Source organism: Microcaecilia unicolor, chromosome 11, assembly GCF_901765095.1.
Source record: "Microcaecilia unicolor chromosome 11, aMicUni1.1, whole genome shotgun sequence".
Taxonomy (NCBI): Eukaryota; Metazoa; Chordata; class Amphibia; order Gymnophiona; family Siphonopidae; genus Microcaecilia; species Microcaecilia unicolor.
This window is the reverse complement of record NC_044041.1, coordinates 188,600,086-189,734,237: the sequence shown is the minus strand read 5'-3', so window position 1 is coordinate 189,734,237 and position 1,134,152 is coordinate 188,600,086. Positions and strand designations below refer to the sequence as shown.

The following is a 1,134,152-nucleotide window of genomic DNA, read 5'->3' as shown; positions in this document are numbered from 1 at the left end:
ATAGAGAGATAGTAAAAAAAGCCCCGTTTCTGATGCAAATGAAACGGGGGCTAGCAATGTTTTATTCTGTGTGCATGTGGAGTGTGTGTGTCCTGCCCTCTGGCCTCTCTCCCCTCCCCCCTCTGAGTCCTTCACTGTTACAGAGCCAGCGATTTGATTTCATGCTCTGCTGTTTTCCTTCACTGACTGTGTTACAGAAAGCCCCGTTTCTGATGCAAATGAAACGGGGGGCTAGCAATGTTTTCTTCTGTGTGCATGTGGGAGTGTGTGTGTCCCTGCCCTCTGGCCTCTCCCCTCCCCCCTGAGTCCTTCACTGTTACAGAGCCAGCGATTTGATTTCCTGCTCTGCTGTTTTCCTTCACTGACTGTGTTACAGAGAGGGCGGGGCAGACACTCATAGGGAAACCGGATATCTCGCCCCCTTCACACTACGGCTGGAGGCTTCATAGAACGTTGGTGTTGCCTTTTATATAGAGAGATATTGTACCTGAATTTCAAATAATGCAGTAAGTGTCACTTGGAAGGGTGGGCTAACAGTTCCCAGATTATTATGACATTTTCTATATTGCCGCATGCAGTGTTTCCTCTGCAAGTTCTTACCACAGGAACTGTCACAGGTTGCTTAGCCATTCCTCCATAGGTAACCATCGTCCCTGCAAACCTGTGGGGGAGTACGGAGCATCAAACAGTGATCAGTGCGTCCAAAGCTTCAGACTGAACCAGGCCTTACTTAACGCAATCTGAGAACATATCAGAGAGGCCAATGCTCAAAGCTACCAACAGCATAAACGTTTGGTTAACGCTGGGTGTGAATGCACATTATTGTGCACTGAATGCTCAGAGGGCTTGAGTGTGGGTGTTGAAATGTATTCAGATGGATATTAATGAGGTAAGTAAGTATTCCTAAATTATGGCCTCTAACGCTGAAAAGTTTTCCTAGGTCAGTAGTAGCATTGAAGGTTCTGAGGAAAGGAATTTTTTTTTTCAAGTCAGTTTTGTCTTTTCATAAGCAGAGGCGGCTCCTGCAAGTTTTAGTCAAAATCTTTTGATTATTTATAGAAATAGCAGCACAATATTGCAGACAAGTAAATCAGCAGGGAGTTCGTACCATACCATGCACATAAGCACTGCCACGCTGGGAAAAGACCAAAGGTCCATCAAGCCCAGCACTCTGTCTCCGACAGCGGCCAATCCAGGCCCCAAGAACCTGGCAAAAATCCAAAATTTAATAACTATCAATGGACTTTTCCTTCAGAAATCTGTCCAGACCCCCTTTAAACTCAGCAAGGCCAGCTGCCGTCACTACCTTCTCCGGCAATGAGTTCCAGAGTCTAACTACGGGCTGTGTCCCCTGGTTCTATTATTGTTAGAAAGTGTAAACAAACGCTTAACCAATGGGCTGGGAAATAAATAAGAGATGTGTTGCAATCTGAGGGGAAGGCCTTGTTTCTTATAGCCTCCCACCCTCAGGTATCCAAGCCCTTCAGTGAACATATCCCAGGCAAATAACCCCCTAACCCCTCTCCCTTCCCCCACCCACTAAATCCTGTAATACTCTCAACCTAAAGGAATATAGACTCATTCCCACTATGTCAGTGATCCCGCAAACTAAATATTATAAGTGTAATCTATTCACGATTGAACTCCTTACTCTCTGAGACAAGGACTGGATATATGTGTTCAAATAGCAAGGAAACGATGTCTCCGCTTCCCATATCAAAGTTTGTAGCTGATTTGTCCCTCATTTTGGCAATGGAGTATCTGAATGCACCCACTGTTAGGGTTGCCTTACAAACAAATAAGTTATGGCCCTTACCTCTCATTCCCAAATCTCTCCCACAGTCCAGCACCAAAGAGTTCAGATAACTAATAAGCTCAGCCAAAAATACTGGATTTTAGGATACGTCCAAAAAGCATGAACTAACATGCCTTCATTATCCCCACATGTAGGGAAGTCAACTAACTTGGCTTTAAAAAGCTCTCGCTTGAGAAAATAAGTTCTTTGCAATATTCTATATTGGCACTCCTGAAAATTAGCACTATAAGCCACTGAGGAATTCCTTTGATTAATTTCAAAAATAAGTAAATCCAACTGATGATCCACTTGGTCCCAGGCTTGCTGCAATGATCCATAATCTTTCAAAATACCTAAAGCTTGGTAAGATTTGTGTAGCCAACCTATTGTTATCCATGTCTATATTGAAAAATTCCCCCAGTTTATTAACTATAAGATGGTGAAGATTGTCCCGATCCAACATTCGTATATAGTGCGCCAACTGTAAGTATGCAAACTGATCCCCCAGCCTTCTGGTAGGAACTGTTGAAGGTCTTCAAAGGGTCTTAGTGTGTCAACCTCCCTTAAAAGTTTTCTATGAAGACAATGCCAGCTTACAAAGACCAGGAGCAAAGGCTGCATTGCCTCTAATGGGGAACTGGTTAGTAACTTCTGGACGTCCCCCCATGCTCTCACTAAAGTTCACCAAGACTCTCAGAGTGGCCACTCCAAGTTTTAAAGGCAGACAGGAAGTAACAAACGTGCATGTGTCCGAGCAAAACGAAAAGCACATACTGTTTTCTGTACCTAAATATGAGCTTTGCAAAAATTCCATGGCCTAGAAACACTTGTGAAGCTCGTATTAAGGCACTGATATGTTCTAACACTTCCATTTTTTTGGCTCAGCATGCACACAAGAACTGTGCTTAACACAAAAACCTTTCTGCGCACATATCTGGCAGATTTCTCCCCCCACTAGCCATGATTTCATAGCACATAAAATTTAAATATTTGCTTCAAGCATCACAGTGCTATTTTTTTGTGATGCTGTTGTGTTGTGGGCCTATCTGCATGCAACTTTGAGCATTGGTCCCAGAGTTTGCTTTGTCAGGACATTCATGAATGTTTATCAGCAGTGTTATATAATAACTAAGTTAATGTAACTAGTTACTGTAACTAAGTAAACGTTCTGTCACTTTTACTTGTAAAGAAGTACAAGAAACATTGGTTACTTTTACCAATGCAATTTCACAATTTTTACTACTTACATCCGATGCTTGCATTAAAAAGAAAAGCAAAGCAAGACAAAAAGATGTCCTTGGTAAACCAAATGAAACAGCAAAACAATGAAACAGGATTTTGCTATTGCAAACCTCGTCACACAAGGAAAAATTATGTTCTTACTGATAATTTTCTTTCCTTTAATCATACCAGACCAGTCCAGACGGGTTGTGTCCATCTACCAGCGGAAGGAAACAGAGAAAATAGTGCCAAGTAAACTGCCCCTTAAGGGTATCGTGCAGCCTGGAATGTTCAGTATTTCGAATAGCCAAGCAATAGTGCTCGAAGTCTACAAGAAAACACAGTTAATACCAAACAGGCAAACTTTGGAGCCAATACGCAGAACCTCACTGTTCCTGCTTGGCCAAAGGCAACTGCAACTCCCCTCACAGTAAAATAAGCGGGAGGGAAAGAACTCCATGATCCCAAGTAACAGGAGTCATACAGAACTGGCACAACAACAAGTGGCAGGAGATGAGGTAGGCAGTACTGTAGGACATCCCACCATATTGAAGAGTCGTGGAACAGCCAGGGATATCTAAAGGAAACAACACTCTGAAAGACTTTAGCCAGGGAGGGCATCTGGACTGGTCTGGTATGATTAAAGGAAAGAAAATTATCAGGTAAGAACGTAATTTTTCCTTCCTTGTCATCTATACCAGACCAGTCCAGACAAATGGGATGTAGCAAAGCAGTTTCCCAAAGAGGGGGGGGGGGGGGGGGGGGGGGGGGGGGGGGGGGGGGGGGTGGGGGGGGGGGGGGGGGGGGGGGGGGGGGGGGGGGGGGGGGAAGAATTCAGAAGGTTGAAAAATCAACAAAGCTATACACACAGCAAAAAACTGATCAGCAGAAAAGGATCTGAATATCCAAACCACCAGGCTACCAAAATGGAACAGAGTTAGACGCTAGAAAAGGAACTGAAGCCGTAGGTGTAAAACAAACGTTCTGAGTAAAAGAACAATTACATACCCCTGTCCCGAGAGTAGCAAAAGAAGCAGCAAGAGATACTCCTGCCAAAGGACCCCCCCCCCCCTTGGAAGGAAGGCACCAGTATTCGAGGAACAAGGAGAAGAACTGTCTCTCCTAGATCAGGATCCACTTCTCCGAACACTGGAAGGACAAAAGACTAACTCTCCCAAACCTGCCGGTCTGCCTTGAGTCCAAGATGGTCGGATGAAGCGACCCTACTAGGAGTACACAACCCCAAACAGTGCGCCACACTTCATAAAAGAAAGGAAGCAAGGCCCAGGAACCACCCAGCCCCGTGCCTAGTGAGAGAATCAAATGCCACAGAACAAGAAGAGCCTCCAGTGCCGAGAGAACGAACTGGAGCACTAGTCTCTCCAGGAAAACCATGAAGAAAAGGGCAGCAGCATACCAGGGTACAACCATAGAAAGAGAGTACTCCTCAACCAGCTCGCTCTGGACTTAGGGATGAAAGAACAGAGCCAAGAGAACAAAAGGAGATAAAAAGAAAGAGAGTCGAGAGCCACACTGTGGGGAAAAGACCCTCAAGGTCCAAGCAGCCACAAAAGAAGCAGAGATAAATTCAAACTCCAGCAATGGAGAAGCTTCTCGCCAGCCACCAAAAGGCTACGGCAAGAAAAGGTGCCACAGGCATGGTAGCTAACAGGAGACAAGACAGCGTTGTCTAGCAATCTAAACTGCGGTATGCCACAATGCCGAGAAGTTACTGTATCCAGAAAAGAGCTGGGGTTGACCGACAAGATGAAACAGTGCCCAACAGGCAAAGGTGAAAATACGCTCCACAGAGACTGAACTGTGCTCAAGGGACAGAAACAAAGCTGTGCTCATCAGACAGAGTAGGATCTGTGCTCAACGAAAACAAACGGATTTGCACTCAAAGCACACAAACTGAGCCACACACCACGGGCAGAGAAAGAGTTGCACACCTCTGGCAAAGACAGAAATGCACTGAACGTTTACACCACAAGGTTGGTGGGGTGGTTGGTGCTCACCATTTACACTCATAAACATGTTACATGTACCCCCTGGGATGGGCACAAGGTTCAATCAGCAATACTCTTTTTGAGACCCTTGCGCATGGCATGGAGGTGGAGAAAGAAACAAAGAGAAGTCCGAATGCCTCACCTTTCATGACTATGGTAGGTCTGAAGGATTTCCAGGTATGGGCAGGTCGGGTTTTTCAGAAGTGGGCAATACAAGGCTGTAGTAACATAGGACATTTGTCACTTCAGGGAGCGGAGGAGCAGTTTATGACCTTCTCCCAAGTGCGGGACAGATGCAGGTTCCGAACGCACATATGCTACAATACATGCAAATCAGACACTATTGGCAACAACAGCAGGGGATGCATGGGGATCAATGGAAATCGGGTCCGCTTGACAAGGTGTTGAGGGAGTTGCCTCGAGAGGGCAATAAGCTGTCAACCTGGTATAAAATACTAAAAATGTCCATCCCGGAAGGGAGGCTGTTTGGGTACATGGATAAGTGGAATAGGGAGCTGGGCACGCATTACTCCCAAGTACATATTAGGTCATTTTATAGGACTTTATATGACATGGTAAAATCTGCAGAGTGGCAAGACACTCAGTATAAACTGATTCATAGAGCATATATCACCAGAACGCAGGGAAAACTGATGCACCTATGAGAATGACACCTGCCAGAAATGTCACACAGGGACGGGTACATATGTACATACATTTCTAGAGTGTCCAAAATTGACCCTGTGGATCAAGGTATTTGACATAGTAAATACAGTCTTGCACCAGGAGGTGGAGTGGACTACCCTGCTTTGTTGTTGGGAGATCAAGCGGGACTGATCAAGCAGGGCTTAACATTCCCTGAAAGAAGATTCCTGTATATGTCAGTGCTGGCAGTCAAAAACGTTATACTGCAGTCCTGGATACTTGAGGAATCGGCCCCATACTCCAGCTGGGTGACAAAAATTTCTGAATTGGCAAGGTTCGAGGGTAGAGGACAGGAGAGGTCAGCAAACCTTTATACCAAACAGTACGAAAATTTGTGGCACAGACTCCTAGAGGTGTTGGGATCATCGGAAAGCATTTCATCATCAGAGTGAGGAGGAGGGGGGAGGGTTGCTAGTAGGATTGTCTGTATGGGGGTGTGTAAGGTGGATTTGGTTGCATGAGAGATGGGGTAAAGTGGCCATGGAAGGGGGTGAATGCAAGAGGATGTTTTTTTTTACATATTAAAAAATTTGTCAATGTGATGGTAGCTGCATTTGAGATATTTGTATGGAGGAGGTTTAATAGACCATGATAGTATGCTTTGGAATGGTTTCTCCTTTGATGTACTGCATGGAACACTGTACGGTATTGTATTTTGGTAACGATGTAATCCATTGACTTTAATAAACAGAAAAAAAAAAAAAGAAATGCACTGAACAAGTAGAGAAGAAGCTAAGAGCTAAGAGAAAGAGGATAAGCAGTGCCCTACTGAAAGAGCTGGATGTTATAGGTACCTGCAGAACTGAAGCTGCAGTAGCGATGGAACTGTCTATAAAACGCAGACAAGGAGCTGCGCTCCGGATGCCAGCAAGGAGCAGCACTCCACACGCCGACAAGGAGCTATGCTTCCTATGCAGACATGAAGCTGTGTAGCACCTGCAGTCAGAGCTGTGCTCCACATACCACCCTAAAACTTTGCCCAATTTGCAGAGAAGAATTGTGCTAAATACACAGAGATGGAACTACACTCAACAGGTGGAGGAGCTGTGCTCTGCATGCAAACAGGGAGCTGCATTCCACACGCAAAGAGAGAGAGAGCTGCATGCCACACACGGACAAGGAGCGTTCCACAGGCAGACAGAGCCGTGTTCTACACGCAGACACAGGACTGTGCCCCACACTGAGACCTGCAGAGAAAAAACTACACTCAAAATGTGACAGTGGAGCTGCGTTCAAGATGCAGAGATGAAAGGTTGCAGAATAAGCAGCGAAGGAACTTCACACAACATGCCATGATAGAGCTGTCCTCAACATAACGATGGAGCTAAAGCCAACCTGGAACTGTGCCCAACATACGATGGAGCCGTGCTAAACATGGAATGGTGGAACTGCATGGAATGATGGCGCTGCGCTCGACATGCGGCGATGGAGCTGTGCCCAACAAGCAAAATGCATAGATGGAGCCCCGGGGAACAGCCAGAAAGAAGGTGCTGCCAGGAGGCCAACAGGAAAGGATCACAACTTGTGGAAACAGACTGGCGCTGCACTCCCCTGGCCCAGAGGGACTAAAGCTACAAGAAGAGAAAGCCCCGTGCCCCAAGAGACACTCTCGGCCCCCAAGTGGTCTCTGAGCCACAATGACTGCCCTCCTAGGCAACCGATATGTAGCAGCAGTCAACGTATAGAAAGAACCCCCGCCAAGAGGGAGGTAAGCATCACAGTTCTGGAATCCTCAGACTATAGGACGCAAAATGCAGCCATAAGGCAGTGAGAAGAAGCAACTCTTGCCAGGCAGGAACAAAGAGGAAGCTGGCCAATAACACCAAACTAAGGAAAAACCAGCTAAGGGAGAGTCAAACTCCACACCTAGAACAGAGCCACTTCCCTGCAGAAAAGTAGAGAAAAGCGCAGAGCTAAGAGGCAATAATCCAGATGCACGGCAAAAGATCTGCTCAGCAGGAAAGAACTGCACCCCTTACCGAAAAAGGAAGGAGTGCCAAATGTGCCAGGAGAGAGGCGCCTGAAACTAGAAAAGGCAAAATCCGCCTGTGTCAGGCTAAACCTCCCGCCCAAAAGCAAAGGAAGCAAGGAAGAGCTGTGGCAAACTAATCCTAAAAAGGCACATTCCCATAAAGAGACAATGAACTGAGTCCAAGCAAAAGATTGGCAAGAATGTCGCTCCCGAGGGTACTCAGAAGAGGGATTTGAGCTAGCAGTTGCACACCAAGGACAACTTGGACCCCTGCCAGAAGGAAAGTATCCTCCAGACAAACCAGAGCAGACAGGAGGGATCCAAGGGGAGAGAACCAGAACCTCCCTAAGGAAGGGAGGAAAAACTGCTGCCAAAACAAGAATCAAATAGCAGGGGTGTCTCAAGCAAGTTGCCTGAAGCAGCAGAGACTGGGCGATCTGAAAAGAACTGACCAACAGCCACGTAAGGCTGACAGGAATTAAAAAATAGCCCTGGACTAAAAAGACCGAGCCTGCAGCCAAACGGAGCCAGCGAGAGACTTCTCCCACTTTGGAAATGGCAGACTAAGACCTCCGAACCACAGAAGTTCCAGCAACAGGGCCGCCCTCTGAACCAGCCGCCGTCTAGGACCATGAAGAGGAGGAAAACAACTGAGTTTCGTGATCTAAACACGAGCTGTGCCCCACAAAAAAAATCAAAGCAACTGGTACGAGCTCGGAAGGGTCCAAGATCAGAATCGGACGCTGGCTAGCGAAATTCAAAGAAACTCCACAAGCAGCCCCCTAGAATACATTGCCAAAGGCGTGAAAATAAATCAGGTAACAGGCAAGAGAAGAAGGAAAAACAAAGTTTTTTTTGTTTTTTTTAACAACCTTCTTCACTAGTGACAGAAATAAATAAAGGCTTACCTCAGAAGCAGAAATTCAGGTATACCTACCACCACAGTTGGGCAGAGTTTATCTTGTTGGGCAGACTGGGGACCGTACAGGTCTTTCTCTGCCGTCATACTATGTTACTATGTAAGAACCCCCACAGAGGAGACAAGTTACTCCATGCCACAATCAACCATCACCCTGCTATAAAGACAGCCAGGGGAGGGGAGGGAACCAGGGTCACTGGATATCACCCTAGCTGGCAGATGAGGAACTCAGGACCACTGAGTATCATCTAAAACTAGCCCCAAAATGGCTACCAGGACACCCCTGGCTCCACTGTCACCAGAAGAATCTGGGACAGGAGCTACCAGCCAGCAATCCAGAGCAGCTGCACAATCCATCCGCTAGGAGACAGAGAAAATACTGAACATTCCAGGCTGCACGATACCCTTAAGGGGCGGTTTACTTGGAACTATTTTCTCTGTCTCCTTCCGCTGGTAGATGGACACAACCCATTAGTCTGGACTGGTCTGGTATAGATGACAAGGAAAGAGTGGATCATCTCATCTTAAATTTTGCTGTTCATTGATTACAGCCTAAGAGAACAGTGGAGTTGCCTGGGTTTCTTGGTTACTGGTCTCCAGTCACAGAACAGTGATGAGTTGGGTCACTTTGAAGTGGAGATGAATATGAAGCTGGTAGAAATTCTTGGTAAACAGACATACGTCCCTATTGCAAGATTAATGGTCATCCCATGGAAAATTTTACATGGGGTTACTGTCCACCGGATTGATAGAGTCTTTAGAGAGGAAGTCTGCTTGTCTGGCCTTAAGACTGAAGGGTTTCCCCACACATTTGATGTTCTTGCACCAGTTCTCAAAGATATTCAAACTGAGTTTGCCATCAGATGAAAAATTGTTAGAACAACAACAGACAATGAGTCCAACTTTGTAAAAGCCTTCTTTGTAATTGGACAGCACGATGATGATGTTAGACAGCACTACTAATGCAGATGACAGTACAGTGATACCTCGGTTTTCGTCGATAATCCGTCCGAAAACAATCGGCGAAATCCGAAACCAACGAAAACCAAGGCAATGAGATTTGAAACTGAAAAACGCAAAATAAACACATTACACCAAATACTGTATACGCAGTAATCGCTTACATGTAATTGTAGTATTAGCACTGAGCAGGAAAACGCGTGGATCGCCCTTGTTTTCGCAAATTAGCAGCGAGGTCACGTGGGCACGCCGACGAAATCCGAGGCAACCGACGAAAACCGAGACAATTTTCCGGGGAAAATAAAAACTGACAAAAACCGAAACCGGCGATAACCGAAGTCAACGAAAACCGAGGTATTACTGTATACTTTACTATAAGGAAGTCAGGTGTTTCATAGGTTCCCTTGACACCTGCAGACCCAGTCAGAAGACAATCAGTAGTATTGCAGCCCAGTGGCGTTCCTAGGGGGGCTGACACCCGGGGCGGATCGCCGATGTGCCCCGCCCCCCCGGTGCAGCGCAACGCCCCCTCCCCCAGCGAAAGAACCCCCCGAGTGCACGCCGCGGGGGGGGGGGGGTGCCGCGCGCCTTTTGGCTCTTTGTTTTCATGCTCCCTCTGCCCCGGAACAGGAAGTAACCTGTTCCGGGGCAGAGGGAGCATGAAAACGAAGAGCCAAAAGGCGTGCACCGGTGCGGACTGCCCCCACTGCCCCCCTCTTGGTACGCTACTGTTGCAGCCTGGCCTGATTTGAAGGAACTTTCTAATCAGACTGAACAATCTATTTTCTCCTAGTGCAGTTGTTCACCACCCTTTTACCAGTGCTGGATTAATGACGCACAAGCGCACTTGCATGAGCGACAAGTCATTTTCAAAATGTACTTTTACTAAAAGCAAACTGGATTGAATTGCAGAGCAATAAAGTTATTGGGATAAAAACGTTAACAACAGTAGCATCCATTGTAGTTGCAGTACTTTTACTTTTTAACAAAAAGTATTATATATATTCTATTTTTTTTTAACATTTGTACCCCGTGCTTTCCCACTCATGACAGGCTCAATGCGGCTTACATGGGGCAATGGAGGGTTAAGTGACTTGCCCAGAGTCACAAGGAGCTGCCTGTGCCTGAAGTGGGAATCGAACTCAGTTCCTCAGGACCAAAGTCCACCACCCTAACCACTAGGCCACTCCTCCACTGTTGCTACTATTTGAGATTCTACATGGAATGTTGCTAGTGGAATAGCAACATTCCATGTAGAAGTCGGCCCTTGCAGATCACCAATGTGGCCTGCGCAGCCTTCTACATGGAATGTTGCTAGTGTAATAGCAACATTCCATGTAGAATCTCCAATAGTAGCAACATTCCATGTAGAATCTCCAATAGTATCTATTTTATTTTTGTTACATTTGTACCCTGCGCTTTCCCACTCATGGCAGGCTCAATGCGGCTTACATGGGGCAATGGAGGGTTAAGTGACTTGCCCAGAGTCACAAGGAGCTGCCTGTGCCTGAAGTGGGAATCGAACTCAGTTCCTCAGTTCCCCAGGACCAAAGTCCAACACCCTAACCACAGCCCACTCCTCCACTCTTAGGCAATAACCTAAGTAAATATAATACGTTCTTCACTTAAGTATTCAAATATACATTTAATTTTACATAACTACTTTGAAGAACACAGCGTATCAGCTTCCATTTACATCTTGTCAAACACTGGGCAAGGGCTCTTAAAAGCAGAGATAAGATGAGCAAACAAGCAGAAGGTTAAATTTTTAACCTGACTAGGTTTAGAAACCTTCAGCAACCTGACACAATCAATGGTACTAAGCCACGTAGACTACTGTAATGGAATTTATGCGGGATGCAAATAGCAAACCTTAAAGAAACTTCAAACCACTCAAAACACGGCAGCTAGGCTTATATTTGGAAAAACGTGATTTGAAAGCGCAAAACCGCTCCATGAAAAGCTACACTGGCTCCCAATCAAAGAACGCAATCAAAGAACGCATTGCTTTCAAAATCTGCACCCTGGTCCACAAAATCATCTACGGCGAAGCCCCGGGATACATGACAGATTTGATCGACTTACCAACCAGAAACACATCTGATTCAATACAAACATATCTAAATCTGCAGTACCCAAGCTGCAAAGGACTCAAATACAAATCAACTTACGCGTCCAGTTTTTCCTACATATGCACAACTGTGGAACACATTACCTAAAGCCTTGAAAACGACATACAACCACCTAAACTTCCGGAAATCACTAAAAACTAATCTGTTTAAAAAGGCATACCCTACCGATCCAACTTAAATCACAGATCCCGGCAACACAACAAAACCAAATTATGTGACGGACATAACACAACTCTACAGTTGAACGACTCCCAAATGTGGCTGTGCCACATGAACTTTATCTTACCATAACATAACATAACTCTGTATTTGTTCACACTGGAGTCTGCAAACACCTCTCCGGTGTAAGCCACATTGAGCCTGCAATTAGGTGGGAAAATGGGATACAAATGTAACAAATAGCAAAATAACAAATAACATCGCCAGCAATCCAGATAATATAAATGTCTGAAGCAAATGACAACTATATTTATTTAAATTTTAAAAAGCCCTCCAAGGTAATCCTTATGAAGCAGATAAATACTGCAACCTTGTTATCTTGTCATTTAAAATACCGAAGAGATGATCTCTTAGAGATCACTTTTCAATCACACTGGAATGTATTTGATCTATTAGCAACTAGTTTCCAATGCGTTCTGAAAACACAAGTTATGAGCAGACAAATATTTAAGGCAGCAGTAAAATGTGTCTGTATCTTTTTTAATATGGCAAGTTTTCATGACATTTTCAGGACAGGGGAAAAAGAAAGCAAAAATACTTACTCCAGATGCCGCAGTATTTCTGTACTGCTTTTCCCTCCAACACAGTTAAGTGCTAAGCGAGGTCGGGGGACTCTCTAAGATGAGGACAAAAAGTCAATAATGATTTAACCAGGCAAGACAGGCTCCTGTCCTCTTTATCACGCAGATCGGCCCTAGAACAGATATTCAGCAGCCCTTAACCGGACAGTGCCACTGAATTCCGCAGGTTCGACTTAAAAGAGGCCCAGTTTAGATTTGGCGTTGAATTATTTACCTTCCCAAATCCGAGCCTGGTCTAAGGGCTAGATTTACTAGCTTGTGTTAATACATTAAACATCTGAGATCGGGTAGGTGTCCCTGAGCGGTCTAAGGGTTAAATTTACTACACAGCGAGGGGCTATAAGAAACAAGGCTCCTCACGAGGCAGTATATGAAAAGTCCGTGGCCTCTGGTTATTTGGTTTCATTTGTTTGATTGTTAACAATGTTGGTGTATACTGGGGGGAACCTAATACATAGATATTAGTGGGAAAGGGGGGGAGGGGGGAGGTTGGAGGGGAGAAGGGGAGAAAAGGAGGGGGTATATTGAGAAAATGGATGGCAGAAATAATCAAACAGTATCCAGTGAATGTATATCTTTCTGTTTGTACATATATAGAATTGGAGATGTATATCAATGTCATCAATAAAAATATTGAAACATAAAACTATGTTAATTTTGCGCTCAACATTCATTATTAATAACTAGGTCCCGCTGACAATGGGGTTTCTGTTAAATAACGCACATTAATAAATCTAGCCCTATGTCTGTACCTGAGACAGCAGAGGGCGAGGTGACTTGCCCAAGGTCATAAGGCATCTTAGGAAAAAAAGCAGCAATTTGAGTTTGTTACTGTAAAAGAAGCCTAGAATATGACGACCGATAAATTACAAGGTCCATCTAATCTGTCCACGTAGAGCATTGACCATGTCACTGTTCCTAATCTGCAATGCATTTGAGAGTTGCTGTGCTAGCAGTATACCTGAGAGGTACCTTAAATAAATCCTTCATCTCTGGCTTTCTCAGCATCTCTTCTGTGAGCACATGATCTGCACCCAGAGCCTTCAGCCTGCCCACAAGGTCCTGTAAATCGGGTCTGGATGGGGAAAGAAAGCAGTGGGTGGAGGGGAGAGAATTAATGAAATCATCTTCTAAGTGCTAAACTCTCATCCTGCCTGCAGTTGAAGTTTTCTGCACTTTGCATTTTAGTTTTGTTCCCAAATTTCATAAACCACCTTTCAATAAAAGCAACAAAGCTCAGAACAAAAGAATATCCATCCTGGATCATACCAATGGTCCATCTAGCCCAGTATCCTGCTTCCAACAGTAGCCAATCCAGGTCACAAGTACCTGACAGAAATTCAAATAGTAGCAACATTCCATGATACCAACCCCAGGGCAAGCAGTGGCTTCCCCCATGTCCATCTCAATAACAGACTATGGACTTTCCCTCCAGCAACTTGTCCAAACCTTTTCTAAACCCAGATATGTTAACCACCGTTACCACATTTTCTGGCAGCAAGTTCCAGAGCTTAACTATTCTTTGCACGAAAAAATATTTCCTATTTGTTTTTTTACATTTGTACCCCGCGCTTTCCCACTCATGGCAGGCTCAATGCGGCTTACATGGGGCAATGGAGGGTTAAGTGACTTGCCCAGAGTCACAAGCAGCTGCCTGTGCCTGAAGTGGGCATCGAACTCAGTTCCTCAGTTCCCCAGGACCAAAGTCCACCACCCTAACCACTAGGCCACTCCTCCACTGTTGCTACTATTTGAGATTCTACATGGAACATTCCATGTAGAAGTCGGCCCTTGCAGATCACCAATGTGGCCGCGCAGGCTTCTGCTTCTGTGAGTCTGACGTCCTGCACGTACGTGCAGGACGTCAGACTCACAGAAACAGAAGCCTGCGCAGCCTTCTACATGGAATGTTGCTAGTGGAATAGCAACATTCCAGGTAGAATCTCCAATAGTAGCAACATTCCATGTAGAATCTCCAATAGTATCTATTTTATTTTTGTTACATTTGTACCCTGCGCTTTCTCACTCATGGCAGGCTCAATGCGGCTTACATGGGGCAATGGAGGGTTAAGTGACTTGCCCAGAGTCACAAGGAGCTGCCTGTGCCTGAAGTGGGAATTGAACCCAGTTCCTCAGTTCCCCAGGACCAAAGTCCACCACCCTAACCACTAGGCCACTCCTCCACAAACCAGTTCATAAAAAGGTAAATATAAAAAACAAAAACAGAAATGTATTGCTTTGTATCCCACATTCCCCCACCTATTTGCAGGCTCAATGTGACTTACATAGAAACCTATTACTATAAGGTTCAGTAAACCAAGTAATAAAAATACCATAAATATGTTTGCCCTGGCATTAATTAGGTGTGACTTTATAAAATTACCTATATTTAATCTGCTGTAAAGAACTCTGGTTTAGGGCATGCTATAAAAAAGCTGAAGTAGGAACATTTGAGGGATTTTGTTTTCTTTAAGTTCAGCTATGGCTTTAACTTACTGCATCTCCCTTCCAACACGACTTACTTATTATGTACAACCATTTATATTCTGCACAATCTAATCACAATCAGTAACACAGCACACCATAAAAACATTAAAAATATAAAAACTAGATATGATAAAAGTCTATAAAATACTGAGTGGAGTGCAAATGGTAGACGTGAATTGCTTGTTTACTCTTTCCAAAAGTGCAAGGACTTGGAGGCATGCAATGAAGCTACTAGTAATATTTTAGAGAAAATATTTCTTCACTCAATGTGTAATTAAATTCTGGAATATGTTGCCAGAGAATATGGCCTGGATTCAAAACAAGATACGGGCTTGATGGACCTTCGGTCTGTCCCAGTATGGCAACCCTTACGTTCAATTAGCTTAGCAGGGTTTAAGAAAGGTTTGGATAATTTCCTAAAAGAAAAGTCCATAAACTATTATTAAGATGGACTTGGGAAAATTCACTGTTTATTTCCAGGATAAGTAGTATAAAATCTGTTTTACTCTTTTAGTATATTGCCAGGTACTTGTGACTTGGATTGGCCACTGATGAAAACAGGATACTGGGCTTGATGGACCTTTGGTCTGTCCCAGTATGGCAAGGCTTACAGAAACATGACGGCCGATAAGGGCCGTGGCCATACAGTCTGCCCGTCCTTATGTAGCTAAACCAGCTCCATTGGTTCTAGCACATGGGAATTTACACTATTATTCATCCAATTCTGGCGTAAGATACACTGCTGGATTTGGACCTAAGTTACCACCTATGGGTGAGGGTGGGTGGTTGGGATGAACACTTCATTAAATAAACTTTTGTGGTTATTTCTCTTAACATAAAGGGGCAGTAAGCTTCAATCTGTTCAGAACTCTGCCGCACGTCTTATATTCCGCCAGAACTATTATACTCATATCACCCTCTCCTCAGGTCACTTCACTGGCTTCCAATCAGATACCGCATTCAGTTCAAGCTCCTCCTTCTTACCTACAAATGCACTCAGTCTGCTGCCCCTCACTACCTTTCTACCCTCATCTCCCTTACGTTCCCGCCCGTAACCTCCGTTCACAGGATAAATCCCTCCTCTCAGTACCTTCTCCACCACCGCCAACTCCAGGCTCCGCTCATTCTGCCTCGCCTCACCCTATGCTTGGAACAACCTTCCTGAGCCCTTACGCCAAGCCCCCTCCCTACCCATATTCAAGTCTTTGCTGAAAGCCCACCTCTTCAGTGCTGCTTTCGGCACCTAACTCTTACCTTTCAGGAAATCCAGACTGCCCAATATGACGGCCCCTATCGGACTGACTGTTCACTTGTCCTTTAGATTGTAAGCTCTTTGAGCAGGGATTGTCTTCTATGTTAAATTGTACAGCGCTGCGTAACCCTAGCAGCGCTTTAGAAATGTTAAGTAGTAGTAGTAAGCTACTGTTACCTTTTTTGGATTGTGTATTTTGATTGTGACATCTTGCACTTACCAATTGTTTAAAAAAAAAAAAAAATTATGACCCCCCCCCCCCCGCACACACACACACACAATTAATCACTGCCCTCCTAGGAACTGCCAACAAAAAGACTGAACTTTCACCCCTAACCTGGGCTAAGACTGCAACCTAGAAGAGCAAGTGGCAAGCGCAGGATTCCACCCCACAAGAGAGGACCATGAAGTCACATGGTATGGAGTGATCAGGAGCCTGGAGTGACAAGAGGCACCTGCAGTGCTATTTAGCATCAATATTGCACAACCAGGAACAGTACCACCACTGATGCTTACGTGACTCCTTCCCAGAAAACCCTTTACTGCTTCAGTGGTCATTGCCTAGTAAAGCACGTCATGATCAATGAATAAATCAAGAAAGACTAACATCAAAGGTTTAGTGACTTGTTCCAGGTGCAATAAGAGGTACAGAATTTGAATCCATGCACTCAGCTCTGTGTTCCAACCACTAAGGTCCATCAGAAGAGCTGAAATATGTTGTTCTGCTGTGAGGTTGAATAGATTATTTTTTTTTGCACTTGTTAACCGGACCAGAACCAAGGAAAGCCGATCACGGCACTATTTGAAACGCTTAAGGAGACAATAATGTTATTTACTTAGGAAGAAGGCACCAGGCTCACCTGTCTCTGACCACGTTGATAGTTTTGAATCCCAGGGCTGCCGCTAATGAATCACTGCTTGTCCCACTCCACTGTTTGCTGCGTTCTGAATAACGGAATCCCCTATGGAGTGAGAGAAAGAGGGCACCAGAATTAGCAATATCTGAATGCCAATACAAGCTGTGCATCACAGGGAAAAGTTCCTTCAACTGCTGCCACCACTTTGAATTGTTAATTATCTCACAAATACCAGCAGGAAGAAATCACCACAGGGGAAAGTTCTTTTGGTTACTGCCAGTCTATTACGGTATGGAATTCCTCTTTGTAGGCTGAATGTACCTACTACTAGTAATCATTTCTATAGCGCTACTAGATGTACACAGCACTGTACACAATATATGCAGGTACTTTCTCTGTACCTAGAGGGCTCACAATCTAAGTTTTTGTACCTGGGGTAATGGAGCTGAAGTTGGAATTGAACCCAGGTCGCCAGGATCAAAGCCCACTGCCCCCTACACACAAGGAAGTGGGGGAGGGGAAATAATCCCCTCCATAGACATATCCATCCAGTCTGCCCAACACTTGGCACGCCAACTGGTCAACACACGTGTAGCGCATGAGCCTTTACCGCTAGATCAATGAGTGGCGTTAAGGGCTCAGGCTGGTTTTGGGTGCGCGCTGGTTTCATTTTTACTGCAGGCCCTTTTCCCGTCCAATTAAAAAAAAGCCCTTTTTTGTAGATGCGGTAAAAACTGGCCCGGCGTGCGCCTACACTACTGCAGGCCACTTCTTACCGCGGCTTAGTAAAAGGACTCTCAATTGCGTCTGATTGAACATGGAGTGGAGGAGTGGCCTAGTGGTTAGAGCACCGGTCTTGAAATCCAGAGGTGGCCGGTTCAAATCCTGCTGCTGCTCCTTGTGATCTTGGGCAAGTCACTTAACCCTCCATTGCCTCAGGTACAAACTTAGATTGTGAGCCTCCTGGGACAGAGAAATATCCAGAGTACCTGAATGTAACTCACCTTGAGCTACTACTGAAAAAGGTGTGAGCAAAATCTAAGTAAATGATTACTCTCTTACATTAGAACACATTATTGTATATTACCATACTGTACCTGGCTTCAGTGTCTCAAAGTCACGCAGCATTCTGTAAGCTGTGCAAGGGTTAACGCTTAGTGTGGCAGCACACAGTAACGGGATCTCTCGAGGGATTTTGACTACAGTTTTCTCACTAACCACAGCTTCTGTTCGCCATGTTCCTGCAGCAACAATAAGGGATATATCATTTAGAGTAATTGTTTTAAATTAAGCTGGATGGTTTTCTAGAAGAAAACATTATCAGGTACTTAGGGCTACTTTTAGAAAGCGACACTACTGATTAGCATGCGCTGACAGGCAGATGGTCAAAGCCCTGCGCTGTTCCAAACAGCGCTCTAAAATAGCGCTGGAAACAGCGCGGGGCGCTATTAGACCTATGATCAGAGATAATGCATGCAAATTTAAGCAGTGCAATTATCTGATGATGGGGTAGAAGTGCGGAGAATTGTGCCTGAGCATGCGCTCAGCACAATCCTCCCGCACTTGTTTGACAGGTCTGGGCTGGAGACCAATGAAAAGAGAAGGACGCCCATCTTTAAATCGGAAGATGGACGTCCTCAACTGCCCTGTTGCAGGGATGGCCAAATTTCAAGGGGGTGTCAGAGGTATAGCGATGGGGCCCGTTGAGGATGTCCAAATTTTGGACGTTTCTGCAATGGGCAGTTAAGGACATCCGAAATTGGATGTTTCTATGAGAAAGACGTCTTTCTCATAGAAACATTCAATTTTGGACATCCTTAACTGCCCAACGAAACGTCAAAATTGTGGACGTCCTCAACTGCCCCGTCACAGAAACATTCAAATTTTGGACGTCCTCAACTGCCCTCGCTGGCAGGTTTGCTGTAGGGGGGAATGGAGGCCTGTCAGCAAGCAAATGTATGCTGGACAGGGCTCACCATTCCCCAATAATCTACAAACCCTAACGCCAGCTCGGAGCTGGCGTATGGTTTGTCGCAGCCAGCGACCCAATCTTTGGCGCGCTGGACGCTGATCATTGGGATGAATGCGTTAAGCGCTGTTTAGCATGCATTTGCAAGCTATTTGCGCTGAGTCCTGTTTAGCATGCATTTGCATGCTACTTGCGCTAAGAGCCCTCGAGCGCGTTGTTTCACGCGCTCGAGGGCTCTGATCATGGGGCGGTAGCAAACGTCGGCGCTAACAGCCTCTAGCACCGGTGTTTGCTTTTGATCATCTGCCTGTGACTGTGAAGCCCATGGGAACTGAATGGGTTTCTCTGCAGTCACAGCGCTGCTTTGTAAAAGAAGGCCTTAGCTTCGACAAAATCTCAACTGATAGGTGCTGGTCAAAGGATTAGCACAGTATCATTACCATGGGGTCAGCAAAGCCGGGGTGGGGGGGGGGGGGGGCACAGTCATCCAAAATGATCCCACTACTCAGAATTGCCCAATTATGAAGATATTCAATCACCAGCATCCCAAGTATAGGAAGAATCCAGAGACATCTATGCTGGTCATGAGATGTTATGTGATTAAGCAGAGAAGGATGGTGAGAGACAGTGCAGACCGTGTTGGGTTTTTAAATTGTGTTTTTATTGGAATCCGCCTAGTTAATAAGTGGGCTATAAATGGAAAAATAAATTTTTAAAAATTATTTTTTTTGCATAATTTTGATGCTAATTTTTTATTGTTCTGAGCAAGAAACTGTATTGTATGTTAATCTGTCAATTCAAGAGAAAAAAACAAAACACTATCCGAAAGCATAATGCTGGTTGGCGTATCTGGGTTTAAAAAAGGCTTGGACAAGTTCCTGGAGGAAAAGTCCACAGTCTGTTATTGAGATGGATATGGGGAAGCCACTGCTTGTTCCTGGAATCAATAGCATGGAATCTTGTTATTCTTTTGGGTTCTGTCAGGTACTTGTAACCGGGATTGGCCACTGTTGGAAGCAGGATACTGAGCTAGATGGACCATTGGTCTGACCCAGTATGGTTGTTATGTCCTTATGCAACACTTTTGAAACAGGTGTGCAACCATGAGCCTCTCTTAAATGGATTTGTCTGTTGCAGAGTTCAAAAGAAAGAGAGAGAACAATGATATGCTATTAATAGAAGAGGAACCAGAAGAAAAAATATTTGGAAATGTACTTAATTACTGCATAATGGGTCTCTCCCCACTTACCAAAACTCGCACCAGCTGGTATTACCCAATCACCAGGCTTTAAGGAGGTCACATGACTGCCAACCTCCAACACTTCTCCAACCCCTTCATTGCCACCCACCGCTGGTAGGTCAGGCAGGATGGCGTACGTACCTGAAAACACAAAATCCACAAAACTTTCTCAGCTTCTTTACATTTTTTAAAAGGGTTTTTTTTTTTCTTCCCCCCCCCCCCCCCCCCCCCCCCCCCCCCCCCCCGTTTAAAATGGTTCGGAAAAAAAACCCTCAAAAACAAATCCCAACAGGGACATCATTATAAGGTTTGACACATGCTTTGCATAATTGCTCATTTAGATGGCATGCAGCTATTAATCAAGAGAAATTCTGAACCAGCTCTCCTTTAGAGGAATGAAAATTAGGTTGTTATTTTATAAGCCGAAAAAAAAAAAAAAAAAAAAAAGAGGCAAATTAGCATAAAGCTGAGAAGTCAAGGTTACCTTGCACCATATTGATGTCAGATGGATTGATGGAGCTGCTAACATCTTAACACGCACTCCGGAGTTTCCCAGGTCCGCTGGCTCCAGGCTTTTGAGCCTATCACCCCCACCCACCCCAAAATCACACATTTAGAATGAGCTAGAACTGGAGGAATTGCATACAATAGCTGTCTGTCCCTAAGAAAACTAGTTTGCACTGACTGGTAAGGCATCTCCGTTGTTTCTTAGAAAAATAAATTAACGCAACCAGAATAAACTATGAAGGGATCTGGCCCACTCCTTGGCATTGTCCTCCAACCAGGGCCAGTTTACAGATGCCTTGACCCTACATACATTCTGCATGCCCCCACCAATCTTATTACCTTCAACCTTTATGGGAGCCCTCTAACCTTGGGCCCACGGTGACCACCCCATTCACCATCCCTCTTAATCCATCGCTGCCTCCAGTAAAACATATATTAACAGTATGATTGTATAAGCTTTGATTCACTCCTAGGCCGGTCAGCACCTTTTAAAACAACGCAGCTAAGACTATGATATTAGGAGGATATAATTACCCTGAATAGAAGAATAGGATGTTAACTTGAGCTGTTTTTAATCACAGGTCACATTTTATGCAATGAGACCTAGTTACTAACAACTGGGGTTAAAAGTAAAATAAAACATTTGTGGTAGCCCATGTTAGTAATTATGCCCCTAAACCTTCACTCAACAAGTAATTAAACTCTGGAATTTGTTGCCAGAGAATGTGGTAAAGGCAGTTAGCTTAGCAGGGTTTCAAAAAGGTCTGGGCGACTTTCTAAAGCAAAGTCCATAGACCATTATTAAATAGACTTGGGGAAAATCCACTGCTTATTTCTAAAATAAGCAGCATAAAATGTATTTAATTTTTTCAGGATCTTGCCAGGTATTTGTGACCTGGATTGGCCACTGTTGGAAACAGGATGCTGGGCTTGATGGACCTTTGGTCTGTCCCAGTGTGGCAATACTTATGTAACCCTCCTTATTCTCTGCTCCTGAGTACCAACAAGAAACAGCTGATAGAGCTTGGGCATGACTTCGGCACAACGTAGCTCACCTCTGACCTCCTTTACCCCTGCCAGTACATTCCTGGCAGAACCGAGGCAACCCATACTGTTTTCACACTGGGAATAAATATTCACCAGTGAATAGGATAAGCCCCGCCAAAGTTCCTTGGAATGTGAATCACTACACCATCCGGATTTACTGCTCTACACCAGGTAGTATTACATGCCCAACAGGACTGCAGCAGTCCTTCAAACCCAGTGGAACAAATGCATGATCCCCCCTACAGAGAAGCAAAATGACAGTTGAGACTGAAAAGGTCAGTTTATATATAAAGCTCATGGCAGCCTCCCCACCACCACCCCATGTGTTTCACACCCACCACTGACCCTGTGTACATTTGTTGGAGACATTTTATTACTTAATCTCTTTGTGGCTAAACTCAAATGCAGGGTCAGAGCCACAGGTGGAAGATGGTCCTTTCTTGGTCTTTCGTCCGAGAGACAACATATCTAATACGAAGGGGTTAAACTCAATATTGTTTGCTTCCTGCCCAACAGGACTAGAATACATTTTAGAAAACTTGGGTGCCAATCAAAATATTTTTAGGATCCAGGGAAATAGTTCCCCTTTCTATTCATTTGTCTTTATTATTTTACCTTGCTGTGCCTGAGACCCCATGCACTCCCCTCCCTCCCGCCAGCCACTCCCATCCAGCAGGCTTCTCTCTTCCTTTCCACTCAACCTCCTTTTACTCTGCTTTCCTAACAGTGTGGATGCTAAGTGTCAGACTACAATCACCTTAGCACAAGGGCACAGCAGTCCATCAAAATGTTATTAGCAGCATATGATGGTATGACAAATATATACCATGAGGACTGGGTTTGGGAACCCTTACATTAAAAATCATGAAACTAAGTCTTAGAAATAAATGAATACACAAAAGAATAACCTGCATTTCTAAAGCACTTATCTTGACTCTCCCCAGGCTTTAACTTTAAATGTGCACAGTATTTATTGGAAAATCCTCCCTAAACCTGTTTGCACCTGTCGATTTTATAAGCAGAAGTGGAACAATGAAGTGGCATCAAGCTGTAATTATTCTCCTCAAGCAACCAACGCTATTTGGATGATGGATTTTACACTACAAAATATAGTCAACCCTACATTTATCAGCTTGAAAGTAAAGTAAAATTTGTCCATTTATGGCTTCAGAAAAGCACTTGGTTTCCCTTTGGATCAGCAAAAGCTGCTGGAGATTTTTGATACAATGGCACCGAAGCAGCCGTGACATAGTCAGGCTTCCTTAAGTCTTGTGTTCAGGAATTTGCATTATCAGCCTTATTTTCGAAAGTGTGGGCGCCCATATTTCGACCCAAATCGGGAGATGGGCGTCCATCTCGCAAAGGCGTCCAAATCGGTATAATCGAACGTCGATTTTGGGCGTCTTCAACTGCAATCTGTCGCGGAAACCGGCAAAGTTGATGGGGGCGTGTCGAAGGTGGGACTGGGGCGTGTTTATCGGTCGAGGAGAGATGGGCGCCTTCGGCCGATAATAGAAAAAAGAAGGTGTTTTTAGCATGAATTTGGGTTGTTTTTTTTTTTACAAACAAGTCCCAAAAAAGTGCCCTAAATGACCAGATGACCACTGGAGGGAATCGGGGATGAGCACCCCTGACTCCCCCAGTGGTCACTAACCCCCTCCCACCAAAAAAAAAGAACTTTAAAAACTTTTTTTCCCAGCCTGTATGCCAGCCTCAAATGTCATACCCAGCTCCATCACAGCAGTATGCAGGTCCCTGGAGCAGTTGTTAGTGGGTGCAGTGGACTTCACCCAGGTGGACCCAGGCCCATCCCCCCCCCCCCCCCACCTGTTACACTTGTGGTGGTAAATGGGAGCCCTCCAAACCGCCCGCAAAACACACTGTACCCACATCTAGGTGCCCCCCTTCAGCCGTAAGTGCTATGGTAATGGTGTAGAGTTGTGGGCAGTGGGTTTTTTGGGGGATCTGAGGGGCTCAGCACCCAAGGGATGGGAGCTATGGACTTGGGATGTATTTAATTTTTTTTTTTTAAATTGTAACAAGTGCCCCATAGGTGTCCTGGCATGTGAGGGGGACCAGTGCACTACGAATCCTAGCCCCTCCCACGACCCAATGCCTTGGGTTTGTTCGTTTTTGAGCTGGGCGCCTTCGGTTCCCATTATCGCTGAAAAACGAAACCGCCCAGCTCAAATCCACACAAATCCGATGCATTTGCCGGGCATAAACCGTATTATCAAAAAAAAAGATGGGCGCCCATTTTTTTTCGAAAATACAGTCTCTCCGCCCCTTCACGTACCCGTTCTCGGACATAGACGCCCATGGAGATGGGCGTTTGCGTTCGATTATGCCCCTCTATGTCAACAAAAACAGCAGTCAACAGATTCAAGGAAAACTACATGCCCAAAGTTCAGGAATGCCCATAATACTTCCACAGCTCAACAGTATGGTACAGATTTCAGCAAACTGTGAGCTACGTGGTTCTCTAAGAAGGTTCTTTACTACCACTAGGAACATTCATCTGACACCAGCAGAGATCTATTTCCAAGAACACAAAAGGCTTTCTGATATCTTTGCTTGGAGATGGCAGCAAATGCACAAGGTAAACTGGCAGATAGCTTAGGGCCTCTTTTACAAAGCCACGAAATGAGGAAGTCCATTCAATTCCCATGGGCTTCCTCTCATTTGCCACACGGGAATCAGTAGTGTAGCTTTGTAAAAGTACCCTTTAATCTTCTGGGAGTCTCCAATTAATCATTCAGGGATTTTTAGGGGGGGGGGGGGGGGAGTCAACAAGTGTTCTTCAATTTTAAAATTAATATACTGACCTAACCCAGATTTTTACAAGTTACAGACAGGTACACAAAAATACACTGAAACTTTGACTGTACTGCTTTGTTAATAAAGCTGAGTTTTGCGTATTCTCAGAGTAAAATACCCTAGCTGCATTTAATTTCAGTCCTACTGAAGCAATATTAGTTTTAGGCTCCAACTATATATGTGTGTATGTCTATATATAAAGAATGTTTAGGGTGTGGAAATATATCGTTAGATACTGTCAAACTGCAATGATTTCCACTGATTGAAAAAATAGAAATATTCAAACATAGCACCGTTCTGTGTTTAAGAAGGAAAAAAGGCCTCACAGAGCTCCTAGATTATAGCCATCTATCGGAGCTTAAACGGATCTATATAGACCCTCTGTTCATCATTGGCCAAAAACCTTCTAGGGTGGTGTTATTTTAATGTCCTTCACACAGTTATAAGTTATAGATTTCAATCTCGCTGTTGCATTACAACAAACTGCTTCACACGGTAATACAGTGCATATATAAGGTTTGAAAGAACACTTATCTTTCAAACTGCTTGCACTAGGGAATTCCACGATTCCAACTCGTTCTTTCACTCCCCTTGCCCCAAGCCAACGGTGGCCGGCGTTTCGTCTCGCTGCTTCAGGGTCTTGGTGGCGGGACTGCTTTGGAACCGGGTTTTCGGTCTGTATTAATCATTCCAAAGCAGACTACAAAACTACTTCACCAACCTACCCAGCTATGAAATTCCACCTTCTAGACTAACTTGCCTTACACTTTCCTTCGCTCTTTCTTTACTTAAGCTTTGTACATTACCAATTGTATCTGATATCCTGGAATGACTATGTCATAACAAAACTCTGTAAGCCATATTGCCTGCAAATAGGTGGGAAAATGTGGGATACAAATGCAAAAATAATAATAATGACACATGCAGTGGCAGAAGCATATGCAATAAATGTGATATTTTTAAAATCCTTTTTTAAATTGCGAAGTACAATTCATGGAGCATTCCAGTTTATTAATAGCATGGATATACAGTTGGGCTATTTTAGCCAACAGGCTATACAGAACACTGCTCATTTCAGTTCATTGTGTCAATTTTTCCTTTCATAGGCAAACCAGTGTTCCTGGCCTAATCATCCAGATCCTATGCTTTCCAAAAATCCTCCAGAGTTGTAACCCAGAGTATCCAGCTTTTACCCAGTCCTGCCTGAAGAATAATCAAGATTCCGGTGGCTTTTAAGGTAGAAAGCATAGGCTTCAGAAACCCTGCTTTCTCTTCCTCCCTGCATTTAGCAGAATCTGACAGATCCACCAGATCACATATCCAGTGACTTTTAAAGTAGGAAGTGTAGGACCAAAGGATCTGGTGGATTTGGCTGTGTGTGGAGAAGAAAAGGAAGCCAGATTCTCCAGAACTCCTGGATCAAAGGTGGACAATCTCAATCCTCTGGGGCCGCAACCCAGTCAGGGCCGCAACCCAGTCAGGTTTCCTAATGAATATACATGAGATCTATTTGTGTGCACTACCTCCATTGTATACAAATAGTCATGGATATTCATTGGGAAAATCCTAAAAATGGCCCTCAAGAATCTGGGTTGTCCCCTCATACCCTTGATCCTAAACTTTCCACTTCAAAAGTCACTGGAGTTGTGACCAAGCCAATCCTCCCATCTACATACATAGTAACATAGTAAATGACGACAGAGCTGAACGGTCCATCCAGTCTGCCCAACAAATAAACTCGTTTTACATAGTATGTGATACTTTTTATGTATACGCGAGTTTGATTTGTCCTTGCCATTCTCAGGGCAGAGACCATAGAAGTCTGTCCAGCACTGTTCTTGCACTAAAAGTTCCAAAGCTAACATCGAAGCCCCTTAAATTTACCCTCCAGCCCATCCATATCTATTCAGTTATGATCAGGGCGCAGACCGTAGAAGTCTGCCCAGCACTGGTTTTGCTTCCCAATTACCAGCGTTGCCACCCAATGTCTGCTAAGATTCCGCAGATCCATTCCTTCTAAACAGGATTCCTTTGCGTTTATCCCAAGCATGTTTGAATTCCACTACCGTATTCATCACCACCTCCTGCGGGAGGGTATTCCACATATCCACCACCCTTTCCATGAAAAAATACTTCCTGACATTACTCCTGAGTCTGTCCACCTTCAAACTCAAATCACATCTTCTAGTTCTACCACCTTCCCGTCAACGGAAAAGGTTTGTTTGCGGATTAATAACTTTCAATATTTGAACGTCTTAAAGTGCATACCTTCATTCCCTCCTAAAAGTTAGCCAGAGGATCTAGAATGTACCCAGACTATAGAGTATAAAGTAACAGCCAGATCCTCCATAAACCCAATTTAAGGTGAAATAAATGAAATCTAGTGGCTCCAGCTTTTACCCAGACCTGATTCGGTGGTCCTTTAATAAAGCATCAGTAATGGTGGTTGGGGGGGGGGGGCAGCTCACGTAATCACTAATATTTATGTTTAATGGGCTACTACGGTAAGCCATATAAATCCAGATTTGTACACGTTCCCTTGTACATTAGGAGCCCCGGGAGCATGGGCTCTGCTGACCTTCATCAAGCCAAGGCGGTGTTCACAGTACTATGCACTTATGATCATAGCAGAAGCATTTCGAGACTCTGGCAAGGACCGTTTATGGATTTTTTTTTTCGGTCGTTTGGGGGTTTTTTTTGGACGGGGGGGGGGGGGAAAGAGGAGATGTACTATTGCATTAGCTAACAAATATAGGCTACAAATTCAACACCATACTACTAATTTTAGCAAGGACAGTGTTTCGTATTAAAAAAAAGATTCGAACATGGTAGTTGGAAGTTGCACACCTTCCAATGCAGGCACTAATATCTTACAATGTATAAATATCAAACTCTCCTGCAGACAATAAAAACAGCCCAGAACCTAACACTCTGAAGCCTCTATCCATCCTCCTCTTTCCCCAGTCCTTCTCTTACTGCAGGACCTGCACCGGATCCCCATGCCTCTCGTACAGCAGCGCCCGACACGGGCCGCCTCGCCAGGTACCGGAGCGCCTAACCCATGTAGCTGCTACCCCACCGCGGCTGACTACCGCTGCACTACTACCAAGCTCCGCATAGCCGCCGTCGCACAAGAGACACGTCACGGCGGTCAGGGATTGACGGTCACACGCAGTCACGCTCCATGACGACGTCGCGCCAGAAGCTCGAGGTGGGAGTACAGCCACGTGACCACGTGGTTGCCACTGCCAGCGCGTGCACAGTCGGGCTTTGTGTGCCTTGTCCTTCTGCTGCTCTTTGCTGCCCCCCCAAGAAGCTGCTGTCATGTTTCCAGCCCCATGGCAGCAAGTTAATGAAGCACTGGCATAGTCAGATGGCCGTTTGGGTAGGGCCTGAGCCTAAAGTGGGTGGTCACTAAATTTTCTCTCATTCTCTTGCCTGCATTCCCATCCCCCCACTGGCAATTTGACACCTCAACCTGCCTGCTTAAACCCCTTTGAATATCAACCCCTATAGTAGGTTACCATATTTGCCATGAGGCTCAGAACTTAGTTCCTACCCGAAACCTCTGCTCACAGGACAAATCCCTCCTCTCAGGACCCTTCTTCTCCACCACTGCCAACTCCAGGCTCCGCCCTTTCTGCCTCTCTCACCCCATGCTTGGAATAAACTCCCTGAGCCCATACGCCAGTGCCCCCGCCCTGCCCATCTTCAATCCTTATTCAAAGCCCACCTCTTCGGCACCTAACCACTTACCTCTCTATCCACACCCATCCTGTTATAATATCAATGATATCCTTTGATGTCCCCAGACATACCTCCAACCCACCACCATTCCTCCCACCCTGTCAGACTGTCATAGTAATGCTTGAATGTTTTCACTTATATACACTGTCAGCTAGCACATTTGCTTATTTCCGATCTGACGAAGAGGGCAACCTTCGAAGCTAATCAAGAAATGTATTAAGTTATGTCCAATAAAAAAGGTATCATCTTTCTTTTTCCATGTTTTATTTGTGTTGATTCTATTGATAACCTCTCTTCAGGAAATCTAGACTGCCCCAACTTGACATTTCATCCTTTAGATTGTAAGCTCCTTTGAGCAGGGGACTGGCCTTCTTGTTAAACTGTACAGCGCTGCGTAACCTAGTAGTGCTCTAGAAATGTTAGTAGTAAGTAGTAATATCACCCCTGCCAGGCCCCCGTCACACCCACCCTGCCATGCCCCGCCCATCACCCCCACCCCTTGTCACCTTAACCCCCCCCCAAGAAAAGCCAGATTCCCCTCTCCCCCTTGCATATCCCCTCCCCAATCTTTTTTCCAACCTCCACCCACATGACTCCATATGCATCTCCTCCCCTTCTATAGTCTCGCAAGGCTGCCACTTGAACTCTTGGCAGCCATTTTGAAGCAGTGGCAGGTCTGTAGCAAGACCGGTCTGCGCTGCACCGGCCGGGAAGAGGGGGCTCTTTCCTGCCCCAAAGAGGCCACTAGACCACCAGAGCACAATAATAATGTAAGGGAGGGGAGGAGTAGGACACCCTGAGGCCCGTCAGTCTGCCAGTTCGTCCGCAAACCCGGACAAATGGGCAGGCTGGCAAAACCCACCCAGGTGCCCTGCAGTGTCATCAAAAAGAGGACATGTCAGGAAAAACTGGACGTATAGTAACCCTACCCTGTAGATCTAGCCCAACATTAACAGATGTAGATTGTATTATTAATAATCTGCCTTTATCCAAGGTGGAGAACAAAAATACATACCTAATAAAACAAGTAAAAACATAAAACAATTTCCAAAACAGCATTAAGAGTTTCAGAATTAACAGACACATCAAGACAAATTTAAGCCAAACAAACAGCTGATATATCAATAAACGCTTATAGGAAATCACATTTCCCTAGGTTTAGAGTTCCAAACGGTAAGAAGTGCTTATATGAATTGCTGTGTAGTTTTTTTTTTTCTTCTTTATATGGGGCCCATTTACCAAGCTGGCGGTATGCACTAAAACATCTTACCACAGCTTAAAATGGCTTACCATGAGGGGCACTGAAGCGGTCCCACTGTAAGGTGCACATGTGCGATGCGCTACCCATGTGCTAAAAGTTTTTAAACTTTTGGCCGAGGGGATGTGTCTGGGGGTGAAGAGTGGCGTGTCTGTGCTAATCAGCACAGCCACATTGTCCACATGCCAACTGATCAGTACAGGATTAATGCATGAGACCTTACTGCCTACGAAATAGGTGTCAGTAAGGGCTTCACGCTTTAATTTTTGTTAATGGCCACACACTAATGGCAACATTACCACATGCAGGCACAACAAACAGGAAGAACCTCTCCGACAAGGGGATGATCAGAAGCAAACGCCGATGCTAGAGGCTGTTAGCGCCATACTAGCGCCGGCGTTTGCTAATGCCCCATGATCACAGCCCTCGAGCGTGTGAAACAATGCGTTTGAGGGCTCTGAACGCAACTAGCATGCAAATGCATGCTAAACAGGGCATTAGATATTCCTCCCCAATGATCAGTGGCCAGCGCGCCAACGATTGGGTCGCTAGCCGCGGCAAACCCTGGCGTTAGGGTTTGCAGATCATTGGGTAGGAATGGTGAACCCTGTCCAGCATGCATTTGCATGCTGGCAGGCCCCCATTCCCCCCAACAACAAACCTGCCAGCGATGGGGGGGGGGGGGCTGGAGGTTGGGCGGACCTCCAGTCCTCCCCCGACGATCCCCCCCCCCCAGGTTCAGGGAGGGCTAGAGATCCGGGGGGTCTCCAGCTCCCCCCTAACCCCCCCAGGAAAGGTGACCAAGCAAACCCCCCCCCCCCCAGCGACAGTGGGGGCTGGAGATCCGATGGGTCTCCAGCCAACCCTAGTCCCCCAGCGAGGGGTCCCTGGTTGTCCAGTCCCACTACCTTGTGAGTTGGGATGTGCTGGGCGGGGCTATACACCATATAAGGGAGAAAACTCATTGCAACTTTATTACAGTAATTATTGTAAGCCACCTTTGAGCCTGCAATCATTGGGAAAATGTGGATACAAATGTGATAAATAAATAAATAAATAAATATGGTGTATAGCCCGCCCAACGCATCCCAGGATACACTGGGCAGGGCTGGGCGCCACAATTTTGTGGCGTCGCAGGAAAGAGGAGGGAGGCAGGCTACCCCTCCCTCCTCCAACACGCAAGGTAGGGGGGACTGGACCACCAGGGACCCCTCACTGGGGGACTAGGGGGGCTGGAGACCCACCGGATCTCCAGCCCTCCATGAACCTGGGGGGGATCATCGGGGGGGGGGGACCGGAGGTCCAGCAAATCTCCAGCCCCCCTGTTACTGGGGGGGGGGGTTGGTTGGTCGCCCACTAGGGAGCTGGATTGTCGGGGGGACCAGAGGTCCAGCAGACCTCCGGCCCCCCTGTCGCTGGAGGGGGGTGGGGGTTGGTTGCCCACCTGGGAAGGATCATCGGAGGGACCGGAGGTCCGGGGGTCCTCCAGCCCCCCTGTCCACTGGGGTGGGGTTGGTTGGTCGCCCTCCTGGGGGGGGGACCGGAGGTCCGCCGGACCTCCAGCCCCCCTGTCCCTGGGGGGGGGGGTTGGTTGGTCGCCCTCCTGGGGGGGGACCGGAGGTCCGCCGGACCTCCAGCCCCCGTTGCTCGGGGCAGGGGTAGTTGGGGCCTGGTGGTCCCATGGACCTCCAGCCCTGTGTTTGACAGGTTTGGGCTTTTGACAGGCCAGACCTGTCAACAGGTGCGGGAGGATTGTGCTGAGCGCATGCTCAGGCACAATTCTCCCGCACTTCTACCCCATGATCAGAGATAATTGCAAGCTTAAATTTGCATGCAATTATCTCTGATCATCGGTGCAGTAAAGCCTCACACTGTTCCAGCGCTATTTTAGAGCTCCACTTGGTACAAGAACTCTCAAGTCTGACAATATGTGCTAGTATTTTGTAACATGCAGGTGTTTAGCACCTACCAGTGGCGTACCGAGGGTGGGGCGGTCCGTACCAGGTGCACGCCGCTGGAGGGGTGCAGAGAGCAGCCACGCAGCTGTCGGCTCCACTGGTTCCCTGCTCCCTCTGCCCCAGAAAAAAGAGAGCAGGGAGCTAGCGGAACCGACAGCCAAGCGACTGCTCCCAGCAGGTAAGGAGGGGTGTCATGCTACACCCGGTGGGGGAGGGACGCCACTGCACCCGGTGGGGGGGGGGGGGGTGCACAGCAGCAATCCGCCACAGGTGGCAGCCGACCAAGGATCGCCACTGGCACCTACCCGTGGGTGCGAATTTATAAAATTGCCTTTTAAGTGCACGAACATGTACCTCAGAATTAGATCACTTCTAGTTTTAAAAGGACATTTTAAAACAATCCAGGAACATAAGACCTTTGAAGTTAAAATGATGAAGTATTTTGACACCCACCAGACAGGAATTAGACAAGATGCAGGTTTCCTATCACATTAAAACCCATACAATTATAGTGTTTGTCATCCTCTGATCACCCATCCATCTCTCCCTGTTTCTCACCCCTACCTCCCACCTCTATCTTTCCTCCTGAGACTCTCATTAAAATGCTTTTATGTTTCACTTATATTATATATTTTGATATTTGTCATCGTTTGCTCATTTCTGGCCTGAAGAAGTATTGCTTTCAAAAGCCAGTTTAAAATGTTTTGTTTTATTTCTATTTATTACCAAACCAAATGGAAACATTCTGGCAAAATCTAAGGCTTAGCCTGAGAAACTGCACCTTTAGAATCAGTATCACAAACTGACGGATTAGGCTCACCACCCAGAAGTAACCTCGTAAGTTTTAATTTCAGGAACAAATCATGTGATATTACATGCTTAATTATGCCTAATTTGCATTTTATGGACGTCATGATTATTCAATATAATCAAGATCCGACAGATATAGTCAAGGTACTCATGAAAAAAACATCCTCAGAATATAAAAATATATCAATTGCTCTAGAAATGCATAAAAATATGAAGTCATGAAATGATTTTATTATTCCATTAGCGAGAAAAGACACACTTTAATTGCGGGACAAGATTAACAATAAAAATTATTTTTGAAGCAAGGCATATTGTAAATACAGTGTTGTGCAAACTGAATAATAAAACAGGTCTCAAACACTGATTTCAGGAGATGGCCTTTGTATATTCTGACAGTACCAAAATATTTGTATTCACTAATTTCAATGTTGTTTCTTTTTGTCTGCTTGGAAAGAAGTGTGACACTAAGCAAACTGAATAATGAAACAGGGAAATGATTGATTCATCTTTTCTGATTTATCTGCATTACCCATCTGTTGGGAATAAACGTGACTGTCTCTAGGACCTACAGTCACAACACCAGAAGAAACATATTAATCCCTTATAAATATCATGATTTCAGTGACTCAATGGAAAGTGAGGCTACTTTTAAATGTTTTGTCTTTTCATGTTAATTTGTACAGCGCTGCGTAAGTCTAGTAGCGCTATAGAAATGTTTAATAGTAGTAGTAGTAGTAGTTTGTCATTGTATATTTGTCTTGATTATGTTGTAAAGTCCACGGAGCAGAGGCTATACAGTGATGTGTATTTCTGTTATGTTATGGATTTTATCCTGTCATTTCCCTATAAACCAGGTTCAAAGGAAGTCATAGTATATTACATAAAATACATAGCATTTACAACATAAAAGTAGATACATCTCTTAACAACAATTAGTCTTCAAGATAATTCATTTAGCTGGAAAAATAAGTCTTCAATTTTTTTTCTAAAAACCAAATCAAATGTCAAAAACATAAAGGAATCCTGTTCAGAAGGAATGGATCCTCAGAAGCTTAGCGGAGATTGGGTGGCAGAGCTGGTGGTTGGGAGGCGGGGCTGGTGGTTGGGAGGCGGGGCTAGTGCTGGGCAGACTTCTACGGTCTGTGCCGTGAAAATGGCAGATACTAATCAAGTCTGCATACATATACTCTAACCCTACTACTATTGTTGTATATATATATATATATATATGGGAGGAAAAAGCCTCAAATACGGACAGATACTCCTTTGTTGGAATCCAAACTTAAGGGAGTTCTATCTAATTCATCACGGGCTGAAAAAAAACCTCCCAGGCTTTAATGACGTGATACCTAACACTCTAAATAGTAACTGTGCAGGAATCACTTATCTTGCAGCTGTTCAATCGATATATTTATCATCCACGGCCCGACTCCGGCCGAGTTTCGACGTCCTGCTTCAAGACTTCCTTGAATTCAGATACTGTCCTTGTGTCCGCTGCCCTCTGCCGAGAGGACTGTTCCATGTTCATCATGGTCCCTGCCTTTAAGATCTGATGGTGCAAAGGTCTGCACAGGGCATTCCCAAATATATTCTTGTTTCTAAGCCTCTCTCCACTATCCATCATGACGGGTGCCCTCCTAGAAAGTTAGTTTATCCTCATGATCAATCAATACCCATTTGCACAAATATTGCTTTATTTTATCTAATCAATACAGACCTAGATTTCTCTTCTCCCTTGAAACTGGCACATCTGAATTTGATTAAAAGAAGCATGAGAGCACTTAGCTTTCCCACTGATTTGTTATCATCTTTAAGCAATTTTTCAAATGCTTTTGATTTGTTGAACTTTTGATACATATCAAGCCAGCATCTATTGAATTTACAGCGCATTTCATTAATATGAGATGGTTTTGCTTGGAAGGAGCCAGTGAGCAAGACATTGGCAGGGCGCGTGCTCTGCATTAAAGGAATCAGATGCCCCCAGGGCTCTGCATTTGTGTCACTAGTTCTTTGTTGTTGTTCTATGATTTTTATCTGTTTACTGAGTTTTGCCTTTCCCCCCACTGTCTGGCAGCCTCTCCAATTTCTTGGACTTCCAGCCAAATCCAGACTTGCCTCCGCTTGGACTACAGAGCCATGAACTATCGTTCAGGATGCCTTCCCTTTTTTCATTCCTCTCTTTCTCTAGCACAGCTGCCTCTGGAAACCAGTATAAGTACTCTCGGGTGCCATAGGTTCATCCTTTTGTGTGGCTTTATCTTAGTTGTCCACAGGGCCGCCGAGGGGGGGGGGGCAGGGGGGACAAAATTCCCCGGGCCAAGGCCTCCAAGAGGGGCCCAGCGCCGCAGTCCCCGGTCTCACCCGCCCATCCTCAGCTCCGTCGACAGCCCCCCCTCCGTCCGCCACCCTTCTTTCAAATCACAGCGCCTCACCTCTGTGTGAAGGTGCAGCTGCAGATCGCCTTCCCTCCCTGTGTCCCGCCCTCGTCTGATGTAACTTCCTGTTTCCGCCAGGGGGGGGGATCACAGGGAGGGAAGGCCCAAAGGGAGGAGATCTGCCGCTGTGCTTTCATACGGAGGTGAGGCGCTGTGATTTGAATGCAGGGGGGGCCTGGTGGCGGAACAGAGGTGGGCTATGACGGAGCGAGGGACAGGCGATTGAGACCGCCTCGGGGGGGGGGGGGGCGCCAGCGGGGGCGGGGCCCCGGGCCATCCCAGTCTCTCAGCAGCCCTGGTTGTCCAAACATTTAGTTCGGGTGCGGTTCTCAGAGCTGCCCAGTTAAATAGTTCCAGAAGGCAAAGGGAGCATGAAAACGAAGAGCCGACAGGCGCACGGCACCCCCCCAGCGGCGTGCACCCGGGGCGGACTGCCCCCCCCCCCCCCCCCCCCCCTTGGTACGCCACTGCATATAAGTCTGCCCAGCACTATCCCCGCCTCCCAACCACCAGTCCCGCCTCCCACCACCGGCTCTGGCACAGACCGTATAAGTCTGCCCTGCACCATCCCCACCTCCCGCCACCGGCTCTGCCATCCAATCTCGGCTAAGCTCCTTAGGATCCCAAAGCAGTGCGGTACTTATAGTTCCTGATTCTATCCATTGAAATTAGTGTTGTAGATCTCATAATGCATCAGAATGAGGTTGGCAGAAATCCAGAACTGGTCTAAAATCTCCCTCCTGGAACTGGGTAACTTGGAAACTCTGCTATCTTTGGGCAGCGCTTGCACTTCTCAGTTTTTGTAAGAAAAACAGTACTTACAACAGATGTGGGCAACCACGATCCTCAGAGGTTACAATCCAGTCGGGTTTTTCAAGATTTCCACAATGAATATGGATGAGATCTATTTGCCTATAGCAGAAGCAGTACATGCAAATCAAGCTCATGCGTATGCATTGTGGGAATCTTGAAAGACTGACTAGGTTGTGGTCCTCGAGAACTGTGGTTGCCCATCCCTGACTTACAAGATCTTAGCTCAGTGTCTCCCAAGTCGGTCCTGGAGTACCCCCCTTCAGTGGCATTCCTGGGGGGGTGGGGGCGGTCTGCCCCTGGGGGCATGCCGCTGGGGGGGGTGCTGCGCGTACATGTCCGTCGTTCGTTCCATGCTCCCTCTGTCCCAGAACGGGTTACTTCCTGTTGCGGGGCAGAGGGAGCATGGAACGAACGCGGAGAGAAGGCGCGTGCGGCACCCCCCCAGCGGCGTGCACCTGGGCGGGGGGTTCTTTCGCGGGGGGGTGTCCTTTCGCCGGGGGGGGGGGTCACGCTGCATCCGGGGGGGGGGGGATGCTGCATCCGGGAGGGCAGGGCGCATCGGCGATCCGCCCCGGGTGTCAGCCCCCCTAGGAACGCCACTGCCCCCCTTGCCAGTCAGGTTTTCAGAATATCCACAATGAATATGCATAGCAGAAATTTGCATATAATGGAGGCAGTGTATGCAGTGTTGCCAGGGCTGCAGGTTTCCTGCCCAATTGGGCTCCTTTCCATGACCTGCTGCGGCTTTTTCACAACATGTGCGGGTTGCGGGATTTTGAACGACTTTTTCTTGCCCCACTGGCGTTTTTTTCCCATGGCCGTCAGCTGCGGGTTGGCTCAGTTTTCCCGCGGCCGCGGCCAGTGGAGGCGGGCTTAATGATGCCATTTGTATGCAAATGGCCTCATTAATATTTATTAATGACGTCATTCATATGCAAATTGACTTTGTGCAGTTTGGGGCTGGTTTTGGGCGTGAACAATTTTTTCCATCTGGCAACACTGGTATGCATATCAATCCCATGCATATTCCTTATAGTACTCCAGGACCACTTTGGAAAACACAGGCATAGATGAAATAGAATAAAACCCATGCCCTTTTAATGTGGGGAAAAAGAAGAAATCAAACTGGAAGTTGTGTATGATGGTTGTCAGAGCCAGAAGAAGCCTCACAAACAAGGATAGAAAGGTGAAACTGAAACCAATCAGTCAAAACACAACCCTCCCCACTTCCCCAAAGACTTCTGATCATCACCCTTCTGTAATTACTAGACTAGAATTTACTTTAGCACCAGAAAAGGACACCTTTGAAAATGTGCTACTGCTTGTGTTAACAAGGACGATTTCCTTTTCAGCTAATAATCTCGTCCAAGCCCTTCATGCGCCTTAAAGTGCCTGAAACATGCAGAGGAGTTTTGGTGGTGGAGGAGGGGAGAGAATTATAGGAACACATGCGTCACTGCCATTGTGTGACTCTCAACAAAGAGAGATAACACTGCAGCGAATGACAAATTTCTGTTTTTCTTGTTTATTACTGACAATTATTGTTATTTATGAATTAATTTTGTGTGGGTGTTTGATTTATGCGTTTTATTACAAAATGGAGGGAGGAGATGGAATATAGTAGTTAAAAGCAATGAACTGATCAGGTGGAGTAGTGGGGAGTGAGGATAAGAGTTCAAATCCCAGCTCTGTTGCTGAGTTACATTAAGCATGATCCATAGGTGACGAACCATTTTTATTATTTAAATTTATTTAAATAACTAAATACAGGACACATTAATTAATGAATTAATTAATTACATTTGTATCCCACATTTTCCCACCTATTTGCAGGCTCAATGTGGCTTTATTAATATAGTACATCAATCAATTTAGTGCACCTACTACGATAATATAATGATAGAGAATTAAAATAGCATAATTATGTCAAACATTATTCAAAATTAAAATAGTAGGATACATTTAAAATAACACATAAAAATACTAACATGACAAAACAAAACTCAACTCAGTCACACAACTATTTCCCTTTCTTTGCTCTAACCTTTGCCCACACCATCCGACAGAGTAAATCTCTAAACAACGTGGACCACAAGCCAAAATTGCACATTATTAGCCAAATGTTTCTCGAAATAAAAATGTTGTTTCCTCATCTCTCAGTTTGGCCAACTGTAATTGTGTTGCAAATAAGCATGAGAAAACCTATGCTTTCCTGGGCGCACACCCTCACACCTCTGGCGATGTCAGCCGCTCAGACCTCTCTACGATGAGCGGGATAGTAAATCCTAATAAACCTTGAACCCTGATCCCAGGACAGCAGGGCCTGTACTGAGTGTACACTATCAAGACTTTAGAGGCTTGATGACTTAAGGCCCCAATATCTTGGAGTATAACCTTGGCACACCAGTCACCCGAAGTCTCTATTATTTTTATGAAGTCTCTTTTATTGAATAAATCACAGATAATTTACTCACAGATAGATGTTCTGAGGTGCTGCTCCAGGACAAAGAATGACTCCTTAATCTGAGAGCTGTTGGGGGTGAAGATCTGAAGAGAGGTAGATATATTGCAGGGGGGGAAGGATAGTTGAACAGAGAGAAATGGTTCAAAGCTGGGTGACTGGAATGTGCGATATCTCATTAGGGAGGAGATATCTTCAAGGTAAAAAACCAGGTTCGTTACAAGGAGTTTCAGCAGGACAGAGCTGTCTGGAATGAGATGATCCGTGCTCCATGCCTCTGGCTAGATGGTGTTGGAATGCCTCATGGCTGAAAGGATAAAGAGGTGTTGAGGCTTCACACAGGCTCAGGGAGGAGCAGATAGAGACCAATGGAGACAGAGCCTGCCATCAAGTAGCAAGGGGTGGCCCTAGAGGACGGCCCTCAATTAGGGGGAAAGGTCATACCTGGCTGACCTCCCAGGACAGAGATAGTGAGAATGACCAGGAAATGATAGCAGGAAGACAAAAGAGCCAAGTTTGGCAGAGAGAGGGAGGAGGTCTGGGCAGCCTCACAACCAGTGGTAACAGTTCTTACACAGCCAAGCAAGTGTGGTTGCACGGCCTGTGAACTACATTACCCACAGTGCACTGCTCATGTATCTTTTCAGTGAGAAAGTGCAGCAATGTTAGTCCTTAGAACTGAGAATAACAGTAAAAGCATTACACGCATTTTAGGATCACGTTATAAACTAGTGTGAGGCTGTCAGAGGACAGAACATACACTCCCCTCCAAAATCAAAGTTTTACCTTCAGATTTGGTTTAGCATGTGCCTTGTCTTTCGAACACATAACGCAGAGCTCTTTGCATGAATGAGAAAATAAATAGCAACAAATTAATCCATCTTTCCTCTCTCCCACCCTCAGGTGGTGGTGCGTGGTCCGATGAGAGGAAATGAACCGTCAGACCATCCACCCTGGAGGTGGCTGCCTATACAATTCTGAAGAATTCCTGTCTTTAGGCTCCTGCTCAGATTCTAGGTCCTGCTTCAAATTCAGGTTAGAAAGGGGCAGGACCCATAGTCCACCAGCAGGCTAATGTTTCAGATAGGCTTGGGGGCCCCCTGTAGAATGGGGGGTCCAGAGCAATTACCCTGTTTGCACTCTCTAATGTCGGTCCTGAGGAGGGGTAAGCTGCTGCACCTTGGTCTTTGTCTCAGCCTTGGAGTTTTGACCAGCAATGTTAGTTGAATGTAAAGGCTCCCACATCCTTCTATCCAACCAGAGCCAATGCAAGGATATTAGACATCCTAGAGAAGGGGTCGGCAACCATGGTCCTCAGGGGCCATAACCCAGTTGGAGTTTCAAGATTTCTGCCATAAATATACTTGAGATTGATTTGCATGAACTGCTTCTATTGTATGTAAATATATCTCATGCATATTCATTGTGGAAATCTTGAAAACCTATTGGGTTGTGGTCTTCAAGGATTGTGGTTGCCCACCCCTGCCCTAGTCAAATCTTCAGCATTGTGCCTCTCAATTAACTTGAATCCCCTTGCCCTCCCCCCCCCCCGACAATAATGATCACCTCATCTCCACCCCTCGAATAATCTGTGGAAATGGGCTATTTGACAACTGCCCACCACCCCCGCTGGTAAAAGTCCCTCCTGTTATTTCTTTGGGTTTGTGTGGTTGTTAGAACTTATTGTGTTACTTCGACTGCAACTAGTCTTTGAAGCTCTGCCCAGAACCTGCTGCCATAGGCAACTGCCTAGTCATGCCTAGTGGTTGGGCCGTCCCTGTGTCCAACTTGAATTTGATCAATTCAACTTGCTTGGATTTGGGGAAAAATGAAGTACTTCGATTCAAGGCCAGATCTAAGATATTGACCCCCAAGGGCAGGACTGGTGAGTGGTGGGGAGAAGAGAGTTCTCCCCCAGAGGTATCACAGAACATAGCCCTAAAGTAAGTGGAATCAGGCTCCTATATAGTCCAGGTATTTGGCGTCTTAAAGGTTTAACATCCTAGGCAATAGCCTATGTTGCTTATACCTAAATCCAGGCCTGAGTTAGGTTGTAGCTTTTGATACAGCTGGCATAGATTTCACTATCTCATTGGGCTGGGGTCAAGCATAATGATTTCTCTTGACTTAAGTATGCCGATTTTCTGTAAGAATTTCACAGGTTAGTGGTTGTGGTTCAGACGTTTCGGGCTTTCATTGACTAGAGTTCTATCTGCGGCATGGGGCATGAAGATGCTGAAACTAAGTGTTTCTAAAATATTGGCCATATTTGGGTCATTGTAGGTGATGGGCAGATGAGTAAGGAGAGGTGGGAAGTGTAAGGCAACTATCCGGGACACTGTGGTAAAAGGGACAGCATCTTTTCCTCTATCCTGGGCATCACTTTTCTTCTAAGCGTTGCTTAGCCTGAGCAGCAGTGTCTTGGAGTTGCCCCCTTGAAGATTCAGAAGTGGTCTACTGCCATTCGAAGCATTGTGGCATCACCAGTGGCCTTCCCCTGCCTCTTGAAAGGCTTGGTTCCAACATGATGCCTAAGAGAAAGACTCTTCTCCTTGGAGAAGGAAGCAGCAACTTTTTTTACTATGCTGCTTCCTTGGGGGGAGGGGGCAAGGACCCCATATCCCACTGACACCACAAAGTTGGAAGGTAGGACTCCACTATCACCATATCTAGGGACATTGAAAGGGTGGAACAGCATCCCACCAATTATATAACTGACAGTGATTTCATCAAGTCGATTTGGTTATTTTCCACTCAAAGCACATATTCTTACCAACTCTGTCAAGTCAAGGCTGGTATCCCCTGTTCCAAAGGGGAATGTCTTGATATGACCATGTTTTTGAACAATTCCGTTCATGGTTCTCAATTAGTGGTTTTACAGTCAATGGCATGTTCTGTGAGCCTTACAGGTAGGCTAGCCAAGAAGATAAAGAAAGACAAAGACTTGATGCCATAAAACGACGTATGACCACCTAAACTTCCGGAAATCACTAAAAACCAACCTGTTTAAAAAGGCATACCCTACCGATCCAACTTAAATGCCTGATCTCTGCAACACAACCAAACTAAAGCACGTAACGGACATAACACAACTCTTCCGTTCTCTGATTCCCTAATGTGGCTGTGCCACATGAACTTGATCTTACCACAACATCACCCGGTATTTGTTCACACCGGAGCCTGCAAAGGCCTCTCTGGTACTATGTAAACCACATTGAGCCTACAAATAGGTGGGAAAATCTGGGATACAAATGTAACAAATAAATAAAAATAAATAAATAATTGAGCATGCAAATGATTTGAAACCTATGGCATCAGGGTTTGCAGAGCATCTCAGCTTGCTTTGTAGTTGAATTTTCTGTGGGGCTTCTGAAGGGTTCCATTTATTTTTAACAATACGAATGTGGGTTCTCTGAATGAAGAAGTCCCAGGGGTTATCCTGTGTTCCTCAAAGTGAAACTTCTGCCTCCAAAGGCCTCATCATAATTTATTCTCTTACCTACAGATGGCAGCAGTACTCCAAGACCAAGCTTAGCTACTCTGTTCTGACAGTCCTTTATAAGGCAGGCAGCAGGTGAGCAAGGGAGCACAGGGGCCCTTTTACTAAGGTGTGTAGGTGCCTACGCGTGACCAACCTGGCTACCACATGCCGGGGTGGTAATTCCATTTTTGGCATGCGCCCAAAACACGCAGTAGAAAATATTTTCTATGTTTATTTTTTCTTACATTTGTACCCTGTGCTTTCCCACTCATATCAGGTTCAACATGTCTTGCATATTATATACAGGTACTTATTTGTACCTGGGGCAATGGAGGGTTAAGTGACTTGCCCAGAGTCACAAGGAGCTGCGTGTGCCTGCAGTGGGAATTGAACCCAGTTCCCCAGGACCAAAGTCCACCACTCTAACCACTCCTCCGCCCTTATCTGGTGGTAATCGGTAGTTGATGCACACTGGATACTTACCGCCCGGTTAGCACTAAGTCAATGGGTGGCATTAAGGTCTCAGGCCAAAAATGGACGCACAGTGGTTTTCATTATGCCACACGTCCATTTTCCAGCACAATTAAAAAAAAATCCCTTTTTTCCAGGCACCAGGGGCGTAGCTACGTGGGGCCATGGGGGCATGGGCCCCCACAAATTAAGCCCTGGCCCCCTCTACATTTGACCCCCCCAGATGCAGACCCCCCGCCCTGCCGCCGTCATCCGCTCCACCGCCGCATCAGGTACCTTGTTTGCTGGTGGGGGTCCCCAACCCCCGCCAGCCGAAGAGTCTTCTTCAGCGCCGGTCGACTTCGGCACCTTCATTGCGTGATAATCTGTTTCTGACACCTTATGTCCCGCACGGGGCTACATACAGGATGTGCACGGTGCAGGACGTCAGGAGTTCGAAACAGATAATCACACAGCGAAGGCGCCAGACTCGACTGGCACTGAAGAAGACTCTTCAGCTGGCGAGGGTTGGGGACTCCTGCCATCAAAGTACCTGATGCGGCGGGGCGGGGGGGATGGTGGCGGCGGGGGGAGGCGGCGGATAAACAGTGCCCCCCACCTCGGGCTCTGGCCCCCCCTCCTGCCAAGGTCTGGCTACGCCCCTGCCAGGCACGCTCAGGAAATGGACCAGTGCGCATCCAAAACACGTGCGTACACCAGCCCCCACAATGAATTAGATTGACAGCGGAGGGAGGTAAGGTAAGGGGGTGATATAAAATCTGAACCCCTTGAGGAATTGTTAAAAAATATATACTCGCTCTATGGGCTGTCTGCAAGAGAACTGACTGACTGCCAGATGGCTTAGACTCAAATAATTATATGACAAGGATAAGAGCACCTGGAAGGTCTTTTGCCAGGAGGGCCAAAATCACTTCTAAGTAACCTCCAAATACATTCCATTCATTGTTAAGGGGTCTCATCATTTGTACCTGAAATAGGGCCGTCGGCTGAAAAGCCAATTTCCAAAATACACTGGGCATTCTTTTTGGAATAATATGTCTTTTCCTAAGAAGTTTGGCAGTTGTTTTAGAAACCAAATTTGTAATTTAAAATAGTTTGATACTCAGCGTGGGTTAAAGCAGGCAGGGCAAGCTGCTGCCCCCTTAAAATGTGCCAAGCAGGCTTAGCCACCAATATTCAGCAGTACTGTTTATTTTTGTTACATTTGTACCCTGCACTTTCCCACTCATGGCAGGCTCAATGTGGCAATGGATGACTTGCCCAGAGTCACAAGGAGCTGCCTGTGCCTGAAGTGGGAATCGAACTCAGTTCCCCAGGACCAAAGTCCACCACCCTAACCACTAGGCCACTCCTCCACTGTTGCTACTATTTGAGATTCTACATGGAATGTTGCTATTCCACTACAAACATTCCATGTAGAAGTCGGCCCTTGTAGATCACCAATGTGGCCGCGCAGGCTTCTGCTTCTGTGAGTCTGACGTCCTGCACATACGTGCAGGACGTCAGACTCACAGAAACAGAAGCCTGCACAGCCTTCTACATGGAATGTTGCTAGTGGAATAGCAACATTCCATGTAGAATCTGCAATAGTAGCAACATTCCATGTAGAATCTCCAATAGTATCTATTTTATTTTTGTTACATTTATACCCCGCGCTTTCCCACTCATGGCAGGCTCAATGCGGCTTACATGGGGCAATGGAGGGTTAAGTGACTTGCCCAGAGTCACAAGGAGCTGCCTGTGCCTGAAGTGGGAATCGAACTCAGTTCCTCAGGACCAAAATCCACCACCCTAACCGCTACGCCACACCACTCCTCCACTCCACTATGCATTGGGATTTATTAACCGCCTTTTTAAGAAGAGATTCACCCAAGGTGGTGTACAGCAGGTACAGCTTAACATCAAACTTATAATTTTGTAATAGCATAACAATAGTAAAATAACCAAGAATAAACATAAATACAATAAATGAGGTAAACTTGAAAACAGTAAATTGAAACCTAATGATAGAACTACTATGAAACAGTATCAAAAATATACACATTTAACAGCACTGGCGGTAACGTCTCAGACCCAAAATGGACACGCACCAATTTTTTATTTTGCCACACGCCCATTTTTGGCAAAATTTTTTTTAAAAAGGCCTTTTTTTTACAGGCGCGCTAAAAAATGGATCTGCACACACTCAAAACACACGCCTACACTAGCACAGCACACTTTTCAGCGCACCTTAGTAAAAGAACCCCTGAGCAAACACAGAGGTGTAGATTTCTAAAATGGCAGACATGCAACTCTAAGTATTGGTGTTTACATGTCTTGTTGGGCAGACTGGATGGACTATACAGGTCTTTATCTGTTGTCATTTACTATGTAAGTTCTCAAATAGCAATATACACACATATGTATTTATTTAGATTTTGCTCACACCTTTTTCAGTAGTAGCTCAAGGTGAGTTACATTCAGGCACTCTGGATATTTCTCTGTCCCAGGAGAGCTCACAATCTAAGTTTGTAGCTGAGGCAATGGAGGGTTAAGTGAGTTGCTCAAGATCATAAGGAGTACCTGGGGGGTTTGAACTGGCCACCTCTGGGTTGCAAGACTGGTGCTCTTACCACTAGGCCACTCCTCTACTAGCAACATTCTGTGTAGAATCTCAACTAGTAGCAACATTCCATGTTCCACTGCACTTACCACTAGGCTACTCCTCCACTAGTAACATTCCATATAGAAGCCTGCGCTGCTGATCTGCAAGGGCAGGCTTCTACATGGAATGTTGCTAGTGGAATAGCAACATTAACATTCCATGTAGAATCTCCTATAGTAGCAACATTCCATGTAGAATCTCAAGGTGAGTTACATTCAGGTACTCTGGATATTTCTCTGTCCCAGGAGGGCTCACAATCTAAGTTTGTACCTGAGGCAATGGAGGGTTAAGTGACTTGCCCAAGATCATAAGGAGTACCTGGGGGGTTTGAACTGGCCACCTCTGGGTTGCAAGACTGGTGCTCTAACCACTAGGCCACTCCTCCATGTAGTAATACTTATAGGTATATGTTGCTGAGTTGCCTTCATTGATATTGTAGACATTGACAACTGCAAAATGGATGCTGCTGCCATATGTATCTGGCACAAATAAATCCATGCTTGTGTGTATTTTAGAAAAAGCTCTATGTTGGCAGATCCTTTCCTAAAATACTGCTGGATTTGACTCATCCCGACCTGGACATCTCAGTTCTGATTTCCGTGTTTGTTCTGAAATCTGCCATCACGTTCTGGCAATTCTGAGGGACTGAATGTGCTTTTGGTACTAGCTTATGTTTGCAAGATACTTTTTTACATGGATTACTTTTCCCTCCAAAAGTTGCAGAAAATTATGTCCTTAGACAGCAGAGGGCGCTATTGTAAAACTGTACAGGCAAGTTGGCTTTTGGAGTATATTTGTTCCTCTGTTGTTTGAAACCAGGGCCCATGTCAGGAGTTGGCAACCAGGGCAATTACATGGCCTCCATGCCCCAGGGGACCCCAAACCTGTCCAAGCTGAAGAAGACATAGCTCCCTTCCCAGTTTCTGCACTGGGCCCCTGTATGTCTAACGCTTGCCCTGACAAACTCAAACCTGGCACTTCGCACTGAATTATTCAGAAGGTATTCTGTACACTACTGACCCTGGGTTTGGGACAATATCCAAAGTAAGGGACAGTGAAAGATGTCATATAAGAAGTCTGCAAGAAAAAAGAAAATTGGTGGCTGGAAGAGAAAACAAGAGGGAGGGGAAAATGAGTAAAAGTGACAGGGAGAGAGCTTAAGAACATAAGCGTTGCCATACTGGGGCAGACCGAAGGTCCATCAAGCCCAGCATCCTGTTTCCAACAGTGGCCAATCCAGGTCACAAGTACCTGGCAAGATCCCAAAACAGTACAAAACATTTTATGCTGCTTATCCTAGAAATAATCAGTGGATATTCCCCAAGTCCATCTTAATAATGGCTTATGAACTTTTCTTGTAGGAAGGTAGCCAAACCTTTTGTTAAACCCTGCTAAGCTAACTTCTTTTACTACATTCTGTGGCAACGAATTCCAGAGAGTAGGAGAGGGGAAGAGTGAAATAGGGAAGATTGATGGGTGAGTGAATATGAAAGGTAGAATGGGTAAGAGTGACAGTGAGAGAGAAAATACATGCCAGGGTTCAAATTGCACTGATGCTCCTTGTGATTTGGGGCAAGTCACTTAACCTTCCATTGGCTCAGGTACAAACTTATATTGTGAGCTCCCTGGGGACAAGGAAATACCTAGTGTATCTGAATGTAACTCACCTTTAGCTACACCTGAAAAGGTGTGAGCTCAATAAATACAAAAAAAAAAACCCAAGAGTGACAGAGAGAAAGAAAAAATAAGGAAGAAAGGGAGTGAATAAGAGATAAATTAGGTGACAGAAAGAAATATGAGGAGAGAGAAAAGAGAAAGAGAGAGAAATGAGGAATGAAACAGAGAATGGAAGAAATGGAGCAGAAAAGACAAGAATGACAGATGTGTGAATCAAAAGTTGCTCTGGAGAAGCAAAGGAAGACACAAGAAGGAAATGTAAAAAAAAAAAAAGGAGGGGATAAGAAATGAAAAATAAAATATAAAAATGTGGCACAAGAAAGGAGCAACAGAGGGACAGAGACCTGCAGAGATTGTTGCAGGGAAAGATGACAGACTGAGAAATGAGGAGAACCGGGGACCCGGAGGACATAAGAGACAGAAGTGGCCTTTGAATTTCATTAAAGAAAAGCCAGCGAGAAAACAACAATTGAATTGCCAGCAGTGGAATTAATTTCTTTTCCCCAGTGGTATGAGATGTTTTGTTTTCTTGTTTCCTCCAGGCTGTGCTGCAGCAGAGAGGGCTCCAGCACAAGGCTGGAATTGTGACCGTCAGCATTTCTGTCCCCACCAACCTTAAGGGGGTGTAGCTCACTTTCACACTTCCGAAAATAAAAGGGAGGGGGGGGGGGGAACAGTATCTACCTGTGGTTTCTTAAATTGAACTGTAAATCTTTTGCACAGTTTACAAATCTGCTTCCTTATGTGGGGAGCACCTGATAGTTTTGAATTAAAACAGGGTCAGTATTAAACATGCTGGGGACCAGGGAACAAATTTGGGATGGGGCCCAAGTCCCACTGAGAAGCTCTATATCTTTTTCAGCTTCAGACAGGCTTGGGACCTCCTAATACTGACCCTGACTGAAAACCAGTGTTCTTACATAATGGTTTCTATTTCAAAACCTGGAGCAATGTGTGCTTTCTCTTATTTATTAGATTTTGCTCACACCTTTTTCAGTAGTAGCTCAAGGGGAGTTACATTCAGGTACTCTGGATATTTCTCTGTCCCAGGAGGGCTCACAATCTAAGTTTGTACCTGAGGCAGTGGAGGGTTAAGTGACTTGCCCAAGATCACAAGGAGCAGCAGTGAGATTTGAACCAGCTACCTCTGGATTGTAGGACTGGTGCTCTAACCACTCCTCCACTAGCAACATTTGTGTAGAATCTCAAATAGTAGCAACTAGCAACATCCCATGTTCCACTGCACTAACCACTAGGCTACTCCTCCACTGGTAACATTCCATATAGAAGCCTGCCCTTAGCAATGCGGCCACGCAGGCTTCTATTTCTGTGAGTCTGACGTCCTGCAAGTACGTGCAGGACGTCAGACTCACAGAAACAGAAGTCTGTGTGGCCGCATTGCTGATCTGCAAGGGCAGGCTGGCTTCTACATGGAATGTTGCTAGTGGAATAGCAACATTAACATTCCATGTAGAATCTCAAGGTGAGTTACATTCAGATACTCTGGATATTTCTCTGTCCCAGGAGGGCTCACAATCTAAGTTTGTACCTGAGGCAGTGAAGTGTTAAGTGGCTTGCCCAAGATCACAAGGAGCAGCAGTGGGGTTTGAACTGGCCATCTCTAGAGTGCAAGACTGGTGCTCTAACCACTAGGCCACTCCTCTACTCCATTCTTGCAACTTTACTATCTACTAATAGGGTGACTAGACCCAGGGATCCAATTAAATGTTTTCCCATCATTTAAAGGGGTTAAATATAAAACATTTTCAGGCTAATTTTGTTTTTTTTTATAGCTGTTAAAATGTGGAATGAGCTACCTTTAGATATAAGACTGTTAACGGGTCAATTACAATTTCGTAAGCTCCTTAACACTTGGTTATTTAAAAAATATTTGTTGTCATTTGGATTTATAGGAAATTATAATTCTATCTTCCCTAGTTATGGCTAGGTCATGTTCACATTTGTTATCTGCATTGAGGGGTCCTTTTACTAAGGTGCGCTGAAAAATGGCCTGCGGTAGTGTAGATATGAGTTTTGGGCGTGCGTAGAATTATTTTTTAGCGCACCTACCAAAAAAAATGCCTTTTTTTATTTGTAGAAAACAGACATGTGGCAAAATGAAAATTGCTGCGTGTCCATTTTGGGTCTGAGACCTTACCGCAAGCCATTGACCTAGCGGTAAGGTCTCACGCGGTAACCGGGCTGTAATGTCTACGTGCATCAAATGCCACTTGACGCGCGTACTGCCATGCGCCAGAAAATTTAAAAAATATTTTTCAGACATGTGTAGTGGACGTGCGCCAAAATTGAAATTACCGCAAGGGCCATGTGGTAACCGGGCGGTAACTTCAATTTGTCGCACGTTGGGCACACGTGGGCACCTACGCAGCTTAGTAGAAGGACCCCTGAACTAAGGTATATGCGGACTATACGAGTTGGATTGGTAATAGGCACAAGGTGGGTTTTAAAAATTCAGAGGCACGAAAGATAAAAGGAGAGAAGGTGGAGAAAGGAACTTTAGAAGAGGGTGGATTGAAGGGATGGGTTGGTGGAAGCAGGAATAGTGCTAGGGAGGACAGGGGAGAGATGTCTTATGGCACACAGACAGAAGTCTAGGAAAGAGAAAAGAGGGTTAATGAAGGAGAACCCCCCCCCTCCCAAGGAAGAATAATGAGCAGTTCAAGGGTCCTTTTACTAAGATGCACTGAGAAATGGCTTGCGGTAGTGCAGGCGTGGGTTTTGGGCACGCACTGCTCCATTTTTCAGCGCGCCTGTAAAAAAGCCCTTTTTAAAATGTTTGCCAAAAATGGATGTGTGGCAAAATCAAAATTGCTGCGCGTCCATTTTGGGTCTGCGGTAAAGTCTCACGCGGTAACCGGTGGTAATGACCTACGTGCGCCAAGTGCCACTTGGCGCGTGGCTGATATGCACGTCCGAAAATAAAACATTATTTTTCAGACGCCCGCTAAAAATGAAATTACTGCAAGAGCCACGCGGTAGCCGGGCGGTAATTCCATTTTGGCGCACGTTGGAAAAATAATATAGGGCTAGGAGAGAGACAGACCAAAGCAGAGAGGGAGAGGGAGGGAGAGAGAGAGAGAGAGGGAGAGAGAGAGAGAGAGGGAAAGAGAGAGGGAGAGAGAGAGAGGGAGCGAGAGAAGAGAGAAAGATAGGGGAGAGAGAGGCTGGATAGCAAGTGGATGGAGGAGCAGCAGAAGAGAGGAGGCTACTTAAAAGCATGAGAACATAAGATGATTACACAGAAAGAAAAACTGAAAAGTCACCAGGCTAATCTAAATCCAAGCAAATAAATAAAAAAGGAGACTTGTGGTCCTGATTCACCTCCCCTATTCTTGCCTGTAGAGAAAGGGGTTTGGGGTTTTTTTTTAATCTGACACTGTGTAACTACATGAGTTTCAAATGATGCAAACAGAGGATGACATCCAACTCTCTTCCTTTTGTGCTCCACCAAATGTAAACACACAAGAAATCAAAAGTATGCTAAGTTCACCCAAGCATTGTCTAAAGTGAAACACTGGATAGTGAGGAAATGCAAGCATTGTTCTAGGTCAGAGCGCAGCCAAAGGTGAAGGAAATTCAGCATTTGGGATATTACAAAATAAGGTGCTGGCAGTCATCCATTCTTTGTGCTTTCCTAAATCCAGCTGTGTGGATACGTCACAGAAGCATAAACTCTAGAGAGACATTAAAATTGCATTTTGAATTTTGTGCTCTAGTTATACTACTAAGATAAACTGAATTGGAGAGAGAACGAGTAGAAGAGAAAGGCCTGACTCAAGAAAGTAAAAAAGTAGAGACAGCAAGAGACAGGAGGCAGGCTGATAGGAAGAAACAAAAATAGGCCCTAAAGAAGAGAAACTGAAGTGTGAGAGAGAACGATGAGAAAAGAAGAGGCTGGTGAACAAAGAAAGAAGGTCTTGGGGAGTGAGAGAGAGCGAGAACAGAGAAGAGGAAAGAACATTTTGAAGGAGAGATGAAGAGAGAAAAGATAAGAAAGCTAGAGGAAAAGAGAGAGACAAAAGATCAAGAGATAAACCAAGAGGGAAGCTTTCCCAGGAGGGAAAGACAAGAAAGAGAAAACCAGAAGAAAGCAACTTGGTAGAGAAAGATGAAATTAAGAATGCAAGAAAGTCAAGAAGACAGAGGGATGGAATTCTGATTCTTAGTTGTAGAATAGACAGGACAAGCATGAGGACAGTGGTTTCTCAACCTATCCTGGTGACCTCACAGCCATTCATGATATCCATGATGAACGTGCATGAGTTAAATCTGTATACATTGGACATATCTCACAGATTTATCTCATGCATACTGATCATAGATAATCTGAAAAACCCAAATGGCTGTGGGGTTACTAGGACAGGCAGGGCCGGTCCTAGGGTCTCTGGTGCCCCCCTGCAGACTATCAGTTGGCGCCCCCCCCCCCCCCCCCCCCCCCCCCCCCGTCTAGCATCTTCTTTCTCTCTTCTCCCTCCCTCTTCTCTCACCCTGCCCCCTTTTTAAGCCCAGTACCTTAAAAGGTGAAGGACAAGTTGAAGAACAGCAGGCAGAGGGAGCACAACAATAAACATTGTGTCTACCTCCCCCCCTCCTGTGTCCATTGCCTTCTAACCCCCTCACCCCCTCCTGTCCATCGATTGCAGGTGGTGCATTCCCCCCTCCCCTCCCCCCTCTCTCTTGTCCCCCCTCCTTCTGAGTTCCAGGGTCCCCCTCCCTCCCTCCGAGTTCCAGGGCCGGCCTCCCTCCCTCCGAGTTCCAGGGCCTCCAAGTTCCAGGGCCTCCCTCCCTCTGAGTTCCAGGGTCTCCCTCCCTCCCTCCGAGTTCCAGGGCCTCCCTCTGAGTTCCAGGGTCTTCCTTCCTCCGAGTTCCAGGGTCTCCCTCCCTCTCTCTGAGTTCCAGGGCCTCCCTCCCTCCGAGTTCCAGGGCCTCCCTCTGAGTTCCAGGGTCTCCCTCCCTCTGAGTTCCAGGGTCTCCCTCCCTCCCTCCGAGTTCCAGGGCCTCCCTCTGAGTTCCAGGGTCTTCCTTCCTCCGAGTTCCAGGGTCTCCCTCCCTCCGAGTTCCAGGGCCTCCCTCCCTCCGAGTTCCAGGGCTGGCCTCCCTCTGTCCCAGGGTCTCCCTCCCTCCGAGTTCCAGGGTCTCCCTCCCTCCCTCCAAGTTCCAGGGCCTCCCTCCGAGTTCCAGGACCTCCCTCCCTCCGAGTTCCAGGGCCTCCCTCCCTCCGAGTTCCAGGGCCTCCCTCCGAGTTCCAGGGCCTCCCTCCCTCCCTCCAAATTCCAGGGCCTCCCTCTGAGTTCCAGGGTCTCCCTCCCTCCCTCCCTCCCTGGACAGGTTTAGAAAGCCCAGGGGTGGGGACTAAAAATCTGTTTAATATTTAGCAACCATCTTAAAAACACCTAGCGGATGCATTTGCAAGAGACAGACCCCCAACTCTCATTTCTTTCACTTTTTCCTAGGAAAATGGTAACACAGAAAACAAGCTTGTCCTACACCGCTTTATTCTTGCTGTTTAATTCTCTGTCATACTTGTTTTGTGCTTGAGGGGGTGAGGAAAGGTGCCCCTAGCTGCTATCCTTTTTCTTTCAATCCTCCTCCATGGATTCTCCCAGATATTCTCTTCCATTTGTGTAGGATGAGAAATAACTTTGGCCAACCTACATTTTGAACCCTTACTCCTATATATGCATGTTTAAAACAAAGTACTGCTTTCAAGTCGTCAAGACTGTAATTTGGAATGAGTTAGAAACGGTCTTATTTTTTGGCTAAGTTACAGATGGAGGAAACAAAACCAGTCTGATCAGGCAGGATTACACAAATGAAACCTTTTCTGTATTTTCTAAACAAGACATACATGCAAATTGAAGCTGCCAAGAGATTCTGGTCTGAAAACCAGTAAATGAGCATCAGTAATTACTGTTTGTTCTACAGTAATGAAATTTTTGCACTTTGTGGGTGTGGAGGGATGTGCTAATGAAATTTGGACAAATGAAAATGGAAATTGCCTACTAGCCTTACTTTTGGAAAAAAAAAAAAGTTTGGTTGGCCCTTTGCGACACTATTTCTTTTGCTCTTTGTCCTCATTTCACAGTCACTGTAAAGTCACCTCTGCTTGTTCCTTGCAATTTTCCACAGCTCTGTTGAGGCAACCATGTTGGAAAGCCAGTGCACATGACCTCATAATGACTGGATCTGATTGGTCTGTTTTAGCTGTGATGTCAGAACAGAGAAATCACTCCAATCAGATTCTACTCCATGTGACCTGATTTGTAATGCTGTCACAAATGTATTTTATTTTATCTTTATTTTTGTTACATTTGTACCCCGTGTTTTCCCACTCATGGCAGGCTCGGTGTGGCTTACATGGGGGGTTAGGTGACTTGCCCAGAGTCACAGGGAGCTGTCTGTGCCTGGGAATTGAGCTCAGTTCCCCAGGACCAAGGTCCACCACCCTAGCCACTAGGCCGCTCCTGCCCCCCACCCTCAGGACTGGTGCAAGGGTATTGGGTGCCATAGCAGGCCCCTAATCTGCTCCCCTCCTCCATGACATCACACTTATATATCAAAGCACACAAATAATGAGGACAGTTCCAAAAAGATTTTAATGCAGCATTAATTTGCATGCTCATTACTTTCAGCATGCTGAGGCAAAATTTTTGCACTAGTTTCACAGTAGAGTGAAGACTCTACTGTAAACATTTGAGCATCAGCCCCTGAGTGACTAGATGTCAAAAACATGTGTAGGGCAGATTATTGTAACTTACTACTCACCGGCCTCCCTCTTAGCCATCTCTCTCCTCTTCAATCAATCCAAAACTCTGCTGCGCGACTCATTTTCCACCAAAGTTGCTATGCCCATATTAGCCCTCTCCTTAAGTCACTTCACTGGCTCCCTATCCGTTTCCGTATTCTATTCAAACTTCTCCTATTGACCTATAAGTGCATTCACTCTGCCGTTCCCCAGTACCTCTCCACTCTTGTCTCCCCCTACGTTCCCCCTCGAGTACTCCGTTCTGTAGATAAATCTCTCTTATCCGTCCCCTTCTCCTCTACTGCTAATTCAAGACTCCGTTCCTTTGGTCTCGCTGCACCTCACGCCTGGAACAGACTTCCCGAGTCTGTGTGTCTAGCCCCGTCTTTAGCCGTTTTCAAGTCCAAACTCAAATCCCACCTCTTTACCACTGCTTTTGACTCCTAACTCACCTACCCTGTCCTTTTTCCTCACCTCTTTATTCCCTTACCCTTATTTGTTCTGTCTTTTTACCTCTTATCTAGATTGTAAGCTCTTTGAGCAGGGACTGTCTTTTGTTTATGGTGTACAGCGCTGCGTATGCCTTGTAGCGCTAGAGAAATGATAAGTAGTAGTAGATGGGTTAAAGGAGAAGAAAAGAATTACCGTATCCGCACTGGCCATGGAGAAAAGTGCATAGCACAAAATACTAACACTTCTACATGGAGCGCTGGGACCTAGGGGTGGTGGGAAGCCATTTTTGGCAGTGTTGGTAGTGTGGGATTTAAGATTTCAGCACCCATAAGCAGGACTGGAGGGAGAGGGCACAGATCCTCCCTTGTTTCACCTAAATCAGTGATTCACAAACCTAGGTTTTCAGGATATCCACAATGAATATTCATGAGATCAATTTGCATAAACTGCCTCTTTGGTATGCACCTCTATCTTTTATTTATTTATTTCAATTTTTGTTCACACCTTTTTCAGTAGTAGCTCAAGGTGAGTTACATTCAGGTACTCTGGGTATTTCTCTGTCCCAGGAGGGCTCACAATCTAAGTTTGTATTTGAGGCAATGGAGGATTAAGTGACTTGCCCAAGATTACAAGGAGCAGCAGTGGGATTTGAACTGGCCACCTCTGGATTGCAAGACCGGTGCTCTAACCACTAGGCCACTCCTCCACTAGCAACATTCCATGTAGAATCTCAAATAGTAGCAACATTCCATGTTCCACTGCACTAACCACTAGGCTACTCCTCCACTAGTAACATTCCATATAGAAGCCTGCCCTTGCAGATCAGCAACACGGCCGCACAGGCTTCTGTGAGTCTGACGTCCTGCACGAATGTGCAGGACGTCAAATAGAAGTCTGCGCGGCCACGTTGCTGATCTGCAAGGGCAGGCTTCTACATGGAATGTTGCTAGTGGAATAGCAACATTAACATTCCATGTAGAATCTCCTATAGTAGCAAAATTCCATGTAGAATCTCAAGGTGAGTTACATTCAGGTACTCTGGATATGTCTCTGTTCCAGGAGGGCTCACAATCTGAGTTTGTACCTGAGGCAATGGAGGGTTTAGTGACTTGCCCAAGATCACAATGAGCAACAGTGGATTTGAACTGGACACCTCTGGAGGTCAAGGCTAGTGCTCTAACCACTATTTATTTTTATTTTAGGACATTTATATCCCGCCTTTTGCCACAGGTTTGCAGCCTTAAAGTGGCTTACAATGCACCAATAAAATAAATTAAATACAGTTACAGTTACATTTCAATAGTTAGGGCAGGAGAGCAGAATGAGAAGGGAAAGGGAAAGGTAAGGGAGACAAAGATGGGCAGCAGAAGTCCAGGTGGGCCAAGAGGGATGATGGAAATCCAGCCTAACAAGAACAGGTCCATACTTAAACTCTGTTCATTACTAATTGTATCTGATATTCTTGAATGACAATGTCATAACTAAACTCTGTAAGCCACACTGAGCCTGCAAAGAGGTGGGAAAATGCGGGATACAATGCAATAAACAATAAACAACAATTAACTGGCACCCTGTGCAAAAACTAAATCTGAACATAAGAATGGGTCCCCCTCCCCTTCTCTTCCCTAAAAAAAAATGTAGTCTCGTCTATTCCCTTTGCCTCCCCCTCAAGAATTAGAACATGGGCTCAGACCACCCCTGGACCACCACATCCGTCTGTGATGAAGTAGCCATGCCGGGCAGTCCGGTGAAATTTACTTCCATCCACTGCGGCACCTGCCCATAAACACTTGCTCTGCCTATTGGTAAATTCATCACTGAATGTAGGAATTATGGCCCAGGGGTTACAATATGTGAACAGCAAATAGCATTCTACCACCCACTGCAGAGGTGGAGGAGACATTCTCGTGAATTTTCATCACTGGGAAATATTAGAAGCTGGCTTGTTTGCTGTGAGATTAACACTCGTAGCTTTGGAACAAAACATTATGTTCCACCCAAACTCATTAAACACTGGAAGAGGCAATCTGTTATATCACAGGGAAGTCCGTCACTTTTGCCCCTCTGCCGGGCTTGCCAATCACAGGGAGGAAGACAGAAACAGAAGGGAATCTGAAGAAAAGTGTTTATGAAAACCAGTGCAAAACCCTTAGGGGATTCAGGGGTTTCCGTTCATTCAAAGCTGGAGTATGGAGTGATGAAATATTGTTCACGCTTATTGTTATTTTTTATGAGGCGATGTTAGATTACTCAGAGCTTATACAGGGAAACAGATAAGCCAATACAGAGATAATAAAAATAATGTATTAATGTGTAAACAACCTTTCATAAAATTAATCAACATGAGGTGGATACTAACTGTAATGGTGGTTATAGATTAATTGATCACAATTAAAATATGAAATGTTTGTGTTGATTAAAATAATGGCCATTGGTTGTTTCTTGAGTTAAAATAACTTGGTGGGTTTTTTTTCCCTCCAGGATAGACTAACGGTGAAACTATGCATTGATGATATACATTTGTGATAAACTCAGATTCCCAAAGAATGAATTGACTTTCAAGTGTCTAATATTGGGGCAGATTTGTGATGGATATGTGTAAAGACTACTGAATATTCATTCGGCATTATTAAAAGGAATGAAATCCAGGTAAATGCAATGCTATTTCATCTAGCTCAGCCCAAACAGTTTATTCCAGTCCGGGATTTGCCACATTGCATACACGGAGGTGTCGTTCAGATTTCCCTAACGCTTTTCCATACATGCAGTGGGAAAAGACCTTGACTGAATCAGTCTGGGCTGATGGAGACTATACACAGGAGGAGTAACTATATAGCTCCATGTCAAAAGGGACAGGCTGAGCCAAATCTGGTTCTACCGCACCACGTGTCTGATGCATAGGTGCCAGCCTTGCAGTTGCTGTGGGTGCTTGAGCACCCCCAATATTGTGCAAACTCTATGACTGTGTCCAGCGAGGGGTAATTAATTTCTATTAGGTTTAGCACCCCCAATAATTCTAAAAAGTTGGCTCTTATAGTCTGATGATATTTCCAGGGCCACCGAGAGACTGGGCCAGGCCCGGGACAAGGCCGCCCCCGGGGCCCCCCCACCCGAGGTCGCCGGGCCCCCCTCCACCTGCCACCGGGCCCTCTCTCCACCACCGGGCCCTCTGCACTGACCTTAAGCGCCTCACCTTCGAAAGCGCAGCAAGCAACGGCAGATCACTCTTTCCTTCTGTGTCCTGCCCTCGCGGAAGTTATGTCAGGCGAGGGCGGGACATGGAAGGAAGGAGTGGTCTGCCGCTGCTTGCTGTGCTTTCGAAGGTGAGGCGCTTAAATTCAATGCCAGGGAGCGATGGAGGGCAGGCGGGCCGGACTGCGGCGACGGCACCGGGCCCCCCCGGAGGCCCAGGCCCGGGGAATTTTGTCCCCCCTGTCCCCCCCCTCTCAGCGGCCCTGGATATTTCCTGCTTTTCTTAGGGAAATCAGAATTGCAGCTCTGTTTATGCAATGGGATTAAAGCGAACGGTGACAATATCTTTGAGATAAATTTGCATGCACTGCCTCCAATGTATGCAAATCTATCTCATGTATATTCAGTGTGAGTATCCTGAAAACCTGGGTGTACCTGGAGGACTGGGTTGAAAATCCCTGCCCTGATGAATATACGTAAGAGAGATCTGCATACATAGAGGTTGTAGCTATGTAAATCTCTTTCAAGCATATTATGGATACCCTAAAAACCTTATCTGTTGCAGTCCTCAAGGACTAGGAACTGTGATCATCGAAGTCAGAGATGCCTTATCTGACTGCAAAGGCTGCTTTTAACCTTTGGACATTTTTTAATGGATTAATAGAGCAAAAAAGTGGTCTGGCGGTATATTTCTGGTGCTCTAATCACATGTCAGCAGGTGGAGGGGACAAGGATCAATGCTATTATTACGATTACCCACTTATAGTTCAGTAGAGAAGGACAAAAAGTGATTTGCCCTAAGTCACACAAGGATCAGAAGGAATTGGCACCTGCATCCCATGAGTTCTCCCGATTCGGAGTCTCGTCATCTCTGCATCAATATTTCCATTACCTAGGCAGTGCCTGATTTCATAGCTGCTGTCTCTTTAGTTTCATCCAGTATGGATTAATAGATCTCTCTCTCTCTCTCTCTCTCTCTCGTCTCTCTCATTTGGAAAACTGATTATTTTGGGCTTCAGTTTCATGGTCCATATTTCCAAAACTGGCTCTTCCCTATCCTTATGCTTTTCTGTGGAGAAGAGAGGCAGTTCTATAATTAGATTCTAGAATTCTGAAACAGAGCAACCGTAGAACTTATTGCATCATAAAGGACCTGACACATAAGAATTTGGAACAGAGCAACCTTAGAACTTATTACATCATAAAGGACCTGACACAGAAGAATTTGGAACAGAGCAACCTTAGAACTTATTGCATCATAAAGGAACTGACACACAAGAACGAGGAACAGAGCAACCTTAGAACTTATTATAAATAAAGGACCTAACACATAAGAATGAGGACTATTACATGCTTGATGAACGCAGTGGCAGTGTTCCTTCTGTCAGTTCCTAGACTGGGCCTTCTGTGTCCTGGCTCAGCTGAAGCTGGGGAGGTTGCTACAGAAATGGTGTTCACAACCCAGAAGGGGAGTGAAAATTGGCTCTTAATAAGGAAGGCACCTGGTGGCTGGCTTTGGTACCCATGACACAGTGCCCCAATGGTGTAGCCACAGGGAAGGGCTTGGGCCCCCTCACCTTCAGTTCAGGCCTCCTCTGCTTTCATGGCTGGCAGGGATGTCAAGCCTTGCCAGCTGAAGATGTCAGCCTGTGCTGAATGAGCAGTACTTAATTCAGCTGCGAATGCCGGATCTCCCGCACACGCTCAGGGACAGAGAAAGTACCTGCATATATTAAATATAAACTGCTTTGATTGTACCAGAGAAAGACAGTATATCAAATCACATTAAGAAAAAAAAAAAAAAAAGGTTGTCCTGAACTCCTGAGCCATCAGGCCAGCCTAACCTTACAGGACACTGGCTCCCCGTTCAATACCAGATCAAATTTAAGGTTTAGAACTTTCACATCAAATTCTTCATTCTGGAATACCACAATTTCTATTCAGATCACTTCTTCTCTATGTACCTAACTGCTCTCTGCATTCAAATCAACATTTATTTGCCATCCCTTCACATCCGCAGATTCATGCACCTGTTTTGCTGTGGTTGCCCCTACCCCATGGAATCTCATACCTTTGGATCTTCGTTCCGAGCACTCTTTTATGAATTTTAGGGCTGCCCTGAAAACGTACTTTTTCCATACAGCCTTCAGTATTGCTTCATTTGACCTGTGGACCCTATTATGCAACTTAGTTGTTGACTATTCTAGGCCCTGGACTGGTTTGTTTGTTAATTTGGCTGTCTATTTTCTCCTCATTCCCTTCCTTCCTTTTGTTTCTGCTTAGGGTTAATTGAATTCCTATCCCCTGCCCCTACCTTATAATTGTGATAATTTGTAACCTAGTTTCCTAATGTATCATTCCATTTCTTTATCTTTTTATCTTATTCACTGTAAACCGCTTAGAAGTTTTTTGATTTGCGTTATCCTATATAATAATTCTCACCATCAACGTTCTAATGTGGGACTGCCTGTGTCCGTGCCTCCTGAGCTAGGCTTCGAAGCCCGGATGATGTCACTCACAGCTGATTCAAAGGCAAGGGGAGGAGTAGGGAAACATGTGGAGCGTGTTTCCCTACTCCTCCCCCTGCCTGGGAATCAGCTGTCAGTGCGTCGCTCCCTGCCACTTTGGAGCAAGTGGCAGGGAGCGGTGCAACAAAAAACTGCAAGCACGGCACCACAACCCCCCCCCTTGGCGCATTACCAAATCACCCCCCCCCCCCCAAGCACATCAAACACCCCCTCCCCCCACCCAAAGCACATCTACACCCCCCCACACACATGTCACTCCCTCCCTCCCTGTTCAAGGCCCCCTCATGCCCCTCCCACCGAGATCCACACTGCACCCTCCCTCTGATTTCAACACCCCCCCTTCCGCGTTTCTGACCCCTGGACCCCCCTGCCGCGACACTCTCGACCCCCCTTTCTGCCAAAAACCCTCCCCCGCCGCCGTCATGTACCTGTGCTGACGGGGGACCCCAACCCCCGTCAGCCGAAGTCTGCTTCTTAACTGCACGGCGATGCTTGAAGAATGATCTTATCAAGTTTCTGTGCGTGCGTCTGACATCAGACGCACGCACAGAAAGTTGATCGGACTCAGCAAGCAAACAACGCCGGCGCAGACAAGAAGAGGACTTTGGCTGTCAGGGTTGGGGTCCCCCGTCAGCACAGGTATATGACAGCGGAGGAGGGTTTTCGCCAGAAAGGGGGAGTCGAGAGGGTTGCGGCAGGGGGGTCCAGGAGTCAGTAACACAGAGGTGTTGAAATTGGAGGGGGGGGTGGAGTCTGGAACTCGGTGGGAGGGACGTGAGGAGGCCTTGAACTGGAAGGAAGGAAGGGAGGGGGGCATGGGTCTCGCAGGGGACACAGCAAGACAGCGAGAGAGGGAATTACCTTGCTAGCGCCCGTTTCATTTCCTACCAAAACGGGCCTTTTTTACTAGTATTAAATAAATAAAGTTAAACCTTGAAAACTTTGCATGAGAATTCACCTACAGGATCAGCCTTGCTTTGCACTCTGGATCTAGCAGTTGTTAGGATTACCTTTGCTATAGAGTACATTTACCTCCATTCTCCTGAACAAATGTCTAGACTTACTGCTCCTAGAAATGGCAGCTACCTACCCCCCTGCCTCTGCTCCCCTTCCTCCAAGGTCTGCATGAAATCAAAAGACCCACATTAACGAATGCAGATGATTGTGGAGAATGAATACGTCATCCCTTGATGGATAACAATCAGAAATGTACCATAATCAACATAAATGCAGGGGAAAAAAAGTCATAGCGAATAAATAGGGCTTAAATTCTTCTGAAGCATTAAAGCAGCGAGAAGATTGCTCTGTGGCATTGTGTGATCTTTCTGTGATTGTGAAAGTTATGCTGGAGACCCAGCGGCGCAGGCAGGGAATGCATGATCCTGAAAGGCTGCTTCACTGGGACAAAAATCAAAACACATTTTTCCCTATTATATTCCCCAGTGTGCTGGCCGCAATTAGAAGATGAAGGAAATTGGAACTATTTTCTTTGCTGGTCCTACCAGTAACTTTCATTGTGTGACCTTCGGTGGTAAAACAAACCTTGAAAAACACAGAGACCTCTGAGCTGAGGGTATGTGCCTGCTCAGTGACATTTCGCTTCTATTTTGCTCTGGGTTTATCGGAAATAACTTCAAAGTGCTTTTCTATCATTGTCTTGACTTCTGAAGGGCAACAGTAGCTTATGGACACCCAAGCTGTGTTCTTCCTTATTAGGGATTAATGTAGGTAATGAGTCCCTCATGCCTGGTGCTTTGACACTGGCTGACAGAACAATAAAACTGAAATCACGGAGGCCTCAATTCTGGAAAATTCCTTGGCTGTGTATATATGGCTGAGTGTCTAGGGATTTTGTAATCCCCTCCCATCCCCCTCCAGATACTTATGGGGTTGTTGGGGAATGGAAGGTGGAAGTATCTGGCTCCCTTTTCCTCATGCCCTAAATCCAACCACTCACTCCAAAATACCATGGAAATCAAATTCCTGCATCTTTGAGGTGATCGCATGATGAAAATGAAGCACTGTCCAGGGGCGTAGCCAGACAACAGATTTTGGGTGGGCCTAGGCAAGAAGTGGGTGGGCATCAAATGTTCTCCCCCCCCCCCCCCCCCCTCCAACACAAAAAGATATCTCAGCTGGCAGGAAAATGCTTCTTTCCACCTTGGCAATCTGCAGCAGGCATGCGCTAAAAACTGAACATGCGCAGGTGCCAGTATCATGGAGAGTAGCGTTTTCATTAACATCAGGGGAAGTCTTCAGCTGGCAGAGCTTGGGATCTCCACCAGCTACTGCTAAACATGTGCTACTGTTGGGTGGGCCTGAGCCCTAAGTGGCTGGGCCCTGGCCCACCCAGGCCCACCTGTGGCTACGCCACTGACTGTGACTGTCTCTGATACAAACATGATGCTCTTGGAGAGAAAGAAAAGAAAGGAGAGACAAGAAGAAGGAGAGAGAAAGTGAAAAAGAGCTAAGGAAATAAGAAAGAAAAAAGAATGGAAAGAGGGAGGAATGAGAAACTGAAAGAAAGAAGTGGCAGAGAGGGGAAGGAAAAGAGGAAAAGATTGACAGGGATGGGAAAAGAAAGAGCACAATGTGAATGGACTAAGCTGAAAACTGTACACTACGTCACTCGGCCACTCATAACACCTGCAGCCCAGTCACTCACTCCACCCTACCCACCACTCATAACCCTCTAGGCATGCACTAATTCAGCTCCCACCCCCATAACCTCTCATACACTCTCTCCATCCTACCCACCGCTCATAACCCTCCAAGCATGCGTTGACTCAGTCCCCACCATCACTCACCCACTCTGCTCTACCCACCTCTTGTAACCCTTCTGGCATGCACTGACCCAGCCCCCACCCCATCACTCATAACTCCTCATGCTCTCAGCCCTCCCGTCCACTCATTCCACCTTACCCATCACTGATAATCCTCCAATTAAAGGGCTGACTGAAAAGAGAAGGAATATGGACATTTTGTAAAAGACCTTGTAAGGGGGTTATGTTATTTTTTGTGAACATATTCAGTGCAATCTGCTTTGAATATTTTTTCCCTTTAATTAAAAGCAGGACATAAAATTGTAAACAAATAAACAAGAAAAAATGATTTTTTTTTAACAGCCATGGTTCAAAGAGAATATTAACCAGAAAACATAACCAAGAAGATGTTCTACTCAATGTGGAAACTAAAAAGAGTAAGACCTTTTTTCCCAAGAACCGTCTTCCACAACCTGGTACAATCAATGGTACTCAGTCATTTAGACTACTGCAATGCACTATACGCTGGATGCAAAGAACAAATAATCAAGAAACTTCAAACAGCCCAGAATACTGCAGCTAGACTAATATTCGGTAAAACAAAATATGAAAGCGCCAAACCTCTACGAGAAAAACTGCATTGGCTCCCACTCAAAGAACGTATCACGTTCAAAATCTGCACCTTAGTTCACAAAATCATTCACGGAGAAGCACCAGCCTACACTACATGTCAGATATGATAGACTTACCACCTAGGAATGCTAAAAAATCATCCCGTACATTCCTCAGTCTTCACTTCCCAAATTGTAAAGGTCTTAAATACAAACTAATACATGCGTCAACCTTCTCCTACCTGAGCACACAATTCTGGAATGCGTTGCCGCGAAACCTAAAAACGACCTACGAACAAGTTAACTTCCGAAGTCTACTGAAGACCCATCTCTTCGGCAGGGCACACAACAATGACCAACAAACACGAATCCTGTACACATATCCAGAAAGGCCCCTACAATATCTGTCAAACTACTATCATCCTTTGTCTCATTATCACGTCACCCAAAACCTTTTGCTATTACTAAATGTACACTTTCCTATAATTCTTATATTTCTCTTAAATATCTTTTAATATGTTTACTTGTTATGATACTACCATGTTATTTCATTATCATGTACCCAAAACACTTCTGCGAATACTAAATGTATACTTCCTCATGTATTTCCCACTATTCATGATGTATTGTAAGCCACATTGAGCCTACAAAGAGGTGGGAAAATGTGGGATATAAATGCAACAAATCTCTCTATATAAAAAGCAACACCAACGTTCTATGAAGCCTCCAGTCTGAAGTGTGAAGGGGGCGAGATATCCGGTTTCCCTATGAGTGTCTGCCCCGCCCTCTCTGTAACACAGTCAGTGAAGGAAAACAGCAGAGCACGAAATCAAATCGCTGGCTCTGTAACAGTGAAGGACTCAGAGGGGGGAGGGGAGAGAGGCCAGAGGGCAGGGACACACACACTCCCACATGCACACAGAAGAAAACATTGCTAGCCCCCGTTTCATTTGCATCAGAAACGGGGCTTTTTTTACTAGTAAATAAATAAAATAAATAAAAGCTGGTGCCTATAGTTAGCAACTTCTGGAAACATCAATTCTTTGACTATTTTATGTCAATGCTTTAAAAGCTTCATCATTGTGTCCTCTCTCTGTATCTGTTCCTCTTCCTCCTCCATTCAACCATCTCTCCTCCTGCTTTCAGGTTTCCATCCATTCAAGCTCCCATTCATCATTTTATCCTTCTATACTTCTCTGTCCATGTTGCTCTCATTTTCGTATATTCTTTCTTTCCCATTCCTCAGTTTTTACATCCCTTCCCCATAATCTTCATTCTGTTCCTCTCTCATTCCTTTGTAGTCCCTCCTTGTCCTATATGCTTCTATCCCTCCGACTTTTCCACCCCTCTTCATCTTTGTCTCACATGCTTATGCCCCACACTTCTGTCCATCTCTCTTTCACAACCCTTCTATCCCCCCTCTCCCTCATTCACTCCTCCATCCACCCATTATGCCATCCTACACCCTGCGTTCACCCCTCCCTTCATGCATCATCACCCTGCGAGTTTCCTGAAGCCAAGAAAAGCAATTGAGTTAGAATGAGGTAATCATGCTTCAAGAATAAATATTTAAAGGCAAAAACTATAGGTCTCTCCATGACTGCAAATAGCTAGAGCTTCAGTCCGCAGAATAAACGTTTGGCAAGTTCAGAACATTCCATCGTAGGCATTCTTAGCCTAAACCCATTGTGACTTAATGGGAAGTGTAACTATGGAAAACAGATTGGGGCCCTGTTTGAAAAACAGCGTTGAAGCTACAGTGATTTTCCAGTAAATGACCTTGCGCAATCTCCTGGACCTTCTCTTTCTGGGCTACAGCTCTGTGAGTGCCAGTGGGTGCTGAGCACCCCAATACTGAGCAAGCTCCTTCAGTGTGTCCAGGGCTCCAAGCTAGAAAGCTCTCAAAAGTACTTGTGCTCTCTTTACAGGTCATCCTTACTCGGCAGGTGAAGGAAGGAAATCGTTCACGGGTCATCAGAGACATGGACGGATTGTGAGAAGAAATCAGGCGGGCAAGCGATCCGCAAGTCCCAGTAGAATGGAAGATGCGGAACACATGTCTGCTTCTGAAATCTTCCCATTCCTATGAGAAGAAAATCCAGACACTCTAATTAGATTTAAAAACTCAGAGCTGACTGACAGCTAGATTACATACTGTATAGCTGTAGTGTGATATCTCTGCAGGGTTTACAGTATTCTGTATTTCCAATAACTTATCCTGCCACGCAATAGAAATGTTGGAAATCTCAGTTTATTTTTCTACTATCAAACTCCAGTTCCCACAAAGATTATATAGTTCAATGTTACATGCCTCTGACATTATGTTCTGTTCTTGTCTAGACAATAAGTTCAAGAAACAGATATCAAAACCAAGACAAGACCTTCAGTAGACAGCATGTGTAGGTTTGCCATTACATAGCAACATATAGTAAATGACGGCAGATGAAGACCTGTACAGTCCATCCAGTCTGCCCAACAAGATAAACTCATTTTACATGGTATGTGATACTTTATATGTATACCCGAGTTTGATTTGTCCTTGCCATTCTCAGGCATAGACTGTAGAAGTCTGTCCAGCACTGTTCTTGTACTAAGTTCTGAAGCTAACGTCGAAGCCCCATAAAATTTACACTCCAGCCCATCCCTAGCTATTCAGTCGGACCACAGACCACAGTGGTTCACTCTGTGGCCCATAGTTTGAGTTGTAAGACCACAATTGTAGTGTGGCTTGTCTTTAATTTTCTGTTGATGGAGAAAATGTAAGCACTGGCCACTCGATGTTCTTAAGGAGCATTTCTTTGCCAGGCTTGTACACCGATGTATAGTCACTCAATGTGACGCTCCAAAGCCTTATCTGTAGCAATGAGATCAGGGATGTAGGTTTCTCTTTGGAGAATATGCCCAACAAAGTCTGGTCATACTTGGAACTGTGGAACATTTTAACCCTGGCTACCAAATAAGAATAATCAGCAATTGATGACTCTGTAGGCTTAGAATGGCTTGGTATATCATCATAGGATGAAGCATCGCAGGTGATGAGAGGCCTCTGTTTATCACAGTGACTAAGCACAGAATATGGTGCCAGGAGGGCTTTTTTTAACATTTTGGAAATATCTGCATACCAGCGGGTCCACTTCCATGTCCCAGTGGTATAGTGGAGACAGTGTAGTAGTTTAGCAAGTGTTGTCTTTTCTGAAAGACACATGTGATAGAAATTGGAAATGGTGTCTTCCAGTGGAGACGAGGAAGGCAAAAGCAGTGGGACAACTACAGATAATCCCTAGCTACAAAGAAGTAAGGGGAAAGGTGAGGGTCTATGTAGAGTTGCCAACTGGCTGGTATGTGGCTAGCCTGGACTGGTTGGTTTAAGTGCCAGTTTTCTGATAACCACCTGCCTTCAGGCTTGGAAAGACTCTTCCCTTCTTTCTTTTTAATAACAAGGGCCAGTCCAAATCCCACTACCAATGGCTGCAGCAACAGTAGGATGTTAAAATGAAAGCTCCATTGAGCAGAGGAGTGACAGGGTGGTTGACTTCAGAGAAGAGGCTGTGGTATGTGGTGATTTTTGGAGAGAGGACTGTGGCACTGCACTAGGAATTAAACTGAGACACACTAGATATTTGCTTCTGTTTTCATTTTATCATCTTAGATGTTAGCAACGCTTTTGATACGGTTTCACATAGATGACTTATAAATAAATTGAGTGCCCAAAGTGAGTGACTGGGTTAAGAAGTGGTTGGATGGAAGGCTTGGGTGCAAAGGGAGAGGAATGACCAGCAGGAAAAAGGAGGTGATAGTGCCTCTGTCAGAGACTTAGTGAGACCTCATCTAGAGTACTGTGCACAATTCTGGAGACCGCACCTTCAAAGAGATATAAACAGGATGGAGATGATTCAGAAGGTGGCTACTAAGATGGTCAGTGGTCTTTGTAATAAAGCATATGGGGACAGACTTAAAGATCTCAATATGTAAATTTTGGAAGAAAAGCAGGAGAGGGGAGATATCTCTCATATCTCGAGAGACATCTCTTTCAATTGAAAGGAAGCTCTGAAATGAAGGGGCATAGGATGAAGGTGAAAGGGAATAGACTCAGGAGTATCCTAAAGAAATACTTCTTCACAGAAAGGATGTTAGATTCATGGAACGGCCTCCCGGTGGAGACAAAAACTGTATCTGAATTCAAGCAAGCTTGAGACAAGTACGTAGGATCTCTAAGGGAGTGAAAGAGAGAATAGATAGTAAGGATGGGCAGGTTGGATAGGCCATATGAGGCACGATATAAGGCCAGTGGCGATCAGCGTTTTGCTGATTGCTGCTGGTGTTATATCAAGAAATTGAGGAGTCCTTTTACTAATGTGCCACAAAAGCAGCCTATGCTGGTGTAGACGTGTGTATTGGATGCTGTGAAGATAAGGCTTCTGCTCCCCCTCTCCAGCAGGCCTCACTGGCCTGTGGCCTCGGAACAAGACTCCAAACAGTCTCTTCCTAGCATCCTGAGCAATCCAACCTCAAGCTCCTGGGCCCCTTTTTCACTCAGGGTGAGCTGGTTCTCAGTATGCAAATTGTATGCAGATTAGCATGTTATCCTTTCACACTCAGAGTGACCTGGTTCTCCAGAGGCAAAATTAAACAGGTCTTACCAACAGTATATTCAGGCAATTCTTTATTCCAGCACCTGGGCACAGTTCTTCTAGCTTAAATACTTTATACATTTACATATCTTCACACTGAGCCTCCCCACACAGATTCCTGGGCTCAGCATTAACCTCAATACTTTGGGGACTTCTAACCCCAGGCTTTGCAGCCTGCTTCTCAGTACTGGGACATACAGCCCTACTTCTTCTTTGGACACCCAGTCCTTCCTTCCTTGGACACCCAGTCCTTTCTTTCTTTAGACTCACAGTCCTTCCTTTGAACACACAGTTCCTCTAAGTACTGAGGCTACACAGTCCAACACTAATGCTTAAGGGACTTCTTACCCCAGCCTGTTTTTCTTCCTTGAGCACACAGTCCACCACAAGTCCATAGGGTTTAGCCAGTTCATTCCAGGGGGATTCTCTTTCTTCAGCTACCAGCTCTCTTCTTTTCCTTTCACATCTCAGGTGGGGTATAAAGTGGTTAATTAGCTACACAGGACCCAGCCCATAACCTCCTACACCTGTGGACCTCCCAGGGCTCTCCCCGGTCCTAGCGACCTCCACCTATTCTCCTAGCGCCCTCTAGTGGCCTACCCCGGACATCCTGGCCATTTTTAGGGGAACAGCACCATCTAGTGGCCTGCCCCGGCTAGGACAGCCTCTTATGTATCACAATGCGCGCAGGTCCATTTTTCAGCGTACCTGCAAAAAAAGGCCTTTTTTTGAGGCCGAAAATAGACATGCGACAAAATGAAAATTGGCGGACGTCCATTTTGGGTCTGAGACCTTACTGCCACCCATTCACTTAGCGGAAAGGTCTCACGCGTTAACTGGGCAGTAATCTTCAGTGCGTGTACAATGGCGATTACTGCCCGGTTAGCGCAGCGCACCGGAAAATAAAATATATTTTCTGGCGCACGTAGTGCGCAAAAACTGAAATTACCATCCGGGCCAAGCGGTACCCAGGCGATATTTCCAAATTTGCGTGCGTTGGGCGCACGTAGGTTCCTACATGGCTTAGTAAAAGGGCCCCTGAATGTCAGGCCATGTCCAGGCTCTGGCATTGAATTTCCAGGTATATGGAGCTGGTGAAAACATAGCCAGTTAAGTGCAATATTCAGTACTTAACCAGCCATGAAGAACCAAATAAAGATAGGACTGCGTTTTCTGCAGGTTATCTTAGCTAGTTAAGCGCTAACTATCGGCACTAAACCAGCTAAGTGTTGAATCCTCTGGAACACCCACAAAATAGATGGTTTTGGCTTGGACACTAGCTAGGCATTTTCGGTAGCACCATTCAGGTTATCCCTGGACAGACAAAATTGTTTTGAATATTGGGCTCTTGATCTTTACCGGCCTTCATTTTTCTATCTAATTTCACATATGGAAACAATGTTTCTATCGGTATCCCGGAGCCCTTGAAAAGTGCAAAACCAGTGTCTGGGCTGTCTGTTGATGGTAATCACAATCCCTGGGGGAGTATTATTGTGACTGTTACTTAACTCCATATGTGAAATTAGATAGATAATTAATTCAGGAGGTTTCATGAAACCATGCTGCTCTTCTCCCTGCCAGTACAGTAAAGCTAAAAACTCTTCTTTTTTTTTTCAATCAGAGGCCTTACAGAATACTAGTTCAATTTAAGGCTTGAAGAGCAAGGGAGAGAGAACCCTCCAAAAATGTAAAAATGGGAAGGGAGGTGCTCTTTTGCTCTCTCTGACATTCAGGCTGGGCTCACACCTCATGACAGACCATGAGCCATACATTGCACCCAGGCTGACCTCCTCCCTCCCTCCCCGATATGCACAGCCAGCTTATTTTCGAAGGAGAAGGGCGCCCATCTTCCGACACAAATCGGGAGATGGGCAACCTTCTCCTAAGGGCGGCCAAATCGGCATAATCGAAAGCCGATTTTGGCCGGCCTCAACTGCTTTCCGTCGCAGGGCCGGCCAAAGTTCAAGGGGGCGTGTCGGCAGTGTACTGAAGGCGGGATGGGGGCATGGTTAAGAGACGGCCGTCCTCGACCGATATTGGAAAAAAGAAGGACTGCCCTGACGAGCATTTGGCCGACTTTACTTGGTCCCTTTTTGTTCACGACCAAGCCTTGAAAAGGTGCCCAAACTGACCAGATGACCACAGGAGGGAATCGGGGATCACCTCCCCTTACTCCCCCAATGGTCACCAACCCCCTCCCACCCAAAAAAAAACAAACATTTTTTTGCCAGCCTCTATGCCAGCCTCAAATGTTATACCCAGCTCCATCACAGCACTATGCAGGTCTCTGGAGCAGTTTTTAGTGGGTACTGCAGTGCACTTCAGGCAGATGGACCCAGGTCCATCCCCCCCTACCTGTTACACTTGTGGTGGTAAATGGGAGCCCTCCAAAACCCACTCGAAATCCACTGTACCCACATCTAGGTGCCCCCCATTACCCTTTAAGGGCTATGGTAGTGTTGTACAGTTGTGGGTAGTGAATTTTAGGGGGCTCAGCACACAAGGTAAGGGAGCTATGCACCTGGGATCAATTTGTGAAGTCCACTGCAGTGCCCCCTAGGGTGCCCGGTTGGTGTCCTGGCATGTGAGGGGGCCAGAGCACTACAAATGCTGGCTCCTCCCATGACTAAATGGCTTGGATTTGGTTGGTTTTGAGATGGCCGTCCTTAGTTTCCATTATCGGCGAAAACCAATGGCGGCCATCTCTAAGTGCGGCCTTCTCTAAGGTGGACCCAAATGTTGAGATTTGGCCGTCCCCGACCATATTATCGAAACGAAAGATTGCCGGCCATCTTGTTTTGATAATACGGTCGGGGACGCCGCTTTACGGGGCCTTCCATAGATATGGCCGCCCTTATAGATGGGCGCCCCAGTTCGATTTTACCCCTCCAGGGGACTGTAGGCTGGTATGAGTTCAAACATTTGATTGAATTTTTATAACAAACAAAATGCAACTGAAGAGAACCATATAAAACAAAATATAAATAAAGCACAACTCTATCATTGCCATCTCAGAAGGGAAGAAATACTACACTCATAATCAGGTTATAAATAACAGAAAAACAATCGTAACACCCATTGATGAGAGAGAATATTAAATCTGTGAAAGATAAGTTTCAAGAGGTTTCCAAATCTTACAAATTGTATGGCATCTATGTATGCCACCAACAGATATCATTCAGAGTTGTGGCAGTCTTCCAACAATCAAGAATCATTGGAAAGCAAGCACAATTAATATGTCAAAGATTGTTGTGTATCATGTAGTTGTAAAGAAGGATGTACTGAAGGATGATGATGATGGATAGCAAAACTTAATTGTTGATTTTTAGAATTATTTGGACAGCTGACCATATCTTTTGACAGAGAGTATTACTAAATGAGCAGTTGACGATCATATGAGCTCAGGTGTCATCATTTTGTTTTCAATGCCAGCAACGTTTGAGACTGGCAAAGTCCACCCTCCCTTTTCTAACTAGAATCCATATTGCCCTACGGGCTAAAAAATATAGAGACTGGGATAGGCTAACTGATCGTGCAGGACTGTTGACCTTACAGCGAAAGTATTCCCAGTTTGCAGTTTGAGCAGTAATTTCCAGATCTCATTCCCAGACTTTTGTAAGTTCAAGATGTGTATGAAAAGATAAATTATTAAGAATTTTGTAGATGGGTGAGACAAACTTGCCTTCCATTAATCATTTTTTATTTAGATCATAAATAGAAGAGGTTTCTTGTAAGCTTATTTCCGATCTGACGAAGAAGGGCAACCTTCGAAAGCTAATCAAGAAATGTATTAAGTTATGTCCAATAAAAAAGGTATCATCTTATTTTCTTTTCCATGTTTTATTTTGTTTGATTTCTATTGATAACCTTAAGAGTGGACTAACACGGCTACCACACTCCTCTACTTGTAAGTTTTCAAAATTTATGGGGCTCTTTTCTATTGTTTGTATAAGGCGTAGCCAATTAAAGTATTTGCTTTTTAGGTCAAATATATTTTTGTGAAAGTTCTTCAAAAGAATAAAAGATAAGGTTAGAGCAAAGTTGTTTCAAGACCAATTACCAAGAAAATATCAAAGGGGCCAAAATATAATTGAGTGATCAAGTTTAAATTTGGGATTATACCGAAATGACATATTAAGGGAGTTCCAACCGCCAATGTTTAGACATTTGTCTAATAATAGTAAGGCTTTATGAGTGTCTAATAATAGATTATAATCTATGACCTTGGGAGATGTTATGTAAGTTGGGAGTAAATGTATAAACTTAATTCTCCGAGGACAAGCAGGCTGCTTGTTCTCACTGATGGGTGACGTCCACGGCAGCCCCTCCAATCGGAAACTTCACTAGCAAAGTCCTTTGCTAGCCCTCGCGCGCCCGCGCGCACCGCGCATGCGCGGCCGTCTTCCCGCCCGAAACCGGCTCGAGCCGGCCAGTCTTCTTTTGTCCGCACTCGGTACGGTCGTGTTTTCGCCGTGTCGAGCCCCGGAAAGTCGACCTCGCGCGTCCAATTTGTTTTGAACGTGTTTTTTTCCTTCGGGAAAGCTTTGTCCTAGTCGGGAAGTGCTCCGGAAACCCCCCGCCGGGTTTCGTGTAAATCCTCCCCGTACTTCCAGCTTTTTTGCCCCGGTAAGTTTTCTTTCGTCGTCGGGGTAGGCCTCTTTTCGGCCTCGGTCGAGATTTTTCTCCCTCTAAATTTGGTGCTTCAAATTTCGCCATTTCGGCTTTTGATTTCGCCGGCGTGATTTTTCCGCCCATGACATCGAAGCCTTCCAGCGGCTTCAAGAAGTGCACCCAGTGCGCCCGGGTTATCTCGCTCACTGATCGACACTCGTCGTGTCTTCAGTGTCTGGGGGCCGAGCACCGCCCTCAGAACTGCAGTCTGTGTTCCCTGCTTCAAAGGCGGACTCAGGTAGCGAGACTAGCCCAGTGGAACGTGTTGTTCTCGGGCTCTTCGTCGGCATCGGCACCGGGATCTTCGAGTGCATCGACGTCGTCAGCGTCCAGACCATCTTCCTCGGCCGCCCCTGCATCGAGTGCATCGAGGCACCGGGCCTCTGCATCGGCGCCGAGACATCGGATAGCTGCATCGACGTCGGTGGTACCAGGACCTCGTCTGCTGATGTCGTCGGACGGTGGTGCATCGGGTGGAGTGCAGGTGAGGGCTGTCCAATCCCCTGCTGGTGGCGGTGAGCCCTCGGGTGGGTCTCCGCCTACCCTGAGGGCTCCTGCGGTACAGCCCCCCCGAGATCGACCTTCTTCAGTCTCGGCCCCGAGGAAGCGACGGATGGATTCGACGTCCTCCTCGTCGGTGCCGGGGAGCTCCGGTGACATGCTTCGGAAGAAATCGAAGAAGCATCGACACCGGTCTCCTCCCCGTGTCGGCACCGAGAGCTCTGGGTCGCCGAGGGATTCGGCACCCAGCAGGCATCGGCACCGAGAGGACCGCTCACCCTCTGTTCAGGAGGTGTCGATGCGCTCCGCTCTGGACAGCCCGGAACAGCCTCCACGCCCGGAACAGGTACTGACGTCGACGCCTGCATCGACCTCTCAGCCTTTCTCTGCAGCCGCTCTAAACGAGAGCCTCCGGGCCGTTCTCCCAGAGATTCTGGGAGAGCTGTTGCGCCCTACCCCTCCGGTACCGGCGGTGCTTGCGCCACCGGTACCGTCGAGCGTGGCGCCGGCTGGCCCATCGCCCAGGTTGAGGTCCCCGACGTCGGTACCGCGTGCGGTACCGACCGCGGCCACCTCCCAGGAAGGCTCCCCGACTACGTCGGCGGAGGGAGCTTCGCCGATGCGGGCGAGGGAGTCTACCTCTCGACGCCCCCATCGTGGACGGGGTTCCACGGAGTCGAGCAGGGCGAGGTTGCAGACACAGGTCCGTGAACTTGTGTCTGACACCGAGGGTGAGGCCTCGTGGGAGGAAGAGGAAGATCCCAGATATTTCTCTGACGAGGAGTCTGAGGGTCTTCCGTCTGATCCCACTCCCTCTCCTGAGAGACAGCTTTCTCCTCCCGAGAGTCTGTCTTTTGCCTCCTTTGTCCGGGAGATGTCTACGGCCATCCCCTTCCCGGTGGTTGTGGAGGACGAGCCCAGGGCTGAAATGTTTGAGCTCCTGGACTATCCTTCTCCACCTAAGGAAGCGTCCACTGTTCCCTTGCACCATGTCCTGAAGAAGACATTGCTTGCGAACTGGACCAAGCCATTAACTAATCCCCACATTCCCAAGAAGATCGAGTCCCAGTACCGGATCCATGGGGACCCAGAGCTGATGCGCACTCAGTTGCCTCATGACTCTGGAGTTGTGGATTTGGCCCTAAAGAAGGCTAAGAGTTCTAGGGAACATGCTTCGGCGCCCCCGGGCAAGGACGCTAGAACCTTAGACTCCTTTGGGAGGAAGGCCTACCATTCCTCTATGCTCGTGTCCAAGATCCAGTCTTACCAGCTCTACACGAGCATACACATGCGGAATAATGTGCGGCAGTTGGCGGGCTTGGTTGATGCTCTTCCCCCTGAGCAAGCCAAGCCTTTTCAGGAGGTGGTCAGGCAGCTGAAGGCGTGCAGAAAATTCCTGGCCAGAGGAGTTTATGACACTTTTGATGTTGCGTCCAGGGCCGCTGCTCAAGGTGTGGTGATGCGCAGGCTCTCATGGCTGCGTGCCGCCGACCTGGAGAATAGAATCCAGCAGCGGATTACGGACTTGCCTTGCCGTGCGGATAACATTTTTGGCGAAAAAGTCGAGCAGGTGGTAGAGTCTCTCCACCAGCGGGACACCGCATTCGACAAGTTCGCCCGCCGGCAGCCTTCAGCTTCTACCTCTACAGGTAGACGATTTTTCGGGGGAAGGAAGACTGTTCCCTATACTTCTGGCAAGCGTAGGTACAATCCTCCTTCCCGACAGCCTGCGGCCCAGGCTAAGCCCCAGCGCGCTCGCTCTCGTCAGCAGCGTGCGAATCAGCAAGGCCCCGCGGCTCCCCAGCAAAAGCAAGGGGCGAGCTTTTGACTGGCTCCAGCAGAGCATAGCCGACATCCAAGTGTCAGTGCCGGGCGACCTGCCTGTCGGAGGGAGGTTGAAAGCTTTTCACCAAAGGTGGCCTCTCATAACCTCCGATCAGTGGGTTCTCCAAATAGTCCGGCAAGGATACACCCTCAATTTGGCCTCTCAACCTCCAAATTGTCCACCGGGAGCTCAGTCCTACAGCTTCCAGCACAAGCAGGTACTTGCAGAGGAACTCTCCGCCCTTCTCAGCGCCAATGCGGTCGAGCCCGTGCCATCCGGGCAAGAAGGGCTGGGGTTCTATTCCAGGTACTTCCTTGTGGAAAAGAAAACAGGGGGGATGCGTCCCATCCTAGACCTAAGGGCCCTGAACAAATATCTCGTAAAAGAAAAGTTCAGGATGCTTTCCCTTGGCACCCTTCTCCCCATGATTCAGCAAAACGATTGGCTATGCTCTCTGGACTTGAAGGATGCCTACACACACATCCCGATACTGCCAGCTCACAGACAGTATCTGCGATTTCAGCTGGGCGCACGCCACTTCCAGTACTGTGTGCTACCCTTTGGGCTCGCCTCTGCGCCCAGGGTGTTCACAAAGTGCCTAGCTGTGGTAGCAGCGGCGCTTCGCAGGCTGGGAGTGCACGTGTTCCCATATCTCGACGATTGGCTGGTGAAGAACACATCCGAGGCAGGAGCCCTGCAGTCCATGCAGATGACTATTCGCCTCCTGGAGCTACTGGGGTTTGTGATAAATTACCCAAAGTCCCATCCTCTCCCAGTGCAGAAACTCGAATTCATTGGAGCCCTGCTGGATTCTCGGACGGCTCGCGCCTATCTCCCAGAGGCGAGGGCCAACAACTTGTTGTCCCTCGTCTCGCGGGTGCGAGCGTCCCAGCAGATCACAGCTCGGCAGATGTTGAGATTGCTGGGCCACATGGCTTCCACAGTTCATGTGACTCCCATGGCCCGCCTTCACATGAGATCTGCTCAATGGACCCTAGCCTCCCAGTGGTATCAGGCCGCCGGGGGTCTAGAGGACGTGATCCACCTGTCCACGAGTTTTCTCGAATCCCTGTATTGGTGGACGATTTGCTCCAATTTGACTCTGGGACGTCCCTTCCAAATTCCTCAGCCTCAAAAAGTGCTGACCACGGATGCGTCTCTCCTGGGATGGGGAGCTCATGTCGATGGGCTTCACACCCAAGGAAGGTGGTCCCTCCAAGAAAGCGATCTACAGATCAATCTTCTGGAGTTGCGAGCGATCTGGAACGCTCTGAAGGCTTTCAGAGATCGGCTGTCCCATCAAATTATCCAAATTCAGACAGACAATCAGGTTGCCATGTACTATGTCAACAAGCAGGGGGGCACCGGATCTCGCCCCCTGTGTCAGGAAGCCGTCAGCATGTGGCTCTGGGCTCGCCGTCAAGGCATGGTGCTCCAAGCCACATATCTGGCAGGCGTAAACAACAGTCTGGCCGACAGGTTGAGCAGGATTATGCAACCTCACGAGTGGTCGCTCAATTCCCGTGTGGTGCGACAGATCTTCCAGGCGTGGGGCACCCCCCTGGTGGATCTCTTCGCATCTCAAGTGAACCACAAGGTCCCTCAGTTCTGTTCCAGGCTTCAGGCCCACGGCAGACTGGCGTCGGATGCCTTCCTCCTGGATTGGGGGGAAGGTCTGCTGTATGCTTATCCTCCCATTCCTCTGGTGGGGAAGACTTTGTTGAAACTCAAGCAAGACCGAGGCACCATGATTCTGATTGCTCCCTTTTGGCCGCGTCAGATCTGGTTCCCTCTTCTTCTGGAGTTATCCTCCGAAGAACCGTGGAGATTGGAGTGTTTTCCGACCCTCATCACGCAGGACGAAGGGGCTCTTCTGCATCCCAACCTCCAGTCCCTGGCTCTCACGGCCTGGATGTTGAGGGCGTAGACTTTGCCTCTTTGGGTCTGCCAGAGGGTGTCTCCCGCATCTTGCTTGCTTCCAGGAAAGACTCCACTAAGAGAAGTTACTTCTTTCATTGGAGGAGGTTTGCCGTCTGGTGTGACAGCAAGGCCCTAGATCCTCGCTCTTGTCCTACACAGACCCTGCTTGAATACCTTCTCCACTTGTCTGAGTCTGGTCTGAAGACCAACTCCGTAAGGGTTCACCTTAGTGCAATCAGTGCATACCATTACCAAGTGGAAGGTAAGCCGATCTCAGGACAGCCTTTAGTTGTTCGCTTCATGAGAGGTTTGCTTTTGTCAAAGCCCCCTGTCAAGCCTCCTACAGTGTCATGGGATCTCAATGTCGTTCTCACCCAGCTGATGAAACCTCCTTTCGAGCCACTGAATTCCTGCCATCCGAAGTACTTGACCTGGAAGGTCATTTTCTTGGTGGCAGTTACCTCGGCTCGTAGAGTCAGTGAGCTTCAGGCCCTGGTAGCCCAGGCCCCTTACACCAAATTTCATCACAACAGAGTAGTCCTCCGCACTCACCCTAAGTTTCTGCCAAAGGTTGTGTCGGAGTTCCATCTGAACCAGTCAATTGTCTTGCCAACATTCTTTCCCCGTCCTCATTCCTGCCCTGCTGAACGTCAGCTGCACACATTGGACTGCAAGAGAGCATTGGCCTTCTATCTGGAGCGGACACAGCCCCACAGACAGTCCGCCCAATTGTTTGTTTCTTTTGATCCCAACAAGAGGGGAGTGGCTGTAGGGAAACGCACCATATCCAATTGGCTAGCAGATTGCATTTCCTTCACTTACGCCCAGGCTGGGCTGGCTCTTGAGGGTCATGTCACGGCTCATAATGTTAGAGCCATGGCAGCGTCGGTAGCCCACTTGAAGTCAGCCACCATGGAGGAAATTTGCAAAGCTGCGACGTGGTCATCTGTCCACACATTCACATCTCATTACTGTCTGCAGCAGGATACCCGACGTGACAGTCGGTTCGGGCAGTCAGTTCTTCAGAACCTGTTTGGGCTTTAGGATCCAACTCCACCCCCCGAGGGCCCTGTTTGTTCTGTTCCAGGCTGCACTCTCAGTTAGTTGGTAAATTTTTTAAGTCAATCTCAGTGATGTCCTCGCCGTTGCGAGGTCCAATTGACCATGGTTGTTGTTTTGAGTGAGCCTGGGGGCTAGGGATACCCCATCAGTGAGAACAAGCAGCCTGCTTGTCCTCGGAGAAAGCGAATGCTACATACCTGTAGAAGGTATTCTCCGAGGACAGCAGGCTGATTGTTCTCACAAACCCGCCCGCCTCCCCTTTGGAGTTGTGTCTTCCCTTGAAGTGTATTGTCTTGCTACATACTGGACTGGCCGGCTCGAGCCGGTTTCGGGCGGGAAGACGGCCGCGCATGCGCGGTGCGCGCGGGCGCGCGAGGGCTAGCAAAGGACTTTGCTAGTGAAGTTTCCGATTGGAGGGGCTGCCGTGGACGTCACCCATCAGTGAGAACAATCAGCCTGCTGTCCTCGGAGAATACCTTCTACAGGTATGTAGCATTCGCTGTAGAGACAACATTTCCTGTTCAAGTTGCAACTATATAAATTCTTGCTCTTCTGACTCGTCTGATGTTCACCGACAGACACCATTTTCAAAGCAGAGAAGCATTGTGATAAGAATAGAAATCAGGAAAGTTAATACCAACCTTATCTTTAATAGCTTTAAGGCTTTCGTGGCTATCCTTGGAAGTTTGGTTTTCCAAAGGAATTTAGACAATTCTGAATCAATTTGTTTGTAAAATTCTGTAGAGCGGTGTCCAGGTAGCATCACCAATATATAATTAATCTGTGGGGTTAATACCATTTTGATTGCATCTAGTCTACTCTACCAAGACAGATTAAAGGGTGACCATTTTGTGGTAGCGTCATTAATGATGGTCAACATTTTTTTTAACCATTAATGTATATAGTTTGTTCTACATCTTTATTAAGCCATATTCCTAGATATTTTAATATTGAATTGGGGACCATTTAAAGTTGTGTGCTCCAATATTATGTTGTGCAGTAAATTGATTCATTGGCATGATTTCAGATTTTTTCCCCCAGTTTATTTTGTATGCTGAGAAAGTAGAGAAATTATTTACTGTAATCAAGTGTTTGATAGATAACTCTGGCTGAGATAGGAACAGAAGGAAATCGTCTGCATAAGCAACCTCTTTTATTTTAATATTAGTAGCGTCTATCCCCATAATATTTGAATTCTGCCTACTTGCCAATAGTAGCAGTTCTAAAGCCAGATTAAAGAGTAGTGGGAGAGAGAGCAACCCTGTCTCATGCTTCTTTTAAGTTGCATTGGGTTGGTAATGTTATTCTTAAGGTTGTTGGTTTTTTTGTTACATTTGTACCCCGCGCTTTCCCACTCATGGCAGGCTCTATGCGGTGGGCAATGGAGGGTTAAATGTCTTGCCCAGTTGGTGAATGATAAAGGATTTTAAGCCAATTTGAAAAATCATCTCCTAGATTGAACCAATTTATGATCTTAAAAAGATAAGGCCATTCTATTTTGTCAGAGGCTTTTTCAGCATCTAGTGACAGAGCTACACAAGATTCTTTTTATTAGAGACAATATAATTAAGATCATAAAATAGTCAGATTATCTCCTGTATATCTATTTTTCATGAAAACAACTTGATTGGGATGGATAATACAACTTAGTATTTTGGAGAGCCTAGTAGCTAAAGATGTAGTTAAAATTTTATAATCCATACTTAACAAAGATATCGGCCCGTAATTCTGCATTAAAGTAGGATCTCGTCCAGGTTTAAGAAACAAAGTAATGGTAGCATTTGCAAAATTACATTGGTTAGAAGGAGATTAATGAAGATAATTATAATATTTGGTTAACAGAGGGACTAAAAACAAACCTGTTCAGAAAGGCATATCCCACCGACCCAACATAAAAGCCTGAGTACCTGCAACACAACAAAACCAAAGATCGTAATGGACACACCCCAACTTCCCGTTTCCTCCCTAAGCTCCCCAATACATCTACCATACATGAACCTTATTCTATGAAACCAACACCTGCATTTGTTCACACTGGAACTGGCGAACGCCATTACGGTACTATGTAAGCCACATTGAGCCTGCAAATAGGTGGGAAAATGTGGGATACAAATGTAACAAATAAATAAATAAATAAATAAAATAAAATAAATAAACGAGGAATTTATGGACGGATTTAAAATTTTGAGGTGTAGTAATTTGGTCCCTATGCCTTGTTAGCCAGTACAAATTTAATGGAATTGACTATTACTTTTTCCGTAATTTTTCCTCCCAGCAAGGACTGTTGTTTATCAGTTAGTTGAGGATGTGTAAGACTTTCTAAGAAAGAATCAGTTTCCTCAGAAGTTGAGCGGAATTCAGATTGAAACAGATTTTCAAGTTGATGAAAGCCTTCTCAGTATCTGCTTGTATCTTCATCGCAGAGCCATTAAGGGCCTCTTATATCAAGTGGAGTGGAGGAGTAGCCTAGTGGTTAGGGTGGTGGACTTTGGTCCTGGGGAACTGAGTTCGATTCCCACTTCAGGCACAGGCAGCTCCTTGTGACTCTGGGCAAGTCACTTAACCCTCCATTGCCCCATGTAAGCCGCATTGAGCCTGCCATGAGTGGGAAAGCACAGGGTACAAATGTAACAAAAATAAAATAGATACTATTGGAGATTCTACATGGAATGTTGCTACTATTGGAGATTCTACATGGAATGTTGCTATTCCACTAGCAACATTCCATGTAGAAGGCTGCGCAGGCTTCTGTTTCTGTGAGTCTGACGTCCTGCACGTACGTGCAGGACGTCAGACTCACAGAAGCAGAAGCCTACGCGGCCACATTGGTGATCTGCAAGGGCCGACTTCTACATGGAATAGCAACATTCCATGTAGAATCTCAAATAGTAGCAACAGTGGAGGAGTGGCCTAGTGGTTAGGGTGGTGGACTTTGGTCCTGGGGAACTGAGGAACTGAGTTTGATTCCCACTTCAGGCACAGGCAGCTCCTTGTGACTCTGGGCAAGTCACTTAACCCTCCATTGCCCCATGTAAGCCGCATTGAACCTGCCATGAAAGCGCGGGGTACAAATGTAACAAAAAAAAATGACGCACTAGAAGTTCCCACGCGGCAATGCTGAGGGAGCCCATTCAAAGTGAATGAGCTTTGTCAGCATTACTGCAACGGGAGTCGCTAGTGTGGCTTGATTAAAGAGGCCCTAATAGAGGCAATATGTGGATTTGTTTTTTGCTGTCCTTTGAGATACTGAGATAACATCCTACCAGCCTTATTATCTCCTACATATCTCCCAGAAGTTTGGATATATAAATATCTGAACCAGCCATCCCACGTCTCCTCTTCCTCCACTTTCTATCTCAGTTGATAACACCCTCATCCTCCCCGTCTCAACTGCCCGCAACCTCGGAGTCATCTTTGACTCCTCCCTCTCCTTCTCTGCGCATATCCAGCAGATAGCCAAGACCTGCCGCTTCTTCCTCTTTAACATCAGCAAAATTCGCCTTTTCCTCTCTGAGCGCACCACCCGAACTCTCATCCACGCTCTCATTACCTCTCGCCTGGACTACTGCAACTTACTCCTCACCGGCCTCCCACTTAGCCATCTATCTCCCCTTCAATCTGTTCAGAACTCTGCTGCACGTCTCATATTCCGCCAGAACCGATATACTCATATCACCCCTCTCCTCAGGTCACTTCACTGGCTTCCAATCAGATACCGCATTCAATTCAAGCTTCTCCTTCTTACCTACAAATGCACTCAGTCTGCTGCCCCTCACTACCTTTCTACCCTCATCTCCCCTTACGTTCCCGCCCGTAACCTCCGTTCACAGGACAAATCCCTCCTCTCTGTACCCTTCTCCACCACCGCCAACTCCAGGCTCTGCTCATTCTGCCTCGCCTCACCCTATGCTTGGAACAACCTTCCTGAGCCCTTACGCCAAGCCCCCTCCCTGCCCATCTTCAAGTCTTTGCTTAAAACCCACCTCTTCAATACTGCATTTGGCACCTAACTCTTACCGTTCAGTAAATCCAGACTGCCCCAATTTGACCGCCCCTATCGGACTGACCGTTCACTTGTCTCTTAGATTGTAAGCTCTTTGAGCAGGGACCATCCCTCTATGTTAAATTGTACAGCGCTGCGTAACCCTAGTAGTGCTCTAGAAATGTTAAGTAGTAGTAGTAGTAGTTATTCTTTTGCAGTAATTAGTTATGAGAAAATTGAACGTGATAAGGCATTTTGATGTTGGGTTTCCAATAATTTTATCTTATCTTCTAATTTTTTTTTTCATTTCTAGTGTATCGTTTTTCTTTTTCCAAGAACAGCTAAGAATCTCACCATGCGGGATGGCTTTATAGGTTTCCCATAAAAAAATTATAATCATCTGATGTGGTGCTGACAAAAATTCTGATGAAAAAAGTTCAATATAGTTATTAAAGTCTGGATCAGACGGAAAGGCATTATTGAATCTCCACTGAGTTTTATTTGTTATTTCACTTTCTAACTGAATATCAATGCTGATGGCAGCATGATCTGATATCAACATGGGGAGAATATTTGCATTCAGGATTTGTGAGATCAATTTCTTAGAAATCAAAAAAAAAATAAGCAGTCCTAGAATAAGTGTCATGAGGATTGGAATAGAATATGTAATTCTCTACCAGTGGGATTTAAAATACTCCAGGGGTCAGCTAGATTTAAAGCTGTAACCATTGTATTGAGTTCTTTCCGTGATCGTGACTTAACAAACTTAGCAGTGGATTGTCTGTCCATAAATGCATATGATCCTTGTGCTCTATTATAGTTTGTGACAGTGCTCTAAAGATTTCTGGTTGGTCAACGTTTGGAGCATAAACATTCAAGAATAAATACTTAAGGGGCCCTTTTGCAAAGCGCCGGTAAACCCAGTGCAGGCTTACCACGCGCTAAAACGAACTACCACTGGCCCAACACGGATGCTGGTGGTAGTTCTGGTTTGAGCATGCGCCATTTTCGGTGTGCCGGAAAACTTTTTTTCTACCGCGGCGCTAACCTGTTGCTAATTGGGCATCGTCACACACTGCCAGGATATCGCCAGGTTACTGTGGGAGCTCTTACTGTCACCTGAATGGGTGGTGGTAAGTGCTCTCCGCCGCATGGCTACGTGGTAAGAGTTACCTTGTTGCATGGACATTTTTGGGGGGTGCTGTTTACCCACTGCGGTAAAAAGGGCCCTGGCGCACGGCAAAAATGGCCCCCACCGCTACTGCAGGGACCTTTTTTCCCACATCTTAGTAAAAGGACCCCTTTGTTTCTTTTATTATACCAACTGCTTCTGCCCATCTCCCAGTAGGATCAACTTTCTGATTTAATAATTGAAAGGAAAGAGTTTTATAAAAAAAGAATAGAAACTCCTGCTTTTTTATGCAGGGCAGATGAAAAAATATGGTTAGATAACCAATTATAGTTTAATCTGGAACTTTCAGAGGATGTCAAATGTGTTTTTCTTGTAGCATAACAATGTCAGGTTTTTGTTTTCTGATATAATTGAAAATAGTTTTGTTTTTAATTGGATGGTTGATACCATTGACCTTTACCTCCATGTTTACTAAGCCGCGCGGCAATGCTGACACAGACCCAACACATAAACCACCAGGATTCTTTGTCAGTCCAGACAAGCAGAGGCAATAAACTAAATATGCTTATTTTCATGAAAAAGTTAGAACAATGAATGGAAAAGGTGCAATCAGCAAAACAATAACAGGTAACTGAAATATGGATCAATTATAAAACTACCTAAACATTTGTTTACTATCTAAAGAGTACCTGGGGAGATCAGGACATATAGCTGCTCACATGTTCTCAAATATAACTTTTCACAGGGCCTCAGCAAAGAGATCCTTCTTTCTTTTCTCCCTGGCTGTCACAAATACGTTTCATACTAAGATACAGTCCATCTTTCTCAACACTCTGAATGTTTGAGCCCAGTATGCTCCTTTTGAAATTTGATGTATTTTTTGTAAAAGAGTGATCTGGGACTGGGAACACGGTTAGGTGTGTGTATTGGGTGGGGGTATTTTCGGGAGGGGGGAAGGGGTAAAACAAACTTTCAAAATTGATCATGGTTTGTTTATATTATGGATTATGAACATTGTATTTGTATTGTTATTGCCACTATTTGCATTGTTGTTATTCATCACAATAAAGATATATAAACATAAAATGAACATATGTGCAGACTTTCACCTCAAAATTGGTGGAAATCCAGAGGGTAGAAAGCAGCTGTGGATTTTGTGTCAGTGCAGGCAGCTTGTAAATTTCCTCAAAGATAATGCACAATAAAATTCTAAGAATAAGCCCTTAAAAGCCTTCCTGCCTTATAACCAGGGGATATTTTAAGACTCCCACTGTGCATAGCAGTTAGAGCCGTGATATCTTTTACTTTCAGCTTAACGAGCCACTCCTGAGATGATATTAATCTTTCAAATGCTATGAAAGCTGCTCTTACCATCCCACTGTGGACCTCAGGGATCTTACTGAATCCAGGCAGTGCTGTGCTGGTATTCAAGCATATGGGGACCCTGGGCAGAAACTGGGGAGGGGCACCAAAGCCCGCCTGCAAACTATGCTTTCTTCAGCTTGAGGCTAGCATGGGGGCCCAGGACCACTGCCCCATTTGCCACTCCATAATGCCAGCCCTAGACGTGCAGAAAAATGGTGATATTCGAGTGTTAATGCCTGAAGAGAGAAGATAGGAAAGTTAATAATAATAATAAAAAAAAACAAGTGTGCAATTTTTATTCTTAAAAAAAGTTTGCAAAACAAGTTGTAAAGCGTGCATTTACAGTGTGGACAACGGTATGTTTCCCCACTGACATGGAGGTGCTGAGAGAGGTCCCAGGGCCAGGGGTGCACTCCGATTAATGACATTAAGAGGCAGGATTCAGATTTCAGGGCAGAGGGGGCCTACTGACCACCAGGAATCGAAGGCTTCCCGGGGGAGGTGGATTGGGGGAGAATTTGGTGTCCATAGGGAAACAGCCCATTGTGTCACACTGAAATTCTGCACTTTACAACTTGTTTAAGCTCAGCTCACATCTGATTGTTTGCATATGGAGACAGGCAGATGGCCTGCCCCTCAGCAATAAGCGCTTTATCTTTTTTGAGAAACCTGCCTATAAAGGAGACCTAGCAAAAGCCTAAAAATACAAGCCCAGAAATAGGCAGCTTGCTTGAATATTTTAGCCAGTTAAGAGTAAGACACTAACAGAGGAGATGGTGGTGTATAAAGACAGGCTGGCTCAACTAGTAGGCAAGAGTAGGCAGCTGCCTAGGGCTTCTGCTTCAGGGGGGGGGGGGGAGGGGAAGGAGGTAGCAAAGAGCAGCTGCAAAGAAAAATAACAGATCCTGACGGCCACACAAACTCAAAGAACCATGAATGTGTACATTTACCTGAAGGAAGGATGGACAGTTTTCAAATAGCCAATTTGCCTAGGTACATGTCTTGGGAAGGAGGCAGGTTAGGGCCTGAAAGAGGGACACAAGGCCGAAGGCTCACCCAGGGAGCCCAACACCCCCACACCAGCCCAACATAAAGACCAATTGATCCACTCATCCCACTCAGTGATTTGGGTCTGCAATGCCAAGATGACATCCTAGCCACTAGCCATAGAGGCCCGAGCACCCCCAGGCAGGGCCGGCCTAAGAGCACTGGACACCCCAGGCATCTTCAGCTATGACACCCCACACAGCCCAGCAGCCTTGTCCCCCCCCCCCCCCACTCCAAGCTGGACAGATTCTACATGGAATGTTGCTAGTGGAGGGGTAGCCTAGTGGTTAGTGCAGTGGAACATGAAATGTTGCTACTATCTGAGATTCTACATGGAATGTTGCTACTATCTGAGATTCTACATGGAATGTTGTTAGTGGAGGGGTAGCCTAGTGGTTAGTGCAACAAAGTTTGATCCTGAGAAAGTGGGTTTGATTCCCACTGCGGCTCCTTGTGACTATTTTTTTTAAATGGGCCTACGCTAACATTAGAGTGGAGGAGTGGCCTAGTGGTTAGGGTGGTGGACTCTGGTCCTGGGGAACTGAGGAACTGAGTTCAATTCCCACTTCAGGCACAGGCAGCTCCTTGTGACTCTGGGCAAGTCACTTAACCCTCCATTGCCCCAGGTACAAATAAGTACCTGTATATGTAAGCCGCATTGGGCCTGCCATGAGTGGGAAAGCGTGGGGTACAAATGTAACTAAAAAAAATTAACACTAGCACATGCCTATTTATGGCCTGAGCCCTTACCGCCACCCAATGATCTAGCGGTGAGGGCTCAAGTGCTACCCATGCGGTAAACATGCAGTGTGCAGCAACATGGGTGCGCTGCTGGTTACCACCAGGAACACCCCCCCCCCCCTCCATGTTAGAAAATAGAAAATTATTTTCTACCGCGGGATTTGGCACGCACCAAAATCAGAACTACCGCTGGGCACCCGCGCTACCCCGGCAGTAGTGCCGATTGGGTGCGTGCCACCCACGCTTTAGCCCTCCCTTGCCTTTGTAAAAGGGCCCCTAACTGACTTACCTAGAGTCACAAGGAGCTGCAGTGGGGATCAAGCCCACTGCACCAACCCTTAGGCTACACCTTCTCCATAGCAATGTTAAAGATGTGTGTAATAGGATAGGATGGGGTGGGGTGGGGTGGGGTGGGGGGAGACATCATTTGTTGCCATAGTAAATGTTAACCGAGAATAGGGAGATTAGAAAATTCAAGTGAAAGTGCGCCACAGACTTCTCATCACTACATTAATTACCAAGGATATTCTAATGCTCAGAACAACATTTTGTCCCCTGCGTTTAATTATTTATGGAGTTGCCAGCTCTCTTTTGTAAAGAGGGACCCTCCCCATCCCTTCCTTGTGCACTTAGAAAAATTGACAAGTCTGTTCTTTGCTTTTTTTCTAGAGTCTGATGTATTTTAAGCGGGATGAAGGCACGTGTCTCGTTTTTTCTTTAAAACGGTCCCACATGAGACCTCTGGTTTCAGAGTGACTGTGCACAGAGTTCCCCTGAAACACTTTGAGAACTTTCTCTGGGCCACCACCAGTATTACCCAAAGATGAGGTTGGAAGATGAGACTGAGATCACACACATACAATAGTCCTTTCTCCAGAAGTGGACTCAAAAGCTCAAGCTCGGGCCCTGACCTCGTTGCCACGCGACCCCAGGGTCACTAAATGCTCTAGTGTTCCAGTGACACTGTGTGAGATGTCTCTTTCCTGTAATGGATTAGGTGAGTATTATAGCTGGCGGGGGTACTTCTTGGCCCCAACCCCAAACACTGAGGATTATTCTAGCTGGCTCCCAACAAGGAGAGGAGTTGTAATGCAATAGAAGGTTATAAGTAGGAATGTTGTGGAGGGAAATTTGCCTCTCAGTCTCTCACCTTTTTTCTGCCAAGGTGTTTGGAAGAGTGCTGCCCGTCAGAACCCCCCCCCCCCAAAAAAAAAAAAAATCTATCCCCTTCCGTAGCCCTCAGAGCTGAGGTGGGAGAAGGATGCTACGGTTGACAAGTCTTACGTGGGCCCAATAAAAAGTATTACGGCTGCAGAGACTACAAGATGAAACGCTGAGAGCTCTGTCAGTGATTCTACTACTCTACTACAAATCATTTCTACAGCGCTACCAGTCGTACACAGCGCTTCACAATTGAACATGAAGAAGAGACCGTCCCTGCTCAAGAGAGCTTACAATCTAAGTCAGGACAGACAGACAGGACAAATAAGGGATAAGGGTAGGACAGACAGAAGGACACATAGCAATGATTCTAAATGGAATGTTGCTACAATTGGAGATTCTGTTGCTACTATTTGAGATTCTACATGGAATGTTAATGTTGCTATTCCACTAGCAACATTCCATGTAGAAGCCTGCCCTTGCAGATCAGCAACGCGGCCGCACAGGCTTCTGTTTCTGTGAGTATGACGTCCTGCACGTACGTGCAGGACGTCAGACTCACAGAAACAGAAGCCTGCGCGGCCACGTTGCTGATCTGCAAGGGCAGGCTTCTACTACTACTATAAATCATTTCTACAGCGCTACCAGTTGTACATAGCGCTTCACAATTGAACATGAAGAAGAGACCGTCCCTGCCCAAAAGAGCTTACAATCTAAATTAGGACAGACAGACAGGACAAATAAGGAATAAGGGCAGGACAGACAAATAGGACACATAGGGAAAAGGGACTATTGAAGCGAGGAAGACAAGATAAAGGTTACGAGCAGGTGACAAGTTAGGAATTAAAAGCAGCATCAAACAGGTAGGCCTTTAGCCCGGATTTGAAGGCGGCCAGGGATGGAGCTAGACGTAATGGCTCAGGAAGTCTATTCTATTGCTCTGGTTCCCAAATCCAGTCCTCATGGGTCCCCCCCCAAAAAAGTCCAACTTTTAAGATACTTGCAACGAATGTTCATGATGTATATTTGCATGTATTTGGATGAGGAACTAGACTGACTTGCAGATTTTGGTGCCCTGGGGACCTCCAGGTGGGGCTGAGAACCACTCTGCCTCCCTTCTTGTTCCCATTTCCATCTCATCAGATAACCTTAGAACATCTCCTGGTGTTTCACTCCCATGAATAAGTATTAATGCGCCCTCCTAAGGCTGACAGTGGGTTACAGCCTTCTACTGCCCTCCTATGGCTGAGACAGCAGGTTGCAGCTCTCCACCAAGCTACTTCCAGCACTCCTCCCTACTGACTCTGAGCTGTTTCTTCATTGATGCTGCCCTCCTGCTCAGGGACTGAAGGTTTTACCTCAGCATCAATCCAATACTTGCCAGCTGAAGAGCAGGAACCTAAGCTGAGAATAAGTCCTGCATTTCCTACTGACCACTTGATTTTCAAGTCAGACCTGACTGGACAGAACCTGGCAAGGTGGCAGAAAATGGTTCTGTAGAATGAAACAAGGTTTAGTTTTTTTTTTATTTTTTTCTCTGAGGGCTATAAAAAATGATGGCACAGGGACGTTGATAGCTCAGAGAGATTAATATGGTAATAAACATATGATCTGTTAAAAAAAAAATCCTATTCTAACACAGGACAGGCCTTAAATCTGCTGAATTCTTGCTTTAATTAAAAGATGAGGAGAGGCAGAACTAATAATGCATTTTAAAAAAAGACAATTTGAAAATATTATTTTCATGCTTCATTTTCAAAGCTCTTCTTGTTTCCAAGGAAATCAATTAAAAAGCTGTAGTTTAAACAAATAGATGAGGCTTCCAGAGGAGCAGCATCACCACATTTAGGGCTGGATGTACTCAGCATTTTCCCAGAGCTGCAACATGTGGAAACCCTACCATTGGATTACAATGACCTTATCACTTCGACCTTGAAATGCAGCTTTGTGTGTGTGTATGTGTGGAGGGGGGTGGGGGGTGAACGATGACATTTTTAAAATTTATTATCATAGTTACGCCACCAACTTTACATATATAGGCACTGAATTATGGAATGCTGTACCCAAACAAGTAAAATCTACCCAGAACTACCCCAACTGCAAAGGACTTAAATACAAGCTATCACACGCGACCAGCTTCTACTACTACTACTATTTAGCATTTCTATAGCGCTACAAGGCGTACGCAGCGCTGCACAAACATAGAAGAAAGACAGTCCCTCCTCAAAGAGCTTACAATCTAATAGACAAAAAATAAAGTAAACAAATCAAATCAATTAATGTGTACAGGAAGGAGGAGAGGAGGGTAGGTGGAGGCGAGTGGTTACGAGTCAAAAGCAATGTTAAAGAGGTGGGCTTACAGTCTAGATTTAAAGGTGGCCAAGGATGGGGCAAGACGTAGGGGCTCAGGAAGTTTATTCCAGGCGTAGGGTGCAGCGAGACAGAAGGCGCGAAGTCTGGAGTTGGCAGTAGTGGAGAAGGGAACAGATAAGAAGGATTTATCCATGGAGCGGAGTGCACGGGAAGGGGTGTAGGGAAGGACGAGTGTGGAGAGTACACAGCTATGGAATGCACTACCAACTGACTTGAAAACGATTAACGACATAACTACCTTTCGTAAATCTTTGAAAACCTATTTCTTCAACAAGGCCTACAATGAAAACCCATAGCTAATTACAACACCTCACCACATCACCCTAATCTGATATTTATCTTTCTATAACTTTGATTAGACCTTTTTTTCTCTTCATCCAAAATCTTTTTGTAACACCAATTGTATCTATCTCCTGGAATGGTGATGCCATAACAGGCGCTTGTAAGCCACATTGAGCCTGCAAATAGGTGGGAAAATGTGGGGTACAAATGCAATAAATAAAAATAAATACATTTCCGAAAATTATTGAAATCAGTTTTGTTTAAGAGGGCTTATTCCCCAGGTTTAACCTAACTTGAATTAACTATTACTATAAATTCAGATCCAAGGACAATAATTACCTGTCATTATCACTTGCCTTTTGATGTTTAATTGTTATTTTATATCTTATTCTCAATTTGTATAATTGTTTTTCTTGTGCTGTAGCTTGCACTACAGATTTTGTGAACCACTTTGAGCCTGCGATCAGTGGGAAAATGTGGGTTATAAATGTAATAATAAATAAATAAATAGTTTTTGATTGTGGTTTTTTTTTTTTAGCTCATGCCCTTTGAGCTACAGCTAAAAAGGAGGTATATTCAGGTACTATAGGTATTTCCCTGTCCTAAGGGGCTTTTTCCCTAAAGGGCCTTAAACCCTAATACGCACTTAAGGTACGAAAAAACGCTTACTGTGAACCGTTTAGAATTGACTTGATTTATTAGGATTTAATTAATCGTCTTTCATCGTAGAGAAAGGAAGACAATATACCAGTGGCGTACCAAGGGGGGGGTGGTGGGGGCGGTCCGCCCCGGGTGCACGCCGCTGGGGGGTGCCGCGGCGCGCGCCTGCTCCGAGTTTGCTAAACTTCGTTTACTTCCTGTTCCGGGGCAGAGGGAGCTGCAGCGAAGTGAAGTTTAGTGAACTCGGAGCAGGCACGCGCCGCGGCACCCCCCCCCAGCGGCGTGCACCCGGGGGGGTGTCATTTCGCCGGAGGTGGGGAAGGTGTCATTTAGCGGGGGGGGGGGGGGGGGCGCATCGGGTGCCATCCAGGCTAGGAACGCCACTGCAATATACACAAAACATTAAAACAGAAAAACAGAAGGGAACATCATAATTTGATAAGGACAGAAAGAATGAGAAAATAGAGGATTGGGGGACAGTAAAGAGAACGGAAAGACTGGCAGATTCCACGGGAGGCGTCTGGGCTCATGTGGATGGAGAAGGCCTTTTCAAAAAGGTGAGTCTTCAAGAGGCCTTTAAATTTAATGTGGAAATGTTCTAGCCGAATAGGTGCAGGGAGCAGGGGCAAACTGAGAGTGGGCCCCTGACTGGGGGTGGTCTGAGCCCCCCGCCCGGCTGCTGCCCGACACCCCCCTTACTCCAATGGTGCTGCCCCTCTATTGCTGCAGCCAATGCCCTGTTGCCCCAGTCCTACCTGAAGGGCCCTGGTGGTCTTTATGGGGGGGTGGGAAAGCATGCTCTTTCCTGCCCACTGCGATGACGCTATTCCCGCACATGCCGGCACTGCTGTGTTTTCAAAATGGTGGCTGAGACTTCTCGTGGTTCTCAACAGTCTCGGCAGCCATTTTTAAAATACGGTGGTGCTGGGCAGGGGGAATAGCGGAAGCACAACAGGCAGGAAAGAACAAGTCCCCCTCCCCCCCCCCCCCGCAGAGGCCACTAGATCACCAGTGGTACGCCTTTAAAGGTAGGACCGGGAAGGGCTGTAGTGTGTGGCGGGCATCTAGACAGAGCCTCTGGGCCCTTGGGCACTGCCCGGTTGACCGAATGGCCAGTTCTCCCCTGGCGGGGAGGGAATTCCATAGTGAGGGGGCAAGCCAAATAAAGGTACGGGAATGGGTAGAATCTAGATGGGCTTCTTTCAAAGGGGGAACTGTAAGCTGGTTATCCTGGAGAGATCAAAGAACACGAGAAGGAGTTTGTGGTATATATATAAGACTGGAATGCAAAGGAATTAAGGTGAGTACAGTGCAGGAACTTGAGTACCAGGTCCGAGTAGGCACCAGGGGCGTAGCCAGACTTCGGCGGGAGTGGGGTCCAGAGCCCGAGGTGAGGGGGCACGTTTAGACGTACCGAATCCCTGCAGAGTACAGCGAAGATCAGCTGAGAGGAGCACATCTGTGTGGGCCGCGCACGGCGGAGTCAGAAGACAGCACTTCTGCTGGCGGGGGTTCGGGTGGAAGGGGCCCGGTGGCGGGTGGGACTGTGGCGCCAGGCCCTGGAATTTTGTCCCCTCTGTCCCCCCCTCTCGGCGGCCCCGTCTAGGAAATGGTTATTTTCAAAGAAAAAAGATAGACGTTTTCCTGGTTTGAAAATGGTCGTTTTCACTACTTGATTTGTGGACGTTTTCAGCAACATGTCCAAAGTCGGATTTAAATCGAAAATGCCCCTCCATGTACGACTTATATTCTGCAGCATCTCCGTACGGATTCATTGCAGATTACAAAAACAAGAGATACCCATTCGGACAGTACAGACAATATCTAAAAAGACATCACAAGTCAATCCATATCTGAAAACAAATAAGTCTTAAGGTGCTTCCTAAATTAAAAAAAAAAATAAGAGTGGACAGATTTTATATATGTCGCTATCCCGTTCCAAACTTTCACAGTCAGATATTTACAATTCGGAAACAGCAAAGTGCAAAACTGCGTTACTCAAGAAGCCTTACCAGCAGCTAATAAAAGACAATATTTTGATAAGCTTACCGGATTCTGACCTGCCAATGATTTAAAAACCATACAAGCCATTTTAAAATTTATACGAGAAATAACTGGGAGCCAATGAGGTTTTTTTTTTTTGATACATTTGTACCCCGTGCTTTCCCACTCATGGCAGGCTCAATGCGGCTTACATAGGGCAATGGAGGGTTAAGTGACTTGCCCAGAGTCACAAGGAGCTGCCTGTGCCTGAAGTGGGAATTGAACTCAGTTCCCCAGGACCAAAGTCCACCACCCTAACCACTAGGCCACTTCTCCACTGTTGCTACTGTTTGAGATTCTACATGGAATGTTGCTATTCCACTAGCAACATTCCATGTAGAAGTCGGCCCTTGCAGATCACCAATGTGGCTGCGCAGGCTTCTGCTTCTGTGAGTCTGACGTCCTGCACGTACTCACAGAAACAGAAGCCTGTGCAGCCTTCTACATGGAATGTTGCTAGTGGAATAGCAACATTCCATGTAGAATCTCCAATAGTAGCAACATTCCATGTAGAATCTCCAATAGTATCTATTTTATTTTTGTTACATTTGTACCCTGCGCTTTCCCACTCATGGCAGGCTCAATGCGGCTTACATGGGGCAATGGAGGGTTAAGTGACTTGCCCAGAGTCACAAGGAGCTGCCTGTGCCTGAAGTGGGAATTGAACTCAGTTCCCCAGGACCAAAGTACACCACCCTAACCACTAGGGCACTACTCCACTGTTGCTATATTTGAGATTCTACATGGAATGTTGCTATTCCACTAGCAACATTCCATGTAGAAGTCGGCCCTTGCAGATCACCAATGTGGCCGCGCAGGCTTCTGCTTCTGTGAGTCTGACGTTCTGCACGTACGTGCAGGATGTCAGACTCACAGAAACAGAAGCCTGCGCAGCCTTCTACATGGAATGTTGCTAGTGGAATAAGCATTCCATGTAGAATCTCCAATAGTATCTATTTTATTTTTGTTACATTTGTACCCTGCGCTTTCCCACTCATGGCAGGCTCAATGCGGCTTACATGGGGCAATGGAGGGTTAAGTGACTTGCCCAGAGTCACAAGGAGCTGCCTGTGCCTGAAGTGGGAATCGAACTCAGTTCCTCAGTTCCCCAGGACCAAAGTCCACCACCCTAACCACTAGATGCTCTTTCAAATTTATTCAGTATAAAAATAAGTCTAGCTGCCATATTTTGAAGCAACTGTAACCTTTTAAGTAATCTCACTGTAATTCCCCCGTCTAAAGAGTTACAGTAGGTCCAGATACGGCAGTAATACTGCCTGAGAAATACTTCTACAGCTTCGAGTACTTAAAGTGGAATGAATTGCTCTTAGCTGCTGAAGTCGAAAATTAAACTTCTTAACAAGGGCATTGATCTGATCCTCATAAGTCAGTTTAGAGTCTAATATTAAGCCTAGAACTTTAGATTTATTTCCAATTTTTTAAAATCTCCCCAGTAGCCAAGTGCAAAACTCTCTGGGACAAGGATTCAAAGTCACCGAACTATACAACATTGGTTTTCTGTCTATAAAGTTTTAAAAAGTTCTTTTGGGCCTAATGAATCTACCAAAGAAATATTCCTAACCAGCACATCTTTAGTATTTTCAAGAGTGTCCAACGCTGGGCAACGAAGGAATATATCATCAGCACAGAACATAATCAGAATACTAAGGAATGTGAAAATCTCACCTAGTGGCTTCATATAAACATCTCTCTATATAAAACGCACCTCCAACGTTCTAATGAAGCCTCTCTTAGCAAAGTGAAGGGGGTGAGATCGCATTGTGTCTGCTCCGCCCACGCGTCAAACGTGATGACGTCGAGGGCGGAGCAATGACACAACCAATCGCATCGCTCGGCAGCGAAGCGTCAGGGAAGGAGGCGGCGCTCTCGACGTCTAGCCTTCCCTTCGCTGTGTTCCGCCTTCTTCTGACGTCAACGATGACGTCAAAAGAAGGCGGAACACAGCGAAGGGAAACCTAGACGTCGGGAGTGCCGCCTCCTTCCCTGACGCTTCGCTGCCGGAACCGCCACGGAGGTAAATTTAAAAACAAGAAAAAAACAAAAACACGCATGTTGGGGGGAGAGAAGAGGGTGGCCAGTAAAGTACAACAATGGGAGCGGGAGGGCAGGGGAGAAACGACAGCATGGATGCGAAGGGGGGGGGGGGGAGAAGAGGGCGGGCCAGGCTGGCACATGGGAGAGAGAGGAGCATGGATGCGAGGGGGGGTCATGGAAGGGAGAGAGGGGACTTGCTGGAAAAGGATGAATGGAGGCGGCAGGGGACAGAGGAGCATGGATTGGGAGGGCAGGGCTCAGGGAGAGAGGGGAATTGCTGGATAGGGATGAATGGAGGGGCCAGGTGACAGAGGAGCATGGATTGGACTCACACTTTCACTCTGACTCTCAAACAGTCACTCTCACATACACTCTCCCAAACATACACACTCCGAGGAAAACCTTGCTAGCGCCCGTTTCATTTGTGTCAGAAACGGGCCTTTTTTACTAGTTAAATAATAAAGGAGACGGGGTGACCCTTGCGGACCGCTACAGCTGGGTAACCATGAAGGTGAAACAAATCTATTCTTGGACAAATGCAAAGCAATGCACATTGGGAAGAATAATCCGAATCATAGTTACCTGATGCTAGGGTCCACCTTGGGAGTCAACACTCAAGAAAAGATCTAGGTGCCATTGTAGACAATACACTGAAATCTTTTGCCCAGTGTGTGGCGGCAGCCAAAAAAAGCAAACAGGATGATAGGAATTATTAAAATTATCAAAATATACACCCTGGTCCACAGAATCATCTACGGCCAAGTCCCAGGCTACATGACAGACCTCATAGACCTACCACTCAGAAACATAACCAGATCATCCCGAACATACCTAAACCTCCACTACCCAAACTGCAAAGGACTTAAATACAAAGCAGTCTATTTCTCCTACATAAGCACACAATTATGGAACGCACTGCCAAAAGCTGTGAAAACAACATACGACCATCTAAACTTCAGGAAATCATTAAAAACCAACCTGTTCAAAAAGGCATACCCCACCGACCCAGCATAACCATTTACACACTGCAACACAGCAAAACCAAAGATCGTAATGGACGCTACACAACCTTCCCCTCCTCGATCCCCATTGTAATGGACACTATTTAACCTTCCTCTCCTCTATCTCCATTGTACCTGAAACACATGTACCTATATCACCTTGTATTTGTTTCTCTACCGGACTTGGCGAATGCCTTTCTGGTATTATGTAGGCCACATTGAGCCTGCAAATAGGTGGGAAAACGTGGGATACAAATGCGACAAATAAATAAAATTAGGAAAGGGATGCAAAGTAAAACCAAGAATATTATAATGCCTCTGTATCGCTCCATGGTGCGACCTCACTTTGAGTATTGCGTTCAGTTCTGGTCACCGTATCTCAAAAAAGATATAGTGGAATTAGAAAAGGTTAAAAGAAGAGCGACCAAAATCATAAAAGGGATGGAACTCCTCTCATATGAGGAAAGGCTACAGAGGTTAGGTTTCTTCAGCTTGGGTAAGAGATGGCTGAAGGAGGATATGATTGAGGTCTACAAAATCCTGAGCGGTGTAGAACGAGTAGAAGTGAATTGATTTTTTTACTCTTTCAAAAAGTACAAAGACCAGGGGACGCTCAATGAAACTACATGGAAATACTTTAAAAACAAACAGGAGGAAATATTTTTTCACTCAAAGAATCGTTTACCTCTGGAACTTGTTGCTGGAGGATGTGGTAACAGCAGTTAATGTATCTAGGTTTAAAAAAGATTTGGACAAGTTCCTGGAGGAAAAGTCTATAGTCTGCTATTGAGATAGACATGGGGAAGCCACTGCTTGCCCTGGGATTAGTGGCATGGAATGTTGCTACTCTTTGGGATTCTGCCAGGTACTTGTGACCTGAATTGGCCGCTGCTGGAAACAGGATACTGGGCTAGATAGACCATTGGTCTGACCCAGTATGGCTGTTGTTCTTAACCTTATATGATATCTTCCTTAAAATCTCTTTGAACCATTTGATCACCTTACCAGCAAGCCTAACTCACGCCTATAAAGCATCAGTGACTAGTCTATACCATCAAATGCCTCTGAAATATGAAACGGTAGGACAGCCTGACCACCCCTACTCAAAATATCCTTAATCTCAGCGGTCAGTGTCAATAACAGTGTCTCTGTACTGGGTGAAAACCATGTTGAGAGGACAATTTCCCTAGTTAAGATTAGCACATTAACACTGACATTAATGGGGAAAAAAAAATCTTACCTTAACTGCCCTGAGGTGGAGTTTTCTGGTGGTAACGGGTTGCGTTAAGACATGTTAAAATGCACAAATACTATTCGACTGTGTGTTCAGAGGTAATGAGCTCATTTGCATGATTAGAGAGTCCACAACCTATTTTGCATAGATAAATAACGCACATTAACGGGGGAATTTTATATATGGCGTTAAATGTTAGACACCTACTTCTACTCCAAAGTTTCATCATGGAAAAGCATTCTAATGGATGCAAGGTGCCAAAATGGGGCAGAAATGACAGATCTGCACGAAAACACACTTATGCATGATAATGCGAGTAATCTGCACAATGCATGTTAACACTATTGTTGTCACGTTTACAAAGCTGGACACTGGGTTTGTGAGCTCTTGGGCCACTGCCGAGGAGCGGCAGTGGCAGGCAAAACCACCCCACGCTATAGACAGGGCACATCTCTGACAAACAGTTAGGCTTCACCTGCACCTGGCCACTTTCCACCAAGAGTAGAGCTCAAGGCTTCAGGTGGCCGGCAGGACGTACTGGACAGGGCAGGACTGGCTAACAGCTAGGCAGCACAGGGACAGCAAGGCGGGGAAAGGATAGGCTAAAGGACAGGACTGAAAGCTGCGAGCAGCCAATGAAACAGGGAACAAACACAGCTAGGCAAGAGACTGAACTGAAAGCTGCAAGCAGCCACTGAAGCAGGGAACAAACACAGATAAACCCAGAACTAGGCAAAGACATACAAACAAGACACAAGACTAGTAAACAAGCAATACCCTAAACTAAACATAGACTAACTAGAACAGGCAAGGCTTCAGGCAAGAACAAGAGCAAGGAAACAAACTCAGGCTGAAGTGCAACAAGCACCAACATACCAAGGCCTTAGACGCAATGAAAGGCAAAGCAGCAAGGTTTAAGAATGGCTAATAAGCCCAGCAGCACCTGGAGCTCAGCTGCAACCATCACCAGGAAACTACGGGTGCTGTGTAGGTTCAATCCAAGCAAGCAAGTCTGGCAGCCCGGAAGATCCGGACCGGACTCACCTGAAATCTGGAACGGGTGACGGTCCACAGCAGCCACCGGTTCTGGCCACCAGAGGGCGAGGTGAGCACAGACGTAACAATTGTGAGCAATGAGACACTTGTTCAACAAGGCATACCACAATGATCCATCCTAATTACCAAACAACGAAATTCAAGCCTGAACTGGATAAAACCTAACTCTCTATACTTGACTACCAAGGTCTACTCCACCACGAATGAACTCTAACGCAACACCACCCTATCTCTTATTCCGAATATGAACTCCTTATACTTGACTGCTCAATCTACTATATCAATTAAGATCTTTACTGTAACACCACTGTATATCTCACTCCGGAAATGGCGATTGTCATGACGGTACTATGTAAGCCACATTGAGCCTGCAAATAGGTGGGAAAATGTGGGATACAAATGCAATAAATAAATAAATAAATAAATAATACATCAATCTTTCTGAAAGGAAACCTCTGTTCTGTACATATTTATTTTTATTTTATTTATGTTGATTTATATACCGTGTCTTGTTGCAACTGCAAAACAGAACGGTTTACATATATATAAAAAAATTGGTATATACAAATAAACAAACATAGGAATTCCATTCGTGACAGGAAAGCACAGCAATCAAGATAGACTACATAATAAATCAATACAAATTAAAAATCTAGTATACAATTAAGCTATCCCATTTTTCTTTGTCTTTTTGACCTTATCTCATTATGCCAAGTTCTGTTCTACATAGCTTATAAAGAGAAAGGTTTTCAGAAGTTTTCGGTAATGGAGATAAGATTTCTCTAGTCTGATCTCCTTTGGAAGGCTATTCCAAAGAGAGGGTGACAGGTAGAAAAAAGCCGATCTCCGTGTAGATTCCCACCTAGCCTTAGTAAGAGGGGGAATGACTAACCTGTTATCTGTTAGGGATCTGAGAGTTCGCATAGCGGTGTAGGGGATTGTTAAATTCGACAAGTAGCTGGGGTTTAATGTGTGAAAGGCTTTGTGTGTAAGGACAAGAGCCTTAAACTTTATTCTTGCTTCAACCGGGAGCCAGTGCAGATGATGCAATAAAGGTGTTGCTCGATCATCCCTCCGGGATCCATGATGTAAATGTACATATGTGTGTGTGTGTGGTCAATTGGTCTTAACATAGTAACATAACATAGTAAATGACAGCAGATAAAGACCCAAACGGTCCATCCAGTCTGCCCAACAGTTACAGTCATTATCAATTCTTGATTAAATCAACAATGAAGGTGATACTATATACTTTATCACGAGTCTCTCTTTGGGCTTTCTGGGACATAGACCGTAGAAGTCCGCCCGGCCCTGTCCTTATGTTCTACCTACTGGAGTTGCCGTCAAAGCTCACTCCAGCCTATCCAAATCCGTCTTGTCATTTGCAGGACTCAGGCGGTAAAGGTCTGCCCAGTACTGTCCTCGGTTCCAGCTACTGAAGTTGCCGTTGAAGCCCTTTCCAGCCTATCCTAAACTGGATTGCCATATACAGACATGGACCTACAAAGTCTGCCTGGCACCGGCGTTAGTTTTTAACAGCCGGAGTAGCCATCCAAGTGTCGCTCACACATCCACCATATAAATAGGGTTCCTCTGTATTCATCCCACTCCTTTTTGAATTACGTCAACTGTTTTTTTGTCTCTACCACCTCTCATGGGAGGGTATTCCAGGCATCGATCATCCTCTCCGTGAAAAAGAATTTCCTGACATTAGTGCTAAGTCCTGAAACATCTAAGGCTGTCGCGTCTCTCACGCTTGCCACGCTCTCGAGGACCTTGGTATACCTTCAGGCTTCTTCCCCGGGAGCGCGGGGTTTGTGAGTCCATAGGCCACTACCGTGGAGCGGCAGTGGCAGGCAAGATCACCTTCCAGGTGGAGATGGGACAACCCTGGACAGGAACCCCGGACTGGAGTTCTACACAGGGATACTCGGAACTGGAACGCACCGGACGGGTGCGCACTGGAGTGGGGCCCACTGGACTGGACACACTGGAGTGGCCCCACTGGACTGGAACATACAGGAGTGAAACCCGCTGGACTGGAACACACTGGAGCGGAACCCGCGGAACTGGAACACCCTGGACCTAGGCTTCACCTACACTTGACTGCCTTTCCCCGAGGGTTGAGCCCTCAGGTTCTGGCAGCCAGTAGGACTTACAGGAACAGCAGGAATGAAGATCCAGGAGTGCCCCCTGGCACCTAGGCGAAGGCAAGGCAGACAAGCAGGGACGATCCGGGTTCTGGCAGTCGGCAGGATTCAACACAATGACTAGTAAACTGTACCCAGGCTAATAGGAACGCTATCCCCAGGCAAACCAGTCACACACAGGAACATACACAGAGCAAACTCAGGAGACTTGGAAAAGCTATACACCAGCTAACAACTAAGCTGTGCCCAAGCTAACAAGTCATACACTGGAAACAAACACCCAACACTAGCAAAGCTATGCACAGGCTACAAGCCAGACGGTGCCTAAGCTGGCTAGTCTAACACCAGGAACCAACACAGAGAACTAGCAGAGCTATGCACAGGCTACAAGCCAGACGGTGCCTAAGCTGGCTAGTCTACACCAGGAACCAACCCAGAGAACTAGCAGAGCTATGCACAGGCTACAAGCCAGACAGTGCCTAAGCTGGCTAGTCTACACTAGGAACAATCACAGTCTCGGGATAGTGACTAGCAAGGGCGGCTAGTCTAACATTAGGAACAAACACAGTCTTGGGATAGTGGCTAGCAAGGGCGGCTAGTCTAGCATTAGGAACAAACACAGTCTTGGGATAGTGGCTAGCAAGGGCGGCTAGTCTAACATTAGGAACAAACACAGTCTTGGGATAGTGGCTAGCAAGGGCGGCTAGTCTAACATTAGGAGCAAACACCGTCTTGGGATAGTGGCTAGCAAGGGCGGCTAGTCTAACATTAGGAACAAACACAGTCTTGGGATAGTGGCTAGCAAGGGCGGCTAGTCTAACATTAGGAGCAAACACCGTCTTGGGATAGTGGCTAGCAAGGACGGCTAGTCTAACATTAGGAACAAACACAGTCTTGGGATAATGGCTAGCAAGGGTGGCTAGTCTAACATTAGGAACAAACACCGTCTTGGGATAGTGGCTAGCAAGGGCGGCTAGTCTAACATTAGGAACAAACACAGTCTTGGGATAGTGGCTAGCAAGGGCGGCTAGTCTAACATTAGGAACAAGCACAGAGAACTAGCAGAGCTATGCACAGGCTACAAGCCAGACGGTGCCTAAGCTAACTAGTCATGCTCTGGAAACAAACACAGAGAACTAGCAGAGCTGTGCACAGGCTACAAGCCACACGGTGCCTAAGTTAGCTAGTCTAAACAAACAGAGAACACTAGCAAGCTATACACAGGCTACAAGCCACACGGTGCCTAAGCTAGCTAGTCTACACAAACACAGAACACTAGCAAAGCTATACACAGGCTACAAGCCACACGGTGCCTAAGCTAGCTAGTCTAAACAAACATAGAAACTCACACAGAGCCAACACTGAAACTGTGTACAGAGCACTCTATACACCAGGACCTTTAGATGAGATGCAAAGGCCAGGACTGTAGTCTCTAAGTGATTAATAAAGCCCTTCAACACCAGAGCCACAGCTGCAGCAATCACCTTGCAACCAAACAGAGGCTTGACACACAGAGCAGTCAGCCCATAGGAAGGAACAGCGGGGGCCATCTTGGATACTGGCAAAGAGGAGGAGGCGGCAGCCATCTTGGAAGAGGCAAAGCCCACACAGGTGAGGTTCAGTAGGGCAATCAGCACACAGAGCCAGAGAGAACCTAAGACAGACACAGACACAGAGACAAGCAGAAGCCAGCACAGACACTGACTCCCAGAAACAGGGTAAGTCTGAGGGTTGTCACGGCCACAGACGGGACAGTATCCCCTCCTCAAGACCCCCCTCTCGGTCTCCCGGAGGCGGTCCGGTATCCAGGGGTAACTATGGTGAAACTTCCTGATAGGTCTCAAAAGCCAGACATAAATCACTGGGCTGGAAGTCACAATGAAGTTCAAAACTGGCAGACAAAAGTAGAACTTGTGACCAGGAAGCTCCTTCGAGTCACCACGGGGCAACCTCAGGAACATGGATGCATCAAGAGGAACCCAATTCAAAAGTAACCCTCCCCTGAGGGAACCCACAATGTCCTGAACCTCTTGGCAAATCCATGAAATGACAGGAACAGAGCTGGAGTCACTACCCCAGCTGCCATCAGAAGCTGGGCTGAGGCTCGAAGTGGCATTCCCATCTTGACAGGAGCTAGAAGTCTGAACAGAAATGGATCTGGAACTAGCCCCCGGGTTGGCATCCAACACGGAGCCGGGATAGGGACCCGGACTGGCCTCAACCCCTTGACTGGAACTGGATTCAGGAGCCTGACTGGCACGGGCACTCAGCAGAAAGTCAGCCTCCTGACGAACACTGGAACTTAGGACGACCTCAACATCTTGGTCGGACCTGGAACCGGGAAGAGATTCAGCTGCAAGGCTGGACGTACCCCTCTGACTGGACTGGGACGTCTCTCTAGCCTTAGCTTCAGGAATATTCCCCAGGGCAGGATCAGAACAAAGTTTATCACGGTGCCCTTGGAACGTCATCTCATCCTCAAAAGCAGACTCAATATCTTGGCTGGCCTCTGCACTCTGTGCAGACTCAGCACTCATCATGGACTCAGTATCTCGACTGGCCTCTGCACTCAGTGCAGACTCAGCATCTTGACTGGAACTACAACTCGATCCAGACTCAGCATCTTGACTGGAACTACAACTCGGTCCAGACTCAGCATCTTGACTGGACTTGCAACTCGATCCAGACTCAGCATCTTGACTGGAACTGCAACTCGGTCCAGACTCAGCATCTTGACTGGAACTACAACTCGATCCAGACTCAGCATCTTGACTGGAACTGCAACTCGGTTCAGACTCAGCATCTTGACTGGAACTACAACTCAATCCAGACTCAGCATCTTGACTGGAACTGCAACTCGGCCCAGACTCAGCATCTTGACTGGAACTGCAACTCGGTCCAGACTCAGCATCTTGACTGGAACTGCAACTCGATCCAGACTCAGCCTCTTGACTGGACTTGCAACTCGGGACGCCCTCTGCCTCCTGGCAGGGACGGAACTGTAACTGAGGCTTGGCAGAGCACCCCCTTTGGACAGGGATCGGAGGCTCGAGCGGAAGCACCACTCGAACTGGCCTTCGGAGCTTGATTGGAGGTACCCTCCAGACTGGAAGCGGAGGTGCCACCTGAACCACCCTGTGGACTGGCACCGGAGGCTTGGTTAGAAGCCCCCCTCGAACGGGACTCAGTGGCTTGACTGGACGGGTCACTTGAACAAGAACCGGAGACTCGACCCGAAGCGCCACTTGCACAGGAATCTGAGGCTCCATCGAAAGCTTCCCTCGGACTGGACTCGGAGACTTCAAGGGGCGTGCCATTTGAAGGAGGACGGGAGGCTCGACCCGAAGCGCCACTTGCACAGGAATCTGAGGCTCCATTGAAAGCTTCCCTCGGACTGGACTCGGAGACGTCAAGGGGCGTGCCACTTGAACGAGGACCGGAGGCTCGACCTGGAGCGCCACTTGCACAGGAATCTGAGGCTCCATCGAAAGCTTCCCTCGGACTGGACTCGGAGACTTCAAGGGGCGTACCACTTGAACGAAGACCGGAGGCTCGACCTGGAGCGCCACTTGCATAGGAATCCGAGGCTCCATCGAACGTCTTCCTCGGACTGGTCTCGGAGACTTAAGCTTCCTCGTTACTTGGACTGGAATTGGAGGTTCAGTATGAAGCATCCCCTGGACTGGACTCAGTGGCTTAGGAGGCAGCGCTACTTGAACTGGGGTCCGGGGCTTGGTAGGAAGTGCCCCTCGGACCGGCTTAGGAACTTGGCTGGACTTGACATCTCGAACAGGAACTGAACTGTGAGGGGCACCCCGATTGTTCTGTACCACCCGTTGGGAAGCCCCGAGCGTGGGGGTTCCACAGTGTATTCGTTCAGCCTCCGCTTCTGGAGTATCCCACAGGGCTGGCTCCGCGAGAAGTCTGTAGCGGTATCTATAAACCTGAGTCAAAGGATCAATATCCGAAACTGGACTATGGCGGACCCCACACCTCTGGAGACGCTTTCTCTCAGCTGCCGCTTCCAAAGTATCTCTCAGGGTTGGATCAGACAAAAGTCTCTTCCGGTAGTCGCGGAGGGTCCAAAAACGATTCACAGAAAAAATTGGGTTGATATAGGGATCTGACCACAAATTAAGGACTACCTCTGGATGGTTCGTGAGGAACTCGAACATGGACGGCAGTCCCCGCCGGACGGATGATCTTGCCGGACTCATGGCCTTTGCATCCTGTCGCGTCTCTCACGCTTGCCGCGCTCTCGAGGACCTTGGTATACCTTCAGGCTTCTTCCCCGGGAGCGCGGGGTTTGTGAGTCCATAGGCCACTACCGTGGAGCGGCAGTGGCAGGCAAGATCACCTTCCAGGTGGAGATGGGACAACCCTGGACAGGAACCCCGGACTGGAGTTCTACACAGGGATACTCGGAACTGGAACGCACCGGACGGGTGCGCACTGGAGTGGGGCCCACTGGACTGGACACACTGGAGTGGCCCCACTGGACTGGAACATACAGGAGTGAAACCCGCTGGACTGGAACACACTGGAGCGGAACCCGCGGAACTGGAACACCCTGGACCTAGGCTTCACCTACACTTGACTGCCTTTCCCCGAGGGTTGAGCCCTCAGGTTCTGGCAGCCAGTAGGACTTACAGGAACAGCAGGAATGAAGATCCAGGAGTGCCCCCTGGCACCTAGGCGAAGGCAAGGCAGACAAGCAGGGACGATCCGGGTTCTGGCAGTCGGCAGGATTCAACACAATGACTAGTAAACTGTACCCAGGCTAATAGGAACGCTATCCCCAGGCAAACCAGTCACACACAGGAACATACACAGAGCAAACTCAGGAGACTTGGAAAAGCTATACACCAGCTAACAACTAAGCTGTGCCCAAGCTAACAAGTCATACACTGGAAACAAACACCCAACACTAGCAAAGCTATGCACAGGCTACAAGCCAGACGGTGCCTAAGCTGGCTAGTCTAACACCAGGAACCAACACAGAGAACTAGCAGAGCTATGCACAGGCTACAAGCCAGACGGTGCCTAAGCTGGCTAGTCTACACCAGGAACCAACACAGAGAACTAGCAGAGCTATGCACAGGCTACAAGCCAGACAGTGCCTAAGCTGGCTAGTCTACACTAGGAACAATCACAGTCTTGGGATAGTGGCTAGCAAGGGCGGCTAGTCTAACATTAGGAATCAAACACAGTCTTGGGATAGTGGCTAGCAAGGGCGGCTAGTCTAGCATTAGGAACAAACACAGTCTTGGGATAGTGGCTAGCAAGGGCGGCTAGTCTAACATTAGGAACAAACACAGTCGGGATAGTGGCTAGCAAGGGCGGCTAGTCTAACATTAGGAACAAGCACAGAGAACTAGCAGAGCTATGCACAGGCTACAAGCCAGACGGTGCCTAAGCTAACTAGTCATGCTCTGGAAACAAACACAGAGAACTAGCAGAGCTATGCACAGGCTACAAGCCAGACGGTGCCTAAGCTAACTAGTCATGCTCTGGAAACAAACACAGAGAACTAGCAGAGCTGTGCACAGGCTACAAGCCACACGGTGCCTAAGCTAGCTAGTTTAAACAAACATAGAACACTAGCAAGCTATACACAGGCTACAAGCCACACGGTGCCTAAGCTAGCTAGTCTACACAAACACAGAACACTAGCAAAGCTATACACAGGCTACAAGCCACACGGTGCCTAAGCTAGCTAGTCTAAACAAACATAGAAACTCACACAGAGCCAACACTGAAACTGTGTACAGAGCACTCTATACACCAGGACCTTTAGATGAGATGCAAAGGCCAGGACTGTAGTCTCTAAGTGATTAATAAAGCCCTTCAACACCAGAGCCACAGCTGCAGCAATCACCTTGCAACCAAACAGAGGCTTGACACACAGAGCAGTCAGCCCATAGGAAGGAACAGCGGGGGCCATCTTGGATACTGGCAAAGAGGAGGAGGCGGCAGCCATCTTGGAAGAGGCAAAGCCCACACAGGTGAGGTTCAGTAGGGCAATCAGCACACAGAGCCAGAGAGAACCTAAGACAGACACAGACACAGAGACAAGCAGAAGCCAGCACAGACACTGACTCCCAGAAACAGGGTAAGTCTGAGGGTTGTCACGGCCACAGACAGGACAAAGGCACGGCGTGTCTAAAGTTACGGATGTCATGCATGCCTTGAGACAGCCTACGGTAGGGAAACTCTGACCACAAATCAGTGTGACTGACCTACTCTGCACATTTGTGTCTACTGGTATTTAGAAGTTTAAGCTAAGTATTTTTTCACTTCTGTTTTTCTGGATGCATGAGTTGTCATTCCTGTGACGTTTTTAGCAATAACGATTAAATGAGACAAGGGTTTTTTATGCTGATGAAGAAAGTGGAGTCAAAATACAAACAGGGAAACACCTCTACGTCAGGAAGACCAAACAGGAAAGAGTAGAGGGACACGAGCAGACTCCGTTGAGGTTGCCAGTGGCAGTTCATTTGCGAACAACTTTTGATCGGCTTGACTGCAATACAGAACTCGATTTGACACTTGCTGTAATGCAATGAATTATCCATGTGACCCCTGATGTAGGCGATACACCGAGACCGTGTCGAGTCTTTATATCTATATCAATAAGGTGGGTCTCCAGTCCATCTCCAGTGGTGGATTTGTCCTTTTGATCAGTCTCTACTCTTTCCTGTTTGATGAAGAAAGTGGACCCATGTTATTTCGTGGGGCTTGGGCACAGAGGCTTTTTCCCTTTCTCATTAATATTCTCTTTGCACTTCACAGGAATATAGTACTATATTAAGTACTTTGCATTTTATACAAAGAGAAGTTTTTTTCTGTTTACATATCAAGATACTCTCTTATCCTTTTTGTTGATTAATTACTCTTAAGTCTACCACCTCGCAACCTCAGCTCATGTCCACGAGCTTTACCATTTCCCCTTCTCTGGAAGAGATCTGTTTCTGACTAGTTTTCTATGGAGATGCAACAGCCACATGCAGGCGGCTCCATTTTTGTAAACCAGCCATTGCAGTCTAATGTTCTAGTCCCCTAGCTCTACATAACTAGAGATCAGCGAAAACTGATGTGACAGGTAATACTGCGTGATACTGACAGAGAGCTGGAGCTGCCAAAGACCAAGAGTTTACTCCCAAAATACTAGTATTCTCCCCGGCTGACTCCGCAGGTCGTTCTGCTGCTGCTATATAAACCAGCAAAGTGGAAGCATCTGTTCGTGTGGAAGGACCCTGAAGCAAAGCAAAACATGAGATAAATACTTTTTATATCATAAGAGGCATCTCATTGCAGTTTTTTTTTTACAACTGATTTTTGAGAAAGAATAATTATTCCTAAGATGTTAAAGTGTTATAATTAATTATCTGACTGTATTATATTTTTGATGATTTTTCTTGAATGTAAAAACAAAAAAAACAGCACCACGGGCCTTTAAAAATGGAACACAGTTCTTTAATAAATAAGCCTTGACAAAAAGACCCGACAAGGGCCGTGTTTTGGTGACTAGCACCTGCGTCAGGGGTCTACGTAGAATACAAAACACAGAAATAATATATGAGAATGTTAAAATATTAAATGCTTTAGGTGTTTATATAGGCTTATATATGTATGCTTGATGAGTCTAAATATAAATTTTTGGTTTTATTCATTATATGTTAAAATTTTTTCTCAAAAAATATATTATTTCTGTGTTTTGTATTCTATGTAGACCCCTGACGCAGGTGCTAGACACCGAAATACGGCCCGTGTCGGGTCTTTTTGTCAAGGCTTATTTATTAAAGAACTGTGTTCCATTTTTAAAGGCCCGTGGTGCTGTTTTTTTGTTTGGACTTTAGTTTGTACTTCGTTCCCTCTCTTTTGCTATATTTTCTTGAATTTTCTTTGAACCTGAGCTTGTTTGGGCTAATGTGGGATACAAATATCATAATAATGATAATGATAATATTAATAATGTGGAGAAGAGGCCTAATGGTAAAAGTGGCCAGTTGAGAACCAGGAGAAACCAGGTTCAAATCCACGCAACCTTGAACAACTCACTTAGGGACCCTTTTACCAAGCTGCAGCAAAAGGGGGCCTGCGTAATTTTGATGCGTGCCAAGGCCCACTTTTACTGCAGCAGGCAAAATGTAGGTCTTTCTTTTTTTATCAGGAAATGGCCATGTGGCAAGTGAAGCACTTGCCGAGCGGCCATTTCGGGGGCAGCTCTTACCGATACCCACTGAGGAGGCGATAAGGGCTCCCGAACTAACTCAGCAGTAACCAGTCAGCACGCGGCACTGCCCGATTACCGCTGGGTATACACCGGAGGTACAAAAATTAAAATATTTTTGTAGCACCGGTTATGACTTGCGCTGGGAACTACCGCCGGGCTGCTGCAGTAGCCCGGCAGTACTTCCTTTTTAGCGAGCAATAAGCCCGCGTTGGGCTTACCGCTGCTTTGCAAAAAGGGCCCTTAATCTTCCATTTCCCCAGGTGCGCAGTATATTAAAAGAAATGCTAATGATTACCGGATCCAAAATGGCGACTGCAGCAGACATGACCTCGCGAAGCTCCTGAATACCTTAGTAGTTTGATTGGAATTTTTCCGGTGTTAACATGGGGAAAAGGAAAGGGGAACCAAGGATACTAACCTCCTCGAGCCCTGTGGAGACCCTGACCATCCGTCAAACTACCCTGGAAAATTTCGGAATTCGGAGGCAAGGAGAGCCGGTGTCCGCTTTGACGGAATCCGCGGCTTCGGAAGCGGACCGTAGCGTTCAGGGAGTTTCTCTTAGTCATCCCTCTTGCACAGCACCTCCAATGCCGGGTACTGGACGTATGCTGATGGGGACGCAGTGCGCAGGGGCGCCCGGCAGGGGTTCGGCTTCTGCCACTGATAGAGGAGGACCTGTGGCTGTGCAAAGCCTGAGAGGAGATACTTCAGAGGTGAACCAGGCGTTCCGACTTGCTTCCCCTCCCAGCCAAGGTTCTACTCCCAGAAGCAACGGAGAAGTGATGAGACCAGCTGTGGTATCATTAGAACTTTTATGGGATGCGATCTAGGGACTAAATTCTTCTCTCCTTCAGGTATCTAACACCTTTAAAGGAGAAATTGTGGAAATGAAACAATCTTTTCAATCTTTGTCTGATAATGTTGACAACTACTCTCAGAGAACTGTATCATTAGAATGGAAGGTAGCCCGTCTACAAAAGTTTTTCCTCATTGGCTATTAAGGACAGAGATGCACAAACTTGTAAGTTGGAATACTTGGAGAACCAATTTGAGGTTCTTAACTTTCCCTAAATCACCACTCATCTCAGTGCTTGATTTGCTAAAGAAATATTTGGGGGAGGTATTGGGAATACCAACTGAGGGTTGTCCACCCATAGTCAGAGCTCAGTACATTACGGGCACCCAGACCTATTATAGGACTTCAATCTGATATGAACTTGACTGAACTTCTAGAAAATTCTTTGGCAGTGATAACGGAATGGACTACCCTTCTAGCGACATTTGCATTAGAACCAGACAAAAATAATATTTTTTTAATTTATTTTCGCCATATGAATGCAGAGTTTTTGGGAGCAAAAATTAAAAATTTTTCCTGACCTAGCCGGGGAAACACAAAAAAGAAGGACAGACTTAAAACCTAGAGTTCTTAATTTAGGTGGTACATTTATGTTAAAATTCCATTGCAGGTGTTTAATTTCGTTTAACTCAAATAATTATGTTTTTTTTAATTTAAAAAAACTGCTCAAGTTTTTTTGGCTAATTCTAAGGAGGGAGTTATAGATACCTTCGTTGCATCTAATAATTGAACTCGCTGTATATCGGCTGCGAACATTTGGCCTACTGCTCTATTGATATAATTATTTTTTTGTATTTCTTTATTTCTTAGTACTTGGATCTAAAATTGTGGACAAAGCGGGAAATAATTATTATTGCAATTTATTATTATTTTTCTTGTTAATTAAGTTGTGATATTGCTTAAACATTCGCTATTATTGAAACAAGATGGGCGTCCATCTTTTGTTTCGATAATACGGTCGGGGATGCCCAAATCTCAACATTTAGGTTGACTTTAGAGATGGTCGTCTCCGGTTTTTGGTGATAATGGAAACCGAGGACGCCCATCTCAAAAACGACCAAATCCAAGGCATTTGGTCATGGGAGGAGCCAGCATTCGTAGTGCACTGGTCCCCCTCACATGCCAGGACACCAACCGGGCACCTCAGGGGGCACTGCAGTGGACTTCACAAATTGCTCCCAGGTGCAGCTCCCTTACCTTCGGTGCTGAGCCCCCCAAATCCCCCCAAAACCCATTCCCCACAACTGTACACCACTACCAAAGCCCTAAGGGGTGAGGGGGGCACATACATGTGGGTACAGTGGGTTTTGGGTGGGTTTTGAAGGGCTCACATTTATCAGCACAAGTATAACAGGTGGGGGGGATGGGCCTGGGTTTGCCTGCCTGAAGTGCACTGCACCCACTAAAACTGCTCCAGGGACCTGCATACTGCTGTCATGGAGCTGGGTATGACATTTGAGGCTGGCATAGAGGCTGGCAAAACATTAAAAACAAATTATTTTTTAGGGTGGGAGGAGGTTGGTGACCACTGGGGGAGTAAGGGAAGGTCATCTCCGATTCCCTCTGGTGGTCATCTGGTCAGTTTGTGCACCTTTTTGAGGCTTGGTCGTGAAACAAAATGGACCAAGTCAACCAAATGCTCGTCAGGGACGCCCTTCTTTTTTCCATTATTGGCTGAGGATGCCCATCTGTTAAGCACGCCCCAGTCCCGCCTTCACTACGCCTCCGACACGCCCCATGAACTTTGGTCATCCCTGCGACAGACTGCAGTTGAGGACGCCCAAAATCGGTTTTTGATTATGCCGATTTGGGCGACCCTGAGAGAAGGACTCCCATCTCCCGATTTGTTATAGCTACGTCATGCAAGGTTCCACGTTAGGAGTTACGGACCAAGAAAGGGATCTGGGTGTCGTCGTCGATGATACGTTGAAACCTTCTGCTCAGTGTGCTGCTGCGGCTCGGAAAGCAAATAGAATGTTGGGTATTATTAGGAAAGGTATGGAAAACAGGTGTGAGGATGTTATAATGCCGTTATATCGCTCCATGGTGCGACCGCACCTTAAGTATTGTGTTCAATTCTGGTCGCCGCATCTCAAGAAAGATATAGTGGAATTGGAAAAGGTGCAGCGAAGGGCGACTAAAATGATAGCGGGGATGGGACGACTTCCCTATGAAGAAAGACTAGGGAGACTAGGGCTTTTCAGCTTGGAGAAGAGACAGCTGAGGGGAGACATGATAGAGGTATATAAAATAATGAGTGGAGTGGAACAGGTGGATGTGAAGCGTCTGTTCACGCTTTCCAAAAATACTAGGACTAGGGGGCATGTGATGAAACTACAGTGTAGTAAATTTAAAACAAATCGGAGAAACATTTTCTTCATCCAACGCGTAATTAAACTCTGGAATTCATTGCCGTAGAACGTGGTGAAGGCGGTTAGCTTGGCAGAGTTTCAAAAAGGGTTAGACGGTTTCCTAAAGGACAAGTCCATAAACCGCTACTAAATGGACTTGGGAAAAATCCACAATTCCGGGAATAACATGTATAGAACGTTTGGGAAGCTTGCCAGGTGCCCTTGGCCTGGATTGGCCGCTGTCGTGGACAGGATGCTGGGCTCGATGGACCCTTGGTCTTTTCCCAGTGTGGCATTACTTATGTACTTACTAGCCGTTGAGCCCGTAAAAACGGGCTAGTAAAGGAAGGGGGGGTTGAAAGGACCCCCCGGATAGGTTGCCGCCACCGCCCCCCCCCCCCCGGAGTCCCCTCCGCTACCCCTCCACCCGGGCCGGGTACCTGGCTTCACTATTCAAACTGCCGGAACGCAGCACACAGCTCATCTGAGCTGCCGTCGGCCTTCCTTCTTCTCTGCGTCTGTTCCGCCCTCATGTGACGTAACGTCGGCGAGGGCGAGACACAGGCAAGTAAGGAAGGCCAACGGCAGCTCAGATGAGCTGTGTGCTGCGTTCCGGCGGTTTGAATAGTGAAGCCAGGTACCCGGGCCGGGTGGAGGGTGGGTGGTGGCGGCGACTCCGGGTGGGTGGGGGGAGCGGTAGCAGCAACCCGGGGGGGGGGGGAGCGGTGGCGACGGCGGTTCCCTCACTCGCAGGTGCGCAGGTTCCCTCTCTGTCACGCCCCCGTCATCACGTATTGACGCGGGGGCGGGAAACAGAGGGTCTCTACTGCGCATTTGCGAGTGAGTATGCCTATTGCCATTTATATGTTTGATGTACTTATGCACGCCCTTCTCTTTGGAAAATGCCCCTGATAATGGAAGTAATAGCAGTGTATGGTGGTAACAGCGGGTTTACTGTGTGCGAGTTCAAAGAATACAAAAGTACCTGCATGCATCTGTGCATGTAGTTCAAGACCTATTTGTGAGGTTAATAGTTATGCACAGAATAACATTCCAATTCCTGCGCAGATGTGCACTTGCAAGTTCGCTTTCTTCGGACATGCGCACCGAGAAGCCCACTGTGAGTCCTCCAGTGACAGGGAAAAACCTACTGCATCTGAACGGAACTCTCCTTGAGCTACAAGTGAAAAAAGGTGTCATCTAAATCCAAACCCCCTTCATCCTCCTGAAATCTGGCATCTCAAAATGTTCATTAGCCCATCAAACATTGCTTTGATAGTTCTTTTCAAAACACATTCTATTATTGGTGTTCTTTTATACTAATTTGTTCTCAAAATGTGGAAGGGAAGGAAAAGATACAGATTTAAAAGGCAGGCTTTGTTCAAAACACTTTACAAGGGTATCTATAAAGTAAGGGGGTAGTTTGATATGACATTTAGGGGCTCCTCAGCTGGGAAAAGAGACGGCTGGGGGGAGATATGACTGAGGTCTACAAAATCCTGACTGGTGTAGAACGAGTAGAAGTGAATCAATTTTTTACTGTTTTAAAAAGTACAAAAACTAGGGGACACTCAATGAAGTTACATGGAAATAATTTTAAAACAAACAGGAGGAAATATTTTTTTCACTCAACGAATAATTAAGCTCTGCAACTCGTTGCCGGAGGATCTGGTAACAGCAGTTAGCATATTTGGGTTAAAAAAAAGGTTTGGACAAGTTCCTGGAGGAAAAGTCTATTGTCTGCTATTAAGGTAAACATGGGGGAAGCCACTGCTTGCCCTGGGATCAGTAGCACGGAACCTTGCTATACTGTGGGATTCTGGAATCTTGCTATACTTTGGGATTCTGGAACCTTGATATACTTTGGGATTCCAGAACCTTACGGTACTTTGGGATTCTGGAATCTTGCTATTCTTTGGGATTCTACCAGATACTTGCCACTGTTGGAAACAGGATACTGGGCTAGGTAGACCGTTGATCTGACCCAGTATGGCTATTCTTATGTTCTTATGTTTCATGGGTAGACCCAGTTTTACCTGTCGGATAGGGCTTTTACAAAATGACTCCACTATGTACACACATAAAATTATGCACGGTGTAAAGAAGACACATACTTCTCATGTGTGTAGGGGTGTTCAAGGGCAAGCTGGAGTGCCGGCAGAATCACAAAGTACCCACAGATCCCCTCATTTTATAACTTTAGCGCCTAAGAGGTAAATATTCAGCTGGCGGCAGTCAGTATTTGTGGCCGCCACCAATATTTTCCCAGATATTCAATGCCAGGTCATGTCTGGGCACCGGCATTGAATATCCAACTATTTGCGGCCAGATATCACTTATCCAGTTAAGTGCAATATTCAGCACTTAACCACATAAGTGCTAACTCCGCCCCTGGACCACCCACAAAGCTGCCGGCTATGAATTTAACGGTGAGTGCTGATATTCAGCAGTTAATAATCGTCTTGCTTCTTTCTACAAGTTAGCCAAATCTTGTTCCGTAATTTCCTTGTGCAGATCTGAACAGCTACTGTACCAAAAAATGTGCCCTCCCATCCCATCTGCACTATTGTTTTCCGGAATTGAAGGGGTTTTGAATGTGGGGTGTGAGTAATGATGACTGTGTAATTGTGAATGTGCTTGTGTGGTATTGGGGCGGGGGAAGGGACACACACACACACAAAAAAAGGGGGCACATGTTTGGGGTGAACTTCTAGCCTGCTTATATTTCCCTCTTGGATCAAAGTCCTCCAGGGGCATTGGAGAGCTACTGTATATTGGTAGTAACATAGTAAGTGACGGCAGATAAAGACCTGTATGGTCCATCCAGTCTGCTCAACAAGATAAACTCATTTTACATGGTATGCGATACTTTATATGTATATCAGAGTTTGATTTGTCCTTGCCATTCTCAGGGCACAGACCATAGAAGTCTGCCCAGCACTCTTCTTGTACTAAAAGTTAAAGCTAACATCAAAGCCCCTTAAAATTTACACTCCAGCCCATCCCCATCTATTCAGTCACGATCAAGGTGTAGACCGTAGAAGTCTGTCCAGCACCGGTTTTGCTTCTTAATTTCCAGCGTCGCCACCCAATCTCTGCTAAGGTTCCGTGGATCCGTTCCTTCTAAACAGGATTCCTTGGTGTTTATCCCACGCATGTTTGAATTCCATTACCGTTTTCATCTCCACCACCTCCCGCGGGAGGGCATTCCACTTATCCACAACCCTCTCCATGAAAAAATACTTCCTGACATTACTCCCGAGTCTTCCCTTCTTCAACCTCAATTCATGTCCTCTAGTTCTACCGCCTTCCCGTCTCCGGAAAAGGTTTGTTTGCGGATTAATACCTTTCAAATATTTGAACATCTGTATCACGTCACCCCTGTTTCTCCTTTCCTCCAAGGTATACATGTTCAGGTCGGCAAGTCTCTCCTCGTTCCGTTTAGTGAAAGGGCACTGTTTTTGTATTTGGGATTGGCTTGTTTACTGCATCTGATACTTGCATGATGCTTACTGGTGTTGCTGTAATTTTTTTTATCTTTGTTGGGATGTGGTATGTTCTGACATATACACGATAAAGAGAGAGAGAGAGAGAGAGAGACAGACAGAAAAGTCAGCATGTAGGTCTGGTTTCCAGGATCACCAAAATGTAGCTTTATAGCCCAGGGTCCCAAAACTTGTTCTGGTGACCCCACCAATAGCCACAGTGAATGTACAGGAGATAAACCTGCGTCACTGTGCTTTGGGATTGTGTCAGATTGGTCTCTGCTCACCAATTCTCAAGCTCTTTAGCCCGTCGCTCAGATGCTGCTCGGTGAAAACAGATAATGAAGACTGGAATGGTTTTCTGAGAAAACACCATTGGAGAGTTGTGCTGGCAAGCTGATATCAATTACTTGTCTGCCTTTATCATCTAGGAAAGAACACCACCTGAGCTTCAGCAGTCATTGTCTCTGGGCAGTACATTAAAAAGCAACAACCATAAAACCTATTGAAATGGACAGATGTATGTGGGCTGGAGTTGTGGAGTAGATGCAGATGGGACGCTCAGTGGTCTTTTAGTGATGACTCCCATTATCACTAAAGAAATACAATTTACAGGTAATATAATGGGACCAAACTGGCCAATTAAGTCAGCATTTTGAGCCAAAGCATTAGGTATGCAGCAATGTGGTTATATTAAATGAAAAATTCATCAAAGAATAAACAGTTCAATTACAATAAACTTCCCGGGGTACCAGCTGCTTCTCTGGGGTAGCCCTAGGATATTCTGCTATTGCTTATTCAGTTAACGGATGCAAATTCCTATTTATCCATTCCTTTACTGCAGAAAAAGACGAGAATACTGAACTCTGGATGTGCCTCTCAGACTCACATGATCAGGCAATTAAGCAGCACCATTAAACAATAACTATTTTACCGTTTCATAACATCAGTTTAGGAGCTGATGACTGAGATTCACAGTCCAGCTGTGTTATGCAGCAAAACTGAGTTTAGGTAGAAGCTGGAATTCACAAAGCACCCGTACACAAGACACCAAGGGATGTATTGAATGATAAAACTTTTCAAAACATAGGGTCGGTGGCGGTAAGCCTTTTTTTGTTTAGTCTCCGGCCGCATTATTCCCGGATATTCAATGCCAAAGCAATTTCCAGGCACCGGCACTGAATATCCATGTCTATGCAGCTGGTTATCTCTTATGCAGTTAAATGCAATATTCAGCACTTAACTGCATAAGTGACGCCTGACTTTCATACGGTCCGATTTGACCGCTAAACATGGGTGTAGTTTGGGGGGGAAGGGGGCAAAGGGTGGGGCGTGTCTCTCTCGATCTCCTTCGAGCCCCCGTGCCGCTGCCACAGCACTGGAGTCTTCCAGTGGCGCCCGGTATTGCCCCCCGTCTTCCAATCCCCCGAGCCGCCAGCAGCCTCAGCAAAAGCAGCACGTACTCTGCTAGACCTGCCCAGGAGGCCCTTCTCTCTCCTACAGCTTTCCGCCTATGCGGGACCAGGAAGTTGAACGAGAAAGAAAGGCTTCCGGGGGCAGGTCTAAAGCAGCGTGCGTGCTGCTTTCTCGCAGAGGCTGCCGGCGGCTCGGGGGATTGGAGGATGGGGTGGCAGCTCGTTTCGGGGGGGGGGGCACTGCCCCCTCGCCCCCCTCCAAACTACGCCCATGCCGCTAAACTTGGGTGGTTGAGGGGGTCCTTTTATGAAGCTGCGGTACAAGGGGGCCTGCCCAAGTGTCAGCATGTGTTTTTGACGTGCGCAGTGGGTAAAAGGTTGGTTCTTACCGCATGGCCATTTTGGGGGACAGTACTTACTGCCATACATTGAGGTGGTGGTAACAGGGGCGTATCTGCGTGGGGCCTCAGGGGCCTGGGCCCCCGCAGATTTTGCCCTGGACCCCCCTACCGCCATCAACCCTCCCCCGCTGCCGTTGCTTACCTTTGCTGGCGGGGGACCCCAACCCCCGCCAGCCGAGGTCCGCTTCCACCTGCCGCTGCCTTAAAAACTACTTCTTCAGCCGGCGGGGGACCCCAAACCCCCTCCAGCTGCCCCACGGTGTTTAAACTTCATCTTCAGCCTCCGTGGCCGTGCTGCTGTTGATAGGAGGCGCTGTTGAATCCACTTCGGAGTCTGACGTCGCAGCACGTACAACGTACAATGATGTCAGACTCCGAAGTGGATTCAACAGCACCTATCAACAGCAGCACGGCCACGGAGGCCGAAGATGAATTTTAAACACCTCGGGGCGGCTGGCGGGAGTTTGGGGTCCCCCGCCGGCTGAAGTAGTTTTTAAGGCAGCGGCAGGTGGAAGCGGACCTCGGCTGGCGGGGGTTGGGGCCCCCCGCCAGCAAAGGTAAGCAACGGCAGCGGGGGAGGGTTGGCGGCGGGAGGGGGGTGGAGAGAGTCATTGGTGGCGGTGGGGGCTCTGACAATGGCGGGGGGGGTCGGTGGCGGCGGGGGGGGGGCTAAAATGTGCCCCCTCCCTCTGGCTCTGGCCCCCCCTACCGCCGGAGTCCAGATACGCCCCTGGGTGGTAAGGGCTCCTGTGCTAACCCGGCGGTAACCAGGCAGTGTGCAGCGCTGCCCAATAACTGCTGGATAAGCACCGGCGCTACAAAAATAGAACATATTTTTGTAGCGCTGGAAATGGCTTGCGCTGGAGGTGGGAACCGCTGCCGGGCTCCTCCCATTGCTGCACGCCAAACCTTTAGTAAAAGGACGCCTAAGAGCTGAATATTGGCTCTTAACCGCATAAGTGCTGACTCTTTTCATGGACCACCCACAAAATAGTCAGGTTTGAGTTTAGCGGCATGGGGTGATCTGTTAAGTGCTCACACAAGCGATTTAACCGACCAGGAGCCATTTCTGGCCAGTTCAATTGTTTTGGGTAATTCTCATCATTTTTATACTGCTACTAGATATATGCAAGGTGGGAAATGTGGGATACAAATGCAGCAAATAAATAAATAAAAGATGCCAGCCCGTGTGCAGGGAGGGAGATGCCAGTAAACAGGCAAGGGGGAGAGGGACAGAGATGGCAGGTCACGGAGATGGAGGCAGGGGCAGCAGCAGGGCCCTTGATTGTTTGCCCCGGGCACAACTTTGTCTCTCTGTGACCCTGGGTTCAGGATTCCTTTCTCCTGGACCTCACTGATACAATGCTCAGCTCTCTGGGTTGTTTTGTTTTCCTGACTTGAAATGCTCTCATCCAACTATTAACCAGCTGTCAGTGACTTATACAAATCGGATGACACAGAGCCTTCTGGGGTGCTGACTGTACCCAGAGGCAAAGCAGAGCACCTTGAAAATGAAGTGGTAATGTCCACTGGGTAGGGGGCTGAAAGCGATCGCCACAATTGATTAAAAAGCACAGCAGAGACATGAAATGAACTGTGAAAGCTGATTATTGCTATTATGCAATGAATATATATATTTTTGCTACTGTTTGCAAATTATATATATATATATATATATATACAAAGCAGTTTTTTTGCAGCAGACTAGCGTGTTGAGCCATTGAGGAAAGGAGGGATCAGAGCAGTGTGGCAGAGAGATGTACCCTGCATGCACTGAAGCGACGATTTTCACCAGTTCAAGATTTCAGGCCATATAATTAGAAAAAGTGGGGTAAGATTAACTGTCCATTAAACACAAACAATACTAGTCAAATCACTAGGCAGAGAGCTCCCCGCTGAAGAAGATGCTGGCAATACGGCATGGTGAAAAACTTGGCCTACTTTCGGGGGGGGGGGGGGGGGGGGGGACGGACTCCCCACTGGCCCTCTCAGTGATTTGAAATGCCTTATGTGGCCCTTCTCTAAAAAGTATGGAGACCCCTGATCTAATATGTTACTATGTACAGGGGACACAGAGCAAAAAAAGATCCAGAATAATGTATGGATGTTGTCTTTACTGTAACAAACTACCTTCCGAATGATGTATCAGATTGCTCTGTCACGGTGGTCATTACGATCGCACATCTTCCTTACTTAAACAACATCACTGGCTTCCTGTTGACTTCCAAATTACTTACAAAATCGCCCTGCTGACAATTCAAAGCTTTTAGGATGGGTACGCCAGATTATCTCTCATGTCTTACTATTCCGTATTCACCAGCAAGACTCCTTCACTCTTTAAACGATCATCGCCTCATTCTGCCAGGTCCCAAATTTGGCCAGCTAGAAACAACCAGACACTAAGCTTTCTTCTTTCTTTCCCCTCATATTTGGAACTCTTTGCCTTTTTTCCCTTTGTAGTGAATCCTCCAAACATAGTAACATAGTAGATGACGGCAGAAAAAGACCTGCACGGTCCATCCAGTCTGCCCAACAAGATAAACTCATATGTGCTACTTTTTGTGTATACCCTACCTTGATTTGTACCTGTCCTCTTCAGGGCACAGACCGTATAAGTCTGCCCAGCACTATCCCCGCCTCCCAACCACCAGCCCCGCCTCCCACCTCCAGCTCTGCAAATCAAAGCAAATCTGACAAGCCTTCGGAGATTAAGATTAGTCAGAAGTTGCCACCAATTGGCTAGGTGAACCAGCCCATGCTCTTGGCTGTGTGCTTTATACTTTCCTTTGCGTGATTGTTTCATGTTTTTCTCGTTATCAATAGAAATCAAACAAAATAAAACATGGAAAAGAAAATAAGATGATACCTTTTTTATTGGACATAACTTAATACATTTCTTGATTAGCTTTCGAAGGTTGCCCTTCTTCGTCAGATCGGAAATAAGCAAATGTGCTAGCTGACAGTGTATATAAGTGAAAACATTCAAGCATTACTATGACAGTAAAATAGATACCATTGGAGATTCTACATGGAATGTTGCTACTATTGGAGATTCTGTTGCTACTATTGGAGATTCTACATGGAATGTTGCTACTATTGGAGATTCTACATGGAATGTTGCTATTCCACTAGCAACAATCCATGTAGAAGGCTGCGCAGGCTTCTGTTTCTGTGACTCACAGAAGCAGAAGCCTGCGCGGCCACATTGGTGATCTGCAAGGGCCGACTTCTACATGGAATGTTGCTAGTGGAATAGCAACATTCCATGTAGAATCTATAGAAATCAAACAAAATAAAACATGGAAAAGAAAATAAGATGATACCTTTTTTATTGGACATAACTTAATACATTTCTTGATTAGCTTTCGAAGGTTGCCCTTCTTCGTCAGATCGGAAATAAGCAAATGTGCTAGCTGACAGTGTATATAAGTGAAAAACTTATATACATGTTATGTTATGTTTTTCTCGGAATGAATGCATTTCTTTCTGATTGTTTGGACTTACCTCAGTTTTTTCTTGTGTGATTTTGTTTCTTTCCTGTCAATAATTGGAGTTCCTTTCCTTTTTCCTTATGTTTTAGTTATGTACAATACTCTGCTCTACCCACTCAAGGTTACAAAAAAGAAGAAAAAAAAAGTCATACAATGAAGTGAGAACAAATGGGTCCAGTAAACCATCGGTCTGTTCTACTTTTCATTTTACTCTGTTTTAACCAATTTATGATGTTCACGGTTTTTGTTCAATTTATTATTTATTTAATTCTTAAAATGTGTACCGTCTAGAATATATATGAGTTTTTTTTACGCATTGAATATAATTGGGTCTGCCAGAACCGTTTGGGCAGCGGAAGCCATGGGCTTTCTACCATCCTGAAAAGAATTGCATATCCCCTCTAAATATTTAATTACCCCAACCTTGTATCTGCTCATGACGGTTTTACACAGTCAGAGCAGTAGCAGGATCCTCAATTGGAAAGAAACCCAGTATCCAGTAGATATAATAATAGAGTTTATTAGCATTGGTATCTTACCCAAAAGTTGTACAGGCAAATTAGGCATTCATCTCTGGAACATGATGGGACGCTTCACAGAGCAGGTGCAGTCTGATCTCTCTCCCCAGCCTTCTGCTCTTCTGCCCCTTGCTCTAGCTGACACCCTGCTTATATATATTTTTGGTACCATTCATTTCTACGGACACTCAATTTCTCACTAGTCATCTTTGCATGTTATCAGCTATCATCTTTTTAAACATCAACATTTGATGTCAATGATGTCCAAGATTCTATGTGTTCCCAAACTTCCCTAGCCCCCCTGGATGATCTCATCCGGGGTGCAGCTGACCCAGTACTATCGTCATGAAGCCAAAACATCTTTGCTGGTGACTTCTCACAGGTGCCAGTCTATTCATTGTTTATAGAGTAGATTTCCCCCTCCCCTGTCAGTTCTCAATTACCTCGTTTCAGCACTTGCTGCAGTGAAAAAGTCTTATGATTTTTTAGAGGCCTAGCTCTTAGCTGTAAGCAGGGGCGTAGCCACGGGTGGGCCTGGACAGGCCCAGGCCCAGCCACTTTTGCTCCAGGCCCGCCCTAACTAGCCCCAACCCAACATCGCTGCCGGGAGTGTTGCCTGCCTGAAATTCATCTCCCCGCTGCTGCCTCGGTCCCTGCAGAATTCTTTTTTTCACCCATCGCCGGCAGCGCTACGATTCACAGAGGCCGCTCCACTCCGCTCCCCCCTGCAGCGTCCATCCGGCCCTCTCTGATGCACTTCCTGTTTTCATAGGGCCAGATGGACGCTGCAGGGAGGAGCGGAGCGGCCTCTGTGAATCATAGCGCTGCTGGCGACGGGCGAAAAAAAGAATGCTGCAGAGAACTTCAACTTCCTCCTCCAAAGGGGGCTGACTGGCGCCACACTTTTTGAGGCAATTTGTGCAACAACCTGCTAAGCCCATTAGACGTGTGCAGAGGCCTATCTGATTAATTCTACTCGCTTTTTCCCTCCTGACACGTTGAAGTCCGTTGAGAGTGAAGAGGAATGGAGCATTCGTAAGGATAAACATGGGAGATTGTTTGAAATGTACATGTTTCTCTTTGAGAGTCTGTGCGGTCGCTGCTCCAGGATAAAATTCTTGCTGCTGCTCTTGACTGTGGGCTTGAGAGGCTGGTGAGTATCAGAAACCGGGCAACGCTTTACAATATTAACCCTCCGAACACTTTACAATAATAACGTAGGAACGTTCTGATCTATAGCATACTTTCATTTTCTCGCTTTTTCTTTTCTCTCTGTTGCCTGTTGAGTATCAACTTTGACTTGCGTCAGTGGACCTGTCTTGCCTGTTGCCTTTGCGCCGCTGAAAACCTTGTATCCAAATGTAGCTTACCAGCAGCAGCAGGGAGAAGAATTTCAAGCAGAAGCTCTTCGAGAGTTGCTGCACAGGGGGGTAAGGAGTGAGGAAGAAAGTTGGACATGGGATGGGAGGGAGAGATGCTACATGGGTTGCAGGAGACAACTGTTGGAGGTGGGGTGGGAGGAAGAGCTGCTGCATGCATGGGATGGAGAGAGAGGAAGAGATGCTGCACAGGGGGGTAGAGGTGAGAGAGGGAGAAATGGGCTTGAGGATGGAGGGGGAGAGAGAGGAAGAAATGCTGGATGTGGAGTGGGAGGGAGGAAGAGATGCAGAAGAAGAGAGAGAGAGAGAGAGAGAGAAAAATGTTGGACATAGAAGTAGGAGAGAGGGTGACATGTGGGAGTAGGACAGGGGCAGAAAAAATATTGTGCCCATCCAATTTGGGCTCAGGCCCACCCAAAATTGGCTGTCTGGCTATGCCACTGGCTGTAAGCCTGAGCCCTTGGCCTGTATTTCACTGAGAGCAAGTGACAGCATATTTCTACTGTATGAACCTTTTTTTTTTAAATCTATATATCATTACATACTTTAAATTTATATTGGTTATCTTTGCTTTTATTGTAGACTCCTGAGGAAGGCACATCTGTGCCGAAAATTCCACTCAATAGGTTGTCACATCTTGCTTCTTGACCACTGGTACAATGAAGCCATTTCAGAATTTTGCAACAAAACAATTTACAGTGGAAGGCATGATAAGACAATTATACCTCCTCTGGTTTGGCCATGTCTGCAGAACAGAGGCATCGTGACTACCAAGATGGTTACTCCAATGGTGTTGAACATCTAGCTAGAAGTTTGTAGAAAGTGCTCCAAAAAAGACCTGGTATAGGCAAATCGAAGTTGAAGCAAAGTGACTCCATCTCTGCATGGATGACTTTACTGCAGTTGCTCAGGACCGACTGCGTTGGAAGTGAATCACTACGAATGCCCTTGCCATGACCACTGCAACACCCGTGGGACAGCCCTACCAACTAAGGAACTGCCCGAGTGTTGACCTGACATAAGCCCTTGAAAGGGGAACCAAATGATTCAAGGAACCCAACAGAGCTATCAAGTGACTGAACTCAAGGAAGGAGCCTTTTGGCCGGTCTTGGTTTTTGAAAGTATATCCTAATGCATTTTAGGATTTGAAGTCCTTTGGCATCCACATTGCAGGTGGCTGAACAAAATCAGAACTGCAGCTCTGTGCACGCAATGGGGCAAAACTAAGAAAGCCTGTTTGGTTACCTACGGTGACATGGCAATCCTAGCAGAGACTGTAGATTGAGCTAACTAGGTACAATCATTTTGTATTGATCAATGTATCTATTTTCCTGTCCTGAGAGATTCTTCAGAGGTTCTTAGTGTATTATTTATGAGGCATTGGGTAGACTGAAGTATTATAACGGGATTATTGTAGACTGGTTTATGTATTTTTTTATCATTGTAGATGGCATGGCAGCTTTTTCCATCTTAACGAGAGTGGACTTCGTCTTTCTTTTCCAAATTATTTCTGTATTATGGGATGCTATATTTGAATATTTATTGTATTATTGTAAACTGCTTTAGGTTGCACTTTTGTCGTAGGAAAGCAGTCTATAAATATACTTGAACACAATGACTAACCCAAGAGACGAGCTCGGTCTTCCAAACCCTATCCTAGGGGATCCTAGGACAATGAATATACATAAGATAAATTAGCATATACTGGGTTTTCAATATATACAAAATTGATCTCATGCATATTAGCACTGATATCCTGAAAACCTGACAGGCTGTGCGGTCCTCAGGGTGGGTATGGTAAATCCTGAGCTACGATTATTAGTTTGGTTCTGCACTTATTCCCCTCATTCCTTAGGGTGTTGACTATAGTTTGTTATTATAAAAACACAACAGCCATTCTGGGTCAGACTAAAGGTCCATCTAGCCCAGTATCCTGTTTCCAAAAGTGCCAATCCAAGTCACAAGTACCTGGCAGGAACCCAAATAGTAGCAACATTTGAGCTACCGATCCCAGGGCAAGCAGTGCCTTCCCCATGTCTATCTTAATAGCAGACTATGGACATTTCCTCCAGGAACTTGTTCAAACCTTCTTTAAACCCAGATATGCTAACCGCTCTTACCACATCCTTCAGCAACGAGCTTAAGTATTCGTTGAATGAAAAAATATTTTCTCCTATTTGCTTTAAAAGTATTTTCCATGTAACTTCCTCGAGTGTCCCCTAGTCTTTGTACTTTTGGAACGAGTCAAAAATCGATTTACGTCTACTCGTTCTACACCACTCAGGATTTCGTAGACCTCAATCAATCTCCCCTCAGCCGTCTCTTTTTCAAGCTGAAGAGCCCTAACCTCTTTAGCCTTTCTTCACATGAAAGGAGTTCCAGTCCCTTTATCATTTTGGTTGCTCTTTTTTGAACCTTTTCTAATTCCGTTATATCTTTTTTGAGATACAGCGACCAGAACTGAAAGCAATACTCAAGGTGAGGTTGCACCATGGAGCGATACAGAGAGACTGGTAAATGTTCCGGGAGGACACAGCCCTCTCCTTAGTGCCCTTGGATCCCCCCCCCCCCCCCCCCCCCCCCCGCCGTACTCTATCACTGGCCTGCATCTGATTCTTGATCAGGTTGAGGAGCTCAGTTAGTGATTAACCAGTTTTCTGTAAAAAGGCAGCACAAATTGTTCTGCATGTTCAAATCTGGCTAATGAGGCTCACAGTCGGGACCAGCCCAACTATTAGGCAAGACTAGGAGGCTGCCTAGGGCAGCAGCTTCTTGAGGGTGTCAAAAGCAGCTGGTGTCAAAGCAAAACAATAGGACCTGACAGTCACACAAAGAATTATCAGCATCAACTTTTGCCTACATTTTTATAGGATGGTTGTTTGATGATCATGATTGCTAAGCTTCTATCGTCAAAATTTTGTAGGGGACGTGAAAATTTATTTAAGGACGGGGGTGGGGGGTGCAAGGCTGAAGGTTCGCCTAGGGCTTCTCCCACCCTTCCACCAGCTCTCCTCACAGTAAAATTCAAAATTACTAAGCAATGGAGGTCTTAAATTTTTCCCTGCTGGCCAGTTCCATGAGTGTGGTGCATCCAAGCCTGGAGGCCACTTTTCAGTACTGTCGCCACCTGAGCTAATTTCTACAGGGAGCAGAGCAATGGCGAGGGTTTCCTGGTGCCGCAGCTGCGCCGAACCTCGGCCTCATCTCAGTGATGAGAATTGTGGACTTTGCAAGGTGCTGTAATCCCTTACAAGCCAGGAGCAGCTATTAGGGTTAATGACTCTCACTACATTAGCTCCAGCAGAAGCGTCTCTACCCCCCTGGAATGTTCCATGCTGTAATGAACGCCATTAAGACCCAGTGCTCAGACCACAGCCAGAGTACATTATAATGAAATAACCAATTAATAAAATCCATTGCGGTAGTCATTCCTCTCTGGGTGCTGTCTGGGCCATTTTTCTTTTTTCTCTCTCTCTCTTTTGCAAATGCCTAAGGTAGCGGGAGAAGCAGAAAGGTTGAAGGGAGAGAATTGTTCTAAACGGACTTGAAACTTGGTCTGGAATAATCAATGTCACCGAATTAAAGGGCCCTTGTACTAAGCCGCTGCAAAATCTGGGTTTAGTGAGTCTTAACGTGGGCCTTTCCTGTGTGTTAAGTACAGGTTTACCACGGCATATTTTTAAGGATTTAAAAACAAATTTTTTTGCAGGTCTCATGCTAATTTTTCCATTAGCACACAGAACTTGGAAAAATATTAACACGGGAGCAGTTATTACGTTTTATTTAGGAGGCGCTATGTGATTCCGCATTAAGTCCACGTTATAAAGTTAGGGCTAGATTCCTTATATGGTGTCCAAAATGTAGGCGCGTTGAAATAACGAATGTAGTGCTATTCTATAAACCGTGCCTACAGCAAGACGTGGTTTATAGAATGGCGCATAGGCCGGGGAAGCATGTGTACCTCTAGGTGTGGCCATTAATGCAGCTGAAAACCCTGGTAAAAATGCCCACGCCTAAATGTACACACGTTCCCTCGAATCCTATAACAATGCGTATAAATGTGATTGACACCCCTGACACGCCTACAGTTCACCCATGGTCACACCCCCTTTTCAGCTATGCACATTGGAATTTACGTGCGCCTCTTCTTAGAATATGCCTAAAAAGAAGCGCACGTGAATTCCAATTATTGCCAATTAGTGACAATAATTAGTTATCGGCCAATGATCACTAATTGCTCAGTAATCAATTGAGTAGTGTGCACAACTTCACCACATGCACAGTTTAATGTGCACTACTCGCCATGCCTTACATAGAATCCGAGATTTAGCGTGCACTAATCAGAGCGCACTAGCTGGATAACGTTTCTTCCTTCTCCTTTGTACTCCCGCTCTCCCAAACACAATCTACTCACAGTTTGGTCATTACAATTATTGCTTTCAGCCATGTTTTGAATCCAGCTGTTGGGTTCACTTTTACACTCCGCTTGTCTATCGGAATAAAGCTGGGTCAGGTACGAGGGCATAATCAAACGGGGGCGCCCATCTATAAGGTCGCCCATCTCCGGGGACGACCCCGAGAAGCTAACCGTACTATTGAACAAGATGGGTGGCCATATTTTGTTTCAATAATAACGTTGAGGCTGGCCAAATCTCAACATTTAGGTCGACCTTAGAGATGGTTGACTTAAATGTTGAGACTTAGAGATGGGCGGCTTCGGTTTTCGCCGATAATGGAAACCGAGGCCGGCCATCTCAAACCCAGCGAAATCCAAGGCATTTGGTCATGGGAGGAGCCAGCATTTGTAGTGCACTGGTCCCCCTCACCTGCCAGGACACCAACTCGGCACCCTAGGGGGCACTGCAGTGGACTTTATGAATTGATCCCAGGTACATAGCTCCCTTCCCTTGGGTGCTGAGCCCCCCCAAATCCCACTACCCACAATTGTATACCACTATCATAGCCCTTATAGGTGAAGGGGGCACCTACATGTGGGTACAGTGGGTTTTGGGGGGGGGGTTGGAGGGCTCAACACTTACCACCACAAGTGTAACAGGTAGGGGGGGATGGGTCTGGGTCCGCCTGCCTGAAGTGCACTGCACCCACTAAAACTGCTCCAGGGACCTGCTGTCACGTCTGTGGCCGTGACCACCCTCAGACTTACCTTGTTCCTGGGGGTCAGCTTCCTAGCTGGCTCCTGTTTCTTCTGTCTGTCCTTTCTGAGCTAGCTCTGGCTCTCTGTGCTGGCTGCATCCAACAGCATGACACTAATTGCCTCACTATACTGCACCTGTGGGTGTTGCCTGGGTTAGCTCTCTCTCTCTCTCTGTGTGCTGGCTGCTGCCAGCAGGACTCTAATTGCTTCACTACACTACACCTGGGTGTGGGAAGCCTCTGTGTTTTACTGTGCTTTCTGCCTGCTCTGTGGCTTGTGCCTAATCAGTCTCCGTAGTTGCTGGAGATTGCTGCAGCTGTGCCTCTGGTGTGGAAGGGCTTTATTAAGCACTTAGAGACTGCAGTCTTGGCCTTTGCATCGTATAAGGTCCCGGGTATGCTAGAGTGCTCTGTGCACTGCTACATTGTCTAGTTCTTCTGTGTTTGCTCTGTGTGAGTTCCTAGTGTTTGCCTAGTTAGCTTGGGCACTGCTCTGCTTGTTAGCTTGTGTACAGCTTCTAGGTCTCCTGAGTTTAGCCTCTGGTTTTCCCCGGTGGGGTTTCCTTGGTTTCTGGAGCTTCAGCCCTAGTCTTGTCCTTTGCCAGTTCTCCTTGTTACTGGAGCTCCAGCCCTAGTCTTGCTATTGGTTCTGACCCTTGCCTGTACCTATCTACTGCTCTGCTAGCCGCCTGCCCAGAGACTCCTGCTTTGAACCTGTCCACGCCTGTCTCTGCCTATTGCCTATACTCAAATATTCTCTGCCAGCCACCTGTCTCTGCCTATTGCCTGTACTCAGATCTTCTCTCCCAGCCACCTGTCTCGGACTATTGCCTGAACCCGGACATTCCCTGCCTGCCTGTCTCACATTAGCCTAGATACCTGGGAGCACTGCTGGATCCTGACTCTGGTTGTTCCTGTTGCTGGTTCCAGTTCTGGTTTTCCTGTAAGCCCTACTGGCTGCTCGAACCTGAGGGCTCAACCCTCGGGGAAAGGCAGCTAAGCGTAGGTGAAGTCTACTCCAGTGTGTTCCGGTCCGGTGCGTTCCAGTTCCGAGTGTTCCAGTGCAGGACTCCAGTCCGGGGTTCCAGTCCAGCCTTGTCTCTTCTCTGCTCCGAAGGTGATCTTGCCTGCCACTGCCGCTCCTCGGCCGTGGTCCAAGGACTCACGTACCCAGGGTTCCCGGGGAAGAAGCCTGACAGAATGCCAAGGTCCTCGAGAACACGACACCTGCATACTGCTGTCATGGAGCTGGGTATGACATTTCAGGGTGGCATAGAAGCTGGTGAAAAAATGTTTTACATTTTATTTAGGGTGGGAGGGGGTTGGTGACCACTGGGGGAGTACGGGGATGTCATTCCCAATTCCCTCCGGTGGTCATCTGGTCAGTTTGAACACTTTTTTGAAGCTTGGTCCTGAAAATAAATGGACCAAGAAAAGTCGGCCAAATGCTCGTCAGGGCCGCCCTTCTTTTTTCCATTATTGCCTGAGGGCGGCCAAGTGTTAACCATGCCCCTGTCCCGCCTTTGCTACGTCTCTGACACGCCCCCTTAAACTTTCGCTGGCCCTGCGACGGACTGTAGTTCAGGGCGGCCAAAATTGGCTTTCGATTATGCCATATCCCGATTTGTGTCGGAAGATGGCCCCCTTCTCCTTCGAAAATAAGCAGGATAGTGACCAAGGACAGATTAAGGGTGCCTTGGGCCCAGGGCAACACCCTGGCTGTGCCACTCTCCCCCAATCCCTCTCCCATTACTCCTTCACTTTTAATCCAGCATGGGTCCTCCTCTGACCTTGAATCCTAGATGACGGACTGTCTCATCTGCCCCCTCCCTATTCACACTCTCTTCCCCCCCCCCTTGCTTATTTATCATGGTGGTGACCCTACTTGCAGGGAAAGATACTTATCAACCTTCTAGCTGCAACTGAGCCTTACCATTCATCCCTTCCCCTGACACCTTTGTCACCCATTTCACTACAGTCTAGTCAAGGAGGAAACCTTTAATTAAATCTCCCTGGGTAAACATAAAAGAAAAAAGAAAGAAAGAAAGAGGGAGATAAGTCTATATAATAGCAGTTCATTAAACTGCACCACAGAAGGTTTTTCAGCAGGGAAAATATTAAAACTGTCAAGGGCCAGAGGAAAGCTGTGATAAATATCTGACCTCCCAGGGAGACAGCCACCTCCAGGAGACAATGCACACCTTTACAGCAACACATGGCATGCTCCAGGGTTAACCCTTCAGTGTCCAATGTTCCCGTAATAAGCCATATGGGAACAGATTGATGGGAACACTGGACACTAAAGGGTTTTAATTTAGCCCTGGCCTGAGGTGCTGGGCTGGCACAAAAGACCCGTGTGTCCTCCACGCTCCCCCCACCCATTGCACCCCAAATCCTGCACATTTCACAGGGAATGTTAGGACAGGCATGAGTTTTGCAAAGAAAGCACTGCACTGATGCCAGACTACGTCCCCATTTTGATTTTTTATTTCATGTTAACTAACTGAAACATCTCCCCATTTTTCAAATACTTTTAGAGGGAGAATGTTACTGTGCCTTGAATAGGTCTGAGTGATGAATGTTTCTCATTTTAAAGATGAGAGTGCCATAGATGTTCAAAACATGCAGCTGCCAGGTCCCTTGGCCAGGCTGCACAACTTGTCTATCGCTAATGTATGACGGAGTGAAACTGGGATGTTGTGGTTTGTAGTGGGTTACTATAGGAGATGCGCCGGGCCTGGCCTCTAAGGGGGGCCCCGTGCTGGGATCCATCTCTGGCCTGCTCCTGTCGGGACCTGGGTGATTGCATTAATGCGATAACCCGGTTCCGGTACACAGGAGCAGGAGAGAGACAGACCACAGTGCCGGACCCCCCCCTTGGAGGGCGGGGAGGAGCAGATGCACTGACACAGGAAGGTAGGGGGTGGTGGCGGTGGCAGCTGCATCCCGAGTGGGGGGGGGGGGGCTGTGTCCCAAGTAAAGGGGGTGGAGACCCTGCCCCAGGTCCAGCTTTGTCTCTAGGTGGTCCTGGCTGAAGGTCTATAATACACAGGACCAGCACGATATTAGGTGTCCTATGCAAACTTTCAGTTTTGCCTTCCCCCCCACCTAGCCCCCCCCCCCCCAAGGTTTTGATTACCTTTCCCAGAACGAAACCTGTGCAAAACGGACATCGTACTTTGCAGGCTGTGGATGAAGGAGATGGTGATGGTTCTTCATATTTGTATGAAGCGAAGGCGGTAGAACGAGAGGACATGAAATGAGATTGAAGGGGGGCAGACTCAAGAAAAATGTCAGGAAGTAGTTTTTCACTGAGAGAGTGGTGGATGCTTGGAATGCCCTCCCGCGGGAGGTGGTGGAAAAGAAAACGGTAACGGAATTCAAACATGCGTGGGATAAACATAAAGGAATCCTGTCCAGAAGGAATAGATCCTCAGGAGCTTAGCCGAGATTGGGTGGTGGGGCTGGTGATTGGGAGGCGGGGATAGTGCTGGGCAGAATTATACGGTCTGTGCCCTGAAGAGGACAGGTACAAATCAAGGTATACACAAAAAGTAGCACATATGAGTTTATCTTGTTGGGCAGACTGGATGGACCGTGCAGGTCTTTTTCTGCCGTCATCTACTATGTTACTATGTTTATATTTGTATGAAGCTGGCCCTGATTACGCACCAGGACGTGAGTTCTCTGAAATCCAGGACTGGCCTAGAATCTTTACCCTGGAACTGAGGAACTTGGCAGCTCTGGACTAATACTAATCCAGCATGTCCCAAACAAATCCTCACAACCCCATGACCCAGTTGAGTTTTCAGGCTATTCAGAATGAATATGTATGAGATAAATTTACATATACTGAGCTTCCAGGGTATGTAATTATTAGCTCATGTATATTTATTCTGGATATCTGGGACAGAGTTAGGAAGCTGTATACAGACACTGACATTCTCCCTTTGGTATCTAATAATGTATATTAGCTGGTAGTTTTGCTTTTCAGGCTGTTAAAAGTCTGGAATAGTCTTCCATTGGAAATAAGGACATACAGTGGGGGAAATAAGTATTTGATCCCTTGCTGATTTTGTAAGTTTGCCCACTGACAAAGACATGAGCAGCCCATAATTGAAGGGTAGGTTATTGGTAACAGTGAGAGATAGCACATCACAAATTAAATCCGGAAAATCACATTGTGGAAAGTATATGAATTTATTTGCATTCTGCAGAGGGAAATAAGTATTTGATCCCCCACCAACCAGTAAGAGATCTGGCCCCTACAGACCAGGTAGATGCTCCAAATCAACTCGTTACCTGCATGACAGACAGCTGTCGGCAATGGTCACCTGTATGAAAGACACCTGTCCACAGACTCAGTGAATCAGTCAGACTCTAACCTCTACAAAATGGCCAAGAGCAAGGAGCTGTCTAAGGATGTCAGGGACAAGATCATACACCTGCACAAGGCTGGAATGGGCTACAAAACCATCAGTAAGACGCTGGGCGAGAAGGAGACAACTGTTGGTGCCATAGTAAGAAAATGGAAGAAGTACAAAATGACTGTCAATCGACAAAGATCTGGGGCTCCACGCAAAATCTCACCTCGTGGGGTATCCTTGATCATGAGGAAGGTTAGAAATCAGCCTACAACTACAAGGGGGGAACTTGTCAATGATCTCAAGGCAGCTGGGACCACTGTCACCACGAAAACCATTGGTAACACATTACGACATAACGGATTGCAATCCTGCAGTGCCCGCAAGGTCCCCCTGCTCCGGAAGGCACATGTGACGGCCCGTCTGAAGTTTGCCAGTGAACACCTGGATGATGCCGAGAGTGATTGGGAGAAGGTGCTGTGGTCAGATGAGACAAAAATTGAGTTCTTTGGCATGAACTCAACTCGCCGTGTTTGGAGGAAGAGAAATGCTGCCTATGACCCAAAGAACACCGTCCCCACTGTCAAGCATGGAGGTGGAAATGTTATGTTTTGGGGGTGTTTCTCTGCTAAGGGCACAGGACTACTTCACCGCATCAATGGGAGAATGGATGGGGCCATGTACCGTACAATTCTGAGTGACAACCTCCTTCCCTCCGCCAGGGCCTTAAAAATGGGTCGTGGCTGGGTCTTCCAGCACGACAATGACCCAAAACATACAGCCAAGGCAACAAAGGAGTGGCTCAGGAAGAAGCACATTAGGGTCATGGAGTGGCCTAGCCAGTCACCAGACCTTAATCCCATTGAAAACTTATGGAGGGAGCTGAAGCTGCGAGTTGCCAAGCGACAGCCCAGAACTCTTAATGATTTAGAGATGATCTGCAAAGAGGAGTGGACCAAAATTCCTCCTGACATGTGTGCAAACCTCATCATCAACTACAGAAGACGTCTGACCGCTGTGCTTGCCAACAAGGGTTTTGCCACCAAGTATTAGGTCTTGTTTGCCAGAGGGATTAAATACTTATTTCCCTCTGCAGAATGCAAATAAATTCATATACTTTCCACAATGTGATTTTCCGGATTTAATTTGTGATGTGCTATCTCTCACTGTTACCAATAACCTACCCTTCAATTATGGGCTGCTCATGTCTTTGTCAGTGGGCAAACTTACAAAATCAGCAAGGGATCAAATACTTATTTCCCCCACTGTAGTAAGATAGTAAATGATGGCAGATAAAGACCTGAACGGTCCATCCAGTCTGCCCAACAAGATACTTCATATGTATACCCGAGTTTGATTTGTCCTTGCCATTTCAGGGCCCAGACTGTAGAAGTCTGCCCAGCACTCTTTTTGGACTAAAAGTTCTGAAGATTCTGGAATCCCAATTAATAGCAACATTCCATATAGAACCCCAAAGAGTAACATAGTAACATAGTAAGTGACGGCAGATAAAGACCTGAACGGTCCATCCAGTCTGCCCAACAAGATAAACTCATTTTACATGGTATGTAATACTTTATACCCGAGTTTGATTTGTCCTGGCCTTTCTCAGGGCACAGACCGTAGAAGTCTGCCCAGCACTGTTCTTGCACTAAAAGTTCTGAAGATTCTGGAATCCTAAAGAGTTACAAGATTCCGGAATCCCAATTAGTAGCAACATTCCATGTAGAACCCCAAAGAATAGCATAGTAAATTACGGCAGATAAAGACCTGAAGGGTCCATCCAGTCTGCCAAATAAGATAAACTCATTTTACATGATATGCGATACTTTATATGTATACCTGAGTTTGATTTGTCCTTGCCATTCTCAGGGCACAGACCGTAGAAGTCTGCCCAGCACTGTTCTTGCACTAAAAGTTCTGAAGATTCCGGAATCTCAATTAGTAGCAACATTCCATGTAGAACCCCAAAGAGTAACATAGTAAATGACGGCAGATAAAGACCTGTACGGTCCATCCAGTCTGCCCAACAAGATAAACTCATTTTACATGATATGCGATACTTTATATGTATACCTGAGTTTGATTTGTCCTTGCCATTCTCAGGGCACAGACCGTAGAAGTCTGCCCAGCACTGGTTTTGCTTCCCAATTACCAGTGTTGCCACCCAATCGCCGCTAAGATTCAGTGGATCCATTCCTTCTAAACCGGATTCCTTTGTGTTTATCCCACGCACGTTTGAATTCCATTACCGTTTTCATCTCCACCACCTCCCGCGGGAGGGCATTCCAAGCATCCACCACTCTCTCAGTGAAAAATTACTTCCTGACATTTTTCTTGAGTCTGCCCCCCTTCAATCTCATTTCATGCCCTCTCGTTCTACCGCCTTCCCGTCTCCGGAAAAGGTTTGTTTGTGGATTAATACCTTTCAAATATTTGAACATCTGTATCATGTCACCCCCTGTTTCTCCTTTCCTCCAAGGTATACATGTTCAGGTCGGCAGTTAGTTCTTTCTTGCTACGGAATTGGATGGAATATAAAAGCTCGGAACAGAATATATATGGGGACATCAGTGAGACAGTTTTGTCCAAGATAACCAGGATGGTAGGAAAGTGGCAGCAAGAAGAGCTTAAGTACAGTCTGTGTTGTGCACAGGGAGGTTAAGTGACTTGTTCAAGGGCAGACGTTGAGTGTCAGGCTCACTGCTAAAGAGTGATGCGTTCATTTGTTGAAAATGGGATGCCCCACCGTAAATTTATGCGTCTCTCTGACGCTTGTCCAGCTCCAGAACTGGCTCAGAGGATGACTATTGTTCTCTTAATGTGATTATTAACAGCAGGGGTTTGATGAAGTATGAAAGAAGAAGCTGTATGAACAACATTTAATTCTAGATCTTTCGGAGCTTCCTTTTCTATCCTGATCTTTATTTCTTTTGTGAAGCCATAATAATTTGAGAAAGATCCCCCTGCTTACGTGTGTCTGCCTTTATAAAAGGAAATGGAGGCAACGCTGGGGGGCTGGTGTTACACGTACTGGGGCCAGCCCTACAATTAGGCAAGACCAGGCAGTCATCTAGAGTAGCAACTTTGAGAGGAGCAGCAAAAGCAGATGCAGTCAAAGCCGGAAACCAAAAGTCCTGACAGTCACACAAACTCCAAAGAACCACCTCCATGTCTTCTATGCAAAGGGAGAGTGGGAATTTCCAGACAGTCCATTTACCCAGGTAAATGTCTATTGGAACTTGCTCTCGTTAGGGATATACTAAATAAAGTTTAATATTTAAATGTATGATATCCAATTATGTATTTTTATAGGATTGTTTGGGGAGGTATGGCATTGAGGTGATCATGATCGTTGAGTTTATTAAATCTCAGGGGGTGCCTAGGGGGTCTTGAAGTTAATTGAGGGGTGTGCAAAACTGAAGATTTATCGCTCATGGCACCTAACATCCTTGCACCAGCCCTGGGTCCAGGACAGAAATTTGGAAAGGGGGCTCAAAGCCTACCGGCTGAATCTCCTTCAGTTTCAGAGAGGCTTGGGGTTCAGGCTAGTTACCCTGTTTACACCAACCTATCATCAGCTCTGCTCAGAAATGTGTCACTGTGATACATGTAAAGCATGAATAGAGCACAGACATCTGAAGAGGGGATCCTGATAGATGGAAAGTATTAATACTGCTTGGACAGCTGAAGAAGGGATTTTCATCAGAGCCCAATGTAAGGACCACACTTATGCACAAAAAGCATAAGTACTTCTTGGAAAGCTGAATTGCAGATCTTTACCTCAGCCCCATAAAGGTGTCATTATTAGTACCTATAACAAATGAATACAGCATGGACAGGTGAAGAATGGATCTTCATCAAAATCTCATGTGGGTGTGTCAAATGATACCTATCAAGTGTGAATACAGCACAGACAACTGAAGAGCAGTCCTCAACATGTGTCTGTCACACATGATCTCTACCATGATATCGCTATGTATACTGGAACTGGCGATCGCCAGCACCGTACTATGTAAGCCACACTGAGCCTGCAAATAGGTGGGAAAATGTGGGATACAAGTGCAACAAATAAATAAAATAAATAAATGTCTTACTAAATGCAAAGTGTGAATAGTTGAACAGCATACACTCAGGGAAGAACAAATTCCACATCCCCTCCCCTCCCTTATCATGCCCTGGTGGTCTAGTGGCCTCTGTGGGGCAAGAAAGGATCCCACTCTTTCCTGCCCGGCAATGCCGCTGCCCGCTCGGTGCTGGTGCCGCTTCAAAATGGCTGCCGACACTTCAAGCAGTGACCTCGCAAGACTTCTGGAAGTCTCGCGAGGCCGCCGCTTGAAGTGTCGGCAGCCATTTTGAAGTGGCGCCGGCAGCAAGCGGGAGACTTACTGGTCCTCTTTCTGAGGACACTGTGGGACGTCCGGGCAGGAGATTCCAGCCTGCCCTTTTGTCCACAAACCCGGACAAACGGGCAGGCTGGAAAAACCCAACCGGACGTCCCCCAGTGCCCTCAAAAAGAGGACGTGTCCGAGTAAAACCGGACATATGGTAACCCCGCTCATTAACATCCATTGGAGTACATTTAAATACAATTTTCGGCCATCTTTGGCACCCACGTTGTTCCCCACGCTAGAGCCCTCCGAACATCCCACACGCAGTAACATATGCACTAATCAGATCTAATTGCCTCTGGCTTTGAGCATCGGGCCCTTAGTCATTTGTTTTGCTTTTACTGCATCCTCCTGACAGATAAGGATCCTCTGTTTTTATTCCATGCCTTCATGAATTCTGTCACTGTTTTTGTCCCCACCACTTCCACAGGGAGGTCGTTCGAGGCATCCTACACCCTTTGGGTGAAAAAGTATTTCTTGATGTTGCTTTTAAGCTTCCTTCTTGCAGTTTCATTTCATTGTCCTCTAGTTCTATAGATTACCTGTCTATGGAAAAGATTTGTTTGCTCATTAATACCTTTCAAGTATTTAAATGTCTATATCATATTACCCCCGTCTCTTCTCCCCTCTGGGGTATAAATATTCAAGTCTTCAACTCTCGTACATCTTCTGGCACAGACCTTATACCACTTTTTTTTTTTTGCCTTCCTATGAACTGCTTCAAGTCTTTTTATATCTTTGGTAAAATACGGCCTCCAGAGCTGAACGCAGTACTCAAGTGAGGCCTGACCAACAACTTGTGGAAGGGCATTAACACCTCTGTTTTCCTGCTGGTTATGTCTCTCTCTATGCAGCCTAGCATCCTTCCGGCTTTGGCCATTATGCTGCATAGACAGGGGCATAACCTGGAAGGGAGAAAGTGATAATGACCCTGTACAAGTCGTTGGCCAAGCCCCCACCCGGATTGCCAGATGGTGAAAAATTTTCCAGCCCAAGTCATGCTCAAAAGTAGCCCTAAAATAGCCTAACACCAAAAACAGCTATGTGAGGAGACAGGGATTGCTTCCCCCCCCCTCACATAGCTATTTTGGTGTTAAAAATTGTTGGGCTACTTTTGGGCATGACTTGGCCTGTGTGCTGCTCAGCTTCCATCCTCCTCACTCCACCATTGTGGAGGTCCTCCAGACCTTCCACAATGTGCTGCTGTGCTCTGCTCAATTGCTCACTCCAGTCCAGACCAGCATGATGAGTCATCATCATCAACTGATGACCTCATCACCCACCTCACCACCTATTGGTCAAATTTGGAGCCAGAATGAGGCTTGAGAATGCACCAAGCCTCATTTTGGATCCAAAATTTGACCAATAGGGTGAACATTGAGCACTAGCGACACAGCCAACCTCCCAAAAAGTCGCAACCCGTGACTGGTGAAAAGCACCCACAGCTAACTGAAAAAAGCCGCCCAATCCCACAGGAAAAACGCGGAGTTGGCAACTGGTTCTACCCCACAGTATGAAAAAACACAGGACCAGGATGCCATGTGAAAAGGCGCATGCAAGAGCCTCCTTCAGGCAGCAGCTTACACACTCAGACATTTTATTTATTTATTTATTTGTTTGTTTGTTACATTTGTGTCCCACATTTTCCCACCTATTTGCAGGCTCAATGTGGCTTACATAGTTCCGTAGTGGCGTTCGCCAGTTCCGGAATGAACAAATACAGGTGTTATTGTAGTAGAATAGGTTCATGTAAGGTAGGTATATTAGGGAACTTAGGGAGAAAGAGGGAAGTTGGGGTGTGTCCATTACGATCTTTGGTTTTGTTGTGTTGCAGGTGTTCACGCTTTTATGTTGGGTCGGTGGGATATGCCTTTCTGAACAGGTTAGTTTTTAGTTCTTTCCAGAAATTTAGGTGGTCGTACCTTGTTTTTACTATTTTTGGCAGTGCGTTCCATAGTTGTGCGCTTAAATAGGAAAAGCTGGATGCATACGTTGATTTGTAGTTGAGTCTTTTGCTGCTTGGGTAGTGAAGATTTAGGTATGTTCGCGTTGATCTTGTTGCGTTTCTGTTTTATTTTTTAATGGTATTTGATATACTGCTAAATCTGGTACATAGGTTAACAGCGGTATATTTTCTACCCCTCCCCAGATTAGAGGCCATATGTTGACACATTGGCTTCTGCTCCCCTCCTCACCCCCAAGCTGTGCTGCCTACAGTGAATTGTCAGGCTACTTATAAAAACATTTGGGTCAGTATTTCAACTGGTGGCTAGCGTGTACTTTAAAATACTGGCTGCATTAAAAATATAATAAGTACATTTAGCGCTACTATACGGATAAGTGGTGCCGTTGAATATACCCAGAAAGTGCTTGTTGCCCCAGCTTTACATATAACCTAATGGTTAATGCAGTGGGCTGAGAACCAGGAAAACTGGGTTCAATTCCCACTGCAGCTCCTTGTGACCCTGGGCAAGTCACTTAACCCTACATTGCCCCAAGTGCAAAACTTAGATTGTGAGCTCACTAGGGACGGAGGAAGTACCTGCATATATAAAAGTGTAAACTCCTTTGGCTGTACAACAGAAAGCTGGTATAGCAAATGCATTACACCAGGGGCGTAGCCAGACTTCGGCAGGAGGGGGGGTCCACAGCCCGAGGTGAGGGGGCACATTTTAGCCCCCCCCCCCCGGTGCTGCCGACCCCCTCCCCGCCATTGCCAACCCCCCCAGCGCCGCCGATCCCCTCCCCGCCATTGCCAACCCCCCCCGCCACCACCAACTTTGACCCGCCCTGCCGATGACCCTCTTGCCCCCCCTCCCGCCGCCAACCCTCCCCCACCGTCGCCGTCACCTATCTTTTCTGGCGGGGGACCCCAACCCTCGCCAGCCGAGGTCCTCTTCTTCCTTCGTTCTGTTTCTGACGTCCTGCACACCAGTAACAGTACAAACCAGTACATAAAAGCTAATATTTGAACGCAATTAATAGAATTCCTTCCTTAAAGTATAGCTAGGCGGAACACCCTCGCTCCACTCCAGCAATGTCTAGCTAATGCCAAAGCGTTTAGAGAGATTTTTTGGCAGTGCTCTCTGTATAATGCCTCTGAAAACTCACAGAGAGGGGACTTACATATTTAGCAACTGCCAGTACACTTATAAATCCTTCAGCATGTTCACCTGATTATCATTCTTTTCTTTATCTAAACCAGAATTGCCACAACACTCAATATTTACTACCCCCTTACTGTTAAAGGTCCTTGGTTAGAGTTTTCAAGGGGAGATAAAGACCTCGTCCCTCACCCAGATCTGCACATGCCATCAATGTCTGCAGATGTGCGGTGGAACACAGAAGCAAGGCGCATGTCTTGTAAAGTGCCTTGGAAGTTCCCAGTACGCCAAACGATACATCAAAAATACATTATCTGTGTCGCCTTGGGCCCAGAGGCTTTAATGCAGAAGGCGCTTGAGTTATACATAATGTGTGATGGAGAGCAGGACAGCTTCTGTCTCTCTGCTAACGGGAGGGGGGGGGGGTGGGGGGGGGGGGTGCGATGTAGCTGGCAGGCAGGTTAGAGAGGAACATGAGAAGGAGATGTGACCCCCCTCCTAGCTTCTCTCGCTGTGCATGGGACTGAATGTAAATCACTGTACTTGAGGGCCCAATAACTGAAGCAGGATTTACTTTTAGACATGAATAAATATAATAGCGATTACATGAGACTTTCAGCAGAATATTACCATCTTTATAAAGACGTGGCCCCTGTAGACTATGAGATATGAGTTTTAGTACAGGAAGGTTTAATAACTGTCTTCCTCTCATGTGGTGGCTGCAGGCAGAGTCGTTTCTCCTGCTCTCTACCGCTCGCTCGGTGCCAGACCATGATGACAAACTGGAGGTCTGGAGAAACAAGGTGGAGGAGAGGCCTAGTGGTTAGAGCACTGGTCTTGCAATCCAGAGGTGGCTGGTTCAAATCCCACTGCTGCTCCTTGTGATCTTGGGCAAGTCACTTAACCCTCCATTGCCTCAGGTACAAACTTAGATTGTGAGTCCTCCTGGGACAGAGAAATATCCAGTGTACCTGAATGTAACTCACCTTGAGATTCTACATGGAATGTCGCTACTATTGGAGATTCTACATGGAATGTTAATGTTGCTATTCCACTAGCAACATTCCATGTAGAAGCCTGCCCTTGCAGATCAGCAGCGCAGGCTTCTATATGGAATGTTACTAGTGGAGGAGCAGTCTATTGGTTAGTGCAGTGGAACATGGAATGTTGCTACTATTTGAGATTCTGTATGGAATATTGCTACTATTTGAGATTCTACACAGAATGTTGTGAGTGGCCTAGTGGTTAGAGCACTGGTCTTGCAATCCAGAGGTGGCCGGTTCAAATCCCACTGCCGCTCCTTGTGATCTTGGGCAAGTCACTTAACCCTCCATTGCCTCAGGTACAAACTTAGTTTGTGAGCCCTCCTGGGTCAGAGAAATATCCAGTGTACCTGAATGTAACTCACCTTGAGCTACTACTGAAAAAGGTATCAGCAAAATCTTAAATAAATAAGGTGACTGCTTAATCCGCATCCAAAGATCTATCCTGAACTGCAACTCCAGAGTGCCAACAACAAACACCGCCTTAAACCAGAATGATGGGGTGCCTCCTACAGAAATAACCCTTGGGTCACTAGAGTTAAAGATTCATTGGATGGCGCTTTTCATTACCAGGTATACACATGAGTTTATCTTGTTGGGCAGACTGGATGGACCCTGCGGGTCTTTTTCTGCCGTCATCTACTATGTTACTATGTATGACCACCATAGAGTATGATCAGTCAAATATGAAAAAGGCAGAAAGAAAGAGAGAAATAAGGGGGAAGTGAGAGAGTAAGCATGAGAACAAGACATAAAGAAAGAAAACCAAGGAGAAGGCAAAGAAAGCGAGAGGGTAACCAGGCTTGCATGTGCTCAGTTCTCATGCATGACCTGAGCGTGTGTGAGAAATAAGCATGTGCCGGTGGGGCGTGACCACTGACTGCCACAGTGTCCAGAAAACCTGGGGGTTCAGCGGAGAATGACTTGAACTGGTGGGACTTGGGGATCCCCGCCAGCTACAAAGATGATGTGTGCCACTGCTGGGTGAGCCAAAGCCCACAGTAGGTGGCCCCTGCTTACCACTTGTGGCTATGCCACCACACAACAGGATCATGGACAGTGTGGGTGTTCTCCCGACAGTCATAGGGGTAAAAACTTCCCTAATTAAGCAACTACCAAAACCTAAATTTGGGATGAGGATCTGAAATGATGTAACGATTCACTGTTTGCCTCCCTGAAAAGTGAGATGCCTCTGCCATTTTTCTTGTTACCATATTTAGTCTGCCTCGTGAAAGGAGGCTCATGATAGCTTACACTATTATTTCAATTTGGGTGCAATACATTTCTGGCCCAGAGATCTTGCAATTCAAGTGGGTACCCAAGACAACAGAATGTGACCCCACGCAGATAAAGAAAATTACGTACCCATGACTGTAAGTGTGTCAGTGGGCTTTGACTTCCAGCTTCCCAAATTCTAATAACTAATCCACTCCATGTAAGCATAAAAACACAGAATATTTTGTGCAATTAACTCCTCCCCCCATTCCCATTTCTCTTCCGACTATCTCCCCCAGTACTAAGGATCGTCTGGGCCTTGTCTCAGACTTTCTTGAAAAAAAATGCTGAACCTGCAAACCAAAAAATCTTATCAACATTCACCAAATTGTAGGACAGGAACAGAGGGGGGGGGGGGGGCTAGGAAGGGAGTAAAGCAAGATACTCTGTGCGGTGGTCATTCCTGCGCTGGAACATTCCTTGGCCTTCATTCTGCTCACAGATTTGGCATTTTGGATCTTTACAGTTGAAACTAAGCCCTTCCAGCCTGCATCGTTTTGGTGTTGCGGGAACCACACTGTTTGGTATTTAGACTGGAATTACTGCTAACCTGACACAGAGCCAAGTCAATATGCAGGACCAAGCCAGCTGAAATTAACATAAGCTGGACAGATATATTGGTTTTTTTTCCTGTATATATTTTTGCACCTTTTTTTCCTAATGCCCTTTCCTGGTGCTTTTTAATTCTTCCCTTCTGTGTGCCATTTGCTCTTTACCCCCCCCCCCCCCCTCACCTGTATTTCTTATCATAGCTACGCTAGACTTCCTTTCCTCTAGCATTTCATTAGAAGGTTCATGCAGAACTTGTGCCACATCTGAGAAAATATTTAGTTATTTTAACTGGTAATTAAAATAAACAAACACCCTACACCTTCTCCCGGAGGCACACCTAGCCAGTCGGATTATCAGGATTACCATATGAATATGCATGAGATAGGTTTGCATACAATGCGGCTCCAGTACATGCAAATTTATCTCATGCATATTCATTGTGGCAATCCTGAAAACCTGACTGGCTAGGAGAGGGCTGAGAAGCACTGGTATACTGACTATTTTTAAAAACACTGGGGGAACTCCCCCCCCCCCCCCCTACACTGATTATGCTTCACTCTCCCTGGTATCATGGTCTGCCTGATTGAAACAAACAGGCTTTAGGAAATCCCACAGTACAGAAACTGCCCTTTTAGGAATCTCTACTTTTATTTATCAAACATTGGATCAGGGGAAAATACTTATGCTTCTTCTTTGGCTTAACAGACCACGACCTTCTCTTAAGATTACAAGAAATTGGCATAACAGACATTGCCCTGGACTGGTTCCACTCCTATTGGAGTGGAGCAGGAGGAGTAGCCTAGTGGTTAGTGCAGTGGACTTTGATCCTGGGGAACTGAGTTCCATTCCCACTGCAGCTCCTTGTGACTCTGGGCAAGTCACTTAACCCTCCATTGCCCCAGGTCAGGGCCGTGCCAACACGGTAAGCGAGGTAAGCATGGCAGGGGGCGCCGCCGCACCATGCTCACCTCGCTCGCCCTCCCGCTCCCATTGTTCAACTACTGCCCGCCCTCTTCTCCCCCCCCAACATCCCTTTTCTTTTTTTTTCTTTTTAAATTTACCTCCGTGGCGGTCCAGCAGCGCAGCGTCAGTGAAGGAGGCGGCACTCCCGACGTCTCTAGCCTTCCCTTCGCTGTGTTCCGCCTTCTTCTGATGTCAAGGAAATGACGTCAGAAGAAGGCGGAACACAGCGAAGGGAAGGCTAGAGACGTCGGGAGTGCCGCCTCCTTCACTGACGCTGCGCTGCTGGACCGCCACGGAGGTAAATTTAAAAAGAAAAAACAAGAAAAGGGATGTTGGTGGGAGAGAAGAGGGCGGGCAGTAGTTGAACAATGGGAGCGGGAGGGCAGGGGAGAGACGAGCATGGATGCGAGGTGGGGGGGGTCATGGAAGGGAGAGAGGGGAATTGCTGGATAGGGATTAATGGAGGGTGACAGAGGAGCATGGATGGGAGGGGCAGGGCTCAGGGAGAGAGGGGAATTGCTGGATAGGGAATTAGGGATGAATGGAGGGCACAGAGGAGCATGGATGGGAGGGCAGGGTTCAGGGAGAGAGGGGAATTGCTGGAAAGGGATGAATGGAGGGGGCAGGGGACAGAGGAGCATGGATGGGCATGGATTGGGAGGGCAGGGCTCAGGGAGAGAGGGGAATTGCTGGATAGGGATGAATGGAGGGGACAGATGGGCATGGATGGATATGGATTGCAGGGCAGGGCTCAGGGAGAGAGGGGAATTGCTGGATAGAGATGAATGGTGGGGGCAGGTGACAGAGGAACATGGATGGGCATGGATTGGGAGGGCAGGGCTCAGGGAGAGAGGGGAATTGCTGGATAGGGATGAATGGAGGGGGCAGGGGACAGAGGAGCATGGATGGGCATGGATGGGAGGACAGGGCTCAGGGAGAGAGGAGAAATTGCTGGACATAGAGGGGAGGGAAGAGAGATGAAACCACTTTGAATGTAGTTGCAAAAACCACAGAAAGGTGATATATCAAGTTCCATTAACAAGATTCCATGCACAATCTCAAAGAGTAGCAACATTCCATGTAGATCCCCAAAGAATAGCAAGATTCAGGAATCCCAAAGAATAAGAGGTGGAGGAGTAGCCTAGTGGTTAGTGCAGTGGACCTTGATCCTGGGGAACTGAGTTCGATTCCCACTGCAGCTCCTTGTGACACTGGGCAAGTCACTTAACCCTCCATTGCCCTTGGTACAAAATAAGTGCCTGTAAACTGCTTTGAATGTAACTTGCAAAAACCATAGAAAGGTGGTATATCAAGTCCCATTAACAAGATTCCATGCAGAATCTTTAAAAAGTAGCAACATTCCATGTAGAACCCCAAAGAGTAGCAAGATTCCAGAATCCCAGCCTATATGAGATTCTACATGGGGAATGTTGCTACTATTTGAGATTCTACATGGAATGTTAATGTTGCTATTCCACTAGCAACATTCTATATAGAAGCCTGCCCTTGCAGATCAGCAATGCGGCTGCGCAGGCTTCTGTTTCTGTGAGTCTCACGTCCTGCACATACGTGCAGGACGTCAGACTCACAGAAACAGAAGCCTGCACGGCCGCACTGCTGATTTGCAAGGGCGCAGGCTTCTACATGGAATGCTAGTGGAGGAGTAGCCTAGTGGTTAGTCACTTAACCCTCCATTGCCCCTGGTACAAAATATATGTAAACCGCTTTGAATGTAGTTGCAAAAAAAAACCTCAGAAAGGCAGTATATCAAGTCCCATTTCCATTTCCCCCTGTCCCTTATGACATCACAATATCAGAAGTGAGCCATGTATCGGACAATCAAGCCATTGTGACATCACTGATGAGGTTGGCTCTTATTGGTGGAATGAGTGTAGGAGTAGCCTAGTGGTTAGTGCAATGGACTTTAAGCCATTGTGACATCACTGATGAGGTTGGCTCTTATTGGTGGAATGAGTGGAGGAGTAGCCTAGTGGTTAGTGCAGTGGACTTTGATCCTGGGGAACTGAGTTCAATTCCCACTGCAGCTCCTTGTGACTCTGGGCAAGTCACTTAACCCTCCATTGCCCCTGATACAAAATATATGTAAACCGCTTTGAATGTAGTTGCAAAAAAAAAAAACCTCAGAAAGGCAGTATATCAAGTCCCATATCCCTTCCCTATTTATCGGACAGGACAAATATTGTACATTGGAGGAATTATACATCTGGATCATACTCTCTTCCATGTGGAGCACCACAAGGATCCATCCTAGCCTCAACTCTGTTTAATACCTCTATTTCTCCGCTTCTCACCTTAATCCAGTCCTTTGGTCTTACCGCATTTGTGTATGCAGACGATATTCAGATCCTGGTCAGCCTGTAAAATAATAATAACAACGTGCGTAACTTAATTGGCTTAACAAGCCAATCAGTATTTTTAACAGCTAACAAGCACTAATGAGCACTAATTGGCAACAATTAGAATTTACGAGCATAACTTGCTAAGCGTATTCTGCAATGAACTGCGCCTAAGTTCTATTGTGCGCAGTTTAAAAGGGGTGTGGCTATGGGTGGGGAAATGGGTGCTCCCTGGGCATTCCCAAATTTACATTGTTACAGAATATGGCCCAGTGCGCATAAATCCACGTGCAGGGATTTACACCACGTTCTCATTGGCGTAAATGGAAGCGCATAGTTTTAGGTGCTGGGATATCAACTAAGCGTATTCTATATAACGTGCCTAAATCTAGGCGCCTCTTATAGAATACGCTTAGGTGGAAATGTTTACCGCTTGGATTTTTTAGGCACCTTATATGGAATCTGACCCTATGTGCTCTAAACCCCAAATTTCCAATACGATTAAGGCTGTTTCTATAAACTCAAACAACGTTATTCTATCCAACATCTCTTTGACAAATCTGCCTTATGCATACTCACTCATGCCTTCGTTATCACATGGCTAGATTACTGCAATTCTCTACTTCGTGGCATCCGTGTCCAAGACCTTTGCCATCTCCAAATTGTACAAAATTCTGCAGACAAACTTATCCTGAAAATCTGATCACGTCACTCTGCTCCTTTGAGAAAAATACTGGCTCCCAGTCTCCCACAGGATTTCCTTCAAACTACTATCATTGGTACTTTACCTTTCTTGGCTTCGTATCCCTTATTCCCCATCTACTACTACTTAACATTTCTAGAGCGCTACTAGGGTTACGCAGCGCTGTACAATTTAACAAAGAGAGACAGTCCCTGCTCAAAGAGCTTACAATCTAATAGACAAGTGAACGGTCGGTCCGATAGGGGCAGTCAACTTGGGGCAGTCTGGATTCACTGAACGGTAAGGGTTAGGTGCCGAACACAGCATTGAAGAGGTGGGCTTTAAGCAAAGACTTGAAGACGGGCAGGGAGGGGGCTTGGCGTAAGGGCTCAGGAAGGTTGTTCCAAGCATAGGGTGAGGGGAGGCAGAATGAGCAGAGCCTGGAGTTGGCAGTGGTGGAGAAGGGTACTGAGAGGAGGGATTTATCCTGTGAACGGAGGTTACGGGTGGGAACGTAAGGGGAGATGAGGGTTGAAAGATAGTGAGGGGCAGCAGACTGAGTGCATTTGTAGGTAAGAAGGAGAAGCTTGAATTGAATGCGGTATCTGATCGGAAGCCAGTGAAGTGACCTGAGGAGAGGGGTGATATGAGTATATCGGTTCTGGCGGAATATGAGACGTGCAGCAGAGTTCTGAACAGATTGAAGGGGGGATAGATGGCTAAGTGGGAGGCCGGTGAGGAGTAAGTTGCAGTAGTCCAGGTGAGAGGTAATGAGAGCGTGGACGAGAGTTCGGGTGGTGTGTTCAGAGAGGAAAGAGCGAATTTTGCTGATGTTAAAGAGGAAGAAGCGACAGATCTTGGCTATCTGCTATCTACAGCGCTTCGCTTCTCCCAGAGCAACTGCTTGATGATTCCATCTCTTCGCTCCATTCGCTTTGACTTTATTCTAATCCAAAACTTTAGTATGTCAGGCCCTACACTTTGGAATGCTCTTCCTATTATTCTACGTTTAGGAAAGTCTTTTCTAAAAACCTTTTTATTTAGTGATGCCTGCAACCCTTGACCCTACGCATGCCCACTAGTAGGTCAGTATGAGGCACTGCGGCTCTGGACTATCTCTTCTATTCTCTTTCCTATGATGTTGATGTATTTCCTTTCCTACTATATTATATATATATATATATATATCCTGTAAACTGCTCTGAAGGGTAATCTAAGGGTGGAATATCAAGTACTATTGAGCTTGAAACTTGAAAAAAAAAACGACTTTTGCTGTTGGACAGTAGGATTGCAACCTCATTCCGAGTCAGCCAGGGCTGACCTTGTCCAGGATTTGTCCTTGTCCTTGGTCATTTCACAACTAGATTACTAAAACTCCCTTTACTTAGGCCTTCAGATAAAGGATTGATATTGCCATCAGAGTCCTTCATTACCTCAAGAAATTTGATCACATTACTTCTTACCTTAAATTCTCACATTTGGTTGGGAGGCGAGGATAGTGCTGGGCAGACTTATACGGTCTGTGCCCTGAAGAGGACAGGTACAAATCAAGGTAGGGTATACATAAAAAGTAGCACATATGAGTTTATCTTGTTGGGCAGACTGGATTGACCGTGCAGGTCTTTTTCTGCCGTCATGTACTATGTTACTATGTTACATTGGCTTCCAGTCTCCTATCGTATTACTTATAAAATCCTTCTATTAATCTTTAAAACTCTTGCAGCCTTTGAACGCCTTTATCTTTTACGCTATCTCACTCCTTACACTCAAGCACGAGCATTGAGGTCATCGCAACTCAACCTTCTCTCCATTCCATCGCACAGAGAACTTTTCCATGAAGTAGACATGTTTTCATTTCAAGGACCAAAGTTATGCAATTCCCTACAACCTCATTTTAGACAAATTACCTCGTTACTCCTCTTTAAGGCAGAACTCAAGACTTTCCTTTTCCAAGATGCTTATGCTTAGGTTTTATTTTTCTTTTTTTCCAGATGGTCACTTTTACCTGACAGACAGTTTGCCTCGCTATATTGTTTTCTCCTTCTCTCCCCTCTTTCCTATTTATATTGTTGTTCTACCCTAGTTCCTTCTGTTTCATGTTGGTAATGTATGTCCATCTCTTCTTGGTTCTTTCTGTTTTATTAGATCGTACACCGCTCAGATAGCTTGTCCCGTTGGGCGGGATAGAACGTTTTTAATAAATTTGAAACTTTTTTGCCCTAGTGCATGCAGGGATGGGAACGTCTGCTGTGTCTAGGAAATTCAACGAAACAAGTAGAACTACCAACCCCTGCATGAAATAGGGGGAAATCCATCAGCCTCTTTGGTTGACCTGAAGTCAGGTAACAATCCTATCTGACCATGCTAGGCTCCCAGAGAAGTTAAAATTATTATTATTTTTTAAAATAAAAAGTTACTCAAGGGGAACTCCATCCTCAGAAATCAAGTCAACCAATGCAAGGCCAGGCATATGCATTACTATGACAGTGCAAGAACTCTAGCATTGAACTGGCAGAATAAATGTAATGCAAGTAAGGGCAAAGTAGGCATCTAGAGATGAAGATAATTCCAATTTTATTTATTTATTAAGATTTATGCACTACATTTTTAAGAGTGTAAACTGGTTATAAGCAGTTTATAATCACAGTAGCAGTGTGACTGATATAAAACGCTCAAATATTATCTCAGTACATAATTAGAACAGCAGGATGAAAACTTGGAAAGGAACAAATTCATAGTCGGAACAATAATATGGTACAGTGTTAGCATGGTACACATTAAAACAATGCAGTAAAATATTCATGTAACAGTACACATTAAAAGATAGTAAAACATTCACAGAGTTAGAGGCGTGATACTAAAAATGTCAACGCAATACACATTAAAACGTCTTAATAGCAACAAGTGGATGTGGAACATATAGACGGATAAGGTAGGGGATGACAAAAAAGATTGAGAGGAGTAGAGTAGAAATTATAAGGCGATGGAACGACTCCTTTATTGAAGAACGGCTATAAAAAGTTACAACTTTTCAGCTTGGAGAACAGATGATTGAGGAGGGAGATGACAGCGGTTTCAAATCAAGAGTGGAGTGGATCAAGTTACTAGGAAACAGTTATTTATCCTTTCAAATGAAATAACATTAGAAATAGGGCAACACTCCATCAAAACCACCTGGTAGCAGATTTACAACAAATTTAAAGAACTATTTATTTCAGGCACTACACGATTTAAGCTGTGGAATTTGTTGCCAGAGGTTTTTAAAAAAGTTAGACAACTGTTTTGGAGGCTAACCTGTTGACTTTTACTAGTCAGACAGGTGTATGGGATCTCTAGCTCCTACTTCTGCGAATGAGAAACAGGAAAGGTATCTTCCAAGTACTTTCAAGTGACAGGGACTAGCCACTCTTGGAGAAAGGATCCTGGGCTACATGGACTAGTGGTCTGAGCTAGTTCTTTTGCCTCCCAATGAATTGTGAGGTACGCTCCCTTACAGAAAGTTGTTTCAGACTGGTATTAAAGTGATCTAATTATGCTGGGGCAATTTTTACAAAATGAAAATTCTCAGCATACACATGAAAAATCCAGGACCAGTTTGTAAAGCCCATCACTAAGGGACAGGATTACTTTCTCCCCACTGGACAGTCGGGGTGACCTTAATTTTTGAGCATGGGGATTCCCCTCTAATTTCAAGGATTTCATTTGAAACCCTGGAGCCTTTGCTGGGAGTTGAATAGACAGTACAGGAGTTAGCTATTTAAAATGATAGGGGTGTGGAAGGATTTGGGGTCATGTACAGAGACTCACTGCATGGCCTCATTTGCATAAGTCAGCAGAGATTGGAACGCAAGGCCCTTCAGTGGTAGGGTCAGCCCTGGATTGACTTCTTGCTCAATACTAGGGTGTGTGGAGCACCCACAGAGCTGGCTCCTGTATCACTGACCAGCATCTTCACTCAAGCAGGGCCCAGCAAATGTCTGGAAAAATCCTGTGCTTTCATATTATAATATGATTATATATGGGTTACATATCTGCAGCATTTATTTCAACCTAACTCTTTTGACTATATTAAAATACTGCTTTATCAAAGCCTAACTTTTATCCAGGGCCACGCAGCTGTTTTCTTCCTTTCTGTTTGCAATTTGTATCTTCTGCAAGTATTTCATTCCTAACGCTGCATCATCAGAGAGACATTAAAAAAAAACTTCATTTACATTTAAACTGTGCCAGACTACAAAACTGAGCTCCTGCCATGCTTTATCATCTCCTATTTCACTGTTCTACCCCTACTTATGTTTAAGTCTGTTTATTGTTTGAACATATCAATAAAGCAAGACAACCCACGTTTGTAAATTGCAGACCACCAAGCTCCCTCAGGGGTTACCTGGGGCTTACATCCACCAGCTGGATGTTTACAATCTTGACTGCACGTCTCAATTTTACAAAGTTATACAAATGTACGCTGCATTTAGTATTCTAATCCAAACCCCTATCCTCCCTGACCCACCCTCCCTCCCTTCTGAACTTCCCTTACGCTGAAAAAAAAAACAACTGAGAGGGGGACATGAAAAGATTTCTTGTATTAACTATAAACAAATCTTAATTTAACAATCGGCTACGTGCCTGGTGAGTTAATGTCAACCAAAATGGCTCCCGTGTTGCTATAAGCCTGCGTTACCCCTACTTATAATTTGTAGAAATGTCTTTTATGTGCCCTCTCATGGAAACCTTAAATGACCTTCATACGTTAATCAGGGCTTAGAGGGGTGTAAAACTGGTTGGTGTGGCAGGTATAACTCGGTGGAAGAGTAGCCTAGTGGTTAGTGCAGTGGATTTTGATCCTGGGGAAGTTTGGTTCAATTCCCACTGCAGCTTCTTATGACTCTGGGCAAGTCACTTAACCCTTCCATTTCTCCAGGTACAAATAAGTACCTGTATATACTAAGTAAACCACTTTGAATGTAGTTGTAAAAACCACAGAAAGGCAGTATATCAACTCCCACTACCCTTTCCCTATTTGAGATTCTATATGGAATGTTGCTAGTGGAGGAGTAGCCTAGTGGTTAGTACAGCAGACTTTGATCCTGGGGAACTGGGTTTGATTCCCACTGCAGTTTTTGTGACTCTGGACAAGTCGCTTGACCCATGTTAGCTTGAGTCTCTACTGAAATGGTATATAACAGTGGTCTTCTCTAATTTTTAAGTCAGGATACTCTGGCTCCAAATGAGCTGAAGGAGAGACACCAAATATCTTTTTATAAGGGGCCACAACACTGCTGACCAGTGTGGGTTGATGCCATACATCCCTACCAGCTCATCTTCAGAGTTTTAATTGGTGGAATCCTCAAGAAGATGGGCATTTTCAAATGCATTCTCTCGACCTATTGAGAAATACCTTGCTCTTCAAGCATGTGGCTCTTCCTACCATCCACTTCCATCTTTCTGTCCTGAGCTTGGGTAGAAAGGCAGCGAGTGCAAGGAAAAAAAAACCAGAATTAGGGCAGGGGCCGTCCCAGAGGTCCAGGGGCTGCCATTGGCCCTGGGCCTTGCATTGAAGAACACTGTTATATAAAGTCATGAAGGGAAGGAGATATACTGGACACCTCAAGAGTAAAGGGTAGAGAAGGTCAGGGGAGAGGCTGGATACCTGGGGGAGAAAGGAAGGGAAGGGGAGATGCTGGACACCTCAAGAGTAGAGGATAGAGAAGGTTAAGGGAGTGGTTGGACACTTTGAGGAGAAGGGAAGGGGAGATGCTGGGCACCTTGGAGGGGTATGGAAAGGGAGAGGTTGGACACTTTTAGGGGATAGGGAAGGAGTGATGTTGGACACAGGGGGGATATGGAAGAGGTGATGATGGAGATCTGGAGAGCAGGGAAAGGGTGATGGTAGGGGGAGTAGGGAAGGGGTGATAGTGGATACTTGATGGGTAGGAAAAGGAAGGGAAAGGAAGATGCTTGACACTTTGGGGGAGAGGGAGGGAAAAGGAGAGCCAGGACACTTGGAAGGGGATAGGGAAGGAGTGAGGTTGGACACAGGGGGAGTAGGGAAGGGCAGATGGTGGACACTTGGGGGGGGGGGGGTAGGGAAGTGGAGATAGTGGAGATAGTGGCCCCAAAGATTTGCCTATGGAGTCAGATAATGTGTGTTCATTTGAAACAATTTTGGTTTTTTTTTCCCATGTCATTAATAATGCAAACTCTTCAAGAACAGGGTATGCTAATAACGACATTGCACCCGAAATGGAAACTGAAAACAAAACAAAAAGTCTTAAAAATGAGAGAACGAAAATTTTTGCCCGGCACATCCCTATTTATTTCTTTATTTAGCAGCATTTATTGTTCATCCATCACGTATCTAGGCAGATGACCACCAAAATATACATAAACCAACAATGAAAGGATACAACCATCCCAAAATGTAATAAAAGCCTGCATTTCTAAAATAGCCATTAATTATCCACTGATTCCTAGCCATGCCTCTTACTGCTGCTGCCTTTTAAGCAATGAAAACACCTGCGAAAATAATGATACAACACAGATGAAGACCGGTACAGAAAGCAACTACTTTCTGATTCCACCAATTTCCTTAAAACCACTTCTAAGTATGCAAGTATGAGTTCCTGTGCTCTCCATATGCAAGCAATGATTTCTTAACATTCATTTAACAATGTCATTTAAGCCAGCTTTGTTGTAAATTCAACATTTTTTTGTGAGAGTAAACATAAGACACTTTCTACTCCAAAGTGTTACTTCTGCCTAGATTTTAGGAGAAAACAGCAGCAGAGGTGGCAAGTAACTTCTGTGTGTGGCCCCATTACAGGAAGCAAAACAATCCTAGCAGGATACCACAGTGGGTATTCAGATGTCTTCTCCCGAATTGGATTCCTTGCATATGCAGTGGCTGCCGGCTCGTGTACATACTTGGGCCGGGGATATACGATGTACCGTGCGCTGCTGCGTCGGGGGTTGGGCCCTTTACTCGCGCCGCCTCATAATCGGGACGAGGACTTTCGGAAAAACGCGGTGTGCAGGCCGCCGAACGGCCGCGTGCATCGCACGGTCGATTATGAACTGGGCCCCGCCGCCGCCACCCACGCGCCCCACTCCAAACCCGGCCCCACTCCCTCAACCAGAGCACTCCGTTACGGAGGGGCCGAAAATCCTGGCCCCTGCCCTCCGCGAAGGCCCGCTGATCGTAGTACTTACAGCGCACTCGGAGCTGACCGGGGATTAAGAAATCGGGACCGGAGATGAGAACGCAAGCGGTGGCGACGGTAAGGGATCGAACACACAATCGGGATCGGGCGGGTGGTCTTTTTTAATAAATATGCCTTACCACACCGTGTCCCTGCCGGGAAACCTGAATGGTGGTTTTGCTGCCCAGACGGTGGACGGACGCTGGAAGAGCAGGCTGCTGCCCGGACGCTGGAAGAGGGCGTCCGGGCTCCACCCAGGGGTTTTTAAACCCCCTTTTCTTCCAGCTCTTCTCAGCGGGGAGCGTCTTGCGAGGTGGGAATTAGCCCACCGCGCCTTGCTCGCTCCTCCCGCTATCTTTGGCGCACAGGCCCGTCGGGGCACTGCGCCATGTTAGTGGCAGCTCCATGCACCCGGGGGGCACTGCGCCTTGCTTTTCTCCAATTCACACCTTGTCTTCCAAAGTAAACTGACACCCAGGCCTGATCCTGCTTACTGCCTGAGCCCCCCTAAGCCAACAGTGCAAAAACACCATAGCCCGACAACAGCACAGAGAAGAACCTTAGTCCTCCAACGCTCAAAGCAAATGGCATTAAAATTTTCTGTGCACTAGTATAGGATTACCATACGTCCGGTTTTACCTGGACATGTCCTCTTTTTGAGGACACTGCCGGGCATCCGGGTGGGTTTTGCCAGCCTGCCCGTTTGTCTGGATTTGCAGCACGTCTGTAGACTGTCTTGCTCCCGGCGCCACTTCAAAAAGGCTGCTGAGAGTTCACGCGTCGGCCTCGCAAGACTTCTCTGGGGCGACTTCCAGGTCCACCTAGGGCTTCTGCTCCAGGTGCCCTGAGTTTCCACCAGCTGCCTTCTAGGTGCTGTGGAGGGCTTGCAGCCCATCTGCATATCCTCTCTGCATTCTCCAGGGTGACTCCCAGGTTCACTGTTCTAGGTGCTGCGCACTGAAACATTTTCTCTCTACAGGCTTTATTTTCTTTCTGCTGTACCCAATGACTGCAGTACAATTTCTCTTCTTGATTCTGTCCCTTCCAAATCTCTTTCTCCATCTGAAACCACTGTATACCTCAGGACCACATTGCCCACCTGCTGCTTTCATCACTCACCATCCCTTTTGCCTTCTCCTTTCTTCTCAGCTCTCAAGCTTCAATATTTTCCTCCATTCACTCAACCATCTCCACAGTGACAATCCTAGGTCGGCTGCCACCCGGGGCGGATCGGCAATGTGCACCCCCCCCCCGGTGCAGCATGACCCCTCCCTGGCACAATGACACCCCCCCAGCGCAATGACACCCCCCCTGGCGCATCAACCCCCCCCCCCCGGGTGCATTTTTAGCTGCTGGGAGCAGCTCGCTCCCTGGCTCCTCGGCTCCCTGCTCTTTCTGGCCGGGAACAGGAAGTACCCTGTTACGGGGCAGAGGGAGCAGGGAACCAGCGGAGCCGACAGGCGTGCAGCAGCTCCCAGCAGCTAAAAATGCACTCGGGGGGTTGATGTGCCAGGGGGGTGTCAATGCGCTGGGGGGTGTCATTGCGCCAGGGAGGGGTCATGCTGCACCCGGGGGGTGCACATTGGCGATCTGCCCCGGGTGTTCTCTGCACCCCCCCCAGCAGCGTGCACCTGGGGTGGAGCGCCCCCACCGCCCCGCCCTTGGTACGCCGCTACATCTCCATTCTGTCTGAGTGCAACTCATCTTCGTCACTGTCATCATGCCTCTCCTACTCGTCTCCATATTCTCTTGCTCCTTCTCCTGCTCTCTGCTGGGATTATCAATCCCAATCCTGGTCCTCCAAGTCAACTCTCACCCTACTCAGGCAGGTCCCACCGCAATGTCTCTAATCTAATTTTTGTTCCTCTTCTCTCCCCTTCTTCTCTGCCTTTCTCATGTGCCCTGTGGAATGCCCACTCTGTTTCCAACAAGCTTTTCTACATCCACTACCTCTTTATCTCTTGTGCTCTCCATCTGCTAACACTAACTGAGCCTTGGCTTTGCCCTGAAGACTCTACTCTACTTCCTCAAATTTCCCGTTCTGTAAGGCATACCAAACCCCACCCTTGGCTGACCTCTAGAATCCGTTACCTATGTTCCTGTGCCTGATCTGCTGAAATCCCATGTCCATGCTAACTTCATACATTTCAAATTCTTGCTGACCTCCTTCCAGTCTGCTCTTTCACTTGCCAAACAAGACTATTACATCCACCCGACAAACTCTCTGGGCTCAAACTCTTGACGTCTCTGCCACACTGAACTCTCTCCTTAAAGTGCCTTCACCTTCAACCTCTCCTTCACTTTCTCCCCAGACTCTGGCTGAGTACTTTCATGATAAGGTTCACAAAATTAACCTTGAGTTCTCAGCCTCCACCTCTCCTTTCCCCAGTCCATTCTGTCAACCCTCCTTCAACCCCTATCTCCTATTCTTCCTTTTCTGAAATCACTGAAACGAAACTGTACATTTTCTTTCTTCCTCCAAACTGACAACCTGTCCCTCTGATCCTATTCCCACCCATCTTCTCAGCACTATCTTTCCTACCTTCATCCTTTCTATCTGTCATATCCTCAATCTTTCACTTTCCACTGCAAATGTTCCTGATGCCTTCAAACATGCCATAGTTATACCACTCCTCAAAAAACCTTCATTGGACCCTACCTGTCCTTCCAACTATCACTCCATCTCCCTCCTCCCTTTCCTATCCAAGATACTTGAATATGCTGTTCACCACCGTTGTCTTGACTTTCTTTCATTTCAAGCTATTCTTGACCCAGTTCAATTTGGCTTTCGCCTTCTACATTCAACTGAAACAGTCCTTTCTAAAGTCTCCAATGACCTGTTACTGGCCAGATCCAAAGGTCTCTGTTCTATATTCATCCTTCTTTATCTATCTGCTGCTTTTGACACTGTTGATCACCACTTACTCCTTGATACGCTGTCCTCACTTGAATTTCAGGGCTCTGTTCTTTCTCGGTTTTCTTCTTATCTCTCCCATTCCACTTTTAGTGTGTGTTCTGGTGGTTCCTCCTCTACTTCAATCACACTACCAGTTGGTGTACCTCAGGGCTCTGTCTTGAAACCTTTTCTTTTCTCCATCTATATTTCTTCCCTTGGCGATCTTGGATAACATTCTCATCCTCCCTGTCTCATCAGCTCACAACCTTTGACTCCTCTCTTTCTTTCTCTGCACATATCCAACGGACTGGTAAAACCCGTCATTTCTTTCTCTATGAATGTTAGTGTACTCTAGCTCAAAATGTTCATGAAATTCACCACATGGGCTCACACTGCCTGTGTATAAATATCGTGGAACTCCCACCTGGACATCACCAAAATGTATCCCTTCCTTTCTGAGCACACTACCAAAACCCTTATCCACACTTTTATCACCTCTCGCTTGGGCTACTGCAACTTGCTTCTCACAGGTCTCCCATTAAGGCATCTCTCTCTCCTTCAAAATTCTGCTTCACAACTTATATTTTGCCGGTGTTGTTACTCTCATATTAGCCCTCTCCTGAAGTCACTTCATTGGCTCCCTATTTTTTTCCACATACAGTTCAAACTCCTGTTACTGACTTATAAACGCATTCACTCTGCAGCTCCTCAGTACCTCTCCACTCTTATCTCTCCCTACACTCCTCCCCGGGAACTCCGTTCATTGGGTAAATCTCTCTTATCTGTACCTTTTCCTCCACTGCCAACTCCAGATTCCATTCCTTTTATCTTGCTGCATCATACACCTGGAATAGACTTCCTGAATCAGTATGCCAAGCTCCAGCTCTGGCTGTCTTCAAACCTAGGCTAAAAGCCCACCTCTTTGAGGCTGTTTTTAACTCCTAACTCAAATTCACTTGTTCAGTACCCATGTCTGTTCTATTATTCCAATCTTAACTAATTCCTTTATCCATTATTTGTCCTGTTTGTCTGTCTTGGTTAGATTGTAAGCTCTGTCGAGCAGGAACTGTCTCTTACATGTTCAGTGTGCAGCGTTGTGTATGTCTAGGAGCACTACAGAAATGATAACTAGTAGTAGTAATAGTATTCACCAGGTTTTGAATGTTTTATGTGGCTAGAGTTCAATGTTGTGGATTTTGAGACTATTACTATTATTATACTTTGTACTGATTTATGAATTCACTTCACATTTGACACTATCACGCTTATTTTAGAAAGAGAAGGACGCCCATCTTTCGACACAAATCGGGAGATGGGCGTTCTTCTCGCAAGGTCGTCCAAATCTGCATAATCGAAAGCCGATTTTTTGGACACCCTCGACTGCTTTCCGTCACGGGGACGACCAAAGTTCACGGGGGCGTGTCGGCAGGGTAGCGAAGGCGGGACTGGGGTGTGATTAGGAGATGGTCGTCCTCGGACGATAATAGAAAAAAGAAGGGCGTCCCTGACGAGCACTTGGCCAACTTTACTTGGTCCATTTTTTTTTTCACGACCAAGCCTCAAAAAGGTGCCCAAACTGACCAGATGACCACCGGAGGGAATCGGGGATGACCTCCCCTTACTCCCCCAGTGGTCACTAACCCCCTCCCACCATAAAAAACAAGTTTAAAAATACTTTTTTGCCAGCCTCAAATGCCATACTCAGGTCCATCGCAGCAGTATACAGGTCCCTGGAGCAGTTGTAGTGGGTACTTCATGCAGGCGGACCTGGGGGGAGGGTTTGGGGGGCTCAGCACACAAGGTAAGGGAGCTATGCACCTGGGAGCAATTTCTGAAGTCCACTGCAGTGCCCCCTAGGGTGCCCGGTTTGTGTCCTGGCATGTCAGGGGGACCAGTGCACTACAAATGCTGGCTCCACCCACGACCAAAGGGCTTGGATTTGGACGTTTTTGAGATAGACGTCTTTGGTTTCCATTATCGCCGAAAACTGAGGACAACCATCTCTAAGGTCGACCTCATGTGCTTTTCCTCTCCCACAGTCTCCCCCCCCCCATGTATATAGGAGTGAAGTCTGGGGTCGACTATAGGATGGGACAGAACTTCAGTATAAACCCTGCAAAGCCAGTTCTGTTAATATGCACAGAAAGGTCCCCATGCAGAGACGAGCAGAATTAATATATCTTCCCTTCAAATTCTGGCGTGACCCTAAAAATAGCAACACTGTCACGCACTCTATGAAGTAATTCAACATGTGAGAAAAAGAGACTCAGAACCTGTCACTGTACAACAATACTAACTGCCAAAACTCTAAAACAACCCAACTGATCAAAAATATTTCCACATCACTACATCTCTCATACTGGAAGACAGAATAAGCCAGACTGCCAGAGAGCCCTAAACAGAAACTAGATATTAACAGAACCCCTCAAGTCCCAAATATAATACAAACAGGAAGACAGATGCTCGACAAATGCAGGCTGTGTGACCACCACCAGTTAGAAGCTGCTGATGGGGAAGCTGGGGCCCCAGTTAAGAAGACGGGGGGGGGGGGGGGGGGGGGGGGGGGGGGGAGGTCAGCTGTCCCCTTGCAACAGCTAATAAAAGCCCTGTTTATGAGTTTGCAACCCGAGGAATCCATCATTTGTGATCCCAGACATAAGTAAAAGCAGTGCATCTTTTCTAGCAAAAAAGGTGCCGGTACTCAAATGCCAGGCCACCCTTCAAGGGTGGGGGTGATCACTGAGGAACCCATCCACAATAGCCAGGCCTCCTGCAACCAGTCACAGAATCTATGGCAAGGCAGAATTGTTGTGTAGAGCCTGAGCTCTTTCATTAAAACTTGGGCTCCAGGGTCAATTTTAGCAGACAATGGAAAAGGTGCCGGTACTCAGTACCCCCAAGTACCCCCTCAAAAAAAGCCCTGAGTAAAAGTGCGACATACTCTCCACCTGTAGCTCGTTGTTAATAAAGCGATCGAATTATAAATATATATGAAAAACGTGTATATGAAGTTTGGATGATTGGTGGCGCTACTTAGCAGTACTTTCTTGCCAATCCCAGGTCATTTCAGGTGGTTGACCTGGAACCTTTCTGAGTCTGACTAGCTTCCTTTTCACCGACGCAGCGGAAGACGATTTGAAGCTGGAGGCGCCCCCTGCCGACCCAACCTGGTAGGTACTTTTACTGCTGATACTGCAAACTTGAAAATAACTCAAAATTTGTGCGTGTTTCACCTACTTTTTTTTTTTTTTACAGCACTGTTCAAAGCTAGTGCGATTACTTTGAAACAAGGTTGTTGACAAGGACACAGGAACTTTAAAAAACAGCTGTACTACAAAATGAGAGGAGAGATAAATCATGTATTATGAATTTTTATTAAAAAAAAAATCTCGGTTGTATTTTGTCTTATGTTCTTCCGAGGCTGATCTTCTTTTGCACCAAAAGCACCGAACCCTCCTTCTCCCGCTTCCACGCTCTCGTCTGTTCTTCAAATGGAGCACCAGCACCAAGTCCAACCCTTTCTCTTTGGAGACCCGGAAATCTCAGCTTTATTAATGTGTTCTCTATAAACCCCAATGGAGATTATGCCATATTATAATATTATTCCTACTAACAGATGCCTTTCTTTTTAAACCACTTTTATAATACTACTATGGCAAAAAAACAAAAAGGTTTCCCGAATGGGATGCTGTGATGTGTCCCTCTGATGTCTGCTGCTTCCAGATGTGGGTCTGGGGCCAGAGGTGCCCTCCTGCCCTTAGTCACACACTAAAATACTACAAAATAATATAATGAGAATGTCGGGAAGCAAAAAACATAATTACATTAAAAAAAAACCTGACAAACAAGAAGAAAATGTATGACCAATTACAAAATCATCAGAGCAAGCGATTTTTTCTACGATTTCTACGAAGACAACATCCACAGTAATCTGACGTTTCACTTACATCTTGTTAAGGAATCATTTCCTGTGGTGGGTTTGTAATTAGTGCAGCAATCGCGCGTGTGTGTCGTTTTTCACAGTTTGTTACGGGCACACATGCTCTCTCTCCTTCCCCATCAGAAAGCACAGCTGGCCCGGGTGTTATCTTTTCCGTAAGGTGCCTTGAAACGGAGCAGCACATCTGGATTTCAGCCGTACCCCTGGGCTGCAGGTTGCGCTCGGGCCGCCAGGGGTCGCCGTCGCCCTTCGGCTGGGGGCCGCGGCGGGCTGACGTCAGGCCGGTGCTGGGGCTGTAAGACTCGGGGCTGCTCCGCTCCGCCCGTCCTCAGTGTGCAGCAGCGGCAGCGGCTGCGGGGAGCGAGGGAAGACGCGGCGCCGGGCACCACCATGCACCTGGGCGCCTCGCTGCTGCTGGCCGTCACCCTGCGGGTCTGCGCCCTGGACAGCGACATTCCCACAGGTCAGAGCTGCCGGGACCTCCCTCTCCCCCCCCAGGCTGAAGTTCTGGGGGTCCCCCAGGCAGGCCCCCCCGTGAGGGTGGGGGAGGGTCTCAGGTGTTGTTTTTTTTTGGTTCCTGTCTTCCTCCACCTGGTGCAAGGGATCGGAGGAGGGGGCAGTGGTCTGTGCAGAGTTACAGAGGAGTCCCAGGGAGTAGAGAGGGGATGAAGGCAGCCGGAGTGCGGATTATTGGACCCCCCCCCCACCACCACCCTTTTCTTATTTGAGGGGTCCCCCGCCAATCTCTAGTCCCAGGTGCTGGAGGTTGCGGGTACCGGAAAGCTGCAGCTCTGCAGTTTTTGCAACTTGCTTCTGGTGTCATCTTTAATGTTGTTATTATCTTTACTTTTTTTTTTACTTGCATATCTTTACATTTTTGTCGTCTTTTGCTTTGACTTTCTGCCCAGGGGATTCTAAGGTAGGCTCCCGGGAGGGGGGATTGCACTGAAGGGTCTCGGTGCTGTCCTCTGTTGGTGGTCCCGATGCCTCCCCCCTCCCCTCTTTGGGCACAGTTTCCCTGGCTCCTTAGCCTTCATCCCCTCCTCTCTCCCATCAGTGATCCGTTTCCCCGGGGCACAAATCGCAGGACACTAAACCTGCAAAAGCGTCTCAAGCGCAGGAACTGCAGCTGCTGGGCTTGGGGCGCTTAGATTTCCCATTGCTTTATAATAATAAAACCCAACTTCTCGGTCTGTTCTGGAACAGATTTCCAAATGTGCTTTTTTTTCTCTCTCTCTCTCCCTCGCTGTGTAAATCAGGCTGATTTGTGCAAAGGAGCAGTGGAATTCAGAGGCTTGTGCTACCCGTCCGTGATCAGGTTGTGGTTTGAAGGCATTTCTGGGATTTATTTTTTCTTTTTTGGTAGGATGTCTGATAGGTTCTGGCCAAAGCAAGCAGAAGCGTCGTGGGGTTTTTGGTTTTTTTTTTTTTTGCAAACCTCGGAGTAGTTAAACGTGTAAAAAAGATTCTTGCAAAGAAAATGAGTTGAACGTGATCTTCTCCTGTTTCATGCTAAAGTATCAACAAAGGATGTTTTAAAAAGTGATTCTTGGAGCATTCTAGTAGGAAAACTCAGTTGGGCTATAAATATTTAATGTGGAAATGGTTAATTGTATGATTTACTCATTCAAGTGGATGATGATGTCAGTATAAAGTGATGAAGCCAAAAGGAAGGGCAACAGCATTTTAATAATTATAGTCCGTCATTCCTGTGTGAATATATATATATATTCATATTAGGTACACCAATTTTGCTTAATGTGTGCGTTGCGTCATGTAATGAAAGAGAAATTGAAAAAAAAGCCATTGTAGAATTAATAATAATAATCGTGACTAATAAGCCCTCCTCTAGGCTTTGTAACTTTTTGTTCCATCTTGTCATATGTCAAAGAATCTTCCATAATGTTCTATCAGATATTCCTAATGTGAAATGAGTTGTGTTCATGTTTTCTGCATTCCTCTTTGGTGACCAACTGGGAACTTGTCTCATTGGCTGAATAGGGGACCACAAACTTTCCCCCCCCCCCTCTGAAAGCTGTGGGCAATGTTGGAGAATCTCCCTTTTTGGGGGGGGTGAAGGGTCCTGGAAGGAGTGTACATGGAGCCCCTGGGCTCTGCCTCTCTGCTAATGAGAAGAGAATGCTAATCTGTACAGCCTGAGGGTTCAAGCTGGCCCGCCATGCCAGGGCTGATAGGTACACGGGAGTGGAATAATCCTCATAGGGCACAGACGGATGCTTTAGACCTTGAGCTGGCTCATTGCTACCCATAAGTACTCATGGATGTAGAAAGACTTATACAGAGACCAACCATCAAATAGAGGCACAGACTCGCACTTGGTTTTCAGGATATTTCGGGTCTCTCCAGCTTACATGCATTTTTGCATTTTGTTGGACTCTGCAGTTTACCTGCCCCTAGAAAATCCAATGTGTTGGTGTCACCAGCAGTTTTTTTTCACTGGAACTGCTGAAAAAACTCCTGGAGAGACTTGGGCAGGGTAGCGGCAGCTCTCGGAGAGTAGGGCTGAGACACTTATGAAGGTACATGAACACAGGCATGTTTCATGAGAGTTTTTTCCCCCAGGGGTAGATTAAGGGTACTCTGGTCATGGCCCCTCCTCCGCCTCCCCCTTTTTGCCTTTACCTGGAGTCTGACTGTTTGGACCTCCCCCCTCTAGCAGGGCCGGTATTAAACACGTTAGGGCCTAGAGCAGAAATTTGGGAGGGGGGCCCAAAACGCACCGGGTGGCTATATCTTCTTCAGCTTCAGTTAGGCATGGGGGCCCTGTTTGTTTGCACCCCGCTAACACTGGCTCTGCCCTCAAGGGTTAGACACTGGGTGACAGTCCTGTTGACCTGTAATCTGCCACTGTAGCCATTGACCCACAGCCAGTAGACCATAATTAGAAATTTTGAAGGAACTAACCCTTCCTTCCTCTGCCTTGTATTATACTGAACCTTTCCGCTTTATGCACTGAGCCAGTGAAAACTGCAGATAGCTGTGGACAGCCAGAGAGAGAGAGCTTCTTTCTTCAGGATAAAACTCCTGCTAATGCTTCTAAGTCCCCTCAGCTTTCATCTTTGGTACCTGGGTTGAAAGCGGACATCCAGGGCTTATTTAACCCCTGAAGATCTGGCTGTAATTACCAAAGCAGCATCATATGTCCAAGGTTTGGGTTCGTTTTTACTGCGGACACAGATGATTACAATTTCACAGTCCAGGATCCCAGACCCCTAAGGAATACTATTATGACGCCTAGTAGGAAAAGAGGTGTGAGGATGTATAGCTAGAAAATTAACCTTGGATAACCAATAAGTGCACTTAGAATTTATAATTCCAAATTTAACCGACAGCTGATGGATACTAGGATTTAAGTAAAGAGAAGACATTAAAACAGGGGGCCTGGGTCCAAGACTGTTCTGCTACAGACTGTGGAGATCTCTCTCCCCTGTTCCACGTTAATTGCCTAGAATTGGACAATTACACAAAAGACTCCTTCATAGCTTCTGAAACCTCTGTAAATTCTGGACACTGAAAAGTGCAGCCAAGCCATCCACCCAGGAGCTGGCTGCATGTGTGCTATGAGGTATTAGGCTGCGAATCACAGTGGGGATTGTGTTTGGATGGGGAACGTTGCACAGGTTTTAAGAAGATGGATTTGTGACCTTAATCCTAGTATGAATACAGTAGTCCCGTGCCTCTCCTTGTGGGAAGCAACTGCCTGTGTGTGATTAGCAAAAGCTGAAAAGTAGAATTTTTTCTAGTGATTAGCTGATTCAGGTGATTGAGATGGTCTCTAGTGCAGCTTTTTGGCAAAGAGAGACTAAACCCTAGAATACAGCTGTACAAGGGGATGAATTTTAAAAATTTTGGTACATCCTTCTGGTTAATTAGTGATTGGGGTGGGGGGGGGGGGATGGACCTATGCTGATATGTTTTTTTTATTTTGTTTTGGTTGGGGGAGGGCAGCTTCTGTTGGGCTGTGAACCTTTATTTATAACCACTCAGGGTTCCTTTCCTCCCACTCCTAATTTTTAACTCTTTCCTATTCAGTCTAGTCCAGGGGTCTCAACCCAATCATTTGTACACACTCAGCACGTCAGGTTTTCAGGATATACACAGTCAATATGCATGAGATAAATTTCCGTGCAGTATCTCCATTGTATGCAGATCTGTCTTCTGTGTATTCATTGTGGATATCCTGAAACCCTGACTGACTAGGTGTGTTCTGAGGACTAGATGGAGAACCCCTACTTTGCTCCGCCTAGTAAATGTCCTTGGTCAAGGGCCACAAACATTCTCTGTCCAGAGCCTGGCATAAGTACATAAGTAATGCCACACTGGGAAAAGACCAAGGGTCCATCGAGCTCAGCATCCTGTCCCCGACAGCGGCCAAGCCAGGCCAAGGGCACCTGGGAAGCTTCCCAAACGTACAAACATTCTATACATGTTATTCCTGGAATTGTGGATTTTTCCCAAGTCCATTTAGTAGTGGTTTATGGACTTGTCCTTTAGGAAACCGTCTAACCCCTTTTTAAACTCTGCCAAGCTAACCGCCTTCACCACGTTCTCCGGCAACAAATTCCAGAGTTTAATTATGCGTTGGGTGAAGAAATATTTTCTCCGATTTGTTTTAAATTTACTACACTGTAGTTTCATCGCATGCCCCCTAGTCCTAGTATTTTTGGAAAGCGTGAACAGACACTACACATGTATGCACTCCAGCCACAAGGTGTAACCATTCTGCCAGTGAGGATTCTTTTTTGAATGGGCTGCGAGTAATTCCTCTGCAGCACCCCTGGCTGGCTTAAGGAGCATCATCTGGGCTTCAGAATCAGATGCAAATCTCCCATATGGCAGTGGATAGTATAGAGTCATTGGGCCGGTCACTTCTTTATGGGTTTCTTTAAAACAATCTCTTGTGTTTTGGGGTCTTTTCCCAGCCTTTTTTTTTTTTTGCATATCTCAGCACATAAGTACACAAGTATTGCCATACTGGGACAGACCGAAGGTCCATCAAGCCCAGCATCCTGTTTCCCAACAGTGGCCAATCCAGGTTACAAGCCAAAACAGTACAATACATTTTATACTGCTTATCCTAAAAATAAGCAGTGGATTTTCCCCAAGTCCATCTTAATAATGCCTTATGGACTTTTCTTTTACGAATCTATCCTAACCTTTTGTAAACCCAGCTAAGCTAACTGCTTTTACCACGTTCTCTGGCAACGAATTCCAGAGTTTAATTACATGTTGAGTGAAGAAATATTTTCTCTGATTCATTTAAAATTTTCTACTTTGTAAACCCCGCTAAGCTAACTGCTTTTACCACGTTCTCTGGCAGCGAATTCCAGAGTTTAATTACACGTTGAGTGAAAAAATATTTTCTCTGATGATTCGTTTAAAATTTACTACTTTGTAGGGAGCAGTCAAGAATTAAGATAATCAAAGCTATGCTTTATTTACTTTAGTGCCCTCTGGCTAGGGTAGTGGCTTTTGATGGATTGATCTCCCCTCGTACCCAGAGCTCAGTCTCGCTTCTGGGCAGTAGGTGGCAGTAGAAGGTGATAGCCTAGTCCCCAATAATTGCGGGGAGCTGTCGCTGTTAATACCCGGTTACTGTGATCCATATGCTGCCCGTGAATGCCGTCTGTATCTAGGCTTATGACTGGATGAGATGACCTTTGGAGTATTCTGAACAATTTACGTTCTGTATTTCACAGGTATGAATGAACAGTAGATAAACTGTTTGTGTGTATTTCATTAAACTTTAGCTCTGGGTCGTACGACAGCGCTTCCCGGCCTTTTCAAGCCTGAAGCACATCGCGCTGCAGACCAGCTTCCACATAACAGGCAACGTGGAACTGGGAGAGAACTTGTGGTGAAAAAATTTAATCCGGGGAAGCACTGATGGTGGTTTATGTTTATTATCAAAATGTAATATACCGTCTGGCTTAGACAAATCGCAGCAGTTAACAAAATAATTAGAAATTTAAAACAGAAAAGAAATTCCTTGGCCCACATTTGGGGGGGGGGGGGGGGGGGACCTGGGTTATCAGAGGTAACTACATGGGTTGGTATGAGTGTGAGCGGGGGCGAGAGGGAAGAGCTGTGGGGGGGGGGGAGGTTAGAGTTGAGGGATTAGGTATCGGCTATTCAGGGGTAAAGCAATTAAATTGGTACTGGAAGAGGGAAGGAAGGCTATTAGCTGAGGGGGGAGGGGAGGGATTAATAGAATGATTAATGGGGTTCAACTTTGACTTGGAAGAGGAGGGTAAATATGTTAAAACGTCTGTTGCTAGATTGGGGACAGGGCATTAGAGTTGATAATAGTTGGTAAGTTAAAGTGGTTAGGGTTTGAGGGGGGGGAGAAATGGTTAAAAGACGATGATATTTTGTTGTTATGACATAGGTTCTGAGCTGACGTGAAGTTGGTTAATAAGAAGAGGGGGAGGACACGGGGGTTTAATACCAACAATTATGTTGGAACAAATTGTGGAAAATGGATTGATGGGTATGGGGGGGGGGGGGGGGTTGTTCATGTTTAAGGAGTTCTATAAACCAAGAACGTATGGTAGGGGATAATAGCGGAAGTTAGAGTAGCCGGACCTTTGAGTAAGTCTTAAGTTATGCTCATTATTTTTTTGGTATAATCAAGACCTAGACAGTGCAAGGCGAACTTTATTAGTTGCATCTTCGCTAAAACTGTTGGAAGCTAAAATAAGGGGGAGGGGTTAAAATGGTTAAAGACAACAGGTTGATGACGGTTGTGCCCTGTTATTTATACATTACTAGTAAAAAAGGCCCATTTCTGACACAAATGAAACGGGCACTAGCAAGGTTTTCCTCGGAGTGTGTATGTTTGAGGGAGAGTGAATGTGTGTCTGTGAGAGAGAGAGTGTGTCTGTGAGAGAGAGAGTGTGTCTGTGAGAGAGAGAGTGTGTCTGTGAGAGAGAGTGTGTGTGTGTGAGTGTGTCTGTGAGAGAGAGAGTGTGTCTGTGAGAGAGAGAGTGTGTGTGTGAGAATGAGAGTGTGTGCAAATGCGTATGTGAGGTGTGAGAAAGAGAGAGTGTGTTTCACACAGATACAGTGTGTGTGAGACACAGACTCTCTGTGAGACTGAGTGTATGAGATCAAGAGAGTGTGTGAGTGACTGTGTGACACATAGAGAGTGAATGTGATACAGTGTGAGACATAGAGTGTGTGAGAGTGAGAGAGAGAAAGACATTGACTGTGAGACAGAGTGTGTGTGTGACAGAGATGCACCCACCGCTGTGAAGGGGTGAGCTGATGAGGCAGTGTTTTAGTGCCTTAAGCTGGTCCTGATAAATGTTATTCGAGGTCCAGCAAAAGAAAACCAGTGGCAGACTGGTGAAATATAAGTTTTTAAGGCTGTCTCCCCCTTCTGCTCTGGTTCAGCGAGTGCAACAGAGCTGGAAAGGGCTGTCTTGAGCGTGAACAGGAAGGAGAGTGTGTCTAGAAGGTGCCGGAGATTAATCCTGTCAGGAAATAATGTACTCGGTTTATCTGCTCCTTTGACAGCTGAGTAATGCCATGTCATATGTACTTGGTGAGACTGTATGTTTGCTGAAGATTGTTTTGCTAAATCTGGACCCTGATTCACTAAAGGCTTTTTGCCCCATCCTGCATATGTGGGATAAAAAGCTTTACCGAATTGGGATCTCCCTGCTCAGTCTGCCGTTGCCATTTAAGACTTCTCTAGTACTAGGCATATGCGCTGCTGTACAGATACAGAAGAGACGGTTCCTGCTCTGTGGAGCTTACTCTAGTTGAGAAATACAGGCAGGACAGTTTTAGTAATCGCTTTACTGCAGTAAAACAGATCTAAGGTGAGAGGGCAAAAGAGTCTGCCAACTGTGTCCAGATTTGCCCAACACAGATTGATCCAGTCCTGGGTGCAGGCTGGGACTTGTAGTCTCACGTTTCTTAGGGAAAACAGTGGGGAAATCAGAGCTACAATTTCTCATATATGCAGTGGGGTGAACCCAGGACTGGATCAACCCTGCTGGGTGAATCGGCAATCGGTTGGCAACCCTAAACCAGGGTTTTTAGAAGTGGACCGTTAACGAGTGCTTGAATATGGACCAGAACCTGTCGACTCGAGGGCTAAGTGTAGAATTAAGGGAATAGTGTCACAAGACGGTGAGTGCAGCATCTGGATTTGGCAATAGGAGAGGCTTGTCCAAGTAGTGGAGGTGTTGAGGAGGGTTGGTAGGGAGGAGAAAGGAAAGGTAGCATGGAGAGGCAGGGTGAATGCACTTATAAGTACTTGAGTATTGCCATACTGGGAAAGACCAAAGGTCCATCAAGCTGAGCATCCTGTTTCCAACAGTGGCCAATCCAGGTCACAAATACCTGGCAAGATCCCCCAAAAGTACAAAACATTCTATACTGCTTATCCCAGAAATAGTGGATTTTCCCCAAGTCCATTTAATAATGGTCTATGGACTTTTTCTTTAGGAAGCTGGCCAAACCTTTTTTAAACTCTGCTAAGCTAACCGCCTTTACTGGCAATGAATTCCAGAGTTTAATTACACGTTGAGTGAAGCAAAATTTTCCCCGATTCGTTTTGAATTTGCTACATTGCCGCTTCATCGCAGGGGAGATGTTCTCTTAGGCTACTGTTTAATTATTACCAGCTTCATTTTGTGTTCTGAGAATGCTACACTGCCTGTATTTTTGGCCCTTGTATCACACGTGTGCAAAGCAAGCAGCAGAAGTCGCCTTTTGCCAATGACAGAGCTGACTGGATAGAGTCAAGTGATTGACATGCTGGTTCGCGTGAATACACATACATAAAGATGATTAAACCAAGAAACAAGGAGGTCCTTTTACTAACACTGCCTTGAGTGAATTCTTTCAAAAAGGCGGTAAATAAACCCTAATAAATAAATAAAGCTTAGCGGGCTGTAATGGAATTAGAAGAAGCCCACAGGTATAAACTGGGCTTCTTAGCATTTAGCACATGCTAAGTCTGTTAGTGCACTAAGGCCCCCTTTTAAAAAGCGCTGCTTTGCCGTGCACCAATTTGGGACTACTGCCAGGCTACCACAGGAGCCCAGCGGGAGTTCCCACCCCCAGCTTGTGCCAAAATATTTTTTATTTTTGGTCCGCCGGTTAGCGCGGAAGCCCTTTCTGTCACTCAAATAGGTGTCGGTAAGGGCTCCTCCCTCCCCCCCCCCCCCCCCGGAAATGGCCGCACGCTAATCCCTTTGATTAGCACAGGGCCATTTTTTCTTTTTGACTGGAAACAACCTTTTACTTGCTGTGCTAAAAGAGGGCCGCGGCGCACAGCAAATCCACACGCTGACTCTACCGTCGGCCCTCTTTTACCGCAGCTTCGTAAAAGGACCTGAAGATGATTTCATGTTTATAGGATGAACTCAAAACATTTTGTGACTTTAGGAAGTTAACATTCCCATCCTTGGGTCAGAGCAAGCTGAGAAATCATTTTTGGTTTGATGCGATACAGGACGGCATTAGCTCCTCAGAACTAGTCGTGAACTAAATGAAGTCGGTCTGATCCAAAATATCTGGTTTGGAAGCTGCTCTCCCTCTTGGAGGCTGACACGTTTATGGCAGAAGTAATCTCGGATTCACTGAATGCTCTGGGTTCCTTTTGCTTTTTTTTTGTTGCTTATGATGTCACAATGACATCACACCCTCCACCATCCAGTCAGAAAAGAGATGAGATTCTCTTGGCAGTGGACTGCCCCCGTTTGTCGGAGAGTCGTGGGGAGCAGCAGAGGCAGATGAAAATAAGCTTTTAACTAGATTTTGAGAAGGCTCCGAGGTTGACAGGTTTTGAATGCCATTGGGACGCTTGATTTGAATGGAATGAGTGTGGTAATTATAGTAGAACCTGGCCTGTATTGAACTCAATGCATTAAGAGAAGGAAAAACAGCCTGCAGAGATGCCAAGTGACCCGGTTCCAGGCTGGAGAACTCTTGGCCAGTCCTGGCTTTGAACTTACATCCCAAAATCAGTGTGGGATTTGTAATGCCTGATCCTGCCCATTGAAATCAGTACTACAAATCCCATAATGCACCAGGATGGGATAGACAGAGATCCAGGACTGTCCCCTAATCTCCAGCCTGGAACTGTGTAGCTTGGCATCACTGAGACTGTAAATTGACCCTCTAAAACACGATGCTATATCTGTATGCAGGTAGGTCTTTCTCTATATTTAATCAACGTTTCATGAAAATATAATGGGAAAAGTGATTCCACAGCGCATTAGTAACAGACCTGTTACTGTGGAATATAAGCTTTATTACGACCATACTTGGGTTGTGGTAAAACCTTACCTAGCTATCAAGAGGATTCTTTACCCATAGATGTTGGGAAGCTGTGTGTTATTTTGATTTTTAAAGTGTACCAAGTGTGCTGGGGAAGCATCATGGGATGACAAAAAGGGGCTTGATTCAGTTAAAAGAGAACCTATAATTGCCTGTTTCCTTGCTCTTCCACTGGCCGTAAAAGCATGTATTAATCAGCAGCCATCCAATGGATGAAGAAACAGATTGTACTGGCAAAGGCTTCGTAGATATTGAGGAGTTGAGGGATCTTGCAATGAACGTTCAGATTTCTGTTTTGTTAAAATATTCCTGTCTCTTAAGGTATGTAAGTTGATACAGCCTATTTAAAGACATTCTCCCAGTCTGTTCTTAGTTAGTCAAAATCTATATTTTATTTATTTATTTATTTTGTGCATTTATATCCCACATTTTTCCACCTCTTTGCAGGCTCAATGTGGCTTACAAATACCGTATTGGCGATTGCCATTTCCGGAATGAGAAATACAGAGTATAATTCCAGTTAGGGTATAGAAAATCTCTCTATATAAAAGGCAAAACCAACGTTCTATGAAGCCTCCAGCCGGAAGTGTGAAGGGGGCGAGATATCCGGTTTCCCTATGAGTGTCTGCCCCGCCCTCTCTGTAACACAGTCAGTGAAGGAAAACAGCAGAGCACAAAATCAAATCGCTGGCTCTGTAACAGTGAAGCACTCAGAGGGGGGAGGGGAGAGAGGCCAGAGGGCAGGGACACACACACTCCCACATGCACACAGAAGAAAACATTGCTAGCCCCCCGTTTCATTTGCATCAGAAACGGGGCTTTTTTACTAGTATACAATAAAGTTAGAAGAAAATAGATAAAGAATTCATTTCAGGTATTTGAGATCAAGGGTAGTGAAAAGCATTCAATAATAACAGTGTGATAGGGTAACCAAAGAAAAATAGTTCAATGTTAACTAATTCTGGTACAGTTTTGATGTCATGTTTTTTAAGTTGGATCCTTTTGATAAGTCTCTCTAAACAGTTTAGTCTTTAATAGTTTCTGGAAGGCTACCAAATCGTGTGTTTGTTTTTATGGCATTCGGCAGTGCATTCCAAAGTTGCGTGCAGATGTAGGAGAAGCTAGATGCATATATTTTGGTAAGATGCATCGATAATAACATAGAAAGTGCTTCAAAAAATCTTGCCTCCTATGCTGGGTTTATTGTAGGACAGAAAAGAGTCGAGCATTCATCGTTTGTGACGAGTTCATATGCGCTCAGATGAATACACGTGCGCTCCCATACTCTGCAGAGTTTTAACAATGAAATGTCATTTTCATAACCAATTTCTACGGGTATTGGTAAAGTAATACGTGGAGAGGGCAGTTCTCACAGCTTTTGCCACTGGGAAACAGCTCTTTACCTGAGGAGAGTCTGCTGATTGTGCTGCAGGATGGCGCAAATACTTTTAAAGTTTTACCCCTAGTGAAAAGGGTGGGTGGAGCCAAGCATGCTCAGATTTAATTTTAATGTCCGCATGGGTGGTTTCAGCTGTAGACTGATGTATCTTTGATGAAACTGGCCTTTTGATTTTGAAGGAAAATGCCATAGAAAGATGCATTTGAAAATGAGCTTGCAGTCTTGCAAATTTGATGTTCTGTGGGGCTGCTGCAGGGTTTCAGAAGTGCCCTGAACATGTAAGCTCTGCATTCTCCACTTTGAGCTTCTCTGGTACTGGTTTTACAGGTGCTGAGGTGGCCCTGCTGGATTTTAATAGGCAATTCTTTGTATATAATCCTTTATACGCTGTTCACACTCCCTGCTCAAGCTTTTATTTATTTAATTTATTTATTTATTACATTTGTACCCGCGCTTTCCCACACAAGGCAGGCTCAATGCGGCTTACATCGTAACAATATAAAATAACAAAGTCGTAAGGAACAGTTCATCCTTCAGTTTGTTGTCTAGTTACTACATACCAATATCTCAGGTGATTGTTGGAAAAGTGCCTGGGACAGGTGGTTTCCTGCACCAGTGATACAATTTAACTCTGTTCTGATCCATGTTGAAAGGGTGAGATTAAACAGTGGAGAACATTCCCCTTCCCTTTCCTGGTGCTACATTTTTCTGAGATTCTCTTTTGGTTGGTGGGGAGGGGCGGGGCAGATTTGGGTGCTGCTCTCATTCTGCGGGACCTCTTCCCCTCTCCTGGGACTCGTAAATGAAAAATTGGTGGGAGTTAAGTTCCCAGTCTGCCAATAGTAATAATAGGGAATGGAGTCAATGTGTACATCTGGGCAGGATGCAGAGAAATAGGGAGGGAGGTGATGAAAAAGGGTGAGTGGGGGGGAGGGATAAGAATTGCAATTGAACCCAGTTTAAGATTCCTTTGGGGCATTCTGGAGGCTGGAGGGATTGGTGGAGGCAGGAGAAGAATGAGTTGGGAAAAGGTTAAAGAAGGGGCGAGAGAGGTAATGGCAGCGGCTTTGCTGCCTTTTTCGGACCAGAGTTGCAACCTCTCATGCTTCTGTGTTGAGTTCCTTGTGCCAAAGGACTATCAATCCAGAATCAGGACTGTGCAAATGCTGTCGAAATTGAAGGTACATAGGCGTTTGGTGTGATGCTGGCTGGGGAAGGGATCTGTTCCCTAGTCATATAGCAGGGACTAGGACTAGATTTACATGCAATTCTGGAATTTGTTGCCAGAGAATGTGGTAAAGGCGGTTAGCTTAGCGGGGTTTAAAAAAAAGGTTTGGACGGCTTCCTAAAGGAAAACTCCATAGACCATTATTAAAATGGACTTGGGGGAATCAACTGCTTATTTCTGGGATAAGCAGCATAAAATGTATTGACCTTTTTTGGGATCTTGCCAGGTATTTGTGACCTGGATTGGCCACTGTTGGAAACAGGATGCTGGGCTTGATGGACCTTTAGTCTGTCTCAGTGTGGCAATCCTTGTATACTTAAGCTAGACAAGCTACAGTTCAGGGCCTCACTAAATGCATTTTATAAATAATGAAAATTACAATATAAAATAAGTATTACTCTTTGTTATATATTTTTATCTGTTTATTAAACCTAAAATTTATTTCCTATTTAATTGAGGGGTGCCTCTTAAATGTTATACTTTAGGGGCCATAATTCATATGAATCTAGTCCTGTCAGGGCCTCAGGGGGTCTTGCAGTGGTGTCCTGTTAATTAAATTCCCTCAGTGACCAGCTAGAAGCGGGGTAGTTGTGTTTTAAATGGTTTGAGTATAGTTGTGGGGCTGTAGCCCTGATAAGCTTTGTTAATAAGCTGCGGCCTACTTAAAATCCATGACATGGTTATTTTTTTTGGAGGGGGGAGTTGGAAGGGGACCTGCAGTGGTGGTAAGGAACATATATTTGTTTCCCTGTTAACTGCTGGCCTCCAGGGAAGTTTGTATTTTCCTATCCTCAGACCCTGGCTCTTCCTGTCATACCAAAGCTCCCAGGCCTTCCCAAAAGCCCCCAAGAGATCCGAAATGTATTTTTGGAACTTAGCCTTAGTTCATGGGACAGAAGTTGTGGGTCTACCCAGATGTTGCAAAATAACATGAGAAAGGAAGTTTTTAACTTCGAGATAGGAGGCCTGGGCGGTTGGAGCCTTTTTTTGTGTGTGTGTGTAGATGCCCTTGTAAAATATTCTCATGTTCGGTGTATCTTCTTTGCACCTGTATGGTAGAAATTCTTGTCAGCTGTTCAGGATTTTCTCTGTGCCGCATATAAAAGCCCCAGCACTGAGAAAGCACCTTCATTGTGTCTGGGGTGGGGGGTAATTAATTTGTATTGAGTTTGGCACCTCCCAGTCACTTTAGCGCCCATGGTGTCAAGGGAAGCTTCAGGGAATGGGGAGGGGATTAAATTTTGGAAACTGGCCTTTTCCCGGTTCTGTTTTGGGTTTCCTTATTTAATTCTTGCCATTATTTTTTTTTTCTCTTGTACTTTTTCTGGTCTAAGGTAGATTAATACCCAGATATTTTGATTATTAGGAAAGGTATGGAGAACAAGTGTGAGGATGTTATAATGCCGTTGTATTGCTACTTGGTGCGACCGCACCTTGAGTATTGTGTTCAATTCTGGTCGCTGCATCTCAAGAAAGATATAGTTGAACTGGAAAAGGTGCAGCGAAGGGCGACAAAAATGATAGCGAGGATGGGATGACTTCCCTATGAAGAAAGACTAAGGAGGGTAGGGCTTTTCAGCTTGGAGAAGAGACGGCTGAGGGGAGACATGACAGAGGTATATAAAATAATGAGTGGAGTGGAACAGGTGGATGTGAAGCGTCCGTTCATGCTTTCCAAAAATACTAGGACTAGGGGGCATGCGATGAAACTACAGTGTAGTAAATTTAAAACAAATCGGAGAAAATATTTCTTCACCCAACGCATAATTAAACTCTGGAATTCGTTGCCGGAGAACGTTGTGAAGGCGGTTAGCTTGGCAGAGTTTAAAAAGGGGTTAGACGGTTTCCTAAACGACAAGTCCATAGACCGCTACTAAATGGACTTGGGAAAAATCCACAATTTTGGGAATAACATGTATAAAATGTTAGTACCTTTGGGTAGCTTGCCAGGTGCCCTTGACCTGGATTGGCCACTGTCAGGGACAGGATGCTGGGCTTGATGGACCTTTGGTCTTTTCCCAGTTTGGCATTACTTATGTACTTATGTACTTATGATTTTCTATGATTTGTTGTTGTTTGGATTTTACTACTACTACTACTTATTTCTATAGTGCTACTAGACATACGCAGCACTGTACACTGAACATGTAAGAGACGGTCCCTGCTCAATAGAGCTTACAATCTAATCAAGACAGACGAACAGGACAAATAAGGGAAAAAGGTGGGAATGATAAAACAGACATAGGTACTGAGCAAGCGATTGGAGTTAGGAGTTAAAAACAGCCTCAAAAGGTGGGCTTTTAGCCTAGGTTTGAAGACGGCCAGAGCTGGAGCTTGACATTGATTCAGGAAGTCTATTCCAGGCGTATGATGCAGCTAGATAAAAGGAACAGAGTCTGGAGTTGGCAGTGAAGGAGAAGGGTAGAGATAAGAGAGATTTACCCGATGAACGGAGTTCCGGGGAGGAATGTAGGGAGAGATAAGAGTGGAGAGGTACTGAGGAGCTGCAAAGTGAGTGCACTTGTAAGGCCATAAGTGGACTTTGAATTCTATGTGGAAACGGATAGGGAGCCAATGAAGTGACTTGAGGAGAGGGCTAATGTGACCATAGCGACACTGGCGGAATATAAGTTGTGCAGCGGAGTATTGAACAGATTGAAGGGGAGAGAGATGGCTTAGTGGGAGGCCTGTGAGAAGCAAGTTGCAGTAGTCTTGAGGTGATAAGAGTGTGAAGAAGTGTTTTGGTAGTGTGCTCAGAAAGGAAGGGACACATTTTAGTGATGTTATAGAGAAAGAAATGACAGGTTTTAGCAGTCGGATATGTGCAGAGAAAGAGAGAGGAGTCAAAGATAACTCTAAGGCTCAGTGGCGTTCCTAGGGGGGCTGACACCCGGGGCGGATCGCTGATGCGCCCCGCCCCCCGGGTGCAGCGCCCCCCCCGGAACAGCGCGACGCCCTCCCCCCGGCGAAAGAACCCCCTTCGGGTGCACGCCGCTGGGGGGGGGGGGTGCAGCACGCCTGCCAGCTCTTCGTTTTCATGCTCCCTTTGCCCCGGAACAGGTTACTTCTTGTTCCGGGGCAGAGGGAGCATGAAAACAAAGAGCCAACAGGTGCGCGGCACCCCCCCAGCGGCATGCACCCGGGGTGGACCGCCCCCACCGCTTTCCCCCCTTGGTACGCCACTGCTAAGGCTACAAGCTGATGAGACAAGGGTGATGAGAGTGTTATCCACAGAGATAGAGAGTGGGGGAAGAGGAGAGATGGGTTTAGGGGGAAAGATAAGATGCCCAGTCTTGGCCATGTTTGGTTTCAGATAAGGTGACACATCCAGGCAGCAATGTCAGACAGGCAGGCTGATAATTGGGCCTGGATTCCTGCTGAAATTTCTGGTGATCTTGGAGTCATCAGCATAAAGGTAATACTGAAAACCATGGGAGGAGATCAGAGCAGCAAGGGAAGAAGTATAGATGGAGAAAGGAAGAGGTCCCAAGACAGTGCCCTGAGGTACACCAACTGATAGTGGGATAGAAGTGGAGGAGGATCCACCAGAGCATACACTAAATGTTGGAAAGTGTATCAAGGAGTAGGTGGTGATCAACAGTGTCAAAAGCAGCAGATTGAGAAGGATGAGGATAGAATAGAGAACTTTGGATTTGGCCAGGAACAGGCCATTGGAGACTTTAGCAAGGGCTGTTTCCGTTGAATGTAGAGGGCAAAAGCCAGATCGAAGTGGTTCAAGAATAGCTTGAGATGAAAAAAAGTCAAGACAACGGCAGTGAACAGCATGTTCAAGTGTCTTGGATAGAAGAGGGAGATGGGGCGATAGTTGGCAGGGCAGGTAGGGTCCAATGAAGCCTTTTTGAAGAATGGTGTAACTACGGTATGTTTGAAGGCATCAGGAGCAGCTGCAGTGGAAAGTGAAATATTGAGGATATGACAGAAAGGATGACAGTAGGCGAGATAGTGCTGAGAAGATGGATGGGAAGAGGATCAGGTAGTTTGGAGGGAGGAAAGAAAATATGCTGTTTCCTCTTCTATGATTTCAGAAAAGGAGGCAGGGGTTGAAGGAGGGTTGACAGAATGGACCGGGGGGGGGGGGGGGGGGGGGGGAAGGAGAGTTGGAGATGTCTTGGTTGAGAACTCAAGGTTAATTTTGTGAACCTTATCATGAAAGCACTCAACCATAGCTGGGGAGAAAGTGAAGGAGGGGTTGGAGGTGAAGGCACTTTAAGGGGAGAGTTCAGTATGGCAGAGACGTCAAGAGTTTGAGCCCAGAGACTTTGTCAGGTGGATGTATTAGTCTTGTTTGGCAAGTGAAAGAGCAGACTGGAAGGAGGTCAGCAAGAATTTGAAATGTATGAAGTTAGCATGGGCATGGGATTTTAGCCAAAGGCGTTCAACAGATCGAGCACAGGAATGTAAGTAGCGGATTCTAGAGATCAGCCAAGGCTGGGGTTTGCTACACCTTACAGGGGAATGGGAGGAGCGAGAGTATCCAGAGGAGAGAATAGTATTATAGGAAGAAACAACCTCATTTGTAGACTTGCATAAGGTAGTAGTTGAGAAGAGCCTGAAGATTTCTAAATGTATAGGTGGACATTGGATGGGACTGGGGGAGTAGGTAACTTACGTCAGAGGAGGGCGGGCCCAGGAAGAACGGAGGGACGTCGGAGGAGGCATCACTGATCGCCGATCAGCTGTTCTTGCCCGTGCAGCGCCTTCACACAGAGGTGAGAGGCGCTGCGCGGGCCGGTAAGGCGGAGGGGGGGGGGAGCGGCGGCGACAACCTCAGGGGGGCGGAGCTGTGTGGGAGAAGGAGAAATAGAGAGAGAGGAAGGGAGGGGGCCGTGGCTGCTACAGCTTGGAGTTTTCTTTTGATTTTTTTTATTTAATACAGGGGGAAGCGGGGAGCAGCGTCGACTTCGGGCAGGGGGTGGCAAGGGCGTCCATACAGGACGCTCCTGACGAACGCCTTTGCCCCCTCCCGATACTCAGCTTCTTTGACGTTTTTTGGCATGCGCAGAGCAGCCAGCATAACGCTTGGCTGCTCTGCGCATGTTTTACGGGCACATTAACGAGGGGGACTACACTTCTTTAATGCATTCGACTTTCGTTTACCGAACCGAACATGTGGGACTTGTTTTTTTTTACTGCATTCTTTGTTTTTCAACTTCGGTAAGGACTTTTACGTTTTTGATTTTTTTTTTACGTATGGTTGATGCATCTGGGCCTGAGAGGCATAAGGGTCTGAGGGATCATTAGCATAAATGAGGAAAGGAGATAAGGGTTGGAGAAAGAAGGAAAGCCAGGAGTCAAAGTCCAGTGAGAAAGGGGCTTAACAGGGTGTTGATAAATGACGGAGACTGGGGAGTGAATAGACAAACGGAATCTACTTTGAAGAAAGAAAGCAGTGAGACTGAGGTGGGAGAAGAGGCTGAAATCTACAAGAGGGTGAGAGTAGTAGCCCGATACCACCTCCGTGGCTCTGCATGCTTTGCCCACTTGCTTCCTGAAGACAGGAAAACACATTTCTGAATCTTTGGCACACGATTGGAACCTCTGTTTCAATTTCTCTTGCCTCCCCCTTACCAGGGTTCAGTAGCAGCTTCAGAATCTGTTCAGCTTTACACTGCTAATTAAAAAATTTGAAAAGGTCAGCCAAGTGACTTTGTGGCGGGTTAGTACCGTGTGTAAGGATTGGGGGTTCCATTCTCAGTTTGGGTTCTTGGCTTCCCAAGCTGGCCTCTGGATGAAATTTGTCCCAGTCAAAATGAGGTCCTATGATTACAGGGATCTGAAAAGTACAGGAGATGGGGTGTGGGGGTGTTTACAAAGGAAGAAGGCCCATGACACTACTTGTCAGCCAATTGAATTGGAAGCCAAATTAAGCAGGAGGAAATTGCTGGGGGGGGGGGGGGGAGAGAAGAAATGTTTGGATTGCGTGAAGTTATAGGGAAATCTATAGGGTTTTGTGTTAAATTTAAAGGTTTGCACATTTTTGATGTGATTTCTGGCATTGTGAACCAAGGCGTGAAAAGGAGGGGGTGGTCTGCTGCCTATCCTGAGGGAGGGGGAGACATGAGGTCCCCCATACATCATAAATTTTCCTGACCATTGGCACAGGGCAGCCAGTTTTCAAAAGCTGTTTTTGTAGGAATGTTTGGGGATGAGAGAGGTCTCAAAATACCATTTTTTTTTTTTGTTACATTTGTACCCTGCGCTTTCCCACTCATGGCAGGCTCAATGCGGCTTACATGGGGCAATGGAGGGTTAAGTGACTTGCCCAGAGTCACAAGGAGCTGCCTGTGCCTGAAGTGGGAATCAAACTCAGTTCCTCAGGACCAAAGTCCGCCACCCTAACCACTAGGCCACTCCTCCGAGGATGTGATTTGTTTCTTTTGCAGGAGCTAACAGAAAAGGTGAGATCCTTTGCCCTACCTCTGGCCTTGTTATCACACCAGTGCATTGTCTCTTAAAAAAAAAAAAAACCCAAACAAACAAATTTGCACCTACACATTCCCAGGGACTGGCTGGCTTGATGTGCCTGCAACCTTTCCACCTTGAATTCTGTCTTTTGATGTGGCTTTTCTCACAGGTGTTTTGGTTGGATCTGATGCACAAAACTCTTGTTCAGCTATTACCCATCCCAGTTCTGTGGGTTTATTAGGTGGTGAGGGAGGAGGTTTCTGTCTTAACTGGTACAGATTTTTCTGTCATTGCTATGCTATTTTATTTTGTCTGCACTGTGCTGTTAACCCCTGGCTGACATCCCAAGTCAGTTTTATAGGGAAGCACTCCGTTTCTAAATCAGGTTTCTTAGCATAACATTTACGTGCTTGTTTTTTTGGTCTTTCCCCCCCATACCTTAGCAGACTCTGCTGCTGGACCCTCGGGCATGTCTGGGAGTCCCTTGGACCCAGAGCGGCAAAGGGGACCTGATCTTTCAGAGGGAGATCTTAAGCTACATCTCTAGCCCCACCCACTCTGCTCAGCCACACCCCCAGCCCCACCCCACTCCACTTCCTGGCTCCACCCCTCCTGACAGACTTGAATTCAGTGGTCCGGCACCTCTCTCAGGCAGCAGGAGATCTATATATATAAAAGGCAACCCCAACGTTCTACGAAGCCTCCAGCCGAGCCTCCAGCCGGAAGTGTGAAGCGCCAGAGATATCCGGTTTCCCCATGAGTGAAGGAAAACAGCACAGCACGAAATCCCTCTCTCTAACAGTGAAGGACTCAGAGGGGGGAGGGGACAGAGACGCCCTCACTCTCTCTGTAACACAAACACAGCACAGCAGGAAACTTAACACTGAAGGACTGGACTCAGAGGGGGGAGGGAGAGAGGGCAGAGGGCAGGGACACTCCCACATGCACACTCTGAAGAAAACCTTGCTAGCCCCCGTTTCATTTGCATCAGAAACGGGGCTTTTTTACTAGTGTCCTAATAAAACATCATTTCCTGCTGCCATTGGACCTCTCTCGTGATAAGAGCTGTGGGTTTTGCATCTCTTATCACAAGACTGGTCCCGCGGCAGCAGGCGATGAAATCATTAACACATCTCCTGTTGCCAATAGAGGGAGGAGGCTGCTTAGTGAGAGTTTTTCGTTCCCCAGCGGGAGCGTGAGAGATGACCCAGAAAAATGGCAGGTCTCCTGCGGAATGCAGGAGACTTGGAGGGTCCGGTGTCCAGGAACATCTTGCTGGTCGTAAGGCTGGGAGAACAGCTACGCCAGAAGGGGTCACCAGTATTCCAGAGGCCTTTCAGCTGTTTTCTTTCTTGCTCTGAAGCATGCACTATGTCCATGATGTCCGAAGGCCCAAAGCAGTAAATTTAATATGAATCGGATAAACTTTTTCTTCACTCAACGTGTAGTTAAACTCTGGAATTCGTTGCCAGAGAATGTGATAAAGGCGGTTAGCTTAGCGGAGTTTTAAAAAGGACTGGACGGTTTCCTAAAGGAAAAGTCCATAGAGACCATTATTAAATGGATGGGGAAAATCCACTGCTTATTTCTGGGATAAGCAGCATAAAATGTATTGATCTTTTTTGGGATCTTGCCAGGTATTTGTGACCCGGATTGGCCACTGTTGGAAACAGGATGCTGAGCTTGATGGACCTTTGGTCTGTCCCAGTGTGGCAATACTTATGTACTTGTATATAGGCAAACTCAGCTTCTGGCATTGGAGGCAAGTTTAGCAGGGACTTCAACCCCTCCCCCCCCCCCCCCCCCCGAAACACATTTGGGTCCAAAATTGCAAACCTTGATTACAGTAACGCAGTTCCTAAATTACATAGTAACGTAGGAAATGACGGCAGATAAAGACCTGTACGGTCCATCCATGCTGCCCAACAAGATAATCTCATGTTACATGGCATGCAATACTTTATTTGTGTACCCGAGTTTGATTTGTTCTTGTTGAATGCACTAAAAATGAAAAACCAAAAGAATGAGAGAGTTCAATAGAAACCCCTTGACTTTAATCTGAATTTAGGGCTGTGCTACTGAAAACACAGATTATCCACAGTTGAATACTCGGCAGCTTATTTTAAGCACCGATGGTGGGATTTCATGGTTTTTTTTCTTGGTTATCCGGTAATAAAAGACACAAAAAACATAGCCTTGTCCTCAGATGTTTAGCTGTGGCATAGTGCTGCTCTGTAAGAGGATGGATGGGGGTGTTTTCAGGGGAGGGGGAGCTGAAAGTTAATCAGACCAGGAGCACATGCCTGCACTAGCCCACTGCATGCGTGATCAGTAACCTGCGGGTAAGATAAAAGGTCACCTTTCAGATGGTGATGTTTTGTAGGGTGTGTATGAGTTTTAAACCGAGGAGGGAGGGGGGGCAGTGTCTTGTTACTCTCAGGAAGAGGCTCCTTGTCATAATAAAATATAACGGTGATTGAGGGCTCCCTGAATAAGAAACTGGCATGGGCTCAGTACTTCCAGGTGAGGAGCGGGTTCTGATGAGGTGCCACCCCTCCCACCCCTTAACTCAGCTGCCAAGCAGCAGTTTGGAAACTGGTTGGACATGTTAGTATTGCAGGCCTGGTCGACTGGCTGCCCTCCAGGATCCTTGTTGGATTGCTCTGTTGGTATTTGGTTTCGGAAATACCTTGGCAGCAGCTTCTTCTCTTCCTGTTAACTTTGGAGGAGAACTTTTAAAAAGAAAACAAAACGCAGGGAAAAAAAAAATGTGTGTGTTTTGAAACACTGTGACTCAGTCGAAGATGCAAAACAGACGTAGGATTACTTCACTTTTAAAGGGGCTTGTTTTCTCCACAGAGGGGTATGAATTAGAGGGAGTTGTTTTCCAGCAGTTTTCACTCCTATCTGTACCCTTCTCCACCACCGCTAACTCCAGACTCCGCCCCTTCTGCCTCGCATCACCTTACGCCTGGAACAGACTCCCCGAGCCCATACGCCATGCGCCCTCCCTCCTTACTCAAAGCCCATCTCTTCTCCCTTGCTTTTGGCGCCTAACCACCTTCCCCATTCATGATACCTACACTGACTACATAGTTTGTAACCTTTAGATTGTAAGCTCTCTTGAGCAGGGACTGTCCTTCCCCATGTTTAAACTTGTACAGCGCTGCGTAACCCTGGCAGCGCTATAGAAATGCTAAGTAGTAGTAGCAGGCTTTTCTGGGTTATAAGGCTGTTTAAAGCATAGTCTGATAGAGCACGCTGCTCCCAGCATTATCCAGCTTTCCGACAAGATAATCTGCCTGGTATCACAGGGCGAATCGGCATTCTTTTGCAACATATGCTCCTCTGTTTATATGAGCATTCTCATTCAGTACAGCCCATTTTCTTCTAATTCAAATACCTGCCCTGTCACATATGGTACACTAGTAAAAAAAGGCCCATTTCTGGAGCCAGTGAAACGGGCGCTAGCAAGGCTTTCCTCTGGCCCCCCCACCCAACGCAGCTTTGTCGTCAGTGACGCCATTGCGCCGCCCTGGCCGCCGTCGATGTGAGTGAATTGCTCCGCTCTCAACGTCATAACGTTTGACGCGAGGGCGGGGCCCCGAGACTGTGTTTTTCGTGGCTTCAGAGCTTCGAACTGACGAACCTTGGCTTCAGTGACGTCAGACCATAGAACGTTGAGGGTGAGTTTTATATATATAGATACTGCTCCCATCAGGTGGGGGAGTGAATGGGGGCTTGCAGTTAGAGCAGCTGGCTGCTTGCCAGGAGATGCGGGTTTAAATCCTGAGCACGCTGTCCCCAGAATTCAGTATGGGTCGCCCAAATAAATTTGGGAGCGGATCCCAGATAGGCAGAAATCTAACCCGTTCCCACCTGTCCCTGCAAGAATTTAATGGTACAAAAAAAAAATTCTGGTCGGCTCTCGGAGTCTCTTTCTGGGTTTCAGCCGCGGCACTGCAGGCAAGGAAGGAACGGAAGTTGGAACGCTCTGGTGCGCACATGTAAGACTGGTCTCTGATTCGCTGGCACTGAGTGCTGAGAGGTTGCCACATGCATGCGCCAGTAGGAAAGGTGACCTCTGATGCTCGTACCTGCGTCAGAGGAGGAGGAGGCGCCACTCAAAGAACTTGGTACTTGGTGGGTGAGAGGCTGGCGCGGGTGCATCTTGCACTTCCACGGGAGCCCTGCAGGAACTGCTTTCATCCCCGCGGGAATCCTACAGCCCCGGAGGGGCTTCCTGTAGGTTCTGCGGAATTCCTGAAAACCCCCATTCCCGTGCAGGTCTCTAATCCCAGATCCACGCATAAATTAGTTAAACAGTCAATCGTTGGAGTTAACACGCACTCAGCAGTAATTAAGAGTTACATGGCTCTGCCCTACGCCTTATTCTATAACATGCATGCAACTGCAAAGGAGGCGTGGTCATGGGAGAAGCATGGGCAGGTCAGGGGGGTTCCCAGAATCTAGGCACGGTTATAGAACACCTGAATTTCCATGTCTAACTGCCATGCTGGAGTGGCCTAGTGGCTAGAGCACCTGTCTTGCAATCCAGAGGTGGCTGGTTCAAATCCCACTGCTGCTCCTTGTGATCTTGGGCAAGTCACTTAACCCTCCATTGCCTCAGGTACAAACTTAGATTGTGAGCCCTCCTGGGATAGAGAAATATCCAGAGTACCTGAATGTAGCTCACCTTGACCTACTACTGAAAAGGTGTGAGCAAAATCTAAATAAATAAAATCAGTTGGGTGCCAGCATTTAGAGTACCTTTTGGCAGGAGTAAGTGCTTGCATCCAAACTTAGTGCAAAATGCACGCTAATGGCTTGTTTTACCAAGCTGCGGCAAAGGGGGGCCTGCACTGGTGTCAACCGCGTGTTTTTGACGCCCGCCGAGGCCCCCTTTTACCGCAGCTGGAAAAAAGGGTAGCCTTTCTTATCTGCAGGAAATGGCCGTGCGGCAAGTAAAGCACTTGCCGCGCGGCCATTTCATGGGGGAAGCCCATTGAGGTGGCGGTAAGGGCTGGCTGATTACCACCGGGTGCACCCCGGCTCTACAAAAATACATATATTTTGTAGCTCTGGATATGATGGCACGCTGGGGATGGGAAGTACCGCCGGGTTGCTGCAGTAGCCTGGCAGTACTTCCTGTTTAGCGAGCGGTAAGCCCACGTTGTAAAAGGGGCCCTCAGCTAGTATTCTATAAAGGACACTCTGCACCCTTTACAAAATACTAGCCTACTGCGGATCATCCTGGCTCCTTTTATTTATTTATTTAATTTATTACCTCATTTGTACCCCACAGTTTCCCAACAGTGTCAGGCTCAATGTGGCTTACAGCGCACCACAGAGGCAGACGCCAATGCAGTAAAGTGAAGTTAATACAGCAGAAAAACCTACACAAGAGAAAATGGGGAGGAAGAGGAAGGGACGGAAGGAGTAGGGAAACCAGGAGAGAGGAGGGAAGGGGAATGTGTCCAAAATTGTCTCTAGATCCAACAGTGGAGACACATGCAGAGACCGGGGGATAAGCGTTTCCAAATAACATGATCTTTAGTGACTTCCCGAAGGCTAGGTGGTCGGTGATGGTTTTTAGGGTTGTGACCTTGAGAAGGTCACTTTCATCTCTGTTTCAGGTAGCAGCTGGAAGCTCCCTGGGATGGTGATTTACTGGTGGTGCCTTATGCGATGTGTTATAAATCGCCCTGGTGTAAAGTATTATATTAACAGCATGTATGTTATTTATTATTTTTTAAAATATCATTTCCTCCTCCTCTGAATAATACATGTTTTCCTGTTTCTATAGTTATAATTCTTTACGATAATACAGCTGTCTCCTTGTAATGCTGTTACAACACATTTCCAGGACCCAAAACAGGCTCAGTCTTTGAAATCTATCTAGTAAACTTCTGTAGTGGAGCACACACAGGTGGAAATCAGTCTCTCCTTATAACGCCCCCTCGAGAGCGCTAATCCTTTCTAATGTTTAATTGGGAGTGCCGTTTCTCCAGCCCCACCATCTCTGCAGGTTCCTCTGACCCCCGTGATCCGCTTTTTCCAGAAGCAGCATCTCATTCGAAGGCCATTCTGTTTTTATTGGACTGTGGAGGTTTTCGGCAGCTGGCTTTTAGCAATTTGGAAGAGGTTTTTGGTTATTGTTGTTTACATTTATTCGTTTTGATAAACAAGAATATACATACTTGTAACCATTAGAAATGTGCAAACTTTTTATTTTTCCCCTCAATCCCCAAGGCTTGGAAGAGTTTCATCACTGCGTTCCATTAGACTTCATGCTTTCTTCTCGTGTGGAATGCACGCTTTTATTAACACCATACTTGGGTTGTGGTAAATCTTAGTTTTAAAGCAGGAGCTGTACCCGTAGATTTTGGGAAGCTGTGTGTTATATGTATGTCAGCGGGACTGGTGACCTAACTGCTTCCACATGTGTGCGACGAAGGGGAATTGATGATTAGTTAGAGTAACCAGTTAGAGCTCCCCATGACCCCTGCCTGGTCCTGCTGCCCTTGTCTGTGTTCATTAACCAGCACAATGGAAGATTTCCTCCTCATGGTCTGATGCAAAGCTCTATTTTCCCACCTCGTTGAAGCTGGAGATGGAGAGAGGGGTGGGGTGGGGTGGGGGGGCAGGTCAGGTCAGTGGCCTATAGTATTGTGGAGGCCTCTCTTTGGAAGTTGTTGGATCAATGTCACAGGGGCGTAGCCAGAGAACAGATTTTGGGTGGGCCTAATCAAAAAGTGGGTGGGCACCAAGTGTTCTCCCCCCCCCCACATACCACCACCAAATAAAATATCCCAAACTGCTGGGGAAACACTTCTTTCCACCTTGGCAGTCTGCAGCAGGCATGCGCTTAAAACTGCGCATGCACAGGTGCCGGTATCATGGGGAATAGCATTTTCATCAGTGGCGTAGCTACGTGGGGCCACGGGGGCATGGGCCCCCACAGATTATGCCCTGGTCCCCTCTACATCTGACCCCTGCCACCGCCCGCCCCGCCACCGCATCAGTTACCTTGTTTGCTGGTGGGGGTCCCCAAACCCCACCAGCCGAAGAGTCTTCTTCAACGCCGGTTGACTCCGGCGTCTTCGTTGTGGGATCATCTGTTTCTGACGCCTTACGTCCTGCACTGTGCATGTAGCCCTGTGTCAGTTCTTGAGGGGGGATGGGGGAAAGGGGTCACACATCCACCACATAACTTCGGTACAGTCAAAATGTACCAAGTTCTCAAACGTTCGGTACACGAAGCCAATCAGGATTTTACTTCTGAGGGAGTAAATCTCTATATATAAAAGGCACCACCAACGTTCTAAATGAAGCCTCCAGCCGGAAGTGTGAAGGGGGAGAGATATCCGGTTTCCCCATGAGTGGCTGCCCCGCCCTCGCTCTCTCTGTAACACAAACAGTGAAGCACGAAATCAAATCGCTCTCTCTGTAACAGTGAAGGACTCAGAGAGGGGAGGGGAGAGAGGGCAGAAGCCCTCACTATCTCTGTAACACAAACACAGCACAGCAAGAAACTTAACACTGAAGGACTCGACTCCGAGGGGGGAGGGGACAGACAGCACAGGGGAAGGGAGAGAGGGCAGAGGGAGGGACACACACACTCCTATGTGCACACAGAAGAAAACCTTGCTAGCCCCCGTTTCATTTGCATCAGAAACGGGGCTTTTTTACTAGTTCTTACATGACCTTTAGAAACCAGGCTAGTTTTAATTTAATGCTTAATACTAAATGGTTGAGCACCAGAACCATTATACATTGCTTTTAACGAAGATTATTGCTGGTAGGTTCTAGCCAGTAATTCAGTGACACTATCTAGATAGCGCTGCTGAAAATGATTAGTGACCGTCCTTGGCAGGCCTCAGAATTATTCAGATGGTGGCAATATTCAGCTTTTTTTATGCTGCCCTAAATTATCCAGATAGTGGGACTGAATTATCGCTGCTATCTTGATGATGCTTCTGGTCACCACTCTATCTGGATTTTAGCTCTGGCCACTATCTGGACACTGGCACTGATTACCTAGGTTTTCTTTAACCTGCTGCAGCCGCTGTTTAAAATAATGCCGACCATGCTGGCTGAGCATCGGGCATGTATTCCCATCACTTACCAGTATTTGCTCTTATAATTGAACACACAAGTCGGGCCGCCGTGAGCCTGTTAGTACAGGAGATGCCGCCAGCCTTCTTTTGTCGTTTTAACCTAATTAAGTTGGGTACTACTGAGTTGGCTGCTGTGATAGCGTGGCTAACGGCTGGCTGCAGGACTTCACACAATTGTGGCAGACACACACAGGTTGTAGGTAAAAGTCAAAATACTTTTAAGTACCGTACAAGGAGAATAATCAGCCCTGTTTCCGCACAGAATTGGTTCTTCTACTTAGTCGGTCAAATGCCCTACTGGCCGCGACAGACTTGGGTTCCCTCTTCTTCTGGAATTGTCTTCCGAAGAACCGTGGAGATTGGAGTGTTTTCTGACCCTCATCACACACAGAATGAGGAGTCACTTCTACATTCCAACCTCCAGTCTCTGGCTCTCACGGCCTGGATGTTGAGAGCCTAGAATTCGCTTCTTTGGATCTTTCGTAGGGTGTCTCCTGGGTCTTTCTGGCTTCCAGGAAAGATACCACTAAGAGGTGTTACACTTTTAAATGTGCGGTTGCCGTCTGGTGTGTCAGCAAGGCCATAGATCCCCTTGTCCTACACACAGACCCTGCTTGAGTACCTTCTACACTTACCAGGGTCTGGTCTGGAGACCAACTCCATAAGGGATCTCCTTAGTGCAATCAGTGCTTATCAGCATGTGGAAGACAAGCCTATCTCTGGACAGCCTTTAGTTGTTCGCTTCTTGAGAGGTTTGCTTGATTGTCAAAACTCCCTGTCAAACCTCCACCAGTGTCATGGGATCTCAACGTCGTTCTCACGCAGCGGATGAAAGCTCCTGTATGAATACAGTGAAATGGACCCTTGCATTTGTAAGTTAGCACATTTCTGCTCTTTACATTCCCATTTTTGTCTAAAGTGGTTTTCAAGAGACAAATGAGGTTTAAAGAGAGAGGTTTGTTGGCCAGGGGAGTAGCAGTTGATCACAACTAATCACCTTTTCTCTGCTTGCCGTGTTCTCTTGTTTGATTCCTTGGCATTCTTTGCATTGTCACATACCATGTAAATGAGTTTATCTTGTTGGGCAGACTGGATGGACCGTACAGGTCTTTGTCTGCCGTCATTTACTATGTTACTAGGTAAATGCAGTCCCAATACCAGTAGCCTGCCCCTGGCTCGGTTACGCTCTTAAATAAGCAATAACTTCCTTTATCATAACCACAGTTCCCATAGCCAAGGGATAATTAGACTACCCTAGCAGTCTTCAGTTACCTCACTGGTGATCACACAACCCTGGAATCCCTTGGAGGTGTAGACGTAAGACTTCTTATCACACAAGAATGCAAGGGTCTAGACAAGGACCTCTTCTCTTCTCTTCCCTGGAACTCTTCTCAGGTATTGCAGCCAAGCCAGAACTCCTTGGGAGGATCTTCCCAGGGGCCTCTGTGATCCACTGTCCTCCAGGGCATTTAACCTCCTCCTGGCCTGAGCACCACCCTTCTGACTCAGCCTCTGATATGGCAGACTAGCGCCAGCTGCTGTAAGATGGCTAAACTGCAACCTCAGAGAGGGTGTGTTCTTAAGGACACCTTCCACTCTACGATGCATTCCCTCATAGCTTAGTAACATAGTAAATGACGGCAGATAAAGGTCTGCACGGTCCATCCAGTCTGCCCAACAAGATAAACTCATTATATATGGTGTGATTTGTCCTTGCCATTCTCAGGGCACAGACCGTAGAAGACTGCCCAACTCCGGTTTTGCTTCCCAATTTCTGGTGTTGCCACCCAATCTCCGCTAAGATTCCGTGGATCCATTCATTCAGTACAGGATTCCTTTGTGTTTATCCCATGCACGTTTAAATTCCATTACCATTTTCATCTCCACCATCTCCCGCGGGAGGGCATTCCATGTATCCACCACCCTCTCCGTGAAAAAATACTTCCTGACATTACTCCTGAGTCTGCCCCCCCTTCAACCTCAATTCATGTCCTCTAGTTCTACCGCCTAGTGGAGGAATAAGCTTTCTTGAGCAGGGACTGTCCTTCCCCATGTTTTAACTTGTACAGCGCTGCGTAACCCTAGTAGCGCTATAGAAATGCTAAGTAGTAGTAGTAGTAGTGGTTAGTGCAGTGGACTTTGATTCTGGGGAACTGGGTTTGGTTCCCACTGCAGCTCCTTGTGACTCTGGGCAAGTCACTTAACCCTCCACCCCTTGTACAAAATAAGTACCTGAATATATGTAAACATAACCAAAGCTCGTAATGGACATACAAAACCTTTCCTCTCCTCGTTCCCCATCATCCCTGAAACACATGTACCTTTAATCAACCACAATATCATCCTATATAATAAAACTCACCCTCAACGTTCTGAGGACACTGACGTCAGTGTCGCTTCCTTCGGGTTCGAAGGGTTTGTGGTGGTGAAGCCACCAAAATCACTGTCTCTGGGCCCCGCCCTCGCGTCAAACGTGATGACGTCGAGGGCGGAGCAATGGCGTCGGTGGCTTCACGACTCAGGAGATGAAGGTGGCGTGTGTTGACGAGGTGCGGATCAATGGCGGTCAGTGGCTTCACAACGCCGAAGGGGTGGGTAGGGGGGGGGGTTCGGGAGGAAACCTTGCTAGCGCCCGTTTCATTTGCTCCAGAAACGGGCATGTTTTACTAGTCTTGTATTTGTTTCTCTACCGGACTTGGCGAATGCCTTTGCGGTACTCTGTAAGCCACATTGAGCCTGCAAATAGGTGGGAAAATGTGGGATACAAATGCAACAAATAAATAAACCGCTTTGAATGTAGTTACAAAAACCACAGAAAGGCGGTATATCAAGTCCCATTTCCCTTCCCGTCTCGGAAAAGGTTTGTTTGTGGATTAATACCTTTCAAATATTTGAATGTCTGTATCATGTCACCCCTGTTTCTCCTGACACAGTGGTGACATGATACAGACGTTCAAATAGCTGCTTATAGTTGTTGGATAGAGGCCACTCCTAGGGATGTAGAGTAGAGTCGCTCCGTGAAGATAGGTGTTGATGAACAGAGGACTTCCATATACCTTTGGCAGCCTTGAAATCTGTTAGCTCTGCAATACTACCGGGATTATCTCCAGCTGGGTTAGTCTGTGCATTCTGTGACAGGAATGAACTTCACTTCCAAGCCAGGGGGCATTGGATACGGTATGATCTCAGTCTCTGACATTTATGACTACTGCTCATCTCAACACTTGCAAGGTGCCAACAAAAGCCATTAACTGGCATTCATAAGGTGTGATATATCAAGAAGCACTTGGAAATTCTTTCTTTTGAATTGAGCCTGTGGCATCCAGCACTCTACCTGTCTGAGATTGGAAGATGCTGCTGCTGCCACCTTAAGGACGTGTCATCGCCCAGCCAAACTCAATCACATTTAGCTGGTTGGTTTTGCCAGATGGAAGCACATAAGAGGAGTTTTTCCATATAGTATTCCTGAATATTTCCCCTCTCCCCACACCGGCCCACCTTTTCTCTCTTCCAAACAGTTGGTGTAGTGAGTGCGTCTCACTTCCAGTAAGACACAAGGAAGTGGAAACGGAGGAAGGCTAGCCAAACCCCAGGAACGATGAGGTTGTACTCACTCTGCTGCTCCCCAGTATATCTCCACACTCGTCCTTCCCTACACCCCTTCCCGTGTACTCCGCTCCATGGATAAATCCTTCTTATCTGTTCCCTTCTCCACTACTGCCAACTGCAGACTTCGCGCCTTCTGTCTCGCTGCACCCTACGCCTGGAATAAACTTCCTGAGCCCCTACGTCTTGCCCCATCCTTGGCCACCTTTAAATCTAGACTGAAAGCCCACCTCTTTAACATTGCTTTTGACTCGTAACCACTCGCCTCCACCTACCCTCCTCTCTTCCTTCCCGTTCACATTAATTGATTTGATTTGTTTACTTTATTTATTTTTTGTCTATTAGATTGTAAGCTCTTTGAGCAGGGACTGTCTTTCTTCTATGTTTGTTCAGCGCTGCGTATGCCTTGTAGCTCTATAGAAATGCTAAATAGTAGTAGTAGGTTAAACGTTTATTGCTATGGTGTGTATAAAACATTACAAAAATAACATAAAATCAGTGCTCAAAATACAATATATATAAAACAGTTCACAACAAAATAATATACAATAAAATAATATCGGTACTCAAAAGTACACAATAAAGTAATAAACTACCAACCAGAAACAGAATACGATCAACACGAACATACCTAAATCTCCACTACCCAAGCTGCAAAGGACTCAAATACAGATCAACCTATGCATCCAGCTTTTCCTACATAAGCACACAACTATGGAACGCATTACCAAAAGCCGTGAAAACAACTTATGATCACCTAAACTTCCGGAAATCATTAAAATCTAACCTGTTCAAAAAGGCATCCCCTACCGACCCAACTTAAATGCCTGTACCCTGCAACACAACGAAATCAAAGTTTGTAATGGACATATAATAACTCTTCCTCTCTACGATTCCCTAATGTGTCTGTACACACGAACCTTATTCTACCACAACATTACTGTATTTGTTCATACCGGAATTGGCGAACACCTCTCCGGTATTATGTAAGCCACATTGTGCCTACAAATAGGTGGGAAAATGTGGGATACAAATGCAATAAATAAATAAATCTGAGATTCTAGATGGAATGTTGCTACTACTTGAGGTTCTAGATGGAATGTTGCTAGTGGATGGGTAGCCTAGTGGTTAGCGCAGTGGAACATGGAATGTTGCTACTACTTGAGGTTCTAGATGGAATGTTGCTACTAGCTGTATTTGTTTACACCGGAGTCTGCAAACGCCTCTCTGGTACTATGTAAGCCACATTGAGCCTGCAAATAGGTGGGAAAATGTGGGATACAAATGTAACAAATAAATAAATAAATATTATCGTTCCTGGGGGTTGTCTAGCTTTCCTCCGTTCCCACTTCCTTGTGTATTGCTGTTTTACTCGTGGGACTTTTCTGTTCAGTTACCTTCTGGTTTCACTTCCAGTAAGCACAGGTTTTCATACTTAAACCAAGGAGCCAAAAAAAGGGCTTAAGTCAGACACCCACAGGAAGTCGGACACCCGTTTGAGGCTTCTTCCCCATGGCCCTCTCTTCTCTTGAGCCCTGCTCACATCTCAAGCAGGACAGACGTCGCAGAGGAAAATACAGAACCCGAGCATTATTTCCCAAATTTTCAGTGGCTAATGCTTCCCTGCATAGTCCTCGATGCTGAAGATACGTTCAGCACTGTTGGCAGTGTTATAAAGACACATAGGAAACAGAACAGCGAAGAGGAATTATAACATACACTCGGTGAAGTGTGCAATCACGGTGTTTAAAACAATCCTTTATTGAAAAGACAGAGGACCTGACACGGGCTGCGTTTCAGCCTAATGGCTTGCATCAGGTGTTCAAAATGTCTGTGAGAACCAATACAGTGTTGGGTATTATGTTAGAAAAAGGAGATCTCTGCGTTACAAGAGATATTGCTGATAATTCCAAGGAAAACTGTGTTGGCACCAAATTTGCCTCGTGAAGATAAATAGGTACACTTTTACGTAAGGTTATTTTATAACGGGGGATAAATGCATTTTACACCTGTTTAGGAGCTGATATAAATTTACATGCGCATTTTATAAAATATGCAAGTTTGTCACAATTCTGACCATTTTCCTTCCTTGAGCACGTCTACATTTTTGTGGTGTTAAAAGTAGGTACAAATATTCTCCATGTAAGTAAAAGAGAGTTACCTAAATAAAAATACAAAAATTTAAAAAAAATCCCAAGAATGGAAAGGTGTGGGGGGTGGAATCTGTGTGGATAGCTGGCCGATAATTTTTTCCTCCTTTGTTCTTAAGCCAGGGGTTTCTGCCTGCCCCACACCTCCACATCTGGACTTGCCTGCTTTCTGTGGTGGCTTTTTTTTCCCCCCAGATGACCTGCAGTAGGATTCATGTTTTGGTATTTCCAGCACTTGTTGTGTGAACATTATTTCCTCTGTTACTGTAAATCATAGAAACACTGTTCCATTGTTCTCTCTCGCTCATGTTCTCTCTTCACCTTCCTTTTTTTTTCTTTTTCAGCACTTTTTGAATACCTGGTCTAATTTTTTTTATCGATTTGACTTTCTCTTGCATTGAACTTAAAAAAAAAATTTTTTTTTCCATCCTTGAGGTGGGTAAAGGCATAATTCCACCCCATCCCCCACAGCTCCTTTCCTAACGAGCTTTTCATTTTCTTAATTCTTACAAATCTGATTACACAGAAAAACGTGAAATTTAGCTGCGACAGGCACCACTTTTACTGTCCACCTGCTGGCGTTAAAACCTGGACATTGAATGCCGGGCTGTTCTGGTGACCGGCATTGAGTATGCAATTTCATTTTTGACCATGGCAATTTAACTGGTTAAACTGATGTTCAGCCCTACCAGTTAAGTGCTTGCGGTTAAAGTTAGGCCTGCTATTTTAATCGCTAAATATAGCTGGTTTGGTTCCGAGTATCTGTGCCTAACCGGCTGTGTTGTGCGATATAGCTGGTTTGTGACTAGGCGCTAACAGCGGATATTCAGTGGGAGATAACCAGTAAGGGGTAGGATCTTAAAAGGGGGGGGGGGCAAGAGATCTTCACTAATTTTTAATTTGGGGCTGCTTTTAATCCAAATGAGCTCAAGGACAGATTCTAAATGTATCTTCCCATATGAGGCCTTGACACTGATCAGTCACTGATCAACGTGTGTCAGTGACATCCACACCACCAGCCTACCTTCAAACTTTTTATTGTGTGTCCTCAAGAAGGTGGACATTTCCAAATACATTCTCTTCGTCTATTGAGAAATGCCTTGTCCTTCAAGCATGTGGCTCTTCCTCCCATCCACTTCCCCCTTTCTGCCGTGAGCTTGGATAGAGAGGCGGCAGAGATTAGCGGAAAAAACCCAGAATGATAATGAGAGCCACCCCAGAAGTCTCCAGGGGCCGTCTTTGGCCGACAACCCCCCCCTCCCTCCGCCAACCCGCCGTCGCCTGCCTTTTCTGGCAGGGGACCCCAACCCCCGCCAGCAAAGGTAGGCGAAGGCGGGTTGGCGGCAGGAGGGGGGTCGAGAGGGTCATCGGCAGGGGAGGCAAAGTTGATGGTGGCGGTGGAGTCGGCAATGGCGGTGGGGGTCGGCGGGGGGGGGGGGGGGGGGGGGTAAAATGTGCCCCCTCACCTCGGGCTCAGGACTCCCCTCCCGCCGAAGTCTGGCTACGCCCCTGGCCAGAAGCATGAGCATAGACTAAAGTAAAGGTAGGACCCTCCGAAGCAGCACGATGCCGAATCGAGGGTAGGGTGTTGTTAAGGAGAGACATTGGACCCAGAGGCGAAGGGGGGTAGGGAGAATGAAACTCAAGATGCTGGACTAATGGGAAGGGCAGGAGGGAAGAGAGGTGGGACTTGGGGGTGGGGAGGGTTGCAGAAGCTGAATGGGACTTAGGTGGAGGAGGGGGTTCCTCGGCGTATGAAAAAATATTTTAGGGGTTCCACCATTTTGAAAGATTTAGGAATTGCTGGGGTAACCTCTGCAGCAGCTACTGGTCTTTCAAGCCTAAAAATCCTTTTTTTTTTTTTTTAATGATAAACCTTAATCGGAGCTTGTCCGCTGAAGTAAATACGCAAACTGTTAGTCTTTTTATGTCACTGTCCTCCCATCCTGATAGGACAAATACGTGTGTTTGTTAGTAATGGAGCTGCAGAAGATTTAACGGGCAACGGTGGAGACTCTGCAGGAGGGACCAGGGTCCCTTTTAAGAAAGAACTCAGTTTTGCAATAAAGAAAGTTAAAAATTAATTAGCAGTTTGGAACAAACCATCCTGGCAAAAACAGACATTAAATGAAACCTTCTTTTTTTACCAGTCTGGGATGAGACTAATTGATAGTTGTCTGTGATGGTGGTTTTAATGCTTTATTTAGATGTTCTGTTTATTATTTGCGAAGATGCTCATCGTTTTTCATCCTTTTCCTTCTATTTGTGCATGCACTTCAGGGCTAATTGTCACCTAGAACAGAGGAACAGCTAAGAATGCTCTCAGTTGAGGTGGGGGTGGGTTTTTTTTTTTGGGGGGGGGGGGGACACGGGGCTCTAGCTTCGGCACGGGGCAGGGACAGGAATGGTAAGATTCTTCATGACCTCAGCCTGTCTCTTCCATACCTTTAACACTTTTGTGGGGGGGGGGGGAGTGGGGGGGCACTGATGTCTCAAGACATTTAAACAAGGATCCAGACCATGAGCACTGGCCCTGTTTGATGTTCTCAGTTGTGGAAAAGTGATAGGCCTAACTTTTTCTGAGCCCTAAATCCACCCCCTGTAGCTGCCCATACCTAAATTTAGAGGTCCAGAGAAAATGGGAACCTACGTGTAAGCACTCAACCCCGGTCAGTTCTCAAAGGGGAAGGTGTTTTGGGTTTTTAGCTCCCGTTTTGTTCAGTAGTAGCTGAAGATTGAGTTACATTCAGGTACAGTAAGTATTTTTCTGTCCCTGGAGGCCTCATAATCTAAGGGGCCCTTTTACAGAGCGGTGGTAAGCCCAATGCAGGCTTACCGCTCACTCTTTCGGGACTACTGCCGGCCCAGCGTGGCTGCCTGCGGTAGTCATAGTAGATGACGGCAGAAAAAGACCTGCACGGTCCATCCAGTCTGCCCAAGAAATGTGCCACTTTTTTGTGTATCTACCTTGATTTGTACTTGTCTTTTTCAGGGCACAGACCGTACAAGTCTGCCCAGCACTATCCCCATTCCCCGCCTCCCACCATCAGCTCTGGCACAGACCGTACAAGTCTGCCCAGCACTATCCCCGCCTCCCACCATTGACTCTGGCACAGACAGTATAAGTCTGCCCGGCACTATCCCCACCTCCCAACCACCAGCTTCGCGGCTCTGTTATCCAATCTCGGCTAAGCTCCTGAGGATCCATTTCTTCTGAACAGGATTCCTTTATGTTTATCCCATGCATGTTTGAATTCCGTTACCGTTTTCATCTCCACCACCTCCCGCGGGAGGGCATTCCAAGCATCCACCACTCTCTCCATGAAAAAATACTTCCTGACATTTTTCTTGTCTGCCCCCCTTCAATCTCATTTCATGTCCTCTCGTTCTACTGCCTTCATATCTCCAGAAAAGGTTCATTTGCGGATTAATACCTTTCAAATATTTGAACGTCTGTATCATATCACCCCTGTTTCTCCTTTCCTCCAGGGTATACATGTTCAGGTCAGCAAGTCTCTCCTCATACGTTTTGTAACGCAAATCCCATACCATTCTCGTAGCTTTTCTTTGCACCGCTTCGATTCTTTTTACATCCTTAGCAAAATACGGCCTCCAAAACTGAACACAATACTCCAGATGGGGCCTCACCAACGACTTATACATGGGCATCAACACTTCCTTTCTTCTGCTGATCACACCTCTCTCTATACAGCCTAGCAACCTTCTGGCTACGGCCACCGCCTTGTCACACTGTTTCGTCGACTTCAAATCCTCAGATACCATTACCCCAAGATCCCTCTCCCCGTCCGTACCTATCAGACTCTCCCCGCCTAACACATACGTCTCTCGTGGATTTCTATTCCCTAAGTGCATCACTTTGCATTTCTTGGCATTGAATTTTAATTGCCAAAACTTAGACCATTCTTCTAGCGTCCTCAGATCCTTTTTCATGTTTTCCACTCCCTCCCGGGTGTCCACTCTGTTACAGATCTTAGTATCATCTGCAAATAGGCAAACTTTACCTTCTAACCCTTCGGCAAGGTCACTCACAAATATATAGTCCCGCCATGAGCGGGCGCCATTTCCGGGGGAAAAAGAAAATGGCTTGCGCGGAGGTAACTTGGCGGTAATCAGGCATCGCTGTGCACTGCCCAGTTACCGCCGGATTATTGCGGGAGCCCTTATCGCCACCTCGATGGCCATGTGTGCTTGGGGTCTTTTTATCCGCCGTGGTAGAAAGGGCCCTGGTGCGTAGGGAAAAAAACAGACCACGCCGCCTAGGGTTACCATATTTTGTCATCTGAAAAACAGGACACATGTCACGCCCCCCTGCCCCGTCCACACACTCCCCCCTGCCCCGCCCACACCATTTCCCTTTCAGATCCTCATCCCGCCCCCTGTCACATATTCCCCTCCCCTCCCCTTAATTACTATCTACTGCCCTGGTGGTCTAGTGACCTCTTTGGGGCAGGAAAGAGCCCCCTCTTTCCTGCCCGGAGCGCTGCCTGCCCTTGCCCTGCATCCTTCTCAGTGTCGGCTGGGGATTCAAAATGGCCGCTGAGAGTTGAAGTGGCCTCGTGAGACTTCAACTCTCGGCGGCCATTTTGAATCCCCAGACGAGACCGGGAAGGATGAAGGGCAAGGCAGCGCTCCGTGCAGGAAAGAAGGGGCTCTTTCCTGCCCGAAGAGGTCACTAGACCACCAGGGCAGATAGTAAGTAAGGGAAGGGGAGGGGAGACCCATGGCGCCGCCCGCCCGTTTGTCCAGAAATCCGGACAAACAGGCGGGCGGGGCAAAACCTGCCGGACGCCCCGGACATGCCTTCAAAAAGAGGACATGTCCGGGGAAATCCGGATGAATGGTGACCCTACCGCCACCAGCGCAGGGCCCTTTTTCCCGCAGCTTGGTCAAAGGACCCTCAAGTTTGTACCCGATGCAACAAACAGTTAAGTGATATTCCAGAGGTCACATGGAGCTAGAATGGGATTTGAACCCTTGCTTCTCTAAGAGCCACAAAAAAAGGCAACAAGCCTGGGCAGGAGTTGGTGAACCGCAATAACTTTATTGAGATGGGACACCTTTTCAATAAAGTTATTGCGGTTCACCTTCTTCTGCCTGGGCCTGTTGCCTTTCTGTTTCTTGCTGATTCCTTGGTGGATATTTGCCCTCATTTTTCTGCTAACACTGAATTCTCTAAGAGTCACATCAGCAGTTACTTGATAAGGCTAAGTGAAAAAGCACTGCTGATCTGTACATCTTATCTCCTCACCTAGACGTAGGTCTTTCTGTGTGATCCGCTTTTTCCCGAGGAAGAAGTTGCATTAATCTCTGTACACTCAGTACCAGAAGCAGTACTTTTCAAGGTCAGCAGAGCAGTCGTCTGTCATTACCTGGAAGTCTGACATGCCTAAACTTTCGGGAGCCATTTTGAAGGAGAGCCAGTGTATTGTTGGGCCTGTAAATACACAGAAAAATTATGTTTATTTTTAAGATAAATCCTGTTTGTTTTCACATGGTCGAATGAGCAGAGTTTAGCACAGTATTTTTCCTGTGCAGTAACAGAGAATGTAAAAATCGATCTTTGAGTCAGGAATAAAGCTACTCTGAGCTTGAAATTAGAACGCCACATCTCATGTTTACCCATCAACTTTTAACACTACAGGGGCAATTTAAGTTCTTAAAATTCTTCTTGTTGGTCAACACCTGCACTGCAGCATTTAGAGGAGAGGTCTCCTATTTTTCTTCCCACTTTGAAGTTGGCCTTGACTGAAAATTACTGGCGAGATGCCAGACTTGAGAGTGAGGATTCTTGCCTGGGTGTGGAGAGATCTGAGAGCTGATCAGTGCTAAAACAGCTCTTAACTCCTTCTGCCTGTTTCCAGTTCAAAAGTTCACATCCATCTTTTTTCCATGTAGGGCGATATCTTCTCCCTCCCTGTTTCACGGTGCTTCAGTAAGGTGGCTCCTGGCCACACTTTTATAGGTGCCAGCTCTGCAGGTGCTTCAGAACCTCCAGGATTGAGCAAAAGTCTTCACTGTTTCGGGGGAGGGGGGGGGGAGGGGGGGGTAATTGTGTTGACTTTAGCACTCCAGTCATTTAAAAAGGTTGAATTCAACGGCAAGGAAATTTCATGATGGTGTACCAGGACCATTGAGCCATTATACACTCCTCCCAAGGTCATTAAGGGCCTCCCAAGGAATATCCTTAACCACACGATCTCCAAAGGAAGTCACGTGATGTGACGCCCGCCAACGAGCCTTCTCTGGATTAGTCCCCACACTCTCTAGAACGCGCTCCCTGAAAGGCTTCACTTAACAGAAGATTGTCTTCAGGAATCAGATGAAAGCCTGGTTCTGCTCACTAGCTAGTTAATGGAAGAAGCAACTGACTAGCTCAGGGTTGGGCACCTGCGGTCCTTAGCTACAAACCAGTCAGGTTTTCAAGAATTTTCCACAACGAATAAGCATGAGATCTAACAATGGAAGAAGTACATGCAGGTCAATCTTGTGCGTATTCATTGGTGAAATCGTGAAAGCTCAACTGGATTGTGGCCCTCAGACTGTGATTGCCCATCTCTGAACTAGCTAGTTATTTATTTATTTGTTACATTTATACCCCACATTTTCCCACCTATTTGCAGGCTCAGTGTGGCTTACAAAGTATCGTAAAGGTGTTTGCCATAACGGTTGATAACAAATACAAGATTGTGTTGTGGTCACATGAGGTAGAAGTATATCACGCGTCATGGGGTCAAGGGGAAAGAGGATAGTAAATTGTCCAGTACGATCTTTGATTATGTTGTATTGCTGGGTGTGGGGCTAGATTCTATATATGGTGCTGTAAACGAACCCCCCCCCCCCCAAAATATACCTAGGGTGTTTTATAGAATATGCCTAGGGCCCATCCACGCAACTACCCTAGCTGAGATAATATTTAACCATCTCTCTGACCTCATGTGCAACTTTCTTCAAATCAATCACCTTACTTTCTAATTCTTCCTACTTTCTTACTCATCTATATGTTACAACTTTGCCTTACCCTTCACTACCAATTATAATGTTCTAGTACATATTGTGTTGTCATTCAAATAGTATACCATGCCATACTTTGTATAGTTTGAATATTTTTACTACTCGAATTGCCTATTGCTCATGTTTGATCTATTGTTCACTGCCTTGAGTGAATTCCTTCAAAAAGGCGGTAAATAAATCCTAATAAATAAATAAATCTAGTCAATGGGATTTATGCCAAGTAAAACTTAGTCCCCAGCATTTACACCAAGTTATGTGCAGAGGGCCAGGTTCTATATATGGTGCCAAAAAAATTGGCACTGAAGTTGGGGTCGACTAAGTGTGTGCTATAATCGGCAGCAATATTTAAGTGCTGATTCTAGAATATGCTTAGTTGATATTTCAGCGCCTAAATCTACGAGCATCCATTTACACCATCGAAAAGGTGGCGTAAATCCCGGCGCACAAATTTAGGCGCACTGGGCCCCGGGATACATGACAGACTTGATCGACCTACCAACTAGAAACACATTTGAATCATCACGAGCGTACCTAACCTGCGCTACCCAAACTGCAAAGGACTGAAATACAAAACAACCCACGCATCTGGCTTCTCCTACATAAGCGCAAAACTGCGGAATGGCCTCCCAAAAGCTATGAAAACAATGCACGACCACCTGAACTTCAGGAAATCACTAAAAAAACCAACCTTTTCAAAATGGCCTACCCCAATGACCCCACGTAAACCTCTTCACCCAGCAACAAATCGTACTGGACAACAAGCAGTCTTCATCCCTTGCGACTCCACGTATAACTCATACGATCACTATACAACCTTGTATCTGTTATCAACCGACTGGGCAAACGCCTTGACGGTACTATGTAAGCCACATTGAGCCTGCAAATAGGTGGGAAAATGTGGGGTATAAATGCAATAAATAAATAAATCTAACTCCTGCTACTTTATCGTATCTCTTTGCGCGTTCCACCTCTGCTTACATCCTGTGCTGTCTATTAAGATGTTTTAATGCCTGTTGTGTTGACATTGTAAGTAGTATACTGTGCCCTAAAGTGTACTGCTATTTGAATACCGTATTTTTCGGACTATAAGACGCACTTTTTTCCCCCAAAATTTGGGAGGAAAATGGGGGGTGCGTCTTATAGTCCGAAGGTAGCGTTTTTTGACCTCCGTTCCATACTTACAGGATTCCATGTTCCCTGGTGGTCTAGTGACGTCGGGGCAGGAGAATCTCGGCGGCCATTTTGAATCTCGCCGAGACCGTCGGAAAGCATTGAGAAGCACGGAGAGCAGCGCGATGGGCAGGAAAGAGGGGGCTCTTTCCTGCCCCGACGTCACTAGACCACCAGGGAACACGGAATCCTGTAAGTACGGGACAGAGGTCCAAAACCCGGACAAGACGCACCGGAGCACCTAGGTTTTAGAGGAGGGAAAGAGGAAAATTTTTTTTTTCCTATTTCCCTCCTCTAAAACCTAGGTGCGTCTTATGGTCCGGTGCGTCTTATAGTCCGAAAAATACGGTATATATTTTTTTGGTTACTGCTGTAATTTTTTATGACGTTATACTTGCTATACATCACCTTGGGTGAATTTCTTCAAAAGGCAGTAAATAAATCCTAATTCATAAATTATAGAGCCACAGCTGCTTATTAGAGCAGGTCATTTGAAGAAAAATTCAGTCCTCCTGTGTCATGGCTTTTGAGTGGGTATATTAACAGAAATCATACTCTTAATATTCCCCTATAAGGGGACAGAAGTACAAGATTAACCTTTTGTGAATTTTAATGTCATCGTTCAACATTTCTCTATTTTTAGCTACAGACGAGGCATAAAGATCTCACTTGCTAATGACTTAGAGGTCCTTTTACCAAGCTGCTGTAAAAGGGGGCCTGCGCTGACGTCAGCACTTGTTTCTGACACGCGCTGAGGCCCCCTTTTTACCGCAGTGGTTAAAAGACTGTGTTTTTTATTTTTATTTTTTAAGAACTGGCCGCGTGGCAAGTGAACCACTTACTGTGGCCATTTCGATGGGGAGCACTTACCCATTGAGGTGGCGGTAAGAGCTCCCACGCTAACCCGGCGATAACCGGGCAGCGCTTGGCACTGCCCGATTACCGCCAGGTAAACACCGGTGCTACAAAAATAAAAATATTTTTGTAGCGCCGGAAGTGGTGCGCGACTGGGGGGGGGGGGAGACTACCGCCGGGCTGGTGCGGTAGCCCGGCGGTAGTTCCAGATTTGTGAGCGGTAAGCCTGCGTTGGGCTAACCGCCGCTTAGTAAAAGACCCCCCCCCCTTAAAGAGCTAAGATGTTAGCAGTAACGCTCAACCCTGGTGCAGAATCACCACATTTCATTAATTAATTAATTTGTTGCATTTGTACCCCACATTTTCCCACCTCTTTGCAGGCTCAATGTGGCTTACATAGTACCGTGAGGTGTTAGTCACCTCCGGTGATGAAGCAAATACAGAGTGATGTTGTTACAGAATCAAGAGGAGAAGAGCGATATATTGTTCATTGCAGGTTATGGCTTCGTTGTGTTGCTGAGTTCAGTTACTTAAGTTGGATCAGTAGGGTATGCCTTTTCGAACAGATCGGTCTTTAGTGATTTCCGGAAATTGAGGTGATCCTGCGTTGTCTTTATGGTTTTCGGTAATGCGTTCCATAGTTGCGTGCATATATATTCATGGCACGTAAGGTATATTAGAGGAAGGCCAAGACCCTCCCACGAAGAGTTTCACGGCAAGGAGTGTGTTGTCCGTATATTTGTCCTGTCTGGTTCTCCTGTTTCTGGTCTCTAGATACTCAAAAGGCTGAGCTGCATCTGAGCCTGTAACTTCCCATGTAATTAGCTGAATGAATACTCTTGACATAATCACTAGGTACAACTTCCTTGGCCTGTGCAGTGCGCTTGCTGTAATTGAATTAGTTTGCATGTGGAAGTTCTTAATCATACACCTCTCACACGGAAGAGAAACAGGAGGCAAAGTCTTCACTGGAGATTCTGGATCATTGTACCAATGGCGAGGCAGCAATGAGCTTGAAAGGGCTGCACCCTTGGAGACTGAGTGATGGCTTGCTGGGAGGTTTTTGGCATTGGTATCCCCTCCATATCTGACTGAATCCTCATTTAGTTCTGGGTTTCTGATTCCAGTTCCAACATACGGGCCAGCCAATGCAGGAAGTCTCTTTAAAAGAGCAGGAGGAAGTAAGGGAGATATCTTTAACACCAATGGAATTTGCACTGGGATTTGGAATGTTTCAAGAGGGACGCCTGCAGAAAAACAGAACCTTTCTTTGGTGAAAAAACTGAACGCATCTCACAGTGTGCATTGGTTCAAGAGTTATGCTGTACGTGTATTTCTTAAATCCCTGGATCAGGAGGGGATCTGATGATGAATTTTGAGGGGTTTGGGAATTGGAAGCATGATGGCTTAACTTGGGTACTGTACAGGCCAAGAACCAGGGAATTTTTTCAATTTTTCACTTTAACCTTTGGGGTGTTTTTTTTTTTTTTTGCCTATGATCGTGAATGGATCCTCTTAAGATCGAGTGATTGGTCACCAGGATCGATTGTTGCTGGTTGTCTTTTCGATCCAGGCCCCTTGAGTGAGGCTTTTTTCCCCCCAATAAAGTTTCAACGCTTCCAATGTGGTTCCATTGCGTAGCCAACAACCCCCTTTTTTTACAAATAACAGTGGGAGTTATTGAGTTGGGTATATGTTATTTAGTGGCGACTCCCACCACCACAATTTATTGTGTTTAGAAGAACCAGGGAAGCCAGGGTTCAAATCTCATAGGTGCTGCTTATAAATCTGGGTAAAACACGTAACCCTCCATTACCTCAGGGACTAACTTAAATGGTAAAATGTAACTCACCTTGAACTATTGAAAAAGATATGAAGAGGCTGGTTGAAGTGGGAGTTTACCGTTAGTTACGAATTTATAGCCTGCTCAATCTACCATTTTTGGTGGGTGGTTCAGTGTTTTTTTATTTTTGTGTTTACCTTTCATTTCAAAGCACTTTGGAGCTTTTGGGTTACGTTCTCATTAAAAGAAGCAGCACTAGAACGCCTTCCAAGGTTTGAGATGGGAATTAAAGGCAGTTAGAAGACCAGTTTCACAAATGGCCCATATCCAGTGACGCTGGAGTGATGGATTGCCTTAACCCCTGAGACCCTGGGGCTGTGGACTGGATATGGGGTGGTGGGTTGGGAGTGGGGGTGAAGGCAGCTCGCTCTAGGGACTCTGCTGGCTGTGGATTGACCTGGAAGGGACAGGCAACTTCATCCTGGGAACACAAGCATTATAGAGTGGACCCTAGAAGAGTGGGGGTAGAGGAGGGAGGTGGGCAGGAAGCAATATTCTCGCTAAGGACTTAGTTGACATGAGCAAAAATGTTCTGTGTTATCTTGTGAGCACTTCTTATAGATACGTACACAGACAGACAGACGTGCACCTACATAAGGTGGAGGAGTTGGCCTAGTGGTTAGAGCACTGGTCTTGCAATCCAGAGGTGGCTGGTTGAAATCCCACTTCTGCTCCATGTGATCTTGGGCAAGTCACTTAACCCTCCATTGCCTCAGGTACAAACTTAGATTGTCAGCCTTCCTGGGACAGAGAAATATCCACTGTACCCGAATGTAACTCACCTTGAGCTACTACTGAAAAAAGTGTGAGCAAAATCTAATTAAGATTCTAGAATCTTAAAGAGTGACAAGATTCCACGCAGAATTCCAAAGAGTAGCGACATTCCATGTAGAACCCCAAAGAATAGCAAGCTTCTGGAGTGGAGGAGTGGCCTAGTGGTTAGAGCACTGGTCTTGCAATCCAGAGGTGGCAGGTTCAAATCCCACTCAAGTCACTTAACCCTCCATTACCTCAGGTACAAACTTAGATTGTGAGCACTCCTGGGACAGAGAAATATCCAGAGTCCCTGAATGTAACTCACCTTGAGCTACTACTGAAAAAGGTGTGAGCAAAATCAAAATAAATAAATAAACAATTGCAGGGAAGTTGGTGATAATTCCATGTGCCCTACTCTCAAGGGCTTTTTTTGAGGGGGTACTGAGTACCGACACCTTTTCCGTTGTCTGCTAAAATTGACCCATGGACCCCAAGTTTTAATGAAAGAGCTGAGGCTCTACACACCAATTCTGCCTTGTCATACATTCTGTGACCAGTTGCAGGGGGCTTGGCTATTGTGGGATGGATATCTCAGTGATTACCCCCCCCCCCCCCGAAGAGTGACCTAGCATTTGAGTACCGGCACCTTTTTTTACTAGGAAATACGCACTGCATACTCTGCATGCTTCCTCTACTTGTTTGCCTGTAGAATATAGCTACTCTGAATTTTACTCGGCTACTGGATGTTCAGAGCAGCTTAAAAGGGAACACTGCTCCATTTGTATGAGCATCACTCAAAAAAAAAAGGGGGGGGGGACAGTAGGGGCTCTTTTGAACACAGCAGATAAGAACTCCTTCACTGTCTACTAGTTGCCTTCCCCAGTACTTCTGTTACTGCTGGTATTATAATGCACTCCAGAGAATTATGTACCAAAAAAAAAAAAATCAAAATTATCTATCTACTTAGCATTTCTATAGTGCTACAAGGCATACACAGCGCTGTACACCATACACAGAAGACAGTCCCTGCTCAAAGAGCTTACAATCTAGATAAGACAGGAGACAGAACAATTAAGGGTAAAGGAATAAAGAGGTGAGGATAAAGGACAGGGCAAGTGAGTTAGGAGTCAAAAGCAGTGGTAAAGAGGTGGGTTTTGAGTTTGGACTTGAAAACGGCTAAAGACGGGGCTAGACGTACAGGCTCGGGAAGTCCATTCCAGGCGTGAGGTGCAGCAAAGATAAAAGGAACGGAGTCTTGAATTAGCAGTAGAGGAGAAAGGGACGGACAAGAGAGATTTATCAACAGAACGGAGCACTCGAGGGGGAACGTAGGGGGAGACAAGAGTTGAGAGGTACTGGGGAGCGGCAGAGTGAATGCACTTATAGGTCAATAGGAGAAGTTTAATACAACATATTAAACAGAATAGTATTCTGGAAATATGTGCAGGTAACTCCTCAGTCCAGTGTCTTCCTGTTGGTCATGTGAACTATGTTCAGCAATACTGTAACAGAAATTGAGGTTACTGAAAACCATAAAATAATTTACTTATCAGTGTTTTGCCAGGATTTTCTGTCCATTTGTCAATTTTTTTTCTCCTCCTGTTCCTTTCAGCTTTCTTCATTTTATTTTCTCTGTCCAGATTTCATTCTTTCTTACTACCAGGTTCTCAAGTTCTCTTGTTTTACTGTGTCTACTGTGTATCGCTCCATGGTGCGACCGCACCTGGAGTATTGTGTTCAGTACTGGTCTCCGTATCTCAAAAAAGATATAGTAGAATTGGAAAAGGTACAGCGAAGGGCGACGAAAATGATAGTGGGGATGGGACGACTTTCCTATGAAGAGAGGCTGAGAAGGCTAGGGCTTTTCAGCTTGGAGAAGAGATGGCTGAGGGGAGATATGATAGAAGTGTATAAAATAATGAGTGGAATGGATCGGGTGGATGTGAAGCGACTGTTCACGCTATCCAAAAATACTAGGACTAGAGGGCATGAGTTGAAGCTACAGTGTGGTAAATTTAAAACGAATCGGAGAAAATTTTTCTTCACCCAACGTGTAATTAGACTCTGGAATTCGTTGCCGGAGAACGTGGTACAGGCGGTTAGCTTGACGGAGTTTAAAAAGGGGTTAGATAGATTCCTAAAGGACAAGTCCATAGACCGCTATTAAATGGACTTGGAAAAATTCCGCATTTTTAGGTATAACTTGTCTGGAATGTTTTTACGTTTGGGGAGCGTGCCAGGTGCCCTTGACCTGGATTGGCCACTGTCGGTGACAGGATGCTGGGCTAGATGGACCTTTGGTCTTTCCCAGTATGGCACTACTTATGTACTTATGTCTTATTCCCCACTCTCATTAACTCTATCCTCTCCCCTCTCTGCCGTCCATCATCTGCCCTCTTTCTTTATCCCCTGGTCCATCTGTGTCTCACTCCTCTTCCATCTGACATCTGCCCCCTTCTCTTCCTCCTATTTGCATGCAGTACCTCCATTGTATGCAAATCTATCCCATGCAAATTCTGCAAGACCCCCAATTAATGTTCTAGGATAACAAACTTACCCCCCCCCCCCCCTCGTGCACTAATGCTGACAGAGCCAAACAAATCCAGGGTCAGAGATGGGCTACCAAAACAGAAGCTGGGACTATAACAAAAGCCACGTGGGAAGATTTGAGGACCTATCAATGCACAAAAACCAGACATTTATCAGAAGCAAGAATGTTCTAGAACAAAAAGTGCGAATGGACAACCATTGTGTTTAATTTTCCATTTATTTCATTGACCTCCATGTCAACAACCTCTCGCCTAGTCTGTGATTGTTCACTTATTCCAGGAATTAAGAGTTTCCTTTTCAGGTCATTTCCTGGAGTTCAGAGTTCATTTTAATTGTTTGCTAACAAGAGATTTTGTTTGAGCTCATATGAGAACAGTCGATTCTTGTCTTTTCTACACTGCCATCAGCTCATTCTGAAACTGTGTTGTTCGTGCCGCCCTACTCCCATCCCATGGTCACTCCCATCTAGCACTTTCCAGTAGAGATCAGCACGGGAATATGGATTGCAGGAATCCCGCGGGCATGGAAGAAGTTGCCATGGGATTCCCATGGGGATGGAAGAAAAGAAGTTGCTATGGGACTCCTGCAGGAGTGTAGTCAAAATCTCTGGTGACTCCAGAATGAGGCTTGGAATGCCCAGAGAGGCAACTGGAACACCAGACTAAGGCTTGGAACAATCATTTGTTGAATAGTGAATACCATCTAAAAACCACGGGAGTCTGTTGGGGTTGGGAGGAAACAGAGGGCTGTGAGCAAGTAAATAATAATGGTGATTCATGCAGGTGAGGATGGAGGAGATTAAATATTAGGATGGCTGGGGATGGAATGGATCTGAGCGGGTACAGGTGGGTATGGGTTAGATTCCATTGGGGTTGGGTTAAATTTCTGTCCCTGTGCAACTCTTTACTTTCCAGTCCTTTCCTAATCTCCAACCACCATCACCCCACTCAGGGCGAGATGCATCAGAGTTACCGTGCCAGCGTGATCGTTTTGAGCCAGTTTAAACCGGTTTAGCAATCATGGTATTGAGCGACGAATGCGCAAAAGCCTACAGCAACCTGTTTACTGCACTCACAAATGCACAACAAAAACGCTATGCAAATGTATTGTAATTTATAAGTTCTCATTCAAATGAAGGCAACACAGGATGCACAGCTGTTTACGGGTGATGCACAGAAAGGACCGCACACCTTTTACATAATATACTTAACGGGTGCTCAGGGGCTGCCGGTAACTTCAGGAGCTCAATATAAGCTTGTCCATAAAGTGCGTGCATAAGTGCTGTCATCGACGTGTTATTTATGCATGCGTGTGCGCACATCCGTGTTGGAGAAGCCATGGCTGCACATGGTCCCCGCGGGAGAAAGCCCAACTTCTCCGACATGGATGTGCTTTGGCTTGCGCAGCTCATCTTTGTGAATGAAAAGCGCCTCTTCCCCTGACAGCGGAAGAGGCGCAATATCACAAGAATGGACGAGGGCTGGGAGGTGCTGCAGCGCCTCTTCAACAGGCGGTCTTCATACCCGAGATCTATAAGTATTTCTGCCATTTTTCCCTGAGAAAAACTCCCCCAGCTCCTACCCAGCCCCTAAAGTCTTTGTGAAAGGGGCCAGTGTGCACCATGTGTCCTTTCACTCCGCCCAAGCCCTGCTAGCAGACAGCCACACTCAGACAATTGTTTGTTAATAGTCCAGTTAACTACCATCTTTCACTCCCCGTACTTGAAACGTCTCACACTCACCTACGAAAATGTGAAAGCACACAAATTAACGGGATGCAAGCAACATGGCACAGCACACAGTAACCATCTGTAAAGCGATTAAAAATCGAGTGCGGATCGGGGCTGTGCTGGTGAGTGACGTCTATCTCACACGCCTAGGATGCATGTCTAAGACGCGATCTTTTTAGACCTGCGTACGACAGCTACAGCGTTTGCCGTGTGCTTAGCGAATGACTTTTATGCGCATGTGTTTGCAACACTGCTGTTGTGGATTTCAACAGGTTAGCGAGACTTTCATGCATCGACCTTTGTATTACCGCGCGGCTCATTTGCATGCGATTTTTTTTTTTTTTTTTTGCGCATCGGTCGTTTTTTTCAAAATCGGTATCTTGTAACGTGGACCTTTACGTTTTCGGTGTTTTAACGTTTCTTTGATGCATCTGCCCCTCGGTACCCTGCAAGTACCCTTCTGTTCTTCCATTTTAATTGTTTTTGGTTGTTATTGACTGTATGTGTATCTGTACCCAACCTTGTTAAAGGTGGGATATACATTTTAAAGAAAATTAAAAAAAATATATAAAATGATGTCCATCTCGGTCCTTAGCGGTGCACTTCCATTCCTCCATCATGACTAGATCATTCTGTCTGTCTAAAAACAGAACTAGCTGGTAATCCCAGAAACTGTGAAAACACCCATCGTGAGACGTACACCCAGCTCGACGAGAGTTCGGTTTGTTGTTATAAAAAGCCTTTTTCATGCTTTGCTTTATGTGCTAGATTTTTTTTTCTAATATCGCTGCTTATTTTGTCACCCGAATCGGCTCCGTAATTTGATGAAGTGTCAGTCACTGCTTTCCTTAACGCAGACGTCTCTTTTGTATTTAAGCAAATGAATCTGTTTAATTATGAAATCCATTGTGCTTACTAAAATCAATTCCATCCGACATGAGCAACTGGAAACTGGATATTATGTTATGTTTTATTAAACATGTCACTTGTTTGCTTTTGGGTTTATTTACAACCACGAAGCGCCTTCTGTTCAAACTTCGAGTTGCAGTAGCTAATCATATCCTCCATCTCCTCTCCATTGTGCTTCGAGACCCAGATGCAGGATTAATTGTACCTCTTTCCTTTGTTTTTCAATATCTATTTCATTATTAAAGTATTTCTAGCTTTTCTTTTTTGCAGTATTAAGCTATAATTCGGACATCTCAAACCTTTCTATAATTTTCAGCTGCTGTCATTCATGATTTATACCTGACCTAGCCAAGGAATGGGTTGTGCCCCCCCCCCCCCCCCCACCACCACCATAAGTGCTTGGTGGGAATGTGGTTTCCATTAAAAAATGAGATAAATTATTTAGGGATGGTCTTGGGTGCACAGTTTATGCTGAGACCTCAGGCTATGAAAGTGGCTGGTGGTGGTTGGGGGTGTCTTCATCTTCAAGTTAAAGCTACTTCGTAGGTTAAGAGGTTTCTTGAAGGTTGATGAACTTGGCAGTGTGTAAACAATGGTCCTGTCTTCCTCAAATGCCTGACACCTTGATAAAGTTGATTCAGTTATCTCAGAAAGAGCAGCTTGTTTGATTACTGATGGTAGAAAGTTTGGTCTCATTTCCCCCATACTGATGGACTTACGTTGGTTGCCTGTAAAGTATTGCTTTCGATTTGAGTGTTTTTTTTTCCTGATTTAAAGCAGGGCTGTGGAGTCGGTCTACCAAACCTTTGACTCCGACTTCCATGACTCTGGCTTTCTACAGTCTGACTCCAGCTCCGACTCCATTAGGTTTTAACATTTTTTTGTTCCGGATATATGTATCTATCTTTGTCCTGGATCTATTGCACTGGTAAATATAACTTACCTTTACCAGTACTTTAGATCCAGGACAGACACATATGTATAAAACGATAAATTTACCATATACTATAGTGAGCCTTCAACCTTTTTCATGTTAACTACTACTACTACTATTTAGCATTTCTATAGCGCTACAAGGCGTACGCAGTGCTGCACAAACATAGAAGAAAGACAGTCCCTGCTCAGAGAGCTTACAATCTAATAGACAAAAAATAAAGTAAGCAAATCAAATCAATTATTGTGTACAGGAAGGAGGAGGGTAGGTGGAGGCAGGTGGTTACGAGTCAAAAGCAATGTCAAAGAGGTGGGCTTTCAGTCTAGATTTAAAGGTGGCCAAGGAAGGGGAAGATGTAGGGGCTCAGGAAGTTTATTCCAGGCGTAGGGTGTTAAGGGTTGCAAGGTGGGACACGAGCTCTGGGGGCCACCAAAACAGTTGGGCTTACACGTGTAATTTTAAATACTAATTTTGATTGTACAAGGATATGTAAAAATAATGAACTGGGCACCTGATGGAAGCACCTTGCAGATGGTAGGAGTCTGGTCGGCAGACAAGACTCTTGTTGCCACATCAAAAGCAGACGACACATGAATGATGATGTCATTTAACCGCGCTTCATTTAAATCCAAAAGCAGTTTCTGCAGTTTTGTTTTAATCTTTGAATTCGATTGCCAGCTGACTAAGATGTGTTAATTTTTTTTAACATATTACTACTACTACTACTTAACATTTCTAGAGCGCTACTAGGGTTACGCAGCGCTGTACAAAATAAACAAAGAAGGACGGTCTCTGCTCAAAGGAGCTTACAATCTAAAGAACGAAATGTCAAGTTTGGGCAGTCTAGCTTTCCTGGGTAGAGGTGTAGAGGTTAGTTGCCGAAAGCGACATTGAAGAGGTGGGCTTTAAGCAGAGATTTGAAGATGGGCAGGGAGGGGGCCTGGCGTATGGGCTCGGGGAGTTTGTTCCACGCGTGGGGTGAGGCGAGGCAGAAAGGGCGGAGCCTGCAGTTGGCGGTGGTGGAGAAGTGTACTGAAAGGAGGGATTTGTCTTGAGAGCGGAGGTTACGGGTAGGAACGTAAGGGGAGATGAGGGTTGAGAGGTAAGGAGGGGCTGCAGATCGAGTACATTTGTAGGTAAGTAGCAGAAGCTTGAATTGAATGCGGTACCTGATCGGAAGCCAATGAAGTGACTTGAGGAGAGGGGTGATATGAGTGTATCGGTTCAGGCGGAATATAAGACGTGCAGCAGAGTTCTGAACGGACTGAAGGGGGGATAGGTGGCTAAGTGGGAGACCAGTGAGGAGTAGGTTGCAGTAGTCAATGCGAGAGGTAACGAGAGAGTGGATGAGAGTACGGGTGGTGTGCTCAGAGAGGAAAGGGCGAGATACTAGCATTTTGTAGATGCTGTTCCATCTAGTTGGAACAGCCTGTTTAAGGCTAGTAGAGAATGATATGGGGACAAAGTTTGTCCCCATCCCCATGTCATTCTCTAGTTGGTACATTTTTACCAACTCCACTCAAAATTGCTTCCGTTATGTAGCTTCCCACTATTCCAGAACCTGTGGGATAGTTGTGACAGTCAACCAGCAGGTGGAGATAGAGAACATCTCCCCATGGTCATTCTGGTTTTTCTTTTTTTGCTACTTTCTGCCTCGCTACCCAAGCTTGTGACAGAAATTGGGAAGTGGATGGGGGCAAAAGCTGTCTGCTTGAAGGACAAGTTCGTTCTCAATAGAAGAAGAGACTGCATTTGGAAATGCTTCCTTCCTTGAGGACACCCCCAATGAAAAGTTCAAACATGGACTGGAAGTGATGGATGCCATTGATACATACTGGTAAGCAGTGTCGTGGGCCGCATGTGATGGATATTTGGCATCAGGATCCAGAGTGCCTCCGACTTAAAAATTAGTGAAGACCACTGGTGTAAGTGGTCATGCCTTAAAGTTACGTAATTATCGTTATCGAATTCCATTACATTATACCGAGCTTATAACCACCAGATACTGACATAGTTCACGGCGGTTCACAATAAGATAAAAACGATTGAATCATATGTTCAAATATTTTTATTTTATTTTTGTTACATTTGTACCCTGTGCTTTCCCACTCATGGCAGGCTCAATGTGGCTTACATATTGTATACAGGTACTTATTTGTACCTGGGGCAATGGAGGGTTAAGTGACTTGCCCAGAGTCACAAGGAGCTGCCTGTGCCTGAAGTGGGAATTGAACTCAGTTCTTCAGGACCAAAGTCCACCACCCTAACCACTAGGCCACTCCTCCACTCCAATAAGCAACATAGATCAATTTTCAAGTGATTATATAAGAAAAGAAGTATCAATATACAATGATCTCAGTTAACACCACATAAAACATATTTACAAAATAAAAATAAAAAAACGAGCACTTAACTCTCAAACATTTGGTGACCGTTACAGAATTCCTCCTGAATTCTTTCTGTTCTGCCATTGAATGAGTGGCGTGGACAAAGGCAATTCCCGTTGTGATAACTGTTTTGGTGTAGTTACTATCTCTCGATGCCAGAATGTACGACACTGATGGCTTCCTTTTTTGGGGGGAGGGGGAGTGAAGGAGTGTATTTTTGTACTTTATCTCCAGCTGGAAGAATATTCTTTGCAGCACAGCCCCGCTATCCAATCTGTGCATTTCCCTGCCCGAGTCGGCTATAAATCACATACATTAAAGCATGACAGCATAGTCAATGCCAAGTTGTTATCAAATATTTAAAAATACTCCAGTCAGCTTTTAAAAGAACTTATACAGATACTGGCGGCTGGTATCCGTATAAATCCACAATCCTTAGATAATTCACCTGTCTTTCTACAGGGAGTTGGTGTGGGAGCCATAAATTATCCAAATCACAGTTGAGTATTGCTGCTATATGCGTATCGACCAGTGGTCAATGATGAATGCGTTTGTGTAATTCTTTAGACTCTGGACCAGATGGTTAACCCAGAAGTTTGATTATTGGGATCCTTAACACAGGGAGAGGGGGCATAGGGTTGTGGGTCAACACAGTACTTTGGCAAAGGCAATTTTAAAACATGCTTTATTTGATCTCTGATAGCCTTCTTTTTCAAGATCCCGAGTGTGAAAATGGATGTGTTTTTGACTTTATAGGCATTTCCAGATTACATTTTTTTGTTGTTGTTACATTTGTACCCCGCGCTTTCCCACTCATGGCAGACTCAATGCTGCTTACATGGGGCAATGGAGGGTTAAGTGACTTGCCCAGAGTCACAAGGAGCTGCCTGTGCCTGAAGCGGGAATTGAACTCAGTTCCTCAGGACCAAAGCCCAACACCCTAACCACTAGGCCACTCCTCCACTGTTGCTACTATTTGAGATTCTACATGGAAAGTTGCTATTCCACTAGAAGTCGGCCCTTGCAGATCACCAATGTGGCCGCGCAGGCTTCTGCTTCTGTGAGTCTGACGTCCTGCACGTAAGTGCAGGACGTCAGACTCACAGAAACAGAAGCCTGCGCAGCCTTCTACATGGAATGTTGCTAGTGGAATAGCAACATTCCATGTAGAATCTCCAATAGTATCTATTTTATTTTTGTTTCATTTGTACCCTGCGCTTTCCCACTCATGGCAGGCTCAATGCGACTTACATGGGGCAATGGAGGGTTAAGTGACTTGCCCAGAGTCACAAGTAGCTGCCTGTGCCTGAAGTGGGAATCGAACTCAGTTCCCCAGGACCAAAGTCCACCACTATTTGAGATTCCACTAGCAACATTCCATGTAGAAGTCGGCCTTTGCAGATCACCAATGTGGCCGCGCAGGCTTCTGCTTCTGTGAGTCTGACGTCCTGCACGTAAGTGCAGGACGTCAGACTCACAGAAACAGAAGCCTGCGCAGCCTTCTACATGGAATGTTGCTAGTGGAATAGCAACATTCCATGTAGAATCTCCAATAGTAGCAACATTCCATGTAGAATCTCCAATAGTATCTATTTTATTTTTGTTACATTTGCACTTTCCCACTCATGGCAGGCTCAATGCGGCTTACATGGGGCAATGGAGGGTTAAGTGACTTGCCCAGAGTCACAAGGAGCTGCCTGTGCCTGAAGTGGGAATCGAACTCAGTTCCTCAGGACCAAAGTCCACCACCCTAACCACTAGGCCACTGCACTCCACTTTGGTAACTTTCCAAGGTTTTCATTTTTCCTTGTAACAGAATAAGCTTTTTCTCCCTGCGCCTCTGGTCACTTTCTCTCTCTGACCTTGAAGTGAAATTTTTCTATCGTTGGCTGTCAGACATTGACTGTGACCCTGGAGTGAGTCACTTTACCTGTCTGTTCCTCAGTCATGGACCTTGGGGAGCCGCTTGAGAGGCAATTTTTTTTCGACTCTGCATTTCTTCCAGTCCAGGATTGGGTTCTGGTGTCATGAACCTTCATCTGTAATTTGCAGAGGAGTTTCCCTTCTCTCGTAGCTCCCCAGCTCTCAATATACCTAGTCCAAACATTATAGCAATGGTCCTGGGCAAGGAGCCAGACACCAGCACACCTTCTAAAATCCTGAAATATACACCCTCAGTTTGACCATTAGGGGTCAGCCTGAAGCCATGACCATGATTCTCCTTGGGGATTGTGAAATTCTGCTTTTTTTTGTTTTTTTTGTTACATTTGTACCCCGCGCTTTCCCACTCATGGCAGGCTCAATGCGGCTTACATGGGGCAATGGAGGGTTAAGTGACTTGCCCAGAGTCACAAGGAGCTGCCTGTGCCGGGAATCGAACTCAGTTCCCCAGGACCAAAGTCCACCACCCTAACCACTAGGCCACTCCTCATGCAAGACCCGAGTTCAGAACCTTTCAAATGGTACTTCACAGTGCTGCCAAATACCCACTAGTTCCAAGTGAGAATTTAAAATACAACCCCAATATGGGGGAAATGATTGCGATACTGAATATTTCAAAGTTCTTTCTTATAAGAAGTTTTCTTAAAGCGTCTACTGTATTCCCTCCTGGTATCCCTATAAATACAGTAATTGTTATAAGAGGGCCAAGAAATTGAGTTGGAAGGGCTACTGAAGATGAAATCGAAGTGTAAAAAAGCAGTCCCCCACCCAGTTCTCATAAAATCCATCATCTCTGGGACTTTTCTGCTTCCAGCTCTCTGGGATGGCATCCAAAGTCTTTCCAGTTAGAAACATACCTAGGTTTGAGCTATGGAGCTCCACCTTGTGGGGAGCTGAGAAAAACGTTTAGCAATGATCAAAAAAGAGGTAAAATGCAGACCATATAAAATTGGCAAGTGTTTTTTTTTTTTTTTTTAATTATTGGTCATGGTTAGACAGCCCTCCTCCCCCCATCTCAAGCACCTCAGAATTGCCACTTCATCCCTTGCCAACTGAGCTGGCCAAGCTGGTTTTGGGTAGCTCCATGCCATGCATGGGTTTTTAGTTGTTCCGAGGAAAATTGCCACTACATAGTAACGTAGTAGATGACGGCAGAGAAAGACCTGTACGGTCCATCCAGTCTTCCCAATAAGATGAACTCATGTGTGCTACTTTATATGTATACCTGACCTTGATTTGACCCTGCCATTTTCAGGGCACAGACAGTGGAAGTCTGTCCAGCACTAGCCCCGCCTCCCAACCAACCGGTGCTGCCACCCAATCTCCGCTAAGCTTCTGAGGATCCATTCCTTCTGAACAGGATTCCTTTATGTTTATCCTGTGCATTTTGAATTCCGTTACCGTTTTCATCTCCACCATATCCCTGTATGCAGTGGGGCAAAACCAAGACTGGATCAGTCTGTTTGACCTGGGATTGAAACGTGAGCTCTAGCAGGAGCCTTTACTGGATCAGAGAAAAATGTTTATAGTAAGGGGTCCTTTTACCATTGCTTGGTAAAAGGACCCCTTAGTATAAACAATCAGCGGTAAAAGGACCCCTGTGGTTTGCCTTGTGCCCAGGCCTCTTTATACCCTCACTGATATAAAAGGACTTAAAAAAAGAACAGACATGTGGTGCGGTAAGTGTAACACTTTCCGTGTGGCCATTTCTGGGGGAAGCCCTTACTGCCTTCTATTTGCGGTAAGGGCTCCCAAGGTAACCTGGTGCCGCCAACCCCCCCCCCCCCCCCGCCACTTTTGACTCCCCTCCGACTGCCACCAATCCTCCCCCACCACTATTGACCCCCCCTTCCACTGCCGCCAAGTTCGCCAATCCTCCCCCGCCACTATTGACCCCCTTCTCCCGCTGCCGCCAACCCTTTCTCGCCACTGCAAGGTACTTTGCTGATGGGGATCCCCAACCCCTGCCAGCCAAAGTCCTCTTCAGCGCCCGTCTCCGGCGCATTGCTGTTCTTGATTCTGTTTCTGTGAGTCCTGACGTCCTGCATGTTCCTACGTGCGGACATCAGGAGTCAAGAAAAGACTCACAGAAACAGAATCGGAGACCCGGCGCTCAAGAGGACTTCGGCTGGCGGGGGTTGGGGACCCTCCCCCGCCACGGCTGCGGCGGAGGTGAAAGTATGGGGCCAGGGCTAAATCTGTGGGGGCCCGTGGCCCCACCCAGCTATGCCTCTGCCTGGCAGTAACTGGGCAGTGCTGCAGGGTAAGCTCCCAGTGGAAAAAAAATGTTTTAAATAATTTTTGGGTGCAGAAAATAACGCATGCCAAGCCCGCAGTAGCCCTACTGTGGCTTGGTAAAAAGGACCCCTAAGTGTATTTGGGGGAATGTGTGTAAAAGTTAAAAGAAAACCCGAGCGATTTTCTCAGATGCAAGTTGCTCTGAAGTCAACTAACAGTTGCAGGGGTCAGTAGACTGTATTGATGTAGTCCTGGCTTTATCCTGTTGCATACTGGGAGATGTAGTTCATCCTCTTTTGTAAGGGAAATTGGAACTACACTGTAGAGGTAATCCTGTGACCTTACCCCTGTATTTAGGTGCTTATTGTCATGTAAAATACATGTACAGAATAGCACAGCCTTGTGATGTATGTATGTTTTTGTGTTAGTTTGGGGTGGGGAGGTTGATGGGGAGGGGTTGTATAATTTTATATATTTTGGTGGGATTTATGACTTTTTTTTGTAAATGTTTTTATTGTGATGCGCTTTAATCGTTTACAAGTATAAATATTTGTACTTCCTTTATAACATTATCCCCAGTGTGTTGAAAGCAGACCCAGAGCAGCCCGCCCTGCCGTATATGAGACAGCCATGTAATGATAAAAGTCTGTAGAATCAGTCCTAGGTCCTTTACAAGTTTCGCACTTCAGATCGCAGGTGTAGAGTCTTTTGGGGACTCTGCCCCTGCATTTTGTCTTTCTACCCTGGAACTGGGGAGCCCATGCAGAGAGGCCTGCGAAGCTTATGATTATCAGGACGGATGAAATGTTATCGTTTCTCAGAGAACATTAATTCAGAAACTGTGAAATCCCACCAGCTTGACTTTATTTCTTATTTGCTTGAGTGGCTTTTTATTTCACACCCATGCTGTGGAAGGTACACACTGGAGAGGAAGTTTTGCTAATTAAAAGTTATGTGTTATTCATTATTTTATTTTTTTTGTATTTTTAAGGATACCGGTATCCCTTGGTGTTAATTTTTGCAGTAATAGCCACATAACAGATAGCAGATGTTTGGGGAAGCAGCCTCATTAATTTTGGTGGCTGGTTGGATGATTACAAGACTTGGTAGAGGGATTGGGTGTTGGGAATTGTATTTATCTTTAGAATATAGATGCAATTAATATACTTTATTGTATTTGATTACTTCATAAACTGCCTTGATTTAAAGAAGGTGGTTCATAAGTGCAGCGTGGCCTGACGTATGATAGTTCGTGACCAGTTATCTTGCAACGGCGGGGCCTTGGCAAACGAGGCGCATCTGTCGCACCGATTTCTTGAATGCAACTTATGCGTCTATGTGCCTTGAGAAAATGACCCCAGGGAAAGCAGGCAACACACATTTATACCAGCTTTTGGCAAGTCGTAAACGCTGGCGCGCAAAGTTAAGGTGCAAAATATGCGCCGAGTTGGTGATTTATAAAGGGCGCTCTTCATGGTGTACCTTTCATAGAATACAGCTAATAGCGGATTGTCCTGGTGCCTAAGTATGGGCAGCATTTATTTATTTATTTAATTTATTGCATTTGTGTCCCACATTTTCCCACCTATTTGCAGGCTCAATGTGGCTTACATAGTACCATTGGGCGTTTGCCCAGTTGGTTGATAACAAATACAAGGTTGTATAGTGGTCGAATGAGGTACGTGTGGAGAGTCGGAAGGGATGAAGGTTGTGTGTTGTCCAGTGCGCTCATTAGGCATGCTATGCTTTGGGTGAAGGGTTTACGTAGGGTCGTTGGGGTAGGCCTTTTTGAAGAGGTTGGCTTTTAGTGATTTCCTGAAGTTCAGGTGGTCGTGGATTGTTTTCACAACTTTTGGGAGGCCATTCCATAGTTGTGCGCTTATGTAGGAGAAGCCGGACGCGTAAGTTGTTTTGTATTTCAATCCTTTGCAGTTTGGGTAGTGTAGGTTTAGGTATGATCTAGCAGAACCGAATCTGTTTCTTGTTGGAAGATCTATGAGGTCTATCATGTATCCTGGGACTACACCATATATGATTTTGTGGACTAGAGTGCACATTTTGAAGATGATCCGTTCTTTGATTGGGAGCCAGTGCAATTTTTCTCGAAGAGGTTTGGCACTGTCGAAACGTGCTTTGCTGAATATCAACCTTTATTTATTGAATTTATTGAACTCCGCCCATAAAGTGTAAATGCAAGGGGACATTCTCATGGGCAGAGCATAGGAGAGGCTGCCACTAGGGTGAGCAGCTTGCAGATTTTGTTAATTTGCCCATGTTGCATATAGGAGCCTTCAATTAGACCAGGTCTATGGCTAGTGTAACTTGAGGCTGGCTGACAACCAAATCTACTGCTCCTGATTATGTTGCTTCCTGTCCTAAAATGGCTGCCGGGACCTCCTGCAGCAGTCTCGTGACCATTGGTCTGACCCAGTATGGCTATTCTTGTGTTCTAAGGCCCTGTGGCCATTTTGGCTGAGGAACCTGCAGGGCCAAGAATGACGGGGGATCACTGCTGCCCGGAAGAAGCTACTAGATTACCAGGCCATTTAAAGGTAGGATCATGGAGGGCCTTTGGGTGGTGGGAGGGCAGAGGGGTTGGGGTTGGATGGCCGTCCTGTTCTGGTGGGGGTAGGGTGTGGTGGGGGTGGAGAGTTTCGGTTTTAGCCGAAAATGAACGAGCATTTTTGGCCGAACCCCAAATCCAGATTTCGGGTTGGTTTCGGTGCTGAATCTGAAGCTGAAATTTGGTCGGCCTCTAAGTGTTAACTGTAGGTGCCTAAATGTTAGCTGTAGTGATCTTAGGTTACGCTAATGTTCTGTAGTGGAATCCCGGCACTAAGTTGGCACTGTAGAATCGGCTCTCGCCGCATGTCATCCGGGCACCAAAAAGGAGTTGCCCACTTATAGAATTACCCCCTTTCTGACTAATTTGTACTCACAAATACCCCCTGAGCAATTTTGTAAGGGCCCACTTGAGTGCATAAAATGCTTGTATGGACTTGAGTCACCTTTATAAATTGCTTCCTAAATCGGGAGAATTTGCCCACTTACCTGAGATGGGAAGATATAACACAAACTGATGAGGAGTGACTGGTGGTCTTGATTTGCTGTCATCCACTGAGTTACAAGGGATGAATACCAGAGACTATTTGCTCTGATCGCTTAATGTTTGTGGAGGTTTTGTGCTGGCACTAAGGAGGAGAGATCTCAGGTCCTGTTTGTAGGGCTGCTAATCCAGAGGTCTTAACTTTCTCAATTTTTGATATACCACCTCTTTTGCAGCACAAAGCGAGGTGGTTTACATATGACTATTCAGGTACCTACACTGTCCCTGGTGGGCTTACAAAAGTATATCGTACCTGGGGCAATGGGCTTGTCCAGGGTTAAACGGAGCTGCAAAGGGAATTGAACCTGCTGCACTAAGCATTAGGCCACTCCTCTGCTCTTAGTAGAGTCCTGGAGAAAAAGTTGGATTTTTAGTAGGTTTTGAGTATTTTATTCTATTTCTATTGATTACTTTAGTAGGTTTTGAAACCTTTGGAGTCAGCATAAAAAGACAGAGACCATGAACTTTTGAGATCTTGCAGGTGTTGCCTCCATATATCACAGAAAGGGATAAAGTGTCAGTCACCATTCTCTGAATGTAGTTCTTTCTGAGTGCTAATCCCCCTTCTTCCTGAATTCAGACAGTCCTATTTCAAGTCTTTGTCAATTAAATAACCGGGAATGGATTCTACTGTATTTTAAACGGGATAGCTCCAGAGTGAGTGGTTTCCTCCAGTTTATCGCTGGAAAATTGTTGGATAGTCACTTTACATAAGTACATAAGTAATGCCACACTGGGAAAAGACCAAGGGTCCATTGAGCCCAGCATCCTGTCCACAATAGCAGCCTATCCAGGCCAAGGGCACCTGGCGAGCTTCCCAAATGTACAAACATTCTATACATGTTATTCCTGGAATTGTGGATTTTTTTTAATTGTTTTGTTTTGTCTGTTTAAGGATGGGGTTTAATGGTTTTAATTGAGGTGGGTTTTAAATTAACACAGTTTTGTGTGTCCATAATTTATGTATGTGTATATGTACCTTGCTTAGTATGCGATTGTGAGATAGTGCAGCATATAATCTTAATCATATGAAATGAAGTGTTAGCTTTTCTTGTTAGTCACTAGATAAACATGAATCATTTAAAATGATGGTGATTAAATAATAATTTGGAATAACTTCTGCAGCAGCGAGAAGTGAAACACCCTTCTTAATGGAAACTGCAAATGGCCACAAGACTGATGACATTATACTTGGTATGCAAAGGAAGACGGGGTTAAATGAGCTGTGAAGTCATTGGCTGGGTATCACGTTTACTTTGTTGAGAGAGTGTAGGTTTTGGTTTAAAAAGTGAATATGAATATGCCTACTTTTGTGTGTATAAATGCTCAATGTACTTTTTAAAAGTTGCTTATCAGATAGTTACTGCCAAGTGAAAATGGCATCTGAAGCTCAGGATGACTTCTCTTCTGAGTTGTTGCAGTCTCTTTGTGAAATGCCTGATAGCTGACTGCCTGAAGACCCAGAAGAGATTTTGCTGTTACTGAAACCTGGGGACTAGGGTAAAACAGCAACAGTAAACCCCAGGGCCAGGGGAACAAGCAAATCTTGGCAGCTAACTGGTGATTACTGGAGGGCAGCCAAGAGGGACCGTTCTTGATAAGGACAGGCAATTTTATGTTTGACTTTTCAGGACCGGTGGTGGGGAGAAAGGGCTTACTAAAGTCTTTTTTTTTTTCCAGCTTAGATTTTTTTTTAAAGCATTTTTATTCTCTTTTTTTTTTTTTTTTTTACTAGCCTGGAAATCCTGAGATCAGGTATGAAAGGTGTTTAAAGCAAGAGGGGAAAAGGAGACGAATTGCTGCTGATTAACAAAAAAAAAAACCCATTTGAGTCCATAAAATATTAATAATTATTGACATGCAGCCAAGAAGAAAGACAATGCGGAATGGAAGTTAACAGCAATTTGTAACATAATGAGTTACCTGGCTGTGTTTCAGTGGCAGAACCACCCAGGGTTGGTTTATGGAGTAATCAGAGAGAGAGAAATCCTTCCCAGGGATCCATCCCCTTCCATTATCTTTGATTATCATGTGTGAATGTGTTAGTGGCAACAATGCTTCTCTCTCTGGGGAAGATGGACTAAAACAATCGTTAATGCCCATTGGTTACCGATTCCTTAGCGAATTGGTAAGCAACGGGAATGCCTTCAGAAAAGGGAATGCAAATGAGCTGCTCGTCAGTGGCATTCCTGGGGGGGGGGGCGGTAGGTGTGGTCCGCCCTGGGTGCACGCCGCTGGGGGGGGGGGGGGGGGTGCCGCGCGCCTGTCCGCTATGTTCGTTCTGTGCTCCCTCTGCCCCGGAACAGGTTACTTCCTGTTCCGGGGCAGAGGGAGCATGGAAACGAACGAAGCGGACAGGCGCGCGGCTCCCCCCCCCCCAGTGGCGTGCACCCGGGGGGGGGTGTCCTTTCGCTGGGGGGAGGGTCGCGCTGCACCCGGGGGGGGGGCGCATCGGCAATCCGCCCCGGGTGTCAGCCCCCCTAGGAACGCCACTGCTGCTCGTTGTAGCTCAATTGCATTCTCTATTCCCTCAGAGGCCAGGCGGCCGGTCGAGCATGCGCAGAGCAGCCAAGCGTGGAGGGGGTGAGCGGCGCGGCGTCTTCCTTTTCCCAGGCGGCACAGGGAGGTGCAGGGACGGCCACAGAAATAACGAAGGTGCCATAACTTAAAAAAAAAAAAATTAAAAGTCCCTCACAAGCAGTTGGGACACGCAGCTTGTTCTTTTTTTCTTTTTAGATGGGTGTTAGGCGCTTTCCCACTGGTCTCCATGGGTCCTGTTCACAGCAGCCCCAGCCTAACGAGAGGTGCAGACCTCTCGTTAGGTTTTCCACAGTAAGGGGATGGCAATACCTTAGTGCATCTCATTATAATAGCCTGCAGCGGTAGTGCAGCTCATTATAATACCCTTTGGATCATTTGCATTCCTTTTTCGTTAGCTGCTACCGTGACAGGAAAATGCCCTTTTGTGCATGGCACGGTTTACTACTTGCTCGCTGAACTGGTTTGAAGCAGTTTAAAACCCACATTAATGGCTCATTTTTTTCTTGGTGCATCTACCCCTCTGTCCGTAGTCATTGAGCATTTTAAAACACTGGGAGGTGGAGGTGAAGCAGGATGGAAGGGAAGTCTTGTGATTGGTTAACCAACATCATTCATCATATATCATATGGCAGTGACCAATGGCAGAGTAGCTTTAACAATACTTGATGACAATATGTTGAAATGTTCCATGAACCAGTTGAACAAAGAGTAAATATTTTAGAACGGGATTGGTTTGCATATCGCCAAGGGGCAAATACCGTAAAGCAGGGTGTGCTGTAAAAATTGAGGGGCCCTTTTACTAAGCTGCATTGACATCTAGGTGTGCCCAACGTGCGTTCAGTTTGGAATTACCACCTGGTTAATTTGTAGCCCGGGCAGTAATTTCATTTTTTTACGCGCGTCCACTACGCACAATGGAAAATTAAATTTTATTTTCTGGCGCACGGCGCTAAGTGGGCAGTAAAAGGCATTCAACGTGCATAGATCATTACCGCCCGGTTAAAAGCGCATGAGACCTTACCGCTAAGTCAATGGCTGGCGGTAAGGTCTCACACCCAAAATGGACGTGTGCCAATTTTTCATTTTGCCACACGCCTATTTTCGTCCAAAATTTTTTAAAAGGCATTTTTTTTACAGGTGCGCTGAATCTGCGCCCAAACACGCGTTTACACTAGTGCAGGCCATTTTTCAGCGCACCTTAGTAAAAGAACCCACGAGTGCTTCAGTAGTTTAGGAACTCAGCAAGAAGTGTGACCGTCATTTTCATCCTAAAACTGATCTTTTTTTTTTTTTTTTTTCCCAAAGCTTCTGAATCCTGTCCCCGCTCTCAGATTTTCCTTTCTGCTGCAGTGATGTTTGGATGGGAGGTTGAAGAGCCCTTTGGTTCAGGAGCTGCAGTTCTTAAGTTTAGCCACTTATTTGGAGGGGGCAGCAATGAGTTGTCTCTATTTAGCAGCCTCAGCACCGAGCCAGTAACAAAGCCTAGGCCTGGGCTGCCCTTTGTGACAAATGAGCACTATCTGCACTATCCTTCCTGCAGGAATCTAAAATACTACTACTGCTACTATTTAACATTTCTATAGTGCTACAAGGCATACGCAGCGCTGTACACCATCCATAAAAAAGACAGGCAATCTATTCTTCTTTCTTTTCGTTCATCAGCCCGCGAACCTGGAATGCTTTGCCGAGACTCCTGAAAGAGACGCCGGATCATCGAACTTAAAAAAAATTACTAAAAACTTATTTGTTTAGTGAAGCCTACCCCGAAGTTAACAATGCTCTTTAAACCCCTTTTTTCCCGTTTTATTTGTTTACCCACATTTTACCCTCTGTCACTTTTGTTGCTCCTGTATTCCCCTCCGTATTCTCTTATTTTAGCTACTCTGTACTTAAATTTTTAACATTTTTTTTTTACTGGAACAATTTTATCCTGTTATGTAATTTTCTAGTAACTTTGTTAGCCACATTAAGCCCGCATAAGCTGGGAAAATGTGGGATACAAGTGAACCAAATAAATAAATAGTTCATAAAATCATTCTCGGAGAAGCCCCGACCTACATGTCAGACCCAGGGGCGTATCTGCGTGGGGCCACAGGGGCCTGGGCCCCCGCAGATTTCGCCCTGGCCCCCCTCCCCGCCGTCAACCCTCCCCGGCTGCTTATTTTTGCTGGTGGGGGGCCCCAACCCCTGCCAGCCGAGGTCCGACCCGCAGTCTTCATATTTCGTCTTCCTCTGACTCCTCTGTGGCCATGCTGTAAGTAACGCTGCTGATTCGTTGAATCCAGTGTTGTACGCGCGTACAACGTGCTGCGACGTCAGACTCCGAACTGGATTCAACGAAGCAGCACTGCAGCATTACTTCCTTGCAGCATGGCCATGGAGGAAGACGAAATATGAAGACTGCGGGTTGGACCTCGGCTGGCGGGGGTTGGGGTCCCCCGCCAGCAAAAGTAAACAGCGGGGGAGGGTTGACGGCGGGGAGGGGGGTGGAGAGAGGCGGCGGCGGGGGGGGGGGGAAGGGAGGCAAAAATGTGCTCCCCCTCTCTGGCTCTGGCCCCCCCTACCGCCGGATTCCAGATACGCCCCTGGTCAGACCTGGTCGACTTACCACCCAGGAACGCTAACAGATCATCCCGCACATTCCTTAATCTTCACTTCCCCAGCTGTAAAGATCTAAACTACAGATTAACACATGCGTCTAGCTTTTCCTACATGAGTATGCAGTTGTGGAATGCATTGCCACTCAACCTAAAAACAATTTACGAACTAATTAACTTTCGTAAGTCTGTGAAGACCTGTCTCTTCAAAAAGGCATACCACAACGATCAATAACTGTAAATGTAACACATCACCACTTTACCTTATATTCTGAACTTTCTCTTCCGATATCTATTTGCTTAATTCTATTATGTCATCCGTGTTATCTATGCAACTCCTATTGTTATCTTTTACTCTGGTATGGCGAACGCCATAACGGAACATTGTAAGCCACATTGAGCCTGCAAATAGATGGGAAAATGTGGGATACAAAAAATAAAATAAAAAAAATAATAAAATAGTGTGAAGAGAGTGCATATTCTGTAAGAAAAGTGTGACTCTTTACACATAGGGGCGATTCTGTGTATGACGCCTAAAAAATCCGCGCGGAAAACATTTCCGCCGAAACGTGTTCTATAAGCAGCACCTAGATTTAGGCGCAGTATATAGAATATGCTTAGTTGATATTCCAGTGCCTAAAACTACGCGCATCCATTTACACCAGTGAAAACATGGCGTAAATACCGGCGCGTAGATTTAGGTGCACTGAGCCATATTCTGTAACAATGCATGTAAATTTTGGAATGCCCATGAAACGCCCATAACCACACCCCTTTTGGCCCGTGTGCATAAAAATTTAGGCGCTCTGCATTACAGAATACACTTAGCGATTTGTGCGCCTAAATTCTAATTATTGTCAATTAGTGCTCATTATTGCTTGTTAAGTGCTGTTAACAGTGCCGATTGGCTTGTTAAGCCAATTAAGTTACGCACGCTGTTAAGCTTGGATTTCGGAGTGGAAGACTAGACGTGCTATATAGAATCCGGGAAACAGTGCACACTTCTTTGCAAAGAGTTCGCACTCTCGACAACATTTGTTCTAGAACAAAATAAAACCCGTAACTGCGAAGGGGGCGTTCACATGGGAGGAGCGTGGGTGTGTCAAGGTTGTTCCGACTATTCTTACGTGCACTTTATAGAAAGGTCGCATTTACGTGCTCCTTCCGTATTTTAAGTGTCACCGTTTACACCAGCCATAGACTTGGCATATGTAGTTGTGTCTATTTTTGGTGCATAATTGCAGACTTAACGCTATTAGGGGTCCCTTTGCACTAATGGATTTAGTGTGCGCTAATGATTAGCTCGTACTAAATACCATGCAGCCCATTATAATCCTGTGGGCTGCATGGGCGTTTAGTTAGGGTGTGCTAAATCTATTGGCACACCTTAGTAAAAGGATCCCTTAATCCAGCGTTTTTCAACCAATGTGCCATAGCTGGTCCACAGGTGTGCCGCAGGAGTTGAGGGTCATTTATTAGTAGGGCCAGCTCAATGTGTGCCAGAACATATCTTTTAAAAGTTTCCTGGTCTCTAGTGATCGGTGCCAGCGAGCAGTGATTCATACAACCTGCTTGCGCCAACCCTGGAGCCTTTTCTTGCGTGGAGTGGAGGAGTAGCCTAGTGGTTAGTGCAGTGGTCTTTGATCCTGCAGAAGTGGGCTTGATTCCCAGTGCAGCTCCTTGCGACTCTGGGCAAGTCACTTAACCCTCCATTGCCCCTGGTACAAAATAATACCTGAATATATGTAAACCGCTTTGAATGTAGCTGCAAAAACCTCAGAAAGGCCGTATATCAAGTCCCATTTCTCTTTCCCCCTTTCCCTTATGACATCACAATATCAGAAGTGAGCCAAGTATTGGGCAATCAAGCCATTGTGACATCACTGATGAGGTTGGCTCTTATTGGTGGAATGAGTGGAGGAGTAGCCTAGTGATTAGTGCAGTGGACTTTGATCCTGGGGAACCGAGTTTGATTCCCACTGCAGCTCCTTGAGACTCTGGGCAAGTCAATTAACCCTCCATTGCCCCTGGTACAAAACAAGTACCTGAATATATGTAAACCACTTTGAATGTAGTTGCAAAAACCTCAGAAAGGCGGCATGTCAAGTCCCAGTTCCCTTTCCCTATTTGAGATTCTACATGGAATGTTGCTGTTGCTACTATTTGAGATTCTGGAATGTTGCTACTATTGAGATTCTGTTGCTACTATTTGAGATTCAACATGGAATGCTAATGTTGCTATTCTACTGGCAAAATTCCATGTAGAAGCCTGGCCTTGCAGATCAGCAACTTGGCCGCGCAGGCTTCTGTTTCTGTGAGTCTGACGTCCTGCACGTACGTGCAGGACGTCAGACTCACAGAAACAGAAGCCTGCGTGGCCGCATTGCTGATCTGCAAGGGCAGGCCTCTACATGGAAAGTTGCTAGTGGAGGAGTAGGCTAGTGGTTAGTACAGCGGACTTTGATCCTGGAGAACTGAGTTTGATCCCCACTGCAGCTCCTTGTGACTCTGGGCAAGTCACTTAACCCTCCATTGCCCCTGGTACAAAATAAGTACCTGAAGATATGTAAACCGCTTTGAATGTAGTTGCAAAATACCACAGAAAGGTTGTATATCAAGTCCCATTTCCCTTTCCCTTTTCCTTATGACATCACAATATCAGAAGTGAGCCAAGTATCAGGCAATCAAGCCATTGTGACATCACTGATGAGGTTGGCTCTTATTGGTGGAATGAGTGGAGGAGTAGCCTAGTGGTTAGTGCAGTGGACTTTGATCCTGGGGAACTGGGTTCAATTCCCACTGCAGCTCCTTGCGACTGTGGGCAAGTCACTTAACCCTCCATTGCCCCAGGTACAAAATAAATGAGTACCTGTATATATATGTAAACCGCTTTGAATGTAGTTGCAAAATACCACAGAAAGGTGGTATATCCAGTCCCATTTCCCTTTCCCTTTTCTCTGATGTAACTTCCTGCTTCCACATAAGTAGGAAGTCACATCAGAGGAAAGACTCCAGGGTTGGTACGAACAGGCTGTATGGATCGTTGGTCCTTGTTGCTGACCCCTGGAGGTAAGAAGGCACATGGGGGAGGGGGGCGTCAAGAGACGCAAGAGAAGATGCCTGTTTGCTGACTGGAGAAGGAATAGGAAAGAGAGAGATACTGAACTATTTGTGGAGATGGGGGATGGGAGCGGAAGAGAAGGTAAATGCCTGACCATGTTTAGGTGCGGAGGGGTGGGGGTGGGGGGTAGAAGGTAAAATGCTGGACCATTTGTGGAGGTGTGCTTTGACAATTTTAACGCCATGTAAGTGTTCCGTGACATGAAAACGATTGAACATCTCTGCCTTAATCTATAACAAGTTTGGTACACAACTCTGCCATTATCGAATAACAGTTTAGCTCCCAGTTTTGTGGAGCTTAACTTTTACCCCATAGTGACTGTGTTACCAGCGTTAAACTTACAAGGAGAATGTCTGCTAGCTGAAACATTTGGCCAGTCAGCGTGGGCTGCCACTTTATTACCTGTGAGCTGTTTTATACTTTTCTGTATACGGTTCGCCGATAATACTGTAATAATCTACCTGAAGATCATGCTGTGTCTCTGATGCATACAAATCATTTCATTAAAATTTATACTTTAAAGGCACACGTCAACTTAACTGTCTTGGAAAGTGAAAGAAGTTGAAAAGCTTTCCCCAAGGGTATATAGAACGCTGACGTCTTAGAGGTACACATCGTTGGTAGAACAATGTAATGTTTTAGTACAATACTGTTTTAATTCATAATTTGGAGTACTTGGGATGCTCTGAAAACTTTAACTTCTTCCCTGATAGCAATTTGAGGAGCTGCTGAGAGATCCAGGGAGCCTTACGTGCTTTTAACAGCAACTTGAGCACACACAGGTCAATGTTCACTAAAATGTCTGGGGGAAAAATTTGAAGCATCTAATCTAGATGTTTCAAGTTGTTCCTGTATTTAGAGGCACTATACATAGAACAAGAGCTGCTGAACATATTACTGAGTTATACATGTAATTAGGGGTGGGCAAAAATTAAAAATTTAAATTGCAATTAATCGTGTGCTTAAAAAATGTATTGCACGATTAATCGCGCATAATCGCAGCATCCATTTTGGGCATATGCTTTTCAATTATTTAACATTGACCTAAACATCATTTTGAACAAATGCTCAGGTGGCTGATTATCCTGTACATTTTAAATTTTTTTTTTTAAGTTTTTTTACATCTGGCTTTTCATAGGGTCTCAAGCAGCAATTCCCACATGCTAATTGCAACTCACACTAATGCCTTCTCTCTGCTATGTTATGTCAAGGTGAAATCGAATAGGCAGGGGAGAGAAAGCAATGCTGGGGCAACAGAGGGGAGTTATCAATTTTTGATCAGCATTAAAAAATATATAATCATAGTTAAAAGTTTTAAAAATTAATCGAATCAGTAATGCACTATATTCCCACCTCTACATATAATTATTATACAAAAGCGCCAAACCGTTAAGAGAAAAACTGCATTGGCTCCCAATCAAAGAGCGAATTGCGTTCAAAATCTGTACCCTGGTTCATAAAATTATTCACAGTGAGGCCCCGGTATACATGGCAGACCTCATAGACTTACCAATCAGAAACACAAAAGGTCAACACGCACGTACCTTAACCTCCACTCCCCAAGCTGCAAAAAAGGACTAAAATAAAAATCAACCTATGCATCCAGCTTCTCCTACATAAGCACACAATTATGGAATGCACTACCAAATGCCACGAAAACAATGCATGACCTAAGAAACGTCTGGAAATCATTAAAAACCTACCTATTCAAAAAGGCATAACATAACGATCCAACTTAAACACCTGAGCACTGCAACACAACGAAACTTATACCGGAACTGGACAAAACTTAAATCTTCCTCCTTGATTACCTATCTACTCTGTCACTCATGAACCCTAACGCAATACCACACTGTATTTCTCATACCGGAATTGGCGATCGCCATCACGGTACTATGTAAGCCACATTGAGCCTGCAAATGGGTGGAAAAATGTGGGATACAAATGCACAGTGGATTGAGCATATTTCTTAAAAGTTCCTTAAAAAATATATTCTACACCTAGGGAGGAGGTTGGATAAAGACCGATGATTGATCTCTAAATGAGTAATTTCAGCAATGGTGTTGTAACTTCACCTGTCTGAGGTCTCTTCCCCCCCTTCCATTCATTGTTTGATTCCCTACACTCTGCAAGAGTAGACCCGCAGTGTATGTGATTATTGGATACAAATGCAATAAATAATAATACATATACATGGATCCCCGGATTCTAGATAGTGCGCATAGATATAGGCGCCAAAATCAGCGTGGACTCTATAACACTGCGTGTCACTTAATTGGCTTAACAAGCTAATGAGCGCTGATATCGGCACTTAACAAGCAATAGTGAGCACTAATTGGCATTGATTAGAATTTAGGCGCACAATTCGCTAAGCGTATTCTGTAATGATGTGCTCCAAACGTCTAGCGTGCGCAGGCAAAAAGGGGTGTGGTTATGGGTGGAGAAATGGACGTTTTTGTGCAAGTTCCGAAATTTAGGCACCTAGTTATAGAATATGGCCCAATGCGCCTAAATCTACGTGCCAGGATTTATGCCATGTTTTTGTTGGCGTAAACGGATGCGTGCAGATTTAGGTGTTGAAATGTCAACTAAGCATATTCTATAATCAGCGCCTAAATCTCGGTGCCGATTATAGGGCAGGGGCGTAGCCAGACTTCACCGGGAGGGGGGTCCAGAGCCCGAGGTGAGGGAGCACGTTTTAGCCAACCCTCCCCCGCCATTGCCGTGGGCTACCTTTGCTGGCTGGGGGACCCCAATCCCCGTTTCTGACATTCTGCGCGTTGTACGTGCAGGACGTCAGACTCACAGAAACAGAACGAAGCCTGGATGATCTGCAAGGAAGAAGAGGACCTCCTCGGCTGGCGGGGATTGGGGTCCCCCGCCAGCAAAGGTAGCCCACAGCGACGGCGGAGGAGGGTTGGCGGTGGGCGGGAGGGTCGAGAGGGTCATTGACAGGGGGGTCCAGGGCCAAATCTACGGGGGCCCAGGCCCCCAGGCCCCACGTAGCTACGCCACTGTTATAGAGTACTCTTAGTCGGCACTGATTTCAGTGCCAATTTTTTTTTTTTAGGCTATATAAGATGGTGTTTTGGAGTGAAGAATGAAGGGGAAATAGGGTGTGATACAGAAGTTGTTTGGATTGAATGTGTGGGGGTTGGCGATACTTTAGGAACATTAGGTAGGAGTAGGGGCAGACTAACCATTCGGGCAACCGGGCAGTGCCTGAGGGTCCAGAGGCTCTAGGAGGGCCCAGAGGCTCTGCCCGGTTGCCTGCCACTGCTGCTGCACACTACAGCCCTTACCTTGAAGGACCCTGGTGGTCTAGTGACCTCTGCAGGGAGGGGGGGGGATGGGAAAGAACAACACTTTTTCCTGCCCGTTGCCGCTGCAGTGGCGTAGCCACAGGTGGGCTTGGGTGGGGCAGGGCCCAGCCATTTATGGCTCAGGCCCACCCAACAGTAGCACATGTTTAGTGGTAACTGGTGGGAATCCCAAGGTCCGCCAGCTGAAGATTTGCCCCTGATGGTAACGAAAACGCTACTGTCCACAACACCGGCACCTGTGCATGCTCAGTTTTCAGTGCATGCCTGCTGCCAAGGTGGAAAGAAGCGTTTTCCCACCAGCTGAGAACTTTTTTTTGGGGGGGGGGGGGGGGGTGGGGAGAACACATGGTGCCCACCCAATTCTTGCCTAGGCCCACCCAAAATCTGTTGTCTGGCTACGCCCCTCCGCTGTTCTTCCCGGTGCTGGCGGGTTTAAAAAATGGCTGCCCAGCCTCCCTTTGGAAGTCTCGTGAGACTGCTGAGACCTGCGAGACTACCGCAGGAATTCTCGGCCACCATCTTGAAAACACGGTGGTAATGGGCAGGAAAGAGTAGGGTTCTTTCCTGCCCCACAAGACCACCAGGGCCTTTTAAGGTAGGACTGGGAAGGGCCCACTGAGGGGACTGTGGTGTGTGAGAGGGATGGGGGGGGGGGGGCAGATCACTGTTAGTCCACTCCTGGGTAGAAAATAATATGAGAAATGAATGAATAAATGCATAATGTATAATACTGAGGTTATTTAACACTGTGGACAAAGCCTTAGGGGCTGGTTAGGGCACCAGGGCCGCGAAATAAGCCCCTAGGCTGTAGCAGATGGAGACCTCCAATTAGCCAGGCAGACAACCAGCTGTTTCAGAACCTCAGCGCACCTGTGAGACTCCAGTGTGAAATTCCAGCATAAGAAGACAGAAATAAACTGAGGAATGTTGACAGGAGAACCCTGGGAGCGTCCAGGCTTCAGGACAGCGGTCATTACAGAATTATAGATCTTTTCATTGAGATGGATTATGTACGGCTTTTTTTTTTTATTGAAAGCATCATAGAGTTGATTTATTAAGGAAGATTAATAAGTGATTAGATCCGATCACAGTCAATCTATAGAGGTCATTTCAGCAAATGTTGAGTTGTGCAGCACGGGATTGTGAGGTGGATGCAAAGAACAACTCACAAAAAAACTCCAGACCGCCCAAAATACAGCAGTCAGACTAATATATGGTAAAGTACGATTCGAAAGCGCCAAACCCCTTTGAGAAAAGCTGCACCGGCTCCCAATCAAAGAACGAGCCATCTTCAAAATCTGCACTTTAGTCCACAAAATCATTCACGGCGTAGTCCCAGGATACATGACAGACCTCATTGATCTACCAACCAGCAGGGCCGGTCTTAGCAAGTGCAGGGCCCTATGCAGACCAATTTGATGGGGCCCCGCCCTCCCTCTGAGCTCCAGGGCGGCCACCCCTCCCTCCGAGCTCCAGGGCTCCCTCCCTCCTTCCCACCCAGCTCCAAGGCCTGCCCCCCCCCCTGAATTTTTAAAGTTTACCTCGTCGACTTCGGGTTACAGCTGCCGGCAGGTAGCAGCAGCAGTGAAAAGCGTGCGAGCTGCTCGGCGCTTCGGGAGCCTTCCTTTCCCTCTCTCAGAGGCGGGAACAGAGCTGAGAGAAGGAAAGGAAGGCTCCCAAAGCGCAGAGCAGCTCGCACGCTTTTCACTGCTGTTGCTACCTGCCGGCTGCTGTAACCCGACGTCGACGAGGTAAACTTTTAAAATTCAGAGGGAGGGGGAACTGGAGCTTGGGTGGTCGGGGCGGGGCGAGTTCAGGCGTGCCGCGCGGGGCCCCCTTGAGCACGAGGCCCTATGCGGCCGCCTCGCCCTAAGACTGGCCCTGCCAAACAGAGAAACAGACTCGGATCAGCACGATTACACCTAAACCTACATTACCCAAACTATAAAGGGCTAAAATACAAAACAACTCATGCATCTAACTTCTCCTTCATAAGCGCACAACTATGGAATGGACTCCCGTATGCTGTGAAAACAATCCATGACCACCTAAACTTCAGGAAATCATTGAAAACCCACCTCTTCAAAAAAGCTTATCCCACCGATCCAACATAAATTTTCACACCCAGCAACACAACATAATCAATGATCGTACCGGACAACTTACTATCGTCTTCCCCCTCGACACCATGACACCTGATATACTTCTATCTCATGTGACCACAACACAATCTTGTATTTGTTATCAACCGGAATGGCAAACGCCTTTACGGTACTTTGTAAGCCACATTGAGCCTGCAAATAGGTGGGAAAATGTGGGGTATAAATGTAACAAATAAATAAATCACGGTGGCATCCTTGCTCTTGGTAAAGGTGCCAAATGGGCCTTTCAGGTCCACAGGCCACCCAAGCTGCAAAATGCCGTGTTAGAAAGAAGCAGAGCTACTAAATGTTCCTGCTAATGGCAATGACGAAATGTCACGCTCATGGGTGGCAGAACAGGATGGGGATTGGAAGGTCGGAGCCAGGTAAGTGCTTTGCCACCGTGAAATTTGTGGCTGCTTGTGCTGTGCCTGTTCTCAGGTGTTCTGGGTCCGTTGTCCTATCAATGTTTGGTCCACACAGCATTTGAGGCCTTCAGACCTAAAAGGTGTTCTGCTGCCTCTGGTCATGTTAAGGACCGTTATTGCATGGTGAGATGTTTTGGATAAAGTGTGGTGTTGGTGAGGGTCAGTGTCCAGGATACTTGTAATATTTTCATGCCACAGTGTGATATCTTCTATGCGTGTGTATACTGAGAGTAAGAAGGGGCAGGTGTCCCTGCACAGAGCAGAATCGGTAAATCTCTACTTGTGTGAAACAAGAACTGATTGACATAAAAGCAGGAACCTCAGTGGGGAATGCATGTAACCCCCTTCCCCCCAATCTAGCATAGGCATGGCAGTGACCGTCTTCAGACAGGGGCCACATCTCTCTTGGGTACTTGGTATGCATGCCCTCGAGTCGCAGGTGGTTAGTTGCAGGGGATTGGAAGATCTGAGCCAGATAAGTCCCTCCGCATGGCAGTGCTTTGCCACCAGGAAATTTTCTCTGCAGCTGCTTGTGCTGTGTTGTGTGTGTTTGGGGGGGGGGGGACTTACACTTCTGCGTGTGTTGTGTTGTGCTGTGGTGGGTGCTGGGAGTGTGTGTGGGTGGGGGAGCTTGTACTGTTGCATGTGCTGTGCCTGTTATCTGGTGGGGTATTGGGTGGTGCAGGTGTGGGAAGCTTGCACTGATGCTGCCTGTGCTGTGCTTGTTATCTGGTGGAGTATTGGGTGGTGCAGGTGTGGGAAGCTTGCACTGATGCTGCCTGTGCTGTGCCTGTTATCTGGTGGAGTATTGGGTGGTGCAGGTGTGGGAAGCTTGCACTGATGCTGCCTGTGCTGTGCCTGTTATCTGGTGGGGTATTGGGTGGTGCAGGTGTGGGAAGCTTGCACTGATGCTGCCTGTGCTGTGCCTGTTATCTGGTGGGGTATTGGGTGGTGCAGGTGTGGGAAGCTTGCACTGATGCTGCCTGTGCTGTGCCTGTTATCTGGTGGGGTATTGGGTGGTGCAGGTGTGGGAAGCTTGCACTGATGCGGCCTGTGCTGTGCCTGTTATCTGGTGGAGTATTGAGTGGTGCAGGTGTGGGAAGCTTGCACTGATGCTGCCTGTGCTGTGCCTGTTATCTGGTGGAGTATTGAGTGGTGCAGGTGTGGGAAGCTTGCACTGATGCTGCCTGTGCTGTGCCTGGTGGGGTATTGAGTGGTGCAGGTGTGAGAAGCTTGCATTGATGCTGCCTGTGCTGTGCCTGTTATCTGGTGGGGTATTGGGTGTTGCAGGTGTGAGAAGCTTGCACTGATGCTGCCTGTGCTGTGCCTGTTATCTGGTGGGGTATTGGGTGTTGCAGGTGTGGGAAGCTTGCACTGATGCTGCCTGTGCTGTGCCTGTTATCTGGTGGAGTATTGGGTGTTGCAGGTGTGAGAAGCTTGCACTGATGCTGCCTGTGCTGTGCCTGGTGGGGTATTGAGTGGTGCAGGTGTGAGAAGCTTGCACTGATGCTGCCTGTGCTGTGCCTGGTGGGGTATTGAGTGGTGCAGGTGTGAGAAGCTTGCACTGATGCTGCCTGTGCTGTGCCTGGTGGGGTATTGAGTGGTGCAGGTGTGAGAAGCTTGCACTGATGCTGCCTGTGCTGTGCCTGGTGGGGTATTGTGGTGCAGGTGTGGGTAGCTTGCACTGATGCTGCCTGTGCCATTCCTGTTCTCTGGTGTGTTTGTAGTGCTCTGTGTTTGCGAGGGAAACTCGCTTGAACTCATCTTGTAGTAAATGGAAGGCTTTGGTTTCTGTGGCTGTCAATCTTTCAGTCACGGATACTAAATTTACTTAAAAGTAGAAAACCCCGGATTGTTATTGTCACCAAATCTCTCTGGTGTGCGTTTTAAACAATCTGCCTCGTTTCCGCTGGAAATGAAGCCATAATTAAATAAATCTAAAACTATTTTCAGTCACTGTTTTTATTACAGTTCTGTTCATTTGTTTCGGGGGGCTGGAGATTATATGTGTGTGTATGCAAGAAGAGGAGAGGGTGAAAGAGGAATATAGATGGGCATAGGGAGAAGAGGAGATGGGGGGGGGGGGGGAGGGACAGTCCCTGCGAACCACGGGGGTGAGGGGGGGAGGGAGTGGGAGAAGAGCATCAGAGAGATTCCAAGATGGTGCTGACTAACTACAAAGACCCTGAACTCTGCATCTTGCTTGCCATTTTTAAGATGCTTCCTGCTCAAGTTTTGCCTTCTAGCTGGGAATAGTTAAACAGGAGCATAAATTGAGGGTTTATAAAATACTGAGGCTAGGGTCACATGGCCAGGGCTTTTATTGGCTCTCTAGAGTCAGACGTTTCTCAGTCTCCACCTGCTGGAAGGCGTGCACAACCCATCAGTCCAACCCTGGGCTAGTCTGGAGGGAGTAAAGGAAAGCAAATTAGCAGATAAGGTCTAATTTCTCCTGGAGGAGTAACCTAGTGGTTAGTGCAGTGGACTTTGATCCTGGGGAACTGAGTTCGATTCCCACTGCAGCTCCTTGTGACTCTGGGCAAGTCACTTAACCCTCCATTGCCCCTGGTACAAAATAAGTACCTGAATATATGTAAACTGCTTTGAATGTAGTTGCAAAAACCTCAAAAAGGCAGTCTATCAAGTCCCATTTCCCTTTCCCCCTTATACCTTGGAGCCCTTAGCAAGCTTTGAGGAAGAAACCCGTAGTTTATTTATGTGTTATATTTTAGGGAATGTAAACAGAGACTTCAGGAAAAGGGGCTGGCGTTGGTCTAGCTGCTGCTGGGCCCAAAGAATTTACAGCCTACTGGACTAAGAGTGCCGAGACCCATATTCCACCCTGACGTTTTGGGAGAGATGAGAGGAGAGGGCAATTTTAAAGGCGCAGCTCTCTAACAGTGAGTCAATGTCTGTATGTTGTTACTGTTGGAGCTGCTGCTACCCTAGAAATGCATTGGACCATATATTTATTTATTTTTGCGGAGTTCATTTCTCTGAAACTCCTGGTACAATCTGGCCCATTTTTAAGCTTCACGGGTAAATAATCAGCTAGCAACGGTCAACAGTTCTTTAGCAACTGACAGCTTTGTGCCTGGATGTTTATTTAGTTAGATTTTGCTCACATGTTTTTCAGTAGTAGCTCAAGGTGAGTTACATTCAGGTACTCTGGATATTTCTCTGTCCCAGAAGGGCTCCCAATCTAAGTTTGTACCTGAGGCAATGGAGGGTTAAGTGACTTGCCCAAGATCACAAGGAGCAGCAGCGGGATTTGAACTGGCCACCTCTGGATTGCAAGACCAGTGCTCTAACCACTAGGCCACTCCTCCACCCCAAAGAATCTTGTTACTCTTTAAGGTTCTACATGGAATGTTGCTACACTTTGAAATTCTGCATGGAATCTTGTGATTCTTTAGAATTCTAGAATCTTTATTTATTTATTTAGATTTTGCTCACACCTTTTTCAGTAGTAGCTCAAGGTGAGTTACATTCAGGTACTCTGGATATTTCTCTGTCCCAGGAGGGCTCACAATCTAAGTTTGTACCTGAGGCAATGGAGGGTTAAGTGACTTGGGAAAGAAAGCCAGCAGATCAATGTCACAACAAAAAGATTTTATTGAAGATACCGTGTATGAACAAATCGCCCGACACAGGCCGTGTTTCGCCCACCTAGGGCTGCGTCAGGGGCTACAATGAACAAATATATAATAATTATCATAGATCATAATAAATAAAATATAACACACATAGGAGCATAATATTATGCTTTTATAAATATGTTTATATGCACTGTCATACAATTGTTGCATTATATATACTTCTTTTATATATATTTCTTATATATGCTCTTTTATGTACATGTATATATATATATTATTTATATTGGACAGTGCGTATCGATACGTTTATTCATGTAATTATTCTAGTATACTCTCTATGTATACCTAGTAATATTCCATATTTTATTAATTGTTTTTTGTCAGTTTATATATTTGATATATGCTCGTATGTGTGTTCTATTTTATTTATTATGATCTATGATAATTATTATATATTTGTTCATTGTAGCCCCTGACGCAGCCCTAGGTGGGCGAAACACGGCCTGTGTCGGGCGATTTGTTCATACACGGTATCTTCAATAAAATCTTTTTGTTGTGACATTGATCTGCTGGCTTTCTTTCCCATATTGGATTTTGCAGATCGTTTGCCTTGTTGTTTTTTTGGGTTAAGTGACTTGCCCAAGATCACAAGGAGCAGCAGCAGGATTTGTGGATATGTGTGGACAACCGGGACTTATCCGGCTAAAGGCCAGTATTCAGATAGGACTTTATTTTATGTGATTTGTCTGGTCACCTTATTCTGTTAAGTGCTGAATTTTGGCATTTAACCGCATTAGTTCTGACCCCGTTCTTGGACTGCCCATAACATAGTCAGTTTTGGCTTAGATCAGTGGTTCCCAAACTTTTTCAGTTCACATCGTGTCTGAGCAATTTTTCGCGGCACCCCCCCTCTCCAGCCACACCAGTTTTGTGTCGTCCCCCCCCCCCCGGCCACACCCAACTCCCATCTTTTTCTCTGCACAAATATAACAGCTCTAGGGTGTCCCTATAACCAGCCCCTCCAAATGACACACCGATTACAATTTATAACAAATTACTACTCTACCTATAAAAAGTTATTCCGTTATTATACATCTGTATGCAGCACAAGCCGGCATGTTTAAAAATATAAGTGAGAGGAAATTAAAAAAAAAATGCTACCAACAATAAACGCAACTCTGGAACGCGCTACCACGCAATTTGAAAGCGACCAATGAACTGGCCAACTTCCGTAAATTATTAAAGACTCATCTCTTTGAAAAGACACACTACAAATATCAAAACATGTAACAACCTCCAAATATACCCAGAAACGACGTAACGCGTCTAATGTCTTATAATGTCTTCTGCTATACCACTATCCTGTATTTCATGACCATGTAACCCAAAATCCTTCTGTAAAATCAAATGTATATCCTCTTCTTATTTCCAGTATCCAGGATATATTGTAAGCCACATTGAGCCTGCAAAGAGGTGGGAAAACGTGGGATACAAATGCAATAATAATAATAATTCAAAGCTAAGCAAGCAAACCTGTGAGCTGCTGCATCCAAGTTGCCATTCTTTATTTTATTTATTTATTTATTGCATTTGTATCCCACATTTTCCCACCTCTTTGCAGGCTCAATGTGGCTTACAATATATCCTGGATACTGGAAATAAGAAGAGGATATACATTTGATTTTACAGAAGGATTTTGGGTTACATGGTCATGAAATACAGGATAGTGGTATAGCAGAAGACATTATAAGACATTAGACGCGTTACGTCGTTTCTGGGTATATTTGGAGGTTGTTACATGTTTTGATCTTTGTGGTGTATCTTTTCAAAGAGATGAGTCTTTAATAATTTACGGAAGTGAAGGGAAACAGAGACTGACCCGTTGGCTTCAACTTTTTGACTTCATCCCGTCTCCTGTTTTCATCCAACCTCCTTGGCAGTCGCCTCTGCTAGGCCCGAAGGCCATCTGCTCCCTGTCCCCAGTGGCCGTGACAACCCCCCCCCCCAAAAAAAAAACAACAATGAGCACGGAGCCGCATGCGCTGTCGGCTCTGCTTGTCCTCTGCCCCCGCTGATGTCAACTTCCAATTCCGGGGGGCAGAGGATCAGCAGTAGCCCTGCGCTTGCTTTTTTTTTTGTTTTTGATTTTCTTCCGCTGCTGTCTGCAGTAGCGGGTTCAGGCGGGAGGGAGGTCGGGATTTGCTGCGGCGCCCCAGAGAGTTCACTGCAGTGCACCAGCATGCCGTGGCGCACAGTTTAGGAAACGCTGACTTAGATGGTTGAAAGGGATATTTAGCGACACTGTCCGGTTAAATATCACCGAATACCTTGGGATAGTCTCACATATGATTTAACCAGACAGGAGAATCTCCTGCCTGGTTGATTCATTTTGAATATTGACCCCCCCCCCCCCAAGCATCTTTTTTAAAGTGGTTTTTCCTCCCTCCCTGGCAAATTTGACCATGTTCCGTTAAATTTTTGTAGAATTATTTTGCCTCCCGGATAAATGGACAGATTTTTTTTGACCCCGTATGTATAATTTCTTTCCAACCTTCTGTTGGGTTATAAAAAAACTAACTGTTTTAGTTCTGGGTTTTTTAAAGAGGAAACATTTTTTTTCATGCGCTGCTGGATTCTGGTCTTTTCACTCGGGTGTTTTCTTCAGTTTTTAGTTACTTATTGGGTTTGATACACCGTTCTATTGGTAACACCAATCAGAATGGTTTACAATACTGATAAAAACATTACGTCATAAAAAAATATTAACAAACTTACCATAACATTTAAAGGATCTTTTACTAAGGTGTGCTAATGGATTTAGCATGCCCTAGCAGTTAGCACATGCTAAATAAGACACCCATAGCAAAACATAGTAACATAGTAGATGACGGCAGAAAAACACCTGCACGGTCCATCCAGTCTGCCCAACAAGATAAACTCATGTGCTACTTTTTGTGTATACCTTACCTTGATATGTATCTGCCATTTTCAGGGCACAGACCGTAGAAGTCTTGCCCAGCACTAGCCCCGCCTCCCAACCACCAGCCCCGCCTCCCACCACCGGCTCTGCCACCCAATCTCGGCTAAGCTTCTGAGGATCCATTCCTAGGAATATAGAATACATTTCTAGGAATATAGGACTAGATTCTATATATGTTGCCTGAAAAATCAGCACTGAAAATATTTCCGCCTAGGCGTATTCTGTAAACTGCGCCTCGAACAGGCAGTATAACCAGCCAGAAGCCATTTCTGGTCAGTTAAATTGCTTTTGAAAGGGTTGAAGCCATTTACTGCGGCTTCTGGGAAAACTGGAGTCTTATTTCCCATCCACCATCGCTGGCGACATAATCTCTTAAAATCTTTCATTTTGTCCAGTATTGATCTCTGGCCTTCCTGTACCAGACCACTCACCTAACTCTGCCTCTCAGACTTTTGTTAGAGTAATACCTTTGTAATAGCTTTAGCACACTCTAGCCCTCTCAAAATGGTAAAATCATTCACCCCCTTCTCCCCCTTGTTAAAGAATCTCTCAGCATCAGTAGGTAGAGAATGAATGACATGGGGACCGGGACCCTCAGTAACCGTGGGGATGGGGACAAATCCCTTGGGGGCGGGGACAAACTTTGCCCCTGTGTCATTTCCTTCTTTGAAGCCTGTTAATGAACTGGGCTGTTGCTCATGTTTGAATGATGCTGATGACTATATTTTGATTTTGTTTTTTGGAAAAACAAGCAAATATGCTGGCCACAACTGGTAAAATTTGCATGGGGGATCCCATACATTCCGGCTACGGGCACATCTTCTAAGAAAACATTTTCTGTTGCAGGAAGGACTGTGGAAGACAGGAGAACTAGACTGAATCCTGAGATTGTTGATGACGTACTCATCCACAGATTAACCAATCATAACTGCTTCATAAGGCATATTTCTTCCCCGCTAGGACATATAGAACGGGTTGCATTTTGTACCCCTGGACATTTTAACAGGGTGAATTAGGATTCCTTGGGTTAGCAGAAGCCGGCTATCGTTGGGGTTGGAAGGGTAGAGGGTGGTGGTGGTGGTTGAGCACCCCCAATATTGAAAAAAATTCCTTATATGTTTGCAGGGAGAGGTTATTTCCATTGGGCCTAGCACCCCCAATAATTTTGAAAAGTTGGCTCCTATGATTATAGTTGCACATTATTATCAAACATATAAATGGCAAGTGACCAATGCACCTGCAAATGCGCAGTACAGACTTCCCTCTCTGTCCCGCCCTCGCGTCAAGACGTCATGACGTCAGAGGGCAGAACAGAGAGGGAAACGGAGTCAGACTGTCGGACGCCGCCTGGAAACGAACATCGCGCGAGCCAACCTCCTCCCGCCCCCCCTCCATATTGGGCCCCCTGCACTGATCTGACAGCACCTCTCACCTCCGTGTGGCAGCGCTGCAGGTAGCAGCAGAGCGATCTGCTGCTGCCTGTAGCGCTTTCACATGGCGATGAGAGGCGCTGTCAGGTCAGTGCAGGGGGCACGGAGGGGGGAGGGAGCTGCGGCAATGAGGGTAGCTGGACATGGAGGGAGGGCAGGGGGGAGAGGCCATGGTTGCTGGACAGGGTGAGAGCAGGGCACAGAGGAGGGTTACTGGACATGGGGGGAGGGGGGAGGCCAAGGGAAAGAGGAGGGTCGCTGGATATGGGGGGGGGGGGGAGGATCGGTGGACGGGGTGAGGCCAGGGGAGAGAGGAGGGTTGCAATACTTGCCCGTTTTTACGGGCTTAACGGCTAGTTGTTTTATAAACAACAGTTGCACAACATATTATTCCTTTTTATACTTTAATAAAAAGATTTAAATATAAAATCATAAGTTGTTTTTTTCAGCAGAGCCTCCGGGGATGGGGTGGGGTTGGGGACAGAACCTGTGGGAACAGGGTGGGGGCTGGATGGGGATGGAGACAGAATTTGCGGGATGGGGTGGGGATGGAGACGGAACGCGTGAGGATGGGGCGGCGGACAGGGACAAGCTTTGTCCCCGTCTCATTAGGTCTCCACTTTGGATCTGGGGTTGTTAACCCTATCCTGCTGCCCTCTAATATAGCCTAGCTTGGGGTTTCTCAACCCAATCATTGGGACAGACCCAGCAGGTCTGGTTTTTAGGCTATTCACAGAGAATATGCATGCGAGAGATTGCTATACAATACAGATAACACATGCAAATCTCTCTCATGCATATTCATTCTAGAAATCCTGCAAGTCAGACTGGCTGGGTGTGTCCGAGCATCTGTTCACGCTTTCCAAAAATACTATGACTAGGGGGCATGCAATGAAACTACAGTGTAGTAAATTTAAAACAAATTGGAGAAAAGTTTTCTTCACCCAATGCGTAATTAAACTCTGGAATTTGTTGCTGGAGAACGTGGTGAAGGCGGTTAGCTTGGCAGAGTTTAAAAAGGGGTTAGACGGTTTCCTAAAGGACTAGTCCATAAACCACTACTAAATGGACTTGGGAAAAATCCACAATTCCAGGAATAACATGTATAGAATGTTTGTACGTTTGGGAAGCTCACCAGGTGCCCTTGGCCTGGATTGGTCGCTGTCGTGGATAGGATGCTGGGCTCGATGGACCCTTGGTTTTTTCCCAGTGTGGCATTACTTATGTACTTACTTATGTAGGTTTTGAATCTCTGTTCTAGCCCTTGACATCTAGTCCATTGTGGGGAGGAGAAATCCTGTCTTTTGCTGTTCTCCCACCTCCCCTCCCAATTACTGGTAGTAAGTCAGTCAGTGATATTCTATGTTTTTCTCACAACAACCCCCCCCCCCATCAGTTTTTGCATAGGGCATTTAGCCGGAGAGGAGAGGCTAAAGTCCTGGACATTCACAATTTGGGGTTTTTGGAAAATACTCCGAGTTCAGTCCTTAGGACACATCCAGCCAGCCTGGTTTTCAGAATATCCATAATGAATATTTCATGAGAGGCATTTGCCTGCTTCTATTCATTTAGACTATTCTGAAAAGTAGACCAGCTGGATATGTCTCGAGGATTGGATTGGACCCAACATAAGAACTATTCAGGGCTGCTTTGAAATTGCAGGATCAGGGCTGTGAGGAAGGGGGACCTCCCCCCCTCCCCCCGTTGGCATAAGTCCATTGCATAGCTATGGATAACCACTGGTTCACTAAAAATCATAGCTTCCATTAAATGCAGCTTAAAGCTCAAATCTGTTGGAGTCATGGAGGAGTCACTTTTTTTTTTGGGGGGGGGGGGGACGAGGGAGGAAGCTTTCTTGATCTGTGGAAAAGAAGAAACTCCAGGTTGTCACTCGGTCAATAACCATCAGCCACGCAAACTTCCAAGAGAGAAAGATGTCATACTCCTTTTCTATGGCATGATTGATGGTCTTGTTAAGTTGCCTGACCCCCCCCCCCCCCTCCGTGAAGAATGACACTGAAATCCGAGGCCCTGGGAGGCGCTGTGAGACGGAAGTGCATGGCTTCCTCTTTCCACATGCGGTGCTGAGGGAGAATGCGGAATGTTTTGAAAACTGATTGACATGTTTTTTTTCAGGGGGGTTTGGTGTGTGTGTGTGGGGGGGGGGGACATTTGATGGATGCCTTCTATCTGAGGTGATCAGCTTGTTTCTTCTTCTGTTTATCACCTTCTGGATCTCTTGTGAATAACTTTGTTTTCTGCAAGTTCCCATGTCTTATCCTGCTTTCCCCCCTTCCTTGTTTGCAGTTGTCATTGTGGATGAAGCCAAGCTGTATTTGTGAGGTCTCAGGGCAGGAACGAGGTGCATTTGCAGTATTTTGTGTGGGGGTCTTGGTGTTGGAATAGCAGGAGCTGCTGCAGATCGGCTGCATTACATCCTGGTCTGCTCTTTTGAGGGGAGGGGCCCAAGCAGGGTGACTGTCCTGAGCCCCATGTTAGGTTCCTCCTCTGCTGTGTATCACTTCTTCTTCTCCTGGGGTTTCTACAGGCTGACCGCAAGGACAATGGGTGCATATAGAAGAGCCTCTTCTTCCCCTCCCCCATTCCCTATGTCAGGAAGTATTTCTTCACGGAGAGAGTAGTGGATGCTTGGAATGCCCTCCCGTGGGAGGTGGTGGAAATGAAAACGGTAACGGAATTCAAACATGCGTGGGATAAACATAAAGGAATCTTGTTCAGAAGAAATGGATCCTCAGGAGCCTAGCCGAGATTGGGTGGCAGAGCCAGCCGGTGACGGGAGGCGGGGATGGTGGTTGGGAGGCGGGGAAAATGCTGGGCAGACTTATACGGTCTGTACCAGAGCTGGTGGTGGGAGGCGGGGCTGGTGGTTGGGAGGCGGGGATAGTGCTGGGCAGACTTATACGGTCTGTGCCCTGAAGAGGACAGGTACAAATCGAGGTAGGGTATACACAAAAAGTAGCACATATGAGTTTATCTTGTTGGGCAGACTGGATGGACCGTGCAGGTCTTTTTCTGCCGTCATCTACTATGTTACTTCTCCGCCTTTAATGGGGGGGGGGGGGGGTTAACCTTGGCTAAGAATTGTGTGTTCGTCTTAGTATGGGAGGCACGGGGGTACTGCAGGTCAGATGTTTATGTATGTGGATCTCTGTACTGGAATAACATGGGATGGTGAGGGGGAGGTGTTACAGCTGAGGATTCTGGTCCTGGCACTGGTATGGCAAGAGGTGCTGCATAGAATTTACTCCCAGAGGGGCTATGTATAACGCGAGACCACCTCTACTTCAGGAAGACAGGTAAAAGCCTGACTCTTCTCCCAAAATAGGGTGACTGATTATACACCCATTCCGCACCTGGACTAGCTTGCTACGCACACTGTAACTTAGATCAGTTCCTGATATTTTGATTAACTGTACAAAGAACTCACTTTCAGTTTAGCCACCCATTTATTTATCCAAACTGACTCTGTACCACTCATCTTGTCCCCATCTATATATCTGCACTCGGCCCCTCAGCTATAGGGTAAGCTGTATTGTAGAAAAGCCTTAGTACCATAGCAGTGTTATTTGAATGATCTAAAGTGTGCTTATTAGATCGCCCATCACTATTATGCTTGCATCATATTATGTCTCTGTTATTTGAATTTCCGAGCTGTTAAATGTGTATATTTTTGATCCTGTTTCATGGCAGTCCCGTTAGGTTTCAATTTGCTGCTTTCAAGTTTTCTTGTTCACTTCACTGTTGCTTGCTGTTAACAAAATTGTAAGTTTGATGTTAAACTGTACCTACTGTGTACACTACCTTGAGTAAATCTCTTCATACACGTGGTAAATAAATAAATAAATAGCGTGTGTGTGTGTGTGTGTTTTAGTACTGGAATAGCAGAGTGATGGTGTAGGTGAGTACTGAGATGTATTTCACCCTAGTCTCGGTACTTGAATATCAGGAGGGCAGGAGTGAGGTGTACTGGCAGAGCTCTGTGTGAGGCTTTTAGTACTGGAATAGCAAAGGAGTGCTGCAGGTGAGTACTGAGGTGCATTTCCCCCTGGTGTTAGTATTGGAATAGCAGGAGGTGCTGCAGGTCAGGACTGAGGTGCAATGACAGAGCTTTGTATGCATGTGGGTCTCGGTACTGGAATAACGTGGGATGGGGGGAGGTGGTGCTGCAGCTGAGGACTGAGATGCAGTTCACCCTGGTCTCCATACTGGAATAGTACTGGAGTGGCCTAGTGGTTAGGGTGGTGGACTTTGGTCCTGGGGGAACTGAGTTCGATTCCCACTTCGGGCACAGGCAGCTCCTTGTGACTCTGGGCAAGTCACTTAACCCTCCATTGCCCCATGTAAGCCGCATTGAGCCTGCCATGAGTGGGAAAGCGCGGGGTACAAATGTAACAAAAATAAAATAGATACTATTGGAGATTCTACATGGAATGTTGCTACTATTGGAGATTCTACATGGAATGTTGCTATTCCACTAGCAACATTCCATGTAGAAGGCTGCGCAGGCTTCTGTTTCTGTGAGTCTGACGTCCTGCACATACATGCAGGACGTCAGACTCACAGAAGCAGAAGCCTGCGTGGCCACATTGGTGATCTGCAAGGGCCGACTTCTACATGGAATGTTGCTAGTGGAATAGCAACATTCCATGTAGAATCTCAAATAGTAGCAACAGTGGAGGAGTGGCCTAGTGGTTAGGGTGGTGGACTTTGGTCCTGAGGAACTGAGTTCGATTCCTGGCATAGGCAGCTCCTTGTGACTCTGGGCAAGTCACTTAACCCTCCATTGCCCCATGGAAGCCGCATTGAGCCTGCCATGAGTGGGAAAGCGCGGGGTACAAATGTAACAAAAAGAAAATAGCAGGAGGTGCTGCAAGGCAGGAGAGAGGGTATGTGTGTATTTTAGGACTGGAATAAAGATAATTCCGTTAAGCAGAACCAATCAAGAATAACTGGGGGCTAGAGACATTTCCACCCTTAAAATGTGTTCAGTTCTCTTCACGTATTTAATTTATTAGAATACATTTGAAGAAATTCACCCAAGGTGGTGTACAGCAAGAATAAGCTGGAAATAGGCAACAGACAATTACAACAGTAAACATACACTGTATTCAAATAACAGTGCATAGCATGCTAGTTATTTCTGTGCAAAAGTTCTGTAGATTGTTGCTTCCAGTGCATTCTGTGCCTGCTTTCCTGGGGCAGTGCTTAAGCTCCTGTGATAGCCTGCTTTTGTTAACTAATATCCCAGGCGTAGCGCTGTCAACAGCTCCTGCATTTATTAAAACCCTGTAAACATATAATGGAAATCCTTTGCTGTTAATGGGCTGGTAAAAGGAAAGAGATGACAGGAAGTAATTTGTCATTCATCAGTGGAAATGGAAGAGTGCAGATATTGAGAGAGAGGGGGTCAGAGGTTTGAGAAGTAATGCAATTCCTATCTGTAGCCCGGGGAAGGGGGAGCCGGAACGTGTGTGGGGGGGGGGGGGAGGGGGCACGGTGCTTGATGTCAGTACCTTGGTGGTGGTTCTGTTAGCTGTTTTGATCTGAAAATGGAGAGCCAGGAGCCTTTTGTTTTCATGACCTGGGTCAGGCCCTCTGATCTGGCAGCTGTTTCAAAGGGCTTTTACTAGCTTGGTTGCAGGGCTTGGCTCATGTGTTAAGTATGGTGTAGTAGTCGCTGTATTATTTGATTTGATTAATATGCTGCTTAATAGGCGCTCTACAGTAAAAGAAGAACAAGTACAATGGATGTTCTAACAAGTAAAACCGAACGATATAATTGCTTAACCGAAATCAAAGTGAATAATTGTAATTTTAGGTTTGGAGAAGAGACGGCTGAGGGGAGATATGATAGAAGTGTATAAAATAATGAGTGGAATGGATCGGGTGGATGTGAAGCGACTGTTCACGCTATCCAAAAATACTAGGACTAGAGGGCATGAGTTGAAGCTACAGTGTGGTAAATTTAAAACGAATCGGAGAAAATTTTTCTTCACCCAACGTGTAATTAGACTCTGGAATTCGTTGCCGGAGAACGTGGTACGGGCGGTTAGCTTGACGGAGTTTAAAAAGGGGTTAGATAGATTCCTAAAGGACAAGTCCATAGACCGCTATTAAATGGACTTGGAAAAATTCCGCATTTTTAGGTATAACTTGTCTGGAATGTTTTTACGTTTGGGGAGCGTGCCAGGTGCCCTTGACCTGGATTGGCCACTGTCGGTGACAGGATGCTGGGCTAGATGGACCTTTGGTCTTTCCCAGTATGGCACTACTTATGTACTTATGTACTTATGTCATAGTGGCTCATTCCACCAATAAGAGCCAACCTCATTAGTGATGTCACAATGGCTTGATTGTATAGAATGCTTGTATGTTTGGGAAGCTCGCCAGGTGCCCTTGGCCTGGATTGGCCGCTGTCGTGGACAGGATGCTGGGCTCGATGGACCCTTGGTCTTTTCCCAATATGGCATTACTTATGTACTTATGTCCTCTACTTGGCTCACTTTTATTACATAGAGCAGTGATTTAACCTATTGTGATGTCATAGTGGCTCATTCCACCAATAAGAGCCAACCTCATTAGTGATGTCACAATGGCTTGATTGTATAGAATGTTTGTACGTTTGGGAAGCTTGCCAGGTGCCCTTGGCCTGGATTGGCCGCTGTCGTGGACAGGATGCTGGGCTCGATGGACCCTTGGTCTTTTCCCAGTGTGGCATTACTTATGTACTTATGAGATGTAAGTGATGGAGTAAAAAGATGATGGAGAAAGTAATAGAGAACCAGTGATAAAGGACTTACCTGGTAGTGGTGGTGAATGGAGGGGGGGGGGGAGGGCAGTGATTAAATGCTAATTGCACTTCCTACCATTTGACTCGTAACTGCTGTCACTGGTGTGGATTGAGGCTCTGATTGTTTAGGGGACAGAAGAGTTGCAGACTTGGAGATGGTGTGGAAGAGGGTAGGGTTACCATATTTGCTCTGACAAAAAAAAAAGAGGACACCATTAGCCAATACCCCTCTCCAATCCACCAATCCCCTCCCCAGCCCATACACTTCCTTCCCCCCCACCTCTACACCACACAGTCACCCTTACTTGACCCCTTCTATATATTCCCCTCCTCCCATATCTTTTTCCAGGCTCTCTCCACCCACATTTTTTTACAGCTCCGGCGGTAGAACGAGAGGACATGAAATGAGATTGAAGGGGGGGCAGACTCAAGAAAAATGTCAGGAAGTATTTCTTCACGGAGAGAGTGGTGGATGCTTGGAATGCCCTCCCGCGGGAGGTGGTGGAGAGGAAAACGGTAACGGAATTCAAACATGCGTGGGATAAACATAAAGGAATCCAGAAGGAAAGGATCCTCAGGAGCTTAACCGAGATTGGATAGCAGAGCCGGTAGTGGGAGGCGGGGCTGGAGGTTGGGAGGCGGGGATAGTGCTGGGCAGACTTATACGGTCTGTGCCAGAGTCAGTGGTGGAAGGCGGGACTGGAGGTTGGGAGGCAGGGATAGCGCTGGGCAGACTTATGCGGTCTGTGCCAGAGCCGGTGGTGGGAGCGGGGATAGTGCTGGGCAGACTTATACGGTCTGTGCCAGAGCCGGTGGTGGGAGGCGGGGATAGTGCTGGGCGACTTATACGGTCTGTGCCAGAGACGGTGGTTGGGAGGCGGGGATAGTGCAGGGCAGACTTATACGGTCTGTGCTAGAGTCAGTGGTGGGAGGCGGGGCTGGAGGTCGGGAGACGGGGATAGTGCGGGGCAGACTTATACGGTCTGTGCCAGAGCCGTGGTTGGGAGGCGGGGCTGGTGGTTGGGAGGCGGGGATAGTGCTGGGCAGACTTATACGGTCTGTGCCCTGAAGAGCACAGGTACAAATCAAAGTAGGGTATACACAAAAGTAGCACACATGAGTTGTCTTGTTGGGCAGACTGGATGGACCGTGCAGGTCTTTTTCTGCCGTCATCTACTATGTTACTATGTTACTATGTTACCCACATTCTACATCCTTACCTACCTTACCTTATCGTTCCCTGGTGGTTTAGTGGCCTCCTCGGGGCAGGAAAGAAGCCCACTTTTTCTTGCACAGCAATGCACCTGTTTGCTCACTGCAGGTGCTGCTTTAAAATAGCTGCCGACACTTTAAGCGGTGACCTCACAAGACTTCTGTAAGTCTTGTCAGCCATTTTGAATCGGCACCAGTAGCAAAGGTGCAAGCCACAGGACTGCGGGATACTTACTTGTCTTCTTTTTGAGGACACAGTTGGACGTCCGATTCTAGCATGCCCGTTTGTCTGCAAACCTGGACAAATGGGCAGGCTGGAAAAACCCACCTGGACGTCCCATAGAGGCATATTTTCAAAGCACTTAGCCTTCCAAAGTTCCATAGGTTTCTATGGAACTTTGGAAGGCTAAATGCTTTGAAAATATGCCTCTTAGTGTCCTCAAAAAGAGGACATGTCCAGGTAAAACCGAACATATGGTAACCCTGGAAGAGGGTTAGTTAAATACTTGTATCTCTTCCATTGGAACAAATTTTCACCAAAAGAGAGAAGGCACAGAAACGAGAGGATGACAAGTGTTTTCTGTTTATTGAACAGGACGTTTAGTTCTCCTTAATGTGAAAATTGTTGCCCTCTGTAGAGTTGAGGCAAGGTTTTAACTTCTATTTTGTACATATTATCAACCTTGGGCAAAATGCCCAAAAAGAATCCTCAGCTCGTAGCTCAGTAGTGGTGATTTGGGAATGGAACAGAATGGGTTGAAGAACGGACATATCGAGTTTGAGGTCAGATTGAGGTGCTTATACAAGATGTACCTACTTACTGGGAAGCCAATGAATAGAGAGTCCTGTTAAACTTCATGCCAAAGATAAGATAGAGGGGGGGACTGGAATGAGCTGAAATCTGAAGGAAGAACTGTTCCTGAAAAGCACGTTGGATTTTCAGAGAAATGGGTTCAACCTGAGAAAGTCTGAGGCCATCAGAAATGTCCACAAGACTGTTTTTGTTAAGATTTCAGACGCTGGCTAGTAGAATGTTCAAAGAAGATGGCTTCCATTTGCATAACAGTTAACAGGAGGGATGATGGGTAAGCTCAGTCAGTGCATGAGTATAAAGAAAAGATGTAGACCAAGAACAGAATACTGGTTGGGGGGGGGGGGGGGGAGGTACTAGGAGGAAGCAGCTAAAGAGCAGTTGGTTAAAATACTGCTAAATTTGTGATGGAGAAAGAGAAAAACCAGACCTGTTAGAGGACTTGCACATGATGATCCTAATTTTTCCAGAGTAAGGGGCTGAGCGGGGTGGCTCACTGTACCGAGGCACTGGACAGCTCTAGTAGAAGGTGAGTGGCAGGGACATAGCTAAGCATATCTCGTTTAAGGATATTAGTGAGGGCTACTGTATTGCCCGAGATCTCAAAGCAGACTGGCAAGGGCTTAGTAAATCTTGCTTTTTTTCAAGTTAACGTGACTTCTTTGAAGGCTGTTCAGTCTAAGGGTCTTAGATATCAAGAAGAAGTGAAATTGAAAAGTAGATACAAATTTAGGTAGAGTCAAGACAAGGAAGTTTCAGCAGTAGGCCCATATTGGAGGTCTTCTCGAGGCCAAAAGAAAATACCAGTACTAACAGAAAAATCCATTGAGTTGCATTAAGCCTTCACTGTGTGTTGCCTTGTGTCAATGGGATAGAGCATTGTCAGACACTGCACACGGATGTTGTTGCGAGTCTTAAGTTTTAGTGGAGGGCTGAGAAGATGGGAAGGAGTAACTTAATTCTAAAATAAGAGTGGTGTTTGGCATAAGAAGATCACAAGGGGGTGGGGGCAGGAATGGCTTGTTTTTTAATGAATTGGTTTCTGTGTCTCAGTATTCGAAAGAGAATTTGAATCCGTATCCCCAGACTGGCATCGGTGAGCTGGAAGGGCACTGAAATGAAAGGCAGCAAAATAATTGAATAGCTCTGATACGGTGCCCGAGAAAAGGACGTTCACTAGAGTGGGTGCATGCATCTTAAAATCTTCGATTTCCTTTCAATATGGTTTGAGCTAACAAACCTTTCCCTCGTTCTCCTTTTGAAATTGTGGTGTAGTTCTGGCTGCTGCATCTCAAAAAAGATATAGCGGAACTAGAAAAGGTACAGAGAAGGGTGACTGAAATGATCAAGGGGATGGAACAACTCTTACAAGGGAAGGCTGAAGAGGTTGGAGTTCTTGAGCTTGGAGAAGACATAGGTGAGGGGAGATATGATAGAGGTCTATAAAATACCGAGTGGCATGGAACAGGTAAACGTGAATCAATTGTTTACTCGATCAAAAAGTAAAAAGTCTAGGGACACATCATGAAGTTACTAAGTAGGACATTTAAAGCAAACTGGAGAAAATACTTTTCCACTCAACGTACAGTGAAGCTCTGGAACGCATTGCCAGAGGAAGTGGTAAAAGCAGTCAACGTAGCTACGTTTTAAAATAGGTTTGGACATACTCCTGGACGTGAAGTCCGTAAACTGTTATGAAGATGAACCTGGGGAAAGCCACTGCTTATCCCTTGCTGCCTTTTGGGGTTCAGGCAGATTCTTGTTAGCTGGATTGGCCATTATTAGAAACAGGATACTGGGCTAGATGGACCTTTTGGTATGTTCTTAAGAATGCATATTTTTACCCAAGATTCACACTGCACTAATAACAGTGGGGAAGAGCTGATTTACCACAGGAGTGTACACAAACTAGTTTACTACTACTACTAATCATTTCTGTAGCGCTACTAGACGTACATAGCGCTGTACACATTATATGCAGGTACTCTCTCTGTTCCTAGAGGGCTCACAATCCTGAGTTTTTGTACCTGGGGCAATGGAGGGTTAAGTGACTTGCCCAAGGTCACAAGAAGCTTCAGTGGGAATTGAACCCAGGTTCCCAGGATCAAAGCCACTAACCATTAGCCACTAAATTACTGTTCCTAAAAAGTACCCTTCTATGTAGCTAATACTGCCTGTGGACCTATAAACCAGGGGCGTAGCTAGGTGGGGGCATGGACCCCCCACAGATTTAGCCCTGGCCCCCTCTGCTTTCGACCCCCCCCCTGCCGTCGACCTTCCCCCGCCGCTGCCGCCAGGTACCTTTCCTGGCGGGAGCCACTAACCCCCGCCAGCCGAAGTCTTCTTCAGCGCCGGTCTCCAGCGCGTTCGCTGATCTGTTTCTGTGAGTCCTGACTCTTGACGTCCTGCAGGACGTCGTAATTCAGGACTCACAGAAACAGATCAGCGAACGCGCCGGAGACCGACGCTGAAGAAGACTTCGGCTGGCGGGGGAGGGTCAGCGATGGGAGAGGGTCAGCGGCGGGAGGGGGGGGGTCGAAAGTGGTGGAGGAGTGTCGACAGGGGGGTCGAAAGTGACTGGGGGGTTGGCGGCGGGCTAAACTGTGCCCCCCCCCACCTCGGGCTCTGGACTCCTCCTCCCGCTGAGGTCTGGCTACGCCCCTGCTATAAACCCGCTTAGGGTGCGTGTTTCTCAGGTTAGGGTAAAGAAATAAAGTATAAACACATTGCATTTTCCAATCTGCATGCATTATTTTCCATAGAAAATGGGTTCCTGCACTAAGAGGAAATGCGGAAGTAAATGGGTACCTGGTGTCTATTTGAAAATATTCACAGGCTTTCCCCAATGTTAACAATTTCAAAATTGCCCCTGTTCTACACCGATTATGCCAGAAAATAACAGATTTACCACGCGCTTTCTTTTGGACCTAGGAAATCAAGTACATTTTTACTGAAATTCTCAAGACATCCCAAAGATGTACTTTTTTCATTTGAAACCTGTAAGATTGTCTGTTTTGATTTGAGGCTTCTATATTTCTTTTTGGTTCACCTAAGGACAATCCAGAGAGGTTTGACGTTGAACAATTTCCAACGTAACCTGCGGTTCAGTGCAGAATGCATCGTAATGTGTGTAAGTTTCTTGGGTGGTCTTGAGAGGGAGTTTATTTGGAAAGGTGGGGAAGGCTGATGATTGTTTGATTATGAGAGCAAAGGAACTGTTCTCCTTCATTGACCCGCTGCGGGGTCTGTTAGTAGCTGTGTCTCAGCTTCTGGGGTAGCATGAGTGTTTTAAGCCGACATTTAGGTTCCTGAGAGCCCCCACTGGGGCTCCATCACAATCTCCATCACACTCTCACTGCACCCAGATTTGTGTCGGAAGATGGCCGGCAATCTCTTTCGAAAATGAGCTGGATAGTAACATAGTAGATGACGGCAGAAAAAGACATAGTAGATGACGGCAGAAAAAGACCTGCACGGTCCATTCAGTCTGCCCAACAAGATAAACTCTTATGTGCTACTTTTTGTGTATACCTGACCTTGATTTGTACCTGCCATTTTCAGGGCACAGACCGTAGAAGTCTGCCCAGCACTAGCCCCGCCTCCCACCACTGGCTCTGCCACCCAATCTCCGCTAAGCTTCTGAGGATCCATTCCTTCTGAACAGGATTCCTTTATGTTTATCCCACGTGTGTTTGAATTCCGTTACCGTTTTCATCTCCACCACCTCCCGCGGGAGGGCATTCCAAGCATCCACCACTCTCTCCGTGAAAAAATACTTCCTGACATTTTTCTTGAGTCTGCCCCCCTTCAATCTCGTTTCATGTCCTTTCGGTCTACCGCCTTTGCCTCTGTGGAAAAGGTTTGTGTAGCATTGCTAGGCAGTACTTTTTTCTTTTACCAAGGATTGCTTTTAACAGAACGGGAGCAGGATTTGAACCCAGGCCTCCTGGTGTTGTTGGCTGTCTATGCCGCCTGCAGTTCCCAGGTTTATTTATGTATTTGCTTCATTTGTATCCTACATTTTCCCACCTTTTTGCAGGTTCAATGTGGCTTACATTATCAGCATGGGCGTAGACTGGGGGGGCAGTGCCCCCCCCCCAAACGACGAGCGACTTACCTGACGTCGCTTCGGCGAACTGGCGGGCGGGGCACCACTGAGTAAAAGCAACAAGGAGGCACGCTCGTCTCTGTCCGCTTCCCTGCCCTCTCAGCGTCCCGCCCGAAAGGAAATGACCTCAGAGGAAGGCGGGACACAGACTCAGAGAGGGCAGTGAAGCGGACGGAGACGAGCATGCCTGCTTGCTGCTTTTACAACCTCCGTTCGCTCGCTCGCCGACCCGCCTGTTCGCTGCTGGGAAATGCTGGCTCCTCGCTCCTGTCTAGTCCACTGGAAGGTAGGAAGCCATTTGGTAAATCTCTGCTTCCACTCCCCCGCGCAGCCGTCGCCGTTCACTCAGACCTGTGAGCTGCTGCATCCACGTGTTCTTTATGGGAGACAGATGCTGGGAAGGGGGAGGGAGGAGACGCTGGATAGAATGGGGAAGGGGATGGATAGAAACATATTAGCATATTCATTTGCATATACATACGCAAATGAATATGCTAATATGCTCCGCCCCATCCTTTGCCCCCCCCCCCCCAAATGAAACAGTCAAACTACGCCCATGATTATCAGCTATTGCTGGGTTTCTCTTTAATACTGTCCTATAACTGGGTTGTATTGTATTAAACATTTGTTTTGTCATCTGCTGTAAATGAGTGAGATTGAAATCTGGCAACTTGGTAAAAAAAAAAATCCCCAAGGATGCACACAGAACATCAATCAAGCAGTAACAACACCTTTCCTTCTAGGAGAAGGGAAACTTCGATCAAATACAGATATAAACAGTTCTAACACTATATAAATACAGAAATAGGCTACGAAGGCGTTCAGAACAAAAGCAGGTGGTGGCTCCGTATTACGGGAGCCTTCAACACTCTTCACTCAAGAAGTTGGGCAGATTGACAGGCTTCCCACACAAAATTCTCTTCTTTGCCCCTTTGAAAGGGAGAGAATAACTCTGAAGATATGTTCCTTGTAGTTTGGTAGTTCTTTTCCATGCGCAACACCCCCTAAAGGCTTTGGGTTATGTTTTTATTAGCCCATATGTAAAAAAAAAATAGTACAGAGCTGATCGAACACTACCCAGTTTTTGGAGGAAGGCTCTTAGCCAGTCCTGGGTTTTGAGCTTTTGTTCTAGTGCATTGTGGGATTTGTGGTCCTATCCCTTCTCTTTGCCATCAGCACTGCTGGGGGGGAGATGGGATAAGGTGTGTGGCAAAACCAGAACCTGGAGTACTTTGCAGGGCTGTGAGTTCCTGCATTTGACCCATTTCAGAAGAAACTATAGGAGTTGCCTAAGAGTTCTGAAGGCCACAGCGTCCCCTTAAGATGATATCTTTTCTCAAACTCACATGCATTTATCACCTTGAGATATTTCTTACCTAGGATGGATTACATAGGTGGGAAAATGTGAGATACAAATGTAACGAATAAATATGTTGATGGGTCAAATTAATAAATTACATGGCACATTGCCTCATATATTACAGGTGGCAAGGATTCTGGGTTTCTCCAGCACCAAGAACGCTAAGTGGAACCCAGTAATTGTCAAACTATATGCAAGATGGCAACCTGTTCAAAGCTGAGTTGGGGCAAGGGGTGTAAGGGACCCCCTTTTGCATCTGTTATGACTTTGCTCTGATAGGTGAGCAACTGCAGAATAGAGAGCTACACGGGAATGTGGATTGCTTGAATCCTGCGGGGATGTATGCAGGGTTGCCAGGTGGAAAAATTTTTTCCCACCCAATCGAGCCCAAATCCAGCCCAAAGTCAAACCCCGCCCCTGACACCCCCGCCGTCACCGGCCCCGCCTCCCCCGTCACCGGCCCCGCCTCCTCCGTCATCGGCCCCGCCCAAAACATCACTAACCCCGCCCCCCGCGGCCGGAAAAAACGCTTTAAAAACCGCCCAAAAGACCCAAAAGAAGCCCAAAAAAACCGCAACCCGCCGCGGGCAAAAATTTCCCGTGGCGGGTCGCGGAAAACCGCCCACCTGGCAACACTGGATGTATGAATTTGCCACGGGACTCCTGTGTGAGTGTAGTCAAAATCTCTGGCAACTTCAGAATGAGGTTTGAAATGCACCAAGCGGCAGCCGGAACACAAGACTGAGGCTTGGAACACTCAGTGGTTGAATAGTGAATACTGATACAAAAAACACGGAAGGCTGTTGCCGTCAGGAGGAAATGGAGCTCTGCGAGCGAGTAATGGTGCCGACTCTTGTGGGTATAGGTAGGGGTGGAGGAGATTAATTGTGGGGATAGGTGTAGATGGAATGAATCTTACTTATTGCCATACTGGGACAGACCAAAGGTCCATCAAGCCCAGCATCCTGTTTCAAACAGTGGCCATTCCAGGTTACAAGTACCTGGCAAGATCCCACAACAGTACAATACAGTGGAATTTCCCCAAGTCCATGGACTTTTAGGAAGCTATCCAAATCTTTTTTTTTTTAACCCCGCTAAGCTAACTGCTTTTACTACATTCTCTGGCGATGAATTCCAGAGTTTAATTACACTTTGAGTGAATAAATATTTTCTCCGATTTGTTTTGAATTGACTACTTTGTAGCTTCATTGCCTGCCTCCTGGTCCTAGTATTTTTGGAAAGAGTAAACAAGCGATTCATGTCTACCCATTCTACTCCACTCATTTAGACCTTTATCATATCTCCCTCCCCTCAGCCGTATAAGTACACTGGCGGTATGGGTGAATATGGATTAGGATACAGTGGGGACGGGTGAAATTTCTGTCCTCGTGCAACTCTCTCCATTGCAGAAGGCTGTGTTTGGCTGTTCCAGATGAAAGCTGAGTGCTGCGTCTGTGGATATGTTTGTTTTTAATCTCTTATACCCTTGCCTTGCAAATGTTTAAGGTTATCCAGGATAAGTAACTTATTATGTAGATCTTCTATTTAGAGGGCTGTTTACCCACAGGGATATGCCTTTGGAGCATTCAAGGAGCTTGCGATATTTACGCAGTAGCTTTCTGGATAACAGATGAGCCCTTTCTAGCCACCAGTTTATTTTATTTTTGTTACATTTGTACCCCTCGCTTTCTCACTCATGGCAGACTCAATGCGGCTTACATGGGGCAATGGAGGGTTAAGTGACTTGCCCAGAGTCACAAGGAGCTGCCTGTGCCTGAAGTGGGAATTGAACTCAGTTCCTCAGTTTCCCAGAGTCCACCATCCTAACCACTAGGCCACTCCTCCACTGTTGCTACTATTTGAGATTCTACATGGAATGTTGCTATTCCACTAGCAACATTCCATGTAGAAGTCGGCCCTTGCAGATCACCAATGTGGCCGCGCAGGACGTCAGACTCACAGAAACAGAAGCCTGCGCAGCCTTCTACATGGAATGTTGCTAGTGGAATAGCAACATTCCATGTAGAATCTCCAATAGTATCTATTTTATTTTTGTTACATTTGTACCACTCATGGCAGGCTCAATGCGGCTTACATGGGGCAATGGAGGGTTAAGTGACTTGCCCAGAGTCACAAGGAGCTGCCTGTGCCTGAAGTGGGAATCGAACTCAGTTCCTCAGTTCCCCAGGACCAAAGTCCACCACCCTAACCACTAGGCCACGATACGTCTTGCAGCTGAGCAAATTATTTTTCTATTACATGCAATAATAAAGATCATTGGGGGGAAAACCGTTTTGAGAGTGTCCTCACCCTTGGCTCAGGATTCGTTCAGTTTTAGCAATCATTGGATCTCTCTCACAATAATGGGGGAATAGGAGTTATGTTCAGACTGGCTTAATCGTTTTATCGTTTATTTATTTACTATGCCGTCACTTCTTGCATAGCAAATCAGAACGGTTTACATACAAATAACGTACAATAATATTCTAAAAGAAATCCATTTTATGATAGGACAGCACTAACAAAAACTTCCATACCAAAAAGGACAAAGCAATTAATTGTATCGATCATACACATCACATCAGTCAATTCTATTTCCTTTGGTAATATATATTCCCTGTTCAGTAGTTATATTTTCTTTCCTTCCTGAGTGGTTCTCTAGATAGGCAGCATTAAATATCAAAAGGCTTTTTCAAAGAATTAAGTTTTCAAAGCCCTATGAAAGAATGTAAATGATTCTTCCACCCTGATAAATTTTAGGAGGGAGTTCCACAATGATGGTGATAGAAAGAAATAGGCTGAAGCTCGGGTTGATTCCCACCTGGCTCTCGAGGGAGGTGGAATTACCAGCCTATTGTCAGTAAGTGAACGTAAAGTTCGCGATGGTGTGTATGATATAGTTAAGTTCCCAAGATAGGATGGTGTAGCTGAGTAAAGTGCTTTATATTTATTTATTTATTACATTTGTATCCCACATTTTCCCACCTATTTGCAGGCTCAATGTGGCTTACATAGTACTACTACTACTACTTATTTCTAAAGCGCTACTAGGCGTACGCAGTACACTTGAACATGAAGAGACAGTCCCTGCTCGACAGAGCTTACATTCTAATTAGGACAGACAAACAGGACAAATAAGGGATAAGGACAAAGAGTAGCAAGATTCCGGAATCCCAAAGAGAAGCAAGATTCCATGCAGAATCCCAAAGAGTAGCAAGATTCCAGAATCCCAGAGACTACTACTACTACTACTTATCATTTCTATAGCGCTACTAGACGTACGTAGCGCTGTACACTTGAACACGAAGAGCCAGTCCCTGCTCGACAGAGCTTACAATCTAATTAGGACAGACAAACAGGACAAACACGAGGTAAGGGAATATTAAGGTGAGGATGATAAAATAAGTACATAAGTACATAAGTAGTGCCATACTGGGAAAGACCAAAGGTCCATCTAGCCCAGCATCCTGTCACCGACAGTGGCCAATCCAGGTCAAGGGCACCTGGCACGCTCCCCAAACGTAAAAACATTCCAGACAAGTTATACCTAAAAATGAGGAATTTTTCCAGTCCATTTAATAGCGGTCTATGGACTTGTCCTTTAGGAATCTATCTAACCCTTTTTAAACTCCGTCAAGCTAACCGCCCGTACCACGTTCTCCGGCAATGAATTCCAGAGTCTAATTACACGTTGGGTGAAGAAAAATTTTCTCCGATTCGTTTTAAATTTACCACACTGTAGCTTCAACTCATGCCCTCTAGTCCTAGTATTTTTGGATAGCGTGAACAGTCGCTTCACATCCACCCGATCCATTCCACTCATTATTTTATACACTTCTATCATATCTCCCCTCAGCCGTCTCTTCTCCAAGCTGAAAAGCCCTAGCCTTCTCAGCCTCTCTTCATAGGAAAGTCGTCCCATCCCCACTATCATTTTCGTCGCCCTTCGCTGTACCTTTTCCAATTCTACTATATCTTTTTTGAGATACGGAGACCAGTACTGAACACAATACTCCAGGTGCGGTCGCACCATGGAGCGATACAACGGCATTATAACATCCGCACACCTGGACTCCATACCCTTCTTAATAACACCCAACATTCTATTCGCTTTCCTAGCCGCAGCAGCACACTGAGCAGAAGGTTTCAGCGTATCATCGACGACGACACCCAGATCCCTTTCTTGATCCGTAACTCCTAACGCGGAACCTTGCAAGACGTAGCTATAATTCGGGTTCCTCTTACCCACATGCATCACTTTGCACTTGTCAACATTGAACTTCATCTGCCACTTGCACGCCCATTCTCCCAGTCTCGCAAGGTCCTCCTGTAATCGTTCACATTCCTCCTGCGACTTGACGACCCTGAATAATTTTGTGTCATCGGCGAATTTAATTACCTCACTAGTTATTCCCATCTCTAGGTCATTTATAAATACAGTAAAAGCAACGGACCCAGCACAGACCCCTGCGGGACCCCACTAACTACCCTCCTCCACTGAGAATACTGGCCACGCAATCCTACTCTCTGCTTCCTATCTTTCAACCAGTTCTTAATCCATAATAATACCCTACCTCCGATTCCATGACTCTGCAATTTCTTCAGGAGTCTTTCGTGCGGCACTTTGTCAAACGCCTTCTGAAAATCCAGATATACAATATCAACCGGCTCCCCATTGTCCACATGTTTGCTTACCCCCTCAAAAAAATGCATTAGATTGGTGAGGCAAGACTTCCCTTCACTAAATCCGTGCTGACTTTGTCTCATCAGTCCATGTTTTGTATATGCTCTGCAATTTTATTCTTAATAATAGCCTCCACCATCTTGCCCGGCACCGACGTCAGACTCACCGGTCTATAATTTCCCGGATCTCCTCTGGAACCTTTCTTAAAAATCGGAGTAACATTGGCTACCCTCCAGTCTTCCGGTATTACACTCGATTTTAGGGACAGATTGCATATTTCTAACAGTAGCTCCGCAAGTTCATTTTTTAGTTCTATTAATACTCTGGGTTCTGAACAAGTGAATAAGGGTTAGGAGTTAAAAGCACATCAAAAAGGTGGGCTTTTAGCTTAGATTTGAAGACGGCCAGAGATGGAGCTTGACGTACCAGCTCAGGAAGTCTATTCCAGGCATATGGTGCAGCAAGATAAAAGGAACAGAGTCTGGAGTTAGTGGTGGCGGAGAAGGGTGCATATAAGAGAGATTTACCCAGTGAACGGAGTTCCCGGGGAGGAACGTAGGGAGAGATGAGAGTGGAGAGGTACTGAGGAGCTGCAGAGTGAATGCACTTATAGGTCAATAAGAGGAGCCTCTGGGTTACAAATTACCCAATGGTACTAATTACAGCCTCGCTGTACTCACTCCCTCCTCTAGTGAACCCCCTACTAAAGTCCTGCCGCTGCTTAACAAAATGTCTGGCGGGAAACCTCACACGGAGTATACTCCTTACTCCGCCGCTGACCTTAATACCCTTGTACAATAACTACCGGACATTACTAATGGTGGTGGGAGATGGATTCGCCAATTCTGAGAAATCACACTTGGAACCACTTTCGCTGTTGGTGACATCAAAGCTTTATTAGGTCGCACCCCCCACACCAATGTGGGCAACCTATTTACACAAGCAGGCTATGCTGAAATCATGGCCTCCACTACCTTTGATGGTAACCCTTTCTCTTTAATTGAAACTAAATGAATGGCTGCTAATCGTACTGCCTTTCCTCTCCATAAGGACTTCTCCGTAAAGTACCGTAAATGCGTTCGCCAAGTCCAGTAGAGAAACAAATGCATGGTGATGTTGTGGTCAATTAAGGGTCAGGCACAATGGGGATCAAAGAGAGGGGAGGTTATATAGTGTCCATTACGAGCTTTGGTTTTGCTGTGTTGCAGAGTGTAGGCGTTTATGTTGGGTCGGTAGGTATGTAAGGATAAGAACCTTAAATGAAATTCTCAGATAGATCGGGATCCAATGAAGTTGCTTAAACTTTAACTCTCTTCTGAAGAAACATATTTCTAAATGTTTTTTTTTTAATGTATGTAGGAACTTTATGATAGAATGATTGTCTATTATAAGTTTGTTTATTTACTGTAGAAACATTTATACACTGCCACTTTATACCTCCAGTGGGTGGAAAAAGCAGATTAAAAATGTTTGTATTAAATGAAGTTCTCTACATGTTATGACAAGTAATGATACTCAGTTTCTCAATTTCAAGTAACTCTGTAGTGTGAAGCCATTGCCCCGAGCCCCTGGGAGCAGCCATGTTCTGACCACTGTCCATGGAAGGCCTTATGCATTCTAGAACAGCTTGGTTGGTGTTGGCCAGGGGGTCTCTCGTGTGATCTTTTGCAGGATGTAACCAGTCGAAGCCCTTCCTGTGTGATAGGAGTTGTGATGGTGACCTGAGCATGGCTTCACTCAGGGCTTCCCAGAAATTGCAGGGTAGTGATGTAAGAACCTGGACCCTTCTCCTCCCCCTATTCCCACCCAACAGCTGACGACAAATGTTTTGCAGCTCCCAGGGAACTCTTGACTTCCATCAGTCCCTCAGCCTATATTTTCAAAGGCTTCAGGATTAGTTGAACATTTTAAAATAGAAATATAGACATAGAAGGGGGCAAGTTCAGAGTTCATGATATTTTCATGCATACCGGTTAAGCATCTGTGTAACATTGGGTGACCTGAAGATAGACATGCAAAATTCAGGTGCCTTTTGACGTGACATTGCCATTGGGTAAGGACAAAAGGTTAAATTTCAGATTTGGATGAGTAAATTAATCCTAAATTACCACTCTGGTTTTTCAACATCCGACTGGGCTCACTCAGGGGCCGATGCAGAGAAAGACACGCAGTAGAGCTGGCTCAAAGCTCTGGTTCTACCGCACACTCGACGCAGAAAAAAATCCCGCCAGTATTCTATATGCACTGAGCGTACAAATTAGTGTCACATGAAAATTGCAGCAGTAATCCGCAGTTTATTGCAAAATGTCACTCTTCCTGAGCAGCAATTGGCTTTGGTACTACAGGAAGGGTGGTGTTTCAAAAAAGGTCACTTGTTGTCCCTCCCCACACTGTTCTCACCCAACTCGACACCTCTGTCCCTAGATTAAAAAATAAAAATCCCTTGGGAGTCTAGTGGCCCCCTCCCTCCAATCTGATCCTTCCTCGCTCCAATTATAAAAAAAAGTAATTCTTTATATGACAGACTGACGCTGCTCGGCGCATCCCAGGATTCACTGGGCGGGGCTGGGCGTCACCAGTTTTCTAGATGGCGGCACCAGAGGCGGGAATGAGTGGTCATTGCTCCATCCTCTTTTGAGGTAGATGTGTGGGGAGATCGGATGGGGGGGCATGCTGAAGGGTCAGGGGTAGGGGTGCTGTTAGACACGAGGGATTTTTTTTTAAATTGGGGGTTGGGTTGGGGGGGGCGGGCGGAGGGAGAAGGCCACTAGTGTACCATGAATGTTTAATGTTGGGGCAGGGGAGATGCCAGACGGACAGGCGGAGTGAATGAGGGGGGCCACTAGGCTACCAGAGCCTTTTGGTTATGTAGGGGGAAGGGGTGGGAAGGGTTCATATTGATTCAAAGGTGGAGAGACGCGGCTTCTAAACTACAAGGGAACAATGTAGAAAACTATCAGGGTTAGGGTTATTCAGGTCGGGGGCTTCCACTAACCCTTCCGTGTCACTTTAGACCTGATGGTAGATTTCTAACATGGTAAACGTCAGCACACAGGTTATAAGCTTCTCTGCATTGCTGTGGATTAGTCAGTTTACCATACATTTTAATATTCTGTCCGCTGATGTTTACTGAGTAAGAAATCTACAGCATCTTGCAGTCTATATCTCGTGTATAACTGCGCACTTCAACCCATGGTAGCTTTCTGCGTTGACTGCTCAGACCTCGTATCTGAAGTTTTACATGGGAGCTGTAGAAATTCTAAGACCCGTGAGGAAATTTCTCCAGCATTCTTTTTCAGATGAACTATACTGTAATTGTTCAGATCGCCGCATAGGTGTATCTTGTTAGAAAATCTGCTCTGTATATACACTAAAGATGGAATAGCAAGCTCATGTAAGAAATAAAATACATGTATTCTTTTTTAAGGTCAGCAGGGAGTTCAGCGCAGGTCTGCTAATGGGTGGAGGGGAGGGCGCTCAGAAGTGGGTTAGGACTGCGCTGGCCTACTAGCGACGGTGGAGTGCCACAGCCGCCAGGAGACTGCGGCGGTGGCAGACCTAATTACAGACAAGATGAACTTGCCGTTTCTGGGGACTGAGCCAATTAAGAGGCTGGTACGGACTGTACTTGGCTTTTTCATTCTATGAGAGAACCCTTCTCTTGTAAAATTATAGCCACGATGGGGAATACTGAGGAAATTCTCAGCTGCTTCAAGAGTGCAAGGCATGATGCCAAGAAGGGCAGCTTTTCACTAAATCCTCCCCTCCCATCCAGATCTGAGATGGCCTGGGAAGAATAACATGAATACGATCTGAGATTAAGTCTCCACACTTATGGGATGAGCAGTGAAGAGTTATGCCAATTTGCTTTCTAATCTCTCAGCGTTGTTAATTGCCTTGTTCAAGGGCTAGCAAAGGGTGAAGGACAAGCCCCCATGCCCGCTGGGTGCTCAGTGCAGGCATGACAGACTCACTGCCACTGTCTTAACTGGATAGTGTTACAAACTGAAGCCCAGTGGGGTATCCTGGTCTTCCCTCTTTCTTCTGGCACTAGCACTCTGGGGACCTTTTACCAAGCTGCGGGGGAAAAGGGTCCTATGCTAGCGGCGGGGGCCGTTTTTCCCTGCGTGCCAGGGCCCATTTTACCGCAGCGGGTAAAAAGCACACATGGCCATGTGGTAAGAGCAGGGGCGTAGCCAGACTTTGGCGGGAGGGGGCTCCAGAGCCCGAGGTGAGGGGGCACATTTTAGCCCCCCCCTGCCATTGCTGACCCTCTCCCCCGCCACCAAATTTGCCCCCCCCCCCCCCCCGCCGACAACCCTGCCGAGAGTCTCGAACCCCCCCTCCTGCCGACGACTCTCCGTCGCCTACCTTTGTTGGCGGGGGACCGCAACCCCCGCCAGCCGAGGTCCTCTTCTTCCGGTGCAAGGCTTCATTCTGTTTCTGTGAGTCTGACGCCCTGCACATTGTACGGAAGAAGAGGACCTCGGCTGGTGGGGGTTGGGGTCCCCCGCCAGCAAAGGTAGCCGACGGCGGCAGCGGGGGAAGGTTGGCGGCGGGAGGAGGGGTCGAGAGGGTCATCAGCAGGGGGTCCAGGGACAAACCTAGGGGGGCCCAGGCCCCCGTGGCCCCCACATAGCTACACCTCTGGGTAAGAGAACTCCTACCGCATGTCTATTTGGTGGGGAGCCCTTACCGCAGTAAGGGCTCCCACGCTAACCCGGCAGTAACTGGGCAGTACGCAGCGATGCCCGATTACTGCCGGGTTACTGCCGTGCAAGCCATTTCCAGGAGTTTTCTTCCCCCCCCCCCCCGGAAATGGCGCTCACTCTGGGTGGGACTACCGCTGGCGGCCACGTTGGGCCGTCGGTAGTCCTGGAAGAGCGAGCGGTAAGCCCGCGTTGGGCTTACTGCTGCTCTGTAAAAGGGTCCCTTTGTGTTTTTGGACAGGGAGGTGGGGAGAGAGTAAGACCTTCTTAAGGTGGTCACCTGGTAGCTCTGAGCTCTTTGTAGGCTGCAGTATCTCTTTATTGGGTCAACAGAACAATTACCTTTTGGAGGCTGCTTTTAACTCTTAACCCTAATCGTTTGTTCAGTACCTATGTCTGTTTTGTCATTCCCACCTTAAGTAATTCTCTTATCCCTTATTTGTCCTGTTTGTCTGGCTTGATTAAATTGTAAACTCTGTCAAGCAGGGACTGTCTCTTCATGTTCAAGTGTACAGCGCTGTGTATGTCTAGTAGCGCTATAGAAATAAGTAGTAGTAGTAGTCTTTGGGATTCCGGAACCTTGCTACTCTTTGGGATTCTGATCAGAATCTTGTTACCCTTTGGGGTTCCGGAATCTTGCTACTCTTTGTCCTTATCCCTTGTCCTGTTTGTCCTGAGTAGATTATAAGCTCTGTTGAGCAGGGACAGTCTCTTACATGTTCAAGTAATAAATCTAGTAGTAATTACCCAAAATTGATGTAGTTAAAGAATCTTGACAGTATCATGATGGTACATGAAGACTGCAGAGCTCACCTAGTCTCAACTCTGCCACAACAGCTTAAGCCGCAGGTACAAACTTAGATTGTGAGCCTTCCAGGGATAGGGAAAATACCCAGTGTACCTGAATGTAACTCACCTTGAGCTACTACTGAAATAGGTCTGAGCAAAATCCAAATACATAAATAAATAAATAAACCCCTGCTAAGGCATCCAACTTTACCTCCTCTTGTGCCCCGCTTTGTTGAATTACATTATGGGTGGTGGGGGATTTGTCCCCCCACCAGCTGCATGAGAGCTTGCATGCATCTACCACCTCTTCTCTGTATAAAAGTATCAGTCAGCTGCCTTCATAACCTTGCAAGTGAGATCCTCCAATAATTCTGGGGGAGTGGGGAGGGGTCTTGTGTAAGTATGCAGAAAATGGCAGGCAGCCGTGGGCAGGCCTGGACACGTTCTTGGGCAAGCAGCAGGGAGCTTGCTTGATCTCGCTGGAATTTGTATGGACGTGCGGAAGCAAGATTATGGCTGTGTCCACTTTGTTTATCTTGAGGATGGTCTGCACGTTGTGTTCAAGTTTTAGGTATCTTGGAAGATAAATTTGATCAATTGCAACAAAGCAAACAACGTACACAGTTTGTAAGTGTCAATATTTCATTTGTTCTGCTTTTTGCAAGGGTAAGGCACAAGCTGGCTTGCATACAAAGCAAAATGTATTTTATACACAGTCCCTCTGATTCTGTAAAGGTTGCCAAATATTGCGCGTGCAAATGTAAGCACGTTCCTGATTTTGTGTGCGCAATTTAATTGAACAACAAGCCAATGAGTGCCAATAATTGGCTTTTTAACAGGGAATTTTTCTTCACTCAACGTGTAATTAAACTCTGGAATTCGTCGCCAGAGAATGTGGTAAAGGCGGTTAGCTTAGCGCAGTTTAAAAAAAGGTTTGGACGGCTTCCTAAAGGAAAAGTCCATAGACCATTATTAAATGGTCTTGGGGAAAATCCACTATTTCTGGGATAAGCAGTTTAAAATGTTTTGTACTTTTTTGGGATCTTGCCGGGTATTTGTGATCTGGATTGGCCACTGTTGGAAACAGGATGCTGGGCTCGATGGACCTTTGGTCTGTCCCAGTATGGCAATACTTATGTATATGCACTTAAATATTGACACTAATTAGACTTAATTGAGACCAACGCGTAAAGATAGGCACAGGATTTGCAACTAAAATTTACGCATGTTTCAAAAAAAGGGGGGGGGGGGGAGCGGAAATGGGAAGCTCATGGGCATTTTGGGGTTTCGAGTTACACCCATAACTACAGAATAATGGTGCTCTGCGTGTAAATATAGGCGTGGGCCTTTTGTACCACGTTTTTGTGGGTGCAAATTGCTGCGCCTAAATCTACGCACGACTTTCCGACTAAACGTGTATTCTATAAATCTTGCCGAACTTTAGGTACGGCTTACAGAATACCGCTTAAGGGGGGGGGGGGGGGGAGTTGGCAACAATTTTTTAGGCACCATTTATAGAATTTACCCCAGAATATGCAGGTTGTAAAGAACTACTAACTAAGAAACTCCAGACTGCCCAAAATACAGCAGCTAGATTGATCTTCGGAAAGTCAAAATTTGAAAGCGCCAAACCCCTTCGTGAAAAATTGCATTGGCTTCCCACCAAGGAACGCATTGCCTTTGAAGTTTGCACTTTGGTACACAGGATCATCTACGGCGAAGTCCCTGAACACATGTTGAACCTAGTAAATCTGCCACCTAGAAATAGTTCCAGTTTCTCCAGAACTTATTTAAATTTACATTATCCAGAATGCAATGGTCTTAGATACAAATCTACTTATGCATCCAGCTTCTCTTACATAAGTACAAAACTATGGAATGCATGACCTAAAACCGTTAAATCAATTCAGAACCACCTCAACTTCAGGAAGACGCTGAAAACCACCTTGTTTAAGAAGGCCTATTCCCAAGACCCAACCTGATCTTCTCATTTTTGCGACACACCGAAACGATGGATTGTACCTGGACTCCCTTCTTATTATATCCTTGTTTCTTTTATTCATGCTACTTATATGTTTAGTATTATATTGTATTTTGTATTTTACCCAACCGGACCCTGTCTCTACGGTATTGTGTAAGCCACATTGAGCTTCAACTAGTGGGAAAATGTGGGGTATAAATGTGTTAAATAAATAAATAAATATGTAAGTCCAATGCAGGGGTTCTCAAAAGCCAGTCCTCGTGACACACCTCTCCAATCGGGTTTTCAGGATATCCACAATGAACATGCATGAGATAGCTTTACACGCAATGGAAGAAGTGCATGCAGATTCTATTTATTTATGGCATTTGTATCCCACATTTTCCCACCTCTTTGCAGGCTCAATGTGGCTTACAATACATCATGAATAGTGGAAATATATAAGAAATTAGACATTTAGTATTGCAAAAAGATCTTGGGTAAACATGATAATGATAAAGCATGATAATAGCATAACAAGCAAATATCGTAGGCAGTTCTGGATAACTGTGTAGGAGTTCACATTTGTTGATCTTTGTGGTATGCCTTGTTAAAGAGATGGGTCTTCAATAGTTTGCGGAAGTTAGTTAGTTCATAGATCATTTTTAAGTTACACGGCAGCGCATTCCAGAATTGTTTGCTCAAGTAGGAAAAGGTTGACGCATGTGTTAGATTGTATTTTAGACCTTTACAGTTGGGGAAGCGGAGGAGTGGCCTAGTGGTTAGGGTGGTGGACTTTGGTCCTGGGGAACTGAGGAACTGAGTTCGATTTCCACTTCAGGCACAGGCAGCTCCTTGTGACCCTGGGCAAGTCACTTAATCCTCCATTGCCCTGTGTGAGCCGCAATGAGCCTGCCATGAGTGGGAAAGTGCGGGGTACAAATGTAACAAAAAAAAAAAAATTAAGGAAGATTATCTCATGCATATTTGGGTATCCCAAAAATCGGACTGGATTGAGAACCACTGGTCCAGTGGCATTCTGGGCTCCTGAGAGGTGAGCCTTTGGTTTGGATTTTGGAGGTGCCGATATAGCGCACCCCTGACTTCTTGTTTCCCGTGCTGGAGTATTAGACAACCCAGGCATTGCCGTCAAGTCTTTAGCCTCGTCTCCTGAGATTTTGTTAATTAAACTCAGCAGTCGTGATCATATCTCCCTGAAGAATCCTGTGCAAAATGAACATCGAGTTTTATTTGCTATTTATTTATTTAATGAGGACAATTTCCAAAAGCCATTTATGCAGTCAAATAGGCTGTTTGAAAATTCCCCTCCCTCCCTGTGGATGGAAGAACAGGCTGATGGGTGTTTGTGTGTGTGGCTGTGGGGTACTGTTTGCCTTGAATGCTGACGCTCTTTGCTGCCCCTCCGTGACTGCTGCCTTAGGCAACTGCCTGGTTCACCTTCTGGTTAAGCTTGGCTCCATTTCCAGGAAGATCAAATAATTCTCTTTGAAGGGGAAATAACCTTTTGATTATCTTAGCTGATGTTTTGCTGACAGATCAATATATTTTGATGTATCCCCAAATAGCAGCGTGTAAGATAAATCATATGGGGTCTAATTTTCAAACCACTGGCGGAGATGTAAAGTCTATGGATACTTATATATATTTTTTTTAAACTGTAGGCTTTGTTCCAATCAAAGGCAAAGTGAAATATGTTTGTAAACTTCCCAGTGGATTACTTACTACTTGACAGTGGGCTCTACTTTACCTGCGGATTTGCCTTCTACAGCAGTGATTTCCAAACGTTTTCAGTTCAGGGCACTCTTAGTGTCCGAGAAATGTTTTGCGGCCCCCCTCTACCCCAGCCACACAGGTCTCTACCGCCCCCCTCCCCCACCTCTACACATCATGTCCAGTATTTTTCCCTCCCGACCCCCATGCACCATATGTCCCTTCCCTCCACCCCTATGTCCAAACATTTCTTCTTCTCTGGCCCCTCTCCTTACAGCATCTTCCCGTTTCCTCGACCCCCATATACAAGATTTCACCCCTTTCTCCCCCTCCAACTCATGTCCAACACTTTTGCCCCTCATTCCTCCTCCAGTATCTCTCCTTTCCTCCCCCTAAGTTTACACAACCTGTTCTACCTCAACGTTTCCCCTGCCAGAACACCTTTCCTCTTTGCAGTAAAAATACGCTTATTATGGAACATTGTTCATATTTATGTTTGTTTAAAATTAGCCCTCCCTTATGTGACAGTCATTTCCTCTTGGTAAACAGTTTTGAAACAAATCTTCATAATGCCTCAAGAAACCTCTAATGCAAGTGGGGTAGGTGGGATATTTGTGCCTTGCATGAACTTATTCAGCGATGCTGGGATTTGAACCTGGTCTCAGTGCAGTGTGTTATTTTGCTACTTTCCCAACTATCAGATCTTAATACTACCACCGTCTTGCCTACTTCATAAGTACATAAGTGTTGCCATACTGGGAAAGACCAAAGGTCCATCGAGCCAGCATCCTGTTTCCAACAGTGGCCAATCCAGGTCACAAATACCTGGCAAGATCCCAAAAATGTACACAACATTTTATACTGCTTATCCCAGAAATAGTGGATTTTCCCCAAGTCCATTTAATAACGGTCTATGGACTTTTCCGTTAGGAAGCTGTCCAAACCTTTTTTTAAACTCCGCTAAGCTAACCGCCTTTACCACATTCTCTGGCAACGAATTCCAGAGTTTAATTACACTTTGAGTGAAGAAACATTTTCTCCGATTCGTTTTAAATTTACTACATTGTAGCTTCATCGCATGCCCCCTAGTGCTTCATCCCTATGTAATATGTGGCTTCAAAAGAAAAAAAACATTTGGATTTAGTTCACACCTTTCTCAATGGCAGGTCAAGGTGGATTATATTCAGCTACACTAGGTATTTCCCTGTTCCTGGAGGGCTTACAATCTAATTTTGTACCTGAGGGAACAGAGGGTTAACTGACTTGCCTAAGATCACAGGGCCCAAGCAGTGGGTTTTAAACCGGAGTTCCCCACTTCCTAGCCTGCTCCTATACTCATAAATTCAACTGACTGCTGTCCTAGGGTAACATAGTAACATAGTAGATGACGGCAGAAAAAGACCTGCACGGTCCATCCAGTCTGCCCAACAAGACAACTCATATGTGCTACTTTTTGTGTATACCTTACCTTGATTTGTATCTGTCATTTTCAGGGCACAGACCGTATAAGTCTGCCCAGCACTATCCCAGAATACTAGACGGCGCCGTGGGATGGGTTCTGAGCCCCTCCAAGAATAAAGGAGCTTTGACAGCCGCCTTCATTCTTCATTTCGATGGGACAAAACAAGAAATTGTTGAATTATATTATGCAAATTGCAGGCATTTAAGGGTAGGAAAAATGTCCAGTATCCTCTAATAGCTAGAAACATGCTTTATTATGCAAAATAGTCTGTCTGTTGTAGCAAGGCAGGCCAAGCTGGGACTTTATGCCGCTCAGCAGTAAGTGTTATAATTGAATTTCCCTGGTTGTGCTGGGTTCCTTCCTGCTCCGTGGAGGAGCGAGAAAACATATCTTCTAGCTGGGCCTGGCACTTAGCCTGCTGAAACCTGGTGTAAATACTGGGGAACAACAAATGGCAGTTCCCCTATGCTATAACATCACGCTTAATTTCTGGCAATGCTCCTGACCCACCCATGTCCCTCCTGTGGCTACGCCCCCTTTTGAGTTGCCTGCTGTGAAATTTTAGAATAGTGTGTAGGGTGGATCCCTGTGTAAACCCAAATAAGTGCTAATTAACACCAATTGATAAGGTCCCTCACGAAAGACTACAGAGGAAATTAGAGGGACATGGGATCGGAGGCAGTGTCTTATTGTGGATTAAAAACTGGTTGAAAGATAGGAAGCAGAGAGTAGGATTAAAAGGTCAATATTCGCAATGGAGAAGGGTAGTTAGCGGGGTCCCTCAGGGATCGGTGCTGGGACCTCTGCTTTTTAACATATTCATAAATGACCTAGAGATGGGGGTAACTAGTGAGGTAATCAAATTTGCCGATGACACAAAGTTATTCAAAGTAGTCAAATCGCGGGAAGATTGTGGAAAACTACAAGAGGACCTTACGAGACTGGGAGACTGGGCGTCTAAATGGCAGATGACGTTTAATGTGAGCAAGTGCAAAGTGATGCATGTGGGAAAGAGGAACCCAAACTATAACTACGTCATGCAAGGTTCAGCGTTGGGAGTCACGGACCGAGAAAGGGATCTAGGTGTCGTTGATGATATGTTGAAAACTTCTGCTCAATGTGCTGCTGCGGCTAGGAAAGCGAATAGAATGTTGGGTATCAGGAAAGGGATTGAAAACAAAAATAAAGATATTATTCTGCCGTTGTATCGCTCCATGGTGCGACCGCACCTCGAGTATTGTGTTCAATTCTGGTTGCCGCACCTCAAAAATGACATAGTGGAATTGGAAAAGGTGCAAGAGAAGGGCGACAAAGATGATACAGGGGACGGGACGGCTCCCCTATCAGGATAGGCTGAAGAGGCTGGGGCTCTTCAGCTTGGAGAAAAGGCGGCTGAGGGGAGAGATGATAGAAGTCTATAAGATAATGAGTGGAATGGAACGGGTCGATGTGGACCGTCTGTTTACGCTTTCCAAAAATACTAGGACAAGGGGGCATGCGATGAAGCTGCAGTGTGGTAAATTTAAAACGAATCGGAGGAAACTTTTCTTCACTCAAAGCGTAGTTAAACTTTGGAATTCGCTGCTGGAAAAGGTGGTTAACTTAGCAGACTTCAAAAAATGGTTGGACGGCTTACTGGAGGAAAAAGCCATAGAATGTTATTGAATGGACGAGGGAATAATACAGTATTTCTAGGATGGGAGGGACAAATTGCTTGTTCTTTTGGCCACTGTCGGTGACAGGGGCTGGGCTTGATGGACCCTTGGTCTGTCCCAGCATGGCGATGCTTATGTACTTATGTACAATTATGGTACATTGTGTCTAAAGGGGTCTATTATTGTCCCATCTCCCCATTATTATTTAATCTAGACTTGGAGCCTCTCCTAGCCAAAATTAGACAAGATCTCTGTATTACTGGCATTCAGTTTAGTCATTAAAGTTTAAATTCTCAGCTTATGCATAGCCGGTGGTGGGAGCAGGGCTGGTGGTTGGGAGGCGGGGATAGTGCTGGGCAGACTTGTTCGGTCTGTGCCCTGAAAATGACAGATACAAATCAAGGTAAGGTATACACAAAAAGTAGCACATATGAGTTTACCTTGTTGGGCAGACTGGATGGACCATGCAGGTCTTTTTCTGCTGTCATCTACTATGTTACTATGTTATGTACAATTATTGACTAATGGCTCATTAAGGGCCCCTTTTACTAAGCAGCGGTAAGCCCAATGCGGTATTAGCTCCCTGAACAGGAAGTACTGCCAGGTACCACAGCAGTCCAGCGGTACTTCCCACCCCTAGCACTCCATCATATCTGGCGCTACAAAAAATATATTTATTTTTGTAGCGCCGGAGTGTACCCTTACCGCCAGTGGGTGGCGGTAAGGGCTCTCCCCTGAAATGTCCATGCGGCAAGTGCTTTACTTGCCGCATGTCCATTTCCTGCAGGAAAGAGAGACTTCCTTTTTACCTGCTGCGGTAAAAGGGGGCCTCGGCATGCGTGGAAAACGTTCCGACGCCAGTGCAGGTCCCCTTTTGCTTGGTAAAAGGGGCCCTAAGTATGCATGGATCTGGGAAGCATGCCCTAATTTGGGTGACCTAATATTGAATTGGGGGAAAGAGTGTCGATGGGAGCAGGGGCGTAGCTATGGGGGGCTATGGGGACCAGGGCCCCTGCAAATATCATCCAGGCCCCTGGTTTGGCTGGCGGGGGTCCCCAACCCCCGGCAGCCGAAGCCGCCTTCAGCGCCGGTCTCACAGCCGCGTTCGCTGCCTGCCCCCTGCTCTTCCTTCTTCTTGCTCCTCCTGTGCACGCTGACCGATTTATGTTGCTTTTTGGACGTCCATCTCTTTCGAAAATGAGCCTGATAGCATGCTAAAAACAAACAAACAAAAAAAAATTGGGGGCTGCATAGCTGTACTAAATGCACACAAATTATCTCTCTATATAAAAAGCAACACCAACGTTCTATGAAGCCTCCAGCCGGAAGTGTGAAGGGGGGCGAGATATCCGGTTTCCCTATGAGTGTCTGCCCTGTCCTCTCTGTAACACAGTCAGTGAAGGAAAACAGCAGAGCACGAAATCAAATCGCTGGCTCTGTAACAGTGAAGGGCTCAGAGGGGGGAGGGGAGAGAGGCCAGAGGCCAGGGACACACACACTCCCACATGCACACAGAAGAAAACATTGCTAGCCCCCGTTTCATTTGCATCAGAAACGGGGCTTTAGGACTCAGAGGGGGGAGGGGAGAGAGGCCAGAGGGCAGGGACACACACACTCCCACATGCACACAAAAGAAAACATTGCTAGCCCCCGTTTCATTTGCATCAGAAATGGGGCTTTTTTACTAGTATTCCATAAGCTACCTAAGCCATTCTATTTAGGTGTTGCAGAGGTACTAGGTTAGTCAATCAAAGAAACATGAACAGTTAATCACTACCTGGGCGTTTTAGTGATCCTTTCACGCACTGATGAAACATCTACAGTATAAACCAAGAGAGATATTCAGAAGGATTTAACCAGGTAGGAAAGTACGTATTCTAGTGCTGATCAATGTGTGCTCTGACTGCTGTGGAACTATCTGGTTAGTGCCGGGGGAGGGGGGGCACAGAGTTGAGGTCAGTACAGAACTTATATGCTTATATGCTGCTCTTAAAACTTCACTACTCAGAAAATTACAAACAGCCCAGAACACGGCAGCTTGTCTTGTACTTGGGGCTCCCTGCTATTCTAAAACGACTCCCTTATTAAAATTATATTGGCTTCCAATAAAGACGACTGAAGGGAGATATGATAGAGGTATATAAAATACTGAGTGGAGTGGAACGGGTAGACGTGAATCGCTTGCTTACTTTTTCCAAACGTACTAGGACTAGGGGGCATGTAATGAGGCAACAAAGTAGTAAATGTGAAATGAATCGGAGAAAATATTTCTTCACTTAATGTGTAATTAAACTCTGGAATTCGTTGCCAGAGAATGTGGTAAAAGCAGTTAGCTTAGCGGGGTTTAAGAAAAGGTTTGGATGGCTTCCTAAAGGAAAAAGTCCATAGACCATTACTAAAATGGACTTGGGGAAAATGCACTTCTTATTTCTAGGATAAGCAGCATAAAATGTATTGTACTGTTTTGGGATCTTGCCAGGTACTTGTGACCTGGATTGGCCACTGTTGAAAACAGGATACTGGTCTTGATGGACCTTCGTTGTGTCCCAGTATGGCAACACTTACAGTGGGGGAAATAAGTATTTGATCCCTTGCTGATTTTGTAAGTTTGCCCACTGACAAAGACATGAGCAGCCCATAATTGAAGGGTAGGTTATTGGTAACAGTGAGAGATAGCACATCACAAATTAAATCCGGAAAATCACATTTTGGAAAGTATATGAATTTATTTGCATTCTGCAGAGGGAAATAAGTATTTGATCCCTCTGGCAAACAAGACCTAATACTTGGTGGCAAAACCCTTGTTGGCAAGCACAGCGGTCAGACGTCTTCTGTAGTTGATGATGAGGTTTGCACACATGTCAGGAGGAATTTTGGTCCACTCCTCTTTGCAGATCATCTCTAAATCATTAAGAGTTCTGGGCTGTCGCTTGGCAACTCGCAGCTTCAGCTCCCTCCATAAGTTTTCAATGGGATTAAGGTCTGGTGACTGGCTAGGCCACTCCATGACCCTAATGTGCTTCTTCCTGAGCCACTCCTTTGTTGCCTTGGCTGTATGTTTTGGGTCATTGTCGTGCTGGAAGACCCAGCCACGACCCATTTTTAAGGCCCTGGCGGAGGGAAGGAGGTTGTCACTCAGAATTGTACGGTACATGGCCCCATCCATTCTCCCATTGATGCGGTGAAGTAGTCCTGTGCCCTTAGCAGAGAAACACCCCCAAAACATAACATTTCCACCTCCATGCTTGACAGTGGGGACGGTGTTCTTTGGGTCATAGGCAGCATTTCTCTTCCTCCAAACACGGCGAGTTGAGTTCATGCCAAAGAGCTCAATTTTTGTCTCATCTGACCACAGCACCTTCTCCCAATCACTCTCGGCATCATCCAGGTGTTCACTGGCAAACTTCAGACGGGCCGTCACATGTGCCTTCCGGAGCAGGGGGACCTTGCGGGCACTGCAGGATTGCAATCCGTTATGTCGTAATGTGTTACCAATGGTTTTCGTGGTGACAGTGGTCCCAGCTGCCTTGAGATCATTGACAAGTTCCCCCCTTGTAGTTGTAGGCTGATTTCTAACCTTCCTCATGATCAAGGATACCCCACGAGGTGAGATTTTGCGTGGAGCCCCAGATCTTTGTCGATTGACAGTCATTTTGTACTTCTTCCATTTTCTTACTATGGCACCAACAGTTGTCTCCTTCTCGCCCAGCGTCTTACTGATGGTTTTGTAGCCCATTCCAGCCTTGTGCAGGTGTATGATCTTGTCCCTGACATCCTTAGACAGCTCCTTGCTCTTGGCCATTTTGTAGAGGTTAGAGTCTGACTGATTCACTGAGTCTGTGGACAGGTGTCTTTCATACAGGTGACCATTGCCGACAGCTGTCTGTCATGCAGGTAACGAGTTGATTTGGAGCATCTACCTGGTCTGTAGGGGCCAGATCTCTTACTGGTTGGTGGGGGATCAAATACTTATTTCCCTCTGCAGAATGCAAATAAATTCATATACTTTCCACAATGTGATTTTCCGGATTTAATTTGTGATGTGCTATCTCTCACTGTTACCAATAACCTACCCTTCAATTATGGGCTGCTCATGTCTTTGTCAGTGGGCAAACTTACAAAATCAGCAAGGGATCAAATACTTATTTCCCCCACTGTATGTACTTGTGCACATTCAAATTATGTGTATTTGCTTATAAAATCATATATGGCCTATCTCCATCTTATACGCAGAAACTTATTGAGAGGTCCTTTTACAAAGGTGTGCTGAAAAATGGCTTGCGGTAGTGTTGGTGTGGGTTTTGGGTGTAGCCGATCCATTTTTTAGTGCGCCTGTACAAAAAAGGCCTCTTTTTTTGCCGAAAATGGACATGCGGCAAAATCAAAATTGCTGCACTGTCCATTTTGAGTCTGAGATCTTACCGCCAGCCATTGACGTAGCGATAAAGAATCTGGGTGGTAGTGACCTAACCGCGCCAAATGCCACTTGGCGCTCATCTGTTACATGCACCAGGCAATAAAAAATATTTTTCAGATGCTCGTAGCGGACGCACACCAAAACCGTATGAGGAGAGACTTGTCGACCTGAACATGTATACCTTGGAGGAAAGGAGAAACAGGGGTGACATGATACAGACGTTCAAATATTTGAAAGGTATTAATCCGCAAATGAACCTTTTTCGGAGACGGGAAGGCGGTAGAACTAGAGGACATGAATTGAGGTTGAAGGGGGCAGACTCGGGACTAATGTCAGGAAGTATTTTTTCACGGAGAGGGTGGTGGATACTTGGAATGCCCTCCCGCGGGAGGTGGTGGAGATGAAAACGGTAATGGAATTCAAATGTGCGTGGGATAAACACAAAGGAATCCGGTTTAGAAGGAATGGTTCCATGGAATCTTAGCGGAGATTGGGTGGCGACGCCGGTAATTGGGAAAATAACAGGAGCTGGTCAGACTTCTACGGTCTATGCTTTTATCGTGACTGAATAGATAGGGATGGGCTGGAGTGTAAATTTTAAGGGTCTTCGACATTAGCTTCAGAACTTTTAGTGCAAGAACAGTGCTGGGCAGACTTCTATGGTCTGTGCCCTGAGAATGGCAAGGACAAATCAAACTCGGGTATAAAGTATCACATATCATGTAAAATGAGTTTATCTTGTTGGGCAGACTGGATGGACCGTACAGTACAGGTCTTTATCTGCCGTCATTTACTATGTTACCACGTTACTATTTGAGGTCTACATGGAATGTTGCAACTAATTGGGATTCCGGAATCTTGTAACTCTTTAGGATTCCAGAATCTTCAGAACTTTTAGTGCAAGAAGAGTGCTGGGCAGACTTCTACGGTCTGTGCCCTGAGAATGGCAAGGACAAATCAAACTCTGGTATACATATAAAGTACCACATACCATGTAAAATGAGTTTATCTTGTTGGGCAGACTGGATGGACCTTAAGGTCTTTATCTGTCGTCATTTACTATATTACCGCAGGTGAACATGCACTACCGTGGTGCATGTTCAGATGTCTCGCGTTAGTTTCTCCATGTGTAAGAGCTGCCCACATGCTAAAGAATAGTTTTAATTTTTTTAGCTCTGGGGGTGAAAAGTAGGCGTGTTCCTGCACTAATCGGTTAGCACAGCTACATTGCCATGTGCTAACCAATTAGCACATGTTTAGTGCATGTTGCTATTACTGCTGAAATAGAAAAATCGCCATTTCCTGGAAGCGCTAAAAGTGGCCTCAGGGTACTGGAAAGACCCGCACTGGGGATAGCGCTGCTACATTTTAGTACTACTGAGCAAAAGGGTTTAGAACAATTAAAAAAAACTGTCTTAATTTTATCTTGCCAGTTATCTGGACATCACATGTGAATATTGGCTGAGACCCAGATAAAGGTCCGATGGCCGCCTGTGACCTGGACATTCAGTGTCGGTGACCGGATTAGGCCTGCGAGGGTTAGCACCTTTAAATTTGCTGATCGCCGTGGCTCTGTAAATTAACTCCCGGTTGGACAGTTTTTCCCAGCTCTCTTGATCCTAATGACGCCATGACGCCCGGAACACTTCTACCTGTGACTATAACGCAACCTTGTATTTGTTATCAACCGTAATGGCAATCACCACTACGATACTTTGTAAGCCACATTGAGCCTGCAAATGGGTGGGAAAATGTGGGGTATAAATGTAACAAATAAATAATGGAAAACTCCCATATTTTGATGTCATTGCACTGACCCTTTGGAATCAGATTCCATTGGAACTTGGCCTTGAAATATCTTTCAAAACTAGCCGTTGAGCCCGTAAAAACGGGCTGGTATTGAGGTTTTCCTCCCCCCGTGGTCACCACCGCTCCCCCCCCCCCCCCCCAAGTCGCCACCGCTCCCCTCCCCCCGCGAAGTCGCCGCCGCCGCCACCCCTCCACCTGGCCCGGGCCCTCTCTTCACTTCTGAACTTACACATCCATTCGCCGAACGCAGCAACGCACATCAGCTGAGCTGCCCCTTCCTTCTCTGCCTGTGTGTGTCCCGCCCTCGCTCACGTTACGTCACAGGAGGGCGGGGCCACAGGCAAAGAAGGAAGGGCTCACTGCAGCTCAGCTGATGTGCGTTGCTGCGTTCGGCGAATGGATGTGTAAGTTCAGAAGGGAAGAGAGGGCCCGGGCCGGGTGGAGGGGTGGCGGCGGCGACTCCGAGTGGGGGGGGGGAGCGGTAGCAACCTCGGCGGCGCAGTTTCCCTCTCTGTCCCGCCCCCCCCCTGTCATCACGTATTGACGCGGGGGCGGGACAGAGAGGAAAGTCTCTACTGCGCATTTGCGAGTGAGTCGGTCACTCGCCATTTATATGTTTGATAATTCAATGTTATTCTATAGCCTCACCTTTTTGCAAAGCCCCTTCCCTTTTCCCCAAACGTGATCTAATTTTTAGATCTGCTATGCATTCGCTATCAGCAGCTTATCACTTATCTCTATTTCTTTTCACAGAGTAACTGTGAGCTCTCTCTTTGCCTATTCTATTTTTATTCCAATATGTAAACCGCTTAGATAATTCATTTTCTAGGTGGAAATGTAAGTGTAAATGCCAGGTGCTTTTGAGATTTGATTAATGTGATGCTATGAATTTCCCTGTGCAACCCCCTTGGCCTCTGCCTGCCGCTCTGCCAGCATCTGCTTATCATCCAAGGCCCAATGGTGGTGGTGTTTTTTTTCCCCCCCCCCGTTAGAAGCCTCTCCAGTATTTTCAAACTCTGCTTTACATTTGGACTAGATTCAATAAATGGCACTCAAAATTTGGCGCTGGGAAAAACCAGCGCTGAACGGTATTTTATAAAGGGCACGCCATGATGGATACCCTTGATGGAATAGTTTGTAGCGCCAGGATCCCGGTTCAAATTTGGGTGGGAGGATTTACACCGGGGGCATTGCTACAGGGGGCCACGGGGGCCTGGGCCCCCACAAATTTTATCCGGGCCCCTAGTTTGGCTGGCTGGGGTTGGGAAGCCTTCTTCTGTGCCGGTCTCCGGCTCAGATGCGTTTGCTGCCTGGCCCCTGCTCTTCTTGCTCCTCCTGTGCATGAGGTGTGTGACAGGGGGGATGGGAAAATGTGACAGGGGCGGAGAGAGGGTGTGAAAGGGGGCGGGGTGGGGTGTGTGGTGGGGCGGGGCATGTGTCCTCCTTTTTGGGGGACAAAATATGGTAACCCTACCTCCAACACACCTCTGAAGGTAAAGGGTAAAAAAGGGTTATGGATTTGATATACTGCCTTTCTGTACTACAACCAAAGCGGTTTACCTGAAGATACTTCGGATACCATGCATCAACCAAATAGAGTCAGACCCGGTAGCACAGAATCCCATTTCCTATATTTTATGAAGTGGGGGAGGGATGGATAGAGTGTCCTAGATCTGTGTAGGCCCCGATGACTGACGGATGCCTGCTCCATGCTTTCACAGCCTGCCAGGTGATTATAATTTCACACCTCATAAGCTCATTCTTCTGTTTGTGAGGAGCTGTTTGATTTTTCTGTTGGAGCGCTTGAGTCATAGTCATGCAAAGCTTCAGTCGTATTGTTCCCCAGTTCGTGTGTCTCACCTATTTTCGTAATCCTTTTTTGTTTTTTCTCCCTTTAAATAAAACCATACAACTGGGCTTTTGTGCAGCTACGGAAATAGGTTTTAAACTTTTTTTTTTTTTTTTTTTTTAAATCTAAATTGAAAAGTCAGGCTTGGTTTCTTTCACAGGCCTCTTGTATCTTAGCAAAGGGGAGGTGGCAGACAACATGTCTGCCGGTCGCCATGGAAACGGGAGAGCCGCCAGATATGCCAAATTAGATGTTGGAAGTGTTGTGAACTTTTTTTTTTTTTTTTTTTGAGATGATGCTTCTGCTGCTGACCCACTTTTGTGAAGGATATTTAATTACTCTGTTATACTTCTCACCTTTGAAAAGAAATTTCTGTCGGATTATGTTTAATTATGTGTTTATGGATGTATATATGTGTGTGTGTGTGTATGTATATATATATATCCTATATAATAAAACTCACTCTCAACGTTCTGAAGACACTGACGTCAGTGAAGCCAAGCCACTGACGTCACTTCCTCCAACACAGGTTCGAAGGGTTCGTGGTGGTGAAGCCACCGAAATCGCCAAGTCACGGGGCCCCGCCCTCGCGTCAAACGTGATGACGTTGAGGGCGGAGCAATGGCGTACGGTGCTTGGAGCAATGGTGTCTGAACGACCAAGGGGTCGGTACTTACGTAGGGAGGGAGGGAGGGGGGGGTGTTGGGGAGGAAAGCCTTGCTAGCGCCTGTTTCATTTGGTCCAGAAACGGGCCTCTTTTACTAGTATAATATAATTATATATTTATATTTCTCATTCCGGAAATGGCGATCGCCATTATGGAACAATGTAAGCCACATTGAGCCTGCAAATAGGTGGGAAAATGTGGGATACAAATGAAAGTAGTGAGTTGGCTAGGAGCCAAAAAGGGTTGTTCCTTTTATGTGCTCCTTCATAGGTCTAGGTGGGGTTTCGGGAATTCTTTGCTATCCTTTTTTGGGGGAATGTTAGTGTAAATAGTAGAAGGGTAGGGTGCTGTTCTGCAGCTGTATATACCGTATTTTTGCGAATTGATTCAGAATGGTACAGCAGGACTAGTAGAAGATTGTAAGCGACGTGACCCATATCACACCATTTTTGCAAAAAAAATCATTGGCTACCAGTACAATACAGGGCTAAATTTAAAACTCTTGTCTAATCTTAAAGGCCCTTAAAGGAAATGACCCTGAGTACTTGAAGAACAGGATGACCCTCTACACACCTCCTTGGGTCCCCCCCCCCCCCCCAAAGGAGTATCCCTAACCACTCCTTCTCCAAAAGACATTACATGATGTGATACCTGCAAGCCAGCATTCTCCGGTGTAGCCCCCAAACTCTGGAATGCACTCCCTGAAAGACTTCGCTTAACACAAGACTATCTCTACTTCAGAAAGTAGGTGAAAGCTTGGCTCTTCAACCAAGCCTTTAATGGAAGAAGTAACTAACTTGCTAGTCTCACACACACATACAAGGAGTGGTACCGGCTGCACATACTGTAACAGGTCATGTTTATCCACTCCTACCCTAGATGAGATAATATTTAAGTACCTATCTGACCTCATGTGTAACTTGCTTTAAACTCCCCTTACTCTCTTACATATCTGTATGTTCCATCTCTGCTTATACCCTATGCTGTCTATTAAAATTATTTTATTATTTCCTCAATTATTACTTTAAAAGGAGTGAAGACTGGGATTACTTTAATCAGTGGGATCTGAATTAGAGACTTAAGTATATGTATTGTTAAATAACTTCTGGTTTTTAAAAGAGAGAGAATGTAATCAGATCTATTATTCCTAACTAATATTGGACAAGAAGTATGTTTTTAATGAAATGATTTGACTATACACCGTATTGGCCTTGAAGAAGCCAACCAGATGATCAATGTGGAATAATGAATTAGACTAGTAATATCAGGGGATAATCAGGTTAATACCACGTTTTCTGTTTAATTGATCTCCTTGTCTTGTTTCACTCTCCCTATTTAGTGGTCTAAGGAAGAGAATAGAATTACCTGACTGAAATAATTCCTATGTATTATTTTCTCTGTATTTCTGGCAAGTTGTTTTATCACTTGTAAAAATTTAAATGGTTATAAATAAAAAAGAAATAAAAAAATAAATTTATTTGGATTTTGCTCACACCTTTTTCAGTAGTAGCTCAAGGTGGGTTACATTCAGGTACTCTGGATATTTCTCTGTCCCAGGAGGGCTCACAATCTAAGTTTGTACCTGAGGCAATGGAGGGTTAAGTGACTTGCCCAAGATCACAAGGAGTAGTGGTGGGATTTGATCCGGCCACCTCAGGATTGCAAGACTGGTGCTCTAATCACTAGGCCACTCCTCCATTATAGCAACATTCCATGTAGAATCTCAAATAGTAGCAACATTCCATGTAGAATCTCAGATAATATCAACATTCCATATAGAATCTCAAATATTTATTTATTTAGATTTTGCTCACACTTTTTTCAGGAGTAGCTCAAGGTGAGTTACATTCAGGTAAACTGGATACTTCTCTGTCCCAGGAGGTCTCACAATCTAAGTTTGTACCTGAGGCAATGGAGGGTTAAGTGACTTGCCCAAGATCACAAGGAGCAGCAGTGGGATTTGATCCGGCCACCTGTTTCCCTACTCCTCCCCTTGCTCCAGCATTGGTCTCAAACCCACATGGCTGCTGGTAAACTAGCAACTGAAACTGATGAGGGGCAGGGAACAGACGGTCCCAAGAAGCACAGCTGCTCTGCCTTTTGAAGGCAGGGGGACCTGGTGAACTGGCAGTGAGGCTGATCTGGGGAAGATGACTGGAGCAGATGGTGGAGTGGGGAGGCTTCTGCAGGCACCAGTAAAGCATTAGTGGTGGTCTCAGAACTCTCTCCTCTCCCCTCCCCAACTGAAGGCACCAGTTTCCCATATGCCCGATGTCACTGGGTCTGTTGGGGTCGGTGGGGGGAGGGGGGGGATCGGGGCTGATAAGGGTGTTTGGTGGGTGCCTGCTACTAGAGGTTGCATGAACCATTCAAAAGATGAAACGGTTCTAAAAATGGTTAATCTATAAAAGGAAGGACATTGGTTGCTTGTCCTGAAGTCAAAAGCTAAGGTGATGCTTCCTAGATGTCACTGTGAAATATTTGTGGTTCATTCCACAGGACCAGGCATTGCTGTAGCAGTACATGGACATGATCAGCAAGGTGAAAGCTGAATTTGAAGACTACATCAGAGTTACCCTACCTGTCGGGGCTCTTTTCATTTCATCTAGTTCTCTTCCAGTACAAGAGGCAATGGAAAGAGCGGCATTATCCAGCTAATACTGCTGTCAGTCATTGCGGACCATCCTGGCACTCTTCAAATAGTGCTGGGGCGGGCGGTCCAAGGGCAGAGCCTAAGAGGAGCAGCAAATTAATCTGGGTAGCTGTGATTTTTCAGATCCCCAATCCAGATAACTTAGGACAGTATAAAAGTTGTCCAAAAGGTTATCGAGTTGGTTTTCCGGATAATGGCACTGAATATCACTATGGATCTGGAGGCACCCTGACATAATAGACTATACAAAAAAAAAACCCAACAAAAAACCCCCAACAAAACAGACTAAAACCAAAAGAGACCATGACAAAAAAAAACCCCTCCCTCAAAAAATCCCACAACAAAACAACCCAAGACAAAATAGACTCTTAATCAAGCTGGATTATGTTTTCAAGCAGATTTATGATTCTCACTAGATACCAAGGTGTGGATAGTGAAGTCAAGCCGTAGGCAGGCGCCAGGACTTTCAAGTGACAAGCCGTGGACTTTCTCAGTAATTTATGGCTCCTCCACTTTTTTGTACCCTTCAAATTCGTACCATTCAAAAATAAATCTATTTCATCAGGCCCTTTTGTCGGGAGTCTATTTTGTCGGGGACATTTATGTCGGGAACTTTTTTTGTTTGGAAATTTTTGTCTGGTTTCTTTTGACCAGGTGCCGGATCTGGATAACTTTGGCACTCACTGCAACAGTGCCAGTGGCTTGATATTTACCAGCTCTGAATATTTATTTGGGTCTAGGTTTAAAACCAGTTGAAAAAACAGAACTATCTTAACTTCATCTTGCCCAAGAGTGAGCAAACAAAAACTGCAGGTCACATCTCCCCCTCCCCCGTTTTACCTACTTGGTATGTTGGAAGCTAGCTTTTGAGAATTAAACAGCTGTTATCAGATTATAAAACAAGCCATAGCCTTTATGGGTTTGCCATATTAATTTCCTATTACTAATCACATCTATACTGCTGCCTGGCCAATGCAGCTCTTTACAGTTATGCATCAGAGACGGTCCTTGCTTGGTAGAGCTTACAGTCTAATCAAGGCAAATATAGAGGACACGAGAGAGAACTGGAAATCTTTGTTTTAAAAATGTTGACACAAAAAGGCTGTGAGCAGATGAATCAGGGGTTAAGAATCAGGAGCAGCCTCAAAACTGCTGTAGGACCAATCTCATTACACCGCCGAATGATAGACCAAATTTAAAGTGATTGTTATACTTTTAAAGATAGTATGGCCATGGACTCCTTTAGTGTTTGCACTTGTCAAGAACCTTTCGCTCCTAGGAGCTAAGCTTGTTGGGTATTGCTTGTGAAAATTGCTTGACCTATGTACCGGGAATTTTGCGTTTCCTGGTCCCCGTGTTTAGAATTCTTTAAACACTGGACCAAAGGCCAACAATAGCTTGAGTTTTCTTAAGTGGATGAAATCGGGGTTATTTTGAACATGTTCCTTGGAAAACAACGTGGAAGGTTTTTAGACCTACTTGACCATTTTTTCTTAAATGCAGGCTATGTTATATTAATAATGTGTTTTCTGTAGTCTGAGTTCGGTGAAACATAAATGGTTTTGAATAAATAAATGGAAGCAGTGGGACCAAGTTGGGAGTGTCTGTAATGACCCTGGAGCCATTAGGGGTTCCTGACCGTGTCCTAATGGAGCTGAAAACCATGCCTTTTACTTTTTCTTGCTAATCCAAAATTAATATGCATGTGAGAGATTTGGATCCACTGACTCTTATATACAAATTGATCTTATGCATATTCGTTATAGATATCTTGAAAACTGGGAACTACAGGGCCACCGCCCCCCCCCCCCCCCCCACTGCAACTCCAAATACCGTGGCTGGCAGGGATCCCTAGGCCCCGCCAGCAGAAGAAGTCTTCCTCCAGCGCTGTTCTTGATTCTGCCGCATTGCCTGCCTTGCCCCTGCGGCTGCTTTTCCTGCGCGACGTGAGGAGAAAAGCAACCGCAGGGCAGGCAATGTGAAGAACAGTTGCTGGAGGAAGACGTCTTCTGCTGGCAGGGCCTGGGAACCCCTGCCAGCCAAACCAGAGGCCCCGGCCCGAAGCCCCGTGTCTGCTCCTCCCCAGCCTTTAAGAGGGGGGGGGCGGCGCCGGAGTTTTCTCTCTGCTGTTCCTGTCTGGACGTGATCGCCCGGGTTCCGTCAGGAGCAGGAGAGAGAGAGACCCCGGTACCAGGCCCCCCTTGGAGGCTGGGTCAAGAGAAATTTTGTCTCTCTTGCCCCCCCCCCCCCCCCTCCGCTGCCCTGGTCAGGAGTGTTGCCAGATTTTGATGTCAGGGGGAGGAGAAATTTTGTACAATTGGATGTCATTGTGAAGGGTTTTATTTGCATAGGTTCCGTTTTATTCAAAATCCGTTTGGGGGAGCAGCCACTCCCCTTGCACCTCACCTAGCTACGCCTCTGGTGTGTGTCTGCTTTCTTAGTCCCACTGTTTTACTCTTCATAGCTTCAGCTCGGTTGGTACTAAAGCTGGTATCTCACACCCTAAGCCTTTAGTTCACAGCCAGGTGGGGATTTATTTATATATCCTTCCCTGCAGCAAATGACAGTGGGTAGGTGGAGAAAGCTTGAGATGAACCAAGGACACAAGATGGCCATCAATGAAAAACACCTTTATTTCTGGTACTTGTAAACATATATAAAGCCCGACACGGCACCGTGTTTTGGCATGGAGTGCCTACCTCAGGGGTCATAAGATAGAGATATATCCAAAATAGTATTGAGGTGCGACTCTTATCAATTCGCTGCAGTGACTCTAGAACTGGTCTTTAAAAAGTCCTTAATGGTAGTGATGCGCCATTGTTGAACTTCAGTATAAATGATACCCTTCCCTCCAAACATATATGATCTGGTAATCGAGGGTATTCTGGGTTTGAGGCCATTGCACTAGGGCTCCTTCTAGAACCCTGCGTTCTTGGACCCTGAGTCTGGCCACCAGGCGTCCTCCTTAAGCAGTGACCAATGCTCCCTCCCTCCTCAGCATTTCCATCCCTGGCTAACTCTGGGAGTGGAAGACCCAACATGGAACCTTCCTTATGATAATGTACAACACTTACTACTACTACTACTACTACTACTTAACATTTCTAGAGCGCTACTACCGGTAGGGTTATGCAGCGCTGTACAAATTGACAAAGAAGGACGGTCCCTGCTCAAAGGAGCTTACAATCTAAAGGACGAAATGTCAAGTTGGGGCAGTCTAGATTTCCTGAGTAGAGGTGTAGTGGTTAGGTGCCGAAGGCGACATTGAAGAGGTGGGCTTTGAGCAATGATTTGAAGATGGGCAGGGAGGGGGGGCCTGGCTTATGGGCTCAGGGAGTTTATTCCAAGCATGGGGTGAGGCGAGGCAGAAAGGGCGGAGCCTGGAGTTCGCACCTGGGTCACTGGTCTACCAGTGGCATTAAAGGATTTTGCTGCATTGCCCGAGGCATCTTGGCTTAGACTTCAACCTCTTAAAACCTAGTATCCCTGTGTGAAAAATCTTTACTGTATCTTCTGCCTCCCCATCTGACACTTTTTATTGTAGGTCTCCATTAGGCTAATGATATTTAAATGGAGATGAAAGTAGAGCCTCGCATTTCCTTTCCACCCCCTTTCAACACAAATTGCCAGATATATATCTAGAATAAATTATTCAGTTTATTTTTTTGTTTGAAATTTTATTTAGTACTTTGGTACGACATGGGTAATATTTTATCAATATAAATTCTAAAAAGTGTAAATCTAAAATCCTTTTAAGAAGCTCTACCTACATCCAGGAAAACTATAATTTTGCAGAAACCTCATCTAGCTGTCACATATCATTTTATCTATTGTTTTTTGCATGCTTGCTTGGAGAGTTTTATGCCTGAACAGCAAGCTTCTCTTTCCCAATAGGGTTTCTCTACACTGCCTTCATTCTTTTTTATGATACATTGTTTAGCACTCGGGAGCTCATGGTTCTATAAAGCTGTGACATCATAAACTGTGCATTACGACATCATAGAAGGCATCTAAAATGGACATATCTGATGTCTTCAGAAAATAGAAGTCTAGCTAAGTGTTGTAGATGTGACCAGATTTATGTGCTCAGGGTAGACCTTTCATTAAAGAGAAAAGGAAATGCCAGGTCGGTTACATGAGGCAACTACTGCACCTGAGGAAAAGGAAGCAAGTTTCAGTCTTATCCCCCTTTGCATCTGACTTACAGGAGACATTTTCTGTTGAAATGGTTTGACAAAATTAGATTTGTTTCTTAAAGCTGGCCCATCTTGGTGCCCAGTTTGTCAGTTTTCTCCAATTCACCTTGTTTTTTTTTGCAGTTATTGGTCATGTTTCTTTGCTTGCTGTAAGACAGAAAAAAAAAAGGTTTTGATCAATAACAAGCTCTTATTTTGACCAACAGACCTATTGCCTTCAGATTTCAAGGCTTATTTTAGTGGCAGATGGGACCCACTTCCACGGTTTGCCACCTTACCACTGACAGCCAGATCCGACAGGAGAGCTGGGAGTTGATGGAAAGAGCGAAGCAGATGAACATGAAGTGGCATTATTTCTGTTCAATCACACACGCTGCAGTTGCTGACAATTTTCTCGCTTGCTGTGATTCCCCGCTCCTGACGAGCAATAATTTCATCTTGAAAAGGGCTAAAAGCCAGAGGGGAAAAAAAAAGTAGCAGTAATACCAGCTTGAAAAGTTACTTTATTCAAGGTGAGGGAACAAATGGCTGGAGTGGAGTCGTCTTCTCTGACCATAGCTAAGGGCTCCCTAGATCCCCCCCCCCCTTCCTCTACTGTTACACAACTGTAATACTTCAGCCCAGCAGCAGATAGGCTGAGCTGTAGAACTGGCCAGTGCTTTTAACACGCAAAGACCGATTTCTATTAGTGATAAAACAAATTCTATGCTACCAACACATTGAAATGGAGAAGCTGCTGAATAGGCCATTGTCTGTTAGCACGGCAGGACCATAAAAGCACACAAGATGTAACATTAGAAGCATTAACGCAAAAACTTACACTGTAGAGAAGTGTTAATGGCGGTGGTAATGCAAAAACATAGTGTGAATTTGACTGGTTGCTGTAATAATATCCCTTTAGTGTCTAATGTTCCCGTAATAAAACATATGGGAACAGGTTGATGGGAACATTGGACACTAAAGGGTTAAGGGATGCCTCATTAGCAGCTCAATATCAACTGTTAATATGTAAAGTGCTCACTGTGTTAACCTATACTAAGGGGTAACATTAGTACAGTTCAGTACAGTGTCCTAAGTTCTGTATTCTTCCTTGAAAGCACTAGTAATTTTTGCAAAGATAAAATCTTTTGATAACAGAATACTGTTATCAAAGGTATTAATCCACAAACAAACCTCTTCAGGGGACAGGAAGGCGGTAGAACGAGAGGACACGAATTGAGGTTGAAGGGGGGTAGACTCAGGAGTAATGTCAGGAAGTATTTATTCACAGAAAGGGTGGTAGATACGTGGAATGCCCTCCCGCGGGAGGTGGTGGAGATGAAAACGGTAATGGAATTCAAACATGCATGGGATAAACACAGAGGAATTCTGTTTAGAAGGAATGGATCCACGGAATCTTAGTGGAGATTGGGTGGCGATGCCGGTAATTGGGAAGCAAAACCGGTGCTGGTCAGACTACTGTGGTCTACGCCCTGATCGTAACTGAATAGATATGGATGGGCTGGAGTGTAAATTTAAGGAGCTTCAACGTTAGCTTCAGAACCTTTAGTACAAGAACAGTACTGGGCAGACTTCTACGTTCTATGCCCTGAGAATGGCAAGGACAAATCAAACTCTGGTATACATATAAAGTATCACATACCATGTAAAATGAGTTTATCTTGTTGGGCAGACTGGATGGACTGTATAGGTCTTTATCTACCGTCATATACTATGTTACTATGTAAATGTAAACCGCTTAGAACTTGTCAGTAAAGCGGGTTATAAATACCAAATTAAATTAAATCTTTATTCTTCTGGTTTTTCTCATTACTGTTACTACTACTTATTTCCATAGCTCTACTAGACGTACACAACGCTATACACAAAACGCATAAGAGACAGTTCCTGCTCAACAGAGCTTAGTCTATTCAAGACAGACAATCAGAAGAAATAAGGGATTAGGGAGTTATTTATTTTGGGAATGATTAAAACATCATGAGTATTTAACAAGTGAATTAGGGGGTTAAGAGTTAAGCAGTTTCAAAAAGGTTGGCTTATAACTCCCCCCCTCCCCAATCTACTAAGCCACGCTAGTGCCGACGCAGCCCATTCACTTTGAATGGGTTGTGTTGCATTGCTTTGCGGCTTGGTAAACAGGGGTTAGATTTGAGTAGAGATGGAGCATGATGTACTGACTCAGGAAGTCTGTTCCAGGCATATGGCACAGCAAAATAAAAAGAGTGAAGTCTGGAGTTGACAGTGGAGGAGAAGGGTACAGATAAGAATGACTTACAAGATGAACAGAGTTCCCAGGGAGAGGGGTGTAGGGAGAGATAGGAGTGGCCTAGTGGTTAGGACCTGAGGAATTGAGTTCGATTCCCACTTCAGGCACAGGCAGCTCTTGTGACTCTGGGCAAGTCTCTTAACCCTCCATTGCCCCATGTAAGCTGCATTGAGCCTGCCATGAGTGGGAAAGCGTGGGGTATAAATGTAACAAAAATAAAATAGATACTATTGGAGATTCTACATGGAATGTTGCTATTCCACTAGCAACATTCCATGTAGAAGGCTGCGCAGGCTTCTGTTTCTGTGAGTCTGACGTGCAGGACATTAGACTCACAGAAACAGAAGCCTGCGCGGCCGCATTGCTGATTCGCAAGGGCAGGCTTCTATATGGAATGTTACTAGTGGAGGAGTAGCCTAGTGGTTAGTGCAGTGGAACATGGAATGTTGCTACTATTTGAGATTCTACATGGAATGTTGCTGAGTGGAGGAGTGGCCTAGTGGTTAGAGCACTGGTCTTACAATCCAGAGGTGGCCAGTTCAAATCCCACCACTGCTCCTTGTGATCTTGGGCAAGTCACTTAACCCTCCATTGCCTTAGGTAGAGACCTAAATTGTGAGCCCTCCTGGGACAGAGAAATATCTAGTGTACCTGAATGTAACTGACCTTGAGCTACTACTGAAAAAGGAATGAGTGCAATCTAAATAAATAAATAAAATACCATCTACTTTCCCTTTCACTCCTTTAGAGATCCTATGCACTTCTCCCAAACTTTCTTGAATTCAGATAGTTTTCATCTTCACCACCTCCACTGAGAGGTCATTCCATGGATCCGCAAGGCTCGGGGCTGGCATAGGTAGGAGGTATGAGTCACTGCTCACTTCAAGCAAAGAACTAAAGGACTTACAAGGTACCGGAGGATTGGGAGAGTTGGGAAAGTGAAGAGACCCTTCGTCGCCTATGGGACGGGAGGTAGAGATGCCAAGTGACTGCTCCATGCACCCCCTTGCTGCCTGTACACAGGACGGACTGCACATTTTAGTTTGCCGCCTCGCCGCATCCCCCGCCACCCTGCTACACCCCACAGCAGCAATGCTGGCGGGGGTCCTGAACCTCTGGCAGCTGAAGCCTTGTTCAGCGCCAGTCTCTGGTGCGCCCACATTGCCTGCCCTGCTCTCTCTTTCTCCTCACGTCCTGCACGCTTCTTTAAGTGAAACTGAGCATGCTGCTGTGGGGTGTGACAGGGTGGTGTTGGGGGTGAGTCAGCAAACTAAAATGTGCCCCCCCACCTCGGGCTCTGGCCCCTCCCACTGTGAGGTCTGGCTACGCACCTAGGCCAGGGGCAAGAGGGATGGGAGATGAGGGACTGAAATAATGTGACCTGCTGAGCGAAAGATACCAAAAGTGGGGTGTGTGACTTATTTATACTACAAGAAGATAGAGGGATATAAACTCCTCCACTATGGACTAATTATACCTTCAAAAAACGAGAAACACTTATCAATAAAAATGCAATTAACTCCAGAAATCACATACCCCACTTTAGGTACCTGCAGTTTTTAGGCTGTAGAACATGAAAAACATTAAAGTTGTGAAAAAATTGCATCGTCCCACTCTACTGACCCCATAGTACACAAAACGTTCAAAAACGAAAGTTACCCTTCCAAACTTTTATAGCCTTTATCTCTGGTTATTTGTAACCCCACTTTTGTGAGTCCTCCAGGGACAGGGAAATACCCAGTGTACCTGAATTTATTTACCGCCTTTTTGAAGGAATTCTCTCAAGGCGGTATACAGTAAGAATAGATCAAACATGAGCAATAGGCAATTAGAGCAGTAAAACTATTCGAACAACAATACAAAGTATGGCATGGTATACTACTTGCAATGACAACACAATATGTACTAGAACATTATAATTGGTAGTGAAGGGTATGGCAAAGTTGTAACATATAGTTGAGTAAGAAAGTAGGAAAAATTAGAAAATAAGGTGATTGATTTGAAGAAAGTTGCACGTGAGGTCAGAGAGATGGTTAAGTATTATCTCAGCTAGGGTAGGAGTGGATAAACATGTCCCGCTGCAGTATGTGCAGCCCCAGTCAATCCTTGTGTGTGTGAGTGAGACCAACAAGTTAGTTACTTCTTCCATTAAAGGCTTGATTGAAGAGCCAAGCTTTCACCTGCTTCCTGAAGTAGAGGTAGTCCTGTGTTAAACGGAGCCTTTCAGGCAGTGCATTCCAGAGTTTGGGGGCTACTCCGCAGAAGGCTCGCTTGCGGGTGTCACATCGTGTAATGTCTTTTGGAGAGGGTGTAGTTAGTGAAAGTCCTTGGGAGGACCTTAGTGTCCTTGGTGGTGTGTGGAGGATCATCCTATTCTTCAGATACTTGCCACACTGTCCTCATTTGGGTTCCAGGGCTCTGTCCTCTCCTGGTTCTCCTCCTATCTCTCCCACTGCACCTTCAAAGTTCACTCTCATGGATCTTCCTCCACCCCCATCCCCTTATCTGTTGGTGTTCCCCAGGGATCTGTCCTTGGACCCCTTCTTTTCTCAATCTACACCTGTTCCCTGGGCTCCCTGATCTCATCTCATGGTTTCCAGTATCATCTCTATGCTGATGACACCCAACTGTATCTCTCCACACCAGACATCACCGCGGAGACCCAGGCAAAGGTATCGGCCTGCTTATCCGACATTGCTGCCTGGATGTCCAACCGCCACCTGAAACTGAACATGTCCAAGACCGAGCTTATCGTCTTTCCACCAAAACCCACTTCTCCTCTTCCTCCACTTTCTATCTCAGTTGATAACACCCTCATCCTTCCCGTCTCATCTGCCCGCAACCTCGGAGTCATCTTTGACTCCTCTCTCTCCTTCTCTGCGCATATCCAGCAGATAGCCAAGACCTGTCGCTTCTTCCTCTTTAACATCAGCAAAATTCGCCCTTTCCTCTCTGATCACACCACCCGAACTCTCGTCCACGCTCTCATTACCTCTCGCCTGGACTACTGCAACTTACTCCTCACCGGCCTCCCACTTAGCCATCTATCCCCCCTTCAATCTGTTCAGAACTCTGCTGCACGTCTCATATTCCGCCAGAATCGATATATCACCCCTCCCTCAAGTCACTTCACTGGCTTCCGATCAGATACCGCATTCAATTCAAGCTTCTCCTTCTTACCTACACATGCACTCAGTCTGCTGCCCCTCACTATCTTTCTACCCTCATCTCCCCTTACGTTCCCGCCCGTAACCTCTGTTCACAGGATAAATCCCTCCTCTCAGTACCCTTCTCCACCACCGCCAACTCCAGGCTCCGCTCATTCTGCCTCGCCTCACCCTATGCTTGGAACAACCTTCCTGAGCCCTTACTCCAAGCCCCCTCCCTGCCCGTCTTCAAGTCTTTGCTTAAAGCCCACCTCTTCAATGCTGCGTTTGGCACCTAACTCTTACCGTTCAGTGAATCCAGACTGCCCCAATTTGACTGCCCCTATCGGACCGACCGTACACTTGTCTATTAGATTGTAAGCTCTTTGAGCAGGGGCTGTCTCTCTTTGTTAAATTGTACAGCGCTGCGTAACCCTAGTAGCGCTCTAGAAATGTTAAGTAGTAGTAGTAGTAGATACTCGGGGCCATTTCCTTTCAGGGCCTTGAAGATCAGACATAGAGTTTTAAATTTAGCCCTGTATTGTACTGGTAGCCAGTGAAGTTTTTGCAAAAATGGTATGATGTGGTCACGTCACTTGCAATCTTCTATGAGTCTTGCTGCTGCATTCTGAATCAACTGGAGCTGGTGCAGGCCCTTTGTAGTCAGACCATTGTATAGTGCATTGCAGTAATCCAGTCTTGATGTTATCATGGCATGTACAACTGGGATAAGATTTACCTTCTCGATGTAAGGAGAGAGGCAGCATAGCTGTCACAAATAGTAGAAGCAGCTCTTGAAGGTTGCTTGGATTTAGGGAATCAGAGTAAGTGTTGAATCTAGCTGTATTCCAAGGTTCCTGACTTGTGATTTGAGGGGGAGTTCATACTTCCCAAAAGGGATTTTGATGTCAGGTATGTATCCACTTGTGTTAGGGACCCAGAGAAGCTCGGTTTTACTTGGGTTCAGGCAAAGTTTGTTGTGTTTAGCCCATTCTTGAATTGATATTAGACAAGTGATCAATTTATTCAAGGCTGTAGGTAAGTCAGGTTCAATGGGTATGAGTAGTTGCACATCATCCGCATAGATGTAGAACTGAGTGTCCATTGACCGAATCAGCTCAGCTAGTGGCTTGAGGTACATATTGAACAGAATAGGTGACAGTATCGATCCTTGTGGTACCCCGCAGGTCAGTGTCCATGGTGGAGATGAGTTGCTGACAATCATTATGGATTGTTGCCTATCTAATAGATAGGATCTGATCTAGGCAAGTACTGTTCCATTGATACCTGTTTCTGTCAGTCGTGCTAGCAAGATATCATGATCCACAGTGTCAAAAGCTGCTGAGAAATCTAGCAGTACTAACATTGAGGCGAATCCCTTGTCTCGGTTTCTGTGAAGATCATTTAGCAGGGATATGAGGACCGTTTCTGTTCCATAACCAGGTCTGAATCCAGATTGACATGGCAGTTACTCTTTTCTAGCCATTCATTAAGTTGAACACAGACTGTTTGTTCTATGAGGTTCCCTAGAAACGGGATGTTGGATACTGGTTTGTAACTTTCAAGTTTGTCCTGGTCAAGGTTGTTTTTCTTCAGCAGAGGGCGAACCACTGCCCTTTTTAATGCTGTTGGTAGTTGCCCATTAGAAAGAGAGGTGTTCACAGTTTTTGTGGCGCCTTCTATAAGGCCCATACTTGCCTGCTGCACTATCTTTGATGGGCAGGGATCGAGGGAGCAGGTAGTGGTCGAAGGTCTCTGAGGATTTTGTCAAGGCTCTCCTCTGTCATTAGGTTAAAAGTGTTCCATCTGTCTCTGTTAGGAGGGGGGCGAGTTTGTGCACCCCTGGTTGACTCACCTTGAGTTACTACTGAAAAAGGTGTGAGCAAAATCCAAATAAATAAATACAGAGCAGTGTTACTGTTCTCTGCTCTTCTCCATGTTTACCTACAGCATAGCATTCCTGCTGCCCCTGCAGGCCAGTTCTCAAAACTCCTGTAGGAAAGCCAACAGCCCACACCCCGTATGGCCAGAATGGCGCAGAAAAATAGCTCTCCAGTTCTCAAAGAACACAATATTCAAATGATATGTTTGTTGCAAAAGCAAAGGGGAGGAAGGTGCTTGGCGCATGCGCAGAAGAGTTTCATGGTAGGCACCATTCTTCTGCACCCTTAATTTTATTTATTTATTTTTAAAAACTTGGATGACTTATATTTAAGCACACAGCGCCGATGTGTGCTTTCACTTTCGGGTTTTTGCTCAGACTCGTGTACATTTATTTCTCAGCACCGGCGCTTAACAGGCTTGCACGGGCTTTCTTCCGCTTCCAAAAGAAATCGTAACTGGCAGATTTTAAACTGGAAATCACAAGAAATTCTCTCTTCAAGCCTTCACCTCCAGCTCCGAGCTGGCATTGGTTTTTTTCAGCAGTAAGAACAGGGTCTGCTTATGCGCTGTTCTCTGAGCACGGGGAAGGCATAGCAAGCGACATCATTAACATATGCTTGACTACTTTTAAATACAATTAGTGTCCCATCTCTGCCGCACACGTTTTCCCATGCTAAAGCCCTCTGAGCATTCCACGCAGATTTATATGCCTGCCATTCCCACGCTAACTGGCTTTACCACCGGTGGTAGGTTTTGGAAATCAGCCTGCTGCGTCTGTATTGAACTGGTGGGACTGGGTTCCAAGCCGCACCCCCTGAAATTAAGCCCTGCCCTGGTACTGGAGGCATTTAAAAAAAAAAATCCAGGCATTCTCCTCATCTCCCTTGAATTTGTGGCACTTATCGAAACTGGCCTCTGATAAACTACCCAGGTTTATTTCCCTTTTTTTTTTTGATCGGGTTTGGGATTATGAACCCAGTTGTTTTACCTAGCAGCACAGATCACTGGCCCTTGGTTCGGCCTCCTGAAGGCATTTGTGATGGGCAGTCCGCTTACAAGCATATGTTTAGCTCGGGGAGAGACTGAACAGCAGGCGTACTCAAATACTTGAAAAACCTCTCACCTCAGAGGAATGCAATACCGGATCTGAAAGGAATGACCCAGACTCTCTCTTGCATTTTAGAATTGGTTGCCTAGATTTTAATCCCTGCAAGGTCTAAAGTACATTTTAGGGAGGAAAAAGTGTTTTTTTACTATTAATCTTTCACTGAATTGCTGGATAAACAGAGTGGAAAGAGAGTTGAGCTTCACAGTTGTGTCCTTCCAAAATGAGATCCTTTCCTGGGTGACTTTTTTTTTGGAAAAGTAATTTTTCCCATTGTTTCTAAGTAGAAAATCTTTTGAGATAAGACATAGCTTTCGCTTTATCTTATATGTCTTATGTCGTGGGAATTTTTTTTTTTTTTTTGCAATGCAGGAATGAAGATGGAAATCCTACATCTCCCCTCCTCCCTGGCCAAATCAAAGGCTGCATTTTTGGACAGAAAGATGTCCTTTCTTAATTTTAATAAGAGACCAGTTCATGAGGCGGATGCCTGTCTCTATATGGTATGAGGAAGAGGGAAGAGGTCTCGCTCTCCAGGACCCAGAAACCACAGAGAGTGCTCGAGACATCAGAAGGGAAGAATCCAAAGGAAAATAGAAAAACAAATTTGAGCGCTTTTCCAAAACTCACGCAGTCCATTTCTTTAGTCAGTTTTGAGCTGTGCAATTAATTTTGTTCATCAAGGCAAGATGCTGTGCCAAAAACACCTGGGTATATAAAAAAAGGGATTATAAACCACTATTTACAAGAAAAAAATAGATAAAATAGCTGTAATAGGGAAAGTATTCCAACGAAAAACAAGTAAAAAAAATAAACTAACACCTAAATGAAAAGCATATCAGTGTCATGTTATAGGGCATTAATATGGGTTATTAGACCTCTTATGAGCCATTCCATTTCAGGCCTCAACCATAAGCCCACGAAGCTCAATCATTTAGCCTTTTCATGAAATACAACTAAATGAAAAATACATTTAACATCTCACATCAACAGAGTGTGACCAAAACTTGAGCACTTAGGGCTTCTTTTTCAAAGCCGCGCTAGCGATTTGCTGCGCGGCAAACGAGAGGAAGCCCACAGGACTTGAATGGGCTTCCTTTCATTTGCCGCACCGAGATTCAACAGCATGGCTTTGTAAAGGAGGCCCCTTAGCTTCAAAAGAAGAAACAACTATCCATCTTCACAATTTACAGTTGTGAAGCTGGACAGCTGTTTCTTTTGAAGCTAAGTGCTCACATTTTGGTCATTTTCTTTCTTTCTTTCTTTCTTTCTTTCTTTCTCTATTATCCAAAAACAAATTTCGGTGCAAAGTGGCTTACAATTTACATTTTGGTGGAGTTACAATAGTGTTGTGCAATGTGGAGAGGGCATCTATGGTCCTTGTGGTTATTCATACAGTGCTTAAAGAGAGATTTGAAGAGGAGAAGGTAATGGTAGCTTTTGTGTTCAGTTGTAGAGTTTTGGTGCTATTTGTTCATATAGTTTTTGAAGAGGTAGATTTGAAAGGAAAGCGACGATATCTTTGTGATTAACTGTAGAATTTTTTGAAGAGAGAGGTTTTCATTTCTATTCTGAATTGGAGGAGATTTGTGATGCTTCTGATGGTTTTTGGTATCAAGTTCCGCCATTTGGAACCCAGGTAGCTAAATCCTGCTGTGTAGGTAGTTTTGTAGATGGTAGTTTTGCAGTTGGGTAGATGTAGGAGTAGGAAGTTTCTGTTTACTGGGCTGACATTTCTTGAGGATAGTTCAATCATGTTAAGCATATATTTTGGTGCCATTCCAAATAGTACCCTGAAGATTAGGGCGCTCGCTTTGAAAAATATTCTTGCTTTGACTGGTAGCCAGTGTAGTGTTTCGAGCAGTGGGGGTGCTCTTTTATATTTTGATTTCTTGAAAATCAGTCTTGCCGCTGTGTTTTGGACTGTTTGCAGCAATTTTGGTGTGTTTTCCTTGAACCCAACGTATGCTGCATTGCAGTAGTCTCGTTGCGATAGTATCGTTGATTGAACCGGTATCTGGAAAGATTGTCTAGTCTTTCTTGATGTGACATGTTAAATGTATTGTTGATTTAGTTGTATTTCATGAAGAGGATAAAAATGATTGAGCTTTCTGGGCTTATGGTTGAGGCCTGAAATGGGATGGCTCATAAGAGGCCTAAAAACCCATATTAATGCCCGGTAATATGAAACTTATATTCTTCGCGTTTAGGTGTTAGTTTATTTTTACTTGCTTTTCTTTGGAATACTTTCCCTATTACCACTATTTTTTTTTTTTTTTTGGATAAGCAACAAAAAAAGTACCAGGAGCCTTCACAAGTGGGGCAAAGTCTTTAATTGTATGACATACAATTAAAGACTTTGCCCCACTTGTGAAGGCTCCTGGTACTTTTATTTTGCTTTTTGGACTTTGTCTTGTGCTTTGAATCCTATTTTTATTTTTTTTTTTTAGATAAAACACATGGGTATGGCAGATGCAAATATTTTTTCTGTCCACATCTGAGGATCCATTTCTTTTTTAAAATAAACTTTTTTGTGGTGGTTGGGGTTAGACTTGGGAACACGAGTCCCAGTCTTATTATTCAATGAATTGTTGCACATTCATTACAGATTTTCAGCAAACTCTAAGAATGACTGCAGAGAGAATGGAGATGTGATCAAATCTGCCTATATCAGCTCTACTGAAGAAACGAAGAGGCTTTAACTTCTCAATGAAGACCAAACTTTCACTACCGTACACCAGGGTTGTTGAGGGCCAAGCACCCCTCAGGGTCAGTGCTGGACAAGCTGGGGCCCACGACAATGTGAGATGGGAAGACTGTTCCTCCTTCGGTTTGTTCCGGCTTGGAGTCACTTGTAAGATGGGGGCCCAGGGTAATTGTATACATCCCTCTGCTGCCGTTGTAATAGTTATTCAGTCCAACGCTGTCTTGGAATGTCATCACCTTGTTAGAGGTGACCCTCGGTTTTTCTTGGTAATGAATTATTCCTGTTACACTGGCTGACAGAAATCACAACTCCTTTCTCTTTTCACACATGCTGTGAATCTGATACAAGGCACTTACAGTTCCTGAGAGAAATTTTTATTTAATCCGGATGGCTTATTCCCCCCCCCCCCCCCATGTGATGCAGTGCAGGAAAGCGCCTGGTACAGTGGGAGAATGCACAAGATAATCTAATGGATATAATATTTTAATGTCTTTTCAGTGCTGTCAGGGTCTAATTACTTAAGTGGAAAGATGAACATAATTTCCAGTTACATCCCAAAAGAATTAGAAATAGTTACTCGCATATAAGGATTTATTTGCATTTTAGTTATTTACATATCCACTTTTATAAAATGTCTTATATATAACCCAGTAAACCACTCTACCACTGTACCTCAATTTTGACCTACCCTGCCCCTACCTACACCCTACCCTCCCCCCCCCACCCCATGCTTCCGTTCACAGCTCTGTCAGTGTACCTCAGTCCTGACTTGATCCCCTTGCTGATGAGTTTATCTTGTTGGGCAGACTGGATGGACCGTATAGGTCTTTATCTGCCGTCATTTACTATGTATGTTACTATCCTGTTTATTTTCGAAGGAGAATGGCGGCCATCTTCCGACACAAATCGGGAGATGGCTGGCCTTCTCCTAAAGCCGGACAAATCGGTATAATCGAAAGCCGATTTTGGCCGGCTTCAATTGCTTTCTGTTGTAGGGCCGGCCAAAGTTCAAAGGGGCGTGTCGGCAGTGTACCGAAGACGGGACGGGGGCTTGGTTAAGAGATGGCCGGCCTCGGCCGATAATGGAAAAAAGAAGGCTGGCCCTGATGAGCATTTGGCCGGCTTTACATGGTCCCTTTTTATTCATGACTAAGCCTTGAAAAGGTGCCCAGACTGACCAGATGACCACTGGAGGGAATCAGGGATCACCTCCCCTTACTCCCCCAGTGGTCACCAACCCCCTCACACCCAAAAAATATTAAAACATATTTTTTGCCAGCCTCTTTGCCAGCCTCAAATGTCATACCCAGCTCCATCACAGCACTATGTAGGTCCCGGAGGGGTACTGCAGTGCACTTCAGACAGGCGGACCCAGGCCCATTCCCCCCCCCCCCACCTGCTACACTTGTGGTGGTAAATGGGAGCCTTCCAAAACCCACCTGAAACCCACTGTACCCACATCTAGGTGCCCTCCTTCATCCCTAAGGGCTATGGTAGTGTTGTACAGTTGTGGGTAGTGGGTTTTTTTTTGGGGGGGGGGGGGTTGGGGGGCTCAGCACCCAAGGTAGGGGAGCTATGCACCTGGGATCATTTTGTGAAGTCCACTGCAGTGCCCCCTAGGGTGCCCGGTTGGTGTCCTGGCACGTGAGGGGGACCAGTGCACTACAAATGCTGGCTCCTCCCATGACCAAATGGCTTGGATTTGGCTGGGTTTGAGATGGCCGCCATTAGTTTCCATTATCGGCGAAAACCAATGGTGGCCATCTGTAATGCCGGCGATCTGTAAGGGCGGCCCAAATGTTGAGATATGGACGTCCCCGTCCGTATTATCGAAACGAAAGATGGCCGGCCATCTTGTTTCGATAATACGGTCGGGTACGCCGCTTAACGGGGCCCTCATTAGAGATGGCCGCCCTCCACGTTAGTTCAGAAATTGGCTGCCACATCTCTTCTTCCAGTGTACTTCAGTCCTAGGTATACCTGGTTCTCCAGTACTTGAGCCCCTTATTATGTGCTTCCTGTGACATTTTTGGCTGGTGGAGAAATCAGCCTTCACACAGTCCTACTATACAGTCATTGGCTTTCCAAAGACAGTTGAGAGGAAGATTTGGGTCTATAATGGGTTGGGTTATAGCCTTCATTGGCATACAGGACGGTGCAAACCCCCCCCCCCCCCCCACCATCCCCCTAATTTATAATTAAAACGAGCGCCCCTTTTTCTGTCCAACAAATTACTTTTAGCCTTTAGTGCCCTCTGCTGTTGAGCAATGGAAGACTCCCCTACTACCCTCTGCTTCTTCAGTATAAATCCTGACGGAAGTGTATAATACACTGCAGGAAACTATATCCCTGCTGACGGAAAAACAGTATTTTTCTGAGTTCTGTGCTGTAGAGCAACGTTTCCCAGGTTGGTCCTGGCGTACCCCCTAGCCAGTCAGGTTTTCAGGATATCTGCAATGAATATCCATGATATGCAAATCTCTTGTCATGCATATTCATTTTGGATAGCCTTAAAACCGGACTGGCAAGGGTGTACTCCAGGATCAACTTGGGAAACACTGCTGTAGAGTGCAGAGGCTGTTGAGAAAATTGTGTGGCAGGGGTTACCCTAGAGTAGTGTTTTCCAAATCGGGCCTGGAGTACTCCCCCTTGCCAGTCGGGTTTTCAGGATATCCACAATGAATATGCATGAAATTGATTTGCATACACTGCCCCCATTGCATATTCATTGTGGATATCCTGAAAACCTTTCTGGCAAGGGGGGGGGGGGTACTCTAGAACCGACTTGGGAAAGACTGCCGTAGAGAAGAGAACGCAGAGCTAGGATTCCAACAGAAAACCTCTCAAAATCTGCCATCCTTTCACACGCAACCCCCGCCAGCTCTTACTTAACAGCTAATCAACTCCTGGGCCTTCTGCTGTAATTAAAGTTTATTTGCCACTGGGAATGCGTGCGTGCGCTGTGGTGAAGAAAGGCGAACGGAGGGGAAGGGATGCAGCTTTAATTATCCTTTTAAATATGATGTGTGCTTGTTTGCTTAAAAATTTAAAAGCTACAAGCAGATGCCTTAAGGGAGGGGAATTTGTTTACAAAATATATTCTCCAGCTCAGTAGACTGTTCCTGTGCTTGGTGGATCATCTGGTAATTTTGAGTAAATGGAGCACCTGGGAAAATGAGTTTTTGCCTTCCACACAGGCAGTAGCTGACTCATGGAGCCTGTCTCTAAATATGAATGAATGACTTAGGGCGAGTGGGGTGAGAGTGGATAGCATCTTAGGCTCAGGGGACCCTTACGCAACAGCTGGTCGGTAGGAGCTGATTCTCCTCCAGGGCTGCTGAGAGGGGGTGGGGGTGGGGAATCCCCAGATCCAGCCTTCAAGGAGGGCCTGGTGCCAACAATCAAAAGAGACTGCTTTGCCGGCATTCTGTCTTGTTCATTGCTGCAGGAGGGGGGTGGCAGTGGTGGTGGTGGGGAGGCGGGGGTGGTGGTGGAGGGTGGTGACGGGGCCTTGAAGATTGTTTGCCCCAGTCCCAGTTTTGTCTCTCGGGACCCTGTTCTCCTCTGGCCTCCGTTGTTGTCAAAAACAAATAATGTGACTACCAGCTCACCCAGTGGTGATGTCTTTCATGAAATTGGGGCTAGTGGTGGCTTCCACCTTCTGTTGTGGCTGCAGCGTTGTTCAAAGAGATTCCAGGTCAGTCACCTGGAAAGTCAGCACTGAGCTTTAACTGTTCCTTAAAATTTTTCTTTAGGCTACATAAGCTGCAGCAGGGGCGTAACGTGGGGCCACGGGGGCATGGGCCCCCACAGATTACGTCCTGGCCCCCTCTACATTTGACCCTCCCCCGCCGCCGCATCATCAGGTACCTTGTTTGCTGGCGGGGGTCCCCAATCCCCAGCAGCCGAAGAGTCTTTTTCAGCGCCGGTTGACTCCGGCACCTTCGTTGTGTGATCATCTGTTTCTGACGCCTTACGTCCTGCATGGGGCTACATGCACGGTGCAGGACGTAAGGGCGTCAGAAACAGATGATCACACAGAGAAGGCACCGGAGTTGACCGGCGCTAAAGAAGACTCTTCAGCTGGCGGGGATTGGGGACCCCCGCCAGCAAACAAGGTACCTGATGCGGTGGGGGGGGGGGGGGCGGCTAAACAGTGTCCCCCCACATCGGGCTTTGGCTCCCCCCCTCCCGCCGAGGTCTGGCTACACCCCTGAGTGCTGCAGCGAACCACAGCTCCACCTGGATACCAGCAGGCAATGCCGAGCTAGGGGTCCTGAAACCAAAAACACTTTGGTCCATGTTTACTGAGCTGCAGTGTAGACACACTGGTGTTTTTAGTGCACGCTAATGCTACAGTAGGGGCGTAGCCAGACTTCGGCAGGAGGGGGGCACATTTTAGCCCCCCCCCCCCCCGCCACCACAAACTTTGACCCCCCCTGCCGACGACCCTCTCGACCCCCCCTTTCCGTCGCCAACCCTCCCCCGCCATCGCTGTCACCTACCTTTGCTGGCGGGGGACCCCCAAACCCCCGCCAGCCGAGGTTCTCTTCTTCCTTCGTTCTGTTCTGACGTCCTGCACTTTGTACGTGCAGTACGTCAGACTCACATAAACAGAACGAAGGAAGAAGAGGACCTCGGCTGGCGGGGGTTGGGGTCCCCCGCCAGCAAAGGTAGGCGACTGCGGGGGAGGGTTGGCGGTGGGAGGGGGGTCGAGAGGGTCATCGGCAGGGGGTCCAGGCCCCCGTGGCCCTACGTAGGTACACTCCTGTGCTAGAGACACCCATACCTTAGTAAATAGGGGCCTCTATTAAAAGAATGTCAAAAAGACCCTACATGGCCATGGTTCGGCTTCTGCCTCTATCAGGAATCATAAAACTCATGTTATTCAATTTTATAAAACCTATGGGACAAATTTTTAAACATTAACCCGGGATTCTATATAGTGCGCCTAGCGATCTACGCCAAAATCCAAGCGTATTCTATAACAATGTGCATAACTTAATTGGCTTAACAATCTAATCAGCAATAATTCTTACTAATTGGCAATAATCAGAATTTACGCATACAACTCGCTAATCATTCTGTAACGCAGTGCGCCTAACTTCTAAGGCGCACAGGCAAAGAGGGGTGTGGTTATGGGAGGGGAAAAGGGTGTTTCATGGGCTTTCCAAAATTTATGTGCTTAGCTGTAGAATATGGCACAGTGCACCTAAATCAACATGCCAAGATTTACGCCACATTTTTGTTGGTGTAAACGGAGGTCTGTAGTTTTAGGCGCTGAGATGTCAACTAAGCATATTCTGTATACCGTGCCTAAATCTAGGTGACACTTATAGAATACACTTAGTCGGCACTGATTTCCACGCTTATTTTTTTAGACGCCATGTATAGAATCTCTCCCTAAATTCATAATATGATGTAGGAACTTTTTTTTTAAAAGAATCTTTTTAAAATTATACATGCTGGACAGTTGCATATACTCGAGTCTTAAAAAAAATAAATAATTGAAATAATGTACAACAGTTAGTATAGCTCTTCTCTTCTCTTTGGCTAAGATCCTGAAGTTGATCTTATGTGTGGAGGTTGGTCCCTTGTAGACCTTTTTGGTTGACAGTACAGGTAGGTGTAACCTATGTCTGTCGCTCAATCCCATGGGGTTTATGAGGATTTTAGGAGTGTCGCCACTCTTGCTAACAGACTCTCTCAAGTCACCACCAAATCAATCTATGGTTTGATGCTGTTGGTGTTTGTGGTACAACGTTCACTTCTCCAATTATGGGCTGGAGTGGGGATTTGACAGCAACTGTAATAGGGAATAAGGCCAGTGCCGGGCAGTTTTCCGTGGTCTGTGCCCCGGTTATGGCTAGACAGATGTTATTTATTTATTTACTTATTGGGATTTATTAACCGCCTTTATGAAGAGATTCACACAAGGCGGTAATGGGCTAGAGTGAGCTTTGATGGCAACTTCAGTAGTTAGGAAATAAGATCAGTGCCGGATAGATTTCTATGGTCTGTGCCCTCAAAATGGCAAGGACAGATTAAAATCAGGTATGCATATGATATGATGTGAAGTGATATATCTGTGGGCGGACTGGATGGACCGTGCAGGTCTTTATCTGCTATCATCTACTATGTATGTGTGTTCTCAACTTCTTTTTGGCCACGATGGAGGGTAAGGCCTGGGTCATTAGTGGAGGACGGCCCCTATTTTGGTCTTTGTTCAGAGATTGAGAACCTGAACAATAAGGGGTTAATGTCCTGCTACATGACTCTATTGGGAACATTTATTTTATTAATTAAAATATAAGTTCCACTTACAGAACATGCATATCATTACTTCAATCCTATTTTCATGCTCATCTAAGAAGAAATTAAGTTCAATCCAATTCACTGAATCATAATTGAAAGCGTTCTCAGAAGAGGATTTTATTTTCTTGTGGAACTGTAATACATCATCTTTCTGCCTAACAGTATCTGGAAGTCGAGTCATAAGTACATAAGCATTGCCATACTGGGACAGACCGAAGGTCCATCAAGCCCAGCATCCTGTTTCCAACAGTGGCCAATCCAGGTCACAAGTACCTGGCAGAAAAACAAAGAATAGCAACATTCCATGTAGAACCCCAAAAGAGTAGCAAGATTCTAGAATTCTAAAGAATACCAAGATTCCATGCAGAATTTCAAAGTGTAGTAACATTCCATGTAGAACCCCAAAGAGTAGCAAGATTCCATTCAGAATCCCCAGTACATAAGTGCATAAGTATTGCCATACTGGGACAGACCAAAGGTCCATCAAGCCCAGCATCCTGTTTCCAACAGTGGCCAATCCAGGTCACAAGTACCTGGCAAGATCCCAAAACAGTACAAAACATTTTATGCTGCTTATCCTAGAAATAAGCAGTGGATTTTCCCGAAGTCCATGTTGAGGGCCCGTCATTGAGCAAACACGAAAGTCAGGTTTTGTTTTTCGTGCCAGATGCAGTAATGGCACTGTTAAGTATCTCTAGTTTTATGAACTAAGGGCTGGATTCTATATAAGGCGTCTTAAATGTAGGTGCGTTGGAATAACGTGCTTAGTGCTATTCTACAAACCTTGTCTACAGAAAGACATGGTTTATAGAATAGTGCATAGGCTGGGGGACCACGTGACCATTTATGCCGCTGAAAACCTGGTGTAAATGCCTGTGCGTAAATGTTCATGCATTCCCCCAAATTCTGTAACAATGTGCGTAAATGTGAGTGACACCCTTGACACGCCTACACTCCTCCCAAGGCTGTGCCCCCTTTTCAGCTACACGAGTTGGAATTTACATGTGCCTCTTTTTAGAATACACCAAAAAAAGAAGCATGTGTAAATTCCAATTATTGCCAATTAGTGATAATTGGTTGTTATTGGCCAGTTATCAAGACTAATTGGCTCGTTACTCAATTGAGTAGCAAGAGCGTAAATAGTCTGTGTGCCCAGTTCAGTGCGTGGTACTTTCCTTGCCTTTTATAGAATCCGGCCCTAAGAGTCGTCGTTGGATCGTAACGGACTGTGGTTTAAATATAAGCATTAGCATGTTAAACTTAGTGCGCAGTTCGATCGGTAGGAAGTGTAGAGCAATGAAAACCAAGAACTCGACGATAGAACAACTTTTGCCAAAGTAGGAGGATTAAACCACTTGTGAAAGTTGTTTAAAAAAAATTCCAAAACAAAAGGAAATAACCCAACATTTGGAGCTTTGTGGAAAAATGCAGGGCCTGCAGCCAGGGATGTGCGATGCAGCACAAAATCAGGGTTGCACTGTTTTGCAGTCCTTTATGCCCTGCTTTATGCCAGGGCAATTGGAAGCGTGGTAGGTCGCATCACATCTTCCTTTAAAGCTAAGTTTTGTTGTCTTCAGAAATGACCTTTTAACATGGTTGATGATGTCATGAGCTGAGCAACATAATCCCTTTTCCCAGGGGAAAGAGTTTGGTGATATGATTTTTCCTATTCAGAACTGAAAATTACATTTTGAAATTTATATAGCAGAAGCAGTAACATATGTGGAGAAAACTGAGTGTAGTCATCAGGTGGGTTCCCCTGGCCTGGCTTCATGACTGAGTATCTCCTGAAAGAGTAAAGGGCTGCGGAAAAAGGAGGCGAAAATCAGTTTGTGCAGTGGGCTGCTGTGAAAATGGCCAGTGGTTCATTTAGCAGCACAGCAGGCCACTTAAGGCGGTGGTGGTTGGTGCTCTGGGCATACCCAGCCAGGTGGGTTGTCAGGATCGCCACAAGGATAATGCATGAGAGAGAGTTTCTATACTGAGGAGGTAGTGTATGCAAATCTGTCTCATGCATATTCATTGGAGTGGAGGAGTGGCCTAGTGGTTAGGGTGGTGGACTTTGGTCCTGGGGAACTGAGGAACTGAGTTCAATTCCCGGCACAGGCAGCTCCTTGTGACTCTGGGCAAGTCACTTAACCCTCCATTGCCCCATGTAAGCCGCATTGAGCCTGCCATGAGTGGGAAAGTGCAGGTTACAAATGTAACAAAAATAAAATAGATACTATTGGAGATTCTACATGGAATGTTGCTACTATTGGAGATTCTACATGGAATGTTGCTATTCCACCTGCAACATTCTATGTAGAAGCCTGCGCGGCTACATTGGTGATCTGCAAGGGCCGACTTCTACATGGAATGTTGCTAGTGGAATAGCAAGATTCCATGTAGAATCTCAAACAGTAGCAACAGTGGAGGAGTGGCTTAGTGGTTAGGGTAGTGGACTTTGGTCCTGGGGAACTGAGGAACTGAGTTCGATTCCCACTTCAGGCACAGGCAGCTCCTTGTGACTCTGGGCAAGCCACTTAACCCTCCATTGCCTGCCGCATTGAGCCTGCCATGAGTGGGAAAGTGCGGGGTACAAATGTAATAAAAAAATAAAATTGTGGATATCCTGAAAACCTGAGTGGCTGGGTCTGACCCAAGGACTGGGTAGATAAATACCGGCCTAGGTTGTAAGGACCAGAGGTTTCCTCTTCCGTAAGTTCACAAATGCAGTCATGGGATAAGTCTAGAATTGGAGGAAAGAGCAGGCTATAAATATTTGAAATAAAGAATACTAGGTTTGTTACCTAATAGATTTCTCTCATATCTGCTGGCTAATTTGGCAAAATGACTCCCAACTGTAGTACGCTGAGAGAGCGCTTTCAGGAAGAAGTGGAGACTATGAGGTAATAATTGCTTGACAGGCATAAAAATATCTCTTCTCTCACATTTTTATGGCTAATTTACTCTTCTGGCCGGTGGCAAATGCTTTAAGAGAGGAAGAGAGCAGCGTGTAATGGGTTTCGCAGGCCTTGAGAACTGTTACCTGTGGTGTGTAGTGGTGCCTTGCCAACAGTGAAACCCCTGCACTCAAAGTGATATTTTACACATGAGACAGTGAGTCATTACCATGCCCTTTAAGCGTGCTAATTGTATGCAAATTGAATTGGAACAGGCATAGAGCTCTGGGTGTGCCAAGGACATGCTTGCTTATAGATGAAGCAAGAGCCCAAATTTACCCAATGCCACAGAGCAAGGCCCTTCCTGGAGGTTTCTGATGTTACAGGCATTGTTTCTTCCCAGGCATATAACCTGGGTAATTCCTGGATACTCTGGATTCATTGATCCATCCATCATGGGCTAAAAAGTGCACTCAACGTACCCTCTCTGCTTAATACTTAATACATTTCTCCATAAGTGCTAGCTTACAGGCTTGCTTCTAGATTTGTACTGATGGGCAGCTTACCAGCTTATTTTCGAAGGAGAAGGGCGCCCATCTTTTTTTTGTTGTTGTTACATTTGTACCCCGCGCTTTCCCACTCATGGCAGGCTCAATGCGGCTTACATGGGGCAATGGAGGGTTAAGTGACTTGCCCAGAGTCACAAGGAGCTGCCTGTGCCTGAAGTGGGAATCAAACTCAGGTCCTCAGTTCCCCAGGACCAAAGTCCACCACCCTAACCACTAGGCCACTGCTCCACTCCGACACAAATCGGGAGATGGCTGGCCATCTCCTGAAGCCGGCCAAATCGGTATAATCGAACGCCGATTTTGGCCGGCTCGAACTGCTTTCCGTCGCAGAGCCGGCCAAAGTTCCCGGGGGCGTGTCGGAAGGATAGCAAAGGCGGGACAGGGGCGTGCCGGGGCGTGCTTAAGAGATGGGTGCCTTTGGCCGATAATGGAAAAAAGAAGGGCGTCCCTGGCGAGAATTTGGTCCACTTTATTTGGTCCCTTTTTTTTCAGGTCCAAGTCCCAAAAAAGTGCCCGAACTGACCAGATGACCACCGGAGGGAATCGGGGATCACCTCCCCTGACTTCCCCAGTGGTCACTAACCCCTTCCCACCCTCAAAAAAACAACTTTAAAAACTTTTTTTGCCAGCCTCAACTGTCATACTCAGGTCTATCGCAGCAGTATATAGGTCCCTGGAGCAATTTTAGTGGGTGCAGTGGACTTCAGGCAGGCGGACCCAGGCGCACCCCCTCGTACCTGTTACACTTGTGGTGCTAAATGAGAGCCCTCCAACCCCCCCCCCCCAACCCACTGTACCCACATGTAGGTGCCCCCCTTCACCCATAAGGGCTTTGGTAATGGTGTAGAGTTGTGGGGAGTGGGTTTTGGGGGGGGATTTGGGGGGCTCAGCACCCAAGGTAAGGCCAGATATGATGTGGTAGAACGTTGTTGGGGAAATTCAGTGTTAAATTTCTATCCCATGCTGACTTTCAAGTTCCAGAGCATACAATCGTTTACATTTTTCAACACATATTTTCTCCTCGGAAGAATGGCGGGGACTAGCGTGGTACGGCCAGTGGGTAGGATACCAATGCTAGAAATCTGAATTGAAATCTTTGACACATTCAGCGTGGCTGGATCTGAAACTCTTCCATTGTTCTAGTGCATAAAAGGCAGCGGTGCCGTTCTGTGTAACCCGCTGCAGGGGCAGGAGAGTCTGCAGTAGAATAAAGGCCTTTTTTTTATTGGGATGCGTGTGTATTAGGAGGCTCCTTCTAAGAGCAGAACAGCCGATTTCATGACTTGAGAACATTAACCGTGATTTGCTGTCATCCTTTAAAAGGAGTGGCTGTAGGTTCACTGCATCTGTAGCTAAGATAGGACAGGCTGACATTTTAATAAAGAATTAAACTAAAAACAAATACTGCTTGTGTGAATGCTGAACAACTCCCTTCACTGGTCTAAAGTGATATTAACTTGTGCTTTGTGTGTGGGTGAGGGAGGAGAGTGGCTTTTCAGGTCTTTGTGTATAGAGATGTCAATTGTTAATCTTCGTTATCAATGTTCTAGTAAAAAAAGGCCCCGTTTCTCACACAAATGAGAAACGGGCGCTAGCAAGGTTATCATGTAATAGTAACATAGTAACGTAGAAGACGGCAGAAAAAGACCTGCACGGTCCATCTAGTCTGCCCAACAAGATAAACTCGTATGTGCTACATCTTGTGTACACCTTACCTTGATTTGTATCTGCCATTTTCAGGACACAGACCGTAGAAGTCTTGCCCAGAACTAGCCCCACCACCCAAACACCAGCCCCGCCCCCCAATCTCGGCTAAGCTTCTGAGGATCCATTCCTTCTGCACAGGATTCCTTTATGTTTATCCCACGCATGCTTGAATTCCGCTACCGTTTTCATCTCCACCACCTGCCGCGGGAGGGCATTCCAAGTATCTACCACTCTCTCCGTGAAAAAATACTTCCTGACATTTTTCTTGAGTCTGCCCCCCTTCACTGTCATATCATGTCCTCTCGTTCTACTGCCCTCCCATCTCTGGAAAAGGTTTGTTTGCGGATTAATACCTTTCAAATATTTGAACGTCTGTATCATATCACCCCTGTTTCTCCTTTCCTCCAGGGTATACATGTTCAGGTCCGCAAGTCTCTCCTCATACGTCTTGTAACGCAAATCCCATACCATTCTCGTAGCTTTTCTTTGCACCGCTTCCATTTTTTTTTTACATCCTTAGCAAGGTACGGCCTCCAGAACTGAACACAGTACTCCAGGTGGGGCTTCACCAACGACTTATACAGGGGCATCAACACCTCCTTTCTTCTGCTGGTCACACCTCTCTCTATACAGCCTAGCAACCTTCTGGCTACGGCCACCGCCTTGTCACACTGTTTTGTCGCCTTCAGATCCTCCGATACTATCACCCCAAGATCCCTCTCCCCATCCGTAACTATCAGACTCTCCCCGCCTAACACATACTTCTCCCGTGGATTTCTAATGGCGATTATGTTTTTAAGGGAACCGTTAGGAGAAATGTTCTGTCATGATAAGTAATAATTGTGAAGGGTGTATAATGAGTAATATACACCAGGGGTCTGAGATACTGCAAAATATATATGAAAGTATAAAATGATAAATTTACCATGCAGTATAACGTTGTACGTTTTTTTCTTTGAAGTTGGAGTTGGAGTCAGTACGCTTTTAGCACAGGCCTGGTTAATATTGTACAGTTTTTAATGAGTTTTTGGGACTTAACACTTCCATTCAAAACCTGCTGACCCAAAGAAGGAAACGTTAGGTTTCAAAGGTAAGTCATGGTAGGGCTAATTTTATAACGGGGCACCTGTGTGAAAAGTTTTAAAAAGCATCCTGTGTTGTAAAGGAAACGCAGGTGCTTAGGTCGCTCTTTTTCAAAAGAGAAATATGTCTCAAAAGCGGCAGATGGATGTTTTCCTTGCCAAAATGTCTTAAGTCGCGATTTTCAAAACTCAGAATTGGACTGTTTTGCTCCGCAAGGCGGCGTGTGTTCTTTGTGGGGCCCGAAAGTATGATCGTGCATCTCTGTTACTTCAGCATTTACACTGGCTACCTATAAGCTTTCAGATTACGTTTAAAATTTGACGCTTGCTCATAAAGCACTACATACCGGCCTCCCAGGTTATTTAGTCTCGCACATTATCCCCTATGCTCCGACATGTCTCTTACGCTCCATCAATGACCATAGATTGGTCCTTCTGGGACCAACCAAGGTAAGATGGGAGAGTATCAGAAATATGGTGGGATTTTTTTCTAACACCCTCCCTTTGAAATATCTTACCTGTTACACTCCGTTCCTAACCCATTTTAAGGCTGCCCTGAAAACTCACTTTTGTCAATTGGCCTATAGGGACATCATCGGATCTATGACAGATGACAAGTGATGGATGTGTCTGATGTAATTAAAGAGTATATTTGGCGAGTCTTTTCAACCTGTCAGTATGATTGATTTTGATCTGTACGTGTCTTCCCTATATTATTGGCGGTCTATTCTTCTTTTATAATTGTGTGCTATTTTTATAGACTTGTACATACATTAGATGGTGTATAAAATCTCACAATAAAATTAAAATGGCAAGGGGGCATGTTTTGGGCAGAAATTGGGTGGGCTTTTAAATATGGATGTTTTTCTGCAACAATAGAACAGCAAAAAAAGGGCCAGGGCAGAAGTGAACTACATTTTTATCTAGACCTGTTTTAATCATGACTATGTCAGAAAAAGGTGCCCTAACCCAGCTGACCACTGGAGGGATGAAGGCATGACCCCCCTCTTAACCCCCCAGTGTCATTGACTCCCTCCCACCCCTAAAGATGTGACAGTGACAGTAGATACCAGGCTGTATGACAGCTCCAGATATTATGGCCATTCCTAAGAAAGCAGCAAGCAAGTGGATGGAGTAGCCTAGTGATTAGTGCGTAACCCAGGTTCAATTCCCCACTTTAACGCTTTCATTTCAGTACAAATGTATGAGCCTTCCTAGAACACAACCTCTTGTACTTGTATTGGGACCGGTGCTATTTACCTTACTTATAAATGATATGGAAATCGGAACGACGAGTGAGGTGATTAAATTTACAGATGATACAAAACTATTCAAGGTTGTTAAAACACATGCGGACTGTGAAAAATTGCAGGAAGACCTTAGGAAATTGGAAGACTGGGCATCCAAATAGCAGGTGAAATTTAATGTGGACAAATGCAAGGTGATGCACATTGGAAAGAATAATCCGAATCATAGTTACCTGATGCTAGGGTCCATCTTGGGGGTCAGCACCCAAGAAAAAGATCTAGGTGTCGTCGTAGATAATACGCTGAAATCTTCTGCTCAGTGTGTGGTGGCGGCCAAAAAAAACAAACAGGATGCTAGGAATTATTAGGAAAGGGATGGTGAATAAGACCGAAAATAGTATAATGCCTTTGTATCGCTCCATGGTGCGACCGCACCTTGAGTATTGCATTCAGTTCTGGTCGCCGTATCTCAAAAAAGATATAGCGGAATTAGAAAAGGTTCAAAGAGGAGGAGGGACAATGATAAAGGGGATGGAACTCCTCTTGTTTGAGGAAAGGCTAAAAAGGTTAGGGCTCTTCAGCTTGGAAAAGAAACGGATGAGGGGAGATATGATTGAGGTCTACAAAATCTTGAGCTTTGTAGAACGAGTAGAAGTATATCGATTTTTTACTCATTCCAAAAGTACAAAGACTAGGGGACACTCAAGGAAGTTACTTGGAAATACTTTAAAAACAAATAGGAGGAAATATTTTTTCTCTTAATGAATAGTTAAGCTCTTGAACTCTTTGCTGGAGGAGGTGGTAACAGCGGTTAGCATATCTAGGTTTAAAAAAGGTTTGGACAAATTCTTGGAGGAAAAGTCCATAGTCTGCTATTGAGACAGATATGGAATGTTACTACTCTTTGGGGTTCTACATGGAATGTTGCTACAGTTTGAGATTCTGAATGGAATGTTGCTATTCTTTGGGGTTCTACATGGAATGTTGCCACAATTTGGGGTTCTGCCAGGTACTTGTGACCTGGCTTGGCCACTGTTTGGAAAACAGGATACTGGGCTAGATGGACCATTGATCTGATTCAGTATGGCTACTCATGTTCTTATATATAAGTGACTGCAAGCCTGAGGGCTATTGTAGTGGTGGACCTTTAGTTACATTCCCCCTCCCTCCCAATATTCAAAACTGTTTAACCAGTCAGGAATAGCTCCTCGCCAGCTAAATGGTGTTTAAGCGCCTAACCACGGATATTCAGCGGGAGGTACTACTACTTATCATTTCTAAAGCGCTACTAGACGTACGCAGCGCTGTACACTTGAACATGAAGAGACAGTCCCTGCTCTACAGAGCTTACAATATAATTAGGACAGACAGGGCAAACAAGAGATAAGGGAATATTAAAGTGAGGATGATAAAATAAGGGTTCTGAACAAGTGAATAAGGGTTAGGAGTTAAAAGCAGCATCAAAAAGGTGGGCTTTTAGCTTAGATTTGAAGACGGCCAGAGATGGAGCTTGACGTACCGGCTCAGGAAGTCTATTCCAGGCATATGGTGCAGCAAGGTAAAAGGAACGGAGTCTGGTGTTAGCGGTGGAGGAGAAGGGTGCAGATAAGAGAGATTTACCCAGTGAACGGAGTTCCCGGGGAGGAGTGTAGAGAGAGATGAGAGTGGAGAGGTACTGAGGAGCTGCAGAGTAAGGTAACCACTTATCTCACGCTGAATATCCCGGTTAGCGGCTACATTGCACGACATAGCCGGTCAGGTGCAGATGTTCAGTGCCAAACCGGTTATATTGATCGGTCAAAATGAGCTGCTTAAATATCATGCCTATCTCCGACTGCTAAAAAGTTAACTGGTTAGTGCTGAGTATCGGCATAGCCGGTTAACTTTTTAGAGGCCAAAGTAAGCCCTGATAATGCCGGTTGCCAGAAATGGCCTGGCATTGAATATCTGGGTTGAACGCCGGCTTCGGACAGCAAGCGCTTTGCCTGCTGCTGGCTGCGTATTGGGCCCATTAGGTTTTCTCTGTTCTTGGAGGACTCACCATACAATATGAAAGGGTTTAGGTGGGATTTGTACCCGAGTCCCTTTATGTGAAATTCACTGCACTGACCACTAGGCATTGCTGAGATGTCTGTGGTGGCCAGTTCACTAGGAATGTTGCCAAAGAGATCTCCCTACAGCTTGTTTTTCTACGTTTTCCCTGGGATGTTTCCCCCCCCTCCGAAAATGGTATTTACAGCTTGTTGAGCCTGAAACTGTCCAGCTCAAAACCAAATTGGAACCAGAAATTTAGACATTTTTCTGGTTAATTATGGCCGAGTGCTAGCTGTTGGTTTGAGACGTTTTCGCAAAATGTCTCAATTTGGACTTAGATGCCATATCGAAAATGCCCCTCCACGTGCCTTCCATAAAATAGGCTCGTACACTGATGCCCAGTAGTGCATAACTGCTCTCGCACAGATTTACTTCTGTAAATGTGCGCATGTCCTTTATGTGTGTACACGTATATTTTATAAAATACGTGAGTACTTCGCAATTCTGCCCTGCCTACACCCTGGGAACGCTTCTGCCCAAATTGCATCAAAACTTGTTTCTACGTGTAAAACATGCTTTACTCGTAGAAAAGCTTTATAACGTTACCACCAACATGCATTAAGTTAATGTCAATGAAAAGTTATCGCTTTGTATTTTTTTTTTTCATCTGACCTTTATTTTCACATCTTCGAATGGACTAATAATGGCAACCACCCTACTTTCTTCCTGAGCAGAATTCCAAGTACCAGTTTGGTGCAAGGGAACAGAGCGTTTGTGTAATCAATTCCCAAATGATTAAGGGGGAAGTTATGAATATGGGCAACTGTTAAGATATGTTATTTTATCACTAACTTGTGCCATTTTAGCACAGGAATTAACAGTAAAATAACATTTCTTAACAGTAGCCAATGTTGATAACTTCTTCCCTTAATTAAAGAAAAAAGAAATGTCCGTAGAAATCAAAATCACTACTATCCTATATAATAAAACGCACCTCCAACATTCTGAAGCTGACTGCATGGCTGAGGCATTCCTGCTCTCCGTATCCATCTCCTGAATTGACATCGCGTACTTCCGGGTTCGTCACAAGCAGAAGTGACCAATCACACGAGGTTTCTCGGCTTCAGAATGTTGGAGGTGCATTCTATTAAATAGGATTGGTCGGTTCCTTGAAGCACAGCCAGAGCTCATGGTCCTGCACAGTAACGCTCAGACACCAGAGAGAGAGAGAGGGGGGGCCTGACACCAGAGAGGGGGGGGAGGTATCTCTGTCACACACACACTGTCTCTCTCATATTCTCTCTCTCTCTCTCTCACAGTCAATGTCTTTCTCTCACTCTCACACACTGTCTCTCACACACTCTATGTATCACATTCACTTTCTATGTATCACAGAGTCACTCACACACTCTCTTGGTCTCATACACTCAGTCTCACAGAGAGTCTGTGTCACACACACTCTCTCGCACACACTGTATCTGTGTGAAACACACTGTCTCTCACACTGTGTCTCACATACGCACTTGCACACACTCTCATTCACAGAGACACACTCGCACTCAGACTCACTCTCTGTCACACACACACACTCACACATTCACTCTCTCTCTCACTCACACACAGTCATTCTCACATACACTCTCTCAAACATACACACTCCGAGGAAAACCTTGCTAGCGCCCGTTTCATTTGTGTCAGGAACTGGCCTTTTTTACTAGTGTATAATAAAGGTGAGCCAAGTATAGGACAGTCAAGCTATTATGACATCACTGATAAGGTTGGCTCTTAGGCATTGGTGGAATGAGGTATTATGACATCACAATATCTGCTCTGGTTACCAGAGACTGAAACTCTTCACACTAAGGGGGAAAGTTTATCGACATGGGCTACCGTTAAGACATGTTATTTTACCATTAACTTGGGCTATTTTAGTACAGGTCCCATTTTATGCAATGAGACCTAGCTACTAATATCTGAGGTTATTTTACTGTTAACCTATCTTAACAGCAGCCCATGTTGATAAATTCCCTACCTTAGGTAGTCCCTACGGAAACCAAAGCATAGCATGTAGTATATGTGTTGCATGCATAAATGTCCTATAGATTTGCATATACTCATCATAATATAAGTGTTGCCATAATGGAACAGACCGAAGGTCCATCAAGCCCATCTTCCTGTTTCCAACAGTGGCCAATCCAGGTTACAAGTACCTGGCAAGATCCCAGAACAGTACAATACATTTTATGTTTCTTATCCTAGAAAGCAGCAGTGGATTTTCTCCAAGTCCATCTTATTAATGGCTTATGGAGTTTTCTTTTAGGAAATTGTCCAAACCTTTTTTAAACCCCGCTACGCTAACTGCTTTTACCACATTCTTTGGCAACGAATTCCAGAATTTAATTACACATTGAGTGAAGAAATATTTTCTCTGATTTCTTTTTAATTTACTACATTGTAACAAGCTTCATTTAGTGCCCCCTAGTCCTAGTATTTTTGGAAAGAGTGAACAAGTGATTCACATCTACCCGTTCCAATTCATTCATTATTTTATAGACCTCTATCATATCTCCCATGAGCTGTCTTTTCTTTAGGCTGAAGAGCCCTAGCCGCTTTAGCCTTTCCTGATAGGGAAGTCGTCCCATCCCCTTTATCATTTTCGTTGCCCTTCTCTGTAAGTTAAGTGGATATTTGCAGAATGGTTCTTACGTTTCATGCTGGAGTATATGCACATAAGTTACATATAGTAACATAGTAGATGACGGCAGAAAAAGACCTACACGGTCCATCCAGTCTGCCCAAGAAGATAAATTCATATGTGCTACTTTTTTATTTGTACTGTCCTCTTCAGTGCACAGACCGTATAAGTCTGGCCAGCCCTATCCCCGCCTCCCAACCACCAACCCCGCCTCCCAACCACCAGCTCTGGCACAGACCCTATAAGTCTGCCCAGCACTATCCCTGCCTCCCACCACTGGCTCTGGCACAGACCGTATAAGTCTGCCCAGCACTATCCCCGCTGCCCAACCACCAGCCCCGGCACAAACCGTATAAGTCTGCCCAGCACTAGTCCCGCCTCTCACCCTATAAGTATGAACTTATATGCACATAAGTTCATACATACATACATGCATATATGCTAGTATTCTAAACATTTTTGCATGTAATAACATACATGTAACTGTTAGCGCCTAGTTTATAGACTTGCTGTGTAAATGTATTTGCATGTACCCATGACTTGGGAGGTCTCTTAAAACAGTAGGCTCATAGAAGTCTAGGAGTCAGTTGTATATCAAATCCCAATAAACTATAAACTGTTTATAGTTTATTGAGATTTGATATACAACTCTTCCTACAGGCATTATAGAGTGGTTAACATTAAAAAAAAAAATCCTCAGGTCAGACATAATAAAGAAAAGAACTCCATTAACTGATAGGAAAGAAAACAGAAGCAAGGTATAACTGTAAAGTGAGTTGGTCTGCTCAGGATCACAAAGGATTTCTGAAATAGGAAAGCCTTCAAAGCTTTCCTAAGGATAGGAGAATTCTAGGCGGACCTGGGAGGGAAGAGAATCCCAGAGAGAGGAAGCTAAACAATAAAAGGCGTTGTTTCTGGTTGCCTCCAGGCTCGCCATTCATGGAGATGGAATCAACAAATGCCGATCATTGAGAGAACAGAGGAACCTGGGTGGTGCATAGGGGATGACAGAAGAAGCCAAATAAGAAGGGGGTACCAAGATATAAAGCTTTGAATGTCACAATAAGAACCTTAAATTGAACAAACTGATGAAGGACAAAAAGTGGTGTTATGTGGTTATAATGCTTAGCTCTGGCTAGGGTTCGTGATGCTGTGTTTTGTATAGTTTGAAGCAGGGGCGTAGCTGCTATGGGGCCACGGGGGCCAGGGCCCCCGCAGATTTGGCCCTGGACCCCCCTACCGACGACCCTCTCAACCCCCCCCACCTGCCGCCAACCCGCTGTCGCTGTCTGCTACCTTTGCTGGCGGGGGACCCCAACCCCCGCCAGCCAACGTCAGACTCAAGAAACCAAATGAAAGAAGAAGACTTTGGCTGGCGGGGGTTGGGGTCCCCTGCCAGCAATGGTAGGCGACGGCGGGCGGGGGGGGGGGGGGTCAAAGTTGTTGGAGGTGTCGGCAATGGCAGGGTGGGGAGGGAGGTGTCTGCAATGGGGGGTGTCAGCAGTGGCAGCGGGGGGGGGGGGGGGGCTAAAATGTGCCCCCTCATCTCGGCTCTGGCCCCCCCTACCGCTGAAGTCTGCATACGCCCCTGGCTGAAGCCGACGGATTGCAGAAGTGGGCAGCCCTGAATAATTGACGTTACAGTAGTCTAACTGGGAATTAATAGGAACACGAAAGAACTGTCATTTGTGAATCCTTATCCAGAAAATGCCGCACTGCACAAAATTGACAAAGAAAATGGAATCAGGATTTAGCCAGGGAGGTGATCTGTAGTTTGAAATTAAGCTCCTGATTGCTTTTGCTGTTGAACTCTTTATTTTTGTGACTTTATAGAATTTGTTCTTCGCTATGGATATTACCAGATGAAGGCAAACTTGTTTCCAGATTATTACCATGTCAAACATACCTGTGCAAACTTGCTTCTGGAACAATCTCCAAACCTGTGTGTGGTTTGTGAAGAAGATAACTGAGAAGTTCAGAGCCTTAAGGGCCCTTGTGAATCACTCCTCCCCCTGGATGGAGGGACCCAGGAGCTCGATTGGGGTGCACACAGTGTCTCCTAGGTTCCCAGCTCTCCCTGCGTGTCTGATAAAATCATGAAACAGGAGTTACGTATGGCAGATCTTGCTTTTTCGCATCTAATGAAAGGCACTGGTAGTATTTCTTAGGCTGCAAAGATGTACCATCTTTTATATTCCGCTTATGACTTCTGTCAAAAACATCTGCATGTAAAGTTTTCTGCAAACGCAGCAGAGTGATTCAGCCATTCACCCTTCCCAGATAAGTAAAATAAGTATTAATGGTAGCTGGATAATTAATGTCTATCATATTTGTAAAGCATTTGAGCACATCTGTGGTGGAAACGTGTACTTAAAGGAGTGAAGATTTTCAACAAGGAGACTGAGAAAGAGAGGACAGAGGGTTGAGGGGGTGTTGGGAGAGAGAGAGAGCGATGGCCAAAAGGAAAGAAAGCGAATATGGGGAGAGGGGATGAAATGGCAAAGATCGGGAGATTTATTAACCTTTATTCTAAAGTGTGCAGTGGAGTGCACGAGAAGTAATCCTGGAGCCAGTGTAAGAAAAGCCGGGGGGGGGGGGGGGGGGGGGGGGGGGGGGGGGGAGATGAAAAATAAAGTGGATGGAGGAGAAAGAGAATGAGACACCTTGAGGGAGAGACTTAGGGATTCCAATGCAAAGTTTCAGGCACTGTTTCTCCAAATATTTGATGCCATTCTAGCACTGTGACGATTTGCTTTGCAGGTGCATGGTCTATATTTGGACAGCTACTCGGCTAGAAAGCCATCCGATTAAAAAAAAAATTCCTCCCAGGTTTAATAAGAGGGATGTGCCACTGTAGATTGCAGGAGAGGGAGGGCGATGTGGGGTAAGTTGTGTTTTCAAAGTTTGGCTGCATTTTTTAAATGTGAATTTGCTTTAAGTTTCTTTACAGTTGTGATTAGGTATGTTTTAGTTGTGATCCACTTTGAATTGTGAGAAATAATGGGCGATAAATTTTTAAATGAACATCTAATGCAAGTGTTCGTAGAGAGAGGCCTATTACAGAATATTAACGCCTTGTTAAAAGCGGCAGTTCTGTCTCCATCTAGTGGCAGCTGAGTGTGGAGGCATTGCAGGCTTATAAATAGCTAGAATTTTGTGGCCTGCATCATTTTTCCTATTTTCTACCCACGATTAGGATTGGTGAACATACAGCTCCATGTCAAGGGGGGAGAGTGAGGTACAAGCTGAGCCAGTTGTCCCAGTGCATTCATGGAGATGTAGGGAGAAATAAATTAGAAAATCAAAAATAATGCCATTTGAATGGTGGAAGTTAATTGAATTTCTGACTGTTTAAAGCCATTTTTGCAGAAGGATTTCCTGGAGCAGAGTAATAGCTAAACACTGTGCTTTACTTTTTCTTTCCAGTTTGTGATACTTCAGGATAAAAGGTTTCCATCAGATTATTTGCTGGAAGTTCTACCCAGCTGGGTTGGCTAATGTTTAGGAGTGATACACATGTTATTGCTTTCATTTTGTGTTTAATTAGATTGTTTTGTGTTGGGCTGTACAGGGGCAGTGTGGGTGGAGTTTGCAAGTATTCACGTAGATGGTAAAATATGATAATCTACAGGTTTACTTGAATAAGATAATCAAGGGCGCTTACACCTGCTCGAGAGCATTTGATTCTTGAAGGTCTACAAAGAATTGTGGCAGGAGACCTGTGTCTCCATTATATGCCTCAGTGACCCAATGCAATGAGCAGTTGTGGCTCAATCTGCGTCTTGCACCTTGGGGTGATGGATGATTGAGTCCCGTCCACTAACTATATCTTAATCCTTAAAGGATATTGCACGTGTCACATGGAAGGAAGAAGGCTTGTGTGATGGATCTTCTTGTCATCCTCCATCATTTCTTTCTTTAACTTTTTTTAAAGGAAAGAGAGATGTGACAGGGCCAAAAAATTATTTAACCAGCAGCATATCTGTCAGTCAGTGGGACAGCTCGATCACGCCTGGTCTAAAGGGTGATAATTCAAAGTTGTTCCTTCTGCCATGGTGATGTGCCAGCTGGTGGATTTTATAGCACTCGAAAGCACTCATTCTGGAGACAGGTTTCTCTACTGTATACACCATCCGTAGCTCTAGCAGTGTTCAGAAGCCAAACTGGCTGCTAATTCTGGTTGTGGTGCAGATCTGATTTGCTAATGTACTTGTTGAGGTACAACATTTAGTCCTGTACGTAACTTGCCTTTAGCATGGCATGGCTAGGTGAATGCTTGGTTCTAAAATCAAATCCATATTGACCCAACCCATCATGCAAAGCATTGACTGGAGAAAGACTAAATTGTGAAACGAGAGTTGGAAACGATGACACATGGTGTTGATAAGACTGAAACCATCTGATAGCCCTAAAAACACATGTACGAGTTGTACTTTGCAGGCGTACAAAATGCAAGCTATGCAGTGATGGGAATTTTAAAGTGAAACTACCGTCCCTTCCTCTTTGGTTACTAGGAGTGAGTTGATCATTTCGGAACAGTCAATGAGCACCAGTTTCTGCAAAGGACAGTGGCCCAATCCGATGTATTTCTCATTTCATGTGATGTTTGGAGACCATAAATTAGCACTGCTCGGACTGAAATACTGTGAGGAGAAGCCAATGATATCATTCTAGCCACTCGTTACACTCTGAGGGGCCATTTTACTAAAGGGCATTAATCCCTATTGTATACTTAGCATGTGAAAAACAGGCTACTGCAAAATGCGTTAAAGCGTTTTGTGATTATTTGGCCAGCTAGCACGTTGCTAAGCATGCATTAACTATTAAAAAAAATATTTGTAGCGAGGGCGTGGAGATTGGGCGTGGCTGCAATAACGCATGCTAACTAGCTAACACCGAGTTAATGCCGGGGCACTTGGGATCAAATTCTATAAATGGTGCCTTAAACATTGGTTCCCGAAAAACCACACACTTAGCGTGATTCAAGACTGGCCAGAACACAGCGGCCAGATTTGATATTCAACAAAACAAAATACGATAGAGCTACACCTCTTCGACTGAAACTGCACTGGCTCCCTATCATGGCCCGCATTGCCTTCAAACTTTGTACTCTGGTCCACAAGATAACCTACGGTGAAGCCCCTGGTTATATGATTGCCCTAATTGATCTTCCAGCCAGGAATAGTATCAGATCATCTCGTACCTACATGAATCTTCATTATCCTAATTGCATTGGTCTTCAATATAAAACGTGCTACGCGTCCAATTTCACCTACTTAAGTACTCAAATGTGGAATTCATTACCAAAAAGAGGGAAAACGATACATGACCATCTAGAATTCCGGCGAACTTTAAAGACCTCTTTGTTTTGTAAGGCCTACCCTTCTGATTCTGCTTAGCTGTTTCAACCCTGCACTGATTTAAAAGGCAGAGTGAGGGGGCACATTCTAACCCCCCCACCATTGCCGGACCCCCCCCCCCCCCCGCTGCCAACTTTGACCCCCCCACCCCCTGCCGGCGACCCTCTCCACCCCCCTCCCGCCGCCAACCCTCTCCCGCCGCCATCACCTACCTTTGCTGGCGGGGGACCCCAACCCCCACCAGCCGAGGTCCTTCCGTTGCAAAGCTGCCGAGGTCCTCTGTTCCGTTGCAGCAAAGCTTCCTTCAGTTTCAAATTCTGAGTCAGAACAGGAAGCTTTGCTGCAACGGAACAGAGGACCTCGGGTGGGGGGGGGGGGTGTTGGGGTCCCCCGCCAGCAAAGATAGGTGACGGTGGGTTGGCGGCGGGAGGAGGGGTGGAGAGGGTCGTCGGCAGGGGGGTCCAGGGCCAAATCTACGGGGGACCCCCGTGGCCCCACGCAGATACACCCCTGCCTGCTAGTGTTTGGGAAAATGGGGGATACAAATACTGCAAATAAATAAATAAATTCTATAAACTACACCTAAAGTTAAGCTAGTTTATAGAATATGCTTAGTGACCGTTCTTGTGACTAAAATTTAGATGCACCCATTTAGACCACCTAAATCCAGGCCTAAATACCTGCGCCCAACTTAGGCGCAGATTGGGTGTATTCCATAATAGTGCGCAGTTTTGTGAAATGCCCACAACCCACCCATGGCCATGCCCCCTTTTCGACTGCGCACATTATAGCCAATTAGTGCTGTTAATTGGTTGATAAGTACCGATTATCGGTGCTGATTGGTTTCTTAATCAATTAAGTTGTGCTTGCAGTTTGGCCAGGCGGCCAAATTAGTGTGCGCAACTTAAGGCGCCATTTATAGAATTTGAGGGTTAGTGCTTTCTAAATAGGAGGCACATTAATCTTTTGCAAGACCTGCAGCAAGGGTCCTGCAACCAGGGGCGTAGCTACATGGGGCCAGGGGGCATGGGCCCCCACAGATTACACCCTGGCCCCCTCTACATTTGGCCCCCCGCCCCGCCAACGCATCAGGTACCTTGTTTGCTGGCAGGGGTCCCCAAACCCCGCCAGCCGAAGAGTTTTCTTCAGCGCCAGTCGACTCCTGCGCCTTTGTCGTGGGATCATCTGTCTCTGACGCCTTACGTCCTGCACCGTGCATGTAGCCCCATGCAGGACGTAAGGCGTCAGAAACAGAAGATCACACAACGAAGGCGCCAGAGTCAACCGGCGCTGAAGAAGACTCTTCGACTGGCGGGGACCCCCGTCAGCAAACAAAGTACCTGATGCGTGGCGGGGTGGGCGGCGGCAAGGGGGTTTGCGGTTGCGGCGGCGGTCCAAAGGTGCGGGGTGCTGTTGCAGCAGCGGGGGTTTGCAGTTGCGGCGGTGAAGGGGTCCAAAGTGGCGGGGGGGGGGGGGGGGGTCGGCGGCGGTGAGGCGGCTAAACAGTGCCCCCCACCTTGGGCTCTGGCTCCCCCCTCCCGCCAAAGTCTGGCTATGCCCCTGCCTGCAACATTAAAAAAAAAAAAAGCTGCATTAAATCTGGGCATAGCACGTGGGAAAGTCCTGCATTAAGATGCGCTAAGCCCAAATTCTAATGCTCTTTAGTAAATGGGCCCCTGAGATGCTCAACCAGTTATTTTTGTTTTTTTTTTTAGAGGGCCTGAGTTTTGTCCGCAAGGTTTAGTTGCATTCTAAGGTCCAGAAAGCAGCAGTGCCGGGTACTGGACACACAAATCCAAAGCGAACAGTACATCAAAAGCTTCTGAACCAGTAATCCCCAGCTTAGCATCTCTTAGTGGAATACAAAGTACGCTTTCCACACAAGAGACGCTCAACTTAATGCACTTATAAAAGCTGGCCTTTTGTGATGGAGTCTCTTGAAGATGGCTCAGTAATAGAAATAACAATAATAAAACTTTCAGACCACATGAAACATTTCCCCTGCCGCATTAGGTTAAATAGAAAGGGTTTAGGAGTGTAATTAACGTTGAAACCAGAGGCCCCTAGACTAAACATATGGGAAGTCAGAAAAAAAAAAAAAAAACCCAGAATTCTGGGCAGCTTTCCATGCTCCTGACGTGGTGTGGGGAGCAGTTTAGTGCAATCACGTCTACCAAAGAATTTTTTTCCTTCTGCTCTTCTACCGGTCTTAAGCTCTACAGTATTTTCAAGTTATATTTAATTTTTTAAATTCCGATTTTCACCTTCTTTTCTCTCCGTGGCTTCAGGATGGCATCTGGCTGTGCCTGCTCCGTTGTGCTGTTCTTGTACTGGCAGTGTCCCGTCCCGTCCCCTCCCCTCCCCCACCTTATACATTTCACACGCTTTGTATCAATGTGCACCCTGGCCCAAAGGAGTATGCATGCAATATGGTCATAGTAACATAGTAGATGACGGCAGAGAAAGACCTGCACGGTCCATCCAGTCTGCCCAACAAGATAAACTCATATGTGCTACTTTATGTGTATACCTGACCTTGATTAGTATCTGTCATTTTCACGGCACAGACCGTAGAAGTCTGCCCCGCCCCCCACCACCGGCCCTGCCACCCAATCTCGGCTAAGCTTCTGAGGATCCATTCCTTCTGAACAGGATTCCTTTATGTTTATCCTACGCATTTTTGAATTCCGTTACCGTTTTCATCTCCACCGCCTCCCTGCTGGAGGGCATTCCATGTCTCCATGGAAAGGTGGACTGTGCCCCAGTCTATTGCATGTGAGCTTCTGATGCTGTCTGTGGCTAGTCGGTATTGCAAGGCTGTGCATGTACAGGTAGCACATTTGTCACTGATGCTAGAGCTCAGACAGCTGGTTTGCCGAAGTTTTAATGGATACCAGCTAGCATAAAAAGGAGTGGAGGAGTGGCCTAGTGGTTAGAGCACCGGTCTTGCAATCCAGAGGTGGCCGGTTCAAATCCCACTGCTGCTCCTTGTAATCTTGGGCAAGTCACTTAACCCTCCATTGCCTCAGGTACAAACTTAGATTGTGAGCCCTCCTGGGACAGAGAACTATCCAGAGTACCAGAATGTAACTCACCTTGAGATTCTACATGGAATGTTGCTACCATAGGAGATTCTACATGGAATGTTAATGTTGCTATTCTACTAGCAACATTCCATGTAGAAGCCTGCCCTTGCAGATCAGCAACGTGGCCGTGCAGGCTTCTGTTTCTGTGAGTCTGACGTCCTGCACGTAAGTGCAGGACGTCAGACTCACAGAAACAGAAGCCTGCGCGGCCACATTGCTGATCTGCAAAGGCAGGCTTCTATATGGAATGTTACTAGTGGAGGAGTAGCCTAGTGGTTACATGGAATGTTGCTACTATTTGAGATTCTACACAGAATGTTGTGAGTGGCCTAGTGGTTAGAGCACTGGTCTTTCAATCCAGAGGTGGCCAGTTCAAATCCCACTGCTGCTCCTTGTGATCTTGGGCAGGTCACTTAACCTTCCATTGCCTCAGGTACAAACTTGGATTGTGAGCCCCCCTGGGACAGAGAAATATCCAGTGTACCTGAATGTAACTCACCTTGAGCTACTACTGAAAAAGGTGTCAGCAAAATCTAAATAAATAAATGTCACACTTAAAAAAAAAAAATACTCAATTTTAGCTTTATTGCTATCCAGTCTCTTGCTTGTCTTTTGGCAGGGAAAGACCATTGCAGATGGGTGGTAGGCTTTTTGCTTTTGGGCTCCAAGCCCCACCCTCTCTTTTCTTTCCCCCTCCCCCTAGGAGTAGCCTAGTGGTTAGTGCAGTGGACTTTGATCCTGGGGAACTGAGTTCAAATCCCACTGCAGCTCCTGGTGACTCTGGGCAAGTCACTTAACCCTCCATTGCCCCTGGTACAAAATAAGTACCTGAATATATGTAAACCGCTTTGAATGTAGTTGCAAACACCTCAGAAAGGCAGTATATCAAGTCCCATTTCCCTTTCCCTTATGACATCACAATATCAGAAGTGAGCCAAGTATTGGCAATCAAGCCATTATGACATCAGTGATAAGGTTGACTCTTATTGGTGGAATGAGTGGAGGAGTAGCCTAGTGGTTAGTGCAGTGGACTTTGATCCTGGAGAACTGAGTTCAAATCCCACTGCAGCTCCTGGTGACTCTGGGCAAGTCACTTAACCCTCCATTGCCCCTGGTACAAAATAAGTACCTGAATATATGTAAACCGCTTTGAATGTAGTTGCAAAAACCTCAGAAAGGCGGTATATCAAGTCCCATTTCCCTTTCCCTCACACCAAACAAAGTAATATTAAGAGGCCTTTGGGAAGCATGGCTGGACACTACCTTCAACTTTGCTTGTGCTGCTGTTGGTCCCATAGTGAAAGAAAGGTGTGGTGGCTGCAGGCTTCCCTTGGCCACTATTTAGGAATCAGTTTGCAGAGTGAGCAATTAGAGAATGACATGGGGACAAAGTTTGTCCCCGTCCCCACCCTGTCCCTGTGGGTTCGGTCTCCGTCTCCTCCCCATCCCCGCAGGTTCTGTCTCCGTCCCGTCCCCACAAGTTCTATCCCCGTCCCTGCCCCATCCCAGTACAGAAGCCTCTTATGATTTTACATTTAAATCTTTTTATTAAAGTATAAAAAGGTACAATATGCTGTTCAACTGTTTATAAATCACAAATAGAAAACAATAAAAACAAAGAGCAACTATAATAACCCCACCACCACCACCCTCTACCAACCCCAACAATAACTGACTTCTACTACCCCAAGGAATCCTAATCCACCCTGTTAAAATGTCCAGGGGTACAAAATACAACCCGTTCTGTATGACCTTGCAGGGATTCAGTCTAGCTCTCCTGTCTCCTGTCTTTATCATTATCTGCATCACTCAAACATAAATAACAGTCCAGTTCATTAACAGGCTTCAAAGTAGAAATTGACACGGGGACAAAGTTTGTTCCCATCCCCAGGGACTCTGTCCCTATCCCTGCCCCATCCCCACCCCGTCCCCGCAGGGTCTGTCCCCAACCCCATGGTTACTGCAGGTCACGCTTCCTGTGTCATTCTCTAGTCAGCATACCTTTATCTTTTTATTTGAAGCTGGAGTCAGAATCTATACATTTATTCTGACTCCGACTCCACCCAAAATTGCTTCTGACTCTGGACAGGCTCCAGGATTCTGATTCCTGACTTCTCTGCATTTGCATATCAATAATGTGATCTCTGTTCTTCAAAAGCTTCAATAAAAGCTTTAAGAATAGCAGGAAGAGGACCAAGGACAGTGGGCTTCCCTGTGGCAGGCCCCTTCCTGGTTGGAAGGCAATCTGAAACCAGACAGTTTACCAAAATTGCTGCTGAAGGATATGCCCTCTCCAGGGGCGTAGCCAGACTTCGGTGGGAGGGGGGGTCCTGAGCCCGAAGTGAGGGGGCTCATTTTAGCCCCCCCCCCCGGCGTCGCCGACCTCTCCCGCCATTGCCGCCCCCCCCCTCGCCTCCACCAACTTTGATGACCCCTGCCGATTACCCTCTCGACCCCCCTCTCCCGCCGCCAACCCTCCCCTGCCGTGGGCTACCTGTGCTGGCGAGGGACCCCAATCCCCGCCAGCCGAGGAGGTCCTCTTCCCGCGAAGGCTTCGTTCTGTTTCTGTGCAGGACGTCAGACTCACAGAAACAGAACGAAGCCTTGCAGATCAGCCAGGCTTCGTTCTGTTTCTGTGAGTCTGACGTGGATGTCAGAAACAGAACGAAGCCTTTGCGGGAAGAAGAGGACCTCCTCGGCTGGCGGGGATTGGGGTCCCCCACCAGCAAAGGTAGCCCACGGCGGGGGAGGGTTGGCGGTGGGAGGGTCGTCGGCAGGGGGGTTCAGGGCCAAATATATGGGGGCCCAGGCCCCCCTGGCCCCACGTAGCTATGCCACTGGCCCTCTCATTCCAGAGTTTTCTTTCGTTTGAAAATGGCTCACCTGTACATTAATACCATGGAGAAAATGTCTCAATGATATCCTCTCCCACGTTTCTTCCAGGGTATACATGTTGAGGTCTAGAAGCCTGTCTCCATACTCTTTATGAACGAGACCACTGACCAGTTTTGTACCCACCCTCTGGACTAACTCCATCCTTTTTGAAGCTGTGGTCTCCAGAATTACACACAGTATTTTAAATGTGGCCTCACCAGAGGCTTATACAAGGGCACTATCACCTCTTTTTTCCCTGTACACTTTTCTGGCTTTGATCATCACCTTTTCCACCTGTTTGACCACCTTAAGATGACTTGCTCAGAGTCACAGGGAGTTGCAGTGGAAGTTGAACCCAGTTTCCCAGGTCATTGCTCTAACCATTACGCTATTCCTCCACTCCAGTATCTGAGAGGTCCACTACACATTTGATTTATTTTATATATTTTTAAAATTATTTTTGTAAACTGCCTTGATGAGCCTTGGTTGGAAGGGCAGCTAAGCAAAAGTTGTTTATTTTTTTAGTCTTAGTATTTTTGTTAATTTTAGTACAAGAGAATCATGAGTAACAACAAATGGAGTATATAATTCGACTTAACATTGGAAAATATAGAAAGAAACAGAAAGAACCCCCCCCCCCCACCAAAAAAAAACCCAACAGATTACAAGTCATGTATGTAATATACTATAAACACAAGAATACTTCTCATTTTACATCTTGAAAATAAGATATCAAAGGAGACCATTTTTCCTTATACAAAGCAAAATGAGATGATTTTTTTAGCAAAATGTTTCATAAGTACATAAGTATTGCCATACTGGGAAAGACCAAGGGTCCATCATGCCCAGCATCCTGTTTCCAACAGTGGCCAATCCAGATCACATATACCTGGCAAGATCCCAAAAAAGTACAAAACATTTTATACTGCTTATCCCAGAAATAGTGGATTTTCCCCAAGTCCATTTAATAACAGTCTATGGACTTTTCCTTTAGGAAGCCGTCCATACCTTTTTAAAACTCCGCTAAGCTAACCGCCTTTACCACATTCTCTGGCAACGAATTCCAGAATTTAATTACACGTTGAGCGAAAGAAAAACTTTCTCCAATTCGTTTCAAATTTACTACATTGTAGCTTCATTGCATGCCTCCTAGTCCTAGTATTTTTGGAAATCGTGAACAGACGCTTCACATCTACCCGTTCAACTCTACTCATTATTTTATAGACCTCTTTCATATTTATAAGTTTGAAGTTTGAAATAACAGATTCCACCATTCTTGATAAGTAGCTTGATGTAGAATTATACATCAAGCAAAAGTTTTGAAATAAATGTAATCAATAGAAATCAAACAAAATAAAACATGGAAAATAAAATAAAATGATGCCTTTTTTATTGGACATAACTTAATACATTTCTTGATTTAGCTTTCAAAGGTTGCCCTTCTTCGTCAGATCGGAAATAAGCAAATGTGGAAGATGACAGAATATATAAGTGAAACATCCAAGCATTTCATTGACAGTCTAACAGGGTGGGGGTGGGTAGGAGATATGCATGGGAACATCAAAGCACATTTGCTTATTTCCGATCTGATGAAGAAGGGCAACCTTCGAAAGCTAATCAAGAAATGTATTAAGTTATGTCCAATAAAAAAGGTATTTTTTTGTTACATTTGTACCCCGCGCTTTCCCACTCATGGCAGGCTCAATGCGGCTTACATGGGGCAATGGAGGGTTAAGTGACTTGCCCAGAGTCACAAGGAGCTACCTGTGCCTGAAGTGGGAATCGAACTCAGTTCCTCAGTTCCCCAGGACCAAAGTCCACCACTATTTGAGATTCCACTAGCAACATTCCATATAGAAGTCGGCCCTTGCAGATCACCAATGTGGCCGTGCAGGCTTCTGCTTCTGTGAGTCTGACGTCCTGCACGTACGTGCATGTACGTGCAGGACGTCAGACTCACAGAAACAGAAGCCTGCGCAACCTTCTACATGGAATGTTGCTAGTGGAATAGCAACATTCCATGTAGAATCTCCAATAGTAGCAACATTCCATGTAGAATCTCCAATAGTATCTATTTTAATTTTGTTACATTTGTACCCTGCGCTTTCCCACTCATGGCATAATCAATGCAGCTTACATGGGGCAATGGAGGGTTAAGTGACTTGCCCAGAGTCACAAGGAGCTGCCTGTGCCTGAAGTGGGAATCAAACTCAGTTCCTCAGGACCAGAGTCCACCACCCTAACCACTAGGCCACTCCTCGACTCATCATCTTATTTTCTTTTCCATGTTTTATTTTGTTTGATTTGTATTGATTACCTCTAAAAGTGGACTAACACGGCTACCACACCTCTCGAAATAAATAAATGTATAAATTCCAAACATCTGTGATACTGGTTAAAAATGAAAAGTGCTTGGTTTTGGCTGGCATCCCTCTCCGTCCCTCAGAACGCCCACTGCTCTTGGAATTTCCACAGTCTTCAAATTCTCCACAACCCCCCCCCCCCCCGAGTGTTTGTGCAGTTCATTGAGTCCTGACCACTCTGGACCTTTGCAACACAGCAGCTTTACCCACCTTGCATGTCAAACCCTTTAGATTTTAGGCATGTGCCTGTTTTCCTGTACGTGAACTAGGTAAACAAACAGAATAATGAGAGTAAAGAAACGATGCTGTGGAGGTGAAATTAATAGCTATACAGTGACTTTTTTTTTTTCTCCAGCACTGCAGGGAAATTACAAAAGGCTCAGGGTGTTGCAGTCGGTCACCATTTAGCTGGAATTGATGCAGACAGGTTTACAAAATTCATATGAATGAGCAATTTGAGCTCAGCTTGCTGAGACCTGCCGTCCATGGCTGTAGCATAATGAACTGATATTTATTTATTTATCTTTTTGTTTTTTACCTTGACTGTATTGAAAAAGTTACATACCAGTGTGGGGCGGTCGTGGCTGAATGATTAGAGGTACCGGATCAACTGTTGTGTTCGTGAGTGCAGCCCCTTGACATGTTGGGCGCTTTAATGAGTTATTGACTTCAGCAAAGTCAACAGCAGGGAAAGGGGGGGGGGGGGGCAAGAAGAGGCCCCAGCACTCCCCTGAGTGTTCAAAGCAGTGGTTCAGTTTACACAGTATTAATAATGGTCTACCAGAGAAGTGTCCATCACCACCAGCCTCGACCTCTGTATAGCCATTGAACATTTTGTTGCTCCAGAAATGCCTGCCTGTAAAGTGGTTGGGTAAATCCTGATTCCTGATCCGTTTAGGATCTCCTGGCATAATTTTGTTGGATAAAATTATTAGCCGGCTGTCATGGGTCAATCCAGTTCTGTTTCTCCCCCTTCCCAGTTTATCAGCTGTTTATCATGAGTTACGATTTACTGCACCACCAAAGCTAAATAGGTCAAGACAGTTCACAGTGTAAAAATCTCTCTATATAAAACACACCTCCAACGTTCTGAAGCCTCCACAAGTCCCAACATTCTAAATGCATGGTGGTGAAACCAGGAATTCGCCCATGAGTGTTGGCCCCGCCCCACACGTAAAACGTGATGACGTCGAGGGCGGACCAATGACACTCAACCAATTGCATAACGAACCCGTTACTAAGCGACGGAACGTGACATAAGACACATCGCGGAACAATGAAAACCAGCAGCAACAGTTGCTACGCTACATCAATAGCAACGCTAAAAGGACCATATAGATCTCTGCTCTCCACACAAACAACGGACACGGAGGGCATATGAGGGAAGGAAAAAAACCAGCACATACACACACAGTCTTACTCTTAACTGGCTATAATGAGCAACTGACTTGCCACTGTCACAGGGACTGCTAGCACCTCTCTCTCTCTCTCTCTCACACACACACATACACACAGGACACAGAAGGGATGGAAGACAAGGAACGAATCGTTGGGTATGGAGGTTGTGGCAGGGGAGATAAGGCAAGAACTGCCTCAAATATTTGTGCTGTGCTATGTACAATTATAATGCTGTCTCGTCATTTTGAACCTACCCTTTCACACTCACTTTTACACACACGCACACACACATATACAAACTCTCTCACACAGACACACAAACACGCCTCAATTGGTTCAGCTGTCCTACGTAAAATTTCACTGCTGTCTCTTCATTTTCACCCTACCTGTGCACACTCTCTTTCACACAGACACACATACACACACTTTCTCTGTGTCACACACACACAGACATATACACACTCTCATTCTCTCTATAGCCTTGCTAGCGCCCGTTTCATTAGTTTACGAAACGGGCCTTTTTTACTAGGAAAATAATAATGCAAGAAAGGAACTCCATTTTCAAATAGGAAAGAAAAACCATCCAAACATAACTAAAATCCCTGTAAAACAAAGCACAGAAGCATAATAATAATTATAATATGAACATAACATAGAATGCAGTATGACTAGTAATACCCATTTAACATCATCTCAAGCCAGATCCAAAACCACACCTGAAAAAATGAGCCTTCAAAATTTACCTGGAATTTCTTGTGAGACCTAAACAGCTGGCAGAACATAGCTTCTGGAAAAGAAGGGGCAACTTGATAATGGAAAGCTTGGAAACCAGGCGAACACAAACACAGAAGGAGAATAAGAGCAGAAAGGTCCACTTCAGAATGCCATCAAACGTAGGGTTCTCCCACGAGGCAAGAATTGGCCTAATATTGCAGTAAGGGACGACTTCCCTATGAGGAAAGACTAAGGAGGCTAGGGCTTTTCAGCTTGGAGAAGAGACGGCTGAGGGGAGACATGATAGAGGTGTATAAAATAATGAGTGGAGTGGAACAGGTGGATGTGAAGCGTCTGTTCACGCTTTCAAAAAATACTAGGACTAGGGGGCATGCGATGAAACTACAGTGAAGTAAATTTAAAACAAATCGGAGAAAATCTTTCTTCACCCAACGCATAATTAAACTCTGGAATTCGTTGCCGGAGAACGTGGTGAAGGCGGTTAGCTTGGCAGAGTTTAAAAGAGGGTTAGATGGTTTCCTAAAGGACAAGTCCATAAACCACTACTAAATGGACTTGGGAAAAATCCACAATTCCAGGAATAACATGTATAGAATGTTTGTACGTTTGGGAAGCTCGCCAGGTGCCCTTGGCCTGGATTGGCCGCTGTCGTGGACAGGATGCTGGGCTTGATGGACCCTTGGTCTTTTCCCAGTGTGGCATTACTTATGTACTTACGCTTAGTTTATATTTCAGTTCTGATATCTGCGCACATCCATTTACGCCAGTGAAAACCTGATGTAAATCTGAGCGTGCAGATTTAGGCGCACTGGGCCATATTCTATAACTAGGCGCCTAAATTTTGGAACGCCCATAGCCTATCCCCTTTTGAACTGCACGCATTAGAATTTAAGCACAATTCATTATTGTACCTGGGGCAGTGGAGGGTTAAGTGACTTGCCCAAGGTCACAAGGAGCTGCAGTGGGAATCAAACCCAGGTTGCTAGGCTCAAAGCCTGCTGGACTAACCATTAAGCCACTCTTTCACTGCTCTAGATGCTTCTGGGCTTTTGCTGACATCTTTTATTTGAGCGATGGTGCACTGGTGTTAGCTCCCCAAAATATCAACAGGCAACCCCAAGGTACCATTTCTAAATTCACTTGTGAACGAAGAGCTATACAGTCTGTTAGAAACATCCAAATGTAAAGCCAGGTTCTAAAAATGAATCCTGGGTTTCTTTTTAAGAGAGGTGAAATGGCTGGTGGATGGGCCAGGTGACGAGTGGGGTGAAGTAGCTGGTTGATGTTAGAATAGCTTGCACGATGAAGAAACTCTTGAATGCTGGGTGTTGGAAATGCTAAAACCAGTGAAAGGATAGAAGTGAGGGATGCTGGAGTCGCTAGCTTCAGATGAAAAGGTATTGACAGAGAAGTAGAGGTGTCGCTGGCAGAAGGCTGAATTTATATGCACAGCTGCATCCCAGGTCCTCTTATTCCCACAAATTCATCTTCATTGCAGACTTTTCACATCCTGAGAAGTCTTTTTTTTTTTTCTCCAGGAGAACATCTGCTCCACAGCAGTATGCAGGTTGCATCACTGGGACACCATGAGTTGCATGCCTTGTAATTTCCAGACAGAGCTCGAGCCCTCTATGGGCCCCTTTTACTAAGCCGCGTTAGGCTCTACGCGCGCCCAAGGCGTGCGGAAATCAACTTACCACCCGACTACCGCGTGCAGTGGTGTGCTGGAGCAGGCTCTCACAGGCTCTCGAGAGCCGTTTGTTAAGTTTTTAAGAATTTTGGGAGCCGGTTCTCCATGGCTACTTTAACAAATGGATCCCAAAATGTGGGCTTGGGCCCCTCCTGAATTCTCTTTTACTTTGCTGGCGAGAGAGAGCCCCCTGTTAACAATTTACCAGCACACCCCTGACCGCGTGTCTCTTGCGGTAATTTCAGTTTTGGTGCATGTCCACTACGCTCGTCTGGAAAATATTTTTTCTTTTTCGGACGCACGCCAAGTGTCATCTGACGCTTGTGTAAGTCGTTACTGCGCAGATTCCTTACTGCTAGGTCTATGGCTGGTGGTAAGGTCAGATACCCAAAATGGACGTGCGGCAATTGTGATTTTGCCGCACGTCCATTTTTGGCAAAAATTTTAAAAAGGCATATTTTGGTGCGTACGCTGAAAAATATTTGTATGCGCGCCCAAACCCTGCGCCTACACTACTACTACTACTTATCACTTCTATAGCGCTACAAGGCATACGCAGCACTGTACACCATACATGAAAAGACAGTCCCTACTCAAAGAGCTCACAATCTAAATATGGAATGTTGCTAGTGGAATAGCAACATTCCATGTAGAATCTCAAATAGTAGCAACATTCCTGAATCTCAAATAGTAACAACATTCCATGTTCCACTGCACTAACAACTAGGCTACTCCTCCACTAGCAACATTCCATGTAGAAGCCTGCCCTTGCAGATGAGCAATGCAGCCGCGCAGGCTTCTGTTTCTATGAGTCTGACGTCCTGCATGTAAGTGCAGGATGTCAGACTCACAGAAACAGAAGCCTGCGCGGCCGCGTTGCTGATCTGCAAGGGCAGGCTTCTACATTACTACTACTACTACTACTACTACTTATCACTTCTATAGCGCTACAAGGCATACGCAGCGCTGTACACCATACATGAAAAGACAGTCCCTGCTCAAAGAGCTCACAATCTAAATAGGACAGACAAACAGACAGAACAACTAAGAGGTAAGGGAATTAAAGAGGTGGGCTTTTAGCCTGGATTTGAAAACGGCCAAAGACGGGGCTAGACGTACAAGCTCGGGAAGTCTATTCCAGGCGTGAGGTGCAGCGAGATAAAAGGAACGGAGTCTGGAATTAGCAGTAGAGGAGAAGGGGACAGACAAGAGAGATTTACACTATCGCAAGCCACTTTTTACCATGGCTTAGTAAAAGGATCCCTCTGTCCGATACCCTCACAGTCTCTGGCACTCTTGTCCGCTGGATTTTACTTGATGCTGCTAATATAGTCCAGCAGTGATTATCTGACATATCTTTTGAGCACGCTGCAGCCATGAATTTTCTGTAGGTGATGTCAGATTCTGAGGTCCTCTTACCAAGAGGGGGGATTTTGTTTTTTTTTTTGATAAATAAAGCACGTTTCATGAGTAATGCCTGTTTTAGGGCTTGTATAGAATTGTGCATAAAATGAATGCACATGGAAAGTGTGTTCCCACTTTGATGCAGTCTGCATGTAAGCCATCCCTGGGGTGGTGTTTGAGAGGAGCAGAGATAGAGCTGTGATGTATTTTATAAACTGTGTATGTGCATACATATTTTATAAAACACAAATGCACACACTTACAAGATCAAAGCCACTGTAAATGTGTGTGTCGGGATTTGTTCATTATTTGGGCTGGATTCGTTACATCTGCTTCACCGGTTCCTATTGCGTGGACAGAACCACAAGACTGAGGTAGGGCCTGCTCATGGCTCTTATCAACAGCTTTTACTGCAGCTTTGATTGCCAAAAGCTTTCCTGGTACCAGAATGGATGAAACTACAGCGAGTGGAATCTGATCAAATGATGGGTGGTGGGAGACGGGACTGGTGGTTGGGAGGCGGGGATAGTGCTGGGCAGATTTATACGGTCTGTGCCAGAGCCGGTGGTGGGAGGCGGGGCTGGTGGTTGGGAGGCGGGGATAGTGCTGGGCAGACTTACACGGTCTGTGCCAGAGCCGGTGGTGGGAGGCAGGGATAGTGCTGGGCAGACTTATACAGTCTGTGCCAGAGCCGGTGGTGGGAGGCGGGGCTGGTGGTTGGGAGGCGGGGATAGTGCTGGGCAGACATACGGTCTGTGCCACAGCCGGTGGTTGGGAGGCGGGGCGTGGATAGTGCTGGGCAGACTTATACGGTCTGTGCCCTGAAGAGTACAGGTACAAATCAAAGTAGGGTATACACAAAACGTAGCACATATGAGTTATCTTGTTGGGCAGACTGGATGGACCGTGCAGGTCTTTTTCTGCCGTCATCTACTATGTTACTATGTTCTCAGACGAGGCAGGAGTACTGGTCACTCAGTCATGTCCTGCTGCTCCTCTGCACAGCGTAAGTGGCTCTTGGGAAGTCAGGATAGCAACTGCAGGGAATACATCCTCTCTCCTCTTTGCTGGCCTTGCTGGGAGAATCGCACATTACACGCTCGAGGGGTCCTACATGGAGATGTAATTAACAATCTTTTTAAAACACAAGGAAGCACTTTATCCGGAGCATTGAAACACCCAGGCGTGATTCTACATAGTCCCTGAGCAGGAATCTGCACCCCCCCCCTCCTCCAGGTTGCTAGCCTCATGGGTCCTGATTTCTTCACAGTGTGAATTACACATTCACAGCTACAGTGTAACAGATTCTTTAATCTGTGAGTACAATGTGTCTGCTTTATTTTTTGACACTGACCTTGTACGGTAGGGAACATAAAGATGGATTGGATTTAGGAAAAAAGGAAACCCAGAGGAGGGGGGATGCATAATAAGGGGGGATTGTACTGTGCGTCCTTTCAACCAAAAAGGTGGGGGAAGGCAGGGGGAGAGTAAATTGGAAAAATGGACTGGTAGCACCCCCTGTTTCAGCTCTGATAATCAGGGCTGGTCTTACCAATTGCGGGGCCCTGTGCAGACCAGTTCAGTGGGCCCCCTGCCCACGCCCACCCGCACCTGCCACCATAAGCCATCATTTATCAGTTAAAAAGGAGGTTTAGAGCTCTCGGACTCCTACTTCACCCCATACCTTGATATGCATCCACCATGTTTCAGTAGAGAGTGTCAGACAGCGGCAGTAATTTTCATATCCCACCAGCTGCCGAGCCTAGAGCCTCCTCACTGCTGCATCCTGCCCTTGCGGAAGCAGGAAGTTACATCACAAGGGGGCAGGACGCAGCAGTGAGGAGGCTCTGGGCTCGGCAACTGACGGGATATGGAAATCGCTGTTGCTGCCTGCTGGTCTCTACTGAGATGTGGATGCACATTAAGGTACGGAGCAGGGAGGTGTTCCGAGACAGGAGGGCAGATGTGCCAGAAATGCGGGGCCCCTAGGAGCACGAGGCCCTGTGCGACCGCCCCTGTCGCCCCTGCCTAAGACCGGCCCTGCTGATGATAACACCTCAATCCAGCCCTGGAGGCGCACACCCTGTTCGTGAGACCTGCCCATAAACACCTTTGCCAATGCTCCTTAATCCTGATCCACAGTTCGCTCTGCTGATTCTATTCCTTTTCTGCTTTACAAATTAGTGATAGAGACCTTTTTTAAGGGCATACAGAGTCTTTGTAAACTCGTTTCACTTGCTTTCTTCCCAGATCACAACCTATGTCTCCGGTGTTTGAAGACCGAACATTAATGTATCAAAATGTGTCAAGTACCCTATCGCCACCCTACCCCCTCCAACCCTCTCCTCTCCTAAGGGAGAATTTGTGATGCCTCTAAAAATATCATTGTGGTACCTGGTTAGGAGAAATATCTGGCGAAAAATCGGCTCATGACAACTAGATTTATGATGAGAAGCCTGGCTTGGCTGTACAGCCAGCTCTAAAATCAGTTTGTAGCAGCTTTTTTTTTGGGGGGGGGGGGGGGGGGGTGCTGTAGGCAGCTCCTTGGTTTAACATTTATCTCTGCCTGTCGCACCCCTCTTCATTACATTTGTTTGGTAACCAAGCTCCCTCCGGTTATTGTAACTAGGGCTGTACTGAAAAGCATATTATCCAATTTGGCCGAATATGAATAATAAAAAATGATTATTCAGCTGAATTCAAATATCGAATACGAATAATGGGCATTGAACTTTAACATAACAAATAATAAAAGAATCAATGTGAAATCAGAGATCAATTGTTTATTTCACTAGGATTTAGCACAGTAGAGCCCTGGATTTACTAATATTCAAATTTAAATCACTAGTCTGCCAAATGCGAATAATGTATTCGGGGCCGAATCGCATATGAATATTCGGTGTAGCCCTAATTGTAGGCATTCAATAGTGTTTAATGTTGGAACCTATTGTAGAGAAAGTGTGAACACTAGTATCCTGAGAAGGCACCAGAGGCGTATAACACTAGTAGCCTGATAAGTCACCAGAGGCGTAGAACACGCTAGTAGCCTGATAAGGCACCGGAGGCGTAGAACACTAGTAGCCTGATAAGGCACCAGAGGCGTAGAACACGCTAGTAGCCTGATAAGGCACTGGAGGCATAGAACATGCTAGTAGCCTGATAAGGCACCGGAGGCGTAGAAAACTAGTAGCCTGATAAGGCACCGGAGGCGTATAACACTAGTAGCCTGATGGAGGCGTAGAACACTAGTAGCCTGATAAGGCATCGGAGGCGTAGAACACTATTAGCCTGATAAGGCACCGGAGGCGCAGAACACTAGTACCCTGATAAGGCACCGGAGGCGCAGAACACTAGTACCCTGATAAGGCACCGGAGGCGCAGAACACTAGTACCCTGATAAGGGCACCACTGTTGGAGATGTTGCCAGTGCACATGAGTCCTGGTTCAATATGTTACCCTGGGCAATAGTTTGCTTTTATTGAAATCTTCTGTTGAGAGTTTGTGTCAGTGTCAGTACAGGTCAGGGCCATAACTAGGGGTGAACAAAAGGGGAAAGAGTGCAGAGCCCCTTGGGGAGAATGAGGAAATACAAGTGTGAGCCAGCAGCAGATGCCAAGCCATGAAGAATGATGCTGTTTTCCTGCCATCTGTGTAGAAGGCGAAAAAAGAAAGAGAAAGCGCACTGGGGATCAGAATGGAGAAGATGGGAAGAGACAGGACCAGGGATTAGGGTGGGGGTGGGGTGAAATAGCTTGCTTAATCTTACTGTTAAAATGTCTAGTACAGGCTTGGTTCAAATAGTGCGAAGTTGTCCCTCTGGCAACAAGGTTGACTCTTACAAAGAGCAAATACATCATCTGTCATCTAAGTCTGGGTTTTTTCTTCTTTAAATTTCACCTATGTAAAATTTAGATTTTTATAGTATTCGCTCTGTTAGGTATCTTAAGATATGGCTTTTATTTTATTTGTTTTATGTTTGTTGTTTTGTTTTGAGTATATATTTTAATTATGTGATGAGGTGGTGGCTGTAGCCTGAAGGATGCTAGGCTACATAGCATCCTTTTCAAAAACCTAATGCCGGTGCTAGAGGTGATCAGCGCCGGACTAGCGCTGGTGTTAGTTTACTCCCAGTGCTCTAATGGTTTCAGCGTAGACTGCATTCAAACATATGTAAATGTATTTAAATGTGGTCATTAGAAAGCCTACAGTAATGCTGGAAAACAAAGGCTGTTTGTCAGGTTAATGCTTGGTCCGGGGGCAGCGTTATGGGTTGGTTGAGAGAAGAGGTGTCTAACGGCACCCCTTTTCTCCCACCAATTTGACTACCGTGCCCCAGACAGGCTTCACGAAAGGCGTGCCCGAGTCTCCCCCACCAACCTAAAAAAGTCCCTGGTGATCAAAACTATAACCTAGTGGTCCTGTGGGCCCACCAACTTGACCCAGCGGACCCCCGGCCAGGCCAAACCCAACCCCCTTGTCACCACTGTCCCTGGTGGTCTAGTAAAATCCCCCTCCCCCCAGACCCCTTCACATACCTCGTGGTAGGAGGCAGGAGGGATGTCTACTCCCTCCTATCTCTGGGCCTGCCCTCTTCAAAATGGTGGTGCCCCTGCTCTGCCTGTTGAATCCTAATGTGGTCTAAATTTGGCCGCTTAGCTATGCTGGTGCCGGACTGAAAATCAGGGGTCTTGGGGGGGGGGGAGGGCAGGAGTGTAGCCCCCTCTCTCCTGCCCCCTCACAACTGCTTGTCAAAATGGCTGCTGTGACCTCTTTCGGCAGTTTGCGGTACTTTGTGTACTGTGAACTGCTGCAAGAGGTCAAGGCAGCCATTTTGAAATGGAGCCATCAGGGGCCAGGAGCGGGACTGTGCTCCTGCCACCCCTCATCCAAATACCCCCACTGGACCACCAGGGAGCCAACAGTGGCCAACCCAGGTCACAAGTACCTGGCAAGATTCCAGAACAGTAAAACAGTTTCCATTAATTTACTTACCACAGAGATCAGATGTACCTGCCTGTAGTTCCCAACCTCCTCCTTCCGCTTTTGTGGAGAGGGATCACATCCACCCTTCTCCAGTCCTCTGGGACCATTCCTGACTCAAGAGGAGCATTGAAAAGGTCAGCCAGCGCAGTCACCAAAGCTTTCTAAGTTCCTTCAGTATCCTTGGATGTATCCCATCCAGTTCAATCGCTTTGTCCACACAATACTCTGACATTCATTCAGGGTCTACCACACATCGATCCCTATTTGTATTTGTCTTCTGTGGTCTTACTCTTTGCCCTTCATCTGTGAACCCAGCACAGGAATATTTGTTAAGCAATTTTGCCTTATCCTTATCATCTTCTATGCTTTCCTCTGCCTTACTTTGAGTTTTACAATGCCACTTTTGAACTTTTTCTTATCGTTAACATTTCTAAAAAAAAATGTCTTGTTCCCTCATTTTAATGTATTGGCCATTTTTTTCTTCCATTTTCATCTTTGCTTTCCTGACTGCTTCACCAGCTTCCTTTAGCTTTTCCAGATATTTTTGCCTGTCTTCTTCTTTCTGCAATCTCTTGCAGTTTATGAAGGCTATCCTCTTCTTTCTTGTCTTTTGAGCTACTACGTTTGAGAATCAAAGTGACCTTCTTTTCCTTTTACTGTTATGTACTTTCCTTACAAATATAAAACTTAAGCCATTCACTTGGGTAAATGGATTGTTTGATAGCCAGCCACCCTGCTGGTGGGTAAAGTATGCTCTGACTGTTCTTTGAGTTTGTCTGATTGTCAGGACCTATTGCTTTTTCTGTCACCTTAGGTGACTGTCTCGTTTGCTTAATGGGTGAGCCATCCCATGATACCTATGGTGAGACAGCAATATATGTGGAAAGCTAAGGATAATTTGACCTGAAAGTGCTAAATCCAAGAACCGAGGGAACAAACTCCACAGTACTTACTTGATGCTGCTTTGATTTTCTTATGTTTTGGTTTTATCTCTGGCTTTATATTTTAAATTATGTATGTTTTTCGTTAGCTGCTTAGATTTGGAGAGAGTGCGGACTATAAGAATTTTTAGTAAAATAAATGTGCTTGTATGTATGTGTATATTTTGTCTGTGTATCTATCTGCATCTTTTTTTTTTTTTTCCTTGTACAATACTTTTCCCCTTCCAAAAGTTGTTGAATATGGAAACCTGGGGTGAATAACACGCTGTTTTGGATCATTGCAAGCTGACTAGCATGCAAGTCATGCTTCTGATGCATCTTTTGCCAGGAATCTCTTTTCTTTGGTGTTATGGACTTGGACTTACCTGTTGTAACGTAAGAGAGCTATGGGGGGAAGTTATTAACATGGGCTACCATTAAGATGGGTTATTTTACCACTAACTCGTGCTGTTTTATTGCAAATCCCATTTTATTTATTTATTTGTTACATTTTTACCCCACATTTTCCCCACTTATTTGCAGGCTCAATATGGCTTACATAGAACCGTAAAGGTCAGTTCGGTTGATAACAAATGCAAGGTTGTATTGTGGTCAGATGAGGTAGATGTGAATCAGGCGTCATGGAGTCGAAGGGAGTGTGGATTGTCCAGTACGATCATTGGTTATGCTGTGTTGCTGGGTGTGGGGATTTATGTTGGATCAGTGGGATAGGCCTTTTTGAAGAGGTGAGTTTTCAGTGATTTCCTGAAGTTTAGGTGGTCATGGATTGTTTTCACAGCATATGGGAGCCCAATTTTATGCAAAGAGACCTAGTTACTAATAACTGGGGTTAACAATAAAACAACATGTCTTAACAGTAGCCCACGTTTGTGATAATTTTCCTCCTTAATTAAAGAAAAAAGAAATGCCACTAGAAATCAAAATCACTTTTTTGTGTAATAAAAGTGAGCGAAGTACAGGACAGTCAAGCCATTGTGACATCACTGATGAGGTTAGCTCTTAAGCATTATGACATCACTATATCAGATCTGGTTACCAGAGACTGAAACTTCACACTAAGAGGGGAAAGTGAGCCAAGTATAGGACAGTCAAGCCATTGTGACATCACTGATGAGGTTAGCTCTTAGGCATTATGACATCACTATATCAGATCTGGTTACCAGAGACTGAAACTTCACACAGAGGGGAAAGTGAGCCAAGTATAGGACAGTCAAGCCATTGTGACATCACTGATGAGGTCGGCTCTTAGGCATTATGACATCACTATATCAGATCTGGTTACCAGAGACTGAAACTTCACACTAAGAGGGGAAAGTGAGCCAAGTATAAGACAGTCAAGCCATTGTGACATCACTGATGAGGTCGGCTCTTAGGCATTGGTGGAATGAGGCATTATGACATCACAATATCAGCTGTAGTTACTCGGGATTGAAACTCTGCAAACTCAGGGGGGAAGTTATCAAATTAGGCTACCATTAAAATGGGTTGTTTTACTACTAACTCATGCTATTTTATGGATTACCAGTAAAATAACCCATTTTCATGGTAGCTCATGTTGATAACTGCCCCCCCCCCCTTTAGTTTATCGTTTTTTCTTTGCAGCTTCTTTGGTCTTTTATCATGAGCAGGAAAAACATTTCAAGTAGGTCCTATTATGGCCTCAACATTTTAGACAGGGTGGTTTGCAGCTGTCTGGAAAGCAACTGAGCAAAACTGGAAATTGGTGTATTTTTTTTTTTTAGGATGATAAGTTTAAAGTATAAAAGAACCAACTTCACCCCCTCGTCCCCAAAAGTTCTTTCTCTAAGGAAAGAATCAATTTTTTTTTCTTCTTCTGTTTTTCAGAGAGTTTGCATCACTTTTTCTTACTTTCATGGTTTTTCTTCTTGGTGAAGATCAGCATCTATTGGCCATAAAATAACCTTTCGGCCAAAATTGAAACTGTGCAGAAAAAGGATTTTGAACTGGTTTCAGCGCTGTAGAAAAGGAGGAATTCTCTCTAATAGGCAATAGTGGTGTTTAGGAGTAAGAGCACTTTAAACGTTTTCTCAACCACCGCCAAGTCTGGCGTTCTGGCCTAAACAATATAGAGGTCTTTATTTTACAGATAACTGTTTGGCGACGGCACGTAAATTATAACTGAAATAAGTTGGTGAGTTATTGCCTAGTCTCTAAATCTGTAATTGGTATAGGAATACCTCTTGTTTTAAAATCATTTGTGTGTGGCATCCATGTCCTACATTACAAAACTTAATGTTTGGTAAACCCATCCCCCTTTGTACCCACAGGACCAATTCCCACATGCACCAGAATTCCTTCTGGAAGTCTGCAATCATGGATTCTAAATCCAGGTACTAGATGTTGTCCTTTCACAGTGACTAGAAATCCTTCCTCTCCCCCCCCCCCCAACCTAACAGTCAAACCCATAATCCCCCCCAAGCTCTCTTAAACCTCTATCTTTCCCATTCATTTTGAAGTGTTGGCTCTGCTGCAGATCTTAAAGTAATTAGTGTACTAATTGTAATTTGCTTTGGACATTTGGTTGATAATGCGTGAAATTAAATGTGATAAATAAAATAAATACATTTGCAAAAAGATACACATTTTTCTCAGGTCCCTCTGTGTTGCTTTTTGATTAGAATATTATCCTAACTAGATTCAATTTGTCTGTGGTTCAGCCTCCTGCTAGCGAGGCAAGCTGCCGTGCACGTTGGCCTGCCGCGTTTGTGCCGTGGTTTAAGATGAGCAACACACTCAAATCACACCCAATGTGTGTGGCTGGGATGGTGTTAATCATGTGCAGTATCCAGTGTCGTTTTAGGATTTTTATCGCAATCATGTGATGGCTCTTATTAAGAATGAAAACATAATGAGCAGAAAGAATGTGGGAATCCTTTGCACTGGTGCCTTGACTTTACATTTATTTATTTTATTTATTTATTTATTGCATTTGTATCCCACATTTTCCCACCTCTTTGCAGGCTCAATGTGGCTTACGATGTGTCGTTATTAATAGATAATAGATTGGGAGAAGACAATTAGTGTTGCATAAAGAATGATGAGTTTGAAATAGCTTTTTTATTTTGAGTTTCAGGGCATGTAAAGTGAACCACACAGGGTGCACTGGACATGAAGCAGCACGCAGGGCTAACACGCGGGTAGCATGCACCGAATCGACCCTACCGCAGCGGTAGCACGAGCACCCTGTGGCAGTTTCAAAGCTGGTGCACTGTTTCTCGCAGTAGAAAATATTTTTTCTATTTTCTACCTTGGGGGGGGGGGGGGGGGTGTTCCCAGCGCGAATCAGCTGCGCAGCCACATTGGCGCACGCTGCCTGATTGCCGCACGAGTAGTGCGTGAGCCCTTACCGCTTGGTCAGTGGGTGGCGGTAAGTGCTCAGGCCAGTGCCGTAGCGAGGGCTAATGGCACCCAGGGCGGGTCGCCGCTGCGCACCCCCTCCCCGGGTGCAGCACGGCGTGACCCCCCCCTCTGTGGCGCGACCCCCCCCCCCAGAGCGTAACCCCCCCCCGGACCGCATTCTTATCTGCGGGAGGGCCGATCCGCCCCAAGTGCACGTCACTCGGAGCTGCGTCGGCCCCGCTGGTTCCCTGCTCTCTCTGCCCCGGAACAGGAAGTAACCTGTTCCGGGGCAGAGAGAGCAGGGAACCAGCGGGGCCGGCACCCCCCGAGCGCGTGCACCCGGGGCGGACCGCCCCTCCCGTCCCCCCTTCCTACGCCACTGGCTCAGGCAGTAAATAGCTGCACGCTACTTTTAATTTTACCGCACGGCCATTTACTGCCCCATTAAAGACAGCTCTTTTCCCCAACCGCAATAAACCCCGGACCAGCGTACTCCAGTTTACGTGTCCAAACTACTGCAGGCCACTTTTTACCATGGCTTAGTAAAAGGGACCCCCTAGGTTAGCACAGCTTTGAAACTTGTGGACTCCATCCTCCCCCCCCCCCCTTGTTAACCCTTCTGTTACCACAGCATCACATATCTGTCAAAAATGTTAATTTATGCACAACAAAGGGAAAGATAACGGAGCTAAAGCAGAAGTAGAACTGTTTTTTTTTTTTGACAGGAGAGAACTTATATTAATAAGGTACGTTGTATACTGGTAAGGAGAGAGGCTAGCGTAAGGTGAATGGATATTATTTTCTAGTTGGAGAGTGTAGACCAGGGGCGTAGCTATGTGGGGCCACGGGGGCATGGGCCCCCACAGATTACGCCCTGGCCCCGTCTACATTTGACTTCCGCCTGCCCCAGCCCCCTGCCCCACCACTGCATCATCAGGTACCTTGTTTGCTGGCGGGGGTCCCCAATCCCCGCCAGCCAAAGAGTCTGACGCCTTACGTCCTGCACGGGGCTACATGACACAGATCAGTGAACGTGCCAGAGACCGGCGCCGAAGAAGACTTCGGCTTGCAGGGGTTGGGGACCCCCGCCAGTAAAGGTACCTGGCGGCTGTGGGGGAGGGGCGATGGTGGTGGGGGGTCGAAAGTAGAGGGGGCTAGGGCTAAATCTGTGGGGGCCAATGTACCCGTGGCCCCACCTAGCTACCCCCTTGACGTTTACATTTATGTATGGTACTCACTCCAGCTCATTTGACTGCACTGTTTTCCAACATCCATCAGTGTCTGTACAACCACTGAGGCAGGCGGGTTTGCCCCGCCGAAACACAATCCCGTGCTGGGTCCATACTGGTTCAAATAAAGGTTTTCTTCTGGACACTTACCTGCGGGGTATTTTTTTTGCATACCTTCCCATGCATTCTGTGGGATGTGTGGGCCCATGACCTTTTTGCATTTCGGTGAACACAGGGAGGTGCCTTCATGGATTTTGATACACCGATCTGATGTACAGAGCCCACAAGACTTCGGTCACGTGATTTATGTAAGACTATGTTTAGAATTCTTTAATGCATATGTACTCAGTTCGCTGTTGCTTGATTAATTCGCCTGCCTGCTATTCTTACTTTAATCATAAAATCACAGGTAGTGTATTGCCTGTAGCCTAGCAGATGAGAGTAAAGGCCTCCAGTCTTCCCAGTAGGTGATTTCTGTTGGATATTGCTTTTTATTCAGGTCAAATTATTTTGTCTTCCTGACTAGTTTTCTACTCTTCTATGGAAATGAGCATTCCAGATCCATCCTCTGTCCCTTCCTTGTACCTTTACCATCAAACATTTTATATTCTAAATTATTACCGAAGCTAGAGAGGCTCATGACAAACATCTCATTGCCTTGGTCTTGATGGCCTTGCTAGGTGCTACCTCTCTACCACTTGCTTGCCAGGAGCAATTCAGTTGATTTCTGGGGACTTGTTACCACCACATCCGTGAGACTGGAGCTTTGACAGTTGCATTAATTCCCTCTGTAACATCTTTCAAAATTGTTGAAAAAGAGATATGAGAAAGTGGTTGGAAAGGAGAGGGGAAGACATCTTAATGTTGAAATTAGCAAGTTAAATACTCTTAGCAAAGCTTTTAGTTTTAACATATATTGTTCCAAGACTGTATCGTATTTAACTGCCTATATGTGGTTGACATGATGGCAAATTGCCAACCAGTGTGTGATCATGAATGACTATAACCTGCACAGACTGGTGGGTGTGGCTCTTGTTGGACAGACTGAGTGAAACATGCAGGTCTTTATGTGCCATCATTTACCGTGTAGCTTCTTGGTGCTTTGAGGCTTTGAATAACAATAGAATTTCAAGATGGCTGACCATGTTGATGAGAGGAGGCCAGGAGAGAAAGGAAAAGAGTTACCAATGCCCTATATTGCAAGCACATCATCTGTGTAGCTTCTTGGTGCTTTGAGGCTTTGAATAACAATAGAATTTCAAGATGGCTGACCATGGAGATGAGAGGAGGCCAGGAGAGAAAGGAAAAGAGTTACCAGTGCCCTATATTGCAAGCACATCATCTGTGTAGCTTCTTGGTGCTTTGAGGCTTTGAATAACAATAGAATTTCAAGATGGCTGACCATGTTGATGAGAGGAGGCCAGGAGAGAAAGGAAAAGAGTTACCAATGCCCTATATTGCAAGCACATCATCTGTGTAGCTTCTTGGTGCTTTGAGGCTTTGAATAACAATAGAATTTCAAGATGGCTGACCATGGAGATGAGAGGAGGCCAGGAGAGAAAGGAAAAGAGTTACCAGTGCCCTATATTGCAAGCACATCATCCGTGTAGCTTCTTGGTGCTTTAAGACTTTGAATAACAATAGAATTTCAAGATGGCTGACCATGGAGATGAGAGGAGGCCAGGAGAGAAAGGAAAAGAGTTACCAGTGCCCTATATTGCAAGCACATCATCTGTGTAGCTTCTTGGTGCTTTGAGGCTTTGAATAACAATAGAATTTCAAGATGGCTGACCATGTTGATGAGAGGAGGCCAGGAGAGAAAGGAAAAGAGTTACCAATGCCCTATATTGCAAGCACATCATCTGTGTAGCTTCTTGGTGCTTTGAGGCTTTGAATAACAATAGAATTTCAAGATGGCTGACCATGGAGATGAGAGGAGGCCAGGAGAGAAAGGAAAAGAGTTACCAGTGCCCTATATTGCAAGCACATCATCCGTGTAGCTTCTTGGTGCTTTAAGACTTTGAATAACAATAGAATTTCAAGATGGCTGACCATGGAGATGAGAGGAGGCCAGGAGAGAAAGGAAAAGAGTTACCAGTGCCCTATATTGCAAGCACATCATCTGTGTAGCTTCTTGGTGCTTGTTGGGCAGACTGAATGAGCCATGCAGGTCTTTATGTGCCATCATTTACCTTGTAGCTTCTTGGTGCTTTGAGGCTTTGAATAACAATAGAATTTCAAGATGGCTGACCATGGAGATGAGAGTTGGCCAGGAGGGAAAGGAAAAGAGTCACCAATGCTCTGTATTGCAAGCACAGTGAGAAAATTGGCGTGGATGACCTTGGCTTGTCTGTTGGCAGAAATACCACTTTGTGATATTCTGTTGCTGTCTGTTTATGATCCCAATTGTCCTTTCTTCCAGGTTATTAAAAAAACAACAACCTCTCGCTCCCTTCCCCCAACCAGGGACAAAGGCTTTATATGTGTCAGAATGAAAAACATAAATACAAAAATCTTTTAATTAATTTTTAAAATATGTATCCTTCTGTGATATATAGTACTTTTTTTGCTTTTTCTTTTGTTAATCTGTACCCATTGTTCTCCCAAGGTTTCACCTCTCATCCACTGTGTCACCCCCTCCTTGCTTCTTTGTGCCTTTTCTCAGTGATTACAGCTTGTAGTGAATTCACCTGCCTATCTCTCCATTCAAATGACTCCAGCGCAGCACATTCCCTGCTGAAGACTCCGAACGCCTACTCGTGTTGTCTTGACACAAAGTCTCTGAAAGTAGAGTCCATACCTGTCATTGCTCTGCTCCATCCCTCTTTTATTTTTCTTGTGGTTTCTTTTATCCCCTAATAAATGTAATGTTTGGGAAAAGGGAGATAGAATCAATTCTTCCATTTGCATGTAAGACAAGAACTTGCCCCGGCCACTGCCCCATCTTTTAAAAAGTCACATGGACAGTAGTGCGTTTTTTTTGGGGTTGGGGTGTAGGATGGCAGTTTCATGCTGTTCATTCTGGGCTTTTTGCTTAGTTAGAACCAAAGTTTGGGATCTGGAGTCTTGAGCCTTCATATTGCAACTCTCCGGGAATCGTTTTCTTTTGTCTTTATAACTTCATTTTTGTATGATAGTGTTTCAGATTTCGTGCCTCTCGGTCTGTATCCTCTTTTCCAAAATTGGCCAAGATAAGCTTTAATGATGGGCATCCCTCTTCACTGAGAGGAGAACTGAGGGAACCAAGCAACCATTCTGTGTGCATAAAGCGTGTCTCCCTTTTGGCTGGAAGTCATATGTAGTATCATATCATACCTTATGCTATGAGTTTGTCTTGTTGGGCAGACTTGGGAGACAGGTATTTTTGTGCTGGCGTCATCTACTATGTTACTATGTAGAACTACAGTTCCATGTTCACGGAGAGAGTGGTGGATATTTGGAATGCCCTCCTGGGGGAGGTGGTGGAGATGAAAACGGTAACGGAATTCAAAAATGCGTGGGATAAACATAAAGGAATCCTGTTCAGAAGGAAGGGATCCTCAGAAGCTTAGTGGAGGTTGGGTGGTAGCACCGGTGGTTGGGAGGTGGGGCTAGTACTGGGCAGACTTCTACGGTCTGTGCCCTGAAAATGGTAGATACAAATCAAGGTCAGGTATACACAAAATGTAGCACATAGTTTATCTTATTATTATTTATTACATTTGTATCCCACATTATCCCACCTATTTGCAGGCTCAATGTGGCTTACATAGTTTTGTTATGACATTGTCATTACAGAATATCAGATACAGTTAGTAGTGTGTAACATAGTAGATGACGGCAGAAAAAGACCTGCATGGTCCATCCAGTCTGCCCAACAAGATAAACTCATATGTGCTACTTTTTGTGTATACCTTACCTTGATTTGTGTTGGATTATTTGTAGTAAATAATTAGCAGATTTTAGTACACACAGCTTCAGCTTTAGAAATGTTAATTTCTTTCTTCATCTCTCTCTCATTCACCCCTGAATAATTCACTGCTGAGTCACTTTAAAGTTGAAGTAACAAAACATCTGTTTACTCACAGTTTGTAGTTAGATTATAATCAGACAGGCTTATATATACATATTACTATACATTTGTCTTATCAGCTCCTTCCATGTGCTTAGATGGTAATGGATGCTCACACCACCATAGATCCTCTCAGGTTAGGAGAGATCATGAGCTCCATGTGCTCCATGTGCTGCATGTGCTGCATCTAACCCCCAACAGGAAGTTGCATAGCTGTGTGACCTCTCTAAGTAATTCACATCAGAGGTCACAGAGTAATCACAGAGAAATAATAGGTGACAGGCAATGCATGTAAAATACAATTACATTCCAACAAACCCCTTCTCATGCATAACTGTCATGCAATTATTTATTCATACAAAGTCCAAGCTTTATACGCAGATTCACAAAATGTTCTCTGGGTAACGGTTTGGTCATGATGTCAGCTGTCATCTCACTGGTGTGACAATAGTGTAGACTGATGACCCCTTCTTTTGCCAACTCTCGCACGTTGTGGTATTTCGTTGCGATGTGCTTGGTGCGTGACTGAACCTTGTCATTCTGTGACAGTCGGATGCAGCTCTGATTATCTTCCATTATCTGGATTGGTCTCTTTTCAGCTATACCAAAATCCAGCAAAAGTTTTTCAATCCACATCAGTTCTCTGCACGCTTCCGATACGGCCACATATTCAGCTTCTGTAGAAGACAGACTCACAATACTTTGTTTATGACTGGCCCATGAAATTTGTACATTTCCATACATAAACACATATCCACTTGTTGATTTATAATCAGAATGATCCCCTGCCCAATCTGAATCACAGTAACATATTAGTTTTGGATTACTATTGGCTGAAATCTTTAATTTACAATCAATGGTACCCTTTAAATACCTTACCATCCTTTTAACTGCAGTCCAATCTGATTTGGTAGGTGAGCTGACCCTTCTGCTCAAAATTCCTACTGCATTTGCTATATCAGCCCTGTATGTGGTAGCTAGATATAAAAGCTTACCTATGGCTGATCTATATTGGATGTTATCTGGTAAAGGTTCTCTTACTGTTTCATCCTTCAGAAAATCAGTGATCATGGGAGTGCTTACAACTTGGGCATCTTGCATACCTAAACTTTCAATAAGCTCATTTATTTTCTGCTTCTGGCTTAGAAGATAAGAACCATCATTTTGTTTCTCAATTTCTATACCAAGATAGTATGACACATTACCAAGTTCTTTTATCTCAACATTGTGGTTTAAACATTTTACAATGTCCTTGTACTCTTGCTCACTTTTGCTTGCAATGAGCAGATCATCAACAAAAGCTAAAATGTATGCATATTGTCCATTTGTGCACCTAGTGTACAAGCATTTATCTGCTTCACCTTGCTTAAATCCTAAATTTGTCAATATTTCATGCAATTTTTCATTCCAACATTCTGCACTTTGCTTTAATCCATAAAGACCTTTGTTTAATCTACACACTAGCTGTCTTTGTTTTGTATTTATGAAACCTGTTGGCTGTTCCATGTACAAGTCTTCAGTTATATCTCCGTGAAGAAACGCTGTTTTCACATCAACGTGGTTGACTTGCATGCCTTTTGAGACTGCAATGCTCAGAAGTGTTCTTATTGTCGTGTGTTTCACTACAGGTGCAAACACTTAATCAAAATCTTCTCCATATTTTTGAAGATATCCCTTTGCCACTAATCTGGCTTTATACCTTTCCACTTTTCCTTGTGCATTCCTTTTTAACTTGAATACCCATTTGCATCCTATAGCTTTCTTGCCAGGAGGTAATTTTGTAAGAATCCAAGTATTATTTTTATCCAATGCATCAATTTCTTCTTGTGCAGCTTTATGCCATTCAGCAGCTTCTTCTGCTGACATTTTCTCAATCTCATCCCATGTTAAGGGCTCTTGAGCTTCTGCTGACTTTGTTAAGTAAGACAGTCTTGGGGGTGGAACACCTTTGTTTTCCCTGGATGAGCGTCTGACAACAGGTTGGCCTGACCTTTCTGCATCCTCTAAATCTGAGAGTCCTTCTCCAATTGATTCCCCTTCTCCAACTGTACTGTCTTCTTCAATGATCCTTTCTGTGTCTGTTTCCTCTGCCTGTTCCTCGTTAGATACAGATGAGTTACTTTCAGACATCTGCCTTGGTATGGCATTTATATACACTGGCATGTCTATTATGGTTCTAGTTTCATATTCTGGATGATAAGGCTCATCTGGGATAATCCAGCCTTTATCAACCCTTTTGTTTTCATCAAAATATGTAACATGTCTTATGCCAACAATGCCAGTTTTCAGATTCAAAATTCTATATCCTTTGTGTCCTGGAGTATAGCCAACTAAAATGCCCCTTTCTGTTGTGGAATCCAGCTTATGCCTTCTTTGCTTTGGTTCATGAGCATATGCTGTACTTCCAAATGTTCTTATGTGTGACAGGTTTGGCTTCCTACCATGCCATGTCTCATGTGGTGTGCGCTCAGCGCCTTTAGTTGGCATTCTGTTTTGTAGGTACACTGCTGTGAGAATGGCTTCCCCCCATAGTCTTTTAGGGAGATTGCTATCTGACAGCATACATCTGGTCATTTCCACAAGTGACCTAAATTTTCTCTCTGCAACAGAATTTTGCTCTGGTGTATAAGCTACTGTTGTGATATGCTGAATGCCTTCTTGTTCTAGAAATGTGCGCATGCTTTGTGAAGTGAACTCACCACCATTGTCGGTCTGAAGAACCTTTGGTTTTCTTTCAAATTTATTGCTCACCATGGCTACGTATTTCTTCAGCATGTCTGTGACTTGACTTTTCTCTTTCAGCAAATAGGCCACACAATATCTAGAGAAATCATCCAAGAATATTAGCACAAATCTGTTATTTCCCAATGATGGGATATTAAACGGTCCACATAAGTCACTGTGTATTAAGTCCAGCACTTTATTACTCCTATTTCCTGTGTATGCAGGAAATGAGGGTCTCACACCTTTTTGAGTAACACAGTCTATGCATTTCTCCATTTTACCAGCATCTGCACTTATCTGAATGCCGGTGGCCAGTTGCTTACTGTAAAGATCCTGGATCACCTTAGAATCACGATGTCCCAGGCGGCGGTGCCAGATTTCCAGACTACATTTACCATCATTCTTCCTTACTTGCGCCATATGTGAGGCTTCACCTGAAATGTTCAGCTTATAAACATCATTATGCATAAAAGCTTCAGCATACACTTCATCATTTTTAGAGATTGTGCACTTACTGTTTTCAAAATGAATCACAAATCCCTTCTTATCTAATGTAGATACACTAAGCATATTGCAAACTGCTTGGGGAATATACAAGACATCACTTACAGGAATTTCTTTAACTTCATTAGACACTTTGCATTTTAAGAATCCAATACCTTTGGCTTGGATCTTAGCAGTCCCTGCGTTTGCAGTTTTAAGAATTCCTTCTTCTGGACACATTTCCTGAAAGAAATCTTTACAATTGGTTAAATGGCATGTGCTCCCTGAATCCAAAATCCAAGTACTTTCATTTGAATTATTATTTACCATAGTCAAAGATTTTTCTGCCATTAGAAAGCCCTTGTGTTTATCTTTGTCCTTCATACATTTCCTGGTTTGAAAATTCTTTAGTTCCATTGGCTTAGGTGAGCTAGAGGGAGTGTTTTGTGTTTCCTTACACCATTTAGATACATGTCCCTCCTTTCCACATGAGTAGCAAATCAGCTTGCCCTTGGGTGGAGTTTTCCCATAGCTCCGCCTTCCTCTGTTCTTTGCCAAGAAATTTGTTTCATTTCTCTCTGACTTGCTTTGAGAACACATCTCCTCAGAATCATTTATTATGCATTCCTGCCTTAGTTTAGATGTTGCCTGTTCAAAAGATTGCCCTTCAATGGCTTCATTTACAGACCTAAAAACATCAAACTTCTTTGATAGTGAGGTAAAAAGAAATGCTCTTTTCAATGCATCACACATGGGAATTCCTGAAAGTTCTAGCTTTTGAAATGAAGACATAAGATGCATAATGTGATCATTACATTTACTTTTATCCCTTAATTTGGTTTCATTCAACTCTGCCAGCCAAATTGGTTGCTGCTTTGCATATGTAGTTGCATACATAGTTCTCAGTTTATATAAAATGTCCTTTGGTGTATCTTTTCCCTCCACTAATATGGCTTGTTTCTCTGAGAGAGCTTCCAAAAGCATGCACTTCACATAATAGTTTGCATTGTCCCATTCAGCCATATTTTCAGCTGTTCTGTCTTGGTCTAAGCATATATCTAATCTTTTTGCTCGAAGGAGACATATGAATCTTAATTCCCACTGCTGATAATTAAACTCAGTTAATTTAGGCACCTTGAGAGAATAGAACAATGGTGAATTTCTTCCCTCAGCCATTTTCTTAGCCTTCTGTCTGCTGTGTGGGGGGAGAGAGAGACAGACTGATTCTTTCCTTTAAAACTTAAGAGAAAAATGTGGCCTTTTTTTCTGCCTGGTAATATTTCTCTTCTTTTTCAATTCCTGAGCCCTGGGCCCATAACCCTTTTGTTGGATTATTTGTAGTAAATAATTAGCAGATTTTAGTACACACAGCTTCAGCTTTAGAAATGTTAATTTCTTTCTTCATCTCTCTCTCATTCACCCCTGAATAATTCACTGCTGAGTCACTTTAAAGTTGAAGTAACAAAACATCTGTTTACTCACAGTTTGTAGTTAGATTATAATCAGACAGGCTTATATATACATATTACTATACATTTGTCTTATCAGCTCCTTCCATGTGCTTAGATGGTAATGGATGCTCACACCACCATAGATCCTCTCAGGTTAGGAGAGATCATGAGCTCCATGTGCTCCATGTGCTGCATGTGCTGCATCTAACCCCCAACAGGAAGTTGCATAGCTGTGTGACCTCTCTAAGTAATTCACATCAGAGGTCACAGAGTAATCACAGAGAAATAATAGGTGACAGGCAATGCATGTAAAATACAATTACATTCCAACAATTTGTACCTGTCCTTTTCAGGGCACAGACCGTATAAGTCTGCCCAGCACTATCCCCGCCTCCCAACCACCAGCCCCGCCTCCCACCACTGGCTGTGGCACAGACCGTATAAGTCTGCCCAGCACTATCCTCGCCTTCCAACCACCAGCCCCGCCTCCCACCACCGGTTCTGGCACAGACCGTATAAGTCTGCCCAGCACCATCCCTGCTTCCCGCCACTGGCTCTGCCACCCAATCTCAGCTAAGAGATTAAGTAGGGAAGAATGAGAACGTGATTAGGCGGGTGATAGTAGAAGTGGATTTTCCTAACTGGTTGGGTTGGGAAAGTGAATTAGTGAAGCTATTGGCTCTCGTTGTAGGTCTTGTTGAAGAAGTATGTCTGCTGGGCAGACTTGATGGACCATACAGGTCTTTTTCTGCCGTCACCTACTATGTTACTATGCTCGAAAGGGAAGGACAGAACCAAGACCGGATCAGCTCTCTTGGTTTTGTCCTGGGTAAGGTGACTTTGAGACAAGCATTGTATGGAAACCTCCTCTCTATCATGACTAGTGTAAATAAACTGCCAGGTCAGCAGTTTGCATTTCTTCCTCAGTCATTATTTCATTTTAATAAACGTTATAACTTGCTTATCAAGTCTTTTAAGTAGCGTACATGAAAAGCACTCAGATCAAGTCACAAAGGACTAGATTCTGTATATTGCACGTGAAAAGTCATTGCCGAAAAAAAAATGCTTAGGCGTAGTCTATAAAGTATGCCTAAATTTAGGTGTACTTAGAATAGGCCTAAATTTCTACGTGGATTATAGAAAATGCCGAGCGCCTGTCCCCGCAACTAAACTTAGTCGTGTTCAGTTATACCGAGAAAAACTTGGTATAAATATCAATGCCTAAATTAGGCGCAGACCAGGTGTATCCTATAATACGCATCGATTTTAGAAACGCCTATGACCCGCCTGTGACCACACCCCCTTTTCAACTATGTGACTTAGACTTTATACCCATCATATTATAGAATACGTTTATACAATTGTGCATGTAAATTATAATTAATGCCAATTAGTGTCAATTACTTGTTAAGTGGTAATTATTAGCGCTGATTGGCTTAACTAATTAAGTCAAGCATGTAAATCCAGATTCCTTGTCATCAACAGCAGATGAATCCATTAACTGATGGGTTGTATCCGCCTACCAGCAGGTGGATTCATCTGCTGTGACTAAAGGAAAGAAAATGATCAAGGTAAGAACCTAATTTTCCCATGTGACCGGATTTGCGTGCGCAATTTAAGTCGCGCTATAATAGTATCTGGGGAAAAACATACAGTAATACCTCAGTTTTCGTTGACTTCGATTATCATCGGTTTCGGTTTTCGTTGATTTTTTTCAGCGAAAAATTTGTCTCAGATTTCGTCGGTTGCCTCGGATTTTGTCGGCGTTCCCACGTGACCTCGCTGCTAATTTTGCAAAAACAAAGGGTGACCCATGCGTTCTCCTGCTCATTGTGGCGTTGTTTCTCGTTATGTGAGCGTCACCCCGCGCGTCTAACGCAATGCACGTAAGATAAAATCACGTGCTCAAATCTCATTTTCCCTTTTAAATGTTTCCCTTGCTAATAAGTTAACCCTTTCCCTTTAGCTCCATCATGGGACTATATTTATTCTCTATAAAATGTGTTTTTGGTATGTATTTTGGAGTGTCTAGACCGAATGAATTGCATTTACATTGATTCATATGGAAATAATTGCCTCGGTTTCATCGGTTTCGGTTTTCGTTGATTGTTTTCGGATGGATTATCAACGAAAACCGAGGTATCACTGTGTATGTTACAAAAGTATAAATGTAAGACGCTCACAGCTGCGGCCTGAACTAATCCTGGGTATTTAATACCAGGTCCTGCTCGACGCCCAGCATTGAATACCTGGATTTGTGAGCTGATCTGGAAGTTAACTGGGCACCAGCTAACCGGGTGCCCAGTTAATTAGGTGCATAAATTCAGGACAGCCTTTTTGCACCGACAAATACCAGTCGGGGGTGAAATCCCAGATTTGCATTCCATCATGGAGCAGTTGCTTCTGTTCTTCCTCCTCCTCCTCCGTTTTTGGTGCCTTTCTGAGCAATATGTTACAGCTGGCACAAAAACTGGAGTGGGTGGAAAAACCAGTTCTCTGGCTTTTATTTACTTGGCGTCGCACTGACACGGGAAGAGCCTCCCACTCATAAATATTTGTAGTACCACCAGTGAGGATAAACATTAGAAATATTAATCTCCCGTTCGGTATATCAGTGTGCCATATCTGTGATTCATTCTTATACAGATTTCCTCTTTACTTCATAAGGCACAGTATAAACAAATGTTACCCATAAAGAAAACAACTCATAGGTATGTACACTTCACTTTAATTCAGTTTTAATTGGATCTGGCTTCTTTCTCAAGGGAAGGACACATGAAAGATTTTGTTGGAAGGTGAATCTAGGCCCTCTGGGAACGGAGAAATACCTACTGTAGCCGACTATAACTCGCTTGGAGCTCCTACTGAAAAAGGCGCGAGCTTAATCCAATCATTCTGGGGTCCTTTTACGAGCTGCGGTAAAAATGGCCCTGCGGTAGCGGAGGGGGCCATTTTTCCCACACGCCAGGGCTCTTTTTCCCGTAGCAGGTAACAAGCCCCTAAAAAAAAAATGACCATGCGGCAAGATTACGCTTACCGCGTGGCCATGCGGCAGGGAGCACTTACCGCCACCTTTTGAGGTGGCGGTAAGGGTTCCCACGGTAACTGGGCAGTGTGCGGCGCTGCCTGATTACTGCTCGGTTAACACCACGGTAAAAATTACAAAAATATTTTCCATGGTACCATAAATGGCGTGTGCTTGAGGTGGAACTACCTCTGGAAGTCACATTGGGCCAGCGGTAGTTACGGCAACCCTTTAGTAAAAGGGCACCTCTATGAATTAACGAGCAGCTAGATTGGTGATGAGGTCTTGCCATAGTGAAAGTAAACATTTTTGATTGATACGTTTTAATGCTTGTTGCTGTATTTTACTGATGAATTTAGCTTGATGTATTTTTGATGTATTATTATTTTGCCTATTGTGAACCACCTTGGGTTATATTCCTTTAAGGGAGGTATTGTAGAAATATATTAAAAATAGCATGGCTCTAAAAGTGGCTAGTCATAGTTGTACCATGGGAAGACCCCTTCCCTGTTCATCTTTCCCAGATGCAGGTGCTTGTCCAAACTTCTTTCATCTCAGCTATGCTATAGATAATTCTACCATATCTTCAGTTTAATTGTGTGTTCATTTAAAGGAAATTCAAGAAATTAGTTTTAAGTCTGCTACTTGTTAGTTTTATGGAGTCCTCTAGACCTAGTACTGTAAGAGAAAAATAAGTGTTTCCTATCTCTGTTCCATCCCATTCATTTTATAGACATTTATCATATTCTCCGTCGTCTCTTCTCCAAGCTGAAAAGCCCCAACCTCTTTAGCCTTGCTTTATAAAAGAGTAATTTCATCCCCTTTAGGATTTTTGTTTACCCTTCTCTGCGCTTTTCCTGCTATATCTGTTTTTGAGATGAGGTGACTGCACCTTGGACCTGTACAGAGGCATTCTGATATTCTGGGGTTTGTTGCGTATTCTTTTTCGAATCATTCCTAACATTCTATTTGCTTTTAGGCTGCTGCTGCTGCAAATTGAGTTGAAGATCTCAATAAATTGCCCACAGTAACTTCAAGAACTTTTTTCCTGGGTGGTGATCTTTGCAGTTGGCTACACTACACTCCATCTGCTGTTTAGATACCCAGTTCCTCGGTCGACTTCTGTTTTAATTGTGTCACTGGCACATATGACCTCCTTCACTCATTGCTTCCTTTATCAGGTTGTTAATGATTATGCTACACACTCGACAAAACAGAAGATCTGTCCTCCACAGGTCCAACACAGACAACTTAAAACAGTGGAGGAGACTACACAACCTCACATCAAAGGTGTCAAAAATATACTTTTGTTAGATCTTCACAAAGACTCCTTCTCAAAGACTTAACACGAATCGTATTTCGGCCTATATGGCCTGCATCAGGAGTCTAGAAGACCAGTAAAGAACATCAATTACATCATCAATACTCTCAATGGAAAATAGTTGGCGATCCCTTAACAGCAGACTGACAGTAAAGCTCCTTTAGACTGTCGCTATATCACACAACACGAACTGATGTGCTCATTGGGGTCCTTAGACGAAGCTGTGGCAAAAGGGGGCCCGCGTTGCCTTCGGCGTGTGTTTTTGACGTGCGCCGAGGCCCCTCCTTTACCACATCGGGCAAAAAGGCAGGTTTCTCTTTTCTTAAATGGCCGCGCGGCAAACGAATTACTTGCCGCGCAGCCATTTCAGGGGGCACACACCGGCGCACAAAAATTGATGGCTCATAAAAGTAGGTTACACCTACATGTATGCACAGTTCAAGCCAGGGTACTTATGTAGTGGGGGGGGGGGGGGGACTTAAGGTGGAGTGGAGAGGAGTTGGGATTTACACATGCTTTCGAGCCGGCATGATATCCACACCTTGAAGGTCAATATATTTGCTGCTACGTTTGCATTAATTTTATACAGTTACATAGGAGCCAAGTTTCTTCATAAAATAGTGGAAAAATAAGCATTTTTTGGCAGACTTAACTTAGGTACTGTGTTAAAAAATACCCTTAAAACGATACAGCCTTCTTTAACTTTGCATATTATTTCTTTAAATTTAGCTTTAGCAAAATGAATGCCCCCCTGTTGTAAGGACATGTGTGGCATTGGTATCCCTGAAATTTGTCACATTTGGAGAGATGGAGGCTTCCTTTAAACTGAGTATCACTGGGAGATGAAGCACAGCCAGGAGGTCTGTGTTTTTGACCCAGAACTGACAACCCCTGCTTTAGCAGCCTCAGTCTTTATTCCCATGTAATGACCAATTTTATGGCTTGCAGCTCCAGAGTAGAAGCACATGAGCCTCCAGTTGTGTAGGGGCACAATCTGTTTACTCTGCTCTACTGCCTTTGCATATTTAGAAGGCATTGATCTCGGTATCCGCTCTGCCCCTTGCCGCTTCCATTCCAAGACCTCTCCTGGCACCGACCTTCTGCCTGAAAGAGGGTCACCCAAACAAAATTATTGTTCAGATGACCTTACCCTTCCTTTTCTCCATCCCAACCGACCTCTGCTTTCCATTTAAATTGTGTTTCAGCACTGCTGGGACCCCAGAGCAGCACCTTCACTGGCAGAATGAGAAAGCAGTCTTATTAAAGAAAATGCTTTGGAAGTGTCTCACTGTATTACTGTCTGAGCAGCTCCGCCGGTGAGAACCCAGGGTAGATCAGTCTTTCAGAGGGCTTGATAGTCACTTGGCATTTTCATTACTTCTGCTCATGGAGAAACAGTGGGGTTTTAACACTTCACCTCTCTCTAGAGGTCCCAGTTCAAACTGTGGTCTGTAGTCAGATTAGCAATCTCAAATGTCATGCCACCCACTTCCAAATGCCTTGGCAAAGCTTGGGACATGATTTGAAGTAAGAACAGAGGCTAAGCTGACGGCTGATTGCGATTTGATAAGTCAAACACAGGGAGGGTGACAAAAGAAAGAACAGCAGACAATGTCCAAAAAACAGTTGGCTTTATTGTAACATCAGAGGCTCGTGTCGAGTCTCGGATGTTACAATAAAGCCAACTGTTTTTGGTCATCATTCACTGTGTTTGACTTGTTTGCGTGACTGTTTTTCTGGGTTTTTTTTTTTTTTTTGCTGTAATTGCGATTTGATACATGGAATTCCGTGTCTATTGTTAGATGGAGTTGCCATATGATTCCATTAGAAATCGATGACTTTGAATAGTTTTGAATCTAGGAGATCGCAAAAAAATCTTGACTTCGTTTGTTAATCACAAAACTATGGTGCCAATTTCTTGGGGGGTCATGATACCTTTTATTGAACAAGTGTCGAGCCTACAAAGAACCTTGGTTTCTCTGGGTCTAGGACTAAGCTGGGCTACTTGAATTTTGCAATGCTACATTATGCGCTTCCCAACATGGAGGCCACTTTCTACATAGCTGATTCCTGTAATGCTGCATTGTGGGAGTCATTTTCCTCCTAGAAAGTTATTGTAATCTTGCATCCATTTTTAAATATTTTAAAACATTTATACTCTGCCTATCCATGTACTGCTAAGCAGGTAAAAACAAGGTTTACAAAAATTTCTTGTGTATTATAAATAATTGATTGCACTGTTTGCTAGGTCTCAAAAGAAAGTAGACTTGCAGGTATAATTTTCCAAACTGTGCTGAGAAGAAATCGTGTCTAATCCCACCTCGTATTGTGATTTTGGTCCTTTGCGTTCAGTTGCTGCACCACTGAGCTTCTCTCTGAGTCCATGGTTCGTGTGACTGTTTAATGACGGCATCTTTGTTGGCTTTTCCCACAGTTGGCTGCACCTTTGACGAGGACAGTGACCCAAGCCAGTGTGAGTACAGCCAAAGTGAAAGCGATGACTTTGACTGGGAGGTAGTGCGAAGCTATGCCTGGCCTCATGTGTCCTCGGACCTTCCTCATGGTAAGTGCTCTGATCCTCAGACTGTACAATGCGGGATGCCTGAGGCAATCGCCAGCTCATACCTTACACTGGCAGATTCATTGAGGTGGGGGACTTTTGTGCTGTAAAATGTGGCTAAGTAAAATATTTTTTCTGCAGTGTTATTGAAGGGCCAACACAGTGATTGGTCCTTTCCATTACGTAGCTTCCCACTATTCCAGAACTTGTGGGATAGTTGTGTCCATCAACCAGCAGGTGGAGATAGAAAATACTGAGGCGGTGGACTGAATGTCAAGAGAGATGTCTCAGCTCAGTTTTCACTTCTCTATCTCAAGCAGGTGGAAGGATACTTTTCAGTTTCTGTTTCTGAGTGATTTGCTCCTGGTCCAGTTGGTCAACTGGTCCCCAGTTGAACTTTGCTGGTGGCTTGAGTCTGCAGAGTGTAAACAAACCACTGAAGTGGAAGAACAGAATAAACCTTGGGGAAAATCTTGAGTAAAATCCACTGTACTAAAGATTTTGTAGCCTTGTTCTAGTCCTTTGGGGGTGAAAAAAGGGATGGGGTTCATTTCGATTTAGCTCACACCATTGGGCCATTCACCCGTTCTTTGTAGAAATGACCAACCTCATGTGAAAGTCGCAGAAGCCAAGTCACATTACATAGAACTAGGAATTCATAACTCTAAATTACACAAAAAACATTTTTATTTAATTGTAACTTCCACTGCAGGTTGTGATATCTGGCCGAAGAAAAACCAACGAAAGACCCAAAATGTTAACGGAGAAGCCTTTGAGACTTCATAGGCTTTGCTTTTCTACAGTGTTCATAACCAGTGAAGTCTCTAGTTTTCTGCAGGCTTATCCAGCTTTTAGAATTCCTTAACTTCCAGCAGAAGTGTTCTTACATGTTTAGTTTGTCTTTCCATATTTGCTGTTCTAGAATCTATGGAGCCGCCTGTCCTATATAATAATTCTCACCTCCAACGTTCTGACTTGCCTGGGACCGTGGCTCATTCCGAGTTGGTCTGCTAGGCTCCCTAGATCAGGCTGACATCACCGTAGCCATTATGAGGTCAAGTTCAGAACCCGGGGGGAAAAAAACATACCTCACAGCTGATCCATGTCCAGAGGAGGGTCGCTGGACATGGGTGGCTGGAGGGGGGGGGGCAGGGGAGAGAGGAGGGTCGCTGGACATGGGTGGCTGGAGGGGGGGCAGGGGAGAGAGGAGGGTCGCTGGACATGGGTGGCTGGAGGGGGGCAGGGGAGAGAGGAGGGTCGCTGGACATGGGTGGCTGGAGGGGGGCAGGGGAGAGAGGAAGGTTGCTGGACATGGGTGGCTGCAGGGGGGGCAGGGGGTCGCTGGACATGGGTGGCTGGAGGGGGGGCAGTGGAGAGAGGAGGGTCGCTGGACATGGGTGGCAGGAGGGGGGCAGGGGAGAGGGGAGGTTCGCTGGGCATGGGTGGCTGCAGTGGGCTCAGGGGGAGAGGAGGGTCGCTGGACATGGGTGGCTGCAGGGGGAGAGGAGGGTCGCTGGACATGGGTGGCTGCAGGGGAGCCGAGGAAACCCTTGCTAGCGCCCATTTTATTTGTGTCAGAAACGGGCCTTTTTTACTAGTTTTAACTAAATCAGTCCTGATCCAGCTTGTCTGTAGCAATGGCTTGACATACGAAGAGTAATTCTATTACAGTGGGCCTATATAGGTGCCTGATTGGTCTATAGTATACGAAGGAAAGCAGATGCCTATTTTCTTTGATAGAATACTAGCTTAAGAGGATATGTGTGTGTAGGTACATGCACTTACACCAGCAATAGAACAGGTGTGAATTCTTAATGCACATCTGTAAGATCTTCTTTATCAGAGGACACACCATTACCTTTTAAGTGCTGTTGGTAGTGGTCCATTCCTTAGCCTCAGCAGCAAATGAATCCAGGAACTGGTTATATCCATCTACCAGCAGGTGGAGATAGAGAACACTAAAAGAAGGTAGTGACTCTGGACGTCCAGCTCCTTCCCCCTTCAGTATATCTCTGTCTCCATCAGGTGGTGGACTGATTCTTTCAGCTCCTAGATTCTGGTCTTTGGGAGGCTCCTGGGCTTTGCCAGTTGAGCAGGGGGTGTGTGGCTGAGAGTGCTCTCTTTTGACGCATACTTGGGTCTCAAGACCCTGCTTTACCTCATCTCTCCCTTTCTTCCCAGTTGTCCCACGCTGTGCTGTTTGCCTTCATTACTATCTTCGATGGTCAGGGCTCAATGAAGCAGTTGGCTGGTCGACGACGTCTCAGGATTTTGTCAAGGCCCTCCTTTGTTAGTGGATTAAAAAATACCATGTGTTTGTGTAAGCAGAAAGCAAGTTTGTATACCTCTGGCTAACGGACAGAGACTGGGTGATGCCACCTTTAAATCCTTGTGGAGGCTTTTAATTTTGTTGGCAAAGTGTGTGTAGCAAAATCATTGCAGGCTGATTCCTTTGTAGCTAAAGGGATGGGAATTGATATACTGCCTTTATGTGGTTACAGTCAAAGTGGTTTACGTATTATATGCAGGTACTTATTTTGTACCGGGGCAGTGGAGAGTTAAGTGATTTGCCTACAGTCACAAGGAGCTGCAGTGGGAATTGAACCCAGTCCCCCTGGTTTTTAGGCTGCTGCACTAACCATTAGGTTCCTCCTCCACTAGGGGTTGCAGTCATTGGCGCCGACTCCGTGGGTGCTGTGGGTGCTCGAGCACCCCCAATATTGCACCCACCGGAAGTTCCCTCCCTCCCTCCCTCCTCCCTTCGAGTTCCAGGTCCCCTCCCTCCAAATGTAAAAAGTCATCTATCTTACCTCATCGGGGTTAGAGCGGCAGCAGCGGTAAAAACCATGCAGGCTCGGCTCGGTGCTTAGTTCAGTTTTCCCTTCTGTCGCGTGGGGATTAGAATTCACGTCTTACCGATTTGAGCCTCTTCCAGCATTCACTTATAAGTAAATGAATAACTTTGTTCTCTGAGCGATTATAAACACAGCTCCATGAATCATCTCTGATGTTTTAATGTGATTATTTACAATCAGGACAATCTATTCATTAGTCGGGTCACATCTGGTGAAGGGATCTAAACTCATGTACAGTATCCTTTGGCGATCTTTCTTTCCTTATAGGACACTAGTAAAAACGATCCTAGTTCATGAGCATTGCAGAAATGGTTTTTTAAAATCATGTTTCCCCTAAAGCTAATCGAAATAAGACAAAACAAAAAAAAAAAGTCACTGCTTATATTATCCTTAAAGCTAACAGGAAAATTTAAGAATAGACAAAAAATAGTGAAAGAGAATATTTTTTATCAAAACGAAAAGGTTACAATTAGTTCTTAATTACCAAATCCACCGGGCTTCCTCTTGTGTCCATGGCTTAACTGTTTTTCTTCCCTCTGTGGCCGTCAGCTGCTCAGACTGTCATTACATTTTATTTTTTGAACCACAGCCATAATTCCTTGTAAGAGACATTACTTATTATTGGCTGGAATATATCAATTCACAGTGGTGTACACTGAATCAATAAGGAAATACTGACCTATGCTGCAGGTCTTGATATAGAATTTTTTTTTTAAATAACATGACATGGTGGAAGCCAGTAAGTGTTGATACGCTGTGTAAAACAGTAAATTACTGTTGTTCAATGCAGCTTTGTTCCTTGATAATACACCATGCAGAAAAAAATAAGCCAGGAAAAAAAGCATCCTTATAAATCCCCTCACCGAAGACAAATGAGGTGAGGTTTCCTTTTGTTTCGTTCTATAATTGGTTTTAATTTCAAGAAAATTGTGTATTGGTGAGTGGAAGAGGCATAAAGGGAAGGCCGCTACGGCATTGCGCACGACCGAAAGATAACGTAGCGACAGCCACATGGGCCTCGCTGCCGCTCCCTTCCCCACGCATTCTCTCACACAGCTGGCCCAGGTCCTTTTGCTCAGCGATGAGGTGGGCACATGTTGCCGCTGACACCGGGGGTGCCGAGCCAGGCGGGTGGGGGGCGGGGCTGAGGCGGATGCTGGATCTTTGCTTCCCTGGCTGCTGATGCTCCACAATTGTACAAAGATTATTGCCTGTAACCTACTACTACTACTACTACTACTATTTAGCATTTCTATAGCGCTACAAAGCATACGCAGCGCTGCACAAACATAGAAGAAAGACAGTCCCTGCTCAAAGAGCTTACAATCTAATAGACAAAAAATAAATAAAGTAAGCAAATCAGATCAATTAATGTGAACGGGAAGGAAGAGAGGAGGCTAGGTGGAGGCGAGTGGTTATGAGTCAAAAGCAATGTTAAAGAGGTGGGCTTTCAGTCTAGATTTAAAGGTGGCCAAGGATGGGGCAAGACGTAGGGGCTCAGGAAGTTTATTCCAGGCGTAGGGTGCAGCGAGACAGAAGGCGCGAAGTCTGGAGTTGGCAGTAGTGGAGAAGGGAACAGATAAGAAGGATTTATCCATGGAGCGGAGTGCACGGGAAGGGGTGTAGGGATGGACGAGTGTGGAGAGATACTGGGGAGCAGCAGAGTGAGTACATTTATAGGTTAGTAGAAGAAGTTTGAACAGGATGCGAAAACGGATAGGGAGCCAGTGAAGGGTCTTGAGGAGAGGGGTAGTATGAGTAAAGCGACCCTGGCGGAAGATGAGACGGGCAGCAGAGTTTTGAACCGACTGGAGAGGGGAAAGGTGACACAGTGGGAGGCCAGCAAGAAGCAGATTGCAGTAGTCTAAACGAGAGGTGACAAGGGTGTGGATGAGGGTTTTGGTAGAGTGCTCGGAAAGAAAGGGGCGGATTTTACGGATGTTGTAAAGAAAGAAACGACAGGTCTTGGCGGTCTGCTGGATATGAGCAGAGAAGGAGAGAGAAGAGTCAAAGATGACCCCAAGGTTTCGAGCTGAGGAGACAGGGAGAATGAGAGAGCCATCAACAGACCTATGCGGAACTCCTGTGTCCTGCTGTCTGGGAAGAGTGAGTGTGGTGGGAGCCCTGACTTGAATGATGTCTGCCTAAGGGGCTCTTTTACTAAGCCCTCCCCTCGCCGCCCCCCCCCCCCCCCCAAATCGCTACTCAGGCCACCGGCGCCGCAGTCCCCAGTCTCCACCCACCCACCCCCAGTCCCGTCGACAGCCCCCCTCCGTCTGCCACCGGACCCCCTGCATTCAAATCGGCAGCACCTCACCTCCGTGTGAAAGCAGCAGATCGCCTCCCTTCGGGCCTTCCCTCCCTGTGTCCCGCCCTCGCGGAAACAGGAAGTTACATCAGATGAGGGCGGAACACAGGGAGGGAAGGCCCGAAGGGAGGCGATATACTGCTTTCACACGGAGGTGAGGTGCTGCCGATTTGAATGCAGGGGGCCCTGTGGCGGACGGAGGAGGGCTGTCGACGGAGCTGAGGGCAGGCGGGTGAGACCGGGGACTGCGGCGCCAGCGGCCTGGGAGGAGGAGAAGGAGAGGGACCCCGGCGCCGGGCCCCCCTTGGAGGCCCGGGCCCGGGGAATTTTGTTCCCCCTACCCCCCTTCTCGGCGGCCCTGGACGCGTGCACATAACGCCTGGATAAATTATTTGTTTATTTCCTCCTATGCGCACTGGTTCTTGCGTTAATCGGCTCTTGGCATGCGCCAACCGGTCACCACACGTGTAGATCAGTGGGTGGCGTTAAGAGCTCAGGCCGGTTTGGGCGTGCGCTGGTTTCATTTTTACCGCAGGCCCTGTCCCATTAAAAAAAAAACAACATTTTTTTGTAGATGCGGTAAAAACTGGCCTGGCTCGCCCCCAATACATGCTATCGCAGGCCACTTTTTACCGCGGCTTAGTAAAAGGACCCCTGAGTTACGGCTAATTGGACCCTTTAAGAACAGATTGTCAGTAGCTGTGCAAATTCCGGATAACAGGGAAGCTGTGAATGTGGAGTTGTTACACTTTACAGAGACATTTCTGGAAGGGCCTAGCTGAAACCTTTCTGCGTCACTCACTATAAAACAAACTTTGCTGAAAGTGAACCTGGCAGAAATTGAGAAGTATGTCATGATGGAGCAGGACTTCTCCGACCTGTACAGAAATGCAAATTTTACTTTGTGCGGCTTTTAAAAAGAAGATGTATTTAGGGTGCTTTACCGAATTCTCCCTCTGACCCCCAATCTCCCATGTTTATAAGAGCTTCTCAAGTAATGATATATTGGGCTTCTCTGAAGGGTGCAATACAATTGATTGGATGTTATACATGTTTTAATTTCAATTAAAAATTTTAATTGCGATTAACCACATGTTGTGTGTTTTTTTTTTCCCCACTGCAGTTCCTTGTGATAGGGGTTAATACCTTTAATCATGATTACAAATTTGAATCAAAATGTAATGAAAAGATAAGAAATAGAAACTGACAAATTAAAGAATCTAGGCATGCAGAATAGTTATAAACAGCCTTACAATTTTCACAGCCCTGCTTTAGAAAAGAAAGCCTAATTTTTGTGTGTTCCACTGCATCTTTTTAGCTCAAAAGGAAGTAGAATTAAAAAGGAAAGAGTTAAGCTCTTCTGTTTCCATAATCTCTTGAATATCACTAGCAAAGAAGTTCCTTCCCTGTTGGTTTTGGAATCATTATATTAAATCTTGGAAATGGAACATATTTCTGTGTTCTGTTGTACACATTGGTTTATTGCCTTTCACAGCAATAAACATAATTACAGTCAAAGCTGGTGGTAATATTTCTGCAAGGGACACATTAATTTGGGATTGGAACCTTATATGGCAGCTTGAACCCTAGTCGTAGTACCATGAGACTACCACTAGGGGTTGCCAGCACCATTATGAACCTGACAGGGCAGGAGTGACTGAGCATCAGTCCTGTCCTGGAACACCCTAGACCACCAGGGACTGGAAGAAGTAGACCTGTTGGGGGGGGGGGGGGTGAAGGAGGGAGGAAGCAAGGTTCAGATGTGGGGAGCATTGGGCCACAGTTTAGTGGCTCAGTGCTCCTGGGCAGGAAAAATATCAGCTATGAGCTGGTCTTATTTTTTGTTCTGGAATAAAGCAGCTTGCAGTGTTCACCGCAAGCTGTGTTACTCGATTTGCATAATAATAAGGTGTTTTGCATGCATTTGCTTGCTTTGCATCCTGTTTCCTGCTTTAACCTAAACCAATGTATGTTAAGGTAATATAGCGTATATTATTGCCATTTAACTGGTGTTAAGGGGCAAGTAATATGCGTTATTGCCTTAACCAGGGCAGCATTAACCCTTTGGTGGGCCCTAGGCCAAAGGTCCCCAGGGCTTCTATTGTTATATAAATGCATTTTAATTAAAACTCCCACAAATGGAACCTCATATGGTTCTCACTGAAGAGAAAAAAAATGGCAGAAAAAGAAAAGCTGGTTGTCAGTCCCTGCGGATTAGAGGGCATTGTGTATGAGATAGGGAGACTACACAGACTTCTGAGGGCAGTGGTGGCTCTGTCCCCTCCCCCTCCCCCTCACACTTCTCCATGGGAAAATCTATCTTGGGAGCCATTTGAGAGGGCCCCTCCTAAACAATTGAGCCTTAGTTACCTGCCTTGTTTGCTTGGACCTTAATCCTTCCCTTGCTTTAATCACATTAGTAACAACCCTCGTTAGTCTGCTAACTGGATAATCTGGGTGATGGACTGAATATCACTGCTGTCTGGGTATTAGCACCAGTCACTGTGGCATCTGGACATTCAGTACCGTGTGCTATCCAAATATCGGTACTGACTCACTGGATTTCTATTTCCCCAGGGCTGAATATCGACTAGAAGAGGCTTTTTGCATGCATGGATCTAAACATCTGCTTTGCATCCTAGACAATTACATCCAAAAATTATCAATTTCTTAGTGTCATCCGCACCGATCTGCACAAATAGGTGTTATCCCTTCCTACCAGCAGGGGGAGGTAGAGAAAACTGAATTCTGTCAGTGACATGATAGGTATAAGCTGAGGTGCTCCCTGGAACAAGCCAGTATTTTTCTCGACCTTCTGCAGGAGGTAGGTTGTGCTGACAGTGCTCATGTCCCTGGCCTAGTTTGCAGCTTGACTCCGCAGCCCCCCAGTAGCACTTCTTGGTGCCACTGTGTGACGCTTTGGCTCGGTCCTGCAGGGCCTTTCCCAAGGGGTGCAGGTTCCTAGCCCCTCCACCACTCTTCCCTGTTCACTCTGGGTATACTCCCCACGGGCTCCCCCTTCAACTCCCAGATTTTCCCAAAGTGCTCACTTTGGTCAGACCAATGGTCCATCTAGCCCAGTATCCTGTTTTCCAAACAGTGGCTAAGCCAGGTCACAAGTACCTGGCAGAAACCCAAATTGTGGCAACACTCCATACTACAAATCCCAGGGCAAGCAGTTGCTTCCCATGTCTGCCTCAATAGCAAACTATGGACTTTTCCTCCAGGAATTTGTCCAAACCTTTTTAAACTCAGATACGCTAACCGCTGTTACCACATCCTCCGGCAAAGAGTTCCAGAGCTGAACTATTCGTTGAGTGAAAAAAAATATTTCCTCCTGTTTGTTTTAAAAGTATTTCCATGTAACTTCCTCGAGTGTCCCCTAGTCTTTGTACTTTTGGAACGAGTGAAAAATCGATTTATTTCTACTCGTTCTATACCAGTCAGGATTTTGTAGACCTCATTCATATCTCCCCTCATCCGTCTTTTTTACAAGCTGAAGAGCCCTAACCTTTTTAGCCTTTTCTCATACGAGAGGAGTTCCATTGGAGTTTTGAGCATCTGGGTCTCAACATGCCATAAATCTTGTCCTCTGAAGATCCTTTGTGAACAAGTTGGAGGTTTCCTTTCCTGGGGGACAGTAGCCCACCTCTCTCAAAAGCCATAGCCACAGTTAAAACTGGCAGGGCATTAAAATTAATTAGGATAGTAAAGAAAATAAAAGGAAGAAATCTTGTAGTTTCATGATCATTTTTTAAAAAATTTTTAAGTCTCATTTTTAAGACACTTTGTGCTTTGCAGTTTTATTGGAGAGAGACAAAATGAAGTGGAAAGATGAATCCGATCTAAGTGCCCTTCAAATTCCCTGTCTGAACGTTTCAGGACCTGATGTGCACCATTAAGTTTTTTTTCCCAGATAACGGCAGCTCTCCCGTGGCAGGTGAAATGACAGTCGTATATGGAACAAGGGGTACAGCAGTCCTGTGTCACCTACAGAATGTTAAATCACTCTTCGGTCATGTAATGATCTCCATTCAGGAACTGACAATGCAAAGGAGTCTCTAAACCACATTTTTTTTTTAGTCCCTTGTGATTTTTCTTCTCTCACTCACCCCTCCACACAGTTTAGCAAGAAGTGACCGTATTAGACTCGCCAATGACTTGTCTATTAGATTGTAAGCTCTTTGAGCAGGGACTGTCTTTCTTCTATTTTTGTGCAGCGCTGCGTACGCCTTGTAGCACTATAGAAATGCTAAATAGTAGTAGTAGTAGTAGTATTTTGGCTTTCATCCACTTATCACTTTTTTTGAATGTGTCCCAGTGCACTGTGGGATTTGAAGTCCTTGCTGCCATTTGGTGGAGGGGGGAGCAGAATAGAAAAGCCGGGATTGGGGTGAAATTTTTCTTTCTGGAATCTGAATTACTTGTCAGGTCTGTGTTTCCCGTGGTAGCTGAATGATGCCAGATCAAAGGGAGCAATCTGATCCAGTTCTGGTTTTGTCTCCATTGCATTTGGGGATGTGAAGTCCTTTTTTTTTTTTTGGCAAAACAAGAACAGATACAAAGTTATCTTCTTGTAACCTCTGAACTAGACAATGACACAGGGACAAAGTTTGTCCCCGTCCTCAGCCTGTCCTCATGCGTTCTGTCTCTGTCCCTGCCCCATCCCCACAGGTTCTGTCTCCGTCCCTGCCCCATCTCCATGGGCTCTGTCCTCATCTGCAGAAGCTTCCAACACTTATGATTTGATATTTAAATCTTTTTATTAAAGTATTAAAAAGGAACAATATGCTGTGCAACTATCCTACTATATAAATGAAGAGTGACCACGTCACATGTCTCTCTCGACGACGCCCCCTCCAGCGCGAGCCTCCCGACCACATCGCTCACAAGAACAGCCAGTGCTTTAATTTAGTTTAAAATGTACCTGGGGCGGGGCGGTGCAGGGATGCGATGCCTGGGGCCTCCAGTGGTGTTGGGATGAGGTGGGGCAGCGGTTCCCATCGTGGAGATTGAAGACGTGAGTTGGGAGGAGATTGGGATCGCTGGGGGTTTTGAGGCGTTGTTACAGAGACGGAGGGGGGAAGCCCGAAAGCTTGGGGAGTGTTCTGGGGCTCTGATCGGCCCTGCGTCGGCGTCTGACGTCGACGTGATGACGTCAGACGCATGTTTTGATGCAGGGTCGGGAGATCCATTCTTTTAAAGGAACCGGCTCCTTTTAAGGAGTAGAGCCGGTTCCGAAGAGAGAAAAGGTCCGGCGTGGGACCGGAGGATGTGGGAGAAGTGCTCCGGCTCTGTGCCCATGGTAGTGCTGCTCCCAAGGTTCTCTGTGTCAGTCATAGCTCTGCGAGAGGGAGAAAAGAGGCACACACACTCTCACTCTCTCTCTCTCTCTTTACGTTTCAGAAACAAAACAACTTGCCCGTTGTAACGGGCTTTACGGCTTGTTGTTTTATAAATCACAAATACAGAACAATAATAAAAACGAGCAACTTTTCTTCTTAGAAGATGTACTGGTAGCAGGCATGTACAGGATCCCCCATGCAAATTTGGCTAGTTGTGGCCAACATGTTTGCTTGTTTTTCCAAAAAATCAAAATATCGTCTGCATTACTGAAACATAAATAACAGTCCAGTTCATTAACAGGTTTCAAAGTAGAAAATGATATGGGGACAAAGTTTATCCCCGTCCCCTATCCCCACTCACGCCCCATCCCCGAGGGATCCATTCCTGTCTCCGTGGTTACCGTTCCCATGCATCTCTCTACTTTGTATGTACATAACGTTTTTTCTTGCCAAAGAAACATTAAAACAAAAAAAAAACCGCTCAAGTAGAGGCACTCGTTAAAAGGGTTTCATGGACCACTGCTAACTGTTGATTTGATTGTGTACTATTGGTGAAACAAGTACATAAGTATTGCCACACTGGGACAGACCAAAGGTCCATCAAGCCCAGTATCCTGTTTTCAACAGTGGCCAATCCAGGTCACAAGTACCTGGCAAGATCCTAGAAAAGCTCAATACATTTTATGATGCTTATCCCAGAGATAAACAGTGGCTTTTCCCAAGTCAATTTATTAATGGTCTATGGACTTTTCCTTTAGGAAGCCGGCCAGACCCTTTTTAAACCCCGCTAAGCTAACCGCCTTTACCACATTCTCTGGCAACGAATTCCAGAGTTTAATTGCACGTTGAGTGAAGAAAAAGTTTCTCCGATTCGTATTAAATTTACTACTTTGTAGCTTCATCGCGTGCCCCCTAGTTCTAATATTTTTGGACAGAGTAAACAAATGCTTCACATCTACCCGCTCCACTCCACTCATTATTTTATAGACCTCTATCATATCTCCCCTCAGCCGTCTCTTCTCCAAGCTGAAGAGCCCTAGACGCTTCAGCCTTTCCTCTTAGGGAAGTCGTCCCATCCCCTTTGTCATTTTCGTCACCCTTCGGACATTCAGAAGAGAGCAGTAAGTCCTTCTCTGCAACCTGACCGTGGTGGGTTTCTTCTGGTGGTGTGTTTGAGGTGGCTGTCTACGCAAGTTTGTTATTGCAACTGACGTGTGCGGAGAGGCTGTCTTGGATGTGGAGCGGGACAGACGGACGTATGGACCTGGCGTCCCATATCATGATGTTCTTGTATTGCACAGAGGACTGCTCGAAATGGTAACGATGTGAATGGTCGCTTTTCAACGGCTTGATGTCTCTGTGATGCAGTTCGTTTGAGGCGAGGCTCTTGTAGAGGAAAACTATTGATTTTTTTGCTGCCATCTCTAATATGTACAGATGGAGCAAAACACAACAGTGCAATGAACAGCAAGGACCGTGTTGAGCAGTTTAATGTGCCCTCTATCCAGTACAGCCGGAGACTAATATATTTTGCAGACGTGATGCTTTTCTGTGTCATGGTTGGTTTATTAAAATCTGATCATACCACAGTGTGTCTATTACGGCTATGGTCAAAGTGAAATAAATTTCATACAACATCTCTGGATTGTGTATCTGTATTTTGCCGTCATGGTTTTAGAGAGAGAATGTAAAGAGCGTCCCCCCCTCCTCCCCCCTACAAATGAATGTTATCAATAAAAAAAGAGAATTAACAAAATACTTACAAATAACAAAAAAAGCTGCCCTTTCTTGGCCACTCTTCCTCCCCTCCCTTCTTCTCCTACCTTGCATTACTTATGGGCATTGACTGACGTTTGCACCACTTTTCACACCTAGAGACTGTCAGGTTAGCCTGCAGTAATGGAGAAAAAAGGCCTTTGAGTAATCAGCAACCTGCTCGGTAGAAAACAGCAGGAGGCCTGGAGGAGGCAAAGGACATGTTCAGGGATGACACTTAAACTAGTATCTTTTAGTACAGAGGAAAGAGGAGGGAACCGAGAAGAGATCAAGAAGAAACTTTTCTCTTTGAGGCGGTTGGAATTATTGTAAAGGTGATAAAAGAAGAAGAAGGAAAAATAGGCCTGTGAAGGGAGGTTCTGTGATCTAGATGCTCACTTGTACGTGTGTGGGGTGATTCTAGAAAGTTGCGTGCCCAAATTTCCAACTGGCACGCACAAATTTGAGTACGCAAGCTAAAGAACACTGCCAGTTGTGTGCGTAACTTGATAAATTAGGTGCTGGCAGTGTTGGTGATTGGCAAGAGCCTGGTGGATTGCGGCTGGTGAGGCTCGATGGAGTAGGCCCGAAGGAGCAGGCATTGTGGGGACACCTTCGTGTGGACCTCCCTGTCGTCAGTGGGAGGATTTAGCGGGAAAACCTTCATTAGTGCAGCAGTGTTGGAGTTTTGCCTGGTGGATTGTGGCTGGTGAGACTCGGTGGAGCAGGCATTGTGGGGACCTCCCTGATGTCAGCAGGAGGACCTAGCAGGACAGCCTTCATTAGTGCAGCAGTGTTGGAGTTTGGCCGGAACCTGGTGGATTGCGGCTGGTGAGACTCGGTGGAGCAGGCCTGAAGGAGCAGGCATTGTGGGGACACCTTTGTGGGGACCTCCCTGTCGTCAGCGGGAGGACTTAGCGGGAAAACCTTTATTAGTGCAGCAGTGTTGGAGTTTGGCCGGAGCCTGGTGGATTGCGGCTGGTGAGACTCGATGGAGTAGGCCCGAAGGAGCAAGCATTTTGGGGACACCTTCGTGTGGACCTCCCTGTCATCAGTGGGAGGATTTAGCGGGAAAACCTTCATTAGTGCAGCAGTATTGGAGTTTGGCCGGAGCCTGGTGGATTGCGGCTGGTGAGACTCGATGGAGTAGGCCCGAAGGAGCAGGCATTGTGGGGACACCTTCGTGTGGACCTTCCTGTCGTCAGTGGGAGGATTTAGCGGGAAAACCTTCATTAGTGCAGCAGTGTTGGAGTTTGGCCGGAGCCTGGTGGATTGCTGTAATTTTACCCATACGTTAAAAATGGCCTTAGCACGTGGGAATGGCCTGTTTAAGCTTGCCTTAAAAGGCCACTTTTTACCATTAGTTGAGAATACTAATGTTTATGCCTATCTGTGTACATATGTTTAAATGATTTTTATTGATGAAACTCAGAATACAAACACGGTTATATGTACCATAATACAAAGTGCAGACCCTCAAATATATACAGCTAAAACAAGTTATCATCATTCTTTTATCGTTCTTTTATCCCAGTCCCCCCTATTAATAAAGTAGTTATAACAACTCTAACAGCCTACCAACCCTCCCCTGCCCCCACTCCTATCCCCCCCCCCCCCCCCACTGATACAAAAAGAAAAAAAGGAGAGTATTCCTCTACAACAATGCATCCTAATTAAAAGTTCAACAAGAAGCTTCTTCCTTTATGGGGAAGAGTGATCCACATTGCCCAGAATTTAATACCTGGAACACCCTCAAGATCTGGAACCCCACAGCGATCCAGGCGCATCTGAGATATTAACTGCGCCCTCCACACTTGTAGCGAGGGTCCTAAAGTGGACCGCCACACTCCCAGAATAGAAGTAATCCCAAAAAATATAGCCACCTTGATAAAGCCCTTAAATCCCTCAGGAAGATCTGATGTGTATTTGTAACTATAAAAAAGAAGTAAAGGATCATACACTAAGGTGTACAGTCCCGCAACTGCTCCACGCCCTTTAACAAATCCTTCCAAAATTGCTGTATAAACAGGCACAACCAGAACATATGCCCAAGCGTGGCCAACCCTTCTCCACACTTAGGACAGTTCCCACTACTAGAGAATTTCACGCGTAACGCCCTACGTGGGGATATATATAGTCTCAGAAGCCACTTATACAGTCTCTCTCTCTGTGGTATCGAGTCTCTGCATATACAGAGATTTTATGTAAGATCTACACAAATCAGCTGACACTTCAGCCATCTGTGTACATATATCCTAAGCTCTATTCTGCAAAAACCTGTATGATTGACTTAGCGCTTTTTGCAGTGGGGGGAGGGGGTATACAGAAGGGAAGCATGAGTGGGACCAAGACAGGGCTCTCACTTACATAGGCAACTTACAGAATACTGTAACTTTATTATTTTTTTAAACGTTTTATTTATGCATTTCAAAATATACAGTATCAAGCACGGAAGTATAAGAAATCACAACATATCCAGAAAAAATTCTATCTAGTTAGTATATGAATAACTAAGACAAGGAAAAAAGAAATATGCGAGTCGATGTTCTTACTCCTCCATTAACGAGGGAAGAAGTTAAAGATACTTGGGTTAAAGCAAGCAGGGTAACTTATTTAAAGGAGTCTGAAGATGACGTTGAGGTTAGTCCAGTCAAATTCAAGAAGGTGCTAATTGGTCAGTCAGAGAGGGGTTGCTATGTTCTGCTCTAGACCCTCTAGACGCAAAAGCCGAAAGCTGTGCTGGATCAAAAAAGACATATTGAACTCCTTGAAGAGTAAGAATGCATTTACACAGATAACGGAGAACTAATGTAGGTCCCGTTTGCAACACCTGAGGTCTTAACAATAGAAACTGTATTCTCTTCTTTTTGGGTCACCCAAGAGACACCAGGAAACATTTGAATCTTACAGTTCATGAACAGCACATCTTTAGATTTGAAAAATAATTTCACGATCCAGATCCGTCCCCTACGTCATGCAAGGTTCCACGTTAGGAGTTACGGACCAAGAAAGGGATCTGGGTGTCGTCGTCGATAATACACTGAAACCTTCTGCTCAGTGTGCTGCTGCGGCTAGGAAAGCGAATAGAATGTTGGGTATTATTAGGAAAGGCATGGAAAACAGGTGTGAGGTTATAATACCGTTGTATGCGACCGCACCTTGAGTATTGTGTTCAATTCTGGTCGCCGCATCTCAAGAGAGATATAGTAGAATTGGAAAAGGTGCAGCGAAGGGCGACTAAAATGATAGCGGGGATGGGACGACTTCCCTATGAAGAAAGACTAAGGAGGCTAGGGCTTTTCAGCTTGGAGAAGAGACGGCTGAGGGGAGACATGATAGAGGTATATAAAATAGAGTGGAGTGGAACAGGTGGATGTGAAGCGTCTGTTCACGCTTTCCAGAAATACTAGGACTAGGGGGCATGCGATGAAACTACAGTGTAGTAAATTTAAAACAAATCGGAGAAAATGTTTCTTCACCCAACGTATAATTAAACTCTGGAATTCGTTGCCAGAGAAAGTTGTGAAGGCGGTTAGCTTAGCAGAGTTTAAAAAGGGGTTGGACGGTTTCCTAAAGGACAAGTCCATAAACCGCTACTAAATGGACTTGGGAAAAATCCACAATTCCGGGAATCACATGTATAGAATGTTTGTACGTTTGGGAAGCTTGCCAGGTGCCCTTGGCCTGGATTGGCCACTGTCGTGGACAGGATGCTGGGCTTGATGGACCCTTGGTCTTTTCCCAATATGGCATTACTTATGTACTTATGTACTTATCACAGTCCAGAGCTAGTTTCACCAGAATACTGTTGCTTATATGTGTTTCCGCCTCATTTAAGTGCCTGCACTAAAGCCAGCTCTATAGCTGATGTAATTGGGGGCGCCTAAATATTCGGCATGCTGATATTGGGTTATGCAAATATTCTATAATGGAACCTTTTGGCCAAGGTTCTGTTATAGAACAGGCTCCTACCCCCTGCCTTTGGGGTGTGTAAATGGGGGCACCCAGTTGTAGAATTACTCCCAAAGGGGACCCTCAGTGTGCAATCTGTTGCTGCGGTTCTCATCTAGACCATGATGGGAGATCAGCACTACAATGGTGGGCCTGGGTGGGCACAGGCCCACCCACTTTGAGCTCAGGCCCACCCAGCAGCAGTACAGCTGGTTAGTGGCTGGCGGGCTGAAGACTCCCTGCCGCTGACCAGCTGCACCACTGCTGGTGAAGACTCCCAGAGGTCCAGTGTCTCTTAACTTCACTCCTCCAACCCTTCACGGTACCTTTTAAATCCTTCAGTGCTGGGCTAGCAGTGAGCAGCGCCTCATATCAGCTGCTGTTCCTGGGAGACCAGGAAGTTTCATCGGAGGGGAAGGCTCAGGTTCAGCTTGAGCAGCCGGTATGAATTGCTCCTCGCTGCCGGCCCAGCACTGAAGGATTTAAAAGGTACAGGGGGAGGGGGGAATATTCTTTTGGGAGTGATGTTAAGATATGCCAGATCGTCTGAGGTGGAGGGGTGGAGTGATGCTGAACGGGGGGGGGGGGGGGGGGGGGGGGGGGTTCCATGCCCACCCACTTGGGGCTCATGGATTTGATATACTGCCTTTCCGTGGTGCAACCAAAGCACCTTTAGATATATTATATCAGAGTTGTGAGTTGTTTGGTTGATCGTTATACAACAGTTGTGGTCACCTTGCTGGTTTTTTTATTAAATGTCCTTTATGTTTGATGTGTATAAATCGTATTTCCAGTTGGAACATTGTTTCTGCACAGTCAATAATGCAGCCCTTTTGGGCGAAACACGGCCTGTGTCCGGGCAATATTCTGGTATATGATATCAATACAATCTTCATGTTTATCTTGATCTGCTGTTTTGTTTGGCCACATTGGAGTTTGCAGATCGATTGCCTTGCTGTTTTTTTGTGATCAAGAGCCTTCCACTCTGTCCATTCTTGCTGCACTGCTTGCCCGTCCTCTGGATTTGTTCTCCATTTCACAGTGAAGAATCCTTCTCACTTATTCCAGGCACATCCCATTTTAGACCAGAAGGGCTTAGTAGTGATTATTTATTCATTAGTAGCTGCAATTCTCTGTAACTTTGGCTACAAACAGTGGCGTAGCAAGGGCGGTCCGCCCCGGGTGTCATCAGGTGGGGGGGGTGCTCCGCTCCCGCTGCTCCGCCTTTAAAAAATTTTTTTCAACGCGCCGGAGAGTGGCAGGCAGCGTGCCTCGCGTCTGCCCTGCAAGTAAAGAAGATCTCGTCGACATCGTCATCCTTCCCTCACTGAGTCCCGCCCGCCCTCGCGGTAATAGGAAGTTGCCTCAGAGGGGGCGGGACTCAATGTGGGAAGGGCGACGACATCAGCGAGATCTTCTTTACTAGCAGGGCAGACGCGAGGCGCGCTGCCTGCCACTCTCCGGCGCTTTGAAAAAAATGTTAAAGGCAGGACAGGGTAGGAGCAGCAGGAGAACGGATCTCGGGGGGGGGGGGGGACTCAGAGGGGAGAAGGGGATTGGGGAGGGGTGGGGGCGCTCAGAGGGGTGCTTAAAGGGGATTAGGGAGGGTGGGGGAGCTCAGATGGGTGCTCAGAGAGGGGAGAAGGGGATTGGGGAGGGTGGGGGTGCTCAGAGGGGGGAGAGGAGTGCTCATATCGGAGAAGGGGTCTGAAGCTGGAACTGGGGTCTGACATGGGGGCAGGAGAGAAAATGGGTCCATGCCTGGGGCAGGTGGGAGAATGGGTCTGGGGCTGAAAGGGGGGGGGGATGCAAGGCATGTGGTGGATGAAGGGGACTGGAACTGGGGGCTGAAAAGAGGGGGCAGAGAGAGAGGGGACAGATCCTGGATGGAAGGGGGGCACGTGAGGGAGGGAGGGCAGACCCTGGACGGATGGGAGAGGGAGGGCAGACAGATTGAAGGGGCAGAGAGAAAGGGCAGATGGTGGGTGGAAGGGGAGAGAGAAAGAGGGCAGACTGGGGCAAATGGTGGATGGAAGGGGCAGAGATAGAGGGCAGATGTTGATGGAAGGGGGAGAGAGAGATGGCAGACTGGGGCAGATGGTGCATGGAAGGGGCAGAAGTGGATGGAAGGGAGAGAGGGCAGACAGTGGATGGAAGGGACAGAGAGAGAGAGGGCAGACACTGGATGGCAGAGAGAGAGCGAAGACAGATGCTGGATAGAAGGAAGACAGTGAAAAGATGAGGCAAGCAGAAACCAGAGACAACGAACTGTAAATATATATTTTTATTTTTTTGCTTTAGGATAAATTAGTATTGTAGCTGTGTTAATAAATGTTTATAATAGAACATGTAAATAAGGTAATCTTTTTATTGGACTAATTTTAATACATTTTACTTTCGGAGAACAAAACCCCCTTCCTCAGGTCAGGATAGGACACTGTAACAGTACTATACTGAATTGACCTGAGGAAGGAGGTTTTGGCCTCTGAAAGCTAAATGTATTAGTCCAATAAAATGATATTATTTGTTTTATTTCTATTTGTTAATTTGTAAAGTGGTGATTGGTACTTGTTAGGTTTTTTTTTCAAATTTACATCTGCTGTCTATATTTTGCACAGTACTAGGGGACAGTTTCTGTTTCTGTGGTGTTGCATTGTATGCAGAGTCTGGCATCTTGGGGGTTCAGTTTAATTTTTGTCTAAATAGAAAGTTTATGATTACTTATTCTATAGTGGATTAGGGTGTATCTGTGTTTGTGAAAAAGACATGGCTTTCGGTTGGCATTGACTGTGCAGGATTGACAATCTGTACTATTCTGTCTGGTTTCATTTTACAATAGGTGAATTGATGTTCTAGTGCTCACTGTAGTGTTTAAGATGCTTTCCTTTTCCTCGTGTGACTCTTACAAATTACTGCTTATGGTATGGTAGAATTGCTCTATAGGTCCTGAGTGTTTTCTATTCTCGGTATGCCCAGTACTGGATTTCGGGGGGGGGGGGGGGGTTAAAAAATGACCGGCCCCGGGTGTCAACTACCCTAGCTACACCACTGCTACCAAAAATTGTTTCTTGATCACCTCCAGCTCCTTTAGAACATGGCAGTGAGGGTTGAGTCCAACAATGAACAATCCTATAATCCCTCTTCTGAAGGAGATTTGGTAACTGCCAGATGAAGGCAGGGTTAAATTCAAGATCTTATGTATAGTTTTTAAATCGCTTCATCCGATCAGTTCATGATTTCTTTCTAGCCATCTAAAGAGATTTTCACGGGAAAGGTTAAGTCCATCTCAGCAAGGTCTGCACTAACTACTATTCTGACATTCACACAGAAGAGGCGAGTGGAGCTGAGGAAAGAAAAAAAGATGAAAAATTGGTTAATCCTGTTCCATGAAATTCCCCTGGAGATTAGGCTGGACACCACTGTACACCGCATTTCTTAATTAGCATTCCTTAATCAAAACCTAGGTGGCTGTTTACTGAGATGTATTCAGTGGTTACTGTGGTCCGCACTAACAGTCAGGGGGTGGCCTGTGGGGGGGATGTGGGGCCTCATTAGCATAAATCAATAGGGGTTGAAAAGCAAGGTAAAAAAATAGGGCCATGTGTGAAAACCCGTCACTCAGTGGTAGGACCGACCCTGCTAATAACTCAACAGCATCACACTTATACCTAATTCTATGAGTTTATACACATAATGTCACACTTAGGACTAGATTCTGTATATTACTCATAAAAAATCGACGCTGAAAAGAAATATGCCCAAATTTAGGCATACTTTATAGAGTACGCTTAAGTTTCCATGTAGTTTATAGCAGGGGCGTAGCCAGACTTCGGCGGGAGGGGGACCAGAGCCCGAGGTGAGGGGGCACATTTTAGCCCCCTCCGGCGCGCCGACCCCCCCCCACCACCATTGCCGACCCCTCCTCTCGCTGTCGCCACCGCCACCAACTTTAACCCCCACTGCCGATTATCCTCTTGACCCCCCTCCCGCCGCCAACCCTCCCCCGCTGCCGCTATCGCCTACCTTTGCTGGCGGGGGACCCCAATCCCCGCCAGCCGAGGTCCTCTTCTTCCGGCGCAAGGCTTCGTTCTGTTTCTGAGTGTGACGTGCAGGACATCAGACTCAGAAACAGAATGAAGCCTTGCGCCGGAAGAAGAGGACCTTGGCTTGCGGGGATTGGGGTCCCCCGCCAGCAAAGATAGCCCGCGGCGGGAGGGGGGATCGAGAGGGTCATTGGCAGGGAGGTACAGGGCCAAATCTACGGGGGCCCAGGCCCCTGTGGCCCCACGTAGCTACGCCACTGGTTTATAGAATATTCCGAGTGCCCGTCTGCACAGATCGGGTATATTCTATAACGACGCGCCTAGATTTTAAAAACACCTAAGGCCACACTCCGTTTTCAACTATACAACTTAGAATTTTTGTGCATCACATTACAGAATGCACACTGACAGCTGTGCGTGTGAAATTCTAATTAATGGCAATTAGTGTCAGTTGCTTGTTAATTGGCAGTTATGGGCACTGACTGGCTTGTTAACTAATTAAGTTGCGTGTGCAAATCCAGAATACAACTGGATTTGCTTGCACAACTTAAGTCGCACTATGTAGAATCTGGGGCTTAGCATGCAAAGTTGCATGCTCAAGTTTATAGAATAGAGCCAGTTACGTTTGTAACTTAAGTTAGCTGCTAATTGGGATCAACAACCAATAATTGACCATAATTAGTATTAAATGATGCTAATTAGCGCTAATGTGCAGTTATGCACGTAACTGCCCTTAGTTCATATTAGAAGCCTACCGAATCTCGGTTTCAGCATCAGTACTGAAACTGGCCTGAAATTTGTCTTTGACGTTGTTTCAGTTTCGGCGGAAAATGCAGGTGCGACTGAGAAGAGCAAGGTAGGCAATGCGACGAGACCAGCACGGGAGAAACGCTTCAGCTGTCGGGGATTGGGAACCCCTGCCAGCCAAACCGGGGGCCCCAGAGCCAATTTGGGGGGGACTCAGGCCCCCGTGCCCCCCCCTAGCTACGCCACTGCTGAGCGCTGCGGCCTACTCTGGTTAAGGCCGGGGTTGGTCCAGGGATGGCTTTAGAAGTTATCCAGGAAGCGCTGATATGCCCAGATAGGACCAGCTAAATTGCCTGAATATTGGCTGGTAACCAGGCAACACCTTGATTTTCAATGCTCTGATTAGACTCAGCAATGAATATCCAGGTCAAATTCAGCCTGAGGGGGTCAGAACTTTAAAAACCGCTGATTGTCGCTGGCTGAGTATCAGGCCTTCTGTTTATCGTGGAAAAGTTGCCTTGTTTATAGCAGGGGTTATAGAGCTAATTAATAATCTTATCACCAGCCAGCAGTCCAGTTTGGAAGCTGCACGGCTTCGTAGGATGTCTGATCCGCATTCTTTTACCAGGGACCGCGTTGCATAGAGATGGCTCGTGGTCTTGGACTAAACTGAGTTTTTGTTGGAAAACGACCAGCTTTGGGAGGCAAAGAATTTAGTCCAGTGGACGCTGGCCCTATGCCAGTTCCTTTGTGTGGGTGAGTGAGGATTTTTTGTGTGTGAGATCTGTGGTTCTTTCAAACTGTTTTCAAACCTCAGTTCTTTATGGTTCTAAGTGGCGTGTTAAAAACAGGGCTTTGCAGGGTAGAAGTAGGGGCTTGTGCTCGATGAATGCCTTTTTCTGGTACCACTTTAAATTATTTTATTTTAGTGATACACCACCTTTCAGAATCGGGTTCAGACATTGCAAAGCAGTTTGCAAGGGGAAACAAATTACATGCTTCAAACATGCGTGGGATAAACATAAAGGAATCCTGTTCGGAAGGAAGGGATCCTCAGGAGCTTAGCGGAGATTGGATGGCAGGGCCAGTGCTGGGAGGCGGGGCTGGTGGTTGGGAGGCGGGGCTAGTGCTGGGCAGACTTATACGGTCTGTGCCCTGAAAAAGACAGATACAAATCAAGGTAAGGTATACACAAAAAGTAGCACATATGTGTTATCTTGTTGGGCAGACTGGATGGACTGTGCAGGTCTTTTTCTGTCGTCATCTACTATGTTACTATGTTAAATTTATGGAATCCTGCCTTTCTGTGGTTACAATCAAAGTGGTTTACATATTATGTACAGGTACTTACTTAACCCTCTATTGCCCAAGGTACAAAATGACTTGCCCAGAGTCACAAGGAGCTGCAATGGGAATTGAACCCAGTTCCCCTGGGATTACGAATGGTATTTGGTAGAGAATGTAAGGTCTGATGACAAGGTGAAGGTATTGAGTGTGGATTAGGTAAGTGATGAGGGGATGTACAGGTCGATAGGGAGTTGGCAGAGTGAACCTAGCAGGCAAGGGAGTGCCTGGAAAGCAAGGACCACCAGAGCTATGAAATTCAAGGAGATATTGGGAGTAGAGACTTTTTAAGGTGACATATCTGAATGAGCTGCTCTCCGAGCTGCTTTCTCTTATGTGAGATAACGTATTTATTTATTTGTTTGGATTTATTTACCACCTTTTTGAAAGAATTCACTCAAGGCGGTGTGCAGTAAGAATAAATCAAACATGAGCAATTATAGTAATATTCAAATAACAATACAAAGTATGGCACAGTATACTATCCAGCTTATAATCGAACGAGAAAAACGCCCAAGTTCCGACCTAAATCGGGAGATGGGCGTTTATCTCACAAAAACGAATAACGCGGTATAATCAAAAGCCGAATTTGGGACGCTTTCAATTGCACTCCGTCGCGGATGCGGACAAAGTGGACGGGGGCGTGTCGAAGGCGTGTCGAAGGCGGAACTGGGGCGTGGTTATCACCCGAACAGAGATGGGCGCCCTTCGCCGATGATGGATGCGTTTGTAGCTAGAATTTAGGGCACTTTTCCTGGACCCTGTTTTTTCACGAATAAGGCCCCAAAAAGTGCCCTAAATGACCAGATTACCCCCAGAGGGAATCGGGGATGACCTCCCCTGACTCCCCCAGTGGTCACTAACCCCCTCCCACCACAAAAAAATGATGTTTCACAACTTTTTATTTTCACCCTCAAATGTCATACCCTCCTCCCAGGCAGCAGTATGCAGGTCCCTGGAGCAGTTGTTAGGGGGTGCAGTGGACGTCAGGCAGGTGGACCCAGGCCCATCCCCCCTACCTGTTACAATTGTGCTGCTTAATGCTTATTAGTCGTCCAACCCCCCCAAACCCACTGTACCCACATGTAGGTGCCCCTCTTCACCCCTTAGGGCTATAGTAATGGTGTAGACTTGTGGGCAGTGGGTTTTGAGGGGCATTTGGGGGGCTCAACACACAAGGGAAGGGTGCTATGCACCTGGGAGCTCTTTTACCTTTTTTATTGTTTTTGTAAAAGTGCCCCTAGGGTGCCCGGTTGGTGTCCTGGCATGTGAGGGGGACCAGTGCACTACGAATCCTGGCCCCTCCCACGAACAAATGCCTTGGATTTATTCGTTTTTGAGCTGGGCACTTTCCTTTTCCATTATCGCTGAAAAGCAAAAACGCCCAGCTCACACATTGGCGAATAAAACATGGGCGTCTATTTTTTATCGATAATACGGTTCGGTCCGCCCCTTCACGGACCCGTTCTCGGAGATTAACGCCCATGGAGATAGGCGTTTCTGTTCCATTATGCCCCTCTATGTCTATTTTTTAATATATATTTATATATATGCCTTTATTTTAGTCTGTCTCTAAACTATATATATGCTTTTATAGGTTTTTTTGATGTATAATTTTTTTTGTCATTGCTGTTTTTTTGAACTTATGTTTTTAAATATTTATTGTTTTTAGACTCCTGAGGCAGGCCTTTGGCCGAAACACAGTTTCTGTGTCGAGTCATTGAATAAAGTTGTTCTTTGAAATCTTATCTCCCGTTCTCCTGGAGTCATTGGTCCACTTCCCACTCTCTCTGTGCTGACAGTATACTACTTAACAATGTCAACACAGTACGTAATAGAACATTTTAATTGACTGCGAAGGGTATAAGCAATGATGGAACTATAGATAGATAAGAGAATAAGAAGGGTTAGAAAGAAAAGTGACTGTTGCACATGAGATCAGAGAGATGGTTAACATATAGATAGGTAAGAGAGTAAGAGGCAGGGGCGTATCTGAAAGTCAGCGGTAGCGGGGGCCGGAGCCAGAGTGAGGGGGCACATTATAGCCCCCCCCCCCGCCGCCGCCATTTCCGACCCCCCCCACCGGACACCATTGCCGACCCCCCCCTGCCGCCGTCACCTACCTTTGCTGGCGGGTGACCCCTAACCCCCGCCAGCCGAGGTCCGCTTCCTCCTGCTGCTTTTAAGTTCTTCTTCGTCCTAGGCTCCGTCAGTCCGTGCTGTTCAAAGAAGCTGGCGCTGCTACCTCAATCCACTTTCGGAGTCTGACGTCGCTGCACGTTGTACGTGCAGGATGTCAGACTCACAGACTCTGTGAGGGAGAGGGTTGGCGGCGGTAGGGGGCTCCAGGTCGAAATCTGCGGGGGCCCAGGCCCCTGTGGCCCCACGCAGATACGCCCCCGGTAAGAGAAGTTAGAAAATAAGGTGACTAATTTAACGAAAGGTGCACATGAGGTCAGCGAGATGATTAAATATTATCTCAGCTAGGGTAGTAGTTGGATAAACATGTCCCGCTGCAGTATTTGCAGCCCGTGTCACTCCTTGTGTGTGTGAGTGAGACTAGCAAGTTAGTTACTTCTTCCGTTAAAGGCTTGGTTGAAGAGCCAAGCTTTCACCTGCTTCCTGAAGTAGAGGTAGTCTTGTGTTAAGCGAAACCTTTCAGGAAGTGCGTTCCAGAGTGTGGGGGCTACTCCAGAGAAGGCTCGCTTGCGGGTATCACATCGTGTAATGTCTTTTGCAGAGGGTGTGGTTCAGGGACGGTGCTAGGGTCTCTGGCACCCCCTCTGTAAACTATCAGTTGATGCCCCCCCTCCAGTCCAGCATCTCCTTTCTCTCTCCTCCGTCCCCCCCCCCCCTTCTCCCACCCTTTCCCCCCCTTTTTCAGCCCAGTGCCTAAAAAGGTGAAGAACAAACATTTTTTTTTTACTCAACAGCTTTTTAATTTATTTGAAAGCTTCCCATCTGTAGACATAAATATCATGAAATAAAATTGAATATCACTAAAACTGCTTAACAAAAATTATTGTAGCTGGTGGAAACAGCACTAACAAAAGCTGTATTTTGTGCTCCTTTTTATACACTGTTCTATACAATACGGCAATACATGGCCAAATTTCATCCTGTTTACTGATGGGCTCATCTTAACTCTTGCTGTAATCTGCCTTGGGAAACCTGGTGTTATAAAGATTGGAAATAAAATTAAACTCTCCTTTCAGTGGGGCCCATGGAATCGCATCTTCACCTCATCTCTTTTGTACAAATAGATTATTCTGTTTTGAGCATGTTTCAGGGACAAGTGGTTTTCAGAGGTCAAAATAATAAATATTTTCTTCCATGCAGATCTCTCATTTGCTTAAACATAACTAAATGGGCTCTAAGCCCCTAATGCAGCCCATTAGTTTTCTTATATTTTGTCCTTGTGATGACTTATACTGTGCCAAAACCAGCCCCCCCACGCACTGCCGCACTAATGCCGCCATCACCCTCCCGTATACTACAACCCACCTCTTCCACAAACTATAGTCCTACCTTGAAGGGTCTGCCCACCCTGGTGGTGTAGTGGCCTCTGTGGGGGCAGGAAAGAATCCCGCTCTTTCCTGCCTGCTGCCTCTTCTCCATCTCTTCTTCGCTCTTCTGTGCTGCGGGCGGCGCTGCTGTGTTTTCAAAAGGATTTTGAGAGATAGAAGGTGTGGGAGACCAATGAGTGATTATTATTTCCGTATCATTTTTAATAGAGCTATTGGACATATGTAACACTGTGTCGTGGTGATAAATATTCAGCTACGAGAAGTGTATGATCTAGTTGGGTACTTAAGTATTGCCATACTGGGAAAGACAAAAGGTCTATCAAGCCCAGCATCCTGTTTCCAACAGTGGCCAATCCAGGCCACAAGTACCTGGCAGAAAAACAAAGAATAGCAACATTCCATGTAGAACCCCAAAGAGTAGCAAGATTCTAGAATTCTAAAGAATAACAAGATTCCATGCAGAATTTCAAAGTTTAGCAACATTCCATGTAGAACCCCAAAGAGTAGCAAGATTCCATTCAGAATCCCAAGTACATAAGTACATAAGTGTTGCCATACTGGGACAGACTGAAGGTCCATCAAGCCCAGTATCCTGTTTCCAACAGTGGCCAATCCAGTTCACAAATACCTGGCAAGATCCCAGAAATAAGCAGTGGATTTTCCCCAAATCCATTTTAATAATGGTCTATGGACTTTTTCTTTAGGTAGCCGTCCAAACCTTTTTTTAAACCCCACTAAGCTAACCGCCTTTACCACATTCTCTGGCAACGAATTCCAGAGTTTAATTACATGTTGAGTGAAGAAACATTTTCTCCAATTTGTTTTAAATTTACTACTTTGTAACTTCTTTGCATGCCCCCTAGTTCTAGTATTTTTGGAAAGAGTAAACAGACGCTTTACGTCTATCCTTCCCACGCCACTCATTATTTTATAGACCTCTTTCATATCTCCCTTCAGCCATCTTTTCTCCAAGCTGAAGAGCCCTAGCCACTTTAGCTTTTCTTCATAGAGAAGTCGTCCCATCCCCTTTATCATTTTCGTCGCCCTTCTCTGAACTTTTTCTAATTCCACTATATCTTTATTGAGATGCGGTGACCAGAATTGAACACAGTAATTAAACTCTGGAATTCATTGCCGGAAAATGTGGTGAAGGCGGTTAGCTTAGCAGAGTTTAAAAAGGGGTTGGACGGTTTCCTAAAGGACAAGTCCATAAACCGCTACTAAACGGACTTGGAAAAATCCAAAATCCCAGGAATAACATGTATAGAATGTTTGTACGTTTGGGAAGCTTGCCAGGTGCCCTTGGCCTGGATTGGCCGCTGTTGTGGACAAGATGCTGGGCTCGATGGACCCTTGGTCTTTTCCCAGTATGGCATTACTTATGTACTTATGTGCAGTCGAACCATGGAGCGATACAAAGGCATTATAACGTCCTCATTTTTGTTTTCCATTCCTTTCCTAAAAATACCTAACATTCTAAGGCAGTGTGAGAGAGTGATTTTCTCAGGGTTACATCCATGGCAGAAGCTGAATTTGAACTTTGGCTTCACTTGCTCTTAGCTCATTGCTTTAACGACGAGGCCACTTCCAGTCCTGAGAATAAGAGCTGAACTTATTTGTTTATTTCTAGTTTTAGTAGGGCAAAATGGTAGGCGTGGACAAGCGGCATAAATGTTGAGAAGATGTGAGTAGCAACGTATTCTAGTAGGACAAGCAGAGCTGGTGGGAAAAAAGACAAAAGCCATCAATTGACAATGACATCAGGAGGGGGAAGGAAAATCCCAAGTGGATGATGTGGATCAGAACGGGATAAGAGCTCACGAAGTGGAAAATATTATGCATGAGATGGCTTGGCAAGCAGTTGGACAGAAGAGAAAAACAGGAGGAAATGGACCAGGACAGCCGGAGTAAGTGTGGGAAAGGACAAACCGCTCTCCACCAAGGGAACGGAACATTTTTAGAAAATGGAACAATAAATGGGAAGTGTACCGCCTCGTGCATTTAAGCAAAGCATTGTGTATGTAAATTAGTGCAATTTAGTCTAGTACTGCCTCATCATCGTTTTGGAAAACCAGAATAAAATGTATGTTGTTAAAAGAAAAAGAAAATATTGTTAAAAATAGGTTTTTATTGGACTCTGCAGCGTTTTATCTTCTTTTATACTTCATGCTCAGAGAAATTGGCCTCTGTTGGGCTTTAAGATGAGTATTGTTAGAAGCATTAATAGAAGGGTATTTAAAACGAACACATCTTAAGGAGGTTTTTCTGGTCCTGTGATGAGAAATAATGCCGAGGTGCTACATTTCCGAAACAATATTCCAAGACCTTTTTTCTTCTTGTTTAGAATATACTGGCACCCGTACTTCTGTACACCATCCTTCTAATACTCCAAATGGCGCCTACAGGGGCCCTTTTACTAAGTCGCGTAGGCATCTACGAGCGTCAATTTGGAATTACCGCCCAGCTGCCAAGTGGCCCTGGCGGTGGTTTCATTTTGTACGCGCGCCCACTACGTGCGCCGGAAGATAAATGTTTATTTTCCAGCACGTGGCGCTAACTGGGCAGTAAAAGGCATTGTACGTGCGTAGACCATTACCACCCGGTTAACGCGGGAGACCTTACCGCTAAGTCAACGGGTGGCGGTAAGGTCTCAGACCCTTAAATGGATGCGCGCCAGTTTTCATTTTGCCGCACATCCGTTTTCAGCCCAAATTTTTTAAAAAGGCATTTTTTTTACAGGTGCGCTGAAAAATGGATCTGCGCGCATCCAAAACATGCACCTCCATTAGCACAGGCCATTTTTCATCGCAGCTTAGTAAAAGGACACCGTCGTTTGGCAATTACTGTCAGTAATGGGCCTTAGCACTAATTAGCACAAATTTGCAGTTCCACACGTTAGTTATGACGCTTTTCTATAAAGTGCACGCATAAAGGTCCAGATTCTGTATATGGCGCTTAAAAAAATCCGCATAGAAAACATTTCCGCCTAAGCGTATTCTATAAGCGGCGCCTAGATTTAAGTATGTAGAATACGCTTAGTTGATAATTCTAGTGCTTAAAACTATGCGCCTCCATTTACACCAGCGAAAACATGGCGTAAATCCCGGCGCGTAGATTTAGGCGCAGAGGGCCATATTCTATAACAATGCATGTAAGTTTTGGAACGCCCACAAAATTTTCCATTACCACGCCCCCTTTTGCCTGCGTGCATTAACATTTAAGCGCAGTGCGTTATAGAATACGCTTAGGAAGTTGTGCGCCTAAATTCAAATTATTGCCAATTAGTTCCCATTGTTGCTTGTTAAGTGCCATTAACAACGCTGATTATCTTGTTAAGCCGATTAAGTTACACGCGTTGTTGTAGAATACGCTTGGATTTTGGCGCAGAACGCTAGGAACGATATATAGAATCTGGGGGAAATTGTCTAGCGCATAACTAGCCTCATTTGGGAAGGTATGGGTAGGTCATGGGCGTTCTGACTATTCTATTGTGCATTTTATGGAATACTATCGGTTACATAGGCAATTTAGGAGCACTTGAAAGATGAAAGTAACAGAATAATGAATCATTTCTGGGCACACTCCTTTGATAAAGCTTTGTATAAAACGGGACCCGACCTGAAGAATAAGATGTGTGTTTGAAGTTTTGATCATATGAACCAGGGGCGTAGCTACGTGGGGCCATGGGGGCCTGGGCCCCCGTAGATTTGGCCCTGGACCCCCCTGCCGATGACCCTCTCGACCCCCCCTCCCGCCGCCAACCCGCCGTTGCCTACCTTTTGCTGGTGGGGGACCCCAACCCCCCACCAGCCGAGGTCCTCGTCTTCCTTCACAGAAACAGAATGAAGGAAGAAGAGGACCTCGGCTGGCGGGGGTTGGGGTCCCCTGCCAGCAAAGGTAGGTGATGGTGGGGGAGGGTTGGCAGCAGGAGGAGGGGTCAAGAGGGTCGTTGGCTGGGGGGGGTCAAGGTTGTTGGTGGTGGTGGCGGCGGGGGGTCGGCAAAGGTGGGGGGGGGGTCGGAGGCGCCGGGGGGGGGGGTCGGCGGCGCCGGGGGGGGGGGGGCTAAAATGTGCCCCCTGACCTCGGGCTCTGGACCCCCCTCCCACCGAAGTATGGCTACGCCCCTGATATGAACTATGCTTGATGCACTATAATACTGCTTTTTATTCAGAAGAAAAATTACTAGAAAGGAAGATGTTATATATAATTGAATCACCCTCGCGTAATGCCTCTAAATCATCTAGAGAATATCTTATCCTACATTTCCCGAATTGTAAGAAAGTAACCTATAAAACAATCCATACCGCTAACTTTTTGTATCAAGGCACTAAAATTTGGAACTCTTCACCTAAAACCATCAAATGCACCGATGATTATTTGTTATTGCGAAGCCTATTGAAAACGTCACTTCTTCAGTCTAGACTTTAAGGAAATAAGCACTCTTCTCAAAAAAACTCATGGCATTAATTTTTACCTCATCCCACCTCCCACTACTCCTGTCTATCCCAGTTAATCCTAACCATTTACCTTTTTCCTCCATATTTCACTTATCTAGCTTAAATCACTGAGGGGTCCTTTTACCACCGACTACCGCGTGGCTCTTACGGTAATTTCATTTTTGCACACGTCCGATACGCGCGCCTGAAAAATATTTTTTACTTTCAAGTGACATTTGGCACACGTAGGTCATTACTGCCTGGTTACTGCGTGAGTCTTTACCGCTAGGTCAGTGGTTGGTGGTAAGGTCTCAGACTCAAAATGGACGTTCGTCAATTTTCATCTTGCTGCATGTCCATTTTCAGCAAAAATGAAAAAAAGTGCTTTTTTTACAGGCGTGTTTAAAAATGGATCGGCGCGCGCCCAAAACCCACACCTACACTATCGCAAGCCATTTTTCAGCATGCCTTTGTAAAAGGACCCCTTAAGTATTTAATTACATATGCTCCTAACTGAAGTTTTACCGGTCTAACATTATATGATGTATTTTACTTTCTGTTAATATATTTTGAACATGTTCATTCTTTTCTAATTGTTATGTAAGCCACGTTGAACCTGAGCTCTACTCGGGCTAATGCGGGATATAAATGTCATATATAAATAAATAATAAAGTAACTGTATATAAAAGGAGTTTTTTTTGGCCAATGATGATTGCAAGTCTCGGTGGTGTCTAAGTTTGAGTGAAAGCATTGAAGTACCAGTGGCGATTTATGAGGCCTTTTTCCTCCATTTTTTCATGTTTGTAATATATAGGGGTCCTTTTACAAAGGTGCGCTAGCATTTTTATCACGCGCTAAAAATAAGCGTTCGCTAACCCCCGCATTCTATATGTTGTGCCTAAATATACACATGCTTGCGTGCATAAATCCAGGCGTATTTTATAACTATGCGTGTAACTTAATTGGCTTAATTCAATTAGCGTCAACAGCTCTGAACAAGCAATAACGAGCACTAATTGGCAAAAATTAGAATTTACTCACATAGATTGCTAACCTGCTTATAATCGAACGAGAAAAACGCCCAAGTTCCGACCTAAATCAGGAGATGGACGTTTATCTCACAAAAACAAATAACGCGGTATAATCGAAAGCCGAACTTGGACGTTTTCAACTGCACTCCATCGCGGAAGCGTACAAAGTTGACAGGGGCGTGTCGGAGGCGTGGTGAAGGCGGGACTGGGGCATGGTTATCACCCGAACAGAGATGGGCGCCTTTCGCCGATAATGGGAAAAAAGTATGCGTTTGTAGCTAGAATTTAGGGCACTTTTCCTGGACCCTGTTTTTTCACGAATAAGGCCCCAAAAAGTGCCCTAAATGAGCAGATTACCTCCAGAGGGAATTGGGGATGACCTCCCCTGACTCCCCCAGTGGTCACAAACCCCCTCCCACCACAAAAAATGATGTTTCACAACTTTATATTTTCACCCTCAAATGTCATACCCACCTCCCTGGCAGCAGTATGCAGGTCCCTGGAGCAGTTGTTAGGGGGTGCAGTGGACTTCAGGCAGGTGAACCCAGGCCCATCCCCCCCTGCCTGTTACAATTGTGCTGCTTAATGCTTAGTCATCCAACCCCCCCCAAACCCACTGTACCCACATGTAGGTGCCCCCCTTCACCCCTTAGGGCTATAGTAATGGTGTAGACTTGTGTGCAGTGGGTTTTGAGGGGGATTTGGGGGGCTCAACGCACAAGGGAAGGGTGCTATGCACCTGGGAGCTCTTTTACCTTTTTTTTTTTTTTTTTTGTAAAAGTGCCCCCTAGGGTGCCCGGTTGGTGTCCTGGCATGTGAGGGGGACCAGTGCACTACGACTCCTGGCCCCTCCCACGAACAAATGCCGAGGATTTATTCGTTTTTGAGCTGGGCGCTTTCATTTTCCATTATCGCTGAAAAACAAAAACGCCCAGCTCACAAATTGTCGAATAAAACATGGACGTCTATTTTTTTCGAAAATACGGTTCGGTCCGCCCCTTCACGGACCCGTTCTCGGAGATAAACGCCCATGGAGATAGACGTTTTCGTTCGATTATGCCCCTCCACGTGTATTCTATACTGCGCCTAAATTCTAACATTCACAGGCAAAATCTAACATGCACAGGCAAAAAGGGGCGTGGTTATGGGTGTTTCATGGGCGTTCCAAAATTTATGCGCATAGTTATAAAATAAGAGCCAGTGCATATAAATCTACGTGCAGGGATTTACACCAGCTTTTCATGGGCATAAATGGACACGCATAGATTCAGTCGCATTCTAAATACTGCACGTAAATCTGTGTGCTGTATTTAGAATACGCTTAAGCATCGTTGCTTACTTCACATAAATTTATGTGCCATGTATTGAATTGGGCCCTAAATGCTAGAGATGCCCATATATTCCTATGGGCATCTCTAGCATTTAGCGCATGCTAAAAACTCTACCGCGCCTTTGTAAAAGACCCCCTCAGTGTTCATCTAACCCACAATATTTTGTGATATGAGATGATTTTCACAAAAGGTTGCGGAGTATTCTTTGAGTTCGTTGAAGTGAACACATTTGCACCTGTCGTAGACAATGACGTAAGTGGTTGCACGTAATATTGACATGTAAATGCTGACTTAGGTTATAATGCAAGAAAATAAAAAAGGAGAAAAGTCCTCTACGAAAGGAACGCCAAAGGACAAGAAAAATAGGGGTGGACCATAAACAATGAATTGCAGAACCGTGAAGTAAAAACCTGATAAGACAAAAGTTTTTTGTTATGAGAAAAAAGACCGTAGGTCTTCATAAAACAAATCCCCAGAAGACGGTGGAAATTCAGAAGGTAGACTCGACACTCTTCCGTGTCTCAGCGGAGCATGAAGCAGAGCAAGTATTTCCCTTTGAAGATTACCTAACCTGTAACCACAGTTATTTGTGTTTTAAACCATTCAGATGATTGTTGACTCCTGATGCAGGTGTGTAGAGCCGAAACACAGAACCGTGTCGAGTCTACCTTCTGAATTTCCACCGTATTTTGGGGATTTGTTTTAATTTAGGCGCGGATGTTATGGAATAGCAACTAGGCCAGATATGCGCACAAGCACAAATACAAATTGGTACCAATTAACTCTATTGGCGCCTTGTTAACTCATTAATTTGCGCACACATCTGGCCTGTGTGTCCAAATTTGCACACCCAAATTTGAGCAATCTTTATAGAATCTTTATAGGGGCAAGAGCATTGAGTCTGTGTTGGGTATGAATAAACCAGTACATAGCAGGGGCGTATCCAGACTTCAGCGGGAAGGGGGGTCCAGAACCTGAGGTGAGGGGGCACATTTTAGCCCCCCCTGGCTCTGGCGACCCCCCCTCCGCCATTTTTGACCCCCCGCCGCCTGCGCCACCTGCGCCGCCACCACCACCTTTGACCCCCCCGGCGCTAACCCTTTCGACCCCCCCTTCCCACAGCCGCCAACCCTCCCCCGCTGCCGTCTGGTACCTTTGCTGTTCGTGTAGGACGTCAGACTCACAAAAACATCAGCAACGCGGCCGCGCCGGAGAAGAGGACTTCGGCTGGTGAGGGTTGGGGACCCCCGCCAGCAAAGGTACCCGACGACGGCAGCGGGGGAGGGTTGGTGGCAGGAGGGGGGGTTGAAGGGTTTTGTCAGCGGGGGGGGGGGGCAGGACCAAATCTACGGGGGCCCTTGCCCCCGTGGCCCCGTGTAGCTATGCCCCTGGTACATAGCTGTTTCCAGTAAGAACAGGCAGAGGCAGGATTGGACAGGCAGCTTTTGAAATGTTGGTTGGCTGTTCAGGTCTTGAAAACACACAGCTTTGCTTAGAGTAGGGAAGAGAGTAGGTACGAGCCTCCCCACTAGCCAAAATGAAGGCTCTGAGCAATGTATCTGGCCCAAGATAAATTGTCCAAGGCAAGAGGCAGGCTGTGCTCAATCCAGGGCAGGTGGGCAGATAGGTAAATATTTTCTGTCAGTCTGACCAGAAAAGTGTGATCGTTTTTATAAATATTTTGAAAGGGCTCGGTGTTTGGCTCCCAGATGAATATCTCATTCATTTTAATATTCTGTGGGTGTTCGTTGCCTGCCAGCGTATCGATCTGTGCTACTGAACATCTCGTCTCCAGCAGAAATCTGTGCCATTCTGCACCTCTGTCTTGGCGCTTCTGCTGTAGTTTTCTGGCTCCTCTATTCCTGTCTCTGCGAACACAGTGAAACCCTTATGTATTGCTTTTGAGATTGTTGTTAAAAAAAAATACATTGTTTGATCAAGCATCTCGTTCGTTTTATTTCTAGTATTCCCATTGGATTGATCTGTGTATAGCACATTTTGATTTTTTTCTTATAAATAAAATAAAACTTGGTTTGATGGGCTGAAATACCATTTAACGTTCATCATTGAGCCTCTGACTTGGGTTTGAGTTCCTGCTCAGGTTATGGCAGTTTTGTTTTTTAATTGGGAGCATATCTGCTGTGTAATGCCTCCCCCTCACCCCCACCCCATTTGTCAAATTGCAGTTTCTACTGGCACCAGTTCCATCCAATTAGAATCCATCCATTAGAATAATTGGTGCTTTTCAGCCCTCTCCTGGAGGTACATTTAGCCAGTCAGATTTTCAGGATTCCCACTATGAATATGCATGAGAGATTTGCATATAATTGGTCTCCAATATGGGGGTAATTCTCAATAGATCGCCAAAAATTAGAGTCTGGGATGACGTGCGCTAACTGCTGGATTCTATATAGCGTTCCTAGAGATCTACGCCGAAATCCAGGCATATTCTATAACAGCGTGCATAACTTAATTGGCTTAACAAGCTAATCAGCATTGATAACAGCACTTAACAGCAATAATGAGCACTAATTGGCAATAATTAGAATTTACACGCACAACTCACTAAGCGTATTCTGTAATGAACTGCGCCTAAATTCTAAAGTGCACAGTTCAAAGGCTATAGGTGTTCCGCGAGCGTTCCCAAATGTATGTGCGTTGTTATAGAATATTGACCAGTGTGCGTAAATCTGCGTGCAGGGATTTATGCCACATTTTCGTTGGTGTAAATGGAAGCACGTAGTTTTAGGCACTGGGATATCAACTGTGCATATTCTATATACCGCGCCTAAGTCTAGGCGCCGCTTATAGAATACGCTTAGGAAGAAATGTTACTGTATGGATTTTTTAGGCATCTTATATAGGATCTGGCCCTAAGTGCGGATTCTCTAGTGGCAATTGTACAACTGCCGTTATAGAACACTAGCTTAAGTCCGCAGTTATGCGTCTAATTTTGGACGCGAACGCTTACGTTAGCTCAGTGGCTGGTGTAAATGCTCACACTTAACTATGGGCAGTTAAGTGCGTAAATGCTAGCATTCTAGAACCTTTGTGCGTAACTGCCTGACACGCCCCCAACCTGCCCATGCCCCTCTCGGGTCTGTGCCCCCTCAAAGTTGTGCACTCTGGAATTTGAGCGTATAGCTTATAGAAGAGCGACTAAGAGCAGTTATGCATACAACTGCTAATTTATTCCAATTATTAATTTGGATTTTGCTCACACCTTTTTCAGTAGCAGCTCAAGGTGAGTTACATTCAGGTACACTGGATATTTCCCTGTCCCTGGAGGGCTCACAATCTAATTAGCGTAGATTAAGGCCTATTATAGCTTATTATTGCTCATTATCGGCTCATTATTAAATTAAGTTATGCGCACAACTGACTGTGTTCTATAACTTTCATGCATAATTTTGTGCTCTATTTGCACATTTGGACGTGCAACTTTCTAGAATTAGTGTGTATATGGCAATACTAGAGAGGAGTGGCCTAGTGGTTAGGGTGGTGGACTTTGGTCCTGGGGAACTGAGGAACTGAGTTCAATTCCCACCTCAGTTACAGGCAGCTCCTTGTGACTCTGGACAAGTCACTTAACCCTCCATTGCGCCATGTAAGCCGCATTGAACCTGCCATGAGTGGGAAAGCGCAGGGTACAAATGTAACAAAAATAAAATAGATACTATTGGAGATTCTACATGGAATGTTGCTATTCCACTAGCAACATTCCATGTAGAAGGCTGCACAGGCTTCTGTTTCTGTGAGTCTGACGTCCTGCACGTACGTGCAGGACGTCAGACTCACAGAAGCAGAAGCCTGCATGGCCACATTGGTAATCTGCAAGGGCCGACTCACAGAAGCAGAAGCCTGCACGGCCACATTGGTAATCTGCAAGGGCCGACTTCAACATTCCCACTTCAGGCACAGGCAGCTCCTTGTGACTCTGGGCAAGTCACTTAACCCTCCATTGCCCCATGTAAGGCGCATTGAGCCTGCCATGAGTGGGAAAGCATGGGGTACAAATGTAACAACAACAAAAAAAATTCATCTCATTGATTAACTGTACAAGAAACGTCTTTAGTTTAGCCACCCATCTATTTATCCCCGATGACTCTCTGTAACACCCATCTTGTCCCCATCGATATATTTGGTCTCCAGTACGAGGGTAACTTTCAATTGTATTGTAGCGAAGCATTAGTATCATAGCAAACTTATTTGAATGTTCTAATTGTATGCTCACATAGTAACGTAGTAAATGACAGCAGATAAAGACCTGTACAGTCTATCCAGTCTGTCCAACAAGATAAACTCATTTTACATGGTATGTGATACTTTATATGTATATCCGAGTTTGATTTGTCCTTGCCTTTCTCAGGGCACAGACCGTAGAAGTCTGCCCAGCACTGTTCTTGTACTAAAGTTCTGAAGCTAACGTCGAAGCCCCTTAAAATTTACACTCCAGCCCATCCCTAACTATCCAGTCACGATCAGGGCGTAGACCGTAGAAGTCTGCCCAGCTCACTTTTGTTTCCAATTACTGGCGTCGCCACCCAGAGATTCCAAGGATCCATTCCTTCTAAACGGGATTCCTTTGTGTTTATCCCACGCATGTTTGAATTCCATTACCGTTTTCTTCTCCACCACCTCCGGCGGGAGGGCATTCCACATATCCACCACCCTCTCCGTGAAAAGATACTTCCTGACATTAGTCCTGAGTCTGCCCCCACTTCAACCTCAATTGATGTCCTCTAGTTCTACCGCCTTCCCGTCTCCGGAAAAGGTTCATTTGCGGATTAATACCTTTCAAATATCTGAACACAGTGAGATATACACTTACACTTTGCTTATTACATATTCCATCACTATTATGCTTATATTGTATTATATCTCTGTTATTTGATTTCAGTGCTGTTAAACGTGTATATTTTTGATCCTGTTTCATGGTTGTCCTATTATTAGGTTTCAATCTGCTGTTTTCAAGTTTCCTCTTTCATTATATTTATGTTTATACTTGTTCATTTTACTACCGTTGTGCTGTTAACTAAATTATACGTTTGAGGTTAAACTGTACCTACTGTACACTGCCTTGGGTTAATCTTTTTATAAAGGCTGTTAATCCCTATAAATAAATAAATTGTGTGTATTCATTGTTCTGGTCCTGAAACCTGAGTGGCATCATAGGTGTTGGTCTGGGAGAGGGTTGAAAAGCGCTGGCACAGGAGGTAAATATCGTCTTTGATGTGTTGGCTTGTTCGGGACTCTTTACCGTTTCAGGTATGACACTTTGAGGTGTATTTTCAAAGCACTTAGACTTAAATTTACTTAATAACCTACTACTACTTAACATTTCTAGAGCGCTACTAGGGTTACGCAGCGCTGTACAATTTAACAAAGAGAGACAGTCCCTGCTCAAAGAGCTTACAATCTAATAGACAAGTGAACGGTCGGTCCGATAGGGGCTTTGTAAGTCTAAGTGCTTTGAAAATGAGTCTCCATGTCACAATGTTATTTTTAACATTTCTTTTTAATTTCTCTTGTGTAGCAGGAAGTAATAATTTAGTCCTGATGAGTCTGAGCCGTGAGAGGGGTAGAAACCTGTCAGGTGAATGAGCCCCTATAGACTGTCTCTCTACCTAGAATCCTTTATTTTTTAATTGCCTTTTAACATCAGATATCTGTTTTGCTTTTTAAAAGAATCACTGTGGACAAAACCTGGGACAGAAAGGCAGACGTTTAATAAATAAAAGATTGCCGGCGTGAATCAAGCGCCCGTAGCGGGTTTTGTTTTACTTCACCTGAGTTCATTTCCACACTTCTCATATCTTTTTCCCCAGAGCGCTATCGAAGACATCTGTGTTCGAGGAGAACATTTTTACACATCTAGCCTTCCGTCTCACAAGGGCTGAACTCTTATCCTGTGTATTTTGCTCCCTCACCACCTCATCCAGTTCCACCCCATTGGGCTCTAATAGTCTTTGGCAGTGGTACCGGTCCTAGCTCCTGGGAACTCCCTCACAATCCGCATATTTTATTTGCATATGCTGGAGACCAGGACTCAAATTCTATAAATGGTGCCCGAAGTTGGTCACACAGGGGTCCTTTTACTAAGGGGCGCTGAAAAATGGCCTGCGCTAGTGTAGATGCGTGTTTTGGGCACATGCAGGTGGCAGAGGGTGGTGGTAAATGGAATCCGCTCGGAGGAAAGGATGGTGAGCAGTGGGGTTCCTCAGGGGTCGGTGCTGGGGCCCATTTTGTTTAATATATTTGTGAGAGATATTGCTGAAGGGTTGGAAGGAAAGGTTTGCCTTTTGCAGATGAAACGAAGTTAGCCAATAGAGTGGATACCCTGGAAGGAGTAGAAACGATGAGAAGGGATCTCCGAAAATTAGAAGAATGGTCTGGGGTCTGGCAGTTAAAATTTAATTGATAAACTGTAACAGAAACCCTAATTGAAAATCTTAAAATATCAGTATAGAAAAATTGTGCTTACTGGTGATATGTGAAAAATAAAAAATAAATAAAGTTATATAAATATTTGTTTGTTGTGCTCAGTTTTTTTTTTTTTTGGTGTATCGCAGTGAACTGGCAGTTCAGGTTGTGCATGAACACCACATTTACATCATAGCACATCCTACCTCCATCCTAATCAAAGTACTAAATTGATGAACAATATCAAGAAAACTGATGTTATGAGTGTAAAGAATATTATATATCAGCTACTTAGCTTAGGTAGAGTTTGTGCAAGTCCAAAGATCTTCTTCCTGCAAAGTTCTTAGTCACTGCAATACTTTTTTGAATATCAATCCGTGCAAAACATTGGATCAAAGATCACTGTTCAAAGTTGTCTAGTTTGTCTGTATTACTTAGATTGTAAGCTGTTTTGAGCAGGGACTGTTTCTTTGTATCAGGTGTTCAGCGCTGCGTGCGTCTGGTAGCGCTATACAAATGCTAATAATAATAATAATTTTTCACATATCACCAGTAAGCACAATTTTTCTATACTGATATTTTAAGATGTTCAATTAGGGTTTCTGTTGCAGTTTATCAATTTTGACATCTGAAACTGATCCTTGTAGGTTACCTAGAACTGTGTTTGATAGTTATTAGCACCACACTCTAACCAACTGAGCTAACCGGCCAACTACTGTGTTTGGTAGTTAAAATTTAATGCCAAGAAGTGCAGAGTGATGCATTTGGAGTGTAGAAACCCGAAAGAGAGATACCGAATAGGAGGGGAGAGATTAGCAAGCTCGACTCAGGAGAGACCTTGGAGTGTTGGTGTCGGAGGATATGAAGGTGAAGAAACAGTGTGACAAGGCGACGGCCGTGGCCAGAAGGATGCTAGGCTGCATAGAGAGGGGTATAACCAGCAGAAGAAAGGAGGTGTTGATGCCCCTCTACAAGTCGTTGGTGAGGCTCCCCTTGGAGTATTGTGTTCAGTTTTGGAGGCCGTATCTAGCTAAAGATGTAAAAAGACTGGAAGTGGTGCAAAGAAAAGCTACGAAAATGGTATGGGATTTGCGTTGTAAACTGTATGAGGAGAGACTTGTCGACCTGAACACGTATACCTTGGAGGAAAGGAGAAACAGGGGTGGCATGATACAGACGTTCAAATATTTGAAAGGTATTAATCCGCATACGAACCTTTTCCGGAGATGGGAAGGTGGTAGAACTAGAGGACATGAATTGAGGTTGAAGGGGGGCAGACTCAGGACTAATGTCAGGAAGTATTTTTCACAGAGAGGGTGGTGGATACGTGGAATGCCCTCCCGCGGGAGGTGGTGGAGATGAAAACGGTAATGGAATTCAAACGTACATGGGATAAACACAAAGGAATCCGGTTTAGAAGGAATGGATCTATGGAATCTTAGCGGACATTGGGTGACGCCGCCGGTATTTGGAGAATAAAACCGGTACAGGACAGACTTCTACGGTCTGTGCCCTGAGAAAGGCAGGGACAAATCAAACTCGGATATACGTATCAAGTATTACATATCATGTAAAATGAGTTTATCTTGTTGGGCAGACTGGATGGACCGTTCAGGTCTTTATCTGCCGTCATTTACTATGTTACTATGGGGCTCATTTTCAAAGCACTTAGACTTACAAAGTTCTGTACGCTACTATAGGATTTTGTAAGTCTAAATGCTTTGAAAATATTCCTCTATGTAATTTTTCAGCGCACCTGTAAAAAATGCCTTATTTTTTTATTTTGCTGAAAATGGACGTGTGGCAAAATAAAAATTGGCATGCGTCCATTTTGAGTCTGAGAACTTACTGCCACCCATTGACTTAGTGGTAGACGTAGAAGGGCATAATCGAAAGGGGCGCCCAAGTTTTCCTGAGGACGTCCTCGCAAGTTGTCCCGGCGAAAGGGCGGGGAAACCCATATTATGGAAATAAGATGTGCGCCCATCTTTTGTTTCGATAATACAGTTGGGGATGCTCAAATCTTGACATTTAGGTCGTCCCTAGAGATGGTCGTCCTTAGACTTGGTTGTTTCTGATTTTCGGCGATAATGGAAACTAAGGACACCCATCTCTGAAACGACCAAATACAAGCCCTTTGGTCGTGGGAGGAGCCAGCATTCGTAGTGCATTGGTCTCCCTGAATTGCCAGGACACCAACCGGGAACCCTAGGGGGCACTGCAGTGGACTTCAGAAAAAGCTCCCATGTACATAGCTCCCTTACCTTTGTGTGCTGACCCCCCAAAACCCACTACCCTCAACTGTACACCACTACCATAGCCCTTATGGGTGAAGGGGGGTGAAGGGGGGGCACCTAGATGTGGGTACAGTGGGTTTGTGGTGGGTTTTGGAGGGCTCACATTTACCACCACAAGTGTAACAGGTGGGAGTGGGGATGGGCCTGGGTCCGCCTGCCTGAAGTGCTCTGCACCCACTAAAACTGCTCCAGGACCTGCATACTGCTGCGATGGACCTGAGTATGACAATTGAGGCTGGCACAAAATTGTTTTTAAGTTCTTTTTTGAGGGTGGGAGGGGGTTGGTGACCACTGGGGGTGTAAGGGGAGGTCATCCCTGATTCCCTTCGGTGGTCATCTGGTCATTTCGGGCACCATTTTGTGCCTTGGTTGTAAGAAAAACTGGACCAGGTAAAGTCATCCAAATGCTCGTCAGGGACGCCCTTTTTCCCCATTATGGGTCGAGGACGCCCATGTGTTAGGCACGCCCAAGTCCTGCCTTTGCTACATCTCCGACACGCCACCGGGAACTTTGGTCGTCCCCACGACAGAAAGCAGTTGAGGACTCCCAAAATCGGCTTTTGATTGTGCCGATTTGGGCGACCCTGTGAGAAGGACGCCCTTCTTCCGATTTGTGTCGAAAGATGGGCGCCCTTCTCTTTCGAAAAGAAGCCTGATGGTGTAAGTGGTTGAACTGCCACATTTAGGCTCCACCTTTAATACCAGCTGTAGATACGGTATAAATGGTCATTCCTAAAGTTTGGTGCATAAATGCAGACTTATACTAGAGTTGTAGAAGAGATTTGGTGCACAGCTCTGCCTTCATAGATTACTAGCTTAGCGCCCAGATTTTTGACGCTTGGATAGGAGACCTACAAGGAACACTGGATACTGTAAAAGGCGGTGGTATTGGCAAAGCTCCCATGTTTAAATAGTCTTCGCCCACCCCTGTCTTTGAGCCTCACTTACCTGTGTCTCTGACATATTCATCGTGGAGCTCTGGAAAACCAAACTTGTTGGGTGAAGCTTGAGGGACCCCCATTGTGCACCTAACCCAGTGGTTCCCAAGTGAACAGTGAAGGATCTTTCTCTTTATTGTTAAGAACATTGATGTACTAGAAAGCAGCCTCCGGAGGTTATAATGAAGGATAAAGCATGAGTGAGTGCATGACAAGATGCCAGAGGGAACTGATTAGTTAATGGCACAGGCTCTGTCTGCTTCCCGTAAGGTATACAGTGGAGTGCCACCAGTGTCGGTCTGTGGAACTTCAGCTTTCAATTATGTTTGTAAGCCATTTACATAAAGAGACGCCATGTTAACAGAATGGACAATTAAAATTAGCAAACAGTTGAGAGGAAATTGAAAAGCTGCAGGGGTTATAGATAAATTTGGCTAGTGGCCTTTGAAATGGTAAATGACATTCAGTGTAGACGGTTGTGCAGTCATGAAGCACTTGGTGAGACTAAATAATCTATAAACAGGGAGGGTGATCTGAGGGGTATTTTGAAATGGGTGAAGATTTTGGGCAATAGATGATAAATTAAACGTTACAGTTCAAAGTGTTCTATGAGAGTTTTTTTTTTAATGTATCTGAACTTATATGCCTACTGCAGCAATCAGAGTAGGTTCCAAAATTATTTATAGTTTGTAAAAAATGACTGAGCCCCTTGTCTGAAATGTAATAAGGGCAGATGCCGTTTTTAACTGCAAGAACTGAGCTCTCGCAGTAAGAGAAGTAAAAGGACTAAACATGTTCATTCTGTTTCCACCGGCTTGTTCACCATCCTATGTAGGATTTACTCATGTTGACAAATGTCTACCGGGGTCGAGGTCCTGATTTCAGCTCTAGTTCAGATCTGTACTTTAAAAAGGCAAGCACAAATCCCTTTGTCTCTTAGGACTCTCGAGTGCAGGGGTGGACAAACAGGGTCCTCGAGGGCCGCAACCCAGATGTCCACAATGAATATGCATGAGATCTCTTTGCATACAATGGTAAGCAATGGTAAGCAGCACATCCAAATCAATCTCATGCATATTCATTGTGGAAATCTTGAAAACCTGAATTGGTTATGGCCCGTGATCCCCCCTCCCCCCCCACCCACTCTAGTAGGAGCCTAAGGAGTTGTGAATGAGTGACAGAATCAATACATCTTCTGTCTCGTATTAAAGATGCAGATTTTCAATAAGCGAAATTTATTCATTAGAATTTAGCTCTCACCTTTTTCCGTAGTAGCTCAAGATGAGTTATGCTCAGGTACAGTACCTCTATTCAGGAAATCTAGTCTGCCCCAATTTGTTTGACTGCACATCTTGTCCATTAGATTGTAAGCTCCTTTGAGCAGGGACTGCCCTTCTTTGTTAAACTGTACAGTGCTGTGTAACCCTAGTAGCGCTTTAGAAGTGTTAAGTAGTAGTAGTAGTACAGTGTGTATTTCCCTGTCCCTGGAGGACTTGCAATCTGTTTCCACCTGAGGCAGGGGTGTAGCCAGACACCCAGTTTTGGGTGGGCCTGGGCCCAAATGGGTGGGCAGAAGAACTCCAGCCTGTCCCACAAGTGATTTGGTCTCTCTCTCTCTCTCTCTCGTCTGCATGCCATATGGTCTTTTAAACATCCCCTCCCTCAAATACCTTTTAAATAGCAGATCTTCACCGTCAGCGAGCAGCAACTAATACACACTGCTCATGTTGGCCCCACAGTCTTCCCTCTGATGAAACCGGTGCGAATGGTATGTATCAGTCACTGCTCGCTGCAGGCGAAGATCTGCTATTTACAAGGTACTGTATGCAGGAGGGACAGTTGTTGGGAGTTTTTGGCTGGTGGGGCTTGGGAATCCCTGCCAGCCACATCATAGGTGTGCTGCTACTGGGTGGGCCTGAGCCCACCCAGGCCCACCCTTGACTATGCCACTGATTAAGTGACTTGCTCAAGATCACAAGGTGCAGCAGGATTAACCGGGCTTCCCTTGTTGTCAGCCTGGTGCCTAGTTCTCTACTGCTGCCTTGATTTTCTCTCCTCTCATGACATCCTCGATCCACTTCAATCCGGTTTTCGCCCTCTGCACTCGACAGAAACAGCACTCTCTAAAGTTTGCAATGACCTGCTCCTGGCCAAATCCAGAGGTCATTAATCCATCCTCATCCTCCTCGATCTTTCCGCCGCGTTTGACACTGTCAACCATGATTTACTTCTTGCCACGCTATTCTCTTTTGGGTTCCAAGGCCCTGTCCTCTCCTGGTTCTCCTCTTATCTCTCCCACCGCACCTTCAGGGTACACTCCCATGGATCTTCCTCCACTCCCATCCCACTATCTGTTGGAGTTCCCCAGGGATCTGTCCTTGGACCCCTTCTCTTCTCAATCTACACCTCTTCCCTGGGCTCACTGATCTCGTCTCATGGTTTTCAGTATCATCTTTATGCTGATGACACCCAGCTATACCTCTCCACACCTGACATCACCGCGGTGACCCAGGTCAAGGTATCGGCCTGTTTATCCGACATCGCGGCATGGATGTCCAACCGCCACCTGAAGCTGAACATGTCCAAGACCGAGCTCCTCGTCTTTCCTCCCAAACCCACTTCTCCTCTTCCTCCACTCTCTATCTCTGTTGATAACACCCTCATCCTCCCCTTCCCATCTGCCCGCAACCTCGGAGTCATCTTCGACTCCTCCCTCTCCTTCTCTGCACATATCCAACAGACTGCCAAGACCTGTCGCTTCTTCCTCTTCAACATCAGCAAAATTCGCCCTTTCCTCTCTGAGCACACCACCAGAACTCTCGTCCACGCTGTCATTACCTCTCGCCTTGATTACTGCAACTTACTCCTCACCAGCCTCCCACTCAGCCATCTATCCCCCCTTCAATCAGTTCAGCACGCTGCGGCACGTCTTATATTCCGCCAAAACCGATATACTCATATCACCCCTCTCCTCAAATCACTTCATTGGCTTCCGATCAGATATCGCATACAATTCAAGCTCCTCCTCCTTACCTACAAGTGCACTCAGTCTGCGGCTCCTCACTACCTCTCCAACCTCATCTCCCCCTATGTTCCCGCCCGTAACCTCCGCTCACAGGACAAAGCCCTTCTCTCAGTACCCTTCTCCAACACTGCCAACTCCAGGCTCCGCTCATTCTGCCTTGCTTCACCCTATGCCTGGAACAATCTTCCTTTACCCATACGCCATGCCCCCTCCCTACCCATCTTCAAATCTCTGCTTAAAACTCACCTCTTCAATGCTGCCTTCGGCGCCTAACCGCTCGAGATAGATAGAATGCCCCAATCTATCCACCCTATCAGATTAACTGTTCACTCGTCCTCTAGATTGTTCACTTGTCTTTAGATTGTTCTCTTGTCTTTAGATTGTAAGCTCTTTGAGCAGGGACCGTCCTTCTATGTTTAAATTGTACAGCGCTGCGTAACCCTAGTAGCGCTTTAGAAATGCTAGTTAGTAGTAGTAGTAGTAGTACTGCTGGAAACAGGAAGTGGGGGGGGTCCACGCCTTTCGCAGAAACGCAAACACAGCAGACCAAGGGTGGAAGAAACCCAAATCCAAATGACCAGCCAAAACAGGGGGGTAAGAGCTTCGGAAAAAGTTTATTGGCTGTTCATTTGGATTTGGGTTTCTTCCACCCTTGGTCTGCTGTAGTCCTCTAGTGCAGCATGATTTGAGTTGTTATTGCTATGACTGGGGCATTATTCGGAATAGGCTAAATGTAAAGAATTCTGAAGGATGTTGAAATATCATAGCTCTGGAATGAACGGGCTGTGGCCCACTGTTTAGGGCGTACTTAATGATGGAGGAGGGGTGTACAGAAGAGAGTTCAGGGTGCCACAACTTTATCTTGGGTCACACAGAGGTAGAGGGTATCTCCTTAATATCCTGTACCCTGGTTTCAAAGGCTCAAAAGCTACCAGGTTGTAGAATTGCCCCTCTTTTTCTTTGTCTGTTCTTCGGGTTCAGATACTTACTGAGATCTCTGCTCAGCTGAAGTGTTGTGCTGACAATGAACTACTAAAATTACACACGGCGAAACCACAGTGAGCTATTTAGATTTCAAGTTGGGTAGCCCAGTTGTTAATAACCGTAAACCACTTTGATTGTCCCTCAGAGAGGCGGTATATGAAATCCCATTACCCTTACCCTTCAAGCCCTAGGGACATAGGAATCTGTGTGCTGTTGAGTGAAGAAGCACCGAATACTAATATTATAAGCAGTTACCCCCCCCCCCCCCCCATGATATTCAGCTGGCATCAGGCAGTGTCCCTTGGAAATTACCTTTTCTCGGTAGTTGAAAGTGTAGTTTTTCTGAGCAGGCTGTGTTGCAAACGCTGTTATACCTTAGTAAAACTTGTAGAGAACTGTGAGTCTTCTTTTAATTGCATTTTGTGTTCAGTTAAGTCATTAAGGGTCACATTTGATGGAATACCAAGCATAGATACTAAGGAAAAAATATCAATCGGTTTGTGCCTTAAATTCAACACAATGTTTTTTGGAGCGTGACTGACAGTGACCAACAGAAAAAGCAAATTATATGGAGGAAGATGACCCCTGCACTGTGATTCACGGTTTATGTGGATTTATGAGTTTACAATCCTACTGAGTGAGTCACAGTTTCCGAGATGCTGGTGTGGGTGGGGGGACCCTTGATTTACAGACAACAATTCATGGGTCAGTAATTATTTTTGGTAGATGTTGTGCAATTTCTTTACTGACCAGGCCCTTGCTGTCTAATCTAAAGTTGATATGTGGGTCAACGTGTCAGTGTAAGGTTCGGTAAAGGTGAATTGATGTTATTCATCCATGGATCCATAGTTGAGCAGATAGAGGAGTTGGAACAGAACCAGGCTCTTCAAAAAACAGACCGAAGACTTCCAGTATTTATAATCTATTTATTGAGAGAGGATTCTACAAGGTTCCCTGTTTCGGCACTGGGGATGCCTTCTTCAGGAGTCTGGATACTTTGTCTTGAAAGGTTAGTAGACAAAGAGGGGTATAATCGAACTGGGCGCCCATCTTTAAGGGCGCCCCGACGAAGGGGCGAGGCATCCCGTATTATTGAAACAAGATGGGCGTCCATCTTTCATTTCGATAATACGGTTGGGGACGGCCAAATCTCAACATTTAGGTTGACCAAAATGTTGAGATCGCTGACCTTAGAGATGGTCGACCTCGGTTTATGCAGATAATGGAAACCGAGGACGGCCATCTCAAAAATGACCAAATCCAAGTCATTTGGCCATGGGAGAAGCCAGCATTCGTAGTGCACTGATCCCCTCTCACATGCCAGGACACCAACCTGGCACCCTAGGGGGCACTGCAGTGGACTTCACAAATTGCTCCCAGGTGCATAGCTCCCTTACCTTGGGTGCTGAGCCCCCTAAACCCCCCCCCCCCAAAACCCACTACCCACAACTGTACAACACTACCATAGCCCTTAAAGAGTAACGGGGGGGCACCTAGATGTGGGTACAGTGGGTTTTGGGTGGATTTTGGAGTGCTTCCTTTTACCACCACAAATGTAACAGGTGGGGGGGGGGGGGGGGGGCCTGGATCCGCCTGCCTGAAGTGCACTGCAGTACCCACTAAAAACTGCTCCAGGGACCTGCATACTGCTGTGATGGAGCTGGCATAGAGGCTGGAAAAAAATGTTTTAATTGGGATTTTTGGGTGAGAGGGGGTTGGTGACCACTGCGGGAGTAAGGGGAGGTCATCCCCGATTCCCTCCGGTGATCATCTGGTCAGTTTGGGCACCTTTTCGAGTCTTGGTCGTGAACAAAAAGGGACCAAGTAAAGTCAGCCAAATGCTCGTGAGGGACGCCCTTCTTTTTTCCATTATCGGCCGAGGACGCCCATGTGGTAACCACGCCTCCATCCTGCCTTCGGTACACTGCCGACATGCCCCCTTGAACTTTGGCTGTCCCTGCGACAGAAAGCAGTTGAGGACAGTCAAAATCGGCTTTCGATTATGCCGATTTGGCCGACCCTGAGAGAAGGACGCCCATCTCCCGGGCACCCTTCTCTTTCGAAAATGAGCTGGATAGCATACAAGATAGTCTCTTGTGAATAGCGTATTGGTCTTGAGAAAGGCCTTTGGTGTATGGTAGAGGATGTGTCTGCTACATGCTGTAAGTTCTCTTGTTTTTTTCTCAAGAGACTTTTCGTGGGACATAGTCGTTCTTGTCCACCCCGGTGGTTTTTGCTTCCATAGTTGAGGAACCTTCCAGTTCCTGAGAGCAGACATGATTCATTTTGAGGATTTTGGCATACCCATCCAGTGATACTTTCCATTGACAGAGCCATGATCTAAGAGTTTGGATCATACTCTGTTAATATAAAATGTTTTGGTTGAGCTCTAACACTTTACCACCAATAAACTCCATACTCCTGAGAGGATGGATTTCGCCTGCAGTGACATGAATGACTGTGGCCAAGAAAATTTATACATTGACAGTGCTAGGATATTAGTACACTATATCAGCTGATCATGCATATGCATCTCTAATTCACTCCATCAATTTAAGATTCATTTTGGAAGCAGTAAAAGTTCTCTTGCCGTTTATGTTATTGTTTGGAACCAGTGGTGTCGAAGACGAAGCCAACCTCATGGGGGCTGTTGACATGGTTTTCGTCATAAAGCAATCTGAACAGTGGCATGTGGTAGTTGATAGTGCTGCAGGGACTGAGAATAGGGCTGTGAAAACAGTAGAAACAGGTTCTGGTGCCATCCTGCGCCTCTTCCTGTGGGAGGTTCAAGAGACCCTTTTTTTTCCGGCTCAGATATACATCACAGATTCTTTGTGATAAAGCCACTGGATGCTTTATCGTGTCATTTTTATTACTGACATGTTCATGTAACGGAGGCCATATTTGGAGTAATTCTCTAACTGGGCGCCTCCATGTAGGTGTCCCCAGGGTCGTGCAGTGGGAGCCAGTTCCAGAACGGAAGCAAGATGCGTAGGTTCCATTATAGAGTACAAGTGTAACCAAGCTCTGGAGTGCCTGCCCTTATGCAAGGGCCTAGATGAGGTAGTGATGCACATAATTTACAGTATTCACACTCCCCCTTGCAAATTTGCGCTATGCAAAATCATCAGGAATTTACAAAATAGGCCGTAGGAGGAATGTTGGCATGTATGTGAGAGGTTCCTGCCCAGGGCTGTCCACCTAACTAGTTAGTACAGCTGAATATCAGCACTAACCACTAAAACCATTTCCAGCAATTTTGTGGGCAGTCCGAGGGCGGAGTCGACACTTAAGTTTAACCAGACAAATAGGATCACGTAAAACACAGTCCTTGTCTTTGTCCGGTTTGACTTTAGGCGATGAAGTGCTGAATATTGCACTTAACCTGCCATTCAAACCCGGATATTCAATTCCTGTGCCTGGACATAGCCCAGTATTGTATCTCCAGACATAATGCCAGCGACGACAAAAAACCCCCCCGCTGACTGCCGCTAGGTGAGTATTTATTCCGACTGATTCATGAGAATCAGCTCCACTTGCATTTAGAGACTTGTCTGTATTTACCTTATCCCTGAGGATTTACCAGTGGTGGTAAAATTCCACCCAAAGTTAAGCGTTTGTGCGTGCCGAAGACCTTCAGTCAGTCGGCCAGCCAGCCAGCCGTTATCTGGCTCCATTCACTCTATTGCACTGTTACAATTAGTTTCTTGTCAGTCTGTCACGGTGCCATAAAAAAAGTAAAAATTAAATTACATTGGATATTTAAAAGATCTTTTTATTTTACAGATAAGATTTCCTAATGGATTTGTCCAAACTATCAAACTACGGCTAAAGTAAAAAGCATATTAACAGATTCCTTATGGGAACAAAGCTTCATATTAAAATTACATCAAACTGTGTGTTAAATGAGGCACTGTGAGTTGGAATTAAATGTCTTCCATTCGGCAGGCAATAAAAGAATATTAGAGTGGAAGCCGTGAGCATGTTATACATCCACTGCTGAGTTTAACATACAGCTGAAGATATTTCTATTGTGCCGTTCAAAGGCTTTCATTCTGGTAATTATAGGTCACCCACATCTTTTTCTTATGTGCTTATTGTGTCCTGCTTGGTCAGGTTGTTCGCCAAGCTCCTTGAGTTACTGCAGAGTTAATGGGGCTAAGAAAAATGCCATTCGGCGTTACCGGCCTTTCACGTGTCGTCAGTCACCGGAAGTAAGCATTTAACAAACGGCAACTGGTTTTCCTTAGTTTGGTGGGAAGAGGAACGATGGGCCTAGTGGTTCGAGCGGAGGGTTCTCAACCCATTTCTTGGGACACACCAAACCAATAATGTTTTCAGGATACCCACAGTGAATATTCATTGTGGATATCCTGAAAACCTGACTGGCTGGATGTATCTTGAACTGGGTTGAAAACGCCTGGGTTAGAGCAATGGACTGAGAACCATGGAAATTGGGTTTGAATCTCAAGATTGTGAAAAATTACGAGACTGGGCGTCTAAATGGCAGATGACGTTTAATGTGAGCAAGTGCAAAGTGATGCATGTGGGAAAGAGGAACCCGAATTATAGCTACGTCATGCAAGGTTCCACGTTAGGAGTCATGGACCAAGAAAGGGATCTAGGTGTTGTCGTCGATGATACGTTGAAACCTTCTGCTCAGTGTGCTGCTGTGGCTAAGAAAGCAAATAGAATGTTAGGTATTATTAGGAAAGGAATGGAAAACAAAAATGAGGATGTTATAATGCCTTTGTATCGCTCCATGGTGCGACCGCACCTCAAATATTGTGTTCAATTCTGGTCGCTACATCTCAAAAAAGATATAGTGGAATTAGAAAAGGTGCAGAGAAGGGCGACGAAATGATAAAGGGGATGGGACGACTTCCCTATGAGGAAAGGCTAAAGCGGCTAGGGCTCTTCAGCTTGGAGAAAAGGCGGCTGAGGGGAGATATGATAGAGGTCTATAAAATGAGTGGAGTGGAACGGGTAGATATGAAGCATCTGTTCACGCTTTCCAAAAATACTAGGACTAGGGGGCATGCGATGAAGCTACAATGTAGTAAAAGGAAAAGTCCATAGACCGTTATTAAATGGACTTGGGGAAAACAGTATAAAATGTTTTGTACTTTTTTGGGATCTTGCCAGGTATTTGTGACCTGGATTGGCCACTGTTGGAAACAGGATGCTGGGCTTGATGGACCTTTGGTCTTTCCCAGTATGCCAATACTTATGTACCTGGGATTCTGAATGGAATCTTGCTACTCTTTGGGGTTCTACATGGAATGTTGCTACACTTCTTTATGGAATCTCGTTATTCTTTAGAGTTCTAGAATCTTGCTACTCTTTGGGGTTCTACATGGAATGTTGCTATTCTTTGTTTTTCTGCCAGGTACTTGTGACCTGGATTGGCCACTGTTGGAAACAGGATGCTGGGCTTGATGGACCTTTGGTCTTTCCCAGTATGACAATACTTGTGTAGTTATGTACTGGGGATTCTGAACGGAATCTTGCTACTCTTTGGGGTTCTACATGGAATGTTGCTACACTTTGAAATTCTGCATGGAATCTTGTTACTCTTTGGGGTTCTACATGGAATGTTGCTATTCTTTGTTTTTCTGCCAGATACTTGTGACCTGAATTGGCCACTGTTGGAAACAGGATGCTGGGCTTGATGGATCTTTGGTCTTTCTCAGTATGGCAATACTTATGTACTTACCTTCTTTCTAAATTGTTGGCAAGTCTTTCTTCCATCGTTTCAGGCAGCCACTTGAATTGTAAGCCCTTTGGAGAAGGGATGTATTTATGTATTTAGATTAGATGTAGCTCATATGTCAGTGGTTCTCAAACCTGGTGCTGGAGGCACCCCAGCCAGTTAGGTTTTCAGGATATCCATAATGAATATTCATGAGAGAGATTTGCATGCACTGCCTCCACTGCATGCAGATCTCTGTCACGAGTATTCGTTGTGGATATCCTGAAAACCCGACTGGCTGGGGTGCCTCCGGCACCAGGTTTGGGACCCACTGTTATACATTATCTCAGTCCTCATAATGCTGTAATCCAAAGCTTTCCCAGTCTATGGGTGGGGACCCCAGAGGGGGTCACGAAATCCACATTTTTGGGGTCACGACCTGGGTGGGTTCTCCATAGGTGCATCAATGTTCTGCACCTCTGGGTGTCACACAATGTTATTGGACCCCATCATGGTGTCACAGCCTCAAAGATTTACAAGCACTGTAAAACATTCTGGACTGTCATGTGGAAGGACAGTCTAAAACCCCCAAAATCTGAATCCAAACTATTCAAAATTGAAAGAGAGGATATATTTTATTTGTAGCATTTGTATCCCACATTTTCCAACCTGTTTGCAGGCTCAATGTGGCTTACATTTGCCGGATCATGGAATTACAAGTGGTATTGCATTAAGGTGCATACATATATGGTAACATACATGGAATCATAACATACATGGAACAGTTCATGGTATAAATATGTATCATGTGTATATATACATGATAAGGAAGAATACATTATGGTAATGCATGAAGGTTCCTGAGTAGTGGCTTGGGTGTCATAAATTAAAGGGGGGGGGGGGGGAGCGACACAGTTTGCAGCCTATGAACCTTAGATAACTTGCAGCAGTGCAGTCTGTGGTTCTTGTATCATTGATGAAAGGGGACAGGGGAAATTCTTGGCACACATGGAATAGCCAGAATACAGTCCTGTGTACCTTTGAATGTTTCACAGTGTCCATCTCTGTCAGGTTACTGAGAAGAAGCCAGGGAAAGAATTAAATGATTTGGACAGTTGTAAATTGCATTGTCTCTTTTGGCTTCCTGCTGTGCAGTACAGACAGAAGACCGTGAGCATGATGGATTACATCCCAAAGGAAATCCCCAGTGCTGACTGGAGGCCTCAGGAAAGCAATAATTCTTTTGGAACTAATAAATTAGGAATGGGTTTTCCCTGTGTTTGCTGAAGCCCCACCAGCTCGGCATGAAGACATCCATCTCCCGCATGTTCCTCTAGGTTGTTTGCCGGCTTGTTTAAAGTTTACATAAGTAAGAGGGGACCGAATGTACCAGGAGATAGGTATTATTTATTTATTATATTTGTATCCCGCACTTTCCCACTAAAAGCAGGCTCAATGCGGCTTACATAGTAATAGGTAACACAGAATTTTGTTATGTAAAGTAGGAATTAAGTATAACATAATAGAAGGATGGATGGGTAGTAAATGGATGGGTAGGTAGGTAGAGACAGGTGATAGAGAGAGGAGGGTAAGGTGGGAGATAGATTCTGGGTCAATGTCGTTTTCTCTTCAGTATATGTAAGGTAGATGGGTTCATGAGATTAATCTGGGTCTTTTGGGTAGGCTTGTTTGAATAGATGGGTTTTTAGTGCTTTTCTGAATGGTAGGTGGTCATGGATTGCTCGGATAGGTCTAGGGAGAGCGTTCCATAGACGGCTGCCCAGGAAGGAGAAATTGGATCCATAATGAGTTTTGTGCTATGAGGACCAGTGGCTCAGGTTTGGTGGAAGGATACAGAATCTGATACTTTGAGGAATAAATGAATGAGGGGATGGTCACAGGGCCCCGTCTTCAAAAGCAGGTGAGCAAAGGTGTTTGCGCAAGGATCGTCTGGATCAGTGGGTTGGAACAGAGTTACCTATAGAGTAGAATGATACAGGATGACAGATCCTTTTCTTTCAGAGACTGAAGGGCTGTTACATTACATTTTACCATTTATTTCTATTCCTTACCCATACCTTAATAAAAGTTCGGTGCGGTTAACTAACTAAGGGGCCTTTTTACTAAGGCGCGCCTAAAGTGGCCTGCGCTGGTGGTACCACGTGTTTTGGAAGCGCACAGGTCCATTTTTCACTGCGCCTGGAAAAAAAGCTTTTTTTTTTTTTTTTTTTTTGTGGCCGAAAATGGATATGAGGCAAAATTAAAACCAGCCCGCGTCCATTTTTGGCCTGAGACCTTACCACCACCCATTGACTTAATGGTAAGGTCTCACGGGCGGTAAGCAGCCAGCGTGCATAAACTGCTGATTGCAGCCGTGTAACCTCCATGCAGTAGAAAATAGAAAATATTTTCCACTGCATGTTTTGGGTGCGCGTCAAATATGGAAATAGCGCCCGGGGCATGCGGTAGCCGGGCAGTCGTTCCAGTTTTGATGTGCCTTGGACATGCGTAGGTGCCCACGTGCCTTTGTAAAAGGGCCCCTAAGAAGTTAGAAATGGCTAGGAATTGGACGTATTCCCCCTGATTCTAAGAAAGCTTCCAAAAATTGCATGCAGAAATTTAGGCGCGGCCCCGATTTGCATACACAATTCAATAGAATAACAAGCCAATGAGTGCCAATAATTAGCTTTTTAACAAGGAATTATTGGCACTAATTAGATTTAATTGGGACTTACACGTGTAAATTTAGGTGTGGGATCCACGTCTAAAATTTACGCACGACCTCCCCAAAAAAGAGGGCACGGAAATGGGGAGGGTTATGGGCGTTTTGGGGCAGATTGGGGGCATGGTTTTGCGTTGCATAATTATAGAATATCGGTGCTCTGCATGGAAATTTAGGAGCGGGCATTTGCACCACATTTTCGTTGGTGCAAATGGTGGTTCCTCAATTTATGCGCAGTCTCTCTGCTTAAGCGTTATTCTATAAACTGCGCCAAATTTCAGGCGCAGCTTATAGAATACTGCTTAAGATGATTTTTTTTAAAGCATCACTTATAGAATTCACTCTATTACTCATTTCTGTTACAACTCAAGACTTATATAGTATGAATTTCCGTAACGGGAATATCTTTAACAACTTGTGAAACTCATTGTAATGGCTGTTGTCCAAGGGATACAGAACTTTGTCCTCCTTGCTCATAGTGTCAGATCTGTTTATTTATTTTAATTTTTCAGCTGTAGCTCAAGGCGTGTTATATTCAGGTATGGAGAAGAACTGATAGAGTAGGGCATCTGATGTTACTTTTACTTATTTTCAGCATATTTGTAGTACACCAATATAAAGAAAATTCTATGGGTCCCTACACCAGAGAGCTTACAATCGCCGTGGATATGTGAAGTCATGATTAGTATCTATGGGAGAGGAACATAATGAACCCTACCATTATGCTGACCACTGGACCTGTTCATACCCTTTCCTCTCTTTGGCTAGTGTTAAATAAATGGGGATCTGAATTATAGGGTTTTGAAAGGTAAATGGGAGCAAGAAGTGGGGACCTCATTAGCACATTGGGAAATAACAACTTCAGTCGCCCGCATACCCTCACTGGTCACAGATGCTCGCCTTAGGGAATGCGCTTATAGAATTATTTAGAGAGGGGTACGTTCCTTTCTCCCAGCTATTTCATATGGGACGGAGGACTTTCGGAACTGTCTTGATAAATGTGTGGGGGGAGCCGTGGCTCTTTTTTCCATATGTTTTGGAGCTGCCCGTCTATAAAAGTTTTCTGGAGTCAGGCCCAGCGCTTTTTAGACCTAGAGCTGGGGGTCCGCATCCTGGGGACAGTGGAACAGATGCTTTTGGACGTACCAGATGCGTTTAGGGGTAGGAACAAATATGAAGCATTTTTCCTGCTCGAGGTATGTTTGGTGGCCTGCAAATGTATTCTGCAATACTGGACGTCTTCAGACCCCCCTGGCTTACTGGCATTGGAGGAACCAGATATATCTTTTAACCAGAGGCGTGGCCAGACTCCCAATTTTTGGGTGGGCCTGGGCCCAAGATGGGTGGGCAGAAGAACACCATCTTGTCCCACAAGTGATTTGGTCTGTCCCCATCTCGCCTGCATGCATCAAACATCCTCCCTCCCCCACATACCTTTTAAATAGCAGATTTTCACTGGCAGCGAGCAGCAACTAATACACACTGCTTATGTTAGCCCCACAGCCTTCCCTCTGATGCAATTTCCTGTATCCGCATAGGCGGGAATACATCAGAGGGAAGGCTGTGGGGCCAGTGCGAACAGTAGGTATCAGTCGCTGCTCACTGCAGATGAAGATATGCTATTTACAAGGTATGCAGGAGGGAGAGTAGTTGGGAGTTTTTGGATGGTGGGGCTTGGGGATCCCTGCCAGCCACATCATAGGTGTGCTGCTACTGGGTGGGCTTGATCCCAAAGTTGGTGGGCCTGGGCCCACCATTGGCTACGCCACTGCTTTTAACGAACTGGGAGGCGAGGGAGTCCCGTTTCTCACCAAAGAGGAGGAAGCGATTCCTTGCCATCTGGGGCTCATATCTCCAGATCTTGCACCCTCGAGGGCGCAGTTTGCTTCTCAACCAAGGATGATCCCACTAAGTTCAATAAGAAAGTGGGGTATACCTAGTTCCTAGAAGGGGGGTGGGGGCGATGGCTTGGAGTTTAAGTGGCTGGTGATGTGAGGGGGGAAGGTTAGGGGGAGGAGAGGGTAGGGCTAGTTCTTCTATGGAGCTTGGGAGGGTAGGTTATTCTGTTTAATACAGCTTTCTTGCTGCATGGTTTTCCTGAATGTAAAGTTGAGTTGGGCTTGTTCGTAGTGCCCAGTCTTTTTGACATATGGAAGGGTAATTGTTGTACTTGGGAACAGGGGGAAGAGGGGAAACATTGACGACGGTGGATTTTGTTCTGTATGCACAATGTTTATTTGAGTTGTTTATTGACCTATGTCATCAATAAAAATTATTGAATCATAAATGGGGATCTGCGTTACTGGTTTTAGTATGACAACTGGTGCATTAGCAGGGCATCTCTGAGATGCTAAGAGTCAGGAGCGTAGCCAGACATGCCGTTTTGGGTGGACCCCGAGTTAACTTAGGTGGGCCCTTCCCACCCCCATCCCGTACACATATAGTTTCCCTCTACCCCTGATATCATCATCTCTCCCCTCCCCCCCGGCCTGGCATCTTCCCCTCTGTTCCCCCTGTCCGCCCAGCCGACATCTGTATCTCTATCCACGCCCCCCCCCCCAAAGCATCTGACCCTCTCTCTCTCTGAAACCTTGTCCTCCCCAGTCTACCTCCAAGCTGTCACCAGCAGCGATACCTGTAAGCAACCTCCACTAGTCCTGCATGCCCTGTCCCTGTCAGCGAAGAAACAGGAATTGATGTCATTGAGGGCAGGATGCAGTAGAGGGAAGCCTACAGGGTTGGTGCAGGCCACCTAAAGAAATTGCTGCAGACAACAGCTCAAAGGTAGAACGGGGGGGGGGGGGGGGGGGGGGGGGGGGGGAGAAGAGAGAGACAGGCAGCTGCCATGAGAGAGAGAGGAGTGAGGTGCTTTGGGGGACACAAAACTGGGTGGGCCTGAGGCAAGGATTGGTGGGCCTCTGCCCACCAAGGCCCACCTGTAGCTACGCCACTGCTAAGAGTTAAGTGGTCCTTTTACCAAACTGCAGGATAAAGAGCCCTGCATACATGGCCGTGCGGCAGGAAGCTCTTACCGCCACCCACTTAGGTAGCAGTAAGGGCTCCCGCGCTAACCTGAGCTCACGGCGATGTCCAATTACTGTCGGGTTATCGCTACGTGAGCCATTTGTGGAGTTTTTCTTTTTCCCCTGGAAACGGCGCACGCTCAGGGCAGGACTACCGCCGACGGCCGCGTTGGGCTGCCAGTAGTCCCGGAAGAGCGAGCGGTACTGCTGCTCCTTAAAAAGGGTCCGTAAATAATTGTGAAATTTGAAACCCAGTTTGGATTATTTGACTAAATGAAATTATAAGCTAGGAGAACAGAAAATGTCTGCCTGGAACATCTGTAAAATTCAGCATTCATAGCACATCCTGGCATGTCAAGTCAGCCATTCAGCTCCTTTTGGATAAGGTTCAATGAAGGCCACTTGTAATTGGGTGTTAAATGTGTTCCATGCCTCTAAAGTACATTGGCAAATGAAGCTACAGTGTTATTAATATGAAAGAATAAGCATTCTGTGCCCAAGATCGTAATACGTACAGGCAAAAACGTTGGTGAATAAATGATGATAAAGGGGGACAGACTTCTTGAACTTTAGAAATTAAAGCACTGCAGGAAATTGGACCGAAAGGGATAATTTCTTAGAGTAGTGCTTTTCAACCCAGTCCTCAGGTTTTCAGGATATCCACAATGATTATGCATGACATAGAAGTGCCTGCACTGCTTGCGTGATATTCAAATCTATCTCGTGCATATTCATTTTTGATACCCTGAAAATTTGACTGGGTGGATGTGTCCCAAGGACAGATTGAGAGCCACTGCCCTTGGGACTGTTGGGTAACTAGCAAAAAGCCCCAGTTAGACTAGATCAGGGATGCTCAGCCTTGGTCCGTGAGGCCCCAGTCCATTCCTCCCAATACAGAGAAGGGCGACAAGAATGATAAAGGGGATGGGACGACTTCCCTATAAGGAAAGGCTAAAGCGGCTAGGGCTCTTCAGCTTGGAGAAAAGGCGGCTGAGGGCAGATATGATAGAGGTAATGAGTGGAGTTGAACGGGTAGACGTCAAGCGTCTGTTTACGCTTTACAAAAATACTAGGATGAAGCTGCAATGTAGTAAATTTAAAACCAATTGGAGAAAGTTTTTCTTCACTCAACGTGTAATTAAACTCTGGAATTCGATGCCAGAGAATGTGGTATAGGTAATTAGCTTAGCAGGGTTTAAAAAGGTTTGGCTGGCTTCCTAAAGGAAAAGTCCATAGACCATTATTAAATGGACTTGGGGAAAATCCACTATTTCTGGGATAAGCAGTATAGAATGTTTTGTCCTTTTTTGGGATCTTGCCAGGTATTTGTGACCTGGATTGGCCACTGTTGGAAACAGGATGCTGGGCTTGATGGACCTTTGGTCTTTCCTGTACTTATCTGTAAATGGGGCACTAGATATCTGAGTGTTCTGACACCCGCTGCTGCCATTGTACAAATAACAGTGATATTCATCACTGGTATGTTGATAACTACCCCGATAACGTTTTGCTGTCTTAAGTTACCCAAAGAGTAACCCAGATACCAGCATTGGTTATCCCCCCTAAAACGGGCTCTGATGAGAATTTACACTATTCTTTGGCTGAGTATGATGTAACCAGGTCATCTGTGTCCTAGTGTGATACCTTCATTTGGAACACTGATGACAATCAGTCCAGCTGCACCCCGAGTTATAATGGCTGGTATTAGTCATCTCGATAATGCCATTGAAAATCTGCCTCCGCGCTATCTGGATAGAGCTGGAGCGGTCTGGGGTCAGAGCTTGGGTGGGGCCAGAAAGTAGCTGGATAAGGGGATAATCAGTGCTGGCATCTGGGTTACTCTTTGGGTAACTTAAGACAGCAAAACGTTATCAGTGTAGTTATCAACATCAGTAGAGGGAACGGAATATCTAGGTAGATGTTTAAATGCCACTGGCAACATTTAAATGACACTACAAAAATAAGGGGTATCAAAAATACTAACTTGGAGGAAATCCAAAATAACTTACCAACAAGGCCTCTATAAAAGCTGAATTTAGAACAAATCAATCTAATTCAGAATAGTTTTTTGTGTGCTCATAACATGGAGTTGAAAATGACACCAATAGTGATTTGTGCTTTGATTAAAAATTCATGTGATGTTGCTGGCTGACACTGTTGATGTCGTTTTCATCTCACTCGTCTGAATTGGTGGTTTTCAAACCTGTCCTGGATGTTAAATATTTATGAAACAGATTTGCATGCAGATTTCTCTCATGCATATTCATTGTGGAAATCCTGAAAACCTGACTGGTTGGGGAGCTTCTAGGACAGATTTGGGAACCACATCTCTAAATCCCGAAGGACGAAGCAATGGTATCATCCCTTTTCTTGTTCATCCTTTTTGTCTCCTTTTCAGGGGCCTACCTGATGGTGAATTCCTCCCAGCATGCTGCAGGACAAGTGGCTCACATCCTTTTCCAGGCCTTGAGTGAGAATGACACCCATTGCTTGCAGTTCAGCTACTTCCTGTACAGCCGGGATGGCCATAGCCCCGGCTCCCTCAATGTCTATGCCAAGGTGAACAGCGGGCCCCGAAGCAGCGTGGTGTGGAACATCTCAGGATCTCACGGGCACCAGTGGCACCAGGTGGAGCTGGCAGTCAGCACATTTTGGCCAAATGAGTACCAGGTAGGCAGCTGTGAGTGTTGAGGTACAGTCATTGGCCTGTGTGGCTCCTTTTTCAGCCCAGCATTGCCCACATCGAAACTCCCAAAGAGAACATATTAACACAGAGGGGCATAATCGAAGATGGCCGGCCATCTCTAAGGGCGGCCATCTCCGGGGCCGGCTCCACAAAGGGGCGGAACCAACCGTATTATCGAAAAAGATGGCCGGCCATCTTTAATTTCGATAATACGGTTGGGGCCGGCCAAATCTCAACATTTAGGTCAACCTAAATGTTGAGATCTCTGGACTTAGAGATGTCTGGCGCCGGTTTTCGCTGATAATGGAAACTGAAGCCGGCCATATCAGACCCGGCCAAATCCAAGGCATTTGGTCGTGGGAGGGGCCAGCATTTGCCCATGTTTCAGCCATTGGCTTTCTTCAGGGGTTGAGGAATAGCCTAGTAGCTAGTGCAGTGGATTAAGAACCAGGTGAAGTAGGTTTCAGGTACTCTGAAGATAGCCAGAGCACAGTGGCTGAAATGTCAGTCCCACTTACTGGGACGTGGCAAGAACAGCAGGAAATGACCATCTGGCCCTTCCAGTTTGCTTAATGATGCTGTCCGTACTGCTAAGAATACATTTCCGTTGCCAGCTGTGGTAACCCCTTGTCAAGCTTCAGGTTACCCAGGACAGTCTCTATTGTCTTCCCTCTTTGTACTCCTCCGTATGGGGTAGAAGAGCACCCAGATCCACCCATCTTGTCCCCATCGATATATTTGGTCTCCAGTATTGGGGTAATTCTCAATTGTAGCAAAGCATTAGTATCATAGTAACGTTATTCAAATGTTCTAATTGTGTACTTATTAGATGTTCCATCACTATTATGCTTACATCGTATTATATCTCTGGTATTTGAGTTTCAGTGCTGTTAAATGTGTATATTTTTGATCTTGTTTCATGGTAGTCTTAGTATTAGGTTTCAATTTGCTGTTTTCAAGTTTTCCTCTTTCATTGTGTTTGTTTATTCGTTTACTATTGTTATGCTGTCAACAAAATTGTAAGTTTGATGTTAAATTTTACCTACTGTACACAGCCTTGGGTGAATCTCTTTATTAAGGCGGTTAATAAATCCCAATAAATAAATAGATAGATAGATAGATAGAGCCCCATTTACATACCCTCCTTTCCCTTGGCCAACTATAAAACTCTATAATTCTCTAATATTAGTGTGACCGTTGCTCGGACATCAGGCTGTCTAGGTCAGCAATGTAACCTGCCAGACGGTCCCAGTTCAATTTCTTATTGCCGTCGCAATGAAAACAAACTATTATATTTGTGGTCCAAGTCAGGTTTTAAATACTTGTGTCTGGAGAATAGTTCATTAGCCCTTCTTTCTCTCTCTTTGTAGGTTATCAATAGAAATCAAACAAAATAAAACATGTTTGATTTCTATTGATAACCTTTAAGAGTGGACTAAAACGGCTACCACGCCTCTCTCTTCATATTAATTGTGGCTTCGGATATCAAAAGCGTTGTGGTGCTAGATGTCATTGGGGAAGAGGAAGGGAAAGCGGATATCTCATGAAGAAAAATGTTGTTATTTTTTTGATGTTATCGATTCCTGAAGCGGAAAGCGTAGCACCCTGCTACGTAATGTTGAATGCAGCTTGGTGAAGCAATTTTTAGTCTTGAAGAGGCAAATCTTCATAGAAATAGACATCAACGCCCCTCATTTCCTCCACTTCTGCGCTCTACAGTAGCAGAGGGAAAAGAAAGCAAGTATGCTTGGTCAGTGTTGGTCAGCAGTGGAGGATTGGCCTAGTGATTCCCACTGCAGCTCCTTGCGACCTTGGGCAACTCACTTAACCCTCCGTTGCCCCAGGTACAAAATAAGTACCTGAATATATGTAAACTGTTTTGAATGTAGTTGCAAAATACCACAGAAAGGCGGTATAGCAAGTCCCAGGTCCCTTTCCCTATTTGAGATTCTACATGGAATGTTGCTACTATTGAGATTCTGTTGCTACAATTTGAGATTCTACATGGAATGTTAATGTTGCTATTCCACTAGCAACATTCCATGTAGAAGCCTGCCCTTGCAGATCAGCAACGCGGCCGCACAGGCTTCTGTTTCTGTGAGTTCGTCAGACTCACAGAAACAGAAGCCTGCGCGGCCGCGTTGCTGATCTGCAAGGGCAGGCTTCTACATGGAATGTTGCTAGTGGAGGAATAGCCTAGTGGTTAGTGCAGTGGACTTTGATCCTGGGGAACTGGGTTTGATTCCCACTGCAGCTCCTTGTGACCTTGGGCAAGTTACTTAACCCTCCATTGCCCCAGGTACCAAAACTTAGATTGTGAGCCCTCTAGGGACAGAGAAAGTACCTGCATATAATGTGTACAGTGCTGTGTATGTCTAGTAGTTCTATAGAAATGATTAGTAGTCAGCAGTGCGACCGCTTGGGCCATTGTGTGCACTGTCCAAATTGCACTGGACTTAGGAGCAGGGAAGGAAATAAGGAAGAAAGGGACTGGGCTGAATGGAAAGAACATTTTGTTGGATAGCCCCTTGCAGTTTGGGTGCTCAAGCAGCAACGGAGTCTGAATCTCCTCTTTCTTCTCCTTAGTATTTGCCGTTGTTCCAGTGGGGTGGGGCAATTCCTGCCTGAATAATTGCTCTAGTTTCGCCCTGCTACGGTGGCTCATTGTACGTGGCTGTCGGCACAAAGCCAGTCGAACAGACCTCAGCAAATCAGAATGAGGTGGTAGCATTTTTCATGGAATAAGTTGGTCTAGGATGAAGGACCATGATGTGAAGTTGGGGGGTGGCTAATATGAGATGGTGGGAAATACCAGTTTGCTGGGAGGGTGGAGTACTTCTGGAATCTCCTGCCAGGAGATGCGCTAGTAATCAAAACAGTAGGCAAGTTCAAGCAGGCTTGAGACAGATAGTGAGTGAGGGATAAGGGTGATGGACAAGTTAGTTTGTTCAAAGACCTCTCCAAGGGTCATCGCCTGCTAGAGGTCATGTGACACGCAATGCAGTAGGTACATAAGTAATGCCACACTGGGAAAAGACCAAGGGTCCATCGAGCCCAGCATCCTGTCCACGACAGCGGCCAATCCAGGCCAAGGGCACCTGGCAAGCTTCCCAAATGTACAAACGTTCTACATATGTTATTCCTGGAATTGTGGATTTTTCCCAAGTCCATTTAGTAGTGGTTTATGGACTTGTCCTATAGGAAACCGTCTAATCCCTTTTTAAACTCTGCCAAGCTAACCGCCTTCACCACGTTCTCCGGCAACGAATTCCAGAGTTTAATTATGCGTTGGGTGAAGAAAACTTTTATCCGATTTGTTTTAAATTTACTACACTGTAGTTTCATCGCATGCCCCCTAGTCCTAGTATTTTTGGAACGCGTGAACAGACGCTTCACATCCACCTGTTCCACTCCACTCATTATTTTATATATGAGAGACTGGGTGAACCGAGAGCTCTGACCATTGACATACCATGTTGCATGACCCTTCTCCCTCCCCTCCGATGGGGTTTTTATTATCCGCCTGCTTTGTGTTGGAGATCCACTACCAAGTCTTCATCTCGCAGTAGTCCACCTGGAGGTGCTGCAAAGAGAGGCCTTACCTTCCCGTGGATTAAATGAAACCTCCAGCAAAGAAAAAAAAAAAAAGAAGTTTAATATGCAAATTAGTAGAAGCTGCAGAAATAAAGGCTTGATCTTCAAGCTTCAAGCATTGCACGTAAAATAGAGAGGAATAAGGGATTTAATTTCCTCACAGAGGTTAAGGTTATCAATAGAAATCAAACAAAATAAAACATGGAAAAGAAAATAAGATGATACCTTTTTTATTGGACATAACTTAATACATTTCTTGATTAGCTTTTGAAGGTTGCCCTTCTTCCTCAGATCGGAAATAAGCAAATCTTATTTTCTTTTCCATGTTTTATTTTGTTTGATTTCTGTTGATAACCTTAAGAGTGGACTAACACGGCTACCACACTCCTCTACTCACAGAGGTTAGAAACAAGAGGCCACGATGAAAATGCTTTTGCCCTTCCGAAAGCAGAACTGTAACGCATCAGGAGCCTTTGCTGCCGCCGCTGGAATGTTACTTGATAGCTGAAGGGGATAAGGAAGAATGTTAGTGGTGTTATGAGCAAATTACAGTTAAATGGATTGGAGCCCAGCGAGATACAGGCGGTTTAGGTTAGGAATGCCTGTCGTTATTACCCATGATAAGATTGTTTCCAGGAGAAGGGTGTTCCCTCCTCTCTGCAGACAGGGACGATCACCCTTAGTCTCCTAAGGGGTAATTCTATAACTTGGACACCTACAGTTAGGTGCACTAGAAAACTCGCCTATATGGTATATGTTAAATATCTGCTTAAGCGCTACTCTGTAAATACCCAAGTTCCCTTAGCACGTACTTGACAGGTGAGAACATACATGGGTAGCCGTTGGGTGGAGCATAGGTGGGACTAACAGGTGGGTACATAAGTACATAAGCACCGCCATATTGGGAAATGACCAAGGGTCCATCGAGCCCAGCATCCTGTCTCCGACAGTGGCCAATCCAGGCTTCAAGAACCCGGCAACCCCCCCCCCCCCCCAAAAAAAAAAAAAAAAAAAAAAAAATTACTTCTTAATAATGTTCAATGGACTTTTCCCTCAGGAATCTGTCCAAACCCCCCTTAAACTCCGTAAGGCCAGCTGCTATCACTACATTCTCTGGCAACGAGTTCCAGAGTCCAACTACACGCTGAGTAAAGAATAACTTTCTCCTATTTGTTTTAAATCTACCATATTCTAGCTTCATTTTGTGTCCCCTGGTTTTGTTGTTGTTTGAAAGTGTAAACAAACGCTTCACATCTGTCCGCTCTAATCCGCTCATTATCTTGTAGACTTCTATCATATCACCCCTCAGCTGCCTTTTGTCCAAGCTGAAGAGCCCTAACCTTCTCAACCTTTCCTCATAGGGAAGTCGTTCCATTCCCTTTATCATTTTCGGCGCTCTTCTCTGCACCTTCTCTAATTCCTTTGTATCTTTTTTGAGATGCGGCGACCAGAATTGGACACAATATTCTAGGGTATCTTATTGAATACTGTAAGTTACGCACGTGTCACTGGATTGCCACTCTATGGCTGGCCCAAGCGTTTGCGCCTATGGGCATATGTGTATATAGACCTGATTATGCTCGTTTTCTATAAAGGAACGTAGGAGCCTGTTTTCCTCGTAGATGCTTAAATATAGGTTCACTTTTATAGAACTGATCCCTAAGGGGCAAATTCTATGAAGTGTTTTCTGAGCACGTGGAAAAGGGGCGCTTAAAATCCAGTAGCAGAATATGCACATATGTGCCAACGAGATGGCGTGTAGACGTTCTCAAGATGTAGTTTTGATGGCGTGATGTATGCACCTATAAACATGCAAGTGCATGCATGAAGGGCAATTCTGTAACAGGGCAGAGAAGGGCGACGAAAATGATAAAGGGGATTGGACGACTTCCCTATGAGGAAAGGCTAAAGCTGCTGGGGCTCTTCAGCTTGGTGAAAAGGTGGCTGAGGGGAGATATGATAGAGGTCTATAAAATAATGAGTGGAATTGAATGGGTAGATGTGAAGCGTCTGTTTACGCTTTCCAAAAATACTAGGACTAGGGGGCATGCGATGAAGCTACAGTGTAGTAAATTTAAAACGAATCGAAGAAAATTTTTCTTCACTCAACGTGCAATTAAACTCTGGATTTCGTTGCCAGAGAATGTGGTAAAGGCGGTTAGCTTAGCGGAGTTTAAAAAAGGTTTGGCTGGCTTCCTAAAGGAAAAGTCCATAGACCGTTATTAAATGGACTTGGCAAAATCCACTATTTCTGGGATAAGAAGTATAAAATGTTTTGTACATTTTTGGGATCTTGCCGGGTATTTGTGACCTGGATTGGCCACTGTTGGATAGAGGATGCTGGGCTTGATGGACCTTTGGTCTTTCCCAGTATGGCAATACTTATGGCACATAGTTACGTCCCTCTTGCGTGTGTAAATGTACAGGCAGGGCTGGGCCAAGGTAAGATGCCGCCTGAGGCGGAGCTAGGATGCCCCCCCCCCCGGGCCGAGATGCTGCCCCCTTCCTACCTCCAGCCCGTTTGCGGCGTTGCCCTGCCATCGGCTGTCTGAGACTCTGAAACAGGAAGTTACATCAGAGAGGCGGCCACAGTAAAGGGAAGAGGCGGGTGCCGGCGGCAGGGCAGCGTATGGGAATCGCTGCCGGGTAACCACTGACAAGGGGAGATGCCGCTCCCGAAGAGTGCCGCCTGAGGCCCTCACCTCAGGTGGCCTAATGGTCGGGCCGCCCCTTCATACAGGTAACTGACACCTATGCATGTAAGTGGCAGCATAGGAGCTAGGATGCCCCCCCCCCGGGCCGAGATGCTGCCCCCTTCCTACCTCCAGCCCGTTTGCGGCGTTGCCCTGCCATCGGCTGTCTGAGACTCTGAAACAGGAAGTTACATCAGAGAGGCGGCCACAGTAAAGGGAAGAGGCGGGTGCCGGCGGCAGGGCAGCGTATGGGAATCGCTGCCGGGTAACCACTGACAAGGGGAGATGCCGCTCCCGAAGAGTGCCGCCTGAGGCCCTCACCTCAGGTGGCCTAATGGTCGGGCCGCCCCTTCATACAGGTAACTGACACCTATGCATGTAAGTGGCAGCATATCAGTCTGTAAAGGCATATTTAACTTACATAGGACTAGATTCAGTAAACAGCGCCAAATTTACATGGCCAAACAAAATGTGTGCCAAGCGCTATTCTGTAAACAGCCCTCCGAGATGGGCTTTGTTTGTAGAACAGCATGTAGCGTGCAACTTTGGGTACGAGGATTTTACGCCGACTGAAACCAGGTGTAAATCCTTGCACCGTAAGTTAGCCACAGATCCTCCAAATTCTATACTGCATGAATCAGAAGCCAAACGAAGGAAGAAGACTTCGGCTGGCGGGGGTTGGGATCCCCTGCCAGCAAAGGTAGGCGACGGCGGGCGGGCGGGTGGGGGGGGGTCGAGAGGGTCGTCGGCAGGGGAAGGGGGGGGGTCAAAGTTGTTGGAGGTGGTGCTGGTTGCGGCGGGGGGTGTTGGCAATGATGGCGGGGGGGGGGGGCGGCTAAATGTGCCCCCTCAACTCGGGCTCTGGACCCCCCTCCCGCCGAAGTCTGGCTACGCCCCTGGTATCTGGTTTCAAGAATAGAACCTCACTGCACAAATTTTGCGACTCATTTTGCCTGGGTAACAAGGCAGTTGCTTGGGACAAATCCTCTGAGTTACCCGCACTATTTTACATTGCGATTTTCATTCTTAAATCCTGGTGTGATTTACTGCATCTGTGTATGGCATCCACCAGCCCAGTTTTTCATAAGTCGCTACTGACAAATACATTGGGCAGCACAAAGCTGTAATATAATTTGTTAATCGTGAAAGGTTAGAATGCTTTAATCCGTGCTCCTGGGTAAATTCTTAACCTTAGAGAGCAGGTACTCTGTAACGACAGAAATGTTTTGAGAATCCTGGCAGGGGGAGACCAATTTTCCAAATTATGTGCGAGCAAAGAGCAGTCCTGGAAATTCCCCCCCCCCCCCCCCCCCCCAAAAAAAAAAAAAAAAAAACTTTGCTCCGTACACTGTAAGTAACTGTTCTTGCACTGTCAACAACGTTGCTGCTTTTACCTGTAGCAAAAAAGGGACAAGTAAGTCAGGAGAAGGAAAAGTGCAAACAGGGATTGCATTTTCTAGTCTCTGTGTGTACTTCCTGTGTGCGCTTTTCTATGTCTCAAAGCAGATGCAAATATATGCGCAGAGATAAAGCCAGGTTTTGTCTACAAAGGCAAGTGCCTGAATGTACTCTAGAAATAGCCCCCATGAGTGTATAGAGTCCTTCCTGGCTTTTCCACTTAGCATATCTGGATATTTGGTTCTGCATTTTCCATTGCCTTTCTTGAGAAAGTCGGAAGCACTGGTCTATACGTGCAGTGGGGTAAAACCGGGACTGGAGTAGCCCGTTCTTTATGACATGAAGCCAGACCTGTTGGACCTTTGCCAGCTGTCTTCCATCCTAACCAGCTGTGTAACGTGTCCCTTTGTCTTCCAGGTACTGTTTGAGGTGGTGGTCTCGGCTGATCGGAGAGGGTATCTTGGTTTGGACGATATTCTGCTGTTGAATTACCCTTGTTGTAAGTACTCTGTAGCCAAGGCCTAAACTATCAGTATTCCCAATGGGGTCAATTTTATAAAGTAGCGCCTAGCCGTGACAACTTATGCCTGCCATTGCCGTGGCGCAAGAGGGTTCACCCGCTTGTGGGCGCTGCAGTGCTGACCTTATGCTACTGTTCTATAATAGAATCTTGGCACCAAAATGTCGTTATAGATTTGGCGCGGGACACCAAGACTAGGCACTCATTTATAGAATTGTCCCTGTTGAATGGCAAAGGCAGTTAGTTAGGTCTTTCCTGTCTTAAATTGGCGTCCTTTTCCGATTTCTTGTTTTTATTGTTATTTTATCTGTAAACTGCTTTAGTTTGCTTGCAACGAAAGCAGTATAGCAAATTTTAATAAACGATAAACGATATCTCCTCAAAGTCTAGAGCTAAATCTGGTGAATAGTTTTGGTGAATCTAAATGGCAGAGTGTAATGTTTAAAGGCTTTCTGGTTGGCCTTTCAATACGGGTACAACGATTATTGGTACTTTGCTCTCCAACTGTGAAAAATGTCCATTTTTTAATTGTTTATTCAGTGTTGTTATTATTTTGTTTTGGAATTTTTTGCCTGTTCTGGTGCACCATATTGAATCTTCCTATATTGTATTTAGGAGGAAATTGAAAACTTTCTTATTTGATGATTGAGATGTTATGTTATAACTGTTGATCTTGTATGTTGTATTCAGTTGAATTGTTGTAAACTGTAGAGAACCCTTTTCAGGGGATACATCAGTATATCAACAATAAATTGATATTGAGGGGCATAAACAGCGGTCCTGAACCGTATTATCGAAAAAAATGACCGGCCATCTTTCATTTCGATAATACGGTTGAAGCCGGCCAAATGTCAGAGATGGCTGGCATCGGTTTTCGCCGATAATGGAAACCGATGCCGGCCATCTCAAACCCGGCCAAATCCAAGGCATTTGGTCATGGGAGGGGCCAGCATTTGTAGTGCACTGGTCCCTCTGACATGCCAGGGCACCAACCGGGCACCCTAGGGGGCACTGCAGTGGACTTCAAAAATTGCTCCCAGATGCATACCTCCCTTACCTTGGGTGCTGAGCCCCCCAAATCCCCTCCAAAACCCACTACCCACAACTGTACACCACTACCAAAGCCCTTATGGGTGAAGGGGGCACCTAGATGTGGGTTCAGTGGGTTGGGGGGGGGGGGGTTTGGAGGGCTCCCATTTACCACTACAAGTGTAACAGGTGGGGGGGGGGGGATGGGCCTGGGGCCACCTGCCTGAAGTGCATTGCACCCACTAAAAACTGCTCCAGGGACCTGCATACTGCTGTCATGGAGCTGGGTATGACATTTGAGGCTGGCAAAAAAATTATTTTTAATTTTTTTTTTTGGGTGGGAGGGGGTTGGTGACCACTGGGGGAGTAAGGGGAGGTGATCCTCGATGCCCTCCGGTGGTCATCTGGTCAGTTAGGGCACTTTTTTGAGACTTGGTCCTAAAAATAAATGGACCAGGTGAAGCCGGCCAAGTGCTCGTCAGAGCCGGCCTTCTTTTTTCCATTATCGGCCGAAGCCGGCCATCTCGTAACCACGCCCCCGTCCTGCCGAAATGCCCCCTTGAACTTTGGCTGGCCCTGCGACGGAAAGCAGTTGAAGCCGGCAAAAATCGGCTTTCGATTATACCGATTTCGCCGGATTCAGATAGCCAGCCATCTCCCGATTTTTGACGGAAGGTGGCCGGCTTTCTTGTTCGAAAATAAGCTGGATTGTGGCTTCGAAGGCCTGAAGTGAATATGTTATTAAACTGTAAAGAAAACAAACTGGTTGGTATTCAGCCCGTGGCGGTCAGCCATTTTTACGCTGCCATCAACTGCAGGCAGATTTAACCCCAGATATTCTATGTGGACCATGTCTGAGCACCGCCATTGAATATCTGGGGTCAGGTGATGATATAAGAACATAAGAGTAGCCATACTGGATCAGACCAATTGTCCATTTAGCTCAGTGTTCAGTTTTCCAAACAGTGGCCAAGCCAGGTCACAAGTACCTGGCAGAAGCCCAAATCAGCAGCTGGCCTCCTCAGTGTGGTTTATGTAGACAGAAGCTAGCTTGCTCCCTTAAATGCCGAATATCGACCCCCAGATTATTAGGAACTCATTTTAAAGGTAGTAAGTAAGTTCATGTTCTCCAGAGGTGACACCTCAGTGTGCGGGAAATTTATTCTAGGAATACCCCACAAGGGGTTTCTGCCAGGTACTTGTGACCTGGATTGGCCACTGTTGGAAACAGGATGCTGGGCTTGATGGACCTTTGGTCCGTCCCAGTATGGCAATACTTATGTACTTGGGATTCTGCATGGAATCTTGCTACTCTTTGGGGTTCTACATGGAATGTTGCTACACTTTGAAATTCTGCATGGAATCTTGTTGTTCTTTAGAATTCTAGAATCTTTGGGGTTCTACATGGAATGTTGCTATTCTTTGTTTTTCTGCCAGGTACTTGTGACCTGGATTGGCCACTGTTGGAAACAGGATTCTGGGCTAGATGGACCATTGGTCTCACCCAATATGACTATTCTTATGTTCTTATGTAAGGGAAGTGAGAGTGGGTTTAGAAATGCATTTTAAACAAACCAATAAATCATCTGTAGAGTGTAAATAGTTATTATTTTGTGCAAGGGTGGCAGGTTGTGCTCATAAGGGGACAATGGAAGAGTAGCCTGAGAATTTTGGTTGAGCAGTAAGGAAGATTCCTTACCCTATTAGGAACTCAGCAGTGTCACAAGTATCTGTTGAGTTTCTTTTCAGATAATCATCCCCTTTGTGGGGGGTAATTTTATGAACTATTTGTGTGTATAAATGGGCTTGTATAATTTTGTTACCTTACAGAAGTACATGTGGTGCAAGCTGGTGCATATTTTATACAGTAGGAGTATTCAGGAGCAAAGCATAGACAGAAACACAGTGTCTGCACCTTTCAGTCTACACATAATTTGTATGTACTTTTTGCTAGTATGTTTTATAAAAACACACAAGTGCTTATGTGTTTTTTTCTTTATAAAATAGGCACCCACCGCCCTATGAATCTAGGCACCCTGTTATAAAATTATCGTTTTGGGTGTCCAAAATTAGTACCAACGGACTTGAATTTTGTGGTTGAAATTGAACGTATCTTTGTCTCTTCTGAGACTTCCACAGAGCCTCCCTCAACCATTTTCTTGGCTGGTGTTTCCATCTCAATATCTGATATGGTGAAAAATTTAGGTGTCCCTAGAAAAGGCTAAAGCGGCTACAGCTCTTTAGCTTGGAGAAGAGACGGCTGAGAGGAGATATGATCAAGGTCTATAAAATAATGAGTGGAGTGGAACGGGTAGACGTGAATCGCTTGTTTACTCTTTCCAAAAATACTAGGACTAGGGGGCACACAATGAAGCTACAAAGTAGTAAATTTAAAACGAATCAGAGAAAATATTTCTTCACTCAATATGTAATTAAACTCTGGAATTCGTTGCCAGAGAATGTAGTAAAAGCAGTTAGCTTAGCGGGGTTTAAAAAAGGTTTGGATCGTTTCCTAAAGGAAAAGTCCATAAGCCATTATTAAAATGGACTTTGGGAAAATCCACTGCTTTATTTCTAGGATAAGCAGCATAAAATGTATTGTACTGTTTTGGGATCTTGCCAGGTACTTGTAACCTGGTTTGGCCACTGTTCGAAACAGGATGCTGGGCTTGATGGATTTTCAGTCTGTCCCAGTATGGCAACACTTATGTACTTATGTACACTGTGTCATTTAAGCAGATGTTGAAATATTACCTACTGGACCATCCAGTTGATCAATGATGCTTTCAGGTGTTTTTGCTCTTGTACTTATGCAGATTTGATGTTATGTAATTGATTAGTGATCTATATTGTTGTCTTTCTACTATTACATATATTGGCATGCCTTATACCCACCTCAGGTATAAGGCGTGATATAAATAAATAAACATAGATATAAAATAAAAGTGAAATTAAAGTGTATGTATTGATTTATGATCCACCTTGGATCAGATGGAATATAAATTATTAAACCGTTGTGCTATTTTTGGATCTTGTGATTTCAGAGCTTCCAACTCTCTGTTATTAAAACAAATTTCAGCTCTGGCTGGAGCATACAATTGGAGAGTTGAGTTTATGTTTGGACGGTTGCCGTTTCAAAAAGAAGGGAAAGTATTTTATTTTCCCACTGACTGTAAAATCAAAAACCAGCATAGGAAGATGGAGACATGCCAGTATGAGGAAAGCAGCATCTGGACTGGCTTGATTTGTTTCTGGTCAGCTGACCACAGAGTTAGGCAACTAGATCTCTAGCTTTGAAAATTGCCCTCTCTGAGTGGCTCGGGGCAGAAGTTATCAATGTGGACTGCTGTTAAGATAGGTTATTCTACCACTAACTCATACTGCCCAATATTTAGCGCTGTTTAACCGGTAAGAATGGATTCTAATCTCGGGGATCTAACCACTTCAAGTCCATGGTTAAGCAGCCAGATCTCTTTGAAAATTGCTCTCCTCTCTAGCAGTTTAGCATCTGCCACCATTCTTTAAATCTAATTTCTCTGTAATTTGAGAAAGAGGCATGTTTTTGCTTTTGTAGAATTGGTAGGAGTTGCCCTCATTAAATCTATTTATTTATTTGTTGCATTTGTATCCCACATTTTCCTACCTATTTGCAGGTTCAATGTGGCTTACATTGTTTCGTCATGGCAATCGCCATTTCCGGAGTGAGAGGTATAAGTGGTATAACATTAAAGATCATGATTGATGTAGTAGATTAGGCAGTCAAGTATAAAGAGATCGTATTCGCAATTGGGGATAGAGTGGTATTGCATTAAAGTTCATTCGTGGTAGGATTGACCTTGGTACTCGAGTATATAGAGTTAGGGTTTATCTAGTTTAGGCTTGAGTCTCGTTGTCTGGTAGTTAGGATTTATCGTTGTGGTATGCCTTTTTGAACAGGCTGGTCTTCAGTGATCTCCCAAAGTTAGTTAGGTCGCGGATTTTTCTTACGGCGAGTGGTAATGCATTCCACAGCTGCGTGCTTATGTAGGAGAAACTGGATGCATGTGTTAATTTATATTTTAAACCTTTGCAGCAAGGGTAGTGGAGGTTCAGGAATGTCCGTGCTGATCTTTTAGTGTTCTTAGGTGGTAAGTCTATGAGGTCTGACATGTAGACTGGGGCCTCTCCGTAAATGATTTTATTTTAATCCCATTGCCACAGTCCAGTCATGACTAGAGGGACTGGCTCTGGAAATGGTGACTCCAGTGATACAGCACTACAGGGACCTGTGGCAGGGGACTTGATCACTGTGGCTTGCTATGATAATCAGCAACCACATTTCACCATTTTTCAGTGTGATCATATGACTATTTGGTGAGTTGGCATCTTGGCCATCTAGTACATTTAAAACTAATTGGAGAAAATATTTTTTCATTCAATGTGCAATTAAGCTATCAAATTCATTGCCGGAGAATGTGGTAAAAACAGTTAGCTTAGCAGGGTTTAAAAAAGGTTTGGACACGTTCCTAGAAGAAGAGGCCGCAAACCATTATTAAGGTGGACTTGGAAAATCTGCTGCTTATTCCTGGGATCAGCAGCATAAAATCTGTTTTACTCTTTTGGGATCCTGTCAAGTACTTTGGCCTGGATTGGCCACTGTCCGGAAGCAGGATATTGGACTTGATGGACCTTTAGTCTGTCCCAGTATGGCAGTGCATATATGGTTAAGGGTTGAAATCAAGGAAATTGCTCCAGGTACAAAATTTAGATTATATCAAGAATCTTAAACATAAACCCATTTTTTGTATGGGCCTGTGAGGTCCCAGCATTTCCTAATGGGTTTTAGAAGTAAAATTTAATTACACCCAACATGAAACATTGTGTTGGACACAATGATGCTTTTGTTGTGAAACTTTATCTTGCCATGTCAACTACAATAATCTCTTTTCCTTCATGCAGGATAGTTCTTCATTGGAGCTTGTAAATCTGTAATACTTTAAGGGTGGGAGAAGTACTATATGGAGTAGCTACTTTCAACTGGGTTGTGATGCATAGAGATGGATTTGTCTCTGTGTCCCCGGCTCATTTTTTCGTGTTGAGGCATCTCAATGCTTCCTTTAGATGCAAGCTGTCAGATGGTGAATGGTCACATAATCATTACGACGTGCACACCGGCAATTACACGTCAAGTTAATGGCTGAGAGCGTACAATGTTGTTAACCAGTCAGTCTCTTGTTAGGAAGCTTTAATGATGTCCTGTCAAAGAGAGTTGGTGAAATAACTAAATCTATCCTCTAGCAAGATAGCAAGAGAACATGGTCTGGGGTAGTCTTCAGAGCCACGAACTCGAATGTCATTGACTGACCTATAGATTCCTGGCAAGCTTTGAGCCCAACGTTCAGGAAATTGATCAAACTGTATAAAATATATACAGTCGGCTTGTTAATGCAACAGTCCAATGACTGGAGAATTGACTAAGTGGAAACACTCAACCCCGGTAACTTGCTGTCCTAGTGCACAGTTGTAGCCACCAGTGGCAGGTCAAAGTTTAAAGCAGTGGTTCTCTGCCCAGACCCCAGAATGCTTTCCCGTCCCAAAGGCTCTGGTTTTTAGGGCCACTATCGTATACACTTGCTCTCGTTCTTAGACCTCCCCCTCTCCGTTAATGCAAGCAACGGTATCTCATGGCTATTTTGTGGATGTAGCCTGCAAATCAGGGCTGTTCATGGGCCATTTGTGGCCTGAGTTGAAAGCTGTTATTCTCTAGTCTCATCAAGACTTGGTTTTTTCTAAAACCCTGGTGTTACTGTATTCTGGGACTTGTAGTCATTGGTAAAAAAAATTCCAGATTGTCATCTGACTGGAAGGAGGGAAGAAGGGATGGAGGGATTCTGAAGGCTAGGACTGGGTCAGTGACTGGGCTGGGTCAGATGGAAACAGTGCTGAACCCTGGATGAGCTAAACATGACCCCTTTTTTGCTGAAGGTTAAGTGATTAACTGGTGCTTGCCTTCCTGGTGGCTGTGATCCCAGAAACTTTCTCGTTGAGATGTCTTATCTCTGTGAGTTGAAGAAGCTCCTTTTTCTCTTGTAGAGAAATAATTTCTTTCCATGTTTATGGCTCCAGCTTCAGTGATGTTCTTTAATGTTATTTCTTAAGGACTTTGCATCCTTATTTTTTTTTGTTACATTTGTACCCTGCACTTTCCCACTCATGGCAGGCTCAATGCGGCTTACATGGGGCAATGGAGGGTTAAGTGACTTGCCCAGAGTCACAAGGAGCTGCCTGTGCCTGAAGTGGGAATCGAACTCAGTTCCTCAGGACCAAAGTCCACCACCCTAACCACTAGGCCACCAGGCAGCTGTTAACTTTTTAAATCTTCTTGGAAGCAGAAGTCACTCATTAATGCCCATGGCGAGCTGCAAATGATTTGAAGAAGAGAGCATACCGAGCCAAAGAGGAGTCTTTGACGTTATCTGCTCACGGATTTTCAGCGTTTCAGACCCCACTCTCTGGAATGCACTCCCCTCAAATCTCCATCTAGAAAAATCCTACATTAGCTTTAAAACAAGACTCAAAACTTTCCTCTTTAAAGATAGCTATGACTCCTGACCTATCCCTTTGCTGCCTAGTTGCCGACTAGATTTGGACATCAGCATTCTGAGCTGCTCTTTACTCCTTTTTCCTATCACTAGAGGTATTTCCTTTATCTTTTCCGTTTGATTTTGATTGTACTATTGCGAACCACTCTAAAAGGCCTTTTATTGGGTGGTGTATCAAGCTAACTTGAATCTGCTCCCACTTGCTTCAGTTCCATGTGATGCACCAGCTCTGGCTCTCTAGTCCCCCTACTCCCTGATTTCAGGCGAATGGAAACATCCCATCCTCCACCCCATTGTTTGATCCTGCCCGGGAGCACTAACACCTTAAATCCAGTCTCTTAGACTAGCATCATGTTCTTGGCAATTAAAATATTCGTCTTAGGGAAGACCATATCCAGAGGATTTTCCGGCTTACTTTTGGAGCTATGTGGGCAAACCCTAAGGGCCGAAATTTCCCCTGCTCAATGGTATGAAGCTGAAAAGGATGAGAGACTATCTGGAAATGTTCCTTAAGAATAGTAAACTGTTTTGTAGAAAATCCATTAGCGTTGTATGTGTCATTTGAATGTTCTCTTGCGTGTTTCATTGGTATGATGCTGACATCGTATTATATTATATTATATGTATTATATACAGCGCTGCGTATGCCTTGTAGCGCTATAGAAATGATAAATAGTAGTAAATAGTAGTATATCTGTTATTTGATTGCTCTTCTGTGCTGCTGTTTTATATGATAACTAGTAAAAAAGGCCCGTTTCTGACACAAATGAATCGGGCGCTAGCAAGGTTTTCCTCGGATTGTGTATGTTTGAGAGAGTGTATGTGAGAGTGTGTGTGAGAGAGAGTGAATATGTGAGTGTGTCTGTGAGAGAGACAGTGTGTGTGTGAGAATGAGAGTGTGTGCAAGTGCGTATGTGAGACACAGTGTGAGAAAGAGTGTGTTTCACACAGATACAGTGTGTGCGAGAGAGAGAGTGTGTGTGAGACACAGACTCTGTGAGACTGAGTGTATGAGACCAAGAGAGTGTGTGAGTGACTGTGTGACACATAGAGAGTGAATGTGATACAGTGTGAGACATAGAGTGTGTGAGAGTGAGAGAGAGAAAAGCATTGACTGTGAGAGAGAGAGTGTGTGTGTGACAGAGATAACTCTCCCCCCCCTCTCTGGTGCCAGGCACCCCCTCCCTCCCTCCCTCTTGTTTCAGGCCCCCCTTCTCTCTCTCTGGTGTCTGAGTGTTACTGTGCAGGACACTGAGCTCTGGCTGTGCTTCAAGGAACTGACCAATCCTATTTAATAGAATGCACCTCCAACATTCTGAAGCCGAGAAACCTTGTGTGGTTGGTCACTTCTGCTTGTGACGAGCCCGGAAGTACGTGATGTCAATTCAGGAGATGTGGGTTTCACCACCATGCATTTAGAACGTTGGGAGTTGTGGAGGCTTCATAGAATGTTGGAGGTGCGTTTTATATAGAGAGATGTTTATATTGTACTATTTATTCTCCGAGGACAAGCAGGCTGCTTGTTCTCACTGATGGGTGACGTCCACGGCAGCCCCTCCAATCGGAAACTTCACTAGCAAAGTCCTTTGCTAGCCCTCGCGCGCCCGCGCGCACCGCGCATGCGCGGCCGTCTTCCCGCCCGAAACCGGCTCGAGCCGGCCAGTCTTCTTTTGTCCGCACTCGGTACGGTCGTGTTTCGCCGTGTCGGGCCCCGGAAAGTTGACCTCGCGCGTCCAAATTGTTTTTTGAGCGTGTTTTTTCTTCGGAAAAGCTTTTTCTAAAGTCGGGAAGTGCTCCGGAAACCCTCCACCGGGTTTCGTGTCAATCCTCCCCGTACTTCCAGCTTTTTGTCCCGGTAAGTTTTCTTTCGTCGTCGGGGTAGGCCTCTTTTTGGCCTCGGTCGAGATTTTTCTCCCTCTAAATTTTGGTGCTTCAATTTTCGCCATTTCGGCTTTTGATTTCGCCGGCGTGATTTTTCCGCCCATGACATCGAAGCCTTCCAGCGGCTTCAAGAAGTGCACCCAGTGCGCCCGGGTTATCTCGCTCACTGATCGACACTCGTCGTGTCTTCAGTGTCTGGGGGCCGAGCACCGCCCTCAGAACTGCAGTCTGTGTTCCCTGCTTCAAAGGCGGACTCAGGTAGCGAGACTAGCCCAGTGGAACGTGTTGTTCTCGGGCTCTTCGTCGGCATCGGCACCGGGATCTTCGAGTGCATCGACGTCGTCAGCGTCCAGACCATCTTCCTCGGCCGCCCTTGCATCGAGCGCATCGAGGCATCGGGCCTCTGCATCGGCGCCGAGACATCGGATAGCTGCATCGACGTCGGTGGTACCAGGACCTCGTCTGCTGATGTCGTCGGACGGTGGTGCATCGGGTGGAGTGCAGGTGAGGGCTGTCCATTCCCCTGCTGGTGGCGGTGAGCCCTCGGGTGGGTCTCCTCCTACCCTGAGGGCTCCTGCGGTACAGCCCCCCCGAGATCGACCCTCTTCGGTCTCGGCCCCGAGGAAGCGACGGGTGGATTCGACGTCCTCCTCGTCGGTGCCGGGGAGCTCCGGTGACATGCTTCGGAAGAAGTCGAAGAAGCATCGACACCGGTCCCCTCCCCGCGTCGGCACCGAGAGCTCTGGGTCGCCGAGGGAGTCGGCACCCAGCAGGCATCGGCACCGAGAGGACCGCTCACCCTCTGTTCAGGAGGTGTCGATGCGCTCCGCTCTGGACAGCCCGGAACAGCCTCCACGTCCGGAACAGGTACTGACGTCGACGCCTGCATCGACCTCCATGCCTTTCTCTGCAGCCGCTCTGAACGAGAGCCTCCGGGCCGTTCTCCCAGAGATTCTGGGGGAGCTGTTGCGCCCTACCCCTCCGGTACCGGCGGTGCTTGCGCCTCCGGTACCGTCGAGCGTGGCGCCGGCTGGCCCATCGCCCGGGGTGAGGTCCCCGACGTCGGTACCGCGTGCGGTGCCGACTGCGGCCACCTCCCAGGAGGGCTCCCCGACTACGTCGGCGGAGGGAGCTTCGCCGATGCGGGCGGGGGAGTCTACCTCTCGACGCCCCCATCGTGGACGTGGCTCCACGGAGTCGAGCCGGGCCCGGTTGCAGACGCAGGTCCGTGAACTTGTGTCTGACACCGAGGGTGAAGCCTCGTGGGAAGAAGAAGAAGATCCCAGATATTTCTCTGACGAGGAGTCTGAGGGTCTTCCTTCTGATCCCACTCCCTCTCCTGAAAGACAGCTTTCTCCTCCTGAGAGTCTGTCTTTTGCTTCCTTTGTCCGGGAGATGTCTACGGCCATCCCCTTCCCGGTGGTTGTGGAGGACGAGCCCAGGGCTGAAATGTTTGAGCTCCTGGACTATCCTTCTCCACCTAAGGAAGCGTCCACTGTTCCCTTGCATCATGTCCTAAAAAAGACATTGCTTGCGAACTGGACGAAACCTCTAACTAATCCCCACATCCCCAAGAAGATCGAGTCCCAGTACCGGATCCATGGGGACCCAGAGCTGATGCGCACCCAGTTGCCTCACGACTCTGGAGTTGTGGATCTGGCCCTAAAGAAGGCTAAGAGTTCTAGAGAGCATGCTTCGGCGCCCCCGGGCAAAGACTCTAGAACCTTAGACTCCTTTGGGAGGAAGGCCTACCATTCCTCTATGCTCGTGTCCAAGATCCAGTCTTACCAGCTCTACACGAGCATCCACATGCGGAACAATGTGCGGCAGTTGGCGGGCTTGGTTGATGCTCTTCCCCCTGAGCAAGCCAAGCCTTTTCAGGAGGTGGTCAGGCAGCTGAAGGCGTGCAGAAAATTCCTGGCCAGAGGAGTTTATGACACTTTTGATGTTGCGTCCAGGGCCGCTGCTCAAGGTGTGGTGATGCGCAGGCTCTCATGGCTGCGTGCCGCCGACCTGGAGAATAGAATCCAGCAGCGGATTGCGGACTCGCCTTGCCGTGCGGATAACATTTTTGGCGAAAAAGTCGAACAGGTGGTAGAGTCTCTCCACCAGCGGGACACCGCATTCGACAAATTCGCCCGCCGGCAGCCTTCAGCTTCTACCTCTACAGGTAGACGATTTTTCGGGGGAAGGAAGACTGTTCCCTATACTTCTGGCAAGCGTAGGTACAATCCTCCTTCCCGACAGCCTGCGGCCCAGGCTAAGCCCCAGCGCGCTCGCTCTCGTCAGCAGCGTGCGCCTCAGCAAGGCCCCGCGGCTCCCCAGCAAAAGCAAGGGGCGAGCTTTTGACTGGCTCCAGCAGAGCATAGCCGACATCCAAGTGTCAGTGCCGGGCGACCTGCCAGTCGGGGGGAGGTTGAAAGCTTTTCACCAAAGGTGGCCTCTCATAACCTCCGATCTGTGGGTTCTCCAAATAGTCCGGCAAGGATACACCCTCAATTTGGCCTCAAAACCTCCAAATTGTCCACCGGGAGCTCAGTCTTACAGCTTCCAGCACAAGCAGGTACTTGCAGAGGAACTCTCCGCCCTTCTCAGCGCCAATGCGGTCGAGCCCGTGCCATCCGGGCAAGAAGGGCTGGGATTCTTTCCAGGTACTTCCTTGTGGAAAAGAAAACAGGGGGGATGCGTCCCATCCTAGACCTAAGGGCCCTGAACAAGTATCTCGTAAAAGAAAAGTTCAGGATGCTTTCCCTGGGCACCCTTCTCCCCATGATTCAGCAAAACGATTGGCTATGCTCTCTGGACTTGAAGGATGCCTATACACACATCCCGATACTGCCAGCTCACAGACAGTATCTGCGATTTCAGCTGGGCACACGCCACTTCCAGTACTGTGTGCTACCCTTTGGGCTCGCCTCTGCACCCAGGGTGTTCACAAAGTGCCTAGCTGTGGTAGCAGCGGCGCTTCGCAGGCTGGGGGTGCACGTGTTCCCATATCTCGACGATTGGCTGGTGAAGAACACATCCGAGGCAGGAGCCCTGCAGTCCATGCAGATGACTATTCGCCTCCTGGAGCTACTGGGGTTTGTGATAAATTACCCAAAGTCCCATCTTCTCCCAGTGCAGAAACTCGAATTCATCGGAGCCCTGCTGGATTCTCGGACGGCTCGCGCCTATCTCCCAGAGACGAGAGCCAACAACTTGTTGTCCCTCGTCTCGCGGGTGCGAGCGTCCCAGCAGATCACAGCTCGGCAGATGTTGAGATTGCTGGGCCACATGGCCTCCACAGTTCATGTGACTCCCATGGCCCGCCTTCACATGAGATCTGCTCAATGGACCCTAGCCTCCCAGTGGTATCAGGCCGCTGGGGTCTAGAGGACGTGATCCACCTGTCCACGAGTTTTCTCGAATCCCTGTTTTGGTGGACGATTTGCTCCAATTTGACTCTGGGACGTCCCTTCCAAATTCCTCAGCCACAAAAAGTGCTGACCACGGATGCGTCTCTCCTGGGATGGGGAGCTCATGTCGATGGGCTTCACACCCAAGGAAGTTGGTCCCTCCAAGAAAGCGATCTACAGATCAATCTTCTGGAGTTGCGAGCGATCTGGAACGCTCTGAAGGCTTTCAGAGATCGGCTGTCCCACCAAATTATCCAAATTCAGACAGACAACCAGGTTGCCATGTACTATGTCAACAAGCAGGGGGGCACCGGATCTCGCCCCCTGTGTCAGGAAGCCGTCAGCATGTGGCTCTGGGCTCGCCGTCAGGGCATGGTGCTCCAAGCCACATATCTGGCAGGCGTAAACAACAGTCTGGCCGACAGGTTGAGCAGGATTATGCAACCTCACGAGTGGTCGCTCAATTCCCGTGTGGTGCGTCAGATCTTCCAGGCGTGGGGCACCCCCCTGGTGGATCTCTTCGCATCTCAAGTGAACCACAAGGTCCCTCAGTTCTGTTCCAGACTTCAGGCCCACGGCAGACTGGCGTCGGATGCCTTCCTCCTGGATTGGGGGGAAGGTCTGCTGTATGCTTATCCTCCCATACCTCTGGTGGGGAAGACTTTGTTGAAACTCAAGCAAGACCGAGGCACCATGATTCTGATTGCTCCCTTTTGGCCGCGTCAGATCTGGTTCCCTCTTCTTCTGGAGTTATCCTCCGAAGAACCGTGGAGATTGGAGTGTTTTCCGACCCTCATCACGCAGGACGACGGGGCTCTTCTGCATCCCAACCTCCAGTCCCTGGCTCTCACGGCCTGGATGTTGAGGGCGTAGGTTTTGCCTCTTTGGGTCTGCCAGAGGGTGTCTCCCGCATCTTGCTTGCTTCCAGGAAAGACTCCACTAAGAGAAGTTACTTCTTTCATTGGAGGAGGTTTGCCGTCTGGTGTGACAGCAAGGCCCTAGATCCTCGCTCTTGTCCTACACAGACCCTGCTTGAATACCTTCTGCACTTGTCTGAGTCTGGTCTCAAGACCAACTCCGTAAGGGTTCACCTTAGTGCAATCAGTGCATACCATTACCAAGTGGAAGGTAAGCCGATCTCAGGACAGCCTTTAGTTGTTCGCTTCATGAGAGGTTTGCTTTTGTCAAAGCCCCCTGTCAAGCCTCCTACAGTGTCATGGGATCTCAATGTCGTTCTCACCCAGCTGATGAAACCTCCTTTTGAGCCACTGAATTCCTGCCATCCGAAGTACTTGACCTGGAAGGTCATTTTCTTGGTGGCAGTTACTTCGGCTCGTAGAGTCAGCGAGCTTCAGGCCCTGGTAGCCCAGGCCCCTTACACCAAATTTCATCACAACAGAGTAGTCCTCCGCACTCACCCTAAGTTTCTGCCAAAGGTCGTGTCGGAGTTCCATCTGAACCAGTCAATTGTCTTGCCAACATTCTTTCCCCGTCCTCATTCCTGCCCTGCTGAACGTCAGCTGCACACATTGGACTGCAAGAGAGCATTGGCCTTCTACCTGGAGCGGACACAGCCCACCAGACAGTCCGCCCAATTGTTTGTTTCTTTTGACCCCAATAGGAGGGGAGTGGCTGTAGGGAAACGCACCATATCCAATTGGCTAGCAGATTGCATTTCCTTCACTTACTCCCAGGCGGGGCTGGCTCTTGAGGGTCATGTCACGGCTCATAATGTTAGAGCCATGGCTGCGTCGGTAGCCCACTTGAAGTCAGCCTCCATTGAAGAAATTTGCAAAGCTGCGACGTGGGCTTCTGTCCACACATTCACATCCCATTACTGCCTGCAGCAGGATACCCGACGCGACAGTCGGTTCGGGCAGTCAGTTCTTCAGAACCTGTTTGGGCTTTAGGATCCAACTCCACCCCCCGAGGGCCCTGTTTGTTCTGTTCCAGGCTGCACTCTCAGTTAGTTGGTAAATTTTTTAGGTCAATCTCAGTTATGTCCTCGCCGTTGCGAGGCCCAATTGACCAATGTTGTTGTTTTGAGTGAGCCTGGGGGCTAGGGATACCCCATCAGTGAGAACAAGCAGCCTGCTTGTCCTCGGAGAAAGCGAATGCTACATACCTGTAGAAGGTATTCTCCGAGGACAGCAGGCTGATTGTTCTCACCAACCCGCCCGCCTCCCCTTTGGAGTTGTGTCTTCCCTTGAAGTGTATTGTCTTGCTACATACTGGACTGGCCGGCTCGAGCCGGTTTCGGGCGGGAAGACGGCCGCGCATGCGCGGTGCGCGCGGGCGCGCGAGGGCTAGCAAAGGACTTTGCTAGTGAAGTTTCCGATTGGAGGGGCTGCCGTGGACGTCACCCATCAGTGAGAACAATCAGCCTGCTGTCCTCGGAGAATACCTTCTACAGGTATGTAGCATTCGCTTTATATTTGTTACATGGTTGTTCTATAGTGCTGTTAAATGTGTATATTTCTGATACTGTTTCATGGTCTATTAGGTTTCAATTTGTTTCCAAGTTTATCTCACTGATTGTTTTTATGTTTAGATTTGGTCATTTTAAGATTGTTATGCTGTTAACAAAACTGTAAGTTTTATGTTAATCTCTTCATAAAGACGGTTAATAAATTTAAATAAATAAATAAATTCCAATAAATAAATTACAACTCTTAGCATATGATGGGGTAGAGCTTGGACTGGATCAAACCTATCAGGCAAATCTGAAGCTGGTTGTCAACCCTAGCACCTAAATGCAGTACCGGTGCATGTAACCTGCAATATTCTATCAGTTACATGCGTGAGTGGCAGCACCACCCGTGCCCCATCCCATGCTCTGCCCATGTGAATGTTTCCTTTTCATTTAGGCCACTTATCCACATCTTTACAGAATGGCACTTAGTTGCCTCGCTGCCAGTGTACACATAGCCTGCAAAAGTGTTGGTGTTCTCTACGTTTTACGCACACAAATTACACATAAATACATGGAATTGCCCTTCACAGAGCCTCTTGTAGGTTATCGTCTAGAGGGTGGGGTGGGCAATCTCGGTCCTTGAGGGCCAACAACCCAGTTGGGTTCTCAGGATTTCCCCAGTGAATATGTATGAGATCATTTGCGTGCACTATAGATCTCATGCATGCTCGTTGAGGAAATCCTGAAACCCAATTGGGTTGCGGTCCTCGAGGTTGCCCACTCCTTCTCCAGAGGACAAGTATGTGCCATAATTCCTGGCTTGTATTTTGCTGGTGGGTGTCTACACGGGCAGAGTGCACAAGTAAACATATGCCCCCGGATTCTGTATAGTACGCCTAGAGATCTACGCCGAAATCCAAGTGTATTCTGTTAACACGCATAACTTAATTGGCTTAACAAGCTAATCAGCGTTGATAACATCTCTTAACAAGCAATAATGAGCACTAATTGGCAATAATTAGAATTTACGCACATAGCTAGCTCACTAAGCGCATTCTGTAATGCAGTGCGCCTAACTTCTAACGCATGCAGGCAAAAAGGGGCATGATTATGGGCAGGGAAATGGGTGTTTTGTGGGCGTTCCGAAATTTAGGCTTGTAGTTATAGAACATGGCCCTCTGCACATAAATCTATTTGCTGGGATTTATGCCACATTTTCATTGGTGTAAATGGAGGCGTTTAGTTTTAGACGTTAAGATATCAGCTAAGCGTATTCTGTATACCTCGTCTAAATCTAGGCACCGCTTATGGAATATGCTGTGCCGATTTTATTTTTAGGCACTCTATATAGAATCTCCCCCATGGGGGGGGGGGGTCAATATTCAAAGCAATTTAAATGTCCAGGAGAGGCTCCTGACCTGGGGCTAAGCGGATATATTCAGCGGCATTCAACCGGATAAAGCTGCTGAATATACCCTGTTAATGCCTAATCCAAAGCCAGCCATTTTGTGGGCGGTCTGGGGGTGGAGTTGGCACTTATCTGGTTAAGTGCTGATATTCAGCAGTTAACCAGATAAATAGGACCACATGAAACACAGTCCTATCTTTATCCGGTTTAACTTATCCAGTTAAACCCTATATATAACTAGATACTCAGTGCTGGTGCCCAGATATGGCCCATCATTGACTATGTGGGGATACTGCCAGTGGCAGGCAAAAATACCCCCTGAAAACCACCGGCTGAATATTGACCCCATAAATTATAGCATAATGGGGGAGATTCTATATATGGTGTCTAAAAATTCAGCGCTGAAATCGGTGCCGACTAAGCGTATTCTATAATCTAGGTACCGATTGTAGAATACGCTTAGTTGATATTTCAGCGCCTAAAACTATGCGCATCCGTTTACACCAACGAAAATGTGGCGTAAATCCTGGCACATAGATTTACACGCACTGGGCATAAATTTCGGAACGCCCATGAAACACCCATTTCCCGGCCCATAACCACGCCCCCTTTTGCCTGCACGTGTTAGAAGTGCAGCACACTTCGTTACAGAATGGGCTTAGCGAGTTGTGCACCTAAATTCCAATCAGTGCCAATTAGTGTCCTTTATTACTTGTTAAGTGCATCAGCGCTCATTAGCTTGTTAAGTTTGCTAAATTACACGCATTGCTATAGAATCTGTTTGGATTTCGGCACGCTATATAGAATCCCCAGGAATATTTTTTATGAATGTTTCAACTTACAGCTAGAAAATAAAGTGGGAAGTGGACCATTGACTTCAGGACATAGAGACTGAGATGATATTTACAAAGTAAACTTTATTGTAGACTCGACACAGTACTGTGTTTCGGCCACATGTCTTCCTCAGGAGTCTTTAACAGTGTAAAGATGTTGTTTGAAAGGATGTCCGTCTTGGGTAATGCACCAAGAGAATCAACACAGAAATGTCCAATGCTTTTTTCTCTCCAAAAAATCTTAAAAGATCATAAAGATCAAATCTGGTATAATGACAAGTAGCCTTCTGAGGCAGGCCTGTGGCCGAAACATAGTACTGTGTCGAGTCTACAGTAAAGTTTACTTCGTGATTATCATCTCAGTCTCTATGTCCTGAAGTCATTGGTCCACTTCCCACTTTATTTTCTTGCATCTTCGCTCGTGGGATTTAGCGTTCATCCACTCTTGTGGAAACTCTACCTCAACTTACAGCTAGGCATGGGCATTTTCGCCAACTGTTGGGTTGGTGTACGTGCTGTGTTGTGCCTTAAAACTAAGTGTACTGTTGGCCACTTGCAGTAGTATTCTATAAAGGGATAAAGGGTCATGGATTTGATATACCACCTGTCTTTGGGTGCAACCTAAGCGGTTTACATATACTATATGTAGGTACTTTTTAAAATAAAAGTAGGCCGCTCTTTCTAGAATAAGTTTGAGATCAGCACCATAGCCTGTGCCTTTAGTAGGTGCTCTATTTAGAATTACCCTTCACAAGGGTAATTTTATAACTGGTTGCCTAGGTTGATAAGGCAGGGTGGTGCTTATTTTATAAAGACTTTAATTCAGCATGTGCCATATTGCACATCTGGTAATGAAGTTTAGCTGTAGCAGGAGGACTTGCAACTTTGTCACAATGAAAAATGGCCCAGGGCCTCTAATGAGCACAAAGTTTACAAATCGGCTTTTTTTTACGTGTTGGTATTGCATTGTATTTGCCAAGATCATATGGCAGCATCTCTGTATAGGAGTGTTCGGACATTGGAAAACCACGTCTGCTGATGTTTCTGCAAGGGGTTCCGTTAAATCCTGTTTCACTGTCTCTCTTTTATACAGCCAGGGCACCTCACTTTTCCCGCCTGGGAGAGGTAGAAGTCAACGCAGGTCAAAATGCCACATTCCAGTGCGTGGCAGCTGGGAGGACCGCAGAGGCTGAGAGATTTCTCTTACAGGTAACTAGATTGTCAGGGGAAAGAATTACGGATCATATATTTTATACCACATTAGACTGCTCCTCTATTTCTGCCTTTGTTTACGATTTCATGATTTTCATGTTGGGGGTTGGGGGGGGGGGGTGGGATTGTGTTTGCACACATGTATTGTGTATGTATAGATTCCCTGTCCATGGTGCTGAAATTTGATGCTGGTCAAGCAGTAGATCCCCAAAGGACAGGACCAGTGGTAAATATGGAGGGTCTCAAAGCAGAAATTTAGGAGAGGGTTTCAAAGCACAGCAATAGGCTGTATCTTCAGTTTCAGGTAGGCTTGGAGCCCCCTATAGCCTGGAACTTAGGATGTTTGCTTTACGTACAACCCCTGCATAACTTACAGAAACTGTAATTTCCACATGAAAGGGCTATATAGTCCAGGTAAATAGGTGGAGAGAGTGGGCAGGCATAGCGAAGGCGTGGATGTCCTTCCCACGGAGGCATCTGCATTTTGGACGTCCTCAACTGCCGTTGCAGGGAAGGACGTCCTCAACTGCCGTCGCTTCCCTTCCTTAGGAAGGAAATCGTGTGCAAATGAGCTAACAGCGAGCAGCTCATTTGCATGCAATTTCCTTCATGCATGCCCGTTCCTTTCCGGTAAGGGAAGGGCCATTTCCATTCAGTTAGTGGGACCAGTGCACTACGAATGCTGGCTCCTCCCATGGCCAAATGGCTTGGATTTGGTCATTTCTGAGATGGGCGTCCTCGGTTTCCATTATCGCCAAACACCGGGGACGACCATCTCTAAGGTCGACCTAAATTTCATAATTTGGGCATCCCCGACTGTATTATCGAAACGAAAGATGGACGTCCATCTTGTTTCGATAATACGGGTTGCCCCACCCCTTTACGGGGCCGTCCTTAGAGATGGGCGCCCCCGTTCGATAATCCCCCTCTCTGTCACCTACGAACAATGTAAGGCACATTGAGCCTGCAAATAGGTGGGAAAATGTGGGATACAAATGTAACAAATTAATAAATATATGCCTGCTATTGACATGGTATAGTGGATGCACCTAAACTTTGGCACATAAATACTGACTTAACACTAGTATTCTGTAATAGAATTTGGGCACCAAGATGCCATGTTAAAATAAGCACTTGGTGCACTGCATCTTGGCACCTAACATTTGGGGGTCCTTTATAGAAACTGCCCCCAGTTTCTCCTTGAAAATTAGCTGTAGGTACAGGGTCACAAAGAAAAACCCTGACCTCTGAACCTCCTGTTTGCATGGACAGAAGGAACAAGAACAAAACTCAAATATCTCCTCGAACCTAATCACGCCCTGGGAGTTGTTCCTTTTAATCCAGCCAAAAGCACACGCCTGCCTTTGTCCACTCTGTGCCAGGTGGTTTTCACTTGGCCAGTTCTTGCCGATTTGCAAAATTAACCTCTGCAGACTTCCTGAAAAATGGCCTGCTGTTCGGCCCCTGAGACCCAGAATCTCATGTCTTGGAACAGAAACCTGGACCAAGTGGATTCTGGAGCCTACCTGTAGGTGTCTCCATTGGTACTTCCTCTGTGGTATCTCCAACCCAGGGGGCCTGAGGAGCCAGAGTTGGGTCTGAGAACCAGTACATAACCTTAATGTGTTTAAACAGAGCAGAGGAGATATGTTGTCAGTGGACCAGTTCAGCACTAAGCATTTTTACAGTTGTTGATTATTATTTCATTTGTTTTCAGACCATATGTTTATGGTGTATAAATATAAAAACAGATATTTGTGTGATAATAGGCCACTTACGTTAGGACAGAGGATATGGATGTGTGTGTGTATTCATGCAATATAAAATATGAAGGATATATGATACAGTCTCTTCCCTATGAACCAGGACTATTGGGCGCTGTATAGGTGCTGCTATTTGGGATCTTATACACATTGGCGCTGGACCTTTGGGCACGCAAATGGTGGCGTCTAAAAATTCTCTCTGTACATCTTTCCTCTGGTCCAGGGTGCTGGGCTGGCAGCAGTGTGTGGTGGTCCTCATGGTCCTTGAAGCAGAAGGGGGATCATAGCAGCTCCAGGCAGTGCCTGTGAGGAAAGACGGAACAGGCCCCCGTATGAACGTACAGCCTCATAGGCATCACTTGAGGCAGCTAAGATCTCCCTTCTGCTCCGAGGACCAAGGTGCTGGGCTGGCAGCAGTGTGTGGTGGTCCTCATGGTCCTTGAAGCAGAAGGGGGATCATAGCAGCCCCAGGCAGTGCCTGTGAGGGATAACGGAACAGGCCCCATACGAACGTGCAGCCTCATAGGTATCATTAGAGGCAGCTAAGAACTCCCTTCTGCTCCGAGGATCACAAGGACTGCCACCTGCGTCTGGTGCCCATATGGTGGTGCCCAGAAGTCATGGGCACCCAAACAGCAATGCTCACGCTGGGGTACCCCTACTGCAGTTCCCCCTGTCCTTGGTATACATGCCCCCTTTGTGTATATGCAAAAGATTATGGCATGAAGTCAGTGTGTGAGCAGTGCCAGTCTGGGTAGCTGCAGCAGCAACAGTACTGGGTACGTCTAGTAGCGGAAGTAGGATCCTTCCAGTAAATCTGTCATCTCTTCTTTCTCAGCGTCAGAATGGTGATGTTGTCCCAGCCGTATCGGTAAAGCACATAAGCCACAGGAGGTTTGTGGCCACCTTTCGCCTCGATGAGGCCACCAGAAATGAGCAGGACCTGTACCGCTGTGTGACGCAGTCGCTGAGAGGCTCCGGGGTCTCCAACTTTGCCGAGTTGATTGTGAAAGGTAGGGGGACGGAGGAGACCTCTCTTCAGTTTGCGGAATAGAAATACTCAGGATGTCTCCTGTCGGCTGTACGAGTTTGTCCGCCTGCAGGAGGCTGTTCATTTTCCTTAACTTGATAGTGAAGAAAACTTTTTCACCCTCCTTCCACTGATTTATGTCTAGGGGTATTCGCGGACGGCATTTTACCGCTAGAACTGAAATGCAGTGCATTTAATCAGCAGATTGGCTTGTATGCCTGTGATCTTATGATATATTGTGAAGATGTGTAATGGAAATTGTAATGTGACCGAGCAGGTGCCTGCCGCCACACACCCAGGCAAGCATAAGTGAGAAAGCTCAGCCGCTCATTCCATTTCTGCTTTTGTCTCTCTCTTTCTAGAACATTCCATTCTCTGTTTTGATTTCCTCCTCTCTCCCCCTCCCCCCTCTTTCTCTCTTATTCCCCCTGTAAAATATTAATTTGCTTTGCTTCAGAAGCTAAAGCAAAGGGAGGGGGAAGCCGGCTAAAAAAAAATCCCACTGCAAAACAAAGGCAGGGGGAATTAATACGCCTTGATGGACAGACCCTCTGAACTGAAAATGTTAATCAGTGAGAGACAATTACTGAGGGCTGAATGGGCCCTCCCACAGGGTACGGGATTAAGTTTTGGATAGATTAAGAAGCATTAGAATGATTTCTCTGCCTTGCTTTTGTTTAGAAGATCCAGTGGTTTTAATTTAACTTGCCAATATCTTGTTAAAGGTAACGGTTCATCAGAATTTGCATTCCGGGGTTTTTTGTTTTTTTTATTTTATGAATTTGGGTTTGTTGAACTTTGCCCTGGTGTATCTACTTTTTTTTTTTCCTTTGGTGCAAGAAAATTAGCCTCAATCATTTAAAAGATATCCTAAGTTGGACCTTCTGCTGTGATTTGGACGAGATTGTTCCCGAGTAGACAGTACCCAAGTTCAGTCTCTGCTGTTTGTCATGGTTCAAATGCATTTTTAGAGCTGAGGCTGGGGAAAGAGTTTAGAGGGGGGGGGGAACAGTCCACCCCTTTAATGCTTGTCTTCAAGGGAAGGACATTGCTGTGTTGGTAACCTCTAGCTGATCAAGATAAGTTTTGAGAGTGCAACTCCTCTCCGTGCAAGACTGCATTGGCTCCCAATCAAAGAACGTATCAATTTCAAAGCCCAGACTTTAATCCACAAGATAATACACGGAGAATCTCCGAACGATATGATAAATCTGGTCGACCTTCCAGCAAGAAACATGTCTGTATCCTCACGAAAGTACCTCAACCTGCACTACCCCAGCTGTAAAGGTCTCAAATACAAAACTTATTATGGATCCAATTTCTCCTTCCTGGGCAGCCGTCTATGGAACGCTCTCCCTAGACCTATCCGAGCAATCCATGACCACCTACCATTCAGAAAAGCACTAAAAACCCATCTATTCAAACAAGCCTACCCAAAAGACCCAGATTAATCTCATGAACCCATCTACCTTACGTATACTGAAGAGAAAACGACATTGACCCAGAATCTATCTCCCACCTTACCCTCCTCTCTCTATCACCTGTCTCTACCCTACCCACCCATCCATTTACTACCCATCCATCCTTCTATTATGTTATACTTAATTTCCTACTTTACATAACAAAATTCTGTGTTACCTATTACTATGTAAGCCGCATTGAGCCTGCTTTTAGTGGGAAAGTGCGGGATACAAATATAATAAATAAATAAATAAATAAGTTACAAGACAGAGATAAGGGAAGGGTAAGGGAACCTTTGCCAGCCTGTTAGTGCCTGATCGTGGTCTGGAAAAGAAAGTTAAGGGTGGAGGGGGTGGGGGAAGAGAGATTTTAGTGCTGTTGTTGAAACGTACTGAAATTAGATGATTTTGGGAAGGGAGAATGTGAAAAAGCGGTCAGCTTTGTGGTTGGTTAAATGGGACTTTCCCACCCCCCCCCCCCCCCACCTCCGTTAAAAAAGGAAGTTGGCAACAAGTTTGAGTGATTTTGTCTAAGTGCATATTGCAGTCCAGCGCATGCTTGTAAAGTTTCAGACTGGGTCTCCATAGAGTTTTTACAGGATGGGTTGCGGCATACAGAGAAAAGATTTGATGTACTGTCTTTCTGTGGTTTATATTTAATATATGCAGGTACTTTCTCTGTTCTTAGTGGGCTCAGTATTGTCAGGTGATAATGATGTCTGATACATTTTAAATTGTCCTTATTTGAGGCAAAGATCATGTGTCCTCCTTGGGGCTTTGTATGAGTTCTCAAAGAATAAGAAGGCAATTCTATAGGTGGGTGCCGCCTCCTAGGTGGAAATATTTTTAAAACAAATAGGAGGAAATAGTTTTTCACTCAAAGAATAGTTAAGCTCTGGAACTCGTTCCCAGAGGATGTGATACCAGCGGTTAGCATTTCTGGGTTTAAAGAACGTTTGGACAAGTTCCTGGAGGAAAAGTCCATAGTCTGCTTTTGAGATGGACATGAGGGAAGCCACTGCTTGCCCTAGGATTGGTAGCATGGAATGTTGCTACTCTTTGGGTTGCTAGATGGACCCTTGGTCTGACTCAGTAAGGCTATTCTTATGTTCTTTATGATAAAAGGGATGGGACAACTACCCTATGAGGAGAGGTTAAGACGGCTAGGACTCTTTAGCCTGGAGAAAAGGCGGCTGAGGGGTGATATGATAGAGGTTTACAAGATAATGAGTGGGGTAGAGCGGATGGATGTGAAGCGTTTGTTTACACTTTCTAACAATAATAGAACCAGGGGACACAAGACGAAATTAGAATGTGGTAGGTTTAAAACAAATCGGAGAAAGTTTTTCGTTACTCAGCGCGTAGTTAGACTCTGGAACTCATTGCCAGAGAAGGTAGTGACGGCGGCTGGCCTTGCTGAGTTTAAAGGGGGTCTGGACAGATTCCTGAAGGAAAAGTCCATTGAGCGTTATTAAATTTTGGGTTTTTGCCAGGTTCTTGGGGCCTGGATTGGCCGCTGTCGGAGACAGAATGCTGGGCTTGATGGACCTTTGGTCTTTTCCCAGCGTGGCGGTGCTTATGTACTTCTTGTGAGTGAAATGAATAGAGGTGAATCGCTTGTTTTCTAGGACTAGAGGGCACACAATGAAGCTTCTAAATAGTAAACTTAAAACAAACCGGAGAAAATATATTTAAATCTGTTTATTGAATTCAGAGAATCAACAAAGAACTGTAACAAAGTCTGTTCTTGAAACTATCGATGATGAGACGCAGGCAACTCAGAACATCAAACAAATATCAATAATTGCTCTGAATTAGTAATAACATTAGAAAAAAAAAACCCATCCACATAGCTTCCTCCCTCCTTCCAACACTCAAAACCTACCCCACTCCCCCCTTCCCATTACTACACCAGGACACTTTTACGTTACATAGAGTCTTCAATGATAATTTAGAGATTTAATAATAGACTTCTGGCTCTGAGGGTAAAAGTGTCCCAAAATGGGGACCGGGTGGCTTGAAAAAGGGGGACCCTTGCCCCTTTGAGATATATGGTGTCCATTGTAGGCGAAGATCCTGCATCAACAAAGCTCTCCATCGTTGTACAGTAGGTCCGGCAGGACTGCAGCAATTCAAACCGGAGAAAATATTTCTTCACTTAACATGTAATTAAATTCTGGAATTCATAAAAGCAGTTAGCTTAGCTGGCTATAAAAAGTTTTGGATAATTTCCTAAAAGAAAAGTCCATAAGCCATTATTAAGATGGACTTGGGAGAATCTACTGCTCATTTCTAGGATAAGCAGCATAAACTCTGTTTTACTCTTCTGGGATTTTGCCAGGTAATTGTGACCTGGATTGGCCACTGTTGGAAACAGGATGCTGGGCTTGATGGACCTTTGGTCTGTCCCAGTATGGCAATACTTATGTACTTGGGATTCTGAATGGAATCTTGCTACTCTTTGGAGTTCTGCATGAAATGTTGCTACACTTTGAAATTCTGCATGGAATCTTGTTAGTCTTTAGAATTCTAGAATCTTGCTACTCTTTGGGGTTCTACATGGAATGTTGCTATTCTTTGTTTTTCTGCCAGGTACTTGTGACCTGGATTGGCCACTGTTGGAATCAGGATACTGGGCTTGACGGACCTTCGGTCTGCCCTAGTATGGCTATGCTTATGCTCATGTTGCTGGGCATGGACAAGTCTCACACTTAGACACCAAACTTGTCGAATACAATAAGTTGTGGACCTTTGATGCCAACATTTAGGCACTAACATAAGTGATACCTCCTTAATGTTGGTGCCCAAATGCCAATTTCTGTATCGGAATTTGGGCACCCAAATGCCTTTATAGAATAGTATCTTGGCATACAGATTTTGGGCCCCTAAATTTTAGTGCTTTTTGTAGAATTGCCCTCAGTATGTGTATACGTAGCTCTGAAATCCACGCGTAGGGCTGTACCCCCCCCCCCAACTTAAACACCCCCCGGTACACCTTCTCTCAATGCAGCTAAAAGTACACGCACTGTGGAAGATGAGAAGGATAGTTTCAGACAGTCAATTAGCAGGGGTAATAAGCTTTGAAAACTATCTTTTCTGTATATTTGCAATCAGGAAGACTTCACTGTGTTTTTTTTTAAATGATTTGCATTAGTCTTTGTAATATTTCTTTTCAGAGCCCCCAACGCCTATTGCTCCTCCACAGCTGCTTCGAGCAGGCTCCACCTACTTGATTGTACATCTGAACGCCAACTCCATCATCGGTGATGGCCCCATCGTCCGCAAGGAGATCGAATACAGGTTGACCTCAGGAGCGTGGTCGGAGGTTCACGTGGTCACTGTGCAGACCTACAAGCTGTGGCATCTGGATCCGGATTCGGAGTATGAGATCAGCGTGCTGCTGACCAGGCCGGGGGATGGAGGCACGGGGAAGCCAGGGCCACCTCTCGTGAGCAGAACCAAGTGCGCAGGTAGGGTCACTGGAGAATTATGTGTCTACATGCAAAGTGCTATCGCATCTGAGAGCTTTTGTTTTAAATCTGTTTATTGTATTCAGACCAAAACGGCATTATGGACCTTGAAGTCACATTATGGTTTTTAACTTCTTAGGAATTTTCAGGGTGAAGCAGCAGCTTTGAATGATAGAACTACGTATTGGGTTTTTTTTTTTTTTTTGGCAGAGTGAAAGAAAAGAACAAATGAGTCTGACAAAAAAAATACAGAGGAACACAGCTAAATGCCATTGTAAATGGAGAAGGGCTGAGGATTCACAATTTAATACACTAACAAAGGGCACATTAAGCTGATAAATTATCCTGGCTCCCTAACAAAAGATTCCTGGACGCCTGCTGGCCTGGGCAGGATAAATGGTATCGCCTTCCCTCAGAAGGTTCGGCCTCCATGTGTGTGGCTGCTGTCTCCATGCACCTAATAAGTCCAATAAACAGCAGTTCCTTTACATTTTAAGAGCTCATGGCAGAGCCAGGAACTGTATATGTTGACTAATCAATGGTTATTGCTTTGGCTTCAGGAAAAGTAAACTGATTTGACTGTGCTGAGTGATGGCAACACACCAGGGGAAGTGGGTCTGCTCGTCAAACGCTTTCCATCTCCTGTGGGCTGAGGATGCTGGGCTGCACTGTCTGAGCCCTCAGGACGCTGTAATGTCGTTTAAATTTATACTGCTTTCCATTACTTAACTGCAAATTGCAAAAATTCAGCAGTGTGGCAGAGGAGGGATGGTCTAGTGGTTAAACAGTATTCTGGAGACCTGGAATAAATATGTTTAGCTTACTCAGTATCAAGGTAAATATGAAATCCATTTCTTTGTGCGTTTCTTTGCTTTGCCAATGTTTTTAAAGAGCGATTTGAGAAGTGCGCCGATAATGCGCACGCAGTATAGAATAATAGCGGGATTGGCGCCAAAGAGTGGCAGTTATGCACATAAGCGCTTGCCGCTCTTCTATAAAATGTATGTTTTAGTCCTTTAAAGGGAAATTCTGTATATAGGTTACCCAAAGTTGAGCACTCAGGGGTCCTTTTACCAAGCAGCGGCAAAAAGGGTCCTACGCTAGAAGTGGGGGGGCCATTTTTACTGCACACTGTGGCCCTTTTTTACTGCCGGGTTAGCGCCGTGCTAAAAATTACAGCCCTATTTTCCCCAGCGTGGCCAACGGCGCGCTCTGGGGTTGGAATTACTGCAGGCACCTGCATTGGGCCGGCGGTAGCTCCAGATTAGCGTGCGGTAAGCCCACGTTGGGCTTCCTGCCGCTTTGTGCAAGGGCCCCTCAATGTTGCGCGTGGATCTTGCAGAGTAATTTAGCTGAATTGCTCATAACAGTCGATAATTGACGTTAACAGGCACTTAATTGGTGGTAATTAGGATCTGCCCTGCGCCCTATTCTATAATATGCGTGCTTAATTTTTATAGCATGCAGCTCCAAAGGGGGGCGTGGCCTTAGGAGGGGCACGGGTGGTTCAGGGGTGTTATAGAATACCTGCATTTGGGCACCTAACCACCGTTTAGTTTGGGCATGAGCATTTATACCAGCTTTTGGCAGGTGCAAATGCTCACACCCAAAGTTAGGTGCGAAATGCTCACTAAGCTACTATTCTATGAAGGCTGTTCTGCTTGGCACGGCCTTTATAGAATTCTAACTTACCACGGATCATCCTGGTGCCTAACTTCAGCGTCAGCGATATATACAGAAAGGGGCGGTCGCACAGGGCCTCTCGCTCCTAGGGGCTCTGTATCTCTAGCACGTCTGTCCTCCTGTCTCAGAACACCTCCTTTCTCCGTACTTTGATGTGCATCCACATTTCAAGAGAGCATCAGGCAGCGATTTTCATATCTTGTCAGCTGCCAAGCCTAGAGCCTCCTCCCCCCTTTTGATGTCACTTCCTGCTTCTGCAAGGGCAGGATGCAGCAGTGAGGATTCTCTGGGCGCGATAGCTGACGGGATATGAAAAATTGCTGCCGCTTTCTGCAGCTCTCTGCTGAAACGTGGTGGATGTATATCGAGGTACGGGGTGAGGTGGGGGTCAGAGAGTTCTAAACCTCCTTTTAAACTGCTAAATTATGGGTTATGGTGGCGAGCTCGGGTGCACACGAGGACCCACTGGATTGGTCTGCACAGGACCCCGCAATTGCAAAGACCGGCCCTGTATACAGAGTACCCCCCATAGTTCACAGTTTTATGGGGGGGAGTTAACATGGGCATGTCATGGGTGTTTCAACTAGTGACATGCTCAACTTAAAGAACAATATATGTTGCGTGTGTAGCATGACGCACTATGATTCACCTACTTATTCCTGCTGTTGAGTTGACATAAGCTGCTGTACCTATATTTTGGTGCACCAGTGCTGCCTCACTCCTGTATTCTGTAACTGTTTGGGCTCACCTAAGCATATTTTACTAAAAATGTCCAAAAATCGAGCGATGAATGTACTACTACTACTATTACTTATCACTTCTATAGCGCTACAAGGCATACGCAGCACTGTACACCATACATGAAAAGACAGTCCTTGCTCAAAGAGCTCACAATCTAAAAATGGAATGTTGCTAGTAGAATAGCAACATTCCATGTAGAATCTCAAGTAACAGCAACATTCCAGAATCTCAAATAGTAACAACATCCCATGTTCCACTGCACTAACCACTAGGCTACTCCTCCACTAGCAACATTCCATCTAGAAGCCTGCCCTTGCAGATCAGCAACGTGGCCGCGCAGGCTTCTGTTTCTGTGAGTCTGATGTCCTGCACATACATCAGACTCACAGAAGCCTGCGCGGCCGCGTTGCTGATCTGCAAGGGCAGACTTTTACATTACTACTACTACTACTTATCAGTTCTATAGCGCTACAAGGCATACGCAACGCTGTACACCATACATGAAAAGACAGTCCCTGCTCAAAGAGCTCACAATCTAAATAGGACAAACAGAACAACTAAGAGGTAAGGGAATTAAAGAGGTGGGGATAAAAGGGTACAGGGCAAGTGAGTAGTGGTTAGGAGTCGAAAGCAGCGTTAAAGAGGTGGGCCATATGTAGCCATATTCGAACCTGAAAATTCCTATCTTTTTGTTTGAAACTCACCTTTTTCTAGGCGTTCTGTTTCTCAGTTCATTTTTCTTTTGAGACCATTTTGGAAAAAAAAAAGTCAAAGAGAAAAACACTCAAAACCCAGCCATTGGGATGTCTGGGGGGGGGGGGGGGGGGGGCATCATTCTTAGTACACTGGCCTCATACATGTCCCAGCAGCGCAGTGAGGCAGTCTAGGGGACACTGCAGTGTTGTTCACATAAAACGTCCCAGGAACACATCTTAACATAAGCCCTTTATATTGTATAGTGTGTCCTCCAAGAATAAAGAATAACCTACTGTATCTCGCTGTCCACCACTACAAAAGCCCTCAAGCCTGCAGTTGTCGCCTATATGTAGATACAGTAGGTATGTAGTGGTTTTTTGAGGGTTCACACATTCCACTACAAGTGTACCGGTTAGAGTGGGATATGGGTCTTGGTCCCCTTCTCTACTGTCCACTGCACCAACCACTAGGCTACTCCTGGGACCTTCTTGCTGCTCTAATAAGAATGGCCATCATATCTGAAGTTGTCATAGAGCCTGGTATGTACTGTCACTGTCACATCTTAGGGAGGTGGGAGGGGACCTGTGAGTACTGGGGGAGTAAGAGGGGGGGGGCTTATGCCTTAATCCCTCCAGAGGTCATTATCCTGCTTATAATCGAAAGAGAAAAACGCCTATATTGTGACACAAATCGGGAGATAGACGTTTATCTCACAAAAACAAATAAAGCGGTATAATCGAAAGCCGAATTTGGACGTTTTCAACTGCACTCCGTCGCGGATGCGGACAAAGTTGGTGGGGGCGTATCGAAGGCGTGGTGAAGGCGGAACTGGGGCGTGGTTATTGGCCGATCAGAGATGGGCGCCTTTCGACGATAATGGAAAAAAAATATGCGTTTTTAGCGAGAATTTAGGGCACTTTTCCTGGACCCTGTTTTTCCATGAATAAGGCCCAAAAAGTGCCCTAAATGACCAAATGACCACTGGAGGGAATCGGGGATGACCTCCCCTGACTCCCCCAGTGGTCACAAATCCCCTCCCACCACAAAATATGCCGTTTCACAACTTTTTATTTTCACCCTCAAATGTCATACCCACCTCCCTGGCAGCAGTATGCAGGTCACTGGAGCAGTTATTAGGGGGTGCAGTGGACTTCAGGCAGGTGGACCCAGGCCCATCCCCCCCCCCCCCGTTACACTTGTGCTGGTAAATGGGAGCCCTCCAAACCGTCCCCCAAACCCACTGTACCCACATGTAGGTGCCCCCCTTCACCCCTTAGGGCTATAGTAATGATGTAGACTTGTGGGCAGTGGGTTTTGAGGGGGATTTGGGGGGGCTCAACACCCAAGGGAAGGGTGCTATGCACCTGGGAGCTGTTTTACCTTTTTTTTTTTTTTTTTTTTTTGTAAAAGTGCCCCTAGGGTTGGTGTCCTGGCATGTGAGGGGGACCAGTGCAGTACGAATCCTGGCCCCTCCCACGAATAAATGTCTTGGAGTTATTCGTTTTTGAGCTGGGCGCTTTCGGTTTCCATTATCGCTGAAAAACAAAAACGCCCAGCTCAAAAAAAAGATAAACATCCATGTTTTTCGAAAATACGGTTCGGTCCGCCCCTTCACGGACCCGTTCTCGGAGATAAACGCCCATGGAGATAGGCGTTTCCGTTCGATTATGCCCCTCTCGGTCATTTAGGGCATCTTTTGGTTCCTTATTCATGATTGAAACAGGTCTAGCCAAAAAGTCGTAATTTGGGCCCTAGACATTTGTATTTTGTTCTATTATTGCAGAGAAAAATGTCTATCTTTTTGTGCCTCCCATGTCCTACCCAAAACACGCCCCCTTGAAATTTGGACAAACTGTGTTGAAAAGGTCTAAAATTGGAGTGTTGAAAATCGTAAGTTGGACGTTTTTGAGAGAAAAGCGTCCATCTGCACCTTATGACTTTTTTGGTCATTTTTTTTGAAAATGAGCCCCTTAGGGCATAATTCTGTAAAGGTTGTGCTCCTAAATTACGAGCATACTCCATGCTCCAAAATAGATTATTTCTCTCTATATGCTACTATATACTCGTCCCAGAGTTGTATTCTCTTTTCCGGAACCTTATCAGCTTCCTTTGCACCTACTGTTACTCTATTTTCCACTCTGTATATATTCCCGGAGTTGGTACTCTCCTCTCCGAAACCTGTAAGCCACATTAAGCCTACTCCTATGCGGGAGAATGTGGGATACAAATGTAATAAATAAATTATGCTCCTAAATTTAGGAGCATACATTTTAGGAGCATAATCTTTATAGAATAATGCCCGTAGTGTGTTTCCTAAATCAGAAATGTGCCCTTACTTTTGGTGTATCCACCTGGCTGTCCCAGGAGCTGTCCAGACTGTGGTGCTGAACAGCCTTCCAGCATTCTTCAAGAAAAGTTGAGGTTTATTGGTTGTTCCTGTTAATGTAACTGTTGGAGATGGTACAAATTTGTTGTGCAGAGTTAGAGTGATGATATGCTGTGCATAGAAAGAGGCTAATTTATGCATCTTTGCTAGTTGTAAGGCATGGTTTACTTATGGGAAATGGCTGTTATAAAAATGTGAGACTTCATGTTAGTATTCTGTAATGCCAATTGCATATGTTTAGTTTAAGTTTAATTAGAACTTGATATACCGCCTTTACTTTCCAGGCCAAAGCGGTGCACAATCTATATAATAATTCAAGGAGCACGAAAGAAAATCCATAAAAGACAGGAAGGGACTCAATCACAAAGAGCACATTCGCCCAAAATAAAATACATAAAACAGGTTCAATTAAAAATCACAAATAAAATTGATGCACTTGTACTACAGAGTCAGGCTGCTGCCTAGAGGGGGTATTAAAGGCCAATGGAAAAGAGTGTTTTTAATAAGATTTTGAACCGAAGTAGGGAAAACTGTGATCTAATTTTAGGTGGCAAATTGTCCCATAAGTTTGGGGCTAGAAAATAAAAAGCTTATTTCCTTGTAGACTCGTAATGAGCCAGATTTGGAGACAGTAAGACCAAACGATGAGAATCAATAGAATGAAGGCTACCAGATGGGTTATAAGGAATAGTAGTAACTTTGGGATAATTTTGTTGCAATGTAAGTAGTTTATCCCTTAGTAATATTATATACAAGGTACCACGACATTGCATACTGTAATACACATCCACAAGTGTACTTAAGAACATAAAAATATAAGTACATAAGCGTTGCCATACTGGGACAGACTGAAGGTCCATGAAGCCCAATATCTTGTTTCCAGCATTGGCCAATCCAGGTTCCAAGGACCTGGCAAGATCCCAAAACAGTACAATGAATTTTATGCAGCTTATCCTAGAAATAAGCAGTGGATTTTCCCAAGTCCATCTTAATAATGGCTTATGGACTTTTCTTGCATGAAATTATGCAAACCTTTTTTAAACCCTGCTAAGCTAACTGCTATTACCACATTCTCTGGCAACGAATTCCAGAGTTTAATTACACGTTGAGTGAAGAAATATTTTCTCTGATTTGTTTTAAATTTACTACTTTGTAGCTTCATTTCGTGCCCTCTAGTCCTACTATTTTTGGAAAGAGTAAACAAGCGATTCACATCTACCCGTTGCAGTCCACTCATTATTTTATAGACCTCTATCATATCTCCCCTCAACCGTCTTTTCTCCAAGCTGAAGAGCCCTAGCTGCTTTAGCCTTTCCTCATAGGGAAGTCGTTCCATCCCCTTTATCATTTCCGTCGCTCTTCTCTGTATCTTTTATAATTCCGCTATATCTTTTTTGAAATACAGTGACCAGAATTCCATACAGTATTCAAGGTGCGGTCGCACCATGGAGCGATACAAAGGCATTTGTTTTCCATTCCTTTCCTAATAATACCTAACATTCTGTTTGCTTTCTTTGCCACCGCAGCAAACAGAGCAGATGGTTTCAAGGTATCATCATCTTCAGCCACGTCCATTTGCATAAGCTCCTGAAGGTTTTTTTGTAAAGACTCATTAGCAGCACCTATGTATCTTTATAAAATAACCTCAAACTCAGCACCTACTTGACCCCCCCAACCCAAGTGAGCTGTTATAAAATTTGCTCATAGATCATACATACACATTCACATCTCTATCGGAGCAGATTTAAATTACATTGTAGGCATGTGTGTGCTAATGAGGCTAGCTCGGTTTGGCATTTTCTTAAAGACAGCAAAGAAAGAAGCAGACCAAAGGAACTGAAGTGCTGAGCAATTTTATTGAGACAGACACCCGAAGTGGCCATGTTTTGCCCTACAGCTGCGTCAGGGGTTAAAATCTAAAGGGGATGGGACAGCCAACACTCCACTAATAGTTAAAACTAATCCAGACTAGCAGTGCATCATTTCTTATTCAAAGGAGCAGATTCACCACCTTGCCATGTCGGGTGTCTGTCTCTGTAAAATTGCTCAGTACTTCAGTTCATTTGGTCTTTTTCTTTTTTTGCTGGTTTGCAGATCATCGCCTCGTACAGATGCCCATGTAGCTATGATAAAATAGGCTTAAAATAGGTCAGCCGGATATTCAGCTGCATTTGTTTTAAAGGCCAGCCACTGTGATCAAGCTAAACCCAGATATTTGGTGCCAACGTCGAGGTATTAGTTGGCACTGGATATCCGGGTTTAAGGGGTGGAGTCTGGCTTAGTCCTGTTTCGGGGGTGGGCCGGGCCATAGTGGCCAGTTTCGGCTTTAGTTTTATCCAAAATTAAACTGTGAGTTTCTACCAAAACTGAAAAAAAATTTTTTTTTGGATCACTCTCCAATTGGGGATACCAATGTCTGCTGCTTGGATAAGAGCTGCTGAATATCAAGCCGGGTGATTTTTGTACATCTCGTGTAGGGGTCATGTTATTTAATACTAGTGAAAAAAGGCCCGTTTCTGACACAAATGAAACGGGCGCTAGGAAGGTTTTCCTCGGCTCCCCTGCAGCCACCCATGTCCAGCGACCCTCCTCTCCCCCTGCGCCCACTGCAGCCACCCATGTCCAGCGAACCTCGTCTCTCCCCTGCCTCCCCTCCTGCCACCCATGTCCAGCGACCCTCCTCTCTCCCCTGCCTCCCCTCCTGCCACCCATGTCCAGCGACCCTCCTCTCTCCCCTGCCCCCCTCCAGCCACCCATGTTCAGCGACCCTCCTTTGGACATGGATCAGCTGTGAGGTATGTTTCCCCCCCCCCCCCCCCCCCCCCGGGTTCTGAAGTTGACATAATGGCTACGGTGATGTCAGCCTGATCTACGGAGCCTAGCGGACCAACTCGGAATGAGCCACGGTCCCAGGCAGCAAGTCAGAACGTTGGAGGTGAGAATTATTATATAGGATGTTTAGGTTCTACAGGGGGTGAGAGTGGGGAGCATCACATTTGTAGCAAAGTACATTCTCCCCCTTTGTCAGGAAAATGAGGGGTCCTTTTACTAAGGTGTGCTGAAAAATGGCGTGCGCTAATGTAAGCATGTGTTTTGGACGCGCGCAGATCCATTTTTCAGTGTACCTGTAAAAAATGCCTTTTTAAAAATTTTGACTGAAAATGGACGTGCGTCAAAATGAAAATTGGAGCATGTTCGTTTTGGATCTGAGACCTTACCACCACCCATTGACTTAGTGGTAAGGTCTCACGTGTTAACCAGGCAGTAATGGTCTACGCACGTAGAATGCCTTTTACTGCCCGGTTAGTGCCGCACGCCAGAAAATAAAAATAATTTTTTGTCGCATGTATTGGGCGTGCTAAAAAATGAAATTACCGCCCAGGCCGCGCGGTAGACAGATGGTAATTACAAATTGACACGCGTTGGGCGCGTGTAGACACCTATGGGGCTAAGTAAAAGGGCCCCTCAGTGACCTAGGGTTCTCAGCAGTATCCTGATACAGGCTACTCCAACCTGATCAGTGACTGGCAGGGCTTCCCCAGCAGTCTTTGAAGGTGGGATATTGAAGAATTGCTTATTCTTGGTTGACGCTTCCTGTAGAAGAGCGAACATTTCAAGTTTTCTTGATAAACCGAACGCATGCTGCCATCTTTTTCTTCTGCTTTGTTTCTCTTCATTATCCAGTAATACAAGAATGAGCATAAGATTCTTTAGAGTCTGTGATATCGTTGTGTTGCGTCGACAAAAATAATTCTAAAATGTTGGAGATGGTATTATTTAAGAGGAGAAAGCAAGGGGGAGGAAGAGGAGCGAGTATTCGAGAGCTGAGGCCGATGGGTTCCCAGGTAAATGGGACTTGTGTTCAGGAATAGGCTTTGGAACCAGCTGCTGCTTTTCATATCTGGAGGGGGGAGGGGAAACCTGCTCTGAATCTTTGTGAAAAAAAACAGAAATGGTGGGAGATACTTTTCATCTTAATATTTTTTTCCATAAATGTTAAAGCAAAGGCAGGGAACGAGCATTATATGAGAGAAGGCATGTAAAAGTATTTGGCAGCTGGAGAGAGGGGGATTAAAGAGACGTTATCTCTTTTGGATCACTATCTACTTTTGATCTTGGGCAGTTGGATTTAGGCCAGCAGATCAGAACTTGCCAGGGTGTGTGTGCGTCCCTGTAGGAGTGTTACACCTACCAGCTTTGAATGTTTATTTAGCAGGATTATGGTCAGACTGTTATCGAGACTCATCTGCTTATAAAAAGTCCTGAGAGAATTTATCAGGCTTATCCTGCGGCATCTCCTGGTTTTCCAATCCCCGACCATGAAGCCATTATCTTGGGTTTTGTACTACTTAATCTTCTGATAATATTTTCAAGCTTCAGATTATAAAGCTCGACGGGAGAGGTGGAGCGGGAGTGATAAACAATGGCTCTTCAGAATATTAGGCAGCTGTTCATGGCATTACAGCAATGTGAGAATGTGGTATGGACAACATTAGACACTTCGCAATCCATATTTTACCAATTTGTCTGGGTAAAATACACTTTTAGAGGAGGAAACAAGAGAACAAAAATATTCCACTGAAACAACAAAAAGCAGAGACAGCCAGGAGAATAACGATGTCACTGGATTCACACTCTGGTTATAAATTTTAGACCTGACCCGACAGCTGTGTTTCAGCAAGTGCCTGTGTCAGGGGTCCTTGTTTTTCAATGTGAGTAAAGGCTATGGGCTGGATTCAGTAAATGGCGCTAAAAATTTGGCACAAAAAAAATTAGCACTGAACGGTATTCTATAAGGGCAGTTCTGGGATGAGCACTCAACTTCAGGCGTGACGATTTACACCAACTAAAACCAAGTTTAAATCCTGGCGTGCAAGCTGGCTGCGGATTTGCACTATCCTATGACACTGTGCACAAGGGAGACACTCTTCACCCGCCCATGTTCCTCCCATCGTTACACCTCTTTGTAGATCCGCACGGAAACACTTAGGTGCTATTCTGTAAATGGACACATAAAACTGTGTTTTCACGTGGATCTGCTGTTTCTGCCCCTTCAGAAACTCAGTGCGGAAGTAGTGCTTCATATTGTTTACTAGTAAAAAAAAAAGGCCCGTTTTGGTATGAAATGAAATGGGCGCTAGCAAGGTTATCCCTCTCTCCCTCCCTCGCTCTCTCCCTCTGTCCCCGCCAAGTCCTATGGCCCCCTTTCTTCCTTTCCGATTTCCAGGCCCTCCCTCCCTCTCTCTCTCTCTCTCTCTCTTTCCCTCTGTCCCTCCCCCGAGTTCCAGTCCCCCATCCTTTCTGTTTCACAGACACGTCCTTGCGATGCCTCCACCCGCGGCCCTCCCCTCCCCGACACTGGCCCCACCCATCCCCCTACGTGCACATCGCCCTCCCTCCAAAATCGCCAACCCCCCTCTGCTACTCTCCCCTCCCCCCCTCTTACCGGGGTCCCAGCGGAAACAGTGAAGAGCCTCGTGAGTCTGCTGCCTTCCCTTCTCTTCGCTCTCAGCTCTGACTCTGGTCCCGCCCTCATTTCCTGTTTCCGCAAGGGCGGGACCAGAGTCAGAGCTGAGAGCGAAGAGAAGGGAAGGCAGCAGACTCGCGAGGCTCTTCACTGCTGCCACCGGGACCCCAGTAAGAGGGGGGGGGGGGGGGGGGGGAGAAGAGGGTAGCAGAGGGGGGTTGGTGATTTTTTTTGGGGGGGCGACGTACACGTAGGGGCGTCTCTGCCCGCTCCCGCTGTTCTTCAACGCGCGTCTCTCACTGGAATCGTAAGCCTCTGCTGACGTCAGAAAGCAGGGTTCTACTGCTGGCCAGTGACGTCAGCAGGTGGTTACGATCCCAGTGAGACACTTTAGAATGTTCACATAGCAAATTATTATATTAGATGTTTATTACACTTGGAGGGCATTTTCGATATGACATCTAAGTCCAACTTTGGAAGTTTTGCTAAAACATTCAAATGGGGAATATAGCCATTTTCAAAACTGAAAAAAGTCTATCTTTTTTTTTTTCCTGAAAATGGCTATTTACTAGATGTTTTTGGTCCATTTTCGAAAAAAAAAAAAAAAAAATCCTAAGTGAAAAACGCATAAAATCAAGCCATTGTGATGAAGGAGGAGCCAGCATTCTTAGTAGATTGGCCACACGGACATCTCCAGGAGAACAGTGGGGCACCCTAGGGAAGCAGTGCAGTGGACTTCAAATAAATGCTCCCAGGTACACACCTCACTGTTGCTTCCTTATCTTGTCTGCTGTGGCCCCCAAAACCCACTACTCCTAACTGTACACTACTACAGTAGCCCTTATGAGTGAAGGGGGCACCTACATGTGGGTACAGTGGGTTTCTGGTGAGTTTAAGAGGACTCACAGTTTCTACCACAAGAGTAACAGGTAGGGGGAGGTATGGGCTTGGGTCCATCTGTCTGCAGTGCACTGCACCCATCACTAGATTACTCCAGGGACCTGCATGCTGAGTATAACATCTGAGGCTGGTAAGTAATGTTTTTCTTGAACATTTGCCAGTTGCATGTGCACTCTTGACAAGGATACACCGACCACCTTAGAGGACCGTGGTCACACTGCTCCATATATTGTTCGATATATATACAAATTAGTTTGAATTTAACATCGTATCACATCATAAGACTCTTGAAGAAGGCGCTTCAGCACCGAAACACGGCTGTGTTAAGTCACTTTCTTTGATGTTACCAATAAACTTCTTTTAATCATACGTCTTTCTCTCTGTTTGGAAGAGCCTACCTTCCCCACTTCTTCTTTGTCATCAGGGTTCATAACTCTGCTGCCCGTCTCGTCTTCCGCCAGGGTCGCTTTACTCATACTACCCCTCTCCTCAAGTCGTTTCACTTGGCTCCCTATCCGTTTTCGCATCCTGTTCAAGCTTCTTCTACTAACCTATAAATGTACTCACTCTGCTGCTCCCCAGTATCTCTCCACACTCGTCCTTCCCTACTCCCCTTCCCGTGCACTCCGCTCCATGAATAAATCCTTCTTATCTGTTCCCTTCTCCACTACTGCCAACTCTGGACTTCGCTCCTTCTGTCTCGCTGCACCCTAAGCCTGGAATAAACTTCCTGAGCCCCTATGTCTTGCCCCATCCTTGGCCACCTTTCAATCTAGACTGAAAGCCCACCTCTTTAACATTGCTTTTGACTCTTAACCACTTGTAACCACTCGTCTCCACCTACCCTCCTCTCCTCCTTCCTGTACACATTAATTGATTTGATTTGCTTACTTTATTTTTTGTCTATTAGATTGTAAGCTCTGTGAGCAGGGACTGTCTTACTTCTATGTTTGTGCAGCGCTGCGTATACCTTGTAGCGCTATAGAAATGCTAAATAGTAGTAGTAGTAGTAATAAGTAATGTTTTTAATCACATTTTTGGGAGGTGGGAGGGGGTTAGTGACTACTAGGGGAGTAAGGAGAGGTCATCTCTGACTCTCTCCATTGGTCTTATTAGGGCACTTTTTTGTGACTTATTTGTTAATAAAACAGGTCTAGACCAAAATGTCCAACTTATAGCCCTGGATGTTTCTGTTTTGTTCCGTTATGGCAGAAAAACGTCCAAGTGTTAAGAATGCTCAGATCCCGCCCTTCACACGCCCTGACACGCCCTCTTGTGATTTGAACCCCCTTCTGACGTACTTCATAGGAAAACGTCTAAAGATTGGTTTCGAAAATACCAATTTGGACATTTTTGTGAGAAAAACACCCAAGTGCAGATTTAGTTCACTTTTTGGACATTTTTCTCTTTTGAAAATGAGCGCTTTGGTAGACTACTTTTATGAAGAAACATAGTTAAAGCGGTTTATAAGAATAAAAACAAGCAGAATGAAAACAAATACAGATATTGATAGGAAAGACCTGAAGCATAGGTAGAACTATTAACTGCAGGCAAAGAGAAAGCATGCAATCATACAGGAAGTAGTAACTTCAGACGGGGACAGATCTAAGTAACTAAAGCAACACACTATACTCAGAACGGCATGGTGAGTGGGGAAGAGAAGAGAAAAAGAAGGAAGGAGAGTTTGTTCCTCATACAAAGGTCACAGAACAGAGAGAAAGAAAGAATAAATGAAAGATTCTTAGATATAGAGAATTCGTTTCTATGAAGGGGGGAGAGCACCCCTTCGGGAAAAACAATAGGTCATTGGAAGGATCTGAAACTCATTCCAAGCATGCCTAGTTTTTCCAGAGTTTCTATGTCTGCAGCATGGTTTTGTAGGCTGTGGTGAGCATCCACCTCTCCTCTACCCTGGACCAATCATAGGTACTGCATATGAACTGGAGGCTTGCAATTGGTGTCCTTGCCATACCTCTTCTCAGTAAATTATATTTGTAACAAGTTATACCAGGTAGCTGAGTTTCCCTAGCAACATGAGGCACCATCAGAGTTTGTGACCAGCCAGAAATTCCTTCATGTGGCTGATAGGAAAGAAAGATGGGGGGGGGGGGGGGGGGGGGAAATAGTGCAGCATAACTTTATAGCTAATAGACAGAAGGGAATCAGTAGGGAGATTAAAAGCAGAAGCAAAAAAGTGGCACTTGAGAAAGGCTTTAAACCTGGATAAAGAAAGTTCAGATCTGAGAGGGGGGTGGGGGTACTTCATTCCAGAGTCTGGGGGCCAAGAAGTAAAAAGCAGATGATCATGTGGTTTCATAGTGGGCAAGTTGCGGAGATGGAAGAACCAGGCAGTTGACATCGAGGGAATGGGGAGGGGTTTAAGGAATCACAACAGCTGAGAGGTAGGAAGGGGAACCGGTATGGAGTATTTTGTGAATGAGCAGCAGGATTTTAAACCAGGATCGGAAAGGGAAGGGTAACCATTAAGTGCTTTATATAGAATTCCTCCATATGTGTTCACAAATCTTAGCCTCTGGTATAATCAGTTGATCTAGCATAATACTGCTACACCATTCAAAATGGCATTGAAACAGAAAGTCTTCACAAACTCACTCGTTCGTGGTTGCTGCAGAAATAAATACGAGCGCTTGGTTTATGGAATTGCCTTTCACGTGCCACCGGTTGAGGTCAAGTTTACTGCTCTGTGTCATCTGCTGTGTTAACAGTGCACAGTATTGTGCTGCAGAGAGGATCTCTAAGGGACAGGAAGACCTAGTAAGAGATTAGTCTGAAAGGTTCTGCTTAACACAAGACTATCTCTACTTCAGGAAGCAGGTGAAAGCTGGGCTCGTCAACCAGACCTTTAATCGAAGAAGTAACTAACTTGTTAGTCTCATTGACACACAAAAGGAGTGACTCGGGCTGCCCATACTGCAGCGGGACACGTTTATCCACTCCTACCCTAGCTGAGATAATATTTAACCATCTCTCTGACCTCATGTGCAACTTTCTTCAAATCAGTCACCTTACTTTCTAACTCTTCCTACTTTCTTACCCATCTATATGTTACAACTTTGGCTTATCCTTCACTATCAATTATAATGTTCTATTACGTATTGTGTTGACATTGTAAGTAGTCTACTATGCCATACTTTGTATTGTTAGTTGAATATTTTTACTGCTCTAATTGCCTATTGCTCATATTTGATTTATTCTTACTGTACACCTATTTGAGTGAATTCCTTCAAAAAGGCGGTAAATAAATAGTAGTAGTAGTTGGTATGGATGGGCAGACTGGAAACGCCATATGGTCTTTATTTGCCATCATTTTCTACGTTTTTATGTTAAGTGTGAGGTGCAGTCCTCGCCTCATACCACTTTTGCCCCTTTAATGTACGCTTAACGCACTTTGTGGGTAGAAGCCCTGCAGCATTGCATTACCTTCCCTAGCGATACTTCAAGATGTTGTACGCTAAAACCAGATGATTATCATCTACATGGGTTTAAGAGAGTGTTAATGGTTTTCAGAGATTGGAACTTTGTCCTTGAATTAACATTTTCACTGATGGCAACATTTTGCACTCTGTTCTCCTTGTGAAACACAATGAAATTCTACTCACGTCTACTGTTATTTCATATCGACCCCTTTTGACACAGTGTTCCAACGTCAAAACTGCAGGATCCCCCAGGACAGCAGACCGGAATTAGGTTTTGTTGGTGACATTTTGGAGCTTCTCTTTGCAATCTGTTGGCAAGCTGTACCTCATTTCTGTTATTTTTTTTCATATGAAAGTCTTTCCCTCTTCCTCCCGTCTTCCTATTTGACTCCATCCTGCTTGCACAATTCGCATCAGCAAGCAGTTTTAGCCCCCAGTTTTACTCAGATAGGGGGTCTTTTACTATGGCGCGCTCATGTTTTTAGTGCGCGCTAAAAATAAACGTTTGAGACGCCAATGCATTCCTATGGGTGTCTCTAATGTTTAGCTCGCGCTGAAAGCATGAGCGCACCTTAGTAAAAGACTCCCCATAGCCTCTAGAAAATTGACTGAATCGATAACATTTATTATGTGCCACATTTGGAAAAGGGTGGTGATAAACTTCATCAGTTCCCCATTGTGTCAGAGAGCAGCATTCTCCCCCCCCCCAAAAAAATTTTTTTTGCCAGCTGGGTGGCATGAAGGAGTAGTCACAGAGGGCTGAGGAGCACGGTTCCATCTAAGCTGAGAGGGAGACCTCCAACTGCATTGCTGCCAGTAGGGGGCAGTGTGTTAATGTTGTGTTTTCAATTGCTAGGGACAGACAGGTTCCCTGGAGTCCTGCAGAGCTTGCCTGTCCCGCACTGTTGAAAATGCGATACTGAAATAGCACCTTCCACTGGCAGGACTGTAGGTGGAAGACTCCCACTCAGTTTTCAAGGAACAGTGTGCAGGAATGCTGCACAGTATTATAAAACGTTCTGTTAAGTTAGCCGGGCAGTCTGTAGGATCAGGCGGGTGGCGTACCCATTCAGAAGGTCCTGGGGAGAACACTGGAGAGACTATTCTAGTTATCACACCCACCTCCCTTACTTTGACATCTGTCAGGTAGCAGTCATGCCCAAGGACACCACTGGTCACGTTGTCATGTTTCTATTCTGGCCTGCTGTGCCACCCTGTACCCTGCTGTGTCCGCAAGATACTAGATTACTTTAAGATATCACTGGTCATGACTGACGCAGCTAATGCTGCTAGTACTGGGTATATTGTATTATCAGTTGTAGGCAGAGCAGACTTTAGGGCAGAAGTAATCATAGGCAGCCTTGCTTGGAGATTCCGGAACTGTGAAATGTGCTCCAGGCTGCCTGTAGGTGGTCCATTGTCTGTTTTCCTGATAAACACTAGAGGAAGAATTGTAAATGGGGTGAGGACATATAAAGGTTCAAATTCTGACATTGTGCAAGCAACCTCTAGAGCACATTTAAAAAATACCTGTAGCATGCATTAGCAATCAGCCTGTATTATTTAAACATCTGCGGGGGGATGATCAGAAGCAAACGCCGGCGCTAGAAGCTGATAGCGCCATACTAGCGCTGGCATTTGCTACCGCCCCGTGATCAGAGCCCTCGAGCGCGTGAAACAAAGCAACTAGCATGCAAATGCATGCTAAACAGGGCTAAACATATTCATTCCCAATGATCAGCGACCAGCGCGCCAAACATTGGATCGCTGGCCGCGGCAAACCCTACGCCAGCTCCCTTAGATGGTGTGTAGCCCCACCCAGCGCATTCCAGGATACACTGGGCAGGGCTGGGTGCCGCCATTTTGCGGCGTCGCAGGGGGAGGCAGGCTACCTCCCTTCTCTGACCCACAAGTTAGGGGGGTAGGGAGAGGGGGGGTAGGCAGGGAGAGGGGGGGGCAGATTGATCACTGGACCACCAGAGACCCTTTGCTGAGGGGTTGGGGGGCTGGAGACCCACCGGATCTCCAGCTATCCATGAACCTGGGGGGGATTGTCGGGGGTGGGGGGGAGGGCTTGGTCGCCCACTGGGCCATCAGGGACTGGTTGCACATGTTGAGGGGAGTTGGGGGGGCTGAAGACCCACCGGATCTCCAGCCCCTCCTCAACTTGGGGGGCGGGGACTGGAGGTCTGCCGGACCTCCAGCCCCCGTTGCTCGGGGCAGGGGTAGTTGGGGCCTGGTGGTCCCATAGACCTCCAGCCCCTGTGTTTGACAGGTTTGGGCTTTTGACAGCCCAGACCTGTCAAACAAGTGCGGGAGGATTGTACTTTTACCACATTCTCTGGCAACAAATTCCAGAGTTTAATTACACACTGAGTAAAGAAATACTTTCTCCGATTTGTTTTAAAATGTACTACTTTGTAGCTTCATTGCTTACCCTTACTCTTATGGAGTCTTTTACTAAAGCTTAGTTCGAGTTATCTGCAGCAGGACCCATAGGACTAAAATGGGTCCTGCTGCAGATAGCTTGAGCTAAGCTTTAGTAAAAGACCTCTCCTAGCATTTTTGGAAAGAGTAAACAAACGATTCATGTCTACCTGTTCCATTCCATTCATTATTTTATAGACCTCTATCATATCTCTTGTCATCCGTAAAATCACCCTGAAAAATTGTGCACGAAAAGGAGCAGCCTCTGGTTGTGTCCACATCATTTTACTGGATCATTTTCAAAGCAGAAACGTATGTGTATTTTTATTTTATATAAATCTATCCAAACCTGCAGAAAGGTAATTATTTTCACGTTCTTTATGTGCTGTTGTAAAATCAGTCCCCCTCACCCCCCCCCCCCAAAAAAGGAACAATTTTCAAACTGTCTGCATTGAGACAAATATGGAAGATTCAAATTGTAAAAAAACAAAACAATTTTCTTTTCCAAACAGTATGGTTCATTTTCTAGAGTCCCTGTCTCTCTCTTTTGTCTGTACCCTGGAGATTGCTTGCACAATGCCAGAATTTGAGCCTGTCTGCCTCCTCCCTGTTTACTATTCCTCTTCCAGTGTTTAGCAGGGAAACAGACTGCCTGCCACTTCCAGACAGCATGAAGCATATTGTAAGCAGAGTTTACCGTAGGATCTCCAAGGAAGGCTGCCTACAGGCATTAATATTGCTGAATATATCCATACAATTAGCACTGCCACACAGCCTGTTGTGTCTATAACTGCTAATATAAGTAAAATACAGTATACGGAAGTATATAATGAGGGCAGTTTCCAAAAGCCATTTAGCTAGGAAAATGGTCTCCTGTGGGAAATATGTTAATATGTACTGATGGGTTTTTTTTTTGTTGTTGAGTTTTTGTAGCTGGCAGAATGTACTGTTTTGCGTTGACTGCAGTCTCTCTTTGTCTCCTTGACGTTGCCGCTCAAGGTAACCACTTGGTTTGCCTGATGGTTATGCTGGTCCTTCTAATACCCCCCCAGGTTGTCTCCCCATGTGTAGGGGTGAGAGAATCTAGATTCTCTACCAACTACCAGGGCAGGATTAATCCTTTCAAGGGCCCCAGGCACCTGGCCCTGCCCCCAACCTAGGCTTAGTACCCCCCCCTTCCAGATCATTGTTGCCCCCACCTCAGGCCTAGCACCCCCCTCCAGATCATTGTTGTCCCCGCCCCAGGCTTGGTACCCCCTCCAGATCACTCCAACCAACTCCCCAGTTCAAATTCTCCTTCCAAGATTCACCTCCCTACCTAGACTCAAACTACCTTCCCTAGCTCACTTTTGTTTACCTCAAGTTAGCCCCCCTATTTCATACCTGCTCCCTCACCAACTTGGCCCAGTCCAGACTCCATCCTCTTTCCGCAGGTACGAAAGCAGCACCTGTCCTCCTCCTCCTCCAGTGACTCCTTCTCTGCTTTGGCCACCGTCAACATGTGTAGGCTCAAGGCAGTGACTCTTCCTCTCTCCTTCAGCCGCACACAGGCCAAACCTGCAGTATAGATTATGCAGCACCACTCTGCTCCACCGCTCTGGCGTCACCACAGCAGACGAAATCAGCAGTGCTCGTTCTCTTTCTTCTTCACTAATGCCGCTGAGCCTTAAGAATATGAAGGAAGTTACGTGCATATTTGATGATATCACGTCATAGCAATGATGATGTCCCAATGCATTGCTGCATGGGGACGTCAGTGTGGCTGTGACGTGATGACAATGCTGGGCGCACACAACACTGTACCTGGTTGGATCAGATTGGCGCACTGGGCATCCCTAAACGCTTCGGGTCCGAGGTACCAGTCTTGATATCCAGAGGTGGCCGGTTCAAATCCCACTGCTGCTCCTTGCGATCTTGGGCAAGTCACTTAACTCTCTGTTGCCTCAGGTACAAACTGAGGGACCCTTTTACTAAGGTGCGCTGACAAAATGGCCTGCGGTAGTGTAGACGCGTGTTTTGGGCGTGCGTAGAATTATTTTTTAGCTCGCCTACAAAAAAAATGCCCTTTTTAAAAGTTTTGCAGAAAATGGACGCGTGGCAAAAATGAAAATTGTCGCGCGTCCATTTTGGGTCTGAGACCTTTACCGCAAGCTAACAAATAAGTAACATTATGAGCTGTTGATCAAAGATAGGTAAACTAATACAAAACAACTGAACAACAGCCAAATTCAATCCTAAAAGGTCATAAAAAGGCATACAATACTTGAAAGCATGAAGATTACCCTCAGAAACCAAGGTCTGACCAACAAGACCCGTTATCTATATAAGATTTTGGTGTCCGTGGTCTGATCTGTTTCATTGGGTAAGGAAATTAATCTCACATGCTTACAATCAAAACTTTCTCATAGTGCAAACATTATCACTGAGAATCAAATATTTCCAAAAGCACAGCTATAGCATAAATTAACTTAGCTTTTCTCAGCTGGCTTAGTCACCCCTCATTCCAACTGCTTAATTGTGTTCAACGGGGCCCTTATCGTTTCACCCGCTTCTGGGCTTCATCAGGAACAACCCAGTGTAAACAAACTTATGCAGGGGCATTCATCTTGCTGACAGGAATCCACTAGGAAACGCCAGCAATCATTCCGGTCGGTTATGCTCTACGTGCGTAGCTGCCGCGCATCAGAAAATAAAAAAATATTTTTCAGACGCGCGCCAAAATTGAAATTACCACAAGGGCCACGTGGTAACCGGGCAGTAACTCCAATTTGGCACGCGTAGGTGCTTACGCAGCTTAGTAAAATGACCCCTTCGATTGTGAGCCCTCCAGGGACAGAGAAATACCCGGTGCACCTGAATATAACTCACTTTGAGCCACTACTGAAAAAGGTGTGAGCAAAATCCAAATAAATGAATAAAGCTAATATTGGTCTTGGTGAGCAGGCCAGAGAGAAGCTGATTCACCACTTTGAGCGTTCAGTTAAGTGAGCAGATGAAGCGACTTCAACAACAAGTGGGAGAAGGTAGGAAACATGGACTCGTTTAACACGCTGCTAAATTTGACACAGCATGAAAATTGACGGTTAATTCCTTAGAATCGGTTCTTGTCAGGAAGACATAAATTGCTTTTTTCTCAAGACTGGGAGAGGGAATCCAGCTCAGGGGGCACAAATTCAACTTGCGTTGGCAGATTAATGATTTCGGAAGACTTCGCTGATTAAGGTGATGGTTTTCACTGGTGTATGTAGGAAAAAGAACGTACATTTTTCTGTGTGATGAATTTAGTGGTGAGAAAAAAAAAAACAACCCACCAGCAGTGGAAATAAGGCTTCCATTTATCCAGAGATGATGCATTTGCAGATACAGCAGCAATGACTGTAACATAAAATAAACATTTGCCCAGTTGGGAATGCCCAAATCCCACCCCTGACACACCTCCTTGTGATTTGCGTACACTGCAGATGAACTGCTTAGAAAAACGTCTTTAAAAAAAATGGGTTTTGGTAATAGCGATTTGGACGTTTTGGGGGAAAAAAAAAGGCCATCAGCCGCTTTGTGCCGCCTTTTGGATGTTTTACTGTTTCGAAAATGAGCCCCATAGTGTATATCATAGAGGCCGTGAAAAGGTGCAAACCATACATATTTCTAGTTTTTATTTTAATGCTAGCAAAACAGGCCCGTTTCTGACAGAAATGAAACGGGCGCTAGCAAGGTTTTTATCGGAGTGTGTATGTTTGAGAGAGTGTGTGAGAGAGAGAGAGAGAGTGAATGTGCGAGTGTGTGTGTGTGACAGAGAGAGAGAGTGAGACCGCTGGGTGCGAGTGCGTCTCCTCTGTCCCCTGCCCCCCCCTCCAGCAACCCAGCGATTCTCCCCTGCTCCTCCTCCAGCCACCCAGCAATTCTCCTATGTCCCCTGCCCCCCCGTAGCTACGCAGCGATTCTCCTCTCTCCCCTGCCCCCCAGCCACCCAGCGAGTTTCCTCTGTCCCCTGCTCCCCCTCCAGCAACCCAGTGATTCTCTTCTCTCCCCTGCCCCCCCTCCAGCCACCCAGCGATTCTTCTCTCTCCCCTACCCCCTCCAGCCACCCAGCGATTCTCCTTTTTTCCTTGCCTCCCATCCAGCCACCCACCGATGCTCTTCTCTCCCCTGCCCCCCCTCCAGCCACCCAGCGAGTCTCGTCACTCCCTTGCTCCCCCTCCTGCCACCCAGTGATTCTCCTCTCTCCCCGCCCCCCTCCAGCCACCCAGCGATTCTCCCCTGCCCCCCCTCCAGCCACCCAGCGATTCTCCTATCTCCCCTGCCCCCCTCAAGCCACCCAGCGATTGTCCTATCTCCCCTGCCCCCCTCCAGCCACCCAGTGATTCTCCTCTCTCCCCTGCCCCCCTTCCAGCCACCCAGCGATTCTCCTATCTCCCCTGCCCCCCCTCAAGCCACCCAGCGATTGTCCTATCTCCCCTGCCCCCCTCCAGCCACCCAGTGATTCTCCTATCTCCCCTGCCCCCCTCCAGCCACCCAGTGATTCTCCTCTCTCCCCTGCTCCCCCTCCAGCCACCCATCGATTCTCCTCATTCCCCTGTTTACCTCCGTCGAAGCGGCTGCGTCTTTGAAAGCCCTGCCTGTTTGTAGCCTTCCCTTCGACTTCGTTCCCTCTTTCCCCTGTTTACCTCCGTCGAAGCGGCTGCGTCTTTGAAAGCACTGCCTGTCTGTAGCCTTCCCTTCGACTTCGTTCCCTCTGAGTCCTGCCTGCTGACGTCATTTCCTCTTTCCGCAAGGGCAGGACTCTGAGGGAACAAACTCGAAGGGAAGGCTATAGACGTTGAGGTTGTGCCTCGTGCTGGTATCCTGTGGTTGGTCAGTGCTGTTTGTGACGAACCCGGAAGTATGTGACGTCAATTCAGGAGATGGATACAGCGTTAGAGGCAGCACGAACCCTTCAACCTTTCACTGCCACAGAGTCAGCTTTAGAACATTGGAGGTGCTTTTTATTATATAGGATAGCTATTTTGCTGGGAGCAGACTTAAGAGTTGCAAGAGAGCTATGAAGTGCTTTTTCTTAAAACTACCCTTCTAAGGCTGTGGTTTGACATTTGGCCTATGCTAACTTGTGATAAGTTGCTGGCCGGCAACTAAGACAGAAACTGCTATGACTAAGGACAAATGCTGTATCCAGATAAACAATCAAAAGGAGAAGTAAGTGGGCGTGAGTAAAATTATAGCCATAGCAAGAGGGTGGGGGTAGTAACAGAGTAATTTTATCCATTATCTAATGAAAACTTATGCTTATATGCGTGACAGGCCCTAACTGCCAATATAATAAGGGGATAAATGATAGAATTTGATGGAACATGTTGGAACATGATTCATAACAGGAAACAGAATATTTATTTATGTATTGCATTTGTATCCCACATTTTCCCACCTATTGCAGGCTCAATGTGGCTTACAGAATATTCTAGAAAGAAGCATATTCATTAGGTAGGAAGGGTAATTATAATTAAGATAATGAAGAAAGGAAGAAAAAAGTATGTAAGAGGAAACAGAACTGAGGATGGCGAGCCTCAGTGTGTCCACTAGCAGGTGGACATATTGACAGCTCCCAGGGAAAACTCTGTTTTTTTTTTATTTGCTACCTATTGTACTGTATTGGGATGTTATTTGTTAATATTTCAATAATTGGCTTCTTTGACAATTTTGAATAAACATTTATTATGTCTAATACTTATTTAGTAGCCAGAGTTTTTCTTGCCCGGAGTTCTGCCTGGGGGAGAAAAGATTTACTCAAGGCACCCTCCAGGAGACCTCCAGAAGGTTACTTCTGTCTCGGAGGCAAGGCAGGAAGTAAACAATATGGACTCTGTTACGCCTACTCTATGGCTGATATAACTGTGGGTACCTAAGGTTCACCAATGCTGGATTACACTAGTCAAACATATAAACGGCGAGTGACCGACTCACTCGCAAATGCGCAGTAGAGACTTCCCTCTCTGTCCCGCCCCCACGTCAATACGTGATGACGAGGGCGGGACAGAGAGGAAAACTGCGCTGCTGAGGTTGATACCGCTCCCCCCGCCCGCCTGAGATCGCCGCTACCGTTCCTCCCCCCACCCGGCCCGGGCCCTCTCTCCGCTACTAACACATCCATTCGCCGGAACGCAGCATGCACATCAGCTGAGCTGCTGTCTGCCTTCCTTCCCTGCCTGTGTCCCGCCCTCGCTGACGTTACGTCACAGGAGGGCGGGACACAGGCAGAGAAGGAAGGGCCGACGACAGTTCAGCTGATGCGCGTGCTGCGTTCCGGCGAATGAATGTGTAAGTTTAGTAGCGGAGAGAAGGCCCAGGCCAGGTGGAGGGATGGCGGCAACTCCGGGGGTGGGGGGGGGGGGGACAGTAGCGGTGGCGACCTCGCGGGAAGGGGGGAGGGAGGGGGAAGGAAAACCCCAATACCAGCCCGTTTTTACGGGCTCAACGGCTAGTGTTCTATATTGGAATCTACGCACCAGTGGCATAGCTACATGGGGCCACGGGGACCTGGCCCCCAAAAAATTTCCTGTAGGCCCCTGGTTATTCTGGTGGAGGTCCCCAACTCCCTCCAGCTGAAGCGTTGTCCAGCGCCAGTCTCTGGCGCTGCCGCATTGCCTGCCCTGCTCTGTCTTCCCCTCACATCCGGCACGCTCCTTTTAGTGAGACTGAGTATGCTCATTTTCACTAAAAGGAGCGTGCGGGACGTGAAGGGAAGACAGAGCAGGGCAGGCAATGCGGCGGCATCAGAGAATGACGCTGGACAACGCTTCAGCTGGCGGGGGTTGGGGGCCCCCAACAGCCAAGCTATTTGCTGCGGCAGTGGGTGGGAAGTGGCAGGACTGCAGGGGGGGGGGTGGCAGACCAAGATTAGCCCCCCACCACCACCTCAGACTGGCCCCCTCCCACTGAGAGGTGTGGCTAAGCCCCTGCTGCGCACCCAGATGTCTTTATAGAAGTCGTTCCCCGATCTGATCGGCGCATCTAAAGGATGCTCCATCGATAAACTTACCCCCTCAATCTGCATGCAAATGTTAGCGCCCGTTTTATACGATACCTCCCGTGTGTGGATGAGGAGAGGAAAGAGGAGAAGGGACAAGGAGCCCGGATGTCACTGGACTGTCATTTCGTGCAGAACCATTTCTGGACAGTGCGTGTGTGCTATCTCTTGGGGCTGCGATAGCATTCAGCCGTGACTTGGAAATCGCAAGTTACCACGCTGTCAGCTTCTCAAAGGTGTACCAAGACATTGATGTTTCTGCCTAACACAGAGGTTTATTTTCAAAACTATTTCCACAGGGTGAAATAGCACTTTGCCTGCAGAAATGTTTGTTTGTTTGTTTATTTAGGACTTTTGGTATCCCACTGCAAGGCCTACACATAAGCATCTGAGTGGTTTACCTAAAAAGAAGTAGCAGCAGTTACACACCACAAGCTAGAGGCAGCGTTTACAACAGTTTAGCAATTAAGTAGTGTTAGGGAGAAAAAGAGATGGGTCTTAAGGGTTTGTTTGAAAGCAGCGACAGAGGGTTGTTTCCTAACTTATAATGGTAAGTTGTTCCAGTTTAGGCCCGTTGTAACAGAAGACGGAGAGACGGGTGGTGGTCAGACGAGGGTAAGACCAGCAGGTTATTATCGGCAGAGCGAAGGCAGCGGAGCCGGTCGTAAGGGATCAGAGCTTGTTTGGGTATGTTGGGGCAAGAGGAGAGCGTGATTTGTAGACCAAGAGTAGAGTCTTGAAGATGATGCGAGTCGAGATGGAGAGCTGGTGTTCAGAGTGAAGAAGTGAGGGGTGACATGATCAAAGCAGTGTGCATAAGTACATAAGTATTGCCACACTGGGACAGACCAAAGGTCCATCAAGCCCAGCATCCTGTTTCCAACAGTGGCCAATCCAGGTCACAAGTACCTGGCAAGATCCCCCAAAAGTACAAAACATTTTATGCTGCTTATCCCAGAAATAGTGGATTTTCCCCAAGTCCAATTTAATCATGGTCTATGGACTTTTCCTTTAGGAAGCCACCCAAACGTTTTATAAACCCCGCTAAGCTAACTGCCTTTACCACATTCTCTGGCATCGAATTCCAGAATTTAATTACACGTTGAGTGAAGAAACATTTTCTCCGATTCGTTTTAAATGTACTACTTTGTAGCTTCATCGCATGCCCCCTAGTCCTAGTATTTTTGGAAAGCGTAAACAGACGCTTCACGTCTACCCGTTCACACCACTCATTATTTTATAGACCTCTATCATATCTCCCCTCAGCCATCTTTTCTCCAAGCTGAAGAACCCCAGCCGCTTTAACCTTTCCTCATAGGGAAGTCGACCCATCCCCTTTATCATTTTTGTCGCCCTTCTCTGCACCTTTTCTAATTCCACTATATCTTTTTTGAGATGCGGCGACCAGAATTGAACACAATATTCGAGGTGCGGGCGCACCATGGAGCGATATATGTTGTATGTAGGTGAAAGGGTGCGTATGGGACCATTTTGCAATATTTTTGTGTACTTTAAAAGGGGGGGGGGTGTTTCAGGGGCTGCAGTCGGGAACTATATGCATATATTTGAAATTTTAGAAGTGTGCACGTGTATTTACATAGAAAAAATATCTACAGTAGTTAACGGGTTTGAACAGTTGCAGGGTCCTTTCCATTGTATAATTTTTCAACGAGAAAATAACAGAAGTGCTTTCACTTTTGAAAATCCTGCCAAGTACTGGTGTACTTTTCACCAGTTTTGGTGAGAATTATTTACAGGAGCTAATTTTCAGGGAAGAAATTCCCCTTCCCCCCTCTGTCTCAGCCAGTTTGCAAAAGAGAGTCTGTTTTTTTTTCCCCCTACATCTTCAATAGCATTACCTTTAGAAATATTAAAACCGGTTGGTAGTAATTCATTGCTTTGATTTCTCGAGCTGCCTGCACCTGAGTTGCTCCATCGCAGCCCAGACATGGTTAGAATCGCTGTGTTGTATGCTCATGGTTGTCTTGATCTATGCAGGAAGTGGAGCTTTCCTAGGTGACAGATCTGAAAGCGTCTCTATAGGCCATGAGATGTCTCAGGAATGGCTGTTACTTGCAGGAATTCCCTCTGTCACCCCTTCTTTTGAATGCTGTCCCTCTCCCCAGGAGTTCTCATTAGCAGTTTGGGGGTGAAGATATACATTTATGTAGATGAGATTCTGTTTTTACTACACTAGAATGATTCTTGGGAATATTTGTTGGAGAACGTTGCCAAGATAATGGGAATTATTTCGGATTAGATATTAGTAGTAGGGTTTAATTTCTTTGGGAACACCCTGAGGGGCATAATCGAAACGGGCGTCCCCGCAGGATGGCCCCGTGAAGGGGCGGGGAAATCGCTGTTATCGAAACAAGATGGGCGTCCTTCTTTTGTTTCGATAATACGGTCGGGGACGTCCAAATCTCAACATTTAGGTCGACTTTAGAGATGGTCGACCTAAATGTTGAGATGGTCGTCCCCGGTTTTCGAAGATAATGGAAACCGAGGAAGCCCATCTCAAAAACTACCAAATCCAAGGCATTTGGTCGTGGGAGGAGCCAGCATTCATAGTGCACTGGTCCCCTTCACATGCCAGGACACCAACCGGGCACCCTAGGGGGCATTGCAGTGGACTTCACAAATTGCTCCCAGGTGCATAGCTCCCTTACCTTGGGTGCTGAGCCCCCAAACCCCTCCCCCCCAAACCCCACTCCCCACAACTGTACACCACTACCATAGCCCTAAGAGGTGAAGGGGGGCATCTACATGTGGGTACAATGGGTTTCTGGTGGGTTTTGGAGGGCTCCCATTTACCACCAGAAGTGTAACAGGTAGGGGGGATGGGCCTGGGTCCACCTGCCTGAAGTGCACTGCACCCACTAAAACTGCTCCAGGGACCTGCATACTGCTGTCATGGAGCTGGGTATGACATTTGAGGCTAGTATAGAGGCAGGTAAAAAATTATTATTTTTTTAAGGGTGGGAGGGGGTTGGTGACCACTGGGAGAGTAAGGGGAGGTGATCCCCGATTCCCTCCGGTGGTCATCTGGTCAGTTTGGGCACCTTTTTGAGGCTTGGTTGTGAAAAAAAAATAGACCAAGTAAAGTCGGCCAAATGCTCGTCAGGGACGCCCTTCTTTTTTCCATTTTTTCCATTATCAACCGAGGACGCCCATCTCTTAAGCACGCCCCAGTCCCACGTTCGCTACACCTCTGACACGCCCCCGTGAACTTTGGTCATCCCCGCGACGGACTGCAGTTGTGGGCGCCCAAAATCGGCTTTCGATTATGCCGATTTGGGTGACCCTGAGAGAAGGACGCCCATCTCCCGATTTGTGTCGGAAGATGGGTGCCCTTCTCTTTCGAAAATGCCCCTGCCTGGAGCACATTTCTGCCATTTCTTTTCAGTCTCCAGAGCACCGTAATTCCCCCCCTAATTCTGTAAAAGTTGCCAAAAATTGCACGCCCAATTTGCGCCTGCAATTTAATGGAGTAACGAGCTAATTAGTGGAAATGGCTTTTTAACAAAAAATTATTGGCACTAATTAGATGTAATTGGTATTTATGTGCGTAAATTTAGGCGCATCCCTAAAAGGAGGTGTGGAAATGGGGAGGGCCATGGGCGTTTTAGGGCAGAACGTAGGCATGGTTTCTAGTTTCGAATGCAGTTGGGGCATCGTGTCTAAATTTAAGCATGAGCATTAGTGCCACGTTTTCATTGGTGCAAATGGCAGTACCCAAATTTATGCACAACCCCCAGGAGTAATTCTATATGGTGCATACATAGTGGTGAACATACCAGGGGCGTACCTACATGGAGCCAAGAGGGCATGGGCCCCCACAGATTACGCCCTGGCCCCCTCTACATTTGACCCCTCCGTCGCCGCCGCCCGCCCCCTGCCCCGCCGCTGCATCTGGTACCTTGTTTGTTGGCGGGGGCTCCCAATCCCTGCCAGCCGAAGAGTCTTCTTCAGCGCCGGTCGACTCCGGCACCTTCGTGGTTTGATCATCTGTTTCTGACGCCTTACGTCCTGCACGGGGCTACTTGCATGGTGCAGGACGTAAGGCGTCAGAAACAGATAATCACACCTGATCTGGAGGCGGGTGGCGGTTGGGGGGGGGGTTTGCGGTTGTGGGGGGGTCCAAAGTGGCGGGTGGGGGTTGGCGGCGATGGGGGTAGGTGGCTAAACAGTGCCTCCCTCACCTCAGGCTCTGGCCCCCCCCCTCCCGCTGAGGTCTGGCTACACCCCTGGAACATACATATGGGTGGAATGCACATTTTGGAGGGGAGCACCCATTGAGGTGGCGTTAAGGGCTCCCGCGCTAACCCAGAGGTAACTGGGCAGAGCACAGCACTGCCTGATTTCCTGCCGGTTATACACCAGTGCTACGAAATGACGTGCGCGGCAGCCTGGCGGTACTTCCCTTTTAGCGAGCAGTAAGCCTGTGTTGGGCTTACCACCTGTTTGAAAAAGGATCACTGAGTGAATTCCTTCATAAAGGCAATAAATAAATCCACATCCTACCTCCAACGTTCTACGTCTGGATACCTGGGTTCGTAACACAATTCCCATTGGTCCACCCTCTCATCTGAACGTGATGACGTCAGAGGGCGGATCAATGAGAGGGAAGGGAAACCAGCATCAGCCAGCCACAGAACGTTGGAGGTGAGGATACAATCGCCACCCTCTCTCTCTCCCGCCAGGCCTTCCAGAAACAGGAAATGAGGGCAGGACCAGAGGCAGAGCAGAGACAGAAGGGAAGGCAGGCTGTAGCGCCGTGCCTGCTCGACTTTTACTGCTGGCGCCAGACCCCGAGGTAAGAACTTTTAAATTCACACCGGCACGCAGGAAGGTGAAAGGCAGGCGGAGGACTGGGAGAAGAGGGCGGGCAACGCAGGTCGGGCTGCCACTTGGAGGGGAGAGAGGGAGGGAGGGAGGCACGGCTGTAGCGCCGTGCCTGCTCGACTTTTACTGCTGGCACCAGACCCCAAGGTAAGAACTTTTAAACTCACACCAGCACGCAGGAAGGTGAAGGGCAGGCGGAGGACTGGGAGAAGAGGGCGGGCAACGCAGGTCGGGCTGCCACTTGGAGGGGAGAGAGAGATGGAGGGAGGGAGGCACGGGGGTCTGGAACTCAGAGAAGAGAGGGGGGCATGGAACTCGGAGGGGAGGAGAGGGAGGGAGGGAGGACGAACTCAGAGGAGAGGGAGGGGGGCCTGGAACTTGGATGAGAGGGGGGAGGGAGGGGGACCTGCAACTCGGAGTAGACAGAAGGGGGCCTGGAACTTGGAGGAGAGAGAGGGGGGGGAGGGAGGACGAACTCGGAGGAGAGGGGAGCCTGGAACAGAGGAGAGGGAGGGGGGGCCTGGAACTCAGATGAGAGGGGGGGAGGGAGGGGACCAAGCCGGAACTCGGAGGATAACCTTGCTAGCGCCTGTTTCATTTGTGTGACAAACAGGCCTGTTTTACTAGTAAATAAATAAATAAATACGGTAGTATTTAATGAAGAAAAGTAGACACCTCCTTTATAACACAGTGCCTATTTTCAGACTTAAAAGTAGGTTGTGCCTTATAAAATGACCCTCTTGGGGACAGATTCGCTTATGGTTTTCTTCCAAGTTTGGGCACCTACAATTCCTTGGCAAATAAAGGCTTTTAAAAGTAGATTCTACATTCTCCACTGCGTAGCCAAGTGTAAGCAAGCTATTTATTTTGTGTAACTTTACGCTAATGGGATTTAAAGGCCCATAACGGAGCAGAAATATCTTTAGCAGGCTGGCATGGTCGAGTGGATAGTAATTGTTTGTAGAACAAAAGGTCTTGATATGTGCTGGAACAGGATATGAAGTCAAGAGTAAAACAAGGATATATTCCTTCACGAGAGGAGTGATGGAAACGTGGAGCAGCCTCCTTCCAATGAAAGCGAAAATTGGTGGCCATTAAGAAGAAAGAACACAAAACAACCTAAGGGGGCAATTGTATAAATGGGCACTTCTTCTTCTAGGCACCGTGATGCAGTAAAAGCCTGGGCACCCAGATACCTTTATAGAACAGTAGCATATTACTACTACTACTTATCACTTCTATAGCGCTACAAGGCATACGCAGCGCTGTACACCATACACGAAAAGACAGTCCCTGTTCAAAGAGCTCACATTCTAAATATGGAATGTTGCTAGTGGAATAGCAACATTCTGTGTAGAATCTCAAATAGTAGCAACATTCCATGTAGAATCTCAAGTAATAGCAACATTCCAGAATCTCAAATAGTAACAACATCCCATGTTCCACTGCACTAACCACTAGGCTACTCCTCCACTAGCAACATTCCATCTAGATGCCTGCCCTTGCAGATCAGCAACGCAGCCGCGCAGGCTTCTGTTTCTGTGAGTCTGACGTCCTGCACGTACGTGCAGGATGTCAGACTCACAGAAACAGAAGCCTGCGCGGCCATGTCGCTGATCTGCAAGGGCAGGCTTCTACATTACTACTACTACTACTACTTATCACTTCTATAGCGCTACAAGGCATACGCAGCGCTGTTCACCATACATGAAAAGACAGTCCCTGCTCAAAGAGCTCACATTCTAAATATGGAAGAGCTCACATTCTAAATATGGAATGTTGCTAGTGGAATAGCAACATTCCGTGTAGAATCTCAAATAGTAGCAACATTCCAGAATCTCAAATAGTAACAACATCCCATGTTCCACTGCACTAACCACTAGGCTACTCCTCCACTAGCAACATTCCATCTAGGTGCCTGCCCTTGCAGATCAGCAACGCAGCCGCGCAGGCTTCTGTTTCTGTGAGTCTGACGTCCTGCACGTACTTGCAGGATGTCAGACTCACAGAAACAAAAGCCTGCGCGGCCTTGTTGCTGATCTGCAAGGGCAGGCTTCTACATTACTACTACTACTACTGCTTATCACTTCTATAGCGCTACAAGGCATACGCAGCGCTGTACACCATATGCGAAAAAGACAGTCCCTGCTCAAAGAGCTTACAATCTAAATAAGACAGGTAAACGGACAGAACAACTAAGAGGTAAGGGAATTAAAGAGGTGGGGATAAAAGGGTACAGGGCAAGTGAGTAGTGGTTAGGAGTCAAAAGCAGCGTTAAAGAGGTGGGCTTTTAGCCTGGATTTGAAAACGGCCAAAGCCGGGGCTAGACGTACAAGCTCGGGAAGTCTATTCCAGGCGTGAGGTGCAGCGAGATAAAAGGAACGGAGTCTGGAATTAGCAGTAGAGGAGAAGGGGACAGACAAGAGAGATTTATTCTGGTATTTTGCACACCTTCCACTTACACGCTCGCATCAACAGTGGTCGCGTAAAAGTATTGCATCACTCGCATGCAAGTAGCAGCACCGCCCATATGAACAATTCCTTTGCACTTAGATGCTGTACCACTTGTGCACGCCCTTAAAGATAGTTAGGTGTTTTGCTGCTACTTACCGTGAAAACGACAGTAGGGGCCCCTCTTACTATGTGGCGGTAAGTCCAACACAGGCTTACTGCTTGCCAATACGGAACTACCGCTGGCCCAATGCGGGTGCCAGAGGTAGTTCCACCCCCAGCACGCGGTTACTGTCGGGTTAGCACGGGAGCCCTTCGTTGTTGAATAGGCCTGGGCGTTCCTCACCCCATACCTTGATACGCATCCACCACGTTTCAGCAGACAGCAGCAATTTTTATATCCCATCACCTGCCGAGCCCAGAGCTTCCTCGCTGCTGCATTCCGCCCTTGCAGAAGCAGGAAGTGATATCAAAAGGGGGCGGGATGCAACAGCGAGGAGGCTCTGAATGCACATTAAGGTACAGAGCTGGGAGGTGTTCCGAGACAGGAGGACAGACATGCCAGAGATTCGGGACCCCTAGGAGCATGAGGCCCTGTGTGACGGCCCCTGCCTAAGACCGGTCCTGATGCTGGACACTCCCTCAACAGTTACCGCAGGGCCTTTGCAGTTAAGATGCGTTGCTTTTGGCTGTTAACACACATTAAGTGCACAAATCTAAAGCTCTTTAGCAAACATGTCCTTCAGTTAACTACATGTGACTTTCTGTCTATCTAGGTTTAGCTTATGCCTTTTCCTCCTCGGTAGATCGACGCATTCCATTCTAGTACAGTAGACTTTCCCTGTTGCTAGGGGGCTTACGGTTTTTGCAGACAGAAAGCTGTTTCCACGTCGGCCCCCAAGGGTATAAAGAGAGACACCTCAGTCATGGTGGCACGCTACTCTTCATCAAAGACGTGTCAAGATCTTCAGAGAACAGAGACTTGGAACAGGCTCATCAGGGAGAAGTTTAATTAGTTATCATAATTGGCATCAATAGCAGATGTCCAATTTAATGAGGAGCCAAGGTCCTTTGCCAATAACAAAGGCGCAGGTCGTTTATCTCAGCTGAGGAGAGGTTCCCGGATGGGTAACTGAGGTTCTTCCTTGGAAGCGGTAGCAGTAATTTCAGAATTCTGTGTAACCGTGACACAGGGTTATTGATGATTTTGTTTCATACATGTTTATTAGTGTTGGCAACCTTGATTTATATTGTATGTTTTGTTACTTTGTTTTAAAATCGATGATTTGAATTTTGTGGGGTTTTTTTTTAAGTTTAGTTTGTAAACTAAACGACCCATCACCTGAACTTTCAGTACATTTCTGTTCTAATTGTTATTTCATCATCGACCTTGCTATACCCAATGTTTTATTCCACTATGTTACTCATATTCTTGTGTTATTATTAATTGTATCTCTACTCAGCCATGGTAATAGCCAGGGCGGAATATTGTAAGCCACATTGAGCCTGCAAATACGTGGGAAAATGTGGGATACAAATGCAACAAATAAAGAAAAATAAATAAACCACTTTGATGTTTTATGAAAGTCAATATAACAAATGTTTTAATAAACGTAGACATAATAGCATGACCCAGTTTGCAACTCTTTACGGTTTTTTTTTCTGTGCAGACTTGAAACCTTTCCACGTGTGAGGCTTAGTTTTTGTTGGCATTTAAAAGGCCTTGTCTAAAATTAAATCATACCTAAAAGTATGTACGATGCAAGTAGGTGGCCAGAGGAGGGGTTTGGCCAGGGATGGAGTTCTCATTTTCTTGTGTTTTAGATTTTAAATTTACTACATGAAGCTACAATGTAGTAAATTTAAAACAAATCTGAGAAAAGTTTTCTTCACTCAACGAGTAATTAAACTCTGGAATTCGTTGCCAGAGAATGTGGTAAAGGCGGTTAGCTTAGCGGAGTTTAAAAAAGGTTTGGACGGCTTCCTAAAGGAAAAGTCCATAGACCGTTATTAAATGGACTTGGGGAAAATCCACTATTTCTGGGATAAGCAGTATAAAATGTTTTGTACATTTTTGGGATCTTGCCGGGTTTTTGTGACCTGGATTGACCACTGTTGGAAACAGGATGCTGGGCTTGATGGACCTTTGGTCTTTCCCAGTATGGCAATACTTATGCATGAATTTTAGATGCTAACATTTATGCCTCCTCCTATGATGTTGAAAATGTCAGGCCCCACAGTTAGGCACTATTTCTGGAGGATGTGTGCAAGACATGTTTTTAAATTAGGATTTATTTACTGCCTTTTTGAAGGAATTCACTCAAGCAAGAATAAGTCAATCATAAGCAATAGACAATTATAGCAGTAAAAATATTCAAACAGTGGAGTGGAGGAGTGGTTAATGCAGTGGACTTTGATCCCATTAACAAGATTCCATGCACAATCTGAAAGAGTAGCAACATTCCATGTAGAACCCCAAAGATTAACAACATTCCATTTAGAACCCCAAAGAATAGCAAGATTCCGGAATCCCAAAGAGTAAGGAGTGGAGGAGTAGCCTAGCGGTTAGTGCAGTGGACTTTGGTCCTGGGGAACTGGGTTCAATTTCACACTGCAGCTCCTTGTGACTCTGGACAAGACTTAACCCTCCATTGACCCAGGTGCAAAATAAGTACCTGTATATACTATGTAAACCACTTTGAATGTAGTTGCAAAAACCACAGAAAGGCAGTATATCAAGTCCCATTTCCCTTTCCCTATTTGAGATTCTATATGGAATGTTGCTGTTGCTACTATTGGAGATTCTAGATGGAATGTTAACGTTGCTATTCCACTAGCAACATTCCATGTAGAAGCCTGCCCTTGCAGATCAGACTCACAGAAGCCTGTGCGCCCGGCTGCATTGCTGATCTGCAAGGACAGGCTTCTTTATGGAATGTTGCTAGTGGAGGAGTAGCCTAGTGGTTAATGCAGTGGATTTTGATACTGGGGAACTGGGTTCAATTCCCACTGCAGCTCCTTGTGACTCTGGACAAGACTTAACCCTCCATTGACCCAGGTGCAAAATAAGTACCTGTATATAATATGTAAACTGCTTTGATTGTAAACACAGAAAGGCGGTATATCAAGCCCCATCCCCTTTCCCTTCCCCTCAAACAACAATACAAAGTATTATAATGTCAACACAATAAAACACGTAACTGACTCAGAAATAGGCTCCATCTCCATATCAGACCACGCGCCAGTTGAGCTTGGGTTGAAGGGATTCGAAGAGGAAAGACGCCAACTTTTCTGGAGGTTAAATGAACTGATATTGGGGGATAAAAAGGTATGTGATGACATTCGGGAGGTTATTCAGAGTTATTGTACAGTCAATGATACGGGGGAGGTCACAGATGGGAATTTGTGGGATGCGCTGAAGGCATTGGTGCAGGGACATCTCATAAAATGGGGAGCCAGAAGAAAGCGGGAACGGGAAGCAAAGGAGATTTCGATTAGCGTATTTGGAAACGGTAACGGAATTCAAACATGTGTGGGATAAACATAAAGGAATCCTGCTCAGAAGGAAGGGATCCCCAGAAGCTTAGCCGGTGGTGGGAGGCAGGGCTGGTGGTTGGGAGGCGGGGATAGTGCTGGGCAGAGTTATACGGTCTTTGCCAGAGCCAGTGGTGGGAGGTGGGACTGGTGGTTGGGTGGTGGGGATAGTGCTGTGCAGACTTATACGGTCTGTGCCAGAGCCGGTGGTGGGAGGCGGGGTGGGTGGTTGGGGGGCGGGGATAGTGCTGGGCAGACTTATACGGTCTGTGCCCTGAAAAAGACAGGTACAAATCAAGGTAAGGTATACACAAAAAATGGCACATGTGAGTTTATCTTGTTGGGCAGACTGAATGGACCGTGCAGGTCTTTTTCTGCCGTCATCTACTATGTTACTATGTTATTTTAATAGACAGCATAGGGTGTAAGCTAGAATAAGAGGAGTAAGCAAATAAGGGACTAGTTAAAGATAGTTGCAAATGAGGTCAGAAAGGTGCTTGAACATTATCTTGGCTAGGGTAGGAGTGGATAAACACGTCCTGCTATAATATGTGCAGCTTGTGTCATTTTCTTCTTCCATTAAAGGCCTAGTTGAAGAGCCAATCTTTCACCTGCTTCCTGAAGCAGAGATAGTCTTGTGTGAAGTGCATCGTCTGCCCTATTAAATTAGGTGCCCTGTAATAACATGACGCATGCAAAATGTAGGGTCCCTTTTACTAAGCGGCCGTAAGCCCAATGCTAAACAGGAGGTACCGCCGGGCTACTGCAGCAGCCCGGCAGTACTTCCCACCCCTAGCACGCCGTCATATCAGGCGCTACAAAAATGTATTTATTTTTGTAGTGCCGGAGTGTACCCAGCAGTACCGCCGGGTTAGCCCTTACCGCCGGGTGGCGGTAAGGGCTCCCCCTGAAATAGCCACGTGGCAAGTTCTTTACTTGCCACACGGCCATTTCCTGCAGGAAAGAGACACTTCCCTTTTACCCGCTGCGGTAAAAGGGGGCCTCGGCGTCGTGTGTGAAAGCCATATTCCAACGCCAGCGCAGGCCCCCTTTTGCTGCAGCTTGGTAAATGGGGCCCTTAATTAGTTACTGAGCCAATAACAGTCAGTACTTGGATGGTAACAATCAATTATTGACATTAATTGGCACTAATTTGGATCTGTGCACGCATGCTATTCTATAACCCTGGGCACCTAAATCCCATAGTGCGCAACCCAAAGAGGCGCAGTCATGGAAGGGGCATGAGGAGGTCAGGAGCATTCTGAAAATTTGTGCACAGGGTTATAGATTAGCAGCATTTATGAGCCCAAATGTCACGAGTTGGTCACTGGCATTTATACTAGGTTTCAAATGGTGAAATACCAGTTTGGGGAAGGGAATTGGTGCTATGCACTGTTCAGCCCAGACCACTTAGCACTGATTTTTGAGCGCTGTTTGCTGAATCTGGTAGGTTGCTTCTTGTGTCTAGTAGAAGTAATGAGCATAAACATTGGTTTTTATTTATTTGGATTTTGCTCACACCTTTTTCAGTAGTAGCTCAAGGTGAGTTAGATTCAGGTACTCTGGATATTTCTCTGTCCCAGGAGGGCTCACAATCTAAGTTTGTACCTGAGACAATGGAGGGTTAAGTGACTTGCCCAAGATCACAAGGAGCAGCAGCGGGATTTGAACCAGCCACCTCTGGATTACAAGACCGGTGCTCTAACCACTAGGCCACGCCTCCACTCCACTTCTAATTTTAGAATTACCACAACAAACATGCATGAGAAAAATTTGTCTATAGTGAGCCCTGTTGTATGCAAACCTAGCTCATTCATATTCGTTATGGTAATCCTATAAAAAATTGGTAATCTTGAAAACCCAACTGGCAAAGGGAAGGGAGCAAGTCTTAAGTAAGAGGGATCGTTTGGAGGAAGAGAAAACACCCCTCCTCCCCCTTCTGCTTGCCTTGATTCTGCAGCTTCTGGTGGGACCTTCCCTCCTACCTTCCCTCTTCCCAGGACTTCTATGTTTAGGAATGCAACAATGGTAAATTCAACCTAAACTAGGCCCTACAGTAAGCCAGTGGTCCTAGGTGAAGAGTATGCATGCAATGTCTTTCCTCAATGCACGACCTAGTAATCTTCCGAAAACCAACCTGTTCAAAAAAGCATACCACAATGATCCATCCTAAATACTAGAAAACGAAACTCCACCAAAACTAGACAAAACAGAACTCTCTACACTTGACTGCTTCATTTACGCAGCCACTAATGAACGTTATGCATTACTCACTACCACTCTACTCGTCATGCAGGACATGAACTTTCTATATTTGATTGTCTAACTTACTCTATAATCTACTCTATCATTTATGAACTTCAATGCAAAACTACTTTGTAATTTACCTTATCTTTTATGAACTCTAATGCAATATCACTTTGTTTTTCTCAATCCGGAAACGGCGATCGCCACTCCGGCACAATGTAAGCCACATTGAGCCTGCAAATAGGTGGGAAAATGTGGGATACAAATTCAACAAATAAATAAATACATTTTATGTTCGTTTCATTTAATTTAATAACATACTCTGTCTTTTCATTTTAATGGAATGTACAAGGTGGATTAAAACAATTTTCAGTATACTTAATTCATAACCTATAAAGCTAATCAAAACAAATATAAAACTTATAAAATTAATAAAAACAAATAAAAACTGTTTGTGAATTAGGTAGATTTGATTTGGATAAGATAGTTTAATGGGAGGGGTGAATATGTAAATGGAAAAATTAAGAATACTGATTGGATCTTATAGCTGCATTGAAAAAGTATTTAGGCAGCTTATTGAGATGTGAATCATGATGTTTGCGTGGATGTACTTTTGCTTACTTGTTGCTGTCATATTTGTACTTTTGAACAGTAGTATTGTTATTCAATGCTCAATAAAGATTCTTATAAATTAAAAAAAAACAAATAAAAACTTAATATCATATCAAACGAAATGAGAGAGCATTTAAATTTATATAAAGTCAACCATCTTATCTCACCCTTCCCATAATTTTCATAGCCTCCAACTTCTCATACAGCCCAACATTAATGTGGTGCCGATAAGGATAATAATTCGGTACAGTTTTTAAAATTTCAGTGGAAAAGCATTCTAGATACCCCGCACTACCCAGGGTCATGTGCGCTTAAAAGCTTGATTAACTGTATTTTGAAATTAAACAACAAAGCAGTGTGCAATAAAATAAAATTGCATTAAATCAAATTCTCAGTAGAAAGGAATAACAGAATTAAAACAAAACGGTATAGAAAAATATCACCCATTAATACTTCTCTGAGCACTGGGTTGTTGGTCAGTCACATGCCTCTGAACTGATGTGACACTAGGATTGTGTTTCTGCATGTGTGAACGTTGCTCCAGAGCCTGGTTCCTGCAGACTTTCAGCTGTAATCACACCCGCAAAATTCCCCGGCTGCAGAATGACAACATCCAGCTTTTTCACATTCTGCCTCCCCCCCCCCCCCCCCCCCCCGCTGTTTTTTTATGTCTTATAACATTTCACTGGGGATTACGTCTACAGATGTTATACATTTCATTGCTTTTGCATTTCAGAGTGGTTGATGAGTTGCCCTATTCCTTAAGTAACAGCCAGATTGTAATGATTTTATTATTATTTAGTAGCTTTGGATTGCATTTCCTCATTAAATAATTCCTTGACATCCCCTTCGGTGAGCATGCCTCCTAGCAAATGAGCTTGTCATGAATTGAAAGCAGCATCTTCTGAATTTTCAAGCCCAAAGCACACCTGCATTAAACAAAATATTGTGTGGCACATCAGACTCCATGGAGCAGGCAGGCAGTGTGGACGTGGACAGTTAAAGGGAAAACTAAAAAGGCACTGAAAGCCTCAGTAGAGTAAGAAGCTCAGGAGAGGGAAGAGGAGGAGATGCTTGTGTGTGTGTTGGACAAGGCAGGGCCCAACTCTCTGTGTCCTCTGTAATGCTCTGTAATTCTAATTCTCCACCCTGGGAACCCTAAACTCCTGCATAGAGAATGACACGGGGACAAAATTTGTCCTTGTCTTCGCCCCGTCTCCGTGGGTTCTGTCTCCTTCCTCACCCCCTCCTCGCAGGCCCTGACTCCGTCCCCGCCCCATCCCCGCAGGTTTTGTCCCCATCCCCGTGGGCTCTGTTCTCATCTGCAGAAGCCTCAAACACTTACGATTTTCTATTTAAATCTTTTTATTAAAGTATAAAAAGGAACAATATGCTGTGCAACTGTTGTCTATAAATTACAAATAGAAAACAACAATAACAACTAGCAGCTATAATAACCCTCCCACCACCACCCTCTACCCTTCCAACCCCGACAATAGCCAACTTCTACTACCCCAAGGAATCCTAATCCACCTTGTTAAAATTGTTCAGGGGTACAAAATACAACCCGTTCCGTATGCCCTAGAGGGGAGAAATATGCCCTGTGAAGCACTGTTATGATTTTTTAAATCTGTGGATGAATAAGAAGTCATCAACAATCTCAGGATTCAGTCTAACTCTCCTGTCTTCCACAGTCCCTCCTGCAATAGAAGATGTACAGGATCCCTCGTGCAAACTTTGCTAGCTGTGGCCTGCATGCTTGCTTGTTTTTTCAAAAAATAAAAATATTGTCGTCTGCATCAATCAAACATAAATAACAGTCCAGTTCATTAACAGGCTTCAAAGTAGAAAGTGACATCGGGACAGCGTTTGTCCCCATTCCCGTGGGATCTCTCCCCGCCCCCTTCTCCACGGTTACTGCTGGTCCCCATGTCATTCTCTACTCCTGCATACTGAAGAGCCCCCCACTGTCTTGTTGCTGCAAGGTGCTGAGGGTAGAGCCCACATTCTAGGTTACACCTAAGCATCAGGTAGTGCTGACTTTTCCCTGGCACATCGGATCAAGCCTGAAGGCTTGCTGGCAATACCGTGGCACTCTGGTTGAGAAGGCAAGGAATTGAAGTGCAATTACTAGAGTCCAGCAAGTTGTGAATCTTCCTAAATAAAACATTACATTAAAAAAAAAAATTGGAGTCACTGGTCTGCTGCCCTGGCTGGCTGGTGATGCTACGGAGGCTTCTAGGGTCCCTGTGGGGAAGAGAGTTGTAGTTATCACGCGGTGGAGGGAACTGAACTTTGTGGCCCCTGGTCAAAGACTGGCACTGCAGACAGTCAACCAAAGAGCAGCAGCGATCCTAGGAAGGTCCAAAACAGCAAGAGTTTATCCAAATGTCAACTTTAATGGAAACAGGACCCAATCTGTCCAAGTTTTAGAAAAGCCTTCGTCAGGGGTTACATGGGTTTCCACAGTACATGTTTTGAATCTGTGACTGTATTATGGAAACCTATGTGACCCCTGACGAAGTTTTTCTAAAACTTGGCCAGCTTGGGTCCTGATTAAGTTGACATTTGGATAAACTCTTGCTGTGTTTGTCCTTCCTTGGTTGCTGCTTTTTGGTTGTTTGTTTTGCTTCTGTAGTTGATCATCTCCTGTTTGTTTCGACTGCAGTGGTTGGGTCAACTAGGGGAGCTGTTTGGCATGAGTGGTGATTAGAATATAGAGGAATCCCGCTGGAAGATGGCTTGTATTTCTGTTATTTAGAGGAGTGATAGGCAGTGGCGTAGCTACGTGGGGCTTGAGGGGGCCGGGGCCCCCGCAGATTCACCCCAGGACCCCCCTACCGGCGAACCCGCCCCTGCCGCCGCCTACCTTTACTTTTGCTGACGGGGGATCCCACTCCCCGCCAGCCGACGTCTTCTCAGTCCTTCCTGCTCTTCAATTTGTTTGCTGACGTCCTGCACACGTAATTGTACGTGCAGGACGTCAGCAAACAAATTGAAGAGCAGGAAGCGACTGAGAAGAAGACGTCGGCTGGCGGGGAGTGGGATCCCCCGCCAGCAAAAGTAAAGGTAGGCTGCAGCGGCGGCGGGTTCGCGGCGGGAGGGGGGGGCGGCAATGTCGGCAGTGGGGGGGCGCCGCCGGGGGAGGGCTAAAATGTGCCCCCTCCCCCCGGGCTCTGGACCGCTCACCCACGGAAGGCTGGCTACGCCCCTGGTAGGGTGGTAGGTAGAAGGGGGGAGGGTGATTGTTTCATTTCATCTGTTAATCCTTGTTCTATGCTGTAATGAATAGTTTCACTTTTTATGGCTATTGGATCAGTTTACATTGACTTGTAGCCTTAACGCCGCTCACCTTTGTTTAATAAAAATTAATTAAAAATAAAGTTAGAGTAACCCCATTTACAACTGTGTAGGAAGCCTTTTGGTACCATAGCCCAGTAGAATATGGTTCAGAATGAACTGGAAACCCAAAACAGCAGGAGTGAGACGCCAGACCCAAAGACAAGCCCCACCCCCCTTGATATTCAACTGACTGTAGGTGAGCCGAATTTGCTTCCCACCACAGTTATTATTCCTGGGTAGTCAATGTTAGTCCCTGTCCGACTTTGGCATTGAATATCTGGAGGTGTTTTTGAGCCGGCTAATATATAGTCAAGTAAGTCAAGATTCAGCCCTTGACTTCTTAAGCCAAACCGCTTAAAGATAAGACTGCTATTTATACCGCTTGACATAAGCGGTTTACTTAAGCAGTAAGGAGCCGAATATCGGTACTTAACCCAACTCTGCTCCTGGAAACCTTACAAGTTAGACGCTTTTCAGTTCAGCGCTAACCGGCCTTTTTCAGCAAAGACAACCGGTTAAGTGCTGTTGAAAATGACTGGATAGCCGTGAACATGTGATTTTTAACAAGCGATTTAAATCATTTTGAATATTTGTCAGAAGGTACCATGCTACTGAGGCTGCTTCACAGGTTTGAAGTCAGCAGTGGTGGTCAGTGACGTAGCTACGAGGGGCCACAGGGGCCTGGGCCCCCCAAATGGCTCTGCTCCCCCCCCCAGTTTGGCTGGCGGGGATCCCCAACCCCCACTAGCGTCTGTCCTGCGCTGGTCTCGCTGCGTTGCCTACCCTGCTCTTCTCAGTTGCACTGTGCATGCTCGTTTTAGTGAAACTGAGCATGTGCAACAATTTGCATATGCTCAGTTTCAATTAAAAAGCAAGCATGCACGGCACGACTGAGAACAGAGCGGGGTAGGCAATGCGAGACTAATGTGGGACAAACGCTTCAGCTGGGAGGGGTTGGAGACCCCCGCCAGCCAAGGTACTTCGTGCAGCGGCGGCAGGGGGGGGGGTGGCGGGGAGGTGGGCCAAAGTGTGCCCCCCACACACACTTTGGGCTCTGCTCCCCCCTCCCATCGAGGTCTCGCTGCGCCCCTGGCGTTAGCGGTGGTGGTGGTGTGAGTGGGAATTATATGACTTCCTCTTTTTAAAGCTGCTTTGAAATTAGGTGTGAGAATGTCCCAGTTCATTAATGACTAATTTCAATATTTTATAACAGCAATAGCTGTTCAGAAGGATCTTTTTTTTCTGTATTAGATTTTGTGGTATAACCTTGTTGCTTTCTCTTTTATTTTTGGTGTGTTTCCAAAAGAACCGATGAGAGCCCCCAAAGGCCTTGCCTTCTCTGAGATCCAGCCGCGGCAGCTGACGCTCCAGTGGGAGCCCCTGGGCTACAATCTGACCCGCTGCCACACCTACACCATCTCACTCTGTTACCGCTACTCCGTGGGCAACAGCCACAACCAGACCTTCCGGGAATGTGTGAAGCTGGAACGGATCCTGAACCGATACACCATCAAGAACCTGCTACCTTACAAGAACGTGCACGTCAAACTCATCCTGTCGAATCCCGAGGGGCGGAAGGAAGGCAAGGAGGTGATCTTCCAGACGGATGAAGATGGTAAGTGGAGACACAGTGCCGTACGGCCTATCTAGTCTGCCCATCCTTACCAACCTGTCCTTCAGACATCCTCTGTACTTGACTCATGCAGCTTGCAGGTGAGGCTTTTTATTGGATTAGATTTACTACAAATGAGTTTCCGAGAGCTCTGATTGCTTCACCTCTTTGTCCCTCCTTCTGCACAGAATTGGGGGCCCTACGCCTACGAGTGCCAATTCAGAACTACCGCCCGGCTACCGTGTGGCCCGGGCGGTAATCTCATTTTTTATGCGCTCCCACTACGCGTTCCGGCTCTAACCGAGTGGTAATCGACATTGTACGCGTGCTGACGATTACCGCCCGGTAAATGCGTGAGACCTTACCGCTAAATCAGCAGGATGGGTGGCGGTAAGGTCTCAGGTCCAAAATGGACGCACGCTGATTTTTATTTTGCCGCACGTCCATTTTCGCTCCCACCCCCCCCCCCCCAAAAAAGGCCTTTTTTGCAGGTGCACTGAAAAATGAACCTGCGCGCATCCAATACACGCGTCTATATCAGGGCAAGCCATTTTTCGGCACACCGTAGTAAAAGGAGCCCACGATGAAGGGTGCTTAGCTCTTTAAAGTTTATCACAAATGCACGGAGTTAAATCGAAACGGCATCTTCTGCTGCTTGTTTCTTAAAATTTCTTCCTTGTTTTCTCTATTTACGCAATTATAATAGATTTATTAAGAAGATCTTGAGTGAGAAATGAGGCATATGAGATTAGAAATGATTATAAAATAAGACAAAGAAGTAAGATTACACCTAGCCTTTTAATTATTTTCCATTCGTTTCTGATCTCATGTGTTTCATTTGTCATTCAAGATCTCAGTATGTTATTTTGTTATTTAAATTAAAAAGAAAATGTCTGTGAAGAAATTGTAGGTAACTCCTTTCTAGCGCACTCACACCAGAGAAGATGGATCCACAAGAAATTCCAGGAGCATCCAGACCCTTTAGTGTCCAGTGTTCCCGTAATAAGCCATATGGGAACAGATTGATGGGAACACTGGACATTAAAGGGTTATTAAAAATGAAGCAAGTCTCTAACTTAGGGTCCCTGTTACTAAGCCACGTAAGCGCCTAGGCGTACCAGTTCCAAGTTACCGCCTGGCTACCGTGTTGGCCCTTGTGGTAAGTTCATTATTGGTGCGTGTCCGCTATGCGCATCTGAAAAATATATATTTATTTTCTGGCGCCCGTCAGCTACGCGCGTAGATCATTACCGCCCGGTTACCGCGTGAGACTTTACCGCTAGGTCAGTGGCTGACGGTAAGGTCTCAGACCCAATTTTCATTTTGCCGCACGTCCATTTTCGACAAAAATCTTTTAAAACGTCATTTTTTTCCAGGTGCGCTAAAAAAATGATTCTGCGCGCACCCAAAAACACACGTCTGCACTACTGCAGGCCATTTTTCAGTGCACCTGAGTTAAAAGGACACCTTAGGTGCTTAGCTACACATGCATTATGCCCTTTAATATTTGAAATAATAACATGTACACTGGTATTCTGTCTGAGTGCTACTTGTACGTGCAAAGGGGGATGTATTCCAGGGCAGGACAGGGAGGGGCTCCCACTTACACATGTAACTTACAGAATATGGCTGACATATGCCTCAGGTACAAACTTAGATTGTGAGCCCTCCTGGGACAGAGAAATATCCAGTGTACTTGAATGTAACTCACCTTGAGCTACTACTGAAAAAGGTGTGAGCAAAATCCAAATAAATAAATAAATATTTGAGATTCTACACAGAATGTTGCTAGTGGAGGATTGGCACTACAGAGGTGGGCATTACTCTAAACAGTAGCTCTACTTCTGTCCAATTTGATGTCCTAGAAATAAGCAGTGGATTTTCCGTAAGTCCGTCTTAATAATGGTCTATGGACTTTTCCTTTAGGAAGCCATCCAAATCTTTTTTAAACCCTGCTAAGCTAACTGCTTTTACTACATTCTCTGGCAACAAATTCCAGAGTTGAATTACACATTAAGTGAAGAAAGATTTTCTCCAATTCATTTTAAATTTACTACTTTGTAGCTTCATCGCGTGCCCCCTAGTCCTAGTATTTTTGGAAAGAGTAAACAAGGGATTCAAGTCTACCCGTTCCTCTCATTATTTTATAGACCTCTATCATATCTCCCCTCGGCCGTCTTTTCTCCAAGCTGAAGAGCTCTAGCAGCTTTAGCCTTTCCTCATAGGGAAGTCGTCCCATCCCCTTTATCATTTTTGTCGCCCTTCTCTGCACCTTTTCTAATTTGACTGTGCAGTTTTTTAAGCATGGTTGTTACATGCCGGGGCTTCAGCTGATGGGGCTTAGGGAACCCCGTCAGCCACATCAGAGATGCGCCAATTCTAGGTGGGCCTGTGCCCACCTGGGGCTATGCCACGGCTGTGTGTGCAAAAGAACACGCATCATGATTAAAACCAGTGGTGTAGCCACAGGTGGGCCTGGGTGGGCCGGGGCCTACCCATTTAGGGCTCAGGCCCACCCATCAATAGCACATGTTTAGCAGTAGCTGGTGGGGATCCCAAGCTCCGCCAGCTGAAGACTTCCCCCTGATGGTAACGAAAACGCTACTCTCCATGATACTGGCACCCTCACATGCTCAGTTTTCAGCGTAAGCCTGCTTCAGACTGCCAAGGTGGAAAGAAGTGTTATCCCGCCAGCTGAGATATTTTTTTCGTGTTGGGGGGGGAGGGAGAACACTTCTTGCCCAGGCCCACCCAAAATCTGTCGTCTGGCTACGCCCCTGATTAAAGCAGAGATACGCTAGGCTCATGGTTCCTAGCACTGGCGAGGGAAGAAGCTGCGTCCTATTTGTATGGCCCTGATGCAGGGATGGGGACGGAGGCGCACATGTTCCACGTTGTTCCTCAGGGTCTGTCTCATGTAATGAATCACCTCAGCAGCACCTCCCCCCAGCTCCCCCCAAAACTGTGTTTCTTGTAACTGCCTTTAAGGAGAGGAGGTATTGGTTTTTTTTTCCATTAAAATAAAGAAGCAGGGAAGCCTTGAGGAGCGTTTTGTAATCCACTTGCTTGGTGTCCGGGGTGCTCGTTATTTGTAGTGTATAGGAAACTTTCCGTCCCGATGAAACGAGAGTAAAGCAATTAGGTTTTGCTTCTTTTTTTTTTGTATTTAACTGTTTTTATTCAGTTTTCCAATAACAGTACACATTACTACTACTACTACTATTAAACATTTCTATAGCGCTACTAGACTTACGCAGCGCTGTACAAATTAACATGAAAAGACAGTCCCTGCTCAACAGAGCTTACAATCTAAATTGGACAGACGAACAGACAGCTAGGGGTGGGGAATTGCAGTGGTAGGGGTGATAAGTGAGGGTGTTGAGTAAGAGAGTCATGGCTAGGAGTAGAAAGCAGTAGCAAAGAGGTGGGCTTTAAGCCTAGACTTGAAGACAGCCAGAGACTGAGCCTGACGTACTGGCTCAGGGAGTCTATTCCAGGCATAGGGAGCAGCAAGATAGAAGGAACTCAACAGAATCAACAATAACACAGCTTTTCTTGAAAACAGCCTAAAGAGCTACAATTATACAAACTCTGTGTGTTCTTTGCCCACAGGTATCATAGCGTTAAATCATTGTCACCTATCCCTCCCCCTCCTCCCTCCCCTTCTTCCCCCCTCCCCCAATTCTTTCCTTTTATGGCTTTTCCCCTAATATTCAATCCCTGTATGCAGTAGTTTGTCTACAACTGTCCATTCTTGTAGGTTTTGCTTCTTGATGGAAGGGCTCGTAACCCACCCCTTATTGGAGATGAAACTCGGGAACCTTTTGAAAGCTCAGGCCAGCCTCAGCTCTTGGAGCCATAAAGAAAGGCCGGTAACATTTGCAGTTGAATGAAACTGCTTCACAGACAGACACTGTATCATATTCATCATAAAACATGGAAGTCCCAGAGGCTTTGCTAGTGATTCACAAATTCAATAAGTGTCTTATTTACATGTGTACTGTGCTGCGCCTGCTGTTAAATTAACTTGCAAATCCCAGTGTAAATAATTAGGGTATTTGCATGATGGGGAATGGCGCAGCATTCTCTGGGTTGTTATCTTTCACTGTGTCACTCTTGATTCCAAAACCAGAACGATTGAGGTTACACCAGCCAGCCTTCGTCTCGCTGCCAATGCAAGGGTCAGGACCAAACAGAGGCAGGGGGAGGCAGGAATGTACAGAGTTGAAAACATGATAAAAACATAAGCATTGCTGTACCGGGACAGACGGAAGGAAGGTCCATCAAGTCCAGTATTCTGTTTCCAATCCAGGCCACAAGTACCTGGCAAGATCTCAAGTAAAACAAATTTTATGCTGCTTATCTTAGAAATAAGTGGATTTTCCCAATTCCAGCTTAATAACGACTTATGGACTTTTCTTTTAGGAAATTATCCAGACCTTTTGTTTTTAAACCCTGCTAAGCTAATTGCAACAAATTCCAGAGTTTAATTACATATCGAGTGAACAAATTTTCTCTAATATGTTTTAAATTTACTGCTTAAATCAAAAAGGAGGCAATATTTTTTTTCACTCAACAGATAGTTAGTTAAATTCTGGAACTCGTTACTGGAAGACGTGGTAACAGCAGTTGGTATATCTGGGTTTAAAAAAGGTTTGGACAAGTTCCTGGAAGAAAGGCCCATAGTCTCTGTTACTGAGATAAACATGGGGAAGCCACTGCTTGCCCTGGGATTAGTAGCATGAAATGCTGCTACTAATTGGATTTCTGCCAGGTACTTGTGACCTGGATTGACCACTACTGGAAGAGGGATACTGGGCTAGATGGACCATTGGTCTGGCCCAGTATGGCTATTCTTATGATCTTCATTGCATGCTCCCTAGTCCTAGTATTTTTGGAAAGAGTAAACCAGGCATATTTACATCTACCCACTCCACTCCACTCTGCTTTAACATATCTTCCTTCAGCCGTCTGTTCGCCAAGCTGAAGAGCCCTAACCACTTTAGCCTTTCCTCACATGGAAGTCATCCCATCCCCTTTATCCTTTTCGTTACCTTTCTCGCTGCCTTTCTAATTCTGCTATATCTTCTTTTGTAATGTGATGACCAGAATTTCACACAGTATTCGAGATGCAGTCGCACCATGGAGCGATACGAAAGCATTATTCTCATTTTTCTTTCCTATTCCTTGACTAATAATTCCTAACATTTTATGGGCTTTCTTATTTTCTTGTTTTGCTTTTATTTGCACACCGAGCAGAGGGTTTCAATGTATCATCAACGATGACACCTAGATCTTTTTCCTGGGAGGCGACTCCTAATGTGGAAACTTGCATCACACAGCTATAGTTTGGGCTCCTTTTTCTGCATGCATCACTTTGCACTTCTTCGCATTAATTGTCTTTTGCCATTTGGCAGGACCCTCCAATGGTTACCGTGTATAATGTTCATTGTATCAGCTTTTTAAAATAGTGTTTTATAGTTTATTATTTGGACAGAGCCACGCTGTGTAGTAATGTCTGTAAAGTCTGCCAATAGTGGAGGAGTAGCCTAGTGGTTAGTGCAGTGGAACGTGAAATGTTGCTGCTATTTGAGATTCTACATGGAATGTTGCTACTATTAGAGATTCTAGATGGTATGTTGCTAGTGGAGGAGTGGCCTAGTGGTTAGTGCAGTGGAACATGGAATGTTGCTGCTATTTGAGATTCTACATGGAATGTTGTTGCTATTTGAGATTCTACATGGAATGTTCCTGCTATTTGAGATTCTACATGGAATGTTGCTACTATTAGAGATTCTACATGGAATGTTGCTAGTGGAGAAGTGGCCTAGTGGTTAATGCAGTGGAACATGGAATGTTGCTGCTATTAGAGATTCTACATGGAATGTTGCTGCTATTAGAGATTCTACATGGAATGTTGCTACTATTAGAGATTCTACATGGAATGTTGCTAGTGGAGGAGTAACCTAGTGCAGTGGACTTTGATCCTGAGGAACTGAGTTCAATTCCCATTGCAGCTCCTTGTGACTGCGGACAAGCTACTTAACCCTCCATTGCCCCAGGTACAAAATAAGTACCTGTATATATGTAAACCGCTTTGAATGTAGTTGCAAAATACCACAGAGAGGCGGTATATCAAGTCCCATTTCCCTTTCCTTTTCCCCTTTTCCCTCTACATGAAGAACTTGCTTAGACCCAGGCATGGAACCAGGTGGATGGAAATTTCCTATTATCGGGTAATCGGATGTTTCCCAATGTAGATGACAAGTTGTGCTAAACACATTGCAGTGAATGAACACAATTCCTGCCCACCCACAATAAACGTTTTAATTACCTTGGAAGGGTGAATGGCGGCAGGACAGTCCCTTCCTAGGTTGAATTTGAAGCTGTGAACCTCAAGTTTCCAAAGATATCATAGAGAGATGTCTTAGGTACCATCTCATGTAACCCTGTAGGTGGGTTTGGTAAATATTGAAGACGGGCTGGTGTCAATATTATTGCCCTGGTTGCATTTAGGAGGATGCTGTGGCGCCCGACTGTATACGGCACTTTGGGGATTGTTACTAATTTGAAAGTGACTCGCCAGTTGGATATATTGATTATGGACCATTGACTATGAATCATCTTTTGGTCACGTAACGGTTGCACCGCATCAGTTTGGTGCGGAGCAACATGGATTTCGCCGGAGAAGTTGCTGGCGGATTTAACCGTGTAGGTGGGTTCGGTAAATTTTGAAGACGGGCTGGTGTCAATATTATTGCCCTGGTTGCATTTAGGAGGATGCCATGGCGCCCGACTGCATATGGCACTTTGGGGATTGTTACTGTTTTAAAAGTGACTCACCAGTTGGATATATTGATTATGGACCATTGACTATGAATCATCTTTTGGTCACGTAACGGTTGCACCGCATCAGTTTGGTGCGGAGCAACATGGATTTCGCCGGAGAAGTTGCTGGCGGATTTTTGAGATAAGTACATTGTTCTTATTGTTCATCGTTTCTTATTAACACTTTTAACTGCTGTGTTGAGCGGAAGGGTTGCGGGCTATCTTTGCATTATTGTAAAGGTTGTTTGGATGTTATATGTCTAGTGGCAATATATGTTTGAGATGTGGGTAACAGCACTATCGTGATTTTATATTTTCATAAGATTTTAATATAAATTGTGTAGTTTGGAATATAGATTTTGCAATCAGTCATAGTTGTGGTAATAGATTGTCTGTAATATATATTACAACTGTATTGAAATTGATTTGCCCATGTCTTGTAATTGCATGTAACCCTGTAGGAGACATGGGGTGGTGTCAAAGGTTAACATAGCACAATAGCCTGTGACACAGGGGGCATATTTTCAAAGCACTTAAGTAGAGGAGTGTGGTAGCCGTGTTAGTCCACTCTTAAGGTTATCAATAGAAATCAAACAAAATAAAACATGGAAAAGAAAATAAGATGATACCTTTTTTATTGGACATAACTTAATACATTTCTTGATTAGCTTTCGAAGGTTGCCCTTCTTCGTCAGATCGGAAATAAGCAAATGTGCTAGCTGACAGTGTATATAAGTGAAAACATTCAAGCATGACTGTACAAGCACTTAAGAATTACAAAGTTCCATAGGTTACTGTGTAACTTTGTAAGTCTAAGTGCTTGGGAAAATATACCTCATACTGTTAAACTAACAAAAATCAGTGTTTGTTTAGGGAGGAGGGACTTTGACACATGTTGGCTTGAATTCTGCTGTTGCATTCCTCTCACAGTTTGTCGGGACCAGGCACTAATTAACCTATGTCACTGCTGTATCCTAGGAAGCAGAAAAGAGTGATTTACATATGAACTGCAAAGGAGTCTAATCTACTGGCAGGCACAGGGTGCTTAGAAGTGTCTTTAAAAGGGTAACAGAGCCCATTCCTGGTTTAGTTTTGAATCAGACAGCCATCTTCTGTGGTTGGCATGAGCAGCCCCAGGGGGGTGGGGAAAGACAGGAGATGGAGGACAGTTTTTACCTTCTCACCCCGAAGGTGTTCACAAAACAGGGGAGGGAGAAATTGAGAGGGCTCACTCAATCTCCCCTATGGAGCTAAGGGACGGGGAAGAAATTTGGGGTTTAGCTCGCTCCTTTTTCCGTAGTAGCCCAAGATGAGTTACATTCAACTAGAGCAGATGTTTTCCTGTCCCCAGAGGCCTTACAGTCTAAGGGTCCTGTTTACTAAGGTGCAGTAGCATTTTTAGAATGTGCGAGAAATTAGGGCGCGCTAACCGTCACGTGTAGACGCCCATAGAAGTATGGCCATCTACACGTTTAGTGCATGCTAATGCTTATCGTGTGGTAAAAACACTGGCACGCCTCTAGCGCAGCTTATTAAACGGGGCCCTAAGGGGCCATTTTACTAAGCTGCATAGGCGCCTACGTGCGCCCAATGTGCGCCAATTTGGAACTACCGCCAGGCTACTGTGTGGCCTGGGAAGTAATTTTTTTTTTACGCGTGCCCACTACGCGCTGGAAAATATATTTTATTTTCCGGCGTGCGGCACTAACTGGGCAGTAATCGGCATTGTTCGCTCGCTGACGATTACCGCTCGGTTAACCAGTGAGACCTTACCACTAAGTGAATGGGTGGCGGTAAGGTTTCAGGCCCAAAATGGATTTTCACCAATTTTCATTTTGCCGCACGTCCATTTTCAGCCCCCCCCCCCCCCCCCCCAAAAAGGCCTTTTTGCAGGTGCGCTGAAAAATGGACCTGGGTGCTTCCAATACACGCGTCTACCCCAGTTCAAGGACCCCTCAGTTTGTACCTGAAGCAGTGGAGGGTTAAGTGACTTTCCCAAGATCACAAGGAGCTGTAGTGAGATTTGAATGTTAGGTATTATTAGGAAAGGTATGGAGAACAGATGTGAGGATGTTATAATGCCGTTGTATCGCTCCATGGTGTGACCGCACCTTTAGTATTGTGTTCATTTCTGGTCGCCGCATCTCAAGAAAGATATAGTAGAATTGGAAAAGGTGCAGCGAAGGGCGACAAAAATGATAGCGGGGATGGGACGACTTCCCTATGAAGAAAGACTAAGGAGGCTAGGGCTTTTCAGCTTGGAGAAGAAACGGCTGAGGGGAGACATGATAGAGGTATATAAAATAATGAGTGGAGTGGAACAGGTGGATGTGAAGCGTTTGTTCACGCTTTCCAAAAAATACTAGGACTAGGGGGCATGCGATGAAACTACAGTGTAGTAAATTTAAAACAAATAGGAGAAAAACTTTCTTCACCCAACGCATAATTAAACTCTGGAATTCGTTGCCAGAGAACGTAGTGAAGGCGGTTAGCTTGGCAGAGTTTAAAAAGGGGTTGGACGGTTTCCTAAAGGACAAGTCCAAAGACTGCTACTAAATGGACTTGGGAAAAATCCACAATTTCGGGAATAACTTATATAAAATGTTTTTACGTTTGGGTAGCTTGCCAGGTACCCTTGACCTGGATTGGCCGCTGTCGGGGACAGGATGTTGGGCTCGATGGACCTTTGGTCTTTTCCCAGGATGGCATTACTTATGTACTTAAGCTTTCCTGATGGTCAGCCTTCTGCTCTAATCCTCTTAGATTGCTCCTCCGCTCATCAACCTCGCCATCCAACCCCATCCCTAAGCGGCTTGCTTTTCTCTTTAGATTCAAGATACTCTGGGGAGACACAGAAAGAGAACAGTTGGTCAAGAGGATTCCTTTGAAGCATGGGGTCGCTGACTGTACAAACTCAAGTTATTTACAAACAGATGATTTTGGGAAGGCTGAAGCAAGGACTGCTAATAATATCTCTGGACCTGATATACCAGTCATTATCTTTCCTCTCTGTTAACTGCAGGCGTTTTTTTTTTTAATTTAAGTGGGCGTAATTGCTTGAAATTAGAGGGTCTGTTAAAGGCTAGACTTTGTGTCTTGGCTCAGGAACAGGAGCCTTTTCAGAAGCAATAGCCTATTAGGCTTTTTGTTATAATCACCCAGCTTATGAAAGATCTACTATAAACGAGTGACTATTGATTCTCATGGTATCAATTTGTATGATTATCGCATTTAATTGGATACATATTTTCACTGCAGCTGTGGTAATTGACAGATCTTTTATGGTGGCTTAGATATGATTTGCGCCTTTGTATTTATTTAAATTTTTTTTTTAACCATGCATCCACTGTATAGCAACTTGCAGCTGACTTGACTCTTGGGTGGGGTGGGGGGGTTGTTGTGAGACTGAAGCTGACGTGCCTCAAACACAGGGGTCCTTTTACTAAGGTGCGCTGAAAAATGGCCTGCGGTAGTGTAGACGTGTGTTTTGGGCGTGCGTACAATTATTTTTTTTAGCGCACCTACAAAAAATACTTAAAAAAATGTTTTGACGAAAATGGACGTCGGGCAAAATGAAAATTGCAGTGAGTCCATTTTGAGTCTGAGACCTTACCGCAAGCCATTGACCTAGCGATAAGGTCTCGCGCGGTAACCGGCCGGTAATGGTCTACACGTGTCAAAAATATTTTCCAGACGCGCGTAGCGGATTTGCGGCAAAATTGAAATTGCCACAAGAGCCACGTGGTAACAGGGCAGTAACTCCAATTTGGTGCGCATTGGGCGCGCTTAGGCGCCTACGCGGCTTAGTAAAAGGGCCCCATAGTGATTGAGAATGTTCATAATATCCGATCAGAACGCAACCCAGAACTGGTTGAAGTTCGGAAACATTTTCAAACTCTTTTCCCCGGATTCTATATATGTTGTCCAAAGTTGCGCATTGAAATTTGGGGGCAGGGGGCGTGCATAATTTGTGCATGCAACTTAATTGATTAATGAGCCCTTATATAACAATAATTGGGCGCTAACAACCCATTATTGCAGTTAATTGGCTTCAATTAGGATTTGCATACAACTGGCTGCACGCTGTTCTGTAAAGCTCAGTGCTTAACTCACAGTGCGTGCCTGAAAAGTGGGTGTGGCCAGGGACATTCCAAAAAATTACACGTGGAATTACAGAACAGTGCCTTACCACGTCTAACTTGAGCACTAGCATTTACACCAGGTTTTAGCAGGCGTTAAGCCGAGCACCCAAAAATTAGGCGTGGGATCTGCGCTAAACATTATGCTATATAAGGCGCGTACCCTTTATAGAATGGTGCTCAGCACCAAATTTTTTCGGCGACCAACTTTTGACGCTGTTTACAGAATTCCCTCCTTTGTGGTTTGCACCAGTGCTTAGGATGAAAGGACGCACGTGCTTGCTTGCACTTTGAAACTTGCATCAACATATGGAAAGTAAGCCGTGGATGTTTTGCACTAGCATTTTCTGCAGGCACTAGATTTGAAAATGCTGTCTGCCGGAATTATTTTCCTCCATACTTTCTCATGCCCTCCCAGAACACTGCTTCTCATGCAATTAACAGTCAGGACTTTGAGCCTGAGGGAAGGAAATTTTCAGCCAGCCAGTTAATGTGGCTCATAAGCTTCCACTTTTCTCCCAGGTATAGTTTGCTGTCCACAGCTGAAATGCTTGAGCAGCTGGTTTCAGGTTTCCGGTGATTCTACTTATTGTGCTCTTATATATCTGTCTGGAGAGATTCACTACAAGCGAATGGCATTAATCTTTGTGAGTTGAATGATGTCAAGCCTTTGTTGGAAAGAAAGTTGTGTAGAGATTCCCAGAAAGTCTAACCTTCTCTTACACGTATTTTCAAAGCACTTAGACGTCTAAGCGATTTGAAAATGAGCGCCATATTATCTTAGTAGATGATGGTAGATAAAGACCTGTATGGTCCATCCGGTCTGCCCAACAAGATAAACTCATTACATTTGGTATGTGATATTTCATATGTATACCTGCTCTAGAATTGTCCTTGTTATTTTCAGAGTATAGACCGTAGAAGTCTGCCCAGCACTGTCCTTGTTCTCCAACTTCTGAAGCTGAATCTGTTCAGACACGATCGGATCACAGACCATAAAAGTTTGCCTCCTAATGTGTGCTAATTTTCTTTGGATCCATTCCTTCTAAACAGGATTCCTTTGTGTTTATCCCACGCATTTTTGAATTCCGTTACTGTTGTCATTTCCACCACCTCCCGTGGGAGGACATTCCAGGTATCTACCACCCTCTCTATGAAAAAAATATTTCCTGACATTATTCCTGAGTCTGCCCCCTTTCAACCTCAGTTTGTCTTCCGCCAGGACCGTTATATCACCCCTCTCCTCAAGTCACTTCACTGGCTTCCGATCAGGTACCACATACAGTTTAAGCTTCTCCTTTTAACCTACAAATGCACTCGATCTGCAGCCCCTCCTTACCTCTCTACCCTCATCTCCCCCTACGTTCCTACCCGTAACCTCCGCTCTCAAGACAAATCCCTCCTTTCAGTACCCTTCTCCACCACCGCCAACTTCAGGCTCCGCCCTTTCTGCCTCGCCTCACCCCATGCCTGGAATAAACTCCCTGAGCCCATAAGTCAGGCCCCCTCCCTGCCCATCTTCAAAGCCCTGCTCAAAGCCCACCTCTTCAATGTCGCCTTCAGCACCTAACCACTTTACCTCTATTCAGAAATCTAGACTGCCCCCACTTGACACTTCAGATTGTAAGCTCTTTTGAGCAGGGACTGTCCTTTGTTAAACTGTACAGCGCTGCGTAACCCTAGTAGCGCTCTAGAAATGTTAAGTAGTAGTAGTAGTTTGTGTCCTCTAGTTCTTCTGCCTTCCCGTCTCTTTTCATTGTTGTGATACTTGAGACATGTGGTCTTATCAAGCCTGTCTCAAAGCTAAACCCATTGATACCATTGGTACCTGCAGCTACACTTATCATCCATGACCTTGTGTATATGACTTGGTGAGAATTAAGTGCCCAGCATGTACTGTTGCTTAAGCAGTATTTATTTCTTTAGATTTTGTTCACACCTTTTTCAGTAGTAGCTCAAAGTGAGTTACATTCAGGTACTCTGGATATTTCTCTGTCCCAGGAGGGCTCACAATCTAAGTTTGTACCTGAGGCAATGGAGGGTTAAGTGACTTGCCCAAGATCACAAGGAGTAGCAGTGGGATTTGAACCGACCACCTCTGGATTGCATGACCGGTGTTCTAATCACTAGGCCACTCCTCCACTGGCAACATTCCATCTAGAATCTCAAATAGTAGCAACATTCCAGAATCTCAAAAAGTGGCAACATTCCATGTAGAATCTTCAATAGTAGCAACATTCCATATATTTATTTATTTAGATTTTGCTAACACCTTTTTCAGTAGTAGCTCAAGGGGAGTCACATTCAGGTACTCTGGATATTTCTCTGTCCCAGGAGGGCTCACAATCTAAGTTTGTACCTGAGGCAATGGAGGGTTAAGTGACTTGCCCAAGGTCACAAGGAGCGGCAGTGGGATTTGAACTGGCCACTTCTGGATGCAAGACCTGTGCTCTAACCACTAGGCCACTCCTCCACTAGCAACATTCCATGTAGAATCTCAAATAGTAGCAGCATTCCACGTTCCACTGCACTTACCACTAGGCTACTCCTCCACTAGTAACATTCCATATAGAAGCCTGCGCTGCTGATCTGCAAAGGCAGGCTTCTACATGGAATGTTGCTAGTGGAATAGCAACATTAACATTCCATGTAGAATCTCCTATAGTAGCAACATTCCATGTAGAATCTCAAGGTGAGTTACATTCAGGTACTTTGGATATTTCTCTGTCCCAGGAGGGCTCACAATCTAAGTTTGTACCTGAGGCAATGGAAGGTTAAGTGACTTGCCCAAGATCACAAGAGGCAGCAGTGGGATTTGAACGGGCCACCTCTGGATTGCAAGACCGGTGCTCTAACCACTAGGCCACTCCTCCACTAGCAACATTCCGTGTAGAATCTCAAATAGTAGCAACATTCCGTGTTCCACTGCACTAACCACTAGGCCACTCCTCCACTCAGTAGGAAGGACTCCAACTGATTAAGGAATGCTGACCAAGTTATCCCCAGGTTTTGAATGTTCAGCCCACCTTTCCAAAAGATGTTCAAGGCAGCTGCTTACAACATAACTGGGTTGTGCTCCTGAAAATCCAGACAAACCACAACAACACTGTCTGGTGGTTAGTGCCAGTCTGATACAGTCTGGGCAAGGCTGGGTGTCACCCGATCATTGTCAATATTTGGCAGTAACTAGATAAATTTTCATTACTTTAGGATAGCTGTTGAATAACAGCGGTATCCGGGTAATTCCCGGTGGCCGTCTTGTGCCTGGATATTCAGTGCTGGAAACAGGACACAATTCAGCCGGTTTAAGTTTGTGGATGCCATGAGAGAAATGAATCTCACTTCTGTGCCAGGATAGGTTGGCGATGATCTCAGTCTCTCACGTTCACTATACGTTGTGCTTCTTTGAGAATGAATTTCTGGTGTGTTTTTTTTTTTTTTTTTTTACAGTGCCCGGAGGAATTGCTTCCGAGTCTCTCACCTTCACACCACTGGAAGATATGATTTTCCTGAAGTGGGAGGAACCGGTAGAGCCCAATGGACTGATCACTCAGTATGAGGTAAGTACAGCTCAGTGGCCATGAGTAATCGCTGTATGCTGGTCTGCCTTTTGCCTCCTGAATATGGCCGACGAGCAACACCACGTAATGTCAAGTCCTCCTTCTGTTTTCCTATCTATTTTCCCTGACAGACTGGTTTTTCCCGTCTCTCTTTTACCCAGCACTTATCTGTCCCCCTCCCTCTGCCTCTCCTGTTACCCTTTTAGAACAGGGGAGCCTGGTTCAAATCCCACCATGGCTCCTTGAGATTTTGGGCAGTCAGTAAACCCTCCATTGCTTCGGGTGCAAACTTTGATTTTAAGCTTTCTGGGGACAGGGACACCATTGGGCTTATTTTCGAAAGGGAAGGGCGCCCATCTTTCGACACAGATCGGAAGGTGGACATCCTTCTCACAGGGTCGTCCAAATCGGTATGATCGAAAGCCAATTTTGGACGTCCCCAACTGCTTTCCGTCGCAGGGATGGCCAAAGTTCAAGGGGGCGTATCAGGCTTAGCGAAGGCGGGACTTGGGCGTGCCTAACACTAGGACGTCCTCGACCCATAATTGAAAGGGGAGATGGGCGGGTTTGTGAGAACAATCAGCCTGCTGTCCTCGGAGAATACCTGCGCTTTCTCCGAGGACAAGCAGGCTGCTTGTTCTCACATGTGGGGGTATCCCTAGCAACCAGGTTCACTCAAAACAACAAACATTGGTTAATTGGGCCTCACAACGGCGAGGACATAACATAGATTGACCTGAAACCATAACCAACTAACTGGGAGAGCAGCCTGGAACAGAACAAAAATGGGTCTAGGGGGGTGGAGTTGGGTTCTAAACCCCCGAACAGATTCTGCAGCACCGACTGGCCAAACCGACTGTCGCGTCGGGTACCCTGCTGGAGGCAGTAGTGAGATGTGAATGTGTGGACTGATGACCACGTTGCAGCCTTGCAAATCTCCTCAATGGAGGCTGACTTTAAGTGAGCCACTGTTGCAGCCGTGGCTCTAACATTGTGAGCCGTGACATGGCCCTCCAGAGTCAGGTCAGCTTGGGCGTAAGTGAAGGATATGCAATCCGCTAGCCAATTGGAGATTGTGCGTTTTGCGATGGCGACTCCCCTCCTGTTGGGATCAAAAGAAACAAACAACCGGGCGGACTGTCTAATCTTAGCATGCAAATGAAACTTACATTTCAGGGATGAGGTTATAGAAATTAGGGGATTGTATTTACCTGTACTACTAGTACTAGTACTATTTAACATTTCTAAAGCGCTACTAGGGTTACGCAGCGCTGTACAGTTCAACATAGAAGGACAGTCCCTGCTCAAAGAGCTTACAATCTAAAGGACAAATGTACAGTTAGTCAAGTAGGGGTCATCAAATTGGGGCAGTCTAGATTTCCTGAAAGGTTATAGAGGTTAGGTGCCGAAAGCAACATTGAAGAGGTGGGCTTTGAGTAAGGATTTGAAGATGGGTAGGGAGGGGGCTTGGCGTAAGGGCTCAGGAAGTTTATTCCAAGCATAGGGTGAGGCGAGGCAGAATGGGCGGAGCCTGAAGTTGGCGGTGGTGGAGAAGGGTACTGAGAGGAGGGATTTGTCCTGTGAGCGGAGGTTTCGGGCGGGAACGTAAGGGGAGATGAGGGTAGAGAGGTAATGAGGGGCTGCATACTGAGTGCATTTGTAGGTAAGAAGGAGAAGCTTGAACTGAATGTGGTATCTGATTGGAAGCCAGTGAAGTGACCTAAGGAGAGGGGTGATATGAGTATATCGGTTCTGGCGGAATATAAGACGTGCAGCAGAGTTCTGAACGGATTGAAGGGGGAATAGGTGGTTAAGTGGGAGGCCAGTGAGGAGTAGGTTGCGGTAGGAGCATTCCCCTTTGAAAATTCCCTAGGTGGAAATATGCATTTTAATTTTCACCTGCTATTTGGGCAGGTAAAGTTTTGGGTAAAAGTCTGCACATATTTTAGTAAATAAAAAAGTATTATTGTGTGAGTCATGGATTTGATAGACTGCCTTTCAATGGTACAGTCAAAGTGGTTTTCCATATTGCATACAAGTAGTATCACGGTGCCCTGGTGAGCTCACAAACACAATTTTTTGTACCTGGGTTAGTGGAGGGTTAAGTGACTTGCTCAGGGTCACAAGGGCAAAGTGAAATGTCCCTGCCCATGTGGGCATAAACTTGTGTGTCGTGGCCTTACATAGACGGGTGGGAACGTTTTGAAAAATTTACTTTCTGTTCATAAATTCCTGTTTTATATGTAGAAATGCCTTTGAAAATTGTCCTCTTAATCTCCTGTCGCATTAGGTACCCACTTAGATTTTAAGCTCTCTGGGGAAGGGACTTATAACAATGCTGTAAGCAGCCTTGGACCTCTTTTAGAAAGGTGGGCTAAACGTTGAAACGCTATTTGTGACTCTGAATGGATCTCTTCCCTCAGATCAGCTATCAGAGCATTGAATCGTCGGACCCAGCGGTGAACGTGCCTGGCCCCCGCCGCACCGTCTCCAAGCTGCGGAACGAGACCTATCACGTGTTCTCCAACCTGCATCCAGGGACTACCTACTTGTTCTCTGTCCGGGCTCGCACAGGCAAGGGATTTGGTCAGACAGCGCTCACCGAAATTACTACCAATATATCTGGTAAGGATATAATGATGCATTCAGAAAAAAAAAAACACATTTTGGGTAAAATTGTCTGTAATGGATTTCATCCAGGGTGCTGAAGTCAGATTTGTGCTTCCATTCTGCTGTCTCCACGATGATAATAGCATAATTAAAGTTAACCCATGGACAAATTCATATGTAGAGAGTGGAGGAGTAGCCTAGTGGTTAGTGCTGTGGACTTTGATCCTGGGGAACTGAGTTCCATTCCCACTGCAGTTCCTTGTGACTCTGGGCAAGTCACTTAACCCCTCCATTGCCCCTGGTACAAAATAAGTACCTGAATATATGTGAACCGCTTTGAATGTAGTTGCAAAAACCTCAGAAAGGCGGTATATCAAGTCACATTTCCCTTTCCCCCTTTCCCTTATGACATCACAATATCATAAGTGAGCCAAGCCATTGTGACATCACTGATGAGGTTGGCTCTTATTGGTGGAATGAGTGGAGGAGTAGCCTAGTGGTTAGTGCTGTGGACTTTGATCCTGGGGAACTGAGTTCCATTCCCACTGCAGCTCCTTGTGACTGTGGGCAAGTCACTTAACCCTCGATTGCCCCTGGTACAAAATAAGTACCTGAATATATGTAAACCGCTTTGAATGTAGTTGCAAAAACCTCAGAAAGGCGGTATATGAAGTCAATTTCCCTTTCCCTTACACATGTGTGGGGCAGGGTGAGCTGTTGTATAATAACTGGTTTGATTGGTGAAAAGCAGAACTGTGGAGAGGACCCTGCTGGAGTGGAATGTCTGAGAGCAGGGGGGTCCTCTTTCAAGGAGTCCTGGAACCCAGAGAAAGGGGCTGGGATTTGATATACCTCCTTTCTGTAGTTACAGTTAAAGTAGTTTACATATTATATACAGGTGCTTATTTTGTACCTGGGGCAATAGAGGGGGTTAAGTGACTTGGCCAGACTCAACAAGGAGCTGCAGTGGGAATTGAACCCTGTTTCCCTAGGTTCTCATGCACTAACCATTAGGTTTCTCCAGGGGGAGGTTTTCCCCTCCTGAGGATGCCTCCTCTCAACCCCCCCTCCCCCCAAATACTGCTTTCCAGATCCTACGGCCCTTGTCCTTTATGTATGATCTTTCCATTCCTCTCCTGGGGTTCTTTTGCCATTCTGTCCCCATGGTTCTTGTTGGTAGACCTGGAGCATAGTGGCATTAAGTTGTTAGTGAGCAGTTCTGGAAGTGAGGGTGGCAGCTAGGATGAGCCTTACTCAAGGCTCTGTGCCAGCCTAACAGCAGCTCCTGGATTTTGGTTTAAATGCAGTAGAACAAGAAATGAGTAGCCTTGACGTTCACGGAGCTGGCGGCTCTTGATGAAGATATGTCCCAGTCTGTTTCTAACCACGGACAAGAGCGAGTGATGGGTGGGAATGATTTGTTTAGCAGAGCGATACAGTAGAGTAGGTATTGAGGTGGCATGCTGCTGTTGAAGGCCAATTGCCTCGAGTTAATTGTTCAGAAATGAAAAGCAAGGGGGGAGGGTTGTTTTCTTGGATAAGTCTTTATTAATAAGCAGTGAGCATCCTGCTGCTTGGAGCTTAATTTGCTAACCTTTTGTGGAATGTGGACTAACAGCTCTGGACTTGGTTGAAAAGTTGCCTAATGGCCTTCTGGGAATTGCGCACTGGCAGGAGTGTCTTTCCCCCTCCCCTTTCTGTTAATCAGGAGCTGAAGTAACAACCATACCTGCATTACCACCCCTTGTAACCAGCCAAACAAACCCGGAATATTCAAGACCTGAGAGGCTTTCTAGGACCTTTCCAGTGACTCGTTTATCAGTAAATGAGCAGCTCAGCAGAACACATTGCAATGCTTGTTTGGTTCCCTTGCAGTGCTTTGAATAAGCAACTGGGAATTTACTGTAATGAATCTTTCAAGAAGTCTCTTCTGAGTTCTGGTTGGTTGCATCGTGACCTTCTGTTGCAACCTACCTCTCCAAAAAGGCCTACCCCAACGACCCCACGTAACCCTCTTCACCTACCAACACAGCATGACTATGATCGAACACGACTTCACGCAATCTTCATCCATTCCGACCCTCCACTTATACCTCATACGATCACTATGCAACTTTGTATTTGTTATCCACCGACTGAGCAAACGCCTTTGACGGTACTATGTAAGCCACATTGAACCTGCAAATAGGTGGGAAAATGTGGTGTACAAATGCAACAAATAAATAAATAAATAAATAAGAGAAAAGTGAAGTAGACCTGCTATGCACGAACGCAACTGCATGTCTATTGGGCTCCCTCACTGCAAGGTTGACACCCTCAATGGGAAGACATTGGTTCTCCTAAGCCAGTTGACTTCCTAGATTCTTCAGTTCTGTGGATATATATAACTGTGATACTGACCTTTTGAGTTGTAATTCCTCAGGGTTTGCCTGATGACCTCTAGATCTTGCGATCCGCGTAGAACTCCTTTGGGTGATAGCGGAATATACGAATTTTTATAATGTAATGCAAAGTTGAGCAGCCTGTTTAAACTTCACTCCTCATGAAAGCCTCCGTCTTCTCTGGAGGATCCATCAGGGTACCTTCCTCCTCCACACCTTCAGTCGGTGAAAGGACATGTTCTCTTTTCTTTTGCTTGCAGCGCCTTCCTTTGACTATGCAGACATGCCAGCCCCCCTGGGAGAGTCGGAGAGCACCATCACTGTGCTGCTGAGGCCCGCCCAGGGCAGGGGGGCACCTATCAGGTAGGAAGCCTGGGCAGACCATGCCTCACTGTTTATATCTGCAGTGGCCTCTTAGTAAGCTGAATTTTATGGTTCCTGGGAATTTGTAGCCTAAGTCTGATGTGAAGGAGAACCCGTGAGGTATGCTGAAGGTGGCACTGCAAGAGAAGGAGAGGGTTAATACTTATGCAAAGAGTTCTAATCCCAGCCTTGGCTTGAATCATTTAAGACTCTTATGCTATGTTACTGGGAGACTTTTTTTTACAATGTAATTGTATAAATATCCCAAGTCTGAAAACGGTTTGACCTTTCTGTTTATCTGTTTTCCTGAACATGCTAAAGTAGTCTAGTGTTTTAGAATGAGAAAAATGCTATCAACCTCATTATTAAAATATATTTCTTCTTCTTTTTTTGTTTTATTGTATTATATGTTTACTAGTAAAAGAGGCCCGTTTCTGGAGCAAATGAAACGGGCGCTAGCAAGGCTTTCTTCCCCAACACCCCCCCCCCTTTTCCCTCCCTTCCTACCTACCTGCCGACCCCTTCGTCGTTCTGATGCCATTGCCTTGCACCTCCTGAACACACCGTACGCCATTGCTCCGCCCTCGGTGTGTGATGCCATTGCTCCGCCCTTGACGTCATCACGTTTGACGCGAGGGCGGGACCCCGAGACTTGGCGATTTCGGTGGCTTCACCACCACGAACCCTTCGAACCCGTCTTGAAGGAAGTGACGTCAGTGGCTTGGCTTCACTGACGTCAGTGTCTTCAGAACGTTGAGGGTGAGTTTTATTATATAGGATATGTGTGATCTTGTATGGTCTGTGGAGGCGATTTTAGAAGTCCGCGATTCTAGAACAGATGCTATTAATATATGTATGTATGTGCATGCTTTTAGCATGCAGCATTTAAAGGAAACAGATTGTACACATGTGTTGTGTGGTCCTTCAAGTATACATGGGCCCCATACATTAGAACACCTCTACACATATCTCAGAAAATGATCATGTTAGCATTTTCATGTGCTTCAAGTCCCACCTCAGTCTCGGAAGATGTCTTGTTTCAACCTGGTCTTTGCTTAGGGAGGGAGTGTGCTTAAATCTCTGGCTTCAAAATCACTTCTGATTTATTTATTAGGACTTACCCTTTGAAAAAAATTGATCCATGGCAGTGTACAGCAAGAATAAGCCAGAGGCTTTTTTACAGTGCGGCGGGTAATCTCAACATGGCCTTACCGCTCGCTCTTCCGGGACTACCGCCTGGCCAGTGCGGCTGCCGGTGGTAGCCCCACCCCGAGCTCGCACCATTTCCTGGGGAAAAAGAAAACCCCCGGAAATGGCTTGCGTGGCGGTAACCCGGCGGTAATTGGGCATCGCCGCATGCTGCCCGGTTACTGCTGGGTTAGCGCGGGAGCCCTTATCGCCACGTAAGGGCTCCTCTTCGCTTGGCCATGCGATAAGAGTTCTCTTAATGCCTGGCCATGTGTGTCTGGGGCTTTATACCCGCTGCGGTAAAAACGGCCCCCGCCGCTAGCGCAGAGCCATTTTCCCCCCGCAGCTTGGTAAAAGGACCCCAAAGGCAATAGACGATTACAGCAGTAAAAATATTTAAATAACAATACAAAGTATGGCACAGAATGTCAACAGAAGACACATCAAAACATCTTAATAGACAACATAGAGTATAAATAGAGGTGGAACATACAGACAGATAACACAGAGTAGCAGGAGTTAAATAGAAAATTAGGGTCGACTAACTTAAGGATGCACATGGAGTCAGAAAAATTGCAGGAAAACAATCCCAGCTAGAGTATGAGTGGAAAAGGTTGCAAATGTTTGGGCTTTTGGATGCAGATGTGCAGATTTACAAAATCCATATATGTGTAAGTGGAGCCACGTGCCCATATAGGTAGCATATTGGCCACTTGTCCCCTGGAATTCTGTATAGGTCACCCAAATTTAGGCTTGCAAGACAGATGCACGCTGACATTAATTAGTTAACAAGGCTTTAACAATTAATAATTGGAGTTAATTGGCAACAATTTGGATTTGCTCTTGCATCTGCCCTAGTCACTGTTCTGTAACATCAATCTTACTTTTTCTAGTGCACTACTCAAAGGGGCGGGGGCTGTGGGAGGGGCATGGGCGAGTCAGGGAGTGCAAGAAGTTAAGCACGATGTTGTAGTAGACTGTCATTTGCATGCTCAACTCCCGAAAATTAGGTTTCAGCAGGTATCTACAGTTGGGCTCACTGTTCTATAAAGAGCACCCAGCACGGAATGCCTTTAACTTGGAGAAAATACAACTGAGGTGAGATATGATAGAGGTTTATAAAATAATGAGTGGAGTGGAACAGGTAGACGTGAATCGCTTGTTTACACTTTCCAAAAATACTAGGACTAGGGGGCACGCAATAAATTTACAAACTAGTAAATTTAAAATGAATCGGATAAAATATTTCTTTACTCAGCTTGTAATTAAACGCTGGAATTTGTTGCCAGAGAATGTAGGAAAAACAGGTAGCTTAGCAGGGTTTAAAAAAGGTTTGAATGGCTTCCTAAAGGAAAAGTCTATAGACCATTATTAAAATGGACTTAGGGAAAATCCACTGCTTATTTCTAGGATGCAAACAGCTTTATAACAGAATGTAAATACCACAGCCATAGCTGCCGAGGGGGGGGGGGGGGGCCTGGCGCAGGGGTCTCTCTCTCTCTCTCTCCTGCTCCTGAGGGGACCCTGGTGATCGCGTCCTGACAGGAGCAGGAGAGAGAAAACTCAGGTGCCGGTTCCCTCTTGCATTGCTTGCCTGCTGGACCCTCAAGCCGCACATGCTCAGTTTTGAGACTGAGCATGTGCGACCTGAAGAAAGCAGCCACAGGGGTGTACTGCCCTGGTTTTACAACCTGCTTTACTGACACAGACTACTCAGTAATTACTGTGGATTCTTTTGGATTCGTATTAGGTAAATGAGACCTTTATTAGAGGTTCTAAAATCTAAGATACACAATGATTTATATATATACAGTGATTAGCTATATAACTGAAAAGAAGCAATACTTATAAACAATCATTACATCACTGGCCCCTAATCTTTACATCCAAGCAATGCTAGGAGTTTCTAGACCAGGAAAAGCAGAAATAATACACTATAATATACATACGTTCATCACTGATCATTACATCATCCAGGCTCTCATCAGCTGGGGGGGGGGGGGGAGCCCTGTTCACAGCGAAAGCCAGGAGTTTCTTTGACTGGGAAATATGGTTCTCTGCGCAGTTCGTACGTTACAGACGAGCTCCAATTTCACTGATAGAAACTCCCTTTTTTATTAGGCTTAGAGCTCATTTCAGAGCTAAGGAAAATTACAGAATGCTTGAGAATTTCTCTGTTTAGGTAAACAAGCCATACAGTGGGATTGTGGTCACATGTTTCTCAGTCCAGGTGGCCAGTCTGAACACAAAACAGGCTCCATCTCACCCTTCACATACCAAATTAATTAGAGCTGTGTCTTATCTTCTACATTCCCCAACTTATTTTCACACAATCAAAGTTAAACAATCATTTTTAAACAGAAATACTTCTAATCAAAAATACAGACCCCAAGTGCACTGGTCAAGGTAGAGTTGAAAAACAATCTTTAAAATTCACTTTATTACAAGGGGCAGGCAGTGCTGGGCAGAGGAAGGAGCCGCGCTGTCTGCAGCTGGCGGGGCCAGCCAAGGTACTTTGGGTGGGAGGGAGGGGGGTGGCGGTGGCGATAATGATTTGGGAGGGGGGTAGCGGCGTTGATGACGATTCTGCCCCAGGCTCGGCTTAGTCTCTCGGTGGGCCAGACCACAGCACCCTCCCATAAATAGTCTGATGGAGAAGATACAGAACTTTAAACTGGATTCTAAATCTCATGGGCAATCAATGTAGCTGTTTCAAAGTGGAAGTAATATATCCCACTTCGAAACACCTACAACCACCCTCGCGGTAGCATGCTGCACTACCTGTATTGCTTGGCATTCCCAAATAAAGAGTGACAGTAATCCACCCTTAATAGGGCCATGCGTAGTCCAAAATTATGAAACTTTTAGGAGAGAGAGCACATATTTGCTGAGCTTTTTCTAAAATATTAGGGTTTTTTTTTTCCCACACACAGACCTAAATATTAATTTTCTCACCTAAATGATCTATACAAAGTATAGATCAATTCCCACTGCAGCTCCTTGTGACTCTGGGCAAGTCACTTAATCCTCCATTGCACCTGGTACAAAATAAGCACCTGAATATATGTAAACCGCTTTGAACATAGTTGCAAAAACCTCAGAAAGGCGGTATATCAAGTCACGTTTCCCTTCCCCTCCCTATTGTCAAACAGTCACGGTATATTAGATTTTTAAATGAAATTGGTGTGTTTATGCATGTATGTGTATGTAGAGATTTATAGAGATACTAGTAAAAAAGGCCCGTTTCTGACACACATGAAACGGGCGCTAGCAAGGCTTTCCTCGGAGTGTGTATGTTTGAGCGAGTGTGTGTGAGAGTGACTGTGAGAGAGAGAGAGTGAATGTGCGAGTGTGTGTGTGTGACAGAGAGAGTGTGAGGCTGGGTGCGTCTATGAGAGAGAGAGAGTGTGTGTGAGCATGAGAGTGTGTGCCAGGGCCCCCCCTCCCTCCCGGTTCCAGGGTCCCCCCTCCCTCCCGCCCTCTGAGTTCCAGGGTTGTCCCCCCCTCCCTCCTTGCCTTCGAGTTCCAGGGTCGTCCCCTCCCTGCCTCTGAGTTCCAGGGTCGTCCCCTCCTTGCCTCCCTCCGAGTTTCAGGGTCCCCTCCCTCCCCTGCATTTATCCATATGCAGGCAACGTCCTCTGTGCCCTGCCCCCTCCATCCATCCAAGTGCAGCATCTCTCCCCTTCCCCCTCCACCTCCCTCCGAGTTCCAGTCCCCCCCCCCCTCCGAGTTCCAGTGTCCCCTTCCCTCCCTCCCATTTCCAGGGTCCCCCCTCCCTCTGTCCCTCCGTCCCTCCCTCTCAGTTCCAGGGTCCCATGGAACTGGGAGGGAGGGGGGACGGAGAACGTTGGAGGAGTGACGTCAGCAGGTGGTTACGATCCCAGTGACACACATTGGAATGTTGGAGGAGCAAATTATTATATTATATATAAAGTGGTGTAGTAGCCGTGCGAGCCCACTTAAAAAAGTAATAAATAGAAATAAATCAAAACAGAGAAAAGAAAATAAGATGTTACTTTTTGATTAGCTTTCGAAGGTAACCCTTTTTCTTCAGATCAGAAATAAGCAAATGTTGACAAATATCAGAATATATAAGTGAAACAGAAAAGCATCCAATGACAGTCTCAGGAAGAGGGTGGGTTGGGTTAGGTGAGAAACAGGGATGGACTGCATAGACGGTCGGTAGCCCAACTGTTTGGGGAGGCTAAAAGGGGCAGAGCTTACCTCCATACGCTCCGTGGCAGCGACGTCAATGAAGAAAAAGACACTACAGGCTCGCCGCCAGCTTCTCCCTTCTCTCTGCACACAGTGTCCCGCCCTCGCGGAAACAGGAAATGCATCACCACAGAAGGCGGGACACTGTGTGCAGAGAGAAGGGAGAAGCTGGCGGCGAGCCTGTAGTGTCTTTTTCTTCATTGACGTCGCTGCCACGGAAATAAAAGGTCAAAATGCGCGGGGCGGGGGGGTGGGCTGCATCACAAGCGGAAGTCCACGATTGGGCTGGGGAGGCTTAGCCTCCCCAAGCCTCTTATACGGGGTGCCTATGAGGGACTGGGTGGGTGAGAGACTGGGAGAGATGGATGGCTGATGATAAGGTGACAAAACAGTAGAATTTTATGGTTTTATAATGTGATAGAAAACCCAGATCTTTGTTCAGTCCTGTCTGGCGGGTGTCAAAATATTTAATCATTTTGACTTGAAAGGTCTTATGTTCCTGGATTGTTTAAAAATGTCCTTTTATTATTCTCACCGTAAAATTGGAAATGTGTGAAAGTGTATCTATTCTGTCAAATATTTTAGTTATTCTTTTAAGTATTTTTTGACATTTATTTCTTATGGTCATATTAATTTCCTGCCCTCCGCCTTGTGTACGTCATTATGTAAGCTGCCTAGAATTGCTTAGATAGAGTGGGTTATGAATGATTAAAATAAATAATTAAAATGCTGAAAGACCTGGAAGCCTTCTAATGTTTTTGCTGACCTGTAGCTTTTAAGGTTACTTAGGGGCCTTTTTACTAAGCTGCGCAAGCGTCTACGTGCGCCCAATGCGTGCCAAAATGGATTTACCGCAGGCTACCGCGTGGCTCTTGTGGTAATTTAATTTTTGCTATGCATCCAATACACGCGGCTGAAAAATAATTTTTATTTTCTGCTGCGTATATCGGACGTGCGCCGAGTGGCATTTGGCGCACCAAGGTAATTACCACCTGGTTACGGCGTGAGACTTTACCGCTAGGTCAGTGGCTGGCGGTAAGGTCTCAGATCAAAAAATGGACGTGCGGCAATTTTCATTTTACCGCATGTCGATTTTCAGCAAAAATTTTAAAAAGGCCTTTTTTTTACAGGTGAGTTGAAAAATGATTCTGCACGCGCCCAAAACCCGTTCCCACGCTACCGCAGGCCATTTTTCAGCGCACCTTAGTAAAAGGACCCCTTAGCCTACTTAGGTACAGGAGATGGGAAGTAGTGTGGGACCTCTATATTGCAGAGTGTGACTGCCATCAAAACAAGGCTGCCCTGGCTTGTGTCACTCAGCAAATCAGGCAACTTAGCGGCATTAGGCAGGAGATAATTAAAACCTCTACTTGGCAGCTTGTGACAAATGGTGGATGCTCTCCAGATTGCTTTTAACCAATAATAGATAAAAAGAAAAAAAATGCAAAGGTCACTTGTCTAATTCAATCACATTGGAGCTGAAAGAGATTCTGATTCCCATTCCAGGGCTACTTTAGCAAGTTCCATGGGGCGAGGAAACCAAGTGAAGAGTTCTTTTGAGACACTTGTAGCATTGGCTAACTCCGAACAGGTTTTGAACCATCTTCCATGCACCCATAAATTAGGCGGTTTGTTCCTCCCTTCGGAGCTCTTTTTACGGAGCGGCGGTAAGCCCAACGCGAGTTACCGCTTGCTCTTCCAGGACTACTGTCGGCTCAACGCAGCCGCTGGTGGTATCCTGCCCTGAGCGCGCGCCATTTCCGGGGGAAGAAGAATACCCCTGGAAACGTCTAGCACGGCGGTACCACCAGGTTAGCGCCAGAGCCCTTATCGCCACCTCAGTGGCTCGCCGCCGCATGTCCACGCAGTGAGAGTTATGTCACTGCATGGCAAGGTTTGATGACATCACAGAGCTAGCAGTATTAGAGTCAAGTAAAGAAACGCAGAGCAAAACCACTGAACAAAATCTAAAACCAGAAAATTAGAAATGAAAAAGGGTAGTGCCAGTTGACAGTACAGTGTTATCCCTGGACAAAACTGAAAATGGCAAGGACAGATCAAGATGAGGAATATATATGTTATATAGCATCATATGCTACGACTTTATCTTATTGGGCAGACTGGGTAGACCGTGCAGGTCTTTATCTGCCATCATCTACTATGTTACGCTGAATATTTTTGCAGTTTGAGATTCTTTGATTCAATCCCCACCTGTGGATTATCCAGAAATATCAGTGTGCTTCAGAGACCACACAGCAAGGGCGTAGCCACGGGGGGGGGGGGGGGGGGGCCCAGGCCCAGGCCCAGGCCCAGGCCCAGGCCCAGGCCCAGGCCCAGCCACTTTTGCTCCAGGCCCGCCCACCCTAACTAGTCCCAACTCAACCAGTGGCCTAGCTCTCCCAAGCGAGGCTCCAATCTTTTCCTGCCTCTTCTGCCCGCTCTCCCCGTCCGCATGGTCTGCTCACTTTTACTGCCCTGAAGCGCCGTTCTCCCTCCAGCACCGGCAATTCCCATAGCCAGCCTTCTGCCAGCGTGCGTCGTCGGGGCCTCTCCTTAGGCGCGTCCCGCCTACTCTGCAACTTCCCGTTTTCCGCAAAGGTGGGACGCGCGCCTGAGGAGAGGCCCCGACGACGCACGCTGGCAGGAGGCTGACTATGGGAATCGCCGGTGCTGGAGGGAGAACGGCGCTTCAGGGCAGTAAAAAGGACCAGACCATGCGGACAGAAGAGAGGGAGAAATGCAAAACTCGGGAGGGGATGGAGAAGGGAGAAAGCGCTGCCCAAGACCAGAGTGGAAGTGAACCTACCTAGTCCACTGTAAGCAAGGTAAGGAAGCCAATTTGTAATCTGTTTCCACTTTCCACCCCCCCCCCCCTCGTCCCCCGCGCAGCCGTCATTTTAGTTCACTCAAAACAAAGCAGAGAAAATTTTGTGCCCACCTACTTTGGGCTCAGGCCCATCCAAAACTGGCTGTCTGGCTCCGCCATTGCCACACAGGTCATCCTTTCAGGTTGGGCAGCAAGGCTGGGGCTCTTCTGCTAATCTTGCCAGGTTTTGAAAGCATCGCCCACCACTTCCTCATGTTTAATAAGACATGCCACAGAGCACTGCACAGCTCGCCCCTTTTGCCAGTTTTGTCCATGTTGTACTGAGACATTGCTTCATACTGGAAAGCTGCCACTTTTCCCGGGTTGTACACAGAATGGCCCATTGCACAAGACATCTTACAACAGATGTTCCCATCTCGTTGAGCGGCCTAACCGGCTGCACATCCCAGGTTTACTTTCGGAGCTCCATAATGATGGTCACAGTGAATGAACAGAGCGATCTGCCCCTCTGAATGATCCGTTGCTGCTAAATTTCAGCAGGCGCTGGTCCAGCGGGTACCTAACGGGCCATTCAAGGTGGAAGCTGTTAGCATACAATGGATAGACACTGAGATGAACAGATTGACACAAACACCTGGCAACATGCCTCAGAAATGCCTAGGGGGCTATATCAGGGGTCATAAACTGGTCTTACTGGTACACCAGCCTTTGACTCATGTCGGCTGTAATGGTTTCAATAAAGATGTCCTAAAACTGTTACCACAAATCTGTCTGGTGATTTGCCCTCTCCTGTGTCCTAGCCCTCCTGCCCTTCTCTTTGACTTCTAGAGCTTGCTTTATCCCTGTTCATCCTTGTTATTGATGGGAAGGAGGGAGGGGGCAGCAATTACCCTACCGTTCTATTGCTTTCACCTCTTCCTCCCACTCCCATTCTGTCTAGTGTGAACCGGAGCATCATATACCAGCAGGAAGAGGCACGAAACAGCCCCAGTAAGTTACAGGTCCAAAAACAGAAGCAGCAACACAAAGCAACCCCTGGCTGTAGTGTATGCAACTCTTATGTAAGAGCAACCTCTGATATTGGTATCTCATTTAAACACACAACAAATATAATAATGGGGAAAAAAAACTTAAATACAGGTCACCTTAGTCAACCAAAATCAAACTAATGGGCCCTTTTACTATGCCGCGGGAAAAAGTGGCCTGCAGCAGTGCATGTGCATCTTTTGGGCTCGGGCCAGGCCAGTTTTTACCGCATCCTGGAAAAAGGGCCTCTCTTTATTTTTTTTTAAGGGGACGGAAAATGGACATGCAGCAAAATATAAAACCAGCGTGCGTCCATTTTCGGCATGAGACCTTACCGCAATCCATTGACTTAGCGGTAAGGTCTCACACGCTACCCGGGCGATAGGCATGCAGCGCGAGCGCCCACTGCCGTTTACCACTGGGTAAGCCCCACATGGTAGAAAATAGAAAATATTTCTGCTGTGTGTTTTTGGCACAAGCCAAACTCAGAATTACCGCCTGGGGTACTCGGTAGCCGGGCGGTAATGCCGATTTGGCACGCGCTGGACACACATAGAGGGGCATAATCAAACGTGAACGCCTATGTGTAAGAACGTCCATCTCTGAGAACGGGTCTGTGAAGGGGCGGGCCGAACTGTATTTTCGAAAAAAATGGACGTCCATCTTTTTTTTTCGAAAATACATTGGATTAGGGCGTTTTTTGAGCTGGGCGTTTTTGTTTTTTAGCGATAATCGAAACCGAAGCGGCCCAGCTCGAAAACGGCCAAATCCAAGGCATTTGGTTGTGGGAGGGGCCAGCATTCGTAGTGCACTGGTCCCCCTGAGATGCCTCTATGCCAGCCTCAAATATCATACCTAGCTCCATGACAGCAGTATGCAGTTCCCCAGAGCAATTTTAGTTTAGTTGGTGCTGCGTGGGACCCATGCAGAGAGGAAAAATTGGAAGAAAAAAAAACCAAGCAAGCAAGTGCAGTCAGGGATGTCCAAGTTAAACTGATAGTAAAAGGGGGAATCGAACCAGCAACCTTCTGATTACAAGCTCAGTGCTCTAGCCACTGCACCACATTATTCAGTTGCTTAGATATCCTTCCCTTTCCATTAAGTCCCTCCAAGTTTCTGTCAGCCAATCACAGCTCCTTTAGCTGACATGGGTGTCAGCTAAACAGCTGTGATTGGCTGACAGAAACTTGGAGGGACTTAATGGAAAGGGAAGGACTTCTAAGCAACTGAATAATGTGGTGCACTGAGCTTGTAATCAGAAGGTTGCTGGTTCAAATCCCCTTTTTACTATCCTGGTAATTTAGAGGTCCCTGACTGCACTTGCTTGTTTTTTTTTTTATTTCCGATTTTTCCTCTCTGCATGGGTCCCACGCAGCACCAACTAAACTAAAATTACTTCGGGGACCTGCATACTGCTGTCATGGAGCTGGGGATGACATTTGAGGCTGGCTTACAAGTTGGAAAAAAAGTGTTTAACGTTCGGTTTTTTTTGGTGGGAGGGGGTTAGTGACCACTGGGGGAGTCAGGGGAGGTCATCCCCGTTTCCCTCCGGTGGTCATCTGGTCATTTAGGACACTTTTTTGGGACCTGTTCGTGAAAAAAAACGGGTCCAACAAAAGTGACCTAAGTTCTCTCTAAAAGCGCCTTTCTTTTTTCCATTATCGGCCGAGCACGCACATCTCTGCCCAAAATCGGCTTTCGATTATACCGATTTGGGCACCTGCGTGAGAAAGACGTCCATGTCCCGATTTAGGTCGGAATATAGGCGTTTTTCTCTTTCGATTATAAGCAGGATAGGCTCTTATGCGCCTTTGTAAAAGGGCTCCTAAGAAAAATATCCATCATGAAGGGATCAAGCAAAATATAATCAAGAGCACATAGTCTAGAGTGGAGGAGTAGCCTAGGGGTTAGTGCAGCGGACTTTGATCCTGGGGAACTGGGTTTGATTCCCACTGCAGCTCCTTGTGACTTTGGGCTAGTCCCTTAACCCACCATTTGCCCAGGGACAAATAAGTACCTGTATATACTACGAAAACCACTTTGAATGTAGTTCCAAAAACCACAGTAAAACGGTATATCAAGTCCCATTCCCTTTCCCCTAGAGATAACAGAATAAGAGTTAGAAATTGAAAAAAAAAACCCCCAGCAACAACAGTAAGTGATAGAGCACCTGGCAACCGCTATATTCAATCACTGCACCAGCAAACATAGGAATAGCCAGCAAATATTGAAAAGAAATCACAAAAACGTATCAGCTGGAAGTGGTCCTCGTCAACCTTCAATCTCACAGTCACACAGGGAGGGCAGTGTCCAAAGGGGTGCCAGGATACTAAGTTGAAAAATCACCGACTAAGAAATCCAATCTGAGTTCAAATGTCAATGCATAAAATCGCCACAATCGTTATACCCATACTAGCCCGCTCCTCAAGTCACTTCACTGGCTCCCTGTCCGCTTCCGCATTCAGTTAAAACTTCTCGTACTGACCTTTAAATGCATCCACTCTGCAGCCCCCCCCCCCCCATTACCTCTCAACTCTCATCTCTCCGTACATTCCTCCCCGTGAACTCCGCTCACTGGACAAATCTCTCTTGTCGTTCCCCTTCTCCTCCTTTGCTAACTCCAGGCTTCGCTCCTTTTCTCTCGCAGCACCTTATGCCTGGAATAGACTTCCTGGACCTATATGTCTAGCTCCATCTCTACCTGTTTTCAAATCTATGCTGAAAACCCACCTTTTCACTGCTGCTTTTTAGCTCCTAGCCTCTACTCAATTGCCCTCCCCTTGTCTCTTCCTCCCTTCTCACCCATTACTTCCCTCACCCGTAACTGTCTTATCTGTCTGTATTATTTAGATTGTAAGCTCTTTTGAGCAGGGACTGTCTCTTTGTATCAGGTGTTCAGCGCTGCGTGCGTCTGGTAGCGCTATACTACTACTACTATTTAGCATTTCTATAGCGCTACAAGGCATACGCAGCGCTGCACAAACATAGAAGAAAGACAGTCCCTGCTCAAAGAGCTTACAATCTAATAGACAAAAAATAAAGTAATCAAATCAATTAATGTGTACAGGAAGGAGGAGGGTAGGTGGAGGCAGGTGGTTACAAGTGGTTACGAGTCAAATGCAATGTTAAAGAGGTGGGCTTTCAGTCTAGATTTAAAGGTGGCCAAGGATGCAAGACGTAGGGGCTCAGGAAGTTTATTCCAGGCGTAGGGTGTAGCGAGACAGAAGGCGCGAAGTCTGGAGTTGGCAGTAGTGGAGAAGGGAACAGATAAGAAGGATTTATCCATGGAGCGGAGTGCACGGGAAGGGGTGTAGGGAAGGACGAGTGTGGAGAGATACTGGGGAGCAGCAGAGTGAGTACATTTATAGGTTAGTAGAAGAAGTTTGAACAGGATGCGAAAATGGATAGGGAGCCAGTGAAGCGACTTGAGGAGAGGGGTAGTATGAGTAAAGTGACCCTGGCGGAAGACGAGACGGGCAGCAGAGTTTTGAACCGATTGGAGAGGGGAGAGGTGACTAAGTGGGAGGCCAGCAAGAAGCAGATTGCAGTAGTCTAAACGAGAGGTGACAAGGGTGTGGATGAGGGTTTTGGCAGAGTGCTCGGAAAGAAAGGGGCGGATTTTACGGATGTTGTAAAGAAAGAAACGACAGCTATACAAATGCTAATAATAATAAAATTAGTGTTTTGATTTCTAGTTCTTATTCTGCTGTTATCTCTAGGGTATCAATGTTGCCATTTAGTTGTGACAATTGATGCCCAACATGTTTGGCAATCAAATGTATACATCTACTTGAATCGGAGCATACCCTGCCAGTGGTGCCACCTGCCCCGCATGGGAGGGAGAGGGTACAGTCCCTCCTTTTCTACAGTTTTAACTTTTTCTTCTCAACGTTTTTTTCTGTCATTCATTGAACATGTTTTAATCTTCTTCACAATGCGTTCTTTAAAATACTCCCATCATAGGCAGTGGACTTGCAGACAAGTGTTGTTGGCAGATAGTTTTCTTTAAAAAAAAACACAACCCCAAAAAACCCCTGAATGCTTCAGTGATTATATTAAAATGGTTATTAATAGAATAAAAAAAAACCCCATCAGAGCTGCAAAATGTTGAAAATGTACTTGTGGGATAAAGTACAGTATTATAGGATTTCCATCTCCGTGTACATCTGTACATCCAAAAAAACCAGAGCACGCAAGAAGCATTCATAGTCCTTAAATATGATTTGAGAAGGAACAGGACCTTTTCGATATGATAAAAGACAGCCATTGTGAATTATCTTCTGCAATTCAGGAGCTCAGCTTGCGCTCTGAAATGCTGCAAGATTGCTCTCCTTTCGAATTTCTCAATGCGATTGGAAAGCGATTTCAATTTCCTTTTGATGTTTTAAGTTTTGCTGAGCGAAATAAAATACAGGTGACTGTCTTCATGGTTTAGTGTTACATTTTGAGCTTACTTTGCAAAAATGACAATTTCAACCGGCAGAAAATTACTTTTTGGAGAGGCCGTTTAATGAAGTCCCATAGGCAGTAGAGACTTAGGGCCCCGTTTACTAAAGGTGTGTTAACGTTTTCTAGGGGCCCTTTTACTAAGCCGCGTAGGCGCCTACGTGCGCCAAATTGGAGTTACCGCCCGGACACCGCATGGCCCTTGCGGCAATTTATCGTTTATTGTTTATTTATTTACTATACCGTTTCTAATTGCATTCACAAAACAGAACGGTTTACATCTTAAAAATAACATATTGTATTTAAAAAGAACAAAAAAACCCATATAAGAAATCCATTAATTTGATAGAAAAGCAAACTAAAACATCCATTCTAAAAGATATAACAACAATGGGCAATCATTCATTACAAACTGTATAAACAAGCATATTATTTGTCGTCGTCGATAACACACTGAAACCTTCTGCTCAGTGTGCTGCTGCGGCTAAGAAAGCGAATAGAATGTTGGGTATTATTAGGAAAGGTATGGAAAACAGGTGTGAGGATGTTATAATGCCGTTGTATCGCTCCATGGTGCGACCGCACCTTGAGTATTGTGTTCATTTCTGGTCGCCGCATCTCAAGAAAGATATAGTAGAATTGGAAAAGGTGCAGCGAAGGGCGACTAAAATGATAGCAGGGATGGGACGACTTCCCTATGAAGAAAGACTAAGGAGGCTAGGGCTTTTCAGTTTGGAGAAGAGACGGCTGAGGGGAGGCATGATAGAGGCATATAAACTAATGAGTGGAGTGGAACAGGTGGATGTGAAGTGTCTGTTCACGCTTTCCAAAAATACTAGGACTAGGGGGCATGCGATGAAACTACAGTATAGTAAATTTAAAACAAATCGGAGAAAATGTTTCTTCACCCAACGTGTAATTAAACTCTGGAATTCGTTGCCGGAGAAAGTGGTGAAGGCGGTTAGCTTAGCAGAGTTTAAAAAGGGGTTGGACGGATTCCTAAAGGACAAGTCCATAAACCGCTACTAAACGGACTTGGAAAACTCCAAAATTCCAGGAATAACATGTATAGAATGTTTGTACGTTTGGGAAGCTTGCCAGGTGCCCTTGGCCTGGATTGGCCGCTGTCGTGGACAGGATGCTGGGCTCGATGGACCCTTGGTCTTTTCCCAGTATGGCATTACTTATGTACTTATGTATTCATTCTGTCTGTTTTTCCCCTTTCATCCCAGATTATTATCAAACGTATCCTGAAACAGATATGTTTTCAAAAGTTTGCGAAACTGAACATAGGATGCTTCCAATCTAACAGTTTTAGGAAGACAGTTCCAGATAGAGGGAGCTAGAAAAAAAGAAAGCTGAGTTTCTAGTAGTGAAACTTTTCCTCCTATTTGTTTTAAAAGTATTTCCGTGTAAGTTCCTTGAGTCGTCCCCTAGTTTTTGTACATTTGGAACGAGTAAAATAATCAATTTACTTCTACTCGTTCTACACCACTCAGGATTTTGTAGATCTCTATCGTATCTGCCCATATCCGTCTCTTTTTCCAGGCTGAAGAGCCCTAACCTGTTTAGCCTTTCCTCATACGAGAGGAGTTCCATCCCCTTTATCATTTTGGTCGCTCTTCTTTGAACCTTTTCTAATTCCGCTGAATCTTTTTTGATATATGGCGACCAGAATTGAATGCAATACTCAAGGTGAGGGAGCACCATGGAGCGATACAGAGGCATCATAATAATCCTTGGTCTTATTTAGTAACATAGTAAATGATGGCAGAAAAAGACCTGCATGGTCCATCCAGTCTGCCCAACAAGACAACTCATATGTGCTACTTTTTGTGTATACCCTACTTTGATTTGTACTTGTGTTCTTCAGGGCACAGACCGTATAAGTCTGCCCAGCACTATCCTCACCTTCCAACCACCAGCCCCGCCTCCCACCACCGGCTCTGGCACAGACCGTGTAAGTCTGCCCAGCACTATCCCCGCCTCCCGCCACCGGCTCTGCCACCCAATCTCGGCTAAGCTCCTTAGGATCCATTCCTTCTGAACAGGATTCCTTTATGTTTATCCCACGCGTGTTTGAATTCCGTTACCATTTTCATTTCCACCACCTCCCGCGGGAGGGCAGTCCAAGCATCCACTACTCTCTCCATGAAAAAATACTTCCTGACATTTTTCTTGAGTCTGCCCCCCTTCACTCTCATATCATGTCCTCTCTTTCTACCACCGCCTTCGCACCTCCGGAAAAGGTTTGTTTGCGGATTAATACTTTTCAAATATTTGAATGTCTGTATCGTATCACCCCTGTTTCTCCTTTCTTCCAGAGTATACATGTTCAGGTCATCAAGTCTCTCCTCATACGTCTTGTAACGCAAATCCCATCCCTTTCCTAATAATTGCTATCATCCTGTTTGCTTTTTTTGGCCGCCGCCACCGCACACCGGGCGGAAGATTTCAACGTTAATAGCGGGTAAAAGATAGGACTGCTCTTTATGCGGTCCGATTTGCCCACTAAACTTAGCTGGTCAGCTCCGAATATTGCCAGTTATCACGAAATATAGCCGGTTAACTTTTCGGTGGTGACCATGATTATTCAGCAGAGATAACCGGTTATCTCACGCTGATTATTCACGGTCACTGTTTAACAGGTCAGCAGCCATTTCTGGATGGTTATGTACCATTGAATATCGAGGGGGATAGATTTTAGGTGGCCAGAATCCAGGCACCCAGATGTCAGTGTAGAATAAGCCCCCCCCCCCCCCCTTTCTTATTCTTATTGGAGTTACCACTGAAAATATAACAAACTCTTTTCAAAATGTATTTCCTTGATCATTTCTGAATATTATATATAGCAGCACACCCACTACTAACCCTTTTGGCTCTCTTGTGTCTTTCGTCTGTGTAATTGGCTCTGTCACCTCTCTAATCGCTGGCTGTTTATATCACTAGCATATTTTTCTGCCCACATACTGTCTAACCTTTCCCAGCAAGGTTTGTTTTTCTTCAGAAAAGTGAACAAAATACTTTGGTAGAATCCAAATAGAAATATTTTCCCCATGCAGGCCACCAGATTCTCTGCAAAGCCAAGTATAGGCACAGTACTAGGGACTGCACTGGAGAGTTGAGCCGTAGCTGTTGGCAGTACTGCGAAGGTCTTCTCGGTAATGATATTCAGAGGCTCTATCCGGATAGTACAGAGCGGGTCTGTAAGGATATTCAGAGGCTCTATCCGGATAGTACAGAGGGGGGGGGGGGTCTGTAAAGATATTCAGAGGGTCTATCCAGATAGTACAGAGCGGGTCTGTAAGGATATTTAGATGCTTTATCCGGATAGTACAGAGCGGGTCTTTACGGATATTCAGAGGCTCTATCGAAGAGCGGGTCTGTAAGGATATTCAGAGGGTCTATCGAAGAGCGGATCTGTAAGGATATTCAGAGGGTCTGTTCGGATAGTATAGAGCGGGTCTGTAAGGATATTCAGAGGGTCTATCCGGATAGTACAGAGCGGGTCTGTAAGGATATTCAGAGGATCTATCCGGATAGTACAGAGCGGGTCTGTAAGGATTTTCAGAGGCTCTATCCGGATAGTACAGAGCGGGTCTGTAAGGATTTTCAGAGGCTCTATCTGGATAGTACAGAGCGGGTCTTTACGGATATTCAGAGGCTCTATCGAAGAGCGGGTCTGTAAGGATATTCAGAGGGTCTATCGAAGAGCGGGTCTGTAAGGATATTCAGAGGGTCTATCCGGATAGTACAGAGTGAGTCTGTAAGGATTTTCAGAGGCTTTATCAATACAAGAGAGAAAAAAAGGGTTCTTAATCCAGTTCTCGGGACACACCCAGCCAGTCAGATTTTCAGGATACCCACAATGCATATGCATGAAATAAATTTGTATGTCCTACCTCCATTCTATGGAAATCTATCTCATGCATATGCATTGTGGGTGGAACGAGTAAAAAAATTGATTCACGTCTACTCATTCTACACCAGTGGATTTTCCCCAAGTCAATTTAATAATGGTCTATGGACTTTTCTTTTAGGAAGCCGTCCAAACCTTTTTTTAAGCCCCGCTAAACTAACCGCCTTTACTACATTCTCTGGCAACGAATTCCAGAGTTTAATTGCACGCTGAGTGAAGAAAAATTTTCTCCAATTCGTTTTAAATGTGCTACTTTGTAGCTTCATCTCACGCCTCCTTAATCATTTTGGTCGCTCTTCTTTGAACCTTTTCTAATTCCTCTATATCTTTTTTGAGATACGGTGACCAGAACTGAACGCAATGCTCAATGTGCCCAGAGATGGGGAAATTTCCATTGGCATTAGCATCCCCAATCTGTTCAAGAGGTTGACTCCCAAAACCGCATATATATTACTTCATAAAAGCTGGCCCTGTCTTTATGTGGTGCCCCATAGCTGGTTAAGTACTAAATATCGCACTTATTGGCTTCACAAACCCCCAAATTCAGTGTCAAAGCCCAGACATGGTCGTCTGAAAATCAGACTGTATGTTTTCTAGCCGTTGACTTTGGGCTCTCTTTTTCTGAATATCGGGCCACTGCTTTTGGAAGAGATTCCATTGGCGCCATGTTGACGTCACAAGCCAAGAGTCATCCGCTATAAAGCATGGATAAAAACAAATTAAAACTTGAAGCTAAATAAATTAACATTGCATCCAAGCTGCCTGCTTTGCAGTCTGATGCAACACACAAAATGATTATTTTTCTGTCATACAGATAAATGGTCTCGTTATCTGCTTCCCATATCTTTCACCTCCATAGGCTGCCGTGGCATCGTGCTGTTAAATGTCATTGTAACTATTGAAAGTCACAAAACCCTAACTCATTTGAGACTTGGGTATCTGACAAGCTACGACAAGACAGCAGAATTATTTGTCTCGTCTTCCAAACACTTCATTTCATTTATTTCTCCCTAAGAATCTTGTTGAAAAAATTCTGAGACATATATTTTTCTCAGCTATGAATTAATTTAATGAGACTCTTGTCAGTAAAAAAAAAAATTGACTAACACTTGATTCTTAAAGATGGAGACTGCACCCCTTCCTCAAAGAAAAGCCCTTTGACAGATTGATTGATGAAATCTGGTTGAGATGCTTCCAAGCACATCTCAACACACAGAAGCCAGGGTTTTTTTTAGAACTTACTTGAAGAAAATCCCCAAAAAGGATGTAGATGGAGAGCTATATGAGTTCTGTTGTGCACTTAAATTTTTTTTTGTATGTGAAATGGAGAAATTCTCAGAGATAAGACTCACCCAAGTGATGTATCATCATAGGAAGGCGATCCCTAGAGGGTGAATGGGTTTCTCTATCATTGAAAGTCTCCCATACGTTCGACAAAACAACAGTGAGCATCTCCCAGTGCCAATCAAGAAACTAACACAACAATGAATGTGTAAATAACGTTACTTCATAAATGAATTAAATCTCTCCAACTGTATCCTAATATCTAAAAAGATTAACTCTTGCTAACATACCTATACTCACTCACTCCAAAACATTCATCCCCCCCCCCATAACATGTTTTTTCATATTTTTTCATTTGCTCATTTCATATTATTCATACTCTGACATGGTCACAATATATTGGCATTAAATGCATAGGTATTACCTGTGGTTACTTTAGTATTACCTAAAGTCGATATGGTATATAAGTATTCAAATATTCACTTACATTCCAACTAATCTCTAAAACAAAGTTGTGCTACGATATATTACCATATATATAATAATACCAATGTTCTTTTTCTTCTCTTATTGGACCCCAAAATACAATTTCAATACTTTAACTTATATACTTCTTAAATGCAACAGAGTACGAACTTGCCCGTGACCACTAACCAACATGCAAATCTTTTTGTATATCCATGGGCATTTCACGAAACCACATACAAATACTATGAGAGGAAAGAAGACTCTTCAATTTATTTATTTATTTGTTACATTTGTATCCCACATTTTCCCACCTATTTGGAGGCTCAGGGTGGCTTACATAATACCGGAGAGGCGTTCGCAGACTCTGGTGAACAAATACAAAGTGATGTTGTGGTAGGATAAGGTTCGTGTGGAACAGTCACCTTAGGGAATCGTAAAGAGGAAGAGTTGTGTTATGTCCATAACGTACTTTAATTTTGGTGTGTTGTAGAGTTCAGGCATTTAAGTTGGATCGGTAGGATATGTCTTTTGAAACAGGTTAGTTTTTAGTGATTTCCGGAAGTTTAGGTGGCCTTATGTTGTTTTCAAGGCTTTTGGTAAGGCGTTCCACAGTTGTGTGCATGTGTAGGAGAAACTAGATGCGTAAGTTGATTTGTATTTAAGTCCTTTACAGCTTGGGTAGTGGAGATTTAGATATGTTCATGATGATTCGGATGTGTTGGTAGGTCAATGAGGTCTGTCATGTATCCGGGGGCTTCACCGAAGATAATGAGGGTATTGTGAGAAATAGCAGCCAGGCTGATATTCAGCAAAACACGCTTCAAAAGTGCCAAACCCCTCCGAGAAAAGTTGCATTGGCTCCCAATCAAAGAACGGATCATCTTCAAAATCTGCACCTTAGTCCACAAAATCATATATGGCATAGTCCCAGAATACATGACAGACCTCATAGACTTACCAATAAGGACTGAAATACAAAACAACTTACGCAGCCGGCTTCTCCTACATAAGCGCACAACTATGGAATGGGCTCCCAAAAGCTGTGAAAACAATCCACGACCACTTGAACTTAAGGAAATCACTAAAAACCAACCTCTTCAAAAAGGCCTACCCCAACGACCCCCATGTAACCCTCTTCACCTACCAACACAGCATGTCTATGATCGCACAGGACAACATGCAATCTTCATCCATTCCAACCCTCCACTTATTTTTTTTCTATTTCTACCCCACACTTTCCCACTCATGGCAGGCTCAATGCGGCTTCCATGGGGCAATGGAGGGTTAAGTGACTTGCCCAGAGTCACAAGGAGCTGCCTGTGCCTGAACTGGGAATTGAACTCAGTTCCTCAGGACCAAAGTCCACCACCCTAACCACTAGGCCACTCCTCCACTCCTTATACCTCATACGATCACTATGCAACTTTGCATTTGTTATACACCGACTGGGCAAACGCCTTTGACGGTACTATGTAAGCCACATTGAGCCTGCAAATAGGTGGGAAAATGTGGGGTACAAATGCAATAAATAAATAAATAAATAAATAAATAAATAAATAAATAAATAAATAAAAAAGGCACACTTATCTTAATGCTGCTGAAAAGTGAGTTGTTTTTCCCATGGTGGGAGTGGATTTTTGGGACTGGGGCGGAGGGGAGGGGGAGGATGGGGTGTTGAATTTTGCTTTGAATTAGTGTTTAGGACTGGTGTGTGATTGCAGATCAACATCTGGTTACATGACTGGGATGTAAAGTGGGCCAGAGCTGCGGGTGGCCAGCAGTGTAACAGTTAGTCTGAGGCCTATCAGTCTACCAGTGATTTATGTGTTCTCTCTGGACCACAATGAGTGTCATTTCGCTGACAAGAACAGCAGACTGTTAGAAAGAAAATGTCAAATCTTCCTGATTGAGCTCATGGAAAGATACAGCTCTTGGCAGTAAAGCCACATCTGAAGCACCATGGAGACTTATCAAATATTTCACAATCAATTGAAAACTTTATTGTTCCCAAAGTTCTTAACTAATTCGTGATCTGGGATGTTTCCTGTACGCGTTTCTTTCTTGTGATCAGTTTTGTAAACTGCTTTGGGCTCAACTTTGTTGGGAGAAGGCAGTATAGAAATGTCAATATTAGACTGACAATCCCCATCCCACCTTGTGTTTCCCTCCCCACTAGCCTATTAAACAAAGTATTTCATCCCCCTTTCCTCACAGTCTGTCACTTTGTTTTTTCACTCCTCCCCCTTTGCTCTTTATTGTAAGCCGTCTAGATATTATTTTGATGGGTGGGATAATGAGCCCTTATTTTATTTATTTGTTACATTTGTATCCCACATTTTCCCACCTATTTGCAGGCTCAATGTCGCTTACATAGTACCGGAGAGGCGTTCGCAGACTCCGCTGTGAACAAATACAAAGTGATGTTGTGGTAAGATAAAGTTTATGTGGAACAGTCACATTAGAGAATCGTAAATCAGAAGAGTTGTGTTATGTCCATTACGTACTTTAGTTTTGTTGTGTTGCAGAGATCAGGCATTTAAGTTGGATCGGTAGGGTATGCCTTTTTGAACAGATTAGTTTTTAGTGATTTCCGGAAGTTTAGATGGTCATACATTGTTTTCAAGGCTTTTGGTAGTGCGTTCCACAGTTGTGTGCTTATGTAGGAAAAACTGGATGCCTAAGTTGATTTGTATTTAAGTCCTTTGCAATTTGGTTAGTGCAGATTTAGGTACGTTCGTGTTGATTCGGATGTGTTTTTAGTTGGTAGGTCAGTGAGGTCTGTCATGTATCCCGGGGCTTCACTGAAGATAACTTTGTGAACCAAGGTGCAGATTTTGAAAGCAATACGTTCTTTGATTGGGAGGCCAGTGTAGTTTTTCACGGAGGGGATTTTTGCTTTCAAATCGTGTTTTTCCAAATATAAGCCTGCCTGGCTGCCGTGTTTTGAGCGGTCTGAAGTTTCTTTATTCAACTTGAAAACTTGAATTAGGTTCTCACACAGCTTTGCAAAGACATTTTCAATACCCCCTGCAATCCTAGTATTTCTGAGACCCTCTCCAATAGGCGCACACATGCACACACACACACACACACACACACGGCTATACCAGTGTGCCTCAATTCTCACACCCTATGAGGCTTGCCTTGTTGTACCTTCCTCCTGTGCCTGTACGCACTCACTCACCTTTCTGCCAATGCACCTCAGTTGTGTTCTGCAACACCCTATGCTATTAGGGTATTAAAACACATACACACTCAATCTTATCTTGTAGCAACTCCGTGTTATTGCAGTACTGAGGTCTCAGCTCCCTGAATGGTTCTTCAGTTTTAATAACAGTCTATGATAAATTTAAGCTTCAGAATAGAGGCACATCCAATCTGTCTTAATCTGATTTAATGGTGAGCACAGTTTGATAAGAAAGAGTAGAGTTAGCGCGTTGTTTGTATTGTGGGTTTAGGAGGACGGGAATTGTCGCAATAGGAAAAGCTTTCATAAACTTCCCCTTAGAAATAAATACAGAAAGAGAGGGTGGGACAGGGGTAAGTGGGGAACAGCAGAAATTTGCTTCTGTCTTGACTGTGAAGTGAATTATGTAGACACATTTTGTTGGTACCGGGGTTGATTTATTCAAAGCGATTTAACCGACCGGAAATGGCTTCTGGCCAGTTAAGTCGAATGTTCAGAGCTAACCACTAATTTTTAGCAGCATCTAACTGGTTAGTGCGTGCTTCTGAAAATAACAGGAAGTTGAAACCGGCTATTTGGGGGTGGGAGGGTTGCAGGGGCAGAGTCGGGCCAGTTAAGTGCCAGTATTCAGCACTTAACCGGCCAGGTTAACCACATAAATATCAGTCTTACTTTATGCGATATTACATAGCCGGTTAAGCATTAGCAGGCTCCATAAACCTGGAAATTCAGGGGTCCTTTTACCAAGCTGTGGGGAAAAGGGCACTTTACCTGTGCGCCAGGGCCATTTTTACCACAGCGGGTAAAAAGCCCCCAGACAAACATGGCTGTGCAGTAACAGAACTCTTACCGCATGGCCATGCAGCAGGAAGCCCTTACTGCTACCCATTCAGGTGGTGATAAGGGCTCCCACGGTAACCTGGCGGTAACCGGGCAGTGGTGAACAATTACTGCTGGGTTACCGCTGCGCAAGCCACGGAAATGGCGCGCACTCGGGGCGGAACTACTGCCAGCCAGGGGCGTAGCCAGACTTCGGCGGGAGGGGGGTCCAGAGCCCAAGGTGAGGGAGGACATTTTAGCCCCCCCCCCCCCCCCCCGACGTCCCCAACCCCTGCCAGCCGAAGTCTTCTTCCCCGGCGCGGCCGTGCTCCTGATCTGCAAGGCTTTTGTTTCTGTGCAGGACGTCAGACTCACAGAAACAGAAGCCTTACAGATCAGCAACATGGCGCCGCCGGAGAAGAGGACTTCGGCTGGCGGGGGTTGGGGACCCCTGCCAGCAAAGGTACCCGACGGCAATGGTGGCGGGGGAGGGTTGGCAGCGGGAGGGGTGTCGAAGGGGTTGGTGGCAGGGGGGCCAGGGCCAAATCTACGGGGGCCCATGCCCCCGTGGCCCCACGTAGCTACGCCCCTGCCGCCAGCAGCTGCATTGAGCCGGCAGTAGTCCCGATTTAGTGTTTGCTAACCCGCGTTGGGCTTACTGACGCTTTGTGAGAGACCCCCCTCAGTGCGGTGATTTCCAGGTTTAATGCTGGTGGCTAAATATCCGTCCCACTGGTTTTTTGTTATTAGATTGTAAGCTCTTTGAGCAGGGACTGTCTTTCTTCTATGTTTGTGCAGCGCTGCGTACGCCTTGTAGCGCTATAGAAATGCTAAATAGTAGTAGTAGTAGTAGTTTTGTTTTGTTTTGGTTTTTTTTTAACTAGTAGGATGATTATACAGGGGTATGGCTTTATGTATGCTACAGCTGTCCAACCCAGATTTGCAGAAAAGGAGATCAAATAAACAGAAAATGTTAGCTGAAATGGAGAATAGTCAGCAGGATTGGAACCTGTACAGGGAGATCCCAGTGAATTTTTAGCCATTCATCTTAACCATTTGGCTGCAAGTACAGCCTGCGGGGTGACTTGTGTTATACTGAGGACATGCTGCACTTCAGGATGGTTTCACAGTCAGTCCAGAAATCTGCTGGAAAAGAAGAGACAGGACTGTTTCTGGCAAGTTAAATCGCTTTGATTTTGACCCAGTTGTCGCCACTTCTGATGGCACATGCCAGTTAATTTTGCTGGTTTTGTAATTAGAAGAAAGCGAGTGGCCTAGTGGTTAGAGCTCTGGGCTTGACATCCAGAAGTGCCTGGTTCAAATCCCACTGCTGCTCCTCTGATCTTGGGCAAGTCACTTAACTAGGGTTACCATATTTGCTCCTCCGGAAAAGATGACACATGTCCTGCCCTCCCTGCCCTGCTCCCTGTCATCTACCACCCTGCCCCTTTCACACACCCCCGCCCCCCGTCACACCCCCCAAGGGTGTCCTGTCCTCTCCTCTGCTCCCCTCTCCTTACCCTACTGTAGTGCCCTGGTGGTCTAGTGACCTCTTCGGGGCAGGAAAGAGCCTTTCCTGCCCGGAGCAGCTAAGAGTGTCTTGCTGCCTCCCATACCTGCGCCGATTCAAAATGGCTTCTGAGAGTGACTTTGCAAGACTTCCGCGGAAGTCTCGCGAAGCCACCACTTGAACTGTCGGTGGCCATTTTGAATCGGCGCCGGGACCGGAGGCAGCAAGAAACAGTCTGCAGCTGCTCCGGGCAGAAAAGGCTGTTACCTGCCCTGAAGAGGTCACTAGACCACCAGGGCAGGACAAAGTTAATGGGAGTTGAGGATAGGACACCCCTAGGCCTGCCAGCCTGCCCGTTTGTCCACAAATCCGGACAAACGGGCAGACTGACAAAACCCGCCCGGCTGTGTCCTCAAAAAGAGGACATGTCCAGGTAAAAACGGACGTATGGTAAACCTACACTTAACTCTCCGTTGCCTCAGGTACAAACTTAGATTGTGAACCCTCAAGGGACAGGGAAATACCAAGTGTTACCCGAATGTAACTCACCTTGAGCTACTACTGAAAATGTTGTGAACAAATCCAAATAAACAAATAAGTCCCTAATCCTCTGATCTGTACTGTCTCCTTAATGTATTTGCAAAATACATCCAGTTGTAATTACAGAGGAAAGAATGCAGGCCTATATAAAACCCAATGGCACAAACTCTGTATGTACCAGCCCTGGGGCACTGGCAGTAATGAAAGGGTGTTTTAGGCACAGTCTGTGATTAACAGTTAAGGATTTGCTTTCATCACAGCCAGATGTGCATTTGAGTTTGTTTTATGGACATCACATATCTTTGACTCATTGGAAAACGAGCATCCTCTTGCCCTCCTTTCTCCCCAGACATATTGGATCCTATGGGGAGGGGACAATGGGGAGAAGGTGATAGGGCAAAGCTTGGGTAGGCTGTGTCTTTTTTTTTTTTTTACTGCAGTCAGAATATCAGTCATGATTATTAGGAGTTATTAAAACAATGGTCTTTGGAGGGTTCAGGCTGTATTTATTTGGATTTTGCTCACACCTTTTTCAGTAGTAGCTCAAGGTGAGTTACATTCAGGTACTCTGGATATTTGTCTGTCTCAGGAGGGCTCACAATCTAAGTTTGTACCTGAGGCAATGGAGGGTTATGGGTTATGTGACTTGCCCAAGATTACAAGGAGCAGCAGTGGGATTTCAACCGGCCACCTCTGGATTGCAATACTGGTGCTCAAACCACTAGGCCACTCCTCCACTATAGCAACATTCCGTGTAGAATCTCAAATGGTAGCAACATTCCATGTTCCACTGCACTAACCATTAGGCTACTCCTCCACTAGTAACATTCCATATAGAAGCCTGCCCTTGCAGATCAGCAATGCGGCCGCGCGGGCTTCTGTTTCTGTGAGTCTGATGTCCTGCACAGGACGTCAGACTCACAGAAACAGAAGCCTGCGCGGCCGCGTTGCTGGTCTGCAAGGGCAGGCTTCTACATGGAATGTTACTAGTGGAATAGCAACATTAACATTCCATGTAGAATCTCCTATAGTAGCAACATTCCATGTGGAATCTCATGTACTCCGGATATTTCTCTGTCCCAGGAGGGCTCACAATCTAATTTTGTACCTGAAGCAATGGAGGGTAAAGTGACTTGCCCAAGATCACACAGAACAGCAGTGGGGTTTGAACTGGCCGTCTCTGGATTGCAAGACCGGTGCTCTAACCACTAGGCCACTCCTCCATGCCATGTATGTTTTCCATGTGTTAGATATCAGGATGGTGCCTCAAGTGGGCGGCCTTTCTTGTACTTCTTTCCTCTGCTTATGTGTGATGAGCAGTGGGAAGAAGCAATGAGTTGGTCCGCAGAAGCCAATGCCATAATTTGCTAGTTAAAACAGGATAAAAGATTTGGGAAAGACTGTGTAACATAGTAGATGACGGCAGAAAAAGACCTGCATGGTCCATCCAGTCTACCCAAGACAAACTCATATGTGTATACCTTACCTTGAATTTGTACCTGTCCTTTTCAGGGCACAGACCGTATAAGTCTGCCCAGCAGTATTTCCCGCCTCCCAACCACCAGTCCCGCCTCCCATCACCGGCTCTGGTACAGACCGTATAAGTCTGCCCTCCCCTATCCTCGCCTCCCAACCACCACCCCCTCTTCCCCCCAACTGCTCCGCCACCCAATTTGTGTGCACGCAAGCTGGAAACTCCGCTCTTCTCCTCTATAGGAATGTTCAAAGTTTTGGATGGCAGGTTTGCAAACCGATTTTGGCAGGGCTGGCACAACACGGTAAGCACAGTAAGCATGGCAGGGGGACGCCAACCTTTGCAGGGTGCTCGCATCTCCCGAAGGCCCTCTCTGGACTTGCCCCCACTGGTACAAACTTCCTGTTGTGAGGGGGCGGGACCAGGGAGGGCTTTTGGGAGATAGGAGCACAGGGCATGAAGTGCTTTGATTGCTGGGTGGACCCGGAGGTCAAATGGAGGTTCTGGCAGTGGCAGGCAGCAGCAATTTCAGGTATATTGCAGTTGGGCGCAAGGCTGGGGGAGGAGGGGGAAAGACTCTGGACCCATTGAGGAAGGGAGGGAGAAATGCAGGACTGCGGGGGGGGGGGGGGGGGGAGCAGTAGAGAAGAACCTGGGGTGGGAGATGCCAATGCAGGATTGGGGAGGAAGGAAAGAGAGAGAGGGGCAAGCTAGACACGAGGAGGGACATAGACAGACAATAAAGAGTTGGTAGAGAGGGTCATTGTAAAAATTCAGAGTGGATCTTCAAAAATCTCGTACCTGCAGACAAAATCCCGTGCGTGTGATTTTGCAAGGGGTCCTTTATGCAGGTCATTCCCTCACGCTGAGGCCATTTTTACCACCGGGGCAAAGTGGCTGATTTGTCTGTTTTCCCCATTAATGGCCACATGCTAATTTTCCCATTAGCACTCAAGCCCCTACTGCCAGGCATTATGAGGGCGGCAAGGGCTGTGCTAACCAATAACTGTAGAGCATGCCCACTTTCCGTCCCTGTTCTAAAAATAAATTTTATTTTTTAGCAGGGGCGTAGCTACGTGGGGCCACGGGGGCATGGGCCCCCATAGATTTGGCCCTGGCCCCCCGCCCCAACCCCTTTGACCCCCCTCCCGCTGCCAACCCTCCCCCGCTGCCGCCGTTGGGTACCTTTGCTGGCGGGGGGTCCCCAACTTCCGGTAGCCAAAGTTCTCTTCAGCGCGGCCGCGTTGCTGATTTGCAAGGCTTCTGTTTCTGTGAGTCTGACGTCCTTGCAGATCAGCAAAGTGGCTCTGCCGGAGAAGAGGGCTTCGGCTGGCGGGGGTTGGGGGAGGGTTGGTAGCGGCGGGAAGGGGGGGGGTCGAAAGGGTTGGCACCAGGGGGGGTCAAAGGCAGTGGTGGCGGGGGGGGGGGGGGGCTAAAGTGTGCCTCCTCACCTCGGGCTCTGGACCCCCCTCCCTCCGAAGTCTGGCTACGCCCCTGTCTTTTAGTATGTGGATAGCATGTGCAAGAATTTCCCTGAGACACCTGAGCTTGCCCTGCTGTAATCCTTTTTTTGCTGCGGTGAACACAGCTTAGTTAAAAGGACCCCTAAACCAGGCTTACCTGTGCCTGGTTCGATTTTGTTGGTCAAACTAGTTAGCCGATCCATACCCAGCACTTCTTCGGTACTGATCCTGTACTTAAGGGTTAGGGTTGGTGTGGGAATGGCAGACAGGGGTGAGGAGCAGAGGTCATGTTAATAAATTTCAATTTTATATTTATTTCCAAGAGATAGCACGGTGATCAGACATAAAAAAAACATATTGCAGCTTTTTTTTCTGTTTAAGTGACATTTAATATTTCTCAAAGAAACGAGTGGATGGTTTTCCGCTAACTTCCACAAGGGACGCTGTCAGGAAGAAGGAAAAAAAAGCAGGAGTGTTCTCTGTTTAATTCCGTTTTGTTTTTGAAGGTTAATAAATGTGAGTGAGTGATAGCTTTAGTGGATAGATGCAAAGACCTAGACCATGTTCATTAGGTACCATTTTAGGATTGACAGTTTCTCTTCCTGTTGCCTCACTTTGCAATGGATTTGCATTTCTGTGCTGAAAGAAAAGGAGAAATTAACATGATTTCAAACTTTGTTCCTTTCTCACCTCAGAATAATCATGTAGCTAAATTATGGGGGGGGGGGGGGGGGGGGTAGGGGTGCATTTACTAACAGTGTGTATGAAAGCCATTAATATCCATTTCTGCTGAGGGGTCTGTTTTATTCCTGTGAGCCTTGTGGTGGATAACATACATTAATTATCAGGTGCGGTTAGGAAACGACTTCCTAAATCTCTTAACAGAACTGCATTGGCTTCTGTAAGTCTTTTAGTTTATTTTTTTTATGGTACCGCAATGAAGATAAGCAGGTTGAAGCAACGAGACTGGCTGTGTCCTCCCTAGCTCCCCTTGCGCTATTAAATTTTAGGTGCTATGGTCTAGCTCAGTAAGTTTTCACAGCCTTCTAGCTTTTTATTTCGAAAAGAATGAAAAAAACATGTGTGGGAAGGAAAAAGCGAAGAGCTGTAAGACTCGATGCAAACTGGCATACCGAGAGAGTCTGTTATCACTGACCCGATGGGTGTCCCTTTCCTCTCGTCAAGAATTTTAAAGGTTTAAGGGGTAATTTTACACGGGGCACCTGCTTGGTACTTATTTTATAAAGGCAGGTTGGGCGCCTTTATAAAATAGAAGACCCCAATAGTGTGCAAATTCAGACACACTGATTTAGACCAGCTCCATGGCAGGCAGAAATGTGTGTATATGCATGCATGTGGGTATTCTTTAAAATTTGGACAACGCGCATTGTTGGCGTGTGTACAAGCAGGCGATTTTAGAAAAGCCCATTTTAGGTTACATTACATAATTGCTTATATTCTTCGATAGCCAGTAGAGGTTTAATGCCAATTATAGTAAGATTAAACAGGCATATCCAGTGAATTACATAAAATTGTAAAAAGTCATGAGTATATAATCAACTAGAACAACTCAGCATTAATGTTAAAAACTTATTAAAATGTTCAATAATCCCCTAAATTTTTAGGAAATTGCAAGTTCCTTTAACATCTTGTGGGATTAATTTCCAAATAGCTGATGCCGGATATAATAAACCAGCGGGAAAAAAAAGACATATTTGAACTTGGTTGAGTTGGGAAAATAAAGACTTAAAGTATCTTGAAGACCTCCATTTCTGTTTACAGTCTGAGCCCAATCTAATAAGAAGGAGCCAACCTGTGTACGGTATACAAGACGCTTTCCCATGTAAAACGTTTTCTAAAATAACTTGATTGCTCGAAAGCTACAACTGGGTGTGTTTTGGGCAGAGTGGGGCTATATTTTATAAAAGCTAGGTGCATGCACGAGAATTAATACCTGTTCCTGAGCGGGTGTAAATGTCCAAAGCTTCAGTCTAGGTGCAGTTTCTGCTTGTTTGCCTTAGTATTTTGCAAGGAGACACAAGCGCCTATGAATCTTTAGAAAATGGACTTGAAATAGGCAACTGTGCGGCTGTCACGCTTAGACAACCTGCTGTAAAATTACCCTCTCGGCTTTCTTTGCATGTTGCACTCAGGTAGTATCAATTGGGCATTCTCTGAAACAGGTCTGGCTTTAAGGATATCCATGCTGACAAGTCATCGGATGTATTTATGTACATAGGAGAAATATTAGGACTTATTGATATAGGACCCTGTTTAATAAGCCGCGTTATAGGCGTGTTTGCGTTTTTAACACCCGTTAACCATGCATGAACGTTAACAGTGTACGTGCCTACATCCCTATAGGCGCCTACACGGTTAGTGCACTCACTAATTGTAGGCAGGGTTGCCAGATTGAAAAAATTTTCCCCTCCCAAAACCAGCCCCAAACCGCACAAAGTCAAACCCCGTCCCCGACATCATCAACACCGCCTCCGATGTCAATCCCACCTCCGACCCCGCCTCTGATGTCATTAGCCCCACCTCTGACGTCAACACCGCCTCTGACTTTAACCCTGCCTCCATGGGGCTTCTATTGGACCAAATTGGACCAATAGAAGCCCCGCCGGAAAAGCGCCCAAACCCGCAACGCGGCCGTGAAAAAGCTGCCCAATTTCCCGCAGCCCGCAGCTGTCAAAAATTTCCTGCAACCGGTTGCGGAAACCCGCCCAATTGGGCGAGAAAACCTCCCATCTGCACATTATAAACGCTAACGCGGCTTAGTAAACAGGGCCCATAGTTTGGTTGTCCTTAAAATCTGACCTACTTGCAACCCTCCAGGACTAGGGCTGAGAACCCTTGATCAAAGTATTGGCAATGTGCAGTTGGATCTTCTACTCTCAAAGATGAGTTGGTTGCCTACATCCCTACAGCAGTGGTTCTCATACCTGTTCTTGGGAACCACTAGCCAGTGGAGTTTCAGGATATCCATAATGAATAACCATGAGAGAGATCTTCATATAATGAAGGCAGTACATGCAAATCTAACTCATGCATATTCATTTGGGATAGCCTGAAAACCTAACTGGCCAGGCAGTCCCCAAGGACTGGGTTGAGAATCACTGCCCTATGTAACACCATGTATGTGACATAAACATCATGGGAATAGAAATGATTTTGAGATCCTGTTTGGATGTAAGACACAAGTCCTGATTTTAGACACGTAATGTCCAGCTCATACCCCCTTCCTTTGTATTTATGCAGTACTTACCAAGTGATCGTGGAAGAAGATAAACCCAAGAAGATCAAGAGGGAGCTGGGGAGTCAGGAGTGTTTCCCGGTGCCCTTGACCTATGATGATGCCATGTCCCGGGGCTCTGTTCATTACTTCAGTGCTGAGCTTCCTCCTAGCAGCCTCCCTGAAGCCATGCCATTCACAGTAGGCGATAATCAGACATACCACGGCTATTGGAACCCACTTCTGGAGCCCAAGAAGGCTTATCTGATTTATTTCCAGGCCCTGAGTAACCTGAAGGGGGTAAGTATTTGCATAATAGCAGCACTTAAAGGGTAATTCTCTAAAGAAGGTGCTCACAATTACACACCAGTTTCATGCACAGTCGATAAGAATAATGGCATATATATGTATGTGATTACACACAAGCATGTAAATGCCAATATGCCACAAGCACTGTTCTGTAACTATGCATGTATTGGAGCATGGAATCTTGCTACTCAGGGGTTCTGGAATCTTGTGCTACGTGGGGGTTCTGGAACCTTGCTGCTCTTTGGGGTTCTGGAATCTTTCTATTGTGGGGTTCTGGAATCTTGCTGCTACTCAGGGGTTCTGGAATCTTGCTGCTCTTTGGGGTTCTGGCAGGTACTTGTGACCTGGATTGGCCACTGTTGGAAACAGGATTCCGGGGTAGATGGACCAGTGGTCTGACCCAGTATGGCTATGTTCTTATTCGTGATAGTGTGAAGTCTTCTGGTGAAAGGGTGGGTGTCTACATAGGCAGAATTAGGGTGGAGTGTGGCCAAGGCACACCTTTACACGTGTACCCCCAAATTTCAAAAATGGTGCCTAAAGTTAGTTGCCCAGTTATAGAATAGGGTCAGTTACATAACAAATAATTGGAAATAAGTACCAGTAATTGGCCTCACCAAGCACTAATTGGCATTAATTAACAGTTGCACGTGTAACTCACCTATTCTCTATTCTGTAAACTGAACACCTAACATCTCTTGTTCTATAACTGCAAAGGGGGTGTGGCCATGGGAGGGGTATAGGCAGGTCAGGGGGTTCCCAGCATTTAGGCGCAATGTTATAGAATGTCATTTCCACACCTAAGTTGGATGCCAGCATTACGCCAGGTTTTAGCAGGCATAAATCTAGTGCCCAAAGTCATAAGATTCTCAGTAAGCTACTAGTTTGCAAAGGACGCTCTGCGCAGAACGCCTTTTGCAGAATGCTAGTTTAGCACAGATCTTCCTGGCAGGGCCGCTGAGAGACTGGGCCGGGCCCCGCTCCCCCCTCCGCCCCCTTCCGTCCGCCACCAGGCCGGGCCCCCTGCATTGAAATCATAGTGCCTCTCACCTCCGTGTGAAAGCGCTGCAGGCAGCAGATCGCCTCCCTTCGGCCCTCCTTCCCTCCTTGTGTCCCACCCTCGCGGAAGTTACGTCAAATGAGGGCGGGACACAGGGAGGGAAGGAGGGCCGAAGGGAGGCGATCTGCTGCCTGCAGCGCTTTCACACGGAGGTGAGAGGTGCTGTGATTTCAATGCAGGGGGGCCCCGCCCGGTGGCAGACGGTGGATGATGGAGGGCGGGTGGGACTGTGGCACCGGGCCCCCCTTGGAGGCCCAGGCCAGGGGAATTTTGTCTCCCCTGCCCCCCCCTCTCGGCGGCTATGCTTCCTGGCGCCTAGCTTTAGGTGCCATTGAATTCTCCCCGTAGTGTATAGGACAACAGAATTTCAGCTTTGGTTTTGGCACCAAAACTGACCCCAGATCAGTATTCGGCCAGGTTTTGGTTTTGGACAAAAATGATGGTGCTTTTTTGGGCTGAATTCTGTGACCCCATAGCACTCCCCACTGTCCCAAAACAGGAGCAGACTCCACTCACTCACTCCCACCGAACAGGAGCAGCTCTTACTCCCTCCCCCTTAACATATCCGTAGTCCCCCTGGGCCTACATTTCAGTCCCTGGAGGTCTAGTGGCATAGTCAAGACAGAAGCGATCCCCAGTTGCTCCTACCCATGCCGGCTCCAATCTCAAAATGACTGCTGCAACCTCCAGGGGAAGTTTCACGAGACTGCTGCTTGAGGTCACGGCAGCCATTTTGATGGCAGAGACAGCGTGAGCAGGAGTGACGGGGAGATCGCTCCTGCCCCAACTGCGACACTAGACCATGAAGATACACAGGCAACAGGAAAAAGTGGGTGATGGATCATAGGTTCCAGAGACAAGATAGACAATCTTGAGTTGAAAAAATGTTATTGATAAGACTCGACACAATGCTGTGTTTCGGCCGCAAGGCCTGCTTCAGGGAGTCTGGATTTTAAAATAAATGAACTTCAAGTTTTCGAATACAGGTAGGGAAGAAGGTAGGTGGTGGGGAGGGGGGGTGGGCGGTTCGGGTGGAGGGAGGAGGGAAGAGTTGTATGAGGAGTTGTTCTATAACCTTGATGACGAGAATATGGCTTTGCTGATAATAGGTTGTTTTTGCTTTCAAATTACTGACTATTGAATAGGTTAATGATCAGTTCTGTTTGTTCATCAATAAGAATGCTGTAACAAAATAAATACAGAAGCTCCAAATAGTAAGAGAGAGCTTCAGAATTACAGCTTATTCAGTAAGTTAAATGCAATTGGTCTGTTGTTATAGGTCAAATGTTTTATATGAACGGAAGGGGAGGGTAGAGATTATATGATAGAGATATAAGCTGGAACTTATACCTTTAGTGGTAAACGATGCGTGCCTTCGGGTCTAATTATAAATGAAGTTTATAACTAGACCTGAAGACATGCATCATTTACCACCAAAGGTCTTTTTCAAGACAACTTTACCCGATCGACCTGAAAGTACTTCACATCTGGAATTCTGAAGTTGACTCCTGAAGCAGGCCTTGTGGCCGAAACACAGCATTGTGTCAAGTCTTTTATCAATAAAATTTTTTCTTTTTTTTTTTTCCAATATTTTTGTTGAGAAAATTTTTTTGTATATTAACATCAGTAAAGCATAATATAAACTTAAACATATAACATCATCAGCTGTGACCCTCCCTTCCCTCCCCTATACCCTCCCCCTCCCATGTTGCTCAAAACAAGAATTACATGACCCTAAGTAGTTCAGATTCAGTTATCCTTCATGTGGGGAAAGTTCTGTACAGTCTGTATCCATAGCAATGGGACCACCAACCATGGAGCTTTCAGGTCAATCCCTGACTGGGCTCTCCACTCTCTGTATTTGTCCCAGAGTTTAAATAATTGGGCTATTTGACCATTCCGTATCGCTGGTACAGATAGTCCATTTTATGAACCACCTTTATTACTGGTGGCGCATGTGGGCTCTTCCATGCTGAGGCCAGTGTTATCTTGCCCGCTATCAGAAAGGTGGTAGCCAAGCCATGTAAAGTTGTTGAGAGTCCCGGGGGTCGAAAATTCAGTAGACGATGGTCAGCACTGGCTGGGTATTCCCTTCCCAGTAGTTGGCTGAGCTGTCCAAGCAATTCCTTCCAATATGTTTTTATTTTTGGACAGGACCACCAGATATGAAACATGTCTCCCACCATCTGGCATCCCCTCCAACAGTAGCTCGAAGTTTGTTTAAACATTTTAGCTATTCGATCAGGTGTATAATACCAGCGATACAGAATCTTGTATCCATTTTCTATCATGGAACTACTTACAGATACTCTTAGCATGCCGTCCCGCGGGAGGTGGTGGAAATGAAAACGGTAACGGAATTCAAACATGCGTGGGATAAGCATAAAGGAATCCTGTGCCGAAGGAATGGATCCTCAGGAGCTTAGTCAAGATCGGGAGGCGGGGCTGGTGGTTGGGAGGCGGGGATAGTGCTGGACAGACTTGTACGGTCTGTGCCAGAGCTGGTGGTTGGGAGGCAGGGCTGGTGGTTGGGAGGTGAGGATAGTGCTGGGCAGACTTATACGGTCTGTGCCAGAGCCGGTGGTTGGGAGGAGGGGCAGGTGGTTGGGAGGCGGGGATAGTGCTGGGCAGACTTATACGTACATAAGTAATGCCATACTGGGAAAAGACCAAGGGTCCATCGAGCCCAGCATCCTGTCCACGACAGCGGCCAATCCAGGCCAAGGGCACCTGGCAAGCTTCCCAAACGTACAAACATTCTATACATGTTATTCCTGGAATTTTGGAGTTTTCCAAGTCCGTTTAGTAGCGGTTTATGGACTTGTCCTTTAGGAAACCGTCCAACCCCTTTTTAAACTCTGCTAAGCTAATCGCCTTCACCACTTTCTCCGGCAACGAATTCCAGAGTTTAATTACACGTTGGGTGAAGACAAATTTTCTCCGATTTGTTTTAAATTTACTACACTGTAGTTTCATCGCATGCCCCCTAGTCCTAGTATTTTTGGAAAGCGTGAACAGATGCTTCACATCCACCTGTTCCACTCCACTCATTATTTTATATACCTCTATCATGTCTCCCCTCAGCCGTCTCTTCGCCAAGCTGTATAGCCCTAGCCTCCTTAGTCTTTCTTCATAGGGAAGTCGTCCCATCCCCGCTATCATTTTAGTCGCCCTTCGCTGCACCTTTTCCAATTCTACTATATCTTTCTTGAGATGCGGCGACCAGAATTGAACACAATACTCAAGGTGCGGTCGCACCATGGAGCGATACAACGGCATTATAACATCCTCACACCTGTTTTCCATACCTTTCCTGATAATACCCAACATTCTATTCGCTTTCTTTGCCGCAGCAGCACACTGAGCAGAAGGTTTCAGTGTGTTATCGACGACGACACCCAGATCCCTTTCTTGGTCCGTAACTCCTAACGTGGAACCTTGCATGACGTAGCTATAATTCGGGTTCTTTTTTCCCACATGCATCACCTTGCACTTGCTCACATTAAACATCATCTGCCATTTAGCCGCCCAGTCTCCCAGTCTCGTAAGGTCCTCTTGTAATTTTTCACAATCCTGTCGCGATTTAACGACTTTGAATAACTTTGTGTCATCAGCAAATTTAATTACCTCGCTAGTTACTCCCATCTCTAAATCATTTATAAATATATTAAAAAGCAGCGGTCCTAGCACGGACCCCTGAGGAACCCCACTAACTACCCTTCTCCATTGTGAATACTGCTCATTTAACCCCACTCTCTGTTTCCTATCCTTCAACCAATTTCCCTCTGTAGCCTTTCATGAGGTACCTTGTCAAACGCCTTTTGAAAATCCAGATACACAATATCAACCGACTCCCCTTTGTCCACATGTTTGTTCACTCCTTCAAAGAATTGAAGTAAATTGGTCAGGCAAGATTTCCCCATACAAAAGCCATGCTGACTTGGTCTCAGTAATCCATGTCCTCGGATGTGCTCTGTAATTTTGTTTTTGATAATAGCCTCTACCATTTTCCCCGGCACCGACGTCAGACTCACCGGTCTATAATTTCCCGGATCTCCCCTGGAGCCTTTTTTAAAAATGGGCGTTACATTGGCCACCCTCCAATCTTCCGGTACCACTCTCTATTTTAAGGATAAGTTGCATTTCACTAGCAATAGCTCCGCAAGCTCGTTTTTCAGTTCTATCAGTACTCTAGGATGAATACCCATCCGGTCCAGGAGATTTGCTACTCTTCAGTTTGCCGAACTGCCCCATTATGTCCTCCAGGTCTGTGCACACGGTCTGTGCCCTGAAGAGCACAGGTACAAATCAAAGTAGGGTATACACAAAAAACAGCAAATATGAGTTATCTTGTTGGGCAGACTGGATGGACCGTGCAGGTCTTTTTCTGCCGTCATCTACTATGTTACTATAACCTAGGGCTCGCTCCCAGCTTAGCATATCATGGCTTATCCCCGTGTCTCGCTCCAATAAATATTTTTCAACTCAAGATTGTCTCTTGTCTCTGGAACCTGTGGTCCATCACACACTCTTCCCAGTTCACGGGGCAGATACATCACAGGTAGAATCAGTGCAAGCTTTGACCTGGTCCAGCATGGGCAGTCAGTGCAGCCCTTTTAACCTATAGCTGGTTTTCCCATGCGATTTGAGTTCTGCATTTACAAATCACAGCAGTGAGATGTTGATCCAGTCCAGTATTCATGTGACAGTTCAAGTTCTAGAATAGTTTGCTAGTCCTGCATGTGATGTGTTTTGCCTACTAATGCCAACCTAAGGGACATTGCAGAGAATCGGTCTAGACCCTCTGGGCTGGTTAATAATTGCTTTTTATTTCTCAGCCAGAGTGTTTACAAAGGCTCAGAAGTTGTTGTCATTGCAGAATTAAGCTGGAGGTAATTAGAAGGAACTTCCCCAGTCATCTTGCTAATTAGTAGCTGGAGGGATTCTGGAAAATGTTAACAACCCATCCGGTTAACTTGTGTGAGGATCACAGTAAATGCAAGCAAAACTTTGCAGACCCAAATAACAACAAAAAATGCAGCTGATATTCAAGGAGCAGGAAATTAACCTTTTTACCCTGCAGAACTAATTGTGTAAGTTTTCTGCTAAATACACCTGGATAAACTTATTTGAATACAAGCTGTCCATATAATTTTAAGACACCGTGCCACCCAACCAACCTTTTCTGGCTAAAGTACAACCAAAGACTTGTCTGTCTGACTGGCAAACTTAAGTCTTTTGTATATCAACCTTGGTATTATTGGCTGCAGACTTGAACATAGAAACTGACCAGCCAATATTCAAAGAGAGTTAACCAGTGAACTCGCTTGTAAGCAGCTATCCTGTCATTTTCGGCGGCACTTAACCGGTTAGTGGCACTGCAAGTGACCGGTTAACGCCGAAGTGTAAGCCGGCTAGGTTGGGGGTGTTTCAGAGGCGAAATCCGGTTAACTCTCAATATTCAGAGCTAGCCAGCTTTGTTGAGCGCATAAGTAGGACCACATAAATAGCTGGCCTAACCTTATGTGCTACCCTATGGCTGGTTAAATCTGAATATTGACTTAACCGGACATTTCGCTAGCTAGCTTTTTAAATAACTGGAAATTTCATGCCGAAGTCCGCACAGGGCCTGGCATTGAATTTCCAGTTTTAGCTCTGGTAGCGGACAAAGAAACGCTGTCCACTTGCAGCTGAATATCAGCCAGATAGAAAATAATCAGAAAGCGCAAAAGGAAATAATGACAACGTGATAATACAGACTGTTCAGGCGCCCTTTTACAAAGGTGCGCCAAAATGTGGCCCACGGTAGTGTCGATGCGTGTATTGGATGTGCGCTGGACTATTTCTCCACCACGTCTGGGGGAAAAAAGGGGAGGGGTTGTTTGTGCCGGTAAATGGATGTGTGGCAAAATTAAAACCAGCACGCGTCTATTTACGACCTGAGCCCTTGACACAACCCGTTGACTTAGCAGTAAGGACTCACGTGTTACCTGTGCAGTAACCGTCCAGTGCTCGCCAACTGTCCCGCTGGGAATACCCCCCACAGTAGAAAATAGAAAATTATTTTCTATCGCAGGTTTTCGTTGGGCGCTGAACTTGGAATTTCTACCAGGCGCACGCTGCACGCACTTAGGCCCTTAGGCACCTTTGTAAAAGGGCCCCTCAAATTCTTAAGCATTTCAAAAAACTTCTCAAATTAAAAAGAAAGTGACAAGGAGGCATCAGCTATTCATTATGTTATTATGGCTCCAGCTAGTTCAAATCCTAGCCTATATTAGACGATCAATCACTTGACTCTATTGTCTCTGACTTCCATTCGTACCAGCAAATAGCTCTAGGATTTAAACTTTATTAGTAATCCTAAAAAAAACAACTGAAGACCACGAAAACCTCAATGAAGCTCAAAAACAAATATAGGGAAAAGTGACCATTTATCTGCCACTGGCAGACTCAAGAGCTGATACAAGACAGTATTGTATAGATAGGAAATGATGGTAGATAAAGACTGTCCCTTCTATATCTGCCCATCTATACCAACTACAAATCTCTACCCTTTCCTGCCTTTTAGAGTTCCTCTGTGCTTGTCTTATGCTTTGGTGAATTCACATCCTGTCACTGTCTCCACCACCCCCACTTGGAGGCTGTTCCATACATCTAGTTATCAATATGGGCTACCATTAAGATGCGTTATTTGTTAATCCCAGTTATTAGTAACTAGGTCTCGTTGCACAAAATGGGACCTGTGCTATAATTGCACGAGTTAGTGGTAACCTAGCACATCTTAACAGCAGCACACGTCAATCACTTCCCCCCTTACTGTGCAGTTTCGGTCTCTGGTAACCAGAGCTGATATTGTGATGTCATAATGCCTCATTCCACCAGGGCCTGAGCAACCTCATCAGTGATGTCACAATGACTTGATTGCCCTATACTCGGCTCACTTCTGATATTGTGATGTCATAATGCCTCATTCCACCAGGGCCTGAGCAACCTCATCAGTGATGTCACAATGACTTATTGCCCTATACTCGGCTCACTTCTGATATTGTGATGTCATAATGCCTCATTCCACCAGTGCCTAAGAGCCAACCTCATCAATGATGTCATAACTACACCAGAAACGTTACACTGGAACTCTTTTAATTTGCCAATTTTTTTACATCCTAATTACTGATAATTACACCATGTCCTGATATCATTATGTTATGTTGTTACCCATTCTTCCACTTCTTACTCAACATAATTCTCGTATGCACTTTAATAGCAATATTTCTAAAATTCTTCTCCGTTAATATGATTGCCACAATATTCCTATACACCTTATCTGTTATATATACTCTGATTTTCTATTCCATCAATATGTTTGTAGTTGTATTATATTGTAAGCCACATTGAGGCTGCAAATAGGTGGGAAAATATGGGATATAAATGTAGCAAATAAATAAATCTACCACTCTTCCCATAAAGAAATATTTTCTTAGATTGCACCTGAGTCTACCCCCTTTCAATTGCAGAATTTCCTTTCCATTAAAAGAGGCCTGACTCTTCTGAGTAGTATATCTTGGAGGTATTTAAATGTAACTTATCATCCCCCCCTCCCAACATTCCTTTTCTCCAGGGTACCAATATGAATTTCAAAAGACAAGCTTGCACTTACAATAATGATGAATGAATTTTTACGGACCTCATTGTGGGGATCAGACAGTTTAGAATTCTTTACCGTACAACATCATCCAATATCGTCGCTGGCCCTTATCAATTATTTTTTAGCATAACTTCATGTCGAAAATAATGTCCATATTAGAAAACAAATTAGAAAAACATATTAGAAAACAAATATGAACATTATTTTCAACATGAGGTTGTGCTAAAAAAGAAATTAAGGGCCAGCGTCGATATTGGGTGATGATATACGGTAAAGAATTCTAAACCGTCTGATCCCCACACTGAGGCCCGTAAAAATTTATTCATCATTATTGTACATGCAAGCTTGTGTTGATATTGGTATATGTGCATCAAGCTTGTGAATCTGCTTGATTAGTTTGCCGATTATATATTTTCAGATGACCACCGGAGGGAATCACCTCCCCTTACTCCCCCAGTGGTCACTAACCCCCTCCCACCCTCAAAAAAAATCTTTAAAAATACTTTTTTGCCAGCCTCTATGCCAGCCTCAGGTCCATGACAGCAGTATGCAGGTACCTGGAGCAGTTGTAGTGGGTGCAGTGTACTTCAGGCAGGCGCACCCAGGCCCATCCCCCCCCTACCTGTTACACTTGTGGTAAATGTGAGCCCTCCAAAACCCACCAGAAACCCACTGTATCCACATGTAGGTGTCCCCCTTCATCCCTAAGGGCTATGGTAGTGGTGTACAGTTGTGGGTTTGGGTTTTGGGGGGGGGGGGGGTTGGGGGGCTCAGTACCCAAGGTAAGGGAGCTATGCACCTGGGACCTTTTTCTGAAGTCCACTGCAGTGCCCCCTAGGGTGCCCGGTTGGTGGCCTGGCATGTGAGGGGGTACCAGTGCACTGTGAATGCTGGCTCCTCCCACAACCAAATGGTTTGGATTTGGTCATTTTTGAGATGGGTGTCCTCGGTTTCCATTATTGCCGAAAACCGGGGACGACCATCTCAAAAACGACCTAAGGACGACCATCTCAAAGGTCGACCTTAATTTCATGATTTGGATGTCCCCGACCGTATTATCGAAACGGAAGATGGACGCCCATCTTGTTTCGATAATATGGGTTGCCCCGCCCCTTTACGGGGCCGTCCTGTGAGTATGCCCTCATGAAAACTTGGGCACCCTGTTCGATTATGCCCCTCGTCGTAACATAGTAAATAATGGCAGATAAACATCTGCATTGGTCCATCCAGTCTGTTTAATAAACTGCAAATACTTGATCCTAGACCATAGACTCTACACAGCACTTGTCTTACTGCCCAACTACTGGAGTTGTCCTCAAAGCACCACTCCTGCCAATCATAACACGTCAACTATTTAAGTTAAGCTTCTCCTACATAAGCACACAACTATGGAACGCATTGCCAAAAGCCTTGAAATCGACGTACGACCGCTTAAACCTCCGGGAATCACTAAAAACTAACCTGTTCGAAAAGGCATACCCCACCGATCCAACTTAAATGCCTGATCCCTGCAACACAACAAAACTAAAGTACGTAATGGACATAACACAACTCTTCCTCTCTACGATTCCCTAATGTTGCTGTGCCACATGAACTTCATTTTACCACAACATCACTTTGTATTTGTTCTCACTGGAGTTTGCAAACACGTCTCCGGTACTATGTAAGCCACATTGAGCCTGCAAATAGGTGGGAAAATGTGGGATACAAATGTAACAAATAAATAAGTTTTGTTTTGAATTCATCTTTCTATAAAGGGATCATCTCTATTTATCCCATGCATTTTTTTTTTAAATTCTGTGACTATTCTGTCCCCACCACATCTACTAGGAGGGTATTCCAGGTATCCACCACCCTCTCCGTGAAAAGCATTTTTGATGTTGCTCCTAAGTTTTCACTCTGCAACCTAAATTCATGTCCTCTAGCATGAAAGCTGGTCAAAAATGTATTTAGTCCAATAAATACTACCTTACTCTTTTTATTTTTGTTTTCTTTGTATTTATTAATCTTTTAAAGCGGACTAATAAGGTAGGAATATAACTGTTGCCCGTATCTATTGCAGAAAATGTACATTCAGCAAAGGTGGCAGTGGGGTCTGTACCAAGTAACCAAGGCAAACCACGAGTAAAAAGTGTCCAAAAGTTTATTTGCCAGTGGTAAATCTGACCCAAAGAAAAGACCCAACACGGGCCTTGTTTCGGCTGGAAAACCTTCCTCAGGGGTCTTTGGAATGAGTTCTTCTGCTAGCATGACAAACCGTCAATGAAGCATGCCCTATTTTTCTCAGTAGTGGTAATAAGCTGCTTTCTGCACAGATATCGTATAAGGCAACATGATTAAGGATACCCATTGGCAGGGCTGTCCTGTGGAAGCTCCATATCAAACATGGATTTTTATAACCACATCTGCAGGGCTACCTCAGTTAGTTTGGGGTAGGGTTACCATATGTCCGGATTTACCCAGACATGTCCTCTTTTTGAGGACATGTCCGGGCAGCCGGGCGGGTTTTGCCAGTCTACCCATTTGTCCAGAAATCCAGACAAACGGGCAGATTGCTAGCCTCCCCTCCCCTTACTTACTACTGCCCTGGTAGTCTAGTGACCTCTTCCGCCTTCGGGGCAGGAAACAGCCCCCTCTTTCCTGCCCGGAGCTCTGCCCTGCATGCATACTTCTTGTTCCTGATCTCGGCGCCGATTCAACATGGTCGCTGAGAGTTGAAGTGACCTCATGAGACTTCAACTCTCGGTGGCCATTTTGAATCGGCACCGAGATCAGGAAGGATGCATGCAGGGCAGCGCTCCAGGCAGGAAAGAGGGGGCTCTTTTCTGCCCCGAAGAGGTCACTAGACCACCAGGACAGTAGTAAGGTAAGGGGAGGGGGGTGACGGGGAGGGAGAGTGACGGGGTGTGTGACGGGGGAGGTAAAAATGTGACGGGGCGGAGCGAGGGCATGAAAGGGGCGGGGTGGGTGTGAAAGGGGGCATGGTGGGGTGTGGTGGGGCGGGGCATGTGTCATTTTGGGGGGACAAAATATGGTAACCCTAGCTTGGGGTTCACACTCTGTCGGCTTGTGGTGGGGCTGGTGTATGATGCTTTTGCTAGGAAGGGCGTTAGGTATCTGAGTCAATGCCTCAATCCTTTCTGCTGTGGATAAAAGTGCTGGGAAACAATTTATGTTTTACACTGAGCTAAACATCAAGCTATTTTCCTCTCTGAGTAAATGGACTTCTGTTCTGCTGCTGTGATTTCTCTCAAGCAATTAGGATACAGAAAGAGCTTCTGCTGAACTAGATTTAAAGATTTCCCTGTGCTAAGCTACAGGAAGGTTAGGTTAGACAGTTGCCTCATAATGCCACCTCCACCCCCCCCTTTCACGTGTCCACCACACATACTCCATGTCAGCAGACTGCAGCAAATGAAGGAGGCAGAAGAGCAATGTAGAAAATCAAAGACAGTCTGGAAAGCATGGATGTTTTCGAGTATGACCTGCCTCCTTCTCTTTTAGGGGAGAGAGTGTTTTAACTGGGGGAAGAGGGGGAGACAGAGTTTGAACTGGGGGGAAAGGGGCAGGGACAGTGAACAAGGATTGGAATTCTCAGAGACTGGGTCACTTTCTTACAGGTTTTATTCTGTGCATTCTAAATTGTTGTGCCTTTCCTGCAGGAAACCCGGATGAACTGCGTCCGAGTTGCCAGAAAAGGTAAGCCTTGTTTGCCTGTTTTTGCTGTGATGTGGTTTCCAGCTGAATGTGTTACTCTGTGTCTGCAGGAGCACAAGCACCTCAGCTGACCAGAATGCTTTGCCTTGCTGGCTTGTTTTGGGAAGCAGTTCTAAGAACTCTGACAAGCTAAACCAGATTTCTGTAGGATTTTACTATTGCTACTGATTTATTTGGCTGTTAATTTATTTAATTAAAAGGTAGAATCGGGCATATCCTGGTAAGTAGCTTGTAGGTTTTGAATTTATGTGTTGTAGAATTCTAAAGTGGTTGAGAAGATACAGGAATCCAATCGAGGTCTTTAATGTACAGTCAGCTGATAATGTGGCATTAACCAATGGCAAGGCAGCTTTTTGAGTGCCTGATGACCTCACAATATGCAGTCATGCCCACTCAGAACGTCAGTGGTGTTAACGGAACTCGAAGTATAAAAGGGAGGTGGGGTTTAAAATCAAACTTATTTTTATAATTGTAAAAAGTCTCTTTAGTCCTTGGGCTTTTGATATGTGGCGTAAAGCAGGCCACCAGGTTCAGTGATAGATTTTTCTGAACTATTTTGGGCCTGTCTGGTTCCTTCTTGTTCAGTTGGAGCCAGTCTTTATTGGATTCTGTTTTGCCTGGCTAGGTGCTCGGTGGTAGTTCATCACCATGTGATATGTGGTGTGGTCCTAGTGGCTGGTTCAAATCCCACTGTTGGTTATTGTGATCTTGGGCAAATCACTCAAGTCTCCATTGCCTCAGGTACAAACAGATGATCAAAAGCCCTGCGCTGTTCCAAATAGCGCTGGAACAGCGCGGGGCGATATTGGACCTATGATCAGAGATAATGACATGCTGAATGAAGCATGGCAATTCTCTCTGATCATGGGGTAGAAGTGTGAGAGGATTGTGCCTGAGCATGCACTCAGGCACAATCCTCCTGCACTTGTTTGACAGGTCTCCCTTATATGGTGTGAAGCTCCACCCAGCGCATCCCAGGATACACTGGGCAGGGCTGGGTGCTGCCATTTTGCAGGCAGCGTTGAAGGAAGAGGAGGGAGGCCACCTCTCTCCTCCAACTCGGATCTCCAGCCCTCCCTGAACCTGTGTCGGGGGGGGGGGGGGGGTCGGAGGGACTGGAGGTCCGCTGAACCTCCAGCCCCTCGTCGCTGGGGGAGGGGGTTGGGGTCATTGGTCACTCACTGGGCCACCAGGGACTTGTTAGAAATGCTGGGGGGGGGGGGTGGGGGGGGGGGGGGGGGGGTTGGGGGGCTGGAGACCCACCAGATCTCCAGCCCTCCCTGAACCTGTGTCGGGGGGAGGGGGTTCTTTCTTGGAGTCCTCCTAAGCCTGTTCCCTCTTAACTTCATCGTATGCCACCTCGTTCCAGAGTTTTCCTTCAGTTGAAAATGGCTTACTTCCTGTACGTTAACGCACTTGATAAATTTAAATGTTTCTATCATATCTCCCGTCTCCCTTCTCTCTTCCAGCGTATACATGTTGAGGTTCATAAGCCTGTCCCTATCATTTTTGTGTTGAAGACCGCTTACCAATTTTATAGCCGCCTGTGGGTCAGCAAAAATGCTGTCTTAAATTTATCTACCAAACTATCTGGGCACTGGACTGAATATCGGTTGGAGCCCAGGTATCTTCTGGATAGCGGTGCTGACACGAATAAATCAGTGCCAGTTTGTGGGCGTGGCCGGCTATTGAATATCTGGGCTTAATTTACTTAAAAACTTCTGACTGTTGTGGGCTGATTATCAACCCCTAAGGGGCCCTTTTACTAAGGTGCGCCGAAAAACGGACTGCGCTAGTGTAGGCGCATGTTTTGGGTATGCGCAGATCCATTTTTTCAGCGCGCCCATAAAAAAGGTCTTTTTAAAATTTTTGCCAAAAATGGATGTGCAGCAAAATAAAAAATTTTTCACGTCTTTTTTGGCTCTGAGACCTTACCGCCAGCTATTGACTTAGCGGTAAGGTCTCTCGCGTTAACCGTGTGATAAACATCTACGCGCGTAGAATGACGATTAACTGCCTGTTTTCTGCCACGCGCCAGAAAATAAAAATTATTTTACGGAGCGAGTAGTGGACGCGTGTCAAAAATGAATTTACCGCAAGGGCGACGTGGTATGTCCAAATTGATGCACGTTGGACGTGTGTAGGCGCCTACATGGCTTAGCAAAGGGGCCCCTAAGTTTCTTAGGGTACAAAAGAAAGGGCACCCAGGAATAAGACTGCCAAGAGGCAGGTTGATCAATTTCAGTGTAAGTAGTGCTTTTCAGCACCAAGTATGCTTGAGAAGTGTCTTGTTAGCATTCTTGTGATAGCTGTGGTAAAGACAAGTCATGTCCCTAATGAATCGGTCCGTGGCTCGAGTGGATAGCACATACCCAGCAAGAGCATCTTCCCTCTCAGAGCAGTGAAAGAACCGCCAGGTTAAAATGTTAACAAGAAGAGGGCGTAGAAGCTGTTTTATTAATTACTGAGAGATTTATAATCACAGGGCCTGGCATATTCCACCTGCTTCTAGCGTAAAGCAGAGGGTGGAAAAAAAAAAAACCACAACAGTGAGGCCGTTATTAATTATTACTGTTCTAAAAAGAAAATTAGGCAGAACATCTCATTTACAAGTTCATTATGTTCTGACTGCCTGGGATTTTGCTGAGGGGAAATACAGCATGGACTGCGTGCAGATCAGAGCTCGAGAGTTTTGGTCACGAGAGCATTAGCATAACTGAATATGTCTAAAAGGAAATGGGACAGGGAAATGCCATATCCAGAAGAGATTTCAGAAGGTCGTCTGAGGCATCCCCTGTCGCCAGGCTAGACAGGATTCATCATTTTACCTAAATTGGCTCATGCACACAGATGTGTGTACACACCTAGGAACACAAGCACACACAAGCATGCTCATGAACGTTTACATATGCACACACGTGCTCAGATATACACATAGGCACACAAGCACACACAAGCATGCTCATGAACGTTTACATATGCACACACGTACTCAGATATACAAATAGGCACACAAGCATGCACACACGCACACAGCGTGTGCACACAAGCGCGTACATGTTTCTTTTGCTTGCTTTTAAAATCTCTAGTGGCAGAAGCTTCCCTGATTCCTGGTGAAATGTAAATGAGATGTTTGAGATGAAGATTAAGTGAGAGTGTTCACATTTCATATTTCAGCTTTATTTGATATATTGCTAAGCAGAATGTCTTGTAAAATCCAGGTGAACATGGTGGACGGAGGGAACTGTCAAAAGATTCTGTTGTTGAGGAGTGGAATGTATGGGAATCAGCGGGCTGGAGAGAAACCAAGCAAGGCAAGGTGTAGATAACTTGCTGTGAGGTTACCAATATCTTAAAGGGATTCTCTAAGAGGGGGAGCCAGTGTTTGGACCAAAAGGTGGGGGGAGGTTACATGATCATATTTTCCTCAAGCCAAAAAGTAACCTAAAAGCAGCATTTTGTACTAATCAAAATTGTCTTAAGTGAATCATTGGCAAACCCTGATGAAGGGAATTACAGTAGTCCAGCCAAAATATTACTAAGGCGAGAAGGAGGATTCCAAGAGATGAGGGTCCAGAACGGATTGACTATTTATCTAAGCATGAAGTAGCATTTGGAGACCATAGTAGAAATCTGGGTATTAAAAGTGAACCTCTAGGGGGCGTACCTTCAGTCACTATCCCATAGGGCCCGCAGTGGAGTTTTAAATACACTCTAGAACCTGACGTGCAGCAAAAGATTTTCTTTTCTTTTCTTTCTTTCCTTTGTTGCAGTGGAACTGCCTGGGTGTGGGGGGGGGGGGGGGGGGGGGGGTGTCAATGTATTGGAAGTAGAGCAATGGAGATAGATGAGGGAAGGTCCTTAGAGCTTAGGCCTTCTCAAACGTATTGGAAGCAGTTATATTGAAGCTCCATTGCTTGTTATTGGTAGTTCTTGTTTACAACTTATTCATACATGTGATAAGGGTAGTGTATATTTGGGGAAGGAGGGCAAGTGGGATGGGGGGGGGGAGAGAATATAATGTAAAAGGAGAACAACAATTTTCTACGCTGTTGTAGGAGTAGCCTAGTGGTTAGAGTGGTGGACTTTGGTCCTGGGAAACTGGGTTCGATTCCCACTGCGGGCACAGCAGGGGCAAATCACTTAACCCTCCATTGCCCCAGGTACAAATAAGTACCTGTACATAGTATGTAAGCCGCATTGAACCTGCTATGAGTGGGAAAGCATGGGGTACAAATATAAGAAAAAAAAATAAATTTATGATCTATGTTCAATAAAGGAAAAATTTACAAAAGTGAACCTCTGATCGAAAACTACCCAAAGGATTCTTACTAAGGGCTGTGTTTACTAAGGTTCATTAGTGGTTTTAGTGTGCCTACATGGTTAGCGCACGCGCTTATAGGGATATTGTAGGCACGTACATGGTTGACGCACGTTAAAAACATTAACGCACCTATAACACTTCTTAGTAAACAGGGCCCTTAGTCCTTAAAGCAGAGACTGACACCTTTAATAGTCAGTGCAGGATGAGTAGAAGGTAACAAATGTTTAGAAAAAGTGGTAGCCTCGGACTTAGCTGTATTTAGTTTCAGTTCGTTCATGTGCAGCCAACTGACTGTTTTATGGTAACGATGCTCATAACCTACCAACTCCGTTATTTAGGTTCAAAGTGGATAACATCAAACTACAGTTAAAATTTTTCAAAATAGCAAATAGAATAACAAAGATACAAAATCTGTATAAAAAAAACCGTCTTAAAGAAAATTTTTAAACAAATAGGCCTTCAATTGTCTCTTGAATAATAGATAAGAAGAGGTCATTCTGAGATCAGCAGGTAAAGAGCACAGCGCTTGGTAAGGACAAGAAATCGATAAAGACTTTTTATATTTAACTTTCACAAAAGATGGAAAATAGATAAGACAAGAATCGGGACAAAAAGGAGACAGTGGAAAAGAGAAGAAAGAAAATAAACATTCTGGACATGTACCTCTAAACATCTTATAAAGCCAACATGACATAGTAACATAGTAGATGATGGCAGAAAAAGACCTGCACGGTCCATCCAGTCTGCCCAACAAGATAAACTCACATGTGCTACTTTTTATGTATACCTTACCTTGATTTGTACCTGTCCTTTTCAGGGAACAGACCGTATAAGTCTGGCCAGCACTACCCCCGCCTCCCACCACCGGTTCTGGCACAGACCGTATAAGTCTGCCCAGCACTATCCCCGCCTCCCAGCCACCAGCCCCGCCTCCCACCACTGGTTCTGGCACAGACCGTATAAGTCTGCCCAGCACTATCCCCGCCTCCCAGCCACCAATCCCGCCTCCCACCACTGGCTCTGGCCCAGACTGTATAAGTCTGCCCAGCACCATCTCCATCTTCCGCCACCGGCTTTGCCACCCAATCTCGTCTAAGCTCTTTAGGATCCATTTAAAAATAATACATGCTTTACCTAGGTAACCAGTGCCGTTTTAGCAACATGGGTGTAACATGATCTGACATCTTCTGTTCCAGAATCAACTTGGCTACAGTGTTCTGAATCACTTGTAACCTTTAAATCGAACTAGCTGTAGGAAGACAATATAGACCGTTACAGTAGTCCAATGTAGACAGGATCACTGCCTGAGCCAGAACTGAAAAATGTTTTACCTTAAAAAATAAAGGAAGAATTTTCCTAAGACAATACAGTTTTTATTTATTTATTTTATTTTGCTGCATTTATATCCCACATTTTCCCACCCATTTGCAGGCTCAATGTGGCTTAAAATATAATACAACTACAATCACATTGATGGAATAGAGAATCAGAGTATATATAACAGATAAGGTGCATAGGAATATTATGGCAATTGTATTAACGGAGAAGAATTTCAGAATTATTGCTATTAAGGTTCATACGAAAATTATGTTGATTAAGAAGCGGGTTAGTGGATAACAACATAATATAATGATATCAGGACAAGGTATAATTGTCAGTAATTAGGATAAATTTAGTCTCAGTTCGTTCGTGTGCAGCCAACTGACTGTTTTATGGTAACAATGCTCATAACCTACCAACTCCGTTATTTAGGTTCAAAGTGGATAACATCAAACTACAGTTTAAAGTGGATTTAATGAATGTGTCAATATGAGGTTTCAAAGATAGAGATGCAGCCAAATAAATGCCAACTGTCTTCGAAGCACTGTCAACCTTCAATATAAGCCCATCAGGAAAAGATGGTTAATTAGATTTACCGTTTACCGCCCGGTTAGCGCCACGTGGTAGAAAACAGAAATTATTTCCTGCCGTGTGTCAAAAATAGAATTACCGCCAGGGGCATGCGGTAGCCGGGCAGTAGTTCTAATTTGATGCGCGTTGTACGTCCGTAGGAACTTATGCACCTTAGTAAAAGGGCCCCTCAATATTTTGCCTTTCTTATGTAAATATCTTGTAAATTCTAATTTAAAAAAAAATTAACCTGGCCAAATAGGAGCTCATATTAACCCTCTCCTCAAGTCACTTCACTGGCTTCCTATCTGTTTCTGCATACAGTTCAAACTCCTCTTATTGACCTATAAGTGCATTCACTCTGCAGCTCCTCAGTACCTCTCCATTCTCATCTCTCCCTACACTCTCCCCGGGAACTCCGTTCACTGGGTAAATCTCTCTTATCTGCACCCTTCGCCTCCACTGCTAACTCTAGACTCCGTTCCTTTTATCTTGCTGCACCATATGCCTGGAATAGACTTCATGAGCTGATACGTCAAGCTCCATCTCTGGCCGTCTTCAAATCTAAGCTAAAAGCTCACCTTTTTGATGCTGCTTATAACTCCTAACCCTTATTCACTTTGTTCAGAACCCTTATTTTATCATCCTCACTTTAATATTTCCTTATCTCTTGTTTGTCCTGTTTGTCTGTCCTAATTAGATTGTATGCTCTGTCAAGCAGGGACTGTCTCTTCATGTTCAAGTGAACAGCGCTGCGTACGTCTAGTAGCGCTATAGAAATGATAAGTAGTAGTAGTCTTTGGGATTCCGGAATCTTGCTGCTCTTTGGGGTTCTGCACGGAATCTTGCTACTCTTTGGGATTCTGCACAGAATCTTGCTACTCTTTGGGATTCCGGAATCTTGCTACTCTTTGTCCTTATCCCTTATTTGTCCTGTTTGTCTGTCCTAATTAGATTGTAAGCTCTGTCAAGCAGGGACTGTCTCTTCATGTTCAAGTGAACAGCGCTGCGTACGTCTAGTAGTGCTATAGAAATGATAAGTAGTAGTAGTCTTTGGGATTCCGGAATCTTGCTGCTCTTTGAGATTCCAGAATCTTGCTGCTCTTTGGGGTTCCGCACAGAATCTTGCTACTCTTTGAGATTCCGGAATCTTGCTACTCTTTGTCCTTATCCCTTATTTGTCCTGTTTGTCTATCCTAATTAGATTGTAAGCTCTGTCAAGCAGGGACTGTCTCTTCATGTTCAAGTGAACAGCGCTGCGTACGTCTAGTAGCGCTATAGAAATGATAAGTAGTAGTAGTCTTTGGGATTTCGGAATCTTGCTGCTCTTTGGGGTTCTGCACGGAATCTTGCTACTCTTTGGGATTCTGCACAGAATCTTGCTACTCTTTGGGATTCCGGAATCTTGCTACTCTTTGTCCTTATCCCTTATTTGTCCTGTTTGTCTGTCCTAATTAGATTGTAAGCTCTGTCAAGCAGGGACTGTCTCTTCATGTTCAAGTGAACAGCGCTGCGTACGTCTAGTAGCGCTATAGAAATGATAAGTAGTAGTAGTCTTTGGGATTCCGGAATCTTGCTGCTCTTTGGGGTTCTGCACGGAATCTTGCTACTCTTTGGGATTCTGCACAGAATCTTGCTACTCTTTGGGATTCCGGAATCTTGCTACTCTTTGTCCTTATCCCTTATTTGTCCTGTTTGTCTGTCCTAATTAGATTGTAAGCTCTGTCAAGCAGGGACTGTCTCTTCATGTTCAAGTGAACAGCGCTGCGTACGTCTAGTAGTGCTATAGAAATGATAAGTAGTAGTAGTCTTTGGGATTCCGGAATCTTGCTGCTCTTTGAGATTCCAGAATCTTGCTGCTCTTTGGGGTTCCGCACAGAATCTTGCTACTCTTTGAGATTCCGGAATCTTGCTACTCTTTGTCCTTATCCCTTATTTGTCCTGTTTGTCTATCCTAATTAGATTGTAAGCTCTGTCAAGCAGGGACTGTCTCTTCATGTTCAAGTGAACAGCGCTGCGTACGTCTAGTAGCGCTATAGAAATGATAAGTAGTAGTAGTCTTTGGGATTTCGGAATCTTGCTGCTCTTTGGGGTTCTGCACGGAATCTTGCTACTCTTTGGGATTCTGCACAGAATCTTGCTACTCTTTGGGATTCCGGAATCTTGCTACTCTTTGTCCTTATCCCTTATTTGTCCTGTTTGTCTGTCCTAATTAGATTGTAAGCTCTGTCAAGCAGGGACTGTCTCTTCATGTTCAAGTGAACAGCGCTGCGTACGTCTAGTAGTGCTATAGAAATGATAAGTAGTAGTAGTCTTTGGGATTCCGGAATCTTGCTGCTCTTTGAGATTCCAGAATCTTGCTGCTCTTTGAGATTCCGGAATCTTGCTACTCTTTCTCCTTATCCCTTGTTTGTCCCGTTTTCTGTCCTAAATAGATTGTAAACTCTGTCGAGCAGGGACTGTCTCTTCACGTTCAAGTGTACAGTGCTGCGTACGTCTAGTAGCGCTATAGAAATGATAAGTAGTAGTAGTAGTAATATAAAGCAGTCCTATCTGTCCAGTTAACTGGTTAAGGATGAGTATTGGCATTTAACTGATATGCTGTGCCGGTGCCCGTACGTGGCCCAGGATAAAGCTGGTGGCGGTGAAAAAAAATTGCTGACCGCTGCCAGCTGAGTATTTATTCCTTAGCTAATTAGTGCAAGCTAAATTTTAACAGAAAGAAACCATTAAGATGGATGGAGTCGGTCCAGAGGGCGGCTACAAAATTGGTAAACGGTCTTGAATGCAAAAATTATAGGGGCAGGCTTATGAACCTCAACATGTATACGCTGGAAGAGAGGAGGGAGAGAGGAGACATGATCGAGACATTTAAATATCTCAAGGGCATTTATGTACAAGAAGAGAGCCTTTTTCAAATGGAGAGCTCTGGAATGAGGGGGCATATGACAAAGTTAAGAGGGAATAGGTTTAGGAGTAACCTAAGGAAGTATTATCTCACAGAAAGGGTGGTGGAGGCATGGAATGGCCTCCCGGTGGAGGTGGTGGAGTCGAGGACTGTTCCAGAATTTAAAAAGGCATGGGATAAGCATGTGGGATCGCTTAGGCACAGGAAGAATTAGGGGTTACAGAGGATGGGCAGACTGGACGGGTCATATGGCCTTTATCTGCCGTCATGTTTCTAAGACTCCAACCATAATGAATTCAGCTCCAAAGCAAGGAAAATAGAAGAAATATTCATGAGGCATGCTAGAATGTTTTTAAAACCGTGGAGAGGCAAAACTCATTTTGTTTGCTCTACATTTGCAAAAGAGGCCGGCGGTGGCTTTATCATTACCTTATTTGGAAATCAGTGTCAACTGCGTTGTTCGAAGAATGTGGAGCCCTGGTGAATACAGGAGACTTAGATTTCTCTTAGTGGGGCCTGCAGATGTCTTCATGGACTTGGAAGCTTTCCATGTACTGACTGGGTTTTGTATTCTGCACGTGTGTGCATGTCTTGCGATTTGCACAGATGGCCAGACACAGATTTATTGACTTGATGGTATCCTGGGATTCTTGAGTCTAGAAGCCAGCTACATAGCTGCATATTAGAAGCAGGGCAGAGGGGCAGGTGAGGGCGGGATGAAGAGCACTGAGGGATGCCTTTATGGGATCATGAAGAAAATTAGAAGGAAGGTCCCACAAGGTGTAGTCCTCTCAGTTCTGAAGCAGCAGTAAGAGGTTCAGTCTTGAACTAACTGCTTCCCTGCCATCACCACTCAGTTGCAAAGATTAAGCACTATAAAATGAGCTTAAGCATTGCTGCTTTTTTTTGTGTGTGTGACTGGAAGTGCAATAACTTTATTGAAACAGTGCAAAGGAACCTTACAATTAAATTAAACAGGGCAGATTGTCACTCAGTTGTCCCTCCCCCTTACACGCAGGACCAGGTGCAAGGTGGTGCTGCTTTTTTTACATGTGTTTCCCTCTTTTTCTCTTTTCCCATCCTCACCCCCCCCCTCTCCCATAGCTGCCTGCAAAGAGAGCAAGCGTACCATGGAGGTGACTCAGCACTCCGAGGAAATGGGTCTGATCCTGGGAATCTGTGCTGGAGGTCTAGTGGTCCTAATCATACTCCTTGGAGCCATCATTGTGGTAATACGCAAAGGGTAAGTCTTGTCTTTTGATATATTTTACTGGAAAATCCAGGACAGTAATGGGAAAAATTGGAGAAGTGAGGGGGAGATGGTGCTGTAAATGGATTTTCTGCTGGATTTCCTTAAACTGGATGTATAATTAATTTCTGAGTGTGGCAAACATCACAGAAAGGGCTCAGACAACAGAGGAGAATTTAAATTCTGCAGCAGAGCAAATTAAGAGAAATCAGAAAGATCACTGTAATTGATAAAGCTGCTCTAATGCACCCCACTCCTGCCTTGTGACACCCAATGCTATTCCTGTACCGAGACTCCCATTCATGAACTGTGTGTTATGCTGCTCTTGTAAAACCTTAATACGAGACCCTAGGGCAGTGTTCTTCAATGCAAGGCCCAAGGGCCAATAGTGGCCCCGGAAACCTCTGGGGTGGCCCCTATTGTCATTCTGGGTGGGTTTTTCTTTTTTTTGCTACTCTCTTTCCCCCTACCCAAGGTGCCGATGATCAAAAGTAAACACGGGCGCTAGAGGCCATTAGCGTCTGCATTTACCAGCGCAGAATGATCAGAGGGGTCTAGCACAGCAAATAAGGAGCGTGCCATGCAAATGTGGTCAAGCTTATTTAGATGAGGTCATTTTGTATTCCTCCCCAATGATCAGAAAAGAGCGCCCGAAACAAAGGTGCCTTACCGCTGTAAAAAAAATAACGCCAGGTCCAAGCAGGCATTAGGACGTTGGAAGAGAGGCTTTCCCATGATTCTCATGCTTCTCTCTTAATTCTTTCTGCAAAATCAACTGAGTTTGATTGCTTTTTTTTTTTTTTTGTTACATTTGTACCCCACGCTTTCCCACTCATGGCAGGCTCAATGTGGCAGGCAATGGAGGGTTAAGTGACTTGCCCAGAGTCACAAGGAGCTGTCTTACTATTTTTTTGTGGTTTCTTCTTGAGTAGGTGCAACTTTATCCCTGTAACTATATCTACGCTTGTTGAAATTCTTCTTAGAAAGTTGTATCCACTCAAGAAGAAACCACAAAAAATTGTAAGATGTCTGATACTGCTGGGGTCCTTCTAATAAAGAATTGGGTCTTTACCCATTGGACTACTCCTGAAGGTCTCTTTGTGTTTGTTGCTTTTGCTTCTGTTTGATTGGTGTACTTTAGAGCCTCTCTTTATTGCTTGCTTACAATCCTGAGCAACAGTGGTATAGTTTGCACTGGGCCTCCAAGAAAGCTAGGTGACCTGCATGGAGGGACCATGGTTAAACCCAAACTTCAGTGAGAAAGGGGAGGCCAGATATTAACATGGATCGGGGGGGGGGGGGGGCTGGGTGTTGATTTTAGAATGTTGACCTTGTAAGAAGTGAAGATGAAGATGGCAAGACCTGACATGGTGAAGGCCATCACTGAAACAGATTTTGGACATGCTGGGGAGGTTATAGTACGTTGGTAGAGAAAGTGAGAGATCTGGTGAAAAGTAGTGAGAAGCCGGTGTTGAGTTGCATGTGGCATGGGCATCTGCACAAGTGTTTGAATCTCAGTTGGCCAAATTGGATGTGCCATTATGGTCTTTAGCTGCCGTCATTTACTATGTTACTTTGTTCTTAGCGTGTGACTTGTTGATTTATCATGCATTAGACTGTGTGCAAAGTATCTCATACAGCGTTACCTCATGGAATGTTGCGTGAAGGGAGCCTTCAAGGTAAATGGGAATGGCTTGGGTCTGCTAAATGTTTTGTATCTGTATTCTGAGTTATAAGGAAGTGACCTGACTTGCTGAGGGTCACATAGTATTTGTGAGCTTTAACCACTGGACAGCCTTCCCTCCTTATCTTCTATTTATTCCAAATGCCCTCAGCTGTAAGCCTTAACTGCAGAAAGAACTCTACTGTATAAATGGATCTCTCCCAGCAGTTCCTTTCATTCCCGCTGTGGAAGGTGGAAAATGATCTCCAGAGCAGAGAATAACTTGGCAGGTGCCTGAGGACTGTGAGCAGAATTTTGGGCGGTGGTAGAGGGGAAGGATGGGAGTGCCTGCCGGGTAGCCAGTATGGTCACTAAAATGAAGTAGTTTGTTTAGTCTTTCTTGCTGGACCTGCTGCTATCAGGAAGACTCCCTGTCCAAGCCTTTACCAGCCCCATATCGGAATTTCTTGAATGTGCTTCTACTGCAGAGAATTGGAACAGAAGTCTGGTGGGCAAATCTTATCAGCTTTTATTTGCTATTTTGTTTTTCACTCAAGCAATATGCTTTGTTGAGTGAATGTTTTGCTAAAGACAGTGAGGGGAGAATGTTTGTCTGTCTTTCAGTGACACGATCATAGCTGGTCATCTATAGATATACTCAAGAAATTCCCTTGGGGGGGGGGGGTGTTGGTTTTTTTTTTTTAAGAAAACTTGCAGAACTCCCCCCCCCCCCCTGCTAATTTAGGTTTTCTAGTTCTGTATCACCTGCATCAAAATGGCATATGGAGGAAAAAATACAAATTAGATGCAAAGTATTTTTAAATGTTTGGCTTCTTAGCTAGCGGAGATAGTTTCTCTTTGTCATACCTCCTGTGCCTTTGTTCCTTCCTTTCTCATGGCTCCTTCCAAAACCCAGGATACAGGTAGTGATGAGCCTAGCCACTGGACACCACTCACCCACAAAATAGCCGGTTTTCAGTTGGGTAGTTACTGCTGATATTCCGTGGCGCTAACAACTGATAGTTTGTCGCCAAATTTCACCAGATAGCACCACACAATCAATTTAACTATCTCAAAGCCTTTCCTGGCTGGTTAAATTGCTTTGAGTAGGACTCCTTAATTTTTTAATTTGGTAAAGGGAGGGAGGAAGAAGGAGGGGGAAAGAGAAAAGGAAATGTGTTCTCCCTCATCTTACTCTGTTGGCCCGCCCAAAAATAGCTTTGTGTCTCCTCTCCCGGTTAAACAAGAAAGAAGTAGTGGGACGATCAAAATTCCTTGATTAAATCGATCTGCCACAGGCTGTGTTTCGGCCTGTATATGCCTTCGTCAGGGGTGAATTGTAGCACTTGAAAGCACATCCAGAAAAATTCCTTATTCAGAATAAAGGCACAGCAGTGAAGACCGCATAACTACTACTACTACTTATCATTTCTAAAGCGCTACTAGACGTACGCAGCGCTGTACACTTGAACATGAAGAGACAGTCCCAGCTCGACAGAGCTTACAATCTAATTAGGCCAGACAAACAGGACAAACAAGAGGTAAGGGAATATTAAAGTGAGGATGATAAAATAAGGGTCTGCATAAGCGCAATGATAATACATGCTGTTGAGACGCAATCCAGCGAAAAGAGCAAACGGCACTTCCTGATTCGACTGCACCTTGAAACGCTGTAATTAGGGTTACCATACGTCCGGATTTCCCCGGACATGTCCTCTTTTTGAGGGCATGTCCGGGGCGTCCGGCGGATTTTGCCCGCGCCCACGTTTGTCCGGATTTCTGGACAAACGTGGGCGCGGGTGCGTGCGGTGGGCGTGTGATCGGCGCCGTGGGTCTGGTGACCTGGTCTCCCGTCCCCTCCCCTTCCTTACCATGTTCCCTGGTGGTCTAGTGACGTCTTCGGGGCAGGAAAGAGCCCCCTCTTTCCTGCCCGGAGCGCTGCCTCCCCTGTCTATCATCTTTCTCGGTCTGGCTGGGGATTCAAAATGGCCGCCGAGAGTTGAACTCTCGGTGGCCATTTTGAATCCCCAGCCATACCGAGGAGGATGCAGCAGGCAAGGGCAGGCAGCGCTCCGGGCAGGAAAGAGGGGGCTCTTTCCTGCCCCGAAGAGAAGACTCTACTAGACCACCAGTAAGTGAGGGGGGGGGGGAAATAGGGGCGGAACCCGGACCTGAAGGGGGCGTGGCGGGGGCGGGACATGAGGCGTGGCGGGGCGGGGTAGGGGGCGTGACATGTGTCCTCTTTTTCAGAGGACACAAAATGGTAACCCTAGCTGTAATACGCAACAGTAACCTCCAGAAAAAAAAAGTGCACCCCGGACCCTTTCTTCTGCTGTTCGACAAGTAAAGCTACTAGTTAGAAAGCTGTGCCTATGCAGCACATGGACTGCAATGCAAGCTTATTGAATTTGGAAGTCAGAAACCTTCCTGATTTTCCCCTCTGGGCAACACGCCTTCGTTTTAGGCTGGCGCACGCTGTTTATATTATATTGCAAAGATGCAGTCTGTCTGATTTGTGGTGCCCTGCGTGTTAACACTCAATTGTTTCTCCTCACTACTGGAAGAGGCCAAAGGTGGCTAATGGATTGTGAATAGGGACAATTACACAGAACATTCATCCTCCTCCCTGGAATTTCCCTCTTCCTCTGCAGTGTGCCAGTTTTCAGACACAATGTCACAGAGCTAAGTAGCTGGAAATTGAGCTGCTGATTTTATAGAGAGTCCTAAGCTGCAGTTCAGGAAGCAGAAAAGGCTGGATTTCCAGTTCATAAAAAGTGGTGTGTTCTGTTTTTAAAAGCTTTCAGACTTTAAAGGAGAATAAAAACAGCTCTCATACATTTGGAGGGCACTATTTGAGCCCATGGCGGGCCGTACTCGGATACTGGTTAGAGGCTCGTGGAAACTGGTGGTTTGGGTTCCAGCCGAAACCGAATCTGCAGCCAAAATTTGTGGCTTGGTTTCGGCTGATTGGAACTGAAACCAAAAATGTTGCCTCGTAGGTCCTCCTGGGTCAGCCACCACCCAGCCTTAACCCCTCTACTACTACTACTACTTAACATTTCTAGAGCGCTACTAGGGTTACGCAGCGCTGTACAAATTAACAATTAAGGACGGTCCCTGCTCGGAAGAGCTTACAATCTAAAGGACGAAATGTCAAGTTGGGGTAGTTAAGTTTTCCTGAGAAGAGGTGTAGTGATTAGGTGCCGAAGGCGACATTGAAGAGGTGGGCTTTGAGCATTGATTTGAAGATGGGTAAGGAGGGGGCACGGCATATAGGCTCAGGGAGTTTGTTCCAGGCATGGGGTGAGGCGAGACAGAAGGGGCAGAGCCTGGAGTTGGAGAAGGGTACTGAGAGGAGGGATTTGTCTTGAGAGCGGAGGTTATGGGTAGGGACGTAAGGGGAGATGAGGGTAGAGAGGTACGGAGGGGCCGCAGATCGAGTGCATTTGTAGGTGAGTAAAAGAAGCTTGAACTGTATGCGGTATCTGATTGGGAGCCAGTGGAGTGACTTGAGGAGAGGAGTGATATGAGTATATCGGTTAAGGCGGAAGATAAGACGTGCGGGTCAGCCACTGCCCAGCCTTAACCCCTCTACCCTCCCACCACCCAAAGGCTCTCCCCAGGCCTACCTTTGCTTTAAATAACTTGGTGGTCTAGTACCTGCTTCTGGGCAAGAACAATCCCCAGTTTTTCTTGCCCCTGCAGGTTCCTCAGACAGGACTTCCTGTGGCAGCCTCATAGTGACCATTTTGGGATTGGAAGCAGCTTAAGCACGTGCAACTGAAGATTACTCCGGTTTATGCTTCTTCCAGTCCCAAGATGGCCGCTGGGACCTCCCGCAGGAGCTGAATATCTGAGTATTAGGAAACAGCCAGGAGTTATCCAAGTACCCGGTGTAATTCAGGATAACCTTTTTTCTGCCCTAAGTTAACCGAGCAGCTATTGCTGCAGAATATCGGTGGTGCCCAAATAATGCCTGACTCTGCCTAAATTCCACCTCTGGACCATCTTGGCACTGCCTGGAGAGTGCCGAGGTGGTCCGCCCGGATTTTGAGTGGCAGTATCCAGGTAAGTGCCACTGAAAATCAGTGTAAGACAGTCAGCATGATTTGCTGTGTAGGAGCCCTCTTACCCAGTTAAATCATGCTAAATACCGATCCCTTTAAGTGTATGGACAGTGTATTTCTTTTATAGTACTAATCTGGTTTCTGACCTTTTTGGGGTTCAAATACAATATGAAGGTCATTGTGCATTTCTCATGCAGTTGCCTTGTATTCCGAAATCATTGCATGGTTGATTAGGTTGAATGATGACTAGAGGTCCATTGAGGACAACTTATTCCTCTCGCTACTCTAGAAAGAAGCGGGATTTCTACTGTGAAGCATATTTTCAAAGCATTTAGCCTTCCAAAGTTCCATAGGTTTCTATGGAACTTTGGAAGGCTGTGCTTTGAAAATATGCCTCTGTGTGTCTTTAGCTGAGTCCATGCAAAAGTGAAAGAGAAAAAGAAATCCTTCCCTTTCTTACATGCACACCTGTCAATATATTCCCAGCTTTGCTGGAAATACTAATCAACCCTTGTTTTGTTCTTAAACATATTGTCTAAAATTTTCATTTTAAAGTAAGCAGCTTTACGTGAGAGGTTCCAAAGATGCAGAATCACTTCAGGAAACGGAAGCACGAGTACTGTTGTAGTGTGACTAATCCCAGGGCAATAGAACGTCTTTTTGGTTGGGAGAGGGGAAGAGACAAACAAACCATCTTCCTAGATTCTGATACCTTGTGGGGCAAATATTTGTTTGGGCCATGATCCCAGTGGCCTGTCCTGTTCCACTGCCTGTAGTGGAATATGTCATCGTCATAGACAGTAGACAGTCACTGGAATTTACTTATTCGTTGTGTCTCATGAAATACCACTACTGGGTGTATTATATTAATTAGTGATCTCAAATTGTCCTTCAGCGACGAGAAAGAGAACGGTCAAAGTGAGTGAGTGTGAGCAGTCTGACTTAGAAATCCAGTCTCATGGGCCCCTACCTTTCAGGGACGGCCCAGCTATTAAGCAGGACATGTGTAAATTTGGGACCCGCCCACATGTATTCATCCCTTCTATTTGCATACTACGTGAGTTATGCGCCCATGTTATCAAATACCACTGAGCGTGCGGCTAGCACTTGCACGTCTATCAATTGTGCATTAAGTATTAGTATTTTATAACTTACGTGTGCAAATTGCTGCCTAACTTTACTCGACCTGTTATAGAATGAAGGGCCGGCTGTAGACATCCTGCTTAATATTTAAAACCATTTAACTGGCTGGGAACAGCTCTTGGCCAATTAAATGGCAGTTAACCAGCTATCCGGCAATATTCAGCAGGAGATAGCTGGTTATTTCCCACTGAATATTACTGGTTAGCGCTTAGCGGATAACCGGTTATGTCGCGCAATATAACTACTACTACTACTTATCATTTCTATAGCGCCACCAGACGTATGCAGCGCTTCACAATTGAACATGAAGAGACAGTCCCTGCTCAAAAGAGCTTACAATCTAATTTGGACAGACAAACAGGACAAATAAGGGATAAGGGTCAGGACAGACAGACAGGACAAATAAGGGATAAGGGTCAGGACAGACAGACAGGACACATAGGGATAAGGGACTATTGAAGTGAGGAAGATAAGATAAGGGTTACGAACAAGTAAAAAAGGAGTTAAAAGCAGCATTAAACAGGTGGGCTTTTAGCCCGGATTTGAAGGTGGCCAGAGATGGAGCTTGACGTACCGGCTCAGGAAGTCTATTCCAGGCATATGGTGCGACAAGATAAAAGGAATGGAGTCTGGAGTTAGCGGTGGAGGAGAAGGGTGCAGTTAGGAGAGATTTACCTAGTGAACGGAGTTCCCGGGGAGGAGTATAGGGAGAGATGAGAGTGGAGAGGTACTGAGGGGCTGTAGAGTGAGTTCACTTATTGCCGGCTAAGTTCAGTGGCCAAATTAGGCCACTGAAATAGCAGGCCTATCTTTGGCTGATTTCAGCTTAACCGGCCAGCACTGAATATTGGCTTGGACAGTTAACTTGAAACCGGCCAAAAAAACACCTGGATGTTCAATGCTGGTCACCAGAAACAGCCCTGCACTGAATATCCAGGCTCAGCGCCTACCGCGGGAGTTAGCCCGGCTAACTCCTGCGGTCTGAATATCGGGCCCATCATATATAAGAATGACATAAATGTTTCTAGGAGAAGCCCAGAGGAACTTACAACTGGAAGAATTCTTCCTAGGACTGCTCTGAACTTTGGTTAGATGCTCACGTGCTGCAAGGGCTACAATCTTCAACTGGTGAACCATGAATCTGGCTCTCAAGAACCCTCATTCCTCCTCCTAACCGTATTTGTCCCCTCCCCCCAACAGAAACCCCCATTAACTCCTCACCAGGTAACTGGCAGACAGATAGTAATTCAGGAATTTTCTTTGTAGATCTCCTGAAGACCAGACTCATTGGATTGTTAGTAATAATTTTCTTCAAAAACACAAAAGTCCCAAATCAGGGCCAGCATTCACCTCTACCTTCCATTTGCAGCTTCAGTGGAGAAGAGAGTGCCAGTGCCGACGAAAGGTTGCAGGTGACCAATGTCACAGAAGATGTGTTCCCAAAGGCTGAATTTGGTTACTGCTGATCAAACCAATATGATGACTTTGGGTCCCTCCGTGGATATAACACTCTGAAGTCAAGTCTCGTGATGCAAATCAAGTTAAATACCATAGCAGTTGCATTCTGTTATAACAAGCTCTTCTCAGGAATGAGCAATGCGTTGATCCCAGCCCTTTGGTCACAAAAAAAGGCCAGTGCTTAAAATCCGAGTCTTTGATTTTCACTCCCATTAACCCACAGAGTTCATGTAGAGCAACTCCTGACTACAATTGAGCTTCCAGCTCAGTTTTAGAGGTTAATGACGCTGAAGCCCAAGCTTTGATTAATTTATCTCCATTAACGTTAGCAGTTTGACCCAGTGCACCCTTCATGTTTTAATTTCTTTTCCCTGCCTACCGTCTCTTTATTTATTCTCACATACCCTTCACTCCCCTCCACTTCTCTGCACAGGCCATGAGGGCACACAGGTGCAGTACCACCTCCTGAAAGGGGGGAGGTGCTGTGTTCACTGGCTCCGGGCCTTCTTGGTCTTACAGTACAGGCTTGCGAACAGCACTCTGCACTGTAGATGAACCAATGTGACGCTGGCTACACTATGGTGTTGCTGCCAGCCCCAGAATCTTGTTCACCTAGGTCAGGGGTTCTCAACCTAGTGGTTTGGGACACAACTAGCCAGTCAGGTTTTCAGGATATCCCTTATTAATATGCAGGAGATATATTTGCATACAGTGGAAGTAGTGCATGCAACTTTATCTCCTGCATATTCATTGTGGGTATCTTGAAAACCTGACCAACTAGGTGTATTCTGAGAATTGGGTTGAGAACCACTGACCTGGTAGTTGTATAAAGGGTCTTTTTGTGCATACAGACTTTTAATCAAATTACTCCAGGGATTAAATGTATAAAAATATATGCAGTACCAAGTTAGCATGCTCAGGGCTGAAATTGCAATTTAACTGCAATCTGCCCGATATTTAAAGCGATTTAAGTGGTCAGGAGAAGTTCATGGCCGTCCAACCGCAGATATTCAGATAACCGGGCAGTGCTGCTGAAGATCGACTCTGAATGACCATCAAAAACATGGGCAGGTCAAGGGGCAGCACAGGGGACAGAGTTAGGGAAAGGCTGGCAGTTATGTGGGTGCACTTAGCTTTGTGGGTACCGACTGAATATTGGCTTTAATAATTTAAAAAAAAAAAGTGCAGAGCCAGCTTGATCCCCTCTCTTGCCCCTCACTCATGCAGGATAGGCCTCCCCGCCCCAGGTAGTCTAGCGGGGATGATCTGGACAGGCTCTTGGTTAGAGCTCTACAGCTTGGAAAAGAGGCGGATGGGGAGATATGATTGAGGTCTACAAAATCCTGAGTGGTGTAGAGCGAGTAGAAGTAAATCGATTTTTTTACTCATTGCAAAAGTACAAAAACTAGGGGACACTCAAGGAAGTTACATGGAAATACTTTTAAAACAAATAGGAGGAAATATTTTTTCACTCAATGAATAGTTAAGCTCTGGGACTCATTGCCGAAGGATGCGGTAACAGTGGTTAGTGTGGGTTTGGACAAATTCCTGGAGGAAAAGTCCATAGTCTGCTATTGAGGCAGACATGGGGAAGCAACTGCTTACCCCGGGATTGGTAGCATAGAATCTTGCTGCTACTTGGGTTTCTGCCAGGTACTTGTTTCCTGGCTTGGCCACTTTTTGGAAAACAGGGTACTGGGCTACATGGACCATTGGTCTGACCCAGTATGGCTACTCTTATGTACTTATGCACAGGAGCAAGAGGTTTCAGCAACCATTTTCCTGAGGCAGCTGCAAGGGGCTGGAGAGAGTGGGTTTTCGCTCCTACTCCGATTTGCTTCTGCTGGACCACCTGGGATTACATGGTGATCCCTTCATAGAGGTGAAGTGGGTGGGGATGTTTTGCTTGGTCAGAGGGAGTGGGGAGGGAGACCGGGACTGGCAGGTAAGATTCAAGACAAACTGCAGATTCCTGGATTTGGGATGCAAAAATGCAAGGAAGGAGGGGGCGTGGTGAAATATTAACCTGCACTAACCAGGAGAGAGGCTTCTGGGTAACTGTGTTTGTTGAACTCAAAATAGTGTATAAAGGGGGTGAGCGGAGCCAGAGGGATGCTGGAAGGCATAACACAGAAAAATATCATAATGCTGATTATTCTGCGAAACCAGGCTTGTCCCAAGTTCAGTCCTTGAACGCTGCAGGTTTCAGAAGTTATTTAATTCTATATTTTCTGTTTTAGGAATTTCCTTATGGATAATAATGATCTTAGTTTTAGAAAGAAGTTAAAACCTTTTTTTGTTTCTGAAGAGTGATATGTGATGGTTTCTAATTGTTCAATGAATTATTTATTTGTTGTTTTATTATATATATTGTAAACCGCACTGAACCCTGGAAAGGGGAGTTTGGCTTTATAGAAGATCTGTTTTGATTTGATGCTTGAGAGAGACCTGCATTCAATGGATGTAGTGGGCATGCAAATCTTTCTCATGCATATTCATTAGGGAAATCCTGAAAACCTGGCCTGTTTGCAGCCTTCCAGGACTGCACCTTGGACAAGCTGTGCTAAACTTTCAGGTTTTTTTTGTATTTCTGCTGCACTGGGGTGTTATAAGAGTCATGTGCAAGAATTACACCCCAGTGCTACCTTTAAAAGCCCCTAATCAGATTACAGTCATTCAGCCTGTGGCCACTTTTGTTCTGTACATATCCCTTCTCTGGCTGGATTGAAGTTTTAGTGCCTGCCATTAGCTGCAGTAACAGCCTCTGGTTATATATTTCTCCCTCCACCTTTTTGTTTTTTTCTAGTTTGTAGAGAGTTGGCCTGGGATTTATTAGAAGCAATAATCCTACTTCCAAAAAGTGCTGAAAGACTAGAAACAAGACAGAAGATTGTCTCTCTGCGTTTTTTTTTCTTTTCCCCTTTTTTCTCGCTTGCTCACGTCTTTCCCATCCCTCTCACCCCTTTTTATTTAGGGGCCCTTTTACTAAGCTGCTGTAAAAAGGGACCCGCACTAGCGGCGGGGGCCGTTTTTGCTATGCGCTGCGGCCCTTTTTACCGCAGCGGGTAAAAAAGGCTGAAAATAGCTATGACCATGCAGTAAGATTGTTCTTACTGCGTGGCCATGTGAGGGAGAGCCCTTACTGCCAGGGCCGCCGAGAGACCAGGCCGGGCCCAGGGCAAGGGTGCCCCGCCTCTGCCCCCTCACCGCTGCCGCCCCCGTCGCTCCCCCCGCTGCTGCCACCCTCCCCACCGCTGTCGCCCTCCGTTGCTCCCCCTGCCGCTGCAGTCCCCGGTCTTACCTGCCTGCCTCCTTGGCTCCGGGCCCCCTGCATTCGAAGCGGCAGTCGCAGATCTCCTCTCTTCTGGCCTTTCCTCCCTGTGTCCCGCCCTTGTCTGATGTAACTTCAGTTTTATTGATTTAAATAAAGACCTTGTTTGGGAAACATCATTTGTGAGAGGACTTCTTTTGGATCCACTGTTCGTATATTTGTCTGTGGTAGTGGTGTACAGTTGTGGGGAGTGGGTTTTGGGGGGGGGGCTCAGCACACAAAGTAAGGGAGCTACGCACCTGGGAGCAATTTATGAAGTCCACTGCAGTGCCCCCTAGGTTGGCGTCCTGGCATGTGAGGGGGACCAGTGCACTATGAATGCTGGCTCCTCCCATGACCAAATGGCTTGCATTTGGTCGTTTCTGAGATGGGCGTCCTCGGTTTCCGTTATCGCCGCAAATCGGGGATGACCATCTCTAAGGTCGACCTAAATGTTGAGATTTGGGCGTCCCCGACCGTATTATCGAAATGAAAGATGGACGCCCATCTTGTCTCGATAATAGGGGTTTCCCCGCCCCTTCACTGGGACGTCCTGCGAGGATGTCCTCAGGAAAACTTGGGCGCCCCGTTCAATTGTGCCCCTCCACATTTGACACCTCCTGCAAGATAGTCAGCATGTAGAACATTGCCGGGTGGAAAAGAATCCTCGTGACAACTAGTGTGTTAATGGTGAGACCACCAAAGAGGGGTCTCAATGGAATAGCATCGGCGACGAGTGATCCCGATGAGAATAACAACATAAACATAGAATAGGTTTGATGGTAATTGCTATACAAATATTGGATAGGGAGTTCACGAAATAACTGTGGCATTAAGAAACCACTGTGGTCTATGTGTCTGGTCGTTTTTATGCTTGTCAGAATTAACGACTTATTGGACACCCTTCTCAAGTTCGCCTCACTTTGTTGTTCTGTCCCCTTAGTTATTAAACAGGCTTGATATCGTGCCATTAGCATAAGAATGGAACACAGCGATTTACAAAAATATATTTTTAAAAAGGTGAAAGAGAATAATGAGAAGCAGGGAGAGCAAAACCACCTCTAAAAGAGGGTCAATGCGATTTACATAGGGCTAAACAGGCAAGCGGAAATGTCCAGAAAACCTTCCCACATGCCTACAATGAGCATCCAGCATGGGCTTTAAGTGATAAGGAGGCTGAGGGGAATGCAGTGTGCACACCAGGGACCTTCACCCACCCCGTTCACTGTGTCTGTTGCCTTTTCACTTACTGATAAGGAATGGCCCTAAGGAGGAGGGGAAGGGAGAGGGGAGGTCTTGAATGACAGGTTTCAAGCAAGGGGCTGTTCAAAAGGCAGATTGCGGACTAAAGGTTTTTTTTCTTATTTTTCTGTACTTTAGAAAAATGCTTAGTACGGAGATCCCTGAGAGACGGTTCTCTGTGGGGCTAATCTTGCCAGAGAACTGGAGAGGGCCTGGATTAAAGAAAGTCTTGTGCTGAGCAAGGAGGGGAAGTGGTGCCAGGCACATCTTCATAAATCCGCTTGAGCGGGGGAGAGAGAACAAACATTGTTTTGTCCTTCATTTCTCTTCATGTTCTCGGAGCTGAATTCTCCGACAGTGCTGGAGAGAGAGGTGTTCTGGGAAAGTTTCTCATCTCTTTAGTTATTTCCCCTCAGTGGGATTTCATTTTCTACTCCCTCCTGCTCTGCTCTCATTTGGCACCCATCATATGTAGGCTGCCTCCTTTCCCCTTTCTAGGTCTGGTGCAAATTGTTTTGGTTGGCACTCTGGCAGGGCAACCCTTACAGGAAAGCTATCAAGGGTGACTGCTCTCCTGGTCATCTTCTCATCAGGAAATCATCTTGCATGGTTTCCCTTCCTACCACTTCCGCCAGGCCGGCACAACCATTAAGCAAGGGTAGGCAGTTGTCTAGGGTGGCAGCTTTTTGGAAGCAGCAAAGAACAGCTTCAATCTAAGCAAAGCAATAGCCCCTGACAGCCACACTCAATGCAGTGGTGTACGAAGAGCGAGGCAGTGGGGGCGGTCTGCCCCGTGTGCATGCTCAAGGGGGTGCAGGGAGCACTCCGCCGGTTCCCTGCTCCCTCTGACATTACTTCCTGTTCCGGGATAGGTAACTGGCGGAGTTGACAGCCACACGACTGCTCTCTGCATCCCTAGGAATTGATGCGCCGGGGGAGGGGGGATGTGATGCGTCAGGGGGGTGAGCAGTGGCAATCCGCCCTGGGTGGCAGCTGACATAGGAATGCCAGTGACTCAAAGAATCATCACTACGTCCTTTAACCTATATACAGGTACCTATAGAGTTCTGCCTGATGATCATGATTGAGCTTATGTGTCAGAATCTCAGGGGAGCTGCAGGAGGGCCGCCAAGAGACTGGGCCAGGCCCGGGACAAGGCTGCCCCCGGCACCCCCCACCTGAGGTCGCCGGGCCCCCCGTTCACCTGCCACCGGGCCCTCTCTCCACCCCCGAGCACTCTGCACTGACCTTAAGTGCTTCACCTTCGAAAGCGCAGCAAGCAGCGGCAGACCACTCCTTCCTTCTGTGTCCCGCCCTCGCGGAAGTAACATCAGGCGAGGGTGGGACACGGAAGGAAGGAGTGGTCTGCCGCTGCTTGCTGTGCTTTCGAAGGTGAGGCGCTTAAGTTCAATGCCAGGGAGTGACGGAGGGTGGGCAGGCCAGACTGCGGCGGCGGTGGCGCCCCCCCCTCCCCTCCGGAGCCCCGGGCCCGGGGAATTTTGTCCCCCCTGTCCCCCCCCCTCTCGGCGGCCCTGAGCTGCAGGGTAGGGGTGTGAAATTTAATTGAGGAGGGAGGGTGCCTGCTCTCTGTGCAAGTACTTAGAAATGATAGGTACCTGCCAAATTTCTGACACTTAATGCTAGTATTTTATAAGGACAAGCAGGCACCTACTTGTCTTGATAAAACTGACCTAAAATATTTACAGTGGAACCGTGATATATATAACGCGCCCTGCAATAAAACAAATCCGCATATAACATGGTCATCTCTTGCTCCCCTTTTTTACATACAGCTCCTTTTGCAACAGATCAGTGTTTGGTTCAGTTGTGTTCATGTTCTTTTGACCCCGTTATAACGTGATCCCACATTTAACGTGATGATATTTTATGGATCGCAATCATAGTGTTATATCGGGGCTCCACTGTACCTGAAAATACGATCACACTAGGCATTTCTTATGGGGGTGAATTTGCATAGCTTGTGTGTTTCTTTTTTTATTTTTGACAGCCACAGGCATGATTATGGTATTTAAGATCATTTCAATTTATTAGCTTAAGGGTGGCTATATTTGTATGTTTGCTATGATTGTTATATTCTTGTTATGTTTACTACTGTAATCCACCCTGAACTGATGGTTGGACAGAATATGTGTATTAAATTAAATTATATTACCTACAAGATTGTGCCTTGGAGTTTCAGGGAGTATACAGCTGGGGCAGGATTGTGATGTACTCATATATGTTATAAAATATGCAGGTACACACACAATTTTATTCTTTTTGGCGCATGTGTAAATGTGTGCATGCAAAGTTGTGTGCTGCCGGAGCTGGTTCTGGGTAACTGTTTTATTAAGAGAAAGGACCAGATGTAGTGGTGCATGGATTGGCCTCATAAGTACATAAAGTATTCTCACACTTGGACAGACCAAAGGTCCATCAAGCCCAGCATCCTGTTTCCAACAGTGGCCAATCCACGTCACAAGTACCTGGCAGAAAAACAAAGAATAGCAACATTCCATGTACAACCCCAAAGAGTAGCAAGATTCTAGAATTCTAAAGAGCAACATTCCATGTAGAACCCAAAAGAGTAGCAAGATTCCATTCAGAATCCCAAGTACATAAGTATTGCCATAATGGGACAGACCGAAGGTCCTTCAAGCCCAGCATCCTGTTTCCAACAGTGGCCAATCCAGGTCAAAAATACCTGCCAATTTCCCCAAAATGTTCAACATATTTTATGCTGCTTATCCCAGAAATAAGCAGTGGATTTTCCCCAATTCAATTTAATAATGGTCTATGGACTTTTCCTTTAGGATGCCAGTCAGACCTTTTTTAAACCCTGCTAAGCTAATCTCCTTTACCACTTTCTCTGGCAATGAATTCCAGAGTTTAATTACACAGGTGAAGAAAAACGTTTTCTGATTCGTATTAAATTTACTACTTTGTAGCTTCATCGCATGCCCCCTAATCCTAGTATTTTTGAAAAGAGTAAACAAACGATTCACGTCTACCTGTTCCACTCCAATCCTTATTTTATAGACCTTTATCATATCTCCCCTCAGCCGTCTTTTCTCCAAGCTGAAGAGCCCTAGCCGCTTCAGCCTTTCCTCATAGGGAAGTTGTCCCATCCCCTTTATCATTTTCGTCGCCCTTTTCTGTATAGTAAGTGAATTCAGGAAAGCCTGGAATAAGTACAGACAATCCTTAATTGCCAGAGTGATGGTAAAGCTTAAAATAAAGTTAGAGAGGGAAGGGGACAGGTGGGCCCTGAGGTCATTACAATTGAGATCAAGGGATACGTTTTTATTAGATCTTCCCTCATTTTGACAGATCCATTTTTCGGACGCTCAGGCGTGAATCATTGCAGTTGCAGGGCCTAAATTGTGGAATTCACTTCCATATGAATTGAGAACAATGTATTTATTTATTTATTTTATTTATTGCATTTGTATCCCACATTTTCCCACCTCTTTCCAGGCTCAATGTGGTTTACAGTATATCATGAGTAGTGGAAGTATATAAGAAAAGAGACATTTAGTATTGCAAAAAGATCTTGGGTAAACATGATAATGATAAAGCATGATGATAGTATAACAGCAAATTGTTGGAATGTAATTGTATTTTACATGCATTGCCTGTCACCTATTATTTCTCTGTGATTACTCTGTGACCTCTGATGTGAATTACTTAGAGAGGTCACACAGCTATGCAACTTCCTGTGGGGGTTAGACACATTAGATGCAGCACATGGAGCACATGGAGCTCATGATCTCTCCTAACCTGAGAGGATCTATGGTGGTGTGAGCATCCATTACCATCTAAGCACATGGAAGGAGCTGATAAGACAAATGTATAATAATATGTATATATAAGCCTGTCTGATTATAATCTAACTGCAAACTGTGAGTAAACAGATGTTTTGTTACTTCAACTTTAAAGTGACTCAGCAGTGAATTATTCAGGGGTGAATGAGAGAGAGATGAAGAAAGAAATTAACATTTCTAAAGCTGAAGCTGTGTGTACTAAAATCTGCTAATTATTTACTACAAATAATCCAACAAAAGGGTTATGGGCCCAGGGCCAGGAATTGAAAAAGAAGAGAAATATTACCAGGCAGAAAAAAAGGCCACATTTTTCTCTTAAGTTTTAAAGGAAAGATTCAGTCTGTCTCTCTCTCCCCCCACACAGCAGACAGAAGGCTAAGAAAATGGCTGAGGGAAGAAATTTACCATTGTTCTATTCTCTAAAGGTGCCTAAATTAACTGAGTTTAATTATCAGCAGTGGGAACTAAGATTCATATGTCTCCTTCGAGCAAAAGGATTAGATATATGCTTAGACCAAGACAGAACAGCTGAAAATATGGCTGAATGGGACAATGCAAACTATTATGTGAAGTGCATGCTTTTGGAAGCTCTCTCAGAGAAACAAGCCATATTAGTGGAGGGAAAAGATACACCAAAGGACATTTTATATAAACTGAGAACTATGTATGCAACTACATATGCAAAGCAGCAACCAATTTGGCTGGCAGAGTTGAATGAAACCAAATTAAGGGATAAAAGTAAATGTAATGATCACATTATGCATCTTATGTCTTCATTTCAAAAGCTAGAACTTTCAGGAATTCCCATGTGTGATGCATTGAAAAGAGCATTTCTTTTTACCTCACTATCAAAGAAGTTTGATGTTTTTAGGTCTGTAAATGAGGCCATTGAAGGGCAATCTTTTGAACAGACAACATCAAAACTAAGGCAGGAATGCATAATAATGATTCTGAGGAGATGTGTTCTCAAAGTCAGTCAGAGAGAAATGAAACAAATTTCTTGGCAAAGAACAGAGGAAGGCGGAGCTATGGGAAAACTCCACCCAAGGGCAAGCTGATTTGCTACTCATGTGGAAAGGAGGGACATGTATCTAAATGGTGTAAGGAAACACAAAACACTCCCTCTAGCTCACCTAAGCCAATGGAACTAAAGAATTTTCAAACCAGGAAATGTATGAAGGACAAAGATAAACACAAGGGCTTTCTAATGGCAGAAAAATCTTTGACTATGGTAAATAATAATTCAAATGAAAGTACTTGGATTTTGGATTCGGGGAGCACATGCCATTTAACCAATTGTAAAGATTTCTTTCAGGAAATGTGTCCAGAGGAAGGTATTCTTAAAACTGCAAACGCAGGGACTGCTAAGATCCAAGCAAAAGGGATTGGATTCTTAAAATGCAAAGTGTCTAATGAAGTTAAAGAAATTCCTGTAAGTGATGTCTTGTATATTCCCCAAGCAGTTTGCAATATGCTTAGTGTATCTACATTAGATAAGAAGGGATTTGTGATTCATTTTGAAAACAGTAAGTGCACAATCTCTAAAAATGATGAAGTGTATGCTGAAGCTTTTATGCATAATGATGTTTATAAGCTGAACATTTCAGGTGAAGCCTCACATATGGCGCAAGTAAGGAAGAATGATGGAAAATGTAGTCTGGAAATCTGGCATCGCCGCCTGGGACATCGTGATTCTAAGGTGATCCAGGATCTTTACAGTAAGCAACTAGCCACTGGCATTCAGATAAGTGCAGATGCTGGTAAAATGGAGAAATGCATAGACTGTGTTACTCAAAAAGGTGTGAGACCCTCATTTCCTGCATACACAGGAAATAGGAGTAATAAAGTACTGGACTTAATACACAGTGACTTATGTGGACCGTTTAATATCCCATCATTGGGAAATAACAGATTTGTGCTAATATTCTTGGATGATTTCTCTAGATATTGTGTGGCCTATTTGCTGAAAGAGAAAAGTCAAGTCACAGACATGCTGAAGAAATACGTAGCCATGGTGAGCAATAAATTTGAAAGAAAACCAAAGGTTCTTCAGACCGACAATGGTGGTGAGTTCACTTCACAAAGCATGCGCACATTTCTAGAACAAGAAGGCATTCAACATATCACAACAGTAGCTTATACACCAGAGCAAAATTCTGTTGCAGAGAGAAAATTTAGGTCACTTGTGGAAATGACCAGATGTATGCTGTCAGATAGCAATCTCCCTAAAAGACTATGGGGGGAAGCCATTCTCACAGCAGTGTACCTACAAAACAGAATGCCAACTAAAGGCGCTGAGCGCACACCACATGAGACATGGCATGGTAGGAAGCCAAACCTGTCACACATAAGAACATTTGGAAGTACAGCATATGCTCATGTACCAAAGCAAAGAAGGCATAAGCTGGATTCCACAACAGAAAGGGGCATTTTAGTTGGCTATACTCCAGGACACAAAGGATATAGAATTTTGAATCTGAAAACTGGCATTGTTGGCATAAGACATGTTACATGTTTTGATGAAAACAAAAGGGTTGATAAAGGCTGGATTATCCCAGATGAGCCTTATCATCCAGAATATGAAACTAGAACCATAATAGACATGCCAGTGTATATAAATGCCATACCAAGGCAGATGTCTGAAAGCAACTCATCTGTATCTAACGAGGAACAGGCAGAGGAAGCAGACACAGAAAGGATCATTGAAGAAGACAGTACAGTTGGAGAAGGGGAATCAATTGGAGAAGAACTCTCAGATTTTGAGGATGCGGAAAGGTCAGACCAACCTGTTGTCAGACGCTCATCCAGGGAAAACAAAGGTGTTCCACCCCTAAGACTGTCTTACCTAACAAAGTCAGCAGAAGCTCAAGAGCCCTTAACATGGGATGAGATTGAGAAAATGCCAGCAGAAGAAGCTGCTGAATGGCATAAAGCTGCACAAGAAGAAATTGATGCATTGGATAAAAATAATACTTGGATTCTTACAGAATTACCTCCTGGCAAGAAAGCTATAGGATGCAAATGGGTATTCAAGTTAAAAAGGAATGCACAAGGAAAAGTGGAAAGGTATAAAGCCAGATTAGTGGCAAAGGGATATCTTCAAAAATATGGAGAAGATTTTGATGAAGTGTTTGCACCTGTAGTGAAACACACGACAATCAGAACACTTCTGAGCATTGCAGTCTCAAAAGGCATGCAAGTCAACCACATTGATGTGAAAACAGCGTTTCTTCACGGAGATATAACTGAAGACTTGTACATGGAACAACCAACAGGTTTCATAAATACAAAACAAAGACAGCTAGTGTGTAAATTAAACAAAGGTCTTTATGGATTAAAGCAAAGTGCAAAATGTTGGAATGAAAAATTGCATGAAATATTGACAAATTTAGGATTTAAGCAAGGTGAAGCAGATAAATGTTTGTACACTAGGTGCACAAATGGACAATATGCATACATTTTAGCTTTTGTTGATGATCTGCTCATTGCAAGCAAAAGTGAGCAAGAGTACAAGGACATTGTAAAGTGTTTAAACCTCAATGTTGAGATAAAGAACTGGGTAATGTGTCATACTATCTTGGTATAGAAATTGAGAAACAAAATGATGGTTCTTATCTTCTAAGCCAGAAGCAGAAAATAAATGAGCTTATTGAAAGTTTAGGTATGCAAGATGCCCAAGCTGTAAGCACTCCCATGATCACTGATTTTCTGAAGGATGAAACAGTAAGAGAACCTTTACCAGATAACATCCAATATAGATCAGCCATAGGTAAGCTTTTATATCTAGCTACCACATACAGGGCTGATATAGCAAATGCAGTAGGAATTTTGAGCAGAAGGGTCAGCTCACCTACCAAATCAGATTGGACTGCAGTTAAAAGGATGGTAAGGTATTTAAAGGGTACCATTGATTGTAAATTAAAGATTTCAGCCAATAGTAATCCAAAACTAATATGTTACTGTGATTCAGATTGGGCAGGGGATCATTCTGATTATAAATCCACAAGTGGATATGTGTTTATGTATGGAAATGTACAAATTTCATGGGCCAGTCATAAACAAAGTATTGTGAGTTTGTCTTCTACAGAAGCTGAATACGTGGCCGTATCGGAAGCGTGCAGAGAACTGATGTGGATTGAAAAACTTTTGCTGGATTTCGGAATAGCTGAAAAGAGACCAATCCAGATAATGGAAGATAATCAGAGCTGCATCCGACTGTCACAGAATGACAAGGTTCAGTCACGCACCAAGCACATCGCAACGAAATACCACAACGTGCGAGAGTTGGCGAAAGAAGGGGTCATCAGTCTACACTATTGTCACACCAGTGAGATGACAGCTGACATCATGACCAAACCGTTACCCAGAGAACATTTTGTGAATCTGCGTATAAAGCTTGGACTTTGTATGAATAAATAATTGCATGACAGTTATGCATGAGAAGGGGTTTGTTGGAATGTAATTGTATTTTACATGCATTGCCTGTCACCTATTATTTCTCTGTGATTACTCTGTGACCTCTGATGTGAATTACTTAGAGAGGTCACACAGCTATGCAACTTCCTGTGGGGGTTAGACACATTAGATGCAGCACATGGAGCACATGGAGCTCATGATCTCTCCTAACCTGAGAGGATCTATGGTGGTGTGAGCATCCATTACCATCTAAGCACATGGAAGGAGCTGATAAGACAAATGTATAATAATATGTATATATAAGCCTGTCTGATTATAATCTAACTGCAAACTGTGAGTAAACAGATGTTTTGTTACTTCAACTTTAAAGTGACTCAGCAGTGAATTATTCAGGGGTGAATGAGAGAGAGATGAAGAAAGAAATTAACATTTCTAAAGCTGAAGCTGTGTGTACTAAAATCTGCTAATTATTTACTACAAATAATCCAACACAAATATCGTAAGGCAGTTCTGGACAACTGTGTAGGAGTTCACATTTGTTGATCTTTGTGGTATGCCTTGTTAAAGAGATGGGTCTTCAATAGTTTGCGGAAGTTAGTTCATAGATCATTTTTAAGTTACGCGGCAGCGCATTCCAGAATTGTGTGCTCAAGTAGGAAAAGGTTGAAACATGCGTTAGTTTATATTTTAGGCCTTTACAGTTGGGGAAGTGAAGATTAAGGAAAGTGCGGGATGACTTTTTAGCATTCCTGGGTGGTAAGTCTATCAGTGCTGACATGTAGGCTGGAGCATCTCCATGAATGATTTTGTGAACTAGGGTACGTATTTTGTACGTGATGCGTTCTTTAAGTGGGAGCCAGTGTAGTTTTTCTCGTAGGGGTTTAGCACTTTCATATTTTGTTTTGCCGAATATGAGTCTAGCTGCAGTGTTCTGGGCTGTCTGAAGTTTCTTGATTATTTGCTCTTTGCAGCCAGCATAGAGTGCGTTGCAATAGTCTAGATGGCTGAGTACCATTGATTGTACCAGGTTACGGAAGACGGTCCTTGGGAAGAAGGGTCTTACTCTTTTTAATTTCCACATTGCGTGGAACATCTTCTTGGTTGTATTTTTCGCGTGATTTTCAAGTGTTAGGTGACGATCAATGGTAACTCCAAGAATTTTTAGGGTGTCCAAAATTGGAAGACTCAGTTTTGGTGTGTTAATGGTGGTGAATTTGTTTGTGTTATGTTGGGAGGCGAGTATTAGGCATTGGGTTTTTTCTGCATTGAGTTTCAGCTGAAATGCATCCACCCATGAATGCATGATATGTAGGCTTTGGTTGATGTCATTGGAAATTTCCTTTAAATCTTGTTTAAATGGGATGTAGATCGTTACGTTGTCTGCGTGTATGTATGGGTTGAGGTTTTGATTTGATAGTAGTTTGGCCAAGGGTATCATCATCAAGTTGAATAAGGTCGGCAAGAGGGGGGATCCCTGTGGAACTCCACATTCAGGTATCCATGTGGCTGATCTCTTAAAAAGAAAAAACTTGAAGCATTTCTTGATTAAGAACAGATGACTTTGTGTCCCTTTATTATATTTAACAGTTCAGGTGGCTACTTTTATTTTATAATACTTGTTTGACTATGTTTTAATCATTACCACAATACGTAATTCACTTTCCCCTTATTCGTCCTGCTTGTCTGGCCAAACACATGTTTTATGTACATTGTTGCTTACGTATACAAGCTCTATAGAAATAAGTAGTACTAGGTTTAATGGTTTTTTTATTGTTCTTACCAGGGCTGCCGAGAGACTGAGCCAGGCCCAGGGCAGGGCCTCCACTGTCTCCCCCCGCCAGGATCGCCACTGCCACCCCAGCACCACAACCCCACATACCTTGGCTGGCGGGGGTCCCCAAGCCTTGCCAGCAGAAGCCTTCCCCCATGCCGCTGTTCTTCACTCCTCCGCATTGCCTGCCCTGCAGCTGCTGTTTCCCTCACGTTGCGCATGCTCAATTTCATGAAAACCGGGCACGCACGACGCGAGGGGAAAAGCAGCCGCAGGACAGGCAACATGGCGAAGTGAAGAACAGCGCTGGAGGAAGGCTTGTTCTGCTGGCGGGGCCTGGGGACTCCCGCCAGCCAAACCACAGGCCCCCCGCCCGAAGCCCTGTGTCTGCTCCTCCCCAGCCTCTAAGGGGGGCCGGGCGCTGGAGTTTTCTCTCTCCTGCTTCTGTCGGGACACGATCACCCGGGTCCCGTCAGCGGCAGGAGAGAGAGACCCTGGCGCCGGGCCCCCCTTAGAGGCCAGGCCTCGGGGGAATCTTGCCCCCCCTGTCCCACCCTGTCTTGGTGGCCCTGGTTCTTGTTTTTAGTATGAGTATGCAGGGCCACCGAGAGACTAGGCTGGGCCCGGGGCAAGGCCGCCCTGCCTCTGCCCCCCCCCCCCCCCCCCCCGCCGCTTCCCCCGCTTCTGCAGTGTCACCTGCCTGCCTCCTTGGCTCCGGGCCCCCTTCATTCAAAGCGGCAGTCGTAGATTGCATCTCTTCTGGCCTTCCCTCCCTGTGTCCCGCCCTCGTCTGATGTAACTTCCGGTTTCCGTGAGGGCGGGACACAGGGAGGGAAGGCCAGAAGAGAGGCGATCTGCGACTGCTGCTTTGAATGAAGGAGGCAGGCAGGTGAGACCGGGGACTGTAGCGCCGGTGGCCTGACCCTGGCGTTGGGCCCCCCTTGGAGGCCCGGCCCCGGGGAATTTTGCCCACCCCCCTGCCCTCCCTCTCGGCAGCCCTGTGAGTATGTTGTAACTTGTTCTAGACTATTTAGATAAGGTGGGATGTAAATTTGTCTATGAGCAGCAGGGATCCTGAAGCCATTCTGGCACACACTTTCACTTACCCTGTGGCAGAGAATGAAATCAGACTTTTCGGAAGGATAAAATATGCCAAAATTGGGTGGCGGAGCCGGTGGGGGGAAGAGGGGTTGGTGGTGGGGAGGCGAAGATAGTGGTGGCCAGACTTATACGGTCTGTGACGGGACTGGTGGTTGGGAGGCGGGAAATAGTGCTGGGCAGACTTATACGGTCTGTGCCAGAGCCGGTGGTGGGAGGCGGGGCTGGTGGTTGGGAGGCAGGGATAGTGCTGGGCAGACTTATACGGTCTGTGCCAGAGCCGGTGGTAGAAGGCGGGGCTGATGGTTGGGAGGAGGGGATAGTGCTGGCCAGACTTATACGGGTCTGTGCCCAGAAAAAGACAGGTACAAATCAAGGTAAGGTATACACATGAGTTTATCTTGTTGGGCAGACTGGATGGACCGTGCGGGTCTTTTTCTGCCGTCATCTACTATGTTACTATGTATGTTGGATTTGAAGGTAATAGATGACTGAAAACAATGTCTTAAGTGGTAGATTGTGAATGCCATTCTGGCAAGTCCTCCTGAAGACATGAATAATACTTCTGAGCCCTGTTTTTATCACTATCACTCAATAGGGAGGAAAAGCTCCCTTTTGGTCCAATTTGATTTTCTGTGCTTAGGGCCTGGTCTCGCCTTGTGCACACAGAGCTGGCCTAGATGATCAGCGTAGATTGTGCATCCTTTCACATCTCAGACGTACAAAGTTTATTGGACTGCTCAGGATCTCTCTTCATAGCAGAAAAAAAACATGGCTCTACACCATTGAAATCCCCAGGGGGGATCTTTGGAAGGAGGAAAGTGGAGATTAGTGTTTAATTTCTATAACAACCAGCTTATTGAAATAGCTTTTTTTTTTTTAATGAAAATTTCAACACATTTTTAAGTAATAAAGAGCCCCTTTATCAGACATTTTCTCCAGTTCTGTTCTTGTGAAAAACATCCCTTGATAAATAAAGCTGAATATCTCGGTAATTGTATCTCCTAGGACCAAATGCTCAGAACTGCAGGAACACAGAAAATGTCAACTTCTTTGTGCTAGTGAGGTTTTATTCTTGAGTCAAAAGAATCCAGGGATCATTCAAAGGCCTTTATCTGGATAGAAGCAGCCGTTACCCACTTAAATGACTAGGCGCCAGGTGGTACATAAGTATTACCATACTGGGACAGACCAAAGGTCCATCAAGCCCAGCATCCTGTTTCCAACCGTGGCCAATCCAGGTCACAAGTACCTGGCAGAAAAACAAAGAATAGCAACATTCCATGTAGAACCCCAAAGAGTAGCAAGATTCTAGAATTCTAAAGAATAACAAGATTCCATACAGAATTTCAAAGTGTAGCAACATTCCATGTAGAACCCCAAAGAGTAGCAAGATTCCATTCAGAGTCCCAAGTACATAAGTATTGCCATAATGGGACAGACCGAAGGTCCATCAAGCCTGGCATCCTGTTTCCAACAGTGGCCAATCCAGGTTACAAGCACCTGGCAAGATCCCAAAAAGTACAATATATTTTATACTTCTTATACTAGAAATAAGCAGTGGATTTTCTCAAGTCCATTTTAATAATGGTCTATGGATTTTTCCTTTAGGAAGCCACCCAAAACATTTTTAAACCCCGCTAAGCTAACTGCTTTTACTACATTCTCTGGCATCGAATTCCAGAGTTTAATTACACATTGAGTGAAGAAATATTTTCTGCAGTTCATTTTAAATTTACTACTTTGTAGCTTCATTGCGTGCCCCCTAGTCCTAGTATTTTTGGAAAGAGTAAACAAGCAATTCATGTCTACCCGTTCCACTCCACTCCTTATTTTATAGACCTCTATCATATCTCCCCTCAGCCGTCTTTTCTCCAAGCTGGAGCAAGGGAGCCACTTGTTATCCAGAAAGAGGCAATATTTAGGTCGCTACCCTGATTACACTTTAGATAAAGTTAGGCCAGAGAGATTACTGTCCTAACTTTCTCCAGTTGGTTATCTGGATAATTGTTTGAATATTGCTGCTTTCGGATAGCAGCAACAGTCCCCTGCTGCACATGGCTATTCAGTGTCCCTCGCTGCCCAGAGACTGGCACCGAATATCCATGAATAATTTAAGAACCACAGCCAGTGTTTAAAAGAAACGCCGATTACAAGGTTTAAATATTGACTCATATGGTTCTTTATGTTTATTTCTTTCAGTTTTATTAAAGTTATAACCTACCTATCAGATTTCATCTAAGCGGATAACAAAAACATAGAAACGTAGAAAATTATGGCAAAGACCATATAGAGGAGCATAATCGAACGGCGCCAGCCATCTTCGGGGCCGGCTCCGCGATGGGGCGGAGCCAAGCGTATTTTCGAAATACGCTTGGCGCCGTCCAAATCACTCGCCGAGTTTATATGAGATGGCCAGCTTCGTTTTTCAGCCATAATGGAAACCAGGTCCGGCCATCTCAAACCCGGCGAAATGCAAGGCATTTGGGCATGGGAGGAGCCAGCATTTTTAGTGCACTGGCCCCCCCCTCATGCCAGGACACCAACAGGGCACCCTAGAGGGCGATTAAATTAAAAAAAAATAGCTTCCAGGTGCATAGCACCCTTACCTTGGGTGCTGAGCCCCCCAAATCCCCCCCCCCAAACCCACTCCACACAACTCTACACCATTACCATAGCCCTAAGGGATGAAGGGGGGCACCTACATGTGGGTACAGTGGGTTTTGGGGGGGCTCAACATTAACCACCACAAGTGGAACAGGTAGGGGGGAGGATGGGCCTGGGTCCACCTGCCTGACGTGCACTGCACCCACTAAAAACTGCTCCAGGGACCTGCATACTGCTGTCAAGGAGCTGGGTATGACATTTCAGGCTGGCATACAGGCTGGCCAAAAAAGTTCTAGGTTTTTTTTTTTTTGTGTGGGAGGGGGTTGGTGACCACTGGGGCAGCAAGGGGAGAGGTGATCCCCGCTTCCCTCCGGTGGTCATCTGGTCAGTTGGGGTACTTTTTTCAGACTTGGTCCTAAAAATAAATGGACCAGGTCCGGCCGGCGAAATGCTCGTTCGAGCCGGCCATTTTTTTTTCATTATAAGGTGAAGCTGGCCATCCCATACTCACGCCCCTGTCCCGCCCCCGTCCCGCCTTCGCTACCCTACCAACACGCCCCTTGAAGGTGGCCGGCGCCGCAACGAAAAAGCAGTTGGGGCCGGCCAAAATCGGGTTTCGATAATACCGATTTAGCTGGGATCAGGAGATCGCCAGCGATCTCCCGATTTGTGTCGGAAGATTGCCGGCGATCCCTTTCGAAAATGAGCTTGCTTGTCACCAGCCTGCTTATGAGATTTTCCATGGAAAACTGCAGGGTGATTCTGAGGACAAATTTCAAAATGTTTTTCCCGGATAACTAAGCAGTTTGAACTCAAGAGCAATAGTATACCTTTTATTAAACCTCATGGATACTTTACCCACAGTAGGATGGGGGTATGGGGGGAGGGGGACTAGCAGTTAACCTAAGGAGATAACCAAAGTACCCTTGGGGCTGATCAGTCCTGAAAATGTGCTTCCTGGCCCCATCTAAACTTTGAAAATTGCCCCCTTTGCTAGGCAAGTTGAATAATATATGCGAGTCAACAAGTTTTCCCCATTCTGAAAGGACTTGGCCTTTGCAAAGGCTCTGCTTGTAAATGGTTAATACTGCTGGGAGAAGAAGGGTTATGACCCTCTCCAAGGGGGAGTTAATGTTTAACAGAACTCAAGTGTTGGGTGTGCTTTTTGTCCTTGTTTTCTTCAACTCTTCCTGAGGTGTGCTGGGCTCAAGAGGAGTAAAGATAACGGGTCCCTTAGCTTCCAAGAGAGCCTAAACTTGGGAGCAGGGCCAACAGGGACCGAACGTTGAGGAGTTTGTTTTACAATAACTGTCTGTGAGAGCGAGAAGGCAAGATGATGGAAGAGCAGACTGCCATGAGGAGCTGGGTTCGCCTAGCAGTGAAGTAGGCCCGAGTCCAAAAAGGAGCAAGTTTGTTTAGTTAAAACCATTTGTTGTCTGCGCTAGCCGCCGATCAATGCGGAGAACAAGAGCACACATTCATAAAATAACAAGCGTGATAATCGGACATCTCATCAGTTACAGCTTACATGGTCGGTCGACAGTCGGTTCTACTGTTCATTCAGCAGTGTCTAAATGGCACTGAGAACTGCCGAAACACACTGAGATGATCACTCATTGTGACAGATGAAGTGATTATATCCCTGTAGGAAAAATAGGATCCTCAATGGTTTTTGAAAAGGAATCTCTGTCCTCACCTCAGCTGGCAAAAGTATTTCAGAACGATGGAGCAGCTACCGAAAAGATCCTTGCACAGGACTTTGCTTAGGCATATTTCACACATAGAAGGGATGGCTAACAAGTTGCTACCTGAGAATGACAACATGCTAGCAGGCCTGTAAATGGACAGCAGTAGTGGATAGGGTTACCTTATGTCCGGATTTACCCGGACATGTCCTCTTTTTGAGGACATGTCCGGGCAACCGGGCGGGTTTTGCCAATCTGCCCGTTTGTCCTATAGGACGGCCTGCTCACCAGCCTGCCCGTTTATCCAGAAATCTGGACAAACGGGCAGATTGCTAGCCTCCCCTCCCCTTACTTACTACTGCCCTGGTGGTCTAGTGACCTCTTCCGCTTTCGGGGCAGGAAAGTAGGATGGAGCTGGGGGCGTGGCTTAAAATCTTCTTCTCAAAGATCAGCCCCCCCCCCCCCCCCCGGCAGCTCTGGGCTCCCACCTACACTCGGGTACAATTACTGTAGCTTTGCTTAAAATTTCAATTTGTGTAATCCAAGACCTGATTTGTTAAGGGCACTGCTTTACTAAAGGCATGATGAGCTGATCTCTGCAATGTGTTTTGCATGCACTGATATCTTACCATTAGGAATTATTTTATACTAAAACAATTCTGAAATTAAAAAGCTAGTAAGACTATTCTATGACTTGTATATCATTGTTCTTTCTATGTGATCTTTTTAGTACGAAGTGAGTTTATTATTAGGTCATGGGACTGTCGTTTCATGAGTAGACATTAGAATATGATGCTGTCTTCCTGTCCCATGAGGTCATTTCCTGAAAGAACTCTCCAGAGCTTTCCATTTGTTTGTATGTGTTTTGCCATGGGAGAGGCCTCCATAACAGTAAGGTGGCCATTCCCTTTACCATCTTCAGTTCAGAGGTTGCAGTGTACAGTGAAACCTCGGTTTTCGTCGATAATCTGTCTGAAAACAATCAGCGAAATCCGAAACCCATGAAAACCGAGGCAATTAACGAGGACGCCCAAAATCGGGAGAAGGACGTCCATCTTCCGATACAAATTGGGAGATGGACGTCCTTTTTCGACGAAATCCGAGGCAATCAACAAAAACCGAGACAAGTTTCTCGTCGAAAAAAATCAATGAAATTCGAAACCGACGAAAACCGACGTCAACGAAAACCGAGGCAGTACTGTACAAGACATTGTAATGATTGGTTGCAATGACTAAGATTAAGAACTGAAGGGCCCTTTTACTAAGCTGCGTAAGCGTCTACACGTGCCCAACGTGCGCCAAAATGGAGTTACTGCACGGCCACCACGTGGCTCTTGCGGTAATTTCATTTTTGGCGCGTGTCTGAAAAATAATTTTTATTTTCTGCCACAAGTATTGGATGCGCACCAAGTAGCATTTGGCCCGCGTAGGTGATTACCGCGTGAGACTTTACCGCTAGGTCAATGGCTGGCGGTAGGGTCTCAAACCCAAAATGGGCGCGCGGCAATTTTGATTTTGCCGCACGTCCATTTTCGGCAAAAGTTTTAAAAAGGCCTTTTTTACAGGTGTGCTGAAAAATAATTCTGCGCGTGCCCAAAACCCGAGCCTAAGCTCCCGCAAGCCATTTTTCAGCGCACCTTATTAAAAGGACCCCAGAAAGTCCACATAACTTGCTCAAGGTTACATGTTCAGTATGGGATGGTTATTTGAGTCAGCCATGAAGAACTGTATTTTCATTAAAAAACAAACAAAAAAACCCCCCAAAGCTATAAGAGCTTTCCTATTGTTCTCCTATCCTAACAAAAGATAGTAGGGTAGGTAGTTGCCCCTTACCATCCACTCTTACGTTTTGTTTTTATTATATGAGTTGTTTTGTGGTTGTAACAATTCAATTTTTTTTACACCTTTTGACTGATCTCATAGAAGCTTGCCAGGTGCCCTTGGCCTGGATTGGCTGCTGTTGTGGACAGGATGCTGGGCTCGATGGACCCTTGGTCTTTTCCCAGTGTGGCATTACTTATGTACTTAGGTCCTCTACTTGGCTCACTTTTATTACATAGAGCAGTGATTTAACCTATTGTGATGTCATAGTGGCTCATTCCACCAATAAGAGCCAACCTCATTAGTGATGTCACAATGGCTTGATTGTATAGAATGTTTGTACGTTTGGGAAGCTTGCCAGGTGCCCTTGGCCTGGATTGGCCGCTGTCGTGGACAGGATGCTGGGCTCGATGGACCCTTGGTCTTTTCCCAGTGTGGCATTACTTATGTACTTATGTCCTCTACTTGGCTCACTTTTATTACATAGAACAGTGATTTAACCTATTGTGATGTCATAGTGGCTCATTCCACCAATAAGAGCCAACCTCATTAGTGATGTCACAATGGCTTGATTGTATAGAATGTTTGTACGTTTGGGAAGCTTGCCAGGTGCCCTTGGCCTGGATTGGCCGCTGTTGTGGACAGGATGCTGGGCTCGATGGACCCTTGGTCTTTTCCCAGTGTGGCATTATTTATGTACTAATGTATTGCTACCGTTTTCAATTAACTGACACCTAATTACCCACCTTAAAGATGAAAACCTTTCTCCTGATTCACCCTGAGCAGTTGACTAGATTGTAAGCTCTACAGAACAGGGACACTTCCTTACACGAATGGGTACAGCACTGTGTACTCCTTGTACTGCTATGTAAGTGTTTAGCAGTAGTGTAGGCTGTGGGTCACACTCCTTTCTGCCCTTTGCCCCGCCTGGTTCCAAGAATACCCGGGCCTGGTAATGCCCGAACCACTCACGCATTCTTTGCTATTCTCTTTGTTTCCACGCTTACCAGGAGGACCCACCGCTATTTTTATTCCTATTACGTGTAAGTAATCCTCTCTCCACACTTTCTATCTTCTATCAGTTTTTTTTCCCTCCGTCTGTCCTCCTCTTCTGGATTTCCTCTTGTTTCTTGTTCGTCCTCATTCTCCCTCTTAACTATTTTCCAGCCATCATCTCTCGTCCCTTTTCTCTTTAACTTGTTTTTTGGTTCCTCAATCTCTCCTCTTCTTAACCTTCCCAACTTTCAACCCTCCCTCTGTAAGCATTTCTCTATTTAGGACTATGTCAAAAGGGACTTTTTCTCCAAAAGCAAAACGTCATTATTGATTCTTTGTTTTCTGTATTCAGTACACAAATACAGGCACACACACAGATGGACAGTTTGCCAAAAAGAAGTTCCGCCCAGGCCCGGTGGAGGCCGCTGTCCAGACTGTGCGCTCGGCTGCAGTCTGTCCATATCTATGGATCCAAAAACAGACCTCTGTCAGGATCCTCGTTTTCCGAAATATTTTTGGGGACACAGTTAGTCTAAGATTTTTGTCTGAGATGCAAAACCACAAATTCCCCTGCGTTTAATTAAAAAAAAAAAAATAGAGATCAATATTCAGTTATTGGCGATGAGCATTTTGCACTATTCCCAGATATTCAATCCAGGGCCTGTGCGAGCTTCGGCTTGAAATTTCTGGTTATTTTTAAGCCGCCTAACGCATGGCTGCTTAAGTCAATATTCATCACTTAAGCGGCCATGGGTTATCGTATAAAGAAAGGACAGTTATGCGGTCCCGTTGTTGCGGTAACCTTGGCCACTTAAGTGCTACACTGGTAAACCAGCATGGAAGGAAATCACATCGCTGCCTAGTGAACCTAGGCCCAGATGCACTAAACTTTAACGACCCTTTAACGAAGAATTTTCGAACCGTGGCATGCATTAAAGGCCATTTTTCGACGACGATAGCAGAAAACGGAATGCAGATGAGCAAATTGTGTAGAAACCCTATTAAAACGAGATGCATCAAAGTTTTCCGACTACCCTAACGCTGGAAAACTGCCGGAAAAGAAACAACAGGTCTGTACCTGTCGTTAGGGCTGTCTGACTAAAAACTTTAATGTAAAAAACAAAAAAAAAAAAGCGAGGGGGCGAAAATACACGTCAGGGGCGTCTTTTATTGACGCCCGAGGTCGCTGCTGCTCCCCCTGCATCAATATAAAAGTGAAAAAGGTTCGGGAGGGGGCAAAGGCGCTCGTCAGGAGTGTCCTTTATGGACAGCCTTGCCCCCCCCCCCCCCCCCCCCCGCCTGGCCGCCCGCCCGTGGTCGCCGCTGCTCCGCGCTTCCTCCCCCAGCATTAAATTAAAAAACAAAACAAAAATCAAAGCTAGGATCCCCGGCCCCCCTCCCTTCCTGTCTCTCTTTTTCCACACAGCCCCGCCTCCCGCCATCCTCTGCGCATGCTTTAGGGGCCGATTACCGACGGGGGTTCCACCAGTTTGATGCATTGTACTTTCAAATACCGCACCGAACATGTGCGACTTGTTTTTTTGGTGCATTGTTCGTTTTTAAAAATTCGTTAAGGACTTTTACGTTTTTGATTTTTTTTAACGTTTGGTTGATGCATCTGGGCCCTAGTCGCTATACAGTTGTGCGATTCCCTTCCGTGCTGGTTTACCAGTGTAGCAGTTTTATACTTTCATAGATGCTGAGGGAGGCCATTTTGGCCAAAACACGAGTTGTGTCAGGTCTTGGTGAAGATTAAATAAAGTAGTGTTTTGAGACTCTTTTCACACCAGGATCACAGCCTAGTGACTCACTCAATTCTTGACCAGCTTCCTTAGTATAGTATAAGTTTTTGTAGAAAGTTTTAATTAATATTAACATTTTTTTATATAAAAACACATAAACCTCATTTTTAATTATTCCATGTGTAAAGAGTAGGTCTTGAGAAAGCTTTTTACATGGAATAATTAAGATGAGGTTCATGTGTTTTTATATAAAAAATGTTAATATTAATAAAAAGTTTCTATAAAAACTTATACTGTACTAAGGAAGCCGATGAAGAATTGAGTGAGTCACTGGGCTGTGATCCTGGTGTGAAAAGAGTCACTACAGAGAGTTTAATTGCTCACATACTATTGAAGTGAGAAGGAATTTCTTGAGCATTGGGTATTTGATAAGATCTGTTGTAGTCTGCCCCCTCTCTTTTTGAATGTTGAGACTTGTTTGACAGCTGTGATTTAACCAGGTACTGCCACTAATATCTCCTCTGACCCCCAAAATACTGCCTGGCTAGGTTAGGGGTGGTCTGGGGCGGAGAGTGGGTAGCACCAGTGATATTCAGACTGCTAACTGATTCAATGAATGACTGTCCTAACTTTATCTACTGAGTCACCTGGCCACATTGGTAGTATTGAGTCCAGTGCCCAGTTCCCTGCCGGGTATTCAGTGCCGGAGGCCGGACATTCCCCGGCATTGAATATCCGGGGTTAAATCGGCCTTTAGCTGTGAGCGGCTTACTAGTCCTTTAACCACTGCGGGCTGAATGTTTTTTGTTAAGATTCCGGCATATGATGCCTGTGCCCTGATTCTGTTTGCTGGCTTTCCAGATATGGCTGTCACTGCACCAGCCTGTGAGCCCCCTACCCTTTTAAGGGATGGAATGCTGCCACCCAGTGGCCGGTGCAATTGAACATTGTTATATCAGGGAAAGCTGAGGGAGAAGAGTCTGCATTTTCCAAATGGACTTCTCCTCTTAGAAGGTGATTCTGTGACAGTACCCCTATATATTAATGCCCAAGGCACCTAAATGGCACTTGTTCTATAGGGGAAAGTAGGCACCTACTTTTTCATAGAATATTTGCATAAGCTGGTATATATCCTTACTTAAACCAGCCATAGAGCTACTGTTAATTGTGACGCCTAGGTTGGGGAGATACACGCAGAGCTTATGGTATTCTATCAGTTACGTATGTAAATGAGTGCCCTGCCCACATTCTGTTCAGGCTCCACCCATGTGTACGGCTACCACAAATACATATGTAAATGAGTGCCTGCCCACATTCTGTTCAAGCTCCACCCATGTGTACGGCTACCACAAATACATATGTAAATGAGTGCCTGCCCACATTCTGTTCAAGCTCCACCCATGTGTACGGCTACCACAAATACATATGTAAATGAGTGCCTGCCCACATTCTGCTCAGATGCTACCCACGTGTACTCCTACCAAGGAGGTTTAATTGACAGGCGATGGTGAGAGTATGGTTGGCCCATTATCTGGCCTGAAGCCAGTACATGGATCTTGCCACCATATTGAGCGACCCAAAATAATAGCAAACGCTTTATTAGTAATAAGGGACTGCCTGTGTGTAGCTGGGCATGGACCAATAGTTTGCTTGGTTTTGAGTGTATCAAGATGGCAGCTACAGCTTCAGCCTTGTCATTTGACGCCATCTCCTGTCAATTAAACCTCCTTGACTCCTACCACAGTTGTGTGTAAATGAGTGCTCTGCCTACATTCTTCTCAGACTCCACCCATGTGTACTCCTACCACAATTATGTTTGGTGACCTTGTACCTTGGAGTCCTGTATGGTGATCCTCCTACTATTGTGTACTTATATGTCTTCAGTCTTGTCATGTGATGCTGTCACCTGTCAATTAAACATACTTGACTCCTATCACAATTACACATGTTAATGATTGCCCTGCCCACATTCTTCTCAGACTCCACCAAAATATACTCCTACCTGCAAACTAAACGTTATCGCAGATATGTGTGAAGTTACAGAATAGCGCTTAGGCGGAATATTGGCATTTATACATTATGGAAGGATGTTAAAAATGGCAACGAGAATTCCAGTGTGAAAAAAATTGAGCGCTAAGCGCTGTTCTATAAAGGGAGAGTGTCCTTTAAAGAACAGTGTTCAGAGTAGATCCAGCGGCTAAATTTTGGGTGCTGTACAAATTCAAATTCAAGTGTAAATGCCGACACCCAACTTAGACATGCTTTGGGCAAAATCTGTAAATCCATGTGCAACGTTTTAGAATGCCCCCAACATGCTCCTGGCCACTCCCCTTTTCAGGTACACTCGATTGAAGTTAGGCGCTGTGCTTTATAGGATAGTGCACGAGATGCGCATGCAAATATTTAAGACTGCCAATTAACTGCCAATTAACATCAGTAATTACAGTATTGATATTTCAAAGCTCATAAGTCAATTAAGTTGCTCACGCAGAAAGATGGACATAGAAATTTGGCCGTGACATATAGAATCCGGTATTTGCTGGTATTCCGATCACATACGTGCAAATTTACCATGTAAATGGGGGTGCCTTTCTTAGACAATGTACCCCTTAATGGTAGAGTCAACCCTTTTGCTGTCTTTAGGCATTTTGATGATAGGCTGTCCCCCTGCAGCTGAGGCAGAGTCCCCTTCCAAAATCATGATTTGCAGCAGGCCCAGTAGGGTTTCCTGTCATCTGATGTTGATTGTCTGTAAATAAGGATGAGGCCATGTAGGATCATTGTTTCTAATAACAGAATAGTTTTCCAATGGCGGGGCAGTTGCCTGCTCGGCTTCTTGAGACGTCCCCTTCCTTATTGCTAAATATTCAGAGTATTGTTTCTTCCCCGTGCTCCTAGGATCTTATAAATATCTAAAGATGCTTCTGTGTCTGACCATTAGTGAGGATTTTGGCATTCTCATTTTCGTAGGAATCAGAGCCATCCTTCAGATGTGGAAGTAAATTTATGGACCTTTTCTTTACGAAATAATACGTTCAGCTGCTGGAAAGTTATGAGCCTTCAGCTTTTCAATAGTAGATTTGATTGTTTGAGGCAGAATGTTCTAGAGTCTTTGAGATTCTGGCTAAAAGTTATTTTCAGCTGATGTAAGGCTGCTGTTTTCAATTATGATTGACCTCCATTGGGTGCTAGAATGTTGTAAGTATGGGGGTGGTGTCCAGGCGTGAGAGACAGGCAGGGTCTGATGTTCCTGGAAGAGAGCAGGAGGTGTTTGGGAGATTTTACAGCTGTAAAGTGGTGCAAATTGACAAGTAATCTGAAACCCAGCATGTAGAGAGGGAGAAAAGTGCGCTGGGTATAGCCGAAAACACGTCCTGATGCTCCTGTACAAGACTTCTTGTTACTCTGTTAGCAATGAGCGGTCAGTGCAGTTTCTCGTATTTTCTGTTTTCACCCATATTCCATTGTACTTATGACCTCGTAGTCCTACCTTATTTTCTCAGAGAAATTTGGAAGTAGAAATTCCTGGATGCAGCCTGTCCTTTGGGCCCCTAGGGATCAGTACTTGGTTTGGGTCGAGGAACTCATATATTTTATTTTAAATAACTTTGGTCCTGTTTTATTTCGGTAGCATCCTATGTTTGCAGTGTCCTAACCACTTAGACTGCATCCACCCACGTGGAGGTGGAGATAGAGCCCCAAGCCAAGATCGATGCCCAGGTTTCGGCTAAAGCAGTGCAGAGAAGCCATCAATAGGCCTTTTGGGTCAAAACTTATTTACGTTACACTTAATGCCATGCTTATCCACAAAACGTCAAGTAAGTTACGGAATTTCATAGTTGGTTCTTTTCATATTTATCCAGAGTTTGACTCTAGAACAGGGGTTTTCAACTCAGTTCTCAGGGACACACAGAACCAGTCAGGTTTTCAGGATACCCAGAATGAATATACATAAGATAGATTTGCATATTCATTGTGGATATCCAGAAAACCTGACTGGCTGGGTGTGTCTTGAGGGCTGGGTTGAGAACCCTTGCTCTAAAGGAATAAGGGGAAATGGTTGGATGAGGAGAGCTTTCCCTACCCATTGAGAGGTCAGAACTCTGTGCCACATGGAGTCTTTTGCCATCTCCAGCATTTACCTTGTGAGCGGACTTTCCCGTGCTCTCAGCACCTGGAGGGTGGATGGTGCTGAATTTATGTCATGCAGCAGTGTGCAAAAGGAGAGCTATGCATAAGAAATCTCTGATTGAGGACAGTGCCTCAGTGACTAGTATCAGTGGATCCAAGACATCAGCGTGTTGTGAAGAGACTTACAGGCCCTTTTGCAAAGGCGCGCTGAAAAATGGCCTGCGGTAGTGTAGACGTGTGTTTTGGGTGCACAGAATCAATTTTCAGCGCACCTGTAAAAAAATGTCTTTTTAAACATTTTTGCGGAAAATGGACGTGCAGCACAATGAAAATTGCCACGCGCGTCCATTTTGGGTCTGAGACCTTACCGCCAGCTATTGACCTAGCGGTAAGGTCTCACGCGGTAACTGGGCGGTAATGGTCTACACGTGTAGAATGACGTTTACCGCCTGATTACCACCCGCGCGCCAGAAAATAAAAGTATTTTCTGGTGCGCCTAGCGGACGCGCGTCAAGAAAAGGAAATTACTGCAAGGGCCACATGGTAGTCAGGCGGTAACTCAAAATTGAGGCACGTTGGGTACGTGTAGGCACCTGTGTGGCTTAGTAAAAGGGTCCCTTAGTGTAGAAGTTCTTTGATCTCATATTCCTTGTCCCGCTCTTATTCTATGGTTCCTGTGTAGTTTGGGTTTCTGATTATGTGCCCTTGTGTTACCCATTCCCTCATGATCAAACCCCGGTGCTATTTTAGATAGCGCTCTGGAAATACCGCTCTTCCAACGCCGTAGTAGCACGGTGTAGCGGTATGGCATAATCAGAAGTTAATGTAGGCAAAAATATGCAGCGGTGTAGCGGCGCTAATCCCTGTAGACAGCGTAGTAAAATGAAGCTAAGTAGCCGGGACGCATGCGCACTAATCAGACGCGCTAGGCTACGAACAGCAGGCATGTGCGTAGGGGGTGCTTTTCCTTTTGTCGTAAAGTGCATCCTGTCGTAAAGCGGGTCTAACCGCGGGTTTACGCATGGTGCCGTAAAACATAGGTTGGCCGTTGATCGAGGTGGCTATGCATTTTTTTGTTCTTTTCTAGGGGCTGTATTTTATTTACAATTTAATTTACAATCGTGTATGTTTATTTATAATGGGCTTGCGCGCTCGCGTTGACTTTTGATCATGAGCACCCCAGTCTGTTAGCATCCCTTGAGATTGTAGACTTTGTCTTGTCTCTGTCTTTCCTTTTTATATTCTCTGAGTTATCTTATTCCAGACATACAGACGAGAAATTGGGGAGCACTTTATTTTATTGTAATTGATTTCAAATATATGTTATTTCAATTGTAAACCACTTAGATATGCAAATTATTTGTGGTATATCAACCATAAACCATTCCATGTTTAGCGTATCATATTTCTGTTTCTCTTTTCCATCCCTCCAAACACTTCATAACAGTAGTTTCTCCCCAACCCCCTTCCCTAAAAAAAGAAGCCCCAGTATTTTCAGGTGTCTCCCTCCCAAATTTCCTCGTTTATCATTTTTATGGGACAGATTCTGTTGGCGGGTTCTTGAGCTATTACTGGTACTGCAGATGGGGAAATGTATATTCTGTAGGCTTCGATGCCCTCTCTGGGGCTGCTGTACCAGAGCAGTTAAAAACAAAAAAATACCCATGTGAAGAAACGTAACCTGAAATTATTGGAAGGGAACATATATTTCTTTTCATCCTCTCTTGCCAGGTGGAAGCCTTCAGGTTGCTGGGAGGACTATAATTCTTTCAAGTGATGATAAAAAGAAATTATTTCTATAATTATCATTCAGATGCTAGCAGATTTCTTAATGATCATTGTGCAGATGTCATGGTGGCAACTTGACTTAGTTCGCCTCCTTATCAGTGAATTGACTTGTTTGGGTACAGAAATAATGGACTATTGCAAGATGCTGATTAGACCTCATTTAGGCACTAATTACATCTAATTAGAGGCAGGATATTGTTAACTCCTTAGTGATGGGATAAAGAGATTTCTTAACACGGAATGCTGAACAAGGGTAGAGCAGAGTAAATCGAAGCCGTGTAGGCAAATACATTCCTTCTGCACCAGGTCTTAACATCTCATGTTCAGCTCACCTCACTATTGGGTCAATCTCAAAACCTAATTCCGGCGCTGCAGCTGATTAGCGCCGGACTAGCACCGGCCTTAGTGAACACAGAATGTTCATAGGGCTGTAGCACAAGAGACAATTGAGGGGACCAAAGATTAGCGCAAATAGCATGCAAATGTAGTCAAACGATGTTAACCATGTCATTTCCTATTCCCTCCCAATGCTCGGAGAACAGCACACAAAACAAAGCCACCCTTAGCTAATGCCAGCTCGGAGCACGCATTGGGGGGTTTTTTGAAGAGAAGATTTCCCATGACTTTTTCTTTAAAAGCTGCTGGTTTTCTAATTTTAATTCCAGACATACAGATGAGAAATTGGGGAGCACTTTATTTTATTGTAATTGATTTCAAATATACGTTATTTCAATTGTAAACCACTTAGATATTCAATTTTAATTTTGAAAGCAGAAGGAAGCCCGTGCGAAGCCTCTAAGCGCTGGAAGTGAGAGACAAAGTGTATGAGTTGGAGCAAACCTGAAAGTGGAAGCGCACATTGGTGCCTGTTTTCTGCACTTAAATATAAACTTTTCAGGTGGAAAAATGTTTGAAAAGCTTATATTTAAAGCTGTAGAAAACAGGGGCGTAGCCAGATGGCCAATTTTGGGTAGGCCTTAGCCATGGGTCGGTGGGCATGGAATTTCACCCTGCCCCCCTCCGGTTTGCTCCTCTCTGCAGCCCTTCCTGCCCCCAAACCCCAAATATTAAATACTTGAACTGGCGGGGATCCCCAAACCCTGCCGGCTGAAGATTTCCTCCTCTTCCTCGAGCAGCCAGCACTCTTCCAAACGTCAGCCAGCAGCACCTGCCTCAAACTGATGCTGCTACCGGCTTGCCGTGCATGCTCAGTACATTTGCATGTGCGAAAACTGAGCCTGTGCAGAAGGGCTGGTCTCACTGTCAGCTCAAGGCAAGTGCTGGCTGCCCAAGGAGAGCAAATCTTCAACTGGCAAGGTTTAGGGATCCCCACCAGCCACAGCAAGAGTGTCACAATTTTGGGTGGGCCTGACTCCAAAGTGGGTGGGCCCCAGCCCACCCAGGCCCACCTGTAGCTACGCCACTGGTAGAAAAACAGTGCCCGTATGTGCCTTACTTCCAGGTTTGCCTGGCGTATGCGAGCAAAACTCTTGTGGGCATGTTCCTCCCACCTTGCTTTCAGTCAAAGAACGCGCATACTATTTGCATCTTTTTACAGTTGTACATTGGGGAGATATTTTTCAGCGCTGCTTCTGAGGTATGTGATCGGGGACTGTTCCAGATAGTGCCAAGTTCTGAGCATCAGCCCATTAAATGAACAAAAGTACTTAATATTTAGTACTGCCCATGTTTGGCGAAAGAACTTATGCAGCTGTTTTTAAAAGTGGCCGTTTGTCTTTCCAGTAACATCATCTGAACCCACTAAAAATCTCTCATGGCAAAAGCGCCATAATACTGGATTTTATTTCCAGATCAAGTTATTGGTGGGATGTGGCACGTCTTTGACTTTCGTTGGTTATTTATCCTCTAGAGGTGCTGCTGCGATGCTGTTTGTAGGGTAGAGGTTCCCCAATCTGTCCTTGCAACCTTTCGTTGTCTCTTTATTGGGATTTATTAATCTCCTTTAATGAAGAGATTCACCCAAGGCAGTGTACAGCAGGTATAGATTAACAAAAAAATTACTACTACTACTACTTAATATTTCTAGAGCGCTACTAGGGTTACGCAGCGCTGTACAGTTTAGCAAAGAAGGACAGTCCCTGCTCAAAGGAGCTTACAATCTAATGGACAAAATGTGCAGACAATCAAATTGGGGCAGTCTAGATTTCCTGAATACAGGTATAATGGTTAGGTGCTGAAGGCGACATTGAAGAGGTGGGCTTTGAGCAAGGATTTGAAGTTGGGCAGGGAGGGGGCCTGGCGAATGGGCTCAGGGAGTTTATTCCAAGCATGGGGTGAGGCGAGGCAGAAAGGGCGGAGCCTGGAGTTGGCGGTGGTGGAGAAGGGTACTGAGAGGAGGGATTTGTCCTGTGAGCGGAGGTTACGGGTAGGAACGTAAGGGGAGATGAGGGTAGAGAGGTAGGGAGGGGCTGCAGATGGAGTGCATTTGTAGGTTAGTAGGAGAAGCTTGAACTGTATGCGGTACCTAATCGGAAGCCAGTGCAGTGAGTTGAGGAGAGGGGTGATATGAGTATATCGGTCAAGGCGGAAGATAAGATGTGCAGCAGAGTTCTGAACGGACTGAAGGGGGGGTAGATGGCTAAGTGGGAGGCCAGTGAGGAGTAGGTTGCAGTAGTCAAGGCGAGAGGTAATGTAAAATTACAATTACAAAATTACAATTTTGTTAATAGCATAACAATAGTAAAAATGGCCAAATATAAACATAAATACAATAATTGAGGTAAGCTTGAGAACTGCAAATTGAAACCTAATTAGGACTATTTTATTTATTTATTTATTTGTGGCATTTATACCCCGCTCTTTCTCGCTCAATAGCAGGTTCAGTGCGGCTTACAAAGTATGGTACATATTATGAGGCATATTTTCAAAGCACTTAGCCTCCCAAAGTTCCATAGAAACCTATGGAACTTAGCCTCCCAAAGTGCTTTGAAAATAAGCCTGTATATAGTATCACAGAGATAATACAAAGTATGGTACAACCATGGTACAACCATGGTACTACCATGAAATAGTACCAAAAATATACACATTTAACAGCACTGGAATTCAACTACCAGAGATTTAATATGATGTCAGGATAATACTAATGAAACATTTACTGTATTTTTCGGACTATAAGACACACCGGACCATAAGATGCACCTAGGTTTTAGAGGAGAAAAATAGGGAAAAAAATTTTAAAGCAGAAAGTGTGGCGGAGATCTGCCAGAGGACCACAGGTATGGGGACGGCAGTTTTGCACAACCTGTGTGGCTCTGCAGTGGAATTTGTCCTCCCCTGCCATCCATGTCCAACGATTCTCCTCTCTCCCCTGCCATCCATGTCCAACGATTCTCCTCTCTCCCCTCCCCTCCATGTCCAGCAATTTCTCCTCCCCTCCCCATGTCCAGCGATTCGTTCAAACCCCCACCCACCTGCCCGCCCGCCTGCCTGTCCGCCCTCAGCTCCCCGACTTTCCGTTCGTGCAACCGTGCTCCCTGCCTTGAAATCTTTAATTTACATACCCGAAGTCGCGGCGAACCAGCAGTAACTAAAAGCAGCAGGCAGGCAGGCTCACCTCCTCGTCGCTTCCCTTCCCTCTCAGCGCGTCCTGCCCTCGCGGAAAGGAAGTTACATCAGAGGAAGGCGGGACGCGCTGAGGGGGAAGGGAAGCGATGAGAAGGCGAGCCTGCCTGCTGCTTTTACTGCTGCTTCGCCGCGACTTCGGGTAAATTAAAATTTTCAAAACAGGGAGCACGGGTGCACGAACGGAAGGCAGCGGGCAGGTGAGCTGGACCTCACAAAAAAAGCACTGGGCAGAGTTGAGACGCGCCGCGGGGGGCTCCTTTGAGCGCGAGGCCCTATGCGATCGCAACGCTCGCCTCAGCCTAAGACCGGCCCTGGCCGCCGCCCCCCCCACAGCGAGCAGGTACGCTACATTCGGACTATAAGAAGCACCCACATTTTCCTCCCAAATTTTGGGGGGAAAAAGTGCGTCTTATAGTCCGAAAAATACGGTAATTTATTTATTTATTTATTTGTTGCATTTGTATCCCACATTTTCCCACCTCTTTGCAGGCTCAATGTGGCTTATAATACAATACAATACAATACAATAAGCATGCATTAGAACCATTTTGAATAACCAATGAAAAAAAATATATAAAAGATTAAAAAACAAATGTAATGACATTCAATATAAGGGTTTCAGGAAATATTTAGAATTGTTTGTTCATGTCATATATTTTGGACTTTGTAGTATTTTTTGAATGTGTTTTATCCACTATTTTTACATTCTTTGGTGTCTTTAGTGCATGCAAATTTATCTTATACATATTCACTGCAGATATCCCAAAAACTTGAGTGACTGTGTGGTTTATAGCAGGGGCGTATCTGAACTGCGGCGGTAGGGGGGGCCAGGGCCAGAGAGGGGGGGCACATTATAGCCCCCCCCCGCCGCCGCCGCCATTGCCGATCCCCCTCCCCCCAGCCGCTGCCATTGCTAACCCTCCCCCTCCGTTGCTCGCCTACCTTCGCTGGCGGGGGGCCCCAACCCCCGCCAGCCGAGGTCCGCGTCCTCCTGCCGCTGCCGGCTGCCTTTGGTCCTTTCATTCTTCCATTGAAGCTGGCGCCGACGAAAAAGTTTCTTTTGAATCTGACGTCGCTGCACGTTGCACGTTGTACGTGCAGGACGTCAGACTCAGAAACAATTTCTGAGTCTGACGTCCTGCACGTACAACGTGCAGCGACGTCAGACTCAAAAGAAACTTTCGTCGGCGCCAGCTTCAATGGAAGAATTAAAGGACCAAAGGCAGCCGGCAGCGGCAGGAGGACGCGGACCTCGGCTGGCGGGGGTTGGGGTCCCCCGCCAGCGAAGGTAGGCGAGCAACGGAGGGGGAGGGTTGGCAGCGGTAGGGGGGTCCAGGGCGAAATCTGCGGGGGCCCAGGCCCCTGAGGCCCCACGCAGATACGCCCCTGGTTTATAGGACAGGGCTGGGAATCAATATGCCAGGAAGAGAAGAAAAATGGTTCTTGGTGTCCTCTAATACACACTTGGAAAGGTTGGTGATGAAGCTTGGTCCAGAGCCTGGCACTGGCATTGTTTACCACAGCTTAACCTTTAGGACTGGCTCAACCATCAGGTGAACTAAAAATAGGGTGGCAGCTTCTGGTGGGAGACAGCTGCAATCAAATGCTTTATAAGTGCTGGAAGGCAAGGCAATTTTCAGGTAGCCCATTTCCCTGGATAAATGGCTTTTGGAAATTGCCCTCATTATGTAAATATATACAAACTAAAGTATGATGTCAGCTTTGCGCAGGATTGTTCTAGGAAAGGTGATGTTGGGGTAGTCACTATAGTTTTTTTTATTTTTGGTTACATTTGTACCCCGCGCTTTCCCACTCATGGCAGGCTCAATGCGGCGGGCAATGGAGGGTTAAGTGACTTGCCCAGAGTCACAAGGAGCTGCCTGTGCCGGGAATCGAACTCAGTTCCTCAGTTCCCCAGGACCAAAGTCCACCACCCTAACCACTAGGCCACTCCTCCATTGTTGCTACTATTTGAGATTCTACATCCATGTAGAAGTCGGCCCTTGCAGATCACCAATGTGGCCGCGCAGGCTTCTGCGAGTCTGACGTCCTGCACGTACGTGCAGGACGTCAGACTCACAGAAACAGAAGCCTGCGCAGCCTTCTACATGGAATGTTGCTAGTGGAATAGCAACATTCCATGTAGAATCTCCAATAGTAGCAACATTCCATGTAGAATCTCCAATAGTATCTATTTTATTTTTGTTGCCCAGAGTCACAAGGAGCTGCCTGTGCCTGAAGTGGGAATCGAACTCAGTTCCTCAGGACCAAAGTCCACCACCCTAACCACTAGGCCACTCCTCCACTGTTGCTACTATTTGAGATTCTACATGGAATGTTGCTATTCCACTAGCAACATTCCATGTAGAAGTCGGCCCTTGCAGACAGATCACCAATGTGGTCGCACAGGCTTCTGCTTCTGTGCACATACATGCAGGACGTCAGACTCACAGAAACAGAAGCCTGCGCAGCCTTCTACATGGAATGTTGCTAGTGGAATAGCAACATTCCATGTAGAATCTCCAATAGTAGCAACATTCCATGTAGAATCTCCAATAGTATCTATTTTATTTTTGTTGCCCAGAGTCACAAGGAGCTGCCTGTGCCTGAAGTGGGAATCGAACTCAGTTCCTCAGGACCAAAGTCCACCACCCTAACCACTAGGCCACTCCTCCACTGTTGCTACTATTTGAGATTCTACATGGAATGTTGCTATTCCACTAGCAACATTCCATGTAGAAGTCGGCCCTTGCAGACAGATCACCAATGTGGTCGCACAGGCTTCTGCTTCTGTGCACATACATGCAGGACGTCAGACTCACAGAAACAGAAGCCTGCGCAGCCTTCTACATGGAATGTTGCTAGTGGAATAGCAACATTCCATGTAGAATCTCCAATAGTAGCAACATTCCATGTAGAATCTCCAATAGTATCTATTTTATTTTTGTTACATTTGTACCCTGCGCTTTCCCACACATGGCAGGCTCAATGCGGCTTACATGGGGCAATGGAGGGTTAAGTGACTTGCCCAGAGTCACAAGGAGCTGCCTGTGCCGGGAATCGAACTCAGTTCCTCAGTTCCCCAGAACGAAAGTCCACCACCCTAGAGACTAGGGACTTGACTGTTAGTTGGGAGGGGGGGGGGCATGGAGGCAAAGCTGAAAGTCTGCCTAATACCCTTGCACTGGCCTCTTACCTGGGGTTGACCTTTTAGACTTAAACTATGGGTGGGCCCCCACAGTTAATGATGGAATAGGAAATTCTTGGCAAAAAAAAAAAAAACATTTTGCATTTCTCCGTCCCAGTATGGGGTTGATATAGTGTAGGAAGGAAGGATTTAGCTGGATCTCAGTAATACACAATTGAGATATGTAGTTAAAAAATAAAATGATTTTGCTTGGTATGGAATGAACACCTGAGTCACTACGATAAATTCTTTTTATTTACTTGGTTTGTTATTCAAAGCTTCCAAAACCCTGCACACCTGCTGTTTTGGATCCTTGGCTTGTTCTCCTGAGAGCAGGGATAGCAGTTTGCATCTGTGAACACTCTACAATGAGTATCCGTGAACAACCTGTTATAATGGAGGCAATCAGGAGCTTTTGTGATACCTTTTGCTGTCACATCACCCAGATAAGCTACAGCACAACATGGCAGACAATATCTAGTGAAAATGATCCCATAATGCAACAGGTCAACAACTGTCTCTGAGGATAGTGGACTCCTATGATGCAGTAGACAAGGAGGTTTCATGACAATGTCTAGTGAAAATGATCCCATAATGCAACAGGTCAACAACTGTCTCTGAGGATAGTGGACTCCTATGATGCAGTAGACAAGGAGGTTTCATGACAATGTCTAGTGAAAATGATCCCATAATGCAACAGGTTTACAACTGTCTCTGAGGATAATGGACTCCCATGATGCAATAGACAAGGAGGTTTCATGACAATGTCTAGTGAAAATGATCCCATAATGCAACAGGTCAACAACTGTCTCTGAGGATAATGGACTCCCATGATGCAATAGACAAGGAGGTTTTATGACAACGTCTAGTGAAAATGATCCCATAATGCAACAGGTTTACAACTGTCTCTGAGGATAATGGACTCCCATGATGCAGTAGACAAGGAGGTTTTATGACAGGAGGCAGCTTGAGCCTATCTGGCCCATGCTGTGGGCTGAAGCCATTGGGCAGAGCTTGCTACTATATTGAGTGTCCCCAAACATTTGTAGAGGCTACTGAAAACAATAGCAAACTTGTTTCTTGATGGGTTCCCATAACTTCACCCCGAGGCTCAGGCAGAGCTGGGACCTTTCTTAAAGCTGCTGCCTACAAAAAACAAGACTCCCATAGTCTCTTCAGCTCACCTAACTAGTGCTATGGCCATAGAAGATATTAACACCTATGGTGCATGAACTCAAAGTTCTATTGATGAAATGACATCTATGATGTATGTATTTATTTATTTTTGGTACATTTATACCCCACATTATCCCACAAAAGCGAGCTCAATGTGGCTTACAATATTACAAATGGTACAATTCAGGGAGGGAACAGATTCAATAAAGTCAAAGGGAGGGGTAAGTACAAGTGGATAAGATAGGGATGAGGAAGACTAGGGTATAGCATTGGCAGTGGGATAAGCATTCTTGAATAAAAACGTCTTTAAGGATGTCCTGAAGAGCTGGTGGTCAACAGTCTCTTTCATCTGCCTCGGTACAACGTGCAGAACGTCAGAAACAGAACGAAGCCTTCGCGGGAAGAAGAGGACCTCCTCGGCTGGCGGGGATTGGGGTCCCCCGCCAGCAAAGGTAGTCCACGGCGACTGCGGGGGAGGGTTGGCGGTGGGAGGGGGGTCGAGAGGGTCATCAGCAGGGGGGTCCAGGGCCAAATCTACGGGGGCCCAGCCCCCCCCTGGCCCCACGTAGCTATGCCACTGGGCTGAACTAATGCTGGATATTCAGTGCTGAGGCACATGTGTGGCGGGACGCGGAGGGAGGGGGTGGTCTGCCGCTGCTTGCTGCGCTTTCGAAGGTGAGGAGCTTGGGTTCAGTGCCAGGGAGCGATGGAGGGCGGGTGGGCCGGACTGTGGCGGCGGCGCTGGGCCCCTCCCCCCGGAGGCCCGGGCCTGGAGAATTTTGTTCCCCCCTGTCCCCCCCCCCCCCCCCCCTCGGCGGCCCTGACTGTGATGGTGGTCAAAATCTGTTTCTTGGGAGGGGGGAGGGGAAGAGAATGTTTAAGAGTTAAATACTCCACCTACCCTCCTCTCCTCCTTCCTGTACACATTAATTGATTTGATTTGCTTACTTTATTTTTTGTCTATTAGATTGTAAGCTCTTTGAGCAGGGACTGTCTTTCTTCTATGTTTGTGCAGCGCTGCGTATGCCTTGTAGCGCTTTAGAAATGCTAAATAGTAGTAGTAGTAGTAGTGAATACCCAAGTATGTGCACTGACCTGGAAGTGAACCGGGCACCAGCTGATATTCAGCCCGGTTAATTGTCGCTTAAAGTTAAGAAGGTGTCTTTTCAGTCTTAACTTTATGAACTGAGTGCCAAATTCTATAAGTTGTGCCTAAAAATTGGCGCCGAAAATGAAATGAGCTTAGCAGCAAGCTATAAGCAGGCTTTCTAATTATTACTAGCTAGTGCTGATAATTGGTTGTTAATTGTCAAATATCAGCACTGATTGGCTTGTTCGATTAAGTTGCAGCCAAATTAGCACACACAACTTTAGGCGCCATTTATAGAATTTGTCCCGCTAACCAGGTGAATTGTGACTCCGCCTAAACTCTGTCCTGAGACTGCTCCTAACCTGCCCAGTTGGGAAGGAATGGCCAGTTAGTGGAAATATTCAGAGGCACCTTCCAATTAACTGGCGCTGGCCAGGTCAGCAGGGTCTAACCGGACAGGAGCCTCTTCTGCCTGATTAAGCCTGTTTGAATATCGGGCGTTTAGTTTTTAAACTCTGATCATCACATATTGAAACGCGGGTAGAATTAACCCACATCCATCTGCATCTTTTTTTCCTGCTTCAGAAAGCCTGTCAAAATGACCAAGGCCACAATTAACTACCGCCATGAGAAGACGCACATGATGAGCGCCATAGATCGCAGCTTCACGGATCAGAGCACACTGCAGGAGGATGAGCGCCTTGGCCTCTCATTCATGGACTCACATAATTACAACACCAGGGGTAAGTAGTCTTACGGCCTGTTTATTAGTTTGTTGAATCCCACTGTCTGCTTCCATGAGCCTTTGAATGATTTTGACGGTAGCTTTTTGAATTAGCCCACTTCTCCTTTTCGTGTGCTGAACCAATCATTCTCATTTCCAGCCAGAGAGATCTAGATTAGAGAACGACACAGTTACCGTGAGCACAGCTATACCGCGGTAAACCACAGTAAATCTGCAGTAAAGGAAACACTGAAAAATACATTCCCGCAGATGTGGGAACAAAACTTTTTACCACCCTGCGGGAACGGTAAAAAGCCTTGTTACCTTGGCAAAAAAAAAATTCTCTCCTCCCCCGCATATGTCACCACTTACACTTTTTCTGCAGTCAGCCGGCAGCTTCAGCAATTCACACTGGCCAGGTCCATGGCTTTCTGCCTGTCAAGTCCCGCCCTCTGTACTGCTACTTCCTGCTTAGCATCAAACAGGAAGTTGCAGTGGAGAGGGTGGGACTTGACAGGAGGAAGGCCACAGAGCTAGGGCCTTGGTGAATCGCTGTGGCTGGCTGCAGGAAAGGCAGTGTGCTTACTTACCTTACTGACACTGCCGGCGGCCCAAAAATTGAAGGACAGCGGTGAAGGGAGCGAGTAGGAAAGCGATGACCGAGAAGTTAGATTGACAACCGGAGACGGCATGACGGCTGAAACCCATGAAGTTAATAGTCCCTCTCCTCCGCGCAGCCGTCATACCTATTCACCCAAAGTAAGCAAACCTATGAGCTGCTTTGTCCACATTGTCGTTCTTTATTGTTGATAGCGTTTTTATTTGATCTCACATATTTTCAAGCATTCCAGCTTGTGCAGCGTACGGATGTACAAACAGGAAGCATTGTTTTTTATCGTTTATTATTTATTTATGTATTGCATTTGTTTCCCACATTTTCCCACCTATTTGCAGGCTCAGTGTGGCTTACAGAGTATGGTTATGACATAATCATTTCGTGATAACAGATACAATTCTAATGTTTGAGGATTAGGTAAGAGAAGATAGATATAATTATTTCATGGTAACAGATACAATTATTAAAGTTTGAAGATTAGGTAAAGGAAGATAGACGAAAGGTGTTAGGTAGGATATGGGTGAACTGTAATAATTGTGTGGATTGTTGAGGTAGTTTCGTAGGCTATGTGTTTTCTTTAGAGCAGTAATTAGTTCTAAATTGTAAATCATTGTGTCAGTGGGAGGGGCTGGTTATAGGGACTCCCTATATTGGTGCAGAAATGTTTTTACCTAGTAAAGGGCCACCAAAACAGACATGTTATGAGTATTTATGTATAAGTACAATTTTAAAAAAATCATTTAATTAGGTTGAGACCTGGGAGCTTTTAACATCTTTTTTCCCTGTATCTACAAAAGAAGAAGATGGCATGTGGGAACTTGCTCCTTTTGTCTTGTGGAATGCAGTGAGGTATTAAATAATGAGGGAAGGGCTTCCTTCATGCAGAAATTCTGTCCAGAGTCAGTCTAAATGTGGCAACATTGTTCAGTTTGAGGCTTGTGCAGATGGGAGTCAGAGCTCGCGGGGATGGGGCAGGGAAGAGGACAGAGCTCACGGGGACAGAGGGACAGGACGGGTATCAGACTTTGTCCCCATATCATTCTCTAATCTGGATTTGAAGATGACCAAAATGTGCAAACCTAGGGAATAATTTCCTAAAAGATTTCTACTGATAAATGGGTGTGTTTACCAGCAAGATCATGCCCCCCCCCCCTTTGAAACTTTCTCCCTAACATGCAAGGAAAAGGGGTGTCATCAGGGTTGAAGGTTCATTTATGCCCCCTTAAGTACATAGAGAGGCATATTTTCAAAGGACTTAGCCTTCCAAAATTCCATAGGTTTCTATGGAACTTTGGAAAGTTAAGTGCTTTGAAAATACGCCTCATAGGGTTTTGTTTAGAATTGCACAGGGTAAAGACTTCCTGTGGCAAAAGCTCTCCATGGGATTTTCAAAGGGAAGCTCCCTGTAGAGTTTCCCTTTGAAAGTTGGCTTGCACACCCTCCAAGCATTTCAAATTGCCCAAATTGTGTTCAAAATATATCTTATGTAAAGCCGCTGCAGTTATTTTGCAAACCAGGCCCACTTGGATGTCATGAAAACTGAAGTTTCCAGCTAGGGCCCTTGGCAGTGGTAATCCTGGATTAGGGTTACCATATTTTGTCCTCTCAAAAAGAGGACACGTGTCCCGCCCCCTGCCCTGCCCCTTTTGCATCTTCACCCAGCCCCCTGTCACATATTCCCCTCCCCTTCCCCTGGGTCACATATTCCCCTCCCCTGCCCCCCCCCCATCACCTCCCCTCCCCCGGGTCACCTCCCCTCCCCTTACTTACTATCTACTGCCGTGGTGGTCTAGTGACCTCTTCGGAGCAGGAAAGAGCCCCCTCTTTCCTGCCCGGAGCTCTGTCCTTGCCCTGCATCTTGTTGCTGTAACAGTCTCGGGATTAAAAATGGCCGCCAAGAGTTGAAGTCTCACGAGGCCGCTTCACCTCTCGGCGGCCATTTTGAATCCCGAGGCCGTCACAGCAACAGGATGCAGGGCAAGGGCAGCGCTCCGGGCAGGAAAGAGGGGGCTCTTTCCTGCCCCGAAGAGGTCACTAGACCACCAGGGCAGTAGATAGTAAGGGAAGGGGAGGCTAGGATAGGCCTACCTGCCCGCCTGTTTGTCCAGAAATTCGGACAAAAGGGCGGACTGGCAAAACCCGTCCGGACGCCCGGACATGTCCTCAAAAAGAGGACATGTCCAGGTAAATCTGGACATATGGTAACCCTATCCAGGATCAAACTGGCATGCACACGCAAAGGAGAGGATACTCCCAGGATATTTTCCCCTTCTAGTCCATCTTACTCCACAATTTAAAAAAAAAAAATCCATCAACAGTAAATTAAGCTTCTCTCTTTTTTTTCTCCCCTCCCCCCATGTGCAGCATTTCTGTGTTCAGCTGTTATTGTGGGGTCAGGGGTCTGCAAGGGGAACCTGAGAAGGCAACAGGGAAGAGAGAGACTCTTTTGATCTCCTGCATTCCCTATGAATGAGCTTTCAAAACACAATGTCTGTCCTGACACAGTGCCTTGATTGACTCTGTTTAAAGAGTTCTTTATCCCCCTGATGCTGAATGAGACGGGTCTTTTGAAAGAAGTACAGGAAGTGTCACAGGAACAGAGAGTCTTCTGGCTTCCCCCCACCCCTATTGATGTTATCAGGGAGAACTGAAAGGAGCTCTGAGGTTGGACCCAGATTCCCAAAGAGATACAGACAGGGCGGTTGGCCAAGTTCTCTCCTTTCTTCATGCCCTGGAACTGGGGTTTCCCTGGGTCCTAGCGCTTCAGACAGCCTGTAGGAATATTCTTCATGCTGGTTTCCTTTTTCATTAGCTGTTTGTATCTATGTATATGCGATCTATTTATGTATTTTCTTCTATCCATCTGTTAATTTATGGTGCTAACTGATGAAAAGTTGCAGATTTCCCACAGGCAATCCTGTTAAGTGTGTGTGTGTGTGTGTGTGTATATATATATATATATATATATATATATATATATATATAGATGATTCATACCGTGTTTCCCCGAAAATAAGACACTGTCTTATATTAATTTTTGCCCCCCAAAATGCGCTAGGTCTTATTTTCAGGGGCTGTCTTATTTTTTGGGGAAACATCGGGGTTGGATCGGGGTTGGCCCGTTCGCCCTCCGTCGCTCCCAGAATTAACCTTAAACGCCTCCTTTCACCTTTGCAGCAAGCAGCAACAGGGCAAGCCACGCCTTCCTTCCGTGTCCCGCCCTCGCCTGACGTAACGTCCGTGAAGGCGGGGCATGGAAGGAAGGAGAGGTCTGCCCTGCTGCTGCTTGCTGCGAAGGTGAAAGGAGGCGTTTAAGGTTAGTTCCGGGAGCGACGGAGGGTGGGTGGAGAGGGGCCCAGTGACCTCAGGTGGGGGGGGGGGGGGGCGGCCCGGGGGCGGCCTTGTCCGGCTCTCGGCGGCCCTGCTTTCAAACAAAAATTTGCTAGGTCTTACTTTCGGGGGAGGCCTTATATCTACCAATTCAGGAAAACCTCTACTAGGTCTTATTTTCAGGGGATGTCTTACTTTCGGGGAAATAGGGTAGTATATTATTGACCCAGATTAATAGTATACGGAAGTGATATCAAAAAGGATTATTATTAATAGAACTTTTATTAACAACTAGTAAAACATGCCCGTTTCTTGCGCCAATGAAACGGGCGCTAGCACGGTTTTCTTCCGAACCTCCCCCCTCCCAACTCACGCACATGCCCGTTTCTTGCGCCAATGAAACGGGCGCTAGTACGGTTTCCTTCCGAACCTCCCCCCCTCCCTACTCACCCCTTCGGCGTTCCGAAGGCACTGACGCCATTGTTGCGGACCTCGGCACGCCACCTTCAATCTGCTGATTCGTTGTTTGTGAAGCCACTGACGCCATTGCTCCGCCCTCGACGTCATCACGTTTGACGCGAGGGCGGGGCCCCAACACAGTGTTTTCGGTGGCTTCACCACCACGAAGGCTTCGTACCGGAAGGAAGTGCCTAGAGGACCTGACAGTGACGTCAGCGTCCTCAGAACGTTGAGGGTGAGTTTTATTATATAGGATGTTTAACTATTTACATCAAGCAAGCTAGAAGAAAGCTACACAATTTTTCTTTTTTTCAGATATTGGTACTGTTCCTTTTAGGCTCACAATCTAGTATTATATTGTACCTGGGGCAGTGAAGGGCTAAGTGACTTGCCCAGAGTCACACACAACTAACTGCAAAGGGAATCGAACCCAGTTCCCCAGGATCTCATCCCCCTGCTGATCGTTAGGCAGCAGCGGGAATGGAACCCAGTTTCCCAACCCGCTGCTGACCGTTAGGCAGCAGCTGCAGGAATTCAAGTGGTTCCCCAGGTCCACAACCCACTGCACTAACCATTAGGCCACTCCTCCACTCCTGTCACTTAGGGGTTGTTTTTTCTAAGCTGTTGTAACAAGTTGCATTATTGCGCCCTTACACAGGTCTTTCCCGCATGCGTAGGCTATTTATACTGCAGCTGTAAAATGGCCTATTTTTTTTTGTATTGATGGCCATGCGCTAATGTTGCGATCAGCACGTGGCTATTTTTTAAAAATTACCGTGTGAGCACTTACCACTGCCCATTTGGTAGGCAGTAAGGGCTCACGCAGTATCCCTGTGCTAAACAGCGCATGGTAATATAGATGTGCTAACTGGTTAGCGCAGGATTGCCCACTCTCGACCCCTGACACCCCCTCATAGTGCACGCATACATTTTGAAGTTAAACCAGGATGCCTGAGCGCATCCTGCCGTAGTCCAGTTTTAGCTGCGTTTGACATGCGTTAGTGCTCAGCGCCAGGGGCGTAGCCAAACTTCAGCGAGAGGGAGGTCCAGAGCCCGAGGTGAGGGGCACATTTTAGCCCCCCGCTGCAGCTGCCGCCACCACCACCACCAACAACAACAACTTTGTCCGTCCCCCCCCCCCCCGCCGACGACCCTCTTGACCCCCCTCTCCCGCCACCAACCCTCCCCCGCCGTCGCCTGCAAAGCTTCATTCTGTTTCTGTGAATCTGACGTCCCCCGCCAGCAATGGTAGGCGACAGCGGGTTGACGGCTGGTTGGCGGCGGGAGGGAGGGTCGAGAGGGTCGTCGGCAGGGGGGGGTCCAGGGCCAAATCTACGGGAGCCCAGGCCCCCGTGGCCCCACGTAGCTGCACCCCTGCTCAGCACAGCTTAGTAAAAGGACCCCTTAAGGAGCAATTCTGTAAACTGACACCTCAATCTAGGCGCCCCAGTGCCATGAGTTTAGCACCTGTTGTATAACGGCATCTTGGCACTAAGATGAATGCTAGCATAAGGTCGGCGTTGACACTCTGCCTACCCGATGCCGGAGTGGTGTGGGTTTTCTCATCTCTTGGGGAGGGGTCTTTTTGTTTACAAAGTCAGTGGTAAACCTGTGGACCGTTCTTTCAGTAAGAAGTCTTGCCTCCATCATTGGAAATATGGAAAGGGAAATTGGATGGGCTGTTAGAGGACAGAAGGAATCTGGGCCACATGATTTCATTTATAGCTGAAGGATTGTTTTATCATGAACCAACTCCAGCTGTGGAGGTCTCTCTTTTTTGGGGCTTCTTGGACCTCCGGCATCGAATTGGCAGAGAGTGAGCTGAAGACTCTAGCGTACCTAGGACGGGGCGATGGGGGCAGTCCACCCTGGGTGCCGGCAGCAAGGGGGTGTGTGAGCAAGTTTGCGGCTGTCGGCTCTACCAGTCCCCTGCCTCGGAACAGAAAGTTGACATCAGAGGGGACCGGCAGAGCCAGCAGCCACTCACCTGCTCCACGCACCTCCTTGTTTGGAGGAGAGGGGTGTGCACTGCCCGGGGAGGGGTGCTCCATCCCTGGTGCCATATAAGGTAGGTATGCCACTGGCTGTAGAAGATGAGCCATGATTGCTATGAATCATTGAATTCCACTTCACACCTTCTTGATGTGTAAAAAGGCCATGGGGAAGAGAGAAAATAGGATGTTAGGGTAGGTGGCAGGGAGCCCAGAAGCAACGCCTACAAGGAAGAGTTAACATTTTGCAGTAGATAGACGGATAATATGCTCAGTGGTATCCTGCTGCCATACTGAATGTACTGTAAAATAATTCTTTCTGTGTCCCTGCGTAAACCATATGCTAATGCCATCTGCTTCTCTTAACTTCCAAATGGTGTTTTATCTAATCGTTTCCTTGCACGTTCCGGAAAGTAATCTGGTTACGTCCATTGTCTTGGAGGGAACAGCTGAAGCCTGAAGGGCAAACTTGCAGTATTTTTCCACCACAATTGTGCGTGTTTATTCCATCATTATTCTTGCTTTTCGCTTTTTATGAAACTTCAGGTTAACTCAGTAGCTAGTGAACATTTCCATTCAGGAAACTGATTTCACTATTACAAAATAAGAAGGACCAGCACAGTTCATCAAATATTAAATAAAATAATAAAGCAGTTTAAAGTCAAAATGTAGGGCCTTTTCTACTCCTGTGGTTATCAGAATTAGAAAGCATTGCCATTCGTGCTTTAGGCTAGATTTCAAAACTAAGTCGTGTGTCAGATTGACCAAGTTTTATGCTGTCATATCCAGTGTGTTTCTTCTAGCAAAAAAGGTGCCGGTACTCAAATGCTAGGCCACCCTTTAGGGGTGGGGTGATCACTGAGGAACCCACCCCACAATAGCCAGGCCCCCTGCAACCAGTCACAGTATCTATGGCAAGTGTGAGGATGCAGGTGAAAGGGAATCCGGGAAGGCACGAAGAAAGGGGGTACAGGGTGCCGGGGAATCCCAACGGGGCAGATTTCATGTGCACAACACCCACATCCAGAAAGCTGGGCTACCGGAGGCAGAGAGGTTGGCTGGGTTAAGGAAGAAGGGGAGGAACTACCAGTCCCAGAATCCTTCTCTTCCCCACCCGGCTGTGCAAGAGTTAGAGGAGGGAGATAGAAGATTGGGAAATGGTCTCTGAGGAAGGTGATGAGGGCCAGCTGGAGAGATTGGGGGCGGGGGGAAGTTGGAGAGGAGGATAAAATGGAGATTACTGAAGGGCTAGGGGAGGAACAGATGGAGATTGGAGCCCTGGCTCAAACCCAAAAAGCTGCTGTAAGAGGGTGGCTAGCTGTACCTTGGAGAGACTGGTGGAAGACCGGAGGAGAGCGGCTAAGGCACTGGGGGAAATCTCTACTACAGAGGAAACAGGTGCAGCCTGTGGGAGAGAAAGAGAGCTGGGCACAATTGAAACCCCAGCCTGAACCAGGGGAGGGGGGGGGGGGGGGAATAAAGCTGTGTAACCGTGCTGTAAGAAGGTACAAGAAAGACTGTGTAAACTGTTTCATACTAAAAAGGTCTGGTCTGCAACCTACCAAGCTACTGGTTTTTCCCTCTGATATTGTACTGTTCCCTAAGTGAAGTAATCTGAGCTAAAGTGAAGTGAAGTTATATGGACTGTTTTAGAACCTGAGTTTGAAGTTATATGGACTGTTTTTGAACCTGAATTGTGCTCTGGGCTGCTAGCCTAAACAACCTGGATTGAAGGGTGTTTTGTTGATTTGAAGCAAGAAAATAAAAGCTCTTACTTATAAACATTGGGCTTTGAATGTGCCTCTGTGAAAGGAACGGAGGGAGGAGGAAGTCCTGGGAGTTCACAGGGCCTGGAGCCAAGGCTCAGAGGAGCCAGATTGCTGTGGAGTGAAGGCAACAGTTGTGTGGAGGAAGAGGCAGCTAAGCAGGGTCAAGCCTGGCTGGGTCCTGGATGGGCAACCCAGCTACACAAGGCAGAATGTTGTGTAGAGCCTGAGCTCTTTCAATAAAACTTGGGGACCATGGGCCAATTTCAGCACACAATGGAAAAGGTGCCGGTACTCAGTACCCCCCAAGTACCCCCTCAAAAAAAAGCCCTGGTCATATCTATGTACTTTTATTGTTTGGGAAATGCAAACTATAAATGTAAGTTAAAATAAATGTGAATAATTCTCCTCAAGTATGGGGGATAACGCTTTTATGGGAAGGTTCGGATCTTAGAGGGGGAGGCAGGTCATTCCAGACTTTTGGCCTTAAGAAATAGAATGCGGAATGCCTGGTAGATTCGAGATGTGCCATTAGTATAGAGAGTTGTGAGGGAGAACAAAAATGCGGGACAACCAGTATAGTATGCCCCCTCCCCTCCAAAAGAGCCCTACTTCTCTCCCTCCCCCTTCCCCCGCCGCAGTCCTCCATACTGTGGTCTATATGGTCTATAGCTGTACAGCCCATACTAGTGCAATCCACACAGGCAATCTTTCGCCAGGAAGTTGCATCAGAGCAAGGGCTTCAATGCTGGCGGAAGACTGCCTACGTTAATTGCACTATTAAAACAGTACGGCTACAGACCACAAAGAGGCAAGGAGAAGTGCAGGGAGGGAGAGAGATAGATAAGCACATAAGCACCGCCACGCTGGGAAAAGACCAAAGGTCCATCAAGCCCAGCACTCTGTCTCTGACAGCGGCCAATCCAGGCCCCAAGAACCTGGCAAAAAACCCAAAATTTAATAACGATCAATGGACTTTTCCTTCAGGAATCTGTCCAGACCCCCTTTGAACTCAGCAAGGCCAGCTGCCGTCACTACCTTCTCCGGCAATGAGTCTAACTACGCGCTGAGTAAAGAAAAACCTTCTCCGATTTGTTTTAAACCTACCACATTCTAATTTCATCTTGTGTCCCCTGGTTCTGTTATTGTTAGAAAGTGTAAACAAATGCTTCACATCTGTCCGCTCTACCCCACTCATCATTTTGTAGACCTCTATCATATCGCCCCTCAGCCGCCTTTTCCCCAGGCTAAAGAGTCCTGGCCGTCTTAACCTCTCCTCATAGGGTAGTCGTCCCATCCCTTTTATCATTTTTGTCGCCCTTCTCTGCACCTTCTCCAATTCCTTTATATCTTTCTTGAGATGAGGCGACCAGAACTGAACACAATACTCCAGGACTGAGGCACAGGTATACTCGTGGAGAATTGTTTGTAGGTCGGTACAATGAGTTAACTCTGATCTTGAGAGCGAAGAGTAAGTAAGGAGGTTCCTTTGAAGCTAAAGTTTTAAAAACCAGTATAAAGAACTTATGTGTTATTCGATGAGTAACGGAGAGCCAACGAGGTGCCTTCAAAAGCGGTGTTATGTGATCAGATTTCTTGGCTTTGTGGATTATTTGAAGAGCACTGTTGCGCACTAGTTGTAAGCGATGGAAATCTTTAAGCCTAAGACCTTAATATAGTAACATAGTAGATGACGGCAGAAAAAGACCTGCACGGTCCATCCAGTCTGCCCAACAAGACAACTCATGTGTGCACCCTACTTTGATTTGTACCTGTGCTCTTCAGGGCACAGACCGTATAAGTCTGCCCAGCACTAGCCCCGCCTCCCAACCACCGGCTCTGGCATAGACCGTATAAGTCTGCCCAGCACTATCCCCGCGTCTCACCACCGGCTCTGGCACAGACCGTATAAGTCTGCCCAGCGCTATCCCTGCCTCCCAACCTCCAGTCCCGCCTCCCACCACTGGCTCTGGCACAGACTGTATAAGTCTGCCCCGCACTATCCCCGCCTCCCAACCTCCAGCCCCGCCTCCCACTACCGGCTCTGCTATCCAGAGCCGGTAGTGAATTACAGTAATCAATTACAGTAATCAATTTGCGATATGACAAGTGAGTGCACTAGAATAAAACCAGAATTGTAATTCTGTTAACCCTGGTGTCACGACTGTGACTTTATTCCATGCCTACACTCACCTTGCCTCCGGGTGACCGGGTCCTTTGGTTGCTGTGGACTGCTTTTTCCTGTTTCCCAGATGTCTGCCAGGTTCCATTCCAGTCCTGACGTTCCAGCTTTCCAGACTGGCCCCGGTGGTTCTGCTGTCAAGCCTCACCGATGTCATCATCTGTAATTGCCTTATTAAGCACCTGGGAACTTTCAGGCTTTGCCTTTGCGATAGAGGTCTTCCTGCTGTTGCCGGTCTCCGGCAGCAGCCCAAGGGCTCACTACTCCAGATCACTTGCAGCGACGTGACACCTGGTTTATTGAAGTAGATGTATTGGCCTCCATAATTCTGGCTTACTGACTTTGTTGTTCGGAACTTTCATGAGTGATTCGTCCGCAGGATGTGCATATTGGTGTACTTAATAGTGAGCATCTTGCTGCCTAGAAGAGCCATAGATTGTGACAGGAAGAATAGTGAGATCCATTTGTCCTTCTTAGTTTGTTTCCCTTTGCAGTGTTACAGATCACACTTGGTCTTGGACTGTCCTGACAGTCCTCGGGTATTGACGATCTTGAGCTGGGGGGGTGGGGGAGCTGAGAGGAGGAAGGAGGATTGGTTTATTCAATGCTGGCTTGGCTCTGGTTTATCCTTTGCTGCGAGACCTCGCTCTTCGATCACTTTTACCCAGCTCCTGTCAGACAAAAGCTGCCCAACTGCATACCATAGCCTTCAATTTGAGTCTTCTTCATTAATGTGTCCCTGTGGTGACAGAAGGTAAAATGTAAAAGTAAGGACTTCACACTGCCTACATGTGACATCAAGGTCACAGCTGCTCAGTCTTTTGCATAAGATCTAACATCCCTGTAAAGCAAAATCGTTCTTTTCTACAATAGCATGGGCAATACCAGCAAAAGCTTCTCCTGCAATAATCCTTCCAACCTCCTTTCACCCTTCCCTTCAAGGTCCATCTTTACGTGTGAGAGGGGAGTTTAATCTCTGTATCTACTCAGTCTTTGATCTGTCTACTCTTCTTTTCAATGTGGGTCTTGATTCCCAAAGGAGGTTATAAAGTCCGCATTTGGGATCGCAAATAGGCTTGGGGGGGGGGGGGGGAGTATGCCATCAGCCTCCACCTCCCATCGAGCTCGCACAATAAATAGGCCTGCTGGAGATCCACAGGAGGTGAAGGATGAAAACAGCATCATAGCTGATGCTACACGAAGACTGCAAGAAGTGGCAGAGATTCAAGGTAAGGCTGGGGAGCGTGTGCCCGTCCATGGCCACAGAAAGTTTGGTAAGTGCTGGTCTACTGAAACTGATGATCAGCTGCAAATTAATACCAATTATGACATGATGTGGGAACCAGCTGCCCACTGTTAACTGAACTGAGAAATGCCAGCTCATTTCTTGCGAGCCATGTGATTCATGGTTTTTGACAGTTTACAACCTAGAGAAGAAAGTCCATGCCGCTGACATGTCTAGTCTGCCATTAAGAAAAGAGTTAAAGGTTAGGGCAGAAGAGCAGTGTTGGGGGAACCTCTGGAAAAATGTCGGAATGGAGAGCATAAGAAAAAAGTTTTAACGAAAAGCATTCAGAATGCAAGTGGGAGTTGAATTGTGGTAAACCAGGCAGCTTTCAGATGAGCAAAACTTCGTAGCATGTGGTCTGTCCACCCCCGAATTCATTGGATTGGATGAATTGGTTATTTTGGGGAGATGTAGCTCATAAAAGGACGAGAGGCTGAAATCCCATAATGTGATTTGACAGTTTGCAGAAGTCACAGCACCTGGCTCTGATGAACCAGGACCACCTGGTAATGTCCGTGCCTGGCAGGCTGGAGTTGCAAAGCCGCATACATGATCAGTCTTTAATTGGCACTAGATGTCTTAATACTTGTGTGTGGGGATTTATTTTGCAGTTCCTCGGCAGCCATTGTGTTGTCGTTTTGGTTGCCAGAAACCCAAAGAGAGAAATCAGTCTGCTGCCTAGCACGGCGCAGTGCACTGGGCAGGGTTCCCATAGTATTTGTCACAGCTGGTTATGACTCTCTTGCAAGCTGGGATGGCCGGCCATATTTAAAGACACAGGATCCAAAGTCCATAGACCTTTTTCTCTGTGAAGTAATCCAAGTTCTGTTAATTCTATACCTTCTCCTCCCTCCATACCACCCCCATGCATCTATAAAAATTCCTAATGCTGCTGAAGGGGGGGGGGGGGGGGGGGCAGGCCCTGATATGTCAAGGTTTTGTGGTGCCCCCCCCCCACTCCTGCCGTATCCCCCAGGCCTACCTTGACAAATCTTTGACGATCCAGTGGTAAATAGGCAGGAATGATGCCCACGTTGGAGGCCACTTCAAAATGGCTGCCAAGACCTCTAACAGCAGGCCTCACGATACTTCAGATACTACCGTACTTGAGGTGCTGCGAGGCTACTGCTAGAGGTTGCAGCAGCCATTTTGAAGTGGCTTCCGACATGAGCATCACTCCTGCCCATTTACCGCTGGACCACGAGGGATTCGTCAAAGTAGACTGGGAGGGGGGAGGACTTATCTTGCTCTATCTTTGGGGGTGAGTGGGAGGGAGGATCGGGATGGGGGGTGGCGTGAGAAGGTAACTGGGCACTGGCTAATATTCATACCAGTGTTCGGTTACCTTCCCCATATAAAGTTAGGTCTACCTTTTTTCTGTCCTAACTTTATGCGGGTTCTGCTAGCTGGCTAGATGGCCATTCTGCCCGGCCCACCACTTAAACGTCTGGTTAAGTGCTGCTGATTATTTCCGCTTTGCCTCAGACAAGCAAGTTAAATTTCCGGGAGCCTCTCCTGGCTATTTAAATTGCTTTGAATATCTACCCCTCTGTCTTTAATTTCTTCCTAAATTTAATTCTGCTCTGAAATTGTTTGATAATGTGTTACATAGCACACAGATGAAGTCACTGAAAATGCCCTTCTCTCTGATTCCTATATGCCAATGTATTTTCTTCTGGTGAAATGGAATACCACCTTGAGGGATTCTCGAGGAAGGTACAGGTGTCATCCACTGATGTGCTGATACTGAGGTTAAGCAGAATGGGAGCTATATCAGGGTAATTGTGAGTGGTACTTTCTGTTCATGGACCCATAAGATGAAGTTAACGTCCTAATGCTGTTAATACTTGGATTTATGGTTGGGAGGAAGTAATACTGAATACCTAGTTACCATGCGGTGGCTTTAAAGTTGACCTTCCTGCTTTCTAAGCGTTGTACCCATTACTAGATTTCTGATTATGGGATTGATAAAAAAAAATGCAGTGTTGATAAAACCGGTGTGTGTTTCAGGGGATTGCAGAAGTGATCAGACACATGACTGTGGCAGCAGGAGGTAGCTGTCTGGATTTTTACAAGTTCTGTTCTGTCTCCCATTTTCCCTCAGGAGACCAACGCAGCAGCATGGTCAATGAATCGAGTAGTTTGCTAGGTGGGTCTCCCCGCCGCCAGTGCGGTCGTAAAGGGTCTCCTTATCATACAGGGCAGCTGCACCCTGCTGTGCGAGTGGCCGATCTTCTTCAGCACATCAACCAGATGAAGACCGCAGAGGGCTATGGATTCAAACAGGAGTATGAGGTAAGGGCTTTGAGGGTTCCGGGGAGAGGAAGGGACTTCTAGTCCTAAGTCATAAGCCATATCGAGAAGGACGGGCACAAACCCCTGGATTCTACATAGGTTGCCCGATGTTGGACGTGCAAATTTGGGCACCTAGGGCAGAATGCCCTCTCGTGGGAGGTGGTAGAGATGGAAAGAGTAATGGAATTCAAAACTGCATGGGACAAACACAAAGGAATCCTGTTTAGAAGGAATAGATCCAAGCCAATACGGGCTTCCTTCTACTGTCTGTGCCCTGATACAGGCTGAATAGATTTGGATGGGCTGGAGTAGAGCTTTTCAGGGGCTCTGATAACAACTTCAGAAATTTTAGAACATGGACCGTTCCAGGCAGACTTCTGTGGTCTATGCCCTGAAAATGAGAAGGACAAATCAAGACCAGATATACATATGAAGTATCACATCATACCATATGTGATGAGTTTATCTTGTTGAGCAGACTGGATGGACCGTACAGGTCTTTATCTGCCAAAATCTACTATGTTACTATGTAGATGCTTGTGCAAATGAATTATTTAGGGCCCCTTTTACCAAGCTGCAGCAAAAGTGGGCCTGTGTTGGTGTCGGCGTGTGTTTTTCACGCGTGCCAAGGCCCACTTTTGTGGGATACAAATACGAATAAATAAACAAATATCACACATAACTCCTAAAATGGAGAAAGAAAGCGGAGTTCTTCAAATAACTGACTTCAGTTATTCAATGAAATGCCTCACAAAACAGATAAATCTTTACAACTGTTATTTTAAACATTAATAACGATGTATTTCCAGAGGAAGAGTGTTCCACATAGTTGGCCCAAAGAGGGAACATCCCAAAAAAAACTCTGGCCTTGTGACGTCGAATCTCTTGAAGGGTGATAAACTTTCAAACTTTGTGCAATGGCCAACGGGGCATCATTATGCAAGGCCTTAAAAACTAACATCAACATTTTAAACTTAATACACCAAACAGTGGGAAGCCAATGAAACTTAAGAATTTGTGGGGTTAGATGATCGATCCTACTCACACCTTCAATCACCCAAGCGGCAGAATTTTGGGCCACCTGTAAAGCCCTGAAAGACGTAGTCCAAATGAAGCTACTGTTGGGATATTGCAACCATCTTTTTCTCGTATGGGTTATAAGAATATATTAGTAAGGAAATGCTACTATCTGGATAGGGCTTTTTCTACCCAAGCCTCTCTGTTATGGGGAACTCTTCTTGTAGGAAAAGATTTGAGAACATTTAGGCGGGTACTGAAAACTCTTTATTTCTCAGGCTAGGAGGACTGAAAGCAGCTCGTATCAGCTATGTAAGGAGTGAAGTTGTAATTTATCTTTCTATATATATCACTTGGAGCAGTTCTGGAGAGGCAGGTCTATAAATGGAAATAAAATAAACATGACTTGCTAACGTTTTGTGAGTAAATCTTATTTTATTGAGGGGAGACGGGGAGGTTGCCTCCTTGTTTTCGTAATTGTAAATTTGTTTCATAAAGGAGATTTGAAAAACAGACTTCCCTATCTCACATTATGTATCCTTAAATAGCTTTCAAATATTATCATATCTTTAATCTCCTGACCTGGAGTCGTTGCAGCTCTAGTGGACTCGGGTTCATTATCTTTGGATATTAACATTGCTCTTGTGGCTCTACATTGCCCATCTCTCCTCCTTTTGTTGCAGAGTTTCTTTGAAGGATGGGATGTTTCCAAGAAAAAGGAGAAAAGCAAAGGGAGACCAGAACATCCACAGAACTGTAAGTGACTGGCACAGGAGAGAAGGGAAGGGATTTTGGGTTAAGCTCATGCCTCTTTTCAGTAGTAACTCAAAGACAAGTTACATTCAGATACACGTGGAGGCATATTTTCAAAGCACTTTAGTACAAGAAGAGTGCTGGGCAGACTTCTACGGTCTGTGCCCTGAGAATGGCAAGGACAAATCAAACGGGTATACATATAAAGTATTACATACCATATAAAATGAGTTTATCTTGTTGGGCAGACTGGATGGACCATGCAGGTCTTTATCTACCGTCATTTACTATGTTACTCTTTGGGGTTCTACATGGAATGTTGCTACTAATTGGGATTCCGGAACCTTGTAACTCTTTAGGATTCCAGAATCTTCAGAACTTTTAGTACAAGAACAGTGCTGGGCAGACTTCTACGGTCTGTGCCCTGAGAATGGCAAGGACAAATCAAACGGGTATACATATAAAGTATCACATACCATGTAAAATGAGTTTATCTTGTTGGGCAGACTGGATGGACCGTACAGGTCTTTATCTGCCGTCATTTACTATGTTACCACGTTACTCTTTGGGGTCTACATGGAATGTTGCTACTAACTGGGATTTCGGAATCGTGTAACTCTTTAGGATTCCAGAATCTTCAGAACTTTTAGTACAAGAAGAGTGCTGGGCAGACTTCTATGGTCTGTGCCCTGAGAATGGAAAGTACAAATCAAACGGGTATACATATAAAGTATCACATACCATATAAATTGAGTTTATCTTGTTGGGCAGACTGGATGGACCGTTCAGGTCTTTATCGGTCATCATTTATTATGTTACTATGATATGTTACTATGTTATGTCACTTAGACTTACAAAGTTGCGTGGTAACCTATGGAATTTTGTACGAGGAGAGACTTACTGACCTGAACATGTATACTCTAGAGGAAAGGAGACACAGGGATGACATGATACAGACGTTCAAATATTTGAAAGGTATTAATCCACAAACAAACCTTTTCCAGAGTCAGGAAAGTTGTAGAACTAGAGGACATGAATTGAGGTTGAAGGGGGCAGACTCAGGAAAAATGTCAGGAAGTATTTTTTTCATGGAGAGAGTGGTAGGTACTTGGAATGCCCTCCCGTGGGAAATGGTGGAGATGAAAATGGCAACGGAATTCAAACATGCATGGGATAAATCCTGTTCAGAAAGAATGGATCCACAGAAGTTTAGCGGAGATTGGGTGGCAACACCAGTAACTGGGAAGCAAAGCTATTGCAGGGCAGACTTCTACCATCTCCGCCCTGAAAATGGCAAGGACAAATCAAGGTCAGGTATACATATAAAGCGCCACACACGCGTTTATCTTATTGGGCAGACTGGATGGACCGCACAGGTCTTTATCTGCCATCATCTACTATGTTAGTATATTACTATGTAAGTGCTTTGAAAATGAGGCCCTAGGTATTTTTGTACCACCAGATATGATGCGTTGGGAGTGGGAACTACCGCTGCAGTAACACAGCAGTACTTCTTTTTTTTAGCGAGCGGTAAGCCTGCGTTGGGCTTCCTGACGCTTTGTAAAAGGGGGCCCTATGTTAATCTGCAACCAGACCAATTTAAAGTGCAGTGGTCCCACTCACTGCCCTATGTTTTGCTTTCAACCATTTTCTTAATAAATGACATTCCCAAAGTCTGTTTTGTCCTGCATGCATGTCTTGATTAGACTGTAAGCTCTGTGGAGCAGGGTCTTTCTCTTGTGTGTATTTGTGTCCAGTAAAGCTCTAGATTTGATCAATAGTATCATTTCCAGCAGAAGTAATTTGAGACTTTATGGCTTACGCTTCCAGATGACCGCCATCGAGTCAAATTGCACCCGGTGCAAGGGGACCCCAATGCAGATTACATCAACGCCAACTACATTGATGTAAGTTGCCCAAATGCTGGGTGTTGTTTCTTCCCCTCATTCCCCCCTCAGCCTGCCCTGCATTATGTTGTCAAACGCCTGAGCATAAAGCACTGAAGAAGTAAAGATTAAAATGTGCATAAGAGAAAAATCATGGTATTTCTGTCAAGGTCGTCTGGCTCTTTCAGTTTATTGGTGTGGTAGAGAGATCTTTGCAAGTTAGGGAAAAAAAATTCTCTCTTCATATGCAAAAAAAAATGGTACCATGGATAGCTCCAAATCTTCAACCTTCACATTCCTATTCTTGTGTTTCCTTTTGATTTTACTTCTGTCCCTCCTGTTTGTCTTAAAACTTTGCCTAAGGGCTGGTGTTTGGCATGCATGCTACTACTCAGTGTCTGCTGTAATTCTGTTTTTGCATTCAAGTCCTCCCTCCTAGTTCAGTGTGTGTGTTTGCCTGCTGCTTTTTGCCTCTACCCAAGTGTTCAACTCTCCCTCTTCCCATGGCTGCCATGTTCACCTCAGATTTTCCATCTGTGGCTTGGATGAATTGGCTTCAAGGCTGGTTTCCTCCTAACACGGTTCAGAAGTCGGGTTCCAATAGGGTCCATTCAGCTGAATTGTTTAGTAATAACAGGATTCCTCCCCAGTCCAGAGACCTTTACAGAAGCAAGATTTTAGTTTCTTTTGACCTGTGGAGCGCTTTGAAAAGCTCGCATGTTAACTGCTGATCTGTGAGTAAAGACTAATAGCATCTAGTGTTAACATTTCTGGCATTTCTAGGCAATAATTTAAATGATCTGTTTTGTGAGTCTGGTACCTCATTGTGACCAAATCCTGAGAAATACCATTATAGAGCTGACATAAACCGAATCACCTACCCTGACCCTCATTGAACAATCTTTCCCCCTTTTGCATCACCCACTACCCAGCTCCCCTGTTATTCCAATGAAAATATTAAAATTGAACTTCTGAAACAGGTCAGGCTGTTCTGCTTTTTTGGCCATGTACTTTGCTCACTTCAGTTTCTCTCATTCAGCCTATGTAAATTATATGTATTTTGGGGCTCGAATGAAAGAGGGCTCCAATTTATTCATTTTATAACATTTGAAAGCCCGTGATCTGGCTTATGTGCAAACACCTTCTTTTGCTTGCTTGCAGAAATATGACTTTTCGCCTCGGTCTTCACTCTAAGGCTGCCATCAGGTCAGATTTTCAGGATACCTCTAATGAATATAAATGAAGGCGATTTGCATGCCTACCACCTCCACTGTATGCAAATCTCTCTCATGCATATTAATTAGGGATATCCTGCAAACCTGACCTGTTGGCAGCCCTCAAGGACTGAGAACGATGACCAAGGATTTTAATTGTCAAGCAGAGGCAGAATCCTTTCTACTTGCCTGAAATACACTGTCCTTTACCTTTTTAACCCTAAAAATGATGTAATTATTCAAATGCAGCCACAAGGGGACAAAAATAATGACCCTCTTTTGAACAGAATGTTCTTAATGCCTCTGGGCCTTTTTGTAACTTCCAGTTAATATCTACTTTCTTCACTGGCAACTTCTTAACCTGTTTCCTTTTCACTAACCTGCCCATCTCTGCTCTTGTCTTTCTGCCTCCTCCCCCCCCCCCCCCCCCAATCCCTTTACTTTTCAATCCACACCTGCCTGGGAACTAACAGATCCGGATAAATCGAGAAGTAAGTGCTGTGCCCCCCACTCCCTGTTATCTTTCTGCCCTGAACCATGGCATCCACAAGGCTTTAGGAAGACTAGCAGAGCTATCAGTGACTCACAGGCCTCTTGTCTTTTTCAGGGTTATCACAGGTCAAACCACTTCATTGCCACGCTAGGTGAGTACCACCATTCTGCTCTGCATGTGTGTGTTGTGGGAGGGGAGGTGCTCAGAAAGACGATTTTTGGAGCCAGGGATAGACTTTTTTTCACTGCTCAGGGAAACTAGCTACAGAGTGGAGGAGTGGCCTAGTGGTTAGGGTGGTGGACTTTGGTCCTGGGGAACTGAGGAACTGAGTTTGTCCCAGCACAGGCAGCTCCTTGTGTCTCTGGGCAAGTCACTTAACCCTCCATTGCCCCATGTAAGCCGCATTGAGCCTGCCATGAGTGGGAAAGCGCAGGGTACAAATGTAACAAAAATAAAATAGATACTATTGGAGATTCTTACTGGAATGTTGCTATTCCAGTAGCAACATTCCATGTAGAAGGCTGCGCAGGCTTCTGTTTCTGTGAGTCTGACGTCCTGCACGTACGTGCAGGACGTCAGACTCACAGAAGCAGAAGCCTGCGCGGCCACATTGGTGATCTGCAAGGGCCGACTTCTACATGGAATGTTGCTAGTGGAATCTCAAATAGTAGCAACAGTGGAGGAGTGGCCTAGTGGTTAGGGTGCTGGACTTTGGTCCTGAGGAACAGAGTTCGATTCCCACTTCAGGCAGCTCCTTGTGACTGGGCAAGTCACTTAACCCTCCATTGCCCCATGTAAGCCGCATTGAGCCTGCCATGAGTGGGAAAGCGCGGGGTACAAATGTAACAAAAAAAAAAAGATAAAACAGTGACGTAGCTACAGGTGGGCCTGCGTGGTCAGAGGCCCACCCATTCTTGGCTCAGACTCCAAAACAGTTCAGCAGCAGCTGCCACACTTCCCTCTCCCTCTCCTCCACCCTTGGACTTGGCATTCCCCCCCCCCCCCCCCCCCCTGCTGCCCACAGCTCGGCAACACTCCCCCTTCTCGTTCTAACTCAGCACCTTTCCCAGCAGCAGCAATGCAGTCTGCTGCCTGCGCCAACTCGCAGTCTTCCCTTTGCCGCATCCCTCCGTCGATGTCACTTCCTGTTTCCTCTCTGGCAGGATGCGGCAGAGGGAAGTATGCAGGGCTGGTGCATGCAGTGGATATACATCACTGCTGTTGCTGCTGTCGAATAGACTTAAGGTATGGGGGCTGTTTTAGAGAGGTCCGTGCTGTGGTGGGGGGGGGGGGGGGAGTGGAGAAATACTGGATCTTGGAGCAGAGGAGAGGGAGATAGATGCAAGACAAAAGGGGAGAGGAATTTTGGAAGGCCCACCCATTCAAACTCTGGGCCCACCCAAAATGAAAGGTCTGGCTATGCCCCTGAGCAGGACTTTTTTTTTGGGGGGGGGAGGGGGTTGTCTTCCTCTATATTGTCATGAGAAAGTCCTGTGCCTCTAATCCTTTTTGAACCTAATGAGCAGTGATTGACGTGGTGGATTTTTTTTATCATTTGAAATTTGGTGATTTAATTACAAAGCAAAATGAACCAGCTTGGTCACAAATACTGACAGTATAGTACAACATGTTTTTGCCTCTGGTGACAGAGCTGGTGTAGCTGAGTGGACACAAGGCTGAAGGACTTCTTGGACATGTTAGACTGCTGCCATCTGTCACAAAAAGGTTGCAATTTGTTTGGCAGCCTGTTATCATGACCCTGTCTCCCTCCCCCCCCTCCCCCCACCTTTTTTTTTTATGGACTAAAAGTACAGACACAGGGAATTTCAATAAACTTGCACCTAGTTTAATGCATGCTTTCATAAATTTATTTAATAAGCGTACAGTTCCCGTATGGCTCCAGAAAAAGGAGGACGGACAGACTGAGCCAGTCCAGATTTAGAAGTAGAACCAGGACTGGCTCAATCTGTCTTTTTTTTTTTACTGGAGCTGAATGATAACCCTAAGTAAGCGCCTACTTGACTTTCATACTTCTGTTGCATTTTATAAAGCAGGTGCAGATCTAAACAAGAGCATGTATTTTCCATATGCAAATTACAGAATTCTACAATTCGCAATTCCCAAACTCCACCCTTCTGCACCCCCCCATAGCGAAACTACACGCCGTAAAAAATTATGCTAGTCTGTATTTTATACATAAGTAGCTACTTACACATATAAATGATTAATTCCCATATTCTCTGTGTTTTTTTGCATAATTGTTTTATATGTATTTTGGAGTTCCATTTACTCAATCTAGCCTTCAGACTTAGCACTTAAAAGTAGGCAACTCCTAAACAACGAAGTTAAAAAAAAAAAAAAATTGCAGCGAAAGTTGAGACTCGGGAGAAAAATGTTGTAAAATTTCAAGAAACTCAAATAACAATGATAAAAGATAATATGACTATGCGGAGGAAGGTTGAGTCCTTGGAAAATTCCCCGAGATCAAACAATTTAAGATTTTTGAATTTTCCCAGGGTGCCTTCGATTACACCCAGGGAAGTGTTGAACAGATACCTAAAGGAAATTTTTGGACTTAAAGAAGATGCTATTCCCCTTCTCTCCCAGGTATATTATCTATCAAATAATCCAACAGAAAGTGGCGTTCTGGGGGGGGGGGGGGGTGGGTGCGGTCCGCCCTGGGTGCACGCCTGTCCGTCGTTCGCTCCATGCTCCCTCTGCCCCGGAACAGGTTACTTCCTGTTCAGGGGCAGAGCGGGAGCATGGAACAAACGAAGGACAGGCGCGCGGCCCCCCCCCCAACGGCGTGCACCTGGGGGGGGGGTTCTTTCATGGGGGGGTGTCCTTTCGCCGGGGGGGGGGTCGCTGAACCCAGGGATCAGGGGCGCATCGGCGATCCGCCCCGGGTGTCAGCCCCCCTAGGAACGCCACTGCCAACAGAAGCACAATTGTCCGCTAATCAAGCTGAACCTCTTTTGGACGTTTAGCTATCCTAGAGTCTTCTGACATTGACTTGGCAGTTCCTTCTACTTTATTGGCAACCGTTGCGTTAACTCTGGATAAAGTATGGATTATGAAAATGTTCTTTAAGAACAGAGATAGAGAGTTCATAGGTCTTAAAATATCAATATTCCCAGATGTATCTAAAGAGACTCAAAAAAGACGTAGGCAGTTTTTACTGCTTAAGTTAGGAGTTCTTCAGGTTGGGTCTACTTTTCATCTTCGGTACCCATGTAAACGTATGGTCCGGTACCAATCAGTAAAATATGGTTTTTTTTTGAGCCATCACACTTACAGAATTCCTTGTAACCAAACGTTCTTTGGGGTTAAGAGAATGTTAATGTCTACTTGCATGCATTTTGAGCTTCGTTAATATATGACACCTGGATCTCAGACAGGTTTCTATAATTTCCTTGCAAATCTTTCTTATTAATAACTCCACTATTGATAATCTTGGATCCAGATTTGAGGACCTGAGTGTAGTTATATATAGTTTTCTTTCATTTATCAATTATTATCGAATGTATACCTTCCTGTACACGCTTAGGCTTGATAAGATTGTTTATCAATTATATTTTGAAATAAATACGAACAAAATAGGCAACTCCTTATAAAATTAGCTTCAAAGTTCATTGGGTTCAGCCTTTTTTTGTTTGAACCCGTGAATTAATATGTTGTTTACTATTTCAATGTAATTACATACTTACAGAACTGCACTAGGCATGGAACAATAACATCCAAAATTACATTAATTGTAAAGCAATAACATAAAAGACACAGAACGAGTCTTATTATTATGATAATAATTGCACAATACAAGTGTAATGACATTTAGAGGTGATTGTGACAGAAGTAAGCAATGGATTAACCCTTTATGTCTTCTTCGTACTGCAGGTCCTAAGCAAGAAACGGTGTATGATTTCTGGAGAATGGTATGGCAGGAACACTGCTCCAGTATAGTCATGATAACCAAACTGGTAGAGGTGGGAAGGGTAAGTACTGTGGAGCCTAATGATATCCAAAAATACATAGTAAACTTTCTCCTTTGAGTAGAGACGTGAAAGAACAATCAGTGGCTCCATAGAAAGGAAATTGCCCTCCGACAGTGCCAAAGTCTGACTGGCACCATTCTTGTGACTCATTGGTAACCTTGTTAATAGCCTGTAATCCCTTAATCTGCATTTCACATAAACATTGGCTTGCATAAGCAAGGAATGACAACACCCATTGTTTGCAGTGCATGGGTTTGCTATCACTAATGGTCTAAGGCAGGGGCGTAGCTACGTGGGGCCACGGGGGCATGGGCCCCCACGGATTACGCCCTGGCTCCCTCTACATTTGACCCCGCCGCCGCATCAGGTACCTTGTTTGCTGGCAGGGGTCCCCTATCCCCGCCAGCCGAAGAGTTTTCTTCAGCGCTGGTTGACTCTGGCGCCTTCGTTGTGGGATCATCTGTTTCTGACGCCTTACGTTCTGCACCGTGCATGTAGCCCTGTGCAGGACGTAAGGCATCAGAAACAGATGATCCCACAACGCAGGCGCCGGAGTCGACCGGTGCTGAAGAAGACTCTTCGGCTGGCGGGGATTGGGGACCCCCGCCAGCAAACAAGGTACCTGACGCGGCGGAGGGGGGGGGGGGGGTTGCGGCGGCGATCCAAAGTGGTGGTGGGGTTGCGGTGGTGGTGGTGGGGTCCAAACTGGCGGAGGGGGGGAGGCGGCGAGGAGGGAGACGGCTAAACAGTGCCCCCCACCTCGGGCTCTGCCCTCCCGCCGAGGTCTGGCTACGCCCCTGGTCTAAGGAATGATGTCTACTGCAAGCAATAGATGATATCACAATAATCGTAAGTCACTACAATCACAGTGTAAGCAAAGACAGTGAAAGCTGTGTTCTGGCTCACTCAGAATTATTACTGCTAAGCATTTGTAGTTTCTTTTTGACGTAGCAGTGATGGGAAAAAAAAAGAAATGAGGCTATTAACTACTGTGTACTCTAATTTACGGAGGCTGAATGTGGTTGAGAAGAGAGAGAAGCCCATGTAGAGGAGATGCTGGTAGAGCTGGTTCAGGGTCTGACTGAGTCTGTCTATGCATCCAGGTGAAATGTTGCAAGTACTGGCCCGAAGACTCCGAGCTGTATGGTGACATCAAGATCACGTTGGTGAAAACAGAAACTCTGGCTGAGTACACGATGAGGACTTTCACACTTGAGAGGGTAAGAGAACAGGGCCTTCTCTCTCTTAATGCTTGCTATCTCAAAACGGTAAGCTTACGTACCCAGAAAAGGACTAATACTTTTGAGTCCCTTGATTATTATCTGCTGAGATTGTAGGTGCTGATTGTTAATGCCTTTCTTGTTCATGTTTTTCTTTTTTTTTTTTAACTGCTTTGACGGTATGTTTTTTTATTGATGAAATATGTTTTATGATTTGTTATGATATGTTAGTTGTACTTTATGAATTTTGTTTTAATTTTTGGTTGCCTTGAATCTGGCTTTTCCAGGTAAAAGCGGAATAGAAATTCCTAATTAAATTATAGGGTTTAATGGTGTAAATGTACAGGGCCGTGCCTAGGGTCTCCGGCGCCCCCTGCAGTTGGCCCGCCCCCCCCCCCCCCCCGAAAACGATCGCTACACTACCCGCCCTCTTCTCCCCAGATCCTTTTCCTTTTTTTTTTTGCTTAAATTTACCTCTGTCCGGCGGCAGCGTAGCGTTAGTGAGAAGGAGGTGGCGCTCCCCCGCCCCGACGTGTCAGTCTTCCCTTCGCTCAGTGTCCCGCCTTCTTCTGACGTCATTTCTGATGTCAGAAGAAGGCGGAACTGAGCGAAGGGAAGACTGACACGTCGGGGCGGGGGAGCGCCGCCTCCTCACTAACGCTACGCTGCCGCCGGACAGAGGTAAATTTAAACCAAAAAAAAAAGGAAAAGGATCTGGGGAGAAGAGGGCGAGGTAAGCATGGTGCGGCGGGGCGCCCCCCCAGAGGATGGCGCCCTTCTGCCATGCTTACCTCGCTTACCGTGTTGAAACAGCACTGTAAATGTGGAGCATTGGGTTCTATCCACTAAGGAGTAGATACTAAAGGTGTGTTAAGGCAATAATGCACTTTGTTTCCCCCTTAACGCTTGTTAAACGGCAAAAACATATATTATATTACCATAACACACATTAGTGTAGCTTACTGTAGCCTACCTAAGAATGAGAAGCAAAGCATGCAGATACATGCAGCACATTGCAACATAAGGGCTCCTTTTACCACATCAGCCCGGCGGTATATTTTTGTAGCGCCAGAGTGTACCCGGTGGTAATCGGGCAGTGCCACGCACTGCCCGGTTACCACCGGGTTAACACGAGAGCCCCTACTGCCACCTCAATTGGTGGCGGTAAGGGCTCCCCGAAATGGCCACGCGGCAAGTACTTTACTTGCCGCCCAGCCATTTCCTCTAGAAAAGCGAGACTTTCCTTTTAGCAGCTGCGGTAAAAGGGGGCCTCGGCCCCAGGATACGTGACAGACCTCATAGACCTACCAACCAGAAACACAACAGGGTCAACACGAACATACCTGAATCTCCACTACCCAAGCTGCAAAGGACTCAAATATAAATCAACTTATGCATCCAGCTTTTCATATATAAGTGCACAACTATGGAACGCACTACCAACAGCCGTGAAAACAGCGTATGACCACCTAAACTTCCGGAAATCACTAAAAACTAACCTGTTCAAAAAGGCATACCCTACCGACCCAACTTAAATGCCTGAACCCCGCAACACAACGAAACCAAAGCTCATAATGGACATAAAATATCTCTTTCTTGCTACGACATAAACTATCTCTTCCTTGCTACGATTCCCCAACGCGTCTGTCACACCTGAACCTTGTTCTACCACAACATAACTTTGTATTTGTTCATACCGGAATAGGCGATTGCCTTTATGGCAGGGGCGTAGCCAGACTTTGGTGGGAGGGGGGTCCAGTGCCCAAGTGATGGGGCACATTTTAGCCCCCCCCCCTGCTGCCAACCCGCCGTTGCCTTCCTTTGCTGGCGGGGGACCCCAACCCCAACCAGCCAAGGTCCTCTTCTTTCCGCAAAAGGCTTTCTTCTGTTTTGCGGAAAGAAGAGGATCTCGGCTGGCGGGGGTTGGGGTCCCCCGCCAGCAAAGGAAGGCAACGGCGGGTTGGCAGCAGGGGGGGGGGCTAAAATGTGCCCCATCACTTGGGCACTGGACCCCCCTCCCACCAAAGTCTGGCTACGCCCCTGCCATAAAGGCAATCGCCTATTCAGCAAAGGCAGGCGACGGCGGGAGGGGTGGGGGGTCGAGAGGGTCGTCGGCAGGGGGGTCCAGGGCCAAATCTACAGGGGCCCAGGCCCCACGTAGCTACGCCACTGCTTTACGGTACAATGTAAGCCACATTGAGCCTGCAAATAGGTGGGAAAACGTGGGATACAAATGTAACAAATAAATAAAAATTAAAAAAAACACGTAAAACGTGTTCTAGCACTGGCCCCCTTTTGCCATAGCTTGGTAAAAGGGGCCCTGAATTGCTTATTGCAGATTCTATTGTTGAGAAAATAACACCAGCTCAAAGCAGTCTGGGTGCAGGGTTCAAGGGGCCGAATGTCTTCTCACAGTGCAGGGCTCTGTTAGTTTGAAATTTTACACTGTATGAGGCTTCTAGTAAAGAAGTAGAGGAAATGGACAATCTATTGCAGTTGATCAGGGATCTACTACTATTTAACATTTCTAAAGCGCTACTAGGGTTACGCAGCGCTATACAATTTAACATAGAGGGACGGTCCCTGCTCAAGGAGCTTACAATCTAAAAGACAAGCTAACTGTCAGTCCGAAAGGGGCAGTCAAATTGGGGCAGTCTGGATTCACTGAACGGTAAGGGTTAGGTGCCGAACGCAGCATTGAAGAGGTGGGCTTTAAGCAAAGACTTGAAGATGGGCAGGGGGGCTTGGCATAAGGGCTCAGGAAGGTTGTTCTAAGAATAGGGTGAGGCGAGGCAGAATGGACGGAGCCTGGAGTTGGCGGTGGTAGAGAAGGGTAATGAGAGGAGGGATCTGTCAATATTGTTCAATTATAGTTATTTTAGGAGACTTAAATATACATTATGAAGCACCAGCTGATAACACAGATATTAATTTTAGGAATGGATCCTCAGGAGCTTAGTCAAGATCGGGAGGCGGGGCTGGTGGTTGGGAGGTGGGGATAGGGCTGGGCAGACTTATACGGTCTGTGCCAGAGCCGGTGGTGGGAAGCAGGACTGGTGGTTGGGAGGCGGGGATAGTGCTGGACAGACTTGTACGGTCTGTGCCAGAGCCGGTGGTTGGGAGGCAGGGCTGGTGGTGGGGAGGTGAGGATAGTGCTGGGCAGACTTATACGGTCTGTGCCTGTGCCAGAGCCGGTGGTTGGGAGGTGGGGCTGGTGATTGGGAGGCGGGGATAGTGCGGGGCAGACTTATACGGTCTGTGCCCTGAAGAGCACAGGTACAAATCAAAGTAGGGTATACACAAAAAGCAGCAAATATGAGTTATCTTGTTGGGCAGACTGGATGGACCGTGCAGGTCTTTTTCTGCCGTCATCTACTATGTAAGTTGTTAATGAGTTAAGTCGGGCTCTTCATTGAAAGACCTGGGTGCCAGTAACGGCAACTGACTTTCCCCCCTTCTAGAGTCTTGCTTACTAGCTCTACGTTCATATCAGTTGTTCCCTTTTCTACTCCACCATTCGGCTCTCTAAATTTGAGCTGCTTATCGCTTAAACTCCTTCACTGTTCTTATAAGACTGAAAGAGCAGTGTGAGAGCTTAGACGCTGAGCAGCTCAAACCTTTTGAGGATCATGTGGTGCCGGAAGAAAACAGAAGAGTTGTTCCGGAGGTGGTACTGCCAGCAAACCTATGGAGCAAATCTAGGAGGATTAAAAAAACTGGAGGGAGAGGCAGCTCGAAGGAGTGGAGACAGGACGTCAAAGGCTGACTGATGGAGATTAAGACCAGCCGGAATAGATTCAGAGGAAGTGCGTTGGGGAGAGAAGCTGAGATGAAGAAGGTGTGGAGGGAGGTGCTTAGGGGAGAGAAAATGTGTGTTTGTGGCGGGGATAGACATTACATAAATTACTCTGCAAATGAGCAACATTCAAAGGTAAAGGTACATAAGTATTGCCACACTGGGACAGACCGAAGGTCCATCAAGCCCAGCATCCTGTTTCCAACAGTGGCCAATCCAGGTCACAAGTACCTGGCAGAAAAACAAAGAATAGCGACATTCCATGTAGAACCCCAAAGAGTAGCAAGATTCTAGAACTCTAAAGAATGCAGAATTTCAAAGTGTAGCAACATTCCTTGTAGAACCCCCAAGAGTAGCAAGATTCCATTCAGAATCCCCAGTACATAAGTATTGCCATACTGGGACAGACCAAAGGTCCATCAAGCCCAGCATCCTGTTTCCAACAGTGGCCAATCCAGGTCACAAATACCTGGTAAGATCCCGAAAAAGTTCAATGCGTTTTATGCAGCTTATCCCAGAAATAAGCAGTGGATTTTCCCCAAAGACCAACAAACGTGAACCCCTCACACTTATACCCAGAATTGTCCTACAATATCTGCTTGTTATTCTAATACCGTGTTTTAGCATTATCATGTTACCCAAATTCCTCCTATAATACTAAATATGTACTTCTCATGTATTTTCCACTATTCATGATGATATTGTAAGCCATATTGAGCCTGCAAAGAGGTGGGAAAATGTGGGATACAAATGCAATAAATAATAATAATAATGGTCTATGGACTTTTCCTTTAGGAAGTCATGCAGACCTTTTTTTCACCCCGCTAAGCTAACCGCCTTTACCACATTCTCTGGCAACGAATTCCAGAGTTTAATTACACGTTGAGTGAAGAAACATTTTCTCTGATTCGTTTTAAATGTACTACTTTGGTTGTTTGTAAGTAAAAACACCCTACATACAGTCCAAACAGAAAATCCAAGAAGTAGGGGTGGACCAAAAAGTCATTTTTTGTGTGTTGTTACTTTTGGCGAGCTTACCAGCATCCGACTTGCCTCCACTGCATTTCGGCAGCAAGTGTGACTTCACATTAAAGCGGATTTTACATCATCCATTGTATTATTCTGCACCCATATTTTGTGATCCACACCAGTGAGTGTCAGACCCTTGAGGCAGACAGCTGTTCCGTCGAAACATGGACCCGTGTCGGGTCACACACTTTGCGTGGTGCTGAATAAAGTTGTTTTTATTGACTTCAGGCTGTGAAGACTTTTTGGTCCACCCCTACTTTTTGTTTTTTTCTGAAAATGAGACAGGACAGCGAAGGCTGACTGATGGAGATTAAGATTAGCTGGGATCGATTTGGAGGACGTGTGTTGGGGGGAGAAGCTGGGATGTGGAGGGAGATGTGCTTAGGGGAGAGAAAATGTGTGTGTGTGTGTAGCTGGGGTAGACATTTTAGCATTTGTTGTTTACTTTGCAGATACAAACCACGCTCAGTGCTGTTCCTTTTTTAAATCACTAAGGTCTTTTTTAAGACCCCTCTAACACCTGGACTGTACGTCAGAATACAGACCATCAAAGACTCCTTAGGCAGGCCTGTGGCCGAAACACAGATCTGTGTCGAGTCTGCGTTAAAGTTTGTTTATTGTTCAACGCAGTTGGCCCAGTTTTCTGGAGTCATTAGTCCACTTCCCACTTCTTCTGTGTGTGTTCTCATCGTGGGATTTGTTGTTCATCCACTGAGGTGGATCACCTGCTCCCCTGTAGACATTTTAGTTACATAAATTACTCTGCAAATGAGCAGCCAGAGTTCACCATATCAGAGGAGGAACCCCTTAGGACCTCCCTCCCTCCCTCTCCGAGTTGCTTCCTCCCTCTCTGAGTTCTAGGACCGCCCCCCTCCCCTTTGAGTTCCAGGACCGTCCCCCTCCCTCCCTCTCCTCCGAGTTCCATGCCCCCCTCTCCTCCGAGTTCCAGACCCCCGCACCTCTCTCCCTCTCCCCTCCGAGTGCAAGCACGACCTGTCCTCCACCTTCCTAAGTGCCGGCTGTAATTTAAAACTTGTTACCTCGTGGTCCGGCAGCAGCAGTGAAGCCGAGCAGGCACGGCGCTTCAGACTGCCTTTCCTTCTGTCTCAGCTCTGCCTCTGGTCCCGCCCTTCCGGAAACAGGAAATGAGGGCGGGAACCATGATGTTGGCTCTCACACTGAAGTTCTTACCAATATGGCAAGATCACTGGGTTATGTGATTTAGATTACTCAGTGGATGATAAGTCCCATGCATGAAGGTAGACTTGGACTCTTGTTTCTGATTTAAGCCTGAAACTGGTTCCCTGGTCTGACCACTGTGTCATTACTACCTGTTTGAGTGGGATGGAGCAGGAGAGGTGAGAGGTTTGTGCAACCTCAAGAAGTGAGGGGTGTTAGAGAAACAGTTCAAGGTTTGGATTAAGTGTTGGAATTTGAGGGTAGACGTCATGGTGTTAAATGTCGCAGTGAACTGTTGCAGTCTCTGTATGAAAAGCTGACTCCTGTGAAAAGGGTGAAAAATGAAAAGGTCATCCACACTATACTTGGGGAACAGCACTAATTAAGGCAACATGGCCGACAATTGAGGAGATGATGGAGGAAAGAGTAATTGGTAGGCAGTCAGTTAACGGAAATTTCACATGAGTTGTTATCGCCAAGAGACAAGATATTTGTGATAGCGTGGGCGAGCGTTTGAGTCGTGAGCCTCTGAAGCAGCTTTAGGAACAATGAAATCCGCCCCCCCCCCCCCCACCCCTTTATTCAGGACACTAATGTAAAACATAGACCTTGCAGATCACTTTATACCATATGCAATGAGTTTATTTTGTTGGGCAGACTGGATGGACCTTACAGGTCTTTATCTGCCATCATCTACTGTGTTACTGTGGAGTCTCATTTCCAAAGCACTTAGACTTAGAAAGTTCTGTAGTAACCTATAGAACTTTGTAAGTCTTAAGTGCTTTCAAAATACGCCTCTGTGTTACTAAGCCCAATAACTGAGCAAACAAACATTCCTTAACGCATAGGTTGTGGAAACGTAGACTAGAGGGCAGCTTCTTCCTTTTCTGGACCTGTCTGCCTTTCCGCATCTTTGAGTTTTTATCTTCCCTGGCTGGACCACACCCTCCTGGCTGAATTTCCCAGCCTTGGCTATATTAATGTGGCAAACAATAGGGAATATACAATTATATCACTTTAGACACATACAATTTGTACTCCCAATTAAATTTTAGAAAAATTTGAATTTATTACATATAATCCCAACTACCCATACATCACTGGTTATCCTGAAAAGCCCGGAACTCTCTCAATCATGCCATTCATTAAATTTTATTATCGCCGGATGACCTGGAAGGGGTACCGGTAGCTCCATTCTTGCTGCGTCAAGCCGTTCCGAGTCCAGTTGATCATTTAAGCTATAAATGAAGTGCAGATGAAACAAGATAGCGGCGGGTCTACCTTGCCTGAAATTAATTTCAGAGTCAACCATTGGACACTGCGAGTGAAGCCAGCATTTATTTGCTTTATATGAGCTATGCATGATCTATAATAAGGGCCGGACTTTTTTCATTGGTGATACAGATTTGCACTTTAGTTTTTAGTTAAGTATATGTTTGTATTAAGTGTATGATTGAATGGCGATACGAATGGTGAAATGAATGGCATGATTGAGAGAGTTCCGGGCTTTTCAGGATAACCAGTGATGTATGGGTAGTTGGGATTATATGTAATAAATTCAAATTTCTCTAAAATTTAATTGGGAGTACAAATTGTATGTGTATTAATGTGGCCCAGAAGGGGGGGGGGGAGGTGCATTTTTGGAGAACCGGGGTTCTCGTAAGCACGTCTTCACAGCATTTGGAAAGATGTATTACTCTAAATTGACAAATGGTTCTTGGAACAGACTTAAGGAACTACTGTTTTGCTCTGAGGAAAGAGATGTTGAAAGATTTGCAGGATGGATTAATTCCTATCTCAGCAAGTAAAGTCATCAGAGTATTTTAAGTGTAAAATTGATGCAGTGTGTTCTAAGTTTGAAGGAGCCGGAGTACTGCAGTTGGATATATGTTCTAATAGTGAGCCTCCCCCTATCTTTATTGTATCCAAAAGTCTTAGATGGGCATCTTGAATTAGCAGCAATTTTCAAAAGCAAAGAGATTGAAAAAAAAAAGGTTCTTAACGTTAATTTGTGTCTCTTCCTCTCCATCTTCCTTCCGTTTTACAGAGAGGCTATTCAGCCAGGCATGAAGTGAAACAGTTTCACTTGACCTCCTGGCCAGAGCATGGGGTACCTTACCATTCCACTGGTCTCCTAGCCTTCATCCGCAGAGTGAAAGCCTCAACTCCTCCAGATGCTGGGCCTGTAGTTGTTCACTGCAGGTAAGAAGCAGTTTTAAGATGTGAGGTTACCAGATAGCATTGATGATCTGTTGACCAGGTCGTAGGTATTAACATGGTGTATTTTTGTATTACTGTAAACTGCACTGGATGGGCAGAACCTCAAATTAGATATATGTACCATTGAGGTAAGGTTGATGAGATATGTAACGTCACACATCAGCAGAGCTGCCAAGGGGGCCTGATTTTTTTTGAGAGGGAGATTTCAGAACACATTCCAAGCCCCCTCTCCACTCCACCCCCCTAGCTCACCAAAATTCTGTGGGCCATGGTACCAACAAACTGCCTCCCCCTCTGGCAGCAGGAGATGCCTTAATAAAATGTCATCTCCTGCTGCCAGAGGATCAGTCTCAGGATAAGAGCTGTGAGAATTTGCATCTCTTATCACGAAACTGGTCCCACAGCAGCAGGAGATGACGCGGGAGGTGGTGGAAATGAAAATGGTAACGGAATTCAAACATGTGTGGGATAAGCATAAAGGAATCCTGTGCAGAAGGAATGGATCCTCAGGAGCTTAGTCGAGATCGGGAGGCGGGGCTGGTGGTTGGGAGGCGGGGATAGTGCTGGGCAGACTTATACGGTCTGTGCCAGAGCCGGTGGTGGGAGGCAGGGATAGTGCTGGGCAGACTTATACAGTCTGTGCCAGAGCCAGTGGTGGGAGGCGGGGCTGGTGGTTGGGAGGCGGGGATAGTGCTGGGCAGACTTATACGGTCTGTGCCAGAGCCGGTGGTGGGAGGCAGGGATAGTGCTGGGCAGACTTATACAGTCTGTGCCCTGAAGAGCACAGGTACAAATCAAAGTAGGGTATACACAAAAAGTAGCACATATGAGTTGTCTTGTTGGGCAGACTGGATGGACCGTGCAGGTCTTTTTCTGCCATCATCTACTATGTTACTATGTTACGTCTTATTTATGTGTCTCCTGCTGCCGGTGGGGTGGGAGGCTGCTGAGCAGGAATTCTTGGCTCCCCAGCAAGAGTGCAGGATTCTCCCATTGAATGTGGGAGACTTCGCAGGTCCGCATCAGGGAATTTTTTAAGTAAGATTTGGCATTTTTTTTTTAACGTAAATACTATGAAATTGTTGAGACTGTGTTTAATCTATGAGGACGCATAATGGGGTTCTTGGCCTTTTGTCCCTTGGTTTCTTGGGTTCTTCTGCTGTGTGCAATGAGATTCCAGTGCTAAGCATGTCCCAGCTCAACCCTGGAGCGACTCTTATGACCATAAGTCACCAAAACAAGCTTTTCAGTGGGCCACACTGACGTGTTTCAGCCCGGATGAGCGAGAGTTAGCTGATGAACAAGATGCAAGCTTCTTTATTTTATTTTTTTTCTCGATTACCTAATCAGTATTCATTCACCGGTAACAACCAGTGTGATTAGTTGCCATAGCCTGTAATCACCACTAATCATGACAAGGGATTCATCAGCCCAAGAAATTTGCCTTTGGATGCAGAATCTTTCAAGGAAGGCAGGAGGGGAGGAGGGAAGAAAACACTGGTTGGCCAAGGAATGCAAATTGAATAAAATAAAAAGAACTTTCAGTCAGTGCAAATATGGTCCCCCGGAGGGGTAGATACTATGGGTGGAATCCTGCACGTCTTTTGCATAATTCTTTCAGTGGCTGCTTCAGACTGAGTGAGCAGTGACAGGCTGTGTTGTTGCTACAGTGACAGATAAGACAGGTGTTTATATTTGTGTTCTTTCCCTTGTGATATTCTCTTACGGTATTCTGACAGATTTGATGGAATAGTGCCACATTCAGTAACCTTATCTCTACATTTAGGGTGCCTGGACCACTGGAAACCGTTCTGCGAACAAATAATGTTTTTCTCAGATTCATTGAATGCCCAACCAGAATCCAGGCAGAAAAAATGTATCGCTTTGTGTACCAGCTAGAAATTCCCGGCTCATTGTTGAGCTGTGGTGGTCAGCATTTATTTAAAATTTAAAAAATTTAAAAAACACAGACATTCAGAGGCGGAGTTATCAAGATGCAGTAAAAAATGCGGAAACAGAATTCCTAGTGGTAGTAATACAAAACTACCACTAGGGGAGCCATTTGAGGGACAGCATTTCGCAGGGGTAGGAGCAACAGGGGATCACTCCTGCCCATGAACACCTAGCAGCAGGAGGTGTAAGCCCAGTAGGCCCCCGGAGTTTTGAGAGTGGGGGTCTCATCGGGGGGGGGGGGGGGGTGTAGAGGTCTCATCAAGTAGGGGGCTTTGATTGGGGGTTGGGGATCTCATGGGGGGCTTTGATCATGGGTTGGGAGTTTCATTGTAAGGAGGGACTTTGATCAGGAGTTGAAGGCATCATTGGGGGGGGGGGGGCTTTGATCAAATGGTGAATTCTGATCAGGGGGTGACATCACTATGGCCCCTTTAATATGTGGCCTGGTATGGTAAAATATTCCCAGTTTTTTGCTGGAGTTTCTTTTCCAGTTATAACTTGACTTGCGGTATTCCCTGCAAGTCGTGTTATAGAATTTACATAGCAATGAGCTCTCTTACATGCATTTGGAACGCGAAGACAGTGCCGGGCAAATTTTTACGGTCTGTGTCCCACAAATGACAAGATGGATTCAGATAGGCTGGAGTGGGCTTTGACGGCAGCTCCAGTAGTTGGAACAAAAGGTCAGAGCCGGGCAGACTTCTGCGAGTATGTCCCAGAAACAACAAAGAAAGACCATGATCAAGTATATAATATCATGTTCATTGTTTTCTGGGATTTTGTTTTAAAGTTTTCAATGAACTTTATTGAAAATCGGCAAATATACATTACTCAAAATTTGTAACTATCAGTACCCAACCCCCAAACCCCCTCCTCCCCACCCCAGTCCCCCAGGGGCACGTTCATTGTTGATTTAATCTAGAATTGAGAAGGAGTGTGACCAGGGCTGCCGAGAGACTGGGCCGGGCCTGGGGCAAGGCCGCCCCTGGGGCCCCGCCCCTCGCCGCCCCGCCCCCTGAGGTCACCGCCGCCGCTCCCCCCCCCCCCCCTCCGTCCACCACCGGGCCGGGCCCCCTGCATTGAAATCGCAGTCTCTCCTCCGTGAAAACAGCGCTGCAGGCAGCAGAACGCCTCCCTTCCGCCCTCATTCCCTCTTTGTGTCCCGCCCTCGGGGAAGTTACGTCAGACAGGGAGGGAAGGAGGGCTGAAGGGAGGCGTTCTGCTGCCTGCAGCGCTGCTTTCACGGAGGAGAGACTGTGATTTCAATGCAGGGGGCAGACGGTCGACGACGGAGGGCGGGTGGGACTGTGGCGCCGGGCTCCCCCTTGGAGACCCGGGCCCGGGGAATTTTGTCCCCCCTGCCCTCCCCTCTTGGCAGCTATGAGTGTGACTGTTGGGTAGACTGTTCGGACCATTCAGGCCTTTATCTGCCGTCTGTTACTATGTTACTATTTGCATGTTTTGCATCTTATTACAATGTAGCCTGCAGTGATTTAGTTACTACTGCATTATGGTAGTCTAATTTACTTTAGTGCCATTTAACACATGCTAAGGGACAAATAACGCGACATAGTGCCCTACTGCAACTTGATAACTCCCTCCCTCAGTTTTGATATCTAAATACTGGCCAGCACTGAATATCTGGAAAAGTGTGGTCAAGGCCGGCGCTATCTGAATAGTGGCAATATTATTTATTTATTTATTTATCTATCTATCTATCACATTTTCCCACTGATTGCAGGCTCAAAGTGGGTTACAATAATCTATATATATAAAAGGCAAGACCAACGTTCTATGAAGCCTCCAGCCGGAAGTGTGAAGCGCCAGAGATATCCGGTTTCCCCATGAGTGAAGGAAAACAGCACAGCACGAAATCTCACACAGTCAAGGACTCGGAGGGGGGAGGGGGAGGGAGAGAGGGCAGGGACACACACTCCCACATGCACACTCTGAAGAAAACCTTGCTAGCCCCCGTTTCATTTGCATCAGAAACGGGGCTTTTTTACTAGTATTGTAATAAAGTTACAATGCAAAGAAGTACAATTTTGCAATTAAGAGCAAGATAGAAATAGCAATTGAACAACAATTGGTATTGAGAATAAGAATTAATTATTAATCAATAATAAATAAAGAAAATAGTAACGTGTAATTATTTATTTATACCCCTCGCTTTCCCACTCATGGCAGGCTCAATGCGGCTTAGGTACTTATTTGTACCTGGGGCAATGGAGGTTTAAGTGACTTGCCCAGAGTCACAAGGAGCTGCCTGTGCCTGCAGTGGGAATTGAATCCAGTTCCCCAGGACCCAAAGTCCACCACCCTAACCACTAGGCCACTCCTCCACTGTTGCTACTATTTGAGATTCTACATGGAATGTTGCTATTCCACTAGCAACATTCCATGTAGAAGTCGGCCCTTGCAGATCACCAATGTGGCCGCGCAGGCTTCTGCTTCTGTGAGTCTGACGTCCTGCACGTACGTGCAGGAAGTCAGACTCACAGAAACAGAAGCCTGCGCAGCCTTCTACATGGAATGTTGCTAGTGGAATAGCAACATTCCATGTAGAATCTCCAATAGTAGCAACATTCCATGTAGAATCTCCAATAGTATCTATTTTATTTTTGTTACATTTGTACCCTGCGCTTTCCCACTCATGGCAGGCTCAATGCAGCTTACATGGGGCAATGGAGGGTTAAGTGACTTGCCCAGAGTCACAAGGAGCTGCCTGTGCCTGAAGTGGGAATCAAACTCAGTTCCTCAGGACCAGAGTCCACCATCCTAACCACTAGGCCACTCCTCCACTGTTGCTACTATTTGAGATTCTAAATGGAATGTTGCTATTCCACTAGAAGTCGGCCCTTGCAGATCACCAATTTGGCCGCGCAGGCTTCTACATGGAATGTTGCTAGTGGAATAGCAACATTCCATGTAGAATCTCCAATAGTATCTATTTTATTTTTGTTACATTTGTACCCTGCGCTTTCCCACTCATGGCAGGCTCAATGCGGCTTACATGGGGCAATGGAGGGTTAAGTGACTTGCCCAGAGTCACAAGGAGCTGCCTGTGCCTGCAGTGGGAATCGAACCCAGTTCCCCAGGACCCAAAGTCCACCACTCTAACCACTAGGCATCATATAATGGTAAAGGATAATTCTGATTATGTTGAACCTGGGGAATAAGCCTTCTTAAGCAATACTGATTTCAATGATTTCCTAAAGTGTAGGTAGTTCTGGGTAGATTTTACTGATTTGGGTAATGCATTCCACAGTTGAGTGCCAATGTAAGTGAAGTTTGAGGCTTAAGCCACTTTCAAGTTAGCTAACCGTATAAAGTTAGAAAGCCGAATGTCGCCGCCAACTGGATAACCCTTGAGGACTTCATGAATTGAAGTTGAAAGGGGGCCGACTCAGGAATAATGTCAGGAAGTATTTTTTCACTGAGAGGGTGGTAGGTACCCGGAATGCCCTCCCGCGGGAGGTGGCGAGGATGAAAACGGTAATGGAGTGGAGGAGTGGCCTAGTGGTTAGGGTGGTGGACTTTGGTCCTGAGGAACTGAGTTCGATTCCCAGCACAGGCAGCTCCTTGTGACTCTGGGCAAGTCACTTAACCCTCCATTGCCTGCTGCATTGAGCCTGCCATGAGTGGGAAAGTGCGGGGTACAAATGTAACTAAAAAAAAAAAAAAACATATGTGGGATAAATACAAAGGAATCCTGTTTAGAAGTATCGGATCCAAAGAAGCTTAGGGGAAATTAGGTAGGTAAGCCGGTGCTGGGCAGACTTCTGTGGTCTTTGCCCTGATCAAGGCTTGAGTTATGCATACGCTAGAAGGGAGAGACGTTGTCTAGATCCATAAACCTTATAAGACTATAACATCAACCTGTATTTGTTTCTATACCGGAGCTGGCGAATGCCTTCACGGTACTATGTAAGCCACATTGAGCCTGCAAATAGGTGGGAAAATGTGGGATACAAATGCAACAAATAAATAAATATCTCGAGGTCATTTATGTACAGGAAGTGAGCCTTTTTCAACTGAAGGAGGGCTCTGGAACGAGGGGGCATACGATGACGTTAAGAGGGAACAGGCTTAGGAGTAATCTAAGAAAGTATTATTTCATGGAAAGAAGGGTGGAGGCATGGAATTGCCTCTCGGTGGAGGTTGTGGAGTCGAGGACTGTGTCATATAGTAACATAGTAGATGACGGCAGAAAAAGACCTGCACGGTCCATCCAGTCTGCCCAAGAAGATAAATTCATATGTGCTACTTTTTTATTTGTACTGTCCTCTTCAGTGCACAGACTGTATAAGTCTGGCCAGCCCTATCCCCGCCTCCCAACCACCAACCCCACCTCCCTCCACCAGCTCTGGCACAGACTGTATAAGTCTGCCCAGCACTATCCTCACCTCCCAACTACCAGTCTCGCCTCCCACCACCAGCTCTGGCACAGACCGTATAAGTCTGCCCAGCACTATCCCTGCCTCCCACCACCGGCTCTGGCACAGACCGTATAAGTCTGCCCAGCACTAGCCCCGCCTCCCAACCACCAGCTCTGAATTTAAAAAAGCATGGGATAAGCATGTGGGATCGCTTAGGAAAAGGAAGAGTTAGGGGTTGCAGTGAATGGGCAGACTGGATGGGCCGTACGGCCTTTGTCTGCCGTCATGTTTCTGTGAATAGACTTGGATGGGATGGGCTGGACTGGAGCTATTCAAGGGCTTTGACAAGAACTTCAGAAATTTTTACAGTCTGTGCCCTAAAAAAGGCAAAGATAAATCAAGATCAGGTATAAATACGAGTTTATCTTGTTGGGCAGACTGGTTGGGCCATACTGGTCTTTATCTGCTGCCATCTACTATGTTACTATGACTGTCCACAGCCTGCATTGACACAATCCACGTAGCACCAAGATGCTCTTTAAGGATTTTCAGTGGCACTTTCCATATTCTGCTGTTGAATATCCCAGTCAATATGACTAACATTTATTTACTTCTAAGTGCCACAAATATTGGGCCATCAGTGGTTATATTCTGTTGTTTGACCCTTTCGCCCTTCCATTTTTTTTATTAATGTTTTGTCTGTGTCCTGTGACTCACCATAAATCAAAGCCTGATGGGTAGAGACTGATCCATGTCCCTGGTTGGAAGACTGAAAGCCATTTACTAGACAGTTTCGGGTAGAGGGCTTCCTTAATGACGCAGTAGTCGAGCAGTGGACTTCTTATTATTTTTTTTCATTTGCAGCGCCGGGACTGGGAGAACAGGATGTTACATCGTTCTCGATGTGATGCTTGACATGGCTGAGTGCGAGGGCGTGGTTGACATCTATAACTGTGTGAAAACCTTGTGTTCCCGAAGAATCAACATGATCCAAACCGAGGTCAGTCACCTCTTCCGTGGTACTCTGGAAATAAGTGTTGTAATTGTGTAAAGTGTATTTTGAGAGCAAGAGAGTCGTCTTTCATTACTATGGAGACCAACTTGGTGTCGAGGCATTACATTTTGAAATTCTCGTCATCTCAGCTATAGGATAAAGAATAAAGGGTCACAAATTTGATACGCTGCCTTTCTTTGGGTACTGCTAAAGCAGTTTACATATTCTGTGCATGTACTTGCTCTGTCCCCGCTGGGCTCATAATCTAAGTTTTTGCACCTGAGGCAATGGAGGGTTAAGTGACTTGTCCAGAGTCACAAAGAGATGTAATGGGAATCAAGCCCAGTTCCCCTGGCTCTCAGCCCACATCGCTAATCATTAGGCTCCTCCTCCACTGTTAGTTAGAAGTTTATTAGTCTAGGGACATTACTACTACTACTACTACTATTTAACATTTCTAAAGCACTACTAGGGTTACACAGCGCTGTACAATTTAACATGTGATTTATCCTGAATTTGTTGCTTCCACCAATAGCGGACTCAAGATATATGTGCACTTTACAACTTGCTAAGCTTCGAAGGGCTTCTTCTTTGAAAAACGGCCACAGAGCGTTGCACATTTGTTAGAAATTGCGCCATTTAAATGTTGGCCCCTGTCGGTTGTGCTTTCCATTGGATATTTGTCTACTGTAATTTTTGTGTTTCTTATTTTTTATTTATTTATTTATTTATTTGCAGCATTTGTATCCCCCATTTTCCCACACATTAGCAGGCTCGATGTGGCTTACAAGCCACCGTATTTGGGAGCTCCAATACGGTCGATGGTAAACAAATACAAGTAGAATCAGGGTAAGTGAAGAGAGGGGTAAATGGGAACCATAAATGGCAAAGATAGAAGAATTAACATTGTCTTTTAAATCAGTGCGGTGTTGAGGCTGCTAATCAGAAACAGCAGGGTAGGCCTTACAAAACAGATAGGTCTTCAGAGTTCGCCTGAAATGTAGATAGTCATGTATTTTTATGGTTTAAGGTTAGGTCTGTGAATTGGCACTAGGGTTTGGATGTCTTTTTAAGGGCTGTAGAGTCTAGACAAGCTGTTCCAGTATCACATTTACGTCTTAAGTTGAGTACCCGTAGCATGAGCATTCTGGACTGGATTTCTCTTTTCAATTTTCAGTCTGGCTTCGGTACTGAAGATTTCCAGGGTGGGAGATTCCTTTCTAATTCTTTAAAGACATACCTCAGGTTCAAAGAAATACAGAAAGTACGTCTTCACTACTACAGCTGAAGGTTAGATGGTTTCAGACTGCGTTCAGTTTTTATAGTCCTCAGTATTTCCAGAACCCCAAGGAGAAGCAAAGGAGAAAGGCTAGATCTACTGGAACGTGTCCCATGGAGGCAAAGTCAAGAAACAGATAGACAATAAATGTTGTAAGCTAAAATTTTGAGGTCAGGAATTTTAAAATGAAGAAGGACTGCTCTTAGCGAAACCTAGGATAACCATCGGATCGTTTGTCATGGTTTTACTACTTGTATGTTAAAGTGTTCTGGAATTCCCGTAAGCACAAAGTTTGAAAACGAATTCACCCTTGCTTAAAACTTGGAGACAGGTCTAGTTGAGTGACTGTTTGTCCTAATGACACCACATCTACATAAGTATTGCCATACTGGGAAAGACCAAAGGTCCATCTAGCCCAGCATCCTGTTTCCAACAGTGGCCAATCCAGGTCACAAATACCTGGCAAGATCCCAAAAAAGTACAAAACATTTTATACTGCTTATCTCAGAAATAGTGGATTTTCCCCAAGTCCATTTAATAACGGTCTATGGACTTTTCCTTTAGGAAGCCGTCCAAACCTTTTTAAAACTCCGCTAAGCTAACCGCCTTTACCACATTCTCTGGCAACGAATTCCAGAGTTTAATTACACGTTGAGTGAAGAAAAATTTTTTCCGATCCGTTTTCAATTTACTACATTGTAGCTTCATCGCACGCCCCCTAGTCCTAGTATTTTTGGAAAGCGTAAACAGACGCTTCACATCTACCCGTTCAACTCCACTCATGATTTTTATAGACCTCTATCATATCTCCCCTCAGCAGCCTTTTCTCCAAGCTGAAGAGCCCTAGCCGCTTTATCCGTTCCTCATAGGGAAGTTGTCCCATCCCCTTTATCATTTTCGTCGCCCTTCTCTGCACCTTTTCTAATTCCACTATATCTTTTTTGAGATACGGCGACCAGAATTGTGCTACAGTGGTAAGACATTTATTCCTTTCCTGCTAAAGTACTCCGTAGTGATTCTGCAGTCTTCCACTTAAAAAAAACCCAAAGATACCAGTTTTGCAGGAAAGGATGAGAGACGGAGAGCACTTCACATTCCAGATTGCAGCGAAATCCATTAAACTGAGCCCAGCTAATGACAGATGATGGTGTATCGTAGGTGCTAATGTACGCAACCTTAGCTGAAGGGGTTGGTGTTCTTGGCTCAAGCATTGAATAATTACTCATGACTAATGAGGTAATTAACTGAATAGAAGACCGTCGCCATGGGCTGTTGGCACCAACAGATTTTCAACTGCATTCATTAGGAAGATGAAAAAGAGGTTTATTGACCCCACTCCCTCCCTTTCCTAGTGGTTCTGACCCTCCTAAAACGTAGAAGGAGAAGAGACACATAGCTGGCTCTCTGGGTTGTTGCTGTGGCCTCCGTCTAGGCACAAAAGGTTATATTTTTAATTAAGGCAAGGGAATGCTATCGGGGCTTGTAACAGTGAGCATTTCTGTACAGATGTGCTGCAGGAACTTCTTTTTTTTTTTTGATAAACAATAAAATCTCAGGCGTTATTATGTTTACGGTGTTTGGTAATGGTGAGGTGTTGATAATTTTCGAAGACTAGGTTGATGAAAGTTTAATGGTGAGTGAGGATAAATACAGTAGAACTTAGTAAACAGTGGAGCTGTAGTAGTTACCCCCCTCCCCCCATCTCTACACAATTCACGCCTTCAGAATTCAAGGTGATTGAGAAACTGGTGTTATTTATTTATTTATTTATTTATTTATTTATGTATTTTATTTATGTGTTGCATTTGTACCCCACATTTTCCCACCTCTTTGCAGGCTCAATGTGGCTTACATAGTACCGTGAGGTGTTAGTCACCTCCGGTGATGAAGCAAATACAGAGTGATGTTGTTACAGAACGTTAGAGAATCAAGAGGAGAAGAGTGATACATTGTTCATTGCAGGTTATGGCTTCGTTGTGTTGCTGAGTTCAGTTACTTAAGTTGGATCAGTAGGGTATGCCTTTTCGAACAGATCGGTCTTTAGTGATTTCCGGAAGTTGAGGTGATCCTGCGTTGGCTTTCAGTAATGCGTTCCATAGTTGCGTGCTTATATAGGAGAAACTGGATCCGTAAATTGATTTGTGCTTGAGTCCCTTGCAGCTAGGGTAGTGAAGATTTAGGTATGTTCGTGATGTTCTAATTGTGTTTCCAGTTGGTAGGTCTATGAGATCAGCCATATAACCCGGGGCATCACCATAGATAATCTTGTGGACCAGGGTGCAGATTTTGAAAGTAATACGTTCTTTGATTGGGAGCCAATGCAGTTTTTCTCCTAGGGGTTTGGCGCTGTCGAATTGGGATTTACCAAATATAAGCCTGGCTGCTGTGTTTTGAGCAGTCTGTAGTTTCTTTATGAGTAGTTCTTTACATCCTGCATACAGTCCATTGCAATAGTCAGCATGGCTTAATACCATTGATTGTATCAATGGTATCAATTGTATTACAATTGCAAACGTTTGTTGAAGAGAGAGGGATTTTGGATCCATGCCAATTTGCGATTCACTGCAAACATAATACCGAGACATTACTCTTTTCTGTCATAGACGCAATTTGCTGTGGTTTTGACTAGGGTACTTGGAGGCCCAGTAAGCCCAACACGGGCTTACCACTCACTCTTCTGGGACTACTGCCAGCTCAACGCGGCCACCGGCATAATCCCGCCCCAAGCGCATGCCATTTCCAGTGGAAAAAGAAAACCCCCGGAAATGGCTTGCATGGCGGTAACCCGGCATTGCCGCATGCTGCCAGGTTACTTCCGACTTAGCGCGGGAGCCCTTACACATGAGAAAAACGACTCCCGCCGTTAGTGCAGGGTCCTTTTTCCCGCAGCTTGGTAAACGGATCTCTAGGTTTCTTATGGTGACGCTTGATATTGGTACTACTTTTGATACCATAGTCAATTATTAAGATGTCAAACCCACTGATTTAGGAATTTCTGGATTAGTTTTGAGTTGGTTTACTTTATTTTTGGAAAACTACCACTTTGAAGTGCGGATTGGTCATGGAGAATTAAGTTGGATGTCATTGCACTCTCAAGTCCTCCAAGAGCGTTCAGCCTTGTCTGCTCTACTTTTTACGGGGTGCCAGTTTGCAGAGTTCTTCAGTGATTGGGAATGAAATATCACCTCTATGCAAACGATTTACAACTGAAGGATCACTATCAAATTGTATTAATTTTTTGGTTTGATGATTTTATGGTTTTTGGCTAAACATGAACAGACTTTGCCTTAATGTTTCTAAGACTTGGGTGTTATTTTTATCAGGTTTGGGTGATTCCAATTTTCCGCAATCTTTTTGTTTTGATGGGGGTGGATTTTCCCATCCTTAGGGAAATGAGATATTTAGGGATCATTTTAGATTATTCCTCATCTTTCCAATCACCTCAGGAATGTGGTTCAAAGGGTGTCTTTTAAACTTAAAACCTTGCATCTTTGACATGATTTTTATTTTATTTTTTTTGGTCCAGTTAATTTTTGTAGTGTTGTACAAGGTTTTGTTTTTCCACTATTTGATTATTGCAATGCACTTTTGCTTGGTCTTCCTCAGGATTTACTTTGAGCGTTGCAGAGTGCTCGAAATGCTACCGCACGATTCATTTTCAGAGTCTCCTGTTTTGAACACATAACTCCTGTGCTCTGTCATGAGCACTGGTTGCCAATTCAGTGGCAGATTAATTTTAAAAATTTTGACCTTGATTTTTAAAATTTTATAACCGAAGACTCCAGCATGTGTTACTGCGGCATTAAAGATTTACAGACTAGCATGGATATAACTAACTCGCTAGTCTCCCACACACACACAATGAGTGACAAAGCTACACATACTGCACAGGACATGTTTATCCACTCCTACCCTAGCTAATATTTAACCACTTCTCTGACCTCATGTGCAACTTTCTTTAAATTAGTCACCTTACTTTCTAACTCTTCTTATTCTCTTACCTATCTATATGTTCCATCTTTGCTTATACCCTACGCTGTCAATTAAAATGTTCTGTTACATATTGTGTTGACATTGTAAGCAGTATACTATAGACAGCAGGAAACGTAACTGTAAACGGACATATATAACATTCTGCAATCAAATTGGGACATAAAATATATTCTTATAAAGAAACATGTAAATTCTAAACCAATAAATATGTGTAATAAAATAAAATGTGAATAAACAAGACAGAATTATATATACTGACAAAAAGGTTTTTGAATTTTTTTTAAAATTCCTTTATATATATATATATATATATATATATATATATCTGACATACCAACACCAATATTTCACCTCGCATTGAAGAATATATGTATACACTTAAAAAATACATAAATGTCAATAAATGAAACGTATATAAAAAATGCTTATATAAAAAATTTTTTAAAATTTGCAAACGCAAAATATTAATATGTAGCAACCAATAAATCTTTAATTTGCATTGTTATCTAGTTCATATAAAAAAAAACTGTTATATATTAATTAGTAGAGATTTATTATCTAAGATTTGGTGAATCATAAAACTTTTTATATGAACTAGATAATGCAAATTAAAGATTTATTGGTTGCTACATATTAATATTTTGCGTTTGCAAATTTTTTAAAATTTTTTATATAAGCATTTTTTATATACGTTTCATTTATTGACATTTGTGTATTTTTTAAGTGTATACATATATTCTTCAATGCGAGGTGAAATATTGGTGTTGGTATGTCAGATATATATATATATAAAGGAATTAAAAAAAAATTTTTCAAAAACTTTTTTGTCAGTATATATAATTCTGTCTTGTTTATTCACATTTTATTTTATTACACATATTTATTGGTTTAGAATTTACATGTTTCTTTATAAGAATACTAGTAAAAGAGGCCCGTTTCAGAGCAAATGAAACGGGCGCTAGCAAGGTGTTCGTCGCCATCACCCCTCCCTCCCTCCCTCCCTGGCCAACCCCTTCGTTATTCTTCCATTGCTCCGCCCCCAACATCATGACGTTTGACGCGAGGGCAGGGCCCGGAGCGATTTCCCACCCCCCCTCGCCTCCCTTCCTCCCTCCCTGCCAACCCCTTCGTTGTTCTGCAATTGCTCCGCCCTCGAGGGCGGGGCTCGGAGCGATTTTGGTGGCTTCACCACCACGAACCTTCGAACCTTTTTGAAATAAGTCAGGGCTTGGCTTCACTGACGTCAGTGTCCTCAGAACGTTGAGGGTGAGTTTTATTATAGTAGATATTTTATGTCCCAGTTTGATTGCAAAATGTTATATATGTCCGTTTACAGTTTCTTAGTTGTTTATGATTGTTTTAACAGTATTTTTTACTTGTAGAGTTTACTGTTTGACCCCTGATGTAGACGCTCTCGTGCGTCGAAACACGGCCCGTGTCGGGTCTTCTATTTATCACAAATAAAGACTGTTGGATTCATATCTCCGGTGGTGATTCGTCTTTGGTCAGCCTCTACTTTTTCCTGGTGTGTTTTGTCGTCGTAGAGGTTTTTCCTGTTGTGTACTTTACTGCTGTAATTGTCTATTGCTTATGTTTGACTTATTCTTACTGTAAACTGCCCGGAGTGAATTCTTTCAAAAAGGTGGTAAATAAAGCCAGATAAATAAATTACACTCTGTTGAGAAGGGATTGTTAGATGTGCCCTCTTTTAGACAGATTCGACTTATCCCCTGTTTACAAAGCCGCGTGGCAATGCCTACACAGCCCATTGAAAGTGAACGGGCCGTGTTGGCCTTAGTGCACCGGGGGAGGGGGGGGGTTGATGTTAATCGCAATGTGCTTTAAATGGTAACAGGACCAGTGTTTTGGAACAATCTCTATTCCAGTCCTCCTTGCTTTCAGGAAACATCTGAAAGCACATTAGTTTTCAGCAAATGTTCTCTTAAAAGATTGAAGCACAGTGTCTTCTGTTTTCCTAGATGGAATTTTGTTTTTGTCTAGTAGCATTTTTCGTAGTGTGTTGCCGTGATGCCGTTCTGTTGTTTTACTTGTATTTATTATCATCTGTGTTTTATGTTGTGAACCACCTAGAATTGTATTTATAAATAAATAAGATGAAATTTTTAGTCTGGAGTAGGTGTCCTCAAATTACATATCAAATCAAGGCTCTCGCTGGGATGGCCCTACCGCTTTGTGTTTCAAGTGTAGTGAAAGTGAAGGGCTTGTGGTGCCAGATCCCAGCCTGGTTCCCACTGTGTTGGAAGACATAGGAGTGGGGTCAGAAAAGAAAGCTAAAGAACAGCCCTGCTGGAGGAACCGACAGGCTTTCTAACTCAGCGAGAGAATCCTGCCTTCTCTCAGTATCGGGGAGCCCTGCAGGTTGTTTCTATTATGCATGAGATGCTTGAGAAGTGCCACTGAGCAGGCGAAAATGATTTTCTTTTGAAAAGTGCTTTTTTATTGTGTTTCTAACACTTCTAGTAAGCATTAAGTGTCTGATCTAGCAGTCCTGTGTTTCTCACTGTTGTAGCTGATGCAAAGTGGTAAAATATATTGCCTGGGCTGGGTTGGTAAAGCATTAACTTGGGAAGGGGGAGAGGTGTTAAAACATCCAGGCTTTAAAAGTTCCAAAACTCCCAAGGGAGAAAAGTGTTGATTTCATATGGTAAGTGCCTTTTGTAGTGTACATAGGCATAAAACAAGCCTTAAAATGTCCAAAGTCCTTATATCAGTTTCACTGGGTTAATATTCCAGTCATCTGACCGCTTCCTAAATTCCATTTTTTGTCATCTGCCCTTGCAGAAGAAGCTGGAAATATTCCATTTCCTGGCTCCAGTCTCAAAAAGATGATGCTGGATACAGTGGCATAGCCAAGGGTGGGCCTGGGTGGGCCCTTGCCTACCCACTTTGGGCTCAGGCCCACCCAGCAGCATCACACCTATGATGTGGCTGGCAGGGATCCCCAATCCCCACCAGCCCAAAACTCCCAACAACTGTCCCTCCTGCATACCTTGTGAATAGCAGATCTTTGCCTACAGCAAGCAGCGACTGATACATAGTTTGGACCAGCCCCGCAGCCTTCCCTCTGACGTATTCCCGCCTATGCGGAAACAGGAAGTTGCGTCAGTGGGAAGGCTGTGGGGCCAACATGAGCAGTGTGTATTAGTTGCTGCTCGCTGACGGTGAAAATCTGCTATTTAAAAAGTATGCGGGGGAGGGGGGATGTTTGAGAGACTATATGGCATGCAGGTGAGAGAGGGAGAGACCAAATCACTTGTGGGACAGGGTGGAGTTCTTCTGACCACCCATCTTGAGCCCAGGTCCACTCACAATTGGGTGTCTGGCTACACCCCTGGCTGGATATCCACGAAAGCACATGCTAATGGAGGACGGGATTTGGGTGGAGTATGGGCAGAGTCACAATGTGGAGTGGAGGAGTGGCTTAGTGGTTAGAATACCGGTCTTGCAATCCAGAGGTGGCCAGTTCAAATCCCACTGCTGCTGTGTGTGATCTTGGGCAAGTCACTTAACCCTCCATTGCCTCAGGTACAAACTTAGATTGTGAGCCCTCCTGGGACAGAGCAATATCCAGAGTACCTGAATGTAACTCACCTTGAGCTACTACTTAAAAAGGTGTGAGCAAAATATAAATAAATGTACACACATGTGTTGTAAAACATGTGTGCACATTTATACCTGTTCTCAAGGAGCTATGAATGTCTGTGACTTCACTTTAACCATGATTTCTGTTTATATTTTATGGAGACACGTACAGGGGCATTTTCGAAAGAGAAGGGCGCCCATCTTCCGACACAAATCGGGAGATGGGTGTCCTTCTCTCAGGGTCTCCCAAATCGGCATAATCGAAAGCTGATTTTGGGCGCCCTCAACTGCAGTCCGTTGCGGGGACGACCAAAGTTCACAGGGGCGTGTCGGAGGTGTAGCGAAGGTGGGACTGGGGCGTGCTTAAGAGATGGGCGTCCTCGGCCAATAATGGAAAAAAGAAGGGCGTCCCTGACGAGCATTTGGTCGACTTTACTCGGTCCATTTTTTTTCATAACTAAGCCTCAAAAAGGTGCCCAAACTGACCAGATGACCACCAGAGGGAATTGAGGATGACCTCCCCTTACTCCCCCAGTGGTCACCAACCCCCTCCCACCCTAAAAAAATATAATTTTTTTTCCCAGCCTCTATGCCAACCTCAAATGTCATACCCAGCTCCATGACAGCAGTATGCAGGTCCCTAGAGCAGTTTTAGTGGGTGCAGTGCACTTCAGGCAGGCGGCCCCAGGCCCGTCCCCCCCCTTACCTGTTACACTTGTGGTGGTAAATGTGAGCCCTTCAAAACCCACTGTACCCACATGTAGGTGCCCCCTTCACCCCTTAGGGCTATGGTAGTGGTGTACAGTTGTGGGGAGTGGGTTTGGGGGGCTCAGCACCGAAGGTAAGGGAGCTATGCACCATGGGATCAATTTGTGAAGTCCACTGCAGTGCCCCCTTGGGTGCCCAGTTGGTGTCCTGGCATGTGAGGGGGACCAGTGCACTACGAATGCTGGCTCCTCCCATGACCCAAATGGCTTGGATTTGGTCGCTTTTGAGATGGGCATCCTCGGTTTCCATTATCGCCGAAAACCGGGGACGACCATCTCAATGTTTAGGTCGACCATCTCTAAGGTCGACCTAAATGTTGAGATTTGGGCGTCCCCGACCGTATTATCGAAACGAAAGATGGACGCCCATCTTGTTTCTATAATAGCGGTTTCCCCATCCCTTCAGGGGGGGGTCGTCCTGTGGGGACTCCCTCAGGAAAACTTGGGCGCCCCGTTCGATTATGCCCCTCACAGGCACCTATGGTCCTTTATTAAATAGTGAAAAACCAACTGACTTGGAAAAAAAAAGGAATAACGGAGGGAAAAGACCTCAGTTGACTGCGGTATCAATCGAATGACCCTATATCAGGGTATCATAATATTCGAACTGCAGTTCACAGTTTCTATCATTGGTCTAAAAAACCTCCAACAAAGCACAAAAACAGTTTATTAATTTTTATAGAAGAAATTTTGTTGAATTTAATTTGTGACATGATAAACTTTGTTCAAACATGCTCTCACAAAAACAGTTTTCACTTGAAACATAGAAAAAGTGTTTCTAAACAGCTGAACTTAGCGTAAGTGAATTGACAACAGCATTTCTATTTCTTTGTATATATTTTTTTCAACTTTTTTATAAAACGCTGTTACAAGAAATGTTACAGTTCCAAAATGATATTTAAGTACAGGGGGAATTGCCCATAGCATGTGGTCGCAGCATGTGCTGTATTTCTAGGTTTTAAGATATATTCTGATTTTTATTCTCCACCAATTACCTATAAGGTAATAAGATTTTACAATTGCAAGAATAAAGGGGAATTAAATGTTGTCTCTGTTGAATTACATTAACCTGCACTGCAAGGTTTAAAAACATGTGCTCAGAACAGAAGAGACCATATATTTAGCTTCAAAGGGGGTTTATTTACAATACAGGTAATGTAATCATGTTACAAGCGAGAGGTAGTTTTAAAGGATCTTGGTTACAGGAGAAATTTGCTTAAACAAGATAACAGGTTTAAATCATAATTTAATTTACAAGTCTTTGATACAGGACATGAGGCAGAGGTCACAGTTCAGGAATTCTTGCAGCAGCCAGTGGTGGAGGTGGGGAAGAGCGGAGCGAAGTGTCCCTAAGAGGGAAGCAGCTCCTGCTTTTATACTGTTAGTTTTCAGAGAAACATGATCGCATGTCCTGAGCATTTGCTTCCTGGTTGCACTGAGTCCTGGGTAATTGCAAAGCATTGTGGTCTTAGGGTCCACTGAGGTGCGGGTAATTTGCAAAGGATCATGGTCTTAGGGTGCACTGGGTAATGTAGTTCTTAGAGGAACATGACCACATCCTTTGGCGTCTTGTTGTCTGAGGTAGCCAGCAAATGGCCTGGCCTTCTGTTTATGCTTTACTCTGAGTCCTTTTGTCTTTAATAGGTGTAGGTTCACACCTCTCCAGTCATTCTGTCTGTTGGTGTCTTTGATCTTTATTGTGTTGATCAGCCAGGCTTTTGATCAGTCCTTTCAGGTGGGAGGGGGGAGAGGACGTTTATATCTCTTTGAAGCAATACCTTTTGTCTTTGTCAGAGTTTGTTTGAGAATAGTCTTTTGTTAAGGGTAATGGCTTTTCCTACCATCTCTATGCTGATGACTCCCAAATCTACCTTTCTACCCCTGATATCTCACCTTGCATCCAAACCAAAGTTTCAGCGTGCTTGTCTGACATTGCTGTCTGGATGTCTCAACGCCACCTGAAATTAAATATGACCAAAACCAAGCTTCTCATTTTCCCCCCCAAACCCACCTCCCCGCTCCCCCCGCTTTCTATTTCTGTTGATGGCTCTCTCATTCTCCCTGTCTCCTCAGCTCGAAACCTTGGGGTCATCTTTGACTCTTCTCTCTCCTTCTCTGCTCATATCCAGCAGATTGCCAAGACCTGTCGTTTCTTTCTTTACAACATCCGTAAAATCCGCCCCTTTCTTTCCGAGCACTCTACCAAAACCCTCATCCACACCCTTGTCACCTCTCGTTTAGACTACTGCAATCTGCTTCTTGCTGGCCTCCCACTTAGTCACCTCTCCCCTCTCCAGTCGGTTCAAAACTCTGCTGCCCGTCTCATCTTCCGCCAGGGTCGCTTTACTCATACTACCCCTCTCCTCAAGACCCTTCACTGGCTCCCTATCCGTTTTCGCATCCTGTTCAAACTTCTTCTACTAACCTATAAATGTATTCATTCTGCTGCTCCCCAGTATCTCTCCACACTCGTCCTTCCCTACACCCCTTCCCGTGCACTCCGCTCCATGGATAAATCCTTCTTATCTGTTCCCTTCTCCACTACTAACAACTCCAGACTTCGCGCCTTCTGTCTCGCTGCACCCCTACGCCTGGAATAAACTTACTGAGCCCCTACATCTTGCCCCATCCTTGGCCACCTTTAAATCTAGACTGAAAGCCCACCTCTTTAACATTGCTTTTGACTCGTAACCACTTGTAACCACTCGCCTCCACCTACCCTCCTCTCTTCCTTCCCGTTCACATTAATTGATTTGATTTGTTTACTTTATTTATTTTTTGTCTATTAGATTGTAAGCTCTTTGAGCAGGGACTGTCTTTCTTCTATGTTTGTGCAGCGCTGCGTATGCCTTGTAGCGCTATAGAAATGCTAGTAGTAGTAGCCTACGAAATGGGTGGCCATAAGAGCTCACGTGGTAATTTCACAAAATGGCGGTGCACTAATACAATGTTAGCACATGATCTATCAAAAGGCTCATAATATAGTCCATTCCCTCAGTTTAACAATTCAGGGGATCTTTTACTAAGGCACACTCACGGTTTTAGTGCGCGTTAAAAATAGGCACGCGCTAAACGTTAGAGACGCCAATGTATTCCTATGGGCGTCTCTAATATTTAGCCCGCGCTAAAACCGTGCGTGAGCCATAGTAAAAGTCCCCTTCAACTTGTAATGGACCAGTAGTTCACTATTGAAATATTTATTTATTTATTTATTTGTTTGTTTGTTTGTTGCATTTGTATCCCACATTTTCCCACCTTTTTGCAGGCTCAATGTGGCTTACATTATGCCGTAATGGCGATCGCCATTTCCGGACTGAGAAATACAAAATAGTAATACATTAAAGTTCAAAAATGTTGAAGTAACTTATAAAGTACGTTAGATAGTTCATTTCAGGCATGGGAAATAAGGGGGTGATGCGTTAGTGTTCATTGGTGAAAATTGATTGAAGCGGTCAGGTGTAGAGAATTCGGTTTTATCTGGTTTGGTAGAGTTATGGTGTTAGGTCATTTATGATGGCTCATTATGATATACCTTTTTGAACAGGTTGGTCTTTAGTAATTTCCAGAAGGCTGTTAGGTCGTGCACTGTTTTTAAGGCCTTTGGTAGTGCATTCCATAGCTGCGTGCGGATGTAGGAGAAGCCAGATGCATAGATTGATTTATATTTAAGTCCTTTGCAACCGGGGTAGTGGAGGTTCAAGAATGTGCGTGCTGATCTTTTTGTGTTCCTGGTTGGTAAGTCTATGAGGTCTGACATATATACCGGAGCCTCACCATGAATGATTTTATGAACCAGGGTACAGATTTTGAACGCAGCTCGTTCTTTCAGTGGGAGCCAGTGTAATTTTTCTCTTAGAGGTTTGGCGCTTTCGTATTTCGCTTTTCCAAAATGGATGAACGGGGGGGAAAAAGTCTAATCTGTCACCGGGTCAAAACCCCTCCGGTCTCTCCAGGGTACGTTATTCCCTTTGGTGACTATTGTAATCATTGACAACCCCCCCCCCCCCCCTTCGTCCGTTTAATTTGTAACAAATATTATAACTTCTGTTAAAGTAATAAATTTATCGTTTTAACCAAGCAACTTTGTGCTGAGTGACTGGCAGTGAGCTTAAAAAATTAAGCAGGGCTACACTTATCTTCTGGCTTGATGAGTCCCGATGGACACCCATGTCATCGTCGTCGCTTTGTCAAGGGATTAGAGCCTAAAAATACACCAACATGATGCTTGCTAGTTAACCTGGTGACAGCTAAGACTTTTTTTTCCCCATTCATCCATATCTATTTCAATAGTGAACTGCTGCTCCATTACAAGTTGAACATTATTAGCACATGGCCATTAATGCAAAAAAAAAAAGAAAAAAAGCCATTTTTACAGCACTGATAAAAATGACCTTAGTGTGTGAGAAAGTCCCACGTCAAGGTATGCCGAGGTCAGTCATTACTTCAGCTTACTAAAAGAACCCTTAAATTCTTAAAAAATGTTACTTATTAGATGGGGTGTGGAATCATACCTTCTACCTGGCTTCCTTCCAGTGGCGTAGCCAAGGGTGGGCCCGGGTGGGCCCAGGCCCACCCACTTTGGGCTCAGGCCCATCAAGTAGCAGCACACCTATGATGTGGCTGGCAGAGATGGTTGGGAGGCGGGGCTAGTGCTGGGCAGACTTATACGGTCTGTGCCAGGGCTGGTGGTTGGGAGGCGGGGATAGTGCTGGGTAGACTTATACGGTCTGTGCCAGAGCCGGTGGTTGGGAGGCGGGGATAGTGCTGGGTAGACTTATACGGTCTGTGCCAGAGCCGGTGGTGGGAGGCGGGGCTGGTGGTTGGGAGGCGGGGATAGTACTGGGCGGACTTATACGGTTTGTGCCCTGAAAAAGACAGGTACAAATCAAGGTAAGGTATACACAAAAAACTAGCACATATGAGTTTATCTTGTTGGGCAGACTGGATGGACTGTGCAGATCTTTTTCTGCCATCATCTACTATGTTACTATGTTAACAGCTGAAAACTCCCCAAAACTCCCTCCTGCATACCTTGTAAATAGCAGATCTTTGCCTGCAGCGACTGATATATGCTGTGGGGCCAACATGAGCAGCGTGTATTAGATGCTGCTCGCTGCCGGTGAAAATCTGCTATTTAAAAGATATGCGGGGGGGATGTTTGAGAGACCATATGGTATACAGGCAAGAGAGGGAGAGACCAAATCACATTTTGTGACAAGGTGGAGTTCTTCTGCCCACCCATCGTGGGCCCAGGCCCACCCAAAGTTGGGCGTCTGGCTACGCCCCTGCTTTCTTCAGTTGCTCACCATCATCACAGAGATCTGAGGAATTTCATAATCACTGAGTACTAGAGAGAGAGAGAAAGAAAGAAAAACAGAAATCCCATTACCATGAAGTGTATAAATGTTTGCTTTTTGTGTCATCTCCAAGGAGCAGTACATTTTCATCCATGACGCCATCTTAGAAGCCTGTCTCTGTGGCGACACCGCCATCCCAGTCGCTGAATTCAAGCAGACCTATAAAGAAATGATAAAAATAGACCCACAGAGCAACTCCTCGCAGCTGAGAGACGAATTTCAGGTGAGTGCTGGTACGTGTTCCCTACCTTTGTATTTCCTTGGGGCATCTTTCGCTTTTCCTCCTGTTCTTTCCTCTTATCTTCCTGGGTGGAGGAGAAGACGACCTCGCTTTTACGTTAAAGCACTTCAAGGTTTCATTGCTAAAGTAATAAGAAAGTATAAAGATCCCTTTTGATGGAACGTAGAAACGAATTGAGTCTTCCAGGTCGGAACATATACAATTTGCAGAAGTATTTTAGAAAAGAATCTCCTGATGTAGAACCTTTTCTAACATACAAGCAGGCCGTGGCTTACTCAGAATTGAGGGTCTTTTGGGGGAGGGGGGGCGACGTTAGTATGGATCAGTACTAAGCAGCCCGTTTCCTCTCCTTCCCTTCCATCACCAAAATTAAATTAAAACCTCCTCAGCTGGCAGCGCATTCAACCTCTGAGGCCGGAGTCCTAAGCATGTTCAGGTCTTGCACATTGAGAACTAGTTGCCAGTGCCGTACCATGGGTCCTTCATTCTCAATTAGCTGAGGATTTTATAGCCCCCTCCCCCACACCCCCAATATACCTCATCAGGTTAGTGCAGTAATGATCCTGGATTATAGGCCGTTCTCCAGGGCTCCTAAGAAAACCCCGCAATCGCAGGCTGAAAATCAAGCCACTTGCCCCCTCGTTCTATAATCTCAGTCTTCGATACCCACCGACGTGTCTAGTTTTCAGAATATTTGTAATACGTGTTTGCATCCATTCTCTGCACAAATCAGGTTCATTTGCTTATTATGGCTCCTCTAAACCCAAGAACTGTTTGGAGCCCTTAAGACGGGCAAGAGAAACCCATTCATGGTTGTGTATTTATTAGACACATCAAACACAGCGAAGGTGACTGTCATTTGGTCTACACTGCATATTTTTATAAATGTTTTGTATTTCTGAATTTGTAATTTATGATATTTATGTATATTTGACTGTGTCATTTGGTCTAGACTGTATTCTTTTAAATATTTAAAATTTTTAGACTCCTGCGGTAGGCCCAATTGGCCGAAACACGGCTCGCGTCGTGTCTTCGATGTTGATGAATAAATCTTTAGATCTTTGGAACATCGTCTGATTATTCTTTGAGTCACCTTTCACTGTGTTTGGTTTGTCTTTGTGACTGCGAGGGCTTCCGTTCTTCTGTATTTTCGTCGGCTTCTGTGTATTTATTAGGAAATGAAAACAAAAATACTGTCCTTAAAGCTAAAAATAGAACTGGTTTTACCTTTCCTGTTTAATGTTGGCAGATATCCCATACGGAAATCAATAATGCAATCCTGCGTTGCTCTAGGTCAATGATTTTCAACCCTGTCCTAGACAGAGGCGTAGCCAGACCTCGATTGTGTGTGTGTGGGGGAGGGGGGGCTGAGCGCAAATTTTGCCCTGCCTCCCCACTGCTTTCCACCCCTGCTAAAACCCCACTTACCTAGGCCAGCAAGGGTCCCCAAGCCCCACCAGCAGAAGACGTCCTGTTGTGATATTTGGTGTCACGCTGCCTGCCCTGATTTCCTGCTCCAGGGCGCATGCTGAGTTTTAGTGCATTTGAGCGTGCCTGTAGCTCGTACATACTCAAATTTCATTAAAATCTAGCATGCGCACAGGGGAGGGGGAACAGGGCCTGTCAAATTCAGTAAGCAGGGTAAGCACCGCAGGGGGGCGCCTGCCTTCAAGGGCACCACTGCGGCACCATACCGCGCCGCCCTTGGGGCTTTAAATCTTTAATTTACCTCCATCCCAGCAGCTGCGTCATTTGAAAGCCCTGCCCCCCTCTCTAACCTTCCCTCCCTTCGTGAGTTTGTTCCGCAGAGTCCCGCCTTCTGATGTCATTTCCTCGAGGGTGGGACTCTGAGGGAACAAACTCACGAAGGGAGAGAAGGCTAGAGATGGGGCAGGGCTTTCAAATGACGCGGCTGCTGGGACAGAGGTAAATTAAAAAAGACAAATCACGCAGGGAAGAAAAAGGGGGATGTTGGGGGGGAGAAGAGGGCGGGCAGGTGGGCATAAATGGGAGGGAGATGGGGGCGAAGGAGAATCGCTGGACAGGGGCAGGGTGGGAGAAGAGAGAAAGGAGATGTGGCGGGGGGGGGGGGGCACGCGCGCCAACTCATATTCTGCAGGGGGGTGCCAGAGACCCTAGGACCGGCCCTGAGGGGGAAGCAGGGCAGGCAGTGCAGCAGTGAATATCACTGTAGGAAAGCTTCTGCTGGAGGAACTTGGGGACATTTGCCAGCCCATCAGACTTTGGGGACCCAAACCCAAATTGGGGGGGGGGCAGGCCCCCAAAGCCCCCCAGTGGTTACGCCACTGGTCCTGGAGGCACTGGAAAGTCAGGATATGTAAATCTCTCTTATATAAGTTCATTACGGATATGCTAAAAACAAGACGGCTTTAAGTATGTCTCCAGAACAGGGCTGGGAACACCGTTCAAAGGAATGGGGCTTCCGCCATTTAGTAGAAAGGAATTGAGCAAGGTTCTAACTTTCTCTCACCACAGACTCTGAACTCTGTGACGACACACCTGGATGTGGAGGAGTGCAGCATCGCCCTACTGCCCAGGAACCGGGAGAAGAACCGGAGCATGGATGTCCTGCCTCCCGACCGCTGCCTTCCCTTCCTCATTTCCGTGGATGGGGACAGTAATAATTATATCAATGCGGCCTTAACTGATGTGAGTTCCTGTGCACCATGGTGATAGGGCACTGGATCGCAGACTGTCTTCCTGACTCCCAGCAGATAATGCACCAAACGCTGGTTGTCAAGTCACCACCATGCCAACCATATAGGCAACCAAACATGATTGGAGTTGCTTATAACCACATATCATCCCCAAGTATTGCTGACAATATTCAACTTACCAGTCAAGATGTCTTCCCTTCCCCCCTGAGCTGCACAACACCCTCACTCGCAACACATTACAATAAAGTGATTTTACAACACTAGAAGTTTCATCTGCCTTTTGCCATTTGCGGGACACAGACTGTATAAGTACATAAGTATTGCCATACTGGGACAGACCAAAGGTCCATCAAGCATCCTGTTTCCAACAGTGGCCAATCCAGGTCACAGATACCTGGCAAGATCCCAAAAACGTACAATATATTTTATACTGCTTAGCCCAGAAATAAGCAGTGGATTTTCCCCAAGTCCATTTTAATAATGGTCTATGGATTTTTCCCTTTAGGAAGCTGTGCAAACCTTTTTTAAACCCTGCTAAGCTAACCGCCTTTACCGCATTCTCTGGTAACAAATTCCAGAGTTTAATTACACGGTCTGTGTCCTGCAAATGGCAAAAGACTGAAAGAAAATTTGGCAATTCCAGCATTAGGGGAACTGAGACCGGTACTGGACAGACTTCTACGGTCTGTGTCCCGCAGATGTCAATAGGCAGGTGAAGCTCCAACAGTTCCAGTGTTGTAGATCTATTTATTGTAGCGTGCTGCGAGTTTGGGTACTGTACAGTTCATGGGGGGGGGGGGGGGGGGAGGGGAAGACATCTTGACTGGTAAGTTGAATACTGTCAGCAATACTTGGGCATGATATGTGGCTAAAACCAAGAGTCGTCATGTTTGATTGCCTATATGATTGGCAAGGTGTGGAGACTTGGCAACCAGGGTTTAAGCATTGGTGGCTGGGGTCCGCATAGAGTGGCAAGTCCAGCTCTGCCGCCTTGTTGGGCAGGCTGGATGGGCTATGCAGCCTGGAGGAGTAGCCTAGTGGTTAATGCAGTGGACTTTGATCCTGGGGAACTGAGTTCAATTCCCACTGCAGCTCCTTGTGACTCTGGGCAAGTCACTTAACCCTCTATTGCCCCTGGTACAAAATAAGTACCTGAATGTATGTAAACCACCTTGTAGTTGCAAAAACCTCAGAAAGGCAGTATATCAAGTGCTATTTCCCTTTCCCCCTGTCCCTTATGACATCACAATATCAGAAGTGAGCCAAGTATTGGGCAATCAAGCCATTGTGACATCACTGATGAGGTTGGCTCTTATTGGTGGAATGAGTGGAGGAGTAGCCTAGTGGTTAGTTCAGTGGATTTAGATCTTGGGGAACTGAGTTCAATTCCCACTGCAACTCCTTGTGACTCTGGGCAAGTCACTTAACCGTCCATTGCCCCTGGTACAAAATAAGTACCTGAATATATGTAAACCACTTTGAATGTAGTTGCAAAAACCTCAGAAAGGCAGTATATCAAGTCCCATTTCCCTTTATCTTTCATCATTAACTGTGTTACTGATAGTATGCTTCTCCGGATACTCTTCAGTCTGTTCCTCCTTGGTCTCTTTTGGATCAGGGGAAAAGGGGGGTCAGTTTGGTTTTTCTCTTTTGTAATCCCATCTGAACAAAAAGGGATTTAGTGGAATATAAGTAAACAGAATTAGAACTAGAATTAGAGTTACTAGATACAAATTATTGTCATTGTAACAGTTCATAAGGGAATCTTGGGGGGGGGGGGGCCCTTTTACTAAGCTGCGGTAGGCTCTACGTGCGTTCAGCGCATGCCAGAATGAGACTACTTCCAGGTCAGCGCGCCTTCCTGGCGGTAATTTCAGATTTGGCACATGCCCATAACGTGTGGATGGATGAATTATTTATTTATTTCCTCCTACATGCGCCAGTTCCGGCGGTAATCGACACTAGGTGCTTGCTGACTAGTCACCGCACATGTAGCGTATGAGCCTTTACCTGTAGATCAATGGGTGGTGTTAAGGGCTCAGGTTGGTTTTGGCCGCGCGCTGGTTTCATTTTTACTGCAGACCCTTTTCCTGTCCCATTAAAAAAAAAAGCCCTTTTTTTGTAGATGTGGTAAAACTTGGCCCGGTGTGCACCCAATACACGCGCATCCTCAGGCCACTTTTTGCCACTGCTTAGTAAAAGAGCTCCTCTGTGTCCTTGACTATACTATGGAATGTTAGGCTTCTCTCGTTTTCAGAAACGACACCCTCAGGACAGGTCTGAAACTTCCAGCATAGGTTCCAGTATCCCCAGTCCATTGAATGACATTTCATAAGTATATAAATAAGTACATAAGTATTGCCATACTGGGAAAGACCAAAGGTCCATCAAGCCCAGCATCCTGCATCCAACAGTGGCCAATCCAGGTCACAAGTACCTGGCAGAAAAACAAAGAATAGCAACATTCCATGTAGAACCCCAAAGAGTAGCAAGATTCTAGAATTCTAAAGAATAACAAGATTCCATGCAGAATTTCAAAGTGTAGCAACATTCCATGTAGAACCCCAAAGAATAGCAAGATTCCATTCAGAATCGCCAGTACATAAGTATTGCCATACTTGGAAAGACCGAAGGTCCATCAAGCCCTGCATCCTGTTTCCAACAGTGGCCAATCAAGGTCACAAGTACCTGGCAAGATCCCAAAAAAGTACAAAACATTTTATACTGCTTATCCCAGAAATAGTGGATTTTCCCCAAGTCCATTTAATAACAGTCTATGGACTTTTCCTTTAGGAAGCCGTCCAAACCTTTTTTCAGACCTGCTCCAGCTTATTATTTGTTGTGTCTCTTTCTTCATTGATTTTCCAGCTAGACTTTATAAATTTAGCAACGTTCAACAAAAGCTGATACTTGTACAGGAACATGTACTGTATATCTCATCCTTTAACAAGATAGACATTAGCCCCCTGCTCACCCCATCAAGAGGAAGAGGATCCAGGAATCAAATCCCCCCCCCCCCCCCCCCCCCCCCGGGAAAGCTCATTCTAATAGTTTTGAGAGGACCAGTTTTCCAAACTCATTCCTTGCGATCCTCAGCCAGGTCAGGGAGCTTATAATAAATATTCATGAGCGGCAGTTACACGCATCTGGTCTACTTAGACTTTAGGAAACTGGAAGACTGGGCATCCAAATGGCAGATGAAATTTAATGTGCACAAATGCAAAGCGATGCACATTGGGAAGAATAATCCAGAATCATAGTTACCCGATGCTAGGGTCCACCTTGGGCGTCAACACTCAAGAAAAAGATATAGGTGTCATTGTAGACAATACGTTGAAATCTTCCCAGTGTGCAGCAGCGGCCAAAAAAACCAAACAGGACGCTAGGAATTATTAGGAAAGGGATGGTAAATAAGACCAAGAATACTATAATGGCATCTGTACCACTCCATGGTGCGACCTCACCTTGAGTATTGCATTCAGTTCTGGTCGCCATATCTCAAAAATGATATAGCGGAATTAGAAAAGGTTTGAGAAGAGTGACCAAAATGATAAAGGGGATGGAACTCTTCTCATATGTGGAAAGGCTAAAGAGGTTAGGGTTCTATAGCTTGGAAAAGAGACGGCTGAGTGGGGATATGATTGAGATATACAAAATTCTGAGTGGTGTAGAACAAGTAGAAGTGAATCGATTTTTAACTCTTTCGGAAAGTACAAAGACTAGGGAACACTCAAGAAAGTTGCATGGAAATATAATTAGGAGGAAATATTTTTCACTCAAAGAATAGTTAAGCTCTAGAACTCATTGCCAGAGGATGTGGTAATTGGTTAGCGTAGTTGGGTTTAAAAAAGTTTTGGCCAAATTCCCCAGACCACCCACAAAATCACTGGCTACTGCTCTACTGGTTAGTGCTGAAATTCTACTACTACTACTACTTAACATTTCTAGAGCGCTACTAGGGTTATGCAGCGCTGTACAAATTAACAATTAAGGACGGTCCCTGCTCAGAAGAGCTTACAATCTAAAGGACGAAATGTCAAGTTGGGGTACTTAAGATTTCCTGAGAAGAGGTGTAGTGATTAGGTGCCGAAGGCGACATTGAAGAGGTGGGCTTTGAGCATTGATTTGAAGATGGGTAGGGAGGGGGCCCGGCGTATGGGCTCAGGGAGTTTGTTCCAGGCATGGGGTGAGGCGAGACAGAAAGGGCGGAGCCTGGAGTTGGAGGTAGTGGAGAAGGGTACTGACAGGAGGGATTTGTCTTGAGAGCGGAGGTTACGGGTAGGGACGTAAGGGGAGATGAGGGTAGAGAGGTAAGGAGGGGCTGCAGATCGAGTGCATTTGTAGGTGAGTAAGAGAAGCGTGAACTGTATGCGGTATCTGATTGGGAGCCAGTGGAGTGACTTGAGGAGAGGGGTGATATGAGTATATCGGTTAAGGCGGAAGATAAGACGTGCAGCAGAGTTCTGGATGGACTGAAGGGGGGATAGATGGCTAAGTGGGAGGCCGGTCAGGGGTAGGTTGCAGTAGTCAAGGCAAGAGGTAATGAGAGAGTGGATGAGAGTTCGGGTGGTGTGCTCGGAGAGGAAGGGACGAATTTTGCTAATGTTATAGAGGAAGAAGCGACAGGTCTTGGCTATCTGCTGGATATGCGCAGAGAAGGAGAGGGAGGAAATTCAGCAGGTCTGTACCTGCATAACTGATTTAACTGGCCAGGAACCCCTCCTGCCTGGTTAAATCCCTTTGAAAATCGATCCCCTTATAGCTTAGAGTTTGACTTTTTTATTTAATTGGAAATAAATAATTTGATCATTTTTTTTCCTTGCCGTGCTCTATGTTTTTTAATAACTTTCTTTCTGGAACGCAGCCGTTGGGGTTGTATCCATTCATTTACGCGCATGAACCTCGGATAAGGATCAGCTCTGCACTGCCCTCATTTATTTACATTCATAACGGAACAGCTAAATAAGCAGAGCTCTCACTAACCTGAAGCAAAACCATCACTCTAGGAATGAAATAAAACTCAGAACGAAAAAAAAAATGGGAGCTTAATGGTTTAGTTGAACTGCCAATTGAATTATCTAAAATTTAATTCCTGGGACGGCTGCTTAATGTGCAGTGGAGAACTTTAAAGTGATACAAGGCACATGCCAGCGGCACTTTTCAATTAAAAGGGAATGTGAAAAAATGATGAGAATATTAAAGTTGGAGGCTGCCAGGAGTCCTCAATTTACAGGCATCGTAGAGAATGATCCAAATAGTCCTTGCTTTATTGAAGCTAAATATCCCATACAGGAGACCGGGCAGCATCTTCAGTCCAGGACTGCCTGTGGCCATTGTACATATAGGGCCCAATATTCAGACTGCGGGAGGCAGCCCGCATCAGCATCACGATCAGCGCTGACCCCGGACAATCGGCGCTGGGCCATTTGTTGTCACCGGCATTGACTATCCAAGGTTTTTTGTGGGGGCTGGCTCAAACTTAACTGGCTAGGGGGCCTTCTTATTAAAGGTTTGGCACGCGGCAACAGGCTTGCCGCGTGCCAATCCAGAACTAACCCGGTGGTAGTTCCTCCCCCCCCCCCGGTGCGCACCATTTCTGGCGCTACAAAAATATTTTCTATTTTTGTAGCGCCGGTGCTTACCCGGCAGTAATTGGTCAAGTCCGGTTAGCGCGGGAGCCCTTACTGCTCTCTGGGTCATTAGATGCTCAGGAGAGTTGGGCAGTGGAGCTGCTCTCTGTCTGTTTGGGAGAAGCTTTGGGGGGAGTCAGGCAGTGGAGCTGCTCTCTTTCTTTGGGTCAGGAGATACTCTTGGGACTCAGCTCTCTTTGATGCAGGTGCACTTCTGGGGAGTGAAGAATTAACATTTTGAAACTACATTTCACAAATTTGGGGCATATTCATTACACACATAATATTAATGTCTATCGCCGGTGCTTTAGTTCAAAATCTACCAGGTCAGGCGAGCTTATAACCCATTGGATTCGCCATTGCCATCGCCTTGCCCAGTTTCCTGTGGGGATTTTATGAACAGGAATCTTGACAGTCCACTCAAAGCAGTACTCTGAGCTGCCCATATCCACATCATCAAGTGACTTATTTTAAGCATGGTGATTATTTGTGCAAAAAAGTGTCGTCTTAAGGTTGTACTGCAGCGACGACCATTCACCCATGTTTTGTGAACATTTTCTATTAATTGAAAGGTCAGTTTTCAGCCACAGAGGGACTGCATGAAGTTATACAGATGTCTTCATCGCCAAAAGAGGAGAGCTGCACCCAGATCGGGGAGTGATCTGAAATAGTAATGGGGCCAATACCCGAAGTTCAGCCGCCTTGAATCATGGAAACATCCAATAATAAATGATCAATAAGGGATTCCCTAACATGTCTTCAACACATAATCCGTACCCTGCTACATCAATCTGTATTTGTTCATACCGATATTGGCGATCGCCAGTACGGTACTATGTAAGCCACATTGAGCCTGCAAATAGGTGGGAAAATGTGGGATACAAATGTAACAAATAAATAAATAAATCTGAGATTCTACATGGAATGTTGCTACTATTTGAGGTTCTAGATGGAATGTTGCTACTATTTGAGGTTCTACATGGAATGTTGCTACTATTTGAGGTTCTACATGGAATGTTGCTACTTTTTGATGTTCTAGATGGAATGTTGCTAGTGGATGGGTAGCCTAGTGGTTAGTGCAGTGGAACATGGAATGTTGCTACTATTTGAGGTTCTACATGGAATGTTGCTACTATCTGTATTTGTTTACACCGGAGTCTGCAAACGCCTCTCCGGTACTATGTAAGCCACATTGAGCCTGCAAATAGGTGGGAAAATGTGGGATACAAATGTAACAAATAAATAAATATGGACTTGGTATCCATTTAAGTGGTGCCATTGAAAATTTTCAGATTAAATTAAACGGATAAGATATGCATTTAGCGGTCAAATGTAGTTACTTAAACACAAAGTGGCCCTTTTACTAAGGTGCGTAGGCACCTACGCGTGTCTAACGCACGCCAAATTGGAACTACCGCGGTAATTCCATTTTCGACGTGCATCAAAAACATGGGGTGGAAAATATTTTCTATTTTCTACTGCGTGGCGCTTAACCAGCGATAATCAGCGGTTTACGCGCGCTGGCTGCCTACCGCCCGGTTAGCGTGTAAGACCTTACCGCTAAGTCAGTGGAAGGCAGTAAGGTCTCAGGCCGAAAATGGACGCGCGCTGGTTTTAATTTTGCCGCACGTCCATTTTCGGCCCCCCAAAAATAAAAACCTTTTTCCCTGGCGCACTCAAAAAATGACCTGCGCGCGTCCAAAACACATGCCTACACCAACACAGGCCACTTTTAGGCACGCCTTAGTAAGAGGGTCCCATAATTTGTGGGCCAGCTCTAGGGCATCCCTAAGCCTGCCCCTTTCTTAAAACACCTATGGCTGATAAATAATTTAAGCTGTCATGGTTACCCATACATGTGTCCTGGATTTAATATGAAAGTAATACAGTTATGCAGCTGGTTCCACCGCCAGCCGTATTACTGCTCAGGAATTTTCCCGTACATGTACAGATGGTCCCTCAGAATGCCTTATTAGTTTGAAGAATTGGATTCTGTCTCTTGTGCGATATCTACACTCAAGGCTAGAGACAGATGTTTGACATTCCTATTATTTTCGTCAAGGAATCATTCAATACTTGCTTAGCCATAAAACAGTTTTTAACACAAAATGGCCAAGAAATGGACTTGAAATAGCAGTTTCTGAGAAATACCTGGTCACGTTCAGCAATATATCTAAACCTATCTGTCCTGATAATTCTCCATGTAGAGTCTTTGGCGGATCACGGTGTCACTGTAATGAACTCTTGTTTCTATTTCTTGCCTCTCGCTTTTCTCCCCTAGAGCTACACAAGGAGTTCTGCGTTTGTCGTCACACTCCATCCTTTGCAGAGCACCACCACAGATTTCTGGAGACTCGTCTATGACTATGGCTGCACCTCTATCATCATGTTAAATCAGCTCAACCAGTCCAACTCAGCCTGGGTATGTATTAAGTCTGTCTAATGGACACATGGTCTTTTGTTGCAATGCCAGCTGCTATAAGATTGTGGAATTCTGTAGTCAGCCGTAGTGGCCTGCCGGTAGCTCTGCCAAAAGCAATGCAGTCGGAGCAAAAATCCGTAGCTGACTGAGGTTCTCTCCCCCAGTCTTGTAGCAGATTGCATGGTGTGGTTTCTCTGATGTTATCTGATAGCATTGATATGACTCTCTGCTGTCTCAGCTCAGAAATGCCATAAGGTCTTTCCAAGCACGTACATAGTTCCACTACAGCAGCTGCCTTCCCACTCAACTCAGTCCAGATTTTGTCCATGGTTTGCAGATGGTATTTTGTATCTGCTCATTTTGTTTTCATCCCCACTGTTTGTGGCTCAATCATAGTATTTCCAACTGTGTCCACTGTGGTTGGATGTACCCATGAGCCCAAATGTTAAGAGCCTTTACAGTGCAGACCTTGAGGTTCTCCAACATTGGATCTACTCCTCTTCCCCAGGGCCCTCTTGTCAAGAAAACGAGACCCCTTCTAGAAAAAGAGGGCTCAAAATGCACAAAGAGACTCAAGGGGCCCACTACATCATGCTCCATCTCAACAAATAAGTACCTGTATATAATATGTAAGCCGCATTGAACCTGCTATGAGTGGGAACGCGCAGGGTACAAATGTAGGAAAAAAAAATATATATAGGTGGCCAGTATCTCCCTTACCTTGAGCTCCTCAATCCAGATGTTGCCTGTGATGGTGTAGAAGCACTAAATGATACCAGAATAACATGTCAGTGCCAAGACAGTCCATGATGCCACAAAGTGTGATATACAAGTACTGAGAGGCCTTGATGCCAAAGTGATGTGACATTATGCATGGCCACTTGACACCGATATGCCAAAGGTCAGTAGTGCTGGAGCCAAAAGTGTCATCCTGAAGTAAGGAACATGTGGAGACTTTGGCACTGAAGTGCCCTCTTACCATAATACCAAGGGGAAAAAAGCTCTTGACATCACTACACCATCTCTCAGTGCCCAGGTTAGACAAAGCAATCTCGGATCTGCTCTGACCATTTCCTTCAAAATGAATTTGTTCGAGATGGGTTAGTGGAACACCACAAAGAACTAGCCCAGCCCATCTGTGTGACAGTCTCACCACTCCAAGAGACTTGAATTTTCCCCCTCCCCCAGTCCAGCCTATATGGAACATCTGTGTAACAGTTTCACAATTCTAAGAAGCTCCCTCCCCCAACAACCCCCCCATGCCTTGGAAGATATTGGGACACATTCGTTCTCCCTACTTTTGACCAGAGGAGATATCCTTTGTGGCAGTTCTTGACAAGTTTCTGACCCAGTGGGATTCCTCTGTCAAATTCCAATTCTAGATCATGGAGGTCCTCAAGAGTGGTCTTAAGGACATAATTAAAATTTTAGCCAAAGGTGGTCTCAACTTTTCACTTTCTTCTCACCTTCTTTCCAAAGCTGTGTCCTCACAAAGGGGAGTAAACATTAGATGTGTTGGCCTGTAAGTGGGTTTTGGTTTACTAGCTGAAAAGGACACAACCCCACTTTCAATCCAGCTATTTATCCTAACAATCAGGGAAAAGCAGTGGCAAAATGTACCCTGTTGAACGAGCTATTGGACAGCATTGCTCAGTTACATACTGGCAGGCCTTGGCCTCCAGGATACAGCAAAGGAACATCAAGTAAGGGTAAGTTCTTCAAAATATTTTAAACAGAGAGTCAACTTGCCCCTCAGACTTACATGAGTTGCCTCTGCAAAACTTAGATGCAACCCCCAACTTTTTGATTCTGTGCTAGTGTGGCTGATTTCATCCTACTGGTCAACAGAGAAAGCAAAGTTGCTTACCTGTAATGGAGGTTCTCCATAGACGGCAAGATAAATCAGAGACAAACCTACCCACCGGACTGGGCAGTTGAACTCCAAGCTCTCGTATCAGATGAGAGAAGTGGGAAGGACCTGACATATGCTTGGAAAAACCTTCTGAGAGAGTGGGGGTCTGTACCGGTGTCATCAGATAACATTATACCCCAGTGTCTTACCTAGCCTGCTGCCCACAAAGAACCCCATTACAGGAAGTAACTTGATCTTCTCTCTCTACCCTGGCTCCAGTGCTATTGGGTAGCTGTTCTGTAAATAAGCAAGATGCAGTATCAGAAGGAGTTCCTGCAAAAGTCAGCACACCACCCTGGTGTGGTGCGAAGACATGATTTGAAACTCATGTGAGGTTGAGGATAAACGCTGATGGTGCATATGACAATGGCCATGTGATTCTGGAATGTAATTAAGAATCTATTAGGAATCTATAATTCGAACTCAACAAGGAAAGCTTTGTTGGATTTTTGCATAAAATTAGCATTAACAGGCTCCTTATGGGTATCTGAGGAAGAAAACATATTTTATGAATTGAAATCAGACGTTTTATATGTAAATGATGGTGTAATGTTAATGAGAAATTAGCACATTTTTGTAATAAGGGACAAGGTTTGAGCCATCCCTAACCTTGACTGAGCTTCAAGCTGTTTTATTGACTTCTGTTTCACTAATTAAATCATGTGTTCACACGTTCCTTGTGCAAAGTTACAAAACTCCCCTTTTGCAAAGTGTCTGCTATTGTGGTGTCACTGGGCGACGGAGGCGTATTTTCAAAGCACTTAGACTTATGAAGTTCCATAGGTTCCTATGGAACTTTGTAAGTAATCGCTTTGAAAATGAGCCCAATAGTATACTTACGGCAGCCTGAATCCATAGTGTCACTACAGTCTGCCTCGCCTCACCCTATGCTTGGAACAACTTTCCTGAGCCCTTACGCCAAGCCCCCTCCCTGCCCGTCTTCAAATCTTTGCTTAAAGGCCACCTCTACAATGCTGCGTTCGGCACCTAACTCTTACCTTCAGGATATCCAGACTGCCCCAATTTGACTGCCCCTATCGGACCGACCGTTCACTTGTCTATTAGATTGTAAGCTCTTTGAGCAGGGACTGTCTCTCTTTGTTAAATTGTACAGCGCTGCGTAACCCTAGTAGCGCTCTAGAAATGTTAAGTAGTAGTAGTAGTAGTCATTTTAGAGCCATCCTTGGGACACAGCTTGGAAAAGAGACAGCTGAGGGGGGGGGGGGGGTGGATATCTGGAATAACTATGTTAACAATACTGTGTAAGCCACTTTGAGCCTGCAAATAGGTGGGATAAGGTGGGATACAAATGCAATAAATAAAATCATTGAGGTCTACAAAATCCTGAGTGGTGTACGATGAGTAGAAGTGAATCAATTTTTTACTCTTTCAAAAAGTACAAAGACACTCAATGAAACGACATGGAAATACTTTTAAAACAAATAACAGGAAATATTTTTTCACTCAATGAATAGTTAAGCTCTGGAACTCATTGCTGGAGGGTGCAGTAACAGCGGTTAGCGTATCTGGGTTTAAAAAAAGGTTTGGACAAGTTCCCGGAGGAAAGGTCCATAGCCTGCTATTGAGACAGACATGGGGGAAGTCACTGCTTTCCCTTGAGATTGGTAGCATGGAATCTTGCTATTCTTTGGGTTTCTGCCAGGTACTTGTGATCTGGATTTTTGAAAAAGAGGATTCTGGGCTAGATGGCTCACAATCAAGTTTTTTGTACCCGGGGCAATGGAGGATTAAGTGACTTGCTCAGGGTCACAAGGAGCTGTAGTGGAAACTGACTCAGATTTCCAGGATTTTTTTATTTATTTATTTTATTGCTTTTGTATCCCACATTTCCCCACCTATTTGCGGGCTCAGTGTGGCTTACAATACATTGTGATTGATGGAAGTACAATTTGTTACAATACAATTTTGGGTTACATTGTGAAGAGTTTAGAGAAGACAAAGTCAATTCAGAATATCATTTGGGGATATATCAAAGAAGTGTAACAAAGGGGGATGATAAGACGATAGAACAATAGCCTGAGAACGTTAGGGTGTATCAGTTTTATCTGTGGGTATCAATAGAAATCAAACAAAATAAAACATGGAAAAGAAAATAAGATGATACCTTTTTTATTGGACATAACTTAATACATTTCTTGTATTCAAGAAATGTATTAAGTTATGTCCAATAAAAAAGGTATCATCTTATTTTCTTTTCCATGTTTTATTTTGTTTGATTTCTATTGATAACCTTAAGAGTGGACTAACACGGCTACCACACTCCTCTACTTATCTGTGGGTAGAGTTTTAGGTGTGGTGAAGGTATGGGGGGGGGGGGGGGGGGGGAGAATTCAGAGGAAGTGTATTTATGCATTTCTATTAGTGTGTATGGACTTCATATGTTTTGATCTTTATGGAAGATTTTCTCAAAGAGATGAGTCTTCAATAATTTGCGGAAGTCGGCTAATTCATAGATCGTTTTCAGGTTGCGTGGTAGTGTGTTCCAGGATTGCGTGCTCATATAAGAGAAGGTTGATGCGTGCAGTACTTTGTATTTTATGCCTTTGCACTTAGGGAAGTGGAGATTGAGGAAAGTTCGGGATGATCTTTTAGCGTTTCTGGGAGGCAGGTCTATTAAGTCAGACATGTATGCAGGGGCTTCACCGTGAATAATTTTGTGAACTAAGGTGCATACTTTGAAGGTGATAGGTTCCTTGAGTGGGATCAAAGCCCTACTGCACTAACCATCAGGCTACTCCTCCACTCCACTAAAAGGAATACCGCAGGAAGAACCTAATTGCTGCATGTCGGTTGCAGAAAGATTCTCGTTTGCTAAATTCAAACAGACCGAGTCTCTTCTCAACCCCTCTCCACAATTTAAATTCTTTGGAGATGCCTTGAAATGTTGTCGAGCTTAGTATAATATATTTGTAGTTTAATCCAAAGGGTTCATCAATCATGCACCCTCCCCTCCTTCCCATCCCCCTCCATGCAGCTGTGGAGGGGAGTTGAAGGGCGCTCACCGCTTGACCCTTGCCCGGTGGAAAGAAATTTTCATCTTCAGATTACAGTATCGAGTGGCTTGGCTTTGTGCAGCGTGCCAAGATTTATAGCTCCTATTAATAAGCAATTATCTCTCAAATACATTTATCACCCACTTCTGTTAAGACCTCTGGGTGACCAGATATGTTAAATGTACTGTTAAAAGGGCAATGACAAACACCATCTATTTAGTCTGACTGAGGCTTCCATGTCTGATGTCGTATGAAAGCAAATAACCATGTGACCCCCCCCCCCCCCTAAATTGCTCCTATAGATCAGCTGTTGTCTTCTTCTATGAAAACATAGTACCATGATCCTCTCACACTGTCTTAACTCCCTCTCCGTCATCTTTCTACCTGTCTCTCTCTTTCATGCTCTTTGAGCCTTTTCCCCTCCTTGTCCTTCCATTTTCCTTCCCTGCCTCCTGGTCCTCTCACAGGGCTCAGTTCCTCCAGCTTCCAGATTAAGAGAAGTTTCCAGCAGTTGTTACCAAGTAAAGATAATCGCATACTGGGGAGTTAAAAAGCTAACAGCTCGAAGAGTGAGGAGAGCTGAATAACTAGACCCCCCCCCCCCCCTCCATACACACTTCCTGTGGGAGTTTTAGGCTGGAGTCTGCTTTTAATTATGCAATTATTGAACTCAGTCACTGACGCCCTCCATCTGCCTGTTTTTGAGTATGGAGGATGCAAATTTGCTTTGCTGATATTGCCAGTGTGCGGGGTTGGGCGGAGGGAGGATACTGAGCTTGCTCCTATGAGGTCATCTAGTGTGAAGAAACCATCACCACATTGTCTCATGTAGGGTTACCATACGTCCGGATTTACCCGGACATGGCCTCTTTTTGAGGACATGTCCGGGCATCCGGATGGATTTGGCCAGCCTGCCCGTTTGTCCAGATTTCTGAACAAACGGGCTGGCTGGCGGAGGCGGGAGCGGAGGTGGGCGCGGGACTCCCTTCCCCTCCCCTTACGCTACTATCCCTGGTGGTCTAGAGGTACCTCTTCGCTCTTCGGGGCAGGAAAGAAAGAGCCCCCTCTTTCCTGCCCGGAGCGCTGCTGCTAGCTGCCCTGCTGCATCCTGTGTGAGTCCGGCTCTCGGCGTTTCAAAATGGCCGCCAAGAGTTGAAGTCTCGCACAGGATGCAGCAGGGCAGCTAGCAGCAGCGCTCCGGGCAGGGAAGAGGGGGCTCATTCTTTCCTGCCCCGAGCGAAGAGGTACCTCTAGACCACCAGGGATAGTAGCGTAAGGGGAGGGGAGGTGACAGGGGGGAGGGAAGGTGATGGGGGGAAGAGGGGGCGACCGGGGGCGATAGCGTGAAAGGGGCGGGGTGATGACGTGAAGGGGGCGGGGTGAGGGCATGAAGGGGTGGGGCGAGGGCGTGAAATGGGTGGGGCAAGTGTCCTCTTTTTATGAGGACAAAAAATGGTAACCCTAGTCTCATGTAAATACACTGAAAAGCACTTGCATGGCTCAGTTCAATAGATCAATGCTTTTCCACCCAGTCCACGGGACACACCCAGCTCATTTGTGTTTTCAGGATATCCTCCATGACTATGTACAAGATAAATTTGTGTGCTCTGCCTCCTTGGTATGCAAATCTATCTCATATATATGCATGATGGATATCCTCAAAACATAAGAGTAGAAACACTGGTCAGACCAACGATCCATCTAGCCCAGTATCCTGTTTTTCCAAACAGTGGCCAAGCCAGGTCACAAGTACCTGGCAGAAACCCAATTAGCAGCAACATTCCATGCTACCAGACCTGGGGCAAGCAGTTGCTTCCCCATGTCTAGGGTTACCATATGTCCGGATTTACCCGGACATGTCCTCTTTTTGAGGGCATGTCCGGGCAACCGGGCGGGTTTCGCCAATCTGCCTTTTTGTCCGGATTTCTGGACAAACGGGCAGGCTGGTGGGCGGACGGCCCGCCCGCCAGCCTGTCCGTTTGTCCAGAAATCTGGGCAAACAGGCAGATTGCTAGCCTCCCCTCCCCTTACTTACTAGTGCCCTGGTGGTCTAGTGACCTCTTCCGCCTTTGGGGCAGGAAAGAGCCCCCTCTTTCCTGCCCGGAGCGCTGCCCTGCGTTCATCCTTCCTGTTGGTGGTCCTTGGCGCTGATTCAAAATGGCCACCGAGAGTTGAAGTGACCTCGTGAGACTTCAACTCTTGGCGGCCATTTTGAATCGGCGCCGAGGATCACCAACAGGAAGGATGCATGCAGGGCAGTGCTCCAGGCAGGAAAGAGGGGGCTCTTTCCTGCCCCGAAGAGGTCACTAGACCACCAGGGCAGTAGTAAGGTAAGGGGAAGGGGGCAACGGGGTATGTGACAGGGGGGAGGGGAAAATGTGACGGAGCGAGGGTGTGAAAGGGGGAGGGCGGGGTGTGGTGGGGCGGGGCACGTGTCCTCCTTTTGGGGGGGGGGGACAAAATATGGTAACCCTACCCATGTCTGTCTCAATAGCAAACATGCATGGGGGAAGCAACTGAGGACTGGGTTGAGAAGCACTTCCATGGGCAGTAGTGGTGACTTGTGGTATTACTACTACTACTACTTGACATTTCTATAGTGCTACTAGGGTTACGCAGCGCTGTACAATATAATAAAAGAGGGCAGTCCCTGCTCAAAGGAGCTTACAATCTAAAGGACGAAATGACAAGTTGGGGTAATCTAGGTTTCTTGAATAGTGGTTAGGTGCCAAAGGCGACACTGAAGAGATGGGCTTTGAGCAAGGATTTGAAGATGGGGCAGGGAAGGGGCCTGGCGTATGGGCTCAGGGAGTTTATTCTGAAACTATTACAAGAAAGACCGAGCAGAACCAAATCCTGGCCATCTTAGTGGCAGCAGTAGAGGGGCAACCACAGGTGGACATACCATAGAGCCAGTATTTACAGCTGCTGGTGGTGGATGAAGCTGTGGCCAGAGTTATGGGCCATGATACAAGGTTCTGCAGCAGTAAGGTTAAGGATAGTATATATGATGTACCGCCTTTCTGTGGTACAACCAAAATGGTTTGCGTTGAATGAATTCTTTCAAAAAGGCGGTAAATAAATCCTAATAAATAAATATACAGGTACTTTCTCTGTCCCTAGTGGGCTCACGATTTAAATTTTGTACCTGAAGCAAAGGAGGGTTAAATGACTTGCTCAGGGTCACACAGAGCTGTAGTGGGAATCAAACCCAGTTTCCTTGGTTCCCTGGCTATTCCTTCACTGTAATGGCCAGGCTAGGATCTATTAAAATATGGAGAAATATCCTCAGGCACTTTTGAATGAAAGTTTCTGATGTCAGGATCCCAGCACTAGTTCCCAGTGAACTGGAAAAGAATGGAGACGGGAAGAAATATTGGGCCAAACCCCGCCACCCCTCCCTAAAAACAAAACAAAACATTCTATTCTCTCTGCAGACTTAAGGGGAGGAAAAAACTCCAGAGAAAAGCAAAGCTGAATTAGGGTGATGACAGCTGCCAGTCAGATTTGCTTTTTCCCTAATACTTGCATTTCGAAGGCTAAAATGATTCAGGGAGCATGGAGCCCCCTGTGTCTCAGTTGCTGCCTCTCTCTCCCATTCACGTCACTCAGCCTGTCCTTGTTTTCTGAAACGCACAGTCTTTCAATGGCCGTGAGAGACTGTCGTTATTCCCCTGAAATTTTATCTAATTGGTACATTGCAAAATGTTCTGGGATAACAGTCAAAGATACTGTTCTTTGCGATTTATCTTGCATTCTATCATAATTGTACATTTTTATTTTTAAAACCCAGAATGACTGAGGGGCCCTTTTTCTAAGCCGCGTAAGCCTGCACGGTCCCAACACGCACCAATTCAGAGTTACCACCCGGCTACCGCGTGGCCTGGGCGGCAATTTACGCACACCAGAAAATAATTTTTATTTTGTGGCGTACGGCACTACCGGCCAGTAGAAGGCTTTTGACACGTGTAGACCATTACTGCCCAGTTAGCTCGTGAGACCTTACCACTAAATCAATGGCTGGTGGTAAGGTCTGAGACCCAAAATGGAGGTGCGTCAATTTTCATTTTGCCGCACGTCCATTTTTGGTTTAAAAAAAAAGGCATTTTTACAGGTTGCGCTGAAAAGTGGATCTGCGCGCGTCCAAAACACGCGCTTACACTACCGCAGGCCATTTTTCAGTGCACCTTAGTAAAAGGACTGCTCGATCCTACCTTAATCTGCATTATCCAAGCTGCAAGTCTGTAAAATGTAAACTGCTCTTTTCATCTACTTTCTCCTACGTCAACCCAAAATCTTGGAACACTCTACCTAGGCAACTAAAAGTGATTGACGACCACCAGATAGTCAAGAAATCCTTAAAAACATTTTTATTTGAGAAAGCTTATTCCCCACTTAATGCTAAGCCTTCATCTTCCTCATGTTGACTATACCCGTTTAGCCACCGACTACTTCCACCTAGTAAAGTATCCTTGTATTATTGTCTTGTTCTTTCCAGACCTTCTTACTTTTGTGCCACTACCCTCTATGCATTGTAATCCTTTGTAATTTTGTAAGCCATATTGTACTCGCTATAGTGGGAAAATGTGGGGTATAAATGTACCAAAAAATAAATAAATAAAAATCCCCAGATTTTCAGCGGCACATAACCAGGACAATGTGCAGGACGTCAGAAACAGAACGAAGCCTTTGCAGGAAGAAGAGGACCTCGGCTGGCGGGGATTGGGGTCCCCTGCCAGCAAAGGTAGCCCACAGCGATGGCGGGGGAGGGTCGGCAGCGGGAGGGGGGGTTGAGAGGGTCGTCAGCAGGGGTCGTTAAAGTTGGCGGCGGGGGAGGTCGGCAATGGCGCTGGGGTTCGGCGGCGCTGGGGGGGGGGGCTAAAATGTGCCCCCCCTTACCTCGGGCTCTGGACCCACCTCCAGCTGAAGTCTGGCTAAGCCCCTGCTAACCGGTAAGTTAGGACAGCAGAAAGGCTGTCCCATTTATCCAAGCACCGATCTGAATAACTTCCAGCGGCTGGCCAAGACCTGGATATTTAATGCCTGTTCTCGAATTAGGCCCTGATGCAGCCCTTTAGCACTACGGAATGACATGGTCTGAATATTGGCCCTGAAAGTAGTCTACTGAGTTGTCTTCCTCTCTGGTTGTTTGCCACTGGTTGCCGATGGAATTTCAGATTAAATTTAAGATGCTGCTGTTGATAAGGAAAACTTTTGAAGAGAGGATGCTCCTTATTATTTTTTCTGCAGCTCATAAAGTTTATAGCTGCTCAGGTCAGAAGGGAGTTGGATGCTGACAATGTCCGTCCTTCTAAAAGGTGCACTTTGAAGAGACCAGAAGCTGTGCCTTCTCTATAGCAGGCCCAAGAGAATGGAATCTACTGCCAGTGCAGAGTGGAACACAGGATGCCATTACTTCTTTTAAGAGGCTACTGAGTAGAGTACAAGTGCTGCCCAATTTCTTGGTTGCGTGTAGGTTGGGTTGTGCCTATGTTTTCCAGCAACTGATTTTGGGCATGAAGAGTGGTTTATGTATTATTTTAGTATTTTCTTAGGGGGTCTTTTACTAAAGCTTAGCTCGAGTTATCTACAGCAGGGCCGGTTTTATTCCTATGGGCCCTGCTGCAGATAACTCGAATTAAGCTTTAGTAAAAGACCCCCTAAGTCTTATAATTTTACTGATATGTATATAATGGCTCCATAAGTTGACTGTATGCTTGTTTTATTATCATTACCGTATTTTTCGGACTATAAGACGCACTTTTTTCCCCCAAAATTTGGGAGGAAAATGGGGGGTGCGTCTTATAGTCCGAAGGTAGCGTTTTTTGACCTCCGTTCCGTACTTACAGGATTCCATGTTCCCTGGTGGTCTAGTGACGTCGGGGCAGGAAAGAGCCCCCTCTTTCCTGCCCATCGCGCTGCTCTCCGTGCTTCTCAATGCTTTCCGACGGTCTCGGCGAGATTCAAAATGGCCGCCGAGATTCTCGGCGGCCATTTTGAATCTCGCCGAGACCGTCGGAAAGCATTGAGAAGCACGGAGAGCAGCGCGATGGGCAGGAAAGAGGGGGCTCTTTCCTGCCCCGACGTCACTAGACCACCAGGGAACACGGAATCCTGTAAGTACGGGACGGAGGTCCAAAACCCGGACAAGACGCACCGGAGCACCTAGGTTTTAGAGGAGGGAAAGAGGAAATTTTTTTTTTCCTATTTCCCTCCTCTAAAACCTAGGTGCGTCTTATGGTCCGGTGCGTCTTATAGTCCGAAAAATACGGTACTAGCCGTTGAGCCCGTAAAAACGGGCTAGTAAAGGAAGGGGGGGTTTGATAGCCCCCCCCCCCCCCGGATAGGTCGCCGCCGCCACCGCCCCTCCCCCCCGGAGTCCCCTCCACCCGGGCCGGGTACCTGGCTTCACTATTCAAACCGCCGGAACGCAGCACACAGCTCATCTGAGCTGCCGTCGGCCTTCCTTTTTCTCTGCGTGTGTTCCGCCCTCGTGTAACGTAACGTCGGCGAGGGCGGGACACAGGCAGGTAAGGAAGGCCAACGGCAGCTCAGATGAGCTGTGTGCTGCGTTCCGGCGGTTTGAATAGTGAAGCCAGGTACCCGGCCCGGGTGGAGGGTGGGTGGGGGGAGCGGTAGCGGCAACTCTGGGGGGGGGGGGAGCGGTGGCGACGGCGGTTCCCTCCCTCGCAGGTACGCAAGTTCCCTCTCTGTCACGCCCCATCATCACGTATTGACGCGGGGCGGGACAGAGAGGGTCTCTACTGCGCATTTGCGAGTGAGTACGCCTCTTGCCATTTATATGTTTGATGTTTGGTTGTAATCTGCTTTGGTATAGGGTTGAAAATAAATAAAGAAATAAATGGATCGATAAATATAGATTTTCTTACGTAAATCGATCCTAGCCAGACCACTTCTCCCCACTATTGTCTTCCTCTCACTGCCTTCTTTATTTTCCTCAAGCTTGTTTGTCGGATCATGCTGGGCTTTGATATCTTTTTCTCCGAGTCTAGTGAGTCACGTACTTCTTCCAGCATCCAGGCCCTCCTCCTTTTCCTCTCATTTGTTTATTGGGATTTATTAACCGCCTTTATGAAGAGATTCACCCAAGGCGGTGTACAGCAGGTCCAGTTTAACATAAAACTTAAAATTTTGTTAACAGCACAACAATAGTAAAATAACCAAGAATAAACATAAATACAATAAATGAGGTAAACCTGAAAACAGTAAATTTAAACCTAATAATAGAACTACTGTGAAACAGTATCAAAAATATACACATATAATACAATATTAGCATAACACTGCATTGCTCAAAAAGTGCATCCTATTGCTCAAATAAAGCACTGCATTATTCAAATAGTGGGCAAATCACTTAACCCTCCATTGCCCCATGTAAGCCGCATTGAGCCTGCCATGAGTGGGAAAGCGCAGGGTACAAATGTAACAAAAATAAAATAGATACTATTGGAGATTCTACATGGAATGTTGCTACTATTGGAGATTCTACATGGAATGTTGCTATTCCACTAGCAACATTCCATGTAGAAGGCAGCCACATTGGTGATCTGCAAGGGCCAACTTCTACATGGAATGTTGCTAGTGGAATAGCAACATTCCATGTAGAATCTCAAACAGTAGCAACAGTGGAGGAGTGGCCTAGTGGTTAGGGTGGTGGACTTTGGTCCTGGGGAACTGAGGAACTGAGCTCGATTCCCACTTCAGGCACAGGCAGCTCCTTGTGACTCTGGGCAAGTCACTTAACCCTCCATTGCCCCATGTAAGCCGCATTGAGCCTGCCATGAGTGGGAAAGCGCAGGGTACAAATGTAACAAAAATAAAATAGATACTATTGGAGATTCTACATGGAATGTTGCTACTATTGGAGATTCTACATGGAATGTTGCTGTTCCACTAGCAACATTCCATGTAGAAGGCTGCGCAGGCTTCTGTTTCTGTGAGTCTGACATCCTGCACGTACGTGCAGGACGTCAGACTCACAGAAGCAGAAGCCTGCGCAGCCACATTGGTGATCTGCAAGGGCCGACTTCTACATGGAATGTTGCTAGTGGAATAGCAACATTCCATGTAGAATCTCAAACAATAGCAACAGTGGAGGAGTGGCCTAGTGGTTAGGGTGGTGGACTTTGGTCCTGAGGAACTGAGTTCAATTCCCACTTCAGGCACAGGCAGCTCCTTGTGACTCTGGGCAAGTCACTTAACCCTCCATTGCCACATTGAGCCTGCCATGAGTGGGAAAGCGCAGGGTACAAATGTAACAAATAAAAAAATAAATAGAGCAATTGTATTGCTCAAATAATGCACCCTATTGCACGAATAATGTTCTGTATTATTTATTTATTTATTGCATTTGTATCCCACATTTTCCCACCTATTTGCAGGCTCAGTGTGGCTTACATTGTTCCGTAATGGCGATCGCCATTTCCGGAATGATAAATACAGAGTTATATTGCATTAAGGTTCATAGGTGACAAAGAGGGGGCTAATCGAACGGGGGCGCCCATCTCTGAGGGCCCCATCTCATTTTTCCCCTTGGCCCTTCCTTATCATTCGTTGCCAGAGAATGTGACAAAGGCAGTTAGCTTAGCGGAGTGTCATGTGCTGCAACACTCACTCACAGGCCCGCAGCCACTCAAATAGTGCGCCCTATTGCTCAAATAGTGAGCACTATTGTTCATTTCACATGCCATTTCAAATTAATGCACATCCCTAAATAATTCCCAAATGTCTGGCCACTAATTTTTGTAACAATCCAAACATCTACCAAAGCTAATGAGGCTGCTATTTAAACATCTGGCCTTGCAAGCCCATTAACTATGGCCGATCCATGTAGGAAACCCTAGCCTTCTTGGAAGCCAGATATTTCTATAACGCAATATCATCTTTCTGTATTTATATGCAACGTTTTCTAAAATACATTTGTAATTTTTTTGTTTTATATAGGGTATCTTACATTTGGTAATTTTCTACTGCTAATCATTTCTGTAGCACTACTAGACATACGCAGCACTGTACATATTATGTGCAGGTGCTTTCTCTGCCCCCAGAGGGCCCACAAGCTAAGTTTTTAAACCTAAGTCTGTACCTGAGGCAATGGAGGGTTAAGTGACTTGCCCAAGGTCACAAGGAGTTGCAGTGGGAATAAAACCCTGCTGCATTGACCATTAGGCTACTCCACCACAATAGGAGTGGAGGAGTGGCCTAGTGGTTAAAGCACCGGTCTTGCAATCCAGAGGTGGCCAGTTCAAATTCCGCTTCTGCTCCTTGTGATCTTGGGCAAGTCACTTAACCCTCCATTGCCTCAGGTACAAACTTAGATTGTGAGCCCTCCTGGGACAGGGAAATATCCAGAGTACCTGAATGTAACTCACCTTGAGCTACTACTGAAAAAGGTGTGAGCAAATCTAAATAAATAAAAAAATTTTATTGACAGTCTGGTTCACTATGGTTTTCTCCAATTCTGTATCTGTGAGAAAAGACTTTGTCGAATTAAGCCCTAAATGGGAAAAGAGATCTCAGCATATCTGACCCAATTACTGTAACTTCCACTGTACCCAGAGAGTTATTATAGGAGATGACAAGATGTTGCATGATATCGTCTTTAGTGGAAGTAGGTCATGTCATATCTAGAAATAGTTCAGCGAGCGAAACTTTAAGCGTCTCTGTTTGTGTTTATTTTTTTGCCTTAGCCCTGTGTACAGTACTGGCCTGAGCCAGGGCTCCAGCAATATGGCCCCATGGAGGTGGAGTTTGTTTCACGATCAACGGATGAAGACTTGATTACCCGCCTCTTCCAGGTCCAAAATATCACAAGGGTAAGAGAGAATGCATGGAGGAGCACAATCTCAACTAGCAGGCGCCAAGAAGGATAAAGCATCAAAGGAGCTTTTATTCAGAAATATAAAAACAATCCATATGCAGCCCAGATTATACTAAAGCTACAATGATATCCACTTAGTCCTTTGTTCCACACATTTCAATAGAAGCCCAACATGTTTCGCCACTGATGTCTGCTTCAGGAACAAATAGAAAAGCAATGGTCAGTTGTTTGATTATATGTTGTGTGTACAGCCTAGGACAAGGGGACATTGCCAACAGAAAAGGAAAACAAAACACATGGGCTGGGTGTAACAGGGCCTTAAGTGGCAGAATAGCTCTTCCTAGAACATGACTGTCTTCCAACTTGAAAATCGCAGGATTAAGGCTGACTTGTGCAATGTGGCAATTAACACTGGAAAGAACCTTGTCATTTGACAAGCACATTGGTTCTCTAGGGCAGAGAATGAGATAGTAGTTGGTACTGGTGGGCAGACTGGATAGGCCGTATGGTCTTTATTTGCCATTTACTATGGGGTCAGTATTTTTAGAGAGTTTAGCCAGCCACCAATATTCAATGGGCATTTAACCGGTTAGTGCTGCTGAATATCTCCGCTAACCGGGCATTCCCTATCCGGTTATGTAAAGGGTGGTTTAGAGGCAGAGCCAGCACTCGTGGTGACATTCAGTCTGCTAACCAGCTAAGTAAGCTCATAATGGAGCGCTGTGCTAGCGGCAGGGACTGTTTTTGCCGCACGCTGAAGCCCTTTTTACCTCAGCGGGTTAAAAGGCTGAAAAAAGACATCACCATGCGGGGAGGGGGGGCACTTACCACCACCTCCCGTTGAGGTGGCGGTAAGGGCTCCCAGGCTAACCCAGCTCTAACCGGGTAGCATGCGGTACTGCTTGATTACCGCTGGGTAACCCCCTGCGGAAATATTTTTTGAATATTTCTGCTAGTGCCGGAAATTCCGCGTAGTGGGGATGGAATTGCTGCCGGCGCCTGCGTTGGGCCAGCGGTAGCTCCAGATTGGTGTGCGGTAAGCCCACGGTGGACTTACTGCCACTTAGTAAAAGGGATCCAAAGTTAGGTCAGAAAAATAGGCGAAATGTTAGCCGGTCCCTGGTTAACTTCTGGAGCTGCACATATCCCGGCATTGAATACCCGGGTGTAGTTCAGTCCGCGGCTGGGAGCAACAGTAATCGCAACCGCAGTGGGCTGAATATTACTCCCTATCAAAACAAATATAAACACATACCTTGCTGATATTAAAATTCTATAATTAAAAGAGCCCTTCTTTTTACCTACAGTACACACAAAAGGAAATAATTGTAGATTGGGCTAATAAATGATTTGGAATAAACCGAAACATCAGAAAAACATAAAAATGAATATTTATACATATATATATATATATACAGACTGATGTTCAGTGCAAATTATGTGGTTGCTGGTCGCCGGCAGGGAGGAGACAGCCCCAAAACGTATTCGTTTAGCAGCGATATTGAAACGGCAAACAGATCATTCTGGCTCAGTCATCTGTCAGCATTTTTGTCCAGCACTTTGCCTATACAGCTGGGGGTTCTCAGCCCAGTCCTGGGGACACACCCAGCCAGTCAGGTTATCAGGATACCTGGATAATGGAGTGGAGGAGTGGCCTAGTGGTTAAAGCACCAGTCTTGCAATCCAGAGGTGGCAGGTTCAAATCCCACCGCTGTTCCTTGTGATCTTGGGCAAGTCACTTAACCCTCCATTGCCTCAGGTACAAACTTAGATTGTGAGCCCTCCTGGGACAGAGAACTATCCAGAGTACCAGAATGTAACTCACCTTGAGATTCTACATGGAATGTTGCTACTATAGGAGATTCTACATGGAATGTTAATGTTGCTATTCCTCTAGCAACATTCCATGTAGAAGCCTGCCCTTGCAGATCAGCACCGCGGCCGCGCAGGCTTCTGTTTCTGTGAGTCTGACGTCCTGCACATACGTGCAGGACATCAGACTCACAGAAACAGAAGCCTGCGCAGCCGCATTGCTGATCTGCAAGGGCAGGCTTCTATATGGAATGTTACTAGTGGAGGAGTAGCCTAGTGGTTAGTGCAGTGGAACATGGAATGTTGCTACTATTTGAGATTCTACACAGAATGTTGTGAGTGGCCTAGTGGTTAGAGCACTGGTCTTGCAATCCAGAGGTGGCCGGTTCAAATCCCACCGCTGTTCCTTGTGATCTTGGGCAAGTCACTTAACCCTCCATTGCCTCAGGTACAAACTTAGATTGTGAGCCCTCCTGGGACAGAGAAATATTCAGTGTACCTAAATGTAACTCACCTTGAGCTACTACTGAAAAAGGTGTGAGCAAAATCTAAGTCTTAATGTAAAAAAAAAAAAAAAGTGAATGTATATTAAAAATAAAAAGTAGGTGTGGGATGAAGCGAGGAGAATAAGACATACAGAACTGGTCAAAGTGGTCGCCACGTTGAACTCCTGTCTAACCAAGCCACCTTGATATTTTTATTATCTGGATGTAGTGGCTGGAATTTTAATGCTTTAGGTTCTGCTAAGAGTGGAAGGAATTATTAGATGGCTGTCGGACAGGCGTTGAACACCACTTATCTCTCAGCAAATAATTGATTGTTTCTACCCCCCCCCCCCCCCCCCCCCACTTGCCTTTTAAACATCAGTCTTAAAGTAAATTAATCAATCATCCCAGAGCATCTTATTCTGTCCCTCACTTCTTGTATTTAAGCTGCCCTACTAAATTATTATTATTTATTTAGATTTTGCTCACACCTTTTTCAGTAGTAGCTCAAGGGGAGTCACATTCAGGTACTCTGGATATTTCTCTGTCCCAGGAGGGCTCACAATCTAAGTTTGTACCAGAGGCAATGGAGGGTTAAGAGGCTTGCCCAAGATCACAAGGAGCAGCAGTGGGATTTGAACTGGCCACCTCTGGATTGCAAGACCAGTGCACTAACCACTAGGCCACTCCTCCACTAGTAACATTCCATATAGAAGCCTGCCCTTGAAGATCAGCAATGCGGCCGCGCAGGCTTCTGTTTCTGTGAGTCTGACGTCCTGCACGTACATGCAGGATGTCAGACTCACAGAAACAGAAGTCTGCGTGGCCGCTTTGCTGATCTGCAAGGGCAGCCTTCTACATGGAATGTTGCTAGTGGAAAAGCAACATTAACATGCCATGTAGAATCTCAAGGTGAGTTACATTCAGGTACTCTGGATATTTCTCTGTCCCAGGAAGGCTCACAATCTAAGTTTATACCTGAGGCAATGGAGGGTTAAGTGACTTGCCCAAGATCACAAGGAGCAGCAGCGGGATTTGAACCAGCCACCTCTGGATTGCAAGACCAGTGCTTTAACCACTAGGCCACTCCTGTCAGTCTGTCTATTTTTATTCATTTTAATTACTGTAGATGCCCAGCATTTCCTATCGCTGTTCCTTTGAATGGATGTAGAGGTAACAAAAAGGTTTTATTCAAAACTCAGTCACCCATGAGATCCCTGGAGCTCGCGTCTATGATGCCCAGCTCACTCAAACCAGCAGATTATGACTACAGGGGGCAAGAGTCTAAAACAGTGCCATCTTGTAGTTGCAGGAGGGACATCTGATGATCCGCCATTTCCAGTACCTGAGGTGGTCAGCGTATAGGGACACACCGGACTCCAAGAAATCTTTCCTTCATCTGCTGGCACAAGTGCAAAAGTGGCAGGAGGAAAGTGGCGAAGGAAGGACAATCGTTCACTGTTTGTAAGTACTTGGGAATGCGGGTCGAAGGTTCTCGCTCGTGGGAAGGCTCTGCCACGGACAACTTCCGCTAGTTTACTCTTGTAGCAAGGTTATGATGGATCTACGCACCTCTCTCATTCTATCTTTTGCGGACATGTTGTTCACTTTCTCATCGTTCACAGCCCCGACCTCAAGATCTTTCTGATTCTCCTCGTCAGTTCCGCGCCCCCCCCCCCCCCCTCTCCTGTAAAGGAGTTGTGACTAAACTTTGTACGGCAAGTGATACTTTTTATTGGATCAAAAAACAAATTGCTGTTAAATCCTGAGTTTCGAAGGTCCTCTCTCCAGACATGACACATACACTCCTCTCATAAAGATGTTGCTACGGCTTAGCGTAAGCTTAATCAAACATTTGTAGCCCGTTTAACCATTAGCTCAAGGTGAATTACAAGACTAGGTTAAAAATGTGTAAAATTAAAATTTGGAGCTCCCCACTGCTTCCCCAACAGTCATGGAGGGGCATAATTGAACGAAAACGCCTATCTCCATGGGCGTTTATCTCCAAGAACGGGTCCGTGAAGGGGTGGACCGAACCGTATTTTGGGAAAAAATAGACGCTCATGTTTTATTCAACAATGTGTGAGCTGGGCGTTTTTGTTTTTCAGCGATAATGGAAAATGAAAGCGCCCAGCTCAAAAACGAATAAATCCAAGGCATTTGTTTGTGGGAGGGGCCAGGATTCGTAGTGCACTGGTCCCCCTCACATGCCAGGACACCAACCGGGCACCCTAGGGGGCACTTTTACAAAAACAAAAAAGAAAGGTAAAAGAGCTCCCAGGTGCATAGCCCCCCAAATCCCCCTCAAAACCCACCGCCCACAAGTCTACACCATTACTATAGCCCTAAGGGGTGAAGGGGGGCACCTACATGTGGGTACAGTGGGTTTGGGGGGGGGGTTGGACGACTAATAAGCATTAAGCAGCACAATTGTAACAGGTAGGGGGGATGGGCCTGGGTCCACCTGCCTGAAGTCCACTGCACCCCCTAACAACTCCTCCAGTGACCTGCATACTGCTGCCAGGGAGGTGGGTATGACATTTGAGGGTGAAAATAAAAAGTTGAGAAACTTCATTTTTTGTGGTGGGAGGGGGTTAGTGACCACTGGGGGAGTCAGGGGAGGTCATCCCCGATTCCCTCCAGTGGTCATCTGGTCATTTAGGGCACTTTTTGGGGCCTTATTCGTGAAAAAACAGGGTCCAGGAAAAGTGTCCTAAATTCTAGCTAAAAACGCATACTTTTTTCCCATTATCGGTGAAATGCGCCCATCTCTGTTCGGCAGATAACCACGCCCCAGTTCCGCCTTCGCCACACCTCTGACACGCCCCCATCAACTTTGTCCGCATCTGCGACGGATTGCAGTTGAAAACGTCCAAAAATCGGCTTTCGATTATACCGCTTTATTCGTTTTTGTGAGATAAACGTCCATCTCCCGATTTAGGTCGGAACTTGAGCGTTTTTCTCATTCGATTATAAGCAGGATAGTGTGCTATACAAATCAAAGGAAATATTGTAAAAAAAAATGTAACAAACAACCCGCAGGTAATGCTCCCACCAGCAGCGGCTGGAAATTGATTTCTTTCCTCCAGGTTCAGGACCCTTGAGCAACTGAGTACACTGCGGTTCAATACACGTTATATATCTTAATTTTGTACTACTTAGTAAGCCACTGTTGTGCAATTTTCTGTAGTACATGGAGGCAACAGAAAATTCCACTTAAATTATATTATTTTTAAGTTAATGCCCCCAATCAGAAATACCATGCCACTGCTTCTTTACATAAACTACAATATGCTTGACTTGGATGAAAAAGCTGCAAAGCAATGAGGCCCTTTAATCATTTGATGGATTTTAACCCCCAGATTTTATATGTGGCAGCCAGATTTGGGTGCCCATATTTTGGCGTGTGCTCCCGAGATACGTGCACAACTTAACTGGCTAACGAGCTGTTAACCGTCAACATTGGATGCTAACAACCAGGGACGGCCTCAGGTGGCACTCCGGGAGCAGCATCTCCCCCCTTCCTTCCTCCACCCCCATTCCCCGATTTTTACCTCCTTGTCACGTTTTATAAAAGCCAGCGGCGGCAGCAACAGCGTTTCTCATATGCTGCCCTGCCGCCGGCACCCGCCTATTTCTTTTACTGTGGATGCCTCTCTGATGTAACTTCCTGTTTCCTCAGAGGGGGCCGCAGTAGAGAAGAGGCTGGTGGCAGGGCAGCGTGTGGGAATCACTGCCACCGCCGCCGACTTTTAAAAAATCTAAAAAGAAGGTAAAATTGGAGAACGGGATGGAGGAAGGAAGGGAGACATGCCAGAACTTGGCCCGGGAGGGGGGAATGGCAGCAGCATCTTGTCTTTGGCCGCCCCTGCTAACAACCAGTTGTTGACGTTAATTGGCACTAATTAGGATTTCTGCGTGGATCTGGCTGCATGTTGTTCTATAACCTTTGTGCCTGAATCCCATAGGGGCCGTTTTACTAAGAAGCGGTAGGGCTAATGCGCAGGTAACATGCGCGTTCTGATTCCGGTGGTAGAAAATCATTTTCTATTTTCTACCGTGGGGGAGGGGGGGACATTCCCAGCGGTAATCGTCAGCGTGGCCACATTGGCGCTCGCTGCGTGATTACTGCGCATGTAGTGCGTGAGCCTTTACTGCTAGGTCAATGGCTGCCTTTCAGTTTAACGTACGGCCATATACTGCCCCATTGGGAAAATGCCTTTTTCCCCCAGCCACGGTAAAAAAAAAAATGGCCCAGCGCCCGCCAAAAACAAGCGCCCACACTACCGCAGTCCACTTTTTACCGCGACTTAGTAAAAGGACCCCATGGCTTGCAACCAAAAGGAGGCGTGGCCTTTCAAAACATTGTGCGCAGTGTTAAAAATAATGGGTCAGTGCGCCCAACTTTGGCACCAGGATTTACATCAGGTTTCGGCAGGCATGTCTGGTGCCCCTCCCCCCACCATTTTTTCTGGTCTCCAAGCTCACTTGGACCACAATGCTATGACTTTTTTCATTTATAACTTCCTGGTGCTATATCCCCTACTTTTATATCTCATTCCCAACTCTCGCAATTAATTCAGCCACTGCAGCAGCAGCAGCCCCAGCCCCGAAGGAGAGAGCACTGGCCAGGGAACTGAACCCCGGACCTTTGTATGATGATACGAGCGATCCCCTGAACCCTGGGTCTGCCCAGTGCCACAGAGAAGTTCCAGATGCTATAGTAGCCACGTTCAAAGCCCCTGAAGGGGTGAAAGTGATGCCAGTTAAGCTCAGAATGCCTAACTGCCCCAGGCTCTTGAAGGAACCATGGTCTGGCCTCCAATTAAAAATGTCTGTGGCAGGGCTATATGGGAAGATGGGGGAGAAAGGAAGGAAAGATTAAATATTAGGGAAATAAAAGTTCTGCATAGTTGCATATGAATGCAGCACTGTATGCCCTGCAAGCTGCATTTGAAACCTAAAAAAGAAGAAAGAAAACTTCCAGGTTAGAGAAGAGACGGCTGAGGGGAGACATGATAGAGGTATATAAAATAATGAGTGGAGTGGAACAGGTGGATGTGAAGCGTCTGTTCACGCTTTCCAAAAATACTAGGACTAGGGGGCATGCGATGAAACTACAGTGTAGTAAATTTAAAACAAATCGGGAGAAAATGTTTCTTCACCCAACGCATAATTAAACTCTGGAATTCGTTGCCGGAGAACGTGATGAAGGCGATTAGCTTGGCAGAGTTTAAAAAGGGGTTGGACGGTTTCCTAAAGGACAAGTCCATAGACCGCTACTAAATGGACTTGGGGAAAAATCCACAATTTCGGGAGTAACTTGTATAAAATGTTTGTACGTTTGGGTAGCTTGCCAGGTGCCCTTGACCTGGATTGGCCGCTGTCGTGGACAGGATGCTGGACTCGATGGACCTTTGGTCTTTTCCCAGTATGGCATTACTTATGTACTTATGTCCTCTACTTGGTTCACTTTTATTACATAGAGCAGTGATTTAACCTATTGTGATGTCATAGTGGCTCATTCCACCAATAAGAGACAACCTCATTAGTGATGTCACAATGGCTTGATTGTATAGAATGTTTGTACGTTTGGGAAGCTCGCCAGGTGCCCTTGACCTGGATTGGCCGCTGTCGTGGACAGGATGCTGGACTCGATGGACCTGTGGTCTTTTCCCAGTATGGCATTACTTATGTACTTATGAGGAGGGGGAGAGGAAGGAGGGTCAACCAACATGATCCTACAGACTTTATCTGCCCTCATCTATTATGTTACTGTGTTACATAGTTAATGGTAACAGGAAGCTTTTTGGAATTTTTCAAAAAGCAACATTTTGATCACAACATGCTATAGGCCAGTGTCCTGGAGGCACCCCAGCCAGTCAGGTTTTGGGGATATCCACAATGAATATTCATGAGAGAGATCTGCATGCCGTGGAGGCAGTGCATGCAAATATCTCTTAAGAATATTCAGTGTGGATATCCTGAAAACCTGACTGGCTGGGGTGCTTCCAGGATCAGGATTGGGAACCACTGCTAGGGTGTGTGTGCATCTGAATTACGCTGACATGGGGAGGCGAGGACGAAAAGCTTCGTACAACCAGCCTAGAATCAAGTGGTCCATGTCAGGTCTCGGTTTAATAACCACGCGCTTCACCCTGCTCTCTACCTAAACGCCTGTTCCCCCCCTCCCCACCATTTTCTACACACACAAGCACGCCCCCACCCAGCAACATAATGAGATGTCAGCTCCTTCAAGACAGCAGGGCATCTCTCTAAATCAGAAATTAATTACAGCCCTGTCTGTCTTAATTATTCCAAGGATAATTTCAGATCATCCTTCTGCTGCATTGTTTTTCCACTTCTTTCCACCTCTGCAGCAAGAGATGGATGGGTTCATTTACAGAGTTGAACTGGGATCTTTTCTGCAGCAATGCATAAAGTGCGCCGGAGCCAAAGCCACTGTACGAGTGAGAACCAGTGCTTCATCCACTGGTTCCAGTTTCATGGCAGACAGTACATGCTTTTCTCTCTAGTAGGGTAATCATGATCTGTTTGTATGGGGGGGGGGGGGGGTTCCTTTTTTAAGAATAAAATACTTCTGAGAAGGTTTTCTAGACAGGTTTTCTAGCCATCAGATGCATGTCCTGGCATGTGAGGGGGACCAGTGCACTACAAATGCTGGCTCCTCCCACAACCAAATGCCTTGGATATCGCCGGGTTGGAGATCGCCGGCATTTTTTTCCATTATCGCTGAAAAACAAGACCGGCCATCTCAAACCCGGCGAACTCTTTCATTTGGCCGGGCTAAACCGTATTATCGAAAAGAAAAAGATGGCCGGCCATCTTTTTCGATAATATGGTTCCGGCCAGCTGTAGCACCGCCGCCAAAATAGTTCGATTATGCCCCTCCACGTCATCTATGTGATACTTTGTTCCATACTTTGTATTATCTCTGTGATACTTTGTACCATACTTTGTAAGCCGCACTGAACCGGCTATCGAGCGGGAAAGAGCGGGGTAGAAATGCCACAAATAATTTTTTAAAAAATAGGTTTCAACGTTCCAGACAAGCGTGAGAGTTATGCGTGAGCCGGGCGATGAAAGGTTGATCTCTCCGCCCGAAGAAACCCACAAAGTCTGAACTTGAAACATAGCTTATGGGCTCAAACCCTTCTGAGTGTTAAAGGATGGGGAAGAAGAGGGAATCACTGCTGGGGTTATTTGGTCCTGTCTACCTCTTCCCCCCCCCCTGAGGTTTTCATTCTTCTTCTTTCTTGTCAGGAACGGGGGTGGCCGCAGTGGCACGTTCTGTGCCTGCGCCATGATCCTGGAGATGATCGGGTGCCACGACATGGTGGATGTTTTCTTTGCGGCTAAAACGCTCCGTAACTACAAGCCAAATATGGTGGAGACTTTGGTAAGCACTGCCTCTCGCTAGCCGGGTGGAAGCTATGTTTTTCTTCTTTAACAAAAGTGGAGCGGTTTTACTTTATTCGTTTGCCCCCTTCGGCTTGGGTTCTGGTTTTCTTTCTCTTTTCACCGTGATCGTCCTACTTTTTCTTAGTTAAATCAGAACTTCAAGTCCATGCATGCAATGGGGTAAAGCCCGGCACCGAATCTGTCCTGAGAAAATGGAGCCAATATGACATGGCAAAGGGCATATTTCACAGCCATTACAAGCAGTGCAGGGTAATTACTGAAGACAAAAGGTTATCAATAGAAATCAAACAAAATAAAACATGGAAAAGAAAATAAGATGATACCTTTTTTATTGGACATAACTTAATACATTTCTTGATTAGCTTTCGAAGGTTGCCCTTCTTCGTCAGATCGGAAATAAGCAAATGTGCTAGCTGACACCCCCATCCTCCCACCCTGTCAGACTGTCATAGTAATGCTTGAATGTTTTCACTTATATACACTGTCAGCTAGCACATTTGCTTATTTCCGATCTGAGGAAGAAGGGCAACCTTCGAAAGCTAATCAAGAAATGTATTAAGTTATGTCCAATAAAAAAGGTATCATCTTATTTTCTTTTCCATGTTTTATTTTGTTTGATTTCTATTGATAACCTTAAGAGTGGACTAACACAGCTACCACACTTCTCTACTGAAGACAAAAGAAAAGGCTGAATCTCCTGAGAAGTGCTCCAGTGCTGAAGTATATTACAGCGTATGGCATTGCTGTATTATAGAACAGAGGTAGTATTTTCCTAACAAATTTTTCTCCCGTTTATTTGAGGGTTTTTTTTTTCCTCTCTTTATTAACTACACTACATCAGTACTCCAACCCATCCACCACAATTGACTTAACATGCCAACAGGGGCGGCCCAAGGCAATCTTCCTTCCGAGGCAGGGATGAGCTGCTGCCCGCGCCTGTACTCGCTCTCGGTCTAACATCTCACCTTTCCTCCTCAACCCTCTTCCCCGTGTTTACCTTATTTTTTTTCTTTTACAAAAGGCGGCAGCGGCAGCGATTCCCATAGGCTGACTTGCCGCGGAGCTGCCGGCCTCTTCGCTCTACTGCGTTCCGCCTGTGAGGAAACAGGAAGTTACATCAAGATGCGGGCCGCGGTAGGGAGAAGAAGCCAGTACTGGCGGCAGGGCAGCCTATGAGAATCACTGCCACTGCCAGCCTTTTGGAAATGAAAAAAGAAAATAGGGTTGAGGAGGGAAGGGGAGAGTGGCCGCTCCATGGCCCCCGCCTCAGTTGGCCTAATGATAGGGCTGCCTCTGCATGCCAAAGCCATATCCTGAGCCTGCAGGGTCGTACTCTGTATCCACTGTGCAATGGGTGTAGCATGTCAGTGATGCCTTCCTTGCTTTGTCTCTCTAGGAACAATACCACTTCTGCTACGACACAGCCCTGGAGTACCTGGAGTCGTTGGAGACCAGATAGCACTGGCCAAGTCAGGCGGAACAATGCATACGTACGGTCGTGCCAAACATGCCTAGTCTACTTGGACTACAAGCTTAAAGCTTACTGTGGATAAGAAAATTAAATGGATGCTTAAAAAAAACAACACGTGAAACCTACAGCAAAAAAGGAAGGCAGTGGCCCGCAGCGTTTGCTGGATCAGTAGTCATTCCCAGTATATTTTTTTTCCCCGCAATGCTCTTGCTTGGACAAAATACGGTTTGGAGGCGGGTCACTGGGCAACCTACTCCTCTGGCCGTATTCCTGTTGACTTGCCAATGGGCATTGCCAAAACAGAACCCTTCTCCTCAGTCTGCTCCTTCGAGACCTGCGCACAGAAGGTCCTCAGTGATCTGAATGACAGGGGACCTTACTGCCTGCGAAATACGGCATTTCCCTTTATCCTGCCCCAGGCAAGCAGCTCTACCCCTGCAGCAATCTCACAGGGCTTCAAAGGGAAACTGCAGCTGTAAATATCCAAGGGTTTCATCTTGAGTGAACCACTGTGCCATAAAACCTTCAGGAGCCAATTTTGGATTTCCTCTCTCTGAAAACTGCCCTGTCATGCAGTGGAGTGACAGGAGTTACCAGTTTCAGCTGGTCACGATCACCTGCTTAAACCTTAGCCAGCACTATCTTGTCAAGCGAGGGCCGTGACAATCTTAGTCCCCGGATGCTGGAGAAAACAAAATGCCAAGGTAGATTTGAATCAGGACTCGTAAGAGCTGAGCACAAGTCATTCCTGGAGAGAGAGAGCATATAGGGCTGAAGTTACCCATTTCTGTGACTATGGGGAAAACGCTGATAAAATGCATTTATTGTCACTTAATAATAAAGTTTGAACAAAGTGCTAGAATACATCCACTGGTGAAAATAAAAATGTAAAAACAAAACCCATAATTCCATATTTTGCATATGGCAGCTTCACTGGGCATTTTAAGCAGCTTGAAAGTTGCAGCGAGGGCTGGAAGATCGCATTCGGAAGCAGGAGGGAGAGTGAAGTGTCTGAAATTTGTCTTGCTAACCTAATGCTTGCACCGATCCTACAAGGTGCATAAAGATATGGGTGATAGGAATAGATTAAAAAAAAGAGGGTTTCTCATAAGCAAGTGTCAACTACAGGAAGCCCAACTGCCCTAGATTGATTTATTTATTTATTTATTTTAAGATTGTGGTATTTTTATGGGTGCCCTTAGAGGGCTGGAAACCATTTTTGTATGTAGGAATGAAGACCTAAAGTTACTGGCATGTTTTGAAGCTGGGAAGGAAGTTGTTCGAGACAAGTAGGAAAAAAAAAACTGGTTAACTGGAATTACTATGCTGTCATGCTAATAATGATTTGCCAGCCTGCATAATAGATTGAAAAGCACTTAAGCTAGGATTCTAATGATCTGGCAAAAATAAAAATCTCAATGTAACAGAACCTTGGATGTACAAAAAAAGAGTTTAATTTATATTACTCATGGGAAGGAAATAAGAGTTTTAATACAGTTGAACTTTGTATGTTGTATATTTGCGATAAACTGACCGATTTATTACAACCAAAATGCAAAATGTGTCTGTCAGCTAAAAGTTATATGTTAGGATCGCCAAAATTTTGATTCTGCTCATAAGATGCCAAGAAATTCATGGAATAAAGATCAGAAGCAACTTTGATTTCTCAGAGAGCGTTCTTGATCAGAGAAGTAGTACCTGTCCGTCAACTGAAAAAAAAAAAACTATGCAACGGGGGGGGGGGGGGGGGGGGGGGGGATAGGGATCTGAACTTCATATGGCTGGCCAGGGGTGTGCCTGGCAAGCGTTCACTGCTTTTTAGGCCCGGTCACAGGCACATCACTTTTAGAAGAAGGTTGTTCCTGAACAGGGTACGTTCGGAGCCACAGTCAGCAATGAACAGATAAACCCTACACAGTTGAGGCAACAGCTCCAAGCAAAAGTGAAACCCCCCCCCCCCCCCCAATACAATACTAATACAATGCCAATAACTGATACTGAACATTAGAGCAAGATGAATGAAATGAATGAATGAACTGCTCAGCTAACAGAGAAAATTATGAAGAGTTCTTTGATTCAAGAAAAGTGTCCAGTGTTTTCCAATTTTTTAAATTCTGGCTGGACTGCCGGACAAGTGAAAATGGAATATTTGCTCATATTTTTTATAAAGTAAAGTCCAATTCCACCAAATATAAATGTTAACATTTGTATTGTCTTTCCAGTTTGAAATGATCCACTTTGAGGCAATTGTAATAAAAAAATAAAGTCAAGTAATAACTTGTCCTCATCTGATAGGTGAAAAGGAATAGATACCGACTTCCAGATAATATCTTCGGGAGAAATTGGTTCTTGAAATGTGAACATTTCCTGCAATTTGTTCCAGATATCAGACCGAAAAATTGTGATATTAGGACGTTCATGTAAGAGATGTATCTAGGTTCCTGTATGGGATTTGCAAGACCAACAGAGATCAGAATTGGAGAGGAACCATCCAATTTACACTTTCTTGGAGTCCAAGTAGCTCTGCGGTATATAAGAAACATGGATTGAGTAATGGCTGCAGACACTGACGTTCTTGGACCATTAGACCAGACTATAAACCGTTGTGCTTCAGATAAAAGTGAATTTCTTGCCATTTTGAATAATTTCTGTAAAAGTACCATTGTATGCAAAATAAACAGCCTCCATCTTTGTGATATATATTCGTACTTGGTTATGCTGTGCAACATGCTTGGATAGTGTTGCTCAGGTCTGGCAGGACTAACTGGGTTCTCTCAATTGCCTCTTAATTTTATCGACCTTTCTTATGGTTTCTACTCCTAGTGTTTTCCTTTTTCCCCCCCTATCAATGCAGAGTTTAAGGAGACGTATTGGGACTGCAGAAAACCAGGTTCCTGCCTGGCTAGATATCATTTACTGGACCAACAGAAGGCTAATCCGGGAGATTGCAAAGTGCCTGAGCTTTTTGAGAGGCACCACTCAAATAGATCGTTTTTCTATTGACACCACTGAATTCTCATCACAAGGATCCAGACTGAGGTTAATCAGAAAATTGCTCTCTCTTTCCGTTGTTGGAAATTGTCACCCTCATACAGGGCTGGTGCAAGATTTTTGGGCATCCTTGGTGAAACATAGATCTTTTGCTCCTAGTCTATGCACTCTCTCCCCTCCCGAGATTTTGATAATCAAACTCAACAGTCATGGTTATCCTACAACAATCCTATAAAAACAGATAATTGGAAAATTATAACAAGGGGAATTTCCAAAGGCCAGTTACCCAGGGCCTTTTGAAAACTGCCCATGTTGCCTGCATGGATACACCCCGTGTGCTGATGTTTCTGTGGCTCTCAGCATTCACTGACTTCCCCCACCTCTCAAAACCACTTCACTATTGAGCTGCTAATGTTTTGTAATGGTGAGGCTGGCTCTGCCCTCAAAAGTGTTTCAGTATTTTAAGAAATTCTATTACAATAACATTTACCTCAGTGACTGAAGGATAAGAAAAAATGTGTTAATGGGATAAGGATCATTGCAAGAGGTAGCTGAGATGGGAATCTTTTTCGTTTTAACTTTATTTATAAGGAGTCAAATTCAAAATACAAAGTAATAATAACCCACAGACAGCTATCCCTCACCCCTGCTGTCAGCCTCCCTTCCTCTCTTCTGAGGGGGGGAATGGGACTTGATATACCACCTTTCTGTGGTTACAATGAAAGTGGTTTACACACTGTATACAATATTTATTTTGTACCTGGGGTAATGGATGGTTAAGTGACTTGCCCAGAGTGACAAAGAGCTGCAGTGGGCATCAAACCCAGTTCCCCTAGATCAAGGTCTGCTGCTCTAACCATTAGGCTACTTCTGAGCATCCTTCCGACTGTAGAAAGCGACCCCATATGTCCTGAAATTTAATGCGCAGTGCAGTTAAGTGATAACGTTGTAAACGATGAGTCATTCCTTAACCATGTGCAAAGTTGGGACTTCAGAGGTACAAGTGGAGAAGTAGCCCAATGGTTAGAGCACCCGTCTTGATATCCAGAGGTGGCTGATTCAAATCTCACTGGTGCTTCTTGTGATCTTGGATCTCAAGTACAAGCTTAGATTGTGAGCTCTCCAGGGACAGAGAAATACCCAGTATACCTGAATGTAACTCCCCTTGAGCTACTACAGAAAAGATATGAGCAAAGTATAAATAAATACATGAGTGAGATGCAATTTCCATCCAAGTTTGTCCATAGGGCCATCTTCCCTTTCAGCAAAGCTGTACACAAGAGTGGCTTCTCCACTAATTGTTGACAATATTGGAAAACCTGATGCTCCAGAATAGATATCTTATGGGCATACCCATCATATGTGAAAATAAGAACCCCATTGACCACGTCCAACAAAGTCCATCCCCCTTTTTGAGAATAGCCTCCATCCTGGAAGGAGAGTAATACCATCTCAGTAACACCTTAAGACCATTCTCAATAAGCTGAGGAGCATAGGATAGCTTATGAGAATGCAATGAAAATTTCTTCCATTCATCCTCCCCAAGCACTCTATCCATATCCCTTTCCCAGGCCTATTGATACCCTGCCTTCCAACCTGCTAGCTCATCAAGTAGGCCATCCAATTTGGAGATATAACAACACCCACAGAAGTACCCATAAGTAATTCAGAACTGGATTTATTTGCTCCCCCCTGCAATAAAACGTTCAGATTGGATAAAATGTTTAATCTGTAGATAAGAAAACAGGTGCCGGACTTCGAGGTGATAACTCTCCTGGAGTGTACCAAAAGGAATGATCTGCTCATTGATTATAAATTGACAAAAGCAGTAGATGACTCATTGGGTCCACTAGGTAAATTGGTGAGACCCTCTCCCCAGACCAAAATGCTCAGTGTATTCCAGTGGTTGAAAATAAGCCCACTTCTTATTGTGGAGTAAATGAGATTGCATCTTAACTCACAATCCCATGGTGGTCCACAGAAAGGGATTGGAGAGATCCTGAAAGTCCTTAACAAGAGAAATAGCCCACGGGAAGACCTTTAGAAGCTGAGCTAGTGCTCTTTCTCCACCTGTACCCACTGGGTTGTGGAACCTGCCTCTTCAGCATAGCCCAAAGCTTTGCATTTTGATAATACTGCTCCACATTGGGGATCCCCAAACACCCTCTAACCTTGGCCTCGAACATTGCCTCCTGGGCCACTCTAGATCGCTCCCCTGCCCCCCAGAAAAAAAACAAAATATCTTACAATGCCACCAATGGAAAAAACCATTTGGGATGTCAATGGAAAGAACCTGGAAGAGACACAAAATAATGCGGATGCACCATCATTCTTACAGCCTCCATTCTCCCAAGACAAGATAAGCCTAACCCATCTCTGCAGGTCAAAATTAATAGCAGTTGTAAGAGGCTCATAATTCCATTGGAAAAGAGTCTTCCAGTCAGCTCCAAGTTTAACGCCTAAATATTTAATGGACCCGGAGACCGATTGAAAAGGCAACAGCTGGCGGAGCACACTCTCCCATCTCCTGAGGTAAAGCCATGTTGAGAATTTCTGTTTTTGAAAGATTAGCTTTAAAACCCGTTAAAGGTACCGTACACTGCCATGATATCTTGGATAGCTGTTAGTGCCACAGGAGAACCAGTAGTCAAAATGAACAAGTGGTCCACAAACAAAGACACTTTCAGGGGCATTTTCGAAAGAGAAGGGTGCCCATCTTCCGACACAAATCGGGAGATGGGCGTCCTTCTCTCAGGGTCGCCCAAATCGGCATAATCGAAAGCTCAACTGCAGTCCGTTGCGGTGATGACAAAAGTTCAAGGGGGCATGTCGGAGGTGTAGCAAAAGCGGGACTGTTGCGTGCTTATGAGATGGGTGTCCTCGGCCGATAATGGAAAAAAGAAGGGCGTCCATGATGAGCATTTGGTCGACTTTACTTGGTCCATTTTTTTTCACGACCAAGCCTCAACAAGGTGCCCAAACTGAGCAGATGACCACTGGAGGGAATTGGGGATGACCTCCCCTTACTCCCCTAGTGGTCACCAACCCCCTACAACCCTAAAAAAAAAAATTAAAAATTTTTTTTTGCTAGCCTCTATGCCAGCCTCAAATGTCATTCCCAGCTCCATGACAGCAGTATGCAGGTCCCTGGAGCAGTTGTAGTGGGTGCAGTGCACTTCAGGCAGACAGATCCAGGCCCATCCCTCCTACCTGTTACACTTGTGCTGGTAAGTGTGAGCCCTTCAAAACCCATCCCAAACCAACTGTACCCACATGTAGGTGCCCCCCTTCACCCCTTAGGGCTATGGTAGTGGTGTACAGTTGTGGGGTTTGGGGGGCTCAGCACAGAAGGTAAGGGAGCTATGCACCTGGGAGCAATTTGTGAAGTCCACTGCAGTGCGGTGCCCGGTTGGTGTCCTGGCATGTGAGGGGGACCAGTGCACTACGAATGCTGGCTCCTCCCATGACCAAATGCCTTGGATTTGGTCGTTTTTGAGATGGGCGTCCTCGGTTTCCATTATCACCGAAAACCGGGGACGACCATCTTTAAGGTCGACCTAACTGTTGAGATTTGGCCATCCCCGACCGTATTATCGAAACGAAAGATGGACGCCCATCTTGTTTCGATAATAGCGGTTTCCACGCCCCTTCGACGGGACGTCCTTAGAGATGGGCGCCCTTAGAGATGGTTGTCCCCGTTCGATTATGCCCCTCCACATGGTCCACACCATTCACAAATTCCCTCACAATAGCCAAATGCTTTGTAAGTTTCTGAGCCAAGGTCTCCATTACCAGAGCATAGAGTAGTGGGGGGGGGGGGGGGATGGGGGCTATGGGCACCCCTGCCAAATGCCTCTATGTAACTGCAGAGATGAGATTCTACAGGGGGTATCAGACAGATCTGGTTAAACCATCTAGCAGAACTAGGCGGGTTGCCTAGGGTGGCAGCTTCTGAGGGCCAGCAAAATGCAGCGGTAATGAAAGTAAAATAGATCCTGACATTCACACAAACGCAAAGAACCATCAACACATTGTTTTTACCTGCAAGGCGGGTGGGCAATTTAAGAATTTTTAATTTAATACAACATTTATAAACCACTTATCTGAATGAATCTAAGCAGTGTAAAGTAATGTAATTCTATAAATTCAGTGCATTGTAAATCAAAAGTGGAATTACAAACAGATTAAAAATGAACTAAAATAATTCACTACATATAAAGCAAACGTAAATCGTCAAATATCAATACACTATTGGGGAAAAATAATTTCTGTAAAGCACATTAATTTATCCATGCAATAAATCTTTTAAAACCCCATTTAAAAACTCCAAACTCAATCCTTCCTAGCTTAGAGCTGTTTGAAAACTCCTCCCAGAGCCCATGTTTTCAGTTTTTGATTAATAAGTATCAATAGAAATCAAACAAAATAAAACATGGAAAAGAAAATAAGATGATACCTTTTTTATTGGACATAACTTAATACATTTCTTGATTAGCTTTCGAAGGTTGCCCTTCTTCGTCAGATCGGAAATAAGCAAATGTGCTAGCTGACAGTGTATATAAGTGAAAACATTCAAGCATTACTATGACAGTAAAATAGATACCATTGGAGATTCTACATGGAATGTTGCTACTATTGGAGATTCTACATGGAATGTTGCTATTCCACTAGCAACATTCCATGTAGAAGGCTGCGCAGGCTTCTGTTTCTGTGAGTCTGACGTCCTGCACGTACGTGCAGGACGTCAGACTCACAGAAGCAGAAGCCTGCGCGGCCACATTGGTGATCTACAAGGGCTGACTTCTACATGGAATGTTGCTAGTGGAATAGCAACATTCCATGTAGAATCTATAGAAATCAAACAAAATAAAACATGGAAAAGAAAATAAGATGATACCTTTTTTATTGGACATAACTTAATACATTTCTTGATTAGCTTTCGAAGGTTGCCCTTCTTCGTCAGATTGGAAATAAGCAAATGTGCTAGCTGACAGTGTATATAAGTGAAAACATTCAAGCATTACTATGACAGTCTGACAGGGTGGGAGGATGGGGGTGGGTCGGAGGTATGCATGGGGACATCAAAGCATATCATTGATATTCTAACAGGATGGGTGTGGATAGGTGAGGGGTGGGGTGATCAACAGAGACATACAGCTTTATGGTTTATAATAGGCTAGGAACCCCAGATCCTTGTTAAGTCCTTTCTGTTGGGCTACCACACTCCTCTACTTACTGATTAATAAGTAGAATGTCTCTAACTTCAATTCTGCTGGAAGATTAGTCCATATTTGAGGTACAGCTCCTCGTATGGAACGATTCCAACACCATTTTAACATCCAGGTTAATAAACAATGTATTTGGATAAAAGACTTTTGGAAACTGTCCCGGTTACATGCTTACATATGCATTCACTATAACGCTGATTTTTAAAAAAAGGTTTCAGAAGTGATCCAGGAAATTATAGACTGGTGAGCCTGACGTCAGTGCCGGGCAAACTGGTAGAGACTATTATAAAGAACAAAATTATACAGCATATTCAAAAGCATGGATTAATGAGGCAAAGCCAACATGGATTTAGTGACGGGAAAGTTTGTCTCACCAATCTATTACATTTGAAGGGGTAAACAAACCTGTGGATAAAGGTGAGCCAGTCGATATCGTGTATATCTGGATTTTCAAAAGGCGTTTGACAAAGTACCTCATGAAAGACTCCAGAGGAAATTGGAGAGTCATGGGATGGGAGGTAGTGTTCTATTGTGGATTAAAAACTGGTTAAAAAATAGAAAACAGAGAGTAGGGTTAAATGGTCAGTATTCTCAATGGAGAAGGGTAGAAAGTGGGGTTCCCCAGGGGTCTGTGCTGGGACTGCTGCTTTTTAACATATTTATAAATAATCTAGACATGGGAGTAAGTACTGAGGTAATTAAATTTGCTGATGACAGAAAGTTATTCAAAGTTGTTAAATCGCAAGAGGATTGTGAACAATTACAAGAGGACCTTACGAGACTGGGCATCCAAAGGGCAGATGACGTTTAATGTAAGCAAGTGAAAAGTGGTACATGTGGGAAAGAGGAACCCAAACTATAGCTACATAATGCAAGGTTCCACATTAGGGAAAGGGAAATGGGACTTGATATACTGCCTTTCTGAGGTTTTTGCAACTATATTCAAAGCGGTTTGCATATATTACTACTACTACTTAACATTTCTAGAGCGCTACTAGGGTTACGCAGCGTGTACAATTTAACAAAGAGAGACAGTCCCTGCTCAAAGAGCTTACAATCTAATAAACAAGTGAACGGTCGGTCCGATAGGGGCAGTCAAATTGAGGCAGTCTGGATTCACTGAACGGTAAGGGTTAGGTGCCGAACGCAGCATTGAAGAGGTGGGCTTTAAGCAAAGACTTGAAGACGGGCAGGGAGGGGGCTTGGCGTAAGGGCTCAGGAAGGTTGTTCCAAGCATAGGGTGAGGCGAGGCAGAATGAGCGGAGTCTGGAGTTGGCGGTGGTGGAGAAGGGTACTGAGATGAGGGATTTATCCTGTAAACGGAGGTTACGGGCGGGAACGTAAGGGGAGATGAGGGTAGAAAGATAGTGATGGGCAGCAGACTGAGTGCATTTGTAGGTAAGAAGGAGAAGCTTGAATGCGGTATCTGATCAGAAGCCAGTGAAGTGACCTGAGGAGAGGGGTGATATGAGTATATCGGTTCTGGCGGAATATGAGACGTGCAGCAGAGTTCTGAACAGATTGAAGGGGGGATAGATGGCTAAGTGGGAGGCCGGTGAGGAGTAAGTTGCAGTAGTCCAGGCGAGAAGTAATGAGAGCATGGACGAGAGTTCGGGTGGTGTGTTCAGAGAGGAAAGGGCGAATTTTGCTGATGTTAAAGAGGAAGAAGCGACAGGTCTTGGCTATCTGCTGGATATGTGCAGAGAAGGAGAGAGAGGAGTCAAAGATGACTCCGAGGTTGCGGGCAGATGAGACACTATATTCAGGTACTTATTTTGTACCAGGGGCAATGGAGGGTTAAATGACTTGCCTGGAGTCACAAGGAGCTGCAGTGGGAATTGAACTCAGTTCCCCAGGATCAAAGTCCACTGCACTAACCACTAGGCTACTAGTAGTCACCGACTAGGAAAAGGGATCTAGGTGTTGTTGATGATACGTTGAAACCTTCTGCTCAGTGTGCGGTGGCAGCTAAGAAAGCAAATAGAATGTTAGGTATCATTAGGAAAGGAATGGAAAACAAAATGAGGATGTTATAATGTTCCATAGTGCAACTACACCTCAAATATTGTGTGCAATTCTTATCACCAAATCTGAAAAAAAAATATATAGTGGAATTAGAAAAGGTACAGATAAGGGTGATGAAAATGATAAAGGGGATGGGACGACTTCCCTATGAAGAAGGGCTAAAGCAGCTAGGGCTCTTTAGCTTGGAGAAAAGATGGCTAAGGGGAGATAAAATAGAGGTCTATAAAATAATGAACGGATTGGAAGGGGTAGACATGAATCGCTTATTTACTGTTTCCAAAAATACTAGGACTAGGGGACACGCAATGAAGCTACAAAGTAGTAAATTTAAAACAAATCAGAGAAAATATTTCTTCACTCAACGTGTAATTAAACTCTGGAATTCCTTCCCAGAGAATGTTGTAAAAGCAGTTAGCTTAGCGGGGTTTAAAAAAGGTTTGACTAGCTTCCTAATTAATATGTAAAAATATGGGCCGATATTCAATGGGACTTACCCAGGTACAAGGGGCTCCTACATAGATAAGTCCTGCTGCCCAGGTCATACCTAGGTTTTCAGCAACACTTACCCAGATCGTACTGCTGAATATTGGACAGACCTGGAACTTAACCGAGCACTGCCAATATTCAATGCAGGTGCACAAATAACTAACTGGGAAAATAGGACCACATAAAACGTGTCCTAACCAGTGGAATAGCTATGAAAGGGGGGGGGGGGCCCTCCAAAATTGTTGCAATAAATGCATGGCTGATGTGGATGCTCATGCCCCTCCAACCCAAAAGATTCACCGCTGGAGCCTAGGGCTGTACTGTCTGAGCTGCAAGAAGTCGGCAGGATGCCCCAGCCACCGACGCTGGCACTCCCGCACATGCTTAGTTCCTGCAATTGAACTGAGCATGTGCGGAAGTGCTGGCGTCAGAGGCTGGAGTGGCAAGTTGGTTTTATTCTCTCTTTTTTTAACGTTTTATTTATTCTGCACGACACAAGAGCAAATAAACAACTGTGCACACCTTTTTATAGTATAACAAAACATTGATCATGAAACACACTAACAGTATTACCAATGAACTAACAGATTTGTCCCCTGCCTGGTGGACTCTTATCCAGATACCCTTCTCCACCACCGCCAACTCCAGGCTCCGCTCTTTCTGGCTCGCCCCACCCTATGCCTGGAACAAACTTCCTGAACCCCTACGCCAAGCCCCCTCCCTACCCATCTTCAAATCTTTGCTCAAAGCTCACCTCTTCAATGCTGCCTTCGGCACCTAACCTTTTGGATATCTAGACTGCCCCACTTTGTCTATACACTTGTCTTTTAGATTGTAAGCTCGTTGAGCAGGGACTGTCCTTCTATGTTAAATTGTACAGCGCTGCGTAACCCTAGTAGCGCTTTAGAAATGTTAAGTAGTAGTAGCAGATAGGAACTCAAACGGAAGTATAGACTCAATGTCCTGCACGTGTAGGTTTCTAGAATGGATGCTCTGGCTGTAGGTAATAGAACATGTATGTGCAATCCTGCAAAGAGGAACACAGATGAGCTTTCATATCCATCAGGGGTCTCTAGACTGCAAACCAGTTGGCTTCTCGGGATCTGCACGAGAAAGGTCTACATATAATGGAGAGAGTCCTACATAGTAGTTATGGATATCCCGAAAAGCCAACCGTCTTGTTGGCCTTGAGAGCTGGGGTTTGAGATTCCCGATCCATCCTAAATACCGGACAACGAAACTCTTCCAGAACCAGACAAAACCGAACTCTCTGTACCTGGCTGCTTCAGTCACTAATGAACATTAACGTGCTGCCACCTTATTTCTCACACCGGAAATGAACTGATTTTTTTTTTTTGTTACATTTGTACCCTGCGCTTTCCCACTCAAGGCAGGCTTAATGGAGGGGCAATGGAGGGTTAAGTGACTTGCCCAGAGTCACAAGGAGCTGTAGTGGGAATGGAACCCAGTTCCCCAGGATCAAAGTCCACTGCACTAACCACGAGGCTACTCCTCCACTCATTCCACCAATAAGAGCCAACCTCATCAGTGATGTCACAATGGCTTGATTGCCCAATACTTGGCTCACTTCTACATGGAATGTTGCTAGTGGAATAGCAACATTCCATGTAGAATCTCCAATAGTAGCAACATTCCATGTAGAATCTCCAATAGTATCTATTTTATTTTTGTTACATTTGTACCCTGCGCTTTCCCACTCATGGCAGGCTCAATGTGGCTTACATGGGGCAATGGAGGGTTAAGTGACTTGCCCAGAGTGACAAGCAGCTGCCTGTGCCTGAAGTGGGAATCAAACTCAGTTCCTCAGGACCAAAGTCCACCACCCTAACCACCAGGCCACTCCTCCACTCCACTATCTAACTTACTCTATAATTTTATCATTTATGAACGTTAATGCAATACCACTTTGTATTTCTCATTCCGGAAATGGCGATAATGTAAGCCACATTGAGCCTGCAAAAAGGTGGGAAAATGTGGGATACAAATGCAACAAATAAATAAATAAATAATGTAACGTGATTGAAGCTTGTTCCATCTTTTGCCTCTTGGAAAGGAATCTGAGGAAGCACTGGAGTGTAAGTTAAGCAGGATCCAAATTCTGCAGGAAGTGTCCTCTCTAGACCAGTGGCGTAGCCAAGGGTGGGCTTGGGTGGGCCCAGGCCCACCCACTTTGGGTTCAGGCCAACCCAGTAGCAGCATACCTATGGTATCCCCAAGCCCCACCAGCCGAAAACTCCCAACAAGTGTCCCTCCTGCATACCTTGTAAGTAGCAGATCTTCGCCTGCAGTGAGCAGTGACATACATATTGCTCACACCGGCCCCACAGCCTTCCCTCTGATGTATTTCTGCCTAGGCGGAAACAGGAAGTTGCATCAGAGGGAAGGCTGTGGGGCCAATGTGAGCAGTGTGTATTAGTTGTTGCTCGCTGCTGGTGAAAATCTGCTATTTAACGCTTTTCTACAGTTTTTGCAACCACATCCAAAGCGGTTTATCTGGGGCAACGGAGGGTTAAGTGACTTTACCCAGAGTCACAAGGAGCTGCAGCAGGAATCGATTCCAGTTCCTCAGGGCCGAAGTCCGCTGCACTAACCACTAGGCTACACCTCCAAGGTATACGGGAGAGGGGGGATGTTTGAGAGACCATATGGCATGCAGGCGAGAAAGAGAGACCAAATCACCTTTGGGACAGGGCAAGGTTCTTCTGCCCACCCATCTTCGGCTCAGGCCCACCCAGAATTGGGTGTCTGGCTACGCCCCTGCTCTAGACAGAAATTATATGTTTGAGAGAGAGGAGTAGAGCACTGAGGGTTTACCACCCGGAGCAGGAAAGGAGGATTAAACAGATTGTGACATGTTTACAGATTAGACAGGCTACTGATCGTGGAAAAACAATAATAAGGGGAGATTTCAATTGCACCTGTATCAATTGGATGAATGTCTCAATAAGACTTGACAGGAAGATTACATTTCTGGATGCCATAAATGATTGTTTCGCTGAGAAACTGGTTGTAGAATCAATTAAATGGAGCCACTTTAGATATATTTCTCACTGGAATTCAGGAGCTGGGGCAAGGGGATAACGGCGGTGAAACCATTCGGCAGTAGTTATTACTGTGCAATCAGATTTGAGATAATCCCAAAAGGGAGGAAACACGTAGGCATACTTATTTTAGAAGAGCTGCATAAAGCCGGCATTTGGGCATGTGTATATTTATTTACCCGTCTTGGAAAACAGAAAAGCAGATCAGTAATAGGATATATACAGACTTTATTAGTGGTGTTGCACAGGGAGAAATTGCCCGACAAAGGCCGTGTTTCGCCCAGCAGGACTGCGTCAGGGGCTGAGTAAAAAGTAGGGTGGAATGCTTGTAAAAAAGTTGCACAGTCCAGCAAAGGATGTTGATCACATGAATCATGGACAAAACATATGAGGGGGGTTCAAGGAAATCATCGGCAGGGGGTCCAATGCGGTGGCGGGGCGGACGGTGGCGGCTAGGGGAGGGGGCGGGTTCGGGGGGGGCAGCTAAACAGTGCCCCCCACCTCGGGCTCTGGCTCCCCCTCCCGGCGAGGTCTGGTTACGCCCCTGGTTTGCGGATCACTTGCCTTGCTGTTTTTTGGGACCCTATTTCTTACCCATCTACACCCCAATTTTACAAGGTCATATGTTTTTCCATGATTCATGTGATCAACATCCTTTGCTGGACTGTGCAACTGTTTTACAAGCATTCCACCCTACTTTTTACTCAGCCCCTGACGCAGTCCTGCTGGGCGAAACACGGCCTTTGTCGGGCAATTTCTCTGTATGCAATATCACTAACAAAGTTTGTATATATCCTACTAGCCGTTGAGCCCGTTAAAACGGGCTAGTATGGGGTTTTTCCAAGGCCCCCTCCCCTCGCTGCTGCAGGGCCCCCTCCCCCGAGGTCGCCGCCGCCACCCCTCCACCCGGCCCCGGCTCTCTCTTCGCTATTGACCTTACGTCCACGAAACGCAGCACGCAGATCAGCAGAGCTCCCGTCGGCCTTCCTTCTCTGCCTGTGTCCCTTCCTCGTGTGACGTAACGTCGGTGAGGGCGGGACACAGGCAGGGAAGGATGGCCAATGGGAGCTCGGCTGATCTGCCTGCTGCGTGTCGGCGATGTAAGTTCAATACCGAAGAGAGTGCTCGGGCCGGGTGGAGGGGGGGCGGCGGCGGCGATTCCGGGTGGGGGGAGCGGTAGTGGCGACCTCGGGGGGGGAGCGGTAGCGACGTCGGGGGTTCCCTCCCTCCCCTTCGCGCAGTTTCCCTCTCTGTCCCGCCCCCGTCATCACGTATTGACGCAGGGGCGGGACAGAGAGGGAAGTCTCTACTGCGCATTTGCTGGTGAGTATGGTCACTCGCCATTTATATGTTTGATTACTACTACTACTATTTATCATTTCTATAGCACTACAAGGCATACGCAGCGCTGTACACCAAACACAAAAGACAGTCCCTGCTCAAAGAGCTTACAATCTAGATAAGACAGAAAGACAGAACAATTAAGGGTAATAAGGGAGGTTAAGGACAGGGCAAGTGAGAAGTGGTTAGGAGTCAAAAACAGTGGTAAAAAGGTGGACTAAGTTTGGACTTGCAAACGGCCAAAGACGGGGCCAGACGCACAGGCTCGGGAAGTCTATTCAAGGCGTGGGGTGCAGCAAGACAAAAGGAACTATTACTGATCCGCTTTTCTGTTTTCCACGTCGGAGTTTGCGGATCGCTTGCCTTGCTGTTTTTTGGGACCCTGTTTCTGACACCCCAATTTTACAAGGTCAGGATATACACTTCTAAAATAGAGACCTGCCCAGGGTTTGTGGGAATACCCTCCGGGGCTGCGGGGTTCCTGTGGAGACGGAAGCAGTTCCTGCAGGGTTCCTGTGGAAGTGTAAGCTGCACCTGCGCCAGCCTCTCACCTACCAAGTTCTTTGAGTGCCACTTCCTCATTGCTTTAACGGGTTCAGATGTGGAAAGTCTTCCATTAATCCTCTCTGCTCCCGGTCTGATGCGTAGGCCTCAGCTCTGACACAGGCACGAGCATCAGAGGTCACCTGACCTACTGGCACTTACATGTGATGACCTCCAGTGCCAGCGAATCAGAGACAAGTCTTACACAGTGTTGCCAGGTGGGCGGGTTGCGGTTTTTTGGGCTTCTTTTGGGTCTTTTGGGCGGTTTTTAAAGCGTTTTTTTTCGGCTGCAGGGGGCGGGGTTAGTGATGTTTTGGGCGGGGCCGATGACGGGGGAGGTGGGGCCAATGACAGGGAGGCGGGGCTGATGATGGCGGGGGCGGGGTTGATGACGGCGGGGGCGGAGTGATGACGCGGGGGTGGGGGTGTCAGGGGCGGGGTTTGACTTTGGGCGGGTTTTGGGCTCGTTTGGGTGGGAAAAAATGTTTCCACCTGGCAACCCTGGTCTTACACGGGCACACCAGAGGGTTCCAAGTTCTGTTCCTTCTTTGCCTGCAATACTGCAGCTTGAGCTCAGAAAGACTGAGAGAGCCAACCGGATTTATTTTAGGTACCATTAAATTCTAGTTGGGATGGGTTATATTCTTGTGGGTGACAAGTAAGATTTCAGTAGGATCAGGTGGGATTCCAGCAGGGATAGGTGAGACGGGTTAAATTTCTGTCCCCATGCAACTCTCTGTTCTAAAACTCAAGAAAATGCATATAGCAAGGAGGCATGTTTGGAGCAAAAAAGTTAAACATGCATTCCCCGTTTCAGAACCATTTCAGAAGGGGAAATGCGCGTCTATGTCCAAAAAGATTACAGCAGGGTTTACACCCACATTCCAGGACGTCTAGGTTTTCAAAAGTGCTTGTTTTCAGCAGCGCTGCACTGGAGGGAAAAGAAGAGGTTGCTTCTTTAATCCTTCAGTGTTTCTTGCCCCCTTCAAAATAGATACAGACCAAGGATATCCAGCACTGTCACAGCATCGGAAGACATGGCTGTGTATGTTTCTCAATGGCTAACATACATGTGTATGTCAGTGGCGTTGCCACAGGTGGGCCTGGGTGGGCTGGGGCCCATCCACTTAAGGCTCAGGCCCACCCAACAGTAGCACACATTTAGCGGTAGCTGGTGGGGATCCCAAACTCCGCCAGCTGAAGTCTTCCCCCGATGGTAACGAAAACGCTACTCTCCACCATACGGGCCTTTGTGCATGCTCAGTTTTCATCGCATGCCTGCTGCAGACTGCCAAGGTGGAAAGAATTTGTTTCCCGCCAGCTGAGATATTGGGTTTTTTTTGGGGGGGGGGGGGGGAGGAGAACACTTGGTACCCACCCACTTCTTGCCTAGGCCCACCCAAAATCTGTTCTCTGGCTACGCCCCTGGTGTATGTACTGGGACATGAACATGTATGTTCTGCCAAACTATCACATAGATGTTTCTGTTGCCATGTTGTCCCTGAGGATATTTAGATACTTAGGAATGGATGTTCCTCCTGTATTTAACCAGTGCATAAATATCTATTTCTCCTTGTAATTTAGAACAGGCTCCGTGGCAACAGACCTTGTTTTAAAATATTAGTGGAACTTGAGACATCTTGACCTTGGCATCTCAGTTCTGATTGCTACATCCTTTCTACTGCAATAATGTGTAATTTAATGAGTAAGCTAATTAGAGAGAAACTAAAAGGAGCAGACACGAGGATTAAAATTCTCTGTGAGACATCAAGATCATTTAAAAATACAATCTTGGAAACCCAGATGAAATGTATTCCACAACTTATAAAAGGCTGAAAGAAAAACAAGCACCTGCCAGCACGGCAAAATACTGCTGCGACAGCGCTTATTAAAGCCAAAAAGGCATTCTTTCGCTAATGGAAAATAGGATCGAATGAAAAAAATAAGAAAGGTGCAAAAGCACTGGCAATTTAGAAGTGAAACGTTAATAAAAGTTGAGCCAAGAGAGCAGATAGACTTGAAAAGGCCTCAAAATCGAATGAGAAAAACGTTTTCAAGCACATTCGAAACGCAAGACACCTGCACAGGCATCAGCTGGTCCATTAGAAGACTTGAGGGTTTAAAACTCTTCTCAAAACCTGGCTGTTTTCAACTATATTTTCTGATTAGACTTTTTTTTTTCATTTTTAATTATTGTAAACCGATGTATTATTACGAGTGGCATTATATCAATCTATATAAATAATTCTCACCTCAAACATTCTGAAGCTCACTCTGTGGCAGGGAAACACTGAAGCCCTGCACTGTTGGTAGGCTAGGCTGTCAGCACCACTCACTGTCACTCGTAGACCCGCCCTCAGCCACGCCCCTTCTGGACATAATTCGCAACCCCAACGTTCTAATGAAGCTGCAACTTCTGAGGTGGCATAGATCGGAATTTTTCCCCATGAGTGTCTGCCTCGCCCTTGCGTCACAACGTGATGAAGTCGAGGGCGGGGCTATGACACTCAGCGAATCGCATCGCTCAGCCCTACACCCCCCCCCCCCACATTGCCACCGCTACCACCCTCCACTCCCCCAAGGTCGCCGCACCCACTACTCAACCCTCCACCACAGATCGCCGCCGCTCCCCCCCTCCCTCCGTCCGACGTCAGCTGTGTTAAAAAGGAAGCGGGGCACCGCAATCAGCCATCGGCTGTCAGCTCTGCATCCCCTACTCCTCTGACGTCACTGCCCCTGGAGTAGAACCCCGGGGGAGCGCAGCGACATGAGAGGTGAGAGCAGGAAAACCTTGCTAGCGCCCATTTCATTTGTGTCCAAAACGGGCATTTTTTTTACTAGGCTCTAATAAAATAAATAAATTAAGGCTAAGGCCATTTGAGGAGGATAAAGCCAGATCAGAAAAACTAACGAGTTGATAGCATGATTTAACTGGGTAGGAAAGCTTCTATCGTTAAATCATGATGGCCGTGCCAGGTGCTGATAAATAGCTGTTCCAATTTGCCCGGTTAGCTATCTGGGTGCCAGAATTAAATATTGGCGGTAGCCAGCTAACTTCCAAGGCCCACTAAAGACCCAGATATTCAGGTCTGGCAGCCACATACCCCTGGATTCTATATATTGCGCCAAGATTTCTGCGTGGAAATCTACTACTACTACTACTACTACTACTATTAAACATTTCTATAGCGCTACTAGAGTTACGCAGCGCTGTACAAATTAACATGAAAAGACAGTCCCTGCTCAACAGAGCTCACAATCTAAATTGGACAGACGAACAGACAGCTAGGGGTGGGGAAATTGCAGTGGTAGGGGTGATAAGTGAGGGTGTTGAGTAAGAGAGTCATGGTTAGGAGTCGAAAGCAGTAGCAAAGAGGTGGGCTTTAAGCCTAGACTTGAAGACAGCCAGAGACTGACCTTGACGTACTGGCTCAGGGAGTCTATTCCAGGCATAGGGAGCAGCGAGATAGAAGGAACGGAGCCGGGAGTTAGCAGTGGGGGAGAAGGGGGATGACAGGAGACATTTACCCAGCGAACAGAGTTCACGGGGAGGAATGTAGGGAGAGATGAGAGCGGAAAGGTACTGAGGAGCTGCGGAGTGAATGCACTTGTAGGTCAAAAGGAGAAGTTTGAACCGTATGCGGATAGCATTTTCATCTACATGACAAACATGACAGATCCAGTTCATTCAGGGACAGGCTGAGCCAATCCTGGTTTTACTCTCATTTTAGTGTGGGCGTGTCTTTTGGGCACAAGCTGGGCCACTTTTTACTGGGGCTGGGACAAAGGGCACTTTTTAATGGGCCAGGAAATGGGCGTATGCAAAAATTAAAACTAGTGTGTGCCTATTTACGGCCTGAGCCCTTACCGCTAGCCATTAACTTCGCAGTAAGGGCTCAAACGCTACCTATTTGGTAGCGTATTCCATTACAATGTGCATAACCTAATTGGTTAAAAAGCCAATTGGAGCAGATAATTGCCAATTAAGCAATTAGCGACACTAATTGGCATTAATTAGAATTTCTGCACAGAACTGCCTAAGCGTATTCTGTAACGTGTAGCCATGGATGTGGAATGGGCGTTTCTAAAAATGTATGCACATTGTTATAGAATACACCCAGTCTGTGCCTAATTTAAGCATTAGCATTTACACCAGGTTTTATTGGGCGTAATTACCTGCGACTAAAGTTATTTGTGTGGACCTGCGCTCAGCATATTCTATAAACTGCACAGAATTTAAGTGGCTCTTTTACTAAGCTGCGTAAGCGCCTCTGTGCATCCAACGTGTGCCAAAATGGAGTTAACGCCCAACTACCACGTGGCTCTTACGGTAATTTCATTTTTCTTTTTGGACGCGCCAAATGGCATTTGACGCGCGTAGGTCATTACCGCCCGAATTCTTTACCGCTAGGTCAATGGCTGGCGGTAAGCTCTCAGACCCAAAATGGACACGCGGCAATTTTGATTTTGCTGCATGTCCATTTTCGCAAAAAAAAAAGAGGCCTTTTTCACAGGTGCACTGAAAAATGGATTGGCGTGCTCCCAAAACCTGCGCCTACACTACCGCAAGCCATTTTCAGCGCACCTTAATAAAAGGACCCCTTCGGCTTGCCAACGTTTTAGGCGTGATATATAGAATCTTGCCCATAGTGCTGAATATTAGGTCCGAAATCTGCCTGCAATGGTTAGCATTTCCAAAAATGCTACTGCACGGACAGTTTTGGGCTGAATATTGACCTGTAAATATTCTCCTTTATAAGCTCGCAACTATGGAACGCACTACCAATCGCCATGAAAACAACGCATGATCTACCAAAATTTCGGAAATTACTAAAAACTAACCTATTCAAAAAGGCATACCCCAATGACCCAACCTAAATGCCTCGATCCTGCAACACAAGGAAACTACTACCCGACCTGGACAAAACTTAACCCCTTCCTCCCTATTCCCTAATGAGTCTATCACACATGAACCTTCTACAATATCACTCTATATCTGTTATACCGGAACTGGCGTACGCCACCACGGTACTATATAATTTATTTATTGCATTTGTATCCCACGTTTTCCCACCTCTTTGCAGGCTCAATGTGGCTTACAATATATCATGGATACTGGAAATGAGAAGAGGATATACATTTGGTTTTACAGAAGGATTTTGGGTTACATGGTCATGAAATACAGGATAGTGGTATAACAGAAGACATTATCAGACATTAGAAATACAAGATAGTGGTGTAACAGAGACATAGAAAGACATATAAGCCACATTGAGCCTGCAAATAGGTGGGAAAATGTGGGATACAAATGCAATAAATAAACATAGGAACAGCCATACTGGGTCAGACCAATGGTTCATCTAGCCCAGTATCCTGCTTCCAGCAGTGGCCAAGCCAGGTCACAAATACCTGGCAGAAACCCAAATAGTAGCAACATTCCAGGCTACCAATCGCAGGGAAAGCAGTGGCTTCCCCTTGTCTGTCTCAATAGCAGACTATGGACTTTTCCTCCAGGAACTTGTCCAAACTTTTTTTAAAAACCTAGATACGCTAACCACTGTTAACACATCCTCTGGCTGCAGTTCATTTTTAAGAACAGAAATATTTTGAAAAGTAACTCTAAATTTGTTTAGCCTTTAGCCCAGAGGAAGAAAAAAAGAATGGGAAATACTATGTATTAAAAAGCAAACCTGCCAGACTGTTTGTAAAGCTGTTTGTTATGTTTCCTCGTTGCAGTACTGTGTGCCTCTTTAAGCCAAGTCATTAAAACTAATGCAGAAGTGAGAACAGCCCACTGAGTCTACACGCTTGGAGGATCAGGCCTGACTGGCGCAGGAGGAAATTCACAGAGCACGCACACGCACCAATCTGTTGAAAAGTTGGCGTTACTTTTGGTGTTTCTTTCCAAGATGGTTTGCATTAATAAATGATGCTGTTCCTGTTCCCTTTAACAAGGATACACCAGAGCGAAATACACAGTCATGATCTTGTAAAACTGGATTTTATATGCTGGCAGCTTCTGGTTTCACGGAGGTGGGAGTGAAGGGGGAGGGGAGCTCATTCCCTGAAATCATATTTTGTACTGGACACAAGAAAGGTGCAATTTTCAAACAGCCCACATAATCACAAAGCAGGCTGTCCGTGTTTGATTTTCAAAGACAATCTATGCACGTGGTTTTCTCTTTGAATATTAACTGATGCAAAGTATGTTTTCTCATGGCACCTGCTATTTTTCTACCAATAATTGCTGTGGGTGTTGGAGTGGGGGTGGGAGGGAGTTAAAAATAGCATGCATACTTTTGAAAATGCTCCAAGTATATGCATTCTTTCTCCCACCCCCAGGGAATGCCTTATTTTAAACTTCTCCTATAGTGCATACAATTGGAAATCCGTGTGTACCTTTTACTTGGCAAAGAGTCGACATTTTCGGACAGTGTAGCAGAATAAATGGCTTTAAAAATTGTCTTACAGCATCTTCTATTTCTATGTGGCAGTTACGGTCCACATGAAGGAAATTCCTTTGAAACCGGGAGGAAGGCATTTAGCCCTTCTTATCCACATGAGATGGATTATTTTCTTTAGCAGACAGTTTTATTATTTATTCAAAATATTTATAGCCCACTGTTCAGTACAATTTCAAGGCAGAGCAAATGAACATATCAAATAATCTTCAGTCTCACATCAAGTTAAGCACATCAAATCACAAAGCTAAAAAGATGTATAAAAACAGCAACCAGATAAAGTAAAATCAGACGAAAAGCACTTTTACACTAAAGCTTGATTATCTCAATATATAAAAGGCACCACCAACGTTCTAAATGAAGCCTCCAGCCGGAAGTGTGAAGGGGGAGAGATATCCGGTTTCCCCATGAATGTCTGCCCCGCCCTCGCTCTCTCTGTAACACAAACAGTGAAGGAAAACACAGCAAAGCAGGAAATCAAATCGCTCTCTCTGTAACAGTGAAGGACTCAGAGGGGGGAGGGGAGAGAGGGCAGAAGCCCTCACTATCTCTGTAACACAAACACAGCACAGCAGGAAACTTAACACTGAAGGACTCGACTCCGAGGGGGGAGGGGACAGAGAGGACAAGACAGCACAGGGGAAGGGAGAGAGGGCAGAAGCCCTCACTATCTCTGTAACACAAACACAGCACAGCAAGAAACTTAACACTGAAGGACTCGACTCGAGGGGGGAGGGGACAGACAGCACAGGGGAAGGGAGAGAGGGCAGAGGGCAGGGACACACACACTCCCACATGCACACAGAAGAAAACCTTGCTAGCCCCCGTTTCATTTGCATCAGAAACTGGCCTTTTTTACTAGTAAATAAATAAAAAATATGTTCAATTTTGTGTTAATAAACTGAATCTTAACTACATTTTATTTTGGTTTGCTTTTGCTTAGTTGTCGAAATGAAAACTGAAGCATCATGCCTGGTTTGCTCCATCCTCATGGGTTCCCTTTTCAACCAGGGTGAATTTCCTGGGAAACCAGCTGTTTCAGACCTGCAGGGAGGCAGTGATGGTTAAGAGATGCCACTTGCATGCTTGGAAGAACGGGGAGGTAGGTTTTCGGCTTTGCATCATTTACATGCTCAAGCCATCTTATTAAGGCGCATGATCAATCTCACAGCAAGTATAGGAGCTCCCTAACCCAATGGCTCTCGGTTCAGGCAGTGGAGTGCCCTAAATGATCTGATTTTCAAACGATCTGTAATTGTTGGCCATTATATAAATGTGTATTGTAGATATACTGAAAATCCCAGCTGGCTATGGGGTACCTGGTATAGGTTTGAGAAGCCTTGTCCTAGATAGTCAGGTTTTCACACTATCCATTATCAATATGCGTAAGATGTGTTTGCGTGCGTTAACCCAGCTCTTAGACTCACTATGCAGGCAAATGTAATCAAGCCTATTTATTTTGGAGATCCTCAACACTAAGGGGTCCTTTCGCTAAGATGCGGTAAAAAGGGCCTTGCGCTAGCACAGGGGCGTAGCTACGTGGGGCCACGGGGGCATGGGCCCCCACAGATTATGCCCTGGCCCCTCTACATTTGACCCCCCCCCCGCTGCCGCCCGCCCCCCACCCCGCCGCCGCATCATTAGGTATCTTGTTTGCTGGTGGGGGTCCCCAATCCCCGCCAGCCAAAGAGTCTTCTTCAGCACCGGTCGACTCCGGCGCCTTCGTTGTAAGATCATCTGTTTCTGACGCCTTACGTCCTGCACCGTGCATGTAGCCCCTGCAGGCTGTAAGGCATCAGAAACAGATGCTCACAAAACGAAGGTGCTGGAGTCGACTGGCGCTGAAGAAGACTCTTCAGCTGCCGGGGATTGGGGATCCCCGCCAGCAAGCGGTTGCAGCGGCGGGGGGAGGCGGCTAAACAGTGCCTCCCCACCTCGGGCTCTGGCCCCCCCTCCTATCGAGGTCTGGCTACGCCCCTGCACTAGCAACGGGAGCTGTTTTTGCCGCACGCTGTAGCCCTTTTTACAGCAGCGAGTAATAAAGGCTGAAAATAGCCATGATCATGTGGTTAGATTTCTCTTACCATGTGGCCATGTGAGGGAGAGCACTTACCGCCACCCATTGACAGGGCCGCCCAGAGACTAGGCCAGGCCCGGGGCAAGGCCGCCCCGCTTCCGCCCCCTGCATTCAAAGCGGCAGTCGCAGATCGCCTCTCTTCTGGCCTTCCTTCCCTGTGTCCCGCCCTCGTCTGATGTAACTTCCGGTTTCCGTGAGGGCGGGACACAGGGAGGGAAGGCCCGAAGGGAGGCGATCTGTGACTGCCGCTTCGAATGCAGGGGGCCCGGAGCCGAGGAGGCAGGCAGGCGAGATCGGGGACTGCAGCACCGGCGACCTGACCCCGGTGCCGGGCCCCCCTTGGAGGCCCGGGGAATTTTGTCCCCCCTGCCCCCCCCCTCTTGGCAACCTTGTGAGGTGGCGGTAAGGGCTCCCACATTAACCCAGTGGTAAACGGGCAGCGGTTACCGCTGGGTATACTCCGGCGCTACAAAAATAAATACATTTTTGTAGCACCGGAAATGACGGTGCGCTAGGGGTAGGAAGTGCCGCCGGGCTGCTGCGGTAACCCGGCGGTACTTCCCATAGAGCGAGCGGTAAGCCCAGCGTTGGGCTTACCTCTGCTTAGTAAAAGGAGCCCTAAATGATTAGACTGCTGCTAAGGACTAGGTTCAGATTAAACCACAACCCAGCCAGAGATAAAACATAAGAACATAAACACTGCCATTACTGGGAAAAGAACAATGGTCCATCAAGCCCAGCATCCTGTCTCCGACAGTGGCCAATCCAGGCTTCAAGAACCCGGCAACCCCCCCCCCCCCCCCCCCCCCCAAAAAAAAAAAAAAAAAAAAATTTTTAATAATGTTCAATGGACATTCCACTCCACTCATTATTTTATAGACCTCTATCAAATCTCCCCTCAGCCGTCTTTTCTCCAAGCTGAGGAGCCCTAGCATTGTTCCATATTCATTCATTTACCCAGATACTATAGGAAGGTTTGTGTTCTATTCTCTTGACCTATCTAAGGTAATAAAAGATTTATGAGTGCCGGTTCGCATTTCATTAGAGTTCAGTAATGGCTAAGTACATTTTCTTCCCTTTATCCTACTGAAAAAGAAAAATATTATTAATGTGGGCTTCACAGCGAGGCTGAGTGAGCGGAAATGGAGGTTCGTATTCCAAAAATATCCTCTGGGAGTGACTCAAGGAAGGTCCTTGTACCTTGAGCCTTCAGCAGAGTGTAGAGCGGAAGCATGGATTAACAATTAGATCAGTGGGCTGAGAACTAGGGGACCCTGTTGAAAACCCCACTGGAGCTCCTCGTGATCTCGGAAAAATCAGTTAAAGCCTCCCTTGACTGCTGCCTCTGTGTTTGCTTCCAGGACAGGGGTGACAAGAAGGCTGGACAAACCATTATGGATGCATCATGCATTTTCTGGGGAGAGGAATTCTGCCTGACTCGGATCTGCCAATGTCTTGTAGCATCAGGATACATTAATGATATGTGCCAGAAACATTTGAGCCCAATGTGACATTCTGGAACCATCAGTGTGTCCTTTTTGCATCACAGAACTGTTAAATCGGTGTCTCTAGTATCCTCTGAAGGATATTAATTATATCAGATGAGCTTCTAAGAGTATAAAACTTACTGATTTGCTCACACATCTAAAGAGGGGACCCACAAAGCCCTGAAAGTCAGCACAATGCATAATTTCATTGTGGCAGTAAAAGGTATAATAGTCTCTTCCTCAGTGGCGTTCCTAGGGGGGAGCGGTGGGTGCGGTCCGCCCCGGGTGCACGCCGCCGGGGGGGGGGGGGGGGGGGGTGCCGCGCGCGCCTGCCCTCCGTTGTTCCATGCTTCTTCTCTGCCCCGGAACAGGTTACAGGCGCGCGCGGCACCCCCCCGGCGGCGTGCACCCGGCGGGGGGGGGGTTCTTTGCGGGGTTGTCCTTTTGCCGGGGGGTCCGCGCTGCATGGGGGGGGGCGGGGCAAATCGGCGATCCGCCCCGGGTGCCAGCCCCCCTAGGAACGCCACTGCTCTTCCTAAATACTACTACTACTACTATTTAACATTTCTAAAGCGCTACTAGGGTCACGCAGCGCTGTACAGTTTAACATAGAAGGACAGTCCCTGCTCAAAGAGCTTACAATCTAAAGGACAAGTGTACAGTCAATCAAGAAGGGGCAGTCAAATTGGGGCAGTCTAGATTTCCTGAAAGGTATAAAGGTTAGGTGCTGAAGGCAACATTGATGTCTAAATCAATCATGTTTACAGATGATTACCTAACTTTTAGAAGGCTTCTAAGAACACCATTTCTTCAGTCTGGCCTTTCTGAATACAAAGAACTGTATTTCAATTTTACCCACACCCTTTTCTTAATCTCGCTTCCTATCTAGTCCTGCCTAATTATGCTCTCACCTAACCACCTTTATTTATTTATTTATTTACTATTACATTTGTACCTCCAGCTTTCCCACTCGGAGCAGGTTTAATGCGGCTTACATAGTAACAGGGATTACAGAGTGTTGATGAAGAAAAAAATAAGTTAAGTATATCAGAATAATAAAAGAAATAAGTAGGTAGAGATGGGTAAGAGTGAAGGGAGTAGAAGAGGTATGAGCAAGGGTAGTTGAGCATTGGAGGAGGGGTAGAGGAGGCAGAAGGGGGATGGGACATGGGATAAGCATAGGGAAATTAGGTAGGAGAAGCGGACTAGGTCATTGTCGTTATCTCCTGGAAATGCGATGGTAGATGGGTTCATGGGATTAGTCTTGATCATTTGGGTAGGCTTGCTTGAACAGATGGGTTTTTAGTGATTTCCGGAAGGGTAGATAGTCACTGATTGATCGGATAGGCCTGGGGAGGGCATTCCAGAGTTGGCTGCCTAAGAAGGAGAAGTTGGATCCATAATAGGTTTTGTACTTGAGTCCTTTGCAATTGGGTAATGTAGGTTGAGGTAAGTTCGTGAAGTTACAGACATGTTTCTGGTGGGAAGGTCAATCAGATTGAGCATATAGCCCGGAGATTCACCGTGGATAATCTTGTGGATTAATGTATGGGCCTTGAAGTTGATTCGTTCTCTGATAGGGAGCCAGTGAAGTTTTTCACGAAGAGGTGTTGCACTTTCAAATCGTGATTTGCCAAAAACGAGTCTTGCTGCTGTATTTTGGGCAGTCTGAAGTTTTTTCAGGATATGGGTCTTACAGCCTAAGAAGATACTGTTACAGTAGTCGGCGTGGGTAAGTACTGTGGATTGCACCAAGTTCCGGAATGTTTTCAGGGGGAGATATGGTTATTTGTTTGCACTTGAGATAGTCTAAATCCCTGATTGCTTTCTGCACATGTATTCATTTAGGGGTACTTTTACTAAGGTGTGCTGGTGTAGGTGCTTTTTAGCACGCCTGCAAAAAAGGCCTTTTTGGGGGGGGGGGGGGCAAAAATGGACATGTGGCAAAATGAAAATTGGCACGCGTCCATTTTGGGCCTGAGACCTTACTGCCGCCCACTGACTTAGCGGTAAGGTCTCACACGTTAGCTGAGTGGTAATCGCCAGCATGCGTACAATGTCGATTACCGCCCGGTTAGCGCCGAGTGCTGGAAAATAAAAAATAATTTTCTGGCGCACCTAGCGGATGCATGTCAAAAATGAAATTACCGCCCTGGGCCATGCGGTAGCTCAAAATTGACGCACGTAGGCAGTGGCGTAGGAAGGGCGGGGCGGTGGGGGCAGTCTGCCCCAGGTGCACGCTGCTGGAGGGTGCAGAGTAGCCGCGCCTGTCAGCTCCACTGGTTCCCTGCTCCCTCTGCCCTGGGTTACTTCCTGTTCCGGGGCAGAGGGAGCAGGGAGCCAGTGGAGCCGATAGGTGCGCAGCTGCTCTCTGCACCCTCCAGCAGCCAAGAATGCACTCGGTGGGGGGGGGAGGGGGGTTGATGCGCCAGGTAGGAGGGTGTCATTGCGTGGGGGGAGCTTGATGCGCCGGGGAGGGGGGTGTCATTGCACCGGGGGGGGGGGGGTGTCATGCTCCACCCTGGGGGGGACGGACGCTGCTGCAGCTGGGGGATGGGTGTGCAGCGGCGATCCGCCCCGGGTGGCAGTTGACCTAGGATCGCCACTGCACATAGGACATGCGTACATGCCTATATGGCTTAATAAAAGGGTCCCTTGCCTCTTCAACTTGTAATTTGTGATATATTTGGACATTATTATGTTTTATTCACTTTATTGTTTGTAAGCCACATTGAACTTGAATCTGTTTCGGGCTAATGTGGGGTATAAATGTCATGAATATATAAATAAATAAATATCCTATACTCATAATAACGCCCTGCACATGGTACAGTACATGACTGTGTCTGTTCGTTGGGGGGAAAGCACAGCTTAAGCAGGATGGCAGTATGAAGGCCCAATCATAGGAGCATATGGATCCCAAATTGCACTGGACATAACGGCGAGATGCCGTGATGTATTGAAGAGAAGCTTTTTCAGGGAGAAATACAAGTTTAATGAATGAAGAAACCCAGAGAAAATAGCCTGGTGTAAATTAGTCATGGAACTCTTTATTTTTCTATCAGGACTAGACAGACTGAATTGTCTGAGCAAACAATGATTACCAGGGACCGAAACATTCAAGCAGTGAATCTTCCGGTGCTTTCGACAGGAGTTACATATGCCAGGATGGCTTGCAAACTGTTGACCACGATAACAGTGGAATTAGTGTGTTTATTCAGTCAAGGTGGCCTCTGTGATGGATGTCACATCAGCTTTACTCTGTCCTGTTCACTGCAGCTGTAATGTACCTGATTTGGCAGCTACTCAGCATAAATAAATGTGTTGTGTTTATAGCACTTTCAAACTGTTGTTATCTGCACATACAGCATTAAAATGTACTGAAATGACACTTTGCTTTGTTCTCATTCACACAGCCCTATACCTCAACCCCGTGTAAAAATATAAAGAAATCAGTTTATGTTGGACGACTGGCTCTGTGGCAGGGCTGCAGCCGTTCCATGCATTGGAGCCGACTCTGTGGGTGCTGTGGGTGCTTGAGCACCCCCAATATTGGAAAAATTCCTTGTATGTGTCCAGGGAGGGATTATTTTGAAAAGTTGGCTCCTATGGTTCCATGTAAGAGATCTTGATTCAATTCATGAGCCTGGCTTCTATGTCCTGGGTGAGCTGGGAATGTTGCAGTGGCGGTGTTCACAACTCCTGGCTAGGTGGACAGAGGAGAGTAGGGGTGTGTAGGCAGAACATTGTTGTTTTGCAACATATCCAGGAATGTTCAGGTTTTTTTTTTTTTTTTTTTTTTTTAACTATTTCATTCTGTCACCACAGAAGCAATGTCGTTAAGAGTGCACAATCTTAAAGAAAAGCATACTCTCTTGAAAGTGCGCGTTATTTGCAAAGAGTGTGCATAGTCTTTCCTGATAGTGAACACTTGCTTGGTGGTTGGTGGTTTGTACATAAGCACACTGTTGTGACAAGTGCACACTTTCAAATGAATGTGTGCTTTTTCGATCCTGATAGTGAACAAATGCTTGGTGCTTTGCATATAAGCAAACTATTGTGAAAAGTGCACGCTTTCAAATGAATGTAAGCTTTTTCAATCCTGAGAAGTTCTGAGAGAAGAGGACATTTCTCTGGTAAGTGAACGCTACTTTGCTTTGTGCTTTGGGAACTTAAAGATTGGGGTTTAAAGGAGGAATTGTAGGTTAGTGTTAGGCAAAATAAAAATATAAAAAGCAAATTTTAACAACTAATCTCCATAGTCTTTTCCACTTAGTTTTAAAAGCTTTGTCCCACAGCATTAACAGATAGAATCTAACAGGCACTGCAGGATATAATTTAGTATCATTTGTATTGTACTGACATTTATCATTTTTATTTATTTATTTGGATTTATTTACCGCCTTTTTGAAGGAATTCACTCGAGGTGGTGTACAGTAAGAATAAATCAAGCATGAGGAATAGACAATTACAGCAGTAAAAATATTCAAAAACAATACAAAGTATGGCATGGTATACTATTTACAATTGTACAAAAAAAGTGGGAGAGCGACCAAGGATACCAGAAACTGGAGGATGTTCGTTAGTAAACAACTTTATTAATAATTTGTAGACCAGGGGCGTAGCCAGACTTGCGTGGGAGGGGGATCCACAGCTCGAGGGAAGGGGGCACATTTTAGCCCCCCCTGCCACCGCCCCCCTCCCGCCACCATTGTCGCCCCCCCCGTCTCTGCCGACCCCCCTCCCGCTGCGAACCCTCCCCCGCCACCGTCTACCTTCCGTTTTGCTGGCGGGGGACCCCACTCCCCGCCAGCCGACGTCCTCTCCCGTAGAACGCAGCGGCACTGGCAGAGAAAAGTCTTCTTCCTTGCATGCTGACGTCCTGCACAGGACGTCAAACTCAGAGAACAGAACTGTTCTCTGAGTCTGACGTCCTGCACGTACAACATTTTCAACTTTTCTCTGCCAGTGCTGCTGCGTTCTACGGGAGAGGACGTCGGCTGGCGGGGAGTGGGGTCCCCCGCCAGCAAAACGGAAGGTAGGCGGCGGCGGGGGAGGGTTTGCCGGGAGGGGGGGTCCCCACTGAAATCTACGGGGGCCCAGGCCCCCTCAGGCCCCACGTAGCTACGCCACTGTTGTAGACTCGACATAACGTCGTGTTTCGGCCTTCAGGCCTGCATCAGGAGTCTATAAAAATATACATTTATATATATAAAAAATAGAAAAGACAAAATATAGTGCACACAAATAAGTTAAAACAATGAATTTACAAATTATATGAACTTATAAATTTTAAAAAATGTAACAATCCGGTCATAGGGTTTAAAAATACATACAAAAAATGAGCTAATAACAATAATGTACTATATATAAAATGGTGATGCAATAATGTATTTTGAAAGCAAAAACACCATGCATATGTTGCATAAATAAAAACATATATGCACACATAAATTTAAGCAATAATAACGAAAAATATAAAACGCACATATATATTAATTAGGGGAAACAAATTGTAAAGGGGCAGAAGAAATAGTAAAAGACCATAATGTCATGACTAGAAAACTAAGGTACCATAATATATACAGCCACGAAATGACATGCGTATTAAAACTGTTGGTCAATGATACAATGTATATTGGCATATGTAATCTGATGTCACCAATATGAATAAAACACAGCAAATAAACCAAGAGATATGTAGAAACCATGAATAGAAAAAGTGTTACTATTCAGCGTGATGCGAAACTGACAAATGGAATTATATAAAGAAAATGTGTGTGAGTGAGACTAACCAGTTAGTTACTTCTTCCAGTAAAGGCCTGGTTGAAGAGCCAAGCTTTCACCTGCTTCCTGAAGTAGAGGTGGTCTTGTGTTAAGCGGAGCCTTTCAGGCAGTGCATTCCAGAGTGTGGGGGCTACTCTGGAGAAGGCTCGCTTGCGGGTATCACATCATATTTCTGTTATATGATTACTAGCCGTTGAGCCCGTAAAAACGGGCTGATATTGGGGTTTTCCTTCCCCCTCCCCGCGAGGTCACCACCGCTACCGTATCCCCCCCCCACCCCCGGAGTTGCCGCCATCCCTCCACCCGGCCTGGGCCCTCTCTTCGTTATTCAACTTACAGCAGCGGCAAAACAGCAGCAAGCAGCAGCTCCCGTTGGCCTTCCTTCACTGCCTGTGCCTCGCCCTCGTGTGACGTCACGTCGGCGAGGGCGGGGCACAGGCAGGGAAGGAAGGCCGACGGGAGCTGAAGCTGAGCTGCTTGCTGCTGTTTCGGCGCTGCTGTAAGTTGAATAACGAAGAGAGGGCCCGGGCCGGGTGAAGGGGGGGGTGGTAGCGGCTACCTTGGGGGGGGGAGCGGTAGCGACGTCAGCGGTTCCCTCCCTCCAGCGCAGTTTCCCTCTCTGTCCCGCCCCCCTTCCCCCGTCATCACGTCTTGACGCGGGGGCGGGACAGAGAGGGAAGTCTCTACTGCGCATTTGCAGGTGAGTCGGTCACTTGCTATTTATAGGTTTGATTCTACAATGCTGTTCAATGTGTATATTTCTGTTTCATGTTAGCGTTATTACTAGGTTTCAGTTTGCAGTTTCCAAGTTTATCTCATTCATTATATTTATGTTTATATTTGGTCATTTTACTATTGTTACGCTGTTAACAAAATTGTAAGTTTTATGTTAAACTGTATCTGCTTTGGGTGAATATCTTCGTTAAAGCAGTTAATAAATCCCAATAAATAAATAAACACAATCCGGCCGCTATTTAGCTGGTGGTGGGCAAGGGATTTTTTTGTTCATTGCCAGTCCTAAAACCGGAAATTCAATGCTGCGGCCGGCTTCAACATTGAATTTCTGGGGTTCTTTTAGCCGGCTGGTGCGTGACTAGTTAAGTTAATATTGAGACTTAACCGGCTATGGGTTAGCAGTTAAAGATAGAAAAGCTATTTATGCAGCCCTATTTATGTGCTGAACCTGGCCAGTGAGGTCTGAATAACTGTCCCTGATCAGACTCTGTCCCCAGAATGCCCCCCGGACATAGCCAGCTTTATGTTCATTTTCAGTAAGGATGACCGCTTAAGTGCAGGTGAAAATGACCAAGCGAGTTGATCAGTTGGCGGCTGTTTCCAGCCAGTTAACTTACTTTGAATATTGGCCAGAATAAATTTTAAGGCAAGATTACACAACGTACTTGTGAATTTAACACTGGCAGGGACCCTTATGGACATCTGAAAGGTACTTTGCGGGTTTCTTCACAGTTGTCTTACCTAGCCAAGCGGAGGTGGCATCACTTGCGGCTTGTTGCTTAATGTGTAGAACGAGAGAAGCGATGGTTGTAGCTGTCAGTGAATCTCATGCAAGGACAGAAAATTGTGCTGGCCGCGTTGAACGCCTATTTGGGATGCTGTGACAGTCACTCTACGGTAACCATTAATCAAGCCTCTTCTTCGCTCTCTTGCTCCAGGCCTGAATTCAAAATTGACGAAGGAGACACGTCAAGGACGTACACAGATGTTCTCTGTTCACTACGTATTCATTCGCTCTACCCTATAAAAGGGATTCAGGTACCCAGGACAGTTTGGTAGCAATTGTAATTAGGAGTGGCATCATTGGGTTAACTCCCCCACCCCCATCTTTATTTTCTCTTCCTCCAGCTCCATGGTGCCCACCCACATTCCCAACACCTGCTGTAGCTCCAAGCAGAAATGGATCCTCTTCCCAGGGCCTCAGCTGGTCATGGCTGTGCTAAAATTGACACTCCGTTGCTAGCCAGGATTTAGTAAGTTGCCAACCAGCATGCTACTTCTCTCCCCATTTGGCAAAGCCCATCCTGGCAAGGGCTCTGCGTTCGCAGAAGCGCCAAAGGGGATTTCATGCATGGAAAGCGCAGCAGCTAAGAAGCCAGGGGTACTTCCATCTGAGCAAGAATCATGTAATTTCATTGCACACCTGAGAATTCAGACAGGAGAGCTGAGCGATCCGCCAGTGCACGAGTTCCATTTGGAGATAATGAGTCTTCAGTCTGAGCAGAGTACGCTGCTGGTAATAAGCTCTCAGGCCATGGGAGACTCAAGAGTCTGGACACATTCGTCCAGCCCACAGGGATAATTATGAGATGATGATCGGTGCATTTGTCAGATCCACACACACTGCAAGAGAGCTGGTGAGTAATGATCCTGCATTTCCAGGGAATTAAAGCAAAAAAAAGGGAAAGACTTGTAAAATCTAAAGCAAGCAAGGAAAAGCAGTGACTAGAACAACCATGAGTGACGTCTTGAAGACCCTGAAAAATAAGATCCGCATTTGAGGCTGTTTCTTACGCCAGTTTTTAGTCTGAATGAAAGTTGTCTAATTAATATTGGGAGTGGGGGGGGGGGGGGGGGGGAGTGCTTGGGCAGGAGCAGAAGAGGAAGGGATTTCAGATTTAGCTTACACCTTTAATCAGTAGTAGCTCCAGATGAGTTACATTCAGGTGTAGTAAGCATTTTCCTAAAATAGAAGCCTGATATGATACAGGTTGCATTGGTATAAAAGCAAGAATCCCACCATGGTAGGGCACCCATGGCAGGGGCGTAGCCAGACACCCAATTTTGGGTGGGCCTGGGCCCGAGATGGGTGGGCAGAAGAACTCCGCCTTGTCCCACAAGTGATTTGGTCTCTCCCTCTCTCGCCTGCATGTCATATGATCTCTTAAACATCCCCCTCCCCCACATACCTTTTAAATAGCAGATTTTCACTGGCATCGAGCAGCAGCTAATACACACTGCTCATGTTGGCTGCACAGCCTTCCCTCTGATGCAACTTCCTGTTTTTGCATAGGTGGGAATACATCAGAGGGAAGGCTGTGGGGCCGGTGCGAGCAGTATGTATCAGTCGCTGCTCGATGCAGGCAAAGATCTGCTATTTACAAGGTATGCAGGAGGGACAGTTGTTGGGAGTTTTTGGCTGGTGGGGATCCCTGCCTGCCACATCATAGGTGTGCTGCTACTGGGTGGGCCTGAGCCCAAAGTGGATGGGCCTGGGCCCACCCTTGTCTACGCCACTGACCCATGGCACAAGGGACAGGCTCATCCACTCCTGGTTTTGTGTTTTTCTACATCTCAAAACAGCGAAGAGTCTACAGCAAAGCCCTATGACATGAGACTTAAAGACCAAAATATGTATACCCTAGAGCAGGGTTCTTAACTCAGTCCTTGGGAGTCACTTAGCCAATAAGGTTTTCAGGATATCCATAATGAATATGCATGAGATACATTTGCATGCATTACCTCCATTGTGTGCAAATCTATCTCATACATATTAATCCTGAAAACCTGACTGGCTAGGTGTGTCCCTAGGAAGGATTGGGGGTAGCCTGCACAGAGCAGTGGCCACAATCCAAGCAGCAGTGGTGAGCCTGAAGAAATGACAAGAAGAGCAGTGGGTCATCTCTGCAATAAATATGCATGAAAGAGATTGATTTGCATACACTGCCTCCATTGTACACAATCTCATGCATATTCATTGTGGATATCCTGAAAACTTACCAGGTATGCATATGAACTATCACATACCATATGTAATGAGTTTATCTTGTTGGGCAGGACTGGATGGACTATACCAGGTCTTTATCTGCCATCATCTACTATGTTACTTTGGGCCCCTTTTACTAAGCAACGTAAGCGTCTACGCACCCCAACGTGCGCCAAAATGGGAGTTACTGCCCGGCTACCGCGTGGCTCTTGCGGTAATTTCATTTTTGGCACACATCCGATACGCGCGTCCGAAATATTTTTGGATGCATGTATTGGGCGCGCACTGAGTGGCATTTGATGCGCGTAGGTCATTACCGCCCGGTTACCACGTGACACTTTACTGCTAGGTCAATGGCTGGCGGTAAGGTCTCAGACCCAAAACAGACATGCGCCAATTTTGATTTTGTCGCACGTCCATTTTTAGCAAAAATTTTAAAAAACCCTTTTTTTACAAGCGCGCTGAAAATGGACCTGCGTGCGCCCAAAACCCGCGCCTACACTACCGCAGGCTGTTTTTCAGCGCACCTTAGTAAAAGGACCCCTGAATGTTGGCAATGCTCACGTATCTACCAGCTTTACTCTGACTCTGCTCCATGGACTGCCCTGGCACTAACGGATAAAACTGTGATAGTCACATAGGATATTCGGCAACACTATCTGGTTACGAGCAGCTGAATACCCTTTCGGGACCCAGTCAGCACTAGTTAACCATGTAGGAGCACTAAAGCTGAGCGTGAGTCCTCCACTTACACTCCTGCCAGTGGGTGGTGCTGTTTCACTATCACATTTTCAATAGTAAGGGACAGGCAAACTCTGCAGGACTCCAGGGAACCTGCCTGTGCCTAGTGATTAACAGCACAATATTTAAGTACCGCCCCCTACTGGCAGCAATGTAGCCGGAGGACTCCGCTTGGCTTAGAAGGAACAGTGTGTAGGAGCCTCTCTTACCTGCTTAACCAGCAGGGCCGCTGAGAGGGAGGGACAGGGGGGACAAAATTCCCCTGGCCTATGCCTCCAAGGGGGGCCCAACGCCGGGGTCAGGCCGCTGGCACTGCAGTTTCCGGTCTCACCTGCCTGCCTCCTCGGCTCCGGGTCCCCTGCATTCGAAGCGGCAGTCACAGATCGCCTCCCTTCCGGCCTTCCCTCACTGTGTCCCGCCCTCGCAGAAACCAGAAGTTCCATCAGACAAGGGCGGGACACAGGGAGGGAAGGCCAGAAAAGAGGCGGTCTGCGACTTCCGCCTGGAATGCAGGGGGCCCGGTGCTGTGGAGGCAGGCAGGTGAGACCACGGACTGCTGCGGCGGGGGGAGCGACGGGGCAGCAGGGGGAGCAACGGGGAGCGGCAGTGGTGGGGGGGGGGGGGGGGGGGGGCGGAGGCGGGGCTGCCTTGCCCTGGGCCTGGCCGAGTCTCTCGGCGGCCCTGTTAACCAGCACTGAATATCAACCCCCCCCCCCCAAGAAGATACAGAAAAGTAAAAGCTCTGCACCTAAAGTCTGGTCTAGACTTGTTTGGAAGAGGATTAGAAGTGAATGGAACCTTAGTGAACTGCTTTCGTTATCAAAACCCCTTCAAAACAGGCTTACTTCATTTCAAACCAAACCAAACCCCTAAATAAATATTTATTTTGTTTTGCTTTTAGCGCAATTTTAATTGCCAATAGTGTGCATGCCAACAATGAAACTTCATGAAACAAACAAAAAAAAAAATACTGAAATGTAGGGGAAAAACACCTCAAAATGAAAGCAAAAATGGCCAGTTGTGCACAATCATGACTATCGGCCCAGTTCCCATTTTCACCACTCGCTCTTTCACCCCGGGTATCTCCTTTAACCTCTGTGCTCAAACTGGGATTGGTTGAACAGAAGCAGTGGTCATGTGAGTTACCGTACAGACAAACAACGGCAGGGTAACTGCAAATTTGTCATGACAGCTGTGACAATCTGGGGTCATTTAAGTCAACCTCAACAAAGGTCACTGACCTCTCTCTAAATAAATCCCCCACCCCCAAACCCAGCCACTTTCACTTAACTCACTGGAATCTGATATGTCAGAGGACACCATATACTATTAACTGATCATTAACCCACACTAGCCCTGTGGCAGTGCTCTGTACCCAGACAAAAATATTTTCTAGAATTAACCTCACATTCATATTCATTAAGATTTCATTCAGCCTTGCTAGGATTTGCTTACATCTTATGGATTCCTGGCAGTCTGCCATGCTTCAATCCACAGACAAAGAAATATAACTTGGGTGAGGGAAGGGGAACTTGAAGGCTCTGCCAGTCTGCTTAATTCCCTTCAGTACTATAGACCTTTGTATCGCTCAATGGTGCGACCGCACCTCGAATATTGTGTTCAATTCTGGTTGCCTCATCTCAAAAAAGATATAGTGGAATTAGAAAATGTGCAGAGGAGGGCGATGACAATGATAAAGGGGATAGGACGACTTCTCTATGAGGAAAGGCTGAAGCGGCTAGGGCTCTTCAGCTTGGAGAAAAGGCGGCTGAGGGAGATATGATAGAGGTCTATAAAATAATGAGTGGAGTTGAACGGGTAGATGTGAAGCGTCTGTTCACGCTTTGCAAAAATACTAGGACTAGGGGGCATGCGATGAAGCTACAATGTAGTAAATTTAAAACGAATCGGAGAAAAGTTTTCTTCACTCAACATGTAATTAAACTCTGGAATTCGTTGCAGGAGAATGTGGTAAAGACGGTTAGCTTAACAGAGTTAAAAAAGGTTTGGACGGCTTCCTTAAGGAAAAGTCCATAGACCATTATTAAATTGGACTTGGGGAAAATCCACTATTTCTAGGATAAGCAGTATAAAATGTTTTGTACTTTTTTGGGATCTTGCCAGGTATTTGTGATCTGGATTGGCCACTGTTGGAAACAGGATGCTGGGCTTGATGGACCTTTGGTCTTTCCCAGTATGGCAATACTTATGCACTTATGACCTGAGCTAATCAGAACCAGTAATCCTTTGTACTTACCCATGCCTTCTTTAGGGGTCCTTTTATTAAGCCGCGTAAGCGTCTATGCGTGCTCAATGTGCGCCAAAATGGACTTACTGCCCGGCTACTGCGTGGTTCTTGCTGTAATTTCATTTTTGGCATGCGTCCGAAAAATAATTTTTATTTTCGGACGTGCGTATTGGATGTGCACTCAGTGGCATTTCACGCACATAGGTCATTATCGCCTGGTAACTGCGTGAGACTTTACCGCTAGGCCAATGGCCGACGGTAAGGTCTCATACCCAAAATGGACGCTTGGCAATTTTCATTTTGCCGCATGTCCATTTTCGGCAAAAATTTTTAAAAGGCCTTTTTGTACAGGTGCGCTGAAAAATGGTTCTGCGCATGCCCAAAACATGCGTGTACACTACCACAGGCCATTTTTCAGCATGCCTTTCTAAAGGACCCTTCAATTCAGTCACTCTGTCGGGCCATCATACGAGTTATCTAGAGAGGAGGATGAGGTATTATAGTATTGAAGGCCCACAGGTCTCTTATAATTCCAAAATATTATTGGCATCATCTTTGGATAACGCTTATGCAGCCTGCAAAGAACCCAGTATTTTTTTTTAGTTATCAGGACTGATACTGTTGCAAGATCTCCTCACATCTCACAGGTGGAGGAGTGGCCTAGTGGTTAGCGCAGTGGACTTTGGTCCTGGGGAACTGGGTTCGATTCCCACTGCAGGCACAGGCAGCTCATTGTGACTCTGGGCAAGTCACTTAACCCTCCATTGCCCCAGGTACAAATAAGTACCTGTATATAATATGTAAGCCACATTGAACCTGCTATGAGTGGGAAAGCGTGGGGTACAAATGCAACAAAAATAAAATAAAAATAAAGACGACCCACACAGTTCTCACAAATTGATAGATTTGCACGTAATGGAGGCGATGCGTGCTGTTCTAGCTTATGCATATTCATTGGGGGTATCCTGAAAACCAATCTGGCTTGGTGTGTCCTGAGGGTTGGGTTGAGAACCCCTGCTTGAAAGGAATGGGAAGATCCTACCCCATTTAAAGTACAATGTTTAGAGCCATTTACCTGGTTAAATTAACTTGTTTGGAAAATTAGACTCTTCAGTGTGCAGTGGCGGCTAAGAAAGCAAATATATGGAAGGAGTTATTAGGAAAGGAATGGAAAACAAAAATGAGAATATTATAATGCCTTTGTATTGCTTCATGGTGTGACCGCATCTCAAATACTGCGTGCTAGTCACCACACCTCAAAAAAGATAAAGTGGAATTAGAAAAGGTACAGAGAAGGGCAGTGAAAATGTTAAAGGGGATGGGATGACTTCCCTATGAGGAAATTCTAAAGATGCTAGGGCTCTTCAGCTTGGAAAGGAGAAGGCTGAGGGGAGATATGATAGAGGTCTATAAAATACTGAATGGAGTGGACTGGGTAATGCGAATAACTTGTTTACTCTTTCTAAAAATGGAAGGACTTGGAAGCACAAAATGAAGCTATTAAGTAGTAAATTTAGAACAAATTGGAGAAAGTATTTCTTTGCTTAACTTGTAAGTAAACACTGGAATTTGTTGCCAGAGAATGTGGTAAAAGCAGTTAGCTTAGCAGGGTTTAAAAAGAGGGCTGGCTTGGGAGAATGCACAGCTTATTTTTAGGATAAGCAGCATAAAATCTGTTTTACTGTTTTGGAATCTTGCCAGGTACTTGTCACCTGAATTGGCTACTGTTGGAAACAGGATACTGGGCTCGATGGACCTTCAGTCTGTTTCAGTATGGCAATGGTTATATTCTTATAATGGCTTACAAGCACATGTGGGCATGTACAGTACTCCTATATTTAGCTGCATTAAACATGGAGAATGATATTCAGTGGCTCAGCCACCCTATAATTGTAAATGTATAACATTATACACATTTTCAGTGCCAGAGAAAAAGATTTAAGTGTTGCATTGAAAACATATGTAGAACTGGAAATGGAGTCTTATCCATTTAAAGTCATATCTGATGTTTAGACATCAGCATTAAAATGTATAGTCTAAGTTTAGCTGCTGAATTTCACTGGTATAGAACTTCAAAATAATCCCACTTACAGGATAGAAACCCACTTGGGTTTTGAATGAACTCTCTGTTCTGGAAGGACAAAGGCCTCTCCGATATTGTATTTTTATTACATTTGTACCCTGCGCTTTCCCACTCATGGCAGGCTCAATGCGGCTTACATGGGGCAATGGAGGGTTAAGTGACTTGCCCAGAGTCACAAGGAGCTGCCTGTGCCTGAAGTGGGAATCGAACTCAGTTCCCAGGACCAAAGTCCACCACCCTAACCACTAGGCCACTCCTCCACTGTTGCTACTATTTGAGATTCTACATGGAATGTTGCTATTCCATTAGCAACATTCCATGTAGAAGTCGGCCCTTGCAGATCACCAATGTAGCCGCGCAGGCTTCTGCTTCTGTGAGTCTGACGTAGGACGTCAGACTCACAGAAACAGAAGCCTGCGCAGCCTTCTACATGTGGAATAGCAACATTCCATGTAGAATCTCCAATAGTATCTATTTTATTTTTGTTACATTTGTACCCTGCGCTTTGCCATTCATGGCAGGCTCAATGCAGCTTACATGGGGCAATGGAGGGTTAAGTGACTTGCCCAGAGTCACAAGGAGCTGCCTGTGCCTGAAGTGGGAATCAAACTCAGTTCCTCAGTTCCCCAGGACCAAAGTCCACCACACTCTCTGAAAGAGCTAACCAGATCAATTCGATCCTCTCTTCATCATCGGCCAGAAAAAACTTTCCAAATCCTCATTCTTTTTTTTAAACTTTTTTTTAGAAAATTAGTGTCACATATTAGTGCCGTATTGCTTATAAAGTACTGTGTTTAACTCCACAAACTTTTAAGCAGGAAACTCACATGCAGGCAGTGGCATAGGAAGGGGGGGCAGTGGGGCGGTCTGCCCAGGGTGCTTGCCACTGGGGGGGGGGGGGGGGGTGTCGCCTCCGCTGGTTCCCTGCTCCCTCTGCCCCGGAACAGGTTACTTCCTATTCCGGGGCAGAGAGAGCAGGGAACCAGCGGAGGCGACGCAGCTCCCAGCGACATGCACTCGGGGCGGTTTGGCCCTCCCGTCCATCCCTCGCCGCTTTCCCTCGTAAGTGCACGCTCCGGGGGGGGGAGGGTGCGCCGTGCTGCACCCGGGGGGGGGAGGGTGGGCGTGGCGACCCGCCCCAGGTGTCAGCTGCCCTCGCTACGGCAATGCATGCAGGTTCATCTATCCACAACTAAGAGCATTGGGAAAATGCATCGAACACATCTTTTCTGTGTCTGTATTCTCGGTTGGCGGCACTCAACTGCGAAGCCGTTGTCTCTATCATGTTTGATGGCGACATATTCTTTTGTACTTTTATGTATGCTCTGACAACTGAAGCTATGCTTACTGTTACTGACCTTTAAATGCATCCATTCTGCAGCCCCCCATTACCTCTCCACTCTCATCTCTCCCTACATTCCTCCCCGTGACCGCCGCTCGCTGGACAAATCCCTCTTGTCGTCCCCCTTCTCCTCTACTGCTAACTCCAGGCTTCGTTCCTTTTCTCTCGCGGCACCTTATGCCTGGAATAAACTTCCTGAGCCTGTACGTCTAGCTCCATCTCTACCTGTTTTCAAATCTATGCTGAAAACCCACCTTTTCACTGCTGCTTTTGGCTCCTAGCCACTACTCAATTGCCCTCCCTTGTTCCTTCTCACCCAGTACTTCCCTCGCCCTTAATTGTCTTGTCTGTCTGTGTTATTTTAGATTGTAAACTTTATTGAGCAGGGACTGTCTGTGTCAGGTGTTCAGCACTGCGTGCTTCTGGTAGAGCTATACAAATGCTAATAATAATATTCAGATTTTGGACGTATTTATGCTAATTTGTCATCAATAAAAATGTTATACCATAAAAAATTATTTTTCGTCCGTGCATATCAGACGCGTGCCAAAAATGAAATTACCACAAGAGCCATGCAGTAGCCATGAGGTCACTCCATTTTGACATGTGTTGGGTGCACGTAGACGCTTACGCGGCATAGTGAAAGGGCCCCTAAGGGACCATTTTACTAAACTGTGTTTAGCGCTAATGCATGCCTAACACTGGGGAAAAGACATAACGTAAAACTTAGTAAAGCATTTTGTGGTAGTTTGTCTCTTAGTGTGTGCTACTTATTTTTAAAAAATATTTGGGGGGTAGACATTTTCCACTTTCCTGGCCCAAGAACTTTAAAATTTGTGATACTTAAAGATCAATGCTTTAAAAGCACGCTAAAACCCAATGAATGTGTCCTTGTGAACACCATGATGTCTTTAGCTCTGAAAGTAATCTTTTCGCATTGGAAGTCCTTACATCAAGTCACTTACCAGGAATGGTGGAATTTATTGTTTCAAGCTTATAAATGTGAAACATACCTTGCTAAGAAATCGTTTCGTTTTGTCTTGCATGGGGAAAAATGGCTTCCACTTGTATCTTATTTTAACGATGTAAAGTGATGATTGCTAAACTTGGTGTAGCTTATTATGGCTTATGCATGCTTCATGCTCTGTTGCATATCATCCTTTTTTGTTTCCTCCCTCCCTCCCTCCCTCCCTCCCTTCTTTATCCTAATTTTGAAAATGTTTCCTGTTTCATGACTGTGAGCTCTTGTTTTACCTTGTATTGTAAAATGTTGCTTGTCTCAAGGTTACGAGCTCTTGTTTTACCTTTGTATTGAAAATCAATAAAAAGAAAGTAAACCTGAAAGCAAAAAAATATATATATTGGGGGGGGGGGGGTGTCATGGGCAGGAATGGGCGTAGAAGCATTATGCAGCTAGCGTGCTCTGATTAGCGCGTGCTAACTAGAGAAGATGGACTTAATGTGGGAGCACTCAAGGATCCTTTCACAAAGCCGCAGTAAAACATGGCCTGCGGTAGTGTGGGCGTGTCTTTTGGGCATGCGCTGAGCCGCTTTTTACCGTGGCTGGGGAAAAGGCCATTTTTAATGGGTAAGCACAAAAATTAAAACTAAGTACACGCCTATTTATGGCCCGAGCCCTTACCACCAGCCATTGACTTAGCGGTAAGGGCTCACGCGCTACCCATGTGGTAACCATGCAGCACGCGCCATACTGGCTGCGCTGCTGATTAGCGCCAGGAATGTCCCGTGCTGTAGGACATAGAAAAATATTTTCTACCACAGGGTTCAGCTTGCGCCAAACTTGGAATTACCACTGGGCACACGTGCTACCCCGGCGGTAGTGCCGATTTGTCGCAGGCTACCCGTGCATTACCCCTCCCGCACCTTTCTCAAGGGACCCCAAAGTGCCTCCTACAGTAAGTGATCATGCATTAATTTATTTGCAGATACAATGCACTAATGAAAAAAATTAGTGCATGACCTGAGGGGGGGGGGGGGTAAAAATAAAAATAGGCTGCGGAATATCTGGGCATAGAGCGCAGGAAAGTCCTGCATTAGCATGCGCTAAGCCCAGATTTTGCCACAACTTAATAAAAGGGCCACAAAGAGTATTCTTGGAGATATATGTATCCATTTATTTATTTATTTGTGGCATTTATACCCCGCTCTTTCCCGCTCGATAGCAGGTTCAGTGCGGCTTACAAAGTATGGTACAAAGTATCACAGAGATAATACAAGTATGGAACAAAGTATCACATAGGTGACATAGTTACATAGAGTAGGACAATAGTGATAGATGTAGGGAAAGAATTGGAGTATGGGTAATGCTAATGGTGTGGAATTAGGATCGGTATGGAAAGAGGATTGTACAGGGCAGCCAAGAGGGGGGGGGGTGGCAGGGGGAGGGCAAAAATTCCCCAGGCCTGGGCCTCTAAGGGGGCCCGGCGCTGGGGTCTCGCCTCTCTCTCCTGCTCCCCACAGGACCCGAGTGATCTTGTCCCGACAGGAGCAGGAGAGAGAAAACTCTGGCGTCGGGCCCCCCCTTGGAGGCTGGGGAGGACCCGGAGGAGCAGACTCTTCAGGTCTTCCTCCAGCACTGCTCTTCTGCCCATTGCTTGCTGAGCGGCTGCTTTTTCCTCTCAGGCGCGCATGTTTGGTTTTGAAACCGAGCGTGGCCTGAGAGAAAAAGCAGCCGCAGGGGCAGGCAATCGGCAGAGTGAAGAGTCGGTGCTGGAGGAAGACGTCTTCTGCTGGCGGGGCCTCAGGATCCCCGCCGGCCAAGGTATTTCAATTGTGGCAGCGATCCAGGAGGGGGGGGGGGGGCAGCAGCGAATGACGATCGTGGGGGAGGGGGGGTGGCGTCCCTGCCCTGGCCTTAGTTCAGTCTGTCGGCGGCCCTGGGACTGTACACACACAGAATGCAATTTTCAAACCTACACACATTATTTTTATCCTTTTCTCTGCCTGCAGAAAAAGGAGATGGAAGGTCTGAGAGCACTTTTGCCGTTAGGTCCCTATGTAAGTGAATCTCCAAATGAAGAAAGTGTCTAGGTTTATTTATTGAAAACTGCCTACCTAGTTCATCTATGCATGGTCTTTGCACCTAGGCAGGCTACTGAAACTTGTCCTCTTAAAGTGTACAAGCTGAGCTCCGCAGGGCTTTGTCTCTGACTGAAGAACTAGAATTTAATTAGAATACCAAGGAGCACGACGTGATAAACGCACATATCGTTAATCAAGCCTTTTAATGTTTTATACTTAAAAAAAATCTATTATCTCTGCATCTGCAAACATACAGTGTCAGATAATTCATACAATGAAAGCAAGCATCCGCATCCCAAACAAACATATTGGTAGCACTTTTATCTATAAAAATGAGATCTTTTTGACATGAAAATTGCAATCCATTCCGCAATTAAACAGAGAAGCGCTTGTTAGTTGAGAAATAGCTGTACAAAATACCACAGATGCAAAATTGCCGGTTAAAATTCTTGGGGGCCCTTTCACTAAGCCGTATAGATGCCTACACAGGCCCAGCGCTCGCCAAACTGGAGTTACCGCCCGGTTGCTGTGTGGTCCTCGCGGTAATTTCAATTTTGGCGTGCGCCCGCTATGCGTGTCTGAAAAATATTTTTTATTTTCTGGCGTGTGGTAGCTACGCGCGTCAAGTGGCATTTGACGCACGTAGACCGTTACCGCCCGGTTACCGCTAGGTCAATGGCTTGCAGTAAGGTCTCAGACCCAAAATGGACATGTGGCAACGCTCCTCCACATGGCCTATCCAGTCTGCCCATCCATGCCATCTACTCCGGAACAGGAAGTAACAGCAGAGGGAGCAGGGAACCGGCGGAGCCGACAGCCACGCGGCTGCTCCTTGCTCCCCTCCTGCAGCGCGCACCTAGTGCGTACCGCCTCCACCGCCCTGCCCTCGGTATGCTGCTGGGAACCGGTTCAGATAAAAGACAACAGAGGGTATTGGTAAATGGAGCTCATTCTGAGGAAAAGTATGTTATCAATGGGGTGCCACAAGGTTCGGTTCTTGGGCCGGTTCTTTTTAACATTTTTGTAAGCGATATTGTTGAAGGGCTGCTTGGTAAGGTTGCAATAGGGTAGACACCCCTGACGGTGTGCATAACATGAGGAAGTGAAGCTAGAGGAATGGTCTAGAATTTGGCAGGTAATATGTAATGGTAAAAAATGCAGGGTCATGCATTTGGTCTGAGGGAACAATACAGTTTAGGGGCTGAAGAACTTGTGTGCGTGAAAGAGGAGCGGGACTTGGGTGTGATCGTATGTGATGATCTTAAGGTGGCCAAACAAGTAGAAAAGGTGATAGAGAAAGCTAGAAGGATGCTTGGGTACATAGGGAGAGGAATGGCCAGTAGGAAAAAGGAGATGATGATGCCCCTGTATAAGACTCTGGTGAGACCTCATTTGGAATATTGTGTACAATTCTGGAGACCGCGCCCTTCAATAAAATATAAACAGGATGGAGTCGGTCCAGAGAGTGGCTACTAAAATGGTCAGTGGTCTTCATCATAAAGCGTATGGGGACAGACTTAATGATCTCAATATGTGGAAGAAAGGCGGGAGAGGGAAGCTCTGGAACAAAGGGGCATAGGATGAAGGTGAAAGGGAATAGACTCAGAAGTAACCTGAGGAAATACTTCTTTACGGAAAGGGTGGTGAATTTGTGGAACGGCCTCCCAGTGGAAGTGGGGGAGACAAAAGCAGTATCGTAATTCAAGAGAGCTTGGGACAAATCCTATGTAGGATCTCTAAGAGATTAATAGGGAGAGTAGATGGCATGGATGGGCAGACTGGATAGGCCATGTGAAGGAGCATTTTCGAAAGGGACGTCCAAGTTGCGATTTGGCCATCCTTGCAAAATGGCCCGATCCAGGGGCGGGGAAACCCGTATTTTTGAAACAAGATGGACGTCCATCTTTTGTTTTGAAAATACTGTCAGAGACATCCAAATCCTTAAATTGGTCGTCCCTAGATTGGATGTCCTTAGACGATGGACGTTTCTGACTTCGGCGATTTTCGAAACCAAAGACGTCTATGTCAAAAACGTCCAAATGCAAGCCCTTTGGTCATGGGAGGAGCCCATTTGTAGTGCACTGGTCCCCCTGACATGCCAGGACACCAACTGGGCACCCTAGGGCACACTGCAGTGGACTTCATAAATTGCTCCCAGGTGCATAGCTCCCGTTTCCTTATGTGCTGAGCCCCCCCCCCCCCAAAAAAACCCACTACTCCGAACTGTACACCACTACCATAGCCCTTATGGGTGAAGGGGGGCACCTAGATGTGGGTACAGTGGGTTTCTGGTTGGTTTTGGAGGGCTCGCTGTGTTCCTCCAACAAATGTAACAGGTAGGGTGGGTATGGGCCTGGGTCCGCCTGTCTGAAGTGCACTGCAGTATCCACTAAAACTTCTCCAGGGACTTGCATACTGCTGTCATGGACCTGAGTATGACATCTGAGGCTGGCATAGAGGCTGGCACGACATATTTTTAAAGATGTTTTTTGATGGTGGGAGGGGGTTAGTGACCACTGGGGGGGAGTCATCGCCGATTCCCTCCGGTGGTCATCTGGTCATCTCGAGCACCTTTTGTGCCTTAGTCATAAGAAAAAACATGACCAGGTAAAAAACGTCCAAGTGTTCGTCATGGACGTCCTTGTTTTTTCGATTATGGGTGAAGGACGTCCAAGTGTTAGGCGTGCCCAAGTCCCACCTTTGCTACGCCTCCGATACGCCCCCTTGAACTTTGGATGTCCTTGTGACGGACTGCAGTTGAAGACATCCTAAATGGAGTTTCGATTATACCAATTTGGATGTTTCTGTGAAAAGGATGTCCATCTTCATATTTATGTCGGAAGATGGACGTCCTTCTCTTTGAAAATAAGCTCCATGGTCTTGATCTGCCTCCATTTTTTCTATGTTTCTATGCTCAGAACCCACTGCAGCCACAGAGCTAGCATCTATGATGTCCTTAAAAAAAAATGCAGATGCGCCCCCCCCCTCTGGGTGCAGCGCGACGCCCCCACCCCCGGCAAAAGGCCACCTCCCCCCTGGCGAAAGGACACCCCCCGGTTGCATTTTACCTGCTGGGGGGGGGAGGGTGCCGCGCGCCTGTCTGATTTGCTCGTTCCATGCTCACTCTGCCCCGGAATAGGAAGTAACCTGTTCCGGGGCAGAGGGAGCACGGAACGAGCGGAGCAGACAGGCGCGCGGCACCCCCTCAGCGGCGTGCACCCGGGGCGGACCGCCCCCACCCCCCCCCCCCCTGGTACGCCATTGGATGGACCTGAGATGCAAGTGGATAAGTCCAGGCCCTCCCATTGTGGGGTCTCATTTGCAAAAATGGAGACCAAGTGCAAAAAACACAGTTGTTCAAAGGCTAGGCTAGCCCTGACAGCAGCTAGCAGCCTGCTTCTCTTTCCTGGTCTCTGGTAAGCTTTAATTCCTCCCCCTCCCCCTGTCAGCAGTCCATAAGCCACCCTCATGCTAATGATGACAAAAGCCTCTTTCACTTGTTTAGAGAGCCAAAGGCTTCCTTAACCCGCTGTCTAATGAAACAATAAATGGCGTCTGCTTATCTTCTCAGCCCCCACCTCTCTCCAAAGTAAACCTCATTTCTTTATCATTTCTACCTCCATTAAATAATAAATGAGAATCCTGCAGCTTTGTTGAGGTGCTGATGAGATATTGCTCGTGGCATCAAGTCATTTGGACAAACAAGGGAGGATGAATTACGTGCTGTTAAAAATGGCAGCGTGGCTGTTTGCCTAGATCAGGGATGGGCAACCACAGTCCTCAAGGGTCACAGTCAGGTTTTCAAGATTTCCACAATGAATATGCATGAGATTGATTTGCATATATAGCCTCCATTATATGCAGATAGATGTCATGCATATTCTTGGGGGAAATTCTGAAAACCTGACTGGGTTGCAGCCCTCGAGGACCAACGTTCCCATCCATGCTCTAGGGCTATTGAAAGGGATGGACACGAAAGATGATTGCTCTGGAGGATACCAAGTCATGGGAAAGGGGGGCTATCACCCATTTGAGTGAGAGTCTGCATGCATGCAAGCCCTTAAAGGAAGGGAGGGGGGCACCAAAATCAATCCCTGTCTGGGGCACTATTTTGTCAACAACTGTCTTGGGTTTGTCTCGTTCGTTAAAGAGTGTCCAACACTTTGTAAGCAGCTATGGCTCATCAGAACATTTCATAGAAACATGACTGCAGATAAGGGCCAAATGGGCCATCCAGTCTGCCCATCCTCAGAAACCATTAACTCCTCCTTCTCCTAAGGGATCCCACGTGTCTGTTCCATGCTTTCTTAAAGTCCGACACAGTCCTTGTCTCCACAACCTTCACTGGGAGGCCATTCCATGCATCTACCACCCTTTCCATGAAGAAATAATTTCTTAGATTCCTCCTAAGCGTATTTCCTCTTAGCTTCTTCCTATGCCCTCTCATTCTAGGGTTTTCCTTCATTTGAAAAAGGCTCACCTCCTGTACATTGACGCCACTGAGGTATTTAAACATCTCTATCATATCCCTTCTCTCCTGCCTTTCTTCCAGCGTATACACGTTGAGGTTCATGAGCCTATTGCTATATGTTTAATGACCGAGACCGCTTACCAGTTTGGTAGCCGCCCTCTGGACCGACTCCATCCTGTTTATATCTTTCCATAGGTGCGGTCTTCAGAATTGCATGAAGTGTTCTAAATGGGGCCTCACCAGAGACTTATACAAGGGCACTATCACCTCTTTTTTCCTGCTGGTCATCCCTCTCCTTATGCACCCAAGCATCCTTCTGGCTTTGATCTTTGCCTTTTCTACCTGTTTGGCCACCTTAAGGTCATCAAAGACTATCACCCCCAAGTCCTGCTCTTCTTTCGTACACAAAAGCACTTCACCCCCGATATGGTACCGTGCTCTTGGATTCTTGTAACCCAAGTGCATGACCTTGCATTTCTTAGCAATAAATTTTAGTTGCCAATTATCGGACCGTTCGTCAAGTTTTGCCAGATCTTCCCTCGTGTCATCCACACCCTCCGGGATGTCCACTCTATTACAGAGTTTGGCATCATCCGAAAAGAGACAAACCTTACCAGACAGTCCTTCCGTAATATCACTCACAAAGATGTTAAAAAGAGCCGGTTCAAGGACTGATCCCTTCGGTAACATCCTTATCCTCACAGCAAGCCTACTAGAAGCTCTGTTTTCTCCAGCAGGGTTCCCTCCAAATTTTGAGAAAAGTCACCGCATTTTAGTGCCTGAAGCAGTAGGACTTCAAATCCTGCCATGCCCTGGGATGCAAGCTTAAAAAAAAACAAAAAACTAAGAATAAAACAAGATGGCCTCAAATAAAATCCTTCTCTCCAGAACCTTTGTCGCCTGACGCTTCTGCTTGCTCAAACACTTTCCTTCCTTTTGTCACAGTGATACAAGACGAGAAGATTGCCAGACTTTGCGAGCAGAATGTCCCAATTAAATTTTTTTTGTCTCTGTTTCACCAGATCTGCCTTTCTTTTGCGGCCTTTCTTTCCCTGACCCAGCCTTGCCAGATGTCTTGTGCTGAAGCTGGAGAAAGACAGATTAAAAGCTCCTTTTAAAAAAGGCACTTTGCATTTCAATAAGTAAGTCTAACATGCTAGCTCGGCTCCGTTCGGACCCCTCCTGGCGGAATCACTTATGAAATACAAGTCCCCAGACTGCTGTTATCGGCTAGAAACATGCCCGAAAGGCTGGTAATGATGTCAGGGAGCCAGAAGCGCAGCATTGTTAAAGGTGACCCAGATAGGCTCTTCCTGGCATTTAGGAATTATTGTGCTAATCCAAACTGGAGCGAAACACACCACAGCGAGCCACTGGAGCTCAGAAGCACCATAAAGAAAAACTAACAAAGAGTTAGGAAGGGCACAGGAGAAGAGTTGGGGAGCCATAATTTGCAATGCACCAAATCAGCTTCTAAGCCTTCTAATGTTTCCCCTCAGGATCTTCGTTCAGATGGTGGGGAATTCCAGGGTATTTCTTCTGCTCCTGTTGTTTGTGGATGAGTCCAAGCTGATTACAGGTCGGTTCTTCAGCAGACCCACTGTGGTTTTGTGGAGGAGTAAGTAGCCTTAGTGGTTAGTGCAGTGGAACATGGAATGTTGCTGCTATTTGAGATTCTACATGGAATGTTGCTGTTGCGACTATTTGAGATTCTAGATGGAATTTTGCTACTATTTGAGATTCTGTTGCTACTATTGGAGATTCTACATGGAATGCTGCTATTCCACTAGCAACATGCCATGTAGAAAAGCCTGCCCTTGCACGTACGTGCAGGACGTCAGACTCACAGAAACAGAAGCCTGCGCGGCCGCACTGCTGATCTGCAAGGGCAGGCTTCTACATGGAATGTTGCTAGTGGAGGAGTAGCCTAGTGGTTAGTGCAGCCAGTGCATCTTTTCTAGCAAAAAAGGTGCCGGTACTCAAATGCTAGGCCACCCTTCAAGGGTGGGGTGATCACTGAGGGATCCACCCCACAATAGCCACCCCCCCCCTGCAACCAGTCACAGAACCTATGACAAGGCAGAATTGGTGTGTAGAGCCTGAGCTCTTTCATTAAAACTTGGGGTCCTTGGGTCAATTTTAGCAGACAATGAAAAAGGTGCCGGTACTCAGTACCCCCACAAAAAAACCCAGGAGTAAAGTTGAATGAACATTCCCCCACCTGGATGTCTCAATTTCGATTTCTGAATTCTATGATGTTATCAATAGAAATCAAACAAAATAAAACATGGAAAAGAAAATAAGATGATACCTTTTTTATTGGACATAACTTAATACATTTCTTGATTAGCTTTCGAAGGTTGCCCTTCTTCCTCAGATCGGAAATAAGCAAATGTGCTAGCTGACAGTGTATATAAGTGAAAACATTCAAGCATTACTATGACAGTAAAATAGATACCGTTGGAGATTCTACATGGAATGTTGCTACTATTGGAGATTCTACATGGAATGTTGCTATTCCACTAGCAACATTCCATGTAGAAGGCTGCGCAGGCTTCTGTTTCTGTGAGTCTGACGTCCTGCACGTACGTGCAGGACGTCAGACTCACAGAAGCAGAAGCCTGCGCGGCCACATTGGTGATCTGCAAGGGCCGACTTCTACATGGAATGTTGCTAGTGGAATAGCAACATTCCATGTAGAATCTATAGAAATCAAACAAAAGAAAACATGGAAAAGAAAATAAGATGATACCTTTTTTATTGGACATAACTTAATACATTTCTTGATTAGCTTTCGAAGGTTGCCCTTCTTCCTCAGATCGGAAATAAGCAAATGTGCTAGCTGACAGTGTATATAAGTGAAAACATTCAAGCATTACTATGACAGTAAAATAGATACCATTGGAGATTCTACATGGAATGTTGCTACTATTGGAGATTCTACATGGAATGTTGCTATTCCACTAGCAACATTCCATGTAGAAGGCTGCGCAGGCTTCTGTTTCTGTGAGTCTGATGTCCTGCAGGACGTCAGACTCACAGAAGCAGAAGCCTGCGCGGCCACATTGGTGATCTACAAGGGCCGACTTCTACATGGAATGTTGCTAGTGGAATAGCAACATTCCATGTAGAATCTATAGAAATCAAACAAAAGAAACATGGAAAAGAAAATAAGATGATACCTTTTTTATTGGACATAACTTAATACATTTCTTGATTAGCTTTCGAAGGTTGCCCTTCTTCCTCAGATCGGAAATAAGCAAATGTGCTAGCTGACAGTGTATATAAGTGAAAACATTCAAGCATTACTATGACAGTAAAATAGATACCGTTGGAGATTCTACATGGAATGTTGCTACTATTGGAGATTCTACATGGAATGTTGCTATTCCACTAGCAACATTCCATGTAGAAGGCTGCGCAGGCTTCTGTTTCTGTGAGTCTGACGTCCTGCACGTACGTGCAGGACGTCAGACTCACAGAAGCAGAAGCCTGCGCGGCCACATTGGTGATCTGCAAGGGCCGACTTCTACATGGAATGTTGCTAGTGGAATAGCAACATTCCATGTAGAATCTATAGAAATCAAACAAAAGAAAACATGGAAAAGAAAATAAGATGATACCTTTTTTATTGGACATAACTTAATACATTTCTTGATTAGCTTTCGAAGGTTGCCCTTCTTCCTCAGATCGGAAATAAGCAAATGTGCTAGCTGACAGTGTATATAAGTGAAAGCATTCAAGCATTACTATGAAAAATGGGCTTTCACATGAATATGTTGGCAGTAAGCCCTTTTATTTATTTATATATATCTCATGCATATTCATTGTGTATATCCTGAAAACCCAACTGGATGGCTGTTCCTGAGGGCTAGAGTAAGGAATCACTGCTCTATCATTATTATGGTCCTCTTTATTTAAAAAAATAAAATAATATAAAATAAGTGTGTGTGTGTATATTTATTATTTTATTTATTTATTAGGATTTATTTACCGCCTTTTTGAAGGAATTCACTCAAGGCGGTGTACAGTAAGTAGATCAAACATGAGCAATAGGCAATTACGGCAGTAAAAGTATTCCAATAACAATACAAAGTATGGCATGGTAGACTACTTGTAACGTCAACACAATACATAATAGAGCATTTTAATTGATAATGAAGGGTAAAGCAAAGATGGAACATATAGATAGGTAAGAGAGTAAGAACAGTTAGAACGTAAGGTGACTGATTTAAAGAAAGGTATACATGAGGTCAGAGAGATTGTTAACATATAGATAGTTAAAAGAGTAAGAGGAGTTAGAAAATAAGGGGGTTCTTTTACTAAAGTGTACTGAAAAATGGCCTAAAGTACTGTAGCCGTGTGTTTTGGGTCCGCAAAAAATGATTTTTTAGCACACCTACAAAAAAATGCATTTTTTTTGTTTTGCCGAGAACAGACATGCGGCAAAATGAAAATTGCCGTGTGTCCATTTTTGGTCTGAGATCTTACCGCAAGCCATTGACCTAGCGGTAAGGTCTCACACGGTAAGCGGGCGGTTATTGGTCTATACACATCCAATGGCACTTGATTCACATAGCTGCCACGAACCAGAAAATAAAAAATATTTTTCAGACGCACGTAGCAGATGTGGCCATACTATAACTGGGCGGTAACTCCAGTTGGACGCGCGTAGGCAGCTACGCGGCTTAGTAAAGAGCCCCAAGGGGACATTTAAAGAAAGTTGCACATGAGGTCAGAGAGATGTAGGACTGGATAAACATATATTCTATATAATAATTTGCACCTCCAATGTTCCATGTCTGGCTGCCTGGGTTCGTAACATCTCCTGACGTCAGCCAGCCTCCAGCGTTCCATTCCCCCTCAACGTCCCGCCCTCGCGTCAAGACGTAAGGACGTCAGAGAGTGGTACAGTGAGAGGGAAGGGAACGCTGGAGGCGAGCTGACGTTAGGAGGGATGTTACAAACGGAACGGAAGCCAGCGCCAGCCAGCCAGCCAGAGAACAAATCGAGGGGAGGAGAGAATCGCGGGACGTTGAAGGGAGGGAGGGAGAAAGGGGAGGGCAGGGCAGAGGAGAATTGATGGACATGGATGGGATGGGAGGACAGTAGAAGAGAAAATTGCAGGACACGGATGGGAGGGCAGGGAAGAGGAGAATCGCTGGACATGGAGGGGAGGGGAGGGAAGAATTGCTGGACATGGAGAGAGAAAAAAAAAGCTTACATGACAGCCTTCCTAGGGCCCATTTCATTGTTGAGGAAACGGGCATGGTTCCACTAGTATATATATATATATATATACACACGCGTACATACAGTACAGGCAATGCCTACAAATTTATCTCGTACATATTAATTGTTCATTGTCAACGTCTTGAAAACTAGACTGGCTGGGAGCTCCCAAATCTCTGGTACCCACAGTTTGAAACATTGAAACACCTTCCTTACAAGCAGTACGGGAGGCATATTGATCCCATGGGCCTCTGGCAACATGGATTCATCTTCTTTAAGTAATGAGCCTGACTTAGCAAAGACATTTTCTTGAAGACAAAGACTGGAAGAGAAACTGAAAGAAATAAGACACAGCATTAACTTTCACGCTCAACTCAGCCTGAGCATAAACAACGAATAAGGTAACTCCCTCCCGCCCCCCCCCCCCCATTGTAGCATCGGAGGAATCCTATAATGTATTATGTCAAGAGCGCAAATGACTTAAGCCTGGAATTGATTTCTGTATTAAATAGAAAGTTTGCTCAATAGTTGATTGCTTACGCTGATTCTAAATTAGCCTTGGAAAGTGGAAGAAATGCTTCTGGAACAACCTGTTCCCTTTTTCTTTTCATTTGCTGGCTAATGGAGTTGATATGTTTTCTTTAGAGATATGTTTCCTGAATCTTCTCTTTTCATTTCTGATGATATGAGTAGAATACAAAATTATACACCGTGAATGCAAGTCATAGTTGGGTAATTCTTTCAGTGGATGAACATTACAGACGCACAGAATTAGACTTTTCTGTGGGAGATGCCCTGTATGAAAGATTGCAAATGCCTATAATACATCCAGTAAGTAAAGATTATGACAGCTAGGAAGGCTTACTGTAGGATATCAAGACAGCCATGTTGGATCAGTTCAACAGTCCATCAAGCCCAACATCCTGTCTCTAACAGCAGCCAATCTAGGTTACGTGGAAGCAGGGCCAAATTTATGCATATAGGCCCCGGTTCTATATATATGACGCCTAAAATTAACGCTCATTGGGAAATCACGCCTAGGCATATTCTATATACCATACGCAAATCTAGGCACGGTATTTAGAATACGCTCAGACGTAGTTCATGCGACTAAATCTATGCGTGTCCATTTACGCCAACAAAACGCTGGTGTAAATCCCTGCGCGTAGATTTACATGCACTGGCCCATATTTTATAACAAAGCACGTAGATTTTGGAATGCCCATGAAACGCCCGTTTCCAGGCCCCTAAGCATGCCATTTTTTGCCTGCGTGCATTAGAATTTAGGCACGGTACATTACAGAATATGTTTAGCGATGTGCGTGCGTAAATTCTAATTTTTGCCAATTAGTGCTCATTATGGCTTGATAAGAGCTGTTAACAATGCTTAACAGCTTGTTAAAACAATCTACGTGCATAGTTATAGAATACACCTAGATTTACATGCAGAATCGCGCATAACTCTAGGCGTGCTATATAGAATCTGGGGATACTTCCTAATTCTATAAATGTATGCAGTCACATCAGTTATGTGCATAACATGATTTAAAAATTGCCCATTAATTGATGTTAACAAATTATTGGTTATAATCAGTGCTAATTGGCATTAACTAGCAGTTATGCGCATACCTGCCCTTAGTCGGGATTCTACAAATCCATAGCACACAACTGCAAGGGAGGGTGTGGACCTGGGAGGGGTGTGGGAGGGGGGTCAGGGTGTGCCTAACACTTATGCGCTCATCTTATAGATTACTATCAGTTATCCATGGGATTCTAAATATCGCAACTCAATTTCTGCGTGGAAATGGAAACATATTCTATAACATATTCTAGAACTTAATTGTTTAACTAGCTAATCAGCGCCATTAATTGGATATTAAGCAAATATCAGCACTAATTGGCGTCAATTAAGATTTACGTGCACAACTCGCTAAGCGTATTCTGTAACGTGGTATGTGTAAATTCTAAGCCACATAGCTGAAAAGGAAGCATGGCCACGGGCACTTCTAAAATTTATGTGCCTTGTTATAGAATACACCCACTCTACGTCTAATTTAGGCATGGGGATTTACACCAAATAAAACATGGCATAAACGGCTGTGACCAAATTTGGTCGCATGGAGAGGCGCTCAGTGTAATTCTATATACCGAGTGGATATTTAAGCCTATTTTATAAAACTTAGGCATACTATAGAGAATACGCCTAGGTGTATTTTTTCCCCCTCGCAGATTTTTCAGGTGCCATCTATAGAATCTGGTCCTATGCGCCTATTTACCTACAGTTAGGCGTGAGAATTTACACCAGCCACTGAGATAGTATAAGTGCTTCCGCCTAAAATTAGGCACATAAATGTCGACACGCTAGAATTCTAGAACGTGTGCACAATTTCAGATATAGAATTTGCACTTAGCATGTACCATCCTGCTGCCTGACTTAAGGCGATTTATATAGAGAATGACCCCTAAGTTGTAACATTTAAGAGCCCCCCTTCGATTAAGTAGGAGGTGAATTTTAGGTTTAATAGTTTTCCATGGTTGTGAAAGAGTATGGATAGGTAGAACAAGACGTGGAGTCAATCAGCACAAATCAGAACCAGATGATTCTTTATTATCCTTATAGTCAGCAAGCTTAGGTGGACCCGACACAGCTGCGTTTCAGTGTGAGTGACTGCTGGGCTCTGGGTCCTTGGCAGAGTTATTACCAACTTGAAAGTTGCTGTGTGAAACTCCGGAGTGAAGTTGGGTTTTTGTCCTGAACCAAAGAGTATGCATAAAATGCTACATTATGTACAAAGCTTTTTATTAACTATGATGATTAATAATGAGGCTCTTTGTAATGTGAGACCCAACGCTGAAGCTTATCTAGTTTATAAGAAAATCCAGCCTTGCTTGAAAGCACTTGGAATCAATTACACATCAGAGTTCATCACATCAGTTTTTACCTCTCTGCCTCTCTGGAAAAGGTGAATGAATTGCAAATGCTCTCAGCCTTGTTGTCCCTTATACAAATTCAGGAGTGAACCTGGACTTCCGGTGATTTTGCATGCAGTTTCGGGGCCATCCCGATGGGCTGAAAGTGCTGTTTTGCCAATCTTCTAGTGTATCAAGGCAAAAGTTCTCTAGAGGTTGAATTTCGGCGTCTTCAACAGTTCAGACATGGGATCGACCTTTCACTCATGAAGGAGAGCGGAGATGTTTACCACTAACCCCAGTGCTCATCTCTGCAAACTTCTCCCAGTAATCCTTTGACGTTCAGGTTTATTTCCCCAGTACCCACAGTTTGCCTAGTGCTCCTCAGTACTGAGCCTCCAAAGCTCCTGAAGGTATTTATTTATTTATTTTATTTATTTATTGCATTTGTATCCCACATTTTCCCACCTCTTTGCAGGCTCAATGTGACTTACAATACGTCATGATATTTTAGAAAATAGACATTTAGTGTTTTAGAAGGTTCTTGTGCAACATGCTAATGAAAAAACATACTAGTAGTATAACAAGAAGGAAATTTGGGTAACATGGTAGTGAGAAAATGTAGATATTGTAAGATAGTTCTGAATGTATGTGGGGGAGCTGCGTATATTCACATTGGTTGATCTTTGTTGTATGCCTTGTTAAAGAGATGGGTCTTCAGTAGTTTGCGGAAGTCCGTTAGCTTTTTGGGCTTTTCTTTTTTTGTACAGTGGCGCACTTGAGTTGGACACAACAATCTCTTTGTAACAGTAACACATTATTTATTTGGATTTTGCTCACACCTTAGCTCATGGTGAATCACATTCAGGTAGACTAGTTATTTCCCTGTCCGGCTCACAATCTAATTTTGTACCTGAGACAATAGAGGGTTAAGTCACTTGCTCAAGATCACAAGGGAGAAGCAGTGGGATCTGAACTGGGCACCTCCAGATGTCAAGGCTGGTGCTCTAACCACTAGGCCACTCTTCCACTCCGCTTGTCATCCTTTTTAGAAATAGGAGAACTGAGAAGAACCCCCTCCCCCCCATACCAATATTTTCATTTGGAAATAGACCCCTCCCGAGGCACATCAACATCTCCTATGCAGACACTGACGTATTTCGAAGGCAGTATCTTCAAGTGAGTTAGTTTTGCACGCTGACACACGAGAACAATTAATGGCGCGCTGAGATCCTTTAATGAGTGTTTTCCAAACAACTCAAAGGACTCCACACAGGCCATGTTTCAGCTGATTGTCGCCAGGGCCGTGCCAACACAGTAAGCGAGGTAAGCACGGCAGGAGGGTGCCGTCCTCTGGGGGGCACCATGCAGCACCATGCTTACCTCGCCCTCCCGCTCCCATGTCCCAGCTGCCCGCCCTTTTCTCCCCCCCCCCAATAAGATCCATTTTAAATTTACCTCCGTCCGGCAGCGAAGGCGCAGCGTCAGTGAAGGAGGCGGCGTTCCTGATGTCTCTACTAGTCTTCCCTTCGCTCAGTGTTCCGCCTTCTTCTGACGTCAAGGAAATGACGTCAGAAGAAGGCGGGACATTGAGCGAAGGGAAGTCTAGTAGAGACGTCGGGAGCGCCGCCTCCTTCACTGACGCTGCGCCTTCGCTGCTAGATGGAGGTAAATTTAAAAGGGATCTTGGGGGGGGGAGAAGAGGGCGGGCAGTTGGGACATGGGAGGGGGAGGGCAGGGGAGAGAGGAGCGTGGATGGGAGGGCAGCGATCATTTTCACGGGGGGGAGGGGGCGCGCGCACGCCAACTGTTCGTCTGCGGAGGGGGGGGGAGGGGCGCCAACTGATCTTCTTCAGGGGGGCGCCACAGACCCTTGGCAAGGCCCTGATTGTCGCATCAGCTGTTTGTGTCGTGTTGCGGTGTAGAATTTTGTTCTGGGTTTTTTGGGGGGGGGGGGTTTGTTAGTTTTGCACATACCATGACAGGAATGAACCTCACTCCTAAGCCAAGGTATTCGAAGTATGATCTCAGTCTCTCAAATTTAATGTTAACACTTGTCGTAGTACTTGCCTTGTGCCAGAACTTCTTTCTGGAGTTCGTAAGATGTAACATGTATAGGTAACTTTTCCAGGTGCACTTGGAAGTTCTCTTTGGTCAAACCTGTGGCACCCAAGACGATGGAAAATATTTCTGTATCTTTCTGCCACATTTTCTTAGTCTTGGACTATATTTCTTGGTACTTGAGGATCTTCGCTTTCTCAACGTGATTCACTGAGCATTTTTATTATTAGAATTTTGCTCGTGCCTTTTCAGTAGTAGCTCAAGGTGAGTTACGTTCAGGTATACTGGGTATAATCACTTGGGACCAACACCACTATAATCAATGCCATTCTGGTGTTTTTCATTTTTACTGCTATATCCATAAGTACATAAGTAATGCCAAACTGGGAAAAGACCAAGGGTCCATCGAGCCCAGCATCCTGTCCACGACAGCGGCCAATCCAGGCCAAGGGCACCTGGCAAGCTTCCCAAACGTACAAACATTCTATACAATCAAGCCATTGTGACATCACTAATGAGGTTGGCTCTTATTGGTGGAATGAGCCACTATGACATCACAATAGGTTAAATCACTGCTCTATGTAATAAAAGTGAGCCAAGTAGAGGACATAAGTACATAAGTAAAGCCACACTGTGAAAAGACCAAGGGTCCATCGAGCCCAGCATCCTGTCCACGACAGCGGCCAATCCAGGCCAAGGGCACCTGGCAGCTTCCCAAACATACAAACATTCTATACATGTTATTCCCGAAATTGTGGATTTTTCCAAGTCCATTTAGTAGCGGTCTATGGACTTGTCTAGTTTTCTTGCATCCAGCTTTTTATCAGTCAGGATGGAAGACCTATTAGTTTTCTACAACTCTGTATTTTGACTATTGGCCAACCTCTATGTACTAATACTTCTGATTCTGAGACCTTGCAGTTCTCCTCTTGAAATATTTTCTATTCAGAGATAAATACATAAGCAGTAATTTTAACATTCGGGTATATAAGTACTGGTTACCTACAATATCTGATCAAACATGAACACACATAATTATCCTGAACCTATTATCTTTAATTTTCCATAAACTGTAAAGGTTATAAGTCCTTGTTAGATCTGGGGTGGGGGGAGGGAAAGGGCTACAGTTTCCCTATTTATAAACCAGCGTTTCATTGCAGTTTGTAAAAGGTGAGGGCAGGTGGTAAATCCGCACAGTGACAGCCCATCCAATTTCAGGCTTAAATCTCCCCAGAGAGATTTCTTTTCCCTCATTATGGTCACGTGACTGCTGCTCATGATATCAGAAATAGAAAAGATTCAGTGCTAGGCTTTGGCTCTTGAATGGACGGCACAAAAGCGGAAGTGGTATTAGGTGCAGAGAACCAGCAAATCCCCAAAATGGAAACCTCTGGTGCAAAGAGACTGAATAGCTTAGCGCCGGAATTAGAGTCTTTCACTTCAAGGCCACTAGTTCAAATCTAGCTGAGACGGGCAGTGGCTGAAACATCATTTATCGTCTGAAAGCTTTTCCGTGGCTTGTGCAAAATGAGTTGGTGGTCTCAGGCCAGTTCCTGTTGTTCACATCACTTAGGGCCCCTTTGTACTCTTTTGGGATCTTGCCAGGTATTTGTGACCAGGATTTGCCACTGTTGAAACAGGATGCTGGGCTTGATGGACCTTTGGTCTGTCCCAGTATGGCAATACATATGTACTGGGGATTCTGACTGGAAACTTGCTACTCATTGGGGTTCTACATGGAATGTTGCTATTCTTTGTTTATCTGCCAGGTACTTGTGGCCTGGATTGGCCACTGTTGAAACAGGATGCTGGGCTTGATGGACTTTTCCCAGTATGGCAATATTTATGTACTGGGGATTATGAATGGAATCTTGCTACTCTTTGGGGTTCTACATAGAATGTTGCTACACTTTGAAATTCTGCATGGAATCTTGTTATTCTTTAGAATTCTAGAATCTTGCTACTCTTTGGGGTTCTACGTGGAATGTTGCTATTCTTTGTTTTTCTGCCAGGTACTTGTGGCCTGGATTGGCCACTGTTGGAAACAGGATGCTGGGCTTGATGGACCTTTGGTCTGTCCCAGTATGGAAATACTTATGTAGTTATGTACTTATGTACCAAGCTGCGGCCAAAAGGGGGCCTGCGCTGGTGTTGGCACGTGTTTATGATGCGTGCCGAGGCAACCTTTTTCTGCAGTGGGTAAAAAGGAAGGCTTTCTTTTTATAAAGCAATGGCCACGTGGCAAGTGAACCACTTGCCGCACGGCCATTTTGAGGGGGAGTCCTTACCGCCACCCATTGAGGTGGCGGTAAGGGCTCCTCTGCTAACCCATCGGTAACTGGGCAGCGCACGGCACTGCCCGATTATCGCCAGTAACACACCAGCTCTACAAAAATAAATATATTATTGTAGCGACAGATATGACGGCGCACTAGGGGTGGGAACTACCACCGGGCTGCCTGGCGGTAGTTCCTATATAATGAGCGGTAAGACCGCGTTGGGCTTTCCGACGCTTTGTAAAAGGGGCCCTTAACAAAGAATAAAATCCACAGATTTTCATCATTGCAGGCATAAACAGCAGCAGCACCTGAGCTATGATTTCTGCTGGTTCACCTCCATTTAAGCACCCCGATGCTGTGAAGTGACAGCCTATTCTACAATTATTAAATCAGTAATCTGGATCGATCTTCAGGACTCATGTGGAGGGGCATAATTGAACGAAAACGTCTATCTCCATGGGCGTTTATCTCCGAGAACGGGTCCGTGAAGGGGCGGACCGAACCGTATTTTCGAAAAAAATAGACGTCCATGTTTTATTCGACAATTTGTGAGCTGGGCGTTTTTGTTTTTCAGTGATAATGGAAAATGAAAGCGCCCAGCTCAAAAACGAATAAATCCAAGGCATTTGTTCGTGGGAGGGGCCAGGATTCGTAGTGCACTGGTCCCTCTCACATGCCAGGACACCAACCACTAGGCCACTCCTCCACTGTTGCTACTATTTGAGATTCTACATGGAATGTTGCTATTCTTCCATGTAGAAGTCGGCCGCCCTTGCAGATCACCAATGTGGCCGCGCAGGCTTCTGCTTCTGTGAGTCTACTACTACTACTAACTAGCATTTCTAAAGCGCTACTAGGGTTACGCAGCGCTGTACAATTTAAACATAGAAGGACAGTCCCTGCTCAAAGAGCTTACAATCTAAAAGACAAGAAAACAATCTAAAGACAAGTGAACAATCTAGAGGACGAGTGAACAGTTAGTCTGATAGGGTGGATAGATTGGGGTATTTTATATATCTCGAGTGGTTAGGCGCCGAAGGCAGCATTGAAGAGGTGAGTTTTAAGCAGAGATTTGAAGATGGGTAGGGAGGGGGCATGGCGTATGGGTAAAGGAAGATTGTTCCAGGCATGGGGTGAGGCAAGGCAGAATGGGCGGAGTCTGGAGTTGGCAGTGGTGGAGAAGGGTACTGAGAGAAGGGCTTTGTCCTGTGAGCGGAGGTTACGGGCGGGAACATAGGGGGAGATGAGGGTGGAGAGGTAGTGAGGAGCCGCAGACTGAGTGCATTTGTAGGTAAGGAGGAGGAGCTTGAATTGTATGCGATAACTGATCGGAAGCCAGTGAAGTGATTTGAGGAGAGGGGTGATATGAGTATATCGGTTTTGGCGGAATATAAGACGTGCAGCAGCGTTCTGAACTGAATGAAGGGGGGATAGATGGCTGAGTGGGAGGCCGGTGAGGAGTAAGTTGCAGTAATCAAGGCGAGAGGTAATGAGAGCGTGGACGAGAGTTCTGGTGGTGTGCTCAGAGAGGAAAGGGCGAATTTTGCTGATGTTGAAGAGGAAGAAGCGACAGGTCTTGGCAGTCTGTTGGATATGCGCAGAGAAGGAGAGGGAGGAGTCGAAAATGACTCCGAGGTTGCGGGCAGATGGGACAGGGAGGATAAGGGTGTTATCAACAGAGATAGAGAGTGGAGGAAGAGGAGAAGTGGGTTTAGGAGGAAAGACGAGGAGCTCGGTCTTGGACATGTTCAGCTTCAGGTGGCGGTTGGACATCCATGCCGCAATGTCGGATAAACAGGCCGATACCTTGGCCTGGGTCTCCACGGTGATGTCAGGTGTGGAGAGGTATAGCTGGGTGTCATCAGCATAAAGATGATACTGAAAACCATGAGACGAGATCAGCGAGCCCAGGGAAGAGGTGTAGATTGAGAAGAGAAGGGGTCCAAGGACAGATCCCTGGGGAACTCCAACAGATAGTGGGATGGGAGTGGAGGAAGATCCATGGGAGTGTACCCTGAAGGTGCGGTGGGAGAGATAAGAGGAGAACCAGGAGAGGACAGGGCCTTGGAACCCAAAAGAGGACAGCATGGCAAGAAGTAAATCATAGTTGACAGTGTCAAATGCGGCGGAAAGATCGAGGAGGATGAGGATGGAGTAGTGACCTCTGGATTTGGCCAGGAGCAGGTCGTTGCAAACTTTAGAGAGTGCTGTTTCTGTCGAGTGCAGAGGGCGAAAGCCGGATTGAAGTGGATCGAGGATGGCATGAGAGGAGAGAAAGTCAAGGCAGCGGCTGTGAACAGCGCGCTCAAGTATTTTGGAAAGGAAGGGTAAAAGAGAGATGGGGCGGTAGTTGGAGGGGCAGGTAGGGTCAAGTGAAGGTTTTTTGAGGAGAGGTGTGACAACGGCGTGCTTGAAGGTGTCAGGGACAGTTGCAGTGGAGAAAGAGAGGTTGAGGATGCGACAGATGGCGGGGGTGACAGTATGGGAGATGGTGTTGAGTAGGTTGGTGGGGATGGGATCAGAGGAACAGGTGGTGCATTTCGAGGAGGAAAGAAGGCGGGAAGTTTCATCCTCGGTGATCTCAGGAAAAGAGGAGAAAGAGACCTGGGTAGGTTGGTTGATGGAGAGGGTTAAAGGGTGAAGAGGAGGTGGTGGCTTGGTCGTGAACTCAAGGTTGATCTTTTGCACTTTGTCGCGGAAATAGTCGGCCAGTGATTGAGGAGAGAGAGAAGGGGGAGTAGGAGCGGGGGGCACTTTTAGGAGGGAGTTAAGGGTGGTGAAGAGACGACGAGGGTTGGAGCTGAGAGAATTGGTCAATTGGGTGTAAAAGTCCTGTTTTGCACGGAATAGGGAGGAGTGGAGGGAGGATAGCATGAATTTGTAGTGGAGGAAGTCTGGAAGGGTACGAGATTTCCTCCAGAGGCGCTCAGCGGATCGGGTGCAGGAGCGAAGGTATCGGATGCAAGGAGTCAGCCAGGGCTGGGGATTGGTGCGCTTTGTGGGACGGGAGATGGATGGCGCAAGGGTGTTCAAAGCAGAGGAGAGAGCGGTATTGTAGGCGGAGACCGCTTTGTCGACAGTTTCGGAGGACATGATGGAGGGGAGGAGATTAGAGATAGTAGAGTCTGACAGAAACAGAAGCCTGCGCAGCCTTCTGCATGGAATGTTGCTAGTGGAATAGCAACATTCCATTTAGAATCTCCAATAGTATCTATTTTATTTTTGTTACATTTGTACCCTGCGCTTTCTCACTCATGGCAGGCTCAATGCGGCTTACATGGGGCAATGGAGGGTTAAGTGACTTGCCCAGAGTCACAAGGAGCTGCCTGTGCCTGAAGTGGGAATCGAACTCAGTTCCTCAGTTCCCCAGGACCAAAGTCCACCACCCTAACCACTAGGCCACTCCTCCACTCATTTTAATTCCTTTATATGTTATTGTGAGCCCTCCAGGAGCAGATAAAAACCTACTGTCCCTAAAGATACACCACTACAATAGCCATCATACTTGCAGGTGTCTCATAAATTCATGCACAATAGGTATTTCTATGTTCTAGGAGGGCTCACATATTTATACAGAAATAAAAGTGTTAAAGTTCTTTTTTTTTTGGAAAATATTTTTATTAAGTCAATAAGGCAAAACAAACAATAACAGAAATATGTCTCGTCAACACGGCACTGCCATCCACTACTAGTCATTGTAATTATAATGGAATATAAACTATATGTGAATAGCATTAAAAACAACAATTGTAACTAACCACCCTTGACTCATTTTTTATTTGTAATACACTTAATCTCCCCTCCCCTACCACCCCCTCTCCCCCCCCCCCCATCCACATGGACAGGAGTTCTAAGGTGAATAGAAGGAGCAGTGCAAAGTGTGTTTGAGTGGAACTACCGGGTGGTCTATATGGGTAGCTCTGCCTGTATGCGAGAACAGTCTTGTCTGTCTGTATTTTAGATTGTAAGCTCTGTTGAGCAGGGACTGTCTCTCTGTGTCAGGTGTTCAGCGCTGCGTGCGTCTGGTAGCGCTATACAAATGCTAATAATAATAATAGCCACTATGTTGGCTAAGAAGTGTATTCTGATGTCATGGGCTGACAAAACACCTCCCCAGATAAAAGTGTGGATGGGGGTCATGAAGGAGATGGCGAGCTGGGTGATGGAGTCTCTTAGGCTGACTGCCTCTCTAGGGTCGGGACAGTACAGAGACGTGGGGTAAAATTGATGAGCCGACTGTGCTTTCACTTGACCCCTTGCCTCAGGAGGCTGAAGGGTAAAACAGTACTAGATTAGCTGATGAATACTGTGGAGTGAGTGTGTTGCTATGCGTTCACCAATGCATTGTCGGAGCTGACACTGCATCGTTAAAGTTCTATTGTTCAAAGTCCACTGCATTAACCTCTAGGTTACGCCTTTCACTTGCTGCTGTATTAGAAATGACCATAATACCTGAAGCTGTCATAGAACCTGGTATCCACTGTCACTTTCACTTCTTAGGGGTGTGGGAGGGGGTCAGTAACAACTGGGAGGTAAAGAAGGGGTCAGCTTCTCAATCATCAGGGCATATTTTTGGATGTGATTGAAACAGGTCTATATCAGCGGCATAGCCAGACGTTGGCGGGAGGGGGGTCCAGAGCCCGAGGTGGGGGGCACAATTTAGTCCGCCTCCCCCAGCCGCCGATCCCCCCGCCACTTTCGACCAACCCCTGTTGCCGCCGACCCTCCCGCCACCGACCCTCTCCCGCCACTTTCGATCCCGCCGCCGCCGCTGCCTGGTAATTTTGCTGGCAGGGGTCCCCAACCCCTGTCAGTCGGTCTTCTTCAGCGCCAGCAAGGGGGGGGGGTTGAAAGTAGAGGTGGCCAGGGCTAAATCTGTGGGGGCCCATGCCCCCCCGTGGCCCCACCTAGCTACACCCCTGGTCTATATAAAAATGTCCTTCTTTGATGTCCTTATTTTGGGCCTGGTTTAGTTCCACCCCAAACACACTTCCAACACACCCCCTTGCTGCCTGGACAAACTGCAGTGTAAAATATCCAAATTCTGACTTGAAAATCGTGATTTGGAGGTTTACAGCAGATGGACTTTTTTGGCCACTTTGAGACGTCCATCTGCTTTAAAAATGAGCGCCATGCGGTCTTCTGGCAATGCTGAAGTGGTTCAGACCCTTTTTCAGTTCTGAGCAGGACTTTCCAAAAGGAAAGTCTGGTAGGATCTGCTTTCTTGTTCAAGTTGACCTTCTTTAGATGGGACCTGTCAGCTTCTAGCCTGAATTACCTAGATTTAATACAGAGATTATTCTTAATGAGCAAGATTAACAGACACAGTAAACAGGTTACCATCAGCTTCAGAAATTCTAACATAAACTGTCGGGTCAAATCCAGTTACTGAGGGACAGAGCTCCTGGTGCTCACATCAAGCTTAATAACAGATCTCTTCTGTTGTGTAATCTGGAGTTACCACTGCCTTTCAATGGCACAGGAAGCAAGGCTCCTGTGTTTTCAGTTGCAGGCTGCTAGTTCATGAACTGGCAAAACATTTTTTTCTTTATATGTGAACTCTAAATCTCACATAGCACAACATCTTTTGATGTTGGGAATGGGATGATAAAAAATATTACAGTTTACGAAGGGGTCCTTTTAATAAGGTGCGCTGAGAAATGGCTTGCATTAGCGTAGGCGCGGGTTTTGGGTGCGCGTCAATCCATTTTTTAGCGTGCCTGTAAAAAAAGGCCTTTTAATTTTTTTGCTGAAAATGGACGTGCGGCAAAATCAAAATTGCCGTGCGTCCATTTTGGGTATGAGACCTTACCTCCAGCCATTGACCTAGCGGTAAACAATCCGGGCGATAATGACCTACGCGCTTCAAATGCCACTTGGCGCGTGTCCGTTACACGTGCCCAAAAATAAAAATATATTTTTCAGACGCACCTATCGGACGCGCGCCAAAAATGAAATTACTGCAAGAGCCATGTGGTAGTCGGGCGGTAACTCCATTTTGGCGCGTGTTGGGCACGCGTAGACGCTTACGCGGCGTAGTAAAAGGGCCCCTAAGTTTCCAGATTCATCTGGGCTCAGTACGGCTGTAGGAACGATGTGCTACAGAGATCTCTATATGCGATAGAATAACACTTCAGTGGGGAGCTGATGCGGAACATATGCAATGTCTTGAGTCTTGGGCAAAAAATAGTCACAATTGCCCATGGTCAATTGGAAATCCAACATAGCAAGGAGAGGTAGTAATATGCAGGGCCGTGCCTAGGGTCTCCGGCGCCCCCCTGCAGTTGGCCCCGCCGGCGCGCCCCCCCCCCGAAAACGATCGCTACACTACCCGCCCTCTTCTCCCCAGATCCTTTTCCTTTTTGTTTAAATTTACCTCTCCGGCGCGCGGCAGCATAGCGTTAGTGAGAAGCAGGCGGCGCTCCCCCGCCCCGACGTGTCTTCTTCCCTTCGCTCAGTGTCCCGCCTTCTTCTGACGTCATTTCTGACGTCAGAAGAAGGCGGAACCGAGCAAAGGGAAGAGACTGACACGTCGGGGTGGGGGAGCGCCGCCTCCTCACTAACGCTACGCTGCTGCGCGCCGGAGAGGTAAATTTAAACAAAAAAAAAAGGACAAGGATCTGGGGAGAAGAGGGCGAGGTAAGCATGGTGCGGCGGGGTGCCCCCCCCAGAGGATGGCGCCCTCCTGCCATGCTTACCTCGCTTACCATGTCGGCATGGCCCTGGTAATATGCCTAACAGAGCGAGCTAAAGGCCCATGAAACAACCAAGTCGCTATTTGAAAGAATCCAACTGATAAGTTTACTGGGAAGATAATTAAGCTTTTTAAATGAGCGCTGCCCAGTTCTAGGTAAGATCTGGGATTGATTAAACTTTAGTTTTTATTGTTAGAGATTAACATGGTCCCAGATAGCTCTTTTTTTATTGTCATGCTTTACAGTAATTAAATAGGTTTCCTAAATTACTGTTGGCAGTGTAATAGTTTGATATATAAATGCTGCCCCAGTATTATTAATTGCTTTTTTTCTTGAAACATTGTGATCCACCTAGACCAGGCTTGTTGCTTGAAGAGGCGGAATACAAATAGATTAAATTAAATTACTGCTGCTTTTGCATTTTGGGGGCAATTTTGAAGTCTGTTTTCTATGCAGAAGCTGGTTCGTATTTTAATTGTGGAACCACATGTGCACATATAGGAGTAGATTCTATGTATCACACCTAAAAATTTGGCTCTGAAATGAAATTCGCTTAAGTGTATTCTACAAGTGTATTCTTAATTTAGGTGTACTTTGCTTTATAGAATAAGCCTAAATTTCCACACAGTTTATAGCATATGCCGAGTGCCGGTCCGTGTGACTAAATTTAGTCACGGCCAATTATGCCAAGTAAAATCTGGAGAAATCCCGATGCCTAAATTAGGCGCGGAGCGGGTGTATTCTATAACAACGCACATAGATTTTAGATACACCCATGACCCCCCCATTCCACGCCCATGGTCATGCCCCCATTTCAACTATGTGACTTAGGGCCCTGTTTACTAAGCCACATTATAGGCACATTAACACTTTAACGCTCGTTAACCATGTAAGTGCATTAACCATGTACGCGCCAACAACATCCCTATAGGTGCCTACACGGTTAGCGCGCGCTAATTGTAGGCACGTTAAAAATGCTAAAGCGCCTTAGTAAACAGGGCCCTTAGAATCTATGCACACCACGTTACAGAATATGCTTAGCAAGTAGTGCGTGTAAATTCTAATTAATGCCAATTAATTAGTTGGTTGTTAATTGGTTGTTAGCATCCGATTGCCAGTGCTGATTAGATTGTTAACCAATTAGCTTACGCACATTGTTATGGAATACGTTTCAATTTCTGCGCAGAAATCTTGGCAAAAGGGGGCCTGCGCTGGCATAGGTGCGTGTTTTTCGCGCTCACTGAAGCTCCCTTTTACCGCAGTGGGTAAAAGGGAAGTCTCTCTTTCCTGCAGGAAATGGCCACGCAGCAAGTAAAGCACTTGCCGTGTGGCCATTTTTTTGGGGGGGGGGGGGGAACCCTTACTTCCACCTATTGAGGTGGTAGTAAGGGCTCCCGTGCTAATCCGGCAGTAACCAGTCACTGCCCGACTACCGCCAAGTACACTCCGGCGCTTCAAAAATAAATATATTTTTGCAGAGCTACATATGACGGGCTGCGAAGCTGTGTAAGCTTCCACAAGTATCGCAAGGTTATCCACAGGCTAGAGGTTTCTGCAGGGGTCCATGCACTGTGCTACTATCAGTGCCCTCTGCTTAATTTCCTAAACAAATTTCCAGCATGAATCTGGAAGACTGCAGCTAGATAACAGCTGCAGATACCTCTGACCTTCCCTACTCCTATGGTGATCCAACTGCTAGATAATAAAATAAATAATTTTATCTTTTCCAAGTCAGATTGTTGAAAAGAGGGTGTGGTTATGGGTGTGGCTGTGGGCATTTCTAAATTCTCCCTGAATAACTATAGAATATAGGCATCAAGATTTATGCCAATAAAAATATGGTCTAAATGGACGAGGTCAAATTTGGTTGCGTGGAGAGGCGCTCGGCGTATTCTATATGCCGCACGGAAATTTAAGCCTAGTCTATAAAATTTAGGCATACTTTAAAGCAGTGTTTCCCAAGTCTGGTCCTGGAGTACCCCTGTTCACTCAGGTTTTCAGGATATCCACAATGAATATGCATGAAAGAGGTTTGCATATAATGGAGGCAGTGTATGCTGATCAAGTTCATGCATATTTGTTGAGAAAATCCTGAAAACCTGACTGGACTTGGGAAATCCTGCTTTAGAGAATACACCTAGGCGTACTTTTTTTTCCGCGCAGATTTTTCAGGCGCCATATTAAGAATCTAGCTCTTAATGCCCTTTAGTAAAAGGGCCCCTACGTTTGTACCTGAGGCAAAGGGAGCCACAAGGAGGACGAGTTGGATTCAAATCCCCGCCTCCTTGGTTCACAGCCCGGAGTATTGTGTTCAGTTTTGGAGGCCGTATCTGGCTAAGGATGTAAAAAGAATTGAAGCGGTGCAAAGAAAAGCTACGAGAATGGTATGGGATTTGCATTACAAGACGTATGAGGAGAGACTTGCTGACCTGAACACGTATACCTTGGAAGAAAGGAGAAACAGGGGTGACGTGATACAGACGTACAAATATTTGAAAGGCATTAATCCGCAAACGAACCTTTTTCGGAGAAGGGGGAAGGCGGTAGAACTAGAGGACATGAATTGAGGTTGAAGGGGGGCAGACTCAGGACTAATGTCAGGACGAATTTTTCACAGAGAGGGTGGTGGATATGTGGAATGCCCTCCCGCGGGAGGTGGTGGAGATGAAAACGGTAACGGAATTCAAAAGTGCGTGGGATAAACATAAAGGAATCCTGTTCAGAAGGAAGGGATCCTCAGAAGCTTAGCGGAGATTGGGTGGCAGAGCCGGTGGTGGGAGGCGGAGCTAGTGGTTGGGAGGCAGGGTTAGTGCTGGGCAGACTTCTATGGACTGTGCCCTAAAAATGGCAGATACAAATCAAAGTCAGGTATACACATAAAGTAGCACATACCATGGAAAATTAGTTTATCTTGTTGGGCAGACTGGATGGACCGTACAGGTCTTTCTCTGCTGGCATCTACTATGTTACTAAGCCAATGGTCTTAGGCCACTTTGGCTCCAAATGAACTGAAGGGAAGCCACTGAATAAATTCCCAGGCAGGCCCAATGTTCCTTACCAGCATGTGTCAATGTTTTCCATTACTTCCAAGCTTCCTTTGAACTTCTCATTGGGGTATCCACAACGGAGATGGGTATTTTCTTCTATTGAGAAATGTCTTGTCATTCAAGCATGTGGCTCTTTCCCATTTCTGTCACTAGCTTGGATAGAGAGGCAGAAAGTATCAAAATAAAATAAAGTAAAAAACAGAACCATTATGAGGGCTGCCCCAGAGGTCTCCATGGGTGGCCATTGGCTCCCAGGCCTTGCATTGAAGAACACTGCATTAGGCTACTCATCTACTCCATATGACATCTCTGAAGGGAGGAAGATCACTCAACTTACTTGAAAGAGGACCCCCCCCCCCAACATTTTTCAAAATAACCCCAAAAAATGTCCTATTGCAGCAGAAACGTCTGCTTGAAATTCGAGACAATTCTGAGTAATTGTCTGAGTAACGGAGCTCCAGTGCATCAAGCTTGCAAAACAGCTGAGCTCTTAATTAATGAAATCCCAAAATTCATTGAGCCAACAGCTCAGTGGCATCGAAGACTTTGTGAATGTGTCAAGGTTGAAGGAGGACACTTTGAACACAAATGATCAATTAACTTAGAAAAAAACACCATTACACTAATGCATTTTCAAAGGACACACTAAATGTTTAAACAATTACAAAGGTTTTTGAAACTATGAAAGGGGTCCTGTTTTCTCTGGACACCATGTAGGAGAAGGAAGAAACTGTCATCATTAAAAAAAAAAAATCTTCTTGCACGCCCGAAATATGACTACCCTCTTAAAAATTGCTAGATTAGCACATTTCCCTGATCTGCAGCTTTATTATCCCATCCATCAACATATTTTTTTCCCCTTTAAAACATCTGTCCAATTTGCTTTTGAATTGATTTACTGTAGCATTTGTGATTGCGTCTCCTGGCATCGTGTACCTTAATTTACTGGTCTGAATAAAAAACATGGCGGGCGAGAGAGATCACTTGCTCAGCAGTTTCTGTTAGCCCGAGAGGCAGTGCTGTATGTGCTTTCTTGAGAGCATTGGACAGACAGAGCACTGGGATGTACAATGGATTTCTGTGTGCCAAGGTGGAAGGCTGTGTAACTGCCAATGACAGAGGATTCCTGCCAAAATGCATAAATTTCACAGGGGTCATCTACCTGAAAGTAATTGGAAGGCTTTGTATTGGAATCGTTTGACCATAGTCACATCAAATGAATTACAAGTAATACTTGTAAGCTACACACAAAGAGAGAACAGCACACAAACTTAAAGATGAAGGTAGACACTTTTCTTAAAACTATCTGAAATAACGTAATTATTATTCATGAAAAGTGGTAAATTCATAGCCTTGGCAGTTTCCCCCAGATACAGACTCTTTCCTTCTCTCCCCTTCTCTCCTGCCCCCCAAAAAAGATAGAATACATGCATGCAGCAGTGCGAGGTTCCCTCACTTGCATGGGGGCACACACACACTTACACACATATACACACACGCATGCATGCATGCAGCTGCAGACACACACATACCCACACATGCATGCAGCTGCAGGCACATAAACTCACACACATGCACAAATGAACAACACACATACACACACATGCATGCAGCTGCAGACACATAAATACATACACACACACATGCACAAATGGACAACATACAGACACACACCTATACACACAGCCACACATACACACACACACACATGCATGCAGCTGCAGACACATAAACACACACACACACACACATGCACAAATGGAGAACACAAGACACACATCTATACACATAACCACACATAAAGACACACACACATACATACTCATGCTCACCCACCCACACAGACACATACCTACATGCACACAGGCACACACATGTATGACACATAGACACAGACATGCATACACACACAAACATATATGTGGAAGCAAAAACATACATACACGTAGCTGCAGACACTTTTTTTTTTTATCGCTGGTCCCACTGTGTGGAAGGATCTTCCTTTAGAACTAAGGAAATTGCCCTCTTCACTTTCTTTCCAGAAAATGTGCCAGAGAATGTGGTAAAGGTGGTTAGCTTAGCGGGGTTTTAAAAAGGTCTGAACGGTTTCCTAAAGGAAAAGTCCATAGACCATTATTAAATTGACTTGGGGAAAATCCACTGCTTATTTCTGGGATAAGCAACATAAAATGTATTGAACTTTTTGGGGATCTTGCCAGGTATTTGCGACCTGCATTGGCCACTGTTGGAAACAGGATGCTGGGCTTGATGGACTTCTGGTCGGTCCCATTGTGGCAATACTTATGTACTTATGTACTCTTTGTCTAGTGCTCGTTGAGAAGTCATATATAAGAACCTTCTTCATCTATCCCTTTCTGCTAATTTACAGCATGGTCACAAAATTCTTTTTCAATATTACACCCTGGCTCTCCTGGTTCGGCTTTTTGGGTTGGGCATGGATGTTTGTTATAGACAGTGCGATCAGCCTGGTACATTTGCCCATGTTTGGTGGGATTGTCCAAAAGCCCAGGAATATTGCCACTTATTAAGGATATTTTGCAGGTTGAGATACCTCTAGACAAGTGTACCCTACTACTGAATGGGGATCCCCCAGAGCTAGAGGAGAACGCTCAGAAATGTGTGACTTTGATCGCTACAGTCTCCAGAATATGCTTGGCCTCCTGTTGGAAGCAGCCGGAGCTTCCCTCCAGAGACCTTCTTTTGAAGAAATGGGATTATATTTGTTTGATGACTAAACTAACCAGGGGCATAGCCAGACAACAGATTTTGGGTGGACCTAGGCAAGAAGTGGGTGGGCACCAAGTGTTCTCCCCCCCCCCCCCCCCCACCAAAAATATATTTCAGTTGGCAGGAAAATGCTTCTTTCCACCATGGCAGTCTGCAGCAGGCATGCGCTGAAAACTGAGCATGCACAGGTGCCGGTATCATGGAGAGTAGCATTTCTGTTACCATCAGAGGGAAGTCTTCAGCTGGCAGAGCTTGAGAGCCCCACCAGCTACCGCTAAATGTGTGCTACTGTTGGGTGGGCCTGAGCTCTAAGTGGGTGGGCCCCGGCCCACCCAAGCCCACCTGTGGCTACGCCACTGAAACTAACAGCCTTCTGTGCTAGTATGATGTGAGCATTATTAGCACTGGAGGAGCCTCCCATTTTGGTTGACTGTTCTCCTTGGGTGGGGGGGGGGGGGTATTGGGCTTCTGGAGTGGGGTCTTTTGTGAGTGGGTCAGTTATAGTTTTGGAGTGGACTGGCTTAGTAAGAGCGTAGAGAGCAAGGAGAAAGAGAGAAGCTGCTTACAGCCTCCCAGAGAATTCCAGTCCTGGCCCTGGTCCCAATCAAATAAATCTTGTTTATGTATGAGCAGTGGCGTTCCTAGGGGGGGGCGGTGGGGGCGGTCCGCCCCGGGTGCATGCCGCCGGGGGGGGGGGGGGGGGTGCCGCGCGCGCCTGTCCTCCGTTGTTTTATGCTTCTTCTCTGCCCCGGAACAGGTTACTTCCTGTTCCGGGGCAGAGAAGAAGCATGGAACAACGGAGGACAGGCACGCGCGGCACCCCCCCGGCGGTGTGCACCCGGCGGGGGGTTCCTTCGCAGGGGTGTCCTTTTGCTGGGGGTCCGCGCTGCATCGGGGGGGGGGGGGGGGGCGCTGCACCCGGGGGGCGGGGCGAATCGGCAATCCACCCGGGTGCCAGCCCCCCTAGGAACGCCACTGTGTATGAGAGCTAATTAAATTCCAGGTACATACTGGGAAACCGCCTACCAAAATACAAGCACCCCCTTCCCCCAGCCCACCCCCCTCCCTGTTAAATTTGACCTGAAGAAGATGGTTCTGCCTTTGAAAGCTTGTCAAAAAAATACATTTTAGGGGTATCAGTTTATTTTATTTTCTTCGGTGTTGTTTTATTTCTGTTTATTACATTGGATCTGTTTAGCATTTTGAGAATATGTTTCATCCGATCCCAGAAATCCCACTAATCCTGCTGCCGGCGTCTTAATCCAAAATGGCCAGTGCCATTGCGGATGACAAAATTGCATTTATTTATTTACTACATTTATATCCCGCCTTTATCCAGGGCAGGTAACAATATCCACATACAGAGAGAACGAGGAATGTCCCTGCTCCCTTTGGATTCTGGGACTAGAGGTTAAGCTGAGAGAGAGAGAGAGAGTCAGGAGAATGAGAACAAACCTGGGAAGAGAGGGGTTAAAAAAAATTAGCAATGTATTTTTTGTCTGAGAGGGAAAAGAGCCAGGGCTAGTTTTTTCTGCTTAATGAAAATAAGACAAAATAGGAAGTTTTTTGAGCTTTACTATTTCATTTGAAACAAAGAAAGACATTCCAGTATTCCATAGAGATTCAAGGTATCAGTTTACTTCTTTGGCATCTTGGATTGGAAGGAGATAGAAGATATTCGGTGTCAGTAGAAGACCTCTGTGCCATTTCCTTTGAACCTGGGACTTCCTCTGAATTCGTTCCAGTTCTAATCTTTTGTTAAGAAAAGGAATTACAGTGAAGCTTTTTGCCTATGGTTTGGATGGAGCAGATAAGAACTGAGATTTTGTTTGAAGTCATGATTCTCTGCTTTGTTTTTTATTTTTTTTTTTTAAAGTAAAAATACCTCTTGGGAGCCACAAGCTCTGTGTAGACTAGTTTTTGAAGAAGCAGAAAGATACATTATTGATCCAACCAAAAGGGCTGTAAAACTTTTTCTCTTTCCCACCCACAATCCTCTCTCCCCCCTGGACAAAACACCCAGAGAGATCACTCCTGTAAGGGTGGAAACTCTCACATGTTTAGGTCTTTTATGTAGAATCTTGTTTAAAAGTGCTGATGGTTCCTTCTAGAAATTCAACTTTCTCTGAGAAGTCGTCCTCCCTTCCCACACCCAGAATGGACCATCTTGTTATATCTACACAAAACTGTACAGCTTCAGTGACACCTGAAGAAGCGACCTACAGAGAATCAGAAACTCGTGTCCGTTGACTACATAGGAAATTGGTTAGCTCAATAAAAAAATATTGCGACCTTCAAAATATCCTGTTCCGTTATACTGCCTGGCATTTCTGACCCATGGGCATCAATCCACAAAGAATATAGCAGCGTCTACAAATTATATTATAGCATTTCTCAGCCTTCCTCATGCCCTCTTGCTCCTTTCTGCCCAGTTACGTTCACTTCATGGGTGGGGAATGACCACAGTAGTAGCGGTTTCTCTGGATTACTGCTTCTGAGCACCAAAAGCACTGCAAAGGTAGCCTGAGTGGCTTTGGAGTGGTGCTACCTTCAGCCCTGGTTGGTTGGGCCATTAATGCTGCCTGTGTTGAAAGAACGGTACCCTGAATGTGGGCTTTTCATATAAGTACATAAGTAATGCCACACTGGGAAAAGACCAAGGGTCCATCAAGTCCAGCATCCTGTCCACGACAGCGGCCAATCCAGGCCAAGGGCACCTGGCAAGCTTCCCAAATGTACAAACATTCTATACATGTTATTCCTGGAATTGTGGGTTTTTCCCAAGTCCATTTAGTAGTGGTTTATGGACTTGTCCTTTAGGAAACCGTCTAACCCCTATTTAAACTCTGCTAGGCTAACTGCCTTCACCACGTTCTCCGGCAACGAATTCCATAGTCGACAATAAAAAAAGGCCTTTTTTGCAGGTGCAATGGACCTGCACGTGTCCAATACACGCGTCTACACCAGCGCAGGCCATTTTTCAGCACACCTTAGTAAAAGGACCCCTGAGCTCTTTATCTCCATTAATCTCTTAATCTCCATTTCCCCAACTGTAAAGGTCTAAAATACAAATTAATGCACGCATCAACCTTTTCCTATATGAGCACGCAATTCTGGAACGCATTGCCACGCAACCTAAAAGCGATCTATGCACTGACCAACTTCCGAAAACAACTGAAGACCCATCTCTTTGACAAGGTATACCACAGAGATCAACACATGTGAAACTCCCCACATATATCCACATATATCCCTGGCCCACCCAGGCCCACCCTGTGGCTATGCCACTGATACCCACAATGAATATGCATGAGGAAAATTTGCATGCACTGCCTCAATAGTATGCAACTCTATCTCATTCCTAGTCGTTGTGGATATCTTCAAAACTAGACTAGCTTAGTGTGAAGTGAGGGCTGGGCTGTAAACCCCTGTAACAGACTGTTCTAATTCCCCTGCCCCCTTTAATTAAAAAAAAAACTTTGCAATTGCGATAGGCTGATTCTGAACTGCTGCCTTCAATAACCTATACATCTATGTGCTGATTGGATGGCAGTTCCTCTTTCAAGCTAACTTATCAGGCCAAGTTGCAGTCCTTATTTTCCTTAGATGATCAGAATTCCTGGAAATAGTACCAGCATTTCACTGTTATCTCCTAATGGAATTAACTGACACCCTGGACTTATTCTTGAAACTGGTGCCTGCATGTTGAGAGCACACAAGCGACCAGAAATCAATAGTCAGGCTGCCTTCCACATATCAAACACACCTGACAGAGGATGAGCTGTGAATGCCAAGCTCAATCAAAAAAAAACATTTTTTTTTCATTGTTCACAACCAGGGACTTTGTTACATTTTAATTACTGAAAGACAGCACTATTCCCATGTATCTAAACTTCGGAGTATTCTCATAGTCTTGGAAGTCAACAAGAAGACTATCCTGAAATCTTTTAATTAAAGTAAAGGAGAAATAATATCTGAAGCATAAGTACATAAGTATTGCCATACTGGGAAAGACCAAAGGTCCATGGAGCCCAGCATCCTGTTTCCAACAGTGGCCAATCCAGGTCACAAATACCTGGCAAGATCCCCAAAATGTACAAAACATTTTATACTGCTTATCCCAGAAATAATGGATTTTCCCCAAGTCCATTTAATAACGGTCTATGGACTTTTCCTTTAGGAAGCCGTCCAAACCTTTTTTAAGCTCCACTAAGCTAAGAATTGTGCACAGAATTTCAACTAACACGGCCAGATGGATTTGCTTACCATCAATTAAAGCACTATCCTGCTTATAATCGAACGAGAAAAACGCCCAAGTTCCGACCTAAATTGGGAGATGGACGTTTATCTCACAAAAATGAATAACACGGTATAATCGAAAGCCGAACTTGGACGTTTTCAACTGCACTCCATCGCGGAAGCGTACAAAGTTGACGGGGGCGTGTCAGAGGCGTGGTGAAGGCGGGACTGGGGCATGGTTATCACCCGAACAGAGATGGGCACCTTTCGCCGATAATGGAAAAAAAGTATGCGTTTGTAGCTAGAATTTAGGGCACTTTTCCTGGACCCTGTTTTTTCACTAATAAGGCCCCAAAAAGTGCCCTAAATGAGCAGATTACCCCCAGAAGGAATCGGGGATGACCTCCCCTGACTCCCCCAGTGGTCACTAACCCCCTCCCACCACAAAAAATGATGTTTCACAACTTTTTATTTTCACCCTCAAATGTCATACCCACCTCCCTGGCAGCAGTATGCAGGTCTCTGGAGCAGTTGTTAGGGGGTGCAGTGGACTTCAGGCAGGTGGACCCAGGCCCATCCCCCCCCTACCTGTTACAATTGTGCTGCTTAATGCTTAGTCGTCAAACCCCCCCCCCCCCCCCAAACCCACTGTATCCACATGTAGGTGCCCCCCTTCAGCCCTTAGGGCTATAGTAATGGTGTAGACTTGTGGGCAGTGGGTTTTGAGGGGGATTTGGGGGGCTCAACACACAAGGGAAGGGTGCTATGCACCTGGGAGCTCTTTTACCTTTTTTTTTTGTTTTTGTAAAAGTGCCCCCTAGGGTGCCCGGTTGGTGTCCTGGCATGTGAGGGGGACCAGTGCACTACGAATCCTGGCCCCTCCCATGAACAAATGCCTTGGATTTATTCGTTGTTGAGCTGGGCGCTTTCATTTTCCATTATCGCTGAAAAACAAAAACGCCCAGCTCACAAATTGTCGAATAAAACATGGATGTCTATTTTTTGCGAAAATACGGTTCGGTCCGCCCCTTCACAGACCCGTTCTCGGAGATAAACGCCCATGGAGATAGACGTTTTTGTTCGATTATGCCCCTCCACACATACTAAAAACTAGGAGGGTTTTTTTTCCTATGATGAAGAAGTCCCAGCTCTCTTAACACTGTTGTGGATTGAAAAGGAGCTTCTTCAGGCTTTTTCCTCCTAATCACTTATGTGCTTACATTAGATGGAGTTTTCCTAAGTATATATTTTGTAGTATTTTTAGAGGATACTCTTTCCCCTAGTGAATATTTAGTTCATCATTACCAGTGGCGTACCAAGGGAGGGGGGGGGGGGGTCCGCCCCGGGTGCACGCCGCTGGGGGGGTGCCGTGCGTGTTGGCTCTTCGTTTTCATGCTCCCTCTGCCCTGGAACAGGTTACTTCCTGTTCCGGGGCAGAGGGAGCATGGAAACGAAGAGCCGACAGGCGCGCGGCACCCCCCCCCCCAGCGGCGTGCAACCGGGGGGGTTCTTTCGCCAGGGGGTCGCGCTGCACCCGGGGGGGGGGGGTTATTTCGGCGGGGGGGGGGGGGGGGGGACGCTGCACCCGGGGTGCATCGGCGATCCGCCCCGGGTGTCAGCGCCCCTAGGAACACCACTGATCATTACCTGTACAATAACATTTCATTTACACTGGCTAAAACTAGACTACATGAAACATTGCAGGCCCTTAGTTTTTGTTTGTTTGTTTGTTGTGGATTTAGCTCATGTCTTTTGCAGTAGTAGCTCAAGTCGAGTCACATTCGGATACAGTAGGTATTTTCCAGTTCCTGGAGGGCTTTCAATAAACAAGGCTAATATTTGCCAGGACTTATCTGGATAGGAGTGACTTCTACCTGGATAAGTCGCACTGGCCACATCAGCCGAGGGGTGAATATGGTCCCCTATGTTTCTACCTCAGGCAATGGAGGATTAAGTACTTGCCGAAGGTCACAAGGCTTCCCTGGTTCTCAGCCTGCTGCTTTAACCATTGCCTCTATATATGGCAAGGAGCTGCCTGTGCCTGAAGTGGGAATGGAACTCAGTTCCTCACGACCAAAGTCCACCACCCTAACCACTAGGCCACTCCTCCACTGTTGCTACTATTTGAGATTCTACATGGAATGTTGCTATTCCACTAGCAACATTCCATTTAGAAGTCGGCCCTTGCAGATCACCAATGTGGCCACGCAAGCTTCTGTGAGTCTAACGTCCTGCACGTACGTGCAGGACGTTAGACTCACAAGCCTGCGCAGCCTTCTACATGGAATGTTGCTAGTGGAATAGCAACATTCCATGTAGAATCTCCAATAGTAGCAACATTCCATGTAGAATCTCCAATAGTATCTATTTTATTTTTCTTACATTTGTACCCCGCGCTTTCCCACTCATGGCAGGCTCAATGCGGCTTACACGGGGCAATGGAGGGTTAAGTGACTTGCCCAGAGTCACAAGGAGCTGCCTGTGCCTGAAGTGGGAATCGAACTCAGTTCCTCAGTTCCCCAGGACCAAAGTCCACCACCCTAACCACTAGGCCACTCCTCCACTTGTGTGCATGGCAAATCTACGCACGCATCTCAATTACTTAACGAGCCACTTAATCATGAAAATTGGCCGATAATGACCAACGACCAACACTAATTGGCCATAATTGGAATTTACACACCCACGCTTTGCTAGGCATATTCTATAAAGTGGTGCATGTATGTTCTCACACGTGCAACCAAAAAGGGGGCATGGTCATGGGAGGCGTGTGGGTGCGCTGGGCCTATCAATCACATCTACCTGTGCGGTTATAGAAATTGGTTTTATGCGCATAGATGTAGGTGCAGGCATTTACGCAAACAGGTAGAAACCTCTACGTAAATGGTCCGGTCACAGGTGCTTTGAATAAAGAACTTTTACTTATCCCTTTGGCTGGTTTTGGTTTGTGGCATCCTCTACTATTGCTTTGTGTTCTGGTTTTGGCATTTTACACCAGCTTTTCACCGGTGTAAATGGCCGCACCTTAATCTACACGCATCCACCCAGCCTAAGCGTATTCTATATATCACATCTGAATTTAAGGACGTCTTATAAAATACTAGTAAAAAAAGGCCCGTTTCTGACACAAATGAAACGGGCGCTAGCAAGGTTTTCCTTGGCTCCCCTGCAGCCACGCATGTCCAGCGACCCTCCTCTCCAACTGCAGCCACCCATGTCCAGCGACCCTCCTCTCCCCCTGCGCCCACTGCAGCCACCCATGTCCAGCGACCCTCCTCTCCCCCTGCGCCCACTGCAGCCACCCATGTCCAGCGAACCTCCTCTCGCCCCTGCCCCCCCTCCTGCCACCCATGTCCAGCGACTCTCCTCTCTCCCCTGCCCCCCTGCAGCCACCCATGTCCAGCAACCCCCTGCAGCCACCCATGTCCAGTGACCCTCCTCTCTCCCCTGCCCCCCTGCAGCCACCCATTTCCAGCAACCCTCCTCTCTCCCCTGCCCCCCTCCAGCTACCCATGTCCAGAGACCCTCCTCTCTCCCCTGCCCCCCCAGCTACCCATGTCCAGCGACCCTCCTCTGGACATGGATCAACTGTGAGGCATGTTCCCCCCCCCCCCCCCCCCCCCCCGGTTTCTGAAGTTGACATCATAATGGCTACGGTGATGTCAGCCTGATCTACGGAGCCTAGCAGACCAACTCGGAATGAGCCAAGGTCCCAGGCAAGTCAGAACGTTGGCGGTGAGACTTATATAGGATGCCTAGGTGCTTCTATTGATTGCGCCTAGCTTCTAGGCGTCATATATAGACTCAGATCCATACTGTATAGAATTGCCCAGCATTTACATCATGCTGATCAAGCCTCATCACAGGAAGGGAGAATGGGCAGGCTTGATGAACCCAGGTAGCTATCGTCTGGTTCACATTCTACCTTTCTATCATCACACCAACCAAAGGAAGCCAAGGTTCTTCTTTAAAGATGTGGTTTTGCTGTACAAGTTATGCAAATGTTTGTGGGCATATGAACGATACCTGAAATGTCACCTACTTTAGTTCGTTTATATGGCTATTTCTCACACATTAAATTCTGGTAGTTGAAACCAGTATCTATTTGAGGGTTTTAAAGCAGCTGGTCGGTGGCATCCCTGGGAAGCAAAATTTCTATTTTGATGATGGATATTTAAAAGGAAAAGAAAGGCTGGGAACCTGAAATAAATAATGTAACCAGAGCAATTTCTTTTTCTCTGTCGTCTTCATGTGCTTAAGGCTTGGTTGACCTTCCTTGGCGGAAAAGCTTAGAAAGTGGCATCTCTCTGCAAAACGATCTCCATTCGGGACATAATGAACATCTTTTCAGAAGAATATATTGAGACACTTTTGCAGTAGTAAAGTGATAAAAAAAACCCATACATTAGACAGATGATACTTCTCAGAGCTGTTAATATCGTCTGTTGATGAAGAGTTGAGGGTAATGGCTTAGTTTATATGAAAATGCTGTGGGACACGGCAAAGTTAGATTCCTGTAGCCTGTGGTACATGAACTGGAAATGCTACTTATTTCAGCCCATATAATGTTTACCTAATATGTCAGAATGCATAAAGCTGATAAATTTAGATTAGATGATGTGGATTTATGACTTTAGATCAGACAATGTCTTGCTGCGCCCTATGCCTGGAATAGACTTCCTGAGCCCCTACGTCTTGCCCCATCCTTGACCATCTTTAAATCTAGATTGAAAGCCCACCTCTTTAACATTGCTTTTCACTCGTAACCACTTGTATCCACTCGCCTCCACCTACCCTCCTCTCCTCTTTCCTCTACACATTAATTGATTTGTTTGCTTTATTTTTTTGTCTACTAGATTGTAAGCTCTTTGAGCAGGGACTGTCTTTCTTCTATGTTTGTGCAGCGCTGCGTATGCTTTGTAGCACTATAGAAATGCTAAATAGTAGTAGTAATGACAGTTTTTCAAAGCTACTTAGCCCGGTCTATTGACCTGTCAGAAAATTGTTCTTGAACAGCTAAATATTGCATCCAGGATTCACATGTATTTTGAGACACATTTATATAGGGGCATTATCAGAGGAAAGAATCTGAAAATTGCCTTTGAGATCCAGGATTCACAACACATGTATTTTGAGACACATTTATATAGGGGCATTATCAGAGGTAAGAATCTGAAAATTGCCTTTCAGAACAGCTAAAATATTTGCAGGGTTTCACAGTGTGCATACATGGATAGATTTATAAAGGGGCAATCCCAAGGGTGGAGGACTAAACTATGCATAAAGAATGGAATTTTCAAATCCGTACTTTTCCCAGAAAAAGGAGGTGACAATTCAGGGGCTACTTTTGTCACCAGAAAAACTCTGCTCACATAGCTTTCTGTAAAGATCGCCTTCCAGGTCTGCGAGTACAAAATTGTTAGTTTACTTTGTCCTCAAGATGAGTTACTGAGTCATCATATGGAAACAGAAGGTCAGAATAACAGCTGAGCAAGGCAAGGTAGACTGGTCTCTCACTACTGGACCAGTCCAATCTTTATTGTTTTGGGGTGGAAGAACAGTGGAAAGCAGCGTTAAATCTATTTTTGAAGTTTAAGACTGATTACAAATTTCTTTGGGTCAGAATGCAAAGGACCAGGTTTAAATTACAGAGGATAGGTAAAAGATTAGTGCTGGCCTGAAACTTGTAGATAAGACAGGTTATAAGTCTGACTATAACCCTTGGTTGTGGGACTCTGTGAAATGACATTCCAGGTCTATTTTGTAGGGATAAAGGAAACACACAAAGTCATGCCTAATGGTTGGGACATCCCTGACACCCATACATATAAGAACAGAAGAGTAGCCATACTGGATCAGACCAATGGTCCATCTAGCCCAGTATCCTGTTTCCAACATTGTCCAAGCCAGGTCACAAGTACCTGGCAGAAACCCAAATCATGGCATCATTCTATGTTACCAATCCCAGGGCAAGCAGTTGCTTCCCCGTATCTGTCTCAATAGCAGACTAAGGGCATTTCCTCCAGGAACTTGTCCAAACCTTTTTTTAAACCCAGATACGCTAACTGCTGTTACTACATCCTCCAGCAATGAGTTCCAGAGCTTAGCTATTTGTTCAGTGAAAAAATATTTCCTCCTATTTGTTTTAAAAGTATTTCCATGTAACTTCCTTGAGTGTCTCCTAGTCTTTGTACTTTCGGAATGAGTAAAAAATTGATTTACTTCTACTGGTTCTACACTACTCAGGAGTTTGTAGACCTCAATCATATCTCCCCTTATCCGTCTCTTTTCCAAGCTGAAAAGCCTTAATCTCTTTAACCTTCCCTCATACGAGAGGAGTTCCATCCCCTTTATCATTTTGGTCACTCTTCTTTGAACCTTTTCTAATTCCGCTATATCTTTTTTGAGATACAGTGACCAGAACTGAACGCAGTACTCAAGGTAGGTTGCACCATGGAGCGATACAGAGACATTATAATATTTTCGATCTTATTCACCATCCCTTTCCTAATAATTCCTAGCATCCTGTTTGCTTTTTTGGCCACCGCCGCACATTGAGCGGAAGATTTCAAGAAACTTGATAAACCTCTAGAGGAGTTGAGATTTGACACAGCGCATCGTGGTGTATAAAGACAGAGTCCCTGGCAGAAAAAGTGAGTGAACAAAAGTAATGCCTGTCATGTCCTGACTCAAGTATTAAGCTCCTTGTCTGCCGCAAAGAAATTCTCTGCTTGACCTCTTCCAGTCTTGAGATTGTGTACAGAGACCAGGAAGAGGCTACACTGTTATGTTTAATTTCTTTATTGATTTTTCATAATAAACAAAGATTACAAATCTTTGAAAGATAGACCAACTTTAAATTAACAATACAACTATGTAGAACTGTAAAAAGAAAAGAATAGAATAGAGTAGCAATACATGTATTGAAAAAATTAAGTTGGTATTATAGTCCACAATATAGGAGAAATCCAAGGCTATTTACCAAAGGAAGTTGGCTTATTGAATAAGAAATGCTAATAATAATAAAAGGAGTAGGTGGTTATCCTTTTTTAACAATTCCGGCTAATATCTAATCTATTGGGCTGCATCCTTGTTGTCTTGCAATTCTAAAAATTTACATAACTGTTCTGGCTCATAGAAGAGGAGTGGCCTAGTGGTTAGGGTGGTGGACTTTGGTCCTGGGGAACTGAGGAACTGAGTTCGATTCCCACTTCAGGCACAGGCAGCTCCTTGTGACTCTGGGCAAGTCACTTAACCCTCCATTGCCCCATGGAAGCAGCATTGAGCCTGCCATGAGTGGGAAAGCGCAGGGTACAAATGTAACAAAAATAAAACAGATACTATTGGAGATTCTAAATGGAATGTTGCTACTATTGGAGATTCTACATGGAATGTTGCTATTCCACTAGCAACATTCCATGTAGAAGGCTGCGCAGGCTTCTGTTTCTGTGAGTCTGACGTCCTGCACGTGAGACTCACAGAAGCAGAAGCCTGCGCGGCCACATTGGTGATCTGCAAGGGCCGACTTCTACATGGAATGTTGCTAGTAGAATAGCAACATGGCTCTCTGTTTTAAGTCCAGAAATTTCTTCCTTCGTTGCTGTGTCCAGCGAGAAATATCCGGAAAAATCAAAACTTTGGCACCCAAAAAATCAGGTTGAATATTTTTAAGGTATAAACGAAGCAAGGAGTCTTTATCCTGCAAAAATACAAAAGTAACTATTACAGTCGCTCTTGTTTTGATTTCTTCATTCGATTGTTCAAGGAAACCTGTTAAATCCAGTGTTTCTGCTGGAACTTCTTGTTGGATAGGAACTCCTTGTGAAGAATTCTGATATACTTTCTTGTCTCCAATGTAGAATATTTTTTGTAATGGCGGAAGAGATTGCTCTGGGTACTTAAAAATCTCTTTAAGAAATCTGTTAAACATCTCTCTAGGCGAAGTATAATTTATTTGAGGAAAATTTAATATACGGAGGTTTAAATTCCTGGATGAATTTTCCAGGTTTTCAATCTTCCTATAGATAGAGGCTACACTGTTAGAAATCTCCCAATATCCTGAGCTAACAAGAGAAAGGGTTCAGGAAGTCGGAGAACTGTAGAAAGGGAAACATATTTTCCAGGTTCAATAGCCGACAGCATTTTGAAAGGTGAAGGGAAAACTTGTTCTTTCAGTGCCTTCATACTGGTTCCTTTTGCCATACCCAAACCTGCATGGGGAAGAGGTGGTGTCCTCATTATTTCTGAGACATATTATTGATCTGTAGATTTGGACAGAACAATCCAGGTACTTTGGATTGTCTGTAATAGATGAATACCACAGGGCATTCAGTCACCTGTACAGCTCGTTTTCTGTTGCAAAGCCTGAAAGAACGGGTCGATAAATCTCTGTTTCTGGAGTATCCAATCAAAGGCTTTGTGACGGAGAGACGAAAAGCAACATTTCAAATGCCACAGGAATACTGCATCAATAAATATTAAGAAAAAGTCCACTCAGCAGTGCTTAAACTGAAGGTAAATTTAGGAAGAACTAATTCAGTTTCTTAGTTTGGAGCAATAAATAAAAGAATCAGATACCATCCCAGATTGCCTGTGGGTGATATATAGATTCACTTCAGAGAGAAAGAAGTTTTAGAGCAGTGATTCCAAAATCTGCCGTCAGGGAGTCCGAGCCAGTTGGGTTTTCAGCATATCCATAATGACTATGCATATAGATTTACATACCAAGGAGGCAGTGCATGCGAATCAATCTTAAGCATATTTATTGTGGATATCATGAAAACCTGAGTGGATGTGCCTCAAGGACTGAGTTCATTCTACAGGCCCAACTCCCTTATAAAATTACCCCCCCCCCCCCCCAAATGCCTCTCCATGGAAGAAGGGAAGGAGAGAGATGCTGGACACCTGGGGAGGAGGATAGAGAAGGGAAGATGTTGGAGACATGAGGTGGTAGAAGAGGGAAGAGGAGATGCTGAACTACGGGTGGAGTAGGATGGTCTGGAGCAGGGCAGGTCGAGGGGTTCAGAGCTAACGGTTCGCCCAGAGCATTTGATAGCCCTGAGAAACATTCCACGATAATTACAAATATTCTGTACTTTAAGCAAAGTATACCCAAAGGAACACAAATTTTAAAGGACTAAGTGATGCGTTTGATGGAGTTTGCTCTTTACTTCCTCCGTCAACCTGCCTCCACCCATTCTTTAAAGAATTTCCTGTTCAATATTTTCTCCCCAATTATTTTAAACAAATACTGCATTTTGAGGCATCAGGAAATGTTGACAGAGGAGCAGGTCTCCTTCGGTTTCTTTGAGAAATGCCTAGCCTTTTCCTTCTCTCTGCACCCTACAGGGAGAGCATTTCAAACCAACTGGACAAATAATGTTTCAGAACAGCATGCTTGTAGATGAAGAGATTTGTATGTGTCGGTGTTAATCCTAAAGGAATAATGTGTTTTGCACTCAGGGATTTTCGTTACTTGATGCTCAGAAGGGGAGGGGTCAAGCTGAGTGGAACTGGAGCTCAAACGTTGAGTAGCTTTGGTCTCAGGCTGGGTTACAATGCCAGGCACGGAAGCCAGCTCTGTGGGTACTAATGGGAACCGGACACCCTCAATTTCGAGCAAACCCCTTCATCATGTCCAGGGAGGGGCCATTTATATTGTGTTTGGCACCCCAATCACTTGGAAATGTTGACATCTATGCTAACAGGAGATGGTACAGCTTTAAGGGGTCAAGTTTGTCCCTTATAAAATATTAACCAATGCCAAATACTTTGCTGGTAAGCATGCATGGGGCAACGTTTGAGCAGAGCATGTGTGTACACATGTAACTTATAAAAAATGCTAATTTATGCATACTTAAAAATGAAGGGCGCAGACATTTGCACCTCTTCCAGGCAATTGGAAGTGCAATTTCTACTACTTGCCCTAGTACTCTATAAATATAAAATAAGTAGCTACGTGTCTTTAATAAAATTGACTGGAAATAAATGCCAGAAGGTGCTCCCCCCCCCCTTTCAAAATTACCCTCCACACGTTTATTGCCCATCACCAATTTGTCTAAGAGAAGGAGGCAGAACTCTGGCTGAATATTTGTTTAAGTGGAATACAGACCAGAGAGTCAGTGGATTCAGCCTTCTTTCAGTTATCTAAGAACTTTCTGTAAATGGAAGTCCAGAGAAGCTGGACTGAGCAGGGCTGGCCCAAGGGTATCTGACACTCTAAGCAAAACTTCAGCCATGTGACACACACACACACACACACACACGCACACGCACACGCACACGCACACACACACACCATCTCTTCCCTCACTTCAGTGCAGCAACCAGAAGATGCACTGTGGCTAGCATGGGGTTTTGAGCATCTGCAAATGCTCAAGGTCTGCTATCAGCCAGTCACCATGTATTTTCTGTAGCTGCCACACCGCCACCCTGAAGGAAGGCAGGTAAAAGCCTTAAACACCTCAGAGTGGAGGGAGGGAGGGAATGAAGAGAATAAGTGTCAATGCCACCTCCTCATTTGTGCCACCTTAGGCAGCCACCTTGTCCACCTAGTGGATGGACCAGCACTTCGGCTGAATAATCTACTCCATTGTAACCAATTGTGCAACAGTAAAAAAACAAAAAAAATACAAATCTTCTCTAGCTCCAGTTCTTTCCCCGATATACGTCAATTTGCTCTGAATCATTGAATATCCAAGAGGTACAACTATATTACCATGTCTCTGCCTTTCAGGAATCTATACATTTGAAGGGGAGCCATCTTTGAACTTTCTACCAAGTGTATCATGATTCTGTTGCTGAAGGCTCAGCAACAGGTAAGTAAATTTTTACATAATTTGGACTTATAGTGGACTTATCTTGCTGCACCTCACGCCTGGAATAGACTTCCCGAACCTGTACGTCTAGCCCCGTCTTTGGCCGTTTTCAAGTCCAAACTTAAAGCCCACCTCTTTACCACTGCTTTTGACTCCTAACCACTACTCATTTGCCCTGTCCTTATCCTCACCTGCAGGACGTCAGACTCACAGAAACAGATGCCTGCGCGGCTGTGTTGCTGATCTGCAAGGGCAGGCTTCTAGATGGAATGTTGCTAGTGGAGGAGTAGCCTCGTGGTTAGTGTAGTGGAACATGGGATGTTGTTACTATTTGAGATTCTGGAATGTTGCTACTATTGGAGATTATTTGAGATTCTACACGGAATGCTGCTATTCCACTAGCAACATTCCATATTTAGATTATGAGCTCTTTGCGCAGGGACTGTCTTTTTGTGTATGGTGCACAGCACTGCGTATGCCTTGTAGTGCTATAATTTCTATAGCACTACAAGGCATATGCAACGCTGTACACCATACACAATAAATAGTAGTAGTAGTATAGGGGAAGATTATTTTTTATTTATTTTTTTATTACATTTGTACCCCGCACTTTCCCACTAATGGCAGGCTCAATGTGGCTTACATATTATATACAGGTACTTATTTGTACCTGGGGCAATGGAGGGTTAAGTGACTTGCCCAGAGTCACAAGGAGCTGCCTGTGCCTGAAGTGGGAATTGAACTCAGTTCCTCAGGACCAGAGTTCACCACCCTAACCACTAGGCCACTCCTCCTCTATATATGGTACCTAAAAAAACGCTAACCACCACTGGCTGAATATCAGACCCACTGTTTCTACTTTGAGGCAAATCTGCACTCAATGGAATGTACCTAGGCCTGGATTCTGCCCCCTAGGTAATCTCAGATTCTTATTTGTACAAACAATGTGTATGGGCTGAAAGCCCCAAAGCCAAACTGATGTGAACAACACTAAAAAGGAAGGCTTTCTTCAGGGTTAATTCATGTATACCGATTTGCTGCTCCTCATTTGCATACTTAGGCTGCACTAAAACAACATCGAATTAGCATTTCACAAAGTGGATTGCTACAGGAACATATGGAAGCTTAATAACACTGAGAAAAGCGCTGATTTACCAAAGGAACATATGCTGCTCTCATAACACTGCAAAGGCGCTGATTTATAATTTCTTTACCATTAAATTCATCCTGGTGCAGTACAAGAGAAGTTTCTAGCATTCCAGATTTTTTTTCTAGCCCATCTCTCAAGCCTGCCAAGAAGAGGCCCAGTGAGACAGTAACATAAAAGGTAGTAAAACTCAGATTGGCCCATCCAAACTGCCCAGTTCAGATTTAGATACACATATAAATTCACATATGCAGCCCAAAAATCACCTCTCCACCTCTCTGTCTCTTTTTTCTGACTTTCTGCCCTTTCCATAGCACTGCCAATAAATAAATAAATATCCAACCACCCCACTCTCATTGGCATTTGGGTTTTAACCATGGTCCCTCTATGCTAGATACCCAGAGCCAGACCAATGGTATCCAACACCCTAGGTGAACCTTCAAACATGCTCCTCCCCATAGTCCAGCATTTCCCCTTCTCTAGAACCCCCTATATTTCAGCATCTCTCCTTCCCTCCCCCATCCATATGTCCAACATCTCCCCTTTCTTTCTCCTCTTCTGTGTCCAATGTTTCCCCTTTCTCCTCCACAGTACCCAGCATCTCCCTTTCCTCCTCCTCCTCAGTATCAAGCAGCTCTCCTTCCTTCCCCAGCCCACATGTTCAACATCTTCCCTTCCCTCCCCCTCCACTATATCTAGTATCTCCTCTTCCACCTCCTCAGTGTCTAGCATCTCTCCTTCCCTTCTCCACCTACATGTCCCAACATCTCCCCTTTCCTCCACCCTCCACCATCCAGCATCTCCCCTTCCTTCCCTACCATGTTCAGCATCTCTCCTATCCCCCCACACCATGTTTGGCATCTAACCTTCCCTTCCTCTGACTACTGTGTCCAAAATCTGGATGGACCATACAGGTCTTTATCTGCCATCATTTACTATGTTACCCTTTCCCCTCTGCACAGCTACTCTGTCTCCACAGGATCTTTGAGCACTTACACATGCTTCAGGCCTTGCATCATCCTGCCCCTTCTAAAACAAGCTTATGGTGGGAGGGGGCAGATGTGGCTGATGTTGAATGCTAGCCTTGGTGGCACTGTGCTGCCCTCCCCCAAATGCTTCTACCCTAGACGGATGCCTAATCTGCCTATTGGCAGGGCCACCCCAGTCTTTTTAGAAGCCCAGTACTGTTATACCACTACTGTTTACAGGTTGTGAACACTGCTTCATCTAAGGTTGCCGGAAAAGTTGATCCAGTCCAAGGTTTATCCCAGCGCCTACTGAGATTTGTAGTTTTGCTTTTCTAAGGAAATGCAATGGGAAATCAGGACTACAAGTCCCTGCATGCACTTGGGTAAAGCCAAGACTGGACCAAGCCTGTCAGACATAGGATCCAACTTTTCAAAATTATTGGGGGTGCTAAACCCAACCCAAATTCTCTCTCCCTGGACACAGTCAAGCGGTTTGTTCAGTATTTGGGGTGATGAAGCACCCACAGCACCCAGAGAACCGGCTGCTATGCTATCAGACATATCTGGATCTAGTTGGCAACCCTAGTTTCATGTAGGTTACAAGCCTAGATGGAAGCAGCAGAGCACAATATTCCATAATGCACTGGGGATGTTTATAAACCAGTTGAAATGTAAAACAATAACCCACTCACATTTACTACACAGGGAGTGTTGTTCACTCACTCCTCCCTGATATTTATAACCATAGGTCCATATATATATATTTTTTTTTCAAAGAAACTAGTTTTATTGATAACTCAATGGTAAACAACACAACATACTCAATGTATCCAACATACAATCAATAAGATATCATGCTTGAACCATACAGCTTGTAAAGTTCCCTTCCCCCCCTCCCCTCCAACCCAACCTCTCCTCCTCTCTATTTTCATAGTCTCGGGTGCCGTATTGTTGCTATCTGAGTGGGTTCAAGTAAGTACATCGAGACCAATAACTCAGTACATCTGGGCAGCCCGCAGTCTACATTACTACCAGCCTTTGTACACTAGAAAAAGTATCCATTGACTGGGCATAGAGGGCGTGCACACTCCCCCCCCCCCCCGCTCCTCGACTAAAATCAAGTACCATCTTCCCCATCCATACCGTCTTCAAAGAGCATTAATAAGCAAACTTAGTCCCCTTGGGCTGAGAACCTGAAGATAAGGCATCCATATCCGAAGGAATTGCTTCTTACGTTTAGGCGATAATTTTGAATCCCTAGCCTCCCAAGAAGCTAAAAGGTGCACCTGATTACGCCAATGCCAATAGGCGGGCGCATCCGGAGAGGTCCAATATTGCATTATACACTTTTGAGCTACCAAACTCAGCTTTCTACATAACAGAGTTGCAGTAGCGCACAAAGGGGCAAAAGCCCTTGGTTGGTCTAGCAAAAACTGTCCCTCCGTTCCCTGAATTTTAGCCCCTAGCCTGATCAGAAACCCAATGCGTGGTAGAAGGAGCCAGGACCCCCCCCCCCCCCCCCACACACACACACACTTAGAACAGGCAGAACTAACCAGCCCCAACACATGAGCCAGCTGCACTGTGGACATGTAGCCCCGAAGGACTATTCTGTACCCGCATTCTCTCAACCGTTCATCCGTTACTAACTGTCGAATTCCTTTCAAAGTAGCCTCCACATTCCATGATGCTAATGAGAATCCTAGATCCTGTTCCCATTTATGTTTGAGACCTTCGTATCTTCTCTGGGGTCTACGCCTAACCAGAGCCCCATACAAATCAGAGACCGAACGTCTATCGGTCACCATCTCTTTGAAAAAACCCCGGATCTGGACCCCAATCGACCCCTCAAAGAGGCCTGATGCAAGGACTTCATATAGTGTGTGACTTGTGTATATGCAAACCTATTACCCCAGGCTACTCCCACCTTGTCCTGTATAACTTCAAATGTATTTTTTTAATATTACACATGGGAGTACAATTTAAATTTTTTTAAAAGGAAAACTATTACTTGACCCTATGATTATAAGGTGTTTATTTTTTTCAGGCGGTATTGATAGGTTCACAGTTCCAGTACTTTTTTCCAGCCTGAACCAGCAGAACAGAAAGTAAGGGGGCTTGGAGCCTCTACTGATCCCATTCCTTCCAACACAGGAAGTCTGCGTCGGAAGGGCCAGGACAGGCAGATACTGCTCTTTACTTTCACTTCCGCTACAAATTTGGGGGGTACAGTGGCAACATCATCAACAGTAACATTAACAGTGTAGAAAGGGAAGTGAGGGAAGAAACTGGACCAAGGGAAAAGGGAACTGAAGGGGGTACTGTGGGTGGAAATGAGCTGGAGATGTTGGACAAGGCATGGAAGAAAACAGAGAGATTCTTTACATTGGGGGACGGGTAGAAGGGAAGAGAAGTGGAGATGTTGGACAGGAAAGGGAGAAGATAAGAATGGGAGAGATTCTGATGGGCAGAAGGTGGGAAGGGAAAAGAGAGTGCATTTGCTGTACACAGTAGAAGGCAAGAGAAGAGCGATGTTAGACATGGATGAGGAAAGGGGAGAGAAAAAGAGAGGGAAAAGGTTAGGCAACGATGGACTTATTGAGGCTTTCAGCTCAGTATTTCTCTGCACATTTCTGTTTCTAATTTGTGGTCAATTTTTAATTGTTCCATGTTCTGCATATGTGACTAAGGTGAGGTATTCTGCTGACATGTTCTGATTCTGCTGCTTGCTCTGATTCCCAACAAGAGGTGTGTTGGTGTTCTAGAAACTGGTATAATATTGCAATGCTGCCATTTTGTATGCTCTGAAGTTAGTTGCAGGAGGTGTGGCTACTTTGAGGATGGAGTATAACCTCTAAGGTTGACCCTATGAGTGCCATCACCTTTTTCCCTATAAAATAAAAGCACTGAATATCAGGGAGGTGTGACTGAGCATCATCCCTGTAAATAAATAGGGTAGTCCAGAAACAATTGTAAGTGAGTGGGTATTGTTTTACATTGCAATTAATTAGTAATTATACTCTGTTCATTTTTGCTTCGGGGGGGGGGGGGGGGGGGGCGGTACTTTATAAACCAAGATGGACAGCCCAAAACCTCCATAGAGAAACCTGGTTAATCAACAGCTCTGCCTTTTCCCCGTATGCATGTACAGAAGTGTACTATGGAGATCCACCAGACTTCATGAGATCCTCAAATATTTTATTTATTTTATTTATTTGTTACATTTGTATCCCACATTTTCCCACCTATTTGCAGGCTCAATGTGTCTTACCTAGTACCGGAGAGGCGTTCGCAGACTCCGGTGTGAACAAATACAAAGTGATGTAGTGGTAATAAAGAGTTCATATGGAACAATCATTGGGAAGAGTTGTGTTATGTTCAATACGTGCTTTGCTTTTGTTGCGTTGCAGGGATCAGGCATTTAGGTTGGATCGGTGAGGTATGCCTTTTCAAACAGGTTAGTCTTTAGTAATTTCCGGAAGTTTAGGTGGTCGTACGTTGTTTTCAAGGCTTTTGGTAACGCGTTCCACAGTTGCGTGCTTATGTAGGAAGAGCGGGATGCGTAAGTTGATTTGTATTTAAGACCTTTGCAGCTTGGGCAGTGCAGATTTAGATATGTTTCTGGTTGGTAGGTCAATAAGGTCTGTCGTGTATCCCGGGGCTTCGCCGTAAAGAATTTTATGGACCATGGTACAGATTTTGAAGGCAATTCGTTCTTTGATTGGGAGCCAGTGTCGTTTTTGGCGGAGGGGTTTTGCGCTTTCAAATTGCGTTTTTCCAAATATAAGTCTGGCTGCTGTGTTTTGGGCTGTCTGAAGCTTCTTTAAAATTTGTTCTTTGCATCCTGCATAAATTCCATACCAGTAGTCTACGTGGCTTAGTACCATTGATTGTATCAGGTTGCGAAATGTGTTCCTCGGGAAGCAATAGCATCCTGGCTCCGAGTAACCTACCATTGCCCACAGTGTAAACTACAAATTGTGACTGAAAGAGAAGAGTGCTTAAAAGAGGCCAAGCAACTAAAATCAAACTCATGATTCATTTCCTAACAGCCAATGAAAATGTTCTGCTTATTGAGATGGCCAAGTGGCACACCACCAAGACCCAGTTTCAATTCTGCTCAGTGGCATTCCTAGGCTGACTGACACCAGGGGCGGATCACCGATGCGCCCCCCCCCCCGGGTGCATTTTTACCTGCTGGGGGGGTGCCGCGTGCCTGTTGGCTCCGAGTCCACTCGTTCCCTGCTACTCCCTCTGCCCCGAAACAGGAAGTAGCCTGTTCCGCGCAGAGGGAGCAGCAGGGAGGGAACGAGCGGACTCGGAGCCAACAGGCACATGGCACCCCCCCAGCGGCGTGCACCCGGGGTGGACCGCCCCCATCTTGGTACACCACTGATTCTGCTAACATGTAGAGGTCAGTATTCCAAAGGGTTTACCCAGGCAGTAGAGGCTAGGAGAGCCTCAGCTAGAGGTGCTGTAAAGGCAGCTTTTACAGCCTCTGGGATTGGAAGAAGGCCAAGTCATTGCACAATGGTCAGATTTGGGGCAGGGAGGATACCGCCTTCTGTAGGGAGCTATTTAATATCCTGCCCATACAAGGACCATCACTAGAATGGCTGGGCCTATGGGGTTATAACACAAAGGGAACACCCCAGAGAACATCACTGGGCCAAAAAATATATTTATTTAGATTTTGCTCACACCTTTTTCAGTAGTACCTCAAGGTGAGTTACATTCAGGTACACTGGAAATTTCTCTGTCCCAGGAGGGCTCACAATCTAAGTTTGTACTTGAGGCAATGGAGGGTTAAGTGACTTGCCAAAGATCACAATGCGCAGCAGTGGGACTTGAACTGGCCACCTCTGGATTGCAAGACTGGTGCTCTAACCACTAGACCACTCCGTATATAACCATTCAGATCCCATTATTAGGGTTATTGAATTTATCATGTACTTCCCCTACTGCTCAATCAGTTTAAGGCTGGTACTCTTTGATAGTCTTAGGATTTCACACCAAAAGAGCCAGGTTCTGACAATCAAGAAACTGCAAACACAAGACTGAAGCAACAGCTTCTTGTACCCCAATGGTTAATTAAGCAGGATCAGTGGTGTGTGCTAAAAACACTGCAAAACAGTGAGTCCTCTAAAATAAATTGTCATGGGGTGGGAGGGAAAAATGTGAAAGAACACCCTTCCCTAGTACCTAATTAAATGCTCGGCAGTATGTCCGAATCCTGGGCAATTGCCTGAAAGTTGGGCATGCTTTGTAGTTTGCTGGCCTGCTGTTTTAAGGCTAATTAGACAATTTGAACTGACTCTCTTTGCCAAAATTGAATCTGAGGAGCTGCAGGAGTTGTGCTGTTTTTTTTTGGAAAGTGAAATCTTCCAAGTGCAGCAGAAGGCAAGCAGACAGAGATGGGGGCTGCTTTGGAAGCAGACGAGGTGACTGATGTTATTCGGAAAGTCTTAGATCAAATGTCCAAAAGACAGGATGGGGGTCAGAAACATGCCCATAAAAACAGCTTAGGAGGTATTGTTCATAACTAACACTGAAAGATAAGACGTGTATTTGACATAATCATGCCAACCCAGAAAAACAGTTAAGAATTCGAGTTTTATTGAAGAGCTACTTAAAAGTTCATCAGAAGGAACTGTGAAAAATGATCAAGCCATCTCTTCTGATGAGCTTCCAAGTAGCTCTTGAATAAAATTTGATTTCTCACTGCTTTTCCAGGCTCGTTAATTATATCAAGTAGAGACCATTGTCTCTTCATTTTGTTGCATACATCACCCCATACCTTTTACAAGGGATATCTTTTTATCTCCAGCCCCTCTTTTCAAGTTTGACACCTCCTCCCCCCACCCATGCCATCAAATACCAGCTAATCAGTCTCGTTTGCCAGTTTTGGTTGAGTCAAAAACCCTTGTCATGGGTCAATGACAAATGTGATAACATGGTGATGGAGTACCTGAGTCAAACTGATGTGTGATGAGTCAGGTTGCTTCATGGCTCCAGACCTCGCAGCCTGCCAATTCCTCAATGGATGTGACCTTTGTAGGAGTTGTCTTTGAGGGAAAAGAGAGTTTTTGGTTTTAAAGGAAGCTTGACCTTGAAAGTCCATAAAAATAACCTTACAGTGGAGTATTGTCACCATTGTTAAAAGATAAATAAAAGAATTTGTTTATTTGATCTTCTCACTGAAAAAACCCCCCAAAAAGTTCCCAAATGGCATATTGATTGATAGCATTAACAACCTAGCCGGATATGTTCAACCCACCCAAAAATTAATCAGATTTTCAATACCAGTCACTGGAAATGGTCCTGCATTAGCACTGACTGTAGGAGTTAGCCGGGCTTAACTCCCGCGGTCTAAATATTGGCCCCTAATGTTTTAATGTCTCTTTGATAAATAAACAGCCCAGTTATCTCCCACGGTCTGAATAACGGGGTCATACACGTTAATGAGTAAATAAAAAATATTAATGACATACAAACCAAAAAAGTGGAATACATAGATATTTCAAAGGAATGGAATAACGTGCCCATTAAAAGTCTAAGGTTATCATTAACAGGGGCATAATCGAAAGAGGACGCCCATCTTCTGACACAAATCGGGAGATGGGCGTCCTTCTCTCAAGGTCGCCCAAATCGGCATAATCGAAAGCCGATTTGGGGCGTCCTCAACTGCTTTCCCTCGCGGGGACAACTAAAGTTCATGGAGGCATGCCGGCAGTGTACCGAAGGCGGAACGGGGGCGTGGTTAAGAGATGGGCATCCTCGGCCGATAATGGAGAAAAGAAGGGCGTCCCTGGCGAGCATTTGGCCGACTTTACTTGGTCCAATTTTTTTCACGACCAAGTCTCAAAAAGGTGCCTGAACTGACCAGATGACCACCTCTTACTCCCTCAGTGGTCACCAACCCCCTCCCACCCCCCAAAAAATTTTTAAACATTTTTTGCCAGCCTCAAATGTCATACCCGGCTCCATCACAACAGTATGCAGGTCCCTGGAGCAGTTTTTAGTGGGTACTGCAGTGCACTTCAGGCAGGTGGACCCAGGCCCCCCCCCAACCTGTTACACTTGTGCTGGTAAAAGGGAGTCCTCCAAAACTCACCCGAAACCCACTGTACCCACATCTAGGTGCCCCCCTTTACCCTTTAAGGGCTATGGTAGTGTTGTACAGTTGTGGGTAGTGGGTTTGGGGGGGGGGCTCAGCACCCAAGGTAAGGGAGCTATGCACCATGGGAGCAATTTATGAAGTTCACTGCCCCCTAGGGCATGTGAGGGGGACCAGTGCACTGGTCCTGGCATGTGAGGGGGACCAGTGCACTATGAATGCTGGCTCCTCCCACAACCAAAGGGCTTGGATTTGGTCGCTTTTGAGATGGGCATCCTCGGTTTCCATTATGGCCGAAAACCGGGGACAACCATCTCTAAGGTCGACCATCTCAACAACTAGGTTGACCATCTCTTAGGTCAATCTAAATGTTGAGATTTTGACTTCCCTGACCGTATTATCGAAATGAAAGATGGACGCTCATCTTATTTTGATAATACAGGATGCCCCTTCACGAGGACATCCTCAGAGATGGACGACCTTAGAGATGGCGCCCCCCCCCCCCGTTCGAAAATGCCCCTCCACGCTTTCTAAAGAGAGCGAGCCTGCCATGTTTTGGCAACACACTTGCTTCAGGGGCTGTAGAGGGAAATTAAATCTAAATGTGAAGCTGTAAGAGGCAGTGTATCAGATGCAATAGCAGGCCTTACGTGTAGGATGAGGTAGAAAGGTAAACGAAAACATAGGGATAGATAGTCAGCCAATGGCGGTGAGCTTTCTTCTAGCTACTGGCAGTGTTATCCACGGATAACCAATGTCAGGCCATGTCCAGGTACCGGCATTAAATACCCAGGTTTATGCAGCCAGATATCTCTTATCCAGTTAAGTGTGATATTCAGCAACTTAACCACCTGAGCTATGCCACATAAAGATAGGACTGGTGGGAGGCGGAGCTGTGGGAGAAGAAGAAAAACAGAGAGAGGAAGGGAGGAGGACTGGGGCTGCTAAACTTTGTTTTTTTGTTTTTATTTTTTATTTAATACATACGGCAGCGGGGAGCAGCAGCGACCTCGGGGAGGGGGGCAAGTGCGTCCATACAGGACGCTCCTGACGAGCGCCTTTGCCCCTTTTATTTTCAACGTGTTTTTTTTTTGTTTTGGGTTTTGACGTTTGTGGCATGCGCAGAGCAGCCAGCATAACGCTTGGCTGCTCTGCGCATGCTTTACGGGCAGATTAACGACGGGGATTACACTTCTGTAATGCATTCGACTTTCAAATACCGAACCGAACACGTGGGACTTCTGTTTTTAGTGCATTCTTCGTTTTTTTCAACTTTGGTAAGGACTTTTACGTTTTTGATTTTTTTAACGTATGGTTGATGCATCTGGGCCTGAGTTTTATGTGGTCTCATTTGGCTCCTTAACTTACCTGGTTAAGTGCTGGATATCACTCCTACCCATGTGCTGTTTGCTACCAAAATGGCTGCCGGGAGGGAGATGGCTCATTCTGTGAACAGAGGAGGGGGGACGAAGAGAATGGGGGGGGGGGGGGGGGGGGGGAACAACATGAAGTTTTGGTTCTGCCGAAAAATACACCTGCTTTTTCGTCCAAAACCAAAACAAAGCCGAACATGAGTTTCAGGCCGGTCTCAGTGCCGAAGCCAAAACCGAAATCAAAATTCGTTCAGCATCTACTGTCTTTATCTAACTTTGAACACGTTTCATATCTTGTAATACATTCACAAAGATAGGATGCAAAGCGTTTTTCACCCTCTCCTACTGCAATTCTTGTAAAGAGGTGGCAGAAATGCTTTTTACAGGTTTGCAAACACACCAGTTAAACTTCTCATAAAGGCGTGAGTAATTTAAAGCGATTCTGTTGGACACAGCAGCAAAATTCAATTTAAAGAACTGGAAATGAACAGGGGAACCACAATAACTCAGGCTGCCTCTGATTTAATCCCCAGCAAAGGGTGGGGGGAAAGATAAAACTATTTATTTTATTATCTGGCAGTTGGATCACCATAGGAATAGGATGGGTCAGAGGTATCTGTAGCTGTTATCTAGCTGCAGTCTTCCACCCAGATTCACGCTGGAGATTTGTTTAGGAAATTAAGCAGAGGGCACGGATAAATGGCACAGTGCATGGACGCCTGCAGAAACCTCTAGCCTGTGTGGATAACCTTGCCGATAGTTCTGGAAGCTTACACGGTTTGAAGATATGAATTAGAGGCAGAGAACGACGGCAACACTAAACCAGACATTCACAAATATATATTAGAAGTTCTGAGCACATGATCTTATAATACCCTGATTCTGGCCAAACATGCTTAGATCATTTTTATTTATTTTATTTTTGTTACATTTGTACCCCACACTTTCCCACTCATGGCAGGCTCAATGCGGCTTATATGGGGCAATGGAGGGTTAAGTGACTTGCCCAGCGTCACAAGGAGCTGCCTGTGCCTGAAGTGGGAATCAAACTCAGTTCCCCAGGACCAATGTCCACCACCCTAACCACTAGGCCACTCCTCCACTGTTGCTACTATTTGAGATTCTACATGGAATGTTGCTATTCCACTAGCAACATTCCATGTAGAAGTCAGCCCTTGCAGATCACCAATGTGGCCGTGCAGGCTTCTACATGGAATGTTGCTAGTGGAATAGCAACATTCCATGTAGAATCTCCAACAGTAGCAACATTCCATGTAGAATCTCCAATAGTAGCAACATTCCATGTAGAGTCTCCAATAGTATCTATTTTATTTTTGTTACATTTGTACCCTGCGCTTTCCCACTCATGGCAGGCTCAATGCGGCTTACATGGGGCAATGGAGGGTTAAGTGACTTGCCCAGAGTCACAAGGAGCTGCCTGTGCCTGAAGTGGGAATTGAACTCAGTTCCTCAGGACCAAAGTCCACCACCCTAACCACTAGGCCACTAGGCAACAGGGCAATCATTTAATTGATCCTGATGAAAACGCTTGAAAGTGTCAGTGCTCAGTGTAGCTAATTAATCATGTCCCTGATTATTTTCAGCACAGTGAGAATCCAATGCCTCTCTGTTGCTTTTAACGATGAAATGGGGTGTTTGATTAAATCTTATGCCATCGACCTAATGCAGATGTTGTCCAAACCAGGATGCACCAGTGCCGGATTATTCTGGTCCTTGTTGATTGCACTCCAAGGGTTGGCAGTAGGAGCAGGTGAGACAGGCAGCTGCCTAGGGAGGCAATAATGTGCTTCATTACCAGGCGTAATGAGGCCTCAATCCTAAGCCAGGGTATGTGGTAGATGATCTGAATCTGTTACATTTACTGCTAACTCTCGACATAGCACTTGAAGTGGAGTGAATGATGTGTCTGTTGCAGTTGTACAGATACACAAGTTGTTGAGTTTAAGAGAGGACTGGTAATGTGATGAATTCATTTGATTAAACGACATACATTGCTACACGACAATCAGCAACTTTCGCCATCATCCACATTTCCATATTATCTGGAGGAGTGGCCTAGTGGTTAGGGTGGTGGACTTTGGTCCTGAGGAACTGAGTTCGATTCTCACTTCAGGCACAGGCAGCTCCTTGTGACTCTGGGCAAATCACTTAACCCTCCATTGCCCCAGATACAAATAAGTACCTGTATATAATATGTAAGCTGCATTGAGCTTGCCATAAGTGGGAAAGTGTGGGGTACAAATGTAATAAAAAATCATCTAAGCAGGTTAAAGTACAACATTCATAAATTAAAGTCTACAAAAAAAAACCTATACAATTATATATAACCCCCCCCCACACACACACACACACACAAAACTGGCATTCAGAATCCATCCTTTAAAAATTAAAAACAGACTGCACCTTAGAGCTTTCCTTCAAATTACTTACATTAGTCATCATAAACACAGCCCGTGTCGGGTCACCTGCTAATAAAGTACTCCTATTGTCCTAGTCTTTTTTCTTTTTCTCTATACTTTGGTTGTATGCTGTTTTGCCCTCTCTATCTGTATAGAACCCCAGTTGGCAACAACATTCCATGCTACCAATCCTGGGGCAAGCAATAACTTCCCCATGTCTGTCTCAATAGTAGACTAAGGACTTTTCCTTCAGGAACTTGTCCAAGCCTTTTTTAAAGCCAGAGACAATACCCGCTGCTACCACATCCTCCAGCAAAGACTTCCAGAGCTTAACTATTTTTTTTTGTTACATTTGTACCCCGCGCTTTCCCACTCATGGCAGGCTCAATGCGGCGGCGGGCAATAGAGGGTTAAGTGACTTGCCCAGAGTCACAAGGAGTTGCCTGTGCCGGGAATCGAACTCAGTTCCTCAGGACCAAAGTCCACCACCCTCACCACTAGGCCACTCCTCCACTGTTGCTACTATTTGAGATTCTACATGGAATGTTGCTATTTCACTAGCAACATTCCATGTAGAAGTCGGCCCTTGCAGATCACCAATGTGGCCCCGCGCAGGCTTCTGCTTCTGTGAGTCTGACGTCCTGCACGTACGTGCAGGACGTCAGACTCACAGAAACCTGCGCAGCCTTCTACATGGAATGTTGCTAGTGGAATAGCAACATTCCATGTAGAATCTCCAATAGTAGCAACATTCCATGTAGAATCTCCAATAGTATCTATTTTATTTTTGTTACATTTGTACCCTGCGCTTCCTACTCATGGCAGGCTCAATGCGGCTTACATGGGGCAATGGAGGGTTAAGTGACTTGCCCAGAGTCACAAGGAGCTGCCTGTGCCTGAAGTGGGAATCGAACTCAGTTCCCCAGGACCAAAGTCCACCACCCTAACCACTAGCACACTCCTCCTTCCTTGAGTGAAAAAAATATTTTCCCCTAGTCTTTGTCCTAGACGTATGTGAATCTATGTATTTTGAGAGGTCCACAAACCAACGCTTACACACATCACAAGGATGTATGGGAGAAGGTAACACCGTAACTAGCTATGTGGACCAGTGCAGGTGCATAGGGCAGAAGGGATGCCACAATTGCACCTTATCCATTGCCTTTCCTTGCCGATGTCACGAAAGTAGGCTGAGTGGGAGCACGATGGCAGCACTTGGGGGGTGCTGCACAGAGTGCATTTGCACCTTCTGTTGCTCCTGGGGCAAGGTGATACCATCTCTGATTTAGACAAGTCTATAGGATCTCTAAGGGAGAGGTAGGGATAGTAGATGGCATGGATGAACAGGCTGGATGGGCCATATGGTCGTTATCTGCCTTCATTTTTCTCTGTTTCATACATCTGGGTAGATTTGATAGGTGACCACATTGACCTTCCTATCTGCAACAAAATGTAACTGAAGACCGTAACGGACATTACTGGACTCTTCTTCCCCCTTTCCCTCCCTAAGTTCCCCCAATTGTACCTACCATACATGTACCTCACTTTGTATTCATTCATACTATGTATTTGTTCAGACCGGAATCGGCTAACACCGTTAACGGTCATATGTAAGCCACATTGAGCCTGCAAAAAGGTAGGAAAATGCGGGATACAAATGTAACAAATAATAATAATCATAGGCGCCCGGTATAAGAGGCTTGGAGAGGCTAAGCCTCCCTTGCTGTGCTCTGAGGGGTTTAAATTGTTGATTTACCTCCATCCTCACAGCAGGAGCTGCAGTGAAAGCCCTCTAGCCTTGTGAATCAGTTGTAGAAATTGGTTTATGGTTTGTTTACCTTACTGCTGGGAGAGCGGGGGGGGGGGGGGGGGGATTGGCTGGAGGTGTCCTGGGTTGCCAGGGAGATATTTAACGAGGATGACTTCCTGACCTGCACTGAGGACAGATAGCAGCAGAATCGGATACTGGACCAGCATGATCAGAAAAAGTCACCAGACAACAAAGGTAGAAAAGATCATTTTATTTTCATTATAGTGTTTGGAATATGTCCACTTTGAGAATCAGGTGCTCAACATTAAAAGTTTATATTTATTTACTTATTTATGGCATTTTATCCCACATTAATTAGGGTGTTTTGTGGCTCTACATGAGAATTCTGATGATATGATCCCTTGTTTCATATTGTTGACGGTCTGCATTTTCCGTACGGGTGGTATATTGGTGTATTAGGTTCTGCCCAGTGTAATATTTATGGTACAGTAAGGTTCTGAGTGTGTTTTTGCACAAAGTTGTGCATAGTGTTTTGCACTTGAGCGATTGTGGTTAGTATATGCTTTGAGCAACCACTTTATTCTTTGACATATGATACATATCTAATATCTAAATTTAATAAAAGGTATTAATTGTCTTTTATTTTTATTTATTTTTGTCTGTGTGTTATCAGACGATTATGGATTTAAGTTCCACCCATGGCCCCATCCCTAACCCCGTCCCCTTTAGCCTCCCCAAACAGTTGGGCCACCGACTGCCTATGATAATAATATTATTTAGGAGGAAAGATTGAGTCGTTCCCTTTTCTTTCAGCACGCAGCTTCCTTTTGAGCCACATCTGGATTTTATTTCCCTCTGGGCAATGTCTCTCTCTGTACAAGCAACAAGCTGTCTCCTTGTAATTACGGATCTAACACAGTCGTTTAGCACAAGAGCATTCAGATGACAAGTCAGTGGTAGCTGAGACCGATAAGTGCAACTTTGTTTTAGTATCCTGCTCTCCTATCTTCTTACTTTATTAGGTGTAATTGTGTGCCTTTCTTGACATTAATGGAGTCCCTTTTTAGACAGTACACTGCTCTGGTCTGCCACGGCAGCTAGAGCGGTATAGCTTTGAACCATTGGGTCCCTGGTGAGCAGCATCTTAGTGCCTAAATTTTGGTGACCTTTTCAGAATTACTCCCAAAATGTATTGTTGAGTTTCATAAAAATGATATCATTACTACTACTACTACTATTTAGCATTTCTATAGCGCTACAAGGCATACGCAGCGCTGCACAAACATAGAAGAAAGACAGTCCCTGCTCAAAGAGCTTACAATCTAATAGACAAATAATAAAGTAAGCAAATCAAATCAATTAATGTGTACAGGAAGGAGGAGAGGAGGGTAGGTGGAGGCGAGTGGTTACAAGAGGTTACGAGTCAAAAGCAATGTTAAAGAGGTGGGCTTTCAGTCTAGACTTAAAGATGGTCAAGGATGGGGCAAGACGTAGGGGCTCAGAAAGTTTATTCCAGGCGTAGGGTACAGCGAGACAGAAGGCACGAAGTCTGGAGTTGGCAGTAGTGGAGAAGGGAACAGATAAGAAGGATTTATCCATGGAGCGGAGTGCACGGGAAGGGGTGTAGGGAAGGACGAGTGTGGAGAGATACTGGGGAGCAGCAGAGTGAATACATTTATAGGTTAGTAGAAGAAGTTTGAACAGGATGCGAAAACGGATAGGGAGCCAATGAAGCGACTTGAGGAGAGGGGTAGTATGAGTAAAGCGACCCTGGCGGAAGACGAGACGGGCAGCAGAGTTTTGAACCGACTGGAGAGGGGAGAGGTGACTAAGTGGGATCATCTTATTTCTCTTTTTTGTTTTGTTTTATTTCTTTTTATTAACCCATTTAGAGGAGCCTGCTCTGTGGAGCTGTGCATTACACCCCAATAGCCGACCCTGTCTGATCTGCTCCCATGTCACCTCTTCGATTTTTCCTCTCTTTTCAGTTGCCACAGACTTGGCAGATTGAAGAGGTGATGCAGATCAGACAACTGTCTGGTGCTGGATGGGGGATCACATGGAGCAGGCGCCTATGAAGTGATCTGTTCGTGAAATCTTCTGACCAGATGATTAATATCTGGTTAACCTACATGCAAGGCATCTACTTATGTTTAATTTTATTACGTAACTAAGTTGCATTTAGCTCCAGAGTGAGCTAACCAAACTCAAATCAGGAGACCTAAGTTGAGTTTTGAAACTGCATTAAGCCCTTACCCCCGGAGTCTGTAAAGGTTGCCCACAGCTGGATGCCCAAATTTGGGCTTGGATTCCAGATTTGCACGGAAATTAATTAATCAATTAGGTGCAAACAATCAGTTCTTGGAGTTAATTGGAACTTAATTGGCACTAATTATGAGTTATGCACTTATCTACCCTATGTCTTGTTCTATGACATGGGTGCCTAAATTTCATAGCATGCAACTCGAAAGGGGGGGGGGGGGGGGTGGCCATGGGAGGGGCATTCCCAGAAATTAGACGCCATGTTATAGTCTATTTGGATTTCTGCACCCAACTACCATCAATTGGATGTGACGATTTACACCAGGTTACAGCAGGCTGAAGTCCTCATGCCCTCAGTAGGGGGTAGGAATTCGCTCTGAACGCTGTTTTGTAAATGTTGATAAGCGCTGAACAACCTTTATAGAATTTGGTGCTTAGTGTGGATCTTAAAGACGCCTAACTTTGGGTGCCATCTACTGAATTCATCCCCTACTGTGCAGTTGAATACATTATACCTGTTAGCGCAGAGCCGCATTAAGGGGCTTTGAGGTGCTTTTGCAGTTAGCACTCAGTAAACCGTGTGTTAAGTGTATTTTGTTTGGAGGGCATGTCATGGGTGGAGAATGATACATAAAAAGCACCCGAGGGCCTTCACGACTGGGACAATGGTTTATTCAGAAAATGACCCGACACAGGCCGTGTTTCGGTGGTAGTCCATCTGCGTCAGGGGTCAAAGAAACTTCCTACCTTCCTTGTAACTTATCGTGGAAAAATAAACCACTCAACAAGTTAGTCTTCACATCATCATCTGCGCAATCGCAGAATAGAAGTCACCGTCGGTATGAAAGTAGGCGGACTACCGCCGAAACACGGCCCGTGTCGGGTCATTTTCTGAATAATCGGGAGATGGCTGGCCGTCTCCTAAACCCGACCAAATCGGTATAATGGAAAGCTGATTTTTGCTGGCTTCAACTGCTTTCCGTCGCAAAGCCGGGCAAACTTCAAGGGGGCATGTAGGCAGGGTACAGAAGCCGGGACGGGGGCGTGGTTATGAGATGACCAGCTTCGCCCGATAATGGAAAAAAGAAAGCCAGCCCTGACGAGCATTTGGCCGACTTTACTTGGTCCCTTTTTGTTCATGACCAAGCCTCAAAAAGGTGCCCCAACCAGGGCCGCCGAGAGGGGGGGACAGGGGGGACAAAATTCTCCAGGCCCGGGCCTCTGGGGGGGGGGGGCCTGGCGCCACCGCTGCAATCTGGCCCGCCCTCCCTCTGTCGCTCCCTGGCATTGAACTTAAACGCCTCACCTTCGAAAGCGCAGCAAGCAGTGGCAGACCACTCCTTCCTTCCGTGTACCGCCCTCGCCTGACATAACTTCCGCGAGGGCAGGACACAGAAGGAAGGAGTGGTCTGCCACTGCTTGTTGCTGCGCTTTCGAAGGTGAGGCGCTTAAGGTCAGCGCAGAGGGCCCGGGGGTGGAGAGAGGGCCTGGTGGCGGGTGGAGGGGGGGCCTGGTGACCTCAGGTGGAGGTGGAGGGCCCGGGGGCGGCCTTGTCCCGGGCCTGGCCCAGTCTCTCGGCGGCCCTGGCCCCAACTGACCAGATGACCACCGGAGGGAATCGGGGATCACCTCCCCTTACTCCCCCATTGGTCACCAACCCCCTCCCACACACAAAAAAATTACAAAAACATTTTTTGCCAGCCTCTATGCCAGCCTCAAATGTCATACCCAGCTCCATGACAGCAGTATGCAGGTCCCTGGAGCACCTTTTAGTGGATGCAGTGCACTTCAGGCAGTTGGGCCCAGGCCCATCCCCCCCACCTGTTACACGTGGTGGTAAATGGGAGCCCTCCAACCCCCCCCCCCCCAAAACCCACTTTACCCACATGTCGGTGCCCCCCTTCATCCATAAGGGCTATGGGTGTACAGTTGTGGGGATTGGGTTTAGGGGGGGATTTGGGGGGCTCAGCACACAAGGTAAGGGAGCTATGCACCTGGGAGCAATTTGTGAAGTCCACTGCAGTGCCCCCTAGAGTGCCTGGTTGGTGTCCTGGCATGTGAGGGGGACCAGTGCATTATAAATGCTGGCTCCTCCCACGACCAAATGGCTTGCATTTGGCCGGGTTTGAGATGGCCGGCATTAGTTTCCATTATGGTTGAAAATCAATGCCGGCCATCTCTAAAGCCGGCCCAAATGTTGACATTTGGCCGGCTCTGACCGTATTAGCGAAACAATAGATGGCAGGCCATTTTGTTTCGATAATACGGTTGGGACGCTGCTTTACCGGGCTGGCCTTGAAGATGGCCGCCCTTGTAGATGGCCGGCCCTGTTCGATTATGCCCCTCTATGCCAGTCAGTAGGCATTGAAAAAATGTGTGTGGCTGCATTGAATAATTCAGATTTATCCAGCCTCTCTTATGTCAAAGGATGAGAACAGTCTCGTTCTCTTTTGTTTCTTCTGATCACTCCCTAAACCATGTCACAATTATTCCTCTTCAATGTCATTAGCATTTGCTCATTACAGTTTTGTGTCTTGGTCAGAAGGCCCCGCGCTTCGTGGGCTTTGACACCTCTGTATTCTCATTTCTGTTTCATTTCTTGGGTCTTGCACTCTGCGGGTCAAGGGAGTTTTTTTAGGTACTTGCTGAGATCTGGATAGACAGTGATGGCTTGTGTCCATCCTGGATCCTTTCAGACAACCAGAGCTGATGAGATTAAGCTTTGGACAGCCACATCTGATCAGGTCAATCCCGGAGAAAGGCTGTCAGCTACAGTACAGGCTGGAAGCCATGTAGAGAGTGATCATAATTCTCAGGCAGGCAGAACAGAAACCAAGACTTTAAAAGCAGTGGCTCTGACCCAGTGACAGAACAAGGCTGCAGAAGAGTTTTTGTAAATGAAGATAGCAGAATAACACCTGGTGCTCTGAAAAATATGTCTATTGCTTTTTTTTTTCCTGTCCAGCAACTCCAAAAAGTGCCCTACGCAGTCCAGTGGCGTAGCCACAGGTGGGCTTGGGTGGGCCAGGGCCCACCCATTTATGGCTCAGGCCCACCCAACAGTAGCACATGTTTAGTGGTAACTGGTGGGAATCCCAAGCTCCGCCAGCTGAAGATTTTCCCCTGATGGTAACGAAAACGCTACTCTCCATGACATCGGCACCTGCGCATGCTTTCAGTGCATGCCTGCTGCCAAGATGGAAAGAAGCATTTTCCCACCAGCTGCGATAATTTTTTTTTTTTGGGGGGAGAACACTTGGTGCCCACCCAATTCTTGCCTAGGCCCACCCAAAATCTGTTGTCTGGCTACGCCCCTGACAGTCTTATGGATGTCATCATTTTTGGAGGACATTTCTTACAGTAGGAGTCCTCAAATCAAGTCCTCGAGGTCCACAACCCAGTCTGGTTTTCTGGATTTCCACAATGAATGTGTATTAGAACTATTTGCATGCAGTGGAAGCAGAGAATGCAAATAGACCTCATACATATTCATTGTGGAAATCCTACAAACCAGGTTGAGCTGTGGACCTTAAGGATTGAATTTGAGGACCCCTGTTCTACAGCATTGACCCAATGAGAGGTATACACAGCCTGTAGGAGAGCCAGTCACCTTCAACTGGAAAGTATTTTGTAGTTCTACTTTGTGAAGATCAGGAAAGGGTTATCAAAATTGTAACAAATAAATAAAAATAAGAAAACAATTAGGCCAATCTGCTGTAATGTTCACAAACCCATCTTATTGAACTATTATTTTTTAAAAGCTTGTTATTCACTTTAAAGTTTTACGTTCCGGATTTTATCATTTCACTTTAATGCATCTCAGCGAGACAGGTTAATAACTCTTAATCAAACATACGCTTCCACTGGGATGTCTAGATACTGTTCAGACTTAATTATATGTAACTAACATTTTAAAAAGTCTTTGTCTGGCTTGCTGTAATGAAGAATCATTGTTTTCCCAGGTGCATGCACATTTCTTCTTTCTACAGTCAATGAGTGCTGTTTGATTTCGGCAGCTTTTGGGTTGTTGTGTATTATTTGGAACCAGCCAAAGAGAGATGGGACAGAGCAGGGCTGCCAAGAGGGGGGTGGGGGGCAAGATTCCCTGGGCCAGGCCTCCAAGAAGGCCTGGCCCCAGCGATTAAAAGAGACTGCTCTGCTGGCCATGGGTCCCTCTTCCTGCCACGTCCTGTCTATGCGGAAACAGGAAGTTACTTCACAGGAGGCAGGACATGGCAGGAAGAAGGACTTGTAGCCAGCAGAGCACTCTCTGTTGTTCACTGCGATGGGGAGGGGGGAGGTGGTGGCGGCAGGGGGCAGCAGCGGTGGTGGTGGGTGGCGGTGGGACCTTGAAGATTGTTTGTCCAAGGCTCAGCTTTGTTTCTCGGTGGCCCTGGGACAGAGACCTTTTCCAGACTCTGATTCTGTTCCTTCTACATGGAATGTTGCTAGTGGAATAGCAACATTCCATGTAGAATGTCCAATAGTAGCAACATTCCATGTAGAATCTCTAATAGTATCTATTTTATTTTTGTTACATTTGTACCCTGCGCTTTCCCACTCATGGCAGGCTCAATGCGGCTTACATGGGGCAATGGAGGGTTAAGTGACTTGCCCAGAGTCAGAAGGAGCTGCCTGTGCCTGAAGTGGGAATCAAACTCAGTTCCTCAGGACCAAAGTCCACTGCACTAACCACTAGGCTACTCCTCCACTAGCAACATTCCATGTAGAAGTCGGCCCTTGCACATCACCAATGTGGCCGCGCAGCAGTGGCGTAGCTACGTGGGGCCTGAGGGGGCCTGGACCCCCATAGCTTTCAGTGGGGACCCCCCTCCTGGCAAACCCGCCGCCGCCTACCTTCCATTTTGATGGCTGGGGACCCCACTCCCCGCCAGCCGACGTCCTCTCCCGTAGAATGCAGCGGCACTGGCAGAGAAAAGTCTTCTTCCTTGCATGCTGACGTCCTCAGAGAACAGTTCTGTTCTCTGAGTCTGACGTCCTGCACGTACACGTGCAGGACGTCAGCATGCAAGGAAGAAGACTTTCTCTGCCAGACAGTGCCGCTGCGTTCTACGGGAGAGGATGTCGGCTGGCGGGTAGTGGGGTCCCCCGCCAGCAAAACGGAAGGTAGGCAGCGGCGGGAGGGGGGGCCTAAAATGTGCCCCCTCCCCTCGAGCTGTGGACCCCCCTCCCACGCAAGTCTGGCTACGCCCCTGCCGTGCAGGCTTCTGCTTCTGTGAGTCTGACGTCAGACTCACAGAAACAGAAGCCTGCGCAGCCTTCTACATGGAATGTTGCTAGTGGAATAGCAACATTCCATGTAGAATCTCCAATAGTAGCAACATTCCATGTAGAATCTCCAATAGTATCTATTTTATTTTTGTTACATTTGTACCCTGCGCTTTCCCACTCATGGCAGGCTCAATGTGGCTTACATGGGGCAATGGAGGGTTAAGTGACCTGCCCAGAGTCACAAGGAGCTGCCTGTGCCTGAAGTGGGAATCAAACTCAGTTCCTCAGGTCCCCAGGAGCAAAGTCCACCACCCTAACCACTAGGCAATGTTTCCCAAGTTGATCCTGGAGTACTCCCTTGCCAGTCAGGTTTTCAGGATATCCACAATGAATATGCATGAAATTGGTTTTGCATTTACTGCCTCCATTATATGCAAATCTATTGTAGATATCCTGAAAACATGATTGGTAAGAGGGTACTACTACTACTACTTAACATTTCTAGAGCGCTACTAGGGTTACGCAGCGCTGTACAAAATAAACAAAGACTGACTTTAGGTACTCTAGGACTGACTTGGGAAACACTGATATACAGAATGTTCCAAGCAAAAAAAAATCCCTCTATGTACATACTGTATATTTCAATGATGTCATTAAAAGTGATGAGCAACCCAAAAACCTCTGGTGTTTGCCTTAGGCCAGACAAGGCAAATTCCACGGTTTCCTTGGCAACAGAGCATGAAAGGCCAAAGGCAGTTTTTGGATTTAATCAGATCCTGCAGCTCACCTTACAGGACGACATGTGCAGCTCACTCCACTTGCAACTATAGCAAAACTGCCTCAGGGCATTCCACCTCTGGGTCAAATAAATCTTCAGGACTGAATGCACAATATGAAGCCCTCTGGTCCCTAGGCCAGGTGCACAGAGGGTGGGGAGGGAGGGAGACTTAAGGCAAATATGGTTTTGTTCAGAAAATGCTTGAGATTTCTTGGTTGTCTATATGTTAATATTATCTCTCTATATAAAACACACCTCCAATGTTCTGAAGCCTCCACAAGTCCCAACATTCTAATTGCATGGTGGTGAAACCCAGAATTCGCCCATGAGTGTTTCCCCGCCCCCCGCGTCACAACGTTATGACATCGAGGGCGGAACAATGACACAACCAATCGCATTGCGATCCCGTTACTAAGCGACGGTAAGTGACGTGAGAAACATTACGGACCAACGAAAACCAGCAGCACACAGTTGCTACGCAACGTCAACAGCAAAGCTAAAAGGACCAATCACGAAACAATGCTACAGAACAAGGGAGCAGAAGGAAAAACACAACCGGGCACCTCCAGAACAACAAGGAGACGACGAACCTTGCAGGAAGCCGATTCCAATTTGTGCTTACCCATGACAAAACGCCATGCTTAAGATCACGGTATGTGCTTCCCCCTGACAAAACGCCCTACCAGAACACAAAATCGTTATTCAACATCGCTATTCAACAAAAATCCAACTGCTAAGAAGTAGCATACAACAAACACCCGCGAAAAACAAACACTGCAGTCAAGAATACGTCCTTAGCTTTCCTATGCACCATATAGATCTCTGCTCCCCACACAAACAACGAACACGGAGGGCATAGGAGGGAAGGAAAAAAAGCAGCACATACACACTCACTCTCACTCTTAACTGGCTATAATGAGCAACTGACCTGCCACTATCACAAGGACTGCTAGCACCTCTCTCTTTCTCTCTCTCTCTCTCTCTCACACACACACACACACACACGGGACACAGAGGGGATGGAAAACAAGGAAAGAATCGTTGGGTATGGAGGGGGCGGCAGGGGAGATAAGGCAAGAACTGCCTCAAATGTTTGTGCTGTGCTATGTACAATTATAATGCTGTCTCTTCATTTTGACCCTACCCTTTCACACTTTCTTTCACACAGACACACACACAACATTTACACTGTCTCTTTCTCACACACACACGCGCCCACACACATATACACACTCTCTCACATAGACACAGAAACACGCCTCAAATGGGTCAGCTGTCCTATGTAAAATTACACTGCTGTCTCTTCATTTTCACTGTACCCTTGCACACTCGCTTTCACACAGAGACACAGAGACACACACACATACATATACACACTCTCACTCTCTCTAAAACCTTGCTAGCGCCCGTTTCATTTGTTTACGAAACGGGCCTTTTTTACTAGTCACTAATATTTTAAGTGTAACTTGCTGAGAAGTTGCAATGAACAAGACAGAAATGCTTATAAACTAAATTAAATCCCCGCATAACTATATCCCCTGTAGCCCCCCTCCCAAAAAGATGATATAAAACCCGCTCTGATTCTAAGCTTACGTGAGTTGATTCTAGGACCAAAGCAGCACATAGAGTATTATATATTATTATTGTTATTATTATTATTTATTACATTTGTATCCCGCGCTTTCCCACTCAAAGCAGGCTCGATGCGGCTTACATAGTAATGGGAAGAACAATATAACAATATAATATAACAAATATAACAGTGATAAAATAGATAAAGATAGGTGATGTGGGAGGGAGGAAGGTGGGAGATTAAGTCTGGAGCAATGTCGTTGTCTTCTGGGTATGTGTTGGGTAGATGGGTTCATAAGATTAGTCCGAGTCATTTGGATAAGCTTGCTTAAATAGATGGGTCTTTAGTGCTTTCCGGAAGGGTAGATATATTGCTTTGACTACCCTTGCTTGATTGAGATCTTTCATATAAGCATTCTGGAAGCCTAATGGCCACACCCTGCCTGCTAATTAGGAGTGAAATAACAACCAATTCTGAAGGTTTTATGTTGTTCAGTGGTTGCTGCAGTAAACCGTCTCCAGCTCTCCTGCGAGGCTGCCAGTGGTCACAATGCTTTGGTTTGCATCGGCCAGTTTCTGGTTGCAGAGTAACTGGCCACAGTAACCCACGGAGGCTCCACCAGCTTCATTGGTTCTCCTGAATTCAAACATCTTGTAATGCATCTGGCTGTGGTCATCCGAGGGTTGTGTTAATGATCAACCATTTATTGATAAATCAGCTGGTAGCCCCCTCACAGCTACTTGGTGACCAAACCTGAAGCTCCTTTGTCCACAACATGGCTAAAAGCAGTCCATCTCTGTCCCCTTCTTCATCCAGAACCCTAATCTACCCCTTGATCATCTTGACTACTACAATCTCATCCTCCCTTGACCATCCCATCGCCCACACTAAAGCAAGACAACTTCTTTTTCTCTCCACTGAATTTGACTCCGTTTCTTCCCTCTTCCAAGCGGTGCTTCTCTACCTCATTCTACATCTCTGTCACATGCGAAGAAAGGGTCTATATGGTCTCAGGAATCCGGTATTATATCAAAGAAGAAAGGGTCTACATGGTCATTGGATAAGGTGTTATGTCAAAGTCTTGACTATGCCAAACATTAAGGATCCCCTGACACTTTTTGATAAAGTCTAACATGAGGGCAAAAATCAAAAGCATATATATGGAGAAGAGACGGCTGAGGGGAGACATTATAGAGGTATATAAAATAATGAGTGGAGTGGAACAGGTGGATGTAAAGCGTCTGTTCACGCTTTCCAAAAATACTAGAACTAGGGGGCATGCGATGAAACTACAGTGTAGTAAATTTAAAACAAATCGGAGAAAATGTTCCTTCACCCAACGCGTAATTAAACTCTGGAATTCGTTGCCGGAGAACGTGGTGAAGGCGGTTAGCTTGGCAGAGTTTAAAAAAGGGTTAGACGGTTTCCTAAAGGACAAGTCCATAAACCGCTACTAAATGGACTTGGGAAAAATCCACAATTCCGGGAATAACATGTATAGAATGTTTGTACGTTTAGGAAGCTTGCCAGGTGCCCTTGGCCTGGATTGGCTGCTGTCGTGGACAGGATGCTGGGCTTGATGGACCCTTGGTCTTTTCCCAGTGTGGCAGCATTACTTACTTATGTACTTATGGATAGAGCCATGTAAGAATGGGGGGTTGAAACTGGTGTTTGCCCCTCCCTCCGGAGAGCACAGCTACAAATTGGTGACACTAGAGCAGCCATTCCCAATCCTTGGGGCACACCTAGTGCCACTGTGTTTTCAGGATATCCACAATGAACATTGCATGCAATAGATTTGCATACAATTAAGGCAGTATATGTAAATCTAACTAATGAATATTCATTGTGGCTAGCCTGAAAACCCAATAGGACTAGATGAGCCCTGAGGACTGGGTTGGGAATGATTGCACTAGAGTTAGCATTGGGGAACGTGGATGTGGGGATTTCAATTTGAAACCCCTGTCTGTACTCTGAGTGCAAACTTTGCACCTTCAACGCGTGTGAAGCACATGGATACTTTCTGCTTTGCAGAGTGAGCGCTAGGCTGAATTTTCAAAGGGAAGCTCTGCGGGGAGGGAGGGTCCTGTTCACAATGGTCATGTAGACCATTGAGCACAAGGAACCTAAAGGTCTGTAAATTCCTTGCATGGTCTGATCATTCCCTCTGTATGACCAGCCCTTTACCAAATACAAAAATTCATCTGGTGAAAAGAATCTAATCATCTCAATGACTTCTTATTCTTAATATCTGCATTTTTTTGATCCAGCGGTTTCCTCTTGATCCTTTATACTTCCAGCTTAATCAAAACCGGGGCTGGGATTCATCACCCTAAGCCTTCAGCTTCTCTATTGTATATCCCTTCCTTATTTAATGCCATTATTGCAGGAACAGTCCTCAGCTGGGAGCCATGCATCAGGGCTCTTTCTGGAACCTTGCATCTTAAAACTAACATTTCAAAAATGGAGTAGGAAGTGATTGTATCCCATCGGAAGAATAAGTACTGTCTGCATTACTGTCTCAAATCAGCAGGTCCTCAAATGCAAAGACCATTGCAGGCAAATGCCCTTAATGATTTCAGAAATAGTAAATTAAAAGCATTCTATCATTTGAATTTGATGCAGAATTCATGTATTTACTTATTTAGCATTTCTATTGTCTGCCTATCACTCCTTGTTCATTTTAGGACAAAAAAAGACCCTGCATCCCCGTAGAAAGATATATGCTAATGTTCAGCACCCGTGACAGATTTTGAAGCATACTTTTGGCTTTGAAATTTGGAGCAAAGTTCTGCTGGATTTTGTCGCAGTGTGGGTTCTTTGAAGATTGTTCCCTCCCCTTCTCTCCAGGTACTACTTCCTTTCTAAGGAACATCACCTTGCTGGTGATGCTATAAACACCTTGGGGGTGATTTTCAATAGACTGTGGGAGTGTCATAGAGAGACCAAATAATAAGATAGTTCACGAGGGCAGAAATAGGCTGATCAGTCCACTCAGCCTGCCCAGCTTTTCTCCCCACATATGATACAAAAAAGGAGAGGCAAACCAACCCACACCATAGAAATGCAAAAGAACAGAGCTTAGTCACTCAAATGTGTTTATTCTCGCCTGTCAATGCAATTGCTATGTGAGTTACAATAAACACTCCCACAACAACAAGTAACAAATTAGAACTTAAGAATAGTCATACCAGGTCATACCAATGGTCCATCTAGCCCAGTATCCTCCTTCCAAAGTAGCCAATTCAGGTCACAAGTACTTGGCAGAAACCCAAATAGTAGCAACATTCCATGCTACCAACCCCAGAGAATAGCAAGATTCTGGAACCCCAAATAGTAGCAACGTTCCATGCTACCGACCCCAGAGCATAGCAAGATTCTGGAAGCCCAAATAGTAGCAACATTCCATGCTACCGACCCCAGAGCATAGCAAGATTCTGGAAACCCAAATAGTAGCAACATTCCATGCTACCGACCCCAGAGCATAGCAAGATTCTGGAAACCCAAATAGTAGCAACATTCCATGCTACCAACCCCAGAGCATAGCAAGATTCTGGAAGCCCAAATAGGAGCAACATTCCATGCTACCAACCCCAGAGAATAGCAAGATTCTGGAACCCCAAATAGTAGCATTCCATGCTACCGACCCCAGAGCATAGCAAGATTCTGGAAGCCCAAATAGTAGCAACATTCCATGCTACCAACCCCAGAGCATAGCAAGATTCTGGAAGCCCAAATAGGAGCAACATTTCATGCTACCAACCCCAGAGCATAGCAAGATTCTGGAAGCCCAAATAGGAGCAACATTTCATGCTATCAACCCCAGAGCTAACTGTGATTAAAATGCAGCCCTGATTTATTTATTTATTTTAAAATTTCTAACCCGCTTAATCTACTTTATTAAAGAACCATGTTTCGGCAAAGCACCTGCATCAGGGGTCGGCAATGTAAGTTCTTTGTTCCTTTAAAGATCGGTGAGTGTTACCAACACATACAACGGTTCCAACAACGTTACTAAAGAAAGGCTGCCAAAGCTATCCAACGGCAGACCGTCTGTCTATCCTCCTGAGCATTTACACATGCTCTCTAGCAGGCATAATATCCACATCTTGAACGTCAACGCTATTGCAGCTTGATTTGTGCTAGTATTTTGGAAAGTCACATGGGTGCCTATGGGAGCAATTGTATCCATTTAGATGCCCCAATACTATGTGGTGACAGCCTATCCTATGACGGCATCTGGATACCTAGAATACTACCATAACCCAGTGTTGGCACACTTTACGTTTATGCATCTGGAATTACATGACCATAGACATGCGAACGCCTAAATGTGGCAGAAACATGCCTAACTTACACTATTCTGTAGTGACGTGTGGAACTGAGAGCCCTGTAAGAAGAAATGCACCAGAAGACGGAGAACTCAAACCGCCCCACGGTAGATACAACAGTACAACAAAAAAACTGGGAGAGCGACCAAGGATACCAAAGACAGGAAGATATACATTAAATGAGAAAGTTTATTTGAAGCATGAAGACTCGACACAAAGTCTATTCTGCTACTTTGAAGATTTCTCTTCATCATCTTTCAGAAACATTCTGAGAAAGAGACTCCTGATGCAGGCCTAACGGCTGAAACACGACATTGTGTCGAGTCTTCATACTTCAAATAAATTTTCTCATTGAATGTACATCTTCCTGTCTTTGGTATCCTTGGTCGCTCTCCCACTTTTTTTGTTGAACTGAGAGCCCTGCCCATGTAGATATTTACATAGGGTCCAAATCTCCCGTGAAAACGGAACAAACCACAAAAAATGGCGGAAGATAAACCAAAACAGACCAAAAACCAAGGGAGTAAGAGCGCCAGAAAAGTTTAATGGGACCCTACACGGTCTGTGTTTCGGCCAGCAGGCCTTCCTCAGGGGTCCTGAATCTGACGTTTACAGGTACACTTCCAAGATATTCATGAAACAAAAACAAAATACTTTCGCTATTATTCACAATGACTCCACCACCCTCTCATTGTGAATAATAGCGAAAGTATTTTGTTTTTGTTTCATGAATATCTTGGAAGTGTACCTGTAAACGTCAGATTCAGGACCCCTGAGGAAGGCCTGCTGGCCGAAACACAGACCGTGTAGGGTCCCATTAAACTTTTCTGGCGCTCTTACTCCCTTGGTTTTTGGTCTGTTTTGGTTTATCTTCCGCCATTTTTTGTGGTTTGTTATATTTACATAGGGGCAGATTCTGTAAATAGTGTCTAAAATCTAGACATAACCAAAAAAAGCGTTTGGTGCTATTTTATAAACTGTGCCGGGGAAACTTGCCTACATTTAAGCCCGGCCATTTATGCCACTGAAAACCTGGTGTAAATACTCGAACCTAAATGTAGGCGCGTTTCCCGAATTCTATAACCACGTGCGTAAATTTGAGTAACACCCCAACACACCCACATTCCTCCCATAGCCATGCCCCATTTTCAGCTACACATGTTAGAATTTACATGTGCCTTTTTTTACAGTACGCCTAAAAAGAAGTGCGTGTAAATTCCAATTATTGCCGGTTACTGATGATAATTGGTTATTATCAGCCAATTATAATCACTAATTGGCTCATTACTCAATTAAGGTGCAGACATAAATTGGGCGTGCATCCAAAATAACATGTGTTAGTCGCTGAGCCTTATATAGAATCCGAAGGCTGCTTTTATAGGTAAGAGTATACTTTTGTATGTAAGTGCTGCTATTCAAGACATTTGTATGTGCAACGGGTGTGTAAATACAGTGGCCGATATTCAGCGGTGGCGGACAGTGTTTATTTTTTGTCCACCGCCGACACTAACACCAGAAATTCAATGCTGGGCCCTATGCATGGTTCGGGCATTGAATTTCCTTTTCAAAAAAATCCAGTTAGCACTAAACCTGGCTGGTTAGGTCTGAAAATGACATAGCTGGGTTTAAGTTCATGCTAACTGGTCATTTTCAGTGAGGATGACCAGTTAAATGCCGCTGAAAATGACCAGATAGCCACGACCAAGAATGTTGAATGTTCCAATTTATAGAACGGTGGCTGTTATGCTCCTAACTTAATTCGATAATGAGCTGTTAATTGATGTTAATGAGCAATAAATAGCTTTAATTACTGTTAATTAGCACACATTTGGCAGTAATTAGTACTCACACGTGTAACTGCCAAAGTTGCTATTTTACAAGATGTGCATGAAAAATCCAAGTGAGGGGATTGGACCTGTGGACCTGGGAGGGACATAGGTGGGTCAGGAAGGTGCCTCGTTCTTAGGAGTGCGGGTTATTGGATGCTAGCAGTTACACGGGAGCATTTACACCAGGCCATTGAACTAGGGGAGGAGTTGCTCCTAATGTTAAGTGTCTAACTGTGGACCATGCTACAATTCTCTAATAGTGCCAAGCTATTGATATAAATTGGCTCATTATCCAATTTGGTTGCACATTCAATTTTGAGCGCCTTTATAGAATCCGAGGGTTAATGTCTCTGTATGATACTTTTTTTTTTTTACACTCCTGGCTTGGGACACCGAATACTTGTGGTTGGAAATAATGCAGACAAAGTCAACCATATTTGTTCCACCTGACAATCTCGTTACATTTTCTGAACTGAACCATTGTTTCAGTGCCATTATTTATTAGGATTTATTTACTGCCTTTTTGAAGGAATTCACTCAAGGTGGTGTACAGAAAGAATAAGTCAAAAATAAGCAATAGACAATTACTACTACTACTTATCATTTCTAAAGCACTACTAGACGTACGCAGCGCTGTACACTTGAACATGAAGAGACAGTCCCTGCTCGACAGAGCTTACAATCTAATTAGGACAGACAAACAGAACAAATAAGGGATAAGGACAAAGATTGCAAGATTCCGTGCAGAACCCCAAAGAGCAGCAAGATTCCGGAATCCCAAAGACTACTACTACTACTTATCATTTCTAAAGCGGTACTACATGTACGCAATGCTGTACACTTGAACATGAAGAGACAGTCCCTGCTTAAAAGAGCTTACAATCTAATTAGGACAGACAAACAGGACAAACAAGAGATAAGGGAATATTAACGTGTGGATGATAAAATAAGGGTTCTGAACAAGTGAATAAGGGTTAGAAGTTAAAAGCAGCATCGAAAAGGTGTGCTTTTAGCTTAGATTTGAAGACGGCCAGAGATGGAGCTTGACGTACAGGCTCAGTAAGCCTATTCCAGGCATATGGTGCAGGAAGATAGAAGGAACGGAGTCTGGAGTTAGTGGTGGAGGAGAAGGGTGTAGATGAGAGAGATTTACCCAGTGAACGGAGTTTCCAGGGAGGAATGTAGGGAGAGATGAGAGTGGAGAGGTACTGAGGAGCTGCAGAGTGAATGCACTTATAGGTCAATAAGAGGAGTTTGAACTGTATGCGGAAACGGATAGGAAGCCAGTGAAGTGACTTGAGGAGAAGGCTAATATGAGCATAACGACCCTGGCAGAATATTAGTCATGCAGCAGAATTAGAGCAGTAAAAATATTTAAACAATACAAAGAATGGCAAGTAACCGCCTTTTTAGCAATATGTAAGCCACATTGAACCTGCAATACGGTGGGAGAATGTGGGATACAAATGCAATAAATAAATAAATAGTGTCAACTGTGTGTACATTTGCTGATATACAATTTCACGCTTGCTATTAAGGGTGCTACAAGTTTCAAGTTTCAAGAACTTGCTACCCCGCCTATCAGCGATGCCAGCTAGGCGGCTTACAGACTAGACAGCAATAGCTAAGAAGGAAAAAAAAGTGGGTAAGGACAGACAGTGTAGATGGGTAAGGGGTAGAACTATAATAATCATAAGAGGAAAGCAGGGGATAAGGAACACACCCTAGGTAGATGAACAAATCCAGAGCCCTGAGGGACCTGCTGTGGGTGTCAGCGAAATGCTTCCTGAAAGAGGTAGGTTTTCAGGTCTACCTCAAACCGGTCAAGGGTTAACTGAGTTCTGAGATGCTCCGGGAACTGATTCCAGAGCTCAGGGCCTTGTATAGAAAAGATACACTGCCATATTTTAGCATGGGCGACCTCCCTGACTGCGGGAACGATCAGACACTGCTACGTCAATGAACGGAGGGAACGCGTAGGGACAAAGGGGGCCAGCAAGCATTCTAGAAAGGCAAGACCTCAAGTGTGCCTCCAGACAGGAAATGATGAAAACGAGGGCGGGAGTCGGCCGATGAAAGCCTGCAGGGCCTTCGCAGGCAGCAATAATTGAATCACTGCAGGCGCCGTGGATGCCTGTAAGGTACCCCAGGGAGGGACAGGGTTCAGTGACGGGTGGGCAGATGCCGGGACTGAGTTGCTGATGTGGGGTGCCGCCACTGGGTGGGCCTGAGCCAAGAATGGGTGGTAAGAGGAGTCAGAAAATAAGGTGGTTAATTTAAAGAAAGGTGCTCATGAAGTTAGAGAGATGGTGAAATATTATCCCAGCTAGAGGAGGAGTGGATAAATGTCCTGCTGCAGTATGTGCGGCCCGTGTCACTCCTTATGTGTGTGAGTGAGCTCATTCACATGAGCTTGACTACATTTGCATGCTATCTGCGCTAAGGCCTGGCGCGCTCATTGTTTGCCATGCTAGACCCCTCTGAACATTCTACGTAGGTAACTGCGGGCGGTTGTAAGGCTCTAATGGCCTCTAGCAGCCGTATTTCGTTTTGAGCATCAGGATCAAAGCAAGGGCGTAGCCAGACAGCAGATTTTGGGTGGGCCTAGGCAAGAAGTGGGTGGGCACCAAATGTTCTCCCCCCCCCCACCAGCACGCCAAAAAAATATCTCAGCTGGTGGGAAAATGCTTCTCTCCACCGTGGTAGTCTGCAGCAGGCGTGGGCTGAAAACTGAGCATGCGCAGGTGCCGGTATCTTGGAGATTAGCGTTTTCATTACCATCAGGGAGAAGTCTTCAGCTGGCAGAGCTTGGGATCCCTACCAGCTACCACTAAACATGTGCTACTGTTGGGTGGGCCTGAACCCTAAGTGGGCCCACCGGTGGCTACGCCACTGGATCAAAGTGTCTTGTCTCTTTGTTAAGTGTATTGAAAGATGCTGGGCGTGCCCTCAACAATTAACAGCGCGCATCAATTTTGGCCATTAATGTGTGATAACGGGAAAAACATTTCATGCAACTTAGTAAAATGAGACCTTAGAAACTTCATGAATAAAACATGGTGGGTTGTCATGGTAATTGAATATGTGAAAGAAAGGTGACTGCCAAATATATATATACTAGACTTTGAGCCCGTAAAAACGGGCTATTATAGGAAGGGGGGGTTGAAAGGCCCGCCCCCACCGCCGAGTTCGCCGCTGCCCCTCCCCCTCTGAGTTCGCGCCCCCCCACTGAGCCGTCACCACCCACCTTCCACCCGGCCGGGCCCTCGCTCCGCTATTGAAACAGCGAGGGTCCGGGAATGCAGCACTGAGCTCTGCTGAGCTGCCGACGTCGGCCTTCGTTCTTCTTCTCTGCCTGTCCCGCCCTCGTGTGACGTAACGTCGTCGAGGGCGGGACAGAGGCAGAGAAGAAGAAGGAAGGGCGATGTTGGCAGCTCAGCAGAGCTCAGTGCTGCGTTCCCGGACCCTCGCTGTTTCAATAGTGGAGCGAGGGCCCGACCGGGTAGAAGGTGGGTGGCGGCGGCGACTCGGGTGGGGGAAGCGTTAGACGGCGGTGTCCCTCCCTCAGCAATGCACAGTACAGACCCTCTGTGTTCCGCTCCCCGTCATCACGTATTGACGTGGGGGCGGGGCAGAGAAGGTCTCTACTGCGCATTTGCGAGTGAGTACGGTCACTCGCCGTTTATATGTTTGATAAGGTGATACCTTTTCGCTGAAGTAACCTAATGCATTTCTTAACTAGCCTTCTGGAATTACTTTTCCTTCTTCAGGTCCAAACAGAATAAACAGGTCAAGGCAAAGGATGATGTTACCTGAATACACAAGTGAGTCACAAATTACTTTACAATGGTGGTATGAGGGGGAAGGAGGGAAGAGAGGTCCATAGGAAAGTTAGAGAAGGTGACCGAGAGATAGTAACATTATAAAAAGTACAACCACCAGTAAAATGAGTATGAACATGATTTTAGAAGCATCTATACTTGTAAATCGCAGAATTTACAGCTGTAGTTCAGAGTGAAGGCGTAGCCTAGTGGTTAGAGCACCAGACTAATAAACAGCAAAACCAGGTTCAAATCCCACCCCTTCTCTTTGTGATCTTGGGAAAGCCATTAGCCTTCCTTTGCCTCGGGTACGAACGTAGGGGGCAGTTCTGTAAAGCGATGCCCATATGTAGGTCTGACAAGAAGGATGTTTAGCATCAGCTTTATAATGGCTAAGAAAGCGCTCAGAATGTTGAGTATTATTAGGAAAGGGATGGAAAACAAACACAAAGACGTTATAATGCCGTTGAATCGCTCCATGGTGCGACCGCACCTCGAATATTGTGTCCAATTCTGGTCGCCGCATCTCAAAAAAGATATAAAGAAATTGGAGAAGGTGCAGAGAAGGGCGACGAAAATGATAAAGGGAATGGAACGACTTCCCTATGAGGAAAGGCTGAGAAGGTTAGGGCTCTTCAGCTTGGAGAAAAGGCGGCTGAGGGGTGATATGATAGAAGTCTACAAGATAATGAGCGGAGTAGAGCGGACAGACGTGAAGCGTTTGTTTACACTTTCAAACAATAATAGAACCAGGGGACACAAAATGAAGCTAGAATATGGTAGATTTAAAACAAATAGGAGAAAGTTTTTCTTTACTCAGTGTGTAGTTGGACTCTGGAACTCGTTGCCGGAGAATGTAGTGACAGCAGCTGGCCTTACGGAGTTTAAAGGGGGGGGGGGGGGGGGGGGGTTGCCGGGTTCTTGAAGCCTGGATTGGCCGCTGTCGGAGACAGGATGCTGGGCTTGATGGACCCTTGGTCTTTTCCCTGTATGGCGGTGCTTATGTGCTTATTAAAGTGCACCTAAGCTGTGATGGAATTGTAGTGCAAAGCAACTTAGGCACAGGGCCGCCGAGAGAGGGGGGGGCCCGGCGCCGCAGTCCCCGGTCTCATCTGCCTGCCTCCACGGCTCCGGATCCCCTTCATTCAAAACGGCAGTCGCAGATTGCCTTTCTTCTGGCCTTCCTTCCCTGTGTCCCGCCCTCGTGGAAACTGGAAGTTACATCAGACGAGGGCGGGACACAGGGAGGGAAGGCCAGAAGAGACGCGATCTGCGACTGCCGCTTTGAATGAAGGGGGCCCGGAGCCGTGGAGGCAGGCAGGTGAGACTGCAGACTGCAGCGGCGGGGGGTGCGACAGGGGGCGGCAGCGATGGGGGGGGGGGGCAGAGGTGGGGTGGCCTTGCCCCAGGCCCGGCCTAGTCTCTCGGCTGCCCTGCTTAGGCATAACAGCTTACACCAGACCAATGGCAGGCTTAAGCTGGTGCCTTGCAATGCGTGCATCTGAAATCATTATGGGGCCCTTTTACAGAGTGGCAGTAAGCCCAACGTGGGCTTACTGCTCGCTCTTCTGGGACTACCATCAGCCCAATGCAGCCACCGGCAGTAAGTCCCACCAGGGGCATAGCCAGACTTCGGTGGGAGGGGGTCCAGAGCCCGTGGTGAGGGGGCACATTTTAGCCCCCCCTGCCATTGCCGACCCCGCCACCACCAACTTTGCCCCTCCCCTGCCGATGACTCTGTCGACCCCCCCTTCCTGCCGCCAACCCGCCGTTGCCTACCTTTGCTGGCGGGGGACCCCAACCGCCGCCAGCTGAGGTCCTCTTCTTCCCGCGCAAGGCTTCCTTCTGCAGGACGTCAGAAACAGAAGGAAACCTTTTGTGGGAAGAAGAGGACCTCGGCTGGCGGGGGTTGGGGTCCCCGCCAGCAAAGGCAAGCGATGGCGGGTTGGCGGCAGGAGGGGGGGTCGAGAGGGTTGTCAGCAGGGGGTCCAGGGCCAAATCTATGGGGGCCCAGGCCCCCCTGGCCCCACGTAGCTACACCACTGGGTCCCACCCCAACCATGCGCCATTTCTGGGGGAAAAAGAAACTCCCTGGAAATGGCTTGTGCAATGATAACCTGGAGGTAATCGGGCATCGCTGTGAAAAATGAAAATATAAAGAAGAAAGAAAAAAATATGTATAGGCAAGGCTTTTTTCCAACATTTGATCTATTGAAAACCTTTTGAACCTCATCAGGTTCTTTTCATTTGCAGTAGTGAAACTCCCGAGCCATGACAAAACTGCCCCTCTCCCTAGTTCCCAGCTGATCAGTTCAGTTTAGCCGATGCAATCATGCCCCTAGACAGGCAGACGGACAGACTGAAACACTGCTGGTGTATTTTTCAATCTTGTGTTGACAGGTGTTTAAAAATGTGTATCTACTATCTGTAGAAGGAAAATCCCATTTTGGCAGTCAGCTTTTCTGGCACAACGTTATAGAGCTGACTATTAATTTCCTGCCAGTGATTGAACATCCAGTTAATGTTGCTTCATCTCAGCTCTGCCCTGCAATCCGAGAGATACTGGAAAGATGTGAGCTCTGGTTTGCGGCATTACAAGCAGACAGAGCTGAGACTGCAAAGCATTGTAGTACATGGATTCTCTTAAATATATTTTTATTTGATTTAAGTTAATTGTGTGAATATTATAGATTTCTGGGTTTTTTTGTTACATTTGTACCCCGCGCTTTCCCACTCATGGCAGGCTTAATGCGGCTTACATGGGGCAATGGAGGGTTAAGTGACTTGCCCAGAGTCACAAGGAGCTGCCTGTGCCTGAAGTGAACTCAGTTCCTCAGGACCAAAGTCCACCACCCTAACCACTAGGCCACTCCTCCACTGTTGCTACTATTTGAGATTCTACATGGAATGTTGCTATTCCATTAGCAACATTCCAAGTAGAAGTCGGCCCTTGCAGATCACCAATGTGGCCGCGCAAGCTTCTACATGGAATGTTGCTAGTGGAATAGCAACATTCCATGTAGAATCTCCAATAGCAGCAACATTCAATGCAGAATCTCCAATAGTATCTATTTTATTTTTGTTACATTTGTACCCTGCGCTTTCCCACTCATGGCAGGCTCAATGCGGCTTACATGGGGCAATGGAGGGTTAAGTGACTTGCCCAGAGTCACAAGGAGCTGCCTGTGCCTGAAGTGGGAATCGAACTCAGTTCCTCAGGACCAAAGTCCACCACCCTAACCACTAGGCCACTCTGTTTTTACTGTATATTGTTTCTTCCCTGTTTTGTTTAGGTTTATCTCTTATTGTAAATTGCATAGGACCTTTTGTAGGGATTCTGCTACTAATCAAACTTTGTGTTAGATTAGATTAGTAGATTAAAGAATGCTCATGGCCAGTTCTTATTCCAGGTCAAAAAAGGTATCTCAGCCTATAATGATTCCAGTTCTCCCCAGGCCAGGACCAATATGGCTCCACTACCCAACGATACCATTTTCCATGATAAAATAAAGATCAGTCTTTATTGCTATGGTTCAAGATGTCTATGAGGACAGTTTTCAGAACTATGTATGAGGTAAAATATCTGAGAATTATTATTATTATTTATTATTTGTTGCATTTGTATCCCACATTTTCCCACCTATTTGCAGGCTCAATGTGGTTTACATAATGCCGTAATGGCGATCGCCAATTCCGGTAGGAGAAATACAAAATGGTTCATAAGTGATAGAGTAGGTTAAGCAATCAAGTGTAGTGAGTTCATTTCTGGGATGAGAAACAGAGTGGTATTGCTATAAAGTTCATGAGTGACAGGGTAAGTTAAGCAGTCATGTGTAGGGAGCTCTTTCCTGGAATGAGAAGTAAAGTGGTATTGCAATAAAGTTCATTGGTGCCAGAGTAAAATTAAGAAATCCTGTATCGAGAGTTCGGTATTGTTCCGTTCTGGTATGAGTTTCATTGTCTGGTATTTAGGATGGGTCATTGTGGTATGCCTTTTCGAACAAGTTGGTTTTTAATGACTTTCGGAAGTTTGTTAGGTCGTGTATTGCTTTAATGGCATTTGGAAATGCATTCCATAGTTGTGCGCTTATGTAGGAGAAGCTGGATGCATATGTTGATTTATATTTTAGTCCTTTGCAGCTAGGGTAATGAAGATTTAGGAACGTGCGTGCTGATCTTTTTGTGTTTCTGGTTGGTAGGTCTACGAGGTCTGTCATGTGGTAGGCTGCTGGTGGTGCCGGATGCTCCTCAAGGAGCAGGGGTATAGCCAGGAATTTTAAACAGAGGATATGTCTCACACCACATCTCCCTCCCGCCTCTCCGCCCCATACCTTAAAATCATCTTCAGTCTTTGCCCGGGCAACGTCAATGACAGTCATAGACTGCTTGCGGCCTGCACTGTGGCTTTCTCTCTGAATCGTCCCACCCTTCAGAAAACAGGAAGTTGCCTCAGAAGGGGCGGGACGGTTCAGAGAGAAAGCCCCGGTGCAGGCCATAGGCAGCCTATGTTACCGCTGCCGCTGGTGCTGCCTGGGTGGAGGTGATTTTAAGGCATGGGGGGGAACGGGGGAGGGAGGGAATTGCGAGAGCTTTGCAGGGTCGTGAAGGGAAGGGAGAGATAGAGAGAAGGGAGGAACTGACAGGGGTGTGTGTATTCAACACACGCACCTTAAATGGATAAGCAGCTGTAAAGAGACTATCTGGCACTGCTGAAAACATCAGGACTGATATTCAGCTTGTGGTGATCAGTGATTTTTAAGGCACTGACCACCACGGGCAGTATTTGTCCTAGATATTTAATGCCAGGCCCTGAATATCTGGGTCTTGCACAGTGGCGTAGGAAGGGGGGGCGGTGGGGCGGTCCGCCCCGGGTGCACGCCGCTGGGGGGGTGTCGGCTCGTTGGTTCCATCTGTTTTCCGGGGCAGAGAAAGCAGGGAAGCAGCAGAGCCGACGCAGCTCCCAGTGACGTCCACTGGGGGCGGATCGGCCCTCCCGCCTGCCCCCCCCGCTGCAAGGTAAGGGTGCGTTTCGGGGGGGGGGGGGTGCGCCGTGCCCTGCACCCGGGGGGGGGGGTGCAACAGCGACCCGCCCCGGGTGTCAGGCACCCTCGCTATGGCACTGGTCTTGCAAGGCCACCTGAAGTTATCCAAGATCCTGCTGATATTCAGACCAGTAGGGCATCCTTTATGCTGTTCTCACTTTATCCGGACACTTACCCAGTTATCAGACCGAAAATTGCCGCTAACCAGTTTAATCCCAGAGCTCCACCTAGACTCTGCTGCTGCCCTAATGATCTCCCTGGATTTTCAGTAGCACTATCCAATCATGGGCAGCTGAAAATCCAGGGATCACCCAGTCAGAGTGATTTAACCAGCCAAGAGCCTCTCCTGCCTGGTTAATTGTTTTAAATATCAGGTCCATCATTAAAAACCCATTTATTCAAGCAAGCCTACCCTAAAGAACCTGATTAAACTTATGAACAGACCTACCTAACGAACACCGAAGAAGCAACGACAACGACATTGACCCAGACTACATCTCCCACATCACCTATCCTTACCAACCCATCCATTCTTCCACTTAGCCTTCCAATCACCACCGACCCATCCAAGCTATTCCTATGCTACATTTAATTTTCCTATCTAACAAAATCCTGTATAACCTAATACTATGTAAGCCGCATTGAACCTGCTTTTAGTGGGAAAGCGCGGGATACAAATGTATTAAATAAATAAATAAATAGTTCCTATTTCATTTCCAAAGAAAGTGCACCTCTAATGCCTGTCTGGAACAAATATATCCAGACCAGTTAGTTGAGGCTCCACAATCTGTGTGAGATGCCAAGTTGCCAGAGTCACGAAGAGCGTATGTGAAAATGTTGCTGCCCACTCAAAGCATTCAGAAAGGATCTAAAATGAAGACGCCACAGCCGAATAAGAAAGCTGGTGCCCTGTTTAAGACTCATAAAAAAGTGGACACTGCAAGAGCATCCTTTAGCCTTCCTCAACACCTATGGTGTAATAAAATTAACAGAAAGATGAAGAAATCATTCCAACTGGGTGACAGTATTTCTGAAGTGAATTATCTGAAGCCATTTGGAAGGAGGTCTGTTGGCTCATGTCTGAAGTAAAATATAAGAACTACTCAATCCTAGGGGTAAACAGGAAAGGAAAAAAGCCATTTTCTTAAATAGCGAAAGAGTAATATTGATAATAATGTTTGGGAGTTAGTAGGAGGCCTAGGAAAATTGGTTTGGGCCTGGGCCAATCAATATAATAACAGGATCTGCATGAACTGACATTTGAATTTCAATGTCTTTGAGTGTGAGGAGGCTTTCATTTTTCAGAACTTGTTTGTTCAGATTCAGTTTCATTAAACAAGCCTGGTTTTAAATGATTTCTTTCCCCTGTGACATTAAAAGAATACCCCCCGCCTTTTTTTTTTTTTAATAAGATGAAGTCGGTAGAGTCTGCATTCCACTTGAATGCAGTGCAAGGTTTTCAACAGCCCCGCCAGAAAACTGAATTCTCTGGGGGGTCGTGTGATGACCTTTCGTTGGCCCTAACGTGAAACTGATCAGGACATGAGCTCTTCAGGCCAGTCAATTGCATCAGAAGGGATGCATTGCGCAATTAAAATGCAAATGTCCATTTTATGCAATATCTGCCTGCAAACGTCCTTCCTCCAGCCTTGTAGTCACTACTGAAGAAGAAGCCAGTGTAGTCTCCAAAACTCGTGATCAATATCTTCTTGAGAAGTTTTAGTACTTTTATTGGCTTATCAAGATTCTAAGGGCCCCTTGTACCAAGCTGTGAGCCGAGGCCCCCTTTTACCACTGCGGGTAAAATGGAAGTCTCTCTTTCCTGCAGGAAATGGCTGTGCAGCAACTTTTGCCACACGGCCATTTCAGGGGGTGGGAAGTACCGCCGGGCTGCTGCGGTAGCCCGGTGGGAATTCCTGTTTAGCGAGCGGTAAGCCCTCATTGGGGCTTACCGCCACTTAGTAAAAAGGGCACTAAGTTTCTCAAGGACTAATGCGGATACCGGAACTCCTGCACCCTTTCAACCCAGAATGAGAAAAAGCACCTGACCGGATTCAATGACACACATATGGATGACAAGGCATTAACAGATGGGGGAGGGGGCTATGAATCAGGAAAACTCCAGTTTGGTTAAGGGTATGTATGGTGAGTGAGTGTGTATGTGGGAATTAAGGTATATGGTAACAAGAGATACATCATATTATGTAGTAAGGAAGCCAATAATAAAAGTGTTTCAAGTATATCAAGCATAACTTTGTACCCTAGTCCATAAAATCATCCATGGTGACGCCCCAGCCTACCACCCAGAAACGCAAAAAAATCTTCTCGCACAATCCTCAATCTTCATCCCCCCAACTGCAAAGGACTGAAATACAAATTAATGCACGCATCTACCTCTTCCTTTATGAGCACGCAGCTCTGGAACGCGCTGCCACACAACCTGAAATCGGCCCATGAATTGACTAATTTCCTCAAACTATTGAAAACCTATCTCTTCGACAAGATACATCACAAAGATCAACATGTGTAACTGTACAATCTTTAACATATCCAGAAATGCTCTATAATGTCTTTTGCTCTAACACTATCATGTATTTCACTACCATGTAACCCAAAACCCTCTGTAAAACCTAATGTATATTCTCTTCTATTTCCATCATCCATAATGAATTGTAAGCCACATTGAGCCTGCAAAGAGGTGGGATAATGTGGGATACAAATGCAATAAATAAATAAATAACTGATTGTGTGTTACATATTATGCATATTCATTGGGGAAATCCTGATAACCTGACTGGGTCACGGTCCTGCCTTAGAGCATACATTTAGACAATGCAGCATTGGAATGGGCTACCCCACTGTCTTCGTGAAGGGCACTGGAGGTGGACCGTGTCTTTCCTTCCTGGATGGCTGAGGTTGCTGGGGAGGCAGCATTCACAACCTTCAGGGGGGATGAGGGGGAGGGTTCTAGATTACAGCAGAGAGGAAAAGCGCTTAGGTAATTGCAAATGAAGGCTCTTGGTGCCATCACTTGATTAAGGTCACTTTGATCAGGGAATCCAGAGGAACAGGACAAGAAGGCAGCTCTTGTTTCAGAAAATTCTAGGAGTTACAATTGACCGAAATCTTACACTAGAAAGCCATGCGAAAAATACAACAAAGAAAATGTTTCACCCAATGTGGAAACTCAAACGAATAAAACCTTTCTTCCCAAGGGAAACATTCCGCAGACTTGTACAATCAATGGTACTAAGCCAACTAGACTACTGCAATGCAATCTATGCTGGATGCAAAGAACAAATCATTAAGAAACTCCAAACTGCACAAAACACAGCAGCCAGACTCATCTATGGAAAAAAGAAATATGAAAGCGCCAAACCCCTAAGAGAAAAACTACACTGGCTCCCACTTAAAGAACGCATTACGTTCAAAATCTGTACCTTGGTTCATAAAATCATACACGGTGAAGCCCCGGTATACATGTCAGACCTCATAGACTTACGAACCAGGAATTCTAAAAGATCATCACGTACATTCATGAATCTCCACTACCCCAGTTGCAAAGGACTAAAATATAAACAAACATATGCATCCAGCTTCTCCTACATAAGTAAGTAACGCAACTATGGAATGAACTACCAAAAGCCACAAAAACAATACACGACATAACTAATTTCCGAAAACTACTAAAAACCAACCTGGTCAATAAGGCATACCACAATGATCCATCCTAAACACCAGACAACAAAACTCATACCAGAACTGTACAAAACTGAACTCTCTATTCTGGACTGGGAGAATGGGCGTGCAAGTGGCAGATGAAGTTCAATGTTGACAAGTGCAAAGTGATGCATGTGGGTAAGAGGAACCCGAATTATAGCTACGTCTTGCAAGGTTCCGCGTTAGGAGTTACGGATCAAGAAAGGGATCTGGGTGTCGTCGTTGATGATACGCTGAAACCTTCTGCTCAGTGTGCTGCTGCGGCTAGGAAAGCGAATAGAATGTTGGGTGTTATTAGGAAGGGTATGGAGTCCAGGTGTGCGGATGTTATAATGCCGTTGTATCGCTCCATGGTGCGACCGCACCTGGAGTATTGTGTTCAGTACTGGTCTCCGTATCTCAAAAAAGATATAGTAGAATTGGAAAAGGTACAGCGAAGGGCGACGAAAATGATAGTGGGGATGGGACGACTTTCCTATGAAGAGAGGCTGAGAAGGCTAGGGCTTTTCAGCTTGGAGAAGAGACGGCTGAGGGGAGATATGATAGAAGTGTATAAAATAATGAGTGGAATGGATCGGGTGGATGTGAAGCGACTGTTCACGCTATCCAAAAATACTAGGACTAGAGGGCATGAGTTGAAGCTACAGTGTGGTAAATTTAAAACGAATCGGAGAAAATTTTTCTTCACCCAACGTGTAATTAGACTCTGGAATTCGTTGCCGGAGAACGTGGTACGGGCGGTTAGCTTGACGGAGTTTAAAAAGGGGTTAGATAGATTCCTAAAGGACAAGTCCATAGACCGCTATTAAATGGACTTGGAAAAATTCCGCATTTTTAGGTATAACTTGTCTGGAATGTTTTTACGTTTGGGGAGCGTGCCAGGTGCTCTTGACCTGGATTGGCCACTGTCGGTGACAGGATGCTGGGCTAGATGGACCTTTGGTCTTTCCCAGTATGGCACTACTTATGTACTTATGTACCTTTTTATTCTTATTATGAAAATGATTTCTCCTTACTTGAATGCCTAATCCACTCTGTCACCTGCAATATAACTATGTATTTCTCATTCCGGAATTGGTGATCGCCATCATGGAACAATGTAAGCCACATTGAGCCTGCAAATAGGTGGGAAAATGTGGGCTACAAATGCTACAAAGAAATAAAAAAGAAAATGCACCAGGACATCAACCAAATTATAAGTTTGCTACTTGAGGTCAGCTTTTAGCCTGTCTTTAACTGTGCCCTCAGATGAAATTTCTGCAGTATTGTTTCTGGGACACTAGGAGGATGCCATGCAGTGGTATTGCAACTGCCATGTCATTGGTTGGTGCTTTGAGATATGTTCCCTGCGGCAGAGGACTGGGTGGTGGGTGGTCACATGATACGTGGATTTGGAATTGGCCTTCCATTCACCCTGAGAATCAATTTTCACAGTGAACCATCAAACGCAGAATAGACCTGGCTCATGGCCTTTTTTTATACTGAAGCCAGGTTCTGTTCATGCTCATTTTCAGCGTTTTACGTCTTTCGGTTCACTGGATCTCATTCAAAGGCACTGAGCCGTGCAACGTTGAGACTGTTATTGCTCTTTGTTAGTTTTATTTATGTGAGGTATTAAAAAGAGGGAAGAGATAATATTTTTTTTGATAAAAATCTGTTAAGATGGATGAACCATTTGGAACCACTTCTGACTGTTTTGAAAATATACCCTCACTTTAATACGAATATTTTTTAAAAAGATAAGCAGAACGCTCGACATTTTTCAACTGTATTAGAAATCCTTTAAAAATATATATTTTAAATTAATATCCTTGAGCTATATTCCTTTGTAGTTACTAATTGATATGGGAAAGGGGGGGCGGGGAGGGAATTGATATACCACCTTTCTGAGGTTTTTGAAACTACATTCAAAGCGGTTTACATATATTCAGGTACTTATTTTTTACCAGGGGCAATGGAGGGTTAAGTGACTTGCCCAGAGTCACAAGGTGCTGCAGTGGGAATTGAACTCAGTTCCCCAGGATCAAAGTCCACTGCACTACCCACTAGGCTACTCCTCCACTAGCAATGTTCTATGTAGAATCTCAAATAGGCTGGGATTCTGGAATCTTGCTATTCTTTGGGGTTCTACATGGAATGTTGCTACTTTTTAAGATTCTGCATGGAATCTTGTTAATGGGACTTGATATACCACCTTTCTATGGTTTTTGCAACTACAGTCAAAGCAGTTTACAGAGTATATATACAGGTACTTATTTTGTACCAGGGGCAATGGAGAGTTAAGTGACTTGCCCAAGATCACAAGGAGCTGCAGTGGGAATCGAACTCAGTTCCCCAGGATCAAAGTTCACTGCACTAACCACTAGGCTAGGCAGGCAAGAAATTCCATTTTCCCATCAGTTTGCTTAGCTTTAAAGGGGCTTTTTTTTTCACTTTGTATTTTGTTATTTTTATTTTTTGATTAGTACGCTAAAATGATTTAGTGGACATTAAGGGGGTGAATTCTATTTATGGTGCTGAAAAAAGTGCTATTCTATAAGTCATGCTTAAAGTTAGGCGCGGTTTATAGAACAGCGTTTACGCCCAGGAATCGCACCTAACTTTAGTCACAGCCATTTGAACTAACTGAAATGTGGTGCAAACATATGCGCCTAAATGAGCCACGTTCCCCCCTTATAGTATAACTAAACGCGTTAATGACAGGAATGTCCCTGTTCCGCCCATGACCCTCCCATTTCCACGCACCCTTTTTGAACTCACGTGTAAAATTTAGGCGCGAATCACATGCCTAAATTTATGCATATAGATTCCAATTAAATTTAATTAGTGCCAATAATTGGTTATGGGCACTAATTAGATCGTTATTCAATTAAATTGCGTGCGCCCAAATTTGCGCAGGCAATTTTTACCAACTTTTATAGACTTAGGGGGGTAATTGGGCAATTCTGTAACTGGGTGCCACAAGGCAACAAACAAACGACAAGGCAACAAACAAATGTAGCTGCTGGTTTTCATGTTGCTTCGTAAAGAAAGCATGTTTCTTTATTTGGCAGCTTCACCCCTATTGATAATACTGCAAGATTAGTGGTAGGGGTTAAGGGTGCCATTTTGAACCCAGTGCAGCTATGGGCAGGAGCGACTGGGGATTACTCCTGCTCTCACTATAGCACTAGGTATCCAGGTAAGTGCCAGGGCTGGGATCAGTGGGGGAGGGAGTACTGGCTACCTTTTCCATGGGGAGTGATGCTGGGGATGGAGGTAAAGGAGGGGCGATGCTGGCACATAGAGGGGAATCGAAGAGGACAGATTGGCTGATGAGCAGATGGATGGGGGAGGGGGTTGGGTGGTTTACTGTTCCCGTCATTTTTGACCCCCCCCCCCGCCACCATCACCAACTTTGACCCCCCCCCGGCGCCAACCCTTTTGACCCTCCCCTTCCCGCCGCCACCAACCCTCCACCGCCGTCGCCGTCGGGTACCTTTGCTGGTGGGGGACCCCGGCCCCCGCTGGCTGAGGTCCTCTTCTCTGGTACTGCTGGCTGATCTGCAGGGCTTTGTTCTGTTTCTGTAGTCTGGCATCCTGCACGTACAATGTGCAGGGCGTCAGACTCGCGGAGGCAGAGCGTGGCCTTGCGCTGGAAGAAGAGGACCTCGGCTGGCGGGGGTTGGGCTCCCCCACCGGCGGGGGTGCCTGACGGCGGCGGCGGAGGAGGTTTGGCGGCGGGAGGAGGTCAAGAGGGTCGTCGGCAGGGGGGCCAGGGCAAAATCCACAGGGGCCCATGCCCCGTGGCCCCACGTAGCTACGCCCCTGGTTAGCACACTTATGCCAATCAGTGGCAGGTGTGAATGGGTGGGCATAAGTGCAACTTGCGGTGGGCATAAGTTACAGTGTTCTGTAATTTATGTGCGTAAATTACAGGAGGTGGTGGAGAGGAAAACGGTAACGGAATTCAAACATGCATGGGATAAACATAAAGGAATCCTGTTCCGAGGGAATGGATCCTCAGAAGCTTAGCCGAGATTGGGTGGCAGAGCCGGTAGTGGGAGGCGGGGCTGGTGGTTGGGAGGCGGGGATAGTGCTGGGCAGACTTATACGGTCTGTGCCAGAGCCGGCGGTTGGGAGGCAGGGATAGTGCTGGGCACACTTATACGGTCTGTGCCCTGAAAATGACAGATACAAATCAAGGTAAGGTATACACAAAAAGTAGCACATATGAGTTTCAACTCGGGCATTCGGCACACACTCAGACGTATCAACCCCCGCCCCCTTCAATACCACACTACAAGCCATATCTTCGATAGAATTGGATTTATTTTGGCCGCAGCCAGGAACATCAAAATTGTTACAACTTAAACAAATTACATTACATCTTCTACTAATCATTATGCCAGCATGCATTTCTACCCGGGTACACAGCTTCTACACGTAGTTGCATATTCTGGGCCACAGGCCAAGCCGTACCAAGCCCCTGTGGCCCCCTGTGCTGTTTTCCAAGCACCCGATGTCACTTGGTGTCTCCCGTTGAAGGAGGCACCTACCACATTTACAAAATGACGTTCTAGGCCTCCCGGCCGCCCAAGCCAGGAGACAAGCTGTATACACGTTGTTTCCCGTTGAAGGAGGCACCTACCACATTTACAAAATGACGTTCTAGGCCTCCTGGCCGCCCAAGCCAGGAGACAAGCTGTATACACGTTGTTTCCTTATAACAAGGCTGCTCACATGCAAGCCTACCATTTGCATCAACTTGATAATTTTCCACACAACTCTTTCTGCAGCAGTAGTTACCCCAAACTTGTAACTGTTATGTGTCAAGCTGCTGTGTACCCATTGCTGGCTGTGCGTAAACATTGTAGTCTAACGCCTCGCTGCGACAAATCTTGCCTCTCAAGTGGGTGGGCGGGTGGGCGTTGCTCTTCTCCTGCTTCCAAATTCAAAAGGACTTCCTGTGCAGTTCAAATTCCTCTCTCCTCCTCCCTTGCTCCTCCCCTTTTTTCCTGCCCCCTCCCCTTGCTACCCCTTGTTTCCCTCCCACTACTACCTCTGCTCTCTAGCTAGGCCCTCCCTGTACCCTCCCCCACACTTCTGTCTTTGCTGGCCTTCAGCCCGGTTGTGGTCGGCCCCCCTTTAATGGGTGTGCCTGGTTCTCAACTCGGGCATTCGGCACACACTCAGACGTATCAACCCCCGCCCCCTTCAATACCACACTACAAGCCATATCTTCGATAGAATTGGATTTATTTTGGCCGCAGCCAGGAACATCAAAATTGTTACAACTTAAACAAATTACATTACATCTTCTACTAATCATTATGCCAGCATGCATTTCTACCCGGGTACACAGCTTCTACACGTAGTTGCATATTCTGGGCCACAGGCCAAGCCGTACCAAGCCCCTGTGGCCCCCTGTGCTGTTTTCCAAGCACCCGATGTCACTTGGTGTCTCCCGTTGAAGGAGGCACCTACCACATTTACAAAATGACGTTCTAGGCCTCCCGGCCGCCCAAGCCAGGAGACAAGCTGTATACACGTTGTTTCCCGTTGAAGGAGGCACCTACCACATTTACAAAATGACGTTCTAGGCCTCCCGGCCGCCCAAGCCAGGAGACAAGCTGTATACACGTTGTTTCCTTATAACAAGGCTGCTCACATGCAAGCCTACCATTTGCATCAACTTGATAATTTTCCACACAACTCTTTCTGCAGCAGTAGTTACCCCAAACTTGTAACTGTTATGTGTCAAGCTGCTGTGTACCCATTGCTGGCTGTGCGTAAACATTGTAGTCTAACGCCACAGGCCACGGCAACGACACCTCGTTTGCCGTGGTCCCCCACCCCTCCTGGCTGCGGTCATGCCCTAACGCTATGGCTTGTATCTATTCGCAAGTCATGTGGGATCGTATGACTTTTAATGCACACAAGAATGCCTGAAGCCTCCCTCCCTTACCTATACCCTGTTATGGCTACTCTATCGCCCTGGCTCCTCTATCGCTCTGACAACCCAGGCTCTCACTGTTCGGTCTCACTGCTGCCCTTCTATGCGCCCACCGCCTTTCCCTGTGCCCAATGTACATACAAGTGATGAGTGACCGCATATCCAAATCCGCTGCAGCTCATTCTGGATATGGATACCTGTAACAGAATATAATGGGAAGCAACATGTTAGCACAGTGCAAGCAACCATTATCACTTTGCTGTGGATGCCTTAATGGGTCCAATGTACCGCTTGTATACACTAGATGGGTCTGATGTAGCGCTTATATACATTAGGTCGCCATCGGCCCAGTCTTTTGATGGCCTCTATGGACACTCCTAGCGCTGCCACTGCCGTAGCTGCCCTAATCCTAAATGAGTGGGTACTGTACATAGTGTATGAATCAGCAGGCTGGTCTTTGGTCTTTGTTTTAAGTCGGCTTAAAGGTTCAGGACAGGGCATGTCCGTTCCGATCCATTTTGATTTGTGAATAAGTAGGTCAGTTGCCGCGGCTGTAATGGCCGCGTCACGTATTAAGAGGGACATGCCATGGTGGGCATGCTTGTACGTAGCCACCAACTCACTGACTCGCAGAGCACCATGCAAAGCTAATGAGAATGCGCATTTGACTCGACGGCCCTCAAACTCAGTGTCACTTATCTCCTCTAATGATGCAAAGAGACGGCCCATTTCCCTGCCGGTACTGGGTTTTCTTTTACCTGGGTAGGGTACTCCCGGCCTGCCCCATCCTTTCATCAGTCTCATGACAACAAATGACCTAGATGGATTTTGGACAGCCACCGCTTTGGCGAGAAAACTGATGGCTGCGAACATGATTGAGACCTGGTTTCTGCTAATTCCCTTCATACATGCCGGGGGCCGGGAATATATCAGTACCACCCTTCTCTTCTAAGTGTTGACTATATGTGCGGTTGTGTATCTTGTCCGCGAGATATCTGTTAACTATCGCAGCATCGGGTCCCATTTCCGGGTCTGCACTCTAAAAACGAGAAAGAGCATCCACTATAACCATTCTCCCTGCCTGGTATATGTTTAGCTGTAATCACTGCGGAACTATCTGTCTGCACACATAACTTGTGGGAAGTGCATGGCGGACAACTACTGCCATATTGTCTGAGGGAATTACAATTAACTTGTGAGATATGCCAGGTCCCCCCAGGAAACATGATATCCTACGTGGTCCCTGCTGAAACCCGAGCTTGCTGCGCACCACGCTCCCTGGAAGTAAATCTGCCGCATCTGTAAAGAAAATGCAGGGTTTCCGTGAGAGTGGGTGAATCGTGCCAAAATGAAATCCCATGGGCCAAGAACCTGCTAAATCTCGCTTGATGTCCTGTGTACGTCTGAGATGAAAATGCGCTTTGTTTGTTCCCGATGTTGCTAAAGCTATTGGGAATCACCCTTATTGCGAAGCCTACTGGACCCAGGAGTTCCTGTACCTGCTTCAGCCTTGCTTTTTTACAGTGCCACCTCGTATTCGCCGCTCTGACAAGCTTATCAATTTTGTCAGCCGGCAGTCTGGAACATCTAGTTCCAATTCAATACCTATAATGTAAGGATTCGCCGTGGGTCTACTGTTTTTTCAACGGCTAATGGGATGTCCAATTTCTGTGCCAAGTGGATAAAGACCTGTAACACATCCGTCCACTCTTGTGATTCCCGGTCTTTGAACAGGAAGTCCTCCAGATGAGGACCAGAGACCTAGCGGGGGCTAGTTGTTCCACTACCCCGTGCACAAACATGCTAAGCTCTTTGAAGTATGCGCACTAGATGTGGCCACACATGGGGACATATTTATCACAATAAAACCTCTCCTGGAACCTGACACCTAACAAGGGAAAGGGCTGTGGGTGTAAAGGCAAGGTGGGAAAAGCCGAATCTCCGTCCACCTTAGCCCAATGTGCCTAGTTGCCTTGCCGCCGAATTATTTGAATGGCATTGTCTACAGATGCATATTGTACTGTACAGCTGCTATGGTCAATGTAGTCATTTACTGATGTTCCTATGTGGCGGGACAAATTACGACTGGGCCTACCTTTCCCCAGCTCCTTCCTTGGTATTATGCCTAGCGGAGACACTGTTGTTGCCTTGAAGGGCGGGTCCTCAAACAGCCCCGCTATGCAGCCTAGCAATAGTTCTTTGGTAATCTTGCCTGCAGCTATCTGTCGATGCATGTGAATCGAGGATGCATTGTTGGGGTAGTGTTGTCACTGTGGTGTTGTCCTCTAATATGGAATCATGCAACCTGATTGGAAACCTGTGGTGATGCACCCGTTCTGTCAGGGTAACGGGCTAACCTTGAAGCTTGATGGCTTCCGGACCCTGTCCTGAGTTAATAGGTTGCTTTCTCCTGTCTCATAAGCTTGATGGGGGGAGCGCTAGCTCCCTCAGTACCCTGTCCCGTGTTACTAGATTGCTGTTCCCTGTCTCTGGGGAGCCTGCCTTGCCCTGCAGCATGCCTGCCCGCACGGGCGTGTCAGGTGCTAGGTGCAATGTCCGCTGCCTCCATCCTGCCTTTGTCCTGACGGCATTGCCTGACAGGACTACCACTGGTGCTGACCCGATATGAATGGATTGTCTGCACTGCTTTCTTGTAAATTTAATATCTTAGTTAAGCCATGCCCGTCCCCTAAATATCTCATGCGCTTTTAAAATTATATTCCATATCCCACACCAAGTCCGGGCCCCTTTCCGTTTCCTTCACTATAGTGAGTGTCCTGAGTATGTCAACAGCTGAGTGTCCTAAGTATGTGAACAGCCTCCGACCAGCCCATGAAGGACCCGAATATCTTGGGCTTCTTATCTGTTACGCTATCCCTGCCTACGGTACCCTCCTCATGCAACTCCCACAGAAGAAGGGAGAAGATATCGATCCACCTGTATTGTGAGAACGGTACCTAATGCATCGCTCCTGTGATTAAGTACTCCCACATCCTGACTGGTCCCCTGTGCACTGACCGGTGCCACAACCACATTCTGTCCTGCCATATTGGGCTCTGTTACCCGTTCTTATCGTCCCATACTGCATATCTAGTTATGTCATGCGTCTGCGCTGGAAGGAGTGTGCTGCTGTCATTAGACTTACCCCTTGCCGGTACTGGCGGTAGCCCCGCAACTATGGAGGTGGAGTCTGCGGTGCTGCTACCTCCCTTGCAGGCCCCCGCACCGTCTGTGCTTGTGGTGTAGGTCCACTGTGACTTCTAAGGTCTGGGGCCACAGCACTCCGCGTCTTAGCTGGCGGAGTTTTGGTGGGCCGCTTGGCTGGCCTTGCTGGTGCATATATCTCCTTCGCACACTACAATGACATTACTGCAATGGAGAGACTAAAAGAATAGACAATTTAAAGCAAAATGACCTCATAATAACTGATTGTGGTGACGCCGGCTTCCCCAATCGCTGCGTGCATCTTATGGTGCCTGTGTAAACTGTACCCTCCTTGCTCACAGCTACATATCCGACTGCGTGCTGTCTGCGCAGTGCGCCCTTCCTTAAATGGCTGGCCTAAAGCCCCACGGGCGATGGCTGTTACATTCAAATTTGGCCTGGTAGTCAAAACGGCTGCCGTATGCAAAATGGGCTGCTAAAATTAAAATGGCCAGGCCCCTGTAAATCCGGCAGATAAATCAGTAAGACTGGTGGTCCTTCTATCAAAATGGCCACCGTTTTCAAATTAGCTGCTTTAGTCCACGTGGCCGCTCTAGTCAAAATGGCCGCTAAGTGCACATGGCCCTCTAGGACTAACACTGTTGTACCAACCCTTCCCCCCGTGGACCTGGTCCTAACGGCAGCTGAGAGTAGCATACTGTAACCGATATGTTTGTCTGATGCCCCTAAGTACTGTGTCCCGCTATGCTGGCACCAAACGGTATGATATCAATTGTTCCAGCCTATGCCGTGTGTCAAAGACACAAATGCGTGCGGTATCCAAGGTGGCCGCTGCGGTTAAATTTGTATTTGGAATGTCCATTCTAGTGAATTTTAGCGCCATAAAACTGGCTGCCTTTTCCAAATTTTACTGCTAGTCAGAATGGGCGGTGTATTGAAAGTGGCCACCGTTTTTACAATCGGCACTCATGCAAATGGCCACCCTATCGAAATTCACCGCTGCCGTACGTGCCTCTGTAGGTTAATGGCCGACTGTATGGGCGGGCAATTACAACGCGTAGCGAAGCGCATGTCCCGCCAATTTGGGACTCCCCCTAAGTGGCCCGCAAGAGAAGACCCTGACTAGCGAGGATCGCAATGTGGACGTTTCTGCAAAAACCCGCATCTCAAATATCGCATGGCAGACCAATCATACAGACATGGCGCCGGTAAGTAACGTTTAGGATGAAGCGTAGTTGACCGAGTAGAAAACACAGCATGGCCGTAGTGCTGCGTGACATGGGCAGCTTATACAACATGGGCAACTTATACCGCACTAAATTTTACCGAATTAGATAACACGGCGTGGCAGACCACAATGGGGCTTGTATAGCTCTGCGTGGCCTGGGCGGCTTATACAGCATGAGCGATTTATATTGCACTCATTTTTGCCGCATTACATCGAAAATCTGGTGTGGCCGGCCATAACGGGGCTTAAGGTCCGTCGCCGTAATGGCATGGAGGGCTTATACCGCATTTATTTTTCAAATTAGATAACACGGCGTGGCTAGCCACAACGGGGCTCGAAGGTCCGTTGCTGTATAGTGCGTAGCTGTTGGCCAATTATTAGTGGCCGGCCATCACCGCATCTTAACGTGCGGTGTGCCGCTGAGGCAGGAGAAGAGCAAAAATGACGTACCATTAAAGGTGTTTTCGTCTCCCTGAGATAGTTTGTGCCTCGGTTCAGTACTGTGCACAAGGTCTTCCTAGTCGTGCCTCAGTGCCGTGCTATGCACTGCAGATTGTGAGCAACCGCGCTGTGGCAAACCCATCTGCCATGCGCCATGGGCAGCGTATGTGGGACTCTAGCCTAGTGCACGTAATGCCGTGAGATAGGCAGCTAACCCGAGATGGCCGGCCATCCTGGAAAAACTAAATGGGGGTCGGCAGGAGAAAGCTAAAATGCCTTGCACAAAGTTTTAAATGTCTACATACCATAAAATTTGTTCTCAATTTGCTGGAATATCGTGCTCTGCTGTAAGAGCTTCTTTGGCTGTACTCTGCACAAGCTCTGCCCAGGGCAGACACAAAACATGTGCCTGTAAAAATTTCAGGAGCTGCTGCCCAGGGTTGCTCTTCTCCTGCTTCCAAATTCAAAAGGACTTCCTGTGCAGTTCAAATTCCTCTCTCCTCCTCCCTTGCTCCTCCCCTTTTTTCCTGCCCCCTCCCCTTGCTACCCCTTGTTTCCCTCCCACTACTACCTCTGCTCTCTAGCTAGGCCCTCCCTGTACCCTCCCCCACACTTCTGTCTTTGCTGGCCTTCAGCCCGGTTGTGGTCGGCCCCCCTTTAATGGGTGTGCCTGGTTCTATCTTGTTGGGCAGACTGGATGGACCGTGCAGGTCTTTTTCTGCCGTCATCTAATATATGTTACATAGAGCGTGTTTTTAATGACGCTAGAAAAGACAAAGAAATTGCAGGGTTTTTATCCTAATATTTCAGGTTTAAGGCATTAAGAAACAATATGGAGAATGTCATTTACATTTCTTATGTCATGTCATCCCTAGTGTTTATCCCACGCCTTTTCAGATTCTGTCATTGGTTTTGTCTCCACCTCCTCCCACGGAAAAGCATTCCAGGCATCCACCACCCTTTCTGTGAAAAAGTATTTCCTGATACTGCTTTTGAGCTTACCTCTTTGCAGCTTCATTTCATGTCCTCCAGTTCTACAGCTTCTCTCAGAGGCAGATGCATTAAAGAAACGTAGAAGAACCCGAAAACGTAAAGGTCCACGTTACAAGATACCAAATATGAAAAAACTAGTAAAAAAAGGCCCGTTTCTGGAGCCAATGAAACGGGCGCTAGCAAGGCTTTCCTCTGGCCCCCCCCACCCAACGCACCTTCGTTGTCAGTGACGCCATTGCGCCACCCTGGCAGCCGTCGATGTGAGTGAATTGCTCCGCCCTCAACGTCATAACGCTTGACGCTAGGGCGGGGCCCCGAGACTGTGTTTTTCGTAGCTTCAGAGCTTCGAACCTACGAACCTTGGCTTCAGTGACGTCAGACAATAGAACGTTGAGGGTGAGTTTTATATATATAGATGACGGATGCTGAAAAAAAAAATTGCATGCAAATGAGCCACGCGGTAATACAAATGTTGATTCATGAAAGTCTCGCTTACCTGTTGAAATCCACGGTAGTGGTGTAGTAAACACATGCACACAAAAATCATTCGCTAAGCACACGGCAAATGCTGTAGCTGTTGTCCGCATGTCTAAAAAAAATTGCATCATAGACGTGCTTCCTGGGCATGTGAGATAGACGTTACTCGTAAGCAGAGCCTTATAAGCCCTGATCTGCGTGCGATCAAGCAGTACAACTGTTTGTTATCAAACAGTTGTACTGCTTTATCAGAGAGGAAGGAGGGAGGGAGGGAGAGAAGAAGGGGCAAAAAATCGTGAAAATACTTACAGATCTCGGGTACGAAGGCCACTTGTTGAAGAGGCACTGCAGCACCTCCCAGACCTTGTCCATAATAACGCACCCTATACCCTATTATGGTATACCCTATACCATAATAACGCACCCTAATTGTCAATTAACAAGATGTACACTGGACTTTCACAATATCTAATTCTTTATTTCCTATCGTTCGTACTAATTTTGAAGTTTAATGTTCATGATTGTTTCAAACTAAGTTATCCCGATTTTTATTATAAGATAAACTTTCCTTCCTGAATACTTACTCCATTCTGTCTCCTCTACCTTAACTATGTATTTCTTTTTCTCCGGAACTGGTAATCACCATTACGGAAATATGTAAGCCACATTGAGCCTGAAAATAGGTGGGAAAATGTGGGATACAAATGTTGTAAATAAAGAAATATGTTTCTCCTCTTCCCCTGTTGGGTGAAGGGGCGCTTCTCATTTGTAACTATGAGCTGTGCAAGCCAGAGCACATCCATGTCGGAGAAATTGGGTTTTCTCCTGCAGCAGTGGCGTACCAAGGGGGGGGGGGGGGCGGTGGGGGTGGTCCGCCCCGGGTGCACGCCGCTGGGGGATGCCGCAGCGCGCGCCTGTCTGCTGCTCCCAGTTCGCTACGCTTGCTAAATTCTCTCGTTCGCTGCAGCAGCTCCCTCCTTCTGCCCCGGAACAGGTTACTTCCTGTTCCGGGGCAGAGGGCGGGAGCTGCAGCGAATGAGAGAATTTAGTGAGCGTAGCGAACTGGGAGCAGCAGACAGGCGCGCGCTGCGGCACCCCCCCCCAGCGCCATGCACCCAGGGGGGGTGTCATTTCACGGGGGGACGCGCTGCACCCGGGGGGGGGGGGGGGCGCATCGGTGATCCACCCCAGGTGCCGTCGATACTAGGAACGCCATTGTCCTGCGGGGACCATGTTGGGCAGCCATGGCTTCTCCAACACGGATGTGCACGTACGCACGCATACATGCATAAATAACACGTCGATGACAGCGCTTATGCTTGCACTTTATGGATGTGTTTATGACGGCAGACGACAGCTCTCTGGAGTTACCGGCAGCCCCTGAGCACGTTAAAGGTGTGCAAATCTTTCTGTGTGTTGTCCGTAAATGGCTGTGCATCGTGCATTGCCTTCATTTAAATGAGAACAACATAGTCACAATACATTTGCATAGCATTTTTGTTCCGCATTTGCGAGTGCAGTAAACAGGTCGCTGTAGGCTTTTGCGCATTCATCGCTAGATACCGTGATTGCTAAACCACTTCAAACCGGCTCAAAACAATCGATCCCGGCACGGTAAGTTTGATGCATCTGGGCCTTAGTCTGAAAAAGATGTGTTTGCTCATTAACGTCAGGAAACAGGTGAAGGCTGAATATCGACAGCCGGGTTATCTGTAAACCAGCCAAAAATAAACCGGAAATTCGATGTCGGTTACCAAAAACAGCCCGGCATTGAATATCTGGGTCCAGTGCCAACCATGGGAGTTAGTCGGTTTAACTCCCGCAGTCTGAATATCAGCCCCTGTATATTTTACACACTTAAGTGGTGTGTACAGGCGGTTAGGCCCAGGTTTAGAATTTCCCTTCAAGTACCCAGCATTTAAAATCCCTACAAACCCTTGATGGTAACGTCCATTAGACCAAAGGTAGGCAATTCCAATCCTCATGCTCTATGCCAGTCAGGTTTTCAAGATATCCACACCAATCATGTATGAGATGCATTATCATGCACAGCCTCAATTGTATGCGAATACATCTCATGCATATTTATTGCGGACATCCTGAAAAAATGACCAACTTACAGCACCTGAGGTCTCAAGCTTCCACTTCTGTATTAGACTTTAGCAACACATGCCAACCCGGTCAATGGTATCCTTGAAACAAGTGGCGAAAGCATGTAGAGCATGGCTTTAGGGATGCTTTCAAAGACAGATTTTTATAAGGTATGTACCTGTCGATGGAAGGTATTTATGCTGGGAGAGGGAAGAAATGAGGACGCACATGTGGTACTTTCCAACAAAGAAAGGCATAGAGTTTCATTTTCCCTTCCTCCAGGGAGCAAGAGGCAGTGCTGTTGACAATGAATCCTTCTGAACATCTTCATTAAGTTGGGGGAAATGCTCTAGTGAATCAAAACCAGCTTCCCAGGTAGCTCGGTAAAAAAACACAGAATAAACAGCCCCTTAAAAATATAGTTGACTTGGTGAAGCTGAAAACACTATAAAATATGATAGTTGTATGGCTGGGCCTTCTCGGAACATCAGAAGATAATGTTTTGTTTCATTTTCACTTTATGACCACATTCGCAGCGGCATCATCTCCGTGTTAAAAGCACTGCAGTAGCACTGAGTCAATGACAGTAGAAAACAGTCCGTTGCTGGGGAGATTGTTATGGATCGGATTAAGTACTGGGAAGGAAAGGAGTGTGCTGGCATGGCGCTCTTCAGCTGTCCGCATCTGCCTTCTGCCAGTAACGTGATGAACCAGGCTTTTTGTTTGGCAAGTACTTCAGTCTCTCTCAAACAAAGATCTGGTGATACCCAACATAGGACACAACAAAAATGGAGTGGAGAGAACCAAATATCAAGAGATCAGTCGCCACACACAAGGGTAAGATGCTCCAGAATAACCTTTATTAGGACCCAACAACCTAATAAAGGTTATTCTGGAGCATCTTACCCTTGTGTGAGGCGACTGATCTCTTGATATTTGGTCCTCTCCACTCCATTTTTGTTGTGTTCGATTACTGTGGAGAGTGCGAACCCCTCTTTGTTTTTCTGGATACCCAACATAGGACCACAAATAACAGAAAGAGAGGAGTGAAGATCTCACACTATCATTTGTAACGAGTTCAGTTCCTTCTCAAAGCAAGAGTTACTGTGTAAGCATATCAATAGAAATCAAACAAAATAAAACATGGAAAAGAAAGTAAGATGATACCTTTTTTATTGGACATAATACATTTCTTGATTAGCTGTCGAAGGTTGCCCTTCTTCGTCAGATCGGAAGAAGGGCAACCTTCGAAAGCTAATCAAGAAATGTATTAAGTTATGTCCAATAAAAAAGGTATCATCTTACTTTCTTTTCCATGTTTTATTTTGTTTGATTTCTATTGATAACCTTAAGAGTGGACTAACACGACTACCACACTCCTCTGTGTAAGCATAAAAATGAATTTATCTAAAAAAAAAAAAAATAGGGAGGAAAAGGCCTCAGACATTGCAGGTTATTTCAATCATTTGGATGATCCTGCTGCGTCAATCACTGACATAAAAAACCATCCCCCGAATCTGGAGAATTTTTACTCTTTACTTAACCTGTCCTTTTTCTCTTTTTTTTTCCTTTTTAATCTTTTAAACTTTTTTTTAAATAGAAAAATATATAAAAAAAAGTCCAGCTACTTACCCTAAGTGTCACAGCTGTATTACTCTCCCCGGCGCTGGCCACCATTTTGTGGAGCCATACCTCTGCTTTGGGGGGAAACTTTCAATTGTGCTCTCTCGCTTATGCACAGTGGCCAGTGTCCAAAATTTACACACACTGTTATAGAATACGGTCAGCAAGGATTTAGGCCACATTTTCATTAGTATAAATGGATGCACATAGTTTTACGCGCTGTGATTTCCACCTAGGCGTATTCTATATACAGTACCGCACCTAAATCTAGGCACCACTTATAGAATACGCTTGGTCGGAAATGTTTACTGTGCGGATTTTTAGGCACCATATAAATAGAATCTGGCAGTATATGCTTAAAGGGATAATTAATTGTAGTTAATATATAATAATGAATATTCATGAGATGTGGAGGAGCGTTTTCGATATGACATCTAAGTCCAACTTTGGATGTTTTGCAAAAAAACCGTCCAAAATCTGACTAGGAAAGAAGGTAATTTTCCAAAAAGAAAAACGATTATCTTTTTTTTTTTTTTTTTTTTAAACACTGTTTTGAACAAGGTTTTGTGATTTGGATGCTTTTATTTTTTGGTCCATTTTTGAAAAAATAAACCCCATTCAAGTCCAAAACGCACAAAATCAAGCCATTGGGATGCAGGAGAAGTCAGCATTTTTAGTAGACTGGTCCCCCAGACATCCCAGTAAAGCAATAGGGCACCCTAGGGGGCATTATAAAATGCTCCCAGGTACATAACTTACCATTGCTCCCTTATTTTGTCTGCTGAGCCCCCCCCCCCAAAACCCACTACCCCCAACTGTATATCACTACCACTGGGGGAGTAAGGAGAGGTAATCCCTGACTCCCTCCAGTGGTCATCTAGAGCAGTTCCGAACCATATTATCGAAAAAGATGGCTGGCCATCTTTCATTTTGATAATATGGTTTCGGCCGGCCAAATGTCAGAGAGGGCCGGGTTTGAGATGGCTGGCATCGGTTTTCGCTGATAATGGAAACCGATGCCTGCCATCTCAAACCCGGCTAAATCCAAGGCATTTGGTCGTGGGAGGAGCCAGCATTTGTAGTGCACTGGTTCCCCTAACATGTCAGGACACCAACTGGGCACCCTAGAGGGCACTGCAGTGGACTTCACAAATTGCTTCCAGGTGCATACCTCCCTTACCTTGTGTCCTGAGCCCCCCAAAACCACCCCAAATCCCACTACCCACAACTCTACACCACTACCATAGCCCTTATGGGTGAAGGGGGGCAACTACATGTGGGTACAGTGGGTTTTGAGGGGGTTTGGAGGGCTCCCATTTACCACCACAAGTGTAACAGGTAGGGGCGATGGGCCTGGGTCCACCTGCCTGAAGTGCACTGCACCCACAAAAAACTGCTCCATGGACCTGCATACTGCTGTCAAGGAGCTGGGTATGACATTTCAGGCTGGCATAGAGGCTGGCAAAAAAAAAAATATTTTCTTTTTTGGGTGGGAGGGGGTTGGTGACCACTGGGGGAGTAAGAGGAGGTCATCCCCGATTCCCTCCGGAGGTCATTTGGTCAGTTGGGGCACCTTTTTGAAGCTTGGTCCTGAAAAAAGGACCAAGGGAAGCCGGCGAAATGCTCGTCAAGGCCGGCTTTCTTTTTTCCATTATCGGGTGAAGCCGGCCATCTCATACCACGCCCCAGTCCCGCCTCTGTCCCGCCTTCGCTACCCTACCGACACGCCCCCTTGAAGTTTGGCCAGCTCCGCGATGGAAAGCAGTTGGCGCCGGCCAAAATCGGCTTTTGATTATACCGATTTGGCCGGGTTCAGGAGATGGCCGGCCATCTCCCGATTTGTGTCGGAAGATAGTCAGCGATCTCCTTCAAAAATAAGCTGGCTGGTCATTTAGGGCATCTTTTTGTGCCTTATTCATTATAAATACAGGTCTAGCTCAAAACGTCTTTGTTTTATACTCCTGGAAGTTTTTGTTTTGTTCCGTTATAGCTGAAAAACGTCCAAGTGTTAGGAACGCCCAGATCCTGCCCTTAACATGCCCCTGACACGCCCCCTTGTGATTTCAATGCACGTCTGATGGACTTCGTAGAAGAAACATCTAACAATTGGTTTTGAAAATACTGATTTGGATGTTTTTGTGAGAAACACGTCCAAATGCAGATCTATGCCACTTTTTGGACACCTTTCTCCTTTGAAAATTAGCTCCATAGTTGCTTATAACGGAGCCAATGCATGCAAATATATCTAATACATAGTCGTTAGGGAGATCCTGAAAAACTGACTGCTTTGCAGCCCCCTAGGATTCTGGGTTGACCCCCTTCACTACATCTTTAATGGTAGTAGTGGCGTTTGGGGTGAAGAAGGACATTTTTTCTATTGTGCTTCTGTTACCTGGAAATGGCAACCGCCATTACGGCAAATGTAAGCCACATTGAGCCTGCAAATCGGTGGGAGAATGTGGGATACAAATGCTACAAATAAATAAATAAATAAATCTGAGATTCTACATGGAATGTTGCTACTATTTGAGGTTCTACATGAAATGTTGCTAGTGGAGGGGTAGCCTAGTGGTTAGTGCAGTGGAAAATGGAATGTTGCTACTATATGAGGTTCTACATGGAATGTTGCTACTATCTGTATTTGTTTACACCGGAGTCTGCAAACGCCTCTCTGGTACTATGTAAGCCACATTGAGCCTGCAAATCGGTGGGAAAATGTGGGATACAAATGTAACAAATAAATAAATAAATAAATAATCACAGGTGCAGCACAGTATTTTGTATTCTCCCTCCCTCTTTCTCTGTGGATTACCAGGAGAGCATTTGGGCAACGGAAAGGCTGGACTCAACTGCACTCTGGTCTCCCTTTCATTCATGTCAACTCACGTAACCACGTCTGTAGGTTTTTAATTTAACCGCTGTAATGAAAGGAATCGAACGGAAAAGGGAAGAGGAGTTTTACGCTGACATCAGCAGCTGCTAAATTAGACTGTTGAGGCCTTGGCATAAGCAGCAACATTTTCTTGGCTCATCCCTTCATGCGAATGCATCGTGTGTCCCCAGACGAGCTATTAATCTGAAACACTACATCAACACAACCCATCAGAGGAATCTAATACCACCCCTGAAAATCTGATTAGGCTGTTACAGGGATGCTGCGGGCCCAAGAGACAGGCCTAACAACTTCTTGGCTTCCGCAAGCATTTCCTCTCGACAAGGGCATTTGCTTTGGTAGCATTAAAAGTTTGGCTTCCCGTGGCACCTGTCATTTAAATAAGATCCCAGGCACGATTTGCAATCAACATTAAACAAGCGTGTGATAAAAAATATAAGAACTGCCATGCTGTGTAAGATCGAAGGTCTATGTAGCCCAGTGTCTTGATTCTAATAGTGGCCAATCCAGGTCACAAGAAGCAGCTGGCAGAGTGCCAAAAAGAAAAAAGATTCCATGTTGCCAACCCCCAGGGATAGGGAGCAGCTTTCCCAGGTCTACCTTAATAACGGGTTATGGTGGACTTCACTTAAACATAGCTGCATTAACTGCTTTTACCACATTTTCTGGCGATGAATTCCACAGCTCGATTATGCATTGAGTAAAGAAATATTTCCTCTGGTTTGTTTAAATGTATTATTATGTATCCCATTCATTCCCTTCTTCTTCTGTTGTCTTAATTTTTTTTGCATAGTTATTTTACTTTCTTCATCTGTCTGCTTTGCCTTGGAAATTGATAGAAATCAAACAAAATAAAACATGGAAAAGAAAATAAGATGATACCTTTTTTATTGGACATAACTTAATACATTTCTTGATTAGCTTTCGAAGGTTGCCCTTCTTCCTCAGATGGGAAATAAGCAAATGTGCTAGCTGACAGTGTATATAAGTGAAAACATTCAAGCATTACTATGACAGTAAAATAGATACCATTGGAGATTCTACATGGAATGTTGCTACTATTGGAGATTCTACATGGAATGTTGCTATTCCACTAGCAACATTCCATGTAGAAGGCTGCGCAGGCTTCTGTTTCTGTGAGTCTGTGAGTCTGACGTCCTCACAGAAGCAGAAGCTTGCGCGGCCACATTGGTGATCTGCAAGGGCCGACTTCTACATGGAATGTTGCAAATGGAATAGCAACATTCCATGTAGAATCTATAGAAATCAAACAAAATAAAACATGGAAAAGAAAATAAGATGATACCTTTTTTATTGGACATAACTTAAGCCTGCCATGAGCCTGCCATGAGTGGGAAAGTGCGGGGTACAAATATAAATAAATAAATACATTTCTTGATTAGCTTTCGAAGGTTGCCCTTCTTCGTCAGATCGGAAATAAGCAAATATGTTAGCTGACAGTGTATATAAGTGAAAACATTCAAGCATTACTATGACAGTAAAATAGATACCATTGGAGATTCTACATGGAATGTTGCTACTATTGGAGATTCTACATGGAATGTTGCTATTCCACTAGCAACATTCCATGTAGAAGGCTGCGCAGGCTTCTGTTTCTGTGAGTCTGACGTCCTGCACGTACGTGCAGGACGTCAGACTCACAGAAGCAGAAGCCTGCGCGGCCACATTGGTGATCTGCAAGGGCCGACTTCTACATGGAATGTTGCTAGTGGAATAGCAACATTCCATGTAGAATCTATAGAAATCAAACAAAAGAAAACATGGAAAAGAAAATAAGATGATACCTTTTTTATTGGACATAACTTAATACATTTCTTGATTAGCTTTCGAAGGTTGCCCTTCTTCCTCAGATCGGAAATAAGCAAATGTGCTAGCTGACAGTGTATATAAGTGAAAACATTCAAGCATTACTATGACAGTAAAATAGATACCATTGGAGATTCTACATGGAATGTTGCTACTATTGGAGATTCTACATGGAATGTTGCTATTCCACTAGCAACATTCCATGTAGAAGGCTGCGCAGGCTTCTGTTTCTGTGAGTCTGACGTCCTGCACGTACGTGCAGGATGTCAGACTCACAGAAGCAGAAGCCTGCGCGGCCACATTGGTGATCTACAAGGGCCGACTTCTACATGGAATGTTGCTAGTGGAATAGCAACATTCCATGTAGAATCTATAGAAATCAAACAAAAGAAAACATGGAAAAGAAAATAAGATGATACCTTTTTTATTGGACATAACTTAATACATTTCTTGATTAGCTTTCGAAGGTTGCCCTTCTTCCTCAGATCGGAAATAAGCAAATGTGCTAGCTGGCAGTGTATATAAGTGAAAACATTCAAGCATTACTATGACAGTAAAATAGATACCATTGGAGATTCTACATGGAATGTTGCTACTATTGGAGATTCTACATGGAATGTTGCTATTCCACTAGCAACATTCCATGTAGAAGGCTGCGCAGGCTTCTGTTTCTGTGAGTCTGACGTCCTGCACGTACGTGCAGGATGTCAGACTCACAGAAGCAGAAGCCTGCGCGGCCACATTGGTGATCTACAAGGGCCGACTTCTACATGGAATGTTGCTAGTGGAATAGCAACATTCCATGTAGAATCTATAGAAATCAAACAAAAGAAAACATGGAAAAGAAAATAAGATGATACCTTTTTTATTGGACATAACTTAATACATTTCTTGATTAGCTTTCGAAGGTTGCCCTTCTTCCTCAGATCGGAAATAAGCAAATGTGCTAGCTGACAGTGTATATAAGTGAAAACATTCAAGCATTACTATGACAGTAAAATAGATACCATTGGAGATTCTACATGGAATGTTGCTACTATTGGAGATTCTACATGGAATGTTGCTATTCCACTAGCAACATTCCATGTAGAAGGCTGCGCAGGCTTCTGTTTCTGTGAGTCTGACATCCTGCACGTACGTGCAGGACGTCAGACTCACAGAAGCAGAAGCCTGCGCGGCCACATTGGTGATCTACAAGGGCCGACTTCTACATGGAATGTTGCTAGAGGAATAGCAACATTCCATGTAGAATCTATAGAAATCAAACAAAAGAAAACATGGAAAAGAAAATAAGATGATACCTTTTTTTATTGGACATAACTTAATACATTTCTTGATTAGCTTTCGAAGGTTGCCCTTCTTCGTCAGATCGGAAATAAGCAAATGTGCTAGCTGACAGTGTATATAAGTGAAAACATTCAAGCATTACTATGACAGTAAAATAGATACCATTGGAGATTCTACATGGAATGTTGCTACTATTGGAGATTCTACATGGAATGTTGCTATTCCACTAGCAACATTCCATGTAGAAGGCTGCGCAGGCTTCTGTTTCTGTGAGTCTGACATCCTGCACGTACGTGCAGGACGTCAGACTCACAGAAGCAGAAGCCTACGCGGCCACATTGGTGATCTACAAGGGCCGACTTCTACATGGAATGTTGCTAGTGGAATAGCAACATTCCATGTAGAATCTATAGAAATCAAACAAAAGAAAACATGGAAAAGAAAATAAGATGATACCTTTTTTATTGGACATAACTTAATACATTTCTTGATTAGCTTTCGAAGGTTGCCCTTCTTCCTCAGATCGGAAATAAGCAAATGTGCTAGCTGACAGTGTATATAAGTGAAAACATTCAAGCATTACTATGACAGTAAAATAGATACCATTGGAGATTCTACATGGAATGTTGCTACTATTGGAGATTCTACATGGAATGTTGCTATTCCACTAGCAACATTCCATGTAGAAGGCTGCGCAGGCTTCTGTTTCTGTGAGTCTGACATCCTGCACGTACGTGCAGGACGTCAGACTCACAGAAGCAGAAGCCTGCGCGGCCACATTGGTGATCTGCAAGGGCCGACTTCTACATGGAATGTTGCTAGTGGAATAGCAACATTCCATGTAGAATCTATAGAAATCAAACAAAAGAAAACATGGAAAAGAAAATAAGATGATACCTTTTTTATTGGACATAACTTAATACATTTCTTGATTAGCTTTCGAAGGTTGCCCTTCTTCCTCAGATCGGAAATAAGCAAATGTGCTAGCTGACAGTGTATATAAGTGAAAACATTCAAGCATTACTATGACAGTAAAATAGATACCATTGGAGATTCTACATGGAATGTTGCTACTATTGGAGATTCTACATGGAATGTTGCTATTCCACTAGCAACATTCCATGTAGAAGGCTGCGCAGGCTTCTGTTTCTGTGAGTCTGACATCCTGCACGTACGTGCAGGACGTCAGACTCACAGAAGCAGAAGCCTGCGCGGCCACATTGGTGATCTACAAGGGCCGACTTCTACATGGAATGTTGCTAGTGGAATAGCAACATTCCATGTAGAATCTATAGAAATCAAACAAAAGAAAACATGGAAAAGAAAATAAGATGATACCTTTTTTTATTGGACATAACTTAATACATTTCTTGATTAGCTTTCGAAGGTTGCCCTTCTTCGTCAGATCGGAAATAAGCAAATGTGCTAGCTGACAGTGTATATAAGTGAAAACATTCAAGCATTACTATGACAGTAAAATAGATACCATTGGAGATTCTACATGGAATGTTGCTACTATTGGAGATTCTACATGGAATGTTGCTATTCCACTAGCAACATTCCATGTAGAAGGCTGCGCAGGCTTCTGTTTCTGTGAGTCTGACATCCTGCACGTACGTGCAGGACGTCAGACTCACAGAAGCAGAAGCCTGCGCGGCCACATTGGTGATCTACAAGGGCCGACTTCTACATGGAATGTTGCTAGTGGAATAGCAACATTCCATGTAGAATCTATAGAAATCAAACAAAAGAAAACATGGAAAAGAAAATAAGATGATACCTTTTTTATTGGACATAACTTAATACATTTCTTGATTAGCTTTCGAAGGTTGCCCTTCTTCGTCAGATCGGAAATAAGCAAATGTGCTAGCTGACAGTGTATATAAGTGAAAACATTCAAGCATTACTATGACAGTAAAATAGATACCATTGGAGATTCTACATGGAATGTTGCTACTATTGGAGATTCTACATGGAATGTTGCTATTCCACTAGCAACATTCCATGTAGAAGGCTGCGCAGGCTTCTGTTTCTGTGAGTCTGACATCCTGCACGTACGTGCAGGACGTCAGACTCACAGAAGCAGAAGCCTGCGCGGCCACATTGGTGATCTACAAGGGCCGACTTCTACATGGAATGTTGCTAGTGGAATAGCAACATTCCATGTAGAATCTATAGAAATCAAACAAAAGAAAACATGGAAAAGAAAATAAGATGATACCTTTTTTTATTGGACATAACTTAATACATTTCTTGATTAGCTTTCGAAGGTTGCCCTTCTTCGTCAGATCGGAAATAAGCAAATGTGCTAGCTGACAGTGTATATAAGTGAAAACATTCAAGCATTACTATGACAGTAAAATAGATACCATTGGAGATTCTACATGGAATGTTGCTACTATTGGAGATTCTACATGGAATGTTGCTATTCCACTAGCAACATTCCATGTAGAAGGCTGCGCAGGCTTCTGTTTCTGTGAGTCTGTGAGTCTGACGTCCTCACAGAAGCAGAAGCTTGCGCGGCCACATTGGTGATCTGCAAGGGCCGACTTCTACATGGAATGTTGCTAGTGGAATAGCAACATTCCATGTAGAATCTATAGAAATCAAACAAAATAAAACATGGAAAAGAAAATAAGATGATACCTTTTTTATTGGACATAACTTAAGCCTGCCATGAGCCTGCCATGAGTGGGAAAGCGCGGGGTACAAATATAAATAAATAAATACATTTCTTGATTAGCTTTCGAAGGTTGCCCTTCTTCGTCAGATCGGAAATAAGCAAATATGTTAGCTGACAGTGTATATAAGTGAAAACATTCAAGCATTACTATGACAGTAAAATAGATACCATTGGAGATTCTACATGGAATGTTGCTACTATTGGAGATTCTACATGGAATGTTGCTATTCCACTAGCAACATTCCATGTAGAAGGCTGCGCAGGCTTCTGTTTCTGTGAGTCTGACGTCCTGCACGTACGTGCAGGACGTCAGACTCACAGAAGCAGAAGCCTGCGCGGCCACATTGGTGATCTACAAGGGCTGACTTCTACATGGAATGTTGCTAGTGGAATAGCAACATTCCATGTAGAATCTATAGAAATCAAACAAAATAAAACATGGAAAAGAAAATAAGATGATACCTTTTTTATTGGACATAACTTAATACATTTCTTGATTAGCTTTCGAAGGTTGCCCTTCTTCCTCAGATCGGAAATAAGCAAATATGTTAGCTGACAGTGTATATAAGTGAAAACATTCAAGCATTACTATGACAGTAAAATAGATACCATTGGAGATTCTACATGGAATGTTGCTACTATTGGAGATTCTACATGGAATGTTGCTATTCCACTAGCAACATTCCATGTAGAAGGCTGCGCAGGCTTCTGTTTCTGTGAGTCTGACGTCCTGCACGTACGTGCAGGACGTCAGACTCACAGAAGCAGAAGCCTGCGCGGCCACATTGGTGATCTACAAGGGCTGACTTCTACATGGAATGTTGCTAGTGGAATAGCAACATTCCATGTAGAATCTATAGAAATCAAACAAAATAAAACATGGAAAAGAAAATAAGATGATACCTTTTTTATTGGACATAACTTAATACATTTCTTGATTAGCTTTCGAAGGTTGCCCTTCTTCCTCAGATCGGAAATAAGCAAATGTGCTAGCTGACAGTGTATATAAGTGAAAACATTCAAGCATTACTATGACAGTAAAATAGATACCATTGGAGATTCTACATGGAATGTTGCTACTATTGGAGATTCTACATGGAATGTTGCTATTCCACTAGCAACATTCCATGTAGAAGGCTGCGCAGGCTTCTGTTTCTGTGAGTCTGTGAGTCTGACGTCCTCACAGAAGCAGAAGCCTGCGCGGCCACATTGGTGATCTACAAGGGCCGACTTCTACATGGAATGTTGCTAGTGGAATAGCAACATTCCATGTAGAATCTATAGAAATCAAACAAAAGAAAACATGGAAAAGAAAATAAGATGATACCTTTTTTTATTGGACATAACTTAATACATTTCTTGATTAGCTTTCGAAGGTTGCCCTTCTTCCTCAGATCGGAAATAAGCAAACGTGCTAGCTGACAGTGTATATAAGTGAAAACATTCAAGCATTACTATGACAGTCTGACAGGGTGGGAGGATTGGAAATTGTAAACCATCATGATGCTGTTTGGTGAATGAAATGACATCAAGCAATCAATCAATTCATGGTGTGTCCCCTATTCTTTGTACTTTTTGAAAGTGTAAACAAATGATTTGCGTTTATCTGCTCTACTCCACGCAGGGTTTTATAGACCTCAATCATATCACCCCCTCAGCTGTCTGTTTTCGAAGCTGAAAAGCCCTAACCTCTTGAGCCTTTCCTCATATCAGAGTCCTTCCACGGAAAACAAATAAACAAGCAAAAAACAAAAAAAAAAAAAAAGAAGAAAAGAAAATGATATCCTTTTTATTGGACTGACTAACAATACATTTTTTGACTAGCTTACAAAGGCAATACCTTCTTTTTCAGGTCAGAAATGAGCAAAAGATGACAAAGATGTATTCTTTATTAAATTTCAATTAGATAAAAAGAAAAACAAAAAAGGCAACAGTCTACTTGCTACATAAAAGTCTTGTTATAAAAAGTAGACCGATACACATATATAAAAAGAAATAATTTATTCAAACCAAGATAAAAGCAGTACTCGACGTGGCCACGTTTCGCCCTCAGGCTGCGTCAGGGGTAAAACTGCAAATAAAAACATAAAAATAGTGATAACATCATCTCAAGTTATGTACATATATATATAAAAAGTCATAACAGCAAATCTATATAAATAAATCCCACCTTGAACGTTCTGAAGCTCCCTCCAACTGTGCCAGTGAAGTCCTGAACTTCTGTAGTCCTCCTGGCTATTCGGACTACTTACCACCGCCCTCAGCCACGCCCCATCTGCGACCTACGCCACGCCCCAACTGGACATAAAAAGCACCATGAACGTTCTGAACCACACTCTGAGGCTTCAAAAGTTCGTATGTTCGAAGCTCTGTAACCACTTTTAAGCACAGTACATCTGTGCGCCGCCATGATCTGAACGAGCGTCACAGCTGCAACACACACGGATGAGCGTCACACCAATAGGAATACAACAAGGGAGGAGCGTCTGAGGCGAAGGCGTCAGTCGCCGTTGCCACGCAACGGAATGCAATCACGCGTCATCCACCTATCAAACAACTCAAACAAAAGAAGGGGCGGACCTACGGCTCACTCAATATGTGCGCCTCCATCGTTGCCATGCACCTATCAAACAACTCAAAGAAAAGAAGGGGCGGACCTAACACGCGAACGGCTCACTCATTACGTGCGCCTCCATCGTTGCCAAGCAACGGAATGCAACTACGGATGATGGACCTATCACAGCCAACTGCTGGAGAATCGCTGGGTGGCTACAGGGGGGAAAGAGGACAGAGGAGAATCGCTGGGTGCCTGGAAGGGGAGCAGGGGAGATAGAACAATCGCTGAGTGGCTGGAAAGGCGGCCAGGGGACACAGGAGACAGTCTCACTCTCTCTCTCACACACACACACACACATTCATTCTATCTTTCTCTCTCACACACACACAGTCACTGTCAAACACACTCTATCAAACATACACACTCAGAGGAAAACCTTGCTAGCGCCCGTTTCATTTCTGTCAGAAACGGGCCTTTTTTACTAGTGATAAAATAAAGTACAATAAAAGCATTCAAAAGTAAAATGGAGGCGGAGATAAGACAAGCCATTTCCCAAACATATAAAAGTGTATAAAACGTTGGATGGATTTAATCAAATCCAATAATGTATCAATACATACCTAAAAATCAGGGGTGATCAACATACCCCTTCAAAAAAAGCCTAAAACAAAATTAAAAAGATGTACATTAATCCCATCTTGATCAGCCCATGTATCACAAACTCTACATCTCACCAGTCAGCTCAATTAAAATTCTCATCATATCATCAATTGACTATATTTCATGGTGTAAAGCATTCAATTACTCACAGTTATAAATCTTCTACAAATAGACTACCTTGAATCCTAAAACTTTATCAGCCTTTACTATAACATCATCAAAGGACATGGCTGCATAAATGAAACTAACTTTCAAAAGACCATAACTCATTATGACTTTTTGTATGTATATATATGTACATAACTTGAGATGATGTTATCACTATTTTTATGTTTTTATTTGCAGTTTTACCCCTGACGCAGCCTGAGGGCGAAACGTGGCCATGTTGGGTACTGCTTTTATCTTGGTTTGAATAAATTATTTCTTTTTATATATGTGTATTGGTCTACTTTTTATAACAGACTTGAATTTCAATTATACATTTACATAAGATAAATGCCAGAAAAAATAAACAGAAAATTTATACAACATCTAGTAAATATCTAGAAAATATACTTTTAAATGTGTCCACATATTAATTTCAAGAAACTTTTTTTTATTTTATTTTTATTTATTAACACACCATTTTATCCTAAAACAAGCTACAAATAGGTGCATTCTTGCTCTCTTAACTTAGCTGTTATAAAATTATTTTATTTATTTGCTCCCACCTTTTAAGTAGTAGCTCAAGGTGAGTTGCATTTAGGTACATGGGATATTTCCCTGTTAGGCTCACAATCTAATTTTATACCTGAGGCAATGGAGGGTTAAGTGACTTGCCCAGGATCACAAGGAACAGCAGTGGGATTTGAACCAGCCACTTCTGGATATTATGACCAGTGCTCTAGCCACTAGGCCACTCTTCGTGGCCTGTCAGCCAACATTAAAGATGTAGATTCCGATATTCAGCCGGCAGTGATCAGTGTTATAACTGGAAGTTCAATGCTGGGCGGTGTCTGGGCTTCAGTACCAAAATTCCCCATATGTCGAGCTGGCTAATGCATCTGAGGTGCTTGCCTAGTCGGTTGATAACAGATACAAGGTTATATAGTGATCGTATGAGATATAAGTGGAGGGTCGGAAGGGATAAAGATTGTTATGTTGCTGGGTGAAGAGGTTTACGCGGGGTTCTTAGGGTAGGCCGTTTTGAAGAGATTGGTTTTTAGTGATTTCCTGAAGTTCAGGTGGTCATGGATTGTTTTCACAGCTTTTGGGAGGCCATTCCATAGTTTTGCGCTTATGTAGCAGAAGCCGGATGCGTGAGTTGTTTTGTATTTCAGTCCTTTGCAGTTTGGGTAGTGTAGGTTTAGGTAGGATCTTGATGATCTGACTTTGTTGCTTATTGAGCACTTAACTGGCCTAGTGTCAACTCCATCCCTGGAATGCCCCCGAAATAACCAGTTTTGAGTTTGGCGCTAATGATTTTCGGCAGCAGTAACTGTTTATAAGCAACTGAAAATTAGTGGTTAGCCCCGAACAGATGATTTAACCTGTCAAGAGCCATTTCTGGCTGGATAAATTGTTTTGAATATCAACCCTGTAGGGGTCAATATTCAGCCTGTGATGCTCAGTGTGTTTTTTAATGCCATCCACTGGGGGCTGTTTTATACCCCGAGATTTTCAGTGCTGTGCCACACCCGGATACTGGTTCTGAGAATCTGGATATAAACAGGGTGCCGGTGATATTCAGCCTAGCACCCTTATAATTAACTGATTAAAGCAAAACCAGGGGCCCAGAGGAAATTTGAGGGGACCCAGGCCGCCATGGTCCCACGTAGCTATGCCACTGATTGAAACAGAGCTGGTCTGAGTGTGTGCACCAAATTGTCGGTGAAACATATACCCTCCAGATTCTACTTATGGTGTCCAAAATTGAGTAATAATATTTGGGTGCTGATCAAGATGTGCCCCCTCAATTAAATTAACAAAGGAGCCAATTAGAGCCAATACTTGGGTGCTAATTGGCACCAATTTGAATTTGCGGGTACACCTTGCTATGCGCTATTCTATAACAATGTGCGCCCAGATCCCACAGCGCGCAACCCAAAAGGGGGTGTGGCCATGGGAGGTGCATGGGTGGGTCAGGAGCGTTCCTAAAATTTGCACGCAGTGTTCTAGAATACTGGGGTTGTGCACCCAAATTGGGCGCCGGGAATTAAACCTGGTTTCAGTAGGCTAAGTCCTGGTGCTCAAATTTGGGTGTCAAAATCGGTACTCAGTGTGATTCTATAATGAACGTTCATCTTTGAGCATTGAGCACCATTTACCGAATCTAAACTGTAATGTACAAATATGCGCTCGCCTATAGCCCGCTCACCTGTATAATATGTGAATATTTCCAGAATAGTGTATAGACACCTATTCAGCACATATAGGCATATGTGTGCACATACACACCATCGCCTCCTAATGTTTAATCCGTGTATCAAAGAAAAAAGACCTTCAATTTGTCAACGGAGTGGAGGAGTGGCCTAGTGGTTAGAGCGCCAGTCTTGCAATCCAGAAATGGCCAGTTCAAATCCCACTGCTGCTCCTTGTGATCTTGGGCAAGACACTTAACCCTCCATTGCCTCAGGTACAAACTTAGATTGTGAGCCCTCCTGGGACAGAGAAATATCCAGAGTACCTGAATGTAACTCACCTTGAGCTACTACTGAAAAGGTGTGAGCAAAATCTAAATAATAAATAAATAAACCATGTTATGTAATATGAGAGTAATATCATCCCAGACGTGCCAATGAGATGTTTATTATATATTCATTTCTTGTGACTTCAATAAAATCATGTGAATGCCAGGGAGATACAAAGCCAGCTGCACTTGCCTTGAGCCTCCGGTGATGAAGTTGGCTTCCTTGATGAACAGCATTGGCTTGGTTTACCTCCTTTTCATTTGGCATGACCCCTGTTCCCTTCCACCCTCTCCCTAGCTGGTTGACATGCCGCCAACGGCCATCACAATGCATGGAGTGTGTCGCCACAGCAGCCAAGCTCCCTACGGTGCATAGAATAAAGACAAAGAAGCCAGACTCAAACCCTGTCAGGGGAGGCCTCAGACAGCACAATAATCCGCTTGGGTCATTTGAATGTCAATACAAACTTTTGGGAAGCTCCAAGCACACTCAGAAAATGGCTCTTTTCATCTCCTGCCCTGACCCATGTTGCCCTTTGTTGAATTTCCATCCAGTTCAGCACAAAAAAGGTGATCTGGAAAATTGTTAAACAGCTGATTGATGGTGTTATTTTACAGCCGTAGCATAATGGAGATCCAGTTTGAAAAGGCAGGTTTCTTTTTAAATTGCAATGCTCTGTCAATATTCCTTGCAAGGTTGCTAGGGTTTCCCGTAAATTAATTAGAAAACCTCATAATTGTTCAGTCCTAAGAAGCAGGACCGCAATGTCAAGCTGATTCTTTTCACCCTGCGCCTGGTAGCAAGACTGAGATGCATCGCCAGAGCTGTGAGCCTGGTTACATAGTAACATAGTAAATGACGGCAGAAAAAGACCTGCACGGTCCATCCAGTCTGCCCAACAAGATAAACTCATATGTGCTACTTTTTGTGTATACCCTACTTTGATTTGTACCTGTGCTCTTCAAGGCACAGACCGTATAAGTCTGCCCAGCACTATCCCCGCCTCCCAACCACCAGCCCCGCCACCCAACCGCCGGCTCTGGCACAGTCCGTATAAGTCTGCCCAGCACTATCCCCGCCTCCCAACCACCAACCCCACCTCCCTATCTTGACCAAGCTCCTGAGGATCCATTCCTTCTGCACAGGATTCCTTTATGCTTATCCCACACATGTTTGAATTCCGTTACCGGGCCTGGTTCTCAAGACTATGACAACAGGGGGCACTCCAAAGCAGAAAAAGGTACCTTGACAGAGTCATCTCGATATGGGTAAGGAAATGTTTCAAATGCAGTTCTTTAAATGTTCGCTGTGAGGCTTTCCATATGGACAATACTTCTATGCACGATGTGATACCCGCAAGCGAGCCTTCTCCGGAGTAGCCCCCACACTCCGGAATGCATTGCCTGAAAGGCTCCGCTTAACACAGGACTACCTCTACTTCAGGAAGCAGGTGAAAGCTTGGCTCTTCAACCAAGCCTTTAATGGAAGAAGTAACTAACTTGTTGGTCTCACTCACACACACAAGGATTGACTCGGGCTGCACATACTGCAGCGGGACATGTTTAACCACTCCTACCCTAGCTGAGATAATACTTAACCATCTCTCTGACCTCACGTGCAACTTTCTTCAAATCAATCACCTTACTTTCTTACTCATCTATATGTTACAACTTTGCCTTACCCTTCACTACCAATTATAATGTTCTAGTACATATTGTGTTGTCATTGCAAGTAGTATACCATGCCATACTTTGTATTGTTGTTTGAATATTTTTACTGCTCTAATTGCCTATTGCTCATGTTTGATCTATTCTTACTGTACACCGCCTTGAGTGAATTTCTTCAAAAAGGCGGTAAATAAATCCTAATAATAAATAAATAAATATGCACTGGGATAAATATTCAGTAAGTGAAGGTAAGCATTTTTTTGGCTGACAGCAGCGTTATGCTCACATAGTTAATGTCAGGCCATGACCGGGAACCAGTACTGAATATCCAGGTTTGCGGCCAGCTATCCTTTATGCGGCAAGTGCCGAATCTGCTCCCGGAACACCCACTAAATTGCCGGCTACGGCCTTAGCGGTCAGTGCTGAAATTCAGCAGAACTAACTGGTCAAGTGCCATTGAATATCAGTGGATAGCTCGGCACAAGCAATTCAATTGGCCGAGAGCCTCTGCAAAGGGTCCTTGTACCAGGCTGCGGGAAAAAAGGGTCTGTGCTAGCGGCGGGGGCCGTTTTTCCCGTGTGCCAGGGTGTGTCTCCCAGTTACACGTGTAGTTGTACACGTTTATGCAGGTTGCAAAGAAGAATTAGCTAAGAAACTTCAGCAGCCAGACTGATCTTCGGAAAATCAAAATATGAAAGTGCCAAACCCCTTCGTGAAAAATTGCATTGGCTTCCCGCCAAGGAACGTATTGCCTTCAAGGTTTGCACCCTGGTCTACAGGATTATTTGCGGATACATGCTGAACCTTATAGATCTACCACCCAGAAACAGCACCAGACTATCCCGAACTTACTTAAATTTGCATTATCCAGACTGCATCCAGCTTTTCTTACATAAGTACACAACTGTGGAACGCTTTGCCTAGAACCGTGAAATCTATCCACAATCATCTTAACTTCAGGAAGCCACTGAGAACCAACTTGTTTAAGAAGGCCTACCCCCCTGACCCAAATTTAACTTTCTACTTCCTGCGACACAGCAAAACTATGGACCGTATTGGACTTTTCTCACCACCCCCTCTTTATTTCTTTGTTACTTTTATTTATGTTTCTTATATTGTGTATTTGTATTTTACCGAACCGGAGCCTGCCTCTGTGGTATTGTGTAAGCCACATTGAGCCTGCAACTAAGTGGGAAAATGTGGGGTATAAATGTGTTAAATAAATAAATAAAACGTATGCCTATCATTTATTTGTACACCTCCTTGCAGTTAGGCACTATGGCACTTTGACGCTACCATATAGATTAGTGTTTATCCCTGGATTCTATAAGGGACACCCTAATTTGGGCATGCTGGGCGGATATTTTTATTTATTTGTTACATTGGTATCCCACATTTTCCCACCTATTTGTAGGCTCTATGTGGCTTACATAGTCCCGGAGAGGCCTTTGCAGGCTCCGGTGTGAACAAATACAGGGTGATGTTGTGGTAAGATCAAGTTCATGTGGAACAGTCACATTAGAGAATCGTAAATCAGAAGAGTTGTGTTATGTCAGTTACGTGCTTTAGTTTTGTTGTGTTGCAGAGATTAGGCATTTAAGTTGGATCGGTAGGGTATGCCTTTTTGAACAGGTTAGTTTTTTAGTGATTTCCGGAAGTTTAGGTGGTCGTACGTCGTTTTCATATGCACACAAAGTAATTTGTTTAATGAGCCATTAACAATTGATTACTGGTATTAATTGGCACTAATTTGGATTTATGCTTGCCTCTGCCTAAGCGCTCGATACTCATGCTAACAACACAACTAAAAAGATGTTCTACAGCATATGGAAACTTAAAAGGATAAGACCATACTTCCCAAGATCCGTCTTTCGCAGCCTAGTACAATCCCTCGTGCTCAGCCATCTGGATTACTGCAACTCACTATACGCAGGTTGCAAAGAACAAACACTGAGAAAACTTCAAACAGCCCAGAATACGGCAGCCAGACTCATCTTTGGAAAACCAAAATATGAGAGTGCAAAACCATTACGAGAGAAACTGCACTGGCTTCCACTAAAGGAACGCATCACTTTTAAAGTATGCACATTAGTCCACAAAATCATTCACGGCGAAGCCCCAGCCTACATGTCTGAGTTAATAGACCTACCACCCAGAAACGCCAAAAGATCATCCCGAACCTTCTTAAACCTCCACTTCCCCAATTGCAAAGGCGTGAAATACAAAACGCTACACGCGTCAACCTTTTCTCACATGAGCACGCAGTATTGGAATACACTGCCACGCAACTTAAGAACAATCAACGAGCAAGCTTCCTTCCGCAGATCATTGAAGACCCATCTTTTCGAAAAGATTTACGGAAAGAACCAAAACACATAAAGTCCACACCTACTATTCACGAATACATCACACATTCACCTCGGAACTCTCATTCCCGTAATATCACATCATTCATACCTTCAATCACAGAAAGATATATATCATATGTCTTTATGCCTTCTTATCGCCCTCTAAGCTCCCATTGTTTCCTTCCAATGTTTCAATGTTTGTGCTCCATTGTTACACTCCCAACGACACTTCAATTGTTTCACATAATTATGCAAAATGTAATCCATAACCAATCTGTAACAAATTGTATTTCCAACATTTAACTCATATTGAGGCATATTTTCAAAGCACTTTGGGAGGCTAAGTTCCATAGGTTTCTATGGAACTTTGGGAGGCTAAGTGCTTTGAAAATGAGCCCCATTGGAAGCCACACTGAACCCGCAAAAAGGTGGGAAAATGTGGGATACAAATGCAATAAAGAAATAAATAATGCTGAGCGTGCAAATTGGCTTGCGTGTAGCCCTTAAGGGGTGTGGCCATGGGAGGGGCATGGGCAGATGATGGGAACTCCCAAATTTTAGGTGTGATGTTATTGAATTCCTGGGCTGTGCGCCCAACACCAGGTTTCAGCAGGCTTAAGTTCTCATGCTCCAAGCTGGGTGCGGGAATCAACGCAAAGCGTTGTTCTGTAAAGGACGCATGGCACAGAGCGCCCTTTATAGAATACGAATTGAAGTGTGGATTTCGAGTGCCATTTTGGGGCCCTTTCACTAAACTGCGGTAAAAAGTGGCCTGCACTAGTGTGGGCGTGTGAAATTGTCACGCGCTGGGCCATTTTCTTACCGTAGCGGGTAAAAAGGCCTTTCATTAAATGGTAGAGCAAAGGAAAGGAACCTCTCACGGATGGTGTCCAAACAAGTTCTTTATTGAAAGGTTCTTCTAAGACAATCAGGGAGACCCGACACAGACACAGCGGTTTTCACTGCCTTTGCGTTTGAGAGCTTTACTCTTTGAGAGACCACTGTGCGGAGCTTTTGCTGTTTAGACCAGGGGCATAGCCAGACCTCGGCGGGAGGGGGGGCCAGAGCCCAAGGTGGGGGCCACTGTTTAGCCGCCTCCCCCCCCACCAACCCCCCCTCTCCGTCGCCAACCCCCCACCACTTTGGACCGCAGCCACAACCGCAACCCCCCCGCCCGCCCCTTCCCCCGCATCAGATACCTTGCTTGCTGGCAGGGGTCCCCAATCCCCGCCAGCCGAAGAGTCTTCTTCAACGCCGGTCGATTCCGGCGCCTTCCTTGTGGGATCATCTGTTTTTGCCTTACGTCCTGCATGGGGCTACATGCACGGTGCAGGACGTAAGGCGTCAGAAACAGATGATCCCACAACGAAGGCGCCGGAGTCGACCGGCGCTGAAGAAAACTCTTCGGCTGGCGGGGATTGGGGACCCCTGCCAGCAAACAAGGTACCTGATGCGGCGGTGGGGCGGGTGGCAACAGCGGGGGAGGGGGTCAAATGTAGAGGGGGCCAGGGCATAATCTGTGGGGGCCCATGCCCCCGTGGCCCCACTTAGCTACGCCCCTGGTTTAGACGACTAATTTAGGAACACGCATTGCATGACATTCTCCTGGACCCCTGATGCAGGCCGTACAGGCCGAAACACAAGTCATGTCGGGTCTCCCTGATTGTTTTAGAAGAACTTTTCAATAAGGACCTTGTTTGGATACCCTCTGCGAGAGGTTCCTTTCCTTTGCTCTACTGTTTCAAGCTTGGTGCTTTCTCCTTTCACGTAGCACTGTCTGCCTTCTGTTTATTAAATGGGACAGTAAACGGTCATGCACTAATATTGAAAGCGGCGTGTGGCTATTTATTGCCTCCGCCCTTACTGCCACCTATTTACTTGGTGGTAAGGGCTCATGTGCTACTCGTGCGGTAATCAGGCAACACACGACGATGTGGCCGCCCTGCCGATTACCACCGGGAATGCCCCCGCAGTAGAAAATAGAAAATTCTTTTCTACCACGGGAAACTGCACACGCCAACTTTGGAATTACCACTGGGCACCCGAACTATCCTGGCGTTAGGATCGATTCGGCGTGCGCTACCCGTGCTTTAGCCCTATCATGGCTTAGTAAAAGGACCTTAAGAGCACAAAGATGCCTAACTGTCAATTTAATACATAGTAACATATAGTAGATGACGGCAGAGAAAGACCTGTATGGTCCATCCAGTCTGCCCAACAAGATAAACTCATATGTGCTACTTTATGTATATTCCTGACCTTGATTTGTATCTGCAAAACAGCAAAAGTAGAGGCTGACAAATGCGCAAACCAATAGGGAGATAATATCAAAAAAACAGTTTATTCAGAATATTCATATCAAGGGCCCAGAGCCAATTTGGAGGGCCCGGGCCCTTGTGGCCCCCTGCAGCTACACCACTGATTCAGAATCAAGGCTATTTTTGTCTATCTACTGTAAAGTAGCTCAAATATTACTACTACTACTATTTAGCATTTCTATAGCGCTATAAGGCGTACGCAGCGCTGCACAAACATAGAGGAAAGACAGTCCCTGCTCAAAGAGCTTACAATCTAATAGACAAAAAAGTAAATAAAGTAAGCAAATCAAATCAATTAATGTGAACGGGAAGGAAGAGAGGAGGGTAGGTGGAGGCGAGTAGATTGCATAAGGTTGTAAAGTATTTCAGGATACAGTTGTGAGAACAGCGGAAGGTTCTGTGTTTTGATAGAGGCTGTCTATTACAGAAACACTTCAATCAATCAGCTTCAAAAATACAGCTGCAACAAAATGCCACCTGAGGGCACAGAGGAAAAACACAACGCTGTTACCCTTTGAAGGTGAAAATGCTCCACAATGAAGAATCATTGTTGTAGATATTAGGGGCTTGTTGCACATCAAAAGAATTGTTTTGCTGCCTCTAACAATATTTCTCCTCCCCTCCCCAAAAGCCCGTCTCAGAGACTCCGTAGAATTTTAAGAGCAGCTAAATGCATAAGCAGCAGCGGAAATGGAAAGGCCCAGAATTATTGCTAAATCCAGGGTTTTCTTTCAACTCAGAATTTCTCTTTCCCCTTCTCCCCGCCACTGAGAGGCCTGAGTACTTTTGCCCCCAAAGCAAAAAAGCTGTGTGCCATTTACAGCAGTCCTGGAGTCCCCCCTTGCCGGTCAGGTTTTCAAGATATCCACAATGAATATTCATGAAAGAGATTTGCATACAATGGAGGCAGTGTATGCAAATCAAGTTCAAGCCTATTCTTTGTGGATATCCTGAAAATCTGACTGGCAAGGGGGGACTCCAGGACTGGACTTGGGAAACACTGGTTTAGAGTGTTGGATTATTTGTAGTAAATAATTAGCAGATTTTAGTACACACAGCTTCAGCTTTAGAAATGTTAATTTCTTTCTTCATCTCTCTCTCATTCACCCCTGAATAATTCACTGCTGAGTCAGTTTAAAGTTGAAGTAACAAAACATCTGTTTACTCACAGTTTGTAGTTAGATTATAATCAGACAGGCTTATATATACATATTACTATACATTTGTATTATCAGCTCCTTCCATGTGCTTAGATGGTAATGGATGCTCACACCACCATAGATCCTCTCAGGTTAGGAGAGATCATGAGCTCCATGTGCTCCATGTGCTGCATCTGCTGCATCTAACCCCCAACAGGAAGTTGCATAGCAGTGTGACCTCTCTAAGTAATTCACATCAGAGGTCACAGAGTAATCACAGAGAAATAATAGGTGACAGGCAATGCATGTAAAATACAATAAATTCCAACAAACCCCTTCTCATGCATAACTGTCATGCAATTATTTATTCATACAAAGTCCAAGCTTTATACGCAGATTCACAAAATGTTCTCTGGGTAACGGTTTGGTCATGATGTCAGCTGTCATCTCACTGGTGTGACAATAGTGTAGACTGATGACCCCTTCTTTCGCCAGCTCTCGCACGTTGTGGTATTTCGTTGCGATGTGCTTGGTACGTGACTGAACCTTGTCATTCTGTGACAGTCTGATGCAGCTCTGATTATCTTCCATTATCTGGATTGGTCTCTTTTCAGCTATTCCAAAATCCAGCATAAGTTTTTCAATCCACATCAGTTCTCTGCACGCTTCCGATACGGCCACGTATTCAGCTTCTGTAGAAGACAAACTCACAATACTTTGTTTATGACTGGCCCATGAAATTTGTACATTTCCATACATAAACACATATCCACTTGTGGATTTATAATCAGAATGATCCCCTGCCCAATCTGAATCACAGTAACATATTAGTTTTGGATTACTATTGGCTGAAATCTTTAATTTACAATCAATGGTACCCTTTAAATACCTTACCATCCTTTTAACTGCAGTCCAATCTGATTTGGTAGGTGAGCTGACCCTTCTGCTCAAAATTCCTACTGCATTTGCTATATCAGCCCTGTATGTGGTAGCTAGATATAAAAGCTTACCTATGGCTGATCTATATTGGATGTTATCTGGTAAAGGTTCTCTTACTGTTTCATCCTTCAGAAAATCAGTGATCATGGGAGTGCTTACAACTTGGGCATCTTGCATACCTAAACTTTCAATAAGCTCATTTATTTTCTGCTTCTGGCTTAGAAGATAAGAACCATCATTTTGTTTCTCAATTTCTATACCAAGATAGTATGACACATTTCCAAGTTCTTTTATCTCAACATTGTGGTTTAAACACTTTACAATGTCCTTGTACTCTTGCTCACTTTTGCTTGCAATGAGCAGATCATCAACAAAAGCTAAAATGTATGCATATTGTCCATTTCTGCACCTAGTGTACAAGCATTTATCTGCTTCACCTTGTTTAAATCCTAAATTTGTCAATATTTCATGCAATTTATCATTCCAACATTTTGCACTTTGTTTTAATCCATAAAGACCTTTGTTTAATTTACACACTAGCTGTCTTTGTTTTGTATTTATGAAACCTGTTGGTTGTTCCATGTACAAGTCTTCAGTTATATCTCCATGAAGAAACGCTGTTTTCACATCAATGTGGTTGACTTGCATGCCTTTTGAGACTGCAATGCTCAGAAGTGTTCTGATTGTCGTGTGTTTCACTACAGGTGCAAACACTTCATCAAAATCTTCTCCATATTTTTGAAGATATCCCTTTGCCACTAATCTGGCTTTATACCTTTCCACTTTTCCTTGTGCATTCCTTTTTAACTTGAATACCCATTTGCATCCTATAGCTTTCTTGCCAGGAGGTAATTTTGTAAGAATCCAAGTATTATTTTTATCCAATGCATCAATTTCTTCTTGTGCAGCTTTATGCCATTCAGCAGCTTCTTCTGCTGGCATTTTCTCAATCTCATCCCATGTTAAGGGCTCTTGAGCTTCTGCTGACTTTGTTAGGTAAGACAGTCTTGGGGGTGGAACACCTTTGTTTTCCCTGGATGAGCGTCTGACAACAGGTTGGTCTGACCTTTCTGCATCCTCTATATCTGAGAGTCCTTCTCCAATTGATTCCCCTTCTCCAACTGTACTGTCTTCTTCAATGATCCTTTCTGTGTCTGCTTCCTCTGCCTGTTCCTCGTTAGATACAGGTGAGTTGCTTTCAGACATCTGCCTTGGTATGGCATTTATATACACTGGCATGTCTATTATGGTTCTAGTTTCATATTCTGGATGATAAGGCTCATCTGGGATAATCCAGCCTTTATCAACCCTTTTGTTTTCATCAAAATATGTAACATGTCTTATGCCAACAATGCCAGTTTTCAGATTTAAAATTCTATATCCTTTGTGTCCTGGAGTATAGCCAACTAAAATGCCCCTTTCTGTTGTGGAATCCAGCTTATGCCTTCTTTGCTTTGGTACATGAGCATATGCTGTACTTCCAAATGTTCTTATGTGTGACAGGTTTGGCTTCCTACCATGCCATGTCTCATGTGGTGTGCGCTCAGCGCCTTTAGTTGGCATTCTGTTTTGTAGGTACACTGCTGTGAGAATATCATTTTTAGAGATTGTGCACTTACTGTTTTCAAAATGAATCACAAATCCCTTCTTATCTAATGTAGATACACTAAGCATATTGCAAACTGCTTGGGGAATATACAAGACATCACTTACAGGAATTTCTTTAACTTCATTAAACACTTTGCATTTTAAGAATCCAATACCTTTTGCTTGGATCTTAGCAGTCCCTGCGTTTGCAGTTTTAAGAATTCCTTCTTCTGGACACATTTCCTGAAAGAAATCCTTACAATTGGTTAAATGGCATGTGCTCCCCGAATCCAAAATCCAAGTACTTTCATTTGAATTATTATTTACCATAGTCAAAGATTTTTCTGCCATTAGAAAGCCCTTGTGTTTATCTTTGTCCTTCATACATTTCCTGGTTTGAAAATTCTTTAGTTCCATTGGCTTAGGTGAGCTAGAGGGAGTGTTTTGTGTTTCCTTACACCATTTAGATACATGTCCCTCCTTTCCACATGAGTAGCAAATCAGCTTGCCCTTGGGTGGAGTTTTCCCATAGCTCCGCCTTCCTCTGTTCTTTGCCAAGAAATTTGTTTCATTTCTCTCTGACTTGCTTTGAGAACACATCTCCTCAGAATCATTTATTATGCATTCCTGCCTTAGTTTTGATGTTGCCTGTTCAAAAGATTGCCCTTCAATGGCCTCATTTACAGACCTAAAAACATCAAACTTCTTTGATAGTGAGGTAAAAAGAAATGCTCTTTTCAATGCATCACACATGGGAATTCCAGAAAGTTCTAGCTTTTGAAATGAAGACATAAGATGCATAATGTGATCATTACATTTACTTTTATCCCTTAATTTGGTTTCATTCAACTCTGCCAACCAAATTGGTTGCTGCTTTGCATATGTAGTTGCATACATAGTTCTCAGTTTATATAAAATGTCCTTTGGTGTATCTTTTCCCTCTACTAATATGGCTTGTTTCTCTGAGAGAGCTTCCAAAAGCATGCACTTCACATAATAGTTTGCATTGTCCCATTCAGCCATATTTTCAGCTGTTCTGTCTTGATCTAAGCATATATGTAATCTTTTTGCTCGAAGGAGACATATGAATCTTAATTCCCACTGCTGATAATTAAACTCAGTTAATCTAGGCACCTTGAGAGAATAGAACAATGGTGAATTTCTTCCCTCAGCCATTTTCTTAGCCTTCTGTCTGCTGTGTGGGGGGAGAGAGAGACAGACTGAATCTTTCCTTTAAAACTTAAGAGAAAAATGTGGCCTTTTTTTCTGCCTGGTAATATTTCTCTTCTTTTTCAATTCCTGAGCCCCTGGGCCCATAACCCTTTTGTTGGATTATTTGTAGTAAATAATTAGCAGATTTTAGTACACACAGCTTCAGCTTTAGAAATGTTAATTTCTTTCTTCATCTCTCTCTCATTCACCCCTGAATAATTCACTGCTGAGTCAGTTTAAAGTTGAAGTAACAAAACATCTGTTTACTCACAGTTTGTAGTTAGATTATAATCAGACAGGCTTATATATACATATTACTATACATTTGTATTATCAGCTCCTTCCATGTGCTTAGATGGTAATGGATGCTCACACCACCATAGATCCTCTCAGGTTAGGAGAGATCATGAGCTCCATGTGCTCCATGTGCTGCATCTGCTGCATCTGCTGCATCTAACCCCCAACAGGAAGTTGCATAGCAGTGTGACCTCTCTAAGTAATTCACATCAGAGGTCACAGAGTAATCACAGAGAAATAATAGGTGACAGGCAATGCATGTAAAATACAATAAATTCCAACATAGAGGACAGTGCTTCAAGCCGATTTCCATGCTAAACTTTAGGCGCGAGGATTTACACCAACTGAAACCTAGTGCAAATCCTGGTGCGTAAATTAGGCGTGAATCCATGGTATTCAGTAATACTGTGCGCCTCTTCAGTGAACACCCCTGACCCGCCCATACCCATCTTATGGCCACACCCCCTTTTCAGGTGCAAGCTAAAAGATTCATGCTCACATCATTATAGAATAGCGCTTAGCAAGATGCATGCGCCAGGGGTGTATCCAGACTTCGAGGTGGGAGGGGGCCAGAGCCCAAAGTGAGGGGGCACATTTTGGTTCCCCCTCCTCACCACCCCCACCACCATCTTGCCGCACCTACCTACCGCCATCCTCCACCCACCAACTGCCGCTGCTGCTACATATACCTTGGCTGGCGGGGATCCCCAACCCCCGCCAGCTGAAGCACCGCCACCACTGCTGCTGCCGCCGCACATGCCTTGGCTGGCAGGGGTCCCTAATCCCCACCAACTGAAGCATTTTTTCCAGTGCTGGTCTCTGGAGCCGCCGCATTTCCTACCCTGCTCTCTCTTCCCCTTATGTCATGTCCAGCATGCTCGTTTTAATGAAATTCAGTTTCACTAAAACGCACATGCCGGATGTGAGGAGAAGAGAGAGCAGGGGACCCCCACCAGCCAAACCAGGGGCACAGATCTAATTGGGGGGGGGGGGCAGGCCCACGTGGCTCCCCGTATCTAGGCAAATCCTAATTGGAAGCAGTTAACTGCAATAATGGGTTGTTAGCATCCAATTATTGCTAGTTAATGGCTCATTACTTAATGAAGATGTGCATGCAACTTGGGCGTGCCATATATAGACTCCAAGGGTAAATCAATAACACCGCACTGTTCAGCTTTCAAAATTTAGTCAAAAACATTCAGTAGGAATGAGAAGTCATTACCAACAACAGAGGAAATGTCAAATGCCATTTTCTCTGTTGTCGCCTGTCCTTGGCAAATAAAAATGGGCAGACTTTCATTTGCCAACATCTGGTTTGTGAAATGACAGCCCCCCTCCCCTTGTGGCCTATGACCCTCTACAAAAAACAAAGTTTTCAGACCCCTCCTAAAAGATAACAAAAAATGCTGACACCCCCCCCCCCCCCGGATGAACATGTTAGGCTGATCTATTGGGGGAAATGGCCTTTATCAGCGAATAGCATGTTCCATTTCATTTCTGAAATTTTCAAGTGTTCTTTAGCTCTTTCGAGCATCACTTCAAAACCTGTGCAAAAATAGGTAACGAGCTGCCTAATTATGCAAATCGGCTCATTACCTAGGCGCGTGTACCGAAATGACGGGCAGTAAATTGCATGAATGGCAATGCAAAGCCATTCACCGGGGAAACTTAACTAAGAAATTCACTGTGTGTTATTTATCCCCTAATTGAATGGCATGCAATTAAACATGGGCCATTATTGCTTGGTAATTAATACTTGGTACATCGGCCACTTGTTCTGTCAGTATTCCTGCTCTGTTTTGTTTCGACCCCGAGATATCCAGATGCTTGGCTCAGTCAGCCACTCAAACTGTAAACCTTTAAAAAAAAAAGAAAGGCCAAATTATAAGGTCCATTAAGGTCTTCAAATATTGCATTGAAGTTTTCTATTTTCTGTAAAACTCCCATCTGCTTCTTCAGCTCGCCATGACTTGGAAGTTGTGAAGAGAACCAAATGTATTCCTGCATTGCAGTTTCATATGCCCTGGGGGGCTCTGCTGGTATGACACTTCTTAAATAATTCTAATAGTGTATTTTTTTAACACCCTGTTTACATTCTTAAACAATTTTATTGAGGGTTTTAAACATTTTTATAGCAAACAAGAAGCAGTATACTATCCTAATTGCAAGAAGAAATAAAACCCACACAGACAACCCCCCTCCCCCCCCCCCCCATGATATTCAAAAACTTTTAACCGGCTGATGCAAAAGCAACAGAGGAACCTTTTTATTTGTCATATGAATAAAAGTATTGTTTCATATTTAATATCATTAGTATTAGGCTAACGTTGTATTATATCTCTGGTATTTGAATTCCAGTGTTGTTAAATGTGTATATATATATTTTATTTATTTATTTATTTATTTATTTATTGCATTTGTATCCCACATTTTCCCACCTCTTTGCAGGCTCAATGTGGCTCACAATACATCATGGATAGTGGAAATAAGAAGAGCATATGCATTTGGTATTACAGAATGATTTTGGGTTGCATGATAATGGAATACATGATACCTGTTTCACGGAGGTTCTGTTATTAGGTTTCAATTTACTATTTTCAAGTTGACCTTATTTATTGTATTTATGTTTATTCTTGATTATTTTACTATTGTTATGCTGTTGACAAAATTGTAAGTTTGATCTTAAACTGGACCTATTGTACAAATACCAGAGGTATAATACAACGTTAGCATAATACTAGTGATACACCTAATAAAAATGCATTAGAACATTCAACTAACATAGATATGATGCTAATGATTTTCTACATTACGGCTTACCATATAGCTGAGGGACCAGGAGCAGATATATGATGGGAACAAGATTTGTGGTACAGAGTCAGTTGGGATGATTTGATGGTTGGCTAAACTCAAGGCAAGTTCATTGTATAGTTAAGCAAGAGAATTCTTAACTATACAATGCTTTCTTTCTTTCTTTTTTTTTAGCTGCATCAGTTGTAAGAACTGTCAATTTAAGCTGAGAGCAGCTGTAAATTTTGCGGTCTTCCCAAATGTCTGGAGCTGTGGCTCCTAGCTGAGTGCAGTTGTGGAGTAGAAAGGAATGTCGGGAACAAAAATTAACTCACTTTCCCCCATTCTTTCTTTCTTTATTTTTTTCGAGCCAGAATCAACTGTTTGTACAGTGTTTGATATGATTTCAATTCTGGGCTCTCTGCCAATGAAATGAACCAAATAGCAGGTTAAATCAATATAGTCAGGAGTGGGGAAGGAGGGGTGGCCTTTTCACCTGAACACTCAGAAAGAAGGAAACAGATGGATCTTGGCAGCATCTTACTTCCACAAACTAAACAAAAACACAGCTGGCAGTTGCTTTACACAACTTTTTGCTATGGATGTTAATGTGTATATGGGGGGGGGGGGGGGGGGAGAGGAGGAGTTGATTACAGTCATTTACATCCCTGGATTTTGTGATAATCGACCTTCCAACTAGAAACACATCCGAATCTACACGAACGTACCAAAATCTGCACTACCCAAGCTGCAAAGGACTCAAATACAAATCAACCTATGCATCCAATTTCTCTTACATATGCACACAACTGTGGAACGCATTACCAAAAGCCTTGAAAACCACGTTCGACCACCTAGACTTCCGGAAAAAAAACTAAAAACTAACCTATTGAAAAAGGCATACCCTATCAACCCATCATAAACGCATGAACGCTGCAACACAACAAACCTAGAGTACGACATGGACATAACACAACTCTTCTGTTGAACGATTCCCTAGTGTGGCTGTGCCACATGAACTTTATCTTTATCTTACCACAACATCACCTTGCATTTGTTTACACCGGAGTCTGCAAAGGCCTCTCCAGTACTATGTAAGGCACATTGAGCCTGCAAATAGGTGGGAAAATGTGGGATACAAAACAAATAAATAAATCTGAGATTCTACATGGAATGTTGCTACTATTTGAGGTTCTACATGGAATGTTGCTACTATTTGAGATTCTAGATGGAATGTTGCTACTATCTGTATTTGTTTACACCGGAGTCTGCAAACGCCTCTCCAGTACTATGTAAGCCACATTGAGCCTACAAATAGGTGGGAAAATGTTGGATACAAATGTAACAAATAAATAAATAAATAAAGCACTGCACCTGTGAACCTGTTAATGTCGCTAAGCCCAATGGCATGATTTGAACCAGTTCTGGTTCTGAGGCTCTCTTGTGTAAGTCAGAGTGAAGGAGTAACCTATCCTCATAATCTATAAATTAGTGCACCCAAATGTATGCCAAGCACACAAATTTGCATGCAAAAGTTATAGAATAACTAGTGGAACCCAGCTCGTTTCCTCAACAATGAAACAGGCCCTAGGAAGGCTCTCTTGTAAGCGATTTTTTGTCTCTCCCCTGCCCTCCATATCCAGCGATTCTTCCCTTCCCTCCCCATCCATGTCCAGCGATTCTCCTCCTTCCCTGCCCTCCCATCCGTGTCCCGTCATTCTCTTCTCTCCTGTCCTCTCCTCCCGTCCCATCCATGTCCATCGATTCTATTCTGCTCTGCCCTGCCCTTCCCCTCAATGTGCTGCGATTCTCTCTTCCTTTGTACCTCATCATTTTCTGGCTGGCCTTGCTGGCTTCCCTTCCGTTGGTAACATCCTGACGTCAGCTCGCCTCCAGCGTTCCCGTCTCTCTCACTGTTTCCTACGTTTTTTTCGCGAGGGCAGGGCAGTGAGGGGGAATGAAACACTGGAGGCTGGCTGATGTCATGAGATGTTACGAACCCAGGCAGCCAGACAGCGATGGAACGTTGGAGGTGCAAATTATTATATAGGATAATAGGAGTTAATTTGCATGTGCAACTGTCCTTAGTCGCTATTCTAGAAGCTGTGCATGCAATTTCTATTGTGCATAGCTTCCAGGGGGTGTGTATGTGGGAGGGGCATGGGCAGGTCAGGGGCGTGCCTAGGAGTCAGGGGTGCAGGTTATAGAATACTAGGGATTACACGCCTAACTGCCAACAGTTAGGTCCAAGTACTTATGCCAGGTTTTGACATGAAACTGCGAACTTATTCTAATTGCGCTTAGTGCGCATTATTCCTGGTGCCTAAATTTTGGTGCTCTTTCTTAGATCTACCCCCTAGTGGTTAGAGCACCAAGGCAACTACCAACAAAGCCTGGCTCAAATCCTGTGATCTTGACCAAGCCATTTCACTCTCTGTTGCCTCAGGTTCCTACTTCCCCCCCCCCAATATTCGAAACCATTTAACCAGCCAGGAACGGCTATCCAGCGATATTCAGCAGGAGATAGCTGGCTGTCTCCTGCTGAATATGGCCAGTTAGTGGCTAGCGAATAGCCAATTATATCGCGCGATATAACCGGCTATCCTCCGATTTTCAGTATGGGTTTGGCAGCCACATTTAACCACGTGTATACCTGGAATATGTCCAGTTTGAACTTAACCAGCCAGCGTCTGAAGGCTGAGCAGACTCGTTTTCTCATCCAGAAGTGGTAGCAACTCTCCAGGGTGGAATAACACTTCCTGCCTTTACAATAAATGCACATTACATTTTCATTTCTGGTGCTGCTACCCTTTACTCGTACGTGGGAGCCAGCTTGTAATATTAATCAAGGGATCAACCTGTAGGTAAAGGGGAGAAGTTAGGGAAGACTAATGGGCCACATTAGCTGTTTCGTACACAAACTGTCCAGAAAGTCATCCTTCATACTTTTCTGTTCTCATTATGAGCAACTTAAAAGACCGCTATGTGATGGTGTTAATAGGGGAGGTTAAGGAAATGCATCCATCTTGTCCACCCGAACCTTCAAACCCATCCCACATGGTGTTGTCATTTGGTTTAACAAATGGCACAAGTTAAAAGGCATATTTTCTGCCTGACAAAAAGGCCCTGAAATCTGCAACAATGCAAATTGTGTAACTCTGCAAGTTCTTTCAGCAAGGGAAGGAAAGCCCCCATTGATCCGGATTGTAGGAGCATTGTGTTCACCTTTTTTAAATTGCTTAAACGCAAATTAAAATTGAAAGATGATAAATTGAGAGTACAAGTCTACCGCAGCATGCCAAAACCCCCACTGAGTACTGTGATCTCAGGGTTGGGCAAATCAGCTCCACCGAAGTGGGTGAAGTCAGCACTCTTACTTCCCATAATTCACTATTGCGCCTCACTGAGCACATGCAGCCCTCCCTCAGAACTGGAAGGCAACTGCAGCAGCTCCCTTGTTGTAGATCATTCAGGATTTACAAGAGAGTCTAAAAATTAGCAACTATCTGGCTGATACTGTTAAAACTATATGATAGGTTAGACCAGTGGCGTAACTACGGGTGGGGCTGGGTGGGCACAGGCCCACCCATTCATGCCTCAGACCCACCCAGCGGTGCAATCTCACATCAACATCTCTCCTCCTCCGCGGCATCCCTGCATCTTCCCACCTGTCGTTGAACCCCGTCCCTCCCCGGTGTATCTTACAGGCGTCTCGGGTGCCTGTAGTGATTTATTATTGCTGCTGCGCCGGCCCCATAGGCTTCCATCGGCCGGCTCTTGCTTTTGCTGATGTCATTTCCTGTTTCCTTTATGGCGGGACCTGGCCGATGGAAGCCTATGGGGCCGGCGTAGGCAGCAAAAATGAATCACTGCAGGCGCCGGAGATGCCTGTAAGGTACACCTGGGAGGGACGGAGTTCAGCGACGGACAGGAAGATGCCACGGAGGAGATGTTGATTTGGGGTAGGTGAAAAAATACCTATCATTTTTTTATATCTCCGGGGGGTGGGGGCAGTGGTGTGCTGGAGCAGGCTCTCACAGGCTCGCAAGAGCCGGTTGTTACGTTTTTAAGAATTTTGGGAGCCGGTTGTTAAAGTAGGGCCCTCCATGGCTACTTTAACAACTGGCTTCCAAAATGTGGGCTTGGGCCCCCTGCTGAATTATCTTTTATTTTGCTGGTGGGGATGCTGAGCCCTGCCAGCCAAGTAAATAGACTGCTGCTGCTCCCAGCTCCTTGTTTCTAGCTCTGAGCAGCAGGCTGGGACTTCTGGATCATGTGAGCAAGACGTTGGGAGCGGTGGCAGTCCATTTATTGGCTGCCAGTAAAGGTATGCCTAGCATGCCCACATGAAGGGATGGAGGAGAGAGAGGCAAGTGTTGCTCCTCCCCCCCCCCTCCCCGGCCACCCCTAGCCCTTCCAACTGCAGAGCTGGCTACGTCCGGAGAAAGAGCCTGTTGTTAAAAATTTATCAGCGCACACCCCTGGGTGGGGGTGTCACGTGGGGTGGCGTGGTGTGGAAGGGCCCACCTAAATTAATTCTAGGCCCATCCAAAATACTGGGTCTGCCTATGCCACTAGATTAGACTGAATTTCAGCCTGATATTCACTGTTATGTGGGACACACACATGCTTACTTTCTGTCTCTCCAGAGCCTATTTGCATGTCATAGCTAGCGCTGCCTCCTGTGGCTATTCCTGGGATAAGAAAAAGATTGAAATCTTAATTAAATAGAGGTGCTTTCCTGCTAAGCTGGGTATTTCAGCTACCTTCTCCATGGGTAATTTTCTATCCATACCTTCACTATGTGTGCGGTACGAACGATTTAAGTAATTTCATGGACTTGCACACGCACACAGTTTACAGAGCTGGGTCAGCAATGCACGTTGTGTCGAGAGGAAGAAAATAAGGTCAGGACAGAAGTTCTTAAGAACACTCCACCCCCTACTCGGAAATAAGGGATGCAAAGCAGTGGAAACGCATTGCCTGGGCTCCAAGATGAGAAGCTTTTTGGACGGTGCATTCTGGCTAATCGAGGAACAAGAGGATGAAGTGACTCGCTCCAGGTCACGAGAGTCTGTGAGAGGGTCGGATCAGCCAACCAGTGTTTCATGATCGCACGTTCCCCCTCCCACGCCTCTTTGCTTGTTACGTTCCTGATTTCAGAACCTCAGGTGTACTGTCTGCTTATGAGGAAAAAAAAATAACCTTGAAGCATAGAAAGCGGGGTCTTAATACATAAAATCATTCACTTACCTAGTATCAGCAGAAGAATAGAAAGAAAAGAGAACATCGGACAGCACGTTTCCAGGGCAATTCATTAACAAAGCGTCCGATAGGAGCTTGTTCTATAAAGAAACATACATTTCTTTATAGAATACCAGTATAAGCACTTAAATATGCATGTGAAAGTTAAGTGTGAGCACTTGTGCCAGCCAAGGGGTGGCCCGACTATTAGGCCACCTAAGGCGGGGGCCTCAGGCGGCACTCTTCGGGGAGCGTCATCTCCTCCTTCCTTCCTCCACCCCGTTCCCTGAGATTTACCTTCGTGTTCCAAAAGGTCATTGTCGGCAGTCACCTGCCTCTTCTCTTTACTGCGGCTGCCTCTCTGATGTCATTTCCTGTTTCATCGGAGGAAGCCACAGTAGAGAAGAGGCTGGGTGCCAACGGCAGGGCAGCGTACTGGAATTGTTGCTGGCGGCTTTTGAAACACGAAGAAAGAAGGTCAACTTGGCCTAATTCAAGAAAATATCGGCGCCAAACGTAGGCACCAATCGGCTATTTCGACACACAAAAAAAGAGGGAAATGCGATAAGCATGATTCTATACGGGGCCCTTTAACAGAGTGGCGGTAAGCCCAATGCTTACTGCTTGCCCTTCCGGGACTAGTGCTGGCCCAACGTGGCCGCCGGTGGTAGTCCTGCCCCCGGAAATGGCTTGCGCTGTGATCACCTGGTGGTAATTGGGCATCCTCGTACACTGCTCAGTTACAGCTGGGTTAGCGTGGAAGCCCTTATCACCACCTCGATGCGTAGCGGTAAGGACTCCCTGCCGCAAAGCCACGCGGTAAGAGTTATCTCACTGAGTGGCCGTTTTAATGGGGCTGTGAATAAAAGGGCCCTGGCGCGTGGGAAAGAACGCCCCCTGCTGCTACCGCAGGGCCCTTTTCCCCCGCAGCTTAGTAAAAGGACCCCTAAATGCCTAAGTTCTGTGCCAAAAAAAGAGGCGGAGATGGGGCAGAGTGTGGGGGGGGGGGGCGGTGTTGTGGGAAATCAGCATGGAAAGCGTATTCTATAAATGTTCAGCGTGGAAATTAGACACCTTATTCCACTTAGGCGCGGATTTTTGCGAAGCTATTCAAGAAAGGGTGCAAAACAGATGGCGCCCTTTGCTCAATCATGTCATAAAATTCTGCACCCATACTAGGTCACACGCAGCCATTTTTTTTTCAAGGTGTCCTTTATAGACTTGAGTCCTTAGTGTGGTTCGCTTGCACTTTTGCAAAATTTCTTCTATCGAGGTCTTGAGAAGAGGGAATAGCAGTGTCGCAACTGCAGCCTATGAACTAATAGAGAGATTATTTACTGTTTATGGTGGCTCCCGAGTCCCACCTCTATAACGAGTCTCCAGTAATGGAGTAATTAACACGGCCCTCAGGGCACGCTCAGTAGATGGATGTATTGGATTTTGCTTGGCAGAGAACAGTGCTTGGGTTATGAAAGGGCCCCCCTGGATAATTTCTGTTCCAGTTCTAGCTCTTTGTATATGTGCAGGCCTTTCAGGTAAAAAAAGCAGGAAACTGAGAAAAAATTATTCAAATTTCAAAACTACAATAATAATTTGGGCTTTGTACCTTGTTATTTAACAGATTTCATTTCACAAACATGATACGACTCCTTGGACGCTCATTTCTGATTCTGATTCTCGAGCAACAAGAAAAACTTTCTAAGAGGCAAGGGGGAGAATGATCAACTTCACCTCTTTGCAACTGACATGATTTAGTTGAAAGCTGGCATCGGTCCTCTGAGTTACTTCCTGGTTATTATATCATGACAGAGAGGGAGGCAAACGGACCTATGAAACTTTAGTCAATAGCATGCACGTTCTATGGAGGTGGAGGGGGAAGGGACAAAACCAGAGCAAAACTCCGAATCAGCAGCTATCATATAAGAACTTGGCAATTTGGAACCATCAGCAACATTATCGAGCTCTGGAAACCCATGAGATTTTACCCAGCACTGCTTGGGTTAACTGTATGTGGCAGGATACCACACCAGGTGTTTCTATTCAGTAACATGAGGAACATTCTGGGTCACTTCTGTAGAATAATGCAGTAACAAAGGAGTCGCCCCCCAGGGACAAAAGCCCAACAGCAGTAGTTCATCGAAAATTGAAGGGAAGCCCAAAACTTGGGTGTAGGGGCATTGCCCATGGCTTCTTGCTTTCCTTCCCACAGGGGGAAGCCACTAAGCCAAAAAAGTAATGGGAAGAGTGGTAGGTCTCACACCTTGGGGCCCGAAGAACCTTAGTCTCACTAAAGAAATTAAGGAGGAAAGGCAAAGGCTTGGAATGGGGCCTGCTCCCATAAGAAGGAGAGGGGTTAAAAGTTTGAAAAACAGCTGAGCCCTGGGCACAAGGTATCATATAGACAGTGTGTTTTTTCTAGCAAAAAAGGTGCCGGTACTCAAATGCTAGGCCACCTTTCAGGAGTGGGGTGATCACGGAGGGACCCACCCCATAATAGCCAGGCCCCCTGCAACCAGTCACAGAATCAATGACAAGAGAGAATTGATGTGTAGGGCCTGAGCTCTTTCATTAAAACTTGGGGTCCATGGGTCAATTTTAGCAGGCAATGGAAAAGGTGCCGATATTCAGTAACCCCAAGTACCCCCTCAAAAAAAGCCCTGCATATAGAGGAGAAAAGGTCATTGGAAAGATGTAGAGCATATTCTAGAAGGATAGAGTACACTGTGAAGGGTCTTGGACTTGATATGCTGCCTTTCTTTGATACAACCAAAGCAGTTTGTATACATTATATGCAAGTAAGTAACATAGTAACATAGTAACATAGTAGATGACGGCAGAAAAAGACCTGCACGGTCCATCTAGTCTGCCCACGATAAACTCATATGTGTATACCTTACCTTGATTTGTACCTGTCTTTTTCAGGGCACAGACCGTATAAGTCTGTCCAGCAGTATTTCCCGCCTCCCAACCACCAGTCCCGCCTCCCATCACCGGCTCTGGCACAGACCCCGTATAAGTCTGCCCTCCCCTATCCTAGCCTCTCAACCACCAACCCCTCTTCCCCCGCCACCCAATTTCAGCTAAGCTTCTGTGGATCCATTCCTTCTGCACAGGATTCCTTTATGCCTATCCCACGCATGTTTGAATTCCGTTACCGTTTTCATGTCCACCACCTCCCGCGGGAGGGCATTCCAAGCGTTCACCACCCTCTCCGTGAAGAAATACTTCCTGACATCTTTCCTGAGTCTGCCCCCCTTCTATCTCATTTCATGTCCTCTCGTTCTACCGCCTCCCCATCTCCGGAAAAGATTTGTTTGCGGATTAATACCTTTCAAATATTTGAACGTCTGTATCATATCACCCCTGTAAGTTATTTTTTCCTAGTTGGCTCACAATCTAAGTTTTGTATGTGGGGCAATGGAGGATTCAGTGACTTGCCCAGTGTCACAAGGAGTTGCAGTGGACATCAAACCCGCCACCTCAGGTTCTCAGTCCACCGCACTCACCATTAGGCTACTCCTCCATGGGAAGATAGGGCTTGGAGTGGGTCTCTCACGGATGATTATTTCAATCTCAATGCAATGAAATGATAAGACTATAAAAATTCTCCCTGTCTTTATATTATTAACTGAAGCTGCCATTAAACTTTCACTTTCTTCCACCTTCTACCCCCCTCCTCCCTTTTCCCTCCCATTCTCGCATGCAAGCTAAATTCATGGCCAGAGATGCAAGAAACAAATTAGGATTGCCAAAGTACAGTGACAGGAAGGAGTGTGCTGAGTTTCTAGCATCTGAATGTAACAATAAATCCCACTCTCTCAAGCGCGTAATGAATTTTTCGGCAGATTTGTCTCTTTGTGAAATAATACGAATAAATAAGATGTATTAAAACCCTTCTCGGATTTCGTAGCAGCAGGAGGTCCCTGTTAATGAGCCGGTGGGTCTTTTGGTTCGCTCTGTGATTTTTGCCCCCAGGACTCCCTTTCCCACCCATTCCTGGGGGTGGCAGAGGGACCCAATCTTGAACTGTTCTAGGAAAGGCAATATAGAGGCACAGATATGATTGATTGATTGACACCTACTTTCCGACAACCTTCAGTGCAACCAAATGGCTCCTTTCCTCTCACATTGGGCCTCAGTGCACCACCTCTGCAGAACAGCCAAGTTATCTAATTCCAGGAAGGAGCAGGGGCGTAGCCAGACAACAGATTTTGGGTGGGCCTAGGCAAGAATTGGGTGGGCACCAAGTGTTCTCCCCCCCCCCCCCCCTCCAAAAAAAAAAAAATTATCTCAGCTGGTGGGAAAATGCTTCTTTCCACCTTGGCAGCAGGCATGCACTGAAAGCATGCGCAGGTGCCGGTGTCATGGAGAGTAGCGTTTTCATTACTATCAGGGGAAAATCTTCAGCTGGCGGAGCTTGGGATTCCCACCAGTTACCACTAAACATGTGCTACTGTTGGGTGGGCCTGAGCCATAAATGGGTGGGCCTTGGCCCACCCAAGCCCACCTGTGGCTACGCCACTGGGAACGAAATTTTAGGCCACTTCTGGATTTCTAACAGCCCCATCTTAATGTGTTATGGGACCTCCAGAACTGATCTCAATGAATAGAATCAGGGGCTGCAAATATTGCACTGCTTTGGAATCATGGGTTTAGTTTGACAGTTTCATTTGGGGGGGGGGCAAAGGGTGGGGCGTGTCTCTCTTGCTCTCCTTTGAGCCCACCTCTGCCCCCACGTCACCACCGCTGCCGCTACCACAGCACTGGAATCTTCCAGTGGCGCCCGGTATCACCCTCCCCTATCTTCCAATCCCCCGTGCCACCGGCAGCCTCAGCGAAAGCAGCACGTACGCTGCTTTAGACCTGCCCCGGAGGCCCTTCTCTCTCCTACGGCTTTCCACCTACACGGGACCAGGAAGTTGAAGGAGAAAGAAAGGCTTCCGGGGGCAGGTCTAAAGCAGCGTGCGTGCTGCTTTCTCGCAGAGGCTGCCGGCGGTTCGGGGGATTGGAAGATGGGGTGGCAGCTCGTTTGGGGGGGCACTGCCCCCTCAACCCCCCCAAACTACGCCCATGTTTGGAATGTAAGTTAAAAAGCAGGGTGAGTCAGAAATTCTCCCTCATGCAACTGGGAAACTTGGCAGGTCTGACCTCTGTGGCACAGTCAAAATCTTGCCAACCTCCAGAGATGGAAATGCAAGACAGGATGTCCGAAGCCCATGTCACAGCATATAATTCTGGAGCCTGAGTCAGAGGGCCAACCCCAGTGAAAAAAAATCAATAATATGAAGAGCAGAAAACCTGTGACATACTCCATTCAGGCGTTCAGCTGATTGATTCTATGATGGAAATATTATCGGAAAATCTACTCGCTGAACTCGTACTCAAAAGGAGCTGTGCCTTTCAAATTTCCCCTTTGGCTTCACTCTTGGCCTGCATTGACCAGTGATGAAGAAGTGTTAGCTAAAATGTTCTTATCTAATAATGTATCCCATCACAACCCAGGCTTTAAGATCTGTTTTTTTTTTTCACACTCTCGCACACTCCCTTTTAGAATGAGTTGCAAGACCATGCCAAAGATGCAAAGTGCAGCACATCACAGTATCTCTACTCCTACAGACATTAACTGCCGAGATTATTATAAGGTGCGCCTAGAGATCTGTGTAGAAATCCAGGCATATTCTGTAACAACGCACGTAACTTAATTGGCTTAACAAGCTAATCATTGTTGATAACGGCCCTTAACAAGCAATAATGAGCACTAATTGGCAATAATTAGAATTTATGAGCAGAACTCGCTAAGCGTACTGTAATGAAATGTGCCTAAATTCTAATGTGTGCAGTTGAAAAGGGGCGTGGCTATGGGCATAGAAATGGGCGTTTCATGGGAGTTCCAAAATTTACCTATTTATAGAATATGGCCCAGTGCGCGTAAATCTGTGTGTGAGGATTTAAGTCACGTTTTCGTTGGTGTAAAAGGAGGTGCATAGTTTTAGGTGTTGGCATATCAACTAAGCCTATTCTGTATACTGCGCCTAAATCTAGGCACCGCTTATAGAATACGCTTAGGCGTAAATGTTTACTCTGTGGATTTTTTAGGCGCCTTCTTCTGCCACGGCCCTCCCCTTTCTGATGTAACTTTCTGCTTCCACGAGGGTCGGCCGCGGCAGAGAGAAGGTTCCGGTCAGCGGCAGACAGCCTATGTCGGGGCCCTTTAGGGAGAAAGGAACTCTTGAGGTAAACAGGGGGTGGGGGGGAGTTGAACCTGGGGATGCAGGAGAGAGAGTAGAGAGGGGGAGATGTTGTCCTAAGAAGGGAGAGAGATGTTGGACCTGGGGAAGGGAGGGAGGGTGGCAGAGATGTTGGATCCGGTTGTGGGGGAGGGGGCTGAGATGGTGCACCACGGGGAGGGAGAGGCAGAGATGGTGCACCTAGGAGAAAGAATGAGAGGGAGAGATGTTGCATCTGGAGGGGGGGGGGGAGGAAATATGTTGGATCCAGAGAGGGAAGGGGGAGAAAGATGTTTGATCTGGAGAGGGAGGAGGGGGAAGAGGGAGAGATGTGGGATCCGGGGGGGGGGGGGGGGCATGACCTTTATGGCCCATGGGTCCAGATCCCTGTCAGTCTGCCCCTACATGCATGTACGTATGTATTCATAAACTATACACATACATTGCAACACAGCTCAACCTACACCCCCAGGAATACACTGACTCATGTAAAAGCCATGTTACGTCATTCATTTAGGGAAAGAAAAAGAGGAAAGGAAATGGGACTTGATATACCACCTTTCTATGTTTTATTTTGCAACTACATTCAAAGTGGTTTACATAGTATATACAGATACTTATTTGTACCTGGGGTAATGGAGGATTAAGTGACTTGCCCAGAGTCACAAGGAGCTGCAGTGGGAATTGAACCCAGTTCACAAGGATCAAAGTCCGCTGCCCTTACCACTTTGGTTTTGACTGCTTCTTCTTTAGCCATCTTCATTTTTGTGTGTGTTTTTTTGACTCGTGGGTTAAGTGACTTGCCCAAAGTCACAAGGAGCTGCAGCAGAGTCTGAACCCTGGTTTCCCCGGTTCTCTCCAATTTTCAGGTGTTTTTTGGGGTTTGTATCACACATTCATTCACAGGGGTCTCCTCTGCAAAATCATTGCTGGAGTCATAGGGCAAGCCTCATGCATCCCAATTTTGGTCAACAGATCCTTTCATATTGCACCTTGTCCCTTTGTTGCTCGGAAGACTTAGCCTATAAGAAGAGTTTTTCAGGTCCAAGAAATGTTTCTTTCATATATTTTGAGTATACTATCCTGCTTATTTTTGAAGGAGAAGGGCGGCCATCTTCCGACACAAATTGGGAGATAGCCGGCCTCCTAAGGCTGGCCAAATCTGTATAATTGAAAGCCGATTTTGGCCGGCTTCAACTGCTTTCCGTCACAGGGACGGCCAAAGTTCAAGGGGGCGTGCCGGCAGTGTACCGAAGGTGGGACGGGGGTGTGGTTAAGAGATGGCTGTCCTCGGCCGATAATGGAAAAAAGAAGGCCGGCCCTGATGAGCATTTGGCCGACTTTACTTGGACCCTTTTTGTTCAAAACCAAGCCTTGAAATGGTGCCCGAACTGACCAAATGACCACTGGAGGGAATCAGGGATCACCTCCCCTTACTCCCCCAGTGGTCACCAATCCCCTCCCACCCAAAAAAAAAAATCATTTTTTGCCAGCCTCTATGCCAGCCTCAAATGTCATACCCAGCTCCAACACAGCACTATGCAGGTCCCTGGAGCAGATTTTAGTGGGTACTGCAGTGCACTTCAGGCAGGCGGACCCAGGCCCATCCCCACCCTACCTGTTACACTTGTGGCGGTAAATGGGAGCCCTCCAAAACCCACCCAAAAAACACTGTATCCACATCTAGGTGCCCCCTGTTACCCTTTAAGGGCTATGGTAGTGGTGTACAGTTGTGGGGAGTGGGTTTTGGGGTTTTTTTTTTGGGGGGGGGGGGGCTCAGCACACAAGGTAAAGGAGCTATGCACCTGGGAGCAATTTCTGAAGTCCACTGCAGTGCCCCCTAGGGTGCCCGGTTGGTGTCCTGACATATGAGGGGGACCAGTGCAGTACAAATGCTGGCTCCTCCCACGACCAAATGGCTTGGATTTGGCCGTTTTTGAGATGGCCGCCATTAGTTTCCATTATCGGCGAAAACCAATGTCGGGCATCTCTAAGGGCGGCCCAAATGTTGAGAGTTGGCTGGCCCCGACTGTATTATCGAAACGAAAGATGGCCGCCCATCTTGTTTCGATAATATGGTCGGGTACGCCGCTTTACGGGGCTGTCATTAGAGATGGGCGCCCTTATAGATGGGCGCCCCCGTTCGATTATGCCCCTCTGTGTAAACTGAGGATGTAAGTATAATGGGGTCAGCTAAAATGGATGTGGACTTTTTTTTTCATTCATCTGTGTTCTTTAGCATTAAATTTACCACATATATTGTCAACAAAAGACTAATTTTCCACCAAATTGGGCAGTGTTTTTTTTTCTTATTGCCTAGAAGCACATTCATTAACTTTTACCCTCTTTTCACTCCACTGTGACTCTCCTAATTTGCAAATAAATGTGAAATTGCTAGCTGTGGAATATTTGATTGAGCCGGTATTAAGGATTTGGGCTGGTTCTTTTTAACAGTTTTGTAAGCGATATTGCTGAAGGGTTGTCTGGTAAGGTTTGCCTCCTTATGGATGATATCAAAATCTGCAGTAGGGTAGAGACCCCTGATGGTGTGGATAGCATGAGGAAGGACTTAGTGAAGCTAGAGGAATGATCTGGAATTTGGCAGCTGAGATTTAAGGCTAAAAAATGCAGTGTCATCTATTTGGGCAGCAAAACCCCGAGGAAATGGTACAGTTTAGCATGTGTACGAAAGAGGAGCGGGACTTGGGTGTGATCATATGCGATGATCTTAAGGTGGCTAAACAGGTAGAAAAGGTGACGGCGAATGCTCGAGTGCATAGGGAGAGGAATGACCAACATGAAAAAGGAAGTGAGGATGCCCCTGTATAAGACTCTAGTGAGACCTCATTTAGAATATTGTGCATAATTCTGGAGGCCGCACCTTCAAAAAGATATAAACAGGATGGAGTCAGGTCAGAGGTTGGCTACTAAAATGTTCAGTGGTCTTCATTATAAAATGTATGGGGACAGACTTAAAGATCTCAATTTGTATACTTTGGAAGGTTATCAATAGAAATCAAACAAAATAAAACATAGAAAAGAAAATAAGATGACACCTTTTTTATTGGACATAACTTAATACATTTCTTGATTAGCTTTCGAAGGTTGCCCTTCTTCCTCAGATGGGAAATAAGCAAATGTGCTAGCTGACAGTGTATATAAGTGAAAACATTCAAGCATTACTATGACAGTAAAATAGATACTATTGGAGATTCTACATGGAATGTTGCTACTATTGGAGATTCTACATGGAATGTTGCTATTCCACTAGCAACATTCCATGTAGAAGGCTGCGCAGGCTTCTGTTTCTGTGAGTCTGACGTCCTGCACGTACGTGCAGGACGTCAGACTCACAGAAGCAGAAGCCTGCGCGGCCACATTGGTGATCTACAAGGGCTGACTTCTACATGGAATGTTGCTAGTGGAATAGCAACATTCCATGTAGAATCTATAGAAATCAAACAAAATAAAACATGGAAAAGAAAATAAGATGATACCTTTTTTATTGGACATAACTTAATACATTTCTTGATTAGCTTTCGAAGGTTGCCCTTCTTCGTCAGATCGGAAATAAGCAAATGTGGTAGCAGATAGTATATATAAGAGAAACATCAAAGCATTACTTTGACAGTCTGACAGAGTGGGAGGGTGGGGGTATGCATGGGGACATCAAAGCATTTCATTGATATTCTAACAGAATGGGTGTTGGTAGGTGAGAGGAGGGTGATAAACAGAGAAATACAACTTTATGGTTTATAATGGGCTAGAAAACCCAGATCCTTGTTAAGTCCTGTCTGTTGGGTGTCAAAATATTCAATCATTCTGACTTCAAAGGTCTTACGTTCCTGTATTGTTTTAAAGTTACCTTTCAGGATTCTTACTATGAAATCACTGGTACAGTGTTCTGGTCTTGTAAAGTGCTGGCCCACAGGGTCCTGTTAGACTATCAATGAAATGCTTTGATGTCCCCATGCATACCTCCTACCCACCCCTACCCTGCTAGACTGTCAATGAAATGCTAGGATGTTTCACTTATATATACTATCAGCTACCACATTTGCTTATTTCTGATCTGACGAAGAAGGGCAACCTTCGAAAGCTAATCAAGAAATGTATTAAGTTATGTCCTATAAAAAAGGTATCATCTTATTTTCTATTCCATGTTTTATTTTGTTTGATTTCTATTGATAACCTTTAAGAGTGGACTAACACGGCTACCACACCTCTATACTTTGGAAGAAAGGCGGGAAGGGGAGATATGATAGAGATATTTAAATACTTATGCGGCATAAATGCACTGTAGGCGAGTCTCTTTAAACTGAAAGGAATCTCTGGAATGAGGGGGCATAGGATGAAGGTGAAAAGGGATAGACTCAGAAGTAACCTGAGGAAATACTTCTTCATGGAAAAGCTGGTGAATTCGTGGAACGGCCTCCCGGTGGAAGTGGTGGAGATGAAAACAGTATCTGAGTTCAAAAGAGCTTGGGACAAGTACATGGGATCTCTAAGATTAGGTGGCATGAATGGACAGACTGGATAGGCCATATGGTCTTATCTGCCTACGTTTTTCTTCCTAATTGGAGCCAATTAACTGTAATAATTGGTCGTTAGCACCAAATTATTGCTACCTATTGGCTTGTTACTCAATGAAATTGTTCACGCAAATTGCATGTGTGTATCATGAAAGGACCCCTAAACCACAATGGGAGATGGAATTGTATCGCATTACAGTTGTTACCAGGGAGTTGATATACCTGAGACACATATAGGAGAAGTTTTGTTAAGGGTTGCAGGGGATTTGCTTCCTGAGCATAGGAACAGTTGAAACTCTGCTCAAAGAGCCAGGTCTTCACTCCTGTCTTAAATTTTCGATATGAGCTCTCTTGCGGAACATCTGGAAGAAGAGCATTCCAAAACGAAAGCAGTACTGTATGTTGTGAGGATTCCAACCTCAGTTTAAGAGTCAAAAAATCTCACCCGCAAAGATTAGGATTGTGGGCCGGGTGGTAAAGGATCACACCAGAATGTAAGTAGGTTGGGATTCCTATGAAATATGCAAATGCACTAAATCAGACTTTTAATATGACTTAGAATTTATTTTTATTATTTTATTTATTTAATACATTTATAACCCGCCCATTCAGTCATCTGAGCAGATTACAAAAAAAAAAACCCAAAACCAAACAAAAAACAACAAAACAAAACAACCCACAATTCCAGGAATAACATGTATAGAATGTTTGTACGTTTGGGAAGCTCGCCAGGTGCCCTTGGCCTGGATTGGCCGCTGTCGTGGACAGGATGCTGGGCTCGATGGACCCTTGGTTTTTTCCCAGTGTGGCATTACTTATATACTTATGTCCTCTACTTGGCTCACTTTTATTACATAGAGCAGTGATTTAACCTATTGTGATGTCATAGTGGCTCATTCCACCAATAAGAGCCAACCTCATTAGTGATGTCACAATGGCTTGATTGTATAGAATGTTTGTACTTTTGGGAAGCTCACCAGGTGCCCTTGGCCTGGATTGGCCGCTGTCGTGGACAGGATGCTGGGCTCGATGGACCTTTGGTCTTTTCCCAGTGTGGCATTACTTATATACTTATGCACTCATAAAAATGACACATTAGACATACAAACACCCACTGCCCAAATAATTCTTAAAACCCTCTCCCATCAAGAAGAGGCCTTCCAAAACAACAAGCTTTCAACTGCTTCTTAAACTGAGATAAGGAGGAACTATGTCGCATTGCAGAAGGAAGAGAATTCCACAGATGAAGGCCAGCGACAACAAAAACGCTGTGGTATTTTTAATGAAGAGTGCATACTGTTTATGAAGAGAGTGCACTATCTGGAAAGAATGTGCACTGTTTGTGAAAAGCACAAACCATTCAGAAAGATTGCACACTATTCACAAAGTCAGCACACTATCAGGAAAGAATGCACTCTATTCTCGAAGAGAACACATTATCATGAAAGAATGCACACTATTCGTACACACTATTGGGAAAGACTGTGTACTATTCACAAAAATAGTTCACTATTGAGAAAGACTGTACTATTCACAAAGAGAGCACATTATTGAGAAAGATTATGCAGTATTTGCAAAAAGAACACACTATTGGGAAACGCTGTGCACTATTTGTGAAGCGAGCACATTATCAGGAAAGATTGTGCACCATTAACGAAGAGAACATACTGTTGGAAATGACTGTGCACTATTGCATTATCAGGAAAGATAGTGCATTATTTGCAAAAAAGAGCATACCACTGGGAAACATTGTGCATTATTTGTGAAGAGAGCACATTATCAGAAAAGACTATGCACTATTAAGAAAGAGAGCACACTATTGAGAAACATTGTGCACTAGTGGTGAAGAGAGCACACTATCAGGTAAGATTGCGCACTACTAACAATGAGAGCACACACTGGGGAAATATTGTGCACTATTGCATGTTTACATATTATGTTATATCTTATATGACATGTAGTTATGTATTTTGATATGTAGACAGAGAGTTGGACTCCTGACACAGGCATTAGTGCCGAAACACGATCCGTTTCGGGTCGTACCTCTGATTGCACCATATTTGTGTTGTACTTGGAATAAATGAATGGACCACTGAGAGCTGATATTCTAGGTTCTTTTCCTCACTTCTTTGTTTACTCTGTGCTTCATACTCGTGAGGAACTTTTTCTCCTTTTCTACGATCACTATTTACAAAGACAGCACACTATCAGAAAAGAGTGCACACTATTCATGAAGAGAGCACCCTATTGGGAAAGACTGTGCACTATTCACAAAGAGAGCACATTACTGGGAAACAATCTGCACTATTTGCGAAGAGAGCACACTATTGGGAAACGAGGAGGGGCATTTTCGAACGGGGACGACCATCTCTAAGGGCGCCCAACTATAAGGACGGTGCCGTGCAGGGGCAGGGCAACGCATATTATCGAAACAAGATGGACGTCCATCTTTCGTTTCGATAACATGGTCGGGGACGCCCAAATCTTGACATTTAGGTCGACCTTAGAGATGGTCGTCCTCGGTTTTCGGCGATAATGGAAACCAAAGACGTCTGTCTCAAAAATGGCCAAATCCAAGACTTTTGGTCGTGGGAGGAGCCAGCATTTGTAGTGCACTGGTCCCCCTCACATGCCAGAGCACCAACTGGGCACCCTAAAGGAAAAACTACAGTGGACTTCAAAAATTGCTCCCAGGTGCATAGCTCCCTTACCTTTGGTGCTGAGCCCCCCACCCCCCCCCCCCTCCACAGGTCCACCTGCCTGAAGTACACTGCACCCACTACAACTGCTCCAGGGACCTGTATACTGCTGCGATGGACCTGAGTATGGCATTTGAGGCTGGCAAAAAATATTTTTAAACTTGTTTTTTATGGTGGGAGGGGGTTAGTGACCACTGGGGGAGTAAGGGGAGGTCATCCCCGATTCCCTACGGTGGTCATCTAGTCAGTTGGGGCACCTTTGAGGCTTGGTCATGAAAAAAAATGGACCAAGTAAAGTCGGCCAAGTGCTCGTCAGGGATGCCCTTCTTTTTTCTATTATCGGCCGAGGATGACCATCTCCTAATCACGCCCCAGTCCCGCCTTTGCTACCCTGCCGACACACCCCTGTGAACTTTGGTCATCCCCGCGACGGAAAGCAGTTGAGGACGCAAAAAATCGGCTTTCGATTATGCCGATTTGGGCGACCTTGCGAGAAGGATTCCCATCTCCTGATTTGTGTCGAAAGATAGGCGTCCTTCTCTTTCGAAAATAAGCGTGATTGTGCACTATTTCCAAGAAGAGCACACTATTGGGAAAGACTGTACACTATTCATAAAGAGAGCACATTATTGGGAAACATCATGCACTATTTGTGAAGACAGCACACTATCAGGAAAGACCGTACACTATTTGCAGAGAGAGCACTGTATTGGGAAAGCCTGTGTGCTCTTTGTGAAGAAGGCACGCTATTGGGAAAGATTGTGCACTATTTATGAAGAGAGTATACTATCAGGAAAGACTGCACGATTTGCAAAAACAGCACACTATTGGAAAAGTCTGTGCACTATTCCCAGAGAGATCACATTATTGGGAAAGCCTATGTACTATTTGCGAAGAAGGCACACTATTGGGAAAGATTGTGCACTGTTTGCGGAGAGAGCACACTATCAGGAAAGAGTGCAACTATTTTCCAATAGTGCACACTCTTGTGAAAGAGAGCATCTACGTCTAAAAGAGTGCACACTAATAATGTTATTGCTCCCAAAATTAACCCTCCCCCAAACAAAACAAAAATTCCTGCAAATGACAGGAGAAACTAAAGACAAATTTTTAAAAATGGGCTGCACACCCAAGCTGTAGTGCAAAAAGATGAAATGTGCAATGACTAACTTGGCCCTCCATTATTTTTCACTTGCCTTGAACGAGTTTTCTGTCTTCCCTATACTCAGTCTCTTCGTTCCTTCCTCCTCCTTCACTTACCCTGCAAGCTTGCCAACCTCCTCGGGCTCTGGTACTGCACACAACTGTTTTAACAACTGCCTTTAACAATAAAAAGGGGTGGGGAAAAGGTGAACTTGTAATGTCAATTTCCAAGCTTGTATGGGTTGTCTGAAAAAGCAACTTCTCATTTTCACAGAAAGGAGGGGAGAGAGGGGAGGGAAATCAGCAGTTCTTTGTATTTAAAGGTGGTCTGTGCTCTCATTGAGAACAGAAATATACAATAAACATGCAATCAATCATCTGGGTTTTTATGTGTAGTGGAAGACAATCATTTCCACACCTGCTGAGTCAGGGACAGAGGCCCATCCATCAGCTGCTTATTAGAAACCGGGAGATCATATATGTGCTTGTTGGTCGCCAGAGCTTATTAAGTGGTAGAAAGTGGGAGCGGGGAGCGAGAGGGGAGATGAGGAAAAAAAAAAAAGAACCCAAGATTTGAATACTTAAATGTGGTGGTTGCATTTCATTTTCTGACTGACTGGAGCCTCCTGACATGCAGTTATAGAGTGTTTATAATTGATATTCACACCGCTGCTCCGCTTTTGCAGGTGAATGCTTTATTATTAAATGTGAAAACAGCCTTTTTTATGCTATCTGGGCCACTAAACTTCAGAATTTTTTAATAGGTTCCTGCTAGTGGGGGCTGGAAAGCTCTGTGCACTGGCACATAGATGCAGTTATTCAATTCTAGGGTTGGATAATTTGATGGATTAGGCACAGAAGTCTACAAACTTTCACTTCTGGGACTGGATGCCTCAGAAGACTGGCACAAGAATACAGACCCTGTAGTCTCTAGGATTAGATGACCATACCACACCAGGGCCACCGAGAGACTGGGCCAGGCCCGGGACAAGGCCGTCCCCGGGGCCCCCCCCCCACCCAAGGTCACCGGGCCCCCCTCCACCCGCCACCGGACCCTCTCTCCACCCCCAGGCCCTCTGTACTGACCTTAAGCGCCTCACCTTCGAAAGCACAGCAACAAGCAGCGGCAGGCCACTCCTTCCTTCCGTGTCCCGCCCTTGCAGAAGTTACGTCAGGCGAGGGCAGGGCACGGAAGGAAGGAGTGGTCTGCCGCTGCTTGCTGCTGCGCTTTCGAAGGTGAGGCGCTTAAGTTCAATGCCAGGGAGCGACGGCGGGCAGGCCCGGGCCCAGGGAATTTTGTCCCCCCCTCTCGGCGGCCCTGAGTGAAACCAGCACGAAAGGGTGCCAAGGTGTCTGACATCGTGCATTGTTCCCTCTAAGCTGAGCCAGGGTCCTCCAACTGCATTGCTACCAGTAGGGGGCGGTGCTTCAATATTGTGTTTTCAATCTCTAGGGACAGACAGGTTCCCTGGAGTCCTGCAGAACTTGCCTGTCCCTCATTATTGAAAATGTGAGAGTGAAACAGTGCCCTCCACTGGCCGGACTGTAGATGGAGGACTCCCACTCAGCTTGGAGGGAACAATGATGTCATCATGATCCTTTGTCAGTGGAACAATTGTAAATAGGCACACAGGCTGAACCATTAGGCATGAATAGGACATTGCCTGGGGCAGAAGCTTCTTGGGGGGGGGGGCAAAAAAGAGCAGCAGCAGTCAAAGCAAAAACAATATGTCACACAAACTCAAAGATCCATTAGCACCAGGGGTGGACTGAACCATTCGGTCAACTGGACAGTGCCTGAGAGCCCAGAGGCTCTATGGGGTCCAAAGGCTCTGCCCGGTTGCCCGCTGCTGCACACTACAGTCCCCATGGGGCGCTGGTGGTCTAGTGGCCGCTGCTGCTATTCTCCTTGGTTGAACCGCTGTGTTTACAAAATGGCTACCGAGACTCCCCTGGTAGTCTTGTAAGAGGCGAGACTTCCGTGGGAAGTCTCAGCAGCCATTTTGTAAACACGGTGCTACGCTGGGCAGAGTAGAGGCAGCAGGTGGGCAGGAAAGAGGGGATTTATTTCCCGCCCCCAAAGAAGTCACAGCCACTAGACCACCAGGGTCCTACAAGGTAGGGGGAGGGGACAAAAGCAACATGGTGGGAGGGAGGCAGCACGGCGGTGGTGGGGGGAATGGTGGTAGTGGCAGCAGCAGCATCATAGAGGGAACGGCAGCAGCATGGCGGAGGGGGGGGGGGGCCCAGAGTACTCTCAGTCCACCCCTGATCAACATATACTTTAACCTGCATTTTAATAGGATTTTTGTGTGATGATCATGATTATTGAGTTTAATTATTAAAATCTTGGGGGTGGGGGGTGCTGCAGGGTACGGACACAAGAGTTAATTGGGGATGGTGGTGTAAGGCTGAAGGATTGCCTAGGTCACCCTTTACTCTTCCACCAGCTCTGTAAACAGGTCTATTGCTTTTTCTTCCTCTCCCCCGAATTCTATACATGGGACCTAAAAATCAGTGCAAAAAAATACCTGCTTAAACGGTATTCTATAAGCTGAACCTAAAGTTTGGCATGGCTTATAGAATAAACGCTTAACCGGAGAGGTCGCGTGTAAATTTAGGCACGGCCATTTGCACCAATGAAAATGTGGTGCAAAAGCCTGCACCTAAATTTACACATGGCGCACCCATATTCTGTCATTATGCATGTAATTCAAAGCCACGCCCCCGTACCACCCCAAAATGTCCATGGCACTCCCATTCCCACGCCCCCTTTTTTGGACCGCATGTAAATTTTAGGTGCAGATCCCATGCCTAAATTTATGAGCATCTGTCACAATTAAATCTAATTAGTGCCAATAATTGCTTGTTAAGCCAATTATTGGCACCAATTGGCTCATTATTCTATTAAATTTGTGCATGCAAATCAGAGCCACACCTAAATTTTCACATACAATTTTTGGCAACCTTTATAGAATCAGTGGGATAGCACACAAAGTTGTATACACACATTTGGGCATGTTCCCAATTTGTGTGCAGGGGCATAGCTACGTGGGGCCACGGGGGCATGGGCCCCACAGATTACGCCCTGGCACCCTCTACATTTGATCCCCCCTGCCACCGTTGCCCACCCGTCCCCAGCATCATCAGGCACCTTGTTTGCTGGTGGGGGTCTCCTCCAATCCGGGGGTCCCCAATCACACAAATGATCATTGTGTGATCATTTGTTTCTGACGCCTTATGTCCTGCACCGTGCATGTAGCCCTGTGCAGGACGTAAGGCGTCAGAAATAGATGATCACACAACAAAGGAGCCGGAGTTGACCGGCGCTGAAGAAGACTCTTCGGCTGGCGGGGATTGGGGACGCCAGCCAGCAAACAAGGTACCTGATGCGGTGGCGGGGCAGGGGGCGGGTGGTGGTGACGGGGGGGTTGCGGTTGTGGCGGCGGGGGGTTCAAAGTGGCGGGAGGGGGGTCGGCAGCTAAACAGTGCCCCCCCACCTCGGGCTCTGGCCCCCCTCCCGCCGAGGTCTGGCTATGCCTCTGTTTGTGTGTATAATTTAATTGCGTAGAAAGCCAATTAGCACAGATAATTGGACATTAACAATCAATTATTAGTGTTAATTGGCAACAATTTGGATTTATATGCACGTATCTTGCTAGGCACTATTCTATAAAGATGTGCACATAAATCTTTTAGCGTGCAACTGAAAAGGGGGTGTGGCTATGGGAGGGTCTTGGGTGCATCAGGGGCATTCACTAAAGATATGCCTACTATTATAGAATTCAAGGGATCCACACCTAATTTACGAGAGAGGATTTATAGCAGGTTTTAGTTGGTGCAAATCCTTGTGCTCCAATCTGGGCACGGATCCTGCCACCATGCACTATTCTTTAACCGGCACCCAACTCGGAGGGCTGTTTATAGAATAGTGCTCAGTGCTCGTTTTTGTTGGCATCTGAATTTGGGTACTACTTATTGAACCATGTTTTTGATCGGGGTTCTAGGTATTGGTTCTAGGTCAGGTGGTTCCAAAACCTGACCAGATTGAACTAAACTTGAGATTCCTCTCCCTCCAGCTTCCACTGGACATCTACCATACTAATTTTTCAACTGAATGAAGCGGTTGTGCCACTCAGTGGCGTACCAAAGACGGGGCGGTCCACCCGGGGTACATGCTGCAAGGGGGTGCAAGGAAGCATCCGTGCAGCTGTCAGCTCTGCCGGTTCCCTGCTCCCTCTCACGTTTCTTCCTGTTCTGAGGCAGTGAACCGGTGGAGCTGACAGCTGCGTGACTACTCCCAGCACCCGCAAGCAGGTTAGAACGATGCGCTTGGGTGGGGGGTGTTGTGATTCACCCCGGGTGGCAGCCGACCTAGGAATACCACTGGTGGCACTCAAACATGCATATGAATGGAAAGCATCGACATGGCTGGACTCGTCTTTAGGGATATGCATTCATTTGAAACAACACAGGAAAAGTCAACAATTGGCATCTGAACCCAATAAGACAGGAAAAAACAGGATTTCATTTTTTTTTCCTGTGGTTATTCAAGCAGACGGAAATTTCATAAATGGTGAACAGACACAGCAAAGATGACAAACGAAACCACACACAGTCAGTAATGGTGCTATTAAAACTTTAATCAAAGCAAAGCACAACTCAACACGGACCTGTCTTTCGCATACCTGGCCTGCATCAGGAGTCCGATGCCACTAAAGATGTTAAATTCAATATTCTATGTACCAGAACCGTTATAGATCAAAAAACGTTGATGATCCGTCTTAACTGTCACTCATAAAGCTTCAATTGAACATTTCAATCCAAGATAAATACTAATTGGCTCCAATTAAACGCTTGTTAAGGTCAACTCATTGATCCTCAGTGTCAATTAAGAACCAATTCACCTATTAAGTTACGTGTTTGAAATGGAAACCGTGCGGGGAATTCCAGGCTAACTTTGGGCCCCAAATCTGGAGGTGTGCACCTAATGCTAGGCACTCTGGGCCCGATATTCAACCATGCTCTGAACATGTTCGAGAACAAGTCCTGGAGCCGCCAATGTCTGCAGGAAGGACGCAGCCGAGAAAGAGAGGAGCAGAGGCACTTTATTTATTTGGCTGATGGAGCCACATCATCCCTGCCATCAAAAGTATGGTTAGCACATGCACGTGAAGGAGGGAGATGTGGGAAGAGAGGAATGCATTGCCCCTGCCCCTGCCCACCAGTGGGCACCCCCAAAATTGGAGGGCTGACCACGCCCCCTGTGCTATCATTTTGAAAGTGACCTGAACCTTCATCAGATTTTGGCTACTTTAAATAGGGTACCATGTAGAAATATGGGGGACCACCTTCCCTCATGTTTGAACCACACCGTTGCATGTTAACCAAACGTATTATTCTAATGAATGGACTTTATACGCAGGGGTTAAAAACCAAGGAAATTTCTGACTCTTAATTCTAACGATCAGGCTAGTCTTTGCGGCCTCCTTGCACATCGCTTTGATTGTAACCACAGAAAGGTGGTATACTAATTCCTATCCCCTTTCCCTTAGGTCTCCTGATCATGATGAAGGCAATTTGCAAAGTGTTTATTTGCCTTACTTTGGGAGCCAGGTAGTTGAAAATTAAGTTTTGCACGTAAATTTAAGTTTCTAAACAGCGAGGGCTACAAGAGCAGAGAGGGTGAAAGAAAAACGTTAGGTGCTTAGCCCTAATTTTCAGGACCTATTTTAGCCTAGGCAAATTAATTGCAGTCGTAAATTTAAATCTCTAAAATTTAGCAGCCCAATATTCAGCAGAGACAACCAGGATAACAGCATAGTTAACAGCTGAAAATTTGGGGGCAACACAGTAGCACTGTCTGAGGCAGTCTGGTGACGGAGTCATATTGGAGCTGGCAAGTTACCTGTGCATCAGCAGTGCCTGTATAACTAGATACTACTACTACTTAACATTTCTAGAGCGCTACTAGGGTTACGCAGCGCTGTACAAATTAACAATTAAGGACGGTCCCTGCTCGGAAGAGCTTACAATCTAAAGGACGAAATGTCAAGTTGGGGCAGTCTAGATTTCTTGAATAGAGGTGTAGTGGTTAGGTGCCGAAGGCGACATTGAAGCGGTGGGCTTTGAGCAAGGATTTGAAGTTGGGCAGGGAGGGGGCCTGGCGTATGCTGGTTATCATAGGACAGCAAAAAGACTGGCTTAACTAGTTCTGACCTGGATTAACATTGGATGAAAGGAGAGTGCTGAGTGGCTTACTCTGCCATTTGGCCTCTCAGCTCAAGCTGGTCCCAGCCTTCACCTCCCTTTAAACTATTAAAAGTACTTGATGCTGGCCCAGGCAAGCAAGGGTTACAGCAGTTTTTCTTTCATGTGTAGGTGTAGAGGAGTGTGGTAGCCGTGTTAGTCCACTCTTAAGGTTATCCTTATCTTAAGGTTATTTGCTTATTTCCGATCTGAGGAAGAAGGGCAACCTTCGAAAGCTAATCAAGAAATGTATTAAGTTATGTCCAATAAAAAAGGTATCATCTTATTTTCTTTTCCATGTTTTATTTTGTTTGATTTCTATAGATTCTACATGGAATGTTGCTATTCCACTAGCAACATTCCATGTAGAAGTCGGCCCTTGCAGATCACCAACGTGGCCGCGCAGGCTTCTGCTTCTGTGAGTCTGACGTCCTGCACGTACGTGCAGGACGTCAGACTCACAGAAACAGAAGCCTGCGCAGCCTTCTACATGGAATGTTGCTAGTGGAATAGCAACATTCCATGTAGAATCTCCAATAGTAGCAACATTCCATGTAGAATCTCCAATAGTAGCAACAGAATCTCCAATAGTAGCAACATTCCATGTAGAATCTCCAATGGTATCTATTTTACTGTCATAGTAATGCTTGAATGTTTTCACTTATATACACTGTCAGCTAGCACATTTGCTTATTTCCGATCTGACAAAGAAGGGCAACCTTCGAAAGCTAATCAAGAAATGTATTAAGTTATGTCCAATAAAAAAGGTATCATCTTATTTTCTTTTCCATGTTTTATTTTGTTTGATTTCTATTGATAATGTGTAGGTGTGAAATCCCAACATTATGTAGTAACAGCTGATAAATCTAGAACACACAAAACTGAAAGTAATGTCTATGTTCCATATAGTATAAAACGATACCTTTTCCCCAGGCAAAAGGAAAATCTCAGCAGCAGAGTCACAACACATCAAGGAGCCTCCAAGGAATTCACAATGTCAGGTTGAAATGCAGAACCCATCCCATGTGACAGCATCATTTATAACACTAATAGAGAGAAAAAAAAGACGCTCTTTAATTATGAAAACTGTCGCTTATTAGAATTCTGTGATCCTGTCAAAGAAGTCTCAGTCGTTACTAATAGATTCTGATGTCTGAAAATTATACATTTATGAATATGGGATTTGAAATGGAGAATGTCATCCTGAGATATGAACAAGCTATTGCTGTGATATGGAGGGTTCTATGAAAAATGGCTTCTTTAAACTTACTATTCCCCTTCCCCCTCCCCCCAGTTCTGCACCCATATTTCCTCAAGCAGTTCTTGTGAGGCATCGCTTGCTTTCTCAAAGTCAAATCCTGGGTGCCTGAGGTATAGTATAGATCAGAAGTGGCCAACCTCAGCCCTCGCCAGGTGGAGTTTTCAGGATTTGCTCGATTAATATCCATGAGATCTGTTAGCCAGAAGGATGCTTGGGTGCATAAGGAGAGGGATGACCAGCAGGAAAAAAAAGAGGTGATAGTGTCCCTGTATAAGTCTCTGGTGAGGCCCCATTTAGAGTACTGCGTGCAATTCTGGAGACTGCACCTACGGAAAGATATAAGCAGGATGGAGTCGGTCCAGAGGGCGGCTTCCAAATTGGTAAGGGGTTTTGGTCGTAAAACATATAGTGATAAGCTCATGAACCTCAAAATGTATACGCTGGAACAGAGGCGGGAGAGAGGAGATATGACAGAGACGTTTAAATACCTCAACGGCGTTAATGTACAGGAGGTGAACCTTTTTTCAAATGAAGGAAAACGCTGGAATGAGAGGGCATAGGATGAAGTTAAGAGGAAATAGGCTTAGGAAGAATCTAAGAAAATACTCTTTCATGGAGAGGGTGGTGGATGTGTGGAACAGCCTCCTGGTGGAGGTTATGGAGACGAGGACTGTGTCAGAATTTAAGAAAGCATGGAACAGACACGTGGGATCCCTTAGGAAAAGTACTACTACTACTTATCATTTCTAAAGCGCTACTAGACGTACGCAGCGCTGTACACTTGAACATGAAGAGACAGACCCTGCTCGACAGAGCTTACAATCTAATTAGGACAGACAAACAGGACAAATAAGGGATAAGGACAATGAGTAGCAAGATTCCGGAATCCCAAAGAGCAGCAAGATTCCGGAATCCCAAAGACTACTATTACTAGTACTTATAATTTCTATAGCGCTACTAGACGTACATAGCACTGTACACTTGAACATGAAGAGACAGTCCCTGCTCGACAGAGCTTACAATCTAATTAGGACAGACAGACAGGACAAACAAGAGATAAGGGAATATTAAAGTGAGGATGATAAAATAAGGAGGAGTTAGTGGTTACCAGGGGCGTAGCCAGCCTTCCGTGGGGGAGAGGTCCAGAGCCCGGGGGGAGGGGGCACATTTTAGCCCTCCCCCCGGCGCCCCCCCTCCCCCGCCGACATTGCCGGCCCCCCTCCCGCCGCGAACCCGCTGCCGCTGCAGCCTACCTTTACTTTTGCTGGCGGGGGATCCCACTCCCCGCCAGCCGACGTCTTCTTCTCAGTCGCTTCCTGCTCTTCAATTTGTTTGCTGACGACGTCAGACTCAGAGAACAGAACTGAGTCTGACGTCCTGCACGTACAACGTGCAGGACGTCAGCAAACAAATTGAAGAGCAGGAAGGACTGAGAAGACGTCGGCTGGCGGGGAGTGGGATCTCCCGCCAGCAAAAGTAAAGGTAGGCGGCGGCGGGGGCGGGTTCACCAGGAGGGGGGTCTGGGGTGAATCCCCACGTAGCTACGCCACTGGTGGTTACTATGGAAGGGCAGACTGGATAGGCCATTTGGCCCTTATCTGCAGTCATGTTTCTATGATTCTATGTAATGGAGGCAGTGCATGCAAATAGATGCAATGCATATTCACTGTGGTAATCTTGAACACCCAACTGGATTGGGGCTTTGAGGCTTGAGGCTGGACAACCGTGGTATCGACGATCCCAGCAATTGTAGTTTAGCTACTGTAAGTCTGTACAGAACGGAATGTGGACACCTGAAAGAGTCTCCAAGTGGAAGTGATTGGAAAATCCCCATAATCGAATTCAAGAAAGACTGGGAATTTTGCATGTTGGATTGTAATCTGTCTAGATTTATCAAGGCAGGATATAAATATGGTAAATAAATAAGTACAGAGGATCCTCAGTGGGAATTGAATTCAGTTCCCCAGGATCAAAGTCCACTGCACTAACCACTAGGCTACTCCTCCACTTCAGGAGTAGTCCTGAATTTTCAGCTTGAAAAAAGCAAGGCACCAAAACAGGGCAGAAACAGCAGTTCTGTGTGAAAACCTGGAATAGACTTCCTGAGCCGGTACGTCAAGCTCCATCTCTGGCCGTCTTCAAATCTAAGCTAAAAGCCCACCTTTTTGATGCTGCTTTTAACTCCTAACCCTTATTCACTTGTTCAGAACCATTACTTTATCATCCGCACTTTAATATTCCCTTATCTCTTGTTTGTCCTGTTTGTCTGTCCTAATTAGATTGTAAGCTTTGTCGAGCAGGGACTGTCTCTTCATGTTAAAGTGTACAGCGCTGCATACGTCTAGTAGCGCTATAGAAATGATAAGTAGTAGTAGTGTTTGGGATTCCGGAATCTTGCTGCTCTTTGGGATTCCGGAATCTTGCTACTCTTTGTCCTTATCCCTTATTTGTCCTGTTTGTCTGTCCTAATTAGATTGTAAGCTCTGTCGAGCAGGGACTGTCTCTTCATGTTAAAGTGTACAGCACTGCGTATGTTTAGTAGCGCTATAGAAATGATTAGTAGTAGTCTTTGGGATTCCGGAATCTTGCTGCTCTTTGGGATTCCGGAATCTTGCTACTCTTTGTCCTTATCCCTTATTTGTCCTGTTTGTCTGTCCTAATTAGATTGTAAGCTCTGTCGAGCAGGGACTGTCTCTTCATGTTAAAGTGTACAGCGCTGCGTACGTCTAGTAGCGCTATAGAAATGATAAGTAATAGTAGTAGTCTTTGGGATTCCGGAATCTTGCTACTCTTTGGGATTTTGGAATCTTGCTACTCTTTGTCCTTATCCCTTATTTGTCCTGTTTGTCTGTCCTAATTAGATTGTAAGCTCTGTCGAGCAGGGACTGTCTCTTCATGTTCAAGTGTACAGCACTGCGTACGTCTAGTAGCGCTATAGAAATGATAAGTAATAGTAGTAGTCTTTGGGATTCCGGAATCTTGCTACTCTTTGGGATTCCGGAATCTTGCTACTCTTTGTCCTTATCCCTTATTTGTCCTGTTTGTCTGTCCTAATTAGATTGTAAGCTCTGTCGAGCAGGGACTGTCTCTTCATGTTCAAGTGTACAGCACGCGTACATCTAGTAGCGCTTTAGAAATAAGAAATAGTAGTAGTAAAATACATTTACTTGCCCATTTATAGAATAGTGCATAAGTGTTCTGTGGATCTGCAAAGGGGGTGTGGCCATGGGAAGGGCATGAGCGGGCCGGGGGTGTTTCCTTAACATGCGCAGTATTATAGAATTCGGGGAATGTGTGCTGGGATTAACACCTGGTTTCACTTGGTGTAACTTCTTGTGCTCAAAGCTGGATGCGAATCCTGGGGCTATGCACTATTCTATGAAGGGCGCTGATCCTGGAACACCCATTACAGAATACCATTCGGTGCTGAATTTTGAGCGTCATTTATGAAATCCTCCCCACCCTCCAGTGATTCTGGGGATTTTCCCTTCCTGTTGTGTTTAAACCACTGGGATAAGCAGCTTCCTGAAAATGGGGTTTTGTGTGTGTAAGGAAAAAGCTTAGCTCCGAGTCTAGAAAAAGACACGAGGAATGCAGTACATTGGCATCTGTTCCAAATTCTTCTGTTGTTAAGTCAGTTTGCTTCCATTACCCTGGAAAGATTCGGACTAGCCCTGAAAAATATTTGGACAGGTGGACTTTGTAAGCTGACAGTGCATGGCTGGATACTCAAGCCCTTCCTTTTCCTCCCTCCCTGCAAGAAGTGGCCTGCTAACTCTCACCCTGCAGGCACACATTAGATAAATATTACTCCTCATTGACACATGAGCCCCTTTGGGAGGGAGGGCTGTGCAGAAGACCGGCTCCTTGTCTCGCTCAACCATGGGTTTATGTTGGCTCCTGGCCAGCACTTTTCTGCACTGCCAATCCAGTGCCTATTCATTTGAAGATAGGCAACAGAAATTACGAAACTTGCAACGATCTCAGCATGCTTGTCTTTGGCTCTGGTACATTCAGCTTTAATCTTATTTTTCTGTTTTTAAAGGCTCTTTCAGTTCTTACATTCTGTAGGAGTAGAAGTTATTCACCTTTTCTCACAGTTAACGTTCAAGCATTTTTCACCTCATTTATCAAGAAATGTTGGAAGTGTTCATACTGTGGTTCATTGTTGGGTTGGGGTTATCCTAAATAATTGGAGTGAATCTGATCTGGTTGTGAGTTTAAAAAAAAAATAAAAATATATATATATATAAATAGCAATATAACATCTATCGATCAACAAACACTTCTAGAGATTTTACTGTTCCAAAAGATATTTCAGGAAAACTGGAATTCATCAAGTACTCTGGCAGGGATGGTCAGTGTCTCTTTGGCCACTGCTGGTGCTATGCCCGGATTTTGAATGTCAAGCCATATCCAGGCAGCGGCATTGAATATTTGGGTTTGTGTGGCCAGGCGATGCCTTATCGGGTAAAGTTCGATGTTTAGCACTTAACTGTCTACATGAAACTGGATAAAGATAGGACTGAGTTTTATGTGGTCCAGTCTGTCCAGTTAACCTTGGCTGAATATTGGCACTTCACTGTATAAGTGGCAGCTCCGACCCGGGACCACTCACAAAATAGCCTGCTATATCTTTAGCTGGTATTGAGTGACACTAACCAGTTGGCTGCCTCTGAATATCAGCTCCATAGAAGATATTTACGGATTTTTTTTACAAAGCTGCGGTAAAAAGTGGCCTGCGGTGGTGTGGGTGTGTCTTTTGGCCGCACACTAGGACACTTTTTACTGTGGCTGGGGGAAAGGCCATTTTTTAATGGGCCGGGAAATGAGCGTGTGCAAAAATTAAAACTAGCGCACGCCGATTTACGGCCTGTGCTCTTACCACCTGCCTTTGACTTAGCGGTAAGGGCTCACGCGTTGCCCAAGCGGTAACCGTGCAGTGTGCACCAACTTGGCCAAGCTGCCGATTACTGCTGGGAACACCCCCATGGTAGAAAATATAAAAAATATTTTATACCGCGGGATTTGGCACGCGCCAAACTCAGAATTACCGCTGGGTGCACATGCTACCCCAGTGGTAGTGCTGACATGGTGCACGCTACCCTGCGGCTTTGTAAAAGGGCCCCTTAACCAGCTAGAAGCACTGTTCCCTCTAAGCTGAGTGGGAGTCCTCCACCTACAGTCCTGCCAGTAGGTGGTGCTATTTCACTATAACATTTTCAATAGTAAAGGCCAGGCAAGCTCTGCAGGCCTCCAGGGAACTTGCCTATCCCTAGCAATTGGAAAAACAATATTGAAGAACTGCTCCCCATTGGCAGCTGAGGGCTAGTTGGGGGGTGTGTGCAGAGAGTAGGCGTGTATTGCGCTAATCAGTTACTGTAGCTCTGTGTGCTAACTGACTAGTATGTGGTTAGCATGTGATCCCTTACTGCCTGCAAAATAGGTGGCAGTAGGGCCACGTGCTAATGGCCACGCACTAATGGTAAAAGTAGCACGTGGCCATTAATTTTTAAAAAAACAACTCAGCTTATCCATGTGGTAAAAATGACCTTAGTGCCGCCAAAAGACAAACCTGGGTCCGAAACAAACAATCTTAAGCTTCCCACCCCCGTGGGCTGCCATCTCTGTCCCTCTCCCCCTTGCCTGCTTTCTGGTGTCTCTCACCCTCCCTTCTGTTTCATTCAGGCTGGCATCTCTATTACCCTTCTTTCTCCCCACTGCCCCAAGCGATCCAGTATCGCTCTGGTCCTTCTCTCCACCCTCTTGCCGGTCCTCGAGCATTTCTGTGGGCTGTCAGCAGCATCAATAAGGAGAGCAAGCTGCCTTCGGCTGGCCCCGGAATCATTTCCTCTGCTGTGTCCCACCTACGCGGACACAGGAAATTGTGTCAGAGGAGGCAGGACACAGAAGAGGGAACACTTCCAAGCGGGGGTGTAGCCAGACCGGTGGGAGGAGGGTCCAGAGCCTGAGGTGAGGGGGCATATTTTAGCCTCCCCCGGCACCGCTGACCCCCCCACCACTTTTGACCCCTCAGGGCCACCGCCCCTGTCCCTTTCAACCCCCCCTCCCGCTGCCGCCACGTTCCAACTTTCCCCCACTACGCCAGGTACCTTTGTTGGCGGGGGTCCCCAACCCCCACCAGCTGAAGTCCCCTTCAGCGCCGGTCTCCAAGTCTGGCGCGTTCGCTGATCTGGATTCTGTTTCTGTGAGTCCTGACATCCTGCATGCTCCTACGTGCAGGACGTCAGGACTCACAGTAACAGAATCGACATCAGCAACGCGCCGGAGACCGGCGCTGAAGAGGACCAGCTGGCGGGGGTTGGGGATCCCCGTCAGCAAAGGTACTTGACGGCAGCAGCGGGGGAGGGTTGGCTGCGGGGGGAGGGGGGTCGAATGTGGCGGGGGAGGGTCAGCAGTAGGGGTGGGGGTTGAAAGCAGAGGGGCAAGGGCTAAATCTGCGGGGGCCCATGCTCCCGTGGCTCCACCTAGCTACGTCCCTGCTTCCAAGGCCAGCTGGAGGTAGCTTGCTCTCTTTATTGATGCTGCTGGCAGCCCGCAGAAATGCTAGAGGACCACCAAAGAGGAGGAGAGAAGGATGAGAGTAATACTGGACCATACGGGTCAGGAGGAAGAGGGTGAAAAAAATGAGAATCACGCCTACTGAAACTGGGGTGGCAAGCCATATGTTTGGGGTGACACATGCCACCCTGTAGTGACACCTAAGTTTTTATGGCCGGCGACGGGTCTTGCTTGGAGGCCAGGCCCAGGGAATCTTGCCTCCCTGCTCCCCCTCCTGGTGGCCCTGGAGATCAGAATCAAGTACTCACATTTTATTCCACCTTGATGAGCAGACTGGATGGACTGTAGAGGCCTTTATCTGCCAATTTATGCTTCCTCTGAATGTTGGCATCCTGGATTGAAGCCCAGTGCTCTGACTATTAGGTTACTCATTCAGGAGAAGCTGAGAAGCACTTTCGCCTCTGCAGCCAATCAGATATCGTCACAGAAGTTCAGTCTGCAGACTTTTAGAGATCCTTTTACTTGAATCAATTTCAAAAAGAAAGCAGAACACGTATTTACCTGAAATAATATTTTCCCCACAGCTTTATCATTTATTGTATAAAAAAAAAAAAAAAAAACCAACCAAGACTCCATTTTATCTTTCTTCTTCTTTGCCCTTCTGGTGGAATTATTCAGGTCTATTTGAAGTGAGAGAAAGAGCCCTTATCCAAACCTTTGCTCTCCTTTCTGGAATTGATTTAGGACTGCTGCCTTATCGGAGAAGCATGAAGAGCCGCACAGTGTTTTCTTCACAAAACTTCAGGCTTTAAATCATCAGAAAACCCTTCAGAGTCTGAAGGCAGAGGTTGTTCCAGGGAAAATGGACCAGTGAAACAGTAGCCCCGATGGACAGTCAGCTGAGAAAACGAGAGAGAGTTCTTCAACCAGTACAAGACAAAAATAAAACACACAGGTTTTTAAAAGATCAGCGGTAGCAGGTAAATCTGAAAGGGAAAGCAAAGGTATAGGACTGTTCAGGGCTGTCCCGAGCAGGGCTGGTGCTAGAGTCTCTGGCGCCCCCTTGCAAACTATCAGTTGGCGCCTCCCCGTCCAGCATCCCTCCCCCGTCCAGCATCTCCTTTCTTTCTTCTCCCTCCTCCTTTTCTCACCCCACCCTCTTTTTTAGTCCCATGCCTTAAAAGGTGAAGAACAAAAGCTTTTTTTTTTCTTACTCGACAGCTTTTTAATTTATTTGAAAGCTTCCCATATGTAGATATTTATATCATGAATAAAATTGAATATTACCAAAACTGCTTAAAAAAGTATTGTAGCTAGTGGAAACAGCACTAATAAAGGCTGTATTTTGTCCTCCACTGTTCTATACAATACATTAATATACGGCCCAATTTCAGTGAGGATATCCTGTTTACTGATGGGTTCATCTTAACTGTTGTTGTAATCTGTATAAGGATTGGAAGTAAAGTTAACCCCTCTGCTGCTCCTCCAACTCCCTTTGCTCTTCTATGTTGTGGGTGGTGGTGCCGCCGGGTTTTCGAAATGGCTGCTGAGACTTCAGTGGCAGTCTCGGCAGCCATTTTGAAAACACGGTGGGGCAACTGGCGGCACAGAGGAGCAAAGGGAGACGGAGGAGGTGGCCGAGGGCAGGAAAGAGTGGGATGCCTTCCTGCCTCCCGCAGCCGCAGAGGCCACTACACCACCAGGGCGGCCTTCAAGGAGCACGGTAGGTCTTCTTGGGAGGGCCGTAATGTAGCGCTGGGTAAGTATGGCTGTTTCAGGTGCCCCTCGAATGTTGGCGCCCCCCCTGCCATATATACCCTGCTTACCTTGTTCCACTGGCCCTGGTCCTAAGGGCTATGTAGCCACACAGAGTGCTAGGGAGAGAGGGATGCAAAATTACACCCCGTCCATTGTCTCCCATGCAGTGACCATGGAAAAATGGGTGGGGTGGGAGGGTCTGGGGAGTATGTTGCGTAGGGCAAAATGCTGACTTGGTGTGCTCCTGAAACTGCTCCTATTTTTGAGATTGTGGTGAAAGATTAATAGATAAACTCTTCTACTCTCGCCATGTGACATTTTGGCATAGGCGACCAGCTGACCTAATGTTTAGCACGATGTGCTAAGAATCAGGGAAGGAAGCGTTACATTCCTACGTCTGCCATTGATGCTCCTTGTGACTTCAGGTATCCTTTTTGGAGAGTAAGCTCTTTGTAGCAGGTACATGTTATATCTGAATACTTAGGAGGAAATCCTATAAATGGCACTGAAAATTCGGCACTCAACACTATTCAATAAAGGACTCTGGGATGAGCGTTCTCTATAGAACAGCACTGAGCACCGAATTCCATGTTCAGCCTTTGGGCGCAAGGACCAATGCCAGCGGAAATCTGATGTAAATCCTGGCACGCAAGTTTGGTGAAAATCCCCGCTATGCTGTAACACTGCGTGCATCTTTTGTGAACACCCCTGACCCGCCCATGGCCACGCCCTCTTTTGAGTTGCCCGTGATCCAATCTAGGTGCTCATTGTTACAGAATTGCACAAAGTCAGACCAGCACTCAAATCATCATTAGTACCAATGAAATGCTCGTTAACTCCAATAATTAAATCATTGGAGCCCATTAATTATTTTGGGTGCCAATCTGGGATCCATGTCGAATTTTGGGTACTCAAATTTGGGCAACCTTTATAGAATCCAGGGGTTATTGTCTCTCAGCAGCAGGGGCGTAGCCAGACTTCGGTGGGAGGGGGGTCCAGAGCCTGAGGTGAGGGGGCACATTTTAGCCCCCCCGGCGCCGCCAACCCCTTGCCACTTTTGACCCCCCCCCCCCGGCACCACCGCCCCTCCCCGTCCCTTTCGACCCCCCTCCCGCCGCTGCCAACTGTCCCCCGCCACCGCCAGGTACCTTTGCTGCAGCTGAAGACCCCTTCAGCGCCGGTCTCCGAGTCCGGCGCGTTAGCTGATCTAGATTCTGTTTCTGTGAGTCCTGACGTCCTGTACGTTCCTACGTGCAGGACGTCAGGACTCACAGAAACAGAATCCAGATCAGCAATGCGCCGGAGACTGGCACTGAAGAGGACTTCGGCTGGCAGTGGTTGGGGACCCCCACCAGCAAAGGTACCTGATGGCGGGGGAGGGTTGGCGGCAGGAAAGGGGGTCGAATGTGGTGGGGGAGGGTCGGCAGTAGGGGGGTGAAAGCAGGGGGGCAGGACTAAATCTGCGAGGGTCCTTGCCCCCGTGGCCCCACCTTTTTTAAAGCCCGCTGAGCTAACCGCCATTCCAGAGATTAATTACACGCCGAGTGAAGAAATATTTTCTCCGATACGTATTAAATTTACTACTTTGTAGCTTCATCACATGCCCCCTAGTCCTAGTATTTTTGGAACGAGTAAACAAATGATTCATGTCTACCCATTCCACTCCACTCATCTCCCGTCAGCCGTCTTTTCTCCAAGCTGAAAAGCCCTAGACGCTTCAGCCTTTCCTCACAGGGAAGTTGCCCCATCCCCTTTATCATTATGGTCGCCCTTCTCTATACCTTTTCTAATTCCACTATATCTTTATTGAGATGCGGCGACCAGAATTTAACACAATATTCGAGGTGTGGTAGGAATGTAATCTATAAAACAATTCACAATGCCAGTTTCTCTTATCAAGGTACTAAGATATGGAATTCTCTACCAAAAACAATTAAATGCACAGATGATTGCCTGTCCTTCAGAAACCTACTGAAATCTCTTTTTTTTTCAATTTAGCCTTTCAGAAAACAAAGAATTCTATTTGAACATTATCCTTCCATACAATTAATTTCAGTTCTTCTTTCCTCCCTAATCCTACCGAGACCTAATCTCTATATATAAAGGCACCTCCAACGTTCCATTGAAGCCTCAAGCCGGAAACTTGAGGCGCCCGAGATATCCGGTTTGGCCTGCAGGCTGCAGTCACTGTAGCTCCGCCCTCGCGTCAAAACACGATGACGTTGAGGGCGGGGTGGCCCTGCAGTCAGTGTACCTACGCCCTCGCGTCAACACGCGATGACACAGAGGGCGGGGCGGCGAAGACACAACGCACGACTTCCACACATTCTCTGACAGCTGCTGGGAGAGCGCTCCGAACTTCGCAAACTCGCAACCACGTCACTGAGGGACGGAGGGAGGGAGAGGAGAGGTGTGGAACTCGGAAGGGAGGCACAGAGGGGGTGTCTGGAACTCGGGAGGGAGGGACGGAGGGAGGATGGTGGGGGGGGGGGGGGATTACCCTGCTAGCGCCCGTTTCATTTTTTCCCCGAAACGGGCATTTCTTACTAGTTGTACCCATATTTATTTATCTTCATGTCTTTCTTTACAAACTTAATTATGATTTTTATCTTCATCCCTATACATCTACCCTTAAGAACAGTTGCATCCAGGTTAATTCACCACATGCTGGAGACAGGTGCGATAGGAGGTAGGATCAAGTCCTGGGTACATCTCGATTATCTAGTCCCAAGGATGGGGCGCATGCAGTGAGAAGTGAGGAGAATTATGTCTCAGAAAGTGGAGGGGGGGGGGGGAGAGATTTGCCTGAGCAGAGAGTCACGGCACAGGTGAGTAGGCGAAGGAGTTGGAAAGGAGAAGCCTGGTATGTAAAAAACCATTGAGAGTGTTGGAGGAGGAGGAGACTGGGACTGCCAGAATGTCCTACTGCTTGAGAGGCATTGACAGAGAAGGTGCAAAACCCATCCCTAGGAGAAATGAGACTGAGAGATGCTGGAGAATAGAGGAGACACGGCCACAGCCAAGGGACATTTGTTCTATGAGTAAGTTTGGGTCCTTTTATCATCACATTGTTTTGTTATTAAGGACTACTTGCATAATTTTTGTGTCCCTGGGATGGGTCCAATAAACAGGTGTTTTTGTAAAAATCCCTCCCAGCCTCTCCTGGTTATTTTTTTCAAAGTGGGTTATGTGTGTTTTCCCAGAGATTATCCAACCAGCCAACAGGGACCCTTTTCATTTGTTCATTGTGCATGGGGAAAGACCGGTGGAGGAGGTTTTAATGTAGCCACAGACACCAGAATACTACTACTAATCATTTCTATAGCGCGACTAGATGTACTCAGCGCTGTACACTTTTTTAAAAATCTATCTGCAGGTACTTTCTCTGTCCCTAGAGGTTCATAATCTATGTTTTTGTACCTGGGGCAATGCTGGGTTAAGTGACTTGCCCAGAGTCACAAGGAGCTGCAGTGGGAATTGAATCCAGTTCCCCAGGATCAAAGTCATAAGTACATAAGTAATGCCATACTGGGAAAAGACCAAGGGTCCATCGAGCCCAGCATCTTGTCCACGACAGCGGCCAATCCAGGCCAAGGGCACCTGGCAAGCTTCCCAAACGTACAAACATTCTATACATGTTATTCCTGGAATTTTGGATTTTTCCAAGTCCGTTTAGTAGCGGTTTATGGACTTGTCCTTTAGGAAACCGTCCAACCCCTTTTTAAACTCTGCTAAGCTAACCGCCTTCACCACATTTTCCGGCAATGAATTACAGAGTTTAATTACACGTTGGGTGAAGAAAAAGTTTCTCCGATTTGTTTTAAATTTACTACACTGTAGTTTAATCGCATGCCCCCTAGTCCTAGTATTTTTGGAAAGCGTGAACAGACGCTTCACATCCACCTGTTCCACTCCACTCATTATTTTATATACCTCTATCATATCTCCCCTCAGCCGTCTCTTCTCCAAGCTGTATAGCCCTAGCCTCCTTAGTCTTTCTTCATAGGGAAGTCGTCCCATCCCTGCTATCATTTTAGTCGCCCTTCGCTGCATCTTTTCCAATTCTACTATATCTTTCTTGAGATGCGGCGACCAGAATTGAACACAATACTCAAGGTGCAGTCGCACCATGGAGCGATATAACGGCATTATAACATCCTCACACCTGTTTTCCATACCTTTCCTAATAATACCCAACATTCTATTCGCTTTCCTAGCCGCAGCAGCACACTGAGCAGAAGGTTTCAGTGTGTTAACTAACCACTAGGCTACTCCTCCACTAGCAACATTCCACGTAGAATCTCAAATAGTAGCAACAGCAACATTCCGTGTAGAATCTCAAATAGCAGCCTCATTCCATGTTCCACTGCACTAACCACTAGGCTACTCCTCCACTCCATGTTTACCCAGAAGGGGTCACCTTCAGCTCTAACTAATCAGAGCACTGGCTATACCATCATTACAATCTTCCTATAGATACACAGTATGTAATGGTGGTGAGGTGGGAAACTAGCAGCGACACATGCAAGTTAATTGGCGTTTTTAAACATATAGAGAAGGATGCCCCATGACATATGAAATTAAACAGCTCTGAAAAGCAGCCACACTGATCTTCATAAGCAATAATGAATTCTAGTCACATTCAGCCATGTTTCGCTGTGCAAAGTCTGGCTCAAAGCATCAGGAGAGTTGGCAATTAAAGATGCACAAGCAGCAGCGTGGCATCACAAATCCATAGAAAAACAAATTAAGAAAAGCAATGCAAATAAACCCTGTCTTACCTGCACGAAGATGTCACACAACTTGCTTTCTTTGGATATTTCAGTGTTAGACTCCGTTGCACTGGCAGCCGGACTTTCACCTTACCCCACAGCCCATCTTATTGATCAGCAGAACACACCTTATTGTAACTTACTGGGTTTTATTTTTTAAGGGGCTCTTTTACAGAGCAGCGGTCAGGGCCGCCGAGAGACTGAGCCGGGCCCGAGGCAAGGCCCCCCCAAGGATCGCAGCCGCCCTCCCCCTCCCCCCAATCGCCACCGCTGACGCCTCCCTCTCCTGCTCCAAGGCTGCTGGCGTCACAGTCCCCAGTCTCCACCTACCTACCCTCATTTCCTTTCTGACTGCCATCCAACCACCTTCATTTAAAAAACAAAAAAAAAAATCTCAAAATCGGCAGCGCAGCGCCTTCTGTGTGAAAGCGGCAGATCGCCTCGGGCGGGCCTTCCCTCACTGTGTCCCGCCCTCGCAGAAATAGGAAGTTACATCAGAGGAGGGTGGGACACAGTGAGGGAAGGCCCGCCCGAGTCGATCTGCCGCTTTCACACAGAAGGCGCTGCGCTGCTGATTTCGAAATTCTTTTTGTTTTTTTACATGAAGGTGGTAGGATGGCAGACAGAAGGTAGCTGAGGGTAAGTAGGTGGAGACTTGGGACTGTGGTGCTGGTGGCCTGGGAGCAGGAGAGGGTGAGAGACTCCGGTGCCGGGCCCTCCTTGGAGTCCTGGGCCAGGGGAATTTTGCTCCCCCTGCTCCCCCCCTCTCGGCAGCCCTGGCAGTGGTACGCCCAATGTGGAATTACCACACGCTAATCTGGAATTAACGTTGACCCAACGTGGGTGCCGGCTGCAGTTCCAGCCATTTGACGCACTAGGGAAAATAGCTAGCTATTTTCCAGCCTGGCGCTAACCCAACAGTAATTGGTCAGCGCTGAATGCAACCTGGTTACCGCCGGGTTAGCGCAGGAGCCCTTAACGCCACCTCAATCAGTGGCATTAAGTGCTCCCCTCCCCAGCATGGAAAGGTGGTAAGTGAAATCTTGACACATGGCCATGCCATCTTTTGACCTTTTTACCCCGCTGCGGTAAAAAGGGCCGCAGTGCCTGGCAAACACAGCCCCCGCCGCAGCTTGGTAAAAGGACCCCTTAACACAGTCAAACCTGATCTTGTGCACCAGAAATTTCATGGTGACTAGGGATGGGCTGTCAATTGAATTGAATGTCATCCGCTAGTCATGGTGTGTCCTTCTTGCATGTAGTATCTGCTCTTTCCCCCCTAGGGCGTAAGTGCGAACAATCAGGTTTGTGTGAGCCATTGCACATGTGCACCCTATTGGGAAAGAAGACATGCTATCTTTTGGATTCTGAGTAGAGAGGTGTGGTAGCCCTGTTAGTCCACTTTTAAAGGTAATCAATAGAAATAAAACAAAATAAAACATGGAAAAAAATAAGATGATACCTTTTTTATTGGACATAACTTGATACATTTCTTGATTAGCTTTTGAAAGTTGCCCTTCTTCGTCAGATCGGAAATAAGCAAATGTTGGTAGATGACAGTATATATAAGTGAAACATCCAAGCATTTCATTGACAGTCTAGCAGTTAGTTGCAGTTAGCACTTAAGTCAAAGTCAGCTATACTGGGGGCGTTCTGGGAAAGACCAACCACAGAAAGAATTTAAAAACTATTGAGTCTTCCTTGTATCCTTTGGAAGATCCAAATGACCCTACTCTTTGGTCTGAGTGGGGGCATGCTGGGGGCGGAGTCAGCACTTGGCCACTTAAGTGCTGTTATTCAGCACTTAAGTGGCCTGGGTTAGCGCATAAATGACTGTTCTATTTTTATGCGGTAACCCATGGCCTCTTAAGTGCTGAATATCGACTTACATAGTAACATTCATAGTAGATGATGGCAGATAAGGACCTGTATGGTCCATCCAGTCTCTGCCCAACAAACTCATACCCCCCAATATTCAAAAGTATTTAATCCGCCAGGATTGACACCTGACTGGATAAATGCCTCATAACCGGCTATCTGCTAATTTTCAGCCCCACTTTAGCGGCTATATTTAGCCGCGCAAACACATGGGATATCAATGGCCAGTTTGAACATAACCGACCAGTCTGAATCGACATTGGACCTTCATAGGTGATCTGCACTGCCCCTGTTTGGTCAATCAGAGAATGGAAAATATTGTCAGCACATGTCAACTCACAGATGGCCTTGAGGCTTTGCATGCCACATCTTACTCCACTATTCACAATGGAGAAGGGTATTTAGTGGGGTTCCTCAGGGGTCAGTGCTAGGACTGCTGCTCTTTAATATATTTATAAATGATTTAGAGATGGGAGTAACTAGTGAGGTAATTAAATTTGCTGATGACACAAAGTTATTCAAAGTCGTTAATTCGCGAGAGGATTGTGAAGAATTACAGAAGGACCTTATGAGACTGGGAGACTGGGCGGCTAAATGGCAGATGACGTTTAATGTGAGCAAGTGTAAGGTGATACATGTGGGAAAAAAGAACCCGAATTATAGCTACGTCATGCAAGGTTCCACGTTAGGAGTTACGGACCAAGAAAGGGATCTGGGTGTCGTCATTGATAATACAATGAAACCTTCTGCTCAGTGTGCTGCTGCGGCTAGGAAAGCAAATAGAATGTTGGGCATTATTAGGAAAGGCATGGAAAATAGGTGTGAGGATGTTATAATGCCATTGTATTGCTCCATGGTGCGACCGCACCTTGAGTATTGTGTCCAATTTTGGTCGCCGCATCTCAAGAAAGATATAGTGGAATTGGAAAAGGTGCAGCGAAGGGCGACTAAAATGATAGCGGGGATGGGACGACTTCCCTATGAAGAAAGACTAAGGAGACTAGGGCTTTTCAGCTTGGAGAAGAGACGGCTGAGGGGAGACATGATAGAGGTATATAAAATAATGAGTGGAGTGGAACAGGTGGATGTGAAGCGTCTGTTCACGCTTTCCAAAAATACTAGGACTAGAGGGCATGCGATGAAACTACAGTGTAGTAAATTTAAAACAAATAGGAGAAAATGTTTCTTCACCCAACGCATAATTAAACTCTGGAATTCGTTGCCAGAGAATGTGGTGAAGGCGGTTAGCGTGGCAGAGTTTTAAAAAGGGTTTGGATGGTTTCCTAAAGGACAAGTCCATAGACTGCTACTAAATGAACTTGGGGAAAAATCCACAATTTCGGGAATAACATGTATAGACTGTTCATTTGGGAAGCTGCCAGGTGCCCTTGACCTGGATTGGCCGCTGTCGGGGACAGGATGCTGGGCTTGATGGGCCTTTGGTCTTTTCCCAGTATGGCATTACTTATGTACTTATGTACTAAGAAGATGAAATACCTCATATGCTGAAGGAAATGTAAAACAAAATACGAAACCTCTAGGGATTTGAAAAGTGGCTTTTAAGATGTCAGTCACCATTAAGAAGGCAGAATTATTTCCTGTCTCAAGTTTTAGTTTCAGAAAAGATGCCATCAATTCAATACCTCTCATGTCTTATAGGGAATAGAAGAATATTCAGAAAACACGATTCAAATTATAATAATGGGAGCCTTTGGGACTGAGAGAAAATCTCTTGCGCTTTCACTAATCAATATGAAAACAAGCTGATAGGATTATTTGATGTTCAGGTTTTCCTACCCCTCCCCCCCCCAAACCCCCCCCCCCCCCTTAAAACTAGACAAAGCTTTTTTCTTGATGTTGCCTGTGCCCTGGGCACTGTTTTTTCTGGTGATATTCCGGGGAGACCACACGCCTTGCTTTTTGGGTTCGTAGGAGCGGAAGGATGACAAGCTTCAAGGTCCTACCACTCTTTTCCTCCAGGAAGCACTCCTGACTTACCCCAATAAGATCAAATACAGTTCAGGTTTCGAAGGAAGAGAAGGACGGGGGTGATTGTGTCTGATGACCTTAAAGCTTCCAAACAGGTAGAAAAAGTGATGGTCAAAGCTACAAGAATCCTTGGGTGCAATCCTGGAGACCGCACCTATGGAAAGATATAAACAGGATGGAGTCAGTCCAGAGGGCGGCTACAACTTGAACACAAAAAAATATAGGGACAGGCTTATGAACCTCAACATGTATACGCTGGAAGAGAGGAGGGAGAGAGGAGATGTGATAGAGACGCTGAAATATCTCAAGGGCATTAATGTACAGGAAGTGAGCCTTTTTCAACGAAGGAAAAGTCTGGAATGAGGGAACGTACAGGAACAACATGTATAGAATGTTTGTACGTTTGGGAAGCTTGCCAGGTGCCCTTGGCCAGGATTGGCCGCTGGGCTCGATGGACCCTTGGTCTTTTCCCAGTGTGGCATTACTTATGTACTTAAGTTAAGAGGGAACAGGCTTAGGAGGAATCTAAGAAAGTATTTCAAGGAAAGGGTGGTGGAAGCGCGGCATGGCCTCCCAGTGGAGGTCGTGGAATCGAGGACTGTGTCAGAATTTCAGAAAGCATGAGATAAGCACGTGGCATCCCTTAGGAAAAGGAAGAGTTAGGGGTTACAGAGGATGGGCAGACTGGATGGGCCATTTGGCCTTTATCTGCAATCTTCTTTCTATGTTTTCACTCAGATTCCTTCCCTGCTTCTGTTCTCTATCGCTTTCAAACACAACTTCTTGTCTCCGGTGGGTCGACCCTGCTCTTCCTCCATTCTCTGAGCAAAGAAACAGCCTTTCCTATATGCTGCTTCCCTTCAATCCCCCCCCCCCCCCCCCCAGCCTGGCAAACACACACCATAAGGATACTGGAAGGGCAAACAGACTATTTTATTTAAAACAAAATGGTGAATTGAGGTTAAAGAGATTCAAGTTAAGGGACATTTCTCCTAAAGATTGAGAAGAATGCTGAAATGGCGAGTCCATGGTGTCCCCCACTTTCAAATGAATACTTCAGAGATACTGAAAGGGAAGGAGAAGATGTGACAGAAAAGTGTAGGATGTAATACCTCTTGCAGGGAATCCTAAATGCTGTATCTTGATTTTTGATTAATACTGTCACAGATTCTTTAAAGCATCTCACCAAGGCCCGACATTATAATTATATGGAAGACCTAGATACATTTTCAAGGGCACTGCTTTCTCCTTCCCCTTGGGAGATGCCTTCCTTGTGCTCCTGTCTAATTAGGTACTGGAATAAATCACAGATGGTATAATTTACATGGACTCTGGGCATGTTTGAAAACACTTGCTGTGATTTATAATGCTTTAGTTTGCTGGGAAACGGAATCGGAACTTTCTAACAAGTCTGTTTAATAATGGAATGTCAATCAGCCCTGTCTAACCTCTGAAGGAAATTTTTTTCTGTAAATTGTGCAAAAAAAAGAAATCTATTGGTTTATAGCAAAATTAACTGTTGCATTGCTGAGTAAGGGAAAGGGGACTTGATATACTGCCTTTCTGTGGTATTTTGCAACTACATTCAAAGTGGTTTACATATATTCAGGTACTTATTTTGTACCAGGGGCAATGGAGGGTTAAAAGTCACTTGCCCAGAGTCACAAGGAGCTGCAGTGGGAATCGAACCCAGTTCCCCAGGATCAAAGTCCGCTGCACTAACCACTAGGCTACTCCTCCACTCATTCCACCAATAAGAGCCAACCTCATCAGTGATGTCACAATGGCTTGATTGCCCGATACTTGGCTCACTTCTGATATTGTGATGTCATAAGGGACAGGGGGAAAGGGAAATGGGACTAGATATACCACCTTTCTGAGGTTTTTGCAACTACATTCAAAGTGGTTTACATATATACAGGTACTTATTTTGTACCTGGGGCAATGGAGGGTTAAGTGACTTGCCCAGAGTCACAAGAAGCTGGATCAAAGTCTGCTGCACTAACTACTAGGCTACTCTTCCACCAGATGTTTTTGACTTTAATAAGCAAGTGGCATGAGCTGGCTCAGTGGATCCTGTTTCCTGGGTCGGGGGGGGGGGGGGGGGGGAAACCAAGTTTGCCACAGAAGCAGCACTCCCATCATGAAGAAAGCCAAGTGGCTTGGAGGCGTAGCCTAATGGTTAGAGCAGTGGGCAGAAAGCCAGGGTTCAAATCCCAAAGTTGCTCCATATTTCTTGGGCAAGTTACCTAATGCCTCAGGCACAAACTTAGAGGTCCTTTCACAAAGTCGCAGTAAAAAGTGGCCCGTGGGTGTGTCTTTTAGGCATGCGCTGGGCCATTTTTTACCGTGGCTAAGAAAAAGGCTATTTTTTAATGGGTTGGGAAACAGGCCTGCACTAATATTAAAACTAGCACGCATCTATTTACGGCCTGAGCCCTTACACCCATTGACCTAGCAGTAAGGGCTTACGTGCTACCCACGTGGTAACCATGCAGCGTGCTTTAACATGGGCGTGCTGCCAGTTACTGCTGGGAATGCCCCCCGTGTTATGGTTTTATATAAAAACCCTCACCTTTCCCCACCCCAGGTGACCAAACACCATATTCTTCACTTCATCAGGAAGAGAACATAAAACCCTTGGCTTGGCCATTTTAAGGTTAGAATCAGGTACCACAGCCTGAGGAGATCCCATCTCCAGCTGTCAGATGTACCAGGAAGCACTGAGGGAAGGAGAGAGACCCAGGAATATAGGATCTTCCTACACATTAATGTCTGTCATGGTCATGACTGCTACCTGGAGTTCATGCCTTAGAAAATAAGGGTTACCAGCTTCTCTGTTCCAATCAACCTCCCCACTGAGGCTTATCCCTTTCTGAAGAGGCAGTTTGAGGCTTGAAAGTTATCAATAGAAATCAAACAAAATAAAACATGGAAAAGAAAATAAGATGATACCTTTTTTATTGGACATAACTTAATACATTTCTTGATTAGCTTTTGAAGGTTGCCCTTCTTCGTCAGATCGGAAATAAGCAAATGTGCTAGCTGACAGTGTATATAAGTGAAAACATTCAAGCATTACTATGACAGTCTGACAGGGTGGGAGGATGGGGGTGGGTCGGAGGTATACATGGGGACATCAAAGCATATCATTGATATTCTAACAGGATGAGTGTGGATAGGTGAGGGGTGGGGTGATCAACAGAGACATACAGCTTTATGGTTTATAATGGGCTAGGAATCCCAGATCCTTGTTAAGTCCTTTCTGTTGGGTGTTAAAATATTCAATCATTCTGACTTCAAAGGTCTTACGTTCTTGTATGGTTTTAAAGTTACCTTTCAGTATTCTCACTGTGAAATCACTGGTACAGTGTCCTGGTTCTGTGAAGTGCTGACCCACCGGCTGTATTGTTCATGTGATGTCTATGTAAATTGAATCTTGTCTTAAGCATCTGGCCTGTTTCTCCAATATAGCATCCTTCGTTACATTTTTTACACTGAATGATATATACCACATTGGAAGATGAGCAAGTGAAAGATCCCTTTATGTTGAATATCTTTCCTTTGTTGGTAACTGTGGGGTCCTGTGAAATATTTTGGCATAGTTTGCAACTGGATAAATTACAGGGACGTGTGCCCTTCCTTTTCAGTCTGTGATGGAAGTTTACTTCTGATTAGCTTGTGTTTTAAGTTGGGTGGTTGTCGGAAGGCCAGTACTGGTGGGGATGGGAATATCTCTTTCAGTAATTCATCCTCCTGGAGTATAGGTTGTAGATCTCTTATGATTTTCCTCAGTTTTTCCAGCTCTGGATTGTATGTCACTACAAGGGGAATTCTGTCTGTGGATTTTTTCTCCTTGTACTGTAGCAGATTCTCCCTGGGTGTTTTGAGGGAGGAGGCAATATTCTTGGAGATTATTTTGGGGTTGTAGCCTTTCTGTTTGAAGGATGCACTCAGGCTTTTAAGGTGTCTGTCTCTGTCCCCTGGGTCAGAGCAGATACGGTGGTATCTTGTGGCTTGGCTGTAAATGATGGATCTTTTTGTATGTGAAGGATGGAAGCTGGAGTTGTCCACCTTAAGAGTGGACTAACACGGCTACCACACTCCTCTACTTAGGCTTGGAAGTGAAACTGGGGGAGGAGGTGGTTGATGTAGGTATGAATGCCAGAGGGAAAGGATTATGAGGAGGTGGAGAAGGTGTTAGGAGGAAGATCACACTCAGACAGAGGAGGATAATTTTGGACTGGAGATCACTGAAGCATGGCCACCCGTCCAAACCCCTGAAAAGAGTGGGGTCTGGGTCAACCATCACAGTTCTCTGTACCCTAGGGATGGCCCTTATTCTAAACTGGAGGTGAGATGCAGGAGTGATGGAACTTTTAAGCAGGAGTCAAAAATATGAGAACAGATATTTAACATAGTAATATAGCAGATGACAGCAGATAGACCTGTATGGTCCATCCAGTCTGCCCAACAAGATAAACTCATAGCATAAGGTATGATGTGATACAACATATGCATACTTGATCTTGATTTGCCCTTGTCATTTGCAGGGCACAGACTATAGAAGTCTGCCTGGCACTGACTTTGTTCTCCAACTACTGAAGCTGTCATTGAAGCCCCACTCCAGGCCATCCAAATCTGTCCAGCCATGATCAGGGCACAGACCGTAGAAGTCTGCACGGTACTGTCTTTGCTTCCCAATTGCTGAGGTAGCCATCTAAGCACCACTAAGTTTGTTTGGTTCCATTCATAGTAACATAGTAGATGACGGCAGAAAAAGACCTGCACGGTCCATCCAGTCTGCCCAAGAAGATAAATTCATATGTGCTACTTTTTTATTTGTACTGTCCTCTTCAGGGCACAGACCGTATAAGTCTGGCCAGCCCTATCCCTGCCTCCCAACCACCAACCCCGCCTCCCAACCACCAGCTCTGGCACAGACCATATAAGTCTGCCCAGCACTATCCTCGCCTCACAACTACCAGTCCTGCCTCCCACCATCAGCTCTGGCACAGACCCTATAAGTCTGCCCAGCACTATCCCCGCCTCCCAACTACCAGTCCTGCTTCCCACCACCAGCTCTGGCACAGACCGTATAAGTCTGCCCAGCACTATCCCTGCCTCCCACCACCGGCTCTGGCACAGACCGTATAAGTCTGCCCAGCACTATCCCCACCGCCCAACCACCAGCCCCGGCACAGACCGTATAAGTCTGCCCAGCACTAGTCCCGCCTCCCAACCACTAACCCCGCCTCCCACCACCTGCTCTGGCACAGACTGTATAAGTCTGCCCAGCACTATCCTCGCCTCCCAACTACCAGTCCTGCCTCCCACCACCAGCTCTGGCACATTCACTTTCCATACAGGATTCCTATGTATTTATCCCAAACATTTTTGAATTCCGTTACCATTTTCACCTCCATCGCCTGCAGAAGGAAGGCATTCCAGGTATCTACCACCATCTCCTTGAGGGCAAAAGAGCGGAGTGACCAGCCTCTGGGAAATTATAAGCATAGCATACTAACCGTTCAGGAATTGGGCGGGATCAAGTTTTCGTACCGTAGAATGATTCAGGAAGTATGAACATATCCGAACACCATAGCCAAAATAACTCCCTAACGGATTATCTGGTTCCCAGATAAAGCCTGAGTGGTACTGATCACTTCTCCTTGTATCACCGAGGTTCCTTTCAGGAACATGTTTAAAACTTTTGGTTAATGAGATCTAGTCTTATTTGACAAAAACACTAATTCAACCTACATGTCCCGTTTGCTCCTGTCCATCTCCATAGAAATTTAGATAGATTATCTTCAAGTCTATTGAATGACTTGGGGTTAGATCTCATTAATAAAATAATGATTTTCCTAAAGATCCCGGCTGTGTAACTGCTTCCTGATATATATTAGAGAGCTGAAGCTCAATTTGACTAGAGATAAAAAAAGGAAAAAGAAAATAAATTATTTCCCTGGCTTCTACACTTCAAGCCTGGGAAGTTTAAAGTTACATAATTAAACTATAAAGTAAGATGTAAATAGTGGGGAAGGGGGAGGGAGGGGCAGGATTAATCTTAAACAATTTAGAAGCAGGGGTGTAGCCAGACCTCGCAGTGGGAGGGGTCAGACCCCAAGGTGGGGAGCACTTTTGGTCTGCCGCCCTGCTGCCGCTACCCCACCTGCCACCTTGCTGCCCCCCCCCCCCCCCCGCCAGCTGAGGCGTTGTCTAGCGCCGGTCTCTGGCACCGCTGCGTTGCCTGCCCTGTCCTGTCTTCCCTTGATGCCCTGCACCCTCCTTTTAGTGAAATTCAGATTTTTGTCTCAGAAGGAAACGTGAGACCATCTTCTAATGATGTATCAATGGCAGATGATGATGATGGAGAATCTTTCTGCCGCTTTTGACACTGTCAATCATGATTTACTTCTCGCCATGTTGGCCTCTTTTGGGTTCCAGGGCTCTGTGCTCTCCTGGTTCTCCTCCTATCTCTCCCACCGCACATTCAGAGTGCACTCTCATGGATCTTCCTCCACTCCCATCCCACTATCTGTTGGAGTTCCCCAGGGATCTGTTCTTGGACCCCTTCTCTTCTCTATCTACACCTCTTCCCTAGGCTCACTGATCTCATCTCATGGCTTCCAGTATCATCTTTACGCTGATAACACCCAGCTCTATCTCTCCACACCAGACATCACCGCAGAGACCCAGGCCAAGGTATCGGCCTGCCTATTCGACATTGCTGCCTGGATGTCAAACCGCCACCTGAAGCTGAACATGTCCAAGACCGAGCTCCTCGTCTTTCCACCTAAGCCCACTTCTCCTCTTCCCCCACTCTCTATCTCAGTTGATGGCACCCTCATCCTCCCCGTCTCATCTGCCCGCAACCTCGGGGTCATCTTCGACTCCTCCCGCTCCTTCTCTGCGCATATCCAGCAGACTGCCAAAACCTGTCGCTTCTTCCTTTTCAACATCAACAAAATTCGCCCTTTCCTCTCTGAGCACACCACCCGAACTCTCATCCACGCTCTCATCACCTCTCGACTCGACTACTGCAACTTGCTCCTCACTGGCCTCCCACTCAGCCATCTATCCCCCCTTCAATCCATTCAGAACTCTGCCGCACGTCTCATATTCCGCCAGAACCGATATACTCATATCACCCCTCTCCTCAAGTCGCTTCACTGGCTTCCGATCAGATACCGCATCCAATTCAAGCTTCTCCTCCTTACTTACAAATGCACTCACTCTGCCGCCCCACCCTACCTCTCTACCCTCATCTCCCCCTACGTTCCTGCCCGTAACCTCCGCTCACATGACAAATCCCTCCTCTCAGTACCCTTCTCCACCATTGCCAACTCCAGGCTCCGCTCATTTTCCCTTGCTTCACCCTATGCCTGAAACAGTCTTCCTGAATCCCTACGCCAAGCCCCCTCCCTACCCATCTTCAAATCCTTGCTTAAAGCTCACCTCTTCAATGCTGCATTCGGAACCTAACCTTTGAACATATAGGTTGCCCCAATCTGTCTGACCTATATGATTAACTGTACATTTGTCTCTTTAGATTGTAAGCTCTTCGAGCAGGGACCGTCCTTCCATTTTAAACTGTACAGCGCTGCGTAACCCTAGTAGCGCTTTAGAAATGTTAAGTAGTAGTAGTAGTAGTAATCTAAGAGGTCATTACTGAAAATGGTTTAACTGGAAGGAAAGGATCCTGCATGGTTAAATTGCACTCAGTGGTCCAGGAGCCAATATTTAGGAGACTGCTACCAGATATTGTCTTTGATCGCTGATCAGGGCCAAGGCGATTCGAGGCAGTCACAGGTCTTGTAGGTATCACCAGTGCTGGGTTTGAGTTGAAAGGTGCATATTACATCTCAGTTGCATTGGTTATCAGTGGTGCAGCGTATTGAGTTTAAGCTTTCACTAATGGTGTTTCAGGCGCATCAGGGTGTTGTTCCCTTGGCTTTAGTGCACTGTTTGCAGTCTTACTACTACTACTACTACTACTTATCATTTCTAAAGCGCTACTAGACGTATGGAGCGCTGTACACTTGAACATGAAGAGACAGTTCCTGCTCGACAGAGCTTACAATCTAATTAGGACAGACAAACAGGACAAATAAAGGATAAGGACAAAGAGTAGCAAGATTCCGGAATCCCAAAGAGTACCAAGATTCTGTGTGGAATCCCAAAGAGTAGCAAGATTCTGGAATCCCAAAGACTACTACTACTACTAATCATTTCTATAGTGCTACTAGACGTACGTAGCGCTGTACACTTGAACATGAAGAAACAGTCCCTGCTCGACAGAGCTTACAATCTAATTAGGACAGACAAACAGGACAAACAAGAGATAAGGGAATATTAGTGAGAATGATAAAATAAGGGTTCTGAACAAGTGAATAAGGGTTAGGAGTTAAAAGCAGCATCAAAAAGGTGGCCTTTTAGCTCAGATTTGAAAACGGCCAGAGATGGAGCTTGACGTACTGGCTCAGGAAGTCTATTCCAGGCATATGGTGCAGCAAGATAAAAGGAACGGAGTCTGGAGTTAGCGGTGGAGGAGAAGGGTGCAGATCCTGTCCTCCTAGTGTGTTGCGATCTCAGAACCTGAATTTGCTGGTTGTTCCTTCATTTCATCAGGTGCGTTTGGAGGAAATTCATAGCTGGATTTTAGTTGTTGCTGGTCCCTGTTTGTGGAATTCTTTACTTTTGGCCACGAGCCACCTCGCATCTATATCCCAGTTCAAGAAGCAGTTCCAAACCTGAGGTGTTTGGCTGATGGGTGGGTTTTGAAGTTTGCTGGGTCTTAGAAGCTGGTGTGTGTTTTTTTTTTTAATGTTTGTGCATTTTATGAGTGTTGTATTGTACCTCACCTAGATGGTTGGATAGGTGGGTTATAAACGTCTTAAATAAATTAAACAATAAAAATAAAAACTGGTCGTAACTATGTCGATATGGTACTGAATATTGGCAAAACCCAGAAGACTTCCAGGTTTTCCCAAAGACCTGAACATCCAGTTTCAAGTTAGCCAGCAGCTGCCACCAGCTGAACGTTGACCAGTAAGTTTGCAATGGAGGGTTAGGTGAGCTGCCCAAGGTCTCACGGAGTAGTAGTTGACTTTGAACTGTGGCTTCCTTGAGTACTAGCCCAGTGCATAACCGTTAGGCTATACCTCCCTCTGTGGGAACAGAAGTAAGTACCAACCAGTCCAACCCTCCCATGACATTTTCCCATGCCCTGACGGAGAGATACCATTGCAACAAGCCAACAATACCTAAAAAATCAACATCAAGAAAATCACTTTCTGTCACTTTGAAGTGGAAAGTGTTAAAAGCTCTTCTTCCACACCTCACCAGCTTTCTTGAAAAGGGACTTTTTTTTTCAGACCCAGGGAGATTCATTTAGTAAAGATTGCATTTAGATGTAACATTTGCACTAACAACTAGGCTTTTAAATAATGACAGAAGCTGGGTCTGTCTGGTTTGCAAATGTCTAACAGTAGGTAACATGTCTTTCCTATTATCGCAGTGTGATGGTGATCCATCAAACTATCCCAAATTAGTAACAAAATACTTTATGGTCTGTTTATAATTTGACTGGTTGGGGAGGGGAAGGGGAGATGACAGATAACAGAGAGCAGTAGATAGCTGACTTTGGGAATTCGAAATTAAACTGAGCCCTAGGAGAAAAGAAAAACCCTCAAATTTCCAAAATGTACAGGATTTGTACATAATGAAAGTAAAATATGAGGCCCTTTGCACTGATGAATTTTACTTTCATGCTTACAGAAATTTAATGAAAACAAATAAAGGAAAGCTTGTAGAGCATGGCTGATAGAATTCTTTCCAACACCTGCGGAGTGTGTGTGTGTGTGCACACAACAGTACTGCCTCCGTGTGTGTGCGTGTGTGTGTGTTTTTTACTTAGATGAGGTCGAGGCGGGGGTGCTTTTGGTCATAGGGTGGGGGTTAGTTGTGAGGAGGACGTACATGGGGAGGAGTGGGGAGTAGGTGGTGGGGTGGGTTATCTGTGAGGAGAAGGGGATTATGGCATATAGAAGTACATTCAGTAAATGGCACCAAAATTTGGGACCTGAAAAAAAATGCACACAACGCTATTCTATAAACAGCGCTCTCAGGGCTCCAAAAGACTGAACCGGGCCTGGGGCAGGGTTGCTGCTGCCACCAGGCCTAGTCCCCCCCCCCCCCCCCCCCCCCCCACGATTGTTGTCCACTGCTGCTCCCCCTGATCGCTGCTGCTGCCGCCCCCCGATTACTGCCGCAACAGGATTGAATTGAAATACCTTGGCTGGCGGGGATCCCGAGGCCCTGCCAGCAGAAGACGTCTTCTTCCAGCGCTGACTGCCTGCCCCTACGGCTGCTTTTCCTCTCAAAACTGAGCACATGCGCCTGAGAGGAAAAGCAGCCTCTCAGCAATGGGCAGAAGAGCAGCACTGGAGGCAGATCCGGGTCCTCCCCAGCCTCCAAGGGGGGGGGGGGGGCGACGCTGGAGTTTTCTCTCTCCTGTTCCTGTTGGGACACGATCCCTCGGGTCCAGGGCCGGTCTTAGCAAGTGCGGGGCCCTATGCAGACCAATCTGATGGGGCCCCATCCTAGCCCCACCCCCACCCTAGCTCCAGGGCCGGGCACCCCTCCCTCCAAGCTCCCGGGCCATCCCTAGGGCTCCAGGGCTGGGCTCCCCAGCTCCAAGGCCCCCCTCCCTCCCAGCTCCAAGGCCGGCTGGCCGGTCTCTCTCTCTCTCCCTCCACCCACCAGCTCCAAGGCCCCCTCTCTCCCTGCTCCAAGGCCTGTCTCTCTCTCTCCCTCCCACCCACCAGCTCCAAGGCCCCCCACCCAGCTCCCACCCAGCTCCAAGGTAACTTAAAATTCAGATGGCGGGGGGACTGGAGCTTGGGCGGTCGGGGCGACTTCAGGCGCGCCGTGCGGGGCCCCCTTGAGTGCGAGGCCCTATGCAGTCGCCTCGGTCGCCTCGCCCTAAGACCGGCCCTGCTCGGGTCCCATCAGGAGCAGGAGATAGAAATAGAGACCCTGGCGCTGGGCCCCCCTTGGAGGCCCAGGGAATTTTGCCCCTCCTTGCCCCCCTCTCAGCGGCCCTAAGTGCTCCGAGAGGCCCTTTGACTAAGGCGCGAAGGCTCCTACATGTGTACAATGCATGTCAAATTAGAACTACTGCCTGGCTACTGCGTGCCCCGGGCGGTAATTTTAATTTTGACACATGTCCAAAATGCCTCAGAAAATCATTTCTATTTTCTACCACGTAGCGTTAACCAGGCGGTAATCACCAGTGTACACACGCTGACGATTACCGCCCGGTTAACAGGTGAGACCTTCCGCTAAGTCAACAGGTGGCGGTAAGGTCTCAGGCTGTTTTTAGGTCTCTTGTGCATGACTGTGCTCATCATTCTACAAGGCCTATAATGGACGCGCCCTGATTTTTATTTTGCCGCATGTCCATTTTCAGCCAAAACCAGGGGCGTAGCCAGACTTCAGCAGGTCCAGAGCCCGAGGTGAGGATGTTAGAAACAAAACAAAGCCTTCGCGGGAAGAAGAGGACCTCGGCTGGTGGGGGATTGGGGTCCCCCGCCAGCAAAGGTAGCCCACGGCGGCAGCGGGGGAGGGTTGACGGCAGGAGGGGGGGGGTCGAGAGGCTCGGTGGCAGGGGGGTCCAGGGCCAAATCTATGGGGGCCCCGTGGCCCCACTGGCCAAAACAAAGGCCTTTTTTGCAGGCGTGCCGAAAAATGGACCTGCACGCATGCAATACATATGCCTACACCAGTGCAGGCTATTTTTCGGTGTGCCTTAGTGAAAGGGCCCCTGAAGTAGGCACCGATTATAGAATAGCAACATAGCACCAGGATCTGAGCCCAACTTCTGGGCATGAGGATTTGCCCCAACTGAACTGTGGTGTGAATCCCAGACCTAAATTAGGCGCAGATCCCCCGAATTCGATAATACTGCACACATGCTCAGTGAACACCCCTGACCCATCCATGGCCACGCCCACTTTTCAGTTGCACGCTAAAAACATTTGCACACGCACCTTTATAGAATAGCGCTTAGCAAGATGCGTACGTAAGTCCAAATTCTTGCCAATTAGCATCAATAATTGATTATTAGCCTCTAATTATTGGCACTAACAGGCTCGTTACTCAATTAAATTGCAAGTGCAAATTGGGCGTGCGATTTTAAGCACCATTCATAGAATTCCCCTGATAGGTTGTTGGTGGAGGTAAGTGTTGGGAATGTGGCTGGGAAGCAGGGGCATAGCCAGACAACAGATTTTGGGTGGGCCTGGGCAAAAAGTGGGTGGGCACCAAGTGATCTCCCTCCCCCCCCCCCCCCCCACCACCACGAAAAAAATATCTCAGCTGGCGGGAAAACACTTCTTTCCACCTTGGCCATCTGCAGCAGGCTTACGCTGAAAACGGAGCATGCGCAGGTGCCAGTATCATGGAGAGTAGCGTTTTCATTACCACCAGGGGGAAGTCTTCAGCTGGCGGAGCTTGGGATCCCCACCAGCTACTGTTAAACATGTGCTACTGATGGGTGGGCCTGAGCCCTAAATGGGTGGGCCCCGGCCCACCCAGGCCCACCTGTGGCTACGCCACTTCTGGGAAGGTAGAAAACAGGGGAAAGGCTGTTTTGGAAAGAGCTAGTCCCTAACTGCTATGTTTCATTGCATCTATGTTTCTATGTCTGGAAGCTGGAATGGTTTCTCCCATAGAAATTAACTTGTCCTTCTTTGGGGAGGGGGTGAAGGGGATTTTATTTTTCTGGAACCTGCAGACTGATCTGAACTATTTTCAAACTAATCCCCCTGTTTACAAAGCCACGGCAGGGGCTGCCATGCGCTAATGCCGACAAACTGAATAGGCTGGGTTGGCGTTGCTGCGCGGCTTTGTAAACAGGGGAGTAAATGGATACTTTCACCAGTTTTTCCCCATGCCAAACTTGATAGTGTTCTGTTAAATTTTCGCAGTTATTTTGCCCCAGACACACATAGCAACAACCCCTTATATACCACTCTATACAAATTCTATTGGTTTAGAAACAATAAAAATGAATCTCAGCTAGAATGCACTTGGCTGACACCTGGTGGTTGCAGGCAATAATTACATGGTGAACTGAACATAGTACGCACAGGTTATACAATGTACAGAGATAGGTATGATGGGGTTTTTTTTTGCATAAAACATACTTGAATCTGTTAAGATTTATATAACCCATATTTAAAAAATACTCTACATAAAAGTACAATAGATTGTTAAACAATTATAACTGAAATCACAAATCTTTCCAACCTTCAATCGGAACTTATAGAAAAATAACAATTGTTTCGAATGAATCAGTAAACTTGGAGCATCGTACACAGACTTCTTCCTGTCCCTCTCTTTTCAGTTCATCATATTCACTACTTACTTAATTCAAGTGGGCGATTAGAATGCTGAACGTATGCTCCAAAAATCAGGGCAAAAATAGCTCAGTCACAACTATCATTTTTGGCACTGATTTCAAGAACCAGAGAGTGAAAAAACATCCTTTCAATGCCCTGGTCATTTGACTCAGTGCTGTAATGTAAGCTTTCTAAGCAGCTAAAACTGCAGGTATGACCAGGTGGAAGCTGATTCGTGGCAGACCAGGGAAATGGGTGCTCTTTGATTGGATGTGAGCCAGTGGCGTATCTATGGGTGGGCCTGGGTGGGCACAGGCCCGCCCATTCTTTCTCAGGCCTACCCAGTCTAGTGGCCCCCAAGGCACCTCATTGGTAGTGCCTCACTCTCTCTCTCTCTCATGGCAGCTGCCCGTCTCTCTCTGAACCCCCCCCCCCCCGCCCACCTTTGAGCCACAGCGATTCCTTTAAGCAACTTGCATCAACCCTGCAGGCTTCCTTTTACCATGTTCCACCCTTGATAACGTCACTTCCTGTTTCTTCACTGGCGGGGAGTCGGGGACACGGTAGAGGGAATCCAAAAGGGCTGGCTTAGGTTCCATACTGGAATTGCTGCCAGCAAGGGCTTGGAGGTAGGCCAAAGAGGGGGAGAGGAGGAGATCCCGGGGGGCAGAGGAAAGTTTTTAAAATAACTGTACAGGGGTGGGGGTGGGAAGGGCCCACCCGGGTTAACGCTGGGCCCACCCAAAATGGCAGGTCTGGCTACGCTCCTGATGTGAGCTGTCATCCAATTAGAGTCTTACAAGACTTTTATTGAGTCTTGATCAGATTCTTTGAGCATCATGACAAAGGGATTGGAATACTCCATTACGCTCAGGGTTTCGAACTTGAAACAAGTTAGCACAGACACCCAATGTCCACCTCTCAGTCCCAATCCAGTCTCAACCAGGGTCCTTTCAATTTGGATGTTTAACCATGGCCTATGTTGACCTAAATCTCATTAAATCCCAGTTCCTCTTACTGACCAACATACTTCTTGGCTTTCACAGCTCTGTTCTTAGTTGTCTCTCACAAGGGCTGAGCATCCAATTGTTCCTCAATAATGGGGTAATGACAACACTGCATGAAACAAAGAGAAGATGTTTAAAATAAGCTGCACTTAAACTGGGGAAAGAGGCAGATGGTGACCATATGAGACAGCTGTTGGCAGATGACAGTAGATACCAACCCTTGTAACAAGAACAATTTATAAAGTGGCTGCATTTGGAGCTGGGCGGACACTGGGATGATTGTCTCCAGCCAGCTGGAGTTCCGATTTTGTAAAGCCACTGATTACTATTTTGTCCAAGGGAATGTTCACTTAGACTGACCTTCTAGCTCTTCTGATCCGCAGTATAATCTGAAGGAGACATTATCAGAGGAGGTTAAATGGTGCTTATTCAGCATGACAGCAGTTCACATACACCAGATTGAACAGATGACTCTAAATAAACTTTTTAAAACACTTTCCTGAAAAAAGCAAAAGCAGGACTTATCAAATCTATCCATTTAGTACCAGTTCGCAAGACGGATCAACCACAAGCCTTTATCAAAATAGTCTGGACCTGCATCATCCCCAAATCTGAGGTACCCCTAAACCACAACTTGTAGAAATGGAGGGCATGGTACTGGTTGGATGTATCTAAATAACTCTATACCATCTGCACTCTGCTGCTATTGACGACGAGATACTGGGATAGCGGTATATAAAATAATGAGTGGAGTGGAACAGGTGGATGTGAAGCGTCTGTTTACGCTTTCCAAAAATAGTAGGACTAGGGGGCATGCGATGAAACTACAGTGTAGTAAATTTAAAACAAATCGGAGAAAAGGTTTCTTCACCCAACGCGTAGTTAAACTCTGGAATTCGTTGCCGGAGAACGTGGTGAAGGCGGTTAACTTGACAGAGTTTAAAAAGGGGTTAGACGGTTTCCTAAAGGACAAGTCCATAAACCGCTACTAAATGGACTTGGGAAAAATCCAAAATTCCAGGAATAACATGTATAGAGTGTTTGTACGTTTGGGAAGCTCGCCAGGTGCCCTTGGCCTGGATTGGCCGCTGTCGTGGACAGGATGCTGGGCTCAATGGACCCTTGGTTTTTTCCCAGTGTGGCATTACTTATGTACTTATGTCCTCTACTTGGCTCACTTTTATTACATAGAGCAGTGATTTAACCTATTGTGATGTCATAGTGGCTCATTCCACCAATAAGAGCCAACCTCATTAGTGATGTCACAATGGCTTGATTGTATAGAATGTTTGTACGTTTGGGAAGCTTGCCAGGTGCCCTTGGCCTGGATTGGCCGCTGTCGTGGACAGGATGCTGGGCTCCATGGACCCCTTGGTCTTTTCCCAGTGTGGCATTACTTATGTACTTATGTAGATGGAACCATGGCCTTACCCAGTTTGGCGGTACTCATGACCTGCTTTTGATTGACTGCCAAATGAGACGAAGCACAATAAAATATAAGTCTCAGCCCTGACACATTGCGACCCTCTCCACTTTCATGCTGTAAATCTGATTTAAACCATTTTAAAAAACGCTCTATGCACTTCTGCATTCCTATCCTGTTTTACAACTCATTTTTTATTTTGAGGGAGATGGTGCAGAAAACCATAGAAACCACTGCTTCCCAAATAGCAGACCTTGAAAAGTTTATATAAATCAGTGAAATAAACTTCTGCCAAGAATTAGAAATTCAAAATATAAAACTAATAAAAAAAGCTGAATGGTGCCCAAACTGACCAGATGACCACTAGAGGGAATCGGGAATGACCTCCCTGTACTCCTCCAGTGGTCACCAACCCTAAAAAAAAAAATAAAAACATTTTTTCCAGCCTCTATGCCTGCCTGAAATGTCATACCCAGCTCCATGACAGCAGTATGCAGGTCCCTGGAGCAGTTTTAGTGGGTGCAGTGCACTTCAGGTAGTCGGACCCAGGCCCACCCCCCTCCTGCCTGTTACACTTGTGCTGGTAAATGGGAGCCCTCCAAAACCCACCCGAAACCCACTGTACCCACATGTAGGTGCCCCCCTTTACCCATAAGGGCTATGGTAGTGGTGTACAGTTGTGGGGAGTGGGTTTGGGGGGGGGATTTGTGGGGGCTCAGCACCCAAGGAAAGGGAGCTATGTACCTGGGAGAAATTAATGAATTCCACTGCAGTGCCCCCTAGGGTGCCTGATTGGTGTCCTGGCATGTGAGGGGGACCAGTGCACTACAAATGCTGGCTCCTCCCACGACCAAATGGCTTGGATTTGGCCGGTTTTGAGATGGCCAGCCTCGGTTTCCATTATCGGTGAAAACCGAGGCTGGCCATCTCTAAGTCCGGCAATCTCAACATTTAGCTCGATCATCTCTAAGGTTGACCTAAATGTTGAGATTTGGCCGGCCCAGACCGTATTATCGAAACGAAAGATGGACGCCCATCTTGTTCGATTATACGGTTGGCTCCGCCCCTTCCCAGGGCCGGCGCCGGAGATGGGCGCCCCCGTTCGATTATGCCCCTCCACGTAGCTTAGTAAAAGGGCCCCTTAACTTTCCATTGTTCCCAGTACAAAATTAGTACCTAGATATCTATATATATAAAACTCACCCTCAACGTTCTATTGGCTTCTGACGTCACTGAAGCCAAGATTTGTATGTTCGAAGCTCTGAAGCCTCGAAAATCACAGTCTCTGGGCCCTGCCCTCGCGTCAAACGTTATGACGTTGAGGGCGGAGGCGGAGCAATTCACCAACATCGACGACGGGTGGGGGGAGGGGGCCACAGGAAAGCCTTGCTAGCGCCCGTTTCATTGGCTCCAGAAACGGGCCTTTTTTTTTTTTTTTACTAGTAATGCATAAACCACTTTGATTGTAACCACAGAAAGGTGGTATATATCAAATAAGTCCCATCCCCCTTCACTAGACCACTCATGGAGAAGGGGGAAGGAAAAGAAAAGGGAGAAGAGATAAATAGGTTTAGATGATGTGATTTATTAAATAAAACAGAAGAGAAGACAGACAAATGAAATAGTCTTTGGCATGGACCCCTGCCAACGGCATAGCAAAGACTGAATGGTCCCTTAGTGGAAAACGAAACTGAGCTTCAGCTGCCCGTCAGGAATCCCCCCTATCAACAGGAATGTTTTGCAAAGTTTTAGTAGCTATATTAGTCCTGGGGAATTTGGAATCTTTGCAGGCCAATAAGAACAAAAGGATGGATTGCAATGAACTTTTGAGTTCGTATAAGCAGTTGACATCTGAAGAGGTCTTGCAAGCTGGTGTTCTACAGTATCGTTTTGAATGAAACATACTGCAACGCTGTTGCACTTATGTGTCAGATCGATTTTCGTTCTGCCCTGTGCTTCAGCTCGGATTTTTTCTATGATCAGCACATCACACAATTGTCAGATTGTTTTTTTTTCTTTTTGTCTCCTAAACCAAAAAGGTCCCTAGAGAACTCAGATAAAGAGCTCGCTGAGGCTGTTTCACAGCAAGCACGAGGGTTTGGAAAGTGGAGTTATTCTCGAGAGCCAATGCTCAGGAAAGCAGTTCTTGTATTCCTCTTAACCTATAACACTCGAATCTGAGACCTGTTCGGCAGGACACCTACCAAAACCCCCCTCCCCCTTTTCCCATCTCCCCCACCTACCTTCCCCTTACAATAACTTAATCAATAAAACTCACATACACTTCAACTTGGGATAACAGTAGGCCGCAGCTTAATTTATTAACAACTTTCAAACATATCCCAACAGGGAGTACATACCCCCCCCCCATACCCCCCCCCCACCGAGCTACAGCTGGCAAAATGGTAACAACATAGAAAACCCCGCCCCCACCAATCCGCCGTTCGCCATGTCAGCAAAGTACCACATCCGCTTCCGGTGGTTACCGCCAATCTTCCTGTTCTGTCTCCGCCATGACAGCAAGAGCCCCAGCCTGTGTGGACCTCCACACCTTTAATCAGGGTCACCCGACCCATCTTTGAATGACCTGGCTCATCCCCCATGAGCCCTTGCTCCTGTAGCTCCCCCCCCCCCCCCCCCCCCCCGCTGTGACACCTTAACACTCGCCATCTGAAAAGAGAAGAATGCAATACATGCCATTTCATCCACAGAGGAACAAATCATGGGCGGGAGGGAGGGAAAGCTGCCTCCGAGGAGCAGGAACGCACTGATCCTCGGAGGGGGGGCAACCTAATAATGAACATCCTTGTCCTGCCTCTACCTAGCTGGATAGGCTGACCAGCCACTCCTGTGTAATCAGCCACAGTGCTTCGGGCCCGGGGGGGGGGGTTTGACTATCCCCACTGTTCCAGGACCTGCCAATCGCAACACCATAACGGCTGACCCAGCCAAATGCCTCGCTGAATAGGCAAAACCAGCCTGATGACCAGACAGCGCTCAGAGACCCGCCCAAGCACTTTTCACAAGAAAGACACGCCGCCAACAGCTCAGCTAATGCCAATCCAGAAGGCCCCAGCCCCCCATTCCTTAGAAAACTCACCAACCAGTCATACATGCCGACCAAGTATATGGTGCAACTGAGGCTCTCCACTTCTCCCACACTTCAGGTTGCCAGACTGCCCAGGAGGAACTGCCATCGGCAAACTTTCCCTGTCTGCTTCCGGAGTGAGAGCACGAAAACCCGAAGTTGAACGGGAAAGAGTATCAGCGAGACTAATGGCAGCCTACTGGGACATGCCGAGCCTGCAAGTGCACAGTCAGTCGGGTACCATGGAGGACAAATTCCCTGTGCAGAGTTCGCCAGCAAGACAGCGAGCTAGCAGCTTGTGAGCCACCTCCACCACGTCACAACGGTCGCCACACCAAAGCACTCCACTTCAGAGTTGCTCAGGCCACGACTCGAAAGCACTGTAACTCAAAAGCAACCACAAAAGGGGAAAAATTCCAAAAGGGGTGAGCTCCTTCGTTAACCGTACACCCCCCCCCCCCCAAATTTGCTTAACATTAAAACATAAAAAAATATGCAAATAAAGTTAAAACTTTACACTAATATGAAATCAGTAAATGAATAAGATAAATAATGAACATAGAATGAAATCAACTCAAATCAAATGTTAATCCATAAATATTAAGGAATATAAAAAGGTAATTGTTATACAGTTACAAGGCTTGGAGGCAATTTCATAAAATAGATGCTTTCAACCAATCCAAGAAGTTTAAAAATTAGAAAATAAAGAAATCTATAAATTACATAAATGGGAACCTCAAAGCTCCAAATAGTGAAAAATACAATCCTATCACTGGTTCCCGTAAGAAGCAAACGAGAAAAAATAATCAAACGCAAAAAAACTCACTCTACGTGAGAAAAGCGCATGATATTAAAAAAACTCCCTTGCTCCTTACTTTTCAGCTAGTGAGAGACACCCAAATCCAAACTAAAACAGACAATACCCGACTCCCATGTATACCAAAACTTGTACGGACAACTCCCCGTTTAACAAACTCGCCAATCTGTCTACACTAAGTACCCCAGAACCTTCTATACTAAACCTACAAACCCACAGTACTTAACTACAAGTTGTGACGGGTGCTGTAGCTGAGGCTGATGGCGCCTTGGTTCGAGTGGCGTCTCGGCTGTTATTTCTTTACTTTTTAATTCTGAACCCTTCTTACGGGAACCAATGATAGGATTGGACTCCTAAGTTACATAGTAACATAGTAAATGACGGCAGATAAAGACCTGTACGGTCCATCCAGTCTGCCCAACAAGATAAACTCATTTTACATGGTATGTGATACTTTATATGTATACATGAGTTTGATTTGTCCTTGCCTTTCTCAGGGCACAGACCGTAGAAGTCTGCCCAGTACTGTTCTTGCACTAAGTTCTGAAGCTAACATCGAAGCCCCATAAAATTTACACTCCAGCCCAACCCTATCTATTCAGTCACAATCAAGGCATAGACCGTAGAAGTCTGCCCAGCTCCCGTTTTGTTTCCAATTACCAGCGTCGCCACCCAATCTCCGCTAAGATTCCACGGAACCATTCCTTCTAAACAGGATTCCTTTGTGTTTATCCTAAGCATTTTTGAATTCCATTACTGTTTTCATCTCCACCACCCTCTCCGTGAAAAAATACTTCCTGACATTAGTCCTGAGTCTGCCCCCCTTCAACCTCAATTCATGTCCTTTAGTTCTACCGCCTTCCCTTCACTATTTGGAGCTTTGAGGTTCCCATTTATGTAATTTATAGATTTCTTTATTGAAATCATTAAGAAACCAGGGGAGACACCTACAAACTAAATTTTCTAATTTTCAAACTTCTTGGATTGGTTGAATGTATATTCCCCGGTCTCACCTGCCTGCCCTCGGCTCCATCCGCCACTGGGCCCCCTGCAATAAAATCGGCAGCCCCTCAGCTCCGTTTGGAAAGGCAGATCGCCTCCCTTCGGGCCCTCCCTCACTGTGTTCTGCCCTCGTCTGATGCAACTTCCGGTTTCCTCAAGGGCGGGACACAGGGAGGGAAGGTCCGAAGGGAGGCGATCTGCCTTTCCAAACGGAGCTGAGGCGCTGCCGATTTCAATGCAGGGGGCCCGGTGGCGGACGGAGCCGAGGGCAGGCAGGTGAGACCGGGGACTGCAGCGCCGGCAGCCTGACCCCGGCGCCGGGCCCCCCTTGGAGGCCCGGGGAATTTTGTCCCCCCCCTGCTCCACCCTCTCGGCGGCCCTGCCCTCAGCTTGGTAAAAGGAGCCCATCAGTGCTTAATACAGTTTAATAAAAGGGCTCCTTTACAGGGTGCAGCTTGTTGGTCTGTTCACTAGTGAACATTCGCTGTTCCTTATTACCTAAAATGTAGTCAATGTTTAAACTAACAAATGGGATTTTGCCAGAACCCTTTTCCCTTATGAGTTGTGGGAGAATACAATTAATCCTGGATTTTCAAGTGTCCTTAGGCAGTGCTCAGTTTCCTTTTCTTATGGCTTTGATTCTTATTTCATTACAGAGTCTGGGGTTGTTTGAAGAGCTTTACCCACCTAGCCGTTTCCACCGATACAGATCTAAGTAAAATTGAGGAGGGTGGCGGTGAAGGAGGGGGAGGAGGCGGTTTGCTGCATGACGTGAAGGCGCCTGCCTTTTATTCCAAAAGGATAAGAACAGAACTTAAGAAATACAGACGTACTCGAAGAAGAAGAAACCCGACGGGCTTAGGAAAGAAAGAAACGTATCTGTGGTACCTCCAAGAAACAGAGAGTGGATACTGGAGAATGCTGGCAGCTGCCCCTGCTGTGATTTTTCAGCATAGCCTAGATCAAGGTTTGCTCTACACCACCTTGGGTGAATTTCTGCAAAAAGACAGTGAATAAATCAAGGTCAACTAAAGGAGCTTCCTTCCCCCCTCTCCTCCTCCCTATCCCCCCTGTAGCAATTTCAATATTTCAGACTTGAGAAGTTCACTCTACATTCCAAGAGCGGTAAAGCAAAGCAAAGCAAGCAAGCAACCAACCAGAAAAGCATAGGGATTCTGAGATGAAACGGACACCCGTGAGCAGAAGGAAGAGCGAAAGGGCCTGTCGCAGTGGCAATCCTAGCCGGCATGACACCCGGGGCGGATCGCCGATGCGCTCCCCCCCCCGGCGAAATGACACCCCCCCGGGTGCATGCCGCTGGGGGGGGGGGGGGGGTGGTGCCGCGGCACGCGCCTGTCAGCTGAGTTTGCTGCAGCTCCCTCTGCCCCGGCCGGAACAGGAAGTAACCTGTTCCAGGGCGGAGGGAGCTGCAGCGAAGTTAGCGAAGTCAGTGAACTCAGCTGACAGGCGCGCGGCACCCCCTCAGCGGCATGCACCCGGGGCGGACCGCCCCCCCCCCCCCTTGGTACGCCACTGGCCTGTCATTACCTAGCACAAAGGACTATTATGGACAGCATTATAATACAAGGACACCTTATACTTACTTGTTGGTCCTGCAGCCCCAGTGGTGTTCCTGGGGGGGGGGGCGGTGGGTACGGTCCGCCATGGGTGCACGCCGCTGGGGGGGGGGGGGGTGCCGCGCGCACCTGTCCTTCGTTCCATGCTCCCTCTGCCCCGGAACAGTAACCTGTTCCGGGGCAGAGGGAGCATGGAACAAATGAAGGACAGGTGTGCGTGCGCGTGCGTGCGGCACCCCCCCCCCAGCGGCGTGCACCTGGGGGGCTCTTTCACGGGGGGGTGTCCTTTCGCCAGGGGGGAGGCGCTGCACCCATGGGGCGGGGTGCATCGGCAATCCGCCCCGGGTGTCAGCCCCCCCTAGGAACGCCACTGTGCAGCCCTAAGAGGCAGTGGTGCAGGCAAAGTTGGGCCTGGGTGTACACTTGAACATGAAGAGACAGTCCCTGCTCAACAGAGCTTACAATCTAATTAGGACAGACAAGCAGGACAAATAAGGAATAAGGACAAAGAGTAGCAAGATTCCGGAATCCCAAAGAGTAGCAAGATTACGGAATCCCAAAGAGTAGCAAGATTCCGGAATCCCAAACACTAGTACTACTTATCATTTCTATAGCCCTACTAGACGTACGTAGCGCTGTACACTTGAACATGAAGAGACAGTCCCTGCTCGACAGAGCTTACAATCTAATTAGGACAGACAAGCAGGACAAATAAGGAATAAGGACAAAGAGTAGAAAGATTCTGGAATCCCAAAGAGCAGCAAGATTCCGGAATCCCAAAGACTACTACTACTACTTATCATTTCTAAAGCGCTACTAGACGTACGCAGTGCTGTATACTTGAACATGAAGAGACAGTCCCTGCTCGACAGAGCTTAAAATCTAATTAGGGCAGAAAAACAGGAAAAATAAGAGGTAAGGGAATATTAAAAGTGAGGTTGATAAAATAAGGGTTCTGAACAAGTGAGTAAGGGTTAGGAGTTAAAAGCAGCATTAAAAAGGTGGGCTTTTAGCTTGATGTACTGGCTCATGAAGTCTATTCCAGGCATATGGTGCAGCAAGATAAAAGGAACGGAGTCTGGAGTTAGCAGTGGAGGAGAAGGGTGCAGGTAAGAGAGATTTACCCAGTGAACGGAGTTCCCGGGGAGGAATGTAGGGAGAGATGAGAGTGGAGAGGTACTGAGGAGCTGCAGAGTGAATGCACTTGTAAGTCAATAAGAGGAGTTTGAACTGTATGTGGAAACAGATAGGGAGCCAGTGAAGTGACTTGAGGAGAGGGCTAATATGAGCGTAACGACACTGGCGGAATATTAGTCGTGCAGCAGAATTTTGAACAGATTGAAGAGGAGAGAGATATTTAAGTGGGAGACCTGTGAGAAGCAAGTTGCAATAGTCTAAGCGAGAGGTGATAAGAGTGTGGATGAGGGTTCTGGTATTGTGCTCAGAAAGGAAAGGGCGAATTTTGCTGATATTATAGAGAAAGAAACGACAGGTTTTAGCAGTCTGTTGAATATGTGCAGAGAAGGAGAGGGAGGAGTGTGTATCAGTCACGCTGCTCGCTGCCAGCGAAGATCTGCTCTTTAAAAAAGTAGATGGGGGAAGGGGGTTGAGAGACCAGATCGCTTGCGGGTGGAGGACTGAGAGGCGGGATCCCCTGTAAGGCGGAGTTCTGCCCACCCAATTGGGTCCCAGACCCACCCAAAATTGAATGTCTGGCTACGCCCCTGCTAAGAGGTGGTGGGTATGCATGAACTTTGGCACTCTGGTTCTCAAGAAGACGCTTTTCAGAAGTCATTTTCTCAGACAAATTGGTTGTTTTGAGATTATCGATCCGACGATCCCCTTACCTAGGTTAAGGAGCATGGTACAAAACTTACAACTCAAAACATGTTGTGCTCAGCAGCTACAAATTAAGAACCAGGCCAAAGTGATTCACTGTCTTCTTTTGGTGGAGCTCCGGTCTCATTTCATGTGCACTTTAAACTACATTAAGATGTGTTGTGTAGAGTCTGATAGGAGAAGACAACCTTCAATTGGGAGTCAACAAGCCTGAAAGATTGAGAGGGAGAGAATGAGAAATCATTTGGCTTACAGCCAGCACAGCTTTGTGCGTGACCTTTCAGAAGGCCAAGACAGCAGACGTTTGGTATCTGGATTAAAATATGAATTTAAGTTCTCCCCCTCAGTGTCAGTGTTGCACGTTACCCCTCACTTTCTGTCCAGGTTTGTGGGAATCAATTCTATTGTCCCTGTCCTGGTTTTTCCGGCTCCTTTTCACGCTTGTCCCTTGTCTCTGGGTCAGGGTGATCCTTTCACTGTTGATGTGTGAATCTTTGATGGCCACTTGTTAATAGTTTCTTTTATTGTATCTGTATTCCTGGTGTCTTTCTCTGAAAAGGATTTGGGTCTTGGATTTAATTACACACCTTTTCCAAATCCAAGCTAAAGCTTTGCAGGCTATACTACATTCAGCGTTCTTATAATAATGTATTTTGAGTACCATGTCAGTCATTTTCTCAGATTTGGAAAGCAAAGTAAATTGAAAAACGAAATCCAAATCTTCAAATCGTATCAGGGGGTCATGATAGACAGGTTTTTTTTTTTGGGGGGGGGGGGGTTTTAACCTCACATGCACCTGGATCATGAATACACCCTGGCCAGAAAGTAGAGTCCTCTGGTTTCCAGTAGAACATCTGGTATTTGTTGCAGGGGCGTAGCCAGACACCCAATTTTGGGTGGGCCTGGGCCCAAGATGGGTGGGCAGAACTCCGCCTTGTGCCACAAGTGATTTGGTCTCTTCCTCTCTCACCTGTATGCCATATGATCTCTCAAACATCCCCCCTCCTCTGCATACCTTTTAAATAGCAGATTTTCACCGTGGGCCAGGGTTGCCAGGTGGAAAAATTTTTTCCCACCCAATCGAGCCCAAATCCAGCCCAAAACCCGCCCAAAGTCAAACCCCGCCCCTGACACCTCCACGTCATCACCCCCGCCCCCGCCTTCATCACCCCCGCCCCCGCCATCATCGGCCCCGCTTCCCCGTCACCGGCCCCGCCTCCCCCGTCATTGGCCCCGCCTCCCCGTCATCGGCCCTGCCCAAAACATCACTAACCCCGCCCAAAACATCACTAACCCCGCCCAAAACGTCACTAACCCCGCCCCCTGCGGCCGAAAAAAACGCTTTTAAAACCGCCCAAAAGACCCAAAAGAAGCCCAAAAAACCGCAACCCGCCGCGGGCAAAAATTTCCCGCGGCGGGTCGCGGAAAACCGCCCAATTGGGCGGTAAAACCGCCCACCTGGCAACACTGCCGTGGGCAAGCATTAGCTAATACACACTGCTCATGTTGACCCCACATCCTTCCCTCTGATGCAACTTCCTGTTTCTGTATAGGCAGAAATACATCAGAGGGAAGGCTGTGGGGCCACTGCAGGTGAAGATCTGCTATTTACAAGGTATGCAGGAGAGACAATTGTTGGGAGTTTGACTGGTGGGGCTTGGGGGATCCCTGCCAGCCACATCATAGGTGTGCTGTTACTGGGTGGGTCTGAGCCCAAAGTGGGTGGGCTCAGGCCCACCCGGGCCCACCCTTGGCTACGCCACTGATTTGTTGTTGGGTTTTGGCGCTTTTTGGTGGTGCAGTTTTGAAGGGGGGGAGGGAGGGGGAAATTCCTAATTTGTATGCTGCTACACCACTTATGAGGGTGTGGTAGAGAGGATGGCAGCCAGGCATGGGGCCTTCACAGATACAATTAGCAGACAGTTTAAACCAGAAGAAAAGGAGCAGAGGAGTAGCCTAGTGGTTAGTGCAGTGGACTTTGATCCTTGGGAACTGAGTTCAATTCCTACTGCAGCTCCTTGTAACTCTGGGCAAGTCATTTAACCCTCCATTGCCCCTGGTACAAAATAAGTACCTGAATATATGTAAACCTTGAATGTAGTTGAAAAAACCTCAGAAAGGCGGTATGTAATTTCCCTTTCCCTTTCTCATGCAGTTGAATTCACTATCCAGCTTATAATTGAAAAAGAAAAACGCCTATATTGCGACCCAAATCGGGAGACAGACGTTTATCTCACAAAAACGAATAAAGCGGTATAATCGAAAGCCGAATTTGGACGTTTTCAACTGCACTCCGTCGCGGATGCGGACAAAGTTGATGGGGGCGTGTCGAAGGCGGAACTGGGGCGTGGTTATCGGGCGATCAGAGGTGGGCGCCTTTCGCCGATAATGGAAGAAAAATATGTGTTTTTAGCGAGAATTTAGGGCACTTTTCCTGGACCCTGTTTTTCCACGAATAAGGCCCCAAAAAGTGCCCTAAATGACCAGATGACCACTGGAGGGAAATGGGGATGACCTCCCCTGACTCCCCCAGTGGTCACAAACCCCCTCCCATCACAAAATATGCCGTTTCACAACTTTTTATTTTCACCCTCAAATGTCATACCCACCTCCCTGGCAGCAGTATGCAGGTCAATGGAGCAGTTATTAGGGGGTGCAGTGGACTTCAGGCAGGTGGACCCAGGCCCATCCCCCCCCACCTGTTACACTTGTGCTGGCAAATGGGAGCCCTCCAAACCGCCCCCCCAAACCCACTGTACCCACATGTAGGTGCCCCCCTTCACCCCTTAGGGCTATAGTAATGGTGTAGACTTGTGGGTGGTGGGTTTTGAGGGGGATTTGGGGGGCTCAACACCCAAGGGAAGGGTGCTATGCACCTGGGAGCTCTTTTACCTTTTTTTTTGTTTTTGTAAAAGTGCCTCTTAGGGTGCCCGGTTGGTGTCCTGGCATGTGAGGGGGACCAGTGCACTATGATTCCTGGCCCCTCCCATGAACAAATGCCTTGGATTTATTCATTTTTGAGCTGGGCGCTTTCATTTTCCATTATCACTGAAAAACAAAAACGCCCAGCTCACAAATTGTCGAATAAAACATGGACGTCTATTTTTTTCGAAAATACGGTTCGGTCCGCCCCTTCATGGACCCGTTCTCGGAGATAAACGCCCATGGAGATAGACGTTTTTGTTCAATTATGCCCCTCTATATAACATAAATCCTCTCTCTCAGGTGCACATGCTCAGTACAGTGCCAGAAAAATACCACCAGGACAGTAGGCAACAGCTCCCTAATGCTCAATGGTAATGACATGCAAATTCAGCCACATTGTTCACCACAGAAATAAGGGAGTTGTTCTTAGCTCTGCACTTTCTTCCCAGACCTGTCAAACCTAAGGCCCTCCCTGGTGGTCCGGTGGACCTCCAGACCCCCCACCTCACCAAAAATGAGGGCCTGACCCCTCATTCCCCCAAACACATAACCTCCCCATCTACCAAAAATACTCTGGTGGTCCAGCGGGACCCTTAACGTGCCTCCATCCCTCTCCAACCCCCTCACCTAATACCTTAAGGTAGTACTAGTAGGAGGGACTAGCACTCCCACCCTCCTCTCTGGGCACCACCTCAAAATGGCAGTGCCCTACCGTGCCCTGCCCATCCTGGGATGCATTAGGTGGGACTTAACAGCCAAGCCCCACCCAGCACATCCCAGGAAGTACCTGGCAAGATCCCAAAACAGTAGAATACATTTTATGCAGATTATCCTAGAAACAAGCAGTGGATTTTCCCCAAGTCCATCTTAATAATGGCTTATGGACTTTTCTTTTAGGAAGCTATCCAAACTTTTTTTTAAACCCCGCTAAGCTAACTGCTTTTACCACATTCTCTGGTGATAAATTCCAGGCTTTAATTACACGTTGAGTGAAGAAATATTTTCTCCGATTCGTTTTAAATTTATTACTTTGTAGCTTCATTGTGTGCCTCCTAGCCCTGTCATTTTTGGAAAGAGTAAACAAGTGATTCACGTCTGCCCGTTCCACTCCAGTCTTTATTTTATAGACCTCTATCATATCTTCCTTCAGCTGTCTTTTCTCCAAGCTGCAAAGCCCTAGCCGCTTTAGCTTTTCCTCATAGGGAAGTCATCCCGTCCCATCCCCTTTATCATTTTAATCGCCTTTCTCTGTATCTTTTCTAATTCCACTATAACATATTGTTTGCGTAGCCCCAGATAATGCCTTTCAACATGGATCCACTTGAGGGTTCCTACAGACATGTAGAAAGACTTTTCATGATTAACCCAATATTAACCTAGACGTTTACCAATGGAGTTCTACACAGCTAGCAGATCCCAAGGTGGGAAAACTGCCATAAGCAGAGCAACTAAGTATAGCCACATTCTTTCACAAATGCAGGGCTCGATTTAGCTGCTTGGCACGTAGGTGTTTCTGGGAATGTTTCTGAGTCACAGAGAAAAGTACATGAGTAGAACTGTATTTTCAGTCAGTGAGCTCAGTATGAATAGGATCTTAATGGAGTAACTCGCCGCATTGATTAATGAATAAGTGAGTTATGGAATTATATTCTGAGTCCTCTTTTCTTCACCTTACGTTTAAGGGTAGAACGGAATGTTTTAGCTGCGTATTTAAAGATGAAGGAGTAGATATTCAGAGCCATTTAAAGGAGCTCCTGCCTCTTTAAATGGCTTGTGCAGGGCTATCCGGGGATATAAGTACATATATAAGTAATGCCACACTGGGAAAAGACCAAAGGTCCATTGAGCCCAGCATTCTATACATGTTATTCCTGGAATTGTGGATTTTTCCTAAGTCCATTTAGTAGTGGTTTATGGACTTGTCCTTTAGGAAACCGTTTAGCCCCTTTTTAAACTCTGCTAAGCTAACCGCCTTCACCAGTTCTCCGGCAACGAATTCCAGAGTTTAATTATGCGTTGGGTGAAGAAATATTTTCTCTGATTTGTTTTAAATTTACTACACTGTAGTTTCATCGCATGCCCCCTAGTCCTAGTATTTTTGGAAAGCGTGAACAGACGCTTCACATCCACCTGTTCCACTCCACTCAATATTTTATCAGTGACTCCTAACCAGTTAGTGCTGCTGAATATCCCAGTTCACCGGCTAGGTTAGGGGCGAGCTGGGCAAAGCGTGAGCAGAGCATGAACTTAGCTGGTTAGCAGCGACTTTCAGTCCACTAACCGGCTAAGTAACCGCATAAAGTTAGGACCGCAGGAAGGCTCCTATCTTTGAGAACCTTTTACAAAATGACGGCAAGCCCAACGCGGGCGCTGGAGGTAGTTCCAGCCCCCAAGTGCGCATCATTTCCCACACTGGGGAAAATAGGGCTGTATTTTTTAGTGCAGTGCTAACCCGGCGGTAGTGGCATTCCTAGGTTGGCTGCCACCCGGGGCGGATCGCCGCTGCGCACCCCCTCCCAGGTGCAGCGGCGTCCGTCCCCCCAGAGTGCAGCATGACACCCCCCCCAGCGCAATGACACCCCCCTCCCCGGCGCATCAAGCCCCCCCCCCCCGGTTGCATTTTTGGTTGATGGAGGGTGCAGACAGCAGCCGCCCGCCTGTCGGCTCCACAGGCTCCCTGCTCCCTCTGTCCTGCAACAGGAAGTAACCTGTTCTGGGGCAGAGGGAGCAGGGAACCAGCGGAGCAGACAGGCACGCGGCTGTTCTCTGCACCCTCCAGCAGTGTGCACACCCCCACCGCCCCGCCCTTGCTACGCCATGTGCTAGGGGAAAGGGACTTATGTACTGCCTTTCTGTGTTTTTTCCAACTACATTCAAAGCGGTTTACATATATTCAGGTACTTATTTTGTACCAGGGGCAATGGAGGGTTAAGTGACTTGCCCAGAGTCACAAGGAGTTGCAGTGGGAATTGAACTCAGTTCCCCAAGATCTAAATCCACTGCACTAACCACTAGGCTACTCCTCCACTCATTCCACCAATAAGAGCCAACCTCATCAGTGATGTCACAATGGCTTGACTGCCCAATACTTGGCTCACTTCTGATATTGTGATGTCATAAGGGACAGGGAGAAAGGGAAATAGCACTTGATATACTGCCTTTCTGAGGTTTTTGCAACTACAAGGTGGTTTACATACATTCAGGTACTTATTTTGTACCAGGGGCAATAGAGGTTTTTTTTTTTGTTACACTTGTACCCCGCGCTTTCCCACTCATGGCAGGCTCAATGCGGCTTACATGGGGCAATTAAGTGACTTGCCCAGAGTCACAAGGAGCTGCAGTGGGAATCGAACTCAGTTCCCCAGGATCAAAGTCCACAGCACTAACCACTAGGCTACTCCTCCACTCATTCCACCAATAAGAGCCAACCTCATCAGTGATGTCACAATGGCGGCTCACTTCTGATATTGTGATGTCATAAGGGAAAGGGGGAAAGGGAAATGGGACTTGATATACTGCCTTTCTGAGGTTTTTGCAACTACATTCACAGCGGTTTACATATATTCAGGTACTTATTTTGTACCAGGGGCAATGGAGGGTTAAGTGACTTGCCCAGAGTCACAAGGAGCTGCAGTTCCCCAGGATCAGAGTCTGCTGCACTAACCACTAGGCTACTCTTCCCAGTTACCACTGGGTTAGCGTGGCAGCTCTTACCACCACCTCAGTTGGTGGCGGTTAAGTGCTCCCCCTTGCATGACCACGGGGTAAGAGCAATGTTATCACATGGCCATGGCTATTTTCAGCCTTTTTTTTTACTCGTTGCGGTAAAAAGGGCTGCAAAACACGGCAAAAATGGCCCCCACTGTTAGCGCAGGGCCCTTTTTAAAGCAGTTTACTAAACAGGCCCCTTTATGTGGTGAAGTTAACCAGGCACTAGTCTGAATATTGGCTGGTACCCGGGTCGGCGATCATACCCGAAAGTTCAATGCCAAGAGTTGGGTATGCCTGAGCACTGAATATCCAGGTTAATGCAGCCCACGCCTGGGAGCAGCTTGCTAGCTGCATATCATTAAGGGGGGGGGGGGGGGTGAATATCTACCCCAATGTGTGTCTTTAGAAGTCATAATTGAACCTGCTAATAAGTGGGAAAGCGCGGGGTATAAGTGTTACAAATAAATAAATTGAAATAAATTTGTTTTTGAATAAAGATTTTTTTTGTGAGCTTTATGAGTTAACTAGGAAACAAGGCCCGTTTCTGACAGAAATGAAGGGTGCTAGCAAGGTTTTCCTCGGAGTGTGTGCGAGAGTGTGTGACAGAGCGAGAGTGAATGTGTGAGTGTGTGTGACAGAGCGAGAGTGAATGTGTGAGTGTGTGTGACAGAGAGAGTGAGACTGTGTGCGAGAGTGTGTGTGTGAGAATGAGAGTGTGTGCCAGGGGCCCCCTCCCTCCCAGTTTCAGGGTCCGCCCCCCTGCAAGGTCCAGTGTCTGCTCTCCCTCCCTCCCTCCCTCCCACCCACCCAGTTCCAGGGTCGTTTCCCCCCCTCTCCTCCAGTTTCATGGTCCCCCCTCCCTCCCTCCATCCCAGTTTCTGGGTCTGCCTGTCTCCCCCCTAAGTTCCAGTGTCGGTCCCCCTCCAAGTTCCAGTGTCCGCTGTCCCTCCCTCCCACCCACCCTGTTCCAGGGTCATTTCCCCCCTCTCCCCCTCCCTCCCAGTTTCTGGGTCCCCCCTCCCAGTTTCTGTGTCTGTCTGGCCCCCCTCCAAGTTAGTTCCAGCGTCGTTGCACCCCCCTCTCTCCCTCCCTCCCTGTTCCAGAGTAGTTGCCCCTCTCTTTCCCTCCCCTCCAGCCACCCACCTGCAACATGATGAAGCTGATTCGGTGGCTGAAGTGAAGGTTTTATTTTTCTTTCATGTTCGTCGCTCTGTCACCATCTCGGTTGGCCCCGCCCTCATGCTTCTGATAGGTCCGCCAGAGATGGTGACAGAGCGACGAACCTAACAATCCTAACAAACCCTTCACTTGAAGCCACGGAGTCAGCTTCAGAACATTGAAGGTGCCTTTTATTATAGTATTATGTATAATGATGATATTATACATCATTTTTGAGTAAATCATTTGGTTTTGTAGAATTAAACAAAGGAAAATGGGCATATATCAATAAACACACAAATCATTGGCTTAGCCTGAAGTTCTTTCACTCACGAGTAAACTAAAAAAAAAAAAATTAGAACTTCTTCAATTCCACATATATATAAGGCAACACTTCTTTCATATTTTTATAGGAAAAATGGACCTCAGACAATGTTCAACAACCTGACTGTCAACGTATTTGCGGCTACTTTTATCAATCACTGGGCCAAAAAACCTATATAACGTTTCACTTTTATTATTACTTCTTTATAACATTTTCTTCATGCTTTTCTTAACGTATTTTCCTTAAAAAAAAAAAAAAAATATATATATATATATTTAGAGCTGCATTGAGAGATCGCTTATCTTAAACGGAGGATCTCCATATGTTATTTGGTGTACTGCATATGAAGGAACACTGTGGCCTCCTGCCACAAATTTTTGGAGACTTGTATTCCCTAAGCGGAGCAGAAATATGTCTCCCAGCAGGTCACCTGCCTTATTATCTAACTCTTCTTATCCTCTTACCTATCTATATGCTAACCATCTCTCTGACTTCATGTGCAACTTTCTTTAAATTAGTTACCTTATTTTCTAACTCCTCTTACTCTCTTGCCCTCCCGCGGGAGGTGGTGCAGAGGAAAACGGTAACGGAATTCAAGCATGCGTGGGATAAACATAAAGGAATCCTGTTCAGAAGAAATGGATCCTCAGGAGCTTAGCCGAGATTGGGTGGTGGAGCTGGTGGTTGGGAGGCGGGGATAGTGCTGGGCAGACTTATACGGTCTGTGCCAGAGCCGGTGGTTGTGAGGCGGGGCTGGTGGTTGTGAGGCGGGGATAGTGCTGGGCAGACTTATACGGTGTGTGCCAGAGCCGGTGGTGGGAGGTGGGGCTGGTGGTTGGGAGGCGGGGATAGTGCTGGGCAGACATAAGGTCTGTGCCAGAGCCAGTGGTGGGAGGCGGGGCAGGTGGTTGGGAGGCGGGGATAGTGCTGAGCAGACTTATACGGTGTATGCCAGAGCTGGTGGTGGGAGGCGGGGCTGGTGGTTGGGAGGCGGGGATAGTGCTGGGCAGACTTATAAGGTCTGTGCCAGAGCCGGTGGTGGGAGGCAGGACTGGTAGTTGGGAGGCGGGGATAGTGCTGGGCAGACTTATATGGTCTGTGCCAGAGCCAGTGGTGGGAGGCGGGGCGGGTGGTTGGGAGGCGGGGATAGTGCTGGGCAGACTTATACGGTGTGTGCCAGAGCTGGTGGTGGGAGGCGGGGCGGGTGGTTGGGAGGCGGGGATAGTGCTGGGCAGACTTATAAGGTCTGTGCCAGAGCCGGTGGTGGGAGGCGGGGCGGGTGGTTGGGAGGCGGGGATAGTGCTGGGCAGACTTGTACGGTCTGTGCCCTGAAGACAGGTACTAATCAAGGTAAAATATACACAAAAAGTAGCACATATGAGTTTGTCTTATTGGGCAGACTGGATGGACCATGCAGGTCTTTTTCTGCCGTCTCTACTATGTTACACGTTATCTGTATGCTCCATCTTTGCTTATACCCTACGCCTTCTATTAAAATGTTCTATTACGTATTGTGATGACATTGTAAGTAATACACTATGCTACACTTAGTATTATTTGAATATTTTTACTGCTGTAATATGTCTATTGCTCGTGTTTTATTCTTACTTGAATTTGTTCAAAAAGGCGGTAAATCAATCCCAATAAATAAATAAATAAATATATATATAGGACCAGCTCAGCTTGTCCCTGGTTACTCTATTTATAATGAATCAGCCAAAAATGGACACAAGCTTTCCAGGGCTATGTGTAAGGGGGTCTCTGAAAACACCAGAGCCTGTGGCAAACAGAATAACACCAAGAGACTTCGAAGGAGTTTTTACAAGGAATATTATTACAATGCTGGGGCCTTAAGGATAGGATACTAAAATATTTCTCTATGGTCGCAGTTCACAGGGTCAATGCCTTACTAAGAGACAGGCACCTACTGAGCTGTAGGGAATTGGGGGGGCGGGGGAGAAATCGGGAATGGATACAAAAGAGGGGATCTAACAGATGAGAATGTTCCCCCCCAGTACTAAAAGGAATGAAGAGCTGCTTTTCACCACCTTTTGTTTTCTATGTGTTGGTTTTTTGTTCTCCGGGACCTGCAGTCAGCAGTTCTAGAAGCTAAATCGCTACCTTTGCTGAATGTCCTTAATTAATACTCTGGTGAGGTTGCAAAAAGGTGGTTTCTGCAGTGACTCGGGGGCACTGCAGAAAGAGCATTGAAGCTGCATAGACACTTTTTCACACCCAGCTGACTCACATCCCCCTACTGTTATTACAAGGTGCCAGACTGTCAGCTTTGCACTTACTACTGGGTGGCCAAAGGCTATCCCAACCCCTGTTTCACTTCTTCACAGAGGGCTTCCATTGCATCTCTGTTAATAATCCTTTCACTCACTAGTTAGAGGAGAGTGTAACCCGTGTAGTGTTAATAAGATTATCTATCTATGGGGTGCTTTTACTAAGCCATGTAGGCGCGTACGCGTGTCCTACGTGCGTCAATTTTTAACTACCGCCCGGCTACCGCATGGCCCAGGCGGTAATTTCATTTTGTATGCGCACCCACTGCGTGCCTTGGAAACTTTCTGGCGTGCGGTGCTAACCGGGCGGTGATAGGCATTGTACACGTGCCGACAATTACTGCCCGGTTAACGTGTGCGACCTTACCGCTAAGTCTGTGGGTGGAGGTAAGGTCTCAGGCCCAAAATGGACGCACGCCAATTTTCATTTTGCTGCACATCCATTTTCAGCCAAAAAAAAAAGAGAGGCCTTTATGCAGGTGCGCTGAAAAATGGACCTTGCGTGCGTCCAATACACACGCCTACTCAAGCGCAGGCCATTATTTTTTGGCACACCTTAGTAAAAGGCCCCCTATATATTCCATCTTTGCTTATACCCTACACTGTCAATTAAAATGTTCTATTACGTATTGTGTTGACATTGTGAGTTGTATACTATTCCATACTTTGTATTGTTATTTGAATATTCTTACTGCTGTAATTGTCTATTGCTCATGTTGGATTTATCCTTGTTGTGCACCTCCTTGAATGAATTCCTTCAAAAAGGCGGTAAATAAATCCTAATAAATAATAAATAAATTTAACCAGCCAGGAGCCATTTTCTGGACAGTTAAATCACTTTGAATACCAACCCAATGGTATTTAAGCACACAGGCACTGTGCAGCTTAGGCCCAGACAAATAAACATTTTCATGACTCACCCATGGAGTTTTGGTGGCCCAAAAAATGTATCCTGCCATTTTTTTCTACATCATCCTTTGTGTCACCTTTGCTGTGTTTGCCTGCTTGTATCAGGTATCATTACATTTCTTCTGTGCCTGTACAGGAGGAGTGGTTTTCTGAGGTGCCGATGATCAAAAGTAAACGCACCTCAAAAAAGATATAGTGGAATTAGAAAAGGTGCAGAGAAGGGCGACGAAGATGATTAAAGGGGATGGGACGACTTCCCTATGAGGAAAGGCTAAAGCGGCTAGGGCTCTTCAGCTTGGAGAAAAGGCGGCTGAGGGGAGATATGATAGAGGTAAATAAAATAATGAGTGGAAAAGATAGATATGGAGCATCTGTTTACACTTTCCAAAAATACTAGGACAAGGGGGCATGCGATGAAGCTGGAGTGCAGTAAGTTTAAAACAAATAAGAGAAAATGTTTCTTTACTCAGCACGTAATTCGACTCTGGAATTCATTGCCGGAGAATGTGGTTAAGGCAGTTAGCTTAGCAGAGCTTAAGAAAGGTTTGGACGGCTTCCTGAAGGAAAAGGCCATAGAATGTTATTAAATGGACGTAGGGAAAAAAAATCCACTATTCCTGGGACAAGCAGTACAAAATGCTTTGCTCCGTGGATCTTGTCGGGTGATTGTGACCTGGATTGGCCACAGTCGGAGATAGGGTGCTGGGCTAGATGGACCTTTGGTCTGTCCCAGTGTGACGATGCTTATGTCTTATGAGGGCACTAGAGGCCATTAGTGCCATATTAGCACCTGCATTTACCAGTGCAGAATGATCAGAGGGGTCTAGTGCAGCAAAGAATGAGCGCGCCAGGCCTTAGCGCAGATAGCATGCAAATGTAGTTAAGTTCATTTAAATGAGGTCATTTTGTATTCCTTCCCAATAAGCACCCGAAACAAAGCTGCCTTACCGCTGTAAAAAATAATGCCAGGTCCGAGCAGGCGTTAGGGTGTTGGAAGAGAGGATTTCCCCTGATCCTCCTGCTTCTCTCATAATTCTTTCTGCAAAATCTGCCAGTTTTGTTTGCTTTTGAAAGTGAAAGGAAGCCCGTGCAAGCCATTGAGTGCTGGTTGTGGGAAACAGCAGACCCGAACGCGAAGAACACCTTGACATTCTTGTCCTCCGTCTAAATTTAAATGAGCCATGCTTAAAAATAAACCCCAAAGCACGCACTGGCATCTGTTACTTGCATCTAAATATAAGCATCCAGAAAAAAAAAAGTAAAACGTTTATATTTAGGCTGCAGAAAACAGACGCCACTGTGTGCTTCATGTCGGGTTTTACCAGGCCATACGCACAGGAGCTGAGCTTACCGCGGAACTCTTCTGCACATGCGCCAAGCACAATCCTCCAGCCGAACTCTCTAATGCTCAAAGCTGTGACCGCGCCTAAATTTGCATCTCATTAGCTTTGAGCATTAGGGCGTTGTTCTTCTGCGCTGTTCCGGAGCTATTTTTATGACGCTATTCAGAATAGCGCCGGAGTTCTGATCATCAGCCCATGAGTTTTTTGTTTTGTCTACTTTGGAAGTTTATTTTTGGGATTGGTCTAAGGTTTGGCAATTAAAATTCAATGCGAAGAAATGCAAAGTGATGCACTTAGGGAGTAGAAATCCACGGGAGACGTATGTGTTAGGCGGTGAGAGTCTGATATGTACGGATGGGGAGAGGGATCTTGGGGTGATAGTATCTGAGGATCTGAAGGCGATGAAACAGTGTGACAAGGCAGTGACCGTAGCTAGAAGGTTGCTAGGCTGTATAGAGAGAGGTGTGACCAGCAGAAGAAAGGAGGTGTTGATGCCCCTGTATAAGTCATTGGTGAGGCCCCACTTGGAGTATTGTGTTCAGTTTTGGAGGCCGTATCTTGCTAAGGATGTAAAAAGAATTGAAGCGGTGCAAAGAAAAGCTACAAAAATAGTATGGGATTTGGGAGGCGAGGATAGTGCTGGGCAGACTTATACAGTCTGTGCCAGAGCTGGTGGTGGGAGGCGGGGTTGGTGGTTGGGAGGCGGGGATAGGGCTGGGCAGACTTATATGGTCTGTGCCAGAGCTGGTGGTGGGAGGCAGGACTGGTAGTTGGGAGGTGAGGATAGTGCTGGGCAGACTTATATGGTCTGTGCCCTGAAGAGGACAGTACAAATAAAAAAGTAGCACATATGAATTTATCTTGTTGGGCAGTCTGGATGGACCGTGCAGGTCTTTTCCTGCCGTCATCTACTATGTTACTATATGTTATTATGTTACAAGATGTATGAGGAGAGACTTGCTGACCTGAACATGTATATCTTGGAGGAAAGGAGAAACAGGGGTGATATGATACAGACGTTCAAATATTTGAAAGGTATTAATCCGCAAACGAACCTTTTCCGGAGATGGGAAGGCGGTAGAACTGGAGGGTATGATATGAGATTGAAGTTCAGACCTGTGACCACCAACCTCTCCCATAGATGCCCTTGAACTGAGGGAGGTTGAAGACCTCAAGTGTCCCTTCAAGAGATTTTACAAAATCTCATGGAAAATGTTTTAACTGTGGAATGCGTTAAATTTACTCTTCATTTAGGGGCCCTTTTACTAAGCTGTGTAAGGCTCTGCGTGCGCCCATTGCGTGCCAAAATGGAGTTACCACTTGGCTACCGTGCGGCTCTTGTGGTAATTTCATTTTCGGCACCCGTCCGATATGCGCAGCTGAAAAAGAATTTTTATTTTTGGCTGCGCATATCGGACGCGTGCCATTTGGCCAATAGGCCATTACCGCCCTTTTACCGCGTGAGACTTTACTGCTAGGTCAATGGCTGGCGCTAAGCTCGCAGACCTAAAACGGACGCGTGGCAATTTTGATTTTGCTGCACGTCCATTTACGGCAAAAATTTTAAAAAAAGGGCTTCCGTACAGGCACGCTGAAAAATGGATCGCCATGCACCCAAAACCCGCACCTACACTACCGCAAGCCATTTTTCAGCGCACCTTAGTAAAAGGACCCCTTAGACTTTAACCCCTCCTCATGAACGAAAATGATTCCAGAGCAGTGTCCAGTTCTCACTGTGATGTCTGCGATTGCATATTTATAGAAACAAACTGCACTAAACTGCCTCAAATACCAGCACCAGGCTGTAATGAGCGTAAAGGGGATGGCAAAATTATAATATAAAATATGCAGGTTAACCTTTGAAAAGGCCATGTTCCCCTTCCAGCAGTTAATTAATTAGATGTGAATTTGGTGCGATAATTAGCAAAGGTTATGAGCCAGGAGCAAATGAGGAAGAAGCAAGTTGGGGGCTACCTCGTAACAGTTTAGTTTTTCTTAGACAATAATTTTAAAAAAATAAAAAGATTCCTTAATCAGAGAAAGCAGCAAAACCTCTTCACGGTTATTGTGCTGTGAGACTCCAGACCGGGGGGGGGAACAAAAGAAAATGGAACCTCCCCCTCCCAGCAATTTACAGGATCAAGTCTACAGAAGGGAGATGGATATAATGATCCCCTGCCATGATAAATTATACCAAGGGAAGTGATCCTAAAAAGGATTTCTTCTATTCAGCTAGAGCTCACTGACCGGATAGTTGCATTCAAGCGAGTTAACCGGTCAGCTTGCTTTGAGAATATTGGCCGGATAGAGTTGCTGGGGTCACAAGCAGTGGTGTAGCCATAGGTGGGCCTGGGTGGGCTGGGGCCCATCCACTTAAGGCTCAGGCCCACCCAACAGTAGCACACATTTAGCGGTAGCTGGTGGGGATCCCACACTCCGCCAGCTGAAGTCTTCCCCCCGATGGTAACGAAAACGCTACTCTCCACCATACGGGCATTTGCGCATGCTCAGTTTTCATCGCATGCCTGCTGCAGACTGCCAAGGTGGAAAGAATTTGTTTCCCGCCAGCTGAGATATTGGTTTTTTTTTTTTGGGGGGGGGGGGGGGAGGAGAACACTTGGTGCCCACCCACTTCTTGCCTAGGCCCACCCAAAATCTGTTCTCTGGCTACGCCCCTGGTCACAAGAGGTGCGCTGTTCCTTTTGTCTGTTCTGCATGCCTTTGCTATGCAGTGGAGTGTATGGGAAGGTAGAGATCTGCGGAGCACAGCTTAGTTTTGTCAATAGATGTGTAAAGACAGAATTTATTTATTTATTTATTGCATTTGTATCCCACATTTTCCCACCTTTTTGCGGGCTCAAAGTGGCTTACAATACATTATGGAAATGGAAATTACATTTTGTTCCAATTCGGTTATGGATTACATTGTGAAGAGTTATACAAAACAAATCAATCAAATCAAAGTATCGTTAAGGAATATATCAATGGAAAAGAACATAGAAACATTGAAAGGAAAACAACGAGAAACTAGAGATTCTGAGGACAATATATAGCATATAAACAACGGATAGCCTATGGTATACATTTTCTTTAGTTAAAGGTATGAGTGTGGTGTGATTTCACGATTGAGAATTCTTGGGTGGATGTGTTGATGTATAACGGAGCAGTGAGTGTGGATTTTATATGTTTTGGTTCTTTCCATAGATTTTATCAAAAAGATGTGTTTTCAGTAATTTGCGGAAGTTGGTTTGTACAACTAAAGTTTGGATTCCTCTGTCTGTCATGGTGTGATGCCATCAACGAATAACATTGTTTTTTTTTTCATTTCTTCTCCAGGGACTTCCAAACCTTTCTTTTCTGTGGAGTCTTCTCACACGGTATCGGATTTTCTCTGTAAAACATATTCCTTCTGGAGCCAGAGTTAAAAGAACTATGCGCTTGATAAAGGCCTACATGAATCTGTAACTAGTATGGTGGGGCGGGAGGTGGAGAACAAAAGATGTATTTATTCAAACCTCTTGAGAAAGCTAACTTTGATTGCAGCATGAATAAAGAGGATTTTTTTCAAGCTCTTAGCTCTTAGTCTCTGCTTTTCCAACTGCTTCCTACATGCCAAAAAAAAAGCATTGAAAAAAAAGTCCATTAATTCTGTTCCCTATACATTGTGTCTGAGTTACTTGCACTGGCCTCTCAAGAGAGTCTCATTTTCCGAACCTTTTCCGGAGATACGAAGGCGGTAGAATGAGAGGACATGAAATGAGATTGAAGGGGGGCAGACTCAAGAAAAATGTCAGGAAGTATTTTTTCACGGAGAGAGTGGTGGATGCTTGGAATGCCCTCCCGCAGGAGGTGGTGGAGATGAAAACGGTAATGGAATTCAAACATGCGTGGGATAAACATAAAGGAATCCTGTTCAGAAGAAATGGATCCTCAGGAGCTTAGCCGAGAATGGATAACAGAGCCGGTAGTGGGAGGCGGGGCTGGTGGTTGGGAGGCGGGGATAGTGCTGGGCAGACTTATACGGTCTGTGCCAGAGCCGGTGGTGGGAGGCGGGGATAGTGCTGGGCAGACTTGTACGGTCTGTGCCCTGAAAAAGACAGGTACAAATCAAGGTAAGGTATACACAAAAAAGTGGCACATTTCTTGGGCAGACTGGATGGACCGTGCAGGTCTTTTTCTGCCGTCATCTACTATGTTACTATTTGTAGTACTGGGACTGCACAGAGTCCCAGTTCCTTCATATTACCTTCCTCCGAACAGCAGAACGTAATGATGGCAGCCATCTTTGATCTTAGACCTATTTGCTTTACTGTGCATAGTCCAGATACCAAAGATCATATATTCTCAATCACAAAATGACTCCTATTGCATATCATTAAAAAAAAAAAAGTTGCTTTTACATGTGTGACTGGTCCCTCATGGGCTGCGGATGTGCTGCTCTGATGTTCCGCAGGAAAGTAGAGAGATCTTTCTTCACCTCTGATTAGGGTGGGGGAGAGGAAGAACCCTTCAAAGGCCCTAGTTAAGTAAATGATCAGTCAACAGCCCGTACATTTCTCAATCTACACTTCCCCAGCTGTAAAGGACTAAAATACAAGCTGATACACGCCACCACCTTCTCTTACCTGAGCACGCAGTTATGGAATGCATTACCTACAGCCCTGAAAACCATTGACGAAATAACCAACTTTCGCAAATCTCTGAAGACATCTCTTCAACAAGGTCTACAAAGAGAACCCATAGCCTTACAAAACTACCCCACCAACCCATCCAGCTATTAAAGTTCACAGTCTATACTACCCTGCCTAACACCTTCCTTCTCTCTTCTCTCACTCAATGTTTGAACAATATTAACTGTATTTGATTTCCTGGAATGACTTTGTCATAACAAAACTCTGTAAGACACATTGAGCCTGCAAATAGGTGGGAAAATGTGGGATACAAATGCAATAAATAAATAAATAACAGATCTTGTGCCTCATCTTTCTTCCAGGCTGTCATTCGCTCTCAATAAGGTCAATGTCCACTCTAGAAATCTACTGAGAGAAAATTGTCTTAACTGGGTGAATCTAAATTTTAACACTGTTTGCCTGTTGAGCGTTCACAGACAGAAAATTGAGACATTTGATGGTTGGGCTGAATTCTTTCTCAGGTCTAAGGACTCTTCTATTCCTGGCCACCTAGCTTCTTGAGAACCTCTTCAGAAGTTGTCTATTCTCTGCTCGCCATTCTTCTCCAGCAGCTGCAAAACATTTTTTCATCAAATACACTCTCTCAAAGGCGGGGGGGGGGGGGGGGGGGGGGGGGGTCCGTCCCAGAACCCGGGGGAAATTTTGGATTGTAATATTTCTCGAACTCTTCTTTTTGGTGAAAAGCACCAAATTCATTGGCAAAAAACCCTCCTGCTCCATTGTAATTCACATTTGGTCTTAGGGTTTCTGTTCCTCATTCCAGGTGTCACATTCTTGTCCTCAGGGCATATCACCTCTGGTCATAGACTGCCAGCTAGATTCCTCTGCAAATCTTGTTCTACAAACTTTCCCTAGACTTTCTTATACTGCAGAAAGGAGGGGAAAATCCTATGACCCCTCACTATTTCCTTAGTCTACGAACTAGGCCAGTGCCTGGAGGCCAGTCTCTGAGGAAACTTGTGTGATCTCCTGAGTTTGGCAGAAGAGACAAAATACCTCTCTTTTTCCTTTACTCCATGACTGACTTGGTACTTTAGGGTACGAATGTCCTGCTTCTGGGAGGCAAAAACAGAAACAAAAGACAACTTCCCCTCAAAAACAGCACTATTTAATAACTCCATGACCTCATAACTCCTCCCTAGATGCCTCCCAAATGGGAAAGGACATCTACGCAGTCACTCCACTCTGATTGTAGATCTGTTTAGTACAAAACAATGGCTATACAGATACACTATCATCCCCACTAGTTTGACAGAATAGGGCATAATCAGTAAAATAGTAGATGATAACAGAACAACAACAACTTGCCCATTCATCCTACCCAGTTTATCAATAGAAATCAAACAAAATAAAACATTTGTTTGATTTCTATTGATAACCTTAAGAGTGGACTAACACGGCTACCACACTCTCCTACCCAGTTAAATCTGTGTAAAATACATCCACAGAAACTTGGCATCTTGTATGGCATTGGTCTTTGTCCAGTTAGTTATCTGCTTCCTTGATTCTCTACCTTCCCAAGTACATAAGTACATAAATATTGCCATACTGGAGCAGACTGAAGGTCCATCAAGCCCAGCATCCTGTTTCCAACAGTGGTCAATCCAAGTCACAAATACCTGGCAAGATCCCCAAAAAGTACAATACATTTTATGCTGCTTATCCTAGAAATAAGCAGCAGATTTTCCCCAAGTCCATTCTAATAATGGTTATGGACTTTTCCTTTAGGAAGCCATCGAAACCTTTTTTAAACTCCGCTAAGCTAACCGCTTTTACTATATTCTCTGGCAACGAATTCCAGAGTTTAATTACACGTTGAGTGAAGAAAAACTTTCTCGAATTCATTTTAAATTTACTACTTTGTAGCTTCATCCTGTGCTCACAGGCATTCATTTTTCATTCCACTTTTTTTTTTTCTTTTCCCAGAATTTTTTTCTTCGTTTTGTTTATTTGAAATAAAAAAGCTCAGATGAAATGAGCAAAAGACACTAAAAAATACATCAAAAATGAAGAAAATAATCCCCAAAAGACAACCCCCGTAGCCCCTCATTTTGGTGCTCATACATAAGAACTGCATGAAGGGCTGGCTGCTGGATTACATACGGCCTCTTAGGTCCACCTCAGCCTTGCTGGATATATCCGAACACCATCAATCTGGCCAGCCTCAGGCAGCTTTTGGTCTGTGCCCCAAAACAGTTACAAGAAAAGCTTCTATTTAAAACTGCAATGGAAGGAGCTTGATCTTTTCCACTGCACGTTTACATTTTTTTTTTTTTTGTATTTTCACTTTTGTTGTATTTGAATGCGGCTCTTTACCTGCCCACCAGCACTATAGGAGACCATCATAATAAAACTCCCTTCATGTTCGTATTTCCATGTGTCAAGTAGCTCAGGCTATACTCAAAAGCCTGTAAAACGCCACACACACTCTCGCTCCCTCACTAGCTGGGACACATGTACAACTTATAACACAATGCACGGAATGTGTGGTGTGAAGTCATTTTTGCTTAACGTTCAAAGGGACTTATATGTACAACTATCTGTAAACTAAGGATGGGCAGTCAGAAAAATTTGGTTTCCTGTTTTTTTCCATGTCATTTCCAGTGTGGAGCCAACTTGGTGGTAATCGGGCATCGCAGGTTACTACCGGGTTACCACAAGAGCCCTTACTTCAATGGGTGGTGGTAAGTTCTCCCTGCCGCATGGCCACACGGTAAGAGTCAATGTACCACTTGGCCATTTTTTAGGGGCCTTTTACCCACTGCGGTAAGGTACCGCAGGGCCCTTTTCTCCCGCGGCTTAGTAAAAGGACCCCTGAATCAGTAAAGCATATCATTTTGTTGACACATGTCATGTAATCAAGTTTTTCCATTTGCTGGTGTGAGTATGTGGAATCACCATTCCGGACATTTAAGACTCAGTGCAAGTAGGCAACCATTGAAGAAGTATTTGAACAACACATTAGTACATAAGTATTGCCATACTGGGACAGACCAAAGGTCCATCAAGCCCAGCGTCCTGTTTCCAACAGTGGCCAATCCAGGTCACAAATACCTGGCAAGCTCCCAAAAAATGTACAAAACATTTTATGCTGCTTATCCCAGAAATAAGCACTGGATTTTCCCCAAGTCCATTTTAATAATAGTTTATGGACTTTTCCTTTAGGAAGCCATCCAAACCTTTTTTTAAACCCTAGGCATGGAGGAGTGGCCTAGTGGTTAGGGTGGTGGACTTTGGTCCTGAGAAACTGAGTTCAATTCCCACTTCAGGCACAGGCAGCTCCTTGTGACTCTGGGTAAGTCACTTAACTCTCCATTGCCCCAGGTACAAATAAGTACCTGTATACAATATGTAAGCCACATTGAGCCTGCCATGAGTGGGAAAGTGCAGGGTACAAATGAAACTAAACACTAGGCTAACCACCTTTACCACGTTCTCTGGCAACAAATTCCAGAATTTAATTACACATTGAGTGAAGAAACATTTTCTCCAATTCATTTTAAATGTACTACTTTGTAACTTTATTGCGTGCCCCTAGTCCTAGTATTTTGGAAAGAGTAAGCAAGCGATTTACGTCTACCCGTTCCACTCCACTCATTATTTTATAGACCTCTATCATATCTCCCCATAGCCATCTTTTCTCCAAGATGAAGAGCCCTAGCTGCTTTAGCCTTTCCTCATAGGGAAGTCATCCCATCCCCATTGTTTTGTGAAAGCCTTCCTTGAGGGTTGATCTTGGACTTGTTTTAAATAGTCATCCTATGGATTAAAATATTACTGTGAGAATATTGATTGAGCGAATGTTATGATGTATTGTCTTTGATGATTTTATGTATGCTTTGATGTTACCCGCTTGGTCTAAGGCAGGGTATATATATGAAAATAAAATAAAATTAAACAATAAATATGCAGTGCTGATATCTATATTATACGTGTACTAGCTTGGAATAAATGAGTCTTTTTAAGTGCCACAGCTGGCATTAAAAAAAACGAACGCTGGCAGCTACAGTCAAATATTGTTCCATTTGTGTTTTATCATCTCGATCTGCTCTTGTCTATTCGGGGATGGGGACGCTCTCCTAATAGGATCTATTGCCCCCCCCAGCCCCCCGAAAGAACAGATATTTCTTAAATATAGTAAGAGTTTTAGTACCTCAATAAAACATTATCCTACCAGCGTTCACCCAAATTTGTTCATAAAAAGGGCCCTGGATATGCCGTTACAGACAGGCAGAGGAACAGGGGCTTTGTGACCGGAAAAAGGACATTTAAAGACAGAAGAGGAACTCTGCGTTAATATATGCATGCGGGTAAAATAATTACTACATTTTAATATTTATTGCAACAACATTAATGGAGACAAATCCATTTGCTATGATTGTACATTTAACATCTAATTTCTAAAAGAGTTCCAATCTAATCTAACATTAATAAATGTCCACTTAGTATCTAAGTAGTCCTGTGGAAAGGTACATTTTTATAATTAAAAAGCTGTCTAATTGCTCTTTTAATGCTTCTGTGGATTACAACGTGGCGAACACTGAAGGCAGCCCTTCAAAGAGAGCGCTCAGCTGCAGCTGCCTAGGGTTCATCCCCTGTGAAGACGCAAGCAACCTTCAAATCCATCAGGAAATTATCCTCCTGCAAATTACGTAGTCCTACAGGATGCTGAGATCTGGGCTTAAGGCATTGTAATACAGTATTTTAGTGCACACTAAACCCAGTTTTAATGCAACGGGATTATTTTATTCGGATTTGGCTCAAACCTTTTTCAGTAGTAGCTCAAGGTGAGTTACATTCAGGTACTCTGGTGTGGGGGTGTTGCCTCTATTTCTTTTTACTGCAGGTCATGTGTTAATGTAATTATATGAGGGGCCCTTTTACTAAGCCGCATAAGCGCCTAGCCTGCTTATTTTCGAAAGAGATCGCCGGCCATCTTCCGACACAAATCGGGAGATGGCCGGCCATCTCCTCAACCCAGCCAAATCGGTATAATGGAAAGCCGATTTTGTCCGGCTCCAACTTCTTTCCATCGCAGAGCCGGCTAAAGTTAAAGGGGGCGTTTCAGAAGGGTATAGAAGGCGGGACGGGGGTGTGGTTATGCGATGGCCGGCTTCGGCCGATAATGGAAAAAAGAAGGCCGGCTTTGACGAGCATTTCGCTGGCTTCACTTGGTCCATTTATTTTTAGGACCAAGCCTCAAAAAAGTGACCCAATTGACCGGAGGACCACCGGAGGGAATCGGGGATTACCTCCCCTTACTCCCCCAGTGGTCACCAACCCCCCCCCCCCAAAAATTAAAAAACATTTTTTTCCAGCCTTTATGCCAGCCTCAAATGTCATACCCAGCTCCATGACAGCAGTTTGCAAGTCCCTGGAGCAGTTTTTAGTGGGTGCAGTGCATTTCAGGCAGGTGGACTCAGGCCCATCCCCCCCACCTGTTACACTTGTGGTGGTAAATGGGAGCCCTCCAACCCCCCCCCCCCCCCAAAAAAACCCACTGTACCCAAATGTAGGTGCCCCCTTCACCCCTTAGGGCTATGGTAGTGGTGTACAGTTGTGGGGAGTGGGTTTAAGGGGAGTTTTGGGGAGCTCAGCACCCAAGGTAAGGGAGCTATGCACCTGGGAGCAATTTGTGAAGTCCACTGCAGTGCCCCCTAGGGTACCTGGTTGGTGTCCTGGCATGTGAGGGGGACCAGTGCAGTACAAATGCTGGCTCCTCCCACGACCAAGGGCCTTGGATTTGGCCAGGTTTGAGATGGCTGCCATGAGTTTCCATTAACGGCGAAAACCAATGGCGGCCATCTCTAACACCGGCGATCTCTAAGGCCGGCCCAAATGTTGAGATTTGGCCGGCCCCGACCGTATTATCGAAACGAAAGATGGCCGGCCATCTTTTTCGATAATACGGTCAGAGACGCCACTTTACGGGGCCGTCCCCAGAGATGGCCGCCCTTGGAGATGACCAGTGGCATACCAAGGGGGGGTGGGGGCGGTCCACCCCGGGTGCATGCCGCTGGGGGTGGGGGGTGCCGCGCGCCGGTCAGCTTCATTCGTTTCCATGCTCTCTCTGCCCAGGAACAGGTTACTTCCTGTTCCGGGGCAGAGGGAGCATGGAAACAAACGAAGCTGACCGGCGCGCGGCACCCCCCCAGCGGCGTGCACCCTCCCTCGCCGGGGTGGAGGGGTCGCGCTGCACCGGGGGGGGGGGGGGAGTGCTGCACCCGGGGGCGGGGCGCATCGGTGATCTGCCCCGGGTGTCAGCCCCCCTAGGAACGCCACTGGAGACGACCAGCCCAGTTCGATTGTGGCCCTCTATGTTACCTATTTAGATTAGCCAAAAGCAGGGGTTCTCAACCCAGTCCTCGGGTCACACCAAGCTAGTCAAGTTTTCAGGATATCCATAATGAGTATGCATGAGCTTGAGTTGCATACCAAGGAAGCAGAGATTTATCTCATGCATATTCATTGTGGTTGTCTTGCAAACTAGGCTAGCATGGTGTATCCCGAGGACTGGGTCAAGAAGCCCCTGTTTACAGTAAACTCAAAGGCTATTGGTATAGCATAAAAATATCAATGTTACATGGATAAAGGTGGGCAGTCAGTGGCAAACGGAAGGGAAGGCGGTTGCCACAGGTGGTAGAGCTTGCCCTATCTTCCTTTGGACCTAAGGGCCACACCCTGTAGGGAACCTGCCTCTCCTGAATCTGATGAGAGCCATCATGTAAGGTTTCTGTAATATGGACTGAACTGAGGATAATTTATGACTGGAGGGGGGGGGGGAGGGAAGAAATGGGACTCGACATGCCACCTTTCTATTTTGTTTTTGCAACATTCAAAGCAGTTTAGATAGTATATACGGGTACTTGGCCAGAGTCACAAGGAGCTGCAGTGCGAATTGAACCCAGGTCCCCAGGATCAAAGTCCACTGCGGTAACCACTGGGCTACTCCTCCACTGATTACCATCCATTGAAAACATTTATTAAACATGCAGTCATCTTAGTGGCTGCCATTTCTGATTTTCAAGATCTACGAGGGATCTAGATTGAGAAGATAAACAAGGAAAACATTTTCCACAGTGGGATTAAACTCATTTCCCCTGAAGTATGGACCCCTATGGCGTAACCTCCAGCAAATGAGTCTAGGAAGGGGTCTTCCAACAGTCTAAGGATGTCGCTGATATATCTGCTCTAGTTCACCCTGCAAGTCATTCACTTCTTTTTTCTTTTTTTACTGGCACTGATCGATACTTGAACAAGTCTATAAATATCTCGGTGACCTGCAATAAAATGCAGTTTATTCTGTGTATATAAAAGGAACATGATATGCTTCCACAGACTTGTTAAACAGATCATGCACTGTTTCCACAAGCTGCACTGAATATTTAAACAGTAGTTTTACAGCTGCATGTGGACTAACAAATACAGTTAGTAATTTATTTTCTTTAATATGTGAACAGGGTGCTCACAAAAATAAAGTGATGTATATTAGCTGTGGCAAGGGTAAGGGATAGAGCAGAAAGGTGCTTTCCAGTCTTCTTCACCCACCTTCCCCTCAACACAGCTCAGCCAGTGTATATTAATTCTGTCCTGCAACAGACCTTTCTTTTCAGTCCCAATCCCCACCTCTCACAGCTCTACCAGTGCACCTCAGTCCTGACCTGCAGCACCCTCGGCTATTCCAGCACCGAGGCCTACAAACAGCTCCCGCCAAATGCACCTCAGCAGCATAAGAACAGGAAAAGCCATGCTGATTCTGACCAAGGTGGGAATTCGTTGCCGGGGAACGTGGTGAAGGCGGTTAGCTTAGCGGAGTTTAAAAAGGGGTTAGACGGTTTCCTAAAGGGCAAGTCCATAAACCACTACTAAATGGACTTGGGAAAAATCCACAATTCCAGGAATAACATGTATAGAATGTTTGTACGTTTGGGAAGCTCGCCAGGTGCCCTTGGCCTGGATTGGCTGCTGTCGTGGACAGGATGCTGGGCTCGATGGACCCTTGGTCTTTTTCCAGTGTGGCATTACTTATGTACTAAGCTTCATTGAAACAAATACCCAGTTGATTTTAAAACGTAGATCTATTTCTCAGAATTCCATTGAGCCGTGGCTTTCCCAAGACTACCTGGCTAATGAGTTTTTATGGGTTTTTCTTCCAGGAACTTTTTCCAAAACTTTTTTGAATGCTACTAAATTAATCTCCTTGACTATGGGGTCCTTTTACAAAGACACGCTGAAAAATGGCTTGCGGTAGTGTAGGCGCGGGTTTTTGGGCGCGCACCGATCCATTTTTCAGCGCGCCTGTAAAAAAGGCCTTTTTGAAAATTGTTGCCAAAAATGGAGTGTGGTAAAATGTAAAATTGCCACGCATCCATTTTGGGTCTGAGACCTTACCACCAGCCATTGACTTAGCGGTAAAGACTCACGCGGTAACCAGGCAGTAATGACCTACGTGCCTCAAATGCCACTTGGTGCGCGGCTGATGCACGCAGCTGAAAATAAAAAATATTTTTCAGACGCGCGTATCGGACACACGCCAAAAATAAAATTACCACAATAGCCACACAGTAGCTGGGTGGTAACTCCATTTTGGCGTGCATTGGGAGCACGAAGATGCTTACGCAGCTTAGTAAAAGGACTCCTATGTCCTTTGGCAACAGGTTCTACTCCAGAAGTTAACTGTGCGCTGATGTGAGAAAATAGTTTCTATGGTTTATTTTCTAACTAGTGCAACCAAGCCTCAAAAATGAAACGGGCCCTAGGAAAGCTCTCGTCGAAGCAATTTCTCCTCTCTCCCCTGCCCTCCCCTCCATGTCCCGCGATTCTTTTCTTCCCTCCCCTCCTCCGTGTCCCGCGATTCTGACCTCCCCTCCATGTCCAGTGATTCTCCTCTGCCTTGCCCTCCCCTCCATATCCCAGGATTCTGGCCTCCCCTCCATGTCCAGCGATTCTCCTCTGCCCTTCCCTCCCCTCCGTATCCTGCGATTCTGATCTCCCCTCCATGTGCAGTGATTCTCCTCTGCCCTGCTGTCCCCTCCATGTGCCGCGATTCTCTCCTCGCCTCCCATCCCCTCCATGTCCAGCGATTTTCTTCTGCCTTGCCCTCCCCTCCATATCCCAGGATTCTGGCCTCCCCTACATGTCCAGCGATTCTGCCCTGCCCTCCCTCCCGTGTCCTGTGATTCTCTCCTCGCCTCCCATCCCTTCCATGTCTAGTGATTCTCCTCTGCCTTGCCCTCCCAGCCGTGTCCCGTGATTCTCTCCTCTCCTCCCATCCCATCCATGTCCATCGATTCTCCTCTGCCCTGCCCTCCCCTCCATGTCCAGCGATTGTCCTGTGCCCTGCCCTCCCATCCGTTTGTATTATCCTGTCAGCTCGCCTCCAACATTCTCATTCCTCTCACTGTTCCGCCCTCCTCTGACGTCATTTCGTCTTTACGCGAGGGCGGGACAGTGAGAGGGATGGGAACGCTGGAGGCTTGCTGACGTCAGGATGTTACGAACCCAGACAGCCAGCCATAGAAATTTCAGGTACAAATTATTATATTAGATGTTCTAATATGGCACACTTCCACTCAAACAGCTGCACCAAGGGACCTCATTTCTAGTCTGCAGCAGCTCTCTCTTATTGCGATCCAAGGTACTTAGCTGTACAACTTCCAGTTATTCTGAAAACGTACACAGAGAGACATCAAACACAGGAACTATAAACTTAATGAGGCATCGTATTTAGCTACAGTGGCCTCATAATGACAGGACACAAATCATGACAACAGCTTTTGACCAAAGTTGCAGATTTTCCAGTTCTTGGATTTGATACCTCTCCTATAGACATTTTTAGAATTTATGATACGAAGGTTGTTCCAGTTCAAGTTTTTTGTTGTTGTTTTTTTTTTGGGGGGGGGGGAAGGGGGAATTTTTAACTCCCAGTTGTACCATTTCTTCAGTAGTATACAACACCGCACTTACATAATTAATGGTCAATGCCACTGAACACTTCAGAACATGTATTTTTTTTAAAATTACATTTGTACCCCACACTTTCCCACTCATGGCAGGCTCAATGCGGCTTAGGTACTTATTTGTACCTGGGGCAATGGAGGGTTAAGTGACTTGCCCAGAGTCACAAGGAGCTGCCTGTGCCTGAAGTGGGAATTGAACTCAGTTCCTCAGGACCAAAGTCCACCACCCTAACCACTAGGCCACTCCTCCACTGTTGCTACTATTTGAGATTCTACATGGAATGTTGCTATTCCACTAGCAACATTCCATGTAGAAGTCGGCCCCTTGCAGATCACCAATGTGGCCGCGCAGGCTTCTGCTTCTTTGAGTCTGACGTCCTGCACGTCAGACTCACAGAAGCAGAAGCCTGCGCAGCCTTCTACATGGAATGTTGCTAGTGGAATAGCAACATTCCATGTAGAATCTCCAATAGTAGCAACATTCCATATAGAATCTCCAATAGTATCTATTTTATTTTTGTTACATTTGTACCCTGCGCTTTCCCACTCATGGCAGGCTCAATGCGGCTTACATGGGGCAATGGAGGGTTAAGTGACTTGCCCAGAGTCACAGGGAGCTGCCTGTGCCTGAAGTGGGAATCGAACTCAGTTCCTCAGTCCACCACCCTAACCACTAGGCCACTCCTCCACTCCTCTGCTACATAATTAATACCAGGGTTGGTGCTGCAGTCAGAAATAATGCTGCTTTGCCACCTCACTGTGGTTTATATCTGTGGACTGGGCACGAAGGGGGAATGAAACAGTTTCCAGTTCATTGTGTATACACACACACACACACACAGTTCTGGGAATGACAGGCTGGTTTTGATGGGAGCATCGCTATTAGCAAAAGTCTTCTTGCAGCTTTCCAAACCCAAAGAATATAATTTCCCGCTGCATCATTAAAGTGATTAAAAAAACGCATCTATCTCTGAATGTTTTGTACCCCTCCAGGCCATACACTCCTAGTAGGTGCTTCTAGCCATGAAGGTAACTCTCCGTGAATGAAAAACCGTCAGCGCTTGCCATGAAATGATTCAGTGAACTATTCAGTCACAGAGACTGCAAACAGGGATGTTAACCTACCCAAGCAGCAGAGTAAGGGCGAAGTATTAACCAGCCTGTCTTTTGGCCATTTTTGTTTCTTATTCCGATCTTATTCCTAAGTCTTCTCTCTTTTTTGTACCGATGGACATTTTGCGTTTGGTTTGGTTTTTCTTTGCCATTTATAAGTGGTGGACATCTTTTTTTTTTTTTTTATGCCTCTGTCCCCTTATTCCAAAACTGTTCTTGCCATTTCACTTTTGGCTGACCTTACCATATCTGAGATTTGCATGTATCAGTGTGTCACCTGCAGTTGGGTTTTGCTTGGAGACTCTGAAATTAGAGGCTGACTGAAACTGCTTTTTTCAGTTTTGGCCGAAACCGAAACCGCTACTGAAACTGTGTAAGCACTTTCGGCCGAAACCAAAACTGCACCAAAAGCTGTCATCTATATATAATCAAGCATGCTCAGTTTCATTAAAATGAGTGCGAACGGTGCTGAAAACAGGTCAGGGTGGCAGGCAATGTAAGGCCAGAGCAGGACAAACGCCTTAGCTGGAAGGGGATGGAGACCCCCGCCAGCCAAACCGGGGGCCCCAGAGCTAATTTGGGGGGCCCAGGCCCCCATGGCCCCCTATAACTACGCCTCTGGTTCTGAGGTTTGGAAAAGAGGTTGGGAGGGAGCGATTTGTAAAGATTTTTTCTGGCAGGGGCATGGCAGGAGTGGGAAATGGGTATGCAAATATTATCCAGCTAGCATGTTATACTTAACGTGTGCTAATTGGCTAATGCAGAGTTAATGCAGGAGCCCTTAGCACCTCCTAAATGGAGGCCATCATTGCTTCCTTGTTAAATCCTAGCAGGTACCATGCGCTAATTCCAACATTAGGGGCCCTTTTACTAAGCCACGGCAAAAATGTATTTATTTATTTATTTGTTGCATTTGTATCCCACATTTTCCCACCTATTTGCAGGCCCAATGTGGCTTACATAGTGCAGTAGTGGCAGTCGCCAATACCGGCAAGAACAGATACAAAGTGATGTTAAGACAGGCTAATGATCAGAATTGATAGACATATTGAGGGTCAGGGGAAGAGTAGGTTAGGTTATGTCCAACATGAACATGTATATTGATGTATTGATGTATTGCGGGGTTAGGCATTTAGGTTGTCGTTGGAGTATGCCTTTTGGAACACGCAAGTCTTTAGGAGTTTCAGGAAGATTAGGTGATATTTCCAATAAAAAAGTATTGAAACATAAGAGAAAAAATTGGCCTGTGCTGGTGTAAGTGCATGTATCGCATTCGCACAGGTCCATTTTTCAGTGCGCCCGCAAAAAAGGCCTTTTTTTGGTGGGGGGGGGGGGGGGGGGGGCTGAAAATGGATGTGCAGCCAAAGTAAAAATTGTTGTGCGTCCATTTTGTGCCTGAGCCCTTACTGCCACCCATTGACTTAGCGGTAAGGTCTCATGCGTTAACCGGGAGGTAATCATTGGGTGGTATGTTGTTTTCACAGCGGTCGGAAGCGCGTTCCATAGTTGTGTGCTTATATGAGAGAAAAAATTGATTTGATTCAACAGACAGCCGCCATGTGGGTGATAAGTTGGTATAAAGACGCTAAGCTCTTGTTTGGCTCCTTGAAGCTGCCTAGGCCCCTACCTAGGGGATGCCGAGCATTCCTCTTGCGAGCTGTAATGGTGGAGAAGAAAACAATCCTGCGGACATGGATATCGGCGGAAGGCCCCACGGTGCCCCAGTGGGGAGGACACATGATCCACTTGCTCCGAACGGAGAGGACCAGCCTGAGAGCACGAAGCCCACTAATCACCAAAACCTTTTGGAACTACTGGACCCCGTTCTGGCTGACCTTAACGTCCCGTGCCAGGTGGCAAATAATGAACATGTGAGACAGATGCTGATCTGCGGCAAACAGAGCAAGAGGACTGTGAAAACAGTCTGTGATAGAGAAGGGGAAGGGAGGGGGAGGAGTGGGGAGGGGGGGAAGGAGAGAGGGGGGGATGAAAATGTAAAAAATTATTGGAGAGTCGATCAGACGGGCGGTGAAAGGCACCGAGTCCTTTGCTACTGACTGACACACAAGGTGACTCTATGCTTGCGATTTGGTAGCACACTATGTTAGACTAATAAGATCATAAATAAGGTATGGAAATATTTATTTGTGATCTCTCCAATAAAAAAGTATTGAAACATAAGAGAAAAAAATTGGCCTGTGCTGGTGTAAGCGCATGTATCGCGTTCGCACAGGTCCATTTTTCAGTGCGCCTGCAAAAACGGCCTTTTTTGGGGGGGGGGGGGGGGGGGGGGGGTGAAAATGGACGTGCAGCCAAAGTAAAAATTGTTGTGCCTCCATTTTGTGCTTGAGAGCTTACCGCCACCCATTGACTTAGCGGTAAGGTCTCACGCGTTAACCGGGAGGTAATCATTAGCGCATGTACAATGCCCATTACTGCCCAGTTAGTGCCGCGTGGTAGAACATAAAAATTATTTCCCGCCGAGCGTTTTGGACACACGTCAAAATGAGATTTACCGCCCGGGGCACGCGGTAGCCAGGCAGTAGTTCTAATTTGACAAGCGCTGTAAGCACGTAGGCGCCTTAGTAAAAGGGCCCCTTAGCGCGTGATCTGAATGTAAAAAAATGTAAAATGCCCTAAAACTTTGTGGCAATAGATTTGCAGTTAAAGCGCGGAAAAATCTTGGGTTAATCTGCGTTAGCTCCAAACCTTAACGCATTTTCTCGTAACTGCATTAGGATGAGAGAAATGGGTGCAGGGGCTTCTTATGCTCCCGTGCAGCTGTTCCCTCCAGTGCACGGCCCAAGTTAGAAAAATATGGGGAAAGGATACGGATATGGAAAGGGCAAAGAGATGATGATGGAGGGAAGGTCAAAAAGGAGAGGGAAGAGTAAGAAAGATGTAGGGATATAAAAAAAAAACAATCTATGTATCTACTCTATGCTCTGTCCCAAACCACATGCAGTAAATTTCTGGGACAAGACCTCCCGTTCTAGTCCTGCTGCCGTGAGCTGGAACAGGATTTCCTAGCCGGTCGCTTCCAGCATTCTAGCACCAACGAGCTGACACGAAAATTGATGTTATTTATCTTTATGAATTCAGACCATTCCTTTGGCTTGCTTGTTTTTATAACATCTGATATCACAGACGACTACAGCTCAGTGGAGTTGAACACCAGATTTAATGGGTCAAGCACTACAATCCCAGCAGGCATTTTAATCAAATATTTATTGGGCATCTCGCTGTGTGCATGTCATAATACGGGCAAATGCAGGGAAGAAGCACATCGAAGGAGAAGCAAGGGTGGAGAGGGGGAGCTGCAACTCTAATTAAGTTATCCTTGTTTCTAGGACAGCACAGTGGATTCTGTTTCTCGCTGTGTGCCCGTGGTCATCTTTCTTGATTCACCTTCTTTCTCTGCTCGTCACGGATTGACGATGGAAAAGAAGACGATTATGAATGCCACGGTGTCTTCTCTTTATTACTGGGACCATATCATTTGTCTGCCGTTCGGAGAGGAACAGAAACAAAGCCCAGGACAGAATTGTATAGGCTGAAGGCAAAACTTGTCTTGTAGCATGGCTGATGGACTGTAAAGCTGCTCAAACCGACTGCAATGTACACAGAGCTGCACGGGACAAGTTAGAAATCACTGGGTCCTAGGAGTATGCAATCTAGGTTTGAGAACGCAGAGGGTAGGCACCCTGCTGAAGGTCATACGGTCAACCGTACCATGAACAACCCCTCTACAGAGGCTGGTCCAGTGGTGGAGCTATTCTACTCCAGGTTTGCTGGGGCTACAGATGTTGGAAAGGGGATGAACACTGTGGTCATCAGTCAAGGGTGACACCTACTGATCGGATTCAGTTACATATGGATTTGGATTTAGCGCCTGCCTTTCTCAATAGTTCAAGGTGAGTTACACTCAGGTACACTCTGTATTTCCCTGTCCCTAGAGGGCTTACAATCTAAGGGGCCAATGCACAGAGGTACTCGTTAAATATGAGCGCTGCGGTACAAATTAACGAGTCACAAATAGCGATCAACGCACAAAGGGGATCGCATGCAAATGAGATGCATGGATCTCCCTTCATGCATCGGTCTCTGTTTGTGACCCGAAGCTGTCAAACGCATTTGACTGTTGTCAATCGCATTTGAAAGCTTGCCGAAAATCCTTGGTGGTCCAGTGGACTGCTTCCCAACCCCCCCCCCCCCCACTGATCTGACATGATCAGACCCCCTCCCAGTCCCACCCCTACACCTCTGCGCATAAAAACCCTGGTGGTTCAGTAGACTCCACACCTCCCCGCATCCTCCCGCCCCACCACTCAAGCAAAAATGTCCTGGTGGTCCAGTGGACCTCGATCCTCCCTCGCCCCCTCCCCAAAGCAAAAATGTACCTGGTGGTCTAGAAACCCTCTTCCCCTCCCCTCCTCTCTATTGGAGGCAGGAGGGCAGGAGAAACACCTCCTCCCTCCTGCCTCCGGCCTGCCCAGAGCAAACTGCTGGAGCCCAGCCCCTGCCCAGTGCATTCTGAGATTCTTTGGGAGGCTGGGGGGTATGGGTACACCAGACCACCAGGGTTTTTAAGCACAGGGTGTGGGGCTGGGGCTGGGAAGGGTCCGGTCATCTCAGGTCATCTGGGGGGGGGGGGGGGGGGGTTGGGTCGGATCAAGTCGTGTCAGGGGGGCCCACCATGAGAGCCTACCATGGGGAGCAGCCTGCTTGCACAGTGCAAGCAGGCTGCGCCCCATAAAGACAGGTCCAGACCTGCCACAAAATTTTGCACGTTAAAGGTAGGTGCTCATGGTCTGTGCCTTGCTCGGAATGCTCATTTTCATACTAATGAGCTCCTTGCAATGCATTTGTATTGGGTTTTCAGTCGCTGCTAATGGCACAAGTTAGAGCCATGGAAAACTCCTTTGTGCATAACTCGCTAAATGTTTGCTTTAGACTGGTTACAACTAGTCTAAAGCAAACATTGCCTGCACAGTGTACCTGAGGCAATGGAAGGTTACGTGATTGCCCAAGACCACAAGGAGCTGCAGTGGGACTGAAATCTGGCTTCCCTGGTTCTCAGTCTGCAGTTGAACTATTAAGCTATATATTTAGACTTTCTCAGGGTCATTCTCACTTTAATATTCCCTTATCTCTTGTTTGTCCTGTTTGTCTGTCCTAATTAGATTGTAAGCTCTGTTGAGCAGGGCTGTCTCTTCATGTTCAAGTGTACAGCACTGTGTACGTCTAGTAGCGCTATAGAAATGATAAGTAGTAGTAGTAGTAGTCTTTGGGATTCCGGAATCTTGCTGCTCTTTGGGGTTCTGCACGGAATCTTGCTACTCTTTGGGATTCCGGAATCTTGCTACTCTTTGTCCTTATCCCTCATTTGTCCTGTTTGTCTGTCCTAATTAGATTGTAAGCTCTGTCGAGCAGGGACTATCTCTTCATGTTCAAGTGTACAGCGCTGCATATGTCTAGTAGCGCTATAGAAATGATAAGTAATAGTAGTAGTCTTTGGGATTCCGGAATCTTGCTGCTCTTTGGGGTTCTGCACGGAATCTTGCTACTCTTTGGGATTCCGGAATCTTGCTACTTTGTCCTTATCCCTTATTTGTCCTGTTTGTCTGTCCTAATTAGATTGTAAGCTCTGTCGAGCAGGGACTGTCTCTTCATGTTCAAGTGTACAGCACTGCGTATGTCTAGTAGCGCTTTAGAAATGATAAGTAGTAGTAGTAGTAGTGGAGTTCGTCTGCAGTGCATCCAAATCCCAAGGTGCTTGTAAGGGGTGCATATTCATTAAGGATATCCTGAAATCCTGACCCACTGGTGGTCCCCTGGGGCAAATTTCAGAACCACTGGATCAGAGCACACAGTGGAGTGGAAGGAAAATCAGGCCCTGACACCAGAAGAGAAGAAGTGCCAACAGGGCCCCCAACTCCAGCAGCAGAAAATAAGGGCCACGGCCCAAAGTGCCACAGACTGCTGGTGGCGACACAAACTCACCAGCACACAGACAGGGACCTCTACCCTCCCTGGCTGAAGAAGAAAAGTGTTGACAGGAACCCCAGCCCTGGCCGACTCAACAGAAGGGCCACAGCCCTGGCAAAACACTGTGCAAACTTATATATCGGCAGAAGATAATAAAAAAAAAGGGGGAGGGGATAGTGGAGATAGCGTGTGCAGGGGAGGGGGATGAGGAAGAAAAGTGCTCTGTGCACATACATCCCCCCCACCCCCTCAACCTAGCAGTCTGGGCATGAAAGAAATGCAGAGCTGCAAAGATAAGAGGCGATCAACCTACCAGGAGGCAGCAGAGTTGACAGCAGACAAAGGATAAGCAAGCAGAAAAGCAACTAATGGCATAAAATATGAAAAGAATGCAACAGACTATCAAAATAAAAGAGCAATGTAGTATCCATCAGTGACCCCTATGCAGTTAGTGAACAGAAAATCAAAGCAGCGGAAGAGTCAGTAGCAGCATTAAAAAGATGCATCAGAACAGCAAAAGGATGTATAAACCTAGAACAAAGTACCAAATACCTGTTCAAGAGCCTTGAGAGAAATGCCTACCCGTGACAGAGCTCAGCAGCCTTGGCCAGCTTCAGATACCAGCTCTGTAGGTAGTTATACATCATGAGGGAAATTTTTTATAACCGGACACCTATTCCATAAAGATGCCAATGTACCCTTATAAAATAGTTATTTATTTGTTAGGACATATCTACCATGTTTTTGAAGAAATTCACCCAAGGTGATGGACGGCGAGAGTAAGTCAAACATAGGCAATAGACAGTTACAGCAGTGAAAAAAAAATTCAATTCTAGAAAGGTTGCTTAAAAGCTAGACTATTTCTGCGCCTAATCTGTTATAAAAAAACTAGCCTAAGGGGCCCTTTTACTAAAGGGTTGTTGCACGGCAATCTGGAATTCATTGCCAGAGAATGTGGTAAAGGTGACCTTAGCGGGGTTTAAAAAAGGTTTGAATGGCTTCCTAAAGGAAAGGTCCATAAACCATTATTAAAATGGACTTAGGGAAAATCCACTGCTTAATTCTGGGTTAAGCAGCATAAAATGTTTTGTACTTTTTTGGGGTCTTGCCAGGTGCTTGTGACCTGGATTGGCCACTGTTGGAAACAGGATGCTGGGCTTGGTGGACCTTTGGTCTGTCCCAGTATGGCAATACTTATGTACTTGGGATTCTGAATGGAATCTTGCTACTCTTTGGGGTTCTACATGGAATGTTGCTATTCTTTGTTTTTCTGCCAGGTACTTGTGACCTGGATTGGCCACTGTCCAAACTGACCAGATGTCCACCGGAGGGAATGACCTCCCCGTACTCCCCCAGTGGTCACCAACCCCCTACCACCCTAAAAAAAAAGGAGCTGGGTATGACATTTCAGGCTGGCATAGAGGCTGGCAAAAAATGTATTTAACTTTTTTTAGGGTGGGAGTATGGGGAGGTCATCCCCAATTCCCTCCGGTGGTCATCTGGTCAGTTCGGACACCTTTTTGAGGCTTGGTCGTGAAAATAAATAGACCAAGTAAAGTCGGCCAAATGCTCGTCAGGGCCGCCCTTCTTTTTTCCATTATCGGCCGAGGGCGCCCATCTGTTAACCACGCCCCAGTCATGCCTTCGCTACGCTCCCGACATGCCCCCTTAAACTTTGGCCGCTCCTGCGACTGACTGCAGTTGAGGGCGGCCAATATCGGCTTTTGATTATGCCGAGTTGGCTGCACCTGAGAGAAGGGCACCCATCTCCCGATTTGTGTTGGAAGATGGGCGCCCTTCTCTTTCGAAAATAAGCAGGTTGTCAACAATTTGGATTTGCGCATGCATATTGCTACACGCTATTCTACAAAGATCCACGGGCAAATCTTATTGCACACAATTCAAAAGGGGGTGTGGCCATGGGAGGGGCATGGACAGGTCAGGGGCATTCATTGAAGATGCACGCAGTGTTACTGAATACCGGGGATCTGTGCCTAACTTAGGGTTTCAGCTGGTGTAAATTCTTGCGCCCAAAGTGTGGCGCAGGAATTGGATCTAAGCACTATTTTATACATGGCATGTAATGCAGTGCACCATTTATAGAATAGTGTTCCACGTGGATTTTTCAGCACCCAAATTTGGCCACCATTTACTGAGTCTAGTCCTAACTGGTCACCAGTGAATGTACGACTTTGTTTAAATATCAGGCTATGAATATCAACCTCAGAGAGGGTAATTTCAAAGCATTAACCCAGATAGAATGCCTTGGTTGAAAATTGTCTCTTTCTGGGGTTCTTTTACTAAGGTGCGCTGAAAAATGGCTGAGCGCAGATCCATTTTTCAGTGCACCTGTAAAAGCCTTAAAAAAATTTTTCGCCAAAAATGGACGTGCAGGAAAATCAGCCATTGATGGCGGTAAGGTCTCACGCATTAACCGGGCGGTAATGACCTACGTGCGTAGAATGCCTTGATGTGTGTAGCTGACACGCATCAGAAAATAAAAATGATTGTTTGGATGCACGTAGCAGACGCGCATCAAAAACGAAATTACCACAAGGGTCAAGCGGCAGCCCGGCGGTAACTCCAAATTGGCGCACTTTGGGCGGGCACAGGCACCTACGCAACTTTTTATTTATTTATTTATTTATTTGGTTCACTTGTATCCCACATTTTCCCAGCTTGTGCAGGCTCAATGTGGCTAACAAAGTTACAAGAAAATTACACACAGCAGGATATAATAGTTTTAAAAAGTAACAAATACAAGAACAAAGCAGCTAAATAAGAGAATACGAAGGGAAATACAGAAGCAACAAAAGGGAAGCAGACATATGGAAAAAGCGGGTAATCTAACAAAACGGAAATAAGGGATTAAAGAGTATTGTGGACTTTGGGAGACAGGCTTTACTAAACAAAAAAGTTTTTAGTAATTTTTTTAATGTTAGGTGATCCGTTGTTTCTTTCAGTAGTCTCGGCAAAGCATTCCAGGATTGAGGGCTGATGTACGAAAAGGATGAAGCGTAGATTGATTTATATTTTAGATTCCTGCAGGAAGGATAGCGCAGAATAAGATAAGTATGAGATGACACCAATGAATTCCTGGGAGGTAAGTCAATCAAATCACACACGTAAACTGGTGCTTCTCCGTAAATGATCTTATGTGTTAAGGCGCTTAATGGGTAGCCAATGAAGACTCTCACGGAGAGGTTGTGCACTATCAAAGCGAGATTTTCCAAAGATAAGTCTTGCCACGGTCTTTTGGACCGTCTGGAGCTTCTTCAGAATATAGAGAGTACAACCAGCGTATATTCCACTGCAGTAATCCATGTGACTCAGGATCAATGAATGTATCAAGGTTCGAAATATATCTCTTGGCAGGAGTTGTTTGATGCGTTTAAGCTTCCACAATGAGAAGGACATTTTTTACTTCGTAAAAGGGCCCCTCAGAATGGCTATCTGGGTGGTTTTCTTTGAAACCGAGGTGCAGGGTATACCCATACCTTGCAAGAATGTGGGTTATTAAAAATGCATTTAGAGTAAGGTAGCAAGAATATTCGCAGTTCAACCCTTCGGAAGCATTCACCAAATTTTTAAAATGCTTTCACAATGACAGGGAAATTTGTCTTTCTGCATGAAGCCAATGTGTTGGGAAGGCAGGTAATCAATCTTGTAATGAATAAATACATTGCTTTTCATAAACCCAAATTATTTTCATTTGCAACATTTCCCGTGAGGTTTAAGTTGTCTTTGTGGAATTCATGCCTTCTATGCGAAATTCACACTGTTTTTCAAACACTATCAATGTTTTTCCCGGTGAAGGCACAGCTTGCAGATGTGCAATGCACTGCTCGCCAAGTCTTGTGGCTGAGTCTATGAGATTTGAAAGTTTTCTGACAGTTATGTTCTCATTCATTGACTGCTGTACTGGGGCATCCTCGGATATCTTTCACAGGGCCGGTCCTAGGGTCTCTGGCGCCCCCCCTGCAGACTATGAGTTGGCGCCCGTGCCCACGCCCCCCCAGCATCTCCTTTCTTTCTTCTCCCACCCTGCCCCTGTCCAGCGATTCTCCTTCGCCCCATCCCCCGCGCCGCCCTTGGTGCTTTAAATCTTTAATTTACCTCCGTTCCAGCAGCCGCGTCATTTGAAAGCCCTGCCCCGTCTCTAGCCTTCCCTCCCTTCGTGAGTTCGTTCCCTCAGAGTCCCGCCCTCGAGGAAATGACGTCAGAAGGCGGGACTGTGGAACGAACTCACGAAGGGAGGTAAGGCTAGAGAAGGGGCAGGTCTTTCAAATGACACGGCTGCTGGAACTGAGGTAAATTAAAGATTTAAAGCACCAAGGGCAGTGCGGTATGGTGGCGCAGCGCCACAGTGGCGCCCTTGAAGGCAGGCGCCCCCCTGCGGTGCTTACCCCGCTTACCGAGTTTGACCAGCCCTGATCTTTCATATGGATTCCAGGTGTTGCATAGTTCAGTTTTAGGTTCATCATTTCATTAGGTTGAAAATACCAGTAGTGAAGCAATATTCAACTGGTGACAGTCGGCATTTTTTAAACACTGTCCATTCGCTGGCTGAACTAAACTCAGGTATTCAGTTCTGGTTCCCACTGTAGCCTGGGGACTCCCTGGGCTCTGCTTTTCTCTCCCTGTGTATGTAGTTTAGGTTAGAGATTAATTGTGGAAGTTAATTATGGGCCTTTGGGGTGACTCATAAAACCTTACACCGCTTTGGCAGTAGTTACTGGAAAGTTCCAGCAGAGAACCAGCCTATTCCCAGTGATGTCACTGGAAGTTTCAGTTCTCTACCTCCATCGGCTGGCAGGAAAGGGAACAGGATCCCACTTGTCCAGACTGGTGTGGCTGGACTAAAGGAAGGGAAATTAACAGGTATGACTAAGTTTCACCTTTTGCCAATATGGTTAGCTTCAACCATGGCATTGGACATCCAGTCTGAGCTACCACTGGGAATTACCCAGGTATTACTGATATTCAGCAGCGGTATCCAGATACCTAGCTTGTCAACTTCAGATAGCTTTTTTGCTGTCATACATTAACCAGGTAGCTATTCAAGTACCGCTGCTGAATATGTGCAATGCTTATGTAACTCCCGGATCTACCCAGCTCCTATTACTACTACTACTTCTAATGAGCGGAGTGGAACAGGTGGATGTGAAGCGTCTGTTCACGCTTTCCAAAAATACTAGGACTAGGGGGCATGCGATGAAACTACAGTGTAGTAAATTTAAAACAAATCGGAGAAAACTTTTCTTCACCCAACGAATAATTAAACTCTGGAATTCGTTGCCGGAGAACGTGGTGAAGGCGGTTAGCTTGGCAGACTTTAAAAAGGGGTTGGATTGTTTCCTAAAGGACAAGTCCATAGACCGCTACTAAATGGACTTGGGAAAAATCCACAATTTCGGGAATAACATGTATAAAATGTTTGTATGTTTGGGTAACTTGCCAGGTGCCCTTGACCTGGATTGGCCGCTGTCATGGACAGGATGCTGGGCTAGATGGACCTTTGGTCTTTTCCCAGTATGGCATTACTTATGTACTTATGCTACCATGGCTTACTAAAAGACCCTACTGGGGGGTATTGGGGTAGTCACTCCTGATTCTCTCCAGTGGTCATCTGGTCATTTAGAACACTTCTTTGTGCCTCATTCATTCTGAAAACAGGTCTAGACCAAAATGTCTTGGTTTTAATCCTGGACGTTTTTGGTTTGTTCCATTATGGCTGTAAAACTTCCAAGTGTTAGGCACGCCCTAATCCCGCCTTCAAAACACCCTTGACACACCCCCTTGTGATTTGAAAGCACTTTTAATGGACTTCATTAAAAAAAACGTCTAAAATATGGTTTTGAAAATACCAATTTGGATTTTTTGTGAGGAAAACGTCCAAATGCGGCTTTATACCACTTTTCGGACGTTTTTCTCTTTGGAAAATAATCCCCATAGCGTGTGCCTCCGTATCATTCAGATGGAAACAGTGGTACTGTACGTTCATTCCATTTTGCAAGTACTGTAGTTTTGGAGGCAATGAAGAAAAATCCCTCTTGGCTGCTCTAGGGCGCTTGGTGGCAGTTTCCAGAAGCAAACAGGCAAACGCCACAAACGCAAAAGTGAAAGGCGCATGTCCGTGAATACGCAAACACAATACCCGCGAATGGTGGTCACTATTTGCATCTCCGCAGATAAGCGAAATAGCGAATACTGAACGCGCAAATAATGAGAATGGACTGTAAATATAGGAGCTCAGTTTTTTTTTTGAATATCGTGTCATTTATATTCCAGTCTCCCTTATACATTGATTTATACCTTGCGGAACTTTAGGATTTTCCTTCAATCCAACAGTAACTACATTACCCTGAGGGCCCCTTTTACTAAGTCGTGTAACCGTCTACGCGCGCCCAACGTGCGCCAAAATGAACTTACCGCCCGACTACCGCGTGGCTCTTGCAGTAATTTCATTTTTGGCGCGCGACTGCTGTGCGCGTCTGAAAAATATTTTTAATTTTTCTGGTGCGCATAGCGGATGCGTGCCAAGTGGCATCTGATGCGCTTAGGTCGTTACCACGCAAATTCTTTACCGCTAGGTCTATGGTTGGCGGTAAGGTCGGAGACCCAAAATGGACGCGCAGAAATTTTGATTTTGCCACACGTCCATTTTCGGGGGGGGGGGGGGGGGAGAAAGAGGGCTTTTTTTTACAAGCGCACTGAAAAATAATTCTGTGTGCGCTCAAAACCAGAGCCTACACTACCGCGGCTTATTAAAAGGACCCCTAAATTAACTATTAAGAAACAAGTTCAATATTTTGACCTGTAGAATACTTCATTCCACCTTCCTGTGCCCCTTTTTCTGTTTTTTCACTAAGATAATATGGAAAGAATATTATCTTGAATTCAATTTTTTGCCTATATTTTAATTACCTCTGAAGCTGGCATCCTCCCACATACATAGCTGTTCAAAAGCAAAGCCTGCTGCTACAGCTGTCTGCTCTCTGTCTCGCCAAAGCCCAGATCAATTAATACTTTGTGGTTTTTACGACGACTTTTCTTAAAGAAAAAAAAAGAGAGACGGCTGTGTTTGAATGCGCAATTAATGCTCTTTAGGTGATCGTACTGGAGCTTTGATGAGAGAGATTAGTAATCTGCCATCTCAGCTATGTGACATCTACAAAGCCGATATGACTGCTTCTGATTGAATCCCAGTGATTAGGGGGCCCTTTCACTAAGCTGCGTAGGCGTGTACACGCATCCTACGTGCGTCAATTTGGAGTTACCACCCAGCTACTGCGTGGCCCAGGCATTAATTTTGATTTTTACACACATTCGCTACACGCACCGGAAAAAATAATTTTTATTTTACTGCACGAGGTGGAAACCGGGCGGTGATCGCCATTCTATGTGCGTAGGTGATTGCCGCACGGTTACTGCATGAGACCTTACCGCTAAGTCAATGGGTGGTGGTAAGTTCTCAGGTTAATTGAAGGGTTTGTGAGTCCCACGGGTGAGATTCAAAAATTTGGTGTTTTTTTTTTCAGTTTTATTTTACTTTCTCGTTTACCTGAACTCTTGTGTTAATCTCTGAAAGAACTGACTTTTCTCAGCTCAGGAATTTGGCATCTGTTGTAAGAATGGCGCTGGCATTTAACAATAATGCTCAAGGTAGTTGTGCGTTATTGGTAGACAACTTATGACGTTTCTTGAGTGTAGAGACCTCTAGGGTTCTGCTTTAGGTAGATGACAGAGACCCTCTAGTGGATCTGATAAAGTATTGTGCTGTGATTTGTACATACCCCCACGCAGATTTACGCGCACTGGGCTGTATTCTATAACTACGCACTTACATTTGGGAATGCCCACAGAATGCCCATTTTAACCACCCATAGTCATGCCCCTTTTGAACTGCATGTGTTTGAATTTAGGCGCAGTTCATTACAGAATACGCTTCACGAGTTGTGTGTGTAAATTCTAATTATTGCCAATTAGTGCTCATTACTGCTTGTTAAGGGATCCTTTTACAAAGTGGCAGCAAGCCCAATGTGGGCATACCACTCGCTAAAATGGAAAGGGAAGGGAAGTGGGACTTGATATACTGCTTTTCTGTGGTATTTTGCAACTACATTCAAAGCAGTTTACAGGGGCCTGTTTCTCCAAGGACCACCATTGGTCTTCGCCTGCCTTCCTGTCCTGCTGTTTTCAACGAAGATCGCGGATGGCAGGATGTAGAGATCTGATTATCTCCCTTCATGAGTCTCAGCGTGTCAAGACCTCATTTTGGACTCCTTAATTTATATTCTTTTTGCTTTCTTCTCTCTGCCTACTTCTTTGTTTACATATTGTATTTGTATTCCGCTGGTCTGGCGATCGCCTTTCCAGTCTATTGTAAGCCACTTTGAGCCCGAATCCTGTGGGAAAAGGTAGGGTAAAAATGCACTAAATAAATAAATATACAGGTACTTATTTTGTACCAGGGGAAATGGAGAGTTAAGTGACTTGCCCAGAGTCACAAGGAGCTGCAGTGGGAATTGAACTCAGTTCCCCAGGATCAAAGTCCACTGCACTAACCACTAGGCTACTCCTCCACTCCTTGGGATTCTGGAATGTTGCTACTCTTTGAGATTGTGCATGGAATCTTGTTAATGGGACTTGATATTTGCAACTACATTCAAAGCGGTTTACATATATTCAGGTACTTATTTTGTAGCTGGAGCAATGGAGGGTTAAGTGACTTGCCCAGAGTCACAAGCAGCTGCAGTAGGAATTGAACCCAGTTCCCCAGAATCAAGGTCCGCTGCACTAACCACTAGGCTACTCCTCCACTCCCAAGTACCATTTTATATTTTGTAGCACAGGTGTGTACCTGACGATAATTGGGCAGTGCCGCACGCTGCCCGGTTACCGCCGGTTAGCGTGGGAGTCCTTACCGCCACCTCAATGGGTGGCAGTAAGCGCTGCCCCCCGAAATGGCTGTGCGGAAGTTGCTTCACTTGCTGCGTGACCATTTCTTTTAAAAAAAGAAAGACCCTGCCTTTTACCCACTGCGGTAAAAGGGGGGGGGAGAGACCTTGGCGTGCGTGAAAAACACGTGCTGACGCCAGCACAGGCCCCCTTTTGCTGCGGCTTCATAAAAGGACCCCAAAGTGCTGTTATCAATGCTGATTAGCTTGTTAAGCCAATTAAATTATGCGCATTGTTATAGAATAGGCTTGGATTTTGGCGTGGATCTCTAGGCGTGCTATATAGAATCTGGCAGTTAGTCTTTAACACGTAAATGAAAGAGGGTTCGTACAGGGGAAGGCACATGGGCAGGTCCCACATTTACCCATGTAAGTTACAGAATATAGTAATGAGCAGAAGATTTCAGCAGATTATCTACAATGACAACCAGATCTTTTTGTTGAGCGCTGACCCCCAAGGTGGACCCTAGCATCAGGTAACTGTGATTCAGATTATTCTTTCCTATGTGCATCACCTTCCATTGGTCCACATTAAATTTCATCTGCCATTTGGACGCTCAGTTTTCTACTTGGAGAGTGAGAACCAGGAATTTGAATTTGGCCGAAGAGGAAGATGGTAACCTAAATCAAGAGAGCGGATGATGGAATAAGATCTAGAGAAAATATGGCATTCTTCGTGGTAAAAAGCATTGCTGTGTTTTATTCAGACACAAAATGCATTGCATATCTTCTGGTCTGGGCACTCAGATTACATTCAGTGCTGGGGCTTTAACCCAGTGATTTCCTCTGAATGCTTTGGGCATACTTCTCAACTGGAATCAGCTGTGCTGTCAAGAACTTTTGTTCCTAGATATTCATGGTTATCGTCCATTTTCTAAACCCCTATCCAGGGTAGTAAACCAGTTGCTGCAACCACAATCCTCAGCCAGGGACCACAGATTATGGTATTTTCCAGCACCTATCACACATATTAGGTGCGTGTGGTGAGACGTAGTTAGCATATCTGGGTTTAAAAAAAGGTTTGGACAAGTTCCTGGAGGAAAAGTCTATGATCTGTTATTAACGCATGGACCTTTTGGTCCAACCCACTATGGCATGTTATCATCTTGTATATCTGAGTCTGACCACTAGATGTTGCTGTTACGCAATTGTTGGGACTCCCTCCCCCCCCTCGGCATTGCATCCACAGCATCTCCAGCCCTGGCTGGGCTGATGTGCACAAGCCAGGATCTGAGCAACCAGACTGGCCCGCTCCATCTTTTCCAGCAGTTCACTCCGGACAATCATCCAGACAATAAAGTTAAGAAAAACAGCAAGCAAGTTCCCAAAAGCACTTATAAATTTTAGTCTTGTTACAGTATTTCATGGCAGGCTTACCACAATTTAACACAGTGTTACGCCACTGCAAATCATTGTTCCCAGTGGATTCCCAGTGCTGCTCATGAGAATAATGGCTTATGGTTAATGCGATGTGTTGCCAAATGTTTGACAGCCCATTGAACTCATTTTTTATTCACATGTGCTGCTGCCATGCTTGAGGAAAATTTGACACGGACACCTGTAGCTTGTGAGAAAAAGGTAAAATGCAAACGCACACACTTTTATTTCAGCAAATAAGGGTAATATATGTAAATTATCTTGATGGAATTAGATAACTCTGCTTTAGGAAATGTTGAAATTAAGTCGCCTGAGGTCGCATCGGTGACAGTATAATGTAATAAATATGTAGAGCTCAAGTACACACATCAATTCATACTGTGAGATGCCTTAATTTGAGGTGATGGAAAATGGAAACTTACTATCATGAACAATAACTGTCATTATAGATGTCATGCTTTATGCCCAGGTATCCTGGTGCCTATCTTTAGACAGTACAAAAGGAGTCGAGGCTGACCACAGACCAAACCAACTCGGGAGATGGTGTTGGTGAAAACACTTTATTGATTATTCAAGGGGCCCGACACGGTCCGTGTTTTGACGTGCAAAGGCGCCTGCCTCAGGGGTCACAAAGGATGAAATTCAACTCTATGAAATTCAAGCCAAGTTTCCTCAACGTACTAACTCGGTGGAGAGAAAACCACCAGCATAACGGCAGGAAAATACTTTCTCATGAGCAGTATTTTCCTGCCGTTATGCTGGTGGTTTTTTTTCTCCACCGAGTTAGCATGTTGAGGAAACTTGGTTTGAATTTCATAGCGTTCACCTTTGGTTATAATTCTGCTTAACGTGTGTACTCTGTGAACATCCTTTGTGACCCCTGAGGCAGACGCCTTTGCGCGTCGAAACACGGACCGTGTCGGGTCCCTTGAATAATCAATAAAGTGTTTTCATCGACATTTTATTTTTATTTTTATTTTAGTTACATTTGTACCCCGCGCTTTCCCACTCATGGCAGGCTCAATGCCGCTTACATATGCAGTCATCCCAGGCCCCTCACTGGACATCATCTCTTGAGTTGGTTTAGTCTGTGGTCAGCCTCTACACCTTTTGCACTGTGTGGATCCGTTGTAGAGGTTTTTCCTGTTTTGCCTATCTTTAGACACCTTGGGCCAAATTCTAAATATGGCGCCTGGAAAACACGCACGGAAATCATTTTCACCTAAGCGTATTCTACAAGATTTAGGTGTGGTATATAGAACACGCTTAGTTGATATCCCAGTGCCTAAAACTACGTGTGTCCATTTACACCAACGAAAACATGGCAGAAATCCCTGTGCGTAGATTTATTCGGACTGGGCCATATTGTATAACAACGTGTGTAAATTTGGGAATGCCCACGAAACGCCCATTTCCCCACCCATAGCCATGCCCCTTTTGAACTGAATGTAGGCGCAGTTCATTACAGCATACGCTTAGCGAGTTATGCGCGTAAATTCTAATTATTGCCAATTAGTGCTCATTATTGCTTGTTAAGTGCTCTTAATAACACTGATTGGCTTGTTAAGCCATTTAAGTTACATGCATTGCTATGGAATACGCTTAGATTTAGACACGGAACGCTAGACGCGATATAAAGAATCAGGCAGCTTTTACTAAATCGACCCTTATATGCACAGAGGAGTGAATTCTATACATGACAATGAAAAAAGTGCTATTCTATAAGCTGTGCTTAAAGTTAGGCGTGCTTTATAGAATAGCGCTTACGCCCAGGAATCACACCTGACTTTAGGCGCAGCCATTTGCACCAACTGCCCAAAATCCGCGCCTACACTACCGCAAGCCATTTTTCAGCGCACCTTAGTAAAAGGACCCCTGAAAGACTAGAGCCCATCAAGTGACCTAACTTCAAACCCAGTTTCTGCAGCTGCTACAAGTTTTATGGGAGGGAGGACCAGAAATCATAACATGTTCAATCATTGATATGATCTAATAAGCCCTGCCTGTCTTGAACCAAGACTAAAATAACCCTACCAGATAAAGGGATGGAGATAGACCTAGTAGGCTTAGAAAAACGTAGGTCTGGCGCTGATAATTTTGAGATGCACCACTAAAAGTACTGGAATCTAGAGTGTCAATCACATTTTGACCTCTGCTTTCCAAACTGGCACATACAAAGAAAGCAACAGTGATCGTCACCCTGGTTTAAGAGTCAAGAGATGTTTTAGAAACCCTGTCACTTCGTTTTAAGAGTTCCGTATTTTTGAAAGTGGAAGGCTCAGAACTGAGATTCCATGTAAAATCCTGACTTTCCACTCAACTTGTGTGATTCACATGCACAGCATGTATCCGTGTGCCGGTGATGTTAACACGAGATCTGTGTTGCATGTTTCATTTTTAAAATAGGACAATCAGTGTCTCGGGATTTCATAAGCTATCTTGGCAGCAAACAAGGAAGACAGACAAGCCCTTTGGAAAATCAACATAAACACAAAAGTGGAAAGAGCCTGAAAAGCCAAGTCAAAAACCAAGGGGTATAAGACCAGAACATTTTAATTAATACAATCAACTCTATATACCCACAGCAACTTCCTGAGTATTCTGCTGTGACATGAAGGATTACAACAGTATCATTCTGAGTCCCTGGGTTTCTTTGGTGTTACGGACCCCTGGGTGCAAGCATTGTAGCTGAAACATGGTCTTGTTGGTTCATTGCCAATTTAGGGGTCCTTTTACAAAGGCACGCTGAAAAACGGCTTGCGGTAGTGTAGGCGCGGGTTTTTGGCGCGCGCCGCTCTATTTTTTAGTGCGTCTGTAAAAAAGGCCTTTTTTAAATTTTTGCCAAAAATGGATGTGCGGCAAAATGAATTGGAGAAGGTGCAGAGAAGGGCGACAAAAATGATAAAGGGGATGGGACGACTACCCTATGAGGAGAGGTTAAGACGGCTAGGACTCTTTAGCCTGGAGAAAAGGCGGCTGAGGGGTGATATGATAGAGGTCTACAAAATAATGAGCGGGGTAGAGTGGACTGATGTGAAGCGTTTGTTTACACTTTCTAACAATAATAGAACCAGGGGACACAAGATGAAATTAGAATCTGGTAGGTTTAAAACGAAATTGGAAAAAGTTTTTCTTTACTCAGTGCGTAGTTAGAGTCTGGAACTCATTGCCGGAGAAGGTAGTGACGGCAGCTGGCCTTGCTGAGCTTAAAGGGGGTCTGGATAGATTCCTGAAGGAAAAGTTCATTGATTGTTATTAAATTTGGGGTTTTTGCCAGGTTCTTGGGGCCTGGATTGGCCGCTGTCGGAGACGGAGTGCTGGGCTTGATGGACCTTGGGTCTTTTCCCAGAGTGGCGGTGTTTATGTGCTTATGTGCCGTGCGTCCATTTTGGGTCTGAGACCTTATCGCCAGCCATTGACCTAGCGGTAAAGACTCACGCGGCAACCGGGCGGTAATGACCTACACGCGCCAAATGCCACTCGGCACGCATCCGTTACGCGTGCCCGAAAATAAAAAATATTTTTCAGATGCGCGTATCGGACACATGCCAAAAGTGAAATTACCGCAAGAGCTACGTGGCAGTCGGGTGGTAACTCCATTTTGGCACACGTAGACACTTACATGGCTTAGTAAAAGGGCCCCTTAATATGGATATAGGGACTTGTTTCTGTTAACAAATATATTTTGGTTTTTTACTCTTGGATTTTTTGGTGAATAAGCTATAATGGAACCAACTGGCCATTCCTAACTCTTTCCTTCTATCAGTGGTACTTCTGCCTTTTTAGCATACATTGGTTTGAAATACTGCAATGTAAAAATAAATTAAACTAAATAATCACTTGCGAGCAACAGTACCTATCGGCAAGGTTTCAGTCCTAGTTACTGTCCATTTCCACAGCTTTCATATCCCATATAATAATTTGCACCTCCAACGTTCTATGTCTGGATGCCTGGGTTCGTAACATCCATAACCACTCATTGCCCCGCCCTTGCATCAAAACGTAATGATGTCAGAGGGCGGAACAGTGAGAGGGAAGGGAAGCCAGCGCCAGCCAGCCAGAGAACGTTCAGGTATGAATCAAGGGAAGGAGAGAATCGTGAAGGGAGGGAGGGAGGGAGGAAGGGAAGGGGCGGGGAGGGCAGGGCAGAGGAGAATGGATGGGATGGGAGGACAGTAGAGGAGAGAATCGTGGCACACAGATGGCAAGGCAGGGAAGAGGAGAATCACTGGACATGGAGGGGAGGGAAGAATTGCTGGACATGGAGGCACTGGCGCCAACTCCGTAGGTGCTGTGGGTGCTCGAGCACCCCCAATATTTGACCCACCCGAAGTCCCGGAAGGGAAGTTTCCAGCCAACCCGACCTGCACTGCCTGTCCTCTTCTCCCAGCCCTTTGCCTGCTCGTCTCCTTCCTGCGTGCCGCCCAGAATGTAAAGTTTCTAACCTTGGAGTCCAGCGGCAGGGCGGGACCAAAGGCAGTGCTGAGATAGAAGGGAAGGCAGGCTGAAGTGCCGAGCCTGCTCACCTTTCACTGCTGCCGCCGGACCCCGAGGTAAGAACTTTTAAATTCTGGGCAGCACGCAGGAAGGCGAGGGGCAGGCGGAGGACTGGGAGAAGAGGGCGGACAGCGCAGGTTGGGCTGCACTCGGAGGAGGAGAGAGAGAGAGGGAGAGAGGCGGGGGCCTGGAACTCAGAGGGAAGGAGAGGGGGGCCTGGAACTTGGAGGGGAGGAGAGGGAGGGAGGGGGACATGGAACTCGGAGCCCGTATGCCGTACGAGTTAATGAGCGCCGTGTCAAACTCAGAATGGTCGCGAGGCACGAACTCGCACCACAACTGGTAGTTGATGTCCAGACTCCTGCGCCACTCAAACTCCATCGTAACCAGCAGGGTGGCGGGAAGCGGGTGAGCGCGGAACTCGCACCACAACTCGCCTCCTAACGGTTCCCTTAAAAACATAATCGCCATTACATGATAACCTTGCTAGCGCCTGTTTCATTTGTGTGAGAAATGGGCCTTTTTTACTAGTCTATTCATAATTCACTTGCCGTACAAAAATTATTTATTGGCTGGACTGGGAAAAGCTAGCTTTATGTCTATAAGAATCCCACAAAGGAAGGAGTTGCCTCCAACATCTTTCCCACCAAGGGAATACCATGCTTATGTGTTGCAGAACAGAAGGTTTATCATGTGGAGACAGGTGCTTATTCTATACTAGGAAAAAATGGCCGTTTCTGACTCAAATGAAACAGGTGCTAGCAAGGTTTTCCTTGGAGTGTGTGTGTTTTACATAGTGTGTGTGAGAGTGAGTGTATGATAGAGAGAGAGTGAATGTGTGAGTGTGTGATAGAGAGAGAGTGAATGTGTGAGTGTGTGTGACAGAGAGAGTGAGACTGTGTGCGAGAGTGTGTGTGTGTGTGTATGAGAATGAGAGTGTGTGCCAGGGGCCCCCTCCCAGTTTCAGGGTCCGCATGGCCCCTATCCAAGTTCCAGGGTCCGCCCTCCCTCCCACCCACCCAGTTCCAGGGTCGTTGCCCTACCTCTCTCCCTCCCTCCCAGTTCCAGGGTAGTTGCCCCCCCTCTTCCCCCCCCCCCCCCCCAGCCACCCTGCGATGTTTAAGTGAAAAATTAGGGAGCTGTGTATTGTAACAAAATGCACCTGCAACGTTGTGAAGCTGTCTCCGTGGCTTCATTGAAGTGAAGGGTTGGTAAGGTTCGTCAGATTCGTCAGTTTGTCACCATCTCTGTCGGCCCCGCCCTCGCGCCTCTGATAGGTCCGCCGCCCTCGACGTCAAAACGTGATGACGTCGAGGGCGGCGGGCCTATCAGCGGAGCGAGGGCGGGGCCGACAGAGATGGTGACAGATTCACGAATCTGACGAACCTTACGAACCCTTCACTTCAGTGAAGCCACGGAGTCAGCTTCAGAACGTTGGAGGTGCTTTTTATTATAGTACAGATAGTACCATAGTAGATGACGGCAGAAAAAGACCTGTACGGTCCATCCAGTCTGCCCAACAAGATAAACTCATATGTGCTACTTTTTGTGTATACCTTACCTTGATTTGTATCTGCCATTTTCAGTCTGCCCAGCACTAGCCCCGCCTCCCAAACACCAGCCCCGCCTCCCACCACCGGCTCTGCCACTCAAACTCGGTTAAGCTTCTGTAGCAACATTCCATGTAGAACTCAAGAGAGTAACATAGAGGGGCATAATTGAACAAAAACGTCTATCTCCATGGGCGTTTATCTCCGAGAACGGGTCCGTGAAGGGGCGGACCGAACCGTATTTTCGAAAAAAATAGACGTCCATGTTTTATTCAACAATGTGTGAGCTGGGCGTTTTTGTTTTTCAGCGATAATGGAAAATGAAAGCGCCCAGCTCAAAAACGAATAAATCCAAGGCATTTGTTCGTGGGAGGGGCCAGGATTCGTAGTGCACTGGTCCCCCTCACATGCCAGGACACCAACCGGGCACCCTAGGGGGCACTTTTACAAAAACAAAAAAAAAGGTAAAAGAGCTCCCAGGTGCATAGCACCCTTCCCTTGTGTGTTGAGCCCCCCAAATCCCCCTCAAAACCCACTGCCCACAAGTCTACACCATTACTATAGCCCTAAGGGGTGAAGGGGGGCACCTACATGTGGGTACAGTGGGTTTGGGGGGGTTGGACGACTAATAAGCATTAAGCAGCACAATTGTAACAGGTAGGGGGGATGGGCCTGGGTCCACCTGCCTGAAGTCCACTGCACCCCCTAACAACTGCTCCAGTGACCTGCATACTGCTGTCAGGGAGCTGGGTATGACATTTGAGGGTGAAAATAAAAAGTTGTGAAACTTCATTTTTTGTGGTGGGAGGGGGTTAGTGACCACTGGGGGAGTCAGGGGAGGTCATCCCCGATTCCCTCCAGTGGTCATCTGGTCATTTAGGGCACTTTTTGGGGCCTTATTCGTGAAAAAACAGGGTCCAGGAAAAGTGTCCTAAATTCTAGCTAAAAACGCATACTTTTTTCCCATTATCGGTGAAATGCGCCCATCTCTGTTCGGCAGATAACCACGCCCCAGTTCCGCCTTCGCCACACCTCTGATACGCCCCCATCAACTTTGTCCGCATCCGCGACGGAGTGCAGTTGAAAACGTCCAAAATCGGCTTTCGATTATACCGCTTTATTCGTTTTTGTGAAATAAAAGTCCATCTCCCAATTTAGGTCGGAACTTGGGCGTTTTTCTCGTTGGATTATAAGCAGGATAGTAACATAGTAAATGACGGCAGACAATACTGGAATACAGAAGTTGCATAAGGTTCCGGTGCATTTTATTTTCATGTATAAAAAGGATAATTGCGGAAAATGTGAAAAGAAATGGCTGTATTGATTTGGTGTGTTTCAAAACAGAAGGATCAATTCAGTAAAGGGCTTGAGGCACCTTTCAAGGAGAACTGATAATGGGAGACCAGGAGGAGGAGGAGGAGGAGCTCTCATGACTTTTTGTTTGACATGATTATTTTCAACTATTCTTTCATCCCACTCTTTTTATCCTCCCCTCTGTCATTCCGTCCCCCATCCTCCTCCTTCCACCATCCTCCTCTGTCACTTACATCTTACCCTTTAAGCCTATCTGATAATTTCTAAGATAAACTCATTTATTCCTCTTTCCCTGGTTTCTTCTCATTCTCCCTTTTTTTTCCCACTTCCAGCTCGCTTTATTGGCATGAGATGAATGCAAGCCCTGCCAAAGATATTACAAACTACTTAGAAGCTTTATGTTGTCAAATAAATGAATTACGCACATGCTGCGCTTCAGATTTTGTGCCATGTTATCAAAAACGACACAGCTGTTTTTCTTGTAATTACATAATGCACTGTTTTTATTGATTCCCCCCCTCCAATGTATTAAATGGAAACACTTCTTTTCTCACTGGGTTTTCTTGTGATGCTTTTATTTTTTGTCTCAACCCCACTGACCTCCTTATGAATCAATTTGACCTGAGACCAAACAGTGGGCAAACAAGGTATTTGCATCTTTAAATTGTAATAGGGAATCTCAGAAAAAAAAAAATGGAGGGTGAGTGGCAAAATGCCATGCCTCATTCTTTAAAAAAATCACCGATGCAAGCAAGTCACAAATTTTAACAGCTTGGACATTTTCCCTGGGATTCTATATATCGCGCCTCGATTTCCATGCGGAAATCGAAGCGTAATCCTGACAGGGGCATAGCCACGGGTGGGCCCAGGCCCAGCCACTTTCTCTCCAGACCCGCCCACCCAACATCCCCGCGCTCGGGGGTTTAAATCTTTTTTTTACCTCCGTCGAAGCGGCCGCATCATTGAAAGCCCTGCCCATCACACCTTCCCTTTGTTCCCTCAGAGTCCCGCCTTCTGACATCATTTCCTCTTTCCGCCAGGGCGGGACTCTGAGGGAACCAACTCACGAAGGGAAGGCTTGATGGGCAGGGCTTTCAATGACGCGGCCGCTTCGACGGAGGTAAAAAAGATTTAAACCAGAGGCTGGCCCCGGTGTAAGTGTTCTTTCTGCTAGGAGGAGATCTTCTGCTGACGGGGCTTGTGGATTCCCTACCTGCTCAGGTATTTCTTTTGGTTTTATTGGGGGGGAGGAGAGAACCAGAGGGGGGCTGAGGAGAGCAGGGGAGCACCGGAGGGGGAGAAGGAAGGCAGGGAGAGCACTGGAGAGGGGCTGAGGAGGGCAGGGAAGAGATGAGTTTTCGGGCTCACCTTCTTTGGGCTCAGGCCCACCCTAAATTTGCCAGCTGGCTACGCTCCTGGTAATCCATAACAATGCACATAACTTAATTGGTTAACAAGATAATCAACGCTGATAATTGGATGTTAACAAGCAATTATCAGCACTAATTGGCATTAATTAGAATTTGTGCACACTACTTGCTAAGGGGGGTCCCTTTTATTAAGGTGCACTGAAAAATGGGCTGCAGAAGTGTAGGCGCGGGTTTTGGGCATGCACAGAATCATTTTTCAGCGCACCTGTAAAAAAATGCCTTTTAAAAGTTTTTGCTGAAAATGGACATGCGGCAAAACTGAAAATTGCTGCGCATCCATTTTGGGTCTGAGACCTTACCGCCAGCCATAGACCTAGCAGTAAAGACTCACGCGGTAACCGGGCAGTAATGACCTACGTGCGCCAAATGCCACTTGACGTGCGTCCATTACATGTGTCCGAAAATAAAAAAATATTTTTCAGATGTGCGTATCGGATGTGCACCAAAAATGAAATTACCACAAGAGGCACGCGGTAACTCCATTTTGGTGCACGTTGGGCGCACGTAGATGCTTACGCGGATTAGTAAAAGGGCCCCTAAGTGTATGATGTAACATGGTGAGTGTAAATGTGAGTCCTTGGAGTGCTGTTGGATAATCACTTGATCCTGCATAGCCAAGCTAATCTCATCACCAAAAGAATGTTCCACGCAATGTGGAGGTTGAAGCGTATCAGGCAATTCCTTGCAAAAGAGCTATTTCGTACCCTTATTCATTGGTTGGTTCTATCGCATATTGACTATTGCAGTGGAATTTATGCAGGTTGCCGTGATTTCATCCTAAAAAAACCTCCAGACCGCACAAAATACTGCGGCATGGCTAACATCGGGTAAATCATGCTTTGACCATGCTTACCCTCTTCGCTATATTCTACACTGGCTTCCCATTAAAGACTGTCTTACCTTCAAAATCTGTTCATTGACACACAAGATAATATATGGGGAAGCCCCTGACTATATGCTAGATTTGATTCATCTACCATCCAGAAATGCTTCAGTGACTGCTCGATCCTTCCTCAATTTACACTATCCAAATTGCAAGAATGTTAAATATAAAGTAGCCTTTGCATCGACCTTCTCCTACGTCAGCACGAAATCCTGGAATGTTCTACCACGGCAGCTAAAACAAACTGATGACCACCAGCTCTTCAAGAAATCCTTAAAGACATTTTTATTCCAGAAAGCTTACCCCACTGCTAATACTCCTAACCTTCCTCATATCGACTGAACCCGCCTGCCCGCCGATTGTACCAACCTTGTCATGCACCCTTGTCGTCTCCTCATGATCTTACCCCTCTCTTGAAACTGTACCCACCCTAAATTGTAACCTTTTGTAATATTGTAAGCCACATTGAGCCCACTCTTGTGGGATAATGTGGGGTATAAATGTACCAAAAATAAATAAATACATTCTAAGTTGCATAGTTGAAAAGTGGACGTGTTAATGGGAGATCATGGGCATTGCTAAAATCTACGGGCATTGTTATAGAATTCACCCACTCCGTACCTAATTTAGACGTTGGTATTTACACCTGGTTTTAGTTGGTGTAATTGACCGTGACTAAATGTAGTCACACGGAGCAGAAGTTGGTGAGTTCTATAACGGACGCCTAAATGAATGTGTACTTTATAGAATACACTTGGATTTCCGCTCGGAAATTGAAGCTCAATATATAGAATCTTTTTGATCTATTTTTTTGTTGTTATGCACATAAAATCATTATCCATACTCCTTTTCCATTGTCTTCTAAATTCTTCTAATAATAGGTGGCATCTGGCATGGTTCTGTGATTCATGGTTCTGGTAGAACTTAACTCACTCGATTATGCTTCAGACCATTCAAGACATGGGTAAAGCAGTGGTGTAGGTATGTTGGGCCACAGGGACCTGGGCCCCCCAAATTTCCTCCAGGCCCCTGGTTTTACTGGTGGGGGTTCCCACCCCCGCCAGTTGAAGCCTTGTCCAGCGCCGGTCTCTGGCGCCTCCGAGTTGCCTGCCCTGATCTCTCTCCTCCCCCCTCACGTCCTGCACGCTCATTTTAGTGAAATCCTCAGTTTCACTAAAAGGAGTGTGCAGGACGGGAGGGGGAAGAGAGAGCAGGTCAGGCAATGCTGCGGCGCCGGAGACCGGCACTGGAGAAGGCTTCAACTGGCGGAGATTGGGGATCCCACCAGCCAAGGTATTTGCTGCAGCTTGCAGTTAGCAATTGGGGGATCAGCAGGGTGGCGAGGCAGACCAAAATGTGCCCCCCCACCTCGGGTTCTGGCCCTCTCCCACCATTAGGTCTTTCTACGCCACTGGGGTAAAGACAGCCTTTTGGTGATCAGGGTGAAAGAAACTTTCCCTGTTGGACATGTAAGGGGGTTGCCCGCCAGAGGAAGAATTCGCTGGGCAGCTGCGGTGTGTCCTATGCTTGCTGTGGTTGGCGTCAAACAACCTGTCAAGGCAGCAATGATGAACACGATAGTGATATAATCTACAAGCAACAATCAAAGTCCATCTTCACTGCATGACTAATTAGCACACTTGTCATCACTCCCCAGCCTCATCCCTGTATGACCCCCCTCTGCTTGCTAAAGCAAGCAAAAGTAGAGGTTGACCAAAGACAAGTCAACACTGGAGATATGAATCCACTAGTCTTTAATATAACGAATAACAAAAGATCCGACTCAGGCCGTGTTTCGACGCACATAAGCGTCTACATCAGGGGTCAAACTGTAAACTCTAAAAGTGTGCAGAGGAACACAACAATATTCAAAATTAGAGCTGTGCACCTTGCCCCTCTGCTTGCCATCACTTAAGTCCTAGATTAGCAAAAAATACTCTTCAACAAGCAAACCATTAAAAAAAAACATTTAGGGGCCCTTTTGGTAAGCTGTGGTAAAAAGGCGCCCTGCGCTTATGGCGGGGGCCATTTTTACTGCGTGTTGAAGCTCTTTTAGCACAGTGGGTAAAAAAGCCCAAAAAAGACATGGCAGTGGCCATGCAGCGGTGGGGGGGATGGACACTTACTGCCACCCATTAAGGTGGTGTTAAGGACTCCCACCCAAACCCGGCAGTAACCAGGTAGCGCGCAGGTAACTCCCTGCGGAAATATTTTTTGAACATTTCCGCTAGTGCTCGAAATGCCACGTGCTGGGACGTGGAACTACTGCTGGTGCCTGTGATTGGACCAGCGTTAGCTCTAGGGTTCCACGCAGTAAGTCCACGGTCGTCTTACCGCCGCTAAATAAAAGAGCCCCTGTAAGAATAAAAAAGTTTCTTCTTCAGTTCGGTCCACGTCCAGCCCCAGTGTTTCCTGGCACATCTCACCGCTGCACAGTTAACCAGTATCTACAGCTCTGTCAGAGAAATAATTTGAGACAATTCTAGCTGGGAGGGAAAGGCTGCACGGCCATGTTGCCACGCCGGGCCAGAGAATGAAGCTTTGATTTGCTGTCAGACAAGACTCGGAATATGTTCTGCACGGCTGCCAGTATGCTGATAAGTTCATTCTCATGATGGCCCAATACAAAAGCAGTATCGACAGGTTTTTTTTTTTCCTTGAGGCGTCCCCGTTTGAAGAAGATAGGGGGTGTTTGATGGGGAGAGACTTGGTGCTTGCAAAGTTTCCAAGACTTAAATCTGTCAGAAAGTAAGAAAGGGATGAAAAGGTAGCTATTGAGCTGGCTTATCCGGTAAGGGTACTAAACTTCTCAATAGAGCCAGGGCTTGACATACTCATCAGAAAGACAAAGCAGGAGAGAAAAGGTACGGGGAAATAAATTTTCAGAGCTTTATTGTGTGTGACAGAAAGGAATAACTTTTTGCCTGCCAACTTGCTATCTAAGCCTTTGCGATTGTGTAAAATAACCTTCATTCTTTCCTCCCTTCATGGAGAACGGTGAATCAAGGCTGAGACCTTGGGCAGTGGTTGGTTTCACAAGAGGCTCATGCTGTTGACTTTGGTGGGTTTGCTGTGCATACTTGATAATTTGGCTTTTCTGGTTGGTCTTGGATCTGCAGATTTGCCAGCGTTGTACACAAAAGATGCTGGGATGTGCTAGTGGTGCTTGGGTGGAAACAATAATATCTAATCTTGTACTAATATGGCCCCACCTGCTTTGGGAAAAGAACGTTCCTGACATTTAATTTACTGACCATGTGGTCTACCAAGTCCATCGGTTCTTCTTGTGTTTTACTCACGGCTCTGCTTGTTTATACCACATCTGTTATGATTGCTTGTGTACCGTAATACGATTTGTGAGGCTTCATGCAAGGCTTTTGTTTTCTCCTTTACTAAGCAATGTGGGAACACGGACCTCTTATGCAGCACAAGAATGAAGAAAAGAAATACAGGGCATATAAGCCACCTCCAGGTCCTTCTGTATCAGCCACTTATTCTCCACCTGTTCGTTTTCTGATTTAACCAAGGCACTGCCACTGTGAAGGATCTTCTGGCTTCTGAATTCCATCTGTTAATATTATTGGTTTGTTTATTTATTTTTGTTTATTGTAACATTGCATTGTTATTTACATTGTTTTATTTATAGCATTATTTATTTACTTTATTGTATTTTTTTTAATTTGTTTTACATGTTTTGTTACATACTTTTAGACTCCCGAGGCAGGCCATAGGCCGAAACACGGTGCCGTGTCGAGTCTTTTTATCAATAAATCTTCTTAAAAGTATGAAGGCTGTCCCTCTTGTCTCTGGAGTCCACGGTCATTTTCCCACTTGTTTTCTGCTGCTGTTGCATCATCCCATGGGATCTCAGAGTTTTCCACTTTGCTGGATTTCTACTGGTTCTGAATTCCACTGTCATCTTTTCCCCAACTTCTTTTGCTAGGTAGTAGTTCTGTACTAAATTCTTTCCACTCTCTTCCTCCCTTGACTTGCCATGTTGTCCTCCTTACACTAACATCCACAAGAATTAGCTTCTTTCCTCTGTTTCTGCCTTTGATATCCTGCCTGTATTTCTTTTCCTCAGCTTTACTACGTAGCTCCTAGTTCTTTCCAGTGGCACAGCTACGTAGGGCCATGGGGACCTGGGTCCCCTCAGATTTCCTCCGGGCCCCTGGTTTTGCTGGCAGGGGTCCCCAACCCCCTGCCAGCTGAAGACTTGTCCAGCGCCAGTCTCCGGCGCCGTCGCGTTGCCGGCCCTGCTCTCTCTTCCCCCTCACATTCTGCACGCTCCTTTAAGTGAAACTGAGCATGCTTACAGGACCTCGAGGTCCTGCTTACCACACAGCCATTTCCACGCAAAAGCCCTACAGCAGAAAAGGGACCTCAGCGAATGGCAAATCCAGGCGTCAAGGACACCTTTTGCAAAAGTGTAGTGGAAGGGCCCCTTAATATTCTGTGAGTCTTTTGTAAAACACAGTGCAAATTGTGAGTATCCTAACACTGACGTCTTCTTCTAGACTTTGATGAGCTACCCAAAACTGTGATTTAAATGTTGATGTTGGCATCCATCATTAGACAATCTTCCAAATAAAGTCTCAATCCGTGCCCATCGGGTTAACAGCACTGAACTTAACTGTTGATGGTTTGATTTATGGTTTATGTATTTATATTCTGCCTTAAAACAAAGGCAGATTATAAAATATAATGTGTATAATCAAATAATAGACATAAAAAACGGTACGTTAACATAAAACAAGTAAAAAAAGTCATAGGTAGGCTGATGACTAAACAAACAGAACTGCCAAATCAGTACTCAATATCCTGCTTTTAGGAAAATTCCCAGTAGTACTTAGCTGATCACATCCTGCGTCTGTCTGTAAAAGATTCTGATCAACCTGTATGTGCCTAAAATCAGTATTTTGTGGATCCACAGGCTGACGGAAACAGGTATTTTTGAAAGGTAGCTGCATCCATTAATCTCAGCGTGGTCACCAGAAACTTGATACAGAGTTCATAGCAGTATGTCAAGCTGACTCATTGTGTTTGCTACTTGAACTTTCTTAAGAGGAAAATTAGCTTCAGGATCTGCCTTAGTACTTGTGGGGTCATGTGCAGACCAGTTTGCTACCCTCCCCCCCCCACCTGCACAGTTTGGCATCTCCCCCTTCCCTCTCAATCTTCCATCTAGCTTAAAATTTGTCTCTCTCTATCTTTAGATGTCTCTGGCAGTGCCATGGCAGCGATTGGCATATGCTGCCAGCAGCCTGCTCTGGAGCTTTCTCTCTGACCCGTTCCTCCCCTAAGGAATTTGAAAGTTCTGTCAGTCGGCAGGACTGCTCAGAGGGAAGGCTCTGGAGCAGGCCGCAGGCAGTGTACATTCACCGATTTTGCTGCCAGTGACATCTAAAGATGGAGAGAGACAAATTATAAGGTAGACAGAGGATTGGGGGGGAGGGGGGGAGATGCCAAACTGTTGTGAGAAGGGGGAAAAGAGCAGAGGGAGAGATGCCTCTGGGCAGAGAAGAATAGCAACAGAGGTTAAACAGTTCCAGGGACAGGGAAATGCCTCCCATTGGGGACCCTAGAAGCACAGGGCCCTGTGTGGTCACCCCTGTCTCACTTGCTTAAGGCCAATCTTGGTTACCTTATTCTGTGCAGAAAAAACTTATTCTTTGCTCCAACTCTATAGATTCCAAAAAAAATATTGCACTTGAAGAATAGAAAGAGTCTTGAGTTATTGTCTCGCTGGTGAGGAAAAGTGAGCCCCTGGGCCACTGCCGAGGAGCAGCAACGGCAGGCAAATCACCCAAACAGGAGGCAAGGCAGACCACAGACAGACGGGCACAGGCCGGACTGGAGCGGCTGGACTGGAACAGAAGCACTAAGCAGAAGCAGGAGAATAGTCCATGAATCACACAGAGTCTTACCGGCAGGCAGCAAAGCAGCAGGGAAACCAGGAACCACACAGAGACTGTAGGCTGGCGGCAATCAATAGCAAATCAGGAATCAAGCAGAGTCTTGGGCAGGAGGCAGACAGTAGAACAAACCAGGAAACAAGCAGAGTCTTGGGCAGGCAGCAATCCTTAGAATAAACCAGGAAGCAAGCAAAGTCTTGGGCAGGCGGCAATCAATAGAATAAACCAGGAAGCAAGCAAAGTCTAAGATAGGCAAAACAAGCTATCAGGGCAGGAATCGCAACAGACCAACAAGGACAAGAACAGGACTGAAGACCTCTGTTGCCAAGGCAAAGCCTGAAAGTTCCCAGGTGCTTAATAAAGGCAACATACAAGGGAGTTCACCAGGTAAGGGTGCTGCTAAGTTCCAAACATCCCCAGACAGTCTGGAAGGCTGGAAGATCCGGACCGGACCGGACCGGCCAGACTTCTGGAACATGGGAAACAGCAAATAGACAGTCCATTGCAGCCACCAGGTCTAACCACCAGTGGCGAGATGCATGAGAGCCTGACACAGGGGCACAATCGTAACAGTTTTTGAACCTAAACCCTTCATGAGAAGGGGATCTTGCCGGGTATTTGTGACCTGGATTGGCCACTGTTGGAAACAGGATGCTGGGCTCGATGGACCTTTGGTCTTTCCCAGTATGGCAATACTTACGTACTTATGTAGGACAATTTAGCTCAATGCCTCGATTCTACCAGCAACCCCAGGGAAACCCTCCATATGCCTTCTTGACTTAGGGAAAATTCTACAGGTTGGAATCCCTGCAGTTATAAACCACACTCAGATGTGATGTCAGAAACAAAAATATATTTATACTAGCCGTTGAGCCCGTTAAAACGGGCTATTGGGTTGCCGCTGCCCCCTCCCCCCTGAGTTTGCCGCTGCCGGTACCCCCCCGAGTCGCCGCTGCCGCCACCCCTCCACCCGGCCCGTCTCTTCGCTATTCAACTTACATCTCCGGAGCAGGCAGATCAGCTGAGCTCTCGTCGGCCTTCCTTCTCTGCCTGTGTCCCGCCCTCGTGTGACGTAACGTCGGTGAGGGCGGGACACAGGCAGGGAAGGAAGGCCAACGGCAGCTCAGCTGATCTGCCTGCTCCAGAGATGTAAGTTGAATAGCGAAGAGACGGGCCGGGTGGAGGGGTGGCGGCGGCGAGTCCGGGGGGGGGGGAGCGGTGGCGACCTCGGCGGTTCCCTCCCCTTCGTGCAGTTTCCCTCTCTGTCCCGCCCCCCCGTCATCACGTATTGACGCGGGGGCGGGACAGAGAGGGAAGTCTACTGCGCATTTGCGAGTGAGTACGGTCACTCGCCGTTTATATGTTTGATATTGGTAGAACAAAGGAAGGACCTGGTTTATACATTGCAGACTATTCAGGAGCACACTGTGTATTTCATTTCCTAAAAAAAAAAAAAATTGAGTCTACAAGTCCATACATGCAATGGGATAAAATCAAGACAGAATTTACAAAAGACTATTTTTTTTTTCTCCGCAGTGACCTAAAGAAATTTCTTTGAGGAGCTTTACCCCCACAGACCTATGGTAAAGCAAAAGCCAATACTTTGAAGAGATGTTCTATCAAAAGTTGTACTGATGGAACGAGAGACAAGATTTGTAATAATGCACTGAGACAGGACATGAGCTTGAAAGAAAATCTTCTTGGATTGATGACAGAAACCGGAAAAAAAAAATGAATACAAAAGGGCTGAAAAAAAACGGAGACGTCCAGCTGGAGATAAATCACAGGAATGAACGTTAATGGTTTGGGCTGCTTGGTTCCCACTATTTTGGAATTCCATTACTCTTTTATAAGGAAGATTTGCTTTAAATTTTCAGGTGTTCTACCGATGCAGACTGTTAATCAATAGTGCCTTGTTAAGATATCTGAAGGGAAAGCCGTAAAATGTGATCACTTTTCTAGCTGGCTCTTTTCCCATGCCCCGCAGAGAGAAGTTAAAAAGAAAAAAAAAAGGAAAAAAAAGCTCATCTTGGGCTGACGTGAACCGCTCTCCTGCTTCTGTAGCTACAGTTCTGTCAAAATGACGTCTGCAAACTGAAGTCGATCAACCAATTGTCCATTAAAAACAAGGAGAAGGAGGAGCGGCCTAGTGGTTAGAGTGGCCTAGTGGTTAGAGCATCAGTCAACATCCAGAGGTGCCCAGTTCAAATTTATTTATTTATTTTGTTACATTTGTACCCCGCGCTTTCCCACTCATGGCAGGCTCAATGCAGCTTACATGGGGCAATGGAGGGTTAAGTGACTTGCCCAGAGTCACAAGGAGCTGCCTGTGCCTGAAGTGGGAATCGAACTCAGTTCCCCAGGACCAAAGTCCACCACCCTAACCACTAGGCCACTCCTCCACTATTTGAGATTCTACATGGAATGTTGCTGTTCCACTAGCAACATTCCATGTAGAAGTCGGCCCTTGCAGATCACCAATGTGGCCGCGCAGGCTTCTGCTTCTGTGAGTCTGATGTCCTGCATGTAGAATCTCCAATAGTAGCAACATTCCATGTAGAATCTCCAATAGTATCTATTTTATTTTTGTTACATTTGTACCCTGCACTTTCCCACTCATGGCGGGCTCAATGCGGCTTACATGGGGCAATTGAGGGTTAAGTGACTTGCCCAGAGTCACAAGGAGCCGCCTGTGCCTGAAGTGGGAATCGAACTCAGTTCCCCAGGACCAAAGTCCACCACCCTAACCACTAGGCCACTCCTCCACTCCCACTGGTATCAGGGGAGTTCTCACCAGACAATTCCCACCCACAAATCCCCCCCCCCCCCCCCGAGACAATTCCCACCTAGGACAATTCCTCCTGGGACAATTCCCACTTAAGTGGATAATTCCCACCAAGGACTTCCACCCCTCTCCCCCCCCCCCCCCCCCAGGCATTTCCTACCCTCCCTAGCCTTTTTTTTTTAACCGACTGTAGCTTCTTTCTTGTATTGGGTCCCATAAGTCCTGGCTGTGCTTTTTTTAAAACTGTGTATGAAACAAGGAAGTTAGAGCAGCTTACGGATGTACACAGAGAATGTATAATAATGGAATAACTTTTCATAGGTAGAGTAGTAATTTGTTATAAATCGTAATCAGTGTGTCATTTTAAGGGACTGAATTAGGTTGAAACCTAGTTTGGGTTGTGTGGAGGGGCATTGCCCTTCCCATATGAACTGCATGTGTGGAAGGGGAAATGGATGTGTAAAAGACATTGTGGTGGGGGGGGGGGAAGGGTGTGAGGGGTTACTGCCCCCCCCCCCAACGATCTGGAAGAGTAAAGGGAGAGAAATTACTTGCCTTGTTTTTTTTTTTTGCTATTTTTGGGTGGGAATTGTCCTTCCTGGTGTGGTGAGAATTGTCCGGATGGGAATTGGTGAGTGGGAACTCTCCAGGTGGGAACTGACCTAGAACCATCCCAATGCTGCTCCTTGTGATCTTGGGCAAATCATTTAACCCTCCGTTGCCTTAGGTACAAACCTAGATTGTAGGAAATACCCAGTGTAACTCACCTTGAGCAACTACTGAAAAAGGAGTGAGCAAATCTACATAAATAAAAAACACCTTCACTTTTAGGCCAGCACAAGCAAGTTCTATGACAGTCAACATACGGCAACTTCTACGGGTCAGGCCTAAGTAAGTCAAGAATTCTTCTGCCCTCCTGTATTAAAGCAGTTCCTGTTCACAGCTTACATTGTGAACCATCTCTGGTTACTAACAAGAAATCCAGTCAACATGCAACTATCTGCCTGTTAAATTGTTAGGAACGGTTCTCAACCTTATTACATCGTACCCCAGTCGCTTAGATTAATTTTATTCAAACACAGGGATAACAACTGAGATCTAAAGTTCACGTCACCCCAGGGTTTCAACAGCTTAAATATACTACTACTACTACTAACTAGCATTTCTAAAGCGCTACTAGGGTTACGCAGCGCTGTACAATTTAAACATAGGACAGTCCCTGCTCAAAGAGCTTACAATCTAAAAGACAAGAAAACAATCTAAAGACAAGTGAACAATCTAGAGGACGAGTGAACAGTTAGTCTGATAGGGTGGATAGATTGGGGTATTTTATATATCTCGAGTGGTTAGGCGCCGAAGGCAGCATTGAAGAGGTGAGCTTTAAGCAGAGATTTGAAGATGGGTAGGGAAGGGGCATGGCGTATGGGTGAAGGAAGATTGTTCCAGGCATGGGGTGAGGCAAGGCAGAATGGGCGGAGTCTGGAGTTGGCAGTGGTGGAGAAGGGTACTGAGAGAAGGGCTTTGTCCTGTGAGCGGAGGTTACGGGCGGGAACATAGGGGGAGATGAGGGTGGAGAGGTAGTGAGGAGCCGCGGACTGAGTGCATTTGTAGGTAAGGAGGAGGAGCTTGAATTGTATGCGATAACTGATCGGAAGCCAGTGAAGTGATTTGAGGAGAGGGGTGATATGAGTATATCGGTTTTGGCGGAATATAAGACGTGCAGCAGCGTTCTGAACTGAATGAAGGGGGGATAGATGGCTGAGTGGGAGGCCGGTGAGGAGTAAGTTGCAGTAATCAAGGCGAGAGGTAATGAGAGCGTGGACGAGAGTTCTGGTGGTGTGCTCAGAGAGGAAAGGGCGAATTTTGCTGATGTTGAAGAGGAAGAAGCGACAGGTCTTGGCAGTCTGTTGGATATGCGCAGAGAAGGAGAGGGAGGAGTCGAAAATGACTCCGAGGTTGCGGGCAGATGGGACAGGGAGGATAGGGGTGTTATCAACAGAGATAGAGAGTGGAGGAAGAGGAGAAGTGGGTTTAGGAGGAAAGACGAGGAGCTCGGTCTTGGACATGTTCAGCTTCAGGTGGCGGTTGGACATCCATGCCGCAATGTCGGATAAACAGGCCGATACCTTGGCCTGGGTCTCCACGGTGATGTCAGGTGTGGAGAGGTATAGCTGGGTGTCATCAGCATAAAGATGATACTGAAAACCATGAGACGAGATCAGCGAGCCCAGGGAAGAGGTGTAGATTGAGAAGAGAAGGGGTCCAAGGACAGATCCCTGGGGAACTCCAACAGATAGTGGGATGGGAGTGGAGGAAGATCCATGGGAGTGTACCCTGAAGGTGCGGTGGGAGAGATAAGAGGAGAACCAGGAGAGGACAGGGCCTTGGAACCCAAAAGAGGACAGCATGGCAAGAAGTAAATCATGGTTGACAGTGTCAAACGCGGCGGAAAGATCGAGGAGGATGAGGATGGAGTAGTGACCTCTGGATTTGGCCAGGAGCAGGTCGTTGCAAACTTTAGAGAGTGCTGTTTCTGTCGAGTGCAGAGGGCGAAAGCCGGATTGAAGTGGATCGAGGATGGCATGAGAGGAGAGAAAGTCAAGGCAGCGGCTGTGAACAGCGCGCTCAAGTATTTTGGAAAGGAAGGGTAAAAGAGAGATGGGGCGGTAGTTGGAGGGGCAGGTAGGGTCAAGTGAAGGTTTTTTGAGGAGAGGTGTGACAACGGCGTGCTTGAAGGTGTCAGGGACAGTTGCAGTGGAGAAAGAGAGGTTGAGGATGCGACAGATGGCGGGGGTGACAGTATGGGAGATGGTGTTGAGTAGGTTGGTGGGGATGGGATCAGAGGAACAGGTGGTGCATTTCGAGGAGGAAAGAAGGCGGGAAGTTTCATCCTCGGTGATCTCAGGAAAAGAGGAGAAAGAGACCTGGGTAGGTTGGTTGATGGAGAGGGTTAAAGGGTGAAGAGGAGGTGGTGGCTTGGTCGTGAACTCAAGGTTGATCTTTTGCACTTTGTCGCGGAAATAGTCGGCCAGTGATTGAGGAGAGAGAGAAGGGGGAGTAGGAGCGGGGGGCACTTTTAGGAGGGAGTTAAGGGTGGTGAAGAGACGACGAGGGTTGGAGCTGAGAGAATTGGTCAATTGGGTGTAATAGTCCTGTTTTGCACGGAATAGGGAGGAGTGGAGGGAGGATAGCATGAATTTGTAGTGGAGGAAGTCTGGAAGGGTACGAGATTTCCTCCAGAGGCGCTCAGCGGATCGGGTGCAGGAGCGAAGGTAACGGATGCAAGGAGTCAGCCAGGGCTGGGGATTGGTGCGCTTTGTGGGACGGGAGATGGATGGCGCAAGGGTGTTCAAAGCAGAGGAGAGAGCGGTATTGTAGGCGGAGACCGCTTTGTCGACAGTTTCGGAGGACATGATGGAGGGGAGGAGATTAGAGATAGTAGATGATAAGGTGGAGGGGTCAATAGCCTGGAGGTTCCTGGAGGTGGTGGTTAAAGTTGGACGGGGTGGAGGGGGGGGGTGAAGAAGTGTGAATGTGATCAGGTGATGGTCGGAGAGAGGAAGAGCTGAGACGTGGAAATTGGAGGGTGAGCTGGAGGAGGAGAGGACGAGGTCAAGACAATGGCCGTCACGATGAGTAGGGGTGGTGGAGCACAGCTGGAGGTTGAAGGAGGATGTTAGGGTGAGGAACTTAGAAGCATGGGGGTCGGATAGGTCATCAGCATGTACGTTAAAGTCTCCGAGAATGAGGGACGGAGATGAGGGGTCAAGAAAGACAGAGAGCCAAGCATCAAAGTCGGTAAGGAAGGAAGGGAAGGATTTATCAGGGGGGCGGTAAATGACTGCCACTCTGAGTGGTAGCGGGTAGAATAGCCGGATGGAATGGGCTTCAAAGGATGAGAAGCAGTGAGACTGCGGTAGGTGGAGGGGTTGGAAACTACAGGAGGGTGAGAGTAGTAGCCCAACGCCTCCGCCGCGGCCAATTGGGCGGGGCGTGTGGGAGAAGAGATAGCCTCCATGGCAGAGGGCTGCAACGGAGGCAGAGTCTTCCGGGGAGAGCCAGGTTTCGGTTAGGGCGAGCAGTTGAAGGGAGCGAGAGATAAAGAGATCGTGGGTGAGAGGCAGTTTGTTGCAGACTGAGTGGGCATTCCACAAGGCGCATGAGAAGGGGAGGGAGGAGGGGGGAAGGAGGGGAATAGAGACGAGATTGGAGACATCCCGGGATCGTTCGCAAGGATAGGACGGGGACAGGTGAGGGGGACCTGGATTAGGGTTAATGTCTCCCGCGGATAGCAGGAGGAGGAGCAAGAGAGTGCGGAGGAGGGTGGGGGAGGTTGGGCGACGAAGGCGACGAAGACGGGGTGTACTGAGGAGGAAAGGGGATGGGTTAATGGCAGGAAGGAAGTGCCGAAGGTTGAGAGCCAGGAAGGAGGGGGACAAGAGGGATGGTAAGGTGAGGGATGGAGGTGAATAGGGTATTGCGGTGGCGGGCAGGGTGGGAGGGCAGCGAGTAGTTCTAATGGTAGACAGTGGGAGTGGGGGGGAAAGGAGATTAGGAAGGGACAGGGCAAGGAAGAGAACATGGACAGGGGCCATAGGTGGTGACTGAGGTGTAACAGGTGACAATATAGTGACTGAGGTGTTAAGCAGTTAACAGGTGTTAATGGGTGACTATGTAATGACTGAGGTGTTAAGCAGATAGATAGGGCTTGAAGCTAGGTTTTGGGTTGGCGATTAGATAAGTCAATGGCTGATAAGCTAGCAGGCAGGTAGGTAAGTCAATGGCTGAGAGGCTCGCAAGCAGGCAGGCAGGTTACTCGATGTGTTAACAGTCAGATGGATTGGAGCAAGCCGGAACAAGCTGAAGCAAGCAGGAACAAGCCGGAACAGGCAGGTACAGATGGACAAACTGGAACAAGCAGGAACAGATGAACTGTGTCAGGATGAGCAGACGGACAAGCTGGGATCAGGAAGACTGGAACGAGCTGGGATCAGGAAGACTGGAACGAGGTGGAACACGCTGGAGCAGAAGAATTGGAGTAAGCAAGGAGAGGCTGGGTCAGGCAGGCTGAAACACACTGGAGCCGATGGACAGCAAGGGGAAGGCTGGATCGGCAGCTGAAACTAGCTGGACACGCTGGATCCGGTGGACAGGGGCAAGCCGGAAGAAGCTGAATCAGGCGGACTGGAACACACTGGAGCCGATAGACTGGAAGGATCAGGCGGGCTGGAACAAGCTGGGCTCAGGAGAACTGGAACGAGCTGGAACACGCTGGCTGGATCAGGCGGGCTGGAATACGCTGGAGCCAATGGACTGGAACAAGCGGGCTGGAACACGCTGGAGCCGATGGAGTGGAACAAGCGGGGGAAGCTGGGTCAGGCGAACTGGAACAAACTGGGATCAGGAGGACTGGAACAAGCTTGAACACGTTGGGGCGGATTGACTGGAGCAAGCAGGGATTGACTGGAACAAGCTGGAGTGGGCTGGATCAGGTTGGAATGGGCTGGAACAAGCTGGAGCATTAGAGCAGGAACGAGCTGGCACACGGGCTGGAACAAGCTGGAACAGGCTAGGCCAGATGGGCTGGTATAAGCTGGATCAAGTTGGAGCAGAAGACAGCGGCACCGCAGGACTGGAACACGCTAGGACAAGCAGGTGCAGATGTACTGGGGCAAGTAGGAACAGCCGGACTTGGACAGGCAGGTGCAGGTGGACTGTAGCAAGTCGGAACAGACGGACTAAGCAAGCTGGAACGGATGGCCTGGATCAAGTTGGAGCGGATGGACTGGAACAGGCTCAGGCAGATGGGCTGGAACGGATGGACTGGAACAAGCTGGAACAGGCAGGAGTAGGAGTAGCAGGGCCCGAGTAAGCTGGAACAGACAGATTGGGACAAGCAGAAGCAGGAGGGAGCAGAGCAGCGGGCTGGAGCAAGCCGGGTCGGAGCAGGCTGAAGGGCCAGAGCAAGCCAGGACAGAGGGCAGGCGGCAGACAGGCAGGACCAGAGCCAGTGAGGGCCACGGGACATGAACATGAGGTCCTAGGGAACAGCTGCCTGTGGACACCTGGCTCCCCAAGCTCCCACGTCAGCAGGATTAACACCAGGGCCAGCTGCCCAGGTCTCCTGGCTCTCAGATGGGCTAGGGAGAACGGCTGCCACGTGGACGCGTGGTCCCGGCCGCCCTCCGCCGACTCACCACCCTACCTCAAACTCCCACGCTGTGCCGGTCACCAGGCAGCGGAACGAGACGGCTGCCACGTGGACGCGCGGTCCTGGGCCGCACAGCTTCGATTGCCCCGCCACCGCTGCTCTCGACCTCCTGCCTGCTTGTGCGCTGATACAGCCACGCCGATCCGTACAGCGACACGAGGCAGTAGGAGGCGCTGACTCCGTGAGCGATTCCCTCCTTGGCTACTGTCCTGGGGTTCACGCTGCGATTGCGAGACACTGGGAACCGACCCTTCGATCGGTTCTCAGCGGAGCTCTTCGCAGTGCTTCCTCTCGGTCCGTTCCGGTTCGATCTAGGACGGTCCAGGATAGCTCCCTTGAGCACAGTTTGTATTACAAAGTAAATTCAATATTGCCATATTATCAGTTCTAGTCTTAGGTAATTCTCTTTAGCAAGTAGGTGCAGAGAAGGGGGGGGGGGACAATGGGGGCAGAATCAGGGACTACAAATCCCACACTGCTTTGGGATGCAGGATTAAAACCAGCACTGGTCAAAAAGTCTCCTTTCTGGACAGTGGCGTACCAAGGGGGGGGGGGGGGGGGGGGCTGTCCGCCCCGGGTGCACGCCACTGGGGGGGTGCCGCGCGCCGGTCAGCTTCGTTTGTTTCCATGCTCCCTCTGCCCAGGAACAGGAAGTAACCTGTTCCGAGGCAGAGGGAGCATGGAAACGAACGAAGCTGACCGGCGCGCGGCACCCCCCCCCCTCAGCGGGAACGAAGCTGACTGGCGCGTGGCACCCCCCCAGCAGCGTGCACCTGGGGGAGGGGGTTCTTTCGCCGGGGTGGGGGGTGTCCTTTCACAGGGGGGGGGGGGGCGCATCGGCGATCCGCCCCGGGTGTCAGCCCCCCTAGGAACACCACTGCTCCTGGAACTGGTTAAGTTGCCAGCTCTGCCTTGTAGATTGCCAAAGTTACCCAGTTCCGGGAGAGAGAATTTTTGACCTGTCCTGGTTTTGAATTTCTATTCCAAAGCAGTGTGTGGTATTTACAGTCCCTGATTCTATCCATTTAAATCAGTGCTGCAGGCCCCGTAAAGCACTATGATAGGGATGCCAGAAATCCAGGACTGGCCTTAAATCTTCCTCCTTGAACTGAGTAGCTGAGAAGTTGTGCCCCCAGAAAAAGGACACATTGATCCAGTCCGGGTTTTGCTTCCACTGAAAGCAATGGCAGTAAAACCCAGACTGGCTCAATCTGCCCTCTTTTTTTAGTCTCCCAGATGCGAGACGCTAACTGGAGCTCAATTCATTTATACAGCTTCAGTTACAACTTTCAACGCGATACATTCTTACAAGAAACCGGAAGAATAGCCCGAGCAGAAGCTTCGGTCTGAGTTTTTCAACATTATTATTCGTGATTGAAAACAAGTTTTTCTGTATGGTGAAAAGACTCCTGATGCAGGCCTGATAGGCCGAAAAACAGCTGTGTCGAGTTCCAATCACATTTTTTATTATTTTATTTTATAATCAATAAACCTTTTAAAATTGATTTCTACAAGGCCATCTTTTTTAAAATTTTATTGTAGTCATCTTCGCTGCTTTGTTCTTTCTCTTTTTTCTGGAGCCATAGGGTAACCCTACCCCTAGGACTGGATCAAGTCTTGTTAGGTAAATCCGGAGCCAGCCACACGTGCAGCCTCAAAACAGGGACACAACAGTGCAGGGGCGTAGCCAGACAAGCCAATCGTGGGTGGGCCTGAGCCGGAAATGGATGGGCACGGAATTCAGCCCCTTCTGGCCCCCCCTCAACTCTGCTCTCCCCCTACCCTCAAACACAAAATATTAAATACCCGAGCTGGTGCGGATTCCCAAAACTGCACCAGCTGAAGATTTCCTCCTCCTTGGGCAGCCAGTGCTCTTCCGAACAGCAGAAGCAAGACACCGCTACCAGTACTCCGCACATGCTCAGTGCTTCCGCCTGGTGAAAACTGAGCACGTGCAGAGGGGCTGGTGTGTGGCAGAGCACTGGCTGCCTAACAAGGAGGAAATCTTTAGCTGGTGGGGTTTGAGGATTCCCACCAGCCACACATCAAGAGAGCCACAGTGGAGTGGAGGAGTGGCCTAGTGGTTAGGGTGGTGGACTTTGGTCCTGGGGAACTGAGTTCGACTCCCACTTCAGGCACAGGCAGCTCCTTGTGACTCTGGGCAAGTCACTTAACCCTCCATTGCCCCATGTAAGCCGCATTGAGCCTGCCATGAGTGGGAAAGCGCAGGGTACAAATGTAACAAAAGTAAAATAGATACTATTGGAGATTCTACATGGAATGTTGCTACTATTGGAGATTCTACATGGAATGTTGCTATTCCACTAGCAACATTCCATGTAGAAGGCTGCGCATCCTTCTGTTTCTGTGAGTCTGACGTCAGACTCACAGAATCAGAAGCCTGCGCGGTCACATTGGTGATCTGCAAGAGCTGACTTCTACATGGAATGTAGAATCTCAAATAGTAGCAACAGTGGAGGAGTGGCCTAGTGGTTAGGGTGGTGGACTTTGGTCCTGAGGAACTGAGTTCAATTCCCACTTCAGGCATAGGCAGCTCCTTGTGACTCTGGGCAAGTCACTTAACCCTCCACTGCCCCATGTAAGCCGCATTGAGCCTGCCATGAGTGGGAAAGCGCAGGGTACAAATGTAACAAAAATAAAATAGATACTATTGGAGATTCTACATGGAATGTTGCTACTATTGGAGATTCTACATGGAATGTTGCTATTCCACTAGTGATTCTACATGAAATGTTGCTATTCCACTAGCAACATTCCATGTAGAAGGCTGCGCAGGCTTCTGTTTCTGTGAGTCTGACGTCCTGCACGTATGTGCAGGACGTCAGACTCACAGAATCAGAAGCCTGCGCGGTCACATTGGTGATCTGCAAGGGCCGACTTCTACATGGAATGTTGCTAGTGGAATCTCAAATAGTAGCAACAGTGGAGGAGTGGCCTAGTGGTTAGGGTGGTGGCCTTTGGTCCTGAGGAACTGAGTTCAATTCCCACTTCAGGCACAGGCAGCTCCTTGTGACTCTGGGCAAGTCACTTAACCCTCCATTGCCCCAGGTAAGCCGCATTGAGCCTGCCATGAGTGGGAAAGCGCGGGGTACAAATCTAACAAAATAAAAATTTTGGGTGGGCCTGGGTGCAAATTGGGTGGGCCACAGCCCACCCAGGCTCACCTGTAGCTACGCCACTGCAACAGTGGCCTTAGACTAGTTCCCAGTAGAAAGATCTCAACACTCTTTAAAAAACCCATTATATTTGGCGTCTTCATTAGAAGTCTGAACATACACAAGGTAACATTATCATTGCAACACATCCTCCAGGGACTGAACTGATTAACAAGAATTTTTGTCTACTGCTGCTGATTCTCCGGTCTCTGAATTGTTATTTTTCTTTCTCGTTATGTATACTGCAGTTTATTCATTTTGATTTTAGAGTTTGGACTTTCCAGATCCCAGTGGTGTGTTGAAGCTCTTAGGCGTTACGTGCGCCTAACATGCCCAGTTGAGTGGAGGAGCAGCCTAGTGGTTAGTGCAGTGGACTTTGATCCTGGGGAACTAGGTTTGATTCCCACTGCAGCACCTTGTGACTCTGGGCAAGTCACTTAACCCTCCATTGCCCCTGATACAAAATAAGTACCTGAATATGTGTAAACCACTTTGAATGTAGTTGCAAAAACCTCAGAAAGGCAGTTTGTCAAGTCCCGTTAACAAGATTCCATGCACAATCTCAAAGAGTAGCAAGATTCCATGTAGAACCCCAAAGAATAGCAAGATTCCAGAATCCTAAAGAGTGACAAGATTCCATGCAGAATCTGAGTAGCAACATTCCATGTAGATCCCCAAAGAGTAGCAAGATTCCATGTAGAACCCCAAAGAATAGCAAGATTCCGGAATCCTAAAGAGTGACAAGATTCCATGCAGAATCTGAGTAGCAATATTCCATGTAGATCCCCAAAGAGTAGCAACATTCCATGTAGATCCCCAAAGAGTAGCAAGATTCCATGTAGAACCCCAAAGAATAGCAAGATTCCGGAATCCTAAAGAGTGACAAGATTCCATGCAGAATCTGAGTAGCAATATTCCATGTAGATCCCCAAAGAGTAGCAACATTCCATGTAGATCCCCAAAGAGTAGCAACATTCCATGTAGAACCCCAAAGAATAGCAAGATTCCGGAATCCTAAAGAGTGACAAGATTCCATGCAGAATCTGAGTAGCAACATTCCATGTAGATCTCCAAAGAATAGCAAGATTCCATGTAGAACCCCAAAGAATAGCAAGATTCCAGAATCCCAAAGGGTAAGGAGTGGAGGAGTAGCCTAGTGGTTAGTGCAGTGGACTTTGATCCTGGGGAACTAGGTTTGATTCCCACTGCAGCTCCTTGTGACTCTGGGCAAGTCACTTAACCCTCCATTGCCCCTGGTACAAAATAAGTACCTGAATATATGTAAACCGCTTTGAATGTAGTTGCAAAAACCTCAGAAAGGCAGTTTGTCAAGTCCCGTTAACAAGATTCCATGCACAATCTCAAAGAGTAGCAACATTCCATGTAGAACCCCAAAGAATATCAAGATTCCGGAATCCTAAAGAGTGACAAGATTCCATGCAGAATCTGAGTAGCAATACTCCATGTAGATCCCCAAAGAGTAGCAACATTCCATGTAGATCCCCAAAGAATAGCAAGATTCCATGTAGAACCCCAAAGAATAGCAAGATTCCGGAATCCCAAAGGGTAAGGAGTGGAGGAGTAGCCTAGTGGTTAGTGCAGTGGACTTTGATCCTGGGGAACTAGGTTTGATTCCCACTGCAGCTCCTTGTGACTCTGGGCAAGTCACTTAACCCTCCATTGCCCCTGGTACAAAATAAGTACCTGAATATGTGTAAACCGCTTTGAATGTAGTTGCAAAAACCTCAGAAAGGCAGTTTGTCAAGTCCCGTTAACAAGATTCCATGCACAATCTCAAAGAGTAGCAACATTCCATGTAGAACCCCAAAGAATAGCAAGATTCCGGAATCCTAAAGAGTGACAAGATTCCATGCAGAATCTGAGTAGCAACATTCCATGTAGATCCCCAAAGAGTAGCAAGATTCCATGTAGAACCCCAAAGAATAGCAAGATTCCGGAATCCTAAAGAGTGACAAGATTCCATGCAGAATCTGAGTAGCAACATTCCATGTAGATCCCCAAAGAATAGCAAGATTCCATGTAGAACCCCAAAGAATAGCAAGATTCCAGAATCCCAAAGGGTAAGGAGTGGAGGAGTAGCCAAGTGGTTAGTGCAGTGGACTTTGATCCTGGGGAACTAGGTTTGATTCCCACTGCAGCTCCTTGTGACTCTGGGCAAGTCACTTAACCCTCCATTGCCCCTGGTACAAAATAAGTACCTGAATATGTGTAAACCGCTTTGAATGTAGTTGCAAAAACCTCAGAAAGGCAGTTTGTCAAGTCCCGTTAACAAGATTCCATGCACAATCTCAAAGAGTAGCAACATTCCATGTAGAACCCCAAAGAATAGCAAGATTCCGGAATCCTAAAGAGTGGCAAGATTCCATGCAGAATCTGAGTAGCAACATTCCATGTAGATCCCCAAAGAGTAGCAAGATTCCATGTAGAACCCCAAAGAATAGCAAGATTCCGGAATCCTAAAGAGTGACAAGATTCCATGCAGAATCTGAGTAGCAACATTCCATGTAGATCCCCAAAGAATAGCAAGATTCCATGTAGAATCCCAAAGAATAGCAAGATTCTGGAATCCCAAAGGGTAAGGAGTGGAGGAGTAGCCTAGTGGTTAGTGCAGTGGACTTTGATCCTGGGGAACTGGGTTTGATTCCCACTGCAGCTCCTTGTGACTCTGGGCAAGTCACTTAACCCTCCATTGCCCCTGGTACAAAATAAGTACCTGAATATATGTAAACAGCTTTGAATGTAGTTGCAAAAAAAACCTCAGAAAGGCGATATATCAAGTCCCATTTTCCTTTACCCTTACAATCACTTCTCTTTACAAGCACGTCCTTGTAGGCTGTAGAAGCAGTGACATCATTGCGAGTAGAAGGAGCTTCTGAGGTATTCAGCAAGGGCCCATGTTGGGGAGCCAGTGATATCTGCCACATCCCAGAACCACACCATGATTCTTCAAATTCCACAAGCAAAGAGGGATCTTGAATTGTGAACAATGGTAGTAAAGTTGGTGTTCAATTCTAGAACTCTGTCTACACGTGGCGTAGCCACAGGTGGGCCTGGGTTGGCCCACTTAGGGCTCAGGCCCACCCAACAGTAGCACACATTTAGTGGTAGCTGGTGGGGATCCCAAGCTCTACCAGCTGAAGTCTTCCCCCTGATGGTAACAAAAACGCTACTCTCCACGAAACCGGCATCTGCGCATGTTCAGTTTTTAGCGCATGTCTGCTGCAGACTGCCAAGGTGGAAAGAAGCATTTTCCTGCCAGCTGAGATATTTTTTTGGTGGTGGGGGGAGAACACTTGGTGCCCACCCACTTCTTGCCTAGGCCCACCCAAAATCCGTTGTTTGGCTACGCCCCTCTACTCAAAGGGAATTGTCAAAGGAACAGAGATAAGGTTTGAGAAATACTGCACTGAACAATGAAAACAAAAAGAAGCCACCTAGGCAAGGAGTTAGCTGTGCAGCTTCCCAGGGCTGGTTTGACTTTAGAGGCATAAGAGAAACTCACACAAAAATCCACTCACTGAAAAATAGCTTATGAAAAGTTGTTTGAAAAGGAAGGGAAAGCCTCAAAGAGCTCAAAATCCAGTGCATTTTGTTTCTAGCGAAAAAGGTGCCGGTACTCAAATGCTAGGCCACCCTTCAGGGGTGGGATGATCACTGAGGGACCCTCCCCACAATAGCCAGGCCCCCTGCAACCAGTGACAGAATCTATGACAAGGCAGAATTGGTGTGTAGAGCCTGAGCTCTTTCATTAAAACTTGGGATCCACAGGTCAATTTTAGCAGACAATGGAAAAGGTGCTGGTACTCAGTACCCCCAAGTACCCCTTCAAAAAATGCACTGTGACAAAATTAAAACAGATTTGAAGAGCTACACGGATCTAATAGATCTCTTCTTCATCATTTGCAAAATCCTTCCAAAAAAGCTTTTTTTGGGGAACCCCAGCCAGCCAAGGTTTTTGCTGCAGCAGAGCAGCAGGGTGGCGGCGAGGCTGTGGCGGGAGCGATGGCGGGGTGGCAGATCAAAATGTGCCCCCCCACCTCGGGCTCCGGCCCCCTCCACACCCTATCTTTTGTTGCTATAGTTGACTCTATAGGCATCCATAGCAAGTGGGAAAGAGAGAGATCCCCCATTCCAATCCTATCCCTAATTACCACTGAACAATCCTCTATTGCTCTCCCCTCTGTGTACTTGCTCATCTTCATAGTTTTGCTGCAGCGATGTTCCTAGGGTGGCTGACACCCGGGGCAGATCGCCGATGCGCCTCCCCCCCCCCCCCCCCCCCGGGTACAGCGTGACACCCCCCCCCCCCCCCCCCCGGCGAAAGGAGAAACCCTCCCGGTGAAAGAACACCCCCCTGGGTGGATTTTTACCTGCTGGGGGGGGGGGGGGGGGCCGCGTGCCTCTCGGCTTCACTCGTTCCGTTTTCCCTCTGCTCCGGAACAGGAAGTAACCTGTTCCGGGGCAGAGGGAGCACGGAACGAGCGGAGCAGACAGGCGCGCGGCACCCCTCCAGAGGTGTGCACCCGGGGCGGACCGCCCCCACCGCCCCCCCTTGGTACGCCACTGTTTTGCTGTATGTTTTCCGGTGCCTGCCCCAAAGCAGTAGAAGCAAGCACAGTAGAACGCCGATTATCCGAATGCCCATCATCCGGATGTTCAATTATCCAGACCAATTATCCGCCCGATAGTAATGTACTTTCCCAGCCAATCCTCACGGTCCGCGCAATCTGCTGCAGGAAATGATGTGAACGGGGATGCAGCAGAAAAAAGCCTTGCCCTTTCCTTTTCCGGCCCTTTCCTGACTCATACGCAGCAGAAAAAAAGCTCTTTCAGCCTGGATGCGGCAGAGAAAACAGCTTGCTTTGAAGCAGTTAAGAATTACTTCCTTTTTTACTGTACAGTAGTGATTATATGTACAAGAAATAGTGCACTGCACTATACTTTACTTTTAAATATACAGTATTTAAATGTACAGTATTTCCCTTTTTAATTATAAATATAGCATTGTATGTACTACAATTACAGAACTGTATCGTATGTTGTATTTTTTTTCTGCCATTTTTATCTGCCATTGATAAAAATAAAACTAATGTTCAATATGCCATGCTCCGATTGCATTTATCCAAATATATGATTATCCGGGCCACCCTCGGCGTTCTACTGAACAAAGAGAAAATCTGGCGCAGGGCCTGCCTGCCCCGGTACCCTGCAGTGTACGTTTTTTAAGAAAGGGATTTTGTTCTGTGGTGGGGTAGTGTATATGCAGTGGAAGCGTGTCCGGATGCTATCACATGCTGCTTATGTGTACGTGTTTGTGTGAGGTAGGGGGAGGAGGGGAGGGGAGCTTGGATCACTGCTGTCTGTGCTGTCCCTATTTTGTAGATAATTGTAAGACTTTGGTTTCCAGTGCTGTCAAGGCTGACACCTTACAGGAGTATTAAATTGAACAAAATATTGCTATTTAAAACAAATGTAAAAACCTACAGCCCTGCAGCTACCTTGTTGCTTTAGGCTCAAAACACAACAAAAAGCTAGATCTTGATTTTTAGAGTAAAACACAGGATTCTCCTGATGGCAGGAATGTAACAAGCTATAGCTGTGCTCTGCACCATTCACCCACTGCCCCACCCTTCACTTCGGCGCCACCAATGAGAAGAGATGGTGGGCTGGGAGCAGTATGTCCTGATGGGATCTACTATGTTATCCCTCAAACCCAGGGCTACCGAGAGACAAAGCTGGGCCCAGGGCAAACAATATTCAGAGCCCCACCACCCGGCATCACCACTGCCCCCCTCCTGCAGCAGCAAACGATAGAGATTGCTCTGCTGGCTATAGGTCCTTCTTCCTGCCGTGTCCCGCCTCCTGTGAAGTAACTTCCTGTTTCCACATAGGCAGGAAGTAGCAAGAAGAAGGACGTGGCCGGCAGAGCAGTCTCTTTTGATTGCTGGTGCCGGGCCCTCCTCACAGACCGGGGTTGGGGAATCTTGCCCCTCCTCCCCGCCCCCTCTCAGTGGCCCTGCTCAAACCTGGACCCCAGGGTTCACTTGGACCTACCCTATTGATAAGAACCTCAGCAGGAAGGAGCACATAAAACCGTGGATTCACCACACATTCCTACATGGTGTTTTGTGACACGCTTGTGCTAAATACTGTTTCACAGCAAGCCTGTCCTGAGTAATCATGTGTTTCTTCCCTCTAATGTCAGTTTGAGCAAGCCAAATGGAATAATGCAGGCAGTGCATGGAAAGGCAAGTACTCTAGTAAGAAAGCAGGCTGCACAAACAGCCACATTCAACCTGCCACCAGTTAAAATTCTTACTCCCTGGCAACTCTTTTAATGACTCCTTTTAAATTAATGTTGTTTCAGGTTTCCACTATGCAGTTAATTAAGTTTTGTGTAAGTCAATACTGAGGGTCCCCAAAGCGTGTTAATGTTGCATCTGATGTCTGCGTGCATGCCAGCAATGATCTATTTAAGAATGTAATCATGGGGCAGTAAATCTACACCCCTTAATCCCCCTTGGCCCCCACCAGACTTAAGAAGTGTCAGCTTAAGTCAGAAGCCTCGAAGAGAGAAATCGAAATAGTGGAAGGCATGAATTCACATGAATTTTACAGCCCTTTTATCCATTCACATTCACTTGGATTTAGGGCTCATTATTTTAATGATTTCTCATGTTTTACTTACTTTTATTCCAATTATGTTCCATTTTTCCTAGAAAGTCACAGAGTGATTTCCCTTAAATACATTAAAAATACAAATGAGCAAAAAAAAAGAAACCCCAACTACAAATTAGAATACCCAATGGTTGATAAGCTTATGTCCCTAGAAAAAAAGAGACAAACAGCAGCTCTTCAAATCAGTGACTTCAAGCATGTGATAGGGGGGATTCTATAAATGCAGATCAAAAATGGGAGCAGGAAAAGTTCAGTGCTTAGTGCCGGTTTCCATGCTCAACTCTGGGTGCCAGACTTATCCCTGCTGAAACTTGGTGTAAATCCTGGCACTCAAGTTGGGCACGGAGACAGGGCTGCCATGAGACAAAAGCAGGCCTGAGACAAACACTCTTAGGGGGTCCCCCTGTAACATGATGTCAGTTCAATTGTCAGAATTAAATATGCAGCAGAATTATTGAAATGTGTAGCATAATATTGATTATGCTGAATCAGATACAAAAATACAGCTTTAAAAATATATTTGAAACTGCAGCAGAAACTGGCTTTGATAGCAGGGCTAGTCAATTACAAACACTTAACAGAGACAAAAGGTACTGGGATATAGCTTCCTTCCTCCCCCTTTAACAAAAGACTAAGAGACTGTTTCAAAGTTTTAAACTGACTCTCTTCCTCTGATCAAAAAAGCCTGGCTGATCAACACAACAAAGATCAAAGGTAACCAGTAGAGGCAAGGAGACAGGCAGGCGGGAAAGCTGTAAAATCCAGCTACTAAAGACAAAGGACACCTGCTGGCTGCCCCAGACAAATCTTATCAAAGGAGTATCTATCACAGAGATTCAAGCAGGAAACCTTGCACTTCAATAAACCATTTGTCAGCAAAATCCAGACAGGAAGTCTTGTGATGTCATAAGACATGAGACCAAGATACCACAATGCTTTGCAACTACTCAGGGTCGAGTGCAAACCAGGAAGCAAATGCACACAGGACATGCACTCATATTTTGCTGCAAACAGACTATAAAAAGGCTGGAAAAGCCCAGCTCTCAGCTCTCTCTTTCTTCCTGGGACCTGCAGCCCACCTGCCTTTGTCTCTGCCTCTGCCTCATGGCTTCTCGCTGGACCACAGCATGCTCTACAACAAAACTGTTCTGTAAGTTATAACTTCTGATTTAGAACCCTGCTACTTTACTTAAGCACAGATTATCTGTAAAGATCTTTTAAAAGCTATCTCTCGTTTGCAATATTATGTATATTAAATAAACCCTTTTGAAGCTAAAAATATAGTCTCTTTGTGTTCTGAGTATATGGTATTTTTTAAAGTTATACTGATAGCACATGGTCACTTAAAAAATTTAGTGCCATGCTCTGAGTACATACTTTTAAATCTTGCAGTACAGAATACTGCAATTGTTAATCTTGTTGCTTTAATCGGCAACTGGTGGAGAATATATATATATAAAATTATAAACATTAGCAAGTGCTCTAGAGCTTTTTCCCCCAAGATAAATCATTTCTTGTAACACCCCCACCCCACTGCACCATCAGTCAGAAAACGCAGGGGTGTAGCTAGCAGCCCATGGGGGGGGGGGGGGGGGGAGACTCTGGGGCCACCCATTCCTTTTTGCTCTCTCCTTGACTCCATTTCCTCTTCCCCCCCATAAAAATTGTTAGCTTTGCTGGAGGGGATGCCCAAGTCCGCCAGACAAATAGCTCCGAAGCCCAAACCTCCCCTGGTGTAAGGAAGTCGGCAGAATGCTTTTTAACCACCGATGCCAGCACTCCTCACACATGCTCAGTTCATGCATGCAAACTGAGCGTGTGCGGCATGCCGGCGTCGGCTGCTAGAAAGTATATTACCAACTTCCTTACACCAGGGGAGTTTCGGGCTTCACAGTTACTAGTTACTTCTGAGTCTATCCCTTTTCACCTTCATCCTATGCCCTCTCCTTCTAGAGCTTCCTTTCAATTGAAAGAGACTGACCATCTGTGCATTTATGCCGCATAGGTATTTAAACATCTCTATCATATCTCCCCTCTCCCACCTTTGTTCCATATTGAGATCTTTAAGTCTGTCCCCATACACTTTATGACAAAGACCACTGACCATTTTAGTAGCCACCCTCTGGACGGACTCCAGTATCATTAAGGTGTGGTCTCCAGAATTGTACACAGTATTCTAAATGGGGTCTCACCAGAGTCTTATACAGGGGCATCATCACCTTATTTTTCCTACTGGCCATTCTTATCTCTTTGCTCCCAAGCTTTTGCCATCGCCTTTTCTACCTGTTTGGCCACCTTAAGATCATCACATACGATCACACCCAAGTCCTGGCGTCAAACTCTGTGAGCATAGATGTGATTTCCCATCTGAAAAAGGGAATGCATGTATATTTTGGCCCTAGTCTAGTCCCACCCAAAATACATCAAGACCAGTCCCCTTGCCAGATGCATACATCAGTGATCTGAATGTGTAAAATCCCAAATTTCTAAAATTGGGCTTTCTACATGTATGCGAGATGCCCACGTAAATGCCAGCATGCCAAGTCCAAATCATGAATAGAGCTTCAAATATTTATTTATTTGTAACATTTGTATCCCACATTTCCCCACCCATTAGCAGGCTCAATGTGGCTTACATAATACTGTAAAGGCGATCGCCAGGTCCGGTAGATGTTAAACAAATACAGTATAAAATAAGGGTCAGGTAAGGTAAGGGTATACAAGTACAATAAGAGTCAAGGAATATATAATGTCCAATACGATGTAAGGTTTTGATGCGTTGCAGAGTTGAGGCATTTAAGTTGGGTCAGTAGGGTAGACCTTGCAAAACAGACAGGTCTTTAATGATCACCTGAAGTTTAGATGGTCATGGATCATTTTCACACTCTTTGGTAGTGCATTCCACATTTGTGTACCTAAGTAGGAGAAATTGGATGCATAGGTTGATTTGTTTCTGACTCCAATGCAGCTTGGATAGTGGAGGTTCAAATAGGTATGTGACGCTCTGGTTCTGTTTCTTGTTGGAAGATCTATCAAGTCAACCATGTATTCTGGGGTTTCACCTGTATAAGACTCTGGTGAGACCTCATTTAGAATATTGTGTACGATTCTGGAGACCGCAATTTCAAAAAGATATAAACAGGATGGAGTCAGTCCAGAGGGCAGCTACTAAAATGGTCAACATGGGTTCAGCCGAGGGAAGTCTTGCCTCACCAATTTGCTTCATTTCTTTGAAAGCGTGAATAAACATGTGCCTAAAGGTGAGCCGGTTGATGTAGTGTATCTAGATTTTCAAAAAGCTTTTGACAAAGTTCCTCATGAGAGACTCCCGAGAAAATTGAAGAGTCATGGGATAGGAGGCAAGGTTCTGGTGTGGATTACTGGTTATTGGACAGAAAACAGAGGGTAGGGTCAAATGGTCATTTCTCTCAATGGAGCAGAGTGGAGTGCCGCAGGGATCTGTACTGGGACCGGTACTATTTAACATATTTATAAATGATATGGAAATCGGAACGATGAGTGAGGTGATCAAATTTGCAGATGATATAAAACTATTCTTATAGGTTTCTCCCACATAGTTGTGACCTGGCTTGGCCACTGTTTGGAAAACAAGATACTGGGTTAGATGGACCATTGGTCTGACCCAGTATGGCTACTCTTATGCTACTCTTATGTTCACCATTGTGTTGTAGACCTATGGTAGACTTAAGTTTGGATCTAATCAGTGTATTTTTGGTGAATTTATGGTTCTAGTTGGAGAGACAGATTGAGCCAGCTTGTAAATGTTTTCTACACCAGTCGAAAAATAGGTAGATGGACTGTAGCAGTGGCTAAATTAGCTTGCTCCTTTATTGGAAGACCTTTCAAAATGTCATTGGACAGAGAGTAGTTTTAAAAAAAGAATCTAACCTACTTCTCTTGAAAATTTTATAAAGACTCTTATGAACAGAGTGGTAAAATACATTGGCCCAGTTCCCTAGCTCAGCAAAAAGCTGATTTAGAAAAATGTTTGACGTCGCCCCTAGTCAATGTATTTCATTTAATATCAAGATAAAATATGACAGCTTTAACCATTTTTTAAATCTTGTTTAGAGCTGTTACTTACTTTGCCTTTCAAACGGGAATGCCAGGGCTTTTATAGTGCTTTAAGCCAAAGAACATTTCATCATTTCTGAACATCAAAGAGCTTGTGGATGTATCAATTTGACCCAACAGGTCCATTAAAATATGTTGCTTGTACAAGCATGAATTTGTTGTCTGTGTTTTTAAAAAATTTATTTAGGGGTCTTTTTTTACTAAACTGCATTAGAAAATAGGATGAACAAGTTTTAACATGACTTTCCCACATGCTACGCTCATTTTAAACGCTTCCTGAAAGTAGGGTTTTTTTTCTTTTTGCTGGTACTGCTCTAATTTTTCTATTAGCACATAAGACCTGCAATAAAAAAAACAAAACAAAACAAACAAACAAGCAAGCAAGCAAGCAAGCAAAAAACCCAACAACAACAAAAAAGAACCCCAAAACATGGGAGTTCTTAGCATGTGGTCACTGTTAGAATTCAGAACCAGTTGCTACGAGACTGAAGCATATCCATAGTGATTTAGCTTGAAATATACACAGCATGCAACATCTATCTACTCATTTATACAACACAGGAAGAACCCTGAGGCAGGCCGATGGGCCCAAACATGGCTGTGTCGAGCCCTTGTGTTGACCATAGAGTCGTTATTGTTGTTCAATAAACCTTCTAGACCACATACAGCATCACTGTTTTATTGAGTCACCTTCGCTGTTTCCTTTGTACTAAATTCATTAATATACACTTAGCACGTGGAAAAGACAAATTGACTGCAAAACGCTTTCATTCTTTTTGCGGTAAGTGGTTTCCCGTCTGCTAAGTCCAAGTTAGGGCTTAATGTCCTTTAGCAAAAGGGCCCCTTAGTTTGGTTTAGCTCACATCTTTTTTCAGCAGTAGCTTAAGGTGAATTACCTTCAGGTACGCTAGAGGCTTGATATTCAGCCATGCGGTGATCAGCGTTTTGTTGGCCATCACTGGTATTACACCCAGAACTTCAATGCTGGGCCATTTCCGAACACCGGCATTGAATTTCCAAGTTTCTGAAGCCGGCTAATGCATAGCCGATTAAGTGCGATATGCAGCACTTAACTGGTTATGAGTTATTGCATAAAGTTCTGACTCCGCCTTCAGAATGCTCCCAAAATAACCAGTTTTTAGTTCGGCACAAACTGGTTAAGTGCCACTGAAAATTAGTGGTTAGCTCTGAACAGGCAATTTGACCCCCCCCCCCCCCCCCCCCCAGGAGCTATTTCTGGCTAGTTAAATCACTTTGAACATCGACCCCTTCCCTACAGGACTTATAGTCTAAGGGGCATGTTTACTAAGGTCGTTAGCCTAACGGTTGGCACTAGTTCATGATAACATCTAGTGAGTCTTAAAATAGCCAGTGTTGACCTGGGAGGCAGAAGATCCAGCTGGAAGATTGGACCAGAAGCCTTCTATATGGCAATGCGCAGCACTGCCACTGAGTCACTGAATTGGCCTCCTGTTTCTTTTCTCTGTGGTTGGTCAATTTGGTTCACTGTCACACAATTTTAGGATCGAACACTCCATAAATGCAAGGCACTTATTGCTGTTAGTGTCTTGTCCATTGGTATGAAGGAGGGGGAGGGGGGTGCTCCATAAACTGAGTTGTCTACAAGGGAGACCACTCTTGCCAAACTTCCGGAAAGGATCCCCAGTCCATGTGATCAGAAGATTAGGCCAACCTATTAGCAGGAGTTGGACTGGAGGTTGTGGTGGGGTGGTAAAGAATGGCTGTGACATGACTGAGCAACAGACCGTTAACTTCCTGCCAAAACATGGCTTTACCAGCCAGTATGACAAGCATTTTTGAATAAACATAACCATACCTTGTAAGCTTCTATAAGGTCCCAGAAGGGTGATAATTTCATAGTATGAAGAGCTCTACTTCCAAGGTCACAAACAGCCCTGTGTGTGTATATGTTGGGTTGGGGATGGGGGAGGGGAGACAAAGGCTCAAAGAATCTGAGGAAATGCATTTTCACAGAGAGGGAGATGGATACATGAGACAGATTGGAAATGCAGCACGTCACTGTTGGTACAGTGGCAGAATTGAAACATGCGCCGGACAGACACAAAGGAACCTTAGTGGTGGAAGGAGGTTGATGTTCCAGAATACAAATGACAAGATTTGGTGGATCGAATGGTTCTTACCTGCCTTGCGATGTCTTATGATAACCTCTCATCTCTGAGTTTCTTTATTGTTTTATGGTAGGTGTTTGATTTGCATAGAACTTTCCAGGCAGCATTCGAAAAAGAAAAGAATGGAAGCCAATAATTACTACTACTACTACTATTTATCATTTCTATAGCGCTACAAGGCGTACGCAGCGCTGTACACCATACACAAAAAAGACAGTCCCTGCTCAAAGAGCTTACAATCTAGATAAGACAGGTAAACAGACAGAACAATTAAGGGGAAGGGAATAAATAGGTGAGGTTAAAGGACAGGGCAAGTGAGTAGTGGTTAGGAGTCAAAAGCAGTGGTAAAGAGGTGGGCTTTAAGTTTAGACTTGAAAACGGCCAAAGACGGGGCTAGACGCACAGGCTCAGGAAGTCTATTATAATATTTCCCAACCTTCTTCTGGAGATATACCTATCCATCTTGATTTTCAGGAATCACCACAATGAATATACATGAGAAATATTTGCATACATTGAGATTCCAAAGTATGGAAATCTCTCTTATGCATATTTATCACAGAGTGGAGGAGTAGCCTAATGGTTAGTGCAGCACGCTTTGATCCTGGCAACCTGGGTTCTATTCCCACTCCAGCTCCTTGTGACCTTGGGCAAGTTACTTAACCCTCCATTGCCCCAGGTACAAGAAAACAGATTGTGAGCTCCCTAGGGACAGAGAAAGTACCTGTATATAATGTGTACAGTGCTGCGTACGTCTAGTAGCGCTATAGAAATGATTAGTAGTAGTATATATCTTGAAAACCAGATCAGATAGGTTCACCTCCATGTCAAGGTTGGGAAACAACATTGGAGTATATGGGGCCGATAAAAGCGTCATTCTATAAGCTGCACTTAAAGTAAGGCACAGTTTAAAGAATAGCACTAAGGCACTGGGGCTGCACATAAATTTAGGTGCTGCTATTTGCACCAATGAAAATTTGGTAGAAATGACCACGCCTAAATTAATGTGCAGTGCCCCAGTTACTCAAAATCTCGCTTATGCTCCGCTCAAAAATGCCCATGACCCTCCCACTTCCACGTTCCATTTTTTGGGCCATGAGTAAAATTTAGGCATGGATCTGACGCCTAAATTTACATGCATACATAACGATTAAATCTAATTAGTACCAATAATTGCTTATTAAAAAGCCAATTATTGGCACTAATTGGCTCGTTACTCAATTAAATCGCGTGCGCAAATTGAGGACATGCTCAAATTTGCATGTGCATTTCGGTCACTCTTCTTCGAACCTTTTCTAATTCCGCTATGTCTTGTTTGAGATACGGTGACCAGAACTGAACGCAACACTCACGGTGCGAACGCACCATGGAGCGATACAAAGGCATTATAGTATTTTGGGTCTTATTCACCATCCCTTTCCTAATATTTCCTAGCATCCTGTTTGCTTTTTTGGTTGCCGCAGCATACTGAGCAGATTTCAGCGTATTATCTACAACGACACCCAGAAACATTTTCTTGAGCGCCGACTCCCATTTCCCCTTCTTAATGAATATTCCCTTAAAACTTTCAAGGCCATCCTTAGGCCGGCTTTCGGAGGGTCAGATTGATTAGACAGCAACAGCTTCACCAGCTAGAGATCTTCCTTTACTGTTCTCCTTGCTTGTCTGTCTAAATTGTAGGGTGCGTTGACTTGGAGTTCCTTTCCCGTTTCAATTTTTTTAGCCTGTGCACAGCAAAATCGAAATAAACTATAAGCCCTGGATGTGAGCCTCCTTTGGTCAGTTTATCATCTGTCTAATTCCTCTGCATCTTGTGAACAATTTTTATATTCCTTCTCCTCCACCTCAGCTGCAATAGTGCTAATACTCTTGATAGCACAGTGATGCTCCAGAGGATCTTGGCATTAACAAACAGAATTTTGTCCTACAAATTGCCATCTCATTTTCAAACTGTAAAATATTGCCAAGTAGAAAGAACAAAAGCGCTTTTGTGTATTTGACCTTGTCTAGGAAAAAAGAACACTGCAGAAACTCAAAAGACTGAAAGATACACCCACATATCACTGACTGTTCCCTACCTTTCCTCTCCAAAATCACAATGATGGAAGTAGTATTCAGCCCTTTTGCATCTGTTTAAAAGAAGATTAAAAATGCATTAATTGGTCTCATTTTAACAAGCCTCTCTCTTTGCATTTCAAATATTTAAGAGAACTTGCTTTATCAGCCCCCTATGTCTGCTGAGACTAAGTCAGAATAGAGGAACCTAACTGAGCTAGGCTTAAAGGAAATCTTTATGCTTATTTCATTGTTGATCTATGCTCATTGTTCTGGAAGATGGAGGCAATGGGAGGGGAATAGCTTTAATAAGTATGGTAAATAAACAGTATCACAAATTTATGTATATGATTGAAAATGAGTGTTTATGCGAGGGCAACGTGCCTGATTTATGTCCTTTGTATGAAGGTTACCTTGTAAGTTAAGAACTGTATCTCAAAAGAGTGGCTTGACTACTTTTCCCTTCTCCTGTCACACGAATTCTAATTCAGGAAGTTCCTTCTGCTAAAACCTTTAGGCAACCTCCTTGTTTTCAGTAATATTGTGAGACCAAACTATGGTCCAAAAGCCAGATGAGCTGGTGGGAGGGAGGCAAGAGAAAGCATTGACAGGACACTCAACATGGCCGTCATATTAGTCCTAGTCAGGGGCGTAGCCAGATGGTCAAATTTGGGTGGGCCTGAGCCCAAGGTGGGTGGGCATGGAATTCACATCCCCTCCCCCAATCCTCATCTGGTTTGCTCCTCTCTCCACCCTTCCCTGCCCACAGACCCCAAATATTAAATACTTGAGCAGGCGGGGATCCCCAAACCCTGCTTCCTGAAGATTTCCTCCTCCTCCTGGAGCAGCCAGCACTCTTCCAAACGGCAGCCAGCAGCACTTGCCTCAAACTGATGCTGCTACCGGCTTGTCGTGCGTGCTCAGTGCTTATGCGTGTGCGAAAACTGAGCATGTGCAGAAGGGCCGGTCTCCAGGCAAGTGCCGCTGGCTGACATTTGGAAGAGCGCTGGTGCCCAAGGAGAGAAAATCTTCAACTGGCAAGGTTTGGGGATCCCCACCAGCCACAGCAAGAGTGTCACAATTTTGGGCGGGCCTGAGTCCAAAGTGGGTGGGCCCTGGCCCACCCAGGCCCACCTGTGGCTACGCCACTGGTCCTAGTTGTAGGAAACAGAGAGGCCCTTTTACTAAGCCGTGTAAGCGTCCAACGTGTAACAAAGTGGAGTTACCGCCAGACTCTTGCGGTAAATTCATTTTTGACGCGCGTCTGAAAAATATTTTTTATTTTTGGGCACGTGTAACGGCTGCGTGCTAAGTGGCATTTGGCACGCATAGGTCATTACCACTCGGTTACCGCGTGAGTCTACCACCAGGTCAATGGCTGGCGGTAAGGTCTCAGACCTAAAATGGATGCGCGACAATTTTCATTTTGCCGCACATCCATTTTTGGCAAAAAAAGGGCCTTTTTTACAGGCATGTTAAAAAATGGATCGGCGTGTGCCCAAAACCCGCGCCTACACTACTGCAAGTCATTTTTTCAACATGCCTTTTGTAAAAGGATCCCAGAGAAATCAGATGAATGATTCTCATTGCTCACCCCAAAACAATTCCAACTGTCTGGATGAAAATGGAGGGAGACATTTTAGAGACTAGAACTTCCTCTAGGATCTTGAGGCAGGGGCTTCATGTGAATGAAGGACGTAGGTGATCTTGGATACACCTGGGACATGCTTTTAAATTATTTTATGATTGAAAAGGATAATATTTCCTCTAGAAGATAATTTGAAGATAATTACGTTAGAAGATAAATTTAATGGTCACTGAAGCAGAAGCCAATCTAACAGGGGCCTGATTGCTTAAATGGGTTTCATTTTGTGTCTATATGACAAATGTATAAATAAGGTCAAAGCTGTCCTGGTACCTGTAATGCACTTTTATAATTTAACATACTGTTGCCTAGGAATTGAGCAAAGAATGTTCTATTTTTATTAAGTTACTACAGCTTATGACATCATCAGCTCCAATATCTAGCAAAATTACATTAATTTAAAGCCTTAAGACATTAGAGTAGAGACTTGCATGGGAACGGGTTTGCGGGAATCTTGCAGAATCTGTGGCTGTGGGATTCCCGCAGGGACGGAAGCAGCTCTGCAGGGTTCCCATGGGGACGGAAGCAGCTCCTGCAAGGTTCCAATGGAAGTGTAAGCTTCACCTGCGCCAGCTTCTCCCCTACCGAGTACCAAGTCCTTTGAGTGCTGTCTTCTTCTCCTCCTTCTTGCTTTAATAGCGCAAATGCAGAAAGTCTTCCACTAATCCTTTCTGCTCCCGGGCTGATGCGCAGGCCTCAGCTCTGACACAGGTGCAAGCATCAAAGGTCACCTTACCTACTGGCGCGTGCATGTGGCAACCTCTCAGCACACAATGCCAGCGAATCAGAGGCAAGTCTTACGTGTGCACCCCAGTGTGTTCCAGCTTTCAACTTCTGTTCCTTCCTTGCCTGCAGAGTTGCGGCTCATACCCAAAGAGAGACAGAGAGCCGCCGGAATTTTTATGTGATGCAAAAGTACCCTATAGGACAGGGGTCCTCAAATCCAGTCCTCGAGGTCCCATCCTGAAAACCACGCTGCGTTGTAGACCTTTAGGACTGGATTTGAGGACCCCCTTGTATAGGAGGTCAATTTTCAAAGGAATTTAGCTAGCTAAGTAGTTGCCTTCCTTGATTGCCCTCCTTGAAAACTGTCCCTTTAGAGTGGCTGAAGTATGCATGGGCTTTCCCAAGCTGTGCACGTTTAGTCCAGTTAAAAAGGCATTCCTAGCTCATGTACTTAACATTTGAAAATTAGCTGCAAGATCCACAGAAACTAAAGTTCTTTCAGGCTTTCCAGCTATCAGGGCAATTGATAGCTGCTCCCATAATCTACAGCACATTAAGACAGCTGTCTTCTCCCAGTTATTTATCTGGTGATAGCTAGCTGTTGCCTTTTATTAAAGCTTTTTGTTCTATTTGGTAAGCTTTTTTTCCATTCCTGGGTTGCTTGAATTGTTGGCCAATTAATGGGAAAGTCCTGCCCTTCTGTTAAAGGTGAAGCGATACATGGTTACCCAGCAACAAGAGGTCTGGAAAACAACTACAAATTGTTGCAAACTGAAGGCATCTCCTACAGCTAGAGCTTCTCCGTCAGCTGGCTCAACATCCCTTACTCATGACTAGAAAGGAGTGACTATGGGAGCAGTTCTATAAGTGCATAAGTACATAAGTGTTGCCATACTGGGTCAGCCCGAAGGTCCATCAAGCCCAGCATCCTGTTTCCAACAGTGGCCAATCCAGGTTACAAGTACCTGGCAAGATCCCAAAACTGCATTTTATGCTGCTTATCCTAGAAATAAGCAGTGGATTTTCCCCAAGTCCATCTTAATAATGGCTTACGGACTTTTCTTTTATGAAGCTATCCAAATCTTTTTTAAATCCCGCCAAGCTAACTGCTTTTACCACATTCTCTGGCAACGAATTCCAGAGTTTAATTCCACATTGAGGGAAAAATTATTTTCTCCGATTCATTTTAAATTTACTACTTTGTAGCTTCATTGTGTGCCCCCTAGTCCTAGTATTTTTGGAAAGAGTAAACAAACGATTCACGTCTACCCGTTCCATTCCACTCATTATTTTATAGACCTCTATCATATCTCCCCTCAGCCGTCTTTTCTCCAAGCTGAAGAGCCCAAGCCGTTTCAGCCTTTCCTCATAGGGAAGTTGTCCCATCCACTTTATCATTTTTGTTGCCCTTCTCTGTACCTTTTCTAATTTCGCTATATCTTTTTTGAGATGCGGTGACTAGATCTGCACACAATTTTCAAGGTGCAGTTGCACCATGGAGTGATACAAAGGCATGATAACATCCTCGTTTTTATTTTCCATTCCTTTCCTAATAATACCAAATATTGTACTTGCTTCCTTTGCTGCTGCAGCACACTGGGCAGAGGGTTTGAAAGCATCGTCAATGATGGCTGCTACATGCTTTTCCTGGACGGTGACTCCTAACGTGGAACCTTGCATCACGTAGCTATTGTTCAGGTTCCTCTTTCCCACATACATCACTTTCCACTTGCTCAGATTAAATGTCATCTGCTCTTCCACTTTCAGTATCAGCATGCCTTATATTTAAATGCCCGTAGTTATACCAGTCATAGACTTGAAGGAAGTACAGGCATGTAAATATGCCAGGGACTCGTATACCTAGTAATATTCTGTAAGCCCTGCCCATTGTCACCTCTTGCAGTTGTGCACTTTGCCGCTTGCATGTGCCATTACCACTGTTCCCTCTATGCTGAACGGGAGTCCTCCACCTATGCTGCTGCCAGTGGGTGGTGCTGTTTCACTATCACGTTTTCACTAGCGAGGGACAGGCAAGCTCTGCAGGTCTCCAGGGAACCTGCCTGTCTCTAACCATTGAAAACACAATATTGAAACACTGCCCCCCACTGAAAGCAATTCAGTTGGAGGACACCCGATCGGCTGAGATGGAACACACTTAAGCATCCTGCTAGTTTTTTTGCAAGTAAGCGTAGATTTATGCACATAAATGTTAATATTCTGTATACTTATGCCTACAAGGGGTGCAAAAATGAGGTGCCCAGTTATGGATTTCCTTTCATGTGCTGATCTTTTGGAGTGATGCAAGATACACAATTCAGGGGTAAATTTATAACTACCAGGGGCGTAGCCAGACACACAATTTTGGGTGGGCCTGGGTCCAAGGTGGCTGGGCAAAAGAACGCCGCCCTGTCCCACAAGTGATTTGGTCTCTCCCTCTCTCGCCTGCATTCCATATAGTCTCTCAAACATCCTCCCTCCCCTGCATACCTGCTAAATAGCAGATTTTCACTGGCAGCGAGCAGCAACTAATACACAATACTCATGTTGGCCCCACAGCCTTCCCTCTGATGCAACTTCCTGTTTCCACATAGGCGGGAATACGTCAGAGGGAAAGCTGTGGGGCCAGTGCGGGTAGTGTGTATCAGTCGCTGCTCGCTGCAGGCAAAGATCTGCTATTCACAAGGTATGCACGACGTCAGACTCACAGAAACAGAAGCCTGCGCGGCCGCATTAGTGATCTGCAAGGGCAGGCTTCTACATGGAATGTTGCTAGTGGAGGAGTAGCCTAGTGGTTAGTGCAGTGGACTTTGATCCTGGGGAACTGAGGTCAATTCCCACTCAGCTCCTTGTGAATCTGGGCAAGTCACTTAACTTAACCCTCCATTGCCCCAGGAACAAATAAGTACCAGTATATACTATGTAAACTGCTTTGAATGTAGTTACAAAAACCACAGAAAGGTGGTATATCAAGTCCCATCTCCCTTTCCCTATTTGAGATTCTCCATGGAATGTTGCTAGTGGAGGAGTAGCCTAGTGGTCCAGTGCAGCAGGCTTTAATCCTGGGTTTGATTTCCATCGCAGCTCCTTCTGACTCTGGGCAAGTCACTTAGGGGTCCTTTTTACCAAGCTGTGGGAAAAAAAGCCCCCAGGTACACACGGCCATGCGACGGGAAGCCCTCACTGTGATGCCCGATTACCGCCAGGTTATTGCCATACAAGACATTTCCGTGGTTTTCTTTTTTCCTCCAGAAATGGCGCATGTTCAGGGTGGGACTACCGCTGGCGGCTGCGCTGGGCCAGCGGTAGTCCCAAAAGAGCGAGCGGCATGTCCCACATTGGGCTTACCACCGCTCTGTAATAGTGCCCCTTAACCCTCCATTGCTCCAGGTAGAAATAAGTACCCTTCTATACTATGTAAACTGCTTTGAATGTAGGCGTTATATTAAGTCCCCTTCCTTTTGGATTTGCACATAGACGCCTAGGTGTCTTTAGAAAATAGCGCTAAAATAGGCGCTTCCACTGACTTAACTTGGACGCCCTCTTGTGAAATTATTCTCCGTGTGCTCACAATGCAACCCTGCATTGCTATTGCTAGTGCTGTAGGGCTCTCGGGCTCAGGCATGCTGTTAGCTCCTTTAATGTGTGTCGTTGAACACAGTGCCATCAAACTACATGATATAAGACAGGAAGACAGGAGAAATAAAAGGAAATGAGTCTTTTCCAAAGGATAATATTAAAGTCATTTGGGCTGCAAGACAAAGAACATTACATTCATTTAAAAATCACTTAAGATGGGATGAGAGATATCTTGTGCTCAGCAGGGAGTTAGTAACTGTTCATACTGCTGCTTTTTATAATGAAAAAGCGTCTTTGCAGGATGGCTCCAGAGGGATTCCAGGATGGGGATGGTGTGGATGGAAGGAAGGAGAGCAATCATAACAAAGCTGTCCAGGCAGTGACACTACTGCATCCTTTTGCATTACTTAGTAGCGTGTAACATAGTAAATGACGGCAGATAAAGACCTGTACGGTCCATCCAGTCTGTCCAACAAGATAAACTCATTTTACATGGTATGTGATACTTTATATATACACCCGGGTTTGATTTGTCCTTGCCATTCCCAGGGCACAGAGCATAGAAGTCTGCCCAGCACTGTTCTTGTACTAAAAGTTCTGAAGATTCTGGAATCCTAAAGAGTTACAAGATTCCGGAATCCCAATTAGTTGCAACATTCCATGTAGACCCCAGAGTAACATAGTAAATGACGGCAGATAAAGACCTGTACGGTCCATCCAGTCTGCCCAACAAGATAAACTCATTTTACATGGTATGTGATACTTTATATGTATACCCAAGTTTGATTTGTCCTTGCCATTCTCAGGGCACGGACCGTAAAAGTCTGCCCAGCACTGTTCTTGAACTTTCCATATTTATTCAGTTATGGTCAGGTCGTAGACCGGAGAAGTCTGCCCAGCACCGGTTTTGCTTCCCAATTACCGGCGTCACCACCCAATCTCCAAGATTCCATGGAACCATTCCTTCTAAACCAGATTCCTTTGTGTTTATTCCATGCACGTTTGAATTCCATTACCGTTTTCATCTCCACCACCTCCCGCAGGAGGGCATTCCACCTATCCACCACCCTTTCCGTGAAAAAATACTTCCTGACATCACTCCCGAGTCTGCTCCCCTTCAACCTCAATTCATGTCCTCTAGTTCTACCACCTTCCCGTCTCTGGAAAAGGTTTGTTTGTGGATTGTGGTTGAAACTACATGTCTGTAGGGCAACGGACTTTGACATGTGGGCAAGGTGGTGTGTACATGGAATGGCCTCTCAGTGGAGGTGATGGAGAGAAAAGCAGTGTCAGTATTCAAGAAAGCCTGGGATGCAGTGATTGTTTTGCTGTTCCAGGCCAGGTCTCTCTCCTCAAGGTGCCCCCTCCCCCAACTCCCCCTTCATTATCTCCTCAGACCCTTGCTGAATTCTTTCACAACAAGGTTCAAAAGATAAACCTTGCTTTCTCTACCTCACCACCTCTCCCCTCCACTAGTCCGTTCCCCTCTCTCTCCTCCCCCTCATTCCCTTTCCTCCTTTCCTGAAGTTACTATTGAGGAAACTACACTTCTCCTTTCTTCCTCAAAATGTACCACCTGTTCCTCTGATCCCATTCCCACCCACCTTCTTAATGCCATCTCTCCTACTCTTATTCCTTTTATCTGTCACATTCTCAACCTCTCACTTTCCACTGCGACTGTCCCTGCTGCCTTTAAACATGCTGTGGTCACACCTCTCCTTAAGAAGCCTTCACTTGACCCTACTTGTCCCTCTAATTACCGACCCATCTCCCTCCTTCCCTTTCTCTCCCTTTGTCTATTCTACTAACCTATAAATGTACTCACTCTGCTGCTCCCCAGTATCTCTCCACACTTGTCCTTCCCTACACCCCTTCCCGTGCACTCCGCTCCATGGATAAATCCTTCTTATCTGTTCCCTTCTCCACTACTGCCAACTCCAGACTTCGCGCCTTCTGTCTCGCTGCACCCTACGCCTGGAATAAACTTCCTGAGCCCCTACGTCTTGCCCCATCCTTGGCCACCTTTAAATCTAGACTGAAAGCCCACCTCTTTAACATTGCTTTTGACTCGTAACCACTCGCCTCCACCTACCCTCCTCTCCTTCCTGTACACATTAATTGATTTGATTACTTTATTTTTTGTCTATTAGATTGTAAGCTCTTTGAGCAGGGACTGTCTTTCTTCTATGTTTGTGCAGCGCTGCGTACGCCTTGTAGCGCTATAGAAATGCTAAATAGTAGTAGTAGTAGTAGTAGGTCTCTGACCAGAAACCTTTTGTCATTGACCTGGAACCTTTTTGACCTTGTTTCCTTTCATCATTGGAACTGAAGTAGAAGGTAGAGCAGGTCGCTGCTTTTCCCAACCTAGTTAAGTATTTATTGTATTAAAAAAAAATTATTGCCGAGACAAGATGAGCAAAGATGTGAAGAAGTGAAGGAAAATCAGATATCAGCTGCCCTACAATATTGCAAAAGGAAGTTTAATTTGGACAAACTCAATGGGCTTGGCAATCCATATGCGCTTTCTTAAGCGTAGCTTTTAAACTGCCTGCACAGCGACATTTTCCGGAACTTAATACAATCAATGGTATTGAGTCACGTAGACTACTGCAACAGAATCTATGCGAGTTGCAAAGAACAAATTATAAAGAAACTTCAGACCACTCAAAACACAGCAGCCAGGCTTATATTTGGAAAAAACCCGTTTGGAAAGCGCCAAACCCCTCAGAGAAAAACTGCACTGGCTCCCAATCAAAGAACGTGTCACTTTTAAAATCTGCACCCGGGTTCATAAAATTATCTACGGCGAAGCCCCGGGATACATGACAGACCTCATAGACTTGCCAACCAGAAACACAACAAGATCAGCACGAACATACCTAAATCTCCACTACCCAACCTGCAAAGGACTCAAATACAAATCAATGTATGCATCCAGCTTTTCCTACTTACGCGCACAACTATAGACCGCACTGCCAAAAGTAGTAAAAACAACGTACGACCACCTAAATTTCCGGAAAGAACTAAAAAGACACCTGTTCAGAAAAGCATATCCCACTGACCCAACATAAAAGCCTGAGTACCTGCAACACAACAAAACCAAAGATCGGAATGGACAAATCTCAACTTCCCTTTCCCTCCATAAATTCCCCATTATACCTACCTTACATGAACCCAATCCTACCACACTAACACCTTGTATTTGTTCATACCGGAACTGGCGAATGCCATGACGGTATTATGTAAGCCACATTGAGCCTGCTAATAGGTGGGAAAATGCGGGATACAAATGTAACAAATAAATAAATAAATGACTTTGCACTTTTTGATTTCAAACCTGCTAAGGGTACAAATTACCTGGGAGAATCTCCTTTAAACGTGACTGGAACACTGGAAGGATTTTTAACCATCCTAACAGAGGGGGTAGTTTTCAGAGAGATGATTCAAATAAGTAAAATGCTTTAATCTGCATAAATGACTTTGAAAATTTCTCTTTATGATGGACCATTCAACTGGCTTGGAACACACGGTCAGTTTCTATTGGGTTTTATCCCTGTTTTTAATTATGCTTTTAAATAAACTCTTCACGCTAAGAGGCCAACGCACCAAAGTTCCGGTAAAGCACTAATCGCTATTTCCACCTCGGCAAAAATTAACGACGTGGAAATAGCTAGTGATGCACAAAAAAAATGGATGCAAATGAACTGCTTGCAAAAACAACGAGCAGCTTGGTAGAGGGGAAGCCAATCAGTCAGTCGAGCATGCACGGACCAGCCAGTCTCCAAACATGGCTTCTGTGCACATGCTCAGAGTACATAAGTAATGCCACAGTGGGAAAAGACCAAGGGTCGAGCCCAGCATCCTGTCCACGACAGCGGCCAATCCAGGCCAAGGGCACCTGGCGAGCTTCCCAAACGTACAAACATTCTATACATGTTATTCCCTGCCAAGCTAACCGCCTTCACCACGTTCTCCGGCAATGAATTTCAGAGTTTAATTACGCGTTGGGTGAAGAAACATTTTCTCCGATTTGTTTTAAATTTACTACACTGTAGTTTCATCGCATGCCCCCTAGTCCTAGTATTTTTGGAAAGCGTGAACAGACGCTTCACATCCACCTGTTCACTCATTATTTTATATACCTCTATCATGTCTCCCCTCAGCCGTCTCTTCTCCAAGCTGAAAAGCCCTAGACTCCTTAGTCTTTCTTCATAGGGAAGTCGTCCCATCCCCACTATCATTTTAGTCGCCCTTCGCTGCACCTTTTCCAAATCCACTATATCTTTCTTGAGATGCGGCGACCAGAATTGAACACAATACTCAAGGTGCGGTCGCACCATGGAGCGATATAACAGCATTATAACATCCTCACACCTGTTTTCCATACCTTTGCTAATAATACCCAACATTCTATTCGCTTTCCGAGCTGCAGCAGCACACTGAGCAGAAGGTTTCCGTGTATTATCGACGACGACACCCAGATCCCTTTCTTGGTCCGTAACTCCTAACGTGGAACCTTGCATGACGTAGCTATAATTCGGGTTCTTTTTTCCCCACATACATCACCTTGCACTTGCTCACATTAAACGTCATCTGCCATCTAGCCGCCCAGTCTCCCAGTCTCGTAAGGTCCTTCTGTAATTTTTCACAATCCTGTCGTGAGTTAACACGCATCCAAGCAGCATGTATGAAAATCGTGGGTAGAGAAAGGTAGCTCCACATTGATAACTCCCCCCCCCCTAAATCTCACTGAAGTCTTCTACCAATTATAACCATCATTCAGTCTTTCTTCACAGACAGTATTTTCAGCTGTTAATTTTACTGATCAAACCACTGAAACCTCTTTGTCTCTGAGCATACCTATCACCCATTTTTCTACCATAAACATTATTTGATATGCTGGTAACCTTTACAAATGATCACCTTCCTTATATAAAGTTTCTTTTAATGGCCCAGTCAGCTAATTTCCTTCTGGAGCAGTGACATGGGAAGAAAATAATTTAAGACACAGTGTCATTCAATTGGTGGTTCAGACATTTGCATAAACCAGTGAGCATAGTAATTGTCACCCAGTGATTTACAGTCTAGCAATTTACAGGTTACAAATGAACTGCACACTCTGGAAGAGCTCTGTCAAAGGGGCTTCAGAAAATAGTAAAAACGTAGGCTAGGATTCAGTCTGAGCAATAAAAGATAATGCAGATCTTCATTCTTGTTCATAAATTTATTAGAGAACAGAGATCCAAGAGATGATTTTAGGCACATGACAGGGATAAGGTGACGTGCCTCTACGAGCACTTTCTCCTCATTTTAGGTGTGATTATTAGAGCAGGCTGGCTGCCTGAGTGGATCTGTACGAGGCCGCAGTTTCTGATGCCAGTTGGAATCTGTCCGTGTCAATGGTGACCAAGACATCACCACTTTGTGCATGCTTGTCAAAAAGAAATTTATGAGGGGCCGTTTTACTAAGCCGCTTAAGCGCCTATCAGCCTTATTTTCGAAAGTGTTGGGCGCCCAATATTTCGACCCAAATCGGGAGATGGGCGCCCATCTCGGAAAAGGCACCCAAATCGGTATAATCGAAAGCCGATTTTGGGCGTCTTCAGCTGCAATCTGTCGCGGAAACAGGCAAAGTTGATGGGGGCGTGTCGGAGGCGTGGTGAAGGCGGGACTGGAGCGTGTTTATCGGCCGAGGAGAGATGGGCGCCTTTGGCTGTTAATCGAAAAAAGAAAGGCGTTTTTAGCGTGAATTTGGGTCATTTTTTTGGACCCTTTTTTTCACGAACAAGTCCCCAAAAAGTGCCCTAAATGACCAGATGACCACCGGAGGGAATTGGGGATGACCACCCCTGACTCCCCCAGTGGTCACTAACCCCCTCCCACCAAAAAAAAAGAACTTTAGAAACTTTTTTCCCAGCCTGTATGCCAGCCTCAAATGTCATACCCAGCTCCATCACAGCAGTATGCAGGTCCCTGGAGCAGTTGTTAGTGGGTGCAGTGCACTTCAGGCAGGTGGACCCAGGCCCATCCCCCCCTACCTGTTACACTTGATTCTGCACGCGTTCAGAACACGTGTCTACACTACCGCAAGCCATTTTTCAGTGCACCTTAGTAAAAGGACCCCTAAATGTTTTCCTGTATTCGATTTAGAGAATGACACAGGGACAAAGTTTGTCCCCATCCTTATCTCCACCCCGATCCGCAAGCTTTGACCCCAACCCTGCAAACTCAAACTCCATCATACTAGCTCCACCATTTTTGATAAAAGACAATCGCTAGCTTTTTGAAGGAACTGTTGTGGGGATGAGGTGGGATATATGGTCATGTTTATTTCATCTATAGCCGCCTTTATGTATATGTGAAACACTGCCAGTCAGTTGATCACCTGTGCTGTCCTGCACAGTTTGGTTTGATGGTGACATGATACAGACATGATTATTATTATTATTATTATTTATTGCACTTGTATCCTACATTTTCCCACCTTTTTGCAGGCTCAATGTGGCTTACAAAGAGCTGTTATGGCATTGCCATACCAGGGTAATACTATTGTTGTTACAAAGAAGTCAAAGAGGACAGGAGATACATTCTGGATCCAGGTGGAAAGTTTTTGTGTTAGAGTTAGTTAAGGGTTCTCGTGGTAGGCCTTGTTAAAGAGATAGGCTTTCAGGGCTTTGCGGAATTTGGTTAATTCTTTGATCGTTTTCAAGCGAGTGGGGAGAGCATTCCATAATTGCGTACTCATGATACAGACATTAAAATATTTGAAAGGTATTAATCCACAAACAAACCTTTTCTGGAGACGGAATGGCGGTAGAACGAGAGGGCATGAAATGAGATTGAAGGGGGGCAGACTCAAGAGAAATGTCAGGAAGTATTTTTTCACAGAGAGAGTGGTGGATACGTGGAAGCCCTCCCGCGGGAAGTGGTGGAGATGAAAATGGTAATGGAATTCAGACATGCGTGGGATTAATTTTTTTCTATTGATTAATTTATCATACATAAATTAATCTATTAATCTTTTGATCTATTGTTTAATTAATCATATATAAAAGGATATAATACACAGATTTAGGTAGGTGAGGGGATTTTGTCGATGATTATAACAGACACAATCAGGATCCACCGATTTATTTGGTGTCGATAATTAATATCATGTCCCAGTGACAATATGAGACTTTTTTCCCCCTTATAAATAGTTCTTGAGTGATCGTTGTGTCTACTTTATGTTGAGTTTATTATTTTTGTGACAGTAGACGTTTGGTGAGCCATTACATTTTTTAAGTGTACACAAGACTTAGGCTGGACCCAGTACATAATATTGCAATAGTCCAGAACACTGAAGATCAGAACCTGTAGTTTAAGTTTGAGGGGATGGGAGCAAACTTTGTGGCCATGTCATTCTCTAGTTTAAAGCCTGTTTTATACCTGGAAAAGGCCTTTCATAAAATTGTATGATGGAGTGTGTGTGGTACCAAGATGGCATGCACTTATATGTGTTCCACTAAATGATCCTGAAAATGGTACAAATAATCAGTGTTTCTAATTTGTTATATCGGAATTTTTTTTTAAATATATTTATTAAGGAGGAAAAAAGAGCCTCGCAGAGCTCCTAGACAATATAACCGTCTATTGGAGCTAAAACGAATACACATCTTATCCTCTGTTCATCATTGGCTCAAAAAAACCTCCAGAATGTCACGTTGCTCTCTAATACATTCTGAACGACAATTTGTGAAAATAACCGTAGTAACAATATTTCCTAATGGCTCCTTGTTTTGCCAGATTCTTGTTCTATATAAAGCCTTCACAAATCTGCAAAGTCCGAAAGAGCACTTATCTGTCACGCTAGAGGACTGTAGATTTGTTTCTTATGTCGCTCCAAGCCAACGATGGCCAGCGTTTCGAAAAAAAACTGCTTCAGGGTCTTGGTAGCGCTTGTCCTCTGTTAATGTAAAAAAAGTTTAGATTAATTATCAATGCGATTATTTATAGTATTACACTGATCAACAAGTATGGAGACTAGATTGTTGATGATCATTGTAATACTATAAATAATCACATTGATAATTAATCTAAACTTCCATTTGGGATGTAACTCTCGCTTCCTCCTCTCCCCTCCCCACCTCTCCATTTTTCCTTACTACCCCTTACCCTCTTTCCCATTTCTTATGTCTGGAGTTTTCTCTCAATCATAAACGTCAGGCTATCTTCCCAACTTATAATTAGTTAACTCATCTTGTTCCTTCAATTATATATGGAGCAGGTGTAAGGTTACCTCAAAAAGTTTTATGTGTCTGAGTGAGAGAGAAAGAAAGAGACTTGAGCAAGAGAAAACTAGTTGATTTACAATGAGAAGAATAAGGGCAGGTCTATGGAACTATGTTTGTTTCAAGCAGAGAACTCATGTTTGTTGCGTGCACCTCAGCCAAGAGTGTACAACTGTCTTCCTACACCGTCAAATCTTCTTTTCTTTTCTAGTGTGTCCTAATTATACACATTGTTTTCTCTAAACAACTGTCCCCATGTCAAAACATTGCTCCCACAGTTGGCGCATCAAACTGAAAGACGAGAATGTTTTGTAGCTTTACATTTTCCCCCAAGAGGTCAGCCTTAGACATGCAATTCTTAATAACACTAGCCTACAAAAGCATTAGAAAGAGCAGATACACATTTTCCTTGCGATCTCAAGATTGTGCTTGCAAGCTCTCATCCTTATTTTTTTTTTTCGGAACCTATGAAGGAAAAATACGGAGGAGCTTGCCTGATTGGTGGTATGTGCTGATAACTTCATCTGCTTCGAGGAGTATTAGTTACGCCATACGAATGACAGGTATACGAATCACAAAATGGGGAACTAAGTCAAACAATACCCTCTACTGAGTGTACAGTGTATAGGAAAAACAATAGAAGACCCCCAGAAATTTGACTCATCCATGCAGCTGGCCAAGAATTGACTGCCAAAGAGGGTGGGTAAGTTTTTGTCATTCACTGGGTTTTCACACTGCAACAACTGGGCCCTTTATTCTGACCATACCTTCACAAAGCAGTGTACCAACGGGCTTCTTTTCGAAAGTGATCGCCGGCCATCTTCCGATGTAAATCGGGAGATGGCCGGCGATCTCTCAAAAGCGGCGAAATTGGTATCATCGAAAGCTGCTTTTTTGACACCATCGCCGCTTTCCCCGTCGCCGAGCCGGCGAAAGTTCAAGGGGGCGTGTTGGCGGCGTAGCGAAGGCGGGACATGGGCGGGCATGGGCGTGGCTACCAGATGGCCGGTTTTCGCGGATAATGGAAAAAAAAAGCGGCGTTAATCAGTATTTTGCCGGGTTTACTTGGTCCTTTTATTTTCACAACCAAGCCTCAAAAAGGTGCCCCAACTGACCAGATGACCACCGCAGGGAATGGGGGATGACCTCCCCGTACTCCCCCAGTGGTCATCAACCCCCTCCCACACTAAAAAAATAAATAAAAATAAAACCCTTTTTTGCCAGCACCCAAGGTAAGGGAGCTATGCACCTGGGAGGTATTTGCATATTTTTAAAGAATTTTTAGAAGTGCCCCCTAGGGTGCCCGGTTGGTGTCCTGGCATGTCAGGGGGACCAGTGCACTACAAATGCTGGCTCCTCCCATGACCAAATGCCTTGGATTTCGCCGGGTTTGAGATGGCCGGCATTTTTTTTCATTATCGCTGAAAAACAAAACCGGCCATCTCAAACCTGGCGAACTCTGGCATTTGGCCGGGCTATACCGTATTATCAAAAGAAAAGATGGCCATTTGCAGCGCTGCCAAAATAGATCACCAGCAATCTATTTCGCTGGATCCGTTCGATTATTCCCCTCCAAGATAACTAAGGGGTCCTTTTACCAATGATCTTACTGGACCATATATAATCTCCACTTCCCTCGACCCTCATGATATCTGATACACATCTTCCTCATTCGACCACAACATAACCTTGTATTTGTTTCTCAACCGGACTTGGCGAACGCCTTTACGGTACTATGTAAGCCACATTGAGCCTGCAAATAGGGGGGAATAATGTGGGGTACAAATGTAACAAATAAAAAATAAAAGAAATAAAATAAGCTGCGGGAAAAAGGGCCCCATGGGAGCATCAAGGTCCATTTTCCCCATGTGCCAGGGCCCTTTTTACCACAGCGGGTAAAAAGTCGCAAAAACAAAAATGGCCATGCGGTAAAACTCTTACCGCGTGGCCATGCGGCGGGGAGCCTTTACCGCCACCCGCTGCGTGGCGGTTTTAATGTTGCCGCACGTCCATTTTCGGCAAAAATTTTAAAAAGGCCTTTTTTACAGGTGCGCTGAAAAATGATTCTGCGCGCCCAAAACCCGCGCCTACACTACCGCAGGCCATTTTTCAGCGCGCCTTAGTAAAAGGATCCCTTTGTTCATATTCAGGGAACATTCCGTTGTTCTGCGATACCTCACAATCAAACACAATCCTACACGCATGCAGTTCTATCATGCTGGCCACTGATGCCAATAAACCTTGTTATTGCTTTCATGCTACTTCTGTAATAAGAAGGACAAATACACAGTCTCCAAAGCCAAATGCAAACAGCAGGGGAGCCCTGTACCAACTGCATCTTTATTTCAGTCAGAGCTTTCCAGTGTCTGCTATAAACAAAAGGTCAAAGATGAAGGATTCCCAACAATTCAGCAAAGAAAGTAAGTTAATCTGGTCACCAACCTCAGTCTCTCACCTTCAATAGGAAAATAATATCCTTTCATCATAGGGAAGATCGTTTTAAAGCCATTTCTACTGGTAAGGTAGCGCTTTACTCGCAGGTATAGGAATTTTAAGAATTGCTCATCTTAACTGGGGGGTAAAAGGAAATGTCTAGGGAATTTAGATGCCTGTTTCCACACGGATTCTACATAGGTCTCCCAAAGATGAGTGCCCAGGGCAGATGTGCACACAAATTCATTAGTTAATGAGGCATCACCAATCAATCTAAGCTGCTAATCGTATGCCTAATCATTTCCATTTACCCATTTGTCTTCGCAACCAGGGGCGCAGCCAGATGGCCAATTTTGGGTGGGCCCGAGCCCAAGGTGGGTGGGCAAGGAATTCGGCCCTCCTCCGGTTTGCTCCTCTCTCCACCTCTCCCTTCCCACAAACCCCAAATATTAAATGTTTGAGCTGGCAGCAGTGGTGTTCCTAGGAGCGCTGACACCTGGGGCGGATCGCCGATGCGCCCCGCCCCCCCGGAACAGCGCGACCCCCCGGCGAAAGAACCCCCCCGGGTGCACGATGCTAGGGGGGGGGGTGCCGCGCACCTGTTGGCTCTTCGTTTTCATGCTCCCTCTGCCCCGGAACAGGAAGTAACCTGTTCTGGGGCAGAGGGAGCATGAAAACGAACAGCCGATAGGCGCGCGGCACCCCTCCAGCGGTGTGCACCCGGGGCAGACCGCTCCCACCGCCCCCCCTTGGTACGCCACTGGCTGGCAGAGATCCCCAAACCCTGCCAGCTGAAGATTTCCTCCTCCTCCTCGAGCAGCCGGCACTCTTCCAAACGGCAGCCGGCAGCACTTGCCTCAAACTGATGCTGCTGCTGGCAGGCCATGTATGTTCAGTGCTTTTGCATGTGTGAAAACTGAGCATGTGCAGAAGGGCCGGTCTTAGCGTCAGCTCAAGGCAAGTGCTGCTGGCTGACATTTGGAAGAGCGCTGGCTGCCCAAGGACAGAAAATCTTCAGCTGGCAAGATTTGGAGATCCCCACCAGCCTCAGCAAGAGTGTCACAATTTGGGGTGGGCCTGAGTCCAAAGTAGGTAGGCCCTGGCCCACCCAGACCGACCCGTGGCTACGCCACCGTTTGTAACACTCCTGTTTCACAACACTCGGTTACTCAAATTCTCGGTATACTTATCGAAACTGAACTTTCTTTTCGGTGCCAAATAGGACAGTAGGTACAATGTTCCCTGTTTAGACTATGCCTTATCCGTTCAGTTCAATCTCTCTTACTTTCTTCAGCGTTTAGGGGTCCTTTTACTGAGGTGGACCGAAAAATGGCCTGCGCTGTTGTAGACGTGTATATAGGATGCACGCAGGTCCATTTTTCAGCGTACCTGCAAAATAGGTCTTTTTTGGGAGCCGAAAATGGACTTGTGACAAAATGAAAATTGTCACGCGTCCATTTTGGGCCTGAGACCTTACCGCCACCCATTGGCTTAGTGGTAAGATCTCACACGTTAACTGGGCAGTAATCATCAGTGTACGTACAATGCCGATTACCACTCAGTTAGCGCCACGTGCTGGAAATTTTCTGGGGCGTGTAGTGGGCGCACATAAACAATGAAATTACTGCCCGGTAGTTCTGAATTGGCGTGCATTGGGTGCTCATAGGCACCTCTTCGGCTTAGTAAAAAGGTCCCTAAATATCCTGGTGCATTCACTTCTTATTTCTCAAATTGATGACTGTTATTGATTAAACAAAGGTTTTAAGCATAAAGATTTACGTCGCCTACAATTTGTACAAAACACTGTTGTCTAAATAATTTCACTCAACTTAAAACACAAGCTAATCAGAAGTAAGCTCCCAACATAGACTCAAAAAGAAGAGAATGGCACATATCCTTGCAATATATCCAGCTGCAAGCTATGCCAAAACATTTCACAGGACCCCACAGTCATTCACAAAGGAAAAATATTCAACATAAAGGAATCCTTTACATGCTCATCTTCCAATGTGGTAAAAAATGTGACGAAGGATGCTATATTGGAGAAACAAGCCAGATGCTAAAGACAAGATTTAATTTACATAGACATCACATGAAAAATGCCAGTGCCAGCCATGATTCCACTCCTGTGGGGCAGCACTTTACAAAACCAGAACACTGTACCAGTGATTTCATAGTAAGAATCTTGAAAGGTAACTTTAAAACAATACAGGAACGTAAGACCCTTGAAGTCAGAATGATTAAATATTTTGACACCCACCAGACAGGACTTAAAGATCTGGGTTTTCTAGTCCATTATAAACCATAAAGTTGTATTGCTCTGTTTGTCACCCTCCTCTCACCTATCCACCCCCCCCCCCCCATCCTGTTAGACTGTCACTGAAATTCTTTGATGTTTCACTTATATATACTGTCATAGTAATATAGTAGATGACGGCAGAAAAAGACCTGCACGGTCCACCCAGTCTGCCCAACAAGATAAACTCACATGTGCCATTTTTTGTGTATACCTTACCTTGATTTGTACCTGTCTTTTTCAGGGCACAGATCGTATAAGTCTGCCCAGCACTATCCCCACCTCCCAACCACCCGCCCCGCCCCACCACCGGCTCTGGCTCTACCCACACTTGCTTGTTTCCGATCTGATGAAGAAGGGCAACCTTATCATCTTATTTTCTTTTCCATGTTTTATTTTGTTGTATTTCTATTGAATAATTTCAGAAAGCCAAAAAATTTGATCATATAACACCAGTTCTGAAGGCAACACACTGGCTCCCCGTTACTCCCCGATTTACGTAGAAGTTGCTTGTGCTGGTTTAAAATATTTTAGCTTCCAAAGAACCTCTTTATCGTTATCATCACTTGTAACAATACACCCCTTCACGTATCCTTCATTCACAAGATCAGAATTTACTTATTATACCGACCTACAAACAAGTTCTTCTTGACATACTCGAGCCTCAATTTTCTCTGTTCAAGGACCACATCTTTGGTACCTTTTACCCACTTCTCTGCCGCTTCAGACTTCTTTATCAATTGTCAAGACTGAACTTAAGATATTTTTATTTCTAGATGCATTTAGACTCCTCATTTACAGAGCACCATATTACCATCCCTGAATTACTCAAGAGCATCTCATTGTTTCTTCCTCCCCTACTTTCTCTTAAATGTCGTTCTTTCCTCCATTCCTCACTGTCTGTTGACTGTCTCTGTATACACACTATTATATATACATTTAACCATCTCACAAGCGCCTTTCTTTAAATTAGTCACCTTACTTTCTAACTCCTCTTACTCTCTTACCTATCTACGGGGCCCATTTACTATGTCGCGTAAGCGTCTACGCTCTTCCAACATGCCCCAAAATTGAGTTACCGCCCGACTACCGCGTGGCTCTTGCGGTAATTTCATTTTTGGCGCGTGTCCGATACACGCATCTGAAAAAAATATTTTTTTAATTTTCTGGCACGCGGAATGGATGCGTACCAAGCGGCATTTGACGTGCGTAGGTCGTTACCGCCTGGATTCTTTACCGCTAGGTCAATGGTTGGCGGTAAGGTCTCAGACCTTGCGGGGCAATTTTGATTTCCCCGCACATCCATTTTGAGTTTTAAAAAAAGGCCTTTTTTACAGGCACGCTAAAAAATGGATCGGCGTGCGACCAAAACCCGCGCCTACACTGCCGCAAGCCATTTTGCAGCGCGCCTTTGTAAATGGACCCCTATATGTTAACCATTTCTCTGACCTCATGTGCACTTTTCTTTAAATTAGTCACCTTACTTTCTAACTCCTCTTACTCTGTTATCTATCTATGGGGTCCTTTTACTAAGTTGTGTAAGCATCTTTGCTCCTCCAACATGCGGTAATTTCATTTTTGGCGCGTGTCCGATACACGCGTCTGAAAAAAATATTTTTTAAATTTTCTGGCACGCGGAATGGACGCGTACCAAGCGGCATTTGACGCACGTAGATCGTTACCGCTTGGATTCTTTACCGCTAGGTCAATGGTTGGCGGTAAGGTCTCAGACCCAAAATGGACGCGGGGCAATTTTGATTTCCCCGCACATCCATTTTGAGTTTTAAAAAAAGACCTTTTTTACAGGCACGCTAAAAAATGGATCGGCGTGCGACCAAAACACTGCCGCGAGCCATTTTGCAGCGCACCTTTGTAAATGGACCCCTATATGTTAACCATTTCTCTGACCTCATGTGCACTTTCCTTTAAATTAGTCACCTTACTTTCTAACTCTTCTTACTCGCTTTTTAACCGCAGCAGATAAAAGGCTGTCTTTTATTCTCAAAACAAAGTGGCCATGCGGTAAGTGAACAACTTGCCACACGGCTATTTTGGGGGGGGGGGGGGGGAGCACTTACCACCACCCATTGAGGTGGCGCTAAGGGCTCCTGTGCTAACCCAGCGGTAACTGTGCAGCATGTGGCACTGTCCCATTACCGCCGGGTAAGCACCGGCGCTACAAAAATAGAAAATATTTTTGTAGCGCTGAAAATGGAGAGCACTAGAGGTGGGAACTACCGCTGGGCTACCACAGGAGCCCGGCGGCAGTTCTGGATTGGTGTACGGCAAGCCTGTCGCCACACTCCAACCCTTTAGTAAAAGGGCTCCTAAGTTAAAAACATAAATGTCAGCTCCAGCTCTGTCTCACGTACAACTCTCCTCTGGGAACACCCTCTTCCAATTATGAGCTAAGCCAATGCAGTGCATAATTAGAGACTAGCAGTTGGTCGCACTAACGCCATTTACGTGCATAACTTTATATTTATGTGCACAAATGCTAGTCTTCTATAAAAGCGCACTACAGACGCTTAAGTTTCAGCAACCTGTTCTGGAGTGAGGGACTATCAGGCTTATTTTCGAAAGAGAAGGGTGCCCATCTTCCGACACAAATCGGGAGATGGGCGTTCTTCTCTTAGGGTCGCCCAAATCGGCATAATCGAAAGCTGATTTTGGGCGTCCTCAACTGCTTCCTGTCACGGGGATGACCAAAGTTCACGGGGGCTTGTCAGCACCGTAGCAAAGGCGGGACTGGGGCGTGATTAAGAGATGGGCGTCCTCGGAAAAAAGAAGGGCGTCCCTGACGATCACTTGGCCGACTTTACTTGGTCCATTTTTTCTTGTGACCAAGCCATGAAAAGGTGCCCGAACTGATCAGATGATCACCGGAGGGTATCGGGGATGACCTCCCCTTACTCCCCCAGTGGTCACCAACCCCCTCCCACCCTAAAAAACAAACTTAATTTTTTTTTTTTGCCAGCCTCTATGCCAGCCACAAATGTCATATCCAGCTCCGTGACAGGGGTGATATGATACAGGCATTCAAATTTTTGAAAGGTATTAATCCGCAAACAAATCTTTTCTGGAGATGGGAAGGCAGTAGAACTAGAGGACATGAAATGAGGTTGAAGGGGAGCAGACTCAAGAAAAATGTCAGTAAGTATTTTTTTACAGAGAGAGTGGTGGATACTTGGAATGCCCTCCCGCGGGAGGTGATGGAGATGAAAATGGTAAAGGAATTCAAAAATGCATGGGATAAACATAAAGGAATCCTGTTCAGAAGGAATGGATCCTCAGAAGCTTAGAGGAGATTGGGTGGAAGCACCGGTGATTGCGAGGTGGGGCAAGTACTGGGAAGGCTTCTACAGTCTGTGCCCCGAAAATGGCAAGGATAAATCAAGGTCATATACATATAAAGTAGCACATATGACTTTATTTTGTTGGGCAGACTGGATGGACCGTACAGGTCTTTAACTGCTGTCATGTACTATGTTACTATGTTAAAAGGGCTGCAAGATCCTATAGAATGGATCCCATCCAAAAAAGCCCAGGTGGCAATAAATTTGGGTGTACGCTCAATTTATACATGCAACTTAATTGAATAACGAGCCGATAATTGGGCAATGACAAACAATTATTGTTTCTAATTGGAAATAATTAAAATTTATGTGTGCATCTTTTAGGCGTATTCTATAAAGAGGTGCACGTAAATTCTAGAGTGCGGACCTGAAAAGGAGGTGTGGCCATGGAAGGAGCATGGGCGGGTCAGGGGTGTTCCTGCAATTTATGCACATTGAAGCTTAGCCGAGATTGGGAGGCGGGGCTGGTGTTTGGGAGGCGGGGCTAGTGCTGGGTAAGACTTCTACGGTCTGTGCCCTGAAAATGGCAGATGCAAATCAAGGTAAGGTATACACAAGAAGTAGCACATATGAGTTTATCTGGTTGGGCAGACTGGATGGACCGTGCAGGTCTTTTTCTGCCGTCATCTACTATGTTACTATATTATAGAATTAGGGGGATTCACACCTAATTTTCGTGCAGGGATTTACACCAGGTGTAAATGGTGGTGCCTAAATGTAGTCGCAGTTCCTAGCAATTACGCCTGTGTATTTTAAATACCGCATGTAGATTTACACGCTGTATTTAGAATAAGCTTAAGTTCATGCAACTAAATCTAATATGCTTAGCAATATACAAGCGTAAATACTAATTTTTGCCAATTAGTGCTTGTTAAGATCTGTTAACACTTAACAGCTTGTTAAAACAATTAATCTATGCATGTAATTATAGAATACACCTATATTTACGCACAGAACCATGCATAACTCTAGGCATGGCAAATAGAATCCAGGGGTAAGCGCTATTCTATAAACTGTGCCTAACTTTAAGCATGGTTTATAGAATCTAATCCAGAGTGACTAACCCTGATCTTGGCCTCCAAACCACACTCTCATGGATATTATTCCAAAGACTCATTTTAGGATTGCCTCCAATCTTAGGCCCCTCCCAGCTTAATTCATAGCTTTCTGTTCCAAGAGGGGGCAGTAGTGATTCCAATTTGCTCGTCCTCCACTGGCACTGAACTGCAAAATGGCATCAGCTGACCTCAGACTTCCCTTTTCCCCCCCACATGTGAAAGGTTCCCATAGTTATGGTGTAAGCTTGCAAAAATAATAATAATCACAATGATTAAAAAAAACTAGAAATACAACAAAACAAACAAACAAACAAAAAAAGAAGATAAGATGGTATCTTTTTTTAATGGACTAACAATACATTTTCTGACTTGAGGAAGAAGATATTACCTTCAAAAGCTAGTCAAAAAGATTTGTTTTTAGCCAAATAAACTTTATATACCATCCTTTTGGCAAAAGTCATTCAAGATGGTTTACAAATATAAAACAGATAAAAATAAATATAAAAACATCCACCAGCACTTCCTCTAGGAAATAAATCTTATCCTTTTTTTTTTGTTTTGCTTTATTTCTATTTATTACCTTTAAAAGTGGACTAAAATGGCTATCTGAAAAGAAAAGAAGCATGGCTGAGGTGCAGGTAAGTGGAACACTGCACAACCAAACAACGGGCTGAATGAACCGCTGCCATATTAGCAACTGGAAGGCTGGCGCAGTACTCACCAATCGGCTCTTGCTGTTGGCCCTGGAGAGTTATTAAATGAAAACAAGCGGCAGCACCCTTTCCAAGATTATCTCTCTTGAACTCATGGTTTATACTAATTTGTCAAAAGCATCACATGAGTCGTTATCATAATTAGCATCAAGCAGAGTGATTTCCACAATGATATGCAAAGATAAAAGATGCCCGGGAGCAGTAGGCATCGCGCAGGGCAGTGATTAAAATTGTGTTTCAGAGATGAGGGTGTAGATTTGATAATATTTGCATTCCATTTTCTGTAGCTTATACTAATTGATCAGAGCTGTACTTTAAGAGTCTTAAAAAGCCCAAAGCCCAAATTTACTAAGGATTTGTCTGTTAAAATACACATAGAAAATGAGATAAACCGTTTCATAAGCTGAGTCCAGAGGTAGGATAAGTGACTTATTGGTCAGAGGCCAGGACAAATTACGTAGCCATCCTTGGACCCAGTGAAGAAGCTTTTTCAGTACTGACCTGTTTTCAAGCACACACAGAGTTGACACCTATGCGGATCAGTACTCCTGGATTTCAGGGACGTTCAGGCAAAAGATCTGTGTTGTTTGTTTGTTTGTTTTTCTTAATCTGAAGGTGATTTAACTAGAAGACATGAATTGAGGTTGAAAGGGGGCAGACTCAGGAATAATGTCAGGAAGTATTTTTTCACCGAGAGGGTGGTAGAGACCTGGAATGCCCTGCCGCGGGAGGTGGCGGGGATGCAAACGGTAGCGGAATTCAAAAACGCATGGGATAAACCACAAAGGAATCCTGTTTAGAAGGAATGGATCCGCGGAATCTTAGCGGAGATTGGGTGGCAACATCGGTAATAGGGAAGTAAAGTCAGTGCTGGGCAGACTTCTTTGGTCTGATTGTGGCTGGACAGATTTTCAGCTTCAGAAGTTGGAGAACAAGGTCAGTGCTGGGTAGACTTCTGTGGTCTGTGCCCTGATCATGGCTGAATAGATTTGGATGGGCTGGAGTGGAGCTTTTCAGGGACTCTGACAACATCTTCAATACATTTAGAACATGGACAGTGTTGGTGTATATCCTGAAAATGACAAGCACAATCAACATCAGGTATACATATGAAGTATCACATACCATAAGTAATGAGTTTATCTTGTTAGGCAGACTGGATGGACCATACAGGTTTTATCTGCCGTCATCTACTATGCTATGTTATACCTTTAACCCATCTCAAGGTCTGCCATCTCTCATTAACATTGTGCACAATACAAGGGTAATGTTTTAACTGAATAACAATGAAATGTGCAGACAACTGTAAGTAGGAGCTGGGAGACTGGGCGTCTAAATGGCAGATGACATTTAATGTGAGCAAGTGCAAAGTGATGCATGTGGGAAAGAGGAACCCGAATTATAGCTACGTCATGCAAGGTTCCACATTAGGAGTCACAGACCAAGAAAGGGATCTAGGTGTCGTCGTTGATGATACGTTGAAACCTTCTGCTCAGTGTGCTGCTGTGGCTAAGAAAGCAAATAGAATGTTAGGTATTATTAGGAAAGGAAACAAAAATGAGGATGTTATAATGCCTTTGTATCACTCCATGGTGCGACCGCACCTCGAATATTGTGTTCAATTCTGGTCGCCGCACCTCAAAAAACATACAGTGGATTAGAAAAGGTGCAGAGAAGGGCAACAAAAATGATAAAGGGGATGGGACGACTTCCCTATGAGGAAAGGCTGAAGCGACTAGGGCTTTTCAGCTTGGAGAAAAGACGCCTGAGGGGAGAAATGATAGAGGTCTATAAAATAATGAGTGGAGTGAAAAGGGTAGACGTGAAATGTCTATTTACTCTTTCCAAAAATAATAGGACTAGGGGGGCATTCAATAAAGCTACAAAGTAGTAAATTTAAAACGAATCGGAGAAAAGTTTTCGTCATTCAATGTGTAATTAAACTCTGGAATTCGTTGCCAGAGAATGTGGTAAAAGCGGTTAGCTTAGCAGAGTTTAAAAAAAGGTTTGGGCTGCTTCCTAAAGGAAAAGTCCATAGACCATTATTAAAATGGACTTGGGGAACATCCACTGCTTATTTCTGGGATAAGCAGCATAACATGTTTTGTACTTTTTCGGGATCTTGCCAGGTATTTGTGACCGGGATTGGCCACTGGTGGAAACAGGATGCTGGGCTTGATGAACCTTTGGTCTGTCCCAGTATGGCAATACTTATGTAATGTACTTATATGAGCTATATTTGGCACACCCACATCATTGTTTGACACACGCCTGCCTCTTTCATTGATTAAAGTTTGGAGTGTTTTTTTTTGGGGGGGGGGGTTGGTAATTTTGTTTGAGCAAAATTTTCCAAACAGTAGATTTAGCATTTAGGTCCGGCAGCCAATATGATTTTTTCTCAGGTAAACTGAAGTCTGGTGGTCAGCCAAATTGAGGGGAAAATTGATGCAGCCCTTGAGGGGGGGAAAAAAGGCAGGATGCGAAGATGGACACTGAAACAGTGAGTGAAAGAAGACTTTCACTTAACGTTCTTAATCAGGAGCAAACATAGGAGTATGGATAACAGATTTAGGTCAATATTCATAGTCTGAAGTTGACGTTTCATTTAAATGGCGGTTATGACATTTGAAGTTATATCTGAATATTCAGCTGTTATTCAGATATTGACACTGAATATCCGGGTGTAACAGGCAGAGCCGTGATTATCCAGATTAGCTTTTTCACTCTCCTAAGTTATCCGGATAATTTTCCAGATTCTGGCCCTTAATATCGCCGTTCTCTGGCTTCTTTTTTTTAATTTGCAGATTGTGCACTAATGTTCCCGTTAGCGCACAGTGCCAGCAGAAAGTTAGGGGGTCCTTTTACTAAGGGGGCAGACTGGATGGACCGTACAGGTCTTTATCTGCCGTCATTTACTATGTTACTATGCTAGTGTCAGCGCATGTTTTTGACGTATGCTGAGGCCATTTTGGGAGGGGGGAGCACTTACCGCCACTCATGAAAGCATGGTGTAAATCTCGGCGCATAGATTTTAGGTGCACGGGGCCATAATCTATAACTAGGCGCCTAATTTTTTGGAATGCCCACGAAACGCCCATTTCCACACCCATAACCATGCCCTTTTTTGCCTGCGCATGTTAGACGTTTGGCGCAAATCGTTACAGAATACGCTTGGCGAGTTCTGCGCCTAATTTCTAATCAGTGCCCATTAGTTCTCATTATTGCTTAAGTGCTGTTATTAGCGCTCATTACCTTGTTAAATTGTGCGCAGTGTTATAGAGTCCGCGCCGATTTCGGTGCCGATCTTTAGACACGCTATATAGAATCCGGGGGTAAGTGGCTAAGTGGGAGCTCCACTCCAGATGGCTGCTTAACAGCAATATTCATAACACTAACTGGTTAACTGCAGCTGAAAATCCTGTGCTGGGTTGTTCAGCAGGATTTAACTGGGCAGAGGCCGCCCCCCTGCCTGGTTAATCCCTTTTGAATATCGAGCTCTTAGATCCTTTTACAGCCCTTGAGAACTGGGGTTTTGCTATCCCCATTTTGGAAAATAGAATTAACTTCTAGTTATACTGTTACCCAGGGCTAGATTTACGTATCAGCTATCCAAGGTACGTTAAAGGGAGCCCTCACTTCACCAAAAAAAACCCCCCCAAAACATATATATATATATGCATTTGTAACCAATGAAAATTATAATATACAATCGTCATAACTATTTATTTATTTATTTATTACATTTGTACCCCGCGCCTTCCCACTCAAAGCAGGTTCAATGTGGCTTACATAGTAATTGGGATTACAAAGTATTGGTGGAGAGAAATAAGTTGAGTATTATCGGAGTAATAAAAGAAATAGGAATGTAGAAATGCAGGGATGAGGAGAGTAGAAGTATGAGCAAGGGTAAGTGAGCAATTGGAGGGGTAGATGAGGCGGAAGGGGATGGGCAAGAGTGAAGGGAGTAGGAGAGGTGTGAGTAAGGGTAGGTGAGCATTTGGAGGGGTAGATGAGGCGGAAGGGGATGGGCAAGAGTGAAGGGAGTAGGAGAGGTGTGAGCAAGGGTAGGTGAGCAATTGGAGGGTAGATGAGGCGGAGGGGAATGGGCAAGAGTGAAGGGAGTAGGCGAGGTGTGAGCAAGGGTAGGTGAGCAATTGGAGGGTAGATGAGGCGGAAGGGGAATGGGCAAGAGTGAAGGGAGTAGGAGAGGTGTGAGTAAGGGTAGGTGAGCATTTGGAGGGGTAGATGAGGCGGAAGGGGATGGGCAAGAGTGAAGGGAGTAGGAGAGGTGTGAGTAAGGGTAGGTGAGCAATTGGAGGGTAGATGAGGCGGAAGGGGAATGGGCAAGAGTGAAGGGAGTAGGAGAGGTGTGAGTAAGGGTAGGTGAGCAATTGGAGGGGTAGATGAGGCGGAAGGGGATGGGCAAGAGTGAAGGGAGTAGGAGAGGTGTGAGTAAGGGTAGGTGAGCATTTGGAGGGGTAGATGAGGCGGAAGGGGATGGGCAAGAGTGAAGGGAGTAGGAGAGGTGTGAGTAAGGGTAAGTGAGCAATTGGAGGGTAGATGAGGTGGAGGGGAATGGGCAAGAGTGAAGGGAGTAGGAGAGGTGTGAGTAAGGGTAAGTGAGCAATTGGAGGGGTAGATGAGGCGGAAGGGGAATGGGCAAGAGTGAAGGGAGTAGGAGAGGTGTGAGTAAGGGTAGGTGAGCAATTGGAGGGGTAGATGAGGCGGAAGGGGAATGGGCAAGAGTGAAGGGAGTAGGAGAGGTGTGAGTAAGGGTAGGTGAGCAATTGGAGGGGTAGATGAGGCGGAAGGGGAATGGGCAAGAGTGAAGGGAGTAGGAGAGGTGTGAGTAAGGGTAGGTGAGCAATTGGAGGGGTAGATGAGGCGGAAGGGGATGGGCAAGAGTGAAGGGAGTAGGAGAGGTGTGAGTAAGGGTAGGTGAGCAATTGGAGGGGTAGATGAGGCGGAAGGGGATGGGCAAGAGTGAAGGGAGTAGGAGAGGTGTGAGCAAGGGTAGGTGAGCATTGGGGGAGGGGTCGATGAGGCGAAAGGGGATAGAAACAGGGGATAAGCAGGGGAAAATGAGGCGGGAGATGTAGTCTAGGTCGTTGTCATTGTCTCCTGGATTGTAAGCTCTATCGAGCAGGGACTGTCTCTCTGTGTCAGGTGTTCAGCGCTGCGTGCGTCTGGTAGCGCTATACAAATGTTAATAATAATAATGAATAGATGGGTTTGTGGGAATTAATCTGGATCGTTTGGGTATTTTTATTATCAACTATAATTGTTTTTTATATTTTTTTATTTATTGTAAATACTATTGCCACACACAATAGAGTACAATAGGTGAGGATCGCTATTAAACGTAAAATTGACTTCCTACTTAATTGAAGGGGGGGCTCTTAAATGATACAGCTTATGGTCTAAATACGTAGCTGCTTTTTAAACAAACCAGCGTGGGTTTTTTAGTTAACCAAAAGAAGAGCAGCCTCTCCTACAGCACAAAGGTTCACAGAGGCCGTTGGTGCTGTATGCCTGAGCTCTCATAAAATGTAACAGCAGTTGGGTGAATAATAGTCCATCCTGTCACACTGCAATATGTCCTGTTAGCAGTAATGCCACAGGACTCTAAGCCCTGTATGAATTAATTTCCAGACAATGTATCATTAGTGCCGGTTTTCTTGATTTGCTCTCTCATGCCACTTTGACATCAGCTCTGTCTAGCGGCTGATGGGATGTGTTCCTCCCTCAGACTGTTCATTATTCTTAGCCTGCCGTAATGAGCAGTGGTGGCCCCCACTGTCAGTAAGCCGCCAGCGACAACGGCAGGCCTGAGAGATGATGAGTGCACTAAAGGACTTGACGCTCCCGTAAAGAGGCTTGTGTGGGAAGATGACAGAAAGACTTATGAGCTCGCCTGGAGAGATCACTTTGCTTGCCGTAGTCCCTGGCGGTACCATACATCTCTGGGTGCAGAAGTAATACCTGAGGCAACCTTGCAGATTGGGGATCGATTAATCAGCCTTTGCTACTCTACGCCAAGCCCCAACTGAGAGTTGAAACCCGCAATAATAACTCTAAAATTAAGATGTTCAGCGCGTACAACGGGGGCCCTGTTAGGCCTCTTGTTAAGTGGCCTCATAGTGCATATAAATACAGTATAAGGAGTTAGCTACTTATACACCGTGCAGGGGGAAGATCCATTATGAGCTGTGTTACGACAGCAAACCACGGTGTTTAGATCCAGTGCAGATCCAGCCCAACCACTAGCTGCAGAAAGAAATCTCAGCTAGAGGATGCATACGGTGCAGGGCCGAACACCTCCTCTGCCTCTTATGTACAGATGTGTAAACTGAACCTTTATTTTGTTCAGCTATTTCTTAATCAGAGATAGATAATACATTTTTTTAATAGTGTTTGACAAAAAGAATGCCAAAGGGCTGCCTTTGTAGCTTTTAACGTATACGATTGTGCATGAGTTTGTGTTGAGGGAGGAGGCGCAGGTGTCAAATTTACATCTTTGGTGAAACTTGTCCTGCTTCAAAATTGAACAAAGAATGGGACTGGTGGTAAATTACAGGCACTCTTATGTTGCTGCGTGTTGCAGCTTGATAAATAGACCTCTTTTTATCCAATCTATAAATCTGGCCCTTCACATCCTCCTGTTTAGAAGGCAACAAGGTGTGTCTGGTTTGCAAGAAGGTCCTACAACCTCCAATATTTCCCTGGGCTCTCCAGTGCCTTCAGCACTAGGACGATTTGTAGTTATTTTTGGCTTGCATGTATCTCTTGGTTGCTTATTGCTTTCCTGTGTAGAATTATGGTACAGCCTGAGCAGGGGCGTAGCCAGATGGGCAATTTTGGGTGGGCCTGGCCCCCCTCTGGTTTGCTCCTCTCCCCACCCCTCCTTGCCCACAAACACCAAATATTAAATACTTGAGAGGATGTACAGAAGGGCTGGTCTCAGCGTCAGCTCAAGGAAAGTGCTGCTGGCTGCCCCAAGAAGAGAAAATGTTCAGCTGGCAAGGTTTGGGGATCCCAACCAGCCACAGCAAGAGTGTCACAATTTTGGATGGGCCTGAGTCCAAAGTGGGTGGGCCCTGGCCCACCCAGGCCCACCTGTGGCTACGCCACTGTGTTATCAGTGCTGATTAGCTTGTTAAGCCAACTTAGCTATGCGCGTTGTTACGGAATATGCCTAGATTTCAGTGTGGAATGCTCGGCGAGCTATATAGAACCCAGCAGTTAGTGCACTTTTAGTACAAGAGCCCCTTGTACGAAAACAGAGTGCAGTGCCCATGCTACTATTTTATAAACGGAAGTCTCTTTCTACTGGTGTTAAGAGGAATGCATCGCGTTTGAAAAGAATAGAAGAATAGGAAAGCAGTTTTCATTCCGAATCACCTGTCACTTGTATAAATGTTTTTCTTTGCATGATTTCTATTTCACTTGCTACAAAGAGTAGACTGCAACACAACACTTTTAAACCTGATGCTTCTTTAACCCAACAGAACGGGCCAAATAAATTTCCATCGCACAAGTTAAAGTCATCATCGAGTTTAAAGAACAAAACTGCTGACAGAGCACAGGCAGCCTCAAGGGAAATGTTTAATTAATTATAATAATTGACATTGGTAGCAGATGTCGGAGTTAATGAATGATCAAACACATTGCCAACAAGAGGAAAGCAATCTTTTCGTTCAAGGGAGAGTTCTTGGAGATCAGATGATCTCCCAGGCCACAGTCATTGTTTATTTTGAAAATCTGTGATGTTTGCAGGTCTGATTCATGCGCTGAAATGACAATGAGAAGAAAGCAGAGAGTCACATAGGGCCAGATTCAGTAAATGACATCAAAATTTTGGTGCCATTAAAATCCGTGCTAAGCCTGCCAAAAACTGGTGTAAATCCTCACGCCCAACTGATGGCAGTTGGGTGGAAAAATCCAAGTATTCTATAACATCAGGCCTAATTTTCTGTGAACCAAGGAAACAGCAGGGCAGATGATCCGCAGAATCCAAGATGGCGGTAGAAAGGAGCAGATCACAATTAAGAAAAAGCCCTTTATTCTTGGGAAGTCTAAAAAGAAAACCAAACAAGCTTGACACTGGTTGTGTTTCGCCCACACAAGGGCTGCGTCAGGGGCTAGATAATACCAAATAGTGTATAACAGTCATCCAGTGTTGTACAGTAACTAAGGGGTCCTTTTACCAAGCCACACTAAAAAGCGGTCGGTGTTGTTTTCCATCAACTGCAGCCACTTTTAGTGTGGTGTAAAATAGAATCATAGAAACATGATGGCAGATAAAGGCCAAATGGCCCATCCAGTCTACCCATTCTCTGTAACCCCTAACTCTTCCTCTTCCTAAGAGATCCCACGTGCTTGTTCCATGCTTTCTTAAATTCTGACACAGTCCTCGTCTCCATGACCTCCACCGCAGGGCCATTCCACGCTTCCACTACCCTTTCCGTGAAATAATACGTTCTTAGATTCCTCCCAAGCCTATTCTCTCTTAAATTAATCGTATGCCCCTTTGTTCCAGAGTTTTCCCACAGTTGAAAAAGGCTCACTTCCTGTACATCAATACCCTTGAGATATTTAAATGTCTCTATCATATCTCCTCTCTCCCTCCTCTCTTCCAGAGTATACATGTTGAGGTTCATAATCCTGTCCCTATAATGTTTTCAAGACCGCTTACAATTTTGTAGCTACAAAATGGCTGCCTTTCCATATTTTTGTAATGGCCATGCGCTAATTTCTCCATTGGTGTGTGGCCATTACTACGGGAGCTCTTAGCACCACCTATTACTCGATTAGCTTCCCCCCTAAGGCACGCCTCCTGGGCATGGGATTACCGCACATTAAGCGGAAAACTGCCACGGGACTCCCTTAATTGTGATCTGCTCCTTTCTACTGCTAATTTGTGGGAATGCCACTGACCTGCTCATGCCCCTCCCATGTCCACGCCCTCTTTTGAGCTACAGATGAGACAATTTAGGGGCCCTGTGTTATAGAATAGTGCATAGGCAGATCCACACATTAGGGCCGCCAAGAGACAGAGTCAGGCCTGGGGCAGGACCACCGCTTTCGCCACTGCCCCCACTCGGGATGAAGCTGGGCCACCCCTGCCTTCCCAGGCGCGTAGACAGACTTCAAAGATTTTATTTATTTATTTATTATTACATTTATATCCCGCATTTTTCTACTGATTGCAGGCTCAAAGTGGCTTACAATAAATCTGTAATAAGGCTACAGTACAAGAGGTACAATTATACAATAGAGAGTACGTTAGAAATAACAATTAAACAGCAACGGGTAAATGATGATAACGGGTAATTAGTGTCCTTGGATCATATTAATGGTAAAGAGTTAATTCGAATTATGTGAACCTGGGGAATAAGCCTTCTTAAACAGTACTGATTTCAATAATTTTCTGAAGTTTAGGTAGATCTGGGTAGACCTTACTGGTCTTACTGGGGGTCAGAGCCCAAAGTGGGGGGCACATTTTGCCCCACCTCCCTGCCCCTTGCCGCAACTCCATATACCTTAGCTGGCTTGGCTCCCCAAACCCCACCAGCAGAATCCTTCCTCCAGAGCTGTTGTCTGCTGCATTGCCCGTCCTGCTTCCCCTCATGTCATGCATGCTGCTTTTGATGAAACTGAGCATGTGTGAAGTGTCGCACGTGCTCAGTTACTCTAAAACACGCACGACATGAGTTGAAGCAGGGCAGAACAGCACTGGAGGAATGCTTCTGCTAGACCAGGGGCCCCAAATCCAATTTGGAATCCTGTGTCTGCCCCTTCCCGGCCTCTAAGGGGGTCTGTCTTTCACCTGCTCCTGTCGGGACCCCCATAACTCCTCTTACTCTCTTACCTATCTATGGGGCCCTTTTTCAAAGGTGCGTGAGGCTCTATGTAAGTGCAGCACATGCCCAAATGAGACTACTGCCAGGCTACCACACATCCCCCCCGGTGGTAATTTCAGATTTGATGCAGGCCCATATTGCCTGGATGATTAATTTTATATCCTCCCACATGCGCTGTTTGCGGCGGTAATCTGCAGCTGGCACGTGCCGACCGGTCACCATGCGTGTAGCATGTGAGCCCTTACCGATAGATCAATGGGTGGCGTTAAGAGCTCAGGCTGGTTTTAGGCGCGTGCTGGTTTCAGTTTTAGCACATGCCCTTTTCTTCTCCCGTTAAAAAAAAGCCCTTTTTTCAGATGCGGTTAAAAACTGGCCTGGTGCGTGCCCAAACGTGCTTCCAGTACCACAGGCCACTTTTTATAGCGGCTTAGTAAAAGGACCCCTATATATTCCATTTTTGCTTATACCCTACACTGTCAATTAAAATGTTCTATTACGTATTGTGTTTGTTTATTTATTTATTTATTTGTTACATTTGTACCCCACATTTTCCCACCTATTTGCAGGCTCAATGTGGCTTACATGGTACTGTGAAGGTGATCGCCAACTCCAGTAGAGAACAAATACAAAGTGATGTTATAGTCGGATAAGGTTCATATGTTACAATCGCATTGGGAATCGCAGAGAAGAAGAGTTATGTAGTGTTCATTACGAGCTTTGGTTTTCGTTGTGTTCCAGGGTTCAGGCACTCTCAGTTGGGTTGGTAGGGTATGCCTTTCCGAACAGGTAGGTCTTTAGTAATTTCCGGAAGTTAAGGTGGTCATACGTTGTTTTCACAGCTTTTGGTAATGCATTCCATAATTGTGTGCTTATGTAGGAGAAGCTGGATACATAAGGATGTGGAGGAGTGGCCTAGTGGTTAGGGTGGTGGACATTGGCCCTGCGGAACTGAGTTCAATTCCCACTTCAGGCACAGGCAGCTCCTTGTGACTCTGGGCAAGTCACTTAACCCTCCATTGCCCCATGTAAGCCGCACTGAGCCTGCCATAAGTGGGAAAGCGCAGGGTACAAATGTAACAAAAATAAAATAGATACTATTGGAGATTCTACATGGAATGTTGCTACTATTGGAGATTCTACATGGAATGTTGCTATTCCACTAGCAACATTCCATGTAGAAGGCTGCGCAGGCTTCTGTTTCGGTGAGTCTGACGTCCTGCACGTACGTGCAGGACGTCAGACTCACAGAAGCAGAAGCCTGCGCGGCCACATTGGTGATCTGCAAGGGCCGACTTCTACATGGAATGTTGCTAGTGGAATAGCAACATTCCATGTAGAATCTCAAATAGTAGCAACAGTGGAGGAGTGGCCTAGTGGTTAGGGTGGTGGACTTTGGTCCTGGGGAACTGAGTTCGAATCCCACTTCAGGCACAGGCAGCTACTTGTGACTCTGGGCAAGTCACTTAACCCTCCATTGCCCCATGTAAGCCACATTGAGCCTGCCATGAGTGGGAAAGCGCAGAGTACAAATGTAACAAAAAAAAAAATAAGTTGACTTGTATTTGAGTCTTTTACAGCTTGGGTAGTGGAGATTTAAGTATGTTCGTGTTGATCCGATTGTGTTTCTGGTTGGTAGGTCTATGAGGTCGGTCATGTATCCCGGTGCTTCGCAATAGATAATTTTATGGACCAGGGTGCAGAGTGTGAAAGCGGCACGTTCTTTGATTGGGAGCCAGCGCAATTTTTCTCGGAGGGGTTTGGCGCTTTTGAATCGCGTTTTTCCGAAATATAAGTCTGGCTGCTGTGTTTTGACATTGCAAGTAGTTTACTCTGCCATACTTTTTTTATTGTTATTTCAATATTTTTACTGCTGTAATTGTTTGTTGCTCATGTTTGATCTTTTCTTACCATACACTGCCTTGAGTGAATTCCTTCAAAAAGGCAGTAAATAAATCCTAATAAAGAAATAAAATAAAGAAATAACTTTGCATGTCATTTTTCAGAAGGTCCGTGACCCGCCCATTCCATGCCCATGGCCACACCCCCTTTTTGGCAGCACGCTTGGAATTTATGCGCATCACTTTACAGAATACGCTTAGCAAAGTGAGCATGTAAATTCTTAATGCCAATTAGCTTCAATAATTGCTTGTTAAGTGGCAATTATTGGCTCTAATTGGTTTGTTAAGGCAATTAAATTGGGAGCACAAATCCAGAATACGACCAGATTTGCACACGCAATTTCAGTCATGCTATATAGAATTCCGGGGGTTAACTCCAAAGCAGGCCCGTGCCAAGGGTCTATGCCGCCCCCCCCCCCCCGCAGACGAAATGTTGGCGCCCCCCCCCACAGAAGAACAGTTGGCGCGCACGCGCCCCTCCCCCCGTGAAGATGATCGCTGTGCGCCCTGGGGGCCTTTAAATCTTTTACTTGCAGTCGCAGCGGCGTCTGTGAAAACGGAGCGCTGCCGACGTCTCCCTTCCCTTCGCGCTCTTGGTTCCCTCAGTGTCCCGCCTTCTTCTGACGTCAGAAGAAGGCGGGACACTGAGGGAACCAAGAGCGCGAAGGGAAGGGAGACGTCGGCAGCGCTCCGTTTTCACAGACGCTGCTGCGACTGCAAGTAAAAGATTTAAAGGCCTCGGCGTCGCGGGGCGAGGGTAAGCACTGCGGCGGCACCCTCCAGAGGTGGGCGCCCTCCTGTGGTGCTTACCCCGCTTACCGCATCGGCACGGGCCTGCTCCAAAGCTTTTAGAATAGACGGGTGGTCCTAATTGGCCATAGTGTGTATTGCAAAATACAACACAGTTTAAAGTAAGCCGAACACTTGATCTATCTTAAAAGATTCTAGTCATTTTTTTAAAGAATATTTCAGTTTCAAAGAACCTTCAATTGAGCTACCTATAAATGGTCAGCATTTCATGACAGGATGGCACTGTACTGTATCTCTTAATGCTGAGCTGAAAGGCTTTGTTCCACTGCCAATCTCCTAACTCCCTGTCGCGAGTCTAATTTGTCTGGAAGGAAAGCACTTTTAAAATGCCATTTGTGGAACTTGAAACAAGAGAGAAGCGCACGCAGAGCCAGAACCAACCAGGTGCTTCATTTGCAGACTTTCATTATGGAGTGCAGCAGACCAGAGATTCTGGGGCTTGTGTATCTCAGCACAGAGATGATACCGTACAATTTACTGGTTCATAGACCCAACTCATTTAACCCAAGTTGCTGGCCTGTGCCAGACTTTCCTAACCTACCCGCTGCAGGCACATACAAACATTTCATGTCATCAACTTAGCAAATCTATTTTTTTTGGCCCCCTCCTGCCAAAGGCTTCCATTAATCATCTTCCCTGGCTTGACTCCTTGCTCAGACATGTTAATTTTATTTGCCTTTCAATACATGTCTTAAATCGAAAAAGAGCATTTACAGTTTTCTTAAGAGTGTTTATTTATCCCTTACTTTCCTCGATCATTCCTATCCTGAAGGGAAAAAGGATTAACAGTAAATATTCCCCATATATCGCTCCCTCAAGTAATTGCAAATTTTGTTTAGTGTTATTCGTATCCAGTGGCGTACCAAGGGGGGGGGGGGGCGGTGGGGGCGGTCCGCCCCGGGTGCACGCCGCTGGGGGGTGCTACGGCGCGTGCCTGCTGCGCGAGTTCGCTATCTTCTCTCGTTCGCTGCAGCTCCCTCTGCCCCGGAACAGGTTACTTCCTGTTCCGGGGCAGAGGGAGCTGCAGCGAACGAGCAAAGTTAGTAAACTTGCAGCAGGCGTGCGCTGCGGCCCCCCCCCCCAGCGGCATGCACCCGGGTGGGGGGCTCTTTCGCAGGGGGGGTGTCTTTCGCCGGGGGGGGGGTCCGCGCTGCATCGGGGGGGGGGGGGGCGCTGCACCCGGGGGGCGGGGCACCGCCCCGGGTGTCCGCCCCCCTAGGAACGCCACTGTTCGTATCTACTCTGCCTTTCCAAATACCAAATGAAGGCTCACAGCCCCGTGGTTCCACGTGGCTCTTACTGATGAAACCGGAAGCCCATGGGAGGAAAAGGCAACTACTAGTTACTAAGGGGTCCTTTTGCTAAGGTGTGCTGAAAAATGGCTTGCGGTAGCGTAGGCGTGGTTTTTTGGGCGTGCGCCGATCCGTTTTTTTAGCGCGTCTGTAAAAAAGGCCTTTTTTTGTGCCGAAAATGGACATGCGGCAAAATCAAAATTGCCGCGCGTTCATTTTGGGCCTGAGACCTTACCGCCAGCCTTTGACCTAGCGGTAAAGAATCTGGGCGGTAATGACCTACGTGCGTCAAATGTCACTTGGCGTATGTCCATTATGCGCGCCCGAAAATAAAATATATTTTTCAGACACGCATATCGGATGCGCGCCAAAAATTAAACTACCGCAAGAGCCACGCGGTAATCGGGTGGTAACTCCATTTTGGCACGCGTTGGGCACACGTAGATGCTTACACGGCTTTGTAAAAGGGCCCTTAAAAGAAGAAAGAATATTTGACCCCCTTTCCCCAAAAAAAACATTTTAAGCCCAATTATGTATTGGTTGTCTAGGTCGGAAAAGTTAGGACATTTGACATTGTGCAAGGTATTTTACAAAAGGCGAAAAATTATACTGGTTCCTAATCAAAGAACGTATTACTTTCAAAATCTGCACAATGGTTCACAAAATTATCTACGGAGAAGCCCGGGGAAACATGACAGACTTGATTGACCTACCAACTAGAAATACTTCAAAATAATCACGAATGTACCTAAACCTGCATTACCCAAGCTGCAAAAGACTCAAATACAAATCAATTTACGCATCCAGTTTTTCCTACATAAGCACACAATTGTGGAACGCACTCCCAAAAGCCGTGAAAACCACATATGACCACATACACTTCCGGAGAACACTAAAGACTTCTTTGTTCAAAAAGGCATACCCTACCAACCCAACATAAGTGCCTGACCGCTGCAACACAACAAAACCAAAATACGGTACGGACACAACACAACTCTGCCGTGTATGACGCCCCATGTGGCTATACCACATGAACTTTATCTTATCTCTACATCACTCTGTGTTTGTTTACACCGGAGTGTGCAATCGCATCTCCGGCACCATGTAAACCACATTGAGCCTGCAAATAGGTGGGAAAACGTGGGATACAAATGCAACAAATAAATAAATAAATAAATAAATACGATAAAGGCTCACTGAACATGGAGTCTATTGTAAAATGCGCATAAGACTGTGAACAAAATATGTGCATTTTGCGTCACATAAACAGCAAGAACCGCTGTAGAAAAATACATTAAAAAAGGAATGGTGGTGAACGCTTGGAATGCCCTCCCGCGGGAGGTGGTGGACATGAAAACGGTAACGGAATTCAAACATGCGTGGGATAGGCATAAAGGAATCCTGTGCAGTAGGAATGGATCCTCAGAAGCTTAGCTGAAATTGGGTGGCGGGGGGAAGAGGGGTTGGTGGTTGAGAGGCTAGGATAGGGGAGGGCAGACTTTTACGGGGTCTGTGCCAGAGCCGGTGATGGGAGGTGGGAAAATACTGCTGGACAGACTTATACGGTCTGTATCCCTGAAAAAGACAGGTACAAATTAAGGTAAGGTATACACATATGAGTTTATCGTGGGCAGACTGGATGGACCGTGCAGGTCTTTTTCTGCCGTCATCTACTATGTTACTATATGTTACTATGAATGGTATCCTTTGAGGCTATGTCGGTACATGTAGCGGCAAGTATACAGTAAACTGTGGATTTTGTTTTGTCCAAGTGGAGCCAAATTCCAAAGCTCTAATTTTTGCTTTATCAGGTGTTTGAAAAAAAAAAAAATCAATTTAGTGAATAAGGAAATGTCTTTGTGGTTTTTAAGAAAATACGCCATTGTGAATTTCTGTAACAAAGTAACACCATGGAACTATTCCAATATTGGTGAAAGGACTGGATTTGTATTTGCATTTTCAGAGTTACCGAAGGATGGAGTTGTACAAGTATTTTGAAAAAGAACTTGATTACTGTCAATGAGTAACTGTGGTATCATCAGGGACGCGTCACATATCTTTATTTATGTTTTGCTATGCTTGAGGCATTGGATCATTGAAAAGGGAAGTTCATTCATACCTTGTTGGAGGAGAACTAAGAACCTAAGAACAACCTAAGAACAATTCACGAACAAGCTTCCTTCCGCAAATTATTGAAGACCCATCTTTTCGAAAAAATTTACGGAAAGAGCCAAAACACATAGAGTCCACACTCACTAATCTTCAATGCGCCATATATCCACTTCTGATCTCTCATCCCCTGTAATCTCACATCACTCATACATTTACTCACAGAAAGATGTACACCATATGTCTTTGTGTCTTAATTCTGCCCTTTAAGCTTCCCATTGTCTCCTTCCAATGTTTCAATGTCTATGTCCCATTGTTACATTCTTAACGATACTTCGATTGTCTCGCATAACTCTGCACAATGTAATCCATAACCAAGTTGTAACATATTGTATTTCCATTATTCATATCGTATTGTAAGCCACACTGAGCCCGCAAAAAGGTGGGAAAATGTGGGATACAAATGCAATAAATAAATAAATAAATAAAAACTGTGCTATTTAGATATAACCATCTTGATATGGACTGCCTGAATGTTGTTAAAGACATCATTAGGTAAGTATCCAGTTGTACTTTGCTACAGTGATTATGTAATAAAGAATTGCATATCAAGCACTCATATGCAATTGAAAAAGTCTTTGTTAAGAAACAAACGTGGTCATAATGTAATTTCTTTATAAGAACTTACACATAGTGCAATCTTAATTAAGTGTTTAATTGTGCTGTATTTAGATAGGAAAAAAAAGTTTCTCCTCCAATCCCCAGACCCAAATGAGCAGGTTAGCTGACAGTTATGGGCGACTAATAGAAACAAAGAAAATGACTGCAGATATAGACAATGGAACCCTTTTGCTAGGCATTGGTAAGCAGTGGCGTAGCTACAGGGGGCCTGGCCCCCCCCCCCCGCATTGGCTCTGGGGCCCCCGGTTTGGCTGGCAGGGGTCCCCATGCCCCGCCAGCTAAAGCATTTCTCCCTCACTAGTCTCATATTGCCTGGTGCCCTGTCCTGTTTTCAGTTTCTGTGCATGCTCATTTTAACGAAACTGAGCATCCCTTATCTGGTATGAAGCCCCGCCCTGCGCATCCCAGGAAGCACTGGGCAGGGCTGGGCGCCGCCATTTTGCAGGCGGCACCGATGGAAGAGGAGGGAGGCCACCTCCCTCCTCCAACTTAAGGTAGGGGTGTGGGGAAGGGCCACTAGACCACCAAGTGGGGGGGGGGGGTTCACTACGGACATCCGAGGGATATTGGGGGGGTTTGAACCTGTGTCGGGGGGGGGGGTCAGGGGGATGAGAGGTCTGCCTGACCTCCAGCCCCCTGTTGCTGGGGGGGGGGGGGGGTTCAGGTCAGCTCAGGGTTCCTGCCGGGGCTGCTGAACCTGTGTCGGGGGGGGGGGGGACGAGAGGTCTGCCTGACCTCTAGCCCCCTGTTGCTGGGGGGGTGGGGGGTTCGGGTCAGCTCAGGGTTCCTGCCGAGGCTGCTGAACCTGTGTCGGGGGGGGGGTCAGGGGGACGAGAGGTCTGCCTGACCTCCAGCCCCCTGTTGCTGGGGGGGGGGTTCGGGTCAGCTCAGGGTTCCTGCCGAGGCTGCTGAACCTGTGTCGGGGGGGGGGGGGGGGGTCAGGGGGACGAGAGGTCTGCCTGACCTCTAGCCCCCTGTTGCTGGGGGGGTGGGGGGTTCGGGTCAGCTCAGGGTTCCTGCCACTGAACCTGTGTCGGGGGGGGGGGGGTCAGGGGGACGAGAGGTCTGCCTGACCTCTAGCCCCCTGTTGCTGGGGGGGGTGGGGGGTTCGGGTCAGCTCAGGGTTCCTGCTGTGGCTGCTGAACCTGTGTCGGAGGGGGGTCATGTCTGGGGGGCTGGAGGTCCACCGGACCTCCAGCCACCATTTTGCTTGGCTTGGGGTAGTTGGGGTCTGGTTGTCCCATGGACCTCCAGCCCTTGTGTTTGACAGGCCAGAGCTATTTTTAGAGTATTGTTTGGAACAGCGCGGGGCTTTTGATCATCTGCTTATGAATTTGGCCAGAGTTTTGCTATTTCAGTTGTCTCAAGCCTTGAACAAACAATCAGCTTATTTCAGCTAAACAATCTTCATGTCACATGGATCCTTTTAATGCCTGCCCAAACCACGCCCATTCCCACACCTCCTCTTCAAACCTGTGCATACCTCAGTTCTACACATTGAACTAGCGGCTTCTCTAACATTGATATTTACACATGCATACCAAATTACACATGTAAACCAGCTTTTTAAAATATGCGAATGTCTCCTAATCCTTTATAGTGAATATTGCCCATTTTAAGTATATGTTGAAATAAAAATGATCTAAATATATCAAAGCCCCTAACCAAAAGGTGAGCGGCATAGCCTGTGGGTTTGTGAACAAAAGAATTCCATTGCGTTGATGTTATGCTAGCAAAATGTCCCAAAGTGATTGCAGGAAAAACAAGAAAAAGAAATCCACTTGTGTAGCGCTTTACTATCCTTACAAGGTACGTCAATGGGGAACACTGTCATATCAGTAAGCAACGAGCCTTGGTGTAATCACAGATGTAGAGTTGTCTTTGAGACAGCGTATTTACAAGGTGATGTATTGTTTCTTCTTTAAAATGAGATTGTTAAGGGGTTTGCAAAAGTATCTACCAATAGCAGACCTATGGAAGGTCACATAACAGCTTGTGATGGCTAATTTGGATTTTTGCAGTGCTATTCTTATTGGTCTCCTGGGGTCTTATGTTTAATGCTTTACAAACCATCCAGAATGCTGCTGCAAGACTCTTTAAAGAACTGAAATTTTGTGATCATATCTCCCCTACTTTGTTGAAGTTGCATTGGATCTCAGTTCGTTGGAGAGCCAATTTAAGATATTGATGCTTCACACTTCATAGAGCAGTTTTGCAACTTGTATCAGTTACCCTTGCTTTTTACACATCTAGTAGAGTGTTACGCTTGCAAAATCAAGAGTTGTTTGGAGATCTCTTCTCGGAGGATTGCTGATTAAGGGGGTCTTTTACTAAAGGTTAGCTCGAGCTATCTGCAGCAGGTCCCATTTTATTCCTATGGGCCCTGCTGCAGACAACTGGAGCTAATCTTTAGTAAAAGCCCCCCTAAGTTGGGGTCAGAAGGTGACCTTCGTTGGGCCTCAGTTATGGAATTCAGTTGCTTTGGTATTGTGAGAGATCAGGAGACAGAGCTCATGAAGTTTAATAAGCATGTAGGGGCATTCTTTTTCAGGAAGCTTTTGGGGATGTGGGTGAGACCCTCTGTGGGGAGATGGAGGTGTGTGTAATGGTGTTTATGGCATTTATGGGGTAAGTTGTCAACATGGGCTAGTGTTAAGTCAGGTTAGTTTACTACAAGTCAGATTAGTGTAGCACTGGGCCCATTGTTTGGGGGGCGGGGACGCTATTAATGTGGGCTGCTGTTGTCAGGTTATTTTAGCACAGGGTCTCAATGAGACCCTGTGCTAAAATAACACAACTTGTGCTAAAATAACCCAACATAACATTGATAATGTCCCCCTTAATGATATGAAGTAAGCAATGACTGCAGATGGTTTTATGTAATATGTAAGTGTTTTGTAAAGTGTTTGTTTTAAAAATTGTATGCTTGAATTGTAATCTGCTCAGAATATGTAGATAAGTGGAAAAGAAATGCTATGAAATAAAATACATAACTAGCTATCTAGCTAGATAAATGTGTCATTGAGTACTGCAGTTGCAGTGATGGGACAGTGGGAATGGTTGGCGACCTAGATCAAGCCTTGCCAACTTAAATAATCAATTTTCATAATTTGTTTCAAATATACGGAGGGCAATTTTTAAAAGCCATTCACCTGAGCACACAGGCTGCTTGAAAATTGCCCTCCTGGGTAAGAGCACATTCAGGTGATGACATTCATGGGAAAAAGAGAGAGGGGTTGGGGCAGAGTTGGTTGGGAGGAAGAGATGCGAAGATGTGTAGTTTTGCATTCTCAAGACTATACACACAAGTTTTCACAGAATAAATTCCGGAATCTTGCTACTCTTTGTCCTTATCCCTTATTTGTCCTGTTTGTCTGTCCTAATTAGATTGTAAGCTCTGTCGAGCAGGGACTGTCTCTTCATGTTCAAGTGTACAGCGCTGCGTACGTCTAGTAGCGCTTCAGAAATGATAAGTAGTAGTAGTAGTAATAGTAGTAGTAACCTATGTTAATTCAAGCATGTCTCAGCTTGGAGGGCGGGAATACCGAAGCCTGAGTGATTGGAGGAGCGCTAAGACATCAAGTTGCAGTTTGGTGCAGATGGGTTTGCTGCACCTGGGTTGGATGCACCCTGCTGCGCGGCGGAAGCGTCCTGGTACAGGCTATAGCGCATTTGTCAGTCTTGCTTATGCTGGCAGACTGGGTGCTTTAATGGGAGCTTTTTAAAAGCTCACAGTTTGGCTCGCGTATCCTGTGTTTGATTGTATCAAATCCAGTCATGTGTTTGTAATAAAGCTGCGGCCAAGTTGCTCCGCTAATTGCAAAGTGAATGTGTGGTTATTTATTCGTTTGGGTTCGGGGACAGCACCTTGGGACTCCGAACCCAAACTAATAAATAACCTATGTTATTTATTAGTTGCTTATGTTATAACACTTCACAAAGTGTGAAAAAGTACCTGATGAGATTTACACCTGCCCACAGAGTTGGGAAATTCGCTCCTCTTGTGTACAATTAAATAAAGTCTTCACGGTTGATCTGCTACAGTTTCTTTTCTGTCTGGAGGGTCCCTTCTAGAGTTATACATTTATTCATGCAACGTTATAACTTAATACTTTCAATTGTACTGTATTAGAAAATTCTGAAAATGTTGTTTTCCTGATAATAAGCATTTCACTTGTGTTTAGTTGCCCTAGGATGGGAATTGGAATTTAATTAAGTCCACAAAATAACATTTAAAATGATTTTGTACTAACCAAAACAATCACTCATGATTTACTGCGTTGTATTTCTGTGCGTCTGCATGTGCAAAGAGACCCAGCAATGTTGGTTACTTGAAGTGGCCAGATCATCCAACAGCAGGGCTGTAGTTAGGGAGCAAATTGATGTTTATGAGCTGCAGTGCAGCATCATAAATATCAGTGATTAAAATACTGAACCAAACGGAGCTCCAGCAGGGAGAAACTATGACATGGAAATAATGAGACCAACCAGGTGGGTTCAGTGTTTTATCATGATGAGAATACACAGTGAAGTCTTTGTGAAGGGCAGCGAACTCCACTCCCGGTGCCTGGAATGCTAGTGCTCGTTGCTGCCATGTGGAAGATCAGGGTTCAAATCAAGGAAGTGACAGAGGGAATCTGTTTTCCCAGGCCTTGCCAAGGATGCTGCAGAGGTGACATTCACAGCCCCTGGTGAAAGAGAGTTTCTACTGTTGTTCAAAGGTGACACCTAGTGGCCAGACTCAGAGTGCATGCGTACCCTATCCCAGAGTGAGTTACACTTAGTACATATATAAGTACATAAGTAATGCCACACTGGGAAAAGATCAAGGGTCCATCGAGCCCAGCGGCCAATCCAGGCCAAGGGCACCTGGCAAGCTTCCCAAACGTACAAACATTCTATACATGTTATTCCTGGAACTGTGGATTTTTCCCAAGTCCATTTAGTAGTGGTTTATGGACTTGGTAGCCCCCTGGCCACCTGGCTGTCCCTGTGATGGACTGGACAGATAAGGGGGCAGGAGGAGAAAGGAATTTATTTAAATGGAGGAAAATCCCTGTGTAGTTTCAAATGAAGGCTTAATGCAGAAGGAGAAGGAAACTGACAGAGAAAAAAAAAGCAAAACAATTCTCTCATAGTACTTGAGTAAAGTGGTGTGGTAGCCGTGTTAGTCCACTTTTAAAGGTAATAAATAGAAATAAATCAAAACATAGGAAAGAAAATAAGATGACACCTTTTTTATTGGACTAACTTAATACATCTTTTGATTAGCTTTCGAAGGTAACCCTTCTTCAGATCGGTAATAAACAAATGTTGACAAATATCAGACTATAAAGTGAAACACACAGGCATTCCAATGACAGTGTCACAGGAAAAGGAAGGGGTAGGTTAGGTGAGAAACAGGGAGAGCTGGGTGGATGAGAGACAGAGAGCGATGTATGGCAGATGAGAGTGACAAAGTAGTACAATTTTATGGTTTATAGTGAAACCGGAAACCATTCCAAAATTAATCGAATCCATTCTAGTTCACAACTATTTCCACTTTAACAATGATATGTATCTGCAAATCATGGGTACTGCTATGGGCACCAGAATGGCACCCCAATATGCCAACCTCTTCATGGCAGAACTGGAAGAGCCATTTTTAACTACATATCAACTAAACCCTTAAAATACTACCACTATATTGATGACATTTTCATGATTTGGACTAACAATTTTACAGTTCCTTCAATACATACCATCCTACAATCAAATTGAAAATTGACTACTCCCCAGAAAAAGTCAACTTTCTAGACACCACAGTTTCCATCAGCAATGGCTACATACAAACATTGAAGAAACCTATAGACCGATGCAACTATCTCCACAACTCCAGCATCCACCCTTCACATACAAAAAAATCCATTATACACAGCCAAGCCACTCGATACCACCGTATCTGCTCTGACCCAAGAGACAGAGAGATAAACACCTCATGATCCTGACTGATTCTTTCCAACAAAAAGGCTACAACCCCGAAATAATCTCCAAGAATACTGCTTCTTCCCTTAAAATACCCAGAAAAAGCCTACTGCAGTACAAAGAGAAGACCACCACAGAGAGAATCCCTCTTGTAGTGACTTACAATCCAGAGCTAGAAAAATTGAGAAGAATCATAAAAGATCTACAGCCACCATTCCAATTAAACTCTGAAATTCGTTGCCGGAGAACGTGGTGAAGGCGGTTAGCTTGGCAGAGTTTAAAAAGTGGCCTAGTGGTTAGGGTGCTGGGCTTTGGTCCTGGGGAACTGAGTTTGATTCCCACTTCAGGCACAGGCAGCTTCTTGTGACTCTGGGCAAGTCACTTAACCCTCCATTGCCCCCAGGTACAAATAAGTACCTGTAAGCCGAGTGGGAAAGCGCGGGGTACAAATGTAACAAAATAAATAAAAAGGGGTTAGATGGTTTCCTAAAGAACAAATCCATAAACCACTACTAAATGGACTTGGGAAAAATCCACAATTCCAGGAATAACATGTATAGAATGTTTGTACGTTTGGGAAGCTTGCCAGGTGCCCTTGGCCTGGATTGGCCGCTGTCGGGGACAGGATGCTGGGCTCGATGGACCCTCGGTCTTTTCCCAGTGTGGCATTACTCATGTACTGAAAGAGATATTCCCAGCCCCACCAGTGCAGGCCTTCTGACAGCCACCTAATTTGAAGCAGAAATTAGGGAAAAGCAAATTCCCAACAGAAGCTCAAAAAGAAGAGAACGGCTCACGCCCCTGCAATATTCCCAGCTGCAAAACTGTGCCAACACATTTCACAGGATCCTACAGTCACTCACATGGGAAAAACATTCAGAATAAGGGGATCGTTCACATGCTCATCCTCCAATGTGGTATATATCGTTCGATGCAAAAAGTGTGAAGAAGGGTGCTATATTGGAGAAACAAGCCAGATGCTAAAGACACGGCTCAGTTTACACAGACTCAGTATTAAACACTTCAGTGCCAACCAGGATGCCACCTCTGTGGGACAGCACTTTACAAAAACCAGAACATTGCATCAATGATCTTACGGTAAGAACACTAAAAGGAAATTTTAAGACAACCCAGGAACGTAAGACCTTTGAAGTTAAAATGATAAAATATTTTGACACCCACCAGACCGGACCTGGGATTTCTATCTCACTATAAACCATAAAATTCTACTGCTTTGTCAATCTCTTATCTGTCATACATCTCTCTCTGTCTCTCATTCTCCCAGCTCTCCCTGTTTCTCACTACTACTACTACTACTTAACATTTCTAGAGCGCTACTAGGGTTACGCAGCGCTGTACAAAATACACAAAGAAGGAAGGTCCCTGCTCAAAGGAGCTTACAATCTAAAGAACAAAATGTCAAGTTGGGGCAGTCAAGATTTCCAGGGTAGAGGTGTAGAGGTTAGGTGCCGAAGGCGACATTGAAGAGGTGGGCTTTAAGCAGGGATTTGAAGATGGGCAGGGAGGGGGCCTGGCGTATGGGCTCGGGGAGTTTGTTCCACGCGTGGGGTGAGGCGAGGCAGAAAGGGTGGATCCTGGAGTTGGCGGTGGTGGAGAAGGGTACTGAAAGGAGGGATTTGTCTTGAGAGCGGAGGTTACGGGTAGGAACGTAAGGGGAGATGAGGGTTGAGTGGTAAGGACGGGCAGCAGATCGAGTACATTTGTAGGTTAGTAGCAGAAGCTTGAATTGAATGCGGTACCTGATCGGAAGCCAATGAAGTGACTTGAGGAGAGGGGTGATATGAGTGTATCCCTGTTTCTCACCTAACCTACCCCCTTTTCCTGGAATGCCTCTGTGTTTCACTTTGTATTCTGATATTTGTCAACATTTGCTTATTTCCGATCTGAAGAAGAAGGGGTACTTTCGAAAGCTAATCAAAAGATGTATTAAGTTAGGCCAATAAAAAAGATATCATCTTATTTTCTTTTCTAGCTCTTGATTTATTCCTACTTATTACCTCATACTACTTGAAATTTCAGACGCAAAGTTCTTAGCAAAACAAGTTCATTAAAACAGGGCTGCCGGCTTGCACATCTCTCCTAACAGAGTAACAGTAACAACAGAGTGGGAATAATGAAAGAAAGAAAAATTTGCAGATGTATTGCCTGGAGGTGGGGGATAGAGGTAAGAGTTATATCGCAGGCTTTTCTCCTGGCAGCTCCTGCTGCATCATGTGCACAATCCTTTTTGGAGCTGTTATACTGCCACCTTTACTGTGTTACTGGTCAGTCAAGGAGACTGAAGCTAGTCTGTGTTTGAGACAGCCATGGGTTCAGCCTCCATCCTGTATCCCCTGCTCCCTCCGTCAATGCAGTATAGAGTTGCTTGCTTCTGGTTGTTGGGCAGAACAGGGTCCCCCTCCTTATTCTATAATCTTAGCGTCTAAATGTAAGCGCCATTTGCACGCTAAGATTATACAATACTAGGGATTTACGTGTGCGTGTTACATTTACGCCTGTAAATGCGCTGCGCATGTTCAGTGGGGCACTCGGTGAACGGTACTGGGAAAAATTCGCACTCGCTGCTATTCAATAATGCCAGACTGAACCCTTTTTATAGAATAGCGCTTCGGGGGAGACTATACATGGCGTAAAAAAAATCGGCGTGGAAAACATTTCCGACTAAGCATATTCTATGAGCTGCACCTAGATTTAGGTGCGGTATATAGAATACGCTCTACACACCAATTCTGCCTTGTCATAGATTCTGTGACTAGTTGCAGGGGGCCTGGCTATTGTGGGATGGATCCCTCAGTGATTACCCCAACCCTGAAAGGTGGCCTGGCATTTGAGTACCGACACCTTTTTCGCTAGAAAAAACACACTGCTCTTTAGGATTCCAGAATCTTGCTATTCTTTGGGGTTCTACATGGAATGTTGCTACACTTTGAAATTCTGCATGGAATCTTGTCACTCTTTAGGTTTCCAGAATCTTGCTAATCTTTGGGGTTCTACATGGAATGTTGCTACTCTTTGGAATTCTACATTGAATCTTGTCACTCTTTAGGATTCCAGAATCTTGCTACTCTTTGGGGTTCTACATGGAATGTTGCTACTCTTTGAAATTCTGCATGGAATCTTGTCACTCTTTACCATCAACGTCTGGGAGAGAGAACTATCCAGCATATTTGCTCTGTAAATGGTTCTGTGCCCCTCTTTTTCTCCTGCGTGCACCAATACAATACCATGCAGTGGTAGAAAGGAATTGCTTGCTTTCCCTAATGATACTGAACAGACAGCCTTGCTCTTCATACCTTGTCCTGGGTCATCTTTGGCAATAATAACTCAATGTGAAACCACCAGGGCTCGTTCCGTGTTATTAAGACAATGAAACACACAAACAATCCTGTTAATAACCTGGTCTGTTCTGATAATTAATAATAATCTGACAATGAAAGTTAATGCCCTGGCATATTTTCCTGTGTACTCTTTTATTAGTGGAACGATAAACCTTTTCACGGGCTGCAGCTGAGAAAAAAGCAACACCGGTGTTCCCCTTGCTTGGTCACTACATTAGCTTTAATTGTCTTGTAATGGCTTTAGTGTTTACATCAGTCTTTGAACAGAAAACAACAGGCTTGGAGAAGGCTGGGAATGGTAATAGTCTTACAGGGGCTTTTTTTTTTCCAGCTAAAATTTCAAAAAAGAAAAAGGACCGGGTTTGTTTTTGCAAATATTTTGTGACTGGTTCAGGAAAGCAATCTTTTTAGACTGTCCGTAACTTGAGTGGCAGAGACAGCCATGCGTAAATTGGAAATTAATTTTAGGAAAGTCCACTGCATGAATAATTACCTCCTCTGCCTCCTAGCATGCTGAGATTACCCAGTTTATAATCTTCTCTTTTGTATGTGCTCACATAGATCAGCATTTCTGCACACATTTAATAAGAAACACATATAGGAGGTAAATCTGTAAGTGTACCTACATAATCAAATATTGATAAACAACAACACAAAAAAATTTAACAATTACCACATAACAAAAACATCAGATTACAATGTTTTACCAAAAAACAAACAATGGAGTGAAGGCAAAAAAAAAATGATCCCCCCTCCCCCAATAAAACCCAAGAGTGAACCTAAATTAAGCCTGACCTCAGTTCTGCCTTTTGAAAGAAAAATGACTTTATGGCACTGAGCTGACAGCTTGATTAAACAGCACTGCCAGAATCACTTACATACACAAGCACCTCCCCCTGACTTACAGTGTAAAGAACACATTTGGAACTTTAGTACACTCCCTGGAGTACATTTTTCCAGTCTTGTTTCTAACCCTCTCAGTGAGCCTGATACAGGACAACCTTTCCCTTCCATCAATAGAGATAAAGAGGAACATTGTCCCCAGAATCGATCCTTGAGGCTCAGCACTGATGACTATCAGGCTTATTTTCAAAAGAGATGGGCGTCCTTCTCTCAGGGGCGCCCAAAATCAGCGTAATCGAAAGCCGATTTTGGGCGTCCTCAACTGCTTCCCGTCGCGGGGACAACCAAAGTTCCTGGGGGCATGTCGGCACTGTAGTGAAGGAGGGACTGGGGCGTGATTAACAGATGGGCGTCCTCGGCCGGTAATGGAAAAAAGAAGGGTGTCCCTGACGAGCACTTGGCCGACTTTATTTGGTCTATTTTTTCTTGCGACCAAGCCTCAAAAAGGTGCCCAAACTGACCAGATGACCACCGGAGGGTATCGGGGATGACCTCCCCTTACTCCCCCAGTTGTCATTAACCCTCTCCCACCCTAAAAAAGAAACTTAAATTTTTTTTTGCCTGCCTCAAATGTCATACCGAGCTCCATGACAGCAGTATGCAGGTCCCTGGAGCAGTTTTAGTGGGTGCAGTGCACTTCAGGTAGACAGACCCAGAGCCATCCTCCCCTATCTGTTACACTTGCGGTGGTAAATATGAGCCCTCCAAAACCCACTGTACCCACATGTAGGTGCCCCCTTCACCCCTTAGGGCTATGGTAGTGGTGTACAGTTGTGGGGAGTGAGGTTTGGGGGGCTCAGCACCCAAGGTAAGGGAGCTATGCACCAGGGAGCAATTTCTGAAGTCCACTGCAGTACTCCCTAGGGTGCCCGGTTGGTGTCCTGGCATGGCAGGGGGACCAGTGCAGTACGAATTCTGGCTCCTCCCTTGACCAAAGTGCTTGGATTTGGTCGTTTTTGAGATGGGCGTCCTCGGTTTCCAATAAGGCTGAAAACTGAGAACGACCATCTCTAAGGTCGACCTAAATGTTGAGATTTGGGCGTCCCCGACCATATTATCGAAACAAAAGATGGACGCCCATCTTGTTTCGATAATACGGATTTCCCCAACCTTTCGCGGGGCCATCCTGTGAGGACGCCCTCATGAAAACTTGGGCGCCCCGTTCGATTGTGCCCCTCCACGTCTTCACCAGAATGGATTCCATTCACTATTGCATACCCTCCTTGCTGCTCCTAGGGACATTTCTTACACTAATGATTTGCCCATGCATGGTGGTGAGAGTTGTGTTGTGTTAGGCTATCCACATTGGGTCAGGACAGTGATTCCCCTTCTTTTCTCTTGAGAATTCCCTATGGCCCATTGGATGGTGTGCTGTCTTTTTAAAATGATGGAGAAATGAAAAGGGCTTGTGGCATACACTAACATACACTAATCTTTAGTAAAAGAACCCCAAAATAAAATGTACATAAGTTCATAAGTGTTGTCATACCGGGACAGACCGAAGGTTCATCAAGCCCAGTATCCTGTTTCCAACAGATCCCAAAACAGTAAAATAGACATTTTGCTGCTTAGCCTAGAAATAAGCAGTGGATTTTCTGCAAGTCCATTTTAATAATGGCTTATGGACTTTTCATTTAGGAAGCTATCCAAACTTTTTTAAAACCCCACTAGGCTAACTGCTTTTACCACATTCTGTGGCAACGAATTCCAGAGTTCAATTACACATCAAGTGAAGAAATATTATCTCCAATTTGTTTTAAATGTATGACTTTGGATCTTCATTCCATGCCCCTAGTCCTAGAATTTATGGAAAGAGTAAACAAGCGATTCACGTCTACCCATTCCACTCCACTCATTATTTTATAGACCTCTATCATATCTCCCTTCAGCCAACTTTTCTCCATGCTGAAGAGCCCTAACCACTTTCTTCATAGGGAAGTCGTCCCATCCCCTTTATCATTTTTGTCACCCTTCTCTGTACCTTTTCTAATTCCACTATATCTTTTTTGAGATGCGGTGACCAGAATTGCACACAATATTCGAGGTGCATTCGCAACATGGAGCAATACAAAGGCATTATAGTGTCCTCATTTTTGTTTTCCATTCCTTTCCTAATAATACCAAACATCCTATTTGCTTTCTTAGCCACCGCCACACAGAGCAGAGGGTTTCAACATATCATCAACGATGACACCTACATCTCTTTCCTGGTCGATGACTGCTAATGTGGAACCTTTGCATCCCGTAACTATAGTTTGGGGTCCTCTTTCCCACATGCATATAGAAATCTTTTAACTAAGCTCTGGCAAAAACAGACCTTAGCACGTCCTTGTGCAGGTTTTTCTTGCACGCTAAACCATTTTTATCACAGCAATAAAATGTCCATTTTCCATTTTATGTAATAGCTAGCTGTTGAGCCTATTAAAACGGGCTAGTATTTTATTTTTGTTACATTTCTACCCCGTGCTTTCCCACTCATGGCAGGCTCAATGCGGCAGGCAACTGAGGGTTAAGTGACTTGCCCAGAGTCACAAGGAGCTACCTGTGCCGGGAATCGAACTCAGTTCCTCAGGACCAAAGTCCACCACCCTAACCACTAGGCCACTCCTCGCTTTCCCACTCATGGCAGGCTCAATGCAGCAGGCAACTGAGGGTTAAGTGACTTGCCCAGAGTCACAAGGAGCTGCCTGTGCAGGGAATCGAACTCAGTTCCTCAGGACCAAAGTCCACCACCCTAACCACTAGGCCACTCCTCCATGGGGTTTTGGCAAGGCCCCCTCCCCTCGCCACTGCCCCCCCCCCGGAGTCGCCGCCACCACCCCTGCACCTGGCCCGGACCCTCTCTTCTGTATTGAACTTACATCGGCGAAACGCAGGCAGCACGCTGAACAGCTGAGCTGCCATCGGCCTTCCTTCTCTGCCTGTGTCCCGCCCTCGTTTGACGTAACGTTGGCGAGAGCGGGACACAGGCAGGGAAGAAAGGGCGACGGGAGCTCAGTTGTTCTGTGTGCTGTGTTTTGCCGATGTAAGTTCAATACCGAAGAGAGTGCTCGGGCCGAGTGGAGGGGGGGGGGGGGGGTGGCGGCGACCTCGGGGGGGGGGGGGAGCGGTAGTGATGTTGGCGGCTTCGCGCAGTTTCCCTCTCTGTCCTGCCCCCGCCATCACGTATTGACGCGGGGGCGGGGCAGAGAGGGACATCTCTACTGCGCATTTGCGTGTGAGTACGGTCACTCGGCATTTATATGTTTGATGACCATGTGCTAATGTTGCCATTAACATGGACCATTAAAAAGAATTACTGTGTGATCATTTACCGACACCTGTTTGTAGGCAGTAAGGGCTCATGCGGTAATCCTGCGCTAATGAACACGGGGTAATGCGGACATGCTAAGGGGGGGGGGGTCTTTTACTAAGCCGAGATAGTGTTTTTAGCTTACGGTAGAAATCAACTGGCGAGACACCCATTATATTTCTACCATGGCTTAGTAAAAGGTTCCTTAAGTGATTAGCACAAGAACACCCACTCTCTGCCTTCTGACATGCCCACTCCACAAAAAAAATTAGAAAAACTTTTTTAGCGCCTGGATTAGTGTGTGCTAATTTGGCAGTTATCACAGGACGCATATGTGTGTCCTGCAATGTGCCATTTTAAACTGTGCTAGGCATGTGTTAGTGGTCTATAAAATAATGAGTGGAGTTGAACGGTCCATAGACCGTTATTAAATGGACTTGGGGAAAATCCACTATTTCTGGGATAAGCAGTATAAAATGTTTTGTACTTTTTTGGGGATCTTGCCAGGTATTTGTGACCTGGATTGGCCACTGTTGGAAACAGGATGCTGGGCTTGATGGAGCTTTGGTCTTTCCCAGTATGGCAATACTTATGTATGCTACTTCTTAGTAAAAGTACAATTAAAATTAAAATGAAAGTTTTTCCCACATAAACTGCTAGAATGCATACATATTTTTCACCCATGCCACACATTAGATCTAGAGCTGAGCAGAAAATACATAGCCACACCTCCATACAAAGGAGCTGGGTTCATACTTCGCTCAGGTTTTTCACTGCCTTGGCCAAGGCTGGGGATACTAGCAGTGTGCAGCTCAAACCTTTGCATGTCATACTGTTCCCATATCATTTATGGGAATCTTTGTTTTGTCTGGGGGTTCTTTTTGGTATTTTTTTCATTACGGTAGTACATGTCTGCGCACAATTGACGATGAGTTAATGCTCTTTTCAGATAGTGCCTGCAATGCATATATTCTAGGAATGGTTTACGTTCCCTTTACTCTTTTTTCACGTATGTAAATTAGCGTGTCACTTTGGCTAGTGTATTGGAGAGAATAAGTACCTGCATCTGTTTCACACACGGAATTGTTTCTTTGTTTTCCTTTGTTCCAATGTCATTTTAAAATCACGATAAGAACATAAAAATTGTCATACTGGGTCAGACCAAAGATCCATCAAGCACAGTACACTGTTTTTAATAGTAGCCAGTCCAGGTCACAAGTACTTGGCAGAATCCCCAAAGGTAGCAAGATTGTGGAATGCCAAAAAGGAACAAGATTCCGGAATTTTAAAGCGTAGCAAGATTCCGGAATCCCAAAAAGCAGCAAGATTCCGGAATTCCAAAGAGTAACAAGATTCCATGCTACTGACCCCAAGGATAAGCAGTGGCTTTCCCTAGGTCTATCCTAATAGCAGTTTATGGACTTTTCCTTTAAGAACTAGTCAAAACTTTTTAAAACCGAGGCACATTAACAGCTTTTATCTCATCCTCCGGCAAGTAATTCTGGAGCTTAATGATGAGATGAGAGGAAAAAAAATATTTTTCTGATTTGCTTTAAATGTACTACTTAATAACTTTGTCTCTTTTTTGTGTCTTGTAGACCTAAATGCACCAATAAATATAAATTTAAAAAGAAAATGTGTTTTTAGTGCATTATTTTCGCCTCTGAGATATTTGAAAGCTTCGGTCATATGCTCTCTCTATCCTTTTCTGTAGAATATATGCATTTTCATTCTAAAGTCACAATCCATAGTGCATTTGGTGCAGGTTCCACAAGAGCTTTTTTTAGCTTTTCCTAGGAGCATCTGGATGGGAGTGGGGGGGGGGGGGGGGAGCTCTCAACATGGAGGAGTAGCCTAGTGGTTAGTGCAGCAGACCTTGATGCTGGTGAATTGGGTTCAATTCCCACTGCAGTCCCTTGTGACTCTGGGCAAGTCGCTTAAGTTAACCCTCCATTACCCCAGGAACAAATAAGTACCTGTATATACTATGTAAACCGCTTTGAATGTAGTTGCAAAAACCTCAGAAAGGCAGTATATCAAGTCCCATTAACAAGATTCCATGCACAGTCTCAAAGAGTAGCAACATTCCATGTAGAACCCCAAAGAGTAGCAAGATTCCAGAATCCCAAAGAGTAAAGAGTGGAGGAGTAGCCTAGTGGTTAGTGCAGCGGACTTTGATCCTGGGGAACTGGGTTCAATTCCCCCTGTAGCTCCTTGTGAATGTGGGCAAGTCACTTAACCCTCCATTGCCCCAGGTACAAAATAAGTACCTGTATATTTATTTATTTTAGTTACATTTGTACCCCGTGCTTTCCCACTCATGGCAGGCTCAATGCAGCTTACATGTACAGGTACTTATTTGTACCTGGGTTAATGGAGGGTTAGGTGACTTGCCTAGAGTCACCAGGAGCTGTGCCTGAAGTGGGAATCAAACTCAGTTCCTCAGGACCAGAGTCTACCACCCTAACCACTAGGCCACTCCTCCACTATATACTACATTGAGCCTGCAAAGAGGTGGGAAAATGTGGGATACAAATGCAGCAAATAAATAAAAAAAGGAAAAGATTTTATAGCTGCAGTAAAAATGGGCTTAGCGTGCAGGGAAGTCCCATGCTAGGAAATGGGAGGGGCATGGGCGGAACAAGGACGTTCTTAAATTAACTCGTGTTGTTATAGAATAACAGGGATATGCATCTAATTTAGGTGTGTACATTTGTACCACATTTCAGTAGGTGCAAATGTCTGCACCTAAAATAAGTCTGTCCCAAACACTCCCAATTCTTGTAATTCCCACAGTCCAGAATCACACAACTTTTAAATCTTCACATTAGCTTTGTTACTTTACTAACGGGGATCATCAGAGTAACTGACAGCATGTACCATTTGGGAACAGCGTCCCATGTACTCATGGCGCTGTACACGTCGTCACTGATCTACCCGTAGCTCTTGAATAATTTTTCTTTTTTTGAACTTTTTTTTATATAATCCTTAACAATCATATTCTATAAGGTTTATAGGTTTAACTTTTGAGATGCATATTGATACTACTTAACTTTGGCAGCGATGTTTCACCCGAGTCAAACCTCCGCCGGCATGGCCAGGTTTTCGTAATCCTTCTTCAGGGAAGAGGTTCGGATCTCATAGTTTGCTCCTGCATATGTAAAAAAATGCACCTAAAATTAGGCACGATTCCTGGTAATCGGGCAGCACCGCACATCAAAAACACATGGTGACACTAGCATTGTCCCCCTTTTGCCACAGCACAGTAAAAGTACATAAGTACATAAGCACCACCATACCGGGAAAAGACCAAGGGTCCATCAAGCCCAGCATCCTGTCTCCGACAGTGGCCAATCCAGGCTTCAAGAACTCGGCAACCCCCCCCCCCCCCAAAAAAAAAGTTAATAATGTTCAATGGACTTTTCCCTCAGAAATCTGTCCAAACCCCCTTTAAATTCCGTAAGGCCAGCTGCTGTCACTACATTCTCCGGCAACGAGTTCCAGAGTCTAACTACACGCTGAGTAAAGAAAAACTTTCTCCTATTTGTTTTAAATCTACCGTATTCTACCTTCATCTTGTGTCCCCTGGTTTTGTTGTTGTTTGAAAGTGTAAACAAACGCTTCACATACTGTCCGCTCTGCTCCGCTCATTATCTTGTAGACTTCTATCATATCACCCCTCAGCCGCCTTTTCTCCAAGCTGAAGAGCCCTAACCTTCTCAGCCTTTCCTCATAGGGAAGTCGTTCCATTCCCTTTATCACTTTCGTCGCCCTTCTCTGCACCTTTTCTGATTCCTTTATATCTTTGTTGAGGATCCCTTTAAACGTGGCTTATAGAATAGCGCTTTTTTCATCAATGATTTTTTTTGGTGCAATATATATAATCTATCCCTTATTGCTAGATGAATAAACAGATCTAAAACTAGGCAGCCTGATTTAGTTTTTGGCACCACCAATAGGTTTAGGATCCATCTCACCTAGATTTAGAATCATAGGTGCTCTAGAGGCAGGTGAAAATGAATCTGATAGTAACTATAGTTAATATCACATTTGCCGGACGAATTTGTTTTATTTCCAAAACATGTGAAAAATCCTGCAAGAAAAGCCAAGGGAAGCAAGGGGCTTCCAATAAATTGCTCTATCACCTTTCAAAATCTGAGGTCAGAGCAGCGAAGATGTCAACCCTGCAGCACCACGCTGAATCTTTCCTTTCTCAAATTTGCAGTCACCTTTGAGTAACCTGACCTCCTGGTCTGGAGTGTATTTCAATCTAAATCAGAATGGAGAACAGAGCGGTTCATTCTATTTTTGTTAGTCTCTGATCAGGGTCATAAGAGTCAATTTCTTATCACTTCAATTTGGAGCAGACTAAAGTAGATAGAAGACTCCATGGCCACCGAAATTAACCTCACTCTCCAGACTTGGGTCTAATTATTTTCTTGTTACTGTATTTATTTGAAACTGCAGGACTTTGTGGAGCAATTTATAAAAAGCAATTTCTGCATGTAAAGAATGTTTGCCTGTCCCTAGCAATTGAAAACACAATATTGATGCAGCACCCCCTACTGGTCGCAATGCAGTGGGAGGACTCCCACTCAGCTTAGAGGGAATAGTGCCTTTAAACAATAAAACAATAAATACCGTTTGTGTGCCTAAATTATAGAATACTAATATCTACATGAGTGGTGGATACTTGGAATGCCCTCCCGCGGGAGGTGGTGGAAATGAAAACGGCAACGGAATTCAAACACGCGCGGGATAAACACAAAGGAATCCTGCTCAGAAGGAATGGATCCTCACAAGCTTAGCAGATATTGGGTGGCAACACCGGTAATTGGGAAGCAAAGCTAGTGCTGGTTAGACTTCTACGGTCTGTGCCTTGAAAATAGCAAGGACAAATCAAGGTCAGGTGTACATCTAAAATAGCACATACGAGTTTATCTTGTTGGGCAGACTGGATGGAATGTGCAGGTCTTTATCTGCTGTCATTTACTACGTTACTGTCAGGCTTATTTTTGAAAGAGAAGGACGCCCATCTTTCGACATAAATCGCAAGATGGGCGTCCTTTTCACAGGGTCGCCCAAAACGGCATAATCGAAAGCCGATTTTGGGCATCCTCAACTGCTTTCCATCACGGGGACGACCAAAGTTCACGGGGGCGTGTCGGAGGAGTAGCGAAGGCGGGACTGGGGCGTGCCTAACACATGGGCATCCTTGACCGATAATGGAAAAAAGAAGGGCGTCCCTGACGAACACTTGGGCGACTTTACCTGGTCCTTTTTTTTTTTACGACCAAGCCACAAAAATGTGCCCTACAGGACCAGATGACCTCCCCTTACTCCCCCAGTTGTCCCCTCCCACCCTAAAAAATTTGTAAAATATTTTTTGCCAGCCTCAAATGTCATACTCAGCTCCCTGACAACAGCATGCAGGTCCCTGGAGCAGTTTTAGTGGGTGCAATGCACTTCAGACAGGCGGACCCAGGCCCATCCACCCCCTACCTGTTACACTTGTGGTGGTAAATGTGAGCCCTCCAAAACCCACCAGAAACCCACTTTCACCCCCTTTCACCCATAAGGGCTATGGTCGTAGTGTACAGTTGTGGGTAGTGGGTTTTGGGGGGCTCAGCACCCAAGGTAAGGGAGCTATGCACCTGGGAGCAATTTCTGAAGTCCACTACAGTGTCCCCTAGGGTGCCCGGTTGGTGTCCTGGCATGTCAGGGGGACCAGTGCACTACAAATTCTGGCTCCTCCCATGACCAAAGGGCTTGGATTTGGTCGTTTCTGAGATGGACATCCTCAGTTTCCATTATCGCCAAAAATCAGAAACGTCCATGTCTAAGGACGACCATCTCTATGGACGACCTAAATTTCCAGATTTTGGGCGTCCCCGACCGTATTGTTGAAACGAAAGATGCACGTCCATCTTGTTTCGATAATACGGGTTTCCCCACCCCTTCACGGGACATCCTGCGAAGACGTCCTCAGAAAACATGGGCGTCCCTTTCGATTATGCCCCTCTATGTTTCATGGGTAAATGTACACTAATGCGTGTAAGTGCTTGGCGTGCACTCAATGCTATTCAATAAATGACACATGCAATTTGCTTAGCGTATAAATGCAAGGGGGCATTCACAGGAGAGGAGCATGGGCGGGATCAACATTTGCACGCATAACTTATAGAATACTGTAAGATATGGGCTAAGGTTTACGCCTGCTATTGACATGACCTATAAGTAGAAGACAACTTATGTCAGCATTCTATAATGGAATCTTGGCACCCAGATGCCTTTATAGAATTGATGCTCAGTTCACTGCATCTAGACATCTAACTTGTGGCGCCCAGTTATAGAATTACCTTTGATGGGGGCAATTCTATAAATTGGAGCCTAGAGATAGGCGCCACTTATGCATGTCAAAGACGCCATGAAATTGACTGTTAGACACTCATGTGTAGCGCCTAAGTGCCTTAGCACCTAACTGCAAGGAGGGGGGTACAAGTGGGCAGGCCACGTACATGCCAACTTACACCTGGCATTGGCATGACATAAGAAGGTGTGTCTACACATGGGGTGATGGTGCCCTTGTATAAGTCTTTGGTGAGGCCCTATTTAGAGTACTATGTACAGTTTTGGAGACCGCACCTATGGAAAGATATAAACAGGATGGAGTCAGTCCAGAGGGCGGCTACAAAATTAGTAAGCGCTCTTGAACACAAAACGTATAGGGACAGGCTTATGAACCTCAACATGTATTTGCTGGAAGAGAGGATAGAGAGCATGGCCGCTGAGAGGGGGGCAGGGGGGACAAAATTCCCTGGGCCTGGGCCGCCAAGGGGGGGGGGCCCGGCGCCGCAGTCCCACCTGCCCTCTGTCGTTGACCGTCTGCCACCGGGCTGGGCCCCCTGCATTGAAATCACAGCGCCTAGGAAGCAGGGCAGCAGATCGCCTCCCTTCGGGCCTCCTTCCCTCCCTGTGTCCCACCCTCGTCTGATGTAACTTCCGCATGGGCGGGACACAAGGAGGGCTGAAGGGAGGCATTTCAATGCAGGGGGCCTGGCCCAGTGGCAGACAGAGAGGTGGGGGGCGGTGGTGGCAATCTCGGGGTGGGGGGGTGGAGGGGGGCGGTGGCCCAGCCCAGTCTCTCGGCGGCCCTGATAGAGAGAGGAGATATGATAGAGATGTTTAAATATCTCAAGGGCATTAACGTACAGGAAGTGAGCCTTTTCAACTGAAGGAAAGCTCTGGAACGAGGGGGCATACGATGAAGTTAAGAGGGAATAGGCTTAGGAGTAACCTAAGGAAGTATTATTTCACAGAAAGGGTGGTGGAAGCGTGGAATGGCCTCCAGGTGGAAATTGTAGAGTCCAGGACTGTGTCAGAATTTAAGAAGGCATGGGATAAGCACGTGGGATCGCTTAGGAAAAGGAAGGGGTTATGGAGGATGGGCAGACTGGAGGGGCCATTTGGTCTTTATCTGCCGTTGTGTTTCTATATTTATTTATTTATTTATGACATTTATATCCCACAGTATTGCCGCCCAAGGGCAGGCTCAATGTGGCGTACAATAGTTAATAAGCAAACAACAGTACAATATACAAGGTCACCAGAGGAAGAAAGAAATAACAGTGGAGGAAAAGGATGAGGGGGAGTTGAAAATGATCACAAAGAGAGCCGTGAGCTAGGAGGGCGTGGCACCAGAAGGGCTCACAGCATACGCTCTGCCGAAAAGGAAGGTCTTGAGTTGCTTCTTAAAGGTTGGGTGATCTGGAATGAGTTTGACCTCTCGAGGCAGGCCGTTACTATCCTGTAGCAGATTCTTGCCACCATGATGCCGTTATAAAATTGGTACTAAGTGCATAGCATTGGGGCACCTACACCGAGGAGTCAATTTATAGAATTGCCCTCAATGTGCTTCACCCATTCTGACTTTGAGACTCAGGCAAATGTTTTTGCCTAGCAATCTCCCGTGTCCTCTTATCCTGAACAGTTTCCCTGAAGTTTGCAAATGCAATCAGGACAAATTTCACATTTATGCAGGCAGAGCAGCTGATGTAGGGTTGTGGTTTTTTTCTTTTTTTTTTTTTTTGCCTTTTAGCAATTGCATTATTTCACCAGTGGTTGAACATTTTAATCTCATTGCTAAGTTACAATGGTACCTTAAATGTTCTACTTCATCTGCGAAGCTTTCCCTTTCTGGCAGGTCAATCATTCTCTCTGTTTCTGGTGGGTTGGATTAAAAAGGCATTAAACCAAGATGTGGCTTCAAAAACAGTATTAATAAACGCTTCTTCCTTGCCAACAGAAAGTAGTTATTTGGTGCGAGACGTAACAGTCAGAGGCTCTGAAAAACGAGGAACGAAGTTGCTCTGACTACAGTTAAGTCAGTTCTTGGAGTTAAAATGTCCCCAAGCTATGTTCACCCTAAACTGTTATGGAGATGGGTGGTTGTGTACACACAAGAATGTGTACATATGTACATAAGAACATAAGCACCGCCATACTGGGAAAAGACCAAGGGTCCATCAAGCCCAGCATCCTGTCTCCGACAGTGGCCAATCTAGGCTTCAAGAACCTGGCAACCCCCCCCCCCCCCCCCCAATGTTCTATGGACTTTTCCCTCAGGAATCTGTCCAAACCCCCTTAAAATTCCGTAAGGCCAGCTGCTGTCACTACATAGTCCGGCAACGAGTTTCAGAGTCTAACTACACACTGAGTAAAGAAAAACTTTCTCCTATTTGTTTTAAATCTACCATATTCTAGCTTCATCTTGTGTCCCCTGGTTTTGTTGTTGTTTGAAAGTGTAAACAAACGCTTCACATCTATCCGCTCTACTCCGCTCATTATCTTGTAGACTTCTATCATATCACCCCTCAGCCGCCTTTTCTTCAAGCTGAAGAGCCCTAACCTTCTCAGCCTTTCCTCATAGGGAAGTCGTCTAATTGGTAGTACTGCAGGCTAAGGACCAGTGAAACCAGGGTTCAAATCCCTTTGCCACTCCTTGCAATCTTGGGCATTTTACTTAACCCTCCTTTACCTCAGGTGCAAACATTCATTGGAACTCCTCTGCAATTCAATTCTATGAGAAAAACCCCTTTCCCTCAGGGGTGGGGTTTCCTATCATGTACTTTTACCATTGTGTCACTAAAGACCTTACCTACTTTCTCACTCATCTCACATCTTTCATTTTTTGTCTTCTCAGCTTCCATCACTTTTCTCTTGAGTGTCATGTCTCCTCCTCTCATTCCTTAACTTCTCATGTCCCTCTACTCAATTTTCCTGTCTCCCAACCTTCCATTCCTTTGTCTCCCATCCACCCAACTCATCCACTTATACCTCCATGTTCGCATCATCCCTCATCCACTTCTTTTCGCCTCTCTCCACGTTATAAACTCTTACCTCCACCAGCTTCTCCATTTTCTCTCCTGCATTTTTTAAAATCCATCCACTGCCTTTTCCCATTCCCCAGCAACTACCATCCTGACTCCCCCTTCCCTCTTCACCGGAAACTGTACCTGTGACTCTTCCTCCCTTCCCCAGCTCTATCTATGAGTCTTCCCCTCCTTCCCCAGCTTCCTTACTCTCTCTCTTCCCCTGATCACTAGAATCTGCCCTGCCTCCCTTCTTTCCCAATATCCATTCCCCCAACCTTTTATCTCCTTTTCCCAGCATCTCTCTTGCCTTTTCCCCTGCTTGGTATCAACCCCCCTTCCTTTTTCTCTGTTTCCTAAGCATATAATTCTTCCTTCCTTCCCTTTGCCTCATCTCTTTCCCTTGCATCTATTCTTTTTTCCACTTTAGAATATTTTTATTTTGCCTAAGTCCACAACAAGAGCACAACTCGCTCACATTTACCCTCGCAGGGGCCCATATGTACTAAACTAATACACTATTATTTCTGATATCAACTCCCCCTTGCACCCATTGCAACAAAGAACAATTAAGAAAATCATAACTGTAACACCACCACCCACCATCCAGCTCAACCTTATGCCCCAACCCCCTCATCTCCCACCCATTCAGACTAATCCACCCCTACCCCTACTCAATATGAAATCACCCCATGGTTCTTTGATACTCCCCCTCCCTTCCCCCTCAACCCCCCCCCCCCCATATAACTTCATTAACTTAAATACTTATCATTCGCTGTTGTAACTTTGCATCTATTCTTAATTTCTTCCAATCTTTCTTCGTTCCCCTTTTCCCTTTCCTCTGCATTTGCTCCTCCCCTTTCCCATTCATCCATCTTCCCTTATCCCTGCAGCCATTCCTTATTCTTATTTCCTTGTCCCTCTTCTTCCTTTCCCCTTTCTGCTTTTTTTTAGCATCCATTTCTTAACCCTCTTTCCTTATTCCTCCTTCTCTTTTGTCCTGTATCTATTCCTGATACCTTTCATCCCTCTTACATTCTCCCTTTTCCCCCCAAATTCATTTCTCCCTTCCCTTTGTTCCTCTTCTTTTACCCCCTGTATCCATTTCTCTTCCCCCTTCTTGTTCCCCTTTCCCTTTCCCTCCACATCTATTCCTCCTGCCCATTTCATTGTCCTCCCTTCCCCTACAGCCATTCAGGCGGTTTCTCTTTCCCCTTCCCCTTCCCCTTTGCTTCTTGTCAGTTTTTTTCCTGCCTCCACTCTTCCTTCCCCCTCCTGCATCCATTTCCCCCGCCTCTACCCCCTTGTCTCTTCCCCTCCCTTCTCCTCTTCACCTCTGCTGAGCAACCTTCCTTCAGCCAACTTTACAACATTTCAGAAGCCTACAGCTCAGTTGCCCATTACTCTGTACTTTCCATGCCAGCACTGCAAGAATTTTCAAAACTCACAGGTCAGCACTTCATGGCTGCTGATCCTACAATACGTATTGATTGGTTTATTTGTTTGTTTTTATATTCCATCTTATTAAAAAAAAAAGCTAAAGGAGATTGATGGCCAGGAGGTGCAAGTCCCCGAATCCTTGAAGTACCACATATTTACACAGGCGGTGTGGAGCGCTTGGCAGGTGGCACTAGAAGAATAGAAAGCCGGCGGTCTTGGAGCTGTGACAAGCTTAGAGCTCCCAACGAAGGAGCACTGTCAATTTATATTGGTGGTAATAATGTTCAAAATATTTCACAACTCAACTATGTTTAAGGGAACTTTTGACATCTTGTGTTCCAAAGCGATCTTTAAGATCTGAATCAAGAAATGTATTGTTAATACCAGATTGTGAGAAGATCAAACATGTACTGTAAATTGAAGAAAGAGGAATGTTTGAGTAATGGGGCCAGAATATTGGAATTAATTATCACTGAAGTTCCAGTCCCACTTGACTATCTCTTTTTCATCTAATGACTTTTATTGTATTTTATTTCTTGCTTTTGCTTGTAATTGTAAATCATTTTGAAAGGGTTTTTGGCTTAAAATGGTAATATAATGTTTTATAATTTTTTATTAATGATAAATAATTAAGACAGGAGGGGAATCCCCGCCCCGTTTCATTTCTAGCTCCCATAAAGACTTACCAGCTCTTGGCAGGTCTGGCAAGTGGATATCAAATGCATTCTTGATACCTTTAGGTCCCCTTTCACTAAGCCGCGTAAGCGTCTATATGCACCCAAAGCGTGCCAAAATGGAGTTACCGCACAGCTACCACGTGACCCTGGCGGTAATTTCATTTGTGGCGTGCGTCCGCTATGCGTGCCTGAAAAATATTTTTTGATTTTCTGGCGCGCATCAGCTAAGCACGTCAAGTGGCATTTGGCATACGTAGGTCATTACTGCCCGGTTACCAAGTGAGACTCTACTGCTAGGTCAATGGCCGGCGGTAAGGTCTCATACCCAAAATGGATGCGCGGCAATTTTCATTTTGCCGCATGTCCATTTTTGACAAAAAAAATGTTAAAAAGGCATTTTTTGCAGGTGCACTGAAAAATGATTCTGTGCACGCCCAAAACACACGTCTACACTACCGCAGGCCATTTTTCAGCACCCCTTAGTAAAATGACCCCTTAGTATAACTCAGTGGCTTAGCTACGTGGGGCCAGGGGGGGCATGGGCCCCCATAGATTTGGCCCTGGACACCCCTGCTGATGACCCTATCGACCCCCCTTCCCGCCGTCGCCTGCCTTTGCTGGCGGGGGACCCCAACCCCTGCCAGAAGGCTTCCTTCTGTTTCTGACGTCCTGCACGTTGTAGGATGTCAGAAACAGAAGGAAGCCTTTTGCAGGAAGAAGAGGACCTTGGCTGGTGGGGGTTGGGGTCCCCCGCCAACAAAGGTAGGCGACGGTGAGTTGGCGGCAGGAGGGGGGTCGAGAGGGTCATCGGCAGGGGGGGCAAAGTTGGTGGTGGAGGCGGCAGCGGGGTCGGCAATGGCAGGGGGGGGGTCGGCAGCGCCAGGAGGGGCTAAAATGTACCCTCTCACCTCGGGCTCTGGACCCCCCTCCCGCCAAAGTCTGGCTACGCCCCTGGTATAACTGTGGGTGATAATTGTTATCCACACTGATACAGGCTACACAAGCATTCTAAAATGACATTTGGCCACCCAGTTACCATTATAGAATAGATTCTTACTGCAAGTCCTTGGGTGCCCCCCCCCCCCCCCGGTCTAGATTACTGAACCATGCTGCTAGGCCACTGGTCCTTTTTTAGCACTATGTTAAGGAACATACAGTGGAGGAGTGGCCTAAGGGTTAGTGTAGCAGGCTTTGATCTTGCCAATCTGGATTCGATTCCCACTGCAGCTCCTTGTGACCTTGGGCAAGTCACTCCATTGCCCCAGGTACAATAGCTTAGATTCTGAGCCCTCTAGAGGCAGAGAAATTACCTGCGTATAATGTGTACAGCACTGTGGGGCCTTTTTAGAAAGGCGTGCTGAAAAATGGCCTGCGGTAGTGCAGACACGTGTTTTGGGCGCGCGCAGAATCATTTTTCAGCGCACCTGTAAAAATATGCCTTTGTTAAAAAATGTTTTGCCGAAAATGGATGTGCGGCAAAATTAAAATTGCCGCGTGCCCATGTTGGGTCAGAGACCTTACCGCCAGCCATCGACCTGGTGGTAAAGTGTCATGCGGTAACCGGGCGGTAATGACCTAATTGTGTCAAACGCTACTTGGTGCGCACGCCCAGTATGCACGTCCGAAATTAAATGACCACAAGAGCCACATGGTAGCCGGGTGGTAACTCCATTTTGGCACACATTGGATGTGCGTAGACGCTTACGCGACTTAGTAAAAGGCCCCCTGTATACATCTAGTAGCACTCTAGTAGTAATGGCTAGTAGTAGTAGTAAATAGGATAAAGGTTGTCCACACAATCTGCTAGAACAAAGGTTACATTTCTGTAACAACAGAGGTGTATTATAAATTTAGATTTAGCTCACACTTTTCCAGAAGCAGGTCAAGGTGACAAGTTACATGTAGGAATAGTAGGTACTGTTAGTTTGTTCACGATAATTTTATCTTCTTTGCGGACAGATCCTCCGGGACTCTTCGCAATGCAATCATGTGATGGTTAAAGTAAAGTGGATTTCTCTTCTTAATCGCTGATCCTTCTCAAGTTCTGGCTTGCGAGTCAGCCTTCAGAAACAATCCCCTATGGAAGCGAATGAAAGACTTTCCAAAGTTTAACTGTCGTAAAGCACGAAGAGTATTCTTAAAACACGCTGAATTAAAAAGCTGATTTTGAGCAGTGTCTGATGATCAAAAAGAAAGCGTAGTCGCTCGGAGACCTCTTCTGATCTCACATTAACCTTGCATAGCAAGCGGAAAAATCCCATGGTGTTGTCAGAACAGGAGATGTGTGAAAGGACTCCCAAATAATTAAAAAAAAATGGTAAGAACTCAGCTTTGTCCCTGCAAAGAATTATATGTAAAAAAAATATATATATCTGTGGCCACAGATATATTTTAAACCAAAGAATTTAAATGGAAAATCATGGACAATCAGGAAGAAAGCAGAAAATATCCACCACTTACATGCATCAAGATATTTTTAAAAGGCACGGGCTGGCTTTGCAGCTCAGTGCTGCAGATTCTAGAAATACAAAAGTCACGGTCAGTTAGGCGCAGAAATTCAAATGTTCTTTGTGGGGCCCTTTTACTAAGCCGCGTAAGTGCCCACACATGCTCAACCTGCGCCAATTCTGAGTTACTGCCCGGCTACCGCGTGGCCCGGGTGGTAATTTCATTTTTGCTGCGCGTCCACTACGCGCGCCAGAAAATAAATTTTTAAATAAATAAAAAAGAAGTAGGCACCTAATTTCCTTTACTGAATACTAATGTAACTGCTTAAATACATGGGTAACAGGGCCGCCGAGAGGGGGGGACAAACTTCCCTGGGCCTGGGCCTCCGGGGGGGGGGGGGGGGGGGGGGCCCGGTGCTGCTGCCGCAGTCCGGCCCGCCCACCCTCCATCGCTTCCTGGCATTGAACTTAAGCGCCCGCCTCACATTCGAAAGCGCAGCAAGCAGCGGCAGACCACTCCTTCCTTCCGTGTCCCGTCCTCGTCTGATGTAACTTCCGCGAGGGCGGGACATGGAAGGAAGGAGTGGTCTGACGCTGCTTGCTGCGCTTTCGAAGGTGAGGCGCTTAAGGTCCGTGCAGAGGGCCTGGGGGTGGAGAGAGGGCCCGGTGACCTCTGGTGGGGGGGCCCCGGGGGCGGCCTTGTCCCTGGCCTGGCCCAGTCTCTCGGCGGCCCTGATGGGTAAAACGTAGGCTCCAGCATTTGCTTCAGCCATAGGGCACCTAAATGTCAGAGATACGTGTGTAACTTATAGTGTTCTATCAATTATGCACATAAATTAGAGTCTTGCCCATGCTCTGCCCAGGTCTTTCCCATGTGAATGTCCTCCTGGCAAATTCATGCTATGGGGCTCATTTTCGAAAGAGAAAAAAACATCTATAAAGTGGCATAAAGCAGCATTTGGACATTTTTCTCACAAAAACTTATTTTTCAGATGTTCTTCTAGGCTGTTCTTCTGCAGTGCATCCAAATCTCAAGGGGGCATGTTAAGAGTGGGATTTGGGTGTTTCTAAGACTCGGATGTTTTTTCAGCCATAATGGAACAAAACAAAACCGTCTAGGACTAAAACTAAGATGTTTTGAGCTAGACCTGTTTTTATAATGAATAAGGCACAAAAAGGTGCCTTAAATGACCACTGGAGGGAATCAGGGATGAGCTCCCCTTGTTCCCTCAGTGCTCACTGACACCCTCCTACCCCTCAAAAAGTGTTTAAAAATATTACTTACCAGTCTCTATGCCAGCCTCAGATATTATACTCAGGTCCATTAACACAACATGCAGGTTCCTGGAGTAGTCTAGTGGTGGGTGCAGGTGCACCCAGGCCCATACCGCCCCCTACCTGTTACACTTGTGGTAGAAATCGTGAGCCCTCCAAAACTCACCAGAAACTCACTGTATCCACATATAGGTGTCCCCTTCACCCATAAGAGCTATTGTATGGTGTACAGTTGGGGGTAGTGAGGTTTGGGGGAGCAATGGTGAGAAGTGTACCTGGGAGCCTTTTTTGAAGTCCACTGTAGTGCTCCTAGGATGCTCCATTGCTCTCCTGGGATGTCTGGGGGACCAGTCTACTAAAAATGCTGGCCTCTCCTACATCCCTACAGCTTGATTTTCTACATTTTTCATTTGGACGTTTTTCTGACAAAAATGGTAAAAAAAAATAAAAAACCAACAACCCACATACAAAGCATGAAACCTTGTTCGAAACAGTAGTTAAAAAAAAAAAAAAAAGGATAGACACAGACTACTCAGTAATTACTGTGGATTCTTTTGGATTCGTATTAGGTAAATGAGACTTTTATTAGAGGTTCTAAGATCTAAGATGCACAATGATATATATATATATATATATATATATATATATATATATATATATACACAAACATACACACACACACACATATATATATACACACATACATACAATGATCAAGCTATATAACTGAAAAGAAACAATACCTATAAACAATCATTACATCACTGGTCCATACATTCAAGCAATGCTAGGAGTGTCTAGACCTTGAAAAGAAGCAATAAACAATCATTATACATACATCCATCACTGGTCCTTTCATCATCCAGGCTTTTTACATCAGCTGAGAGAAGCCCATTTTTCAGCGAAGCTGGAGTCTCATGACCAGGAGTCTGATTCTATGCAATGAGTCTATCCATAGATGAGCTTCTGGTTTCACTGTAAGAGGCCCCCCCCTTTTTTTTTATTAGGCTTAGAACTCATGTTCAGAACTAAGGAAAATTACAGAATGCTTGAGAATTTCTCTGTTTTGGTAAACAAGCCATACTGTGAGAATGTGGTCACATGTTTCTCAGTCTAGGTGGCCAGTCTGAACTCGAAACAGGCTCCACCTCTCCCTTCACATACCAAATTAATTAGAGCTGTGTCTTATCTTTCACACAAACAGAATTCAAAAATACAGACCCCGAGTGCAATGACGGTCAAGGCAGAGTTGAAAAACAATCTTTAAAATTCACTTCTATTGCAAAAGGCAAGCTGAAACTTGTCTGAATTGGGTCCCTTTTCTAATAAAAACCATTGTGTCAAACTTTAGTTTGTCTTCTTTCCCTGGATCACCATCGCTGTTGGTTTGCCTGTATATTTCTGCAGAGGTTTTCTCCTGTTTCTTTTGCTTGGTATGTGTGACCATAACATTTATAGATTATTCTAAACATTTATGCACTTAATCAGCATCTAAATCTTAGTGCCTATGTTATAGAATTATCCTCAATTAACTAGTATTCAAAGGATTTCTCCCTTGACTTTGGCAGTTCACTAAACAAATTGTTATTTTTGAGATTTCAAGACTCTGAGGGGTCCTTTTACTAAGATGCGCTGAAAAATGGCCTGCGCTAGTGTAAGCATGTGTTTTGGACACGCGTAATGGAGGGGGAAGGGGGCGTTGGTAGGGGGAGGCGGGGCTAGTGCTGGGCAGACTTCTACGGTCTGTGCCCTGAAAATGGTAGATACAAATCAAAGTCAGATATACACATAAAGTAGCACATATGAGTTTATCTTGTTGGGCAGACTGGATGGACCGTACAGGTCTTTCTCTGCCGTCAGCTACTATGTTACTAAATATGCAAGAACCAGGTTAGAAACAGCAGGAATCTGTGATTTGGAAATAAAATCAAAGAACTGATTTTTTAAAATAGATATCTTTGCTTTTGCTTACTGGTGTCCCTCGTCTCGGCTACAAATTGCTTACGGCAAACAAGGCGGCATTGAGGTATTGTTTAGAATAGAATGTGAAAGTTGTTAATTAGCTGCTTCATTGTTGATATAGTGCCACTGCATCCAAAGCCAGGCCAGCCATGTACAATGCAAAAATTTCAAAAAGGACTGCTGAATTAATAACTTGTTATAAATATTCAAATCAATAGAAATAATTATTGCAGGTTTTATAGGCTCCATACCTAAGGCTCCTTACAATAAATATACAGCATTAATGCAAACAGTTACACACATCAATGGAAAATGAATCAGAGGTGAAGAAATTTAGCAAAACCCCCTAAGACATGTGAATTTTGCTTTTTAGGGGTTAAGGGATGATATTCAGAGGGACTTATCCAGGTAGGAGCGGTTAAGTGCAACTAAAAATGAGTGGTTAACTCCCAAACAAGCAATTTAACCAGGAGCAATTTCTGGTTGGTTAAATCGCTTTGAATATTGATCCTCAAATTTTTTTTCTACCTGTGTGGCCTGGCTATTTGCTTTTTCTAATTGTGTTGGTCCCAGTCTCTGGTTTCTGCTTTCCTCCACCTTCTCTTAACTATCTTGCCAGGGTTTCCTGCCCATTTGCCATTTTTCTTTCAGTTTCTCCAATTTAGTTTTTCTGCCTCTGTCCAGATTTAATTCATTCTTATCATCCAGTCTTCAAGTTCCCTCTTTTTATTGTGTCTACCTACAATTTCCCTCATCCTGGCTCTCCTTTTTGCACTTATTCTTATTCCCAAATCTTTCACTAACTCTGTCCTCTATTTTCCCCTACTTCCATCCAGCATCTGCCCTCTTTCTCTCTACTCTTCCATCCAGCATCTCCCCTCTTTATCTCTTCTCCTTCCATCTAGTATCTGCCCCTTCCCCTCTCCTTCTCATTCGGCACCTGCTCTTTCTCCCGCTCCCTTCCATTCAGCAGTTGCCCTTTTCTCTCCTCCTTTTCATCCAGCGTCTTCCCTCTCTCTTCCCTCCATCCAGCATCTCCCTTCTTTCTCTTCCCCATTTCCATCCAGCATCTCCCTTTTCTCTCTTCCTGTTCCATGCTCCCTCCTCTCTTTATCTCTCTGCTCCCTCCCCATCTGGTGTCTTTTCTCATAACATAGACATTCATATGCTGCCATAGAGATGTTTAAGCTCCTGTATTACCCCGATGATATTTTAGATGTCTATTTTTCTAAACTGAATGTTCATGCTGTATATCACTAGCACATAAGTGTCCATTTCACCATGTATTTTAGAACATAGGTCTTCTTATCTGTTCCCTTCTCCACTACTGCCAACTCCAGACTTCGCGCCTTCTGTCTCGTTGCACCCTACGCCTGGAATAAACTTCCTGAGCCCCTACGTCTTGCCCATCCTTGGCCACCTTTAAATCTAGACTGAAAACCCACCTCTTTAACATTGCTTTTGACTCGTAACCACTTGTAACCACTCGCCTCCACCTACCCTCCTCTCTTCCTTCCCGTTCACATTAATTGATTTGATTTGCTTACTGTATTTATTTTTTCGTCTATTAGATTGTAAGCTCTTTGAGCAGGGACTGTCTTTCTTCTATGTTTGTGCAGCGCTGCGTATGCCTTGTAGCGCTATAGAAATGCTAAATAGTAGTAGTAGTAGTCTCTTGTAACCAGAGCTAATATTGTGATGTCATAATGCCTCAGGCCACCAATAAGAGCCAACCTCATCAGTGATGTCACAATGGCTTGATTGTCCTATACTTGGCTCACTTTTATTACATAGCTCTTTGAGCAGGGACTGTCTTTCTTCTATGTTTGTACAGCGCTGCGTATGCCTTGTAGCGCTATAGAAATGCTAAATAGTAGTAGTAGTCTCTTGTAACCAGAGCTAATATTGTGATGTCATAATGCCTCAGGCCACCAATAAGAGCCAACCTCATCAGTGATGTCACAATGGCTTGATTGTCCTATACTTGGCTCACTTTTATTACATAGCTCTTTGAGCAGGGACTGTCTTTCTTCTATGTTTGTGCAGCGCTGCGTATGCCTTGTAGCGCTATAGAAATGCTAAATAGTAGTAGTAGTAGTAGTCTCTTGTAACCAGAGCTAATATTGTGATGTCATAATGCCTCAGGCCACCAATAAGAGCCAACCTCATCAGTGATGTCACAATGGCTTGATTGTCCTATACTTGGCTCACTTTTATTACATAGCTCTTTGAGCAGGGACTGTCTTTCTTCTATGTTTGTACAGCGCTGCGTATGCCTTGTAGCGCTATAGAAATGCTAAATAGTAGTAGTAGTAGTAGTAGATGATGTTCTATGATGCTGGCAGAACTTCAGACATTCCATCTTGGGCATCTAAATTCCAATTTGGGTATCCTTTCTAAAATGCCACTCCATACTATAATAATTTCTACGAAAAGGTGGTAACCCTTCTAATAAGTAAATAATAAATAAAACCTAGCAATGATGTCATCAGGATGATCTTCTACATATGTGTAGATATTTATCAAGCCACCCCATGCCTCTTGTTGACTTCACTGTTGAAACTTTACTGGGAAAGGTAGCAAAATCCACCCTACGGTTCTGCCAGCAATTTCTAAATTCTAACCAAAACAATTTTTTCTTTCTGCTAGGAAGGAAATGATGGTATTCTATCAGGAATACAACTTGTAGCCATCTGTTTTCAGTCTGACACTCCTCCGCAGATCTAAGGCTTAGCATTGAGATGCCTGAAAGTCCGTGCAATTCTGTTTAATATTACACTCCAGGTTATGGAACAGAAAGGCATGTACACCTTCTCCACCCTCCACGCTTTTAAAGTGGCTTTTAACCATCCACGGAGAGTATTTGTCAGACCTTGTTGATTTACCACCCAGAAATGCAAAAAGATCAGCCCGCACATTTCTTAATCTACACTTCCCCAGCTGTAAAGGACTGAAATACAGACAAACACATGCGTCCAGCTTTTCATACACGGGCACACAGTTGTGGAATGCCTTGCCATGTAACTTAAAAACAATCTACAAACTAACCAACTTTCGCAAATCTCTGAAGACATATCTCTTCAACAAGGCATATCACGACATCGATCAACTATTGTAAACACAACACATCACCACTTCACCTTATAGTCTAACTGGTCTCTTTCTATGCCTTTTATCCATTCTCTATACTATTTCAAATGTAACTTACTACTCTGGAATGGTGAAAGCCATAACCGAACATTGCAAGCCACATTGAGCCTGCAAAAAGGTGGGAAAATGTGGGATACAAATGCAACAAATAAATAATAACAATAAAATATTTAGCAAAAGTATGATGTCAATAATTTAGCACATTCTTTAAACTTTATCAGATGACATGTTTTGCCTTCAGTGAGAGAAGTAAAGTATTTGAAGCCGTCAGAAGCAATACGCAGCAGAGCTAATGGTCTTCCATTAATTGTAGCTAGTTTTGCAATTGAATGAGTCATTTATTGTAAGAGATAATCTGAGCATTTTTAATTGCATTAAGGAACATTAAAAAAAAACTGAAGGGAAAACAAACCTGAATATTTAGAAAGAAAAATCAGGGTATTGTAAGAGAAGTCTTCTTTAATGGTTAGAGATGCAGGCTAAGAACAAGGAAGTCAGAGTTCAAATCCCATTGCTGCTCTTTGTGACCACCGGCAAGTCGCTTTCCCCTCCACTACCTCAGGTACAAACTCAGGGGGGAAATATTCAGCCCACGGTGGTTAGTGGTGCTCACCAGTTAAGTGCCACTGAATAAAGGTGGTTAGACACAAACGAGCGATTTAAGTGGGGAGGAGCATTTACTGCCCGCTTTAATCGTTTTCAATATCAGCCGATCTGTTACTATGGGTGTGATGGATAAAAACAGTTAAATTAAAAACAACCAGGATGGAGTACAATTTTGTCCTGCAGATTGCATATTTTATTTCTCTTTGCCAACTCTGGTCCACTACACTAGCTGCTTGTCTAAAATGTTATCACCAAATTCTAGGTCAACAATTTTGGCAATGGCAAACAGGCATGCTGTCTTTTTTTTCCCCCAAAACAAACAGAAAATTCCACACAATGCAAAATGACTCTATTTCCAGGGAAAAAAGTCTCAAAGAGCTCCGAGATCAAAAATTAATCTCACGGAGCTTAAACAGACCCAGTGGTCTTCTCTTCATCATAGGCAAAAAAAAACCCTGGTGCCACAGTTCAGAATAAATGTAATCATCTGCGGTCACACACTGTGTTAAATACACATCATGTTATTTTTAAAGAAACGACATGTCATCTGTGCGTAGATCACTACTAGAGCATACCACGCTATCCGATTTACACTATTACACTTATCTTTATTGAATAGGGCTCCTTGGATGCTGCTCTTTGCTGTGCGGTCCTCCACTTACTACTACTACTTAACACTTCTAGAGCGCTACTAGGGTTACGCAGCGCTGTACAATTTAACAAAGAGAGACAGTCCCTGCTCAAAGAGCTTACAATCTAATAGATAAGAGTGAGACAAATATAGGACAATCAAGCCATTGTGACATCACTGATGAGGTTGGCTCTTAGGCATTGGTGGAATGAGGCATTATGACATCACAATCTCAGCTCTGGTTAAATCACTGCTATATGTAATACTACTACTACTACTACTTAACATTTCTAGAGCGCTACTAGGGTTACGCAGCGCTGTACAATTTAACAAAGAGAGACAGTCCCTGCTCAAAGAGCTTACAATCTAATAGACAAGTGAACGGTCCACTTGCTGCCCTGAGCCGACGATGGCCAGCGTTTTGCTGCTTCTCCAGGGTCTCAGGCTGCAAATGGGACACCTGCCAAGCTCTCCACAGCAGCGTACTATATCTCAGAGCCCTTTGAGGCTTTTTCCCTGGAAATAGAGTCATTTTGCATTGTGTGGAATTTTCTGTTTGTTTTGGATATTGTTGTACGTCCACACCACGTGTTTAGTCCCCCCCCCCTCCCACAGAAGAAAATGAGTGATGGACCACAGGTTCCAGAAACAAGAGAGACAATCGTAAGTTGAGAAACTATTTATTGATAAAAGACTCGACTCAACGCTGTGTCTCGGCCTCAAGGCCTGCTTCAAGAGTCTTAGTTTGGAAAAAAAAAAAATGAACTTCAGAAATCCAAATGTCAATGTTTAGTTGCTTTTTTACAACTTGGCTTGGACGCATGCACCATTCATCATCAAAAGTCTTTTTCAAGACCACTCTACTTGACCATTTTGGAAGTGCTTGACATTTGGATTTCTGAAGTTCATCCATCTTTCCAGACTAAGACTCCTGAAGCAGGCCTTGAGGCCGAAACACAGCATTGTGTCAAGTCTTTTACCAATAAATATGTCCTCAACTTAAGATCGTTTCCCTTGTTTCTGGAACCCGTGATCCAGTCACCCACTGTGGCTTGTGTATTCTCCTGGGACCATAGAGTTCTCCGCTCCTGTAGATTTCTTTTGGTCTTTTAGGCAAATGGGCTTAACCTTGGCTCTTTTGAATTTTCATATCCCCACAGGAACGTCACCTGTAGAAGGCTCTGCTCTGACATCTGGCCTCCTTTCTGCCTATGTACAGTCAGGGGCCAATATTCAGACCACGGGTGTTAGTCCGACTGACTCCCGTGGTCGGTGCCAAACCCAGATATTCAATACCGAGTCATTTCCAGTGACCTGCATTGAATATCCAATTTATTTTTGGCTGGTTTCAACTTAACCAGACAAGTCAACATTCAACGCTGGTCAGTTAAGTTAAAACCTGCCAAAGATATACTTGCTATTTTGGCTGCATAATTTGGCTGGCGATGTGCTGAATATTAATAGATAGCTGGTTATATCGGACAATATAACCGTTTATCTGCTAAGCGCTAACCGTCAATATTCAGCAGGAGATAACTGATGATCTCCCGCTGGATATTGGCAGATACCCAGTTAAGTGCAATTTAACCAGTCAGGAACCGTTCCTGGCTGGTTAAATGGGTTTAATTATCAGGCAGATGGTGTTAAGTTACTGCGACTGCCGTAATTGTTATTCCAGTTTAGGTTATAATATTATAAGAGAAGTATTAGGAACTGGAAAAGGCTTAAAAGTCTTTCCACCTCTCTGAGAGAAAAGCAAAAGAAAAAAAGAGACACACACACATATATATATATACATACATAAATAGCCAGCAGCTAATTTCATCCCAGCATCATCCGCTAATGCTGTCTTCAAGGAACCTCATTCCATCTGCCCTGCAGTTAACTTTGTACGTGTTCATTGCTTGCCTTATGCACTGTAGAAGCACTGAGCAAGGCTGATGGACAATTTCTAACTTTAGAACCATATATGAGAAGAAAATCACCTTGAGCAATTGGGAAGAAATGGGGATTGGATTATAATTCTGGAACCGAATGCGCACCAGCTGCATCAATGTCATACACTGCCTTTCATTATTGTTGTTTGTGTGCCTCGGGTTTGTGTCCTTGACTTGGAAAGCTCCCACCATCTGCAAGGTCATGGGAGTATAGCAGTTTGCAAATGTTAGCCATTCTGTTTAAGGCTCCTGCCAAGTAGGGAATAAAAAAAAATAATAACTTATGTAGCAGTTTTGCCCGGTACGGTGCAGTACATTCCAGCTTGGATAAAAATAGATGGAACAAGTTAATCCGTTTTGAGCATCAGACAAGAGAAGAAGATACGTCATCAAAGCTTTGACCGCCTGGTTTAACAACTGTGAAATTACTTTTATTTTTGCTTTTTTCTTTATTTCTGGGAGAAAGTTTGTGATTTGCCCTTCAGTTTCCTTCTTCAGCTGCCTATCTCTGGGGTCCTCTCCCAAAATGAGTTTCACCATTATGGTTGTGCCAGTTTCTTGGTTCAATATGAAGTTAAAATTACCAAACATTTGTGTTGTTGCTGCGTTTTTTGGGGGAGCAAAAATTTCTTGATTATCTGCTGCTCTTGCCTGAAACTCTGAAAACCGCTCCATGGGTAGTGTAGGCGGCGTCATGATAACAGAGAATAGTAACATAGAGGGTCATTTTCGATATGACATCTAAGTCCAAATTGGGATGTTTTGCGACAATGTTAAAAAAAAAAAAAAAGGTCTAGCTCACAGCCACAACCAAACCAGAACAACATCTAAATTTCTAGTTCAATTATGGCTTTGAGCTAGCTAGATGTTTTCATGCTCACCAACTGTTCAAGAAGACCTTAAAAACATTCTTATTCGACAAAGCTTATTCTACTGGCAACTCCCATAGTTAACCTCTGTCTTTTGTTGACTGTGCACGGTTATTTGCTGGATGCTATGCCCTTTACGTTCCCCCTGTGTTATCCCATGTTCCTTCCCCTCCTGTCATAATCCGTAACTGTGCCATCTCTGTCCTGTATTGTTTCCTTATGAATTAATGTAAGCCACATTACGCCTGCTCTTGTGGGAAAATGTGGGGTACAAATACACCAAAATAAATAAATAAACATGGGGATAGGGAATTCACCTAGGTGGATGAACAACAAAATCCCATGTAACCAATAGACAAAGCAGAAAAGTGGGAAGTGGACCAATGACTCCAGAGACTGGGACAGGTGTGTCAAGTAAAGAAACTTCATTACAGACTCGACACATGTCCATCTGTAAGTACCATTTTTGAAAAAAAAAAATCATACCAGGGAGAACCATAGAAAAACAAGCCATAGAGAGACATCTGTCTGGCAGCATTTCTAGTGAACTGCCCACACAGACATCCCAGCAGTGCAGAGGGGCAGCCTAGTAGTCAATACCACCTATCCTTCAGAAAATCGCTGAAAACCCATCTATTCAAGAAAGCTTATCCAAACGCCATTACCTAACCCTATGAATCCACCTATTCATCACCTGATCCTGTGACAACGGCAATAACTCGGACCACGCCTCCTCCATTTTGCCCCTATGCTCATCCTGACCCTATCCCTTGATTATCTCAATCTAGCCTAAAATTAGCACCTCTTCCTACCTCCTCTAATCCCGCTCCCTTATTATATTACCTACCTACAATTCCCTATTACTCTGCTAAGCTTAGCCTGTTTTCTTTGAATATACTTTGTATTCCTATTACTATGTAAGCCGCATTGAACCTGCTATTATTATTATTATTTGTTACATTTGTATCCCACATTTTCCCACCTTTTTGCAGGCTCAATGTGGCTTACATATAACCGTTAACGGCGTTAGCCGATTCCAGTCTGAACAAATACATGGTATGAATGAATACAAAGTGATATTGTGGTAGAATGAGGTACTTGTATGGTAGGTACAATTGGGGGGAACTTAGGGAGGGAAAGAGGGAAGAAGAGTCAGGTAATGTCTGTTACGGTCTTTGGTTACATTGTGTCATAAGTGTCCAGGTATTTTTATGTTGGGTCGGTGGGGTATGCTCTCTTGAACAAGTGTCTTTAGTGCTTTCCAAAAATTTAGGTGGTCGAGCGTAGGTTTTACTGCTTTTGGCAATGCGTTCCATAGTTGTGCGCTTAGGCAGGAAAAGCTGGATGCATAGGTGGATTTGCATTTCAGTCCTTTGCTGCTTGGGTAGTGGAGGTTTAGGTATGATCGTGCAGATTTTGTGGTATTTCTGGTGTTTGTGGTGACTGGGAAAGTGCGGGGTACAAGTGTAACAAATAAAAAGGAAAAGCTGGATGCATAGGTGGATTTGCATTTCAGTCCTTTGCTGCTTGGGTAGTGGAGGTTTAGGTATGATCGTGCAGATTTTGTGGTGTTGTGGTGTTTGTGGTGACTGGGAAAGTGCGGGGTACAAGTGTAACAAATAAAAAATACAGTGGACTTCACATAAAGGGATCCCGGTACAAATCCTACCTTTCCGCCTATATACAGTCAGGGGCCAATATTCAGACCACGGATGTTAGCCGGGCTGACTCCCGTGGTCGGTGCTGAGCCTTGACATCGAATGCCAGGGCATTTACAGTGACTGGCATTGATTATATGGTTTATTTTTGGGTGGTTTCAACTTACCTGGTCAAGTCATTATTCAGCGCTGGCCAGTTAAGTTGAAATCGGCCAAAGATATTACCTGCTTATTATGACGACCTAATATGGCTGCCAAACTTAGCCAATGATGTGCTGAATATTGGCGTCACTCCCAATCTGCCTCCCCAACCTTCTACTTATCCATTCCCCGTTTCTTTCCCTGGCTTCTTCTAGCCCTGATTTCCTATCATCATTGCACCTATCAGTGACGTAGCCAAAGGTGGGCCTGGGTGGGCCAGGGCCCATCCAGTTAGGGCTCAGGCCCACCCAACAGTAGCACACGTTTAGCGGTGGCTGTTGGGGATCCCAAGCTCCGCCAGCTGAAGACTTCATCCTGATGGTAACAAAAACGCTGCTCTCCACGATACCGGCACCTGCGCATTCTCATTTTTCAGCGCATGCCTGCTGCAGGCTGCCAAGGTGGAGAGAAGCATTTGTCCAGCCAGCTGAGATATTTTTTGGTTGGGGGGGGGGGGGGGGAGAGAACACTTGGTGCCACCCACTTCTTGGTTAGGCCCACCCAAAATCTGCTGTCTGGCTATGCCCCTGGCACCTATTATAGCAGGACATGTTCATCCACTCCTACCCTAGCCAAGATAATGTTCAAGCACCTTTCTGACCTCATTTGCAACTTACTCCTGTTACTCTATCTTATCTATCTATATGTTCCTCCTTTTGCTGTGCGTTAAAATGTTTTGTTGTGTTGGCATTATAATGTATCATACTATGCCATACTTTGTATTGTTGTTTGAATATTTTTACTGCGGTAATTGTCTATTGCTTATGTTTGATTTATTCTTGCTGTACACCACCTTGAATGAATTCCTTCAAAAAGGCGTTAATAAATCCTAATAAATAAATAAATTTCTGTCTTGCTTATTACCTTTTGGGACATTGTAAATCAACCTTGATGGCATGTACCCTAGGGAATATATCAAATATAAATAAACTCGGAAAGTTGTATGGTGAGCCCTCCAGGAACAGAGAAAGCCTACTGTATCTGAAGGTCCACCGCTACAATTGCCCTCAGGCTAGCAGGTCACTTAGGCAGGGCCGCCGAGAGACTGGCTTGGGCCTGGGTCAAGGCCGCCCCCAGGGCCCCGCCCCTGAGGTTGTCGTCGTCGCCGCCCCCCCCTGGGCTGCCGTGTCGCAGTCCCCACCCGCCACCCTTCATCTGCCACCGGGCCGGGCCCCCTGCATTGAAATCAACACAACGCCTCACCTGTCACCTAGCTCTGTGACTGAAAGCGCAGCAGCAGCATCAGGTTGGATTCGCCTCCCTTCGGGCCTTCCCTGCCTGTGTCCCGCCCTCGCGGAAGTTACATTAAATGACGGCGGGACACAGGGAGGGAAGGCCCGAAGGGAGGTGAATCCGATCTGCTGCTGCTTTCAGTCACGGAGGTGACAGGTGAGGCGCTGTGATGATTTCAATGCAGGGGCCCCGGCCCGGTGGCAGACGAAGGGTGGCGGGTGGGGACTGCGATGCGGCGGCCCAGGGGGGCGGCGACGACGATCTCAGGGCCGTGCCCAGCCCAGTCTCTCGGCGGTCCTGCCTAAGTGACCTGCTAGCCTGAGGGCTATTGTAGCGGTGGACCTTCAGATACAGTATGCTTTCTCTATTCCTGGAGGGCTCACCATACAACTTTCCGAGTTTATTTATATTTGGACTCACTCAGTGAAAAACGTCCCAATTCTGCCTTTTCAAAAATTATGATTTAGATATTTTGGCAGGAAAAATGTCCATCTGCCGCTTTGCACCACTTTTGAGACAGTTTTCTCTTTTGAAAATGAGTGCCAAAGTGTATCATGATTTCTACCAATTCAACTGTAAGCCACATTGAAACTACCAATAGGTGGGGAAATGTGGAGTATAAATGCAATAAATAAATAAATAAAATGAAGACCTAAATGACTCAACCACTGTACCCCATTGAGATTCATCCACTTTAGGTATGTGTAAATCTCACATGCAATTCAACACCAGCTCCCTCTCTCCACATTTTACCTTTTCCCTCAAACCTTTCCCTACCACTACCCTTTGTAGGATGCCTTGTTACACCAATGACTTCCATCACTTCTACTGGAAGGTCATTTCAGTCCTTGTCAGAGCAACAGGAGATCCCTACTCTGATGCCTACTCCTCTCTCATTTCCCCACCCCTCCAACTGATTCCCAGTCCTCGTTCCCTTTCTCCCCTCTATCCTTCAATCCAAGACAGAAGGCATGAAGGATTAGTCTAATGGTTAGGAGAGCAAGCTGTGAACCAGGAAAGCCCAGTTGAAATCAACCTGCCATTTCTGATTTTGAGCAAGTCACCTGTTGACTCAGGCATAGGAGCCGGCTCTGTGGGTGCTTGAGAAAATGCCTTGTATGTATCCAGGGAGGGGTTATTTCCACTGGGCTTAGCACCCCCAATAATTTTGAAAAGTTGGCTCCTGTGGACTCAGGTGCAAATTTAAGTCCTCTGGGGCTAGGACAAATACCTCCTGTACCTAAATGTCACTCACTTCGTCATACTCCACTCTGTGATCACTTTCCAAAAATACTAGGACTAGGGGGCATGCGATGAAACTACAGTGTAGTAAATTTAAAACAAATTGGAGAAAATATTTCT

At 45.7% G+C, this 1,134,152-nt stretch overlaps 2 protein-coding genes and 1 long non-coding RNA gene across 4 annotated transcripts in view; 1 reads left to right on the top strand and 2 right to left on the bottom strand.

Annotated features, from left to right (window-relative positions):
* The window catches only part of LOC115481016 (enoyl-[acyl-carrier-protein] reductase, mitochondrial-like), a 61,533-nt gene extending 33,518 nt beyond the window's left edge, over positions 1-28,015 (bottom strand). Inside the window, 10 exon segments of the mRNA XM_030220001.1 lie at positions 601-661; positions 12,475-12,548; positions 13,486-13,588; positions 17,113-17,161; positions 17,164-17,214; positions 18,207-18,350; positions 20,328-20,459; positions 20,803-20,832; positions 20,835-20,899; positions 27,666-28,015. Of these exon segments, the coding sequence (XP_030075861.1) occupies positions 601-661; positions 12,475-12,548; positions 13,486-13,588; positions 17,113-17,161; positions 17,164-17,214; positions 18,207-18,350; positions 20,328-20,459; positions 20,803-20,832; positions 20,835-20,899; positions 27,666-28,015 (1,059 nt within the window).
* A 132,027-nt stretch (positions 28,016-160,042) lies between these two features.
* On the top strand, positions 160,043-719,434 carry PTPRU (protein tyrosine phosphatase receptor type U). Of its 2 annotated transcripts, XM_030217348.1 has the most exons (30): positions 160,043-160,160; positions 363,991-364,119; positions 424,293-424,564; positions 432,683-432,764; positions 451,422-451,537; positions 454,142-454,316; positions 458,970-459,263; positions 502,356-502,664; positions 517,079-517,188; positions 519,612-519,813; positions 522,440-522,542; positions 554,170-554,443; positions 566,820-566,856; positions 577,101-577,239; positions 625,634-625,791; positions 639,509-639,699; positions 641,400-641,472; positions 643,300-643,376; positions 645,177-645,213; positions 648,957-649,054; positions 650,158-650,274; positions 658,326-658,480; positions 665,695-665,830; positions 680,897-681,046; positions 683,561-683,734; positions 691,654-691,794; positions 706,431-706,556; positions 710,165-710,322; positions 716,143-716,278; positions 717,698-719,434. In XM_030217348.1, the coding sequence occupies exons 1-30, from the start codon at positions 160,088-160,090 to the stop codon at positions 717,758-717,760; spliced, it is 4,305 nt and encodes a 1,434-aa protein (XP_030073208.1). In that variant the 5' UTR covers positions 160,043-160,087; the 3' UTR covers positions 717,761-719,434. The 2 variants fall into 2 exon arrangements, with proteins under 2 accessions (XP_030073208.1, XP_030073209.1); XM_030217349.1 differs by lacking the exons at positions 706,431-706,556; positions 710,165-710,322; positions 716,143-716,278; positions 717,698-719,434 and having other exon boundaries at positions 680,897-681,056; positions 691,654-691,743.
* Positions 562,204-566,198, bottom strand: LOC115479449. The gene is made up of 3 exons (XR_003943697.1): positions 566,184-566,198; positions 565,561-565,562; positions 562,204-562,283 (listed from the first exon to the last, which is right to left on the bottom strand). It is a non-coding gene; the product is annotated as an uncharacterized LOC115479449 (long non-coding RNA).
* Positions 719,435-1,134,152: the final 414,718 nt, after the last annotated feature.

Excerpts from the sequence above, each read along its gene's own strand:
- PTPRU (XM_030217348.1), top strand. The coding sequence starts at position 160,088 with ATGCACCTGGGCGCCTCGCTGCTGCTGGCCGTCACCCTGCGGGTCTGC. Across the intron at positions 424,565-432,682 it reads TTTGGCCAAATGAGTACCAG|GTACTGTTTGAGGTGGTGGT; the intron begins GTAGGCAGCTGT and ends TTTGTCTTCCAG. Across the intron at positions 641,473-643,299 it reads ACCAGAACATCCACAGAACT|ATGACCGCCATCGAGTCAAA; the intron begins GTAAGTGACTGG and ends TTACGCTTCCAG.